Source organism: Myxocyprinus asiaticus, chromosome 23, assembly GCF_019703515.2.
Source record: "Myxocyprinus asiaticus isolate MX2 ecotype Aquarium Trade chromosome 23, UBuf_Myxa_2, whole genome shotgun sequence".
NCBI lineage: Eukaryota > Metazoa > Chordata > Actinopteri > Cypriniformes > Catostomidae > Myxocyprinus > Myxocyprinus asiaticus.
Genome location: NC_059366.1, coordinates 27,364,657 through 28,518,089, shown reverse-complemented (window position 1 = coordinate 28,518,089; position 1,153,433 = coordinate 27,364,657). Strand labels below are relative to the sequence as shown.

General features: G+C 40.3%; 12 protein-coding genes, 2 long non-coding RNA genes and 2 pseudogenes across 63 annotated transcripts in view; 8 read left to right on the top strand and 8 right to left on the bottom strand.

The window, feature by feature from the left end:
- Nucleotides 1–105,680, top strand: part of LOC127413507 (stromal membrane-associated protein 1-like) — a 153,757-nt gene extending 48,077 nt beyond the window's left edge. The window contains exons 3-11 of one of the 4 annotated variants that reach the window (XM_051650701.1): nucleotides 3,745–3,830; nucleotides 16,382–16,457; nucleotides 25,498–25,569; nucleotides 28,864–28,941; nucleotides 70,730–70,808; nucleotides 80,803–80,930; nucleotides 97,597–97,816; nucleotides 99,011–99,324; nucleotides 104,636–105,680. In XM_051650701.1, coding sequence (XP_051506661.1) covers nucleotides 3,745–3,830; nucleotides 16,382–16,457; nucleotides 25,498–25,569; nucleotides 28,864–28,941; nucleotides 70,730–70,808; nucleotides 80,803–80,930; nucleotides 97,597–97,816; nucleotides 99,011–99,324; nucleotides 104,636–104,770 — 1,188 coding nt within the window. In that variant the 3' untranslated portion in view covers nucleotides 104,771–105,680. Of the gene's footprint in view, nucleotides 1–3,744; nucleotides 3,831–16,381; nucleotides 16,458–25,497; nucleotides 25,570–28,860; nucleotides 28,942–70,729; nucleotides 70,809–80,802; nucleotides 80,931–97,596; nucleotides 97,817–99,010; nucleotides 99,325–104,635 lie in introns of all 4 variants that reach the window. The other 3 variants (XM_051650700.1, XM_051650703.1, XM_051650702.1) reach the window with 3 other exon arrangements.
- Nucleotides 105,681–105,683: 3 nt separating this feature from the next.
- LOC127413513 (galactosylgalactosylxylosylprotein 3-beta-glucuronosyltransferase 2-like) lies at nucleotides 105,684–124,751 on the bottom strand. The gene is made up of 4 exons (XM_051650715.1): nucleotides 123,680–124,751; nucleotides 117,897–118,041; nucleotides 113,053–113,201; nucleotides 105,684–106,543 (listed from the first exon to the last, which is right to left on the bottom strand). Exons 1-4 carry the CDS (start codon nucleotides 124,232–124,234, stop codon nucleotides 106,457–106,459), a joined length of 936 nt encoding a protein of 311 aa, XP_051506675.1. The 5' UTR covers nucleotides 124,235–124,751; the 3' UTR covers nucleotides 105,684–106,456.
- LOC127413518 (uncharacterized) lies at nucleotides 124,463–125,050 on the top strand. Its single transcript, XR_007892604.1, has 2 exons — nucleotides 124,463–124,578; nucleotides 124,737–125,050. It is a non-coding gene; the product is annotated as an uncharacterized LOC127413518 (long non-coding RNA).
- Nucleotides 125,051–145,540: 20,490 nt separating this feature from the next.
- On the top strand, nucleotides 145,541–176,561 carry LOC127413510 (opioid growth factor receptor-like protein 1). 4 transcript variants are annotated; one of them, XM_051650708.1, is made up of 7 exons: nucleotides 145,541–146,080; nucleotides 148,269–148,448; nucleotides 148,572–148,650; nucleotides 150,413–150,491; nucleotides 152,935–153,001; nucleotides 154,472–154,617; nucleotides 157,384–176,561. In XM_051650708.1, the coding sequence occupies exons 1-7, from the start codon at nucleotides 145,886–145,888 to the stop codon at nucleotides 157,886–157,888; spliced, it is 1,251 nt and encodes a 416-aa protein (XP_051506668.1). In that variant the 5' UTR covers nucleotides 145,541–145,885; the 3' UTR covers nucleotides 157,889–176,561. The 4 variants fall into 4 exon arrangements, with proteins under 4 accessions (XP_051506668.1, XP_051506669.1, XP_051506671.1 ...); XM_051650709.1 differs by having other exon boundaries at nucleotides 145,559–146,080; nucleotides 148,269–148,355; XM_051650711.1 differs by having other exon boundaries at nucleotides 146,011–146,147; nucleotides 148,269–148,355.
- A 13,050-nt stretch (nucleotides 176,562–189,611) lies between these two features.
- LOC127413512 (isoaspartyl peptidase/L-asparaginase-like) lies at nucleotides 189,612–200,417 on the bottom strand (annotated as a pseudogene).
- A 22-nt stretch (nucleotides 200,418–200,439) lies between these two features.
- LOC127413504 (regulating synaptic membrane exocytosis protein 1-like) lies at nucleotides 200,440–319,189 on the top strand. Of its 8 annotated transcripts, XM_051650690.1 has the most exons (30): nucleotides 200,440–200,782; nucleotides 202,923–202,997; nucleotides 242,391–242,604; nucleotides 268,388–268,689; nucleotides 268,801–269,648; nucleotides 279,474–279,514; nucleotides 279,986–280,096; nucleotides 280,362–280,461; nucleotides 281,526–281,649; nucleotides 282,669–282,715; nucleotides 282,861–282,976; nucleotides 283,061–283,191; nucleotides 283,405–283,576; nucleotides 283,681–283,834; nucleotides 286,980–287,169; nucleotides 287,388–287,489; nucleotides 287,941–288,003; nucleotides 289,443–289,520; nucleotides 291,581–291,670; nucleotides 292,087–292,164; nucleotides 296,679–296,744; nucleotides 298,157–298,266; nucleotides 298,872–298,981; nucleotides 300,789–300,949; nucleotides 301,937–302,157; nucleotides 309,105–309,255; nucleotides 316,176–316,288; nucleotides 316,456–316,557; nucleotides 317,597–317,736; nucleotides 317,824–319,189. In XM_051650690.1, the coding sequence occupies exons 1-30, from the start codon at nucleotides 200,616–200,618 to the stop codon at nucleotides 318,037–318,039; spliced, it is 4,593 nt and encodes a 1,530-aa protein (XP_051506650.1). In that variant the 5' UTR covers nucleotides 200,440–200,615; the 3' UTR covers nucleotides 318,040–319,189. The 8 variants fall into 8 exon arrangements, with proteins under 8 accessions (XP_051506650.1, XP_051506651.1, XP_051506652.1 ...); XM_051650691.1 differs by lacking the exon at nucleotides 289,443–289,520 and having other exon boundaries at nucleotides 200,441–200,782; XM_051650692.1 differs by lacking the exons at nucleotides 287,941–288,003; nucleotides 289,443–289,520 and having other exon boundaries at nucleotides 200,441–200,782.
- Nucleotides 319,190–331,640: 12,451 nt separating this feature from the next.
- On the top strand, nucleotides 331,641–540,204 carry LOC127414338 (potassium voltage-gated channel subfamily KQT member 5-like). 16 transcript variants are annotated; one of them, XM_051652267.1, is made up of 17 exons: nucleotides 331,657–332,390; nucleotides 494,631–494,721; nucleotides 497,732–497,858; nucleotides 505,542–505,717; nucleotides 506,923–507,048; nucleotides 512,019–512,129; nucleotides 513,002–513,097; nucleotides 517,117–517,211; nucleotides 519,014–519,040; nucleotides 524,824–525,044; nucleotides 528,883–528,991; nucleotides 532,326–532,457; nucleotides 533,247–533,357; nucleotides 534,571–534,696; nucleotides 535,902–536,031; nucleotides 537,003–538,093; nucleotides 539,076–540,204. In XM_051652267.1, exons 1-16 carry the CDS (start codon nucleotides 332,056–332,058, stop codon nucleotides 538,065–538,067), a joined length of 3,078 nt encoding a protein of 1,025 aa, XP_051508227.1. In that variant the 5' UTR covers nucleotides 331,657–332,055; the 3' UTR covers nucleotides 538,068–538,093; nucleotides 539,076–540,204. The 16 variants fall into 16 exon arrangements, 15 of the variants coding, with proteins under 15 accessions (XP_051508240.1, XP_051508230.1, XP_051508227.1 ...); XM_051652269.1 differs by lacking the exon at nucleotides 539,076–540,204 and having other exon boundaries at nucleotides 534,571–534,678; nucleotides 537,003–538,300; XM_051652266.1 differs by lacking the exon at nucleotides 539,076–540,204 and having other exon boundaries at nucleotides 537,003–538,300.
- A 6,530-nt stretch (nucleotides 540,205–546,734) lies between these two features.
- On the top strand, nucleotides 546,735–561,576 carry LOC127413783 (probable ATP-dependent RNA helicase DDX43; annotated as a pseudogene).
- Nucleotides 561,577–561,626: 50 nt separating this feature from the next.
- LOC127414345 (cyclic GMP-AMP synthase-like) lies at nucleotides 561,627–569,441 on the bottom strand. Its single transcript, XM_051652306.1, has 5 exons — nucleotides 568,288–569,441; nucleotides 564,114–564,336; nucleotides 563,588–563,851; nucleotides 563,396–563,495; nucleotides 561,627–563,106 (listed from the first exon to the last, which is right to left on the bottom strand). The coding sequence occupies exons 1-5, from the start codon at nucleotides 569,236–569,238 to the stop codon at nucleotides 562,767–562,769; spliced, it is 1,878 nt and encodes a 625-aa protein (XP_051508266.1). The 5' UTR covers nucleotides 569,239–569,441; the 3' UTR covers nucleotides 561,627–562,766.
- Nucleotides 569,442–571,412: 1,971 nt separating this feature from the next.
- LOC127414347 (elongation factor 1-alpha, somatic form) lies at nucleotides 571,413–582,666 on the bottom strand. Its single transcript, XM_051652309.1, has 8 exons — nucleotides 582,211–582,666; nucleotides 580,759–580,945; nucleotides 580,482–580,661; nucleotides 580,088–580,384; nucleotides 578,342–578,492; nucleotides 578,000–578,256; nucleotides 573,286–573,520; nucleotides 571,413–572,207 (listed from the first exon to the last, which is right to left on the bottom strand). Exons 2-8 carry the CDS (start codon nucleotides 580,900–580,902, stop codon nucleotides 572,083–572,085), a joined length of 1,389 nt encoding a protein of 462 aa, XP_051508269.1. The 5' UTR covers nucleotides 580,903–580,945; nucleotides 582,211–582,666; the 3' UTR covers nucleotides 571,413–572,082.
- A 10,210-nt stretch (nucleotides 582,667–592,876) lies between these two features.
- Nucleotides 592,877–689,491, bottom strand: LOC127414341 (ras and Rab interactor 2-like). 18 transcript variants are annotated; one of them, XM_051652289.1, is made up of 17 exons: nucleotides 689,173–689,491; nucleotides 685,589–686,408; nucleotides 656,890–656,988; nucleotides 654,880–654,940; nucleotides 649,445–652,715; nucleotides 648,868–648,970; nucleotides 648,542–648,775; nucleotides 631,976–632,064; nucleotides 630,135–630,333; nucleotides 629,864–629,972; nucleotides 628,602–628,674; nucleotides 627,080–627,171; nucleotides 617,107–618,420; nucleotides 602,778–603,086; nucleotides 598,201–598,332; nucleotides 597,875–598,038; nucleotides 592,877–594,752 (listed from the first exon to the last, which is right to left on the bottom strand). In XM_051652289.1, exons 7-17 carry the CDS (start codon nucleotides 648,593–648,595, stop codon nucleotides 594,435–594,437), a joined length of 2,853 nt encoding a protein of 950 aa, XP_051508249.1. In that variant the 5' UTR covers nucleotides 648,596–648,775; nucleotides 648,868–648,970; nucleotides 649,445–652,715; nucleotides 654,880–654,940; nucleotides 656,890–656,988; nucleotides 685,589–686,408; nucleotides 689,173–689,491; the 3' UTR covers nucleotides 592,877–594,434. The 18 variants fall into 18 exon arrangements, with proteins under 18 accessions (XP_051508249.1, XP_051508255.1, XP_051508257.1 ...); XM_051652295.1 differs by having other exon boundaries at nucleotides 648,868–648,967; XM_051652297.1 differs by having other exon boundaries at nucleotides 649,445–649,549.
- Nucleotides 689,492–690,507: 1,016 nt separating this feature from the next.
- Nucleotides 690,508–693,844, bottom strand: LOC127414349 (uncharacterized). Its single transcript, XM_051652311.1, has 4 exons — nucleotides 693,403–693,844; nucleotides 691,727–691,944; nucleotides 691,226–691,385; nucleotides 690,508–691,036 (listed from the first exon to the last, which is right to left on the bottom strand). The coding sequence occupies exons 1-4, from the start codon at nucleotides 693,680–693,682 to the stop codon at nucleotides 690,816–690,818; spliced, it is 879 nt and encodes a 292-aa protein (XP_051508271.1). The 5' UTR covers nucleotides 693,683–693,844; the 3' UTR covers nucleotides 690,508–690,815.
- Nucleotides 693,845–695,796: 1,952 nt separating this feature from the next.
- On the bottom strand, nucleotides 695,797–823,709 carry LOC127414343 (sodium/potassium/calcium exchanger 3-like). 4 transcript variants are annotated; one of them, XM_051652302.1, is made up of 17 exons: nucleotides 823,289–823,708; nucleotides 790,272–790,412; nucleotides 733,482–733,558; nucleotides 723,921–723,995; nucleotides 723,733–723,817; nucleotides 723,541–723,644; nucleotides 720,076–720,150; nucleotides 719,044–719,069; nucleotides 718,877–718,930; nucleotides 718,614–718,741; nucleotides 715,076–715,236; nucleotides 714,315–714,585; nucleotides 711,609–711,775; nucleotides 711,367–711,481; nucleotides 700,891–701,003; nucleotides 699,217–699,282; nucleotides 695,797–699,116 (listed from the first exon to the last, which is right to left on the bottom strand). In XM_051652302.1, the coding sequence occupies exons 1-17, from the start codon at nucleotides 823,461–823,463 to the stop codon at nucleotides 698,967–698,969; spliced, it is 1,983 nt and encodes a 660-aa protein (XP_051508262.1). In that variant the 5' UTR covers nucleotides 823,464–823,708; the 3' UTR covers nucleotides 695,797–698,966. The 4 variants fall into 4 exon arrangements, with proteins under 4 accessions (XP_051508262.1, XP_051508265.1, XP_051508264.1 ...); XM_051652305.1 differs by lacking the exons at nucleotides 790,272–790,412; nucleotides 823,289–823,708 and adding an exon at nucleotides 788,195–788,237; XM_051652304.1 differs by lacking the exons at nucleotides 790,272–790,412; nucleotides 823,289–823,708 and adding an exon at nucleotides 788,152–788,219.
- LOC127414351 (uncharacterized) lies at nucleotides 783,320–814,622 on the top strand. The gene is made up of 3 exons (XR_007892783.1): nucleotides 783,320–783,391; nucleotides 783,679–783,752; nucleotides 814,484–814,622. It is a non-coding gene; the product is annotated as an uncharacterized LOC127414351 (long non-coding RNA).
- Nucleotides 823,710–894,810: 71,101 nt separating the features above from the next.
- On the bottom strand, nucleotides 894,811–896,620 carry LOC127414350 (heme-binding protein 2-like). Its single transcript, XM_051652312.1, has 4 exons — nucleotides 896,454–896,620; nucleotides 896,227–896,353; nucleotides 895,617–895,785; nucleotides 894,811–895,503 (listed from the first exon to the last, which is right to left on the bottom strand). Exons 1-4 carry the CDS (start codon nucleotides 896,598–896,600, stop codon nucleotides 895,329–895,331), a joined length of 618 nt encoding a protein of 205 aa, XP_051508272.1. The 5' UTR covers nucleotides 896,601–896,620; the 3' UTR covers nucleotides 894,811–895,328.
- Nucleotides 896,621–901,542: 4,922 nt separating this feature from the next.
- LOC127414348 (coiled-coil domain-containing protein 85A-like) lies at nucleotides 901,543–969,794 on the top strand. 2 transcript variants are annotated; one of them, XR_007892782.1, is made up of 4 exons: nucleotides 901,543–901,871; nucleotides 902,465–903,947; nucleotides 961,620–961,677; nucleotides 966,267–969,794. XR_007892782.1 is itself a non-coding variant. In XM_051652310.1 (4 exons), exons 1-4 carry the CDS (start codon nucleotides 901,632–901,634, stop codon nucleotides 966,280–966,282), a joined length of 1,290 nt encoding a protein of 429 aa, XP_051508270.1. In that variant the 5' UTR covers nucleotides 901,543–901,631; the 3' UTR covers nucleotides 966,283–969,794. The 2 variants fall into 2 exon arrangements, 1 of the variants encoding a protein (XP_051508270.1); XM_051652310.1 differs by having other exon boundaries at nucleotides 902,465–903,440.
- The last annotated feature ends 183,639 nt before the right edge of the window (nucleotides 969,795–1,153,433 follow it).

Genomic DNA, 1,153,433 nt, shown 5'->3' with positions numbered 1-1,153,433 from the left:
ATGCAGGTGCGTCTGTCTCCAGTTCATGTCATTTCACCAGTGTCTAGTGATGTTCAGAGTGGGATGCATTCTCCCTGCAAGAACATTTTACAGGCTTTTTGGGATCATGATCACGGATTCCGCTGTCATTCCCTTAGACATGTTGCATGCGAGACATTTTTAGTGATGAATGAACTCCACAAAGGGACTTCAACCACTGATGCATGCGTTCTGTCTTTTCAAAGAGACATGTGGGTGCTAACGAACTCTGTTACCATGGAAACAGACCCACCTTTTGATGTCTGGCGTTCCGTTGGGACAGGTGTGTCGCCACAAAGTTATAACGACAGACGCCGCCTCCACGGGTTGGGGCGCTGTATACGAGGGTCATCTAGCCTACAGGGTTTGGATGGGCCAGCGGCAGTATTAGCACATAAACTGTCTGGAGATGTTTGTGGTGCTGCTGGCTTTAAAAAAAAAAATCCTAACATGGCATCCATATCCTCATCCAGTCGGACAACAGGACGGTGGTATCCTACATCAGTCGCCAGGGAGGAGTGCGTTCTCATGCCATGCTGAGACTGGCACGGCACATTCTTCTGTGGGCATGGGATAATGTGCTGTCTCTACGAGCCGTGCATGTCCTGGGCCGGTTGAATTTGGGGGCGGATCTCCTGTCCAGACAGGGCTTGATGCCTGGAGAGTGGACATTACATCCTCTGATTATGGAACAAATCTAGAAAAGGTTTGGCAGAGTGGTTCTTTTCGCTTAGAGTGAGACGTCACACTGTCCCCTCTTGTTTCCCCTCTCACCCCCGGCACCTCTGGGCATCAATGCGTTGGCGCATCAGTGGCTGACAATGCGTCTTTACGCATTCCCACCGATCAAACTATAGCATAGCATTCTGAACACTAGAGCTCCATCAACTAGAAAACTTTATACATTGAAGTAGTGTATTTTTGCTTCTTGGTGTTCGGCGTGAGGTGAAAATCCAGTTCACTGCCCTGTCGGTACAGTGCTGGATTTTTTGCAAGAGCGATTTTGGGCCGGGGTTGCCCTTGCAACGCTTGAAGTCCATGTTGTCGCTATAGCAGCTGAGCATGCGCTTATCAATGGAGTCTCTGTCGATAGACTTTCTCTTGTCTCTCGTTTTATGTATGGGATACGCAGGCCTTTTCGTCCCGTCCGCATTCCCTTATGGAATTGATCTGTTGTTTTAGAGGCGCTCTCGGGTGCTTCGTTTGAGCCCTTTGCAACAGTCGCTGATAAGACTCTTAAAACGGCCCTGCTAATAGCATTGGATCTTTTAAAAGGGTTGGTGATTTGCATGCCCTGTCGATCAATCCCTTATTTTGCACCAGGGTGTTTAAGACTGGTGTTAAGACCTTATTTGGGCTATTTACCTAAGGTTCATTTTTACATCATTTCGCTTGTAGACTATTAATTTTCAGGCTTTCTATCCTCCCCCATTTGAGTTGGAGAAGTATGAAAGATTAAATATGCATTTTCCAGTTCAGGTGCTGCGAGTGTATGCTGACCATACTAGCCAGTGGTGTAAGTCAGAGCAGTTGTTTGTGTGCTTTGGTGGCCATAATGGGGGGGGGTTTCGGTGTACAAGCAAAGACTGTCTCTCTGGCTTACTGATGCAATTTCAAGTGCTTACGAAGCACGCTTTACCTTCGACTTCGGGTTTTTGAGCCCATTCTACGATGAGCATGGCATCTTCATGGGCTTTTGCAAGAGGTGCGTCTTTAGAGGACTTTTGTATGGTGGCAGGGTGTTAGATTTTATAATCTGGAAGAGGGTTTAACTCCAGCTCAAGTTCCTAAGAAAGGGAACGTCTGAGTTACTTGAAACACAACCCTGGTTCCCTGAGTGGAAACTAGACACTACATAGCTTGCCATACTCTCTAGCAGCTGCATAGGCTCGTGCCTTCCTGCAGAAATTCTGACTCGATGGTGCCAAAGCGAGCACTTTTATGGAGCCCGTGATGTAGCTCCATAGGGTTAAGCACCACCACAGCCAATACATTGCCGTGATTGTACAAGGGCTTCAGACCACGTGACACTCAGGGCGTGTCCCAATGCGATTAAGCAGCGTCACGTTCCCACCCAGGGAACCAGGGTTACATTTCACATAACTGAGACATTTTGAGCAGCTGTTTCATTATAGACCTTTTTCCACAGAATGTGATGACACGTTTCCACCTTATTTAGCAGCGTAAATCTAGCAAACTTTTTTAGATGATAATTTTTTTAAATATTGAAAAAGAAACGAGTTCAGCAGTAAATCTGTAAATGTTGAGATAAAGCATTTAGGTTAAATTAAGTGGCACTAAACCATGTGTATTCTGCAAAGGCAGTTGGAAGTGTCCGAAGGTGTTTAATAAGGTGGCTGGTGTTTCCCCCTTTGGCTTGAAATCTCTGTCGACATATACGGCAGATGGGTTTTCTCGTTCTCATCAGGCAAAACACAAAATAATTCCAAATCTCGCTACGTGAATTGTGTTGTGTAAAAAGTCCCACTCTCCAAAGTTTGACTTAAATCCATATTATCCATTAGGAGACACGTCCATATTATCCATTCAGACGTGTGTGTTTGAAGCATGGTAAAACCACTCATTGAAAAATAAACAATATCATATAAGGGGCAAATTCTAAAATTAAAGGGCACTGCGTGAAGTAGACACCACTTGAAAAGACTATAATTTAATGTTATTGCAGACATGGGTCTGATTCAAATGAAGGTTTTAGCGAAAATAATATTTACTACCGCACATACAACAGAACTTCGTACTACTGTATTGACGGTACTACAGTTTAAAAAATACTGAGGCACCGCCAGTATTTTGAAGCATTAGTATCGCGATACTACTGTGCAACCCTAAAATACACTAAACGAAGCAAAAGGAAACTTTTATTTGCATAATGTGTATGACTTGCTTGTACAAGTTTTGTTTTGTACGCTTTTTCAAATTCAAATCTACCTTCTACCTTTGTCTGTTAGAAGATAAACACTTACATTCTAACAGACGTCCAACAGGTACATTAAACTGTGTCTAGCCATGCTTTAAAGAATGTTGTGAAAACAGTGTGGTAAAGTTTAAGCAAAATCAGAGTTGACGTCATTAAATGCAATGTAAATGTAATCATGGCATATCACGGCTCAGCTACAGTGATGGTGACACCGCGATCACGACACCTCAGGACCCACTGCGCCAAATAAGTTCAATTTCCTTCAGAGTGCACAATCATAAGACACAACACGCTATAAAAGACAAGGCTGAATCCAGCTTCTTAATTGCCAGCTTCTTATTCAGTAAAAGGATCTTCTTCACCACTACACAACTCAATCTGTTGCGAGTAATATCTGAATATTTACTAGCCACTAGCTAGTGTCTAATAACATGTTTGGGTCGCAAAGCACAAAGTTTTTGTCATATACGTGTGTGATTAACTCGCTATCTGGAGGGCGGCAAATGCTCTTGGGTTTACTGAGGTGCTTATTTACTTAAAGAAGTCCTGAACAATATATGGTTTACATTTCTGTACATGATATGCTTTATAGTTCCCTGATCCTGTATTATTAGTTTTCTTCAAGCTTTGAAAGAAGAATCTAGATGTCAGTTGGGTTACATCATTGCATTTGAATTTTTACTCTTTTCAGCTTTGACCCTGTTTATTGCTGCGGGCTGCTAAATTTTACTAGATGTTTTGTGATCTTGTTTTCCTATTAACCTCTTTTCTTTCTCTTCTCTGTTTAGAGTGTGCAAAGCATGGGCAACACCAAGGCAAGACAACTGTATGAAGCTCATCTCCCAGAAAATTTCAGACGACCACAAACCGACCAGTATCCTTGTGTCTGTGTGTTTGTGTGTTATTAAAGCTACACTATGTAACTTTTTTTTTTTTTTTTGTTAAAAAATAACAAAATGTTATTAATGAGAGAGTGCAACCAAAATCCATCTTCCAAATCATGTCTTTACCCAAATACACTTTGATAAACCTATAATAAGAATTTATATTTTAGGGCTGTCAAGACGGATTTAGCGGGAAATTGCACACATACGTAATTTGCTCGTGCGTGTTGATGTCGTATTTGTACACTGAGACAATAAGCTCCGGCTACTGTAGCGTGTGTATGGTGTGGGAGTAGCTGAAGCTGAAAGTTTGTTTGTGTCACAATGAACGAGAAAAATTGACCATGGATCATTCAAAATGGCAAACCTCTGGGGAATCACTGGTTGTTAAAACAAAGAAACCCCGAAAAGAGCAAAGACTTCAAGCAAAAAAGGGAAAGAGACAGAGTCCGTAATAAAATTTGAATCAACATCGGCTTGGCTTTTCAGATGTGGCGAAAACTCCGGATCTGAAAGGATTTAAAAGCGACCCAGAGATGGCTTTTTTTCTTACTCAACAGGTAAAATATTTTATTGATATGGTTTATGTATAATTGTGTAATCACACACACACACACACGTCTGTGTATGTGTAGCGGAATACAATAATTATAATGTAATCGTTGCAGAACTTTTCATTTACTAGCACACGTGTGTATATTTCTTTATAACGGCAATCATTTATATTAATAAATGCTTTAGTCCTAGGTTTGCCAAGGACATGTGAGTCTTGAAATGATGACCACTGGTTGGTAACAATGACAATCTATAAATTAGTTACTAATGTGGTCTGTTTGGCCAGAATATCCTGCAGTTATAAAAACTTAACAACGTTTGACTTTATAAGATTAGCAATCGTTATGTCTAATGTTAACGAACTTTGCCTAACTTTTGTAGTCATTTATTTGAAAACATCAATGTTTCAAATAAGGCAAAACAACAGCATAAGATATAGCACTTACCTGCTCAGATGACATGTTTTCGGATATCCATCTTTTCCTTTCTTTCGTTATTTACAGTTGAAGTCAGAAGTTTACATACACCTTAGCCAAATACATTTAAACTCAGTTTTCCACAATTCCTGATATTTAATTGTAGAAAACATTCCCTGTCTTAGGTCAGTTAGGATAACTACTTTATTTTAAGAATGTGAAATGTCAGAATAATAGTAGAGAGAATGATTTATTTCAGCTTTTATTTCTTTCATCACATTCCCAGTGGGTCAGAAGTTTACATACACTTTGTTAGTATTTGGTAGCATTGTCTTCAAATTGTTTAACTTGGATCAAACTTTTTGGGTAGCCTTCCACAAGCTTCTCGCAATAAGTTGCTGGAATTTTGGCCCATTCCTTCAGACAGAACTGGTGTAACTGAGTCAGGTTTGTAGGCCTCCTTGCTCGCACATGCTTTTTCAGTTCTGCCCACAAATTTTCTATCAGATTGAGGTCAGAGCTTTGTGATGGCCACTCCAGTACCTTGACTTTGTTGTCCTTAAGCCATTTTTCAACAACATTGGAGGTATGCTTGGGGTCATTGTCCATTTAGAAGACCCATTTGTGACCAAGCTTTAACTTCCTGGCTGATGTCTTGAGATGTTGCTTCAATATAGCCACATAATTTTTCTTCCTCATGATGCCATCTATTTTTTGAAGTGCACCAGTCCCTCCTGCAAAGCACCCCCACAACCTGCCACTGCCACCCACATGCTTCGCAGCTGGGATGGTGTTCATCGGCTTGCAAGCCTCACCCTTTTTCCTCCAAACACAATGATGGTCATTATGGCCAAACAGTTAAATTTTTGTTTCATTAGACTAGAGGACATTTCTCCAAAAAGTCAGATCTTTCTCCCCATGTGCACTTGCAAACTGTATAGTTTTTTTATGGTTGTTTTGGAGCGGTGGCTTCTTCCTTGCTGAGCAGCCTTTCAGGTTATGTCGATATAGGACTCATTGTGGATGTAGATATTTGTCTACCTGTTTCCTCCAGCATCTTCACAGTGTCCTTTTGCTGTTGTTCTGGAATTGATTTGCACTTTGTACCAAACTACGTTCACTATTTTTTTGTACAGATGAACATGGTACCTTCAGGCATTTGAAAACTGCTCCCAAGGATGAGCCAGACTTGTGGAGGTCCACAATTCTTTTCTGAGGTCTTCTCTGATTTCTTTTGATTTTCCCATTATGTCATGCAAAGAGGCACTGAGTTTGAAAGTAGGCCTTAAAATACATCCACAGATGCACCTCCAGTTCAGTACACCTCCTATCAGAAGGTAAATGGCTAATTGTCTAAAGTCTTGACATAATTTTCTGGAATTTTCCAAGCTGCTTAAATGCACAGTTAACTAAATGTATGTAAACTTCTGACCCACTGGAATTGTGATATAGTCAATTAAAAGTGAAACAATCCGTCTGTAAACAATTGTTGGAAAAATTACTTGTGTCATGCACAAAGTAGATGTCCTAAACGACTTGCCAAAACTATAGTTTACTAATATGAAATCTGTGGAGTGGTTAAAAATTAGTTTTAATGACTTAAACCTAAGTGTGTGTAAACTTCTGACTTCAACTGTATTTGTCCATTTGCTCTGATAAGATATCCTGTATCCATGTGGACACAGATCCCTTGAACCACATTCATCTGCTCAGAGGAGCAGAGCCGAAGCACAGCCAAAACAATGTTCTTCCGCAAGACACACGCAGTTTTATTTTTTAACCGCTAGAGGGACAAAAGTTACATAGTGGAGCTTTAATGTAAATGTTTTGGGGTTATGGAACATGTATATTGACAGTCTAAAGAGTTGACAGTAAATTATTATTCAGAATGAAATCAGAATACAACGCTGGTTGGATTCAAGTCTGATTTTCCCATATGAGCAGCCTAAATACACTATATGGCCATAAGTATGTGGACAACCCATTCTATTTATAAGTTTGGTTACTCCATTAATTCAAGTGAAGTCAAATCATAATGCTACCGCATACATTGGTAATCTAGGGCAGTGTTTCCCAACCATTGTGCCAAAAACAAATTTGTGAAACAGAAGCAAAATACTCTTTATTTTGCAGCTAATTCTGCACAGTTGTAAATCTGAATAAACTTGAATCAGTAAAATAGCTCATTTTTTTTACATTTTTTTTTTTATTATTTCTTTTTCTTTTTTTTGCATAGCCGAATTTCAAACATTACAAGTAAACACGCTACTAAGACAGACAGAAAACATGGACAAGTTCTTGAAAAGGAAAAATATTGATGATGGTTAGCCTATGTGGGATAGTGGTGTGCCGTAGAATTATTTTAGTCGTAAAAAGTGTGCCGTGGCAGAAAAAAGGTTGGGAAAAACTGATCTAGGGCATTGTGTCCTTCCAGCTTTGTGGCAACAGTTTGAGGGTGGGTCCTTTTCTATTCCAGGATGAACACACCCTAAGAATAAAGCGAGGTCCGTAAAGAAATTTAGTCGCTGTGTCTGATGTGGAAGAATATGACTGGCCTGCACAAAGCCCAGACCTGAACCCCATTGAACATATTTGGGGTGAACTGGAATGGAAAGTGTGAGCCAGGCCCCATCGCTCAACATCAGTGACCACGTTTACATGCACTTAAAAAAAGGTTTATTCCAGGGTTTTTGCAGAAAGCTGCATTCTGAAACATCATGTAAACAAGATCGCTGATTTCCTCATGCCGTTTAAAAGATTATGAGAAAGCGATTTAACACACCTAGTCTTCTCCCGAAGAATGTGGCTCATTGTGGTCATGTAAACGCATAAGTTGCATTCTAACAGGTTTTTTTTTTTAGGAGTGCATGTGCTGAATGCTGAAGAGGAGCCTAGCCTACAGCCTCAGAAGAATTGTTCTAGGAAGCACACAGCCTAACTAGGCTGCAGCCTTCCAATTGAGAAGCACACTAAATGTCAACACAGCAGAAAGAATAACATTTTTCTGGAAGTACAATGTGAAAATCTCAACTAATTATAAACTATACCCATTTGTACACACCAATGTAAAATACTGACTGTCACTCACGTTCGTGTATATGCGCTCTTACGTTGGGGAAATCCCGGAATTTTATAAGAGGGAATCCCCCCTCTTGTATTGCAGCGCAATTACACTGCAGGTCGCTATAGAAAGTGAATGAAACAAATACAGCAACAATTCTGGAATATCTGGAAAGAAAGCAAAGAAAAAGAGAATAAAAAAGTAAAATCTTCCTCTGATCCCATGTTTGTTATTTACACAAGCATCACAGGAAAATTATGTTGCTGTGGAGGAAGCTGCTTACTGACTGAGTCTCATGTATACGGGAGTAAAGTGAAAGCCACGAACACAGCTCATGTAAACCCATACACCGATTTTGAACCTTAAGCAGCTTTCTTACAATTAATGGATTTACGGTGTCCATGTAAACATAGTCAGTGCCTAACCTCGCTAAAGCTCCAGTGTCTAAATGGGTGCGTATCATGGTAGCCATGTTACTAAATACAGTGTAGTTGAAAGCCTTCCCAGAAGAGTGGAAGCTGTTTTTAAGTAATAAGAGTAATACTCCTTTAAATTAATATTATATAAGTAATAATAAATTTAATGACTTTTTTATGTACATTAAAAAAAGAACAAAAAATTACCATGATACTGTCATGGTTGTTTGCACATGAAGCTACCATGGATTTTTGGTCATGTATCATGATAACGGCACAGTATGTTTTGTAAGGATAATATCGGAATAAATCATTATTTTGGTTGTACTAATTTGCTTTTAATTAGCATTTAAAAATTATACTTTTTTACAAAATGTATTTCATTTGGCATTATTCTTTCACAATCTCACAAACTCCCTTTCGGAAAATCCTGTAGACTTTGGTGAATGTGAAAGTTTGCAAGTCTTGCAAACTTTTTTGTGTGAATTCAGAGGCACCACTGCTGTTTTCAGCACCTTCACATAGCGCAGAACTGAACGGGAACCACCTCACCACTGAGACCTGAGAGAAACCCAAGCTACTCCTACTTTCTTCTCTCCCTTTTCGTCCTCTGCTGCATTCCTCTTGCCTCTGGTATCCTCTTCCATCCTATTTCACACCATCAGTCTAATTGGGTGTGTGTGACGGTCTGGACAATTCCATATTCTCCTCATTGTCTCTTTCAGAAAACCTAATTGAATTTCTCTGGTATCTGCTGCCTGTTATCAGCACTCCTACATTTGGTGTGGCTATGGAAATGGCTTCATTTGTATGCTGACCGATGAGTTACAATTTTCTTAACCGTCAAAATGGATTAATCTGGACCGCGGAGGTGAGCTTCCTCCACAAACCTGCTTTGATGGAATTTGCTTTATCACTGGTGTGCTTTCAAAATGTGGATCTTTTGTGCTCTAGTGTGGGGGTCTCTCTCACTCACTCTCTCACCTTCTCTTCCCGCTTACCACCTCTCTTTTCTTGTCATGATCTCACTAATGGAGGAGTTGGGTGTGTTAATGTGAATGTCAGATCGGTGAGAAAAGAGGAAATTTGTTAAAAAGTACTCTTTCTTCTGTTTGAAATAGATTTGCTCATTGTGTATGGCTGAGATACCTTCATTTAATGTGGCTGCTCGTCCTTTCTCTTTTTCTCATAAAGTTCAATTGGTTTCTTTTTAACAGTATAACTTTCTTTCATGCAGTTCACTGTGACTCAGGCAGATTTGTGTGTCGTTTCCCCCATGGTTCACCATGCCACTACAAACCCCTGCCTCCCGCAATCCATTTCTGCTCTCTTCCTGACGATCACGTGTCGATCTGTTGTACTGAACTGGGTTGATACTGACTCAGAACTCTTCCATCCTTTATTCTCTTTCCCCCTCTCTTGGATGCTTTCTCTTGCTGCCAACTGTTTCTTCACCCTGATCCATATTTCATCTGATGTATGATTGTATTTTGGTCAAGGATTCATGATAGTGTAAATCCAACAGGAACTGGCCGTCTTAGGACTTGGTTGTCACTGTATAAATTCACACCGTTAAAAGGGTTCACATGCATTAAATCAAATCAAATCACTTTATTGTCACACAGCCATATACACAAGTGCAATGGTGTGTGAAATTCTTGGGTGCAGTTCCCATCAACATAGCAGTCGTGACAGTGATGAGACAGTACCAATTTACAATAACATCAAATTAACACAGCACAATTTAAACATCTGATATACACATAATTACACTCAACAATATACAAATAATAACATACACTGTACAGTATACAATACGTACTATATAGATACACATTCAATAAAAATATAAAAAAGTATATAGAGAATGTACACTATTGTACTGTATTGACATTCAGGCTGTCGGTTGATAGTAAGTTGTTAAGAGAGAATATAATATAATAATAATATAATTTATGACAGTCCGGTGTGAGATATAAGAGTAAGGGTAATAAAGTGCAGTGCTGATGTATTTGATCGTGGGAGATCAAGAGTTCAGAAGTCTGATTGCTTGGGTGAAGGAGCTATCATGGAGTCGGCTGGTGCGGGTCCTGATGCTGCGATACTGCCTGCCTGATGGTAGCAGTGAGAACAGCCCATGGCTCGGGTGGCTGGAGTCTCTGATGATCCTCCGAGCTTTTTTTACACACCGCCTTGTATATATTTCCTGGAGGGAGGGAAGCTCACTTCTGATGATGTGTCTGGCAGTTCGCACCACCCTTTGCAGTGCTTTGCGGTTGTGGGCGGTGCTATTGCCGTACCAGGCGGAGATGCAGCCAGTCAGGATGCTCTCTACAGTGCAGGTGTAGAACCGTGTGAGGATGTGGCGGTTCATTCCAAACTTCCTCAACTGTCTCAGGAAGAAGAGGCGCTGATGAGCCTTCTTCACAACGACTTCAGTGTGGATGGACCATGTGAGTTCCTCAGTGATGTGGACACCCAGGAACTTGAAGCTGCTGACTCTCTCCACTGGTGCTCCATTGATGGTGATGGGACTGTGTTCTCTGTCTTTTCTTCTGAAGTCCACCACAAGCTCCTTTGTCTTACTGATGTTGAGGGAGAGGTTGTGCTCCTGACACCAGTGTGTCAGAGTGTGCACCTCCTCTCTGTAGGCTGTTTCATCATTGTCAGTGATCAGACCTACCACCGTCGTGTCATCAGCAAACTTAATGATGGCATTGGAGCTATGTGTTGCCACACAGTCATGTGTGTACAGGGAATACAGGAGTGGCCTGAGAACACAGCCCTGTGGGGCTCCAGTGTTGAGGGTCAGTGAGGAGGAGATGTTGCTGCCTATTCTAACCACCTGGCGTCTGCTTGACAGGAAGTCCAGGATCCAGCTGCACAGCGAGCTGTTTAAGCCCAGAGCCCGGAGTTTCTCATCTAGCTTGGAGGGCACTATGGTGTTGAATGCTGAGCTGTAGTCTACAAACAGCATTCTCACATAAGTGTCCTTTTTTTCCAGGTGGGAGAGAGCAGTGTGTATTGTAGATGCAATGGAATCATCAGTGGAGCGGTTATTGCGGTAAGCAAACTGCAGCGGGTCAAGAGAGAGAGGCAGCACAGAGCAGATGTAATCTCTGATTAGTCTCTCAAAGCATTTGCTGATGATGGGGGTCAAAGCAACAGGATGCCAGTCATTTAAGCAAGTTATTTTTGATTGTTTTGGAACAGGCACAATGATGGATGTTTTAAAGCATGTGTGGACTACAGACAAAGAGAGGGAAAGGTTGAAAATGTTCGTAAAAACACCAGCCAGCTGGTTTGCGCACGCTCTGATGACGCGGCCCGGAATGCCGTCTGGACCCGCGGCTTTGCGGATATTCACCCGTCGGAAGGATCGGGTTACATCCGCTACAGAGACGGAGAGTGAACTAACCTCTGTAGCTTCAGCCACGAGAGCTCTCACCGCGAGGACGGTGTTATTTCCCTCAAAACAAGCATAAAAAGTATTTAGCTCATCCGGGAGAGAGGCAGCGGTGTTCATGGCGGAGTTTTTATTCCTTTTAAGTCTGTGATGATGTTAATTCCCTGCCACATGCTTCTAGAGTTGGTGGTGTTAAACTGTCCTTCAATCTTACTCCTCTACTGGCGTTTTGCGGTTCTGATTTTCTTAATACTGGCTTGTTTATGCTCCTCCGCAATAACTGGCTTGTTTATGCTCCTCCGCATTCCCAGAATTAAAGCAGAGGTCCGCACATTAAGTGCCGCGCGAACATCGCTATTAATCCAAGGTTTCTGATTCGGATAGATCCGTATTGTTCTGGTCGGAACCACGTCCTCTATGTACGTTCTGATGAAACACATTACGCTATCAGCGTAAAGCTCGATGTCGTCATCAGAGGCGGACCAGAACATCTCCCAGTCCATGTGATCAAAACAGTCTTGTAGCATAGAGTCTGACTGGTCCGACCAGCACTGGATCGTTCTGAGGGTGGGTGCTTCCTGTTTCAATTTCTGCCTGTAAGTGGGCAGAAGCAGAATGGAAGAGTGGTCCGATTTGCCAAATGGTGGGCGGGGGAGGGATTTGTAGTCATCCCGGAAGGGAGAGTAGCAATGGTCCAAAACCCGGTCCCCTCGTGCGTTGAAACTAATGTGCTGGTGGTATTTTGGTGCGACTGATTTTAAACTGGCTTTATTAAAGTCCCCGGTCACAATGAACGCGGCCTCAGGGTGCGCGGTTTCCTGCTCACTTATACTCCCATACAGTTCCTTGAGTGCCCGGTCTGTGTCGGCTTGTGGGGGGATGTACACAGCTGTGATAATGATCGCTGTGAATTCCCTCGGGAGCCAGAATGGTCGACACAGAAGCATAAGAAATTCCAGATCAGGAGAGCAGAAAGACTTGATGGAATGTACGTTCCTCTGATCACACCAGGATTTGTTGATCATAAAACATACGCCACCTCCTCTGCTTTTACCTGAGAGGTCTTTCGCTCTGTCCGCTCGGTGCACGGAGAACCCCGTGGGTTCAATGGCTGAGTCTGGAATCTCCGCAGACATCCAAGTTTCCGTAAGGCAGATAATGCAGCAGTTCCTTGTATCTCGTTGGAAAGAGATCTGCGCTTTCAGCTCGCAGAGCTTGTTATCCAGAGACTGAACATTTGCCAGTAGAATACTGGGTAGCGGGGGTCGATTTGCGCGGCGTCTTTCTCTGATGAGAACGCCGGCTCTGTTTCCCCTTTTCCTTTTGCGTTTCCCCGGCCCAGACAAAGGGCTCCGCTTGCTCGGCAGGATCGGGAACAGTGTTCTCTGTAAGCTGTGTATACACAGCCACACGCTTGTGTTGCTTCCGTGCAGACAGAAAAATTCAGTGAAGAAAGTAGACTCAAAAATATGCGGGGAAAGAGCTAAATTAAGTATCAACGTGTGATCAACTGTTGTTCAACGACATGTGAACTATCCATCCAATTATTATATGGAAATAACGTGGTGTTGATTAATTATTGATTAACGAACAATACTGAGATTTCAAGTTCATAGCGGCACATACATAAACCCTCAATAACCACGTCTTATATATACAAATTATAATGATTAATTTATACTTTATTCATTCATGTTTTATAATTAAATGCAATTTATAATAAATTTTTACTGTATATTTACTATATATACACTGTATATATACTACAGTATGTATATGATTAAAAATGAAAGGGAATGTTGGTCAGTGGGATTCATTGACATAAATCCATCTTACTTTGATGGTAAGAGATTTTCCCTCTTTTGCATTGACATACAATTCCAATTTGTATATGCTTGTCTCTTTGTGTGTCTGGGCCAGGTGTGATAGTATTGGTGCTGTGTTTTTTAATGATGAGGAATAGGAACAGACACACATCGGACTTGCCCCTTTTTTGCAGGGGTTACAGTCTAGCAGAGCAAGATGCTAATTAAAGAGCTCTCACCAATGTGAGATTTGCCACCCAAAAACAAGGCTTCAGACTGGGCCCTGGATTAACTTAAAAACAGAGGTTTTAAAGTTTAGCAGACTAATTGACTTTTTGTTTTTTGTGTATGAGAGGAGAGGGCTTAGTTTTAGGACAGGTGTCTTGGCATCAGCAGCTCAGATAGGCTTCTTAATTTCTATTACAGACCCTCTTTCAGATTAAAGATAAAAATTTTGTGATGTTTAAAGCTACTTTTTCCTATCCTATCTTAAAATGTAGTGACAAGTCTTTAAGTAAGCCATTTGTAGGTTGATTTAGCAGAGAATGGTAAACACTGTGGCTCTCTGGCATCATCAAAACATTAAGCTTGTTTACATCGACACCAAGTTGTTTATTGCGAGAAAGCTGTTTTAGGCTGGAATACGGCATTCCTGTTTACATGTGCTGTGTTCGCGGCTTTGTCTTTTCTCCCATTTACTTAGTGCTCGGTCAGTAAGCTGCTTCCTCCAGCAATGTTATTTCCTTGCGACACTTGTGTAAATAATACAAATGGGATCAAGGAAGTCTTCGCCATTTTATTCTTTGTTGCTTCACTTTATTTCCAGACATTCCAGCGTTTTTGCTGTTTCCTTAACTTTCCATCGCAACCTGCATAGGAATTGCCCTGTTATAGTGGGTTCACCCAATATACTTGAGCGCATATACTGATATTTTAAATTGGTGTGTAAATGGGTATATTTTAGAGTATGTGTGCTTTTCCCTTTTCCCACTGTACTCCCAGAAATGTTGATTCTTTCCACTGTGTTGACTTGATGTATGGCTCCATCCTATGACATTAATTATCTGGTCTGTTCCACGCACACTCTTCAAAAACCTGTAAGAACACCACTATTGCATTTACATGGCCACATTAACCTCGTCCAGGAGAAACATGGGTGTGTTAAACCACTTTCTCTTAATCACTTAAACGGCGGAAAGAAAATCAGGGCTCGACAATAAGGACCGCCTGATGGCCCGGGGCCAGTGTGAGAAAGATTCGGGCCAGTTGCTATAACTGTCACTTGCCCGATCGGGCCAGTGCTGCATTTATAACATTAGTGCAAGCAAACAAGCGAGAGAGCACAAAAATTACACTGCGTGAACTAAGTCTTCTAACCGAGGAGCGAGCGCGAGTATATTTATCTCGCAAATGTAAGTATAGATTTAATTAGGTAATGTTTCAAAATGTAAACAGTAATTCTACATGATAATGCCATTTGATATGAAAAGAAGCAAGATCACTATGGCTATTAGGCTATTATTATCAAAGCTGTTCAGCTGCAGAGTGAAGATGAATATTTGAAACAGTCTACTTCATATCATCCTCATAAAACACCTATTACATGTCTAATTTCTGGACCGTACAGGTGTTTTTGTTCTTTGTATATCAGTTAATGTTGGTCTTGTTTGGGTTGTCTGATTTCATGTTACATACACATTGTTAATTCACAGATTAGGCCTAATATCAAACTATTGTATATTACACATCACAACCGATTTAGTAGCAAGTCTGTTCTCTCAGCCAATAATCATATCTTTAATTCAGTGAATAATCTTTGATCCTTCTTGTGAAAACACTACACATGGGCAACAGTTGCATGACAGCATGAATAAACGGGTGACTGAAAAACCATCATCTCCTCCACAGAACTCAGATGGCAGGACGGCTGAGGTTAATATGATGTATTTATGAATTTATATCTGTAAAGCGCATATATGGGATTACATAAGGCATAAATCATAATTTACAAATTATAAATGTGATTCAATTTTGGGGGACATTGTGTATTTTATTTTTTTCTCCCCAATTTGGAATGCCCAATTCCCAATGCACTCTAAGTCCTCGCCTCAATCTGGGTGGCGGAGGACGAACCACAGTTGCCTCCGTGTCTGAGACCATCAATCCGTGCATCTTATCACATGGCTTGTGGAGGCCCACGCTTTTCTCCACGGCATCCACGCACACCTCACCACATGCCCCACCGAGAGCGAGAACCACATTATAGCGACCACAAGGAGGTTACCCCATGTGACTCTCCCCTCCCTAGCAACCGGGCCAACTTGGTTACTTAGGAGACCTGGCTGGAGTCACTCAGCACGCCCTGGATTCGAACTCATGACTCCAGGGGTGGTAGTCAGCGTCTTTACTCACTGAGCTACCAAGGCCCCTGGGGGACATTGTATTAAAAACATAAGATATGTAAAAAATATTTATCTTCGGACATATTTTTTTTAAAGCCATGATGGTAAAACCAGCTATTTGTCATTTTTGTGTTGGGGCCAGTGAAAATTTTGGCTGGGCCAGTGCTTCAGATTTTTACTGGCCCGGCCAGGCCGGGCCAATAGAAAAAATTCTTGGCGTTGAGCCCTGAAAATGCCGTTCTCGTTTACTTGACATTGTAGAACGTTGCTTTCTGCAAAAACCTTGGAATAAACCGTTTTCTTAAGTGTATGTAAATGTGGTCATTGCTGTTTGCCCAACTTGGCAACATTTGCACAACCAATGATTTATATCAGGGAAAAAGAGCCAATAATTATTACACGCTTCAGCTTCACAATGATTTGTGTCTTGTATCTCATTAAAATGCATCAGTTTTTCAGTTTTCCTGAGCAGTGTTTCAGAGCTGTGGAGTTCTTCATCAGAGACAAGTATGAGAGGAAGAAGTACTATGATAAAAGTGCTGTCAATGGAGCCATTGTGAGTATCAAAATGCAGTCATCCACTATTACATTAAAGCATTATTGAGTGTGTGTGGCATTGCAGTTTTTTCCAGGTCAATGACCAAAGTAGGAAGGGCTGATTTGGTGGCCAGTTGTGCCGACTAGTTGTGCCGACTAGTGAGGCCTCAAATTTACATTACGCAGCTTGGTGGGCTGCATCTGTCCTTTATGCTCAGAAAATGGCAGAAAAAAGAAAAAAAGTGTTTGATGCTGACAGGGCCAGCTGCCAATCAAACCACTCACATTTTTGCAGAAAGTCACAATAAATAGTGATTGGCCTGCCTTATTGTGCTGTGCTGGTTGTAGCCTCATGATAATGCTTGAGCAGATTAAGCAGTTTATACAAACAGCCTCCTTTTGGCCTTGTCTGATTGCTTTAGATCAGGAGAGACTGAAGCATGGCTGTAGTGCAAAGGGTTTTCGATCAAAGTCTGCAAGACTGCCCTGTCCAATTATATTTCTTCCTTCACTTATACCTACCCAGGCAGAGCTCTGCCTTGCTGACAGACCTGTCTGAGCAGACTAATTAAATCCTGTACCTGCAAGCACAGACAACCAATCAAATGCCACCTAGGCTGAGGTCACCCACTGAGGAGTCACTAAGTACTCAGAAGCACAGAAAAGCAGTTAAGGGTTAGTTCACCCAAAACTAATTATTTTGTATTGCAATTTTCTTTCTCTTTTCCATACAACAAAAGTGGATAATGGTTTTAAATGTCAATCTCCAAATAAATAAAAATTAAAATGATCAGTAGATAATGACTTAAATTTGAGCCTGTTCCTCACACAAAGTGATAGCACGGCTTAACAATACTTGAAATATAGCACACCAGTGCTGTTGACTACTTGTTTGATATGTCTGTGGTGCTTTTTTGGGGACATTAAAAATCACTGTGTACTTTTTATGCACTGTATGGAAAAGTGTTGCCTCCTGTTTTATGGAAGAAAGAAAATAATATTGGTTGGGAAAAGCATGAGAGTGAGTAAATAATGTCAAAATATATATTTCAAAATATATATATATTATGAATTGTGTATTTTAACGAATAATAAAAAAAAGCAATGTTAGAATGCAAAAGTGGCGTGTTGTGTTGTATACTATAGTGCTGCAGAGGTGCTGCCTGAAGTAAGTCTGTGATTCTAGGTTGGCCTTATCCACCCACTCTGTCAGAGCCTTTTATATGCAAATAAATTATTAAAAACAACTCGTTATCAGTTTAAGGCATTTTGCCTTGTGTGAGGAGGGGGCCTGGATGAAAGAGAGACACCGTGAAGAAGGAAAATAGAATGAAACGGTGAGAGAGAACAAAGTGAAGTGAAGGACTGGAGTGTCACTTTGAGTTGAATGCAAGAGCATATAATGATTTATTGACAACAGCTTTGTGTGCGTGTATGTGTGTGTGTGTGTGTGTGTGTGTGTGTGTGTGTGTGTGTGTGTGTGTGTGTGTTTTAAATTTTTTATTTTTATTTTTTTTATAAAGTATATTAATCTTATAAACGGGGTCGTGGATATTTTTAGTTTTTAAAAATAGTGTTTTCCAGCCCTAGAAAAGTCAGAGAAAATTCAATATATGAGGTTTTTTTTTTTTTTTTTGCTCTGTTCTAAAATATTTTGTAGGCTCAGTGTAGAGCTTTTCAAGAATACAACTTGCTCTCAAGCTATGGTGATGTCCAATTTGTGAGTGAACCATCCTTTTGGGTTTGTTCTATTCAATTAATTAGTTCACAAATCGGTCTGACCAATTCATTAGCAAATCAGTCTAAACCAAAATGATATTTAAAAGTAATCACAAACCACTGGAAAGGTCATGGGGAAAAACTAATTGGTTAAAAAGTGTTTGAACCCTGTAAACTAAGCTATATGTAAATTGTAGCCATTCTCTTATTGCATGTTGTGTACTGAGGATGTGTACAAGTCACTTCTTTCAATACAGGATTAAGTCCCCTTTGTGTATGTCCTTGCTACGGAGCAAGATCCTTGTTTGTGTTCGTAGGTCCACACCTCATTCAAAATTTTTGGAAAACAGTCATCATACTTGAATGGGTCCTACAGTGGAGAACAGCTTATACTATAGTTTACCTCAAGTTACCTAATCAGCATCCTGGTTCAAAGAACAAGTTCCGGCTTTGGCAAGAGGATGTAACTGAAACGGTTACATCCTCTATATACATTGTATAAAGTTAAACTATTGTGTTCCATCTAAGAAAAAATGTGACCTTCAAGTGGAGTCAGAAATATCATAATTATGAGTTCAGAGCACACGAATGACCAAATGAAGTCGTATTTAATAGATGATATCAAAGTTGCTGACTTGTGGTGTTGGAAGGGGTGATAATAGAAAACAACGATTTTATTATTTCAGTTTTAGTGCTTTTATTCAATAAGAGGCTTATTAATTTGTTACATATCAGATATTATAGGCAAATAATGTAAAGTGAATGACTCACCTGTTATGGTTTTCTTTAATGCAAATTTATCAATAATTTGCTAGATACCATGCATTAATAAATCATATAGGTTGTGTAACAATCGTGCATGTGTATACACATACTTCTTCACTGAAAAAAATAAAAATAAATAAAAAATAATAATCTCATAGAAGTAATGCTGCTAAAACAAAATTTTTGCAAACTGACTTTTACTTGCTGTGTTTTAAGTTTTGCTGCAGTTTCCTGGTGAAATGAACACTAGAGGTGCTACAACAGCTGCATTTTATTCACTTCCACAACATCACCACTACAACGGCTGATTATGACTTTATAAACACTTATTTTTCGCACTATTACTCACACACTGTTATATTATGATATCAAAACACTTCTACTCTCATCTGGCATCATCTGAAAAATTATAAATTTTAATGCTTGTATTACAGACTCACCTACATTTACACACTTATTCCAATGTGATTAGCTTCTGAGTTAGCTCACCTCATAGAGTGTTGGGCTTTGAACTCTGAAGACAGTGGTTCAAAACCAGTCAAGCACCGCAAGCTGACACATGAGACGAGTGTCATAGAAGTGACACGAAATGATGTGGTTGCTTCAGAAAATGTGCTTTTTGTTTATTTTTTACATTTTGTTTTGGACACTATTGGTTAGGTTCAGGCAATGGTTTAGGTTAAGGATGTCTGTTTTGTGTAACTCTAACACGCTGTGTACACTGGACGCAAGCGTCGCTTCAAAAATAATAGAACCCCATTTTAAACAGTGGTGCTGACTACACTGGAAGTGTCCATTGCGGTGCGTTAGTCGTGGCGACAATAAACTGGTGTCCCGTTCTATTTTGCGCTGCACGCGCTGGCACTACTACACAAATTAAACGGTTTAGAACGGTTAGCTTGAGTTGAAGGCCACAAACATTGTGCTTGGAATGACATGAGGCTGAGTAAATTTTCAGTTTTGGCTGAAATAACCCTTGAATGCTGTTGTTGGACTTGGGAAGAAATAATGCTAAATAATATACTAGCTTTGGCCAGGGTCACTATTTCATGGCACAACTTGCCCCAATGGCATTTCAGTCCAAAGCCCTGTATAGGTATGCTGCCACTATTATCAGTGTGATGTGAACTAAGCCTGAAATGGAGGCATCTGATTGGCAGCCTCTCTCATCTGGATGTGGAAGAGAAAAATCAATAGTGCCTGTTTTCATCCATGACCGTGAGAGATGCAATATTGCAGCGTTTCCTTACTTCAATTACTAAAACAAGCTCGAGAGAGTTTAACGAACCCTCCCTCTCTTTTCTTCTTTTTGTTTCCAGCGTGGCAGTAATGAAAGTTTGGTGTGTTCAGCTGTGGCAGTAGATGGGGAAAAAAATGTGTCTTATTGAAAAGCTTATCACGAGTCAATGCTCCCTCTCTGCTGATTCACACCATTTAAATGATTGTGTGTGTGAAGCCAACAGCGAAGCGGAACCTCGGAAAATAAATGTCCTAGGATATTAAGCGTCAGTTTTCTTATTTTGTTTTGATGTTTTCGAAACATGTTTTTCCTTTTCAGTGTTTTTTTTTATTTATTTTTTATTATTTTGATCAAAGTGTCTCTGAACCACAGATAATGTGCAAAATTAAGAATCTCGACGGGCCGTTTTCAATCTGAAGAGCAGAATATAAAAAAGAAGACAGCAAGAACACATCACAGGCTCTGTTCTTCCATGGAAAATTTTACTTTATTTTCGATGTCTCTGTGCTGCATAACTGTCTGTGTTAGTGTGACTGTGCGAATAAGATATCAAAGTGTAACTAATTATAGCTTTAGCCGTCCGCAGCCTGTGATTGGTCTCATACCTCTCTGTTCTCCTCTCACTGCAGTCATCTAAGCTTTATTCAGTCCCAATTGACCTGGCCTGCTTGGCCATTTGCACTGCATTATGGAGCATTTAGCCAACAGCTTCTTCTATTACTCCTAGCACAGAAAAGCTTGGGACCTTTGGACCTCACACTGATGCTGTTACCTCTTTGAGAGGTTGGCAGTCTAGAAGCTTCAGGGTGTCCATTCACACTCTGGATTGATTGCTGTCTCTGCTTATTGACCGCCTCTCTTCATCTCCTCCTACACGCTGTTCTGGTCTTGTATCTCCAGACGGGTGTGCGGGTATTAAAGGGATTGCGGGAAGAGGAGTATTGCATGGTATTATTTAATAGCCCGCTAATGAATATGAGCCTGTGCTGCAGTGGAACATAGTGCTGATGCTAACCCAATAAAAGCTGATTATGAGGGGGACCCAATGAACCGGCCCGGACAGTTGTGCACTAACTTGGGCTATAAAGGACCTATTTGTTCAGCTTGGGCTCTGAGGAGCCATGCTGCTGACAGCACTACTTCCATACTGGGACAAAAGCAAAGTAATCTGTCTTCCAGTCCCATTATTCTTTCTTCAAACACATCCCTCTGCCATCACCATCACCTGCTTTAAATCATTGAGTTTCATTCTTTAACCATGCCTATATTGATGTGTGAAACCTGTGTGCAAATGTTTCCATGAAGAAATCATAAATAAGTTCACACTTCCATTTTTAAACATTTTTGGGATGAAATGTTGAACCAACTGAAACAACTTATGCAAAAATTACAGATTCCTGATGGCCTAAGAAACATGGAATGTGTTAAGTTTGTAAACTATATTTATTAGAAATTGAAAGTCGTTCCTACAGTACGACTTATTTCAGAGCAGCAAAAATTGTGTTTATAACTAGATCTGGAATAGGTTCTGAATAAAAATGGCAGTCATGTGTAGTAAAGTCCTTTAAAACTGGTTTTGAGAAATGGCACACTTGAATTTTATTTCAAGATCTAGCGTATGTAATCTTAGGCAAGATATGTTTGCAGAGAGTAATGAATAACTTACAGTAGAGCTTGTGCAGAATACCCTAATATGGAGTTTAGGTGTGCATTATGCTAATTACTAACTGCGGGGATGCACTCCCTCATTTAGAATAATCTGCATTCATCAACATTAGAACGAAGGTAAGAACAAATTTATGCGAGTCCGCACCTGTTGTGAATCCAGTGGAATTTTTGAGCAAAAACCTTTTCTGAGGACATATGAAAACTTGTAATAATTAGTCAGTGAGACCCAATCCTGTTCCATCACTGCCTTTTTCCACTATTCATTTGTATCGGTGCCTTTCGCCTTTGTCCTGACCAGGTCAGCTCTTTCTCATCTTCTACTTTACCTTCTTCCTCTTTGTCTCTGTTTCTCTTTCTCTCTCCATTTGGGATTGTGTTGTCACTAAGGTGATGGTACAGAGATAGAGTAAAAACCCTGGCCCTGACCCAACCATGCCCTCCCCTTCCTGTGTCTCTCTTGCCCCAAGAGAAAGAGCCTTTGTGGGACTCTGTTAAGGGGCAGAGCCATCTATTTGCCCCATAGCTTATGGAAGACAACCTAATCAAACAAGCTTGTATTACAATGTTAAAGCAATAGTTCAACCAATAATGAAAATTCTCTCATTATTCACTTACCTTGATGCCATCCCAGTTATTAACTTTTTAAAAAAGTTAATAACATTTTAATTATTGATTTATTTTTTTACACAAACATATCGATTTGCTTCAGAAGACATTCATTGATCGACTGGAGTCACATGGATTACTTTTATACTGTCTAAATGTGACACTTGAACTGTCAAAGTGCTGGCACCCATTTACTTGCATTATAAGGACCTGACAGAGCACTATCTTCTTCTGAAAATCTTTATTTGTGTTCTGCTGAAGAAAGACAGTCAAACACATCTGGAGCGGCATACGGGTAAAGTGAATAATGAGAAAATTAAATTAAGTTTACAATTAAAAATTGGGTGAACTATTCCTTTAAATACAAATACGATCACAGAGTTTGGTTATAAAGGAGAGAAACATTTTCATTCTATAACTGAACTAACTCCCTTAAGCACTCATTTGTGCATTTTGAGAAGGGTTTTTTTTTTTTTTTTTTCTTTTTTTTTTTTTTTTGAGACTTTCTGGTGTTTAGTGAATCGCATCAATTATCAAGTAAATCATTTATTTTAGTCACTGGTGACAGTTATTCTTGTCTATGGCAAGAATAGAAAAAGAGCTTGACTTTTCATTCATACAGACAGTCTTCAATACCACTTTTGAATGAAAAGGAGTCACACCTGTTTGTAAATATGATTGCCAATCTCAAATGTTGACCATGTGAGCGTAGTCTATGTTCTGAAAACGTATTATAGTGATGAAATATCTGCTTCCTTTTTTTTTTTTTGGTTTGCCTTTGCATGTCAGGTATGACCTAAACAACATCTGGAGCAGGTTTATTTTGTTTCTGGCATGTGTCCGAAATCTGTATACAGCTGCACAAGTGTGTCCATGAGTGCACCGTCTATAAAAGTTAATAAACATAGGGCCCTATTTTCTGAACATTCTACCTTAAGTGTATGATACATCATACGCGCAAAGTCAGTGGGCATGGCCATGAAGTTTTGATATTTTCTTGCAAGCATGCGCTAAGTCTAGGCACAAGTGGGTTGATGAAAATGTGCGTGCAGAGCGCTAATGGGCTGGGTCAAGTGCAATTTCTTGTGATTATTGCACCATCTGCATCCTATCTTGTATTTCATGTCATGCAGTGTCTAAATAAATGAAGACAGCCCATTCATTAGAATTTTGTAGTGTAAATGGGCTTTTTGCAATGCATCACCTGCTCTGTTTGTCACCTGTGCTGTTCTGGATGACGATGTATGTGTTGTATGTTCTCTGTCGGCCTCTCTGGGACTGATGGCTCTCAACCTGCTTGAAATATGCTTTTGATTCTCTCCCATCGTTCATTGTTTTGTAATGTACTGTGTATTTAAAAATAAACATTATTATTATTTGTATTATTATTAATCATATTAATCTACTGACACAATTCATGGCTAGTATTAAAAGTGATTGATAGGTTTTTGATATCATCTGCTGGTGAAATCCCAAAAACTGTGAATGCAGGAACTTTTATTTTAGACTTTGCACTGAGATTAAACGTTGTTCTCAAATTGATAAGCACAATTACCATTAGGAAAATGGCAAATTACGCTTTGCAGCACTTCATTAACATACAATACGCACATACACCCACAGATTGCTCAAACACTCCGATCCACGGCCACCTGTGCTTAGACCTGTCACCAATTATTTTTAGAATTGCCGCTCTCATGAAAATTGGATAAGACGTAGTGCACGGTCATTGCACTTACAGCTCTGCGCCTAGCGCAGCCACAAAAATAGAACCCATACAGTGCAAGCTAACATAATATGTGATATTACAGCATGAGAGCATGTTGACAGTTTTTTTAAGCAAGAAATTCAGCATTGGTGCTTTTTTTGTTTTGTTCCTTTTCTACATTACACCAACTAACAGTAATAAAAAAGTTTGAAAATAATCAGAGAGGACTATTTTTAGCCTGTAGTTTCAAGTACCCCAGCTCCTAGAATCAACACAGAACCTATTAATGCAATCAGTAAGTGAACCACTTTCTGTCTGGTTTAGTCATACCACAAATGATGCCTTTCCACACCAGACGATGTAATACTTAATGGCACTGAAAAAGTAATCCGTATATTAAACTTGGCTGGGCCCTGTATCTATGTATATGTAAACGTATATGAGCAAGCTTTTTAAACATCACCATCTGATTGATGCGGTTATTTGCAGTGGGTACACTTGTGAGTTAACTGTATTGATTTTAGGCAGTCTTGGCCATGCAGATTGATTGACTTACTCTGACTGCAGATTCTGCAGATGGTCTCACATTATGGAGTCTTGGGCATCTGGAAAAGTGTGTGCTATTTATACCCACAAAATTTGTCTTTGATGATAGATGTGTCTGCTAATTGTGCAGCTAGACCAAGATACGTGGGTCCCTTTCTTGATTTGAGTATTTGTGTAATAAAGTAAAGCAGGGGTTTTTAGACTTGCCAAATAAGATCATCCCCTTGCAAATGAATCACTTTCTGAAGGCGGCTGTATTTTTTCTTGTGCAAAGATCCCTTTATACAGTGCGAAACAAACAATAATTGGTAAAATGGCATTAAGACAATGCGATTTTACAGTATTTTAAGAATAAAAACAAACAAGTGTTGGATTCCATAACTTGGATGGATGATGCTCTAAAAGAGTGTTTAAAAATGGTTACACATATATTTAATCTCTTAAGTTAACGCTAAGTTTGACAGCCCTAAAATTCATTTTGGAATCTATTTTCCTCAAAATATCTTCAGACCTCCTTGTGGCCCCCAGTTGAAAAACCCTGAAGCAATGTATTTGTGTGTGTGTGTAAGCGAGAGAGAGAGAGAAAATGTATCTGTATAAATTTAGCTTTTCCCAGTTTCCCTGAGGCGAAATAATTTGTCAGTGTGTGGTGCGATCAATGCAGCCTATTAATTCTGATGTCTCTCCTTCTGCTTGTTCTTTTTCTCCACATCCCTCTTTGTCTCATTCTCTTTCAATTGCTCTTTTTAACTCTACTTTTCTTCTAACACTCTCTTGTCTTCTCTGTCTCCTCTTTTGACCCTGCAGAAGACCTCTGATGCTGCTTTGCCCTCAGTATCATCCCCCTCTTCACAAGCAGCTGAGAAAAGCAAACTGGAGGTACCGTAGTGTTGTGCTTCTCCGTGTGCTGTGCTGATCTGTGTTGTTTGGTGCTCTTGGTGTTGTGCTAAGTAACGGCAGTCTCTTAGACTGTATCCCAGTTTTTTCATCTTTTCTATCCTAAATAGAAAGTTTAGAATTGGTGCATCCCAAATCATAGTACATTGTAAATACAGTATATGATTGCATGAAAGAAAGTGCATCCTTGTATGCTTTTTGGCTAATAGAGTCCACAATATTTTAAATATAATAAATTAATAGTCAAGTAATTTGATGCATTATTAAAAAGATGCATTAACACAGGATGGGAGTTACCGGTATGTGATGACCAAAAACAATGAAAACTTTTCAACGTATCCACCCTTTGCCAAGATTACAGTTGAAACAAATATTTTGGAGTTGACTAGTCGATTAGTCTAAAAAGTAAGAAACCCTTAGAAAACAGTCAAAAAACATTGTATGTTTATGCAACACATTTAGAATACTTAATCTTCTCCAACATCCAAATCCGACACTAAATTCCGCTGAAAATGGTCATTTATCTGCAATGTGCTTGCCTTGCATAATGATCATTGTACATTAAATATAGAAGATGACACGCATTTACCAAATCAACGTTTGCAAATACAGACATTTATTAAAAACAATTGAATGAATAGTGCAGGACCAATAGAGCAACCCTAATAGCCTGTTTTAAATGGAATTCACTAAGTAAAAGTTACTTTACATATTAAAACCGTCAGGACATTGTTGAAAATAATAAACAATTAAGCCAAATCTACTAGAGAAAAAAAATGCGTAGAAAAGTTGCTCGTATTTCATGACTTGCATTAGCCTATGATCTAATCTGACTGCTGTCTTTAACGGAACATTAAAAACTGGACCTGACTCGCATGAGGCAATTATCCTGCACTTGAAAAAGCCAGCTCGGTGGGAAAATAACTTGCAAGCATGTGCAGATTTAAAGAAGGCTTAACTGTAAAAACATCCATAACCAAAGTTTTGTTATTTTCATTGCCCATGCACCACCACCAAAGTGATTTCCATGGCTACTTTGCTGGTCTTGTGAGAAGACATTTTCCTGCATGTGCCGCGAGTGAGAAAGAGAAGCACACACAGCCTGAGGTGAAATTAATCTTTGTATCCATCTGCTCCAGATATCCTCTTTTTAAATAATTTGTATTATTAATTACAGTTAAAATGTATACCATTAGCATGACAGTAATTTAATCGCAGTCTTTGTAATAATATAAAGCCAAACGTAAATGTGTAAAAATGTTGAACAGCTTAATGGGGTAAAATATTGACCAACTAGTAATTTCAGTGTTGTCTTCATCTAGCAGCATTGGAACCATTTAGTCGACTAGTCTCGCTCATCCCTTTTACCAACATAAAAGATTTGGTGTTTCCCAAAACCATAGTTCCAACAAACATTTGCAAAATGCATCACACAGTTGTGTGGTTGGAACTACAGCTCTGCACCAGTGGTTAGAAGCATAGTTTGTTGTTTCCATTTTCTGAGTGATATCTGCCATGTCTCTTTTCTTTTCAGCATTTATGACAGTATTAAAAAATTCTTCCAGAAAGACATTCAGTCTTTGAAAACTGTGGTTTCTGCATCATTTTCAGTCACATGTCTTTAGCACACGATTTGTATGTTGTATGATACAGGACTTAATAAGAAACAGATGCACAACAAATACCTTTTTTTCAATCATCATACACTTTAGGACCAGAAAACTGCACCTTTTACTTAATGGGTGCCTTTAGCCCCGTTGTACTCTACCATAAAGTATTACAGTCAAGTTATTAATCCATCCCCTTCATATCGCCATTAACGACATTGTTCAACTAACATAGTTCAAATGTTAGTTTCGGGAAACAGTCATGACTATCTTGTTAGTTTCTCTGACGATACATTGTATTATGGGGGTTAAGCAGTGAGCTACGATGTACGGGAAACTCACCCCTGACTGTTGAAACAACAAAGCTATGCTTTTAACCAGCACAACTTCGCATGGTTAAGGTAACTAAGAAGCCTGGTGGAGACATCAGTATCCCATGCTGGGGATCAGTGTCCAAAGCTCAACATATGCTTGTATGTAAACTTCCTGTTGCCATCATTCCCAATAGATAATCTATTTGTAAAATGGAGCATGTAAAGCGGATGTAATTGCAACAAACTACAATCAGTCTGACTTGTGACAGGTTTAGCAACCGATGATAAAACAGTCCTTAAGAACACTAATTTAAACTGAACAAAAAGAAAGCAGAGGCAGCCTATAAAATTGAAGGCTTCACATTCATTCTTGAAAACTGCTGTGGTTGTATTTCAGTGTGTGTGAGTCTGTTGCCTCTGTGCTTTGCTGTGGAGAGGAATCGATAGCACAGCTCTGTCAGCATGCAGTAGGGAAATAAAAGAATCAATGTGCCCATAACGAGCTCCAAACGGCCGGTCCACACCTCTCCTCCAGGCCTGTGCTCCATTTGTTTCATCTGCTCATAATCATAGTGCCAGCCAGACACCACCACAGCTGCAGAAAACCCCCTTTGGTCCCTCACTCCTACACCTCAACTGGCCTTTCACTCAGCGTTTTTACTGCAGGAATTGATTTACCCTGAGAAAAAAAAATGGCAGATGGCTTGATATCAAGGCCGAACTTTTATGATGTATTTGTTTGGCATTGCAGTAGTGATGGGATCTTTATATGGTGCATTTTGTTGTAAAAGCCTTCACAAACTGTATGTATCATGCATGATTAAAAAGAGTGTGTTTTAGGTTGTGGTATTAGCTAAAGTGATTTTTTTCAATAACAAAATGGGCGATTTTCCCATATCCCAGCTCAATATAAGGAGACCACTAGAAGGAAGCCCTTTGTAGGTTGATTTTCCCAAAAAGTGTAAACTTTGTGTTGATATCAAAACATTAAGCATACCCACCAGCCCGACAGAGCAACACTGGTTCAAGCAATAACATGAGTTTTGGGTTGGACTATCAGTTCATCCGACCAATGGCACAATATTTTTGTAATTCCGTTTGGTGACACTAGTGTGAATTACACGCTTCACCTTTAAGCTGTCTAGGCGGCAAGGCAAAACTATAAGCCTTGTGCCCTTAAGTAAACTAACTCAACTTTATACCTTTTCTTGTTTACTTTCTATTTGAAGTAATTGAGTGATGTCGTTGATTGTGCATGTGTGATGTATTTGTGTGTCTGTTTGTACACCTGTCCTGCCTGATTGCAGTTTGTTCTAACATGTAATATTTCCTGTTCCCTCAATCTGACACAGAAGGAGAAAGATAAGAAAAAGGATGAGAAGAGGAGGGAAAAGGACACAGATAAAGGGAACAAGCCAGCAGCATTTGAGAAGGTAATCAACCTCATTACCCACAGAATAGCACTGAAGCCATTACCTCTTGTATTAAGAGCTTTATCTATGAATCACTGTAAATTTGAAGGCTTGTTTGAAAAGGAAGTGACTGATTGTAGAGCATCACCTCCAACCTGAGCTTCTAAAAGGTCTCAATTTGGAAATACAGCAAAAATGTTTAAAGACGACATATGGATAAGGATATAAGCATGTCAAACGTATTGTCTCTGATTTACAGTTTTGTGGAATATGTGGGAAAATCAGAACATTTTGTGAGAATATCAGAATTTTGTGAAAATGCTCACAAGTGTAGGTCAATGTGTGATGTCCAGGGTTCCCATGGTCAAGGAAAACTTGGAAATATCAGGGAATTAAAACATTTTGGTTTTCAGACAGGGAGAATTTATGAAAATGAACAATCTGAAGAAGTCATGCTAATTTATATGATATATATATATATATATAGACACACACACTGGTGGCCAAAGGTTTGAAATAATGTACAGATTTTGCTCTTATGGAAAGAAATTGGTACTTTTATTCACCAAAGTGGCATTCAACTGATCACAATGTATAGTCAGGACATTAATAATGTGAAAAATTACCATTACAATTTGAAAAAAAAATTTCAGAACTTCTTAAACTACTTCAAAGTGTTCTCATCAAAAAATCAGCAATGACAGCTTTGCAGATCCTTGGCATTCCAGCTGTCAGTTTGTCCAGATTCTCAGGTGACGTTTCACCCCACGCTTCCTGTAGCACTTGCCATAGATGTGGCTGTCTTGTCGGGCACTTCTCACACACCTTACAGTCTAGCTGATCCCACAAAAGCTCAATGGGGTTAAGATCCATAACACTCTCTTTGCCCACTCTAACCTTTTCTTTTTGTTTTTATGTTTCAAAAGTGGCTTTTTCTTTGCAATTCTTCTCATAAGGCCTGTACCCCTGAGTCTTCTCTTTACTGTTGTACATGAAACTGGTGTTGAGTGGGTAGAATTCAATGAAGCTGTCAGCTGAGGATATGTGAGGCGTCTATTTATCAAACTAGAGACTCTGATGTACTTATCCTCTTGTTTAGTTGTACATCTGGACTTCTACATCTCTTTCTGTCCTTGTTAGAGCCAGTTGTCCTTTGTCTTTGAAGACTGTAGTGTACACCTTTGTATGAAACCTTCAGTTTTTTGGCAATTTCAAGCATTGTATAGCCTTCATTCCTCAAAACAATAACTGACTGACGGGTTTCTAGAGAAAGCTGTTTCTTTTTTTTGACATAATATTGACCTTAAGACATGCCAGTCTATTGCATACTGTGGCAACTCAAAAACAAACACAAAGACAATGTTAAGCTTCATTTAACGAACCAAATAGCTTTCAACTGTGTTTGATATAATGACAAGTGATTAGCAATTTAGCATGATTAATCAAGGAGATAAGGTGTTGGAGTGATGGCTGCTGGAAATGGGGCCTGTCTAGATTTGATCAAAAATAACTTTTTTCAAATAGTGATGGTGCTGTTTACATCAGTAATGTCCTGAAAGCCACATTGGTGAATTAAAGTACCAATTTCCTTCCAAAACAGCAAAATCTGTACATTATTCCAAACTTTTGGCTAGTGTGTGTGTATACACTACCGGTAAAAAGTTTTGAAACACTCATTCTTTATTATAATTGTTTAGAATAATAGTAATGTCATCAAAACTATGGCATAACATAAATGGAACTATGGGAATTATGTTGTGACTAAACAAAATCCAAAATAGATCAAAACTGTGTTATATTTTAGCATCTTCAAAGTAGTCACCCTTTGCCTAGAATTTGCAGACATGAACTCTTGACATTTTCTCAACCAACTTCTTGAGGTATCACCCTGGGATGCTTTTTAAACAGTATTGAATCTATATGCTGGGCACTTATTGGCTGCTTTTCTTTATTATTTGGTCCAAGTCATCAATTTCAAAAACTTTTTTTCTTTTTATTACATTTTTGTTTTATAATGAAATAAATTAATATGTTGGCACAATTATATTTTTGTCTACAAAACTAATTTCAAACATTTAAGCATACGCCTTCAGATCAAAAGATTTTTAAGATCATGAGAAACATTTCGGTCAAGTGTTTCAAAACTTTTGACCGGTAGTGTGTATGTGTGTGTATATATATTTATTTACACATTTACATTTCATAACAAAATTCCATCAGATTGAATTGAGTAATAATCTTAATATTTTAAGTTTCATTAATATATATATATATATATATTTATATATATATATTTTATTTATTTATTTTTAAACATTACACAGTTCAATTTGATGGAATTTTATTATGAAATTGAAATACATAAATCTTAAAAATAGACGGAGGGCAATTTAAGCAAAAATTTTATAACAGTATCCTTGAAATTTTTGGTCAAATAGTGATTTATTAAAATATAAACATTTTAGATCAGAAACATCTGAAACAGTAATAAAAATTCCCTTTTGGTTTCAAGCGATGTTCAAAGTAATGTTAGACATGTCATGTCCTTTGCAATTAAAAAAAATGTAAACTCTACATATACAGTTGAATTCAGAAGTTTACCTATAGCCAAATACATTTAAACTCAGTTTTTTACAACACCTGACATTTAATCATAGAAACTATTCCCTGTTTTAGGTCAGTTAGGATCACTATTTTAAGAATGTGAAATGTCAGAATAATAGAGAGAATGATTTATTTCAGCTTTTATTTCTTTCATCACATTCCCAGTGGGTCAGAAATTTACATACACTTTGTTAGTATTTGGTAGCATTGTCTTCAAATTGTTTAACTTGGGTCAAACGTTATGGGTAGCCTTCCACAAGCTTCTCACAATAAGTTGCTGGAATTTTGGCCCATTTTTCCAGACAGAACTGGTGTAACTGAGTCAGGTTTGTAGGCCTCCTCGCTCACACAAGCTTTTTCAGTTCTGCCCACAAATCGGATTGATGGCCATCACAAGCGCTGACACTCCAATACCTTGTCTTTTTTGTCTTTAAGCCATTTTGCCACAACTTTGGAGGTATGCTTGGGGTCATTGTCTATTTGGAAGACCCAGTTGCGACCGTGTTTTAACTTCCTGGCTGATGTCTTGACATGTTGCTTCAATATATCCATATAATTGTCCTTCCTCATGATGCCATCTATTTTGTGATGTGCACCAGTCCCTCCTGCAGCAAAGCACCCCCACAACATGATGCTGCCACCCTCATGCTTCACGGTTGGGATGGTGTTCTTCGGCTTACAAGCCTCACCCTTTTTCCTCCAAACACAGCGATGGCCATTATGTCTAAACAGTTACATTTTTGTTTCATCAGACCAGAGGACATTTCTCCGAAAAGTAAGATCTTTGTCTCCATGCGCACTTGTAAACTATAGTCTGCCTTTTTTATGGCAGTTTTGGAGCAGTGGCTTCTTCCTTGCTGAGCAGCCTTTCAGGTTATATCGATATAGGACTCGATTTACTATGGATATAGATACTTGTTTACCTGTTTCCTCCAGCATCTTCACAAGGTCCTTTGCTGTTGTTCTGGGATTGATTTGCACTTTTCGCACCAGACTACGTTCATCTCTAGGAGACAGAATGCGTCTCCTTCCTGAGCGGTATGATGGCTGCGTGTTCCCATGGTGTTTATACTTGTGTACTATTGTTTGTATAGATATAGTGGTACCTTCAGGCATTTGGAAATTGCTCCCAAGGATGAACCAGATTTGTGGAGGTCCACAATTTTATTTCTGAGGTCTTGGCTGATTTATTTTGATTTTCCCATGATGTCAAGCAAAGAGGCACTGAGTTTGAAGGTAGGCCTAAAAATACATCCACAGGTACACCACCAATTGACTCCAATTAGCCAATTAGCCTATCAGAAGCTAATTGCCTAAAGGCTTGACATCATTTTCAGGAATTTTCCAAGCTGCTTAAAGGCACAGTTAACTTAGTGTATGTAAACTTCTGACCCACTGGAATTGTGATATAGTCAGTTAAAATGGAAACAATCTGTCTGTAAATAATTGTTGGAAAAATTACTTGTGTCATGCACAAATTAGATGTCCTAAGCTATAGTTTGCTAATATGAAATCTGTGGAGTAGTTAAAAAATGAGTTTTAATGACTTCAACCTAAGTGTATGTAAACTTCTGACTTCAACTGTAACCATTAAAAATAGGCCTGCTGCAATTATTAAAAAACCGTCTGATCATGGTTATCTGAGACAGTCACGATTATTGGGCATTCAAATTCAATCACATTTTTAATGCCCAAATAAGGGAATTTTAATATAATATTATTAGAGATATAAATGCACGGTTGATAAAGGTGTTATTTAATAATTTCTGAGGTAATTTACTCAGTGTGATCGATTTAACTGCTATATTGCCCACCCCTACACATTTCTGTAGTGACTAATATACATTTATGTAGTCATGCTTAGACCTTCATTTGCTTGAAATTGCTCTTTGTGAGTTCAGTCTCTATTAAATTAGTTTTATTGATATGCAGTTTTATTGGTTGAAAAGGGTTGGAACCCTGGCTGACCATCGGAAAGATCACCGTTAAGACACTCATGTCATATCAAAGGCACTGGGCACTGTAGAGAGACATCTATGTCTGGAGTTAATCTTTAGTCTTACATATGCATACTTCTCTGCATGTGAATCTTGCAGAAAATAAGATCATTTAAATCTCTGGGATGTAGTTTGGTAAATGCTGTTGATGTAACAGATACTACATTTTTGATACAGCAGCATTAACTGCAGAGATGTTGTGCAAACTCACACACACACACTGTTGTGAGTGATGTCAGTTTTCGATGGGAAATAGCCACAGCAGCAGAAATCTACACCCATTCCCATTCCCAACCCTGTAGCACAGACAAATCTCTGAACAGGCATCTTACATTTGTACTTGTGTAACAATCTGCTAACTCCAGGCTCCTTGCTTCCCTTCAGGCTACAGAGACCTTTCATAACCATATTACATACATTCACATTTACACACTTTCCCCTACCCCAAGCACATTTTGGGGTCATCTGGGATCACGACACAGAAAATAAGCACAAAGAGGAAGTCTTATGTAAATGGTAGTTGTTTGTAAAGAGTGTGTGAGACATTTGGGAATGTGTATTATTGTCAACTGTCTGTCAGAGAGCAAAATGTCGGTATTTGATTGACAGGCAGAAGGATGAGGATCGGTTGCCTTGAGAGAGAGTAGAGAGTCACAGTCTTTGCTGTGCCTTGTTCTCATCAGTATTTCTCTCTCTCTGTCTCTCTCTCTCTCTCTCTCTCTCTCTCTCTCTCTCTCTCTCTCTCTCTCTCTCTCTCTCTGTCTCTGTCTCTCTCTCTCTCTCTCTCTCTCTCTCTCTCTCTCTCTCTCTCTATCTCTCTCTAACTCTCTCTCTGTATTGCTCCTTATCCTTCATCCTCAGTTGTCCTACACTCTTGTCTTTGTCTCAACTGTGAGTGTGTGCGTGTGTTGATTCAACTGTGGGTCACGGAGTAGAAGATTTACAATTTCATTGGCCTTTGGAAGTCCAGCAGCAATCTCTTCCAGTTTTCTGCTCCACTGAGTCAAGAATATTCACGTGTCTGTAAGTCCTGGAAAACGACTAAGCATTAAAGGAGAAAGAGTTAGCGTGGCACGGGCACCTCCTTTTCTCGAGCAGTCTCGCTCCATTCCCAAAGAGACAGGGATGAGATGAAGGGAGAAGAGTGAAAGATGAATGAATGGCGGGGGAGATCTGGACAGGGCAGTTCAACACCTTTGTGCCTTTGGGACTGCTGCCTGTGGCCATACGTGACCGCTCATGTATTCTCCTCTATATGCGCGCCCACACAGATAGAGAAGTCCTGGCCACAGGAGACACACATTCCCTCTCTCTTTTTCTCTCTCCATCCTTCTCGTTTATTATTTTTACCAGTTATTATAGCACTTCACACTGCCCATTTCATTGTTAACCTGCTTTTGTCTTGCATCAAATGCACCGATAAACACACCACACACAATCAGGTAAGGTAATAATGTATCAAAAGATGACAATACATCCTCAGTTTTGTTCTATTTTCTTTCTGTCTGGCTCATGATTAAAAAATGTAATTTGGAAGACTGCTTTGTTTTTGTTTAAAGTTGCAAAGTGTAATTTCATTTACAACTTGGGCTTTCGATGTTAACACATTGCTATTGTACACGATGTTGTACATCGTTGATGTAATTATATAGAAAATAACACGTTGAAAAAGTTAATGCTGTAGTGGTGGTGGTGTAGTGGACTAAAGCACTGAACTGGTAAGCAGAAAGTTGTTGGTTCAATCCCCACAGCCACCACCATTGTGTCCTTGAGCAAGGCACTTAACTCCAGGTTGCTCCAGGGGGATTGTACCTGTAATAAGGGCACTGTAAGCCGCTTTGGATAAAAGCGTCTGCCAAATGCATAAATGTAAATGTAAATATTACCCTACCTTAATATAGAATATTCCTACCATCGAAGCAATTTAAGATGAAAGTACCACCTGTTTTTAGCAGGGGGCAGTAAGCGAAACTCCAGCTGTATAGGCAAAGCGGAGCTGTACAGGGAACAAACCACACTAAGGGGGCTTTCACACTGGGCACGTTTGCTGCGGTACGATTCCGAGTGCGATTGTTCCTGGTGCCCCCCGCAGCTTTGGTCTGGTTTCACACTCACTTGATTCTATCGAACCCCGGTCCATTTGCGTTCATCTTACGTCATCACAAACACGCATGGAGAACACAATGCAACTCATCATACTTTTTGTTTTTTTGTTATTTTGGTGCCATTATGCACAGCAGAGTGAATGACAACTGCATATATGTGCGCTTCATGGTGTAACTCATCAGATGTCCAGGGGAAGGCGGCTTGCTGCTGCTCGTAAACTGCGTTTTTTGAAGAGACAGCTGATTGTAAGGAATTAATTTGCATCTTTGTTTACACTGCACGCTTACGCTTGTGTCCAAGGTGAAGTTATCGCCACTGTCATCTCCTATTATACCTTATATTTATAACCTGTATTAGTATTTATATATCTTATTTATAAGGTGTATAGATAGATGTCGTCATCGGCTAAAATGCATGCGCAGGTTACTTTACTTCCTGAACGAGTGCGCACCAGAGTCCGAGTTGCTTTCACATTCACGCGAATCGCGCTACAGTTCCATTGCAACCGAACTCAGACCACCTCCTACAGGTAGTCTCGGGTTCGGTACCACGGTGCGCTCCTCGGTCCGCATGACAGCTTTCACATTACCAATTTTTCATGCGAACCATGCTGTGTTTCGAACTAAACTGCCAGTGTGAAAGCACCCTAAGGCTTGCTTGACACTAGCCACAATAGAAGAGGAGAACACTTTTATGCATTCAATCACATCTGGATGGAGCACAATTACGAATGCAGGGATCTTGAGACATGTTTTTCTAAGTTTTAAGCTATGTTTAACTTGACACAGCGACCTAAAAAACCAAAGTTAGATGCTACAAAAACATCTGTCTGACGCATGTGTTCATTGACATGTCTTGGACAGATTGATGAATTCAATTGCAAATGGATTGGAATGATAGACTTAGACTTATGTTCAGTAATATGGAAATACACAATATATTGCCTTCTTGAGCCCCTTTTTGTATCGTCTTATCAATGCTTTTCTCGTCTGCCGCAATAACGCAATGCATTTTAATTATCTGATATATTATTTGTAATATAATATAAGAAAAAATACATATAGTGAATTTTGAGTAAATCATTGAGTATATAAATTAATACCTTGACTAGGGCTGCACAATTCATTGGAAAATTATTGAGATTAGATTACGGTTGATGCGATAAACTAATCGTGAAAAGTGTCAAATACAGAATTCCCTTTGGATACTCCAGTATCCAAATGTTCAATTTTCTACACAGTGTTTCTACACACACATGCACACACAAACACAATCAATAATGCTACATTGAGCACTGTATACAGTCAGGTGTAATGATTAATTAGTGTTTAGATTAGGATAGGCCCAGACAGAACTATATATTTTTTTCTAATTTATTAGAGTTTACTGTTGTCTGAATTTATAAGAAAGAAAATAAATAAATTGCGGGAAATATTTAAACATGGTAACGTGTTAAACTGAGTTTAGTGTAGTACAGCCTTAATGGCTGCTGAAGGTATTATCAAATTAGCTCATTTATTTAATAAACAAAGGTAAAGGAAATTTGTGGACATTTGTGAAGGATGCTTGTCCTAGTTCTACGGAAATCTGCAATTTTCTGTGGAATTCTGTGTGTGTAGGTTTCGTATCACTGTCAGATTCAGTCATAAACAGTATGTTTAGCACAGTCTAATGCATGTTTTATGTCTCATGTGAACACAGTTCACAGCTTGTATTGAATGTGTAGCCATAATAAAGAATATGCCGTGCTGTTGCCCTAAACAGAAGAATAGAAATTAATAATCACAATTACAATATCAAGGGAAATAATTGACATTTATGTTTTTTGTCACAATCTTGCAGCCCTAATTTCGACCATAGGCAAACAGGCGCTGTAAATACCAATATTGGTCATTAAAAAAAACCAAATAGATCGACCACCAGGTTGACTTCGCGAAGAGCGTGAGCACAGTGGCTCTGTGGTACTATGAAATCATTGCTCTGCATGTTTAAAAGGTCTGACGTGAGCTTTTGGTTCAATCAATGGTGTGAGTTTGAGGTGGTTCAGCCTGCTTCACTGAACAATGGAAGATGTGGGGGACGATAAACCTGTTTGAAATTCCATTTCTATTTGTTGCTGCTATGGTTGTGCAGAAATGACACACTTCACCTTTAAGAGCGGGTAGAGTTTCCGTCTGCCCCTGTTCTTGCTCTCTCCATTGAGTGGAAGCATCATTCCACAGCAGCATCATTCCACAGCTGGCTATTTATCAATTCTTAATTTGGTCATCCAGCATAGCTGAATGAGATGCCGCTCACGTCTCTTAAAGCGCTGCAGCGGAGAACGACAACCTTCATTTGTCTGTCGTTGTGAGTTAATCTCCATACATATTTCCTCTGCCATCAAAGGTGCGTTCTGGCTTATGTTAAAGTCAGCCAAGCAAGGACCTTACAATGATATTCATAGCCTCCCCTGAACATCCATATTTGTGTGTGTGTGTGTGTGTGTGTGTGTGTGTGTGTGTGTGTGAGAGAGAGAGAGACTGTTGCTTCTGTCATGCCCTATCCTGTCCTCTCCTGAGCCATACTGTGTGAGTTGTATGTTTAGATTGACAGAAATGTGTGTGTGGCTCTGTTCAAAATCCTAGTAAGCCTCCCACAGAGATGGCATTTTAAGGCATCATCATTTTGACTCAGGCATCTTAATTATGCAGCCTCTTTAAGATTTTTATTTTGTTTTGTGTGCATGTTGCTGCAAATAGGTCCATTTTAAAGTTCCATCTCCTTTAGGATTCTCCCTTAGAAGACAGCTGCCTATGTAGGCAGCAAGCCAGCAAACTATTTTTTTAAAGCAGACCCTTTGTGTGTTGTCGTGAATGTGAAGAAAAAAAAAGGAAAAAAGAGAGAGAGAGAGAGAGAACCAGAGAGAGAAATCAGATCTGACCCTAGGTCAGTGTGCAGACTGATTAAAATGGCAGTGTGGCTTCATGTGTAACACGACAGAAGAAGAAGAAGGATTAATAGCAAGACCACCACAGTTTCAGACAACAACCTGAGAGAGAGGTGAAAAGAATTTAGTGTGTAAGATGTTTTGCTTAGCTGCAGCAAACTTCACCAACCTGGTCTTTTTTAGCCTTGGCTGATTTTTATTTTTGTTTTTACCATTAGCTGTGCTTCCTAAGGCAACATCACTATTACTTGGCTATTGCTCATACTGGGCTACGTGTTAGTTGTAAGTCTTAAAGGTGCACTAAGTAAGTTTTTGCTTATTAAAAAAGTTTCACACAAAGACATGAATATAATTTTTTAGAAATCTTTTGAAAATTTTGTACACACAATAGATCAAGACACCAGTCATATCAGAAACGCAATAAAAGCTGTTTAAGTTTACATGGAGCGGGTCGCTCGCTCATGGGCGCTGCCATGCCAAACAAGCAAACAAAAAAATAAAATAACAAACACAATATACTTAGGGTACAACGGAGCTAAAGGCTCCGCAGGGAGAAAGGCTCCATTGATTTTTATTTTCTCCCAAAACACTAAATAGCAACAAAAACTACCTAAGCACTTTTCTAAACATCTGTTTGTCACTATACACTGGAAATGTTTCCTGATCCATGAGATCTTTGCGTGTTGTGTCTAAAGGTTGATTTTGTGGCAATTTGATCAATTTTTATTATTTTTTAAAATGGTGCACATTTATGTAGCTAATGAAAATCCTTGAAATTTAACACATTTCTTTTAAGACAAAATACTTATTTTTTGTTTAAAGTCATTAAATCAAAAATTTTCAGTAACTGTCCAATAAATGAAAGGATAGTATTTGGGGTAAAAAGCCCCCCTGTTGCAGGGGCTGAAGGCCCCTATTAAACACTTTTTTTTTTTTTTTTTTTTTTTTTTTTGTGGAAATTGTTGACTTTCTGAAGTAGTTATTTTGAGTAAGCATCATCTTAATATGTTACTCAAAAAAAGCATCTTGCTGTCTCAAAATTATTTGCATTAGTTGATAAATTGTGCCCTATAACTATTGCCCCTGTATCTAGACGTTATCACTTTAAACCCCCTAGGAACCTTTTACCACAAGTGAGGGGTAAAAGGCTATCTCACCACCTTTGTTTTTTAAAACTGAATTTTAATCGAAACAACCTTCCATTATTATTTCTTTTCACACAAACTATGTTGCTCCATCAATATTCAATAAAAATACATACATTTTATGGACCTTGATACATTTTGTAACCTGAAAAAAAAAAAAAAAACTAAACTTCCTTAAGGGGAACCGTTAGCCCCGTTGTACCCCACTACAAACAACAATGTCAACAGTAAAGTCCAGACTGATGGTATGGTATTGATAAAAAGGAATGTTATCCACCAGACAGTCCAAACAGAATGAGTGCAAATGGAAATATAAAATGTCCAAAGAAGAGGTCCCTGCTGGAATCCCGAAACAAACTGCTTCTACCTGTAGCTCTCACAGATAAGCAACGCAACATCGAACGGCAATTGTGAGCACAAGGCAGTATAGAGTCCAAAACCACAAGTACTTCTGGGATCAATGGGGCAAGTAAGAGACAGCTAAAATCTTAGTGCACCTTTAAATATTAAACTGCTGCGTGTAACTCGTCCCACGTTTGTGCTATGGACAGGAATGATTCCTCAAATCATGCGGAGTAGAGGTGTGCTATAGTATTCTCAGTTGTCAGACTTACACCCTAGCATTGTGTTGGGTACTTTTGCACAGGCAAACAAGTAAACAAAGACCACTTTTTAAAAATGTGTCTAGTGACCCCTGCATTCTGTTCCATTCTGCATGCATCCAGGGGAGCGTGTATCATGTCTGCCATACCTGCAAGGGAAGGTGCAAACCAAAATGTACAGGCTTTGCTTTGACAAGGTGGACATTGTAAATTCCAGTGTAATTAAGGCATGCCATTTCTGAGATGTTTACATGCACAAATGGAACCTGACTTTTAAATGGATTCAGGAGCAGGATGGGAGCAGCTTTCTGTGGATGAAGTGAAAAGCTGGTTAATCTCTGGAGGAGTGTAAAGAGGAATGTGCTGACAGTTGGTGCTGGAAAAAATGAGTGAGGGAAGAGGCCACAACTCTAAATCCTGTTAGACAGCTCACCTGAGCCAGAGTCAGCTTTTACTGAAATTACCTTCCCCATCATTGCCACACATAACCCTCTCTTAACTTTTTCTCTTCAAGCAGTCTCTCTCTCCCTCTCCCTCTCTCCCTCCGTCTTCTTTCCACACTGAAATTGAAAATGTGATGGGGAACAATCACAGCTAATCTGAACATGTTTAATGTTTAATATACAGTTATGTGGAGCAGGTGTTTGAACCTATGTGATTTCACTAAGGGCGAGGCTTCCATGTTCCAAAACTAAGGCCACATACACACTATAGCAAAATACTGTTGTCACTTCCTTATGTATTGCTTAATCCTGTTCTGTTATTAATTAACTCCCAAAAAATGCATGTTGTTATTTAACCATTTTCAAAAATTCATTCCACGTAGTGTGTATAGAACTGAACTGAACTGAACAAGTTGTTGATGACATGAATAGTGCGTCTGAGTTATTTCTGTCGTGTACTTGAGCAAATCACACACAGATGTGTCTTCACTCATTTCGTTCATTTCAGTACATTACTGAGAGCTCCATTGACTGCATTTGTGGCATCGGGCCTTATTTTAAGAGCGCTAGAGCTAAGCGCATCTCCATGTCATAAATATAAGTGCAAAGTCAATGGGCATAACCATGAAGTTTTGGTCTTTTCATTCAAGTATGCTCAAGTGAGTTTGGTGAAATCGTGCGCCCAACATGCTAATAGGCTGGGTCAAGTGCAGTTTATTTCTTAGGTTCTTCTCCAGTTATTGAAACATCTGTGTCCGATATAATACATTCCCTCAAGCACCAGTGATATAAACAATCCCAGTTTTACAAGCAGTGTACCGCGTCCCGATGGACTTAAAGTTGGGACGCCTTTTGTCCCGATAATTAGTCTTAGCTAGTTTGATTGCTTTAAATAAGCATTTTAAATTGGCATCACTGTTTTGTTTCTTTTATGACATGAGAAACCAGTAGAGAGTAACAAACGAATTGCTCACTGCAATTTTATTAGGGTAATTTTCTCAGAGCGGCTAATGACACAAAACTTCCCTCGTCTCCACAGCCTTCCACATCTGCTGCTGTCTGTCTGCCCAGGAAAAAAAAAATCCATTACCTGCTAGAAGCCAAAATTGAGGAGGAAATGATCTTATGCTAAATAGCGCATAATAACATAAATGTTATGTTATGCTAATATGCGTCAGTGTTTAGTGCATGATGAAGCGCAAAAAGTATACAAAAAATAAAAATAAAAATGAGTCAGGGCACCTTTTCTGCCAATAGCCTCCTTGGCTATACTAGCATTGAATCTAACCGCAAACATTACGATAATTCTGTTATTTTAGTAGAATACCTGTTAACTGAGCTGCTTCAGTCAGGTTTATTGTCATTTTACATATTGCAGTGCGATGAACAAAGTGAAATGCGGTTAAATAAATATATAGTCTAACGGCCACATCCAAGCAGACAGATGAAAGTCATGGGCTGCATTCATGGCAGTGAATTATAGCAGCTACAACAGTAAATTACAAATAAAAAGTTCTAAGATATTAATACATTTAATATAAGACAATAAGTATTTACATAATAGGAGCCAAGCTCAGACCATTCCAACCATCCCCTATTTTTAAGTGGGAATATGGGTAGCCTATTATACTGGGGCGTAGAATAGTAGGCTACTACGCAGCAGTATTGTTTGCCTTATTATTGGACAAATCTGAAGGTTATGTGTAAATGCTGATTTTAAATTCATTGGTCAAGCTTTTGAGAGATGAGCATTCATTAACTTCATATGATGAGAAAGTCGCTCACACCCAAGCGCCCTTGAGTGCTCGCTCGCTGTCAAGAATGTAAGCCTATTTCTTTACAGTGTAGGTCTATGCCTCTATAGTTTTGTGGATGTATGGTTATTTTAGTTATTTCGGTAATATCAACTGATATCAAATTCATCTGAACAATTTAACAGCAGTGAACTGTTATTTTGTCTTACGGCCTTGAGCAACAACAGTTGACAGTGCAGGTTGACCAATCAGAATAAAGGGGCGTTTCACGGCCACCCACATGTGCAAATTCATTTTTCACCTCTTAGTTTCTTTTTAGATGGAATCAAATTATCAAAACAAACAGTGTCCCGTGGCCATTTTTCCAATTTCCTATTTTTAACTTGAGCATAAAATCAGAAGGAAGAAAAACAAGTCGTTATTTGTTTTTTAATATTGGGTTGTGTAAATGATTAAATAACAATTTGTTTTTCCGATTTTTTTAATTCTTAATTGAATATGGAAAGAACTAACATGTGAAAATGTTATTCTCATCAAGATTTGGATGTATGCTCTGTTAAATTATAAGGAATCTGACACAAATCATGGCTTGTATTAACAGTGATTGTATTGGCATGCACTTCACTTATACCAGTCAATTTTGATTTTGAATAATTAAATTAATTTATTAATACACTAAAAAATGTAACCAATAATATTTATAAATTAAAATTACACTGCAAACTAAACAAAAATACAATCAAAATAACGAAGTGTTAAAACAATCACACCAAATCCAAACATTTCACTCTCTCCAACTCTCCTTTCACGAGCACCTTTTGCAGTGACTTAAAAATCACTCTATGACAACTGGTGGAAAAATACCAATACAAATATGATCATAAATACAATTGTAAATGTAAACATAATAATGATAATTGGGGGAAAAAACATGACCTATAGTATAGATAGTTTAACACAAATATCATAATTTTTTGTTTCATGAGACTGCTACAACTCTGATTGTCAGTGACATAATTTGATGAGTTTGGACCTGCTGGTGGAGTCTCCAAACTGCAAATGTAGGAACTAAATTTAGACATTGCATTGAAAACAGCCCTGCTTCTGAAACGTCTTAGCGCAATGACCTATTTCACAGGAAAATAGCAAATTGCAATTTCATTAACATACAATACACCGCACAGTTTGCGCACATACACCCACAGATAGCGCAAACACCCCCACCCACGGCCACTTGCGCTTTGCGCTGGCACGAAATTTGCACCTAGAATTACCGTGCTCATGACAATTGAATAAGATGTAGTGCACGTAATATAAAATTTACCTTAGCTTGAACGGATCCAGGAATATTGCTTCAACTAAAAATTGCCGAATGATAATGCGTCTCTGGTGGGTAATATTTCTTTAGTCAAAAATTGCAAACACCAAACAGGTTAAACTGTTGGCATCCATGTTTATTGTCACAGGCGTGAGATGCTCAAGAATTGCTATAGTTGTCACTTGGTAACTCCTGTATTCTGTAATCAAATGGTATAATAATTTAGGGGATTCGGTTGTCAGCTTCAAAACATTGCAGTGTGAATGTGGCCTGAGTGGTCGACACAATGTCCTGTCGCTGGTTGTGGCACATCTGGTTAACACTTAAAAATTGCACTGCCAAACGGATTTACATGGAAAAGATATAATTTAATACTTTTATCGCATTGTGCCTGGTTAGGACACATGTGAGGATTAGGATTAGGAAGGGGAAGAGGAGATATGAAAGTAATGAAAGGGAAGAACAGGGTTGGGGCATTGTTAGGAATTTAAATTTTTTGCTTAAAGTCCCAGTTCTTTATCCTTTTATTGTATTTTAGGAAAGAATAATCCATATAAAAAAATAAAAATTAAAGAACTTTTATTGCATTTATTGCACTTTCAGCATTAGTTTTCAAAATATTACAGACTTTAGGGGCTTAATTTGCATTTAACTACACCTGGATGATAATACTTCAAGCTTTTAGGTTACTAGATTGTTATCAGGTTTCCAGTCACCCCAACTGACAATTTCCGGAGGTCAGTAGCTGCTCGGGCATTTCGTCCTTCTCGCCCATCTCTCATTAAAACTCAGAGAGATGCTCATTAGTGTTTAAGTGGAATTAATATGAAAAGCTCTCGCTCTACGCTAATGAAGGCAGCAGTGCCACAATTGTTTTTGTATTCCGCGACTCTCCCTGAATGCAATCAGAAACCCTGACAGAGCCCCTGCCAACTCTCTCTCTCTCTCTCTCTCTCTCTCTCTCTCATCTCTTTTTTTTTTTTTTTTATCCCGTGTGTTTTTCGAGGCCAGTAGACAAGGTAACTGCACATATTATCTCTGCGTTTACACACCTCCCCCATTTTTTTTTTTTTTTCCTCAGGACATGTCCACAATAATATTTGTTATTGTTTCAGAGATCTGATATAAACCCTCCACTATTGCTATAATCGACATCATCTCTTCCTCTGATTGGCTCATGGTACTGTCATGTGCAGCACATGAGTATAGTCTAGCATATGTATTCTCTCCAGGGTTAGCCCCCACACAAACATCGTACACTGTATTTGAATCCACATGTGGTGCCACAACATGTTCCTGTGTGTGTGCATATTCACTTGGTTTTGTTTTTTGGCACTGTGGTGCTCATCATGAGACCTTGGTTGAGAAGACCTGTCTCACTTCTCTCTAACACCTGTCTTGCTTGCTTTCTGTTGTTACTTCTCATCTACTTCTCATTCCCTCATCCCCCAAGCTTGTGTTTTTGCCTTTTTTTGCTTGGGCCATAAATTGTGAATGAAGAACAAGGAATGTTGGCTCTACTGGAAATGCTGCTGTTCTTGTTTTCTGTGCATTTATATTTAGGGTACATTGAATATCCACAAAACATTTTTTGCTGATTTTGTTGGCTGTATTTAATATTAAGCGCTATTTTGAATGTTGCGATGATTTTAATCCACTTTTTATTTGGCCATGAAGTTTCCTAAAGAGCGTGTCATTAGACTAGTTTCATGATCTTTCCTTGTTATATGAGTAGCAAAAACTGAAATAAAGTTGATACGTTTGATTCCATTTTTGTAAGTTCAAACTGTCTATTTTAATGAATCAATTCATAACTCTGACTCAGCGATTCATTTGTTATCTCTCAAAAATGCTCATGGGAGTCGAGGATATTATGTATTAAATTGTTAGTAAAATATACAGTATGTAGGTGAATGTTACTGTTTATTACTATGAATTGGTGCATGTAAATGAAAATAGTGAAATATCATTTTTACTTTTGCTTATTTACCATAAAACATTGTGTAAAATATGCCTTGATTACTTTAAACTAGATTTTTACTGTGTTTTAATTTCAGCATTAAACATTTTGAATCTAACTGGCATCAGTGTCTGTATGGTTGAAATTATGTTTCCTCTCATTGAAAATAAAATCATTATTTTACAAATAGGGTCTGTTCCAAAACCTAGTGAGCGTCATCTGGAGGCTGCACTTTAAAACATCATAGGCACGCTCCCAACGTGAAGGCTGTTCCAAAAGGTAGATATCTGAATTATGCAGCCTCCTAAGATCTCGTTTTGGCCAGATTCTAAGATAGCATAGTATATGTCCTTCCCTGGGCAGGCGATCCCAGAATGCACCATGATGAGCTTGGTGGAAAAATAAATCCAAGATGGTGGACGAAGAGAGATAATTTTCCAATATAAATATACTTACAATCAATTTTGTATTGATAAAAAAAAACTCTTATATAAGTTAGAAAACTATTTTACCCCAAATTTGTGTGTGCTATGCATATTTATCAGCTCACTAAGTTTTGGAAAAGACCCATAGAGTGTATCGAATATATTCAAAAGGCTGTAAAGTATTAGATATTAATTTGTAATCTAATATTTACATAGATTAGAGATAATTTAACTTTCGCCCATCTTTATGTATGTGTGCGCTTTTGACGTATGTATAGTTATGATTCTGTGAGTTATGTTTATGATGTTGTAAGAAATGGTAAGCCATCTCTACACCTGATAACCATGTTGTATATGTTCTGTCTTCAAGACACAGCTAAAAACACATCTTTTCCATGAGCACTTAACCAGTCACTAAAAAAAAAAAAATTCCTTTAATCTGTTTTGAATGCTATTCTGATGCTAGTGAAACTTTGTAATACGGCACTTTTCATACCACTGTTTCCTTAAGATGATTCGGTTATGTTTTTCCTCTTTTGTAAGTCGCTTTGGATAAAAGCATCGACCAAGTGAATAAATGTAAATGTATGTGCGAGTCAGTGGAGTGCCAGGAGTGTGTGAGTGTGTACATGGAAAGCTCCATATATTAATCACATTCTGCATGTGTTTGTCCCTTTGAGTTTGTGTTTGTTGAGGGAGGAGGGTATGTGTGTGTTTGCGCACATTTCTTGCTCAGATCTTTCCGTCCCCCTGCTGTTCTTGTGACAGCATGATGTCAGGGGACCATGAGCAGTAGAGAGGGAGAATTTCCATATTATTCAAACACACATTCCCACAGAGAAAGGTGTTTGTATTGTTCAGTGTGAAAAGGGCCATCCAGATGTGCAGTCTGTTGCAGGGAAGATGGAGGCGCTTTCCAGCTCCGTAGCTGGCAGCTTTCAAATCTGACTCTAGTCTTAGTGCCCCTGCTTCATCACAGGCATCCGACCTGAGCTGGCCACGATTCCCATTCATGTTTAACATATACAAGGGGACAGGCCTCTTGTTGAAAAGTAAATGGGATCGCAACACATAACATTATGGCTATAGGAAAGGAAGTCCCACTTTTTGGGGGGGGCATCAGGGACACATCAGGATTGTAGACTGGGTGCTGGAGAGCTGGCATCAGTTCCAGAGGTGAGCAGAAACAGGTGAGATCCTGGAGTTCAATCGGTTCAGGGGCTTAGCAATAACATATTTACATATTAATAGTGCAGGACCTTTTGTCAGCATTATGCAAGTGTGTTTAATTGAATAATTGTAGTGGAGGCGTTATTGTGTAAGGTATTGCCCTGTCTGGTGCGATTAATGAAGATAGACGCCCAAACACACCTGTACATCACCATTACAAGGCTTGAATGTGTGGTTTGTGTTTACATTTGTGTGTGTGTATGTAGTTTCTGCTCTTGAAAGTGTATGCATGTAGTGCTGGCAGGTGATATTTTCCCTTTGAAGTCTTTGTTAGGTAAAATGCATTTAATTAATGCTGATGAGATATTTAAAGCTTGAGGCCTTGCACTAACCAGTGCCACACATATTTATCCCTTTTTCTCACTCGTTTTCTGTGACATTCTCTCAATCCTTCTTGCCTTGTGTTTTGCCCAATTTTTCTTTTTTTTCTTTCAGTAGCAAGAAACCCCTTAAGTTAGAAACTGTAGCCTTCAAAATTAGTGACTGTAGCCTTCAAAATTTAACTAAGGGACTTCTTAACTTAAAGGAATAGTTCATCCAAAAACGAAAATTCTCTCATACATATGGGATGGCATGAGGGTGAGTAAATGATATCACTTTTTCATCTACTGAACTCAAATGAAGATTTTTAGAAGAACATCTCAGCTCTGTAGGTCCATACAATGCAAGTGAATGGGTGCCAAAATTTTGAAGCTCCAAAAATCATACAAGTCACGATAAAAGGAATCCATAAGACTCCATAACACTAAAAATCCATGTCTTCAGAAGCGATATGATAAGTGTGGGTGAGAAACAGATCAATATTTAAGTCCTTTCTAACTAAAAATTCACCTCCCTGCTCAGTCAGTCTCCACTTTAACTTTCATATTCTTTTTCTTGTGCTTTTGGTGATTCACATTCTTCATGCGTATCGCCCCCTACTGGGCAGGGAGAAGAATTTCTAGCATAAAAGAACTTAAACATTGATCTGTTTCTCACCCACACCTATCATATCACTTCTGAAGATATGGATTAAAACATTGGAGCCATATGGATTACTTTTCTGATGCCTTTATGTGCTTTTTGGAGCTTCAAAATTTTGGCACCCATTTACTTGCATTGTATGGACCTACAGAGCTGAAATATTCTTCTAAAAATCTTCGTTTGTGTTCTGCAGAAGAACGAAAGTCATACACATCTGGGATGGCATGAGGGTGAGTAAATAATAAGATAATTTTCATTTTTGGGTGAACCATCCCTTTAAGGTATTTGGTGAAAATGGGCCCAGGCATTTTGAGTTCAGTGTGAAGTGAGAGAAAGAAAGAAGGATGCTGTTGTGCTAATTTCCATGCACTGATAGACCTTTTTCACACTTCTGGGTTTTGAAACGCAGGAGTAATCTATTACAGGGTATACGTCTATAGTGGTGAATGGAAGATAATAGCAAATATTATTTTTTCATACCCATTTGCTCCAATAGCAAAAGAAAAAAATCCACTATTACGTTTCCACGACTTTCCAAAAGATGAGAGAAAAAATAGAGATGCCAAATTTACTGTAACTCATTCAACAGCTGTATTTGAAAGTGTGCATTAGCTGGACATTCGCTAATTTGAAATATGTTCGAAGCGTAATCATCGCAAACAGTTTTGGATGTCAGTCTTTCACCATTAAAGTAGATAAGAGCTGTACTTGTATGAAAATGCCTGCCGGAGGCTGTTACCAAGATGGCCGTTGAGTGAACTGACTTGCCTTAAAGGGACTTTGATGTAGAGTCACTCTTTTTTAAAATGCCTCAGACAAACCTAGCACTCGACTGCTTGTGTCTCTTTCCCTCTCTATTCATTTCTGTCTCATAGTCTGCATCGTGACCGTAGATGCTGTTGTAGATGGCCTGAGGACAGCAAATAATCAGAAAGTCGGTCACATGATAATGTCCATTCTTCCCTGCGCTCCGTGCCTAATCTAGGCTAACAATGACCTTGGGTCTGTGCTTATACCACACAGACACTTGGAGATTGTTTTTTGGTTGCAGGATGCAGAAGAAAAGATTGAGAGGTGATGAGGGAGATGGAGAGAGAAATGAGGTTTGGGAAAGAAAATCAAGAGCGGGAGAGAGAGAACATAAGGGAAGGAAACGATGAGAGAGAGAGCAGTATCAAGGGAGAAAAAGGTGTGAATGAAAGGAACGTGGAAATGGAGAGGAAGAACACATGATTTGTTGCATCGTAGACCCATAAAGTAATGTAAATCATAGGCACATTAGTGTTAAAGCAGTGGTAAAAGCAAAAATAAATAAGACATGAGGAAATATCTTCACTTGGTTCCAGTGTATTTATCATTATACAAAAACCCTTACCATATGGAGGATCTTTATGTACATCCTTACAAATTAAACAAGTTATATACTTATTCTTGGCTGGTTCAGCATATCGATACAGTATACATGGTAAAATATCACAATACATAGAAACATTTTTCCCCACCTCTAGTGTAGATCTCAAACTCTCAGATGTCTGCACAGTGTAAAAATCTACAAAAGATACTATGGCTCTGTTCCTTTAGCCAGTGTTTTTATCAAAGGTGGCAGCAGTGGGATTTCTGCCTTCTGGGCCACACACACTCATACTCACACACTCACCAAGACACACATTTACACTCAAACACCCCCTTTAAACTCTCCGTCTTTAGCCCAGAATTCATTATGACTCATAAAAATGCTCATTTGTAAAGACGGACATGCACACACACAGCTTCCGTTCCTCCAGGCCTCCACCACATCTGTTCTGTGCAGTGCAACTGTTGGTTTTTCATATGTGTCGTCTGTTATTTATAGTGCAGGATTGACCTCAGATCAGACTCACTAAGCTCACATTGAGGTTTGTTCTCCCTAGATGAACCTCCATTCGTCTCTGTCAGTGTCTGTCTTGTTTTCTGTGTATCTTTCATTCCTTATTCCCCCTCTACATATTCACACAAAAGCTCTGTTCCAAAACCTAGTGAGCTGCTTTGCTGTCTACTGTCTACATAGGAAGCTGACTTCTAAGGCAACATCCTAACTGAAATTGATCTCATAAGTGACTGATTTGAAATGCTGTACTTTAGGACTGGGTAAAAATATACATTTTCCAATGCATCACAATCTTTATTTGAACAATCTCATTTTCTATTTTTAAATCCCAAGAACGATATTTTACTCTATGCATAACCCTCTACAACAATGAGAGGAAATCACTTGCATTTGCAACCAAAATTTGTGCTATGCGACAACTGGCTGGTAAATGTTCAGATTTCACTCACCAGTGATTGTGTAGTATATTGGGAAAGAAGTCCAGCACCATGTTGAGTATAAAAGTTTGCTTTGACTCGTTCCTTGTAATGTGTGTCCAAAGACAAGATCCACAAAATCCATTTGTCATTGAATAATGTCTGTTTTAATACCCTTGTTGTTTACAGTCAGTTGATCAAAAAATGAAAAAATAAATAAATAAACATTTAATTCTAATCATGCATAGCACAGATTTGAGTCCTCTCTTGTTAACATGATCTCTTTTACGCCCGGTTTTCTTAAAGAGACAGTACCGGTTTTTAGCATGTGTTCAACAAAGCAACGTAAACACTTGTAAATAGTCAAATTATGCATGTAAACAATACACATATTACAAAATGTATGCAATATAATATTTATTGATGGAATACATGGATTTGTTCATTTTAAAAAAAGCTTAAATGTGGCCAAAATAATAAACTATTAAAATATAATTATCAAAATTAAAATGATCATAATGTACATAGTTAGAAGATCCCCTGTTTAATTAACAGCATTAGCTGGGAGAGAATTTCTTGTAAGGAAAATTGTCTTTTTTTTTATTACTGAAACAAAATATAACCATATGAAACAATATCGAATCAAATCGAAATCTGTATCAATACCCAGCCCTTCTCTACTTAGTACAATTCTGGAACCACACAAACAGTGCAGAGGAGACGTTACACACAATTTATTCCAGTAGAGTCTGATGTTAGCATGTTTCTAAGCTAACAACACAAAGCTTTAATAAGCAGAATACATAGCACACACACATATTGTATTGATTTATACAGTTTTTGCATTGTGAGTGTGCCTCAAAACGCTTTTTAGACAGCTACAGTCTCTGTGTTTAACGATTGCTTGAGCAGTTCTGAAGTTCTATTCATTGTGGTAGTTGTTGTGTTTGTGTGTTTGATCTAGACAGCTATGATTTTGTTTGATTTCCCTGTGCAGATGTGTCATCTGAAGAGTACATTGAAGATTTCAAAAAGATGCATGTGTGTTTGAGTGTGAGTCAATGGAGAGAAGCTATGGTGATGGCAGTGTATATCAAATGCTGTGTATCAATGTATGGGCAGTTTGCGGTTGATGGAGAGTGGTGGAGTCCCTGATGGGAGGTGGAATAATGTCCCTTCGTTTGGACAGTCAATATGGGAAGAGTGAGCGAGAGGAAGTCTTTATTTAAATGGTAGTATGTATAAGAGATAGTGTCACTAAGAAAGAAATGGCAATAGACAGATTGGGGGAAAAAATTGTGGAGGGAAAAGAAAAGGAGGAAGAGAAGATGAAAAGATGAACGCTATATGGAGTGAAATGAAGAACTCCGAGATGGAGGAGAGACATGGGGGGGCACCTCAGTCACCCTGCGGGATGTGAGAAATGCAGTGATTTGTTGTGGTGGTATAAGTTTGCAAAATCAAGCTCAGCAGAGTGAGTGGTGCTGGTGTAAAGGCAATGTGACAAGGAGGAGGGCATGGCCAGGCCGAGAGGATGCATGCCCGGCACTGAGTTGCTCAATCAACAGACTTAATAAAACACTGACGAAGACTTAACAAAAACGCACACACATGAACACTGCTGCGTGCGTCTCTCTTTCTCTGTCGTCCCAAGCTCCTCCTATTATCTCTGTCCTGCTGATTGGGCAACTCTGGGCGTGCATCCTCTCGGCCCGGCCACGCCCTCCTCCTCGTGACAGATGTTTTTTTTAGCAGTGTCAAAGCACAAAGAATATATACACACTCGGTATGCCTATCCACTTGGACACAAACACTATAATATGCACTCTATACATGCACAAATGTACTGTAACACCCTGCCCTTTAATTAGACCATTACAGACAGTCTTTACATAAGAGTACATGAAATGGCATTTGCAATGTATTTAAAGGAATGTTCTGGGTTCAATACAAGTTAAGCTCAATCAACAGCATGTGTAGCATAATGTTGATTACTACACTTCCATTGTATGTGCCTTATTGTAACTGCAATTTTTGCTTTTTTTTTTAAATAAAATGAGGGACGTGTAATTCATATTATGCCACAAATGCTGTCGATTGGGCTTAACTCATTTTATTTATTCAACTTCCATAATTATTTATTTATTTAATATTATTATATTTATTTATTTATTTATTCATTTTATTTTTTTATTGAGCGAGTGAGTGAGCAGAACATCGTGAAATGGAAATTATCCATCTGTATTTGATTGGATCATGTATTGTAGGCTATGATATTATGGTTCTAAGGGTTAGAGATTTAAACAAAACTGACAGAATTCAACTTTGGCCTGTAATTCATCTCACACAGTTTGTGGTATTGACATGAAAGCTACCTCAAGTCATGCAGCTTGGTGAGGAGAGGGTTGTAAAACAGGGGAAATTTTAATCTTTGTCTTTAATCATTCTCTCAGATATGTGCAGAAATGTGCCCTCACATACATGCCCAGTGTCACAACAGTGCAGTGAGAAACTTTTTAATCCTCTTGAATGATTTCTGAGGCTTTGTGGTTTCCAGACAGTGCCCACAACAGGCATTGCTTGCGGTTACTGGAAACCCTTTAACACAGAGGAACCACTAGGACATATCTGACATACACTGGTGGCCAAAAGTTTGGAATAATGTACAGATTTTGCTGTTTTGGAAGGAAATTGGTACTTTAATTCATCAAAGTGGCATTCAACTTATCACAAAGTATAGTTAGGACATTGCTGATGTAAAAAACAGCACCATCACTATTTGAAAAAAGTCATTTTTGATCAAATCTAGAGCCCCATTTCCAGCAGCCATCACTCCAACACCTTATCCTTGAGTAATCATGCTAAATTGCTAATTTGGTACTATAAAATCACTTGACATTATATCAAACACAGTTGAAAGCTATTTGGTTCGTTAAATGAAGCTTAAAATTGTCTTTGTGTTTGTTTTTGAGTTGCCACAGTATGCAACAGACTGGCATGTCTTCATGTCTTAGGTCAATATTAGGTCAAACATGGCAAAAAAAGAAACCGCTTTCTCTAGAAACTTGTCAGTCAATCATTGTTTTGAGGAATGAAGGCTATGCAATGCTTGAAATTGCCAGACAATCTGAAGATTTCATACAAAGGTGTACACTACAGTCTTCAAAGACAAAGGACAACTTGCTCTAACAAGGACAGAAAGAGATGTGGAAGGCCCGATGTACAACTAAACAGGGCAGTGGCGGCTCAGCGGTTAAGGCTCTGGGTTACTGATCAGAAGGTTGGGGGTTCAAGCCCCAGCACCGCCAAGATGCCACTGTTGGGCCCTTGAGCAAGGCCCTTGACCCTAACTGCTCCAGGGGTGCCGTATCATGGCACTCTGACCCCAGCTTAGCTAGGATATGTGAAAAAAAAGAATTTCACTGTATATGTGCAAAACGTATAATGTGTGATAAATATAATTATAATTATAAATTATAAACAAGAGGATAAGTACATCAGAGTCTCTAGTTTGAGAAATAGACACCTCACATGTCCTCAGCTGACAGCTTCATTGAATTCTACCCACACAACCCCAATTTCATGTACAACAGTAAAGAGAAGACTCAGGGGTACAGGTCTTATTGGAAGAATTGCAAAGAAAAAGTCACTTTTGATACAGAAAAACAAAAAGAAAAGGTTAGAGTGGGCAAAGAAACAGACATTGGACAACAGATAATTGGAAAAGAGTGCTATGGATCTTAACCCCATTGAGCTTTTGTGGGATCAGCTAGACTGTGAGGTGCATGAGAAGTGCCCGACAAGACAGCCACATCTATGGCAAGTGCTACAGGAAGCTGGACAAACTATCAGCTAGAATGCCAAGGATCTGCAAAGCTGTCATTGCTGCACATGGAGGATTTTTTGATGAGAACTCTTTGAAGTAGTTTAAGAGGTTCTGAATTGTTTTGGTTTTTTTTTTTTTTTTTTTCAAATTGTAATAGTAATTTTTCACATTATTAATGTCCTGACCATACATTGTGATCAGTTGAATGCCACTTTGGTGAATAAACAGATAAAAGATTTGTATTAGATTGCACTACGTATGTGTATGTATGTGTGTGTCTGTGTGTTTATGTACGTATGTGTATTACAATTTTTTTTTTTTTTTATTATTATCTATGTCTTGCTGCTGTTTTGTATTGTTTTTGTATTGTTGTACACTGGAAGCTCATGTTACCAAGACAAATTCCTTGTATGTGTAAGCATACTTGGCAATAAAGCTGATTCTGATTCTAAAAGTACCAATTTCTTTCCATAAGAGCAAAATCTGTACATTATTCCAAACTTTTGGTCGCCAGTGTATGTTAAGCTGTGAGTGTAAAACAGAGAGTGAATTATTCCTCTGTTTGATGCATATGTGTCTGCTAATTTACCATGGCAGGGCATTTCCCAAGGCTCTGTGCTCTGTGGTTCCAGTGATGTAGAAAACTAATGATTTGGCCCTATTTTCTGGGACTTGAGTGTGAGATTGTTGGGTTAGCTTGCAGTGTGAATGAATAACTTCCATTACTGTGGGTGGGTGAGTGTGTATTCCCCTGAGGCTGCACAAAGTGTGTGACTTGGAGAGGAGTGTACAGTGTTAGTCTACAAACTATGTGCGAGCCAGTAAAAGCATAGATCAGAGCTTGTCAGCATGCCGTGCTCTGTGTATTGCTGGAGCATAAATCAGTGGAAGACGTGAAAACACACAACACTCTTAGACAATCATCATAGATGATATGAGTCTAAGAAGGCTCTTTCTTAATTTCCTTGATTATAATGAATGGTTTTAGTCCATGTAGGCTACTTTTTTTCTAACCCTTACAAAAATGTACCATGGTTTCTACCAAATTACCAAAGTTACTACAGTTGTAGTATTTACTGTAAAACCATAACGGATTGAGGCTGTCTACACCAGACGAGTCAAAGTGAACATGCTAAATGACATACAGATAGCACAGACCAATCAGCTGTGAGCTTGAGTAGACCAGCAACAGTTAAATGGGTGAATAACCTGTATACTATTTTTCAATGGAAACCCACTGGTATAACCATGAATAGTTGCTAAAACTGTGTATAAATGTGGTTATAAACAAAAGATTATTTAAATTAGTACACCAGCGACCAGAAACAAAACAATGTAACAAGCAAAATTCATGGCAAAAAGGTTCCAATGTATGATATTTGGTAAGTTCAACCATTTTATTTCAGACTTACAGAATAATACATTGGCTGTAGTAGCTTTGCAGTGCGTCAGCAGTAGAACAGTCCATCTATTTACTGTCGGCGCAACGGTCACTTACAGCATAGACGTTGTTATTTATTCTAATGTATAACATTAGAATAATTCTAATTGTAAAATAATTTTTCTAATTGTTATTTATACTCAGAGTTATTCTAGTTTGCTTTTGATGCGAAGTGCCACTTGTGTCCCGTGTAGACAGGATGTTGCGGTTTTGAGCTTGGCCTAGATCAGTTTTTCATGTCAAACTTGGGCTAAATTCGGAATAGCATACTACTCTGCAAAGTGTGTGTAGGATGAAATTTTATTCAAAGTCTATGGGAGTCCCTTCACCTGGGTGTACTCACTTGGAGAGGGAATAAAAAGAGTTTTCCTTCTCTAGGATCAGGTAAGGTCTTGAAAATGGATAGGTCAGGCCACATGATCTTTATGCCTGTGCAGACCTCTTGTGCTAATACCAAGTTACCACAGTTTTAGTGTCATAACGATACTTTCAGTAACACTACTACTATATACAGTAGGTAATTTTTGTAGGAAAATGCATATTTTAATTATATACACTATATTGCCAAAAGTATTCGCTCATCTGCCTTTAAACGCATATGAACTTGAGTGACATCCCATTCTTAATCCATAGGGTTTAATATGACATCGGCCCACCCTTTGCAGCTATAACAGCTTCAACTCTTCTGGGAAGGCTTTCCACAAGGTTTAGGAGTGTGTTTATGGGAATTTTTGACCATTCTTCCAGAAGCGCATTTGTGAGGTCAGACACTGATGTTGGAGGAGAAGGCCTGGCTCGCAGTCTTCGCTCTAATTCATCCCAAAGGTGCTCTATCGGGTTGAGGTCAGGACTCTGTGCAGGCCAGTCAAGTTCTTCCACACCAAACTCGCTCATCCATGTCTTTATGGACCTTGCTTTGTGCACTGGTGTGCAGTCATGTTGGAACAGGAAGGGGCCATCCCCAAACTGTTCCCACAAAGTTGGGAGCATGGAATTGTCCAAAAATCTCTTGGTATACTGAAGCATTCAGAGTTCCTTTCACTGGAACTAAGGGGCCAAGCCCAGCTCCTGAAAAACAACCCCACACCATAATCCCCCCTCCACCAAACTTCATAGTTGGCACAGTGCAGTCAGACAAGTACCGTTCTCCTGGCAACCGCGAAACCCAGACTCGTCCATCAGATTGCCAGATGGAGAAGCGTGATTCGTCACTCCAGAGAACGCGTCTCCACTGCTCTGGAGTCCAGTGGCGGCGTGCTTTACACCACTGCATCCGACGCTTTGCATTGCACTTGGTGATGTATGGCTTGGATGCAGCTGCTCGGCCATGGAAACCCATTCCATGAAGCTCTCTACGCACTGTTCTTGAGCTAATCTGAAGGCCACATGAACTTTGGAGGTCTGTAGCGATTGACTCTGCAGAAAGTTGGCGACCTCTGCGCACTATGCGCCTCAGCATCCGCTGACCCCGCTCTGTCATTTTACGTGGCCTACCACTTCGTGGCTGAGTTGCTGTCATTCCCAATCGCTTCCACTTTGTTATAATACCACTGACAGTTGACTGTGGAATATTTATTAGCAAGGAAATTTCATGACTGGACTTGTTGCACAGGTGGCATCCTATCACAGTACCACGCTGGAATTCACTGAGCTCCTGAGAGTGGCCCATTCTTTCACAAATGTTTGTAGAAGCAGTCAGCATGCCTAGGTGCTTCATTTTATACACCTGTGGCCATGGAAGCGATTGGAACACTTGAATTCAATTATTTGGATGGGTGAGCGAATACTTTTGGCAATATAGTGTATATATTGCTTATGTGTCTGTGCATGAAATTAAATTTGCACATTGCTCATCTTAACTCAACTGGTGTGTATTTGCATATTTACACACTCCTGTTAAGGAAACTGAACATTGCAGTTAGTGGTCCCCATTAGCCAATGGTGGCCATTAGCTGCTCACTACAGCCTCTAATGTATTGTTACAAAGGCTCTTCATTCCTCCCTAACGCCTTCATCTCTCATCTCTCCTTTCAACATCACATCTGCCTCCAGCCCCCACCGCTGGCTGCTCTAATGCGTCAGGTCGATGGGCGATCGAGAGCTGCAGAGAGAGAGTGAAAGGCACCCTAAATGAGCAGCGTCCTCTGACAAACAACACTCCTCACCTTAACTTGACATATAACTCCCCCACCGTCCATTCTCTCACCCTGCAGGGATCTAGTTTAGTTTAAAACCAGACGCAATCACACACCTGCAAACAGCCGATCGATAGCAGTGCCGCAGGGAGCCTGATCAATATTGGCTGGATTTGGAGCAGCGGGAGACTGGAGAATTAGCTGAGACTTTTTCCTGATCAGACTCAGGAGAGCACACTTACTACAATACTTACTACAACTTACTAGTTTTTGTATGATGCATTTGTTTGATGGATGGATGGATGGAAGGATGATCTAAAAATATTTGACTCGTCTGCTTTAATTCATGGTCTTTTGTTTTTAGTTTGCTTGTTTTTGAGTCAAGCAAATTTTACGTTTTTCCAAATTTTTAAAATTTTCATTTAGTTTTGTAGTTTTCATTTATGACAAAACAGCACAACATTAATGTGCACACATAAATTTGCATCTTTACACATGCAAGTGCTCACACTATGACATATAGTGTCCACTTAAAATATTAGTGTATTCATTAAATTGTGATAGATGTAGAACTAAAGCACAAAGGCGTCATAAAGAACATTTTGTCCTGGCAGGTTTGAATTCTTGTTTCTAAACCTTCTGCTGAAGGCTGAATATTAGCAAGGCTTTGGGGGTAACGAAGGCCTTGCAGCTCAAGATGGCGCTACATAGGAATCATAATTAGATCTGTGGCAATTTTGGTCGTATGACTGAGGAAATGAGAGCTAAAATTTCTCTAGCCCTGTGGAAGCCTTCATGATATAGATAAGCATTTATGAAAAGTCTTAATTAAAAGATTAATGCTGGCAGACAGGCGGTTGATGGGCGAAGGCGGGTGTAGCCTTTGTGCCTAAATGTTTGTGTATGGAGGTGAGAGAAAGATAAGATTGCAGAAACCTGACTAGGATGTTACACAATTCTGCATCTTAACACACACCCACACAAGTGCACGGTGCTGTTTTTGAAAAGGCCCCCTCCTGGGTGGCAGCGACTGACTCCTGTGAAAACTGCAAATCCAATTACTTTATGCAAAGTGAGAGCAGTTGTATTTTTATTAAGAACAAAACAAAACTTGCATTAGAATCTATTAACAATGCTTCATGAACAAATAGCTGGTTGCTTTGATGTGGAAAGAGCAAATGAGTTCTGGAGATGCAGTCAGTGGCAACTCCTTTGGCTCTGAAAAAAAAAAAGGAAATGTGTCAAAAATTGCATCTGAAAGTAGATTTTATTCTTCTCCTGAAAGCCAACGAGGAACTTCAAAGAGTGGCTTTTTTCCTTGTAATTGTATTGCTATATCTCTCACCCCCTTCAACTACCTTCACTACATCAAATCTCCCATAATTTCTTTCTTTTAATAAGCAGTCTTTTACCAAGTCTGACAGTCCTTTAATGTGTTTTGAATGGATCTCTGGGTCTGTGGCCTGCTAACTGCGTCACAGCAGACCCTATGGGGTCACCTCCCATAACGCTGGCTGTGCTTGTTGAAATCTCTTCCCCTCCTGACCTATAGCTTAATGAAAAATTTGTGAGGGGAATATTTAATGTTTGAAGTATTTATTGCATTAATTAAAGGAGAACTGTGTAAAATGTACAACCTGGTCTCATAGTGAAAATTTGATTCTATATAAATTTTTGCAAAACTTTGTCTCCAGGTACAATTCCCTGCAGTTTCCAGGTGAAATGAATACTAGTGGTGTTACAACAACTGTGTGTTTTATTCACTTTCACTCAAATCATGACTTTAATGGCTGATTATGACTTTATAAATACTTCTTTTTCTTTCTGTTACTCAGAACATGCCATTTTATGATATCGACACACATTTACTCTAACATATCTTTTGAAAAACGATACATTTTAATGCTTGTAGACCCACCTACATATATACACTTATTCCAGTTTGAACAGCTTGTGTGTTAGCTCATCTGATAGAGCATTGGACTTTGAGTCGGAGGACTGCGACTCAAGTCCAGCCATGAACTCAAGCTGACAATGAGGTCTATAATGAGAGAGCTACAGTATGTTTTAGCATTCCCGTTCATCTCAAGTGTGAGAGAAATATGCGACTAATCACACACAAGAATTTCCTGACTACACTGATTGGCTGATGGCACCACAAGAATGCGCACAGTCCCATGCCCTTCACTAGCAACTATTCTGAGCTGTGACGTGAAAGACGGCAGACAAGGGAAAATATTAATTTAAAATATCCAAAAAAGTCGATTTTCAATAAAAAATTGATAATGGATAAACACCTACTATAAAATTGTAATATATTTAAATTAAATATTAAAATGCTTAAGTAACATTTTAATTGTAGGAAAAACTTCCTTTAAATGTTGCTTACAAAAAATACAATATACTGCTACTTTTACTCCGTATCAGTGGAGAAACCTTTACCCCTTGGGTCCAACAAGCAGTCCGACATGTCAGCTTCTGGCTTAACCAGTGGTGTGCGTTTGGGCCAGCGCTACCTGTTTGTCCTGCAGATTCAGTTTTGTTCTTCTAGTGGTGCAGAAATTATAAACCTTACCTTTAAAAATGTGGATGCTTCTAAACTCAGTTTATACAATTCTCCTCATTTATTTTGATACCTCAATATTTGATACGAATTTTAAGACTTCTCTGTTCAGCTGTGCGTGACGTGGTTGTAGATCCACATTGTGTACGAGATTGTGAATTGTCTGCCCGGGCATTTATATTTCTTTTATTGTTATGAACTTGCTGAAAGTTATGGATGGTTTGATGATATATGGCATTGTTTAAGAGTATGGCAAGAAAGGGGGAAAGAAAAACTGTATCAGAGCAGCACATCTGTAGCATTCTCCCCTCATCTGTGGCCGAAGAGTTTTTCTCCCCTCCCTCCCCCATCCCATTAACATCATCAGACCCTGCTGAACATTGCATTTGACCTTTGCGAAAACAATTTGGAAAGCGTAAGGATCCAGTAGGCATGAAAATTACTGTGTGGTTAGCAGCCTGGTGTGGAGAGACTGTAACTCCCACCCTCTGAAGTGTGTGTGTGTGTGTTTGTGCTGAGATTGAGGCCTAACCACCATATTGACTCGAGGCTTGAGGTACGAGTGAAGTGGCTCAGGGGTCCAGACAGCCCTCAATCAGCTCCATATATACTGCAGTGAGGGCATCATCATTAACCTCAACATCTCAACCCATCGACTCAGAATTCACATTAGCTGATGTACAGGGCAGCCGGGCAGAGTGATGTCAAGGATTAGAGAGGGAGGTGAAGAGAGAGAGAGAGAGGACGTGAGGGTTGGACTTCACTGGGGTTTTCTGGAAAGATGAGGGTGCAGGCAACCTTTAGAGAATGAGATCACACAGCAGGAAGGCGGTGATGACACAACTGCAATTTCTCTCTTCTTAATAGTACAGTTGGGGTGGAAATCTTTAGGCCCCATTTGATTTGATTTTGATGACAACAATCACAATCCGATTCCATTTCCAGTTTTTGTGCAATTATCCACATTTGTGATTTAGTGCTATACATATAAATAGCCTATAGTTTATGACAGAATATTGGATGGTTGTTTTCTATAAGATGTTGTAAAAGAACGTTTATTCAGCCTTTTTGTCCTTGGCTGGATGCTCAACTTATCTGAAGGCACCAGTGCATGTTTGTTTGCAGTGTTACTTGCATCTTTTTGAGGTATTTATGCGTTTTGCAATGTTGCTCACTGCATGGTACTTGCCTGTTTTTGTAAAGTTGTGTCCTTTGTATGCTTTTTCAATTAAATTATTTAAGGAGTTTAAAATTCCTATTATGATTTTTTTCTGAATTGATTCAGAATCTTCTGAGAAAAAATTGTAATGCATTGATGAAATGATTTGTCCCGAGTAGTTTTGATTTTTTTCTTGCCTGGCCAGCAGTTTAACTGGGCCCACCACAACATTTATTTATTTTTTTGAATTTATTTTGAATTTTTGCTCTACATTTTTGTATGGATATAGGCAAGGAATAATAATTATTTGTCATTAAATATAAAGTTTCCTTTACAAAAACTACATTTGCTGGAAAAACGATGGCACACAATGCAAAATATTACAGATTGATTTGTAATTTTCAACCCATTCTTACTGAATCGTCGGAAGACAATCACAAATTATTCTTACAATTTCGACAATGTAATTCTTTTCCAGTTAAATAATGATAACATGGTGCTAAATTTAAATCAACAGAATTTGCAACAATTTTTAATACATCACAGAAATAATATTATTTTTTTGTTTTGCAAGTAGGGCAGCAACTAATGATTATTTTGATAATTGATTAATCTAACGATTATTAGAATGATTATTCGACTATTCATGCAATTATTGCAACGATTAATCATCAGCTCTTAACCGACTATTCAGCTTGTGCCTCGACTTAAAAGGTTGAATTTAACATACATACTAATAATAAAAAGGACAAAATCATCTTTTAAAAATATCTAAAAATTCTTCAAACTAGATACATTTACTTGAGACGCAGCATAACATATATTTATAAATAGACTTCCTTTCAGAGAATGTATTTTGAATATACAGTAAGTGTATTTTGTATATAAGTGTTTTTGTTCACTTGCTCATACTTCAGCGAGTGCGGTAAAGACAAAATAGAAGATATATTCTCTAAAAGCAAGTATAAATATCTAATATGTTGCTTCTCATGTAAATGTATCTTGTTTTAAGGATTTTTAGATATTTTAAAATATTTAAATATTTAATATTATATTCAACATTCTCAGATAACAATTTTTCTTCTGCAGTATAGCTGCTAAAGTAAATGTATGTTGTTTTAAAGGAGTTTTAGATATTTTTGTTGAAAAACAAGCCAAAACATCAACCAATCAAAAACGTAATTTGTTGCAGTGATAATGGGTGAAGACTACCCTCTCTATACCTTTTTGTTCACTTGATTTCGATCCATCTTTAACTCACAAAAAACAAACTCTCTCTTCTTAATATAGCTGCTTATCATTGATTTTCTTCACGATTAGATACACATCGCAACACATGTATTACGATTCACTATGTCACGAGCAATCACATTATAATCAAACTGCAGCAAGCGCATGTGAGAGATGAGCGTCCCCGCACCAGAGTGTGCATCAGCCGGGTGGAGTTCAATCTCTCCCCCTTAGATTGGGTCACTTCATGCAACTCTGTGTCTTCTTCCTCTCCTCATTCAGAATTAAGCTGCAGTGCTCCTCTCCTGCACCATCATTAGAGTTTAATATGATCTCATGTTACGTTAAATAAGATCAAACGACTATTTGACAAAAAATAAAATATTCGTCGACGCTGCCGATAACCTTGACTAATACTTTCAGCCCTATTTGCAAGTCATAAAAAAAAAAAACAATATCAGCAAATGTAACATTTAGCAACAACGCAGCACTGGCCCTACAGGGCAAGTGACGGATCCGTCTCCCGGCCCAAAACTCCTACATAAGACAGGGAAGATCTTCTGTCATAGCACGGAATGTTTGTGTGTGTTTATGGACCAGTATTTTCCACCTTTCATATCCTTTCTTCCGGTCTATTTTCCCCCCATACTTTCTGCCATGCTTTAGCTGACTGTCAGACAAATTAAGTGCAGCCACCATTAAAAAAAAAAAGAAAAAACAACCGTTTCTGCCTGGCGGCTGAGGATTTTGATCCCTCAACGTTTGTTTCCAGTGCTCTCACAAACGCCGAGTGTCTAGGGAGGAACACTCTGTGTGTGTGTATATCTATGTTTGTGTATGTATGCAGGCAGGCAGGCATGGAAGTATCAGCGTACCAGAGTCTATTTGACCTGTTGTGCGTTGACAGTTTGTGATGGGCCAGAACCCCTGCAGTCCGTCATTCACAGAAGTGAGCTCACACACCAACAGTGCCTCTCTCCCTCGCCAAACATCTATTGTTGATCTGATGAATTTTCATGCCTGTCCATCCCATCTAATGCTAATAAAGGCTTATGGCTGAAACACACCCTTAACCCACCACATACATAAAAAAGCTTACAGTGGCCATATTTACTATGAAACATTTGAAAACTCGCACAAACAGAAATATTTTAAAAGAATATTCCAGGTTCAATACAAATTAAGCTCAATCGAAAGCATTTGTGGCAAAATGTTGATTAATACACACCAAAAAATAAATAAAATATTTAGACTCGTCCATTCTTTTCTTTAAAAAAAGCAAAAATCAAGGTTACAATGATATACTTACAATGGAAGTTGGAAATTTTATTTTTTGCCATTGGTACAGGATGTTGCACTAGCTGTTTTACTTATACTGTATATACATAAATATTTATATTGTTGGTGTATATAAAGTCTGCATGAAATTTCCATTTTGTCTATTTATTGTCTGTGACATTGTGCTACTGTGTTGTACTGTAAATAGCTTGTTTCTACTGTAATTGCTAAATGTTTGCACCAAGGTTTACAAGGAAACTTCAAGTTTTGTATTCTGTTTTTCTTTCTTTGCCTTACATACCAATATGTACACTATACATTGCGTGGGCTTGCAACACCAAGTTTGTTATTCTTTCTGTATCTCAGAGTTTTTGAGCCACAGCAGCCATGAGCTGCAATGCTGCCCTTGTGCCACAGGAAGCTTGGACTCTGTGTAAGGAAGCACATGTATTAAGAGCTGATTAAAAGTGGAATTGAAATAAAGTAATTAGTGATGTAAGTGGCTGTGCTGATTACGAGCTGAAGACTCCTCAGGCCGCCCCCAGTTTTAGATTTCTGATAAGCACAATGATGAACTATAATTAATGATAAGCATATTAAATGATACGAGTCTTGTTTTCTCTCCCCACGGCACAGGCCTCCATTTCTCCATTCTGAGCATCCGTTGGCAGATGTTTCCACGCTTCCATTAACCACTGGCTGGGTTTTGTGCTACTTTAATTACTGGAAACTCAATGAATTGGTGGATTGTTGATGGATTATGATGTTCATTATAACAGAGGTTTCATTTATTACATCCACTTTTTAGTTTCTGGCAACAAGCATAAGCTTAAATTGCCCCAAACATTTTTTTGAAAGTGTTTTAAAACAGAACAATGCATATCTATACACTTTTTCGCCCCTTAACTATCGTAACATGATCTGTTTTTTTTTTTGTTTTTTGTTTTTTTTTTTGGTATTCAGAAGTTTTTGTTTTTTGCCCTTAAAGGGATAGTTCATCCATAAATGAAAATTCTCTCATTATTTACTCACCCTCATGCCATCCCAAGTGTGTACGACTTTCTTTCTTCTGCAGAACACAAACAAAGATTTTTAGAGGAATGTCTCAGCTCTGTAGGTCCTTACAATGTAAGTGAATGGTTATCAGACCTTTGTAGCTCCAAAAATCACATAAAGGAAACATATAGTGGAGATTTAGAGAAAAAAAGGACTTAAATGTTGTTCTGTTTCTCACCCACACCTATTATATCACTTCTGAAGATATGGATTTAACCACTTGAGTCTTATGGATTACTTATATGATTCATTTATGTGATTTTTGGAGCTAAAAATGTCTGATCACCATTAACTTGCAGCGTATGGACCTACAGAGCCAAGATATTTTTCTAAAAGTCTTTGTGTTCTGCTGAAGAAAGAAATCGTACACATCCGGGATGGCATGAGGGTGAGTAAATGATGAGAAAATGTAAATTTTTGGGTGAACTATCCCTTTAAATTCTGAACAGTTCATTCAGGAATCTGAACTTGTTTTTGAGAATGAGGAAAATTTTGTTTGCAAATATTTTACACTTTTTCTTTTTTGGTGTTTGAAAAGGTCGGTAACACTTCACAATAAGGTTCCATTCGTTAAAATTAGTTAATGCATTTGGTAACATGAACAAACAATGAACATTTTTACAGCATTTATTAATCTTTGTTAATGGTCGTTAATACATGTTTATTGTTAGTTAATAGTGCATTAACTAATGTTAACAAATACAACTTTTGAATTTGAAAATGTATTCGTATATGTTGAAATTAACATTAACCAAGAGTAATAAATCCTGTAAATGTAATGTGCATTGTTAGTTGATGTTGACTAATGTTAACAAATGAAACCTTACTGAAAAGTGTTATTGTAAAGGTCTTATAGCTTTTACCTACAAATTGATTAGTACATTTTAACAATAATAAATAGCTTTGCATTAAATCAGTGGACCACTCTTATTTTTTGGTTAGTGTTTGTGCAAGTGGGAACTGGTCTGTCAAAGCTTATGACCCCTCTCTTTTCTTTCAGTCAAATGATTGAATGAATGAGTGAATAAATAAATGTTACGTTTGTATAACGCTTTTCTGACACTACACTCAAAGCGCTTTACATAGTGAACAGGGGGTTCTCCTCAACCACAACCAGTGTGCAGCATCCACCTGGATGATGCGACGGCAGCCATAGTGTGCCAGTACGCTCATCACACAAGAGTTTTGGTGAAGAGGAGATGGTAGAGTGACCGAGCCAATACGTAGATTGGTGATTATTAGGATCCCTTAGGATACAGATCTTCTCTGCTTGTGTTTTCTCACCTGCCTTTCTATTTCTCTCTATCATTTCACTAATAATTGATGCTACTGCTCTCAGGTCTGTGGAGCTCTCTGCTGTGTGTGCGTGTTTATGACAGTCAATATAACGGAAAGTGGCATGTGCCCAATCATAAGCTCATGAACGTTCTGTACTTACAGCCGAAAGCATCCACTGTCATTATTTGTGTGCTGCAGAAGTAGAGCAGAAATTCACCTCCTTTCTGTTCCTTCTCAAGACATTTCATCTCCTCCCCACATTCAAAAATGTGTCAGTTTGTCATTATTTTGCATAATTGTGTTTGATCATTATTTCTTTTTACTTCGTCCTTTAATATAGAGGTCGATCGATTGTGGATTTTGCCGAAACTAGGGAAAGGCAGATAACCGATTAAAGGAATGTTCCGGGTTCAGTACAAGTTAAGCTCAATCGACAGCATTTGTGGCATAATGTTGATTACCAAAAAACTGAATTTTTACTCGCACTTTTCTTTATATATATATATATATATAAAAAAAAAAGCCAATATCGTAGGACAGTGAGGCACTTACAATGGAAGTGAATGGGGCCAATTTTTGGAGGGTTTAAACAGAAATGTAAAGCTTATAATTTTATAAATGGACTTGCATTAATTCTTCTGTTAAGACATGTGTATTATTTAAGCTGTAAAGTTGTTTAAATCGTCATTTTTACAGTTGTTTTAGGGTTTGTTGATATTACATCGTCATGGCAATAAAGTTGTAAAATTGGCTATAACTTTACACAGAAAAGGTTAGTGAGTGATTTTATCACACTAAAATCATGTTAACACAGATATTGTTTGTCTTGTGGCTATACTTTTGATACAGTGAGTATTTTAATGTTAAAAAAAATTGGCCCCTGTTCACTTCCATTGTAAGTGCCAGATTATTTGCTTTTTTTAAAGAAAAGGAGGAACGAGTCAGTTTATTTTTGTGGTAATCAACATTATGCTACAAATGCTGTCGATTGAGCTTAACTTGTATTGAACCCGGGACCTTTTTGCAGGCAGTAGTTTTTTCAATCTATTTATAGAATGTCAAAATGTTTTCTTATTCTTTCGTTTTTACGACAAAGAGTCCAAAATGAATAAAATCCCAGATGCAGTTTATAATTCAAGCAAAATCCCAATAATAACCAGAAAATGTTTTACATTTGGTGCATAATGCAAGACTTAAGTATAAACAAGCCCAAAACACACAGGGGACACTTATTGTGATGTATCCATCTCTTATTTTGAACTATCGGCATAGATTGTTGCCGAACCTATAGTTCAAAAAGCAACTATCAGCACCGATTAATCGGTAAAACCGATATATCAGACTACCTCTACTGTAATAGTTTATTGTCTAGATTTCACCACTTAATGTATTTTTTTTTATTTTTTTATTTCACAGACAAAAAAAAACGTTTTTATCTTGTGTTGTGTATGTATTTATTTTGTTGTTATTACAGTATGTTTTGGTGTGTTTTTTGTCATATACTGTACAACCACAGTTTCTGCCAAAATACAATAGATACTACAGTTACTGTTGCTACTGTAAAGTCATAAAAATGATAAAAAAAATAAATATAAAAAAAAAAAAGCTTAGAACCTTTTGTCATTTATTTTTGTTGACAGTAATGGCTAATACCAAGTTATCACTATTGTATTGTAGAATAACTGTAGTAACTGTGGTATTTTGGCAGTTACCATGGTACATTTTTGTACAGATTTTTCACGAAACTGTTTTATGAAACACCTCTTGTACTGTCCCTTACCTATTTGGTGTTTGGTTGTTTGTTCAATTTTTTTATTTTATTTTTTTTATTTTTTGTGTGTGTGTAATAGCTTTTCACATGTCTGCCCTTTTCACAATCAATCATCCATCCACAGTCTTTAAAATCTCTAGGTCTTTTTAATATCTAGAAAAAGAACATCAGTGTCCATTAATGAATACAAAGTAGGTAGCCGACTGATCTGTCCCTCTCCGATATTCATAGCAGGAATGCATGGAGGTATGAGTGCCCAGCCAAGTGTGTTAAGCTTTACGTCAGTCTAGAATGAGGGAAGTACAAGTGGCCCTGTGCATACCACCTGAGTGCACATGAGCATCTCCGTCTGATCCTGTTTGCATATTTTGGCCGCTTCAAGTGTGAGGAAATGTGACCCAAATGGAATTACTCTTCCATCAAAGGGAAGTATTCATGAATTAGGAATGACCTTGATTGGAGAGGCCCCTGAGACAGAACGCCGCAGTTCAAGCAATTTCACACCCGTTCACCGAGCGGCTTCCAAGAGCGATAGAATATGGAGAGGATGAGATGGATGTAAAAAGGTGTGGAGGAGTAAGAAAAAGGCAGATTTACAGATTTAAGATGTAGGAATGAAAGCGTAGCACAGAGAACAAATCATTCATGCAATACGTGGTGTGGGTGTGTTTGTTTGTGTATGTCTGTGTATTTGAGTTTCTTTGTCTTGTGAATGTGGTTTTTGTTTGTTTGTCTCGGGCTGTCATGTTTCCATCATCTGAAGCACAAATCCGCTCTTGATGGATTTCGTCTTCAAAGTCTTCTTCAAAGTGCGTGTGTGTCAAAGTCAACAAAAAGAAAAGCACCTAAGCCCCTGAAATCAGCCATTTTAAGATTACGGATTTCAGTCATAGAGGTGAATGAAAGCCGTGCATGTGAATCGTGAAGGGCAGCTGTAGCTCACAATTCTGCCCGTACGTCTCTCCACTCCTACATACGAAAAGAAAAAAGTCACAAGTGAAAGACTCCTCACAGAATTGGCCTTGTACACAAAAGCTGACATGGAAGACTGGAGAGGCTTTTTAGCACAAAAAGATTTAGATTCAATTCGCTTGAATTCAATTTCCAACCTTTTCTCAAGAGCTTAGGGCTCAGTGATGTATAAAACGCCCTTCTGATAGCTTTCATAATTCAGGAGCTTGTAAAATTACAAGCAATCAATGTAATTTCTTATCAGAAACTGCATTTGACGGCTTAAGAATTGGCAAAGCGTATTTTTTCATTAGGCTGCATGTTTGTTTTTTTTTCCGTGCTTGTGCAGTAGAATGGACCCGGGTCAAGCTTACTGAAGAGAAGCAGCAAAATTTCTTTTTCACATTTAATCCTCTACCCATAATGCACCTGGCTTGACACCTCACCGCAAACTCTAGCCAGCAGATGCTCATTAGAGCTCTTGCGTCAGTTTTGTTCTGTCTATCAATCGCACCACCTCTTTTGCTCGATTCCAGTCTTTTTGGCATGAACAATCGCACAACAATGAAGTTAAATGACACATCTAGACAAATTGATATTCATCTTTCTCTTTTATTGTGCTAATAAGGCAGATATCAGACAGTAGAGGGTTTTATTCAGATCCGAACGTGCATCTTGGCTCAGTATGTGTTTGCTGTGTTTGTGTTGTCGTGTTCTGCCCTCTTGTTACTTTCCATCTTCTCTTAAGAAAAACACATCACAGTGCTGTCCTCTTGAGTTTGGTTGTGTGTGATTGTTTGTGTATATATGTGAGTGTGTTTTTGTGTTGAATGAGGTTTTAAAGGGCCTCTGTCTAGCTTTGATCCAGACTTTAACACAGCGCCCATCGATCGACAGTTCAGGCCGGATAAAGGTTCAGCTCCTCAGCCGAAATGGCCCTCTCTGCCCATCTCAAATCACAGAGGCCTCAAGAGTGCCTTTGAGTGGTCAGTCAACACCTGTGAGATGCAGTCAGATGTCAGTCAGAGCACAAAGTAAAGCTGTTTTGCCACTGCATTCCATTATTTCTGACAATTTGCAGCACTGAATGCTCACAGCCATCAAAGTGCCTGACTAGCAAAAAAGCAACCTTGTCTCAAATGAAACACACAAGCATCTGAGGGCTTTTTTTTATTTTATTTTTTATGAGGAATGACATTCAAATCAAAAACAACAACTCTTCCACAAATAGTAAGAGTGCTGGCTGCCTTTTGTGCTGTTTGTGTTGGCGCAGCTGTGACAGTTCCAGTGTACGGCAGAATTGTGATGCCAAAAAAAGCTGTTTGGTAACTCTCGCCTCTTTCTTTCCTTTTTGTCTACCAGAAGAGAGAGGACAACCTGACAGATTCCAGAGCCAGTCCTAAGAAGAGCGCGGAGCCCGCCATCGATCTGCTAGGCCTTGGTAAGACTAATGAATAATTGATTACTCATCCAGCCATTGCCGTAAGGGGAATCTGATACATCAAAGATAAACTGGAAACGAGAGAGATGTAACATTTTATACTGGTTCTGCAAGTGCTGTACAAAGGGTTCCAAGACTATGGCTTTATGTATGCCAAAGAGACATGTTTTAAAGGGTGTGAGTTTGAGCTCATACATGTCGGAAAATGCTGTGAAGTCATTGATTTCAATGGGGATATTGTAGGGCTGGATAAAAAAAAATTACGTTCCAATTAATCGCAATCTTCCTTAGTAAAATCCTGATATCAGTTCTTAAAATCCCAAGATGAATTTTTTACTTAAAAGTTTACTTGAGTATTTGTTGCATTGATTGATATATCTGGTAAGACAAATAGCAATTTATCTGCATAGTATTCAGATCTGTTGTAATTGTTTTTTTTTTTTAGATGAGTAAGTTTGTAATGTACAAAGTTTGAAGGTCTCCTGTATAATTTACAGCAGTAGCTGAGAGAGATTTTTTTGTTGGTATGTTTGCAAAATGCAGAGACAAAAATATTAATGGTTACAATTTGCACTACACAGGAAAATTAATTTAAAAAAGAAAACCCCACCTTGGTGTACATTATATTCTCTGAATCAAAAACTTAATTGTGGATAAGAAACAAATGTGTAATGCAAAAAATGCTTAACAGTAAGAAGATTCAAAATATTTTCTGTACATTCTTTATATTTATGGAGTACAGGGAGGTTTGATTCATAATAAAAAAAAAAAAAAGAAAAATATGAAGTATAATATCATGTCTGACTTTATGCAAACTAACACAAACAAATGGTAAGGCTGTGGATTATGCGATATAGATTTGCATATTTTCACGGGAACATTTACTGAACCAATAATTAAAAAAATAAATACAATCTGTCATCTATACAGGCAGATAAGTTTGATCTTTAAGCCAAGCAGGCTACAGAATTAAAAACTTAATGGCATGTTACATAAGGACAAATAATGATCACGAGTAAAGGTACAGTACAGTATCGCCTACCTTTCCAAGTGTATTCTCCAAATATTCCACAATGTGCATAATAGATTGCAATTGGGGTAGAAAAGAACAACAATTTATTTATTTTGCCTATATAGATGTGCGCATTTATGAACATTGAGGCAGAAATCCGAACTAAACTTTAATTTAAAGTGCGTGTTTGTTTCCTCAGTCACGCACCCCACATCGAGAGTTCGCATGTAATCTGAGACGGCATCTGTAACACACTGGTTGTTATTATAGTCATTTTAATTTATCATTAAATTCCATAATCGATTCATCGATGTTTCAGCATAATATTGACGCATTTTACACCCCCAAATACTATTATTATGCGTAAAAAATAAAATAAAAAAAAGTAATTTGGGTGTGTAAGCTTTCATTTTGGGTGGCATTTGAGGGGCACCTTAGCAAAAGGGCAGGGACTCGAGCCCCTAGAGTGACCCTCTCTGCACGTGCCTGCGCTCAGTCAAGTGACCAAAAGTTGAAGATTTTGGTCACTGGTGCACTTTGACGTACTGTAGGCATCTGTTGATCAATAAGAATTTCAAACAGGCAGGTTCACTTGTACTTTCAGAAATCCAATTTGCTGTATTCCTCAGAATCAGAATCAGAATGAGCTTTACACATACAAGGAATTTGTCATGGAGACAGAAGCTTCCAGTACAAATGCAACCGTATATACAAACATATACACTGGCGTCCAAAAGTTTGGAATAATGTACAGATTTAGCTGTTTTAATTCAATTTAATCAAAGTGGCATTCAACTGATCACAAAGTATAGTCAGGACATTACTGATGTAAAAAACAGCACCATCACTATTTGAAAAAAGTAATTTTTGATCAAATCTAGACAGGCCACATATCCAGCAGCCATCACTCCAAGACCTTATCCTTGAGTAATCATGCTAAATTGCTAATTTGGTACTAGAAAATCACTTGCCATTATATCAAACACAGTTGAAAGCTATTTGGTTTGTTAAATGAAGCTTAACATTGTCTTTGTGTTTGTTTTTGAGTTGCCACAGTATGCAATAGACTGGCATATCTTAAGGTCAATATTAGGTCAAAACTGGCAAAAAAGAAACAGCTTTCTCTAGAAACTCGTCAGTCCATCATTGTTTTGAGGAATGAAGGCTTGAAATTGCTTGAAATTGCCAAAAAGCTGAAGATTTCATACAAAGGTGTACACTACAGACTTCAAGGACAAAGGACAACTTGCTCTAACAAGGACAGAAAGAGATGTAGAAGTCCAGATGTACAACTAAACAAGAGGATAAGTACATCAGAGTCTCTAGTTTGAGAAATAGACACCTCACATATCCTTAGCTGACAGCTTCATTGAATTCTACCTGCTCAACACCAGTTTCATGTACAACAGTAAAGAGAAGACTCAGGGGTGCAGGCCTTATGAGAAGAATTGCAAAGAAAAAGCCACTTTTGAAACAGAAAAACAAAAAGAAAAGGTTAGAGTGGGCAAAGAAACACAGATATTGGACAACAGATAATTGGAAAAGAGTGTTATGGATCTTAACCACATTGAGATTTTGTGGGATCAGCTAGACTGTAATGTGCGTGAGAAGTGCCCGACAAGACAGCCACATCTATGGCAAGTGCTACAGGAAGCGTGGGGTGAAATGTCTCCTGAGTATCTGGACAAACTGACAGCTAGATTGCCAAGGATCTGCAAAGCTGTCATTGCTGGATGTGGAGGATTCTTTGAGAACTTTTTGAAATAGTTTAAGAAGTTCTGAAAAAAAAAAAAAAAGTCAAATTGTAATAGTAATTTTTCATGTTATTAATGTCCTGATTATGCCTTGTGATCAGTTGAATGCCACTTTGGTGAATAAAAGTAACAATTTCTTTCCATAAGAGCAAAATCTGTACATTATTCCAAACTTTTGGCCACCAGTGTACATTTAAAAATATATGCATATAGTGACATAAAAATAAGATATAACAGATGAAAAAAGAGAAATATACAATAGAGCAATAATGTTGTTTGAATATTTTATATATATATATATATATATATATATATACAGTTATGTGCAGATGATGTAATGTATTGAAGAAAAGGTAGGATATGTTAAAGAATATAAATGAAATATGGATATAAGTAGGAACAGATGGATTGAATATTGCACATGGTTGTATTGACAAAAAGGAAAGCATTTGGGGGCAGTTTTAACTGTTCATGAGGTGGATAGCCTGAGGGAAAAAACTGTTCCTGTGCCTGGCTGTTCTGGTGCTCTGTAGCGCCGGCCAGAGGGCAACAGTTCAAAAAGGAAGTGTGCTGGGTTATTGAGGTCAGCAGTGATTTTATCAGCCCTTTTCGTCACTCTGGATGTGTACAGTTCTAGCAGGGTGAGTAGGGGAGCACCAATAATCTTCTCAGCAGTCCAAACTGTCCTGTGAAGTCTTCTGATGTCTGACTTGGTAGCTGAACCAAACCAGACAGTTATAGAAGTGCAGAGGACAGACTCAATGACTGCTGAGTAGAACTGTATCAGCAGCGCCTGTGGCAGGCTGCTGATCATACTGATCAGGCTCTTTCCACACCCTCATAATGGAGCTTATGCATTCCTATCCGTCAAATGCTCCGTCAGAGCTTTCTCGAGTGCAGGAAAATTCACTTCGGTCCTGGATGGTCACAGTCCTGCGGAGTTTAGTTCAAACACTAATTAAACACACCTGCCTGAAAGTAATCATGAAGATCTTGATTAGTTTGATCAGGTGTGTTTGATTAGGGTTGGAGCTAAACTCTGCAGGACAGTGACCCTCCAGGACCAGAGTTGAATATCCCTGCTCTAGTGTGTAGATGTAAGTGCCCTCACATTCTTACAGCTATTGCTGTCTGGATGAAGGTTGGGGAAGCACACTGCTAGTTCAGTCCTGGTAGTATTGATTAGACTGGCAACTTGAGCCCATGAGATGACTAAACACAACTGATGTTGTATTAGTTTCTGGGAAATGAAAGTGTCCATTCCTTTCCTTTGCTTCTCCGTCGTGTGTTTCTCTCTCTCTCTCTCACTCATTGGGTATCTATCACTCTTCCAATCTCAGTCTGATACCAAGTTGTCCGTTATGATTGAGAGAGAGAGAGAAACAGAGAAAAAACGGTAAGAATCGGGAGAAGATATAAATATCCGCATACAACACTATTTAGACTCCCAAGACTATTTTCACTTTTTACAGTGTGTAAAACTTTTACTTTCCTGATGACATGTGCATTGCTGAGATGTCTATTCAACTCTGTTTACACCTGGTATTAACATCTGTTTCATGTGATCCAATCGCAAGTGGTCAGTAGAGACAGTTTACACCATTTACACCTAGTTGTAACTTGTGTTGTCTGTTACCAGTTGTGATTTGATTCAAGAGGACATTTTTTCTATACAGCATGTTAATTAGGCATTGAAAAGTAAAAAAAAAAAAAAGAAAGAAAAAAAAAGACACCTAAAATCAGAATTCTTCTGCTAGTAAATGTACTTTAATTTTAATGTCACCACGAATGTATGAAATGTTTTTAGTGTTAATAAGTGTTAATTGAGTGCCTGTATTAAAGTTACAATTCACCTAAAAATGAAAATGAATTCTCTGTCCTGTTGTTCTAAACCCACATGAACACAAAAGAAAGAATATTCATAAATATCCCGGCCCTTCTTGTTATTGCAATGGGAGTTGATTGTGCCTAGCTTTAAAGCTTAAAAAAGACCCGTATATAATAAAAATAGGCCTTCAATGTGTTTGTTTTCATCTGGACAATGTACTTTTAGACGTTTCTCATTTGTAAAATGTTATTAAAACATTCGTTCTGATGTTAAAATGACAATTAAAGATTTATTCTGGGTTCAATACAAGTTAAGCTCAATCAAAATCCTTTGTGGCAAAATGTTGATTACCACAAAAAATGATAATGACTCATTCCTCCTTTTCTTTAAAAAGCACAAATCTGGGTTACAGTGAGGCACTTACAATGGAAGTGAATGTGGCCAATCTGTCAACTTTGTTAACAGATTGTTGTAAAATTATAGCCACAAGACATAAACAATATGCATGTTAACATGATTTTAATGTGATAAAAATGCTTACTAACCTTTTCTGTTTAAAGTTATATCCAATTTTACAATTTCATTACCATGATGACATAATGCAGTAAACCCTAAAACAACCCTAAAAGTGTAAGAATTAAGATATGAATTAATGCAAGTGCATTTATAAAAATATAAGCTTCACATTTTTGCCTTTTTAAACCCTCCAAAAATTGGCCCCATTCACTTCCATTGTAAGTGCCTCACTGTAATCTCGAGTTTTGCTCTCTTTTTAAAGAAAAGGAGGGACTAGTCGAAATTATTTTATTTGGTAATCAACATTATGCCATTAACTTGTATTGAACCTGGAATGTTCTTTAAAGCAAATGGTGTTAAAGATTTAGAAAGTATATGAATCTGCTCTTTTTTAAGAGATTGTGTACAAGACGCTTTCAATAGACCACAATGATTTCGAGGTGATGGAATCTTTCACAGACATCTCAGCCACATACTGTATGTGTGCTTACTAGGTTCTTTAATTTCCTCTTCCCTTTCAGTCACTCCCCCAGCTCATCAGTTCTTGCATCTCTCCTCTCCCCCACACACCCATTACGTTTCTCTACAGTAATATTACTCTGAGCGCTATTTATTTTCATGGATTTATCAGTCATATTAACTTGGCACCTTATTCCCTACTCTCTGCACACAGTAAAGTGTGAACACAAGCAGGGCTCTGATGGAGTCTTTGAGTTTAATGGAGTGAGAGAATGCGTCTGAGCGTCAGGCTGGTGTCTGTTGGTGGAGGCGTGTGTTGAGTGTGATTAGATTTCCTTCTCTTTTGGATGGAGTCGATAGTTAGCGGGAAAGGAAAAGGCAAGCTGAGCAAGTGGTGTGGGTTACTGCCAGAAAAATACTCCTTTATTTCTCTCTACAGAGACAAAAACTCATACAAGCAGGTTTAGCCTGGAATTGGTTCATCACTCCAGTCAGTGAGTCACTATGTGTCTAAATTGATATGTACAGAGTTGGTACAGCTTTTACATCACTGGCCTATAACAAGGACCTCAAAGCAGCTCAAAAAAAGAAAAATAGTTTGTACACGTTAAGCCACACTAAAGAAAATTGCATTTTGCTGCATAGATAGCAAAATATCAATATGTAACACAAGTATCTTTTAGTAGTTTTTGCAAGTATTTTTAACCAAGTGGTCCCAGTGTAATTTTAGTGGATGTTTAATTTCCCCTCAAGTTCATATAGGTGCCCTAGCAGAGTAATCCACAAGTGTATTTCACATTAGATCATATTAACTATAGACATGTTCCAAATATTTTGTCTTCATTTTGAATAGTATATCTGTTGTTTTATACATTAAAACATGAACTCCTTTTTCGGAAATATTTTGCGTAAAATGTGTGCTTCAGCTAACTTTATTATAAATGTTGCTTTAGCATCCAAATAATTTTTGGGGCCACTATAAACATTACACTTAAAGGTGCACTAAGTAAGATTTTAGCAAGGATTTAGCTGGCTCTTACTCATCCCATCAGTCCTAGAAGTATTTGCAATTTTGGACTCTATACTGAAACCCATCGTCCTGGAGTGCTGTCGCTTCACACCAAATGTGTTTGTTTATCTTCTGTTTTGTTACTTTTAGTCTGTGTTTTTATCGGTCTCATATTACACACATCCCTGTAATGGACATTCTTCTATCCAATCCAAACGAATTTTCGTGCGTTGTTGCGCATTGGACTGTGACCGGACAGCCGTGACTTGTGAGCTCTCAGCCGGTGTCCTGAAAATATATGCTACCTATCAGGATGTACTACCAATGCCATATTCGTTTTTGGGTTGGGGATAAGGTTTAGGGTAGGATTAGGGATTAGCACAGCCTCACACCATTTCACACTATCTGATAGTTATGCTGGTAGCACATCCTGATTGGTATTATCTGCCTGACGAGATGTGCTACCTAGGTTTTTAACACATTTCATGCTGTTGTAGTACATACAGACAGGTTCTCCCGTGCCTCCCGACATGTGCTAATTTACATTTAACTGTTTTTACTGCTGGTAGCACATCCTGAGCAGGTAGCACAGATTGTCAGAACACCGGCTGAACACCGCATTGTGCTTGCGCTTGGTGTTTGATGTTGCGCTGCTTATCCGTGATCCGTGCCGAATCTGAATCACTCCAGCAGGAACCTCTCGTTTGGACATTTTATCTTTCCAATTTTACTTATTCTGGTTGGACTGTCTGGTGGATCACACTCCTGTTTATCAATACCGTACCATCATTGGTACCACTGATGTCCATTGCATGACACGGTGTCATGTGTTGTCAACATGGCAGCGCCCATGATGGGGCGACCCACTCCATGTAAAATTAAACTGCTTTTATGGGGTTTCTGATATGACTTGAGTCTTCATATTATGTAAGTTTATCAACATATTTCTAAAAAATGCTGTTCATGTCTTTGTGTAAAACTTTTTTAATTAGCAAAAACTTACTTGGTGCACCTTTAAAGCTGCAGAACTTTGGACTCTCTAGCGACGTCTGTGGTTGAAACCTAAAATTGCAAGCAACATACAAACTACAGTGATAGGAAAGCATTCGCATATGCAACCAAATTTCACACCATGTGACTGAAGTGAATATATTTGGCAACTGGCTGGTAAATGTTTACATTTCACTCACCAGTATATAGTTTAGTCATGAAGTGTCAGCAGCGGATCCTTTCACAGTGTGTTGAGAGTAAAAGTTGTATGTTGAGAAAAATAAATTGACCAAAATGATGAAAAACTAATAAAATATAATTAGTAAAATTAATATTTTCCTAAAGTACCTAGTTAAAAGGTTCCCTGTATAATTAACAGCATTAGCTGGGAGATAATTTATTTTATATGTAAGCAAAAGGGACATTATAACAGAAATAAACCCATATGAATCGATGTTGAATCGGAGAGCTTGTGAATCAGAATCGAATTGAATCGGGAAATCTGTATCAATACCCAGCCCTACAGATGAATCTCATAGTTTGAGGTTACCTGCTTCACCTGCAAACATCACCCGGAGATTGTCAACTCGCTGTTCAGTCAAGACACACGCGACACAGCAGCTGGGCCTTCTTCTCTGTGCTCACGGATATGACGTAAACATGCAAGGACCAATGTCGCAGACAAATATTCTCGCGCAGTAATGGACTTTTGTTCATTTTAACCAATACATCTTCTGCAGTGCAACTTTAAAAAAAGCTTTTAAAAATAAAATCTAGTGTGACTTTTGTTACACTGCAGGGATCCAGACTAAAATAATTACTTGGGAGCCATTGGATCCTAAACTGAAACATTAAGGAGCCAAATAACTGTTTTTAGTCACCAGATCACAGAATTGCTCGATTTAGATTGCTGTTCAGAAGCAAGATAGACAGCCAAAGAAAAGACAGCTAATCGAAGGTTTAATAAACAGTATATAGAGTTGAGAAGATAAGTTTGCGTTCCCTTTTGTCTCATAAATGTTCACACTCCTTTCATAATTTATATTTGTATAAAAAATGGATCAAGTTGGGTTCTGAACTCGCAACTACATTGGTACAGCTAGTAAAAACAGGCATCAAACGTCCACACCAACCCAGCCTTTTTTTTTTTTTTTTTTAAGCTATGCAGCCAATAACCTACAAACAAGGAAGTCTTAAATAATGCCTAAACTAAAACTCTCCTAACTAAATTCATCTGACTCGATACATGTGTTAACGGACTATGTTAATGGCCTAGTCGGACAACACATTGTTTCCTAGAGTTGGCAGAAAATACTCAAAACAGACACAAGCAACGTATCTGTCAACCACAATTAATATAAAATTGAGCAGCAGCCGTCGGAGTTGCATTGGAATGACGTCACCTCCCCTCTTCGAATGATTGGCTAGAGGAGGAGCTGTCAATCAAGAACTAGTGGACCAACAGGGATGCAAAACGCCCCCTGATTTACATGAAAATCTACTCAAGTTTTGGAAAACCAAGCGCAAAACTTGGAAACAAAAGCAAAGAAAAATACAGCCTAAGCATACAAAAAAATTAAAATATGAGCAAAATTGTCAGAGAGCACAAAAAACAGTAATATAACCAAGGAAAACATTATTTTGTTTGCAATTCTGATAACTTTGCTTTTTCTGTTTTCTGTTGCTTTTTGCAGCATATTGTAAATGTTGATATATTTTAGATTCATGCTTGTTATTTTTTGATCTGCGCTAATTATTTTGATCTGCGCTTGTTATTTTGATCTGCACTTTTTATTTATTTTTGCGCTTATTATTTTTTTATCGGCGCTTATTATTTTTTAGTCATGCTTATTATTTTGATTCACGCTTATTATTTTAGGATCCGTGACCGCAATACTTTTGATGGGATTTTGAACCCATACTAGACACACTGGTGCATTCTCTAAAGATGTATTCAATAACTCACAAGATATCTGACGAAACCGCATATGAACGCACACAACCCGACTGTCGCCAATGGCGACTAGATTTTAAATTATTGTCGTAATCAATTATTTTTGCTCACATTTGCGACCATTTTAGTCGCAGTCTGCATCTATCTAATGCAATTTACTCAATAGTAACACTTTGTAACACTTTGCTCATGTTTGCAATGACTCCAGAGACATGTTAAGAGTGGTGGGACTTTGATGACTGTATTCCCCAATCGATATGCAAGGAAGCAATTTATGTGTCTTTGTGTGACTGGGTGTCTGTACCCACCCATGAGCCATATCTGGTCTAATATAAAAAAAGCTGGACAAAGGAATGGTTCAGTCTATTTAATGGAGGCACTAGTGTGACATACTTTTAAGGGCCTTTTTGTGGGGCCTTTTGCATGTCATTCAAGGTTTGTTCACCACTGGTTCTGTCTTTCTCTTGCTCAGATGCACCCACAGCCAGCTCTGCCAGCAGTGGGGCGGGAACAAGCAGTGCTGCTCCAGTCAGTGATGACCTAGACATATTTGGACCAATGGTCTCCAACCCTCTGCCCTCAAGCACTAACACAAACCAGGTACGTGAATCGCTAATGCAAATATCTATAGCCTCTTTACATCTAAAAAAAGACCTGCTCTATCCTGTTGCCAGGTCGGTGACACAAGGTACCATTCACCAATTTCTTGTGGGGTCCTGTTAACTTGCTGTATGCCATCTGAAGGTTTTAGATACAGTTGCTGTCTTCCACCAGAGCTCTTTACTTCAGTTTTATGGTTTGGGTGTCACCCAAATGCAAAAAAAACAAAACAAAAAAATACCACCACTGTGGTTTAGTTATGATTTGACGGATGATCTTGCACCTCGATTTAACTTAAGTAACGCAGTGTCATTTATTATATGATTTTCAGTATTTTGGAAGTTGCCATCTTTGACTTTAGTCACTGTCACTATGGATACAGGCGTTATTCACGGCTATTACGTAGAAAAGAGGCTTGACTTCAGTTATTGATTCGGTTGGTGAATGTAGCCATAGTGTATTTGGTAATTTATCATGGCATATGCTGACTAATGCTAAGCAAGACCTTCTTAGATGAACACGCCTCATTTGTGAGGCAGTGGAGGTAAGACTTAAAAAAAAGTATTGCAAAGCATCCCTCTATTTCTGCCTGCCCTCATTCAGTCGAAACTCTGCTGACTAAGATAGACAAAGAAAAGGTCAAACTCAATTGTTTTAATTTTCTCTACAAACAAAATGATTACATTTAGCCTGTCGAGTTGCGGCTGACCGAATTGATTTGCAGAGTCTTCCTGGCTAAAGGACGCACCATGAATAATGAGGGGATATTAGCATTTATTACAGCCCTTCACTGAGGGGAGTGAAGAGGAGAGACATTTAATAATGTCAAGTGAAGAGAGGGGTAAGAAGAGGTGGATGTTGAGATGAGAGAGAGAAATTAGTTTGGTTAGTACATGTAGCTTTTCACTCTTTGTATAACTGACAAAGGTGGTCCTGTTGAGCTCAGAGAAAGGAGTGGGTTCAGATATACTGGTTAAAATGATATACTAGTAGAAATGTGTCAACATTTTCAAGTATTTTCAGCATGGAAGTGAATGTGCATTCCATCCGCTTTACATTTATAAAGAAATGAGAAAGAGCCTGTTAAAGGGATAATTCACACAAAATTAAAATTATATAATAATTTCTCACCCTCGTGTTGTTTTTTTTTTTTTGTTTTTTTGTGGAACTTAAAGAAGCTACAGAAGCATAATTTGTGATATCATTGTTGTCAGATTTTACTTCTGATTTAATGTTCTTTGACCACCGTTGTGGAGATTTCGGTCTTTCCCCATTCAAGTAGGTAGGAGCTGTACTTTTATGCCGCTTGTTCACATTGATAATAGCTGATCAGCCTGCCCGAAAGCATTCCAAAGACGGGTGCAGAGTGGACTGACTTGCCTTGAAAGTCCAGTCCCTAAAATTTGACCAAACATGACCTTTTGTGTTCCATGGAAGAACTGACCTTCCGCTAAGCCCTTCTCCCCTTAGTTACTACTACTGACGGCATCAAGTTTTTGTACCTGTGCCTGTTCTATTAACATGGAAAGGGAAGCAATCACAGTGTCTGGTGGAAGGCTTAATCCAAAAAGTGAAATTGGACAAATAAATGTGTTATGGAAGGGTTTGCTTCAGAATCAAAGCAACTTCTTAGATTTGACTGAAAATAGAGAAGCCTAGTTTTTGCTTGGATTGGAGATGATCAAATAGATGAGATAGTATTTTTAATATTTAGGTATTTATTGAGAAAATGGTTTCATACAGTACATGCCAAAAAATAAATAAATGTGTAAAATATCTACCATTGCTTTATTTTTAAACGTGATTTTAAATCAACATTTTGGACTCGACAAATCGACATTTTTCAAACACTTAAAAACACAGTAATATCGCCTATACATTTATTAAACATGGCTGGCCAACAGAGGGGTCAGGCTCTTTAGTCCCATGGACAGCTTTGCAGTTCAGTGCGTCCTTGGCTGTTGTCGCCTAACTATCCGCAGGGCTGTTGGTGGAAAAAAAGAACACCTTCTCTCTTTGCATGCTTATGACCGTCCAGGACCCTGGAGATTCCCAGCATGAAGAGCAATTTGTCTTTGAAGAAGCTTGTCCTCACCCCTGGGACCCTCTCTCACCAACCCCCACACAGTCCTCTCTCCTGTTCTTTCTCGTTTCTCTTTCTCTCCCTCGTTCCGCATCCTCCCACCTCTCACACCTGTCCACGTGCATGATGCTGAAATAATTTAATATTTGTTGAACAAATGCCACAGTATGTTTCAGCGTCTTTTTTGCTAGTGTTCATGTGATAAATGAACTAATATTGATTTTGCTGTTAGAAGACAGATTCAGTATCATGAGGTAAAATATTGCAATACTTGAAAATATCACTTTCAATACACAATGCACATTTATCCATGTACACTTGTCCTCCATTCTCATGGGATGCTAATAAAGAAAAAAGATAAACTAAAGAGAGATCACTTGCGACAATAAGTAAATGTTCATGAAAGCTTAAAGCACAGAAAGCTTTCAGTCTCAACAGCATGCTGTCAATCTCTGCTCTTATTCTCTGCATGAATCAAGCGGCGGTGGGTGTCTGATGAGGAAGGCGGCATTATGCCTTAATTCTTATTTGTTGTGTCTTTTAAACTCTTTGTGCGGAGGACGTGTCAAAAAAAGCCGCACATAGGCGCTTGGAAGGATTTCTGAAGATGTGTCACTTATAAAAATTGAATTGCTTACCCATGCGAATGAGGATTTGTGTTTTTCAAGCAGAGAGATTTTTGGAAGTGCTGGAGGACAGGAGAAACAAATGTACAGAAGAGGGAAATGAAAGCAAGACAATGAGGGAATGCATGTAGATTTTTTGCCCTGCCTCGAGACCAAACGAAAGCATGTGGAAATGAGCAGACCATCCAGGAGATCTCTGATTGGTTGGTGCTCCCAGTACTCCTTGAGCCTAAAGGAAGAATGAGATGTGAGTATGAGAGACTGGTGGAGCAATTGATGAGAGACCGCCGGGCTTCTCTATTCCTTCAGTGTGACTCCAGCCAGTGCATGTTAATCTGTCCTCACACTTCCTCTTTTCACATCTCATCTACTGCCAGCTTTCATATCACCCCCTGAGACACACACACACACACACAGGCTGCTCGGTGCAGCCTCCTCCACTAGACTTGCCCCTCTTTGCTGCTTTTGTGTGATTACACAACCACTGGCTTGTTCCGTATCCCATGATGCTCAGTTAGCAACAAATCTCTCCCATTATTAATATACTGACCAGCCTGTTTCTCTTTAGATCTCTAATCAAGCTGTCTGCAATATTTCTGCATGAAAGAGCTGTGTGGAAATATCAACGTCAACATTTTCATGAGTGTTTTGGAGGCAAAGAGGATGAATATTGTGTCTGAGCATTTGCTACAAATCATGCACCATTCGTTGCATTGAGATGTGTACATTTTTTTATGTTAAAATACTTTCTCCTGTCCCAGCTTAATATATGCAACAACAATGTAAAGTGAGCCAGTGGTTGGTTGATTTTCCCAAAAAGTGCTAATGCTGTGGCTTTGTGCAGCTATCAAACATGACTCTTTTTGTTTGAGCACCCTGACCAGCCCTGAAAAACAACAGTGAATCAATGGCGTGAGTTTAAGGCGGAACTATTTGTTTAAAGATCTGTGTAATGACGAGGAAAAAGGTTTGAAAACCTGTCTAAAAACCAGTCCACACCTGCCACTGTCCTTTTAAGAGTGCAGTTTTTGATCCATTCTAAACATTGCATGTCCTTTTGTGCTCCATGGGCCCTCAAACTCAACATATGGACCTGTCAGTATGCTCGACTCATTCACGCTGCATGCATGCAGCTCAGCGGAAAGCCACAATCGGTACCATCAGAGTACAAGTAGCACACATTAATGTATGTACACAACATGCACATTCAAGTGGGCTGCAGTGTAGGCAGCCTCAACATTTTGTGTGCATGTGTTTTTAAAGCACAGATGGTCTCTCAGTAGGATTTATGCCTAATGAAAGCTGAGCTCGTTCCGTGTGTACACCTCTACAAAGAGGAAAGACTCTGCGGTGGCCAGCATGCTTGGGGTTGACTGCTGTATCCTGATTTTAAATCTAGGCTTTGCTGAGAAACAACATTATTAATTTTGTTCGTTGGCCGTGCAGCAACACTGTCTTTTTGTGACCATGTTATTTGCCATATATTTGTGTTTTTCAGATTTTATAGGTTTTATAAGCAATGTGTCTCTGAAACACTGCTGTTTGGGCTGAGTTGTGGATTTTACATGGCTGTTCTTATTGGCAGCGTTGTGTTTTACTGCTGCTGTTGTTGTAATGTCATGTCTGCTGTCTGGGAAGTGACTCAGCGGCAGACATATCATCCGTGTTGAGGGCTATTACTGCCACTGCCAGCAGGATGTGTGAGTGCTTGTATATGGAGTGTTAAAATTGAGGTATTCTGAGATCCAAAGGCTTCTGATTCCACTCTTGCTCTGTCCCAGGTTAGTCCCTATAGTTATATTAACCACCACATACATGGACACTACCAGTAATAGATTTGAACACACCTACTTATTCTTTATAATTACTATTTTCCACATTCAAATAGCAATTATAGTTTAAAGATTATAGTGAATTCATCAAAATTTGAATGGACACAAATGGAAGTATATAGTCACCAAATTATATTTTAGCTTCTTAAAGGAATATTCCGGGTTCAATACAAGTTAAGCTCAATCAACAGCATTTGTGGCATAATGTTGATCACCGCAAAAATGTATATGACTCGTCCGTCTTTTAAAAAAAAAAAGCAAAAATCAAGGTTACAGTGAAGCACTTACAATGGAAGTGAATGGGGCCAATTTTTGGAGGGTTTAAACAGAAATGTAAAGCTTATAATTTTATAAAAGCACTTACATTAATTCTTCTGTTTAAACTTGTGTATTATTTGAGGGTTTGTTGACATTACATCGTCTTGGCAACAAAGCTGTAAAACTGTCTCTAACCAGAGACTATTTAGCAGAGATTTGTCAGTTCTATTAAAATGAATGGAAGAAATTGGAACGTCCCACGGTCAACGGATGTAGAAAGGAAGTTCCACCTTGCAGGTAAAAGAGCCAATCACCTTTTAGACATCACATGTCAATCAACTCGAGAACGCGCATGCCCATTTGCTATGAAAGCCAGGACATTTTCATTTTTTAGCGTAATCTGAAGAAGCACAATTTATTTTTCTAGTGTTATCGGATTTTAATGCTGATTTGAAATATGTTCTTTGTTCGTAATCTTGACCAACCGTTTTGGAGATTTCATTCTTTCCCCATTCAAGTAGATAGGAGCTGTACTTGTATGCGGCTTGTTTACATAGAAAAATAGCTGCCCTGTAGCATTTCCAAAGATGGCCGCAGAGTGAACTGGCTTGCTAAAAAGACTTTGCTATTACTTTGCACAGAAAGGTTAGTAAGCGATTTTAACACACTAATATCATGTTAACACAGGTATTGTTTACGTCTTGGGGCTATACTCTTGAAATTGTTAGTATTTTAATGTTTACAGATTGACCTCTTTTCACTTCTATTGTAAATGCATCACTGGAACCCAGATTTTTGCTTTTTTTCAAGAAAAGGAGGAGCAAGTCAAAATAATTATTTTGTGGTAATCAACATTATGCCACAAATGTTGTCGATTGAGCTTAACTTGTATTGAACCTGGAATATTCCTTTAAGAGTAGCCCCCCTTAGAATAGCCTAGATTTCAGTTCTGCACATTTTGAGCATTCTCAAACAGGTCCGACTCATCCATTTAAAGAAAACAAATAATAAAAAACATGTAATTTACATTAAAAAGTTAATTACATTTTAAATTATAAATTTACAGTTTTAAAATTGAAATTGATTTCCATTTTTGTTTTTTGTTTTTTTAAAGAAATGTATACATAGGCACAATTTATAATTGTCTACAAAACAAATTTCAGCATTTAAACTATGCATAAACCATAAGAGAAAAGGTTAAGAAAACTATCAATTCTAACAAGCCAATCCAAATGTTCGAGTGGTCCATTCTCTGCCTCTGCTTTGAATAACACCCATGTCCACGTAAAGCAAGAATGGGAAACCTTTTTCCCATTAAGGACTATTCAAGTATTTACTGAATTATTCTCGCACCATACAATTGCTTGCAATTTCTGATTTAAGGTTGAAATTTACATATGCATTCCGTTATGTGATCATGCACCAAGGAAAAAAATTATGCAATTTTTTGCATTGTTATTATTTAAAATTATTTTTAATCTTTATTTTAAATGTATTTATTGTTTACAGTTTCTGTAATCATTGCCATTATTTTGCTTTTCAAATTCTTTCTCGAATGGCCTCGCGGGCCGGTAAAAGTGGTCTCGCGGGCCTTATACGGCCCTGAGGCCAGACGTTCCCCACCCCTGACGTAAAGGTACCTGCCCCACACATGAAACTTACAGAAACCATCATATGATGTAATCCCAAGGTCAAGGGCACTATACAAACATGTGCATGAATGTAGTCCACATTAAATGGCCAGATCCCAGGAAGAGCTTAGACTCGACTTGCCCGAGGAGCCGCGGCGCTGGTGGATTAACTTAATTCATGCTCCAGCCCAGTACAATGCAGATTCACTCCTGCTGTCTCTGTTGCCAGCTCTACCTTAAACCCAGAGAGCTTGAAAGCATAGCCGATCCACTCATAACGCTCTGCACATGCATCTCAGCCCATCGCTTGTGACAACATGCAAATTGTTAGGATTGTAAGGAATGTTTATGCATATTTTAGGATTCAGGGACAGTACAGCGTCAAGTGTATACATTTTTCTCTCTACCAGATGTGGTGAGCTGGCCTGAATTGGTCCTGCATGTGTGTGTGTTCGTACTTGCTTTTCAAGGACAGCTCATTTAAGTGATGTAGAACATCCTTGGCTATGTGAACAGGATGTTGGGTGTTACAGCCAGGGTCAGGGTTGCATTAGGTTGTGATATCAGACATGATAGACTGTAGCTGCAATATTATTTCCACCAAGATTCTCATTACTGTAATGCTTCCTGACATTTTACTTTTGAGATTTTTTTTAATTTTTTTTTTTATTCTCAATGGTGATTCTTATTGGATTCTCATTACATAAGTGATTACTTTTTATATATTATATTTGATGTACAGCATATGAGTTACACTGTGTTAAAAGATAATAATAAAGGCAGTACAAGAAATTCCACTTTGATTTATTAAATACAATACTTTTTCAATAATTTGTCATTTTAAATAATATATCATTTTTGCATTACAGTAATGAGACCAAGATTTATTTATTTTTTTACAAAATAATATTTCTTTTTTTTTTTTTACATTTCAAAGTAGTTTAAACGGGTACAATCAGCAGCGGCAAAGGAAGCTAACAAAAGCAAGGAACTATAGCTTGATTAACAATTCGTATTGTGCATTTAAAAAATATCTAATTTTTGCATTTCAGTAATAATGAAGAGATTTTTTTTTTTTTTTTTTTTTTTTGTGCCTTCCAGAAATGGATTTCTTCAAACAAAATCTAATTTCTTATTTTGATTAATTGATCGATTGATTTTAAAAAGAGTTTAAAGGGGTTCCATCAGCAGCAGCAAAGGAAGCTATCAAAAGCAATAAACTATGGTTTGATTAACAAACTGCACGGGTTTGCATTTAAAGCTGGTAGAAAATGTCAGTTTTTGAGTAGCATCATAGGAGTCCTTTATCCACAGACTATACCCAGTGAAATGTTCAATTAGTGCTAGAGTGGCATTAAATACTTATATATTCTTGGTCATGTGTGGTGGAGGAGAAGGTCAAGTCATGTTGCTTGTATATATCCTTGACTAATGCAATTATGACTGAAGTCTAGATCACCTGAGTATCAATTACCACCGTAGTGAGGCAGTGGATACATTATTGAAGGCTGGGTGGAAGCATATAGGTCAGGGTGCTGATGCAGGGTCAGGTTTCTCCATCTCCAATCTGTAACCACTGCTAACTCACACAGTTAAATGATCCCAGAGAAGCACCACAGGGCCACTCTTCTACAATCAACATCAGAAAGTCAGCTGGATCAGTGGAGGTTGTGAACGCCATACAACAGCAGGATTCTGTAACTCCTCGGCAGCTGGGGCTAATGGGTGTAAGAAATTTGCATAGTAAACTCACTCAAACCTTTCGAAGTTTTACTATTGTCTTGAAGAAATTGTCTTAATGCATACTGTTCGTGTCTTAAGGCCTATTCAAGTGAGATATTATGAGGAGGAAGAGAAGGACCACTCAAATAAACATTAATGGAAGAAATCGCAACACTCAAAATGGCGGCTGTACTAATAGAAGTCTCCTTTCAGTTAAAAGACACAATCACCTTATTAAAAGAAGCATTGCAGTGGTCATTTTTGACAGCTAAAGGAAAGGAAGCCATGCCTTTTAGATAATCGATTCAATCATCTTTTTGGTATAAGCATTTTTTACTTTTGAGAAGATCATTAGATGGAACAGCCTAAGAATATTGCGTGATTTGAGAAGCAATATTTGTGATACAATTGTTGTCTAATTTTATTGCTGATTTGATGTTATTGAATTGTAATCTTGACAAACTGTTTTAAAGATGTTGGTCTTTACCCATTCAAGCAGAAAGGAGCTGTACTGCCCAGGCATTAGTACCATGGCTGCATAAACTGACTTGCATAAAAGTTTTTGTTTTAGCGCAAAAAAATACGCACAACAAGATTCTAAAATGGAGCAGTGCATCTAAATGAACTCCTGATCTCTTTTTTGTTTTGTGTTTTGTTTTGGTGTGGTTTAGTTTTGTGGTTTGATTTTGTGTTTTGTGGTTTGGTGTGTTTTGGTTTTGTTTTTTTATTATTATTTTTTGATTACAAACAATTCAGGTTTTCAGATTTTTCAAGATTGTCATGGAAATTTGGCATCAGACAGTGTGAGTAGTTTTAGTGCAGAACATTTTTTGGTTTGAATATTTTTCATATTTGTAACAGGACTGGTCATTGAGGGAATGAGGAAGCGTGGTTCAGGTATCTTCACACTCTTTATTCACAATAAACACTCAATGGTATGGGTTTAACACTGTAACTCATTTGCACTGCTGTGTGGCACTCTATCTCTCCCCCTGGGCTCTGCCATGGGCTCCTCTTATCGCTCATCCTGAATGACTGCAACAAGAAATAGCTGTTAGACCTAATTGTCACCCAGGGATGAATCCTTACCACTTTCCCTCCCCCTGGACGGACACTCGACCAAATTCTCCTGTGTTAGTTGACCCAAGGTGGGGAGTTTTGCTGTAAGATAAAGAATGTACTGAATTTTTTTTATATATATATTTGAAGGCCCCTCCTCCCAAGCTTCCTGCATGACGTCGAGCACGCCACACGGTCGATGCCCATACAGTAGCTCGAATGGGGAAAACCCTGTGGAGGCTTGCGGAACCTCTCAAAATGCAAATAATAGGGGTTCGAGGGGGCCTGGGTAGCTCAGCGAGTATTGACGCTGACTACCACCCCTGGAGTTAAGAGTTCGAAACCAGGGTGTGCTGAGTGACTCCAGCCACGTCTCCTAAGCAACTAAAGTGGCCTGGTTGCTAGGGAGTGTAGTCTCACATGGGGTAACCTCCTTGTGGTCGCAATTAGTGGTTCTCGCTTTCAATGGGGCATGTGGTAAATTGTGCGTGGACCGCGGAGAGTAGCATGAGCCTCCACATGCGGAGTCTCCGCGGTGTCATGCACAACGAGCCATGTGATAAGATGCGCTGATTGCCATTCTCAGAAGCGGAGGCAACTGAGACTTGTCTTCTGCCACCCGGATTGAGGTGAGTTACCGCACCACCATGAGGACCTACTAAGTAGTGGGAATTGGGCATTCCAGATTGGGAGAAAAGGGGATAAAAAATAATAATAATAATAGGGGTTCGAGCCACTTATCCCAATTCCTAGCATCCTTGAGCACAAACTTACGAATCATATTTTTCAGAGTTTTATTAAATCATTCCACCAACCCATCTGTTTGTGGTTGGTGAACACTGGTGCAAATCAATTTAATACCCAACAATTCGAATAGCTCTTGTAGTGTACGTGACATGAAAGTAGTGCCTTGGTCAGTGAGGATTTCTTTCTGAATCCCCATGCGAGAGATAATTCTGAAGAGTGCCTCCGCAACACTGTGTGCTGAGATGTTGTGCAAAGGCACTGCTTCCGGATATCGCATTGTGTAATCCACCAGAACTAACACAAAGCGATGGCCGCGTGCCATCCGTTCTAATAGCCCGATGAGGTCCATGCCAATTCTCTCGAAGGGGACCCCGATTAACGACAGAGTGCGCAATGGCACTCTTGAGGTGGCCGGTGGATTCACCTACTGACATTCACGGCATGCCGCACACCACCTGCGAACATCCCCGTGAATGCCCGGCCAATAAAAACGGGTCATTAGACAGTTTAGTGTTTTTTCTCACCCAAAGTGACCCGCCATTGGATTATGATGAGCTGCCTGTAATAGGATTTCCCGATGGCTCTTCGGTATCAACAACTGGGTTGTATCTTCTTTTGTCTGAGCATCCTGCATCATCGATACAACCTATCTCTGATAATTGAAAAGTACGGATAAGTGAGTGCAACATCTGGCTGGAGACATTGACCATCAATCACTTTCACATGATCAAAGGTGTGCTTAAGGGTCTCATCTCTCATCCCAGCAGGGAATCCTCTAAGGGCTGGGGAAGCTGAGACTTCCCCCTCCCTTACGTCATCCTGATGTGGAGCTGATGTAGACGGCCCTGGCTCCGCCTCCCCAGCCAGCAAGTCACACACCACACACCGATACGCTTTGTTGCAGGACCCATCCACACACATTCCCCTCAATAAAGAAGTAAATGCCGCCGACTGTGATTTCGGTCATTTCCAGAGCTCTGCCGTTCGCTCAAACAAGTTGAGGAAAGCCTCTGGTTCATCATGGGGGCCCATTTTCATCAGGGTGAGTGGGGTCATGGAAGGTGTTGGGTCCGGGGTCGCAGCCGAGCCTGCTCAAGCTCTGGAGTGCCTGCCGGTCCTCTGCTTGGGCCCGGAGAATCGCCTGGAAGCACTGGTCTTGGTCTTGACACAGCACAAGCGGGGCCTGGTGCTGCGCCTGGTGCATGCTGGTGAGGGACTTAATGACTTCGGCCAGCGGTGAGGACTCCATGACAGCATATTATCTTCCTCAAGGTTCCCGGGTTTCAGCACCACTGTAACAGGACTGGTCGTTGAGGGAATGAGGTGTGGTTCAGGTATCTTCACAGTCTTTATTCAAAATAAACACTCAATGGTATGGGTTTAACACTCTAATGTGTTTGCACTGCTGTGTGGCACACTTTCTCTCCCTTGGGCTCTGGTGTGGGCTCCTCTTATCGCTCTTCCCGAATTACTGCAACAAGAAACAGCTGTTAGACCTAATTGTCACCAAGGGATGAATCCTTACCACTTCTCCTCCCCCATGATGGACACTTAACCACACCCTCACCATAGTATTGTTACAAGGGGCCTTTGCTGTTCATTTAATTTCCCCCTTTCCCTTCATATTGTTGATTGTCTAGCTGTGTATTGCCCAGATGGCCCTGTGTCTTGCCTGCTCTTTCGTCCTGATTGATCCTCAGATTCTGAGCAACAGTGGGACCTTGGCAGGGTGGCACTGCCAGACTCTGCTCTGGCATATACCCAGCATTTACCCAATGCTGCAAACAGCCATCTTCACCAAATCCAAACAAACACAGTCATGATTTTGGGACTCTTCTGTTCTTTTGTTTCTTCTTCTTTTTTTCCTTTCTTTTGTTTTTTTTTTTTTTTTTTTTTTTTTTGTTTTTTTGCGCTTGGGGTTCCCAGGCAGAAGAGAGGCTATTGGGGGAACTGGATTAGCCCAACCCACAGCACAACCAGAGTGCTAATTATCTGTGTGGGACTGCTAATCACACAAAGCCTGCTTTTTTGCACACAAAATCTCTCTCTCTCTCTCTCTCTCTCTCTCTCTCTCTCTCTCTCTCTCTCTCTCTCTCTCTCTCTCTCTCTCTCTCTCTGTTTATATGTGAGAGAGCAATTTAATTGTTTTTGGGGGTGGGTAGAGCTAGAATATGCATGGTGCTCTTTGAATGTCACAGTGAAATACAGGTTGCACTGTGTGTATGTGTGTTTCTGATGGTATGTGTGTTTGTATGCCGTGTATGTGTGTTGGTTTCTGTGCTAATGTGGGGGTAGGAGAGATAAGATATTCATGGGTCTGGTGCCACACTGATTGCTGGTGAATGAGAAGAACTTTTAGTTGTGTGTGTAAATATGTTGTATGGAAGCGTATGGAGGAGGAATAATTAAAATATTTGAAGTGTGCAGCTGAGATGCATGTTTGCATGATTAAGCACCTTACAATAAACAGACACAATTAAGTTGTCCATTTTAAAGGGATAGTTTACCCAAAAAATAGAAAAATCTCTAATAATTTACTCATCTTTATTTTGTTCCAAACCGTATGACTTTCTTCAGTGGAACACAAAAGGAGATGTCAGGAAGAATGACAGCCTCAGTCACCATTTACATTCATTGAATAGAAATAAGATGCAGTGAAAGTGGGTAAACTATCCCTTTAACACAAAAGCTATATCTCTCTTCTCGACCATTTAGGAATATGGCTGGTCTACGCTCTGAATTATGGAGTGTGGGTTTCTTGGCCTCCCCCCTCTCATCTATTTTTAATTCTAATAGCATTTCCTCTGTCCCTCTGTGGATAATCTTTTGTTTAAATCAGGCAATTATATTTTTCAGGCTGGTCAAGCTAGGTGCATGTGTATTCTTGAGTAAACAAAGCAGGCAAATGGCCCTTTTAATTCTAAGGTGGGATTTCCATTCCGGCAGAGACCAGTATGTAACATTACAATTTCTCCCCCCCGATAATGTCTCTGCTGTAGTACATATTTGTGTGTGTTTGTGTATTAGTGTCAGCCCTCACAGGTATCAGATCTGTGCAGCAGAATTTGGCTTATCGAGCCACAGTACTGTTCACCCGTGTTCAGGTCCGTTCAGTTCTTATCAGATGCAATGGCTGCCGCTGTAGCAAGTGAAGGTGTTAACTCCCGCATACTTAAACGCAACACCACATATCGCCGACCCATCTAAATGGGATGAGAGTGGCAGCATCTGTCCCTGCCAACCTCCACCCCTTTCCCCCTTAGCCTTGCCTTTTTGTCTCTAACTACTGTGGAGCATTTCCATGCCCAGAGCTCTGGTACACTGATGGATAGACAGCAGGAGAGCAGAGATGTGACACAGAGCTTGGAAGATCTCTGAAGCTTGTGAGGTGTGTACTTCAGCAGCAAAACTTCAGAGAATGGCTGCCATCTGAGCAAACATGTTTGCCACTTAATGATACTAGGGGGGATGATTTTTGTGGGGAAAATCGATTGGTATTCATATCTGTTTTCACTCGATTTGTATCCAAATTATGTGGTACATTCTCCCACTGTTTTTTCTTCCCTCTCTGCTTCTCCCACCCTCTCACTCTCTCGCTTTCATGGAGGGTGAAATGTGTTATAATTGGCCCTATATAATTGCTTAAAGGGATAGTTCACCCAAAAATGACAATTATTTCATCATTTACTTACCCACATGCCATCCAGATGTGTATGACTTTCTATTGCAAAACACAAATGAAGATTTTAGAAGAGTATCTCAGCACTGTATGTCCTCACAATGCAAGTGAATGGTGGCCAGAACTTTGAATCTCCAAAAATCACAAAGTCTGCAAAAAGTAGTCCATAAGACTCCAGTGGTTAAATCCATATCTTCTGAAGCAATATGATAGGTGTAGGTGAGAAACAGATCAATATTTAAGTTTTTTTTTTTTTTTACTATAAATCTGCACCTTTTACCATCCCGTCCAGTAGGTGGCGATATGCACAAAGAATGCAAATCGCCAAAAAATAAAAGAATGTGGAAGTAAAAGTGGAGATTTATAGTGATAAACATGACTTACATTTTTATTTGTTTTGATCAGCAGGGCTTAACCAAGGATTTAACAAATAAAAAATATTCGTCCTGCTTAAAAGTGAGATTTTGTACAATACTGTATATATTAGATGAAATCATGTTTAATGATCCCAAAACAAATTGAAATTATTTAATTCATGAATTACACTGCCTTCGTGTAAGATTTTTTTTTCTAATGTGCAGTCATTTATAGCTTTTTTCACTGCGCACGAATGCAGTGAGCAGTGTTGGAAAATGTTATCTGCAACCACTAATCTAGAGTCAGTTTTTTTACATTTCACTTATCGTTACAGTGTGGATTTGGCTTTGGGAAACTGACCAGCAGTTATGTCACTTTATCTCGAAGCAGAAATCGAAAGCAACAGGCGGTCAATTAAGTGAGATAATTCCGATATGAAATTCTCTATGCGAGAATGGAAATCTTTACCAATCAAATGCTCAATTTGTACAGTGGTGGCATGAAAGCAGAATGCTACACCTGCAAATTAGGACACACTGATCTGCAAGATCACACGTTTATAAGTTTTGATGCAGGGATGATTTGTGCGTGTTCGCTGGGATTCAAGGAAATATGATTTGCCAATATAAAGTATTATCAAGCTTACATATTCAATTGAGGGTGCTCTAATGTTCTCAACCCTGCAGAACCAGGCCTGCATCTAGCTGGCAGCTGCGCTGACATGATTGCAAAACAAGATACCTTACTATCTAACTACTTATCTGTTAATTTAATATCGAATGGTAGTGTAGCCTTTTAGCTCACCTTTTGCTGCACTACCATGTTCACGTAGCACATCCTTGTGCTTTCTGGCAATGTGACGCATTACAAATGGAATATTTGCTAATTTTCACGGTCTCTCCGCACTCCCTTTCGATTTCCTTGTTCTTAGCTTTGATTTATACTTTGCATATATGTAGGCTATAAGGTTTGCAACTTCACTAAAACAGTGTTTGAACTCCTCAGGCCTATTGCTTATTTTGCATGTTCCCAAACCATCATATCACGAAGCGCATTCTGGGTTGAGCAAGTGGCACTGAGTGGCCGGAGCGAGCGGAGCGGAATCTTCAAAAAGAAATTGTTCTTTTGAGTCATTTCTGGTTCAGTGAATTTGTGGAATCAGTTTACAATTCAGTCTGACTTGATTCATTAGCGAATCAATCTAAATTTGATTGACTAAATCCTTATTCAAGTAATCACAAAGGACTGGAGAAGTCATTGAAAAGTCATAGAAGTTAATTGATCAAAAAGTGTGGAAATGTTGCAACCTATGCCCATTTGAAATGTTTTGTTGCAAACATAGCATTCCTCTGTCCTACCCAATTACAGTGTAATGCCATAAGGAATGGAAGAAAGGCAGCGCCAAATCTCAGCAAGGCTCATCCAGGGCTCCAGCGCCACAGTATGTTACCTTGGATGATTGTAGAGTTTCTTCAGACATGTGCTATCAAAGTCAGTAAGCCACCATCAGCATGCTGAGCTTCCTGGAGTTATGAAATATGATTTAAGCATAGAAGTTTCCCTCTGATTCAAATTGACTGGCTTTCTTGTCGGAGGGTTATCATGGCATCAGCCGTACCATCTGCAGTTTTGTGACTGCTAGTCTGCCATCATAGCACTATAATTGAGTAAACGGATGCAGGTGCTTTGACTAAACACAAACTGCCTCTTACTGATTGTCTCCTCCATCTGCGATTTTTGTGCAAGTGTGTGCGCTGTAACTTTGTGTAAACTGTGTATTGTGTCTTGTCTTCCTGAGCTATTCATTCATCACAGCTGCAGTCTAATTAATGTAATTTCTCTGCTTCAAGATGATGAAGCCTTTCTGTCGTGTGTGTATATGCGTCTGAGTGTGCGTTTGTGTGTCTTCCCTCATCCAACATAGAATGGATATTTTTTTTCCAACTTGATTTTGGTCATTTGTCTTTTGCATTGTCTCTTAATTTTCACTCTTTTGTCCCATGGTACTGTACCATGGCAGTGCCACAGTAATGATATCAGATGGTAATAAAAAAATATTTTTACATAAACCATGGTAAACATAGTCATTTGCATGGTACTCCAATGTATTTTAAAGAAGATTGCATGCTATTGCCATGGAACCATGTCAGAAAAACATGGTAGTGTCATGGTACTTTTTAAAAAAATAATAATTATTATTTCTGTACCACTAGCATCATCAAAAGGATTTGCAAAAATAATTACTGCATTCTTCCCCATCTTTCACTGGTTGTCAAATGGATAGTCCTGCCCCAAACTCATGCCATTGGTTGAAACAATATTGCTGTTTGGCAAAAAAAATAAAAAAAATAATAATAATAATAATATTTGATAGTGCCTCATGGCTATCTCTGCAAAATAAGCTGGAGTATTTTAACATGAAAATACAATAATTCATCTTTAAGGATTGTATTTGTCTATTCAGCACAGATTTTCCCACCATTTAGAGTGGACCGTATATTTAGAAACCTTATTTAGCTCTTGATTTGAAGACCCACAGATGTGTCCGTGTGTGTGTGAATACTAATGAGTTTATTAACATGTAAGGGAATGGCTGTATAAACAATGGCATGAGTATATATTCAGGTGGTGACATAGGTGGCTTTAAGTTAACGCTCTCCTTTGCTCTGCAGGCCAGTTCCAGTATAGCAGCTGGGAGCGTTCAGGCCAGCTCCACCGGAGGGTCCGTGGCTGGTGCTACAGGCACAGGATGTGCAGCTCTAGCACAGGGAGATCTGTTTAGTGAAAACAGCGGGAGTTGCAAAGCAGAGGAGTCCGCCAAGAAACCTCTCTCCAAGGACTCCATTCTCTCCCTCTACGGCTCCAACACTGTCCCACAACAGCCTGCACAAGGTACACCCGTCCACTTGAGTTCCTTCTATGTTCCTCTAAGACTTCCTCTGTGTGTTTGAGTGAGAGAATGCAGTGCTGTACATTACGGGAAGGAACCAGCAGGGACTTCGCAAAACAATATCATATAGACAGTATTGTGATTTAATTAGTGTTTTGTTCAAAATCAAAATATTTTGCGATCTTGTCCACCCTAGTTTCTCGTTCTTCTTCGTTTGACTTCGGTGCTTTGAACAACAAGTGCTGAACTTCCTGCATTACTTCATTGTAGAGTCATAGAAGAAGCATGAAGTTTAAGCACGTCAGCCTCAACCAAAAAAAACAAACAAATCAAAACTTGAGCGAATAGCATACCTTGGTTTTGTCATTACACAAAAACTCTTGCAGCTGTATGGAGGATCTATACGGGCATCCTTACAAATGAAACATTTTATATACTTATATTATCTTGACCTGTCTTTGCAATTTTGCCCAATAAACATGTTGGTCTTTGAGGGTTTGTCGCTTTTTTCCCCAAAAAAATATGAATATGAAAAATGTAATTAACAATATCAAATATTGGTATTAGATTATCATTATATTATTATGAGATAAGATATTGCGATACTGTTTAAATATTGATTCCCTCACTATAGTAAGTGGTGTGATGCGTCCATAGTCCATTTCTAATGGTGCTGTGGGAGAGTGTGTGTGTGTGTGTGTGTGTGTGTGTGTGTGTGCGTGCGTGCGTGCGTGCGTGCGCGAGACTGAGAAAAAGCAAAAGTGAGCAAGGTTCTTGAAGCCCTCCTTTAATGGGAGTATCAATAATTCAAGCACTGCATGGCTCAGCACTCTGATACTGCTGAACGTGGTTTAAAGCTGCCTTCTTTGCCTGCCCTTCTCTTCAAAGAGAACATTTTCCAAAACCTTAGATGCACCAAATGAAGCCTCTGCTATTTCTCCTCCACCAGATGCATAAATCAAATGCACTCTTTCATCCTGCACACCTCACTGTCTCAAAGATCCATTTCCTCCAGGTTCAGGGCAAGAAACGGCACACATTTGTGCAGATATTGATTACTCTTCTCTGTCTGTGATGCTTTGTGTCCATGTCATTTTGCCAGCTTCTATTTTTGTCTCTTTGAACAGATTGAACAAGTTATGTGTAAATGTGATCTTTGCTTATTTCTGTACCTTTGTGTGTTCTGGCTCCCACAGCTACTGCAATGTTCATGGGTCCATCTCAGATGCAATTTCCAGCACAGCCACAAGGGAACTTCCAAGCCTTCCCCGGAATGGGAGCTGCCATGCCGCCCACTACCATGATGGGAGCCGTCATGGGCCAAGGAGCTATGATGGGTCAGAATACAGGCATGATGGTTGGCATGACGATGCCCAATGCTTTCATGGGAAACGCACAGCCAGGGGTGATGGGATTGGCCCCAGGCATGATGGGACCTCAGGGCATGGTGCCCCCTCAAAACATGTATGCCATGCAGCCAGGTCAGCAAGGCCAGTGGAATATGGCACAGGTACGTTACATCTGGATTTGAAGACTGTTATATTTTGAAATGCTACATCTGACAGATATCACTGAAATCTGTTTCTTAAAGGGTTAGTTGACCCAAAAATGAAAAATCGCTCATCATTAACTCACCCTCATGCCATCCCAATGAACACATCTGAAGAAAAATAGAAAAATATCTCAGCTCAGCAGGTCCTTAAAATGATGGTGATCAGATCCTTGAAGCTCCTAAAAGAACAGACAGTCAGCATATAAACGTCATCCATACGACTCCAACAGTTACAATTAATTTATTTTAAAGTGATACGATCACTTTTGGTGGGAAAAATATCAATATTTAAGTAACTTTTTAACTTTATATCATCGCTTCTGTTCAGCAGCAGTATGCGTGTTCACCGAAGTGCTGAGTTCACGCGGTCTCTAGTGTGATGTATTTGCGTTGGCATGTTACGGACATAATCTCACGTTTTTCTCTCTGTTGAGACATCCAGGATAAGCACACAAATGCACCATTGTGAAAAACATACAGATACAAATACAGATCTAAACCAAAACCAACAAAGCTTCTGTAGAGCGTTCCTCCTACTCAGTTGTAAACAGCACTACTCTTCCTGGTGTGTCGCATGTGTGTCAATTCTTGCGTGAACTTGCCATGTGCATACAATCATGTGCATACTGCTGCTGACTGGAAACGATGATTCATAGTTAAAAATATGTAAATATTTATCTTTTTCGCACCAAAAGCGTTCTTATATTTTTAGAAGACATTAATTTAACCACTGGAGTCGTGTTTATGTTGACTGTCTGTTATTTTTGGAGCTTCAAAAGTCTGATCAAAAGTTGTTGCATTGTAATTACATTTAAAGTACCTGCATGTAATTACATCTGTAGTTACACTGTTAACCTTACCCCTAACCCTAACCCTTCCCCAACCCTTACCCTAAACCCTACCCCTACTCCTTAACCTACCCATACCTCAACCTCAGTAGCATCAAATGTGAATATTGTGGCAATTTTGCAGAACAACATGTAGTTACACAATAAATACATTGTATTGCAAGTATTTTAATGCTAGTACATAGATTAAAGACACCTAATATAAAGTGGGACCTGTAATCTTATCAAGAGATAAGCAGGGTGGGAAAATGGAGCTAAAATATTCAGAATTACAAATTGTTGATGACTCTACTCTGAAGTCATCTACCGGAGGTCAGGCAAGAGCCCCAGGTTAGGTTCATAATGTTCCTCTGGGGTGTATTTTTAACCGACCCTCTCAGCAATAGAATCTATTATGAGTCATCGATATTAAAGTAGGCATTCATCCTCAGTGCAGCACACTGACTGTAGTGGATCAACATCAGCTTTTTATGGAAAGAACATCTATATCTGACGCTATTACTGTTCATCACATTAGACTTGGCTGCACCACTTTCCATAATGCATTTTGCACACTACCTCCCATGCACTCACTGAGATGGGTCTGATGATCAACACCATGGCTGCATTTTATTCAGATTTGATTTTTCAAAACTGTTTCATGGTGGAAAGTCAGTTTATGGCAAATGTGGCTTTTAGTATCTTTAGAGGTGGCAATCGGCAGGGACCTGGCGATCCAATATAATATCGATATCTGGGTCGCAATGCCATAATATTGCGATTGTTTAGTGTATTGCCATTCAAAACTGTGATATGTTAAGATCTTTTACTCACTTATTTCTCATTTATCTTCATTGGACTTTGGTGCTTTGCTCAAGAAAACCTTGATTCCAGCATGTTTTTCATTACACAAAAACTCTTGCAGATCTGTACAGACACCCTTACAAATGAAACGTTTGTTTTCATATTAGCATATTGGCTGAATAGAAATGGAATTTGCTGACCTAGTGCCACACTGTGTTTCGTCCCCTCTTCTGGTGCTCAGTCTCTTTTTTCTAGAAATATTAATGTGAAAATGTATCAGTATAATACTGATACAGTATTGAGGTAAATTATTACATTACTTTGATATACACCGATCAGCCACAACATTAAAACCACCTGCCTAATATTGTGTAGGTCCCCCTCGTGCCACCAATAAAGCTCTGACCCGCATCTCAGAATAGCATTCTGTGATGCTATTCTTCTCACCACAATTGTACAGAGCGGTTATCTGAGTTACCGTAGACTTTGTCAGTTCGAACCAGTCTGGCCATTCTCTGTTGACCTCTCTCATCAACAAGGTGTTTCCATCCACAGAACTGCCGCTCACTGGATCTTTTTTGTTTTTGGCACCATTCGTAGTAAATTCTAGAGACTGTTGTTTGAGAAAATCACAGGAGATCAGCAGTTACAGAAATACTCAAACTAGCCCATCTGGCAACAACAATCATCCATCTAATCAGCCAATCGTGTGGCAGCAGTGCATAAAATCATGCAGATACGGGTCAGGAGCTTCAGTTGATGTTCACATCAACCATCAGAATAGGGAAAAAAATTTGATCTCAGTGATTTGGACCGTGGCATGATTGTTGGTGTCAGATGGGCTGGTTTGAGTATTTCTGTAACTGCTGATCTCCTGGGATTTTCACGCACAACAGTCTCTAGAATTTACTCCGAATGGTGCAAAAACAAAAAACATCCAGTGAGGGGCAGTTCTGCGGATTGAAATGCCTTGTTGATGAGAGAGGTCAACAGAGAATGGCCAGATTGGTTCAAACTGACAAAGTCTTCGGTAACTCAGATAACCTCTCTGTACAATTGTGGTGAGAAGAACAGCATCTCCGAATGCTATTCTGAGATGCGGGTTGGCGCTGTTTTGGCAGCACTATACGTTTTGTTTTTTTGTTTTTTAAATCCTCGTCTAATCTGCTGTCATCTCCTATCTGCATGAGGCACATTAAAGATTGAGGGCTCAGTGACAGTGGCCCTCCTGGCCCCCTCCCTGTCTCCCTATCACCTTCCATGGCCCATGACCCCCTGTATATGAGGCTGAGAGCAGAGGGAGTCAGAGATTTCAGATACCGGGAGGTTAATTACACATCATAAATCAATAGAGCATGCCTTATACTTACACCACCTTAATTAAAATCCCTCCCCACAATGCAAGTGTGTGTGTGCTTCCTGAGTTATAGGCCTTTAGTGCCACATTTTTATTTTGAGAGACTGGCTGGTGAAAGGAATGCACTTGTTTAATGGTTTTCTTGAGTGAGGGTAATTTTTGCCTCACGTTTCCTGGGAAAAGCATTTTCTGAGACGAGCCTGACTTCGTTACCCCACACAAAGTGCGACTGAGTGTTATAATCATTAACCAAAATTGAAATGAAAATTTAATTAAAACATTTTCATTAACTGAAATAAAAATAAACACTAATAGAATTGGGGAAAAAACTAATTAATATGTATTAAATGTTTTGTATTGAATATTTTTAAGGATAAAATGAAAATTTCCATAAATTTGAGGTGTATTTTTTGATGCACAGTATATTGTAAAAATGTTTTTCAACATTTACAACCTTCCTTCAATGCACATAAAAAGACCCATTAAAATAACATAAAAATAAAATTGTAATAAATTATTAAAAAGAGCATAGAAATAAAAACTACATTAAAAATTATAATAATCCTGGAGCTACTCCCTAATTTCTGAGGATGTCTGAAGAGAACATGTGTGCAGTGAGTAGAAGAATCTTTAAGAGTTTGGTATTCACTCCCTAAATAGCTGAGTACTGTTCTCAGAATATTTACGAACACACAAATACAAAGTAGTGCACTCTCAGGGCACACAATTTTCTCACTGCGTTGGCACTATTGTGTGAGAAGAAAGCAGGTGTAATTACGAGACAGGTGAAATTCCTGCTGTGCATTTGAGCACAAAATGAAGTAAAGGTCCACAGTGGATCATCCAGTGTTTTTTCACTGGATTTTTTCTGACTCTTTCAGTACACACTCTATTAAGTCACTTCAATTCAACTAATCCAGTGATACACATGGCCTAAAACAGTTTAGTCACATTGTGAAACATCAGAGCTTTCCAGAAGTTCACAGTGATGGAAATCCTCTCTCAGTGCCTCAGGAAGGGGTTTTAGACCTTTGGAATTGAACAAGAATAGGAGACCAATGAAGCCTCTTGTATGCCATTACCATTACTGGATTTCATTGGATGTAATTTGTATTTGAAGATGGTATGGGAAAAGGCAAGTGAGCTATCGTTTGAATATTCAAAGGGCCATTTTCTATCCTTTATGTAGCATTTAAATGTTTTTTTTCTGAAGTCCATTTATATTGTTTGTTCAAGTTTCTTACACCAACAACTATAATGTTTTTTTTAAAAATACATAGTTTTTCATGACCATTTACCAATCTCTTTCCTGTATTGAATAGGCTCTCTATTTAATAGGCTGTTTTTGCTACTGTACCTTTAACCTTCTATGTGTTAATAAGCTCTGTTAGGATTGGCTAACCTCTGCGTATTGACAAAGTTCACATTTTGACTCATCAGGGCATGCTAAGTTGCTTAGTTACTGAATAGATGTTCATATGTACACATGGGTGGTTATACTGTATGTTTGTGCACTTATGATTGTGATATACTGTAACCATGATGATTCCTAAATGATCCAGTGCAGCTTAGTTTTCATAAATGGTCTAGGTGAATTGCATTATGAACAATGGAGTATGTTGGTATAAATAAAACCCATATTTAAAAATTTTTTTTTTAAATCCTGTTTTCCCTGTATTTCCCCTCTTATATCTGGATAAAGATTGCACAGAATTGCCAGAATTCATCTTATGATTGAAAAATAGGTGGCTTCCTTGCTGAAACCATTAGAGATTTTCGCTCTCTTCTGGCTGTAAGCTGTAGAGGCAGCTGTATAAATCAGTCGGACCCTGTTGATTGGCTGAACCACCACCAGCAGACCCCCTAGGACCCGCTCCTCCATGCTGCTCTGCTCTCAGGAAGAATAGTGGTGAGAGTCAAGACAAAAGTCAAGCATGGGTAAAGAAAATGAAAGAGAGAATGCTGGACTAAGAGTAATAAAAGGGTTGAGTGAGTTTAAAGATCAGAGGACAGCTTGGTATCCTTCAAAAAAAAAAGGAAAAAAGAAAGTTAGAGGGAAAGGCCATCTACACATAATCGCACATTGCACATGAGCAGTCACTGTGTAAAAATATGACTTGCGATTTCCACTACTGCAAACACTCTCCTTTAAAGGGATAGATCACCCAAAATACGATAAGAATAGTTTACTGATTAGTTAATATCTTTTAATACAATGATTTGATACTCATGTCTGTAGAGGTTTCATTCTTCTCTCACTAACTCTTCTCATCTTTTTCAGATTAACCAACAGATTTCTGGAATGAGCCTGAATGGTTCTGGTGCTCCAATGGCATTCGGCCCACCTGGTGCCCCCATGGGTGGCTGGGTGGCACCACCCTCCGGTCAAACTCTCAGCACCCAGCTCTGGAAGTAAACGAACGAGGAAAGGTGGAGGACAAGGGGCACCACATCCTTCCATCTCCCCTCCACCATCAACCGCACCCAGAGTTTTATTCATGTACGGTTTTTTTCTCCCATCTCTTTCCAACCATTACTACTCTGGAGAGCATCAACTCAATTTACGCTGTGTATTGATCAAGCAAGCAAGAGCATGGAGTTTAAGAGACTGGCAGCTTTGTCCATCTTATTTGCAATGTTTTTTCTTCTTCTATATATAGATTTTTTGGGGGGTTCAAAACACATATCAGCGATGAAAGCTGCTGGACCAATTATACAGGCTTCTAATATATCTTTACCAAATCAATAGTGAATAATAGTATTTAAATGACAGAGGTATGGCTATCATATTTGTGACTTTACCCCATCCCTTTACTAAACTTCTGTGTATAGAAGCCCCATATCCCAGAAATCTGTAGCAAATATCGTATAGACCCATGTAATGTATGTAATCATGAGATTGAGAAACCTGTCGTCCCTTCTCTCCAGCCTCTCACCCCACCACATCCATGTAGCTCCATCTTTACTGTGATGTTTTAATGTGTGCATTACAGAGAAGCACAGTGAGTAAAAGACAAATAAACCTGGAAGACTGTACAGCTGCGAATGTAACGGCTTGCAGAAAGAGGGGGGGATTAATGTGAGTGAAACTTGTTGGCGAGTTTTGGAGAGTAAGGACCGAACAAAAGCGTGCAGCCAAGCACGTCAGTCCCGCCGCTGTAGCAGAGGTTCTATCCTCTCAGACAGGGTCTCTCTTCTGTGCAATAATATAAACATCTACACCTCGTCATCCAGGTTTATTTCTATAACGTGTTTACATTTTCTGGTGCCTAGTACAGAGAAAGAAAAATGTAATTTCCGTGCATTAAAGAGTGAATAGCCATGAACTATTGTGTGATCATTTTGTCTAAAGATGCATTTATTGTAAAGTTATCTTTTCTTTGTCTTTTTTTATTTTATTTTTTTTTTTTGCTTTTAAAGAGGGTCGTTTGGAATAAAGACAGTTGTAATCCAAAGGTTCTGTCCCTGTAATGGTGTCCCATGTGCTGTGAAACAAAAACTGGTTTTGACTTTGCAGCTTCAAACAGCTTAGTCTGTACTTCCAGGGAATTTTCAATGCACCTTAAAAGTCTTTCATCCACGTTCATTTGTGCACATTCTTTGTGGACTATTTGTGTTCCATGGGCAGGTTCTTCACCAACACCCATCAGTAGTTGAGACCTCTCTGTACATTATTCAAGCATTCTTTCCTCTGGTTCACAGGCATACAGACATTGATCTGATTCTCTGAAGAGCCATCCAGAGTCTACAAGTGGAGTGAGGAATAGGAATAGGATAAAGTTTTTACACACAGTTGCCATTTGTAAACCCCTTAACCATTGTGTTTCCACCACATTACAGGTAATCCAGTGTGTTGCTACAGTGAAAAGCACCAGCAGTTGTAGTGCATGTCAGTGCAGAATCGAGGAACATGTTCCCAGGACAGTTTGGTCCAAATGCAACTCCAGAGCATTTGATTACTTTAGGAACATGTCTTCTCTCCAGAACAAGTATCCAAAAGCTCAAAGGTGGCAATCATTTTGGCAAGTGCCATTGATTGCAGTCCTCTGATCCATCCAATGTAACATTGGCAGGTTTAAAACTCCTAGGACAGTTTCATCCACTAGACCTCAATAAAAACAGAATCACGTTGCCGCTTTGGTTCATTGCCCAGGTTTACCTTCTCAGTGCGGGTGTGCCACACCAGAACCTGAAAGAAACAATTGAAAACCTGAGAGCATGCAAAAGGATGCAAAACAAATTGCCATCAATTATTTCAGAATTTTGGGATCTGGAGGAAAGGTTTGCTGAAAACAAAACATGCAAAGCACATACAAACAAACAAAAGAACAGGGAAAATAAGGACCATCTTAGTTTGTTCTCTCCAGTGTTGGGTGTAATGCATTACTAAGTAATTAATTACTGTAATGAAATTATTTTTTCATTGAAAAAAGTAAGGGATTACTCTTAATTTTTCAGTAATTTAATTAGTTACTTCTGATGTAACTGTTAAATACTGTATATATTAGAACAATTCTATATAAAACAAAAGTGAATTTAAAATCGAACTAAATAGTTTTCTAATGTAACGCTGCCCCCCTAAATTCTTTGGCCAGTTCATGAGTAATTTGATTTTATATGATTTATTTGAAAGAATTAAAAGATCAGTTTCATGTCTACCCTTGTATTTTGCATCTGGTTGAGGTTGATAAGGGTTTAAGAATGTAATAAGTAATGCAATTACTTTTCAGACAGAGGAATTTGTACAGTAATCTAATTACACTGTAGAAGATGTAATTAGTAGTTAGTAATTTGATGGTGCTTGAAGGATGCTGGAATGCGATTTCTCATAGACTCCTTGGCCTATTAAACGTCTTAATTATATCAGGCTGAGCCAATGCAGTGAACAAATGTGGTTAAATGGCCGCACCCAGGTGTGACGCGTCAGTTCCCAAACACATGGCACTGGAAATTGGCTATTTAGCAGAACCATTAGAGATTAAAAAAAAAAAAAACAATAGGTGCATTGTGAAGTGGCAACCCAGAAGTAACCCATAGCATGCGGCAGTTGAGTGACAGTGCCTACACAGCCCTACAACAACAAGCATCTCAATGTTAGATACCGTAATATAGAGTATAGTAGCACTAGTAGATACAGTAATAGAGATTATAGATGCGCTGGTCGATACTGTAATGGAGAGTATACGTTACACTCAGTGACCACTTTTTTAGGTTCACCTGTACACCTACTTATTCATGTGATTAATCAGTCAATCGTGTGGCAGCAGTGCAATGATTAAACTCATGCAGATGCAGGTCAGGAGCTTCAGTTAATGTTCACATCAACCATCAAAATGGGGAAAACGTGATCTTAGTGATCTCAACCGTGGCATGATTTTTGGTGCCAGATGGGCTGGTTTGAGTATTTTTGTAACTGCTGATCTCCTGGGATTTTCACGCACAACAGTCTCTAGAGTTTACTCAGAATGGTGCCAAAACAAAAAACATCCAGTAATCGGCAGTTTTGGAGACGGAAACGCCTTGTTGATGAGAGAGATCAACTGAGAATGGCCAGACTGGTTTGAGCTGACAGAAAGGCTTCGGTTACTCAGATAACCCCTCTGTACCATTGTAGTGAGCAGAATAGCAACTCAGAATGCACAACACGTCGAACCTTGAGGTGGATGAGCTACAACAGCAGAAGACCTTGTCGGGTTCCACTTCTGTCAGCCAAGAACAGAAAGCTGAGGCTGCAGTGGGCACAGGCTCGCCAAAACTTGACAGTTAAAGACTGTATAGCCTGGTCTGATGAATCTCGACTTCTACTGAGGCACAGAGATAGTAGGCCCACGGCACCTTCAGCTTTCTGTTCTTGGCTGACAGAGGTGGAAACTGATGAGGTCTTTTACTGTTCTAACCCATTCGCCTTAAGGTTTGACATGTTGTGCATTCTGAGATGCTATTATGCTCATTATAATTGTACAGAGGGGTTATCTGAGTTACTGTAGCCTTTCTGTCAGCTCGAACCAGCCATTCTCCGTTGACCTCTGTCATCAACAAGGCATTTCCATCCCAGAAAGGATGTTTTTTTTTTTTTTAGTTTTTGGCACCATTCTGAGTAAACTCTGGAGACTGTTGTGCATGAAAATCCCAGGAGATCAGCAGTTACAGAAATACTCAAACTAGCCCATCTGGCACCAAAAATCATGCCACGATTGAAATCACTGAGATCAAATTTTTTCCCCATTCTGGTGGTTGATATAAACATTATTTTGATTTTTTTGCATTACGATTGGCTGATTAGATAATCGCATGAATAATTAGGTGTACAGATGTACCTAATAAAGGGGTCACTGAGTGTAGAGACACTGGTAAATACTAACAGAGCATAGAGGCGCTAGATACTGTAATGAAGCGTATAGAGGCGCTGTTATATACTGTAATGGAGAATATAGAGGTGCTGGTATATACTGTAATGGAGAGTTTAGAGGCGCTGGTGTATACTGTAATGGGGAGTATAGAGGATCTGACATATTCTGTTATGGAGTGTAGAGAGATGCAGGTAAATTCTGTAATAGAATGTAGAAGCGCTGGTAGATACTGTAATAGAGTGTGTAGTGGCTCTGGTGTAATAGAGCGTGTAGATGCACTGGGAGATACTGTAATAGAGCGTATATTAGAGACGCTGGTAGAAACTGTAATAGAGCATGTAGAGGCGCTGTAGACACTAAAATAAGAGAGTATAGAGAGAGTTCCTTGACATCTTGTGTAGGTGTCTAATGCTATGCTTGGCTTTCTACTGATCCCAGCGTTCCCTTGATAGATATTATGAGTGCCAGGGCCCTGTGAGCTGCACAGAACAAGCTCTTGCACTTGTTCTCAGCACAGGGATCAACTGACAGTTTGAGCTAAACAGTTTTAACTGCTGGGCTAAAAGTTTTTACTCAAGTTCTTAGGTGGTTTTTACACTGGGCATGTTTGCTGCAATTGTTCCTGGCGCCCCCTGCAGCATTGGTCTGGTTTCAGACTCAACGCTGTATTTTTTATAAGAGGAAAGCAAATATATAATATATGAGGAATTAGACTCATGTGCCTTTGCTTCCAATGTTGACAATGTAACAGCAACAAATTGGTGTGCTAAGGTTATACGCAATGATATTAGAAGCCAGTGAAGAGGTGTAAAAGCAGCAATCCCCTATAGACTCTGATAATTGTAAATGGATTCCAAGAAAAGGTTATAAAAATGTAAAAAATTGGACTAATCTTAGAGCACTCTGTAGCTATGTATCCATGAGAATATTAGACGTTATACGTATGTAAATTGAGGGCAGATTCATTTCATCATAATTAGTAATGGAAGTCAGCAGTCCTCTCTCTCTCTCTCTCTCTCTCTCTCTCTCTCTCTCTCTCTCTCTCTCTCTCTCTCTCTCTCTCTCTCTCTCTCTCTCTCTCTCTCGTTACTTCTCTGATAGACAGATGATTTGGATAGACAGGGTACAATGGTTTGAGCCAAGTCATTTCAATGACAGTTTAAGGCTCTAAAATATTGAAAGTTCTAAAGTTTGACTAAAGGAGTCAATTTAAGATTGGACTTCCAATAATATTGTTTCTAGGTGTACTTTGTTTATCTTGTATGCAATCTGCACCAGCAGAACACCACAGAAAGCTCTGCAGATTTCTGCAGAATTTGGGCAAATGTCATATACAAAGTTCTACACATCCCCACCCCTTGCATGTTTATTAATGTTTTAGTTCATTTCATAATGCATTCAGCTGCCAATAAGAGTGAACTACTCTCGGCTCCATTTAACCACACATTTCACCAAATTTCAATCCAGCAGAATTTTCCTTCCAAAATCAGTGCAGAAAATGTGAAGAACATTGGTATATTCTGTCATAGCCTTCCTATTTGAGGGTTTCTGTTGAATCTAGGGGCCATTTACACGACAGCTAAAAACGGAAAACTTTTTATGCATTTTGGCTGTTCGTTTACACGACAACGGCGTTTTGGGGCCTGAAAACGCAAACTTTTGAAAACGGGTTCCAAAGTGCAAGTTTTTGAAAATGATGCTGTTATCTTCTCCGTGTAAACATACAAAAACGCGAATATGTGAAAACGACGACATCATGCACACGCGTGTTACGTGTTATATAAAGAATGATGGATTGATAGGCATCAATTTGAGATGTATAATTATCAATATGAATACTGGTGTCGGTGCAAATAACAATAATCAACAGTTTATCCATTTGGAGTGTTTTGTATGAAGGGTAAACATTGTACAGTAGGCATAACCTGCAATTTGAAAATTTTGAAATGAATGTATGGAATCAGATGGTTAAAATGCATTTGTATTTTAAATATTATTTATTTACTTAATTTTATTTGATGTACCTTTACCCTGCAATTCATTCACCCACCGCTTATGTATATAGCCTATAGACAGTGATGTGATGCCATGTACAGTATTCAATGATATGCTTAGAATATGAAAACATGAGGCAGTGAAAATGCATGTTAGATCCAGTGTACACAACACCTCTTTCTCCGTCAAAAGATATCCATTTATCAGAGTTCTGTCTGATATCCAAAACCGGTCAACATCAACAGCTTGTTATGTTAACTTCCTCTCCTACCAGACCAAGAGTCAGCAGGGGGAATACAGAAGACAGGAGACGAAGTGATGGTAAATATGAGAGTTCAGTCTATAGGCATGCACGCGAGTACTTAAAAACAGCGTGCGAGACATTCAAAACTACAATGGCGGACTACAGGACTGTGTTTGTGCTGCTCAAGATTTTGAGTTTATTGACGCTTTTCCAGTAAAGTAATTGTAGTAATAAAGCAATCTCATTGTCCGTCCAGACAAAATTGTTCGATGCTTTTGCCATTTTCATTGTTTGTATTCACCGCTCTGTGGAAGAATGCTTATGTGCACAGGCTCGTAGTGTTTCTTTACAAAGTGACATCGCCAACTACTGGCCTGGCATGCATAATACAGCGTTTTTAGTCGTTTTCGTGGATCTGTGCGAACGGGGACCGTTTTGACAACGTTGTCGTCTGTACGCGAAACATTTCAAAAACGCAAAGGAAAAACATTCAGATTTTAGTACATCGTTGTCGTGTAAACGTACCCTTAGAGAGAGATAAGAATAATGTGAGGAGTTGTGTTGTGGGCAGTGCAAAGGCTGTTGGCACATTGACACCAGTCTGGGAGAATCTGGTCTGTAGGAGCAAGATTTAGACTGACATTAATAAATAGGAGTGTCATCGCACTGGCTTCTGTAAATAAGCCTGTGAATCTCACCCTGTCTATATGCATGTTTGCAATCTCTGTACCAATCAGATTGTCTTTGCCCCTCAGTCACCCCCTTAACTTGTCCTTTATCGTTTCCTCCTCTCTCTGTCTGGCTTTCTTTCTCCCTCTCTGTGCCTGCTCTCCTTGTCACATCCATTTACTCTGATTACACACACACAACCACATAAGCTGAACTCCCAACCCGGGATCACTGCCCCTAATTTCCAAGTGCACGATGGGAGTTGGCCATATTGTCCTGCCCACAGACTTGGTCACTGTCATCTGCTAGGGAGCCTCTAGAATGCTTCTACAAATGTGACCTTTCCTAAAGACGTCTCTGGCAGTGCTTCATTTGGCCAGACGCCCTCTCACACCCATCTGTTGATGATGACAAGGAAGAACAGACCTAAAGTATAACTGCTGGCACTAGCCATCTCCACTTCCCTTTGTTTACTTCCATAATAGTGTCCACATACAATATGTGAATGCTTATTTGGACAACAGCCATAAAAATAGGTACAGTATATAAAACTCCCACTTGCGCAAGAAGCAACTCACACTTCTCTGTAACTGTCAGTGCCCCTTCCATTACATTTACTGCCATCCAAGAGATGCGATATCTATACCTGGCATGGAATTGTACTGCAGGAATGACCCTGCACTTTCTGAAGTGCATGTACAGTGCGCACATTGATGCAAAATGATGCTTCATTAGAATCATATACTGCTCTTGCTGGTGTTAGTGATTAGTGGAATTGTCAGCCCTGCTAATAGTCACTATTAATAACCCAGAGCAGCTACCATTAGGGTAATTGGGTGATAATGATGATGGCAATAGCTGTGACGTGCAGTACAGGGAGAAGGGAGCATTTTGACACATAAGGTGAGCAGACTGAAGAGGTTTGAGTTCAACAAGACGCCAGTGCATGAGATAATGGGCCACAGATGAATGAAGGAGCTTTTTTAATCAGACCTGGTCAAGTGCATAGTTTTTCAATTTCAAGCGCGCTTTGCCAGTTCTATCCCTGTATGCAATATTGCACTATAGTCACAAGAACAGACCGGAGTACAAGAAGCCATATTTTCAAAGCTGCGCCAAAAGGTGGAGTTGAGCCTTGGTGCCCTAACTAATATCTCAGGCCAAAAATCAAGGAGCTATTATGATGATGTAGTAGAGATCTACTTTTCTGCTAATTTTAGTGCAAACCCTACCCTAACACACTTGTCAAAACCTTGATTATCTGGCTGGGGGCTGTTGGGTTATAAATGGATCTAAACTCAGCAGGAAGGTAGATCTCCAAGAGCAAGACAGAGCACCACTGGAGTAAATGAACATCAAAAACTGCAAATACTTGCTGCAAGAATGTTTCAATGTATCTTATATTCCATGCTGATGATGACTGCAAACTGTTTTACTGACCTGGGTACAGTTGTGGGCTTTTGGCTCCAGTTCCTCCACCTTTGTGATCTGCTTGAGGAAATCAGACTCCTGCATACCTGGTTTGGCTCCTCTCCTCTTGAAGAGGGCACGTGGGTTTGACAGGATCACTTGCAGGTTCACCGCAAAGCCTGCCAAATGATAAGAGAGAAAATTTAAAAACTTTTCTCTCTAGCCACTTTCACACATGAAACCCGATAAATTGCAGCAAAATTGCAGGACTGCCTTAACTGGTAAATGTACCACCACATCTGCTATTCACACATGCAATGGCTTCCCATCTTTTATCAGTTTTGCTACCATTCACACATCAGCAACAAAATGCCATTATACTCTGTGAGGTCATTTGCCAGAAAAATATACTATGTATACTATGTAGATATTTTATCGTAAGTAACAGAATCACTTACTGCTCCTGTAAGATATCAACAAATTTCTTCATCTGCTCGGACTCAAAGTTGTTAAACATCTCTGTAATAATTTTGTAATTTGCCCATTGCAGACTTCTTTCATCAGCGTGTTGTACGTGACCTAACCACGTGCTCATATTGTAAATGTTACAGCTTTGTTCAAACATAGCATCAAAATGTATCTTCTCCGGTAATGTTACAAATTCTCATTCTGGAAAATTGCCAGAGCTGATTTATCTGTATTTTCCAATTAGTCCTGTTGACACATCACTAAATGGAAAAACAATTTTTTAATTGATTTATCCTGAAAAGGCTGTTTGTTTGAAAGTGTCATATATCAGAGTTTCCTAATCCTTGCCCTGGAGTACCCCAACATTGCACATTTTGAATGTTTCCTTTATTTGATATGTCCAGTGGTTATGTGTTTTAGCTTAAATATTACACCCATTGGGCACAAAAAATGTAATGGAAAATTGTGCTTTAAAGAGAGTGGGAACACTGTCACCACTATGGAAATTTACCCCACAATTGTTTACTTTAACATTCCAAACCTGGAAATATGAAAAAGTGCCATCCAGGTCAAGGAGCATGAAAAATGTATTGTGTTGTGGGTACTTCAGGACCAGGATTGGGAAACACTGTTATTCATTTACATTTACAATTTATAACAATAAAACTCACAATTCATAATCATATACAATATGTATGCGGTTGGCAGAGACTTTTATCCAAAGCGACTAACGGTGCATTTTGAGTATATTGTTTATCAGTTCATGCATTCACTGGCAATTGAACCATGTCCTTGGCATTGCGAACACCGTGGGATGCCAGCTGAGCTACAGGAACTACAAACTACAGCGGATGAGTAACTGTCCAAATACATGCTCTCATTCACTATGTCTTAACTATACACAAATGGAGCCCTGCAGCTCTCAGCTGACTGTATGCATTTCCTCATGGGAGCAGGTTGTATCGTCCCACTGCTGCATATGGGTCAAGGCAAGTTTTATACCATCTTTTCTTTTCTCTTGATGACACCATCGCAGCCACAAAAGAGCAGAAGGACTTTTCAAATTTTTCTGTAGGGAATATCACCCTCTGTTGTGGGCTTTTTATCCTGCACACAGGCTGTTTTCTAGGACGCCAGAGTTCCTGCTAAAACCGCCTGGGCTTCCCTCAATCCGCAGAGGCGAATTCACGATAGCAATTCATGTACGTCTGATCTCTAGCTAACTGTGTCTGATCTCAGCTAACTAAGTTACAAGGTTTCTCTCCCTCAGATCGACATACATACTGTCAAGGTTTAGTTGATGGCCAGCCAACTTTCTCCTTTTGATCTATTTTTTCTTCTTCTTCTTTTTTAATGACTGTGTTGCCTTTTGATGCCACCGTAAGAGTATTGGGGAAATTATGGAAGAACCCATGTTCCGAGTGCCTGTAACATGGCTTTGATACTGCTCAGGAGCCGGACATGTTTTTGTTGTTACACCAACAGTGCTGCAGGGACCATCTACTGAGGATGCGCTGTTGAGTCAAAGGCATAAACCACGTTGCAAGCCCACGGCTACATGCAAAATTCACATCCTGTTTGTGACGCCAACTCCAGGCACTCATGACCCAAAGTGTGCAAAGGTTAGTGTGACTCACGTACACCTTAATCACTGTGTACACCACAGATGCAGCTTTTTGCTACCTTTTATTCTCATGCATAGTCTTTTCACCCCCCTCTTCGCCTAATGCGCAAAACGCAGCTATTGTGTGTTAAAAAGGGTTCCATGTTAAGACAAGCACTTGAGCTCCTCTTCAGGTAATAGCAGTGCTTGAAAGCAAAGAGAGGCAGCTCAGGACCTTTTCTCTGCTATAGTGCTTGCTCTTGGAAGCCGTACTGCAGGAATACTAAATAACCTCATTGTTCTCTCCTTTTGTTCAGGGAGAATTGTGGTAGAGTGGGCGGATTTATTAACCTTAAACAACTCATAGAGCCGGGCGTTTAGTCTACAACAGAGATATGAGGAAGCATACACATTTTGTGAAGTGTGTGTGAAGGTAGATGTACACATTGTCAGGTAAGGCTTGACAATGAGTACATTTTCTCTGATGATAATATTATGGGTGAGTAAACGGGTAAGAATGCAGGCTATAGAAGAGGAGGACTGGAGGAATACGGCCTTGCAGAAAGGAATACAGAGGATAGATTTGAAAGAGATGACACTAACTCTTGTTATTAGAGTTTCATGAAGAGCATAACATCCAGAGGCAGCGCTGGGGTCTGGGGAATTAGGGATTGCTTCAACTATGCAGTCATACTCTGTAGCTTGATCTTTGACGTTCTCTTCATTCCCTTGAGCAGCATACGAGTTCTGCCTCTCTACATTAGAATGTTTTCGACCTGTCAGCATCTTCTTACCCCACCCTTTTTAATGCACTGCCTGAGAGCTCACGTTTGCTAAAAATGCACTGGAAAATTGCAGTATTAAGCTTAAGCAACGGTAGTTTTTGCCAGTTATTGGAAGCATAGTGCGGCTGGTACCCTGTCACATCACTTCTGCCTATAATTACTGGGTTTATGTTTGCCTGAGTGTTATCCTTTCATTCAGAACAGCACCATTATTTTCGTGTTAGCACCCTGCCACCTATGAATGATCAGTGACCTGAGTCCTTCCCTTCTCTGCAAGTACGGTTCACTTGCTTGCTCTCCAAAGCCACCATCCTTTCATAACACACTCTGACAGAATTTGATCTAGTTAGTAGAATTCTCTGGTGTTTCACAGTATTTCTTTTTCCTTCTTAGGGGCCATTCACAACAAACATGTTTTTTTGCATTTGACCATGCTGTTTTTCAAATATTTTTCTGTGTAAACATGCACTAGATGGACATCTTTGACCATTGCGCCACATCTCTGTTTTTTCGGCATCTCACGTAGGGGCACAAAGTTTTTGATATGCTGTATCAAGTAAAAAAGAATGTCAATTGCTAAAAACCCATCTCAAGACACCTGCGCTTTGTTCAGTTCATTGCACTGCATTTAGTTTTTTTTTTTTTTTTTTTTGCGCAATAACGCGTTCGGACTGAACGGCCCCTTAGAGCAGTGGTTCTCCAATGGTTCTCAAAATTTTTGACTCCAAGACCCCCTGTTGACCTAGACAATATTTGAAGTTCTCCGTCCCCCTGAAACTGGGAGTGTCAGTAGATTAAATCACTTAATTGTGATTATTTTCATGATTTTAAACGTTTCAGGAACTATTAGTTTATATGGTTTAGGCCTACATCTTCATGTTTAGCGGTTAAAGCATTTGAATTAAGTTTGAATATTTTAATATAACCTTTTTATTTCATTTTAGGTAATCTTGCGGCCCATTTTTAAGTTTGCTGAGGCCCTCTAGTGGGCCTTGGTCCCCTGTTAGGGAACCACTGCCTTAGAGAATGTTTGCATGGCCTCTCTTTCGAAACTGCTTCCCCAAACTTCCTGAAGCCAGTTTTACATACTTTATGGCTTTTGAAATGTGACTTCAGTGAGGAACATTCTGTACAGTATCAACATGACCAAACTGCAAAGTCCCATCTGAGCAGTCAAGCTGCTGCTCTCACTGGTGATATGGTATCATGTGGGCAGAACATTCCTCCAGACTCAAGAAAAGATGGACAGAGCTATGAGTGGTGGTAGTTCAATAATAGTAGTTCAATAATATTAGATACAATTGAGAGTTCTTGTGGTGAAACCTGAAGACCTAATGCTCCAGCTAATGTTGTTTTGTACTCTCAAATGCTTTTAAAACATTCACAGTAATGGCGGTGATGTAATGGGTCAGAACTCTACAAATGTCTTTCATCGGGTCAGTTGATGGAAAATTTGAACTGGTATTGGTTCCTGTAGCAAAACTAGTAGACCATTGTGCTTGCAATGCCAAGGTCATGGGTTTGATTCCTGGAAAACACACATTATGCAAAAAATGCACACCTTGAATGCACTGTAAATGGCTTTGGATAAAAGCATCTGCAAAATGAATAAATATAATGTAAATGGCAGGTGTTAGACAAGAGATTTTCAAGCAATAATAAATCACACACTTGTTTGTGCTTAATCTGTAATACTAAACCTGCTATTAATAAACACAGCAAGAAAATGAAGAGTATGACAGTGCACTGAATCTCCCCTTTATGAACTTGCAGAAATGCAAAGGATTTTGTTGTCTAGTTGTCTTTTATTCAAACATGTCACATTGTTTTTCCTGATTAGATTAAAACTATTGGATCATAAGGATTTTTATACACCATTGTCAGTCTTTCTTTTTATAATAATCAGCAAACAAATCATCATATAGTGGTGTTTTGGGTACTTTGATATGATGAATGGGCAAAAATGTATGTTGCGTGTACTTAAATCAGAAAATAGAGAGATCTTAAAGGTGTCTTACCTGCCATGTCAATTGCAAATGGTCTGTCTGCCCTCCAGCCTGTGTACCAACCGACCACTTTGCCCTTCTCCACCAGGGGACGCTCGTACCTCCGGCCTCCAACAAGTCCTACTGGCCACACTGACACTCTCCTGGTTGACCGCATCTGAACAGCAAGCCACAAAGACAAGTGTCATCAAGGTCTGCATTGAAAAAAGAAAAAAAAAACTACACAAACTTGCTTTTTGTGGGCTAACAGAGTTTTCTGCCACTCATAGTGATTCTTTATTTTGATACCTAATATTTTCTCCGTTATTATACAATAGTTAGTTAACTAACTATTGTGCAACTATTGTATAGTTAAAGTCCATTCTGAGAGTGCTTGAGTGATATTTCTCAACTATTTTTAGGAGCTAGTGTAGTAAAATCACACACCACTTGCTCATGTTCAACATAAATCCATCCACTTGCAATCTGATGGAGACAGCACACATTTCTCATCAGTATAATAAACACTATCATATCTGATTGAACCACCCATCAACACAGAAACTGTCATTTTTGACAAGAAAGCATCTTTCTTGAAGAAATTTAAACATCCTACTGCTGAAAGTATCTCCATACCTTGACAGGGAATAAAAGCTATTTGTCTCTGTGGAAACAAGAACCACTGAGTAATTTCTCCAACAAATGGTCAGAGTTGCCTTTGAATATTTAATGGTTGTACTATTTATGTGAGTGCTGTATGCAGCAGGGTGATGTGTCTGTGGCTGGTGACCCTGAGCATTGGACAAGCTTTGAAGCTAAAACTGCCCCTTCAGCTGTATGTTTCTAATGCCTAGCTGCCTCCTCTTCTCCAGCGGACTTTTCAAAGGCTCTATCTCCATAATGGTGCTCTTAAAATGTAACACAGCTCAAAGGCAAATAATTCTCTATTGCAGAGGATGTCATCTGCAGATGCCAATCGTCCTTTTGCGTTCGAGATGATAACAAAGGCAACATGCACAGCCATCAAACGCAATGCCATATTCACTGCCCTTTGAATTGAGCTCTCAAGCTAAGGGTGGCTGTGAAAAGGCATCTGTATTTGGCAGTTTTTGTGACCCGCACATTTTCCTGCAGGGACAGGGGATGAGAAAATCTGGCCCTACTTTGACAACACAGCGCAGAGAAATACATTTGTATTAGAGGTGTGCGCTCAGCATCTTTAGAGAGGCAAAATCACCTTCGAAATCAAAACTCAACACGCTGTCAGACAGTTCCATAGAGAACTCAAACAACACAACAACAAAATTGGATCTAGTGAGGGAATATACTTGCGGAGAGAGACAAGTTACTGAAAACATAACTGCCATATCACATTATAGTTTCGAATGGTGCTTGCCATCAATATATGCTTAAATACAGAATTAGTTTTTTTTTTTTTTTTTGTGATGTGAGTTCAGCACCCATAAAAACTACAGGAGAAGTGATTTTCCTGCAGTCTGCAGTAGCGTGCAGGCCTGTAAGTGAGTGCATACTTTGTTGCTGTTGAACAAATTAGATCCTGTTCACAGGATGTTGTAGTATTGCGTTGCACCATTTTGTAATTGCATGTGTAGTGTCAGGCAGTCCTGATGTAATTTTGGTTTAAAAGTAGGGTAAATACAGGTAAAGTGGGACACTTTTTGATAATTTGCCATTATAAAATCTAATCTAAATGGCTACAACACTGTCATTTCATACTAGTTTAGGACTAGTTTAGTCAACTTAATGCTGATTTATTGTAGTGGAATAATATACACATTATGAAATATGATTAGGTGTCAGTGTCCCACTTTACCTATATTCAGCCTACTTAAAGTCCTCAAAACCAATATTCTTAACATTGATGCAGAAGCATCAGCCCTTGTTATCTTATTCGTGTAAAGCCTTGCGAGTATACTTATATGAGCCCGCTGTGCACGAGGCACTTAACACAAACCTTTCTTTTTCATTATTATGCCTACACTTCTCCTCAAGCATATGCCTTCAGCACATGGCTATCATTCGCTTAAGGCACAACTCTCACTTCAGGTGCAGGAAACAATGAGAGAAGGAAGATGGCTGAGCATCTAGCACTTTTGAGGCAATCTGGTCTCATAGAATCACGTTACTATACCTAAATTGCAAAATTATTTTTTCATGGCTCGTCGTATGTATAGCATCAGTTTCCTGGTTAAATAAACATTTGAGGTGGTAAAACAAAAATGACTTGTATTCCCTTTCACACAAATTTTACACCGATTAAAATGGCAGAATATCATAAACACGTACTTTTCACCTTGTTCCTCACACAATGCTATTTTAAGACACCCACTGTAGCGTATTGCTTAGGTGAAATATTTTAACACTTGCATTACATAACCAATATTATTCAAGTGCAATCAAATTGTGTGGCAACTCAACTGAGAGCATTGCACTTGCAATGTAAAGGAATGCTGTCATGACATTAGCATTTAGGTTTAGGTTTAGGGTAGGGAGTTAGGTTTTGTTGATTTAAAACTTGAAACCGCATTAACCTTAAAAAAACCTCATCTGTTGGCAGAACATTTAACTCGGTTGTAGTGACACACAGTGGACATTTCACCTCGAAACCACAGTGACACCTGTAATGACCCACGTAATGTGATTTTGCAAAAATGTTGCCAAATTCACGTAAATTTCCACTGCAACTGATCTTCAATGAACCCTTGAGGGCCCACATCAGACATCTTGTCTTTCTCCACTGGCTGCCAGTGGCTGATCAGATCAAGTTCAAGGCATTGATACTTGCATGAAAAGCCACACAACAAGAAGATCTGCACCCTCCTACCTACATTAATTTTTGAAAGTCACTCAATTTCTTCCGACATCGGTGGCCTTTGAGGGAGTTGCACCTCATGGTATCACAATAAGGAGCAAATTGCTGTCCAGAACTTTCACATCCACTGTCTCTTCTTGGTGGAATGATCTTCATCAAAGCAGCTGAAGACACATCTATTACAAGAGTACTTGATACATGACCATTAATGCTTACTATATAAAAAAGGTTTTCTACAGTTTCACTTTTGCTCTTCTATGCAACTTTGGAAAGCTGCTTTAAAGTTACTGTTTTAGTAGGATGAACTGCTTGAGATTCATTGGAAATTTTCTTTGGAATAATAAAGTCTTCTTAATGAATAAATGAGAATGTTTTGCTTAAGGTTTTCCTGTGTCATTAATATTTCTCTTTATCAAACACTGGTTGTTGTAAGTTGTAAGTGACCATAGAGCTTTCATCGTAGAGCTGTATAATGTGTTTGTGTTCAGCAGTGCAATGGTCATAAGCGCACTGACACAACCCTCACCCCCTCAGGGGCTGTTCCATGTGTTCATCTAAATGTCCAGCTGTGTTCTGAAGAAATGGAGAGAGGGAGAGAAAAAGAAGTAGAGGGAGGGAAGGACGCACAAAGCAAGCATTGAAGCATGGATTCAGCTGGAGAAAAGCAGAGGTAAAAGAAGAGAATAATTGATGATAAATGAGACAATGAACTATAGGTGCAGGAATTGGACAACAGCCAATGGGAGAAAATAATTTTGTTATAATGCAGAGCAGGAAACTGAAAGAAATCAGGAGTTGCTGAATGGGATCTATACACCTCAAACCACTAACGTGGGTTACCTTGTGCCCTTTTTATGCAACCAGTCAGCATATACAGTAAAGGAAAGATGTATTCAGAGTTTGGACATCAGACAAAGGAAGAGTTCATCTCAAAATGAAAATTGTGGCATTATTTTTTCACCCCCATGTTGTTCCAAACCATACGCTCTTAAGTGCTTTTCCACCATCAGGCCTGAACATGGTGAGTGACATTTCCATTAGCATTTCCACTTCAGCACGATTTGGTACGGTACAATGACAAACCATTTCCGACTCTTCATTCTCGGTATAATTAGCAAGCTGTACTCAGGACAGTGGAACGGTTTTAGTGGAGTGGCAACTCACGATGATGACGTCATTTGCCTAGTCAGTCCATTCTAATCCTGATTTCGCAACAGCACAATGGAAAAAGAAACTGTAACCATGTTAACAAGCCCAGAATGGAACGGTCGGCAAGGTCCAACACATTCTGCCCAATAGAGGAAAAACATCTATTTTTATCTGTGGAACAAAAAAGGAGCATTTTTGAATAATCTTTTCCATACATTGACAGTTCATAGTGATCATGGCTATCAAGTTCCAAAAATGACCAAAAAACATAGTTAAAGAATAATTGAAGAAGTCCAAATGTGCTATATTCAGGTTCTTCTGAAGCCACACAATAGATTTGTGTTAGGAACACAGCAAAATTATGTCATTATTCATGGAAAATCTTCTCCTCCAATGCAGCCTTCAAATCTCATTCTCCATCTCTCATATTAAAAAACAGTGCAAAATACACAAGAACCAATACCATTTTGGTGCCAGTGACTTCAAACGTACCGTGATGCTTCAAAAGGCAATTTTTTTTTTTTTTTTTTTTTTAATCTAAATGGAATTGTGAATGAGATTTCAGAGCTTCTGCAAAGGAAGATTATAATTTTCAGTCTGTTCTTTATACAAAACCCTATCATAAGGTTTTTAGAAGATGCAGAATATTCGTATGGAAAAATGTCATGGTGCTTATATTTTTTGGAGCTTTACAGCTGTTGTCTCTATGGAAAAAAGCTTTATGAAGATTCTTCAAAAATGTTTAATGTTCCACTGAAAAATCACAGCATATGGATCTATACCGACATGGAAATAATGACAGGTTTTTCATTTTTGGGTGAACTATTTTTTAATTCCATTGACTATAATCCCAAATGATTTACCCAGGCCAACATCCAAAGATAACTGAAGAATGATTCCTGAAAAAGTGTGTACACCTTTTGAAATGAATGCCATGTCTGAGTGCAATCCAAAAAAACTCAACCCTTCTCAAATAACTATTTTGAGGTATCTCTCCTCACATCACACCACCATGTTATCTGTTTCGTCCATCATCCTCAGACAACCGTTTACAGGTACAAATTCTAATTTCCTGGCTGTCAGGTCACTCTGTTGTTTCTCTTTGACTTCCACTGCCTTAAAGTGGGTTAATTCACTCTGCTTGGCTACGCAGTGTACTGGGTTGTCGCCTTCATTTCGGTGCATGAACAACTGCGCATTTAGAGCCTCATTAGGAATAGATGGCATGATTAAACACAACATATGAATATCCACAGGGACAAATGTCTGCACCTGGTTTCAAGAAAGAGAATCACCTGAAAAGGTTTACAGGGCAAACACAGTAATGACACTGAGTTTTGTCCGTACAACACCAACCCTCCCACTCTGCGATGTATAAACCTATAAAATCCCCCACACTTCTCATTCATAACTAATAATAACAACAGCAACCAAAGAACTGACACAATTGCTCCACTATTCTCAGGTGTCATAGATGCTGTAGTCCCCAGTTTGTTGAGAGAAATACAATACAATGTCCTTGGTTTCTGTAAGATTAGAGGTTATATGAATGTGTAGTATGCTCACACTTAACATAAATAAATACTAAGCAACTATTGTGTGCATGCCATCTATTCCAAATATGATTCATCCAGCTTTTTTGATCACACTTTAGGTTTGTTACTATGTGGTTATGAGAGCAGTAGCTATACTGAGTTACTGAGTTACTGTTTTGGCTATTGCAAATGTACAGTAATAAATAGGGCATGGACACTGTAAATTGTTAAAAAAAAATCATTTCTAGCCTTCCTACATCTCTAATCGGAGTATTTTTGTCTCAGTAAGTCGCATTTACCTCTTCAAATAACTCAAGGCTGTAAGTGTTATCATCATCCGCGAAAAACACTACTCCTTTATCTTTGGAGGTGCGGTGTCCTCTCAGCCAGCCGAGCGCTGCGTTCCTCTGCTCGGTCGCGCGGGGCATCCCCGTGCGCTTGAACCTGCGCGGGGTGAACACGTTCAGATGGGTGCATCGCAGCCCGGACCGGGCGAGAAACCGCGAAACCAGCTCCGTATGCGAGTTCGAGTCCTCCACCACGATCCAGTGAAACTGCGGAACCTGGCGGAACGTGTTGGCCAGGCGCGTGAGTTCTGCTTTCTGCACCGCTCTGCTGTAAGTGGGAGTGATGGCGTAAATGACAGGGAGAGATGTGCCGTTACTCCCGAACCCGCTGCTGCTCCGAGTCGCCCTGACGTCCTGCTGCCGCTGCTGGACAGTTCCCATCCGAGAGAAATAGAAGCTCGCCGTGTTCCGAACAGACGATCTTTTCGTGTCGATGTCGATCACGATGATCACTATCAAAATCCACGGGAGAAGAATGAAAAAGCGACTGTAGAAGATGGATTTCATTGTGCCCAAGGAAACAGCGCTGCTTAATTTGTAGAATTAATAGTCCACCTCAGAAGGGGTTGATTTAATAGAAGACATTCAGAGACTGCCGCGATTTATCCGTTGTTACACATTTGCGCTGGAGGGTCGATTATTGTAATATTACAGATTATTCATTTCAAACGCGTTTAGCTTTATTTAACTTCCTTTTAAACTGCGTTTTTAAGCCAGGGTACGCAGTCCTCACTTGGCATTTAAACTTCCCATTCCTGTGAATGAATCCTAACGGCGTTCTCGCGATCGCGTCCCGTCCTGCGCGAGTGAAGAGTCGGCTCCCTGAGATGATGCTCCGGAGACTTCTAACGGTAAGCGCAGAAAGCAGTGGTAAATATAACAACAGGTCATTGTTTTCGTTTCACGCATAGCTTGGAGTCAATAAAACATATATTAGGCGTAGTTGTCGTTTTTATTAATAATCAAAAGGCTGATTCTGAATGATGTAACTGAGCTGATGGTCCGACAGACGCTGCTGTGGTCCGCTGAAATGAGCAAGACGCTGAGACTACAGACTGAGATTTCACCCTCGTCACTTGCGCACTGGCAAGCAGAGAGGGAGAGAGGAACGACCTGTACGTAAAGAGTCGAGGAGTATCTGATTTTGCAGTTGTTCATTGTCATTATGGCCAACATTTACTACACGACATGTGGAATTTACTATGATAAAGACCACATTGTCTTATCAAACACTACTGTTTCAGATGACTTGGGTTCTAAAAAGACTATGTGTAAACTGTTCAGCTGACATTCATCAAATGCAAAAAAAAAAAAAAAAAGAAATTATTGGATAGCCTAATAATAATAATTTGTGAATTTCAGGTTATCACCATTATTAAATATAATTTTCGTTTTTTTAAGGAAAAGGATTACATTATAGATACATCAGGGGTAATGCAGTAAAACAATACTGGATATTTAAAAAGGTGTGAATCTTAGAACATGAACATCATAAACCAGAGCTGACATTTCTGAACATCTATAGGCCTGTACTTTGAAAGAAATCACACTAACTAAAGCATAAGGGGTTACAATAAGGTTCATTTGTGAACATTAGTTAATATGAACTAACAATAAAAAATACTTTTGCATCATTTATTAATCTTGGTTCATGTTCATTTTAACATATAGGCTACCAAAAAAATTTTTTAATCCAAAATTGCATTTGTTAACATTATTTAATGCACTAAGAACTAACATGAAAAAATGAACAATTGTATTTCTATTAAAGCTAGTTCACCCAAAAATGAAAATTCTCACATCGTTTACTCACCCTCATGCCATCCCAGATGTGTATGTCTTTCTTTCTTCTGCTGAACACAAATTAAGATTTTTAGAAGAATATCTCAGCTCTGTAGGTCCATACAATGGAAGTGAATGGTGATCAGACCTTTGTAGCTCCAAATATCACATAAAGGAAACATAAAAGTAATCCATAAGACTCCAGTGGTTAATTCCTTGTCTTCAGAAGCGATATAATAGATGTTGCTGAGAAACAGATCAAAATTAAGTCCTTTTTTACTCTAAATCTACACTTTCACTTTAACATCTAAAAGTCACATGTAGTGCCTGTTTAGTTTCACTTTCTCATCTGAAAGTGAAAGTGGAAATTTTTCATCACCTACTCACTCTCCTGTTGTTCCAGACATATATGCATTTCTCCCTTTATTCACTCCATTTAATCTTTTTTTTTTTCATACAATGAAAATAAATGGTGACTGAGGCTAACGTTCTGCCCAACATTTTCTTGTGTTACATGGAAGAAAGTAAGTCATAGGGGTTTGGAACAACTTTAGGGTATGTAAATCATGACAGAATTTTCATTTTTATCCAAAATATCTTGATGGATTACTGTAAAGACCAACATGGCAATTTAGTAGTTTGAACAATCGACATTGTAATCAAAATGGCTGACACATTGCCTGCAGGCTTGCGATGTTCATTTCAGTGCTGGCTTGTCTATTTGACTGTTTTGCGTCTCCATTCTCAGAACGGTGACAGCTATGTATTGTGACATCCAACCTTGTCCTCCCTTCCTTGACATGCCACCCCCTGTCAGCACAGACAATGTCAATCCCAGAAACTAGAGGCAACTGTCACAGACTGCTATCTTATTGTGGCAAATCTTTTGTTGCAAAAGACTTAGTGGCTATAGTGCATTTCTTTGCATCTGGATTCTGGAATGAAAGAGAAGAACTATGAAGTTATGACCTGTTTGTTAGAGAAACAAGCTAAATGTCTTTAATGGAATTGATCCAAGGTGAACTGTTCTATGGATCAAGTGTCTTTTAGATTTGTGAGAAGTAAGAAAATGAGATGTGATGGAATAATGAGGATTTATGCTTGTACAGAAACTCTTTTACTCACTTAAAGGAGGAGAATGGTGGTAAAACACATGCTTTTTTTTCTCTCATTCTAATCTAGTAATCCCCCATCTTTTTTCACGCTGATGACGCTATGCAGGAGAGCATGGACTGGACTGTTTAATAGCTTTCAGGGAGGGGGTGAAGGAAAAGGAAAGCTGTTTATTGATGGAGACATATCCTTTCAATACTCATGCTTGCTGTTAGAGCCTACAGAATGCAATAACAACTAATTAAAGCAATGTCCCATGAAAATAGATCACAGTGTAACTAGATTAAACGATAATTTAGGTCTCAATTCAATAAGAGTGAGGCAAAGCAATTTAGATGCACACAATAAAAAGGAAATAGAGAATGCATTTGTCAACACAATTTGCATAGAAATGACATTTCATTACTTTCCATTATTGTGTGAATTTTGCTTGAGCCAATACATTTTCTCAGCATAACTCAATGGAATCAATTGTACTCTGCAGTTAAAAGAAATCTGTTGCCAATTCTGCCATCATTACAGCAAAATTGCCTTACATAGTTCAATGTTTCCCAATTGTTTTGTTTCTCACAAGCTTTTAAGATCAGCCCAGTTAGCTCAGAAAGAGCACAGGCTTTTAGTGTAAACTGCAGTACTGGTTAAATTCTATATGCCAGGGATGCCAGATCTCTGAATGACAGAATTAACTTTACAATATCTTCCATTCCAACGACACTCAAGGTGCATTCTTGAGAAAACACTTCACTGGAGTATCAATGCATACGATCAACCTCATTTTTTACTTTTGATAATTAGCATCTCTTTAAATTGTATATTCAAGCAACCTCCAATATTCTTTAAAGATACCTGCATTTTAAACAACCATGTGAGCAGAGGAAAAACTTTGCTCCTTTAAAGGGATAGCTCACCCAAAAATCAAACTTCTGTCATCATTTACTCACCCTATAATGTGATTCCAACCCCCTGTGACTTTCTTTCCTCCATTAAACACAAAAGGAGATGTTAGGCAGAATGTTATCCACATCCACCATTCACTTACCTAGCATCTTTTTCCATACAACGAAAGTAAATGGTGACTGAGGCTAACAGGTTTGGAACCACATGAGGGTGAGTAAATGATGGCAGAATTTTCATTTTTGGGTGAACTGTCCCCTTTAACCACTGAATAAACACACCTGAATTCGAACACAGCAACAGGATGAATATGTGCTGTAATAACCTTGAATCTGACTGAATATCTGCTGTGGGATTGATTTACATAACAAAAGAAGTCTCTGAGAGCTCAGTCACAAGTAAATAGACCCAAAGCAGTAATGGGGCATTTCACCAGCCACATATCACAACTACATTGATAGATGATGACACTCTATCCAACCCTACATCAAAGGTATGAGCTCCCTGATAATCATGTATTATTAGCACCTGTGAAACCAAAAGGCTCTCTCACACTGTGGCTGACTTAAGCAATTAGCTGGCGGATCTTCAGAGATACTAAGCTCGGTTGTGTTTAGTAGCACGCACAGCATGTTAATTGTCCCCTGGCACTAGAACAGCAGCTCAGTGAAGTAAAGATACACAGCCAGTGAGACCTCCGTCATTGCAGCTTTGTGTTGAAACAATGCACTTTGTCTTCAGTCTGTGGGGCACACATGCAGTAAAAGGTAATTTAGGTCCTTAATTAATCCTTTGGGAAATTATATTAGTCTGCTGAGATGGAGATATTAAATGAGAATGTTCTCTAATCTCAAATGTAGTATGCAATCTTTTGAATGCTGGATTGAGTTGCACAGATTCTGGCCTTGATCTTCATACTATAGTGTACTGTATCTTAAATGGCTATTTTGTATGTATCCCTTTACAGTACGGTGTAACCACATGGCAACAGTTTAGTTTCTCACCTTTCAGTAAAAAAAAAAAATGCAACATAATGCATTGTTGGGAATACTGTATAAGGGCAGTATTTAAAGTAACCAGTAATATGCTGTTTTTAAGGCACATGACATTTGATTTGGTCTGTTGTGAAGTGCTCCACAAATTGCTCTATTAAACACATTTTGGTATCTTTCTACGACATCATAATTGTTTTTTTATGCTGCATCTTAATAAATTAATTGGATGTTGTTGTTTACTGATCAACTTTACCTTTTAAAGATACTTTTACAGATATTTTGACAAGTAGCGCATCAATTATATTATTGCATTTATTTGGAAAAGTTTACCATACTACAACTGCACTTCTGCAAAAGTAACAAAATTATCATTTGTATTTGTTCTTTTCAGACAAAAATGAATATGACAATGTTTTATGGAAAGGGCAAGATGCATGAAAATTATTATCTCACTTTTAGTAATTAAATAATATAAATTTAATTAAAGGATAAATTTATAATTTATAAAAAAAAAAACATTGTTTTTGGACCATTTTCCACATTTTTCTTTTTTTAAGAGCTATTTTATGTCAGAAAATCAAGTGCACTCTTTTAGATTGATAGCACATTACCATTTAATTTCAATAGAGGCACAGCTGGTACTGTATGACCTGATTATTTTCTCAAAGGAAAAAAAAATGTAGAAGAAAGTGCTTTCGCATTCTGTTTGAGAGGCATTTGAACCTCTGGTCTTGGTTATGCGAATCGTGAAATATGCAGAATGAAGAACGTCATTTTGATTGAGTGCCCTGGCAAAACCAAGAAATCACCAATGTTCACAATTGCATCTGGCACAGAGAACTTGGCAAGGCCTTCTAACATCACAATTAATTGGTCTCATCCTGCATCATCTAATTTGTTACTGTGACATGAAGCCGTTAATGATAAAGAGCGGTGACAGGGTGATCAATTAGTCTTGTCTTTCCCTGGCCTGTTCTGTGCTGTTTGGAGACTCTCTTGAGTTGGTCTGTTCAGTCCCACAGGATCTAAACACTGTGGGTGAATGTACTCCCTAACTGAAGACTACAAATTGTAATTTTCATTTCCATGCTGGTGGAACATGCCGTTTCTAGTATACCCATCCTTGTTTCCACTAGTGCTGCTTCTCTGACTCCTTTTTCCCCTGCTGATGAGTGATGATGAACCCCCTTGGTTTTATCTCAGCTGGGAAAAGGAGTTTAGAAACACCCAGTGGAAGATGATATAGCTCAGAGATTGCTCTTTCCTGGTGCAGTAAATTGAGTTGTAGTTATGTTTCATTGAAGTATCAACTTTGTCTCCAATGTACTGTAGTCAAAGCCATAGCCTATAGTGGTTAGTGCATACGCTCCAACACGTTTTGAGCTCATGTGGGTGATGGTAAAATTCCTTAGGATAAATCATTGGCTTAGAATTGGGGGATATTGCAGGGACACATCCCCCTAATGCTGTGAAGCAGCATATATATATATATATATATATATATATATATATATATATATATATATATATAATTTTATCAATGTTGAAAATAATTTAGAAGAAGGTACCTTGCAATTGCATTTGTCTATCATAATCAGACAAAAAAAAAAAACTCTGTTATACTAGTTGGTATTGCTAAACTATTATGCAACCCCCTCTAGTATAAATGGCTGTATCATATGTCACCTGTTCCTCTTCTCAGCGCTGGCCAGGATGGGCCAATCACAGTCTTTTTGTATTACTGAATAAGTATTTTTAAAGATGCTTTTAAAGATAATGCTGAGGCGGCTTTCCATTCACAGGTATGAATCCTTGCAATTATAATTTTTCATTAAAAAAAATAAGACCTGATGGAAAAATGTCTCCAAAAAGATATAAAATATTCTAAGATTTAAATGCAAAACAGCATGCCGACGGTGCTGACATGTGGTACCTGTTACTTTTTTTAGTGTAACTGTTGAGATTTAAATGCAGATGCATGCAGGATTCGGTTTTCAGAGCGTCAAGTGCCCCCTGAAGGAATAAAACTTTGTGTCTCAAAAAACACAGTCCGTGGCTGACAACATGTGCAATGTGTGGTCATGTCTGTTCCCCACACAAAACTATCATATGAATTTTGAAAACATTAAATATATCACATGTATCACATCGTACTGTATATGGAGTCAGTGGAGATGTTAAAGGCATCCATAGAAATTATCAGTTGTTGATTTCAAGGTGAGGAAAGCAGGCAGGCATTTCAGATGAGCAGATTAGAATTTTAATTTTATGAAATGGTTAATGTTTCTGAATGAAACCTTTTTCTGAATGTTTGATATGATACACAGCGCATATATAAATATTTAGGAGTATGCTATGGATATGATTTTCTATTTATCTGTACATACATTTTTAATTATTGTACACTGTGTAATGTGTTGTAATGAAAATTAAAATAGAAGCAAACAAGACAATTTTTGACATACAGTAGGAGTATACAGCTATTAAATGAATGTGGAGAATATAACTCAGATGATTTGGTCTTGAGGGAGGTTGATGAAATGTTTGAGTTCATATTGAATTCGCTGACTTTTGATTACAGGCTTTGGTATCACACAAAATCTCTGCACAGTTTTTGGTATTGTTGAGATTTCTTCTGTAACTCTAAAGGAGAGAGACACATGTGGGATTATTTGGGTCAGTTCCACAGGAGAAAAATCCAAGAAGCATGAGACTCAAAGCCAGAATATTTCACCCAAAAATAAAACATGAAACGTCATAACTTTTCCAAAGAACAAATTAGGTTGTAACATGACTTCCTGATTATTTGGTCACGAGCCATGCAAGAACTAATGAGGTTTAATGTTATCGACATAGCGACCATATTGGATTTCATCGCTGTTTGTGAATTATTTTCGGTCTGTTTATCACAAAGTGATTGCATGAATTCAGAAGACAGTATTCAATACACAAGTGGCATGAGCTACTTTTATGACATTTTTGGGTACATTATTGAAGGAATATTCTGGGTTCAATACAAATTAAGCTCAATCGTCAACATTTGTGGTATAATGTTAATTACAACAAAACATAATTTCAACTCGTCCCTCCTTTTCTTACAAATAAATTACAGTGAGGCACTTACAATGGAAGTGTATGGGTCCAATTTTTGCAGGGTTTAAAGGCAAAATGAAAAGCTTATAATTTTATAAAAGCAATTAAGTTAATTCTTCTGTTTAAACTTGTATATTCTTTGAGCTTTAAAGTTGTTTAAATCATAATTTTTTTGGTCTTTTTACCCTCGAGGACAGTGGCGTAACCAGAAACAAGACTGTGCCAAGAGAAAACTGGGTGTGCAAGAACAAAAACATAATTAAGTGAAGTATAATAAAATGAACATTACCAACCATTGCATCAATTTCGTTTTGTTTATAATTTTTTTTAAGCTCTGTGTAGTTTAAATGACTGAAATTTCTTTTTATTTTATGGAGTAAATAGTCCGGGGCCTGGGTAGCTCAGCGAGTACTGAATTCAGGGTGTGCTGAGTGACTCCAGTCAGGTCTCCTAAGCAACCAAATTGGCCTGGTTGCTAGGGAGGGTAGAGTCACATGGGATTACATCCTCGTGGTCGCGATTAGTGGTTCTCGCTCTCAATGTGGCACGTGGTAAGGTGTGCGTGGATCGTGGAGAGTAGCATGAGCGTCCACATGCGGAGTCTCCGCGGTGTCATGCACAACGAGCCACGTGATAAGATGCGCAGATTGACTGTCTCAGATGTGGAGGCAACTGAGACTTGTCCTCCGCCACCCGGATTGAGGTGAGTAACCGTGCCTCCACAAGGACCTACTAAGTAGTGGGAATTGGGCATTCCAAACTGGGAGAAAAGGGGATCAAAAAAATTAAATAAAATAAATAGTAAATTAAAGAGTATATAGCCATGTTAAAGGTGGAGTGTGTAATTTCTACGCTACTAGTGGCACCAAACGGAATTCCAAAAATAAAGTATGTTTTCAAACAACCTTTGCCAACACCCCTCAGACTCATCACGCCCTTTCGCACTTTCTGATTCCCTATGAACAAATAGGCCATTCTAAATAAAAGATGATAAACGTTTAACGTCGTAATAACAAGACCACTATAACGTAAATACACCAGACAGAAAGCGTTGCAGAGGAATTGGCTTGTCCGATAACACTGCCGATGTTACGGTTCAACTGTTTTTCATGTTAACGGCGGAGCAAGCATTTCCTGAGAAAGACTGTTGATATTTGAACTCAACAGCCAAACAAACACACCCCTCCCTTCAGTGCTCCTTCAAAAGCTCCGCCCACAAATTCATGCATGCCCATTGCCAGTGCTATGTGATCGCAACAGTGTCGTGTGGATCGGTCCGATCCACTTTGTTTATTTTCCATTTACAGAGCCAGGGTTGTGTACAAACACCAGATTTTTTTTCAGCGCACACACAGAACGGACAGCTAGTGGACCGTGAAGAGATATTCACAGAAATTGACAAAAAGTGTATTGGATTAAAATTACACATTCCACCTTTAATATATAAAAATATGAGGCTTAATAATTCGTAAAAAAAAAAAAAAAAAAAAACCTTTTGGAATGATTCATCATTATTTTCCAAAATATACTAAAGACACAAATATAAATGATGGTACAATTTGCACAATACAGAAAAAATACAACAGATTTTAGTTACATTAATTGGTTTAAAAACGTAATCGTGGATAAGAAATAAATCAGTAACGCATTGTGTTTATGGAGAACAGGGAGGTTTGGTTCATAATAAAAAAAAGAAAAACAATACTGTTGTTATGTTAAATATTAAGCCAATATAAATAAAGGATAATACCATGTCTTACATGATGCAAACAGTAAAGCGAAAAAAAAACAAAACTTGGCATTTCATTTAGGTGTGCAAGCTTTCGTGTTGGGTTGCAGTTGCACACCCTGACACACCCATGGCTATGCCACTGCTCGAGGAACTGCAGTCTTGAGTAGGGGTTGAGCAGAGTGTGAATTACCAACCCAACCACTCTACTTTAGTAGAGAGAATCGGTATGTTAAAATCACTGTCTCGTTGTTAGGCATACAAAACACATTCAGTGCGCCTTTTATATGTACTATGTCCTCCAGTTGTAATGACTACTTTCTTATATTCAGATTTAGTTTGAATGGAATTGCACCTCATTTCAAAGCCATAATTAACTCCCTCCCTCTTAATAACTGAAAGAAATGTCAACATTTAATGATCTCAAAAAAGCAAATGACTGCAAATGTAAGCAGCCACTGAGTTTGCTTCTGCTTTGGACTAATCTGTTTTTTCTCTTCTTTAATATTCCATTTTTACATGCAAGAGCAGTGCTCTGCTGAAGAGGCCTTCAGTGAGGGTATATATAAGCATGGAATAAAAAGAGCACAGGCCCTTAGGAGGATTTAGTGCTCGCCAAGGGATGTTAGTTTGAATGCACAGACAGAAGGCAGGAAGACTTTTCAAAGTCTTCACGAACTTTCACTGAAGTATGAGTATGGCTGCAGAAAGGAGGTTTTGTTTGTGTGTGTATGTGACTGCAAGGGCATTCTAATGCCCTTCTTCCCTTGTGCCTGCTGCCGAATCACAGCCGTGCTGATGTAGGTCCATACAGCACTCTTGCTCGTGTGACAATGCTTTGATACAACAGTTCAACAAACAAGTAAATAATTTTTTTTTTTTTTTAAAAAAGCTAAGGACTGTCAAAAAAAAAAAAAAAAAAAAAAAAAAACTAAAACACACTTGTGCATGGAACTACTTTCTTAAGCCACAGTTAAGGATCTACCGGTGATAGAAAATGTGCACAAGTCTCCATTACTAATTCGAAAATGACATTTTGAATTAGTAACGACAGCTTGGGCTGTGTCTAACAAGACATTGAAGAGACAAGGATTATATTGTCATAAGCAAAAAAAGAAAGTATGTATATATATATACACACACACACAGTTGTGCTCAAAAGTTTACATACCCTGGCAGAAATTGTTAAATTTTGGCATTGATTTAGAAAATATGACTGATCTTGCAAAAGATCTTGGTCTTTTATTTAAGGATACTGATCATATGAAGCCATTTATCATCACATAGTTGTATGGCTCCTTTTTTAAGTCATAATGATAACAGAAATCACCCAAATGGCCCTGATCAAAAGTTTACATACCCTTGAATGTTTGGCCTTGTTACAGACACACAAGGTGACACACACAGGTTTAAATGGCAATTAAAGGTTAAATTCCCACACCTGTGGCTTTTTAAATTGCAATTAGTCTCTGTGTATAAATAGTCAATGAGTTTGTTAGCTCTCACGTGGATGCACTGAGCAGGCTAGATACTGAGCCATGGGGAGCAGAAAAGAACTGTCAAAAGACCTGCGTAACAAGGTAATGGAACTTTATAAAGATGGAAAAGGATATAAAAAGATATTCAAAGCCTTGAAAATGCCAGTCAGTACTGTTCAATCACTTATTAAGAAGTGGAAAATTTGGGGATCTCTTGATACCAAGCCACGGTCAGGTAGACCAAGAAAGATTTCAGCCACAACTGCCAGAAGAATTGTTCAGGATACAAAGAAAAACCCACAGATAACCTAAGGAGAAATACAGGCTGCTCTGGTAAAAGACGGTGTGGTTGTTTCAAGGAGCACAATATGACGAAACTTAAACAAAAATTAGCTGCAGTGTCGAGTTGCCAGAAAGAAGCCTTTACTACGCCAATGCCACAAAAAAGCCCAGTTACAATATGCCTGACAACACCTTGACATGCCTCACAGCTTCTGGCACACTGTAATTTGGAGTGATGAGAGCAAACTAGAGCTTTATGGTCACAACCATAAGCACTATGTTTGGAGAGGTGCCAAAAAGGTCTATAGTGAAAAGAATACCATCCCCACTATGAAGCATGGTGGTGGCTCACTGATGTTTTGTGTATGTGAGCTCTAAAGGCACGGGGAATCTTGTGAAAATTGATGGCAAGATGAATGCAGCATGTTATCAGAAAATACTGGCAGACAATTTGCATTCTTCTGCACGAAAGCTGCGCATGGGATGCTCTTGGACTTTCCAGCACGACAATGACCCTAAGCACAAGGCCAAGTTGACCCTCCAGTGGTTACAGCAGAAAAAGGTGAAGGTTCTGGAGTGGCCATCACAGTCTCCTGACCTTAATATCATCGAGCCACTCTGGGGAGATCTCAAACGTGCGGTTCATGCAAGATGACCAAAGACTTTGCATGACCTGGAGGCATTTTACCAAGACGAATGGGCAGCTATACCATCTGCAAGAATTTGGGGCCTCATAGACAAATATTACAAAAGACTGCACGCTGTCATTGATGCTAAAGGGGGCAATACACAGTATTAAGAACTAAGGGTATGCAGACTTTTGAACAGGGGTCATTTCATTTTTTTCTTTGTTGCCATTTTTTGTTTTATGATTGTGCCATTCTGTTATAACGGACAGTTGAATATGAATCCCATAAGAAATAAAAGAAATGTGTTTTGCCTGCTCACTCATGTTTTCTTTAAAAATGGTACATATATTACCAGTTCTCCAAGGGTATGCAAACTTTTGAGCACAACTGATATATATATATATATTAGAAAAAAAAAATGTTCAGAATGTCTTAAACTACTTCAAAAAGTTCTCATCAAAAAATCCTTCACATGCAGCAATGACAGCTTTGCAGATCCTTGCCATTCTAGCTGTCAGTTTGTCCAGATACTCAGGTGACATTCAACCCCATGCTTCCTGTAGCACTTGCCATAGATGTGGCTGTCTTGCCGGGCACTTCTCACGCACCTTACAGTCTAGCTGATCCCACAAAAGCTCAATGTGGTTAAGATCCATAACACTCTTTTCCAATTATCTGTTGTCCAATATCTGTGTTTCTTTGCCCACTCTAAACTTTTCTTTTTGTTTTTCTGTATCAAAAGTGGCTTTTTCTTTGCAATTCTTCCCATAAGGCCTGCACCCCTGAGTCTTCTCTTTACTGTTGTACATGAAACTGGTGTTGAGCAGGTAGAATTCAATGAAGCTGTCTGCTGAGGATATGTGAGGCGTCTATTTCTCAAACTAGAGACTCTGATGTACTTATCCTCTTGTTTAGTTGTACATCTGGACTTCTACATCTCTTTCTGTCCTTGTTAGAGCCAGTTGTCCTTTGTCTTTGAAGACTGTAGTGTACACCTTTGTATGAAATCTTCAGTTTTTTGGCAATTTCCAGCAACGTATAACCTTCATTCCTCAAAACAATAACTGATTGATGAGTTTCTAGAGAAAGCTGTTTCTTTTTTGCCATTTTTGACCTAATATTGACCTGAAGATATGCCAGTCTATTGAATTATGTGGCAACTCAAAAACAAACACAAAGACAATGTTAAGCTTCATTTAACGAACCAAACAGCTTTCAACTGTGTTTGATATAATGGCAAGTGATTTTCTAGTACCGAATTAGCAATTTAGCATGATTACTCAAGGATAAGGTGTTGGAGTGATGGCTGCTGGAAATGGGGCCTGTCTAGATTTGATCAAACATTACTTTTTTCAAATAGTGATGGTGCTGTTTTTTACATCAGTAATGTCCTGACTATCCTTTGTGATCAGTTGAATGCCACTTTGGTGAATTAAAATACCAATTTCCTTCCAAAACAGCAGAATCTGTACATTATTCCAAACTTTTGGCCGCCAGTGTATATATATATTCCTGCAGCAGTAATATATTCACATATTATATTAATATATTATATTACTGTATTCAGTCACTATTAGTCACAACTGTGAATCGGCTGACCTAAATGTAATGATCAAATTTGTTTGATTAAAATAACTTTATACTGTAATACAATGTTAGAAATCTGAACTCTGCCAAATGAACACCATCAGCCTTTGTACCAGTTACAGAATCCAAGCTGAGATAATTACAGCAAAGCTAATGCTACAGTCCACCTCTGTGTTCTCCAAATCCCTGCAGCCTGCTTTTAGTTCTCAGTTCATTACTGTTCTCATGTGATCACCTGCAGAAGATACACATAGTTACTGCATACACACATGGACACTACGACCCAAACCAAATCAATCCTCCTTCATAGGGCCTTTATAATTGGTCCACTCTCCCAGAGCAGTCTTGTTAAATATGCTACATGCCGAATTATAGATAGCCAGCAAAATGGCCAATAAAATATAAATGGTCAGTTTTTATAGCTTGCACTTCTCTGTGTGCAGATGTTGGTAGAAAAGCCAATGTACTCCAAATAAAACACCCTGTCATCACAATCCAGGAAATGGCACCGTGCTCTTATGAAAACTGGGGGCCATTTATAACAGTAGATGGCATTATGACGAAGCCTCTCATCAACATGAGTGCCTGTGCCTATATTTTACCTGCAATCAACAGCAACTGTCTGTGACACTGAGCATTATTTGCCTGTGTGCCGTGTGATTTAAATCCCTCCTATCACCTGCCCAAATCCTTATTCCCTCTCATCTGCCGATGTTAAAAATCCTAGAGTAGTTACGTTACAGACGTGAAAAAAATATTTGCCTGCAGGTGGAATTAGGGGGAGGGGCATATTCTCGTTCCAGATGGCATTTGATAGGACTAAATTTGGTGTAGTGCAAGATAAGTCATCAATATTTTTGTCTGTGTTTTCTGATCAGAGAGACTGTAAAATTTAACAGGGTATACATATGTGTTAAAGGTTAATTTTGTCAATATTTGGCAGCACACTAGCATATAGATGGTCTCAGAGCTAACACAGATGGACTAAAGGCCACACATCTCCAGTTTTGATTTCATGGGGTCTTCTTTAAACCATACCAGTGTTTTGTTTTGGTTGTTTATTTCATTCAGCACATCATCCATAGTTTGCCCTGCATGTGAGCAGCATGCTGAAGAGAACATGATAAAGAAGCAGAATGCTGAGCAGAGAAATGCTGATATTGAGCTGAAGGATATATCAGAAGGTTTGCTGTGTCAAATGGGAGTGTGTATCTGGGGCATCCCTGGAGCCCTGTGGATGCACAGACATACAGCTCTGATAAGAACTTAATTAAACATCCATGGTCAAGTGCTCTATAACACATACAGCTAGACACACACATTCATTGTGTGACACAGCTCAAGGTGTGTGTGTGCCTAAAAGGAAGAAATATGGTAAAAATGATAAGGACCCTATGCCGTTAGACACAATTGAAATCCCAGGATGTTTATGGTAGAAGGTTGGTGCCTATCGTGATTGCTGAATGCTGATGTTCCTTTTTTACCTTTTTACAACCTTTGCCAGAGGGACGCAAGCTTGTGGATATGATTACTAATCCTTGTAGGTACATCTAGGCCATTAAGTTAGATTGTTAAAGCAACCTTGAAATGCATAGACATGCTTGACTACAAGGTAATGTACCATATCTTTAATTACAGACAATTATAAAACTGATCGACATGCACAATCCTGGCACCCCCACTTCATAACCTGTAGATTGTAATTGGTTTTGAAGACACCATAGATGACCTTAAAGGCATAGTTCATCTAAAAATTTAAATTCTGCCATCATTTCCTTATCCTCATGTTGTTCCAAACCTGTATCTCTTTCTTTCTTCCATGAAACACAAAAGGCTGAGGCCACCAAGTTCACAATATTTTATTAAGGACTGTAAAGCAATTGGAAAGCAGCTACTCTCAAAATGTTCCGCAATTATCTCAACATACTGTATCAGTGTGTGAGTGTATGCAAATGTAACTTTTGTCCCAAAACGTGAACTAAATCGGAATAAATCCTCCCTTTAGGGACATTTGGGGACGTCCTCAATTAAAATCAATTTTTAAAGGTTATAGTCTATAATAATAATTATTTACTGGATATAAAAACAATAGAAGTCTATGGTATGTCCTCATTTAGAAAGGGGACCATCATTGCTGCTCACTATGAAAACAGCTTTAAAAAACATACAGAGCAATTAAATGAAAATGTAAAAATGATTAATGTGTAGGGTTAGTGCATAGTAAATATCATCAAGTCAGTATAAATACTACAGAAGTCAATGAAATGCCCCAACCGTGATAGAAAAACAAATGTGTGCGTTTTATAGTGGTAGCATAGAAAAGAAGGAAAAGGTTCTGTAATTATCCAGATTTTTGGGTAAATACTTGCACCTTTTTCTGTATGTATTTGTTCCGACCTTTGTAAATGTTTTGTATACTGTGAGTTCAAAAGAGTGAGTGGTAGAGAGAGGGACAGGATTTGAAGAGAGTGCATGCATGCTTTTTAGAATAAGCAGAGGGATTTCTTTAGCATGGTGATATTTTGTTTGAGTAATGGTGTGTTATATCTAGTACAGGCTTGACTCACCATCACTCACGAACAGACTGAGATAATGGCTTGTCTGCTGCCCCAGCGCCCCACAACTGTCTGTCCGACTCACAATGCATACTAAGAGTAATGTCCAAATGGATAAAAGGACATGGAGGCATTGTTTTCATTCCATAGGAACTTCTGCCATCTAGTGGTGAAGTATAGTATTACAAGGTTGATATTAACTACAAGAGCTTGCATGGGCAAAAAGGATTAATACAAGAAAGCCATAGAGCTCAATTTCTGCTCAACAGAACAATTCACTTTTATTACATCTTTTTTCTATTTAATGAAAATGAATCAAGAATGAGGCTTAAATTATAGCTAACATCTCCTTTTGTATTCCACAGAAGAAAGAAAGTTATCCGGGTTTGGAACAATATGAGGATGAGTAAATGATGAAAGAATTGCCATTTTCGGATGAACTATCCATTTAACACAAGATAACATTTGATGTAGAATAATTAATCAGAATCAGGTTTATTGGCCAATTTGGATTTTGCCTTGGTAGGTTATTCCAGAACAAATCACAATATACAATACAAATACAATATACAATATACTGTATACAGTACACACATACAGTATTCAGTATGCAATATATGCATGCAATACAGTAATACTACAACAATTAGAGAGCATTAGCCCAAGAAAAGAACATAAAGGCAAAAATCAATTAAATCTGTCTAAAAATAGACATTGAAATTAATAGTGTTTCTTACATATAGTTATTACAATGTCTATTGTCATGTCTAATGAGTTCATATTCACAGTAACGGAAAACATGCTTTTTGTAACCAGTCTTGCTCGACCCACTCTGAGCGGGATTCGAACTGGCATCAGCTGGCATGGGAGGCGGGCACACTAACGAGGAGGCTAAAGGCTACCGCCCCTAGCGTCAGTCACTAGTGCACCTTTGAGGCCAGGGGAGTGAGGTTTACACATACCGCACAGCTGTCACGTACCAGCTGGCTCCTGTTACACCCACCCCCATCTGGGTCACGGCACCACTGGAACTGCTAAAGGCTACAGCCCCTGGCGTCAGTCGCTAGTGCACCTCATGAGGCCAGGGGAGTGAGGTTTACACATCCAGCAAAGGCACATCTATTACATAACAGCTGGCACCAGTTACACTTTTGCGTAAAAACTATTTATGATTAAAATACTGCTTTAGTGCACTCAGTTCAGGTCAATTCAATGTTTTGCTCATCTGTACATATATCATGCCAGCACATAAAGAGGAAGTTACTAAAGAGATTTTTCTGTCTCATCATTCAAGGGTCCCTCAAGTTCTGTAACTTCTGTCAGTCACAGCCTTTGATAAGACAGGCATTCAGTGAGATTCTTACAACCATCCGACCCATATCAAATTACCTCTGGATGTCCACCAAGAGGGCTTCACTTCAGCAGGACCTGCACGCTGACTCAGGAGCACGCATGCTCTTTACGGTTCTATTAATGGATTGGGCGGCTAAGTCATTAATTTTTTTGCCTCCTTTTTTAACTTCACCTCCCACCTCTTCTCATTCTCCTTGGCTTGTTGCTTTGTTGTTATCCTCACATAGCCTGACAGTAAATTGATGCTGGTATAATGAGAAAACAGCCATAAAATGCTTCATGGCCTCCCAAAGCGGCATGCAAACAGTTTGCTCTGTGTGATTGTCAAATTGCATAGAAACGCCTCATTCAGTAGACTCAGATTGCTCTGTTCATTGATGGGGTTGCTTAGTAAGATCTAAGTGCACTTTTACACCTAAAAGTTCAGAGAGACATACTTCTGCAAAGCATCTAAATAAAAGTAGAAGACAGAAAGTCAGAGGAGTTTTAAACAAAAATAAAAATTCTGCCATATTTACATATGCTGAGGTCGATCAAAACTCTATGCTGTTAATTTTTCCTTGGAGCACAAAACGAGCATTTTAAAAGAATCTTGGCACAGCTCTTTTCCACACAACAGTTCATAGTGACCACATCTGTGAAGCTCCAAAATGGACAAAGACACAATATATGCACCATTATTTTTGTGTATTCCAAAATCTTCTGAAGCAATTTAAAAGGTTTTTGTGAGGAATAGACTTTATTCTGACTAAGCTTTTTCTGAAGACATGAAATATACATGGAATATACTAAAATTATCCTTTTATGCTCCACAGGAAAAATAACAGCATACTGATTTGGCACCTCATAAAGATAAGTACAAAATTTAATTATCCTAATTTTGGGTGACCTATTCCTTTAAAGAATTACAACTTTGCATTTCTAGAATCCAATTTTGACACAAAAGTCAACTGGGTGAATGAGCAAAAGCTGAATGGCTGTGTCACAGTGAACAAATGAGAGAAAGAGAAAGAAAGAGAGAGAATACTGGCTTGGTATTTAGAGCAGCCGTCTTCTGTATTCCCAAATCCCCTCCAGCACAGGCCTCAGGAACAGTTGCACTGATGAGCCTGTAAAGGGAGCACTCCCACCCTCCAACAGACAGGAAGCAGCAGAGCATGACTGGTGATGAAGGATAATTACCCTACAGTCACTAGAGAGTCAATCCACTCTGCAGAACTCACATAGACAGAGAGATTCAGATGAAAAGAGAACGAGAGATGGAGAGGGAAACTAGATTGAAAGCGACAACAAGGCAAAGTGATAAATTAATGAGAAATGGATTATAGCATGAACAATGCAGAAAGATATAGAAAGTAAACTGGGGAGAAGGTAAGTCTATAAATTACAATACTGTCAAAAAGAGGGAGTTACAATATAGAGGAAAAAGAGTTGGAATGGAAGGTTGGTGGAAGGTATTGTTCTTCCAACCATTAAGTGGAAACAAAAGAAGCAATCTTCGCTGTGATTTGTCTGTCCTCTCCTGTTATCTTCTCTAACAGACAGTAGCGGTTCTAGCTTGTATGGCGCCCAGGGCGAAACCCGCTTCAACACACCCCCAAAAGTTTTAACCGGGGGGTGGGGGGGGGGCCCACAAGATGCCGCCGCCCTGGGCAACTGCCCATGTCGCCCATGCCAAAATACGCCACTGCTAACAGATGCATCTACTCTTGCCTCTTTTGCCTTGCTGAGATAAAGCCTGATCTGAGAGGCCACTAAACAGACACTTGCTCCTCATACATGGACATGGTTGACTTATTGTGCAAGGGTGTTTCTTTAACTTCGGGCACTTTCATGTGCCAGGGGTTGTTTTTTATTAACACTAAAAGATTTCAACTTTTTTTCTTTTTGCCAAATGAAGGTCACGTTAAAACTAAATTGGAAATGTTTTACCAGGGCTTCATCATTTATTTTTGGTAGGCTACTTCTCGAGTGCCATTCATGTGTACCTTTTATTGTTTTAGCCAGACTTTCAAAAATAAACTATGAAAATCCATTATAAAAATACAAATTATTGCATGCTTAAAACTATGATAATCTAAGCAAAAAGTGAAATAAACATGAACCATTACAATATTTATGGTGTGAAAAAATTACGACTGTCCCACAGTTGTGGCGTCATTTCCACCACACCAAACATTGTTGCCCCTAATAACGTTTTTTCAAAACTTAGTGTAGGGTACAACAGGGCTAAAGGCCCCCGCTTTAAAAGGCACATTTAATAACTTTTAAAATGTTGGTAATTTATGAAGCTAATGAAAATCCCTGAAATTATTTTAAGTTTTTCCAATAACTGTCCAGTCAGTAAAATGATAGTATTTGGGATAAAAAGCCCCATTTTGCAGAGGCTAAAGGCCCCCTATAAAAATAAGATAATCTGATATGAGGAAGGTTCAAAGTGGGCTCACACTGACTGATCCACTCACAATTGAGATTCATTTGTTGATAGAATACTTGAGATGTTATAAAATGGCAAACGTGATTGAAATTAACAAGAAATAGTGCATGCTTTTTTGAAGCGGTTATTTTAAATAAGTATAATCTTAATTTGCAAAAAGTACAGTATTTTGCATAAATTGACAAATTTTACCTAAAAACTATTGCCCCTATATCCAATGTACCTGTTTTAATAACACCCCAGCGCAGGGGCCTTCTACCACACTTGGGGTAAAAAGCCCCCTCTCACCTTATATTTCAAAATGAATTTGAATAAAAACAACCTTCTGTTATTATTTCTTTTCACACAAATGATGCTGCTCCGTCAATATTCAATATAAATGTATTTATTTTCAACCTAGATACACTTTGTGACCAGACAAAAAGCACATTTTCCTTAAGGCCCTTTCCTTAGAGCCATGGTACTTGTTAACCGACAAAAGTCGACAAAAGTGTCAGAAGAGCATGCTTGATATTAAATATGAGACAAGTGACGTTTGAAGAAATCAAAGATAAATCATGGTAAATTTGTGAGAAGAGTATTTTTATTGGGAGTTATTTCCAATTAAACTGTAATTTTGCCAAATTATGCAATAATAAAAATAAGAGTATGTAAAATGTTAGCTATTAAATAATAATAAAAAAAAGGGCAAGAAAGGAAGTAGGGGGCATGGTGGTTCAGTGGGTAGCACTGTTACCTCACAGCAATAAGGTCCCCAGTTTGAGTGTGTGGAGTTTGCATGTTCTCCCCGTGTTTGCGTGGGTTTCCTCCAGGTACTCCTGTTTCCCCAACAGTCCAAAAAGACATGCACATTAAGTGAATCCGAGACTCTAAATTGCCCGTAGGTGAGAGTAAGAGTGTGTTATCCCTGTGATGGACTGGCCACCTGTCCAGGGTGTTTCTGCCCGAGACAGCTGGGATAGGATGGAAGAAAATGAGTCTGCCATTTTATTTCAAAATCACAGTAAAAATGTCATTTCCATCACCGTCATTTCCACCACAGAATTCTATTAAACACATTACAGAATCTGAAATGTGGTTGAAATTACACTGTAATTTTCCTCACTTTAAGAAAAAATTACAAAAATGACATACGCATCTTGAGTAAGTGACAGGTCGGATGGCTCCCCAGCCTGAGTCGGGTGATGGGGGTATGTGGTGATGTGGGTGTGGCCGAGTGACGTTTGTGGAGAGCGAGGCCGGGAGAGGAAGAGTGGTAAGGATTGACACCTGTGGGAAATTATTTCTAACAGCTGTTTTGTGTTGCAGTGAGAGCTGGAGAGGGATAAAAGGGCAATCCAGACCACCGGAGGGGAGCGAGAGAGAGGTGCACGCAGCAGTGTTTGTCTGTGTGTTTATTTGTTGCAAACCATTTGTTGTGACACTGAAAAGTGTAAAAATAAAGTCTTACGTTGGACATTTACCTGGCCCTCACTTCCTGCTTAAGAAGAGAACTAGAGATCTGTTACACACACCTATCACCACCCATATACGTGTGCTGTAGTATACACAGTGTTGCACATTGTTAGTGGAAAAATAGGCCCAATAAAAAATGGCTAGAGTATGAAAAGTGTTTCGATGAGGCTTTATAGAAGTCAACACACACACTGCTAAAAGTGCCCGAAGTTGAAGAAACAGCCACAAATGACCTGTAGTTGACCTGTCACACCGGCCTCTGCCCGCATCTCTTTGCAGCTCACTGCGCATGCTCAGTCTATATGCCAACGCCACCTAGCGGCTCTAGTTTGAGAAATTAAACTCATGGATCGGGCAGATCCATACAAATTTGTCAAGAGGAACTTCCAGCCCTTTTATAACAAGCTGGTTAATTATTCTATTCGCATCTATCAGCTTGATTCAGAGCTTGAATTATTGTCATTATTCATCGGTTATTTCGCTAAATGTAGATTCAGTAGACGCCTGACTCCTCTTTATTTGTCTAAATGATGCTGAGAGCACATTATCATCATCAGAAGGGGGTGTTCTCATCATAGTGTGTGTGTGTGTGTGTGTGTGTGTGTGTGTGTGTGTGTGTGTGTGTGTGTTTTCGCTGGAAATCCCCCCGTTAGTCACATTAAAAGGACTCAAACACCAGCTCTACATCATATCAACGCTCGCCCTTGAGCCGTAGAGCCAGACGAGGACTTCAACTATGTAGGCACAGAGGAGAGGCTGGACAGCGGCGGGTTTAAATGGGCAATCTGATGGGCAGCTGGAGATACAAGGAGCCGAGCACAGTGGAAGAATGCGACTCGACGTGGGAAACGGATTCGGAGAGCGACGAGCATCAGCGGGGAGGAGAGGAGGTGGACAGCGGCATCTCCGTGTCCATGAGCCAAGCGGAATCAGGCAGAGGAGTCGAACAGCTGGATCAAGAATCACCGCAGGTATCGCTATACAGTACATCAAGCATTTGTAAAGAAGACGTAACAAAAGGCAATGCAACAATAACTTGTAAGTAAAACCCCATAAAAATATGTAGGCATTGTTCTTATATAGCCTAGGTTGCATATATGATGACAGCGTGTAGTGTGGATTATGGTGCTGTTATTTAAAGTGTTTTAAGCACGCGTGCTTTATTTATTATATATAACAGATTTATTTGAGTTAACTGCTTATCAAAAGAAGGAGGGCATAATTGAATTGTTCGTGCTGGGACAGAGACATTAAACTGGTTAAAGGGTTAGACATTTAGTGGATTAAGAGATTGGATAACTAAGTGACTATTTACGCTCCAATAGTCTGGTTTAAAACAGTCTGCGCCTTTATGTGCATATGTAGTAGCTCTGGGTATAATGACAGCATATGTATGTGTTGTCACTTTGGAGATACGGGTTCGAATCACACCCATTCACATACTTTTTCCCATGTCTCTACTCTTAATATTTCCTATAATACTACTTACAGTAATAAATAAAAGAGATTCATCGCAGTGATTTGTTCACAGTGAAGTTTGGGGAGTTGAGAGAAGGATTTGATCCGGATAAAATTAACCATGGTTTTACTGTAGTAATATTGTAGTAACCATGGTGTAGGGTGTCTGTGGGACTCCAAATAAACACAATAAAAATAATGCAGTGATGCCACTATACTGTATGTTAGAATTTAAACAGGGGTGTATGAGTATCTGACACTATTTGCACTAGAGTGCAAATAGCATCTAATGCTATTTGCACTTAGTGCAAAGAAGATGCTTTTTGTTGCTTTTTACACTTAGTGAAAATAGCATCTATCGCTATTTGCACTTAGTGCAAATAGCCTCTGCCAAAAAAAATAAAAATAAAAAAAAAATAATCAAAATTCTCTCCTCATTTACTCACCTTAAGGCCATCCCAGATGTGTATGACTTTCTTTCTTCTGCAGAACACAAACAACGATTTTTAGAAAAATATTTAAGCTGGTCCATTCATTGAAAGCGAATGGTAACCAGAAATTTGAAGCTCCAAAAAACACATAAAGGCAGCATAAAATGTATTAATACGACTCCAGTGGTTAAATCAATGTCTTCAGAAGCGATATGATAGGTGTGGGTGAGAACAGATAAATATTTAAGTCTTTTTTTTTTTTCCACATTCTTCTTCTATTGCCTTTTGGTAATTCACATTCTTAATGCATATCGCCACTTACTGGTTGGGCTGGTGAAAGGTGGAGATTTATGGTAAAAATAAAGGAACTAAATATTGATCAGTTTCTCACGCACACCTATCATATTGCTACTGAAGACATAGATTTAACCACTGGAGTCTTATGGATTGATTTTATGCTGCCTTTATGTGCTTTTTGGAGCTCTGTCCATAAGTCACTTGCATTGTATGGATCTACAGAGCTGAGATATTCTTCTAAAAATCTTCATTTGTGTTCTGCAGAAAAAAAAGAAGAAAGTCATACACATCTGGGATAGCACAGCGGTGTCATGATGTATCCAAGTGTGTTTTAATTGTGTTAATTTATTTACTAAAGAGCTATTTCAAAAATATGATGCAACTGGAATTTTATTTTGGAGGTTAGAATTCAGAAAAAAACTATTTTGAAACTAACATATAAAACCACTGCTAGAGTCAACAAACATTTGTGTAATTAGACTTTTTACTCAAATCCTTATAGTTACTGATATAAAGCCCTTGTGAAAAGTGCCTCAGTTTCTCCCATAATGTTAAAATTATATAAATAATTGAATGTAATTATTTCAGCTTCACAGACATTTGAGTGTGTCATTGGATCTGACTGGTTAACAGTTTCTTGTTATGAGTAAGAGTGCAGTGTTTTCACTCAACCGTAAAGACGTATAGTGGTTGAACATCACAAGAGGCTGAGAGATAGAAATGGTCATGAATAAGTAAAAAAAAAAAAAAAAAAAAAAAAAAGCTGCACATTCACTACAAATTGGAGCTCTTCTCTTGATGCTGCCTTTGCATCCTAGTGGGAAGAGCACTTAACAATGCAGCTCAGTACACATGCTGATGAGTGAACTCATTCATTCACTCTACCAGTACCAGTAGCCATTCCTCTCTTTTCTTCCTCTCTCTCTTTCTCTTTCTCTCTCTCTCTCTCTCTCTCTCTCTCTCTCTCACACAGTTTGGTGACATACTGGAGTCCTCCACCAGGATGAAAAGGAGTTTTTATGCCGCAAAAGACTTGTACAAGTATCGCCATTGTTACCCGGTAAACAGTCTTCTCTCTTCAGATCCAAAGTATAGAACTCGGAGGCTGGTGATCTTTGAAGAGATTGGATTCTTGGGCTGTATGCAGATAATGGTTAAACACCAAAACTCATACAATATGAGCACAATTTTCTCTCTCTCTCTCTCTCCCTCTCTCTCTCTCTCTGTTCTTCTGTCCTGTTATCTTTTTGTGATTCTCCCATTAATGTTCTTTTAGAACTACAAGGAGCCTCGTCAGCTGAACGAATACCCCAATCTGAGGTTCTATCTGAATAAGATCCCCCTGGTGCCAGACGGTGAGTATATGATTGCTTTTTTGTTTTAACAAAACGAGTATAACAATCTGGACTTAAAAAGCATATAGTTTCATGGCACAAAAGGTTGTTAGTGCTGTTCAATAATTCTTGTTACTCAAAATGTCTTCATTTGTGTTCAGTATTTTATGGTGTTATATTTGCCAAACACATCCACCACATTGTTATGATAAAACAGCTTCCTCTCTGGAAGTCCCTTGATTCTCATAATGAGAATGTGCCTTAATTGTTACTTGGGGAAATTTAATTCACAGTAATAAGAAGGAGGTATTTCCAAAGTAAAGGGAGATGGATAAAAGAAGGGTTGGTACAATCATAGTGGTTAAATATCTGGGCTGATAATCCAAATATACCATCCATGAACATGGAGAGTTTCTGAGTTCTTCTCAATAGCATTTAAACTAAGAACACCACATTTAAAGTAAAACTCAACCTAAATTAAAAGTTCTGTCATAATTAACTCACCCTCATGTCGTTCCAAACTTGTGTACTGTTATAATTTGTGGAATACAAAAGGAGATTTGTTTTGAAGAATGTAGATGTTCATTGCTCCTGTTTCCTATTCAACGGCAGTTCATCGTGACCAAGCTCCAAAAAGTAAAAAAAAAAGTTTTATGTTGACCAAATGACTTGTGCGTATATTCCAGATCCTCTGAAGCTATTCTGCAATTGCTTTGTTTGAGGAACAGACCAAAATTTAAGTCATTATTTGTTGAAAATCTTCCCCTTCACTGGAGCTCACAAATGTCTTTCATACTTGAATTTTTTTGTCCTTTTTTGAGGAAATTCCTAATTGTATACCACAGAAGAAACAAAATTAGCATACAGGTTTGAAATGACATGAATGATGACGGAATTTAAATTTTTGGGAGATTTTTTAATTTTCACTTTAACCTCCAGGTTGCACAGTACATGTAATGAAAAATGCTTTGGATTAAATGCGTCTGTCAAAGAAGAGATTTTGCGATCCAACAGATATAAAAAATTATTAGACAGTGAACTCTGATTGACTCCCTTCAAAAAGTTCATCTCAAAATTAATCAGATAAGTATAAGCAATAGAACATGACCACTCTCAATAGTTACATCCACACTCCTGTAAATGGGACTGGCTAAACAAGATTATTACAGTACACAAAAACATGAACATAACATACTGCAGACGAGGAAAAAGCAGTTTTTCCAACAGAATACACATACCAGCTGGTGTGAGTGAAGAAAATGGCTTTCGGAGTGCTTCATTAGCTAAATGTTTTCCTGAAGGGGCCAGTACAGGGAGGCAAGACAGTGAAGACATCTCAGATGAGGAGCCATTGATTGGTTATTGTGGTCATGTTTAAGGAAAGGAATTAACTGGATTCAGTAAAGATCTGCTGTGCAAACATTTAACAGTCACGTAACTGCTTTACTGTTGCCTAGGGATAGGCACACACACACACACACACACACACACACACACGCACACACACACACACGCACACACACAGTTGTGCTCTATGTCCTCCTGAGAGTTCTCAGTGTGTCCATTTCACAGATGACCTACAGTACACCTCTATTAACAACACTGATCTGTTACAACACACCCAATCCTGTATGTCCTCTCATGTGAGTTACATTTGAGCCATAACATTTTTATATTCACTATACTACTTTACAAGTTAGTCTTGTTAATATACAGTTTAAACAGACTAATACTGAGATTGGTCTATTGTGATGATTAATTTCCTTTCTATCTGTTCTCTCAGGTATTTTTATTGAAGAAATCCTCACTAAATGGAGGGGAGACTATGAAAAGCTAGAGCACAATCACACATATATTCAGTGGTAAGATGTTTCTCTAATATTCTAGCTACTTTACGAGCAGTAAAGTGCCTTCACAGTTTTTGCTTATTAATGTCCAATGACTGAGACTTCACAAATGATTTCACTGACCAAAGACTTCAATGAAACTTCAATAAACAGAGAAATTTGCATGCTAATATGTGCATGAGGGATATCTGTGTGGCGAGACATTGATTAGATATGCTTTTCTTATCCATCTTTTCAAAATAGACTTCATCTTCTTTAGATGCAAATCCTGCAGATGATGGCAAAATCAAGGCAAATCAAACTAGAGTAAGAAAGCTGACAAAGGAAGTGAAAAAGACAGTTTGCGCTAGCTGCAGGTGCGCTTGCTGCACAACAAAGTCCTTTTCAACCACAAAAGATGGCCTTAAGACTTCAATTAGAAAGCCAGATTAAAGTTTCTTTAATGTTTAAAGTCACTTTAATGTTCATAGACAGCTTTGGTTGACGTCAACTCTTTTTACTGAACAGTTACTAAAGAAGCTTGTCCATGACTAGTGTGCATTTTCTGATTAAATGATCTATTTTGCTAACTTTAAACAACATTAAACTTTCACCTTAAATGCTGATGATAGACTTTTAATGGTGATAATGGCTGTGGATACGTGCAACCCATAACATAGAAATGCATGTAAGCTATTTTAAGGGCAGATCTATGGATTTGAGGTGGATGAAATCAAGCATGATTAATTAAACAGCATGGAAGCCCTATATTGAAATAGCAGACTTTATAATGAAATCATTTCACTTCCACTCTAGTTGTATTGGTCAAAATTGAGTGGGAAAACAGCAATATTTCAGAAATATGTCCCTAAATAGCTTTAACACTGAATTTCAGTTAGTTAGTGTGTTTCATTAATTAAACTCTTTATTAATTAATGGATTACATGGAATATTTGTGCTTTCCAGGGAGGAATGTGTATGAGAATGTTAGTACATGTTCATGGTAATTTGGGTAAATTAATTTGAATCTGCTCGCAAACATTGAAGGTTGCATGGAGGTTTAAAGGTGGTTATACAACATGTGCTTTTGTAAAGGATTCTCAGTAGGGTGTTGATACCTCTCACACTCTCAGAGCTGAACCTCATGTTCTATCCTGCTTGTGCTGTGGTCCCGAATGATGATGGTTAGGAAGAGGGAGAGGGCATGATGCCCGGAGCCCGTGAGAAATACCAGCACACTTCTGAAAATCAGGCTTCAAGCATATGCAGCCAATCATACCTCTGCACCCCCTCTTGCCGAGGAAAAAGTGATTAGCTTCTCCCATTCCCCCCTACTTATTTTCTAGCTCTTACACTCCATATGCTTGCAAAACTGTTTGCATAATATCAATTAGCGAATGTAAAAACACAAATGAGTGCATGCAGACAGATCACTAGCATTTCACCTCTTTAAGTAAATCAAGAGAAGATGACAGAGGAAGCTTGCTGGCTATAGCATGTAGCCAGCCAGAACTTCATGGCTTTAGATAGAGAAAAGAGGAGGAACAAGTGAGGAGGAAAGAAAGATGTGCCGAGATTTGCAGCTTGTAGTTCACTAGTGGTCAGCAACATGTAGGATTTCCCCTTAAGTGTGTCATTTCTCTTTTTTTTTTTCTGCGTCTGCCCTTCCCATGTCCAAGTGAAAGTCACTCTTGCCCATTTCAGCAGAATTTATTTGAGGTGCTAGTTGAATCATCATGATTTCTTGGCCTGGATTCACATATACACTATTAACCACAAATCTACCATATTTATATGTTTGTACAAATAGAAATACTGTATGTTAATGCATTTTGTAAGTTTCTGCAAAGCTGCTTTAAACAAATATGTACTGTATTGTAAAAAGCATTATAAAATGAACTTAACTTGACTAAATATTTTTGAGAGTGTTTGCAGGAATGAAGCCCAAGTTTTATTTTGTAGCTATCAGTGGGCCATTTGGGGTTATCAGTTGGGCAATGCCAATATTTAGTGAGCAGGATGTCCGGTGGCATATATAATTCCAACAATGTCTATATGTTTAGTTATTTATATATATATATATATATATATATATATATATATATATATATATATATATACTTGCTATCATTTAATTATAGCAAATGAGATAAGTGCAAATATTCTGAAATTAAATGAATATTTTCACACAATATTTACTGGTACTTGAAAATAACTTAAGAAATTGGAAAACAAAACATGCTTACAGTATTTTCCTTTGACAAGTCAGTAGATTCTGGAACTGAAACATGGGAGAGTCTATACTTTTAACTCATTACTCTTAAAATGTTTCGTAAGTTGATGCAGATAATCTTATAAGGCCAAAATCTTTGTTGATTAATAAGCTTGGCCAATTGGGCTATCTGTTGGTTGTTATAGTGTTTTGAAAATGATACATTCAGAGGTAGGCCCTAACTTGTCCCTTCCACTGCTCTTACAGGCTCTTCCCACTCAGAGAACAAGGCCTAAATTGTTATGCTCAAGAACTCACTCAGGATGAGATAAAGGTAAAGGCCCCTTTGAAGTCAAATCCCACATTTATGGATAAGAAAAAAACAGTGTCAAAGTCCTCTAAGACAGTGTTTCCCAACCACTGTGCCGTGAAAGATTGTCAGGTGTGCCGTGAAAGATTGTCAGGTGTGCCGTGGAAAATTATCAAATTCCACAAAATAAATAAATGCATGAAAAAAATAAATAATAATTTCAGGGATCCAAACTCCTCACCTTTTGGAGAAATTTGCCATTTTGAAACCATAATCGGTCACTTGTGTGACTGTGAAGAGCAATGATTAATGTGCAAAAGTGACTGATATTTATACAGGTTAAGGGGCTTTCACATGACTTACACTGAATACACTGAAGTCTATGAAGTGATGCCACTTTACACCAAACTGTTTTTCACACACACATTTTTGCTTCACCAATAATGTCTTTGAGAGTACTAAGCAACAAGAAATATTTAAAAACAGTCCAAATTTGTGGAGACATTGAATGTCTCATAATTTATTTTAATTAAATATTACCTTATCGTTTGCAAAAATCAGAGGCCCCAGTTATTGAACTAATTTAAATTCATAAATTCATAAAGGAGAAGGTAAGGACGTTATTGAAACTTATTAGACTATTATTGTTGTCTTTTTGGATGAAAAATAATGCTCAGACTGAAGCAAGATTATAGATCTGCTTAAACATTATAAAGTCTCTTGGTAGATTTCGGTCATGAACAGCTCAAAATGATTCACTGCCTCACTCATAGCACGTAAGACGCTCATTTGTTGCCACCTAGTGACATTTCCAGAAGGGGTCAGTGAACTAATCAGTTAATAAATTGAACAAATGTGAAACAGAGGAAAGCCTCACCAAAATACTCTGGAATTATAGCTGGAATTGGTGCTTTTAGCTTATTCTTTAAAAAAAAATTCCCCAGAAAAAATGTTCGTGGACCAGTGATTGTCTTACCTTTTTCGCCCCTCACGAGTTTTCATCCCTGTAATTTGTTGTGGCATTGCAAGAACAAATCTTCAAATTAGAAAAGAAGCAAATTTGTTGTTTTTTCAGTACCCACTTAGCGCTCTTGCCACCTGTGACCTCACACAGCGTAGCCTACCTATGTGAATGTTTTTTTTTTTTTTTTTGCATAACATTACAAGTAAACACGCTACTAAGATGGACAGAAAACATGGCTAAGTTCTTGAAAAGGAAAAATATTGACGATGGTTAGCCTATGTGGGATAGTTGTGTGCCGTAGAATTTTTTAGTCGTAAAAAGTGTGCCATGGCAGAAACATTTTTGGGAAACACTGCTCTAAGACAACCTAATCAAAATCAATCAAACCATTGATAATTAATCTGTATTACATCCATTGAGACATTCTGTGCTTTAGCCTAGTTTTGCCTTTTTCTTTTATTTGACCTTAAATGACCTGCTGCTGTTGTTGTCATTCACACAGCTTTTAACACAGTTTCTGATATCAACAGGAATTCCAAAGCACTCGAGAAGCAACACGACGCTTCCTCCTAGCATATACTATCATGTTGGATTTCTTTGGGATCAAGCTCCTGGATAAAAACGGGAATGTAGCTCGGGCCCCAAACTGGCAAGATCGCTTCCAGCACCTGAATGAGTGGGTATCGCTTTCGGTTTGCTTTATATTCTGTGGCTCATAACCTCAATTGTCCACCCCACAACATTGGTGTTTGTCCCCCAGCCTTCCTATTGACCAGTTCTATGCTCATCTTCCATGTCTTAAAGGAATCGCTCACCCAAAAATTTAAATTATGTCATTATTTTCTCATCATCATGTTGTTTCAAACCTGTGGAACAGAAAAGGATATGTTTTGAAGAATCATTACACAGTTCTTTTCCATACAACAACAGTTCAATGTGACCATGAAGAAAATGATGAGATCATTTTGGGGTGGACTCTTCCTTTAAGCTGCCATATTTAGAGTGCCTCAGTGTTCAGTGCCAGAGAGGGAGCTCTTCTCTTCCTGCAACACAATTTCACAGTCATAAGCCTAACTGCACTGTCACATGACTGTCTCATGCAGTGGTCTGAGAAATGGGTCAGAAAATCAGAGGAGGCTAAACAGAGTAGATCTGAAAAGGTTACGAGAACTTTTGCATTCAGAGAGATGCTGATTTAGAAAGGGCCATGGGGAGAGAAATGTGGAGACAGATGAAAAGGAAAATTTAAAAAGAGTTGAACGAGATGAACACGATAACCAAGGAGGGAGAAAATTAAAATCCGCAGTGCAGCGGGCTAAATAGTAGACTAGACACAGATGACTGTACGGTATGTGTCTGTCTGTATGTCATTGCCCCAGGACTGTATCATTGAGGACACACTCTATCGCATTACAGATACACTGCTTGATTAACTATGTCTGCAGTGTGAATGGGCCTGTGCCAAAAGATGTCATTTTTAACACTCTGTTGCCCTGTCCTAACCAGGAGCGCTGCGACATGTTTCCAGCGATAAGTAATTTGTTTGTCCACACTAAATGCAAAACTGCTGCGAATGTGACACAATCAGAAGATTAAAAACTCAGATTTACATGGAATAGAGCTTTTATTGCTTGTACTTTATTGCTTTTTGGTTAGGATACTTAGGGGCTAATTCACTAAACAGGTGCACCACTTTTGCGCAGGGTATTTCAGCACCAAAACCTTATTATTCACTATAACCCTAAATACACTGAAAAATTGTACACAAGAAAGTAAACTGATTTTGTGGTAAATATAGCAGAAAAGATTATAGGGACTTTCTAAATTGAATAAGTTAAAGTGTGAACTTGAAAATATTAAGTTCTACTTTTGTACTCAATTCAAACTTGTAAAAATTAAATCTCTAGCTTCTAAGTAAATATTATTATTATTTGTTATCTTTACAATGCATCTTCATGTACCAATCCTAATGTAGAAAACTTTGTCATATTTATATGCTAATTTGAGTAAATTTCATAGATTAATAAAATTAGTACATAACAGTAACTTTTCAAAGCTGGTGTTTCCAGCATACACCAGGCTTGAATAATTAATGAGCTTGCATAGTTTAACTGTTTGCAAGTTTATTTACACCATTTTTATGGTTGATTTTATTGTTACGTTTGGTAACTTCTTGTTTTGTGATGTCTGAAGTTAATTCTCTATCCAAAATTACCCAAAAAAACATGTCGTCATGCTTTGTTCACCAAGTGTTGAGGTCTGTGTGTATAGCTCTATATCATGTTTCAATTGCCTATAAAGCAAGATGGTGTTGTCTAATGGAATATATAGCATGATTTAAGCTTCCCTGTAGAAGACTTGAGTATGTCATGTGGTACGATTAAACATGTTTATAAGGAAAGTTCAAAATGTGAAATGTTCTAATGAAATGTTCTTTTAAATATTATATTTAAGTGTAATAGATTTAAAGTTTTTTTTTAAGGATCATGTATATCAGATTTGTAAGTAAAAGTTAATGTATTAACTGTATTACTCACTCACTTTAATCAATATTATGCCATAAAGTTAAGTAGATTTTAGCTAATTTAATACCATTATAATTTACTTAGAAAAACTGTGTGCAAAAACGTGCAAAATAAAATTAAGTAAATCTTACTAACCATTTATTTCTGTGTATTTAAATGAAAAAGTCATTATCATTCCTTTCTGCACAACACGCCTCCCTATGTACTGTAAATTAGACTCATCCTGCTTCATTCACAAAACTGTGCCGTTTGTCCAACGCAATAAACATGGTGCTAATAACACCTGAAGAAGGCAGGCAGTAAGCTGAATTTTATTAAAAATAGATGTTTGTGTGCATGTTCTAGCGATCATGGCTTTACTATCCCATCCAGTAATGATTAAATGATGGAGAAGAGCATTATAACCTGCTTATATTCAGATGTGCGTTGTAGTGAAGTGCACTTTCTGCATGTTAATGAAATGATTTTGGTGTATGGATGACATTAGTGGAACGATGCTGTACAGTCCAGGTAGAGTGTGCCAGATAGCGGTGATCTGCTGCATCCTCTGCTATATAGTGCACAGATTCAGCCCGCAAGATCTGGAACTGCGCCGTGCAAATTACATTCACCGTTGCCTGATATTCATAGCCTGATTCCTTTATTGAATCGTGTGCTAAACCAGTGCAGACAGCACGTGCAAATGTACAGCACTTTTACTGGACACAATTAATAAATTAGAAAATTATTTGTAATACATAAGAGCAGACCTGATTAGTAAATATATTGTAGAAATAATACTCCTGGACCCTGTTACCACTATTCCCGACAAAATAAAATGACAAAAATTCCATCTTGTTCTACTTTATCAACTGTTATTTCATGAAGTAAAAATTAAAACATTTTGGGCATTGTGTGAAAACTATCATCTGGTCCAGGTCACAGCACAACTACCTGCGGATAACTCGAATTCTGAAGAGCCTTGGCGAATTGGGCTTTGAAAACTTCAAGCTGCCCCTTGTGCATCTACTACTGGAGGAGGCGCTGGTGGAGGGCATGTTACCCAACATGCGTCACAGCGCTCTGGAGTACTTTGTCTACACACTACGCCAGCACGCTCAGAGACGCACACTGCTCCGCTTCTCCCAGCGCCACTACCAGCCACCTGAGAACTTCATCTGGGGGCCACCCAAGAAGAAACAGATTCCAGGGGCTTCTGGATCCATAGGGACAAAGGCAGGAAAGTCTGAGGCAGTGGAGAGGAGTGCAGGCAAAGCCAGTTCACCTAAGAAGGGCAGGAATCTTAGTAACTCAGAGAGAGGGGTGGAGGACACGGACGAAAAGAAGAGTGGAGAGTGGAAAACAGCAAAAAGCTCCAAGGTCCTGCAAGAGAGCAGGGGAAGGATCGATGTGGAGGAGTACATTGAGACCATTCCTCTGTAAGAACATGGAGAGAGAGGGATTTTGGGAATGCAGTTGCTCAGATTAGCTTAAAATGTGATTAAAGGAATAGTTGAAATAGTGGAACACAAAAGCAGATGTAAAGCAGAATCTTTTCTCCATGCAATGAAAGTGAATGGTGACTGAGTCTGTTTGTCATTCTGCCTAATCTCTTTTTGCGTTCCACAGTAGAAACAAAGTCATACAGGTTTGGAATGATATGAGGGTGAGTAAATTACAACAAAATGTTCTTTTGAAGGAACTATCCCTTTAAAGTTAGTTAAGGGAATTGGCACAGCAATATTATTCCATGTCTTGGCCTTTCAAAAAACTTTCTATGTGAACAACTTGACTTTTTTGCTTTTTTAAGTATGAGGTGTGTTTTTATTTCTTACCTCTGAATATTTTTCAAAATGTTAGTTGATGAATTTTTCTCTACTGTAGTTCTAATTTGTTCAAGTTTGCAGCCTTCTGGTGAATTCTAGCACATGTACAAGTGTGAGTATATACTGTACAAGTGCTACCTGAAATGATAACACGCATGTTTGTTTGTGTGAATTATTGCACTTTTGACTATCCAGTCTTCCTCTGTGAGAAAACATTATCCTAGTCTACAGACTTTAATGCAAGGCTTTATTTGCTAATCCAGAGCTGAAATCTGAATCTCTCTGACAGATGTGTCTTCTTTATATGTGTTTAGAGCTTGCGGACGTTTCTTATAACAGACACTTGTAGCTCCTTGTAACTGATCATTATGATATATAGTAAGTGTAAATATACTTGCAGGAATTTTTTTAGGTATGTTTGTGTGAAATAGCCACTTCTATTTTCCAGTACTCTTGAATACGTCTTGCAATATAAAGTGCCTCTTCTTTCATTTGTTTCAGCATGTACGTGTGTATGCTGTCTTTCTCTAATCAAACTTATTAATAGTGTTTGAGTGAGGACAATCAGGGCTATTGATAATTCCTGTCCACCTAGAATACACATAAGTGTTTTTTAGCAGATATACTTGTATGTTAGCCGCAGACATGCTTCGATATTTGGGGTTTGTTTCACACTGCTGTTTCAGAGTGTACCCAGAGGGCTAGCCAACACATCCATAACATAAGTGTGTGTGAGTGTGTGAATGTTGTCGGCCACATACACACTGAAAATTGTTGAGAATGACAAGCCCTATTTAGGGGAGTGAGTCCCTCTAAATTATCATTCTGCATGTGTATGGAATCGGAATACAGGAGTCACTCCTGAAATTGTGATGGTTGACATAGTGATAACTATAGCAACATTTACACTTTGGTTAACAAATTCAGTTTGGTCCTGTACATACACACACTTTATGTAAATGTGATTATCACTAACTGAATTATAATTTAAGTGAATTTGGTTGTAAAATGTAATTGTCACTTCCTTGAATAACCCAACTTTGTATGTAGAGAATAAGATTAGGCGCTGAAAAAAGAAGTGACAACCGTATTTCAACCGACGATCCAGCCTCAATTCGCAGTAATAATACGAGATGGTGAAATCATAAGAAATTGTAGAGTGGGCTTATACCAAAATGTACGACTTTTACTCCCCTAGAGAAAAATAAAGGATCCAATGAACAATGTTATTATGATTTTTCCTAAGTTTAACTCCTAACCCAAACCTAAACCTAACCATAAAGTCTAAACCCTTACCCAAACCCTAAACCTAACCATTATTTTAATAGATAACTTTGAAACGAGACAAGGGAAGCATATTACAGGTTATTGACATACATAAGTCATTTTTATTGCATAAATTAATTTGGAATTAGTGACCAAATTTTAGACATTTACTTTCTTAAAATTAAGTGTTGGATAGGAGGCTAGCGGAAATTTTATGCCTTTATTGTACTGATTTGAAATTTAGTTAGTTCACTGGTTGGTCTTATGGGAATACAAGTTGTACCTTTTCTTACAATATTTTGCAATTTCGCCATCTGTAAATGAGATTTAGCAGCAGATTTCACAACAGTTAGTCCATGCCTTTTTTAGTTTCAAAGGGGAAACCTGCAACCGTAAGATACATTTTTGGAAAGTCTTAATCCCTTTCTTCCTTCAATTCCCTTTTATCCCTCTGTCTTTTCTCTGGTCTGGGAGGACAATAGTGGCTGCTGCAGTTGTGCCTACACCAGGCTCCCCGCATCAACCCCCACCCCCCCGCACACACATCTTGTTTTTTTTCTTCAGTCTCTTTCCCTCAGTCAATATTTGGGGTGAGCACACTTATCAGTTTGCTGTCTAATCCAATTCGTAGCATGGGCTTCATTAAACCCTGACTCTCGGAATGTGTGAGACTGCTTAAGAAGAAGGACCTCATGGTTCACAAAAGGAGGTTCAATAGCTTCCACAAATGGACAGATAGTGACTTCTGTCCTGCTGGGAAACAAATAGCCATCAAGTCTCTTCCTCTCTTAGCAACCTGCGGTTCTAAAAGACTGTTGAATTCTCTTCCATTTGTACGCTCAAGCTAGAAAGACCACATTTGAATATTTCAGTGTTTATTGTGCCATAATTGTGTGGTAACGGTTAAACCAGTCTAATGTAAGACACAATGGGTTTTTTAATATATATGTTACATAACTTAATTTACAACTGATGATTTGTATAAGGAAATTTGACTTATTTGGAAGTTCTTTACATTGTGGCCTACATTATAATAAAGTGCAGCTCTTTAAAGAATGAATAACTGTTAGTGTGCTAGTGTGACATTACTGTTAAAGAGATGAGATAAAAAAATGCATAGCATTGCCTGGCCAATAGAAATATCTAAACAGAAACTACTCAAAATTACTCACAAAAATTTCGAAATCTTGCCTGATCTATTAATTGTCAAGCCAACATACTGTTATTCTACAGACTTGGTTTATAGTTTGCCCAAAACCCCTAAACTAAGACCAAAAATTATGATTTGTAACTTTTCCAAGAGCTTTCAATCTACATTCATCGAACTCTGCACAGACCTTTTTCAGACTGTTCTGAATTAGTGTGCTTTGTGTTTTCTAACTGATTGGACTTACTGTTTTCCTGTACAGATAATAATAATAATATATTTTTTAAATCCCATAGACTTACATTAACAGAATAATCAAATGGTCCAACTGTCAAAACTCTCACTCTGCACAACACCTTAAACTAGAACAGCCTAAGAACACCTAGTAACGAGCCAAAACACCCATGTGATCAAATGAGGACTGGGACTGCAATCTCTTCAATGAATGTAGTGCTACCTGACTAGGCCTATCACATGTACAGTATATTTCAGGTTTTTCTCTGTCTCACAGCACTCTTTTAAAATTGAGGAGCATAATCAGTAAATTGCTCACAAGTTGTTGCTGTTGGCTGCCATTGGTAATGGAATAAAAAATGTAATCATGTAATCCATAAAAGTAGTTCTAATCTGATTACACATGGTTTAAATGTAATGTGCTTTAATTTCATGTAATTGATTGTTGTAATCTGATAAGTGATTACACAATCCAGATTGCATGTAATCCGTTATCCCTTAACACAGATCATTTTACACATGGAGATACATTTTCACTCATTACTGTTCCTGATCGTTCCTTTGGCTGTAGAGTTGGCTATCAGTTTCTTATTACACCGCTCTAGAACACTTGATTGTTATTGGTCTGTCGTGGCATTCTGCAGTCAAATATTGTTGTATAATGACCACTAAACTGTATAATTGTTCATTGTCCCAGGCAACCAATTCCCTAAATAGTTGTGTTTCTGGTATCACTCAGTCTCTGTCTTTTTTCAAATCCATATTTAATGTCCATTAATTTATTTATTTAGTAAATAGCTGTTAAACAGTCGGGATAGTGTGTAGTCAGTCAATCTTTATTGCAACATAAACCCCTTCAGGGTAATTACCCTGTCTGGGTTTATTTTTCTGGTGTCCAGCTAAATGCATAGTATCCCTTACCTACGTTATTTGTCGCAAAACAATGTTTCAGTTTAAGAAGATAAAACAACACCGGTTCTCATCCGATCAGCCACTGCCACACACTTCGACATGTCTTTGACCGAAGACAAGTTTGAATATCACTCTTTCTCCTCCCATAATCCACACTCCACTCTGTCTAGAGAAATGTAAAATTGAGAAATACAGCTAAAATGCTGAAAAAAAAAAATCAAATAAGATCTATGCCATATGGTCTTTTCAGACATCTTAGTCCCTGGTGGTTTAAAGAAGAGCGTGCGTGCCGTAATCGGTGTGAGCATTGCTGCTGCTTGTCAAACTGTCAGAAAGTGTGACTGGTTTTCCTGACATACACCTGTGAGTGTGACATTCCATGCCATCTCTTGTCATATGCACACCTGTCCCAGCTCTCTTGGTTCGTTCTCTGTGGTTTTGTTCTCCACAGAGCTCAGTGTACCTGTCTGATGGCTCTTTGACTATTGACCAACTATGATTGGATACCAGCACATAAGTGAGCCTTTGGGCTCTATTTTAAGATTGCAAGTGCTAAGCGCAGCGCTATGTCATAAGCCATACACACAAAGTCAGTGGACATTGCCAAGAAGTTTTTATATTTTCGTGCAAGCATGCGCTAAGTCTAGGCGCAAGTGGGTTTGGCGAAATCACGTGCACAAAGCACTAATGGGCTGGGTCAAGTGCAATTTAATTCTGAGGTTCTTCTCCAGTTATTGCAGCATCTGCGTCCTGTTATGTAGTCCATTCCCTGTCAATCACCAGCAATATAAACAAATACAGCACATTTATAAGAAGTTGGTATTGTGACACCTTGTCCTAACCAGATGCGATGTGATAAGATTCCAGCGACAAGCAATCTGCCTGTCCACACCAGGCGCAACGTGACACCACGATATTCATACACTAAAATGTGGATAATTGACAATAAAATGTAGAAAACAGAGCAATCACAGATGGAACAGTATGTTTATTGAACGCAACTAATTTTCTCACGCAAGCGCCATAACGCTTTCTATGGTAAGCCCCGAGGGGATAAATACACAATCACACACATACACAGGAAAAAGTTACTTTATGAATCGCATCCTTATTCAGTCTATTACAACTGTTTATGTTCACTGTTGTTATTTAGCTGATTTCCACGTGACAGGGAAGCAGAGAGAAAGTCCGAATGAGCCGGTATGTCTCCCCACTGCCATTCTGAACCGGTGTGTGTGACAGAGCTCCATCTGAAGAGATTGAGACCTCAAGCACAACATTCGATAGGTGTGTGACATCCTCGGCCAAAATCAAGTTGTTCCGAACCAGCTAGTGAGATGCTGGCTTTAATATACCATAAAAAGAATAATTTTAGACCCATTTGTTGACTGTGCTGCCTGTCGTGACGTCGCAGAAATAGATACCATTTAAAAAATAGAAAGCCCTGTCGCTGCCGCTTGTCATGTGTCGCGGCTGGTAAGGACAAAAACTTTGATGAGCATGGAAAAGACATTTTATCACGTCACGGCATCACTTCACATCTGTTTAGGACAAAAGGACTGTATGCAATGAATTATATTAATAGAAAAAGGACTTACACATTCTTTTGTGTATTATCTGCATCCTTGCTGAATGCCTGGCATATTTCTATAACAGTGTCATGCTCCTTTTATACGTATGGAAAATGTGGTTCTTGTCAGAATTTTTTATTGTATACACACTGTTAAATTATAGAAAATGTAAGTATTAAATAAATGTAAGTCATTGCTAATATTAACAGTGATTGTATCGGCACGTGCTTCACTTCTGCTGGTCGATTTTGATTTTGAACAAATAAATTAATTTATTGAAACACAAACATTATACCAAAAATATTTTAAAATTAAAATTACACTTCAAAAGAAACAAAAATATAATCAAAATAACAAAGTGGTCAAAACAAATCACACCAAATCCAAACATTTTACCCTCACCAACTTCTTCCACCGGCCCCTTTTGCAGTGGCTTAAAGGAATAATTCACCCAAAAATGAAAATTCTTTCATCTTTCTCACCCTTATGACATCACAGATGTTGTTGACTTTATTTCATCTGCTGAACTCAAATTAAGGTTTTTAGAGGAATTTCTTAGCCTGGTCCATACAATGCAAGTGAATGGGTGCCAATATTTTGAAGCTCAAAAATCACATAAGTCAGCATAAAAGTAATCCATAAGACTCCAGTGGTTAAATCAATGTCTTCAGAAGCGATATGGTAGGTGTAGGTGAGAAACAGATCACTTTCACATTCTTCTTCTTGTGTTTTTGGTGATTGACATTCTTCATGCATATCGCCTCCTACTGGGCAGGGAGAAGAATTTCTAGCAAAAAATGACTTTTTTTTCAACTAATTGTTGATCTGTTTCTCACCAACACCTATCATTTCACGTCGGAAGATATGGATTTACTTTTATGATGCCTTTATGTGCTTTTTATAGCTTCAATATTTTGGCACCCAATCACTTGCATTGTGAGGACATACAAAGTTGAAATATTCTTCTTAAAATCATAATTTGTGTTTGCAGAAGAAAGAAAGTCATACACATCTGGGATAGCATGAGGGTGAGTAAATGATAAGAGAATTTTCATTTTTGGAAGAACTATCCCTTTAAAAATTACTCTACGACAACAGGTGGAAAAATAACAATACAAATTTGATTCAATTGTAAATATAAACATAATAATATTTAAACAAAATAAATAAATAAACCATGACCTATAGATAGTTTAACACAAATCTAATACATTTTTGTTTCATAAAACGGCGATTGTCAGAGACATAATTTGATGTTCCACAATATTTTCAGAATTGGGACATTAACTTTTTCACCACCTGCTGGTGGAATCTCCAAACTGCAAATGAAGGAACTGAATTTAGACACTGCTCAGAAAACAGACCTGCTTTTGAAACATCTAAGCGCAATGACCTCAGTATTTCTCAGGAAAATAGCAAATTGTGCTTTGCGCCACTTCATTAACATACAGTACACTCACAGTTTACACGCATACACGCACAGACAGCGCAAACACTCACGGCCACTTATGCTTTGCACTGGCGAAAATTGCACTTAGAATTAGCGCTCTCACAAAAATTGTATAAGATGTAGCGCATGGTTGTTGTGGGTAGCACTCATGAAAATAGAGCTCTTTGTGTTTAATATATACAGTGTGTGTGTATATATATATATATATATATATATATATATATATATATATATATATATATATATTAGAACCTGTTAATGAGTGCTTTTCACTAAAAGGACCATAGTATTACTATGCTTTTCTGGGATATGACACAATGGTTATGAAATGGTATTCTATGAAGTGACACTTTGCATGCCACACTTCAACATGCCTGAATGGCATTGCATTAGATAAAGTAACTTTTCTGAGTCTTTTTTTAATGACTTTTAACCATCTTTTCAAGGTAATTTTTAGTGGATATATGAAGTCATTTCTAGTATCCACAGTAGTTCATCACAGTAACTATGGACATTTTCCACTAAAGTTTGACAGCATAAAGTGTCTCGGTTCGGTGTCTTCATTTTGAAGATTATATCTATTATGTCATAATTTGTGAAATATTTTGCTTGTTGTTCTTGTACTTCTGCTGTCTTCATTTAAAATAAATGGCACTTCATAATTTGTTATCTAATGCAATCACATTTATACATTTTTACGTGTAGCTTAAGTATCCAAATAAAAAGTAACAACTGTCATCTGATACCATCACTGTACCGTGATACCGCCACAATACTTTTTTCTTGTAAGGCTTGCTTGTTTGGTACTTCTATTTGGAAGTCCATTTCGTACAGCATAAAGTTAATTTTGTTGTCTGAAATGGAAGGCGTCTTAATTTTGCATTTTGCATATGGGGACATTTCTAGTGTCCCCATAATTCAAATTGCTTAAAAAACACACTGAACAATGTTTTTTTTTTATTTTTTATTTTTTAATGTAAAAATGTAGAAAGTTTTTTGTGAGGATTAGGTTTAGGGATAGGGTTAGTGTTAGGGGATAGAATCTACTGTATAGTTCGTACAGTATAAAAATCATTATGTCTATGGAGAGTCCTCATAAGGATAGCTGCACCAACATCAGCCACAGGTCAGGCGAGAGCAGATCAGTAAGCATGTTGACTGAATGACAGAGTCCTACCATTGACCTAACCCACGCAACTGAGATTCCAACAGTCATGTTGCCTTTTTTGCCTTTGCTTAAATGGGACAGTAGAGGGCTGACAGCAAAGTAGGTGAGAAAGAGGAATGTGATCATGGCATGACCCTGACTTCAGGTTACCCAGGTTACTGTGACATTTACAGCTCTTTGTATGTTGTTAGCAAGAGTGACACACTACCCTCTGTGCCATGGGTTCAAACAATTCCCAATAACCGTTAGTTTAGCTTAGCTTAGTTCTAGAGAGCTTTGTTGTTGTTGTTGTTGTTGTTGACAAAAATGTGTAACTATCCTACCATGAAATATGAGTCAATATTGTTTTGTCCAATTTCCCGGTAAAGAAGTTTTAGATATATAGTATATATGTTCAAATTTTATTTTTCATCAACTTTAAGAACTAGCATTTCAATGGCCACAAAGATAGTGGACATGACCGAAAGACACAAAACTACAATTTTTAGTTTATCAGGTCTTTAAAGAGCATGTTAGTCTAATCCTGACAATCACAGTGAGAAGAGGGTAGAATTTAGGTTAAAATTAAAAGTGTTTGACCATTTTTAAACACTTTTTTTTGCCTTCACTAGTTCTTTTTAAATGGTCCTACATACATTTATTTTTTTTAATTTTTTTTCAATCTATTTTTAAGTTTAGACATTTCAGTTGTGTAACAAATGTACATTAAACTGAACGAAATACTCTTTAAATGGTGTACATATTATGAATTCAGAATAATTGTGAAGTATTTAATTAAAATAAAAATGAACTTTTAACACTTAGTTAACAGTATAATTTGGTAAACGGTAAAGCATTTTAATTTGGCATTAATTGAGCTAATTTTATACTTTTATCTTATATGTTATACTTTTTGAGCAATTTTTTTTTTTTATTTAATTTTTTTTTTACTTCGAACTAGATTTGTACTCAATTCATTTACACACAAAAAATTATTCCTAAAAAAAAAAAAAAGATTTTCACAAATGGTTTAAATTAGATTTATTTAAATGATGTAAATCTAATTGAAACCATTTGTGTAAATATTTTTTGTTTGTTTTTTGTTTTGTTTTTTGCCAGGAATAATTTTGAGGGAGTGTAAATTAATTGAGTATAAATATAGTTTAAATTAAAAATAAAAATTGCTCAAACAGTATAAGATAGTTCAAAAAGTATCAAATTAGTTCAGTTAATGCCAAATCAAAATGCTTTGCCATTTACCAAAATATACTGTTTAAAACATATCAATTTTGTTAACTAAGTGAACTAGTTGAGTGCAAATGAATTGAGTGTGAATGAAAATGAAGGTGTGTTAAATTAATAAGTTTCCTGTTGTCTCTCAATTAATTTGATGTCATAACGCTGCTTTGATACCAGTTATAAAAGAACTCACAAAATGCAGTTTATACCAGTTTTATAAGGAGTATAGCATGTCGACTTCCCAAAAGTATTTCATGTCAGCTACTCATAAACAGCCGCTTACCTCACTTCTTCCGACAATTCTTCCGGCACCCCACCAACCCCCACACAACTCTATCATCAGCTCTCTCTCTAGTTAAATCACAATGGAATTTTGACCTTGAGTTGTGTCTCATGCTAGAGCCCCTCTAATATGAACGTCTAGAAAAAATTAAGGAACTTTATACTAAGGAAATCTGTGTTCCTCTCTTAAGTTTGCTTTTTAGAGAACATAGTTTTGTGAAATTCTTTTCCCAACAAAAGTCAAATGTATTGAGCTGTTGTAAATGTATTGATTATGTAATAATACCTAGGTATGGGATATACATTCATCATTCTGGCAATAAAGGGTTGAAGTGCCAACAGGACTGATGTCACAGGGCTGGTGGCATTGTATATCTAGTACAGATGGAGTTTTCTGCAGGTCTATAGGGACTGTTTGTGCTACAGAATTGTCCAGCTGACAAAAAACAGGCATGACTTACTTCCACTTTATTGCTCTCTTTCTGCCTGTCATCTCTGCTACTTCAGCACCCTATGGACAGTCAGGGTGTATATACAGAGAGGATTAAAAGACAGGGAGGTATTTTCTGAGCTTATGGGAGAGATCGGAGTGATTAATGAGCATTCATGCATGAACGAGTGCCAATACTTTTTTGATTACTTCAACAAACATATGGCTTAGACATCTGTTTTATTATTATTATTATTATTATTATTCTCACTCCTTTGTTTTAGGTGTGCTTTTAGCTTCTGTTTTGCACAATTTGCACAATGCAGTTGCTGTAATGATCAGCTCACCAACATCTGATTTAAAATGCAAGGCTCAAATAGTGTGCTTATCGATCATATGATATACAGTGGCCTCATTTAAAATGTCTGTATATCTATGCATTAGATAAAAAATATAAAACCAAGTGGCATCTGCAAACAAATGTTGCCAGACATTTTCTCAGAACTAACTGCAATTACTTTAACCATCTGGTTCCAAGGTGATTTTTAGAAGATGTACTGTATAAAAACAGTTCCTCTCAGGTTCACATACAGTATGTGTCACTAACTACAGGTGTAGTTCTTCACATATGGAAATGTTCTGTAAAGTTTGACACCAAGAAAGTGTCTTTTAAGTACTTTAATTGATAATAAAATTTGTATTGTGAAATGTTTTTTTGATATGTGCTATATTTCTTTTAAACAAATGCCAATTGATTCAATATATAGTAATATAATGCAGTGACATTCATGCATTTTATGCCAAATCAATCACATAATCATGCATTAAGTGCGGCTTAAATGTCCAAATACTTTATTGGTGTGTTTTCACATTGTTTCCCCATTGACGTTAATTTATGAAACTCCAGATGTTGTTTGAGGAAAACTTCTGTTTTGTGTAAAGAGGAAGTGCTGATATGGTGTCATATCAGTGCGTCTAATAAAACAGTCAGTACTGTCAACTCAATTCTCCACTGTGAGCAGCCATAACGAATTAGATGACCTTTCTTCAGCCATGCCATGACAAAGAGCATTCTGCCTTTGTCAGAGATACAGTTCAGCCGAGAGAGAGAGAGAGAGAGAGAGAGAGAGAGAGAGAGAAGAGAAAGAGAGAGAGAGGCCTACTTTGGCATTAAAAAAAATAATAAAATAAAATTAAAAAAAAATAAGGCTGCAAGATTTCTAAGTCTTACATCATGGTTGATTCCCTATTTACACTGAAGTTTGTGCATTAACCCCTGCCAGCACAAGGCAGGGGTGTGTGTGTTTACAGTAAGATGTTTATATGTGCCATATTTAATCACATTTGACTAGTTATTTTCACATATTTCCAAGTTTCTTAATGTAGTTGTTTGTGGATAAAGTGGCCATCATGTTTGTACATGATGTAATATTGATCAAAACTGTATGTATTTTCAATGACAGATCACAAAATATTACAAATAATATGAATGAGATTGAAGTATGATAAAGATTATGATAAAGGTCATATGAGCAGGGACCAGGGTCAGAAATTAAGCACAGTTCCCACTGAAAGTGACAAAAATACCACAGATATTTAAATTGTGGTGGTAAAAAAAAGTCCTGTAGTGAATTTTCCTGTTTAATTTCTTTGTTATATTCTATTTCCTAATATTCTATTCTAGGCCTATCAGGTTATGGGGTCAGGTTATGGGATTTAAATTAATCAATTAAGGTAAATTATTTGACATAAATTGGAGACATGTTGTGTGTTATATGTTAGAAAAAAAAAAAACTCATAAAGGTTAAAAATATCTTGAATATAAATACCAGGAGGCAAATATTTCCCCTTAATGGCTGGACATATTTTATATCAAATTTTCTACAGGGGTTATTGTTTTTGTCACAGCTCAGTGTGTTTGTTACTGCTGTACTGTGTATTGTTGAAATAAAATGAATGTTTAAGTTTTTTTTCTCTGAAAAAAATAAAAAATAAAAAAACAATTGTTTCAGTTCCTTGTGTGGTCAAGAATGTTAACATCCCTCGAAACTGAACTACATACTATTATAATGACTAAACCTAAATGCAGAGTTTCCACTGACTGGTATCATGTTTTTGAGTTAATAAGGAAATGTTTCGGTTAAAAACGATGCAGCTGACCAGATAATAACCCACAATGCAACAATAATAAAGTCTCAGAATCAAAAAGTAGGATATATATGGTTTATTAAGCAAAAAGTTCTTAAAAAAAAGGAACAACATTCATAGTACACCAAATGGATATTCAGTGATTACAATTAATTGTTTAATATGACAGAGCCATTATTACTTTTCTCATAACACAGGCTACATACCAAATTCGCTTGCCTCATCTTCTGGTTCCAGTGCCACCTATTGTGAGAAATCACTGTGAGATCCTTGTTTGAAACATTTTAGTTTGTGTACATTCCATTCATTTAATAGTTCTCCACAAATTGGATGAAAAGAGTTCTGGCACAAATGAATCGTACAGAATGAGAGTCATTTAAAAGAGGACTGCAAAAAGGGAAAATTGAAACTAACATTGAATGCTATCTTTGTTGTCATACTTCAGTTTTTCAACTTGTCCAGTTCACAGGAAATGTTTGATCACATGTTATCATTAGGTCTTAAATATTCCTATCAGGTTTTTACTCCTTAGTGTGAAATGTACGAAAATGCTTTGCGGGCTAAATGGTGTCACTTTGGTTTTGATGGCTATTTTGGAAACTTGGGACAAAGTAGAAGATTCCTTAGAATTTAGGAGTGGCTCATTGTAGATTATACATCATTTGTACTGGTGCTCCAATCTGCTTGGACAAGCGGCATTCCAAGAGTGCTGATTAGTGGAGCAAAAATAGACAAAATATCCTATAGACCTTATTCACGCTAGCGGCATCTTTGATTTTTAATGGGAATGAAAACGAGGCGGTGAAGGACAGACTTACCATCTCTTCGATGGAACGAACGGTATAAAGCTATATAAAGCTCCTAGATCACATCTGATTTTCCACAACTTATGTCATCTAGAGTTCTTTGTATTGCCTTCTTCTGAATGTTCTTGGACAGATATTTTTATCAAAGTTTTGTCCACAGAATGATCCAAAACACTTTAAACTCAGTACAACCCATTGAAGAAACTGTAAGTCTATCCCTCACAGCCTCATTGTCATTCCCATTAAAAATTAAAGATGGTGCCAGCGTGAATAAGGTCTATTGTTTCTAAAATGCATTTTGGTCTTTTCTCTTTCAAAGCTGAACCTGAAGCCTTATCAACAATATTCTCAGCGAGTCCACTGTATTTCACAAGGTGGGCGGAATTTCCGGTTGGTAAGCGGAAGTGCGTTTTGTGTGTAGCCGGTCACTGTTTGCTTGCGTGTCATGCTGTTAGATTCTTGCTTTTTAAATGTTGTAAGATGTCTTTAAAATTTCCTGAACAATGTGTGCAGTTAATGGTTATCCTAATAATCAAGCGAAACTAAAGTTTTATCTAAAACAGCAATGTTATGATCAGAAACCACTTGTAAAGCACAGCGCTCCAGTCCCAGATGCTGCTTCTTCCATCGGCTGCCTACAGAAGGATTGAGTTAGGTGTATCTGTTTGAAAAAGCTTTGGAATCATTTGTTTGTATGCTATTTTTCAGAAATGGAGCGCAATGAATTACAATTAACGATAACATTTTTGTGCCAACTAGTGTTTGTACATGTGCTGAAAGTTCATTAGAAAGTATGAGAGTTCATTTCTATTTAGCATCTTTTTTTTTTTTTTTGGTGAATGCTTCACGTTTTGAAATGGCATTATTACTGAGTATAAAAAGGAACAGTGTTTTACCTGAACTGTCTGTGAGAAGTGATGATGTTTTCAACTGTTTTCATGCTTTGATCCTAAATGGATAAATTCTACAGTGGAAGACCATAGTTAATAGATGAGACATGTACAGTAGTGAGATGTTGTATCATATGTGAAATTAACTGTATTCTGATTTTCCTTTCTTTTGAGTGTCTTTGCAGAATGTGCATGTCTTCCTTAAGGGGAAAAGGTGATTTGGAAAACAGCGTGGACATTAATTCAGTATAAATTAGATTTATTTGTACAGCTAGTGGTTTTAATAATACATACTACTGTTTTATATTTGCTTTACAGAGAACATTGAACTTTTGTGTACAATGTATATCCAAATAAATATGTTTATAGTTATTTTTGTATGGTACAGTTTATTGTGTGGCTGCTAATACAGCGTTATTTCCTACACATTCAATTTATCAACAGGATCAGTTGTTCAGTCAACACTAAAACATTTCATGTAGGTTATAGCATTTAGATACAGAGATTATGTATGTAAACTAACAATAATAAAGCTAGACTGAGCTTACTACACATTCATCTCCCACAAAATAATTTAATTTTATCTGAAAAACGGCTGCATGACAGTATCATTATCTGAGTCCTGCAATACACAAGCATCCTGCTGTCTGGACCTCCCCTGTATCTGCAATAAGTATATCTCGGTACAACAAACTTTTCAGGTTCTGAATAGATTCAATATATGCTTTAAAATAAACACAATTATCTACAGGTCTCAAAACATGTCCAACAGTACAGCTGTGAAGGTGCTAATAGGCTATATAGCTTTTCAGGTTAGTCTGATCAAGTTGTTCCATCAATGGATAAAGACTCAACAAAATAACTAAAATGCTTCTATTTGTGCTATTTGGCCATCATCCTCAAACCCCTAATCATTCATATATAGGTGGGGAAGAAAAATATCGCCTCGCTATAATTCTGTGATCTTTGTTCTGAAGTTTCTGTCATTTTTAATGCTGCCTTAGTACATAACATAGCAACTGTTTACGCTTAACCGGAAGTTTCGCCCACATAGCCTGCAAAGCATCATGGGACGATTGTGGACAGGCATTTGCCAGGCATTTCCTGGAGACAGTCTCCCACCTAGTGGCTGTTCTGGAGAGATGCCTATGCTATAACATCATCAAGCAAAAGTGGACAAAGGTAATTGGAGTAGGAGAGAATGGAAGCCAAACAGGGTTAGGCATGTACATAAAATACCAGGGTAGAACTGTGTGTTGTGTGTGCATATATACATGTAGTTGGGTTTAACATTCATGAGAGCAGTCCTAGACCCTATTTGTCTAAGGAAGCAAGAGGAAAGACGCCCATCGGAAGGGTGCCTCTCTCTGTTCCTTAGCGGGTATAAATAGTCACTTCCTCTCAGGCAATTCCATCGCCAGCTCTGTCTGGGTGGGTGGGGTGATTGTAGTCGGACAGAGTTGTCCCACCCTGTGGGGTCAGAGAGCTTCAAAGAGGGGTGCAGTTAAGTCTGAAAGAGCTTAATGACAGGCTACTTACCCTCAGAGCCCTTCACAATGCTCACAATGGAGTTCACTTCCTGTGTGCATTACAGACCTCCCATATCCACTTCAAAATACCACTGATCTACCCACAAAGTCATAGAAGAAGCCTTCTTTTATCCTTTGGCTTGTACATACTGTATCCTTTACCTAGGTTCATATATAATGTGGTGCTTGTCTGTGCACAACTCGATGCCATATTGTTGGGGTGCTGTTGCAACATTAAGCCTCATCACTTAGGAAAGTACTACTACACCTCTCCTCAACAACCCGCATGGTTTGTGGTATCATTCATATTCATAGCAGAAATGAAGCTTAATAAGATTTAAGTTTAGTTGAATACAATTTCAACTAGCCACTAACCCTAAGTATTAGCAATGGTAAAGTGAACTTCATTAGTGCACTAGGGTTATGGGCAGATTGCAGATTCCCCAGTGAAGTTAATGTGAAATCTACCTTATAATATACCTCCAGTATATTGTTCTATAAAGTTTCCTGCAACTCAAAAGAGTGATGCAGATCTGGATGACTGTTCTAAGTAAGCCCTCTTTTCTCCATATAGTACAGCCATAGTGATCTCTGTCTTGTTGTAGCGTTCCTGAGTCAGAGAGCGCAAACATCCCACTCCCGGCCTCAGGCAGTTCTCCAGCTGAGAGTGTAGGATGTTTACACTCCCTGATACTCACAGGGTTTTCAAGCCAGGCTGGGTTGGAAAGATCTGGCCATGGCTCAATGGGAAAGAATTTCTCACCTGAATATCCAGTTTCGATTAATGCATATCCAAAAATTAGGTCAGGTTCTGTGAATTACAGTGTGGCAGTGTGTTCACAGACAGTAATAACAGCAAGAAGACCGGCCTCCAACCCTGGTGCATATTAGAGTTGTGTTACAGACCCCATGAAATCAAAATGAGAGTTTTGAGGCTTTTAGTCCATGTCTGTTAGCTTTTAGTTCATCTATATAATAGTGTTTTCCAAAAGCTGATAAAATTAACTTTTAGAACTTATTTACACTTACAAATTCTTATGAGAAAATTTACCAAAAATATGTATGACTCATTTTGCACTCACCAGCATATCCAAATTTTTGTCAAATAGAATACTCTGTATAATGAGCATCTCTACTTCTTTTAATACCACCTACTTCTAACTAGCAATATCAAGAAACAAATCATTGTTTGTCTGTGTCTTTGTTAGCGCTAAATTTAAGGCCATTGGTGGTTCAACATGACCACATGGAAACTCGACATTGCTACCGAATGTTCCGGTACCCTGACATCGACCCCATACTAAAGAGTTACTGATAAGCGTCATGTTCCATCAAACACCTTTGCATCCATTCAAATGTGTTTACATTTTTCTGTGTCGCTACTTATATTGTGTTTGCCTGAGCAGCCTCAGAGAGAGAGGTTCTGGATCCATGAAAACCAGGAAGTAATCGTGTTTACATAATCAATCATAAGCATGATTCAGAGGTTGCATTTTCCCTCTAAGATTACATTTTTGTTCCACTGATGGTTAGGTTTAGGGCTGGGGTTAGGGTAAGGGGGTATGGTTGATAAAATATGCATTCCCCTTGACTGTATGACATCATTTACAACGACGGATTTCAGCAGAACAACTTTCGACTGTCGCAGAATTCACAAAGTTATAAACCTGGGCTGTTTAAAAAAAAAAAAGAATAAGCCCTTTGATATGTCCCACCACAACTTTCTGTATCAATAGGAAATACATCAACACAGGAACGAAAACTGCCCTAGTAAAGCAAGAAAACCACTTTACTGCGATATTCATAGAATATTAGAAAACATTAATCAAGAGAAGTCGATCACGAAGACTACATCACCATTGTGCCTTTCAGTAATCTGGTCATGCTGGTCATTAGTCTTTCAGATAATATGTCCACTCTATTAATAGAGGCACATTCCTCACTGTGCTGCCTACTGGCTGGTGCTGCTCTCTGGGGGTAGAAGGACTGCAAGGAGAGTTTATTTGTGTGAGTAAATAGAAGGCCAAGGGTCTAGAGCCGATGTCCTATGGGACAGTGGAGAGGCAGAGACACTGGACGCTCCCACGGACCAGCGTCATCTGAGGAGCCTCTGCAGCACTCTTGGCCACTGTCCAGGATTGCTAGCCCACCCTCTTAAAGCAGCAACCCCTCCTTCCTCCTGAGGATGTGGCCGCTCCCAGCCCCTGCGAACTGGCTTGAATGGGAGCTTTTCACATTCTGCAGTTGCCTTTCCTCTTATTGGACAAGAGGGCTCTCTCTTTCTGCCCCCTCTCTCTGTGTCTTTGCTGAATCTGCTGGGAAAAGTCATCATACTTGGTGCCAGCCTGTGGGCATAGAGATGGGTGGAGGACAAGAAACAGACAGAGAGAAAGAGTGATTGAGTTTACGAGGAAGGGGAACAAGAAGGGACAGAATGATTAAACTGGTGGGGCTGGAAAAAGACAGAAGAAACATAGTATAAAAGTCTAGGGCTTAGTGAATGCAGGGCAAGCACAAGATACTGAAAAATCACAACATATACATTACTACAATTATTTATAATTGGGCAAATGTTCTACTGTTCCTATGTTTTTAGTAACATAGAAGCCCAGGCATTAAACAATTGTTTTTCTTACAAATATTTACATTCTTAAATTTCATCCATTTACCTGAAAATGGAAATTATGCCATTATTTACTCACCAGTTGTTTCAAACCTGTATTGCTTTTTGTCCATGGAACACAAAAGGAGGCAGAATGTCCCCATTGACTATCATTGTATGGAAAAAGAGCAATTTCTACCCAGCATTTAAATTGCAAACATCAGCTGATAAAATTGTTCTTGTCAGCTTATTTAACAATACATTAATTTTTATCATTAGCCCATTCTTCATGAAGTAACAGATGCTTCCTACTATGTGAACATTCAATCAGTACACTTAAGTAAAATGAATAATCAGCAAACACAATATAGCCTAAACATTGTTTTAGGTCAGTAGCTAAAAAGAAGGAGAGGATCAAAAGTCCCTGCTAGCACAGAGATTTTATTTATTTATTTATTTTTTTGTGGATTTAAATCACACTAAAAACGTCCCTGAGGACTGTCTCACCTCTAGGACAGGGTGTCTGCAGGGTCAAGCTAAGAGAGCTGTCCAGAGTACTGAAACCGGGTGTTCATTAAAACTGTCACTCAGATTTAGCGATAACAAATACCAAAAAAAAAAAAAAAAACCCTAAAAACTTTAAAAGTATAAGCTCAGAAGAGCAAGAACTCATACACTGAAGAGCAAATAACATCAGGATGTCAGACTACAAACATTACCTAAATGTGTAGCAACAGCATCAGGCTGAATTCTAACCTTGGAAGCCTGGAAAAGTCCAGGTACAACAATTACATCATATACTTTTACTGTAACTGCATTTCTGTTAAACTGAGTTATGAGTCTAAATTATTTCCTGTGGAAATCAATAGCATGTCACATATGCAGTAAATATACTTAACCAACTTGTGAACACTGTGGATTTACAGTTTATTAACAGAACAACACATTAACTCCAGTAAAATACACCATAAATCCAAAGACAAGTCAAAATTTTACACAACAAAGTTTAAACAACAAAGCCTAAAACATGGTTTACAACAATGAAAATAAAGGTCACAATTCCAATAATATGACTGCTGTGAATTGAAAAGTTTAAGAAAAATATTTAGCAGTGTTGCCTGAGGATTTATAAAGCTTTTAGTCTTAGCATAAGAAATGGCTGAATTAATATTAAAACAAAACACTAATAGGAAACCTTTACTTTTACTTTTAAGATAATTTACAATTGTAATTATTCTTTGAGTGAATGAACTCTGTAAGATGGAAATTTTTCCCTTTGCTTACCCAAAGCTGTTCTTCAGGATCACATTTCTGTGCTTTTCTTCGCACGCCCTGTGGGAGTCTTCATGCAGGAGGTGGGAAAGTGAGAGTCCTGTGCTCTCGGGATCTGTGTTTCAGGCCTTTGAAACTCTGAGAAGGAGTGACCCGGAGCAGGGGCAGCTCTGCTAATCTGGGTCTTAGTGCTCCACAGGTGTTGGGGTGGAATGTGTTTTACATGATTGAAAGTGTTAATCTGACACAAATGGCAACCCCTGGCTTCTGATGTTGACATACGGCCTCTGGAGACAGCGTTTGCTCCCGCCGGAGCCTGTGGAGCAGAGCCCTGGCCTGGTTCGCTCTTAGACCTCTGTTTGCTCTTGATGTGCCACAAAGGGGATCCATTTCAGTCCATCTCAGTTCACACAGCTACGCTATTGCAGCTGCTTTCGATCGAAAGTTACATGGCTGAAAAAGTCAGCTGCTGGTGTAGTTCACTGTTTCACATCGCTTACATGACAAATAAACACAGGAAGGTGTGAAATCCTTTCGTACAAATGAAGTATTTTAATATAAGTTTATTTTAGAAGTGATTTATTCTCGTGCTAACTTTTGAGTTCTGACATAAGTTTGGTCCAATTTGCAGCTTATTCTGGCCTAGACCTGCCCACTTAGACTGTTTTTATGCCATGGTTAGTTAGAGGTGGGTAAATCTGTAGTATATTATTCCACAAAAAAAAAAAAGAAAGTGGAAAACTTCAAAAAGAGTGTGACTGATCAGAATGTAAAATTTTCCATCCAAAGTTTAAAACTCTTTCAAGTACGATTTTCTTCTTGCTGGTGGGCTGTTAAAAACCAGTAGTTGTGTTGCTAACAATATGATTGGAGCTTAAGATTTCCACAAGTAACTAGAAGAACTAAAGACTATAAGTGATTAGACCTCAACAACCTGAACATTATATAATCTGATGGTTTGTTCCAGTGCTGTGGGAGTGTCTGTGTTCTTCTGGCACAGGGGTATGGGTGAGAGTAACAGCAGTTGGCTGCTGAAAACATCCGACTGAAAGCTCCATCTTAAGCACCAGCTTCCAGTCAAGGATGTTTACAGTAGCCCGTACTGCCAGCTATTCGCTGCCCGCTACATAAACTTGAACCTGACACTGATATTTTCACCATTGTTGGCACAAGTGTGTGACAAGTACAGCTTAAAACTATTGCTCTGTTCCAAAAGTGAGGTGCCTACAGAGGCAGCAATTTCAGGCATCATAGGAAGGCTGTTGCAAAAGGTAGGCAACTTTATTTTACTGTCCCTTAAAGCCTTTTCACACTTAGGCTAAATGTTGCTGGTCCCTTTAATGTCTGTTGCTAGTGGGTGTTCCTACTGCTGTCGTTCTAATGTTATTGGAGGGCTGCGTAACTAGCCATAGCTTTTGAAATATTGATCACAGATGAGATATACTGCCGGTAAAACAACATTCTGCAGGGTAGAGTGTTTTTATATAACCTGCAGCAGTGCTCAATGCACCATATCATAAACAAGATTAACAATCTATCAATGTATGAATCAAATTCACTCAGAATGCAGATCATTTCTAACACACTTTCCATGCATCTTTTTTTATTATAAACATATATGTGGCTATAGACAAACCACATGTCACTCACCATGCCCACATCCTTTCGTCTGCGGTCACTGAGATTGTCTAGCTGTATGTCGCTGGCGGCGTGAACGAGGCCAAAGTCTTTTTAGCAAGTCAGTTCACTTGACGGCCATACCTGAAATGCTCTTGAGCAGCTATTTTTACACATGTTAACAAGCAGTATACAAGTGCAGCTACTGAATGGGGAAAGACTGAAATCTCCAAAATGGTTGGTCAAGATTATGATCAGTAAAATCTGACATCACTGGTATCATAAATTGGCTCTTTTTCTTGTAAGGCAGGATTTCCTTTCTACATCCGCTGACTGTTGGGCGTTCCAATTTCTCCCATTCATTTTAATATAACTGACCTGTCTCTGCTAAATAGTCTCTGATGAGGCTTAAGAGACCTTGTCTAAATTCTAAGGCAGCACTGCATGTATCTTTCATTGACAAGGCATTCCCGCTAGTAAAAAGGTAGCAGATAAAAGTATTAATAAAATGTAGTGTAAAATAATAAAAAACTGAGTATTGTAGGCAAAATTTGTGTCATATAGGGAAAACATGTATGCTTATTAGAGTATTGCACCCTCTCGCTTCGCCTATTTTGAAATAAATTGCAAGCTGAGTATATGCACTTTGCGTGGTGAGCAATATTTGAATGTGGTGCTGAGTTGCTGCCTATGTAGAGTGTTCCAAATCAGTCACTTATGAGGTTCCATTCCAATTAGGATGATGCAATAAAAGGCAGCTCTCTATGTAGACACTAGGCAGTGAGGCAGCCGACATGGAGCAGAGCTTATCGCCAACTGCAATGAGATTGCAGACTTGAGCAGTCTTTTGGCAGTCCGTGTCTATGGAGAGACAGTTATTCTGGCTAGGTTAACCACACCTGTGTCTGTTTTACACTATGTGGGCTGGTTACCATGACAGAGGAAAAATGTCATATTTACATTGAAAACACTGAGAGGAAAGTCAGCGGCCACCGTTTGTTTTGCCATGACTCTCCCAAAGAGGGCCAATCTGATGTAGCTTCACACGCAAACTATCCCTGCTGACTGCAAATGTCTCCTAAACACAAACAGCAGACCAGCTTCCTGCTAACCCACCCCCTACAACCACAAAGCACGATCACTAAGCATCCTTCTTTGTGTTTACTCTCTTAATGAAGCTGTTTGGGCCCCTGTGTTGTGAGGGCTGATATGGCACATTTCCTAATGAATGTTTCTACTCCCTACATTGTAGCCAAATTACCTCTGTAAGGCTACTACACTGGGAATGCCAAATTGCACTTACTGTATAATACCAATAAATCAACATAATTTTCTGTCATCAGTTTTACTTTTCCTTAAATGCTTCAATCCAACAGGCCTCTAAACTGGAAATGTGTGTGCTGTGTGAATAGCCATATGTCTATTTTGATAAAGTGACAATGGGATTTAAGAGTGAGTTTGTTTCTCTCTTTTCTTTTCCTTTCTTTTCTTTGGAAGGAATCTTTCGATGCAGACAGAGTTAGCTATATAGAGTATACATTCAGAAACTGATTCCCAAAGTTAGGGAAATGCTTTCTTGTCAGATATTTATGAATTTACAAAAATAATTGCATAATTTACTGGCATTTACAAAATATATTTCAATATCTCTCACTAAGCCTTCCCTCTTCTTCTGGTACATACATATTTTGAGAATATTTCTCTATTTTGAGAATTTAGAGAACATTCAGTGGAGTTCAAAAGTCCATATTGAAATCTGGGATTGGAAACCCCCCCAGAAAAGTTTTTGAATTTTGAGAAAAAGTAAAAAAACATTATGACATAAAATTAATAACAAAATAATTTAAGATTGTGCACTATTTCTAGATCATTAATCAAATATGCAAATGCGCTTATCTGAGTGACATTGACAATGTTAAATCAGACTTTTGATCCCAACTGTACATCTATATTTCGAGAAATATAGCTATATGACAACAGCTGTATGCATATACAAATGTAAGAATGCAAATTTAGTTTGTAACATGCATTCCATGTCCTGTCCAGGTAGCAGGATTCAGCAGGTAGGTTGTTAATAAGAGGTGGCTCAAAGTGTGAGCTCGCTTAACAGTGTGTTGAGACTGTGTACAGAGTCTGCTGTGCAGCGCAAAGACTCCCAGGGTCCCATATCCCTCCCAGCGTTCAGGTCACGGCGGGAACAAAGCAAACTTTATCAGAGAACTGCAATCCCACATTCCGCAGATTCTTAGCACTTGGCAACCGCATAGCATGTAGTAAGGCAGAAATGCAGGGAGAGAGGGAATGGGGGAAGGGGTGTAGAGCAAGGAAAGAGAGTGAGACTAAAAGAAACAAGGAAGAGATCTGGCTATGAGACTGAAGACACGTGGCCTCCGCCCAAAAAAGGCCTCTGATCAGATCAATTATTGGCAATGGTTATGTTTGTTGACAGTTCGACACTAAGCAGTGTTATAGTTACCATTTATATTAAAGACGAAGAAACGTAACCAGGCGCAATGCGACAAGTTTGTAGCGACAAGTAATTTTCTGCACAACAAGACAATCCCATCCAATTAGAACATATTTGATGTTTAATGTACAGTTATTTGGAGTGGGACCTTGGACCAATGAGATTTCAGAGTGGGCGGGGCTACACAGCACAACACAAATAAACGCAGTGCGATCAACAAAATGTCGCTTGTCGTGGTCGGTTGCGACAAAACTGAAATTTACATGGTACAGATTTTATCCATAGTCATTTTATCATGTTAAATCTGGTTAGGACACAGTGTTACAATTAACACAGAGGGCAAATATTATCAGACAATAATAATAATATTCAGACTTGTCATGTCTGTCCTGACATTTCCAAACCCTAATCATATATTCTATGCCCTGCAGCTCTGACTGGACCAAAGCTGACTGTCGTCATGAATCTAATCTGGCTGGTAAATTTTACTACTTATAATGTTGTATTATGCTACTAAGCTCTCTACAGAAATACACTGAATTCCCAGACAAGACAAAGTGACAGCAAGGTCACAAGGATCAGACTCTACAATTTCACACATTCCACTACCTCTTCATCACTTCTCTTCATCTGTTCTCTATCAGTATCAAATAGATGCAAACATCAGAGGAGTCTGAGAACGCAATAAAGCCGAACCTTCTCAAATAGAGCTCGATACATTGGTCCTGACTGCTGGGATTTTGTGATCTTCCTGTTCTTTCTGAGACTGTGAAAATACCATCCTAGGGAGCACAACTCTGATTTCCCCTAGATCAAGGTACTCATCAAAGCATTCTTCTCTAATGCAGACTTAAGCTACATTTCTCATGATGGCAGATGCCCTATGGGGCAGACTTGTTGCGGGCAGAAAAGAGGTTAAGTGAGCATGTAGAATCCTCCAACTTGTTACCCATTCATCACGTTTTAGAAGGTAAGATTCATCTAAAGACAGAGTGCACTGGTTATACATTTGACTGTTTCGTTACACAAACAGCCAAAAAAATCAACATATAACAACTAAAGAAAATGACAAATATGCATTTGATTTAAGAGCTGCAGCAGAGTGGAAGATTATCCTTAAAGGGGTCATGACAAGGGCTGAAACGATTAGTCGACGTTATCGACAACGTTGAAAATAAAAAATTGTCAACAAAAATTGTCTTTGTCGAACAATCGTTTGATCTCATTTAATGCAACATGAGATAATTTGAAACACTTATGATGACATACGAGAGCAGCACTGCCACTCGTGCCTGAATGAAGAGAGGAAGAAAACAGCTCACAGTCCAGACGCAAAGGTGATGTAGATCGCAAAGTATGAGAGAATTACAATACAAAAATACAAAATAAGTAAATACAGAAGCAGTGTCGTCCTGACGTGAAATAAACCGGAACCTTACATGGCAGAGCATCTAATAATGAAACATCCCGGCGTTATATCTTAAATGCATCCTTTATTAAAGTTCAAATAATAAGGAATAAGTTGTGTAAATAAGTAATTCAAACTTCTCCCGGCTGATAAACCCTCTCGCGCGGAGACACTCGTCCCTCGTGCCCGCTTGCTGCAGCTAGATTATAAGATGGCTCGTGACGTAGTGAATCATAATATACTGTATGTGTCACAGTGTGTATCTTATCGTAGAGAAAATTGGCGATATGCAGATTTATTAAGAAGAGAGTTTGTTTTTTTATGAGTAAGATGGATCGAAGTTAACAAAAAGGTGAGAGAGTGTAGTCTTAGCCCATTATGCTAAGGTTTTTGATTTGTCTTTTTTGGTTTGTTTTCCAATATAAATATCTAAAACTCCTTACTTTAAGAGCTATACTGCAGAAGAAACTATTGTTATTGGGGAGTGTTGAATATAATATTTAACATATTTTAATATTTTAAAATATCTAAAAATCCTTAAAACAGGATACGTTTACATGAGAAGCAACATATAAGATATTAAGACTTTATAAGTATGAACAAGTGAAAAAGTACACATATACAGGAGTGTAGAGATGGCAGTGAGAGAGCAGGTCAGTCATGAACAGAGAGCCAATCAGAACAGTGGGTGTCTACTGTCAACTCTTAAAGAAGAAGAAAATGATCATGTTTTACAAATATATGACTGTTTTTGTTCTGTGCAAAAAGTTTTACAGAAATTATAAGTGAACCTCAAAGAACATTTGAAAATAAATAAAAAAAGGCATGTCATGACCCCTTTAAATGTGAGGAAAAATCCCTAAATTTTACTCGGTTTGACACACAAAGCTCTCGTATGGCTTCAAAAGACTTAAGATATAGAGAAGGAGTAGTATGGACTACTTTTAAGGCCCCAGCACACTCACGACAAAGCGCTTCTTCATTTTTTGCTCAGAGCCAAAAAGAAGTTCAAAACAGCAGAGCAACGTCATAGCCTACTGTTTGCAACATTCAGACACCATGTCTCAATGCAAACAATCGTACAGATGTAGGTAAGTTTGTACCAACTCACTAATAAATCTGCACGCCGGTGTGTTCCTGTTGACTGATCTTAACTGACTGAACGGGAATTAGTTGGCGGCCTCAAAGTAGGTGGAGCTTCAGGTCACACCTACCAATGACATGGCCCAATGGCAGTAGCAAGGTGTTAAGCAGCCATTACATAGCTGTTACAAACCACCAAAACGAACTAAAAAACACCTCCTTTATGGCAAGACTTTGTTTTAAATGACATTAGACCTGTTCTATCTTCAGTTTCGTAGGAAGTGTGCAGGGGCCTTTATGGTGTTTTATCAGTGGCGATTTCTCAGGGCCAGCAAAGCCTTCTCTGCTGGCGTAACCTGCCAAATAAATAAATATTTTTTTAACCTTTAATTCTCATTGACCTTTTTGCCTATGTATTTTCAATTGCTTTCCACTCCTAATTAATCTACAAACGAATAGCAAAAAACAAAAAAATGTATCCAATCAGAATTTATTCCTCCATGCTTACAAGCAAAGTGTGACACCTGTTTCACAAATCGCATGCCCGAAGCCATGCTCCTTAGCTGAAGCAGTGCGTGAGTCTGAGCTCCACCCCATCAGGCCTTCAGAATTTCTACAGAATCCCTCAACAGTGCAAATGAATGGGCATCTAAAGTCAGATTGTCAGATTCATCAGCCAATCAGACTGATTTATTTGTTCTTGTGGGTGTGGTCTTTAGGATATGTCCCAGTCCAGGCCTTCTAGCTGGCCTTGAGTGATGCAATCACGCTTTAAGTGATGTACGTAATTTGAAAGCGAAGGGCGCGAGATCTTGCTGACGAATCGGCTGTCATCACTGCTGGTATTGCCGTTGAGAAAGAGATCCTTATGGATTTAAAAACCTGAGATGTTCTGCATGATCGTGTGATTGATTAATTAAACAGGAAAAGAGGACTGATTTTCACTTCAAGCAAATTGGTAAGTGCTTTTTGCATTGTTATAGCAACATCAGGAGTTTTCTAAGTGTAAATTTGGCTGCTTGAGCATTCAGTGTCGGATCAAGTTTTGAAAAGTAACCGTGTATCCTGACGAAACAAAATGTATTGCAAGCAAAATCTAAATCGTAAATATTATTAGAGAGCTTTTTCTTGGTATTAGACCTCCTTGGTTCTGGCTTTCGTGTATGGACGTGTTTTTAAAATGTCAGTAAGTATTATTAGTTGACTGCCACGTACTGTATGATGGGCATACGGCGTCTTATACATTGTGAAACTGTGTTTTCTTAAAGGAATAGTTCACCCAAAAATGAAAATGTGATGATAATTTACTCACCCTCAGGCCATCCAAGATGTATCTGAGTTTCTTTCTTCATCAAAACAGAATTTAAGAGTTTTAGGATTTCATTTCTGGTCTCCTCCTTTAAACAATGCAAGTGAATGTCCTCCATTTTTTGACAGTCCAAAATGCATATTTAGGGTGCATCAAAATAATCCACATGACTCCAGTCGACAAATAAAGTTCTTCTGAACGCAAACGATTGATTATTCTGAGAAACAAAACAATACCTATATACTTTTTAACTACAAATGTTCGCTTCCGTACATCTCTGTGACCTGAGCTCATGAGAGGGATGACGTAAGCTCGTTGGTAAGGTCACACATCACGTGGAGGAGGAGGCAGGAAGCGCGTCATTGTTTACATTGGGTTTTTTTTTTTATTATTATTTGGAAATTATATTTTATTTTATTTTATATAGTTTTGAAATTGTTTTGGACTGTTTTGGTTTGTGAACGGCGCTTGGTCTGTGCTCTGTGCAACTTTCTCTTGTAAGCGAACATTTGTAGTTAAAAAGTATATAAGTATTGTTTTGTTTCTAAAAATAATCAATCGTTTGCGTTAAGAAGAACTTCATTTGTCGACTGGAGTCGTGTGGATTATTTTGATGCACCCTTAATATGCATTTTGGACTGTCAAAAAATGGATGACATTCACTTGCATTGTTTAGAGGCCTGAAATGAAATCCTAAAAGTCTTAAATTCTGTTTTGATGAAGAAAGAAACTCAGATACATCTTGGATGGCCTGAGGTTGAGTAAATTATCAGCAAATTTTCATTTTTGTGTGAACTATTCCTTTAAAGACATGAATCGCACTGAAGGCCTAGACTTAAAATGCACGGACTGCGGCTGTGATTTATAGTGTGTTTTTGTCCTTTTTGGACATTGACAGACCATGGTCACACTGTCATTGTATGGAAAAGATCTATGCGAAGATTCTTCAAAATTCTCCATCTGTGTTCCACGAAGAAGAAAAAAAAAGAAAGAAAAAAAAGGTTCGGTACAACGTACTGTAAGAGTGAGCAAATGATGACTGAGTTTTCATTTTTGGGTCAACTATTATGTTAATCTACTTTTACTTGTTGATTTTCCCTTCACATGTCATGTAGTTTGGTGATGGCAAAACAGCACTGTCTGTTTTAATTCTGATGGGATGCACTTGTAATAAGAGAAAAATGTTGATGCCATTTTTTTTCTTTCCATACTCTGAAGCAGAACAAGATGAGCCAAGGCTTCTCTGACCTTGCTGGAGGTTAAAACTGGATGGGCAGTTAAACACAGTTCCCTGATTACAGGCACGAAACACTAAGCAAGAGAACAAGTCATCTGTGTCACCAGAACACTGATTAACAGAAAACACTAACTCTTAGAGGTCAGCAGGAAGTCATGCCACCCCAACACTTTTACACTTTACTGCCTGATTTGCGTCACCAAAATAGATGTTAGGGAACAGTGAAGAAACAAGCAACACGTAAGCAATAATGAAGGGTCTAATCAATGGGTCTTCTATACATCTTGTCCTGATCTAAGAGAGGAACTGGAGGATCTCAAATAGGGACGTGCCAACCAACCCAACTATGTTGCCAACAGACACTAAGTGTATACATTCTTCACTGCCTACAAATATAAAACTGTAGAAATATAAACTAAATCTAATTATTTTAATGTTGTGCACAAATGAAAAAGCAACTTAACATCGATGGCTTGAAAATAACTCAAAGTAATGTAGCATAGCACTGATGTGACTGTGAGATAAGAAAGAACTGCTGGCCCACAGATTCTTGCAACTGTTCAAAGACAAAATGTTGCAGCCCACACGAAAAAAAAACAAAAAAAAAAAAACTTAAACTTCTGGAAATATTGCATCAACCTTGTTTTTTTTAAAGTTCACCTCTTTTCATAAAAAAAAAAAAAAAAAAAAAAAAAAAAAAAAACATTTGAATAAATCAACAATAATTCTACAGGATCAGCTCATCTGTAGTAGCCTACATAATGCCGGTTTGAATATAAGCTAATAAATCAATTAATAATTTACAGTTCGACAGTCTGTTTTGAACGGGGCAAATTTCTGGACACAGATGTAAAAACTTGCATTACCAGTTTAAAATGCATTTTATTATTATTATTATTATTATTATTATTATTTTATTTATGTAGCCCATACATAAAGAATATAGACACATAAGTCACTACAGCATATGGACTGACCACTCACCAAATTCAAAAGCATAATTCATTTCTATCCGTCCGATAAACTTTCTTTCGCAAACTTCGTCTTCTTTCGCAGATGTCCGTCGCTTTTGCTTCAGCGCTGATTGTTCAGAAGTAATGAACATATATAAATGTCCAGAAAGGATGTCCTCTTCAATTCGACTGATCCTCGCGGTGTTTTTTGTCTTCTTTGTTACTTTATCCTACCTTCAACTTTGAGACCTCTACTTCTCATGTGACTTAAAGCTCTCGGTCAAAGCAGACCAGCAAAATAGCTTGAGAACTACTACAAACGCACTGAATATCTCTACAAGAACTCAGTTACGTAATTTTCGTAAGCGACGCGTCAAAATAAGAAAGGAACCGTTGAAATCAACGAAGCTGTCTACACTTTTGTCCACATACCTGTGATTTTACTGGGAGCTGTGTAGACACGGTGTTGGAGAATAAAAATCTTTGAAAGATGGCAACTTATAGAATAAGGGGTAGGCTATTTAACTCCTTCGTCCAAGCGTATTGTAAAACTGTCACCCACTCCGAACGATCTGTCACTTCTGACTTTTTCTATGCGGATTCCTGAGCTTTGGCCCGCCCCTTTTCTGCTATCGCTGTTGAGTCCTGACCAATAGGAAGGCGCAGCGCTCTCATCGATGATGGTGCCGGCTTTCACATGCACTGAATGACCTCTTGACCGCTGTGCTTTTCAGTTTTCCTAGAGTTCACTTTGCTAAATTAGCCATATCTTTGTGGACATGCCACAGTTTGGAGTTTTACTTGTTATACAAATGTGCATTATTAAAATGAATGACAATGTAGACTACTAACCCAAATTTGTAATTAATAAATAAAAAATAATCTTCTTTAAATCTCTCTGGACAAAATTTTTTTTTGTTTGCTTTATATATATATATATATATATATATATATATATATATATATATAATTTTTATTTTTTTATGTATAATTATAATACAAATTCAATCCAAAATAAATGCATTTTCATTAACTCTATACCTACGAAAAGTGCTTAGAAAAAAAAAAAAGAGCTATTTATTTATTTAAATACAATTTAACCTGAGCCTTGAGACACATTTTAAAAAGTCATAAAAGGACAGAAAGGTCATGACTTATCTTGCCTGTGTCTTTGAGAGGACAAAAGTTGATGCTGTTTTGCATGTTCCTATCATGTGGAATATTTTGAACACAAACTGGCCACAGAGGGTAGAAAAACTGGTTTTTGGGTTGTAGATCATAATAAAGACAATTCACAGTTGGAACTTGCAAGCTGGCCTGTGTGTTGACACAATAAGCAGAAGCTTGTGTACTTAAACTGTCATGAGGGTCAGGGCAATAAGATCCAAGGACCACATCATCTCACTATTCTGTACATGAAAACAAGAAAACTGATGTTATCAGTATCTGGGCTGTCAATTTAAAATAGCGTGTGACTCATGAGTTACACACAGCAACAATGGTTTATTTTCTGCATGTTTTCACCTTCCAACAGAAGTTTCTTGAGGTCTTATACTGGTGATAGTTTTGTGTCAGCCATCATAATCATTTTAAATGGTGTAATGACACTAACATGTATTTCAAACATTTGTTACAAAAATCATAAAAATTAACTTATGACCAAACAAACAAAGAATATTTTGCTGTTATTTAATAAGATATATAAAAAAATCTGCTTTCTCTTTAAGTCTATGGAAGGAAACAATCTACTTCCGGATGAATCTTGATTTCTGTTCTTCAAAATCAGTTATCAAGGCTTGCAAGCAATTCTGACAAGTAGACTTTCTTAGTTAACATTTACATGTAAACCATTTTCATTGTTACTGTAACACTATTATTTTCACAGTCATATAAAAGTTGTAAAAGTAAATGTGTATATTAAGTAACTTTCTTATTTTTTGATCATTAGTATGTGATTACAGAATGTGTTGCTATGTGGCTTGCAACAAATTCAATTCATTTGATCATTCTTCTCCATCTAGTGGAGTACATACAGTACTACCACGAAAAAAGCTGCACTGTCTTCAATAAGGAGCGTTATCATAGTTCGTTGTTATCTCGTCTGCGTAAGACTCAGATTGCTTTGCTGTTAGTTTTTATGGAGACCAGCTTCAAAATGTTTTTTATAATGTACTTAATTCAGACAAATTGGAGAAAAATCACATTAGTAATGCCCTGACATACTGTACGTATTTAGACAAAAACTGATTTGCAAATGCATATTTCCCAGAGTATTCAATACTGATTGTAGAAAAATAATCAACCATATGAGCGTGTGTTTCAGGATGTATGCATGTGTTCATTATGTTTGCTCTTGTACAGGCTCAATGAAGTCCTCCCCATGGTACAGCGGCAGCCAATAGTGGAGTTGATTCTGCTGGGCATCTGCCCATGCCATCTGTTGGCTGCTGAAGCGAGCTGCCAGGTCCCTTTTGGATCTACCACCACCACCCCACCCAGGCCCTCCACCCACTCCTTCATATACGCAAGGGCCAGGTCACTTGCATCCTGTGGGCTCTTCCCTAAAGAAAACATAGGAGAACACACATTTAACTCAGCAAGTAAATATTAAATAATAATATTTTGGTGATATAATAAACTAATAACATAAGTAATTACATGATAATGATGAACCATCTGTAAACCATTCCACATCAGTAAATTTGGGTGACTAGGAAGTGCATAAAAAGGAAAGTGATCATGTAAATGACTGAAATACTGGGTGAAACCAAATAAATCTTATCAATGCTTTTCCCATATAAACATACATATAGCTGTGCTGATCTCTGCTTCATCAGCAAAACACTTGCCTTTGTGTTTCCACATGCAGAGGGCAAAAGCATGCCCACACAGATAATCACATAAACATGGTCATCACTTTAAAAAGAAGCGGGGAGCGTGGCGCTGGATAAAGCTGCTTTTTAATAAACAGAGTAATGCAGATTTGTGCCTGAACAGTCAAATACAATACAAAAATTCAGTCAAAATGCCTGTCTTGGTGAGGTATTTTATGTAAACCCAGTCAGTTGTGTCTAAAGTAGACATAAATGCGAGACTAAAAGTGGATCTGTATCAAGATATCGGATCAGTGCATTAAGACTTGCAGTGTAAATGCAGCCTTATAGACCTGCCGCATTCTCTATTTCAATACGTCAAAAAAATCTAATCAAACAACAATAACTAGAAAAGTATCCACTATCCTTTTTGCTGGATAACTTTAGCAGCTTTAAAAAGTATTCATGTATTATAATCATCCAGTGAAAACCTGTAATATAGGTAGTTTCTATGTAACATTGCATAACTTATATAATATTTAATACTGCTGTTCTTTTTTCTTATTTTATTAACGACTGTTTTTGAATAATTACTTGAGATCTTTAAACAATGTTTACTTAATTAACAAATTAGTTAGTACAAGTTCTTATTGCAGTATCGAAACTGGTATTGAAAATCATCACAATTTCACTGGGAATGGTACCGACTACCCTGTTTTATTCTTATTAGTTCGCCCAGCACAGAAAGCTCCTATTGAGGAGGTGCAGAGGGGTTGATATTATCTTTACTGTTCAGACAGCTTTGTGTCTATAACTTTCATGTATTCGTTGTAAATGGTGGTTTCATGCACTCCATTGTGTGAGCCTGACTCAAGTTGCTTTCACTCATACCCATAACAGACTTGAGGTCAAGCATCTTAATGAGGTCCTGGATCTCCAGTTAATGTGTAGTTGCAGTGATTTAAGCTATTTATTCACAGACTAAAATGCACCAATGAATTACTGTCTCGCAGCTAATCATAAACACACATGAACAGTCCATATGTGCTCTTCTGGATATACATTTTGCTGCCAAATCAGTATTAGGATACAGACTGAATTATGTCCCAAGCATGATGTGGCACATATACAGCGGGGTCTAAAAGTCTGAGACCACTAATAAAAATGCTTCTATTTTGCATTTTTTTTAAACGCAGTATTTTTTTCCATTCCAAATTACAACCAATAAGTGAAAAAGTGAATTTCACAATTTCTTAGTATTCCATATGCCCACCTTTTGCTTTAATGACATCATGCACTCGAGCTGGCATCGGCTCTGCAAGTTTGTGCAAAACCTGATGATACATGTTATTCCAGAATGATCAAAAACGTCTTCAATTAAAGCAAGGAAATCTCACATTTTGTATAAAGGACTTATGTCATTATGTGCTTATTTGATTAGTGATTTAGATATAGTGCAGAATCTTATTCCCCCCCCCCATTATGTTTCTTTATTTAAAATTTTCAAAATCCTAAACCATTGTTCATTTCCAGGTTTAATTTAGATTTTGATTCTTAGATTGTCAATGGGGTCTCAGACTTTTAGACCCCACTTCAGAAACCATAATATTGCATACAACTGCTGATTCCAAGTGCACAGTGCTATTAAAAGAGAATTATCTATACAGTCTGGTTATTCTGTTCACTATAACTGCAAGCACTCAAAATCTTTGTTGTTATCGTAACAGAGTTGTGCTGATCTTGTAATACATGCCTTGCTCCATGTGGAAGAGAATGAGTCTAGACAGTGTGACCTTCCTGATGGCTTCCCCATGGCCTGTGGGTGAGACAGCCTCAATCTTGTTATCTGCATAGCCCCCACATCCTGAGGAAAAAAGAGGCAGAAACACAGATCCTGAGCGAGATCTTTCCTATACATGCACACATCACACTGCATACCTGTTGCTCCAGATAAAACCTCCACTTGTTTGAGGCAAACACTATCATATTAACTACACTATTACAAGGGAGAATACGCAAATAAAATACTTATTATGTCCTTCCAAAATGGACTCTCTTTTTTCATCGAATCATAAAAGATGAATTTTTTTAAGAATATCCTGACCACTCTTTTTCTTACAATGATAGTGAATGAGGACTGGGGCTGTCAAGCTCCAAAATGTTGAAAAAGCCCCATTAAAGTTTCATAAAAGTGGTCCATACAACTTGCACGCTTCATTCCAAGTCTTCTGAAGACATAGGATAGTGCTTTTGTGATGAACGCACCAAAATTTATGTTGTTACTCAGATTTTTTTAATTATTTGATTGATTCAGTTCACAAAACCTGAATGATTCAATCATAAAATCAGACGGATCTGGTTCAAAAGGTCTGTTCCTCACACAATCGCTAATGAATGGTTACAGAATAATTGAAATATAGCAACATACTGTATGGATGACTTTTCCTATAGACCTCTTTTATTATATTTTATGGTGCTTATTGCAATTTTGGAGAGTGCCATCCTCAGTCCTCATTCACTTTCATTATATGATAAAAGAGTGACCATAATATTTCTCAAAATTGCACCTTTTGTGTTCCGCAAAAGAAAGAAAGTCAAACAGGTTTGGAACAACATGAGAGAGGGTAAATAATGGAATTTTCATTTTTGGGAGAACTGTCCTTTTAAAACAGATAATACCAGCCAAGTTGTTGTTATTCCAACAGTGTCTATTTTCCTGTTTCCCAGCTCTATTTTTATCTTTAACTAGTGTGTGTGATTCCCACAGGTTAAAGTGTGTCCTGAAAAAATGTGTATGTGGAGAAGCAGTGTGGTGTGCTGAGCTGGGGATTAGATCTGTGATTTGAATATTAACACAGCAGGAAACAAGCTCTCATGAGCAGCTGAACATTACAAACATTCTTGCATGTCCAAAAGTCAAAGTCCCAGTTCCATCAACTGCTGAAGCATTTTTTGTCTAATTAAAGACCCCATACACCAAAGCAAGCAAGTATGGATTTACCAACACATGGTGTGTCTCCCACCCGACCCTCCATTTTATTTATCATGCCCCCAGTAGATGTGGCACAAGCAACATCTCCCTCTTTGTCCACAGCCACTGCACCTACTGTTCCTATCTTGCCCCTGAAACAAAGACACAAAAAAAGCATTCACAACACAAACACATCCCAAATACTATCTATTTAATAATTTTCTTTATTGATCACACATTATACATTTGCACATATACAGTGAAATTCTTCTTTTTCACATATCCCAGCTAGGCTGGGGTCAGAGTGCAGGGTCAGCCATGATACAGCACCCCTGGAGCAGATAGGGTCAAGGGCCTTGCTCAAGGGCCCAACAGTGGCATCTTGGCAGTGCTGGGGCTTGAACCCCTGACCTTCTGATCAGTTACCCAGAGCCTTAACCGCTGAGCTACCACTGCCCCTAATTTGAAGACAATAGTCTCATTAGTTTTATTTATCTGGTAACTTTTTCTATTTAAGCACTTTCTCCTTGTTATGAACATTCTGGTATAGTCAAATCAAAAGTTATTTACTCAACCTCAATAGCTATGTTTCCATCAAAGTTGCAAATTAAATTTATGCGGAAAACCATATTATCTCATAAATTATGTGCGAATAAAGCCGCGTTTCCATCCCATGAACAAAAATGTAATTTCCGGATAAACTGTAGCCACTGTTGTGACTCTTTAATTAATAAAATACTCATGGTTTAGAACACGCAGACAAAACACTGTAGAAATGTCTGAGCGCATCACAGCACGTAACACAGTTCTGGGAGCACTATGTGTGTGCGTTCCTCCATCCTTATGACGTTACTGTGCGGTCTACAAGATATTTTTCAAAAGTATCAATAAACCTACTCGTATTCGACTTATTTGTTCTGCAAACTCTTTGGATTTACACTGTCATTTCAGGATGACCAGAGCAACATTTCAGATGTGATGATTGGTCAGCTGGTTAGTCCAGTTATAAATGAATTATTCAATGACATGGCTTTTTTGATGCACATCTTGTATTCTTAATGAATTCAATAGCAGTTTATTCAGAATTGTTTTTTTTCCAACATAGTCAATGCACATTTCTTCTTATTGAATATAAAATTCAAGTGAGCGTATGAGTTTTTTTATGTGCATTTTGGAGATTTTATTCAAACCTTGGTGTTTCCATCGAGCAGTGTTTATGCGATATCCCAAAATGCGCATGGAAATATGTGAATGGAAACCCAGCTGATGACATCAAACCTGTCCCTGTCTATATGCTCCACATTTGAATTTGAAACAGCACATGCAAAATTTGTGAGCTCCGCCAGAGGGAAAGATTTTCAGAAAGCTATCATGGGACTTCAGAAGACTTCAAATATAGCGTGCAAGTCGTATAAACTAATTTATGGTGGTTTGTTTTGGGCTTTTTTAGAGCTTAATAGCCATACAGCTGTCTATGAAAACATCAGTGTACATTCCTTAAAATATCTCATCTGATATTCATCAGATAAAATAACAGCATACGAGTTTGGAACAACATGAGTGTAAATAAATACCGACAAAAATGTTCTTTTTTTTGGGGGGGGGGGGGATTTTTCCCCTTTTTCTCCCAATTCCCAATGCGTTCTAAGTCCTCGTGGTCGCATAGTGATTCGCCTCAGTCTGGGTGGCGGAGGACGAATCCCAGTTGCCTCCGCGTCTGAGACAGTCAACCCACGCATCTTATCACGTGGCTTGTTGAGTGCGTTGCCACGGAGACATAGTGCGTGTGGAGGCTTCACGCCACCCACCGCGGCAACCACGCTCAATTCACCATGCGCCCCACCGAGAACAAACCACATTATAGTGACCACGAGGAGGTTACCCCATGTGACTCTACCCTCCCTAGCAACTGGGCCAATTTGGTTGCTTAGGAGACCTGGCTGGAGTCACTCAGCACGCCCTGGGATTTGAACTAGCGAACTCCAGGGGTGGTAGCCAGCGTATTTTACCACTGAGCTACCCAGGCCCCAAAATGTCCTTTTTTTTTAATGAAATAAGCTTTAACTAAATTGCCAAGGAATATTTCAACATAGCTGTTACTAATAGAGTGGCTTTAAAGGAATAGTTCACCAAAAATGAAAATTATCTCATTATTTACTCACCCTTATGCCATCCCAGATGGGGTTTTTTTCATCTGCTGAACTCAAATGAAGATTTTTAGAAGAATGTCTCAGCTTTTTTGGTATATACAATGTAAGTGAATGGGTGCCAAATGTTTGAAGCTCCAAAAATCATATAAATCAGCATATAAATCCATAAGACTCCAGTGGTTAATTCTATATCTTCAGAAACAATATGATAGGTATGGATGAGAAACAGATCAATAAAGTCCTTTTTTTCTCTCTCTCAATAAATACTCCTCCCTGCTCAGTCAATCTCCACTTTAACTTTCACATTCTTCATGCATATTGCCCCCTACTGGGCAGGGAGAAGAATTTCTAGCAAAAAAGGACTTATTTTTATTTGTTTCCCACCCACACCTATCATATCACTTCTGAAGACATTGATTTAACCACTGGAGTCTTATGGATTACTTTTATGATGCCTTTATGTGCTTTTTAGAGTGTCAAAGTTTTGGCACCCATTCACTTGCATTGTATGGCCCTACAGAGCTGAAATATTCTTCTAAAAATAATAATTTGTGTTTTACAGAAGAAAAAAAGTCATACACATCATGGCATGAGGGTGAGTAAATGATGAGAGAACTTTCATTTTTGGGTGAACTATCCCTTTAATACCTGTTGGTATTAATTAATATTATTTGTTGTTTCAGATCTTTTATACATTAGACATCTTTTGACAGCATAACTTATGTCAAACCAGCACTTTTTCATTACAATAAAAGTTTTCATTACATAAAAGCTTTACATTTGGCTTTCCACAGGGTTGGCACCTGGCTCCAGGTTCTTCTTCCAGTGCATCTTGGCATAGTCTGTGATCAATGACTCCTCAGTCACCTCCAGTACACCAATGTCTCTGGCAAACTTAGAGGCCCCTTTAGCTGTCAGACACAAGTGTTTTGTCTCCAGATAGAGGACAGACATCATTAGTTCAATTCATAATCATCTAACCATTTGAAATGCAAAGTGCAGTAAAATCTTCTAGAATAACTGTTACAGTACATTAAATGCAATGTCAAGGACAGCAATGTAAGCTTAAAAACATGAAAGCATTTGACAGCATATAGCTTTGTATTCCCACTTACAGCTGTTTTGGCCTACGGTTTGCTTTATTGGCACCACCCATTCAGTGCCTTAGTCACTGACTGTGTCCGAAACCTAAGGCCTAAGCTGCCTTGCTACTTCGCTCTAAATGTCATATCTAATGATCGAGATCAAATTCAAGTGAACTTTAGACATAAGCAAATATTAAGTGACAACAAATGTGTATTTCCTATCAGAATTAGAGCTATAATTTGAAGAAGAAAAAAAATGACATTTCAAAATGAATTTAGTTCTTTCGCCTGCTCATTCAGACAGCATTTTTTTTCCACCAATTGCCAAATTGCATGCACAGAATTGCAGGATGTTATAGTTAGTGAATGATCCATCTATGCTGCCTTCAAAAACAGACTAATTAACCAATTTATATAGACAGGATGTAACACAAACATTGCATTTGGACGTGCCTTGTTGTCTTTCTACCTATGCCTGCGAAGGCAACATTGCTTTTTAGCTTTCGGACAAAGCCACTAAGTATTAAAAGAGTATTTTATTGGTTATTAATCATGTAACTGTCTGAGATGCAAATGAGCATGTGCTATAATCTCTATGTCCAATGCATCTTTTTTAGTTTTTGTGCTGAAATCATGTTTTTGTACTGTCCCTATACAAATAAACCAATAAAATAAAATAAAATCCAAGGTGGTTATGTATATTGGAAGTCAAATAATGATTCCTCTTATAAACGATACCTTATCCATGACAAGCCTGGCCAGTTGTATTTGGTTAGCCACTCTCCTGACCACTGACACAGCCCCACTAGCTAGAGTCTTCCCGTCCATCACAAGTGCATCCATCTCCACTTCCCCTTTCACATTTAGCACTGATCCTCAACCTAAGATATATCAGCAGAAACCAGCAGTTTTCTACTGATCCTGATTATGGTTGAGCTGAGAAACATATGCATGGGATTAAATGCATTTAATTGAATATATGCGTATTAGGAGTACCTGCTTTATATGTTGGGTTGTTCTCCATCAGGGTTTATGCTTCTACCACAGCATCCATGGCACTACCACCCTTCTGAAGGATGGCATATCCACCCCGGCACAGGATTGTTCAACCTTTTCCTTGTGAACATTACTAGCACCTCCATGCACCACCACTACAGCCAGCATAGTTGTGCACAAACACCTGTTAATTCATGTTGAGATCAAATTAAAAGTTGTACTCTCAAAGGAAACTACATTTCACATTTTAAACAGTTAGGTGAGTTTAATGTTTAACATTTGAGATAATACCCATTAAACTCTCTGTATATTTCACATCATGAAGCCAAACTAACAGAGATATGCATAAGCAGATGAACGTGTGCTATCAGGGCTTTCCTTTGCATTTGCATAGCATATGGCTTAGATTTCAAAACTGTTTTTTTTATTTTTTCAATTTTATTGGTCCTCTAAATCCTTCTGAGACATCATCAACTGTGAAATGCTCAAAAAATATTATTTCCAAAACACAAGACCCTGTTTGGGGGAACTCAAACACAAGACTCACTTCATTTCATATAATCATTTTCACAGATAAAATGGACTGGCCACCTGTCCAGGGTGTTTCCCTGCCTTCAGCCCGAGACATCTGGAATAGGCTCCAGCACTACCCTCAACCCTGCTGCATAGGACAAGAGGCTATAGAAGATGGATGGATTTTCACAGACACATAGACAGTATTCCTTTACATATCTCATAACTTAGATGGGTTTCTTTTAATACTGTAGATTTATTGTTATAGTAAAGTTAACAAGCTGTTTCAGTAGGGTGCAAACTACAATATTAATGTATTGAACATCTAAAATGGGAAACTCAACACTGCTCCTAGACGAGTTTATCTCCAATCCTGATCAAAAACATTTGAATCAGCTCATTGCAGTTTTCAGGAGTACAGGTAGGTGTGTAAGAGCAGGGCTGGAGCTAAACTCTGCCGGTGTCCTGAAATATATACGCTACCTATCAGGATGTTATACCAACACTATATCCACATAGTTTTAGGTTTGGGGTAGGGTTAGGGCTTAGTACAGCCTCACTCTATATCACACTATCTGTCCTGACTCAGTTATACTGGTAGCACACACTGATAGGTATTATCTGCCTGACAAGATGTGCTACCCAGGTATTTAACACATTTCATGCTGTTGAAGTACATACCGACAGGTTCTCACATGCCTTCCGACATGTGCTACCCATGTTTTAACTATACATATCCCAGTTATTACAGCTGGTAGCACATCCTGAGCAGGTAACACAGATTGTCTGAACACCGCAATGTCTCCCTCGAAGCACAGCGTTGAGTAGGCTTACAAGTTTACACACTGTAATCAGCTGAACTGACATGCCATCATCATATAAACTGGCCCATACGCTCATCACGCACTAGGCAAATATTTATCTTAAAAGATCAAATCATGCGCAACAGTTATACATATAATTCTGAGCCACATGCACATTCCAACAGATGCATTACACAAAAATGATATTTATTAATGGTTACATTTTCCTCACCAGATTAACGGCAGGAATATAAAATCACAGAAAGTGGAAGTGCCATTACGGAAGTGCCTGTAGATGATGTCACGAGGACAAAACATCATTATCCCTGAAACGTCATTTCAGCCACTGTCCGAAGAAATCGCCACAATAGCAGTCTTTGAACTCTTCAAACTTTACAACAGCGCTTATAAGAAAGAAAGAAAGAAAGAAAGAAAGAATCATAATTATAGTAGAATAAATAATCTAATATAATTATAATATTTATAAATAATCTAAATAGAAGTAGAAATAAAAAAAATTATTAACAATTTTTTTCCACTAAAAATATATAGGCATACTATAAAAAAATAAAAAAATAAAAAAAATGACAAAATTAATTCACACAATACATGGAGAGCACTGGACCTTATTAAACAACGTCTAATGTAGCCTGCTGGGATTAAACTCACCACATGTGCGAACACAGATTACATGCAATCTTTAGGTTTAATACGCTATAGAAAACATAATGGAATGTAGGTTTTAAAGTGCATACTTTACTATTCTCACACAAGAGCTTTGAAGACTAATTTATAATGTGTACTATTAATGGCGCACTCAGTAATTTCTAATTCAAAAAGTTTTACTCCTCAAGAAATGAATTATAATTCTGAAACATATATATAAAATCATGACCACTTTCATGACATGAGGACTCCAGTCATATCTTATAAAAGCTGTTTTATTCTAGGCTACATGGAGAGGGTCCCCCTCATGGGGGCTGCCATGATGGGATCACATGGTCAGTCAATACTACTCTCAGTAAATGCCCTGTTATTGGACATTTCACTTTTAAATTAAATTCATCATGGCTTACCGTGAATAGTTAATTTCTACAATGGCATCTGTGATTTAAAACTATTGATTTTGAATAATGCTGAATCCACGCCGTTAGGTGTCACTGTAAGTCCAAGATGACAAAGAAAAAAAAAAAAAAAAAGAAAACACCTTTAAATAAACAACTTAGATGGCAAGGGTGCTTGCACAAAGTCATCAGCACATCACACTTTTAACATTTTAATGCCTGTTTGATTCAATCGACAATTACATGCGCTCTCCGTGGGCCTAAAAATTACCTCTGTTGTGCAGCTATAATTCAGCATCTTGGTTGCTAGCCAATGGTCAAATGTTCCTCGCAGAGGAAGCACTCAACATTTAACTAATTTAATTTACGCGATTCTTTTTATACTGAAATAACGAGCCTGGAGAGTGTGCTATGGAAGGCGCGTCACCAACGCGCTGTGATTGGAGAGGGGAAATGGGATGCTGTGCGCGCGTAGAGCGAGCCCCCATTCTTAAATGAAAGTGCGCGTGTTCGTCTCGAAGAGGCGTGCGCGCGCTTGAGGGGCTGCGGTCCCATTGACTATTTCGTCTCCCTGACAGCGGCAGCATCAGCACCGCGGACTCGGAAAACAGAGCGCCGCACTGACTCCGCCTTTGCTCCCATCATCCCACCAAGAGTCCGAGCTCCTAGACTTATCTTTGTCAGGTCGAGTGACATACCTTCTGGATCAGATATGGACTATCCTTGACTGGAACTGGAGGGGAGAGGCAGGCGGGCGGCGGGGGGTGGTGGGGAGATAGAGAGGAGAAAAAGCCGTATAGGAAGAGATGCACAACCGTGGGTGCTCGCACGATGAAAGGTTCGCCACGCTCGCGAGAACCGCAGATAAGCCATCGGACTATGTCCTGAATAACGGTTTAAATTGCTGGGATTGTGCACCGATCATACGATCCGCCAAGCAGGGGTAAATTATGTCCGCCTCGGTGGGGCCCCGCGGCGGCCCTCGCCCACCCACAGCGCAGAGCTCAATCCCCGAGCTGCCGGACCTCAGTCACCTCACCGAGGAGGAGAGGAAAATCATCATGGCAGTGATGGTTCGGCAAAAGGAGGAAGAGGCGAAGGACGAGGCCATGTTAAAGTAAGACGTGAACATGTTTCATTGGGAGATTCTTTCAAGCACGTATAGTATTCGTGCTGCTTCTGTAAGCAGTTTGGGGAAAACAGGTTGTGATTGTTTCTAGGTGCATCTATCTGTGCCATACGCCTACCAATAAAGACATCAGGCTTTACACCTGCACCTGAGCCCCTGAGCCCCTCTCTCTGTGTGAGAGTGTATGTGTTTCTGTAAATGTCTACTTTCTCTTCTTCATCCTTACCGTGCACTGTCATGGATGAGCACCGCTATACTGTATTTGTGTATCCATTTGGAAACTGCTGCACTGTTAGCCTCATAAATGAATCAAGCTTGTTGCATGGTTAGATAGAAGTCTAATGATGAAGATAGTATTACTATAATCACTGCTATGTGGAAAGATGCCCAGGTGACTGGTCTCAGGTGTAATACTGTTAAAGAGAAAGGGGTGTGTCGACACGCGAGAACTAAGTCACACTGACCAGCACTAGTACAGAAAACACACAGGCTCGGTGGACAAATCTACAACTCAAAACAGATACCTGCTTCAATGGCCATGAGCTTGTTTCACACCTTACTGTGTTTTATAGATGAGATTTGTCACGTTATTAGTTCATTTATTCGACTGAGCATGCTATTTTGTAATGTTAGTAAAATAGGTTAGAGAATGTTCTATTGCATATTAGTATGCATAGGATTTATTCACCACCAGTGTAGGGATTCTTGGCTTGTCACGACAATATTTCCATGCCTCGTCATCGTGACCATCAGGATCTTTAACCCATTCAATGAACACCTCCTTGATAACAGCATGAGCATTACCCACAAAATCTACTGCAACAGCATCTGTCATGGCATTATTTTTTCCTGGTTTCCTGGTGAGCAATCACCACTTTTTTCTTTTCTTTTCTTAGATGAAACATCTTAAGGAGTTCAAACCTCTTAAGAGATCATATTTATGCACTTGCCCGTAATCATGCACGACGGATTGCATTTACACAAAGTTTTATTGTCAGTGGCTATTTGTGGTTCATCAATGCTCTTATCATGAGTGTGAAGATTGTTTCTTGGCTTCTTGTCCACCTGCCATTTAGAGGGCATCATTGCTCATATTACATTAGATGTCTTCCACCTTGAGATTTGAAATCAAATTTATGCATCTTAAATTGGTTCACTGCGCAGCTACAATCAATAACTTGCCCATACTATTTAAAATAATTATCTGTTTAATTTTTGTCTCAGTGTTTGTACATTTTGATCATTAGTGATATTAGTGATAAGAGACAAGAGACACCACAGAATCTTTCTCATGTGGTGACCTGAAGAATTGTACAGATCAGAGTTGGGGAAGCTACTTTGATACTGTAACTTCCTAAGCTAAAAGCTACTTATAATTTAAAGTAGTAAAAGTACAGTGAAGCTTCACCTTTCAAAAAGCTAAGTGTTTTGGACTTTGCGTTAAGAAGTCCAAAACACTTAAATGTTTTGGACTTCTTAGCGAGAGAAAGGACAGTTAAGGCCAGGCCAGCACTTTTGATGCTGTGCATGCAATACAGGTTGACATTAAAAACAGTGATGTAGCGTTTTGTTGCACTACACTGCTACTCACTGGAAAAAGTAGCTCGCTACTGGAATACCTGTGCTGTCATGAAAATAGCTGAATTACTGTCAAAACGTTGTTGAAAACTTAAGTTAAGTTAGTAGTAGTGACAGTACTTTTAAGTAGTTACTCCACAGCACTTTCACTGAAAATCCTCATTTGTTGTGTCTGATGATTAACATGTTGCTGTGTGTTTGGTATGAGACGCAGTGTTTGCATTGGTGAAGTTCCTCACTCTCAAAGAGAATCTCTGTCTTGACTCAGAAGCTACAGGTTGGCCTCAACAAGTAAATATTTTGTTTTGAGGCCTTCAGAGCTTGGGATAGAACATTTTGTGTGTGTGCCAACTTGAGAATAATACTTTGGAACTGTTTACAAAAAGGGGAAATGTTTTCACGAAAATGTATGCTTGTTAATGGTTGGCACTGGAGAGTTATTAAAAAACACTCTCAGAATGATTTTAGCCATGGTCAAAAAAGCTCAGCTTTATTTTAGAGATTTACTGTCATTGTCTAAAAAGTACTGTATTTGTGCCCTGCATTACAGAGAGGAAAAGCCCATACAAGCAAAAACGGTGAACCTGGTTGGGAACAAGAAACCCCCTCAGCAGAATGACATCAGGTAAAAATCTCTGTCAAGTTTATCTACAGAAGATAATAAACCTCCCAACAGTCAGATGATGTAAAGAAACATCAAAAAGGCTGGTTATTTAAAGGGGTCATGACATGAGGAATTAAAATGTCCTACATTTTTTCACATGTAAGAGTTCATTGTACTATAAAAGCATACTGTAAGTTTCAGAACTCAAAACTTCCTCCTCACTGCAGAAAGAGCATTTGTTCAAACCAAGCTGCCAAAATGACTCGTTTTCCACTTCCTCCACATTGCGATGTCACACTGTGGTAGAGATTTGTATCTGACCGCCTCCAACAACACATCAAAGCCTAAATTACCTTATCACTTCCATAGCCCTGCCCCGCCCAGGTCAGTCAATAGCAGAGAGCCAGTCAGTACAGTGTGTTTATTGTCAAGTCTTAAAGAAGAAGCAGCACCAAAACAGAACATTTCTGACAGAGGGTCAGAATGAAGCTGGAAAATGTTCATGTTTAAAAAATATATGACATTATTTTGTGCAATAAAACTTTACTAATATTACAAGTGAACCTCAAGGAACATATTCAAATAATAAAAAAGGCATGTCTTGGCCTGAGTCTGTTTGTTTAGATTGTTTATTGGTTTCTTCAGCACATTAGTAGTGAATTAATTAGGTCTGGATATGATTTACAAGTTGTGTAACTCATTTTATGTTCTGACTGGTATAACTGTGGTTTATAAGTTATTATCAGATAATGATGTCTTGGCAGTGCTGCCTCAAAATGTAGGAGTCACTTATACTATTGAATGAAAGGTCAAGCTTTACCTCAAGGAGGCGCTCTGTGCTGATGTGTTCTTGAAGCTGTAGAGTTTGTCATGAACGAAGATGGATAGGCCTGTGTAAAAATGAGGATGGTACATGCTTTATTGTGCATGATGTCACCTGTTGTGACATTCTTTAATACTTTATGACTGTTGTTCTTTATGTTTTCTTTTTTGTTTTGTTTGTTTTTGCCTGCACATTGGGGTCAGCTTTAACCCTCCACTGAAGTTGCTGAGAATGGCACTGTGTTCTAAATCAAAACCTTTCTCTGTCACATTTTTTCCCCCTGCAAAAACAAGAAAGCAAATACTGGCACCTGTGATGCTGCTATAGAGTGCTGACAGAGTAATATTTGTGCTATGTTAAAATATTCGTGCACACCAGTATTGCCCTGGTTCTCTCAGACAAAGAATGAGAGAACTGTGTTATGATTCATATAAACAGTCAGAGAATATCTCACTCCCTCCCACTCTCTCTCTCCCTCTCTCTCTCTCTCTCTCTCTCTCTCTCTCTCTCTCTCACTCTCTCTGTGCCAAAGCACATCTGCTTCTCTGTGGAGTGCCTGGATGTGGTCACTTGTGATGTCATCGGCCTGTCCAAGAAGTTAAGAACTTGTCTCAACAAGCCTCAGCCAAACTGTAGCTGTGTGGTTTGCTTAAACCATGCAATGGAAGTGAATAGGGCCAATTCGTAAACGTTAAAATACTGTTTACAAAATATAGCCACAGGACGTAAACAATAGACTTGTTAACATTATTTAAGTGTGATAAAATGGCTTACTAACCTTTTCTGTTTAAAGTTATATCCAATTTTACAATGTGATGTAAATGACCGTAAAAACGTAAAAACGTAAAAACTTTACAGCTCAAATAATACACAAGTTTTAACAGAAGAATAAATGTAAGTGCTTTTATAAAATTACAAACTTCACATTTCTGTCTTTAAACCCTCCAACAATTGGCCATGTTCACTTCCATTGTAAGTGCCATACTGTAACATCGATTATTGTTTTTTTTTAAATGGAGAAACAAGTCAAAATAATTTTTTGTGGTTATCAACATAATGTCACAAATGCTGTCGATTGAGATTAACTTTTATTGAACCCGGAATATTCCTTTAAAATACGTTCTCCTATCTTAGCTTAATATGCAGAGACAACAATGAAATAGCTATTCGTAGGCTGATTCGGCCAAAATGCTGTGGCTCTGTGGCGCTATCAAAACTCTGTTGCTCTGATGGTTTGAGCATCCTGAACACCATTGACTCAACCAGTGAAGTGAGTTTGGGGCTATCTGATTGTCCGACCAATGTCATAATGGTGGAATGTTCGGAAACCTGTTTGAAGTACAAGCAGTTTTTTTGCTACTCTGTTTGGTGACACTAGTGGTGCAGAAATTGCACAGTTTAGCTTTAACAAACAATGGGATTACATTGTACCATACATTAGAAAGCAAACAGGGCTGTCTTGGTGCATTGTACTCACTTACGCCCACAGACTTGTCTTGATGTTGTACTTCTGGCCTAGAAATGCTATTGTTGAGGAAGGGATTTATTATATATAGGATGTGTTTGAGTCAGGTCTATTCTGCTAAAGATCAAACAAAGAGTTTCTCTTATTGTAATCTCAGTCTCTTGAGCCCCACTCCTCCTCCAGCCTGTGCTTCTGGCTTAGAGACAAGAACTGACAAAAACCCTTTAAAAGAGGAGGAATACATGAATAGATAAATAATTAAATGCACAGGCATATCATACAGTAGTGGCTTTTAATAGCGCCCTAGTCCATACATTAGCACCCACTGGAGAACAAGCCTTCCGAATCTATTTGCTCTCACCCACTAGCAGATCTCAGAAGGATGAGCGTGAGCTCACGGGTTGGCATGTGCTAAAGTCATGCTCCTAATGCTCCAGATCCCACTCAATTACTCTTTCACTCACTGGCCGACAGCATTACAGAGTGTGTCTTTCGCAGGCCTCAGCAAACAGATGCTGGAGTGGCCGTGGGTTTGAATTGCTGTGCGTTGTACTGTATATGACATACTCAAACTGAGCTGCTTAAACTGAATAATACAGATTAACTCTGAATTGCATTGGGAGAATGCTAGTTAGGTTAGCGAATATGCTAATTGTCAATATAGGATAAGGATAGACTTTGCACTCCATTCAACTCCATTTAAATGCATGTGAATTCAGGAAAGTGGAAACAAAAGCACATGCAAAGAAGCTTTGTCTTTTGCTGTGTGACAAAGTTCAAATTTGGTGACCTTGCGACGTTTGACCAATAGAGGACCTAAATGTCAGAGACTGAGCTGTTAACTCAATTCCGAAAATACAAACTTCAAAGCAGAATGGTTGACAGTGTTTTATGAAAGTGGAGTAGATATATATGAGTGGTAGTATATTTTTAATGTATTATGATTTATTAAAAACAGGGTGGGGGTGGATTTCCTCGATAATCGTTTGACTTTTTTCTTATGGAGGAGTTTTATGAAAATCTCAAAACTGCTCTTTTTCCAAACAATGAAAATGCATGGTGATTACTGGCTGTGAAGTTTAGTTGCAAGTTTGCCTGGCTTGCAGTATTTAAAAAAAAAAAAAAAAGTATATAGATACAGTGCATTCATAAAGTATTCAGACCCCTTCATTTTTTCACATTTTGTTATGCTGCAGCCTTATGCTAAAATGCTTTAAATTATAATTTTTTTCACATCAATCTACACTTCATTCTCCATAATGACAAAGCAAAAACCAGATTTTTGATAACTTTGCAAAAGAAAAAACTCATTGACAAAAGTATTCAGACCCATTGCTATGACACTTGAAATTTAGCTCAGGCGCATCCCATTTCACTGGATCATCTTTGAGATTTTTCTACACTTTTATTGGAGTCCACTTGTGGCAAATTCAATTGATTGGACATGATTTGGAAAGGCACACACCTGTCGATATAAGGTCTCGAAGATGAAAATCCATATTAGAGCAAAATCCAAACCATGATGTCAAAGGAACTGCCTGCAGAGCTCAGAGACAGGATTGTGTAGAGGCACAGATCTGGGGAAGGCTACAAAAATGTTTTGGCTGCATTGAAGGTTCCCAAGAGCACAGTAGCCTCCATAATTCTTAAATGGAAGAAGTTTGGAACAACCAGGACTCTTTCTAGAGCTGTCCACCTGGCCAAACTGAGCAATTGGGGAAGAAGGGCCTTGGTAAGAGAGGCGACTAAGAACCCGATGGTCACTCTGGTTGAGCTCTAGACATCATGTGTGGAGATGGGAGAAACTTGCAGAAGGACAACCTTCACTGCAACACTCCACTGATCTGGGCTTACTGACAGAGTGGCCAGCCGGAAGCCTCTCCTCAGTGCAAGACACATAAAAAGCACCTAAAGGACTCTCAGACTGTGAGAAACAAGATTCTCTGGTCTGATGAAATGAAGATTGAACTGTTTGGCCTCAGTTCCAAGCATCATGTCTGGAGGAAACCAGGCACCACTCATCACTTGTGCAATACCATCCCAACGGTGAAGCATGGTGGTGGTAGCATCATGGTATGTGGGTGGGGGGACTGGTCAGGATTGAAGGAAAGCCGAACACAGCAAAATACAGAGATATCCGTAATGAAAACCTGGTCCAGAGTGCTCAGGACCTCAGAATGGGCTGAAGGTTCACCTTCCAACAGGACAATGACCCTAAGCACACAGCCAAGACAATGCAAATGTGGCTTAGGGACAACTCTGTGAATGTCCTTGAGTGGCTCAGCCAGAGCCCGGACTTGAATCCAATTGAACATCTCTGGAGAGACCTGAAAATGGCTGTCCACCGAAGGTCCCCATCCAACCTGACAGAGCTTGAGAGGATCTTCAGAGAAGAATGGCTGAAAATCCCCACATCCAAGTATGCAAAGCTTGTCACATCATACCCAAAAAGACTTGAGGCTGTGATCACTGCCAAAAGTGCTTCAACTAAGTACTGAGTTAAGGGTCTGAATACTTATGTTGATGTGATATTTTATTTTTTTATTTTTAATAAATTTGCAAAGTTATCTTAATAAATAAAAAATCTGTTTTTTGCTTTGTCATTATGGGGTATGGAGTGTAGAAAATAATTTAAAGTATTTTAGCATAAGGCTGCAATATAACAAAATGTTAAAAGAATTAAGGGGTCTGAATACTTTTTGAATGCACTGTATATAAGGTCAGGATTTTAGTGCTGGTCCCCTTGCTAGCTAACCAAAAAGTGTACTTTTCAGCCTAATATGTCTTATTCCTATGTAAAGCACTAAATTTTTATATACGTTAACTTGCCTAGGGCTTGAAGTGAGCTAGGACTGCCACTGGTGCCCCCTCAAAAATAAAATTGGTGCATGATGCCTCTGGCATGGATTTTATTCCTGTGGTGGAATGGACTGGCATAATTAACCCAGCTCGAGGTGTGACAGGCATTGTATGCCTTGCACTGAGTTTTGGAAAAGGGGAAACAAAGTCATGTGTCATTCTTTAGTGCAACTGTCTTATATTTGCTGTGGTGTTAAGTCAGTGGTTTCCAGGTCAACAGCATGTCATGATCATTACCACCAATCCTCCTGTGAGAATTTGTGCCATGGATAAGCGAAAATGTAGCATGCATGCCAAAACACTTGCTATGCCCAACACTTTCACTAATCTCTTAGTGAAATTGTCTATCCTCAGATGAATTGCAGTTCCTAAGACCTATGCTGAAACATTCAAATATTCCTTAGTGTTGGAAATAATGTGAGGTGTGTTAGGGGCAGGGTGGAGAAGACATCAGACAGATGGATGGAAAGATGGAAATGTCTCTAGTCTGTTCCAAAACCAAAATGCATACTATCATATGTGTGCTCACTAGGCCACGCCCACACTAATATGTTTTCGTTTGAAAACACATCTTTTTCTCAATGTTTTGGCCTTCCGTCCACACTGAGATGGCATTTTTGTCAGCGAAAATTTAGCTTTTTGATAACGCTCTCCCAAGGGGATACATTTTAAAGCGTCATCTTAGCATTGTAGTATGGACTGGGAAAACGGATATTTCTGAAAACTATGACGTATTTGTTGTCATGTGATGCAGTCATGTGATCCATTTAACAAAAACAATCAAGATGGTGCCCCATGTTATAGCTGTGTTGTTTTGCCTTATATTCACTTTGATAGCGTTGTTAAAGATAAATGTTACTTTGTACAACACTCACACTGAATTTCTTCAAAGGTGACTGTCACAGTCTGTCTCCATAATCTTCAAGGACTCTTATTTTGAAGTTTTTCCCTGCACTACATTTCCCAGAATCCACCGCCCTCATCACTTTCTGTTTCCAATCCTCCTCACCTGTCCTCCATTCCATCATTTGTCATTGTTTGTATAAATACCCTCTAGTTCTGTTCATCCTTTGTCAGTCCTTGAAGTGTTACATTGAGTTTAAGAAGTGTTATGTTGTGCTTAGCTTTTGATGTTAAGATTTAGTGTTTGTTCCACTCCAGTGTGTATTATTAAAGGATTTAATGTCTCCTCTCTTCCACTCCAGACACCAACATTACAGTGGCAGGATGTTTACTCGGAATTGGTGTTCGCTGACAGAACACGAGAACAATTGCGTTTCAGACCGTACATGCAACAGTAATTTTTTACATGCGCAGTAAGAGGATTTAAGCATTTTCATATGTTTCAGTGTGGACAAGCAACTTTTGGAAAGTGCTTGAAAACGGCAGTGTGGACATAGAGCGTTTCAAAAACAGAAATGCCGTTTTCCAATGTATCCAGATTAATGTAAACGTAGCCTAAGCAAAGGCAGCTTCAACCCGGTCTCATGCCAAGTTGTAATAATAGTATGAGATGGCCAAATTGTAAGAAACTGTATGAGTTGGCTCATACAAAAACAAACAACTTTTACTCCCCTGGAGAAAAAAGAACAAATGGATGATGTTATTATGATTTTTCCTAATTTTAACCCTTAACCCAAACTCCTAACCATAAAGTCTAACCCCTTACCCAAACCCTAAGTTGAATCATGATATTAATTGGAAAATCACTGTTATGTACCACGGAAGAAAGAGAAAAATATTTCATTAAAGATGGCGTTTAATTCAAGAGAAATGTCGATTGTAAGTGTAATCTAAATTCTGATTGGATGAGTCGTGTTTGAAGTCATTGTAAAATGCAGATAAACTGCACATTTTATTTTAATGCAGCAAGTTGCTTCGATGCTTGCTAACCAAAAAATGTAAAATTTCATTCATTACTGAAAGATATTGATACAAATCTAACCCATTAAAAAATGGACTATTTCACCCAATATATTTGTGTGCACTGTCAATTTTGTGCTTATTTTACAATCTTTTTTTAGAGTGTCTCATACACTTCACGTGAAGAGCACTGTTTGTGTGGCATGCGTGAGTGACCGTTAACAAGGTTGCTGCCTGTGAAGAGTTTCATATCAGTCACTAAATGTAGGAGCTTATATGTTGGTTAGGATGCTGTTTTAGAAGATTGTTGACTATGAAGACAGCAAGGAAGCCCGCTAGGTTTTGGAAGAGAACTTACCATATCTCCACTGCATCTCTTTAACCATACCTTTGCAAGGTGAGTGTGCTTGGAATCTTGCCTCTGAAGATTAAGTGTAGATAGACTTTATTGCAACTAAAAGCACACACAAAAGCTTCATGACAGTGGTTAGCTGTCAGCTTTCAGTATGTCGTCTTTTAACTGTGTCTGCTTCTTCTGTCAGCTGTATGGTTTTAATTAGCTAAGTCTTCACTTTAGTCAGTCAGACATTTAGTCAGTGAAGTGTGGCACCAACACCTGGAGCTTCAGTTACACAGCACTCCCATGAAGGAATGCGTGTTTCGGGCTGTTCTGTAGGCACTGTTCTCTCTCTTTCCTTTAACACAGTGTCACTTTCCTCAAGCATCATCAGTATTACTCCTGAGCTGGCCAAAAAGCTGTGGCTCTGTGTTCCTTTTGCACCAATGAATTTTTTAATCGCCCACAGTAAAGATGTGTGTATGCATGCAATTGTTTAAAACAGCACAAGCACATATATTTTGGCCTTGGGCTGGATGATATACAGTTGCTTAAAATATTATATCTCAGTATTTTTCAGCATTTTGATGGCATTCGACATGATATATATATATGTACGTACATACACAGATGAGTGCATTTGTTCGCATCCCCCTTGCAGAATCTGCAAGAAGTTCATCATAAATAAAAGAGGGAATGAGGGATCATAAAAATTGCATTTTGTTTTTAATATCGGACTGCTATGGAGAATTTACACAAATTATCCTGTTCAGAAGTTTACATCCGCTTGGTTAATTAATATGGTGTGTTGCTTCCTTGACGATCAACGACTGTTTGTATCTTTTGCGATAGCTGTGCATGACTGTCCAAAAAAATCCTCTAGGTGCTGCATTTTCTTTGGTTTCCCAGCATCTTGTGCACATTTGAGTTCTTCCCAACAGTGGCTTTGATGTTGACATCCAGGTTTTGATACTTAGGACAACTGAGGGACAGCACACTATATTAAGAACAAAGATAATGTAAACTTTTGAACAGGATGATTTGTGTCAGTTGTTATTATTTTGTCTTGTGGGTTATATGTTAATATCTATGTAGCTTCTGAAGGGTAGTACTAAATAAAAAATATGATCTTTTATCTCTTATATTTGTATAAATTCTGAAGGGGGTCTGTAAACATATGAGACAAAAGGAGGATGCAAACGTATGCACTCAGTTGTATATATTTTTGCACATTCTGAAATACTGTAGCTTAAAAGCTTAAAAAGGTTATTCAGAGGAACCATCATTTTAACCAAAGATTGTTGCATAGATTCAGAATGTTCAAAACAGTAAAAATATAGTTTACAATGATCAAGGCACATGGATTTAACTGTTTTTCACTCAATAAACACAAGGAAGAAAGTTGTTTAATCATTTTCATTTATATGCACTAATATAACAATGTATAGAAAACACTGTACTAAAATATTTTAAGATATGAAAAATGACAGATTTTTGTGATGAAGCAAACGAATCATTGAATTAGAGCTTTGAATTGATTCACTGAAATGGACCATTTGAACAGATTCATGAAAATTATTTGACTTACAAATTAAACAAAAAACCCCTAATAAGTTGACATTCCCTCAATTGAATTAACGAATGGTGTCTCTCAAAACTTGCGCAGTTAAGTTCACTTAACTTGGTGTTCATATGGAATAAACGTAACTATTTAAGTCAAGGTAACTAAATGCAAGTAAACTTAACTCAGATTTGCTATTTAAATGTTGTTGTTTCAACTTAATTTTATTTGAATGGACTCAGATTTAGGTCTTACAATAACACTGCTTAAATAATGAAGATTATAGCTGATTCTAGGTTAATCATTAAATAAACGTATTTCTTGACAGAAATGAATATATGTCTGTACTTCAGCTGCACATGCACAAGAAGAAGTAAGTTAGAGTTAACAGGGTCCAACTTGACTAGAGGGGTCACAGATCACCCTAATGGTCACATCAAACGAAACAACTATTTGCAACAAAACAACATAAGTAATACCACATAAGAGCTAAAACCTCTATGAATTCTTAATAACAACTATTTAAATGCCTCATATGTTCCCTTTGAACATGGAAACATAGTTCAATTATTCAAGCACAAGGCATTGTGGATATTCCCTTGGCCTCAATTTTGTACACAATAGTTTAAGTTATTAACACTTAAAATCTTAAGTCTATGGATTTAAAAATAAAAAATTTTTTTTTTTGAAAAATAAGATCAAGGAACTTGGATATGTCAGTTATGAGCCCAAAACTTAACATTTTAAGTAATATTAAATTAAGACAACTTGATTTTTCCAGTAATGACAACATTAGGGTTTACAGTGTAAAGCTATTTTTATTTCTGAAGTTTAAATCAGAGACTATATTAAAACATCTGTGTCTATTAATGCTCTAATAGACACTAAATAATAGACAATAAATGCTCAAATTAGTTGTGAGATAAGTAGAGATATCAAAACTATTCTAACGATACTGTCTTTTGGAACTTAGTGGCCAAATAAAAAGTGCATGAAAATCATTGCGATTTTTAAATATTGCTACATTTTAGCGAAATCATTGCAGATATTTTGTGAATATCCAAAACACTGCTCTCGCCTAGCATGGCCCGATTTAAAAGTAGCATTGTTGACGTCTTCTGTGTATGTTAGGAAATCAGATAGATCCATGGTCATTTTTCCCTCAGGTCATGTAGATTCCAGAGTGATTCCAGAGGGTTTTGAGTGGACCATGATGTCTTGGATAAACAGAGAGGGAGTCAGCTCTCTCTTGTCTATTTATGTGATGTGTTTTGGCTTAATGACATGGCTGCCATGCGTGTGGATAGGCATATGGACACTTTTTCCTGTTCTCCCTCTTTGCTTATTTTTGCTGGGCCTCATGGGACCGCTCCATCTGAAAGTGGATTGTGTTAAAGATTTACAGTCAGTCTGAACTTCTCTGCTATTGAGGAGTGTCCATTACAACTTTTACACATCACTCATTCTCTACTGCCCAGGCATTTTCACACAGGTCATGGCCCATGGGTTACTGTATATTTTGCTCACTGTATTCTACTGTATATTCTATATAATACTCACATGACCTCCTCTCCTGATTTATGCTGAAGAGTGCTCACAGAGGTTCACAAATACTGGTAAAGTTCCTGGTCAAATATTTGGCTGGTTAGCATGGGCCAGTTAACCCCTGCTGGTAAATGTCGTAACTACACCATGCAAAAAAGCATCTTTCTCCATTGACAGCCATTTATATACGTATAGCCATCTATTATGTCAGAATAAAGTTTTTTCAGAATAAAGGTGTTTTGGCAACAACAACAACAACAAAAAAAAAGATTGCAGACTTCAGATCACTTTCTTCAAAGGATTCTACACACCCATCCTGTTAAAAGATAACATCAGTGTCATGTATATTTTGTTGATTCATGTCTTTTATTTTGGAAAGTTTAGTTCCTGTTTCCCTTGTCATGTGATTCCTGTTTTCCCTCCATGCTCATGTGTCTTGTTTTCATTGGTTTATTGTATAATTAGCTTGTTATGAGTTCTGTCTGTTCATTGGTCGATGTTTCCCATGTCTAGTTTTTAAGCCCTCATGTTTGCCATTGTCAAGTAGTGAATGTATGTGTTTTGTTTTAGCCAATTCAAGCCAAGTTATGTTTATGTCAAGATTTAAATCTAGTCATAGTCATAGTCAAGTTCATGTTTATGTTTTATGTTTCATGTTTCATGTTTGTAGTTAGGGTTACTGGTTATCACATTTGTAAATTAACTGCACTTGGGTTCTTCATCTTCACGCCATTGCCAGCTGCCAGCATCGTTACAATCAGCTTACGAACTGAGGTATATACATTGGGTTAGGGTTGTTTTTATATCCATAACCCTGAGTGTGAGCAATAGTAATAGTGATGCTTGCTTTTGCAACACTGAAAAAAACAGTGCATGCAGACACATTGGCACATTTTTATATGAGATTTTGAGGCATCAGCAGTCTGAATGCCACTCCTCTGTCTAACACATTCAACTGTTTAGCACCAAATATTGATGCTCTTGAACTTTAGATGCTAACTAATGTGTCTTGGAGGCATATTTAAGTGTCAGAGCATCCAACAGTGGTGACATCCCTCCCATCTCTTCCTTCCCGTGTCTCTCAGCCCATGCAGGAGAAAATGTCATTAGCGAGGCCTGGAGGCTCCTCCTGCCTGTTCACAGACACACTCTTTGTAATGTCCTCATCGTGCTCCACAGGGTTAGAGCTTAGACTTATGGGATGGCTTGGATGACAACCAGACTCCGGAAGGAAGAAATGGGAAGTGCATTGTTCTAAAGGGCTGTTACTATGGTGTCATGTACCCAGGGGAGTGCTCTCTAAGCTCTGGAGCATGGATGGGTTATGGTCTGGGAGGCCCAGGACACTAGCCTCTTTGGAGAACACTTGTAATCATACCAGACCATGTTCAAGTGGAAATGTTACTGGAACCATTACTCACTGTGCTCTGGAAAAGTGGCACATGTACCAATACTAGTATACAACTTCAAAGTTGCAATAATGTGTTCAGACAGCACTGTCAGTGCTGAGGTGGGGCCAAGATTTGTATCATCTTGAAATGGTTTGTTTCTAGGTGTATATGGTTGTAGGCCTCTCCGATGGAGGGCACTGGCCCCATTGGCCCATTCTGTAATCTGTCCTTGCTCTGTAAACTTTATATAGAGTCACCTTTTTTTCTGTTTAGGATTTTCTGTCACTCTCAAACACACTCATGTTTTTTTCCGAATCAGCATGGGCATGATTGTGGCCTCAGGCCTGTGGCACTGTGTTAAAACATAATTTGACATCACCGCCAAGCTCATGAACAAAACCTACATTGACTTTTTGTTAAACTGTCTGGCCAGGTATGAGCTCAGCAAAGCAATTAAACAATCGCAACACCTGACCGAACCGAAAAATTGTAGCATGGTATGCTAGCAAATGCCACAATACACAGCACAATGCCTTAATTGATGCATATAATATACCACAAAATATGGAAGAACAAAAGGATAAAGTCAGTGGAGATATGCAGAGCTAAGCAGATTAGAGACACAGTACAACCTCAACACTCAAAAATCTTCAAACCTTGTGAAACACTGAGGTCTTATACCACTAATAATGCATATACATTAATCTGTTTTATTTTTATTTTTTTGTTAAATGGCTTGTTAAATGTTTTGTTACCAAGGATATAGGATTGATCTGAAAGTGGGAGGACACTGTCACATCTAAGTGTGTTTTTGTTCATGTTTTGTTTTCATGTCTTTTATTTTGAAATTAGTTTTCTTCCTGTTCCTGTTTCTTGTCGTTTGTCCTTGTCATGTGGTTTCCTGTTTTCCTCATGTTTCATGTGTCTTGTTCTTCTTGGTCTTTGGTGTAATAGTCTTGTTATCAGTTAAGTTATGCCATTGGTCACCTTGTTATTAGTTCTGTCTTGTCATTGGATGTCTTGTTATTTTGTTACCTTTAGGTTTGTATTTATAGCCCTCATGTTGTTTTGTCCTTTGAGTATTTTAATTGTATGATCGTGTAATGTTGCTCTTGGTTCAGTCCACTGGTTCTGTGTCTTGGTCTCATAGTCTTAGTCTAGTCAAGTCTTTTGTTTGCTTTTGTATCTTTTTAAGTCATTAAACTGCACTTTGGTTCTCACTACATCATTGTCTTCGTCTGCTCTTGTCTGCTGCTCTGCCTCCAGCAACGTTACAGAATACTCGAACAACAAAGATGGACCCAGCAGTTCAGCTACTCTGTCTCCGTCAAGGGAATCATCCCATTGAGGACTTTGTAGATTTTTGTGGGCTCTGCAACTGGGTGAGTTTCAATGTTCACCCTCAAAGGCTTTTTCCATTTTGAGCTAAATTAGCCCATATCCTCCAGGCAGATTTAGTTGGACTCTGGTTGTATATTGACTTTGCTCTTCGATTGAGTGGCTCAGCCTTCACTGTGGGCGTGGCTGAACACAGCACTCCTACAGTAACCGTCACATCTGAGCCCTCCGCTGCCCTGACTTCGGCATCGTCCGAGTCCACTGCCATGACTACTATGCATGCCACGGTCAGTGAGCCAGCGCCCTCGCCTGCCACGGTCAGCGAGCCTGTCCCAGAGCCAGCACCTGAAGCCTCACCATGCCAAGTCTCCACGTCTGGCCCGCCTTGCCAGGCCGCCTTGGCCCCATGAATCCATGCCTCCAGGAGCTCTGTCCCCCTGCAGGATCCGCCCTGGCCTCCCACCGGATCTGCTCTGGTCTCCGGGTCCCCCACCAGCTCCACTTTCTCCTGATCCTCACTGGTGGGGAGGAAAATCTGTCGCCACTTTTCTTATATTGAAATTGGTTCTTCCTGTTTCCTGTCATGTGGTTTCCTGATTTCCTTCATGTGTCTTGTTGTTGGTCTTTGGTTTATTAGTCTTATCCATAAGTTCTGTCATTGGTCACCTTGTTATAAGTTCTGTCTTGTTATTGGATGTCCTATGATGTTACCTTATTGGTATTTATAACCCTCATGTTCTGTATTCCTTTGTCGAGTATTGTGATCACATAATGTTGCTCTTGGTTCAGTCCATTGTTTCTATTTCTTGGTCTTAGTAAAGTCCTAGTCAAAGTCTTGTTCGCTTTTGTATCTTGTCATTAAACTGCACTTGGGTTCTCCCTACATCGTTTTCTTCTTTTGTCTCCTGCTCTGCCTCCAGCAACATCACGGACACACTGTAAAACGTATTAGCTTGGCTCATTAATATTACAGTACACTTACCGTCAACCAGTAGTCTACCTGATTTGCGGAAAGATGTTAGTAAATCAGTGGTAGCCATAATATTGTTGCTTAGGCCTACAGCTTGCATGTTGCCAAAACAATCACATTTTTCCATTTTCATACAGCATTTGCTTCACCCCTAAACCTTACATATGGAAAGGATCACTTCCCCGTACAAAGAAAGTTATGTCTTCATTTACACACTCCATGTCACTCAAAACCCTTGACTTTAACATGAAACCCCAAACAGAGATGTTTAGCAGAATGTACAGGTTGCTCTTTTTCATGCAATGACAAATGTGGATTGGAGCTTTCAAGATTCAACACCGCAATCAAAACTTTTTCTGAACCTTATGGTTGTGGGAACATGAAAATGTTCAGTTTGTGAATCGGTTATTTCATGGTTCACATACGATTACTGTACATGCCCAAACTTTCAATTTCCCAGTAATCTAGTTTGAAAGATGTACAAACATTGTAATAAGAATGTTCTCATAACATTATGAAAACTTTTATTGAAAACTATTGATGGCCCATTAATATTATTTTAACATTTACATACAGTAATGGTAGCCAAAGTTATTATAACATTCCCTGTAACGTAGGGGAAAAAGGATGCAAAAGTATAGTGAAAATTGTCCAAAAATGTGTGCACTGGGCTAGTGTTTTTCAACTGGTGGGTCGCAGGTCTATTCGGACTGGGTTGCGGACAGCAGGGAAAGAAAAATGCCATGGTTCTCCCATTGAAGATTTTTTGGCGGCTGCCCAAGTGATGGCCTATTTAGGACTACCGAGGCAAATGTAATGATACTCTCTCATTCAGCTTAAGGCTTCTCATCTGCACTGCAATATTTTCGCGGTGCGATTAAAGCTTTCGCGTGAGTGTAATGGAACTATCTCGCGCTAATGATCACTGGCACGCACAACAACCGGGCCTCCCTCGATATTGTGGCGCGCAGACCTCAAAACTGATGTGACCCATTTCAGTTCTAGCGAGACTTCTAGTTTATAGTGTTACGGAGGAAGTCAAGTCAAACCTCTCAAACAGTAGGCAGCCCCGACATCCCAAACAGCACTGAGGAAAAGAGCAACACTGTGATATGCGTTTTTTTTTTTTTTTCTCATTACACTTCACCTTTACAAAATTGTTTCATGATTTTATGTGAGTAAAAGTAATTGTTATATTTTGACATGTTATAGTTTCATATGAATTAATCTATCTGTATAATCTATTATACCTAATTTTATCAACAGTGGCAGTTGTAGTTAGTTTAATATTTAAGCTAGTGTTTATATATATATATATATATATATATATACACACTATATTATTATTATTATTATTATTATTATTACTATTAAGTCTAGCTACATTGACCTAACCATGGTAATGTGGAGCCTTTTCTCCTGTGTAATATGTATGTTCTATTTGAATGATGTTTGAAATTAGAAACAAACGGGATAATAATGGGCTCATATAAGTAAATCTTCTCTTAAATTATTAAAAGTGGGAGAGAAAACTTCCTGTCGCTTTTGTTGTTGACATCAACAACAAAACGAATGTCACTTTATGCATGGCCTTACACTTGAAAACCAAGAACAAAACTCTGCAAGATAAAAGGAAATGCGACTTAGGGTACATTAAATACAGGTTACGTTTTACTATGGTGGGTCGCCACTTGATTTCCAATGTAAAATCTGGGTCCCTAAGCAAAACCAGTTGAGAACCACTGCACTAGGCTATCTTCCAAGTCTTCTGAAGCCATACGATAGCTTTGGGTGAGACAGAAATTTAAGTCATTGTTCACTGAATCTCTTGACATGCAGCCTAGCTCTCCTTGGCATGTTCATGAGACAATAAGCAATGTCCAGTTTGTTGAACTAATCATTCTATTTGATTCACAAAACTGGCCTAAATGGTTTGTTTACAAATCCGGTTCTTAAACTTAACTCACTAGTCAGTCAGTGTGTCCTCCTGTCATGTGATGCGATTCCACTTGAACTGGTGCTACATGTGTGCTTGTGTGTATTTGAACAACTTGTGTTTACATGTGTACGTATATGTGCAAGTTTGGGAGGGTTACTTTTGAAATGTATTCCACTACAGATTACAGAATACATGCTGTAAAAGCTAATTTGTAACGTATTTCGTTAGATTACTCAAGGTCAGTAATGTATTCTAAATATTTTGGATTACTTCAGCACTGGTAGATTTTTATTTATTTTTTTCTTCACTTTTTTTGACTATAAAAACTCTGCCAGTACAGTAAGACAAAATACACATTAAAAATACATTCTCTGAAAAACCAAAATATCTTATGCAGTGTTGTTTCTAAAACAAGATAAATCAAACTGATCTTGTTTTAAGGATTTTTAGATATTTTTACAGTAAAACAAAAAAAAATGATCAAGAATAAGATTTTTGAAAAACAAATTATGATCCAATGTGCATTTTCTTGATAAAAAAAATATGATCATGCCTGGTAACGTGCATGTAAAATGGCTAGAAATTGCATTTTAGGCAATTTACACAAGGTTTATTTTTATTTCTTCTGCTCCAAACTTACTTCTCTGTCTGCTGTATGAATATAACACATCATAAGAAAGTGTTTCATCCCTGTTCAAATGCACATTGGATTGGATAATTTACATGTATAAATGTTTTCCATCTGAAAGGACTAAATATTAAATGAAACAAATGACAATAAAATGCAAAGTAATCTCTTCAGATATCAAAATACTTTTTGAATGTAACTGTATTCTAAATACCAATGATTTAAATTGTAACTGTAGTGGAATACAGTTATTTATACTTTGTATTTTAAATACGTAATCCCATTACATGTATTCTGTTACTCCCCAGCCTTGTATATGTGGGTGTTGAACATCATGCTATAGGTGTGGTGTGTATTTAATGCTGAGCCTCCGCTGGGCTGTGTAAGTCATGTAGATGCACAGCTAGGCCATATGGATACCTTTTATCAGGAGAGCCCAGCATCCACCACTCTTTTGCTACAGACACTGCACACATTCTCCATCTGTTTCTTTCTTTCCACTACTCTCTCTCCCCTCATCCCTCCATCTCACAGTCGCTCCCCCCTCCCTCACATTCTAATCTATTTGTAAATGGGTAATTCACAGCAGGGTAAAAATAGACATCATCATCTCATGTACCACCCTAATTAATGACGGGTCTCTATTTTGCCAGGGGGCTTTAAAGGCCAGCAGGTTTATTAAGTGTTTTCATGAGGTTTGCTAACTGAAATACTAGCCATTCAAAGCTAATGTAAGTGTCAAATAAGCTGTTTAAGGGGAAAAAGGAATGACTTGGATTATTGACAGAGTGGCCACCTGAGTACATGTTTCAGTCCACCCCCCTCTCAAGCACATTTGTTTCTATCTCCTACTTCCACTTATTTGCTCTGTACCAAAAACTAAAGTGTGCTGCCTACTGTATCATAGGTGCACTCTTGGCGCTACCTGGACGTGGCGAGAGAGATGTTGAAAATAAATAAGATGTACTTGTAATTGTAATTACAAGGGAATATTTTGCCTATTCTTTCTGTGTGCAACACATTTGCTTATTAGAATATCACGCCGTTAGCTTAGCAACGTGCTAACACCAAACTCTGTTGAAATCAATGTTAGTTCATGATACTTTGTGAATAGAGTCAAAGTCCATTTAACCTTGTGCGACCCACAAGGTGGACATTGTGTGGACATTGTGTTTTGTTTTCGCTATACATTATGCATAATTTCATTTCATTTATACCGACTGATCTCAGTTCAGAACACTCTGGGCTGTCAGTAAAGGGTTAAACTTTTGACACACCATGTCATGTGACAACAATATGGCGCTGATCACGGGAGTTTGTCTTTTGGGAGAAACGACAACAAAACTACATCTGGTAAGAAACCTAATTAAGTTTTTACACTGAAACCTGTTTGAGTCAAAAGATTAGAGTCTCTAGTTTCATCCAATATGCCATTTTAAATATTTGAGTGATTTATTGCGAAACGCCACGCTGTTTAATACAATGACCACTATAGTGGACAATAATGGTAGTTTTTCAGTAATAATCCTACACTGTAAAAATGCTACAGTAAAAAAATTATAATTAGTTAATGGGTATTTACCTTAAAATATATGTTAAAAAACTAATATATTTTAAAAGGTATGATTTTCTGTATAATTAACAGTAAAAAATTATATTATGTTTAACAAGATAGTACATGTACTTTTCATGGTAAATTATTGTTAAAATTATGGTAAAAAACAATAATCGTGCGTTCCCAGAATTGCCTGCGTCACCCAGTTCATTTTATTATATTTTATGGGAATAGTTATGTTTCTTATTTTTAATATCACTTATCTACAGGTGCATCTCAATAAATTAGAATGTCATGGAAAAGTTAATTTATTTCAGTAATTCAACTCAAATTGTGAAACTCGTGTATTAAATAAATTCAATGCACACAGACTGAAGTAGTTTAAGTCTTTGGTTCTTTTAATTGTGATGATTTTGGCTCACATTTAACAAAAACCCACCAATTCACTATCTCAAAAAATTAGAATATGGTGACATGCCAATCAGCTAATCAACTCAAAACACCTGCAAAGGTTTCCTGAGCCTTCAAAATGGTCTCTCAGTTTGGTTCACTAGGCTACACAATCATGGGGAAGACTGCTGATCTGACAGTTGTCCAGAAGACAATCACTGACACCCTTCACAAGGAGGGTAAGCCACAAACATTCATTGCCAAAGAAGCTGGCTGTTCACAGAGTGCTGTATCCAAGCATGTTAACAGAAAGTTGAGTGGAAGGAAAAAGTGTTGAAGAAAAAGATGCACAACCAACCGAGAGAACCGAAGCCTTATAATTGTCCAGCAAAATCGATTCAAGAATTTGGGTGAACTTCACAAGGAATGGATTGAGGCTGGGGTCAAGGCATCAAGAGCCACCACACACAGACATGTCAAGGAATTTGGCTACAGTTGTCGTATTCCTCTTGTTAAGCCACTCCTGAACCACAGACAATGTCAGAGGCGTCTTACCTTGGCTAAGGAGAAGAAGAACTGGACTGTTGCCCAGTGGTCCAAAGTCCTCTTTTCAGATGAGAGCAAGTTTTGTATTTCATTTGGAAACCAAGGTCCTAGAGTCTGGAGGAAGGGTGGAGAAGCTCATAGCCCAAGTTGCTTGAAGTCCAGTGTTAAGTTTCCACAGTCTGTGATGATTTGGGGTGCAATGTCATCTGCTGGTGTTGGTCCATTGTGTTTTTTTGAAAAGCAAAGTCACTGCACCCGTTTACCAAGAAATTTTGGAGCACTTCATGCTTCCTTCTGCTGACCAGCTTTTTAAAGATGCTGATTTCATCTTCCAGCAGGATTTGGCACCTGCCCACACTGCCAAAAGCACCAAAAGTTGGTTAAATGACCACGGTGTTGGTGTGCTTGACTGGCCAGCAAACTCACCAGACCTGAACCCCATAGAGAATCTATGGGGTATTGTCAAGAGGAAAATGAGAAACAAGAGACCAAAAAATGCAGATGAGCTGAAGGCCACTGTCAAAGAAACCTGGGCTTCCATACCACCACAGCAGTGCCACAAACTGATCACCTCCATGCCACGCCGAACTGAGGCAGTAATTAAAGCAACAGGAGCCCCTACCAAGTATTGAGTACATATACAGTAAATGAACATACTTTCCAGAAGGCCAACAATTCACTAAAAATGTTTTTTTTTATTGGTCTTATGATGTATTCTAATTTTTTGAGATGAATTGTGAATTGGCGGGTTTTTGTTAAATGTGAGCCAAAATCATCACAATTAAAAGAACCAAAGACTTAAACTTCTTCAGTCTGTGTGCATTGAATTTATTTAATACACAAGTTTCACAATTTGAGTTGAATTACTGAAATAAATGAACTTTTCCACAACATTCTAATTTATTGAGATGCACCTGTACATTGGGGAGTTCTGTGTTATATTTGATGTAGTTTAGTTAATGTTTACTGCATTATTTAAATTTCACATGTGTTACCCTGATGGTGTTAAGTGTTTGTGTGAGTGACACTGAGCACTGTCTCTACATATTTTTTGGTCATTGCTCGAGGAAGGGCCTCTATTGATGAACTTCATGTCATCACGTGCTCTTCTGTAATTACTACGGTGATTAACAATACATTATAAAGTGAAAAGCAGATTTTTACAGTTTCAGAAGGTTAATATATCAAGTTTATTATTTAATAATATAAACAATGGTAATGCACTGTAAAATATACAGGCATCAAAAAAAAAAAAACATCCCGTAAAGCTGAAGCGTGGTTACCGTATTTTATATGGTGAATATCTGGCAACCACAGCTGCCGGTTTTTTACCGTAAATTTAACAGGATTTTTTTTTTACAGTGTATATTTACTGTGTATTTTCCACATTCAGAAACTTTATGTGGAATTAGGAAGAAAATAAGGTGAATTTCTAACTGTTCTTAGACCAGTGCAGACGGACAGCACACTGGAGGTTAAATAATTCACTTGATAGGGTGCAAGGGAGCATCCAATAGCTTTACTATGTAGTCAAGTGCAATTACTCCTAACATCCAACCAAAAGTTCAGTTTCAGACTGCAGATGATCTTTGGACCACTCAACATATGTGGCAGACATGCGACAATGATAATCAGTACATAAGTTCGGAATTCATAATGCATAATTTTATTTTATTAACATGGTTGGCAGTGATTGGATGATACTGGCCATTACTTTCAATCAGAATGATTTTTGCAAATTTTTGATTTATAAAATGCTTTAGCACTGACTATCACTTGTGTGTTTGACAGTGCAAAGAGAGAATATTGAGATTTTGTTGCCAAACTAGAACAAACATTGTAACATAAAAGTCAAATCAAGTCACATAATTTGTATTTGTATAGTTTTTTATTTGTGCTTTTTACCAAAGCAGCTTCACAGAAAATCAGCTGTAAAGGATGTAACATCTCAAAAACATGAATAACTAACTCTTCTGAAAAATAATAAAAAATTGTTATAATATCTGATATTCTATAGCTTGGTATTATTTATAATTTCACAACTTCATCCTGCTATACCCATATGTGGCAATCCATTTTTAGGAAAAGTAAGTCAGGTCACTTGGCGGCCATGTTCGTAATGGACAGCCTGTGGGAAGCTATTTTCAGTGGAAACAAGTACAGCTCTCGTATATTGTTGTGTCATAAATTGTGCTACTTAAGCTCAGATCCAGCTAAAACTACTATTATTCAGGTTGGTCCAGTTAATGAATGAAAATTGACAGGTAATGTTAAGGAGATTGGCTTTTTTTAACTGTGTGGCAGGACTTTCATTCCTATTCAGTGTTACGGTTTCTCCTATTCATACCGGAAGTACACTAGCGACCCGTCTTTTCCCATACAATCTATGGTCAAGTTTTCCGTGGAGCACTATTTGTGTGGCAGGCAGAGTTGCAGCCAATGTAATGTTCCAAATATCACTTATGAGGTTCCATGATGGTTAAGATCCTGCTACAGAAGGTTAAAGGAATGAAACCTGAAAACATTTTCAAATGCTGGTAAGCGGTTAATAACCGTTAATTTTGTTCCGATATTTTTTCTTGAAACAAAAGACCAAAGGATTTATCACAGTAATTTTTTTTTAATTACACCACTTCCTGTTGCCCCAGAAAATTAGGCTTCACTCTTTTTTGCTAGAACATAAGGATGTGCTTTGATCCTGAAGGAAACCGCTGCATCACACATTTCTTTGCCTAATTGCGCCATGTGAATTTAGCCTTCAGTGACATGCTGAAGTATATATAATTACTACTTATACATGCATGGTTCATCCAGATGCAAGGAAAGATATTAATAAAAAGTACATTTCTCAGTTGTTTCGAAGTTTTCACTGAATTATTGTTAGATATTATGCATTAATATGGTTTTGACTGAGAAGCAGATCTGTAATGAAAATTAAATTATCCATACAGTTTATTTTTTATTTAGGCCTTACGTTGTGGTAATACTAGGTTTCATATGGCTTACGAGTATGGGCAAGAGCAAGGAGTGTGTGCTCACTTCTGTTTTAACTTAATATTTGTTATTAAATCAGTATAAAGTTGATTCAGAACTTTATAGCTCCAGAAGAACACTGTATGTGCATGCACTCACTGTGGGTACAGCAAGGTTTAAAAAAGTAATATAATTTGGTCAGCATAAGGTGATGTTTAGTTCAAATATGCCCATGCAGTGTATGCATGCATGCAGGGGAGAGATTTAGGCTATTCATTGATTTACACTGCAAAAAATTATTTTCAAGACAAGTATTTTTGTCTTGTTTCCTGTAAAATTATCTAAACATTCTTAAAAAGTGATTTATTACTTCTCAAGCAAAATGGCAGTAGATTTTAATTATTGTTTTAAGATAAATCTGACTAAATTTAGTGAACTTTTAGACTTTTAGAACTTTTAAACAACAAAAAAAACAACAACTGCCAATGGGGTAAGAAAATTAAACTTGATTTCGCTTTGAATTAAGTTTATTTTTTCTTATCCCATTCTTTTCTTGTTTTAAGCACAAATCTCACTAAATTCAGTTAGATTTCTCTCAAAACAAGACTTAAAATGTTATACCAGTTTGCTTGTCATGTAAATAAATCATATTTTAAGAATTTTACTGGAAAACTAGACAAAAATACTTTTTAAAATGGCCAGATATTTTAAATATTTTGGGGGAAATATTAATAATATTAAGTGTACGTTTAGTGAAAAGACATTAATTCTTATGATTTCTTTGCTGATCAATCTCCAACACGGGACAGTGAGCTTTGAGCTTGTTTTTCCACACAAGGTTGCTTCTTTCTCTTGCAAGATCTGGCAACACAGCCTCTGGTACAGTATATCACCCGCCCTTAGCACAGTCAGTGCTAATAATACTGTCATTTAAAAAAGAACATTACTAACTGTTCTTTTATTTTGTTCAAAGTGGTTAACATGTGGAAAGGAGACAGCTGAACCCTTGAACCAGAATAAAAAAATACAGTTTCTCCTCAGAACAAACTGAAATGAAAAACTACTTGTTAGCAGTAGTCAGCAAGACAACTCACTTGGTTGTGGAACAAAGCTATTATTCTTTTGTTGTCTAGCACACTCCCTCAAGTTACTGTAACCCGTGGTAAAATATTCCCATATCTTTATTTCTTTCTGTTCACATGCTCTCTTTACTTCTCTCGCTCATGGATTTAAAACGTGGCTTTTTTCATTATAAAGGGCTGCTGTCTAATCGGCACAGAGTTGCTGCCGTCACTAGGGGGTTTTGGGAAATGTTATTTTCCTAATGATACTATACAACTCCTCCAGTCACCTCAGCTGTGGATGATCAGGCCTCTTACTCAGTTGATCTTAGAAAATAAGTATCTTGGAAAATAATAAGTTCATCTGTTTTTTTTTTGGTAACACTTTACAGTAAGGTTTCATTTGTTAACATTAGTTAATGCATTAAGTATCATGAACTAACAATTAACGATATATTTGTTACACAATTTATAAATCTTTGTTAATGTTATATAATAAAAATACAATTGTTCATTGTTAATTCATGTTAGTTCATGGTGCATTAACTATTGTTAAAAAAATACAACATTTGATTTTTAAAAATGTATTGAAATTTACATTAAGATTAATAAATGATTAATAAGTATAGTTTGTTACTTCTTGTTAACTAATGTTGTTAACAAATGGAACCTTATTGTAAAGTGTTACATTTGTTTATTTTTATTTTATTGTTATTATTATTATTATTATTATTATTATTATTTTTATTTTTTTACAAAAGGCACCTTGTTTACATCATTGTCATTCCACACCATATGAAAGTTTTGGTCGCACAAAGCTGGCTTCCGAAGCCTTTCAAAATAAGTCATGTAGACCATGCTTATAATAGTTTTATGGTGCTTTTGCATACTTTTTTAAAAACTTGAATGCTTCTGTCCCCATTTATTGCAATTGCATGGAAAAGAACCGCTAGTAGATTCTTAAAATATTCTCCATAATTTGTGTTGCATGGAAGAAAGAAAGTCATATGATTTTGAAACCACATGAGGTTGAGTACTGTACAAAATTTTAATCGAACTATTCCTTGAATACACAATTATTGATCTGTTCAGCAACTGCAGATTTCCACCCACTGTATCTGACAGGAGATGCCCTTTCGAGTTACAGGACTAGAAAGGAGACCCATAAGGAAATTCGTAAAGGATTTTGGAAACATGGAAACAAAGAAAGGGAAGAGAAAGGGGAAAATGAAATAACAAACCTGAAAAAAGCAGGAGAGTGAATGAAAGAATATTGGATTTGGCTGGGGCAGACTTACTGGACTTTGGTGTTACTGTATGCTTAAGAGAGGAAGTATCTCTCCCCTGACTCTCTGCTGCATCTCCAGTTTGGCATAATGAGGACACCACTGTACACTTTCTTCCCTCTACCTGTCCTATGGGAGGCAGCGGCTGGTCACGTGTCACACACAACACTCCTCTGTGTTCCCATCATACTGGTCATGTGACCTTCTCTGTATTCGTCTAGTATCTAGTACCTCCACTGGAACATATCCACACATCTGTGTTTACTCTGCAAGAGACGTGTGTTATCCTGAGAGGAACTGACTTCATACATCCACAAAAATATCTTGAGACCAGTTGGTTAAAAGTAATTATAAAAATGAAAAGTGACATTAGTTCGTTGGCAGATGCGAGGTTGTTTGATATTGATAAGAGTGTTCATATACTTTTTGGGGCCACTGTATATGGAGTGACCAATTTTAGTAAGTGATCAAGTTTTAAGATAAAGTATTAAACATACTGTATGATACATCAAGCTTAGCATGAGAGATATACAGTATGAAATCTCTTAGATACTCCCAAAGGCACGGGAATGGGGGTGCTGAGGGTGCTGAAGCACCCCCTAGTGAGCAAGACTGGAAAACAGTATCAACGGAATTTCATATACTGTATGTCATTGTATTTATGCAGTATTTACTGTATAATGCAATTTTCGCTTTTAGTATATCATTTATGTTAATTTATGTCTGTTTCTGAGAGATTTGTCATGCTTGTGGGCAGGGCTCTGCCGAACTGAAAAAAGAAAGCTGTGATGGTGATGGACACTAGTGACATTTTTATTCTCCCTTTTTTCCTTTTATTTGCACAAAAGCAAAAAAAAGTGATTGTTAAAAATGAAACAGTAATCTGACAATATATTACAATTAAATTGTGTTATTGTATCATTACTGTTGTTTAATGATAAAAATTGCAATGTAATATTACAGTTTATATGAATAAAAACAAATTAATCAATCCTCAATATTAAGTTTTTTTTCTTCAGAAGAATATTGTGCTTTACTCATGTGTAAGTTCATCCTTTAGAAATTATAATAGTTTACACACACACACACACACACACACACACACACACACACACACACACACAAACAAAAACAGTACAGGTTAGAGCTTTAGTGTTCTCGTGATTCGTTGCCCTGCGGAAGGTGCTAAAACCTCAGTTGAGCAAAAACTTCATCTTCTGGTGTTTGTTTGTGTTTAACATAAAGATATTTATTAGCATCACCCCTGAGCACAAGACCACATTTTAGGTCTTCAAGTAACAGGTAGGACATTTCTTAATATCTTAATCTTTTAGCATATGGGTTCATTTAAATAGCTATTTTGTCTGAACAATTAGTTTGTGTTTTATGGTTATTTCTCATTCACACTGACATGACAACAGTTTGGCATGTGGTAGAATATATTGTAACTAATGCATTGGCTGGCTTATTGAATGACTTAATTGCTGGTGAAATCGTTCTATTGCATTTTGTGTGTGTGTGTGTGTACAGTGATCACGATGGAAGAAAGGTGCCTTTAGTTGTTCCTTACAGGGAACTCAAACTTACAGGCTCCATATGGTTAGGATTAGGGTGGGGGTGGGGTTAGGGCATCTGCTGCCTCTCAGGGACAAACTGAGGCCTTTTTGTACAATGGGCGTACAGTGATAGGGCGACACGTGGTTCTCTGATGCCCTTGTTGCACGTGCATGATGTGTAAATCGTCCGCCTAAACTGCAGCACCCCTTGCCAAAAATGAGTTCCCACGCCTATGAGAAAAGAACCGTCTAATTAAGTACTCAAAGCCCAATAGAAAAGAGAATGGGAAAGAGGTCTTATTCGTATGTACTTGCAAATGTACAAGACTGTGAAACAAAATAATAAAACAAAAATATACACAATAACACAGAAAGTGCTGAGAGGGAGAATGTGGTAGAAACCCAGCCCCATAGCCTTGCCACATGGCTGGTCTGAGGTGTTAGCAGGGGGCAGTGGTTTCAACACACTCCACAGTGGGGAAGTTCCGTTGGAAGCTGGACTCAGCCATGGCACCGTTGCTGGTACCATATGGTGCCACTCAGAGAGGATGGCAACCCCCATACTCAGCCTCATTGCCTGCGTGAGGAGAAATAATGTTCTGGCACACAGTACTGGAGCCGGTCCTTACAAAACCAGAGCCAACGGACACATTGAGGCCTTGTGCTTTCATGCAGTTATCTGGATATCTGTCAAAACCGGATATTTAAGCAGTACGAGACTGCGATGCACAATCCAATGTTATTTTGAAATTTGAAAAAATTACTTTTGTAAGATACTAGTTTGGAGCTAGTTCCAAGTTCATAGTGATTTCTTGTTTTTAACATTAAAGGACTACTTCACTTTCTGTCATTAATTTGTCACCCTGATGAAGTTCCAAACCTGCTGCTATTTTTGTCCATGAAGCATAAAATGAGAATTTTGAAGAATCTTCACATAGATCTTTCTAATCAACGGCTTTCTGTCAAGTTCTAAAAAAGCAAAGTAGTCCACATGACTATATTCCAAGTCTTTTGAAGCTATATGATATATTAATGTGACGAAAACACCCAAATTTAAGCCGTTATGCACTGATAATCTTACATATCACTGCAGCTCTCAAATCAATATCATCAAACATAACTGGTTCTCTTGTTTCCTATCCAAATATCAGGACATAAAAATGTCATTTATAGATGCCATACTGTATGTGATTTGAGAGCTGCACACAGTAGTACATAAGTCGTATGGACTGCTTTGGTGCTTTAATCATTTTTTTTTTTTTTACTTTTTGAAGCTTGACAGCCCGCCGTCAGTATGAACTGTTGTTTTATGGAAAAGAGCTGCATGAAGATTGTTCAAAACTCATCTTTTTATGTTCTGTAGCCACTGGGTTGTTAATAAACACACAGGATACAAAAATATCTTTTGGGGTTTTATATATATATATATATATATATATATATATATATATATATATATATATATATATATATATATATATATATTTGGTGCCCATCTGGCACCAACAATCATCCATGCGATTATCTAATCAGCCAATAGTGTGGGAGCAGTGCATAAAATCAGTCAGGAGCTTAAGTTAATGTTCACATCAACCGTCAGAATGGGGAAAAAATTTGATCTCAGTGATTTAGACCGTGGCATAATTGTTGGTGCCAGATGGGCTGGTTTGAGTATTTCTGTAACTGCTGATCTCCTGGGATTTTCACACACAACAGTCTCTAGAGTTTACTCAGAATGGTGCCAAAAACAAAAAACATCCAGTGAGGGGCAATTCTGTGGATGGAAATGCCTTGTTGATGAGAGAGGTCAACAGAGAATGGCCAGACTGGTTTGAACTGACAAAATCTACAGTAACTCAGATAACCGCTCTGTACAATTGTGGTGAGGAGAGTAGCATCTCAGAATGCTATTCTGAGATGCGGGTTGGCGCTGTTTTGGCGGCATGAGGGGACCTACACAATATTAGGCAGGTGGTTTTAATGTTGTGGCTGATCTATGTTCTCACGTCTCTAACACGAGAGAGTGCCGTAAAGCAGGTGTCGTAAAACTCCGGTTCTTAAAGGGGCCACGTCCAATTTATGACTAGAGTTAAATTACATTAAATTTCTCCACTTGGCTACAGTTCCATGTGAAAAATTAAATCATATTTAAAAGCGACATGAGGGTGTTTAAATAATTTAATACAATGACATTCTTTAAGTATTGTGAATAAGTGCACACATTACTCACAAATTGTCAGTAATTTGTGCATTTCTGCTCCTTGCATAACCAACCAGCATACAAAAGATGATCAAAATGGTGGATGATTTTTGTAGCATTTTCTGTTATCATCCCCTCACTGGCAAACGGTCTGTTTAAATTTGATTTTTTTTCCACTTTACATTTCCCAAGCATTGACAACCACTTTGTGACACTCTATACAGATAGAGTATTATTACAATACTGATTAAAAGAAGCTATTTATAGCTTCCAGAGAACTTAACCTTCTGATCTAATAGTAACTAAAGCATGCAGAGTTTTTCTGGAGAAATAGAGTAACATTTGTTTTTGTCTAGCTTCTCTATGGATATTACTCTCACTGGGCCCAACAGAAGCATTTCTATTATGGTGACTGCTTTTCTGTATGGTAACAAGTACAGCAAAATCGAACCCCCTAATAATTCAGTTAATTTGAACCCCATTTATTTTACGACGTCTGTGTGCAGAAATCGATCATGCATGGAGCTGCCTCTCTCTGGAAGGGGGGCTTAATTAAATTGGAAGGGAGTGATATTCTCACTGTGTTCCTGATGCATTCACACGGTGTACTTTGATGGATTTCCGCTCACATTCAAACATTGATCTTCAGGTGATGGGATAAATCATTCCACTTTGGCCTCGGTAACTTTGGTCCCCTTTCGAAAAGTGGATGTCACCCACTGCTGGATTTATTTATAAGCGAAGCTAGAGAAGTTCAACAGCTGTTTAATGCAAAACATAAGTAGCTGCCACACCTTAAAGGGATAGTTCACCCAAAAAATAAAAATTCTCTCATCATTTACTCCCCCTCATGACATCCCAGATGTGTATGACTTTCTTTCTTCTGCAGAACACAAATGAAGATTTTACTATTTCAGTTCTGTAGGTCCATACAATGTAAGTGAATTGGTGTCAAAATTTTGAAGCTCCAAAATGCAGATAAAGTCAGCATAAAAGTAATCCATAAAATATTCAGAAGCAATATTATAGGTGCAAATCACCAAAAACAAAAGAAGGAGTCACCCATACTTATCATATTGCTTCAGAAGATATAAAAATCTTCGTTTGTGTTCAGCAGAAGAAAGAAAGTCATACACACCTGGGATGGCATGAGGGTGAGTAAATGATGAGAGAATTTTCATTTTTGGGTGAACTATTCCTTTAAGTGGCCTGTAAATTCATGGAACCAATTCATTTTAAAGGCAAAGTTTAGCCCCGTTTTTATCAGTAGTAATTGCAGATTATTTTTTATTGGTATTTACAGTATGCAAGCCTGATTGACAGCATAAAGTGCTGAGCCATTTGTCATTCAAGAGAAAGTAAAGAAGAGGAAGAACTGTTTTCTTGTGTTTATTGCCATGGGAACAAATGTATGTTTTTTAGAGCTGAAAAAGCCATGCGTGATATAAAATATAACAAGTTTCTCTACAGTGTTTTTTTTTTTAAATCTATCTATCTATCTATCTATCTATCTATCTATCTATCTATCTATCTATCTATCTCTCTGTCTGTCTGTCTGTCTGTCTGTCTGTCTGTCTACATTTACACTTACATGTATCACTAAACAGATGAAGTCTGTATAATACAGTATTTAGGTGTTCAGTACACTGCCTGTGAGTAATGTATTGTGGCTCTTCTGTGTTTGGTTCTGTTTTGTCCTCTTGTGTTAAAGGGAGAATGGAGCTGCTAGTAAGTGCTTGTGAGCTGCTTTCATGGCTCCATCACAGGCTGTCAACTTGCTTTGTTCCCTCATAAATGCACGTTTGTCCCAGAGTTAGCTGTGAATGATGTTGAATTTACACTGACTCAACCTCAGAAGTACTTTCACTACATCTCTGTCCCTCGCCTGTCCTTTTATACAGCGTCTTGGCACAGATAGGGTGGATTTATGCCCATGAAGGGAGCCGAAGGGCCTCACAGACATGATAAATGAGGCAGTGTGTAGGCCCGACTAAAGCATCCTCAGGAATGCTGCACACAGCCAATGAGTTACAGCTGTGGCTCCTGCTGTGGTGTGTGTTAGTATGAGCGATTACTGACAGCGGTTTAATCATAGACTTTTCCATACGTTTGTTCGACAAACAGACAGACGACGTCACCCCTTGTATTATGCTGTTTTAAAACTGGACACGATGCAATAAGATTTCAGTGACAAGCAATTTGTCTGTCCACACCGAACGCATACAAATTCTGCGCGACATGGCACAATCACTGCCAGTCAGAACATATTTGATGGACCAATGAGAGCCCAGAAATAGCAACCAAGGGCCAGAAATAGAAATCAGGAAATATTATAATTAAATGTTATAGAAAAATATAATATATATATATATATATATATATATATATATATATATATATATATATATATAGCTAAGAAGAGCATATGCTTACAGTGAAGGTGATATATGTAATTTATGAGATAAAAGTTAAAATACCCTACTTTTTAGCCTATCCCTATGATTACTCACCCTCATGTTCCATTTGAATTTCTGTTCCATGGAACACAAAAGAGATGGGTGAATGACAGAAATAGCAACCAAGTATTGTGAAGTGATTGTGATTATAAAGTATTATGCAAATATCTAAGGTGCATTATATTTTTCACAAAAACATTTTACTTAAAATGGTTATTTAATATATTCTGCTTTTAGTGGATCAGTAGGAAATATCAATTTTGGATTTCAACATTTCCTTTGCAAATAGAACTGAACAGAAGAACAAGAAGCCCTACAACACATGGTATGACCCCTTACAGAGCCCGGATCTCATCATCATTGAGTCTTTCAGTCTGGGATGACATGAAGAGACAGATGCAAATGAGACAGACTTAATAGATAGAACTGTAAAACGTCTTGGTTACTGATGTAACCTCTGTTCCCTAATGGAGGGAAGGAGACGTTGTGTCGATGTAGTGACACTAGGGGTTCGCTCTTGAGAGCCCCAGTCACCTTTGCTTTATTCAGAAAAGGCCAATGAAAATTGGCGAGTGGAATTTGCATGCCACTCTCCGCCAAGGACATACGGGTATAAAAGGAGATGGCGTGCACCACTCATTCATCACTCATCCCTCCATCAGGGAACAGAGGTTACACCAATAACAAGACGTTCCCTGTCTGTCACTCATTCGAAGTTGTGTTGATGTAGTGACACTAGGGTTCCTATACGAAATGCCGCAGGCGCTGAACCGTGTCACGAGGTACGGAGGAGCGGACACGGGCAGGATGCTGCGTGCTTCGCATCGAGTGCTCGACCACGTTGTGACCTTCCAGCGAGTTAGGTAAGGTGTCTCCCTGGTCCCGATAAGGGTGGGAGAAGGCATTTACCCGAGGAGGCTACAGGCGGTGGCCTTTCCTGATTTTTGTATTAAGCAATTTCCCACCGAGCACCTGTTATAGCGCTGGGGAAGTGCTCTTCCTCTCCAGGTGGGAGAGCACTACGGAGACCACATCCTACCGGAGGGAGGTTAACATGTGGAATGATGCTGGGAATGACCCTATATACGGAGAGGGTACATAGCAACAGTGGCTGAGGCAGAGCAAAGCTCTGACAAGGGGAAACACAGGGTTCACCTGAGGGGAAACCGAACAGTGGAAACGCATCATACGGGATTACCGAGGGGGGAATCACCACGTATGGAGCACTGAGCCCAAGTACACGGGCTCATCTGAAAAGTCCTCAACAGTGTCGCCAAAGAGCCCCCCTTGGGAGACACGTCACACATCTCCACAAGGTTGAGCCACAGGTGTCCCTCTTGGACCACCAAAGTGGACATCATCTGACCCAGGGCACGCGCCGTGACTTTTGTCGCTTGTAGAGCGAGGTCAGTCATGGTGCACAGTTCCTGCATGAGCCCTGGGGTGGTTCTACCCTGATGCAAATCTTTAAGCGCCTTGGCCTGGTGAAGCTGCAGGATGGCCATGGTCGGTTCCTCCAGGTGGCTGTGCCGTGCACTGCCACGGCGCGCTCGACCTGGGGAAGCTCGACATATCCCTTGGCTGCCCCGCCGTCGAGGGTAGTTAAGGTGGACGAGCTCGCTAAGCGTGTACGGGTGGAGAAAGGTGCCTTCCACGACTTCACAAGCTCCTTGTGCACTTCCGGGATGAAAGGCACCGGGGCCAGAAACCAATCATCCAGCCGCAAACACTCAGGGTGGGGCGGAGGGTTCCACTCAAGCCCGATGTTCGCAGCCGCCCCGTCAAGCATGGCTGCCAGCTCAGCGAGCCCACCCTCTGATGCTGCGACCGATAACTCATCCTCGTCGCGAGCCGCGAATGAGACATTAAATCCGCCCTGAGGCGGACCGCCTGCCTCGCTCGTGAACTCTACCGGGCAGAATGAGCATGCTGGGGGATGGGAGGTCTGCGGGAACTGAGCCGGCAGAGAAGCTCCAATATCCACATCCAAATTGCCCACGGCGCTCGCCGACCCAGCCGTCTGAGTTTCAACGCAGGATGGACTGGGTCGGGAAGCAGCCGCGGTGGCTCTCTGCTTCATGGTGAAGAAAGAGAGCCGCGACCGCAACGTTCTCACGGGCAAGTTCTCACAGTGAAAACATGACCCATCTACAAAAGCTGCCTCGGCGTGCTGGCGACCCAAGCACTCGAGACAGATTTCGTGACCATCCGGTGGGGAGAGATAACAGCCACACCCAGTAGCACAAAAGCAAAAGGACATCTTTAAAAAGACGGCATTCGTTTGTGTGAGCTCTTTTAGAGAAAATATACTCTTTTAAATATACTCTTTTTTACACCTGTGGACTCCAGCACAACATTCGACCATGTGATGGTGACCGCTGATATGCGCCGTAAAATCCAGCAGCAATAGCATGGTGACGGGATGAACACACACATGCGCTAGGCTCCAAAGAACAAGTCTGCATGAGTGGTGCACGTATATACCCGTATATACGCCTTTTATACCCGTATGTCCGAGGCGGAGAGTGGCATGCAAATTCCACTCGCCAATTTTCGTTGGCCTTTTCTGAATAAAGCAAAGGTGATTGGGGCTCTCAAGAGTGAACCCCTAGTATCACTACATTGACACAACGTCGAGTGAGTGACAGACAAGGAACTGTGTCCAGGTGTACCTAGGAGAATTTGAGCTGTTTTGAAGGCAAAGGTTTTCACACTAAATATTGATTTAGCTTTTTTTATGTTTACTGGACTTTGTATGACGTTAATTGATAAAAACTATTTATGGTTTTATTCTAAAGACATCCTCACTATGCAGCACTTTTCACCGAAAACTTTTGCACAGTACTAAATATACACCGATCAGCTACAACATTAAAACCACCTGCCTAATATTGTGTAGGTTCCGCTCGTGCCACCAAAACACCACTAACCCGCATCTCAGAATAGCATTCTGAAATTATATTCTTCCCACAACAATTGTACAGAGTGGTTATCTGAGTTACTGTAGATTTTGTCAGTTCGAACCAGTCTGACCATTCTCTGTTGACCTTTCTCATCAACAAGGCATTTCTGTCCACAGAACTGCCACTCACTGGATGTTTTTAAATAAATAAGTAAATTCTGGAGACTGTTGTGTGTTAAAATCCCAGGAGATCAGCAGTTACAGAAATACACAAACCAGCCCGTCTGGCACCAACAATCATCCATGCAATCAGGGTTGGGGAGTAACGGAATACATGTAACGGGATTACATATTTAAAATACAAAATATAAGTAACTGTATTCCACTACAGTAACAATTTAAATCATTGGTAATTTAAATACAGTAACATTCAAAAAGTATTTTGATTACTGAAGAGATTACTTTGCATTTTATTGTCATTTGTTTCATTTAATATTTAGTCCTTTCAGATGGAAAACATTTATACATATAAATGATGCGATCCAAAGTGCATTTGAACAGCGGTGAAACACTTTCTTATGATGTGTTACATTCATACGAGCAGACAGAGAAATATGTTTGAAGTACGTTTGGAGCACAAGAAATAGAAAGAAACTATTTTACATGCATGTTACCAGGCACGATCATATTCTTTTATCAAGAAAATTCACGTTGGATCATAATTTCTTTTTTTCTAGTAAGACCTTTGATATTAGGGCAAAAATCGTATTCTTGATAATAATTTTTTTATTGTTTTCCTGTAAAAATATTTAAAAATCATTAAAACAAGATCAATTTGATTTATCTTGATTTAGAAACAACACTGCATAAGATATTTAGGTTTTTCAGAGAATGTATTTTTAACGTGTATTTTGTCTTACTGTACTGGCAGAGTTTTTATAGTCAAAACAAGTGAAAAAAATCTACCAGTGCTAAAGAAGTAATCCAAAGTATTTAGAATATGTTACTGACCTTGAGTAATCTAACGAATTACGTTACAAATTACATTTTACAGCATGTATTCTGTAATCTGTAGTGGAATACATTTCAGAAGTAATCCTCCCAACCCTGCATGCAATTATGTAATCAGCCAATCATGTGGCAGCAGTGTAGTGTATAAAATCATGCAGATACGGGTCAGGAGCTTCAGTTAATGCTCACATCAACCATCAGAATGGGGAATTGAAATGTGATCTCAATGATTTGGACCGTGGCATGATTGTTGGTGCCAGACGGGCTGGTTGGAGTATTACTGTAACTGCTGATCTCCTGGGATTTTCACACACAGCAGTCTCTAGAATTTACTCCAAATGGTGCCAAAAACAAAAAAACATACAGTGAGTGGCAGTTCTGCTGATGGAAACGCCTTGTTGATGAGAGAGGTCAACAGAGAATGGCCAGACTGGTTCAAACTGACAAAGTCTATGGTAACTCAGAGAACTGCTCTGTACAATTGTGGTGAGAAGAGTAGCATCTCAGAATGCTATTCTGAGATGCGGGTTGGCGCTGTTTTGGCAGCACGAGGGGGACCTTCACATTATTTGTCAGGTGGTTTTCATGTTGTGGCTGATTGGTGTAAATACACTTACTTTATACATTACTCACTCTCATGTTCCATTTGACTTTCTTTGTTCCATGGAACACAAAAGGTGATGGGTGAATGACAGCCTCTGTCACCATTTACTTTCGTTGTGACTGAGATTAACATACTGCACAGTATCTTTTTTTGTTCCATGGAACAAAGTAATTCAGGATTGGAACAACATATGGGTGAGTAAATGTTGACAGAATTATAATTTTTGGGTGAACTAATCCTATAATGTTTAACTTTCGGACATAGCCCACCTGTCATCAACTGGGGGAGAGCGGTGCAAAATTCTTCCCACATCACTCTTCTCCGTGCTGGCTCTCCTTCGTGTCCCCAAACTTTACCACATTAATTAGAGCTTCCACATACCTTAATTACACCAAGTTCTATGCTAATGCTGGAGTCCTGTGTGAATTGCCTGCCGTTTCTCGCAGACTCTGTGCATGATTTGCATTTCACAAAAGGTTTACATCTATTCCTGGATGAGAGAGGGAGAAAGAGAAGCAAATGATTTGTGATGGGGAAGAAGGGTTTGTGCTAGTAAACTAAGGCTGTGGTTCACTTTTGTGTAACCTTGTGCTTCACTTATGAGTCTTTGTTTTATGTGCCATCTCAATTATGTCAAGCCTGCGCTGCTTTCCTGACCATCATTTCCTGCTCAGAGTACAAAGCTTTTTCATATGTACTTTTACAGTGCCAAGCTCAATGTTTTTCTCTGTTTTTCTAGTTTTTCATAAAGTGCTGAAAGGGTTTGTTAGTCTAGTGGCACTCATTTTCATCGCTGCATTGACTTTGGCAATGTTCATTGGAACTTTTGTAACTAATTGTGGTCTAAAACTCTGAAAGGTGAATATTACATCTTAATGCATCAAGCTAAGAAGAGTGTATACTTACAGTAAAACTGATGTGTAATTTGGGGGATTTTAATCCTTTTTAATCTATTTGTTTTATCTTTGCTTAATATGCACAGATAACTATATAGGTAAGCCATATGTACTGTAGGTTGATTCCATTGTAAACACTGTGAATCTGTGGCGCTATGAAAACTTTGCTCTTGTAAATTTTTTTGAGGGTCTCAAAAAACCCAACACAACAACATTGTCTCAACCAATGGTGTGAGTTTGGGGCAGGGCTATCTGTTGTACTGACCAGTGGAAGACAGGAAAGGTGTTTGGAGAGACCTGTTTGATTCTGCTTGCAATTTCCTGTGTTGGAGTGTGCCCTTAAATTATGTTTTGGCTGACAGGAATTTCACTGGGGATTATGTAGAGGAACAGGGGAGCAGTAGCGTGCACAGGAGGAGGGAGACCTGAGTTAGGGCTGGGGGCAGGCATTGACATAATCTTGTTGTCTTTCTCAGTGGCAAGTTCTGGATGGCTGTTCGCTCGTTCATCAAATTCCATAGGTAGCATATTCTCTTAACTCTATGTAGGTTGCTTATTTTAATATACGTCATATGATATCATCATGGCAGAGGAGGCTGTGAGGAAGATCCCTTTAGCGTAAGTAAAGCTATGGACAGATTCATGCATGAGTCTTCAGTGCTGTTTATTAGGCAGGGCAGGGGTAAATCTTATATTCAAACGTGTGGGATATTTGTACCTATTTGCTATTTGTTAATCAGTCACTCTTTTGTTTGGATTATCTTTTTTCGTTGTCCAACTTCAAGTAATCTTTATACTTGTGTAAATGAATGTCTGAGATGACCCTCCCTGATGGAGATGTAATTAGAGAGAGAGCGAGAGAAATAGAAAGTCTAAAATGTGAGATTTGGTATTGAGATGAGGTTACATTTTGACGTGAGTTTAGTGTTCTCTATAGATTTTTCACTTTAGATTTTTGCATCCCCATTATCCTTTGAGTTTATCATGATATCATCAGCTTAATGAAGCCAACAGCCTTTAATTAGTTTCAGAATCACAGTTAACTGCTACAATAGATTACTGCAAAATACTATCTCAGTCAACACATTTTTTTAAAGTTTGATCAGGGTTTTCATCATGCTGACACTAAAAGTAAAAAGTTGGTGTTGGTTTGTTTCTGTTCTGTGAGATGAATTCTTAAAAATAGCTCAAGTTTACCTGCTGTGAACTTTGACCAGTGATACATGATGTTGTAGCTATGGTAGTAACCTAAGATTAGGGCAATGAAATGTAAACATTTAAGAATCAGATACTGAATAACCCATATTTATCGTCTGTTAATCTGAATATTGGGGAAACCTGTACCCCTCAATCTTTATGGTGGCTACTAGGGCTGGGTCAAAATATTTATTTTCTGATGCATCACAATCTTCATTTGAACGATCTCGATTCTTAAATCCCAAAACCGATTATTGCGGCAACCTTCAATGCAAGTGAATCACTTGCATATACAACCATTTTTTTTTTTTTAAATTGGCTGTGTTTAGCCACTGGCTGGCACATTTTCAGATTTCACTCACCAGTGATTGAGTAGTAGCCTATAGACGCTAGCGCCATCTTTGATTTTTAATGGGAATGACAATGAGGCTGTGAGGGATAGACGTACAGTCTCTTCAAGGGGCTGTACTGCAGTTTAAAGTGTTTTTGGATCATTCCACGGACAAAACATCGATAAAATATCTGTCCAAGAACATTCAGTATACAAAGAACTCCAGACAACATGAGTTGTGGAAAACCAGATGTGATCTAGGAGCTTTGTACAGCTTTATACCGTTATACCGTGCCATTGAAGAGATGGTAAGTCTGTCCCTCACAGCCTCATTGTCATTCCCATTAAAAATCAAAGATGGAGCTAGTGTGAATAGGGTCTATAGTGACGAAAAAGCACCTTTCACTGCGGGTTAAGTGTAAAAGTTTGGTTTGACTCGTTCTCTGGTAATGTGTGTTGAAACATGAAATCCATGCAAACAATTTGTCAGTGATGAAATGCATTTTTGTTTGAAAATGCATATTTTTCTCTATGTTTCGGCCTTCTGTCCACACTGAGACAATGTTTTTAAGGGAAAACTAAGCTTTTAAAAAAACGCTTTCCCAAGTGGATACATTTGAAAACGCCATCTTTGCGTTGTAGTGTGGACTGGGAAAACGGATATATCTAAAAAAACGGTGATGTATTTGTTGTCATGTGATGCAGCATGTGATCCATTCACCCAAAACAATCAAGATGGCGGCCCATGTTGTAGCACCGTTTTTGTGCCAGATATCTACTTTAGTTTACTCGTAATAGTTGTCCGGTGGCGGAACACCAGGATAATTACGTTTTAGAACATACATGGAACGATGATTTTTCACATGCGCAGTAAGGGGACTTAAGCATTTTCATACGTTTCAGTGTGGACGAGCAACTTTTTGAAAACATTTGAAAATGACAGTGTGGACGGAGAGCGTTTTCAAATTTATCCAGATTAATGTGGACGCAGCCAAAATACACTTTTTGTTCTTTACTGTGAGTTGTTAATCAAAAATAAATAAATAAATAAATAAATAAATTTATTCTAATCACACATAGCACGAATGCAGTAAAAAAGCCATTCGACTCCACTCTTGTTAATATGCGCTAAACCAAAACACAAAAAAGTTACCTGAACTGCCGGCAGTCTTAAAGAGACAGTAGCATTTTAGCATGTGTTCTACATATCAAAAGTAAATACTTTTAAAAAGTACAAATTATGCATGTAAACAATATATATGTAACAAAAAATATGTATGCATTATAATATATTGCAATTTCAAGGTATCATATTTATTGATGAAATACATTGATTTGAACATTTAAAAAAACTAAAATGTGAAGAAAATGATGAAAAACTAATGATAAAATGTAATTTGCAAAATATAGATTTTCATAATATACCTAGTTAGAATGTCTCCTGAATAATTAACAGCATTAGCTGAGAGAGAATTTCATTAATATGTAAGCAAAATGGACATTATAACTTAAATATACCCATGAATTGGAGACGAATGGAATCAAATAGAGAGCTTGTGAATTGGAATCAAATCAGCAAGGGAAATCTGTACCAATACCCAGCCGTAGTGGTTACGGCTTTGGTTGTATCAGCAATTTAATGGTGTTCTTGCTTGAAGAAGCCCTGTTTCTTTTCAGATCTAAAGAATGAGATTCAGTTGTGTGTTTTTGTCCTCTTCCTCTCATGTCCAGTGTGCACCAGCAGTTTTCCAACTACAAGGAGCAGGTGAGGCAGATCGGGCAAGAGCCCCAGCAAAGGCAGCAGGGCCAACACAAGGATGACGCCCCCACTTGTGGCATTTGCCACAAGACCAAGTTTGCTGATGGCTGCGGAAACCTGTGCTCCTACTGCCAGACGAAGTTCTGTGCCCGGTGTGGGGGAAGGGTCTCTCTGCGTTCTAATAATGTGAGTAACACCTACATACCCTCTCTGTTTTCCATACTTCTTCAACCTCTGATCTGCAGACATTTAAGCAGGGACAGGGAGAGAAGAGCGAGCCTGTCGCAGAGTGATGGGTGGATGAGAGAAAGGTTAATTGGGCATTAGTCAGAGGAGATGATGCTGTTGGTCACCAGGGGGTCACTGCACTCCCACACTGGGATGCCCAAGTCGGTGCTGAGGCTCCACAGGGGCAGCCATGCCACGCAAAGGGAAACTCCTGAAATGGTGGCCCACCTCCTGGAGTGTGATATTTACCTTTGCTTTCTATTCCCTCCACTAAGTCCAGAGCTAATTAGTGTTCAGTCATAATGAGTGCAGTGTAGGGAGTCAACAGAAGGGTAGAATTAGCTCACTGACGGACCTCCGTGAAGTTGTCACCCCATATAATTAAATCGTTACCAAATCTGTACCGTTCGTTTGTGCTGATTTGTGCCGCAAAAATGAACGTTTGTGCTGGTTCGGTGTTTGAGATATTAGAAATTATTTTTTTGGCTGTGTGATGTCACTTTCCACCCAGTGTGGTCTATAACACTCCAAACCAGGGTCATTCGTTTGTGCTTCATTTGTGCTGATTTGTGCCATTAAAAGAAACACTGTATTACCTGTATCTAACACTGTATCTATTACCCTGAGTTCCTTAGAAATAAGAATTTGAATTCGGTAGCAGTGACATCACTCTCCACCCCATGTGGTCTAAATCGCTCCGAACCGGTGTTGTTCGTTTGTGCTCGGTTTGTGCTGATTTGTGCCGTTAAAAGAAACATCATAATGTTTTCCTTTCTTTGTATTAAACAAGATAGTTTTTGGGAGCTGTGAAATCACGCTGGCTGAACCCCATGTCAATCACTCTCACCTGTCTCCATCGTTTGTGCTCACTTCTGGTTTGTGCCGTGTTTGTAATCATTGAAGCATTCATTTTTGGGCAAAGATTTAATTTTTCACCCCATAAAACTCAAACACATCTCTCTTTCTCTGTCAAGAAATATCAGATTTGGTCTGATATTTAAACCAGGGATGAAAACTACTCACCTTTCAGTTTTCTGAAGCTAATTTGACCTAATTGTTTGGTAAAATTTCTAAATTGTCCTTATTAAAATCACTTTAAATGGTTACTTTAAGCTTAAAAATTTTTAAAACTTGAAACTCTTATTCTAGATTTATCTACAGTATTAGCAAAACATAGCAAGCTACAATATAATAAAAATAAAAATAGTAAAAGTTAGTAAATAACATATAGAACATATAAATATAAAATATATGTAGCCTTTACTACCCGGCCAAATGACACTGACTAAGTTTGTTTCTCATAATCTTAAAACCTTTTGATCTATAGGCTTATGGTCAAATGTTTAGGATTATTTCTGTACTAAAAAATAAATTGTGCCTAATTATAGATGTCTATACAAACCTTTTATTTATTTGCTTAATAGTATTTTTTAATTTTATTTTTTTAAAGTAGCCAACAAGTGTCCAGCATATGAAATCATTCAATACTGTTTAAAAAGCATCCCAGGATGCACTTGAAATTGACTGAGAAAATGAACAGAATGTGCAGAGCTGGAATAGACAAAAGGCTACACTGAAGACATTCAAATATAAGATGTTTCTGATTTAATTTGTTTTGCTCACCGCATAATTTCCATACTTTTGTCTTACTTCTTAGTTTTGATGACTTTATACTCTAAAAATGTGCAGTAACATATAATAAAGGATAGGCAAGTGTGATCAAACTTTTCTAAAGAGTTAGTCTTACACTGAGGAGCCGTTCACATTGAGCACATTTTTGTGTCCTTCCGCGCTGTTTTATAATTTATTTTAATGTTAACGTACGCTAGATAGATGTCTTTGACGGCTTGTTCGTGTTTTTAGATGCCATGTCATGTTAAAAAGAACCTAAACTGTTAAACGTACGTCTCGAGTCGAGACACCTACGTTTTGCTCTTTTGTGGTGCTGCGAGTAATTTTAGTGCAACAACAACAATGCATTCCAGCATGTGAACGGCACCTAACGTGTTTTCAAACATTGCGCTGAAATTTCAAACAAATATTTTGAATATTAGCTAATATATAGGACTATGCAATTACACTAACACGGTCAACAAGTCGCGCCAGCTTCTAGCTAAATTAAAACGAATAAAAGCAAATTCAGAGCTGAATACAGCGTCTATTTACTTGCGGAAAAAAATTCTGAATAATTAGCCTATATAAATATTATGTACAGCTTTGTTCAGCAGTCTCACATATAGCCTATAATCAACTCATAATTTGCAGCACCTCATTTTTTTTTTTCTTTGCATTTGGAGTTTGATGGGGTGAAAAATTCATCTTTGCCTAAAAATGAATGCTTCAATGATACCAAACACGGCACAAACCAGAAGAGAGCACAAACGATGGAGACAGGTGAGAGTGATTGACATGGGGTTTAGCCTGTGTGATTTCATGGCTCCCATAAGCTATCTTGTTAAATACAACAAAAGGAAAACGTTATGATGTTTCTTTTAACGGCACAAACCGGAACAAATCAAGCACAAACAAACTACACCGGTTTGATGCAATTTGGATGACATGGTGTGGAGAGTGACGCTACTGCTACCAAATTCAAATTGTTATATAAAGGAATTCAGGGTAATAGATACAGTGTTTCTTTTAATGGCACAAATCGAGCACAAACGAACGGCACTGGTTTTGGAGCGATTTGGACCTCATGGGTTGGAAATTGATGTCACACAGTCAAAAAAAATTATGTTTAATATCTCAAACACTGAACCAGCACAAATGTTCAGTTTTGCGGCACAAATCAGCACAAACGCAGCACAAACGAATGGTATAGATTTGGTAATGATTTAATTATATGAGTTGCCAACTTCACAGAGGTCACAGACAGAGGCAGTAGATTAGGAGGTGAAGTGAGGGAAGTGGAAATGGGGGTAAATGTAATTCATAACAATATACACTACACAGATTTATTTACGGTTATATCACCCCTGGGCTTTTGTTGTACATTTTTAGGTTTTTATAGCTACACAATGAAACCAGGTCATTGTGCTGGAAACAGGGTCCAAAAGTAACATTTTCCGCACCTGATATTGGTGAGTTAACTGAGCAGATTTACAGGTCGTAAATATTTCCTACCGGACATAAAACTATTTTGCATTATTTCATTAAAAGATTTTTTTGTCCCTATCACAAATTGCAAAATATATATATTTTTTTATTATTAGGTACAGAGTTTTCTCTGAGAAATGTGTTACTTCATTTGATTTTCTTACATTAGTTAGGGCCACATTATCATTCTTATATTGCGATTAAACCCATGTAACTGTATGTTACACTGATTTCTAGAATACTTGATTCTGATTGGTCAATCGCGGTATACTGTGGTAACTTTTTTTATAATTGACCATTGTCCCAAGCAACTGATTTTTAACACAACTGTCCTCATTTCACATCTCTCGAGTCGTATCCCTCCACAGTCTCTTTTTCAACTCAGTCAAATCAATATTACAGGTCCTTTCATTTGGTAAGTAGCCATGTAATAAGCAGGATTCACATCAAGGTTGGGGTTTATTTTGCAATAATGCCCAGCTGACTGTACATTATTCCTGAGTATTTATTCACCAAAGCAATTGACTTGAATTAGTCTCTTGGCGAGTGTTAATTTTGGAACCTGTGGTTTAGACTTGGGTCTCCCCTGTGAATGTGTGTAGCTCAGAAGGGCCCAGTGTTTGATGTGTGTGGAAAGGTGTTCTTGTCTGTGGGTGAGAAGGCACCAGAAGTCCCTGATGTGATGTGATGAAAGAAAAGTCTCTGTTGGTTGCTGCAACATGGGTGCTGCCTTGAGGTTAGCTTTGCTGAAATGAGCGCATGTTGTTTCTCCAAGCCCTTTGGCGTGTGCTATTAATGAAAGTGGCAGGCTTGATAATGGAGTCGCTGGATGCCTGTAGGTTAAACATAGAGAGATACACCTACTCAATCTGGTAGACTGGAAACAGTAGCTAACAGCAATGAAATACACTTAATAGATCCATTGCAATGAGTAGCCTGAGACCAGTTGGTGTAGATTGAATAGACTTGAGGAAGTTCAATGCACCTGTTACTAAAATCGTAACACCCCACCCTATCTTTTACAACACTTTTATGTGTGCTCAGCTGGATGCACACTGTACAATTTTTGCCATGATTTGGGGATCCTAAAAGATTATTTAATCATAGGTCTAAATTGGACTTGAATCGCTTAGTGTGACATGCTCCCAGACAGCCAATTAACTGCCTGTGCGATGAATTTTAGCATTTGATGGATTTCTGGTAGAAATTACAGGTCACAGTCCTGCTGTGTTACTGCTCATAAAACATCTAATGAAGAACCAATAGGGGCACAGCACGACAGATTCCAGACACTACATATAATTAGTGAAAGGGCTTTCCTGGGTTTGTATGGTACCATTTAAAATGAGAGTTTTCAAAATGAGAATGTTAGAACACTCCTGTCAAAACAGCAACAATCATAAAGAAAATAAAAGAAGAAAAAAATCATACAGTTTACATCCGGATTTAGTGTGCATTTATTTATTTTTTCAATGTATGGTGTGTCTCTAGTTACTGGACATTAAAGGGTTAGATCACCCATTTACTCACCCTCATGCCATCCCAGATGTATATGACTTTCTTTCTTCTGCTGAACACAAAGATATTTAGAAGAATATCTCAGCTCTTTTGGTCCATACAATGTAAGTGAATGGGTGCCAAAATGTTGAAGCTCCAAAATCCTCATAAGGGCAAAATAAAAGTACCCCAGACGACTCTGGTGGTTAAATCCATATATTCTAAAGTGATATGATCAGTGTGGGTGAGAAACAACAATATTTAAGTCCTTTTTTATTATAATTTCTCCTCCCTGCTCAGTCAATTTCCATGTTCACTTTCTCTTTCTCCTTCTTCTGTTTTTGGTGATTCACATCCTTCTTGCATATCACCCCCTAATGGGCAGGGAGGATAGTTTATGACAAAAAATTACTTAAATATTGATCTGTTTCTCACCCACACCTATCATATTGTGTCTGAACACATGGGTTTAACCACTGGAGTCATATGGATTACTTTTATGCTCCGTTTATGTGTATTTTGGAGTCTCAAAATATTGGCACCCATTCACTTGCATTGTATGGAAATATTCTTCTAAATCTTAATTTGTGTTCTGCAGAAGAAAAAAGTCAAACACATCTGGAATGGCATGAGGGTGAGTAAATCATTTTCATTTTTGGGTGAACTATCCCTTTAACGTTTAAGCATCTGTGAGTATTCTTAGGATGGTGACTCTAATGGTGAATCTAATGTAGGCTTCTTGTTTTCGTTGACCCCTAACTACCTTTATTTCCTCTGGGAATTATTCAATGAAAATCTCATTTTAAATCTCTGTGGCTGCACCTCTCTGCTTTGCCCTGTGGGTGGCAACATACCTGCAAATTTACACATTTGCATGATCTGTCTTTAAAGATTAGAGAAGAAATTTTCAAATCCAGAATGATGTCTAATGTGAAATTTTCCTAGAACTTTTTTTTTTTTTTTTCCACAACTAGACAATACAGTTTTAACTTAACTTTTGGTGCAGCTTCTGGCAGTCTGAGAGCTGATATTTGTGCTTGTATTTTTGTCTTTTATTCCAGCGTGCAACTGTACATCAAAATGATTTCTTATTTTCGTATATGTGATTATAATTTTTATACATCTCTCTGTCTCTTCTTTTTCTCCTCTTCCACCCACTGTCCCTCTCTCTCTCTCTCTCTCTCTCTCTCACCATGCTGCTCCTATGATGCTGGAGAAGGAGGACAAAGTGGTTAGCATTTTATATTCTCTTTATGTGACTGTGCAGTGTAAACGCTGACATGAAAATGTTCATTCACTTGCTTCTCTCATATTCACATATACAAACTCTTCATCTGAGAATGGGCTGGTTCCTCATGGTCAAACTGATCTGTTAATGAAGAGCTCACTTGTTTCAGTGGGCGTTTTAGGTTTTGTAGTGTAGGAGTGAACTAAACACTACTGTACACTATTTTGCTCTTGTTGTTTTTTGTTTTTTTTTTTGTTTTTTTTTGCTCCATGTTTGCTTGATTGTACATTTTGTGAAAGTGATGCTTCTTTTAAAGGTGCACTCAGTAATTTTTTCCCCATTAAAAAAGTTTTACTCCTAAAGAAATTAATTGCAATTATGAGATGAGGACTCTAGTCATATATCAGTAACCTTATAAAAGCTGTTTTATTCTACATGGGGGAGGGGCGCCCTCATGGGGAATGCCATTTTAAAAATCACATGACCAGCTGAATACTACTCGGCCATCTTTTTATTGGACACTTTCACTCTTGGATCAAATTAATCATGGCTGACTGTGAATAGTGGATTTCTACAATGGCATCTGTAACTGAAAACTTGATTTTGAATGATGCTGCATCCACTAGGTGTCACTGTAAGTCCAAGTTGACACAAACAAAGAGTTACTGAGTGCACCTTTTTTTTTTTCTCTAAATGGGCATGTGTGGTACAGTACAAGTGCTACACCACACAAGTTCAGGTTAAAGTCATGGCTCACCGATTTACTGAACTCTTTATTATCTGAATTAACAAAGGTTTTGTGTAAAAACATGCAAACTTGATATAGCATGTAATGTATGGGGAAAAAAAGAGCACAAAATCTATTTTATGAGTTTCTGTGGGTCTTCCTTAATAAAGTGGTTTTCAACTGGTGGGTCACGACCCAAAAATGGATCACAGGTCTGTTCTGATAGGATTGTGGACAGCAGAGAAAAACAATGCTAAATGCAAATAATAAAATGAAATAAAAAGCACAAGCCTCCTGTAGATATGGGCGTGTATGACCAATTTGCACAATTATTCTTAGTAAATCACCTGCAAAACACCCTAGTGGCGCACACACAATTTCTTAGATTGCACAAGCAAATTAGTACCCTTTATTTGGGATCTTAGTTAATCGACCTGTGAATATGCTAATGGATGTCTGTCTTGCTTGGGTTGCTTTACTGTGCAGATTGTTACAAAGACTTTGCAATGTATGTGCACTGTACCTTCTCCCAGGGAGCTGCATTCGTTAATCAGAACAGTGCCATACACTTCAGTGCTGTACAAAGATCCCTGTAAATGCGATCCAGAGCTCATTATCCCAATGATTATCAAGCCTCTTGGTAATATCTGTGTTTTCTTCTTTAGCCAAGCGTTTCTCTCTGACTGCTGCTGTTTTTGAAGTCAGATTCATTTCCCTAGGCTGTACACTTGTCTCCTCTCTTCCTCTCTCACTCTCACTCTCTCAATCTCTTGTTCTCTCGCTCTTTCTTGCTTATCCAAGGATCCATTTTAGACTATGGTCAGCTGGGCTGTGCTTTTGCACTGTGCATTTTTACACCAGAATTTAAATGTTACTGGAAAACACAAGCAATGTGTCATTCCTCTCCCCACTTCCCCAAAGCGACACCATGAGATGATTAGTATTGATCTTTCTCTTCTTCCTTTGCATCTGGTTTGTGGCTGTTTAATTGACTAGGACTTGTGTCTCTGTCTCTGCAGTCTCACAGTACTAGAAATGGGTCATGATGGCTGACTGGTCCATTTGTGAGTTTGACTAGTTTATCTCGATTTTTTTCTTGTATATATTTTTAATTTTGATATATTTTAACTGTTAAACAGTTTGCATGGTAAAATCCTCTCAGAACATTTGCATCTTTAAATCCCCCTTTTAACACACAGTCACTACAACCATACACATTCAACCGGATCCCTTGGGGCAATGCATTGGATCTCACTCTGTTTTTTTTAAGCACCTTGCCACAAATTTTGCATATTTAAGACAGCTTGTCAAGTTAAAAATATTCTAATTTTAAAAAGTGCCTTGTGACCCTTGCATTCTGCTTTTCCATTCTGTTGTAGACAGTTAATCTAGCTGTTTTTGAATACAAGAAGGTGAACCTGAAATCAGCCTTATTATAAAGGGCTTCCTTAAAGCCCATGTGTATAATTTTTACTTAAGATTTAGTTGATTTAAAAAAAAAAAAAAAAAAAAAAAATATTATTATATTTTATACAACAGTTAGTTCTGATTCTTGAATCTGATTGGACGAGAGTTCCATGTGTATTGATGTCTCACACCATCAGCACTTGGATGCTTCACTGTTGCATTCCACTTTTGTCTGTGGCATTCTAAACTAAAGTGTAAGAGCAGCAAAGATATGTTAAAAGCAGCTAGATGAGTGTCTTTTCATTTTTCTCTATGACATTAAAGGTTTTAGCCAGCAGGTGGGGACAAAATAAATTTTTTAACTATGAGTTTAGTTAAGTTTGACAAGCATTGAGTCAGCACTCCTCAGTCAGCAAGCAGTTTCTTTGAAGTCATCATCATTATCTCTCACTCCATGATTGCTCGGATTACTATTACACCTGGGAACAGCTTCAGCATTAAGGTTTATCACAGACACATCTAACGGAGTAATCACACATACTCATGGCACTTACCTGATACCTGATTTTCCGTGTATAATCAACATAGCGGAGGAGAGAATGCTTTCTATAGTGAATGTTTCTTGCGCATCGGCTATCATGAAATACTCAGGGGAGACCCCTGCTTGAACGGCTATTTTTAACACAGAGAAAATAGAATGTATTTGACCAAAATTCCCATTGTCTTCAGCAAGTGGACAAACACTACAGTTTGGGAGTTGCGACAGACGCAAGTAATTGCAGGAGCTCAATCTCTCTCGCTCTCAAACACACACACATATTCTTGTTTCTCCAATAACTTGTTAGAAACAGCCCAAGCCGTCGTTAGTAGTACTGAAGTGACATTTTTGAATTAGTAACAGAAGCTTGAGCACATCTTTTGAACTAGCAACTGCAGATTCTGGTCCATGGCGTAAGAAAGTAGTTCCACGCACAAATGCATTTTTTTTTATTTATTTATTTTTTTGTGACAGTCCTTAGTTTTTTCAATATTCTGAGGCCTAATCTCAGCTGTGCTGATGTAGGGCCGTACAGCACTCTTGCTTGTGTGATATTGCTTTAATAATTTTTTAATATGCAGAGTCAACTATAAGTAAACCATTTTTTAGGTTGATTTTCCCTAAAAGTGTAATACTGTGACTCTATGGCACTCTCAAAACATTTCTCGGTTTGTTTGAGCATTTCGACCAGCCCTACACAAAAACAATATTGGCTCGACCAATGATATGAGTTTAGGGTGGGACTATCTGTTTTTGCAACCAATGAAAGATGAGTTGTCTGGAATTTGGAAAAAAGTGATTATTTTAACAGTTCTTTTTGGTGATGGTAGTGGCACAGATGTAACTCACTTTAGCTTTTAGACTGGTTCGTGGACTACTATACCTAGTCATTCAAGCTTTTTGACTTGTTCACTGTGTAAATATGTTGCTTTGCACATCCCTATACAATACACAATCTACCAAAATGGTGGGAAAGGTGTTTTTAAAGCTATTTCCTCATGCAGGAATTTATATGTAGTGAAAATACGAGACACAGATCCAGTGCTTATGGGGATTTGGACTTGAGGCCAGCTCTGCAGGGACGAATAATGTGTCGATGAAATGCACATGAGGCCGTGTATTCATAGACCTCATCAATCTGTTTAATTCAGAGAAAGTCCAATGTTTGGAGAGGGAGCAAAGCTAAACTTATCACACTATTGATCCGCAGATGGCTTGTCTAGCATGAGATGTATGTCTCAGTGACGAAAGAGTAAGAGTCAGTTTTGTAACATCAGCAGGGAGCTATAATAAATTATTTACAATATCGATCCAGTATTTAACAATTGGAATGGTCTGTGTACATTGGACGGGTGAATGAGTGTTTTGTGAGGGGGCTGGTGGGTGAGCATCTCCAGGCACTGATGTACTGGCTCATTAGACAGAATGGACAGTAATGCTTTTTGTGGCAGTCTTTCATCCTTATCCAGGATTTATAACATGCTGAATTATGGGTCTAACTCTGCCTGTTGCCGCCCCAATTCATCAAGCTGTCGGAAGTGAACAGCGTTCTCCCTTTTCTTCCACTTACAGAACTCGAGGCTCCATTTATCCACCCTGTTTGCGTGGACCTGACACCAGCGGATGACCCTGCCTGTCCGTGTCTCGCAGAGTGATGGAAATTAAATTATATTACAGTAATAAGATGGAGGAAGGGGCGGAGTTTGGTGATGAATGACAGGCTTACAAATGCTAGGAGTCAAGCACAGCCTGTCAGAATGAGATGATGGCTTGTTTTTTTGTTTTATTTTTTATTGCAGACACTCAGCAGTTATTTTAGCATTTACTTGATTTGAAGGATATCAAGATCTCATTCCATGGTTTGTCTTCAGTCTCTTAAAAGTGCAGTTCCATTGAGTGTTCTCAGTGGTTAGTGGTTTGGAAAGAGAATCCGTAAGAACATGTGATGCGTCAGATTCTTTACTGAGTTTGAAGTTTAGAAGTATTGTTTCAGTGAGATGTGATGGACAGATTGTGGGTTGCTGAATGGAGAAGAGCTTGTGCTGACTTGCTGATTCCCCTTTTTAAAAAAAACAATATGTAAATTCACAGCGAAGAGCTTTTGTCTTCAGGACCCAGATTTTACATATTTAAATGTAAACTCAGTTATCTTTACCTCAATTAAAAAAGTTTACCCCTAAATTAATGAAAAGTACTTTTAAAAAAATATGTTTAAAATATATAGGAATATGTTCACATTAACAACAAAAGATAAGGGAAGCATTTTCTCCTTTTTAAAAGTTTAAAGCCTGTTTATTTATTCTTAATATGCATGATTTGATTATACACACTGAAAAAAAATATTTGTGGTGAAGTAAATATAGTAGAGTAGAAAAGATCAACTACTTTTTACATAAAATAATTTAGATTAAGCATGAACTTGAAAATATTACGTAAATTATACATTTGAACTCAATTCAAACATATACAAATTATTATTCTAGTAATATTTAATAATTAAATATTTTTTATGATTGTGTTATCTTTACGATGCATCATCACATATCAATCCTCAAATAGCAAACTTTGTCATATTTATTTGCTAATTTGAGTAAATTTCACAGGTAAATAAAATAAGCCAATTTTACGTAACTTTTCGAAGTTGGTGTTCCTGGCGTGAACCAGGCTTGAATAATTAATGAGCTTGCATGATTTCACTGTTTACAAGTTTATTTACAGCATTTTTATTGTTGGTTTTGTCATTATGTTTGGTAACTTCTTGTTTGGTTCATTTTCTATGGCCAAAGTTTTAAATTGTGATCATGCCTAGAGACTGCAATAGAAAGATGCACAGTAAAAAAGTTACATTTTGGTCTGTTCTCACCCAAAACCAATTAGATCGCTTTAGAAGACTTGGAATATACCACTTCAGAAGTATGGCTTACTTTTATGCTGCCTATATGTGCTTTTTGGAGCTTCAACTTTTGAAAACCAATCACATGCATTGTATGGACCTACAGAGCTGAGATATTCTTCTAAAATTTGCTTTTTATTATTTTGCATTTAGCATTGGTTTTCCCCTGCTGTGTACAACGATATCCCATTTTTGAATTAATAGAAATATCTTTTGAGGAGATAACTGAAAAATACTGTCTGTTACATTCTCTTAATCTTGCATTGAAAGCGTGGAGAGGGATGAGTGCTCCTGTGTAATCCAGGACATGCTTGTACTAGATAACACACATGCCCACAAACAAAGCACACACACATACCGATGGGAGAAGTTCATTTTCTGTTGATAATCTGCTAATGTAACTGAAGACACTGTTATTTAATATATCTCTGTCACTCATTTGTGTTAATTATGTTTGTCTTCTATTTAGAAATCTTTTTAAGTCTTGTTGACCGTTTCCTGCTTCTACATTGATTGTAATCACCAGTTTCGTTTATAAATTGGATAGTGTATAAATACACTTGCATTTGTAGTATGGTGACCAGACAGTCCCCCATTTCACAAGGTGTGTCCCAGTGTCTCGACAATTCACAAAAAGCTAAAAAATAACCTTGATTCCCTGAGGGGAACAAGATGCTGCGTATGATCGCTATAGCACCCCGTCCGAGTGTCACGTGGTCTGAAGCCCTTATACAATCATGCCAATTTATTGGCTGATGGCGCTTAAGTACGCCCCCTAGGGAAATACGTCACGGGCTCCTTAAAAGCTCTGGCTTTCGCACCATCGAGTCAGATTTTCAGCAAAAGGCACGAGCCTATGCAGCTTCTAGAGAGTATGGCCAGCTACACAGCGTCTCGTTCCCCTCAGGGAACCAAGGTGTTCCCTTTCAGAGAACTCGAGCTGCGTATGATCGCTATGGGAATGAATATATTCACGCCATGCAAACAGTAGCTGCCAACTGTCTAAGCCTGTGTGGCAAGCATATAGTGGCGCACAAGCGAGCTAAAGCGTCTGATTAAAAAATTAATTATTAATTTACTCCATATTGTTCCAACAGAGAGAACCTGGGAAGCAGAAGTCAATCCCTCGTCCAGATTATAAAATCGAACAAATGTATGCGGAGAGGACCACCCTGCCGCCATACAAATGTCCTCCAAGGACGCACCTCTAGCCAAAGCCCATGAGGATGCCATGCTCCTCATAGAATGGGCTCGAATACCCGAAGGCGAAGGTAAACTGTGTGCTTAATAAGCACTTGAAATTGCATCAATAAGCCAATGAGACAGTCTTTGCTTGGACCGAAGCACATTTGTTGTGGCCACCAAAGCACACAAACAACTGTTCTGACTTACGCCACTGTACCATCAACATAAACTCGCAGCACCCGAACTGGACAAAACATATGTAACCTTTCATGTTCCTCCAACTCAAATGGGGGAGGAGAGAAAGCCTGAAAATGAATGGTCTGCGAGCGAAACGACGTAGAAATAACCTTGGGCAAATAGCCCAAATGAGGTCTTACCACAACCTTTGAATCACCGAAAAAAAAAAAGCTGCATTCTCTCTGAAAAGGGGGAATCTCCTCTATTGTACCTTTTCTAAGAGTGAGTGAATTTCCCGAATCAAAAATGGGGCTTCCTGAACAGAGACGTCTGTTGGAACAACCCCATTGAATACTGAATTGAATGACATAACCATGCGAAACACCCTGCAACTGCTGCAAATCCGCTAGATGGGCAGACAGAGAAATTTATGCATGGCTCTTGCCTGTAGCGCGACATGTAACCATGGTGCGCTTGGCTTACTTTTGATGACTGTCCCACAACCAGCGGCACAGCTGAGGGGGGCCTTTGCGCCTCTACTACTGTGGCTGGTTGAATGGGATTTAATAATGTTTCTGCCTTTATTGTATTCAGGCATAAATTATGAGCGCCCTGAAATGCATTTAAAGCAGGGATGCTAACAGAATAAAACTTTTCCCTAGTATTTTGAACGGGGAAGAGTGTGTGAACACTGGGGGTAGGGCTGGGCGATATGGACCAAAAATCATATCTCTTTATTTTTAGACTGAATGGCGATATACGATATATATCTCAGTATTTTCTACAAAGTCAGCTAAAAGTTCAGTTGTAAGTCAAAGCCACATGTGAGATGGTAAATGAAGCTTGCAACACACTTTGTTTCGGGGCAGAAGGCTTTTCAGGCTGTGAAGGCTTTGCAGACAGAGTTGCAGCAGCAGCACGAAGTACACACGGTAGTCAAATAAAGGAAAGCCTCCATTACCATAATTTACAGCAGGGGTGCTCACAGTTCTATGAGATCTACTTTTCCATCATGTTATTGCAGCAAGATCTACCATACCCAATATATACATTTATCACAATACCAAAATGTCAGTAGTCTTAAGTGAAATGTGATGATTTTTTATATAAGCTTCAATACCACAACAAATAATAGCCTAACACTAACTAATTTGTTAATTATAAAAGAATTAAGTTCTCAAGTTATTATTTAAGAGTAGTAAACAGTCAGTAATAAAATAACAAAAGAAAAGCAATGAATAGTAAAAAATAATAATGAAAAACACTATAGAAAAAAAAAATACAAATTAAAAATTAAAATTACAGTATCAAGTATTCAATTATACATTCAGAATGAATTTGACATAAAGCTACTACTGGTCTTTCCTGTATGAATAATATATTAATACTTTTATACTAGAGTTATACTAGTAAACTTATCCAGCCAAGAGCAGTGAGTGGTTTTGTCGTTTTCTTGTTATTGTTTGATTAATATTAAGGATACTCTAGACAGCAGCAGATCTGTTAGGTTACATTTATACTTACAAGTCATACATTTCGATACAAATCAACTTCCCCCCAATGTTTTTTTTTTTTAAATTTACGTTCACTTTAAACATCACTCTCTGTGATTACATGAACACCTCACAAAGACGGGCATTTTGGCAGAATTTTGAAATGTATTTGACTGTTCAGGCACGATCACAAAATGTTTTTTTTTTTACCAGGATAAGGTTGCACCAGCTGTGCAGTAAAATCTCACGTAAGTTGGGACGTAAAGTTCACACTAAGGGCTTAGTAACTACTAGTTAGTTTGTAACTAAGTCAGTGCTTAATTTGGTTGCACCACCTGTTCTTAAGGCAAGACTTAACTAATAGGTCGTAAGCTCTCCGTAATGCGTAAGTCGCATAATATGACGTTTACCTGTATTGATCCAATAAACAGCCTTCAATTTTGTACACAGAAGTGGTAAAAAGCCATGCATTTTAGTTTTATCTTGTTACGGTTGATGTTCAAACCTTTTTTGCTCATGTAACTGTCAGCTGTAATAAATGATATTCCCATTATAATACGATACTTAAAGTAGATTTGATAAATAGTATATTTGCCCTGTGTACATAACAATATATAGGAACTGTATCTAAAATAAATAAGGGGTGATAAGTAAATATTAATACAACAGGCTGGAAAAATAGATATTTATTCATTTTAATATCCTATATATATTTTGAATGTATTGAAACTTGACACCGGGCGACGCATCCTGAAAACTGCACCGTTAGAACGGTTTCATGCTGAAGAGCTGCTTAAAAGTATGTTTTTTTTTCTCTCTCTCGTAAATGTAAACGAGTGTAAATGTCAACATCATACTGTATGTCGAAATGATTGATGCCTGTCATGCAAAACATGAGCTCATTGATGTCATAAAATATTCTGCTTTATTATTCTTTCCGTTATTCCTGGTTGAAGGCTTCCGTAAATATTTAGTTTATACGTAGGGTTATGTCCTACCTAAATTTAATGGTGCAACGCTCAAATATTTAGTAGTGCATAAATTGTGACTTAGTGCCCATTTATGCCACAACTAGGCTAAGTTTTAACTTACGCACAGCTGGTGCAGCCGGCCCCAGTTCTTCTTCAGCATTGTGACAGCGCTGTGCCTCTCTCCATGTTGCAGGAGAACCTGAGCGAGTGGGGGCGGGGTTGCGAGCAGACTCAGAGGGAGAGTGTCTCCATGACCAAGGGGAGGCTGAATTCAGGAAGCATTTTTTTAATGTTCTCTCCCAAGAGCAAGCTGCGGGGGGAAACTGAACCATATTCTGGTTGCCGGGTGTTCGAGGCGTGTACAACGGCAAACTCATCCCGATACTGACCGAAGGGCAAAAGGGAGAAATGGATACATTTATATGGTCCAATTTCGTTCACTGAATGGGGGCTCACCCTTCGTCACACAGCAAGCCCGTCAGGCTCGTGTGTAGACCTATTTTTTATTGTACATTGAGTTATATTACACGTGCCCTGAGACCCTTGGTCATGGAGGCAGAGGCAAAACTCAAGTTGAAAATATTCACGGTTCATTCAGCAGCATAAATTACGGGGGAAACTGAGCTAAATTGGTGTACTGAAAAATGGGTTAGACACTAAACCGGTCCCAGCATATAATCGGAGAACAACATGTACTACTTGCTTTTGCACACCGGATAGATTAAAATTTAATTGAGAATGCTCAGCATTATTTATTTTAACATTATTCACGCGATACATGTGGCGGGGGCTGGGGGGGGGGGGGGGGGGTAGTGTTTGCTAACTTCGATTCATAGAAGGAGGCACAAAGTCTGTTGTCTATTACCAGGTTTGGGGAGTAACAGAATACATGTAACGGGATTACGTATTTAAAATACAAAATATTAGTAACTGAAATCCACTACAGTTACAATTTAAATCATTGGTAATTAGAATACAGTTACATTCAAAAGGTATTTTGATTACTGAAGAGATTACTTTGCATTTTATTGTCATTTGTTTCAATTAATATTTAGTCCTTTCAGATGGAAAACATTTATACATATAAATGATGCGATCCAAAGTGCATTTGAACAGCGGTGAAACACTTTCTTATGATGTGTTACATTCATACGAGCAGACAGAGAAGTAAGTTTGGAGCAGAAGAAATAAACCTTGTGTAAATTGTCAGCTTTACGCTAAGCTAAAATGCTATCACTGAAACAGTGATACATGGAAAGTGAAAATGGAGGTAGAGAAAGAGGGGGCACTTTTTCTTTAAACTGAATTTATGGAAAAAACATCCTCCTTTATATTGTTTATGTGTGTGTGTGTGTGTGTGTGTGTGTGTACAGGTTTAACCTCCATTATGGGGACCAAATGTACCCACAAGGATAGTAAAACCTGAGATCACCTACATTTTGGGGACCCGCCACCGGTCCCCACGAGGGAAATGGCTTAGTAAACATACTAAACAATGTTTTATTTAAAATGTAAAAATGCAAAAAGGTTTCTGTGAGGGTTAGGTTTAGGGGTAGGGTTAGGGTTGGGGGATAGAAAATATTGTTAGATCTGTATAAAATCCATAGAACTCTATGGGAAGTCCCCACAATGATATAAAACAAAACGTGTGTGTGTGTGTGTGTGTGTGTGTGTGTGTGTGTGTGTATATGTGTATGTGTGCAGGTGATTGTAGAATTTTAGAACAAAATTTAATTGTCTGATTAAATTTAACTGGTGCATGACATTTGTGATTTGACTGAAGCAGTATTTATTGTTGGGACTGAAGTTGAAATCAACTGAGAGAGAGAGATGGGGACAAGTGTGACTTTTTGGGTTCTATACATCTTTCTACTGGCTTAAAGGCACCAAGGCCTTTATTAGCAGATGTTAATTAGTTTGATAATTAGCCCATCATTGGGACTGCAGGAGTTTGATGAGTATCCTACAGGGGTGAGACTGACCCTCTCATGGCCCCTGTCTTCTTTACTCCTTTACTCACTCTTCCCTTCTCTCGAAGACCCCTGGGAATGCTTTGAACATTGTAGAGCCTACAGCTGTTGTAGAATTGGATAGCTGCATTGTGTTTCAGCCATTCACAGACATGGATGCTGTTTTATGAGGTCACAGCAGGAACCATACTGACGATTGTCTGCCACACATTGTAAAACGTGCGGGCCCTAAAATGTAAAGGCTTCGCAAATTTGAGTCTAAGAATTATTTTGGGTGATGTAAAAGTTTAATTGTTTAATGACACTTCTGTAGGCAAAAAGTTGTTTTTGTTCTAGTTTTTGTACTTGGAAAGACATTTTCAGATGAAAGGGGTCATATCATACATTTTCTTCCCTGAGGTACACTTTTAGTGTTTTTTTTTTTTTTTTTTTGCACCACCAGCCATAATTAAGTTTTTCATGACCATTCTCTACCCTCTGTCTGACCCTAATTATTAAACAGGCTGTATTTATGGCTGCGCCTTTACAGTAAAGTAATAGTTCACCCATAAAAGACTATTCTGTCATAATTTACTCACCCTCATGTCATTCCAAGCCTTTAGACTTGAATATGATGCACAACGTGCATTGAAATGCCATTGTACTGAAATCAGCAAACAGGACATCCATTGAAAATCATTCTTATGTGTTCCGTAAAAGACAGAAGGTCATAAATGTTTTAAACAACTTAAGTGAGTAAATGCAACCCTCTACAGACACATTGGAGAATTAATCGTCATTGGCTTGTAAATTTTAGTTTTTACTCGCCAGACCTTTGAAAACATAATGCAACTGAAAACTAAAAAAAATATTAAGAAAGCCGAGAAGGGGGAATCATCATACTATATATGATATATATACAGTATAATCATATATATATATATATATATATATATATATATATATATATATATATATATATATATATATATATAGTTTTCATATATATGATTTCACACAATATAGTATGCAAAATTGTACATTTTATTTTCATATTTGTCTTTTTATCATTTTAATCACATTTTAGAATTTACCATTCTATCTATTTACATGATGTCATGAAATTGCATTTTTAATAATGATGCAAGCTGTTGTCACTGTTTGAAATTTCATAAAAACATTTTTTACAAAATGTTCACAAGATTTGAACCTAATGAAAATAGAATTAATAATTATATTATGAAAATAGCAATTTAAGTACTACTATATCAAATCTACTATGCAAAAAAACAAAAAAAACAAAAACAAAACATTTTTACCAAACCCTATAACAGAAAGGATTTTAAAAGAGACATGAAATGAAAATGGGGTGCCTGGGTCTCGTCTTTGGACACAAAATACACGAAATGAAGCAAAATAATGTGTATGACTTGATTGTACAATTATTTATTTTACACGTCCTCAAATTCAAATCTACAGCCTCAACACTTTTACCTTCTAACAGATGTCCAACAGGCACGTTACTGGTCTGTAGCCATGCTTTAAAACTGAAAATGCTGTGAAAACAGTCCGAGGAAAACAAAGTCAGAGTTCACATTGTTAAATGCAATGTCAGTGTCATTTCACGACTGAATTAAAGCGATGGTGACAGCGCGATCAAGACAGATCCGGACCCACTGCAACAATAAGGTCAATTTCCTTCATGGCATGCGCTCACGAGACACAACACGCTGTAAAAGACGAGGCTGAATCCAGCTTCTTAATCACCAGCTTCTTATTCAGTAAAAGGATTGTGGTGCTTAAGTTCTTCTTTGCCACTACACCATTCAATCTCTGGTGAGTAAAATCTGAATATTTTCTCGCCAGTGGCTAATAAAATACATATTTTAGTCGCATAGCATGAAATTTGATTGCATATGTGAGTGATTTACTCGCTATGTAGAGGGCTGAAATGATGACACAATTTTCATTTTTGGGCAAACTATCCCTTTAAGATTTCTATATAAACTCCCTCTTTGCATGTGAACTGCTTTGAATGCAAAACTAAATTTTTTCAAAACCAACAATCTGGGGTGTGTTTCCTGTACAGCGACAAAGCTCACTGCTTAACCACCACAGTACGATGCATCATTGGAGAAATTAACTAACTAGTCATGACCTAAACCCTAACAACACATCCATCGTTTAAAACACATTGGTTAAGCTGTCATTGATGATGTTACGCAGGGGGTGGAGTAATAACTTCTGCGTATATCAAATTCTAATAGCTCATCTACGCATACACCAGAAACCTGTTTAATGAGCGAAAGCTGCTGAAGACCCGAAAGCGGCATGCACTGTATAATGCGACAGATATATTGAGCTGCCATAGTGGGGTTTCCCTGGTCTAGAATGCAGCATTAGTACAGTTTCGCGTTCACCTGACCATGATCACACCATGATCCTTTCTGAAGGGGTGTTTACATAAGATGCGTTGCCATGCGTCTTTAAAATTGCAAGGGTTATGGCGAGATGCTCCAAAAAAATCATCCATCGCTTTAAAGTGATTGTTAAATGTAAAAATTCTGTCATTGTTTAAAGCTTTGTATTGTTATTCTCTTTGTATCTGATGTCATGTAAAGTATATTACAGTCTGTCATCACAAACAACTCTAAAACCAGATCCTCTTGATTAAACTGCTGCTCCTCTTGCCTTGTTTTCGCTAAGTGATCTGTGATCTGAGGGATAAGTGTCCCTCTCTCTCTCTCATACACACACACATCTCCCTCTCTGCTGTGTTGTGGGTTGTTTGTGGTTTGAGGGCTGGTATTAGAGTGTTGTAATCCGTGTGGGGAGAGTCGGGGTCTGTGCCTGACAGCTGGGGTATTCTACTGCTGATTTACTTTAGATTAGTTTGGAGCTCCGCCAGCCTTGTTCAATCACACATAATGCTTTTTCGTTGTAAGGGACCTGCCCCTGTCTGCCCGTACACACCACTGCCACCTCTGCATCTCCTCCGTTTATCCCTCCCTCCATACAGTATGATCAACCAGCAGTTGAGTCTGCCCCAAAATCATGTCTAGTTTATTTAAAAGGTCTCTCTAAAATGACTTAAATTTCCTGAATAATCTGCCGAGTATATACAGAGTAAGTGTAGAGCTTAATGAAGATGTTTGACTGTGGGTATCACACCCTCATCCTGTCATAGATCATTAAATCTCTTCCACGAAGAGATGAGAGAGAACTCAACTCACATGGCTGCTTAACGTAAATCATAGATGTTGCTTTTTCAGCTTGATCTTTGAGTCTTAAGTTTTTTTATTAGAGGGGCAAAACTCAAGAGGGCCGTAAGGGCTGAGAGTGGCATTTACCTTAAGTCCAGACAGAGGAGAGTGACAGGATGTGTCAGGTGCGGTATTAGAAAGGTGAGGACTCAATTGCTTGAGGAAGGGAGCGGTGTTTGGCAGCCTGGGAGGAGGCTCCAGTTAGGGGTCGGGGTCCGGCAGCCAGGGAGGAGGCTTGAGGAAGGGGGCGGGATCCGGTGGCCTGGGAGTAGGCTTCAGAAAGGGGATGGGGTCCAGCAGCCAGGGAGGAGGCTTGAGGACTGGGGACCTAGCTAACTAAGTGTGGGAGGGTGGGATAGTCCACATGGCGGAGCTCCTCATGGAATGGGGGGTTGGGCTCCCCTCGATGGGAAATGTTGTACATGAAATCCCAAAAGCCCAGATTCCACAGCTTCTCTATCTCCCACTGGTTAAGAGGTTGATTATGACAGGTGTTAAAAATTTCTTTAAGGTCAGCATCATAGTCCAGCTCATCCACAGCGATAAGGAAGGCACAGGCCAGGTCCCTCATGGCAGTCTCCATCTGACGGATGTTGCAAAGGTGGACAAGCCATACGCTGACGGATGGAACAGCCGGTGGTGGGAGATGGAAAAAGGAAGATGCCCATTTTCTGCTGAGTCCTGTGATGGCTAGTTCCTTCTGTCAGGTGCGTAATTAGAAAGGCGAGGACTCAAGCACAGAATTATAATGGGCTTTATTTAGAATAAAAAGTAAACAAAAAATCAACAAAAAACCACCCCTTAGGGGAGACACAACGTTCCAAGAACAGACAGGAACTTGATGGCAGGGCTGGAAAAGGGGAGCCTTAAGGTCTGGGCTCAGAACAGGATGCTCCAGGAATCTGAAGTACACAAAGACAGACTGAACCGAACACCACAACAGGGAAAACATCCACAGTACTTTCCACAGCAAACTAGCACAGGACAGAGAACACAGGGAAATAAATGAGTAGGGTAACGGGTTCAGGGCACATCACAAGCCAGGCTCAAACCTGCATCACCCATGAGAGCACCACAGCTCAGTGGGTCAGGAGCATGTATGCTTACCACTGTGCCACCATGTCCTAACCAGATGTAACATGGTAAATAGACAAGTGAGAGAAGCTACCACTTTCATGTAAATTTGAGTTTTTATGAGCACAACAAACGACTAGGTTGGGAACCGAAAATCAGTTATTCAGAACCAGTTCCATTTAAAAAACCAACAAACATCTGAAGCCTATGCTGACAGAACACTATCCTAAAATACTCTGAAAATGTTTCTTACCATTCAGCAGCAGTGCAACACAACTACAAAGCAAAACAAACAGCGCAAAGATCGGAGTCCAATTTCCAAACAAATGACTCTCATGAGTCAGTTCTTTTGAATCTACAGCATAAAACATACAGCACCGCCAGTATTGTCTGACTCTGGAATGAATGAATCTTATGAGCTGGTTCTTTTGAATCTACAGCTCTAAACATGCAACAAGACCAGTGGAGTCTGATTCCCAAAATAATTACTCTTATGAGCCGGTTCTTTTGGATCTACAGTGTGAAACACACAGCCTAACCAGTATTTTCAGATTCCCGAACGAATGACTCTTATGAGCTGGTTTGTTTGAATCTACTGTGCAAATCATTCAGAACAGCCAGTATTGTCTGATTCCTGAACGAATTAATCTTATGAGCTGGTTCTTTTGAATCTACTGCATAAAACATACGGCGCAACCAGTGTTGTCCAATTTCAGAATAAATTACTCTTATGAGCTGGATCTTTTGAATCTACAGCTCTAAACATGCAACCCCACCAGTGTAGTCCGATTCCCAAAATAATTACTCTTATGAGCTGGTTCTTTTGGACCTACAGTGCGAAACATACAGCCTAACCAGTATTGTCCGATTCCCGAACAAATTACTCTTATGAGCTGGTTCTTTTGATCTACAGTGCAAATTATTCAGCGCAGCCAGTATTGTCTGATTCCTGAATGAATGCATCTTATAAGCTGGTTCTTTTTAAATCTACAGCGCAAAACATACAATGCTACCTCCTGAACTAATTACTCATATCAACCGCAAGTTCATTAATTTGTCATGTTTGACTCCTGAGACTTAAATCAGAGAAATTACTGACTAGTTTTTCATATGACAATGTGTAGTTTAAGATACATATGTGTTTTGTTGTAATTGTGGTATTTTCTAAAAATGAATGGTTAAATTTATGAAAAAGCCTGTGTAACACACCATTTGCAAGGATCTGTTCTATTAAAATATGAAATTATCTGATTATTTGGTATCAAACTGCTGAGGGCAGTAAATACAGTAGGAATTGCATTTCTTATTTTCAAATATTTATTCCTCAAAAATACTAAAAGAATCATTAATGGAATTGTTAAGGAATTGAAATCTTTAATCAGAATTGGAATCATTAAATTCCTGGCAATGAATGACAGGAAATTTTTGGTGGTCCCTTGGATTTTATTACTGCTGCATCACGCTGGGTAGCTCCTCCCTCAGTGAAATCTCGTCGGTCCATATTAAATATCAAATGTTGTCTGACTGGCAGTGATTGTGTCATGTCATGCAGCACTTTTAAGTTAATTGTGGACAAACACATTGCTCATCACTGGAAACTTGTCGTGTCATGTCTTGTTGTGAAGCAAAGGTGCAAATTTTTATCCAAGGCTCATCAGTTACAACTTTTTGGAATGGGTTTTTACCAGTTTAGTGGAACTTATGTTTTTTTAAGGGAAACTTTTAACACTTTCTTTTTAAGTTTATATTTAGTAAATTATGTAAAATATATAACTTAGTGGAGTGAGAGATGAGAAAAAGAATGAAAAAGAAATGGAAAGTAGGACAGGAGTTCTGGTAGCAGGTGGCACATTTGAACATTCCGTTTTCCAACTATAACCACTGAGTGTGTTTGTCTGGCAAGGACATCAACACCAGAAGGCTGTGTGTGTGCGTAAGCTTATGTGTTTGTATATATGTACAGTATGTGTGTGTGTGTGTGTGTGTGTGTGTGTGTGTTTGTTTGTGTGTGTGTGTGTGTGTGTGTGTGTGTGTGTGTGTGTGTGTGTGTGTGTGTGTGTGTGTGTGTGTGTGCTGTAAGATCAGTTGTTTGGCCTTGCATTCACAGGATCAATGGAAGTTTTCACTCAGTAAAGTTATGCAGCGTGTTGGGGAATTTTTTTTAACATCTCCCCAATGGTGCTGGGCGGCTGCCTGGATAAATATAGCTGTGTTGATGCATGTCTCTCCCTCGCTCACTTTCTCTCTCTCTCTCCTCTTCTCTCAACCTCCCAAGCTTTTAATCAAAAGCAATCTGGAGGAGGAAAGTGGGGAGAAAAAAAAACGAGAAAAATTTGGATTGTGCCAAGGTCTTTTGTGTTCCTCACTCCTGATCATGCTGCTGACGGAATCCAGCTCTGTGTATGTGGAGGAGGGTGATGGATAGCACTACTAATGTCTGTGTGTAGCAAGGCCCAACCCTCCATTCTTTTCCCCATAGTTCCTGTTAATCTTCCCACAGTGACCATGGCCAATGCCTTTGCTCTGTGGGCATGTGATTACATCCCACAGACCTCGCAATTTAAAGTCTCAACAAATCCCACCTTCTGTCAGCTAACATTACTACCTTATATTCATTGTTTTCTTTACATTCTTCCCTGCGAGCACAACAGTTTAGTTTCTGTCCACACAGTTTCATCTATTTTATTTATTTTTTTGTTCACACATCCTACTGCCTACATTATCCCTTATAGGGGCTGTTTTGTCTGTCAGACGTGAGTCACGTACAGTATTGCAGGTATTCATTTTGAGATTAGCTTTTTTGAGAGCTTCAGCTTTTATTTTTGGTCACCACATGATGAAGAACATGGTTCCCCTGGGTAGATATGAACAGTTTAGCCGACAAGCGTCATGTACAGGCTTTATTTACAAATGTATTTAGTTTGTCCAGAGAAACCAAATAAAGTCCAATGCAGGAATCTTCTTCCTTTTTCAGGACCCTGTGGTGGATAGAGAAACAGAAAACCCCGTTAAATGTTATAGAAATTTAGTGTTGTATTTTAAGCCTATTATAACATGCGTATAGTACCATATTAATGTATTTTCATACTTCGTAATGATGCTTACATGTCAAAGCCATTGAAATAACAAATATTGAACATATTTATTTATTTATTTTTCCTTTTTCTCCCCAATTTGGAATGCCCAATTCCCTATGCGCTCTAGGTCCTCGTGGTGGCGTAGTGACTCGCCTCAATCCGGGTGGCTATGGATAAAGGACGAATCTCAGTTGCCTCCGCGTCTGAGAGCGTCAACCCGCGCATCTTATCACGTGGCTTGTTGAGCGTGTTACCGCAGAGACATAGCGTGTGTGGAGGCTTCACACTATCCTCCGTGGCATCCACGCACATCTCGCCACGCACCCCACCGAGAGCGAGAACCACATTATAGCGACCACAAGGAGGTTACCGCATGTGACTCTACCCTCCCTAGAAACCGGGCCAATTTGGCTGCTTAGGAGACCTGGCTGGAGTCACTCAGCTTGCCCTGGATTTGAACTCGCGACTCCAGGGGTGGTAGACAGTGTCTATTCTCACTGAGCTACCCAGGCCCCAATCAATTATTGAACATATTAAACATTACAGTTTTGTTTTGATTGATGCATTGTAATAGTTTGACCCTGAAATTTGAATTTGTTTGTTGCAGACAGTTACAAGAATAAGCTCTAGGTATAGCATCTAAAGCTTTGTAGCTCCCATGACAGACTGTAGATACATGTAGTTCATGTCTATGCCAGTTAAGGCATTTTTTATGGGAACTTAAGGTGTCACTTGGTTCAATGATCCATAGACATTGTCTGTGTCCCACATATCATTTGCATTCTTTTTTCTATATAAATCATCTGGTAATAAACCACATACAGTATATCATTCAGTGTACATGAACTGCATGAATTTGCCTTCATGTGTGTATTTCTTTCCAGTGTCATCTTGTTGAATTTGAAATATTATACTTAAAAGTAAAATGTGTTCCTTTTCTTTTAGATGTTGAAATGCTTTCTCCTATTTCAGTTTAATATGCCATTTGTAATTTGACTTTCCAACGTGTAAACAAGCAATATTTTTGCAATTCAATTTAGCGCCACTAGTTGTGCAGATATTATACCCTTTACCCTTAAATATTTGTGAGACTTTTGTATTTAAATGTCTATATGTAATGTGTGTTTGAATTACAGTATGATGTTTTTACCATCTCTGGGCAGGTAATGTGGGTATGTAACCAATGCCGTAGGCAGCAGGATATGCTTACTAAATCAGGAGAATGGTTTTCCAGCCAAGGGCCCAAGTCTGCAGAGCTGGGGTCAGCCGTGAGTGAGCCAGCCATGTGTGGAGACCCTATTGGGGAGAAGAAGGAGCGCTCTAGGTCTCAGAATCCTCTTGGCTCCTCAGTTTCCACTGCCCATAACACCCAGCCACCTGCCCCAAACGACCCCAGCAAGGGCCTCTCTGCTGGGCCAGCTGACACACCGTCATCGCGCTCACGCAGTGAGCCACCACAAGATAGGTAAACTTCTTCACTCATTATAACATCCATAATAAGGTACTTGCATAAAAGACATTTGTTTGGCTAGACTCAGAATCTCTTTGGTAAGCTCTGTGGTCTTTTGATCTTTAGAAAAAAGACACCAACAGCCTCTGATCAAATTGGCAAGCCTGGACCAAGAGGTGAGAGGCGGCGAGGGCTATCCAGAGTCCAATCCCAGGGTTCTGAAGAGCGGGAGGCTGGAGAAAATCGGAGAGAGAGTCGAAGACTGGTTAAGGCTCGCTCTCAGGAGCACAATGATTCTGAGCTGAAGAGGGGAAGGGCTGCGCCCAGGAAGAACGAGGGGGGACAGAGACCACCCTTGGAACAGTGCAAGAGTGACCCAAGTGCTCCACATCACCCGGTCAATCTTCGGCCGGCGGAGCCTGATGGACGTAGTATGCACCCTAAGCCAAGGGAAGCAGGGGAGGTGGGGCAGGACAACAGAGGGGCACGGAGATGGGCAGATGGGCGGCAGGCCTCGCTGGACAGCCAGCAGAAGGCTGTCATGTCCGAGAGGACCGCGGGGGGTACAGGGATGCAGGGTGTGCCTGCCGTGCAGGGTCCTCCCCCTAAAAAGAACTACACTCCACAGCCGCCAGCTCCAGGGTTCCGGGTGGGCCCTGCCATGCCTGCTGGCCCCCCTGAGCTCAGGGAGCCCCATGAATGGGACAGAAAGTTGCAGCCGAGCCACCTGGACCCCGGCTCGGCTGCACTGTTGCGCAAATCGAAGCGACAAAAAGCAGAAAGCATGCTGCGCAATGATTCGCTCAGCTCCGACCAGTCAGAGTCTTTACGACCACCCCCACCCCGCCCCTACAAGAGCAAACGGGGTGGAAATAAGAGGCAGATTTCCGTCAGCAGCTCAGAGGAGGAGGCCGGATCGACACCAGAGTACACCAGCTGTGAGGATGTGGAGATTGAGAGCGTCAGCGAGAGAGGTTGGTACCAGTTTTTGGATTATTTTCTTCACTTTACAATGTGTTTGCATACAGAAATCTGACAGCAGACAGTGTATGTAAAATACATACAGTACATCAACATACTGTATAAAATACATATATATGGTTTTTACTCAATGTCACATACTTGTGCATGTTATATATTTCAATAATATTTCAAAAATGCCCATTGGAAAATTGGACAAATATGTATATAATGACCCTACTATGGCCATATTTTAAATTCCATTATTACACGGGTCTCTGGAATACTTGATTCTGATTGGTCAATGGCACCATCCACCTCCTAAAAAACTGCGCCCACAAAGGTTTCGCTCAAGCTTATTCAAGGATTCAACATAAATGTCTTTTAAATCATAAATGACACAACAGTTTCTGACATTGGCAGCAAAAAGGAGAGCTCTATAATAAAGTAACTTAAACAACAGTGCTGCATTTATTTATTTTGTTTGATTGTAGTGAGAAAAACTCATATGAACTCACAATTTTCATGTTTTTATTGAGATAAATTAGTTTGTCTACATTCAAGTCATTTATAATTGTATAGCACTTTTCAAAATTCCTCAGTGACCACATTTACATGCACTTAAGAAAACAGAGCAGTGCTCTGAAACCTCATGTAAACAAGAACGCTGATTTCCTTACGCCGTTTAAGGAATTAAAAGCGGTTTAACACACCTAGGTTTCTCCCAGAGAACGCGGCTTAATGTGGTAATGTAAACACATAAACAGCATTCTGATGGGTGTCAGAAGAGCGTATGTGGCACAGACCGGCATAATAAACGTCATAGGATAGAGTCCAACAACATGTCAACACAGCGGAAAGAATTTCTGGGAGTACAGTGGGAAAATCACATGTAGTATATACTATACCCATTTATACAAACAAATGTAAAATATCAACTGTCCCTAACATCCACATATATGCGCTCGTACACTGGGGGATCCCGGAGATTTATGTAAGAAGGAAACCCTTCGCAATTCGCTGCAGGTCATGATAGTAAGTTAAGGAAACAAACAGCAACAACTCTGGAATATCTGGAAATAAAGTGAATCAACAGAGTAAAATAGTGTTCCTCGGATGCCCTGTGTGTTATTTACACAAGCTTAACGGGAAAATTATGTTTGAATGAGCCGCATGTATATGGGAGTAAAGAGTACGCTGCTTATACAGTGCATGTAAACGGGAATGCTGTTTTCTTGCAATAAGTGGTCCATGTAACCGCATGTATACGGAAGTAAAGAGTATGCTGCTTATGCAGTGTATGTAAACGGGAATGCTGTTTTCTTGCTGTAAGTGGTCAATGTAACCGCACGTATACGGAAGTAAAGAGTACGCTGCTTACGCAGTGCGTGTAAACGTGAACGCTGTTTTCTCGCTATAAGTGGTCCATGTAACCGCAGTCAATGAGCAAGCTAAGTGACTGTAGTGAGGAACAAAACTTCTTTCAATGTTATTTAGTGGTAAAAAAAAAAATATTGAGAGGAACTTGGCCTCTGGTTTTACGATATACGTATGTACATAATCCAGTATTATTTAGCAGGTTGAGCAAAACTGATCGGCCCATGACATCTTTTTGGCCTCTTCCCCCGGTTTCATGTAAACTTTACCGCCGTTATTACCAGCTTATAACACATGCGCAAGTGTTGTACTCATACCTGTTTACATTTCTACGTAAAAATCAGAGAATAATAAGTCTCATGTAATCGCGAGTTTCTTATGTTGGCATATTTTTTGAATAAGCTTGTTTTTGTTAAGTGTCTTGCTCTGTGTCTTCTGGGAGAGGTGCAACTTTGCTGCTGCTGTGTTTTTGCAACATTTTTACTCGCCATTTGCCATCGATCTTCTCACCTATTTACTGTAAATCTGTTGCTCTGTTGTCCTGTAAGGGCTCTGGGGAGGAGACTTTTTCACAGCTTTCATTGTTGCGCTGCTTGGTTTTAATTACACTATAAAGTGTTTGTTTACAGGATGTATCGTACGATACAGAGCGTGAGTACGTGAGCGCCATATCGTACAATACAATGCAATACAAAAATTATTTTTTTACACCCCTAAGTGTGTTGTATGTACACTATATTGCCAAAAGTATTCGCTCACCCATCCAAATAGTTGAATTCAGGTGTTCCAATCACTTCCATGGCCACAGGTGTATAAAATGAAGCACCTAGGCATGCAGACTGCTTCTACAAACATTTGTGAAAGAATGGGCCGCTCTCAGGAGCTCAGTGAATTCCAGCGTGGTACTGTGATAGGATGCCACCTGTGCAACAAGTCCAGTCGTGAAATTTCCTCGCTACTAAATATTCCACAGTCAACTGTCAGTGGTATTATAACAAAGTGGAAGCGATTGGGAATGACAGCAACTCAGCCACGAAGTGGTAGGCCACGTAAAATGACAGAGCGGGGTCAGCGGATGCTGAGGCGCATAGTGCGCAGAGGTCGCCAACTTTCTGCAGAGTCAATCGCTACAGACCTCCAAAGTTCATGTGGCCTTCAGATTAGCTCAAGAACAGTGCGTAGAGAGCTTCATGGAATGGGTTTCCATGGCCGAGCAGCTGCATCCAAGCCATACATCACCAAGTGCAATGCAAAGCGTCAGATGCAGTGGTGTAAAGCACGCCGCCACTGGACTCTAGAACAGTGGAGACGCGTTCTCTGGAGTGACGAATCACGCTTCTCCATCTGGCTATCTGATGGACGAGTCTGGGTTTGGCGGTTGCCAGGAGAATGGTACTTGTCTGACTGCATTGTGCCGACTGTGAAGTTTGGTGGAGGGGGATTATGGTGTGGGGTTGTTTTTCAGGAGCTGGGCTTGGCCCCTTAGTTCCAGTGAAAGGAACTCTGAATGCTTCAGCATACCAAGAGATTTTGGACAATTCCATGCTCCCAACTTTGTGGGAACAGTTTGGGGATGGCCCCTTCCTGTTCCAACATGACTGCGCACCAGTGCACAAAGCAAGGTCCATAAAGACATGGATGAGAGAGTTTGGTGTGGAAGAACTTGACTGGCCTGCACAGAGTCCTGACCTCAACCCGATAGAGCACCTTTGGGATAAGTTAGAGCGAAGACTGCGAGCCAGGCCTTCTCGTCCAACATCAGTGTCTGACCTCACAAATGCACTTCTGGAAGAATGGTCAAAAATTCCCATAAACACACTCCTAAACCTTGTGGAAAGCCTTCCCAGAATAGTTGAAGCTGTTATAGCTGCAAAGGGTGGGCCGACGTCATATTAAACCCTATGGATTAAGAATTGGATGTCACTTAAGTTCATATGCGTCTAAAGGCAGGTGAGCGAATACTTTTGGCAATATAGTGTATATGTATGTAATTTACATGTATCTATCATATATCAGATTTATGCTTGGGAAACACAAGCCTCCTTTATTCAAAGTAGTAAACTGACATGAATATTAATGTAATATTGTGTTTTATTAATTAATTTGAAAGTATTTGCGATTTACATGCACAAAATCAAGCAAATGGATTAGAGATGATTGCCAAATGGTTGCATAACTTTTTTTTTTTAAATGCAGGGGCTCTTCATTTTCTCTGTTTACTAAAGAGTTTCATCTCCAGGTTTTCAAATACAGTGATATACTATATATCTATATGTTTACAAAGGAGCTGGAATGGCCTCAGTCAACTTTGACTGGTTGACCAAAAGTTTGGGTGGTGTTCACGTGGCACTCTGCTGTTAGCCTGGCAAAGTGACTGAACACAGACTTAAAAGGTCAATGTATTAGAACAAGCCAGGGGTGAAATGTAAACACTGTGGGGTAAATATGAGAGACAGATTAGGGGAGAAGAAATGAGAGACTGAAAAAAGGAGAACAGGAGATTGAGATGAGGGTAAGCAGCACAAGCTCGCTCTTATCAGTGGAATAGCATTTCATCAGGTTCAGAAACCTCATAAACACAACAGGTAAGAGACTTGTCTCATGACTTGAAAAAAAAAATAGGAACAGAGCAATTCAACCTACCGCATTATGATTTTTCATGTTAAACTTTTTTTTAAGGTTGACATAGCGATTTTCTGTTCAGAAAAGTCTGGCTTTATTTCTAACATTTTTTTTTATTTTTTTTTTATGATCTTATTTTGATGGCCTTTGTTTGTTTGTAGGTCATGTGAATGATTGAAGTATTGAGAAGTAGAGACACTTCAGTAAGAATGTAAGGGCTTAGGTAAAAGCCTCCACAGGGGACCAATCCACCATACAACGAGCAATAAATTAAACATTTATACCCTGAGACAGTTACTTATTATTCCTGCATGCAGAGCTAGTCCTCTCTGCTTTTGTAAGTTTGTGCTGCGTTTTTGGCTTTGTGTTAAAAATTTAAGTAGTGATTTTTGTTGCTTTTCAGAGTTTAAAGTTTTTATTTTTAGTCATTTTTATTAGGACAACCCTGCTCAGAACTGGGTTAGTCAATGAAGAGGCAGCCATCCTAAAAAAAAAAAAAAAAAAAAAAAAAAGTAGATGTAGGTTATGTAGATTTAATTCCCTGACATACTTGTAAGTAAACTATCCAGGGCCTTGTTTCCCAATAACGATCGATCTTAGCGGTTAAGAGCATTTTCTATGAGCAATTTTACGAACGTTTGTTAATTTTAAGTGCGTTTCCCAAAAATGCACTTAACATGAACGTGCGAGGACACGCTTTAAGTGCTACTTAAGAGAGTCGCTATCCTGTGACAGTGCTGAAATGTGAATGTTTAGTGCTGTTCGTCATTGTAACTTTATTATATTTGTGCGTAACTTTACAGTCATTTGTAATTTACCTCGCTAATATTTGTTTAAAAATATTTTCTTAAATATTTGACCTAATTAACTACATATTTACATATTGTTATACAATCATTTTGTGCAGAACGATCTATTTCTTTTACACGATCTGCTTCCATAATCAGGTGTGCATGTGTAATATTTCATTTCTCAATATGAAAGCTTCTAGGAGGCCCTGTGTATGATCCTGCTAATTACAAGCATTCATTGAATATTACCAATTTCACCGTGTTATCATGCAGCGCAAAATTAGGAGACTTTTAGAAGATGCACTTTAGGGACATTCACCAATAAAGTGGAGGTCTGCTCTTTACTCCCAAAATTGATAACGGTGACAGCAATGCTGCATGTGCTGTATGACACAACTTGTACTGCTGGCGAGAGAGCCTTTGGCAGTCAGATAGGAAGAGAAGACAAGGATAATCAGCCAATATGTACTGACTTTTTTCTTCTCTTTTTTCCTTCACTTTTTTCTTCTGCAATCATGCCACCACTTTGCTGTTACCAACTAGTCCACACAAATAACTTTATTTGTTTACTAATTAATCTGTTCATCCATTTATATAGACTATGTAATGCATTTTGTTATTATTGTTATTGTTATTGTTATTGTTATTGTTATTGTTATTATTATTATTATTATTATTATTAGACTTGTCTGTTAAAACTAAAATAAATAAAACATAGGTATCCTGATATTAAAGTGTATCTATAGGTTTGTCCTGCAGGTGTCTGCATAAGTCTATGTGCTTACAATGTTCTTAGTGATGTACAAGTACTCCAGAGCACTTGTAAATCTACTAGCATTCTCAAGTACTACTTAAGTTACGATGCTTTTGGGAAAAGGGCTGCGAAACTAAGATGTTTCTAAGATTGTAAGATGGATTCTATGATCTACTTAGGCTTGTACCTTTTGTTTTATGTATCTCAGCTGGCCCTGATACAGGTGAGTTCAAATTTGCTATGAGGGCACTGTGTGGTGTGTTGAAGCTCAATTGATAGCTCAGGATTAGCTCCTTTTTAGATCTCACACCTTGACATTGCATCACCTTCTTTACGGCCATAGAGGTATTCCCAATATATACCTACAAAGTAATTTAACAGAGCAATCTAGCTAATGATATTTATAAAACGGATATTTCAGACTCTAAAATCTGATTGAATAAGCCAGTGGTTCTCAAAGTGTCAGGCGGTATTGTTAGGGGGGTGCGGAAGACTGACCTATACTCAAATCTCATTCACTTTCATATATTCAACAAAAATTCTGACAATACACACAAGAAACAATGTGTGCAATTTCTTTTCCTCTGCCTTTTCTCCTGCTTTGTTTAAACTTTCGCCTAGCACAGCAGCACATCCTGCGGGCACAGCTCTTGACAACCCAAAGCGTTCATGGTGTCAAGTGCGCTCGCAGCGCTTATGTAAACAAGCCATTCTGGCGTGCGCGCCAGTTTCAAATGGGTGAAGAGGTGAATTAACACTTACATTTCAGTCTGTTCCTCTCACTACACTATCATATGGCTTCAGTAGAATTTAAATCTATGGCACGAGTGTTATGGACGACTTTATGGTGCTTTTATGTGTGATTTTGGAGCTTGGACAGCCACAAGCACGATCCTCTCATCCTTCAATCTTGTGTTTCACGGATAAAAACATCATACTGCTTTTGAACAACGAGGGTGAGTAAATGATGGCAGAAAGGTCCGTTTTTATGTCAGTGGTTATTCACATGATACATGTTACTTTTTTCAGCGCTGACCAGGATGGGCCAATCACAGTCATTTAATATTACAGGATGAGGATTTTAAAATACTTTTATAGAGACTGCTAAGGCTTATTTTCATTCACAGGTTTGAATCCTTGCAATTATCAGTTTTTATTAAAAATAACCATCTTGTGTAAAAATATCTCCAATGAGATATTAAACCTTCTGATAGTTAAGTGCGGATGAATGGATGATTCGGTATTCTGAACAGCCAAGTGCCTGTCTGATGTAATACAGTCATTGCCTGACAACATTTGCAATTTGCAATATGTTCATGCCCAGGGGTTGCTCCTGCATCAGTATCACTTTTGTAATTATTATTATTATTATTTTTTTATGTTTTGAAAGTTTGATGTTTTTTATGTATTTATGTAACATAAAGTATTCACAAAATAACAGAACAACCTAGTGAGAAAAGTTCGTTCATTTAGATCCTTTTAAAGTGAAGATCGTAGTTTATCATTCAGTTTTCATTGTATTTTATGGTTTTATTTGTCATCAGACCAGTTACACACAGTTCACAACACTATGGGCAAATATTACAGGTGCATCTCTATAAATTAGAATGTCGTGGAAAAGTTCATTTATTTCAGTAATTCAACTCAAATTGTGAAACTCGTGTATTAAATAAATTCAGTGCACACAGACTGAAGTAGTTTAAGTCTTTGGTTCTTTTAATTGTGATGATTTTGGCTCACATTTAACAAAAACCCACCAATTCACTATCTCAAAAAATTAGAATATGGTGACATGCCAATCAGCTAATCAACTCAAAACACCTGCAAAGGTTTCCTGAGCCTTCAAAATGGTCTCTCAGTTTGGTTCACTAGGCTACACAATCATGGGGAAGACTGCTGATCTGACAGTTGTCCAGAAGACAATCATTGACACCCTTCACAAGGAGGGTAAGCCACAAACATTCATTGCCAAAGAAGCTGGCTGTTCACAGAGTGCTGTATCCAAGCATGTTAACAGAAAGTTGAGTGGAAGGAAAAAGTGTTGAAGAAAAAGGTGCACAACCAACCGAGAGAACCGCAGCCTTATGAGGATTGTCAAGCAAAATCGATTCAAGAATTTGGGTGAACTTCACAAGGAATGGACTGAGGCTGGGGTCAAGGCATCAAGAGCCACCACACACAGACGTGTCAAGGAATTTGGCTACAGTTGTCGTATTCCTCTTGTTAAGCCACTCCTGAACCACAGATAACGTCAGGGGCGTCTTACCTGGGCTAAGGAGAAGAAGAACTGGACTGTTGCCCAGTGGTCCAAAGTCCTCTTTTCAGATGAGAGCAAGTTTTGTATTTCATTTGGAAACCAAGGTCCTAGAGTCTGGAGGAAGGGTGGAGAAGCTCATAGCCCAAGTTGCTTGAAGTCCAGTGTTAAGTTTCCACAGTCTGTGATGATTTGGGGTGCAATGTCATCTGCTGGTGTTGGTCCATTGTGTTTTTTTGAAAAGCAAAGTCACTGCACCCGTTTACCAAGAAATTTTGGAGCACTTCATGCTTCCTTCTGCTGACCAGCTTTTTAAAGATGCTGATTTCATTTTCCAGCAGGATTTGGCACCTGCCCACACTGCCAAAAGCACCAAAAGTTGGTTAAATGACCATGGTGTTGGTGTGCTTGACTGGCCAGCAAACTCACCAGACCTGAACCCCATAGAGAATCTATGGGGTATTGTCAAGAAGGAAAATGAGAAACAAGAGACCAAAAAATGCAGATGAGCTCAAGGCCACTGTCAAAGAAACCTGGGCTTCCATACCACCTCAGCAGTGCCATAAACTGATCACCTCCATGCCACGCCGAATTGAGGCAGTAATTAAAGCAAAAAGGAGCCCCTACCAAGTATTGAGTACATATACAGTAAATGAACATACTTTCCAGAAGGCCAACAATTCACTAAAAATGTTTTTTTTTATTGGTCTTATGATGTATTCTAATTTTTTGAGATAGTGAATTGGTGGGTTTTTGTTAAATGTGAGCCAAAATCATCACAATTAAAAGAACCAAAGACTTAAACTACTTCATTTATTTAATACACGAGTTTCACAATTTGAGTTGAATTACTGAAATAAATGAACTTTTCCACAACATTCTAATTTATTGAGATGCACCTGTATATCCTGTGTGGATATACTGTATTCATGGAACTTCAAAACATTTGACATCGCAGACCCCACTTTTAGTAGGACATTTAAAGGTGAAGTGTGGAATTTCTGCATAATTAGCAACACCATACAGAAATAATAATGACTGTTTTTAAACAAGTTTCCAACACTCCTGTTTGGACAAACAATTGCTGAAGCCCCACACTCATGGCACTGGTTGAGCCAATTTTGTTGCATACAGTTGCTTAAATTGATTACAGTTCCAATCAGTGGATCAGAAATCACACACATCACCTTTAAACAGCTGACTAGACATAATTCCAACCTGTAGTCTGGATTAACAATGGATATGTAGTGTATGTAGCCACATTAAAAGTAGTCTTCTTCCATCTATTTTTGTATACGGAAGGACATTTGTGTACTCACCCTCTCTGTGTGTCATACGCAACTTTCTTGATTCCCTCTGGCGCTCCAGACGCCCCAGGTGCTCAGAAATAACCGGAAAACAGCCCAGAAACCCATATGCACATGGCACTCATCCATATAACATGCCAACAGTAAATAGAAGGCCAACATCATGGAAAGCGCTGAGACTGCCCTTGTGTAACTGTGTTTGTGTGTGTGTGTGTGTGAGTGTGCACTCAGCTTTGCATGTCATAATTGCTTCCTCTGTCTGGGGACTAAATGTAGTTCTTAAGCACAGTGCAAACACACATTCACAAACACAGCGGCGACATTCATTCCTGTCCTCCCTGTTGCTCTGCAGGTGGGGCAGAGCATAACATATTTTAGAGTGGGATTTTGGCAACAGCAGGTGCCCTCCGGAGCCCAAATATTCAATAAGCTGACTTCTGTGAGTGTACGCAGAGCAGGTTTAGTGTTTACAGATGGACTCTGTCTAGTATAAGGTGGCAGCTTGTGTATTGTCAGCATGTGTATAAACTCAATGTGTAAGTTGTTGCTAAAGCTCAACTGAGAGAGCACAGCACTAGCAATGCCAAGGTCGTGTGTTTGATTCCAAAGGAACAAATACTGGTAAAATGTACACTTTGAAGGCACAGTAAGTTGCTTCGAACATAAGCATCTGCCTTAAAGATTAATACTTTAAATATAAACATAAGCTTTAAGAACTTTTGTGTGTGTTTTAGGGGACTGGGAGTGCCGTCCACTGCCCCCCACTGCGTGGCATGTAAGTGTTTCCCACCCTATAGACAGTATATTTAATACTCATGAGGTTAAAGGTTACATTTGAGATGGTGATTATGAGTTTGCTCAAAATGAGTTTGGTTTGTGTGTGTCTGTTTTGCCTGCCATTTCAGGTTTGCTCATTCAGGTGTTAGTTTTCAGTTTTTCAGTGTTGTGTGTGTGTGTTTGTTTATACTTAGCTATATTTTGAGGACAAAACTGTGAAGATGTGATCAAAATATGACAATACCTCCCTTTGGGGACATTTGGCTTCATAAATAAAATACAAGTATTTTTTTAAGGTAAGTGTTAGAGTGTGGGTTAGAGTTAGTTATATAAAAAGAATATATATGGTATGTTCTTATTTAGATTAATAAATGTGTGTGTGGGTGTAAAGGTGAAGGGGAGTTAAGGGTTAGATGTAATTAGATGGTTTTCTGTGTGATGGAATGAATCTGTGGCTTGCTCCCTTCAGCATCCGGTTACATGGCAGCCCTCCAAGGAAGGTGATCATTTAATTGGCAGAATAACTTTGAGCAAGAGATCAGCCATGCCAAAAGAGGCTGGGGCTCTGCTGGGGCTAAAGGTGAGGGGAGAGCCACACACAGACTTGCACAAACACAAAGTAACTGTTGTGAGGTCACCAACTACACCACATCAGAGGCTTTAGGCACCAATACTATAAATTGGTCTTCTGATATCATTTTATTTATTTATTTATTTATTGTAGGTGTGCTGTTTTCTTGAGAATAACATTATAGAAGAAATTAAAAATTCATGATTGCAGATATTGCAATTAGTATAATTATCTGTAGACTTTACCCTTCTTTAATTGATTTGTGTGGGTGCAGGTGGTGGGGGGAAAGATTACAGAAACAGGGAGACTCGGGGCTTTCATCATCAAAGTCAAGAAAGGAAGTCTGGCTGATGTGGTGGGCCATCTACGGGCCGGTGAGTCCAACTCTTTTACACTGTCAGTTTGCCACTAAAAAATTAACAAACAAACAAAAAGATCAGTAAAGCACACTAGTTCTGTCAGGTTATTTATTTATTTATTTACTGTTACTTTGTTTTTGTATTGTTTTTTCTTTTGTGTTTAATGTTATTCCAAGAATTGAAAATCAAGAAAATGTATGGTAAACAACAACAATAGCAAAATAGTTTTTGCTGGTTGCTAAAAAAAGTAAAACATGACATGAAATCATAAAATCATATTTTAACTAAAATTAATAATGACGTTCATCGTCAGATATTTTGAAAATTAGTTTGTTTAATCAGTAAAGCACACAAGTTCTGTCAGGTTTTTAAATATTTTTATTTATTGTTTGTTTTTGTCTTGTTTTTTATTTGTTTGTTAATCGTTTTTTAAAGAATTGAAAATCAAGAAAATGTAAGGTAAACAAAAAAAAAAAAAAAGGAAAATAGATATGTTTAATCAGGGAGGGTAAAAAAAATCCAATGTATTTATTTATTTATTTATTTTTGTATTTTGTTTGTTTGTTTGTTTTTCTTTTTCTTTGTTAATTGCTTTTTCAAGAATTTAAAATAAAGAAAATGTATGGAGAACAGTAACAACAACAACAAAAGAAAGGAATATATATATATATATATATATATATATATATATATATATATATATATATATATATATATATATATATATATAATAAAATATTTTTAATCTGTCAGTTGGTTGTTAAAAAAAATCTAACAAGACAAAATATTTTTAAACTTAATTTAATAATGCCATTCTTCATCAGATATTTTTAAAATAAGTATATCAGTGAAATATCAATATTTATGCATAAATGTTTGGTCAGGTTTTTACTTATTCATTCTTTTTTGTTTGTTTTTTCTTGTTCTTTTTTTTTTTAAAGAAAATCAATAAATGTATGGTAAACAACAACAACAAAGAAGGAATATATATATTTTAAATCAATCTGATGTTGGATGTGTGCAGGAATGTAATTTGTGAAGTTTTAATGTTTGACAACACCCTTTTTCTCTGTTTGTAGGTGATGAGGTGCTTCAATGGAATGGTAAATCATTACCAGGATTAACCACGAAAGAAGTTTACAATATAATCTTGGATTCCCAAACAGCACCTCAAGTTGAATTAGTAGTTTCAAGGCCAATCGGGTAAGTCGTCCATCACGTACAAACTTATTCACCCTCATTTGGTATCTGACTCTGTTAGTGTTTACAAACCTCACTGAAACAGCGAAGCACCCAATGGAATTTTAAAGAACTGAGATTTATCCTAGTCTGGAGTCCATTTGCTAAACAAGAGTGTTTGAAGAGTCTAAAAGTGATTGTTTAGATGTGCAATAGATGTTTAACTAATGAACTCTCTTGTGTTTAGTTTGCTTTGTAAGCCGTTATATTCTCTTTTGCCCTGTCCTCCTACCTCTTTAAAAAGATGTATTCATTGATTTCTCTCCAAACTCTTGCAAAGGGTGTATAAATCTTACCAGTAAGTAAAACAAAGTTTAAGAGGTGATTTTAGGACTTCATCCCTGAATTCTCTCCTCATTTGCTTCTGTCAGCTGTCCCTAAAGCCCTTAAAAATAGGAGCCTTTGATACACACACCTCCCTCCTGTATTCTTATTTATATCCTCTTGCTTACAGAGTTTGACCTGAATCCAGCTGTCACTGTATATGTGTATATATGTGTATATATGTGTATATATATATATATATATATATATTTACAGTATATGTATATATATATAGCATATATTATCAACATCAGTATTTTAAGCAAAAATTCATTTGACTTTAAACGGGAAAGTGTATATCTTAGGTCCTGTAACTGGTCACCCTTTCTTTTAAGCTTTTCACCATTATTAAACACCTTTTTTTTTACCTTCACTAGCTCATTTTAAAAGATCTTGCGGTGAGACAAATGCATAAAAAAAAATTACAAATGTTCCATGTGATCTCAGTTCATATCAGGTCATAAAAGCTTCATCCACAATAACTATAAAATAATTAGCAAAATGCTGTTTTAGATGGAGTATAGCATGTCACACCGCAGGACATGGCAACTTCCCAGAAATATTTCATACCACCTACCTCATATGCTGTGTGTGATTGTTGTTATGTTGACAACTAATGTATAGAGATGTAATCTTTTTTCTTTCTTTTTTTTTTCCAGTGATATACCACGAATACCAGAAACATCACACCCTCCATTAGAATCTAGTAAGTACTGAATCAAAAGTTATGATATTTTGGTCTTAAATATGGATATTTATTTTCATGTTTTTTTTGTTTTTGTTTGTTTTTTGCTTGCAAATATTATTGATATCATCAGCACTTGTTTTGTCTTTTATTTGTTCCATTGTAGCAGGTTCAAGTTCATTCGAGTCACAGAAGATGGAAAGACCCTCTATATCTGTCCTGTCCCCTTCCAGCGCAAGTGGTCATCGAGACGCCCCTCAGTTACTGCCTGGACAGTTGTCGGTCAGTACATACAGCTACACATGCTGTGTCTAGAGTGTTTGTTTCCTCCTTGGTGTTTATTAGCTGTGTGTTGATGTCTTGCAGGTGAAAATGTGGTATGATAAGGTTGGTCATCAGCTGATAGTGAACATATTGCACGCAATAAACCTGCCACCCAGACTAGATGGACGACCCAGAAACCCCTACGTCAAAATGTATTTCCTGCCTGATAGAAGGTATTCAAACTTTTAAGATACAATCATAAATCATAAAAGAAAAGGATACATTTTGGGTTTCCCATTTGCATTTGCATAACAAATTTTCCAATAATGGATACAGATTTTGTCCATATTTGATCAGTGGTGATGCATGTTTTTTGGAGTTTATTTGCATCAAGCAGATTCTAGTTATAAAGATATATGTAAATGCTATATTTGCTCTTACTTTAGTGATAAAAGCAAAAGAAGGACAAAGACAGTGAAGAAAAGTCTGGAACCCAAGTGGAACCAAACATTCGTGTACTCTTATGTCCACCGGCGGGATTTCAGGGAACACATGCTGGAGATCACTATGTGGGACCAACCCAGAATACAAGAGGAGGAGAGTGACTTTCTGGGAGAGGTGCTTAGTATATATTAACCTTGTTTCTTCACAACATGAATTGCTCTCTGACAACATTTGTGTATGACCTGACTATCTGCATTTTCTACTGTGTTTGAATAAAGATCCTGATCGAGCTGGAGACTGCCCTGTTGGATGATAAACCTCACTGGTACAAGCTTCAAACACATGATGTCTCTTCCATTCCGCTGCCACACCCGTCGCCATACCTGCCTCGTCGACACGCCCACACAGACACACCCACCAAGAAGCTCCAGCGTAAGTGAAGGGCGTTTCTGGTCACATGCTGTTGAACATAAGGAATAACATTGTGTTTGAGTGCTTATTCTGTCTGAGGGGGCAATGAGTAAAGAATGAAGTGTGCACGCTGATAACGTCATTGTTTTTGTTTTTTTTACACAGTGAAGGACAATAATCAAAAAATATTAACTCAACATCAACATTAAAGGAATTTTTTTGGGGTTCAGTACAAGTTAAGCCCAATCGACAGCATTTGTGGCATAATGAGAAAATACAGGCTGTTTCAAAAGTGTAGCCACAAGATGTAAACATTATTCATGTTAAAGGAATAGTTAACCCAAAAATGAAACATCTCTCATCATTTACTCATACTCATGCCATCTTTCTTCAGCAGAACACAAATGAAGATTTTTATAAGGATATCTCAGCTCTGTTGGTCCATACATACATACTATGCAGGTGAATGGTGACCAAAACTTTGAAGATCCAAAAAGCACATAAAGGCAGCATAAAAGTAATCCATACATCTCCAGTGGTTTAATCAATATCTTCTGAAGTGATCCATTGGGTTTTAGATGAGAACACACCAAAATATACCTCCTTTTTCTCTCTAAATCTTGACAGCAGTCTCCTTGGTGATCATGATTGTGTATAAAATCACTTACTAATCATATCTATTATTAACCGAACTTTATTGTCAGGGCAACGTTATGGCTGTAAACCCTGCGTTTAATGCTGTAACACTAATAAATACCTCATTTTATCACACTAAAATCATGTTAACATGTACAGTAAAATGTTTACATCTATGTCTTTTTGCTATACTTTTTAAACAGTGTGTATTTTAATGTTTATAGACTAGCCCCATTCACTTCCATTGGATTCACTTCCACTTCCATATTATTATAATTTTTTTTTTTTTTTTTTTTTTTTGTGGATATCAATATGCCACAAATGCTGTCAATTGAGCTTAACTGGTATTGAGCCTGTCAAATTCCTTTAAAGTAGTATGTCTACTTTTTTCAAGGTCTTAGAATTCATCCAATCTCAGTAGCTCTCTTAACAATGTCTTGCGATATTCGTGACTTTTTAAGGTTTTTCAGGTCTGTTTTGTCTATATGTTTGTGTGGAGGTATGCTTCTGAACAGTACTGCCTGTGAGTTAGTGTGTAGGAGTGAGGCCCATGGGTATATCCACAACACATATTTTAGTATGCTAGTTTATTTCTGGATGCCAAGTGGTTTGCTTTCCTAACCGTGGATTATTCCAATAATGCTTTGTGTGCATTCGTTCATGTCTTTTCCATGTATGTTTGTGTCTTTACCTGTCCATCTATCCCTGTTTGTATATCTGTATCTGTGTGTGCAGGCTCGCACCGTATTACAGAAACAGATTATGATGATGCTGTTGGCGTAGTTGCCACAGGTGGGTGGGAGGCAACCGTGGCACTTCTCTGTGTTTTGTGCAGTAGAAAAGCCCAAAAGAGAGAAGCAACCAATAGCTGACCCTCCCTTCCTTTGGAGGTCACAGCTGTTGTCCTGGAGACAATGCACCAATCGCTCACCAGTCACCAGTCATTTAATGCATCTAGCATGTTTTCAATCATTCCATGTTCTAATGGACTATCTAGTGAGTTACTATTAATAGGGATGGAAATCGCTGGGAATCCATGTTTTAAGCAATACTAGAACTAAATGATTTTCATAACATTTGGTTTTGTTAAAGGTTCTTGAAAGTCTCCAACAATGCTGACCAATACTGACTATCAGACTATCAGTGTTCTGTCTGCAGTGCTTTTCTCTGTAGTATAGTATAGTAGACCTGATGCACAGCACTCACAATCACACATGCATGACAGCGATGGGGAAAGTGACAAAAGAAGGTATACAAAAAGGAGGACTGCTTTCTCTCTGTGGTGCTACATGTTTGATTTTGTCTCTGCATGGTCGAAGTAAGAAAAAGACACGTTCTTGTGGTACACTACCTTTGTGATACACCTTTATTTAATTCTCCAAAACATATATGCATATTCTTAGGTAATTCGTAATACTAGTGGATATAGTTCTATAATGGATAATTTATTAGCAGTTAGTGTTCTTTAGCAGTACAACTGTCTAATGCGTTTATTACTCTGTGTGCAGGACATCCTTTTAAAATTCAATCAAATTAACCATTTGTAAGCACAGAGCTCTTTCTGATGATTCTACTTCTTTAATCAGTAATGTTTTAAGGGTGCTTAAATAAAGGGCTTCATTTGGTTCCAGAGATTACAGTATGAAATAACAGTTTTATATTAGTCAGTTTTAAAATAAAGGAATAGTTCACACAAAAAGGAAAATTCTGTCATTATTTACCCACCATTATGTCCTTCCAAATCTGTAGACTATATCATTTATTTATTTTGTCTGTGGTTCTTAGACATTTTTCCAAACAATTCATAGTGACCATTGACTGAGGTGAAGATTTTCAGTGAATAATGGCTTTCTGTCTGTTCCTCGCCCAAAGCCACAGTATTGTATAACACACATGCTTTTTGGATGTGTAATGACAGAATTTTCATTTTTGGATGAACTATTGGGTAACACTGTACATTTAAGGTTCTATTTGTTAACATTAGTTAACATGAAATTACAATGAACAATAATTTTACAGCATTTATTAATCTTAGTTAATGTTAGTTTCAGCATATACTAGTACACTATTAAAATCAAAATTAGCATTTGTTAACATTAGTTAATGCACTATGAACTAACATGAACTAACAATGAACAACTGTATTTTGATTAACATTAACAAAGATTAATAAATGCTGTAAAAAATATATTGTTCATTGTTCATGATACCTAAAGCATTAACTAATGTTAACAAATGGAACATTATTATAAAGTGTTACTATTCCTTTAAGCTATGGTTTCTATTCACTTACTGGTCACAGTTAGATATTATTGGACTTTTAAGGGAAAAGGAGAATGAACAAGGTATTTTAATGGTCTGGCATATTTGATTAAACATGATCTAACATCTTATGTCTATCCTTTTATTTTTGGATGGGTTCTAACATGGAAAAAGTGGTTTGGCAAGCTGAATGACTGCATTAGCAATGTGAATTTTCCAGAGTAACCACAATTTTCTTTACATTATTTTTGTTTGTGTATGATCACAGCTATAGAGAACCGATCAAGAGAGAGAGAAAGAGAAAGGGACAGAAACAGAGAAAGAGAGAGAGACCGGGCAACAACGTTAAAGGTTCCTGAGCAGCAGAGGCCGACTCAGTACCGCTCACGGTCTGTGTCCCCGAACAGAGAGGAAGAGAGCAAAGGACGGTCCCGCCCACCCAATGTCCCCGCACAGAGGTACTGCAAAGCATGACTTCTACCCTAGCTGATAATAGGATAGACTGCAAAAACACAAGCTATAACTATGATTAGGATTCATGATGGCTCTCTGAAATACTTGATTCTGATTGGTCAATCAATGCATTCTTCAAATTTTTTTGTACACTAGAATGACCGACAACTTGCAATGGGCATATATTATATAACCTATCTCTCTCTCTCTTTTTCTTTATAAGGAGTCTGGATGAGGTCCAGCACAGCCGTAGATCCCGTTCCCCAACACGCTACCATGACCATTCCCTTTTGCAGGAGAGAGAGAGAGAATATGTAGATGACAGGTAAATTGTGTAGAGATAAGTGTGTATATGCGTGTTAAAGTGTGTGTTCAAAGAATAATTTATTTTGCTTCAATCACTTCCAAAATGTGCCTTTCTTCAGCACAAAAATCTTTCCTCATTAAAAAATACAAAAAAACTGAATTTTTAAGACTTGCTAACCCACAAAGGCACAGAAAAGGTGGGTTAGAACAGAACCATCAGTACTAGGTTTGGTTTTGTACAGAACATGGAGGATTAGCCATCATTGGAGGGTTTGTATTGACAGATATGACAGGAAGACACGTCATGTTAACCTTTATTGTGTTCATACTGTTCTGGCTTTGAAGGTTTTCACCCTTCCTCTTCTAACTCACTTATGGTGCCCATTTTTTACTCTATGTTTGCTTGTTTATTGGTCTGTTTTGTTTTTGTTTATTTTCCTACGTGTCATCCATCTCCATGGTAATTGCAGTGAGGTCATCTTGATACACAGATCAATGCGGGGTAGAAGCACAGAGTGTCTGCGCACCCAAAGGTAAACAAAAAGGCCAGAAGTGGGCCACCAGTCTGTGAATTATAGTATTGTTTATTCAGATTACTGTATAAATCTGTATTAATATTTTGGTGTAGTATAATTTTCATCCACCATATCATTTTGAAAAGGCTCCATAAATGATCTCCTTGTGTCTGTTTCGATTGTTTGGTCTTGGAGTTTTTTCCATTTAATTAAAATAACTCTTGATGTCATCGTGTTCTTTCCATAAGCTTAAATCTCCCTCGAACATTTCTTGTCAAACTCTCTGCCTCTCCACTCTAATATACACCAGAGAAGCTCGCTGACGAGAGACATTACAAGAGGAACTTTCCACTTGCTTTTGGCTTACAGCCCAAAAAGACAAATACCAGCAATCTCTTCACGACTACAGTTCGGTTTCTCAAAATAATAATCTCATTATACCTAAGTGTTATTTTAACTCCTTTATTTTTATTCTGTTTGTTACTAATCTCAATAGGAAATTTCGAGCGCACTGAAAAATGATGATGTAGACCAGGGGTTTTCAACAGGGGCAATACCACCCCCCAGGGGGCGTTCAAAGGTTGCCAGGGGGCACTGAGAGCAAATTAGTAGAGAGGGGGGCGTTAGGTTACAAATGGGGGGGCGTTTATCAGTCGTAATAATCAAATCTATCGTCAAGTTCCTCTTTGCATTAAAACATTTATCTAGACTTGGAGTATAGCAGTTGGTTCTCAATTATACGGGTAGGTACATATTTGTACCATGGTTCATCTGATTTTGAAGTCTGGTTTCTGGTTTAGTAGTGTCAAATACACAGGAGGAGGCACAACCTTAGCTAATGCTCCTGTATGGCTCTCTAGATGGATACAGCTCAATGGACAGAGCAGTGCGAGTGCAAAGCTCTTAAAGCTCGAGCTCTTAAGCTTGAGAAGCAAGGTGCGAGAAGCGGAAAGCATTTGAATTCGGCACAGAACTCTACATCACCACCCTTGAATTTACTATAGTAACACTAACTGTACTTTAGCCAGAAATAGATTGATAATAAATATTATCATATCACTACTTCAGCGCTATTAAATTTGTCATAGGCTACATTAGGGGAGTGAGGGAATATAATTAATTTTTGTTACAACTCATAAATATATATATATATTTGTATTTATTGTTTTTACATGTGTTTAGAGTAGGTCTACTGTTTATAATTACAAAAATGCCATAGTTTGTTTTATAGAAATCATAGGTAGGGAATGAATTAGGGGGCATTCATCAAAAAAGGTTGAGAACCACTGATGTAGACAGTCTTGAATGAGGGAGTTGCCTCTGTGGTGACCTCTGCATGTTTGCACGTTACCTTTGACATGTTCTTTTGCTCTTTGCATGGACTAATCACAGCTGTGATTTTGACACATTTTTTTGTTTCCCTTTTGCATGCTTGCATGTTATTGTAACATTACCAGGAGTTCTTCTAAGTACAGTAGCACCCTTCCACCTAAGATGCCTTTATTAGTCAATGGAATTCATAAGGATATTTACAGGTAAGGCGGCCAAAAACAAATACTTGAGCCATCTATTGCATCTGTGAAGCTCAGACTCAGAGAGCTCTTTTACAGACTAGTTAATGGAATAAACAATATTTTATTATACTGGATATTATATAATAATATTTAAGAATGCTGTATATTAAATGATATATATATATATATATATATAGATATATTTGTCAAACATGGTCTTACTGTGTATTTTCTCTCCTAATGAAACTATTACACTGGGTTTTTTAAAGATTATGATGTAAATAAGAAGTAGGCAGTATCGTAGTATTGGATGTATAATAACACCATATTTGCATTGCAACTGATTACATATAATTTCCAACAGTTAGGTAGATATTGTAGTTGCTCAGCTAAAGATAGAAATACAGACCATCTTATGGGAATCAGCCATTGTTAGATGTAAAGGGGGTAAGTATTCTTTAACCACGGTGGGGATGTAAATGATTCCTGTCTTGTGCTCTTCTGTTTCCTTCTAATGTTCTGGTTTCTGTGCATTTAAACTGTAAAAGGTGAAGTGTAAACATTTCTGCACCAATAGCAGCAGCAAATAGAATTGCAATCCGTTTGTTTTAGCGACCCAACTGTGTGTGACATAACATTGGCTCAATCAACGGGAGTATAGACCAATAGCAGAGGAAGGGACTGTTTGAAAACGATTTACAATTTAAAAAAAAACATTTAATGCAAAGATTTATTTGAAAACAGACACAATTTTGTTTGGCGCCACTAATTGTGTAGAAATTACACACTTCACCTTTAAGTGTTCAAGATTAATCAGTGTTGGCTGTAAACATTCTTCATATGGCCCTCTTCATTGTCATAATCAAAAGAAAAGTTAAGTGGTTATGCGATCATCTTTGTTTTCCTATTATTGTAAATTGTTATTGCTTATTTTTTTTTGCTCGTTTGACTTTTGTTTGTGTTCAGCTCCACACTTCCTGCATGCCTTAAATCAAAGTCACAGTTGTCTGTAGTCACTGCAGCTCAACGTTCAGTCACACACAGAGTTCTTAGGTTCACAGACAAGATCACCATGAGGTAAGGGGTCGAGCATGTCAACCCTAAAACCATAATATGCGGCAGTCGAGTGGAGTCGGAAATATTGCAATTACGAGTTCCGAGCACATGAATGATCAATTAAAGCCATATTTACCAGTGGAAAACTTGGAAATAATTGAGTTGTGATGTTAGACAGGGCGTGTCGACATGCAAGATGTTGGAAAGCAAAATTATTCCAATTTCAGTGCTTTTGCTATTTAAATAATATGAATTTATTATATATGACATAAATAGTAGTCAACTAATGTAAAGCTTATGACTTACTCTTTGTGGTTTGATTTATGCAGATTGATTAATAATTTATTAAATACCATGCATTAATTAATCATGTAGGTCATGTAAAAGTCATGCAAGTGTATTTACTTATGCTCATTCACTGATACTACAGAAAAAAGAGCTTTTTCCGTCAATCACTGTGAATTTGTTTTAGTTTAGCTTCGGACTTTAAATGTGTGACATAACAGTCATAATAACAAATGCCCACCTTGGACATAGGAGCTTCCCAGTTGCACATGAAGGCAGCCATAAACCCAACAAACATTCAAAGTTCCCTAGAGCTAGCAGCTCCCCATTCAGAGTTTTAAAAAGCACAAAATCCAACCATTTTCTCCCCACATTTTAGCCGTTATTCCAACTACCTCCACTTAAATCTTACAGCAGGGCTATTCAACTATGCTCGTGGAGGGCCACCGTCCTGCAGATTTTAGTTCCAACCCTGCTTGTATTGTTCAAGTCATCCTGAAGAATTTTATTAGCTGATTCAGGTGTGTTTGATTAAGGTTGGAGCTAAACTCTGCAGGATTTTGGCCCTCCAAGAGCAGAGTTGAAAAGTTAAGTTTTGCCTTTATTTTATTTTATTATTATTATTATTATTTATTTATTTTTTATTTTTTTTGGACCTAACATTTTGATTCTTTGTCATCTTTCTATCCTCTTTTCCTTCTCCTTTCTTCATTGGATGGCATGGCATTTTGTGACCCTAGTGATCTACAGCCCTCTCTTGACAGGGTTAGAAGTGCTAGTACCAACTGTCTGAGACCAGGTTCTAATTCCTATTCACCTGAACGAGACAGGTACACTTTTTATTTTGAACTGGATTGTACCAGTTTTGTATATTCTGTCATTAATACCATTCACAGACATTAATAGAACACTCTTAGAATGTTCCTTTGTGTCGCCCCTTGAATACAACAATCATTATGTCTTTGTTAATGTCAGAGTAATATACCACATTTGTCTCACACACATTGTTAGTGTCCAGTGACTCTTATGGCCTGATGTTGACGGCTCTAGCTTGAGCATTTGTTTAGGTTTATTTCCACTGTAGATGGAGAACTATCAAGAATTAATTAGAATTAGTCCCCTGTATCTGTGCATCTTGTATTTTTGAGATGACCACTGTCACAGTCTCTATATTGACCTCCCATGTTTCTTCCATCTCCACTTGAAATTATTTGGGTGTTTGTGGATCACACACACACTCATGCAGGATCACGCAATCTCTGCCCCGTACCAGACCCACGAGTCCCAGGATCCTAATTCAGCATGCCTCCCCAGAAGAAGACAGGTATCCCTCCTGTCCTTCTCCAGTCCTGCTGCCAAACCTCTCTGCTCTTCTAACCTGTCCCTACCCCTTCTGCCATGGGGGCTCAGTAGATACTCTTTGTAGCTTACCCTCCAGCATTCTCCTGCTGTCACTCATAGATGTGTTTTCTGTAGCTTATTGTGACCCAACCCCATGATTTTAGCACTCTATAATGTGATTGTCATTGTGTTTCGTAGAATTTTGGCTGTTCAGTAGCTTGCTATACACAAATGTGGTGACTTGTGTTTTTGTGGTTTGTTGTGATGTGTGTTGTGTATATTCTGGATTTCTTGAGATTGTTCATACAACCTTTTGTACACCTTTTTATCTGAACTCTTTCTGCAGCCTGCAATTTACTGTCCTGTTCTAATTTGATACAGTTTCTTCTATTCTGAATATTTTTAGATTCATTTTACAAGTTTGCTCACTTTAAAACAGTGTTTATGGTCCAGTATTTGCTGTAGAATCATTTACCAAAGATCTTTCCGGGCTCAACAATAATGACTTTTTTTTTCAGTAGTTTACTTGCCCTGCCAACATTTTTATTGGCCCCACCGCTATATACTGTATATATATATATATATATAAAATCAGTTTCTCTGGATTTGCTATTTATAGGTATGCGTTTGAGTAAAATTTTAGTTTTTGTTTTATTCTATCAAGTACTGACAACATTTCTCCCAAATTCCAAATAAAAATATTGTCATTTAGAGCATTTATTTGCAGAAAATGACAACTGGTCAAAATAACAAAAAAGATGTTGATTTTGACCAGTTGTCATTTTCTGCAAATATTTTCATTTTACTCAAACACATACCTATAAATAGTAAATCCAGAGAAACTGATAATTTTGCAGTGGTCTCTTAATTTGTTCCAGAGCTGTATATACATATTAAAAAAAACACACACATATATATATATATATATAGAGAGAGAGAGAGAGAGAGAGAGAGAGAGAGAGAGAGAGAGAGAGAGAGAGAGAGAGAGAGAGAGAGAGAGAGAGAGAGAGAGAGATGCAATTGAAATTATTCAACCCCCCCTAGACAGTAAGGATTTACAAAGGTAAGCTTTTCTTATGACCCAGAATTTTTTAACTTTACATCTATATCAGTTGAGTGACACATTCAAAGTCATAGTGTGAATATATAACCTAATATAGCAGGATTTAAAAAAAATACAGCCATGTCATAATTATTCAACCCCTATTGTATGTAGCTGTTTCTTAAATATGTAAGGCTACACAAGTAATTTTTCAAAACAAAATTAAGTCATCAATCTGCAATCTGCAATTTAAGTTTAGCGTTGTAGCAAAAATCTATTTCTATGCAAAAAAATGCAATTAAAAATAAGCTGTCTCAAAAGCTAATAGAGGAGATTATTTCATTACACAAGAAAGGTCATGGCTAAAAGTACATTTCCAAGGCACTTCAGTTTCCAGTAGAGAAAGTTGGCAGCACCATTCAGCAACAGCAACCTTCTTGGGGTGTGGAAGAAAGCAAAACTTCACCAAGGGAAATGTTGACTTGAATATTCAAGAAGTAATTAGGAAAGACCTGTGGAGTCCTGGAAGAAGATTTTATAGACGTATGACACTAAAATGAAAATTAGTTTTAGACCCATGGGTCAGCAGTACGTCTGGAGTAAGATGACAAGGTGATGACAAGAATGACACCATCCCCACAGTCAAGTATGGAGGTGGGTCAGTCCTGTTATTGGGGTGTTTTGCGGCTGCAGGAAACAGCTATCCTGACTATGTGACTGACACCATGGATTCTTTCAGGTATCAGGCCATTCTGGCATGAAAAATGTGATGCCTTCAGTGTGTAAATAGAAGCTCGGTGATCACTGGACTTTCCAGCAAGACAATAACACCAAGGATACACCCAAGTTGTCCAAAATCTGGTTCAGGGATAGGTCGTGGAATGTCCTTAAATGGCCCTTTCAGTCCATCATTAAAATCCCATTGCAAACCTTTGTTAGGATTTCAAGGAAGCAGTGGCAGCACAGAAACCAAAGAATGTCAATGAGCTGGAAGCTTTTGCTCATGAGAAATGTGTAAAAATTCTAATAGAGAGGTGTCCAAAGCCTGAGAACACTTACTTGAAACATTTATTTGCTGTTATTAAGTATAAAGGATGCTCCACAAATGATTGACTTTGGGGGTTGAATATTTTTACATGACATTTGTGGAGAGAATTAGTTATTTTTTATTTTAAAATTTGGGTAAACTGAACTCTTTGTTCTCAAAATCACTCAAATGTGTATTAAAAACTTACTTTGACTGTTTACTGAGATTTAAGTTGATGTGTTTTAATTCACATCACCAGAATACATCTGGTCAGGGGGTTGAATAATTTTTATTGCAACTGTATATATATTAGAGACATACCTTTGTATTTTACAGAAAAATGTATATATATGGGGTTTTTCTTTGGAATAATAGCTCGAAATACAGAATAGAGCTCAAAAAGAGAATTCTAGGACTATCACAAGTCATTCTTGCCATTTTGACCTCGATAATGCTAGACAATGTTATTATAATGCTCTTGGCTATCACTGTTGCACTTGAGGGTCAAAGTGACCTGGCTCGTTAAATCAAAGTTCAGCAGTCACAATTTGCACGTTTTCTTCCCAACAACTGTTTTATCATCAATAACTAACCTTTCTCCAATTTACCAACCTTTCTTAAAATGTACACATTTTTATATAAATTAAATGTTCCAAATTTACATGTGTGTGTGTGTGTGTGTGTGTGTGTGTGTGTGTTTGAGTACATGTGTGTGGGGGCGTATGAGTGTACTTACAAATAACAGTTTGAACTGTTCTAACATTTTATAGGTTTCTCGTAAGTCTTTATTTGAACCAGGTCAAACTGACCTGTAAGTACTTTTTAGGTACTTTTGTAATAGCTTTGTTTTTTAAATAAGTAAAATTAAAAAAATACATTGCCAGGTTCAGATCACCTCCTCTGAGGATGTCATGAAGTTTCAGGCTGAAAAGTTAACACTTTCTATGAAGCCTGTATTTATTATGCATTATAAGGGTATTCTTAACGCATTATAATGTATGCATAATGCCTTATTTGAAACCTTATAATATTTTGTGTTGTCTCATAAATAATTGTAACAACAGTTATAATATAATATAATACTTACATATTTATTAAAAATTTTATAACAACGAACATTTTTATTGTAATACTTAGAAAAAATAAAAATAAATAAAACAACAAAGCCACATAACATTATTTCATATGTAAAAGAGTTATCAGCTTAAACTTGCTTACATTTAAATAAACAGTGGCCTTAGAGGAAACACTCAAAAATGAACAAAGCAACAGCTCTACTAAAGGCTAGGCAATGGCACTGTAAATTATGGATTTTTACTCATTTGCATTCTGAGAATGTACAAAGTCACAAGAATGTTTATTATAAGGCATTATGGATACATTATAATGCAGTAAGAACACCCTTATAATGTATTATAAATTCATGTTTCATAGTGTGTTATAATGCATTGTAATCTTTAAAGTCATAACCTCAAATAGGTAAGTATTATATTGTATTATAACTGTTGTTACAATTATTTATGAGACAATACAACATATTATAAGGTTTATTATAAGGCATTAAACATGCATTATAAATACATGCTTCATAGAAAGTGTTACCTTAAAGTTAAGTTAATCAGTGTTAAAAGTTCAAATGGGCCAAACTTACCCGAAAGTGCATAATTCACTAAACAGCCATGTTCAGTACATTGCAAAAAAAAAAAAAAAAAAAAAAAAAATGTTTAATTATGCAGTGGCTTAAAAATACATGTAGAGTAAATGATCAGTGAATGTGAGTTGTACTTGTAGACCCAGCACTGGCCATCCTTATTGTTGAGCCCTTTTTTCAGTATTCACCTGTCTTTTTCTGTATTCGATGCTAAAATCTTTATGATTTTAGAAGTTTTGTTTATGGATTGCAATTAAAAATTAAGAGTGTAAAACCTGACCAAAGGTTACCCTTGACACATAAGAGTAAAGTCTCTGTGCTTCACATCATACACTGCATATCTCATGTTTGTGTCTTAATTACAATTTGTCACATACCATTTCCTTTTGTGTTTAGAAATGTAACCAAAGTGGTGCAATTTAGACTTAATAGAATTATGTTTCATTAACATCAGCCCATGCTGTGTCATTGTGTGTCTGTGTCTATGTGCCATCCATTCCATGTCAGTCACATCTTTGACCTGATCTTAAGAATCAGCTGGGTTTTGGAGGCTATGTTCCCCGCTCAGGAGACAGTACACCACCTCAGTGCAAAGCCAGACACACAGATGTACACACACACAGGAAGAGTTCTAGAGCACATATAAAAATATCATGCCCATCTCCATTGTGGCATATTATTAGACAGCATTTGCTTTTAATGTTTTGTCCAGTCCTGAGTGAAGCCACTCCTCATTCTTTTATTTTCTGTCTTGCCTGAATCATTTCCATGTTGCAGGCATTCGATAACTCTGGACAAGCCTTGCTGTCAGAAACTTGGCAAGAAAATATCTGACAGTGAGCGGTAAGACTTATAAAACCAAGTCATGTCACATTTGCATTGTCCGTTCATTGTCTTGTGTGTCCATACAATACCTACACGAGACACAGTTTAGTACAGCCAAAAATACTTCTTTCAGGATAAAACTTCACTTTCAGATTTGACTTGTACTGTACCTTGATTTTTATTAAAGGTGAAGTGTGTAAATATTTTTGATGTTAAAAAACTTTCTGCCATTCCAGCTTAATATGACACAGCAAAAAGTAAACAATTTTGCACACTCTGGCTCTGTGGTGCTATCAGAACTCTTCTTTGTTTGAGCATCCCAACCAGCCTGACACAACAATATTTGCTTAACTATGTCATGAGTTTAGAGCAGGACTACATTTTCATCCAACCGTTGGTGGGATTGTTCGGGAAACTTTTTTGAAAACGTTTCATGCTGCTTGATGCACAAAATTACCCACTTCTCCTTTAAATGATTATGTTTCAGTGAAAAAAAAGTGTTTTTTTTTAAAGTGTTGTAGACCTTTTTTATGTTACGTATATGAACTTGTTCAACTTTTACAGGGAAATACTGCACCGGCCTTATCCACAAACATATTTGTTTCTCAACATGTTCACACTTAAGTTTTCTATCTGTTTTCGCAAATACTTTGTCATTTTTTTTTCCCTCCATTTTTTTTCACATTGCTTTTATTATTCTGTCTTGTGTGTTGCTATTCTCACTGGTCTGCAGAATACAGCCAACCTCCATTCTAAAGGGCTCACGCAAGAAGAGGGTGTCGCTGCCTCCATTGGGTAAGGTGACCCGGGGTCAGGATCAACCCCAGGCTCACCCCAAATGGAAAGGTGCTGACCCTGATCTGAGCTGATAAGCCTCGCTGTGCTCTACCTATCCTACAGTCACTCAAAAACTTACATATTTCACACACATACCTAAACAAATCATAACATGACATAATCAGTAAGCGCAAACCCTTCTGCCTTGTCATTTCTGTAAAGCTTTCTTTGCTCAGTTCTGTGGTTGCTGCTTCTGTACTGTAAAAGCACCTACCCACATTGTTATGTTTGTTGCCATGTGCATAATAATGATAATTTTGTCTTTCACAGTTTTCCACCCTTTGTTTCATCAGTTTCACACATTTCTCTCTTATGTTTCTTTTGCTTTCCTTATGGTAGAAATACATATCAGATTATAATTTATGTATGAATTTGGATACATTATTAAAGATCAAGCAGTCACTGGTGCAGCCAGGAAATGACTTTTGGGAAAATTTGTGTTACTTTTTCTTAGTGCAGTTTGGTAATCAAACAGTAGTACTAAATTTGGTCCACACAGGTTATTTACTGACTCTGAACCAGGTAATATTGTATGTTAAAGTCTCCATTGTTTTGTTTTTTTTCTTTCTCTCTCACCCTCTCTCCTCCATCAGGGTGCAACCACACTCCGGCCCCTCATTCTCCTCATCAGCAGCGGCCCCTTCGACACGCAAAGTCAGACAGTTACCCCAAGTCCCCACCAAAAGCAGCAGTGTAGAACAAGGTACACAATTTTCCACTGACGTTTTCCAAAATGAAGCCATTTAGCTTTTTTCAGAGAAACCCTACACTTAAAGTGACCCATAAAAAGTATTTGGACACTTAAGTCACACTTGAAAATGTCTGAATGTCTTTGCATTAGATAGCAAAATATTGACAGAATGACTGCACATGCACACTTTTTAAGCAAAATATTTCACATGATAAAATAATAGAGACACCATTCAAAATGAAGACAAAAAGTATTGAGACCAAAAAGTACTTTCTTTGAAGTGTTCAATCATCCATAGTTTATGTAATAAACTACACCTGTGGTTAGTCTGCTAGGGCACCTGTGTGAACTTGAGGAGAAATGACTTCATATGTCCAAAAAAATCACATTGAAACCAGTTGGTTAAAAGTCATTACAAAATCAGCTCCGAAAGATAATTCTGAGAAAATCTCTAGTATCATTTGTTTGCAGATGCCACTTGCTTTGATATATTTTTAAGTGACTTAAATGACCAACAATTATAAGAGTAAATGAATGTTTTTATAAGTTTGTGAGTGGGTGATAGTGCCAAATATAAAATTTGAAAATATGAATGTCATATATGGTGTGTGTTTTAGCTCTTGCTTCAGAGGAGCGAACTCGGCAAATGAAAGTGCGCACCTTCCGAACACCAGCTCCCTCCAGTACCAGCCAGGATCTGGAGAGGGCGCTCAAGAATAAACGAGAGGTGAGCAGCACCTTACCTTTCTCAGATTAAATTTAGTAGGCCTAGAGTATATGGCTTTGCTTTATTCAAAATAGCATACTTCCATACAATTCTTACTATTGCTGCAGTGTAAAGTATGGATCTTGTGCACAGCAGCCCTATGCAAATGTTCTATATGCATATAATTACCAAATGATCTACTACATTTGCCAAAAGTGCAGTATACTATATATAGAGCATACTGGATGGAACACTGTATCCCATTTCCAGTGTGATGCATGAACCGAAATCAAATTTCCATGATTAAACCTTAATGCCACTCGTTGATTTAAACATACTATGATGAGGTAATGTGACAAACATAGTGAGGTCACATAAAATCATTGCAGTGTCACTACAAGTTTATCATGGAGTTATGCCTACTGTTTCACTTGCTATGAAAAAAAAAATGTTGGCAGCATACAGTGTATACTGTGCAGTATTTAGTAAGCAGTAAGCTAGTATATCATTCCAAACCTAGCCTCTGAATCATGTATCATCTTAAATGGTTAGTTCAGCAAAAAATTAAAGTTCTCTCATTATTTACTCACCCTCATGATATCCCAGGTGTGTATGACTTTCATTCTTCACCAGAACACATTTGAAGAAAAATAGAAAAATATCTCAGTAGCCCCTTAAAATGCAAGTGGATTGTGATCTGACTTTTGAAGCTCCAAAAAACACAGATAGTCAGCATAAACGTCATCCATGCGGCTCCAGCGGTTAAAGTCTTCTAAAGAAACACGATCGCTTTTAGTACAAAAAAGATCAATATTTAAGAACTTTTTTAACTCTAAATCATCGCTTCCAGTCAGCAGCGGCATGCACGTGTGACGTAATCGCGTTGGCACTTGAGACACCCAAGAACTGACACCCGGAAGAGCAGCGCTGTTTACATCTGATTAGAAGGAACGCTGTTTAGATCTGTATTTGTAACTGTTTTTTTTATTAATAATTGTGCATTTGTGTGCTTATCCTGGATGTCAAGTCATTTTTATTTGTATAGCACTTTTCATGACGCACATCGTTTCAAAGCAGCTTTACAGAAAATCATGCTTTAACAGAAAATGAAACTGTAAAATCTGTAAATCTTAGAGTCATCATTGTGCAGTTTGATAAAAATATGATTGTAAATTGTGTCAAAAAATAATTAAGTAAATATGTAAATAATAATTGCATTTAAAACCCCAGTGAGCAAGCCGAAGGCGACTGTGGCAGGGAACACAAAACTCCATAAGATGTTGGTTAATGGAGAAAAATAACCTTGGGAGAAACCAGGCTCACTGTGTCACAACCGAGAGAAGAACGTGAGATTACGTCTGTAACATGGCGACGCAAATACGTCACATGAGAGACCACGTGAACTCAGCGCTCTCGTGAAGCTTATCGGAAGCGATTTGTTTATAGTTAAAAAGTACTTAAATATTCATAATTTTTGTGAAACAAAAGCAATAGTGTTGCTTTAGAAGACAATAATTTAACTACTGGAGTTGTGTGAATAAAGTTAATGCTAACTGTCTGTGATTTTTGGAGCTTCAAAAGTCAGATCACCATCCACTTGCATTTGAAAGACCTACTGAGCTAAGATATTTTTCAAAATGTGTTCTGCTGAAGAAAGGAAGTCATACACGTTTGGGATATCATGAGGGAGAATAAATGATGAGAGAATTTTCATTTTTGGCTGAACTTTCCCTTTAAATTGTTATACCATCTCTACTAACTGTTCTTGAAATCCGGAATGTTCAGACAGTATATGTTCTTTAATGTGTGGTGCATTGTATTCCTGTAGCTTTATAAGGAAGAGCGACAGAGCTGTGACAATGTGTCCCATAAATCCTCAGACAGTGATGTCAGCGACGTGTCAGCCATCTCTCACGCCAGCAGTGCCTCGCGGATCAGTAGCACCAGCTACATGTCCATCCAATCAGAACGGCCCAGGGGTTGCTTCAGGTGCGATGCATACCCCCAGTGCCCCCTTAGCCCCCACTTAGCCCAGCCATGATGCATGCACAGGTCTTTCAGATTAGAACTGTGAACTGTGAATTGTTGGAATATTTTAACATAATTAGTGTGGTCACAACGCCAGTTAGAGATCACTGTGTAAATGGAATGCCGTTTATTCATGCTCTAAATTGTTATCTTTTACATCTAGTGTGTGTATTGGGACAACATGGGAAAAATGTCTTGCTTTCTGCTTGGAATGTTGCATGTTGCACAGAGTGCATATTTGATGTTGACACCCAGGTCAATCTCTTTTGACAGTTATGAAATGACAGAGAAAAGGAATAGATGAGATGAGAATCAGTAGCTAACTTAGAAGCATTCTTTTAAAGTGCAGCTGTGAATCTTGAAATTCTTAGAACCTTTCAGTCTCATGGTTCTCCTAAAAGATTTCTAAAAATTAATAGGGCCATATTCTATACATTTCCAGCATTTATTTTTCCCTGTGGTCCACTATAATGTTAGTCAGGATTTCATGCACCAAAAAGTCCTAATTTTGTTTTACACAATCATGTAAATTTTTGATGTAAATTTTATTATGTCCTAACCAGCTGCGAAAAGACATTTTGTCAGTCGCTTGATTTACCCTGGCCACTCTGAAATCTCTTCCCAGGCTCCTCATAACTGTACATTAAACATCAAATACCTTCTCATTAGCTCTGATTTTCACGTTACACAGCAGTTTTACGTTCAGTGTGCACAGAAAAATTGCTTGTCAATGTTAAAGCTTTAAAATGTCCTTACTGGCTCTGTTTTCAGCCACGATTTTCATAAACTCACATGGAAGGAAATTAGAAAACACAGAAACTAAATATGCAATACATAACCATAGACAATAACCATAGACATAGAGTCAGAATGAATGCAGTTGGCAGCGTGGTGATTTTGCATTTGAGAGTGAATTTTGTTCTATGTTATGTTTTCTCTGTACAACAGCCGCCACATTCGTCCGTCCAGCCACAGCATGCTGAAAAGTACAAGTGTTAGTGGGGAAATCTATTCTCTGGAGCATACAGATGGAAGCCAGTCAGACACAGCTCTTGGAACACTGGGAGCAGGAGGAAAAAAGCGCAGATCCAGCCTTAGCGCACGGGTAGTTGCCATCGTAGGCATTCCCTCTCGCCGCAGCAGGAGCACCTCTCAGCTCAGTCAGACAGGTGAGACACACTTATAGCCAATCAAACGCACTGTTGTCTTGTGACTTCCTGACTTTTGTCTAATGAAAAACTCAGGTGTTTTAAGAACGATATGAAAGGTAGGGGAAACATTGTAAAACGTATTAGCTTGGCTCATGCAAATTAATGAACCGACACAACGTTTTACCCTAATAAAGCAATAATGCAGACCAGTGCCGCAGCCACCAATTGGCAGAGACTTCTACTTCTTAAAGACTTCTGCTTCTAAAAGGTCTAAAGTCCTCTACTGGCTAAAATGTTTTCTTCAATAAATCTTTGTACATGCAGACCTATTTACATCTAAGACATGCTGCTCCACATACCAGATAGAGCCTTTGACGAGGCCTTGTCCCAGTAATACTCACTGTTTGGATATCAGAGTCTGGTCACACATGACACTGTGATTAAACCACATTGTTTCCTGATGCTGTCAGTGGCAGGGAAATTTTTACAAGAATAAAGTTTAAATATAACTTTCATAATCCATATAACTAAAGGTTATATTTTAAGCAGCAGAGAAGAGATACAAGACACTAATACAGTTTGTGTGCTTGCTTTATTAGGGTAGTCTGAGGTGCCCTCTACTGGTGTAACTTTTAAAATCAGTGAATATAGACAAGAACGGGGTCTTCAACCTTTTCCAGTCCAAGAACCCCCTTGGTGACTGGAGAGATGGAGCAAGAACCCACTGTTACTCACTGCATACAATCGAGTATTGCATTTTAAGCCTGGCCTATAATAACATGCTTGTAGTATATTATTATGATGATGCTTACGTTGCAAGCCATTAATTATTATTGATGTACAAATACATATAATTAATACATTTAAATTTTACTTGATGCATTTTAATGTGGGAGAATCAATTAAACATTTAGCTGAACTATAGTTTCTTAACTTTAATTTTGGTTGAGGTTTATATAAAATTGTATTTTTTGCACAAAAATTAGTTTGATAGCAGTCGGTACCAAGACGATCAGTACCAAGGCCTACCCCCCCAGCATCCCCACACCCCAGGTTGGCGATCTGTGCCCAAGGGGGGCCCATTTATGTGAATTTTGCTGGGGCCCAGCCGTGTGTTTGGAGGACCCTGATAGTTTGATGCTTTGTGTCTTGAGTAAGAGTTAGGAGAGCAGTTGGGAATCATCTGCAAAATGGAGACTGGCATCTTTTAAGGATGAGTTTGCCCAGATGATTTGCCCAGACTTCTAGACATCTTTCCCTCAGTCTTCCTGCATTACTTAGATGGCTGTCTCTTATCTTTTCCACTCCTCTCTCTTGGTCATCCTTATCTGGTGGATCTATCAGGTCTCTGTCAGTCTCAGAAGCGTTATGCCCATTCAAGGCACGTGCCCTCAGATACTTGAGCCAAGTGGATTTTGAACATGACTTCCAAAAACATTTATCTGTGTGTTTGCTAGTAAAGTTACCAACAATTTATTGCACAAAACAAAGGTTAGTCTAAAACACTGTGGCCAAAGTCAACCATTCACAATTGCTGATTGATCAGTCCAATTGAGTCCTTCCACAGCGAAAACCAAGAAACATTTCACCTGAACTAGATAGCCAGTGAGCATACATTTTGGTTGAATGGAAAAGAGCATAGGATTTGAGCAACATGACAGTGAATAGAAAATTTAAAAAAAAATTAAGTCTAAAGCAATTCATTGGCTATCTAGTTCAGGTGAAAATTTGTTGGTTTATTTATGTTTGGTTGGAATTTGAACCGAGGTCCCCTTGTACACTTAATACATTTATTTCCACTACATTAACACAGCTTTCACTTTTATTCAGAAGTGCTAAGTTGTTAAAAATGTTTTTTTTTCTTTTCTTCTTTGGTCATGTCTCCTATGGCACTAAGAGAGCCAGGACTGCCACTTGCACCCTCTCAAAAAAATAGGTGCATAACTTTCATTCTCTGTCACTTTGTCCCTCTTTGTCCCCTTCTCTTCTTTTCTCTAACCCTGTTACTCCCTTTTAAAGTAGCATGTGTTTTCAATCCCTGTTAAATTGTGGAAGCTGAAGCCTCAGACTGGAAATATGAATGGCAGCATGTTAGCGTTGGCAGGAGTTCATTCTGTCAGGTGCAGCTCAACCCTAGAGCAGCACCTGACATTACACATTAGATGTAATATAGATAAATGTCTTTGAAGTTGGATCTGATATCCTCTAAAATGCCATATTTTAAGCTCTGTATGTTTATAGTTTAATAAATGGATTACTGAAAAAAAGAAACAAATTCAAAAAGCATGAAAAAAAATGAAATGTTTTTTGGCGCCACTCTTTGCCAAACCCCTGGATAATATCTTAAAAGGCCCATAAGATGATAAATCAGAAAGAGTAGCAAAGCTGCGATAAATCAGCATTTTAAAGAGCTCCGCTGCTTGGTAACAGCTGTTCCACACTCTGCTCATTGCGCCATCCTGCTCCATTCACAATGATAGCCAACACTAAAAATAACATGGCTTATTATTTAGGTATGCAAATGAAAATGGGCTGATTTCATCATTACATTGGCCAGCAAAATGTGAAACTATAAAAAAAATAAATAAATAAATGGCATTCCTGAATTATATCAGTCGTTTTTGGCAGTCAATTTAGTCAAAACAGCCTGAAATACAATTATTACAAAAATAATTTAACTGGAATGACCTAGGGTTAAGGTCAAGGACACAGCAATGTTAGTTCATGGATTACCCATTTGGGTTTGAACATAAAACCTTTCGTTACAAGCCCAGATGTGTGTTTCTTTTGTGTTACACGGAAGAAAGAAATTCATACATGTTTTCAACAACATGAATGTGAGTAAATAAAGCTAGTTTTCATTTTTGATCGAACGATCCCTTTAATGTTTTTATTCTTACCTCTCAGTCAGTTTATATATTAGTGATGTTTTTGTGTCGGTGTCCTCAGATATTTTCTGTTCTGACAGTCAAGAAGCTTTTTCTATTGCCCTAAATAATCTGAGAGACTTTCAGAGGTCTGTTGATGAGAAACTCTGCACCCTTTTCTATAACTCTTGTAGGAATTAGCCACTAATGGATGTTTGATGAAAGTAGACATAATAAATCTTGTGAAGTGAAGAGATGAATCTCTCTGCAGCATTTTACTCACACAAATGGCACAGCAGTGTGAGCCACCTGAGTGGCTGACATTTTCAAGGGATCTGTCATCCATCAAAAGGCCATAAATTGTAAGAATGGCACCCCACGACGTCTAGCTGAAGATGTTACACTAACCAGGGGCAAGGAGTTTTGTCTCAGATCGCAATTTATTCTCATGAGTGGCAGTAGTAAGAATAGCATGCTTGGTTACATGTACACACACACATGGATGAACATCACACAAGTACATACAGCACACACATCTATTAAAGTGAGCATCTAAAGGATTTTTCAATCATGCAATAATTAAATAATCTGTCTTGATCTATTCATAGTGTCATTGTTGTGTGTTGTTGTGAACAATATTGTACTGTATGCAGAGGTGGGTAGAGTAGCCAAAAACTGTACTCAAGTAAAAGTACTGAGTCTTTTAAAAATGAATTACTTAAGTAGAATTAAAAGTACTAATTACTTGAATAAATGTATAAAAGTATTGAATTAAAAGAATACTCAAGTAGCGAGTAGCAGATTATTATTATTAACACACTGCGTGCAAGAATGATGTGCCTATGTGATCCTTTATACCTCTGTTGCAGTGGTGGTTTAAAAATGAAAATTATTCACCCTTATGGTCTAAACCAGTATGACGGACAAAATGAGCACAATTTAGGAGATGTTAGACAGAATTTTAGCCACAGTCACTTTTTACATTCATTTGTTTGTCATTTTTGAAAGTGAATGGTAACTGAGGATGTCAGTCCCTAACATTCTGCCTAACACCTTGTTTTTGGTTCCAGAGAAGACAAAGACACAAAGGTTTGGATCAATGAGAGTGAGTCTAAATGATGACAGAATGTTATCACTTATCATACTTAAAATAATTTCTGCAGAGCTATGTTCCCACCAGAAGCCTGTGGTCTGCTAATGAGCAGCGCCTTGTTGTACCAACACAAAGAGGCACCAAAACACTTTCCAGGACTTTTAGTTTCACTGTACCTCGTTGGTGGAATGACCTTACCAACTCCATCCATGAAGCAGACTCACTCTCTGTCTTCAAAAAATGGCTAAAAACACATCTTGTCCATGAGCACTTAACCATGCACTCATAAACAAAATTAAAAAAAATAATATATATTCTTGTTGCACTGTAATCTGTCTGGGATACTACTATTCTGATGCTAGTGAAACTTTGTATTGCAGCACTTTTCGTACTGCTGTCTCCTTAAGATGAATCACTTATGTTGTATTATTCCTCTTTTGTATATTGCTTTGGATAAAAGCATCTGCCAAATGAATAAATGTAAAATGAATAAATGTAATTTATGGGTGACCTCTCACTTTAAGGATGCTTGACAGAGCGGGTCTGAAAACTTGAAGAAAAGTTTGGAAACGTTCCAAGCAATTATTACAGAAATAAATTAATCAATGTCTCACAGGCTCAATTATATTAATATGTATTATACTGTATATTTTTTGGTATGTATCAAAGCAAGATTGTGCATTATTAACGCATAATGTCGCTATTTCACAACTTTTTAAAGTGCATGCATTCTTAGTTAAGTATATTCTGTGATTTACAGTAGGCTATACTGTATACACTGTCAAAATCATTTTGATCATTTGTGAAAAGTGAATGAAAACAATGAAAAGTTAAGTTGCACCTTATCTCTGTGTTTAGATGCGTGTTTAGGCTTATTGTAGTTTAGAGATTGCTTTCTGTTGTCCTTAAGAAAAAACGCAATGCACGCATACGCACGCGATCAGCAGAGCAAAATAAAGGCCAAAACATATTCTACGCGAGTATGTGAACGCAGACGCACCTTGCTATGCAAGCTTGATTTCACACGTCATTGCATTTTGAAATGTGTCAGCGCTCAATTCATAATCCAACGTAAGTACGCGCTGCATTCTCAGCATTGCCACATGAGCGTATTTTCTTCTTTCAATCAACAACTGTCATGGCAACTCGGGCAGCAATTTGAGTTGCATCTTTTCGAAAAATATATATATATATAATATATACGACGTTTTGTACCCAGTCCATTCAAACGAACTTGTTTTTCTCCGTGTCTCTCCCCACTCCAACTATCGACTCATCTACCACATCCGGGGTGCATCCGAAAACATAGGAAGCTGACTTGCTGCCTAATCAGTCAATGACTTGACTGACAGCTGTTTTGAATGAATGGAACTCTTAAGGAACTGGTTTCCGAACAGTTTGAAAAGCACCTGATTTTCATCTAGCCTCTGAAGGCAGCATTTTCCTGGTTTCGGACGCAGCACCGGTCTCGTGGTCATGCCTTCAAAATCTGTTGCCCTCTTGTGGTCTGAGGTTTGTAACCACCAGAGCAACGAAAGAGCACACGTAATGTATGTACAATGGGACCACGCGTTGGCCAAGTGCTCGTGTCTGTGTTTGAGCACTTACATCAGACATGAGCGGCGAGGCACGATGAGGCAAAAGCAAATTGCTTCCATTATAATCAGTAACGCTGTCGACAGTGGATGCATCTGCATGGAGTTGCCATGTGACATCACTCGCGTCCAATGTAGACAGTTTGTAACATGGATTTATAAGCACTGATGTATTGCAGCACTGATATTTATAATTTATTATTAAAAAATGAGGTAAATAGAGCCCGTAGTTACAGAATCACGCTGAAACTGACCATTACCACAGAAAACAACCCAGCGTTATCATCATCAGCACAACTTACCGCAATGTGTTTTCTTAAGATTAATACGGAATTCTGAATGCTGACATTTCCGCTTGTTTTGGTGTTGAATGAAGGCATCGCATAAACGTAACTCTTCATTTTCACTGTGGAGTGAAAAAAGTGTTTGTTTTGAACCCTTGCTTCTGGCCTGCTGCTTAATTATGAGTGATGAACTCGGGTCCAGTGACAGCGCTGCTGTGAAGTTCCGTGCCATAAAAGTCCCATTCATAAATATCTAAATAAATTACACATTTATTAACACTTATTAAATTAAAACCAGTAATATAATGACAGTAACGTCCCCAATTGTAACAAAGTAAGAGTACGAGTAAAAAGTACCCAACATGAAACCTACTCTTAAAAGTACATTTTCTCCAAAAAAAGTTAATGTAATGGTGTAAATGTAGCACATTACTACCCACCTCTGAGTGTATGGTTTTCATGGGTCCCTGCTTCTGATTTTGGGGCATGGTTAGGAAGGAAGAACAAAATATAAATCTGATTAATAAGATGCTACTAACTAACATGCATTTAGGATAACAAATAGGCTTATAAATTAAAGTTAAACATAAAACACTTTCCATATTGATGTCAAAGGTTGTGCGTCCATTAAACTCTGTGGTACTTTGGAGCAAATTTTGTTAGATACCTAAATTGGCATTATCAGGACAGATTGCGTAACAAGCCCTTATTGAGCGTGTTTACATTGACGATTTTACACCCATTATGGTTAGTAAGCCAACAACGTGTAAGGTCATGTAAATACCTAAAAGACCATAAATAAACCGATTAGCAGTCATACATTTTTGCCCATTACCCTCATTTCATGTTGCGTGTATACACATTTACAGTCTAACCGGCTTATTCTATGTGCGCATGACTGTTTATGTTTTCACGTCAAAAGTACAGAATAACTGGAGGATTTCAAACCTCATGTAAATGCAGTTTTCTTGTGTTGTCTGATTTTTTGAATAAGCTGATTTTTGATAGTTATCAGCATATTTGTGTGTATGTCAATGCACTCATTTTCGGAAAACAGCAACATAACAAGGTTAGGTAAAAGAAAATGTGGGTCCTGAAGCAAAACTAATCCTTTTTTTATCCACAGAAGCCACCAACAAGAAGGTAAAGGGATCCAGTCAGATCCAGCGCAGTCAGGAGACGGGAATGGCAGTGGAGTATCCCCGCAATGCCATGGCACGCCAAGCCAGCCGAGAGTCCACCGATGGCAGCATGAACAGTTACAGCTCTGAGGGCAAGTGAGTATTCAGCGCAACGTACTTTGTATATACACAACCTTGCAGATAAAGCCAAGTAAATTATGAGGACAAGGAGACAGGCCACTAATAGAATAATAGATAATGAATGGGCAGAATTGTTTCAGTTGAATGAGCTAGCCACCTTGTTAAAAGAGTTTACTCTCGAACACACATGCACATTAGAGCATGCAGTTTTTAGTATGATTTGATCTAAACAAGAAAAAATATGATACCATTGTTGTCAGATTGTATTGCTGATTTGAAGTATGTTATTAAAATGTAATCTTTACATACAGTTTAGGAGATTTCAGTCTCTCCCTATTCAAGCACCCACAGAAATGTTTTATTTAACAGTGTTCTGAGTTCTTTCCTTTTTTTGTCTCAGATACTTCTGAAATTCCTTAGGAAAAATAAAAAGAGACACAACTGACACAATTGTAACATACATACAATTTTGTAACAACATACAAAATTAATGTGAATAGCAAAGCTCACAACATTTGGTCTTGGAAGAATTATTTCTTTTTTTGTTCATATTGAAATCTCTGATTTTGATTGCAGATTAGGTATTGTGGCAAATTTAAGCACAGTCTGAGACAAAGTTGCAATCTTAAAATTGCAACAAGGAGACACGTGAGATTACTGGGGTCTTCAGTAAAAGTTGACAATTGCACTCCATCTTCTCTGATGACATTTTATGAGAAACAGCAAAAGAAATTGAAATATTCAAGAGCTATACGTGCATGCTTATTGCCTACATAGAAAATAGTTGCCTTGAGGTGTTGCCAATATGGCCGCTGAGTGAACTGACTTGCTGTAAATTGACTTTGATAAAGCATGTTTTTCTACTAGGATACATCTCACCTCTCTCACCCCAAACTGACCTCCTCCTCAGCTCACACTCCCTCAAGAATTTCCTGTCTCTGGTGATTTTAATGGATATGATACAAACTCATCACTCATACATAAGTGGACTCTCAATAGGCTGTGTGTCATGTACACATGAGCATCTCGCATCTAGATTTATTTGGACAAACCCCATAGATAAGCTAATAGAGAGCAGCCTGCGGAGGAACATGTGATCGCTGATTTGCTGACATAATGCTGTGTCCACTACTTTCTCAACTCCATTTTTGGAGCCAGATGGCAAGCGGTACTCCCCTATAATAATTAAAATATCCATCATCTGAGGAGAGAGGCTTGGCAGGGTCTGCTGCTGTGCAGAAAATGGCAGACACGCTTCCCTTTGCTGCTCCAGAGAGACGGTCAGTTGACCTGGCCACTGTGTCACATCACACAGAGTGACACAACAGAAATAAAGAAATAAAGCTGATTTTATATGAATGTGTTTGAAATTAAGTCTGAAATCACATAAGGCCCCTCATACGGTAGCATGACACGGGCTGGCACGTCCCTCAGACATTCCTGCAGGAGTTAGGTCATGGAAATTGTGCTGGTCTCAAAGGAAATATTGAGTGTATTAAGAGGGGCCTTAACGCAGAACAGGGTTTACATACCGTTTTCAGCTTAAGTCTGCTTTTGGAGGAGATTTTTTAAACTCTATATGAGTGCAGTAGGCTAATTCAGAGATTTAACCTGATGCATCAATTGGTTTGCATAACTTTAAAAAACACACATTTATATAAAGCTTTATATAAAGGATTCAGAGATATCTGTCTACAGTTGAAGACAGAAGTTTACATACACTTAGGTTGAAGTCATTAAAACAAGTTTTTTAACCACTCCACAGATTTCATATTAGCAAACTATAGTTTTGGCAAGTCATTTAGGACATATACTTTTTGCATGACACAAGTAATTTTTCCAACAATTGTTTACAGACAGATTGTTTCACTTTTAATTAACTATATCTCAATTCCAGTGGGTCAGAAGTTTACATACGCTAAGTAAACTGTGCCTTTAGACAGTTTGGAAAATTCCAGAAAATGATGTCAAGCCTTTAGGCATTTAGCCAATTAGCTTCTGATAGGCTAATTGGAGTCAATTGGAGGTGCATCTGTGGATGTGTTTTAAGGCCTACCTTCAAACTCAGTGCCTCTTTGCTTGACATCATGGGGAAAACAAAAGAAATCAGCCAAGACCTCAGAAAAAAAATAGTGGACCTCTACAAGTCTTGTTCATCCTTGGGAGCAATTTCAAAACATCTGAAGGTACCACATTCATCTGTACAAACAATAGTTCGCAAGTATAAACACCTTGGGACCACACAACCATCATACCGCTCAGGAAGGAGATGCATTCTGTCTCCTAGAGATTAATGTAGTTTGGTGCGAAAAGTGCAAATCAATCCCACAACAACAGCAAAGGACCTTGTGAAGATTCTGGAGGAAACAGGTAGACAAGTATCTATATCCACAGTAAAACGAGTCCTATATCTACATAACCTGAAAGGCTGCTCAGCAAGGAAGAAGCCACTGCTCCAAAACCGCCATAAAAAAGCCAGACTACAGTTTGCAAGTGCACATTGGGACAAAGATCTTACTTTTTGGAGAAATGTCCTCTGGTCTGATGAAACAAAAATTGATTTGTTTGGCCAAAATGACCATTATTATGTTTGGAGGAAAAAGGGTGAGGCTTGCAAGCCGAAGAACACCATCCCAACCGTGAAGCATGGGGGTGGCTCTCTCTCTTCCCTACCCCCAAAAACCCACTTTCCATTCCATTCTTGCCCCCAGGAGGCTGGGCGGTCCGATGCCCAGGTTTCCTCCCCGCTTAGGGGGGGGTCTCCCCACCCCCTGCTGACTCTGCCTCTCTCCACTATCCCCCCCAGGTCAGCGAGTCCGTTCCCACGGGTGTAGGAGGGGGGCCTGTGCAGGTCTGTTGGAGCTGCGGGGATCCAGGGCATTTTCAGGACCGTTACTCCGTAAAGGTATGCTGGTCCGGATTCCCAATGCTCCTCAGGCCGGATACCGGTGAGTACCCAGGGGGATACATATCAAGCTTTGGTGGATTCTTGCTGTTCCCAAACCTCCATCCACCAACAGTTGGTACAAGACGAGACATTGGGCTCAAATAATTGGGTGAAGGTGCAGTGTGTGCATGAGGATATTCACATGTATCCGGTGGTTACCATTGAGATACTATTCAGGGGGAGAAAACAGTGGAGGCCGCGGTTAATTCCCACCTCACCCATCCACTGATTTTGGGGACGAATTGGCCTGATTTTAAGAATTTATTAAGGGAAATTTGGGTGGATGGGTCCTATGAAATAATGTCTCTGTGTGTGATGTGCGCAGCTATAGCTGGAGAGGCGGTGCCAGGGCCATCTACATCTACTCTGCATCAAGATGACACAAGGGAGGAGGTCCCCGCCCTCAGGGAATTCCCTGAAGTGGATTTCCCTCTAGAGCAGTCACGTGACAAGTCCCTCAAACACGCATTTGACCAAGTGAGAGTATTCAGTGGTCAACAGCTCCAGCCTAACGTCACGCTCACATACCCATATTTTTCAGTTATTAAAGATTAGTTGTATTGAGTGATGCAGGACACTCAAACAAAAGAGAATACAACCCAGTTATTAGTACCGAAGACCCGTCGGGAAGCTCTCTTCCAGGCAGCTCATCATAATCCAATGGCCGGCCATTTAGGACAGGAAAAAACAGTTAACCGAATAATGGCCCGTTTTTTTCAGCCGGGCATTCACAGAGACGTTTGCAGGTGGTGTGTGGCGTGCCGTGAATGTCAGTTAGTGAATCCACCAGCCACCCCAAAAGCACCATTGCGCCCTCTACCGATAATCGAGGTCCCCTTCGGAAGAATTGGCATGGATCTCGTTGGGCTATTAGAACTGATCGCTTTGTATTTGTTCTGGTAGACTATGCAACGCGATATCCGGAAGCAGTGCCCCTGTGCAACATCTCAGCATGCAGTGTTGCGGAGGCACTCTTCAGAATAATCTCCCAGGTGGGGATTCCAAAAGAAATCCTCACTGATCAAGGCACTACATTTATGTCAAGCGAACTGTACAAATTATTATGGATTAAATCGATTCGCACCAGTGTTTACCACCCACAAATGGATGGGTTGGTGGAACGATTTAATAAAACCCTGAAAAATGTCATTCGTAAGTTTGTACACAAGGATGCTAGAAACTGGGATAAGTGGCTCGAGCCCCTATTATTTGCAGTGCGAGAGGTCCCACAAGCCTCCACAGGGTTTTCCCCATTCAAGCTGCTGTATGGGCGTTGGCCGCACGGAGTACTCGATGTTATACAAGAAACTTGGGATGAGGGACCTTTAAAGAGCAAAAATAAAATTTTGTATGTTCTTGATCTTAGAGCAAAACTCCACACTTTGGGTCAATTAACACAGGGGAATTTGCTCCAAGCTCAGGAAAGTCAAAGCCGGCTATATGACAGGGGCACTCGACTATGGGAATTTGCACCGGGAGATAAAGTACTTGTATTGCTGCCCACCTCAAGCTCTAAATTACTCGCCAAGTGGTAAGGGCCCTTTGAGGTCAAACGGCGAGTCGGAGATCTCAATTATGAGGTTAGGCGAATGTATAGGGGCAGGGCACGTCAAGTTTACCACCTCAATCTCCTAAAATCTTGGAGGGAGGCAGTCCCTGTGGCCTTGGCAACAGTAGTCCCAGAGAGGGTGGAGCTCGGGCCAGAGGTGATGCTCAAACCTAATCAGTTCACCCCGGTCCCGTGTGGAGACCACCTCTCACCGTCGCAGCTCACAGAGGTAGCCATGTTGCAAGCGGAATTCGTGGATATGTTCTCACCTCTCCCCGGTCACACAAACCTCATTGAGCACCACATCGAGACCACCCCAGGGGTGGTGGTTCGTAGCCGCCCCTATCGCCTTCCTGAACACAAAAAAAAAGGTAGTTCAGGAAGAATTAGAGGCGATGCATGAGATGGGTATAATAGAAGAGTCACACAGCGATTGGGCCAGCCCCGTGGTTCTAGTACCTAAGAGCGACAGGACGGTCCAGTTCTGTGTGGACTATTGAAAAGTGAACGCGGTGTCTAAATTTGATGCATACCCAATGCCCCGGATTGACAAATTGCTTAATTGGTTGGGCGCAGCTCAATTTTATTAGACACTGGATTTAACAAAGGGTTATTGGCAGATCCACTTAACTCCAATCTCCCGAGAAAAAAATTGTTTTCCACACTGTTTGGTTTACACCAATTCGTAACCATTCCGTTCGGTTTGCTCAGGGCCCACGCCACATTCCAACGTCTCATGGACAAAATTCTCAGGCCACATATGGCATATGCCGCCGCCTATCTAGATGATATCATCATTTAGAGTAATGATTGGCAGTGGCACATGCAGCATCTGAGAGCCATCCTGAGATCGCTGCAGCGGACGGGGCTCACAGCCAACCCAAAGAAGTGTGCAATTGGGCAGGTGGAAGTTCAGTATCTGGGGTTCCACTTGGGCCATGGGCAGGTGCATCTCCAAATTAACAAAACTGCAGCAATCACGGCCTGCCCAGCGCCCTAGACTAAAAAGGAAGTGAGACAGTTTCTGGGGCTGGCTGGCTACTACCAAAGGTTTGTGCCTTGTTTCTCTGATGTCACCAGCCCAATGACTGATCTCACTAGAAAGGGGGCTCCTGATCCGGTCCAGTGGATGGAGTCATGCCAACAGGCTTTTCTAAATGTGAAATCTGCACTTTATGGGGGACCACTCTTACATGCTCCAAACTTCTCTCTCCCCTTTATTTTGCAGACAAATGCATCTTACAGAGGGCTGGGGGCAGTGCTTTCGCAGGAGGTGGAGGAGGAGGAGTGAATGGTGCTATACATTAGTTGTAAACTCACGCTGAGGGAAACTAAGTACAGCACCACTGAAAAGGAGTGTTTGGGGATCAAGTGGGCTGTCCTCATCCTCCGCTACTACCTGCTGGGGCAGGCCTTCACCCTCAATTCAGATCACGCCCAATTCCAGTGGCTCCACCGCATGAAGGATGCCAATGCGTGGATCACCCGTTGGTACCTGGCACTTCGGCTGTTCAAATTTGAGGTGATCCACGGGGAGGGGGGGAGGGGGGGGGTTGGCAGGCTGGATGTTGCCCCTGCCTGAGTCGGGCAGTGGGGGTATGTGGTGATGGGGGCGTGGGGGTGTGGTCTGTTTGCGGGAGAGAGGGAGTGGTGTGGCTTGTCAAACTGGTTGACATGATTTCTAACAGCTGTTTCTTGTTACAGTGATAGTGGGGAGAGACCTCAAAAGCTGCCAAAACATGCCAGAGAGCAGAGAGAGAACGAGTGTGCAGCGTTAGCATCTGTTTATATTGAGTGTTTGATCCACTGAGTATTGTGAAGGAGTTTGTTTATTTTGAGAGTGAATTACTGACTGAGTGAAAGCCACCAAAAAGTACATACGCTGCACACCAAAGCAAGAAGAGAATACAAATCTGACCTGAAGCGTGTCACTGTTCCCCGTCTCCCCATTTCCACACATGAACTCTGACGTGGTGTCACAGCTACCAAATACTAACAAAGTGTATATAAACTTCTGACCCACTGGGAATGTGATAAAAGAAATAAAATCTGAAATAAATTATTCTCTCTACTATTATTCTGACATTTCATTTCTTAAAATAAAGTAGTGATCCTAACTGACCTAAGACAGGGAATGTTTTCTACGATAAAATGTCAGGAATTGTGAAAAACTGAGTTTAAAAGTATTTGGCTAAGGTGTATGTAGTGTTTCTGTACTCTTCGTTGCTGCTATGAAATGTATTTCTCTAAATAATTTTGTTGTACTCCTCCTGGTTTAGTACCACCACAAAGACTTTGAAAGGTTTACTAACATAGATAGATGGATGGATGGATTAATGGATGGATGAATGGATGGTATCAGCTTTTTTATATTAATTAAAACTTCTGTGTATCATCCTAGCTATTGTGGATTCTAAGTAACCTGTGTATGTGTGTCAGTTTGATCTTCTCAGGGATGAGGTTGGGGGCCGACAGCCAGTTCAGTGACTTCCTAGATGGTCTTGGCCCTGCTCAATTGGTGGGTAGGCAAACACTTGCCACACCTGCTATGGGTAAGTAAATATCTCTGTATACATGGACTAAAGTTTATCAAGGATTATGGAATTTGCTGCAAAACACAGAATCAAAATACTATTTTAAAAGTTTATAATGACTACACAACCTTTCATTTACACTATGGGTTTTTCTCTTCTTTTGCATGGTTTTGTGTGTGCTTTAGGAGATGTTCAGATTGGACTAATGGATAAGAAAGGGCATCTGGAGGTAGAGGTTATCAGGGCCCGTGGTCTTACACCTAAATCAGGTTCCAAATCGCTGCCGGGTAAGGGTGTGCCCACACAAGGCTTGTCCCCATTAATTCTTAATTAATATGGAACAGTGATTCAGTGTGTCTTTAATCATTATGAAAACAGTATAAGTGATTTCTTCAGTGCAAGTCTTAAGGCACTCATTTTCCTGTAAGCTTTAGGTATTTTCAGTTTGTCATTTTAGCAAATGCTTTCTTAACCAAAGTGAGTTACAATGCACATACTGTAGAGACAATGGCCCTGAAGTAACTTGGAGTAATCATTAGGATCGGGGCAAGCCCTAGCAGTTTTCACACATGCCTACAGATAAAGAACACCTAACCAAAGCTTAGCTAAAAAACGAATTCAAGCTCAACCAAGCTTAAAAAATTATGCTATTTATGCTTCACAGTAAATTATAAAGTAAATGAACTTTACAGTGCACATAGTGGCAAATACTATTTGCGTTGTGTGTGTTAGTGTATTTTAAAATAGTATATAACAAAACACATTCAGTGTACTGTATGTTGTATAATTATTGTGACAGAACGATTGCCTTAACGTAGATATATCGCTGGCAGCAGGATGAAGCACACCTGGTGTTAATGTTGCCTTGTCACTGCTGTCTGTTTGTCTTAAACATGGGATAGGGAAGGGCAGAGGAGTGAACTTGGCAAAAGCGTCTCAAACTTGGGTCACAAAGAAGTTAAATTCCCATGCTTAATTCTCTAACCCCACTTTTGATCAATGATTATAAGTGAAATTCACACAATTATTTCTCCATGAAACTTCTTAAACGATTACATGCTAGTCTCTCTGCTATAACTGAACCCATGCTAGGGGGCCCCCTTGTGGTCGCAGGGCCTTATGAAGTCGCTTATGATTCAATGGTTCTTACTGTTGTCATTGCAGTATGTGAACTTGATTAATACATTGTACTTAGTGTAGAAGTCACTCATTGTACTCACTCTGATGAAATTGGCAAAGCTAGGCAGGCACTATAACACTCTGTGGGATATAGTTATGTCTTTCATTGTGAATGGCCTTTTTGAGCTATGTGTCTGGTCTTCATAGCTCCCTATGTCAAGGTCTATTTGCTGGAAAATGGAGCGTGCAAAGCCAAAAAGAAAACCAAGATTGCACGAAAAACACTTGATCCTCTATATCAGCAATCACTGCTGTTTGAGGAAAGTCCGCAGAGTAAAGTTCTCCAGGTAGGAACCAAGTTTAATATGTTTCTCCAAAGTTCTAAGTTTTTATGCATTGACCATCTAAGCGATGCAAATTTTATGTGACTCTAGGTAATAGTCTGGGGAGATTATGGGCGCTTGGACCACAAATGTTTCATGGGAGTTGCACAGATTCTTTTAGAAGAGCTGGATCTTTCTAGCACAGTGATTGGTTGGTACAAACTGTTTCCCCCCTCGTCATTAGTCGACCCAACGTTAGCTCCTCTCACTCGCCGCACTTCCCAGACATCACTGGACTCTTCAGGGCCTCCAGGCACCAGGTCCTAGTAAACAGACGAGGGTGCAACGCAAAACACGACCCAATGGACCAAGGACCCAAGGCAACAATCAGAGCCAGAGTGCAGATACAGAGACAGATGGACAGAATCATGATCAAAGCTTTGCTGAAGCCTGACAATCACTTCTCTCTTTTACTTTTGATCTTTGGGTTGTAGAGATTTCCTTTGATCCACTCTGCTCCTTACTGCATGTTTTGTTGCCGAGATGACGGTTCGACCCAAATAAAAGAGAAGGAACACAAGGCCGCTGAATAAGTGATCTGCTTCATTTGACAGGGAGTGGTGCTGGTAACCTAGATCGCTCTGGTCAGTCAGCACATTTGTTTTGTAACCATGAGTCTTTCAGAGAGGCAGCAATGTGACAGAGAATCGGTGAGAGAGAGTGGACAGCACTGCCCCTCCTCTAAATTGCACTTATAGGAAGTCACTCTGCTGAGAGAGACCAGAGGTCAAGTTTTAAAGGTCAAGATTAAGTCTTCTCAGAGTGTTTGTTTCCTGTCATCCGAGGCTCCATCCAGTGTCGATCTGGCACAAACTCAGACTCAGATTGTGTGATTGTGTGTGTGTGAGAGTGTGTGTTTGTGTCTAAGAAAGCAGGGACGCCTGAAAACCTTTTAAGTCTGTTTACAGCAGTCGCCACTGGCTGCTATGCCTTTTCACTTTACTGTTGATTTGGTAAATAGGCACACTTTGTAGAATGTGAAAACATGTTTCATACGAGCTTCATGGAAGACACAAAACCACTTGTATTTAAACACTGGGACTGTAAGAAGCTGCCAATATAACTTAATTTTGTTTGGTTTTTTCAACCCTACCAAGAATTTAAAGAAATGGTCAACTCTTGCATTAGCTAATTAATACTTTTGAATTCCCTTTTTTGGGTTCTTGCCATCACAACACATATATTACTGGCATTTCAGAGCAATTTTATTCTATTCTTTTTGGTAAAGGACCTGTACATACCACTATTAAAATTTCTACCCAACTAGAGTTTACATTATTTTAAAGCAAGCACAATTGCTTGAATTAAAAAAATAAATAAATAAATAAAAAATTAGCTTTTGGGAAACCCCAGAAGAGGCCAAATTATCATATGCTTCCTATTTTTAGCTGTTTGTCATTTGTTTCGAGTTTAGTTTTTAATAAAATAAATCTCACAGATCCCCCTTAACATTTGAATAAATGTGACAGTGGGTGGGAGGCGGTCTCAAAGATGACCACTCACCATCAACAAGGGGAACAGCATGAATCTGGAACTGTTCCAAGTTGCATGCACATTTTGTAAAACAAGACAGACGAGAAAAAAAGAGACTACAATAAGTGTGTGTTAGTTCCACAAACTGTAGGCCAGCTTGTATTGTTGCATGAACTTGTACAGTTTGCTTGTACTTGATATAAATAGATTATCAAATAAAATTAAGCCATTCATTCCATGTGTTGGCATTTGGCCAGGTTCAGCCATTGACACAGCCTTATATTGGGGCTGAAGGTCTACAAGTTTCTAAAATGTTTTGAGTTTTTTTTTTAATATTATTTGTTTATTTATTTTACCCTATGGATAAATGCTGTACTGTAGTACTGAGCAAACACAAGGCCCTATTTTATTGAAGATGTTGGTGGTGTTCACTGTAGTCTGTACTACTGTGCAGCTAAAACTAAGTTAGAGATAACCTGTATAAAGTTAGAGCTATCTGTATGTGGAATATAATTATGATTATACAAAGATCACAATGACCTAAAGATATATCAATATAAAAAAAAGAGTGTATCAAGTAAACATCACTTATGTACATGCATATATTGTAAATATGAGTCTGCAAAGAAGTTTACTTATATTTACAAAGCAGCCCTATTCAAGTTAATGGATCAGTGCTCTGTCTCTTGGTTCTGCTGAGCGGAAGAAGGGATGCCTCCAAAGTTTTATTTTTTATTCTGTTAATTATGCCCAAACTAATAAGAGAAATTTGGACCTCTACTGACCTGTTGCTTTATCAAAAAAAATGCTCATGACTCCGTTTCAAAGAGAAGTTTACTTTATATGCCTATTACGGCAGACTTATTTACTTTGTCAGTATTATTCGATGATACTGATTGTTTACAGTTCATGTGTTCCACTGAAACTAAATTGAAAGTATTCACTGCAACATTTCTTGTTTGTACAGCAGACGTGGCTCAAATAATGTGTATGTTTTATATTCAAGAGTTCATTTTTATTATTTACAAATAAAAGACTGTGTGGAAGAAAGATCTGTGTACTGAAATATTTTTAAAAAATATATATACAGTATGTTAAAACATAGCTTTTTCAGATATGTGATGCTAGCTTTGTTAAATTTATAAATTGTAATCATCAGTGTTGTGTGTATTGTGATTACAAAGAAATTACTGTAATCTCATTACTTTATTGTCACTTCAGGTTTAATTTCATGTAATCAGATTACAGTTACTGACTTTCAAATAAGTTATTGACTAAGTACATTACTTGGATTACACTCATTTCTAAAATTAGATTATGAAGAATATCTTTAAAATGAATTATTTTCATATGTATATCTGTGCATTTCTATGACAGCAGAAGAGGCACTAACAAGTCGTGAAGGGTGAAATGTGAGGTGCTGTGTGTGTGTGTGTGTGTGTGTGTGATTTGCTTGCAACAATGAACAAGGAGGAAATATAGACATATTTTAAATTTGTCAAAAGTGTTTTAGAAAGTAACTTAATTAAAAGTAAAGAAATTAGTTATGTGATTCATTTTCAATTAAGTAATCAGTATTGATTGATTGTTTACAATCCTAGAGAAGTAATTTGTAATTTCTAGTGTATTGCTTTTTTGAGTAACTACCCAACACTGGTAATCATTTAAGAATATCTTAAAGGTGCTGTAGAAAAAAAAAAATTACACCATGTATAATGTGTCCCTACTACCTGACAAATATCAGTGAAACCAGTGTCTTGAGAAACTGTCTCTGGAGGGTGTGTGCCTTTGCTTAGGTTCTGTAAACAGACAAAAAAAAAAAAAACATGATTGGATTTGCTGACATTAGGCTAGCTGACAAGTCTTCAGATGGCAAGGTTTTGGAGAGAGGGTGTGTGGTTAAAGAGATAGGGTTGGTGTAATTCAGTGGAAGCAGGTCAAATTTGAGGTCAAGTTTTTGTCTGTGCCCACTGCCTTGAAACCAAAGAGGAGTAGGCCCAATATAATCCTCTCCACCAATACTTTAATTGTAGTTAATCATAATCCAGTCCCTCCACCCTGTGGAGACAAACAGCATTGCGCTGTTCCATCCTTTTATTGAATTCTATTTATATTTATTGAATGTCTATTTGCATACAAATAGTTGCAGGAGCAGCAGTTGACAGTGACTAAAAATACCTCTTCTGTCAGTCCTTCAGAATTCTGGAAATACAGAGACATTAGATTGTGGTGGGTGTGTGTATCTGCATGTTTGCTGTACCAGTTAGCAGCTGTTTCAGACTCTTAATGCATAATTCAATTATACATCTTGATGTAATATAATGTCAATATCTGTTTAGGGAAAAAAGTAGTGACTCATTGGCAAATGGACCTTAAGGAAATGGTAGCTGATTTTTTATTTTTTATAAAGATGCTTAGCCCTGTTCTGAATTACTTGGATGCTGTTATGCTTTTAATATTCTGAGTGACAGATCAGGTATCGGCTAAATTTATTTTCATACCAGCACTGCTGCTATTGTTCTGATGGTGCACTTCTTATTAAACTTTTACATTATACTTCACCCAAAAATGAAAATTCTCTCATCATTTTCTCGCTCTCATGCCATCCCAGATGTGTGACTTTTTCCTTATGCAGAACACATTCTAAGATTTTTCAAAGAATATGTCAGCTCTGTAGGTCCATTAAATGCAAGTGAATGGTGGCCAGAACTGTGAAGCTCCAAAATGGACATAAAGGCATCATAAAAGTAATCCTTATAACTCCAGTGGTTTAATCCATGTCTTCTGAAACTAAATGATAGGTATTGGTGAGAAACAGATCAATATAAAGTAATTTTTTGTATAAATTTTCCTCTCTGCCCAGTAGATGGTGATACGCGCAAAGAATGCAAGTCGCCAAAAACAAAAGTAGAAGAAAGTGAAATTGCAGATTTATAGTAAAAAAAAAAAAAAAAAAAAAAGAATTAGATATTAAATATTGATCTGTTTTGTACTTGCTCGTTTTGATTATTGGGGGGGGGGGGGGGAGGTGGTGGTTACTTCCCCTCCAGGTCCAAAGAAGGTGTGAGTGGTGTGAGAAATAACAAGACAGTAAATCAATGATTTTACATGGAGTAATGTATGTGTATAGGGTACTAACTGGTGGTAATCAGGGCAGGAAGTTCCACAGATGCAAACTTGTACAGTAGCTGTAACCTTACTGAAAATATCTGTCATTTCATGTATTTGTAATGTACTTCGTTCAACGCAGAAACATTTGTCTATGTCATAATTTACTCACTCACCCTCATGCTGTTGCAAACCTGCATATATTTCTTTCACGGAACACAAACGAGTTCAGACCTAACATGTTCTTCTTGCATTTTTTAAGCTGGACTCTGTGCAACGAATGGAACAAACCGCTGGTGTCTTGAGATGCGTTGGTCGTGACTCACTGTTTTTCTTACAGTATCTCATGCAGGAGCACCAAGGTTTTTATATAGTTTACAAAGAAAAACAATTAAAACAGCCTAGACAGACATACAAATACATTATTTGTGAATTGCCTCTGTGTCCTCCGAGGAAGAAATAAAGTCATACCATTTTGAACACAATGAGGGTGAGTAAATAAATTAACATTTGTATAATTTTTTAGGTCTATTATTATTATTTGTGGGGGTGAACTAGCAACCTACTGCACCGAAAATGAAAATTCATCGACTATGGCAGCAATAACAACTTGCATCTGTTGGACCTTCTGTGAAGGGACCTAGTATAGTGATTAGCTGGTTCCAATCGTGCAAAGGTTTAAATACAACCGTTTGAGATGGTAAATAGTTACTTATTCTGAGGCCAAATGAGCTATTCAAGAGATAATCATCCTCATTTGCTCACTCAAACTTGCACATGCTAACACTGGTAGCACAGAAAGGAGGCCACAAACCTCTGAGGTCCATACAAACAATTTCACCTGATCTCACAGATTCCATTCATTTAAAAGCAAAGTATAGACACTATCTGAAAAATCCTCACCGTTATCTGATGAGATGGCTGATCTCATTGGGTTCAATCATTGGAACAATAGCTATCTCAAACACTGACTTGAGGTTCGTTAGTTTTGAGGTAGTGGTTGAAGTTCTGGAAATTAAGGAACCAAACTGACATCCTGAAGACTTTTGTATTTACCAGTGTCTTGTTCTCTCATGAGATTCCCCTGAGATGTAAGTGGTCAGAAGAGTATTGGATTCATGTGTGCTATTTAATTCTGATCTACAAATCACAAAAACAATACTGGCATCAAACACTGTAAAGGTCCAACATGGGCAAACGGGATACTGAGAGAAAAACAAGCCTATAATAAAAAATACACAAAGAGAATTGAAGTTAACATGGGAGCACATCAAATTCATAAGAGACATACAAGGCAATAAATACAGATGGCGTTGTTATCATTTACATTGAAGAAAATATTAGGTTAAACAAGAAATAGGTGTGAACAATACATATTTACAAGGGCATTAAATATACCATAATAATCTGCTGAAGGCATACCAATGCAACATCATTGTTTTGAATTCTTGCATAGAAATGAGCAAGTTAGCTGTCAGCAATAGACACAGGCACAGTATATTCATAAACTCAAGGCTGTTTCATTACCAGTCCGCATTTAATGGAAAGAGTGTCTGCAACAGTCTGGTTTCAGGCTGCATGGGAAACGAAACCAGGACCGTGAAAAATTTCTATTTTTTTTAAATGGGTTGATTTATGGCCTGTCTTGCAAATAATTATTTATTTTTTTTAAAAAAAGCATATCTTGCGCTCCATTCTTCAAATTAATCTATTGCTTATATTTTAAGATGCATTACTCATTTCTCTTTGGTTATTGGAGTGCTTGTCTGGGTTCTCACCACCACGCCATATTCAAATTCTGCAGAAATTTGTTTCAGGTTGATGAATTCTGTGGAGGTGATGAATAATGGCCAAAGCCTAGTTTTGAAGGTGTAGTCAAACCTGAAAATCAGTCCAACTAGTTTATTATGATTATGAATGTGAATGTAAATGTGATAGGGATTAGAATTAGTTCTGGTTTTACAGTATATCTAAAGTTTGAAGCAATTCTTGCAAAGTTTGAGGCAGTGCTTGTAAAAGCATTGCAAAGTTTATCATGAGAAGCTATTATAGCAGATTTAATGCAGTCTGACATCATGATGTGACATTATTATTTGCTCATTGGGTTAACAGCAGTGATGGAGCTAACTGTGCTGTAATAACAGGATCACACCACTAGTGTGTGCTGTCGTTAGCTGTGCCTGAGTCCCTCTTCACACCCACAAGGAGACATTCTCACTATTTTCATATTGTCACATCTAAAAAAATCTGTAGATATACCCTCTTGCTGTATGTCAAGGAATATTACTTTTGGGTGTGCCTTAGTAAAAATGAATGGGCACGTTTTTGCCCATTTTTAATTTATATATATATATATATATATATATATATATATATATATATATATATATATATATATATATATGTATATATATAAAACATTTATTGTTTTACCATATTTTCCTTAACAACAGAGAAGTGGCACATTCAAGCAGTTCTTTCTTACTTTCAGAAATCAGAATTTATGCATTTATTAAACTATTTTATAAATATGTATTTGAAGTTAAAGAATAATCTTTAATATTCTGGGTGGGCCTGGGCCGCACCTTGGCTACGGCTCTGCTGTATGTCGTCATAAACAGTGCTTCTCGGAAAAAACAAAAACAAAGCATATTTTACTACACCATCATTTGTACTTAAATTAAATTAAAACACCAGTTAAATTAACATCAATAATAATCATCAAAATCATTGTCATCATCATAATATGTGAAAGTGAACAAAGTTGCACCAGAAAGACAAACATTATGACTTAATGGATATGAATGTCCTGTCAATAACAATTTATGCTGTAAGTTCATTCATTTTTATTTATTTTTTTATTTTTTTTTTTTAAATAAGTACAGCGATACAATTTGAAGAAAAAAAAAAGAAACCCTTTGTCTTACAATGACTTGCGATTATAAATGATATTGACCTGCTAAAAGCTCATGTCTGCATTTCCAGGCTCACAAGTAAACTCTTTTATTATATCTTTTATTAAATTACAATATTTGTATTGCAAACACAAAGTATTTGTGTTCTTTTAGCTTATTGTTATATTACTTTCTTGGCACTTCTGTTGCCGTCAGCTTAATCTGCTTTTCCGCAGTTGTAAGAATAGGCCATATGGTATAATTATGCTTTATATGTCTATTCTTAGTACAAGGCCTAATACTTTCTTAAAAGAGCTCTATTTACACATTATACATAGTGTACACGATTTCAACTTGTTTAACCTATGTGAACAGGACCTCTTTCCTTTCTCCTTTTTACTTTAAAAGTAAAAAAGAACAAAAAACAAACAACAACAACTACTACATTTGAAACAATTACGACAATCTTATGAAACTATTAAAACAAACATACATCTTGAAAAAAATGCTGAAACAAACTGATACACGATATCCAATCCTGAGAGACTCATGTAATAAATGCTGTTATATTTGGTTTGCTGATTTATGGGTATGATTAATTATTATATTATTATTCATTTTGATTTTGGTAAAAGATTTGCTCGTTTGGAAGCACATTGTGGTGTGACAGCAATAGATGATAATACTGAAATGACCAGTTTAGATGATAAGGTAATCCTGGAAGATTTCCCTGAATTACTGAGACAATCAAGGCAGAGCTGAACAGCTGCATTTGGCATCTCACTTTCACACACACTTGCATGCACGCATGCACACACAGTATTACTGTATTGCCGGTCTCAATGAGTACACTGTAGATTCTAATATGTTCAGTTTACTTAAAAGTTTGGAAACCGATTGCCTTATTTTTGCAAAGCAAACTTAAAGGTAAAATTTAAGTCAAGTTACAAATCAGCTAAGAGTAAAGTGAACATATTATTCCTGAGTAAGTTAAAATATTATATATCAAGTTAGTTTAATATGTCGATTTCAGTTAATATACACAAGAATGTGTAGCCTACTAATCTTACTTAAGACTTAGTAGTAAATAGTAATATTACATTTAAAGCTGTGGTGACTAGAAAAACAATCGGTTTCCAACATCTTTTTTAGTAAAACTAATGCAGAAGGCACTTAATACAAGTTTGAAATTCTCAACAGTTTATATTTCTATAAATAAAAGCTAGAGAGCTCATGAATGACCACTGAGAGCACGTGGAGTTTGGGCAGTCATGTCTTCAGGGACAACACCAATCTGAAATCTGCATGTACATCCGAATCCTATAAGAGAAAAATGAGGAAAAATGTAAATTTATTTTTTTCCACAAGTCATATGGACTACATTGACAGCTCCAAAAAGATAGTTTATTGTTTAAAAGATAACGTTTTTTGTTTAAAAGATAAAGTTAAAAGATAGTTTAAAAGACAGATAGTTTATTGTTATGGAAAAGAGCAGCAAGAACATTTTGCTAAACATCTCTTTTTGTGCGTTCCATGAAAGAAATACACCCTTATGTTGTTCCCAATCCATATGACTTTATTTCGTACATGGAACACAAACAGTTGATTTTTGAAGAATATCCTGCACTGTTAGACCTCACTGTGCTTTTTTACAGTAATATACTGGCAACACTGTTGCCAGCTTGTTAATGTGAAAATCTGATTACAGTAAGCTACTGCAACTGCTGTGTACAGTAATTTACAGATTACTGTAATTGGGAGCTGAGATACTGTATATTACTGTAAAAATTGTAGTTGTACTGTAACTAGCTGTAATTGTCATGCATTATTACTTTGTTTTGAAGTAGTCATCATCAGTCAGTGCAGAGCCACCAGGATCAAGTGAACACTGAAAGAAAATAATATTTGATTAGTGTTGATGGTAAAGTCCTGAACGAAGTCATCACACCCAATACTTCCCAATCACTGTTAACTGTGTGGCCGGTCACATAACGCATTCATTTGCCTAAAACAGCAAGACAGAACAACGGAATATTCAACACGCAGGTCTCAATACGCATTTTGAAAAGTTGAACTGCTTTCAACTTGACCCCGTCTTAAAAAACGGAACGCATATGGAGCGAAAAAAAGCAGCAAGACGTGACGCAATGACCAAAGACGGATGCAATAGACCAACGCTTAAAAAAATAACGCAACGGAACGCAAGAATGTGTCTCGAGACCCTTGCATTCACTATTCCGTTGTGCTCCATCTTGCTGTTTTGTGCAGAAGAACACCTTATGTGAATGGCCACACAATAAAGGAGATTTTGGGGCAATGTGAACAAGCCCAAAGTACATTTTATCGCATCATTTCAATAACATCCACGTTTTTCTTATTTCTCTACAAACATTTTGCTTCTGTTGTAGACTTATTACTGCTTGTACTTAATTTTATGTTTTCCACTGGAATTCTGTGAGATTTTGCTCTGCTTAAATGCAGCTTCTCTCAGACAGCTGCGCCGGGCATCTGGGCTTGTACCTGAGGTAAAGTTCGTCTCACCGTTGGGGGTGGTGGGAGGCAGAGAGACAGGGAAAAGAGCCAAGATTAACGTTCATTATCATTACCATCTAACTAACAATACCAAACGTTAGAATTTAGAATACAGTATAGACAGGGTTGGGGAGTAACGGAATACATGTAACGGGAATACGAATACTGTATTCCACTACAGTTACATTTTAAATAATTGGTAATTAGAATACAGTTATATTCAAAAAGTATTTTGATTACTGAAGAGATTACTTTGCATTTTATTGTCATTTGTTTCATTTAAATTTAGTCCTTTCAGATGGAAAACATTTATACCAGTGGCGAATTCTCAGGGCCAGTAAAGCCTTTTCTGCTGGCCTAACATGCCAAATAAATAAATATTTTTCATCCTTTCATTCTCAATCACCTTTTTGCCTATGTATTTTTAATCACTTTCCACTCTTATTTAATCTACAAACAAATAGAGAAAAAAGTTTATCCAGTCAGAATTTATTCCTTGATGCTTACAAGCGAAGTGTGACAACTGTTTCACAAATCACATGCCCAAAGCCAAGCTCGTTAGCCGAAGCAGCACGTGAGTCTGAGCTCCACCCCCTCAGGCCTTCAGAATTTCCACAGAATCCCTCAACAGTGCAAATGAATGAACAACTAAAGTCAGACTGTCAGATTCATCAGCCAATCAGATTGATTTATTTGTTCTTGGTGGGTGTGATCTTTAGGATATGTCCCGGTCGAGGCCTTCTAGCTGGCCTTGAGTGATGCAATCACGCTTTAAGTGATGTATGTAATTTAAAAGCAAAGAGCGCAAGATCTTGCTGACAAGTCGATTGTCATTACTGCCGCTATCGCCATTGAGAAAGAGATCCTTATGGATTTACAAACCTGAGATGTTCTGCATGACCGTGTGATAGCTTAATTTATTAATCATGAAAGGAGGACTGATTTTCACTTAAAGTAAATTGGTAAGTGCTTTTTGCATTGTTATAGCAACTTCAGGAATTTTCTAAGTGTAAATTAGGCTGCTTGAGCATTCAGTGTCGGATCAAGTTTTGAAAAGTAGTGTTGCGTTCCATTCAACTCGGAAAGTCGGATTTTACAACTTCCTAGGAAAAGTGCAATGGAATGCATCTTGAAGTCAGAATTACAATTTGTAGGCTCGTGCAGAAATTCTCAACAAAGATTTTGCTGAGATGCAGGTGCGTGATGTCACACAAACATGTCAACACTCAGGGAGATATACAAAGTAAGAGATAAACATTCACTTTATTAAGTAATATCGATAAATGAGTTCGTTTCCACATTACATGAAATTAAAGCTTGTTTAACAAACGCCTGCAGAAATTGTTTATCAGTTGGGTTGCTAGGAGACATCTCTAATGAGAGTCAAACCCCTGCTAAACTAACGGGAGCATTGCGGTTCTGAATATCGGGGAATGGAATGCATTTACGGTCGGAGATATCAAGTAGGAATATCCCACATCCCACTTGCATGGAACGCAGCATAACCGTGTACCCTGACGAAACGAAATTTATTGCAAGCAACATTTAAATCGCAAATGTTATTAGATAGATTTTTCCAGGTATTATAGACCTCCTTGGTAGATTCATATGAAAAATTATGATTTTTGTATGTCTGTTCGGGAGAAGTTCATTTCACAAAACAGTCATGCTGCAGTTAAAATTAGGCTTGCTTGAGCATTAAGTGTCATTTCAAGTTCTTGCATTCGTGCGTGGACGTGCTTTAAAAATGTTAATTGGTATTACTAGTTAGCTGCGACATAATGTATGATGCCCAAAGGCATAGGGTGTCTTATTCATTGTGAAACTGTGTTTCCTTATGTCATGAATCACACTGAAGGCCTAGACTTTTAATGCACGGCCTGCCACTGATTTATACATATAAATGATGGGATCCAAGTGCATTTGAACAGCAGTGAAACACTTTCTTATGATGCAGACAGAGAAGAAAGTCTGAAGTAAGTTTGGAGCAGAAGAAATAGAAATAAACCTTGTGAAAATTGTCAGCTTTACGCTAAGCTAAAATGCTATCACGTTAGATCATAATATTTTTTATCTAGTAAGACCTTTGATATTAGGGCAAAAATAATATTCTTGATAATAATTTGTTTATTGTTTTCCTGTAAAAATATCTAAAAATCCTTAAAACCAGATCAATTTGATTGATCTTGTTTTAGAAACAACACTGCATAAGATATTTAGGTTTTTCAGGGAATGTATTTTTAACATGTGTATTTTTTCTTACTGTAATGGCAGAGTTTTTATAGTCAAAACAAGTGAAAAAATCTACCAGTGCTGAAAAAGTAATCCTAAGTATTTAGAATATGTTACTGACCTTGAGTAATCTAACGAAATACGTTACAAATTACATTTTACAGCATGTATTCTGTAATCTGTAGTAGAATACATTTCAAAAGTAACCCTCCCAACCCTGAATATAGATGCAAGTGTCACTGTTTAACTTAACTGACAGTTGTCTACTCCATTATGGACTGAGCGCAACACCAGGCACTGACGGAGGAGGCGCTGACACCTACAGGCAGATTCCCCCCCCCCCATTAATGCTTCGATATGAGACAAAGTCTGCCTGTATGTGTGGTGATGCAAATAATTACCGGGGTTTATGAAAAAAATAAATAAATATGAACACAGAAAGACGTACACTCCTCAGAAAAAAAAGACAATGTGGGTTTCCCCACATTATTTATTTATTTATTTATTTATTTTTTGCTACAATATCAAGGTTAAACTATGGTTACTGCAGTAAAAGCATGTTAAATCTTGAGGTTACTGTTTTACTTGAAATACCAGTGTTGCGCAATGAACACTGTAGTAAAAACAAACAATACCGTCAGTAAATGATGTGATAATTAAAAGAGCTTCCCTAAATTTTGCCCATGCTCTCTACATTATATAGAGTTTTCAAAAATGGCGCTCACATGTGTCATGTGCTTCAGCCAGGTTTGGGTGAAGGAGGGGAAATGCTGTACAGTGCGCATGCCCTGACACAATGTCTTAGACATTTTGAGTAATTTTCCCTAAATTCTGTTAGTTCTGCCAGTTATTTGTTCTAATATTTAACAACAGTTGAAAATCTATAGTAAACACAACCTTTTGGTTAAACTCAATTAAAGTTACTATGATTTTTATTGTAAGGTATACTATTTGCTTTTACAGTGTAGAGAACGTAAATGCGTACAATTAACAACTTAAGAAAATAATAGCATCCTATATTTGTCTTGTATTTGTTTGCAAATATGTGTGATGTGTGACGTGAATTACATCCTTCCTTCAGTGACAGTTACACTTTTGAGATGATGCAACAGGTGTAGTGTAGCCTATTCAGGTTAGTGTTGACGAGATATACAGTAATTTATGATAGAGAGTCTCTCAGGCTTAACGAACTTTCCCCCAGTTTACCATTTTGAGGAGCTTGTCAGACATGCCTTAAGGACCATAATAAGCTGCGTGCTGTCTGTAATCACTGAGAATGCACGCGCAGCTCTCTCTCTCTCTCTCTCTCTCTCTCTCTCTCTCTCTCTCTCTCTCTCTCTCTCTCTCTCTCTCTCTCTCTCTCTCTCTCTCAGGTCGACATAAATGGGCATTTGCAGAAGGAGCGCGTGGCTATGCCAAACACTTGGAAATGCAGTTTATTAATCGCATTTTGTGAATTAAAAAATAACTGTTTTGGTGGAAATTTTCCATTTTTGTTTTAAATCCTGACATTATCTCATCTACATGTTTTGGGGAAATAAAACCAAAAACGCTCACTTCAGAAAGCGCATGCTTAGCATTTTTATATCATGTGAGGACATCTGGAATGAAATACAGTAGCCTATGGTTTACAGTCACGGACAGAGGGAGGGAGAGAGAGAGCGTGTTACGTTAATGTCGGGTGATGCCCTCCCCTCGCCAAATCTCCTCCGCTGAGATGGTGAGGCTTCCTCAAAACTCCAATCTCACGGCGGCGCGTGCAGATTGCCTGAACTATCTGAAGGTTTAGAAGTTTACCAAATCTTTCAGCCTGCCTGCAAATGAGCTGAATGCCTACACTTGTCAGTAGGTGAAGCACAATAAGGATCCCGATGTTAGATATCTTAAATATTTAAGAGAATTGAGCAGAACAATAAAACGCTCAATGCTTTTACATAGGAGACCGTGAATCTTGTTGTATACGTGAGAGTTACGCATCACTGCCTCTTTAAATGTGCGCACCGCTGGTGCCAGATACGCGTTTCCAGTCTGCGCTGGTGATGCGATGCCCCGCAACCACAGCGGCGATGAGGGCGGTACTGGTCTCTGGATGAAGACCTCTCAGCACTATGGAATGAAAGATGTCGAAGCCGGTCGTGGGACGATGAACAACGCGACCAGGACGGTTGACAGTCTGCTTTCGGCGCCCGGCACAACAGGTGCAGGAGGGTCGGAGAACCTGAGGAGAAAGCAGGGCGCCCGGCTGAGCCTGCTCGGGAAACCGCTCACCTACAGCGCGCAGAGCGGCCGGAGAAACGCGCGCTACAGGAAGCTCCAGAACTGCCTCTACAATGTCCTGGAGCGACCGCGCGCCTGGGCATTCGTTTACCATGCTTTCGTGTAAGTGACAATGTTCTGTTTTTACTCCATTTGCTATTGACGATATCACTGTGAACATCGTGAATATTCACACTTGCGCATTTGGAGTTCACCTGTTACTTCAAATAACAAGAATTATTAAGATTGCATTGCACGCATTATTTCTTTCAACACCGTATGCTATTTATACTGAGCGTTAATACATTTTATATTTAAATGTCTCTATTTTTCATAAATCATGTGTGTTTGAAATGCTGCTATTTTAGCTTTTGTTCTTTCTGAATGAGTAATGCAGGTATGCAGATCTATGTTTCAGTGTTGCTAATCTATGTTTGATCTATGTAATCTACTGTTTTAAATGCATGCCAGAGTGTTAGTTATAAAATATAACTGTTTAGCAGAACTTTATAACTATTTACAACATTTCAGACCATCACTTCTTTTAGTAGCTGACAGCTCATGTTTATAAGTCATCTTCAGTGTTGATGAATAATAAATATTATGATGGCAGTAATTCAGGCATTTCAATTAATAAACAGCTCGCAGACACTGTCTAGGACGGTGGTAGATACTTAAGGCTGGTTTGCTTTAAAAAAAATAAAAAAAAAAAAATAAAAAAAAAACATTCGTTAAGGTGTATAATCAATGATACTGTAGAATTGGATTTGATAGACATGACCATTTGTCATTTCAACACACCAAGATCGCAGAAGGTTTGTTCTATGTATGTTGCATTAATGTTATTGGAAAGAGGTTTAAGATTATTGGTTTTAGAGATTTTCTGTACACCCCTTGTAAGAGATTAGATTACCCTAATTTAGGGCAAATACACTCACTCTGACATACTTTTTATATTCAGAAAATGTTGTGTGTTGACATTTTGTAAGGAGCGCTTACGTAGGGAGGAAGCCGAGCTGTCAGATTGGTGCACTGCTCTGTGCTGCAAGACAGGATGTTGTTGTTTCATTTGTGCTGAGAGGACAGCTGAGGTCATTGAGGTTAAGCAGTTACATCTGCAACCACCACACTGTCCCACACTGGTCAGAAACATCACAGAAAATGCACACTGAACTGTGTTGCATGCTTTAATGAGTGCTATTTGTATGAAAATAATATCAAGAGACAAAGGAAGTGGCTCTTACAAGAGTTGCTTCAGTTTTATCAGCATTTAGTGTTTGACAGCTTTAAGGCATATTGTTTTAGCATTTGTTCTGTAACCTTTGGTTCTCATAATTATTATGGGCAAATTGGAGGGAAGTCAAACTGAACTTGAGTGAATAAAAGAGAGAAATGGAGTGTGAACAGTTCTAAATGTGGTAAGAGGTTTGGTCATGAAACAGACATTGATGATGAAAATCTTAATCCTTTGAGACAGATGATTGTAAAAGTCTGTTCAAGAATGCATAGGGGGCAGTTTACTGAAGTCACTGCACAAGTAATGGAGTGGTGGGTGTTCAGACGTGTCCAGTTACAGAAATCACAGTCCTGCCCTATCGCCACAATGCTCTTAAGCAAAGCATAGACCCATGCTTTAACAAGGTATCTGTAGCTGCAAGTAATGTACTCTAATGCTTTTAAATGGAAAGAGTCTACTACATATAGCAAATTACAAAGTAATACCCATTTTTGCAAGTATGCTTGAGAGGCAGATGTTGCTGCAAATGTCCCATATGAGTATATGTTCGATTAATTTTTTTAGTTAATAAAGAAGTTGTCATTTAATGTCAACTCGGTCTCAGTTAGTGAAATAAACTGAGCAACTTTAATATGTGAGAGAATGTGAAGAGTTCATTAGTAAATGTCACATTTTAGTCACACACGTAGTTAAAGGTAGATAAAATGGTATGCTGTTTCTAAAATGATCATCTTTAAGACCAGGGTCAGAAAGTTTATGTCTTTTTTAATTTATTTTATTATTATGATTATTATTATTATTATTATTATTATTATTGTGATTATAACATTTAATGTAGTTCTATTCTACGCCTAGTTACACATTATTATACAAACTATGATTTCATATTTATTTACTTTTCTGGCAAGGAGATAAAATATATTCTCAATCTAATTATTCAGATTGAGAATTTATGTAGATGAACTGATACAATTGTAGTATTTTAAAAAAGAAATATACAGTATATTGTTATATGTTTAGAAATAAATACCCCCATAAACATAAAAATATGCCCTTGTAAATCAATTCCAGATGGCAGTTATTGCCTCTAAATGGAAAAGTTATTCTCTGACACTTTTTAAGAACCATATACCCTCTTAAATGCTCTTAAAAGTAAATCACAATAACATTTTTAATTGATTTTTGTTTGATATTTTGTAGCCATAAGAAATTTTTACAGTAAAACTCTGAATTACTTTCAGTTGAAGTATTGAAGTAAAAACATGGATAAACAAAATCACAGCAGATTATTGAGCATATGTTTTTTTTTTTTTTTTTTTATGTTTAACATACATCTGGGCAAATCAGTGATTGGAGTAAAGATGCTGCAAGTTGTTGGAAGTTTGGACGTTTAACATTTTTAATGATAGAAAATGTTTTCAAAGAGTTTGTTTAAAAAAATAATGGTATTAATACGCTGGCTACCACCCCTGGTGTTCGCTAGTTCGCTAGTTCAAATCCCAGGGCGTGCTGAGTGACTCCAGCCAGGTCTCCTAAGCAACCAAATTGGCCCGGTTGCTAGGGAGGGTAGAGTCACATGGGGTAACCTCCTTGTGGTCGCTATAATGTGGTTTGTTCTCAGTGGGGCGCATGGTGAATTGAGCTTGGTTGCCGCGGTGGATGGCGTGAAGCCTCCACACGTGCTATGTCTCCGTGGCAACGCGCTCAACAAGCCACGTGATAAGATGCGCGGGTTGACTGTCTCAGACACGAAGGCAACTGGGATTCGTCCTCCGCCACCCGGACTGAGGCGAATCACTATGTGACCACGAGGACTTAGAGCGCATTGGGAATTGGGCATTCCAAATTGGGAGAAAAAGGGGAAAAATCCCCCCCAAAAAACAAACAAAAAAACTAAATAATGGTATTGCCTTAAATCTGGTAACTCTGAAATAACAATCCTCCTTGTTCTTTTACTGCTTTGTTTTTTGGAACATCAAATTATTTTACATTAGGCAATATAGTTATGCAAATGATTTACATAATTATTTTCACCCACTTTTATTTAGCATGTAATACTATATGTCACATGTGAGACTACAATACAACATACTTTTGTTTGGAGGACTTTCGGTTCAATAGGTTCTTTTAAAGGAAGGGATTTTCAGTGACCATATCAATAACTCACAGTTGTCTACTCATCCAAGCAAATGTGCATCAAAGCAAACTCATTTATCTCTTTGTGATGAGCAGACCACAGAACTGCAGCTTAGCACATTTCACCAAGGTTAAAGCTCAGCGCACCGACCCAGAGCCACACCTAATTATAAACATCTACTTTTTATCACCAGAGTGAAGGGAGAGTTTACAAATTTGTGTACTATGGAATGTACAGTATGTGTCCCATTTTCAAAATCAACCTGTAATCCTCTACAACAGGGCTTTCCACTTCCTTTACTGGAGGGCCACATCCTTCAAAGTTTAGTTCCAATCCTGCTCTTACACACCTGCCTGTAATTTTCAAGTAATTGTGAAGACCTTGATTACCTGGATTAGATGTGCTGAGTAGGATTGCAGCTAAACTATGCAGGAACGAATAGCCCTGCTTAGGCTCTATGGACTTGCTATTCTAAATGTAATGAGAGCCAGCTGGTACGTGATGGCTGCACGGTATGTGTAAACCTCACTCTCCAGGCATCATGAGGTGCACTAGCGACTGACAATAGAGGCTGTAGCCTTTAGCCTCCTCGATAGCGTGCCCGCCTCCCATGCCATCCGACGCCGGTTCGAATCCCGCTCGAAGCATGTTAAGCAGGACCAGTTACATAAACACAACCCTCCCTGGTAGTCACATTTGATACTTGTTTACATAATGAGGGTAAGATCAACCCGACACTAAACTTATATAAATTTTCTCTTAAACAAATGTTCCTTTAAAAATTTGCAGGATTTTATGCAGCTTTACCATCACAAAAAACACATCATGCTGCCATCATGAACACTTACATCATAAGGCCACATTCAGTTTCCTTTATTCCCTCAAAAGTCACATTCTTTAAGAATGAAAAAGGAAATTGCACAGTTGGTGAACAATGCCATAATCATTAGTATTGGTACGTTGTGCCAAAGTCCCATAAAGCGTGGTTGAATGTGACAGAATTTGTCTGGTTTGAGGTAGAAGTTCACTGAGTTCCCCATTCACATTTCCTAAGTGTGTTCCATTTCATGGTTTAGAAAACGGGATATTCTCCTTAGATGGCTTAGATTGACTTCATGTGATGCTATTGAGGGTTATTCGGTCCACACGCTGATTCAATGGCTTTTATATTGTAACAAAATATTTCAAAGTTCCCACCTGTAATGGTCTCCTGACTCAGCTGTGACAGACAGACATAATGGGCCTCTTGTTCTCCTAGCACTCAGGAAGGTGCTCTGGTTTACCACTGTCCTGGTTAAACAGGCTGAATGAGATAAACAGTATACAAGAGCCAGCCAACTAACATTAGAGATTTTTCTACTTTTGCTTAAGATTTCAGTTTGGATTTAACCTTATTATCTTACACTGGAACTCTCTGTGGAATTAGGTTTATTTATAATAGATTAAAGCAAGAGTCGTAAATCTACAATTCCATTTGTCTTTTCGAGCCAAGTTGTGCAAATTTACTGAATCAATATTGACATTAAGTACCAATTTCCTAACACCATTTGATTGTGTAATTAGATCTGCTTAGAGTAGGCCTACCATGTAAAACTGTTTTCATCATTATGATATAACTAAAACAAAAATTTCCAGCAATTTAACTTGTCAATAATGTCTCTCATTTCTGCTCGATTTTATTACAGAGAATTCAGAGTTTCAACTACATGTTCCTCACCAGTTAAATACAAAACCAATTGAATTCAAAAAGTACTTGAAAAGCTAAAATGAACTGTGGAACCACTTTATTTGTATTTAAGTTTAATTGCTCTCTTAAAGGAATATTCCAGGTTCAATAAAAGTTAAGCTCAATCGACAGCATTTGTGCCGTAATGTTGATTACCACAAAACAATTATTTTGACTCGTCCCTCCTCTTCTTTAAAAAGAGCGAAAATCGAGGTTACAGTGAGGCACTTACTATAGATGTGAATGTGGCCAATTTTTGGAGGGTTAAAAGGCAGAAATGTGAAGTGTATAATTTTATAAAAACACTTCTTATCTTAAAACTTGTGTATTATTTGCAGTGTATAGTTGTTTAAATCACAGTTTTTACAGTCGTTTTAGGCTTTTACTGTTTGCGCCTTATGTTGTCATGGCAACAAAGTTGTAAAACTGGATGTAACTTTATACAGAAAAGGTTAGTAAGTGATTTTATCACACTTAAATCATGTTAAAAAGCCCATTGTTGACATCATGTGGCTATACATTTGAAAACGTGAGTATTTTAACATTTAAGGATTGGCCCCTTTCTCTTCCATTTTAAGTGCCTCAGTGTAACCCAGAGTTTGTCATTTTTTTTTTTAAGAAAACAAGGGATGAGACTAAATTATTTTTTGTGGTATTCAACATTATGGCACAAATATTGTCGATCGAGCTTAATTTGTATTGAACCTGGAATATTCCATTAAATTAAAAAGTTGAAAAAGTTTTCAGTCTTAATGGCGTGAAAGTTTTACACTGTACTATAATTTGTGTCATGCTGCATAAAGAGCAGTTTTCAGTAATGTAGTTCCATTTCGTTGGCTCTGGATGACTAAGTTTTAAAGATTAATGCACCATCTGTTTGATGGAGAAGAGAATGGACACACTGGCCACTGAGAGCAGTCCAGTCACTCTCACTCCTAAGAGTTCCCAACATTGTCATAAAAAAGCAAACTGCTATTGCTCACGGTTGGTAGGTAGATGGAAACACAATTGGCTTTTCACTTAATGGAAAAAAAATTTTTTTTTAGACAAACTCAAACAGATTGCAAATCTTGAAAAAGTGCAAAGAGGAGGTAATAAACAGGGTGTCATATCTGTGTTCCAGTGGGAGTATGAATGGGAGGTGGAAAGGCCTTTGAATAAGACAATGTTTGATCATCTCAGGGGCTTCTGACACAAGACAGGCCTTGAGGAATTGCTGCAGCCTCAGACAGGGCACTGTTTGAGTAATTTGAGCTGCCAGACATGTGGCGAGAGAAGAAGCAGTGTGGAACTTGGATCAAGTGTATAACATCACTTCAGATGAACTAATCTGTCATTAAAATGTTCTGCCTCCTTTGAAAGCAAGAAGTAGTCAAGAAACAATATTTCTGAAATGTGTTGCCAATTCAATTTTGTAATTGCAAATTTGTGACTCTATCTCAAAATGTAAACTTTATTTAAAGGGATAGTTCACCCAAAAATGATTATTTACTCACCCTCATGATATCCCAGGTGTGTATGACTTTCTTTCTTTACCAGAACACATTTGAATTTCTTAGCTCAGTAGGTCCTTAAAATGCAAGTGAATGGAGATTTCTCTTTTGAAGCTCCAAAAATCACAGACAGTCAGCATAAATATCATCCATACAACACCAGGTGTTAAATTAATGTCTTCTAAAGCGACACGATCGCTTTTGGTTTGAAAAAGATAAATATTTAAGTACTTTTTTAAACTCATGCTTCCGGTCGGCAGTGGTAAGTACGTGTGACGTAAACGCATTGGAATTTGAAACACGTGAGAATTAATGCACGTGAGTCACAGCCGGAAGAGCAGCACTTTTTACAAGTGAGAAGGAGGAATGCTGTACAGAAGCTTTGTTGGTTTTGGTTTAGATCTGTATTTATCTGTTTCTTTACTCACAATGGTGCATTCGTGTGCTTATCCTGGATGTCTCAACCGAATGGAGAATGTGAGATTACATCGGTATCATGGCAAAGCGAATACGTCACACCAGAGACCGATTGGACTCCACCCTCTCGTGAAGCTTACCCTCACATTAGATTATAGTTAAAAAGTACTTAAATATTTATCTTTTTTCGTACTAAAAGTGATCATATCGCTTTAGAAGACATTAATTTAACAGCTGGAGTCGATGACGTTTATGCTGACTGTCTGTGATTTTTGGAGCTTCAAAAGAGAAATCGCTATTCACTTGCATTTTAAGGACCTACTGAGCTAAGATATTTTTCTATTTTTCTTCAAATGTGTTCTGGTGAAGAAATAAAGTCATGCATACCTGGGATATCATGAGATTGAGTAAATAATGAGCGGATTTTCATTTTTGGGTGAACTATCCCTTTAACATGTTTGTGTTGTAATTTCTTGTTATTTGAACATTAGGTCTCGCAACTGTGGAGGTTGGCTCCAAAGAGGCTGATGCCAGGACCATAATTTGTCCTTGCCTGTCATTCATAAAATTGTTTGCTACTTAATCATTAGCTACTAATGAGAATGTATAGTGGCTCATTCACTTCATGTCAGAATTACCATAATTATAAGATTCCAACTTGTAAAAAGCGTTCACATATTCGTAGAACTCATAATTACAAGTTGTGATCTCAATATTCTATGAAAGCTCTGACTTGTGATGCCATGTAAAGAACAACATTGAAGAGACCAAAAGAGTGAAAGGTAATAGTGAACGCATTTCTGTTTGATATGCCATTTTATTTAGCCATAAACCTGTTACCAGGAGCACTTTCTTTGTTCTTAAACATTTTGCAAGAACATATAGAGGAGAATTAATTAATGTAGTGATTCATATATAAAAAACAAAGCCGTTTTCAGTGTTATGAGTTTTCCATTGAAACATAGTAACTTCCAAGGTCAGCTCCAAATAGAATCTCAAAGTTGCCATTTTGTAAATACAATAATTCTCACACAACCTTACGTCATGCGAGAGGCAGTGTAAACTGATTTCCCTCATGGATGCGCACTGGAGAGCGACCGGAAGGAAACAGTTATGGTGAAAAGGACTAGAATGTTGATCTGTTTCTCACCCAGACATTCATTTAACCACTGGAGTCATATAGATTACTTTTACTACGATTGTCTGTGCTTTCTGGAGCTTTAAAGTGCTGATCACCATCCACTTGCATTGTATGGTCCTACAGAGCTGAAATATTCTTCCAAAAATCTTTGTTTGCGTTCTGCTGAAGAAAGAAAGTCATACACATCTGGGATGGCATGAGGGTGAGTAAAGGATGAGAGAATTTTCATTTTTGGGTGAACCATCCCTTTAACACAAGGACTTTGTGATTCCATTCAGTAGATTTAATGATTTTGACTGGGTGCTGGGTAGTAAAAACATCAGAAATTGGTCATATGTTAGTTGCCCTTGCAGACGGGGCTGACTGATGGTAGCAGCCAACCTTTCTTAATAGCGAGTTCTCTAACATAAGTAGTCTGTGTGGCTGGGCCTAACCCAAAGGGGCTTCCCTTCCTAGAAGTGCCCAAACAAATCAGGGTACACAGAGAAATTGCCTTGCCAGGAAATGCATAAAGTTGTTCCATCGCTCACTATCCACTCTCTTTCATCTGCTTGCAAGCATGACATAGTTCCTCTGATAAAGCAATATTGGGGTGTAGGGCTGCAACTAACGATTATTTTGATAATCGACTAATCTAACTATTATTAGAACGATTATTCGACTATTCGGGCGATTATTGCAACGATTAATCATTAGCTCTAAACCAACTATTCAGCTTGTGCCCCGACTTAAAAGGTTGTATTAAACGTGCTTGCTAACAATAAAGAGGACAAAATCATCTTTTGAGGTACCTCAGCCGGGTGCAGTTTCAATCTCTCCCCCTTAGATGGGGACACTTCACGCAACTCATAGAAGAGGCGCTGACTGCACAGAGAAATGCCAATTTTCGTATTATTTTAACTTTAATAAAGCTATAACGCATTAAATAGAACTGCATTAAAGATGTAACGCCAGGGTGTTTCCTTTAAAGACGCTCGACACGCAAGTTTTGCTTAAGCTGAGCGTCAGCTCAGGCTCTGCTTATTCCACAACAAGAGTGCTTCTGTATTTACTTATTTTGTATTTTTGCATTATAATTCCCTCATACTTTGCGATCTACATCACCTGAAGCTGTTTGGAAAGTTTAGAGTGCGTCTGGACTGTGAGATGTGTTTTCTTCCTCTCCTCAGTCAGGCGCGAGCTGCAGTGCTGCTCTTGTGTGCAATCATTAGAGTTTCATATGATCTTATGTTACGTTAAGATCAAATGACTATTCGACAACGAAAATTATTGTCGACGTTGTCGATAATGTCGACTAATTGTTTCAGCCCTATTGGGGTGTAACGGAGATGCGTGCATGTGTGTGTGTTTGTAAACCAGTTTACTGGTTTGACAACCCTCTGTCTGGTTTTAACTGATTACAACATTTTATAAATGATAACAATTAAGACCTGAGTATACTTCGGTTGTCCGTGTTGCTGATGGCTCCGCACACAATATGCGTGACTTAAATTTCGTCATAAGCCAGTCTGCTCGGCCTGACCGTGTGCCGCCTAGATTTTCTCGACCCATGGATGCGGTCATCATCTGTGCGCATAGTTGCGCATGCACTGGCCAATGACTCTACTAAAAGAGTATCACAAAGCAGTCAAAGGTGTCCATCTGCACTCAGGTTCAATGGGGTATACTCAGGAAAGCAATGTGGTCGACCAGGCGCTATCTGATACAGAATGTGATCAACCGAAGTATGACTGGGCCTTTAGTCAGAGATTTTTCATTGACAGGGTTTTTGGAATCATTTCTCCTGTTCGCCTTCCATGCAAATTAGCTTTAAAGAATCGCTGTCATCTCTCATTGTCTCAGCATCATGCACCAAGCCTCTTATATTTTAAGATTCTGCTTTTGTTCTGTCAATTTTGCAAGGATATTCTTTGAAGTGATCCAATGGAGGCACCTTGCACGTGTTGGTGGTTAATGAAATCAATTTAACCACGCTAATATTCCCATAAGTCAACGGGCACATCAGACGGGTGTCTATTCAATATAATGTCTGAAGTGCTGGTGGATTATATGAGAGAGCAGAAGTTGGATTAGCTCAAGATGCCTTGTGTTTTCTTCCTAAAAGTTCTGATTTGCAGACCCATCTCACTGTGAATACGACAACAGTCGGTCGACAGTTCTTAAGCACAATTTGGTCTGTGCTTACTGAAATTCAAACTACTGCCCTCATTGGCGGAAGCCAATGTCCACAGAGGGGTGCCAAATGTGAGTTATAAAGCGAGATGTATTTAGTTGTCAATTATGTAATACTGCGAAAAGGAATGCATATTTGATGCATACCATCAATAGAGTAAAAATTTTATCTTAAAGGGACTATGGAACCTTAATTGACAATTTAAGTTTGTCAATGCAGCAGCCTTGGAGACTTGGAAGATTATCTGCATTCACCCCTTCTTTTACTCTCTTTCTTACCTCAATCACTCTTGGGTTACTACTCCAGTCTGCTGTCGTTATACAGGCTAGAGAGGGTTGGTGGTCATTTTCCATGACAATGAAACTCCAAGTGCAAGCCAGAGGCCAGAGACTTCATTAATGTGTGAAATGAAAAGAGTGCTGTGTTCTGAGCCTGAAAGCCAACGTTCGGAAGTGCTTCAATAAATAAACATGCCTGCAGGAGCTTATTAATGCAGGACTCCAGGTCTGCCTCCTTAAACTGATCTCAAGACTAGTTATTGGTTGGCTCTTGCCTATTTCACTGGTTTGTCTGGAGTGTATTGTAAATAATATTTTGATTGTCACTGTCCCAGCGGACAGTTCATACTCAATATTACAAGAAAATTATCTGGACAATCAGACACGTGTGTGTATTCATTTATGTTCTCCCAGGTTGCAAGTGAGGCAGTGTTTCCCAACCTTTTTTCAGTCACGGCGCCCTTTGAGAATTTACTAAATCTTGGGGACTCGTAATACTAGTACAAAATCTCTTACCTATAGTTTTATTCAGATGGAATTATTTTATTAGTATACAACCTACATTATAGCCCTTCTCTTCAGTCACTTGTTTTCGAGCAAAACATGCAATCATGTGCTGACTTACATTTATATTGTTGCTCTTGAAAAACATGTTTTAAAATACTTTAACAGGTAGTTAAAAGGATAGTTAACCCAAAAATGACAATTCAGTCATGATTGCTGGACCACGTTGTTCCAAGCCCATAGGAATTACTCTCTTCTGTGGAACACAAAAGAAGATGTTAGGATGATTGTTCAGTCACCACTCACTTTCATGCATCTTTTTTTTTTCTATACAGAGAAAGTGAATGGTGACTGAGAGTTTTGAGTTTCACGGATAAAAGAAAGTCATATATTGTATAGGCCTGCAAAAATGTAAAGGTGAGTAAGTGATGACAGAATTTTCATTTTGGGGTCAACTATCCCTTTAAAAGTCCAATGGTATTCAGTTTAAAGCTGACAAAATGCACTGAAAATTAACAGATAAAATCCTGAAGGAGAGGACATTGCTGCTACATTAGTTAATGTTCAGATGGGTCAGTTAGTTATGATGGGTCAGGTAGTTATGATGTTCAGAAAGGTCAGATGGTGATGAAAGATGTACCAGGTTATTAACAAGATGAAGTAGTCTATTTTAAGCATTTCTCTTCACTCTGCAGCTGTTCTGGTAGCATTATACACAAATAAGTTTTGCTATTCCTGCCTTTCTTGTCAAAGTTGCTGTCATATGAGCGAGCACAATGATGTGACGAGGCAAAACTAGATCGCTCCATTGTCGCACGCTTGCATTGTAGATAGCTTCATTGATTATAAACAGTTGCATTTCCCAACCAGGGTGCAGCAGTATAATTATACTGCATCTCTCTCACTCTCTCGCTCGCTCGCATAGAGCGACTGTTTTAACGCAATGCTTGCTTGCAGAGACATGGTATAGAAATGTGCTTCCTTGGCTCACTGCATGCTCGACAAGCATCCAGTGAGATGCGGAATGCTCTATGCGAGCGAGCGAGAGAGTGAGAGAGATGCAGTATAATTATACTGCTGCACCCTGGTTGGGAAATGCAATTTTTTACAACTGTCTCAGCCTGCGGACTGCCCAGAGTCTGTTCAAACTTTGCCAAGTTTGCAAGGTGTCATCAAATCTTTTAGAGATAATTAAGGAATATTCCGGGTTCAATACAAGTTAAGCGCATTCGACAGCATTTGTGGCATAATGTTGATTACCATAAATAAATAAATAAATAAATAAATAAGAAGCAAATTAATTAAGCAAATTAAGAAGCAAAATTCGAGGTTACAGTGAGCACTTATAATGGAAGTGAATAGGGCCAGTTTTTTGAAGATTTCAATGCAGAAATGTAAATCTTATAATTTAAAAAAAGCACTTATATTATTCTGTTAAAACTCATGTATTATTTAAGTTGTGAAGTTGGTTAAATTGTTCTTTACTGGGATTACAGGGTTTGTGGCATTACATCATCATGGCAGCAAAGTTGTAAAATTGGAAGTTGTAGACTTGTAAAATGCACACAGAAAAGGTTAATAAGTGAAAGGTTTTTATCACACTAAAATCATGTTAACATGCATTTTGTTTATGTCTTGTGGCTTTACTTTTGAAACGGTGAGAATTTTAACATGTTTTATGGATTTGCACCATTCAATTTCATTATGAGTGCCTCACTGTAACCCAGATTTGTGGGTTTTTTTTTTTAAAGAAAAGAAGGGACAAGAACAACAAGAAACTATTTATTTTTATATATAGAACTTTATATAGAAACTACGCTATTAATACATTGGACTTCTGGAACATTGTGTTGTGTTTGTGTGTACTGTATTGTTTTAGTGTTTTGTTTTAATGTACAGGTGCATCTCAATAAATTAGAATGTCGTGGAAAAGTTCATTTATTTCAGTAATTCAACTCAAATTGTGAAACTCGTGTATTAAATAAATTCAATGCACACAGACTGAAGTAGTTTAAGTCTTTGGTTCTTTTAATTGTGATGATTTTGGCTCACATTTAACAAAAACCCACCAATTCACTATCTCAAAAAATTAGAATACATCATAAGACCAATAAAAAAAAATGTTTTAGTGAATTGTTGGCCTTCTGGAAAGTATGTTCATTTACTATATATGTACTCAATACTTGGTAGGGGCTCCTTTTTCTTCAAATACTGCCTCAATTCGGCGTGGCATGGAGGTGATCAGTTTGTGGCAGTGCTGAGGTGGTATGGAAGCCCAGGTTTCTTTGACAGTGGCCTTCAGCTCATCTGTATTTTTTGGTTTCTTGTTTCTCATTTTCCTCTTGACAATACCCCATAGATTCTCTATGGGGTTCAGGTCTGGTGAGTTTGCTGGCCAGTCAAGCACACCAACACCATGGTCATTTAACCAACTTTTGGTGCTTTTGGCAGTGTGGGTAAGTGCCAAATCCTGCTGGAAAATGAAATCAGCATCTTTAAAAAGCTGGTCAGCAGAAGGAAGCATGAAGTGCTCCAAAATTTCTTGGTAAACGGGTGCAGTGACTTTGGTTTTCAAAAAACACAATGGACCAACACCAGCAGATGACATTGCACCCCAAATCATCACAGACTGTGGAAACTTAACCCTGGACTTCAAGCAACTTGGGCTATGAGCTTCTCCACCCTTCCTCCAGACTCTAGGACCTTGGTTTCCAAATGAAATACAAAACTTGCTCTCATCTGAAAAGAGGACTTTGGACCACTGGGCAACAGTCCAGTTCTTCTTCTCCTTAGCCCAGGTAAGACGTCTCTGACGTTGTCTGTGGTTCAGGAGTGGCTTAACAAGAGGAATACGACAACTGTAGCCAAATTCCTTGACACGTCTGTGTGTGGTGGCTCTTGATGCCTTGACCCCAGCCTCAGTCCATTCCTTGTGAAGTTCACCCAAATTCTTGAATCGATTTTGCTTGACAATCATAAGGCTGCGGTTCTCTCAGTTGGTTGTGCATCTTTTTCTTCCACACTTTTTCCTTCCACTCAACTTTCTGTTAACATGCTTGGATACAGCACTCTGTGAACAGCCAGCTTATTTGGCAATGAATGTTTGTGGCTTACCCTCCTTGTGAAGGGTGTCAATGATTGTCTTCTGGACAACTGTCAGATCAGCAGTCTTCCCCATGATTGTATAGCCTAGTGGACCAAACTGAGAGACCATTTTGAAGGCTCAGGAAACCTTTGCAGGTGTTTTGAGTTGATTAGCTGATTGGCATGTCACCATATTCTAATTTTTTGAGATAGTGAATTGGTGGGTTTTTGTTAAATGTGAGCCAAAATCATCACAATTAAAAGAACAAAAGACTTAAACTACTTCAGTCTGTGTGCACTGAATTTATTTAATACATGAGTTTCACAATTTGAGTTGAATTACTGAAATAAATGAACTTTTCCACGATATTCTAATTTATTGAGATGCACCTGTATTTATGTTTGTTGTTGCATGTAAAGTTCTTTGAACTTGGGAAAAGCGCGATATAAATTAAACATATTATTATTATTATTTTGTGGTAATTAACATTATGCCACAAATTCTGTTGATTGAGCTTAACTTGAACCGGGAATATACCTTTAAGTGTTTTGTTTGAGACAGAAATTTGTTTAGAAGCAAGTAAGATATCCGTTAGCAGAACAATGTATTCTGCTTTGCATTCTGAGATAAATCTGTGAAGTAATTGATACTTACAATATTTCTTTTGAAGAAACAAATTCTGACAACAAACTACACACATTTTCCACTAATTTCTTTAGTGATGTCTGTTCAATCATTCGCTGATACTGCTGAACTATTATTTAAATGGTGTTTTATTCCATGCTAGTATCATAATTTTCAGATGTACCCATCCCTACAGAGCATGCAAAACAAACTAAACTGTAGTTTCTGTTTAAGTGGCCGGTTCTTGGACAGAAAAATATCTGCAAAGTGTATCAGACTTCACACCGGATGTCAAAAGTCTGATTTACGAGAGGAACTGACATTGAAATACAGACGTTGTGCACACTGTCTGACATAGATCTCTTTGGAGTTAGAGTTAAATTTCTAGGCTCTGTGAGTGGAGTTTCCAAGCTAGAACTCCCACACTAACATTCTAAAAGCTCTCTCACTTCCATTCTCAGTTCTGAAAAACATCAGGCATTCCTCACCCTGATAATAAACAAGCCAAACAAAACCAGCTCATATTTGTCTTCTAAAAATTTGGAAAGTTAGAACAACCAAATTCTTCATTTGATAAGCTGTGACCTCTCTAGTAAGACTGTGAAACTCCTCACAGCTTCTTTTCTGGGGCCTGGTCAGCCTGCATCACTGCTCCCTGTGAGTATATTAACAACAACAGCTTAGAGCTTGTCACCCTGACCCATAGGAAATAAAATTAAAATAAATCAGAAATGAGACTGTTTGTTTCTCCAAGACTGCAATGAGATTAAATGGAACGAAGCTAAGAATTTCCAAAGTGATAACGTGTTAGCTACACGTTTTTAAATCACATAGCTATTCAGTATCGGGGTACTTTTGCTTTTACTGATTTGTTGATTTGCCAACATTTTCCCTCACAATATTTCAGCAATCAAGTCGTGTGACCTGAATTTTCTGTCAGCTTTTTAGAATCATGAATTGTGATGGCCGATTCGTGAATTAATCACTCGTTTGAGTCGGTTCTTTTCAGTGAATCGGTTAAATGCGTTAAAGGTGCAATATGTATCAATTTTAATGTAATATTCGCCTTTTATTTTGCCAATGTGTGAACAACTTGTAACGCAACTTAAAAAATGAGCCCTTCCCGGACTTCCTAGGTTGCCTATTAAAGCCTGTAGACTGATTTTCATGCGAAGGGAGGGGGTCGCTTTTGCCAGGAAAATCCAAAGGATGTGACATTTATGCGCGCTCCCGAGAGCCTTGCCTGAGACAGTAATAGCTTCTCTTCCGCTATTCAACAGCGTAAACAAACTGCAACACTAGGTAACATTATCTTAGAGATGGAATCCAGCAAATGTTCGGCTCCCAGCACAACACTGACTCCTACACAAACTCAGAGTAAGCCAAAAAAAAAAAAAAAAAAAACTACTGATTCCCGTCTGGCTAAGCAGGAACGAGTTGTGAGTAGAGTGAACATTGGCAGGGCATCTGATTCCTGGAGGGACCTTTGTTCGGTTTTGGGGATCTAAACCAACCCTGAATTGGCATTCTTCTTATTGGACAGGTAAGCTTACATAACTGCAAAGTATGTGAAATATAGTGCCATAAGGATTGATCTGTGTAATTTTAGCTAACTTGAGCTTGCCTGCACAGTAACTGTCATAAACAATGTTAATCTGTAATTATTCATCAAAGTAAACTACAATAACACATGAAATGAATGCTAGACAATGTTCAAGATAATGTAAAAAGACCCATTCATTAGTGTAATGTTACTTGGTTATTCAGAAAATATATACATTCTATTATTATAAAACAATAGCGCATCGATATATCAAAATGACAGTTGTGTTGAAATACTGAATTGTGTCAATATATTTATAATGTACAGTCTATTTTATAAACAGATACTGTCATCATCCACCAAATTTAGCTAACAGCTATTGATAAAGCTAGCTAGCTAGCTAATGCCGACATAGGCTATCATATAAATGCAGTCAATGTATCATGCAAAGAAAAGTCATTACTTCAATCTACAGTCTTGCATAGTCAGACCTATATCCACACTTTGTTTTAGCCCTGTTCCAGCACTGGAGAGTCAAATATAATATACAGTCTCAAATTTTGTAGTAAAACAATCATAACTGTGTAATTTTAATTATGCTACCTCATCTGTCAGCACGATGCTGGTGAATCACATTGTCTCTTTGTACGTTACGTCATTGTTATGGCCGATGCTGCTTCCCTATGGAGTGTGTGCACAAGCGCTAGCACGAGCAACAGGTAGGCGGCTGCAGTTCACTTAACGGCCACAGGTGTCATTAATAACAAAGCTTTCTGAATCTTAAATACTGCAACTTTAACAGAATTATCTGAAATGGTTTGCAACTCAATCTGAATCATTTGGACTGTTTACTGACTCACTGAATTGATTGGGGCGGTTTCTCAACAGAACCGTTTTCTCCCTCGGTGATACAGAAAGGCAATACTTTGTTTACAAGACAAAGAACAAAAAGAGCGCTGGAAGAATTGGCGGATGATAACACCTACAATCAATTGAAACTTAATCTGAAAATGTATCCTATCATTTGCCACTAGCAATGAAGAAGGTCTTCACATTTGTGTTTCTACAGTTTGTAAACGACTCTGTACTGCAGGTAAAGACATTTTCAACCCAAACACAGCGTTGAAACACACTATAACAATAAATGGAATGGCTATATAATTTGTTGTTGTTAGTGTACTTCATTTGAGATGTTTTTTTCTTTCTTTCTGTGGCCTATTAGATCAATACAGTGGCGCTATGCTGCCACGTACTTCTACATTATTTTTGCTCAATTATGTTTATATCGTTATAATTTACAGCTATGTCATAAAAACAACATCTTCTCGTAATAACGAGATAATATGTTATAAAAACAACATCTTTTCTCATAATAACGAGATAGTTATGTCATAAAAATGACATCTTTTCTTGTAATAACGAGATAATATGTCATAAAAATGACATCTGTTCTCATAATAACGAGATAATGTCATAAAAACAACATCTTTTTTCATAATAACGAGATAGTTATGTCATAAAACGACATCTTTTCTCGTAATAACGAGATATGTCATAAAAACAGTATCTTTTCTCCTAATAACGATATAATAGGCCTATGTCATAAAAACAACATCTTTTCTCGTAAAAACATATTTTTATTTGTAATAACGAGATAGTTATGTTATAAAAACGACATCTTTTCTCTTAATAACGAGTTATGACATTAAAACAACATCTGCTGTCTTTTTAGCAAGATGGTTTGAGCATCTGAGAATTAACTAAGGCTAAGTATCACTTTATATGTCTCAGCCCACCTGCTTATATGGTTACCGTGTAGGGCAGGAGTGCTCACATTATGGAACAAGATCTTATTAGTTATTAGAGCAAGATCTGCATACACTATGTACATAGTCAGTAGTGAAATTTGATGATTCTTGAGAATTCCTATACCTGTACTACTACAACAAATAATAATAGTTTTTTTTAAGCATTGTTTGAAGATCTCAAGTAGTTATTCAAGTCAACAGTCTGTAATCAAATGAGAACAGAGAAACAAATAATAGAAAAATAATAATAATAAAATAAAATAAAAAATTGAATAATCAAAAACAAAAAAAATAGAAACAAATAAAAAAATAATAGAACAACAAAAAAACGAATTAAGAAATTAGTGCTTTTAAAACAGATTTTAAAAATAACAGCAGTAGCATATCAAGTATTTAAGCAAAATTCAGAATGAAATTAAATGTAACATAAAACTAGGAGCTATTGGTCTTGATTGTTTAATTAGCCTTTATTTAATTTTTCAAGAATATTTTCACTTGCTTTTTTTGTCAATGATTACCTGTTCACCTGTTTCCAATTCATGCAGCTATTTATGTCTCACTCTCACTCGCTGTCATTGCGAAGTCTTGTTTTGCCCTGGCTGACATTTCTGATGTATGATCCTGGACTGTTTACCCTGTTTTGACCCGATGCTGCCTGCCTACTGTTACTACACTGTTTACCTGGATATTACCTGTGATTGCCTGCCGCCTGCCCTGACCTCTTGCCTGTTTAATTACTATCTCTCTGGTTTGCCTTGGATATTACTATTGCTGGTGATTGATCCCTGCCAGTCTATATTACAACGTTTATTGTTAATAAAGCTGCACTTGGATCTCAACCCCGCTGACTCATCATTATAATTTGCCACTTAATAAAGTGTGCAATTAATTAAACTTTTTCATTAAAAACTGTTAAAGTAAAGCTATTGTACATCAATATTTCGATGAATTTGCAGAATCTAACTGAACTTAGTGTATTTTAGCCTATTTGTAATTTTATTTTATTGAAGATTACTCAGTTCTCAATTTTATTATGAAATTAAAATGCATTAATCTAAAAGTTATTTTATTGAGTGAGTAATAATAATAATTAATTTAATTAACAATTGTAGCTCAACAACCGATTCACAAAAGCCATGTCCTTCATGTTTTATTTTTTTATTATTGTTTAATTCCTCATTGTAACATTTATTTATGGCTTAAACAGAGAAGAAAATAAAGATGAATAATTTTAAATAACTGTGTCATGATTACCATACGAGAAATTACGATATTGTTATCTCGTTATTATGAGACAAGATATCGTTTATACGAGATACTAGCTCGTTATTATGAGAAAGGATGTAATTTTTTACGACATAATATCTCGTTATTACGCAAAAGTTTTTAGTTTTTATGACATATCTCGTTATTACGAGAAAATATGTCGTTTTTACAACATAATATCTCGTTATTATGAGAAAAGATGTCATTTTTATGACATAATATCTTGTTATTATGAGAAAAGAAGTTGTTTTTATGACATATTATCCCATTATTATGAGAAAAGAAGCAGTTTTTATGACATATTATCTCGTTATTACAAGAAAAGATGTAATTTTTATGACATATCTTGTTATTACAAGAAAAGATGTAGTTTTTATGACATAATATCTCATTATTATGAGAAAAGATGTTCTTTTTATGCCATATCTTATTATTATGAGAAAAGATGTCATTTTTATGAGATATTATCTCGTTATTACAAGAAAAGATGTCATTTTTACGACATAATTGAGCGAAAAAAATTATCAGTACGCGGCAGCATTGCGCCACCATACAGCAAATTGCAGCTGACTATATTTAATATTTCATATTTATAGAGAAAAAGAGGTAGCTTAGTTTTCATGTTGCTTGCAGTGTTACTACTTTCTCCAAAGAGTAGCTTTCATCTTTGAAGAGCTAATTTTTCTGTAGAGTAATTTGTAGCTTAGCTAGCTACTTTTTAAAAGGAGCTTACCCACTGCAAAGCAAGTTTTGGAGAAACAAAGTTGATAGTTTAATGGAAATAGTTTAATGGAAAATCAAGTCAGGAGGCAACCTTTCTTGCCTCGTACTTATACATTTACTGCAAGAATGGTGCCATGAAGATTAATTGAGTTTAATTAAACCGTTGGTTGGTTGTACATTTGTAATGCAATACATATAGATATGTATTTCCTTGTTCTTGTTTAACTTGGGTGAGTTCTGGTGTTATTGTGTTTAAAGTGTTCTATGTACAACAGTTGCCTACATTTCATAGAAAGACATAGACATGCATTTGTTATGCGATGGACAGAGCAGCCAAAATTGAAAACCATTAGGATAAAAAGAAACATTCTTATTTCTTTCTAAAGATGTATTACACGTGACGTTGACATCAAAGCAGTAGGCTACATAATGCAAATGCAATACTCCTTGCTTGCTTTACAACCCAAACTGAAGACCTGAGAGGCTCTTTACCCGATATCAAATCACACAAAAGCCAAGGCTTTTGAAGTAGATTGCTTTTTAACAAGACACAGAAGGGTACAGTTAAAAGAAAAGCATACTCCATTGTGTGATCAAAGAAGCCTAATGATAGTTCATAAATGAAGTTTAAGTGACTGTTTTCTCAAGGAGAGCTTCATCCCAGGTTTGTGGACAGGCAGCTTTGACAAAACATGACACCTGTTTGTTGCATGCCCACATGTGTGCATACAGTATGTATGTGAGAGTTGTTTGTTGGCCCCATGGGACAAAAGCTGTTAAATGCCAATACAGTATTCCACAGTATACTTCTGGACTATCACAAAAGACAGAAAGCCAGAGGGATATTTTTTATCTGCTACAGTAGATGCTGGTTTTGTGGCGTATATTTTTTTTAATGTTAAATACTTTTTTCCTATCCCAGCTTAATATGCAGAGACAACTGTGAGTTAGCCATTCTTAGGTTGTTTCTCCCCAAAAGTGTAAACAATGTGGCTCTGCGGTGCTATCAAAACATTGCTCGGTTTGTTTGAGCATCCCAATCATTCAGACACTGCAGCATTTGCTCAACCAATAGCATGAGTTTTGGGTCTGTTAGTTCGAACAATGGAAGACAGGGAGATTGTTTGGGAAACCTGTTTGAAAAGAGTGAATGATTATTTCAGTCTTGGCACTCAGCAGTTGTTGCTTTAGTTTGTAATATTGTTCTTTGCACTTTCAGTGCCACATTGTTTTGGGTGCAGACAAAATTGCTTTTAGGAGATTTGGAGTTGTTGAAATAATTTATGTTTGTTTTTATATTTGTATTTATGTTTGGCTCAGGTGTGGATTATGAAATAGAATTGTTGTTCTTGGCAGTTTACAGAAAATGGAAAACCGAATATTTGGAATTTATATATATATATATATATATATATATAGAGAGAGAGAGAGAGAGAGAGAGAGAGAGAGAGAGAGAGAGACAGAGAGAGAGAGAGAGAGTTCCTGTGACCACAGACGTCAGGGCGACAGGTCTGTAGTCATTAAGTCCTGTGATTTTTGGTTTCTTTGGGACAGGAATAAGGATTGTGCATTTGAAGCAGCATGGGACTTCACACTGCTCCAGTGATCTACTGAAGATCTGTGTGAAGATGGGGGCCAGCTGGTTAGCACAGGATCGAAGTCACGCTGGTGAGACACCATCTGGGCCTGAAGCTTTCCTCGTCTTTTGTTTCCGAAAGACGCGGCTCATATCATCTTTCCAGATCTTAAGTGCAGGTTGAGTAGCAGGAAGGGGGAGGAGGGGGGCTTGCAGGAGGTGTTGGTGTTTGTGTGAAGTGAAGGTCAGAGTGGTGTGGGGTGTGAGATTGGGCCTTTCAAATCTGCAGTAGAACACATTCAGGTCGTCAGCTAGTTGTTGGTTCCCTACAGGTTGGTGGTAGGAGTCCTGTAATTTGTGAGTTGTTTCATGCCACTCCACACTGATGCAGGGTCGTTAGCTGAAAACTTGTTTTTCAGCTTCTCAGAGTATCTTCTTTTAGCCACTCTGATTTCCCTGTTCAGTGTGTTCCTGGCCTGATTGTACAAGACTTTATACCCACCCCTGTAAGCATCCTCTTTGGCCTGACGAAGCTGCCTGAGCTCTGCTGTAAACCACGGTTTGTCATTGTTGAACTTTAAATAAGACCTAGTAGGAATGCACATATCCTCACATAAACTGATATATGATGTAACAGTATCTGTGAGCTCGTCCAGGTCTGTGGCTGCAGCCTCAAAAACACTCCAATCCGTGCAATCAAAGCAGGCTTGTAGTTCCCGTTCTGCTTCATTGGTCCATCTCTTTACAGTCCTTACTGCTGGCTTGGTTGATTTTAATTTCTATCTGTAGGTTGGAAGAAGATGAACCAGACAGTGATCAGAAAGTCCCAAAGCTGCTCTAGGGACAGAGTGATATGCATCCTTTATTGCTGTGTAACAGTGATCCAGTATGTTCCTGACTCTGGTGGGGCATGTGATGTGCTGTTTGTATTTGTGCAGTTCACGTGTGAGATTTGCTTTGTTAAAATCCCCAAGAATAATAATAACTGAGTCCGGGTATTGTTGTTCCATGTCTGTGATTTGATCAGCCAGCTGTTGCAGCGCTGTGTTCAAACACGCGTTTGGTGCGATATACACACTCACCAGAATAAACGAGGAAAACTCCCGCGGTGAGTAGAAAGGCTTACAGTTAATAAAGAGTGCTTCCAAATTAGGACAGCACATCCTCTTTATCGTTGTTACATCTGTACACCAACTTTCATTGATATAAAAGTATGTTCCACTGCCTCTCGTTTTCCCTGTTAACTCCGTGATGCGATCTGCTCTGAACAGCTGGAAGCCCGGCAGATGTAACGCGCTGTCCAGAATGGCTTCACTCAGCCAGGTTTCTGTGAAGCACAAGGCAGCAGAGGTTGAAAAGTCCTTGTTTGTGCAGGTAAGGAGATGTAGTTCGTCCGTTTTGTTGGGAAGAGAGCGGAGATTCGCTAAGTGAATACTCGGCAGCGCTGTTCAAAATCCGTGCCGATGGAGTTTGACCAGCACACCGGCTCATCTCCCTTGCCTGCGTCTCTTGAACAGCAGAGCTGCGCCTCCAACTAAAATGTCTAGCAAAACGTCTGAATATTCGAAAACCGGGAAAAATTTGTCTGGTACATGCTGTCGAATGTTCAGCAGTTCGTCTCTGTTAAAACTGACTGGAAAAAGATTACCAAACACAGGACAAACAAATAAAAACAACAAAAGAACTGAGGAGCTCCACACCGAGGCAGCCATCTGCGGCGCCATCATAATGATTATATCCACGTATATATACACGTATATCAGTATTTTATGAGACATTTATGTATGGGCAATTCCATGAAAATATCAACCATACCATGGAAAATGGTAATTTTCCTATCTAAACTGGAAAAAAAAACTTGTCTAGACTGAAACTTTTCTGATGTCTGTACTCTATCTGCAGGGGTCTATGGTTATGCATTTAAATAGTTTGATATACTGGTATTGAGTACTTTATATATGAAGTTAAATTTCACAATGTCACTGCAAATGTCACATCCATACCACTGAAATTATTTACTCATAATCCCTGAAGTATGAGCCACTTCATATCTGTGTTCTCCATCTTATGGGGCCTGGATACTCTGGCTGCACCAGAGGAACTCCACATTCCTCCAGCTGTTTGTGTTGGGACTGTGATACTGAAAGGAGCTTGCCATGCATTAAAATCCTTTTTATTATTATTATTATTATTATTACTTTGTGGTTCCCAGTTTGATTGACAGACCACCCAGTCCACCAAGTTAAACTTAATTTAAGGACACAGTTGTGACCCTGGCCTGGTTTTCACAATGCAATGGGGTGAGTTTCCATGAGAAAAGGACAATTTAAACCATCGGAAATAGTCAAAACCAAAGACTGCCGACTCGTTTCAACAAACGCTGAATGACAAAGCTTCAAGGCCATAGTGAAATGTCTTTGACTAGCAGGAAATAAAACAATCACACATTCCCTCCTGCCTCTTCCGTCCTTGTTGAGATCTGACGTCCATCTAGTTCTCCAAAGGAAAACTGCCTGCGTATGTGGGAAACAAGCACACAGCTTAAAAGACAGAGGAAACATGAGGCCATTAATGTAGGCAGAAGTGTCCGCCACGTTCATTCAAACTGAGGGCATGTGCCTGCTCAGATTATTGAGCCAATTGGACCTTACATGCAACTTCCTCCAAAAAGTATAGCACGATTATTGTAGCTAAAAAAAAAAAAAAAAGATCAATCCAATTAAGTTGCACCTTATGCAGGTCATTTGCTTTAAACAAAACAAGACAAAAATTCTGTCATTATGTACTCACCCTCATGTCGAAATAATGAAAATACTTAATTTGGTCGTAAGTTAAAGGGATAGTTTACCCCAAAATGAAAAACTGCCATTATTTACTTTCCCTCATTTTGTTCCAAACCTGTGTGATTTTCTTTCTTCCATGGAATACAAGAGGAGAAATTGTGAAAGATGTTTATGCTCTTTTTCCAATACAATGAAAGTGAATGGTGACTGAAGCTGTTAAGTTTCTAACATTCTACCTAACATCTCCTTTGTGTTCCATGGAATTTTAACCCAGGTCATTTTAAACAAAAATGATACCATTGTAATGTCCTGACTTGTATTTATAAAAAGAGCTAATAAGTAGGAAAAAGTGTTGTTTAGTTCTATTGGTCATGTCTTATCATACTTAGGGCACCAAGTGAGTCAGGACTGCCACTGTATGGAGGTCCCTTCAGGTCAGATAAAAGCCAAAGTTGAAGCAAAACATGTCTAAGCTAGGCGAGAGGTTGTGAGGTTTAGAGAGTATGATGTACTGGCACTGAGCAGACACAGCACACACCGACATCTTACCAGACACTGCTGCCACAGACAAACAGGAAGCCAAAAGACACTCTCCAGCAACAGTGACTTTAGCCACACGTCATGGCACTCTGAGTCCCAAAATGCTGTGTGATTGAGTGGGATGCTGCACACTTTCCCTGTGCCAAAGGTTAAGTTCAGCTTAAATAAGTCATTTTCCAGAGTAATGTCTGAAGCAGGAAATTGAATGTGGTGCTGTTTGTTGCTTTTGTGAAGTTCAGTGTTAATCACTTCTTTTGATTGGGCAAAACACCCTAAATGTACTCTTTATTATTTTGGTTAAAGAAAACAGATGATTCTAGGCCACTATTTTATCTTAAAAATCTGTGGTGAACTCCACTGTCTGCATCTTTAAAAATATATTATTATGTGATCTCTCTTCATGTTTGCTGTTAACGGCAGATTACAAAACAATCAAACACAAAGCTATTGGATGACTTCAGAAGATTTGTATAATGAATACAGAGCACAAGTCGTACAGACTTCTTTTATGATAATTTTTTGGTGCCTTTTCGTCCTTTTGAACGCTCCAATCCCAATTCATTGTAATTGCATGGAAAAGAGCGACCAGTACAATCATTTTGTCTTTGTGTACATTGGAAGAAAGAAAGTCATATGGGTTTGGCATGACATGAGGATGAGTCAGAAGTCATTTTTCAACCCAAGTTCTGGATTTCATTTATGTGCAAAGTCTGAATATTGCTAAAACAATTTGAGAATAAAGCAGCGTTTCCAACCCATGTGTTTAAGAGAACAAAATCATCACTTCTGGAGAAATTGGAGAAAAATAGAATTTGGGGTTTGAGTGCGCAGACAAAATGCTCTGACAAGCTACATGTTTGCAAGCGTTCAACGGCAGATGCCTTATGTCTGGAGCCAAAGCGTTCTGGGAGGTAATAGTAGCCAATTATTTTGACAACAGACTTTGTTCAGCTTTTCAGAATAACCAGAGCAAAATTTCAGATGCTGTGCGATGATATTGATAAAATTTTCAAAGCGAATTATGCATTCACATGGCTTTTTTGATGCACTGTTTCTTTATAAATTCCATAGGGATATATTTGTTAAATGTGTTTCAACCAGTTTTTAAGCATGTCTTCTTATCGGATAAAAAATGTACCCACTTCAAGCGTAGTGTTTGGTTTTTATGCATATTTTGGAGATTTTATTTGCATATTGGTGTTTACAGACAGCATATTTTATGCAATATCCCAAACTTAGCATAAAAATAAAAGGATAGAAACCTAGCTAATGGTGACAGAATTTTTATGTTTGGGTGAACTAACCACAAAATAAAGTGCATCCAAATTAGCCACCATTACTGATATACAAAACAAATGCAATTTTAATTTTTTTTATTTATTTTTTTAATTTTCATTCGAGCAAGATTCAAACTTGTGACCTCACACATTTTTCCTCCCAGCCACAACATCTCATTTTCAGATAAGACACTGTGCCCCCATAAGGCTCAAAACCTAGAATTAGATTTAGGAGACTTCCCAACAGTCTTTTGCCTGCTTGATTGCACATGGATTTCTCTCTCTCCTATCTTACTCTCTCATTTTTTTATACTCTTTGCCTCAATTCAACTAAAACCCACATTTCTCTTGTGAAGAAGTGCTGAAGTTGTGGCCTATACAGTGAGAAGATCTTTCCATGCTGTTAGAAAATAAAGTGAGGACAACACTGGAAGGCAGCGAAGTATACATTTAAAATGTTTTATTATAATGTTGTGAGTGTTAGACTAGGAAATATCTGTTAGTATGCATGTGTGTGCATTTTATATTTGTGTTACTGGTGTCATGATGCTGCTATAACCCAGTGTGTGCAAACATTAATTACTAACTGCACTTTGATGCTGAAAAATGAATCATAGATGCTTCTGCTGTTGTTGCTGTGCTGTATATGTTTGCATTATGTGAGTTGGACCACCTTTGCGAGAATAGCTCTAGTCAGTGATCAAAAGTAACACTCATCAAGCGCCAAATACATTTACAGTACATTTAGTAATTTAGCAGATGCTTTTATCCAAAGTGACTTAGAAATGAGGAACATAGCAAGCGATTTGTCATACGAAAGTCAACAACATATTCAGTATCACACTGCCAAGTTTTTAAAGTGGCTGGAGTAGTATAGATGCTAGTTCAAAAGAAAGAGACAGACAAGGATTATTAAATATGTATGTATATATATATATATATATATATATATATATATATATATATATATATATATATATATTGTTAAATAGTAAGTGCATTTAGTGGATTGGTTAAGTGCTCGTGGAACATTTTGGTTTTCAGCTGGTTCTTAAATGCTGATAAGGTATCAGCAGATCAACAGAGGTGCCCAAACTTTTTCCTATGAAGGGCCAAAAATCAAACTTGATTGAGGGCAGTGGGCCAAAAGTAAACATTGCATATATCAAACTGTATTATTTTAAAATTAAATATTAATACTGCAAAACACACAGAACTCTAAAATTAAAATGATCAAGTGTCCTATACTTGCACAATGCACATAACTGATTTCAATATAATTTGCATATATGTTGTGTCTCTTTCACATTTGTGAGTCACTTTGGATAAAATGTCTGCTAAATGTCTCTTAAAACATGGTTACTGTCTCTTTAAGAACAGCACATCTCCTCACATTGAGTTTTGGAGAGATGAAGATACATAATACTATCAAGTAGTATATTGTTTTTTTTTTTTTTTTTTTTTTTTTTTTTTGTGACAAAGAAGATATTAAAGATATTTCTTATCATAGACCTAGGCTACACATTATCCTGGATTTCACTCAGTTTACCATTTATAGGGACTGCCAAATGTAATAGGATTATTTAATTAAACAGTGCTGTAAAATGGAGAGTCCCCTGTTCACATGTAAAGCACTTTGAGTGTAGTGTCCGAAAAACTGCTATATAAATAAATGCAACATTCATTCATTCATTGATTCATTCATTCATAAAATGTTTTTGCATAGTTAATGCATTTAGTCTACTTACTTTTATTTGACATTAAAACTGTACTTTTGCTTCTTTTCTTGAGAGGCGATGGATTAAGGCTGAATGCACTGCATTATGAAAGGAAATAAAAGCTACGAAGCACATTTCTGCAAATTAAAAAATTGAGAGGCCTATTAATTTCGTTTACTCCAAAATATGATTATGATTAACAACCTGCCGAAATATGGCATTGTATCTTATGGTTATTAAAAAACTTGCAGCTGTCTGTTTTTAAGCAGATAGTTGGAAGTAAACGAGATATCCTCACGTTTGACAAATGAATTACAGTATGATGCACACAGATGTTATACACACCCCAAAACGGGTTTTAGTCAGAATAAGAAGATGAAATATGAAGAATTATTTTACTGCATTACCGTTTTTGTCTAGCTGGCAGAGCAGAAAAGGGATTTGTGAGAGTACTGGTCTGTTCACTTATAGTGCTTGTCGTAATGTTGTGTGGTGTTTGGAGTGAATGGAATCATTGTTTATGTTGAAATGCTCTCTCACCTGACTTTATCAAGCCTGCTTCACGGTTGCGCTTCAGTGACGTCGACGTTCATGCGGATATGAAATGCTGCACAACGTATAGTGCACGTTCAAGCCATATTTTATTTCGGATGACTGTACACACTGTTCCGTGAGTCCACCTAATTACCTGTCATTTCTTGACACTGCTTCAGTTCCCGCTCCATTTTAAACCATTTTTTTTTTTTATTTTTTATTTTTTCCCTCTTGTCATCTATGGCAAGGAGGGCCAATTCAAAGGTCATCACGGGCCAACTCTGGCCTGCGGGCCCTAGTTTGGGCACCTCTGATGTAGAAGTTGAAACCTTATACCACCACAGAGAGAGAAAGTGAATGATCATTAAACAGACTTTGTGTCTCTTTGCGACGGGACCACCAGGCGCCGCTTTTTCATTGACCGCAGAGAGCAATATGTGACATAGACCTGGAGGAGTGAACTGAAGTAAGAGGGTGCTGTTCCATTGGCTTTCCAGAAGGCCAGAGTCAAAGCCCTGAATTTAATGTGGGCAGCTACTGGTAGCCAGTGGAGTGAAATAAAATGGGGTGACTTGAGCCCTCTTTGGCTGATTGAGGACCAGAGGCGCTGCAGCGTTCTGGACCATCTGCAGTGGTTTAATGGTGCTAGTAGGGAGGCTGGCCAACAGGGTATTACAGTAGTCCAGTCTTGACATGACCAGAGCTTGGATCAGGAGCACTGTAGCATATTTGGACAGGAAAGGTCTGATTTTTTATCCTTTAACTTGAAACTTCTCGCAATTTATTAAAAGCTTCTCATTTGAAAAATAATGAAAAACATAATGAACTTCTAACAGCAGAAATAATGCATTTAACTAAAATGAGGCGATAATCAGCATATAACACACAGTAAACAAAAAACACAATCCCTACAAACCCTAATCTTAGTATACATGGTGTAATATTTTTGCTAGCAGCCAGACTACGAGTGCAGCGGTGGTTTGTGTGTGTTATGTGCACACACGTGCCATTCACAGATGTGTATTACAGCGCTCATCTGTAACAGTTCCATTGTATAATGAAATGTGATCACAATTGTCATAATGGTAATAGGTCACATCATACAGATCGTAAAGTCATGAGTTGTAACTTAGTCTTAACTTGTAAAATATAACAAGCACAGAGTTTTTAGCCATCACATCCCTCTGTGAGGATTATTTCCCACATTCTGTTTATGTTTCATGAAGTAATAAGAGAAAAGTATTGCCCCCAAGAAACATACATACTGAGAAATAAACAGAATATGGGAAATGCCATATCATCATTTAGGCTACAGCAGATTATCCCAGAACTAAAATCAGACCCAAATCAACGTCACAAGATGCAGATATGTATCACAGAGCAACATGAGCTTGGCTCTCACTGTCAGACACACTGTGTTTGCGCACGCACACTGTCAATTACAGTTGCCCGAATCTATGCCTAAAGTAATGAAGCTGCAGGGAGTCAGAGATTCTTAGCCACAAGCAAATAAACCATGAATTATCTTGTGAAAATATTAGAGGTAATTACGTTATCGGTGCGATAATATTTTGAATTACCTGGTTATCGGCCAATAATATTGTCCGCCGATATATCGTGCGTCCCTAATATGTGTTTAAGGATGTTTTGCAACAGGTGCACTTATAGAGAGACTGATTCACTGTTCTTAAATTATACTTATTTAACAAAACCAGAGTAAAATTTTTTTTTTGCATTTGTAGTTACTACATTTTATATTTGGGTCACAGGATAATGCCCATATTCCCGTACTGTAACGCAGTAGGCAGGCTGAAGACAGGATGAGATGATAATGTGAAACCAAGTGAAGTTTTATTGTAACTCCAAAGTGAAAACATGACATTTACACAATACCTGATAAAGGACAATGGCACACATGAGAACTTAAATACACAGATTAGGGTTAACAAGATAACAAAACAACCAATGACAAGACTGAACAGATAACAAGATAACCAATGAATTGACAGAACTGATAAGGGGATAACAAGACTAATAAACATGAACCAATGAAAAGACAAGACTAATAGATTTTCATTTAGATCATCACCAGTAGTATCATTACAAGTGGAAATGGGGGAATTGCCTTTAGAGTTAAGAAGAATACAATTAAGAATAGTATATCGGACTTCAGTAAAAGAACATGGAAACAGTCACCCAGTAAAGAAAGTACTGGAGAAATGTTGGGAATATGAGTATTTAAAGTTGGAGAGCTATGGATGGACTGCTGATAAAGAAGCAAAGCAAATGGGTATAATTGATGTAGTCCAACAATAGCAATGCCTATTATTCCACCTTGGTTATTTCCCATTCCTTCAGTCGATCTCCAGTTGAAGAGCATAATTATGGATAAACGAAGATGTATTTCGAAGCAGCTGGCAGTGATGCAGTATTTAGAACAGAAATACAGTTATTGTTTGCAAATATATACTGATGGATCAAAAGATCCAGATTCTGGGCAAACAGCTTCAGCATTGGTCATTCCCCAGTTTAAATATATAGTAAATAAAAGGATAACAAATAATGTATCTGTTTACACAGCAGAAATGTTTGCAGTTCTGTTGGCAATTCAGTGGGTGGAGGACACTCATCCATTAAATGTGGTGATCCGCTCAGATTCTTTTTCTGTTTTAGTAAGTTTAATGAATGGGAAATCATCATCAAGACAAGATATATTATTAGAAATTTTACAAACAATATACAGGTTACATTATCAAGGAATATAAATATTTTTTGTATTGCTACCAGCTCATGCAGTGTGAAGCATTTACATGTTTCCACTGATCATGGTATAAATAATGGGCAGGTTGTATTTGCTTGTTTTGATTATTGGCATATTTCCATGATCCATTGAACTCATTTTGTACCAGCACAGCATGCTTTTATATGCACCTTCTATACATGCTTTGATTATACACACTCTCTCTCTAGCCACATTGACACTGGCATTTGCAAACCAAATTGGCATGACTGCCTTCTCCCAGTCTGCCACAGACCAAGGGTCTCACGATAGGAATGTCAAGCTGAAATTTTGATTATGAATAGTGAAACTTTGACGAAAAAAAGGCCTAAGGTTAGCAATTTACAACAACTTACAACAAAAAACAATTATTGCAAAATAAACCAAATTATTTTTTACCCTACTTTCTTTACACTGACAGTGTGTTCATAACATGACACATTGTTGTTTTATTTCTTTGACTATTATAAGTCAAAGTTAAATCAGATGGCGCTCTGACCCAGGGACATTGTAACATGTAGGCAACAGTGTAGACCCAGTATTTTGGAATTCTCTTAAAGGCTTTTTATTCCACATGTGTTTTACGCTACACTTGTTGGATTCTTTTTGTCGTATTATTGAGTGGTGGGACTATGCTGATTTTTTTTGCTGCACAACTGTGTTACAATTATCAAAAATACTTTGAGGCTGGGCTTTACACTTTTTTAGGTATTTGCACTTTTTTAGGTATTTGCACTTAAACTTACGTTTAAATTAAAATTTTAGAGTTGACTAGTCTAAAAAGAAACCAGTCTTCAGAAAACAGTAAAAAAAAAAAAAATTGTGTTTATGCAACCCATTTAAAGTACTTAATCTATTCCAAATCCAACACTAAATTCCACAGAAAAGGGGCATTTATCTGTGACCTGCTCACCTTGCATTATCATCATCGTACATAAAATATAGAACATGACACACATTCACTGAATCAACATTAGCGAATTCAGGCATATTTATTGAAAACAATTAAATGAATAGTGCAGGACCAATAGCGCAACCCAAATAGCCTGTTCTAAATGGAATTTACCAAGTAAAGGTTATTTAACATATTAAAACAGTCAAGACATTGTTGAAAATAATTAACAGGTAGGCTGAGCCAAATCTACGAGAGAGAAAAAATGCGGCGAAAAGTTGCACGTATTTCACAACGTGCAGTCGTGCAGTAGCCACTGATCTCCTATGACAGCTGTTTTGTAAAGAATGTTAAACAATAACAGTTACGATGTAAAAAAAAACTAAAACGCTATGGCTAAATGGCCTGTGCTGTAGCCTACAATAAACCTAATTTATTCTAAACATGACGTGCACACAGAATAAAAGATAGTTTAACCCGTTAAGCAGTCGGCACCTCGTTGAAAATAGCCTTCTTAATCAGCAGATTTTAAAAAAATGGCATTCCTAGCCTAAAACTAGGCTACTTATTCAAAAGCATAAATATTTTTGATGAGCAAAATTAACACGTCAACATGGTCCGGTGAAAGATGGGGCTTGACTCACCTGAGGCGGCTACCCTGAACTTGAGAAAGCCAGATTGGTGGGGAATTAACTTACAAGCACGCATAGATTTAAAAAGACTCAAATGTGAAAACATCTGACTTTCAAGCCATTCGCTTCCCGCACCAGTGATTTCATAGCTTCTTAACTTTGCTGCGTCTAGCGAGAGGACATTTTCCTGCACTCCACGAGTGAGAGAGGTAAGAAACACACGCAGCCTGAGGTGAGTATCTGCTCCAGATATCCTCTTTTTTCAATAATATTTGTAATATTAATTATATTTAAAATGTGTAACATTAATATGACAGTAAATTAAGTGCAGCCTCTATAAAAATATAAAGCCAAATAAAAATGTGTAAAAATGTTGAACAGTTTAATGGGGAAAAATATTAACCGACTAGTAATTCTAGTGTCAACTAGCAGCATCAGAACCGTTTAGTCAACTAGTCTTGCACATCCCTAGTTAGCGAGTTGATTGACAGGCGATGTCTGTATCTAAAAGGTGATTGGCTCTTTTACCTGTAAGGCTGGACTTCCTTTCTACATCCGTTAACCACTGGGTGCTAGAGCTTCTTGGTTGGGCAATCCAATTTCTCCCATTCATTTTAATAGAAGTGGTTTGTCTCTGCTAAATAGTCTCTGGCCTCGCACATACCTAGTTTGCACTGGTGCTATCCACAATATTCCTGAGTCCCATGGCGCTTTGCGGGCAATGTGGGTGGAACTATGTACTAATGCAGCATTAAAAATGACAGAAACTTCAGAACAAATTATCACAGAATTACAGCACATCCAATACAAATAAATTCATTATAAACACTGAACACAAAAGTTCAACGTTCTCTATAAAACAACTATAAAACAATATGCATTATGAAAAGCACAATACAAATAAATGTAATTTATATCAAATTAATGTCCACACTTTTTTCCAAATCACTTTTTTTCCCCTTAAGGGCAGACATGGAAATCCTGCAAAGACACTCAAGAGAAAGTGAACTGCAGGCAGGAAAAATGCAGGGCAAAGGAAAATCATATTACAATTCATTTCAAATGACAAAACATCTAACTACTTCACGTCTCATCTAATAATATTGGTCTTCCACTGTAGAATTCATTCACTGAGCATCACAGCATGGAAACAGTTGAAAACATTGTAACTACTAGGCAAGTGACGGTATCAAATTTTCATGTCACGATAATTGCTGAATTTTTTATCACGGTATATGGTATTATCATGGTATTGAATTACATTACAAAAATGGGTTGAACAATAAACAGTCTTTATTGTTGTTCTCTTAATAAAAAGTTTCATTACATTTTCAATACCAAACTGGCCTTTAAATGAACAGATAACAAAGAACTTTAACATTTAAACATTTAAAAAACTACCATCAATGCCATAGAAACATAGCCAAATTTAACATTTAGTTGATGTCTTAATATTTTAATGGTGATTCTGCCACGGGGCCACTAATCATTACAGATCATGACAGACCTTGTCTTGTTGATGCTATTGTTAAAGTAAGGCTACTGTAGACTAATTTTATCGAGCCAGCTACTAGGCTACAACAATAGTATGCATGTTTTGTTTTTTGTTTTTTCTGCATAGCAAGCCAGTTGCTAATATATAGCTAGGCGCTAGCTACAAATTTAATAACCGCAAGTTCACACACACACACACACACACAGTATGGAAACATACGATTGCTTGGCGTTCCAACTTGAAATTCATATTGAAATCATCATTATGCCACATTGCACATTATTAATTACAGGAGTTCACTTTGTCATCTTAGTTGTCACTTATCTGGTTGTCTCTTTGAGTGTTGTCTCTCAATTTTCAAAAACAGTTTTGAAAAACGAGCAGAACTGTCACAACTTACCTTTATCTTGCTGAACTGAACGCAGTGATTGTCCCGCGGATGAGCGGACATGTTGTCCACGGCAGTTTCACTGACACTTTTATCCCACATGTTTTACACAAATGGAAACCATCTCCAACCAACAATCCCTCTGCATTTTTATGGAACCCAAAATACTTCCACTCTACCGACCCTATTAAAATGCGGATAAAGGGTCGGCAGCGTTCCTCCTTTAGCTACGTTTCTCTTTCATGCTGGTTTGTGTACATTAGAGTGCGCATGTGTCATTTGTGCCGCGTACACGCAGTGTTGTGAATCTTGATTCGCTGCTGGGAAAAAAAAACTACTCTGTGATCAGAAAAATCTAAAACAAATGGCCAAAAGTTTATCTAGAATTATTTACGGTATTTTGAAGTGCCCACAATAACAATATTGTGCATGTTATTTACCGTGATATACCATATAAACGAATACAGTCACATGCTTAGTCACTACTCACAGTTCAGAAATAACACAATTCATTTTTATACAGAGTAATAATGTCACTTCAAAACACATGAAGCATTCACAAAGGCTGATGCTGATTAGAAATGAACAAACTCTCAAAGTTTCTAATGATATTTCAGCACATGTACAGACATCTGTTAGCAACATGATGCTATCGTTTATGTGTAATTCATTGTGCTCCGTTTCTGGACGTCTGTCATAGCCGAGCCATAACTGTTGATAATATAAGAAATTTCCACTGTTGACTTCTTGCCAATAAAGTGAAAATAGCACACAAACAACTTATTCCATAGCTTTTTCAAACAAATGTTCCGAAGTCAATCCTTCTGTAGGCAGCCGTTGGAAGAAGCAGCGTCTGGGACAGGAGCGCTGTGCTTTGCAAGTAGTTTCTGATCGTAATATTGCTGTTTTAGACAAAACTTTAAATTCGCTTAATTATTATATGACCATTAACTGCACACATTGTCCGGGAAATTTTAAAGACATCTTAAATCATTTGAAAAGCAAGAATCTAACAGCATGATACGCTAGCAAGCAGTAACCAGCTACACACAAAACAGCAACCAATCGCACTTCCGCTAGACAACTGGAAATTCCACCCACCTAGTGAAATACAGTGGACTCGCTGAGAATATTGTGGATTGAAAAAAAAAAAAAAAAAAAAAATTAGCATTAATACAAATTTATTAGGACAAAAAAAGAGTGTGGTCAAATTGTTTTATTGTTAATTTTGTAATTGTTTATTACTTTGTTATTATTACTACAATTTACTACTACTACTACTATTTTTATAAAATACTGTTTTTTTATTATTTGATATGATACATTGCATTCTGAAAGTATTCAGACCCCTTAATTTTTTTCACATTTTGTTATGTTGCAGCCTTATGCTAAAATGCTTTAAATATTTTTTTTTTTCACATCAATCTATACTCTATACCCCATAATGACAAAGCAAAAACCGGCAAAAAACTTTGCAAATTTATATATATATATATATATATATATATATATATATAAAAAAAAAACTGAAATATCACATTGACATAAGTATTCAGATCCTTTGCTATGACACTTGAAATTTAGCTCAGGTGCATCCCATTTCTCTGGATCATCTTTGAGATGTTTCTACACTTTGATTGAAGTCCACCTGTGGCAAATTCAATTGATTGGACATAATTTGGAAAGGCACACACCTGTCAATATAAGGTCTCACAGCTGAAAATGCATATCAGAGCAAAAATTAAGCCATGAGGTCAAAGGAACTGCCTGCAGAGCTCAGAGACAGGTGTCGAGGCACAGATCTGGGGAAGGCTACAAATTAAATAAATAACATTTGGCTGCATTGAAGGTTCCCAATCAGGGTTTGAAATTAACTTTTTGCCCTGTGGCTAGTAGTTTCCAAGGTCAACTAGCCAAAATCCCCCACCTCACAAAAAGTGATAAAGGTACCTGGATGCCATAACTGCATGCATTTATTTGGACATTATTTGAACAATAATTATATTAGTTTAGCAGGACACAAGACTAATGATTTAAGTCACCTTTAGAATGTCTGAAGGCAAACATGAACTGTTAGAACAGTAGTAGGTTAGAACAGGTCAATAATTTGTCCATAATTCATGGAAGTTTAAATCCCTTCATTAAATTTGCCATTGTTCTACCACTGTTTAGCAATGGCATTTGTAATGATGAGGCCATAACCACAGGTAAGGCCATGTGTGAACTTTTTGGTAAGGATGATGTTGTGCATTTTAAAACTGATCTTGTGTATTATTTGTTTCCTCTTTACCTCATCAGTGCAGTGCTGTTTATAATGTAATGGCTGTCTAGCAATTTGAAAGGTTTGACTTCCTCCATATAGATATTTATACTAAAAGGTTCTCTGAAGAATTCAAATGGGTCACATAAGTTTTGTGTTCTCCGCTGGCCACCGCAATATCAAGTGAAGCCCGAATTAATCACGCAAGTTTTGCTCTGTGCTTCCCCAGAGCTCTGGAGCATGCTGATGTGTGCAGCGGCAGTCATGTGAAAGCACGCTCCATTCGCCCCGCACAGATGCACATGTGAGTTATGAGAGGCATAAATACCATTAAATTTGCTTCAGCAGTGGTTCTGAGTCGCCGAAAAACCCTGAAAATATCACCCACCAAAGTGGCTAGTAAGAGTGATGGAGTTACCCACCATTTCTGATTTTTACCTGCATTTGGCGAGTTAGTGGGTGTTAATTTCAAACCCTGTTCCCAAGGCCACAATGGCCTCCATAATTCTTAAATGGAAGAAGTTTGGAACAACCAGGACTCTTTCTAGAGCTGGCCGCCCGGCCAAACTGAGCAATTGGGGGAAAATTCCAAGAGGTGACTAAGAACCTGATGGTCACTCTGGTTGAGCTCCAGAGATCATGTGTGGAGAAGGGAAAAACTTGCAGAAGGACAACCATCACTGCAACACTCCACCGATCTGGGCTTTATGGCAGAGTGGCCAGACGAAGCCTCTCCTCAGTGCAAAACACATGAAAGCCCACTTGGACTTTGCAAAAAAGCACCTAAAGGACTCTCAGACTGTGAGAAACAAGATTCTCTGGTTTGATGAAACAAAGCTTGAACTGTTTGGCCTCAATTCCAAGCGTCATGTCTGGAAGAAACCAGGCACCACTCATCACCTGTGCAATACCATCCCAACGGTGAAGCATGGTGGTGGTAGCATCATGCTGTGGGGGTGTTTTTCAGTGGCAGGGACTGGAGGACTCGTCAGGGTTGAAGGAAAGCTGAACACAGTAAAATACAGAGATATCCTTAATGAAAACCTGCTCCAGAGCACTCAGCACCTCAGACTGGGCTGAAGGTTCACCTTCCAGCAGGACAATGACCCTAAGCACACAGCCAAGACAACCCAAGAGTGGCTTAAGGACAACTCTGTGAATGTCCTAGAGTGGCCCAGCCAGAGCCTGGACTTGAACCCAATCAAATATCTCTGGAGAGACCTGAAAATGGCTGTCCACCAACGGTCCCCATCCATCCTGAAAGAGCTTGAGAGGACCTGCAGAGAAGAATGGCAGAAACTCCCCAAATCCAGGTGTGCAAAGCTTGTTGCATCATACCCAAAAGACTTGAGGCTGTAATCACTGCCAAAAGTACTTCAACTAAGAACTGAGTTAAGGGTCTGAATACTTATGTCAGTGTGATATTTCAGTTTTTTTCTTTTTAATAAGTTATAAAAAATCAGTTTTTTTCTTTGTAATTATGGGGTATGAAGTGTAGATTGATGTGAAAAAAATAATCATTTAAAGCATTTTAGCATAAGGCTGCAACATAACACAATGTGAAAAAAATGAAGGGGTCTGAATACTTTCTGAATGCACTATACAGGTGCTGGTCATATAATTAGAATATCATCAAAAAGTTGATTTATTTCACTAATTCCATTCAAAAAGTGAAACTTGTATATTATATTCATTCATTACACACAGACTGATATATTTCAAATGTTTATTTCTTTTAATTTTGATGATTATAACTTACAACTAAGGAAAATCCCAAATTCAGTATCTCAGAAAATTAGAATATTGTGAAAAGGTTCAATATTGAAGACACCTGGTGCCACACTCTAATCAGCTAATTAACTCAAAACACCTGCAAAGGCCTTTAAATGGTCTCTCAGTCTAGTTCTGTACGCTACACAATCATGGGGAAGACTGCTGACTTGACAGTTGTCCAAAAGACGACCATTGACACGTTGCACAAGGAGGGCAAGACACAAAAGGTCATTGCAAAAGAGGCTGGCTGTTCACAGAGCTCTGTGTCCAAGCACATTAATAGAGAGGCGAAGGGAAGGAAAAGATGTGGTAGAAAAAAGTGTACAAGCAATAGGGATAACCGCACCCTGGAGAGGATTGTGAAAGAAAACCCATTCAAAAATGTGGGGGAGAACCACTGCGCACAGACGTATGCAAGACATGGGTTTCAGCTGTCGCATTCCTTGTGTCAAGCCACTCTTGAACAACAGACAGCGTCTGAAGCGTCTCGCCTGGGCTAAAGACAAAAAGTTGACTGCTGCTGAGTGGTCCAAAGTTATGTTCTCTGATGAAAGTAAATTTTGCATTTCCTTTGGAAATCAGGGTCCCAGAGTCTGGAGGAAGAGAGGAGAGGCACACAATCCACGTTGCTTGAGGTCCAGTGTAAAGTTTCCACAGTCAGTGATGGTTTGGAGCGCCATGTCATCTGCTGGCGTTGGTCCACTGTGTTTTCTGAGGTCCAAGGTCAACGCAGCCGTATACCAGGAAGTTTTAGAGCACTTCATGCTTCCTGCTGCTGACCAACTTAATGGAGATGCATATTTCATTTTCCAACAGGACTTGGCACCTGCACACAGTGCCAAAGCAACCAGTATCTGGTTTAAGGACCATGGTATCCCTGTTCTTAATTGGCCAGCAAACTCGCCTGACCTTAACCCCATAGAAAATCTATGGGGTATTGTGAAGAAGATGCGATATGCCAGACCCAACAATGCAGAAGAGCTGAAGGCCACTTTCAGAGCAACCTGGGCTCTCTTAACACCTGAGCAGTGCCACAGACTGATCGACTCCATGCCACGCCGCATTGCTGCAGTAATTCAGGCAAAAGGAGCCCCAACTAAGTATTGAGTGCTGTACATGCTCATACTTTTCATGTTCATACTTTTCAGTTGGCCAAGATTTCTAAAAATCCTTTCTTTGTATTGGTCTTAAGTAATATTCTAATTTTCTGAGATGCTGAATTTGGGATTTTCCTTAGTTGTCAGTTATAATCATCAAAATTAAAAGAAATAAACATTTGAAATATATCAGTCTGTGTGTAATGGATGAATATAATATACAAGTTTCACTTTTTGAATGGAATTAGTGAAATAAATCAACTTTTTGATGATATTCTAATTATATGACCAGCACCTGTATTTTTTTTTTGCCAACAAATTTTCATGAGTAGAAGTAGTATGCACACATCCAAACATTGAGGCAGGTGCACGAACAAAAATGGACAAAATAAAAAAAACAAGAAGAGAATGGCACAATGCTATAAATGCTCCCATATAATTTAATAGAAAAGATAAAAACAATGTTTTTTGTCTTTTCTATTAAATTATACGGGAGCATTTATAGCAGTGTGCCGTTCTCTTCTTTTTATTATTATTATTTTCAAAAAATATTCATCACATGATACTGTAAATCATGGTGCTGCAACACCCTCGTACATTCCTTGACTGGGCATATTCCCTCCCCCACCCCCCGTCACAGAATATGTATTTTCTTATTTCCTGGTATTAAATAAAAAACAACAATACTCTGATGATTTTATTTACAAATTGGTTTAAGAAAAGACCACTGAAAAACCTATATTCATTGATTACAAACCTGAATAGCCTAATATGGTAACGCATTCCACTTTAGTGTTTCTCTAAATTTCATAAACAAGACACATTTCTGAGGGCCAACAGTAATAATATTTAAGGACAAACTGAATAATACTGAGTTTTTCCTTTCTGCTCCATTTCACATCACAGCTCAGAATAGTCGATGGTAAAATGTATGGGACTGAGCGCATTCTTGTGGTACCATCTTCAGGGTTGCGCATTCAGGGTTGTCATAACGTAATTTTCCTCTGGCTCCAAGCAATACGTTGCATGGCATTTATGACTCAGGTAATTGGCTCTAAAACTTAAGTGATGCATGAACATAGATGCCATGTACAGGTGCATCTCAATAAATTAGAATGTCATGGAAAAGTTAATTTATTTCAGTAATTCAACTCAAATTGTGAAACTCGTCAATTAAATAAATTCAGTGCACACAGACTGAAGTAGTTTAAGTCTTTGGTTCTTTTAATTGTGATGATTTTGCTCACATTTAACAAAAACCCACCAATTCACTATCTCAAAAAATTAGAATACATCATAAGACCAATAAAAAAAAAACATTTTTAGTGAATTGTTGGCCTTCTGGAAAGTATGTTCATTTACTGTATATGTACTCAATACATGGTAGGGGCTCCTTTTGCTTTAATTACTGCCTCAATTCGGCGTGGCATGGAGGTGATCAGTTTGTGGCACTGCTGAGGTGGTATGGAAGCCCAGGTTTCTTTGACGGTGGCCTTCAGCTCATCTGCATTTTTTGGTCTCTTGTTTCTCATTTTCCTCTTGACAATACCCCATAGATTCTCTATGGGGTTCAGGTCTGGTGAGTTTGCTGGCCAGTCAAGCACACCAACACCATGGTCATTTAACCAACTTTTGGTGCTTTTGGCAGTGTGGGCAGGTGCCAAATCCTGCTGGAAAATGAAATCAGCATCTTTAAAAAGCTGGTCAGCAGAAGGAACCATGAAGTGCTCCAAAATGTCTTGGTAAACGGGTGCAGTGACTTTGGTTTTCAAAAAACACAATGGACCAACACCAGCAGATGACATTACACACCAAATCATCACAGACTGTGGAAACTTAACACTGGACTTCAAGCAACTTGGGCTATGAGCTTCTCCACCCTTCCTCCAGACTCTAGGACCTTGGTTTCCAAATGAAATACAAAACTTGCTCTCATCTGAAAAGAGGACTTTGGACCACTGGGCAACAGTCCAGTTCTTCTTCTCCTTAGCCCAGGTAAGACGCCATTGACATTGTCTGTGGTTCAGGAGTGGCTTAACAAGAGGAATATGACAACTGTAGCCAAATTCCTTGACATGTCTGTGTGTGGTGGCTCTTGATGCCTTGACCCCAGCCTCAGTCCATTCCTTGTGAAGTTCACCCAAATTCTTGGATCGATTTTGCTTGACAATCATAAGGCTGTGGTTCTCTTGGTTGGTTGTGCATCTTTTTCTTCCACACTTTTTCCTTCCACTCAACTTTCTGTTAACATGCTTGGATACAGCACTCTGTGAACAGCCAGCTTCTTTGGCAATGAATGTTTGTGGCTTACCCTCCTTGTGAAGGGTGTCAATGATTGTCTTCTGGACAACTGTCAGATCAGCAGTCTTCCCCATGATTGTGTAGCCTAGTGAACCAAACTGAGAGACCATTTTGAAGGCTCAGGAAACCTTTGCAGGTGTTTTGAGTTGATTAGCTGATTGGCATGTCACCATATTCTAATTTTTTGAGATAGTGAATTGGTGGGTTTTTGTTAAATGTGAGCCAAAATCATCACTTTTAAAAGAACCAAAGACTTAAACTACTTCAGTCTGTGTGCATTGAATTTATTTAATACACGAGTTTCACAATTTGAGTTGAATTACTGAAATAAATGAACTTTTCCACGACATTCTAATTTATTGAGATGCACCTGTATAACCGGGTGTCCTGTGCCAGCCTAACAACTGCCATTGAGATGAATGTAAATGCTAATTGATAGCTTTATTTATTTATTATGGACCTCCAAGTAGTAGATCAGCAGTGAGGGGTTTGAACCTACAACTCTTTGGGTACTAGCTCAGATCTTTAACCACTATGCTACACCAACCCAAACTCTCAAACAGTGCTGTTTATTGAGAACTATTCTTGGAGAATGAAAAGGAATTCTTTCAATATGTGTTTTTTATAGTTTCCTCTATGGAACAACTATGGCAGCACAAAACATCAGTATAAACTGCCCTCTCTCTTCCTAGAGAAGATGTGTTATCTAGACTCTAGATAATTCTAGAGGATCATGAAAAGTTCAAAGCTTTAAAACATCAACAGTGTGTCACTTTTTAATTAAATTTGAGATGTGCTGTCATGGTCGATGTTAGAATTTAGTGGTGACAAGCAAATATAATATAGAGTAGGCTACCCTCCAAAGGGTCTTGTCTCTTGTTTTAAGGTCTTGTAAATGATCCACAAACACAGAGTTCAATGAGGGTGTTAACGGTACAGTATGTCACTATTTCAAATTACTCTGATACTCGATCAGGCCCTCAAGAATCAGATCACAGACATGCCACAGGGCATGGTCATATAATGAATTTATCCAGAAGCCACGCATTTGACATGTGCCAACCAAACACCTCACAGGAGTCCTAACTGGCATGCCAGATGTTTGACCCAGTTTAAACTTTGCACCCATTTTAACCAACTGAGTGGCAGCCTATGAATCCATGCCTAAGAAACACAATGTAAGTGCCGTCTGATAAAAAGATCGCAGTTACCCAATGGCTTTTCTGTCTCGTCGTTCCTTAAGCTTCTCAAACCTCCTGCTCTTCCCTCCTCAGTATGTTCTCGCTCACTACGAACTTCGCTTCAAGTTTGTGTGTGTTTCTGTTCCAAATGTGGTGTTTTTAGCCAGCATATATTACTCTACCATCTGGATTGGAGATATGAGCCTGTTAAACCTCTTATGAACACACCCTAATTTAGACACTATCAGCTAACAAGCTTTCACAATTAGTCATGTCATTAGAGAACTTGTGAACCCTGAGCTGTTGAATTTCATTCCCTGACAAACTGCTGTCTGCTTGGAGTGTTTGTGGTGGAATTGCATTTGAGAGTTGTAATATTTAATGGGTTCAATGTTTTAATGTTGTCCCCCAGAACGTAATGTTTGTGTTAAAGAATTCTTATCCTGGGGGTGCCTCGTTTGCAACCCATTTTGAATAAAGGACAAAACAGTTTTCTGTGTTGTTTAGTGACATTCTATTTGTAAAAAAATGTCTACTGTCATGCATTTCCTAAAGCACATTAGATTGTCAATCATTTGCTGACAATTTTGTTTTAAAGCCGATGTGTGTAATTTTTTCGATGTTAAAATTCTATCGGAAAGACTTGAGATTGTTGGAATAAATATGAACAAAAAGATACTTTTAACATTTGGCGTAAACCACGTCATACGGTTCACCATTCCGATGCTTGCTTGAACCATCAGATCCTGCAGGAGGCGATGACGGCAGAGGAGCGGAGCTTACCACTGCCCAGGATGGGACCTAAACTGGTGGTGATGGGGTAGAGGCAGGGTTGGGAGGGTTACTTTTCACTACAGATTACAGAATGCATGCTGTAAAATGTAATTTGTAACATATTCCGTTAGATTACTCAAGGTCAGTAACGTATTCTAAATACTTTGGATTACTTCTTCAGCACTGGTAAATTTTTTTCACTTGTTTTGACTATAAAAACTCTGCCAGTACAGTAAGACAAAATACACATTTTAAAAATACATTCTCTGAAAAATCTAAATATCTTATGTAGCGTTGTATCTAAAACAAGATCAATCAAATTGATCTTGTTTTAAGGATTTTTAGATATTTTTACAGGAAAACAATACAAAAATTATTATCAAGAATATGGTTTTTGCCCTAATATCAAAGGTCTTAGTAGAACAAAGAAATTATGATCCAACATGAATTTTCTTGATAAAAAAATATGATCGTGCCTGGTAACGTGCGTGTAAAATGGCTAGAAATAGCATTTTAGCTTAATGTAAAGCTGACAAATTAAACAAGGTTTATTTCTATTTCTTCTGCTCCAAACTTACTTCAAACTTAATTCTGTCTGCTCGTATGAATGTAACACATCATAAGAAAGTGTTTCACCGCTGTTCAAATGCACTTTGGATCGCATCATTTATATGTATAAATGTTTTCCATCTGAAAGGACTAAATATTAAATGAAACAAATGACAATAAAATGCAAAGTAATCTCTTCAGTAATCAAAATACTTTTTGAATGTAACTGTATTCTAAATACCAATGATTTAAATTGTAACTGTAGTGGAATACAGTTACTTATATTTTGTATTTTAAATACGTAATCCCGTTACATGTATTCTGTTACTCCCCAACCCTGGGTAGAGCGGGGTGAAAACAATGGAAGTATGCAAACAATGAGAGGCAGCTGAGCAGGCTATAAAGTGGGGCTGTATTGTGATTTAATTGATGCCTGATAGAAAGAATCCCAAAGATCTTCCTGCTACTACGCTTACGCTTAAATTTCTCATATGCCCACTTGCTGTTAGATGCAGAGGCAACTATAAGTAAGCCATTTGTGGGTTGATTTCACCTACAGTATACAAGTGCAACACTGTGGTCACTGCAAACATTCCTCGGTTTGTTCGAGCGGCCCATTCGAAATTTCCGAAACATAGGATGCAAGGGAAAGAGTAATTTATATTGATAAAGAAAGCCATATCTGATCGGACAAATTAGTAATATTCTGGAATGCGTTACCTAAATGGTCTGAAAAACTATAACCAAACCCTAATCCTACCCCTAAACCTAACGCTAACCAAATAGTCTGAAATTTTGAAAATCCGTGGCTCATCCAGACGAACACAGCAACCTTGGCGCAAACATTTTGGACTTTTTGTGAATGCAACAAATTGAAGATGGGGTACTTTTCTGGAACCTGTTTGAAAATGGTCATTATTTGTGCTGTTCAGTTTGGTGACGCTTGTGCCACAGACATTATACACTTGGAATTGCTGGGAGAGATTACACCAGCCAATGTCAGAATGTAAAACAGTTAGTCGGCAATACAACTGTTTTTAGAGACATTTACAGGATTTTAATATAGTTTCTGTCTCTCCACATGATTGTTGTCATATTATAGTGTAGAGCACAGATTTGCTGCCTCTTTTTTGTGGTGTTTTCATCTCCATAAAATGTTTTTATCATTCTCTCTTTTGTAGGACTCAAACAATGACAAATGTATGTTTGACAGTATTAAAGAAAATGAAGTCAGACATTTGTTTTTTTTTTCCCCCATCTTGAAGTAATTGCAGAATTTTGTGTGTGGTGGCCAGGCCATAAAGCTGCAATGCTTTTATCCCCTTCTCTCTCTGGCAGCCTGTGAAAAACTGTGTCATGTTCTCATTCTCTCTTTCCATAATAAATCACTTCTTTTATTTTTATAATTAAGAAAAGGGCGCAAGCTAATAGTATAAAGTAAACAGAAAGCGCCACATTGCCTTAAGCGCAGCTGTCTTCTAATCCTCGCTGTAATTGAAATTCAATTACAGAATGAGATCAAAACGTCCCCATTGAAAGCAGCCCTCTCTGCAATGTGTCTTGTCATTATTAACATTGCCTTTCACAGGCAAAGGAGTGAATCAGAGCCACAGGCCTGTTGTTAGCACCACCCTGCTTGAATGCTACAATTCTGTGCTGTCTGGAGTAGATATAAATGGTTGGTACTAAACAGGCCTTAATACTTAGTCCATAATGTTCCAGAGCTGCAGTTATCACTCTGCTTAACATTGATTTGTTTTATTTTTTGATGTTGAAATACCTTCTCCTATCCCAGCTTAATAAGTAGAGATCACTGTAAGTAAGCCATTTTTAGATTGATTCCCCCAGAAATTGGCTCTGTGGCACTTTCAAAACATTGCTCTGTTTATTTAAGCATCTCAACCAGCCTGACACAGCAACATTAGCTACATTTACATGCACCCTCATAATGCAATTATAATGCGATAAAGGCAATATTGCGATTAAACTGTAGCTCATGTAAACAGAACGCTGCAATTATTTTATTGCGATTATGCTAATAATCAGAGTAATTATAATCGCAGTAAGATTTGTGGAGTACTCCTATTTTAATCCATTTTTACATGCATATAAACACTTTAATCACATTTTTTCACTCCACTCCATTTTACTCACCGCAAAGCACACGTTTGTAAACATTGCGAAACAGAAGAAGCTGCATTATCTTACTTCATGGCTTCACGTTAAACGGCATTTCCTGCCCCATTTTCCAGCAGTGGTGCTCCACCGCTGCAGTATCTAAAGCCCCACAGCAAAAGAAAGCATATTTTCCTGAGTTGTGAATGTCCGTTTGCACACTGAATTGAATGTTGGTGAGTGAAAAAGACCATATACTGCAAAATAATGTTAAGGAAACACGTATTTCTGAGTTTGTCCTCGCAGGCACAACAACATCCAGTGCATGTATTCCGACGCACAAACAAATAACTCTTATGAACCTTTTGTTTTTATTGAATCAAAACAGACAGAGCAACCAGTGCAGTCAAAAATGACTTTTATGAACTGGTTCTTTTAATCAATCATTCAGAAAGACTCACAAACTTCTTTTTTATTTTTTAACAAACATGAAATCATCACATTTCTCAGTGAATAATCAGAGTAATGGCAAGTACCATGTAAACGAGATTGAAGATGTTTGCCCAAATCACATAAACATCTTAATCTGACTATTCCTTACTCGGGTTATTGCAGTAGTCAGAGTATTGGTGTACATGTAAATGTAGCCATCAGTCAATTGCATGAGTTTGGAGAGGGACTATGTTTGTGTGATAAATGGAAGATGGGGACAGCTTTTAGGAAACTTGTTTGAAAAAAGTCACTTGTGCAATTTTCGTTTGGTGAACCTAGTGGCACAGAAATGTGACATTTCACCTTTAACTTTATAGAAGATTTTGTCATGTGCTGGATGAACAAAAGAAAGGCAGTTGATGTCTAGACTCGTTAGGAGATATTTTCTCTTATTATGCTGTTGCCCCCTAATTATTATTATATTTTATTTATTTATTTTTCTCCCCAATTTGGCATGCCCAATTCCCAATGCACTCTAAGTCCTCATGGTGGCATAGTGACTCGCCTCAATCCGGGTGGTGGAGGATGAATCTCAGTTGCCTCTGTGTCTGAGACAGTCAGTCCACGCATCTTATCACGTGGCTTGTTGAGCATGCAACTGCGGAGACCTAGAGCGTGTGGAGGCTCAAGCTATTCTCTGCGGCATCCACACACAACTTACCATGCACCCCACCGAGAGCAAGAACCACATTATAGCGACCACAAGGAGACCCAATGTGACTCTACCCACCCTAGCAGCCTGGCCAATTAGTTACTATGGAAGCCTGACTGGAGTCACTCAGCATGCCCTGGATTCGAACTTGTGACTCAAGGTGTGGTAGTCAGTGTCTTTACTTGCTGAGCTACCCAGGTCCCCCGTTGCCCCCTAATTATTGATGTCTCTTCTCTCGACTCATCCTCAGCTCTCCTTTGGTAGGGCGATAATATCTTAGCTCAATGATTAAGGTGCAAGGCAGCAAAAAGAATGTTTTTTTCCATGACTGGGGAGTTCACAAACAAATATGACCATGAGCAAAGCACATGGTCATACTAGGCTGTAAGTGTAAAAAATGTATTCAGACCACAAGTATGGGCTCCAGGTTATGATGTCTTTTGATTGACTTCCGCTTCCGGTGTGAGAACACTGTGCGCGTTTGGCTGCCGCTTCACATTCGGACTCTATGTTTCTGCGTGTTTGTTTCCGTTTGTTTTTCTTTTCATTTATTAGTCTGTGCATAAAGTTAAATCCTGTTGGCTTCTGGATCTATAACACATTTGGAATTGGATTCTATGCCTAACTTTTTTCTGCTCACCAGAGAAAAACAGCATTTACTTGCCGTTGGAGACCGTATAGCTCACGCTCCATTTCACGGGTATGTCATGAGCCCTCTCTTTGTCTGTCATTCACCTCTCTCAGCATAGGTATTGAGTGAGTCTCCACTCTCTTTATCACCTGTGTCGACAGTTCTTTGACCGGTTGGGTTGCCTTCCTCTCGATCAACTGTTAGGTGTAGACTAGGCAGGGCTCTGGCTAACGCGATATCGTTGATTGTGGCTGCTGTAGCTGGCATCTCATGACTGTTGTAGCAAATTAGCTTAAAAGGGAATTATTTATAATTAATTATAACTGGTTATAATCAATAATAAATATTTAGATTAGATCTTAGAATTAACTGTAGCAGAATCGATATTACAATTACTTGATCTGTCCGTCCAGCGAGCAGACAATATAATTATTTATCAACTCTTGGAAGACTACTTTCCTGGCCAAGGAACAATAGTCTTCCTACTTATACAGTGTTAGCAGTAGTTTAGCATGTAGCAAGGAGCAACATTCAGTGACTTTGAATTGTGAGCGGAACACAGAGACAATCAATCGTGAATATAAGGGATTTAATAAATGAAACTATAACTAACATACAAACAAACTAAGCAAAACATACATATATAGAATGAAGGAATGTAAGGAAAAGAGAGAGAGAGAGAGAGAGAGAGAGAGAGAGAGCAAAGAATGGCAGTATTTCAAGGGTTTTAAAACTCTCAGTTAACCACAACCTAAATGAGAATCATCAGAGGCACAATTCACCTTAAAAGGGGTTCAAACTTAAACGCTGATCTGGACCGCTAGTGCAGCTTTTAATTCAAAACATAGTAAGAATTGTTCGATGCATTTCACGATCACATGGTGTACATTATTGTGTGAGAAATAAAGGGAAGATCATTTTGATACCAAGAAGGTAACCTCCAGACGATATTAAAGCAGAGATACACTCATACACTTGAATATAGGCATTTAACGTCTAACTAATACAAGTAAAGGGTTTTAACCAAGTTAATATAATAGGGGAATATACATACAACACATGCATATAGCAGATACATTTATAACTGCTTACTATGGCCTAAATAGAGAAAATGTCTTTAGGTGTGTGTGTGACGTGTATTGGAATTACTGGAGACAGACAACTGCTCTGGTGCCTGGCATGGGGGTCACCCATTATAATGTGAGAAATAAAGAGAAGATCATTTTGATACCAAGAAGGTAACCTCCAGACGATATTAAAGCAGAGATACGCTCATACACTTGAATATATGCGTTTAACGTCTAACTAATACAAGTAAAGGGTTTTAACCAAGTTAATATAATAGGGGAATATACATACAACACATGCATATAGCAGATACATTTATAACTGCTTACTATGGCCTAAATAGAGAAAATGTCTTTAGGTGTGTGTGTGACGTGTATTGGAATTACTGGAGGCAGACAACTGCTCTGGTGCCTGGCACGGGGGGGGTCACCCTCCTCTCTGTGGAATGTGTTTGAAGCTTGATGGAGACACTTCAGAGGAGACCTGTTTTAGCATCCTTTTGATAGTGATAAAGACCATCTGCAATTTAGCACCCATATAAATGTAAACGTGGAGACCAGGTCAGTAATTTATATGCAAATGTCAAAAGGCTAAAAGGTTTTTTTCAAACAAAGTTTTTTTCAAACAAAGTGTAATTAGCCATCACTGATCTTACACAGACGTTACACTGTTTTTGCTCTAAATCTCCCATATGAACATGTCTTGGGTATAATTTATTAAAGCGTATTTTATCTTCCTCGCTTTCGTCAATCCAACTACTGACATCATGACTTAGAGTCAAAAACTGCCATCTGCGTTTAGACTCCGAGACATATGAACTCGGAATCCTCCGGTGGCCGCGGTATATCCATCACTCACCACGGAATCTCCCACAGCAATTCCATCTATCTGGACAAAAAGACGGTGCTGTAAAACTGATATTGCATCGGCAAGGTGCTCAAACTCACTTTCACTGAGGCATTTAACTAAAGATGATCACTACTCCACATCAAAACACTTTGGATTTGTTCATCAGGATTTGGCACTATTGAACTGTCGCTCTCTAACGGACAAAGCGTCAATTCTCAATGAATTCATCACTGATAAAAAACTGGACATGCTACTGCTAACGGAAACCTGGCAAACACATAATAACTTTCTACAACTACATTTGCTTACTCCCCACAGATACAAATATTTGTTTAAACCCCGACCTCACGGAAAGGGGGGCGGACTAGCTGTTGTTTGTTGAGATGGCATTAGAGCAGTTTTGACTGAATTTCATAATGTCACGTCTTTTGAATATCTGGCTCTCAAGATTGTTGGTGAAACTCCTTTCATTGTGCTATTGATTTATTGACCTCCAAAGTATCAGCCTCACTTTTTCTCTGAACTTAGTGAAATACTCACTCTTGCCTGTGCTATGTCTACCCATGTTATACTGCTTGGTGATTTCAATATCCATGTTGATACTGACTGTTCAAATACAACTGAACTCATGAATATTCTTAAATGCTTCAATTTAACACAGCATGTGAATTTTTCAACCCATACCCATAGTCATATAATTGACTTAGTTTGTACATCAGGTCTTAATAATGTTTTTACAACTGCTACACAAATTGGCATCTCAGATCACAAATTTTCATTTATTTTTCCTAGCTGTAAGTCATACAAGAAATCTGTGGTATCTTATCACAACCTAAAAGCAGTCGACCCCTCATCATTCCCCACCCTTGTCTGTGCACCCTTACTTTCTGACTCTTCGAAACTGTCCTGTCCTTCAAACATCCTCTCAAATTATAATTCAGCTATCTCAGCTGCTTTTGAAGAGCACGCCCCCATCAAGACAAAGCTGGTGCCCTCTTCTCGCACATCGCCTTGGTTTACTCCTGAACTGCGGGCATTGAAGAGAGCTGGTCGTCATCTTGATCGACTGTGTAGAAAAACAGTCCTCACTGTTCATTCCTTAGCTCTTACAGAACATCAGCTGAAGTACAGAGCAGCACTCAACACTGCACATTCAGTGTACTTCTCCTCTATCATCCATAAAGCAAGTTGTAGACCTAGAGCCCTCTTTGCTATGGTGAACAAGCTAATTCAGCTCTGATCGGCTTTGTGACTCATTTCTGCATTTCTTTCAAGATAAAATTATTTCCATTTAACAAATATTCACATCAACCATTTCTGAAGATCCTCTGCACGAATGTCTGTCTGAACACCCTATCCACCCTTTCTCCTCCTTCACTCCCACTAGCCCATCATCAGTCAGTGATCTAATTTTACATTTCAACTCATCCTGTCAGTTGGACCCTGCCCCAGCCTCCCTTATTAAACACTGTGAGTCAGTCATATCAGCACCTATTTTGCATATGATAAGCACACCTCTTGCATCTGCCATTGTTCCTACTGATCTTAAAATTGCTGCTGTTACACCAGTCCTTAAAGGTCCCAACTTAGATCCATCTTCCCTCTGCAACTATCATCCTATTTCTAACCTGCCTTTTATATCTAAACTTCTGGAAAAAGTGGTAGCCTCTCAGTTACAGTCACATCTTGCAGCTAATAATCTCTATGACCGTTTCCAATCTGGTTTTCGCCTATTCCACAGTACTGAAACTGCTCTCTTGAAGGTTATTAATGATCTCCTCCTCCCTGCTGACTCTGGATTTCTCAGTATTCTGATCTTGCTTGACCTGAGCTCTGCTTTTGACACCGTAGGCCACAAAGCAATCCTTTCCCGACTTTCAGATATTGGTATTACTGGCACTGCTCTATCCTGGTTTTCTTCCTACCTCACTAACAGACAATATTTCATCTCAATTAAGAAAAACAAATCCCCTACTTCTCCTCTCACTCAGGGTATCCCCCAGGGTTCTGTACTGGGTCCACTACTGTTCATAATTTACATTCTCCCATTAGGTCAGATCATCAGTCGTCATGGTCTCAGTTATCATTGCTATGCTAATGACACCCAGATTTATACATCCGCACGTTTTGATGAAACACATGCCTTCAGCTCATTAACTGCCTGTATCAATGATGTAAAAATTTGGTTAAACAGTAATTTCCTCAAATTCAATGCTGACAAAACTGAGATCATGATTTCTGGGCCACAAACACTTATAAGAAATATTGACATTTGTATCAATACTGATGGAAATCTAAGGTTGTACATAGACATGGACACATACAGTATGCACATATATGTTATAGGCCTTGGGCTGCTGCATTGCATGTCATTGTTCCAGTGTCTGTTCATTATTAAAGACTGTTATAATGTATTCTGTTACATTAAGTACAAAGGAGGGCATAATCAAAATAGAATGCATGATATTTTGTCATTATGCGAAGACTCGCTTAATAAGTGTGCACCACTGTTTCTGAACCGTGTATCTGCAAATCGCGGTTGGAGTGACTGGAGAGCTGTAACCACAGAGTTTTTAAAATGCAGTGTTAAGTCAGCTGAACTCCATCTAGATGTTTGAAAGAAAGATTTCGCCTTGTGTGTGCAAAGACGTTTCATATACTGCTATGTACAAAAGTTGTGTGCACATCTGTTTAAATGGAAGTGAACAGAACACAAAGTGTAGTGTAACTATACTTTAATAAGTCTGTCACAGTAAATCAGTATTTGTTAACTTATTTGTTGCAGAATTTCTTTAGTTGATTTGCTAAAGGACATCCTCCTTTTGGGTTTAATTAAACTTGCTGTATTGAAATTGCTCTGCTTTCATTTCGATTCAAGGGCACTGGCGAACTGCAGTCTTTCTTTGCAAAAACAAGGATTCACATCACAGTGCCCTATGGCTACTCTCCTATACATACAACATTTTTGTCCTTGAACGAAGCCATGGACATCGTCACTTGTTCTCTTGGAAACAGGATATTAAAATCTGTAGTTGAGTAATAAAGCAGTTCTCTATTACCATGATTATATGCCTGTACCCTCACACTTATTTAATGTATTGAAATGACTACAAACACATTTTTCCTTTTGTATGAAACTCAGTTCATCCTTTGTCTCCTCCCTATTCAGTGCAGAGACAACAATGCAACACCAGTCTACATCCTTGATCCTTAATCATTGTTTCTGATTAGATATTGAGATAGGTTATGAACCTCAGGTTCAGCTCCAGTATTACAGTAGCTCTATCTGATATGCCCCATCCATTTTTATTTCTATTTTATTTTCAATTTGTCATTTCCAGTTTATTTTAATTTATAAAGGCCAAAGTATACTTCGGCTGTCTGCGTTGGTAATCTCTCTGCACACATGTGTGAAGAAAATTTTGTCATCAGCACAGTTCGTGCGGATTTTCTTGATACACTGACAATCCTCGTCTGTGCACATCGTCCGTGAATGCACCTGCTGTTGAATGAACTTAAAGAGTATTGCAAAGCAGTCATAGTGCACATGCGTCGAACGCGTTCAGACTAGTTTGCTGTCAAAGTATACTTTGAAAGGCAACGTGGCTGACCGGCTGTGATAAAATCCAGAATGCACAAAAAAGAAGTACATATACCCGGGCCTTTAGTTTAGTTGTTTATTTTTTCTTTTGTATTTTCTAGTTTCAGTTTCGTTTTTCAGTGTATCTCTTTTCCTTTGTTTTAGACTTAGTATTTCAGCCAGGGCTGCCAAAGTTAATATGTAAACTGATATTGTTTAAATATGCTTAAAGAGCATCTATTATGGTTTTTAAATGTGCCTAATTTTGTTTTAAAGGTCTCATACAATAGATGTACATGCATCCAAGGTCAAAAACACTTGAATTTGCTCATAATTTAAATTGCAGCATTTTTTTTTCCCAGTGTCAAAAATGACTCGTTCAATGATCCGTTCTAAAGGATTCATTCTAAACTCCTCCTTTCAGAGAGCCTACTCTGCTCTGATTGGTCAGATGTCCCAGTCTGTTGTGATTGGTCTACCACTTAGTGTAGTGTTTGAGGGTTGGTCAAAACTGTTCATGAGCAGCCAGTGAAGACCAGAGGAGGGTTTTTTGTTACCAAATTCTGTAGGTTAGTACAGAAAGTAAGTCTGGAATTACTAACGTCTCGTTTCAGGTGTTCAGAATCGGTTCTTTCTTTTGGGAGTCAATAACTGCATTTGTTGTGCACTTTGATTTTTGAAACTTTGCAGACTTTTTTACATTCACAAACAGCTATATAACACACTACATGAAAGGTAATATTTGAAAAACCATAATAGGTGCTCTTTAATACTGATAAAGCCTTCTGGCGCTGTTGCTATTTAGCGGAATTTTAATGTTTAATGAAGGCATGTTCTAAAGTTTAATAAATTTGTTTTTCTTTTTTTTTATTTGGATTCATGAAATGCATTTTAGTGAAGTTCCAGTTTTTCCAATTAAGTTTTAATTTTATTTATTTTATTTTTATTAAAATTTGTTAAACAAAAAATGCTATTATTCATTCACAATAATAATACTGATTCACACCTGCTTACGCCAGCACACAGCCGAACGGAGCACACATCACTGGGTGTGTCCATGGAAACGGGTGTGTCCCATCACATCTATGCAGAGCACAGCCACAGACAGATAGGTGTTGTCCTGTTACAAGAGATGCTAGAATTATATTTGACATGTTCTAGCAAAATTGATGATTTGCCATTGTAATGATAAGATCTCACTATTTGTAATGTCATTTGAGACTTCAACATTGTAAACACTAAGCTGTGCACTTCTGTCCTCTGGCAAACTTCTGTCTGCTCGCAGTGGGGTTTCAGGATTTTAATGCTTTTGTGAGTTTTAATGTTTAATAAGTTTTAATATTTATGCACTCTCAATAATTCACACCAAGCTAATGTTCCTTACAGTGGAGAGAGATGTCTATCTGATTCCTGATCTCTCATCTTTTTCAGGTGTCCCACAGAGCTATTCTTAACCTGGAAACCTCTAAGTTTGTTCCTTGTTGGACTGTCAACAGCAAGGTTGCTTTTACAATAGAGGTTTTGGTGCTCTATATACCACAGAAAAAAATAGGTAATGGGCTATTGAACACTCCTTTAGCCTATTTAAAAAGTGAAATATCAAAGTTAGCCTAATTAATAAATTGTTTCTCAATTAAGTAAACATTGCTTCAAGTTTTTAAGTAATTATTCAGGTAAACAGTTATAATAAATAAATAAGTAAACTAAACTAAGTTAAATTAAGAACTTTAAGAGGGTTTTCTTTTTCAGTATAACAGTGAGTGGCTTTTCTTTTCAATATTGTTTGATTAAAAATAACAAGATACAGTAATAGACAGCCACTGCAAGATCTAATGCTCAAATCAGTTATTTTGACACATACCTGGTTTTTGTTTCACCTGTTTGCATGACTCGACTGTGTTTACATGAATATAGTGTCTGACGGCCAGCATGAAGCACATTTGATCATTCATGCGCGCTGCTGCATTTTCTGAGAAGCACGAGTGCTCTTCTATTGTGTTTCAGTTCCTCCGGTCAAGCACCGGCTCTGACGTGACAATCTGTGGCATTTTGGTGTAAAAGGAGAAATAGAGCACACACTCAAATAAGCATGTTGAGCAAATAAGCATTTTAAAGTAGCTTTGTGTAAGTCAGACAGCACACGGATACCGAATTGAGTCGTAAAAATCAAGCTTTCACACCAATTACGAACCATACTGGAGTCCAGGTGATCTTTACCCTAGACCACTGTTTCAAGTGGACCTTTTGAAAGTGGAACTTGACATGATGGCTAAAAAACTTGCTCCTGTGCTAGATGCTGAATAAACAGAGAGGCGTGCCGTGACGATAAAAGATGTTTGTCTAATGCATGTTTACATAAAAAAAAAAATGAAATGGCTCAGACAGATGCAATAATGCATTCTGGTTGAAAGACCCCTTACTCTATGTTTTACATGTGTAAGCTCATTATTCTATTTAAAGCATCTATTAAATCAAAAAGAAGAAAAACAACAAAAAAAAAAAAAAATCTCTTTTCAGTTCTGAATATACTGTATAATGGAGTCATATCTCGCTCTAGATCTCTGCTTTTCGTTTTATTTGCTTTGTATAAGTTGGCAATCCAACAAAGCTTGAAAGCAAAGTCAATAAAAGCAATTAGATTTGAAAACTCTTTCCCTCTACAATGATTTCTTAGTGGAAATATGCTGATCTGTTTGCAATTCTACTGACTGTCAGTGGAGAGTGGAAAAGTGTTGGTGTGCTGTGTAGTGTGTGTATGTGTGTGTCCCAACCAGTGATCCCCTTGTATAAAGTATTGAGTGATGTGAAATAATGATAATAGCAAATTGTCGCATATGCAAGGATCATGTGGCACTGATGATTATTTAGACAGACTAACCGCACACCGATTGCTTTCTGTACATAATTTATAGCAACTCACATTTTAGAGGCAAAAATAGCTTATTTTCTGAACGTGTTTTATGTGGGATGGATTCTGTAACCTGTGTCCAGCCCTATGGAAAGCAGCTCCACTCGTTCAGCCGCTGTGCTGCTCTGAAAAGCGCTGAAGTACCGCAACGCTTTCTGGTGTCTTGCTGAAAATGCTTTATTTACTCAGATAGCTGTGCATCTAGCAATTTAGACCTAAAGTATATGTGATTTTTTGTTTTTAAATAAAGTTGTTGAAAGAGAAGTGTACTTTGTGTGCTAACAATGTGTGCTCACCAGGTGCAATGCACTTTTCCGTGTAATTTTATTTTTGCCCAGTCGTGATTACAACAAGTGACAGGACATTTGTTGGCCATTTGATTGGGTAGCACTGCCCACTGAAATCTCATTGGTCCAAAATTCACATAACGGTTTATTAAACATCAAATATCTTCTGATTGCTGTTTCTTTGCTGCACAAGGGGCTATTCAGATCAAACGTGTTATTGCACAAAAAAACTAAGAGGCTGTGTATCAAATTAAACAGCACACAGGTGTCTCAATGCATTTTTAAAAGTTGAAGTTCTTTTTAACTTTAACTAAAAAATGTGGCACTCCTGCCAGGTGTGAGACGCTGTGCTGTGAGATGCTGATAAAACAGCAAATGTCAAAGACGTCCATCTAGCATGAGTTTACATAGATTTTTATTGTATTTATTATTTTATTTTTTTACTGCACAGACGGATGCAAAAACAATTTTTTAGGTGGACAAAAAAATTGCTTGTCACTGTAATCTTGTCAAGTTGTACCTGGTTAGTACAGGGTGTAAGGCACAAAACTGTCATACTTCAGATGCAAGTGCGGTATTTGCACTACTTTAGTTCCATCTGAAGCATTCCCTATTTTTGCCTGATGGTACATTTCTAAAAAGCGGTTACAGTCAATGATTGGAGTGAACTAGACCATTCTTCATAGCCACTATTGGCTCCTTTCAGATAAGGTCATTATAAACATATTGTTACTATGATATCTTTGTTGCTAAGCCTTGGACTTCGGGCAAACTTTCATTTAATAAGACTGGTAACACCATTTCCTTAGCATGAGTTAATTGTTATACTTAATCACTGCAAAACTTAAAAAGTGCTGAGCTAGGGGTAATGAGCAGTCTCCGAACAGAGACCCCACAGCAGTGCTGAGTAGTGCTGAATTCATACAGATGATTAATAACCCGATATCAGTCTTGTATTAATTATTTCAGCTATTCGTAAGCTTTAAAATTAGATACAGATAAAAATATTTCCTATACCTCCCTGCTGAGCCCTATAAACAAAAAGAACTGCTGGTATTGTAATGGACTTGCAGTGTCATGATAATGGAGACATTTGTTACAATCCTTCTGTGATATATTGCCTTTATGATACTATGAATACATGTCCTCTCACTATTAGGTTTAGTGTATTTAAAATAAGTTGGCTGATCAATCTGGGCCACCTAGGTGTTTAACATGAAAGCAAATGCTAAGATAAACTCTTAAAATGAGCGTTCTAAAATTTGATTTAGCTCTGTGCTTTTAAATAGTCTTTTGCAATGGTTGTTTGTTTGATGGAGTGTGTGTGAGACACTATAAATGTTTCATATGGCATTTTAGCGGCCAAGAGGGCAAATCATTTAGCTGTGTGTGTGAGCGTGCATAGCAAGCTTTTATTATAACTGTATGTGTGGCACTATTGCCCTTTATCTCCTGTGCCACTTCCGCAGCACCTGCTGTTGCTGTTAAGACGTCCGTCACACATGCCATGGCTCTGCACCACTATAATTATAACTAGTGGGTTATAAGAGAGATGTTAGCTGTGATTGTGGACACTGAGGGCTTCGAGTGTGAGATCGGAGGACAACATTTTTTTTTACTCCATCATTGTCTTGAATCTGTGTCAGAGATAGTCCAGTAATCAGTTGGACAACTAGAGGTCGACCGATTAATCTGTAATAACAGCTGCTTTTGCAACTATCGATTATTGGCAAAAATCAATGACAATAGTTCACAGATTATTGTAGTTCACATAGTATGACTGCAGCTTCTAGAGCTGAAATATATACAATTAATCACTAGATATGTTTCCATCCAAGTTGCAAATGTAATTTATGCAAAATACCATTATATAGCATAAACAATGTGCGAGTAAAGCCGCGTTTACATTCCTGGCCAAATTTCCCCCATTGGTCCTTCTCAATCATGGCTTCCTAATAATCCCCATCCATTAATTGGTTCTATAACTCTACTCTCTTATCTCCACCAATAGCTGGTGTGTGGTGAGCGTACTGGCACACTATGGCTGCCGTCACATCATCCAGGTGGATGTTGCACACTGGTGGTGGCTGAGGAGAGTTCCCTGTTCACTGTGTAAACGCTTTGAGCGTAGTGTCAGATAAAGCGCTATATAAATGTAACATTCATTCATTCATTCATTCCATGTATAAAATAGTCACTTCCGGATAAATTGGAGCCACTGTGACTGTTTTATTAATAAAATATTTGCAGTTTAGAAAACGCAGACAAAACACTCTAAAGAACTTGTATCATGTCTGAGAGCGACAGCGCGTCACACAGTTCTGGGAGCACAATGTGTGTGCATTCCTCCATGCTTATGACTTATACCAGATCTATATGATATTTTTAAGAAGTGTAAATAAACCTGCTCTTTGGCACAGTTCAAGTTTGTATTTGACTTATTTGCTCTGCAAGGCTTTGCTGGCTTTGGATTTATTGGACACCGTTATTTCAGGATGATCAGAACAACATTTCAGACAAGATTATTGGTCCGCTGGTTAGTCCAGTTATGAACTAATTATTCAGTCACATGACATTTTTGATGCGCATCTTGGATAAATTCAATAGGAGTTTATTTGTTAAATGTGTTTCCATCATAGCTTGTACACATATTTTCTTATAGAATAAAAAAATGTATCCACTTCAAGCGAGCGTCTTTTTTTATGGCCATTTTGGAGATTTTATATGTATCTTGGTGTTTCCATCCAGCAGTTTTTATGCAATATCCCAAAATGTGCATAAAAATACGTGGATGGATACCCAGCTACTGAAACCTCATGGGGATTTGATGTTTCTAAATATGTCATCATTAATAATATTCACAATAGTCAGTGTATTTGGCTCTTGTTTAGAGTTAAAGGGATAGTTCACACAAAAATGAAAATTCTCGTATCATTTACTCACCCTCATCCCATCCCAAATGTGTATGACTTCTGATCTTCTGCAGATTCTGATTTGATTCTGATTTGTTCAGAACACAAATAAAGATTTTTAGAAGAATATCTCAGCTCTGAAGGTCCTTACAAATAAGTGAATGGTGGCCAGAACCCTGTGGTCCAAATATCACATAAAGGCATCTGAAACTCTACCGGCTGCCCTTACTCTCACGTTAAAAGTTATTCAACGTTATTGCAAAATTACACCAAACATTTTGGCCAGTGGCAGCCCTGATCATAAAAGAAATCCATTTTGAGTGAGAACACACCAAAGTATAACTCCTTTTTCACTGTACATCTTGCCATTGCAGTCTCTAGGTACAATCATGATTTCAAGCTTGATTACACTTCCTAGTACTTGACACATGCGCAGAGCAATAGATGGCGCTATAGGAAGTGTAATCAAGCTTGAAAACATAATTGGCAAGGAGACTGCTGTCAAGATTTATAGTGAAAAAGGAATTACATTTTGTTCTGTTCTCACCCAGAACCGATTGGATCGCTTCAGAAGACTTTAATTAAAGTCATACGGATCATGTTTATGATGCCATTATGTGAAATTTGGCCACCAGTCACTTGCATTGTATAGTCCTACAGAGCTGAGTAATACTGCAAAGCAAGTAATTAATGACTTAGCTGCATATAGACACACTCATGTGTCACTCGTGTGTGGCAGCTGTTCAAAATTTGCAGTTATTATTGAACTGCCTTATAATTGGTTTTTCATACAGTTAACATATATTGCTTTTACTGGCTCACTGAACCATGATTTATGTAAGGAAATGTTGACTGATAAGTCATTCAAGTGACTTCATGCTTGTCCGCATCAGCCATGAAGATCACAGCCCAGCTCTCTTCAACAAAATTCTTCTTCTTTCTCATTACCCTACTAATTTGGATAAGGACTAGTTTATACAGTAAGTCAACCCTTTTTAGGTCTATTTGAAAGAACCAGTGCCAGCGAGAGGCTAAAAGCTAAAGATGGCAACTTGTTACATGATGTGAATGTGTGTTTTTAAAGAAGCTCTAATGGAATGGGGTGTGACATGAGATATTGTTGACTCTGAAGGCCAGTGTGTGTGTTGTGCTGTTTACCCCTCTGTGCCACTTGGCAATTGGGCTCATCTCAGGTTCCAGAAGATTCCAAGGACCTCAGAGCAATGAGCGGCCCATGAAGTCAGCTGGTAATTTATGATTGACAGTCCTTATGTGAAAGAATGAAAAGCTGAAGTTGTTTTTCTGGTAGAGTACTTTACATTTTATTGTTTTTACACAGCTGTCAAGGTGTGATTTTTAAGTATTTGCTTATTGAGCTGAGTTCCTGATCCTAAAATGACTCAACTTAAAATAGATTAGCATGCTTTGATTTCAGCCTGTGTGTGTGGTTCGTTGTTGCTTTGGGTGTAAATGTCTGATGTGTTATTCTAGAGCAGTGGTTCTCAACCTTTTTTTGATGAACGCCAGTGTGATGAGGAGGAGGGCGCTGAGTTGCCTAATCAGCGGGAGGGAGATAAGGGAAGAGCCGGGGATGCTAGAGAGAGAGAGGGAGAGAGAGACACACATGCAGCCGCTCTGTGTGTGTTTATGTTGCTGTGTTTTCAGTTTGATTAAAGTTTTGTTGATTGTTAATTCGGTTCCCACATCCTCCTTTCCCGAACTGTTAAACTTGTGCTGAAACCCGGGAAAGGAGGAAGGGCACGTTGTCCGGGAGATCTCACCGCTGCCATCCGCCAGAAGGAGGAGCCGTTGCCATCCACCAGGGGACGGAGGAGTTGCTGCCGTCCGCCAGGAGTCAGAGGAACCACTGCCGTCCACCAGGAAGCGGAGGAGCTGTTGCCGTCCACCAGGGGACGGAGGAGCGGCTGTCGTTCACCAGGAGGCGGAGGAGCGGCTGTGGACCGGGTGGGTGGCGCCAATGTAACGGATTCACACGATGGGCAAGGAGGAGGCAGGAACTGGCTGAGCAGTCAATGTAAACTTTTAATAAACAAATTAACAAAACACAACATAAAACTGCTTTCCAGCATAACACAAAACACACACACACACAAGACTGCTGCGTGCATCTCTCTCTCTCTTTAACTGGCATACCCAGCTCCTCTTTAACCCTCTCCCGGCTGATTGGGATGATTCAGCGCCGGGCGTCCATCGTTACAGCCCGGCCACGCCCTCCTCCTTGCCACAGCCACCTTACTTCATTCCCTTACCCAATTCAAACAGATGGAGGGCTATATCTGTGGCCTATAAAATGAAAATGCGAAGACAGAAACTAATAAGAAAAGTGATATTGTTAATATATTTCAAAAATAAGTGAAAAGACCAATAATATTGCATACTTTGTCCCACTGAAATGCTCACTCTGCATTACAGCATTGATTTTTAGTTGGATGCAGATGTAAATTTACTCGTATCAGCAACAGTAAGGTTATCTATAACAACTATAAAAAACAAACCAGTTATTTTTTTCTTACACTCAAACAAAAATATTTTTGCCTATTTTTTAGGATTTACGCATTTCTATTTCATCTTAAAAGAAATAGTGTATTTTGCATTTGCACTTTTGAAAATGTTAATTTATTCATTAATTCTTTATTTTTTTTATAGTTTTAACAGTGGTATTTTTAACAAGACCATAGTAAATACATGGAAGCATGGATCTTTACTACCATGGAATTTATGTAATTATAAACTGTAGACCTACTCTAAACACATGTAAAAACAATAAATACAAAATATAAATATTTACAAGTTGTAACAAAAATGTATTATATTCTCTCACTCTCCTAATGTAGCCTATGACAAATTTAATAGAGCTGAAGTAGTGATATGATAATATTTATTATCAATCTATTTCTGCCTAAAGTACAGTTAGTGTTACTATAGTAAATTCAAGGGTGGTGATGTAGAATTCTGTGCCGAATTCAAATGGTTTCCGCTTTTCGTGCCTTGCATCTCACTGATTCTCGCAAAACTGTGCATTTAAGAGCTCGAGACTGGTCTGCGAGTAAAAACGCACCTGCTTTGCACTCACGCTGCTCTGTCATTTGAGCCGTATCCATCTACAGAGCCATACAGGTGCATTAGCCGATGTTGTGCCTCCGTCTGTGTATTTGGGCTGCTAAACCAGATACTTCAGATGTGTCGCTAGACTTCAAAATCAGATGAACTGCGAACAAATGTGTACCAACCCATATAATTGAGAACTAACTGCTATACTCCAAGTCTAGATAAACGTTTTAATGCAAAGAGGAACTTGACGATAGATTTGATTATTATGACAGATAAACACCCCCCTTTGTAACCTAACGCCCCCCTCTCTACAAATTTGCTCTCAGCGCCCCCTGGCATCCTTTGAACGCCCCCTGGGGGATGGTACCGCCCCTTTGAGAACCCCTGTTCTAGAGTGTGTGCCTGTGGCATGTTATTCCAGTTTGTGGAAATGTCTGTGTTATTCTAATGTGCGTGTGTCTATGGCATGTTATTCCAGCGTGTTCTTTTGTTTTGAACTTTCAACCAATTTACTTATATAAAAATGAGTGCTGAGTCAACAGAAGATTAAACTTAAGATGGAAGTATGTAATTTCTGCTTTCCACTAGCATCACCAAATGGAATTGCAAAATAATGTTTGTTTTCAAACAGTTTTTCCGATTGTTATTCCAGTCTTCGATTGTTTGGACCAACAATTCATTTTTATATTGGACAAAAATGTGTCATCAATATTTTTGCTCCATTTTCCCGGAAGAGAAAGACTGGACATTTTAAATGCGTATATCTGCTAAAATATATATATTTTGTCAATTTGTAGAAGTACACACAATATAAATGGCTTCAAAGCTAACATACAGTCACTAAAAGCCACAAAACAGCAAGTTTTATTTCATGGAGACTTTAAGGTTCTGATGGATGCTGTTTTTAGCATGGTGTATATGGACTGGCCTTGAGATAATTTTCTCTCTCTTTCTCTGTAATTTTTTCCTCTCACTTTTTTCATTCTTTAGTGTTTTCTTTTTTTTTTTTTTGTTTAGTTTTTTTACCTTTGATGATCACCTGTAACTTCAGATAAAAGCAGATAAGCAGCCCTAAAACCTGACCCATCTGCTCACCACGGAATCTGACCAGCCTGATCTCACAGTGAAATCGGAAAGAGTAGACCGTCTTTTCTTTCATCAGAATCGGTATACATTGACCGAAATTTCGAAACACTGCCCCCAGTGACAAAAGCAGTAAGTGTTGTGGGGCATACGGGCACGTGTGAGCTCCATTTATGTCCAGGAGAGGTCGCGGTAGTGAAGCAAGTTGTTTACAGCTTTACAGGACGTTATACAATGAAGAGAAAAGCATATATTTATAGATTCTATCCCCAACCCAAACCCAAACCTTACCTTAACCATTAATGGAGTAAAAAAGTAATGTTAGAGGGGAACGTGAAACCTCAGATTCATGCTCGTCATTGATTATTAAAACGTGGTTACTGTCTGGCTTTTAACACTAGTCTCCCACGCAGCTGAAGCAACATGCTGCCAATCACGCCAGGTGGAAAGGTAAATATATTGAAACCACTGCAAATATGTCTGATAAGAATGCTGCATGTCAGCGCATGGGCATACAGCCACCGATCCTAGGGTACCGAAACTATCAGAAACATCGTGTCGACTTCATGTGTGATCATGTTGCTCTGACAAATGACTCCTGAAAAGACTCTGCAGTTTTGACATTTACTGCTATATGATAAATGGCTTTCATTTCTTGCTCAGCTCTTTCGGGAATCAAAAATTGTTTTGCAATTTATATTCAGTATAAGGTAGTTTAGCAGGGAATGAGAAATTGTTATTTTGAAGAAAGCTTGTGGCACTGGTGACGGCTGTATTGATTTGATTTTTGCCTCGTATGGATTTAAGTGTAAATAATACCTGTAGATTTGACACTTGGTCTACACCTACTGTACATTAATGTATTGTTTTGTAATGTAGCCCTCTGTCATGCAAATCTCTTTTTTGTTGTGAGAATGCTACAGTGTGGTATGGCTTTTGGAAAAACATTACATTTAGCCAAGACTGCAAGCCGGTGTTGCTGCATTCCAAAACCTAGAGAGCTGCTTTCTAAGGGGCCATTCAGACTGAAAGCGTTCTAGCGCTAAAACAGCTAGATGCAGTGCAACGAATTGAAAAGAATGCAGGTGTCTCGAGACATGTATTTAAAAGTTCAAGTTCTTTTAATTTGTAATGCTGTCTTAAAGCAGTGCTCCAGCACAAGACACTGAAAAAAATTTATAAATGTGAAACGCAGTGCAACGTCCAAAGATGTATGTCTAGCGCATGAATTTGATAGATAGAAAAACAATTAAAAACCAGCACATATGAACACAAAAAATTTGTTTGTTGTAAACCACCCCAAATGCAGTATCCTGACAGAGATGGAACCTCATAAGTGACTGATTTGGAATGCTCTTCAGGCTGCAACTCCTCACGCACAGGAAACTCAACTCAACGATTTATTTCAAATTGAGTTTGATACTAAGCAAACGATAAACCTGTCAGGAACAAGGCGGGCACCATTCTGGAATGGGCAAGATCCCCCAGTAACCAGAAAAAAATAAAAAATAATCATAAGGTATACAAATCTAAAGTAAAATAGTAAATATTTAACTTTTTATTGATACTTTTTAGTATTTAATGAAATAGAAGAATATTTATAATAGACATTACACTTGCTTCATCAGCCATCATGGAATTATTATTATGCTGATTATTCTGATTATTATTATTTCTAACTTTTGGAACAGTCTTCATGTTGGGAAAATGCCAGAGTGAGTGGTGAGAGTGTTTAAGTGTCTGTAGATACTTCCATCTAGCCTATACGGTAAATTTAGTTTGGAGACATCTGGCTTGAGGCTCTACTCTTTGGACATCAATGGAATGTTTCAGAGTGTTGTTTTGGGAGGGTCAGGGTTAAAGCTTTCAGTCTTTGGCCTTCTTCAAGCTTCAGCTTCAGAACCAGTCCCATGATTCTCACCTCTTAGCACAGCATTGCACAAGTTTGAGTGGCCACCTGTGCCGAGAATCAGCAGGGCCTTGGCGCTAATGGCCGCACAGTGAGCGACTTAGTGATTTGAAGTGTCAAAGTGCCAAGGACACTTGTGTCATATACCTTAACACACCATAGCAACCAAATGATTGAATCTGTACATTTTTTTTTTACTATTAACACTCAAGAGAAAAGGAATGCATACAGCTTGTTTGATACATGTTCAAATTAAGAAAATGTTTATACTTTTTTTATTTATTATTATTTTTTTACTTGATTAAAGTTTGGTCTGTTGCAGTTTGACACTTTTTGTCATTTTGCAGATTATCATCAACTAAAAGATATTATTTTCGTTGACTAAAATTAAATGCCATTTAATGCAGCAGAGTAAAACTGACTAAAATGAATGTATTTGATGAAATATTGACTCATTTTAAAGGACATTTTCATCAAAAGACTAAAACAATGACTAAAACATAAAACTGTGTAAAAACACTGCTACACAGTATTGTTAGGTAAAAGATTACTTTTCTCCCCCACCTCTACAAGCCATTGCATTGCCTTGTCAAGACAATTTCCTAAACAAATCTGTACGTTTCAGCTAATCAGCCAACAGAATGTCAACCTCCTCATTTCTGTAACTTCCTGACAACTTTTCTGTGAGAGAGCTGACCTTTAAATGTGTGAGGGGGAGATAAATCAGCCTGGTTTAAGAGACTCCCTCTGAAGAGTAGAGGCAGCTACATTAGGAATATGCTGTGATGTGAACTAGGGAGTGAGTGTTCTGTTAAAAATAGTTGTGGAGATGTATGGAGTTAAGGAGGAGATGGTGTGTGCTGGTATGTGGGGACTGGCTGTCCTGGTACTTCCTCAGGGCAGATCCTCCCTAAATATTTGGCTAGATCTCTAATTGTACACCCACTTTTGCTCATCTGGTTAGAAGACACCTGCCCTGGAGTTGATGAACATACTGTAACTACTGCAAACACTTATGTTACAGCTCTCAGTCTATTTTCTTTTTATAGCTGTTGTCAGTGGTCTCTTTCAGGGTTCTCACAGTCATGGAAGCCCTGGAAGTATTAGGGAATATTAAAATAGGGAAATTATACAAATATTCAAAATAAACACATTTTCACTAAAGTGAGTCAAATTTTTGTCTAGATATGCTCAGCTCTAAAATATTGCATTTGCTGCTTTTAAGATTAGATATGTCAAAACATAATTTAAACAACAATATTTCATTCGCACATTGGTATTTTCAATGGTCTCATCACACAGTGCTTTGAGGGAGCAATCATTCTTACTGACCAGTTCAAGTACTCAGAAGAACTTTTAATTTAATATCATAATTTGATCAAAACCACAACAACGCATCACAACCTACCACTCAAAACATTAAAACATAAAAAATTCCAGCACTGTAATTCCAATCATTCTAACAAAAATTAATAAAATGAAAACTTGACAAGATGTTTCCTCTGTATTAGATTCTCATCTAAGTTTGCTCATCTCTCCTGATGAGATGCACCTAAATAAATATCAGGCATGTGTTTGTCGACTTGTTCTTGTGTGCCAGAGGAACTGAGCTTCATGGGCAGTTAAATGCAAATTCCACATCTGCCAATATTTGTGCTTGCACAATCCAGCTGCTGTTTTTTCAGCCAATGAAGTCGTGCAATTCTTGATTTCTGCTAATAGTATCAGTAGTTAGCTTCTCTGATCTCTCAGCTGAAGACTTTGCTCAGAGGGCAGGAGTCGTTAAAGATTAATTAACACAAACCTGCTCAAATTGTAAACATGATAGGCTGTTTCAGGTCTTGTAACCAAATACCAAATACACGTCTAATAATCCATGTGTACTGTATGTAAACAGTCAAAGTGGGACACTTTGAAGCAAATATTCAGTGTGAATAAACGAGAATCCATAATTAATTTCCATGTATGCAATTAACAGCATTTTTTCTTGAACATTGTGTTTACCATCTAAAAATGAATGGTCAGCCTAGTGTCCTCTAATGCTGTGTTGAAATATGACTTGTTTGGCATATGTTTGAGGATCAGCCTGCTAATGAGTGTGTATTTCTACACTGTGACTGTGGTATTACGATACATATATTTAATGTCATGAAAGGAATATTTTGGTTACTTAACCCAGTTAAAATCTGTAAAAAAAAAAAAAAAAAACTAAAGGCTGCGACTTCATAACCCTGCTGATAAGACCATCTTAGACCAGCCTACATGATCCAAGCTGATTATGCTGGTTAGTGCTGGTTTGGTGCTGGACTTTCTTTTTTCCATGTAATGCAAAATTAGATGTTGTTCAGAATGACAATGTAAAGGGTTAAAATGGGAAAGGAGGAGGTGGGAACCATCAAAGTAATGTTTAATATAAAATTAAAACAAAGACAAAACACAAATGCACACATGCACACCTCGGCTGATTAGCCCTATTGGGGGGTGGGCGTGTGTAGTCACTGCCCGGCGCTGCCCCCTCCTCCTCGTCACAGACAGCTACTTCAGCTAGATGTCTTGTATGCACAGAAGTGTTACACAATACTAATTTAAATGGGTGATCAGCCATCAGTGTTTGTGACGTGGTCCATGATGAGATCATCACACTGTTTATGTGAATCTAAGCGCACAGCCTTAGATTTTTAGATTTTTTCCCCTGCATCAACCCATCTGTGTTTGAATCTATGCAAAAAGGTCTTAGTATGCCTGTGTGTAGTATTTTGGTGATGTTTAGAGTGGTATGTGTGTTCCTTAACTCCTTGGCCAGAGTTGAAAGTATGAAAAAGGCTCTGATAATTAATCCCAGGCAGCATGTAGTTGTGTGTCAATCTGTTAGTTTGGTGAGTGGATATAGAATCAGGACCTTCTGATACTTGTCTTGAAACTAGTCTTTTCTAAACTGGTTTTGCCTTATGACCCAGATTGTACATTGGACATCAAGTGGCAACTTAATACAGTACCCAAATCACATCAAAATACAGTATCAGTACTGCTGCTCCCTATACGCATATTACGCATTCTGCGTAGGGCACCAACTCCCTAGGGGGGCATATTATACGTTATTCAGGGACCCGGTAGCTGTCGCGGAGCACAGTCGATCGCCTCATGCTCGCACTTTCTCACCGCGCCCCGCACTCGCACTTTCTCACCCCCCATCCAACTTTCTCGGAGCTCTGCATAGGGCATCAATTTGGCCAGCGGCAGCCCTGTACAGTAACGTTTAATTGGACGTACAATCTTTGACATCAGCAAAAGGTTGATAAACCTGTTTATTTTTATATCCTAACAATGAGCAGTTGTATAGTTCGTTGCATTTTAGCATTGTTTTGTCCCTGCTGTCCATCAGAACAGACCTCTGACCCATTTTTGGGTCACGACCCTGCAGCTGACCTTCTCCCATGCCACAGCCATGTAATGTTTGGTGGGTCTATGCTACATAGGGCCAAAGCCAGTGTCTTCAGCCAGCTTTCATACTGTTTTCTCACACTATCAGACCTTCTCTCACTCTATTTTCCCATCTGCCATTCCTATTCCAGCCCAGAAAATGTTGTTGGTGGCGTTTGTCTGAGGACTAATCAAAAATGTGGTTAAACGGTGGTTAAACATCTTACTGCTAAGTAAGAAAACACTCACTTGACCTGCAGAACTCTGGGAGCTTTTCCTCCTTTTCCCCAGTTGATTTCAAGGAGTAGTTTATCCAGAAATTACTTTTTTTTGTGTGTGTGGAACACAAAAGTACAAATGTTAACCACTTTTTACCACATAATGAAAGTGAATGGAAGTTCGAGCTCCACAATGACAAAAAAAAAAAAAAAAAAAAGTATAAAACACTATTTTGTGTGACTCATGTGATGTATTCCAAGTCTACCAAAATTAAGCCATTATTCGCTGAAAATCTTGCCCTCCTCTGTCTTCATCTGCATCCATTTAAATTTAGTGCCTTTTGACGCAACATGTAAGGTTTGAGGTGAGTGATGTTGTAACATTAATGTAATGTGACCGTGACACTGATGACTGTATATCACGGGACAGAACATATCATATTATGTTTAAATATATGGAAGTGCAATTCAGATATGAAAGCTACAGTAGAGGCAAAGATAAGTAAGGGATAATGTACAGTCAGTCAGGTTGTTTCGCAAAATAAACCTCAACCGGGTGAACAGGACCCTAACGTGAAGCGTTATCCCAATTATTACACGGCTACTAATCAAATTAATAAACAAATGGACATTAAATGTTGATTTGCATTCAAATTATGTAATTATGTGACAAGAAATAAATCGCTGAACAGCTGAAATCCACCTCCAGTTTGCGTCAGAGTTCTGTTGGTGTTTATTTTGTGAAAATTACCATCTGACTCCTCATTATCCAGCCTATTACAAGACTACTTGCCAAATAAATAAATAAATGAAACATTGATTTGAGCTGAAAATATTTTATTAGATAACTTGTAGAGATCGCACAGTGGTTGAGAAGCAAGAGAGATGACTCGCAATACCTGGATGAGCAGTCTGATATGTATGGGATCAAAATCCCGTCAAAATATTGTGGTCACGGATCCAAAAATAATAAGCGTGAATCAAAAAAGAATAAGTGCAGATAAAAAAATAATAAGCGCAAAAATAAATAAAAAGCGCAGATCAAAATAATAAGCACAGGTAAAAATAGTTAGTGCAGATAAAAAAAATAAGCATCAATTAAAAATATATTAACACATTTAAAATATGCTGCAAAAAAGTAATCAGAATTGCAAACAAAATCATGTTTTCCTTGGATATATTACTGTTTTTTGTGCTTTGACAATTTTGCTCATACTTTCATTTTTTTGTATGCTCACGCTTTATTTTTCTTTGCTTTTGTTTCCAAGTTCTGCGCTTGGATTTCCAAAACTTGTGAGTAGAGTTTCATGTAAATCAGGGGGCATTTTACATCCCTGTTGGTCCACTAGTTCTTGATCGACAGCAAATCCTCTAGCCAATCATTCGAAGAGGGGAGGTGACGTCACTCCAGTGCAACTCCAACGGCTGCTGCTCAATATTTTATTATTTGTGATTGATAGATATATTGCTTGTGTCTGTTTTGCTGTCTGTGTTTTCTGAGTAGGCCATTATCATAGTCCGTTAACACATGTATCGAGTCAGCTGAATTTAGTTAGCAGAGTTTTAGTTTAGGCATTATTAAAAACTTCCTTGTTTGTAGGTTATTGGCTGCATATCTAAAAAACAAGGCTGGGTTGGTGTGGATGTTTGATGCATGTTTTTACTAGCTGTACCAATGTAGCCGCGAGTTCAGAACCCAACTTGATCCACTTTTCCATGTTGCTGAATGTGCCTTTAGTTACTGATCCTACGTTGGCATCACTGGCACGGCTACATGTAGTTTATTTTTTTACAATACTGCAGCGAAATCAGAAACAAGTGACCAAGCGTTCCCACGTCAATAAATAATGCAATAAAGTTGGCTTGACTTTGGACGTTCTTTATTCACAAATAGTCGCACATTTAGGGACCGTCTCTAAAGATACAGGCAACACTGGAGCATACGTTTCCAAAATATTTACAAACATTTCCGTAACATAGATTATACAACTTCAGTAACATTTTAAGCAAATGACTTACAGGCATACAACCAACTCCAAAGTGTACAGCTAGTAAAAACATGCATCAAACATCCACACCAACCCAGCCTTGTTTTTTTTAGATATGCAGCCAATAACCTACAAACAAGGAAGTCTTAAATAATGCCTAAACTAAAACTCTGCTAACTAAATTCAGCTGACTCGATACATGTGTTAACGGACTATGATAATGGCCTACTCAGACAACACACTGTTTCCTAGAGATGGCAGAAAATACTCAAAACAGACACAAGCAATGTATCTATCAATCACAAATAATAAAATATTGAGCAGCAGCCATTGGAGTTGCATTGGAGTGACGTCACCTCCCCTCTTCGAATGATTGACTAGAGGAGGAGCTGTCGATCAAGAACTAGTGGACCAATAGGGACGCAAACGCCCCCTGATTTACATGAAACTCTAAGTTAAGTTTTGGAAAACCAAGCGCAGAACTTGGAAACAAAAGCAAAGAAAAATACAGCATAAGCATACAGAAAAATGAAAATATGAGCAAAATTGTCAGAGAGCACAAAAAAAAAAACAGTAATATAAGCAAGGAAAACATGATTTTGTTTGCAATTCTGATGACTTTGCTTTAATTTTTCTGTTGTTTATTTTTAGATCTGCGCTAATCATTTTGATCTGCACTTTTTATTTATTTTTGCGCTTAATATTTTTTTTTTTATCTGCGCTTATTATTATTTGATTCATGCTGATTATTTTTGGATCCGTGACCGCAATACTTTTGACGGGATTTTGATCCCATAGATACGTCTTAATCTCCGGATGTGCGGTTGTTACTCAGAGATATCAGACTGCTGGCGCCATTGACCAATAAAAATCTAGTATTCCAGAGCACCGTGTAATAAATGTACATTACGGTCACATAAAGCTATGTGTCAGAAGACTTGGAATATAGCACAGAAGTCACATTGAGAAATTGTATGAAATTGTATGGTTTTTTTTTGTTTGTTTTGTTTTTTTTGTTATTCTGGTCATTTTGGAGCTCGACACCTTTGGTCCTCAATCATTATTTGGACAAGAGTGGCTAGTACATTCTTCAACATTTCTTCTTTTGTGTTCTACAGAAGAAAGAAAGTCATACAGGTCTGGAACAACATGAGGGGAATTCAGTGATAACAGAAATTTCATTTTGGGTGAACTATTCCTTTTAAAAGGTGAGACGTAACCATACAAGATTCCAACATATTGGCATAATGTAAACTTGATGCCATCCAAAAGTGAAGTGATCAACATTATTTCTTCTCTGGATGATATGGCTTTCATTTTGAAACGTGTCCAGTCACAGTGCTGGAACACCTACTGAAATGAAACACTTACTTGCGCTGCCTGCTCAGTAGGAAAAATCAATGATGTCAACTCCTTTTCCAGGAATAGTATTGAGGCAGCAGCTGAGCCTGTGTCTGTTCTTTGTTAAGTCTCTAAACACTTTTTAAGAGTGCTGCTCCGTTCTAATGTGGACGGACAGCGGGGCAGCCATGCTCATGGGAACGTTGACACATCTGGGAATACTAAGCCTCCTGCCACGCTGCCTGGCCCAATAAAAGTCACTCTCTTTTCTCACTTTCTCTCCTCTATTATTTGCTCCGACCCTCTCTGTGGTGGATCAGCATGATGATGACCGGGTGATGCTCCCAGACACAGAGACCTGGACAGAGCTCAGAGAACCAAGGATGAGGGGAAAGTTGGAGATGGAGATGCAAGGAGGGACAAAAATGGGCAATAATTAGGACATCAAGCCTCTGGTCTTGAATGAGTATCCTGTAATCACCTGTGATTGGATTTTGAGGAGAGGGTCTCTGTTTTCATGACTACATACTTGACATTGGTATTTTACTGCTGATAAAGCAAAACATGAAAATAAAAATGCAAAAATTAGCATAACGTTTCTCCCAAAAAAAGTACTTGTAATTTTAGTCTAAGCACAAGCGTGATGTTTTTAACATAATTCTCAGGTATTACCAGTGGATTGGCAGTATCAAATATACTGTATGTATAATTCTTTCGTTGCTAAAATTATTTATTGTATCCCATCTTAATACCCAGAGACAAATATAAGTAAGCCATTTGTAGGTTGGCTTTGTGGTGCTGTCAAATATTCCTCTGTTTTTTTTTTCTAACGACCTGTCAGGATTGACAGCAACATTGGCTCCACGAATGGTGTTTGTTCGGGTGGGACTACTGTATCTGTTTATGTCCATGATGCATCAGGCTGGATTAGCGTTGACTGCAAATATGATGTGGTCATTGCATGTTTGACTACCTGATTGATTGGATCGACCAACAATCCAAATTACACCTTTATTTAGCGCTTTGTGATTGGATCGAATCTAAACAGATCTTTATACTAGGTGTATTCAGGGCCTAAAGTGCAACCCAGGCTCTGCCATAACCTGCTCTGTCACAGATTTGGAATAACCGCCCATGGAGCAGAGGGAATATCACAGATCTTTGCTCTCCTTCTGCTCCACTCTAATTAAATGGACAATCGTACAGTATGTAGGTCTACTCTAATGAGTCTTTACATATTTCATATCAACTTCTTTCTCATCTTTCATGTTTTAATATTTCAGCATCGAGCTGATTGATACATGGGACAAAATTAGAATCTAGGCCTAGGACCTTGTAGAAATCTTTTTTTTTTTTTCTAGTATGTGTGATGCAAGAATGAGAGAGAGAGAGAGAGAGAGAGAGAGAGAGAGAGAGAGAGTGTGTTTGTATCCATATTAATTGCCATACAGAGTTCTGCAAACAGGCTAGGATAACATGGTAATGGTTTCACACCCTCCAGACTGAGGTTCTTTGCCAGCTCATATCAAGATTTCAGACAGCCTGATGGCAACAGACACTTAAGCGTAGACAAAGACATGACACAATCAAATATACTCCACTCTTTTTACAGTGCAATTCCTCTCTTTGGTCCACCTGCCTTCAATTCCATATTATATATTATATACATTTCTGTTTATCATTATTCCTGTAGCCTATATTTCTCTGCAGGCTGCCAATTTAAAAAGCCAAGGGATTTACAAATGGATAGTGAAGGAGGTGAATTATTTATATGCAGAAACATATACATTTTTAAATACCACAGTGATTAGGGTTAAATTAGATTTTCCTCAAGCCTAGCAGAGAAATGAATTTAATTGACACCCATGAATGGTCACAGGTGTGTGTATATAATTTTTTTTTTTACAGTACATTGGCACTGAATGTGGCTCATCCAATCTGAATTTAGAGTCTTTTTTTTTTTTTTTTGGTTTGCATCCATTAAGTCCCAAATAAAAAGAGAAAATAATCAAATGACATGAAGTACCTTTTATTTGTGCAGAATGTAATTCACTGGAATTTGTTAAAATAGGCATTACCACATGGTCATTCAATATACAGTATAAACCATTTTCTTAGTTGAACTTTCAGCAAGAAATTACTATTTTGTGGTCATACCATCCGAACACTAAACCCTACCCAGAAATATGATTGGTTGATATAAGAATGCATCCCAGGACCAAAAAGGATGTGGACCCAGGAACATGTCCTTTTTGGGTAAGTCATATTAAAGGAATAGTTCACCCAAAAATGAACATTTTCTCATTATTCACTTACCCCAATGCCATCCCAGATGTGTATGACTGTCTTTCTTCAGCAGAACACAAATTAAGATTGCTGGTTATTTGACAGTCCAAAAGGTATGTTTAGGCAGCATAAAAGTAATCCACACAACTCTAGTAGATCAATTATCAAACTTAAGCAAACCGATAGGTTAGTGTAAGAAACAAATCGATAATTAAAACTTTCTTTAACTTAAAATCATTGCTTCCAACCAGCACTGGGATGCTGTTTGAAATGAACTAACTCTCGTGTAACGTTCGTTCCTCTGTTGTAAACAAACACGCTTCAGACTTCTCGCTTGAACACGCCATAGTGCTAACATCACTGATGCGTCGATTGCTGGCAGGAAGCGTTTTTTAAAGGTTAAAAACATTTTAATTATTGATTTGTTTCTTACACCAACCTATCGATTTGCTTCAGAAGACATTAATTGATCGACTGGAGCTGTGTGGATTACTTTTATGTTGCCTAAATATGCCTGTTGGACTGTCAAATAGCCAGCACCCTAATGGCACCCGTTTACTTATATTATAAGGACCAACAGAGCTTCAAAATTGTTCTAAAAATCTTAATTTGTGTTATTCTGAAGAAAGACAGTCATACACATCTGGGATGGCATCAGGGTAAGTGAATAATAAGAGAATTTTCATTTTTGTGTGAACTATTCCTTTATGTTTGTAGATGAAACAATGTGGCAAGGATAAATTTTAGTGGGAGCTAGTAGGCTATTGATAAAAAACAAGTATTTACATAATTATTAGGAGGTAAATAAACAGGCACCTCATTCAGAGTTGTGGTTGAACTGCAAACTAGGTCTTCTCAATACAAATATTTACATCATATGTTTGTTATTTGATTTCCTTTGTTAGAACATGATGTTATTCAGCATTGGAACTTGGTCATGTGCTGCTAAAAATTTGCTTGTTTTATACGGTCGCATGTGTTGGTTTGTTTAGTTTGTCCAAAAGCGTGCGTGACTCCACCCTAGACTTCAGGTCAAATATTTTTATGAAAGTCACAGCATTAGGCCTTACAGTTACACATTGAGCTATGGTGCTCTTTCATTCAGGCATTGGTAGTTATAACCTGAGCTGCACTGTTTGCTGTATCCCCATCATTTCCAGTCTTCTCTGTACTATAACTCCCATTATTTAAAAAAAAAAAAAAAAAAAAAAAAAAAATATATATATATATATATATATATATATATATATATATATAGTTCAGATTCTAAATTCTGATTAGATGAGTCACATTTTATGACGTTGTAAATTTAATGATGTATAAACACCATATATACAGTCCATTCTATAGGTGCGTCCCAGACCACACACTTCTGCACTATTTTATATTATTTTGAAGTGTAAGTAGTGCGAGTAGTATGTTTACACTGAAAATGCAACAAAAAGAAGTGTGCTACGAGTACCTGGATGATGCACTTTTTCAGCTGTCAGAACGAAGTGTGAAATGTTGGACACTTCGTGCACTCAGCAAATGCGGCTTGATGTACATAGTGGAAGGGGCAGAGTTACCGGCAGTGATGGTGATCTGGCAAAACAATTGTAAATAATGGAGAACATGACAATCAGCGAAACTTCTGTGAAGACAGCACCTTACAAAAGTGAGTTAAATGCTTTACCATCATACCATGATGTGTGAATATGAATATTATTGAGATATAAGTGTTGAACTGAGGGTGGATAGCGTACTAAAGCTAGCGGCAACCCAACGCTTGGGTTTGAAACATCACTTCCATCAGCAGTTTAACAGCGAACGCTTCCGTGTAGTTAAAAAAAAAAGTTAAGTGTTCCATTTGGGATGATACTACACTTTTAAAATTCTTACACTACATGGCTGAGTGCATAGTACATTTTGTAAGTGCATAGTGTATAGTGTGTCATTTGGGACACAGCTTATTGTAATGCGGCAACCGCAGAATTGTATTATTGTTAATAGATATTGCATATTGCGGTAACCAGCTTTTAAGAAATGCAATAAGCCACTTGACATAAAAGTAGCACAAAGACCTTAAATAAAATGTAAAAATAGAAAGCCTGAGTATTGGCATTCTGTCATTCTCATTTAGATGGATTTCCGTTTGGCAGGTGATGCCAGAATGCCATAAACGCTCTCCAGCACATCTTGCTTTACTTTCACAGCCCACTGATCTGATCTCACTCTGACTTTGGAATAGCAAACCGGGCCCTCTCACCAGCACAGAATACTCTCACTGCCAGCCAAACACAGCATTAACATTCCTGCAGGTTTGACAAACACTAGATGCTTTTGAGCACTAGAATAATCACTGGAAAGGAAAAAGATAATGCATGCAGTGCTTGGTCCGTAAGTGAAACAATACATTTTTACGTCAATTCTAGCGGTGGAGGATGTGAGCCTTTTGTGCAGTTAAAAGTTGCAGCATTCATTTTCTCTCCAGTGGCTTTCGTACACCTTTGCTGCTGATTTGCTTTAAATCTAAGTATTACGTTTAAAGGAGCACATTTTGAGCCTTCTGCTCTTACAGAGCTATTTTCAGCTGCAGTAATGGCTGCTCGTTAATGGTGATATTAGTCAGTGGAATAGCTGCCTGCTCCATTCAGCTTCTGTTATGACAGGTTAGTCCTCTGTAATTATCCTCCTTACCTCTCAGTATGACCACCCCACCCCCACAACATACCTATTCAATGTTTCTACATTTGGCTTTGACAAAAGCCATTCACATGCAGGTTTTATGCATTAACTTAATTGTTTTCAGTTAATTTTGGGGAAAACATGAAAGTACTATTCTGATGTTGCTAAGGTACATCAAATGTCGGCAAATGTATAGGTGTTAGACAAGGAGGTCTATAAAACCTGGATAAAGCTGTTAGCATTCCCGTTCATCTCAACGGCAGTTGCTTGGCTGCCGCATGACCCTGGAAGCACATGATTTAAATCTGCCATCTTTGATCATGGGAACCACAGAAGGTTTAAGCCAGTCACCTAAACCTTAAATGCCATGTGACCAATCACTCTGGAGCTGCAAGAAAATTATGGCATGATGATGCTGATTGGCTCATGATGCATCGAGACTGCAGACAATCCAGTCCAGAAAAAATGTATAAATAAATTAAGCACAGGCGAAAATATGTTATAACAAAAAGAAAAAAAATTGATTCATAAGCATGCTTGCAAAAAGTTGTATTTCGTCAGAATACAGAAACATTTTTGTGACCAGATTGTATAGTTACAGCATCTACCAGCACTAACAAGACAAACCTTGAACTTGCACTGATGCAACCACACATTTGAAAGTATTAATAAAAAATAAAAAAGATCTTTAAACATGTTTTGATAAGAAATGGCTTACAAGAAAAAGGCACCTTGTCCCAGGCCATCAGTGTTTTAGATCAAAAGTTTCTTATTATAAATGTCTTCTAGATTGTCATCTCCCAGGCTGAGTACTCAGAAAACTGTGATATAACGGTTCATATGATTGCTGACTACAATGCTACAGCAGAGTATTCCACATTGTAACTATACTTCCAGCAACTGGTGGAGGGAAGAAGGGGGAGAAAGAGTCAATCAGTTGAAATGGTGATGTAAGGGGGAAGACACCCACTGGTCCAAGGACGGTATCCAATGGCGTGTCTTATCGTGCGCGACATTAAATAATACTTTTATTTTATTTGAGTTCCATGTTTTATTAATCTTATCATTAATTATTTTCTTTATTTCATCTGACTCCAATTATGAAAAACCTTGTTGATGTATCTATGCTCTGAATTTTAGTAATTTTCTCTTCTAGACTGCATTTGTTATTTCAATGTTATTTGGGTCCTGTGCCGGCCAGACACAGGTCCTTTAACTACAAATTCATCAGTTTCAGATATTAGTAAGTTTTAGACTAAGTCCTTATATATTCTCGGCTTTATCCGTTCAGTCTGATTTGGCTAAGTTCATATAGATTCTCGACTCACCGTTTAGCCCCAGTCAATTAAGTTCTGTTTTACAGATTCTCGGTCCTACTCTTAGTATTCCCGTTTAATTCTACTTGGCTAAGTTCCATTATAGATTCTCGGTTCGCCGTTTAGCCTTTTAGTACATACTTAACTAATGGGTTACTTCTGAAATAGCTTAGTTAAGCCAACTTTGACCATAGATTTGTAGTTAATAAGAAATATACTAGAAAACTGTCCTTCAGAATTAATCATAATAACAATTTATTTACCAGGTAATAGTAATACATTCAAACAATCCAATTAAAATAACCAAGCATAATAATATAATTAAAGTTGCATTCCATTCAAACATTTACCAAACATAAGAAATACAAATTGCAATTACCTGGTAGAGAAAAAACTACACACAATGTTTACTGTGTGGATCTTCTGGCTACAGAGAGACCTTGATAAATGTAAACTACATGCAGTGGTACAGCATTGGAGATCTGCTTACAGATTCCTTCAAACATTTATCAATAAAAAGAAATACCTGGTAGAGAAAAACTACATGCAAACGGCAAAGCATGGGAGATCTGGCTTACAGATTCCTTCAAACATTTATCAATAATAAGAAATACCTGGTAGAGAAAGACTACATGCCAATGGCAAAGCATGGGAGATCTGGCTTACAGATTCCTTGAGCTCTTCTGCCATCCTTCCTTAAGTACCAGACGATTCCATTGTTATTTCAGATGTGTGTGTTTGATGTTATTTAGGATTTGGTTTACAATTTAGGGAGTTGTAAGTCGACCTTTGATTGAGTAGGTTGTTTGATTCTTACAAAGAATACACCTAATCTGCATACAGCATCTGGTCTCTGTGTGAGACTTGGGAGGGGCATGCCCCGGATAGAATACAGTATTTTACTAAGTTCTTAAATCTTACTGGTGATTTGACTTTGCTGAAAGGGAATGAGACCATTTTACCAGTTGCAATGAGACCTCTTGAATGATACCAAACATGTATGATCAGAAAACCTTTTACATTACAGAACAGGATAAGTCATAACTTAGTTTTTAGTGTCCTTAAAGTGACCTAAGGTGAGAGAGAGAGAGCAGATGTGAAAATGATTTGCGTTTTATGGTCCCCAATCAGTGGGGTGTGTTTTCTCAGGTGGAGATGCTCCTCTGGTGAGAGTTTTATGACGTTGGTTCTCGCAGAGTTCTTTGACTTTCCCGGAAGTGATGCAGACAATTTTTGTGACAGTCTTACAGTGATGATAACCTAGTGGTTATTTCCTTTGCTTACACTCAACTGTGATTCCTCTCTGATGATTTAGCTTTTTCCCCACTAGTGTAAATTGGCCCTTTTACCCCTAGAGAAAATGACACACCATGTCAAATCAAATCAATCAAATCACTTTTATTGCCACACAACCATATACATAAGTGCAATAGTGGGTGAAAGTCTTGGGTGCAGTTCCGAACAACATAGCAGTCATGACAGTGATGAGACATATACCAATTTACAATAAACATCAGATTTACACAACACAATTTACATATCTAATATACACATAATTACACATAACACAATATACAAATAATAATATACAATGTACAGTATACAATACACACAATATAGAATACACATACACACAATATAGAATGCACCTTATACAATAAATATAGTATATATAGTATATATAAAATATACTGTAGGTTGTATTGTACTGTATTGACATTCAGGCTGTTGGTTGATAGTCAGTTGCCAGTGTGTTGTTAAGAGAGAATATAATTTATGACAGTCCAATGTGAGGTGATAAAATTAATAAAGTGCAGTACTGATGTATATTGATCGTGAGAGATCAAGAGTTCAAAAGTCTGATTGCTTGGGGGAAGAAGCTGTCATGAAGTCGGCTGGTGTGGGTCCTGATGCTGCGATACCGCCTGCCTGATGGTAGCAGTGAGAGCAGCCCATGGCTCGGGTGGCTGGAGTCTCTGATGATCCTCCGAGCTTTTTTCACACACCGCCTGGTATATATGTCCTGGAGGGAGGGAAGCTCACCTCTGATGATGTGTCTGGCAGTTTGCACCACACTTTGCAGGGCTCTGTGGTTGTGGGCGGTGCTATTGCCATACCAGGCAGTGATGCAGCCAGTCAGGATGCTCTCTACAGTGCTGGTGTAGAACCCTGTGAGGATGTGGCGGTTCATTCCAAACTTCCTCAGCCATCTCAGGAAGAAGAGGCGCTGATGAGCCTTCTTCACAACGGCCTCAGTGTGGACGGACCATGTGAGTTCCTCAGTGATGTGGACATCGAGGAACTTGAAGCTGCTGACTCTCTCCACCAGTGCTCCATTGATGGTGATGGGGCTGTGTTCTCTGTCTTTTCTCCTGAAGTCCACCACAAGCTCCTTTGTCTTGCTGAAGTTGAGGGAGAGGTTGTGCTCCTGACACCAGCATGTCAGAGTGTGTACCTCCTCTCTGTAGGCTGTGTGCTATGTGTAATACGTAGTGCTATGTGTAATATGTAGCGTTTGCACAGGACCCCAATTGGATCTTTAAAATGTATCAATTTTCATTAATTCTTCAGCAATGGAGGTTAGAATGTGTGAAAAGTGGCAAAGCAAAAGTGAAGGCTGTTCCAGTGAAAGCGAGTGGTGTGTGTGATTGTGTCTGGTGTGATGGATTTGATCTACATTATCAGTTCCATCAGAGACAGATGGCAAACACTTTTTACCTTGTCTGGTTTCAGATACAAGCAGTCTAGTTGAGCTTTCCAGTTTACTCCATTGTTCTCAATTAATTTTTTGCGTCTCTCTCTCTCTCTCTCTCTCTCTCTCTCTCTCTCTCTCTCTCTCTCTCACTATCTCTCCCACTCAAACAAAAGGATCTCTCTTTCCCAAACAAACAAGTATGCTGTTGTTCTCAATTTCAACATGGCAATGATTCAGCCACAGGAGTGCGATATTGCTTTTATACAACAGTTCTATAAACCAGAAGGTAACATTGAGAAACTTCCCTTTTAAACACACTATGGACAGCTTTTTGTCTATTTTTTTTTTATATCTTTTAACGAAAACAATTCCAAACAAAGCCAAAGCAGGATCAACAGTTAAGTGTCAATGAGCAACACACAGAACGACAGCCTGAAAAAGCTGCCGAAAAAATCTGGAAAGCCACAAACACAGACAAGCTATACAAAGTTAAACAAAGATACTAAACATCTGTACTTTTGAAACACTGCTTGTCCAGTCTGATTAGAGGACCGTAACTAACTGTAGAACACTGTCAGAAATGAACTTTTACATTAAGAGGCAGTATTTTTGTACTGGATTTGATTTTCAGGGCCATTTTTTACCTTTATGAAGGCATTTTTCTAACCTCTCAAAACATAAATTGTGTCTCATCCGTTTGTCAAAAATGCTAATTCTCAAGATTGAGAATTTGTTACCTCCTCCAACCCTAAGAAATAAATCAAAATCAACTCATAAATAAATAAAACACAGAAGATTTAATTATAAGGGCTTTTTTCTTTTTGCTCCCACATTTTGAATTTTGGGGGCATTTTTTGTTATTTTTGGTGCCAGCTTTGCCCTGAGCCCCCTTTAATATCTGATTCTGCTGTATTATCATACATAATTAATTAATTAAATAATTTGTTTATTTTTATATTTATAATTAATTTATTAAATTTTTTGAAGACATGCCAAGACACCGGATTGAATCAGGTGAAAATGGGCTCCTTTTTCTAAACGGAAAAGTTCAGAATGTTATTTCAGAATTCCCCTGGACTCTTTTTGTTCATTACTCATTCCATTCCTTGGGCTGCACCTTGCCTACAGGTGACAGGTTCCATGTGATGCCTGTTGATATGATCACATAGGCCCAAACAGCTGTGCAAAAAGTGGCTCCTGCAATCAGCAGAGGGGCTCCATATTTTGCATGAAATTCTTGGGATAGAGTAGACTTGTTACGCACAGCCACCTGATGGGCACTTTGACCGGAGAGCTTGAGAGCAGCCTTGGCGAAGCGATACATGGCGATGTCTTGGTTCCACCAACTGCCTAATCATATGTAATTAAGTGGAGAGTAACACGTTTTATACCACTTCTTCAGGTAGAAATAGGCAATTCATTAGAGACAATGGATACATTTGTGTGTGCGTGAAGGAAATGCTTTGGTTTAAGTGTATTGTTCCGCAGAGGACAGCATGTGATTTAGTTTAAAAAAATTGTTCACTTAAAATAATAGAGTCTGCCACACTGAAATACCTGTGGTGCGTGCTGGCAGATTTTGACTGACACGTGCAAAGACATGTAAAATCCTTAAGCTGCTGCTCGCAGATGAATGTGCATGGACGGAAATTCCTAGGCTTCCTTCCCCACTCTCTTTACACTGTGCTCCCCATGCTGAACTGATTAGTCCCACACAATTCCTCTTCTCTCCTCTCCAATCCAGTAATGTGCACGGGTGGATTAGAGTGGCCTTGAGGTGAGGTCCATTATGCTAGTGATACAGAATGGATGAGAAAGCTTGAAGGGGAGCCTATAAGCAGCACTGTTTGGCTTAATGAAAATGTGTTTAATCAGGACTTAAGCATACAGTGTGCAACCTGCTCTACAAGGTTCTTGTTCGATAATCATCTGTAATGACGATAATCCTTTTCAAGTCACACTGCACTGGTAACACAAACAGACTAGTATTGATATGGCAAATACACAAAGGCAATTTTCCCTCTCTCTTTCTTTCTTACCCAAATGCACACACAAATGAGAAACTGTCTCAAAAGAACATAGATTTAAGCGCAAATCCTTGTTGGCTAATCATGTTTTCACTTTATCAGTCAAAGTGTATCGTTACCCTCTATGCAGACCTGAATGACATCAGTTGACATGCTAAATATCTGAGTGGTGGTGGTGTAGTGGACTAAAGCACTGAACTGGTAAGCAAAAGGTTGTTGGTTCAATCCCCACAGCCACCACTGTTGTGTCCTTGAGTAAGGCACTTAACTCCAGGTTGCTCCAGGGGGATTGTCCCTGTAATAAGGGCACTGTAAGTTGCTTTGGATAAAAGTGTCTGCCAAATGCATAAATGTAAATATGGTTTCATGACAGAAATGGGCCAAGTGGCTTTTCAACATGTCTTTACAATGCAGGACATATCTGGTTTATTAAACAAGGACATTGATATGGCCATGCTGTTGATCCAGTTGTTTTACCATCCTGAGTGAGATAACTAGGGGTGTAGGAACACCCCTATAATCAAAATAGGCAAGTACAAACACTTGCTGTCCATTTAGTCCAGGGCTCTGGCATATTGACCTGTAGTTTTGGGGGGTTATAGACCTGTTTGATGGCGTTGTATCTGAGGGGATTCAACGAGTTTTGTGTCTCACAGACAGGATTATGTGTGCTGAAAAAGGGGAATTAATGGATTTTGAACTGCCTTATCGCTTCTGCTCAAGTCCTCAGTATAGTAATCCAATTTAGTGCTGCTTTTTCTACAGCACAAAGCATGTCACATACCGCCAGTGCAAATGAACTATGAGAAACATAAACTATTTGAGGCTCTCAAGCCTGTATATTTGTGCAAGGTTTAAACTGAAGTTATGTAATAAATGAGCTAATTACAGTGCTGGCAAGGCAGGGCAGCACTGTATTGATATTCCTCAAACATTCTGCTTAGGGTTTGTTCTAAACCCCTAACCTTAAGTATTAAACTTCTGAAATTAAATTTAGTCTGAACTGCTTAACGTAGACACTCCATTCAAACTGTTCTGTAGACAATTTCAGTCTTAGTTGCTATTTTGGGGTTTTGTAACTTTGATACAATTTAAGTAAAAATCAAGCGTAGCATCAATTCAGGCAGGTCATGTTAGTCAGCTTGCAATCAGCTGACGCTCAGCTGATCATGATGTCTACCAATACAATTTAGTCACTACCGTCAAATGAATACTAACTTGAATACTTGAATCCCCACACCCACAGGGTTAACAGAACAGATCCAGCAGAATTATTACAACATTATACAGCATTTCTGACTGTACAACATGGTACAATTGTTCATTTGCATAATATATTAAATGGACACTTACTAGAATTTCAAATACTGTATATCAGTTGGTAAAAATCAAGAACAAGGTGCAATACACACTGAAAATAGGAATTTCAAACCGGCAATTGATTGTAGTCTGAGAGCACAAAACAAGACAGATTTAGAGAAAACTAAAAGGAAAAGCTGTCATACGAGAGTGGAGCTGGGGATAGAGGAGGGTGTTAAAGAGCACCTATTATGGTTTTTAAACGTGCCTAATTTTTGTTTTAAAGGTCTCATACAATAGATTTACATGCATCCAAGGTCAAAAAACACTTAATTTGCTCATATTTTAAATTGCAGCGTTACCTTTTTTTCCCAGTGTCAAAAACGACTCGTTCAATGATCCGTTCTAAAGGATTCATTCTAAACACCTCCTTTCAGAGAGCCTACTCTGCTCTGATTGGTCAGATGTCCCAGTCTGTTGTGATTGGTCTACCGCTTAGTGTAGTGTTTGAGGGCGAGTCAAAGCTGTTCGCGAACAACCAATGAAGACCAGAGGCGGATTTTTGGTAACCAAATTATGTACAGGAAGTAAGTCTGGAATTACTAACGACTCGTTTCAGGTGTTCAGAATCGGTTCTTTCTTTTGGGAGTCAATAACTCCATTTGTCATGCACTTTGATTTTTGAAACTTTGCAGACTTTTTTACATTCACAAACAGCTATATAACACACTACATGAAAGGTAATATTTGAAAAACCATAACAGGTGCTCTTTAAGTGCAGCTTGTATCCATGCAATGGAAAGGCAGCTGAGAGAATGAATGAATGGTGGACTTATAAAAGACCGCTTTGGTTGGAGTCTGAATTGTATAGGTAGACTTCATGATCAACTAAACATCAGCTGATTTCAAGCTGACTAACTTGACCTGCCTGAACTGACCCTATTCTTGATTTCAGACTCCAATCAAAGCAGTCTTTTATAAGTCCTTTATAAGTGTGTTTGTTCGGTTGTGAAATTGGAGCTGCACCACTGGATATACCCACACTAGAAGACACAAACACATGATACTGTTGATAAGTTGATACTACAATAAAAAGGATGTCACGATACCAGTGTTTCTGCAGTACCAGTAGTACTGAGCATCGACTCAATCCCATACCCTCACGCTGTCTGACTGACTGCTTTCAAATGGCCACATGCTTATTTGAGCGTGTGCTCTGTTTCTTCTTTTACACTGAAATGGACAATTAATCAAATTAAAATCATGAAATTTCCTAGAGTGATTATTAAACAGCGAAAGGCTGCATTCTTATTCTACAGTATATAAGCTGCATGCTTAAAATGAATGTGTGAATCCGACCGCTCATACACTGGATACTCCACAGACCTTGAGAATCATTCACGTTGTATGAGATGACAAAGCTGAGCACTAATCCACTGTGAAGCAACAGCACATGTAGACTATATATTTATATAATTCAATCACAGCATTTGCGCTGTAATGATCACAGTTGTAGTTGTAGCTAATTGTTTACAGATCTTTGCTGTATATATGGACTTGTGAAGCTTCAGTAAAATACACGTCAAAAGAAAAGCTAGAAGCCAAAAATGTAAGAAATTGTAACAAAAATATGTGTAGTAAAATGTAATTTTCACTGTAGTAATATTAATAATAAATAATGAGTAATAAATAATAATAATAATAATAATAATAATAATACAAATTAAGCAATACAAGCGAGAGTGCTGTTGAACTGAATAAATGTTTGCTAAAAAGTGCAATGGTATGTTGAAAAGGAACTGTTCTACATTCACTTGCTAAAGTTTTAAAAAGTTGAATTGTTATATTTTCAATTATTATAATTATAATTATTTGATTAGACAACATTTTGATGATAAAATTAAAGTAAACTTTAAAACATGGAATTCTGGTAAATAAAAAAAGGAAAACAGGAAAAAAGTTTTCAGTAAGGCCCTACTTAAAAACACTTAAGCAATGCATACTTAATATAAAATAATAAAAAAAACACGAAGGAAACATGCATTTCTTTTAATGTAGTATTTACATTGAAATTTTACTTTAAATAGGCTAAAGGAGTGTGTTTAATAGCACATTACCATATAATCATTTTTTTGCTCCAGTATCGAAGTTGGTATCGAGAACCGTAAAATTTCACAGGTATCGTTACCGACTACTGAAAAGTTGGTATCGTGACAACACTAATGCACAGTATGGGCCATGACCTCAGATAGTTGCAGCAGGGGATTCCATGCGCAGACATTTGGGAGCACCTAGTGGAAAGGTTACTGCTGTGTCTGATTAATAAGCCAATTAGCACGATGATTAATGTGCATGAGCAAATGAGGCAAGCAGCTGCAGTCTGAACCACTTTCAGATGATATTCTCATTTTTTTCACTCATCCCTCCTTTTTCTCCCTCATCGTCATGAAAAACTGAGTCAACTGTACATTACAGGGCTGTTTTCATTGTCATTGTCTTGATTGATTTAGTGCCCGTGGGTTTGCTCAGGGCGCTGTGGGACCATTCCATTTGGACAGCGGTTGGGATTCCTTAATGGGATGGCTGTTAAGGTAATGAATAGGGTTTCTAGACACAAAGCCCTTGTTAAATGCACCTGTCAGTGATGATGGGTCGAGGCATTATTGGGCTTGAGCAAACAGCATCCCAGACTGACATGGCAAGAAGATGGTTGGATGCATTTGTTTTTTCTGCATCTGTGTGGTGTGTGCATTCTGTATGTGTGTGTCTTTGTACCAGTGGTGCCCAGAGTATGTACACCTCATACCTTGGCACCAGCATTTTAATTTCTAAGTCATAAAGTTCTATCTATATTGTTTTTGTGGATTCGCTTGATGTAAGCTAAAACGTTCCTGTGGTCTGACATGGCTTTGGTTTTGTGGACTGCTTAGTGTCGCATTTAAATCAGGCTAAATATATGAAAATTATTTTGAGCCCGAAGCAGCTAGTATTACAACAACCTATTTATTTATTTATTTTTTTATTTTTATTAAAGTGATCAGAATCCTGTCGGTTCCCCTGAAGTGTATGGATGATGTTTCTCTACAAACATAGGGCTTTACATCAGTGACATATGTAAACTTCTTCAGACTTCAGTCTTTACCCTTTCACTCTTGTGTCCTCCATGTATAAACTCAGAGATCAATGGAACTGCAGAGATTCAGTTCAGTTTAGATATGCTCCTCCTATGCAGCTCAAAAAAATATTTCCAAAGTTGTGCTTATTTATATTCATACCATGTCCAAAAAACCCATATCAATACCTAGGTACTTAGTTGTACTTTTTTGTTAGTGCCAATGTAACCGGTCCTGCTCGACCCTCTTGAGGCCAGGGGAGTGAGGTTTGCACACACTGCACAGCACATACAAGTTGGCTACCATTACACTCACCCCCCTAAACCTCACTCCCATCCGGGTCACGGCACCACTGTAACTGGTCCTGCTCGAACTGCTCCTAACGGAACTCGAACCGGTGTCTTCAGCATGGGAGGCAGGCACATTAACGAGGAGGCTAAAGGCTACAGCCTCTAGCATCAGTCGCTAGTGCACCTCTTGAGGCCAGGGGAGTGATGTTTACACACACTGCACAGCACATACCAGCTGGCAACTGTTACATCAACTGTATGGCCCACCCTGGCCCACCTTACATCTTAGAGCTGAAGCCAAGTCTGGGTGCTGGTCCAATCAGGTCAGAGTGATTAAATATTTAAAGCAATGAATTAACAATTTAACTAAAACATGAGGTGTTGTCAACATTTATATCTGCCTTTGTTGAAATGTTTTACCTCATCAACACTCATCTCTTATTTGAAGTGTGAGCATGTGTGCATATTTGTGCAAGTCTGTGAATGTGTGTACATCTGTGTGTGAGTTCTGATAAAATCTCATATGTGTGTGTGTGGGCATTGCTTGCATTTCTGAATTTGGCTCCCAGTGGCTGACGTGTGCTGGTCAGGGGCCAGAGGAGCATTGAGGCCTCAGAGCAGCTGTGAGATTAGAGGACTTGTCACAATCAGAAAGTACAAAGTTATGCACTGCTGGCCCTGATTCAAGCCAACGATGAAGAGAGGGAAGAAAATACGGAGCTATAAATTGTTCCCCACCATTAACATTCTTGGTAGCTAATTATATTATTGTTGATTTACAGCTTATTGAAAAACCCTCTTATTCAAACCCACTGACTTTAGAGATAGATAAGTCTTCTAAAATTGTCCTGGGGTTTATTTGCATTTTAGCTTAAAATATGTACTTGTTTAATCCTCATGTTCTGTTGAGAGTGACTTTTCTGTTTTTCTGTTTGACGTCCCAAAGGCTTTGATGATGTATGTATATAAATAACAATAGTTATTTTAAAAGTAACGTCTTATTTTCTCTTCAAATTCTTTTAATATTTTCTTCTGACATTATCAAAACTCTTAAGTAGGCAGACATTATTGAAGCTTTAACCCTCTGTTCTAAAGTCTTAGGGTTCATCTCAATCAGCTCCCTAGCTAGTTTTAAACTTGTGCTTGTCTTCTATGACTTAAAATACTTCAGAAGGCATGACATTGTTTCCGGTAAGTGGACATAATGAGCAACGATGGTCCCTGTTTTTACGCAGCATTCTGGGAATTTTTCGGTAGCGAACGTTTAAGTGCACTGGAACGATATTGTGATTGAGACAGCCCTAGAAATGGCCGACTCTCTGATCAGTGCCCTGAATACTGAACAAGGGAACCGATTGAGATGCACCATGATACCATGATAAGGTGCGCTATAGGGGACATTAGTGTGACTGTGAGTGGTCCGCTTTTATGGTGAGTTTTCCCTTTCAAGTCAACTTCTGTCATGGCAGAGCAATAGTTTGAAGAGAATATTGCTGAGCAAGTAAGTTACAGTATACTTTAAGCAACTACCTAAATAAAAGCACATCCAGTTTTATATGGCAAAAACTTTTGAAGGTAACTCTATCGTAATTTTGATTTGTATAGCGCTTTTCACAACACACATAATTTCAAAGAAGCTTTACAGGAATTCATGCATTAACAAAAAATGAAACTGTAATATCTATAAAGTCTTAGATTGATCATTGCGTAGTTTGATTAAATATGATTGTAAATTGTGTATAGAAAATAAATGATTAAATAATAATTGTATTTAGAACCCCTGTGAGCAAGCTGAAGGAGACTGTGGAAAGGAACACAAAACTCCATAAGATGTTTGTTAATGGAGAAAAATAACATTGGGAGAAACCAGGTTCACTGTGGGGGCCAGTTCCCTTCTGGCTAAACAACATGAATATAATGCCAATATTAGTTACTTATTTGCAGTGCAAGTCATGGTTTTAAATTTGTAAATTAAGTAAGCGTTAAGGTCCATTGTTAAAAAAAAAAAAAAAAAAAAAAAAAATATATATATATATATATATATATATATATATAATTATTATTATTATTATTTTTTTTTACTTTAAGATTAAAGACTAATGTCTTTGAAGTCCATCCTGGATTAACTGCAGAAGTTCACATTGATGCATTGTCCTTTGTTAGTTGGCTGATGAAGGCTTTTGTTGGCAATTAAATGATAGTCTATGTATTCCATTTCAAGAGTGTAGTCCATCAACAGATAAAGGTGATGCAGGTAGAGATTAATGAAGTGCATTGCAGTTCAACCTGCAGGTCATTTTGGTGAGGTTCGGTGGGGTTCATCCTAAATCCAAGGTTCAGGCAGTGGCATATGAAGTATCCCTTGTCTTACAGTTGGAGTTGGCATCAGTTCATCCTCTGAAGTAAAAAGACTGAAATGATGTCTGGCTGGCACCGGCTGTAGTTTGTCGTCATCTCTCAACGACACGTAGCAGTGGAGTCCTACAACAAGCAGGAACGGAGCTGGATCTGGTTGGCTCTGGTAACCTCGGGATATGAATCACAAGGTTGAGACATGGAAACAAACAAAAAAATAATATTAGTGTAGATGCCATTCAGTTTTATAGAGTTATAGATCAGGATATATGTTTCTGGTTCCGGCTTAAGCAGCCTAATTGTGAGCTGAAGGATAAATTAGGTGTATGCCTGGCTAAATAGATGAGTCTTTAGTCTAGACTTAAACTGAGTGAGTGTGTCTGCATCGTGAACTTTGTTAGGGAGACTGTTCCATAGTTTAGGAGCCAAGTATGAAAAGGATCTACCTCCTTTTGTGGATTTTGATATCCTTGAAATTATTAACAAGCCAGAATTTTGTGATCGTAATGATCGTGATGGAATATGACGTGTCAGAAGGTCACTTAAGTACTGTGGAGCTAGACCATTCAAAGCTTTGTATGTAGAATCTTTAATTAATATGAAATTTAACAGGTAGCCAATGTAACGACAATAGAATGGAGCTAATATTTCATATTTCTTGGTTCTAGTCAGCACTCTGGCAGCTGCATTTTGAACCAATTGAAGTTTATTTATTAAACTTGCTGGACATCCTCCCAGTAATGCATTACAATAATCTAATCTTGCGGTCATGAACACATGAATTTGTTTTCCGGCATCAGCAATAGAGAGCATGTGTCATAATTTAGCAATATTTCTCAGGTGGAAGAATGCTGTTCTACAAACACTGGAAATTTGATTTTCAAAGGACAGATTGGTATCAAATATAACACCTAAGTTCTTTGCTGTAAAAGATGACGTATCAGTACATCCATCGAGAATCAAATTAGATTTTAGCGGCTTATTTTTAGAGGTTTTTGGTCCAATCATTAGTACCTCTGTTTTGTCGGAATTGAGTAGAAGGAAATTTCTGGCCATCCAACCTTTGATTTCATTGATACACACTGCTAATTTGGAGAACTGTGAATTTTCGTTGGGTTTAGAAGAAATATAAAGTTGGGTATCGTCGGCATAACAGTGGAAACTTATTCCATGATTCCTGATAATATCTCCCAGGGGAAGCATGTATAAGGAGAAAAGCAGAGGTCCTAAAACTGATCCCTGTGGCACTCCATACTTAACTTTTGTTTGATTTGACAATTCCTCATATACACATACAGTACAAAGTGGTAGCGGTCTGATAAATATGACCTAAACCATGTTAATGCAAGCCCACTAATGCCAACATAATTCTCCAGCCTATTCAAGAGATTGTCGTGATCTATCATGTTGAAGGCAGCACTAAGATCTAAAAGCACTAGAAGATAAATGCAGCCATGATCAGATGATAAGAACAAGTCATTTGTAACTCTGATAAGTGCAGTCTCTGTACTGTGATGGGTCCTAAATCCTGAATGAAATTCTTCATATATTCCATTTCTCTGTAGAAATGGACATAGTTGGGAGGACACTACCTTTTCTAGTATTTTCAACATAAATGGTAGATTTGAAATCGGTCTGTATTTTGCCAGTTCTCTAGGATCAAGCTGTGGCTTCTTAATAAGCGGTTTGATGACTGTCATTTTAAAGTTTCTTGGGACATGTCCTAAGGATAGTGAGGAGTTAATAATATTAAGAAGAGATTGCTGGGAATACCTCATTTTAGAGCGTAGTTGGTATTGGATCTAACATACATGTTGTGGCGTTTGATTTTGTGATAAGTTTTGTTTGCTCTTCATGACTTATGACAGTGAAGGATTGAAGTTGCACGTGAGCAAACTTATGAGACACTTTTTTCTGAGGTGCTGTGACAGTTGTTTGCATAGTTCCAATTTTATTTCTGATTATTTCAATTTTATCAGTAAAGAAATTCATGAAGTTATTACTATTGTGCTGCGATGGAATATCTGGTTCAGTCTATGTTTTATTCCTAACCAATTTATCCACAGTACTGAATAAACACCTAGCATTGTTGTGGTTATTTTCTATGAGTTTGCTAAAATATGCTGACCTGGCAGCTTTTAGTGCCTGTCTGTAGCTACAGACACTATCCTTCCATACACCGCAAAATGCCTCTAATTTTGTATTCTTCCACTTGCGATCCATTTTCCGAGCTGCTCTCTTGAGAGCATGAGTGTGATCATTATACCACAGTGCAAGGCTTTTTTCTTTAATTTTCTTTAATCGAAGGGCGGCGATCAAGTTCTTCTAGACTTCTTGGCTTACTGAGTATGTGAGACAATTCTGGTGTAGATTGAGTGACATTAGCTGATTGCAATGAACGAGGTAAGGGACGAGGTAATGATCTGAGATGTCATCACCCTGTGGTAGAATTTCTATAGTATCAACATCAACTCCCTATGACAGAATTAAATCTAGCGTACGATTATGGCGATGAGTTGGTCCTGTCACATTTTGTCTGACTCCAAGAGAGTTGAGAATATCGATAAATGCTAATCCCAATGTGTCATTTTCATTATTTATGTGAATGTTGAAGCCACCAACAATTAAAGCTCTATCTACATTAACTACTAGATCTGATAGAAAATTTGCAAATTCACCAAAGAAACCAGAGTAAGGCCCAGGTGATCTATATATTGTAGTAAGTGCAAAATGATCTGTTTACTATAGCTTCTTCTGACAGCAGTGAGGGGTTTACATGTGGTAAATGTAAGGAATTAGTCAAGCTGAAGGAGAAGATTAATGAGTTAGAGACACACATCCGAACACTAGTGGAGGTCAGTGAGAAAGAGAAGCCGGTAGATCCTGTTTTGGATGCTGGTAGTACAGCGAGCAACACTTTGGTTCCGGCTGAAGAACCCCTGCAGCAGGGCGATTGGGTGACGTCTTGGTGGCATACTCGCTCAGCAAAGCGACACCACTCTCCCGTTCCTGTTAGGGTTTCCAATCGATTCTTCCCACTCACTGATGCAACCACTGAGAATCATGTTGAAAGAGCCCTAATAATTAGTGATCCTATTGCAAGGAACGTGGAAATAGAGACTCCAGCCACTATTGTTAAATGCAACATGGTTACATTTTCCCCCATTACCCCGATTTCACATTGCATGTAAACACCTTAACCGGCATTCTTACAGACTTATCCAATGTATGCACATGTTGTTCGAATACCTATTAGCGGTTTGACGTCAAAAGCAGCTGCTTGTTCAATGTACTTCACTAAAACAAACTAAAGCAATACAGTTCTAGAACATAGTGTCACAACTTGATTTCATTCTGTTTTATCTATTTAAATGTGTAAAATGGAAGTTTACATAATCCATTTGAGTTGGGGCTACTTTTTGTTGAGTATTTTTTCAACACTAAAATGAATTTGTTAGTGTTGATATGAAGTGTTATTTTAAGCATTTTTGACCAAGATGAGAATTTTGGAGGTTACCATTGTGGTAAAGAATGGCGCTTGTGCTTACAGTAGGTTAAGGATAGGTTTGCTTTCAAGTGATACTTTATGTGAGTGCTGCTTAGCTCTACAAGCTGTTATTAAATTGACAGTGCAACGGTTTCACTGTCCTCATCTGGCAAATACTGTAGTGATGATTAATAAAATAAATTAATTTAAGAATATGTATTAAATTAAGCTTAGTAAATTGAGTTTGACAAACCTAAAGGAGTAATAACTACTATAATACATTAATTTTACTTAATCCAACTAGTTTACTGTACTGTATATTGGTTTGAAGAAACCGACTTAAACTGAATGAAATAAATTAAATTAATTGTAAAAGTGTTCTACAATTTAATAAAGGGTAATGACTTCATCTTTTGAGTGCAAGCGCTCGGGTTGCACACTTGAGGAAAGTATGTTTCTGGCCTTAGCATGTGAAAATGCATTGCATTTAATCATGTTTTTTTTTCTTTTTTTTTCTTTTTTTTATCTGGGCTCTCTTGAAACCCCAAACAAAGTTGAAATTTTGTTTAAAATCAGTACTCATAAGATAATCATTCGGCAACCTGATATTTCGATTAACGGGTTTACACATTTTTCCTACGATTATGCTTAATAATTCGACAATGTGTGTGTCATGTAAACACATTAAATGGCTTTTTCTTTATCTGTGTAAGGTCATAAATGGCTTAAGAATAAACCGATCAACATGGGTACATTTTCCCCCATTACCCCGATTTCACATTGCATGTAAACACCTTAACCGGCATTCTTACAGACTTATCCAATGTATGCACGTGTTCGCATACCTATTAGTGGTTTGACATCAAAAGCAGAGAAAAACTCAAATATTTCAAATCTCATGTACTGTAAATGTGGAGAGTTTTTAAAATAATCTGATTTTTGGGAGTAATCAGCTTGTTGGTGTGCATGTAAATGGGCTCACTGTAAACAATGTTTGTGAACTATTCAAATTAGACCCTAAAGTTACCACATACCAAAGTTTTTTTTTTTGTTTTTTTAACTGACACAAATTCAGAACTGCTCTTATGGGTTGTTGGCTATGTAATATTAAATGGTATAAAGCCGCATGGTTAAAATAGATCATGATGGGCAGTGTGCAGAGCTTATACTTGTCCTTTCTTTATCCCAGCGCTGACCCAGACGTAAGTATTCTGTACTCATCTCTTAATCGAGATGATGACAGGGTAAGGGGGTCAGTGGGGTGTTAAATTCCCCCTACCTGTGGGAGTTAAAAGATTAAATGTCTTGAAATGTGGGCAGCAACCCATGATTCCCCATTGCACTAATGGTTAACCAGGCTGCTCAAGTTTAAATGCTCTTCACCCTTTAATACATACCTCGGGTCTTTAGTTACCCAGAACCTCATTCTATACCCTGTGCCTCATCTATTTTTTGGAGTTATGCCCACACCTTTTAAGTATTCCTCAACCTTTCTCTTCTGAATAGTATAACATAAAAAAAGGCAAAATTGCAAAAAATATATTTTTTATAACTTATTAATTACCAGAAGTGTATAGGGTCATTAAAGGGATAGTTCACCAAAAAATGAAAATTCTCTCATTATTTACTCACTCTCATGCCATCCTAGATGTGTATGATGTTCTTTCTTCTGCAGAACACAAACAAAGATTTTTAGAAGAATATCTCAGCTCTGTAGGTCCATACAATGCAAGTGAATGGTGACCAGAACTCAGAAGGTCCAAAAAGGTAGCATAAATGTAATCCATAAGACTCCAGTGGTTAAATCCATGTCTTCAGAAGCATAATGATAGATGTGGGTGTGAAACATATCAATATTTAAGTCCTTTCTTACTGTAAATGTACACTTTCACTTCAACATTCTGGTGTGGAAGTGACTTTCACTTTCACATTCAGACACCTATTGGTTGGGGCTGGTCAAATGTGGATATATAGTAAAATAAGGAATTCAATATTGATCTGTTTCTCACCCTCACCGATCACATCACTTCAGAAGATATGGATTTAAACACTGGAGTCTTATGGATTACTTGTATGCTGCCTTAATGTCCTGTTTGGACTTTCTGAGTTCTGGCTACCATTCACTAGCATTGTATTAAACAACAGAGCTGAGATGTTCTTCTAAAAATCTTCATTTGTGTTCTGCAGAAGAAAGAAAGTCATAAACATCTTGGATGGCATGAGGGTGAGTAAATATTGGGAACATTTTAATTTTTGGGTGAACTATCCCTTTAAGACACAAGAAATGCAATGGTGTCTTTTATTTTATTTTTTGCGCTTCCATAAATTATATTCTTATGATTATTTCATATCTGTATAAGTTTACTATGACAGGATATATTTTTCTTTGTTTATTACAAGTCAAATGAGTACTATATTCTTACAAATTACTACAACATCACATTGATTTTCTGTGTGACAATGGTAAATTATCAGTATTCCATATGCATGTACACATACATATTATACATGCCATTTCTTACACAAGGTGGTGCTGATGTTTCAGTGATTGACTTGATTTTCTTTTGACACTGCTGTCTGATGAAGAAGCAACGTGGAAATAAACTATAGCAAGTTTAACACATGAACAGTATGATTTGGCTATTGTCATTTGGGTTTACTACTGAAATTACATAAGCTGTGCATCTATTTAGACTTAAAAAGTGCATGAGAAAATACATTTGTGTTGCTTATGTGTATCTTATGTGTTATGTGGAGCTTAATATGTGTTTGACAGCCAGTTGCATCTCATGAAATTTCAGTGTGAAAGTAATGAATTCTGTTCTAGATTTGTCCTGATTTGTTTCATTATCTTTTTAGATATATGAAAAATAATATATAAAAGTATATCAGAATATATTCTATTATCTTATTTTCTAATTGTCTTGAAAATGTTTTAAAAATGTGACACTATCTGGGCATTTTGTCGATCCGTTTGCGATAAATATATGTGCCAGGTCACTAAAGACATGAGGTCTGTAATCATGTTTGGCGAAACACCCATGCATTTAAGGGTTAAACTTGCGCATTACAAAATAACATGCAAAAACCATGTTGTTCCTGGGTTTGTCAGAATGCACCAATATGTTTGATTATTTAGTTAAATCTCTGAGTGATTTACTCAAGAAGCATTTCAAAAATAGAAGCCTTTTTCAGTAGCAGACTTTATATACATACTGTAACTGTTCATAAATGAGTCACTATGGCACCTATAAATCATAACAATTAAATGTGAGATCATGGCTTTGTGTGGGTTTTTGATTAGAATAAGGAAGGAAGACAAATTGAATGAGTGAAAGAAGGACAGGTGGCGACTGTGGAAGAAAAAATGGAAAAGTAATAAAATTGTAGACAGGGATTCTGCTTACATACTGTGCTGTAATGGAGCAGATGTCTCTGTGATGCCGCAATGACATGCTGTGTCACAAGGAATTATTTAACCTTCACATCATTGTACTCTAGATTGTCTTAAGGACAGGGTAAACTCTTTATTCAGCTTTTTTTCCATTTACCAAATCTTTCTTTTGCTTTTTATGCATTCAGATTCCATGTCTGTCAGTAGTCGTTCTGATTAAACACATGCTTTGTTTTCAGCACAGTAGTGCAAATGGATAGTATTACTGTGCATTCACATAAGATGTACGTAGTTTTGAATATTTAATCTGCTTTATGGTTGATCATTACCCATTATGACATGATGTCTAAAATGTTTTCAGTCAACTAGGCTTTCACCAGAGTGAGAAGATTTCATACACATAAAATTCCCATCTATGAGGTAAAAAATGGCATCAGTGAAAGGCATGAGTTCTCTACTGATTTCTAATATTGCGGGTATTTCTAATAACCTGTACATATTTCTCACTTGTAGGAAAGAGAAATCACATATCAGATCTTTAATATCTCAATTGTTTTTACTAGACAGCACAGAGATTGAATGGAGAGCAAATGGAGATCTTTTCTAGTGTTTCAGAAGTCATCTTAACCTCTAAAACTATGCTCAGTTTTGGCAAGATACTAAAGTCTGCAATCAAAAGTCAGAGATTCCAAAATGAACTCGCTTGCAGCGACAGAGCAGGCAGCCATCATGGTTACTTGCGTAACCTCCGTTCCCTGATGGAGGGAACGAGATGTTGTGTCGATGTAGTGACACTAGGGGTCACACTTGGGAGCCCGAGACACCTCTGGTCTTTGATAAAAGACCAATGAAAATTGGCGAGTGGTATTTGCATGCCACTCCCCCGGACATACGGGTATAAAAGGAGCTGGTATGCAACCACTCATTCAGGTTTTATGCTGAGGAGCCAAGACAAGGTCCGGCCATTTCAGCGGGTAGTTCAGTGTTGTGGCAGGAGGGACACAACGTCTCGTTCTCTCCATCAGGGAATGGAGGTTACGCAAGTAACCATGACGTTCCCTATCTGTCACTCACTCGACATTGTGTCGATATAGTGACATTAGGGGTCCCTATACAAAATGCCGCAACTGGCTGAACTGTGTTAAGTGAACTATACTCCCAAGGGGAGGACACCGTGGAGACCACACCTCGCCCAGAGAGGGGGGGATATTTAAGTGGAAAATGTCTTATATATGGTCTTGCCGACCATGTGGAGCAGTCTAATGGTAGATCCTACCCAACGGGGGAGGAGTTACTACAAACATGGAGACTGTGGCTGAGGGGGCTCTGCCCAAGGAAGACACAGTTTGCCAACAAGGAAATGAATTAGCGGAAGATATACATCGCATGGGGTTACCTTACAGGGAACCGCCACATGTGGAGCACCTACACCAGAACAGGGCTCTTAGTTAGCATGTGTACTGGGCCAGCAGTGAGTCTCTCTGAAAACTCGACTGCCACAGGGCTCGGAGGAAGTCAACCAGGGAACATAGTTTGTGAACACTACTGGGAATTAATGGCGCACGTCTTCAGCTCAACAGAGGTGGAAGGCGCTATGTGCAAGCGATACACCCGGCCGGCTATCCCGGGCTTATCCGCTTGTATTGCGTTCCGCTACCTGGGACGAAACCGGTTCCACCCGGAGGTTGTAGAACCTTGCAAAGGTGTTGGGTGTTGCCCAGCCCGCTTCTCTGTAAATGTCTGTTAGAGAGGCACCCCTGGCCAGGGCCCAGGAGGCCGCTGCACCCCTGGTAGAATGGGCTCGTAGCCCTACCGGGGGCGGCACGTCCTGGGAGTGATATGCCATAGCTATGGCGTCAATGAGCCAGTGGGCGATCCTCTGCTTGGAGACAGCGCTTCCTTTCCACTGTGCACCAAAGCAGACAAAGAGCTGCTCAGAGATCCTAAAGCTCTGCGTGCAATCCAAATAGATGCGTAAAGTGTGCACCGAACACAGCAACGACAGGGCTAGGTCTGCCTCCTCCTGGGGCAGCACATGCAGGTTCACCACCTGGTCCCTAAAAGGGGTCGTGGGAACCTTGGGCACATAACCCGGTCGGGGTCTCAAGATCACGTGAGAGTAGCCCGGACCGAACTCCAGGCACGTTTTGCTGACAGAGAACGCTTGAAGGTCTCCTATCCTCTTGATGGAAGTGAGCGCAGTCAGGAGGGCAGTCTTCAAGGAGAGTGCCTTAAGCTCAGCTGACTGCAAATGCTCAAAGGGGGCTCTCTGTAGACCCTGAAGAACTACAGAGAGGTCCCATGAGGGAACGAGGTGCGGTCTGGAGGGGTTCAGCCTCCTGGCGCCTCTTAGGAGCCTGATGATCAGGTCGTGCTTCCCTAAGGACTTACCGTCCACTGTGTCATGGTGGAAGGGGACAGCCACCCTTCCAACCTCTCCTGCAGGAAGGAAAGCACCAGTCCGACTGCGCATCTCTGAGGGTATCCTGTCGGGAAGAACACCACGAGAGTGAGCTAGGATTAGCCAGTCGTCTAGATAGTTGAGAATACGAATGCCCACTTCCCTTAACGGGGCAAGAGCTGCCTCTGCGACCTTCGTGAAGATGTGAGGGGACAAGGACAGGCCGAAAGGGAGGACCTTGTACTGATACGCCTGACCCTCGAATGCAAACCACAGGAAGGGTCTGTGTCGTGAAAGTACGCGTCCTTCAGGTCTACCGCCGTGAACCAATCTTGATGCCGGACGCTCGCCAGAATGCGTTTTTGCGTTAGCATCTTGAACAAAAGTCTTTGTAAAGCCCGGTTCAGTACTCGCAGGTCCAAGATTGGCCACAACCAGCAGCGCTGTAGGCTTTGGCCATCAGGGATGACATGAACCTACAGAGCTTGGACGGGAGCTTTGGGTGTCCGCGCCAGGTGGTGGCGCTCTGTGGGCATAGGTGCACCATGAGCGCCTTATCCATCGGGGGAATCGCCGTATAGCCCCTGGCCGCCCCGCCATCGAGGGTAGTGAGGGCGGGGAACTGAGAAATCGGGACCGGACAGTAAAAGGTGCCTCCCACGATTTTGTCAGCTCCTCGTGCACTTCCGGGAAGAAAGGCACTGGAACAGGGCGCGGCTGCTTTGAGCGGCGCCGCGAGCCCAGGAACCAATCATCGAGCCACGAGGGTTCAGGGGAGAGTGGAGGGTTCCACTCTAGCCCGACGCTCGTGGCCACCCGGGAAAGCATGTCCGTCATCTCTGCATCAGCCTGTGACTGGGCAGTCGTCCCTGAAGGGTGGAGCCCAGCTGAGGCTTCTGCGTCTGACTGGACAAGCCCACTCTCTGATGCTGCGCTCGAGAGCTCATCAGCTTCGCGGGCTCCGAACAAGAGGTCGAACTCGCCGTGAGACGAGCCGGTGGACTCATCTGGAAGCCCGATCGGGGCAGACGAGCATGCTGGGGAATGGGAGGTCCACAGGAGGATACCCGGCTTAGGCAGTCCCATTGGGGTCCCCAAATCGCCCCCAGTGCTAGCCGCGTTGGCCTCAAACCCGTAGGTAGAAGGACCGAAAGCAAGCCGCGACCGCAACGTTGCCATGGTCATGTTCTCGCAGTGAGAACATGAACCATCCATGAATGCTGCTTCCGTGTGGGTCACGCCCAGACACGAAAGACAGTCTGAAGTTGAGAGGTAACGACCGCAACCAGGAAAAACACAATCGGAAAGGCATCTTTAAAAAGACGCGTCTTTAAAAAGACGTTCCGTGTGTGCCACTCTTTTAGAGAAATATACTCTTTCAGGAAAATATACTCTCTTTTTTCTGCCGAAGCGACCAGGGGCGTTCTCTGCAGTACACCAGTGCAGAGGAGGGAGAAGCCGCTGAAATGCGCCGTCAGATCCAGCAGAGGTGAATGAATGGTCGTAAGAATTCAGCTCAGTGAGCATGACTGTTTGGCTCCGAAGAGAAAATCTGAATGAGTGGTTGCATACCAGCTCCTTTTATACCCGTATGTCCGGGGGAGTGGCATGCAAATACCACTCGCCAATTTTCATCAGCCTTTTATCAAAGACCAGAGGTGTCTCGGGCTCCCAAGAGTGACCCCTATTGTCAGTACATCGACACAACGTCTATATTTCCCCACTGCACCAGTAAAACTTGAATGACTTAAATATTCAGGAACAAAAAAAAAACAAAAGATAGGGCTGATTTAACTAATCTATCCCCTTCTGACATATGAGAGAGGATATAAACAGAGGGAGATGACAGATAGCAGGAATGCTTGAAACAGCCTGAAGCATTTGTTTTTAAAGTGCACTTGGTCATAAACTGAAAAACCTTATATTTTTTCTTAGTTAAAGTAGCTTACAACTGAAGCAGTTATTTGTTTAAAAAAAAAAAAAAAAAAAACTAGTGGTGAGTGGTTAGCCAGTGGTTTTATTTTGTGCATGTTTGTGTTTGTCTTTGTTTGTGCAATTTAATCTGTACCATAAGACAGTGATAGTGAAGCATGTGAATAAATATTGCTGCTCCCAGTTTGTGGTTTCTAAATCCAGCTCATCCCTCCCTGGATATATTTTCTGTCTCTCACTGACAGCCGAACTGAGTTTGTGTTAAGCAGTTGTATGCCCTTTTTCTGTTCACTGAGGCAGTCGGGCCTGAATGTTATTTCACTGTCCTGCTCTCTGCTCTTTGCCATAGGCCGTGTTGGCCAAGAGTTAGTGGTTTGGCTGGCTGTGATATGAGGCATACCTCCCAGGTCTCTGTCTGACAGTTGTTACTAACTCACACTAGGTCATGTCTATATGTCATACTCAAGCCAACTGCTGCCATTTACTGCACCCCCCGTCTAAAAGCCTTAGTATACCTTACCATAGCAACAGAGGGCAAGACTAATAACGTGTAAATGACATTTCGTAAAAGACTGTGAGGCAAATTAACTTAACAGTTGTGACACTTTTTTACGGTTTCAACTCAAAAACCTGTATCTGATTCATAAAACATGTCTAAATGCACAGAAATAGTGCTGCACAGTATTTAAATTAAAGAACTGGCATTTGTTTTTTCAATGCAAACACCTTTCAATGTAAATTAGACTTGTTATAGTTTGCGCTTTATTAAAAAAAAACTCAGTGCTACATGCCCGGCGCATTTCACGTCTCGCTATTATCGATCATGGGAAGCTGGTGGTAAACAGAATTTTATTTAAAAAAGTAAATTTTTCAGCCTGGTCTCATGAAATTTACATGACCACGGCAACCTTTTTGCAAACTAAAATTACGTGCTGTATTACACGTTTGGCTGCAGTTTCCCAGTGAAATATCCAGCGGGGGCACCAAAAGCAAATTAAATTATGATGTCATTAGACAAGGTTTGTTAGGTGAATTTTAGATGGATGTTTTATCGATTAAAATGTACCTCCCTAACCTAAAACTTTAACCTAAACCTAACCAATAATGTCCTAAAAGATAAATGAGATGAGGTGAACAGAACAGACATCCTTACCCTTACCAACGCCTAGACCTAACTGATAGTGTTTTAAAAGCAAATCTGATATTAAAAGCAAATTTTCTGAAGCAACCATGTCATTTCGTGTCGCTTCTATGACACTTTCATCTCACGTGTCAGCTTGCATGCTTAACTGGTCTTGAACCGCAGTATTTCAAGTCCAAGACTCTATCAAGTGAGTTACACAGGTTGGAATAAGTGTGTAAAAGTAAGTGGGTTTGTAAAACAAGCATTAAAATGTATCGTTTTTCAAATTATTTGTTAGAGTAAAAGTGTGTCAGTATCATAACATAGCAGTATGTGAGTAATAGTGTCTCATGACTGGATCATGAGTGGCTTCATAAAACAATATCCAAATGCTGTCCTGTATTTTTAATCTATTATAACACTCCTCATCAGCATTCGTCAGAAAAAGCCTATCCTCCCTGTTCCCCTGCATGTTTGATCTGTCTTCTGCTCCACACAGCTAAATGAGAGGCGGGCTAACCTGCACCTCACCCGGGCGACTCTTTGAGATCCACGGGCTTGGATTTCTGATGGGCATTTTAACAGCCGTTTCACTTGCTCTGTAGCCTGGTGAAATGGCACTCAATGTGGGTCGCTGGCTGTTTAACGAGGGCTTGGTGTGTGTGCTCGTTTGTTAAAGCGTGTGTGTGTCAGGTGGTACAGGCGGCCGCGGGGCTGGGTCATGGAATAGCAGCTTGCTGCTGGAATGCTTTCCAGATGCAGCAGTTCTTGAAAGGCCCAGGCAAGCAGCGTGGGCCCAAAACCAGGAGGTAAAGGATAAATCAGAGGCAGAGGTCACCTACCTGCTGCCCAAAACTTATAAAAACTGTTTGGTAAGAAAGGTCAGTCTCATGTAGCAGGAGAGAGGTAACTGGATTGGGTCAGATGTTGGCATTTAAGATGACAATGTCAAGATGGATTTATTTCTCCCAAACATATTTAAGATTTTCGTACCACCAAGAGAATATTGCAGCAATATAAATCTGCAAATGATTAAGCAGTATCACACATGCAGCAGTGCTTATTAGGGATGGAAATCGTAAGGAATGTAATGATTCCAGTTTTGATTCCTCTTAACGATGTAATGGTTCCATTAACGATTCTTTTAGCACTTTTAAGGAACAAACATTTGGAAATAAGAAATGCAATTTTTATGGCAATTACTGCACTCAGCAGCCTGTTGCCAAATGATGAGGTCATATCAGATTTTTCTAGAACAAACAATACATGTGGTAGCGTATTTCATTCATTTATTTATTTTTTAAATTACACTGATTACAACTAAACTCATGCATATCTTTAACTACATGTTGTCATACGAATCTCAGACAGAATCTGCGCTGACTGATTGAAGTCTCACAAGTGTTTTTGGTTCACTAAAAAGAGCTAGCTCAAAAGAGTCATTTATTCAAGAATTACACTTGTGCAGGAAACACTGTCATATTAGTATTTTAATACAATGTTTTGTTTTACAGAATGTGGCAATTTTCCACAGATGCAGAGTTAATGGAGCTTAAAGTCAAAACATCAAATGGTTTTGATAGCTGAAAAAAAAAAAAAAAAAAATATGGGAATTCACAGAGGGGCGCCAAAAGCAAGTTGTAAAGTGAGCTGTTTTTGCTAAATAATGTAATACATTGAAATGGAATGCATATTTTAGTAACTCTACCCCCTAAACCCGAACCTCAACCCTTAACCTAACCGTCAGTGGAGTCAAAAATTAATCTTAGTGATAAGTGCGATTCGGTGGTTCCATTTTCACTCTGATTATACGAACACAGTTACTTCCTGTTTTCAACATGGGACAAGAACTGGGTCACCAACACTGCTGTGCTGATGCAATGCGTAGTCATATGTGCCACAGGAGAAGGTAAACATACTTGCCAATACTACCAATACAGGTATTCATACTGACAAATACAGATAAACATACTGGCCAATGTCATTCGGAAGCAACATGCTGACTTCCCGTGTGATCATGTTGTTTTTAAACATGTAAGTTGTTAAATAAGGAGTAAAATTAAAACAGGGATGTGAGTTTGTTTTTGACAAATCAGATAACCATTGTAGTTCTAATGTAGCAAACTGTGAGCAACTTGTGTTTTGAAAAAACACAGCGGCTTCAAAATTCACCTTTGAGGTATGACTGCATAATTTGTGTTGTAGAAAATGTGAAAGTAATGTTATCCCAGACTTTATTATAAGCCAGCATATTATTATTATTATTATATTACCAGCATCATAAATTGAAAATTCCAGAGAGAACCCATGGTGAATTAGTCTTCCGGGTTAGCCTGCAAATTGATGACTTACATTCTTCAAAGCTTCATTTAAAATTTTTAGGGACTGGGAGTTTGACGTAGTGATTTGCGAGTGCCTTCTCACGACTTCCACTAGGTGGGCGAAATTCGTCAGTCGTATCCAGAGTTCAGAAATACTCATTAAATTTACGTGAATATGACAACATTTTTGCAATTAAAAATGTACGTGCTGTATAACACATTTGGCTGCAGGTTTCCAGTACAAATGTCCAGCTGGGGTCACCAAAAGTGAGTAAAATGGTTTTAATGAGGTTTTAAGGTGAATTTTAGATGGATGTTTTTAAAACATACATCCCTAACCTAAAACGTTTGCCTGAACCTAACCAAGAGTTTTAAAATATAAATGAGATGTTAAAAAAGACATCCTTACCAAATCAATGCCTAAACCTAACCAATAGTGTTTTAAAATATAAATGAGACATTAAAAAAAGACATCCTTACCGTATCAATGCCTAAACCTAACCATTAGTGTTTTAATTTGCAGAAGCAAAATTAAAATTCACATTTTCTGAACCAACCACATCATTTTGTGCTGCTTCTGTAAGACTGCAATTCCATGTGTCAGTTGGAGTTCAAGGCTGGACTTGAACCACAGTCCTCTGTTTGTAAGTCTAACATCCTATCAGGTGAGCTACCATACAAGCTAATCATGTTGGAATAAATGTAAATATGTAGGTGGGTCTACAAGCATTAATATGTATTGTTTTCCAAAAGATGTATTAGAGTAAAAGTGTGTCAATATCATAAAATAGCAGGGTCTGAGTAATAGAGAGGAAAATAAGTATTTATAAAGTCATCATCAGCCAATAAAGTCATGATTTCAGTTTGAAGTGAATAAAACACAGTTGTTGTAGGGTCTCTAGTTTTACTTTCACCTCGAAACTGCAGGGAGTTGTACCTGTAGACACATTTAAAAAGTTTAGCAAAAATGTATATAGAGTCACGTTTTCACTATGACACCAGGTTGGAAATACTGTAGTGAAAAGGCAGCTTGAGTGTTATATTGAATTTATACAACAGCTCCATAAACAAGAAATTTCTATTGTGTATCTTACACTTTTGGACACAATGTGACCATCTTTTTTTCTTTATTTTTGTGACACCAACGAGATTAGTTCTGAAAGAAGCCCACACAGGATCAACCGTTGTGTGTTGCTCACCAACACACAGACTGACAGCCGGTCTTAAGTGCCGCAAAAAAAAAAAAAAAAAAAAAAAATAACAAACACACAAACAGTGATACAATAAGTGAAAATATCACCACTATTGGAATGTTGCTTGTCCAATCAGATTAGAAGACTAGAACTATACTATAATTGCCAACAGACTAGTCTATAACAGAAAACAATAAATAATAATAATCTAAACATGCACAAGCCCATAGGGAATTAAACATGATTTATATAATATATAATTGAATAAAAGACATTATTGTTCAGCCTAGCAAAGGGAAGCTACAAAGAGATACTTTATATCCTCCCATGGAAGTCAGTTAGTTATGCTAGTGTGTATCTCCAGGCCTGGGGGAATAATCTTGTTGTAGCTCCCTTTTCTTTATTTGCTGCTGACAAATAGCAGCGCAAAGGGGGTAAACTGCTGATTGATCAATTAGCAGGGCTAATTATCAGGGAAAGACTGCTGGAGTAAGAAGTGTTTAAGCGAATCAAATTATTAACTGTGGCGACTCAGCGCTTTCTAACTAATGCAGATCTAAAGCAATGAATACGAGCTAAAGGCTCTCATCTGAGCTACATGAAAGAATGAAAGAGAGAGAAGCAGCAAGCAGCAGGAGATGTGATAATGGCTTTGAAAAATTGACATATTATTTTTTTAGTTTAATGGTGATGGTAGCTGCTTACATTGTTCTCCCCAAAGCCTCATGTTATAAAGAAAATGCTCTCGCCCCTGTTGTATTTCTCTTCTCTTTCTTTCTAAATCACCCACAAACATTGCATAAGCGCCTGACATAAAATAAGCCATTATGGCTATTGGCTACATTATGGGCCTGACTGTGTCCAAACAGTGAAAGTAAAGGATCAGTCTGACTCAGTGAGAGTAGTCTATAGAGAAAGGCCACTTTACAGCCAATACAGTCACATTACAGCACAAATGGTAGGCGTATCCATACTCCATAGTACTTCAGATTGAGAGTCAACAGTTCAGCTTCATGTGACCTTGGCTTTGATACATTATTTCCAAACTTATTAGAAAAGTTGGTAATTTTAAATTTGTTCTGTGTTAAATAGCTGATTTCAGTTACTTGTACAAGGAGATTGTACTTGGCTGTTGTTGATATTGCACAATATTTTAAGAACATTGAACAGAAAAATGGTAATGTTTCTAAAAGTATGCATAAGATAAAAAAAGAGAGAATTGCCTTCTTAATGTTTTTCCAAAGGACGTCTAGGATATTGTATTTACAGTAAGTGTGTGGAGTGAGTGAGAAACATTATTATTGCCTGATCTGTATACTTCTTTCATGCATTGCCTTGGGACTGTCCTACTGTAGTTTTTGGAGGAAATGAGGGCAGAATTGGTCCCTCAGTGACCCTTCAGTTGTCCCATGAGATCTGGAGCTGACAGTGATACATCAGCATGCATGTGTATGTGGTTCTTGCTGAACTGCACTTTCTATAACTGCTCACGATCTGCTGTTCTAACTGCAGGTTTCTCACACACTTCCTCTCTTTTCACACATTATCTACTGACATCATCTGCTAACCCTTTCTGCATTTTGTTTCCTTCCTTTTAAGTGTACCATTTGTTATCTGCTCATCCACTGTCTTCATCTCTATCTCTTCCTCTGAGTGTACCATTTCTTGCAAGCTTTTATTTCTATCCCAGACTTTTTTATAAGAGCTTGGATCTCATTCTCTTAGAGATGTTCAAATGTCCAAGTCTAGTCTCAGTCTAGTCTTTTGTCACAATTCCAAATCAAGTCTTTAATTTCTTTGGTAAAACATTTCTATATGCCGCAGGTTAGTTTTATAAACCCTTTTGCAGGACAGTTGGTTTCATATATTTCTAAACATGTATTATTTCAAGAGATTTCCTAGAAAATGTGAGCAAATGAACACACATTTTCACAGAAAATAGCAGATGTGTGCATGACAGACTCCCTTGAATCTAAATAGTGTTGCAATATTCAGAGAAAATATTTCTCATTGTAGACAAAGACTTTTGTTCACAAGTCTCTAATTTGAAGTCTATGTCAAGCCTCAAGTCATTTGTTTGCATCTTAAGTGGGACTTGAGTTCAAGTCTCATACTCAAGTTTCCATCTCTGCATTCATAAGCAATGCCATCCAAGTGTTCTTATTTAAGTGTGCAGAAAATGTTAACAGAATTTGTGTTTGAATTACAGCAGGTGCATTGAGATTATTCTTAATAAGGGAGCGCATGCCTGCAGTTAGTAAGTAGTATAATACATGCCCACACCACCTATAGTATCTATAAGGACTTTCTGCACAACTGTACAGGTGGAAACATATTCCTAGGCTCTCTAAAAATCTCACCTGAGAACACATTTGTGTAAAGCCAAGTGACATCTAAAATTTAGAAAAAAAAAAAAAAAAGATGATTTCTATGTGAAAATGTTCGTACATAGCTTTTATACATAGGTGTATACAAGCATTTTTTTTTTTTTCTTTTTTGCTTTTTGTTAATACAGTCAATATTGCACTATGCAGAACAATTGGGAGTGATCTTCTAAAAGCACACTTGCAGGTCAGTGGTTACTCTGAATCGGCTGTTAGCTTTTAGGGTTACTCAAGTCTAGAGGTACAGTTGGATTTGGCAGGCCTTAAATTGGTGTCATTTGTAAGCCAGATACTCCCTTTTGCTCTGACAACATTTCTGACTATGAGTAGCTACTGTGTTTTCCCCAATTATTTATTCTTTTATGACTATGCAGATATGGTAATCTCTGAATTAGGGCTGTATAATATATCAGGCACAAAGTCCCTTTCCAGATCATTCACTTTGTTTGTTCCAACCTCCACCTGATCAGTTGAGATCATCGTAACATTCAAGAAACCACTTAAGATGCATCTCTTCCATGAGCACTTAACCAGTCCACAATCATAAGGCACATACTATTTAATAATAAGTAGAAGGATAAGAATAATAGGTAACACTTTACAATAAGGTTCCATTTGTTAACATTAGTCAACAACATTAGTTAACACAAAATTACAATAAACAATACTTTTACAGCATTTATTAATCTTAGTTAATGTTAATTTCAACATATACTAATCCATTTTTAAAATCAAAAGATGTACTTGTTAACATTAGTTAATGCACTATGAACTAACATGAACTAAAAATTAGCAATTGTATTTTTATTAACCAACATTAACAAAGATTAATAAAAGCTGTAAAAAAAAAAGTGTTAATTGTTTGTTTATTATACCTAATGCATTGACTAATGTTAACAAATGGAACCTTAGTGTAAAGTTTACAGAATAAAAGCTCTCTTTCTTTGTCTCTTGCTTGTGCTCTAGCTTCTGCAACATTCTAACTACTTTGGACTTGGGAGTGCAATACTGGAGTTATTGTCAGCTTGAATGACACATTGCTTGTATGTTCCTCATTTGTAAGTCGCTTTGGATAAAAGGGTTTTGGTCTTCTGAATAACTAAATGTAAATGTGAATATGCCAGATATTCTCGTAAGACAGTGTAAAGACAGAAATGATGTTTTACAGCACCACAGATTTAAACTTCAGTACCATAAACCAACAGAGTTAGAGTTGGTACGTTCGATTCATTTCCGTGAATCAATTCAAATAGTCCATTTCAATGAATTGCTTCTAAAAATATTTGTTTGCTTAATCACTGAGAAATGTTCATAGAAATATCTGCATGGCATTTTTCGTGGATTAAAATATTTTTGTAAAATACATATGCAGATAATTGCATGTAATTGAAAATAAATATCATTCTTGTGTTCATTCAATGAAAAACATGTCTATTATTTTAGCAAGGCATTTTTACATTTTCAATTTAGTTTTTTTTTACATTATTAAAAGTCTGAAAATATTTACATTGCTCAGCCTTTCACTGGAAAACTTGTTATGTCATTGTTGTCTGTTAACAACACTTTGCTTGAAGAGTGCATAAACCTCACGTCTTGCTACGATCAACAGTACAATGCTGCCTGTCTCTTTAGTGAGCCTATATGTGCTATGAAGACTCTCACTCCTTACGAAGTATTAATAGTGTGACAGTGAAGGCTCTAAATGCATAAGAAAGCAAAACTCTTTTTTTTGGTGTGTTTTCGCAAGACACAATAGAAAAAAGAGAAAAAGGGAGGGAGAGAGAGAGAGAGAGAGAGAGAGAGAGAGCGAGCGAGAGAGAGAAAGCTTGCTCAGAGACCTTTGCAAACAAAGGTGTTACTGCTGCATTGATGCATTCAGTATGCCGATCCCTGTGTGTATGCATATGTATGCATGCATTTGTGCTTCTGTACTGTATGTACCGTAAGTAGTGGCAGGGTGTGTGTTGTCTCAGCTCCTGTGTCAGCGCGAGGAGCACAGGGCTGAGGAAGAGGAAGATCATGTCCAGGCGTCCAGACGCTCATATGAGGATGGATGGGACAGCTCTACGGGTGCCAGACACAAGACTAAAGAGATTCCATTACGTAGTGCATCTCTCTGCACAACAACTCAAGAGCCTGAAGCCTCCGCACACTCAAACAAAACATAGCCCCTCACTCCATTGTATACACAGAGAGAGCAGACTATCTGCTCTATATCTCAACTCTGCACCAGGGCCATAATACTAGGTTTACACCTGCAGAGACATCATAGAGAGCAATTCAACAACTACAGTAGTTTTAAACGCTTGTAAAAATAATTATTTTGCTTTTGAGAGTGGAAATCTCTGTTTTACTTCTTTTACTTTTACATTCTGTTCATCTGTTACTGAATTACAATGTTACAAAATTACAATTTAAATATGTGCATTTAAAGTCTTTGTTATGTGTGTTTATGTGTTGGGTCAATATCTTTAAAAATATATTAGCAAAATATTCTACCAAAAATGCAAATTAATTTCTTTACATAAATACTGACTTAAATGCTTGCATGTTTTCTTAAATATTGTCTAGACAAAGTGCACTGCATCAGACAAATGCTTGGGCTGATGTTTTGAGCTACAGTCAGGGTATGACAAAAGTTCCTCAGTAGACTGATTAAGGCGTTGTGTTATATTTTGTTGTGTGTTGTGGTATGCTGAGTGGTGTCTGAAAAGTTTGCCCTGCTCGCATAGTTCAATTTAGAGCTCAGTATGAAAAACAATTGCATTGATTTTGATGTAAAGTGATCAGTTAAGTGTAAATATAGAAAGAATATGTTGTATGCACGAGCGTGTGCATGTGTCAGTTTGTGTGTATTTCGTGGCCTAACACTCAACTAATGGATGGAAAATATCTTGCACACTCGGCACACTTAAAAAAGCCGCTCAGTAGTTCCAGAGATGGCCTCTTTTTCCACTTGCTTTCCTTGGCTTCTGTCACTGCTTAGAAGACAGTTTGATTTAAATCTACTTTAGTTTTAAGAACGAGTTATTTGAACTGAAAAGAAAATCGCAAGATTTACAGATGTGCAAATAATTCCTTTAAAATTGATTGCAATCTATACAGTTACAATTCAGTGCAATAAATAACCCTAAGATTTGTGAAGTGGAAAAAGAAATATTGGAAATGTAATTTCTCTCATTATTTTGCTCATTTTGTATTGCTTTGAATAGTAATTGAATGTGAAGTAGATATATTGCAATATGCAATTTGTATTCAGTTAATTAACTTTTATCCATTTTCATTTATTCATTCATTTATATCTCAAATAGAATGTGCGTAGAAGAAAGGTTGTTAGACTCGATGCAGAGAGAAAGATAGATAGAGGGACAGGGAAATAAGGCAAGATATAACGTGAGCAGGAAAAGGTGTGCTCTCAGCAGTTTGATACGTGTCCCTCAGATGAATACCTCTGCCTCACCAGCATGTTATTTACAGAAATGTGCATGAATTAAAAATCACAAATGCTGAGGCCAATTTTAAGCTTGTATCTGTGGAGACCTGATATTTTATCTAATGATGCTCTCGTGCAGCCAGTGACAAGCCTCACTGAGGTATTTAGACTCAGCTCTGTGAATGCAGCATACCGTGCTGTTTAGCAAGGCTGCCACGACCATGGAGCAGATTGGCTTTTTTGAAAGACCTGAAACAGGGAAAGCATAGAGTGCAGGGTCCTTGGGAGCTTCTCAATATTTTTTTATTTTTTTTGCCAAGACACTTCTGGAAAAGCAAGACAAGTGCTCAAGGGGCTTAGATATTGTCCACGAAAGCCACCTTCTGATGCAGATTCTGCTGTACATTAAAGACCATGAAAACTCTTGAAAAGCACAGTTTTCTGTACTGAGCTGACATGGCTAGTTATTTGCTAGTGGTATTATGGGGGAGGGATAATCTCATTTTAGAATGCATTTCATTGGACAAATATCTGTTGTGCAAGATGAGTCATCAATATTTTTGGTCAAGTTTCCCAGAAGAGAATCATTGTAGATTTTAAATGGGTATATCTGCTGAAACTTAAATAAAAAAATAAATAAAAATAAACTTTTAGTAGTACACCAGCATAGAAACTCAGGACACTGTATTTTAAAGATAATTTTGTAAAAATCCAAATAACTTTACAGGTCTATATTGTAAAGGGTTTAAACAATGTTTTCCATGCTTGTTCAATGAACCATAAACAATTAATGAACATGCACCTGTGGAACTGTCGTTAAGACACTAACAGCTTACAGACGGTAGGCAATTAAGGTCACAGTTATAAAAACTTAGGACACTAAAGAGACCTTTCTTCTGACTCTGAAAAACACCAAAAGAAAGATGCCCAGGCTCCCTGCTCATCTGCGTGAACATGCCTTAGGCATGCTGCATGGAGGCATGGGTACTGCAGATGTGGCTGCAGTGAGACGCCTAAGACAGTGCTACAGGGAGACAGGAAGGACAGCTGATCGTCCTTGCAGTGGCAGACCACATCTAAAAACACCTGCACAGGATTGGTACATCAGAATATCACACCTGCGGAACAGGTACAGGATGGCAACAACAACTGCCTGAGTTACACCAGGAATGTACAATCCCTCCATCAGTGCTCAGACTGTCCGCAATAGGCTGAGAGAGGCTGGACTGAGGGCTTGTAGGCCTGTTGTAAGACAGGTCCTTACCAGACATCACCGGCAACAACGTCGCCTATGGGCACAAACCCACCTTCGCTGGACCAGACAGGACTGGCAAAAAGTGCTCTTTACTGACGAGTCGTGGTTTTGTCTCACCAGGGGTGATGGTTGGACTCATGTTTATCGTTGAAGGAATGAGCGTTACACCGAGGACTGTACTCTGGAGCGGGATCGATTTGGAGGTGGAGGGTCCGTCATTGTCTGGGGCGGTGTGTCACAGCATCATCGGACTGAGCTTGTTGTCATTGCAGGCAATCTCAACGCTGTGCGTTACAGTGAAGACATCCTTCTCCCTCATGTGGTACTCTTCCTGCAGGCTAATCCTGATATGACCCTCCAGCATGACAATGCCACCAGCCATACTGCTCCTTCTGTGCTTGAGTTCCTGCAAGACAGGAATGTCATTGTTCTGCCATGGCCAGCGAAGAGCCCGATCTCAATCCCCATTGAGAACGTCTGGGACCTGTTGGATCAGAGGGTGAGGGCTAGGGCCATTCCCCCAGAAATGTCTGGGAAATTGCAAGTGCCTTGGTGGAAGGGTGGGGTAACATTTCACAGCAAGAACTGGCAATTCTGGTGTAGTCCATGAGGAGGAGATGCACTGCAGTACTTAATGCACCTGGTGGCCACACCAGATACTGACTGTTACTAATTTTGAACCCCCCACCCCCCTTTGTTCAGGGACACATTATTCCATTTCTATTAGTCACATGTCTGTGAAACTTGTTCAGTTTATGTCTTAACATGTGTAAATATTTGTTTGAACATAAAAAGATTCAACAACTAAGCTTGCTGAAAATAAAAGCAGTTGAAAGTGAGAGGACGTTTTAGATGTCATCAAAGCTAATAGACATAGACCAAAAGCCACAAAACTCCAATTTTGATTTTATAGGGTCTTTCAAAGCTGCACTACAGAAATTTTTATTGTGTTTTTTTATGTCAGTTGTGTTTCAGCACTGCTCTTTAGCAAGGATGAATCTCAAGATTTGAGGTTACCAGCCATCACCATATAATCTCTGAGACATTCACCTGCTGAGCTGGGGTCATGATGTGCTATTTTCACTTCATTCAATTATTAATTTTTTTACATAGATATTATATTGCTTTGATGAAGATAAACAAAACCCTTATTTACATATTTGAATATGAATAAGTGTTTTATCCACCACAAATTCATGTTTGTATTGTACTACAAATAAAATATCCTAAATTTAAGAAGTGAAAACGATGATATGGCTAAAATAAGTTCAGTGGAAGACCCTTAATTATTTTTTACAATTTACAGTCTCAGTGGATAGTAAAAGTAAACCATAATATTAGAATAGTATGCATACAATTAAAAGGTAAACTAAAGACACAAAATGGGGATATAATAATGATGTTGATGAAATATACTTAATTAAACATAAAAAAAAATACGCAGAAAATGCAATATAACAATTACAATACAGTTTCCTTAGTAGTTTCTTTTGCATTAAAGTTATAATCAAGAGAAGTTTTACATGTTTATCAAATTAATATGTATATTAGCAAAAAATTGTTCCACAAATCCAAACCAGTACATATTTATTAACAACTTGAGATGAGTGTGGGGGACTACCTTGTAGTATCTTGTACATATAGTGGCTTTTTAGATGTAGCTTTCAATTGACAAATCTGTCCAATCTGGCAGTACAAGATGCTCATGCATTTCTGCGACTGGGGTAAAAGAGCTAAAATGGCGACACACACAGTTAGGGAACTTCTAAACTGTAATATTATACAATAATTGGTAAACATGCTACAGTAACTTTACTGAAAGTCCTGTGAAACACTTCACAAGCAATAAACACTCTATCCCCTGAGTAATGTTTGATTCAATAAAGCATGACAACCAAGATAAGCTTTAACTACCCTACTAGAAAGCATATCTAAGCATTATAACAAGGAAACAATTTTGCCAAACAGTTAAACATCCATCCGCAGACTGCTGTCCTGCCACTGCTTCTCCAGCCACCATTCACACCCTGTAGTAGCCGCCTTACCAGTCCATTTTTTTCTGTGCTTACAGACATGACATGAACACACAAGGACGGATTATGTAAGCATGCAATTTCCTGCTAAATTCGAACCAACAGCTCACAATTGTAATAATTACTGTCGGGTTACCATTGTGAATCGGAGTAAGGCAAGAACACAGATTTTTATTTATTTATTTTTTTTATATATACTCAGTTAGGGTGACCATACGTCCTCTTTTTCCTGGACATGTCCTCTTTTTCGAACCTTAAAAAAGCATCCAGCTGGGATTTCTAAATTTGCGAAAATGTCCGGGATTCGGCTTTAATTGCATTATGATGTGCATCTGGTCTAATACTTCATTGTGTGTGCACGCATATTTGCATTGCTTTAACCCCTCTTTGTAAGTCCCGCCTTCTCGCACAACAATTGGTCGATTATAAGAGGCTTGCAGCAACTACTGGCCAAATTCCTGCCTGTCAATCACTCCGCAAACGTGCAAAGCGCTGTTGTGTTCGGCATCAAACAGTTGCGTGACAGTAGCAGCAAGTGACAGCTGAGTGGAAACAATGCCCAAACGAAAGTGCAAATTTACAGAAGATTTGCACAAAAAATTCCCATGCTTTCATCCAGGTCGAGATCCACGGAAAGCAGAATGTATGACAAAGCTGGCACTTATGTGTCAGTTGCTAATAAAGGTGCAAATGATTTAGAAGCACACATTAGCTCTGTGAAGCATAAAGGGTCAGCAAAAGGTGAAAGTTCATCAGGTAAATTAACGGAATACTTTTTGTGACCAGGTAAAATTATCACATTGCTTCATTTTCCATGGCCATTCAAAATAATAGTAATAGTAAATGAAGGTTCACTCATGGCATCAAATATTTTATTTTAGTACATGGACATTCAAAAGATAGTTGGAAATTTCTATTTATTTATATATATTTATGTTATGCTAATAGAGTGTCTTTTTCACTGTATTAAAGTTTGCATTCACAGTAACACTGTTTTGAACTCTATCATTCCACCCCACCCCAATCCACCCCACCCCGGCGAAAAAAAAAGGTGTCCTCTTTTTGGAAAACCAGAATATGGTCACCCTAACTCATTCAATAGTGGAATTTTGTTCATTTTTAATAAAAAATCTTCCATAGTGCAGCTTTGATGTGGCATTAAAATAGCATTTGCAGTAGTCAAGTGAGTGAGGAGTCTTTCATGGGTTTGAAGATGTAGTGAAATTTTCAGCATGCCCAGTGAATGAAGTAAAATTATTTCCATCCCCTCTGCATATCAGCTATCTAGACAGTCCTAATGAAATCCATCCGTAAACCCCTACTGTCCATGCTGCTTTTGACTCAGGTGTAAACATACCCTAGTTGCATAAGCACCTGCTATTTTGAGGTCAAAAATTATTGCACAAATTATATAATTTGTTTCACTTTTTGAAATTGTTTGCTCTCATCTTATCATTATTCTCCTCTCGAATTTAGTATTATTGTTCTGTTTTATTACCTAGACATATTTATTTGAATATCTTAAAACTGTTTGTTTGCCTGCCCGTGACAAATTGTTCATGCCGAAATCATTCAATTAAATGCTTTTATTCATTTTTAATTTCCTCTGTATTCCATGCTACTGTCACAGTTTCCCCTCTCAGCACTAAAGCAATTGCAATATCTTTGATTTATGTTTTGTTCCCTATCTGTCACTCACTCGACGTTGTGTCGATGTAGTGACACTAGGGGTCACTCTTGGGAGCCCGAGACACCTCTGGTCTTTGATAAAAGGCCAATGAAAATTGGCGAGTGGTATTTGCATGCCACTCCCCCGGACATACGGGTATAAAAGGAGCTGGCGTGCAACCACTCATTCAGTTTTTCTCTTCGGAGCCGAACGGTCGATGTTTACTGAGCTGACTGTTCATTCACCTCTGCTGGATCTGACGGCGCATTTCAGCGGCTTCTCCCTCCTCTGCACTGGTGCACTGCAGAGAACGCCCCTGGGCGCTTCAGCAGAAAAAAGAGAGTATATTTTCCTGAAAGAGTATATTTCTCTAAAAGAGTGGCACACACGGAACGTCTTTTTAAAGACGCATCTTTTTAAAGATACCTTTCCGTTTGTGTGTTATTCCTGCTTGCGGTCGTTACCTCACAACTTCAGACTGTCACGATCGCTGTCTTTCGTGTCTGGGCGTGACCCACACGTGGACGCCCAAAGTTCCCGTCCAAAGCCTGTAGGTTCACGTCATCCCTGACGGCCAAAGCCTACAGTGCTGCTGGACAAGCCGCCTCTGCCCTGCACGCCATGGCTCTCCTGCAGGTCCACCAAGTCAAGACACTAAAAGAACTGCACAAGGGTAGTTACGCCCCTACTTCATCGTACCGAAAAAGGACGGTGGGTTGCAGCCAATCTTGGACCTGCGAGTTCTGAACCGGGCATTACACAGACTCCTGTTCAAGATGCTGACGCAAAAACGCATTCTGGCGCGTGTCCGACATCAAGATTGGTTCACGGCGGTAGACCTGAAGGACGCATACTTTCACGACACAGACCCTTCCTGTGGTTTGCATTTGAGGGTCAGGCGTATCAGTACAATGTCCTCCCTTTCGGTCTGTCCTTGTCCCCACGAGTCTTCACGAAAGTCGCAGAGGCAGCTTTTGCCCCGTTAAGGGAAGTGGGCATTCACATTCTCAACTATCTCGACGACTGGCTAATCCTAGCTCTCTCTCAGGACATGTTGTGTAAAAATCCAGCAGGATGCGCCAGCGTGTCCGTCGACCCCAGAGGGTTAAGTGGCGTCTGTTCGCTAAGTGGTGTTCTTCCCGACGGGAAGACCCCCAGAGATGCGCAGTCGGATCGGTGCTTTCCTTCCTGCAGGAGAGGTTGGAAGGGCGACTGTCCTCTTCCACCTTGAAGGTGTACGTAGCTGCTATAGCAGCACACCACGACACAGTGGATGGTAAGTCCTTAGGGAAGCATGACCTGATCATCAGGTTCCTGAGAGGCACCAAGAGGCTGAACCCCTCCAGAACGTGCCTCGTTCCCTCATGGGACCACTCTGCAGTTCTTCAGGGTCTACAGAGAGCCCCCTTTGAGCCTTTGCAGTCAGCTGAGCTTAAGGCACTCTCCATGAAGACTGCCCTCCTGACTGTGCTCACTTCAATCAAGAGGGTATGAGACCTGCAAGCGTTCTATGTCAGCAAAACGTGCCTGGAGTTCGGTCCGGGCTACTCTCATGTGATCTTGAGACCCCGATCGGGCTATGTGCCCAAGGTTCCCACGACCCCTTTTAGGGACCAGGTGGTGAACCTGCGAGTGCTGCCCCAGGAGGAGGCAGACCCAGCCCTGTCGTTGCTGTGTCCGGTGCGCGCTTCACGCATCTATTTGGATTGCACGCAGAGCTTTAGGATCTCTGAGCAGCTCTTTGTCTGCTTTGGTGCACAGTGGAAAGGAAGTGCTGTCTCCAAGCAGAGGATCGCCCACTGGCTCATTGACACCATAGCTATGGCATATCACGCCCAGGACGTGCCACCCCCGGTAGGGCTACGAGCCCAGTCTACCAGGGGTGTAGCGGCCTCCTGGGCCCTGGCCAGGGGTGCCTCGTTAACAGACATTTGCAGAGCAGCGGGCTGGGCAACACCCAACACCTTTGCAAGGTTCTACAACCTCTGGGTGGAACCGGTTTTGTCCCGTGTAGTGGCACGCAATACAAGTGGATAAGTCCGGGATAGTCGGCCGGGTGTATCACTTGCACATAGTGCCTTTCACCTCCCCTGAACTGAAACATGCGCCATTAACTCCCAGTAGTGTTCACAAACTATGTTCCCTGGTTGACTTCCTCCGAGCCCTGTGGCAGTCGAGTTTTCGGAGAGACACGCTGCTGGCCCAGTACACATGCTAACTAAAAGCCCTGTTCTGGGGTAGTTGCTCCGCATGTGGCGGTTCCCTGTAGGTAACCCCATGCGATGTATATCTTCCGCTAATTTGTTTCCTTGTTGGTAAACTGCGTCTTCCTTGGGCAGAGGCCCCTCTGCCACAGTCTTCATGTTTGTAGTAACTCCTCCCCCGTTGGGTAGGACCTACCATGAGTCTTCTCCACATGACATACTTCCGACATAGTTCGGCAAGACCATGTGACGTATTTCCACTTAAATATCCCCCCTCTCTCTGGGCGAGGTGTGGTCTCCGCGGTGTCCTCCCCTTGGGAGGGACACCCCCCGACTAGACCTAGTCGGCCCAGTCAGATATTCCCCCTTTTTTTTAGGGAGTGGGAAAGAAAGAAGGGGAAAAGAGGCCACGACTGGGCTAGCCTGTCTCTATCTTTTGGGTAGTTGACTTGTCCCCAAAGGGCCATTCGACAGCCATAACTATGTTGGGGGAGGTTACGTGTCGGCCTGGTGTGCTGGCTACGAGGCACACAGTTGTCTGCCCATCACACACTGCCAATTCACGTAACACATTTCAGCCAGTTGCGGCGTTTTGTATAGGGACCCCTAGTATCACTACATCGACACAATGTCGAGTGAGTGACAGATAGGCAACATCCTGGTACTGGTAACCTCCATTCCCTGATGGAGGGAACGAGACATTGTGTCCCTCCTGCCACAATGCTGAACTACCCGCTGAAATAGCTGGACCTTGTCTCGGCTCCTCAGCATAAAACCTGAATGAGTGGTTGCACGCCAGCTCCTTTTATACCCGTATGTCCAGGGGAGTGGCATGCAAATACCACTTGCCAATTTTCATTGGCCTTTTATCAAAGACCAGAGGTGTCTCGGGCTCCCAAGAGTGACCCCTAGTGTCACTACATCGACACAATGTCTCGTTACCTCCATCAGGGAATGGAGGTTACGCAAGTAACCATGACGTTTTATGGCGGGTGAGCAAGAGACAGACACAGAAACGTAGTGCTCTCTACGTTTGGGTCTGACGTCAAGCCTTGGAAAGGTATTTATTGAAAATAATATTAAACATAAAATGTTCATTAAAAAGGGGAAAATAGTGTCCAGGGGGAATAGTGTTAAAAATAAAGAGGATCTGGCGTCCTAGCGGTGAAAGGGGGCATCGTGTAGGATGGGGAGTGGCTAGAGGAGGATCCAGGACGTGGGCGGGATCCGGCTGCCGCACATGCTTCCTTCGTTGGTCCGTTGCGCATGGGGCGACGGCTTCCTCGGCGGCCTGTGTTCCCAGGGCCACGGTGTATCTTGAGGTGAAAGCGGCCAGGCATCCGTGCCTGTCGGTCTCGGCAAGTACTTCAATCCCCCGGCATCGCATCTAATTTGCGCCGGGGGTGCTGGTCCGGCGCGCATCTAATTCGGCTGGAACCCTCCCCGCTCTGCTCCTGTATTTGCGTGGATGCCAGTTTGTACACACAAGGAGGTGCGCTCTATGTTTATTTGGCAGGGGTAACGAGGCCAAACTTGTTCCACCCCGCTGCCCAAACGAGGCTTACTAACTATGCGCCTCTTCTCTCTCCTGCCCACTCCCATCTTGAGCCTGGCTGAAAGACGGCCCTCAGAGGCGGGATGAAGATGATGAGAGGGAGGGTGATTTTTGTCACCAGATATCACATTACAAATGTAAGAAGTAAAACAGACTGATATGTGTAAATGTTTGAGTGATACGTAAAAAAAAAAAACATAGCCCACATGGGTTACTTATTCTCGATCATCCTGTTGATGTCCTCAGAAGTTTAATGGATGTCCATTTTAATTGAAGAAGTGGCATTTGTGCTTTATTTTGGACCTTCATTATAAAATAGGTCTCATATAATTATGTGAAATTGCATTCAGTAACATGCTTAATTTGTAGGTTAAATTTGCATAAGTTAAATAAAATCTTGTGAATCAGAAATTTATTAGACTGTATTAGTATTTCTTTTTCAGTTTAAATTAGTGGAAGTCGAAGGCTCTTTTTACAAGTTCATTGAATTAGAAGAAAAAAAAATGCTTTAAAACACATGTAGTTTTATGTATTGATGGATGAGTTGCACTGGTGCACAGCTCCCCCAGTAGGTGCTCTCACTACCACAGCTGGAACTAAGCAAAGAAGTCTGCCCCTGTTCACATTCACACCGCCTGTTTTCTGATGCTGTGCTGAGTTTGAACAGGCTTGTGATGTCTCCTACACTGTTAGTTATAATACTTATTAAAGTGGGGACATGGGCTGTGTTTGAAACCTTCGGACATGCCTTGTTGTCGTTGTACCTCGGCATACTGCTTGCGAAGGCTTTCAGATGCAGGCAGTCTGTTTTACATATAGTTACAGCCCCAGACGATCCATTGTTTTCCCTCTCATCTTCACCTGATCATCATAGTCTTCCCTGTTGCATCACCTGTCCAGGTTTTCTGTTGGACTTTTATTATTATTATTAATTCGAGATTATTCAGCAGCTGCAGTGTGAAGATTTTCTTACTGGAATAATCAGTGAAAGGTGTCTTCTTTACTTGCTTATTTTGGGCAGTGCCTCATACAGTATAGGACATCTATTTTAGTGCTGCGGAATTGTATGGCGATATTGAGCAGACATTCCCACCTTGTATTTCTGCTCTGACCAGAGGACTATTCCTGCACATTAATGTAAACATGACAGGAAATTGCGTTGTGCTGACCTAAATTACTGGTAATTGCTGCAACATGAGTAATATAGAGCTAAACCAAGTTTTAATCAACTAGAATATTTTTTTTCCCTCTGATAAAGACTGCAAGTGTTTAAAGCAGTGTTAGGCTTCAAAGGCAAATCACTCAAGCAAAAAATGTGTTTGATCAAGGCCCTGTGATCTCTCCTCCCTTTTACCAAACAACTCATGCACCTAACCAAACACACACACACACACACACACACACACACACATACACACACACACATACTCACGTCCACCTTGCTCCACAATCTTTAGAGCCTCATGAGTATAGCCACATTACAATATCCTCACCATCGTCACCATCACCAACACGGTATATTATGCTTCTGTCAAATGGCTGTTTTCACTCTGGGGTTCATTTGCCATCTGCTCTTATGTAGCTGAGATGGAATGGTTGGAAAACAAGGAAAATATTTATTTCCCCTGACACCTGCAATTTGATTTATTTTTAACTGCCATGACAAGTGGTTGTCGTTGTTTTTTTTCCCATTCCATTCTCTGATCTCTCTCATTGAGACCCACTGATAGCTAGATTCTTAAAATTTTCCTCTTCCTGCCTGACCTGATGCAACACATGTGAGATTGGATTGGCGATTGGTAAGAAGAACAATGAAATTCTTCTGCCATTCTCTCTGGATGCAGGTGTAATTTACCTACACACTCTCATGGTGAAATCATAAGGATTCATACGAATAAATTTGGCTAATTCGTATGATATTGTATGACTTTCACTACAGCCAGTTATGTCGCTGGACATCGTTTCCATCTAATACGTGAAAATTACATGATGAAATCGAACAAATTTATACGAACGAACTCATACGAAATCATATGAAATAGCCAACTCGTAAAATATGTAAAAATTTTCATGAGACTGGGTTGAATTTACAGAGAAATTCTCTGTTGTAGTGCAAAATAACCACTTATATTTTAATAAAATACACTAAACTGTGTTAGCACGGGATTTGAACCCAGGTCCTCTTCCACACTAAATGAAAACAATGGCATTTTTTAAAAGCATAAACTTTTAGAATTACCAAATTGTTTAAAAGTGTTTATGCTCTTCGCTAATGTCTTATCTTGTGGACAGCACTGCCATTGGTGCCTCCTCAAAAAAAAAAAATAGATGCATGGGCAGGTAAATTGATCTGTAACTTTTTTTTTATTTTATTTTTTATAACAATTTTACTTTTGTACATGCTTTTGTTTGTAGAATTTGTATTTGACACAAATAGCCCTAATCAGCAAAGTGTCTGTTTCTGTCAATGGCAATACCTCAGAGAGAGCATTGAGTTAATCAGAAATGGTTTTGTCTACTCTGTACACTCATTTCATTCTGATTTTGAGCAGAGTAGATCTCTCAGAACAGGCTATTTGTTGGTAGCAAAGCACTTGTGGCTGTTTTTTAAATCTGCAGTTTGGCCCCTTTCTTACTTTTAAAATGCTTGACAGCAGCTCTGGATATTGTCAGAGTGACTAGTTGCCTGCATCTATCTAAGTTTTTGTCTGCTAGCTTTGGAGCCAATCACTCCGCTTCATTCATCTTGCAGCCCATTGCATTTTCTTCCCTGCTTTGTCAGGTGGAATTTTAAAGTATCGTCTCCCACAAGGAAAATGAAAGTCAACCACACTTTCTTTACACATATCACTCCCAGAGAAAATTCTATATAAAGCCTCTTTTCAGTCAGGGAATGCCTACGTACATTTCCAGTTGCAGCTGTGGAGTCAGAGCTCAGTTCAGCCTGTGCCTCTGATTTAAATGTGCAGGCCCTGAAGAGACTTAAAGACAACACTGCAAAAAAACATTTTCTTAATTAGTATTTTAGTCTTGTTTTCCAGTAAAAATATCAAAACATTCTTAAAACAAGATATATTTGCTTGACAAGCAAAATCACATAAGATATTAAGTCTTGTTTTGAGATAAATCTAACCAAATTTAGTGAAGTTTCATGCTTAAAACAAGAAAATAACTATTAGCTAATGGGGTAAGAAAAATAAACTTAACTCAAGGGAAAATCAAGTTTATTTTTATTAGGGATGCTCTGATCGATCGGCCACCGATCGGCCACCTGGAGATCTGCGGTGGGAGAGATTCAGCATTAACTGTTGAGCATGTCGGCAATGCTGGCGAAGGTTGTTGCAGACTTGGAGGATCTTGCTGTAATACGTCGATCGATTATGGCCTTGGAGACTAAATTCACTGAGTTGGTTACAAGAATGGGGGACGTCAAGAAATGGATCGATTATCTGGAGTCATAGGAGAGGGAATTATTTTCTAACCCGCTAGCGACCAAGGTGGATTTGTAACGCGTTTGGGAAAAACTGGAGGATTTGGAGAATTGTAATTGATGATACAACATCCGAATTGTTGGAATTCCTGAGGATGAGGAAGGCCGAGATATGGTAAAATTCCTAGACGGGCTCTTTCCAAGTCTGCTCGACATAACAGGTCATAAGCTGGAAATTGAGCTAGCTCACAGGGTCCCGGCTCGGAGATCTGTGGAGGGAGACAGGCCCCGATCAATTCTGGCCAAATTTCTGAGATTGTCAAAAGATCTCGTGTTATGCGAGGCAAGGAGTAAAGGAAAGCTTTCTTGGAAGAACCACAGCATTTTCTTTTTCCCAGACTTTGCGAATTCGACAAGAGAGAAACGTGAATGATTCAGGAAATGCAAGAATCTCTTACGTCAAAGGAAGGCCGCTTTTGCTCTGATGTTTCAAGCCAAACTGAGAATAGATACTAAGGATGGCCGTAGAGAATTTACATGCCCACAGAAAGCATTGCCCTTCATAAAGATAATGGAGTGAGTATGCCATTTTGGTGATTTTCATGTTGCTGCCTTGTAGGCCTGACTCACTGAACATACACTTCACTGTCCGAGGAAGCTGGGCACCTTTTTCGTTTCTTTTTGTGCTGGCTCTGCCTAGCTGGAGTTTGTTTTGTGTACTATAATTTCTTCGGGACATTTTGTGGATGAATCTGCACATTTTTGGTGCTTATGCCTCCTGTGGCCTGAAGTTTGTTTTGTGGAATATCTCTTGCAGGACATTAGAGTGATTGGGTCTTTTGTTGCACTCACGTATCGGCCAAATGGGCCGGCTTACTGAACATTCGTTTGACTGCCCGAAAAACTGAACAGCCCCTTTATTTTATTTTATTATTATTTTAATTTTTTTTTGTGCTGGTTCCGCTAGCGGCTGGAGCTTGTTCTGTGGAAGAACACACCTTCGGGACAGTTATTTTCTACACGTTTTTTGTGTTTATTCCACTTATTATCTGGAGTTTGTTTTATAGACTATTTTTTGCTGTGTAATTCTGTCTCACAAAATTTGTATAGAAGCACCGGACTTGAGCAATCTGATGGCAAAGTTGTCACGGGGACTCTCGTAGGTGTACATGGACTGTTTGAGTTTAGAGGGATGGATGCAGGTTGCCGATGTCGTGCGCGGGGTTAATGCCCACATTTTTCTTTTTTCTATTTGTTTGGTTCGGGGGTAGTTTGGGGTTTGATTGTTACACTAATATTGGACTGTGGTCTTTATAATCTTGTTTTTGACACACAATATATTTTTTCTAATATGTCAAATGTCCAATGTTAATGTGAGTGGATTATCTCTCTCCACATGGAATGTGAATGGGCTGGGGCACCCCATAAAATGAAGGAAGGTTATTTCTTTCTTAAATGTAAGAAATATGATATAGTGTTTCTTCAAGAAATGTATCTTTCCCAGCAGGAAGCTGAAAAATTTGGAAGATATGGGGTGGGCATGTTTTCTTTAGTGCTGGCTCATGGAAGAGCATGGGAGTCATTACATTGATAAGTAAACATCTACAATTCAAATGTCTCAAACAGATTAGAGATAAATTAGGAAGAGTCATTATTGTTTTAGCAGAAAATCAGGGGAAAATGTTGATTTTGGCTAATATTACAAGCCGCTGGCACCCCTCATGATATAATATTGGGAGGAGACTTTAATCTTTTGATGGACTCGGTCCTTGATCATAGTGAAGCAAAAGTGTGCAAGCCCCCTAGAGCAACATTGAAGCTTCACAGGATGCGTAAAAATCTTGGCCTTACAGATATTTGGAGACTTTTTAACCAATCTGGTAGGGACTATAAATTTTTTTCATTAGTCCATAAGATTTATTCTAGAATAGATTTTTTATTAAATCCCTCATTTCATCGGTTGTTGATTGCTCAATTGGAAACATCTTAGTCTCAGATCACGCCCTGGTGAGTTTAGAGGTGTTGCCACATACGGAGAAAAATAAATCATATAGTTGGCACTTTAATGTATCCCTTTTGCAAAATCCTGAATTTCAACAAATGTTAAAGGCTGAAATTTATATTTATATGGAGACCAACTGGTCCTCAGTATCCTCTGTGGGCATGGCTTGAGAGGCACTTAAGGCGGTTCTTCAAAAAATCCAAAGCACGAGAACTCGTGGAGTTGGAAGGGAATATTAAAAGTGCCAAGGCAGAGCTGAAATGCCGAATGTCATCTGATGGCCTCAGAGAATTGACCCGATTGAAATACAGATATAATACTATTTTGTTGCAGAAGGTGGAGTTTTGGCTATTCAGGGCAAGACAGTCATACTTTGAGTTGGGGGACAAAGCAGGGAAGCTTTTGGCTAGATACATAAAGCAGAGAGAGTCTTTTTCTACCATTCAGACTCCGGTCGCTGCTATCTCACTTGATGCTGAAAAGGCGTTTAATATGGTAGAATGGGATTATCTTTTTATGATTTTGGAAATATATGGGTTCGGGAAAACTTTTATTGGATGGATTAAGTTACTTTATAGACACCCGGTAGTGGCGGTACAAACAAATGGATTAATTTCAGATTATTTTACTCTGGATAGGGGCACTGGGGAGGGTTGCCCTCTTTCCCCCTTATTGTTCTGTCTGGCCTTGGAAGCATTAGCAGCCGCGATAAGAGAGGAGGATGATTTTCCAGGGGTGGTGGGAGACATGACGCATAAGCTTTTGCTTTATGCAGATGATATTTTATTATTTGTCTCCGACCCTACTAGATCTATGCCTTGCCTCCATAGAATTATTAATTCCTTTTCTAAGTTCTCAGGATACAAAGTCTATTGGCCTAAATCCGAAGCTTTGGCTCTGACAACATACTGCCCAGTAATGGCTTTCCAGCTGGGCGCCTTCAAGTGGCCCATACAGGGCATTAAGTATTTGGGCATTTTATTCCCGGCAAATTTGTCTGATTTAGTTAGAGTTAATTTTGACCCCTTATTAAAAAGGTTGTCGCGCGATGTGGACAGGTGGGCTTCATTACATTTATCTATGATTGGGAAGGCTAATGTTATTAAAATGAATTGTATTCCAAAATTTAACTATCTGCTACAATCTCTCCATGTAGATGTCCCCCTCTCTTATTTAAAAAAAAATTGATAGCATAGTGAAGTCCTTCATTTGGAATGGTAAACATCCCAGATTACATTTCAGTAAGCTGCATAGGCCGATTGACAAAGGTGGGCTAGGCCTACCCAAGATTTTATTTTATTATTATGCATTCGGTCTCAGGCATTTGGCTCATTGGTCGTTTCAACCTGAGAGAGCCCCTCCCTGGTTTTGTATTGGACAGGAAGTTCTTACCCCTATTTCGCCATTGCAAAGCCTTTCTATCAAACTAACCGGAGAGGTTAAGTTACACCCCGTTATCTCGCATTTGCACTCAGTATGGACAAAAGTGTCCAGAGTGTTTAGTTCAGACATTTATTTAAATGTTGCCTCAAGCATATGGCTGAACCCTAAATTATGTATTAATATGTCCCCTTTCTGCTGGTCAGACTGGGTTGTGATGGAGGTTACTACACTCAGTGACCTATATGAGAGTGGAGTATTGAGACCTTTTGAAAATTTGGTTCAACATTTTGCTACGTTTCAACATTGGAGGAGGGAGTGTGGGCTAGGAATCTAAAAAAACATCAAGTCTGCATCTAGAGATGCAAGGGTTCACCTTATGCAATTCAAGATTTTACATAGATTCTGTTGGACCCACTCTAGCTTGTATAGGCTTGGTCTTAAAGACACACCCACCTGCTGGCGATGCCAGTCAGAAGATGGAGACACATCTCGTTTTTTGGGGGTGTTTTAAGATCTAAGAGTTTTGGTAGAAGATTAAGAGTTTCATATGTGATGTTTTGGGCACTTGAATTTCATTTTGCCCCAGACTCTGTATTCTGGGCAATGGGGTGGTCATAAATTTGGGGGGCAAACACATAAAAAATTGGGTCCTGACTAGTATTGTGAGTGGCAGGTAGATTATTTCAGAAGTCAGAAGGGGCTCCCTCATTTCCAGAGTGGTGTGCGGAGTTGGGGAGGGTAGCGGCTTTTAAGGAGATGTCGAGCAGAGGGCTGGAGGTTCGAGATTTCTTTGATAGGAAGTGGGGCAGGTATTTGGTGTTTTTTGGGGACTCTCGAGGAGGGGCTGTGGAGAGAGAGGTTTAGTTTTAATTATATATGATTATCATATTTTCTTTTTTTCTTAAAAATATATATTCTATTTGTGACCACAGGGGTGTTTGTTGGGGGTCGGGGTGGGGTTGGTGATTGGACAGGGGTAATAGTGGGAGTTAAATGTTGACTTAATGTATATATGTTGTGTTTTTTCAATAAAAATCAATAAAAAACATTTAATTGAAAAAATAAATAAATAAGAAATGATTAATTCTAAATACATAACCAGTCATCACATGTGTGCCAAGATGTGGTCAAATGCCACACATGCCATCCAAATACATCTTTCAGAAATAACCCATAACAAACACAATTTTAACATTCAACTCTTCTGAACACATACTTAATGTAATTTATTAGCATCTTATGTAAAATGTCATATTTACCCAAGTAATTCTCAAACAATCAACAAAACCAGGAGCTCTCTTGCACCACATATGCTTTTACATCTCTAACACAAGAAAGTGCCGGAAAGAGGGTGTTGTAAAACTCCTGTGTTGCAAAACTCCTGTCTTAAAGGGGCCATGTCCAATTTATGATGAGTTGAATTACATGAAATTTCTCCACTAGGCTACATTTTAAACAAACCCCTAAACCCAAGTATTAAATTCTTCATGCACCATTTGTGATATCATATATGATACCTCAAATGGTTCTGCTTGTTGGGGAGTGGTGTGCTAGTACTATTCTGAGAAATTGTATTCAAGATTTTCACCTGGCAGATGATAAAATGGATGAGCCATACAGAACACCATAGAAACCACATTGCAGTGCTATAAAATCACATAAACGTCTTAGTATCTGCATAGCAATACTCTGACCCATATTACCTAGCATCATAGCGGTGACTTTTGCATGTGGTCGCATCACTCACCTTTTGTGAACATCAACATCGTGTAAACATTGAGTGTAAACATCAAGTTCTTAAGGACTAGTTTGTAATGGAATGTTCTAATAATTAATGCATTATGCATAATATGCATTATTCTACATGTATACCTAATTAGAGGTGTTTGCTAAAGCAAGCATCATTATTAATATTTCTTATACTTATTATTTGTACAAACCCTACAACTTTGCATGCAATTCATCCTGCACCTTGTGCATAGCAGACATGAATGATACCTCAAATTTTGCCCCTTATTGAGGAGAGGGGTGCTATTATTTTTCTAAGTAATCAGACATATGTTATACACAGCAAGCAAGCATGGGGCAGCATCACTTAAATTTAATTTAGGAAACTGTACTTTTCAACACGACACAGTGCCGCACACTGCACTTCATGGACAGGCAGGCTTTCATGGTTTCGTGCTCCTCCATCAAATCGGTGCAGGATAAAGGTAGAGTTTCTTCTTCTCTGGGTGATGGATGGCCCTGCTGCTATTTGGGGGGCTGATGGGCGATTGCGTGTGTAGAGATCAGCATATAAAAGAACAAGTCAGTGCTGGCCTGACACAGCTTTACTGCAACGCCAATAAAGCTTGCCGAAATATGGAGGGACATAACCCTTCCACCACACCCAGAGAACAGACATGCTATATTTCCCCATCCAACCACATCTACACTTTTATTCCTTTCCTCTCCAGTAATGTATAGAGAGGACTGAACTTGAGTCAGCATACTGCAATGATTTCACTGAGAATTCCATTCTCTCTCTCTCTCTCTCTCTTTCTCTTTCTCTGTGCATTATTCTGCACTCAGTGATATTGCTAATAATATGGACTGCAAAACAATATAAATATGTTCCATTAAATAAAGTCCTTGCTCCTGAATGAGCATCAAGTTCATTGTGCATTGCAAGAGGTACAGATGTTGGTGAGAAACTCTGTCGCACTAATGACTGAACCCAGTGGAGTCACTGTTATTACTTGCAATTTGAAATAAACCCACACACCATTTGAATGTGAGCAGCTGAAGTGTTGGGCTGTTGTATTGTAATCTTTTGAAAAAGATATGACTGTAAATGTAATATGTGGAAAAAAATTAAAACATATGCACTACACTCTCAGGGTTTTAAGTGAAAAATGAAGATCCTGTAATTATTTCCTCATCCTCATGTGGTTGCAAACACATATGACTTTTTTTTATCATGGAACAAAAAGGAGAAATTTTAAACAATGCACCGGTCACTCTTTTCCATGCAATTACAAAGAATGGGGTCTAGGGCTTTCAAGTTTAAAAAAGGAGCTAGCAACATAAAAGTTACCAAAAGTGGTGCACTATATTCCAAGTTTTCTGAAGTCATACTTTGTGTAAAAAAAGGCTGTTATTGAAGTCATAATTCACTGATAATCTTCCCCAGTGAGCTGTTTACTGGAGAGTGTTTCTGAGTGTTTTGAACGCGAGAACCGGACTAGACTATTTCAGTAATGAATCATTCAGATTGTTTATTTTTTTCTTTGAAAAGATCAGACTCACAAGACCGATTAATTCACAAATTGGACATTTCTTCTTCTCTTATGAACTCTCATGAGCATGCCAAAGAGAGCTAGGGTGGATCTCAAGAAAAAAAAAAAAAAAAAAAGAAATCTCAGTTTCTCAGTTTGTGTTCCACTGAAGAAAGTCAAGGGGATTTGACACATCATGAGGGTGAGTAAATGATGACAGAATCTCATTTCCGGGAGAACTTTCCCTTTAAGTGTTTTTTATCCTACTAAAATTGTGGCAGTTTTGTTACTTTGATTTGTAGGAACTTTCCTGGTAAAAGCAGTCTTGTGTGTCAGTGCTCAGATGTAAATGCTCAGCATCTGTGGAGATCTCAAGAGGCTTCCTTTGGGACATTGAAGTCCCCGACATAGCAGACTGATGCTATGGTCTGGTCTCAGAGAGATATAACCCTATTAATCCTGCAGCATTTGAGCTGTGGTATAGTAATATTTGACCTGAGAGAAAGAGAGAGAGAGAGAGAGAGAAAGAGAGATACCACTTAATCTCACTCTCTATTTCCATGCCCAGCAGGCAGATTATGCCATATTTGAGTGAACTACCCATTTAGCAGAGGATGTCTTATTTCCTCTTTCTGTTTCATTGTCTTCCCTCTTCTTCCTAACCCTTGAGGCTCCTGTTGTTCCATCTACAGTACCTGTTGTATGTTCCTCTCCTTGTTTCTGACACTCTTTGAGAAAGTATTCTGCCTCTCATCTCATATTTCTGTACTGATAATTTTTGCATGCCTTAGAGCATCTATTCTTGTCCAATTTCCTCTGTAAACAAACTTTGCATACCATTATCCATTATCTCACCCCATCCACTAAGCAAAACCAGCATGTTGCATAACCTGTTCCTTATTCAGTATGTGCTATGTGGTACCTCTCATGTTGACGACCAAACAGCAATTACAGCAGTTGCATGAAACCCACCTGCTTAAGTTCTATCAATTTCAAGTTATTTTTCTCTTCCTAGGAGTCTATTTTAATGTTCAGAAATTGCCATTTTAAGAACTCAGGACACTTAAGTTATCATCAGTTCCCCTTCTGTCACTCACTCGACGTTGTGTCGATGTAGTGACACTAGGGGTCGCTCTTGAGAGCCCCAAACACCTCAGATCTTTGAGAAAAGGCCAATGAGAATTGGCGAGTGGAACACTCCCCCGGACATACGGGTATAAAAGGAGCTGGCTTGCAACCACTCATTCAGATTTTTTCTTCGGAGCCGAGCGGTTGTACTATCAGCGAGCTGAATACTACTGCTGTTCCATTCACCTCTTAAGAAGCGTATGCTGTTGGATATACGGCGCATTTCCAATGGCTTTCTCTCCTTCTGCACGTTGAGTGCAGATTTCACCCCTGGGCGCTTCGACAGCGCTAAAAGAGTGTATAATCCTGCTAAAGAGTATATTTTCTCTATTAGAGCACACATACTGACGTTGAACGTCTTTTCATCTTTGTGTGATTCCTGGATGCGGTCGCTATCTCTCCGCTTCCGACGGCCACGGGCGCTGCCTCATGTGTCTGGGCTGCGATCACACCGAGGCAGCGTTCGTGGATGGTTCATGTTCTCATTGCGAGAATATGACCATGGCAACATTGCGGTCGCAGCTTTACTTCTTCCGGCGGAAAGCCACTCTAGCCGCCCCCCGCGCCTCGCCTTTTACCTCTGGGTATGAGGCCGGCCCGGCTGGCGCTGGAGGCGATTTGGGGGCTTCAGTGGGCACGGCTCCGCCGGGTAAATCCCCGTGGACCTCCCATTCCCCAGCACGCTCGTTTGCCCCTGGAGAGTTCCGAGAGGAGACCAGCTCGCCCCAGGGCCAGCTTAGTGTCCCTTTCGGAGCTCTGGAGCGGGATGAGTGCTTGATCATTGCATCGGAGAGTGTACTGGTGATGTCAGAAGCTGAGGACTCGACTGGGCTGCTACCTTCGGGTCGACTCACCCAGTCTGAGGCTGATGGCAAGATGACAGCCATGCTTGCCCGGGCCGCCGCGTGTGTCAAGTTGGAGTGGAACCTTCCACCCTCCCCTGAGCCCTCGTGGCTAGATGATTGGTTCCTGGTTTCGGGGCGCAGCTCACAGCCCCGGAAGTGCACGACGGGCTGACGAGGTCGTGGAGGGCACCTTTTTCTGCCCGAAACTGACATCCCAGCTCATCCGCTCTGACTACTCTTGATGACGGGGTGGCCAATGGGTATACGGAGGTCCCTCAGGTGGATAAGGCGGTTGCGGTGCACCTGTGCCCGCAAAGCACAGCCACCTGGCAGGATCGCCCGGCACTCCCTTCCATGGCCTGTAGGATGACGTCGTCTCTGACGGCCACAGCCTACAGCGCCACTGGTCAGGCCGCCTCTGCCCTGCATGCCATGGCCCTCCTGCAAGTACACCAGGCCAAGGCACTAAAGGACCTGCACATGTGTAGTCCTGATCCTGATGTGATGCAGGAGCTGCGCTCAGCGACTGACATCACCCTCTGGGCGATGAAGGTCATGGCGCTTGCACTCAGGCAGGCGATGTCCACCCTCATGGTCCAGGAATGCCAACTGTGGCTAAAGCTGGTCGAGATGAGGGACGCGGACAAGGTTCGCTTTCTCAATGCCCCCATCTCCCAGATCGGCCTATTCGGCGACACTGTCGAGGACTTCACCCAGCAGTTCTCGGAGGTGAGGAAGCAGATGGAGACTATACAACACATCTTGCCCTGGCGCGGCTCAAGATCCTGTATCCTGTCTGCTTGCTGAGGTCATCCCCCTGCGGTGGCGAAAGCCCAGGCAGCTCCACCTCATCCCGAGCCCAGTTCTCGGCCCCAGCGTAGAGCCCCCCCGCAGGAAGCTGACACCCCCGCCTCACGGGCCGGCACGAGGACCCAGAAGTCTCCTAAGCACCCCTGAGACAGACGACCCAGGGAGCGAGATGTCTGCTGCAAAGCCGGAGCTTGTATCCAGACCACTCCATCCCCCGGTGGAGGGCCGGGAGGTAAATCCTTGGTTTCCTTTTCTTTTATGTTTACCGCACCCTCAACGGGCTGCGATACCCACATTCTCAATAAAAGAGCAGTTTCCTCACTCCCTGGGTCACATAGCCAGTGTTTAAGACCGCCGTTATCACAGCAACCGGGCACTGAGCACCTGTGACTTAGACGCCGCAAATGTGGGCCCCCTGCCTTCACGCATCTGATCACACCACACTCGCACCCACGGCCAGGTGGTTGTGACGGACTATGAGGATGGTCAAAAAGTCCCTCCTCCCTGTCGCCGACCCCCTGACACTGGGTACATGGAGCAAGGTAAGTGCTTCGAGGGTCCCCTCAGCACAGCCACAAGTTCGAGACAAAGCGAGGCTCCTCGATGTGGCAGCCCTTGCTCCCTCCCACCACGAGGCCCCACCCACAGGTATGTTAAATGCGATCGTCCCATTAGTGCCCCTCGTCCGGAGCTTGGATGCATGGCTAGCGCTTTCCAACCCGTCACGGTGGTTGGCCAGGACCATCCGACTCAGCTACGTGATTCAGTTCTCCAGTCTCCCGCTCCGGTTCAGCGGCTTCCATTTCACTTTGGTGAAGGGCGAGAACACCACCACCTTGCGGGCAGAGATCGCGACCCTTCTGCGCAAAAAGTTTTACAGCCCTTACTTCATCGTACAGAACGAAGGTGGTGGGTTGCGGCCAATGTTGGACCTGCGAGTTCTGAACCGGGCCTTGCACAGACTCCTGTTTAAGATGCTGACGCCAAAGCACATTTTGCCGTGTGTCCGGCATCAAGACTGGTTTGCGGCGGTAGACCTGAAGGACGCGTACTTTCACGTCTCGGTTCTACCTCGACACAGACCCTTCCTACGGTTTGCTTTCGACGGCCGGGCATATCAGTACAAGGTCCTCCCCTTCTGCCTCTCCCTGTTCCCTCCCGTCTTCACGAAATCGCAGAGGCAGCTCTTGCCCCGTTAAGGGAAGTGGGTGTCCGCATACTCAACTACCTCGATGACTGGCTGATTCTAGGTCACTCTCGAGAGTTGCTGTGTGCACACAGGGACCTCGTGCTCAGGCACCTCAGCCGGCTAGAGCTTCGGGTCAACTGGGAAAAGAGCATGCTGTCCCCGGTTCAGAGCATCTCTTTTCTCGGCATGGAGTTAGACAGTCTCGTTGATAGTGCCTCACAAGCGAGCGCGCACGGTCAGTGCTGAACTGCCTGAAGTTGTTCAAGCAGAGAACAGCGGTTCCACTGAAACACTTTCAGGGGCTCCTGGGGCATATGGCATCCTTGGCACCGGTCATGCCACTAGGGTTGATGCATATGATACCGCTTCAGCACTGGCTTCAGACTCGAGTCCCGAGATGGGCATGGCACCACGGCACACATCGCGTGGCCATCATGCCAATCTGCCACCACTTGTTCAGCCCTTGGACAGAACTTGCATTTCTACGGGCAGGAGTTCCCCTACAGCAAGTGTCCAGGTGCATTGTCATTACGATAGATGACTCCAAGAGAGGCTGGGGCACCGTGTGCAACGGGCACACAGCTGCTGGCTCCTGGACAGGACCGCGACTGTGTTGGCACATCAACTGCCTCGAGTTGCTGGCAGTATTGCTCGCCCTGCAGAGGCAAGCATGTGTTGGTCCGGACGGACAACACAGTGACAGAAGCATAAATAAATCGCCAAGGCGGCTTATGCTCACATCGCATGTCGCAACTCGCCCGCCGTCTCCTCCTATGGAGTCAGTGGCGACTGAGGTCGCTTCGGGCCACTCACATCCTGGGCAACCTCAATGCCATAGTGGACGCACTGTTGCGGCAGGTGACACTCAGGGGAGAGTGGAGACTCCACTCCCAGGCGGTCCAGCTGATTTTGAGTCGGTTCCGCAAAGCACAAGTAGACCTATTTGCCTCCCGAGAAACCTCCCACTGCCCGCTCTGGTATTCTCAGACGGGGGCCCCCCTCGGCCCAGATGTGCTGGCACACAGCTGGCCCCAGGAGCTGTGCAAGTATGCGTTCCCCCAGTGAGCCTACTTGCACAGACCCTGTGCAAGATCAGGGAGGACGAGGAGCAGGTCACCCTCGTGGCCCTGTACTGGCCAACCCAGACTTGGTTCTCAAATCTCACGCTCCTCACGACTGCCCCTCCCTGGTGAATTCCCCTGAGGAAGGACCTTCTTTCTCAGGGACGGGGCACCATCTGGCACCCACGCCCAGACCTCTGGAACCTCCACGTCTGGCCTTTGGATGGGACGCAGAAGACCTAAGTGGCCTATCACCAGCAGTGGTAGACACGATCACTCAGGCCAGAGCTCCCTCCACAAGGCAGCTTTATACCCTGAAGTGGCGTCAGTTCGCGAATTGGTGTTCTTCCCAAGCTGAAGACCCTCAGAGATGCGCAGTTGGGTCAGTGCTTTCCTTCCTGCAGGAGAGGCTGGAGGAACGGCTGTCAATGTGGCCACCATAGCAGCACACCATGATACAGTGGATGGTAAGTCCTTAGGGAAGCATAACCTTATCATCAGGTTCCTGAGAGGCGCCCGGAGGCTGAATCCTCCTAGGCCATGCCTGTTCCCCTCATGTAGAAGCTCTGAAGAGTCGGCCAGAAGGCAACAGTTCCAAAAGGTAGTGGGCAGGGTGAGTGGGGTCCAGAGTGGTTTTTCTGAGTTACCATAGACTTTGTTCATTTTAACAAGTCTGGCCATTCTCTGTTGACCTCTCTCATCAACAAGGCATTTCCATCCACAGAACTGCCACTCACTGGATGTTTTTTTGTTTTTGGCACCATTCTTAGTAAATTCTAGAGACTGTTGTGCGTGAAAATCCCAGGAGATCATCAGTTACAGAAATACTCAAACCAGCCCGTCTGGCACCAACAATCATGCCACGGTCCAAATCACTGAGATCAAATTTTTTCCCCATTCTGATGGTTGATGTGAACATTAACTGAAGCTCCTGACCAGTATCTACTTGATTTTATAAACTTCACTGCTGCCACACAACTGGCTGATTGGATAATTGCATGGATGTTTGTTGGTGTCAGATGGGCTGGTGAGAATCAGAATGTAGCAGCATCTGCATGTGGATTTTGCTGGATTGTTCTCATGAGCAGGTAAAAGGTGCATATACCAAAGACCATACACATGAGATGGAGGGAACAAATTGATATGTACTCTAGGACTGGCACCACTTAAACCCAAAGCAGCAGGATCCTATTCTCAGTTATGTCTTGTGTAGCTCCTTTCCTTTTAACCTACAGTGTGATTATTGGTGCTGAGGTCAGTATCCTCTAACCATCTGTTGGCTTGTCAAATTCAGGAAACAACTCACCCCTTTCCATTTCTTCCTCAGGGTAAACAGAATTACAGGCCATTGTGTATGTGAAGGGGTCAGTGTTTGGGTGGTTAGCCCCTGCTAGTAGGTGGTGTAGTTACGGCTGGCAAAAAGCCTGTTTCTCCTTTGACGGGCATTCAAAATTAGCAGTAAATTCTGAAGTATTTTTTTATTTTTTTATTTTTTTTTCAATTAACAAATACACTGGTGGCCAAAAGTTTGGAATAATGTACAGACTTTGCTCTTATGGAAAGAAATTAGTACTTTTATTCACCAGAGTGGCATTCAACTGATCACAATGTATAGTCAGGCCATTAATAACGTGAAAAATTACTATTACAATTTGAAAAAAAAATGTTCAGAACTTCTTAAACTACTTCAAAGAGTTCTCATCAAAAAATCCTCCACGTGCAGCAATGACAGCTTTGCAGATCCTTGGCATTCTAGCTGTCAGTTTGTCCAGATACTCAGGTGACATTTCACCCCACGCTTCCTGTAGCATTTGCCATAGATGTGGCTGTCTTGTCACACCTAGCTGATCCCACAAAAGCTCAATGGGGTTAAGATCCATAACACTCTTTTCCAATCTGTTGTCCAATGTCTGTGTTTCTTTGCCCACTCTAACCTTTTCTTTTTGTTTTTCTGTTTCAAAAGTGGCTTTTTCTTTGCAATTCTTCCCATAAGGCCTGCACCCCTGAGTCTTCACTTTACTGTTGTTCATGAAACTGGTGTTGAAGGGGTAGAATTCAATGAAGCTCTCAACTGATGACATATGAGGCATCTATTTCTCAAGCTAGAGACTCTGATGTACTTATCCTCTTGTTTAGTTGTATCTGGGCCTTCCACATCTCTTTCTGTCCTTGTTAGAGTCAGTTGTCCTTTGTCTTTGAAGACTGTAGTGTATACCTTTGTATGAAATTGTAACACTGTTCAGTGGAAAGGAGAACAGGGAAGCGAGGTTTCCAGGTTCAGGTAAGCATTTAATTTGGCCACCTTGATGCTTACAACTTCACAAACTCATTAGCTTCACATGCACATAGTAACTTAAACACTTTAATTTCACAAAACACAACAGCTTCTGTAACAGCGTGGCCTTCCTTGTGCCAGTCTCTCTTTCTGTTGCTGGTGGCATGGCTGTTTATATGCCGCTCTCCCCCTGCTCACTGGAATTAGAGACAGGTGTTAAACATAATCTAGCTCAGGTGCAAGCATCCTTACCGCTTTCTCTCTCTCCGGATGGACGCTTGAACACGCCCCCACTGCCACATATCCCCACCGCCTGACTCAGGCCAGGGAGGCATCTGGCCTGCCTACCACCCCCCCCCATTTCTGGAAAGGAAGTCAGCGACAGCCATCTGCGCCCCCGGTCTGTGGACCACCTTGAACTTAAACGGCTGAAGAGCCAGATACCAACGGGTGATCCGCGCATTGGTGTCTTTCATGCAGTGGAGCCATTGAAGCGAGGCGTGATCTGAACAGAGGGTGAAGGCCTGCCCCAACAGGTAGTATCGGAGAGTGAGGACCACCCACTTGATGGCGAGACACTCCTTTTCCACGGTGCTGTACTTACTATCTCTCAACGAGAGCTTACGGCTAATGTACAGCACCGGGCGCTCCTCCCCCTCCACCACCTGCGAGAGTACGGCCCCCAGCCCCCTGTCTGAAGCGTCCGTCTGTAAGACAAAAGGGAGAGAGAAATCAGGTGAATGTAAAAGCGGCCCCCCACAAAGTGTAGCTTTAACTTGCGTGAACACCTGCTGACACTGCTCCGTCCACTGGACCGGGTCTGGAGCTCCCTTTTTAGTGAGATCAGTCAGCGGGCTGGTGACGTCCGAATAGTTAGGTACGAATCTTCAATAATAGCCAGCCAGCCCCAGGAGCTGTCTCACCCCCTTTTTGGTCTTGGGCCTCAGGCAGGTCGCAATCGCCGCTGTCTTATCAATTTGGGGACGCACCTGCCCGTGGCCCAAGTGAAACCCCAGATACTGTACCTCCACCCGCCTAATCGCGCACTTCTTTGGGTTTGCTGTGAGTCCCGCTCGGCGCAGCGATCTCAGAACCACCCTCAGATGTTGCATGTGCCGCTGCCAATCATTGCTGTAATTGATGATGTCATCTAAATAGGCAGTGACGTAAGCTGAATGCGGTCTGAGGATTCAGTACATGAGAGGCTGAAACGTAGCTGGGGCCCCAAACAAACCGAACAGAAGTGTCACAAACTGGTGTAATCCAAACGGTGTGGAGAAGTTGTTTTTTTCACAGGAAATTGGTGTCAAGGGGATCTGCCAATAACCCTTCGTCAAATCCAATGTCGAATAAAATTGAGCAGTGCCCAACCGATCGAGCAACTCATCAACGCGAGGCATTGGATACACGTCAAATTTAGACACCGCGTTGAATTTCCTATAATCCACACAGAACCGTGCAGACCCGTTGCTCTTAGGCACTAGAACAACTGGGCTGGACCAGTCGCTGTGGGATTCTTCTATTACCCTCATATCGAGCATTGCATCCAATTCTTCCCAAACGATTTTCTTTTTGTGTTTGGGTAATCGGTAGGGGTGGCTACGTACCACGACCCCCGGCTCGGTCTCGATGTGGTGTTGAATGAGGTTCGTACGACCCGGTAAAGAGGTCCGCCTCCCCTGCCAGAGCATCGCACATTTCACATCTCCCTAATTTAGTACAGGACCCATCCACACAAATTTCCTTCAATAAATTCCTAAAATCAGGCCAATCCGTCCCCAAAATCAGCGGATGGGTGAGGCGGGAACTAACCGCAGCGTCCACTCTATACTTTTTCCCCCGGAATTTAATCGTAAGGGTCACCACAGGATACTTGTGAATATCCCCATGCACACACTTCACCCTCACTGTTTTAGCTGTGCCCAAAGCCTTGCGTTGAACCAAGCGTTGGTGGACAGTGGTTTTATTACAACCCGTGTCCACCAATGCTTGGTGAGTACCCCCCTTGATACTTACCGGTATCTGGTACGCTCCAGCCCTATCAGGGGCAGTCTGCGGAGTGTCGGGGATCTCATGCATTCACAAGTAAACTGACAGGTGATGTCACTATCAAAAAGGTGATTGGCTCTTTTAACTGTAAGGTGGGACTTCCATTCCTACCGTTGCCAATATTTTGCATTACAATTTCTCCCATTCATAAGTATATCAGTGACCTGTCTCATCCTTTACTCTCTCTGGCACTGTACACCTCCACAAATTTACATCAAGAATCTGTTCTTTAGATACTAAACTGTGCCTTAGATATGTCTTGTTCTGCAGTTCATACATGATTTTTCATAGATACTTGAATTCCCATGCTCTTCCAGGCTGGTTTATGCTGGTTATCCTGGATAATGTGTGGGTCATGCTGGGGGAAATTAACACTGAACCAGTTTTCATGTTTGAAAGAGAGAGATGAGTGTGTGTGTGTGTGTGTGTGTGTGTGCATGTGTGCATGCGTATATTTGAGAGGGAGCGAGAGAGTGCGGATAGACAGGCTCCCTGGCTACCGTATCCTTACATGGACAATGTCAATACAAACTTGACAGATCTGGCCCATCTGCTTTTTCTCAAAATATCATTAATGCCATAAAAAGCCAGCGGTATAAGGGAAGATATAAGCGTTTTTAGACGAATGTCTAGAACTGAGCGTGTGTGTTCCGTCACTCTGCTATTGAGTGGAAACTTTAATGCTTAGATAAGACTGGAAAAACCTCATCAGCTGTTTCAGTTTTAGACAATTCACTCATAATATTCTCATGTTTATGCAACTGCTTGCTAATATGTTTTTGTTGTTTTTTATGTGCTTTTCATGTTCTAGTATGATGTTTGTGGTAACTACAGCGCTGAAAATCCACCTGTGATGTGGCAGATTTATTGCAGCAGCCGGGGTGAAAATTAACCCCAAGTCTGCAATAGACTTTCAACAGACTGCTTGTAAACAGTCCAATTAAAGCAAGCTGGGAAGAACGCTTTGGTGGATTCTGCAGTGACCCCATGCATTAGTAAATAAGTGCCACTAGGGGCAACGTTGCGTTTTGAGAAACAAAGAAAGCAAGGCGGACTCTACATCAATGTTATATTGACTCATTTAACCAGAGCAACCTCAAGGTACACATTTATTTTTATTTTTACGATCAGTAGTGCTGTACTAGCTGAGCTTTTTGGTTGTGTGTGTGTGTGTGTACATGTTTATACTACATTGTGGGGACCAAATATCTCCACAAGGATAGTAAAACCTGAGATCACCTATCTTGCGGGGCCCAGCCAGCGGTCCCCACGAGGGAAATGGCTTATTACACATACTAAACAATGTTTTTTTGAAAATGTAAACATACAAAAATGTTTCTGTGAGGGTTAGGTTTAGGGGTAGGGTTAGGGTTAGGGGATATAAATTATTGTTAGACCTGTATAAAATCCATAAAATGCATGGAAGTCTATGGAGAGTTCCTACAATGATATAAAAACAAGTTTGTGTGTGTGTGTGTGTGTGTGTGTGTGTGTGTGTGTGTGTGTGTGTGTGTGTGTGTGTGTGTGTGTGCATGCGTGTACACTCAAGTAGTGTGTGTTTGTAGGAGTTGGAACCTCTTTCTCTTTTATTCCTCTATTTGCCTGTATTATTTTATACAATTCCTGTATCAAACTAGCTAAAGGGATGGTGGTTTCCATTGCTCTTGAAAAGATTGAACAGTGTTCATGTCACCTCTCTTCATGATTTTATATTTATATTTCAAGGATTGCAGAAGTGGAATATAACATGGAAAATAACAAGCTGTGCTGATGAAATCCAAAGAGCAATTTTCAGAGGGAAACAGCTCTGTATTTTGAGCTAGATTAGTTTCTTCTCATAGAATTTCTGTCCACCCAGAGCAGGGATTGTCGATCTATTCGCCTTCTTAAGCTACTATTAAAGTCTTGTACCACAGAAAGTAAGGAAAGAGAGAGGAAGGGTTATAAAGAGAGAAACTTTCATTCATAACTTCCTCCTTGAACATACATCAGCTTACTTAAAACTATAATGACTCTGTCTCTCTCACTCTTGCTCCCCTCTTATCCCTCCTTCAAGGATGGCTGGTGCTCTTCCTGGGTCACGTCTTGTATGTCTTTCTGATTTACCTACGCCAACTAGAGAGAGCATATCGCCACAGCACAGCCAGCCATGACAGAGTCTTTTTGCTGTTTCTATTTGTGCAAGTGTGAACATGTTTGTGTTTGAGCAATGAGCGGGATTGTGTGTTTATGGAACTAGTGGAGCACAGCGCTGCCAGCAGAAGTGAGTGTGGGATTTCGTGGTGCAGTTGTTAGAGCAGAGAACTTTCTGGGGTGAATGAGTTCAGAGTATTTGTACATGATAGAGATTTCCATCTGTTTGAGATCTTGTGGAGGAATAGAAGATAGAAGATGAATCTCACTTAGCAGCCTCTCTTTTCATACCATTCCTTCACCACTTCTTTGCCTAAGTGGGTTTTACATTCAGACTAAGTGAATCAACATGATTTAGAGTGGCATTAGTCTTTGTTTTGTTTTTTTATGGTGGATTATTTTTAAGTACAGTGAATATCATCAACACAACAATGTGAACAAAAGCTCATTATGTAATATGGCTGGCAGATATATAAAAAATGTATGATAACTTTGCTGTAATCTGTAATTGCTTTAAATGCTGATTTGCAAGAATCGATATACAGTGTATATATATATATAGGGGGGACAATGGGAACTGGAGGGAGGTTCCATTTTGTAGAGCACATCTAAACGCGTTCAGCAGAAGGCGTGAATATAAACAAGGAGACAGCATGCGAAAGCCGCTGGGGCAGCGTACGTTGATGGAAGAACTGTCTGCACCACTCCCGCCCCATGAGTCGGACAACTATCTGACTGCACACACTCCCCATTGTACATATATCTATCTATCTATCTATCTATCTATATATATATATATATATATATATATATATATATATATATATACAGCTCTGGAAAATTTAAGAGACCACTGCAAAATGATCAGTTTCTCTGGATTTACTATTTATAGGTATGTGTTTGAGTAAAATGAACATTTTTGTTTTATTCTATTAAGTACTGACAACAATTCTCCCAAATTCCAAATAAAAGTATTGTCATTTAGAGCATACCTTTGCAGAAAATGACAACTGGTCAAAATAGCATAAAAGATGCAGTGTTTTCATACCTTGAATACTGCAAAGAAAACAAGTTCATATTAATTTTTAAACAACACAATACTAATGTTTTAACATAGGAAGAGTTCAGAAATCAGTATTTGGTGTAATAACCCTGATTTTCAATCACAGCTTTCATGCGTCTTGGCATGCTCTCTACCAGTCTTTCACATTGCTGTTGGGTGACTTTATGCCACTCCTGGAGCAAAAATTCAATCAGCTCGGCTTTATTTGATGGCTTGTGGCTATCCATCTTCCTCTTAATCCCATTCCAGAGGTTTTCAATGGGGTTCAGGTCTGGAGCTTGGGCTGGCCATGACATGGTCTTGATCCGGTGGTCCTCCATCCACACCTTGATTGACCTGGCTGTGTGGCATGGAGCATTGTCCTGCTGGAAGAACCAATCCTCAGAGAAAGGGAACATTGTCAGAGAAGGAGGAAGCAAGTTTTCTTCCAGGATAACCTTGTACGTAGCTTGATTCATGTGTCCTTCACAAAGATGAATCCGGCCTTGCTGAAGCACCCCCAGATCATCAAATGGTTAGACAGAGACCTGGAGAGCCCTTCAAGCCACAGTGTCTCACACCCACTGTGAAATTTGGTGGAGGATCGGTGATGATTTGGGGGTGCTAGTAAATCCAGAGAAACTGATAATTTTGCAGTGGTCTCTTAATTTTTTCCAGAACTGTGTATATATACAATGTATATAAAGATTTGGTACATAACCAGGAACTCTTATTTTGAAATGTCTGCTCTCCCAGGCGCTCCCAGTTATGAACTCATTGATGGCTGATTCACTGTATGATTGGCTGAGAAGGTGACTCTGATTCAAACTGCTAGCTTGAGCTCCTTAGTTCAAACCCGTTTCGTGAATCTTTTCAGCTGACATATTAAAAAGACCTGGTTCAAAAGAGTAATTTGTCCATGAATATGACATCACCTCTGTTGATGCGTGCAGCAAGCTCATCTCAACAGAAAGAGTGAAAAACGCTATAAAGCACAATGGCGCGTGCACTCAAGATGTAATTCCATAACTCATGATTTTTGACAAAATGCAAAAGAACGAACACAGAGTGTTCCAGACTGTTGCCAGTGACAACTAGATTTAGCATTTTTATCGCAATGTTTGTTGCATTTGCGAAACCTCACAGGCTGGAGCACTGTTTATACAGCTTTATACAGTGCTTACTGTTGAAAAGAGTGTAAGTCTATCCCTCACAGCCTTGTTTTCATTTCACATATGACGCTATTGTGAATAAGATCTGTACCAGACTGAACCTAGTGGCAAGGGACAAGATTTCTTTTGCGTGTTCTCTTACTGGTTTCAAAATGAAGTCTATGTGTCTCTTTTTCCCCTGTTTTGCTGTTTTTTCTTCTAAGATATCATTGGTTGTTAGCTGCGGAAGCCATATGGCTATGGGAAAGAGAAATAGAGGGCTAACAGAACAGATGAAAAAAGGGAACATATAGAGAAAATTTGAGGTGAGTGTGTCTCAGTAGATCAGTAGCTGCTGAGGAGGGGTAAATTTGAGCCATCTCTCTGCTGCCTGTGGCTTAAGTAGCTATAAAACTCCTCTCAGGGTCTAGACTAATGAGGAAGTGCAGGGGACAGTGTGCAGTGCTGGTCTTTCTCTCCTTTCTTTCTTTCTTTCTTTTTTCTTTCTTTCTTCTTCCATTTGTCTCTGAAGCACAGTAGCAGTCCCACGGTGACCTCCTCATGGCTCAGCGCTAAAGAAAAGTTTGGCCTGAACTTTATAGACTAAATAGCAGTTGAAACGTGGTTTTCCTAATGAGTTGTATATTTGCTTATAAAATCCATCCTGTGGTTTCTTCTCGCTTTAACTTGCTACTGAAAACTGTTTTTGTCTCTGAGGGGCGAATTCGCTAAACTTCACAAGCGAGTTGTGAAGCGAATTATTTTATTTAGCTGTGCGGCTGTAATACAGTGAAGAGGAATACATATTATATTAACTGAACCCCCAAACCTGAAACCTAAACCTAACCATCAGTGGAGTAGAAATGTAACGTTAGAGGGAAAAATACAACCTCAAAATCACGCTCATCACTGATTATGCAATTACTTCCTGGTTTCAAAAGCAACACGCTTCCGGTCGCGCCACATGGATAGGTAAACACACTGGAGCCGATGCAAAAATGTCTGATAAGAGATGGCGCTTGTTGCTAAGTCAGCATAATGTGGCTGATCCTTGGGTAACGGAATTCTCTGAAACAACATGCCAACTTCTCATGTGATCATGTTCGATATGCAGTTGTGAATTAGTCTTTAGTGAATCGCAGGCAGTGCATGCAAATACAACACTATCAGAAGGTGCAATTCATTCTGCTCATTTATCTTTAACTTTTTTTTCTCCATATTTTTTCAAAACATCCTCATTTATCCCCTCTGTATTTTTTGTCTCTCATTTCTCTTTTTGTCTGCCCTCTCTCTGTGGCAGTTTACTCTGTACAACACAATGACATCTGGTTAGTACCTACAACTGTGGACCAGTAGAGAGAGAATGAGACAGAATGAGAACACAGAGGGAGATGTAGTAAGGAAGTAGAGGAGAGGCCGTTTGATGTTTGTTGAGAACCTGCAGCTGTTTCCATGTATGCCATGTATGCATTTATGAACCCTGTCAGCTGCTAGAATTCACCAGCTTCCACAGCTCTGGATCCTGTTATCACAGGATTTGTGCTCATCACATGGAAAAGAGCTTGTGCCGATTCCACCCACTCCTCCTAATGGTACCCAAAAGGAAAAGGAAAGGAAAAGACGAAGGGAGGGAGAGACAGAGGGTGGGCAAAATGTCTCCTGGCCCATACCTTTAAAGCCAAGCTATGCTGCATCATGGAAATTTGGCCCAGTTCCCCAGTCATGTGGGCGATGTTGAATACACATACTGTACGAATCATTACAGCACTAACTCTTCTTCATGTTCTTTTTCATTTTCTCCATCTAACTTTTTAAGAAACATTATAGGATAGTTTTACTTGACTACACATTACAAAAAACATATTATTATTTTATTGTTGCGTTATCTTAAATTATCCACTCACTAAAAAGAAAAAATGAAAAAGAAAACTTGGTCCATACAACCAAACAACCTCTCCCTCAAAGCAGTCAAAACATTTCTCCCTTTTACAAATAATCAGTCTTATTTCACAGCAGTGCCAGGAAGATATTCTTAATGAGACAGTTTGGACACTCAAAAATTCATGCTTGACTAAACAAAAGCTGATAGCTGAAACTTTGAATGCATTGTGTCTACAGCAACAATACACCTGCAGTACATGGGCATGTTTTACTGACTAATGACCATCATAATATGACCATCATATCCACAACAAATGATTATTGATCCCAACAAACTCCACAAGTGTTTGAATTCACTTAATTGCAATTTAGCCTAATGCTCTCAGGTCTTTGGATGCCTTTGACTGCATTGTGTTTTGTTAAGTAGTTGCTTAGAAATGAAATGCTGTGTTTCATCTAGCCGATCAGCCTTGTAAGATACTTAAGTCAATTGAATAAACAGTGGGATTAGTTAATAAACTCTTGGCAGGGGTACATCCTGTCTCCTCATGCTTGCTGTCCTCCCCAAGATAAACTGTTGGAGGTGGAACAGCTCATTGTAGCTCATCATTCCCCCCCACCTCCTCCACAGTCAGCCAAAGGGAAGCAAGGCAAAAAGCACAACTCAACTGCTATGGGGTCTGCAAAGCTGTAGTTATGATTTTGCTGTATGAAGTTTATGGGCTTACATTGTGTCTTATTTGGCTATAAGGACGAGCTTAGAAAACTGCCTCCCTCTGTAAAAGTGCATGGAGGATTTGTAGGGGGTTGTGGCACTTTACTGATGTTTTAAGGAAATCACAGTCACACTATAAAGCTCCTGATCAGGATCTATGTTGGAATCTGCAAAGCTCCACAAGTTACCCTTTTTAACCCTTTAATGCATACCTCGGGTCTTTAGTGACCCAGGACCTCATTCCACCCCCTGTACCTCATGCATTTTTTTTGAGTCATGCCCACATTTCTTTAGTATTCCTCAACTTTTCTCTTCTGAATAGTCTTCTGAAAGGCCCAGGGGTGCAAAGCACAAAAAAATGAGCTAAGCAAATAAAAGCTGAAAACACAATGGAAATAAACTGCAATGCAACAAATTTATGCCTAAGCATTAATTAATTAATAAGGTTTTCTTTAGGTGAAATCGGTATACGTTGACCGAATTTTAAAACACTGCCCCCAGAGGCTAAGGTGGTAAGTGTTTTAGAGCATATAAACAAGTGTGACATCCATTTCTATCCAGGAGAGGTCGCCAGAAGCCAGTTATGAAGGAAATTGTTTTCAGCTGTACAGGGTGTAAATCTGTGAAGTGAAATCCATTTTTTATTGAATCTACCCCCCAATCAAAACCCAAATTTAACCCTTACTATTAGAAGAGACAAAATGCAATGTTAGGGATCAAAATGCTACCTCCTTATCACGTTCATGATTGTTTATACAAATGTGGTCTCCTGTGCAACTGACGCAATGCGCTACCAGTCACGCCATGAGGGAAAGTAACTGTTTAGGAGCCGTTGCAAATACGTCCGATGTGAGATAGGGAATGTCAGTGAGTCAGCATAGTGTTGCCGATCCTAGGGTACCGGAATTTTTGGAAAAAACATTCTGACTTCTCGTGTGATTATGTTGTTTTATTGGTAACACTATTCACTATTAACCCTCATGTTCTACTTGGGATCTGAGAAACCCCAAGGCCATTTTAAAAGCTCTACAAATATACAAAACATTTAAGTATAAGTTGGTTGACATTTTGCTAATGTTATGATGAGAACTGGTCATCAAATTTCAGTTTGATAAAACACTTCAAATGTCCTCCATGAAAAATGTAACAGTACTTCTGTTTGGGTCTCTGAGACTCCAGATATAAAACTTGAATAAATTTCACATGCTAAGGTTCTCTGACTCCTCCACACACTGTAGAGATATACTCCTGTCATTATTTTGATTTCTCTTAATGTATTGTTCTACAGTAAGTTTTTGCTGGGGTCAGATTACTCCAAACTGAAACAAAAAGTGCATGCCTGCTTTGTGGTGAAACAGAGGGATAAAGCTTCAATAATATCTGCTTACTGGGTTTTGATAATGTGAAAGGAGCTAATTAAAAGTATTTAAAAGGAAATAAAATGTCAGTTTTGAAATTACTGTCATTATTTTTACACATATGACAATGAGGCCTCTGGGAGCCCAAACATATACAGTGCACAACATGAGGGTTAAACTCTCCATTAGACTGTCTGTAAATTTAAGTTATCACAGACCAATGTGATAATGTTAGTACTCTGGCACTCCTTTATCTTTTCTCCTAAGATTATTAGGTAGTCTTTTAATTATAACAGAAGATCACAAACTTGATTCAGTCTCGCTCTGCTGTAGCCAGGAAGTCATATTGATGCAGCAGTGGCATAATGTGATCAGTTTCAGGACCCTGGACAGCACCTCCTCTGATTAAACTGAACCTCATGTTTAAAGGACATCTTTTCTTACCAATTTTCAGTGATCAGGGTTTTTACCGTACAGTGTTTTGGTATGTCTGATATAGTAATAGATGTTTTGTGTAAACAAAATGAACAACCCTGCTGGAAAAAAGTCTGCTTTAACCAACCTAAGGTGGTAGACCTGATCTAGCTGATCTCATAGCCTGGCCAAGCTGGTGTTTAGCTGGTCAGCCAGCTGGTCTCCCAGCCTGACCAGCTGAAAAGTGCCCAAAAGCCCTGTAAAACAATCAAAAAAGACATTTTAAAACATATTTTTATGTTTAAACACTTCACTTTCTAAATAACTGACAGATGTACTTTTTGAATGATGGCCAAAGTTATGAAAATTATAATTAAGTGTTTTCCTCGTTTGAATATGTGTTTTTCCTTGCTTTTTTCCTTTATATACATCTCAATAGTTCTTCTTGTTCCTAAATACACTCAGAGGAGTAGGTGTTGTGGTGGCATGTGTTTGAAGTAGTACTGCCTCATACTGCTGTGTGTACACACACTCCCAGGAGGCCAGCACATACACAGCTGCAATAAGATTTCTCATTTCTCCCACACCTTAGCGAGCTATTTATAGGCTTTATCTTTGATCAGTTCTGCACACTGCCACCTCAAATGGCTGTATAGTCTGTTTGCTGGCAGTTAACGATGTTAATTAAAAAAAAAATCCCTAGTGCAATTTGAGAACAATTAATCTCCAACAAACTTTTCCTGGAAGCTCTAAGCATAGACCTGACTGGCCTGTTATTTTTACAGTGCTTGCAATACTCTTTAAAGTTTGCTAGGGGTTTGCTATACACTTCTAATTAAACCTCTGCAATTAATTTAGCCTGAATCATATAACAAACAGTCTTCATTTAAACTTAATTTCAGCCTCAGGTGTGCAATCTATGGTTTATTATTTATTATTATTATTATTATTATTTTGTGTGTGTGTGTGTGTGTGTGTGTGTGGGCAGGTTTAAGTGGTTTACAAGGACTTTTTTAAGTTACAAACTGGTAGTTACAAGGGTATTATGCTATAAATGTGGTTAATGAGGACATTTCTAGTGTCCCCATAATTTAAATCGCTTAAAAAACATACTAAATGATGCTTTATTGAAAATATAAAAATGCAGAAAGTTTTTTGTGAGGGTTAGGTTTAGGGGTAGGGTTAGGGTTAGGGGATAGAATTTATAGTTTGTACATTATAAAAATCATTATGTCTATGGAGAGTCCTCATAATGATAGCTGCACCAACATGTGTGTGTCTGTGTGTGTGTGTGTGTGTGTGTGTGTGTGTGTGTGTGTGTGTGTGTGTGTGTGTGTGTGTGTGTGTGAAAATGATGTTGATTTCATGTTGCTGAGTCCCCTACACAGAAAGTAAATAAATAATAAACACACCAACCCTCACTAGAACTAGCTAAAGTATCTGATCAGAGTGACTGATCATTTTAATCAGATACTCTCATCAGATTATGATGTTGCTGCCTGCCATTCACATTATAATAATGAAACCTGTGCAGTATGTAATCTCACCCTCTCAGTGAAAAGCCCATTTGATTGTGTGAGCATGCAGTACAAATACTCTCATTCTTGCTCCTCTGCCATCCTCATCAGATTTAAGCACCTAAAACCAAGTTGATCTTTAGAATGTGCAGAGACATTGATCCCCACCTTGTTATTGTCTGTTATTGCTGTGTGATTAACCCAGGTCTGTGTGAAAATGTGGTCAGAAGTCTGAGTTGTGTAATGCACTGCGTTCCAGCTGCAGTGGAAACAGCAGCCAGTGTCCAGGCTTTCCTGCTCAGACAGAAGAGAGCCATTAGGGGCTCAAGCCAAATCAGAGCCAGATGTCCAAAGGCTATTTGTACAAGCCATTCAATAATTCACAGAGCAGCCATTATAACTCAGACTGTATTGTGTTTTGGACGGTGGATTACTCACGTTATATTATATATTAATCCAATGGAAAATGAATTATCGTATTAATCTTGTCAGAAACGCAAAGACTTCTAATCCAGCCGACTGTCGGAGACACAGGAACAACCTATCATTATTCTTCTTCTCTTCTCTTCTCTTCTCCTCTCCTCTCTTCTCTTCTCTTCTCTTCTCTTCTCTTCTCTTTTTAGTTTTCGTCTTCTCTTCTCTTCTCATCTCTTCTCTTCTCTTCTCTTAGTTTTTCTTCCCTTCTCATCTCTTCTCCTCTCTACACATCTCAACTCATCTCATCTAGCCTCTTCACATTTCTTTTAATTTCGTCTCTTATCTCTACTCATGCATCTCATCTCTTCTTTTTGTTTCTCCTCTCCTCTTCTTGTCTCGTTTCTTATCTCCACCCATCTCATCTATTCTTTTTGTTTTTCATCTCCTCTTCTTGTCTCGTCTTGTCTCTTAGTTTCTTGTCTTGTCTTGTCTCTTTGTTTCACATCTTGTCTTGTCTGTCTAATCTCACCTAGTGCTGCAACAACGAATCGATAGAATCTATAATTATCGATAATTACATAATGTGGAGCAGTTGCTGCTTCAGGTACGTTGACAGATTGATTGTGCTGTTTGATGCGCTTAAGAGTTGTTTCTCTCCAGTGTATAACTTACATTTTATTGCTATTTTCTTTTTTTATAATGTTTTATACAGTTTTATAATGTATACATGTTATGATTTCAAAATCATGCATGTATTTCCATTTTGCAAAACTGTTTGTCTTTACCACAGGTGAGTCTCCGTTAAACTTCACTGAGCAAGTGAGAACACGTGTGCATCCGTGTCAATCAACACAATCACAATGGAGAAAGGGAGCTTCATCATTTTGATTTAATTGTGCTTTGCATTTGGTAACCGTGCAACATCATACCTCGATTTCAGTTTCAATGTAATTAGTTGTGCAGCTTTCATGGATATCACACTGATATCTCTGATGGGTTTTAAAGTGTTTTAGATGGTTTCTCATCTTGTAAGCACATGTAATGAGCACCGGGATGTGACTTTTCAGTGCGAGAGTCAGGGGCGGATTATGACTAGCTAGGGCCCTGGGGCCAGTTTTCTTTTAGGGACCCCCCCAGTCCAATTATCTTATAATGTTGAGACCTACGCAATAAATATCATTTATTTAAGTCTCTTTGAATACCTGTTCTGTTATTTAGAGTCAGATTGATTCAAACAGAGCAAGGATGTGGTAAAGAAATGGTTAACCGAAACATGTTGGCTGAACAGTCACTGTTCTTAAAGAGACAATACCGTTTGAATGTTTGTTATACATAAAGTGAACTCAGTGTAAATACTACAATACAATACAAAATGCATATATTTAAATGAGCCATAATAAATTATGAAATATTTTAACTTTGCTACACAAATCAAACATTTTAAACATTGATGAATTTAACAAGAACAGTAGGCTCCTACAGTATCTATGCAAGGGTTTGGTGAAATTCAGCAAAGAGTTCAGGTAGTTCTGACTCGTGCTGCTATATCTTTTCTAACTCATCTGAATGATGGGGTGTGTTCCATTCAGAAGTGATCATCCCTACACCCTATTTCCTTCAAAGACTTTACCCTCCATTTCGAGAGCTTTATAGGGCTGAAAGGTGTGGGGCTCAAAAATAGTGGTCATTTCCCAGGGCGTGCTGAGTGACTCCAGCCAGGTCTCCTAAGCAACCAAATTGACCCGGTTGCTAGGGAGGGTAGAGTCACATGGGGTAACCTCCTCATGGTCACTATAATGTGGTTTGTTCTCGGTGGGGCGCGTGGTGAATTGAGCGTGGTTGCCGCGGTGGATGGCGTGAAGCCTCCACACGCGCTATGTCTCCGTGGCAACGCGCTCAACAAGCCACGTGATAAGATGCGCGGGTTGACTGTCTCAGACGCGGAGGCAACTGGGATTCGTCCTCCGCCACCCGGACTGAAGCGAATCACTATGCGACCACGAGGACTTAGAGCGCATTGGGAATTGGCATTCCAAATTGGGAGAAAAAGGGGAAAAATCCCCCCCCCCCCCCCCCAAAAAAAAAACAAAAACAAAAAAAAACAAATAGTGGTCATTTGGTCATTTATTGGGAAATTCTGTTTGGAACGACCCTACAGCTTGGCTACCATTATTATTCTTCCATCGAAAAAGCCCTGTGAAGGCATCATTAAGCCTTTTCAAAGTGTCCAAAAATCCCCTAGACTACTAGAGTCTGTTTTGGAATGTTCGTAATTTTAAACTTTAGCTGTCAAAACTTTTGTACTTGTAAAACTTGTAAAAATGTCTAACTTCAAGCATATTTTAAACTTCAAGCTATTTAACATTTTCAGACAAGGTTTCATCAGACCAACATTATAGTTTGTCTCAGCAAACTTTACCTATAGTTTAATCAGTACTTTTGAACCACAAAAGTAAAATATCAATATTTTCTTTTTCTCAACCACCTAAGCCAAGTAATTTTTTGTAATGTAGGGCAAACATGCAGTTATAGCAATGAACAATATAATAAATGTTTTTGTTCGACAGCCCTTTTATACAAAGAATAAAGCTTAACCATATAAAGCCTAACATATGATATAATAGTCTGAAAATTATATTTTTTTAAACCTGTTTAAACCTGCTTTTCTATAAAATAATGAAATTGTAAGCACATGTTGCTTGAATTCAATAAATACTCATTTTGAAATATCAGTAACGATATAAATGTTATTGTTAATTTTACTTTGTCTAAATCGTACTTATTAATACTTCCAGAAGAGCATGGAAACTTTCACCAGGCAGTGTTATAAGATTAAAGAGTGGCTCAAAAATTTAATTAGAAACAGGAAGGCAAAAGGGTCCTATAAGAGGGCTGGGTTCCCTCATAGTCACAGGGCCCTGTTGAGGGTGCCTTATACAAGCTGTGTGGCCCACATATTTAAGCATTTACAAACGTTTGTTTTCAAAGTTGATGGGCCGCAAAACCTTGCAGCCCAGGGCCTCCCCGGGCCCCTGGTAGTCAAGGGCCCCTGGGCACTGGCCTCATTGGCCCAGTACATAATTCACCTATGGCGAGAGTGAATCTGCACTGTGTTTACAGATGATTGTACTATATTAAACTATACTGTATATAATGCTGACTATAATTTATAATAATGCTTAGGGTCCTAATATTTGATAGCGCTGATAATGTCAAATGTAATGTCTGATTTCACCAGTAAATTTATACTATGGCAAATATGATTTTACTAGATAAGCAGCATACACTACCATTAAAAAAAAATATTTTTGAAAAAAATTGTTTAGAAACATGAAATAAGTGACAGTACTATTTTAAAACTTACAATATTAATTTAATATGCTCAATGTATGTAATCACTGGCAGTGTACAAGCATACAATATGTACTGAATCTAACATAATTATGTACTTTTCAGCTAGGTAGAATTATTAATATTTCTATACTGGTGTCACCATTGCCCTCTGCTGGGCTGATTTTTCATCCCACGCCATGCCCGATAGATCATTTTACTCTTTAATGAACAGTACTTTTTCAGCAGTAAGTTTTACAAGTAAAGGAACAGAACTGTTTTGCATATGTCCTAAAAGTAATGATAATAAATTCAAACTTATCTTTTCATGATTCAGGCTTTGTTCAAAGTTTTGCTAGAGTAGAATTGTGAATTCAGTACCTTGAATCAAACCAAATCCTTACGCCTTTTATCATTTTATTTTTACTTTTTTATTATTTATTTATTTTTATCACATTTTAATAAAATACAGGAAAAAAATTTTTATCTGACTAATCAATTCATCAAAGAAATAATAAAAGATTAATCGATTATCAAAAATATTAGTTAGTTACAGCCCTAGTTTCGCCTCTACTTTTTGTTCTTGCTGCATGCTTTCATTATGTTTTATTACATGTTTTTCTTCAGATAGATTGTATTAGGCTTTCTGTGTACACAGCATAATACACTAATATAGTATACAGTACAGACAATAACACCACCCTCTACTGAGTCACGTTTGGTCAGACTTGAATTATGACTAAAAATAATATTTTAAATGACCCATTTTATCCCAAGAAATCAAAAAAAAAAAAAAAAAAAAAAAAATCTATTTAATAGAAGTATTGGTATCGGTATCGACAATATTGGACTTGAAATTATTGGTATCTGATCGAAAAGATAATAAGTGGTATCACCCATCCCTACTCTGTATAAGATGTGTGTTGCCTAAACAGCTGGAGTTTTGCTTACTGCCCCCTGGAGAAAACAGGTGGTACTTCAAATTTGAATTGCTCCAATGGTAGGATTATCCCTTTTTATGGTCCAGGGTAGGGCTTGCAATCATAAGGAATTTAATGATTCCGGTTCTGATTCTGATTCCTCTTAACAAAACGGTCCCAGTAACGATTCCAGTAATTAATTTAGTAAATCAGATTTATACAGAAAGATATAACAAATCAGAAATACATTTACAATTCTTGTAGAAGGTGTGTTTGCAGACTTTTTAGAGACAATTAAAATCCAGTAATAGATCCTAACTATATTTTAAATAAAAAAATTTAAACCAACAGGAAATGTGATGGCATATGTCATTAATTAATTGATTATTTAATCAAATTCCACTTATTACAACAAAACTCATGTACCTTTAATTATACATTGTCATATGAACAACCAGTCAGTAACAACACTGCTTGTTTTAACAGAGACACAGGTCATCATTAAATAAACAGAAACAGTTCCAGAGACAGTTTAGACTGTGTTACGAAGCCTAATGTTGTACTTCAGGCTTGTGAGATTTCAACAGTTCTTATTTAATTTCGAGTTGGAAATTCATAACTTGCACATCAGTATGAGATTACTTGTATACCGGACTGTAAACGGAAGCACTGTATGTTTCGCGCTGTAGATTCAAAAGAACCAGCTCATTAGATCATTCTTTCGGGATCGGACTATACTGGAAGCAGCGTATGTTTTGCGCTGTAGATTCAAAAGAACCGGCTCCTTTGAATAATTATTTCGGCAATTGAACTATACCTGAAACACATATGTTTTGCGATGTTGATTCAAAAGAGCCGGCTTGAGAGTTGTTCAACGGAGAATTAAATACACTGGTAGAGCTGTGTGTTTTCTGCTGTAGAGTCAGTAGAGGGCAGCGCTGTTGCAGAAATGTTCTGCTGAAAACACTGTGAGTATTTCAGGACGGTGTTCCAGCCGCATCGGCAGAAAATTGCACGTAGGAGAACCATTAACAGAACCGAAAGTCTCAGAGATCCTACGATTCCGGTATATTGTGAAGAATGGAAACAATTCTGAACAAAAACCACATTTTTTTAATGCGTTATTTTTCATATAATTAATCGCACTGAATTAACGTATTAAATCAACAGTCCATATATATATATATATATATATATATATATATATATATATATGTGTGTATGTGTATATATATATATATATATATATATATATATATATATATATATATATATATAAAACCAAAGATACATTTTTAAATTGTTTTTGGTAGTTTCAAAAATCAGCTTGAAACTAACAATTTGTTTGAATCAGCATGGTGCTTCTGTGGGTGTGCATATGTGTTTTAGACTGTATGTTGCTGCTTCCGTTTTTGGGGTCTATCGGGTTACAATAATTATTGTAGCAGAAGCCCTTTTCTTAGACTGTGTGTATGTGTGAGTACATTTGGCTGTACACATGTTTAAATGTAATAAACCGTGTAGAACGACATCAGTTTGAGTGTAATAGTTGTGGTCTGCTGTACCACCAGGATATGGAAAGTTCTATATCCTGCAGTGACTCATAAACTCTGTCACGATCCAGTCTTCTGGGATTGTTATAGTATGAAGTGTTATGAGATTCACAGAAGCCCTCACACTGACTGAAAGAGTCTGGGCTGTGTGCGGGTGTAAATGTGTTAGCCAAACACTAAAAAAGTGAAGAGTAGGTCAGACAGGCTCGATCTCATCAACAAAAAGAGAAAGACAAGAGAGTGGAACAGGTGAGATCTGTCAGCAGGATTGTGATGACAGCTGTTAACAGAGTCACAACTAGTTTGTCATTGATCACACAGACACACCTACTGAATAAACGCCTCTTAAATGTACTCTATTTAAATTTTCTCCTCAGTGAATCATTTAGAGAGAGTATGATGTCAAGGTTTAGGCCTGCCAGATCAATCATGTAAAAGCAAAATGCTTTAATGATGATGTGAGAACCCAAGTGCAGTTTATTAAATTAAAAGACACAGAAAACAAACAACCAAAAGACTCCACTTTACTTGACTTGACTTGACTTGACTTGACTTAGACTTAGACTTAGACTTAGACTTAGACTTGATTTGACTAAGACTTGGAAACAACATGACACAATCTCAATACTTGTGAAATACACAAACCTGGGTTAACAAGTAACAAGAAAACCAATGAAAGACCAGGACTAATAACATGAGAACCAATGACAGAACAGAACTGATAACTAGATAACAAGACTAATAAAACAAAAACCAATGAGAAGACAAGACAAATAAACCTGGTGGAACATGAGGGTCACATGACAAATGGGGAAATTACATGACATGGCTGGAAACAGTGAACATGGAAACTAAACTTCAAAATAAAAGAAAAGACATAATACATGAACAAAAACACAAACACATGACATGGCTTGAGTTGGAGGCGTGACTATCTGTCGATTCGAATGACAGAGGGGCGTATTTGGAAAGCTGTTTTGAAAACATTGTTTATTTTTGCAATTCGGTTCGGTGGCGCTAGTGTCACAGAAATTACATACTTCAGCTTTAAATAATCTATTAGGCAGAATCTATACTATTTAAACAACAACAACAACAACAACAACAACAAAAAAAACACTATAATACATTGTTGTTATTATTATTATTATTAAAGTCTGTACCTCCAAGACTTGTGGACAAATTATGTACAAAGTTTTCCTCCTGTGTAATATACAGTATGGTTTGTTTGAATGATGTTTGAAATTAGGAAATAATCTGGATAATAAATATAAGGGGTTCATATAAATAAATATGCTCATTAACTTTTTAAAGGGGGAGAGAAAACTTCCTATATCTTTTGTTGTTGATATCAAAAACAAAAAATAATGTCACTTGATACATGCATTTATACTTTAAAACCATTACCAAAATTGTGCAAGATCATAGAAAATGTGACCCATACATCAAATACGTTTTATTTTTTTTTGTTTGTTTGTTTGTTTGTTTGTTTTTGTTTTTTTTAGGGCTGCCACCGACCAAAGATTAGTTTAAGCCATTAGTCGCCTAGTTGTCGCACGTTTATGATTTTAATTTAATTACTTAAATATACAGTATATTTTTGGGGGCATCAGAAAATTGTTTGAGTTCCAGGGCTGAGAAAGAATGAATTTTACCAGCGCACGCACGAAGTGAGCTGCAGCGATACCGGCAAAAGCGGTAATGATCCTGATTGTGTCGGAAAAACCAGCAAGGAGACTGTCTGAACATTTTGAACATTAGGGTTGTGCCGACAGACGATGATCTTGGGGATCGACGATGGTCAGAGTGATCGCCAATAGCTGATGCCTTTGACGATGTCAAGACAATAATTGGCTTGTTTTCCCATTAATGTATTAAATTATTATTATTATTATTAGGCTATTATTATTATCAAATTAATATTACAAATAATTTGCCCATAGACATACAGACACGCGCTTGAAGAAACACACTTTATTATATTATTAAGAACAGATGTCTATGCACATGTATGACATGCTGTTTGTACGGAGGCGTGCAGTCTCGTGGAACACACACATGTAAAGGTTCTCACTCTTTCTTTGTTTCTCTCGTCTGAATTTTTTTTTTTTTTTTTTTTTTGCAAGAACAATATTTTCTATGAGTGCTGCAAATGACCTCAGACGTCTCAGCTCAGGAGGTGTTTTGAGTTCAGTTCACTTTATTTCCACAGAGCAGTTCATTGTGACCAACTCTGCAGCCTATACATCTGTGATTAAAACATAAAATAATACAACCTCGAACCATGATTTATATTTCAGTGATTATTATCATCATTATAATCATTATTTTTACATTTATAATTGTTTTTATGTCTTCATTTGTGTACGTCATTTTCCGCCTGCATGTTTAGACAAATACTTGCTTGACAGTAAATGGAAAGGTGGTTACTTATATATACATTTTATTTTTATTTTTATTGCTTTTTCGTTTCGTTTGGAGTGCAATTTGAATTTATAAATGTATTTGATTTAAGTTTTTTGTTTTTTAAATAAATTAATTACATTTTCAATGCAAAATCACTAAAGCAAGAATATTCACTGATCCCTCAGCCCGGGTTTTGCCGATGTAATTGGATATTGCGATATATATATATATCGTGAAGGAGGGAACAAAACAAATGTATTCACACACATGATGTATTTTCCTGGACAACGAAATACCCGACCGGTAGAGAATGCACAGATGAAGTAGGTTCTTTGCCACTGTTTACAACTGTTGTAAAGCCATCTTTTTAACACACATTTTAATTGCACTTAATTTTTTTCCAGTTTCATTTGAATTTTTCCAACTGACCAATCAAAGCTTGGTCGACCAAAACTCTTCTCATCGACTAACGTTTGGTCGACTATTAGGGGCAGTGCTAGTTTTTTTTATTTATTTATTTTTTATATGGTGGGTTGCCACTTGATGTCCAAGGTAAAATCTGGGTCCTGAAGCAAAACCAGTTGAGAACCACTGTCTTAGACTATGATCTGTCCTGTGACAGACAGGTTTGACTCAACTATGCTCAGATTCAAATAATAAAAAATGAAAAATTGCATTAAATACAAAATCCTCAACAGCCATTTTTTTTTTTTTTCACTTTCATTGATAAATGTTTTAGTTTCAACCATTTTGTTCTCCATTGTTTTCTGTGTGTAGTTACTGTGTTTGCTTTTGTGCTGTTGTGTGCAATTGCAGAATGGTATTTTAATTGTAAATGGTATTTAGAATTATTTTTAATAAATTAGAAAATACAGAGATTTTTGTGTCAAAGTATGAAAAGCATTCAGTGTAGTATATAGATATACTTTAATATTTACAATGCAAAGAACCCTCCCTAGTCAACTTAGAATATTTATAAAATGCACTGTAGGATGCAAATGTGTCATTCAGGAATCTCAATAGTTTAAGAGAAATCTCAATCAGTCGGCGATCAATATGGATTTGTTAATGGCCAATGCCAATACCGATATCTGGAGAACTGTTGGCCAACAGAATGCCAATATGTAATATAATTTAAGGATAGCAAAATTGTTGTACAGAAAATTGCAGAAATGAAATGCTCATTTACACAATATTTACTCAAAATTCAAAACAGTAATTATCCATTAATAGCTATCTGCAGATATTCTTAAAATGGCCAGATATTGGCCTGGTCTACTGTATGTACTGTATATCGGTCCATTTCTACTGTAGTTACTTAAGGTCATTTACATATAGAAGTATTAAAGGTACAGTAGCCAAAAAGGTAGTGGGGCAGAAAGGTGAACTCTTGGAGAGAAGGTTGAATGTAAGATCTAGACTCCCAGAGACAATGTATGCTGGACTGTCTGCTAGTTCTCTCAGACTGCACACAACCGCATAGCGCTCTATGCCTGAAAAAACAGCATCTGTTTCTGAAAATGAAGAGTCCATCTCTGTTCTCCACCACCTCAGGCCAATGCTCTTAATGGCCTGTTTATACAGGGTGAGAGCAGAAGGGAAAGAGAGAGACGAGAGAGCGATAAGGAAGCAGATACAGTGTACTGCACCTGAGAGGGGAATGAAGAAAGTGATGAGAATGTATGTATTCTTCCTGTAAATAGCTCTCAGACAGTGGTAGAGAGCTGGAGGGTGTGCGATGTAACAGAGTCATACAAGACACACATCCATCATTAGCAAAACTCTGCAGTTTTAATGATGTTGGAAGGGATTATTTGCAATAGAAGATGGCCTTGTGTGAGTGTGTGTATGTGCACATCATTCCATTCAGATCCGTTATGTTTACTGGAAAGTCGCTAAAAGAACTGTTTAAAAGCTCCACTGGATTTGATTGTGATCTAATGCCACTCTGAAAGCTCACAAAATCAGTGGAGGGTCTTTAATGGGCTTTATCCTGGGGATTTTATTAAGGTGCTTTTACATCACAGAAAAAGAAACGTTTCATTTCAGCTCACAGTTACAGAAAGATATACAGTTATTCCAGCTGAATAGCCCAGCAAATGCTGTGTTTTGGATGCTGGTGTCCCTTCCAGGCTGCTTAAAGAGTTGTTCAGCCAAAAATAACAATTCTGTCATCATTTACTCACACTCATGTTTTTCTATACTTGTATGACTATCTTCCATGGAGATGCTAGACCAAATGTTAGGGGGTGACACCCTCAGTCACTATTCACTTTCATTGTATCTTTTCCATACAATGAAAGTAAATGTTGACTGAGGCTTAACATTCTGCTTATAACCTCTGAATATTTTTCAATCTTTTCATCAGGGACAACAGCTGCATAGCACAGACTGAAAACTAATGTTTCATTTTTGCTTTTTTTCCACTGGCAGGTTCACCTTGGTGTTTGGCTGTCTGGTTCTGTCTGTGTTCTCCACCATCCCTGCTCATACAGAGCTCTCCAATCACTGTCTCTTCATACTGGTGAGACATGCACAAACACACATCCAATAATAGCCCATGGAGAATGGGTTGCACTGACTCGTCGATTAGTTCTGCCATTCTTTGATGCATTGGGTCTGTGTCGACTTGTCTTGGGTTGCACTTGTCCTATAAATGGTGAGCGTTCAAGGACATTTTCTATCCACAATCTATGTCCTAGTGTAACCATGTTACATTAATTTTGTTTAGTAAACTGTAATAGCCAAATATATTGTATTTGGAATTACGCAAAGGTGAAAATAAAGTAAATCCGGAGAACTTTGGTATTCACAAAGAAAGTTATAAGCAAACTGCATTGTTGTGGACATCTGAGATGGGATTTGTTCATTGAGTGTACCAAAAATATTGAGTTGCGCCCTGAAACTAATCAAGTGTTACTCAGAGGCTGACAGAAACTATAAGTTAGTGGTAGGTACTGTAACTGTTATTGTGCATTCGCTTTGTATTCCAGCCTAAACTGGTTTGCTGGTCTTTGCTAGTCTCCCATCTTGGTCTGACTGGTCTTTTGTCTGATTTTAGAGATTGTTTTGTTTTGTTTTCTTGCATCTTTCTTCTGTTCAGGTTTAAAGACTAGTTGCTGTCCAACAAAACCAACTGAATATCAGCTTGGCCAGGCTAGGAGACCAGCTTAAATAATTTTAGACCTACAAATCATCTTAGACTGGTTTAAGCTTTGTTTATAGCAGGCACGCACACTTCATTTCTTACCTGCATCATTTTAGCTACATTGACTTTCTCTCCAATCAGTGCTCGTGGACACCAAAGACTGCTGAAGATGTATGAGCTATTGAGAGTCATTTGCATAAGGTAATAATTTACCCGCCAACTAGTCAACTACTATTCTGACTACTATTCTAAAAATGAGCAGTCTTGCAATCTCTATGTAGAACCAAGATACACACCTGAAACACAATGCTACATTGAGTTAACTAACTTTTCAAAACAAGTTATTCAATGTCAATGTTGTTCTCTGACCGGGTTTTCAAAGATCCCTACAAAGAGGGAATCCTTGTTCACGTTTAAAGATAATCACTAAGATTTTGCCACTTGATCCAAGTTGTATTATTTAGAGCTGGTTTCATCCTTGAATTGAGATGTTTTGCTGGTTAATGGGATCAAAGCACCATGGTTCTTTTAGTGATATAACACCTCCGTCCTACTAGAATCCTGGAAGTGCGGGCCAAGGTATTCTAGTATCAGTTAAATGGTTTGTCTTGAGAGGTGTGCATTCGTTCATCAGAAACCCTGAACTGACCAGAAAGCAGGGAGGATGGCTCCTCCCCCACTGGTGGGAAAGCAGGACCTGCACAGCATCCAGTATCATATAGTGCTCAGGATAAGCATACAGTATTGTGTCAAGCCATGGGAAACCCAGCTCGATTGTCACGGTGCATCAGGACAGGCCAGTTTAAAGCCTATCCCAGGCCTCTTGCCCCTCAGAAGTGAGGGTAACATAGAATATGTTTGTTGATTTGTCCATCAACAGCTGCAAAAAATGTCCAGATGTTTGGATATAAACATGATAATTTGATAGATCATTCAATAAAATGGTCTATGAGATGCAAATTATATCCAAAATATGAAATGTTCTTTTTACAAGTCAATTATAAGTAAGCAATTGGTTGGTTGATTTCCACATAAAATTCAACACAGTGACTCTGTGGTGCTATTAAAACATTGCTTTTTTGTTAGAGTGTCACAGCTAGCCTGACACAGCAATTTTGGCTCAACCAAGGGTGTGAGTTTGGGACGGAACTATTTGATTGTCCAGCCAATATAAGACGGGGGTTTGGGAAACTTTTTTGAAAGCAAATCCATTAGGTGATACAAGTAGCACCGAAATTACACACTTTACCTTTAAGTTCCTATTTATTACCTAATTCTATATCTGATTGTAAGCACACATACTATAGCATTAGTGAGCAGTTTTAATTTACTGTCAGTAAATGGTGTGAAGGCATGGAGTTCAGTTTCTCTGTGTTTTAAACTCTTTGTGCAGACAGATGTTTTAATCAGGTGAAACCCTTGGTGAACTCAGCTGGTGTTTATGTAACAGTGCAATTAGCAGGGGCCAAGAAATGTGGCAATGATGGAATAGCTGAGAGGGTCATTACTGTATGTTAACTAGACATGACCGCAGCCTCCTGTGATGAACCAGAGTGTGGATAGCCATGGAAACTGTACAGCCATACTGTACGCATTGCAATAAGGGTCATCTTTTAGAATAGTTTGAAAAAAAAAAAAAATGTCTTCTGAGAATTCTGTATTGCCCTCTCCCTCACTGTTGGGGGCTTTCATGTCTTTGTCTCACTCTACAGAATGTTTTGTTTAATTACTTAAGATTAACTGATTTGATTTTCAGGCAATTCATATGCCATCTCTAATTTTAAGAAAAGTTATTAAATTATATTTTGTTAATGAGAAAGCTTTAATTAATAACCATATAGGCAATGCCTGCTCATTGATTCCAACATATGCTGTGTGTTAGTGTACAGTATATCAGAACAAAACAGCTGGGCCATAACCACTATTATGATAATAATAATAATAATAATAATAATAATAATAATAATAATAATTCAATTTGTTTCAAAAAGTTATTATTATTATTATTATTATTATAACAATGATAATACATGTATATTAGTTCATATGTTACCAATATTATAATTTATTAAATATGTTCTTATACACTGATTGTAACACTTTTTTTTAAATATATTTATGAAGAGTGCAAGTTAAAAAATCTGGGCAGGGGACAGAATCTTGTGGAAAGTAATTAAAGTTATTCATTAAAAAAAAAACAAGCAAACATTTTCTCTCCTCTAAAATCTTTCTAGGGGACAGAAAAATTCCTCTAATTGTAGAAGCACCTATAATATTTATATACTAAATCTAAGATGTAAAACATGTATGTGTGAGCGTGCTTTCCGGTGTAATTGTTGTACTGATGATGTCATGAGAGGGGTTTGTGTACATTTTTGTTTTACAGGAGTTTGTGATGATTGTTGTGTTTGGTCTGGAGTACATCATTCGCATCTGGTCAGCTGGATGCTGCTGTCGCTACAGGGGATGGCAAGGTCGACTGCGCTTCGCTAGAAAACCATTCTGTGTCATCGGTAAGATAATAACCATGTGTTCTGTGAGTGTGTACAGTATGTGTGTGTTTGTACAGGATGATGGATGATTGCCATGTTGTTAAGGATATTGACGGATGGGGTAATGATAGCATCTCTGCGCTGGATTGATTACTGACCTAAATGTACATAATGACTGCAAGATCTTCATGAGCTCTCTTTTAATTCCCTATGAGGAGAGAGATTACAGGCAATAACTAGCCAATGCTATTTATATTTATTATGTGTGGTATGTGGTATTGTGATGTATGAGGGTAATTTCAGGCTGCAATGTGAATTTATCAGTGTGTGTTGTGTGTCATGCGCTGAGCCTCTTCTCCAATTATTAAGAGACAGAGCTCCATCAGAGTCCCATCAGCACAGTGACTAACTCTAAATTATTAGACAGAAAACAAAGAGCACCAATTCCCCTCCCTGCTCCAGACATTTATTTAGCATATCCCATTACAAATATTGCAAAGATATTTGAATACTACATAGCCCTTATTCCCTTAATGAAGCACACTGACTTTAATGTGCTAATTAACCACATCCTTTATAATCTGTTCTGCCAGCAGACTAAAGGCCTCGATATACTTCCATAGAAGTTCTTCTTTGTTCTTCATTCAGGAGTAAAAAGAAGTTCTAAACAGAGCAACGGTATACGCATTCAGACACCTGCCACACTGATGTGGGAGGCATTTAGAAGTACATTTAAATATGAGAACGCTACATGTAAAACCTTTAAAATATGTTATCAATGACTTTATGCCTCATTCAGAGTAGAATTCACATGAGGTCAGTAAAAGAAGCTGTTTTAACCACTCGATGATGATTTTAAGTAATATATGCAGTAGAAAATGTATTTGGTATTTGGTATAAATCTTGTTTACATTACAAATTCTTGACGCTAATGTGCTAACATGTGGCCATAATATGCGCCAGTTAAACTCTTTTAATTTCTTGTGACACTGATAAGATGAGTGTATAAAAGTGTTAATGTGCAGAACAAAGATAAAACAATGATGACAGAGGCATATCTTACTTTAGACAGATGTGTGAATGGCTTTTGCTGCAGACGGCACATGAGTGAATGGGCACTTGAGAGTATTTGAGAAGAATTCATTCCTTTAGTAGACAAAAAAAAAAAAATCACATGACTTGGTCTTGGAAAATGTCTCTAAGTGAACGATTGTTCAGATGTAGGTACATTTGCACCAGCTCGCTAATAACTATGTACATCGATGTGTTCATGTTGACTGACTTTGACTCACTGAACAACATAAACAAAATTAGCCATTGGCCTCAAGGTAGGTGGAGCTCCTGGTCACACCAAACGACGATGTGGACCAATGGGAGTAAGAAGGTGTTTAGCATTTCCTAATAGTCTGCCCCAGCGAGTTGTTACGAAACACTGAAACGAACGCAAAAACACCTTTTTTTTGGCCATATTTTGTTCAAAATGATGTTACACCTGTTTGTTCTTTGATTTCGTTGGAAGTATATCGAGGCATTAATACAGTATAAAAATATTAATTTCTATGTTCTATATTTCTATATTCATATTCATCTATATTCAATGTAATATTTTTTTCCATATATGTAACATGGCAAATATTTAAAGACCAAAAGCTAATTAATTCAGTAAATTAAAAATAAACAAGAATTTAAATAAATTATTTATGAGAGTGAATTCAGGTCAGTTGGGTCACATTTGGCATTGAGATGACTGTCAAAAAGTTGGCTTAATTAGAAATCTGAATTTAACAGAATTTAATTTGATTAAAGACACAATTGAATGCTTGGGTTATACAGAATAATTATGTTGTATTCTCAAGCATAAATATCAAATGATCAAATGACCCCTACACTTACGTAAAGATGAGTAACACAAGTATTCATTTGAATTAAAGAGATATAACACATGCATCCTTGAGGATCCCTGCACATTATGTCAGTTTCAGCTGAGTAATTATTAAATGGAAAAAACAAAGAAAATTATACTGGACACATTTTGTGATCATTAGCAACTTTAATCAGGGATATTTCAATACTGCCATTTTATGAAAACCAAAATTGAACATTTTAAAGTTAGTGTGGAAAGTTCAGTTAGAATTTTTTTTATTTTTTTTTTATTTTATTTTTTTTTAAAGGAAGATTTTAAAATGGCCAGTGTGTCATGATTTAGAAGCTTTCTTATACTTCAGCTATCTTTTAAAAAATGATGTGACCGCACATCACATTTGAACCTGGAAAACATTGGTCTCTGAACACACATGATTCACAAGACTCCTTGCCCAGCCAACAATGCTGAACTTAACAAGCACATTTCCACCTTTACATCACCCTTACACTTCCATAATGCTTAGCAGCACTGTCTGCGTGAGAATTGCCAGCAGCAAGTCAGACTTATATTGGTTTAGGCACAACTGTTATGATTTTTGGATTTCCACATTTTAGTTTTACTTCTGTTCTCAAGATCCATAAATCTGCTCCACTCATTCCCATCTGCTTGTGTTCCTCAGTGTTCTTTTTTCACATTGTAGAAATTTGAAAGTCGCGAGTTTCGAATAAAAAACAAAAAAACAAAAACCCAGACAATTAGGAGGCCACCTTTGCCGTGTGTGACAAAGAAGAACAATCTTCAAATCTCAAGTTTAAGATTCAGCAGGAAAATATGACAGAGGTGATTTGAGTAAAGAACAATATTGTCCCTAGTTAAGACATGCTGGGAGCTAAAGAGGTACACTGAAGAATTAGAGTATGCTGTTCTGTAAGGCTGTGGCTTCTCTGCTCTCTCTCTCTCTCTCTCTCTCTCTCTCTCTCTCTCTGTCTCTCTTGGAGAAAGACATAACAGACAAGTTAAATTAATTATTGAAATATCTTTGTCCCTGATGTCTCAGATGTTTGGTTTCTAGCCATGGTTATTATCATTACTGAAAACTATTATGAGGACCAAAAATATCAGTGACCAAATATTTTTGTTAAATAATAAAAAAGTGTGTTTGCAAAAAATAAAAAAAATAAAAACAATTTATATATATATATATATATATATATATATATATATATATATATATATATATATATATATATATATATATATATATATACTGTATATATGTGTAGCACCTGTCAAGGGGTGGGATATATTAGGCAGCAAGTGAACAGTCAGTTCTTGAATTTCATATGTTGGAAGCAGGAAAAATGGGCAAGCGTAAGGATCTGAGCGACTATGACATGGGCCAAATTGTGATGGCTAGACGACTGGGTCAGAGCATCTCCAAAATGGCAGGTCTTGTGGGGTGTTCCCAGTATGCAGTTGTTAATACCTACCAAAAGTGGTCCAAGGAAGGACAAGGAGTGAACCGGCGACAGAGTCATGGGCGCCCAAGGCTCATTGATGAGCATGGGGAGCGAAGGCTAGCCCGTCTGGTCTGATCCCACAGAAGAGCTACTGTAGCACAAATTGCTGAAAAACGTAATGATGGCCATGATATAAAGGTGTCAGAACACACAGTGCATTGCAGCTTGCTGCGTATGGGGCTGTGTAGCCGCAGACCGGTCAGAGTGCCCATGCTGACCCCTGTCCACCGTCGAAAGCGCCTACAATGGGCATGTGAGTGTCAGAACTGGACCATGGAGCAATGGAAGAAGGTGGCCTGGTCTGATGAATCATGTTTTCTTTTAGATCATGTGGACGGCCGGGTGCGTATGCGTCATTTACCTGGGGAAGAGATGGCAGCAGGATGCACTATCAGGATGTCAAACTCGGTTCCTGGAGGGCCACAGTCCAGCAGAGTTTAGCTCCAACCCTAATTAAACACACCTGAAACAGCTAATCAAGGTCATCAGGAGTGCTTGAAGATTACAAGGAGGCATTTTGGAGCAGGGCTGGAACTAAACTCTGCAGGGCTGTGGCCCTCCAGGAACTGAGTTTGACACCCCTGCACTATGGGAAGAAGGCAGGCCGGCGGAGGCAGTGAGATGCTCTGGGCAATGTTCTTCTGGGAAACCTTAGGTCCTGGCATTCATGTGGATGTTACTTTGACACGTACCACCTACCTAAAGATTGTTGTAGACCACATACACCCCTTCATGGCAGCGGTATGCCCTGATGTCAGTGGCTTCTTTCAGCAGGATAATGCACCCTGGGGTGCTTTTTAAACAGTATTGAAGGAGTTCCCATCTATATGCTGGGCACTTATTGGCTGCTTTTCTTTATTATTTGGTCCAAGTCATCAATTTCAAAAACTTTTTTTTTTAATTAAATTTTAGATTTATAATGAAATAAATTAATATGGTGGCACAATTATATTTTTGTCTACAAAACTAATTTCAAACATTTAAGCATACGCCTTCAGATCAAAAGATTTTTAAGATCATGGGAAACATTTCGGTCAAGTGTTTCAAAAATTTTGACCAGTAGTGTATATATATATATATATATATATATATATATATATATATATATATATATATATATATATATATATATAACATGTTCCTCAAACCATTCCTGAACAATATTTGCAGTGTGGCAGGGTGCATTATCCTGTATATATAACAGAATGCTATTCTGAGATGCGGATTGGCGCTGTTTTGGCAGTACGAGGGGGACCTACTCAATATTAGGCAGGAGGTTTTAATGTTGTGACTGATCGGTGTGTGTGTGTGTGTGTGTGTGTGTTTATATATAAATGTGCACAAACAAAAACTCAATAAAATTCAGAGAAAAATTAGTTTTCTTATTTAAAAATAACCTTCTGTGGTGGAATGTATGTTCGTGCACGAAGATGCTCGGAGTTGGAATAAGTGGCTTGAACCCCTGTTATTCGCAGTTTGAGAGGTCCCACAAGCCCCCACGGGTTTCTCCCCATTTGAGTTATTGTATGGGCTTAAGCCTCGGTGTCTTCGATGTCGTGAGGGAAAATTGGGAGGAGGGACTTTCAAACAGCAATAATGAAATTTAATACGTTCTTGACCTGAGAGCAAAACTCCACACATAGGCACACCTATCACAGGGGAATTTGCTACAGGCTCAAGAACGTCAGTCCCAGCTGTATAACAGGCGAGCTCGGCCAAGGCGAATTTATATAGGGAGATAAATTCCTTGTATTACTACCCACATCAAGCTCTAATTTAGTGGCAAGGGCCATTTGAGGTCACACGGCGAGTCGGGGAAGTCATTTATGAGGTTAAACGAACGGATGGGGTGGAGCACGGCAAATTTACCACCTCTTAAAACCGTGGAGGGTGGTGGTCCCCATGGCTTTGGTGACGGGTACCGGAGAGGGAGGAGCTCGGGCCGGAGGTGAACTTAAAAGCCAATTGTGGCACCCCAGTCACTTGCGGAGACCACCTCTCACCGTCGCAAGTCACGGATGTGGCCCAGTTGCAAAGAGAATTGTCGGACGTGTTCTCGTCCCCTCCCGGTCGTACGTACCTCATAAACACCATATCGAAACAACCCATGGGTAGTGGTATGCAGTTGTCCCTACCGATTACCCGAGCACAAAAATGTGGTTTGAGAAGAATTAAAGGCCATGCTCGATATGGGGGTAATAGAAGAATCCCACAGTGACTGGGCCAGCCCGGGGGTGCTGGTTCCGATGAGCGACGGCTCGGTCCGGTTGTGTGTGGATTATAGAAAGGTCAATGCATTGTCTAAATCTGATACGTAGCCAATGCTTTGTATTGACGAACTGATCGATCGGTTGGGCATGGCTCGCTTTTATTTGATACTGGATTTAACAAAAGGTTATTGGCAGATCCCCTTAACACCAATGTCTCATGAGAAAACAGCCTTCTCCACACTGTTTGGCTTACACCAATTTGTGACCCTTCCATACGGTTTGTTTGGGGCCCCGGGTACATTTCAGCACCTTGTGGACCGAGTCCTTAGACCACATTCTGCATACGCCCCCACCTATCTGGATGACATTATTATGTACAGTAATGACTGGCAGCAGCATATGCAGCATCTGATGGCGGTTCTGAGGTTGCTGCGATGGGCGGAACTCACGGCAAACCCCAAGAAGTGCGCAATTGAACAGGTGGAGGTACGATATCTGGGGTTCCACTTGGGACATGGGCAGGTGCATCCCCAAATTGATAATACCGCAGCGGTTGCGGCCTGCCCAAGACCCAAGACCAAAAAGGAGATAAGACAGTTCCTGGGGGTGGCTGGCTGGCTATTATAGGAGGTTTGTGCCTAATTATTCGGACGTCACCAGCCCACTGACCAATCTCACTAAAATAGAAGCCCCAGACCCGGTCCAGTGGTTGGAGCCGAGCCAGCAGGCTTTTATGCAGGTGAAAGCTGAGCTTTGTGGTGGGCCTTTGTAACATGCTCCTGATTTTTCTCTCCCTTTTGTTGTACAGACCGACGCATCAGACAGGGGGTTGGTAGCCATGTTGTCCAAGGTGGTTGAGGGGGAGGAGCGCCCGGTGCTTTACATCAGCTGGAAGCTGTCGGCGAGAGAGGCAAGGTACAGCACCGTTGAGAAGAAATGTCTGACCATCAAGTGGGCAGTCCTCAACCTCCGGTACTACCTCCTGGGACGGGCTTTCACCCTCTGTTCGTACCACACCCCGCTCCAGTGGCTCCATCGCATGAAGGATACCAACACGTGGATCACCCGTTGGTATCTGGCTCTTCAGCCTTTTAAGTTTGAGGTGGTCCACAGACCGGGGGTGCAGATGGCTGTTGCGGACTTTCTCTCCAGAAATGGGGGGGGGCGGGTACTGGGCAGGCCAGATGGCTCCTTGGCCTGAGTCGGGTGATGGGGTTATGTAGTGGTGGGGGTGTGGTTGAGCGCCGGCTTGTGAATGGAGAGCGAGATCAGGAGATGAGAATGGTAAGGATCATCACCTGGCAATGATTGTCTCTAACAGCTGTTTGTTATTGCAGTGAGAGTGGAGACAGGCTTTAAAAGTGAGCGGGACGCCAGTGAGGGGGGAGAGCTACTCACAGATACACACTGAAAGAGCGTGTGCTGAGTTGCGCTGAAAAGCGAATTGTTTGAGTTATTGTGAAAATAAATTACCTTTTTGAGTTTAATTACGCCGTATCCCGCTTCCTCCTTGCACCCCATCCCAAGAACTTTGTTACACCTTCCTTGTCTGACATTAGACTATCTGTGTTCTGTCAAAAAAGAACAACCCAATTAGACATGATGCTGCCATCAGTTTGAGATTTCCTTGTTGCATTTTTTGGAGTTTAAGTGTAAAGTGTATTGTCAGGCATAGGTGACTACTGTAAATAAAAACAAAAACAAAAATTATAATTTTGCAAAAATTCAAACAAAATAAGACCTCTTTATGTACAATTATAATTAATTCAAACTTAACTGCAATTGAAATTCAAAATACAAAGTGATATTAAAATAAAAGCTAGTGAAATTTTCAAAGCTAATGTAAAGCTGAGTGGTATTGTTATTGTGAGATAAAGGGGACTGTCAGTCAGTGAGAAAAGGCATAAATTGCATATTTTGATGCATCTACTATTCCATGCTTTATTTTAAATGGAATCCATTTCATCAGTGACTGACTGCAACTATGATTTCTACAATCTTTCTTTTTTTTTTTTTTTGGCCAATAATCGAAGTATTTCTGTTGTGTAACAGGTGTAAAAGACTAGAAATAATGCCTGAACCCTTGCTGTCTCCTTTCTTTACGTTACAGACATTATTGTACTTATTGCATCCATCGCTGTGGTTTCAGCTGGTAGCCAGGGCAATATTTTCGCCACGTCTGCACTTCGCAGTCTTCGTTTTTTACAGATCCTGCGCATGGTGCGTATGGACAGGCGAGGCGGTACCTGGAAACTGCTGGGATCTGTAGTCTATGCTCACAGCAAGGTATGATATGATATGTTGGTGATCTTACAGGAGAAACCATGAATACTATTTTCAGTGCAATTTCTTACTGATGCAGTTGGATTTACAGATGTAGCTGTTGGAAATATGGGAGACCGGGGCTACTTTCGACTCCAGTAAATATTTCTCAGTGTAGGTTCATTTTTAAAAGTCTAGAATTTCTGTACAGCTGTAAACCTTAAAGTCTTGGCTACAAAAAAGGTACTGAATATTTCCACCATTATTGTCCAGGAAAAAAAAAAAAAGTACAGTTATACAAACATTGACCTTTTTTGACAAAGTGTTCTGCTATATGAGGTAAGCTGTCACTGGAACCTGCCATTAAACGCCCTATTATAGGCTTTTCAGCAAAATCTAAAAGAAGTAGAACAATTATGAAACACAACATGTAATTCATAAAATGTGTCAATTTTAAACATTCTAAACCCTTGTAAAAACTTTACATTTATAAAAAAAAAAAAAAAAATCCATGACCAGAAAATGGTTCAACCTTTAGGTTAAAATCTACTGCCATTATATAGGTGAGCCTTGCTTTAATTTATGCAAGTGTGGTTTTATTGGGTTCACTTGTTTACCCAACAGCTGTATTGAATTTTTGTTTAAAGGATAGAATTTACAAAAAAATTATTCTAAGGGGGTTTGAACTAGGTCTTTTAAACCAACATACAAAACCACTGCCAGAGAAAACACATATTTGTGCAATTGGACATTTAACCTTATAGTTATTGTGATATAGCCCTTTTTGATGACCTATCCAGCCCTGGTCTCCACTATATATCCAAATATATATCCTTAGTGCATAAAAAATTGGAATTGAGGAAGAATCCCAGGGTTAAAGCTAAAATGAGAAAAAGTACATTGTTCTCAGGTCATAACATCGCGTGTGAGTTTTGATCTGCAGTCAGACATGTGACCCCACAATCAACCTCTCTCTCCAGCACTGCTGGGGCTGAAACTCCAGCCACGGGCTGCAGCCAAACCACATACTTCCTCGGCCCTCAGTTACCCACCATTTAGTGGAGAGATTATGGTTCCCCGCAGTGAATCACTGTGGTCTATATAATAGCAGAGTTACTTGTTTCGATCTCCTCTCAGGCTTAAGCATTACATTTTCCTGACATATGTCAAATCTCTGAAAATATTACTTTAACTGGTTGGATGTTTTATTTTGTAATGTCTGCATTCAGGAGCTTGTGACCGCCTGGTACATTGGCTTCCTGGTGCTGATCTTCTCTTCATTCCTAGTCTACTTGGTGGAGAAAGAATTTAACACACAGTTCGCCACATACGCCGATGCTCTTTGGTGGGGTACGGTAAGTTTACTTTAAAGGCTTTTGCATCATCATTATCCCTTCCTTAGCCCCTTCTCATTCAATATGTTCATATCTTTTTATATTTTTAATATAGCAAAATGTTATTTATTCTTACAAATTCAGGGCTGAAAGGGCTGAATTTCAATTAAATATATTATTTAAAATGTGCTTCTTTCTCTGGTGGGAAAATGGACTAGTGATTACTCTTGCACTACACGTAATTTTGTCCAAATAAATTTTGTCTTAAATGAGAATCTCTCTCCCCCTAATTCCAACTGCAACTGACTAACAAGTAGCAAATCATGTTTCATAGCTGTGACATAACTAAAGCCAATTGGTAATTTTAAAATAAAGTAACAAGACCTTCAATATGCCCCCAACCCTTTCGCATGTACCATCAAACTGGTGTGATTATACTTGGCTGGGCTCAGAGGCGTACGATCAAACTGGTGCGATCTGCATTCATCCTGCTGTTTACCAGCAAAGGTTTTCATAATAAATCAGCTGCTCAAATAGTCTTTTCAATATCACAATATTAAATTTTTTATGTCACAAACATTCAAATAATCACTAAATAAAAGTATAAAGCTGTTACTGTCAAGCTGCCTGTTTTGATGCAGCGCTGCCACAATGTTTTCTGAAGTCAAGCAAAGAATCTAAACTAGTTAGTCTACTTGAGCGTCCTCCCATTCCATCCATCACTCATTCTTACCACTTCTGGGGCTGGGAAAGTGAAAGGGCTAGGTTTTTTTAACCTTCTATGCTTCTATGCGATGATGAACTCCGAATCCCATGCTGCATTGCAATGTAAACAATATGGCGACACGCATATTTCATGGGGCCTTTTTGTACTTACCCCTCCATTTTTTTATGAGGCTCTACACATTCCACCTTAAAAATCTTTTATTTTTTATTTATTTTTTTTATGTGTAACCTGTGTCCCACTGTATTTTATTAATCAAAAGGTAATATGAGTTACAACCATAAGCTGTGTAGAGATTTAGTTGTTGTGGTACAAACAGCATGACTGGTCACGGTTCCTCACCAGCTGACTCATTTTAAGCTCCCACCAAGCACTGAAAAGCAGTTTAAAGGTGAGGTAAGGTCAGCTGAAGGTATAGTCTCCTGCTTTAGAACTCAGATACTGAGACAAATCAGCGGTGGGCCAATCTTCCACTGCCACACGGTATTTACTCTGGGTCGAGCCCAAGCCAGTGTCTGGAGTTGACAGGCGGCCTTCAGAGGAGCAAAATGGGAGAAAAGGAGTCTGACTAGGTGGGTGAGCTCCCACACTCCTGGTCCTTGCCTCGGTTCAATGCGAAAGCCCACAGTACTCTCTGGATTGGACAAATCACTCACTTTTACTGGATGTGTTGAATATGCTTTGGCCGGGGCTTTATTTAAGTATCCCCTGCCTGCAAGAATCCAAAGCGCCCACTTATGAGTGTGCAAATGAGCGCGAGATGTTTGACTGATCCTTTTTTGAAAAGCCACCAAAGTATTTATCTTGTTATAAGATGGATCTAACGCTGTGTGTCTGTGTGGCCGTAACTTTAGAGAACAGCTCGGTTTAGCTAGTGTTTATGGGTGTTTGGTATGGCACAATGGGTAGAGTTTAATAAGAGTGGAGCTTGACTTGGCTTTTATTGAGGAATGTCCTTTTTAGTGGCCTTTGAGTTGAAGAATTAGCATTTGAAAATGTTCTCCCAAGTGGAGTGTAATTGGAAAACGCTGTCTTCACATTGTAGTGTGGACTGGGAAAACGGATATATCTGAAAATGATGATGTATTTGTTGTCATGTGACACAGTCATGTGTCCATTCAACCAAAACAATGAAGATGGCGGCCCATGTTATAGCAGCACTGTTGTGCCTGATATTCACTTTGATAGCGTTGTTGAAGATACATTTTACTTTGTACAACATTCACATTGCATTCCTTCAAAGGCAACGAGAAGTTTACTCGAAATCGGTGTGCGGCGACGGAACACGAGGAAAATTGCATTTTACAATGCACATGCAAAGGCGATTTTTCCCATGCACAGTAAGGGGATTATGTTTTCATAATGTTTCATATGTTTCATTGTGGACAAGCAACTTTTTGAAAATGCTTGAAAACGGCAATGTGGACAGAGAGCGTTTCGAAAATGAATGAATTTTTAAATGTATCAGGATTAATGTAGATGTAGCCTAAATGGTTGATTTGCTGAAAAAAAAAACAGACCTAAATAAATAAAATAATTATAATTGGCAAAAATCACAAACATTATATATTATCGACCAATTGCTTCTAATTAATAATCGACCAATTTAACAACGAATTAATATAATCAGGGCTGTTGATTCAGTTCAGTGTGATTGATTATATTAAAAAATAATATGTAAAAAAACATTTATGCAATAAATCATGCCCCCAGAACCAAGGAATTTTCCTACCAACCGAGCAATTCAAGCTTGAAGTATCACCTTCAAGTCCCAGTCAGCAGGGGGCAGAAAGCACAACCTAACTGTACAGGCAAGAACCTCACTTACTGACAGTAGCATACAGCACAAGATGAGGAAGTTCTTGCGTTCTTGCAATCTAAACAGCTGGACGGAGCGCAACTCCAAATGCAGGGGTGTCCGGACGTGTTTTTCTATTTCAAACTGTTTAACTTTACACAGCGTCCTAAAAATACTTTTTATGATGCAACACAACCAAAGAAACATGCTCCAAAAATGTTTATCTGATGCATTTGTACACATAGCCTACATAGACAGATTGACGAATTCAACTGCAAAATGGATTTCTGTGGACTGTTGGCCAATGATAGGCTTATGTTCAGTGATATGGAAGTAAACAATATATTGCCTTCTAAAGCCACTTTTTGTATCTCTTAGTCAATGCTGCACTTATCTGTAACAATAATAGTGTATTTTAATTATCTGAATTATTATATTCATTATATTTAAATATATGTATTTATAATTATTTAATCATTATATCTTTTTATATAATATATACAGTACCGTGCAAAAGTTTTAGGCACTTGTAAAAAATTTTGCATAGTGAGAATGTCTTCAAAAATAATAACATAAATCATTTTCATTTATCAATTAACGTCATATAAAGTCCAGTAAACATAAAAAAAAAGCTAAATCAATATTCGGTGTGACCACCTTTGCCTTTAAAACAGCACCAATTCTCCTAGGTAAACCTGGACACAGTTTTTCTTGGTTGTTGGCAGACAGGATGTACCAAGCTTCTTGGAGAATTCACCACAGTTCTTCTATCTATTTAGGCAGTCTCAATTGCTTCTGTTTCTTTATGTAATCTTAGACTGACACAATGTTCAGTGGGGGGCTTTGTGGGGGCCATGACATCTGTTGCAGGGCTCCCTGTTCTTCTGTTCAAATCTTTTCTATTTGCAAATGTAATGTTTGGGAGTCTAAAATGTATTTTTCCTAATGACACACTAAAGCTGAAGATATAAATAACCATCTTAAGACAAATGCTTGCAATAAATTTGATTAATTAATCATCATATTATGTAATTATTTGACTGAAAATTTTAAATTGATTGACCTAATATTAATGCTTAATGATTAATTAAAGTGTTAGTTCAACTAAAAATGAAAATCCTGTCATTATTTACTCACCCTCTTATAGTTCCAAACACGTATGACTTACTTTCTTCCATGGTACACACAAGGAGATGTAAGACACAATGTGAGACTCAGTCAAAATCCACATTTATTGCATTTTAATTTACATCTCCTTTTATGTTCCATGGACAAAAGAAAGACATACAGGTTTAGAATAATATGAGGTTGAATAAATGATAGAAGTTTTTTTTTTTGTTGTTTGTTTGTTTGTTTTGTGAACTATCCCTTCAACTGTTTGTATATGATAAAATGTCATTTGCAGTTATGTATATATTGGCAGCCAAAAGTTTGGAATAATGTACAGATTTGGCTGTTTCAGAAGGAAATTTAATTCACCAAAGTGGCATTCAACTGATTACAAAGAATAGTCAGGACATTACTGATGTAAAAACAGCACCATCACTATTTGAAAAAAAGAAATTTTTGATCAAATCTAGACAGGCCCCATTTCCAGCAGCCATCACTCCAGCACCTTATCCTTGAATAATCATGCTAAATTGCTAATTTGGTACTAGAAAATCACTTGCTATTATATCAAACACAGCTGAAAGCTATTTTGGTTCGTTAAATGAAGCTTAACATTGTCTCTGTGTTTGTTTTTGAGTTGCCACAGTATGCAATAGACTGGCATGTCACCTGAGTATCTGGACAAACTGACAGCTAGATTGCCATGGATCTGCAAAGCTGTCATTGCTGCACGTGGAGAATTTTTGGATGAGAACTCTTTGAAGTAGTTTAAGTTTTTAAGTTTTTAAGTTTTTTTTTTTTTTTTTTATTGTAATAGTAATTACTTCACATTATTAATGTCCTGACTATATATTGTGATCAGTTGAATGCCACTTTGGTGAATAAAAGTACCAATTTCTTTCAATAAGAGCAAAATCTGTACATTATTCCAAACTTTTGGCTGCCAGTGTATATCTACGTAAACATTTGGTTGAAATTCTTAGCTAGTGAGCAGTCGGCTCATTTAGGTTCACTCCCTAACAGCAGCAGTCTAATTAATTTCAATGAAAAAAGATCAAAATAGCTGTCTAATGAAGCAAAATTATGAGTGGTCTGACCAATAATAAGTATGAAAACTATTTATGTAGATAGAAGCAGTGTGTGTTGTGGTAACTCCATCTCTTCCTTGATTAAGGTTGATATGTCGAGTGTTAAAGTACACTTCTGTACAGAAATCAGACATACAGTTCAATGCTGTATGTCTGTGGTGCATTAAGACTTTATATTTAGCAAAATGACCCTTATGTCTTTGACTTCCTTGGCTTTTAAACAGTACAGTACAGAAAGGTTGACCCTTTACATTCCCATGTCTTTCTTCAGATCACCCTCACCACCATTGGATATGGGGATAAAACTCCTCAGACCTGGACGGGGCGACTTCTCTCTGCAGGCTTTGCTTTGCTGGGCATCTCCTTCTTCGCTTTGCCTGCTGTGAGTAACTATAACCTGACATACAGTACGCTGGCATTAGTGTAGATAGCTAGGGATAAAGATGAATGAATGAACGAATGAACAAATTAATGAATAAATTAATGAATGAATAAATGGTTCACAGATACAGCAAAACATAGATAACTATCAAAAATCAGTGCATTACAAAAACCTGATGACACATGACAATATTTAAACATGATATTTTGAAAGAGTCTGTTTTGTCTCTAGTTTTGGGGTCTAAAGGTAAACAGACATATTAAATAAGCCATTAAAGGTGTTTACATTCAGAAAAAAATCAGGCTAATGAGCAGAAATCTATGTGAGCTATGTGTGTTTTTATGATCTCTTTACCTGAAAAAGAACAATGTTTAAGACTTTTACATGACCTTACATATTGTCAGCTTACTAGCATAATCACTGTAAGATTGTGCATTTAAACCCAGTCAATGAATGAATGAATGAATATGCTTTGAATGGCATACAAGTGTGAATCTGAGATCAAGGATAAACAGTTGATTTGGGTTATTTCACATGACCTCTCTTATCCCTTCATGAGGTCTTACTTATGAGGGATGGATGATCTGGATGATTTTTAAAAAAAAAAAATTTAAGAAAAAGCTTAAATTCACTAAAGCCATTTGAATAGCCTAGACAGGGAGACTGTTTGTACTGTGATAATTTTTATGAAGTGTTTGAGAACTGACAGTATGTGTGGCTGTAATGCCACTGAGTGCCCTGTCTGGCTCACTCTTGTCAAGTGTTTTGTAGCTCTTTCTGCACACTCTCAGTCTCTCTTAGTCCAAATCACTGGATTGAACCTTAGTAATAATGGACATTTGTGTTCTTACTGTGGGTGGATGTGGGTGTAGGGTATTCTTGGCTCTGGCTTTGCACTGAAGGTCCAAGAGCAGCACAGACAGAAGCACTTTGAGAAGAGGAGAAACCCAGCAGCCAGTCTGATACAGGTAAGCTCACATGTGATCAGTCAAGCATTAAGGATAATAACCGCAACTCAGCACTTGTTCATCCATTAGAATTCAATATAGAATATATTTTATGATGCGGAAGGTTGATTCTGTTTACCTAAACTTTTCACTACCTTCAACTGCATCCATGCTAAAAGCTTTTTTTATGTTTTAAAATTGTTGGTCATTAAAGGAATATTTCACCCAGAAATGAAAATTGTACCTCACCCTCATGTTGTTACAAACCCGAATGACATTCTTTACATGGAACACAAAAGGAGATGTTAGGCTGAATGTTAGGGACTCACTTCACTTTGATTCACTTTCATTGAACTGAAAAAAATAACAATGTTGATTTTCTTTAAAATTTCTCCTCTTGTGTTCCACGGAATAAAGAAAGTCATATGGGTTTTCAGTGACATGGTGAGTAAATAATCACAGAATTATTATTTTGGGGTAAACTATTTATTAAAGGAAACAAAAGAACTTTCTTCCTAATGTAAGATTTGCCCTGTCTTGACTCTTATGTAAGGGATAATGTACAATCTGTTGGACATTTTTGCAAAATAAACCCCAACAGGGGACTTGTATCATCCTGAAGGGGTTTGTTTTGTGATAATGACTGGCTGCCTGTACATTATCCCACTTATTACATGGCTAGTTACCAAGTAAGTAAATAAAAACCATTACATTGTTTTGTTTTTTTTTTAGTTCATGGAATTATTTAATCATGTAAGAAGAGACTGCAGTGATACAAAAGACATGAAACTAGCATAATGTAAGAGATTGGTTGCCATGGACAACAGTCAAATATACAGTAATACCAATTGACCAATCGCGTATTCTTCACCATTGACAATGACAATCAAGTATTCCAGAGAGCCGTGTAATAAGCCCATTTAAAGTGCTCAAAGATCAGATTCACTGACGCAGTTTCTTTATTAATATCAAACCCTTATTTGTCTGTCATTTACTAATAATATAAAGGTATGTATGAAAAACATTGGCACCCTACTGTACTTTGTTATCATCAGCTTTAACTGAATAATTTGCAAATTGCAAAAACTCTGTCAATTACACAATGAAAACCATGTTCATTTTTAAATGAAAGAAGAGAGTATAAACAATATGGTGGGCATTGATTACATTGATAACTATTATCTTCTGTTAGAGCCAAAGGAAACACTTGCAGATATTTATGATGTGTTTCCACGGAAGGAATTCTGAGCAAGAGCCTCCCAGAGGACAATAGCTCTTCCTAATGGACAATGTATCCTTCTCTTCTAGCTGGATAACCAGATTTACTCCAGGAAAATGTGCACACACAATACACACACACATCTACAAAACATTGAGGTCCTGCAATATTATAGAAATGAGTTACTTCCTTTTGGCTGCTGTTGGAAACCCACAAGCAGTTTCCCAAATATTTTAACCACCATGACCTAAAGTGAAGTCTTTTCTTTCTCCAGGTTGTTTTCTGATATTGCAGACAGAGAAGATCTCATATATTCACTGGTCCTTTTGTTTATTTTCTCTTTTCTTTCTGCTCTGTCTCTAACCCTGTTTTTAATTTTCTTTTCTTTTTCCAAAAACCTTTCAGTGGAAGGTCAACCATCCAGCCTCAATTACTATTGTCAGTCATTGTGTATTTTGACCATGATGTGTTCTTTAAGGTGTAATGTTACAGGAACTGCATTGGTGCATTATTTCAAGGCCCACAGTATCACTTTAAATGAAGCTTAAAGGTCTACACATCTATTGGTAGCTGAAAGCGTAACCAATTTATCCAAAATATTAAATAATCGTTGGTTTTCCGATAGAAATCTGCATAGAAATTCCGATAGAAATTTCTGCAGGCACAGATTCCGTGTGGGCCTGATTATTTCTCATTATTTGTGCTCCCTCACGTCCCTTTAATCACTTCAGGCCTTTATATAACACAGGAATTTATCTTAGTTATGATCTGTGGAGTATGGCTCTGAGCTATGTCTGGGTTCGGATTCTTTCCTGCATGTTACGATTGGTGTCTTTTCTCTGCTGACATTTATGTATGGTATGATGGAAAATCTGCCCTCCCTCCTCACTGCTGTGTCACTCTGTCAGTTGTGCAATTTTAGAGCTCCGTATTCAGTCTTTCACACATTTTTTGTTTTTTTTCCTCACAAAACTCTCTCCATTCCCTTCTTATTTTTTTTAAAGCAGTTATTCATATTGATACATAAATCTGTATTCTTTATCACACAATGTGCTCCTTTCTTAAATTTATCTAGCAGTTGTTAAATATCTGCATGGTAAAATATGCATGAAGTAAAATAATTATGTTACATTAAATTTCAGGTGAAGTGTAGAATTTGTGGCACAGATCAGACTAACAGATCATGCCATTGGTTAATGTTGCCTTGTCGGGTTGGTCGGGATGCTCAAAAAACAAAAACAAATAACAAAGCAATGTTTTAATAGTGGCAACATTTGATAGTTAATAATTACACACTTCACCTTTAAAGTGTCAAAAGTGTTAACTGGACAGTCAGCATTTTGTTTTACAATTCTTTTATGCTAAATAAACACTTGTTTTGGTTTCTCTTTTCACTGGAAAAGTGTGTGCCTCTTTTCATTCACCATGCCACTTTTTTGTCCTCTGGCTGTTTTGATGTTGTGCGTGCCACCCTGGCATCAAGACATTTATTCAACACTCTTTCCACTCACATATCTGGATCACATCAGTGTGAAATACACTTGTAAAAATGTTTTTGAATGATATACAGTGGCCCCAAAAAGTATTTGGAAACTTATAGGCACTTAGAGGAAGTCAAATGTAAAAATGTCTAAATGTCATTGCATTAGATACAAAATGTCCAACCAAGTGGCATCTGCAAATAAAATATGTTAGATATTTACTCGCTTTCTGAACCATTTCTTCAATTACTTTCAACCAACTGGTCACATATTTAGTGAATGGATGTGGACAGTTCCCCTCAAGTTTACACCTTGCAGAGAAACCATAGGTGTAATTCTACACATTAACTATGGACATATTGCACAAAGTTTGACAACCAAACAATGTCCAAATATTTGAAACCTAATAAATGTAAAAATGGTTTTGCTTTACTCCTTAAAACATATAATTGGTTTGATATGTTGTTACATTCATACATTTTTAAAGCTGAATTGTGTTATTTCTGTGATACAAGTGTCACCAAACAGAATTCTAAAATTAACCACTGTTTTCAAACAGATTCCAGAAAACTCTGTTCGTCTCTCTTTGGTTGTGCAAACAGATAGGCCCGGACCAAAGTCATGCCATTAGTTGAGCCAGTGTTGCTGTGTCGGTCTGGACAGGCCATTCAGGCATACAGGGGAATGTTTTGGTAGCGGCACTATGTTACACTTCTAGGTAAAATTAGCCTACTAATAGCTAACTTATGATTGACTCTGCATATTAAACTGTGAGACGAGAAGGAATTTTAATTTCGAAAAAATGACACACATCATCTTTAGTGAAGCTTAAGTGTCCAAATACTTGTTGGGATCACTGTATGTAATTAGATTTTGCAGCATTACAACAAAATTAATGCAGTGGTTCAACAAATGTCTTGAGCCCAAACAACGATTCACTGGCTGTTCCCTCACCATGCTGTTGTCTCTCTCCACCCATGTCCCTGTGTGTGTGTGTGCGTGTGTGTGTGTGTGCGTGTGTGTGTGTGTGTGTGTGTGTGTGGGTGTTTGTGTCTCCTGCACCAGGCTGCGTGGCGTCTCTACTCCACAGACCTCTCCAGAACATACCTGAGAGCCACATGGTTGTTCTATAAAAGTGTTCTCCCTCCTCAAAGGCATGTATCAATGCAGTGAACTGATGGAAGAGCAATGACATGAACTGGTTGTTACTAATCTTTTTATTTTCTTTTTTTGTTCTCCTTTTTTCCCCTGCTTTTTTCCCGGCCTTGTGATTTCTCTTTTATTTTCTACTTTCTTCATTTCCCTCCCTATTTTCTGGTTTTTGTATACTCTGCACGTAGTGTGTTTGGCGTAGCTATGCGGCTGATGAAAACTCGGTTTCCATTGCTACCTGGAAGCCTCATTTGAAGGCGCTGCATACCTGCAGCCCTACAAAGTAGGTACAACTGTGGCAGCTGGTGTCGTAATTGGTGTCAGTGCTCCTGTAGCTCTCATTTTCCCACTTCCCTCAGCAAATAAATCAACCTAGTCTCATACAATGAACGTTACTAAAACTAAATTTTTGCAAACTGAATTTTACATGTGCGTTTTACGTTTAGCAGCAGCTTCCTGGTGAAATGAACACTAGAGGCACTACTACAACTGTGCACTTTATTTACTTTCACACAAATCACGACTACAACGGCTGATTATGACTATATTATCACTTATTTTTCACTAAATTACTCACACATTGCTATATTATGGTATCGAAACCCTTTTACTATAACACATCATTTGAAAAATGAAACATTTTAATGCTTGTATTAGAGACCCACCTACATTACATACTTTTTCCCATGTGATTAGCTTCCATGGTAGCTCAACTGATAGACTGTTGGACTTCAGACTTGGAAGACTGCGGTTCGAGCCCAGCCAAGCATGCAAGCTGACTCTTGAGACGAAAGTGCCATAGAAGCAACACAAAACAACATGGTTGCTTCAGGAAATGTGCTTTTCATATCGCATTTGTTCTTGGGACACTATTGGTTAGGTTTAGGTTTTGGTTAAGAGTAAGGATGTCTGTTTGGTTTACCTCTCATTTGCTTTTAGGACACTATCGGTTAGTTTTATGTTAAAGTTTTAGGTTAGGCAGGTATGTTTTACTCATTAAAACTTCCATCCAATGTTCACCTTAAAAATCTTGTCTGATTACCACTCAATTTCACTCGCTTTTGGTGCCCCCTGCTGGACATTTCACTGGGAAACTGTAGCCAAATGTGTACTGGTAACGAAGCACATAATTTTGTTTTGCAAAAATATTGCCATGGTCATGTAATGTTCATGATTTCCCTCAATCTGTCTCTCTAAGCATTATCATCTTCTTTCTGTACCCTACTCTACAAGATCTAGACTTGAAGACGATAAACAATCACATTTGGTCTTTGAGTGCACCCGTACAGCAAGGTTTAGTTTTTCAGAGTGTACATGCTTCACATGTGATTCCTTGTGTATATGCTGTGGGTTACTGAAATTTCCCCCACTTTGCCCAGAACAGACAAATAACACTTCCACAGAAGCCAAGACAACCTGCTGAAAAAATGTAAAAAAAAATAAACCAGCCTGAGAAAATTTGCTGGTCTTAGCTGTTTTAAGCTGATCTAATTGGTCTCCCAGTCTGGCAAAGCTGGAGTTCAACTGTTTCCCTAGCCAGACCAGCTGACATTTGCCCCAAACCCCTCTAAACCATCTAAACAGAGCAGAGACCAACTATCACCTTTTTTTTCCAGCAGGGGAGTTTGTGGACAGACACCCTGAAGTCACACATAAAAGCACTGAAAATAGATGTACTACTCACAGAACACCCCTTCATAACAAAGCTGTTCTTCCTCTGCAAGCGCTTGTCTTAGTCAGCTTGATTGTGCATTGCTCATAGCTTGCATGTCTGCTTGTTTAATGCCTGTTTATGTTGTCTTAAAAAGGACTTTCCATTTCTTTTGACTCTTAATATGTGTGAGTGTGCGAAGGTGTATTTATGTTTGCTTTGCTTTTAAACTTTTAAACTACAGTACATAGTGTGTGACAAGCAGAGAAATATATTGATGGCTCATTATCAAAATGAAACACTCGTATATTTTAGAACAATTTGTCTTTTCTGTAGTCTCCCTATTAGTTTCTGTTGTTCATGTGAAATTAATATCCTGCCTCTTTTCTTCCAAATTTTTTTTTTTTTTTTTTTTTTTTTACTAACACCTGAAGGAAAGACCAGGGAGAGTCCATCAGCAGGTTTGTTGTTTTTGTATTTACATCATCCTAGTGTCTGGAATGTTTTATTACTTTAATATTGATTGTGTTATAACGTCCATGACATAAATAGAAAGAGGAAATAGAAAGCACAATTGTGAATCACCCGTGTGTATTTTCAAATACTGTATGTCATGGCATGTTACATGTCTTGCTTTATCCATTCATTACCACTGATTTCCTTGTTTGCCATTTTACTGATGGGGAATTTTATTATAATAGTTTAAGTACACAGTTAATACATTTCACACCAGTAAGAGCACTGTTGTACTGATATTCAGTGCAACAGCATCATTTTGAGTGTGATAATGCTTTTGTACAACAGTTTTACTGTATGAACAAGTTAATATTGAGTAACTTACATTTCAGACATAATATGAAAATAGTTCCAAAGCCAAAGCATGACTCTCAGCCTGTCGCTGCGAACACAGACAAGCAGTGTAATGCAAGCAGTAAAGTGTCTCATTGCTGTAATATTAAATATCAGCACTTTTGGAACACTGCTTTTCCAATCAGATTAGAGGGTTGGAACTGACTGTTGTATAAGTACAGTTCTAGTGTAGTGGAAATAATTGTTTAGATGTGGAGCAGCTTCATTGTGCTAAGTAACAGGCTACTTGAGAGAGCGTCCAAGAGGATAGAGTCTGAATATAGGCAAGAGACTATGCCAGTCAGGGAGTGTATGTGTGTGTAACTCCTCCTGTTATATTGTAGGGGATGTACTTTTTCCATTCATTGATTGTTATAATGGCCAGTAAATACTACTCGAACCAAGACAAAAAGAAACAGAAGATCACAACATTAATGCATTAAAGCAAACTGCTTATGCATTTCTTTCTTAAACATTCTTTCATTAATAGTTTGTAAAAAAATAAATAAAAAAAGCCAAAAAATAGAGAATTAGCTATTTAGAATCAGCAAAGACTGTACAGAATCTGCATGGCCACAGTGTAGTCAGGTATTTGTTGTCAGGCAATTTGCTTTTGTATTTTCAATTTCAATGTAATTTCAGCAGGGGTGGGGCTCACAGTTTGAGCCTTGTAAAATAATGGTTGCACCCAAAACCTTTTCCTTTTTTGTAGCCTTATGCTTTAAATTAAAGCAGTAATTGGATGTTTGAGTGGTTCATATTAAATATGTGAAGATCAAAGCACCAGCAGTCAGACTTTAATGAAGTAATTTACAGTTGGAAAAGCCCCACAGTGTGTGGCAAATGTGTCATTAAACATGTCAGAAAATTAACCTTCAAGGCGTTTTTGCAAACAGCTTAGCTGTGAATACTTTTGCATGGCTTATGGAACTTTGTATATGGACACACATAGAGAACATTAAGAAATGTTTGCTGTGTAATCCAATAATTTGCTAGTTAGCTTGAAATGAATTACATTTTTAAAGAAAGCAAATGTATATTGGCTGGTAAATACAAGAACGTTTGTCAAAGCAGGATTGGTTGCTAGACAGGATTTGTACACAGTTTATGTGAATTTACGTACTACTTGTGAAGGATGTGTTGTGTGTGTGGTTTTGTGTAATGCTAAAGTTGTTCAGCTGAAAAAGACCAAACTAATTAAACTTTATATTACCATGTTTGGATGCAAAAACAGATTTATTTCGCTCCATTTTCTGGCAGATAGGCTTTTCTTTCTGTTTCTGTTTTGTACAACCCATATAATTCTTTCACTTAAAGGGTTAGTTAACCCAAAATGAAAATTCTGTCATGATTTACTTAATCTTATGTCATTCCAAACTTGTTTAACTATTTGTTTTTTCTGTGGAGCACAAAAGGAGATGGAAAGTATGTCAAATAGATACAATGGAAGTGAATGGTGAGTGAGGTTGTCAGTCCCTAACATTCTGGTGAACATATTTCTTTTGTGTTCCACTGAAGAAAAAAAAGTCATATGGTTTTGAAACAACATAAGGGTGGGTAAATGATGACAGAATTGGGTAACACTTTACAATAAGGTTCCATTTGTTAACATTAGTCAACAATATTAGTTAACATGAACTGACAATGAGCAATACTTTTACAGCATTTATAAATATTATTTAATGTTAATTAACTTATTCCAATGTTTTTATGTTTCCAAAGTTGTATTTGTTAACATTAGTTAATGCACTATAACTAACATGAACTATGAACAATTGTATTTTTATTAACTAGCATTAACAAAGATTAACAAACACTGTAAAAATATATATTGTTCATTGCTCATGATACCTAATGAATTAACTAATGTTAACAAATGAAACCTTATTGTAAAGTGTTACCAGAATTTTATTTTTTGGCTTAACTGTTGGTTCACTCCAAAAAAAAATTTTCCTTCTGAGTTTTTTTGTCTTATTTTCTGGTAAAAACATCTAAACATCCGTAAAAAAAATTTTTTTTTAAATACATATTTGCCAACGGGGTAAGAGAAATAAATGTGTCTTCTTGTTATAAGAATAAACATTACAAAAGTTTGTTAGATTTGTTTAATTTAGATTTGTTTAGATATTTTTACTAGAAAACAAGACAAAAATAGTCAGTAAGAAAATTATTTCTTCACCTCACTGTCACTAACTTATCTGCCATCTGTCTTCCACATTTCCTTAGTAAGGGGCATAGTAATAGGCAGAGGCTCTTCAGGAGGTATTCCACACGGAAATATAGGTACCCAGCATCCCCCACTGCTCCAGCAATATGACCAATGTGAATGCTGACTAACCTCATGCATGGATGATGGTGGTCACCTCAGAAAAGCCCTGTCCCCTTCACAGGCCACTCAGAGAATCTAATTTGAATTTCTGCTCCATTCTCCTTTCCCTGTTGTCTGAAGAATTTAACTGGCACTGATTGATCCCCTTGCCACCATCTATCTAACACCCTCCTATTCAGTGTGTATGACCCCACAGGAATTATTGCACATTATCAATTTTTACAGATAGGATACAACATCTGATTTGCAATATAATCTATGAAATATGCATGAGATTTTACCTAGCAAACAATAAAAGTAAAACATCTACCAAGAAGGTTTAATACCTGGATAAAGTGACTCAATGTCAATTGCTGGGTTGGCACAGGATCCCCTGGAATTATGCGTTTTGCTCATAAGCACTCCGTTCTGGATCCAAGTGTTGTTGTTTTTTTTTTTCAAGCAAATCACCTGAGCTAAGTCATGTGTTAAATTACTTTTGAGCCACAGAAAACTGATGTCATGACATGCCACCACAAGTATGCACACAGTCCCAAGCCCTTCAGTATTTATGGCATCTACCAGCAGGTGCTAGCTGAGCCATACTAACTAGCCAAACCTGCACCCCTTGGATTATTCACCAGATCTCCTGTCAGCTAACTTTGAACATCCAATATTTTAATACCTGGAATAATGATTTGATCTAGAAGCTCTGTAGGTTCCGTTCAGTTCAGTTTCTGTATACTGTACTGTATATGTTTGACTTTGCATCCCACCTAATAAAAAGCATTAGTTGCATGTCGCATGTGCATGACATCTGGTTGTATATGCCTCTAAGTCACCTATATAGCAGTATGTCTTTTACCTCAGTCAAACCCCACTCTTCTTGTACACTTCATCTCTTTCACACACATATGCACACAAACTACCAAGCATGAGCTCACAGCACAGTGAACTATAGTATGAAGACGTCTAGCATGAATAAGCACCTCTGATTATGGAATTGTCGTCTTGGAAGGAGCATTTTCCAGGATCATAATTGTTTTGCTCATAAATAGTATGTTCTGTATATGACAAGCCTCTCTTGGCCTCTGCATCAGGCCTGCAAAGGCGGTTCATGGAGATGTTGTCAGGCTGCTCCACGTATACAGGTGCATCTCAATAAATTAGAATGTCGTGGAAAAGTTCATTTATTTCAGTAATTCAACTCAAATTGTGAAACTCGTGTATTAAATAAATTCAATGCACACAGACTGAAGTAGTTTAAGTCTTTGGTTCTTTTAATTGTGATGATTTTGGCTCACATTTAACAAAAACCCACCAATTCTCAAAAAATTAGAATACATCATAAGACCAATAAAAAAAACATTTTTAGTGAATTGTTGGCCTTCTGGAAAGTATGTTCATTTACTGTATATGTACTCAATACTTGGTAGGGGCTCCTTTTGCTTTAATTACTGCCTCAATTCGGCGTGGCATGGAGGTGATCAGTTTGTGGCACTGCTGAGGTGGTATGGAAGCCCAGGTTTCTTTGACAGTGGCCTTCAGCTCATCTGCATTTTTTGGTCTCTTGTTTCTCATTTTCCTCTTGACAATACCCCATAGATTCTCTATGGGGTTCAGGTCTGGTGAGTTTGCTGGCCAGTCAAGCACACCAATACCATGGTCATTTAACCAACTTTTGGTGCTTTTGGCAGTGTGGGCAGGTGCCAAATCCTGCTGGAAAATGAAATCAGCATCTTTAAAAAGCTGGTCAGCAGAAGGAAGCATGAAGTGCTCCAAAATTTCTTGGTAAACGGGTGCAGTGACTTTGGTTTTCAAAAAACACAATGGACCAACACCAGCAGATGACATTGCACCTCAAATCATCACAGACTGTGGAAACTTAACACTGGACTTCAAGCAACTTGGGCTATGAGCTTCTCCACCCTTCCTCCAGACTCTAGGACCTTGGTTTCCAAATGAAATACAAAACTTGCTCTCATCTGAAAAGAGGACTTTGGACCACTGGGCAACAGTCCAGTTCTTCTTCTCCTTAGCCCAGGTAAGACGCCCCTGACGTTATCTGTGGTTCAGGAGTGGCTTAACAAGAGGAATACGACAACTGTAGCCAAATTCCTTGACATGTCTGTGTGTGGTGGCTCTTGATGCCTTGACCCCAGCCTCAGTCCATTCCTTGTGAAGTTCACCCAAATTCTTGAATCGATTTTGCTTGACAATCCTCATAAAGCTGCGGTTCTCTTGGTTGGTTGTGCATCTTTTTCTTCCACACTTTTTCCTTCCACTCAACTTTCTGTTAACATGCTTGGATACAGCACTCTGTGAACAGCCAGCTTCTTTGGCAATGAATGTTTGTGGCTTACCCTCCTTGTGAAGGGTGTCAATGATTGTCTTCTGGACAACTGTCAGATCAGCAGTCTTCCCCATGATTGTGTAGCCTAGTGAACCAAACTGAGAGACCATTTTGAAGGCTCAGGAAACCTTTGCAGGTGTTTTGAGTTGATTAGCTGATTGGCATGTCACCATATTCTAATTTTTTGAGATAGTGAATTGGTGGGTTTTTGTTAAATGTGAGCCAAAATCATCACAATTAAAAGAACCAAAGACTTAAACTACTTCAGTCTGTGTGCATTGAATTTATTTAATACACGAGTTTCGCAATTTGAGTTGAATTACTGAAATAAATGAACTTTTCCATGACATTCTAATTTATTGAGATGCACCTGTAAGGTAGCAATAGAAATAGAGTTGTCAGAAGACTTGCTCCAAAATGTTGCTTGTTGAGTGGTGGCAAAACTTGGAATGGCAGATGCATGATAGTCTTTTGATGTAATTTTTGAAAAAGGTGCAGAATAGCTTTTGGAGCTTTGGCACAGAATATCCAAGTAAAAGGTGGTTACAAACCATTCCTTAAAAGCACAATAAAATAAGTGTTTTTTTATTGGAGGAATCTAGTAAATACTGAAGAAAGAGACACTTATTGGTCCAAAATAAGCCATCCTTACAGTTTTAATTCAGTCAGCTTTTAGTTAAATACCTTTTTCTCAAAATTCCAGGTTTAATTGTTATTATTTTCTTCTCCTGCAGCCAAAAGCTGAGTTTTCGGGAGCGTGTGCGCATGGCCAGTCCTCGTGGTCAGAGCATGAAGAGCAGGCAGATGTCAGTGAATGACCGGCGCTCTCCTGGCACAGAGGTGGGAGTGGAGGGAAGCAGCCCTGCCAAAGTCCAGAAGAGCTGGAGCTTTAATGATCGAACTCGCTTCCGCCCATCGCTCAGACTCAAGAGCCAATCGCGTACCACAACTGAAGGTGAAAGATTTTTCTAATTGGCCAAATCATAAATGGCTTGCAGACTTTAAGGTGTGGTTTCACTAGACTTTTCGCCCCATTCACCTCAATTTATATGCATGCAAACATGGGAGAGTGGAAATGCAAGCTCACATAAAGAAGTTTCATCTTTAGCGGCTTACCAAAGTTCAAAGTTTGGTGAACATTGACCTGCAAATTTGCTTAACAAAAAGACGTTTGACCAAAAGAGGGTCTAAACATTACAGATTGTCCATTTGGCTCATTATAAAGAAATCAAGTTCAACTTTAATTTTACAAATACACGTTGCAGCATTGCACTCAATTTTCTTAAGATTTATGCATTTCTATTTCATAACATTCCATCAAATTGAATTGAGTAATTTTTTATAAAATAAAATAAAACTAAATATTTTCATTTTTATTTCTTTAATTTTGTTAAAAATTACACAATTCAATTTTATGGTATTTTGTTATGAAATTGGCTAAATAGGCTAAAATATATATTTTTATTGTGTGTACGAAGCACATTTGCAAGCTTAAATTCCAGTGTGACTGCACCTTTACTGTAATTACAGAAGTATTTATAGTTTTCAATAACTAATATTATAGTTTTTTCTTTTTTCATTTACTCCACAATGAATAATTTTTTGAAAAGGATATAATTTGTTATTCTAAATCTTTAAAAAAAAAAAAAAAAAAAAAAAAAAAAATAATAATAATAATAATAATAATAATTGGTCATATGTGCTGTAGATACTTTTGGCATCATGTGACCCTTTCTATACAAAAGCAATATGGAGCAATAGTCTTTCTCTTTCCAACCCTTATCGTGAAGCCAGCTACATTAGGGTGGGCTGGGATAGTCATAGGTGGGCACTTGGGAAAGGGGGGATGGGGGGATTTAATATTTATTCTCAATATTAAAAAACTATATTGAAAATAAAGAAATAACAAACAGATAAACATTATATATAATTATAAGATTGGGCCCTGACAACCTTATTCTTGGTATACTAGAATAATATACCTACCTCCATTACTAATTAATTACAGCAATACACTTTCAGAGTAATTAACATTGCAGCCATGAAGCAATTTACAAAGACAAATCAGAGTCCCCACAATCATGTTTGGAGTGGAGAGAAATAATATCAAGGATGAATACAAATGGAGTCGAAGGTACTATAATATATTGATGGGGAGATCAATAACACATAAGATTAAGAACCTAAAATTTGAAAACAGATGGAAAATGCGGTAAGAAGTAATAATATAATATTAAAGGATGAATATTCTTTCTGTTTGACTTTTCTGATTAATAGGTAAAATAGAAATGTAATTAGCAATTTTACTGCCCGACAAAGGCAAAACGCAAAATGAAATTATGATTGAAATCAGGTCCCCTAGACTATGATCTGTCCTGTGACAGACAAGTTTGGCTCATATGCTGAGTTTCAGAGAAAACAGTGTAAAAAATACAGTAACTACAAAATCCACATCAAAACAATTCAAGCCATTTTTCTCAGTTTCATTGTTGGTGTAGTTACTGAGTTTGGCCTTTGTATAGGGAGTAAAGGGTATTGTTATTTTTACTTGTGAAACTACATAAAGTAATTTAGGTAAATACAGGAATTAGATAGACAGCATCTCTCTTATTAGCAACACCAAACTTCCAACAGGGGAAACAAAAGCTTGCATTCCTCAGTGTGTTTTTGGGGAGCTGAGGTGGAGGGAGATATTTATTGAGTGGGAGCTGGACAAGAGTGGTACATTAATAGCAACCTGGTCACAGCTAGAAGCACCACCAGACTTCTTTGTGGACACCAAAAACCTATGCATTGCATAAAAATATGTTTTATTACTGTTCTTGCTTGCGTGACTGTCTCTGACTCTTGTCCGCAGCAAAGTGAAACCGCTTCTTGAGTGTAGAAGTGATGAAAAATGAAATGAAAATGAAAAAAATAGTAAAATACTAAACATTTCTGGCACTATTTTATGATTGGTTGTGGTGTTCTAAAACACACCCTTAAAGTTTGAAACACACCCCACCCTCAAACTGCTTTTAACCAATGGACAAATTGTAAAACATAAATAATTTTATTTAATACTGTTTGCCTAATGTTTAATTGGGCAGGCAAGACTCAGGTTTGGGTGGGCTCAGCCCACCCCTGCCCATGCCTAGATCTGGCCCCGCTTATCGTAATTGTTAGTTTTTTTCCCAATTATCCCTGAAGGCAGGATTTACAAGCACCATAGGCTGCGGTGGGAGAACACGATCTCCCCAGAGGACCCTCTATTTGCTTTAACTAACCTTAGCTCATGCTCCCATCACCAGAATCCCCCTTAAGGACATAGAGAGAAAAGCAGAGAAATAATCATTGTTTATAGAAGATATTCAGCATTGATAGAATCACATTAGACATGAAGGATTGACAGCACCATGGTCCCATTGGAAAATAAAACACTGCATAGTTCAAAATGTTGGTTGTCTACGCAATGTATTTTTGGTTTAAATCGAAATAACACATCCGTACAGAATTCACCTTGCTACTAAGCAACATTTTTTATTATTAGAATTATTATTTGTGTAGGTCATAAATGTTACATTCTAACCAGCATTTTACATGTATGTGGAGCTTTTGGTCCAAATTGTCAAACAAGCCTGTTTGTTGTACCAAAATATTTATTGTGTTGTATTTTGTATTTATTGTATTGATTGTATTTCCAATTATGTACTTTTCCACAAAAATAGCCCTATCTAGAAGATTTCACAAAGGTACAAAGGAGCATATCAGTGGCAGCAGTGATCTGAAGGCTTCAGCCCTGTTTGAGGCTTATCAGCTCAAAATGATGTTTCTCATGTCCAGCTATGCTACCACACTGGCTTTATACCCTTCTCAATAACACACAGTATATAGATCCATCACAGATTATATGGCCTATAAAGTGCCATTTAATGGGAGAAAGTGCTTTGCTTCACATTTTGATTACATCTCTCTTCTTCTGCCATTTATCTGTGCCATGCCATTATTTCTGAGGCTAAAGGTCGCCAATCTGGTCACCCAACTGTTACAACATGTAGCTTAGATGGAACAATTCAATCAGTCCTAAAAGCATAATATACAGATATATTTGCACAGACCTTTTTCTTTCTGATTCACACTTATGCCCTTAAAGGGATAGTTCACCCCAAAAATGAAAAAAATATGTCATCGTTTACTCATCCTCATGTCGCTTCAAACCCATGTGACTTTCTTTTTTTCCATGGAAGACAAAGAAAGAATTGGTGGTATTGGGCAGAATGTTAGAATCAGCCACCATTCACTTTCATTTTATGGGAAAAAGATCCAATGAAAGTGAATGGTGACAGACATGTCCTTTTGTGTTCCAAGGAAGAAAGTTATACAGGTTTGGAACAACATAAGTGTGAGTAAATGATGACAGAAGTTTCATTTTTGTGTAAACTAATCTTTTTTTTAAATATACACTGACACTGACATTGACATCTGAAGAATTATCAGTTGTGCTGAAAAGAATCATGACCAAATATAAAAATATGAAGGTTTTGTTGCCTCCCAACTTAATTTAATGCTTCAATACAGAGGCACTTCCTTCCCGTGTGTATGGTGTAATGCTTGGTGTGGCCTGTGGTGAAGGTGAGGGGGTTCAAAGGAATGCTATGTTGATTCATAGCTATATTGATCTGCCTTTGGCTTTCTCTAGTCTTCAGCCTAGTTTTGCTTCTGCAGAGTCTTTTTTTCAGGATCAGAGAGGATCCACTGCACCAAATCTTTTTGCCTTATGTGATTCAAATTCTCTTCCTTTCTCGATCTTACAGCTGACACCAATCTTGGACCTGATGATGCTTCTGATGAGAAGGGTTGCCACTGTGATGTGACTGTGGAAGATCTGTCTGCTCCTCTAAAAGCAGTCATCAGGGCCATCAGGTGAGTCTGACTTCCAAGTAAACACCACACTGGAAGATCAAATCTTGGTTTTGTTTATATTCTAAAGCCAAAAGGCATTTAGTTGTATTTACACAGACTGTTTAATGCTGCCCAGAGCAGGCAAAAATGCATTTACTGTACACTGTAATTACAATTACATAAATAATGTTAAGAGATAAATTAATGTTATAGGCAGGTGCGTAAGACAAAAGATCTTATGAACACAAAAATAAAATAATAAAAGAAGGATAAAAAAAAAGATGGATACATACTATGCTACCTTAGAATTTGGCCAAAACAAGATATCTTAGAAGGTAACATAATTAAGATACCTAACTTTTGGAACAGCCTTCGCTTTGGAATTGCGCCTATGATGTCTTAAAGTGCTGCCTCTGGAGACAGCTCACTAGGATTTGGAACAGACCCAGTCTGTTGGCTTTGTCAAGCAAACATACAGATACGATAAAGTTGAACAGAGTTAAACTTTATGCAAATGAGCAGCGATGCAATACAGCGACAACCAGTAGGAACGCCTACTAGCATCGAACAGCATGGAAACCCCGCGTCCTCCAGCGATTTAATCGCTGTCAGTGTGAACAGGGCTTTTATCTGTGCCATAACTAGCCACAACTTCGAAAAGAAATGTTTTCGTCACTTAATTTCTATTTCTGTGACACTTCTGTGTCATGTCATGCAGCGTTTTTGCTTTTGGTGTGGACAAAAAAATCACTTGTTTTTACACTGTGGTTACAGGGGGCGAATGCACATACATTGCCCACCCTGCTCTGTTGGTTGAGACACATTATATCACACTATGGCTAGAGCATCATCACTGTCTCTCTCATGCTGGGACTGGCCACTGATTGTTTCTTCAGGTGACTTCTCCTTTCACTCACAATGCCCCTAACCAATAGGATGTCCCGGGGGCAGGGAGATGAGATTTTCCATATTCCTCTTTCCCAGGGTGTCAGATGGACCGGATCACAGCCAGTTCTGCTTACAAACCAGCTCATCTGACACGATGGGTACCTGAGTGACTTGAAAAAATGACAGAGGTCTGAATAAGTATGATGTTACAAAGACAGATCACTGAGATTTTTTCATCACTGTGTAAATATTTGCAGTTGAACCTTTGCTCTGAAGAACGTCACACATAAAATGGTTTAGGTTTCAGTGTGCTTGCCCTAATATCTGTGTTTACACAACTAATGTCTTCCACCACACATAGCTTCACTTGAACAAGAGCCTTACTGTTTTTAAAACAAAGGTTATTCTGATCAGAATGATAAGCAAAAAGTCCTTCACTTGCTTGCACCTTGTCAGATTCTGAACTTTGCTTCACAAAAAAATCTCTAACACTTGGTGTGGCACACTTAATTTTAGCAGCATCCACATGCTTTTTTGTATGAACATGCTGCGCAGTGTGGGAGCGGCCTCCATGGGCGATGGAAAAGCGAGCTCCACAAATCTCACACCTCACTTTACTAGGCTCTGTCTGTGACTCCTTTTTTAGACATTTAAACTCTTTTTGAAGATCCTCATTAAATGTACATGCACACTTCCTTGATGTTTTTCCAGCCGCAATTTCATCTGTTTGCTCTTTCAAACTGACTCTTCAGTCACTGACTGGCTGGACTGACTGGACGTCTATTGATAGGGGATTGTGACTGGATAGTTTAATCCAATCATGTACTTCAAATAACACTGTGTGATTTTATTGGTTTCACAAGCCGTATCCTTGGCTGCCTTTGATTAGAATACTCACGTGACTGAGAGCCGCAAAGGCGATAAAGAAATTTTAGGAGAGGGGAAATACGGGACAAAACCCGATTTTTTCAGAATAAGTCGGGACACTAGAAACATTGCTTAAATACAGGACTGTCCCAGGAAAAATGGGACGTCTGGCCACCATACTTCTGTGGTATAGCCTACTAATTGGGCAAAGGGACTTGGTACTGTATATGAGCAATATATAGTATACAGATGTTTTTTAATTGAACATTGTAACAGTTAAAGGATGGGCAAGGAGGAGGCATGAACCGACTGAACACGCGTGCGTCTCTCTCTCTCGAACGGGCATCTCCAGCTGCCCTTTATCTTGCTCTCCCGCTGATCAGCTGATTCAGCGCTGGCGGTGCTGCATCACGGCCCAGCCATGCCCTCCTCCTCATCACAAACATGCTGCTTCATTAATATCAAAGACCCTTTAAGGCAAGTCAGTTCACTTGGTCCATCTTGGAAACGTCCCTGGGCAGCTTTTTTTTTTTTCTTTTTCTTTTTTTTTTTCTGTAGGTAATAAGCATACAATTGCGGCTTTTACATTATCTACTTAAACAGGAAAAGATAAACACATTTCAAATCAGTAATAACATCTAACAACAATGGGATCACAATTTTAACTCAAATCACGCCCAAAACAATTTTTTTCAGGCTTGTTCAGTCAATGTTCAAGTGCGTTCTTAAAGGGATAGTTCATCCAAAAATAACAAAAGAAACAAAGGTTAATCTGATCCTATTTTTCTCTTTTTCTTTGGTGATAAACTGGGATTTTGGTATTTGTGACTTACTTCCGCCCTCTAGTGGTTGCACATGATAGTCTAAAAGTTGCAAATAGGTTTGCTGTCTAACCACCTTCAAATTTCTCCTGAAGATTAACCCCAGGCCCCTTTCGCCAATTAGCCTACTAATTGGGCAAAGGGGCTTGGTTCTATATGTAAGCAATATATAGTATACATGCGTTTTTGAAAGCAAAATTGGGAATCAGTTTTTGTTGTCATGTTCAAAGACTTTGTCACTAATCTTTCAGTTCATACAACATAATTTTGTTTAAATAGTGGCTCCTAACATTTACTTAGTTTACTAATTTAAACCATGACTTGTTCTACACATAAATAACTAATATTGGCAGTATATTCATGCTGTTTAGCCAGAGGGGAACTGGCCCCCAAAGTGAGCCTTGATTCTCCCAGGGTTGTTTTTGTCCATTAACCAACATTATGCAGTCGCCTTTGAATTGCTCCATTGGAGGTCTAAAAACAAATATTATTTACGTATTAAAGCACAGTCTACAATCACATTATCATATAGCGCAAAGATGACTACGACATTACAGCTTTATTTTCTGTTATAGCATATTTTCCTGTACAGCTACTTTGAAACTACGTCTGTTTGTGAAAAGCATTATACAAATAAAAATGACTTGACTTTATCAAGATTATATTATGACTGTCAAAATCATAGATATTGCACAGACAAGACCTCTTTTTCTCTATAGTGTTCTAATTGCTGATCAAAGATTAGATTAGTTAAATCTTTCTTGTTTCCCTATTGACAGGATTATGAAATTCCATGTGGCAAAGAAGAAATTTAAGGAGACATTACGACCGTACGATGTGAAGGATGTGATTGAGCAATACTCTGCTGGTCACCTAGATATGTTGTGTCGGATCAAGAGTCTCCAGACAAGGTGAGAGCTGAACATCCCTTGTTTTAGTTGCTTTATTTATAACTTTAATGCATTTATGCATAATGACCAATTGATATATCTATAAAAACAGATGTACTGTAAATATATACACTACTAGTCATAAGTTTGGACACACCTACCTTTTACACACCTATTTTTTTATTTATTTTTTTATTACTATTTTTGAAATTTTAGAATTAAATGTATCAAAGCTATGACATAACACATATAGAGGAATGGTATTTATGCTGTGACCATAAAGTTTAATCAAATCAAAACTATGTAATTCCTTTGCTTCTTCAAAGTATCCACCCTTACCTAGATTACTGCTCTGTACATTCTGGGCACTCTCTCAACCGACTTTATGACATATACACCTATACATGCTTTTAAAACAGTATTGAAGGAGTTCCCGTGTATGCTGGGCAACTTATCTTTTACAATTAGTTTAAATTGAAATTTTCAATTTGTTAAGAAATTCATACAAATGCATCAACTTTCAAAATTTACAAAACTAATTTCAACATTTAGTTTTGTAAATAATAATAATCCTTTAGTTCAAAAAACAACAACACATTTTTAAGATCATGAAACATAAATTCAGTCAAGTGTGTCTAAACCTTTGACAGGTGATTTAATAAATATGTAGATTATAGATTAATTTGTCCGAAATTCACAGGACACTATTTCTTGAGCTGCAAAGTACAGGAATGTTTCAACTACTATGATTTTCTTATGCACACTTTCCTCATCTACATGTTATCATCCTGTCTGCGCTCTCCCATTCAGGTTGGACACCATTGTGGGTCCACAGATCCTGAGCAGCAAAGCAAAGACCTTTTCCTCTCCCTCCCTGCACTTGTATTACAGCCAGGCCAAGAGGAAACACTCTGCCCCAGGGTCAGCTGACCCACAGTCCCCATTCTAAACTCCTTTTACTCTTAAACATACAGAAATGAGTCAATTGCTGAGGCTGTGTGTCTAGCTCCTCGGTGATCATTACCCTCTGGCAATGGAACTGATTTGAACAATAAAACAATTTTGGTTTTAAATCAACATTAAACTTTAAGGCTGGACACTTGGTAATTGATTTGTCACTGACACAGAGCCTCAAGCTGTTGGCTCTGTCCAACACATCCTAACCTCCATTTCTCCGCCATTCAATATGCTACAGTGTCTACCTGTTTAATAATGGTGGCCAGAGCAAAACCAGCATACAGTAATTGGGATGCAGTGCATGAATGCGCCTGTTTATAGGACTAACTTTTAGATTGATTCCTACCTAGTTTCCATAATATTTGGATTTCTTTTACACTGCACAAATAATTTTCTTAATCAGTATTTTTGTATATTTCATTTTTTAAGCATCTAATAACACTTTGTGAGATTTGCATTTAAAACAAGATTTGCAACAGGAATAAAAAATAATTCTTAAACATCCTTAATATCCTTAATTAAGATGCTTAGATATTTTACTGAAATAAATACATGATAATGATTAAGATTTTTTTTTTTTTCTGCAGTGTATTTTTTTGTGAAGTTTGTAAATCATTTTGTCCTGCATGGAATGGCCTCCTAATCCAAAAAAGTAGATTTAAAGGCTCAGCTTACCATTAGGTGTGTAATCCACTGTTGTCAGATAGATCTGATTGAACAATCATCTATAACTTACATTTAGTCTTGAGTATCTGAACCTCAGTGATTGACTTTCAAATGCAATCTTTAAAATGTTGACAAAATTCAAACTAGAATTATGTGTCGTCACTGAAGCCACATCCACTAATATGTTTTCGTTTGAAAATGCACTGATTTCGCTATGTTTACACCTCTCATCCACGATAGAATGGCATTTCCGTCCACCAAAAACTGAGCACTTCGAAAATGCTCTCCATTATTGCATACCTTAGAAAACAATGTTAGGAAACTGAAAACGGATTAGATTGGATGTGGCCTGAGATGCTGAGTTGCCTATGGTTTCACGTATCTTTGTGAATTGCATGTAGCTGAGGTCAGTAGTAGTCCTGTGCCATTATCTTTAACCATCTCTATCGTCCTTTTCTTTAAGGACACAACCTAAAAAATGTATTTGACCCCCATGTGTTTTCTTATCCAGACTCGCCACACCCGTGCGTCCACATCAGACACTCGGCACCAAAGCCAGGAACCTTTCCTCTCCCTCTCTACACTTGTATTACAGCCAAAGCAAGAAGAAGCACTCTGGGTCAGAGGCCTGTAGAAGGCAGGGAGACTGCTCTTGGGCCTACACTTACCTGAATCAGTTCATATTGTGCATGGGGTCCAATGATGAAGATGTATACAACTAGAACTATTCAATATTCATAGGTTTATTTGCCATATGTTATCAGAACTGGAACTTTTCCATTGGTTAAAAATGAAAACACAATTTACTCACCCTCATGTTGTTCCAAACCTGTGTGACTTAATTTCTTCTGTGAAAAACAAAAGGAGAAGTTGAATAACATGAGGGTGATTAAATGAAAACAGACTTACATTTTTGGGTAACTTAGAAAGCAGAAGACGAAATCTGTGGGGGTTAAGAGCCTCTCTCCTTTTGGTGCACTTTAAAACACCATATAATCTTCACCATTGGACTCCCAGCTGATTAGTACATTTGAGCAATGTTTGTCAATCAAGGTGATGATTAACTGTGTAGCATTCATTCTAATTGGTTCAGCCGATTTATATAGATTCATGTGATTGCTATATGTTTAACTAGAACTGCTCCTGCATGATGGATTTGGAGAGAAAAGGAAGCATATTACACTTTTTCTAAAATCTGACAAATATATAACCACTTACTTAAACATGCAATCCAACTAGACCTACAACATTTAACCCCATGGAAGTTTTATGACTTTTAGTTCATGTCTGTAAGCTTTAAGGCCATCAATATGTGACTGTAACTATTGAAGTTCACACAATTAGCTTTTAGAAATAAATTTAAAATTTAAAGACTGGAGAATGGATTTAATTTATTGGAGAATTATCTTGTTTGCAGAAGTTTTAGAATTTCACATTTTTGTCCAATAAAATAATCTCTAGAATGAGAATGCCCCCTCCCCCTAATATCACCTGCAACCAGCTATGTTGGTGGCATTTTAACCAGCTTGTATATGTATAGCTAGTACATTATATCAGTCAAGTCTTGCATAGAGCAAGTGACTTTTTGAATGTAAACAATACCTTTATTAATTCAAAATTGTATTGAAAACACCATTTACAAAAATGCATTGACAGATCTTTCCTGCTCTCTTTTTAACATTTAACAAAAATTAATGATGGTAATGAACTAACTTCATTTCTTATTCACTAACCTCAATCAGGTTTCATCCTGCTGCGATGTGCCATGCTAGAGCTAGAGGAGCAACAGTGTAAAGGTGTACATTCTCATGTGCGCTTAAAATCACTTCTTTTGTCTCATAGGGTGGATCAGATACTGGGAAAGGGCCAGATTTCTGTAGACAGGAAAGGTAGAGAGAAAATCCTCCTAGAAGGGGAATCCCTGGAGCATGACATGAGTATGCTCGGCCGTGTCTGTAAAGTAGAGAGACAAGTAAGTCAATTGGTCACATGAATGCAATGGTCTATGAAACATACTTAAACACATTAATTGAACATGCTGATTCAGTAATATCAAAGACCCTTTTAGGCAAGTCAGTTCACTTGGTCCATCTTGGAAACGTCCCTGGGCTGCAATTTGTATTTATTTATTTTTTTGTACAGTAGGTAATAAACATACAATTGCGGCTCTTACATTATCTACTTAAATGGGAAAAGATAAACACATTTCAAATTAGTAATAATATCCAACAACAATGGGATCACAATTTTAACTCAAATCGCACCCAAAAATACTTTTTTTCAGGCTTGTTCGGTCCGAGTGTGTTCTTAAAGGGATAGTTCACCCAAAAATGAAAATTCTCTCATTATTTACTCACCCTCATGATATCCCAGGTGTGTATGACTTTCTTTCTTCACCAGAACACATTTGAAGAAAAATATCTTAGCTCAGTAGGTCCTTAAAATGCAGATGATGATTTCTTTTTTTGTAGCTCCAAAAATCACAGACAGTCAGCATAAACATCATCAATACGACTCCAGTGGTTAAATTAATGTCTTATAAAGCAATACGATCACTTTTGATGCGAATCAAAACCATCCACTTAGGACCTACTGAGCTAGGATATTTTTCTGTTTTTCTTCAAATGTGTTCTGGTGAAGAAAGAAAGTCATACACACATGGGATATCATGAGGGTGAGTAAATAACGAGAGAAATTTCATTTTTGGGTGAACCATCCCTTTAAATAAACTCTAGAACTCTTTCAAAAAGCTGATTGGCTCTTTTGACTGAATGGCAAGACTTCCATTCCTACCGCCGCATATTGACTATTACAACCCATTCATTTGACATTTTCATGCTGTCTGTGATATTATACTATCTCAAAATCAGCTCTGGACTCAGATGAAGTTGTAGAGGAAATGTGAATTTGATTTATCTGATTTTTAATCTTTATATAATCTAGGTGCAGTCCATTGAGTCCAAGCTTGACTCATTGCTGGATATCTATCGTCAGGTTCTGCATAAGGGTCCCTCTTCAATGCTTGGTCTATCTGCCTTGCCTCTGTTCGAGTTGGATCAGACATCTGACTACCAAAGCTCCATCCATAGCAAGGATCTGTCCTCCTCCTCACAGCTTACTAGTGGAGTGTCTCGCTCTGGCAGCAGTAACCTTCACCATGGCCTGCATCTTGCCCTAGCCCCCAGTGAACTCAACCTGAGTACTGGTTTCCCACAGTCAACCTCCTCCTTCCCACCCTCCTCCCTACTCAACAATCAACCTTCCAGCCCAGACAGTTTCTACCCAGCTTCTCCTCCTCCCATCCTCACCCCCAACAACCTCTCTAGAAGTCACCAGCGGTTCACTGAGCTGACTAGACCTGTACCGACAGTCCATTCAACCACAACTCTTCAGCTCCCGCCTATGGTACTGCCGCCTCAGGGCCAGCCTACTGGCCTTATCCCAGAAACATTACAGGAGAGCAGGGCAGAGTGTCCAAGCACTTGCCTTTTGGGTACCCAAACTGAGGTCCAGTTAGACAGAGAGGCTGAGAGTATTGAAAGAACAGTACAGCTAAGGAATAAGCCAGAGCGCAGCCCCAAGGAGGAGGGGTCTTGGAGAAGACACCTAAGCCTTGATATTGACCCTTTGAGGCTGATATCTTCCACAACATCTGCTTTGCTGCAGGTTGAACCTGGGCTTGGGAAGTCTCTCTCTGCTCAGAACCTTATGCTACCAGCTGCTGCGGACTGCCATCCCAGCCTATCCACTCGGAATAGTGGTGGCAGAAACAATGAATCTAGTGACCGGGAGCCACTAGCCGACTGGTGCGATACAGAGCTGTTCATCAATGATAAAGAGCTGGACACCACGGAGGGTGACCACTACCTCCTAAATCACCAACAAAGCACAGGTACAACCTTCTCTTCTGAGCTGCTATGGACAGGAGCTAGAGGGCTATCTTCCAGGCAGGCTGGACCAAGAGATAGCTCGGAGTCCCATACCTTGCCTCACGTTTGCCTAGAATAACCACAGTGCACAGGGACCTTGCTGGGGTGAGTGGACACAATGTCCCCTATGTGTCTAATGCACTCTACATCTTTTCTAGTTCTAAAAAAAGACAAGTTCATAAGTGTATGTTCATACGTACATATCAGTGCATGGTTAATTTGTCAAAAAAAAAAAAAAAAAAAAGAGTAAGAGAATCAGTATCAGTAGGAAACTGATGGGAAGGAAGCATTGAAAGAATTAAAGGGAAAGTTCACACAAAAATGAAAACCCTGTTGTCATTTACTCACCCTTATGTTTTTCTAAACCCGTATGACTTTATTTCTTCCGTGGAACACAAAAGATGTTAGATACAATGCTAGTAACTATCATAACTTTCATAGCATCTTTTGTCCATACAATGAAAGTGAATGGTGGACGTTCTGTCTAAAGTCTCTTTTTGTGTTCCACTGAGAACAGAAAAGTCATATGGGTTTGGTACAACATGAGAGTGAGTAAATGGTGACAGAATTTTCATTTTTGAACCTTATATGGTACTGAATGAGCATTTCTTTCAGCCTTGCATGGGAACGGCATGTTTAAAATGCAACAGCAAATAGGATTGATTTTGCATATGCACCTATATTAATAAGCACTCGCTCAGCATTAGGATTCATTTTTTACTTCCTCCTGAATGTTTTGCCGTCCACTCATTTGCATGTGTTAAGAATTACAGGAGGAACCGCAAAAAAAAAACCCAGATGGTCTTGTCCAAACCACATTAAGCCGTGATACTATGCAAACCTCAACACGGTTTGCTATGGACTTCAGATAAAGGAACCCAGACCAAATACATCTTCACACTGTAGCCTACACAGAGATGTGTTTTCTTTATTTAATATACATTTTAATACCTCAAAGTTTTAGCATATGTAGAAAGCCGAATGCTATTGTGGAATGGTTTAGTGTATTGCCAATGTAAGGAGATGTGTGGTATTTGTGACAATTGGTTTGGTAAAGAGCGCTGATTTCAGTTTTTTCTAATTTCAGAGTCCACCTGTGGACATTTGGCTGCTAAAATGTAAAAAATGAGGAAGAAAACCTTTATCATGACAATAATTCAACAGTTGCAATATCATAATTAACCATTTTTATATGTATTTTAATTGCTTCGTAACCTGCATCCATTTAATGAGAAATGATTTGTCTGTCAAGTTGAAATTCACACAGATGTGTTTTGATTGGAATTGCAGGAATATTTAATTTCTGTTGTATTTTGTGAGAGCTTTTAAATTCTGTAGCAAGCAGGCATCTTATACCTGAACCTCAGCTTTGGAACTTTTGTTCTACATTTTTTATTCCATGCTTCTGAATGGTACAATAAGTGCTTTAACTAAAATATTTGTAAGTTTAACTGAGAATGTAACGTGTATATCATTATGTATGTAGAAAAATAACCATGATTAGCTGTGTTCATTTTTTTTCTTTCTGTTAAAAGCATCCGAGTTGTACATTGAGGATGTTTTTGGCACTGTGCAAATGGAAGCACAACTGTTCAGATGTGTAGAGGAAACCTGCAAATGTGATGTTGTTTTAACGTGAAAATGCTTTAAATATGATTTATAATCCAGTTGAGATACATACTTAGCTCATAATATGGACCCCTGAAAATTAAATTGAGAAAATGTCAACAGCTGTGGAACTAATTCATGCTTGAATTGCAGAGAAGGTTGGACAGAGACATTAGTCTTCTAAACACATTATAATTAGTATTATATTTGTTATTACTTTTCTGTAAGTTTTCTTTCATTTGCAATTCAATGTTTTACAGTGCCTTTTTGCATTTTATTAAACATTCATAAAACTTCATAACAGCACTCTTACCTTGAACTTTTATTAAAATCGTTGTGTTTGTTTCGATAATTGCACATTCTCTGTTTGGCTGTGAACTTTGAGCGTCTGTCTGTTAAAGCAGCATTTCTTTGTTTTACCAATAGATCAAATAATTTATTACACAGAAACTGGCCTTAACATACATGCTTGATAATGTTAGCGTTCTGTCATTCAGAATAATTTATTTCATCATTGTGCACATGACAGAGTTGATGCTCTGGGATTTAAAATGCAAATTTATAATAATCCTTATACTTAAATAAACAAAAGACTTGAAACTCTTGTTCTTGATGTAAACATATGTTTTGTCTTTTTTTGCTTTGCTTGTTCAAAGTATTAGTGGCAACTCACTCACCTTTGGAAGGCTATGTGGTGGTAAAAGCAAACAAGAGCTGCATGTTGCATTAGAGAAAAAGCACCAATAAAAGACTCCAAACGAACACTTAAGATAATATCTACAAGATTTTAAGCCTTGTATTAGTCTTAATTTCTAAAGAAGGCATCTGGTTTGCCACCCAGTGGACCACAGAGGTACTGCATCTTATCGTCTATTATTTTCGTGTGAATATAATAATTAAAATATATCATTTTATATTGTACATTTCACTGCACTTTACTAAGCCTATTTTCACTTTATTATCCTCTTACAAAATTTTACCACCATTTCCACCAAAATACCCTATACTTATTCAGAGTAGTGCCATTTTTAATAGGAATGAAACCGATGCTGTGAAGGATAGATAGACTCTTCAATGGCACACTGTATCAAACCATATAATGTTGGCTAGATGTGACAGGCACGCGCAGAGCTGTAGCTAGTGGGGTGAAAGGTGGTAATGATTCTAGGGGTCCACAGGTCCAAAGGGGCCCACAACAAATTCTAAACTGTATTTTTTAATAGGAAAGTGGCCCAGAGCAATATAGAGTCAGGGGGCCCAGAATACCTTGCTACGGCCCCGTGCACGCGCACCTACAAGCAGGGCCGTAGCTAGTGGGGTGAAAGGTGGTAACAATTCTAGGGGCCCAAAGATCCAAGGGGCCCCACAACAAATTCGAAACTGTATTTTTTTATAGGAAAGGGGCCCAGATGACCATGCTATGGCCCTGCCTACAAGTTGGGGGCAGAAAAAAATAAAATAAATAAATAAAGGAAGAGAAGGAGAAATGCAGCAAGACCACTGGTAAGAAATTAATGTACTAGAGGGCTAGATGGTGTTCGTTCATTGTCATGCATTAAAGGAATGTTCTGGGTTCAAAACAAGTTAAGCTCAATCGACAGCATTTGTGGCATAATGTTGATTACCACAAAAAATTATTTTCGACTCGTCCCTCCTTTTCTTTAAAAAAAGCAAAAAGAGAGGTTACAGTGAGGAACTTACAATGGAAGTGAATGGGAACAATGAAAGTGAATGTGGCCAATTTTTGGAGGGTTCAACCCTCTGGGGTCTGAGGGTGTTTTGGGCCCTGGAGAAGTTTTGACATGCCTTGACATTTGTGCTTGTTCAGTTACTTAAAAACAAATTAATGGCTAAAGTCTGACAACACTGTATTCAGCACAAACTGGGCTACAATAATATGTGAGCAACATGTATGTACATGTTTGTCTTTTTGAGAAAATAACGTTTATGCGTGGTCACTGTCACTGAAATAAGGCCATATAACATACTAAACATTTGTTCACAAGACTTTTGAGAACTGGATCTTGTAGCCTAGAGTTTTTGCTACAAAATGATGTGAAAAACATCCTGATCACTCATTCATTCAAAACAATATAGTCATTTAACTTTTGTAAGACATTTTTAGTGTTAGAAAGGCCATATGCGAGGAGGCGTGAATGATCATGAATATTGATGTGATTCACACCTGAGAAAAAGACCCCTCCCCTACCTTTTCTATTTGAATATATTGTAAAATGCTATTTATTCCTGTGATCAAAGCTGAATTTTCAGCTTCATTACTGCAGTCTTCAGTGTCACATGATCCTTCAGAAATCATTCTAATATGCTGATTTGCTGCTCAAGATACATTTATTATTATAATCAATGTTGAAAACAGTTGTGTAAAAAAATTTTTTCAGGATTCTTTGATGAAAGGAAAGTTGAAAAGAACAGCATTTATCTGAAATAGAAAGCTTTTGTAACATTATAAATGTCTTTACTGTCACTTATGATCAATATAATGCATCCTTGCTGAATAAAAGTATTAATTTCTTTCCAAAAAAACAAAAACAAAAAACAAAACAAAATTCTTACTGACCCCAAACTTTTGAACGGTAGTGTATAATGTTACAAAAGCTTTCTATTTCAGATAAATGCTGTTATTTTGAACTTTCTATTCATTAAAGAATCCTGAAAAAAAAATTTACACAACTGTTTTCAACATTGATAATAAATGTTTCTTGAGCAGCAAATCAGCATATTAGAATGATTTCTGAAGGATCATGTGACACTGAAGACTGGAGTAATGATGCTGAAAATTCAGCTTTATATCACAGGAATAAATTCATCCTGATGCTCCACATGCTCAAGTGGACGTTGATGGTGGTCAGTGGATAAACTGGAGGGACCGAGACTCATATGTAAAAGTATTTGACGGTGCAGCCAATAGAAGTAACAGTTACAGTCGCTCCAGGGCTGAACCTGGTCGAGGTCGCAGCAATGGAGATAGATCAGGTTCGGCAGCGCCAACAACACTGCATTTGGAAAACTCTCTGGTCGGGAAGATAATAAGTAAGATGTAAATCTCTATACATCATTTAGGCATGCAGCTGTTTTGTGCAGGTTGTCAGCCGTCTGTATGACCGTTTCTTTGTCCATCTGGCCAGGCTGAGGTGGGGCAAAAATTCGGGAGCTTGAAGAGAGCAGTGGAGCATCGATAAAGTCAAGTTAAATGCACTAGTACTACCATAAGAGTCAGCAATAGCATTTGCAAAGCTCAGAATAACCTGTTTTTGCACATATGCACACCAGAGGTCAAGTGTGACCCCAGGTCTTTGGGCTTGTTGAAAGGCAAGGAATATTTCAGCCAAACCAGAAAATTCTGTCATGATTTACTCCCCCTCATGTTGTTCCAAACCAGTTAAGACTGGATGATATGGCAACTTATGGACGATTCACGATTTGATTTTTTAAACTTTTAAGTGTACTCCAACATGATTCAAACTGAATGTTCTTTATTAGAATGCAAGGTAACCTGGTTACAGAAATCCAAGTTCTTTTCATTATAGGAAACAATGGTGTGCAAGAAAAATTTACAAACACACAAAACGCACCATGGGGGAAGTTGTCAACAGAGTGTAAATGTTAAATACATTAAAATCTAATAAACCCATATGTTCAGAAATAATAGAATAAGAAAACAGCAAAATAATTATTAACCAGTGTAGGTAATAATTTTATCTATACCAAGTCTATCTAGAAAGTTATCTATAAATCAATATCTATAAATGATCAAGTTTATCTTGAAAGTACTCATTGTATATCAAGCAATTTGTGTGTATATTCATAAACCCCTGCAGATAGAGACACGCCCTCTAGTGGTTCACGCTAAGCATTGCAGCAATATGAAATAATTTATCATAACAATTCAACTAGCAAAGTTTGTCAAAATGATTGCTTGCCAAATGTTGGGTACAGATGCAGTACACTTGAAATACGTCATAGAACAAAGCAATAATTTGCAATCTATCTGAATCATCATGGCAAAAAGAGTGGCGGATGTTTGATTTTCCCATATAAAGCCTCTCCATGATTTGAAATGAAGCGTCCCTAACTGTCACGTAACAACGCTCTTTTACGGGTAAAAAAAAAAAAGAAAGGAGACCGTTCATCAAGATGCGCACGCCGAGGCCAGTTATGGTCTTAAGTAGGGCTGAAACAATTAGTCGAAGTTATCGACAACGTCGACAATAAAAAAATTGTCAACAAAAATTTTCGCTGTCGAATAGTCGTTTGATCTCATTTAACGTAACATGAGATCACATTAAACTCTTATGATGATGCGCGAGAGCAGCACTGCAGTTTGTGCCTGACTGAGGAGAGGAAGAATTACACAGCTCACAGTCCAGATGCACTCTAAACTTTCCAAACAGCTTCAGGTGATGTAGATCGCAAAGTATGAGGGAATTACAATGCAAAAATAAAAAATAATAAATACAGAAGCACTCTCGTTGGAGCTGCCACTCAACTAAAGCAAAACTTGCATGTCGAGCGTCTTTAAAGAAAACACCCCGGCTTTACATCTTTAATGCAGTTATATTTAATGCGTTATAGCTTTATTAAATTTCAAATAATACGGAAGCAGATCATGTAAATAACTACAAGCTCCTGTCAGCGCCTCTTCTATGAGTTGCGCGAATGTCCCGATCTAAGGGGGAGATATTGAAACTGTATCTGGCTGATGCACACTCTGTCGCGGGGATGCTCGTCCTTAATGCAGCTAGATTATAACGTGATGGCTTGCGACTTATTGAATCATAATATATGTCACTGTGCATTACTTATCGTGAAGAAAATTGGCAATACACAGCTTTATTAATAAGAGAGAGTTTGTTTTTGTTTTGTTTTTTTTTGGTGAGATAAAGATGGATTGAAGTGAACAGAAAGGTGAGAGAGGGTAGTCTTCGCCCCATTATACACTGCAACAAAATACATTTTTGATTTGTTTTTGTTTTGGCTTGTTTTCCAATATAAATATCTAAAACTCCTTTAAAACAAAGTACATTTTCTTTAGCAGCTATACTGCAGAATAAAAAATTGTTATCTGAGAATGTTGAATATAATATTAAAATATCTAAAAATCCTTTTAAAAAAGATGCATTCATCTGAGAAGCAGCATATAAGATATTTAGACTTGCTTTTAGAGAGAAGATCTTGAATATAAGTATATTTTGTCTTTACTGCACTCGCAGAAGTATAACCAAGTGAAAAAATACACTTATATACAAAATACACTTATATTTAAGATACATTCTCTTATGTTTCTTCTCAAGTAAATGTATCTTGTTTTAAGGATCTTTAGATTATTTTAAATGGAAAACAAGACAAAAACACTTGATAACAATAGGATTTTTTGCAGTGAATTTCTTTACTGAATTAAACTTAAAAGTATTTTTGTCCCTTTAATTTAGTGTTATTTAGAGGTATTTTTAAAATATGACTTTGTCCTCTTTATTGTTAGTAAGCACATTTAATACAACCTTTTAAGTAGGGGCACAAGCTGAATGATCAGTTAAGAGCTAATGATTAATTGTTGCAATAATCGCAGAATAGTCGAATAATCGTTAGATTAATCGATTATCAAAATAATCATTAGTTGCATCCCAAGTCTTAAGCTGGTGTATACCTGCATGATGGACGAAGCTGAGCTACAATCACACTGTGTACAATTGTACTGGGAATATTAAGGCTTTAATATCAGTCTTCGTGTTGTTAACCTGTCACGTTCATTTGGAGCGCGCCACACACGTGCAGTTGATCAGATCGGGAGCGGCATTAAGACAAGCGCTCTGAATTCTTTTTCTCTTATTCAGCCTTTGGTGGGTTTACAACGTAACTAACTATAGCCTTTGCAATATTTTTTTTTTTTGTGTGTCAAAACACAAATTCGAATTAATTGGAAAAACCGCCCAGCCTTAAAACCAGTATGACTTTCGTTCTTCGGTTGAACCGAAAAGATGAATGTTTGAAGTATATTCTGACAACTCTCATTCATAATGAAAATGAATGGGAACTGTGGATGTCAAGCTCCACAATTACAAAAAAGCACCATCAAAGTGGTCCATATGACTCATATATTTTATTCCAACTTCAGTGAAGCCAAATGATAGCTTTGTGTGAGGAACAGATTGAAATTTGAATCTCTAAATTTAAGCTCCTATATGAAATATGGCCACATGCATCACATCAGATATGATGTCAGTCATATTAGGTCTCAAAACATGCTAGAATCAATGATATTTGATGGTCTTGTCATTTTGGAGCTTGATAGCCAGGTCCCCTTTCACTTTCATTACATGGTAAAGAGCAACCATGATATTCTTAAAAAAGTAACCTTCTAGGTTCCACAAACAGAATGACATACAGGGTTAGAATGACACGAGGGCGAGTAAATGATGACAGCATTTTCATATATTGGCTGAATTATTCCTTTCACATTGTGTTTAGTAACTCATGACTGTTTGAATGATGTATGATTGGCAGATAAACCGAGGTGCAAAAAATATATGTATTATAGGCCTTAAATATTATTTTTATAAATATTTGAATTATATGTATTTTTATATGAATTATCATCATTTGGGAGCCTTTCTATGCAAATAATGATGTTTGCGATTAATTATGATTAATTCAGTTAAGTAATCGGCATGTCATGTAATTCATTCGATTAAAAATTTTAATCGATTGACAGCTCTAAATTAAATGTTTTTATTTTGTTGTTTTTGAGCAACAACTGATTATAAAGAACAGAAAGGGCATTAAAAGATACATTATTCATTGACAAATGGATTGCATGGATCTCGTCTTTGGACACGCATTACATGGAATGAGTAAAACCAAACTTTTTGACTCAACATAGTGCTGAACTTCTGCACCACTATACTACACAATCACTGGTGAGTGAAATCTGAACATTTACCAGCCAATGGCTAATCACTTACATTTTTAGTCGCATAGTGTGAAATAGAGTAAAAGATCGATGAAAGGTGACCGCTGCTAACCTTTTGCCTAATATCACCTTTGTGTTCCGCAGAAGAAAGTTAAATGAGTTTGGAACAACGTGAGGTGGGAGTAAAAGATGACAGCATTTTAATTTAGGATGAACTCTCCATTTAAATACCAGAATTGTTTGGCTTCAAATTTTTATCTCCAGGAAATAGCAGGGCATCAGAGTGATTCCTGCTGGCCAGCTTCTGCTGTACGGGCTGCAGTTGAACCTGCCCCTGTGTCTGTACCGATCGACTGGACTGCACTTAGATGAAACCGTGATAAATATGAAGCTATGGAATAGCAAGTTGAGTTACTAGAGGGTAATGTGGCACGTTGCATATGTATGTGCAATCATCTGACTATCGCATATGTACTTTACACCAATTAAACAACAACCCACTTGATTTCTGCAGATCTTCCTGATCTGAAGAAGGATTTTTATATTGAAGCAGAATCAGTGGCTGCTTGCAGTGCTGAAGAAGTCAAAGCCTGGTGGGGTAAGTCCACCAACTTTGCCCTATTTACATCAGCCCAAAGAGAGTGCCATTTGTCTCGGTTAATGAAAGGGTTTTTGGCTGTTCTCAGATGCCTGTACTGTGGCATGCTTGGCTATAATCGTAGTTCAAAAGGATATATGGGGTGACATTTTTGTCTCTCTTGCTTAGTAATATTTGAGATTTGCTCTCTTAGCTCTTCTCAAGTCCTGTCTTGAAGAGTCTTCCATTTTGTCTTTAAAGACTCCCAAATTATTTGTTGGAACATTTTACACACACGCACATGCACACTTTCTGTAAAAGAACTTCCACCACTACTCTGACTTTCTCGGACTCAACCAGCATAAGTTACACCTCCTCTCCCCTATACGAGCCTGACCACCTTAGGGGGTCGTAACACCTTGAATTAAGATGGCTGTTATGGCTTATTATTATTTTATCAGTAAAAATTTAGTTTAATTGTCTTTTGTTTGCTGTTTAACTGTGCATTGTTTTGCCTCTTGTACTAATTACAGTATAAGCAGCCATTACTGCTATACAATAAGTAATAATGGAACACACAATCCATAAACATCTTTAAGTATTGAGAGAGAACAAAAATAAGTTTATGTACATAATATAACTGCAGTACTGAACATATTTGTGTTATTCTTTTATCCCTTCCCTTCACTTACCAAACAGAAAAGAAAATAACAACATCTTTGTGGATGATTTGAGAGAGGGGGGAAAAGAACCATTCCCAATACAGTGTGCAATTTTGAGGATGTTTTGTATACTATCCTGGAATAATGGAAAACAGAGTTGGATTTCAAAAGCCAACTCCCATTCAGGTATTCATTAGTAATCCCAAATCTGACTTAAAATGCTGAGAAAGGAAAGATTTTTGTATTTATGTTCAATGATTTAGTTTTACTGTTTTGCAGTTGGTGATATTGCTGAGTTCCCTATCTGTCACTCACTCAATGTTGTGTCGATGTAGTGACACTAGGGGTCGCCCTTGGGAGCCCCAAACACCTGTGATCTTTGAGAAAAGGCCAGTGGGAATTGGCGAGTGGAATTTGCATGCCACTCCCCGGACATAAGGATATAAAAGGAGCTGGCTCGCAACCACTCATTCAGATTTTCTCTTCGGAGCCGAGCGGTTGTATTCAGTTAGCTGAATTACTCTGCCGATCCATCACCTCGAAAGCTGTTGGATTTATGGCGCATTACAGGGCCTGTAGTTTTACGTCGTCTCTTTACGTCCCCTGGTCGCCAATCGGCATCAAGATTGGTTCGCGGCTGTAGACCTGAAGGACGCGTACTTCCACGTCTCGGTTTTACCTCAACACCGGCCCTTCCTGTGGTTTGCTTTTTAGGGCCAGGCATACCAGTACAAGGTCCTCCCCTTCGGTCTGTCCCTGTTGCCTCACGTCTTCACGAAAGTCGCAGAGGCAGCCCTTGCCCCGCTAAGGGAAGTGGGCATCCGCATCCTCAACTATCTCGATGACTGGCTAATTCTAGCTCACTCTCAGGATTTGTTGTGTGCGCACAGGCACCTCAGCCGGCTGGGGCTTCTGGTCAATTGGGAAAAGAGCAAGCTCTCCCCGGTTCAGAGCATCTCTTTTCTCGGGTTGGATGATGGCATGCCTCACAAGCGAGCGCACTCAGTCAGTGCTGAACTGCCTGAAATCGTTCAGGCGGAGAACGGCGGTCCCACTGAAGCAATTTCAGAGGCTCCTGGGGCATATGGCGTCCTCGGTGGCGGTCATTCAGACTCGAGTCTCGAGATGGGCATGGTGCCACGGGGCACATCGTGTGGGCATCACGCCAATCTGTCACTGCTTGTTCAGCCCTTGGACAGACCTGGCATTTCTATGGGCAGGGGTTCCCCTAGTGCAGATCTCCAGGCGAGTCGTTGTCATGACAGACGCCTCCAAGTCAGGCTGGGGTGCCGTGTGCAATGGGCACACAGACGCTGGCTCCTGGACGGGGCCACGACTGCGTTGGCACATCAACTGCCTCGAGTTGCTGGCAGTGTTGCTCGCCCTGTGGAGGCTTCGGCCGTTGATCCAGGGCAAGCACATGTTGGTCCGGATGGACAGCACGGCAACAGTAGCATATATCAACTGCCAAGGCGGCTTGCATGTCACAACTTGCCCGCCGTCTCCTCCTCTGGAGTCAGCAGTGACTCAAGTCGTTGTGAGCCACTCACATCCCGGGTGACCTCAGCAGTTCTGCGGACGCGCTGTCACGGCAGGTCATGCTCAGGGGAAAGTGGAGACTCCACCCCCAGGTGGTCCAGCTGATTTGGAGTTGATTTGGTCAAGCGCAGGTAGACCTGTTCGCTTCCCGGGAAACCTCCCACTGCCTGCTCTGGTACACCCTGACCAAGGCTCCCCTCGGCACAGACGCGCTGGCACATAGCTGGCCCCGGGGGCTACGCAAATATGCATTCCACCCAGTGAGCCTACTTGCACAGACCCTGTGCAAGGTCAGGGAGGACGAGGAGCAGGTCATCCTAGTAGCACCCTACTTGCCCACCCAGACTTGGTTCTCGGACCTCACACTCCTTGCAACAGCCCCCCCTGGTGATTCCCCTGAGGAAAGACCTTCTTTCTCAGGGACGGGGCACCATCTGGCTCCCGCGACCAGACCTCTGGAATCTCCATGCCTGGCCCTTGGACGGGACATGGAAGACTTAAGTGGCCTACCACCCGCGGTGGTAGACATGATCACTCAGGCTTGGGCTCCCTCTATGAGGCGCCTGTATGCCTTGAAGTGGTGTCTGTTCACTAAGTGTTGTTCTTCCTGACACGAAGACCCTCAGAGATGCGCAGTCGGGTCGGTGCTTTACTTAATGCAGGAGAGGCTGGAAGGGCAGCTGTCCCCCTCCACCTTGAAGCTGTATGTGGCCGTTATAGCGGCGCACCATGACGCAGTTGACGGTAAGTCTCTCGGGAAGCATGACCTGATCATCAGGTTCCTGAGAAGCGTGAAGAGGCTGAACCCTCCCAGACCGCGCCTCATTCCCTCATGGGATCTCTCTGTGGTTCTATGGGGCCTGCGGTGAGCCCCGTTTGAGCCCCTGGAGTCAGTTGAGCTGAAATGACCGGGACCTTGTCTCGGCTCCTCAGCACAAAACCTGAATGAGTGGTTGCGAGCCAGCTCCTTTTATACCCGTATGTCCGGGGCAGTGGCATGCAAATTCCACTCGCCAATTCCCATTTGCCTTTGGAGGTGTTTGGGGCTCCCAAGGGCGACCCCTAGTGTCACTACATTGACACAACGTCTCATTCCCTCCAACAGGGAACGGAGGTTACAAAAGTAACCAAGAAGATTTTGTTAAGTTTACAGGAGGATGGTCTTAAGGGTGGAATTATGGGTGTTCATTGTATAACATCAATCCTGTAAAAACTGATTAGTCTGTTCATATTTGTTGGCATAATTTTCAATTTTTATATATTATATAAATAATAGAATAATAATAGAATGATGAATTCTGATCACATAACATCTCTCAGCAAAGCTTAATTTTTTTCAATTATTTTGCTTTGTGGAAATTCTAATTTGCAACTTGGGAGTATTTATTTTTAAATATTCATTATAAATTGTATTATCAGCATAACTAATTGAGTAAACATTTTAATAAATCCTGATGATCCATGTTATCTCGGCATGAAGAATGTTACAAAGAGCATATCCGGATATTTTACAACGGTGCAGCTAAACCCTCAAACCTTCATTCATATGAAGAAAGGCCTTTGAAATTGTAACTGATTTTGAAAAATGTTGTAGGTTTTTCATTTTTCATTTCGTTTTTCAGTTTTTCTTTTTTATGTTCTTCTTTCCTAATGTAGATAAATGCTCTTATATCATCCTTGGTCTTTCATTCTAAAAAAAAAAAAAAACGGATTTGAATGTGACTTGATTGATTTACGATATGTATATTGAATGGCTGAATCCAAGGAATATCTTTATTTAACCAGTACAGGGCTGGGTTGTGTCCCACACTGCGGTTATTGACGACATGTAGTCATGAACAAACAATACTGTATATACCGCTTTAACATGCCATAGCAATAAAGCTAATGTCTGTTCCAGAATTTTTTAAACACTTATGTTGAAGATAAGAATTTTAGGAATGCAGCTGGTCAAGATGCCAGTGAGATGAATTCTCTCTTTTTTCCTCCCACAGAAATATCTCTAGCATGTGTTTGCATGTGCTTTAATTTCTTTCTTTTTTTACTGGATGTAAACCATATATATCTTGAAGAATGTAATCCTGGTTGTTTTCTCTCATGGTGCAGTCGCAAACCTGGCCGATAATCCTGAAAGGAATAGACCTGATTGGAATAGCACAGACAGGAACAGGCAAACTCTGGCCTATCTGCTTCCCGGCTTTATTCATATGGATGAGCAACCTGAACCAGAGTCAATGAGTGTGCCCTCTTTCACCTTTTTATTTAGTGAACTGATAAAAAAAACTAAAAAAAAACTGTTACATACTGTATGTACAATCCTCAGCCAGCCATCCTCAAGTTGATTTATACATGTGCATATTTCAGGCCCAGGGACAAGCGAGATGGCCCAGGTATGTTGGTTTTGACTCCCACACAAGAACTGGCCCTTCAGATTGAATCCGAGTGCAACAAATTCAACTACAAAGGCTTTAAAATGCGCTGTAACCATATGCACCCCAAATCATTCAGGATATTATGCAACAGATACCCACATAAAATTCATCATCCAATACTCCGCTTTCTCTGTCTCTTTGATCAAAAATCATTTAATTACTATACAGTGTCTGTATCTATGGAGGAGGGGACAGACGAGCCCAAATTAAGTTAGTGACCAGTGGTGTAGACATAGTCATTGCTACACCAGGACGATTAAATTATCTGAAGATGAATGAGCTCATCAACTTGTGCTCCATCACCTATCTGGTAAGTAATTAATAAATAAGGTAAAAAAAAAAAAAAAAAAAACCCAGGCTTGAATTTTAGAATAATTGTTTATTATACCTCCTTTTGCCAGGTGTTGGATGAGGCTGACAGAATGTTGTATATGGGCTTTGAACCTCAAATCATGAAAATAATTCTGGATATTTGGACTGACAGACAAACCGTTATGACCAGGTGATTCAGTCTGTCTCCATTTCTTTAGAAATATGTTCTTAAAAGGAATATGAGTAGGATTTTGACACTGATTGTTTTTACTTTTGTGGCATTACAGTCTGGTGCTCTAATACCAATAAAGTAAAACACTAGAGGGTTGTTTGCATCTGTGACTAAAGTTACAGTTCATCCTAAGTACGAAATTTGGGCTACCATTGTTCTATCCAGATTGAATGTTTTGTCTTGGATATTGGACACTACTTGATGGTTTCTGTTTTGATGCATCAAACTTTTTTATCTGGAATTTTTTGGTTGATGATTACAGTGCCACCTGGCCAACAGGTGTCAGACGGTTGGTCAAATCCTACTTGAAAGACCCCATGATGGTTTTACATAGGCACTTTAGATCTGGCGGTGGGTGAGCAGTTAGTGTCAAGAACAATTAAATTGAAAGTGAAACAGGATATTCAACAAGAAAGAATGAAGGGTGAGGTTTGTTTTTTGTTGATAAAAGATTACAAAGACAGACACTGATAAGTTGATGACTTAGCTAGTTAACCTTGTGAGGGAAGCCATGACTTCCATCTTGGTCAGTGCAGTGGTCCAGTTTATTTGTATAGCACTCACAATATGTATTAATTCAAAGTTGCTTTACTGAAAATTGTGTCTCAATACCCCCACTGAGCAAGCTAGTGGTGACTGTGGCTAGAAATGACGTACAGTATCAGTCATAAAAAAACATATAATACATATAGTTAATGTTTGGAAAACTGTGTTTTAGTATTTCACAATGCATTAAGCGAATACCACAAAAAGCAGAAAAATGGATGTCATAGGTCTGTTATTGGTTAAAGGTACTGATGTCATGTTATTGTAAATAAGAATTTTGCTCTTTAGTGACTTGTCTGGTTAAATAAAGGTAAGAGGCAAGTTTATTCTTATGAAGGAGAGATTTGAAAAATTAATCTTGTAGTTTGATCAGGGTAATCCCACTAATCCATCCCATAATTGAGTACATTTAGCCACAGAAATAAGAAAATACAAAGTTTTTATCTTATAGCCTTTAAAAGTAGGAATAATAAAAGTAACTCCTTTGAAAAAAAACTTTTCTGCTTAGACTCAAAACATGTTTATTTTTTATTTATTTATAGTTTTTTTTTTTTTTTCTGTGTATCTGTCTCTCTCAGGTGGTGAATACCGTTCAGCAGATGGTACTGTTTGTGCAGGCCTATGTGTTTGATTTCATCCTCATGGAGCCTCAGGACAAAGTATTAATATTCGTTGGAAAAAAGATAAAGTGAGTTCCTCAATAGAATGAAACTTAAATGCTAGTAACCCTGGTTCGATTTCACGAAAGAGAATATGGAATTGCCTTTTGCAAGGTTTTGTTTTAAGTACACTCTCTTCTGAAATGGTTTCACATGATGTCATAAATTCCTACATGTGTTGTGATCATTTAAAATTACGATCACTCTCTGCCCTTCCAGTTTGGCTCATGCATGGTCTAGAAAGTTGTTAGACAACATAGCTGAGGGGAAATGCCACTCTTTTGCAGAATTGAAACTTTGCATTTCTCCTGCTGTTAACGGGAGTGGCAGTTGATCAGGCCATACACTTTTCTTTTTTTTTTCATGTTTATTTAGTTTCAACAACCATAGAGCTTATTCTTTTGTGGGCACACCTGTTCATCATGGGCAGGTTTTGTAGTCTCTTCAAAAGAAACTTCAAATCGCTACAAATAGAGTCATTAATTTCAACCGATGTGTAATCATTAAAACCAAAACACTAAGTTCATAATGGTTCATCTACCTTTATTACACATTCAAACTAACAAGTAACATCAGTATAATTAAATTGTGTGCTTAATTGGTGTTGTGGAAAAAGCCGGATCTGGAACCAGTACCTATTGTAGTTGATCTCCCACCTCATACATCTTTGAAAGTAATCTGCTATAAGCAGTACATCAATCAAGTATAATAATAATAATAATAATAATAATGGTGGTAATAATCATATGTTTCATATGTAATCATATGTAGCCTTTGTCGCTTCTTGTCAATGCATATGCGTGCATGAACTTACAATGTAGTTTTGTCACACCATTTGATTGTAGGGTCGGGTAAATGTTAAATGCACCTTTTTCCATATGTTTGTGTAGGGCTTTACTGGTTGTTTAGATCAGTGTTACTATCAGAAATATTCAATAATTATTTCTTTAGTTATTAATTAATATTTAAATTAATTAATTGAATATAACTCATTAAAACCTCATATGGGGCTCCAGTAAATGTAGTGCGCTACGTTTAGGAGCGGGTTTGGTTATTATCAAAGATAATTATTAATTATTAAAATCAATAGAACAGTAGATGAGAATCAATGTTAGCTTTTCTAATCCTTTAAATCAACAATTATCAAAGATAATCGTTAATTGTTAACAATGAAACATTAATTAAAATTAACACTAGCTTATTGATCATTCAAATTCAACAATCATCAAAGATAATTATCAATTATCAAAAATCAATAGAATATTAATAAGGATTAACATTGACGGGGCACCACCCTGGAAACAGGGACTAATAACCAGATAGTATAACAGTCTCAATATTAGATCGTTTTCTTAGGAAAATCGACATCCGAAGAATATCGATTTTCGGGAAAAAAAACAATGAATGAAGGCTTGAATCCGAGCACTGACATCCCGTCAGCATGACACAGGTGTATGCAAAATAAACCAGAACACTTCTCTTTGTAATATAACAAAGTTTATTTATGCAGTAATATCAATTAATAATTAATACAATGCAGTCAATAAACTTCCGACTTACAACTACAAACTAAACAGTGATATGATTAGATATGGAAACTAAAATAAACCTATAACACATAAGGTGTGTGTGTGAGAGTGTGTGTGTGTGTGATGGTGGACATGACTCTCGTGGAGAGTATGTCACGCGAGACTTCCGGCCAGGGAATATGGCCGCGAATGTGGGTGGAGAGAAACCAGTCAATTGTAGATTAGGGACAAAGCTGAGCTTTATCACGAAGCTATCTACTAGCCAAAAATGTGTGCCAGAATGTTTGTGAGGGGTCGCGTGTGTGTGTGTGTGGTTAGTACGAGAGAGAGAGAGAGAATTAAGTGACGGCTCCAAAGCCGATTTCGCGATCGTGGGAGAGAAAGCAGCTGTTATTTTATCACTCAGAGACGCGGTGGACGGCTCGTAAACCGTCCCGCGGTCTTTAATTCTTTAGTGGATAAACTCAGTTTGCCGGTCTCACCCGCGATGGCGGAAATGCACAACAGCCCAATGTGGTTGGAATACAATACAGCAAATCAAATTCGTGAAAATTAATACCCTGAGTATTAATAATGAGCGGACATGGCGGTCCGTAAACTGTACAAGCAATAACCTTGATACATAAGAATAACACACTATAATATTCTATCTCTGCCCAGACGTAAACCTCCTACTTGAATCACATGAGGATGCAGAATGTGTGTTCATCCGTCCTTTAACTCAGACTCGGTTCCTCAAGGCTTGGGTGATGACGGGAGGCTGTTTCCTCGCTCTGTCGGCGGGCGGTACGGCTGCTGATTCTCGGCGGGCTGGCGGAGAAATCAGCAACGTTGACTTGATTGAAGAGGGAAGAGAAATCTTTTATCTCTTCACTTCTGCAGGCAAACGGATGAAGATGTGGATTGCTCATTGGTCTCCTTCGGATCCGTTAGAGTGTTCGGTGGAACACAGAGTAATCTCAACTCGTCCAGCGAGATGGAGATTGTATGGCCACAGTTTCAAGTCGGACGTTACTTCCTTGTGCCATGAGGCTGCACCTGAGATCAGCAATGAGCTGCGTCCACGCACGGCGAGCAAAGTTGCTGGAAGCAAATCCTGGAAGCATTTCAGAGGTTTTTCTACTCCTGATGATGTCATGGTTGAGGTGCGTTCTGTCGTGTGCCTCATTCAATAGGAGTTGAGAGTTCGATCCTTTAGTGAGCAAGGCTTCATGGGATTTGTAGTCTGTTTTGGACTCCCTTTGTTTGATTTTGGTGCAGTTTTTATCAGTAAGATTTATGACTTATGTGGGGGCCTGAGTTAGGTTTTACGACTGTGTTAGGCCTGCCTTTGTCTTCTATCTGAATACATGAGGCCCAACATTTGCTTCATATATTCCATCATTTATATTCTCACCAGTCCTCATTTTTGGGACCTCATAATGTACTTCTTTCTTGTTCAATGCATTGATGACTGCATATACACTGTTTGCAAATCCTGTGATTGCTTACATGAGTACTTTGGCACATTTGGATTTAGTACCTCTGTATCCATTTGTCATTTTTGGGTGGTTGTAGTGTTTGTTCTGTAGCTTTGTAAGTGTGATAAATGGCAGATTTACAGTACATATGTTTTAGCAAAGTCTTAGAATCTAACTGTGATGCCTCTGTGCTCTCCTGCTGCTGTGTAGAGCCGATGACCTCTCCAGTGACCTGTGTCTACAGGGGATAGCAGTGCAATCTCTGCATGAAGACAGAGAGCAGAGTGACAGAGAAGAAGCACTGCATGACTTTAAAGATGGTATGCTTTTGATGTTTTATGCAAGTTATTTATTTTTGTTTATAAAAACGAACTATGCTGGAACGTGGGTATGTGATATGTGATGCAAAACTTTACTGATTGGTTTGCAATTTTAAACACATTCCATCTTAAGTTTCCAATGCTAACAAAAGTCAGTCTCGCAAATTCAACAAAATCCATATTTATATCAGCCAGCTAGCTTGTCACCTTGGTGACAAGTTTTCAAATGGCAGAATTTGCATAATGTTCAATACATCACAGAAATACAATTGTTTAAGTTTGCAAGGCATCAAAACACATTTACAAGATCAACGTATTTAAGATATATTGAGAATGCACCAGTGGCCCGATGGGGCAAGTGACGTTTCCATCAACTGGCCCAAAATTCTTACACTGGCCCTGGGTCAGCGGGCATCCTTATTGTTTAGCCCCAGTGTTTCCCCATATGCATTTTGCAGCGGTGCTGCGCCACTGCTGAATTATGAGCTCCGCTGTTGGGATTTCACATGGTTCATTTAATATTCTTGACGCAACATAACACTTGCCAGCCCCAGTCAGCTGTGTGCTTTCTACACTGCGAAAGAGACCCGACCACATACACACACAAATACATGCATTTACTCACAGTGACATCACCGCATAACAACACGTGTCAAACTTGATTCATATCAAGTGGCCCGCGAACTCATTTCTAAAACATAGGATGGCAGGGAATCGCAACGTTTCACTGAACAATCAGTTAGTGCTTTCCTCATGAATATAAACTCAGCAAATAAAGAAACGTCCTCTCACTTTCAACTGCTTTTATTTTCAGCAAACTTAACATGTGTAAATATTTGTATGAACATAAAAAGATTCAACAACTAAGACATAAGCTGAACAAGTTTCACAGACATGTGACTAACAGAAATGGAATAATGTGTCCCTGAACAAAGGGGGGGTCAAAATCAAAAGTAACAGTCAGTATCTGGTGTGGCCACAAGCTGCATTAAGTACTGCAGTGCATCTCCTCCTCATGGACTGCACCAGATTTGCCAGTTCTTGCTGTGAGATGTTACCCCACTCTTCCACCAAGGCACTTGCAAGTTCCCAGACATTTCTGGGGGAATGGCCCTTGCCCTCACCCTCCGATCCAACAGGTCCCAGACGTGCTCAATGGGATTGAGATCCGGGCTCTTCGCTGGCCATGGCAGAACACTGACATTCCTGTCTTGCAGGAAATCACGCACAGAATGAGTAGTATGGCTGGTGGCATTGTCATGCTGTAGGGTCATGTCAGGATGAGCCTGTAGGAAGGGTACCATATGAGGGAGGAGGATGTCTTCCCTGTAATGCACAGTGTTGAGATTGCCTGCAATGACAACAAGCTCAGTCCGATGATGCTGTGACACACCGCCCCAGACCATGATGGACCCTCTACCTCCAAATCAATCCCGCTCCAGAGTACAGGCCTTGGTGTAACGCTCATTCCTTCGACGATAAACGTGAGTTCAACCATCCCTCCTGGTGAGACAAAACCACGACTCATCATTGAAGAGTACTTTCTGCCAGTCCTGTCTGGTCCAGCGAAGGTGGGTTTATGCCCATAGGCGACATTGTTGCCGGTGATGTCTGGTAAGGACCTGCCTTACAACAGGCCTACAAGCCCTCAGTCCAGCCTCTCTCAGCCAATTGCATACAGTCTGAGCACTGATGGAGGGATTGTGCATTCCTGGTGTAACTCGGGCAGTGTGATATTCTGATGTACCGATTCTGTGCAGGTGTTGTTACACGTGGCCTGCCACTGCAAGGACGATCAGCTGTCCTTCCTGTCTCCCTGTAGCGCTGTCTTAGGCGTCTCACAGTACAGACATTGCAATTTATTGCCCTGGCCATATCTGCAGTCCTCATGCCTCCATGCAGCATGTCTAAGGCATGTTCACGCAGATGAGCAGGGACACTGGAGTCAGTAGAAAGGTCTCTTTAGTGTCCTAAGTTTTTATAACTGTGATCTTAATTGCCAACCATCTGTAAGCTGTTAGTGTCTTAACAACTGTTCCACAGGTGCATGTTCATTAATTGTTTATGGTTCATTGAACAAGCATGGAAAACATTGTTTAAACCCTTTACAATAAAGATCTGTAAAGTTATTTGGATTTTTACAAAATTATCTTTAAAATACAGTCTCATGATAAAGGGACGTTTAAATGAGCCTTCCCCTGTCATTTGTATGTTTTGGAGAGCATTTTGCTCGCTATAAAAGCAGAATGAAGCAGCACTGCACAGGTCAATTATCAACACGGCGTAATCATAGCAGCACAAGGGCAGAGCAGGTGCAGTAATTCGTGGAATGGTCTCAACTGAACAGACTATTTTAAATGCGCTTGTGAACCAGTGAGATGCGTGGCGGGGATTGCGAAACCCATTTGAATGCGGCACAGAATTTCTATTGCTAAACTCGGTGATGAAACTTGTTTAAAACAAACAGCCCCAACATTCTAAATGGCACTGACAAAGAAAACATAAATTAGAAGGCTTTCCAATTCTCAGATCACAACGCTTACAAAAATGTACCATCAATTTACTGTAGTAACACTCACTGTATTACCTGTGGTAGTTGTCGCAGAATTACTTTTTAAATGTATTTAGACTGCTGTTTTTCATTACAAAATGCCATAGTTATTTATATAGAATCCATAGTTACTAACCATGGTAGTGAGGAGCCATGCATGGTTTTACATGGTTACCATGAACAATTACAAATATCATTGTTAAAACTATGGAAACTACGGAAGAACTATGGTGCATTTTCAAAATTATGGACCAAGCTATCAGTTTTCCATTTGTGTAAAATCTGTACACTTGTAATGCTCTCTGATTGAAGGAAAATGTAAGATGTTTTGTTTGCCTTTAGAAATTCCAAGACATGATTGTAGTTTAATTAGTAGGAGCCTGATCAAAGGAATCTGTAAAGGAGAACTTAGTCACACTGTTAGAAAATATCAATTTAGCCATACACAAATTAGGTGTTCATTTGGTCAAATGTTCATTTCAATGCATTCAGTTCATTATTTGCATGGGTGCTACCATGTATTTGATGTGACTAAAATCAGTCTTCATTGCCGTAGGGTAACATTCCAGTTAACTCGCTAGGTGTGGTAATACTGAGTCATGTTACATTTGTCATTCTCCTTTTTGTTTCACAAAATCAAGTTTTTTAACTAGTATTGCAACACCATGTTTTTTTTACTAGAAAATGAGTTGTAAAATATCTGAACCTCCCAGTCTTCAGTGTAATGACTTCTTAATCAGATAAATAAGTTTGTTGTATGAAAGATGTGTCTACTGGTTGAGGTTTCAGTACGATAAGCTTGTTTCCTTTTATATGCTTTTGCTGCCCATTTATGTTCCAGGAGATAAATCTTAAATTTCCAGGAAATAAATCACATTCAACATTTACAAATGAACCTGTAGGCAATATCAGGCACCAAAATATGCAAATATGAATTTTATATACTGTACAATTATGAATAAAATCTAACCATAGATGAATGAATGAATGAATGAATGAATGAACGTTACATTTATATAGCACTTTTCTGATACTACACTCAAAGCGCTTTACACAGTGAACAGGGGACTCTCCTCAACCACCACCAATGTGCAGCATCCACCTGAATGATGCGATGCCAGCCATAGGGTGCCAGTACGCTCACCACACCCTAGCTATTGGTGGAGAGGAGAGAGAGGAGTGATAGAGCCAATTAATGGATGGGGATTATTAGGAAGCCATGATTGATAAGGGCCAATGGGGGGAATTTTGGGATTTTTAACGACCACTTAGAGTCAGGACCTTGGTTTAACATCTCATCCAAAGGACATGATACTATCATGTAGGCCTATTGGTTAATCTTTTTTTCCTCAAGCTTCTCCATTGTGAAAGTCCATTTCCTTTGCTCTTTACCTAAACTTAATTATTTTCCCCTATGAAGTAAAGGCACAGCTCAGCCAGACTGGCAGGTCATGTAGCCTTTTCTGGGCCTATTTGCCACCTTCTTCCACTTCTTTCAAAATTGACAAGCCCCAGATTCTGGCATCTCTCAGTCTCAGATAGAGCTGTTCAGTAATGACTTCAATTTGTTGGCCATACTGGAAGGCTGCTTCGCCATGAGTTTCCTCTGGAATCCCTAATTGGTTTTTAGAATTGTGTTTTTCAATTTATGAGTAAAATAAGGTCTGTGGTTGACATTACTTGAAGAAATGTTCATGGTTTGTTCTCCAACACAAATTACCCAGTCTTTTCTAAGCTACATCATAATGGAGAATGTGGATGTAACGTTCTCAAAGTGGGGTGGAAAGAAGGAAGCGGGAGTCAGCGTCACAGTCCACGTAAGCATTCTATTTATTCTCAAGGATTCACTCACACTATGTCTTTTCAGTAGGAACTTTAGATCACACACATCAGCTTCAGGAGTAACAGTCAACATAAACCAATCAGATACAACAAAATTAATAGATTTTCAGCGTTTAGCTCCAGACAGGTTGTGGATGTGTGACCCGGACTCTCTCTTGGTCTGGCATTCCGCCGGCCTTTTAAAGCCCGTCTCCACCTTCAATGAAATGAGACACAAGGGTTTAGAGTTTGTAATCATCAGGTGATGGCCCTTACCGCTTCCTTTCTCCCCACTGACAGACAAACGACCATGTTCCCATCTCCACAGTGGATAAAGGGAACCTTTTTTTTTTTTTTTTTAAGGATGTACCAGAGGAACTGGTACTGATGGCTGAGCATTATGAAAAACAGAGGAAGAAAGAAATGTTTGCGCCTAGAGGCCGAGGTGGTGGTTTTAGAGGGGGCTCGGACCGGCGCTTCTGATCTCTTGAAAGGTAATATTAATTTGTTTCATCCACCTCCTGCTTTCCTATTACAGCAACAAAGGAAATGTCAACCGATTTTTAGGTAACGATATGGAAAATAAAATATTTTCAGCCACGATTCTACCAAAATCTTTACATTGTTCCAAACCAAATTTCTGATGTTAAGACATTGTGTCATGCCATAGGAAGTAGTACTGATATTTTATTTTATTTTTCAGATCAATGCCTGGAGTTTAATTTATTAGCTTTTAAAATTTGTATCCTCTATTTTGTAGAGAGGCCAGTGAAGTTCTTGTAAACAACTCTTATTTAACTTGTTTTATCTTTCTGAATCATTTTATATGCACACAGGATGTATTCCTTTAATGGGAGATTTTTTTATTTATTTAATTTTTTCCAGTTGTATCATTTTTACACATCCAAATTGTGGCTGATGTGAGGCTCATGCTCCTAACTGTAGATTATGTACCTTAATCTTGTTCAGTTAAACACATATCTAATAAAACCAGTAAAACTGCTTGAAATATATTTACTGAATTGTATTTTAAAAGATAATTGTTGTTTAAAAAAAACAACTTTCTCTAAGTCAAATTTACAAAACAAACTGTGGTGATCCAAAGCTTTCTTTATTATGAGAACTCCCAGGGGAAAATCTAGTGCTGTCAGAGATGTTCCAAAACACACAAACTGTGAACACCACATTATAGCATGCATGAAACCAAGAATTTACAATTTACCATAGCAGCAACTCCTCAGCCAACCTAATGATAATACACCCTGATAAACCATGAGAAATTAATGATGCTTAATCATTACCCTTTGCAAAGAATTTTGCTCATTACAACTGCAATAAAGCATTTAGTAGTACAAAATAAATAGAAGTGTAAAATATCTATATTGATGCAAGTAAACAAGTAATTAAAATAGATTAACAAATGGAATGTGATATTAGAGTAAAAGAATCAGAAGATGAGTATTTGACAGGAAACCATTCTTAAAAATAACCTCAAATGTACAATGTCTATCATACAGTCTTGCATAGTATAATTTCTCAAATTAACAATGAAGATGAAAGAGGGGGACAGAACATACTTCAATATAATTAGAAAATGTGAACTCAACAGAATATTGGAAAGTTGTTGTTTCGTTGAATTTCAATTTGCTGTGCTAGAAAATCACAGCTGCTCTTATTCAGATAGGATGGATGTATGAGGTTATGGGATGGGACGAAAAAATTAGGGAGATCTCGTTTTCTAAGGTGTTCAATAAAGTCTTCCAAAAGCTGATGGAAGCAGTCGGCCAGCTGATTAGAAGCCCACTCACTGTCCTCTACCCTTTCAGCACAAGCATGGAGCAGGGTGGTCTTTGCATGGTAGGAGCAGAAGTTGGACATCTCTTTTGGGTGCTTCTTTTTGAGTTGTCCAAGAAGATACTTCAGAAGCTTTAGACACTCCTTCCTGTTAAAGTGCACAAAAATGTAACTTATTTTATTCTTAAAGCAAAAATTGCATTCATTTTCTGTCAGAAAAGTCACGAGAGGTGCTTTAGAAGCTTATGTGCATCTTGGCTTTTTGAAATGATACTGAACTTGTAGACCAGTATTTGACTGACATTTGACTGATGCAAGCAATGAAGCACCTTTATAGACAGCTGTGCTGGAAAAAAGGGTGTTTTGCATGCATTTGGAAGAACAGCACCAAAGGTGTGCCACAGGTTGTTATACAGTGTATATCAATGGAGCATTACCTGCAACATTTCTGTCCTCTGGCCTCACAGCATGTCTTGGAATGGCCATGCCTTTTCAGGATGTCTTTCTCAACATGTGAAAAAGAGATTCGCCAGGCATCTGTGTAGAGAACATTTGCCAAATAAGCTTTTTGGTATTTCTATCCTATATCAAACATGATTAGATTACTGATAATAATATACACAGTATACCCTTTGCCACAACTCCATCATGCTCTGCATTTCCTTTTCCCTCATATTTAGGCACCAGGTAGAATGGTTGACGTTTCAGATCAGCTTTCTCCTTTGTACCAAGCCAGTTTTCTACCTTGAAACCATCTTTTGTAAAGGGTGGCCAGCTTGAACTGTGGACCTTAAGCCCAAGAACAAAGTCGATGGAAATTGTCTTTCCATTTTCTGTTACCTGCAATGTCACTGCAGGGCATCTTGCCTTCTTGCGCTCTACCACAATTTTATCTACAGTATGAAAAAAACAAACAAAAAAAACAAAAAACCCACTTGTAAATCACTTTAAAATCCCATTTTAAGTAGGTCGAATTAGTAGCCAGAACACATTTTGTCAGAAAATGAAAGCAGAACATGTTTAACAGATTAATTCAAAAATAATTCCTTGGTACATAAACCTTTATATTTGCACTTCTGTAGCATGTTTCGTCCATGTATTCAAGAATCAGTGCAATGTAAAACTAATGAAAATAAAAAGCTAGTTTATACTTGCATGAAAGTCTCTCCAAAGCATCCTTAACAGCATCTCTGAATTCACTAAGCATTTCACTGGCCCGTATTGTCTTGTCTTCATTTAGAAATTTGTTCAGTGGATGTTTATTTGGACTTCGTTTCAGTGCAACACTGTAAAATGCTCCATTATCACTGAAGTTCTGAATATCCACCCTCTCCACCGGAATAGTCAGCATCACATCAAATTCGTCAGGTTCACAGATCTAAAGTGTTATAAGGTTAATACATAAATTTAACAGAGCAAATGCTGGAATTGGGTGGGTGTAGACTAACCCCCTTTATGAGATGGGTACAACTTTGCAATGTATTCTAATGATAAAACCCCATAACAATCTGTTTAGCCTTTAAAGGAATATAATTTGTTTATATTTTTACCTCTAAACATTCTGCACTCGAAATATACACTCACAGACCACTTTATTAGGTACATCTGTACATCTACTTATGCGATTATCTAATCAGCCAATCATGTGGTAGCAGTGCAGTGTATAAAATCAAGTAGATACGGGTCAGGAGCTTCAGTTAATGTTCACATCAACCATCAGAATGGGAAAAAAATGTGATCTGTGTAATTGGCTGATTAGATAATCGCATGAATAAGTAGGTGTACAAGTGTACCTAATAAAGTGGTCGGTGAGTGTATATACAGTACACTACATAAATGAGTATACCCCCTCTGAAACCTAACAAATTCAGCTCTTTCTCTTTACAATTAAGACATATTTGGTGTTCATGTATAATGTAATGTTTAAGCAACAAGATACTAATGAAACGTGCCAATACTAAACAAGAAAAATGACTTTCTTATCAAAATTATAAAAGGCCATGTTGCAAAAATGAGTACACCCTCCTGAAAGTTATAATATAAAACTTAAAATGTTTTCTGGTGCTAGTTGAGGGACATTGATAAGGAGATTATTCTTTTGAACCATCACACTCATGTAAACATACCTGGTTAAAGTGTAAAAGTTTTACTTATCCCATTGAATCACACTCAGACTCAGTGCTGACAACAAATGGACCACATGGGAGAGAATTGTCAAGTAAATGAAGAAAATGATTTAATTTCACAACAATGATACAAGTGTATTAGCAAATCATTGTTATTGAGTCCAAACAGAGTAGCAAAAGTGACAGAAATTAAAAAGGATGGTCTTGTGACAAGATTCCTGAAATGTTCAAACAAGTCGCTGTAAGCTTTCACCTCATGAGGAGCGATTTTTGCTAAGAATTGCCAAGCATGTGCCTCAGACCTGGCAAAAGATGTGGGAAGCCAAACTGGAGTAATTGTTTCATCTCACACAGTAAGACACACTCTTCAAAGAAGTGGAATGCATGGTTGTCATCCATGCAGGAAGGCACTGCTGAAGCCAAAGCATAAAAAAAGCTTGTATAGCCTTTGCTAAGGCCCATACTGATAAAGGTGCAGACCTTTGAGAATCTATGATTTATAATCTAAAATTCATTTATTATTATTATTTTTTGGATCTGATGGAATCCAGGGCATCACACAGGAGTACAGTGGTGGTAAAGTTCTTAAATGGGAATTTATGAGTGTTGATGGTGTGGGGGAATTGTACTTCATCAATGGCATCATGAATTCATATATGTTCTGCAAAATCTTAAAAGAGAAGATTCCACCCTGGGCTGTCGGGCAATTTTTTACCATGACAATGACCCTAAACATTATTCCAAAGCCACTGATGCATTCCTGTGGGATGGTATGTCACCCAACCTCAACCCTATTTGAGCACCTGTGGGGTGCAAGTTGAGCATCACTCCCCATTAAACATCAGAGTACTCAAGGAGGTCATCCTCTAGGAGTGGAACAGGATAGATGTGACCTCATGAACTTGTACACTTGATGTCAAGAAGGGTCAGAGCAGTATTTCAATATGGAAGACTTTCTAGGTACTTAAATATTGCACACTATTTGACTTTATTCAAGGGTGTACTAATTTTTGCATCCCTTTATGCAAAGCTTCCTAATTAAATTATTTTACAGAAATTGATTACATATCTTTCAATTTTGTTATTAAGTATATGTTTAATACATTTCAATTTTGTCATCTTTGCATGAATTGTAATAGTAATCATTTAGACATAGAAGTATGTCTTTGTTGAGAGGGTGTGTACTCATTTATGCTGTGTACTGTGTGTATATACACCGATCAGCCACAACATTAAAACCACCTACCTAATATTGTGTAGGTCCCCCTCGTGCCACCAAAACAGCACCAACCCGTCTGGCACCAACAATCATGACACGGTCCAAATCACTGAGATAAAAATTTTCCCCATTCTGATGGTTGTTGTGAATATTAACTGAAGCTCCTGACCTGAATATGCATGATTTTATGCACTGCACTGCTGCCACACGATTGGCTGATTAGATAATTGCATGGATGATTGTAGGTGCCAGATGGGCTGGTTTGAGTATTTCTGTCACTACTGATCTCCTGGGATTTTCACACACAACAGTCTCTAGAATTTACTCCAAATGGTGCTAAAAACAAAAAAACATCCAGTGAGTGGCAGTTCTGCGGATGGAAACACTTTGTTGATGAGAGAGGTCAACAGAGAATGGCCAGACTGGTTCGAACTGACAAAGTCTAAGATAACTCAGATAACCACTCTGTACAATTGTGGTGAGAAGAGTAGCATCTCAGAATGCTATACTGAGATGCGGATTGGCGCTGTTTTGGTGGCACGAGGGGGACCTACACAATATTAGGCAGGTGGTTTTAATGTTGTGGCTGATTGGTGTGTATATATACTGTATACACCAATCAGCCACAACATTAAAACCACCTGCCTAATATCATGTAGGTCCCCTCATGCCGCCAGAACAGCTCTGGCCCGTTGAGGCATGGACTCCACAAGACCTCTGATGGTGATCTGTGGTATCTGGCACCAAGACGTTAGCAGCAGATCCTTTAAGTCCTGTAAGTTGCTAGGTGGGGCCTCCATGGATCGGACTTGTTGGTCCAGCACATCCCATAGATGTTCAATCGGATTGAGATCTGGGGAATTTGGAGGCCAAGTCAACATCTTGAACTCTTTGTCATGTTCCTCAAACCATTCCTGAACAATTTTTGCAGTGTGGGAGGGCGCATTATCCTGCTGAAAGAGGCCACTGCCATCAGGGAATACTGTTGCCATGAAGGGGTGTACGTGGTCTGCAACAACCTTTAGGTAGGTGGTACGTGTCAAAGTAACATCCACATGAATGCCAGGACCCACAGTTTCCCAGCAGAACATTGCCCAGAGCATCACATTGCCTCCAGCGGCCTGTCTCCTTCCCATAGTGCATCCTGCTGCCATCTCTTCCCAAGGTAAACGATGCACACGCACCCAGCCGTCCACATGATCTAAAAGAAAATGTGATTAATCAGACTCTTCCATTGCTCCATGGTCCAGTTCTGATGCTCACGTACCCATTGTAGGTGCTTTTGATGGTGAAAAGGGGTCAGCATGGGCATTCTGACCGGTGTGCGGCTAAGCAGCCCCATACGCAGGAAGCTGCGATTCACTGTGTGTTCTGACACCTTTCTATCATGGCCAGCATTAAGTTTTTCGGCAATTTGTGCTACAGTAGCTCTTTTGTGGGATCGGACCAGACGGGCTAGCCTTTGCTCCTCATGCGCATCAATGAGCCTTGGGCACCGATGACCCTGTTGCCGGTTCACCGTTTGTCCTTCCTTGAACCACTTTTGTTAGGTACTAACCACTGCATACCGGGAACACCCCACAAGACCTGCCGTTTTGGAGATGCTCTGACCCAGTTTTCTAGCCATCACAATTTGGCCCTTGTCCAAGTTGCTCAGATCCTTACACTTGTCCATTTTTCCTGCTTCCAACACATGAAATTCAAGAACTGACTGTTCACTTGCTGCCTAATATATCCCACCCTTTGACGGGTGCCATTGTAACAAGATAATAAATGTTATTCACTTCACCTGTAAGTGGTTTTAATGTTGTGGCTGATCAGTGTGTGTATATATATAAATGCATCCTTATTACTCACAGATTGCTTGGTGTCAAAATAATTAATTACACCTGTTACACACTGTAAGTTGATATTTAGACAATTTCAATAATAAATTGGACCAATTGATCTCTTGAATCTTTAGGTCGAGAATATCATCACTTACTTTAAGGTTTTCATAATAGCTTCCTGATCTTAAGCACTCAATATATTCACACCAAGACATATTTTGTTTCAGATGTGCAATGACTGCATCCGTGATATCATTAACACAGCTGGACGCTTTAGACCGCTCGGATGTTTTGATCTTTAATTTTTCAATAGTGGCACGGAGAACTTTTCCTATGTTGTCTTCAACGCTTCGCATCCTCATTGTAGATATTTCGGCCGCACGCGTCTGTCCAGCGTCAGTGTCAAGCGCGCCGGGATTTTGCGCGCTTTTCTCTTTGCCTTCAAATTTGCCCGCGCAAACCGCTGGAGGGGCGACCTGTCTGTCATTCTGGGAAATTTGCGCCTCGTCAGTACGATGTGCATTATTAGGAACAGTTCTGTGCGTTCTTGGGGATTCAGCTACGTATTTTTCTTCAGATTTGCTTTTGGAGCCCTCCGGAGATTCGTAATCTGTGCCTCGACTGGAAGGATCTCGCTGCTTTTTACTCTGCCGGTTGTTGCTCGCTCGTTTTGGCGCGGGGTTTTTATCGCACTTGCTCTTCGTGGTCTTCTGAGGTTTGTCTTCACTTTCACAGTTCTGAGGATCGTTCTGCTTTTTACTCTGTCGATTTGTGTCTCCTGTTTCCCTTGTGTCATTCTTGGATGCTTGCGCTTCGCGAATACTCTCAACGTTATTGTGAGCAGATTTATGCGTTCTTCTAGATATTGCGCGTTGTTCTTCAGACTTGCTCTCCTGAGATTCGGATTCTCTGTCACGGTTGGAAAGATCTCTCTGCTTGTTACTCTGCCGTTTTGATGCGGGTTTTTCATCGCTCTTGCTGTTGGCGCACACCGGAGGTTGTCTGTCACTAGTATCTCTCTGCTCTTTACTCTTTCTGTTGCCTTTGGCTCTGGGCTGGTCAGGGCTTTGTGCGCGGACTTTGCTGGGTCTTCTGAGGCTGCTCATGATGACAGTTGTGTGTTAAAGTTTTGGTTACACAGAAGTATGACACCAGGATTGTATGGCTCTACAGCTGTACGTTTTGATACGTACTTTCTCACTTCCTCGTGTTGTGACGTATATTTACACGACGTTATATGTGTCAGCAATCCTACTGTATTTATATTGGCGTTTTCGTGGAATGTGTTATGAAGTGTTTGTTAATGGAAAAAAATGGGTAACACTTTACAATAAGGTTGTATTCGTTAACATTAGTTAAATACATTAGTTTACATGAATAATGAATAATACCTTTGCAGCACTTAGTAATCTTAAAAAAATATACACACACACACCGGTGGCCAAAAGTTTGGAATAATGTACAGATTTTGCTCTTATGGAAAGAAATTGGTACTTTTATTCACCAAAATGGCATTCAGCTGATCACAATGTATAATCAGGACATTAATAACATGAAAAATTACTATTACAATTTGAAATGTTCAGAACTTCTTAAACTACTTCAAAGAGTTCTCATCAAAAAATCCTTCACGTGCAGTAATGACAGCTTTGCAGATCCTTGGCATAGCTGTCAGTTTGTCCAGATACTCAGGACACATTTCACCCCACGCTTCCTGTAGCACTTGCCATAGATGCGGTTGTCTTGTCGGGCACTTCTCACGCACCTTACAGTCTAGCTGATCCCACAAAACTCAATGGGGTTAAGATCCATAACACTCTTTTCCAATTATTTGTTGTCCAATGTCTGTTTCTTTGCCCACTCTAACCTTTTCTTTTTGTTTTTCGGTTTCAAAAGTGGCTTTTTCTTTGCAATTCTTGGCCTGTACCCGAGTCTTCTCTTTACTGTTGTACATGAAACTGGTGTTGAGCGGGTAGAATTCAATGAAGCTGTCGGCTGAGGACATGTGTGGTGTCTATTTCTCAAACTAGAGACTCTGATGTACTTATCCTCTTGTTTAGTTGTACATCTGGCCTTCCACATCTCTTTCTGTCCTTGTTAGAGCCAGTTGTCCTTTCTCTTTGAAGACTGTAGTGTACACCTTTGTATGAAATCTGGGCAAATTCAAGCATTGTATAGCCTTCATTCCTCAAAACAATGATTGACTGATAGGTTTCTAGAGAAAGCTGTTTCTTTTTTAGACCTAATATTGACCTTAAGACATGCCAGTCTATTGCATACTGTGGCAACTCAAAAACAAACACAAAGACAATGTTAAGCTTCATTTAATGAACCAAATAGCTTTCAACTGTGTTTGATATAATGGCAAGTGATTTTCTAGTACCAAATTAGCAATTTAGCATGATTACTCAAGGATAAGGTGTTGGAGTGATGGCTGCTGGAAATGGGGCCTGTCTAGATTTAATCAAAAATTACTTTTTTCAAATAGTGATGGTGCTGTTTGTTTTTTATGTCAGTAATGTCCTAACTATACTTTGTGATCAGTTGAATGCCACTTTGGTGAATTATAGTACCAATTTCCTTCTGAAACAGCAAAATCTGTACATTATTCCAAACTTTTGGCTGCCTATGTGTGTGTGTGTGTGTGTGTATGTATGTATGTATATATATATATATATATATATATATATATATATATATATATATATATATATATATATTTAAGGTTTATGCATTTAAATTTTATATGTTCATCAAATTGAGTCATCTTTAATAGAATACAATTAAAAACCCTCATCATTTTACATTTTATTAATGGAATTTTGTTAAACATTACATAAGATTCAATTACATCGTCAATTTGATGGAATTTTGTAATGAAATTAAAATGCGTAAATCTTAAATAGGCTAAACATATCTTTTTGAGTGTAATAATATTAATTTATTACAAGTTTACAACTGGTAATAGTAATAAAGAGACAGTCCAATTTTATTTAACTGATTTCTTGTGACATCTTGTGGCTGAAGAAGGTATGATTTGTCTTTGAACCAAGAAGAAATATTTTTAGGGTCGAAGCTAAACAGTTTAGACAGTTTATTATATGCATGAACTCAGTGTTTTTTCATAACATTATTTAAAGTTCAAACTCATGAGGTGCTGCAAATTTTTAAATACTTATAACTATATGTTCAACAGATTCATAAAGCTTTTATAGGTAACTACCACTGCCTGTCTGGTGTAGGGTCATGTTCGACAATTAAATGAAAACAAACACCAGAATTATGGTTGAGACATCTTTAATATGACATGAAAGCTTTTAATGTTTTATAATAAGGTGCAGTAGCTAATGCCAATTAAATTCATCAAGTGCTTGTGCAGGGTTAGCCTACGCCAGTCAAAGTGCTAAACATAAAGCTGTCAGTGCGCCAAAGTCCCAGACATGGGCTAATTTAGAAAGCTTCATTTTTGGTTTTCATTGTTTTGCAAAGCTAAACATACAGGTTCACAAAGTCTACTAAATAGTGTATCTTAAGTAGTTTACCACCAGTGAAAAAAAAAAAAAATACACCAAGTGTTCAGTATCCAAACAAGCACCAAAACAATGCAAGACAATGTTGTAAGACCCAGGCTAAAACTGCGCTCCAGAGCAGAAGTCAGAGCTCCCAAGATTTTAAAATCACAGCCATCATCAAAGAGAAGGGCACAACTATTAAAAACCACTACTGAATAAGTTACATAGTATGAATGTAAGACTTAAGAGTTAACAAAAGGACTGAAGTTTTCTAAAGGACTGCTTTGTTAGTATTTTTTTCCTTCTGATACTTTTGCGATGCATTGGAACTATTACGCAGTCTCTGACTATGGAACCTAAGTAACCAATGGGATAGAAGAGTTGGATGACTTCTGCTTTTCCATACCATTTTCTGGAGTTGGCAGTCAAACACAACATTCATTTGACCTTCTGGGCTTTCTGAGCGGATTTGGTGATTTTTCCGCTCGTCGGGGCCTTCTTCTCCACTCCCTTAATCACACCCACTGCAACCGTCTGACGCATGTCACGCACAGCAAAACGACCTGCAAACCAAAAAGTATTGTTTTGAACCAACCAGTTTCTTTTGTAATTCCCATCATCCTACAACTGATGAAGCTGCTTGGATAAGTGGTACAACATGGTTCCAAACCTGTATGACCTTCTTTCTTCCATGGACCACAACAGGAGATGTTGGGCAGAATGTTACAATCTTAGCCTCAGTCACTATTCACATTCATTGTATCTTCTTTTTCTCCATGTAATGAAAGTTACATTTTGCCTAAAATCTCCTTTCATGTTCCACAGAAAAAAAAGCCATATAGGTTTGGAACAACATGGCCACGTTCACACAGAAGCAAAATACGGTTGTCAGTCCTGTTTTGAGTGCTTAATACGGTTATGTTCACACACAGTTCAGTTATTTACGAGAGTGACAACCGCATTCTATAACCGAACTGACACCCACAAATTTTCAGGTTTCACAACTGCATTCTCTGCAAACCTGGTGCTGTGTGAACGGAACCGTATTGGACAACTAGTTGTCTGTCACATAATTCACGGAGATGGAGATATTAGCTACTTGTCATCCTAAGATTTAGCCGCTGTTTTCTACCGTCTGGTCATGGGCACAAGCCGAGCAACAAAAGCTGCACTTGGTTAAAAATCATTGAAAGCCATTGTTGGTTAATTTTGAATTTTGATGCATGAACTCACACCTCGATTGGACTTGTTTATTTAATAACGCTGCATCAGTTGTGATAAGACATGCTGGTGTTATGGACGCCGCCATCTTTGATATTTATTTTTGTCACTGTCACTATGGTTACAGCTGTAAGAATAAGGTTGTGACTTTGGTTGTTCGTTCATAAATAAATGACAAATAAATTAGTTTTCATTTTGGGGTGAACTTTCCCTTCAAAATGAGCAATGTCTTGTTGCATCTTACTTTATTGACTGCAATTAATTTTATTCCAAAAAATGGCAATCAGCTGCATTTCTTGTTGTACAAGCAACATCTGGATTGCTTGGAATGGATTTTACATATCTACTGCTAGTTTTCTTTTCTCATATCCACCAAACCATTATGTTGCTGCTTGAATGGAATGCTGGGATAGCACTTACCCAGAGGAGGATACTCTGAAAAGCTCTCCACACACATGGGCTTCCCAGGGATCATGTCGACAATGGCCGCGTCTCCTGACTTGAGGCTCTTGGGGTTGTCCTCAAGCTTCTTCCCAGAGCGACGGTCGATTTTCTCTTTCAGCTCGGCAAACTTGCAAGCAATGTGCGCGGTATGGCAATCCAGCACAGGGGCATAGCCAGCACTGATCTGCCCTGGATGGTTCAAGATGATAACCTGATGGGAAAGATTTAACCATTTAATGACTACTCCGTTTTTCCGGATAAACAAAGACGTGAGAATACAATGCTGCGTCCCAATTCACCTACTTATACTGTGCTCATAAAGTGTGCACTCTTTTTGTGATGGAAAAGTGTCTACTCTTTAGTGTGTAGCAAAATAGAGTTTTGGGACATACTATCATGCCATAAAATCGTGTCTTGAATTCAAAGACCCTTCGCATTGTTACATGTATCCTTTCACCGTACATCAGCCTGTCAATCATCCTGTTACAGTTTTCATGAGATGCATGTTCCTCATTTCATTTTTCATTTTAGAATTACACTTCATATGCTTCCTAGCATATTGGAGAAGAAACAGCACGTAATTGAATATCTGTCGTGGGATGTTTCGTGTGGAAAGCCGCTAATGTTTTGATATTTTCATGCATGTATTTAATGCAAACCAAACTCACCTCTTTTCCTATCGTTGTCTCTTTTCAATGTGTGATGTTCACAGTGTGTTGCAGATTAAATATAACAAGGATAACAGTTATATTTAAAGTTCAAGATGTGATCTTATGATTCATCATAAACTAAAGTAATTAAGATCTTGTATTATATACTTAACTTAAATGTTATACCAAGTTGGAAAAACAGAATACAGGAATAATATTGTGCTGGATCAAATCAAAATCAAATCAAATCCCTTTATTGTCACTCAACCATATACACAAGTGCAACAGTGGGTGAAAGTCTTGGGTGCAGTTCCAAGCAACATAGTATATCGATTATATATAGTATGACAATTACAATAAACATCTGATTTACACATAACAGTTTACACATCTTGTTACACAACACAATATACACTTAATAATATACAATATACAGTATAACGCAAAATAAGAAGATTGTATACAATAAAAATACACTGTATGTAGTGTTGTGTTGACATTCAGCTGTCTGTTGATAGTCAGTTGCCAGTGTGCTATTAAGAGAAATATAAAATGTGAGTCCAGTCTGAGGCGGTGCTGATATCAGTGGTGCTGATATATGTATCGTGAGCGATCAAGAGTTCAAAAGTCTGAGTGCTTGGGGGAAGAAGCTGTCATGAAGTCGGCTGGTGCGGGTCCTGATGCTGCGATACCGCCTGCCTGATGGTAGCAGTGAGAGCAGCCCATGGCTCGGGTGGCTGGAGTCTCTGATGATCCTCTGAGCTTTTTTCACACACTGCCTGGTATAGATGTCTTGGAGGGAGGGAAGCTCACCTCCGATGATGTGTCTGGCAGTTCGCACCACCCTTTGCAGGGCTTTGCGTTTGAGGGCAGAGCTGTTGCCATACCAGGCAGTGATGCAGCCAGTCAGGATGCTCTCTACAGTGCTGTTGTAGAACCGTGTGAGGATGTGGTGGTTCATTCCAAACTTCCTCAGCCGTCTCAGGAAGAAGAGGTGCTGGTGACCCTTCTTCACAAAGGCCTCAGTTTGGACGGACCATGTGAGTTCCTCAGTGATGTGGACACAGAGGAACTTGAAGCTGCTAACTCTCTCCACCGGTGCTCCATTGATGGTGATGGGGCTGTGTTCTCTGTCTTTTCTCCTGAAGTCCACCACAAGCTCCTTGGTCTTACTGACGTTGAGGGAGAGGTTGTGCTCCTGACACCAGCGTGTCAGAGTTTGCACCTCCTCTCTGTAGGCAGTTTCATCATTGTCAGTGATCAGATCTACTACTGTCCTATCATCAGCAAACTTAATGATGGCACTGGAGCTATGTGTTGTCACACAGTCATGTGTGTACAGGGAATACAGGAGTGGGCTGAGAACACAGCCCTGCGGGGCTCCAGTGTTGAGGGTCAGTGATGAGGAGATGTTGCTGCCCATTCTAACCACCTGGCGTCTGCTTTACAGGAAGTCCAGGATCCAGCTGCACAGCGAGCTGTTTAAGCCCAGAGCCTGGAGTTTCACATCAAGCTTGGAGGGCACTATGGTGTTGCATACTGAGCTGTAGTCTACAAATGGCATTCTCATACACTACCGGTCAAAAGTTTTGAAACACTTGACTGAAATGTTTCTCATGATCTTAAAAATCTTTTGATCTGAAGGCGTATGCTTAAATGTTTGAAATTAATTTTGTAGACAAAAATATAATTGTGCCAACATATTAATTTATTTCATTATAAAACTAAAATGTAATAATAAAAAAAAAAAACGTTTTTGAAATTGATGGCTTGGACCAAATAATAAAGAAAAGCAGCCAATAAGTGCCCAACATAGATGGGAACTCCTTCAGTACTGTTTAAAAAGCATCCCAGGGTGATGTACATGAGTACATGTCTGCAAATTCTAGGCAAAGGGTGACTACTTTGAAGATGCTAAAATATAACACAGTTTTGATCTATTTTGGATTTAGTTTAGTCACAACATAATTCTCATAGTTCCATTTATGTTATTCCATAGTTTTGATGACTTTACTATTATTCTAAAATGTGAAGAAAAAAAAGTTATATTAAAGAATGAGTGTTTCAAAACTTTTGACCGGTAGTGTATATGTGTTCCTTTTTTCCAGGTGGGAGAGAGCAGTGTGTAGTGTAGATGCAATGATATCATCAGTGGAGCGGTTGTTGTGGTAAGCAAACTGCAGTGAGTCCAGTGAGGCAGGCAGCACAGAGCAAATGTAATCTCTGATTAGCCTCTCAAAGCATTTGCTGATGATGGGGGTCAGAGCAACAGGACGCCAGTCATTTAAGCAAGTGATTTTGGATTGCTTTGGTATAGGCACAATGGTGGACGTTTTAAAGCATGTGGGGACCACAGAAAAGGAGAGGGAAAGGTTGAAAATGTCCGTAAAACACCAGCCAGTTGGTTCGCACACACTCTGATGACGCAGCCCGGAATGCCGTCTGGACCCGTGGCTTTACGGATATTCACCCGTCAGAAGAATCGGGTTACATCCGCTAAAGAGACAGAGAGTGAACTAACCTCTGTAGCTCCGGCCGTGGGACCTCTCTCCACGAGGGCGGTGTTGTTACGCTCGAAACGAGCATAAAAAGTATTAAGCTCATCTGGGAGTGAGGCAGTGGTGTTCACGGCGGAGTTTTTATTCTCTTTGAAGTCCGTGATGATATTAATTCCCTGCCATATGCTTCTTGATTCGGTGGTGTTGAACTGTCCTCCAATCTTGTCCCTGTAATCTTGTCACTTTATTTGTTTATTTTTTTTCTTTTGACAGTGTCACATACTGTTTATATCATTACAACAGTCCCTTGAAAGAGAATCTGACCTCCACTGTGCTATAGTGAGACAAAAATAAAATGAGAACAGACAATTTTGTTAATTTGGTTCATTTTCTGTTTGTGATAACCCCTTTTTTAACCGATATGGTGCTGACAATTTTTGTTAAAGATTATTTTCCAGAAAGAAGCTCTAAGAACTCATAAGAGCACCCAGAATAAGCAGTACAAATACAGTAGATGGCCATCAAAGAATGCATGATGGTAAGATGAGGATCTCATACAGTTTTCTGATCACTGTAAATGGAGCCGCTTGATCGTTCACAATTTAATGAGCCGATGAATCTTCATCCGACAGCGAGAATAAAGTAGTTTCTTTTCACAGTGTTCAAACAAACTTACATAACGTTTAATGTTGTTTTATGTTGTAAAAACATGATGAATTGGAGATGTGCCATCGGTCTCGTTGCCATGTTTGTAGTTTTTCGCGTATGACAATTGTAGTTCGGAAGCGAATGTTCAACTCCTATTCTGTCAAGCAATATTGTGGGATTACTGGTTGCCTCTTGCCCTCCCTTCAAGAACTGTACACTTCCAGAGTGAGGAAAATGGGCTGGTAAAATCACTCTGGACCCCACTCACCCAGCCCACTACCTTTTTGACCGGTTGCCTTCTGGCCGACGCTACAGAGCACTGAGCATCAGAACCGTTAGGCACAGGAATAGTTTTTTTCCCTCAGGCTATCCATCTCATGAACAGTAAAAACTATACTATAATTACGTGCAATACACAGCCTAGTCAATTATATTATTTAACATATCCTACCTCTTCTGCATTACATTCCCTTGCACTGTATATAACAGATTTGTATTTGTACATACTATATATATATTTTTGTCTTATTGTGTATTTCTATATATACTTATATTTCTATTTGCTTTTTATTTTTATTCTATTTTTTTATTATTATTATTATCTCTGTCTTGTTGTATTGTTTGGGCACTGGAAGCTTCTGTCACCAAGAAAAATTCCTTGTATGTGGAAGCATACTTGGCAATAAAGCTCATTCTGATTAGCCAAAAAAGGGTTCATGGATCCACATTTTGGAAATCTACCAAAAGTAGTAGACAATCCGGACAACTTTGGGACACTCATTTCCACGTACTATGATTTGGGACACCCTACATTTTTTTTCTCGGTTACTGTTTAGGGTGGATAGTGTCCGGATTGGGACACAGGGAAAATGGTTAATGGGAAAAAGAGCTTACTTGAGCAGTGAAGGTAGCTGCCTCCTGTGGTGGGTCATTTTTGCTGTCTCCAGCAACGTTGCCACGACGAATGTCCTTGACAGAAACATTCTTAACATTGAAGCCAACGTTGTCGCCAGGAAAGGCCTCTAAGAGAGCCTCGTGATGCATCTCAACAGACTTGACTTCAGTTGTCACGTTGACGGGGGCAAAGGTCACCACCATACCTGGCTTCAAAATGCCAGTCTCGACACGGCCAACAGGGACAGTTCCAATTCCTAGTAAAAAAGAATGATATTTCATTATGCTATATTAGCTATGATTTATATATCTGGTATGTAGCTTGCTTGCAGAAATTCTAACCTCCAATCTTGTAGACATCCTGAAGGGGCAGACGGAGGGGTTTGTCAGTTGGACGGGTTGGAGGCTGAATAGCGTCTAGAGCCTCCAAAAGGGTGGTCCCAGAACCATTACCCTCTTTCCGGGTAATCTTCCAACCCTTAAACCAACTCATCTAAAGGAAAGAAATAGAAGCTATTACAAAATACATCATTCTCTTTTTCCACATTGCCTGAAGCTGACCTGCTGGGGTGTCATTTTGCATAAATATGGAATCTGATTGTTTATGAAAGCATTTTGTAATGCTCTATATTGACATATGGAAACAGTACTCATTTCCCCCGTCATATATGGATATGGGAATGGTAAGGAAATTAACAATTCCGGTTCCAATTCCTCTTAACGATATGGATTCTGTACTTTTGAGGAAGAATTATTTGGAAATAAGAAATGCAATTCTTATTGCATTTACTGCCCTCAGCAGCATGTTGCAGAATGATGAGATCATTTCTGTAACTGCACTGTCTTCTTTGCAACCTGAGCTTCTTCAGAACGCAGCACAACAAATGAAATACAACACAGGTGTTTCAAGATGCATTTTATAAAAATTTAAGTTCTTTTTAAATTGGTGTCTAAAAATGCAGCGATCCTGCGCGAGAAGCTGAAAGAAAAAACAGTGGGATTCAGCACAACAGTCAAAGCATTGCAGCCGTCCAGCGCGTGTTAACAGTATATAGAAAAACAGCGCAGACACACAAAATCATGTTTGAACAACCACCAACTCATCCTATATTTGAAAACCTGATCCAAACCTAGAAGGAAAACCCTTGTTTGTCAGAACTCGTCGAGTCTGGGTTGAGTTGAAGACCTCAATTGCATGTGTAGAATGACCAAAAAGTGATTTTGGTATTTGAATAGTGGCACGTCGAACGGTTAACCGAATGTCCACTATCCTTGCAGATCGGTTTTAAATCAGGAGCATCTGCTGTTTTTATATTCTGAGATACTCTTAGCAACGTATAAACTCCTTTGTAAAAACCTTTATGATCTGTATAATGTTTTGAATGCATGTTTGACAGTATGGTGTACAGTCAATGATAATTTTTCAGAAGTTATGAAAACGGAAGACTTCTAATTTGTCAGCAAGTTAAAAAGCAACTGTTCAGAGTTGATTATATTGCCAATATGCACCTTTAAAATGACACATTTTTGTGTTGGTCAACCAAGTAGTTATTGATTTATTTGATGTTTTTTAAATTGTTTTTATTATTATTATTTCAGCGTGGAGCATCAAAGTATGCCAAAATATTTATTTCTATTACGTTTTTAATCCAGGAATCACATTGCTTATGTTAAAGAAATGTATAATTATTTCAGGAATTAAGGCATTTTCTCTCAATACACTAGCACTGGCTGTGTTGTCACAGAACGACGCAGACACCAATGTAGAACTATAAATGCGTGCGGAGCCTACAGTGTAGGTTGGACACAGAAGTATACACCGGCCTTAGGAGTCATTTGTTTGGGAATTGGACTGCACTGGTAGTGCTGTATGTTTCATGATGTAGATTTAAGTCACTTATTCCAGAATTAGCTAACGCTGCTGCAGGAAACACTGTCAAGAGTACGATGTTCCGTTCGCATCGACTGGAAATGGCATGTTAAGGAACCATTAACGGAACCTAAAATCATATGGTTATGGTATTTTTTCAAAAACATTAACTGGTTCTTAAGAACCTGTTCTCGGTTCCCAACCCTAGTCATACTTACATTGGGACTGGCCTCAAGCATGTTATCTCCATTCCAGCCAGAGATGGGCACAAATGCCACTGTATCAGGATTATAGCCGATCTTTTTGATGTAGGTGCTGACTTCCTTCACAATTTCCTCATAACGCTTCTGGCTGTAACTGGGTTCAGTGGAATCCATCTTGTTGACACCCACAATCAGCTGCTTTACACCCAATGTGTAGGCTAGAAGAGCATGCTCTCTGGTCTGACCGTTCTTGGAGATACCAGCCTCAAACTCGCCCACACCTGCTGCCACAATCAGCACGGCACAGTCAGCCTTTAGGGCCAGAGTAAACAGAGTAAAAGACATTTATTACATACATTTTAAAGGGTAGAAAATTAACATTTGTTTGTATGCTTGTTAAACTTCTTACCTGAGAGGTCCCAGTAATCATGTTTTTAATGAAGTCCCTGTGTCCTGGAGCATCAATAATGGTGACGTAGTACTTGCTGGTCTCGAACTTCCACAACGAGATGTCAATAGTGATTCCTCTCTCTCGCTCTGCCTTAAGCTTGTCCAGCACCCAGGCGTACTTGAAAGAGCCTTTTCCCATCTAGGGGTGACACAGACATTAATATGTCATTATATAATGGCAATTATTTATTAATTGCTGGCTAGCTTATCCAATGTGTTATCCAACTACATCTTACCTCTGCAGCCTCTTTCTCAAACTTTTCAATGGTTCGCTTGTCAATACCGCCACACTTGTAGATGAGGTGACCAGTTGTAGTGGACTTACCAGAGTCCACATGACCGATAACCACAATGTTGATATGGAGCTTCTCCTTGCCCATGGCTGATTGCTTTTTTTTTTAAAGTGACAGTGGATCTGCAGAGCTTTAAACAGAAGCCAACAATCAATGTGCAATCTTTAACAGTTACACACTAAATTACACATCTGATCCTTCCACACTTGATATGGGAAATTTTCATCCAATTTAAGATACCCTAATTCAGGGGAATAAAGGGAAGTCTCTCTAAAAGTGGTTGTTGAAACATGCGCATAGTTCTTCCGCAGATCACACAGTACGGCCTGCTAATGAATCCCTAGATAAAAGAGGATGGAAGTTATGTAAAATTCTTAAGTTTCTTGTGTAAATACCAGCTAAGCAACTTCTGATTTTAGGGTTTAAGTGTCTTTACATTTTAATTTTATTCCAAGAACACAGCAGCAACACCGACAATAAATTTGGTTAACAAATACAGTATCCACAGTGCCACCTCCTGTTTTAAAGCTGCATACCAGCACAAAGTTTATAATTTTTTCAGGCTCTTTACTACAGTAGCTCTGTCAAGTATCTCATAACTGCCTTAACAGACCGGGCATGCCTTTCTTCATGCTTGGTAATCTTTGTCCCCCAGACCTCCATTTTGTAAAGATTCCACCAATTTAAAAGACTAGCAGACATTTGTGAGCTACTGTGTATCCAATATTGTATAAAATAAATAAATAAATAAAATAAAAAAAAAGGCAGCTGGTCAAGCTAATATTCACACTCCATTTAGGTGCTAAATTAAAATTAGATCATGGACTCACTCAACATGTAAGATTATAGCATCACTATCTTTTCATATTGGCAGATCAGAAATTCATCAGGTTTAGAATTCCAAGACATTCTTTAAAGAAAAGAGACACCCTGTCAGTCGTGTTAGGAACCTAATTCCCAGCTTAACTGGAGAGGTTAACAGAAGTATTATTCTTGTTGAGGTTACCTAACAGAGACGCATTCTTTTTTTTAAAAGGGTTTTAAATTATTCCTGTCCTAAGCTTCAGAACCACCTTATTTTTCAGTGTTCATTTGCTAAGCAACATTGCAATGTTTGTGATCAACGGATTCCAGGCAACAGAGATCATTCCTATGTCTAGGGATTTAACAGTGCAATCCCTTCCCCTGCAGCTGCCGCCATGTTCTCCCATTCCCTAGCTTGCATCTATAGCGCAATGTCGAAAACAAGCATCAATAAGGTGCATTACAAGAGGCAAATATTTAGGAAAATATGTATATCGTTAGTAGATCGACAAATATAAATACAGACATGTTAGATGGCTTTATTCTCAAATAAGCAGATGAAGGTGATTGTGATTGTGAGAGGTACTATACCTGCGTGTGTGTTCGGGATACTGAAGCGGTGCTGAAGAGACTGAGCGGCGCGTCTGATATCTTTATAATGCAGACGGAAGCGACTGCCCATGCGCAGACGTGCACAACATTGCTGCCTACATCAAAGCGCGAAAGACAGTCACCAAGGATGCTTGAGATCAGGCTGCCACCAGAAAGATAAACCAATTTGGAATTAAAAGACGAGACGTAATTTTCTGTTTCTGTACGTTTGTTCTGCTCGCATTGCGTCGGACGCATTAGGGGTCGTTCAGATCCAACGCGTCTAAAAACGCAAGAGACAGCGCAACGAATAGAACACAACGCAAACGTCTCGAGACGCGGTTCTTAAAGCTCCTGCGCTAGACAATGCAAAAACGTCCTTCTAGCGCGTTTACATCGAAAAACAATGAAAAATAGCGCAGAGGGACGCAGTAACGCTTTCTGTATGAGCAGCCGCTTAGATCAATTGTCTGTCACCGCGTTAGGTGCATATAAGCTGTTGCTATGCTGTAATAAGTGACTCGTTTATTTATTTATTTATTTTCATAATTGATTCTATGCAGAATCAATGTATTTGCATGTCAAAAATAAACGAGCGCAACAATGTTATTTGATATACACTGGTATTGACAAAGCATGTATTGTAGCACCTTTACAAATCAGATTATGCAAGATACAGAGTTTATACTGTTTTTATACTTTTATATTTCATTTTACTTTGTAAACATATATATATATGTAAACATAATCAGTAAAAAATGAAAAAGGTTGAAATCTTGTAAAACCAGATCCAAGTCCCTTTAAAACTGTTGTTGCTTGTGCACAAAGTTATAACACAAGAAAGGCATGTTGTGCAAATGACACAGTAAAGCATAAAAACATGAGAAAACTTTCAAGAGCTCCATCCCTGTGATCAACTGTTTTTTTTTTCTTTCTTTTCTTTTTTTAATGACTGATATTCCACAGAGATAAACAAATGTATTAATCCCTTCACTTAAATCTTTTACATTTTATTTCACCTTAAAGAAAAAGACAAAAAAAAAAAAAAAAAAAAAAAAAAGAACACTGTGGGTTCTTTCATCAGAAATCTATGGCAAAAATAAAGTTAGACATTTTGACAATTCAGATATTGCCAATAAAAACCATTTGCCCAAATTCATTGTGTCTTTTTGTGTTATATTAAAATAATAATAATAAAACAAATAGCATTATCCTGTATTCATTAGTAGTGTACAAACCATATGGAATCATTTAGGTTATCTATGAAATGTATCTGTGTATTATATACATCCCTTTGGCCTTTTAGAAATGATTCATGGTAGACATGTTTTACTGGATGTGTATTCGGACAGCCCAGGGCTGGACTGTGCCCTCCCCAAATAATGTGAAGAAAATGGCCCCAAACATATTGATTCCTGCTGAGATGTAGAAGAAAATTTGCCACTCTGCAATGGTTTTCTAGATTCAAGCAAATATTAATATTTGTTACTGCATTTTTATGAAAAGGTAGATCAGATGATCCAATCAAACCTGTGGAAAAAAAACAAACAAATGTAACACTAATAGCTCGTTTAGTACTTTAATATTAACTGAAATATTAACCAAATTACAGCAATACGACAAAGACAGCAACTTGGCTAAAGAGATCCAATGCATTTCTAAAAATGCAATTTAACTTTCTAATCTCAAATATGCTGTAGTACTATCTTCAGGTATGTGTGTGTGTGTGTGTGTGTGTGTGTGTGTGTCCACTATATACAACCTTCTTAGCTGTGTGTGGCATGTATGTGTACAGTAAGCTTGTTTACATGTGTTTGTGTTGGTGTGAAAGAATGAACTGAAAACATTTCTGAAAACTCATTTGCAGACAGCTTTGATAGTAAAACTATTGTGTATTTGAATGCTTGTTTCTTTTCGGTGTGCAAATACAGGTTTGCTTGTGTGTTGCATCATGCATGTCTGTGCGCATGTATGTCTGTTTGTGTGTGTACATGTGCAGCATGTGTGTGTTTACAAAACTTTACAGTGAGTAGATTATTTCTACCTCCGCTTGTGCTTGGACGAATTGAGCATCCTTTATCACTTGCGCATCTGCAACGCTATAGCACTGATGTTTGTGTTTTATTGTGTACAATACATAAAGAACATAAAAAGCCGTTTGCTTAGCAAGACGCCATTCTGCAAATGTTCCCACATTGTGAGCTATATATCCCTCTGTCAGACGGTAACGAGCGCTTTTTTCCATATACACCCGAAACCGATCCACTCTCCTCCCACGGCAGCTGCAGAGGGACACGCGATGGGGCGGAGCACGGATATTTAAGGAGGATTTGTCTACTGCCCAGACTTGCGTGCCTCAGCCAGGGATGGGAGCATGCTGACACAGAGCTCGCTGAGATTGATTGTGAGCGCATGAAAACTTGAAACGCTTCACTTTAGTTTTCAATTTGAATAAACAACTACACTCCACTGCATCCATAGTAACACAGCTCACTTATCTGCCACCGCCTCGATACGTGTCCTCAATGCAAATGGTGGTTTGTTAGAGCGCATGCTCATTAGCTGACACAGCAACACATAAAAGTACCAACATAGGAACGTAATACCTTTTAAAATGCATTCTACTTAATTAATACATTTTTAGCAATAAATGTGCAATCCAAGTAACTTAATTTCAATCATGCCTGTAACTGTAATCAGATTACTTTTTTTTATTTTTTTTATTTTTTATTTTTTGTAACACCTTACACCCAACACTGTAAAATACATATGTCCAGTCTAGGTAAAAGCATATCTGGCCAGACAGGGGGAGGGCAACAACAGTTCCCAACTGAGCGCCTTAAAAAAGGGAAGAAGTGAGGAATAATGGTACAAATACATGCAAACATTGCAGGAATAATGAACAAATATGTAATGTATCCTAGGGTACCTGTGTAAGAGATAGTGAGCTGTCGACTTCAGTCCAGAGGTGGTGCCCATGATGCCCACATTGCATGTATAGCAGGAAATAACACACTGGCAGTCCAAGAATGACAACCAATATTTTCAGACTAACATATTCCAAAACTAAAGAGAAAGTTAACCTAAAAATGAAAATTGAGTGACTGGGGCTGTCATTCTGCCTAACATCTCCTTTTGAGTTCAATAAGACGAAACAAAGTCATATGGCTTTGGAAAATAATGAGGGTGAGTAAATGATGACAATTTTCATTTTAAAGTGAACTACAGGTATTATTCTATGATAACAATGGGACTTTAAAATCAAAGTTAGAACAAATGATTAGGTAATAAGCATATTTAGGTAATTTAGCTTACCTCCCCAATACCTTCCAACACCCTGACAGCAATAAGGTAACCGGCTCCCAAATCAGCAGCCAAAGGAGTCAGCATGGTAAAGACCACAGTACAAAGGATTCCAAGAGCCACTTGGCACTGTACTTGCGTGCCAAACAGCCTCCTGGTATTTGAGTAAGGATATATCCATAGAAAAAAGAGCTCAGGATTCAGCCCTGGGTGTAAGAATCCCAGTCATACACACTGGCCTGTTGAGATATAAAAATATAACCAAAGAAAACATCCCCAGTCCGTCTACTTTGATGCTATTAATTCATATACAAGGACTTGAGTGACATTCCGATATAGTCTGGATGCATACATAGTATGCAGACATACCTCAGGTGGGTTTTATTGTAAGCTAGCCAATTCTGGATATGACATACATCTTTGTAACAGAATATGATTAACTATTTTACAATTTCATGTTTGGTCTTAAATTCTTAAACTAAAGCTACAATATGTGGTACTAATTTATGCTTAAATGCCATTCCTTACAGATTTTCTATTTTGGCATGTCATCAAAGAAAGGAGTCTTTGATGCCATGGCAAAAAATAAAATCTGTAAGGAAGAGAAAGTTTTGGACACACAACTGTCAATTACAGCTGATATTCAGTTATCAGTCATATAACAATGAACTTTTTTATTCAACACCAAGACTTTAGGTTAAAATTTAGATCTATGTTTAAAAGAAAGTGTATTAGGTCCTGTAACTGGTCACCATTTATTTTAAGGTTTCATCATTAGAATCACCTAACTCTTCACTGGTTGATTTTAAATGATTAATCTGAGTGACAATTTTAGATGTACAAATATCCCACCATATATGTATAATGTTAATGAAATAAAAATGTCATCATAAACACTGCATGAATAGTTTGAATTAGGTAAAATATTGTTTAAAATACAATTAGGAGGAAAAAAAGTGTTAAAACAAGTTTCAGATAAATTGTAGCATGTCATTTGTACATTTTTAATAATAAAAAGTACAAAACAAAAAGAGTTTTGCCACAAAAGTCTTTTTATTGCTGAACAGTGCTCCAGCAATATATCTTTTTTTGCAAGTCATACAATAAAACATCCTGGTTACTTTCGTAACCTCCATTCCCTGATGGAGGGAATGAGACGTTGTGTCGATGTAGTGACACTGGAGGTCACTCTTGGGAGCCCCAAACACCTCTGCTTTTTTTTAAAAAAGGCCAATGAGACTTGGCGAGTGGAATTTGCATGCCACTCCCCCAGATATACGGGTATAAAAGGAGCTGGTATGCAACCACTCATTCAGGTTTTGTGCTGAGGAGCTGAGACCAGGTCCCGGCCATTTCAGCGGGTAGTTCAGCGTTGTGGCAAGAGGGACACATCATGATGGCGTCAATGACCCAGTGGGCGATCCTCTGTTTGGAGACAGCACTTCCTTTCCGCTGTCCACCAAAGCAGACAAAGAGCTGCTCGGAACTCCTAAGGATCTGCGTGCGATCCAAATAGATGCGTAAAGCTCGCACCGGACACAGCAACACCAAGGCTGGGTCTGCCTCCTCCTGGGGCAGCACTTGCAGGTTCACCACCTGATCCCTAAAAGGGGTCATGGGAATCTTGGGCACATAGCCCGGTTGGGGTCTCAGGATCACGTGAGAGTAACCCGGACTGAACTCCAGGCAAAATTCGCTGATAGAGAATGCCTGCAGGTCCCCTACCCTTTTGATGGAACATAGTGCAATCAGGAGGGCAGTCTTCAAAGAGAGTGCCTTAAGCTCAGCTGACTCCAAGGGCTCAAAGGGAGCTCCCCGTAGACCCCAAAGGACTACAGAGAGGTCCCATGAGGGTACAAGGCGTGGTCAGGAGGGATTCAACCTCCTAGCGCCTCTCAGGAACCTGATGATCAAGTCATGCTTCCCCAAGTACTTACCATCTACTGCATTGTGATGAGCCAAAATAGCGGCTACATACACCTTCAAAGTGGAGGGGGACAGCCGCCCCTCCAGCCGGCAGGAAGGAAAGCACCGATCAGATTTTGCATCTCTGGGGGTCTTCGCGTCGGGAAGAACACCACTTAGCGAACAGACACCACTTCAAGGCATACAGGCGCCTTGTAGAGGGAGCCCTAGACTGAGTGATCGTGTCTACCACTGTGGGTCTGTCGCGAGGAGCGTGAGATCCGAAAACCACGTCTGGGTGGGCCAGTAGGGTGCTACTAGGATGATCTGCTCCTCGTCCTCCCTGACCTTGCACAGGGTCTGTGCAAGTAGGCTCACTGGGGGAAACACGTATTTGTGTAATCCAGGGGGCCAGCTGTGTGCCAGCACATCTATACCGAGAGGTGCCTCGGTCAGGGCATACCAAAGCGGGCAGTGGGAGGATTCCCGGGAAGCAAACAGGTCTACCTGTGACCCGAAGCCCCAGTCGGCTGAGGTGCTGGAGCACGAGGTCCCTGTGTGCACACAGCAACTCGTGAGAGTGAGCTAGGATCAGCCAGTTGTTGAGATAGTTGAGGATGCGGACGCCCACTTCCCTTAGCGGGGCAAGGGCTGCCTCTGCGACCTTCGTGAAGATGCGAGGGGACAAGGACAGGCCGCAGGGGAGGACCTTGTACTGGTATGCCTGGCCTTCGAAGGCAAACCGCAGGAAGGGTCTGTGTCGAGGTAAGACCAAGATGTGGCAGTACGCGTCTTTCAGGTCTACTGCCGTGAACCAATCTTGATGCCGGATGCTCGTTAGAGTGCGTTTTTGCATCAGCATCTTGGACGGGAGTCTGTGCAAAGACCTCGCCTGAAGGTGTTTGTTGAGGTTCCGCAAATCCAGAATGGGACTGGTCTGGGTCCTGAATCTAGATTGTCGTCCTCTAAAATGGGTTGGGAACCAAGAACGTGATGGCTGCGGAGCACAAGCAGTGACTTTTCGGGGAAGCAAGTTTCAAATGCCTCTCCATCTTTCTTCCTTGAATCACACTGCTGCCATATCGTAGAAACCCTAGCACCTAAAAGAGCTTTTGGTTCCACCAGGGCATCCAGGAAGTCTGTCTTCTCTCTTTCAGACAAACCCGACAACCCCAGCCCAGGAGCCCGTTCGGCCATGATGGCAAGACCCATGCTGCGGCCGCAGCTCTGGATGGCTCCTCTTGACGTTGCGGGCAACACTCGGGATTAGTGTTCCCCTTCGCTCTGCCACTCAGTGAGCTCGCAGTCGCCATTACAGAAACCTGGGCTCAAGAACACAGAGCCAGTTCACCACAATGTGCCACTTAATTCTGTGTTAATCCCTGGATCTCTCCTTAATGTGATAAGACCAGCTGATCTGCCACACCACCACTACATGCAGGAGAGGGTAGAAGCTATAACCGCTTTTAACTCTACTGAAAAAATACTTAACCCGCCTTGACGCACTGGTTTACGCCCGGAGAAACAACATCGACACAGCAGAAAAGTATATTCACTTCAACAGTGAATATTTTCACAATAGAAAAAGCTGCGCTCTGTGACGTACCTGAACAGCTCGTCTAACGATCTGTTTAGCAACCACTCCTTGCAAATCCTGCTGAGGATAACTTCCAATAATCTTCACAGGGAAGAGAACAAGAATGAAGAAGAGACCTGTGGTGGTGTCTTATATAGGGAGGTGGGGCTCCCTTATCACTGCTGTGATTGGTCTGTCAGCTGACAGACGTAATGTCTTTGCTTCCTGAGTCGGATAAATGTCTTGTCATAAGACACACTACTGAAATCAAGAAAATATATTTAACTGGACAAAGATTCTAAAAAGCTGTTTTACACTGAACTATTGGTAACTTTTGTAAGAGCGGTCACCTGCATGACTATGGTTTCTACCTTCTTATCATGTGACAGGCCGGTTGCTTGTATCATTTCTCTTGCATTATTTATGTACTAATTCAATGCTGCAATTAGTGAAAAGCCCTGACAAAACGTAGCAAAACCTTTATTTAAATAGAACGGTGGTGCGTTGAACGCCCTGTTGTGTTACGCAAGCGTTGCAACTATGGCAGCTGAGAAGACCATTCTTTGCGTTTTTTTTAAAGAACTTTCGGAGCCTGATGAATCGGTTTAAATACGTGTTTAACACTACAAAATATGCTCGATTTTACAGTCACTGCCCTTGCCGTCCAGAATAGCAGAGAACATCCCAATCAGGTGAAGGGATGTGGAAACTGTGGTTCCTAATTATGGTGATCCAACATTTGCCATCACATTTCAGGATGACAAGGCAAACATTTCTTCTACTGTATTCAATTGTTGCATACACCAAGCTGCAATGGACACATTTGTAAAGGACCTTAGTTGGATCCATTGTGTGCACTGCCTTTTTAATACTGCTGGGTTTATATACACGTCGCAGCTGATTGGGTAACACCTCTGACACACCCACCAAATGAGAGAAAACATACCTCAAAGCCCATTGCACACCGTTTCACACCGTTTCACACCGTTTCGAGGAAACATGTCATTCAACCCAGAAACCGTTGCAAAACGGTGCATACCGTTTTGAGATTGAACGTGCCCCTGTTTTTCACCATCATCAGAGATCCATACCAAAATAAAAGTCCTTCGGTCACTGGTCCTTGGTCACCAGACCCATAGATATACATAAGAGATCCTCACCCACCATAATATAATAGGAAAAAACAATAATTTATTCACTAGATTTTAAAAGTTTTTAGTTTCAAGTAATGCTAATAATAACCAAATAATCGTCTTCAATTCGAAACCACACTGGGCAACTGAAAGAGAAGTGGCAAGGAAACTTTCCCCATTAAAGGAATATTCCTGGTTCAATACAAGTTAAGCTCAATCAACAGCATTTGTGGAATAATGTTGATTACAACAAAAATTAGTTTTGACCTCGTACCTACTTTTCTTTTAAAAAAAAAAAAAAAAGAAAAGCAAAAAGCAAAAATTGATGTTACTGTAAGGCACTTACAATGGAAGTAAATGGGGCCAATTTTTGCAGGGTTTAAAGGCAGAAACATGAAGCTTATAATTTTATAAAAGCACACATTAATTCTACTGTTAAATCTCATGTGCTGTTTGAGTTGTATAGATGTTTATATTGGTAATTTTTACAGTCATTTTAGGGTTTGTTGACATTACATCGTCATGTCAACAAAGTTGTGAAATTGGTTATAACTTTACACAGAAAAGGTTAGTGAGCGATTTTATCACACTAATAAAAAGATATTGTTTATGTCTTGTGGCTATACTTTTGAAAAAGTGAGAATTTTAATGTTCAAAAATTGGCCCCCATTCATGTGCCTCACTGTAACCCAGAATTGTGCTTTTTTTAAAAAAGAAAAAGAAAAGGAGGGGCAAGTCAAAATTAATTTTTGTGGTAATCAATATTATGCCACATATGCTGTTGATTGAGCTCAACTTGTATTAAACTTGGAATATTCCTTTAAATAGACAGTTTATCAAAGATTTTACATTGGTGCATTATTTATTTAATTATTTTTGAAATATTGTATCTTATGATTGTTATTTGTTTCATGAAAGTTCAAAATCAACAAAAAGTAATAATTTGCAAACAAAACTGTACACTGAGTGAGCTGGACAAGGCAAGGTTTTTATTATATATTTATTATTATTATTATTATTATTATTATTATTAACAATTACAACTACAACAATGGCTGCATTATACTCTTACACTTTGTGTTGATTGTGCTTCTATTTGATGTTTCATTGCAACAATTATCCACTAAGAGGAGCTATAGTCTTACAACATCCCTTTTTCATTGCTTAACCCTAAAAAGGTTTTTGCATTCTGGGGCATACAAACATTTAAGAGGCTGGGGAGGGAGTCTGTCAAATTGTAGTGAAAAATATTGAAAAAAAAAACAGTCGCTGCAAATACTGAGGACATGCAAGTTTGTATATAAAGTCTGGCATCAACTCACAATTTTATGTAAAATTAAAAGCAGCATTTTTTTAAATGGCGGCTGACCTCCTATCTTTTCAGTGATATTTTCATGATTTCTACAAGCTATAAAACTGAAAATAAAAGTAATATGACAGAAAAATAAAACGGAAATGTATTATGCGGGCCCTAATGTGTTGGAAAATAGCAATTAATTAATTTTCAGAGGTAGCTTTATAGGCTTGCTCTTTTTTCAGTGCTTAAAGGAATTCAAAATCCATTTAAAATCAGCAAGATTCAGTCCTGTTTCAAATAAGATGCTTACTTCGTTGAGGCATTTTGTATAACAAATGATACACTGATTGCTGATATGTTTCTATACATTTCTTTTTAAATAAGTCAACCTTAAACATTTCATGACAGGTAAGTTGGTTGTCTGCGATGTCTGTAAGTATCTCTTACACACACACACACACACACACACACACACACACACACACACACACATGTTGGTGCAGCTATAATTATGAGGACCCTCCATAGACATAATGATTTTTATACTGTACGAACTATAGATTCTATCCCCTAACCCTAACCCTACCCCTAAACCTAACCCTCACAAAAAAACTTTCTGCATTTTTACATTTTCAATAAAACATCATTTAGTATGTTTTTTAAACAATTTAAATTATGGGGACACTAGAAATGTCCTCATAAACCACATTTATAGCATAACACCCTTGTAATTACCAGTTTGTAACCTAAAAAAAAGTCCTTGTAAACCACTTAAACCTGCCCACACACACACACACACACACACACACACACAAAGATCAATTCTCCCTTAAAGGTGCACTTATTAATTTTTCCACATTAAGGAAGTTTTAAAAGAAAATAAATAAATAGTAATTTTGAAACGTATAAAATCAGAAACACTCACATGAGATGAAGACTCCAGTCATATCAGTAACCTTATGAAAGCCATTTTATTTTACATAGAGAGGGTCCTCCCATGAGGGCAGACATGTAAGGATCACATGACCAGCCAAATATTACTTATTTAATCTCTGTAACTGCCCTGTTTTTGGACACATTAACTCATTAATTGAATGAATCTTGGCTAACTGTGAATAGTGAATTTCTACAATGCAATCTGTAACTGAAAACTATTGTGTTTGAGCGATGCTGCATACCAGGTGTGCAAGTCCATGGCAAACAAATTACAAATAAAATACTGAGTGCACCTTCAAGACAGTGAGAAAACATAGCCAGAGAAGCATGCTGTTCCGTCTCATGGTTTCTGTTTACTAGGAATCACTAATTTGGAAAGTACAGGCCCTTATGGTGATGAAGCAGAAAGTATTTACCCATTTCCAGAAAGGAACTGGCTCAGTGCCAAACCAACCGTTACTGTAGAAAAAGCTTTTTAAAGTTTGTAATAGATGACAGAAACAAAAATTTTCGATATCAATTTATTGTGTACAACAGAGTACATTAAAAAAGACAAAAAAAGAAGAATTAAGGAATGTGGAGTCTAGAAGACTCCATGATGAATACACAAAAAGCTTTCAGATCTGTGAAAAATTCCTGCACAGATAGCATATAAATATTTATACACTTACCAGACTTAAAATATCTTGTTATAATCACTTTTAAAATACATCTCAAGACTTGAAACATGTAGTTTTGTGTGAGACTAGTGTTTCTATATCAACGTTACATGGGTTAGAGCATTTCAGCACCCCCGTGTCTTATAACTAAATTTAAAAAAATGCCCAGAGTTTACATCAAAACATGCTAAAGTACATTAGTAGAAAATCAAATACTTGGTAAGTTATGAGGTTATGAGTATAGTTATGAAGGCAAAAGATGAGTATTCTCCTCATGTGACTCATCCTTCCCGGTATTCCCTGATAGCACTTTACAGTGACACTAAAAACTCATTTCTGTCCGTTGATATTTTCTACTACTTTCTTCTTTCTTACATCACACTGATCTTTCCTTTAGCCCTGCTTGCCAAAACCATTTTTCTGTATTAAAAACCTGCAAGCCAGAAAAAAAATCTGTACATCAGAGAACCAGATCACCACAAGCCCCAAACTGAATCTAGCTTGTCAGTAGTATAGCATTTTAGAACAAAGCCTCACCATTTTACCCAATAATCTCAATCTTTTTAACAAGACTTGGTCTGACTAATGAATGTAAGCACTGAGTGATCATAATTCATACAAAAGCAATAGGATAAAACATCACTGGCAACAATGCCTGGTTCTTTAATTGGTCTTATCATCAAATAGATACATGCAAAACTATAACAATAAATCACATATAAAAAGAATGCAGTTTACCAGCAACTGCAAAATATCATGGATACGGTTTACATTAGAAAATTAGTCTCAGTTCATATAAGGATGTCCTCGAAGTCCTTGGGGACTGAGATGTCCACATTTCTCAATAGCTCTGGACAAATGTCAAATGGAGGAACTTCCTAAAGTTCATCACTTTGTGCAATAATGTGTCCAGTTAATAATGTGTTGCGCTCTGCATAGGATAGCAGTCATATGAACAATACCACCATCTCTTAGGATAAAACAGGACAGTAGAGGTACAGTATGTAGGGCACAATCCTCGGAGTGTATATAAACCACCTGGCATCATGTGAATTGTGCATGAAAGCTTTACAGAAACACAAGAGACATGGTAACATTGCAGATCTTCTGCTAATCTGAATGTGTTGCATTCATTTCTCAATTGTAGCATTTGCAGCTCAGGTACAGCTACCCTCTTGTGATGGTCGCGTGCCACTTCCCGCTTTGAAAATAGTGAAGACAGAGCAGAAAAAAAGTGCTGCATCTGTCAGACACATCCTTCCTTCCTTATTTCCCTCTAAACCCATTTTCCGCTTCCCTCCAACAAATGCATATTTTCAAATCAATGCAGACGTTAGCAGAGTCTCTAAGGAAGGAGATGAATAATGATGTGTTCGGAGTTTGGAGAGGACCTGATGGAAATCAGGCTTGCTCTCTCAGTTAGGCACAGTGTTGCCATTGAGCTGGTCCGAAGAGACAGTGAGGTTTTGGATCTGGCGGTACACAAAGTAAAACATTTGCGGTTGTGGGCGGCTGTGCAGTTCGGCCTTGATCTTCTGTGGGTGTGTGTCTGGGGCCAGCTGCTGTGTCGTTTCGTCTGTCAAGAGGAACAGGGCGTAGTTTTCCGGGTCCAAAACTTTAAACTTGTCTGCACATATCTGACACACATCTTCTGTTGTGGCGTAAGGTTGCACCTGAAGGGTTTTGGCTGTGCAGCCATTGTTTGCATCTTGCCGTGCCACCCGCAAGTAGTTCTGAACACAGACAAGGAAAAATCTAGGTGTCAATCCAATATATGATAATCGTAAACTTACTAAATCCATAAAGTTAATTACCTAAACAGTGGAACTCCACTCAAGAAAACAATTACAAAACAGGTAAACAGCCATATCTGATCTGCTCCATGGCTTTTTCCAAAACCTAGTGACATGCCTGCATTATCAACATTGCAAGGCATCATAGGTGCGCTCCCGGTGCAAAGGCTATTCCAAAAGATACATTCTTTTGGCCAAATTCTAATGCATGTATCCTTCATGGTGAGGACAATCCCATGCATCGTGACAAGCTCATTGAAAAAAATCTAAGATGGAGAACGAAGCAAGAGAAATGATTATAAATGTACTTATAATTCATCCAATACCGAAACTTATTGATAAAAATAGAAAATCTGAATTGAATTAGAACTGAAAATCTAATTTACAATTTACAATTCTACCCAATATTTGTGTTAGCTATGTATTTTTATGCTTATTAGAGTATTTCGCTGTTAGCTTAGCAACATGCTAAATTGAAATCGATTGTCTGATAGTCGAGTATCCTCTTGCGCAAAGATCACTATTTGTACATACAGAGTTCCTGCCTATGTAGAGTTTTCCAAATCAATCACTTATAATTAGGGCTGCCAATCGATTACAAATATTAATTTTATTATTTACATGATGTGGCGATTAATTAATCAAATTAATAGCAAATAAATGCATATACAAATATTTGCTGAGAAAGCCCCTCAAATAACAATAATTCAATATATAATTATCAAATAATTATTATTAGTTATATTAAAATATTATAAAAATAATAATTCAGGTAATTAAATGCATAACATTGTGGCAGACAAGTAAAGCATTGATAAGACATAAAGTGGCTTTAGAAGGCAATATATTATTTATTTCCATATTTTAAGACTATCATTGACCTACAGTCCACAGCAATTCATTCTGCATTTAATTCGTCAGTCTGTCAGAGATATATTTATTATAAGGGCTTTTAGATGCGTCAATGTACACGTGTCAGACAAACGCTTTAAGAGCACTCTGGTTGCATCGCATCATAAACACATCTTTTTTTAAGTCGCTGTGTTAGGTTAAACAGTTTGAAACTTAGAAAAACATGTCTTGAGATTCCTGCATTCGGAATTGCACTCTGTCCAGCTGCGTTTTAACACAAGAATGATTTTCATCTTGTGCTGTCAGCATGTCAATAGTGTCAAGCAAGCCTGAGTGTTCTCTGTCCAGCTGTGTGTTGCCTATACAGCTGGAGTTTCGCTTACTGCCCCCCTGCTGCAAACAAGTGGTACTTCAAGCTTGAATTGATCTGAAGGTAGGAATACTACTTATTACCTTCAGGGTAGGGATGTAACAGTTTCAAGGTTTCACAATATACCTCGGTTTTAAAACGGACGGTTATCATACCATTGAAATATTCTCATTGATGGTATTGCATGAATATAAAGACAGATTTTTTTCAGAACTTTTTATTTTTTAATTAAGACGGAATCTGCGAAATTTACAGCATCATATAAACTTGGAGAGATAAAATAAATCTTTTAATTGCACCTTCCTCATGTTACATTCGACTGTCACTCAATTTTAAAGGTGACATGCAGGTGTCACGAGTGCAGCGCATCAAGAGCACATCAGAAGTGTGGCACGAACAGAGCGCAGCATGAGCGCAGTACGAGCGCATCATACGCACGTCCGAGCCTGAACCATTATTTCCACCGCCAAAGCAGCACATTGATGGTTACCCAGTCTGTAAAATTTGTCGCAAAAAAGGAACAGTTCAGACAGTAAACACTTCAAACCTTAAGCACCATCTCTGTGAGCACCATCCCATGGAATTTGCGAAGATTATGTATGTGGAAATACAGTTTACAGGATAATAAATTATAGCCCCTGTTTCATAAAAACACCAGATTCAATGTAGTTTTACATGATATGCAATGACTATGTAGGCTAAAGTTATGTTTATGCTTTCTGTCACATTCATAAATGCAGCGAACAGTTTTAAGCACTCGTTCAACATTACAATGTGCCAACTGTTTGTTCATTTGCTTGAGTGCAACGCAACAGTAGGCCAACAATGTGTTTGATACTACTAATAATATGTTTTACTTGTAAAACCTAGTACTAAAAGTAGTTATAAAAGTAAAGTATTACAAAGTGCATGGCTTTTGGTGTGCAGGAAATTGACATTGTTAATATGCATGCAGGAAATTGACAGTGAAACTGTGGCAGAAAATAGACAGTATTGGACAAAATGCCAATAAATAAACTGCAAATGATTAATATATTTTCAGTAGGTATTGTTTAGAATTAAACAATCACAAATGCAACAAATTACTGAATGCATACAAATGCATATCTGAAGTGTTAACCTAAGCAATAATCATTACAAATTTTTACAATTCAATTTCATAAATTATAAAATAACAATAACAAAATATTTTTCATTCATCTGACTACTGTACATGTTGCAAATATTTTTCAATCATCTGACTACTGTACGTTGCATATATATATATATATATATATATATATATATATATATATATATATATATATATATATATATATAAAGTTTTTATTATTTTACCTGTTTGTGATTTTTTATTTCTCTCGTTTTTTTTACCTTGTCAGATTAAGAGTGTCCTGATGTTCAAGATCAAAAGTTTAAGGATTAACGTCGAAGAAATCCAAAATAAAGTTCAAGAATTGGTTATAACTGAAATATATTTATCTGTGTGTTTATCAGACATATTTCATAACCAAATATTAAACTTGTAATAATATCATCAATATACCTCAATACCGTGATACCGTAATACCGTGGTAATTTTTGTGATGGTTATCATACCGTGAAAATGTCATACCTTTACACCACTACTTCAGGGACATGATTAATTGCGTTAATTTGTTTAACGTGCTATTTTTTATATAATCAATCACACCACATTAACACATTAAATCGACAGCCGTATTTTTAATGTTTCATTTTAGTTGGGATGCTACCTTTGAAGTCAGTTGCCTATTTAAACAATTGACAGCAAGGCAGCTCACTAGGTTTTAGAAAAGAGGACAGGTCTAGAGGGATTTACCTGAAAGTCATCCACAGATGGTGTGGTACGCTGGGTGGTGCGTCTGCGGTGCCACTGGTGCAGTGTGTTACGGGTCTCAGAGCTCAGCACACGAGCTGCCTGATCCTCCTGGAAGTTCTTAATAAGAGACATTGCTCCATATGCACTGGTCAGGTAATAGCCTCCTACAAACAGAAATTAGATTTACTGAGAAAGTTTAATACATGACAACATTGTAGTTACTACAGTAGGCCACCATCTGACATCCACAGCAAGGTATGGATTATGATGAAGAATAAAACAAATAGGATTCTAGTAAAATAGGATCACAATGGGGTTTATTATACCTTCTCCATGAAGCAGTGAAGGATCAAGTAGCTCCATCATATACTGAATTTCTGCATCCAGCCGAGGCATGTCACACTGGGCCATCACAAATGTCAACATGGGCAGGAAATCATCTGCCCCATACATCCTTCCTGCCATTACAAAATATTTATATCTTGAGTTTATGTTTAAATATTATGATCATTCTATACACACCGACTGATCAAAACCATGCATATAAAGGGATAGTTCACCCAAAACTGAAAACGTCATGGTTACTGGTGTAACCTCCGTTCCCTGATGGAGGGAACGAGACGTTGTGTCGATGTAGTGACACTAGGGGTCACACTTGGGAGCCCGAGACACCTCTGGTCTTTGATAAAAGGCCAATGAAAATTGGTGAGTGGTGTTTGCATGCCTCTACCCCGGACATACGGGTATAAAAGGAGCTGGTATGCAACCACTCATTCAGGTTTTATGCTGAGGAGCCGATATAAGGTCCGGCCATTTCAGCGGGTAGTTCAGCATTGTGGCAGGAGGGACACAACGTCTCATTCCCTCCATCAGGGAACGGAGGTTACACCAGTAACCATGACGTTCTCTATCTGTCACTCACTCGACGTTGTGTCGATGTAGTGACACTAGGGGTCCCTATACGAAACGCCACAACTGGCTGAACTGTGTTACGTGAACTGGCGGTGTGTGGTGGGCAGACTTGCTGTGTGCCTCATAGCCAGCACACCAGGTCGACACGTAACCTCCCCCAACATAGTTATGAGTGTCGAATGGCCCTTTTTGGGGACAAGTCAACTACCCAAAGATAGAGACAGGCTTAACCCAGTCGTGGCCTCTTTTCCCCTTCTCTTTTTCCACTCCCTAAAAAAGAAGGGGGATTATCCGACTGGGCCGCCAGGTCTAGTCGGGGGGTGTCCCTCCCAAGGGGAAGACACCGCAGAGACCACACCTCGCCCAAAGAGAGGGGGGGGATATTTAAGTGGAAGAATACTTCACATGGTCTTTCCAACCATGTGGAGAGCCTTCAAGGTAGATCCTGCCCAATGGGGGAGGAGTTACTACAAACATGGAGACTGGGGCAGAGGGGCTCTGCCCAAGGAAGACGCAGTTTGCCAGCAGGGAAACGAACTAGCGGAAGATATATATCGCATGGGGTTAGCCTTACAGGGAACTGCCACATGTGGAGCACCTACTCCAGAACAGGGCTCTTAGTTAGCGCGTGTGCTGGGCCAGCAGCGAGTCTCTCTGAAAACTCGACTGCCACAGGGCTCAGAGGAAGTCAACCAGAGAACAAAGTTTGTGAACACTACTAGGAATTAACGGCGCACGTCTTCAGTTCCAAGGGAGGTGGAAGGCGGTATGTGCAAGCGATACACCCGGCCAGCTATCCCGGGCTTATCCGCTTGTGTTGCGTGCCACTACCTGGGACAAAACCAGTTCCACCCGGAGGTTGTAGAACCTTGCAAAGGTGTTGGGTGTTGCCCAGCCTGCTGCTCTGCAAATGTCTGTTAGAGAGGCACCCCTGGCCAGGGCCCAGGAAGCCGCTACACCTCGGGTAGAATGGGCTCGTAGCCCTACCGGGGGCGGCATGTTCTGGGCGAGATATGCCATAGTTATGGCGTCAACGAGCCAGTGGGCGATCCTCTGCTTGGAGACAGCGCTTCCTTTCCGCTGTGCACCAAAGCAGACAAAGAGCTGCTCAGAGACTCTAAAGCTTTGTGTGCAATCCAAATAGATGAGTAAAGCGCGCACTGGACACAGCAACGACAGGGCTGGGTCTGCCTCCTCCTGGGGCAGCACTTGCAGGTTCACCGCCTGGTCCCTAAAAGGGATGGTGGGAACCTTGGGCACATAGCCCGGTCGGGGTCTCAGGATCACGTGAGAGTAACCCGGACCGAACTCCAGGCACGTTTCGCTGACAGAGAATGCTTGCAGGTCACCTACCCTCTTGATGGAAGTGAGCGTAGTCAGGAGGGCAGTCTTCAAGGAGAGTGCCTTAAGCTCAGCTGACTGCAAAGGCTCAAAGGGGGCTCTCTGTAGATCCTGAAGAACTACGGAGAGATCCCATGAGGGAACGAGGCACGGTCTTGAGGGATTCAGCCTCCTGGCGCCTCTTAGGAACCTGATGATCAGGTCATGCTTCCCTAAGGACTTACCGTCAACTGCGTCGTGGTGTGCTGCTATGGCGGCAACATACACCTTCAAGGTGGAGGGGGACAGCCTCCTTTCCAACCTCTCCTGCAGGAAGGAAAGCACTGATCCAACTGCGCATCTCTGGGGGTCTTCGTGTCGGGAAGAACACCACTTAGTGAATAGATGCCACTTAAAGGCATACAGGTGCCTCGTAGAGGGGGCCCTAGCCTGAGTGATCGTGTCTACCACTGCGGGTGGTAGACTGCTTAGGTCTTCCGCGTCCCGTCCAGGGACCAGACATGGAGATTCCAGAGGTCTGCGCGGGTGCCAGAGGGTGCCCCGTCCCTGAGAAAGAAGGTCCTTCCTCAGGGGAATTCACCAGGGGGGAGCTGTTGCGAGGAGTGTGAGGTCCGAGAACCACGTCTGGGTGGGCCAGTAGGCTGCTACCAGGTGTGTCCCGTGGCGCCATGCCCGTCTTGGGACTCGAGTCTGGAGCCAGTGCTGAAGCGGCCTCATATGCATCAACCCGAGTGGGGTGGCCACCGCCGAGGACGCCATATGCCCCAGGAGCCTCTGAAAAATTTCAGTGGAACCGCTGTTCCCTGTTTGAACGCCTTCAAACAGGCCAGCACTGACTGGGTGCGCTCGTTCGTGAGTCCAACTCCAAACCGAGAAAAGAGATGCTCTGAACCGGGAGGAGCTTGCTCTTTTCCCAGTTGACCCGAAGCCCTAGTCGTCTGAGGTGTGAGAGCACCAGGTCGATGTCGGTTGCCGAGCACAGTTCCTGCATCAAATCTGGGGTGGAACTACCCTCTTGCAGTTCTTTCAGCGCCTTGGCTTGGTGGACCTGCAGGAGAGCCATGGCGTGCAGGGCAGAGGTGGCTTGTCCAGCAGCACTGTAGGCTTTAGCCGTCAGGGATGACGTGAGCCTACAGGGCTTGAACGGGAACTTAGGGCGTCCACGCCAGGTGGCGGCGCTCTGCGGGCATAAGTGCACAGCGAGCGCCTTATCCACCGGGGGAATCGCCGTATAGCCTTTGGCCGCCCCGCCATCGAGGGCAGTGAGAGCGGGGGAACTGCGGAGTCGGGGCCGGGCAGTGAAAGGTGCCTCCCATGACTTCGTCAGCTCCTCATGCACTTCCGGGAAGAATGTCACTGGAGCACGCTTTGAGTGGCGCCGTGAGCCCAGAAACCAATCAAGCCGCGAGGGTTCAGGGGAGAGCGGAGGGTTCCACTCTAACCCGACGCTCACGGCCGCCCGGGAAAGCATGTCCGTCATTTCGGCATCGGCCTGTGACTGGGCGATCATCCCCGAAGGGGGAAGCCCAGCTGAGGCTTCTGCGTCTGACTGGACAAGCCCGCTCTCCGATGCTGCGCTCGAGAGCTCATCATCTTCGCGAGCTGCGAACAAGAAGCCAGACTTGCCGTGAGACGGAACTCATCCAGAAGCCCGGTTGGGGCAGACGAGCGTGCTGGGGAACGGGAGGTCCACGGGGGGATACCCGGCGGAGACGATCCCATTGGGGTCCCCAAATCGCCCCCAGTGCTAACCGCGCTGGCCTCATACCCGTAGGTAGAAGGACCGAGGCAGGGAGCCGCTGGGAAAAGCAAAACACAAGCAAGCCGCGACCGCAACGTTGCCATGGTCATGTTCTCGCAGTGAGAACATGAACCATTCACAAACGCTGCTTCCTTGTGGGTCGCGCCCAGACACGAAAGACAGCGATCATGACCATCCGAAGTAGAGAGATAACGACCGCAACCAGGAATAACACACAATCGGAAAGGCATCTTTAAAAAGACGCATCTTTAAAAAGACGTTCCGTGTGTGCGCTCTTTTAGAGAAATATATACTCTTTTAGAGGGGGAAAATGCTCTTTCAGAAAATATACTCTCTAGTTTTTCTGCCGAAGCGCCCAGGGGCGTTCTCTGCAGTGCACCAGTGCAGAGGAGGGAGAAGCTGCTGAAATGCGCCATCAGATCCAGCAGAGGTGAATGAACAGTGATATTCAGCTCAATGAGCATGACCGTTCGGCTCCGAAGAGAAAATCTGAATGAGTGGTTGCATACCAGCTCCTTTTATACCCGTATGTCCGGGGGAGTGGCATGCAAATACCACTCGCCAATTTTCATTGGCCTTTTATCAAAGACCAGAGGTGTCTCGGGCTCCCAAGAGTGACCCCTAGTGTCACTACATCGACACAACGTCGAGTGAGTGACAGATAGGGAACTCTGTCATCATTTACTCATGTTGTTCCAAATAGAGATAAAAGGCAAAACTAACTGTCATTTGGTACCAAAATGATGCTAAAATTAAAAAAATCTAACAATAGTTAACTTTGTCTAACATCTCCTGTGTTCCATGAAAAAAGTCATAAAGGTTTGGAACAACATGAATGATGCAAGAATGTTCTTTTTTTGGGGGGTAAACCACATCACACTCACATACCTGAGTTGCTCTCCATGATGGTGTAGATAAGCTTGCACACACTTAGAAGCAAAGACACTTTCTTCTCAGGTGAATACATCTTGCACATGTTGTGGAACTTGTGACGGATCTTCTCTATGGCCACAGGGTCAGGGGGCAGGGCTCTATCCACTCCCATCTCTTGGGGCTTCTTGGCTTTGGCCAACACCAGATTCTCCTTTAGCTGCTGCCACATCCCGCTGCTCACCTGGAAGTCCTGCAGAGCGGCCTCTATCACAGGCTTCAGGGGCTTCAGCACACACTTGTGCATGGCTTTCTCCATAACATGGTCTGTGTTAGAGGAAGAGGTTATATAATAATTACATGAAACAGATATATACAGTGGGATGGTTACATTATGATGGACAATTGGTGAAATATACATTTAAAAAGGACAAAATTGAATGGGATAGTTCACTCAGAAATTTTAATTCTCTCATCATTTACTCACCCTCATGATATACCTGATGTGTATGACTTTCTTTCTTCAGCTGTACATAAAGATTTTTAGAAGAATATCTAAGCTCTGTTGGTCCATTTAATACAAGAGAATGGTGGCCAGAACTTTGAAGGTCCAAAAAGTATATAAAGGCAGCATAAAATAATCCATAAGACTCCAGTGGTTAAATTCATGTCTTCAGAAGCAATATGATAGGTGTGGGTGAATAACAGATAAATATTAAAGTACTTTTTTTTTTTTTACTATAAATTCTCCTCCCTGCCCAGTAGGTGGCGATATGCACAAATAATTCCAGTCGTCAACAATAAAAGAAGACAAATGTGACAGTAAAAGTGGAGATTTATGGTAAAAGGATTTAAACAGTGATCTGTTTTATCATACACAACTATCATATTGCTTTAGAAGACATTGATTAAACCTTCAAAGTTCTGGCCACCATTCACTTGCATTGTGTGGACCAAAAGAGCTGAGATATTCTTCAAAAAATCTTTTTTTGTGTTCTGCAGAAGAAAGAAAGTCAAACACATCTGGGACTGCATGAGGGTGAGTAATAGAAGAGAGAATTTTCATTTTTTGGGTGAACTATTCCTTTAAAAACAATAACATCAGTAGATTGTATTATACGTATATTGATAATATAGAGGGCATAAGCCATCCTGCTCTACTGATATCAGAATTGGCTGGTTGAACGCTATTCAGATTAAATTCTTAGTAGCCATATCAACTTGTTTTGGAATTCCAGTGTTCTCTTAGAAAACATAAAAAGCAACTAGTAGACAAGAAATCACAATAATAATAATAATAAAAATACTGAAAACAAGCCCTAAAAGAGTGAATCGTCTGTGGACAGTTCTATTTGTGACTGAAATGATGTGACCATGAGTATATTGACTAGGATCTCCAACGTGGATCATAGTTCCATTTCCTCTTTGGAAGAGGAATACCTGCTTAAAGTATTTTTGCACCTGCCTTTCCAAAACTCGTCAATGAGTACAAAATGTTTCCCAACATCACAATTGTCTCTGGTATGCTCTCATGTGACTCAATAAAACAAGTTCTACCTTGTAACTGATCGTGAAAGCAGCGTTTGAAGGTCACACCTCCATTATAAAGTTAACTATAAAATGGAGGGAGTGTATGTGTAACTAAAATCCTCTGCTCTAAATAGCAAAATATAATGTTTAATCAGGCTTTTGAGAGTGCTGACTATAGGGACAAGGGTGCTTCTGTCAGCATACTGGACCACTGTACAAAGCAACACCACAAGTCATAACGTCATTAGAGGCCTGGCAACAGACATGCTTTGGTGGCACATTGCGTACTCCTTTTTTTTTTTCATTCACGTATACTTGAAAATTATATTTCATGCCTTTCCATTTGCATCATAATCTAGGTTTGATCAAGTTTTTTTGTCTTTATTATAAATGTAAATTAATTATAGTTAACACCAGTGTAAAAAACCTTTAATTCTATTTGAATACGTTTTTAAGCGAATATAATAACTTTATGATTTGTAGGCGGGTTGTTTTCTAGAAATGCACAGTGTGTTATATACCTAAAAGTTTGCACGATGATTTCAAATCACAAATTGTAACATTGTAACAAGCAAAATGTTACACCACATTTCCCTGTAAACTGCTTAACTGTGTATGGCAGGGTGAATCAATTGCAACATTAGTGATCGTAATAACTTGACAAACCTGTTTTGTGAAATGAAGGTAATGCCACCTAAACATTGTTTTGAGTGTAAAAACAAAAAATAGGCTGTGTGGTGGTAGTGATCATGATGATGGGGTCAAATGTTATCAACAAGAAGTGTCTACAACAATCACCATGATGAAATAACTGTTTCCATTTTTAACCACTCAAGGCCACAGGTACTCCTTTCTCAAAATTGTACATCAGAATCACAACAAATAAATAGTCACATCCTCCTGTCTTGAATCATGGGGTTTTAGTTTTCTGACTTTAGCTCTGACACAACTGAAACATGCATATTTCATAAACAGAATCAGCTGTGTGCACAGAACCACTGCAGAGTTGCAAATATGTTTGTTTGTATGGTAGTCTGTCACTGGGGAGAGCAGACTGTGCAATAAACAAATGGAGCCCTCACTTTTTGGGTGATGCAGAGAGCTCTGCTTATGAAGGCGAGAGGGTGGGACAAGATTTGAGAGGAACTCAAGAGAAAAGATGATATGCATTTCCACTTAAGTATTTTATTCTGTGGAAAAAACTCAATTGCAATGGGAGTGAATGGATTGGGAGGGGTGCATAATTTCTATGTAACTTAAGTGAAGGGTCACATACAGTATGGTGCCATTACAATAGGAATTGACGATGGACTGGTGAATTATTGAACATTAATTACGTTTTTCTTTCCTTTTTTTTTCGGTAAGGAAACTGCAGTGAAAGCAGCAGAATGATGCCTCAGTTTACAGGTATGTGTCTCAGATTAGAAACAGTCAGTTAAGGAAGTTTCTACTTGAAAGGCTATCTTCCAAAGTTTGTTAACATCCCTTCAAAACAATATCATGTCCTCCTCAACGTCTCTCTGTCTGCACTGCACCACAGTTTGGAAAATGAAGTCACAGTGACAGGAGAAGTGAATTCAGTGACGCTTCCCACACAAATACACACTACATGGCCACAACATACGTCACCACACAGAACAAAGGCACATACAAACTAGACCAGACAAACGGAGCAAAAATAATCCCCTTCAAAGTCTACTGACCCTTCCAAATAAATGAGCTCTTTCAGGAAAATGAGTGATAACTTGAAACTGTATCCCTATTCTCAGACATGTTTCAAAGGAAGTATATAAAATAGTGCAGAGGTACAGTATGACCAAAAAAAAAAAAAAAAAAATTTTTTTCCAGACATATCTTGATAAAACTCTGATATGACTCAAACTTGAAGAGAGCTGGAACGTTGAATTACCATCTCATTTTAAAAAAGAAATATTATATCTGGGTAAATGGAAGGGGTCATTAACGGTGGATTCAACACAAAAAAATGTCTCTCCAACTAAACAAATGCACAGGTAGCTGTATTAACCTGCCGGGCATTATTGCCTGCCGCACCTCCACCAGTGCCTTCAGCCCAGCTGCGGGGTCATCAGCCGGGAGCCACCTATCTTTAATGTTTCGCCCCATTAATCCCAGAACATCTCCTGGTGGTAGGGCAGCAGTCAGGGACGTCTCACTGCCACCCCCCGCAGCTGGACACTGGATCACCTCCAATGCCTCTCATCCTTGTCTTCCCATCCAGACATCCTTCCTTCACAAATTACTTGCAACCAGGGTTCTATATGTCATAATACCTCGACACGACCATATGTGACAGCCCGTTTGCCAACTGGCACCGAGATGCATACTCAGTGCCCTACTGGCACCATATCTCTCGGTAACTCAGTGCCACCGGTTCCGTATGGCATACTACCTCAGCACAAGCCCTCACCACATATCACCCAGGTTCCCTATTCTTCAGTTTCCTACTTCTGATTCCTTCCAAGACTTTTTTAAAGCTGCTCTACGATGCCAATGTCTCTAAATAGGTGCTGCATTGATGTTTCCATAAATCCTCAGCACCCAAACTCTACAGGGTAGGTGGCAGTCCTCCATTCATTTTCCCTGCACTCTGTGGCCAGATCAGCATATTTTAGCTTCTTCCTCTCATAGGCTGTCTCCAGAACCTATTCCCATGGAACAGTAAGCTCAATCATTACTATTTTCCTAGCTGAAGATGACCACAACACTACATCCGTCCTCAAGGAGGTAATGGCAACCTCGGTAGGAAATTTTAGCTGCTGGCCAAGGTCGACCATCAATGACCAATCACTTTCAGGTGGCAAGCTTGATCTGGCTTCCCTCCATGCTGTGCCTTGTGCGGCACATCCCTTTTTAACAAAATCAACACCCTGCCTCTGGGGAGCATGGTTGCCTTTGTTTGCCTTTACTCTATGCACCTCTTGGATCTCTGCCAGCTTCCGCAGGACCTGATCATGCCGCCACCCGTACCATCCTTGTGCCAGGGCAGTCTTGCACACAACCAATATGTGCTGCAAGTTTGCTCTTAGGGCCTCACAGAGGGGGCAACTCTCCTCTTCGCCATACCACAGAGACAAATTCCCAGGGCTTGGTAGGGTATCGTAGGTGGATCTTATTAGAAAACTTAGCCTGGCCTGGGGTACCTTCCACAGTAAGTCAACTAAAGTTGGCTGCTTAAAAGTTTTGTAAATTAATTAATTTGAGTTATGGTGGCAATGCTATTGTGTGGGCTCCAATGGAAATATATATTTCTGCAGTTGCAAGATATATATCTTGCATTTATAATTATAATGAACCAAATATTTATAAAACAAAAATTATGTGTAATATTGTGCCAACATTTCTCTCTTATTTTTCTGAATATTACTTTTGACAGTAAAGCTTGTCTTCATTGTGCATTTGCTCTTTTAGACCACGTTTCCACCTGGTATTAAGATGCATTTCAGGTAATCTGAATCACATGTGGTCAGCGTTAAATACAGGTCTAAACGGGGTCTAAAACGTTTTGTGATCAGATCACGAAAACCACATAAGGATGTGGTCAAAAACACAAGTGACCGCATCGCATTTGAGGTGTAAATGCCAATCTGTCCTGAATGCATCCCAGGCAACAGTGAAGTGCCACCCCTCACCTGTCAATCAACCACTGCGCTAAAAAAAGCGTTTAAACTGTGCAGGTTATGAGCGGCTTTAAAAGGAAATAACCGCCCGATCGGTGTATATGATACATACACAAGCATGAGAACATTTCTGAACTTCTTCAGTGTGTCTGAAATCAACATGCATGGACACTTATGAGAAGTATGAACATAAGTCCATCAATACAGGTACTCTACTAAAACAACAAAATTCTGCTGGAAATGTTGCATTTGTACTTAGATTAGTACGCGATGGTTCTTTCGTGCTTTCTTTGTCTCTTATTACTTTTTTGTGGTTTATTATCATGCATTAACACAATGACATAGAGACTGATGTGTGTCGTCACGAAATCTCCCCTCGAAATCCGATCATAAGTGGTCACAAAAGATGCATTTAAGCGACCAGGTGTAAACATCAATGTGTCTCACCTGACAACATGTGACCGGATCACCCGAGATGCACCTTATAACCAGGTGTAAATGGGGTCTTAAGGTATAGAAAAGTGTTAGGCCTATTCTTCCTTGTAGTGTAATCTCATAGCAAAGGCCCTTACTGGACTGGACGTGTTTAAACACTACACAACAAAACCTGCCAGTCCACATAGGCAGTTAGGTCAGGTTAGGAGCTCTGAACAAGAGCTCTTTCTTTGCAGTCTTGCCTGACACCCACATGCACGCAAGCTTGAATCAACAACCAGGAGGGATTACGTCCGATCATAAGAGAGCAATATTGGAGACACTGGCCCTCTTGGCTCAGGTCCATTATAAGAACATCTGGAAAGTGGTCCATTGTAAAAAAAAAAAAACACAGAGCAGAGCAGGGCTTTGTTTACAATCCATATAAGAGAGAGAGAGAGAAGAGGGAGACGGGGGCAATGGATTATGTAAATTTCCTAGAACAACCAAAACAAAACCCGGCCGACTGAGATGAAAATCATCCATGATACTTTAATATGGAACTGAATCATAAAAATGATCCCGACCCAATTGGGGACTGAGCAGTACATACTGTATATAATACCACATATACATGATACATTCACAATGATTTTGCTGATGATACAAAATTAATTCATCATCAAACTTTAGAGAAAATCAGTGTGGAACATTAGCCTTTATTTTTTAAATAGATTTTTTTTTACTGTATTTTACTTGATCCTTTTAAGTCATTTCAAAGCAAATATAAAATGTTCGAGATATATATTAAATATCGGCTAAAAATATCAAGATATAATTTTTTTAGCTGTACAATCCAGCCCTAGACCCAATTTCTGCTTGCTGACATGCTGTAAAATGTCTTTAAATCTTTATGACTAAACTGCTTTAGTATGCAGGTCTAAAGTCTTTTTACTGTCAGTGTATCTTTGTACAGTATACTGTATAAAGGCGTGTGCCCAGTTATACAAAAGAGACACTAATGCTTCTCTATCCACACATGAATATGCCGGTCTATCTTTCAGCTCAATGTGCCTTGTGTGTGCCCGCTCACGGCGAGTAAAATGCCTCCAGGCCCAGATGAAAGCATGAGATTCTTGCCTCGTGCAAACACGTTCACAGGTTACCCAACTTCGGACCTAATGAAACACAGACCAAGCACATGCAATGTTCTGCCTTTCAAAACTATTTTAATTGTACACTGCCAATGCCAGTTAAAAATCATATTAGGCTAGTTGTAACTGGTGATGTGGACAGAACGCTCTTATAAATTAGTGGCAAAGGAGACAGAGTGGTGCCTTGGGAAGAAGTTTTACAGGAAAGTGTTTCAGACAAGAAAGCGCCATCCATCAAGACCTGGAAGACTCTCTTCCAATGTTTGCTAACATCCCTTCAAAACAACCTCAGATCCTTCTCAACATCACTTTCCCACCATAAAAAAGCACCAAAAGTACTGTGGTACTGGTAACATAATCAACCATGGTTTTTGGACATGGTACCACAGCACTACCAATGTTACCATTGTTCATAATCTTCTTGATTGTAATTAATAAATTATTGATATTAATAAATGAGACAAACATTCTGTTGTCTATATATAAAGTACTATTGTGTATATATGTAAGGAATAATTGACGATGGACTGTTGAATTATTGAAAAATAATTGGTAATGCAGACACGACGCGCAGCGGAGTGACCATTACACCTCGGGTGTGCATTATTTTTCAATAATTCAGGGTTTTATCTCAAGACATTTTCTGGTTTTCATCCCTAAAACGCTCTTATGAGAGGAACTAATTTCTTTCGCCACGGATTCAGCATCTTGTTTTAAAAGTGAATTCCGTAGTTTGGAGCCAATTCAAGTTTTACACATTAACAAATGAATTGTGTTTTTGTGAAGTTTGATCCGAATGGTCTACATTCACATGAAATGAAGACTGTACTCATAATAGTTTTTGATAAAAAGTGTTTTATTCTACATGGTGTGGGTGACCCCCTTCACTTCAATGTGTTTCGCCATGTTGAAATCGCATGGTGGTGTTTCACTAAACGTCGAAGAGAATCCTCGCGTACAATACTTTTTGCAACCTCCCTTCGCCAAGATAACATTTCTGAGTCTTCTCTTATAATGCCTAATGAGGTTGGAGAACACCTGGCAAGCGGTCATATAGAATCTCTACAGAGGTCTATGTTGGTGGACTCTCCTCTTCAGTTCATCCCACAAATTTTCTATGGGGTTCAGGTCAGAGGACTGGGATGGCCATGGCAGAATCTTGATTTTGTGGTCAGTGAACCATTTTTGTGAACCGAGCGTGGCCATTAGGGGGCAGTGCCTTCCAAAGTGACACAATGTGGCCCTTAAAAATGCATGCATGAGGGTAAAATGAATTGAACAATAAAAATCCCCAGGAGTTTTCACTCGTATTAGCTTGTTTAATCCAATCATTTAGATTGCTGCTCCGTAATAATTCTGCGTTTAACTGCTGGTCTAGGATCAGTTTGGGGAAGGAAAAGCTGACTCTTAAATCAGCACCTGCGGCCAACTGAAACCACATCGCTTGTTGAGAAAATGTCATCTTTTTATTTTATTTTATTTATAATTATACATGTATAACAAATTTTAAATAAAAGCAGCGCAATTCATTGAGTAAAACATATTTATTAAATTATGGTAGCATTAAAACGAGTCATCCCAATTACAAAGTGACCGTTATAATCAACTCAAGCTAACCTACATTGAGATGATTCACAAGATATGTCCCTTGAACATGTGAAGCATTGCCTACTGGATTTTATTCCAACTCCCTAAAACTCTTCAAGCTGATGCTGATATTGTCAGCAAGACCGCAAGATATGCCAGGTGCAAGTGTGATTTCGCTACATTCAGTGGTTAGGCCTATATATTTTTCAAGTTGGCTGACATGCCGACGGAAAACAAATCATGCATATGTTCTTGCTCGATTCACTTAATTATCAATAAGGTCTGTATGTTATCATGAAAAAATAACAAAATTAATTTGACTGTTATTTTGAATGGTACATTTTAAATTGTAATTTTAATTTTTAATGATGGCAGTTTTTTTCCTCGACCACAATGTAATGAGCAGCAGGGGGTTTAATTCACATATTTTGGTGTGTTTATTGCTTTTAAAATATTGCTTTCTCTCAGATCATAAAGTGTTCCCTATTCAATAGCATGTTCTGGCGATAGACCTGACAAGTTTACAGTAATTATCACACACCCAAAGTAGTTTTTTTGTATTTGTTTTTAAAAATGTGCTCCCCCGAAAACATAAACTACATAAATTATGAAGACATAAAATATAACAGAACACTAGTATAACTGTTCAAATTAATCCAGTTTAGAGACATTTTGCATTTTACCTTTGTTGAAAACGTCAATCCCTGGTTTCTGCCAATAACCATGCTTAAAGGGGGAAAATAACAAGACACAGGCCGGGCCGAAAAGTATTTATTTAATTTTCAAATAGACACTAGACAAATTGAGGGGGGTGTAGCTCTATTTGTTGTGTGTGAGTGTGTGTGTTTGTGTGTGTGTGTGCGTGTGAGCTTAAGTGCAGGGGAGAAAAGGGAGCACAAGGGCTCTTTTTAACCGTAAATGAAATAAATGTAGGATATTATAGACATTGTTTGATGTTCTTAACTGATTTACTTTAACCAGTGTCTTTGTTTATATGGTTATTTTGCTGTGGTAGCATGTACGGTGTGTGGGGGTGGGATGAGAGAGAGAGAGAGAGAGAGAGAGAGAGAAAGAAAGAGAGGGAGCCCAAGGACGCTTTTCAATCAAAATTTAAATAAATGTAGGATATTATAGACATTGTTTGTCATTCTTATCCGATGTACTTACCCAGTGTTTTGTTTTAATTTTGTTATTTTGCTGTGGTAGCCCGTAGGGCTCTTTGAAATAACTGAAATAATTTGGCGAAGTGATATGGAACCGTTATGCAGTCAAGACCTAGAACTACTTCATAGCCGTGCGTTTACTTGAAAAATAATTGCACACCTTAGAACGTCCTTCAACCAATCAGAATCAAGCATTCAACAGATCCGTGGTATAAGTATATATATACATCAGTTAGTTCTGGTCCTCGAATCTGATTAGACGAGAGACGTTCCATGAGTACTGATGGTCTCACACCATCAGCACTCGGATGTTTCACTGTGTGTATCACTCCGCTTGTGTTCGTGCCGTTCTAAACTGAAGTGTAAGAGCAGTGCAGATGTGTTAAGAGCTATCTGTCTCTTTGCATTTAATTTTGTGACATTACATATTTTAGCCAGCAGGTGGCAGCAAAAGACCATTTTTGTGTGTAATATGAGCCAGTTGGTGACGTGAAGTCAGCATCAGTCAGTGTTAACATTCAACAGCACTCCGTGATCGCTCGTATTACTACTACACTACTAAAGCTAGGAAATACAGGTGCATCTCAATAAATTAGAATGTCGTGGAAAAGTTCATTTATTTCAGTAATTCAACTCAAATTGTGAAACTTGTGTATTAAATAAATTCAGTGCACACAGACTGAAGTAGTTTAAGTCTTTGGTTCTTTTAATTGTGATGATTTTGGCTCACATTTAACAAAAACCCACCAATTCACTATCTCAAAAAATTAGAATACATCATAAGACCAATAAAAAAAACATTTTTAGTGAATTGTTGGCCTTCTGGAAAGTATGTTCATTTACTGTATATGTACTCAATACTTGGTAGGGGCTCCTTTTGCTTTAATTACTGCCTCAATTCGGCGTGGCGTGGAGGTGATCAGTTTGTGGCACTGCTGAGGTGGTATGGAAGCCCAGGTTTCTTTGACAGTGGCCTTCAGCTCATCTGCATTTTTTGGTCTCTTGTTTCTCATTTTCCTCTTGACAATACCCCATAGATTCTCTATGGGGTTCAGGTCTGGTGAGTTTACTGGCCAGTCAAGCACACCAACACCATGGTCATTTAACCAACTTTTGGTGCTTTTGGCAGTGTGGGCAGGTGCCAAATCCTGCTGGAAAATGAAATCAGCATCTTTAAAAAGCTGGTCAGCAGAAGGAAGCATGAAGTGCTCCAAAATTTCTTGGTAAATGGGTGCAGTGACTTTGGTTTTCAAAAAACACAATGGACCAACACCAGCAGATGACATTGCACCCCAAATCATCACAGACTGTGGAAACTTAACACTGGACTTCAAGCAACTTGGGCTATGAGCTTCTCCACCCTTCCTCCAGACTCTAGGACCTTGGTTTCCAAATGAAATACAAAACTTGCTCTCATCTGAAAAGAGGACTTTGGACCACTGGGCAACAGTCCAGTTCTTCTTCTCCTTAGCCCAGGTAAGACGCCTCTGACGTTGTCTGTGATTCAGGAGTGGCTTAACAAGAGGAATACGACAACTGTAGCCAAATTCCTTGACACGTCTGTGGGTGGTGGCTCTTGATGCCTTGACCCCAGCCTCAGTCCATTCCTTGTGAAGTTCACCCAAATTCTTGAATCGATTTTGCTTGACAATCCTCATAAGGCTGCGGTTCTCTCGGTTGGTTGTGCATCTTTTTCTTCCACACTTTTTCCTTCCACTCAACTTTCTGTTAACATGCTTGGATACAACACTCTGTGAACAGCCAGCTTCTTTGGCAATGAATGTTTGTGGCTTACCCTCCTTGTGAAGGGTGTCAATGATTGTCTTCTGGACAACTGTCAGATCAGCAGTCTTCCCCATGATTGTGTAGCCTAGTGAACCAAACTGAGAGACCATTTTGAAGGCTCAGGAAACCTTTGCAGGTGTTTTGAGTTGATTAGCTGATTGGCATGTCACCATATTCTAATTTTTTGAGAGAGTGAATTGGTGGGTTTTTGTTAAATGTGAGCCAAAATCATCACAATTAAAAGAACCAAAGACTTAAACTACTTCAGTCTGTGTGCATTGAATTTATTTAATACACGAGTTTCACAATTTGAGTTGAATTACTGAAATAAATGAACTTTTCTACGACATTCTAATTTATTGAGATGCACCTGTAGCTTTAAATGGCTTTAAACTAACAAATTCAGCATTAAGGCTCATCACAGCTGAGAGACACTACAGACTGATTAATTACATAAACTCAAGGTGCTTACCTCTTACCAGAGTTTCCACATTGGAGAGAAAATATTGTTAAAAATGGTGGAGGCGATTGCGGTTTGTATAGTGAAAGATTCTTGCACACCTACCGCGAAATAGGGAGGAATACCCCCGCTTGGACGGCTATTTTTCCACTGAGACAATAGGATGAATTTCATCAAAATGACATTATCTTCAGAAAGCTGACTAACAGACCACAGCATCATCAACAGGTGATAGCACACGCTCCATATCTCGCTCTCTCTCTGCTCTCTCTCACACACACACACACACACACAGATCCTTGTTTCTCCAATAACATGTTAGAAACAGCCCAAGCTTTGATACTAGTAGTTCTAAAGAGATGTTTTTGAGAGGCTTGGACACATCATTTGTTTTGAACCAGCCGAACGGATTCTGATCTGCGGCATAAGAAAGTAGTTCCATGCACAAATGCATTTTTTATGACTGTACTCAGATTTTCTTAAATGATTTAAAATGTACTTGTTCACTGAACTGTTGTATGTAAGCAATTTCACATGAGCAAGAGGGCGATATGGCCCTACATCAGCACTGCTGTGATTTGGCCGCAGGCGGAGTGCCGTGGGTAATCACAGAAGTGCTGATTTAGGGCCATATAGCATGATTGTGAGGAGTTATTGCTTAAAAAAATATATATATACACACACACACACTACCGGTCAAAAGTTTTGAAACACTTACTCGTTCTTTATTATAATTTTTTTTTTCACATTTTAGAATAATAGTAAAGTCATCAAAACTATGGAATAACATAAATGGAACTATGGGAATTATGTTGTGACTAAACAAAATCTCAAATAAATCAAAACTGTGTTATATTTTAGCATCTTCATAGTAGTCACCCTTTGCCTAGAATGTACTCTTGACATTTTCTCAACCAACTTCTTGAGGTATCACCCTGGGATGCTTTTTAAACAGTATTGAAGGAGTTCCCTTCTATGTTGGGCACTTATTGTCTGCTCTTCTTTATTATTTGGTCCAAGTCATCAATTTCAAAAACTAATTAAATTTTTGTTTTATAATGAAATAAATTAATATGGTGACACAATTATATTTTGGTCTACAAAACTAATTTCAAACATTTAAGAATACGCTTTCAGATCAAAAGATTTTTAAGACCATGAGAAACATTTCAGTCAAGTGTTTCAAAACTTTTGACTGGTAGTGTAAATATATATATATATATATATATATATATATATATATATATATATATATATATATATATATATGCCCATCACACACCGCCAGTTCACATAACACAGTTCAGATAGTTGTGGCGTTTTGTATAGGGACCCCTAGTGTCACTACATCGACACAACGTTGAGTGAGTGACAGATAGGGAACGTCCTGGTTACTTTCATAACCTCCGTTCCCTAATGGGTGAACGAGACGTTGTGCCCACTTGCCACAACGCTGAACTACCCGCTGAAATGGCCGGGACCTGGTCTCAGCTCCTCAGCACAAAACCTGAATGAGTGGTTGCATACCAGCTCCTTTTATACCCGTATGTCCGGGGGAGTAGCATGCAAATTCCACTCGCCAATTCTCATTGGCCTTTTTTTTTTTAAAAAAGCAGAGGTGTTTGGGGCTCCCAAGAGTGACCCCTAGTGTCACTACATCGACACAACATCTCGTTCCCTCCATCAGGGAATCGAGGTTATGAAAGTGACCAGGACATTCACAAAAGATGCTACATGCATATGGATTCATGCATATATTGCATGCATATGCAATGGTGGCAATCCCATGGTACACAGCTCATTAAAGATGTCTGTCTTTAGTAATTTCATTAATGCTGCATTTTAACCACCACTATATATAAATTCTTGGCTTAAATGTGTCAGTTGTGACAATAGTAACTTTCATCCTCTGCACTGAGAGAAAGTTAATGACCATTGACAAGAGAATCCAGTGAGTTAATCCAGCAGAGAAGAGTGAATGCAGGGAAGGCTCAATCTCCCACCAATGTGTGAAACAGAATTGACATTGCATCTGCTTTGCTGTATTTTGTGTTAAAAAAAAAAAAAAGCCAGCCAAAATGATGTAATGCACTTGCGGCAAGACATAATCACATTAGTGCACAGTGGATGTGACCCAGCTATGCATATTTTAGAATTTGTGTTTCATTAAAACAACTTACATGGACAATTTAGAGCTACAGATATGTAGGATAACTGCATACTGATCATGCCCTAAAAATGTTACTGCACATGGAACACAATATAACGCATCACTGCATATGCTGTTTCTTCAATGTCTTTGTTTTGTCTCATTCCCTGCAGAAAGCTATGGACAGTGTGACACTCACAATATTCTCATTGAACAAGTTACTGTGATACACCTTATCTTTGCATATAAAAATGAGACTAGAGTAATAAGTTAAATAATAAAAATGAGCCTTTGTGAAAAAGAGGAAGGAATGTGATTAGTAATAAATGAACTAACATATGTGAGCTTTCCATACAGAAGCCTTCCACTCCCTTTCAAGTTCCTGTGCACAATTAGTGGCACCAGAGTTATCAATTAAATTTCCATTCTCACACAATACAATTTGGATTGAGGGGAAGCAGCCTTACCAATCTGATCCTCCGGGATGAGGGACTCAATGGGGGGGTTAAGCTCCGAGCTCTGCAGCAGGTAGGACTTCATCTGAGTCATGAACTGCCTGAGAGTCTGCAGCAGGTCCAAGCCTGATGTGTGGCATCCGCGGTTCTCCTGCAAAAAGCTTACATAGTCTTGCACCAGGCAGCCAAAGTAAGTTCCTTTATCCCTGGACTGCTCCACAATCTTCCGAATGGCTCTCCTCTCGGGAGTCATCAAAGAGTTGAGAACGCTGCTCATCTTCCGCAAATGTCCTCTCAGTGTGCGGGGCAGCACAAACATGCTGGCGTTGCTCTGTTTCTTAGAGTTGAGGGGTGGTGACACCTCCTGGTCGCTCTCCAAGTTGATGCCGTCATCCTCTTCCTCTTCTTCCTCCTCCAGGCTGCTGTCGCCAGCAGGACGGTTGGTTCTGGATGGACTGGCCTCCGTGGGCAGCGAGAAGCTTTGAGTTAAGTCAAGAGAGTCTGAGGATGAAGTAGAGATGCTGATGTCACTCAAACGCTCTCGTCTGGTGGAGCTGTGCTCATCTGCGGGGCTGCTGTTCTCCAGAGCATTGGAGTTGCTCATCGACCGCTTGGCCAGGCTCCAAGATATGGCATCCTCAATTGTCTGGTCATCCAGGGCCATTTGGCAACGGAGTCCATCTGCATCAAGCAGGCTGGAGGAATTCTTATTGCGGAATGAGGGCACTAGAATTGGTTTGATGAACCTTTTGGGTGGGGAGGATGAGGGAGATAAGGAACTGAAGGAAGAACCCAACCTCCCCAGCAAGCTACTCTTGTCCTGAGGCGTTTTGATCCAGCCGACTGTCTCAGGCATGCTCTTCTGCTTGTGAAGGGAGGGTGATCTGCTGGAGGTGAAGCGGGGAGGTGGAGGCCGAGGTGGCGGGGAGTGCGATTCACTCTTGGATCTACTCACACTGGTTTTGGAGCTGTTTGGTGTACTGCTTGCACGGCTATCCCTGTTCTGCGGGTGATCTGTGCTGTTCTGGGCACTGTGGTGGGGCTGAGAGGTGCCCTCTTTATCTGGGGATGCTAATGTGTCTGGCTTGTTGGGAGACTTGTTAGGTTGGTGTGTCTGCAGAAAGAGGGGATTGATGAAGCACAGTGCTCCATTGGACTGACTGCATTCAAGCTGGGAAGGGGTGCGAGTGATTGGGATGGCCTGGACCCTGTCTCTTGGGGAGAACTTAAAATCCCACTGTTTTGGTCTCTGTTGTGAACTTTCATTAACTGTCTCCCAAGAAACAGAACACTTCCTCTTTTTGCAAATCTCAGAGTCCCAGAAACCTGCAGAAAGACAGCACAACACAAATGATGAATTCTGATTTGAAAAAGAATAAAGAAATGAAAATTCAGCTCATCCTCTGAATTTGAAGAAGTAAAAAGGCATTTAATAATAACATACTTCAATCATACATTTAATCGAAGACAATAGCAAAAGACTGTATTAAACTACAGAATTGCAGAACAAATGAATAAAAAGGGAAGTTCAGATAATTCTTTAAAGCAGCAATTGTTTAGTAATTCACAAAAAAAGCTTTAAGACAAATGCGAAAATGTCCAAACAGTCTTTAAAGGTACTTCAGAATGAACATATCCAAGCACCGGCACAATCAAGTAGATGCAGACACAAAAAAGTAAAATATTTAAATTACAAAAACTAATGAAAACAATGACAGCCATGTGAATAATCAAAAAAATCAAAAAAATAAAATGAAACCTGATACAACTTACACTACATATATTGACAGAGTCTTCTCTTCAGGCTGTTTAAATAGATTCAGATGGCAAAGGTTACACGTCTACACTCTATGTGGCTACTCTGCTGTCTGAGTTGCGAGCGGTAGAGTAGTGTGGATCACGCATGCTGATGAAGTGGTGGGAGGAGCACAGACACTGCAGCTCTCTGTTCCCTCTCTCGTATTGCACACTGGTTCATTCTAAAGACCGCCCCTTAAAACGTTTTCCATTGATGCAATACAATGTGATGACTTCTCTTTGTTTTGGTAATGTGATCTTGCATTTACAAGAAAAAGACACTTTACTTTGTAAAAGTTTCAGCTTTTGTCAACATAAAGGAATATTTCACCCAAAAATGACAATTGTCAAGTCAATGGAGACAAACAATTTCAAGCTCCAAAAAGGACATAAAAGCAGCATAAAGATAATCCAAACAATTTGAATGGTTTAATACATGTCTTCTGAAGTAATACGATCGGTTTTGGGTGAGAACAGACCAAAATGTAACTCATTTTAGCACGATACATCTTGTGACATGCAGTCTCCTTAGCACGATTATGATTTGAAGCTCGATTACACTTTCTTGTGCTTGAAAGTGCTGGACTCCATTGACTTGATTTGTATGGATATATTTACAATATATCTGCATAAAAATATCTTCAATAGTGTTCTGCAGATTAAAGAATGTCATAAGAGTTTGAGATGGCATAAGGGTGAGTAAATAAGGACAGAAGTATTGGGTGAACTGTTTGGGTGTATGTCTGGGTGCTTGGGTGAATGCTACAACAAAAGCAAATCATCAAAAGGAGACTGACAGTAACACAAAAGTGCTACAGTACAGAATATTACACAATGAATTACTTTCATTGTGTGGATTAAAGATGCAATAAAAGTGAATGGTGACTGAGACTAACATGCTGCCAAACATCTTCTTTTGTGTTCCATGGAATAAAAGAATCATACAGGTTCACAATAACAAGAATTCTTTCAGTGATGAAAGAATTGTCTTTTTGGATGAACTATCTCTTTAACATTTTAAACTGGGACATGAGAACGTACATACACAAATGCAACATAGTGGGAACCGACTGCATCATTCTGATCAGTTCTTCAAAAGTAACACACCTGTGCAGGTGAGGGTGAATGTAATCCAGTTGAATTACTGAAAATCTGCACCTGTGCATTCAGTTGTCCTTGTCTTTACTCTGCTATTTTTTTTTCTTCAGTGTCTCACTCTCTGTAAACAAACTTCAAATGCTAACATTTTGTTGTGTCTTCTTTGTCTCTCTGCTCTCGTGCTTACTCTCATTCTCAACTTTTCTCCTGTTGTCCTCAACTCACCCCCATTGTCCCAATTATTATAGCCAGACAATGAATGGAATTTTGTGAAGTTGTGGTGGAGTTTCTCTTGGAAATGATACAGTTATGGAGGTACCACACCCGCCTCTGCTCAGCTTTATTCTGCAAGGCCATTTCAGAATTAATTATTGCCAACCCATATTATTTCAAACAGAATTCTTTATCAGAAACTATATCCTTCCTGCCAAGAATCAGTACTTGTCTCTCCTTTCCTGTTGTAACTGCCAGGTCAGAGAAAATCTGATCCCCTCTGAGATTATAGGAATGTAATCTCACAAATTTAAACGATCACCCTATTTCAAGGCAAACTATTTCTATGAAATAAGATAACCATCCACCTAAACTAGAACCATCTCCAATTCTTGAGAATGCAGATATTCATATGTTGAAAATTGGCATTAAATAACAAACAATTTGAGTGGTTTGGAAGTTAAGACATTGATGACAAAAACAAAGCTCTGTGTTTCAGTCGTCCCTCTTTCAAATTACAGCCAGTGGTACTCTGTTCCATTGCAAAAAACTTTAGCTTAACATTGATGTAAGCGCTGATTTTCTTTCAATCATGTTTTTTACCCAACTACATAATTACACTGAAAAACAATAACAACAACAACTAAAGCTACAGTATAATTTCCTTTTGTAATCTGTGCTACTTCAAATTAATAAACAAAACCATAAAGTTTTTGTTTGGATGATTTCTTCACGAATGTCATATATCACACAAGGTGCAAAGTTCCAGCACTCAGGCTGTTTTAGACACCAAGCACCCAGGCAGATCTCTGTTTGACAAAGACATTTACGAACCTCAAACACAGCTGCGGTCAATTTCAGTCTCATCATTCCCATGTGTCAGCCATATGAGCTATGCATTAAAAGCAACTTGTCGGATGTTGATGTGTGATAGATTGCAAAGCAACACCTGTGTTGTCAATGCTCCAGGACATATCTGACTGATGTTCTTCAGAGCAATTTTGGAGCCAGACTACAGGATGTTGTTGTAATACAGAATCAGCATGTATCTGATAATAAATTCATACAGTCTGAGCTGTGAAAATAAATAACCACTAAGGCCCTGATTGACTAAAGGTTTGTGTGTATAAAAACATGTGCAAACTTGATAGCATGCGCAAAAAAGGTCTGAGCTGATCTACCTACGTTGTCTTCCAAGGATTATGTCTGTCAGATGCACAAAATAGCATGCCTTGGCAATTTTTGCATGTTTCCCTGAAATGAATATGCAATTTACAGTGTGCATTTGGAGGCACATTTCTAAAGGGTGGTGATGATGCAAATTAATCAAATTAATCAAAGCCTGTAAGTCATTTAAGAAACAGAAACTGCGAGCAAATTAATAAGAATAAAAGGCAGGTATTAATTTGATTCTCGCTGTGCATCATGCTGTCATTGTGGCAAAAAAGAGACTTTGAGAATGGAGAATACATAGAACACCCATTAATGTCACACATTAATTACATTTGTTATTATTTCTCATGAAAAAACTGCGGATGGTGTTATTTTGGTTATTTTATAACTCAATATCATAACTGATAACATCATACAGTTCCTATAACTTGTAGACAAAAAAGCCTACTAACAATTTATACCCAATTTATGTCGTAATTTAATGTTTTAAACATTGTTTTTAACTGGCAAAATGTTGCAAAATATTTTAAGTGGTGGTTCTATCCAGTGCTCGATTGAAGTGGGCTGGCTGGTATGCACCAGTATGGCGAAAACGTTTGTCTGGCTCCTGTGAAACAAGCGGCGAGTGCTAGTTCTCTCCCCTGCATCCTCTGTGATTTCAGATTCAGATTTTGTTTTAGTATACATAAGTGGTGCGATGGCTTAACGTTTACATAATATTATCATTCAGGTTCATTCATAATATAATATTATAATTCATAATATAATCGTTAAGGTTCCTGGGCACTACCATATCACAGGACCTGAAGTGGGAGACCCACACTGACTCCATTGTGAAAAAGGCCTAGCAGAGGTTGTACTTCCTTCGCTAGCTGCCACAGGCGCTGCTGATCCAGTTCTACTCAGCAGTCATTGAGTCTGTCCTCTGCACTTCTATAACTGTCTGGTTTGGTTCAACTACCAAGTCAGACATCAGAAAACTTCAAAGTAAAGTCCGGAGAGATGAACGGATTATTGGTTCTCACCTTCCCACCCTCCAAGAACTGTACACCTCCCAAGTGAGGAAAAGGGCTGAAAAAATTCACCCACAACACTACCTTTTTGAACGGTTGCTCTCTGGCTGGTGCTATAGAGCACTGAGCATCAGAACTGTCAGGCACAAGAACAGTTACTTCCCTCAGGCTATTCACTTTATGAACAGTTAAAACTGCCCCCAATACTCTCCATTGTGGCAATAAAATCATGTGCATATTCAACTATACATTCATATTTATATTACATTTATATTTATTTGACATAGCCTACCTCTTCTGAACAATACATTAAATCACCTTGCACATACAGTAACTATATATCTGTATATCAAATATTTGAACAACATTATTATTGCCCTGCTGTAGTTTCCTCAGTACATATTTATCTGTTGCATCTTATTTTTATTCTTATTCCACTGTAAAGTATATATGTCCAATATTTCAAATGTTTGTATATATATATTGTATATGTATATTTTTTGTGCTCTCTTTGCATTGGAAGCTTCTGTCACCATGACACATTCCTTGTGTGTAAGCATACTTGGCAATAAAGCTCATTCTGATTCTGATATTATTTTCTTCTTTGTGAATTATGAGTTAAAGAAAAGAGTGTCATACATGGATATTCTCATCAACTACTCTTACAACTACTAAATAGCAGGGATTTTATAATGATATTGTATAATCCTATATGTAAATATTGTGGCTTGGGGGCATGGTCATATGTCTGTCTGCAGGACAGGTAAAGCTGTAAGTCTCGTCACCTGGGCAATAATTACTCTAAAAACTGTCTCTCATTATAGTGATAGCGGAGGGAGACCTGATAAGGCACGTCAGAGCGTCAGAGAGGGAGAGAGAGTGGCAAACAAAACTGGTATCCGAATGACCAGCAGCGATAACCAGAGACTGCATAGTTCTATGAGATACTAAAAAAAAGCCCTGTTTGAGTTGGCTACTGAGAGTCATTTTTTTGTTTTATCTGAGTGTGTGGAGAAAATAAATACTTACCTCAGATGTTCGCTGTCTCCTGACTCCTCCATTGCCCACAAACTTAAATCCTTCACAGTGGTGCCGAAAACCCATCTTTGGAGGAGAATGCCGTTATGGAGTCCGTACTGCTGGGCAAAGTCTTCAAGATCCTCGCCAGCATCCAGCAAAATCAGCATCAAGCCCTCATGGACGTACGCCTGGAGCAGGAACAGCATTTCCAAGTCCTGCTCCAGGCACAAGCGGAGGACCGGCAGGTACTCCGGAGCCTGATCGGACCTCCCCGGAGCCCACCCCACCTGTGGCCCTGATGAAGATAGGGCCGGAAGACGACCCGAAGGCCTTCCTAGACTTGTTTGAGAAGACTGCGGAGGTATGGAAGTGGCCTCCTGACCAGTGGGTGGCCCGCTTATGGCCCCTACTCTCCAGAGAGGCGCAGCTGGCAGCACAACATCTTCCCGCTGCCAGCCTCCTTAACTACCAACATCTAAAGAAGGCCATCCAGCAATGGGTGGGTCGTAGCCCCGAGCAGAGCTGTCAGCTCTTTAGATCCCTGAGCTTCAGGAAGCAAGGCTGCCCATTCGCTTTTGCCCAAAAGCTTTGAATGCCTGCCGGAAATTGTTGCTGGCAGAGGGAACCCGCTGCGCCGTGGACGTTGTCGATCTGTTGGTACTGGAGCAGTTTGTCTCCCAGCTTCCTCGAGGAATGTCCGAGTGGGTCAAGTGCCACTGCCCGGCGTCGCTGGAAGTGGCCGTCCAGCGGCATTTCCAGGAGGCAGCGATGCAGTGTTTTTTTCTTCTCCCTCTTCTCTCTCTGCTCTCTCTCCACCCCCTGTGTGTCTCCCCTCCCCCCACCCAGTTCCGGCTCCCCGGAAGTGGGGAGGAGCCCCGCCCAAACCCCATCCCTGGTCCAGGGGACCCCTCCCCTTGTCTGTCCCTCCTACTCCCCCTGTCTCTCTCCGCTATCCCCCCAAGGTTGGTGAGACCACCCCCATGAGTATGGAAGGAAAGCCTGGGCCAGTCAGTTGGAGCTGTGGGGAAGCCGGGCACTGCCAGGATCAATGTCTGGTGATGGAGGTGGGGACACTGACATTGCCCGGTTGCAAGCGGAATTTTCAGATGTGTTTTCACCCCTTCCCGGTCGCACGAACCTTATAGAGCACCATATTGAGACCACCCCGGGGGTGGTGGTTCACAGCCACCCCTATCGTCTTCCTGAATACAAGAAAAAGATTGTTCAGGAAGAATTGGAGACAATGCTTGAAATGGGCGTAATACAAGAGTCGCACAGTGATTGGGCCAGCTCAGTAGTTCTGGTACTGAAGAGCGATGGCTCGGTCCGGTTCTGTGTTGACTACCAGAAAGTGAACGTGGTGTCCAAATTTTACACTTATCCAATGCCATGTATTTACGAGTTACTCGATTGGTTGGGCGCGGCTCAATTTTACTCGACACTGGACTTAACAAAGGGTTATGGGCAGATCCCTTTAACTCCAATATCCTGAGAAAAAACTGATTTTTCCACACCGTTCGGATTACACCAATTCGTGACGCATCCATTCGGTTTGCTCGGAGCCCCGGCCATGTTTCAGCGCCTCATGGACAAGGTCCGCACACAGCATATGCCGCCGCATATCTAGACGATATCATCATTTATAGCAATGACTGGTGACGGCATATGCAACATCTGAGGGCGGTCCTGAGAGCGCTGCGACAGGCGGGACTCACGGCCAACCCAAAAAAGTGTACATTTGGGCAGGTGGAAGTTAGGTATCTGGGGTTCCACTTGGGTCATGGGCAGATGTGTCCACAGGTTAATAAAACCACAGTGATCGCAGCTTGCCTGACGCCCAAGACCAAAAAGGAGGTTTTTGGGGCTGGTTGGCTACTACCGGAGGTTTGTGCCTAGTTATTCTGATGTCACCAGCCCGCTGACTGACCAAACTAAAAAGGGGGCTCCCGATCCGGTCCAGTGGACAGAGTTGTGCCGACAGGCTTTCCTTGAGGTAAAGTCTGCACTTCATGGGGGGCCGCTGTTACATGCACCTGACTTCTCTCTTCACTTTATTTTGCAGACGGATGCATCTGACAGGGGGCTGGGGGTGGTGCTCTTGCAGGAGGTGGGCGGGGAGGAACGGCCAGTGCTGTTTATTAGTCGCAAACTCTCCTTCAGGGAGACAAAGTACAGTACCATCGAGAAGGAGTGTCTTGAGATTAAATGGGCTGTTCTTGCCCTCTGCTACTAACTGCTGGGGCAGGCCTTCACCCTCTGTTCCAATTACGCTCCTCTGCAGTGGCTCCACTGCATGAAGGATACTAACGCGTGGATCACCCGTTGTTATCTGGCTCTTCAGCCCTTTAAATTTGAGGTGATCCACAGACCGGGGGCACAGATGGTTGTGACTGACATTCTCTCTAGAAATGGGTGGGGAGAGAGGGAGTGGTTGGTAGGCCGGATGTTGCCCCGGCCTGAGTTGGCGGTGGGGGTATGTGGCATGGGGGCGTGGTCATAGGTCTGTCTGTGGGAGAGGGAAAGCGGTAAGGCTCATCACAAGGGCTGTAATTACTCTAACACCTGTCTCTCATTATAGTGATGGCGGAGGGAGACCTGATAAGGCACGTCAGAGCATCAGAGTGAGAGAGAGAGAGTGGCAAAGAGATGGTATCCGAATGACCGGCAGCGATAACCAGAGACTGCATAGTTCTATGTGATACTAAAAAAAGCCCTGTTTGAGTTGGCCACTGAGAGCTGTTTTTTTGTTTTATCTGAGTGTGTGGAGAAAATAAATACTCACCTCAACTGTTCGCTGTCTCCTGACTCCATTGCCCACAAACTTAAATCCTTCACAAATATATTTATGAATAAATGTCATTTCATATTGAATAAAAATAATATAGTTATTATTATTTAGTCAGAGCCGTAATGTAAGCAAGCATGCATTTGGTGCAATTGGCACACCGAAAGCCTACTTTTGGAGGGTGTGTCCAACATATGTGCATGTGTAGATATTTGCTAAAATTTTCTTAGGAAATCACCAGCAAAACAGCCACGAATTTGATAGGTTGCACAAGCAAATTAGCACCCATTATTTGGGGTCTTAGTAAATCAGGGCCTATGGCTAAAACTAAAAAAATATGAAGACAACATATACAGTAACTTACTATATGGTAGGTAGTCATCACGCAGACACTTTCACAAAGAGACAGTACACTTATTACATGAATCAAACCAGCAATGTTCTGGTTTAACCTCACTCCCCATAAAGGAAAAACATAAAACTGATTTGCAACCTTAACAGTTTTTCCATAGTCTATCTCTAAAATACTGTATATTTGTGCTGTTTATATTGACTTGCTTTAGAGTTGGTGGTCAAATGTAAATTAAAAGCTTCACTGAAAGATGTCAAGCATGTGTTCAATAAAAGATGACCTGTCCTCTGTACACTGGATGGGTGTACAATTTAAAACTCCAATAAATGACCCTGAATTCAACATTGAATGCAACATCTGCATTAGGTTTAAGGTGAAAAATGCATTACACCCAGTCACAGACACACATAAAAACTTGAGGGTCATTAGAGCTCTCATGCTGTCTCAGTCATGCTGAAACTTAACAGTCAGCATTTACAGTCAGTAACACAGACTATTGAAAGCAAACATTTGTGCAAAGAGCAGAAATCTCACTTCTTCCTAACTGAGCCACCTCCTCCAGATCTGTAGGGGTCTTTGCAACAGTGATGGCCTCAGGGAGCTTCAGGGTAAAGGGCAGAACATCCCTAAAGAGAACAGGAGGATGTTTTAAAGAGCAAAAACATTACTAAAATGCTTCAAGGAAATATTAGACCTAAGACAAGGCCTTTTTGTATAAATAAACATAATGATTTCTCTAAAATGTGAATTATTTCAAAATGGAAACGCTGCTATTTTAAAAATGCTTTTTTCTGCTCTAACCATTTATACAAATAAGACTGACTAACTTGTACTATATTTTGACTTTACTATTATTCTGTGGCTCATCAACACTAGAAAGCAATCAAATCAGCATCATCTGATTTACCTTTTGGTTTACTCTCAGAACTTAAAGAGACTTGTGCCTTCTTTATTAAAGGGTTAGTTCACCCAAAAGTGAAAACTCTCTCATCATTTACTCACTCTCATGATATCCCAGGTGTGTATGACTTAATTTCTTCAGCAGAACACATTTGAAGAAAAATATCTTACCTTAGGAGGTCTTTAAAATGCAAGTGGATGGTGATCAGACTTTTGAAGCTCCAAAAATCACAGACAATCAGCATAAACGTCATCCATGCGACTCCAGTGGTTAAATAAATGCCTTCTAAAGCGATACAATTGCTTTTGGTGCGAAAAAGATACATTTTTAAATACTTTTTAACTATAAACCATCGTTTCCGATCAACAGTTGTATGCGTGTGACATAATCCCACTGGCATTTGAAACATGCGAGAACTGACGCACATGCGTCACAGCCGGAAAAGCAGTGCTGTTTACAAGTGAGTAGGAGGAATGCTGTACAGACGCTTCGTTGGTTTTGGTTTAGACCTGTATTTGTATCTGTTTATTTACTCACAATAGTGCATTTGTGTGCTTATCCTGGATGTCTCAACCAAGAAGAGAACGTTACATCACGCAGTCACACCAGAAACTCTACCCTCTCGTGAAGCTTACCGGAATCAATGTTTTATAGTTAAAAAGTACTTAATATTGACCTTTTTCGCACCAAAAGTGACTGTATCACTTCAGAAGACATTAATTTAACCGCTGGACTCCTATGGATGAAGTTTATGCTGACTGTCTATGATTTTTGGAGCTTCTAAAATCACCATCCACGTGCATTTAAGGACCTACTGAGCTAAGATTTTTTCTGTTTTCCTTCAAATGTGTTCTGGTGAAGAAAGAGAGTCATACACACCTGGGATATCATGAGGGTGAGTAAATGATGAGAGAATTTTCTTTTTGAGCTGGGGAAACATGCTTGGGTAATTATTACTGCTTTTAATCTAAACATGTTATGTTTCTTATAAATGATTAATGTCCAAATCAACAACATTTAATAGTTACTGTCCTTCTTCTCTCTAAATATAAAACAGAGCAGTGAACGTTTTAGAAACAAAACAAGATCTTAACAAAGGGCCAATGTGCACTTTTAGTGGGAGTTTTTGTTGTTTTCAGAGTAGGATAATCTTACCTGCTGATACAGCAGAAAGCCACCAGTCGAAAGAGGTCTGCAAAGCTGATTCCTGATCCCTCCAGGGAAAAGGCTGTAATATACATACACACACACAAACACTGAAAAACTGGAATGACCTAAAAGCCTCACTCTAAGGGAAAAGTTAACAGATCCAAGTATAATTTTAAACTTCCTTTTGTGAGTTCCTATACAAGCAGCACCAGATCTGACCCATTTATTTACAGAGAGTGACAGACAAAGACAGAGAGAGATATATGGAGATGCAACTGGAGTAGAGTGAATTAACTGTTTTGATGAAGAGAAAAAAGTGAGAGCTGATCTCATTTGAGGGAACAGGGTAATACAAATGGCCTTTTAAAGGAGTAAAAGTCTAAAACATAAATGAACAGTTCACTCAAAAAAGAGATTTTGTCATTATTTATTCACCTTCAATATTGTTCCAAACCATTATGACTTTCATTTTTAAAACAAAAATGGAGAAATTTGTAATAATGAAATGGACGCTCTTTTCCAAGCAATTACAAAAAAATGTGACAGGTGCAACAGCTTGGGTTTGGAATAAAATGAGGGTGAGTAAAACTAAATAATCATTTTTGGGTAAGCTAATAATCTAATAAATACTATAAAAGTTTAATTCTCTACCAAATTATTATTATTATTATTATTATTATTATTATTATTTTTGCAATGATTTGCTTTCAATACTAAATATGATGTTTTAATCATGTAGAACTACTGTACAAGTGTGTGTTTAAAAACTAAATAAGCAGAATATTTCAAATCATCAAAACATTGCATACATCTTTCAGAAACTGTCAAAGACAATTGCCTTTGAATTAATCCTCTGTGCTTGTTTTTTTCTAAACAAGTAAACTCAAAAAAAAAAAAAAAAAAAAAAAAAAAAAACATGAAAGAAAGAATAGACCAAATAAAATAGACCCTGAATAACACTTTATTCAGACAAGAAACCAACTTTAATTTAAGATTAATCTGCACCATCCAAAATAATTCAAATTCAATTCAAGAATCTGCCTACAGGCCAGTGTATTTGACAGAATAGCAAATAGTTAAAAATTAAAACTTAAAATTAAAACACTATGTCAGAGAAAACAAAATCTGTTCTATATTACTGATTCACAAAAACTCCAGGCAGGAGGAAGAGACAAAAGAGAAACAGAAAAGAGAAAAAATTCACACAGATAGACACACAATTAGTGGTCTATGTATGAGAACTAATGCATATGAACATGGTATCTTACTATATTGGCTCTCTTTAACTGGGAAGTCTCGAACAGTCAGTGGGTCACTGTCCATCCGCAGGGAAATCACCTTTTTCTGCAGTTTAGCAGACCTTCTTACCACAAAACTCTAGATATAACACAGACACACAGAAATATAAGAACTACACATAAACATGGCCATGCTTATATAAATACTAACAGAACATACAGATGTTAAGCATGTGTCTTTGTTGTGTATAAGTGTATACAGTAGTGCTGACTGCAGCATCTGTGCAGTTGCTGTCTTTACCCCAGCTGGCTGCGGATGCAGAATGCGTCTGGCTTCCTCATCACCGAGTGACAGCAGCAGCCATACAGAATGTGTCTGCATCAGTCGGTCCAGGATGCTCATGCGTCTGCGCAGAGAGTCATACCCAGAGTCCCTCACACCTGGTGCACCAGCACATTCAGAAGATTGCAGGAACAGGCCACTCACCTCTCCTTCCACACTACACAAATATATACAGAGAGAGAAAAAAGACTCAAGGTCTGCTCCAAAAGCTAGTGAGCTGCCTCCAGAGGCAGCATTTTAAGGCATCAAAGTGATCTTAATTATGCTGCTCCCTAAGATATCTTGTTTTAACCAAATTCTAAAGTAACATGGTGTGTATCCTTCCCCGGCTCAGAACAATACAACATTTGGTCATGGAAAAAGAAAACAAGACTATGTCGTCCACCTACTTTCCAAACCCACACTGAGCTATAGTACAATTAAAAACAAAACAACTGCATCTAAATTACATAACTACTGGGGATGTCCAAAGTACCTGTACTTCGGTATTAAAATCAAGCTGCTAAAATTAAAAATAAAAACGTTAATGTTAAAATTCTTTCTCATATTCCATACATTCATTAATATACAGAGACATCTAGATGTAAGCAATTTATAGGCTGATTTCACCAAAAAGTGTAACACTGTGGCGCTATCAAAACATTCCTTTGTTTGTCTGAGTGGTTCGTCCAGCCAGATACAACAACACTGGCTCGACCGATGGTGTATGTTTGGGGCGGGACTACCTGTTTGTGAAACAACTGTAGGATTCATTTGGTGACGGTAAATAGCACGTCACAAAAATTGCATTCAGTGACATCGCAGAAATGACACACTTAAGCGTTAATACGTCATATCGTGCAGAGAATAACATGGCAATAATTTCAGTTGCTTTATTTTGCATTTTATATTTTTTTCATACATTTCTGAATATATACTTGAATACTTGATCCTGCTGTTTGATTCTTAAAAAACTTCAATCACTTAATTTGTCTCTTTCACTTTTACTGGTAATGACCAGTGAAGTGCTGATACTTTGGTATTGTGTTAACAACAATTATATTAGTCAATGAGCCATAGTGTCTGAGGGCTCTAGGAGGCTTTTCAGGAGAAGTAAAATAAATAAATGATGTACAGGGATGTATATGATTTTTATTATGCTTTATTACATATTATGAATGCAGTCATATCACATTAAGAACACAAAATAGAGTTTGGTACTACATGATTGGCACACTAGTTGTTTTCCAAAGTTTTGGAAACCTCCACTTGTTGCGAAACACCTGAACTTATTGTTCCTCGCTCTTCCTTTACAATTCATGGAAATGTGGTATTGCAAAAGCCCTGAATGTCCCATGGTCTGAAATATAAGACATGCTCCATCTGCTGGAAAACATGCAGCAGTACAACAACAACTTGAGAATAATTCAAAATCGTCCAAGGCATCAGCTTAAGGCAAAATACCTATGTTTTACAGCTAATGTTTGTAATTTTCTCTGTGTTCAAATACTTTCTCCTATCACAGCTTAATGTGTAGAGACAACTGTAAGACACACCAACTTTAGCTCAACCAATGGTATGAATTTGGTGCAGGACTACCTGCTTGTCCAAATAACGGAAGACGGTAGAGTGTTTGGGAAACCTGTTTTCATTTACATTTATACATTTATCAAAATACGAATGGCTTACTTAAGTTGTCTCTGCATAGTAGGCGCTATGTGAGGAGAGACTATATTGACATTGAAAAATCACACACAGCTTTACACCGTTTTAAAGCTATTAATGAGGAAGAGCCCAAGAGTGATGAAAGCTGGACATACCCCCGTAGGATCTCTGTCTCAGGCTCTCTGGCTGGCTGGACCATCTCCTGCTTTAGCTCTGAGATCTCCGTGGAAAATGTATCGATCAGCTACAGTCACACACAAAAACAGAGAGCAAATCAAATACAAGTGTGAAGAGCAGAGAATCTAAACACATTCTGAATGCTGATGTTTTGCATGAATGGGAAGTGCCTGGCTATGGAATTAGTCATCATTATTTGACTCCCATCAAAGCAGCGACAGCGGCCGCTTTCTTTCAACAACTAACAGTGGGAACAACTCGGACAGAAACAGAAAGACATTCATGCACATTGTCGCCAGATGTTTTCATGGATTATTCTTGAATGAGACACTGAACCTCTGATCTAAAGACTGGACTTCATGTGCAGTGTGTAGATTTAGAGTGCATTATCCAGTTCTCTATCGCCTCTGTTGAACCAATAATAATGTTCACAAGCATCTCAATGTCCACGCAACAACATATAAAGGACAATGAATGCTCAGACATGCTTATGGAGAAAAGAAACCAGTCAGAGGTTACCACAGAAATGTAAGCTTGGCAGGCAGAATGCATGCAAATGTGCTGCTTTCTTGGTGCATACTGTACATATGTACAATAATAAACACAGAGATAAAACCAGAATTTCAGCCACTGTAACATAAACACACTTTCAGAAGAAAAATAATTATTCTGTTTGGTTTTAAGCCAGGATGTTCTTTAGCAAAGCAAACTACTTAGATCAGCCGTGAAGCACACTAAATTTAGGTCAGTCAAGGGTAAGTGTGCTTGAGAGAACTGTTAACCCACAGATTTGTTGCCCATTCTTCTCTTTTTTTGAGCCAGGTGCATTTTGAATGCAACTTCAAAAATAAATATTTGTAACTTTGATACTTAGGTTTTATGATCATTGTTGGTAAAAATATGCTATGGCAGAAATCACCCATTCACGTCTAAATTTGTTCTGTACAATCAAATCACACGTTCTGCAGATCTTTGGCTTTATATTGAAGATCCTGACAATACAATTCTTCATGTTGTTTGAAACTCGCATGACTTTTTCCATGGAACACAAAATAAGTTTTTATCACACTGTCAAAGAAATGCTAAGCAAAAATTGTACCACTAGATTAACATTTTCATAAAGGCCTATAAAGTTGTTAAAAAGTTTTTTTTTTTCTTCCTAATTTGGTCATGTCTTATATTGCCAAGGGCTATAATTGAGCCAGGATTGCCACTGGTGCCCCCTCCAAAGAAAGAAAGAAAAAAATAATAATAAAAATAGGTGCGAGACCCTGAATGCTTAAACTTCTTTTTTAGCCTTACTTAAACTTCTGTAAAGCACTACCACTCATACGCACAAGGACACAGTCTAGACATATTTGAAATCTTGACCGTGAACCAGACAAGTAAATGTCCGTCCACTCTTTCTGTTGCATTTCTTTTTTATCTGAGCCAGCATTTTCCACTTATAGTCATGAGGTATTTCTCTAACCCCATCTAAGTCCTAGTCAGCAAACCACAATTACACACCAATTCTCAGCTCTTTCAAAATCCAGCTCATAGCCAAGAAAAGCACTCTCTAAAGGCCTAAAAGGGCTTTAGTCACACCACAGTGCTTAGTTTCTGTAGATTACTGCTGAATGAGCTACAGTCTTTAAAGGTCAAGAATTATCAAACAAACAAAATAAAACAGCTCATTGCAATGACTGGCTGTGGCTCGTTACGCTTCATGTGAGCCAGACAAAAAATACCTCAAAATAATATCAAGCTTAATATCTTAGTAAAATAACTCCAGAACAGGAGTAGGTATGCATGAGCTTTGATCTACTTCTCACTAGATCTGGGCGATATAGCTATAAATCTCAAAATGTTTAGCCTTAACGACAATATTGATTTTGATGAATTTGCTTTTGTTTGTTTTATATCAGAGGAACCATAATTTTAACCAAACAGCCATTGTTGTAAGTAAATTCACAATGTTTAATGTAAGAACTAAAATAGGCTACAGTAAAATTCTAGTTCAAAATAATCAAGGTATGGTTTTCAACACTTCCACAAACAAAAACGCACCAATATAACAACAACAAATAGTAATTAACAGCACTATTCACCTATGTTTATCTTTACTAAAACATTTGCCATGCAGGGACTTTTCTGAACATTTCTGAGTGATGACGCAAACAATTGTTGAATCAGTCTTGTGAACTGATTAAAATGAAAAGGACAGTTTGAACAGATGCATGGAAATGAATTGAAATTAACTAAAATTGTAACTAAAACTAAAAATTAAATTGTTTTTGTGACTGACATATTTTTACAAGTTTAAATTAGATTAAATTAGATGTTATTAAAACATCACTGTTTTGAACGCTCTATTCGCAATTTCTTAATTTTATACAAAAAGACAACCATCTAAGGTCGTGTTGGAGAACGAATCACCATTTTGTTTTTACTTGCCAGACGACATGTAAGAATAATGCAACTGAAAAGATATTAAGCAAACCGAGAAATGGGGCCTCTTCGTATACTGTATATGACTTCAGCAATATAGTATGTTGTACATTTTATTTTTATATTTCGCCTTATCATTTTAATCACATTTAAGCTTTTTAAAAATTTAAAATTTTCACATTCTATCAATTTATATGATGTCATGAAATTGCATTTTTAATAATAATACAAGCTGTAGTCACTGTTTGAAATTTCATACGCATTTTTAACAAAGAATTCACAAGGTTGGAACCTAATAATGAAATGATTATGTCACGATTTTTACATTTGGCTGATAATTAATTGTCAAACTAATTGTGATTATGACGATGAATAGACTATTTTTGAGCTAGGCCCATCATTGTCTGTTTTAGGTCTTTCACGAAAAAAGTAACGGAGTGTCTATTTACACTAAGTGCAAATAGCCCATCTTGTTGGCAGAGGCTATTTACACTAACTCTGCCCAACACTGCTCAGACCAAACTCAAATCAGCCATGACAGATTTATTTGGGGTCAACTGCTGATCAAATGAAGGTGGGCATATTTGAATTTTTTGTGCCGGGGCAGAGACATTAAACTGGTTAAAGTGTTAGGCATTTATTGGATTAAGAGACTGGATAACTAAATGACTATTTGTGCTCCAATAGTCTGGTGGAAACACAGGATTTCACGACCCCATGTTCAGCTGTAGTAGCTCTGGGTGTAACGACAGTATGTGTACAACCCCTGGCAAAAATTATGGAATCACCACACTTAGAGGATGTTCACCCAGCTATTTTACTTCATAGCAAATAAACAAATCACAGATATGACACAAAACTATTTTTGTTTAATAGCTGAACATTCTGGCTTCGCGAAACATCTCTCAAACAAATTAAATTACATTATTTTAATTAATGGCATATTTTTTGATCAAGTTGAGGAAAAAATTATAGAATCAATCAATATTGAGGAAAAAATTATGGAATCATCACAAAAAACAAAACAAAAAAAAAATCACAATTAGTACTTTGTTGCTCCTCCTCCGGCTTTTATGATGGCCTGAATTCTTTGAGGCATGGACTTCACTAATGAAAAACAATATTCTCCATCAAGCTGGTTCCAACTTTCTTGAATAGCGGCTGACAGATCAGCTTTGCAGGATGGAGCCTTGTCATGGACCAACTCTTTCAATTTCCACCATCAATTTTCAATCGGATTGAGATCCAGACTGTTTGCTGGCCATGTCATTGAGATGATATGCCTTTCCTGAAGAAAACCTTTAACACTCTTTGCTCTGTGGCAAGATGCTATCATCCTGAAAAATGACTTCATCATCATCAAACCTATTTTCTATTTTGAGAAGAGGGTCCAAAATTTCAATGTGCACCTGTGAATTGACTGTTGAGGTAATGATTGCCATCTCCCCTGGTCCTTTACCTGACATGCAACTCCATATCATAAATGACTGGGGAAATGTTATTGTTTTCTTCAGGCAGTCATCTTTATATGTTTCATTAGAACAAAATCTAAGCACCAGACAAAGCACCAGACAAAAGTTCCAGCATCATCGCCTTGGCCAATGCAGATTCATGATTCATCACTGAATATCACTTTCATCCAATCATCCACACTCCATGATTGCTTCTCTTTAGCCTACTTTAGCCATGTTTTCTTCGGATTAGGTGTTAGTGCTGGTTTTTGTTTGGCTTTTCTATATGTAAATCCCATTTCATTCAGCCAATTTCTTACAGTTCTGTAACAAACATTGACTACTGTTTCCGCCCATTTGTTTTTCATTTGTTTTGTTGAGCATTGTCTATTTTCAAGGCATATTGCTTTGAGTTTTCTATCCTGACGCTTTGACATCTTCCTTGGTCTACCTGTATGTTTTCCTTTTATAACCTTCCCGTTTTGTTTATACTTGCACAAAAATTTAGACACAGCTGACTGTAAACAACCAACTTCTTTTGCCACACACCGTGTTGGATTTCCTTCATGAAGGAGTTTTATAATCCTTTCCATTGTTTCAATTGACAACTCTCTTGTTGGGGCCATGATTCCTTTCAATTAGCCAAGTCCAACAGCTTGTTAAGGCCTGCAAGCACTCTCTTTTAACTGCAGACTAATTTGCAGTTGTGCCGGTATTTGTTTTAGAAATGCAAATTACAAGGTGATTCCATAATTTATTCCTCAACATTGAGTGATTCCATAATTTTTTTCCTCACATTGAGTGATTTCATAATTTTTTCCTCTACATGATTTGGAAAAAAATATGCCATTAATTAAAATAATGTAATTTAATTTGTTTGAGGGATGTTTCATGAAGCCAGAATGTTCAGCTATTAAACCAATTTTTTTTGTGTCATATCTGCGATTTGTTTATTTGCTACGAAGTAACCGTGACTGTTAGCACTGGGGGCGATTTGGGGACCTCAATGGGAGCTTCTTCACTGGGAAACCCCCCACGGACCTCCCATTCCCCAGTACGCTCGTGTGCCCCGGTTGAGTTCTGGGATGAGACCGCCGGCTTGTCTCAGGGCGAGTTCGCGATCTCATTCGGGGCTCGCGAAGAGGATGAGCGCTCGAGATGAGCTCTCGATCGCAGCATCGGAGAGTGGGCTCGTCCAGTCTTACTCCGAGGACTTGACTGAGCTCCCACCCTCAGGTGCGGTAGCCCAGTTGAAGGCTGACGCGGAGCTGGCAGCCATGCTTGCCCGGGTGGCTGCAAGTGATGGGCTGGAGTGGAACCCTCTACTCCCCCCTGAACCCTCGCGGCTCGACGACTGGTTCCTGGGCTCAGAGTGCTGCTCACGGCCGCGCCCCGCCCCGGTTCCTTTCTTCCCAGAGGTGCATGTTGAGCTCACGAGATCGTGGCGGGCACCTTTCACTACCCGGACCAGATTTATGGGCTCCTCCACTCTCACTACCCTCGACGGTGGGGCTGCCAGGGGGTACTAGGCGATTCCCCAGGTGGATAAGGCGGTTGCGGTGCACTTGTGCCCACAAAACGCTGCCAAATGGCGGAACCGTCCGAGACTCCCGTCCAGGGCCTGTAGGCTTACATCATCACTGGGGACTAGGGCCTACGGTGCCGCTGGACAGGCCGCCTCTGCCCTGCACGCCATGGCTCTCCTGCAAGTGCACCAAGCCAAGGCACTAAGAGAACTGCACGAGGGTAGTTCTGACCTGAGATTGATGCAGGATGCATTGATGCAGCGAGCGATCTCGCCCTCCAGGCGATGAAGGTCATGGCGCGGTCTCTCGGGCAGGCGATGTCCACCCTGGTGGTCCAGGAGCGCCACATTTGGCTCAACCTGGTCGAGATGAAGGAGGCTGACAAGGTACGATTCCTTGACACCCCCATCTCCCAGGTTGGCCTATTCGGTGACACTGTCGAGGACTTTGCCCAGCAGTTCTCAACGGTTAAGAAGCAGGGTGTCCCCCTACACCTTGGCATAAAATTAGACTCAGTCTCTATGATGGTGTGCCTCACGAAGGCATTCAGGCGGAGAACGGTGGTCTCACTGAAACAATTTCAGAGGGAGGACGAGGAGAAGGTCGTCCTAGTAGCACCTTACTCCCCCCCGGCGAATTCCCCTGAGGAAGGACCTTCTTTCTCAGGGACAGGGCACCATCTGGCACCCACGACCAGACGTCTGGAATCTCCACGTCTGGCCCTTGGACGGGACGCATAAGACCTAAGTGGCCTACCGCCCGCAGTGGTAGACACGATCACTCAGGCTAGGGCTCCCTCTACGAGGCGCCTGTATGCCTTGAAGTGCTGTCTGTTCGCTAAGTGGTGTTCTTCCTGATGCGAATACCCCCAGAGATGCGCAGTTGGGTCAGTGCTTTCCTTCCTGCAGGAGAGGCTGGAGGGGCGGCTGTCCCCCTCCACCTTGAAGGTTTATGTGGCCGCTATAGCGGCGCACCACGATGCAGTTGACGGTAAGTCTCTTGGGAAGCATGACCTGGTCATCAGTTTCCTTAGAGGCGTGAGGAGGCTGAATCCTCCCAGACCGCGTCTTGTCCCCTCGTGGGACCCCTCATTCTCTGTCGGCAACAAGTGCCTGGAGTTCGGTCCGGGATACTCTCACGTGGTACTGAGACCCCAACCGGGCTATGTGCCCAAGGTTCCCACGACCCCATTTCAGGATCAGGTGGTGAACCTGCAAGCACTGCCTCAGGAGGAGGCAGACCCAGCCTTGTCGTTGCTGTGTCTGGTGCGTGCTTTGCGCATCTATTTGGATCGCACACAGATCTTTAGATGCTCTAAGAATGCCCGCTGGGTCATTGATGCCATCGCTTTGGCATATCACGCCCAGGACGTGCTGCCCCCCTTGGGGCTACGAGCACACTCTACAACGAGTGTGGCGGTCTCCTGGGCTCTGACCAATGGCACCTCTTTAGCAGACATCTGCAGAGCAGTGGGCTGTGCAACACCCAATACCTTTGTGAGGTTCTACAATCTCCGGGTTGAGCTGGTCTCGTCCCGTGTGTTGTCAGGTACGAGCAGATAAGTTGCAGGACAGCTGGTCGGGTATACCGCTTGCGTATAGTGCCTTTCCCCTCCCGGAGGTGAAGACGTGCGCTTTTTACCTCCAGTCGTGTTCACGAAGTCGTGGACCCTGGATGTCACTCCGCCTTAGCCCTGTGGCAGGCGAGTTCGTGGAAAAACTCGTTGCCGGCCCAGTACTTGTGCTAACTTGGCCCTGTACTGGGGTAGGTGATCCACATGCACTGGTTGCCCATATGTAATCCCGTGTGATGTATCTTCCATGAGACGGTTCCCCCATTGGTGAACCCACATCTTCCTTGGGCAGAGGCCCCTCTGTCCCCGGTCGCCGTGTTTGTACATCTCCTCCCCCCTGGGTAGGATCTACCACAGGGACTTCTCCACATGAGACACTGCCAACAAGACTCGGTAAGACCATGTGACGTATTTCCACACAATTTCCTCCCCCTTGGGCAGGGTGTGGTCTCCGCAGTGTCTTCCCCTTGGGAGCGACACCCCCCCGACGTGGAAGCTATATTGCCCCCAGCTTAACGATTTTTCCTTTAGGGGAGAAGAAAGAGAAGAGGCCGCGGCAGGGGCAGCCGGTCCCCATTTTTTGGGCAGTGGACTTGTCCCCGAGGCGCAGGGGACCGTACGACGCTTGTAAGAGACAGCCGGGTGTGCTGGCTACGAGGCACACAATGGTCTGCCCATCTCGCACCGCCAGTTCACCTAACACAGTTCAGCTAGTTGTGGCATTTTGTATAGGGAACCCTAGTGTCACTACATCGACACAACATCGAGTGAGTGACAGATAGAGAATGTCCTGGTTACTTTCGTAACCTCCCATTGGCCTTTTCTCAAAGATCAGAGGTGTTTGGGACTCCCAAGGGTGACCCCTAGCCATACTGAAGAGAAGAACTAGGGCTTTCAAATGATATAAATATATGTATGATTATTTAAGATTTCACACAGCAATTTTTACAAAAATCTTCTCCGGCCACCATGCTTCATCAGGCAACTGCATTTTCAACCATTTTAATTAAAAGCTAGAGGGAAACTTAGAGTGTATGAAATATACATAATTTTGTGGGCAATGTAGAATAGTAGACAGATTAGAAATATAATCTACTGTTTAAAAGTTATGACCATTCTAGTGATTAGTGGGAAAATGGAATAAAACAAACATTTAGAATGTTAAGATACATTTCACATGACCACTCCTCAAATACTCCTTTTGAGCACCTGTAATAATAAATTGAGATTGCATCTGAAATCTGACACAAACACTGAAATATACAATTTATGTGTTCAATAAAACACACACTTTATTTAATTTGAACATTAGAATTACACACGAATTGCACAGCAAAACATACAAAATCAAACTTTCGAACTATCAACAGTAAATACATTTTTAATATAGAGTGCAGGAACAGAATATATATAAATTCATAAATGCTCAACAACTGCAATACCTGTGGAGAGAAGAGAGGGAGAAAAAAGGGGAGGGGGAGAACAACAACACCAGTAAACACAGCCCAACCTAGGCCTCTTCGCGAGATTGGTAACAATCAGCGTGCCAAGACTGAAAACATCATGATTACTTTCGTAACCTCCGTTCCCTGATGGAGGGAACGAGACGCTGTGTCGATGTAGTGACACTAGAGGTCACTCTTGGGAGCCCCAAACACCTCTGATCTTTTTTTTAAAAGGCCAATGATATACCATACGGGTATAAAAGGAGGTGGTATGCAACCACTCATTCAGGTTTTGTGCTGAGGAGCCGAGATAAGGTCCCGGCCATTTCAGCATGTAGTTCAGCGTTGTGGAAAGAGGGACACAATATCTCGTTCCCTCCATCAGGGAATGGAGGTTACGAAAGTAACCATGACGTTCCCTATCTGTCACTCACTCTACTTTGTGTCGATATAGTGACACTAGGGGTCCCTATACAAAATGCCACAACTAATTGAACTATGTTACGTGAAGTGGCAGTGTGTGAAGGGCAGACTGCTGTGTGCCTTGTAGCCAGCGCACCAGGCCGTCACGTAACCTCCCCCAACGTTCTTTACGAGCATCGAACAGTCCTTCAGGAAAAAGTCGACTGCCCAACGAATAGGTGGACAGGCTAGCCCAGCCGAGCCCTTTTTTCTTCTCTTTTCTCCCCAAACAGAGTGGAATTTGTTAACTGACTGGGAGCCCTAAGTGTCTAAGGGGGGGGGGGTCTCTCCAAAGGGGAAGACACCATGGAGACCACACCCTGCCCCAAAAGGGGGGGGGGGGGGTATTTTGAGTGGAAATACATCACATGGTCTTTACCGAGCCTTGTCGGAAGTATGTCATGTGGAGAGGTCCCATGGTAGGTCCTACCCAAAGGGGGAGAAGTTTCTACAAAGCATGGCGACCGGGGGCGAGGGGCCCCTGCCCAAGGAATATGCAGTTTTCCGACAGGGAAATGATTTTGTGGAAAATATCACATGGGGTTGCCTTCGGGGGAAACAGCACATGCGGAGCATCTACCTCAGTACAGGGCCTCATTAGTGCACTTACTGAGCCGGAAGCGAGTTTCTCCGCAAACTCAACTGACACAGGGCTAAGGAGGAAAGTCATCCAGGGCTCACAGTCTGTGAACACTACTGGGACTCAAGAGTGCACGTGTTCCCCACAAGGGAGGGGAAAGGCACCATGCACAAGCGGTACACCTGGCCAGTTGTCCTGGAACTTACCTGCTCGTGCCTGCCACTACTCGGGACGACACCGGCTCAACCCGGAGATTGTAGAACCTCGCAAAGGTGTTGGGTGCTGCCCAGCCCGCTGCTCTGCAGATGTCTGCCAAAGAGGCGCCACTGGCCAGGGCCCAGGAGGCCGCCACACTCCTGGTAGATTGGGCTCGTAACTCCGCAGGGGGTGGCTCGTCCTGAGCCTGATATGCCATCGTGATGGCGTCAATGATCCAGTGGGCGATCCTCTGTTTGGAGACAGCACTTCCTTTCCGGTGTCCACCAAAGCAGACAAAGAGCTGCTCGGAGCTTCTAAAGCTCTGTGTGCGATCCAAATAGATGCATAAAGCTTGCACCGGACACAGCAACGCCAAGGCTGGGTCTGCCTCCTCCTGGGGCAGCGCTTGCAGGTTCACCACCTGATCCCTAAAAGGGGTCGTGGGAACCTTGGGCACATAGCCCGGTCGGGGTCTCAGGATCATGTGAGAGTAACCCGGACCAAACTCCAGGCACGATTCACTGACAGAGAATGCCTGCAGGTCCCCTATCCTCTTGATGGAAGTGAGCGCAGTCAGGAGGGCAGTCTTCAAAGAGAGTGCCTTTAGCTCAACTGACTCCAGGGGCTCAATGGAGCTCCCCGTAGGCCCCGAAGGACCACGGAGAGGTCCCACGAGGGAACGAGACACGGTCTGGAAGGATTCAGCCTCCTAGCGCCTCTCAGGAACCTGATGATCAAGTTGTGCTTCCCCAAGTACTTACCATCTACTGCATCGCGATGAGCTGAAATAGCGGCTACATACACCTTCAAGGTGGAGGGGGACAGCTGCCCCTCCAATCTCTCCTGCAGGAAGGAAAGCACCGTTCTGACTGCGCATCTCTGGGGGTCGTCGCGTCGGGAAGAACACCACTTAGCGAACAGACGCCACTTTAAGGCATACAGGCGCTTCGTAGAGGGAGCCCTAGCCTGAGTGATCGTGTCTACCACTGCGGGTGGTAGGCTACTTTAGTAAAGAAGGTCCTTTCTCAGGGGAATTTGCTGGGGGGGGGGGGCTGTCGCGAGGAGTGTGAGATCCGAGAACCATGTCTGGGTGTGCCAGTAGGGTGCTACTAGGATGACTTGCTCCCCGTCCTCCCTGAACTTGCACAGGGTCTGTGTAAGTAGGCTCACTGGGGGAAACGCATACTTGCGTAGTCCAGGGGGCCAGCTGTGTGCCAACGCATCTATACCGAGAGGTGCCTCAGTCAGGGCGTACCAAAGCGGGCAGTGGGAGGATTCCCGGGAAGCAAACAGGTCTACCTGTGCTTGACCGAATCGACTCCAAATCAGCTGGACCACCTGAGGGTGGAGTCTCCACTCTCCCCTGAGGGTAACCTGACATGACAGCGTGTCCGCTGTGGTGATGAGGTCACCCGGGATGTCGCCCGGGCTTGTAGCGACTTGAGGCACTGCTGACTCTAGAGGAGACGGTGGGCAAGTTGTGACATGCAATGGGAGCGTAGACCACCTTGGCGGTTGATGTATGCTACCGTCGCTGTGTTGTCCGTCCGGACCAACACGTGCTTGCCCTGGATCAACGGCTGAAACCTCTGCAGGGCGAGCAGTACTGCCAACAACTCTTGGCAGTTGATGTGCCAACGCAGCCGCGGGCCAGTCCAGGAGCCAGTGGCTGTGTACCCGTTGCATACGGTGCCCCAGCCCATCTTGGAGGCATCTGTTGTAACCACGACGCGCCTGGAGACCTGCTCTAGGGGAACCCCTGCCTGTAGAAATGCCAGGTCCGTCCAAGGGGACAGACCGGCATGATGGACAGACATGCCCATCTCGGGACTCGAGTCCGAAGCCAGTGCTGAAGCGGTCTCATATGCATCAACCCGAGCGGTGTGGCCACCGCTGAGGATGCCATATGCCACAGGAGCCTCTGAAAGTGTTTCAGTGGAACCGCTGTTCTCCATCTGAACGCCTACAGACAGTTCAGCGCCAACTGTGTGCGCTCGTTCATGAGGCACGCTTTCATCGAGACTGAGTCCAACTCCAAACCGAGAAAAGAGATGCTCTGAACTGGGGAGAGCTTGCTCTTTTCCCAGTTGACCCGAAGCCCAAGTCGGCTGAGATGCCAAAGCACGCGGTCCCTGTGTGCACACAGTAACTCTCGAGAGTGAGCTAGGATCACCCAGTCGTCGAGATAGTTGAGGATGCGGATGCCCACTTCCCTTAGCGGGGCAAGGGCTGCCTCTGCGACCTTCGTGAAGACGCGAGGGGACAGGGACAGGCCAAAGGGGAGGACCTTGTACTGGTATGCCTGGCCTTCAAAGGCAAACCGCAGGAAGAGTCTGTGTCGAAGTAAGACCGAGACATGGCAGTACGCGTCCTTCAGATCTACCACCGCGAACCAATCTTGATGCCGGACCCTTGCTAGAATGCGCTTTTGCATCAGCATCTTGAACGGGAGTCTGTGCAATGCCCGGTTCAGTACTCGCAGGTCCAGGATTGGTCGCAACCCACACCTTTCTTTGGTACGATGAAGTAAGGGCTGCAGAACCCTTTCTTCATCTCGGCTGGAGGGACAGGCTCTATCGCGCCCTTGCGCCGAAGGGTAGCAATCTCCGCACGCAAGGTAGCGGCATTCTTGCCCTTCACCGAGGTGAAGCTAACGTCACTGAACCTGGGTGGTCACCTGGCGAACTGAATCGCGAAGCCAAGTCGGACGGTCCAGACCAGCCATCGTGACGGGTTGGAAAGCACGAGCCACGCGCCCAAACTCCGGGTGAGGGGGATCAAGGGAATGATCATGTTGGACGTACTGGCCGGTGGGGCCTCGCGGTGGGGTGGAGCTCAAGGTGCCACGTCTAGGGGATCCGAGCCCCGTGGCTGTGCTGGGTCCAGGGACATCGAAGCACTTACCTGGCTCCTGCCGCCCACCATAAGATTGGCCGAGGGGTGGGGGGGAGTCTCATCCCCATAGTCCACCAGACCCAATCTCGTGTGGACGTGTTTGTGCCACAGCTGGGCGCACAGGGGCGGGGGGACCGCCGCTGGAGCACCATACCTGCAAAGATGAGATGGTGGATGGTGGTCGTGACGCCATGCACACCGGATATGTGACCCAGGGAACAAGGGAACTGCTCTTTTACTGAACTTTTGGGTACTGCAGACTCTTGGGCATGCGGCGCAATTAAATGAAAACGAAACAAAAGATTCTCCTCCTGGCCCTCCACCGGGGGATGGACTGGTCTGCTTACCAGCTCCAGTGTAGCAGGTCTCCTTGCTCTTGGGTCTCAGAGGCACTTCGAAGACTTCCTCGGGTTCTTAGTGGCCGGACGTGAGACGGGTGGCGAATGCTTCCTGCGCTGGGCTCTACGCCGCGGCCGGGCCACGGGAGCGGGCTGCGGCGGAGCCGATGTCGTTGCAGCAGGAGGACGCCCTTGGCGATGAGCAGACAGGGTGCGGGTCTTGCGCCGCGCTGAGGCAGGATGTGACGTATGGCTTCCGTCTGCTGCTTCACCGCCGAGAACTGCTGGGCAAAGTCTTCGACAGTGTCGCCGAATAGGCCAACCTGGGAGATGGGGGCATCAAGGAACTGTGCCTTGTCAGCCTTTCGCATCTCAACCAAGTTGAGCCAAAGGTGGCGCTCCTGGACCATGAGGGCGGACACTGTCTGCCCGAAAGACCGCGCCATGACCTTCATCGCCCGGAGAGCAAGGTCGGATGCCGAGCACAGTTTCTGCATCAATCCTGGGTTAGAACTACCCTCATGCAGTTCTTTTAGCGCCTTGGCTTGGTGTACTTGCAGGAGAGCCATGGCGTGCAGGGCGGAGGTGGCTTGTCCAGCGACACTGTAGGCCTTAGCCATCAGGGACAACGTAACCCTACAGACCCTGGACGGGCGTTTCGGGTGCCCACGCCAGGTGGCGGCGCTCTGCGGACATAAGTGCACCGCGAGCGCCTTATCCACCTAGGGGATCAACGAGTAGCCCCTGGCCGCTCCGCCATCGAGGGTTGTGAGAGTGGAGGAGCTGAAAGATCGGGACCAGGCAGTAAAAGGTGCCTCCCAAAATCTTGTCAGCTCCTCATGCACTTCCGGGAAGAAAGGAATGGGGGCGGTGCACGGCTGTGAGCAGCGCCCCGAGCCCAGGAACCAATCATCGAGCTGCGAGGGTTCCAGGGAGAGTGGAGGGTTCCACTCTAGCCCGACACTCGCGGCCGCCCGGGAAAGCATGTCCGTCATTTCTGCATCAGCCTGGGACTGGGCGACCATTCCCGAAGGAGGAAGCCCAGTCGAAGCCTCTGCGTCTGACTGGACGAGCCCGCTCTCCGATGCTTCGCTCGATAACTCATCCTCTTCCCTGGCTCTGAACAAGGGGTTGAACTCGCCGAGACGAGCCGGTGATCTCGTCCGAGCGCGCGACTGGGGCAAGCGAGCGTGCTGGGGAATGGGAGGTCCGTGGGAGGATACCCGGCGGAGGTGGACCCATTGAGGTCCCCAAATCACCCCCAGTGCTAACCGGCATGGCCTCATACCCTTAGGTAGAAGGATTGAGGCGGGGGGCCACTGGTGTGGCTTGCTTTCTTACGAATGCAAGCCGCAACCGCAACGTTGCCATGGTCATGTTCTCGCAATGAGGACATGATCCATCCATGAATGATGTCTCCACGTGGGCAGCGCCCAGACAAGTAAGACAGTGATCGTGGCCATCGGAAGCGGAGAGATAACGACCGCAACCAGGAATAACACACAAACGGAAAGGCATCTTTAAAAAGACGCGTCTTTAAAAAGACGTTCCATGTGTGCCGCTCTTTCAGAAAGAAAATATACTCTATTAGAATATACTCTTTTAAATGTTCTGCCGAAGCGCCCAGGGGCGTTCTCTGCAAACCACAGATGCACAGGGGAGAAGCCGCTGAAATGCGCCGTAAGATCCAGCAGAGAGAGGTGAATGAACTCGGCAGATGAATTCAGCTCAATGAATAGAACCGCTCGGCTCCGAAGAGAAAATCTGAATGAGTGGTTGCATACCAGCTCCTTTTATACCCGTATGTCCGGGGCAGTGACATGCAAATTCCACTCGTCAATTCTCATTGGCCTTTTAAAAAAAAGATCAGAGGTGTTTGGGGCTCCCAAGAGTGACCCCTAGTGTCACTGCAACGACACAACATCGAGTGAGTGACAGATAGGGAACAGTTCCTATCGTGAACCAAAGTCTTTTGCCATTACATTCCGGCGCATAACAAGCTACTTTAGTTTTATTTTCAGTCCTACTTTTCCGATAGCATAGCCAACATCTCTTAGAGGACTCTTCAAATTTAGGGACATGGGCTGTGTGGAGTAATGACGAAGGAGGGACTACAGGCTTTAGTGTATGCAAAGGGAAACTTGCATGAATATCGATATCTCCCAGCTGACGAGCCAGGTTTTCTCTGAAATCTATCTGGGTTAAGTTCACCAGTCTACGCTCATCCCCTGGTGCTGCATGAATGTGTTGCCATTCCTTAAACAATATGAAACTATTGACAACAGCAATGTCTATGAAGTGGAAAAAAGAGTCTTCCACCACTTCTGAGTTTTTTGTAGGACGTCGTAAGATTTTATCATTTGGTCTGACCTATCAACACCGCCCATATTTTTGTTATAATCGCTGATGACAGTGGGCTGGAGGGCTACTTCTTTTGTCCAGTCGACATCATTTTTTTCAAACCTAGTAATTTCGGTTGAGCCATTCGCATTGTGGAAATTGGAGAGGCATGTAACTGCATGCGTGTCCTTCCACTGAATTACAACTATATTCCCCTCAATCCTACACCACCTCATATCCCCACGAGCTATCTTGCGTTCCCATCTTTTTATGTCTTTAAATTCTGCAGGAAACAGTTTACTATTCACCCTGCATGTCCCACAGGCATTAGTTCCCATTTCTAACAACTTAACCATAAGAGCTGGGGACGTGTACAAGTTGTCAAACCAAACATTTTGGCCCTGGTCTTTGAATGGCTGCAGTAAAGATTCAACTACTTTGGTGGCCAAGTCAGTGACATGCCCATCATGACTACCTGTGTAAACATTAAAGTCGAGAGTATACCCAGAGTCTGATGTTGCAATTACCCATAATTTAAAACCCCACCGAGTAGGCTTGCCCTTCATGTATTGTTTAAATCCTGACCGAGCTTTAGACTTGACCATACATTCATCTATTGTGAGATTCTGTTTAGGCTGAAAGAGCTGCTGGCATTTTTGTTTGAGGTGGTCCATTAGATAATGCAACTTCCTAAGGCGGTCCTGATTATCCTCTGTGGTAGGGTCTACAACATGTAGAGCTGCTAAAAGAGCCTTGTAGTGGTCACGCAACATAAATCCCCTCGCCCACGAGCCCTGAAGTGACTTGGTTCCCCAATGATGATGGGAATCAGGGAGATTTGAAAACTCCATATAAATGAGCAACCCAAGAAATTTGTAAAATTCATCGGGGGTCACCTCCATCCAAGCTCCTTGGTAGCTGGAATATGACAGACAGTTTAGGACGAGCTCCCACCCCTGATGGTTTGTAAAGCTGCATATCTCAGCAACTACAGCCTGAGTAAAAAAACAGCATGAAAAAGTCAATTTCTTGCAACATCATGTTGGAGGTTGACCGCACAGCCTGACGCACGCTACCTAAGTCAATAACGAATGGATGGCTAGGCTTAAATGGGAGAGGTTTTGGTGCCTGTGAATCGATGTCAGAGTACGAGGGATAAGAAACAGAGTCAGGGAAGCGTTTAAGCTTTCTAGATTACTTGGGACCTGTGCGAGAATGGCTAGCCATACCCAAAATAATAAGAGTAACGGTGTTAGTGTTACTGTGAGTATCAGTCATATAAGAAATAGAAACAAACAGTACATACACATTCATATATACCCATTTGATGGTCTTGGCTGGGGATCAGGTTCCATCTCATCCTCCATCTCCTCGTGGTCTGGGTCTTCCTGCAGTAGTTCTTGGTCCAGCAGATCTTCCTCCTGTGTGCTCATGCCCTCATGAACCATGTCCTCCTCTGCTATGAACCTAAGCTCATCAGCAGTCAGCTGTCTCCTCCTCTTGAGGGTGCTGAGCAGGGAGCCATAGTCTCTATCCATCTCTACAACAGAAAAAAAGTACACAATTGGTAGCCAGAAGCATGTTCTTCACAAATCCTTACACTGAATAGTCACCAAAGGCTTGCAGACTAACCAGAATGTCCAACTGCAGACAGCCCTCTCACACTTTCCTTGTGAACAGGAAGCTACACACAATCTAATATCATGTCTGTGTGATGGATGGGTAAGGCTATCTGCTAAATTACAGAAAGATACACTCACATAAATCTTACAAATAGGCTTAAATATTTATGTATCTACCATTATTTTTATTACAAGGGAAAATCAACAAGCTAGATAACTTATCTAACTAGCAGGCCAATTTCAAGGCAGGTCTGAACAGCGGCAAAAAAACAAAAAAAAAAAGGTCTGAACAGCGTCTGCTCTCTGCCTCATATTACTTCAGGTGAATTTTTCACAAGCGACAAAATTGGCCAAAAAAGTTATTGATATTTAGCTAAAAATGTACATAGTATTGCTAGCTAATGTTTATTTAGCAAGTTTCACAATAATTTGCTTAAATATAAAGGCTAGTTGCCTGTCCGATGAACAGTCATGTCATTTTTTTCAGAAATAACTAGCGTTCCTCCTACAAATAAATGCTTCGTAACTAAAATGTTTTGACTTTCAATAGACAATATTGACAACATATGTTAAATAACTTGTCTTACCTCGAAAGATCACTTCAGTTTTCAATTTGAAGCAGTAAGTCCAACACTGGAGGTAATCTCCCGGCGTATCTTCTCTGGCTCCGCCCAGGCAAATGGAGGATGACGCTGATGATGATACATTTATTATTCACGCCCAGTAATCCCTTAACCAATCATATGTGCTTTTAGCTTATATTGTCATGAGTATCTGGCAGTTTTCAGAAATAAAATCGGTGATTGGATGGCGAAGATATTGAGACAGGAACCATGGGAATAATTGTTCCCAAATTTGAACGCTCCGGCTGGAAAGGGTTCATTTGTGTAAGGTAGGGTTAGGGGTTGGTGTAGGGTGTCTGTGGGACTCCAAATAAACACAATAAAAATGATGCAGTGATGCCACTATACTGTATGTTAGTACTTAAACAGGGGCATAAGAGTATCTGCCACTTTGCACTAGAGTGCAAATAGCATCAATCGCTATTTGCACTTAGTGTAAACAGCATCTATCACTATTTGCACTTAGTGCAAAGAAGATGCTTTTTGTTGCTTTTTAGACTTAGTGAAAATAGCATCTGTCACTATTTGCACTAAGTGTAAATAGCATCTATCGCTATTTGCACTTATTGTAAACAGCATCTATCACTATTTGCACTTAGTGCAAATAGCCTTTGCTCAGGCTTAGGTCATATAATAAAATGTATGAATGACAATCAAATTTAAAATATAAAAGTATACATTTTAAAATATTAAAATAATATTTTAACTGTCAAAATATTTCTAAATAACTAAAATATATCTCTCTTATTTTTCAGATTTAGTCTTGGTCCATTGTACGTTTTCACACTGCTGTTTTTTTTTTATAACCCAGCCAACCTGTATAACATATTATATTGTATTATATTATATTATTGTAACAGTTAAAATGGGAAAAGAGGAGGCGAGAACCGGACAAACCATCAAAGTAATGTTTATTGTAAATCTTAAACAAAACGACACAAACATGGCAGCTGCGTGTGGCTCTCTCTCCCCCGAACTGCCGCATCCGGCTGCCTTTATCCCTCTCCTCGGCTGATTAGCCCGATTGGGGGCCGGGTGTGCGTAGTCACGGCCCGGCCCTGCCCTCTTCCTCGTCACACTCCTCCCTCCTTTGCCTCAGGCCAGGGAATCCCCGGCATGATGTACATCTCCCCTCCCCCCACCCCCCTTTCTGGGAGAGAGAGGAGAGAGAGGAAATACCTGGTTCTCTGGCACCCAGATACGCTGTCGCCCGGCCCTCAGCCATTCTCCGACCTCTGGCGGACGACAGCTTGCTCCTCCCCTGGTGGACGGGTCCTCCGGCCCCGGGCAGATGGTCATGCTCCTCCCCCTCTTTTCTCTCTTTTTTCTTTTTTTCTCTATTCTTTTTTTTTCTATGGGGGGACGGCAGTGTGCCTCAGATCCTCGGTGGCCAGCAGTGACGCATCCGTCCCCAGGCAGATGGCCGCGGCTGCTCTTCGGTCGGCTGATAATGGTGAGGACTCCACGACAGTACATCCCTCCTGTTTCTTTTTTTTTTTTTTTTTTTTTAATAACCCAGCCAACCTTTATGACATATTATATTATATTATTGTAACAGAGTTAAAATGGGAAAAGAGGAGGCGAGAACTGGACGAACCATCAAAGTAATGTTTAATGTAAAACTTAAACAAAACGACACAAACATAAACACATACACGGCAGCTGCATGTGGCTCTCTCTCTCTCGAACTGCCGCATCCTGATGCCTTTATCCCTCTCCTCAGCTGATTAGCCCGATTGGAGCCTGGGCGTGCGTAGTCACGGACCAGTCCCGCCCTCCTCCTCGTCACAATAGTAAAATATTTCTGCCTTAAATTCTTCACTTTCATGCATTATTTTAAGGCTCTCCGATTAAATCACGATCCCCTATTTCTCATGAAGGAAGACTTTGAGATTCTGTTTCTTGCATTTTATCATCTCCACAGAAAAAGAGGAAGTGAGCATCTCCTTCTCTGTGTCACTGCATGTCATTAACACTGCGTGAGTGTACCCGCAATGACTACAGACATTTGCCATTACATGGTAGCTAAATTAAAGTGAAACTGGAGCACTTTGCATTCACTATTAAATTACGAAGTTTATACCTTGTGTTTATATTTTTGTGGATGTTTGGCGCAAGCCTCTGTAGATGGTGCACACATCAGAGCACTTGAAAAGTGGTTCATCTTCACGCGCTCTCAAATGATCTACTTGACATCCACGTTGCGGTTCCATGAGATGCTCGGAGTTCAACTGAATAAGACACAAATGCATTTTTCTGTGTACTAATGAGACACAGCTTGCAGGGAAAGACGAGGCTGAATCCAGCTTCTTAATCGCTTGCTTTTTATTCAGTAAAAGGGTCTCAGTACTTCGATACAACACAACTCAATCACTGGCGAGTGAAATGTTAATATTTACTCGCCAGTGGCTAATAACAGACATATTTTAGTCGCATAGTACAAAATTTACTTACATATGCAAGTGATTTTCTTGCAGTGTAGAGGGCTGTTTTGCAACATGGTTTTTAGCAAAGGAATTTCCACAATGATCCACTAATGAGATCGCGTAATCCTAATGATCAGCACTGACAGAGAACTGTGCTGAAAAATGCAAGATCCGTTTTTAACATATTTACTTTTTCAAGAACACAGTGAATTCCTCTGAGCTAATGTCGGCCAGACGGAAGAGAATAGGACTACCTATCATTTACACTTAATAGAGAAAACAGACATAAGCTTGCTGAGAAAAAGAGAGACAGAGCGAGAAATTTGATGTATAAAACATCTGGCACTTGTGTTGATGAATTCAACCAGAGGCTTAAGCTTTAGTGATGAGCCATTAAAAGAGGTGACGAAGCAGAATAAACATTTTTGCCTGCTTGGACATTTGCAAGGAAACTTTGATGCTTGAGACACTGGCTGGTGTTGTGGAGACTGGCACTGCAGTCTGTCCCAAAGATCAAGAGCTCTTCCAAATGCTGCAGTCATCTGTGCCTCTCTTTAACCAGCGGTGAGGTAAAGTAATTCATTGTATATAAAGCAGCCAAGATGCTAGGAAACTATGTGTTGTCATTTTACTAGCACCCTTGCTTTAGCCAAACACAGCCCTAACACTGAGAGGAGTGTTAGAAAAAGAAACACTTAAAATGACAGCAGCAGAGTAATTAAATTAAAGGAATAGTTCACCTATAGATTAATTTATGTCATCATGTACTCATCGTCAAGTCATTTCAAACCTCTATTAGTTTATTTCTCCTGTGGAACACAAAGTGTAAAATTGTAAGGAATACAAAAGCAGCATAAACATCATAAATGTAGTCTATACCAGTGCTTCCCAACCGCTGTGCCGTGAAAGATTGTCAGGTGTGCCGTGGAAAATTATCAAATTCCACAAAATAAATAAATGCATGAAAAAAATAATAATTTCAGGGATCCAAACTCCTCACCTTTAGGAGAAATTCGCCATTTTGAAACCATAATTGGTCACATTTGTGATTGTGAAGAGCAATGATTAATGTGCAAAAGTGACTGATATTTATACAGGTTAAGGGGCTTTCACATGACTTGCGTCAGCACTGCAGAATACACTGAAGTCTGTGAAGTGACGCCACTTTACACCAAACTGTTTTCCACACACGTTTTTGCTTCACCAATAATGTCTTTGAGAGTACTAAGCAACAAGAAATATTTAAAAACAGTCCAAATTTGTGAAGAGACATTGAATGTCTCATAATTTCTTTTAATTAAATATTACCTTATTGTTTACGAATATCAGAGACCCCAGTTATTGAACTAATTAAATTCACCAAGAAAATGATTAGACCTAAACATAAACAAGTCCTTTTATTACGTTCTGCTATCAAAGCAACTGCAAGCTTTTTTCTCTCTTCCAAATACGTTTTCAATGTTTATTGTGACACTTCCCACTTTTTTACGATGCAAACTCGTAAAATCGCCCCTCTGTCATGCTTCCTGCAACTCTTGTCATGTGGAGGGCAATGCGGCGCTTGACGCTGCCACTGAACAGAGCGTTGATGCCTCGACTCAACTCACGTGAAATGCGCTTTACAATGATGAAAGAACATTATTGAAACTCAAAATTATTATTATTTGTCTATTATTGTGGTCTTTTCTGATAAAAGCCATGCTCAGCAGTTTAAATAGGCTACTGTAGGAAAATGATACTGTAGATCTGCTTTGTGTTTATAATTCTTATACTGAAGTGAGTAGATTTGTAGCCATGCAAGTTTTAATAAAGGAGAAGGTAAGGACGTTATTGAAACTCACTATTATTAGACTATTATTGTTGTCTTTTTGGATGACAAATAATGCTCAGACTGAAGGAAGATTATATATCTGCTATGTTCTTTTAATGCTTAAACACTATAAAGTCTCTTGGTAGATTTCGGTCATGAACGACTCAAAATGATTCACTGACTCACTCATAGCACGTAAGACGCTCATTTGTCGCCACCTAGTGACATTTCCAGAAGGGGTCAGTGAACTAATCAGTTAATAAATTGAACAAATTTGTGAAACAGAAGCAAGCCTCACCAAAATACTCTTTATTTTGCAGCTAATTCTGCACAATTGTAAACTTGAATAAACATGAATCACTAAAACAGCTGGAATTGGTGCTTTTAGCTTATTCTTTAAAAACAAAATATCCACAGAAAAATTTTTCGTGGACCAGTGTTTGGGGCATTTTTTGCCCCTCATGAGTTTGCATCCCTGTAATTAGTTGTGACATTGCAAGAACAAATCTACAAATTAGAAAAGAAGCAAATTTGATGTTTTTTCATTAACCATTTAGCACTCTTGCCACCTGTGACCTCACACAGCGTAGCCTACCTATGTGACATCACGCTACTAAGATGGACAGAAAACATGGACAAGTTCTTGAAAAGGAAAAATATTGACGATGGTTAGCCTATGTGTGATAGTGGTGTGCCGTAGAATTTGTTAGTCGTAAAAAGTGTGCCGTGGCGGAAAATAGGTTGGGAAACACTGGTCTATACTACTATAAAGCCAGTCAATACCTTTGAATGATAAATAAACCAAAATCACTGAAAATCGTGCCCTCTGTTAAAGCTTTTAAATCAAATATGGTAGACTCCTTATATCAGGTTTGACTTCAATTATGTTTGATCGGGAGACAAGCAAGAACCAATGTCAATGACATCAAACCTGATGTCTAGACTCAATTTTGAACTTGTTTTTGCTTGAAAGTCTCCATTCACTGTTTTATACTGAAAAAAGCATGCAGGATATTCTTCAGAAATTCACAGTTTATGTTCCACAGAAGAAAGTAATTCGGGTTAGAAACTACATGAAGGTTGAGTAACATTATGACAGAATTTAAATTTTTGGGTGAACTATCCCTTTAATGAATGCTGAAGGTAAAATTCAGTCCGCTCACCACATTCCACTGAAGGATCATCTAAACTGATGATAGAGAAGAGATGCTATGGGAGTGCTTTCTGTTAAGGAAACAAGGAGGAATATAAATTTTTGTTCATTGACGTTCACAATCTTGTTATGCATCCATCACAGTCTTTTAGTGTCGGAGCAAAAGCTGGATTTATTTGCCTTTGGCTGGGTTTATTGTTTTTGTGTAGCATAGCATACATGCTACAACTACAACATTCTCCTGCACCTTGCTGAACAAAATAACGATGGCAACATACGCTGGAGGGAGTTGTAAACTTGCCCTGAAATAATTGTTCTCATAAAGTCATACATAGCTCAGCTCACACAGATTAAAACTGGATTATTCATCTTCTGAGAGCTTCTAAATCCTCTGCAGCTCAGTGATAGTTCAGTGCTGGCAGAGTGAATAGACAGAGCAGCATTCCATGGGTTCTCCAGAGGCCCAGAGTCTTGAGTAACCTGTGTTCTGTCTTGCTTTAAAGTAAGATGCTTATTGAAAGCAAACTCATTCAGTGGTGGTGTGTTTCTGTTGTTGGTTGAAACATTATTACTGATGTAAGCTATTAGGTTGTCATCCAGTTTTTCCAGTACTAAGAGACTAAACAAGGAAAAGCAGCTTTGTAATTATGAGTGGCCCAGTAAGCTAATGATGCTTAAGCACACACTTGTGTAAAGGAATTCTCCGGAAGTTAAATTTAATGGATTGACAAATGTGAGAATCATATGTTGTTTGCCACAGAAAATTGCTTTGACTTCCCCTATTGTTAAAAAAAATGAGGCAGATATCAAATAGATTAAGGCCCTTACACTAAGCTCAATCGACAGTTTGAGTCATTATGAGTCATTAAAACATTATGGCATGATGCTGATTACCACAAAAAAATTTTTTTTTGACTTGTCTCTACTTTTCTTTAAGACCAAGCCAAAAATTGAGGTTACAGTGAGGCACTTACAATGGAAGTGAATGGGGCCAATTTTTTGAGGGTTTAAAGGCAGAAATGTGAAGCTTATAATTCTATAAAAGTACTTGTAAAACTGTATTATTTGAGCTGAAAAGATGTTTAAATCATCATTTTTACAGTCATTTTAGGATTTACAACATTATGTCGTCATGGCAATGAAGTTGTAAAATGTAATGTTCTTTACACAGAAATGGTAAGCAAGTTCAAGTTCAAACTAAAGTCATGTTAACACATATTGTTTACTTCTTGTGGTTATTTTTTGAAACAGTGAGTATTTTAACATTTACAGATTGGCCCAATTCATATCCATTGTAAGTGCCTCACTGTTTTGTAGGGACAAGTCAAAATGTATATAGTAATCAACATTATGCCAAAAAATGCTGTTGATTGAGTTTAACTTAAATTGAACCAGGAATAATCCTTTAAATGAGGCCAGATTCTGGGGGGGTTTATGTAAAGGTCAAAATGCGAACTGATATTTTCATTAAAGCCCTTACATTAATTCTACCATAGGCTTTTATAAAAAAAAAAAAATTTTTTTAATTTTTGGACATTATAAACATATGCAGAGAACAGGAAGGAGTCAAGTTTATGTTCTTCTACTGATTCTAGACAACAGTCTGGCAAACTATCTGTTCAGCTCCATATAAACAAGGAACCTACGCCCCCTTCCTTCTTGGTGTCCAAAATGAGACACAAAAGGAGATATAAAGTAGTATGTTAGTCTCAGTAACCATTCACTTTCATTGCATCTTTTTTTTTCCATACAATAAAATGTGAATGGTGACTGAGGCCATCATTCTGACTAACATCTTTTTGTGTTCAATGGAAGAAAGAAAGTCAGACGGTTATAGAACAATATGAGGTAAGTAAATAATGACAGAATTTTCATTTTAGGGTGAAATTTTCCTATAACTTAATAATAATTTCTTTAATCCACACCTATGATGACAAGAAAGACAGGCAGACACAGGCTAACAAACAAGGCAAAGAACAGAGACAGATCTGTCTAACACCATCAGCACTTGTAGACCTACCTTAAAAAAGCTGCTGCTCCGGTCCATGAGGCAGGACTGCTTCATTATCTGTGCAGACATGCTTAGGTACATGCACCTCTTCTGTTTTGCGCTGCGTCTCTGTGGAACACAGAAACATACTTTATTTGAAGCCCAGGCAGAGGAAATCCCAACCCATTCCACACAGACAGGCCAGAAAAATTTGTATCTGAGACTTCTTGGGCAGGAGACTGCAATGCATGCACTTCATGCAAACTCTAAATAAAACTTCATTAAAAACCCCTCTTCTCCTGTGTCTCATTTTCTGCCTGATGAATTAAACCCAACCCCACTCTTTACACACACAATCCTGTCTTCTACATTAACACACACACACACACTCAAATGCTCATATACACCTTGGCCTATATTGCTCATAACAACAGATTGCTTTTTTATAACCAGTACAGATCTTATGTGTTAAAGTGTATGATACACAATTTACAGGACTTTTTCAAATAGGCAGACTTATTTTTAATACATTTATTTTCAGTCCTTTCAATAATTGTTTTACTTCTGCTTTTTAACACAATTTTCACCAAATCATTTATCACTAACCTTTGAAAGTGAATGGCTTGCTTAACAAGGCATATAGTATATTGTGAATAGTTAACAAAGAATTAAATTAACTTTTTTTTTTGGTTCTTGATTTAATTAATGTAACTTACATTTTTTTAGAACCTAAGACTTTGCACAAATTGTCTTCCATTATGTGAGTCCATCTTTGTTTTGAGATATGTCTAACTGTTAAACATTTCTTAATTTACTTTAAAAAGGCACTTATTATATGCAAACAATTAAATTACCTGTTAATGTCAATGTCAAAAATCGTGCTGCTTGATGTCATTTTTTAGATACCCACAAAATGTTTCCATTTATCAATATACCCGATATTAAAACCTCATAAACAATTAAGTGGAAACACGTGAATGTTGGTCAAACCTATTATTGGTAAAAAAAAAAAAAAAAAGGCAAAACAATTCCCCTGTAATGAGTTCATAAAATATGATGTTGATTTAATTTTATGGGTAGGAGGAAATATATCTTCAAAGCACAGTCACCGCTCGGCCTGCCCCGCTCTCAACAACATCCTTACCAAATCAATGAATAAACCTAACCATTAGTGTTTTAAAATATAAATGAGATGTTTAAAAAGACATCCTTACCAAATCAATACCTAAACCTAACCATTAGTGTTTCAAATATAAATGAGACTGTGGTGATGGGGGCATGGCCAAGTGACATCTGTGGAGAGCGAGGCCACGAGAGGAAGAACAGTAAGGATTGACACCTGTGGGAAATTATCTGTAACAGCTCTTTGTGTTTGCAGTGAGAGCTGAGAGGGATTAAAGAGCAGTCCAGACCGCCGGAGGGGAGAGAAAGCGACACACAAGCGGACTGTGTGTGTGTTGAATGTTTGGCTGAAAAGCCAGTAGTGTGTATGTGAGACTGAAAAGTGTGGGAAATAAAGACTCACATTAAACTGTTTATCTGGCTCTTGCTTCCTTCTTCAATGAGAGAGCTTGTAAACTGTCACAGTGGTGCCGAAACCTGGGATTAGGAGGAAGAAAACACCATCATGGAGTCCTCGCCGGCATCCACCAGGAACAACATCAGGCTCTGCATTACCTGCACGTGGAACAGGAGCAGCGGTTCCAGGTGCTCCTCCAGGCTCAAGCGGAGGACCGGCAGGTGCTACGGAGCTTGGTACACCAGGAGAGGTCATCAGCCACGACCCCAGAACCACCTATGGCCGTGCCGCAAGTCACGCTCAGGAAGATGGGACCACAGGAAGCCCCGGAGGCTTTCATCGAGCTCTTTGAGCGGACAGCTGGAGTGTGGAACTGGCCGAGTACCCAGTGAGCGGTCCGCCTACTCCCGCTGTTTTCCGGGGAAGCCCAATTCGCGGCCCAACAACTCCCTGCCTCAAACTCCTGGTGCACAAGGACTTGAAGAAAGCCATCCTACAAAGGGTTGGCTGCAGCCCAGAACAACATCAGCAACACTTCCGTTTGCGGCGCTTGGCGAGCATGGCTGCCCGTTCGCATTCGACCAACAGCTCCGTGACACCTGCCGAAGATGGCTGCTGGCTGAGGAATGCAACGCTGAGGGAGTGCTCGATCTGGTGGTAAGTCTCAGCCGGTCTGCTGGAGCTGTGGGGAACCTGGTCATTTCCAGGACCGATACCTTACGATGGAGGTGGAGACATTGGACTGGGTCCCTGACGTGCCACAGGCCACCCCCGATCGAGCAGGAAAGTACCAGATACCTGTGAGTATTAAGGGGGTACATATCAAGCCTTGGTGGATTCAGGTTGTAATCAAACCTCCATTCACCAAAGCTTGGTTCATCCCAAGGCTTTGGATACAAGCTGGTGGGTAAAGGTAAGGTGTGTGCACAGGGATATCCAAAATTACCCTGTAGTGACAGTCACTATTCAATTTCGGGGACAAAAACATAGTGTTGAGGCTGTTGTTAATTTCCACCTCACCCATCCACTAACTTTGGGAACGAATTGGCCGGCATTTATTACCTTATTAAGGGGAATGTGTGTGGATAAGTCCTGCTACAAAGCGTATCGGTGTGTAGTGTGTGACTTGCTGGCTAGGGAGGCAGAGCCAGGGCCGTCTACGTCAGCTCCATGTCAGGAGGACGTAAGGGAGGGGGAAGTCTCGGAGCAGACAAGAGACGAGAACCTTAGGCACGTCTCGGACCAAGTGAAAGTGATTGATGGTCAAAGCCTCCAGCCAGACGTTGCACTCATATATCCGTATTTTTCAATTATTAAGGATTGGTTGTATCATGTGACGCAGGACGCTCAGACAAAGGAGGATACAACCCAATTGTTAGTACCGAAGAGCTATTGGGAAATGTTTTATCAGACGGCACATTATAATCCGATGGCAGGTCACTTAGGGCAGGGAAAAACACTAGACCATCTGATGGCCCATTTCTATTGGCCGGGCATTCGTGGGGATGTTCGCAGGTGATGTACGGCATGCCGTGAATGTCAGCTGGTGAATCCCGTGGCCACCCCAAAAGCACCATTGCGCCCCCTCCCATTGATTGAGGTCCCAGTCGAAATAATTGACATGGACCTCGTCGGGCCATTAGAGAGGACGGCATGCAAGCATCGCTTTGTGTTGGTTCTGGTAAAATGCGCAATGCAATATCTGGGAGCAGTGCCTCTGTGCAACATCTCAGCACATAGTGTTGCGGAGGCACTCATCAGAATAATCTCCTGAGTGGGGATTCTGAAAGAAATGGTGGTTCCAGAGAGGGAGGAGCTTGGACTGGAGGTGAACTTAAAAGCCACTGATTAAGTCACACCAGTCACTTGTGGAGATCACCTCTCACCGTCACAAATCACGGAGGTTGCCAGGTTGCAAGGAGAATTCTCCAACATGTTCTCGCCTCTTCCCAGTCATACGAATCGCACAGAGCACCATATCGAAACCACCCCAGGGGTAGTGGTACTCAGTCGTCCCTACCGATTACCCGAATACAAAAAAAAGTGGTTCAGTAAGAATTAAAGGCCATGCTAGATATGGGGGTAACTGAAGTATCCCGGTGGTGCTGGTTCCGATGAGTGATGGCTCGAATGTCTCGGATTGATGAACTGCTTGATCGCTTAGGAGCGGCTCGCTTTTACTCGACACTGGATTTGACAAAGGGATATTGGCAGATCCCCTTAACTCCCATGTCCTTTGAAAAAAACGGCATTTTCCACACCGTTTGGCATACACCAATTTGTCACCCTTCCTTTCGGTTTGTTCATGGCTCCGGCTACGTTTCAGCAGCTCATGGACAGAATCCTCAGACGCTTATGCTGCTGCCTATCTAGACAATATCATTATTTACAATAATGACCGGCAGCGGCACCTGCAGAATCTGAGGGCTGTCCTGAAGTCGTTGAGACGGGCAGGACTCACGGCAAACCCTAAGAATTGTGCAATTGAATGGGTGGAAGTACGGTATCAGGGCTTCCACTTGGGTCATGGACAGGTGCGGCCCCAAATTGATAAGACCGCAGCGATTGCAGCCTGCCTGAAACCTAAGACCAAAAAGCAGGTGAGACAGTTCCTAGGGCTGGCTGTCTATTATCAAAGGTTTGTACCTAACGATTCGACCATCACCAGCCCGCTGACTAATCTTACTAAAATGGCACACCAGACCCGGACCAGTGGACAGAGCTGTGCCAGCAGGCATTCATGTAGGTAAAAGCTGCACTTTGCGGCATTACTGCACTCTCCTGACTTCTCTCTCCCTTTTATCTTGCAGACGGACACATCTGACAGGGGTTGGGAGCAGTACTGTCCCAGATGGCGGAGGGGGAGGAGTGCCCTGTGCTGTACATTAGTTGCAAACTCTCACTGAGGGAGACTAAGTACAGCACGATAGAGATGCTGTGTTTGTTCATCAAGGGGGCGGTCCTTGCTCTCCGGAACTATCCGTTGGGGCATTTTCACCCTCTGTTCTGACCATGTCCTGCTCCAGTTGCTCCATTGCATGAAGGATACCAAAGCACCCGTTGGTATCTAGCTCTCCAGCCTTTTAAGTTCGAGTTGGTCCACAGGCTGGGGGCGCAGATGGCTTGAGTCGGGCAATGGGGGTATGTGGTGATGGGGGCGTGGCCGAGCGACATCTGTGGAGAACGAGGCAGCGAGAGGAAGAACAGTAATTGACACCTGTGGGAAATTATCCCTAACAGATGTTCGTGTTTGCAGTGAGAGCTGAGAGGGATAAAAGAGCAGTCCAGACCGCCAGAGGGGAGAGAGAGCGACACACAAGTGGACTGTTGTGAGACCAGGTTGTTGTCGTCACCTGTGATTTCATGCTTAAGCTCAGGTAAGAATCAAAACCAGCTTTATGCAGCGGGAGAAAGAAAGCCCTGGAAAACAGTGATTATTCCTGAAATAATGTGTCCTATACACATACAGTCAGGGCCAAAAGTTTGGAAACAATCTCTACAGTACATAGAGAGCAGTCACACCTAATTGGAATAAAATTTCTTCATAGTGGCCTACATCAAACTTTTTTACTTCAACAGACCAAGGAAAATACTTAAAATTTGTGTACTATGTAAATTAACATTTAAATATGTTTAACATTGTTCACACCAGTCCTTTCCAAACATATGTTGAGTTGCATATTACGTCCTGCCAATCGGAATGTCATAAATTCAGCCATCATAAAAAGCTACAACATCTCATGGATCTCCCAGTGCTGCCTCTGCAGGCCAAATTGTCCACGATGAGCGAATGTCTCTCTCCTGCTGCAGAAGATTATCATCATCTGGAGTGAGAGCCAGCTCTGACCCACTTCCAGATGCTACAGATCCCCAACACCCAGAAATATTTGATCCAGCACAGCTGTCCGAGCTACGCTCAACAGCCTACCGCCTTCAAAAAGCTTTTTTCCTCCAGAGACAGCACTGTCTCTCTTGCACAATGTCAACCTGACTCGACTCTTATTGTCGACAATGGAAACAAAGCCTTTTTTCCCTTCTCTCCTCAATTGGTGAATTTATGTGTTGAACTAGCATAAAGCTGCTGTCTGGGTTTTGTCAATATATGGGAAATCCTGGCAAACATGTGGAGCTCAGTTCGCAGAGCCTTTGATGTTACCATCAGAAGCTTTGAAAAGAACCAGTCTAAACTTTTGTTTCTTCTGAATCTACCTCTCTCCTCAACACTCCAAATCTCTCCTTTAACCCAATTCCTAGATCTCTTTCTATCTGTTCAGTTTGTAGTCTTACAATATCCCTGAAGAGAATTGGCATTTTCAAGCCACAAGTTCCATCATGAATTTCTGTTATTGTTTTTATATATATATATATATATATATATATACAGTGGTGTGAAAAAGTGTTTGCCCCCTTCCTAATTTCTTATTTTTTTGCATGTTTGTCACACTTAAATGTTTCAGATCATCAAACAAGTTTAAATATTAGTCAAAGATAACACAAGTAAACACAAAATGCAGTTTTTAAATGAAGGTTGTTATTATTAAGGGAAAACAAAATCCAAACCTATATGGCCCTGTGTGAAAAAGTGTTTGCCCCACCTGTTAAAACATAACTTAACTGTGGTTTATCACACCTGAGTTCAATTTCTCTAGCCACACCCAGGCCTGATTACTGCCACACCTGTTCTCAATCAAGAAATCACTTAAATAGGACCTGCCTGACAAAGTGAAGTAGACCAAAAGATCTTCAAAAGCTAGACATCATGCCGAGATCCAAAGAAATTCAGGAACAAATGAGAAAGAAAGTAATTGAGATCTATCAGTCTGGAAAAGGTTATAAAGCCATTTCTAAAGCTTTGGGACTCCAGAGAACCACAGTGAGAGCCATTATCCACAAATGCCGAAAAAATGGAACAGTGATGAACCTTCCCAGGAGTGGCCGGCCAACCAAAATTACCCCAAGAGCGCAGCGACGACTCATCCAAGAGGTCACAAAAGACCCCACAACAACATCCAAAGAACTGCAGGCCTCACTTGCCTCAGTTAAGGTCAGTGTTCATGACTCCACCATAAGAAAGAGACTGGGCAAAAATGGCCTGCATGGCAGAGTTCCAAGACGAAAACCACTGCTGAGCAAAAAGAACATTAAGGCTCGTCTCATTTTTGCCAGAAAACATCTTGATGATCCCCAAGACTTTTGGGAAAATACTCTGTGGACTGACGAGACAAAAGTTGAATTTTTGGAAGGTGTGTGTCCCATTACATCTGGCGTAAAAGTAACACCGCATTTCAGAAAAAGAACATCATACCAACAGTAAAATATGGTGGTGGTAGTGTGATGGTCTGGGGCTGTTTTGCTGCTTCAGGACCTGGAAGACTTGCTGTGATAAATGGAACCATGAATTCTGCTGTCTACCAAAAAATCTTGAAGGAGAATGTCCGGCCATCTGTTCGTGACCTCAAGCTGAAGCGAACTTGGGTTCTGCAGCAGGACAATGATCCAAAACACACCAGCAAGTCCACCTCTGAATGGCTGAAGAAAAACAAAATGAAGACTTTGAAGTGGCCTAGTCAAAGTCCTGACCTGAATCCTATTGAGATGCTGTGGCATGATTTTAAAAACGCAGTTCGTGCTCGAAAACCCTCCAATGTGGATGAATTACAACAATTCTGCAAAGATGAATGGGCCAAAATTCCTCCACAGCGCTGTAAAAGACTCATTGCAAGTTATCGCAAACGCTTGATTGCAGTTGTTGCTGCTAAGGGTGGCCCAACCAGTTATTAGGTTTAGGGGGCAATCACTTTTTCACACAGGGCCATGTAGGTTTGGATTTTGTTTTCCCTTAATAATAACAACCTTCATTTAAAAACTGCATTTTGTGTTTACTTGTGTTATCTTTGACTAATATTTAAACTTGTTTGATGATCTGAAACATTTAAGTGTGACAAACATGCAAAAAAATAAGAAATCAGGAAGGGGGCAAACACTTTTTCACACCACTGTATATATAGCAATTTTCCAATTATTTTCAGGCTATTTTTCAAGTAAAATAAGGTATGTGGTTAACATTACTTGAAGAGACTTTCATGTATTCTACAATATAAGTGCACATAGTTATCTCTTAAATGTTAATTTAGTAGCTGTTGTGTGCTTTGAAAACACAAGTTGCAAACAAGATGCTACATAAGGACTAAATACCATAAGGATGAGAGTTTACACCCATTACGAATCAGAAAACCACTGTAGTCCTTACGTACCAACTTGTGTTTTCAAAGCACCCAACAAGTGCAAGGTGTAATCAAGCTTTGATCGTGATCGTGCCTAGGAGACTGCAGATGGCAAGATTTTTAGAGAAAAAAGGAGTTTTACTTTGGTCTGTTTCTCACCCATAACCAATCGTTTCTCTTTAGATAACAATAATTTAACCATTTTAGTCGTATGAATTACATTTATGCTGCCTTTATGTCCATTTTGGAGCTTGGAATCGTTGCACCCCGCTGACTTGCATTGTATGTATGTATATATATATATCTATATATATCTATATATATATATATATATATATATATATATATATATATATATATATATATGTACAGTTGTGCTCAAAAGTTTGCACACCCTGGCAGAAATTGTGAAATTTTGGCATTGATTTTGAAAATATGATATGATAAAATATGATAATATTTATGCCAGGGTATGCAAACCTTTGAGCACAACTGTATATATATATATATATATATATATATATATATATATATCATATCATATCTTTATCAAAATATCTTCTTTTTTATTTGCAGAAGAAAGAAAGTCATCTGAGTTTGATCACATAAATGATGGGAGAATTATCATTTTGCAGTGAACTATTCCTTTAATCACAGACTTTATTTTGCTCATAGATAAAAAACTTGCTAAATTCTAAAAACCCATTGGAAATTACTGAGAGAACCAATGGCAAATTATCCTTTCGGGTTGGCCTTCAAATTGGTGTCATGACTGATCAGCTCTTTTCTCTTCTGACCAGACATCACGGCCCAGAGCAAGCCTCATTACAATCCAAAGGGCATGGCTGTTACAACCATCCAGCTGCTCGGGAAAAAAAAAACAAACACAGCTGTGGAAAGCAAAGCCAACATTTCAGAGTTGTTGTGGATGTGGTTTTGCAGGAAAAAGCCGGAGACGAAGGTGGAGCACAGGAGAAGTCTTAGTGAGCTCCAGGTATTTCCTATGAGGCACTGCTCTAGTGCTGACAGATATGGATTGAGTTTGACATGTTAATCTACTCCTCTCTGTAAAGGAGCTTCACCTCATTTTGTTGCTCTAATGAGGCATCACAACACAAATTCATCTTCCCCCAGTATATATCAAAGCAGAGTAGGCGAGCTGTTATTTACCTTACATCACATCTAGTTTCTGTGCCTGTATCTCTCTTTGAAAGGCTTGACAACACACACACAAAAGTAAATAGGAAAGCCCTGTGACTGCCAGCACAGACAGCGTAAACGCAGGGAGAGTTCTTAACTGGCCACTACGGAGTACATACATGCAGAGAGAGAGAGAGAGAGAGAGAGAGAGAGAGAGAGAGAGAGAGAGAGAGAGAGAGAGAGATTGGTCATTTATCTCCCTCGCCTGCTATCATCTTAATAGGAATGTCATGGCACTGGGATACACTGAAAATTACAGTTGAAAGGAATAGCATTTGCAACTGCTCCATCTAAAATGTCAACAATTGCAAACAAAACTCACAACTCTATCCTGTTGCCATTCAAATAAGGTAATTTGTTATACTGTGCTGGCTGGTACCCAGTGGTGGAAATGGCAGAGATTCACTGGGGGGACCCTAATGGGTTGGAGGGGGTGAAAGGTCACTGAACAACATTCATGAATTATTTGTGCATAAAACACCTTTCATTCAACAGAATTTGTGCTTGCAGAGATTTACCTGTGCAATTTCGTACAAATTAAAGATACAATGTGCAGGAACCTACACATGGGGTGCAGTCACACAAACCTTTTCAATACATGTGTTAAAGGTTAAATAAAACTGCAGAATGTTTTAGACCTCTCAGTTTAGTGCACTGTTATAAGCACGTAAAGTTGTAGGGAAGAGGGAGGATGCAGTTGACACTGACTAAAGAAAGAGACAGGAGTTTCTTTTCAAACTTTATTGACAGTAGCATACATTATTTGACTATCAACAAAAAGAAAGGTGAAAGTGAAAGTGTCACTTTGTGACAGGCCAGTGTAATAAAAAATTCAAATGGTAAAGTAAAAGTCCATAGTGGCTTGATAATCTGCATTAATGAAAGCTAAAAAGCTTAATTACATATCTCTATATTGACATACATAGTTTATATTTACAATACACATTTAGGCTAACATAACTATGGATATAATGCTCAGTAAGCTATAATAGTAAAATGAGTAAGGACTTTTAAAATGGGCTCAGTAGTGATGCACGGAAATGAAAAACTCTAAACAAATTTTTCCTAACAAAAAAATAAAAAATAAAAATAGCCAAATCTACTGGATATTTCTCCTTTTCCCACATAATAAATGAGTGCTGGGTAAATGGTGTCAGCCGTGCTAAACCATGCCCCCAGCATATTATGAAGCACTGGTGTGTGTACAAATAGTATTTATTAGTGCACTAAATTACACATATTGCAGTTTATTTGTGTATTGTATTGTGACTTGTGAGTGATGTTTGTACATTCTTCTGGTTTGTGGATTTGTCAATTGAGCGTGAGGATTTTTGCGTGCATTTGTTGATGTATGCTCAGCGGTTAAGGCTCTGGGTTACTGATTAGAAGGTTGGGGGTTCAAGCCCCAGCACTGCCAAGCTGCCACTGTTGGGCCCATGAGCAAGGCCCTTGACCCTATCTGCTCCAGGGGCGCCGTATCATGGCTGACTCTGCACTCTGACCCCAGCTTAGCTGGGATATGTGACAAAAAGAATTTCACTGTATATGTGCAAATGTATAATGTGTGATAAATAAATAAAATAATAAATAATAAAAATAATGTATGTATGCATTTGTAAATCTGTCAGGTGCTTGTGGATCCCCATGCTAATTATGAACCTGTTGAGTGCATATGTGGGAGGTTATGAGGTTATGTTTTCACCCAATACGTGTCTCGTCAACTGTAAATGCGAGCTCTTCGGCAAGACACCTGGATCATTTCACGTACGATCACGCAGCTTTATCGATGTAATGTAATAGTTTCTGAATCGTTTCTGTTATCGGATCTTTTGAAGTAGCAGATTCTGTTCAGATTATCGTTCGGTGTATCCCTAGACTCAGTCAACTTACCTGAAGTAAATTCTCAGTCTGAGCCTGAGGTAATGTGAGGATGCAGAGTCGCACACTGACAGAGTCGCATTCCCATTGGCTGCGTGTATTATGTAATTTCAATCCATTCACGAAAGTCAACACAATGCAACCACATACGCAATAGATCCCACTACATTTATGTACGTAACTCGCATAGCTTTCGTAGACTATTCAGTGGATAAAAGATACAAAATAAATATCCTCTTCATTCACTTAAAATGTAATCTGTTTGAACCAGAACGCCGCCCCCCTCGAAATTCACTCCCCGCACGCATTCCCCCTGGGCTGTTTGGACCCACACAAAGGCACATCTGATCTTCGAGGCACAGAGCGCCTCTGTATCTTGACTTTGTCCTTCAACACACACATAACAGGTGCGTGGATGCAGAGAGAGGATTTTATTTAGTCTTATGAGACCTGGCAGAGCATTCTAGGAAATGGTGTTTGCAAGCAATTAGATGGTCTGAGCCATAAACAAAGGATGTGAGAGATGGGCTAACTATTTCAAGCATTGGCATTTTGGTTATTTTCTTTAACCCAGTGCTCGGCAGACACAAGTTTTTTGCGCTATTTTTTAATTAATAGTGTAAGCACATATGTGGCTTTATACGTCTTTGGCTGTTACATCGGGTCTAGTTGCTTTTTCTAGTTACTTTTTTTTTAAGGCTGTGTGTGTGTGCATGCTTGATTGTAGGTATAAGTGCATGTTATTAGCAGCAAGTGTGTGATTTATGCAAGTGTGGTGTTAAAAGGAATATTCCTGGTTCAATACAAGTTAAGCTCAATCAACAGCATTTGCGGCATAATGTTGATTAGCACAAAAATTTATTTAAACTCATCCCTGCTTTTCTAAAAAAAAAAAGCAAAAATAAAGGTTACAGTGAGGCACTTACTATAGAAGTGAATGTGGCCAATTTTTGGAGGGTTTAAGGGCAGAGATGAGATGCATATAATTTTAAAAAGCACTGTAACTGGTAAAAGATGGGAAAGAAGGAGGCAGGAACCAGCAGAACAGTCAACATAACTTCAATTACATAACTGAACTTAAACATAACATAAAACACACAGACAGCGCGGCCGCCTGCGTCTCTCTCTCCCTCTCGAACTGGCATCCCCGGCTCCTCTTTATCCCTCTCCCGCTGATTGGGCTGATTCAGCACTAGGCGTCCATCGTTACGGCCCGGCCATGCCCTCCTCCTCGTCACAAGCACTTACATTAATTTTTCTGTTAAAAATCATGTATTATTTGAGCTAAGTTGTTTAAATTATAATTTTTACAGACATTTTAGGGTTTGTTGATTACACTGTCATGGAAACGAAGTTGTAGAATTGGCTATAACTTTACACAGAATAGGTTAGTAAGCAATTTTTTCACACTAAAATCATGTTAACACGCACATTGTTTACATCTTGTGGCTATACTTTTGAAACTATTTTAAAAATCAAAAACTGGCCCCTGTTCACTTCCATTGTAAGTGCCTCACTGTAACCCTGATTTTTGCTTTTTTTAAAGAAAAGGAGGGGCAAGTCAAAATATTAAATTTTTTTGTGGTAATCAATATTATGGCACAAATGAAGCTGTTTGTGCTTAACTTGTATTGAACCTGGAATACTACTTTAAAAATCAGTTGTTAATATGCATGGAAGAAAGTTTCCTTACTTTAAGAGTTGTTGTAAGAGTATCTCTTCTGTCTGCTAAGCACTTTTAAGATATTTATATAAATGACAAGTGAAATTACTAACAACACGTCACTTACTTAAGAGTTACAAATTCAGGAACAGCACAAAATGTACCAGAAAATATCCCCCATTATTTACTCTCATTAGTTAAATACCAACTGGAATGATAGTATCTTATTCTTGTGTTGAGGAATAGTATAGGTCTGTTCTAAAACCTAGTGAGCGTCCTACGGAGGCAGTATTTTAAGTATTTTAAGATATATCGGTCGGCCTATATTAATGGCCGATATTAGCCTTTTACCGATATATCGGTATCAATGTATATGTTTACCGATATGCGCAGATATGAACACTTTTTTCAGAACATATAATGCACAAAACAATGCTTTAGAATTGGTGTCATAACATAGTTTGTCCAGCAGAGCACACTCCGACTCCACTGTTTACAGAGCTGACTCTGAACTCACGGTGGCTCTGCACTGCAGACAGAGTTTTAAATTGCTAACTAGTTTGTGAAATACATACTGGAAAGTTAATAAACAATGACCCCATCATTTTATATAACTAATATATATATATAACGTTAACCCTGTCCCTGACAACCATGTCACTCATGTTGATCACATCTGTTTATGTTAGCCAGGTATGGTTTGTCAGTGCAGTAAGTAATGTAGCAGATTGAAAGGTAAACATCAGAGCATCTTTTTGCAGCTCAGCAGACAACAGTGCGGTGGTGGATTGTGTCTGTTGAGTGTTGATTTCACGATACGCTGTTACCTAGTTATTGAGACGCATTGCTGGTCCATCTTTTGCTCTCCGTGACATCAAGCTTACAGCTAACTAGCTAACCATGTAGCTACTTTCATTGATTGTCAGCTAAGTGAAAGCTAATGTGTAAACATGTATTCACCAAACTGTTTTGTTAAAAATTCACAGTTTGGTACCCCCTTCAACCGAACAATTGAGGTAAACAACCTAGGGATGAGGTGACCCGCTGCTCTGGAGCTGGTGGACAGACCACTCCATCCCCCGGTGGAGGGCCGGGAGGAGAATCTTTTTCCTTTTTCTTTGATTTCACCGCATGCCCAAGGGGTTGCGGTACCCAAAAATTCAACAAAAGAGCAGTTTCCTTATTCCTTGGGTCACATATCCGGTGCTCACGGCCGTCATTGTCAAGACCACTGACCACCGTTCCCTTACGGTACGTATGGTGCTCCAGGGGCGCCCCCCCCCCGCCCCTGCGCGCCCAGCTGTGGCATAAACACGCCCACGCCAGGCTGGTTCTGACAGACTGCGGGGACGATATTCCTCCTCCCCCCTCCCTGGCCCTATGGTGGGTATCTGGAGCCAGGTAAGTGCTTCGATGTCCCCAGACTCAGCATGGCCACGGGGTCGGGGCTCGAGCCCCCTCGACGTGGTTCCTCAGGCTCCGCCCCGCTGCGAAGCCCCACCCGCCGGTACGTCCGACATGACTGTCCCCTTGGTCCCCCTCGCCCAGAGTTTGGACACGTGGCTTGCGCTCTCCAACCCGTCGCGATGGTTGACCCGGACCATCAGACTCGGCTACACGATTCAGTTCGCCAGGCGCCCGCCCAGGTTCAGCGGCGTCCACTTCACCTCGGTGAAGGGGGCGAGAACGCCGCTGCCTTGCGTGCGGAGATTGCCACCCTTCTGCAGAAGGATGCGATAGAGCCTGTCCCTCTGGCCGAGATGAAGAAGGGGTTTTACAGCCCCTACTTCATCGTACCGAAGAAAGGAGGTGGGTTGCGGCCAATCTTGGACCTGCAAGTACTGAACCGGGCTTTGCACAGGCTCCCGTTCAAGATACTGACGCAAAAATGCATTTTAGCGAGCGTCCAGCATCAAGATTGGTTTGCGGTGGTAGACCTGAAGGATATGTACTTCCACATCTTGGTTTTGTCTCGACACAGACCCTTCCTGCGGTTTGCTTTCGAGGGTCGGGCGTACCAGTACAAAGTCCTCCCCTTTGGCCTGTCCTTGTCCCCTCATGTCTTCACGAAAGTTGCAGAGGCAGCCCTTGCCCCGCTAAGGGAAGTGGGCATCCGCATCTTCAACTATCTCGATGACTGGCTAATACGCATCTTCAACTATCTCGATGACTGGCTAATCCTAGCTCACTCTCGGGATTTGTTATGTGCACACAGGGACCTGGTGCTCACGCACCTCAGTCGGCTGGGACCAAATGGGAAAAGAGCAAGCTCTCCCCGGTTCAGAGCATCTCTTTTCTGCCTCATGAGCAAGCGCGCAAAGTCGTTGCTGAACTGTCTGAAAGTGTTCAGATGAAAAATGGCGGTCACACTGAAACTTTTTCAGAGGCTCCTGGGGCATTTGGCGTCCTCAGCGGTGGCTACACCGCTCGGGTTGATGCATATGAGACCGCTTCAGCACTGGCTTCAGACTCGAGTCCCGAGATGGGCATGGTGTCGCGGGACACATCGCGTGGTCGTCACCCCGATCTGTCGCCACCCCTTCAGCCCTTGGTCGGACCTGCCGTTTCTACGGGCTGGAGTTCCCCTAGAGCAGGTCTCCAGGCGTATTGTCGTCACGACGGACACCTCCAAGACAGGCTGGGGCGCCGTATGCAACGGGCATGCAGCTGCTGGCTCGGGCGGGGTGTGGTCTCGGCGGTGTCTTCCCCTTGGGAGTGACACCCCCCTGACACGGACACTTATGGCCCCCAGTCAGTTAACGATTTCCACTCTTTTTGGAGAGAAAAAAGAGGAGAAGAGGCCATGGCTGGGCTAGCCTGTTCCCATTTTTTGGGCAGTCGACTTGTCCCCGAGATACAGGGGACCGTTCGACGCTCGTAGGTGCGTTGGGGGAGGTTACGTGATGGCCTGGCTCGCTGGCCATGAGGCACACAGCGGTCTGGCCGTCTCGCACCGCCAGTCCACGTAACACAGTTCAGTCCTTGTGGCGTTTCGTATAGGGACTCCTAGTGTCACTACATCCACACAACCTCGAGTGAATAACAGATAAGGAACGTCTTGGTTACTTTCATTACCTCCGTTCCCTGATGGAGGGAACGAGACGTTGTGTCCCTCTTGCCACAACACTGAACTACCTGCTGAAATAGCCAGGACCTTGTCTCGGCTCCTCAGCACAAAATCTGAATGAGTGGTTGTGAGCCAGCTCCTTTTATACCCGTATGTTCGGGGGAGTGGCATGCAAATTCCACTCGCCAATTCCCATTGGCCTTTTCTCAAAGATCAGAGGTGTTTGGGGCTCCCATGAATGACCCCTAGTGTCACTACATCGACACAACATCTCGTTCCCTCCATCAGGGAACGGAGGTTACGAAAGTAACCAAGACATTTTCCAGACATTAAAATAGGATATGTAATAATAGTAGATTTAATAAATAGTATATTTGCCCTGTGTAAATAATAATACATAGGAACTGTATCTAAAATAAATAAGGGGTGATATAAATAAATACTAATACAACAGGCAGGAAAAATTTATTAATTTTAATATCCTATATATATATTGAACGTGCTGAAACTTGACACCAGGCGACGCACCCTAAAAACTGCACCGTTAGATCGGTTTCATGCTGAAGAGCCACATAAAATAACTCTTTTTTTTTCTCTCTCATAAATGTAAACGAGTGTAAATGCCAACATCATCATATATGTCGAAAGGACTGAAGCCTGTCAACGAAAACATGAGCTCATTGATGTTATTAAATGAGTCTGCTTTTTTATTCCATCATTTGCTCCTGGTCGGAGTCTGCCGTAAATATTTAGTTTATACGTAGGGTTACATCCTACATAAATGTAATGGTGTAACGCTCAAATATTTAGTAGTGCATACATTTTGACTTCGTGCCCATTTACGCCACAACTAGGCTAAGTTGTAATGTACGTATAGCTGGTGCAACCGGCCCCTGATGTTTATTTAGCTATTTATTTTATTTTTATTTATTCTTTATTTAAATGGTCAGCATTTGACTGATACTAAACAGTAGTGATGTTTATTTAGCTATTTATTTTATTTTTATTTATTCTTTATTTTAATGGTCAACAATTGACTAATACTAAACATACAATAATGATGTTTATTTAGCTATTTATTGTATTTTTATTCTTTATTTAAATGGTCAGCAACTGACTGATACTAAACAGTACTGATGTTTATTTAGCTATTTATTGTATTTGTATTTATTCTTTATTTTCTCAGTGTTCATTTCTAGAATTTGTTGACAATGTATAATAATAATGTCAAATATTCTTTGATAAAATATTTGTTTAAGAAAGCAGCCTTCTGAGTACCTTTGCATAGTCATATATATATATATATATATATCATTTTGGCCAAATTCTAAGGTAGCATTGTATATATCCTTCCCCAGGTAGGCGATCCCAGAATGGACTGTGGTGAGCTCAGGTGGAAAAAAAATTCCAGATGGCAGACAAAGCAAGAGACATTTTGATTATAAATATACTTAAAATCCATTCAATACTGAAAAATATTGATAAATAACAGTTTAATATGATATTAAACCGACTATTTTGCCCAATATGTGTGTGTACTGTGCGTATTTATGCTCATTAGAGGATTGCATAGTTTCTCTCATGTCACCTGTACTGAAATTAGCTGCGAGTCGAGTCACCTGTGTGCTGCGCGTGAGGAGCGCTATTTGAAAGATGCACGGAGCTGCTGCCTATGTAGAGTGTTCCAAATCAGTCTCTTATGAGGCATCAATTCAGTAAGGATGCTGCCATAGAAGACAGCTGCCTATGAAGGCAGTAGACAGCAAGGCAGCTCACTAGGTTTTGGAACAGACCCTATATTTCCTACTTTCTCCTTATTACTTTTCTACGCCGTGGGCTAATTTTCTTGTAAATTGGTAACTGTAGGCGGTAATGTGTTGACGTCATCGTTGTGACATCACAACAATGAACCATGTTTTTCAGCGTAGTTTCAAAACAGCCTGATCTCACATAAAAATCGGCAAGTGTGTGCTGACTGACCAATGAGGTCATTTTAACACAGGCATTGCAGCTGCTCAATCCAGCACGTTGGTGGTGCTAATCAACTGCCAAACACTGGCATTGGACGTGCAGCTGATACACACCCCCGAAAGTTATATTCCGTACTTAAAAATCAATAGTTGCAATTCATGAACCCTTTATACTGCAAACATAAACCCGGTCTGTTTTTAAAAGTCTGCTTATGGTGTTTTGTCTTAATGTACATTATTTAATATGTATACTGTATCACTGTGCCTGTTGTATTCTCAAGTTATTAAAAATAGCAGCAAGATTTGGCGATTTGTTAACACTAAGCTCGAGTAAAATATCCCATAAAAAGACTTTACATGCTATGTTTTACTGTAGATAAACAAATTGCAGAACCACAATGCTATTTTTATTGCAAGGATTATAAAACAAAGTACTGCAATAATTTAAATAAAGAAAAGACTGTGACTCAGTGTTTTCTTTTATGTTATTTTTAATATTATGCATCATATTTTATTCTATACATGTTATTCTTAATGTAAATTATTCCACGTGTATTTATTTCACTGTAGCTTGTTATATTATACAGGCATTATAAAAATAAAAGTTGAGTTCGGGAGGCCGTTTGGAATATACTCGTAGCGAAATACAAATATAAATATAAATGCAAATATAAAGACATAGGACATATATTTATGCAACAGCCCTCTTTACTCATCTCACTCACATAAAAAAACAGATTGTATACTCCTCAAAATGCATCAACTCCATTGAAAGAACATAATGAAACAGTTATGTCAAATTAATTAAATAAATGCTTTAACAGCATTCAATATATTAATCTCTAGCATTGACAGCTGAATGCTAAATAGTATGGGAACAGCAACAGCACTGTCTACACTACAGGGGTGAAATAATTTTTCTTTAATTTTTTACTGACTCAGTGTGAATAGACCTTTCGTCTGAAGTTCGTCTCGCAAAATATTCACAGATTTGGTGTGAACATGCCTTAAACGAAAAGGCACGCATGTCTAAAGGCTCTGATGAATCACATGCTTATTGTGGTATCTATTGCCCCATTCCCTGTAATGTAACTGACAGCACAGCCTGCACATAGTCTTTTCCAGTCTTGCTGGACTGGAAATGTGTTGGTAATTCACAGAAAGCACAGTTGACCCAGACATGCAATTTGTAAAGGTCATATGGTTTGTATTGCAAAGTGTTCATCTTGTGAGTACTATTTTATCAAAATAGGGGTTTTGTGGCTTTTAGTCCAGGTATATTAGCTTTTGAAGCAATCTATGTTTTAGCCTACACCTAAAAGTTGGCAAAATGTACTTTTACCAGATATACGCATTTAAAATTTACATTTATTCTCTCCTAGGAAACCTAACCAAAAACATTGATGGCTCATGTTTCACTTCACAGATTTTGTCCAATCAACTGCTCTCTAGAATGACAATGTGCCTCCCCTTTTAGTACCTGTGACCAACTATAGAGTAGCAAATTATGGCTCAAGGCCGTGCCGCAACTAAATCATGCGGCTATTTATTTTGTAATTTTTAAAAAAAAAAAATTAGAGTACGATCCCTTCAATGTGTCCCATCCAAATTTTCTGTTTCAATAGGAAATAAATCAACACATGGCAGAAAATTAGGCTTGTCAAAAGATTTCATGGGACATAGGGTAATTAAACTGCAAAACTGCAGGTCTTAACAAAAGCCAACAATAAAATATTTCTCCATGCAGTGCAGGAGTGTCAGAGAAGGTTTATAAATCATCCATTAAATAATTTTATCATCAGTATGCTAAAATGAAGTCATTCATTGAATTATCTGCACTCTTAGGAGTGAGACATGCAAAATTGTTAGCACATTGTCTACAATATACTGTATGTTGGGAGAGACAGTAAATAGGACAATTACAGTACATCTCACACACACATTTAAAGTATTATGCAAATAAATACCTCTGAAAGTCTGGATCAGTAGTAGGAAAGCATGTGAGAAGAGGAAGGGAGAGGAAATAAGAGTCTGTGGTTCTACTGGTTAATGAAGTCACCTGGCACTGTGTTAGGACCCTGCTGCTATATGGCCCTCCACCTCACAAAAACCCAGCTGGAAAAATCTAGCTCCACACAGGGCCCAGAGAGATCTCTACTCGCCTGAAGGGGACGGCAGCCTCGTGCAGCTCAGCCTCAAGGGACAACAACAGCTCAAATACTTTTCACAGTACAGATGACCCTGCTTCATAAATAACACCAACATATGTAATGCATAAACTTGTATTTCCACACACAAAAAAAGACCTTTATAAGACCTGAAATCTGACTGAGAGTTAACTTTTGTGAAAGTGTCTGTTTTTAAAAAGAATGGTTAACCCAAAAATTAAAGTTCTGCTATCGTTTACTCAGGTCATGCTGACTTACTTTCTTCTGCAGAACCCAAATGATGAATTTTTGAAGAATATCCTGGCCACTCTTTTCCATATAATGAAAATTAATAAGGACTGGGACCATAAGTATCAGACCTGAAATCTGACTGACAGTAAACTTTTGTGAACGTGTCTGTTTTTAAAAAGAATGAAAATTCTGCAATCATGTCCTGCCAACCTGCTTTCTTCTGCAGAACCCAAAATGATGATTTTATTATCCTGGCCACTTTTTTCCATATAATGAAAATTATTAAGGACTGGGACCATAAGTATTATTTACTATAGTATTATGCAAGTCAAATGATCCTATATTCCAAGTCTTCTGTAGTAGGGATTTGCGAGACTAGTCGACTAGTCTCGAAAGTCAACTAAATGGTTCTGATGCTGCTAGTCGACACTACGGAATTGCTGTAACGAATGAGGCTGGTATCCCTTCAGGAGCCCTCTCCTGAATACTGAGACTATACCGTTTCTTCTACGGTGACTTCCTGTTTGTACAATATAAATAGCCATGCTTCTCCATTGTGACTTTGCGAATTGCCAGTTTCACTGCCTTAGACTTTTGCAAGCGTTATTCTCATTGCCTGTTTATTGCCTACTTGTTATGACCATTGTGCCTGCTTTCTGGATTACCGATATTGGATTACTGTTTTTCTCTGTTTGCCTGGTTGGACTGATTACCTGTGTAACGACTACTTTGCCTGCTTTAACGATTATGTCTCTGCCTTGTGTCTTGGATTTGTTTGCTGATTGTAATAAACTTCTTGCATATGGATTCTACCTTCGCCTCCATGTCGAGTCCCTTACAATTGCTAGTCGGTTAATATTTTTCCCCATTAAACTGTTCAATATTTTTACACATTTATGATTGGCTTTATATTTTTACAGAGGTTGCACTTAAATTACTGTCGTATTAATGTTCCCCATTTTAAAAATAATTAATAATACAAATATTTAAAAAAAGAGGATATCTGGAGCAGATACAAAGTTTTATTTCACCTCAGGCCTTTTGTGCTTCTTCCCTCTCTAACTTGTGGCACGCGCAGGAAAATGTCCTCTCGCTAGACAAGAAAACTCAGCAAATTAGTTATGAAATCACTTCGGTGGTGGTGCTGGAAGCGGACATCCGAAATGTTGGCTTGAAAGTCGGATGTTTTCACATTTGTGTCTTCTTTAAATATGTGCATGCTTGTGCGTTATTTTTCCGCTGTGCAAACTTTTTCAAGAGCATGATAGCCACCTCAGGTGAGTCAAGTCCCGTCTTTCACCGGACCATGTTGACATGTTAAATTTTCTCATCAAAAAATGTATGCTTTTGAGTAAGTTGCCTAGAAAATAACTTTTAGGCAAGGAATTACATTTTTTAATCTGCTGATTAAGAAGGCTGCATTCAACGAGGTGCCGACTGCTTAACGGATTAAAATATATTTTATTCTGTGTGCACGTCAGGTTTAGAATACTTTAGGTTTATTGTAGGCTACATCACAGGCCTATTTTTTCTATCGTATAGTTATTTTTTCCCCCCCATTGTTACTGTCATTGATTAATGTTCATCAGAGAACAGCTGTCACATCAGATTAATGGCTAACGCATGACTGCATGTCGTGAAACTTTTCAGCAATTTTTTTTTCTCTTGCAGATTTGGCTTAGCCTATTTGTTAATTATTTACAACAATGTCCTGACTATTTTAATATGTTTAGTAAATTTTACTTGGTGAATTCCGTTTAGAACAGGCTATTTGGGTTGCGCTATTGGTCCTGCACTATTCATTCCATTGTGTTCAATAAATATACCTATATTTGCTAAAGGTAAATGCGTGTCATGTTCTATATTTAATGTACAATGATGATAATGCAAGGTGAGCACGTCGCAGATAAATGCCGCTTTTCAGCTAAATTTATTGTCGGATTTGGAATAGATTAAGTATTTTAAATGGGTCACATAAACACATTTATTTGACTGTTTTCTGAAGTTTGGTTTCTTTTTAGACTAGTCAACTAGTCAACTCCAACATTTTCGTTTAAACATCAGTGAAATTAGTCGTTCCGCACATCCCTATTCTTAAGTCATACGATAGCTTTGTGAGAGGAAAAGATTTAAATGTAATTTGCTACTCACTGATTATCTTCCTCTTCAGGGCTGTTAATCTCTGCCACCAGTTAATTGAGCCAGATCAGTCCAAATCTTGAACACTGAATGCATTTACATGGATTTTAAAAGTCTGATTTCTGATGGACTAAAGCAATAATTAATCTTTTTTAAAATAGTCTGGTTTTGCTAAATCAAACTAACAGACCTAGATAATGCAATTGTAGATTGGTTTGTCTAGCATGTATACACGTCAGTCGGTCTGCAATAGGCCTTGTCGTTATGCACATGCTCCAAAAAGAAAAGAAGAAGAGCAGCAGCAACAACAACACAACGTTTCATTCAGAAGTGATCATCCCTCTGCCCTATTCCCTTCTAAGACTTTACCATCCACTGTGAGAGCATTGGAGGGCTGAAAGGTGTGGGGCTCAAAAACAACGTTTATTCGAAACTCACCTTTTAAGTAATTGTTGGCTATGGGAAATTCTGTTTGAAGTGATTTTAGAGGATGGCTACTATGATTGTCCTCCCTTTGAAGTGCCCTTCAGAGGCTGAATTATCTCGTTTGTAATGCAGGCACACATGGCAAAAGAAATTTGCATTTTTGGATGGATCAGCAGTCTGTAAACTACTCACACCTGTGACACATTGATGTGCCTCTAATTACTAGCCAAATATTTTGTCCACTGACTAATCCTCCTATTTGTCTGCCATAGTAACACTCATACATGTATATGTATTTCACCCAATGTCAATCTTTGCAGTAGCAATAAATGTCGTTCCTTAGTAAACAAGTGTAAAAAACGTTGTCATGATCTTACGTGGACTATTTTCACACAATTTCACATCATTTTCATCATAAAATACAATAAAAAAGAGTAACGGATGCATAATATGGCGCTATGAATGCAGAATGTAAACATTACAAATTACACATTAACTACTGCATATATTTTGCTTTCAATAATCTTCGAGTGGTTATAAAAGCTTTTACTGATCTCATGAGAATTCCATTCATAGAATGAGGCAGAAAGCATGATTTTATTGAATATGCAGGCTGAAGAAAATGATAGCTAGATTTAGAACAGTTTAAGTATACAGTAAAGACAACAAACATACTGTATAAAAATACCAGCCATTGCTAGAAAAAGAAAAGACAAACCATATATATCCTTAATCGTCTATTTATTTACAACATCTCTCCTCAGTCTTAACATTATTATTTCACTTTACACAGAGATTATATGAATAAAAGTGAAGCAGAGCTCGAATAGTTAGAAAAATCCAGGAGAAAATTGTGTCTTCTTCTGCCTTCGGACAACATACATTCAATCTGCACCAAAATGAATGCATAAAGAATATAAGAAATGCACATGGCTGTAAAGTTAATAAGCACATGCTATGTTTTGTGTCTGTTTTGTGGGTTTTGCTGTAGCTGACTTCTTCAGCATGCTACTTTGATGCAAAAGGTCAACAGAAAAACGTCTACATCACTTTCTCAACTGACGTCCTTTCTTCACCTATTTGATTGTGCAAAGTGTCATGTATACTGGACAGAGAAAGGAAGACTGCAGCTCGACAATGCAAAAAACCACGGTAGATGTTCAACTATAACTGCCCATGTAAATGTACTTACTGATTCATTGAAAAGATCAGACTCAGAAGAATAATTCGTTCACGAATCAGACATTGCTACTTCTCTTATGAATTCTCATGAACAAGCCAAGTAGAGCTAGAGTGAATGTCAGGATTTTCAGAGAATAATGGCTAAAACTCCACACTATTCTTCACATAAAGCTGTCGTATGACTTAAGAAGACTTGGAATATAGGACACAAGTCACAGTCATCATTCACTTTTGGGCATGATATTCTTCAAACATGCACCTTTTGAGCTCCAGAGAGGAAAGGAAGTCATATGGGTTTGGAACAACATGAGGATGAGTAAATAATCACAGAATTTTAATTTTTGGGAGAAACTATGCCTTTAAGCTTTGTGTCCAGCTGGTATGTCATAAAGGATTGTGGAGAAATTCAGAAAAGCTTAGAAAATGACATAGACACAACTGCAAAAGCAGGGAAAACAGTGAGAAAACATGCTGAAAATAGCCTTTCATTGCCACAGACTGCAGCAGAGACCAACAAAACCAAACCATCTGAGTGCCACTGCTATGGACACTGCAAAAGTCTAAAAGATGACCATTTAGATTTAGATTCCATACATATATACATATACACACCTGTACATACATACAACCATACAGTACATTAATTCCCAAGGTTTTGTCTCTGGCAGATCTGGGCCTGCTCACAAGGGTGGGTGTGATACCCACAGATCCACATGCACACAGACAGTAGAACCACATAAACACACACTCACACAGGGAGCAAGAAAAGGCCAGTACTCTACAGGATGTGGCCAGCTCCACCCACAGCATGTCCCAGAGCTACAACCAGACAAAATCAAATTCAAACACTAATTTATACAAGTGCAGACAAATTCCAGACTCATATATTGTGCTGATCTTGCAGTTAAAGGGACAGATCACCCAAATATTCTTTCATCATTTACTCATCCTCATATTGTTCCAAACCTGTATGACCTTTTTGTTTTCCATGGAACACAAAAGGAGATGTTAAGAAAAATGATCCAATTAAAGTAAATAGTGACTGAGACTAACATTATGCCTAACACTTCCATTTGTGTTCCATGGAAGAAAGGAAGTCATATTGGTTTGGAACATAAAGGTGAGTAAATTATGCCATAATTTACTAGTTTGGGTGAACTATTCCTAAGTGCTTTGTGCAAGTCTTTCATTTTGTTCCATCAGATTCCCTCTACTGCCCTAAATCTAGCTCCTAATGCACCTTTTGATCTACTTAGCCTAATTGTTTTCTTCTCCTCTGAACTTAACCTCTCTGTCATTTACTCAGTATCTCCATCTCTAGTTGTAAGTTTCTGTGTGTGACAGACACAAACAGCCCTCTCATTCAGATACTGCAGTGGAAGTGTGGGGTGATTCCATGGGAAAGGCTCTTGGCAAAGTCACTGGAGATTGGCAGCTTCCTGACTGCAAAGAGCTGATATCATTTCTGGAGACTTGGACTGGATACTGAATGATCATCCGCAGAGGAAAACAACTGCCACAACTTGTCTCAGCCCATCAAACCACAAGCCTTCTTATTTTCATAAGAAAGGTCAAGATCAGGTTATCATGACACATTTTTGAGTGCACACAAAGACAACCCTCAACCCATCCAACAAACCAGACTGATCGGATTGTGATTTGATTACAATAGGTCAAAAGTTCTGCTGCTGAAATTGGACTGTGTTTACTGAAATTTGAACCATTGCCCCGCAGTGTTGTTGTATGGAAATGCGTGAGCTTCAGTTTCTGAATTAAATGTACACAGAGTGGTGCCAAAACCAAGTTGTATTTTTAGTTGTAAATAATATAATACAGTCAACGGGAATGCATATTTTAGGCCTATTAACCATAAGCCCTACCCACACCCCAAACCTAAACAACAGTAGAGTAAAAATGCCATTTTAATGCAAAAATGCAACCCCTGAATTGTGCTTATTGTTTATGTGAATATGATTACTTCCTGGTTTCCATGGTACCAGAACCCATGTCTCTGAGGTCCCTCACGCATTTTATTAGTAGTGCCAGGTGGAAGGTGAACACATTTGAATTTAGGCAACAATGTCTGATGGGGGATGGTGTTTGTTAGTAATTCAGCAGAATGAGGTTGATTTCAGGGTACATGAACATTCAGAAGTGACAGGCTGATTTCCCATGTGATCTAGTCATCACTTCTAATCTGAAAAATTCAAACCCTCCCACGTAGTGGGCCTTGGTAGCTCAGCGAGTATTGACGCTGACTACCACACCTAGAGTCGTGAGTTCGAATCCAGGGTGTGCTGAGTGACTCCAGCCAGGCCTCCTAAGCAACCAAATTGGCCTTGTTGCTAGGGAGGGTAGAGTCACATGGGGTAACCTCCTCATGGTTGTGATTAAGTGGTTCTCACTGTCAATGGGGTGCGTGGTAAGTTGTGCATGGATCGTGGAGTTTAGCATGAGCCTCCACATGTTGTGAGACTCCATGGTTTCATGCACAGCAAGCCACGTGATAAGATGCGTGGATTGATGGACTCACCCACACCACCACGAGGACCAACTAAAGTTGTGGGAATTGGGCATTCCAACATTGGGAGAAAAGGGGATAAAATTTTTTTTATTAAAAAACATTTTCAACTCCTCCCAACAACAGCACATCAAACTTACCATGCTTGAAAGTTTTTGGAATACAAAGTAGCAATGATGTCATTTCTTGTGTCTAAAGAAACAAAACAGGTTTCATGACTATCACTGGATTTCAGCCACAACAACATCCACCACTAGCACCAAACTCTAAGATACAGTATGAGGATGTATTCCAATTAAAAGAAAGAATATAATTGAATGCATATCTATAAATATCGCAAGGCGACCTAGTTTGCACTTGCCACTAAAAAAGCCACAGTTACTATAATCTTCCTTGAAATCACTAGTCTTAAAAGTCAACATAAAATAAAAATTGAAACTGATCCTATTGACTTTCATCATTTCAGTTTGTGGTCATATTGTGAACGATTCACTGACTCACTGGTGCACGTTATTCCAAAGAAAAGTAATGTTTGTCTTTGTGATCATTGATCAAAATATCTTGCTCTTTGTCTGAAACCAATTTCCTTGTCCGCTGATGTCACTTAGGCAGATAATGTTTACCAACAGCCAAATTGCAATTTAGGCATTTCTTTAGCTACTTACATTCGGTCTTGCAACATTCTGATATGGAACGCCTACTATTCACAATCCAAATTATTCCTGACCTACATAGTTTTTTCTTAAATCCTGTTTCATTTGCTAATACATCACATTGCAGAAGTAAAATTGATTGAGAACTGCATTTCACTTTGACTTAGGGCTGCACAATTAATCGAAAAACGAATCGCGATTACGATTACGGCTGCCTCAATTATGTAATCGTGAAAACTGACGATTACAGCGTTCAATTTAAGTCTGCTCATGTTGCTTCAATGGTTTCTATTTACAATGTGTTTTTGCAGCGTTTGGGTGTTCTAACCAATAACTAACATGTCCATTGAGCAATGAAACAGCAATGGCCAATCAGAGCCGCTTAAATTAATCCTCCATCCTATCAGTTATGACAACTGATCCTAATGCGCAGGTTTTAAACCGTCTGAATGCCCATATGCTTACTTTATGTTCCACCTCTGTTCATGGTGGCACACAAAAATTAATACTGAAGAAACTGTAGAACAAGAGCGAAAAGCACTTTGGAATTATTTTGGATTCATTGCATATTGCACAGCTCGCTTTGAACGTAGATGTTAAATACACTGCAAATGAGCAACACGACAAAACTAAAATGCTCCCATTCTAATCAAGGCATAGACGAGGTGTAAATAATTGATTTATTATGCTGATTAGACAACTTTGTTTTTAATGAGAGCATTCGTGAGAGTGCAGAACATTGTGCGGAGCATCATTGAGAGCTTGCGTCGAAATGCAGGTCTGAAACCTGCAGTGAGTGACAGCAGTCATTGTAATAGGAGAGTTTGTCGCGTTGCTCGATTTCTGTGTACAGTTTATTAAAAATGTAATAACAATTTTGTTTTGTCATGTTAGTAAGCAGGCCAATGTGAATTTTACTTGTACAAAATAGCAATAAAGTAATTCAGCTTAACTGTTCTAAGTTTGTTTTGGAGGTGTAGCCAACATAAAGAATATGACATGAATAGCATATTTCAGGAATCACTGTCATTGTTATCGCGTCTGCTGTAATAAGACCCATTTGCCACGCAGCTGGTATTGGTAGATTTAACATTTTCACGAATTGCACAAACTCCGATCGCAAATGACTGTTTTTAATTTCCAAAGTGCAACCACTGAGGCCAAAAATGATCTAACGATGATCGTACATAAACAAGATCACCACTGAAGATCTAACGGGATGAATGGTTCCCTGTCTCACCACTATGGCTATGTTCAGACTGCAGGCAAATCTTTTCAGGCAGACTGTCCGCACTATTAATTGCAAGTGATCAAATCAGATTTGCGCGTTCAGACATAACCAACCTATCTGCATGGGTTGCTTTGGTAATGACGTAGGCGTACCCACGTGACGATGCTGCAGTCCACGTGATGTTCCGTGCTGCAGTCACCGATTTTTGACATCATCGTTGTGTGTCGCATTAAGAGTGACGCAAAAGACCATTTGAAATCCGATTTGAGCATTTGCTATAATCGTGCAGCCCTACTTTGACTTTAAAGAGATAGTTCACCCAAAAAATGAAAATACAATCACCCTTTACTCACCTTCAATGTATTCCAAATAAGAATGACTTTATTTCTTGCACAGAACACAAAATGAGGGACATTCTGCTAAATATATCCGTTTGTGTTACACAGAAAACAGAAAGCCATACACGTTTGGAAAGACATAAAGACAGAATTTTCATTTTTGAGTGTACTACACCTTTAAGAGAAAATGAGGTCTGCAGAATGGGCTAACTGCTGAAGAAAAGATACACTATTACAGTAGGAAAGACAGATAACCATTAGATCTTGCTCAAATAACTCATTTTTAAAAAGCAGCCAAGCAGAAACAGCTCCCCCTTACCTAATCTGTGTGGCTTCCTCTACTTTAATGTATTTCTTCCAGGTCCTCTTTGATCATGAAGTCCTTCATTTTTTGTATCTCACGAACATAAGGTAAAGAAGACAACATTTTTTCCATTCACTTTTTAGATCAGCATATAAACCAAAATTTGTGTCAGATGCTACACCAAATTGGATAAGACTGGAATGCAACAAGTCATTTGTTTTTTGTTGTTAGTTTTTTAATGGGAAGATATCTTCGGCATTATCTGTTTAAAAGCAGCTCTAGTTCCAATGGGTCTCAATGTTTCAAATATTTAAATGTGCAATATCTAAAAAAATGTTTTGCCAATGTGTGAACGGCTTGTAACTCAACTTAAAAAATGAGCCCTTCCCGGACTTCCTAGGTTGCCTATTAAAGCCTGTAGACTGATTTTCATGCAAAGGGAGCGGGTCGCTTTTGCCGGGAAAATCCAAAGGATGTGACATTTATACGCGCTCCCAAGAGCCTTGCCTCAGTGCTTCCGCTATTCAACAGCGTCAACAGATAGTCTGCAACACTAGGTAACATTATCTTAGAAATGGAATCCAGCACACGTCCGGCTCCCAGCACAACATCAACTCCTACACAAACTCAGAATAAGCCAAAAAAAAAAAAAAAAAAAAAAAACATTTATCTATTGAATCCCGTCTAGCTAAGCGGGAATGTGATCGTGGCCGAGTGAAAACTAGAGTGAACATTGGCAGGATATTTGATTCCTGGAGGGACCTTCATTCGATGTTGGGGATCAGAACCGACCCTGCATTGGCATTCTTCTTATTGGACAGGTAAGCTCACATAACTGCAAAATATGTGAAATATAGTGCCATAAGGATTGATCTCTGTAATTTTAGCTAACTTGATCTTGCCTGCTAATGCTGACAAATTGCAAGCTACCTTGCTTCGTAACTTTAAAATAATTTAAACAATCTTCTCTTTATGCTAAAAGTCAGGTTAATGTCAATGTTAATCTGTAATTATTCAGCAAGGTAAACTACAATAATACATGAAATGAATGTTAGACAATGTTCAAGATAATGCAAAAAGACCCATTCATTAATGTAACGTAACTTGATTATACAGAAAATATATACATTCTATTATTATAAAACAATAGCGCATCGATATATCAAAATGACAGTTGTGATGGAATCACATCAGTACTGAATTGTCAACATATTTATAATGTACAGTCTATTTTATAAACAGCTACTGTCATCATCCACCAAATTTAGCTAACAGCTACTGATAAAAATCTGGCTAGCTAGCTAACGCCGACATAGGCTATTGTATAAATGCAGTCAATGTATCATGCAAAGAAAAGTGATTACTTCAAACTACAGTCTCGCATAGTCAGACCTATATCCACACTTTGTTTTAGCCCCGTTCCAGCACTGGAGAGTCAAATATAATATACAGTCTCAAAATTTGTAGTAAAACAATCATAACTGTGTAATTTTAATTATGCTACCTCATCTGTCAGCATGATGCCGGTGAATCACGTTCAGTCTCTTCGTAAGTTACGTCATTGTTTTGGTCGATGCTCGCTCACTCGCGTCCCTATGGAGTGTGTGCACGAGCGCGAGCATGAGCAACTGGCAGCTGGCTGCAGTTCACTTAACGGCCACAGGTGTCATTAATAACAAGGGTTTCTGAATCGTACGTACTGCACCTTTAAGGTTTGCTCTGTGTTTGAACCTCAAATGATGCCTACACAGTAAAAGAGGCTAGCAAAATTGCTTTTAAAGGGAATGGAGACAGCAAGCTTTAGTATATCAACAAACCAATCTGTATTTAGAGGGTGAGGGTAGTCCCCTCTAAAAACTATGAAATATATAATCAGTTGTTCCTGTCCTCTACTTGTATTATACATTGTAGGCCCTTAATAATATTAGCGTTACTAAAGGGAAGCAATAGGCTAGGAAGTGTATGAGGAAAACATACTTGAATAACACACTGTCAAATTTACTGTGACAGCTAAACAAACAATCACAGTGTGAGCCGCTGGCTTGTGTTCAGATTGTAGTTAAACTGATATGTCTGGTTTTCAATGCTCTAATCAGCTGACCATTTGAGAATGTTACACTTAATTTAAGTCATTAAGCCATTTAATCAGATTGCCACCACTTTTTTCTTACTGATTAGTTGAAAGCCTACAGAAAACAGCTATCAATAGTGTCAGCTGGCACTAAAATGGTGCTGACAAATCACAGCAGTCTACATGCATTGACCATAATGAAGACACCTCAGTCATGTCTGATGGCTCAGCATTTGAATAGCGCTCAGTGGTCACATAAGCAAGTTCTGTAAACTGCAGCTTAAGTAATGTAAATATGACTGGTATGTGTTACATGAATTTCCTCACAAGGTTCGAGCAATGCATAAAAGCATCCTTTTACCAAACTAATCCACTGCCAGTCACTGTACACCTCTAAAATTCTTGTCCAGTGACGCATGTTCTCGTCAAAATCTCAGTTAAGTAACTTCCCCTTGCCTGAGACTGATCCACTTAAGATTCATCAGAGCCACGGCTGGAATACTGCTGGATAAGAAAATTCCAGTGGGACAATTTTTAGTGACAAGTTACTAATTAATGCAATCAATTTATCTAAAAGCAATAAGAGAGACATGTAGCATAAAGCACAAATGGGGGATAAGTGAAACACTAATACAATCAATTTTTCACACACTGATTTGAAGGAATGCCAAAATTCACCACAATTACTGAACTATGTCCGGTGGTTCTGATGTAATTAGTTCATTAACTGTTTGAAACCATTGTGTATGTGTCCTAAGGACAATATAAAGTGTAAGCTACTAACTTGGCTCCTAAACTAAGTTTACCTCCCTCTCTTTTTAAGGAGTTCACATAGGGGCAAACAGTAATACAGGAGGAAGTTCATGCAGTTCTTACGCAAATATGATATGGTGTTTCACAAGAACTTGTGCAAGCAAAACTTTACCATGTCTATCTTCTAATAACATGTTTCTAGTGCTACATTAAAACTTTGCTCAGAAAAGGCACATTATAGTTTCTTCCCTTCATCAAGTCTATGGCTGTTTCCCCTTCATAAAATGCCCTAAGTTTTGAATCTGAATACTGAATCTTGGTAAAATGGGAAAACTTAGAGAGCCCATTCTTGAGACTTTTAAAACATCATGACACTCCATAGTGTCACAACATCATATTTTAAAACATTTATGTTCTCAGCAGATTCTTCAACCATAGCGACTTTTTTTTATGAATTTAGCAGATGACAACAGTAACGACAGTTCTTCTTAATGTCAACAAAGCAGGCGCTGGCACTAAGATTAAGTGAAAACAAACAACTGCTAAACAGTGTTAAACTGACGCCTTTAAAACAGCATTACGAGCGTGAATAACTGACAAAATATATATTCGAGGGTTTCCAAAAACAATTAAATGTACCCAATAAATAAGTTTGCCGTGATTGACTCAAGCACATAATGAACAATCGCTTTAAAGAGCTTCGCGAAATACGCTATGATACGTAAAATACGCTATGATCGAAAACAAAACACCCGACAGAGTTTTAGGGACTCACCTCGACGACTCAAATCAAGAACTCCCGCTAGCAAAAGTGTAATTACGCATTTATAACAGCATGATGTTTCTCTGAAACGCTCAGTTGATGTTATCTTTAAGTTGTAGGTGTTCCTCGAGGCTGCTTCCTTCTGCTTCGCGAGCCTCATTCCATTGATGTGTCTAAGCACGCGACCTCTCCCGGCAAAAACAAACTCCAGGAGAACAAAAGTTGATCTGCATTGAGTTTCACATCACGTGCTCCAGCTGGGAATGTCTTTGGAAGGGATAAGCCTTTGTTAGACCTACCAACCACTGATGTTACCCAAAGAGAGAAACACGAAAGAACCGGAAAAGACTTTAGAAATGGAAGACAAATTCTTTTTTTTTTTTTTTTTGAAGAATTTGTATATATATATAGGGCAAATGTCTCTCAGTTTCCACTTTAGTTTTGTCCTGAATTGGTCTATTTTTATTATTATTATTATTATTATTATTATGGTAAGCACTATTTTACAGGGAAAAAAATAAATAAATAATACAAATGAAATAAGCAAATGACCATAGAACAATCTGGTGTGTAGCTGAATTGTTTTGTAAACCCTGCTGAAAACCTCATTTTAAAATGTTTAGCTTTAAAAACTTGAAAGTAAAAATAAAACACACTTCTTAACCCTTAATGCATGTGCGTTTTGCCAAATATTACATTCCTCGGGTCTTTAGCGACCCTACACTTTTATCTATCACAAAGGATCTACAAAATGCCCAGATAGTGTAACATTTTTACAATTAGAAAATAATACAAAAGAATATATTCTGTTACATTTTGGTGTTTTTTGATGCAACAAATGATAGAGCACGATTAGCTACACCCAGATGTCTACAGCCATATCATACTGTCCATGTGTTGTACTTGCTATGGTTTTCTTTTATGTTGCTTTGTCAAATGGCAATGTCAAACGTAGATCAAGCCAATCACTGAAACAACAGCGCCACCTTGAGTAACAAATAACATGTATAATATGTGTGTACACGCATATAGTATAATTGATAATTCGCCACCATTGTGCAGAATATTGGCATGATACAGTATTTATTTGTATGAATATGGCACTCACTGTCTACTAATACTACTACTACTTTTTTTTTCTTTAGTTGTACAACAATTTGACATGTCCTGTTGTACCACTTACTAAATAATTTATGTTTGAATCTCTTGAATCTGACACCATTCATTGTCAAGCACAATGGCACTAAACTATGCACAAGATAACAATTCTTAACAATATTCAAGTGACTGCAAAACCATTTTTATATTGGAATTTAAATTTGAAATAAACTGACATCAGATATTAAATAGAAATATATTGAATTATATTTTAAATTCCAAGGTGCATAACAATCATTTTAACATAGAATTTATTTTTTTTATTATTATTTTTTTTTAATATCCCTTCCTTAATTTGCACATTTCAAATAGTTTCCCCTGTAATAACAGTATATTTAACAATATATTTGCAGGAAGCAAAGAAAATATTTGATTACCTTGTAATATGAGCAAAAACAAAAACATTTACCCATGACAGCAGCACACTCTTGTCATTTTTTGATTAAAGTTCACCTTCCCATGTAAAACGGGTGGTACTGTAATGCTATATAGTATTACTATATTACAACCTTAACCTCTCCAGATTCCAAGTTAAGCTGGTCACAATCCCCCACAGTACTATTATACTTGGGGCAGATGAATTCAACAGGAGGTATGCCGTGCAGTCTTCGTCCGCTTCCTCTTTGTCTGAAAGGGGCAAACCGTAACCATTTCTTCACTACATCAGCAAACTGGTGGTGTGTGGCCTCCTTTCCTACAGGTGTCCTCTTTAAAGCACCTGTGGAGAATAGCGCTAAAAGATCAAGTCACATGAAAAAAAACAGTGTGACACCTTTAAACATGTTTCTTTGATCATCGAGAAGCACTGACTTAACTACAAATCTGGTCTTGGCTCTTTAAAACTTTGTCTCTTAAAAAATGACAGAAGAAGTGCCTGCATTAAAAGATAATTTAAAAGACTGCTTACGAAATAAAACACCCTGCAGTCTGGTGTTTCTGAAGCTTCTTTTCTGTCCCCTACCGACCCAGTTGAGCTCTGAGCCCAAACTGAATGAGAGAACAGTGTGCATAAGTCGTCGGATTGCATCATCTATCGTGGCTCCGCCCATGCGTGAGAGGTGTGATGCCTACGGAAAATCAAAATATGGATAAGTATTCAAAACAAAGAAATAGAGGTAGAGATATGGACCATGGTCTCAAAATTTTGTTATTTCAATTGCTTCTTCCAAACTGGAACAAAAGGAAACACAGAAAAATTACATACCGGTAATCCTTTTTGTGATATAATAATTATTGTAGGCTCATATGCAGAACAGTACTACCCTATAAAATGTAAACTGCATGTCTTGATTCATGTTTACAAAGTAACAACCTGTTACTACAGGTGTTACATTAATTACAACAATTACACTACACTTAAAGTACTGGGATAAATATTTACAATAAGAAATTTTTTCTGAAATGTTACCATTCTCCTCTGTGCTTCAGCATCTTCTAGATGTTGTTCCATTTCATCGAGCTGTTCCATTGTATGTAGCGGAAGATCAATGTCAAGCACCTCTTCCTCTTCTTCACACACCTGTCCATAAACCCTGGCCTGCAGATCTTTCAGTACTGCCCACTGCCTTTGTTGTTCCTCCTTAATCTCAATAAGGAGGGATATGATTTTTCTATGGGCTTCTGCCTCTGCATAAAAAATAAAAAAAAGGTTTAGTGAAGACTTAAAAAAACATTCAACAGTGATATAAACTGCATCAGTTCCTCTAATGTGCAGGGGTCAATGCACCTACTTGACAGGAAAAGAAATTCAGTTATTATAAAGCTCTTTGGGGAAATCGGGATTCAGAAATACATAATTTGTGTCATTTGGAAATTAAGCTTCGGATAAAAGACACTTGGAAATACAACTTTTTATCTGAAAAGGAAAGAAAAGGAAAACACTTTAACTAGTAATTAGTCTCACTAGTTTTGTACAAGAAATGGAAGTGTAAGCGGTAGTTCTGTCAGGAAGACTCAGGATCTTTATGCATTCATTCAATTTGCGCATCTCATCCAATTACAATCCAGTCTCTGCTTTAAAAGCTCTGCATAACTTTTCGTTAGCCTCTTCGTTAGCGCGACCTCCTCCCATTTCTGCTGACGCCATTTCGGATCCCGCTCGGAGCGGGTCGAGCAGGACCAGTTACAGTGGTGCCGTGACCCGGATGTGAGTGAGGCTTAGGGGGGTGAGTGTAATGGAAGCCAGCTGGTACGAGATAGCTGTGCAATATGTGTAAACCACACTCTACTTGCCTCTGACACCTCCTCATTAGCACACCCGCTTCACATGCCGGCTGACGCCAGTTCGAATCCAGCTCGGAGCAGGTGGAGTAGGACCGGTTATATAAGCTCTTAATTGCAGGATGGGGCTTATGCCAAAGTAAACTGATTGATCACTATATTTGTATTCATTCTCAATTATCCTGAGTTTTTCTGGTCATCAATTGTCACGTTTAATTTTTGACTTGACATTCATTTGTCTCTTTTGAGTGGTTTTTTTCTGTTTTGAGTTCCTTCATTCGGTAGCTTAATGTGTGATCTATTCAGGGCCGTTTCTGACCATGTGGGGGCCCTAAGCGAAATCTTACTCGGAGGCCCCCCGCAATCCAACAACAACAATTTACGTTGTTAGATTTACATATATGAAGTGTTTTACCCTGCAGAAAATCCAGCTTAACATGGTAGCTGGTTTCTAGCTGGTCCAAGCTGCTCGACCAGCTATCATGTTCCAATAACAACCAGCTGGTAGCTCAAGACCTGCCTGGACCAGCTAGAAACCAGTTATCATGTTCCAAAACACAGTTACCATGTTTTGCTAGATTTTCCAGCAATTTTTTTGCAATATGGTCTAACAAAACCAGTTGTTGATCATATTAAACCGTTGTAACATTTTATTTGGAGTCTGGAGTACTTTTTAAAGTATGTAATACTTCATAATACCGTATATAATCCAATAATGCAACTTAAAACAAACAATAGGAGTTTTCCCCCCTCTGTTTTAACAACAAGACATTTCATTATGATAGAAAGAAAAATGAGGAGGGGGGGAGGAGGGGAGGGAGTTCGTACAGCGCAAATGTTATCGTGATCCTCTTCACTGCCTACCTGATAAAGATGCATCCTCGCGAATAAACTTTCCCGCTACTCCTGCGGCACAGAAGGACTCTGAATCCGCGCTGAAGTTCACCTCGGCCAGCCCCGGTATGATGTCCTCTGCGCCTTTGCTCAAGTCGTCTGGTAGAGGGGGCAGCATATCCTCACATGCAGCTGAGCGCCTCGGTTGTTGAATTGTCTCTAGTACCATGTCCGCTTTGTGTTTGTTCACTGAACCCTCTGCTCGTCGGTTTATGGCCCAGCTCGCTCGACTGCCATTGTTTGGGTCCATTTTTTTGGGTGCGTTTATTAATCTACAAAGAACACTTTATGTCAGATTTAATCACTACACGTGCTCCACTCAATAAACACTGCGAAATATGCGAGAAATAGGCTGAAATGGTTATCAAACTGTCCCTAGCTAGCGCAAGATATCACGTTACCGCAACGTCACAGCAACGTTGGCAGAACGTTGGGAGTTTGGAATGAACAACAATTCCCACAAGCCCAGCGAGGCGATAACGTCACTGAATAGTGATTTCAGAGGCGCAGTAGACTGTTACTCGTTCATTTAACTGTGATATTGATGTATCTCGTGCATTTTGTCGGTTGCATCCAGAAAATATTTTTCATTTATTTTGCAGTTGACCTTACAGGTCAAAATTCTGATCATTTGTTGAAGCTTATATTATGTCCAATTTCCAACTTTGCTTTGAAAACTGGCTTCTTTAATTAAGATATGCCTAATTGAAAAGAATATTATTTGATTAATCTGTTACTCCTCTTAGGTTAATGTAGTAGGGTACATTGGCTAAAGGCTCCGCGGGGTAAAAGGCTCATTTGATTTAATTTTCTCCCAAAACACTAAATAGCAACAAAAACTCCCATAGCACTTTCCTAAACATTGTGAATAGTTCCTAAACACTATACACTGTACACTATACACTGCAAAATTTGTCTTTCACTATACACTGCAAAATTTTCCTGTTCCATGAAATCATTGCGTGTAATGTCTAAAGGTTGATTTTGAGGCAATTTGATGTAATATTTAATAAAAAATAAAATTAAAATAAAAATAGCTATATTGCAAATGTATGTAGCTAATGAATATCCTGGACTTATCCTAATTAGGAATATCCTACTTATGTCATTTTCAATTTTGTTTAAAGTGATTATATAAAAAAGAAAAACTGTCCAATAAGTGAAAGGGTAGTATTTGGGGTTAACAAAAAAGAAGTTAACAAATTGTGCCCAATAATGATTGTCCTGTTTCTCCACATTATATCAATATTAACCCCCTGGAGGCCTTTTTCCCCAAGTGAAGGAGCCTTTTACCCCAGGTGTGGTGTAAAAGGCCCCCTTGCCACCTTTTTTTTTTTTTTTTTTTTTTTTTTTTTTAATTCAAAACAAACTTCTTTTGTTATTTCTTTTTTCACAAATTATGTTGCTCCTTCAATATTCAATAAAAATAAACATATTTCTTGAATCTTGATACACTTTGTGATCAGAAAAAATAAAAGCAAATTTTCCTTAAGGTGTGCCTTTTTTAGCCCTGTTGTGCCCTAGCCTATACATAAAATTAAGTGGGAAGAATAAACCATGTTTTAAAACAAGTCCAACAATACTTGAAAACAATATTGAACATGACAAATAAGAAAGCTGTGAAATGCATCAATGTATGTAACTATTGTAATTGTTGAATGTACCCCCTGGAAGTTGCCTGTTTTTATTTATTTATTTATTTATTTTGTTTTGTTTATACAGCAATAAAAAAGTAGAGTGTTATTCTGTTGTACAGAAAAATGAATAAATTATAAGAGCATTAAATTAAATTTCAACTATGCATAGATATTACGAGATGAGTATTGCATTGAAATATACAATTAATTTCAAGGCATAGTTACATGAGATCTCTTTCTCTCTCTCTCTCTCTCTCTCTCTCTCTCCCTCCCTCTCTGTTAGGATTTGGGTTCCAGTTAGTCTAAGCTTTATACAAAAACAATATGAAGAAGTCAATGATGTGTCCTCATTTAGATTTGTGTGTGTGTCCACATATGGCTGAAATGGCAAGAAGAGAACAATAATGCTCACCTCAGCAAAGATGATTTTAATTATGCTCAAGTAAAAATGTACTCTGATATACACTGAAACACCTGAACAAAATAATTTAGTACATAAAGCCAACCACCATTCTTTTTATGATTCCTGAAATGCAGAAGACATATGTTACTCTGAATGAAATATCTAAGCTGGCATTGAAGAATCAAAAGCACATCAGTGTTCCCTTGAAAATAAAAACATGCAATTATCTAAGAGGTCTAATTCCACAGCGGTCTGTCCAGTGCTCAACAATATGTAATAGTAATGAACATAAATAATTCCTTATATTAAAATATCCCATGCGAGTTAGAAAACCAAGGGTGTTTAATCAAACCTCAACACAACAACAAAAATAAACAAATAAAGGGACGAAACATTGTACAGTATCTATGAAAATATAGTCAACAGACAAAAGATATGAAGACATTTTCATGTATGTATATTTATGTACATCAGCAATGCATCACCCTGTATGAGTCACATTTTTGTTTCAAATATGCCGGAATCCATGAAGACATATCAGCATACAAGGAAAGGAAATATGAGGGGAAACTTGTCTAGATATGGGCTAACTGGTTGTATGCCCTCTTTATTATTATTATTATTATTATTATTTGTGCGTATAAACGAAAAGCAGCACTTTTGTTTTCAGAAGTGTTGGCCAAATACAGTAGCATTGGTCAGTACGGAATAATCATTGAATCTGTAGACAAGTTTCCCAATCTTTAAGTATATGGTTGTTATTATAACCATAAACACGGGCATTCATGTTTCATAATATCTCCCAAGCAGCAGTGCTCATAGATTTTGGAGCATTTTGGAGAGTTGCAGTGAAAGCCAATTTTGTTGCACTTTTATTGAGCACAGAGTGCACAAACTTCTTCAAAACTTACAGAAATATAGATGTAGCATAAATGTGATGAATGTGATGTGTCATGTTTAGGATTTACAAGAAAAGATACAAACACAGCAATTCATTAATCTAAACATTATTGCATTTAATAAATGAAACATATTTTCATTAAACCCTGCTTTCCTCACACCATCCTTATGGATAATACCTTGCTTATAATTAAACTAACAATCTTCAGCATCCAAACACAGCTCCATACTGTACACTCTACTTGGATTACACATAGCTTATATTTATCTGGAACAGCACATTGCTCAAACCCTCGACCTGTAGTTGTATTTTTGGTAAGTAATTTACATTTATGAGGTCTATTTTAGTGATCTAGAAAGTTAAATTTTCATAGTTATAATATAATCTCTGTCAACCTAGGGAAAAGTTCTTCCCTAAAAGTTCTTTTTTTTTTTTTTTTACATTAGTGATCAAAGAATTTATGAACTGTGACCTTTGACTTTAAGCATGCTAAAAGTACTCTGAACTTCAACAGTAAGCTGACAGATTGAAAATTTGTTTTATGAGCTAAAGAATAAATATGCTGATTCACTTGAAGCACATCCTACAGAATTTTAAAAAGCAGAAAACATTTCTAAACATTTTGCATTACAAAATATAAAGTTGCTTTATGTTAAAAATACTTCACACAATACTCTTCCAGATTTGTTTCTATTTCACCTAAATTCTATTCTTAAAATTTGACATACAAGAAGACACCCAGTAACAACTAGTGCATAAAACAAATATTTCCCTGCAGTGTGCCTTTAGACTAGGAAATCTGCATGTAGTTGCTAACTAGACTAAAATTGTCCACAGAATCGCTACTTTTTTCCAGCTCACTAAAAACCTCTTTGAGGAAAAAGAAGAAATAGGAGCATGAAAGTCCAAACATCCACTTATTGTGCCACAGTTAAAAGCTTCCAGCTGTGATTTATTGTGGTGGTCTATTTGAGATCCACAGAACCAAAGTCATCCTTCAAATAAGTATTTAAGTAATTAGCCCCGTGACTATAAAACAGACACAAAAGCACAAAGAACATCTGAAAAATCCATATTATTAACTGCATCCTTGGACATGTATATTTATCTCTTTTCTGCTCAGAGGATTCATTGAAAAAAAAAAAATCCTTGATAAACCCCAAGTTTAGAGTGGCATGCTAACAGAAAATGATGACCACTTCTAGAGCAAACTTCTAGGCTCTTTTGAGCTACATCTAAGAAAAAGTATTTTCAAAATTACATAGACATTAGCTTCATTTTACCAGGACAAGTTCCTGCTAATCAGCTTCTTAGGTTTGTGGCTCACTCAGTCCATCCACTCTAAAGGGAATGGGCCATTCTTTAATGTCAAAACAGTTAAGTATAAAATATATATATTATGTATTTATATATTTTTCCGTACTTGCCTGCCAAAGTTTTGTGTTCAAAAAATCACTACAATTACCTCTGATGTCATGTTACACAAATATCAAATAGTAGAAACTGTTTTACGTATTAAGTCAAAGGTGCATCTAAAATGGTGCATAATGTTCAGAGATGAAGAAGAAAGAATCCAGTAGAAAAGGCTGATACACGAGCTCTGAAGGACAAGAACGGCGTAGCCTGGCTAAAACTCCAGAATGGTCTCTTCTTTGGGACAGCTGTGGGTTGGTTTTGTTTCAGTACGTCATAGGAAATTATGTGCATAAATAGTTTTCAATAAATTAATAAAGAAATGTTTCTCCATTTCAATATATATAGAGAGTATTAGAGACACAAGAAAGCTCATAAACACATGTATAGAAACCCCTTATACCGCACAATAACAACTTTTCAATTAACATAAATATGTTGCTGTTGGTAGTATGTTGTAGCATCCACACAGGTGCAAAACAAATGTCCGTTTCCTCCCTATAGCGACATTTCCTAAACCGTGACAAAGTGCTTTAAAGCTCTTTGACTGAAAGTTGATCTTATCTTACAGACTTTGTCACCTTTATTCCTTCCTCTGAAAAGTAACATATTCTCATCTGTGATATGAAGGTTGAAAGTAATGACTTGGGTAATGCCCAAATAAAAGAGGATTCTCTCTGCGCCTGGTCTACCACTTCAGCATTTTCACAAGTATTTACTATAGGTCACCAGTACCTTTCAGCACAAAATAATTCCTCAAATATATCTATCAACTTAGTCCAGCCTTTTCTTCTGACATTTAGCAGCTAATAAAACAAATGGCATCATAAAATACATTAAGATCACATTCTTTAAATATGTAATATGCAAAATATTTTTGAAAAAAAAAAAAAAGTATTCACATCAAACCAGGCAGTAGTCATCTTTTATAATCGTCCCATCCATTCGGAAGAGTTTATATCAATCAACGACGTGCAAACACTCCTTTCTCTTCTCTGTCGTAAAACACCACAGACCCAGAGACTCCATTTATATTGCAGCCATTGTAAAGAAAAAGAGAGGAACAACTAGATCAATAAATAAATATTCCTTCAGAACGACAGTCGATCTGCCCCTGACGGAGGACTTGTGCAATGGTCCTCACAAGGTCAAAGAAGGAGGGCAGAGAAAAGGAATGAACTTATTCCTCGCGGCAGGTGGGCAGATTGACAAAGGTGAATACGTTGAACTCGATGAGGATGGAGAAGCACAGGAAGACAGCATACATCAGCAAACAAATGATACCCAAACGCGTGTCAAGTTTCCACTTATTCAGATGTACACCGAGAACCTGAGAGGGAAAGAAAGGACAGCGAGAGAAGAGTTTAAATGAATTTCTAGCTTTGCGTTAAAACAAAAACCATTTGTACAAGTAATTGCTTTAGACATACCGTGAGAAACACAGATGCCAACAGCAACCCAACAGAGAAAATGAGGCCTTTGCTGTTCAGGTGAATCTGAGCAGAAATGCAATAAGAAAGTATTTTAGAACTTATGCAAATATAATTAGCTGGATCTGTTTCCAAGCAAAAAACTGTTTCCATGCTCTAAGCACTCAACATATGTGTTTAATTTAGGCCAGAGGTAGACAAATACGTACACTAGTCTGTGAGTGCCCTACATTCTCTTTTTCTCTAAATTTCTACTTTCCACTTACACCTGTTTTCCACTTGTTTGTTACATCACGCATTGCTAACAAAAACCCTATTACTGCATACACTTCATTTAAATATTTAAATGATCATCCACTGAATTATAGGAAGACACTGCTATCTACTAAGCAGATCTTACCTAATTGGCTTTGAACTCTTAAGGCCTTGATATACTTCTTACGAAATCAAAGAACGAATGGGTGTGACATCATTTAGAACAAAGTCTGGCCAAAAAGGTGTTTTTGCGTTCATTTCGGTGGTTCATAACAGCTCGCTGGGGCGAATTTAAAAAAAAAAAAAGTTATATTCCACAGCAAAACACCTTACTGCTATTGATCAACATCATTGGCAGGTGTGACCTAGAGCTCCACCTGCATGGATGGCGACAGCAAGTTCTGTTTATGTTGTTTAGCGAGTCAAAATGAGTCAACATGAACACATCTGCGTGTATAGTTATTAGCGACCTGGTGCAACTTACCTACATTTGTATGATCGTTTGCTTAGAGACATTTTCCAATACCATGTCATGTGATTTATTTTTGTTTAATTAGTCTACTAAAGGACTCTTCTCAAATACTCTCAAATGCCCATTCACTCATGTGCCATCTGCAGCGAATACCATTCACAGATCTGTCTAAAGACATTATCACTTTTATACACATATCTTTGCAATTGTATCAGTGTCATTATAAATCACAATAACAGTGTAACCTGCGCATATAATGGCCACGTATAGCGTGTTAGCGCATTAGCGTCATGAATTCAGAATATAAACAAGAAAAATTTGTCAATCTTACAGATGCTCACTTGCTCACAGGAGTTCTAAATACAATTATTATTTTATTTCTATACACAATTTACAATCATATTTAATGAAACTACACAATGATCACTCTAAGACTTTATAGATATTAGATACATTTATTTTAGTGCAAGATTTTCTGTAAAGCTGTTTGAAAAGATGTGTGTTGTGAAAAACGCTATACAAATAAAAATGACTTGACAAATTAAAAATGTTCTTCTGCATATATTACTTTAAATCATTATCGAGTGATAAAAATGGCTTCTTTTACTGACCTCATGTGAAGTCTACTCATCGAATGAGGCATAAAGTCATTGATAACACATTTTAGTTTAACACACTGGTTAAGGTTTTACATGTAGCGTCCTCATATTTAAATGTTCTTCTAAACGCCTCCCACATCGGTGTGGCGGGTGTCTGAATGTTCAGAAACAGTATACTCTTGCTTGGCTGTTTAGAACTTCTTTTTACCCCTGAACAAAGAAAGAAAAAGGAACTTTTCCGGAAGTATATTGAGGCCTTTATGATAATGATTTTCATTCATTCTGATGTTTCTGCATTTAGAAATTTACAAAGTGTATCATTAAGCTTTAATGACTTTATCAACTTACTGTGGAGCCATAGTTTATGGCCAAAGTCTGGAGGGTCCAGGGCAGGCCAAGCCCGATCAGGATATCAAACACATTACTGCCAATGGAGTTGGACACTGCCATGTCACCCATACCTAAAAAATATTGAGAGAGTTGACAATCATTATAAATGCTGAAGAATTTCGACCATCATAATCTACTAACAATTTTTTTGTATCCCAGTTTAATATGTAACTATAAGTAAACCATTTGCATTGTAACACTGTGGCGCTACCGAAACATTCCTCTGTTAATTTTAGTGGTCCGTCCAGCCCAACAAAGCAACACTGGCTCGACCAAAATGTGAGTTTAAGGCAGGACTCTCTGTTTGTATAGCCAATGTGATAAGGGGGAATTTTCTGGAATCTGTTTGAAAACATTGGTTGTTTCTGCAATTCCATTTTGTTGATGCTAGTGGTGCCAAAATGGCACCCTTCAGCTTTAAACAAAGCTATTAGAAAATCCCCAAAATTAAGACAAAATGTGAGCCACACACAAGCCCCCACATCTCTTCATTTAATTATCTTACAGTACAAGGAACCAGAGGTTTGTACAGAGGTATTCATTTCTTCCACATCACTTGCATTTTACAAAACAAATTAGCTGATATCAATGAAACAACCACCTGTCTGTCATAAGACACCTGAGGCCTGTACCATGAAGGATGCTGAACGAACTCAGGGTTTCAGGATTGGTTTTAGGTTGACAAATTCAAACCAATCCAATCAGGTTTAATTGGTACCATGATGCAGCTCATCAACTTTCTCTGTCAACTCAGGCTTCGATTCTGACTTTAAGATTAGATTACGTGCTCGTGCACATGAATGAGTGACGTTTGCAGTGCACAACCAATCGTGTGAGAGAACGTGATTCACTTCTTGCGAGAGACTAAGCAGGATTTACCTCTCTGCTCAAAGCTGATGATTATGAATTTAAATTAATTTAAACTGTGTGGCTGGCATATTAATGCATAAGTGAATTCATCTAGACCCACAACAAGAACACACAGGCTTATTTTAAAAGCTTACATTTATTTAAAATATAAAAGCTATTATTATTATTATTTTTTTAAATTGAATTGAAAACTTTATATATCATTCAAAACTATTACAAATAAATGTAGGCTACTATTGATTACAAAATTAATAGAGTATAAAGATGATTCCCTATCTGTCACTCACTCGACGTTGTGTCGATGTAGTGACACTAGGTGTCACTCTTGGGAGCCCGAGACACCTCTGGTCTTTGATAAAAGGCCAATGAAAATTGGCGAGTGGTATTTGCATGCCATTCCCCCGGACATACGGGTATAAAAGAAGCTGGTATGCGACCACTCATTCAGATTTTCTCTTTGGAGCCGAACGGTCATGCTCATTGAGCTGAATATCACTGTTCATTCACCTCTGCTGCATCTGACGGCGCATTTCAGCGGCTTCTTCCTCCTCTGCACTGGTGCACTGAAGAGAACGCCCTTGGGCGCTTCGGCAGAAAAACTAGAGAGTATATTTTCTGTAAGAGCATTTTTCCCCTCTAAAAGAGTATATATTTCTCTAAAAGAGCGCACACACGGAACGTCTTTTTAAAGATGCGTCTTTTTAAAGATGCCTTTCCGATTGTGTGTTATTCCTGGTTGCGGTTATTATCTCTCAACTTCGGATGGTCATGATCGCTGTCTTTCGTGTCTGGGCGCGACCCACACAGAAGCAGCATTTGTGAATGGTTCATGTTCTCACTGCGAGAACATGACCATGGCAACGTTGCGGTTGCGGCTTGCTTTCGTAAGAAAGCAAGCCACCCCAGCAGCTCCCTGCCTCGGTCCTTCTACCTACGGGTTTGAGGCCAGCGCGGCTAGCACTGGGGGCGATTTGGGGACCCCAATGGGATCGTCTCCGCCGGGTATCCCCCCGCGGACCTCCCATTCCCCAGCACGCTCGTCTGCCCCAATTGGGCTTCCGGATGAGTTCGCCAGCTCGTCTCACAGCGAGTCTGGCTTCTTGTTCGGAGCTCGCGCAGATGATGAGCTCTCGAGCGCAGCATCGGAGAGTGGGCTTGTCCAGTTGGACGCAGAAGCCTCAGCTGGGCTTCCCCCTTCGGGGACGATCGCCCAGTCACAGGCCGATGCCGAAATGACGGACATGCTTTCCCGGGCGGCTGCGTGTGTCGGGTTAGAGTGGAACCTTCCACTCTCCCCTGAATCCTCGCGGCTTGATGATTGGTTTCTGGGCTCACGGCGCCGCTCAAAGCAGCTGCGCCCCGCTCCAGTGCCATTCTTCCCGGAAGTGCATGAGGAGCTGACAAAGTCGTGGGAGGCACCTTTCACTGCCTGGCCCCGACTCCGCAGTTCCCCCGCTCTCACTGCCCTCGATGGCGGGGCGGCCAAGGGCTATACGGCGATTCCCCCGGTGGATAAGGCGCTCGCGGTGCACTTATGCCCGCAGAGCGCCGCCACCTGGCGTGGATGCCCTAAGCTCCCGTCCAAGCCCTGTAGGCTCACGTCGTCCCTGACGACTAAAGCCTACAGTGCTGCTGGACAAGCTGGTCTGCTCGTCGCCAAGGGTGTCCCTCTGCGGTGACTGCACCGGCTCCGCCGCAGCCCGACCCTTCGGCCCGGCCCCAGCGTGGAGCCCACCTCAGGAAGCCGACGCCACCTGTCACAGCCAGCACCGAAGAACCCACGGAGGTCCTCGAAGCGCCCCTGAGACGGGCAACCCAGGGACGAGGAAACCCACTCATGTGAAGCTGGTAGGAAGACCACTCCATCCCCCGGTGGAGGGCCGGGTGGAAAATCTTTTGTTGCCTTTTTGTTTGATTTCGCTGCACGCCCAAGTGGCTGCGGTACCCAACAGTTCAGCAAAAGAGCGGCTTCCTTCCTCCCTGGGTCACATACCCGGTGCATACGGTCGTTACCACGACTACCGTCCATGGGCTTTTTCTTGCAGGATTGGCACTCCAGCGGTGCCCTTTCCGCCCCTGAGCGCCCAGATGTGGCACACAGCCGCCCCCGATGTGGCAGCCTCCACAGGTTACGAGGACAGGCCTCTTCCTCCCCCGTCCCAGGCTGTTCCGGGGGTGGTCACATGGAGCCAGGTAAGTGCTTCGATGTCCCTAGACTCAGCACGGCCACAACGTGCTGTGGCACCTCGCGCTCCGCCCCGCCGCTAGGCCCCACCTGCCGGTACGTCCGACGGTGTTGTCCCCTTGGTCCCCCTCACGCGGAATTTGGACACGTGGCTTGCGCATTCCAATCCGTCGCGGTGGCTGATCCAGACTGTCCGACTCGGCTACGCGATTCAGTTCGCCAGGCGCCCGCCCAGGTTCAGCGGTATTCACTTCACCTTGGTAAAGGGCGAAAACGCCACCACCCTGCGCGCGGAGATCGCTACCCTCCTACGGAAGGACGCGATAGAACCTGTCCCTCCAGCCGAGATGAAGAAAGGGTTTTACAGCCCCTACTTCATCGTACCGAGAAAAGGCGGTGGGTTGCGTATGAGCTTCCAAATTCACATTTATTTAATTATTTACAGGTAAGATGATATTTATTAACAGAATTTAAAAGTAAAAGAAATAAAAAAGGAAATGCATCCATTAATAAATTATATAACTGATACATACAATACAACTAATACAATAAACAAATTAGGAATTTTAAAGAATGCACTTGAAAGAGATATACAGGACACTCTGAATAAAATTATATGTAGTTGGGAGGATGAATTAAAAATAAAAATAATCAGTAAGACTGGGAAGAAATATCATATAATACATTCCATACTACTCAGTCCAGTGTTTGGATGCAATGAGATTTTTTTTATAACACCTGTTATTCAGAGTAAATACAATAGCATGGTAAAAGGGGATTATTGGAGAAATTGTGGAGGAAAAAAGACTCATTACAGTCAAATTCTATACGAGTGCTCTAAATTGACAAAGTGATAATTTATTATTTAACTGCACAATATAAATACATCCAGAAAACCTTATTTTGGGTAAAATGCCATTGTCCTTAAGAAATAAAACTGAACAAAATAAACTCAGCAAAAAAAAACATCCTCTCACATTCAACTGCTTTTATTTTCAGCAAACTTAACATGTGTAAATATTTGTATGAACATAAAGATTCAACAACTAAGACATAAACTGAACAAGTTTCACAGACATGTGACTAACAGAAATGGAATAATGTGTCCCTGAACAAAGGGGGGGGGGGGCAAAATCAAAAGTCACAGTCAGTATCTGGTGTGGCCACCAGTTGCATTAAGTACTGCAGTGCATCTCCTCCTCATGGACTGCAACAGATTTGCCAGTTCTTGCTGTGAGATATTACCCCACTCTTCCACCAAGGCACTTGCAAGTTCCCGGGACATTTCTGGGGGGAATGGTCCTAGCCCTCACCCTCTGATCCAACAGGTCCCAGACGTGCTCAATGGGATTGAGATCCAGGCTCTTCGCTGGCAGTACACTGACATTCCTGTCTTGCAGGAAATCATGCACAGAATAAGCAGTATGGCTGGAGGCATTGTCATGTTCGACAGTCATGTCAGGATGAGCCTGCAGGAAGGGTACCACATGAGGAAGTAGGATATGTCTTCCCTGTAATGCACAACATTGAGATTGCCTGCAATGACAACAAGCTCAGTCCGAAGATGCTGTGACACACTGCCCCAGACCATAACGGAACCTCCACCTCCAAATCAATCCCGCTCCAGAGTACAGGCCTCGGTGTAACGCTCATTCCTTCGACGATAAATACAAGTCCGACCATCACCCCTGGTGAGACAAAACCGCAACTTGTCAGTCAAGAGCACTTTTTGCCAGTCCTGTCTGGTCCAGCGAAGGTGGGTTTGTGCCCATAGGCGACGTTGTTGCCAGTGATGTCTGGTAAGGACCTGCCTTACAACAGGCCTACAAACCCTCAGTCCAGCCTCTGTCAGCCTATTGCGGACAGTCTGAGCACTGATGGAGGGATTGTGCGTTCCTGGTGTTACTCGGGCAGTTGTTGTTGCCATCCTGTACCTGTCCCGCAGGTGTGATATTCGGATGTACCGATCCTGTGCAGGTGTTGTTACACATGGTCTGCCACTGCAAGGACAATCAGCTGTCCTTCCTGTCTCCCTGTAGCGCTGTCTTAGGCGTCTCACAGTACAGACATTGCAATTTATTGCCCTGGCCACATCTGCAGTCCTCATGCCTCTATGCAGCATGCCTAAGGCATGTTCACGCAGATGAGCAGGGACCCTGGGCATCTTTCTTTTGGTGTTTTTCAGAGTCAGTAGAAAGGTCTCTTTAGTGTCCTAAGTTTTTATAACTGTGACCTTAATTGCCTACCGTCTGTAAGCTGTTAGTGTATTAACAACCGTTCATGTTCATTAATTGTTAATGGTTCATTGAACAAGCATGGAAAACGTCCTGATTACTTCATAACCTCCGTTCCCTGATGGAGGGAATGAGACGTTGTGTCGATGTAGTGACACTAGGGGTCCCCTTGGGAGCCCCAAACACCTCGGATCTTTGAGAAAAGGCCAATGGGAATTGGCGAGTGGAATTTGCATGCCACTCCCCCAGACATACGGGTATAAAAGGAGCTGGCTCGCAACCACTCATTCAGGTTTTGTGCTAAGGAGCCGAGACAGGGTCCCAGCCATTTCAGCGGGTAGTTCAGAGTTGTGGCAGGAGGGACACAACGTCTTGTTCCCTCCATCAGGGAACAGAGGTTACGAAAGTAACCAGGACGTTCCCTATCTGTCACTCACTCGAAGTTGTGTCGATGTAGTGACACTAGGGGTCCCTATACAAAACGCCACAACTAGGTGAACTGTGTTACGTGGACTGGTGGTGCGAGACAGGCAAACCATTACGTGCCTTGTAGCCAGCACACCTGGCTGTCACGTAACCTCCCCCAATGCTCCTATGAGCATTGTACGGTCCCGCGCACCTTGGGGACAAGTCAACTGCCCAAAATGGGGACAGGCCGCCCCAGCCGTGGCCTCTTCTCTTCTTTTTTTCTCCCCAAAAAATAATGGAAATTGTTCAGCTGGGGGCCATAAATGTCCACGTCAGGGAGTGTCCATTCCCAAGGGGAAGACACCGCGGAGACCACATCCTGCCCGAAGGGGAGGCAACTGTGTGGGAATACATCACATGGTCTTACCGAGTCTTGTCGGCAGTGTCGCATGTGGAGAAGTCCCTTGGTAGGTCCTACCCAGAGGGGACGGAGCTCTACAAACATGGCGACCGGTGGCAGAGGGAAACTCTGCCCAAGGAAGACATGGGTTTACCAACAGGGAAACCATCTCATGGAAGATACATCACATGGGGTTACAAACAGGCAACCAGCGCATGTGGAGCACCTACCCCAGTACAGGGCCAAATAGCACATGTACTGGGCCGGCATCGAGTTTCTCCACGAACTCACCTGCCACAGGGCTAAGGAGGAAGGACATCCAGGGTCCACGACCTCGTGAACATGGCTGGGGGGTAACAAGCGCACATCTCCCCCTCCAGGAGGGGAAAGGCGCTATATGAAAGTGGTTGTCTTGCCAACTTACCTCTTCATAACTGACAACACACGGGATGAACCGGCTCAACCCGGAGATTGAGGAACCTCGCGAAGGTATTGGGTGTTGCACAACCTGCTGCTCTACCGATGTTTGCCAAAGAGGCACCATTGGTCAGGGCCCAGGAGGCTGCCACACTCTTGGTGGAGTGTGCCCAAAGCCCCAAGGGGGATGGCATATCCTGGGCATGGTATGCCAAAGCAATGGTGTCAACAACCCAGTGGGCGATCCTCTGTTTGGAGGCAGTGCTCCCATTCCACTGTCCTCCGAAGCAGACAAAGACATAGACACAGCAACGAAAAGGCTGGGTCTGCCTCCACCTGGGGCAGCTTCGCTTGCAGGTTCACCACTTGATCCCTAAACAGGGTCGTGGAAACCTTGGGCATATAGCTCGGTCAGGGCCTCAGGACCACGTGAGAGTATTCTGGGCCGAACTCCAGGCATGTGTCACTGACAGAGAACACCTGCAGGTCCCCTACCCTCTTGATGGACGTCAGGAGGGCAGTCTTCAAGAGACTGCCTTTAGCTCAACTGACTCCAGGGCTCAAACGGGGCTCCCCGCAGGACCACGGAGAGATCCCATGAGGGAATGAGGCGTGGTCTGGGAGGATTCAACCTCCTCACGCCTCTAAGGAACCTGATGATCAGGTTGTGCTTCCCTAAATACTTACTGTCAACTGTATTGTGGTGTGCCACCATAGTGGCCATGTACACCCTCAAGGTGGGGGCCCCACCAGCCTCTCCTGCAGGAAGGAAAGCACCAACCCTACTGCGCATCTCTGGGGGTCTTCGCATTGGGAAGAACACCACTTAGTGAACAGACGCCACTGCAAGGCATACAGGCACCTCATAGAGGGAGCCCTAGCCTGAGTGATCGTGTCTACCACCACAGGTGGTAGGCCACTTAGGTCTTCTGCGTCCCGTCCAAGGGCCAGACATGAACATTCCAGAGGTCTGGTCGCGGGTGCCAGATGGTGCCCTGTCCCTGAGAGAGGAAACCCTCCTCAGGGGAATAAGCCAGTGAGGAGTGTGAGGTCCGAGACCCAAGTCTGGGTGGGCCAGTAGGGTGCCACTAGGATGACCTGCTCCTTGTCCTCCCTGACCTTGCACAGGGTCTGTGCATGTAGGCTCACTGGGGGTAATGCATACTAACGCGGCCCACCAGGGCCAGCGCATCTGTGCCAAGGGAAGCCTCGATCAGAATGTACCAGAGCAGGCAGTTGGAGGATTCCCGGTAAGCAAACAGGCTTACCTGCGCTTGACAAAATCGACTCCAAACCAGCTGGACCACCTGGGGGTGGAGTCTTTACTCTCCCCTGAACGTGACCTGTTGCAGACACGCTGTCGAGGTCGCGTGGGAAGTGAGTGGCTCGCAACGACTTGAGTCACTGCTGACTCCAGAGGAGGCGGAGGCAGGCAAGTTGGGACACGCGACGTGAACGCAAGCAGCCTTGGCGGATACTGTATGCTACCATTGCTGTTTTGTCCGTCCAGACCAACACGTGCTTGCCCTAGATCAACGGCCGAAGCCTCCGCAGGGCGAGCAACATTGTGAACATTACGAACATTGAGCTCCTCATGCACCTCCGGGAAGAAAGGGACCAGGGCGGGGCATGGCCGTGAGCAGCGCTCCGAGCCCAGCAACCAATAGTCAAGCCGCGAGGGTTCAGGGGGGAGTGAAGGGTTCCGCCAACTCCGTGTCAGCATGCAACTGGGCGACTGCATCCGAAGGTGGGAGCCCAGTTGCGTCCTCAGCGTCAGACTGGACCAGCCCACTCTCCGATGCTGCGATCGAGAGCTCATCCACTTTGCGAGTGCCGAATGAGATTGCGAACTCGCCCTGAGACGAGCCGGCGGTCTCATCCCAGATCTTGACTGGGGCAAACGAGCATACTGGGGAATGGGAGGTCTGTGGGGAGTTACCCAGAGGAGCGGCTCCCATTGGGGTCCCCAAATCGCCCCCAATGCTAACCGATGCGGCCTCAAACCCGTAGGTAGAAGGACCAAGGCAGGGAGCCGCTGGGGTGGCTTTCCCTCTAACGAAGGAAAGCCGTGACAGCGATTTTAGCCATTGGAAGCGGAGAGGTAATGACCACAACCAGGAAATAAACACAGACGAAAAGGCATCTTTAAAAAGACGCTCTCCGTCTGCGCCACTTTTTAGTAGGGAAAATATACTCTTTTATTGCAAGAATATATACCCTTTTAGACTCCACCGGTGCATGAGGGGGAGAAGCCGCTGTAATGCGCCGTAAATCCAACAGCTTTCTCAGAGATGAATGGAACGGCAGAGGGATTCAGCTCGCTGAACACAACAGCTCGACTACGAAGAAAAAATCTGAATGAGTGGTTGTGAGCCAGCTCCTTTTATACCCATATGTCTGGGGGAGTGGCATGCAAATTCCACTCGCCAATTCCCATTGGCCTTTTCTCAAAGATCAGAGGTGTTTGGGGCTCCCAAGGGCAACCCCTAGTGTCACTACATCGACACAACGTCGAGTGAGTGACAGATAGGGAACATTGTTTAAAACCTTTACAATAAAGATCTGTAAAGTTATTTGGATTTTTACAAAATAATCTTTAAAATACAGTCTCCTGAAAAAGGGACGTTTCTTTTTTTGCTGAGTTTATATTTAGGATAATCAGAATAGCAGCTCTGAGACAGATTACAAAAAATTGGCTTAAACCAGAACCCCCACAATTTCAAAGATGGAGAGAAATGATTTTGGAAATATATCAAATAACATTTATAATTAATAATAAAAGTCTGGAATGTGAACATAAATGGGATTTGCTTAAAAATATTGTAAATTAATTTAGATAGACTGTTTCCTTCAGATTCTTGATTTTTGAACTAAATTAGTTAAAATAAGAGGTATGATGTCCTATCTAATTTAATATTTTAAAAAAAAGGAGTTGATGCCTTAACTTTTTCCACTTTATTTGAAATAAAATATAACATGTGAATGGTTATTTGATATGGTTATTCAAAATAACATCGTGTTTTTTTATTTTTTATTTCTCTTTCTTGATGTACAATTTGTACATTGTCTTTAATAAAAAAAAAAGTAAAAATAAAAGGCATAAAAAGGCTACTATTGATTAATTAAAAAGTGAGCACTTGGAATACTGTATGCAAAAAAAAATTGGTATGCAATAATAAGATGTATTTCTTTTTATAAAAGACATATTTTGTGTACTGCTTATATTGCTTATTGCTTATATTATTATAACTTCAAGTAAAATAATGTATGTTCATCTCGAGTCCATGAAAGAAAGAAGGGTTTTGGGAGGTATTCACCCCTTTCTATAGCAATCTGGAGGTTTTAATATTTTAAAAACGATTATTTTTTGCAGGTATCATATTAATCCATCTTACTGGCTGTTTTATAGATTGCCTAATATAGTATGTTTATTTTTTCAAAGATATTTTTGCTATGGCTAAAGAGGGTAAATGAAAAGCAATTACATTTTAAATAAAATACAACACTATCTGCTGAAAATCTACATTTAGTTTCTCAAATAAATAATTTATCATGAAGAGTCAATTTTGTGGATTTCTAAGATTTTATTTGTAAAGTGTGCTTTAAGAGACACAGGGGAGTGACTAGATTGCATCAGAGATGTCATTTTACTTGCAGCTGATTGGTTCAGCATCTGTTAGCGATCTGTAATCCAGAACAAAACCTGCTACGGAGCAGGTCAGCTGTGTAGCGTAAGTTACTATGGAGATAAGTTACCACTAAAAGCCAGCCAACTTTCATGGTACCTAAAACATGGGGTTGAGGCAAACTAATCTAAAACTTACCTGGCTAGCCACCTAAACCGGCTTCATGGTACAGGCCTCTGACCAAGCCTCAGAATTAAACATAATAGACACTCTTTCAAAATAAGAAGTTCCTACCTTGCCGTGCCACAATTAAGCTGGCAAGGCAGTCAGGAACGCTGGTGCCAGCAGCCAAGAAAGTGATACCCATGATGACATCAGGGATGCCCATAGTGTAACCAATCACTGTGACCTGTCATGAGAGTTTTAATTGGCCACTGTACATTTCTTGAAAATAATTAATGAAAAAAACAACAACATGCAAATGAGAACTAGAGGTTATTTTACAGTATGTGTGGCAAGCTGCAGGACCCTCTTACCATCCACACCATGATGTAAGAGAAGGAAGCAATCCAGAGAGTGGAGCTGATGAACGAGACCATATACCAGCGCTCCCAGCGGGGCACGGCACAGTTGGGCACAGTGAAAAATAGCAGCAGACTCAGTGGCCAGGCCAGCAGCCACTTTAGCTTATCAATGCACCCACCTGCACAAGATCACAGCATCAAACATTTGTGTCATTTGTCTTTAAGAGCAGTGGATCTCAACTGGATTTATTTCACGAACCAAATTTTATGTTGGACATCAAAAAACAACCCAACAGATCTTCCTAAGTTGGCTAGCGTTTACTAAGTGACAGAATACTGCAGGGTTCGATTGGACACATAGCCTTTTACCCCCCCCCCCCCAAATTTTATTTTTCTAAGGAGCATTTTTCCTCCCTTTTAAAAGTTGGTAAGCCTATTTATTTCGCTGTCTTAGCTATGCATAATTAAATGGCTAGTGGCATTTTATTAATTACATTTAGCAAGATCTCAAGAACAGAATATCAAACATTTGAGTCTTTGATTTTCAGCACAGTGGTTCTCAACTGGATTTGCTCCAGGAACCAGATTTTACATTTCAAGAGGTGACTGAAAACAGTACCAAAATTGTTTATCATTTGTAACATGCAAGCAGAGCAGAGCGAGAACGATGACGAAGATGTGAAGAACCCAAGTGAAGTTTATTTACAAAGTGCAATAAATCCAAAAATGTGAATCTAAAGTAAAACAAAACAGAATAAAAACTTCGACAAAGACTCGACAAATAATTCTCAAAGGACTAGAGAACAAGAGGGCTATAAATACAAACCTAAAGGTAACAACATAACAAGACATCCAATGACAAGACAGAACTAATAACAAAGTGACAAGACTAATAAACCAAGAACCAATGACAAACTAGAACTGATAACAAGATAACAAGACAAATGAACATGAACCAATAAGAGCAAAACATATGGAACAAGAGAGGATCACATGAAGGAACAGGAGATCACATGACATGACACATGACAATGAAACAGGAACAGGAAATAAACAATGAACTTCAAAATAAGAGACATGAAAACATAAACAAAACACACATAAATGTGACTTAATAAAGTAAATAAAATATCCTTATAATCACACAATATCCTTGAAATTTGATAATCTTATCGTGAACTGCATGGGCCAAACAGTATGCAAAATTATTGAATGTGTGCTTTCTACATGCCTCTTGAATTTCAATTGTTTTATGCTCTTGGGAGACAACTCACAGCACAAAACATATTGTGGTCGCATAAACTATGTTTGTCCTCACTGCAAGTGACCCATAATTAACATTATCTGGCTCATACTTTCCTTTACCATGCATAGTTTTGTTCATTGTTTTAAAAGACCTGTCATGCAATCTGTCTATGCTGACATCAGTTTGATTGGCTGCACAGCCTTTGACCTTAACAAAAGATATGGGAAGTGTTTTTTCCCCTCCCTTTTCAAATCAGACAACCCTATTTATTTTGCTTCTTAATTATGCATGATTAGATTTTAAGTTGCATTTCATTTTTCTTTATCGGAGTGTTTATTTGCACCCCAGTGTAAATAGCATCTGCCACACATTGCAGCTATTTGCACCACAATAGTCTGGTGTAACCATTGAAATATACATAAAACTAGACAATAAATGTTGCTGCAGTGGTGTAGGGTGTAAAGACGGTGTATGAATGTGTAGTGTTGTCCTGGTGACCGCGGTTTGAACCCACATTTTGTCCCACTCTTTTTCCCATCCAATTTCCTGTTTCCACTCTTAATACTTCCTTCAATACTACTTAAAATAATAGATAAAAATGAATATAAATGTTCATTTCACCACAGTGAGTCGGTCACAGTGAATGTCAGGGAGTGCAGAGAAGGGTTTGATCCAGAGAATCACATGTGTGTAGATTGCATCCCTGTACTAATATTGTAGTAACCATGTTTTTTGGCAGAAACCATAGCTTTAATGCAATTAACCATGGTGTTTGAACAGTAAGATGGTGATAATATAGTAACCATGGTTAATGTTGTGGTTACTGTAAATTTACAAAAAAAATACCATGGTGAAACCATGGTTACTGTAGTAAAACCAAGGTTATTTTTTTCTACGGTAAGTTTAAGGTTAGGTTTGGGGTAGGGGTTAATTTAGTGTGTCTGTGGCACTCTAAATAACCACAATAAACACACTGCAGTGATGTCCATACTGTATGTTAGTATTTAAATATGGGTGCAAATAGAAGCTGACACTATTTGCACCAGGGTGCAATTAGTATCTACCATTATTTGCAACAGGGTTGGGGTACAAATAATGTCTGCCTCTATTTGCACTGGGGTGTAAATAGCATATACAGTTATTTTCACCAGGGTGCAAATAGCATCTGCCTTTATTTATTAGCATTGTTTTTTCCCTGCTGTCTGTATCAGAACAGACCAGCAATCCTTTTTTGAATCCAAAACCATTTTTGAGGCACTAAACCCATAACTAGATAGGCTTACAATAGATTATAAAATGTGTTAATGTTAAATGTTAATGTTAAAAAATAGAACAATACACTACAAGCGCTTTTTCTGCCCTCACATTTTAAATATCCAGGCATTTTTGTCACTTTCAGTGGCATTTTTGCCCTGAGCACTGGATTATTTCAGAGCCTGGTGCAAAGCATTAGTCATCACTAATAAATATACCGGGGCAGCGTAATGGATGGAAGGGTCCCTCGTTCTCATCTTCCTCCTCTTCCTCCTCATCGTTCTCATTGTTCTCATTGTCCTCGTTCTCATTTTCTGTGTCAGTGCCAGCTTCAGCCCCTCCCCTGTTGTTGTCATGGTAAACTCCCTTTCGCCCATTCAGGCCCAGGTCCGGTCCTGCCAGCCCATTCTCCACCCCACGCTTCCCAGGTATCTTCACTGTCGTCTCTGAGTCACCATTACTGAAATGACTGTTTATCAGGCGCTGCCTCTGTAGACACACACAAGCATGCACAAAACATCTGAATGTGCAAATAGAACAATAAACCATTAATTATGTAATGCAGCTACAATGCAAACCCCTCTGTAAGTACTGAAAACCAAATTCCAAAATCAGGGGTCTTTGCTTTTCAAAGCTTTTTCAGTTCAAGATCCCCTTGGTTGCTAGACAGACGGAGCAGGGACCCCCTTCTACATATTGTGTAAAAATGAATTGTTGTATTTTTAGCCAGGCTTAAAATAAAATGTATACCATCATATTGATATATCTACAGTACATATTTTATTATGCTTACATTTGCAAAGCCATAAAAATAATTGTATTATTGATGTATAGAGTCATACATTACGTTTTAATTTAACTTAATAAATGTTTTATGTGGGAGGGGACAATAAAACTTTTAGCTGAACTAAAGCTTCTTAACTTTTGCTTTTGTTGAAGTGAACTTAAAATAGTATTTTTTATTTTATTTTTTATTTACCTCTGTGATAAGCATACGTGAGGCCATCGTCAGGCGTGTGCGAGGGGAGAAGTGGCTGGTTATCATGATTCTCATTCCGGCCTCAGAGAAGGTCAGCTGATGAGGGTATGCAGACAGGAGCTCGTCCACCATCAGCACTGATGGTTTCCTGTGGAAATTTGCTAAGAGAGGCAGGAAAACAAAGTAAATATTCAGATGACACACACCAGGCACATGTACACTGTGAATGACACATATAGGGTTCCACCCCTTTTGACCAATTCTTTTCCAGATTTTTCCTTAATGTTCTATCATGTAACATTATTAAATGCATTAGGTCTCATAAACTAACAATGAACAATAATTGTTCAGCACCATTTAATATTTTTAAGTGTTAATTTATAAAATGACAATTGTTCATGTTAGTTCATAATACAATAACAAATGTTAACGTTTATAATTAATAACTTATATATGTTTTTTAATTATTTTTACATTAATTATTTTATTATTATTACATTAACATTACCCAAGATTTATAAGTGCTGTAAAAATATTGTTCACTATTAGTTCATGATACTGTAACTAACGTAGTTAACTAATTTTAATTAATACAATTTCTTTTGTGATTAACATTTATTTTTTATTTTTATTGATTCTTCAAAGACAAAGAGAGTACACACACACACACACACACACACACAGAATTAAAAAATATATATATAATAAAATAAAATATATGTATACATATACATACATATATACATATATATATACATACACATATAATAAACATACAATTCTAAAACTATGCCTCTCTCTCCACAGTCCCACTCCGAGAGCCCCCAAAAACATCAAATATCTACTCCATTTCCCATTAAAAGAATCCCATAACCCCAGTCTTCTACACATTACTCTTCGAAGGCTGCCACCCTTCCCATCTCCTCACACCACTCCCGAATTGAGGGTGCTCCTACCGACTTCCAACCCCTTAAAACAATCTGCCTGCCTATCATCGCACTGGTGAGGACCCAATCTTTTATGTATTTGCCACCTACGTTGATGACCGCCCTATCACCCAAAACACAGAGTCTGGGGCAAAACGAAATCCGAATGCCCAACACGTCACACACAAAACTCTGTACCTTCAACCAAAATTCCTTAATCTCAGCACACCACCAAAAAACATGGGCCATGTCCCCATCCTCCGATTGGCAACACCAGCAGGTGGGTGTGTCTTTAAGACCAAGACTATACAGTCTAGAGAGGGTCCAATAGAATCTATGTAGAATCTTGAACTGTATAAGTTGCACCCTTGCATCTCTAGATACAGACTTGACGTTTTTTAGAATCCCAACCCACACTCCCTCCTCCGATACCAAATTAAAATCATTCTCCCATAAACCTTGATAGAGGTTAAAGCTCCATCCCCCAGACACTGAACTAGCAGGGAGTAATACACTGATGCCTCATGACCTTTTTCAAAAGCAGTAATCACCACTCCCAGAGTGTCTGCCATTTTAGGGGGGTGTATGCTACTCCCAAAAATAGTACAGAGCAAGTGGCGCAACTGTAAATACCTAAAAAACTGAGATCTGGGAATCCCAAAATGTTGAGCCAAATTACCAAAGGATCTCAACACTCCACTCTCATATAGGTCACCGAGTGTAATAACCCCCCTCATAATCCACTCTGACCAGCAGAAGGGGGACTTATCAATACATATTTTTGGGTTCAGCCATATGCTCGAGGCAGCATTCAAATAAATGTCTGAATTAAACACTCTGGACACTTTTGTCTATACCGAGAGCAAATGTGAGATAACGGGGTGTAATTTAGCTTCTCCGGTTAGTTTGTTAGAAAGGCTTTTCAATGGCGAAATAAGGGCAAGAACTTCCTGTTCAATAGAAAACCAGGGAGGGGCTCTTTCAGGTGGAAGCGACCAATGAGCCAAATGCCTGAGACCGAACGCATAATAATAAAACAAAATTTTGGGTAGGCCTAGCCCACCTTTGTCTATCGGCCTATGTAATTTGTTGAAATGTAGTCTGGGACATTTACCATTCCAAATGAAGGACTTCGCTATGCTATCAAATTGTTTGAAATAAGAGAGGGGGACATCTATAGGGAGTGATTGTCTAATGTTATCAGAAGAGCTACGGCCCCGAATAAACCCCACCTGATCTTTATGTTTAAGAGATGTCATAACTTCACTTAATCGGTTAGCCAATTCATCAATTTAGGGAGTTCTAATGGTTCCACAAATTTTCTAATATCTTCCTCAGTAGATGAAGACGTGGAACTATAAAGATCAAGATAGAACTCTTTAAAGGCATTATTAATACAAATGACTGAGGTAAAAATTTCACCACCAGCAGATTTCACTGAGGGAATGGTAGAAAAATACTCTCTCTGCTTTATATATCTAGCCAAAAGCTTCCCTGCTTTGTCCCCCAATTCAAAGTATGACTGTCTTGCCCTGAATAACCAAATCTCCACTTTCCACGACAAAATAGTATTATATCTGTATTTCAATTGGGTCAATTCTCTAAGGCCATCAGATGACATTCGGCATTTCAGCTCTGCCTCTGCACTTTTAATATTCCCTTCCAACTCCACGAGATCTCGTGCTTTGGATTTTTTGGTAAATGAGGCATACTGTATGATCCAACCCCTAAGAACCGCCTTAAGTGCCTCCCAACCCATGCCCACAGAAGATACTGAGGACCAGTTGGTCTCTATATAAACATTGATTTCAGCCTTTAACATTTGTTGGAAATCAGGATTTTGCAAAAGCGATACATTAAAGTGCCAACTATATGATTTCTTTTTCTCCATATGTGGCAACACTAAATTCACCAGGGCGTGATCTGAGACTAAGATATTTCCAATTGAGCAATCAACAACAGATGAAATGAGGGACTTAGATATATAAAAAAAAACTATTGTAGAATAAATCTTATGGACTGATGAAAAAAATGTATAGTCCCTACCAGATGGGTTCAAAAGTCGCCAAATATCTGCAAGACCAAGATTTTTACATATCCTGTGAAGCATCAGTGTTGCTCTAGGGGGCTTGAACACTTTTGCTTCACTATGATCAAGGACCAAGTCCATCAAAAGATTAAAGTCTCCTCCCAATATTATATCATGAGGGGTGCCAGCGGCTTGCAACATCCCTTCAAGATCAATAAAAAAGCCCTGATCATCAACGTTAGGCAGGTAAATATTAGCCAAAACCAAACTTTACCCCTGAATTTCTGCTAAAACATAATTAATAAAATCTTAGTGTTACCAAATTATTTTATAGAAATTGAACTCATACAAAGAGAAACTTCTAACCACAGAACATTTTTAGAGCTGGACAGCAAACTATAGAGATATTTTTTTTTTTATTTGGTCTATAGAAATTTCCATGACTGTTTTAATAAATTTTAATGGTTTTATTACTAATTCCTATGACATTCCAGGCTTGAAAATCACAATTTTAAAATCTCTGTTATTTCAAGGTTTTCCTTGACAGTAGGAACCCTGCATAAAACATTGCCACAGGCATTACCTTTCTTAAGCAGCACAACAGTGGCTTCACATCCATCGTCAATGTCTGTGTTACTTGCTGTGCCGTTACCCAGATTTGCAGAGTTCTTTTTCCGCCGCTCGATGTAATGAACCACCCGCGAATTAAATCTGATAAACACCAAGGAAAGAGAGTTAATAAAATCAGCAGCGCTGTGATTTACTGACGGTGAGTAGATACTAATTTCAAGAAATAAGTCCATGTAATGACAAACAATTTCCATGCCAAAATAAAGCAGCACTTACTTCATTATTAAAATGTAAACTAGGTACATCAATACAAGGACAAGTGATTCCCACCTGAGAAGAGATAAAGAAACATAACTGACCTAATAAACAATAGAATCAACTGAAACAATTGTATTTTGAAAAGTACAGAGGGTATTCTATTGTAACAATGGCTTTAAACGTACCATGTCACTTTCTCGTCATAGATGAACTTGAAAAAAAAAAAAAAGAAGTAAAATTAAAATTAAATAAACAACATTTCAGAGCTGTAATAACGCTACTGCATCTCACTCACCACCAGAGGGCAAGCTTATCTTACTGGAACATGGCCTTGATGATTTTTAATGCGAGAAATAATAACATTTCCATGATGCTTTTCTTAATCATTGCTTTTTCAAGTTGAGCACCTATACTTATTTTGCCTCAAAGTATTGCTAAAATGCCTTATTTATTTATTTATTTTTACAAACACTTATGATAGTGTAGATAATTAAATTGTTAAACATATATACAGTACATCACTCCCAAATGTGCTTGTTGAACATTTCATTTCAAAACCATGGGCATTAGGGAGGTGGTCCTCCTTTTTACTTTAACAGCTTCTACTCTTCTGGGAAGTCTTTCAACAAGATGTTGGAACATGGCTTAGGGGATTTACTCTCATTCAGACATAAGATCATCAGTGAGGTCAGGCACTGATGTTAGGAGATTGGGCCTGCCTCACAGTCAGTATTTTAATTAATTGCAAAGGTGTTCAATTGGGCTCAGGTTGGGGCTTTGTAAAGATAAATCATGATTTGTAGAATATTCATAAATGCTGTTGAAAAACATATATCTCATATATAAAACAATTAAAGTATTTGGGAGAGATGATCCCACCCCCCCCCCAAAAAAAAGAGTCTGTTGGTAAGCATATTAATACACGTTTATTTCTTAAGAGGCCTTTACATACTTCACACATTAAACTTGTTTAAGCAATATGATCTTTCAGTGAATTTTTGAGTAAAATACTGTATCTGTTACTTGATGTCCTGCGTAATATTTCTGTGTTTGTTGTTGCTCTGTGCTGGGAACACATGCAGAGTGAGTGCAAATATAAGGGCCAGTGCTTTACGCCGTGGGCCCCATGAGAGAGCCACTCGCTTCTCCTCTCCTGCTGCCCGAGAAGGCCCATAGACATCAGGGGAGCATGAAAAGCCACTTAAAGTCCTACTCACCACGATCAGAGTGGCCACTGAGATAGTGTAGTACACAGAGTCTCTTATTAGCGTCCAACATGAGAGTCGTACTACCTGCATTAACAAAGGAGAGATGGCGGATAAGAGAGACTAGTAATGAAGAGTCTGCATACATCTACACCAGTGGCATGCAGTGGACTTTTGAAATGAGGAAACAGAGTGCCATTTTTTTTTTTTTATATATAGTCCAATATAAATTCCTATTTCAGTTCCAGTTCACATTTATATAGCTCTCAGGTTAAAACCATACAAATCTGATTTATCACAACATATGCTATAAAAAAGCAGGCCTGCATAAAAATATATTATATAAAAAGTCACATATTGTGCTTATAAATGCAACAACATAATAACAAAATACTAAGAATGTCTGTTGTTCTATATGTAACATATAAAGTATTTTCCTTAAATCGGTTTATCATCAAATTTGTATAGACTATGTACATACAGTATATGCCCCCAAAAAATGAATATTATACATGTTAATTGCCATATATCAGATTTCTGTATGGGAAGCCATATGAAATACCTTTTAACTTACACTGTAAGTAAGCATGAAATACTTACTTTGTAAGTTGATATTAACACTATTTATTAAATCAAGTCAAATCAAAGTCTCATCAAGTGTATGCATTGTTTTATAATATTATTTTTCATTAAAAACTGACCACTCTTAGACTCATTGTCTTGTTATAACATAAAAATAAATACATTTAAAAAACACACACAGTCCTATCATTTCCTACTTAATTACATTGGCTAATAGCCTTCTAAAGGCATATTCTTACTTAAATTACATTCTGAACTACTGGCTCCTGTAAAAACAAGTCCTTTTATACATCCTCCAATTATCTTTTGTATGAAAGCATGTGCCAAACAGATTATTAAAAATACTTGTCCCTGTACAGCAAACCCTTCATGTGGCATACATTTTATGCCATTTAACGTCACATTTATATCAAAGTCATCTCCTGCTCTGCTCAATTATAAATAAATCTTCTCCAATCTGATTGCATTAAAGGATTTTAAAATGTGCTTGTCATGCTTTTATGTCTTACATAATGTGTAATCTGCATTCCATGACTCTTTTGAGATTTTATCAGGAGTTGGGCAGCCTTGGCTTCTAAACTTTAGAATGACAGATTGCAATGCATGAATCGGCCGTGTATGCATGACAGTGTGAGTTAGTAAAGGAAATGAATGAAGTAGGCACCATATACGGGCATGACTTCCAGTGCCAAATCCAGCTGATTGAGATGTATGAAGTAATCCATATTGAATGTTTGTCATGTTGTGGAGCGTGATCCTTCCATAAAAAGCATTGATCTACGTCAGAGCACCGGAAATAACACGCTATCACTAATGCAAGCACAGCTTAACCTACTCCACAGGTAACATTCTTTGCTTTGTGTTTCCGTGGCAACCAGAAGCACAATTGTTGCAGATGTGTTTTCCCCCCCTCTGCTCTGATGGACTCTGTGTGCAAGTGTGGAAGTGTCTTGTGGCCTTTTGCCATTTTGGGAATAATTTACTGGCATCACTATTAGAGGATACTAATTTTGTTAATACACAGTCATACGCACACACATCATGACAATTTCAACCTTAGATGTGATGTGAAACTTTTTTGTATTTTTTTTAAAGAAATTTAAGATTCAAGATACAAGAAAATCTCCTATTGACTGACATTGATAGAATATTCAGCATTCAAAATGTAACCAGCAGTGTGTTTGGTCCTCTTTCTTATATACAGTTTATTTGTGGTTGGTCTCACATTCTTTGCATATATTTAGCCATTTATAGCCACTTTTACACAACTACAAACAAGGAGCTCTGATCCAACATTTAATTTACTCAGAAATAAAGCCTAAAAGCACTAGTATGTCCTTCAGGAAATGCAAATATAGTTAGCCTACATTTATTACTAGAAATAATCACAATTAACAATTCTCCCACCAATTAATATTGGTCATTTGCATCACTGTAGGTTGTAAATATGTAGACTATCCACATTACTGTAATATACAGTATAGCTAATTCAGGTTTTGCCTACATTGTGGGGACCAGCCACTCCACAAAGAAAACCGCTTAGTTCACACAAAAATGTAAATTCTCGCATCATTTACTCGTCCTCATGCCATCTTTGATGTGTATGTCTTTCTTTCTTCTGCAAAACACAAACGAAGATTTAAAAAAAAATATTTCAGCTCTGTTGGCCCAAATGTCAGTATAAAAGTAATCCATAAGACTCCAGTGGTTAAATTCATGACTTCTGAAACAATATGATAGGTGTGGGTGAGAAACAGATCAATATTTAAGTCCTTTTTTAACTGTAAATTTATACTTTCACTTTCATTCTGTTGTTGAAGTGACTTTCACATTCAGCCACCTGCTGGTTGGGGCTGGACAGAGGTGGAGATTGATAGTAAAAAGGACTTAAATATTTATCTATTTCACACCCACACCTATCATATTGCTTCAGAAGTTATGGATTTAACCCTGGAGTCGTATGGATTACTTTTATGCTTCCTTTATGTCATTTTTGGACCTTCTGAGTTCTGATCACCATCTACTTGCATTGCATGGACCTACAGAGCTGATATATTCTTCTAAAAATCTTCATTTGTGTTTTGCTGAAGAAAGAAATTCATACACATCTGGGATGGCATGAAGGTGAGTAAATTATGAGTGAATTTTCATTTTTGGGTGAACTATCCCTTCAATAAACATACTGAAAAAAGTCTTCATGAAAATTTAGAAATGCAGGGATTAGCTCAGTATAAAAACAATAGAAGTCCATGTAAAGTTCCCACCATGGCTGAAATACAAACTTGTGTGTATTTGTGTGTGTATATATGAGACCCTAGACATGACTTGGCCAGATGTCTATAAAACTACCCACAATACCTCTGTACCATTGACAGATGGTGACTGGAGCAAGACTGGGAGAATAAAAAACTATCAAGCAGTTTCCTCCCATGCTTGTGCAAGGTGGACTAACCTCATATCCTCTTTTCTTTAACACAATATACTGTAAGTCTCAGGAGGTTTAGCCGAAGAAGAAGTATGGAAAAAAACCCATAACACTACACCTAACATGACCTCATCAGCTACTCTCTGTGACCTCTTAGAGCAGTCAACACACTTCGCACTAACAGTCTGCACTCAATAATGGCTTTTAGGGTAGAGGTTTAAAAGAGGAATGCACAGGTCATCGCATTAATGTCTAAGTTGCTCTCTCACAGAAGCAGAGAATTCAAAATGCTACTGTAGCACAGAACATTTAGGTTTATGTTCACTGTCTGAAGGAAAATTGAAATCGAGCTTGCATTGCTAGAAGCATTTGTGTACACATACTTGTGTAGAGTACGAAACATTAGCAAAAAAATCATCAGTGTTTGGCTGAGAATGTGCGTGTGTGTTGATGTGCAAACCATAGAGCACCTGTCCAGCAAAGATCCCACACACTCCAATGATGCACAGGATATTGAAGACAGCAGAGCCCACGATTGTCCCCACTCCCACATCTCCTTTGGTGATAAATACACCTGCAGAGAAAGAGGTTCATGATCTCTTGCTGTTCAAATGTGACGGGTGTTGTTTTCCAAAGACAGGTTGTGATGTGTTTTTGTTTACCTATGACTGAGGTGAAAAGCTCAGGAGCTGAACTGCCTGCCGCCATGAAAGTGGCTCCTGCTACATCCTCACTAAGGTGAAGGCGCTACAACACAAATTCACACACACAGGGAAAGAAAGAGACTTAAACATGTTTCAAAAGGTTTAGTGCTTGTAGAATCTTAGCTAGGATGTAATGAATGTCTTACCTCACAGATCTTCTCCAGAGAGGGCACAAAGAAGTCATCACACACCAGTGCCAGCGCGTAAAACATATACATGGCCTGTGTGAACACAGAAGTACAAAATGTTCAATTCCAGCTGGCTCTTTTCTTTAAGAGCAATTTAAAATAATTATTAAACTGTAGGCAGAGATGATATCCAAGTGTATAGCCAAACCATTCACATTCCCACCTAATAGAACTCACTTAGTATATAACAAATTAATTACACTGTAAAAATGTTGTTGAATTACCTATAAATGTACTTCATGTGGTAATATTTAATTAAACTGGTTTTATTCAAGCCAAAAATTTAACTGAACATGACTGAATGAACATAAATACATAAGGTTACACCAGTGAAAGTTATTTTTAAGGGTCAGATCTGATAGAAATAGAAACTGCCCGTATTCACTTTTACAGTGTACACATTTACTATATTGTTTGATATGTTTGCATTTATTGCTACAGTGTCTACCAGACATGTTTTTTTATGTTACCTAAAAAAATATGTACTTCGTGTGGAGACATTCAAATTAACTTGTTCAATGCAAATCATTATTAATATCTGATGTGACTGAATCAACCTGATAATATTAGGTTAAACAAATAAGGCCATACAACAAGTGATTTTTTAAGCTCATTAAGGTATAAATTGCCCATTTTAATTTTAATATTTGATCACTTCTATTACTTTATCTCTTTATTATTCACATGTTTGAATATATAACTTATTGTATTTCATAATTATGCATTGTCTTCACTGTTCTTAATTAAATACTCATTGGAAATTGTATTTATTGCCATTGACAGTTATGTGAGGCAAAAGATGCTTGATTCATCAAATGTAACAAGAGTAAACTCAAATCCACTGCTTTTCATAACTTCTTCTGTTTATAAATTTGAAGCCAACACATCAGATAAACAATGGCAAACATCATGTTAAGCTACTAAGTTTACAGAGAGCTTAAGATCAATTTGCTGAGTCTTGCCTTAAGAACATATGGTACAACTGAATTAAATACAGTTAGTTACAAGCTAACGTCATGGTTACTTGAGTAACCTCCATTCCCTGATGGAGGGAACGAGAAGTTGTGTCAATGTAGTGACACTAGGAGTCACTCTTGGGAGCCCGAGACACCTCTGGTCTTTGATAAAAGGCCAATGAAAATTGGCGAGTGGTATTTGCATACCACTCCCCCAGACATACGGGTACAAAAGGAGCTGGTATGCAACCACTCATTCAGGTTTTATGCTGAGGAGCCGAGACAAGGTCCCGGCCATTTCAGCGGGTAGTTCAGCGTTGTGGCAGGAGGGACACAATGTCTCGTTACCTCCATCAGGGAACGGAGGTTATGCAAGTAACCAGGACGTTCCCTATCTGTCACTCACTCAACGTTGTGTCGATGTAGTGACACTAGGGGTCCCTATACAAAATGACACAACTGGCTGAACTGTGTTACGTGAACTGGCAGTGTGTGACGGGCAGACAACTGTGTGCCTCGTAGCCAGTGCACCAGGCCGACACGTAACCTCCCCCAACACTGTTATGAGTGTTGGACGGCCCTTTGGGACAAGTCGACTACCCAAAAAATAGAGACGGGTTAGCCCAGTCGTGGCCTCTTATGCCCTTTTTTTTCCACTCCCCCAAAAAAAGGGGGATTATCCGACTGGGCCGACCAGGTCTAGTCGTGGGGGTGTCCCTCCTAAGGGGAGGACACCACGGAGAATACACCCTGCCCGGGGGGGGGGGGGGTTATTTAAGTGGAAATATGTCACATGGTCTTGCCAAGCTATGTCAGAAGTATGCCATGTGGAGAAGTCCCATGGTAGGTCCAACCCTACGGGAGAGGGGCCTCTGCCAAAGGAAGATGCAGTTTGCCAACAGGGAAACGAATTAGCAGAAGATATACGTCGCATGGTGTTACCTATGGCGAACCGCCACATGCGGAGCACCTACCCCAGTACAGGGCTTTAGTTAGCATGTGTACTGGGCCGGCAGCGGGTCTCTCCGAAGACTCGTCTGCCACAGGGCTCGGAGGAAATCAACCAGGGAACAAAGTTTGTGAACACTACTGGGAAATAACGGCGCACGTCTTCAGCTCAGGGGAGCTGAAAGGTGCTATGTGCAAGCGATACACCCGGCTGGCTGTCCCAGAATTACCTGCTTGTGCGTGCCACTACATGGGACGAAACCGGTTCCACCTGGAGGTTGTAGAACCTCGCAAAGGTGTCGGGTGTTGCCCAGCCCGCTGCTCTGCAAATGTCTGTTAGAGAGGCACCCCTGTTCAAGGCCCAGGAGGCTGCTACACCCCTGGTAGAATGGGCTCGTAGCCCTACCGGGGGCGGCATGTCCTGGGCGTGATATGCCATAGTTATGGCGTCAATGAGCCAGTGGGCGATCTTCTGCTTGGAGACAGCGCTTCCTTTCCGCTGTCCACCAAAGCAGACAAAGAGCTGGTCGGAGACTCTAAAGCTCTGCGTGCGATCCAATAGATGCGTAAAGCACGCACCGGACACAGCATCGTTAGGGCTGGGTCTGCCTCCTCCTGGGGCAGCGCTTGCAGGTTCACCACCTGGTCCCTAAAAGGGATCGTGGGAACCTTGGTCACATAGCCTGGTCGGGGTCTCAGGACCACGTGAGAGTAGCCCGGACCGAACTCCAGGCACTTTCGCTGACAGAGAACGCTTGCAGGTCTCCTACCCTCTTGATGGAAGTGAGTGCAGTCAGGAGGGCAGTCTTCAAGGAGAGTGCCTTAAGCTCAACTGACTGCCAAGGCTCAAAGGGGGCTCTCTGTAGACCCTGAAGAACTACAGAGAGGACCCATGAGGGAACGAGGCGCGGTCTGAAGGGATTCAGCCTCCTGGCACCTCTCAGGAACCTGATGATCAGGTCGTGCTTCCGTAAGGACTTACCGTCCACTGGGTCTTGGTGTGCCGCTATAGCGGCTACATACACCTTCAAGGTGGAAGGGGACAACCGCCCTTCCAACCTCTCCTGCAGGAAGGAAAGCACTGATCTGACTGTGCATCTCTGGGGGTCTTCCCATCAGGAAGAACACCACTTAGTGAACAGACGCCACTTAAAGGCATACAGGCACCTCGTAAAGGGGGCCCTAGCCTGAGTGATACCACTGGGGGTGGTAGACCGCTTAGGTCTTCCGTGTCCCATCCAGGGTCCAGACATGGAGATTCCAGAGGTCTGGTCGCGGGTGCCAGATGGTGCCCCGTCCCTGAGAAAGAAGGTCCTTCCTCAGGGGAATTTGCCAGGGGGGGGGCTGTCGCGAGGAGCGTGAGGTCCGAGAACCACGTCTGGGTGTGCCAGTAAGGTGCTACCAGGATGACCTGCTCCTCGTCCTCCCTGACCTTGCACAGTGTCTGTGCAAGTAGGCTCATTGGGGGAAATGCATATTTGCGCAGTCCAGGGGGCCAGCTGTGTGCCAGCGCATCTATACCGAAAGGTGCCTCGGTCAGGGCGTACCAGAGCGGGCAGTGGGAGGATTCTTGGGAGGCGAACAGGTCTATCTGTGCCTGTCCGAATCGACTCCAGATCAGCTGGACCACCTGAGGGTGGGTAACCTGCCGTGTCAGTGTGTCCGCTGCAGTGTTGAGGTCGCCCGGGATGTGAGTGTTTCACAGCGACTTGAGGTGCTGCTGACTCCAAAGGAGGAGACAGCGGGCGAGTTGTAACATACAACGTGAGCGCAGACCGCTTTGATGGTTGACATATGCTACCGTTGCCGTGTTGTCTGTCCGAACTAACAGGTGCTTGCCCTGGATCAACGGCCGGAACCTCCGCAGGGCGAGCAGAATTGCCAGCAACTTGTGGCAGTTGATGTGCCAACACAGCTGCGGGCCTGTCCATAAGCCGGCGGCTGCGTGCCCATTGCAAACAGCGCCCCAGCCTGTCTTGGAGGCATCTGTCGTGACCACGACGTGCCTGGAGACCTGCTCTAGGGGAACCCCTGCCCGTAGAAACGCGAGGTTGGTCCAAGGGCTGTAGAGGCGGTGACAGATCGGCGTGATGACCACACGATGTGTCCCGCAGCGCCATGCCCATCTCGGGACTCGAGTCTGAAGCCAGTGCTGAAGCGGTCTCATATGCATCAACCCGAGCGGAGTGGCCACTGCTGAGGATGCCATATGCCCCAGGAGCCTCTGAAAGAGTTTCAGTGGAACCGCTGTTTTCTGTTTGAACGCCTTCAAACAGGTCAGCACCGACTGTGCGTGCTCGTTCGTGAGGCGCGCTGTCAACGAGACTGAGTCCAACTCCAAACTGAGAAAAGAGATGGTCTGAACCGGGAGGTGCTTGCTCTTTTCCCAGGTGACCCGAAGCCCTAGTCGGCTGAGGTGCAAGAGCACCAGGTCCTGTGTGCAAACAACATATCCCGAAAGTGAGTTATGATTAGCCAATCGTCGAGATTGTTGAGAATGCGAATGCCCACCTCCCTTAACGGAGCAAGAGCTGCCTCTGCAACCTTCGTGAAGACGCGAGGGGACAAGGACAGACTGAAAGGGAGGACCTTGTACTGATACGTCCGACCCTCGAATGCAAACTGCAGGAAGGGTCTGTGTCGAGGTAGAATCGAGACGTGGAAGTATGCGTCATTCAGGTCTACCACCGCGAACCAATCTTGATGCCGAACGCTCTCCAGAATGCGTTTTTGCGTCAGCATCTTGAACGGGAGTCTGTGGGCACAGGTGCACCATAAGCGCCTTATCCGGGCAGTAAAAGGTGCCTCCCCCTATTTTGTCAGCTCCTCGTGCACTTCCGGGAAGAAAGGGACTGGAGTGGGGCGTGGCTGCTTTGAGCGGCGCTGCGATCCCAGGAACCAATCATCGAGCTGTGAGGGTTCAGGGGAGAGCGGAGGGTTCTACTCTAGCCCGATGCTCGCGGCCGCCCGGGAAAGCATGTCCGTAATTTCCACATCAGCCTGTGACTGGGCAATCGTCCCCGAGGGGGGAAGCCCAGCTGAGGCGTCCGACTGGACGAGCCTGCTCTCCGATGTCACGATCGAGAGCTCATCAGCTTCGCGGGCTCCGAACAAGAGGTCAAACTCGCCGTGAGATGAGCCGGCGGACTCATCCAGAAGCCTGATCGGGGCAGACGAGCGTGCTGGGGAATGTGAGGTCCGTGGGGGGATACCCGGTGGAGGTGGTCCCATTGGGGTCCCCAAATTGTCCCCAGTGCTAGCCGTGCTGGCCTCATACCCGTAGGTAGAAGGACCGGGGCGGGGAGCCAAAGCAAGCCGCGACCGCAACGTTGCCATGGTCATGTTCTCGCAGTGAGTACATGATCCATCCACGAACGCTGTCTCCGCGTGGGTCGCGCCCAGACATGAAAGACAGCGATCCCGACCGTCCGAAGTTGAGAGGAAACGACCGCAACCAGGAATAACACACAAATGGAAAGGCATCTTTAAAAAGATGTGTCTTTAAAAGACGTTCTGTGTGTGCCGCTCTTTTAGAGAGATATAATCTTTTAGAAAAATATACTCTCTTTTTTCTGCCGAAGAGCCCAGGGGCGTTCTCTGCAGTGCACCAGTGCAGAGGAGGGAGAAGCCACTGAAATGCGCCGTCAGATCCAGCAGAGGTGAATGAACATTCAGCTCAGTAAACATCGACCATTCGGCTCCGAAGAGAAAATCTGAATGAGTGGTTGCATACCAGCTCCTTTTATACCCGTATATCCGGGGGAGTGGTATGCAAATACCACTCGCCAATTTTCATTGGCCTTTTATCAAAGACCAGAGGTGTCTCGGGCTCCCAAGAGTGACCCCTAGTGTCACTACATCGACACAATGTCGAGTGAGTGACAGATAGGGAACTGGCAGTTACTAAGCCCCAACTGTGAACTTTACATTCAAATTTAAGTAAGACCTTTCAGTGGCTGGTGGAAATACCAACTTAAATCAGATTGCTACTTGTGATGAAGCCTCCATAAATTCATAGAAACATTACATAAGAAGGTACAAAAACAGACTACAAGCTGCAGGGAGTCTATGATTTTTGGCAAAGCAAAATTCTTGCACGCAGGAGGATCTGAGTACATGAGTGTCAACACCATTAAACTCTGTCATTCTCAGAGCAATCTGCCCTCCAGCAGAACAGGCATCTACTGGGACTATTCAGACCTTTTCTTAGAAAGTGTCCTAATGGCAGAATGGCACTGATGGAAGCTGCTGCCTCTTGCATACTGAGTGAGAGAATGTGGGGTTTCAAGTTTATTTGTCTCATACTCAATAGGAATGCCAGTGAAACGTTTTTTTTATTTTTTTGCCCAAGCTAAAATGTTTGGCATAAAAGTGCTACGTGTGTGTGTGTGTTTGTCTGTGTCTATGTGGTGCTGAGGATAAGTTGCTTCAACATCTGGTATAGTCAGATGGGTGTGAATCACAGATGTCATGGTCCCTACACAGACACATACACTGTCTACATGCGAACGTATATTGATGCAAACAAACCACATTTACACAGTAAATATTAATAATAATAAAAATAATAATAATTCTTGATTAGTATTTTCCTTTAGTTTTCCAATAAAAATATCTTATCATCCTTAAAACAAGACATATTACATTTATATTAACTGCACAGAATATTGAGGCTTGTTTGTTTTTAGAGAATTTACCTTGAATTAAGTTTATTTTTCTTACTCCATTGGCAATCATTTTTTCTTGTTTTTTAGCATAATATAACACAATTTAGTGAGGTTCATAATTAAAACAAGAATAGTCTGGTTATACTTTACAATAAGGTTCAATTTGTTACCATTAGTTAATGCATTAGGTATAATGAACTAACAATGAATAATGCATTTTTCAGCACTTATTAATATTGGTTAATGTTACTTTATGAAAAAAGTTCATTATTAGTTAATGGTAGTGCATTAACTAATGTTAACAAATACAATTTAGTATTTTTTAAATGTGTTAATATACATGATGAAATTAACGTTAACCAAGATTAAAAATTGCTGTAATGGTATTGTTCATTGTAAGGTTATGTTACATAATGTAATTAAGTAATGTTAACGAAAACAGCCTTAAATAAAGTGTAATTGCAAGCATAAGAAAAAAATAAAGCAATAAAAAATAATGTCTTTTTATCTAATACAATTTTGCTTCTCAATCAATTTAATCTTTTCAGTCATGATTCATTGTAAACTGTTTGCCATACACTTTTGGCAGAGGGAAGTGTTATTGTGTATAAATGTAAACAAATGATTGTGTCATCAGGCATGGAGTTCCAGAGACTCTCTCTCTTTCTCTCTCTCTTTAACACATATGCACAAAAGTACTGCATACTAAATGCTGATTGCAATCTCTTTCAGTAGGGCTGCACAGTGCACATGTACTGTAGTAAATAGTATTTCTAGTAAGAATGCAAGGACATACCAATTAAATAAAACTCTTCAAATGCAGATAAACTTCACAACAGTCTAGATTTTAGATAAAGCGCATCTGTACACAAGATTTTGTGAAACCACTGAGAAACATCTTTGCCATAAAACAGATGGAAAAACAGCAGGAAAGCTTTAAGGAATATCACTCCTCTAAGAAATTAATAAAAGAAATGTGCCTTTCCTATGAACTATAACACTTGCACATTAGAGAAATGGATAACATGCATCATAAGAAAAAGTCATGACCAAAGCTAATCCACATTGAAAAATACAGCATCTTTTATTGATCTTGATGATAATGAGATTACCAAGATTGATCTTATTATTGATAAAAGATTTGGTTACCTTATGTTAACTTTAAAATAACATTCCAAAACATGACTGACTACATTACATAATACCAACTAGATAATTTCTTAAAGCTGAAGTGTGTAATTTCTGTGCCACTAGTGCCACTGAACGGAATTACAGAAATAAACTTTGTTTTCAAACAGCCTTCTGAATACAACCCTGTCTGCCATTGATTAAACAAATGATAGTCCCACTCCCAACTCATGGCATTGTTTGAGTCAGTGTTCCTTGTTGGACTGGACAGGTCACTCAAAATTAACAGAGGAAATTTTATAGCACCACAGAAACAGTATTTACAGTTTTCGAGAAATTTAACTTATGAATGGCTTATTTATAACTCTCTCTGCATATTAAGCTGGGATAAGAGTAAACACTTCAGCTTTGCTGTACAATCAAATGCATCAGTTTCCGACGCATCCGGCAAGCGCATCCCACTCTCGACTCGTTCTAACACGTTAAAAAAATTGCTGCCACGAGAAGGCATCAGCGATGTCAAACACCATTGGCTCTCCCGTGTCTTGTTACCGATTACAATGAGCTCGGATTCGGATGTATCTTTTGAATGAGATGTGTGACCCTTTTTGGAAGACACTGCCTTCATGAAAGGGGGAAATTTTCAGCGATTAAAATCTTCCATTTCACTCTGTTCCTCACACAATGCTATCGTATGGTTTGGAATATTATTATAATGCTTCTGTATAATTTTTATTTTAAATAAATTATGACTGTACTTTATCTACTTGTTATGTCTTCAATATTGTTGAGAATCATTTCGGTTTAGGTATAAAGGTGAGATCTGATGCTTAGAAATATCTATAAAAAGTATAATGTAAATTTAAATTATTGTTACAAAATTTACCCAACCCCATTCATGAACCTAACCAATTATCAACTATATTAAACATGAAACCTCTTTCATGTTTTATATCGTTGATAATTCTGAACCTAACCAATTATCAACAATATAAAACATGAAACCTCTTTCATGTTTTATATAGTTGATAATTAGTTAGGTTCAGGAATGGGTTTGAGTTAGGGGATCTAAAATAATCAATATGACTGTGTAAAGTAACCACACTAATATATTTATAAGTATAATAAAACATATTGCAGTTAAACACACTATTCGAAGATTCATAGTGATGCCTCCCTTTTAGACTGCCCTGCTGCATGCGTCAGACACAGACGCCAGAGGGTGTTTTTGGCATCTGCAGATTGACACGCTGGGCTCTAGCACAAGCAGCAGTATTTGATGCCTCGGGAGTGAGAACAGGTTGTCAAATAAAAATTTGTCATGAAAGATGTATATTCATATTTTACAATATATTAAGAAATAATCCAGAAATATATAAAGTTTGTAAATTACTTGTTTATAGAGTTTATAAATTTGTATTACCTTTTTTCTTTAAATTACTGATAGAACATACATTTGCATTACTGGAATGATTAATATAACAGAGACAATCTGCTTGAATTTCAAGCTCTGAGAGTAAAATTTAAGTTCTATAAACCACTCTGTGCTTGTTCACATCATCTATTACTCTGAGGTAATATTACCAGAAAATTAACATGATCAGTTCATTCATGTGTACCAATAAGCATGTAACTTCTATTAATTTATTGCAGCAATTGTAACAAGTAAGGTCAGAGATTGAGCTAACGCTTGAATGGAACACAAAGCTTTGTGATTTGAAGTGGTCATGTAATTTATTAAGAAGATTTCGGCTTGAATCGAGCATTCAAACTACTGTGTAGAATGTTGAAAAGGAAAAGCAGATGGCAAAGGTACTTACACAAAGAACATGCAAGGCTACAGCCCCCTCCATTCGCTCCTGGTTGGTGAAAATATCATCAGGGAACTCATGTATACCTGCAGAAAACACACACACACACGTACGGTTACAAGAACAGCCCACACACCCACGTGTAAAACGTAGCGCAGCACACGTTTCACATAGAGATTTCCCTTTCATTATACATCATGTAATTAAACATACCGAACACTACAGTGGAAAACTAGTAAATGCTTTCAATCACAGAGTAATTATACACAGCTAATGCACATTTTATCAAGTCAGGATGTGGTGCCTTAAGCCTTTGTTTCTCTTAAGTGTCAAAAAAATTATTTTAAGTTAATTCTTTATCAAAAGGACGCATGTAGCGATATTCTATAAAAGCTAAAATATTATTTGTTTTTCCGTACCATACCGGTCCATCTCGCACACAGTGCACAGAACGCAAATTTAAATATTATCAACATATTTTGGGCGCAGCACAGTTTTTGTAACCTCGCCCACCTGTAAGCGTTATCTGCACATGTGCCTGGAGCTGACTATACTTAAGAGTTTCACAAAGCAGTCATAGTGTGAATGCATCGAACTAGTCTTTACCTGTTCATGGCTGAAAGAGTATACTATTAAATGTAATTTACGATGTAATAGCACGCAGAAAAACAAAGTATACCCTAGCTTTTACTCTGCTGTTATATCTACAAAAATTATGTTGTCAGAGATAATTAACTTATCTTCAGAGTGTGGTTATTATTGTAAACTAACACTAAATCTAGTACAAATACTTACAAAAACATTTTTTTTTCACAAACTGAAATAATGCATTAAAACAAAGTAAAAAAGATAATCTGGCATGAGTTTACTGATACTTATAACCAGAATGGAGACAAATAAAAGTGCAATGGCTGGTGGGAAAGAAAAAGCTCATAAACATGTTACTGTACAGTATATTTATTTTTGTGCAGTGATTTGGTCCTTCATAGGATTCAAATCTCAGGCCATTTTATATGTCACTATAAAAAATAATTTCATACTTTACTTTGAACATGAAATTATTTCTTCTTGCTTTGTGTATTTTAAGCTAATGTGTGTATTTATTTCCATGTTAAAAGTCTTTCTTACATGAAGTAATATGCAACTATAAGCCATTTGTAGGTTGATTACACCTAAAAGTGTAACACTTTGGGGCTATCAAAACATTGTTCTATTTGAGCGGCCCCTTTAGCCTGACACAGCAACATTGGCTCGACCAATGTTGAGAGTCTGAAGCTGGCCTATCTGTTTGTACAACTAATGGAAGTTTTCTGGAATCTATTTAAAAACTTTTTTTTTTTTTTTTTGCAATTCCGTTTGGAGACATTAGTGTCACAGAAATTTCACACATTGGCATGAAATGTTCTCAAAAATTACAATTTAATAAAAATTTAATAAAAAAGTCCATAAAACAAAAACTTTAACTATCACAACCATTCCTGAAACTATCTAAAACTGCACTAAATTGTGAAGTAAATTTGAAAATAGAATTAAAATTAAAATGAATGTGAAAATGCAAAACGATAGCAGCCTTTCTTCAGAAAGCATGGAGAACTATCTGAAAGTGGGACTGGTGAAATTTTCAGATGCTATTCTTGTGCTTCTGATGCATTACTGCTGCTCCCCAGCCATCACTGCTCTGTTAACAAGCTATTCACTGGCACAGCATGTCACCTGGCCAGCTCCATTGATAAACCTGAAGCCTGCGAATGGAATCAAGACATTGAAAGTGCCCACTTAGTTGCCCGGATTCAGTTTTACATACTGTAAGATGGGAGCGGCAGAGTCAGCCATGAGCTCTCTCAAGTATTGCAATTACGCTTGTTCCTACACAGCTCGTTGCTATGACGTCAGCATCCAAGATACGATGGCCCTGATTGAAAAGCGTTCAGACCCCAGAGACTGGTCCTGTTCCATTTGGGGAAAAAGCTGATTTCTCACCGGAAACCTAATTTGTTCCAGTGTCAACAGAAAAATAGTTTTGAACATATGTAGCTTTGAACATCTATGTCACCTTTTACAATCGACAGAAAGATAGAAAATATCTTTGTGTACATAGAGAGACTAAAATACACTGTTTATCTGATCTTCCCCACACTGTTTTCCACAAAAAATTATTGTTAGAAAGAAAGCATTCTTTTCTCTGTAGAATTCTTTTATTCGTTATTCATTTTGTTTCAAGTATTCTTTTTCAATTGTATTGCATACTTGAGAAACATCTTCACAGATTAAGCTGCTAGTCATTGCAGTACTGAAAAAACTTCCTCTTCCTCTCATCACAGAGGAAAGAAAAATTACAAATGAAACCTCTTTAATATCTCAAATATTTCTGCTAAATAACAATAAGATTAAATGGAGAGCAAATGGAAGCGTCCAATTATGTCTCCTGATTCTTTTTTTTTTTTCTGAGAAAAAAGTAAGAAAGCAGCAATCTCACATGTCTCCTCTAGTGTTTCCGAAAAGATCTTAACAGTATTTCACACTGTACTCAGATTTGCCAAGATAACAATATTTTTCAAAAAAATTTCACTTTGAATGCAAACTTTTGTCATAAAATGCTTCCAAGATAAAATAATCTAGGCTATGCCACCCACATTATATGGTACAGCTCTTTACTCTTACTGTATGTAAACAATTGACACAGTTGTGTCTACTTTTATTTTATTTTAACTTTAGAAGAACCATCTGATACTTTCACCCACCTCACTCAAACGCATACTCATAGAAACACCTGCTCACTCATTGGTTCTTGGCATTTTGGAGATGTCCGAAAGAGAAATTTTTTTTTAGTTCAGTGTACTGTTGACTCAAGAACTGTTGCAGTCGGTTCATTCAGTCAGATTTGTGAGCTGGTCGGAGTGGTTTATTACACAAGAAGAGTTAGCAAAAGCAGACATCAATTGTTCTTGGATCATATCACTCCAAATTCTCCGCTAATTTCAAGACAGAGTGTCGGGCAAGTACATGAGAGGTTTAGTAACCTCTCATGTACACAGGAGACAGAGTAAATTGTGTGTTGACCCCAAGGATTTTTTGAGAAACATCTGATACCTTAATACTTAAATGAAATACATAACTAAGAACTTCAATAAGTGTCCTGAGCTATGAAAGAGCGACATCTGAGCAGTAACACTTTCATCTTGTTAATGCTACTCTCTAGAGCCACCACATTGGGAGAGGACAGTAGACAAAATAGAGGCCAGTTCTCAGTTTCACAGAAAGATCAACATAACTGTATTTGTATAACATGGCAGTCATTACAGGAATATGTGCAAGAGTGTTTGTGCGTGTCCATGGTTGCACATTGTGCAGTGACATTCTCTCTCAGATCACCGGGGAGGATGAATGCGTCACAAGGCTTCACGCTGCCTCCCAATGCCCTAAACACCATAGAGTTGAACTAGAGTTGAAACTACCTAACAGAACTCGCACAACAATGTTTAACCACCCAACAGCATACAGAGATCAAGTGAGGGCCCTGTCACCTGGCCCTTCTTTACATACAGTACATCTAATGACACTAATCCTTCATTCTTTACGCTGAAAGCCCCTGAAACCATGCCAGTGCCCGGTGGATTGGAGATGCAGAATGAACTGTGTCCACTAATAGCACTGTTTATTAGCACACACTTTTTGCATTGTTTTAGCTCCAGATTCACAATTATGCAAACCAGGTAATGGGGCAAACACTGCCACAAAATACGTATTAATTGCAATTTATACAGTGCAGCTCTCCATCTTGAGGGCTGGTTCTGAGTTATGGGTTGTGGAGAATGCAGCAGAAAACACTGCCCTACAATGGTAAAACACAGTAACTACATCAACACTGAAACTGAGAAAAATGGCTTCAAAGTTTTTAGACTTTCCAACCAAATGTGTTGTACATGCATGCAATTTTCACACTGTTTTCTCAGAATCTGAGCATAGTGCACTCAACTACACAGCACATCTGTGTATATGCTGGATATCAGTGCTGTAGTACTCGAGTCCAGGACTCGGACCCGAGTCCGACTCCAGTCGCAATATTTATGACTCGTGACGCATCTTGGACTTGAACACTAATGACTCGGACTTGGACTTGAGTGCATTCTGACTTGGAGGAGTGGACTTGTTACAACCATTAAATTGTTTAGTGCGAGGTTTTGGAAAGAGGGGGTGTGGCTTATCCAACGGCTCAGCCTGTGGAAGTTACAAAATGGGTAAAATCGCTAACGACACACTTAAAGCTCATTCAGCCAATAAAATAACGTTTGCTATCTAACCAGACACCTTTAACATTACATCAACATGCCAGTGCCCCAAGTTGTCAGTTTTGGTTACAGTGATTTTACCTCAGATGTGAAGAAATATTCAGCAAAATGCAAAACTGGTCAAAGAGTGATTGAGGAAAAGCTGGTGACAACCTCTAATTTCAACCGGCATCTTTCCCAGGTGCACCGCAAAAGGTAAGCTATATTCTAGAGTTGCCACCCATCCATTATAATACGGGATCATTTCCTGTACAATACACTCTGAAAAGCTGAACTTGTATGTGTGTCAATAAACTTGAAGTGACAACAGCACTGTGATTTTTTTATAACACAGACAAGGACTCGTAACTTTTATTCGGACACGAAATTGGTGACTTGGACTTGGACTCGAGCAGTGAGGACTTGAGAATCGACTCGGACTTGAGATCTAGAGGCTTGACTGAGTGCAAAATTATTGCAACTGTTTAGGTGAGTCTCCGTGCAATTCAATTGCTCATTTCACAAACATAACTTCTTCCCAGCACCCCAAAACACAGGGAAAACATTGCCTCATCACTCATAACTCATAACAAAAGACTTCTGATGACAAACAGATGACGATAAGTGCTGGAGCAAGAGTCATTTGCCAATTTGTATCCCGGAAACAACAGATCTGTACTGGAGTTCTTGGTTTTCATGGGTTTTATTGTTGGTATGGCCTGAATTAGAGAGTCACAGCCTCCCGGATCTGGTCCCTTCACAAATCATTCTGCAACACTCCCAGGCACAAGAGCCTCTGATTAATAAAATTTCAATTATAGTACCAATGAATAAAGCAGCACTAAACAAAAGCTAGCTACTGTGACTGGATCAATTAAAGAACACAACAGCAACAGTGAACTTGGCAATGTTGAAAGCGTCTAAAGAGAGCTCCCTTCTGTAATAATGGTGAAGGCAAACAAACAGAAATTAATTTAAAATCATTTTATACAGCAGTTAGTTCCAGGCCTCTAACCTGATTGGACAAACAGTGTTCCAAGAATTCAATATAGTATACAAGCTCTGGGATGGTTTCAGTTTTTGTCTGTGTTTGTGGCATTAATGTGTGTAAATGTAAGTTACTTAATATGGCAAAAATTGTAAGTTACTTTATATAGGATATATTGATATAGGATAAAGGAATATTTTACTCAAAAATTCTGTTTCATGTTGTTCCAAACACAGGTGACTTCTTTTCCTGTGTGGAACTCAAAAGGAGATGTAATGCAGAATGTTAGCCTCAGTCACCATTCACTTTCATTACACATCTTTTTCCATACAATGAAAGTGAATGGTGATTGAGGCTAATCTCCTACCTAACATCTCTGGTCATACTGATATTCACTACAACAGCAGTCTTGCTCATGTGATATTGCTTAATTATTGTATGAATATGTACTGAGTTTAAACAAACAGACTTGGCTGTTTTTCTAGAGCAACTTCTATGTACCAAGCAAGAATTAGACAAGATAATTTTGATGTGCTTAGAAAAGACTTAATTCACCCTGAACCACGAGAACCAGAGGAACGAGAAAGACAGGGATGATTCTCAGCAGAATTAAGGCCTTGCACAGCCTCCTCCTTCAGAGTTCCAGGAGACTAATGGCCCGCAGGAAGGACATGAGGACTGTCCATATAAATTAACCAATGTCAGTGTGACCCCCTGCTTCTCCTCTGAATATGATAGGAAGCTGGGCATTAACTATTCAACAACTCCCCGTGAGGACACCATTTGGGATATAGTCACAAGCATCTAAAATATTTTCATTGCAATTTTGCACATTAAGCTGTTTGAATAAGCCTACTTCAAAGGCTCAAAATCAGAAGATGTAATGCTTCTGCTTCAAAGTAGACATACAGCAGCTGTCAATCATGCACAGATTGTTACAGCATCACTGAGGGCCAGACCTCTGTAATACCACTCAACAGGAAGGCAGCATCTGTTGTCAATTTAAGCTAATTGATTAAATTAAACCACTTCTGTCGTCAAGACAAACAGAAACTAGCGAATTTCTCCCTCCTGAAGGAGCTGAAGTTCTTTAGTTGTCATGCAATTGCTCTGTTTCAATGTGCACTCAATGTGTGCCCAATTACAATAACCTGAATTCCCCTATATGTACAAACATATTTAAATATGACAATATAAATTCTGCCTCTTATATAACGTCTACACCAACAGACAGTCACAGACAGACAGACAGACAGACAGATAGATAGATAGATAGAGAGATAGATAGATAGATCAGCATCTGCTCTCCACAGATCACACACAACATTAGGAAAGAATGCAGACAGCTCTGTGAACTCAACCAATATAGAGCACAAGTATTTAAGATATTAAATTAACTTTAATTAATTCATACCCTGTAGCATGGGTAAGCCAGATGGGAAGAAAATCTGGAGAAAATCTGTGGTAAGGTGAGACATGGCAGATACTCCCCTGCTGTTGGTACTTTTCTGGACTCTGGAAGCGGTTGAGGGGATATCCGCAGGTGATATACACAAGTGAGACATAGTGTTCCTGTGGCTCAACTGGTAAGTGCTGCAGTTCAATTCCAAGGGTACACATAGGCTACTGATAAAATGTACAGTATACTTTCAATGCATTGTAAGTTACTTTGGAAAAAAGTGTAATGCAAGCGTAGAGAGAAAGACAACAAATTAGAAATTAACTTAGAGAAATTCCAACATAATGTACTCAATAAGTTAACTGGAGTATACTGCAGTTTGACAGTAATAAACAGACAAAATTACAGCATAATGAAATTGAGACTTATTGTTTTGTTCTTCATTATTTATGTTTGGTGATTACTATAGAAGCCCCTCTGGGAATTTCATATGTTGTCACTGTCATTATAATGCCTGTGTGGTTTAAAACAAATTTCCCATGGGAGCTCTAAAGATATCACACTTTCCGCTCATCAAAGATGCCAGTCAAACAACTGATTCACTTAGTGACCGAGCTAGACAATAACAAGTGGAGTTCAATGACACATACAGTACTTGTGGCTTCTCACACAAGTAGAGATTCACTCTGAACTTGTTTCCTACCTCCATCAAAGGTTAAAGTGAAATCACATATACAGTACTTGAACATTAGGCCCCTGTTAAAGAGATGGTAGGGGCTCATTTTGCTTTAATTACTGCCTCAATTCAGCGTGGCATGGAGGTGATCAGTTTGTGGCAATGCTGAGGTGGTATGGAAGCCCAGGTTTCTTTGACAGTGGCCTTCAGCTCATCTGCATTTTTTGGTCTCTTGTTTCTCATTTTCCTCTTGACAATACCCACAGATTCTCTATGGGGTTCAGGTCTGGTGAGTTTGCTGGCCAGTCAAGCACACCAACACCATGGTCATTTAACCAACTTTTGGTGCTTTTGGCAGTGTGGGCAGGTGCCAAATCCTGCTGGAAAATGAAATCAGCATCTTTAAAAAGCTGGTCAGCAGAAGGAAGCATGAAGTGCTCCAAAATGTCTTGGTAAACGGGTGCAGTGACTTTGGTTTTCAAAAAATACAATGGACCAACACCAGCAGATGACATTGCACCCCAAATCATCACAGACTGTGGAAACTTAACCCTGGACTTCAAGCAACTTGGGCTATGAGCTTCTCCACCCTTCCTCCAGACTCTAGGACCTTGGTTTCCAAATGAAATACAAAACTTGCTCTCATCTGAAAAGAGGACTTTGGAACACTGGGCAACAGTCCAGTTCTTCTTCTCCTTAGCCCAGGTAAGATGCCTCTGACGTTGTCTGTGGTTCAGGAGTGGCTTAACAAGAGGAATACAACAACTGTAGCCAAATTCCTTGACACGTCTGTGTGTGGTGGCTCTTGATGCCTTGACCCCAGCCTCAGTCCATTCCTTGTGAAGTTCACCCAAATTCTTGAATCGATTTTGCTTGACAATTCTCATAAGGCTGCGGTTCTCTCGGTTGGTTGTGCATCTTTTTCTTCCACACTTTTTCCTTCCACTCAACTTTCTGTTAACATGCTTGGATACAGCACTCTGTGAACAGCCAGCTTCTTTGGCAATGAATGTTTGTGGCTTACCCTCCTTGTGAAGGGTGTCAATGATTGTCTTCTGGACAACTGTCAGATCAGCAGTCTTCCCCATCATTGTGTAGCCTAGTGAACCAAACTGAGAGACCATTTTGAAGGCTCAGGAAACCTTTGCAGGTGTTTTGAGTTGATTAGCTGATTGGCATGTCACCATATTCTAATTTTTTGAGATAGTGAATTGGTGGGTTTTTGTTAAATGTGAGCCAAAATCATCACAATTAAAAGAACCAAAGACTTAAACTACTTCAGTCTGTGTGCATTGAATTTATTTAATACACAAGTTTCACAATTTGAGTTGAATTACTGAAATAAATGAACTTTTCCACGACATTCTAATTTATTGAGATGCACCTGTATATTGTATGTGTGTGTGTGAGTGTGTGTGTTTGTGTGTGTCAGCTATTTTACAATGGTTTCCAACAGCTCATCCAATCAGATTTTAGAGCTGGAATGACTTTTATAAAGATCATTTAAACATTTGTCTATGAACTTTGGGAAAAGCTTCAAGTCAGCCATCATTCCTGCTTTATTGTTATGTTAAATATTGAGGGATCATTCTTTCAAAAAAAAAAAAAAATTAAAAAAAAAAAAACTCGCACAAAATAACTTTTATTTGGTAAATCCCTACCATGTCCATATGATCCTGCAGTTTAAAAATGACTTAATGCCAATGCTGAACCCTACAGACAGCATTCACTGACATTTTTCTGATCACTTCTCTATGAAATACAGCACACAAACTGCTGTCGATGATGTAACTTAGGGGCAGATGCTGAGTCATTAACCGATTCCATGAAAAAGTTCTCCCTCGAATATGATTTCCCCCTAAATCCTGTTTTCCCATAGATGACTTAAGTTTCCACTCGTCCATTTAACAATGTGCATTTTGTTATTTGCAATTAAACATTGCTGAAGATGCATAATCCAGTGCATGACGTCTAGGGCTGCAACTAACGATTATTTTGATAATCGATTAATCTAATGATTTTTAGAATGATTATTCAACTATTTAGCAATTATTACAACAATTAATCATTAGCTCTTAACCGATTATTCAGCTTGTGCCCCGACTTAAAAGGTTGTATTAAACATGCTTACTAACAATAAAGATGACAAAATCATCTTTTAAAAATACCTCTAAATGACATTCACTGAAGTAAAGGACAGAGCACAGAGAAATGCCAGTTTCGGAGTTTGTAGTTATTTTCATGATCTGCTTCCGTATTATTTGAACTTTAATAAAGCTATAATGCATTAAATATAACTGCGTTTAAGGTGTAATGCCAGGGTGTCTCCTTTAAAGAGCTCCGGCTCTGCTTATTCCACAACGAGAGTGCTTCTGTATTAACTTATTTTGTTCTTTTGCATTATATTTCCCTCATACTTTGCGATCTACATCACTCAAAGTTGTTTGGAAAGTTTAGAGTGCATCTGGACTGTGAGCTGTGTAATTCTTCCTCTCCTCAGTCAGGCGCGAACTGCAGTGCTGCTCTCACAAGTCATCATTAGAGTTTCATATGATCTCATGTTACGTTAAATGAGATCAAATGACTATTCGACATCAAAAAATGTTGTCGACAATTTTTTATCGTCGAAGTTGTCGATAACGATGACTAATTGTTTCAGCCCTAATGTCCTCAAAAAACTGTTTCCAGTGAGGGTATACCAGGCCCAGTTGACATGCATTATCAACTGATGTGGAATTACACAGAAGAGTATTGTAGGGAAAATTTAAGCTAATGCAGTAACATCAAAGCTGGTGAGCTGCTCGTCTGATGCTTTATCCACCTTATTTTTCAGCGAAACTATGGCGCCGGCATTATCAACCTTGAATGTGGACCACTTCTTGTATCAGCCACTTCCATCTATTTTAGCAATACAAAAATACTACATTATGCTGCTTTATATTACAGGCTGGCAATATATTTTATCATGTTATTATCATTAATTATGATTTTCATAAACTCATTGGTTTTGAACGCATATAGTTTTACCATATATTGCATTTTGCCATCGTTTTATCACACTGTTGCACAGGCAGAATGAATGATAGATCAGGCGCTGACTGGACAGTCCTCCACGCCGTCTGACACGCCTCCACAACATTTACACTACCAGCAGAGAGCAGAAAGCCACTGGGAAAATACTGCTTTAACTTTCTTTGTGCCAAACTTCATCTTGTTTCATCTTGGCAAATTAATAAACGCATTTTACTCTCCGTTCTCGTCAGAGAGCATTCTCTCTTTCTTAGCAGTGTACAGTTAACCGACACGCAGATCTCGATCTCGGTAAACTAAGAAGCAGATTTTATTACCATCTCTTCAATACAACACACAGCAACAAGTGAATGATTTACTTACTCTTTTACTATAAATGCTGAAGTTAGAAAATTATCTGACATTAAGCCATCATTCTGCTGTACATCCTGTGGTTGTGTGATAGTTGGGATAGACACAAAAATAAGAGCAAGAGAATTCAGAACGAAACACCAAATATTATTTGAAACCAAGCATGAAGCTAGCTAGGGTCATAGCAATAGGATGAGTTTCTTTCATCCTTGGAAAAGGGGAGAGACATATAAGTGACCAGAAGAAAAAGTGAGATACCAGGATAACAGGAGAAGCCACTTCCTGTGTTCTATTACCACTTCACATGAGCGTTCTTTTTGAGAACAACTCTTCTCTGAGCTCTGATTACACGGCCACGAAAACTTCCATTTTTGTTGTGCATTTTGTTATGTCTGTCTGTCCTTGATCTCATCTCTTGTGTGTTTTGGAAACTCAAACTATGCCACTGAAGTGCTATTTCAGATTAATGACAAACAAAGAGTCAAGCTTTTACCTTCAGTGCACTTGAGGTGTATTCCAGACTTGGCTTTTCATTTTTGATCCTTGTAAAGCACGCTTGATATCTAAGATACCCCATATCTGACAGATTTTACAGAGAATTTTGTTAGATAATTGTCTTTCTCTCAATCTCTGGACCATTGACAGCAGAGCCACTTCCCTAGAGGGGAAGTTTGACATGAATCATTAATTTCAGAGAGAGCTGTATTTGGAGTTTGCTATAGGATTTTTTTTATTTTTTTTATTTTTTTTTATAAGAGAAGTCAAGAAAAGTCACAATGGTTATTAACTTTCGTAAAACTCAGACTACATTTATATGACATTATGGTCTTTATATGATTGGCTTACAAGGCACATGTTACCAAGTTGGCCACTTTTTCTAATGATACAGACCAGAGGGTCAAGGTTTGGCTTGTTAGCATCAGCAATTAGCTCCTGCTAGTACAGTAGATGCCATCCATTTTGCAGACAAAAAGCACGTTTCTCCATTGAGACCACTACAAGTAAATCTCTGATTGAGAGGGGTTGAGGTGTTGATTGTAAACATGGGTAGTGGCGCTCAAGTGCTTCAGGTATGGAGTTTGAGAGGGGACACTCAGAACTGCTAATTAATGACTTGATTTAAATGCCAACAACACTAGTCCTCTCTACGGTCTGCCTTCTCAAACACAGCTTAGATAGTGAGATCAATTAGTCCTGGATTCAATTAAAGCTATTCACAAGCATCTAAATGCTGCACTAACATCAGCGTGCGATTGTTTTAACTGAGCTCTATTCACTGGTACACCAATCACAGCTACTTTGTGCTGCTAATTGCTCCCCAAATGATAAATCATTAATCAGCAATCCAAGAGTCCTTAATAACAGGACTTTTTCTAGTACACGCAAAAAATGTTTCAACACACACAGAGTTCTACTAGTATACTAGCTGGTGTTTCCATCCAGGTCTACAGATAAATAAGATACAATGTTCTGTACCTGCTTATGTAAAAAGGTTAAAGCGAAAATAAATAAGTGATGTGAGATTGAAGGCATGTCAAGGCCAAATTATACTGTTTCTGAACTAAAAGACTAAAAGACTCAATTTCTCTAACACTCAAACACACATACAGCAGAAGAAAAGGTGGCTAGGATAAGCATATTTGATGATACATGCAAAGTCTTTCTCAAATCCCTGACTTTTAAATCTATGCAGGATCAAGCAGGATTGACCGGCACTGTAGTAACTGGGTGTAGTAATTGGTGCAGGTCCATGCTGATTACATAAGCGCACGAATATTATATAATTCAAACTTTTATAAATTATTCATTCTAATCCTATACATCATTAAATAGATCTCAAAAGATAAGGCTTTTAAGAACAATGCACAAATGTGCACTAATCTACATTACATTGTATGGTGAGCAGAATTTATTTGTTTCCTTGGAAAGAGAAACTAAATTACTAACAATAAAGGAAAATATGCTGATGAATTCAAGAGAGGAAACATTTTTGGTTCTGTGTTGTCATCATGTGACTGTAGACCTTTAAGATGTTTTGTCACAAAGTTTTCAGAAACATTCAGAAAACACTAGAAATGTTCTGTTTTAAATTGAATTAAAGTTATGAGACTGATTGATTTTCCATTCAAAGTACACAGTAAGAGCTAATATATTATGTTTTATAAGGAAGATCTACTTGCAATTAATGAAGCGTAAATCACTTTCTATAAAAAAAAAATACCTGCTAAATGGCAACAAACTAATTATTGTAGCTCACTGTATGCAAATCATTATAGCACTTAGGTTGTTAGGTTGATTTATAGTCAAGACAACTGCCTCTAAAAGATGTCTTTGGCAACAATAAACCAACTAGAAGCTTAAAGCAAAATTTTTGCTGTGTTTGAGCAGGTGACATGAAACAGTCTCACATTTCTTTAACCACTAAATGATATTTCTTCCAGATTGACTCTGAATATAATGATCAATGCAAATAAAGTGGGAGAATAGTTTCCTTTGGCAGAAGCCCCATTCTAGATTCTGCCAGAAGATGATGACGGCAGGGAAGAGGAGCTTTCCCCTTATGGGAGGACAGGACCTAAACTGTTGGTGATGGGGTGGGACCGCAGGTAGCCGGTACGCTCCTGCTCGATCGAGGGCAGCCTTTGGGGTGTCAGGGATTTGGACCAATGTCTCCACCTCCATCGCGGGACATCGGTCCTGGAATTGCCCAGCTTCCCCGCAGCTCCAGCAGACCGGCCCAGACTTCATGCCCACACCCGCGGCAGCAGATTCACCAGCCTGTGTGGGAGAGCGGAGAGGGTTAAGGAAGACCTGCGGGTTGATGGCCCACGGGACCAGGGAACCGGGTTTGGGGTCAGAATTCCCTGTTTCCGGGGAATAGGAACAGGATGAGGGGAAGGAGAGGGGAAGGGAGAGAGAGAGAGAGAGAGAGTAGGTGGCTCAATGGCCCCCGAATACGCAACCATATGGTCCTCAGCCAGCTGGACTGCCCAGCAACGCTGGTCGGTGGTACTGGACCCACATCGCTGTCCCTTTCAGTAACCGGACGATGAACTGCTCCAATGCCACCAGATCGAGTATCTCCTCAGCGTTGTGATCTCCAGCCAGCAGCCACCTTCGGCAGGTGTCATGGAGCTGTCGAGTGAATGCGAATGGCAGCCGAGTGTCAGTGAGCGGAAATGTTGCCGTTGTTGCTCTGGGCTTCGGCCAATCCGCTGCAGGATGGCTTTCTTCAGATCTTCGTACACCAGGAGGTTGGATGCAGGTAGTTGGTGAGCTGCAAGTTGGGCTTCCCCGGACAACAGAGACATGAGGCAGGCTGCCCACTGAGAGCTGGGCCAGTTCCATGGTCCCATCATCTGCTCGAAGAGGTCAAGTAACGCCTCCTGGTCGTCTTGAGGTCCCATCTTCATCAGCGTGACGTACGATATGGGTGTAGGTGGGTTCGGGTTCATGGCGGAAGACCCCTCCTGGTGTACCAAGCTCCATAGCACCTGCTGGTCCTCCGCTTGAGCCTGGAAGAGCATCAGGAACCGCTGCTCCTGTTCCAGATACAGCTCAAGCAGAGACTGATGTTGGGCATGGTGAATACTGGCGAGGGTCTTGAATACTTTGGCCAGTGGCGAGGACTCCATGACGGCGTTTTCTTCCTCCTAATTCCCGGGTTTCAGCACCACTGTGATAAGTCACTTGTTCAGGTAGGAAGGAGGAAGCAGGAGCCGGATAAACAATCCACATAAGTTTCTTTATTTACACTACTTTTCAGTATAACACATATGGTGTGCTTTTCAGCAGGGCACACACACTCAAGTTGGTCTCTCTCACTCTCTCCTCCAGCGGTCTGGACTGCCCTCTTATCCCTCTCCAGCTCTCACTGTAACACAGAACAGCTGTTAGAAATAATTTCCCACAGGTGTCAATCCTTACCGTTCCTCTCCCAGCCTTATTCTCTACAGACGTCGCTTGGCCACGCCCCCATCACCACATGGCTCTATCACTCTTCTCTGTCCTCTGCACCAACAGCTGGTGTGTGGTGAGCATACTAGCACACTACAGCTGCTGTCGCATCATCTAGGCGGATGCTATACAGTGGTGGTGGTTGAGGAGAACCCCCTGTTCACAATGTAATGTGCTTTGTAATGTCAGAAAAGCACTATATACAGTAAATGCAATGTTCATTAATTTATTCAATGTTAAAATACATACTGTTTAAAAAATGACGTAAACACAAATAAGGTTTACGTCTTCTGGCTATACTTTTCAAATAGTTGTATTATTTCAAAAATCATGTTAACACGTATAAAGTCTTGGGGCTATACTTTTCAAATAGTGTGTATTTTAAAGTACTGTTCTGTATATGGACTGGCCCCATTCATCTCCATTGTAAGTGTCTTCCTGTAACTGTGATATTTGTGTTTTCTTAAAAAACAATAGAAAAGGTTAAATAATTTTGTGTAGTAATAACTATTATGCCATAAATGCTGTTAATTGAGCTTAAATTGCTTTGAACATGGAAAATGCCTTTAACATGTAACATTCACCTATTAGAAGATAATGTTGGAACTGGTGCATTTTTCTGAACTAACATCCAAATAACATTCTACTTCTCAATGTAGTTTACTATCTGTACAAGGCATTGTCATTTTGGGTGATGCACACTCGAATCTGCTACTATGTGATGTCATTATCACATTATGTGTGGTTGGGTCACCCACAATTTACTGGGAGAGTGGTCTGGTCTGGGTTGGCCAGATGGGAGATCATGAAGGCCAAAGACCACTGAGCACTGCCTCCGCCTCTAATCCCTCTACACATGGCAGCTGACTCTCGTGAGGAGGGGCATACATCAAATATGAACGCAACAAGAAGCGTCTAATGCATTAGTCGAGTCACTAATGACATTGCGGCACTTTTAAATGTAGAATCTGATGGGCAAGAAAAATGTAAATCTGCCTCTATCTCTATTCTGTTCATTCTGTATTTGTATGTGCAGGGTGTTTGGGGACAGCATGTGTCCATCAGCTAAGCTCTACAAATCCTGTCCTAATCTGTTGCATGATGATATGTGCAGCAAGCCTGAAAAAAGAAATATTCAATATATCTTCTCCTTTATTTTTATATGGTAGGCCTTATGCCATGGGGTGCACACAATGCACAAAAAAGCTTTAAAAAGGACCATGTGTAACTGCTTGTGGGTTTATGAGATGAAAAGGAGCGAGTTTCAAGGCTTCCCTTCTCCAAGAGATGTGTGTTGAGACAATTCAGTCCAGTTTCTGCGGAATATGAATCAGTCTGCTGCTGTCACCAGTATGGCAGTTAAGAGTTCTCTCCACTGTTCCTTTAAAACCAGTTCCTCAAAACACACGTTGTTGTATTAAGCTGTTTTTTTAAGTGCTTAAAAACTGGGTGGCACATAACCTAATGTGATGGATATCTAATGGAAGATTGAGGACTTAAAGGGCCAAGAGAATGAGAGAAGAAATGAGAAGAGAATTCACAATTTGTTCAACAAATTCCTAATGTATGTTCCACTTTGTGCCCATATGTAAGTTAAACAGCTTATGCAGAAAAATTACAGTGAAAAAAGTTATACATTTTTTGATATTCAATACTTTCTTGAATCCAAGCTTATTGTATAAAGATAGCTATAAGTAAACAATTTCCCCAAAGAGTGTAAACCTGTTTGAGCATTCCAACATGCCAACATTGGCTCAACCAATGGTGTCAGTTTGGGGTGGGACTATCTGTTTTTTCGATCAATGGCAGATAAGAGGAAGTGTTCAGGAAACATGTTTAAAGGCAATAGGTGTGTTGGAGTTCATGCAGCGCTGCGCAGACCAATCGCGCTGAACTTGAAGCAGAGCATGTCGGTTAGAAATTTTGTCCACCTTGAAACAGCGCCAATGCCGCATCACTGTGACATATGCAATTAAAGTACCATGAGAGCGGTTCAAGAGCAGCCGTCTAGCTCAGCTGCTGCAGTTGCTCCTGAGGAGCTGCACAAGCTCTGATGACAACACAGCTTATTCACTATTGGCCAGACTTACAACGTGACAATGATGCCTTCTACACCCGTGTAACTTTCTTTATTTCGTGAAACATAAAAGGTGAATTTGTAAAAAGTCAGGATTTAATTTACATGATTTAATGAAAGTCAATAGTGATTCCTGTCTGCCAAGCTAAAAAAAAAACAACAAAAACAACAACGACAACAACATAAAACCCACAGGTAAATCAATCGATAAGACTCTGCATTATAATCCAAGTCTTCTGAAGCACTACAATCACATTGCAATGAACAGAGCGAAATCTAAGTCATTATTTACTCTCAAATATTTGTTGCAATTCAACCCTCAAATCATGTTGCATAACCAACAAGGTTTGATGTTATTGATGTAGCCAACATATTTGATTTTAGCGCTTTATTTAGGGATGCACCGATCCGATACCTGGATCGGTATCGGCTTTGATACTGACCTTTTTAACCAGATCCAGTATCAGTCCAACGAGCGATATCCAAATCCAATTCTGTGTATTAGTCATGGTTGTTACTGTTAGCATAAAAAAGACATAAAAGAACAATAAATGCACCATTAAAGTAGTCCATATGACTACTCTATTCAAAGTCTCTTGAAGACAAACGATTGCTTTGCGAATTGCAAAAGGCTGCATTTAATAAGTAAATATAGTTTTCATTCGCTGCATGTTTCAGTGAATGAGTGCTGCTCTGTTGACACACACTCATAGCACACGCTGGGCATGTGATGATGCAATGCTATTTTCAGTTCTCAGAGCAGCCTGCTATAGACCTTATTCAAAGTAGCGCCATCTTTGATTTTTAATGGGAATGACAACAAGGCCTTGAGGGAAAGACTTCTCTTCAATGGCATGCACGGAATAAAGCTGGACTTTTTTGTCTACTGAATGTTTCAGAATGTTTCATGTAACAGTTCAAGAATGGGCAAGGAGGAGGCAGGAACCGGCTGAACTGTAAACATAAAGCTTTAATGTCAAACTTAACTTAAAACAAACATAAACAAACATAGACACACATGCAACGCGGTTGCGTGCGTCTCTCTCTCTCTCTCTCACTCGAACTGGTGACTCCGCCTCCCCTTTATCCGGCTGTGCACCATCACGGCCTGGCCATGCCCTCCTCCTTGTCACAGACAATGTTTATCATTTTTGTCCACAGTGAAGGGATGGTTCCCTATCTGTCACTCACTCAACATTGTGTTGATGTAGTGACACTAGGGGTCACTCTTGGGAGCCCGAGACACCTCTGGTCTTTGTTAAAAGGCCAATGAAAATTGGTGAGTGGTATTTGCATGCCACTCCCCTGGACATATGGGTATAAAAGGAGCTGGTATGCAACCACTCATTCAGATTTTCTCTTCGGAGTCGAACGGTCATGCTCACTGAGCTGAATTCTACTGTTCATTCACCTCTGCTGGATCTGACGCCGCATTTCAGCAGCTTCTCCCTCCTCTGCACTGGTGCACTGCAGAGAACGCCCCTGGGCGCTTCGGCAGAAAACAAAGAGAGTATATTTTCTGATAGAGCCTTTTCCTCTAAAAGAGTATATTTCTCTAAAAGAGCGGCACACACGGAATGTCTTTTAAAAGATGCGTCTTTTTAAAGATGCCTTTCCGATTGTGTGTTATTCCTGGTTGCAGTCGTTATCTCTCAACTTCAGATGGTCATGATCGCTGTCTTTCATGACTGGGTGCGACCCACAAGGAGGCAGCGTTTGTGGATGATTCATGTTCTCGCAATGAGTGGTCGCGTTGTGGTCGCGGCTTGCTTTCGTAAGAAATCCCCCCGCAGACCTCCCATTCCCCAGCATGCTCGTCTGCCCCGATCGGGCTTCCGGATGAGTCTGCCGGCTCATCTCACGGCGAGTCTGGCTTCTTGTTCAGAGCCCGCGAAGATGATGAGCTCTCGAGTGCAGCATCGGAGAGCGGGCTTGTCCAGTCGGACATGCTTTCCCGGGCGGCCGCGAGCATCGGGTTAGAGTGGAACCCTCCGCTCTCCCCTGAACCCTCGCGGCTTGATGATTGGTTCCTGGGCTCGCGGCGCCACTCAAAGCAGCCACGCCCCGCTCCAATGCCTTTCTTTCCGGAAGTGCTCGAGGAGCTGATGAAATCGTGGGAGGCACCTTTTACTGCCCGGCCCTGATTCTGTAGTTCCCCCGCTCTCACTACCCTCGATGGCGCTGCGGCCAGGGGCTATACGGCGATTTCCCCGGTGGATAAGGCGCTCGAGGTGCACCTATGCCTGCAGAGCGCCGCCACCTGGCGCGGATGCCCTAAGCTCCCGTCCAAGACCTGTAGGTTCATGTTGTCCCTGACGGCTAAAGCCTACAGCGCTGCTGGTTAAGCCGCCTCTGCCCTGCACGCAATGGCTCTCCTGCAGGTCCACCAAGCCAAGGTGTTGAAAGAACTGCACGAGGGTAGTTCCACCCCAGATTTGATGCAGGAACTGTGCTTGGCAACTGACCTCGCTCTCCGAGCGACGAAGGTCACGGCGCGGTCTCTCGGGCAGACGATGGCCACATTAGTGGTCCAGGAGCGCCACCTTTGGCTCAACCTGGTTGAGATGGGCGAGGCCGACAAGACACGGTTTCTTGCTGCCCCCATTTCCCAGGCTGGCCTATTTGGCGACACCGTCGAGGACTTTGCCCAGCAGTTCTCGGCGGTGAAGCAGCAGACGGAGGCTATCCAACACATCCTGCCCCGGCGCGGCTCAAGATCCCGCACCCCGTCTGCTCGTTGCCGAGGGCGTCCCCCTGCGGGTGACTGCACCGGCTCCACCGCAGCCCGCCCCTTTGGCCCAGCCCCGGCGTGGAGCCCACTGCAGGAAGCAGATGCCACCCGTCTCACAGTCGGCACCGAAGAACCCACAGAGGTCATCAAAGCGCCCCTGAGACGGGCAACCCAGGGACGAAGAAACCCACTCACCTGGACCTGGTAAGAAGACCACTCCATCCCCCGGTGGAGGGCCGAGTGGAAAATCTTTTGTTGCCTTTTTGTTTGATTTCGCCGCATGCCCAAGTGGCACCCAACAGTTCAGCAAAGAGCGGTTTCCTTCCTCCCTGGGTCACATACCCAGTGTGCACAGTCGTCATCACAACTACCGTCCATGGGTTTTTCCTTGCAGGATTGGCGCTCCAGCGGTGGTCTTTCCGCCCCTGAGCGCCCAGCTCCAAGGGTTACGAGGACAGGCCTCATCCTCCCCCGTCCCAGGCTGTTCCGGGGGTGGTCACAAGGAGCCAGGTAAGTGCTTCGATGTCCCTAGACTCAGCACGGCCACGACGTGGTGTGGCACCTCGAGCTCTGCCCCATGCTTGTAGTAACTCCTCCCCTGTAGGGTAGGACCTACCATGGGACTTCTCCACATGGCATACTTCCGACACAGCTCGGCAAAACCATGTGACATATTTCCACTTAAATACCCCCCCTCTCTCTGGGCGAGGTGTGGTCTCCGCTGTGTCCTCCCCTTGGGAGGGACACCCCCCGACTAGACCCTGTCAGCCCAGTCGGATAATCTCCCTTTTTTTAGGGAGTGGAACAAAAGAAGGGGAAAAGAGGCCACGACTGGGCTAGCCTGTCTCTATCTTTTGGGTAGTCGACTTGTCCCAAAGGGCCGTTCGACACTCATAACAGTGTTGGGGGAGGTTACGTGTCGGCCTGGTGCGCTGACTATGAGGCACACAGTGGTCTGCCCGTCACACACCGCCAGTTCACGTAACACAGTTCAGCCAGTTGCGGCATTTTGTATAGGGACCCCTAGTGTCACTACATCGACACAACGTTGAGTGAGTGACAGATAGGGAACGTCCTGGTTACTTGCGTAACCTCCGTTCCCTGATGGAGGGAACGAGACGTTGTGTCCCTCCTGCCACAACGCTGAACTACCCGCTGAAATGGCCGGGACCTTGTCTCGGCTCCTCAGCATAAAACCTGAATGAGTGGTTGCATACCAGCTCCTTTTATACCCGTATGTCCGGGGGAGTGGTATGCAAATACCACTCACCAATTTTCATTGGCCTTTTATCAAAGACCAGAGGTGTCTCGGGCTCCCAAGAGTGACCCCTAGTGTCACTACATTGACACAACGTCTCGTTCCCTCCATCAGGGAATGGAGATTACACAAGTTCCTTACAATGGAGCAATCTAAAAACACTTTAAAAACACCTCATGACATGAGGAATAAAATTTTCTTTGATCTTTTGACATATAAGTGGTCATTGTACTATAAAAACATACTGTAAGTTTCAGAATTGAAAACTTCCTCCTTAATTGAAAAAGAGCATTTATTTAAACCAGGCTGTTGAAATGGCTCGTTTGGAATTTGTGGAACTTGTATTTGGTCCTTGTGACATCATATCTGCATATGACTGCCTCTTCAGCAAGACATCAATGTCTATTTTTCGTCATTGCACCCCTGGCCCACTGGTGGTCAGTCACACAGCTGAAGAGGAGAGAGGGCCTGTCATGGGAGATTCATCTACAGCAAAGGAAACTTACACAGGACACCTTCATTTACCTTAAATGTTTTTCTACATTATGAACATGCACTAGATGAATGTCTTTGAACGTTATCATGCACCTCTTTTAAAAGACCTCTTTTATTTATGCAATTCCGTTTGCCTCAGAAATTACACACTTAACCTTTAAAGCAATTTTGTATTAGATATGTACAATCCAAAATCTTAATTCTAATTCTTTCACCTAGATATCAAGTGCACCACAATGTATAAATCAGAGCACCAAGGCATCTACCAAGGAATGTTGATCTATAACAGTTTTTGCGCTGTCAGGGAATCAATCCATCCATCAGTCAATTCAGAGTGACGGCTGACAGGCCTCCTACTCACTCGTGTCTTTGTTTCCCAACCCATAATAAAACAGTCCGTGTCATATGCTGGTCTCCCCCAAATCTCACTGGGAGCATGCCGTACTCCCTGGAGATGCTGTATTTCTGGAAATGTGGCTATTACAAGTGAATCATAAATCATATGGTGGATGGATCAGTTCAGGCCCAGATGGATAAAAGAAGGATAGTATGAAAAAAATACAGGGAAAGAGTGATTGTGTCACGTTTATGTGTTTTGGTTCATGTTTTTCATGTCTTTTATTTTCAAGTTTAGTTCCTGTTCATGTCATGTGATTTCCTGTTCCCTCATGTGATCTTGTCATGTGTTTCCCCTGTTCACGTGTCTTGTTTTCATTGGTTCTTTGTTTGATTACTTTGTTATTAGTCTTGTCTTTTCATTGAGTTTTGTTCATTTAGTCTTGTTATCTTGTTTATTAGTTTAGTCTTGTGATTGGTTGTCTTGTTTACTTGTTACCCATGTCCTTGTATTTAAGCCCTCATGTTTGCCATTGTCTGGTGTGAGGTATTGTGTATGTAACTTTGTTTTTTTGTTCTAGTCAAGCCATAGTCAAGTCATGTTATGTTATGTTTAAGTTAAGTCTATAGTCATGTCATGTCAAGTCTAGTTTTTGTCAAGTCTAGTTCATGTTTATGTTCATGTTTTTAGTTAGGGTTTCTGAATTACACATTTGTAAAATAAACTGCACTTGGGTTCATCTTCACACCATTGTCTCTTCGTCTGCCTGTTGCCAACATCATTACAGAATACCTCACCGCAACCATGAACCCAGCGGTCCGACTACTGCGCCTACATCAGGGGAATCGATCCTTGGAGGAATATGTGGGGGACTTCCGCTCTCTGGCCAGCGAGGTGGACTTTAATGAGGTCGCCCTCAAAGACTGTTTCCGTTTCGGATTAATTGATCCAATTTCCTCCCTGATGCCTGGTGGTCGCTGTTCCCTCAGCCTCGCTCAGTACATCGACCTTGCCCTGCAGATCACTGGTTCTACGTTCACTGTGGGGGAGGCGGATGCCGAGCGGGAGTCCCACGTCATGGCTGCCGAGCCAGAGTCCCACGTCATGGTCAACTAGCCAACGCCCACACCTGCCACGGCCAACACCCACACCTGCCATGGCCAACAAGCCAATGCCCACGCCTGCCACGGCCAATGAGTCAATGGCCACGCCTGCCATGGCCAACGAGCTGGAAGCTTTATCCATCCCAGAGCCAGCGTTGCCAGCCTCGTCCGTCCCAGAGCCTGCGTTGCCAGCCTCGTCCATCCCAGAGCCTGCGTTGCCAGCCTCATCCGTCCCAGAGCCTGCGTTGCCAGCCTCGTCCATCCCAGAGCCTGCATTGCCAACTTCGGCCTCCTGGAGGAGGAGAAAGGCTTTTGTTTCCAAGTCTCTGCCCATGTACATGACCACAGAGGTTGTCTCCGAGTCTCTGCCCATGTACACAACCACAGAGGTCCTTTCCAAGTCTCTGCCCATGTACACGACCACAGAGGTTGTTTCTGAGTCTCTGCCCACTGCCCATGTACACGACCACGGAGGTTGTTTCTAAGTCTCTGCCCATGTTCATGACCACAGAGGTCGTCTCCGAGTCTCTGCCCATGTACACAACCACGGAGGTCATTTCCAAGTCTCTGCCCATGTACACGACCACAGAGGTCATTTCTGAGTCTCTGCCCACTGCCCATGTACACGACCACGGAGGTTGTTTCTAAGTCTCTGCCCATGTTCATGACTACAGAGGTCGTCTCCGAGTCTCTGCCCATGTACACGACTACGGAGGTCATTTCCAAGTCTCTGCCCATGCACTCGACCACAGAGGTCGTCTCTGAGTCTCTGCCCATGTACATGACCACAGAGGTCATTTCCAAGTCTCTACCCATCTTCACGACCACAGAGGTCGTCTCCGAGTCTCTGCCAATGTACATGACCACAGAGGTCGTTTCCAAGTCTCTTTCCATTGACTTTGCCCTGTTCCCGTGCTCCACGCCCCGTCTCACCAGGCCATGCCCCATGCCCTGTCTCGTCATGCCCCACGCCCTGTCTCGCCAGGCCATGCCAGAGTCAGCTCCAGGCAATGTCACCACCATGCCTGAGTCTGCCCCATGCCATGTTATGCCTCAGCCTGCTCCATGCCATGTCACAGGCACGCCTGAGTCTGCTCCATGCCATGTCATGCCTCAGCATGCTCCATGCCATGTCACAGCTACACCTCAGCCTGCTCCATGCCATGTCACAGCCAAACCTCAGTCTGCTCCATGCCATGTCACAGCCAGGCCTCAGTCTGCTCCATGCCATGTCACAGCCAAGCCTCAGTCTGCTCCATGCCATGTCTCAGCCAAGCCCCAGACTGCTCCATGCCATGTCACAAGCAAGCCTCTGCTCCACGGTCCAGGTCTGCCTCTGCTCCATGGTCCAGGCCTGCCTCTTCTCCACTGGGGACCTCCATCCCTGCGGCTCCGCCTTGGTCCTCATCCCCATCGGCTCTGCCCCTCAACTTTCCATTGACTTTGCCCTGTTCCCATGCTCCACGCCCCCTGTCTCACCAGGCCATGCCCCATGCCCTGTCTCATCACGCCCCATGCCCTGTCTCGCCAGGCCACGCCCCACGCCATGTCTTGCCAGGCCACGTTTCAAGGACCCCTCCCCCAGCTCCCTATTAACTTTGCTATTATGTTTTAGGGTGTCGGGAGCCGCCCCTAGAGGGGGGATATGTCACGTTTGTGTGTTTTGGTTCATGTTTTTCATGTCTTTTATTTTCAAGTTTAGTTCCTGTTCATGTCATATGATTTCCTATTCCCTCAAGTGATCTTGTCATGTGTTTCCCCTGTTCATGTGTCTTGTTTTCATTGGTTCTTTGTTTGATTACTTTGTTATTAGTCTTGTCTTTTCATTGGTTTTAGTTCAATTAGTCTTGTTATCTTGTTTATTAGTTTAGTCTTGTGATTGGTTGTCTTGTTTACTTGTTACCCATGTCCTTGTATTTAAGCCCTCATGTTTGCCATTGTCTGGTGTGAGGTATTGTGTATGTAACTTTGTTGATTTGTTCTAGTCAAGCCATAGTCAAGTCATGTTATGTTATGTTTAAGTTAAGTCTATAGTCAAGTCATGTCATGTCAAGTCTAGTTTTTGTCAAGTCTAGTTCATGTTTATGTTCACATTTTTAGTTAGGGTTTTTGAATTACATGTTTGTAAATAAACTGCACTTGGGTTCATCTTCACACCATCGTCTCTTCGTCTGCCTGTTGCCAACATCGTTACAGATTGAAGGAAGGAGGAAGAGAGGGCCAGACAGGACTGGTGTGTTTAAGACCCAAGGAGGCCAGCGGGACTGAAGAAAGGGCACATGGTAATCCTGGCATTTAATCAGGATGCCACAGAACATGACTTGAAAGATAAACTGAATCACACTCATTCTACACAAGGAAAAACATAGAGATGGTTTCTAAATCATCTTCCTCATTATATAATCTGTTTGATCCGGAATGGAAAACTCTAAAGCAAAACGAAGCACTTTTATTAAGAAAACTGCAAGTACTCACATGTGACCCAGTGGTTAGCACACATGCTCTTACATGCTGAGCCATGGTGCTGATTCAGGAAGTGCAAGTTTGAATGTGGCTCATGACATTTCTAGATCCCATTCCCCCATAAATTCCCATCCTCTCTTGACTGTTTGACTATTAGAGATGTGCAAAACTACATCTTTTCAAAATCGTCATTGGGATGCCTGAATGACTTGTCAACTAATCGGTCTTAAGGAAACCCTGTATAATTACCTTGCTGAAAAGATCAGTTTAACCAGCATGCAAAATACATGCTGGTCTAGGCTAGTTCATGCTGATTTTATGCCTGTCAAGTTGGTGGACCAGCTCAGCCACATTTCTTAAGAGGCATTTAGATCAGACATGTTCTTGAGTTCAAAAACAACTAGAAGGAGCAAAATGGAATGTAAAAGAACACTGAGGTCTCAAGATGCTTTTTAAAAAGCTATTTATCATTACTGATAATTTTTTTTTTTTTAAATATGTTAATAATATTCACGCTACAAGACACTAAACAAATGCTAAAAACCCAACGCTGAAGTATGTTAGTCTAAACATGTATGGTTGTTGTAGCATTGTTTTAAAGGGGTTGTAACTCAACTGGTAGAGCATGGTGCTAACAAAGTTTGCAAAGTCTGATTCTCAACCACATATCCTATGCTTGTGATATAAGTCACTTTGGATAAAAGCATCTACAAAATGAACAAATTTAGAGTGAGGTAGATGTAAACTCCTCCAAGAGATTTTTACCATGCAAAATGTCTAACAGCTAAAGGTCAGCATGCTAATTAAAACACCACCACTAAAAAAAACAAAAAAACAAAAAAACAAACAAAATTGAATTAAACCACTAGTAAACCTCAGTAATCGACTAGTTGGTTGTTGGACTACAAGCTGACCATAATGACCCTACTGTCAATCCAAAAAAAAAAAAAGGCAAAACACCTTACAGCATATAGAACTACACCAGTAAACTACTCTAATTCATCTGAAATTGCAGAAAATGTTTAGCGTCTGTGTACAGTCGAATGCTAGCCTTAAAGTATACTTCAATTGACTGTGTGGGCATTCACAGGCGGTTACAACAACTGCTATGATATAATTTTTCTATTTCTCTACCAATACACCTAGCGTTCACATCTGACTGAAGTACACTTTGGGCTGAAGAAGCACAAGCACATGCACACCAAACATAAACAGCTGCACAATGGGAACCATGTGCCTCATTCTTTATTTTCTATACTCCCCTTACACACAGATCTGTGCAACACAGTGTGGTAACATTTAACAGAACATGCTCTCTCTCTCTCTATCTCACCCACACAAATATATGATGGCAAACACTGGGGCCCATTTGTGCACACCACAGACCTAAGAGTGCAGGTTCATACAGAGGAATTCTACGCAGATGAGTGAATATTGCAGTACCACAATCTCAGACTAAGGCCTCTGATAAGCTAAAGCTTCCTCCGGGGAGGCACAAGAAGCCATGTGGATCTAGATCTGCGTGAAGTAAATCTGTATAGTTTTCCTCCGAACACGTGAACAGCGGAAGGCATTATGTGGCGATTTAGAGACACGGATAGCTGGGAAGACAGTGGGAGGCAGCTCCCTGCCATGCTACATCCATTCCGACCACTTCATCTCATGTTGTTTGGCTGGTCACATGACTGGGCTTGTGTTTAATTACAAACAAATTTATTGAAGTAGAATGCTCATAAAGAAAACATTTAGTGCCAGGAAGGTCTGCAAAAAAAAAAAAAAAAAAAGAAAAAGAAAAAAAGGAAACAAGACAGAGTAAATGAGGGTATAAGAAAAATAAGCCAGCATGTCTGTATATTTTGCGGAAATGTTGTTAAGAGAGATGACTGTAATGTGACATCAGTGAACACTTCACTGTTGTGACAATCTCACAATGTGAATAATGAAAAAGAACTGAGATGCTGAGGTTCACTCTCTTTCTCTCATGTGTTCCCAGAGACCAGAGGTGTTTTATTAACTTTTAAAAGAGTCACAAAAGGAAAAAAAAGAGAAAGAAGGGGAGTGAGAAGGGAGGAGGAGAATGGGGGACACTGGGGCAAGTTGGCACACTTTTTACTCCAGTGAATATTTCTCTTGGTTGGTTTATTTTTAAAGACATTACTGCATTAGAATAAATATATACTTCATTTAACTTTTTGTAATAACATACACCAACATTGGGGCAAGCTGTCACACTTTATGGGTAAGTTGTCACAAAACAGCAAAAAAATTTAAAAGGTAACAAACAATGTTTTGTACAACAAATACTGAAATTTATAACATTTAAAACAACTTGTGACAACTTACCCTGATCTGAAATTTATGGAAAAATATCCTTGAAAAGTACCTCATGAAAACATAGTTCAAACTTTAGGTCAAAATCTATAGTTGACTCTTGCCTGAATTTATGCGAGTGCGGTTTTATTGTGTTCATTCATTTTGTTGTGTTGTGCTCATTGTGTTAATTGTTTTATTGTGCTTTATTGTGTTTTAAACTAACATAAAAACACTTTTAGACAAAACAACTATCTTTTGGAACTATCAATTATCGGCAAACAACACAGGCGAACCTTACAGTTCCTGAGAAACAGCCCTTGTGACAACTTTCCTGTGTGACAACTAGCCCTGGTCTGATGTGCAAAACTAACTTTCAGACACTACAAAGAACACACAATATGACAGCAGCCTACATTTCTTTAAATACAGTACAATCTGTCACAAAGCTGCCTCAATGAACCTCTCAATTCAAAAGCTATGCTATCAACAAAATGTTGCTTATGTTAATGATTTACATACAGCAGTGATGTATAGATATTATATATGATTTATGCAGACCCAACAAATCAGGTAAAGAGCAAACAATGGTGACAGCAGAGTGAAAGCTTATTCTCGCACTCTAAACAGGAGGCAGGCCATAACAGCGCATTACCCCAGTGCGGGTGAACCCTACGAGGCAGCAGGGCCGGTCCTGTCTCCCTGCCTCCCCACAGCGCTACTCATTCATTTTTAACTGTGATGATGGATAAAAAGGATGACTATAAAGCAACACGTTCCATGGGGACTCACAAACAGCCATAGAGCCTATCCATCTGCAGTCTCTTAAATATAGCACATATCATCATTAGTCTCACTTTCCTCTCTCTTCCCTCTTCTCCCTATCTCTTTTTCTGTACTTGTCAATGCAGACTGATCGCTCATCTTCTCAAACAAACCACACAGCAGAAAAGGATTTCTCATAATCAAAAGTGATAAAAAGAACGTGAACATCATTTTCCACATTGAGGGTGGAAAGAATTAATTACGCCCATTGATAGTGTGGTTGATTTGCATGCACTTGTGTCTGCGTTGTTTTAGCACCTAGGGCGGGATTCACAAAACTCTTCTTTGAAATAATAATTTTGAAAGTTTTTAGGATACATTATACGATGTAAAATATTTTAAAAATATTTATAATTTTTAAATGTAGAAAAAATATTATTTATAATTTTAAAATATAGTTTTTTCTATTTAATATTATCTAAAAATAAAAATACAAATTCTAATAAAAAAAGAAAATTCAATAGTGGTTCAATAGTAGTCAATAGTAATAGAAGTCCAATACAATTAATGGTAAAGAAAGTCACATAGATTTGGAACAATAATGAGGGTAAATAATGACGATGATAATTATATATATTTTTTTTACATTTTGGGTGAACTATCCCTTTATGCTCATTACAATCATCAAAGCATGTAGCAATTCAGAGAACTTTTGCTGTAAAATTACTTAATGTCGGATTTTATGTACATGATTTAATAATCTCCAAATTTGACTCATATATTTTAGGCACCAAAGCCCATTAGATGGAACTGATAATTAACACACAGAAGCTTGTTTTGGAGAGTTGTGAGAGGTGAAAGCACAGCTGCGGTTCCATCGAGATGGAAATCAGAGGCCCTTGAGGGACACGGACATGTCTGGGTTCTGAAGGACGCAAAGAGGAGAGACACACAAACACGTATACACACGCAATCTTACACACACCCACATTTGCGAATGGCTCTATGACAGAAACTGCAGCTAGTGTAAAAGCAGACAAAGTCTCTGTCCTCAAAGAACTCCCTGCATTATTCAAGGAGTGTTAATAATTAAGCAGTGAGCTCATTGCAAATGATGTATCTACACTGAAACTCACAGCTACTCTGCTGCCAGTTCAATCTAAGGATCTTGTGCAGAAAGACAGAGAGATTATGAAACTTCACTGTCAACTCTCTCTTAAACGCCTCTCCATAGCAGAGAGCAGTCATGCCAAACAGAATTCTCGCTCTTACAGTCTCTCCAGAGCTAAGTGTGGCCCATACGTCTGCAGCTTTTCTCCATGCTGCACAGTACATGGTGTATTAATGCAAGGGAGCACTGGATGGATCTGCACATTTTAGGAAGAAATGATCTGATCTGCTGCACTTAACATTTAACTACATTTAAAAAATATTAGCCAATACCCAATAATTATTTTTAAGTTACGATATGAACATTTACTAGATAAAATAAATCTATAATGTTTTGTCCACTTAAAATCCACCTGAATTTACAGTAAGAGGGTGTTCACAAGGGACGCGTTATTGCATTCATAAATGGCTAAATGCAGCACAGCAGAATGAAGCAAGTACATTGAGATATGAACAATAACTGTTACACTGCTGGATAAAAAATATATTTGATGGTTTGCCTGCTTTAAATAAATTGGGACAAAATAAGGTGTGGGAGAAAAAAAATACATTCTCCAATGCATTCTTTCTCCGATGATTCTGAATCGTTTCTAAAAAATTCAGAATCGATTCTGAGTTAAATTTAAACTGAGGCAGAGCAGTGGTGCATTTGCTATTTGTGTCACTTTACTATCATCTGTAGTGTGGAAAGGAAAAGCTGACATCTGCACTCTCACAGAAGCTGATATCTCATGTAGCCATCCAGGACCAGCAACAGTTGTGGTTATAGTTATAGCCTAGGGATAATTTATTCTAAATTAATAATTTAATATATAATACTGAGTGTGTGTATTGATAAAAAAAATTGGAGGACAAGATGTAATCGAATCGTTACCCTTTGAATCGTAATCGAATCGAATCGTGAGGCCAATGAAGATTCACACCTCTCGACAAAATGCAGGTGTCGAGACATGTTTTTAAAAGTTGAGCTGTTTTTAACTTGAAACATCTTAAAAATACGACACTCATGGAGCAAGATGCTGAAAAAAACAGTGAGGTGGGTCACAAAAATGTCCACACATTAACATAGAAAAAAAAAAAAACAGTGCAAACAGACACAAGATTGAGCACTGTGTGAACCACCCCATAGCGCTTCAATTTTACATGCAAGTGAAACCAGGCATCAAACTACAAATTATGATGTACATACATAAAGATGCACTGTTTAGCACTTCTGTAATCTGGCGTAGAAAACTGTTTGAATTGAAAAAAAACAAACAAAAAAACATTCATATTATCTATTCATATGACCTATTCTGACCAATCGCTATAATTAAATACAACACTTATATCGTTCACTTCTGATATGGTCGCTGATATATTATGCATCTGTATTTATACCCTCAAATTTGAGTATCTAAGTGAGGCTGTTCACCATGTAGGGAAGAGCCGAATGAGGCAAAATTGGAACATATCTATCCGAAGGTTTTCATAAAACTCCATTCTGTATTCCACTCTCCGATCTGCCTGCGACATTATGATCCAGTGAGACACAAAGAGCAGCAAGTCACAAAGCAGATGCGTTAACAGCAATAATAACCATACATTAGAAACTAAAATGATCTTTTCTCTATGACCTGGATTAAGAGGACTGCATTCTGTTTTTTCTGCAGCTTGAGTGATGGCATCATTTTTCCCAGCCGTTGTTTGAGTGTGTTACATAATCACAGAAGCTCAAGCAACCCTGCAGCACTGATGATGACGTCACACTCCGAGCCAGGTTAGTTTTTCCATCACACACTAGATAGTGTGCGAGTATGAGAGAGATAGAAAGAAATAGAGGGCAATAAAGAGCAGGAAATTAAAGAGAGGGGGAAGAGGAGATACTTGTAATGGTAGCCTGCCACTACAATAACACAGCCATTATCTGGGATTGACTACCATATTTACTAACAGGTAAATGTGACCCTCGAGTTGTCCTGAACAACAGTTTGCAGGATCGACTTGAAAACTGTCTTTGCGGTTGTCACTCTTGATTATAACCAAACTATGTGTGAATGTATCCATATTTAGCACTATAACCATATTTAGCACCCTATTCCGCTGCTGCATTAACATAGCCATAGAGAGAGAGAAAAAGATATAAGGAAATCTACACGGTGCATATGTGTTAAAGCGTTTAACAGCAGAGCATAAAATCCCAGCAGGCCAGCTAAAAATAAATGCATCAAACAAGGCAGAAGTGTGAAGTCAGGGCAGAGATGGCTCTTCATCATAAGAGCAGGCCCCTCCTCATGCATGTACTCTTTATTTCATTGCAACACAGGGGTCCTGATGGTCTCTCACTGGCCAGCTGGGGTCATGCTATAAGAGAATATAAGGTACGGAACAGTCTCACAAAGGAACGAGAGAGAAGCTGGTGAATGTGTGTGCTTATTCCAGTGGAATTCTGCAGCTGCTCTCGTGCTCATGCAGTGAAATGTAGAGGTCTTTTTCGGGTGAAGCAGCCTCAGCACGAGACACAGATCAACGTGAATCGGCCATTTGATGGGGAGCCAGTCACTCTGTGCAGCCCCCCTAGTCCTGTCCTCTGACTCACCAAGGTGTGCAGCAATATACCATCACACACTTCATACACAAACCCACATACTGAGTTAAATATGTCTAAAAAAAAACATGGGAAACTTATGAAAACATAGTAATATAGCTAAAGTAATATAGGCATAATGGGATAAGATGTGTAAGTTTTAACCTAAATTACACAGTGGCCTAACCGATTTTCCAGCAACTGTCTGTTAGTCTGTTCACACTGATTTGCTGTGTAACGTAACATAATCACAGCCAATCAGAAGATGTTTGGTGTTTACTCAACAGTTATGAGAAGTGGCATTTTGAACCAATGGGATTTAACTGTGGGCGGTACTACCGAATGCATCACAGCAGAAATAGAAGTGACGGACAAAATGCCCAGTTGCACATTGTGTGCCGTAGGTTGTGACAAAGTCATATCTCCCTTACCCATGTTAAAACATCACAACATATTGAAAGAGAGCCATTAGAAAAATGCAGCAAAATGCATTAAAAATCGTTAACATGTCTAATCTGCATTTATTAAGCAATTTAAAGCAAACCAGTAATGGGCTGGAAAACATATGCTCAGCCCTTAAAAGATTAATTTAATAAAACGGATAGTTCCGACTCTAAAATCTGATTGGACGTGCCGTGTTCGATGGCAATAATCTCACACCTGTGGCTGCACATTTTAAATGAATTCTTCCTGTTAGCTCCTACAGTTGGGATTATGAACTCTAGACCTTATTCACAGCAGTGCTATCTTTGATTTTTGACAGGAATGAGAATGGTGAGAGATAGGTAGACTTACAGTCTCTTAAAGAGTTTTTTGATCATTCCGAGGACAAAACATTGAAAAAATCTAATTCCAAGAACATTCAGTAGACAAAAAAACAAAAAAAAACACAGATCAGATGGGATCAAGGAGCTTTATACTGCTTTAAACTGTGTGTGCCATTGAAGAGATGATAAGCCTTCCCATCAAAGCCTCGATTTCATTCCCATTAAAAATCAAAGATGGCACTACTGTGAATAAGGTCATGTCCACACTAATAATTAATTCCGCTACGTTTGCGCCTCTCATTCACACAGAAAAAGGAACATTTCGAAAATGCTCTCCATTACTGCATACTTTGGAAAATGATGATATTAGGAAACTAAAACTTGAAAACTGAGTTTTAAAACGAAAATGGACTAATGTGAATGTGGCCTATATTACTTGGTGGAAGAATTGTTTAATCCGATAATTATTAATGATAAATGACTCCGCTTTACGTTGTGCCTAAGAACACTCCTTACCCAAGGTTACATCACTGAAATGCACGGTGGCCTCTAGTGGCTCATTGCTTTATCGTACACTTACTGTACATAATGCTGCTGGAACTCTGAGTATTTATACTGATATCATGGCTGTTCCTCCACTTTAATTAGAATTACTTCTCCATAGCCAAATCTTACTCAGGTTAAGGATTACAATTGTAACAAATTCACACATTTTTTTAGAAGAGGAGCAATGGAAAAGCAACTGCTTTTGGCGAGAGATAAAAAAAAAGGATGTTCTTGTGTGAATTTAATACCTTGCAAAACACAAGCTTGATAGTTCGGAAAGTTCAGTAGGTTTAACGCCTCAAGACATTTTTCTGTGACCTTGAGGTGAATTCAATTTATCAAAATACACACTTCCCTTGAGGTATTGCCCTTGGCTATCCATTTTAGTCTCCATAGGAGAGCCAGCTCTAATACTGTATGTCCAAAGTCAGTTAAAATTGATTTTCATTATGATGGAAAAACTGCATTAATGAGTTAATGGTGTGCAAAGATGTTTATGTTAACTTTGATTTATTGCTGTAGTTACACAGAAAATAATGCTGTGAAATACCAAATTCCAATACTCTAACGTTCATGTGAACGTCCCCAGAGATGTCACAATGTTCAACAACAACGAAGGTTCCTGTGTTCATGTTAATGTATGAACTGGTCTAAATTCAATTGTGCTGCCATTACTGCTGCTCTTCCATAATACATACAGTACTGCAAAAGTTTTAGGCACTTGTGAAAAATGTTGCATAGTGAGGATGTCTTCAAAAATAATGCCATAGTTTTAATTTTTCAGTTAACATCATACAAAGTCCAGTAAACATAAAAATGCTAAATCAATATTTGGTGTGACAACCTTTGCCTTCAAAACAGCTCCAATTCTCCTAGGTACACCTGGACACAGTTTTTCTTGGTTGTTGGCAGATGAGATGTTAAAAGATCCTTGGGGAATTTGCCACAGTTCTATTTATCAATTTAGTCTGTCTCAATTCAGTCTCTTCATGTAATCCCAGAATGACTGATGTTGAGATCCGTGCTCTGTGGGAGCCATACATCTGTTGTAGGGCTCCTTGTTCTTCTTCTATTCAATTCTATTTGCAAAGGGAATGTTGAAAACGTCATGGTTACTGGTGTAAACTCCGTTCCCTGATGGAGGGAACGAGACGTTGGTGTCGATGTAGTGACACTAGGGGTCACTCTTGGGAGCCCGAGACACCTCTGGTCTTTGATAAAAGGCCAATGAAAATTGGCGAGTGGTATTTGCATGCCACTCCCCCGGACATACGGGTATAAAAGGAGCTGGTATGCAACCACTCATTCAGGTTTTACGCTGAGGAGCTGATATAAGGTCCGGCCATTTCAGCGGGTAGTTCAGCGTTGTGGCAGGAGGGACCAACATCTCGTTCCCTCCATCAGGGAACGGAGGTTACACCAGTAACCATGACGTTCCCTATCTGTCACTCACTCGACGTTGGTGTCGATGTAGTGACACTAGGGGTCCCTATACAAAACGCCACAACTGGCTGAACTGTGTTACGTGAACTGGCAGTGTGTGGTGGGCAGACTTGCTGTGTGCCTCATAGCCAGCACACCAGGTCGACATGTAACCTCCCCCAACACAGTTATGAGTGTCGAATGGCCCTTTTTGGGGACAAGTCGACTACCCAAAGATAGAGACAGGCTTAACCCAGTCGTGGCCTCTTTTCCCCTTCTCTTTTTCCACTCCCTAAAAAAGAAAGGGGATTATCCAACTGGGCCACCAGGTCTAGTCGGGGGGGGGTGTCCCTCCCAAGGGGAGGACACTGCGGAGACCACACCTCACCCCAAGAGAGGGGGGGATATTTAAGTGGAAGAATACGTCACATGGTCTTTCCAACCATGTGGAGAGCCTTCAAGGTAGATCCTGCCCAATGGGGGAGGAGTTACTACAAACATGGAGACTGGGGCAGAGGGGCTCTGCCCAAGGAAGACGCAGTTTGCCAGCAGGGAAACGAACTAGCAGAAGATATAGATCGCATGGGGTTAGCCTTACAGGGAACTGCCACATGCGGAGCACCTACCCCAGAACAGGGCTCTTAGTTAGCGCATGTACTGGGCCAGCAGCGAGTCTCTCCGACAACTCGACTGCAACAGGGCTCAGAGGAAGTCAACCAGGGAACAAATTTTGTGAACACTACTGGGAATAAATGGTGCACGTCTTCAGCTCAAAAGGAGGTGGAAGACGCTATGTGCAAGCGATACACCCGGCCAGCTATCCCGGCTTATCCGCTTGTGTTGCGTGCCACTACTTGGGACGAAACCGGTTCCACCCGGAGGTTGTAGAACCTTGCAAAGGTGTTGGGTGTTGCCCAGCCCGCTGCTCTGCAAATGTCTGTTAGAGAGGCACCCCTGGCCAGGGCCCAAGAAGCCGCTACACCATGGGTAGAATGGGCTCGTAGCCCTACCGGGGGCGGCATGTTTTGGGCGAGATATGCCATAGTTATGGCGTCAACGAGCCAGTGGGCGATCCTCTGCTTGGAGACAGCGCTTCCTTTCCGCTGTGCACCAAAGCAGACAAAGAGCTGCTCAGAGACTCTAAAGCTCTGCGTGCGATCCAAATAGATGTGTAAAGCACGCACCGGACACAGCAACGACAGGGCTGGGTCTGCCTCCTCCTGGGGCAGCGCTTGCAGGTTCACCACCTGTTCCCTAAAAGGGGTGGTGGGAACCTTGGGCACATAGCCCGGTCGGGGTCTCAGAATCACGTGAGAATAGCCCGGACCGAACTCCAGGCACGTTTCACTGACAGAGAACGCTTGCAGGTCACCTACCCTCTTGATGGAAGAGAGCGCAGTCAGGAGGGCAGTCTTCAAGGAGAGTGCCTTAAGCTCGGCTGACTGCAAAGGCTCAAAGGGGGCTCTCTGTAGACCCTGAAGAACTACGGAGAGATCCCATGAGGGAACGAGGCGCGGTCTGGAGGGATTCAGCCTCCTGGCGCCTCTTAGGAACCTGATTATCAGGTTGTGCTTCCCTAACGATTTACCGTCAACTGCGTCGTGGTGTGCTGCTATGGCAACAACGTACACCTTCGAGGTGGAAGGGGCCAGCCTCCCTTCCAGCCTCTCCTGCAGGAAGGAAAGCACTGATCCGACTGCGCATCTCTGGGGATCTTCGTGTCGAGAAGAACACCACTTAGCGAATAGACGCCACTTAAAGGCATACAGGCACCTCGTAGAGGGGGCCCTAGCCTGAGTGATCGTGTCTACCACCATTTAGGTCTTCCACGTCCCGTCCAGGGACCAGACATGGAGATTCCAGAGGTATGAGCGTGGGTGCCAGAGGGTGCCCTGTCCCTGAGAAAGAAGGTCCTTCCTCAGGGGAATTCGCCAGGGGGGAGCTGTCGCGAGGAGCGTGAGGTCCGAGAACCATGTCTGGGTGGGTCAGTAGGGTGCTACCAGGACGACCTGCTCTTCATCCTCCCTGACCTTGCACAGAGTCTGTGCAAGCAGGCTCACTGGGGGAAATGCATATTTGCGTAGTCCGGGGGGCCAGCTGTGTGCCAGCGCGTCTATGCCGAGGGGAGCCTCGGTGAGGGTATACCAGAGCGGGCAGTGGGAGGATTCTTGGGAGGTGAACAGGTCCACCTGTGCCCGTCCGAATCGACTCCAAATCAGCTGGACCACCTGAGGGTGGAGTCTCCACTCTCCCCTGAGGGAAACCTGCCGTGACAGCGCGTCCGCTGTAATGTTGAGGTTGCCCGGGATGTGAGTGGCTCGCAGCTACTTGAGGTGCTGCCGACTCCGAAGGAGGAGACGGCGGGCGAGTTGTGACATACAGCGAGAGCGCAGACTGCCTTGGCGGTTGACATATGCTACTGGTGCCGTGCTGTCCGTCCGAACTAACACGTGCTTGCCCTGGATCAATGGCCGGAACCTCCGCAGGGCAAAAAGAATTGCCAGTAACTCGAGGAAGTTGATGTGCTAATGCAGATGCGGACCCGTCCAGAGGCCGGCGGCTGCATGCCTGTTGCAAACAGCACCCCAGCCCGTTTTGGAGGCGTCTGGTGTGACCACGACGCGCCTGGAGACCAGTTCTAGGGGAACACCTGCTCGTAGAAACGAGAGGTCGGTCCAAGGGCTGAAAAGACGGTGACAAACCAACGTAATGGCCACGCGGTGTGTCCCGTGGCGCCATGCCCGTCTCGGGACCAGTCTGGAGCCAGTGCTGAAGCGGCCTCGTATGCATCAACCAGAGCGGGGTGGCCACCGCCGAGGATGCCATATGCCCCAGGAGCCTCTGAAAAAGTTTCAGTGGAACCGCTGTTTTCTGTTTGAACGCCTTCAAACAGGCCAGCACCGACTGGGCGCGCTCGTTCATAAGGCGCGCCGTCAAGGAGACTGAGTCCAACTCCAAACCGAGAAAAGAGATGCTCTGAACCGGGAGGAGCTTGCTCTTTTCCCAGTTGACCCGAAGCCCAAGTCGGCTGAGGTGTGAGAGCACCAGGTCCCTGTGTGCGCATAACACGTCTCGAGAGTGAGCTAAGATCAGCCATTAGCCAGTCGTCGAGATAGTTGAGAATGCGAATGCCCACCTCCCTTAACGGGGCAAGGGCAGCCTCTGCGATCTTCGTAAAGACGCGAGGAGACAGGGACAGGCCGAAAGGGAGGACTTTGTACTGATACGCCTGACCCTCGAACGTGAACCGCAGGAAGGGTCTGTGTCGAGGAAGGATCGAGACTTGAAAGTACGCATCCTTCAGGTCTACCGCCGCGAACCAATCTTGATGCCGGACGCTCGCTAGAATGTGTCTTTGCGTCAGCATCTTGAACGGGAGTCTGTGTAAAGCCCGGTTCAGTACTCGCAGGTCCAAGATTGGCCGCAACCCACCGCCTTTTTTCGGTACGATGAAGTAGGGGCTGTAAAACCCTTTCTTCATCTCGGCTGGAGGGACAGGTTCTATCGCGTCCTTCCGTAGGAGGGTAGCGATCTCCGCGCGCAGGGTGACAGCGTTTTCGCCCTTGACCGAGGTGAAGTGAATACTGCTGAACCTGGGCGGGCATCTGGCAAACTGAATCGGGGACCAAGGGGACAACGTCGTCGGACATACCGGCAGGTGGGGCCTCGCGGCGGGGCGGAGCGTGAGGTGCCACAGCACGTCGTGGCCATGCTGAGTCTAGGGACATCGAAGCGCTTACCTGGCTCCTTGTGACCACCGCCGGAACAGCCTGAGACGGGGGAGGAAGAGGCCTGTCCTCGTAACCTGTGGAGGCTGCCACATCGGGGGCGGCTGTGTGCCACAGCTGGGTGCTCAGGGGCGGAAAGGGCACCGCTGGAGCGCCAATCCTGAAAGAAAAAGCCTGTGGACGGTAGTCATGGTGACGACCGTACACACCAGGTATGTGACCCAGGGAGGAAGGAAGCCGCTCTTTTGCTGAACTGTTGGGTACCGCAGCCACTTGGGCGTGCGGCAAAATCAAACAAAAAGGCAACAAAAGATTTTCCACCCGGCCCTCCACTGGGGGATGGAGTGGTCTTTCTACCAGCTCCACGTGAGTGGGTTCCCTCGTCCCTGGGTTGCCCGTCTCAGGGGCGCTTCGAGGTCCTCCGTGGGTTCTTCGGCGCCGGCTGTGAGACGGGTGGCGTCGGCTTCCTGTGGTGGGCTCCACGCCGGGGCCGGGCCAAAGGGGCATTCTGCGGCAGAGCCGGTGCAGTCGCCCATCTCGACCAGGTTGAGGCACAGGCACAGGTGGCGCTCCTGGACCACTAGTGTGCCCATCATCCGCCCAAGAGACCACGCTGTGACCTTCGTCACCCGGAGGGCGAGGTCAGTCGCCGAGCACAGTTCCTGCATCAAATCTGGGGCGGAACTACCCTCGTGCAGTTCTTTCAGCGCCTTGGCTTGGTGGACCTGCAGGAGAGCCATGGCGTGCAGGGCAGAGGCGGCTTGTCCAGCAGCGCTGTAGGTTTTAGCCGTCAGGGATGACGTGAGCCTACAGGGCTTGGACGGGAGCTTAGGGAGTCCACGCCAGGTGGCGGCGCTCTGCGGGCATAAGTGCACCACGAGCGCCTTATCCACCGGGGGAATCGCCGTATAGCCCCTGGCCGCCCGCCATCAAGGGTAGTGAGAGCGGGGGAACTGCGGAGTCGGGGCCGGGCAGTGAAAGGTGCCTCCCACAACTTTGTCAGCTCTTCATGCACCTCCGGGAAGAATGGCACTGGAGCGGGGCACGGCTGTTTTGAACGGAGCCGCGAGCCCAGAAACCAATCATCAAGCCACGAGGGTTCAGGGGAGAGCAGAAGGTTCCACTCTAGCCCGACGCTCGCAGCCGCCCGGGAAAGCATGTCCGTCATTTCGGCATCGGCCTGTGACTGGGCGACTGTCCCCGATGGGGGAAGCCCAGCTGAGGCTTCTGCGTTCGACTGGACAAGCCCGCTCTCCGATGCTGCGCTCGAGAGCTCATCATCTTCGCGGGCCCCAAACAAGAAGCCAGACTCACCGTGCGACGAGCCGGCGAACTCATCCGGAAGCCCGATTGGGGCAGACGAGCGTGCTGGGGAATGGGAGGTCCGCGGGGGGATACCCGGCAGAGGCTATCCCATTGAGGTCCCCAAATCGCCCCCAGTGCTAGCTGCGCTGACCTCTTACGAAAGCAAGCCGCGACCGCAACGTTGCCATGGTTATGTTCTCGCAGTGAGAACATGAACCATTCATAAACGCTGCCTCCATGTGGGTCGCGCCCAGACACGAAAGACAGCGATCATGACCATCCGAAGTTGAGAGAAAACGACCGCAACCAGGAATAACACACGATCGGAAAGGCATCTTTAGAAAGACGCGTCTTTAAAAAGACGTTCCGTGTGTGCGCTCTTTTAGAGAAATATACTCTTTTAGAGGGGAAAAACGCTCTTTCAGAAAATATACTCTCTAGTTTTTCTGCCGAAGCACCCAGGGGCGTTCTCTGCAGTGCACCAGTGCAGAGGAGGGAGAAGCCGCTGAAATGCGCCGTCAGATCCAGCTGAGGTGAATGAACAGTGCTATTCAGCTCAATGAGCATGACCGTTCGGCTCTGAAGAGAAAATCTGAATGAGTGGTTGCATACCAGCTCCTTTTATACCCGTATGTCCGGGGGAGTGGCATGCAAATACCACTCGCCAATTTTCATTGGCCTTTTATCAAAGACCAGGGGTGTCTCGGGCTCCCAAGAGTGACCCCTAGTGTCACTACATCGACACCAACGTCGAGTGAGTGACAGATAGGGAACTAAAATTGATATTTCCTACTGATACACTAAAAGCAGAATATATAAAATAATCATTTTAAGACAAATTTAAGACTTTTGCACAGTACTGTATGTGTAACAGAAGATTGGCCAATACAGATTCAACTGTTGAACTGGAACTTAAAAGGGGCAAACACACCTTTAGTGTACAGTATACCATGAATACAATGTATGTGTATATTGTGAGTGCATGCCTGAAGTGTGTATCTATCCATCCACCTGGAGTCCCAATATTACGTAGCATTCAGAGGGAAAGAGCTACCATCAGTTAATTATCATTTAAATCTCACTGTTGTGTAATCATTCTTAAATGCTTCAAAATTATACATCGTAACAATTACAGATTACAACAACATTATATGAGAATATCTAATTACATCACTTCTGTTCCTTGGAAACACTGACACTCTGAAAGTGACATGTCCTAGGCTGCTATCCTGAAAAGTGGTTCATTATTGTGGTTTGTGAAGTATCTGTAGATGGGTTAGGGTTGCAGGTACATTGTACATGAGTCAGATCACAGACCCACGCAAGGACCAGAAAACCTCACACCTTTGCCACACAACATCTGTGTGAGTGTGAGTGGGTGAGTGGATGTGTGTTTGTGTGTGTTTACACATGTGTATGCCTGCAGCAGGGGTGTGTGTCTTGTTTGTGCTGGCATGCATGTTATTGTGATTTTTTTTTCCATATAAGCCATAGCCTGGACACTTGTCAGAAATAATTGACAAGTCTGAACATCACATGCTACTGAACATGTCTCCACCATACAGCCCTCTGTGCTCACACTGTTGTGCTATGGACAGTACAGGCTACACTCTACATAATCTATGCTGCACCTTAAACTGCAATCTAAATGCTTCATCCTACACATAATACACTACACCCAATACTCTACTCCTAACACATTCAGCCTGATCTCACAGTTAAATCGGAAAGAGTAGGTCGACATTTCTTTAACAAAAATCTGTATATGCTTAACGAAATTTAAAACACTGCCACCAGTGGCCAAAGCGGTAAGTGTTGTAGGGTGTATAGTGACATGTGAGCTCCATTTATGTCCAGGAGAGGTTGCCAAAAGCTAGTTGTGAAGCGTGTTCCTTTCAGCTGTACAGGATGTAATACAGTGAAGAAGAATGCATATTTTAAGGACTCTACCCCCCAACCCAAACCTAAATCTAACCATTAGTGGAGTAAAAATGAAATGTTAGGGGGAAAAGTGCAACCCCCAAATCACGCTTATCACTGATTAAGCGCACGTGATTACTTCCTGGTTTCAACGTGGATATAAGCCATGTGTCTCTAAAGCTGCTGATGCAACATGATGCCAGTTGAGTCACATGGGTAGCTAAACACACTGAAACCAATGCAAAAATGGCTGGTGTGAAATGTCTCATGTCAGTGAGTCAGCATACTGTTGCCGATCCTAGGGTGCCGGAACTTTCGGAAACAGCATGCCGACTTCCTGTGTGATCATGTTGACACGTTATACTATACACATTAAACACTATTCACTATACCCTATACAATATATACTACAGACTACACACAACACACTTTACTGTACATTGCACGCTACACATTATACTTTACATACTATAATCAAACCCTACACACTATACACAGCTTCCTACAAATTACTTTCTATATACTTTACACTCCATGATACACTTTACCCTAAATACTATAGGATACACAACACACACTACACATTACACACAACACACTATACTATGGTTGAACATTTTCAGAAATATCCTTGATCAACAATCGTTGACATTAATTAATGAAAGTTACTTAATTATTAACTTGAAACCAGATTAGACATATTTATTAAAAAAAACAACAACTATTGAACTATTAAAATGTTAACACCTAAAAATAGACAATTTATTAATCGCTAACAACCAGTTTTGTACCTTCAACACTACACTGCACCCAAAGCACTAGACACCACACATTATACCTTATACACCATCAACACAGTTTAGTCTATTACATTACTCTTACAACACTGTAAGCTACACATTATGCTCTGATTACATTTTTTTTTAAATACTCATCTTTAATTTGCTTTACTGTAAACAGTATAGGTGTGTCCCAAAGACACTTTATACACTATGCACTTACAAAATGCACTACGCACTCAGCCATGTAGTGTATGAATTTTCAAAGTGTAGTATCGTCCCAAATGGAATACTTAACTGTTTTTTACTACACTGAAGCGTTCGCCGTTTAACAGCTGATGGAAGTGACGTTTCAAACCCAAGTGTTGATTTGCCGCTAGCTTTAGCGTGCTATCCACCCTCAGTTAAACACATATATCTCAATAATATACATATTCACACAGCATGGTATGATGGTAAAGCATTTAACTCACTTTTGTAAGGTGCTGTCTTCACAGAAGTTTCGCTAATTGTCATGTTCTCCGTTATTTACAATTGTTTTGCCAGATAACCATCGCTGCCAGTAACTCCGCCCCTTCCACTATGTACTGCAAGCCGTGTGCGCTGAGTGCACAAAGTGTCCAACATTCCACACTCTGTTTTGACTGTTGAAAAAGTGCATCATCCAGGTACTCGTAGTACACTTCTGCTTGTTGCATTTTCAGTGTAAACATACTACTCGCACTACTTACACTTCAAAATAATATAAAATAGTGCAGAAGTGTGTGGTCTGGGATGCACCTTATGTGCTTTCTATACTATGCTGAGTGCACTGCACAGAACAAGCGTTCAACCCTCAGCACCCACACAAAACACAATGTGAGTTTTACATCAGTGCGTTTTCAACACCATCTACTCAATACATACTATTTCATCTGCTCTTATCTTACTGGTTGTCTGCATCACAACAAAAATGAGACTAGACTGAACCACTCTGACTCATTCTACTGTAAAGATGCCTGGACTTACTGCACCACTAAAATGTACCAACTCAGACCAGTTACAGTACAGAAAGTGGTAGAAAGGTCAAAATGTCAGAAATTGCAATGCAAGTAAAAGCATTTTATATTATGCCTCTACATGGTTTGTTTTCCCACAACTTGCTTTTGGGAATGGTTCTGATAACTTGAGGTTAACATTTGAGAGATGAGACAATTACAGTCCAGTTTAAGTCTGACCCATCTTATTTCATCATTAAAGATTAACACAGATTTCATGCAGGTGTGGGTGATACCTTAATGCCTGTAAAACAAAGAGTTAACAGTGCTTCCAACATAGCTACATTGACAGACCATTGTTTGGCTGCATCCTTAGATTATGAGCAGATTATGGGAATTTATGTCTGATTACTGATTACGCTAGATTATATGTTTTGATGTGTGGTTCTCGTGCATGACCAAAGGCAGAAATATTCTGTTAACTGGGAGAATTTGCAACATTGTACAATGTTATCTCTGTGTTTATTTAAAGTAAAAATAAAATAAAATGTGCATTCAAACCCACACGCACATGCTCAAATACACCCTTAGAGAAGGAGAGCAATAGATGCTGATATGCAGCGACACATCGTGTGTAGCAGGCTTCGTCATCATTGCGCTGAGTAATTTGACATTTATCCACACCCCCCCACCCCCCTCAACACAATGATCATGCCTCTTGCTCCAACACACCAACAATATACTGTATACTGTAATATAATGTGTAATTTTCACAATGAGTCATTAAAGGTATAAACAACTTTCTAAAAAAAGGGATATAAATATTTGCACTCACCGCAACTATTTCTTACTTTCTTCTTTTCTCTGCATAATCAAGCCTTAAATATGCACTCACTGATAGGTGAAGTCTTGTAAGGTTATGCTCTTCTATAAACCAAGATAATTCCTCTGCAAAACCTAACTTATTCAAATGTGTGAACAATGTGTTTGTATGAATTTGTCATGCTGCCATGTTCAGAGGCGACACAATGCATTCAGACATCAAAGTGCTTGAGAGAGAGAAATAATACAGCTGACTTTTCCACAGTGAGCCTGATCAGCTATCGTGTCAAACTTGCCAAAATAGATCAGACAGTTCCAAGTAAAATAGGTAACTCACATTGAGCCCAATACATCACACAGCTAAAATAAAATAATGGTGTAACAAAAGAATCTGAAGGAACATTCAGATAATTTTTTTGTTGATTCACCCAATGAATCCCTTGATAATTATTTATTTTAACATATGGGCCTATATGAATATATTTTGAATTTGTATCTTAAATGATTGTACAAGGGACCGGCCAACTCTCTCAGAAAGGAAAATGGCTTAATAAACATACTAAATAATGTCTTAATGAAAATGTAAAAAGGTTTCTCTGATGGTAAGGTTTAGTGTTAGGGGATAAAAAAAATATAACTGGCTCAGTATAAATGCAATAGACGTAAATGGAAAGTCCCCACCATGATTGAAAACATTTGTGTGTGTGTTAGAGTTAGTATGATCTGATATATGATGTGATGTTTCAAGCCAGACGGACAGATAACATACACACCATCCTTAACTCTGCTGATTTAATAATTTCCTTCTAAATGTGCTTTTTCCTACCACACACACACACACACACACACACACACACAAAGTCTTGCACATTCTGACCTTCTCTTGTACATGTGACAGAGCTGCTCGGGCCTGAACATCCTCCTGAATCCACATTATCACTGTCCTCTGCCTGTCACACTGTCTGCAGGCCATTCTTTATTTAGTTACATCAGAGTGGCATCGCAACAATAAAACACACACTATATAGACACACTCGACTTATACATGCATGCTTTATTTAACTTCGAACAGACACTCTGGTAATATGATGCAGAATGCTGTAATAGAAGGGCAGAGCTATTCCTATAGAAAGCAGAGTGGAACAATATTACATACAATACACGATTGAGTGTACACACATATGAATACACAAAAGCACACTAAGACACTTTTATTGTAGAGCTTGCAAGGCAACACAGTACTGATATTCCTCAAACATCCTACTTAGGGTTTGTTCTAAACCCCTAACCCTAAGTTTTAAACTTCAGCAAATAATTCACAACCAGACTCTTTTCAAATGTTGTTTTGTAGATGGGTGTGCTATCTATTTGTTTGTTTTTTTTTCTGAACTTTATAATTGTCTTCTTTCTTGCATATATTTGCATACTGAATTGTGATTGGCCTTGTCTTCCTTGTGTACATGTAACCATTATAGCCATATTTACACTGAACAGTGACTATGTTTTGATTCTAGCAGTCAACAGAATAGAAGAAGTGTGCTGAGTGTCATGACAAAATTATGAAAATAGGCCTCAACGGTGTGAAAATTGTAATAACTTTAAAACATCCATAGAATGACTGCAAACATTTTTAAAAGAGTAAGCATTAAATAAACACTCTATAGCTCGGTAGATGACAAAAACGTCTTTTTTTTCCCCAACATGGAGATGTTAGGTTAAAATGTACATGAATGTAAAAGGGAAAATGCATTTAGGTGTTGTGACAAATCAGCATTTAATCACCATTTCAAGTTTTTCACCATTTTAATCACTTTTGTCTAAAAGTACAAATAAACTACTGTCTTAATAAATATGAGGTAATGGAAACTGCAAGTATAATAATTACAGTATACAAGATAAGGAAATGCTGTTTAAAATAGTTTTAGATGAAGAAAGCGTGTCACATCGCAGGACACCGCTTGAAAATGTATGTCAACTATCCACATAACTATGTGTAAATGTTTATGAAGTGCAATAAAATCAATGAAAATTAAAAGCTAGCTAGAATATGTGCAAAGGTGAATAGAAGTTACAACATCAATGAAAATCAGGTAGCTACACCATTGTGAAAAAAATATATTATAAAATTACATATTTTGAATAGGGCCAATACAACACCTCAAATATATATATATATATATATATATATATATATATATATATATATACACACATAGACTCAAATCTTTTTTACCTTTCAAAAAGTGTTTGAAATTAATGATTACGTTGTTTATCCTCTTATGTATTCAAAGTGCAAGTAAAGTATTTTAATACTTTTTAATTGATGGCTAAACCACATGAAAATTTCAAAGTCATAAGTTTTTCTAAAATGTATAAAACCAAATTGGACACAAAGATTAGATTTCTAAGAACTTTACACAAGTGTTTAAACTAGATTTTTAAAATATTTCTTACTTTTAACACCTGTGACAACCGTATTTGCCAATGACCCAGATCTTTGTGATGAAATGGCAAGCACAAAAGTGCCACAACTCTTTAGTAAATTCGCCCCTGGGTCGGCTGCTCTGTCGAGGCTTCAACGAATGCAGTTTAATTTGGCAATGTATGCAATGGAATAGAAAATAACATTTTTCAACACGACAGGCCTGTTGATCCATCTACCAAAATCAGTTCTAAATATCACCATGCAAACTCCTAAAGTTCAGCAAAAATGGAATTGAATCATCTAAGAAAAAAAGAGGCACAAAATCCAGCACTGGGTGTGTATGTTTATAGGAGAGAGGAACAAAAATGGAGGGAGAGAGGGGGAGAAAGAGTGAGTGACATGGCAAAAGAGAGACACAAAAGGTGTTTATAACTGCAATATTGGTGTTTTGGTAAACCACACAGTAAGCACATTTTTCAGTGCTTTCTCTAGCCTGATTGTGCAAATGCAGCTCAAAAAGCCTGAGAAAGAGATCTGAAACCAAGCCATTGAGATGAGGGAGGTGTAAACTATAAACAATTGCCACTTGAGAGCAGAAACGGTCTGTACTGCAGCTGCACAAATCCTTCCTGTGAGAACACTGACCGCATCCATGTGTCCACAGAGGGCACTCCAGGATTCATGCAAAGCCAGAGGAGGTCTGTCATGTTAGCAATTTCGCATCAGTAGAGAAACATGAATACGACTGACACAAATGGAAGAAAAATCCTACTCCCGCCACAAAATGTTCACTATAGAGGAGGACAAAGGCTTTTATTATGTGTGCAGAACCGAAAAGGGCAAGTTAGATCGCTATGCAGCTATCTGTGAACAGCTGAAGAAAGTTCAAGTAGAAAGGGGTTAAATGACTGAGTTGTGACCGGTGTGCAGTGTTTGTTTTCTGTGTATGCATGTGTGTGTGAGTTTGTTTGTTAATGTGTGCAGAGGGCAACTGCCTGCCTAACCGATGATATGGGCTTCCCACTGATTAAAGGGGTCATGACATGAGGAATCACATTTTCCTTGATCTTTTGACATATAGGAGGTCATTGTACTATAAAAACATACTGTAAGTTACAGAACTGAAAACTTCCTCCTTAAAAGAAAAAGAGCATTTATTTAAACCAGGCTCTAGAAACGGGGCGTTTGGAATTTGTGGAACTTGTGACGTCACAAGGACCAAATACATTTGCATATGACTGCCTCCAGCAAGACTTCAACGCCTATTTTTCATCATTGCACCCTTGGCCCCACCCACTGGTGCTCAGACGGTCACACTCACACAGGTGAAGAGGAGAGAAGGCCTGTCATGTGAGATTCATCCAAAGGGGACTTACACAGGACATCTTCATGTGCCTATCTGGATTTAAATGTTTTTCAACATAAACCTGCACTAGATGACTTAGACCGTTATAATTAATCTTGTGCCACTTTTAAAAGATGCAATGTCAAGTTAGGACTCTAAAAAGGAGACCCGCATCCTGTTTCATCCTGCTATTCTGCTGTTTTGAAGGTGTCCTCGACCGTTTTTGCACCCATCTGTGCTATTTTTAGTTTTTAGTCTTTTGTACACATGCACTACATGGACATCTTTAATCATTTCGATGTGTTTCTGGCGATGTGCGGCCCATTTTAAGAGCTGTGTGTAAACAAACACGGAAGATGTGAGATGTCACTCCTGTGAAGACCAGCGTCTCTGCTTTGGCCTATTGAAGCCATTGAAGCACCCAACATCACCATGGACTGTATTAAATTTTCGTATTCAGAACATTTCAGCATGCATTTTATGTTTTTGGCTCATATCAGAGTGGACTGCTTGTGAACCAGTCACAATCTGATATATTTTTTGCAAAGGAACTGAAAGATGCAGCAGTTAAACACTACCGGACCTGTGAGTCCACAGTTTAATTCACGAATATTTCAAATGTCACAACTGTTTGATATCTGATGTGCTTTAGAGAACATTTTTATACATTCAGATGAAATATGTTGGGTATACGTTATGTGTTAACCCTGAAACTAAGTTTGATAAATTATAATATAAAGTTTGTTCATTTTCTTTCGACTGAGTTTCAAATATAGCTGTATTTGAGGGACTGCATGATGTTAGCCAATCAGAACAGAGGCCTTTACAATGAAGTCTTAAACGGCCAAATAGCTTTAAACTGTGCTTTTCAGACAGAGAGCAAGAGGCAGGGTGGAAAATCATCATATATTATTAAATTATGACTGTTTTGGTGCAACAAACTTTACTGACATTATAAGTGGACCTCAGGGAAGATAATAGAATTATTAAAAAAATAAAAAAAAGAGTATGTCATGACCCCTTTAAAGGGATAGTTCACCCAAAAATGAAAATTCCAAATGTTCCAAACCTGTATGACTTTCTTTCTTATGCAGAACACAAAAGGATGGTTTTAATGAATATCTCAAACTTTCAATTCAATGGCTGTGGACTCCTTAAAAAGGACTCATGTGACTTGTGCGTCATATTCCAAGTCTTCTGAAGGCATTTGAGAAATAACTCAAAAGTGAAACAATTTTTCAGTGAAAATCTTGACGTCCCTTGCATGTTCATGAGCACTGTAAGAAAACCTTGTTCACAGAGGCCCACATGTTCACGTGAGAACTAAACAACTCTAAAAACAAGTTCTCACATGTTCTTAGTTAGTGTTATACTTGGGACATTTGCCCTAGTGGCCACTAAAGATTGCTAGGTGTATTTAAGACTTTTAGTTTGTAGTTCTGTGTTTTCCTTGTCTAGTCTTGTGATATCCTATTTCCCTCATATTCATGTGTCTTGTACTCATTGGTTTATTGTCTTGTTAACTTGTTATCAGTACTGTTTTGTTATTGGTTCCTGTTTAGTAGTCTTGTTATCTTGTTATTAGTTAAGTCTTGTCATTGGTTGTCTTTGTCATGTGGTTCCCTTGTCAGTGTATTTAAGCCCTCATGTTTGCTATAGTCCTTGTTGAGTATTGTTGGTTGTTACACTGTTTCCATGTCCAGTCAAGCTGATTCATAGTTAAGTCTAAGTTTATAGGCTAGTCAAGTTCTCGTTCATGTTTGGTTTCACCTTTTGGATATGTTTCATGTTTGGATACCAGCACTGTAAATAAAACTGCACTTGGGTTCTACACTTCATCTTGTCTTCAGCCTGCCAGTATGTTACACTTAGCTTCTCTTCTAGCGCTCATGAATTTGTTGCGTTCCACTTGAAGTTAATACGGTTTTGCGACATGAGGGTGAGTAAATGATGACAATTCTTATTTTTGGGTGAACTTTCCCTTTATTGCAATAGGTTTTTGCCTATTGCAATAAAGGTTTGGGCTTTTCATGTGATTTATTCTTTGCTGTTTTTGTATCCCCTTTTCGGCATGTTTGGACTGGCATAATGGGACACTTGTAACAATACATTTATAATTGAACCCACAGCGCTACTCTGTGATTTTTACTGTTTAATAGTGCTTTTGAGATGATTACATGCAACTATCATCCCTGTTCTGAAAAATAAATTGCTGTGCTTGTTTAGAGGATGACAATTTCACGTGATGGCACCCACTGGCATATGGGACACCCTATGATATGAGCCATTCTGATATTCAGGTTAGATTTTCCTATCTAGAAACATCTTTTTCATTGCACAAGGCACAGAAGCTGCATCTATTGTATGTATTTGCACTAGAATCACAATCACAGTTAACAATGTATCACATTCAAATGTTGATTCTCATGCACAGCTGACAGAAAACAAAACACACCGATTGTCATGGGGGAAAAAAATGTGTAACATTGTGTAAAGGTACTATAGAAACCGCTTTTGGCAAGTCAAAGAGGAAGTGAAGAAACGATACATAAAAAGAGAGAACTGAGGTAAGAGCAGGTTTTTTTATTCATCTGCCAGGGCGTCCGTGTGTAGTCAGATTCTCACTGTGAGTTCTACATACGCTCTCTGCCGTAAGCCCAATGCCAGCACAGCTCTCAAAGGTCAGGTCACATGACTCATCTGCTGGCCAAATGTCCAACTGGGTAGAAAGAAACAGGAGTGCACCTCAGGAACTGAGCATGCTATATGAAGATGATGGCAGAGCAGGTGGCCTGTCACAGCAAAGGAGAGGACATTGACACTACTGGACTGGAATCTTTCTTTGCCACATACAAAAGTCTTTAAATTTATGCTGAAACCATCACAAAAAAAAAAATATATATATATATATATATCAAACATGTATAATTTGTTATCTACTACAATCTATCCTAGCATTGCATTTACTGAGTTACAGTAACTTGTAAATTATCAAAGTGATAGAATTTTCATTTCGGGGTGAACTATCATTACTCGCCCTCATGCCATCCCAGATGTGTATGACTTTCTTCTGCAGAACACAAATTGTTTTTTTTTTTTTTTTTTTAGAAGAATATTTCAGCTCTGTAGGTCCATACAATGCAAGTGAATGGTGATCAGAATTTTGATGCTTCAAAAGGCACAAAGGCATCATAAAACACCAGAATCATATGGATTACTTTTTAATCCATAGCTTCAGAAGTGATATGATAGGCCTGGGTGAGAAACGGATCAATAAAGTCCTTTTTGCTAGAAATTCTCCCTGCCCAGTAGAGGGCGATTATGCATGAAGAATGTGAATCACCAAAAACACAAGAATGTGAAAGTGAACGTTAAAGTGGAGATTGACTGAGCAGGGAGAACTTGTAGTAAAAATTCTTAAAAATATTGATCTGTTTCTCACCCACACCTATCATATCACTAAAATCATAAAAGTAACCTAAGACAATCGTAAAAGTAGCTTAATCCATTCGACTCTAGTGGTTTAATGTCTTCTAATGCGATATGATTGCTTTGGGTAAGAAACAGTTCAATATTTAAGTCCTTTTCACTATAATTGTATATTACCGGTTGCTATCCAATGTGCGTCGATGAGGGGATCCAGTTTACGCAGCCTCTCGTAGCTCGATTTGTTTACAAGAGAACTCAGTTCACAATCTTCATTGGTTTTGCTTTCATTTGAACATAGCGCACGTACGTCACGCAAGAGACAGTGTGAAATGGATCCCCTCATCTGGGATGGCATGAGGGTGAGTAAATAATATACTGGTTCAAAGGCCAGGGTTGTGAGGGTTACTTTTGAAATGTATTCTACTACAGATTACAGAATACATGCTGTAAAATGTAATTTGTAACGTATTCTGTTAGATTACTCAAGGTCAGTAACGTATTCTAAATACTTTGGATTACTACTTCAGCACTTGTAGATTTTTGCACTTGTTTTGACTATAAAAAAATCTGCCAGTACAGTAAAGACAAAATACACATGTTAAAAATGCATTCTCTGAAAAACCTAAATATCTTATTAAGTGTTTCTAAAACAAGATAATCAAATTGATCTTTTTTTAAGGATTTTTAGATATTTTTACAGGAAAACAATTTTTTTTTTCAAGAATATATTTGCCCTAATATCAAAGGTCTTACTAGAAAAAAAGAAATTATGATCCAACGTGAATTTTCTTGATAAAAAAAATATGATCGTGCCTGGTAACGTGCATGTAAAATGGCTAGAAATAGCATTTTAGCTTGGCGTAAAGCTGACAATTTACACAAGGTTTATTTCTATTTCTTCTGCTCTAAACTTACTTGAAATGTACTTCTCTGTCTGCTCGTATGAATGTAATACATCATAAAGTGTTTCACCGCTGTTCAAATGCACTTTGGATCGCATCATTATATGTATAAATGACTAAATATTAAATGAAACAAATGACAATAAAATGCAAAGTAATCTCTTCAGTAATCAAAATACTTTATGAATGTAACTGTATTATAATTAACAATTTAAATTGTAACTGTAGTGGAATACAGTTACTTATATTTTGTATTTTAACTATGTAATCCCATTACATGTATTCCGTTACTCCCCAACCCTGTCAAAGGCCATAATTCATAAACATGGCTCCCATTCAGTCACTGCTTTTACTTGAGCAAAATTAAATGCAGTGTGACAGACAATAGGAGCTGATGGATGAAGAGATAATTAACAGCTCATTAGAATTAGTAATCAAGCAAATGACGGGTTGTCTGATTGCTATGATGCATTTGTGAATATTTAGGAAGTGCCGAGTAGGATCTGAACACAGACTGAACTGAAGAAGATTCATGGGAAGATATATAAAAAATTTAATGACTACGCATATCTTAAGGATGAAAGAAAGCTGATAGAGGGAGATTCTTTCTGCACAGCCCCTCAAGAGAAGCATGAAAGAGAGAGAGAGAGAGAGAGAGAGAGAGAGAATACATTGTCAGGAAAGCACAGCAGCTGTACGTAATTTCAATTAAAACAAGACTTTCAAGTGGAAAGATATAACACAGAAACAAGCTATTGACTATTTCTTTTTTTAAAATAACTTATATTGGGTCTGTCCTGAACAACATTGCTGCCTACTGCCTACAGGCAGCTGCCTTCTAAGGGACCATTCACACCTAACACACTCTGTATAAGTTAGTCACAGCGCAACGAATGGAACAGAACACAAGTGTCTCAAGACCCAATTTTTTCTTAAGTTCTTAAAATTAAAAAAACAGAATGGCACAACGGTCAAAGACGTCCATCCAGCACGTTTACATTATAATAATAATAAAAAATAAAAAAAATTTAATAACACACATTCTGTTTGAATGGCCCTTAAGGCAGCCTCCTAACAGAGATGGAATCTCATAAGTGACCAATCTGGAATGCTCTTTATAGGCAGCAACTCTGCATACCACACAAATAGTGCTCTGCACAAGAAACTTGACTTGATGTTAGCATGTTGCTAAGTTAATGATCAGTCTGTCAGGCACAAAGAGGACCACCTTTCTGAAATTAGTGTGTTGCTTTAATGAGCATAAATATACAGTATATATAAATATAAATATATATATAAATATATATATATATATATATATATATATATATATTTTTTTTTTTTTTTAACCAAAAACTGTGGGTACCTGACACCATTCACTTTCACTGCATCTTTTTCCATTCATTGAAAGTGAATGGTGACTGAGGCTGTCATTCTGCCTAACACCTCTTTTGGTGCTCCACAGAATTAAGAAAGTCATATGGGTTTTGAAAAACATGAGGGTGAGTAAATTATGACAGAATTTAAATTCTTAGGTGAACTATCCCTTCAAAACTCTGTCTCCATAGGCAGCTCACTTTGCTAATGGGAACACAGGTTTTTTATATTGTACATTAGCAGGAAACAGGCAAGACATATACTTGTACAATGTGCTGAGCTCTACAACCATATTAAAGAAATAAGAGTTTTAAACAGCAGAGTAAGGAAACCCTCAACCTGTGCCAGGGCGCCAGGCTAGGCTTGGAGACTGGTGGGGGAGCGGCATCTGGACACGAGCGAGAGCTTAAGAGCACAGTTTACACTTTAACGGCGAGATCAAGGAGATGTTTGGCAGGGAACACAGCCTCCTAAAACACCAGGATCCCACTTGGAAACATTCACCCAAATCCGCCCAAAAAAAAAACAAAAAAAAAAACACAAACAAAAGCAGGCAGGCCAAGCTGGGTTAGAAAAGAAAAGCTGTTCCCTTTAAATCTCATAACAGCAGAGCTTACAGTATATTGCAAATATGATGGCTCTCCATACAAATCTCAGTATCCAAGACTTGACGTATTTCTGTGTTCACTGCAGATTAAGTGTTACCCTCAAGACTCCCTTTACCCTGAAACACCCTTTTTCTCATTTAACCACATATAAAAATAAAAACATCTTGCCAACATACATAAAATAAAAATGCTGCTATTTTGATTGCTATTTTTAGGTTGACATGGCAAGAGAAAATGAAAAAGCAGCGAGACCTGATGCCACGGCCAAAGTTTATACTGTAGTGTTTGTACTTAGACCAACAATTTAAAAATAGCACATAAAATACCCCCCAGTACTTGAGTTTGTTGAATATTCCAGCAGACAAAATAACCAAAATGCTTACCTCATATACATATGAATGTGCAAGAAGTGGGAAACAAACATACTGAGCTGTGGAATGGAATCAGAAATCAACAGCGTGCCACCAATCCATTGCTGAAGTAGATCCCACTGTATGGTAAACACATTGCAGGGGATGAGAGGAAAGAGGAGAGCTTTGAAAGAAGAGGGAGATGGCCAATCAATGGGCCCACACAGTACTGATGAACCCTTTGTTCAGCCTCACCTCTCCTTCAGACCTGCTCTAATTGGCCTCTTCACATTGTCCAAGAGTGTGGAGCACAATGCAGCCGAATGTATCAAATTACACAGCAGAAATACACCAACTTTGAGCAGAAACAACCGTACAAATAAACAATGAATAACAATGAGGAAAAATAATGAGGAACAGATTAGAAACATCAGGCTACTGATACCAGTTCTAATGAAAATTAAAAGTACAACAAGCATGCTGTATGTGAATGTGTTTACCATCAGTGGCATCAACCAAATGTTGCACACTGTATTTTTCTACATCATTATAAAGGTTCTACCCCCAAAGAAACGGATAGTAATTTTGAAAAATGTTTAAAATCATGTACACTCACTTTCAAAAGCTGACTTATTTCACATTAACCTGGGCTGCCTCTTTGGGGGCGCCATTTTGAGATCGCACGGCCAGCCGAACACTATTCGCTTTATCACAGTAACATCCTAATCTAACATTTTGTGCTGATGGAATAAATTAATCATGGCTGACTGCGAACAGAGCATTTCGACAATGGAATCTGTATCCAAAAACTATTGCTCTTGCATGATGCTACATCCATGCAAGTTAGTTTCAGTTTAAGTCCAAGATGACTGCCATATTGACTAATGCAATATAAAACAGAAAAATACATTTCAATTATTTGAACTTTGGCTTTGCTTACAGCAGCATTTCTATTAAAGGTCTCAGTTAAAGGGGTTAATGTCTAAGTTTGGTGATAAGATTGTGTCCAATCCCTTTGGTCTTCACCTTAGTCTGCAATCTATTTTTAACTTTTAACCTGGTCGTAACTAAATCATTGCTCAGTCAAAGGTCTCTACAGGTCTGCCTAGCCTCCAGCATTCCCCAAGAGAAACAATAGCAAAGTCTGTGTCAGCAAGATAACTCACTCAAATAGAACAAAAGAGCCACTGAGTGACACACTGATGATAGGAGGGCTAACACCTCTGTGGACTCAAAAACCGAAGTGCTTATCAAGGGGCCAAAAAGAGACCTCACACACTACAAGAAGATCTCATTTTAAAAAACATAACTTATGCATGATCCTTTGGGTTCATAGAAGTCTGAGATACGGCCCAATCTGGACATGCAGCACGGAGGAAAAACTAGCCTCAAAAAACATAATTGCAGAAGTGAAACTTAGCTTGGTTTCTTGCTTAATCACATTGTCATGATGTTTTTCCAGTTTCCATCTGTCTTGCCAAGTTCCCTACTAAACAACAATTATTTTTGCATCTTCCTCTTTCACCTGCTTTATTCAGTCCAAACCACAGATTGGGGAAGATGTTTGAGGAAGGTCCAAAATTAACTTACAAAATTGCTAGTTTCTATTTTATTTTATTTTATTTCTTAAAGGCCATAAAGCTGTATTTTGCATTAATATTTTATAAAATATATATATATTTCAATATTTTTTCCCCCTTAAAGTTGTGATAAACAGCACAAGTCATTGTGTCAATTAAACATCAAATACAAGTAGAGACAAGAGTCTCTGTCTCTCGGTGAAACTAAACTGGTCACAAACACATGAATACATATTTTGATTTCATTCCTAATATATATATTTTAGTGGCTTAATGTGAGGAATATTCCATATGTGTTGTCACAAGAAATCTCGGAGAAAAAAAGGTAAAAGTCACCAGAGGATGTGTGAGTCACAACAGATGTTTTCTTTAGTATACACTTTGTATGTATTTGATTTGAATTACTCAAGTTGCTTACATCAGCAAGGGTCCGAACTGGATTTAAAGCATGTGTAATGTTGCAGTTCCTTAAACAGTTACCCAAGGCCAATTTTAACTCAGATCTGGTGCTTGGCGAGTGTTAACTTTGAACCCTGTGTGAGGTTTTGTGTGTGTGTGGTGGTAACCTCTTACCAGGCGGTGTGCAGTTCTTTTTAACATTGGGTCCAACCAGCACGTCATCAGTGTAGTTGCTGTAAATGTCAAAGTCTTGCAGCAGCCGGCGACTCTCCCATTTCTCACTGTCCTCAGTAGAAAGAGTGAATATGTCATAACCTGCAAAACACAGTGTAAAATTGCTGTTAACCTTGCTCAATTCAATAATAGTACACTTGGTCCGATCATGAACAAATCTTGTAAGTTAATGATATAAGCCAGTATTGTATTTTCTGTTTACTGAGGTCATTCCCTTGAATCTGAGAGTTATGACTGCTTTGGTGGCATTTTATACCTTAATAGGCTTAATAGCACTAGCAAATAGCTTTATAGGAGCATATTATTGGTTGGACAAAAGAGCACATCACTGGCATGGCTGTAAAGAACCATATGATTGGATGGACAAATTACTGAACATATAAAACTTACTGACTGCATATGGGCCCTGTGCTGGAGTCTGTGACCAAGTTGGTGTTTTAAGACCAAATTCTGTATATTTTCCAATGGATGAATGTTCCAGTGGCACTAAGTAAACAGAGCATTCCTGAGGGAAATGTACTAAGGAACAAACTAAATGACACCAAATTGATCCTCAAACATTGAGCGAACAGGAATGGTAACCAAAAAAATTAAAGAATGAATCTAAACAAGTAAACTTAAATCGAAACTTTTTTAGGATTAAAAATTGCAGCCACGATGGTTCCCATAGCTTAAAAGGGTACGGTGCAAGCAACATCAAGGTTGTGGGATCGATTCCCTGGGAACACGCATATAAGATGTATACCTTAAATGCATGTAATGTAAATGTCATTGGGAGCAATCGAAGTCCCTATTACTAACTTACAGAACATCCAGGAATTACATGTGAAAGTAATAATAATAATAATTAATAATAATTCCTTACATTTATATAGTGCTTTTCTAGGCACTCAAAGCACTTTACATAGTAGTGGGTGCTTCTCCTCAACCACCACCAGTGTGTGGCATCCACCTGGATGATGCAACGGCAGCCATAGTGCACCAGAATGCTCACTACACAACATGTAGCCAATTCAGGGATGAAGATTATTAGGAGGCCATGATAGATATGGGCCAATGGGGGGAATTTGGCCAGGACACCAAGGTTACACCCCTACTCTTTACAAGAAGTGCCCTGGGATTTTTAATGAGCACAGAGAGTCAGGACCCTGGTGTAACATCTATCTGAAGGGATGTGCCTTTTTACAGTATAGTGTCCCCGTCACTATACTGGGGCGCTAGGACCCACAGAGACCACAGGGTGAGCACCCCCTGCTGCCTCATTAACACAAGGTTTGCGAACATAATAACTTTTTTTTCCATCTATAATTAACCAAGCAGTTATGATCTACAGCACAATCCTAAACACAGCTGAGTCTCAGAGCTATGGATCTAAGTCAGGCATCTCACAGTGTGGTTTGGGCAGGTTTGACTGGTCCAGCTCAGTATTACTGTGTGATATCTCTGTATTCACACTGTAATTCACAGGGACACAGTGACCTGGAATGTGTTACATACTATTAAAATCTCACAAGCTCCACAGCATCTCTGTTACTGTGAGCAATAGAGCCCCGGAAGTCAGCTGGTGAATATTCATGAGAGCCGTCTGTGGTGCGGAGTAAAGCCAAGGCGTAATAAAAGTGACATCACACGGCGAGCTCTCCTGCGGCAGCGCCTCAGTCTGGGCTTGTCTAGGCAGGGAGGGGGTGATTATTCTGGCAGTACTGTCATCTGGGTCGCTCTGTCCTCAAGCGCCTGTGCCCTTACTCCACTCTGCTCAAGCGTCTTCCTGCTTGGCTCTATTCAGCGCACTGGCCACCACTTACCGCGCCAGTCACTATAAATAAACCCTCTAAATTAATTAAAAAAACAGCACTCACAATGGGCTTCAGGGCTGCATGGTGCCTTATGATGTAATGCGTTATGACATTGTGATGCAACGTGAACGGTGATGAAACACAACTGGGATTTGCTTGTAAGGAGAGTATCGGAACACAATGTTCTTTTTTTTTTTTTAAATCGATCGAGGTGTTGATAGGAAACTTGAGTTGGTCTCCATAAAAAAAAAAAAAAAAAACAACGATCTAGGCACTGACATACCTGGTGGAAACTGTTAAATAATTCATGGTTCCTTGAGATGTCAAAAGTATCATGTAAAGATTGTTGTGACAGTTTTCGAGATTGTGACACAGTGTCTTCCTCATGTTAAAGAAAGCAGTGATCGGTCCAGGACATAAGAAACAAGAAGCTTCACTATAAAATGACTAAATAGTTGAGTTAACGATTGTGGCTGCCATGTTTAACTAATAGTAAAAAGCGTTGATTACAAAATTCCATTAAAGGGTTAGTTCACCCAAAAATTAAAATCCTCTCATGATTTACTTAACTTTAAGCCATCCCAGATGTGTATGACTTTCCTTTTCAGCTGAACTGAAGTAATGATTTTTATAAGTAGCTTTCTGATCAGTTTGCCCATAAAATGCATATAAATGGGTGCCATCAGGCTACTGGCTGTTTGATGGTCGAAAAGGCATATTTAGGCAGCATAAAAGTAATCCACATGACTCCAGTCGATCAATTAATGTCTTCTGAAGCAAATCGCTAGGTTTATGTCAAAAATAAATAGATAATTAAAACTTTATTAAATTTAAAAAATTGCTTCCTGCCAGCAGTCGACGCATCAGTGACATAAGTGCAATGGTGCGTTCACATGAGAAGTCGGAAGCGCTTTGTACACAACAAAGGAACAAACAACAGTTAGTTCATTTAAAATAGAAATACAGCGCTGGCCAGAAGCAACGATTTAAAGTTAAAAACTTTTTAATTATAGATTTTTTTCTTATACAGGGCTCCAGACTGTGACAAAAATGGTCGCAAATGTGACCAAAAATAATTAATTGCGACAATAATTTACAATCTAGTCGCCATTGGCGACAGTGGGGTTGTGTGCGTTCATATGCGGTTTCGTCAGATATCATCTTGTGAGTTATTGAATACATCTTTAGCTCATACAGTGTGTCATCGAGTGTGTCTCGATACTGTGTATATATATATATATATATATATATACACACACACACACACACACACAGTATATATAATTTAAATTGTTTTAAAATATTGCCTTAGTCCTTCTTACACACACACACACACACACACACACACACACACACACACACATATATATATATATATATATATATACACACAGGCCTCCTCCTTTAAATAATGCAAGTGAATGTACTTTTGACGGTCCAAAATGCATATTTAGGGTGCATCAAAATAATCCACACGACTCCAGTCAACAAATAAAGTTCTTCTGAACCCAAACGATTGATTATTTTTAGAAACAAAACAATACTTATATACTTGTTAACTATAAATGTTTGCTTCCGTACATCTCTGTGATGCGCGCTCATGAGAGGGATGATGTGAGCTCGTTGGTAAGGTCAGGCGTCACGTGGAGTCAGGAAGCGCATCACTGTTTACAAGGGAAACTTGCACAGACCACAGACCAAGTGCCGTTCACAAACCAAAACGGTCCAAAACAATTTCAAAACAATATAAAATAAAATAAATAAAATAAAAATAATTTCCAAATAATAATAAAAAACATTACTGCAGTAAATAACCATCCTTTATTTTGGAGCAATGCCGTTGCATTATCTACTTGTGCTTTTTCTTTAGCAGAAATATATAGGCTATATGACTGTCAGGAATTCAAGCCACACAAGTTGTAGTTAGTGAAACAAAGTGCGAGAGCATTTTCTGAGATTTATAGGGTTTACACAGTGAGATAGTGAAGTGGCGTGAAGGTGAGTTCCCTATCTGTCACTCACTCGACATTGTGTCGATGTAGTGACACTAGGGGTCACTCTTGTGATCCTGAGACACCTCTGGTCTTTGATGAAAGGCCAGTGAAAATTGGCGAGTGGTATTTGCATACCAATCCCCCGGACATACGGGTATAAAAGGAGCTGGTATGCAACCACTCATTCAGATTTTCTCTTCGGAGCCGAATGGTCGATGCTCACTGAGCTGAAATCCCACGGCTGTTCATTCACCTATGCTGGATCTGACGGCGCATTTCAGCGGCTTCTCCCCCCTCTGCACTGGTGCACTGCAGAGAACGCCCCTGGGTGCTTCGGCAGAAATAAAAGAGTATATTTCTCTAAAAGAGTATGTTTCTTTAAAAGAGTGACACACATGGAACATCTTTTTAAAGACGTGTCTTTTTAAAGATGCCTTTCCGTTTGTGTGTTATTCCTGGTTGCGCTCGTTATCTCTCGCCCTCTGACGGCAACGATCTTTTGTGCCTGGGCGCTGCTCACATGGAGACAGCGTTCGTGGATGGGTCATGTACTCATTGCGAGAACATGTCCATGGCAACGATTCGGTCACGGCTTACCTTCATAAGAAAACAAGCCACCCCAGAGGCTCCCCGCCTCGGTCCTTCTACCTATGGGTATGAGGCCAGCGCGGCTAGCACTGGGGGCGTTTTGGGGACCCCAATGGGACCACCTCCGCCGGGTATCCCCCCACGGACCTCCCATTCTCCAGCACGCTCATCTGCCCTGATCGGGCTTCCGGATGTGTCCGCCGGCTCATCTCACGGTGAGTTCGACCTCTTATTCGGAGCCCGTGAAGGTGATGATTTCGCAGCATCAGAGAGCGGGCTCATCCAGTTGGACGCGGAAGCCTCAGCTGGGCTCCTCCCTTCGGGTGCGGTCGCCCAGTCACAGGCTGACGTGGAGATGATGACATGCTTTCCCGGGCAGCCACGAGCGTCGGGCTAGAGTGGAACACTCCGCACTCCCCTGAACCCTCGCGCCTCGATGATTGGTTCCTGATTTGGAGTCGATTCGGACAGGCACAGGTAGATCTGTTCGCCTCCCAAGAATCCTCCCACTGCCTGCTCTGGTATGCCCTGACCGAGGCGCCTCTCGGTATAGACGCGCTGGCAAATATGCGTTTCCCCCAGTGAGCCTACTTGCATAGGCCACAGGTTGTCCTGGTAGCACCCTACTGGCCCACCTAGATGTGATTCTCGGACCTCACGCTCCTCGCGACAGCTCCCCCCTGGCTAATTCCCCTGAGGAAGGACCTTCTTTCTCAGGGACGGGGCACCAACTGGCACCCGTGACCAGACCTCTGGAATCTCCATATCTGGCCCCTGGACGGAACATGGAAGACTTAAGCGGTCTACCACCCGCGGTGTTAGACACGATCACTCAGGTCGTGTATGCCTTTAAGTGGCGTCTGTTCGCTAAGTGGTGTTCTTCCTGATGGGAAAACCCCAGAGATGCTCAGTCGGATCGGTGCTTTCCTTCCTGCAGGAGAGGTTGGAAGGGCAGTTGTCCCCCTCCACCTTGAAGGTGTATGTAGCAGCTATAGCGGCACACCACGACACAGTGGACTGTAAGTCCTTAGGGAAGCATGACCTGATCATCAGGTTCCTGAAAGGTGCCCATGTAGTGGCACGCACAAGCAGGTAAGTCCGGGACAGCTGGCCGGGTGTATCGCTTGCGCATAGCGCCTTTCACCTCCCCTGAGCTCAAGACGTGCGCTGTTGACTCCCAGTAGTGTTCACAAACTGTGTTCCCTGGATGATTTCCTCCGAGCCCTGTGGCAGATGAGTTTGCGGAGAAACTCGCTGCCGGCTCAGTACACGTGCTAACTAAGCCCTGTACTGGGGTAGGTGCTCCGCATGTGGCGGTTCCCCGTAGGTAACCCCATGCGATGTATATCTTCCGCTAATTCGTTTCCCTGTTGGCAAACTGCATCTTCCTTGGGCAGAGGCCCCTCTGCCCCAGTCACCATGCTTGTAGTAACTCCTCCCCCGTAGGGTAGGACCTACCATGGGATTTCTCCACATGGCATACTTCCGACAAAGCTCGGCAAGACCATGTGATGTATTTCCACTTAAATACCACCCCCCCCCCCATCTCTCTGGGCGGGGTGTGGTCTCTGCGTTGTCTTCCCCTTGGGAGGGACACCTCCCCGACTAGACCTGGTGGCCCCAGTTGGTTAATTCCCTTTTTTTGGGGGGAGAGGGTAAAAAGGGTATAAGAGGCCACGACTGGGCTATCCCGTCTCTATCTTTTGGGTAGTCGACTTGTCCCCAAAGGGCCGTTCAACACTCATAACAGTGTTGAGGGAGGTTACGTGTCGGCCTGGTGCGCTGGCTACGAGGCACACAGTGGTCTGCCCGTCACACACTGCCAGTTCATGTAACACTGTTCAGCCAGTTGCGGCGTTTCGTATAGGGACCCCTAGTGTCACTACATTGACACAATGTCGAGTGAGTGACAGATAGGGAACGTCCTGGTTACTTGCATAACCTCCGTTCCCTGATGGAGGGAACGAGACGATGTGTCCCTCCTGCCACAACGCTGAACTACCCGCTGAAATGGCCGGGACCTTGTCTCAGCTCCTTAGCACAAAACCTTAATTGACCTGAATTCATTGATGCTCAAGAAGGCAATATACTATGCATACTATACTTTATGTAAATATCTGTAATGTAGATTCTGAAGGGCAGTACTAAATAAAAATATATTTTATCTCTTATATTTGTATAAATTATGAAAGGGGTGGGAACATTTATGTGACAAAGGGGGAATCCAAACCCCGTGCATAGTCACGGCCCGGCCCCGCCCTCCTCATCGTCACACTCAAATTAATGGGTTATTATCGGCAGTTTTCCTTTTCTCGGCTTTCTATCTTGTTTCTGAACAGCAATCTAAATCGAGCAATTCTGTGATTTGGCGATTAAAAACAGCCATTTAGCTCCTTAATGTTTCAATTTAGGAGCCAATGGCTCTGAAGTCATTTTTTTTTTAGCCTGGAGCCCTGCTTATACCAACATATCAGTTTGCTACAGAAGACATTAATTGATCAACTGGAGACGTGTGGATTACTTTTATGCTGCCTAAATATGCCTTTTGGACTGTCAAACAGCTAGCAGACTGATGATACCCATTTACATGCATGGACAAACAGAGCTGAAATCTACTTATAAAAATCTTCACTTCGGTTCTGCTGAAGAAGGAAAGTCATACACATCTGGGATGGCTTAAATGTAAGTAAATCATGAGAGAATTTTCATTTTTTGGGTAAACTAACCCTTTAAGGTGTACTCCCATTGCTGTGGTTGAGCATTGTAACCAATCACAGACATGTCCATTTTGCACATGAATGCTATGGTGAATCAGAGGTGTTTAACTTAAGTCTATAGGCTCATCATTAATAACATCGAGTTTTAAGCAATCAGATTCAACGATGCGCAATTTAAATTAAGTTTTGTTGATTATAATGGGATATAATAGGAATTATGCTTGCTTTCTGTGAATAATTTATTAAAAATGTGAATAATTTTTTTCATACTGCTAAGAGGGCCACTGTGAAGTTTACCATTTAGGTAATGTCTTGATTTACTGATGTAAAAGTAATACAGCTACATTCTCACACAAAAAAATTATTTTCTACAATATAAATTGTATTAATCAAAATTATTAATCGTGATAACAATATAAAGGGAAATAATCAACAATAATATTTTTTCCATAACTGTGCAACCTTATAAGCAAGAGAAAAAGCTAATAAATAAATAAATAAATAAATAAAATAAAAAATGAGCGTCTCTTCAACGCTTTATGTTCTAACCGTCTTTAATTCTCTATTTCTCGCTCTCCAGGGCTTAAATGCACTGAAGTGGCAGCCTGCTAATTAACCATGCAGCTTAGCTTTCATCCTCAAAAGCATGTTAGAGAGGAAGGCAGCAGCTCCATTAGAGTGAGCAAAGCATGCCTCATTGTGCCAGCTTCATTGGAAATATTGTGTTTCTGTCTGACACGCTGCATAGAAATGGCATTTTCTGTGCAGTGAGCCAGAATGTACACTGACTACACACACACACACACACACACACACACACACACGTAGGGGGAGGCAGGAAGTTACTATGGAGATGTGACGTAACTGCAAAGACCAGTGAAAAACAGTGACGACATCACGCTCAGATGAACACGGCTAATCGCACACAATGATACACATGAGAACACGTGCTCAGAAGAACCTGACAATGATGGATAAGACAATGAATACACCATTGTTTTTGTTGTAATAAGAGATTGGATTTGTGCTTCATCTTTAGTTTTATCGGATGCATATCATGCTAATGCTCTTTAAACATTTACATTAACAGAAGAAAGTCATTAGAGTTATTTGATAGCAATATTTTAGACAATTCTAAGTAATAATTGTGAAGGTCTCAGCGTCCAGCTGCACCAGAAAGCCCATGGCACCTCTGCGAGAAGCCCCATCATAGAATCAGTCCCTCACTGGATGGAAAATGTACACACAAGGGGATTTGTACGATAATCTTGTCCCAGTTGTATACAAATATAATTATGTAACACTGTATATCTTCACATTGCATCTTCATTGCAATGCTACTAAGAAGTCATGGAATTTTGTGTATGTTGGTAAGTTCAAATTTAAACACTTAACATCAAAGGCATGTCACCCTATTTGACTAGACCTGGCCAACTAGACAGACCAGGCTGATCTAGATCCTCAAACAAACAGAGCAATGTCTTGATAATGGCTAAAAGACACAGTGTTTACACTTTACAAGGAAATAAATCTATGAATGGCTTATTTATAGTTGTCTCTGCATATTACTCAAAATAAGATAAATAATTTTAACAATGAAAAAATTACACACACCACCTTTAAAGACTCAAATGTGATACTGTAATGGGTAGTACCTGTTATTTATAGTGAACCTTTTTAATTATAAGTTACTCCTTGGTAGTGTTTTAGTCACTTCTATTAGATAATAAAGTCTCTTGGTGCAGCTGTACCAGAGAACTCACAGCACCTCTGTGAAAGGCCCAATTACTGCCTTTATCAAAGAGACAGGCAATCTCTTTTGTTGAAAATGTACAAGAGAGCACCAATGACCAAAGATATGTCATAGAAAACCCCCAAAAAGCATTTCATTATTTAACCAGGTTCTTTATCATCCTCTTTGTTATATCTACGAAACAAGATGGTCCACATCATAAAGCAAAAAGCCTATAACACACAGTGTTGTCATGATGGCACATGTCAGGACCCAAGAGATAAAAATGCCTTAAATACTTAACAAATACTTAACGATAAAATAGCATAGAAAATAGAAATAGAAAGACAAGGATGTATTATGCCAAAATACCTCTCTCTAAAGAGAAAGAGCCATAGGTGTCCATCATGATATTCAAGCCATTTCACAGAGAGCAAACATGAGTAAGACAGATTATGCAACTTTGCTTTACTCTTTGTACTGCAGTGCTATTTTTGGGAATGCTGCTTGCAGATGCATTCAAAATTGTCTTGAGTGACTTAAAATAAAATAAACAACAAACGGAAAGCATACGCTGTTTAACAGCTGACGAAAGTGACGTTTAAACCCATGCGATGTGTTGCCGCTAGCTTTAGCATGTTAGCCAACTTCAGTTCAACACACTCCAACAACGTACATATTCACACAGAGGGTGAATGTAAAGCATATGTACAACTGTTTGTCAGACCAGCAACACAGCCATGTAACTCCACCCCTTTCTGCTAGGTATGGCAAGCTGCGAGCGCTGAGTGCATGAAGTGTTAAACATTCCACACTCCGTTTTGATGGTTGAAGAAGTGCATCATCCGTGGTACTCATAGTGCACTTCTTATTGTTGCATTTGCAGTGTTAACATACTACTCTTCTAACATACATCCTACTTACAATACAAAATTATGTAGAATGGTGCGGAAGTGTGCGGTTTGGAACGGACCTTGTGGCTCTGTGGTGCAATCAAAATATTGCACTGTTTGTCTGAGCATTCCGACCAACCCTACACAAATGTGAGTTTGGGGTGGGAGTCTTGGGACTGTCTGTTTGTTCAACCACTGGCAGACAGGAGAGTATTTAGGAAAAACTGTTTGAAAACAGTCATTATTTTTGCAATTCCATTTGGTGATGCCGGTGGCCCAGAAATGACACACTTCACCTTTAAACATTATATTTTGTGTATATTGTAGTCTCATTTGAGAGAGTGGGTATGAGCAACTGACTGTAATTACTCAACTCTACTACTCATTAAAGATTTACTCAAATATGATACTGTAAAGGAAAGAATCTGTCGTTAATGGAAGAGGGTTTTATTTACTTCTCAGTAGAATTGTAGTCACTTCTAGGTAATAAATAATAAACTCTCAAGATACATTTTCCCCAGAGAACCAAAGAGTATACTGGTCACCATTCCCAAGAGTCATCAGTTAGTTATTTGCCATGTGTGAAAGACTATTTATCTGGAGGAACATACAAGGTAATTATATAACAAAAGACTACATGGTCCACATCACAGTTGAAAGTTGAAAGCATGTGGCCAACAGCGCTATTTCTGTGGAGTGCTTACAGTTGTTTTTACTTGTGCTATATACTTCATACACTGTCAAAGAGAAATAGATTGCTCCATGTGGCCACATCTGCAGCACATCACCCGAAGATCTGTCCTACAGAACACTGTCCCAGATAGCAGCTGTTGTGAAGAGGAACTACAGTACCTCGGAATACTATCCTATAGATTCAGTGTGCCCTTACATATCTGACACCATACTGTCAACACATGGATAAATATAACACTGCATGCTTCCACTCTGCCAAAACTTTAATTACCTAGTTTATCTTCATTAGCTACTTGAATATGGAACAGTACTAGTCAAACAAATTTAGGGAAAGAGGAGAGGTGCAAAAATGTCCAAATAGAAGGTTGGGTTAAAGTTCTATGGGAACACAGTGTATTACACATGATGTAATGGAAAGCAAGCATTTACTTGGACAAGAGCATCACTACCTTTGAAGCAACAACAATTAAAATCAATATAAAACTAAATATAAAACGTAATCTAAACAAAACAATTTTGTTAAATTAAATCAACACTGGAAAAACTGATAGTAGAAAAAAACACTAAAAAATAAATGACAATGAATTAATTTTAGTTTTAGATACACAGTATAGTATAACTACTATATTTTTTGAAGACAATGTAGAGCCTGCCTTCATTAAACATGAAAATGCCACTAGATGAGAAAACTAGATGGTCCTGAGAAATGTAAAGGCATTAAGCATATTTTAATGGTATCAGTTAGTGCATTACCTTTGGCAGGCCTAAAACACTACAACTAGAATAAAAATTAAATACTGAAAACTAAAACTAGAAAACAATAAAAAAAAATAAAAAAAAATGTGTGAAACTAACCGAAACAAAACTAATAGCAAATAACAGCAATAAAAGCTAAATTCTAAATTCAAAACTTCAGTAACCCTGGTCAGTCTAAGTATTTTTGAAAGAGTCTTCAATTTGGGCATGATGCTGTTGAGCAGAGCACGAATGGACCACTGGGAACATGCTTGTCCAAAAATCGTACTACATAGTTAATGATCAGACAATCAGTTGAATGATTAAACAGACTGTCAGAGGGAGAGAGTCTATGCTAGTTATATTTACAGTCAGTGATTGGGTATCAGTAATGGGTCATTTATGGATGTGACAGGCCATTAATAGTCTCATTAGTAACTGCTGGCAGTGCAGCTCCTGCTGTGAGTGTCTGCTGTCAGCCAGAAGAACTGGACAAGAGCCTCATCTCCACCAATCAATCTTCAAAAGACTGGAGATGCAGGCAGGGATCTCGGTGTAGCATCACCCCACCCTTGCATCTTGAGGTGCCACTGTAGATCAATAGTATCAAGATATTTTTATTTTTAAGTCATCTGTCAGATGCATCCCAACTCATAATGGACATGCAAAATGTCACCAGTTAAATATTTTATCTTCCAAATTTACTTAAGCTTGTTCAAGTTAGTCAGATGACATTTTGACATTTGACATATTGCTTTGAATTTTTGCCCAAATAAGCTCCTGGTAGCATCTGACAACAAAATCTTTTCCTGCATCATAGTAGACTAACTATTTTGCATTTTAGCCAACTTAAGCCACACTTTAGAATACTGTAGCTATTTTTCAAGTAATGGATTCTTTTGGCCACCCTCCAATACATTATTACAATTTTTATATTAATATTATGCAGAGCCTTTATTGTTGACTGATGGACCTTTACTCCATTCTCAACAACTGAACTTTAGAGCTCTTTCAAAGTGATCTTCATGGGATCTTCATCTTCATTCTGCACAGGTTATATTACAAACAAACATCTTGCCTTCAGATAAGTTTCAACTGCAGCTTTATGTAATCAGACAGAATATCAAACATTGGATTATATAAATTCAAAGCAGTCAAAAGATTAAAAGCTTAGAACTCATTATTCTTTCATTGTGTATTTTAATATCTTAAGCATATTTGTCTTTTTATATGCAGAAGAAATGCATATTTGAATGAAAGGTAATCCTGTCTGAAAAGTAATGAGCAACCTTCTCATATCCATGCTGGCAATTTGCACTACACTGCATGATAGTCAGCTCGCCTTTGATCTAAATCAGACAATTAAAAATCTAATCAGTTCTTTTCCCCCTCTTAGCTCAGGTGAAAGGCTATCTGAATGTGTTAGCTCCCAGAATGTGCACTAGGGTTCCATACAAATTGCTAACTGGAGAGCTGAGAGGTTTAGCAATCTGAAATGTGCCGCATCAAACCTCAAATCACTATTACTATATCTCTGCAGCCTGCACTGATAAGTCACCAATGCCAAATCACAGGTCAACTATTATAATGGCAAATATTTTGAGAGACTATAGACCTTACTTAGAGTAGCGCCATATATAATTTTTGAGGGGACTGAAAATGAGGCTATAGTTGATAGACTTGCATTGTCCTCAATGGCAGTATAATTTTCACAACTCATGATTTCTGGAGTTTTGTCAAAACTGAAAAATTCTTGGAAAGTTTGTTTTGTCAGTTGAACAATCAGCACCAACTTAAACAGTACAAACAATTAAAGAGACTGTAAGTTTATCCCTCACAACCTTGTTTTCATTCCCATCATAAATTAAACACGCATTATTCTGAATAAGGTCCATTACATCTGGATATGAAAAGTAACATATGTGTAAGAACATAGAATAGAAAGTGAAGATGCTCTTAAACCATGGATTTCTTTTTCAACAAATGCAATCAAATATTCAATGAGTTCTTTATGGCACACACTATGTAATTAACAGAAAAATATGGACAGCAGCAAGTCAATTCTGCCTATATAGGCAGTAGATCCACAGTTTTATGATATGCATATCTTATTTTTCAATCTTCTGTTGCCTGAGACCTTGTCACATGCACCCCAATTCATAAACACAGACATGGGAAATGCCCATAGCAATGCAGACTACTAGAATTCAAACACAACATGACTGTAACTGTATACTCAGACTCCAGGATGATGTTTGAGCCCAAGCAGGTATTTATTGACACACAAACAAAGACAGCAGGTAAGTGATAACGTGACAGAACTGGGTTGCAGTGGTGATAGTTTACGTGATGAAGACTAATGCTGAAAGAGATGGTGAATTTCCTTGAGGTGGAGGGTTTGGAACAATGAAACTTGTGTTGAGGAGATGGACACTGGAGTCGCTGGAGAGGAAATGTTTGGAGTAGAAGAGTCACTGGAGAGGAATCATTAACACTGGATATACATGGAAGGGGAGTGAGGTTTATATAGAGGGGTTGATTGATGCAATGATTGGAGGCAGGTGTGGGTGATCAGTACTCAGGAGAGCGCGAGGGTTGAGTGAAATTGGTAGGTGGGTCAGAAGGATCCGTGATATTACCCCCCCCCCCACGGACCGCTCCAGAGGGACATGCTTCCCGACACCATGGCCGACCCTGTCCACGCAGAGCTGGACGATCAGGATGTGCGTCGTGGAAGTTGGAGAGTAGGGTCGGGTCCAGGATGTCATCTCGAGGAATCCAAGATCTCACTTCTGGACCATAACCTTACCAATCTATGAAGTATTCGAGATGACCCCTGTGACATCGGGAGTCCAGAATGTCTCGGACTGCATATATCGGTCCGTCCTCCAAGACAAGCAGCTGGGGGTGGGGGTCATCAACAGGATTAGGTTCTGAGGAGTGAGGAGAGAGAGAGGGGTGGTAAGGTTTTAACAGTGAGACATGGAAGGTGGGATGTATGCAATATTGGGGAGGGAGTTGGAGCTGGTAAGTGACTGGGTTGATCTGTCTGGTGATTGTGAAGGGACCAATGTAATGGGGACTTAGCTTTTAGCAGGGGAGATGCAGCCTGATGTCCCTTTTGGAGAGCAACACCTTATGCCCAGGTTGGTAGGTGGGAGGAGGAGATCTTCGGGCATCGGTGTGGAATCTCTGGCAGTGCACCGCCCGTTGCAGGTGGTGGTAAGCTAAGTCCCAGACCCTCTCGCTTCCTCTGAACCAATGGTCGACTGCTGGGACGTCAGATGGTTCGCCAGACCAGGGGAAGAGAGGCAGTTGGTAACCGAGTATGCACTGGAAGGGTGTGAGGTTGGTGGAGGGTTGACAAAGGGAGTTCTGTGCATACTCGGCCCAGGACAGGAAGCGACTCCAGCGGTTCTGGCGGCGATGACAGAAGGTTCTAAGGAAAAAGCTTACCTCCTGAATCTTTCTCTCTGCCTGCCCATTACTCCGTGGGTGGTTACAAGATGAGAGGCTGATGGACACTCCCAAGAGAGAGAAGAAGGCTCTCCAGATTCTGGAGATGAATTGGGGACCACGGTCGGAAACGATGTCTTCAGGGATCCCATAGTTCCGAAACACATGGTTGAAGAGGTACTCTGTGGTCTCCAGAGCAGTGGGCAGACCCTTGAGGGGGATCAGTTTGCAGGCTATGGAGAAACGGTCTATAGCTACCAGCACGCAGGTATAACCCTCAGAGGGAGGAAGGTCAGTGATATAGTTGACCCCTAGATGTGACCAGGGTCAGCGAGGAACGGGCAGCAGAAGGAGTTTGCCAGCTGGTAGTTGTTGTGGTGTTCTGGATATAGCATATTCTGGGCATCCTTGGACGAACCTTCTGACATCTCGTACCATGTGGGGCCACCAGAACCGGTCCTGGGTAAGCGAGGGGGTCCTATTGGTCCCAGGGTGGCCAGTGCCCAAGGAGGAGTGTACGGAGTCGATGAGTGCGAGACGTTGAGAGGAGGGTACATAGGTCTTGTTGGTAGGGCATCCCGACGGAGCTGGTTCAGTGGCGGAGGCTTCGCGGATGCTATCGTCCAGGGACCATTGAATTGGACTTACTATGACATGTGGGGGTAAAATGGTATGCGGTTCCTCGGAGCCTTCCTCTGGAGCGTAAAGGCGGGAAAGGGCATCTGCCTTGGTGTTCTTGTCACCTGGACGATAGGAGATGGTAAAGTTAAAGCGAGTGAAGAAGAGGGCCCATCTCACCTGGCGGGGGTTTAAGCGACAAGCCTCTCTGAGATACTTGAGGTTCATGTGGTCTGTGAGCACCAGGAATGGATGTTGCGCTCACTCCAGCCAATGCCGCCACTCCACCAAGGCAAGTTTAATTGCCATCAGCTCTCAGTTCCCAATGTCATAGTTCTGCTCTGTCGGGGAGAGTTTCCTGGAGAAGGCACATGGATGAAGTAGCGGTGGTTTCCCCTGCTGCTGAGACAAGACTGCTCCTACGCCGCTGGTGGAGGCATCTACCTCAACAATAAATGGTTTATTCAGATCAGGGTGTACAAGGAGTGGAGTGGAGGTGAAGGCATCCTTCAGGAGTTGGAAGGCGTGTGAAGCTTCGGAGGTCCAGGAGATATTTGGGTTTGGATCGGAGAAGAGAGGTCAGCGGGGATGTGAGGGTACTGTAGTTCATGATGAAGCGGCGGTAGAAGTTGGCAAATCCTAGGAATTGCTGGAGCTCCTTGATGGTAGTTGGAGTGGGCCAGGATTGCACCGCTGTTACCTGCCCCTCGTCCATCCGAATGCCTTCCGGGCTGATGATGTAGCCAAGCAACTGGAGGGATGTCTGGTGGAAAGAACACTTCTCAGCCTTGAGGTACAGGTGGTATTCCCTTAGCTTTTCCAACACGAGCGCTACATGATGACGATGGTCGGTCATGTTCCGAGAGTACACCAGTATGTCATCAATTTAGATGAGGACGAATCATTGGAGATACTCATGGAACACCTCATTCATGAAGCCTTGGAACACGGAGGGGGCGATAACCAGGCCATACGGCATCACCCGGTACTCGTAGTGGCCTGTAGGAGTCACGAAGGCTGTCTTCCACTCGTCTCTCCTCCGTATTCGAATGAGGTTGTAAGCGCTGCGAAGGTCCAGCTTGGTGAAAACAGTGGCTCCTCTCAACAGTTCCAAGGCAGCTGGGACAATGGGAAGTGGATACAGGAACTTAACGGTAAACCTGTTGAGGGAGCGGTAATCAGTACAAGGGTGTAGGCCTCCGTCCTTCTTAGCCACGAAGAAGAAACTCGAAGCAGCAGGGGAAGTGGAAGGTCAGATGTAACCTTGGCTAAGAGCCTCCTTGATATAATCCTCCATGGCCTTCTGCTCAGGAATGGAAAGTGGGTAGACTTTGCCATGGGGCACTGGCTCACCAGGGAGGAGGTCTATCGCACAGTCCCATGGTCGATGAGGTGGTAGTTGTGAGGCACGTAAAGGACAGAAGATGTCCTGGAAGTGTGAATAACAGGAAGGGATCTCCAGAGGGGTTGTACTGGCAGGGCTCTCAATGGTAGTGTTGACATTGAGAGGGGAGTTTCTGATGGGCATGCAGGGTCTGTGAGTGAGTCGGTTTGGGAAGCAGGCAGTGAAACACTGAGGCCCCCATTTCAGGATGTCGCTGGAAACCCAGGAGATGACTGGAGAATGTTGTATAAGCCAGGGACGCCCTAATATGATGTCTGTGGTGGAATTCTCCAGAACCAGTAGGGTGATGTCTTCGTTATGCAGCCATCCCACTTGGAGTTTTACAGGACCCATGCAGTGACGAATAAAGGGCTAAGGGCTTGGCAATTATGGAGTGGATTTGAAGCTTGTGTTCGCAGGGTCGTTTTTGAAGCTGGAGTTGGTGACAGAGCGTGTCTGAGATGAAGTTGCCGGCTGAGCCTGAGTCGAGTAGTGCGGGTACTGAGAGAGATATCAGGAGTTGTAAGCATTACACAGGTTACTAAAGGAGAATTACTGACCATAGTTGTGGTCAGGTGGCTCACCTGAGGACAGGGAGGTCGAGTGGGACACGCAGATATTACGTGTCCCTTACCACCACAGTACAGGCACAGACCCTGGCTCAGCCGGCGTTGGCGCTCTACAGTGGAAAGACGAAAAGCATCCATTTGCATGGGCTCGCTGCTAGGTTCTGGAGAGTGGAGAGGGGACCTCAGTGAAGGGAAAGGCGGGGACTGCAAGGTAGGTAATTCGTTGAGGCAGCTCTTCATCTGGTTGGCTACTCTGATGGAGAATTGTATGAAGCGCTCCAGCCCCATGGTATTGTCATATGATGAGAGATACAGCTGCAGTTTGGGATAGAGTCCATGGCGATAAGTGGTCAGTAGAGCAGACTCATTCCAGCCACTAGATGCAGCCAGAATACGGAACTTTAGAGCGTAGTCATTAATAGAGGACTGACCTTGACGAAGTTTGAGAAGCTGTTCAGCAGCTGATGTGTCACCCTCTGAACTTCCAAACACATCCTTAAAGTGCTGAACGAAGCTATCAAGAGACTGTATTACTGGACTTTTCTGTTCCCAGAGTGAATTGGCCCATTGAAGTGCTCTTCCAGACAGCAAGGAGGTGATGTAGGCCACCCTCGACCACTCAGTGGGGAAATCAATGGGCTGCATCTCAAGGGCGAGCGAACATTGGAGTAGGAAACCACCACAGTCCTCCTTCGATCCTGAGAAGGGCGCTAGATTGACCACGGGACTGGCGGAGTAGACCGGTGAAGAAATTGCAGAAGTGCTGGGAGCGGGTGAAGCTGAGGGATTAGTGGGTTGAGTAAGTGCACGCCGTAGTGCGTCAACCAGCTCCAGGATGGGATCCGGACCTGCTGAGTTCATGATTCTTGTTGGTCTGGTCTTCTGTAACGTAATCTCAGACTCGAGGATGATGTTTGAACCCAAGCAGGTATTTATTGACACACAAACAAAGACAGCAGGTAAGTGATGACGTGACAGTACTGGGTTGCAGTGGTGATAGTTTACATGATGAAGACTAATGCTGATAGAGATGGTGACTTTCCTTGAGGTGGAGGGTTTGCAACAACGAAGCTTGCGTTGAGGAGATGAACACTGGAGAGGAAACATTTGGAGTAGAAGAGTTGCTGGAGAGGAGAGGAATCGTTAACGCTGGAGATACAGGTAAGTGAGTCTGTACACGAAGTTGAGACCAGACACAGAATGGAAGGGGAGTGAGGTTTATATAGAGGGGTTGATTGATGCAATGATTGGAGGCAGGTGTGGGTGATCAGTACTCAGAAGAGTGAGAGGGTTGAGTGAAATTGGTAGGTGGGTCAGAAGGATCCATGACATTGACTATATCTGGTCTGGTCTCATTGACTTACTGCACATAATTTTGCGTAAAACCTATGTGTAAACATTCATGCAGAAATCATGATTTATAAAAATGTTTTATATGTTTTATAAATGCATATTGTATCTCCACAGCTGGGTACACTGTTAAAAATGTTTTGCTTGGACACCTAAAAAATATTTATACAACAGAATCAACAGGTTACACCAACAAACACATTTTTAAGTGTTAGATCAAATAAAAAACAGAACCTTAAGTTAAAATTTGCAGATAATCACTTTTTAGAGTGTAATAAGAGAAAACGCAGTTATTAGTGAATGAGACCCAATGTCATCTAACAATTTGGACTGATCAAAAACTCAATTAGTTCTCTATTTCATAACATATGCAATAAATACAGATAAAGACACAAAACCTAGCAGCAACTTCTCAGTCTCTCAGCAGGCTCAAGTTTGTTTCAAACAGATGAGACCATATCACACACAAAACAACTCAGAGCACCAAATGAGAGCTGCCTCATGCAGTCCATCAGACTCAATGTTACACCCTCATGGTTAATCTCTCCCACTTTGAAAAACATCAGAATACTAATGTCTGAAAAGTGAACTGGATGACATATTATTTTCAATGCATATAACATTTCTGGCAGGTCACCCCTGTTTGCAGAGTACCCGCATAACATGCTTGTCCTTGCTATTACAATGCGTGGCTGGTTTTCATCTCCGTACAACTGAAATATTCCAAACATCTGTGTGCAATCCGTCCGCTCACTGACTGGGCAGAGCCTCTCTAGGAGATGTTCGGTAGCCTCGCTCCTTTCTGCCTGGCTGTGCGTTGCATTTGTTTTACTCGGTCTTAATAATTTTGGCTTCAGCAAACTGTATAACAGATGTAATGCAGGGCCTGATGTAACCGCAGCACAAACGTAAAGAAGGTGGAGTGTATGGGCATCATAAATCACACATCTAATGAGGACATTTAGAGCATGCTATATATACAGTATATAAATACAGAAAAGGTATGTAGGGTGCCCCCTCCTCCCATAAATTATTAATTAATTAATGTGAGGGCCGCTGCGGGAGAGGCATGTGGAGGGGTCCAGGAGGAGCCCGCAGATAGAAAACCCCTTGCTGGTTTTTTCTCTCTCTCTGCATTTCTTTTTCACCTCGTCATATACTACAGAAGTCTCTGTTCTAACTAAATTGTCTTGTGTATCCCAGAATAGACTTTTAGCCTTAAAAAAGCCAGTGCATTAATTAGGGAAACTCTACTGGGGGATCTGATACTTTTAGTTAATTACTGAGTAAGTGTTAAGAATTTTTCTCTCCTGTTCATATATTGACCAACTGACCTCTGGTTAACATGAAAATCAACATGAATTCCAAATTTACCCCATTTACTTTTTTAATGCATGTTCTATGGCAGAGCTAATCAACTGGCAGCCCTTCATCTAATTTTAATAAATTAAATCGTCTCCCAGTCTAATCATCAGAACAATGTCTGAGCAAATCTCAGCTGTGAATTTAACAACAATCAGCGGTGCTTGCACTGGCATTCAGCGGTGAGTTTAACAACACTCAGTAGTGCATGCAACAGCAATCACCTGTCGTCAGATTCGGACTGGAGCACGATTGTTTAAGTTTTTCTGGCCATCGTTCAGTGACACTGCTTTCCAAAACAAGAACCAGCACAGGTGAGCATATTTTATCACATCTTATTCAATCAAATGTATTTATGCAAATTGCTTAACTGCAGTGCGGAGTGTGTTCAAAAGTATAGACGTAAAAATACATGATCACAGCAGTTAAGTAGTGTCAGCTATGATATGCATCATATTCAACAAAAGAGAAATCAATGATGAAAAGTTATCCTTTAAATAAAATGCACAGAATGTTTTGCTTTTATTCTCCATGTTAAAAGGGCATGTCTCATTTGTTCAGGGTCTGAAAACTTGTAAAAAGTGATATCGTGAAGCATCACTGAACCTGCATACACGCATATATATTGACTGTGTTTTTGCTCTATATATAAATGTGAGTCAACGTTCACAATCCTGAACATCATCAAATCATTTGTTCTCCGTTTACCAATAATCATCTGCACAAACATCTGGCTCCTGTGTGCAAATGCACAATATTTGCAAGACAAGGAAAGGCAAATTTTTCTCTCATTGAATGGGAGGATAACAGAGAAAGAGGAAGAATAGACATTTGTACATTTATTCTTATGTAAAATGTTCTACATTTTATATGGGCTTTACCAGATCTAAAAGTTCCTTGTAATTTTCATAATTTGTAAACAACATCACTGATATGCTAAAATTATCATTATGTTTTTATTTTCAAAGTAAAGTTGATCAAAGTCTAATTGTTAGTTAAGGTTATTGAGATAATTCCTGCCAGATCTTAAAGTTGAAGTATGTAACATTTTCAGTGTTAAAATACATTATTCTATCCCAGCTTATTATGTAGAGACAACTATAAGTAAGCCATTCATAGGTTAATTTTCTCGAAAACTGTAAACAATATGTCTCTGTGGTGCTATAAATATTCCTGTGTTTGTTTTGAGCGACACTCTTAGACCCGCCACAACAACATTACTCAACAAATGCCGTGAGTTGAGGGCGGGACTATGTGACTGTTTGAACTGCAGGCGAGAGGTATATTCGTAAAGCTGTTTTGAAAACATTGGAGCTGGAGCGCTCCATCACAGAAAACAAGCTGAATCAGTTTACCAACATCTCACTCAGCGATTGTATTATATATTAGCTATATTAAGTTGCTAAGCGATTTCAATCATTATGCTAATTTCCACAATTTTCTAGCTTCTTTAACCACAAACCCTCCTCTGCAAAACACCACAATACAAAGACATGCCATTCAGTCCAATGTCAGCAATCATGAACACAAAATAATTCACTGGCAGAGAATGTTTCTCACTGGCCACCCATGACTCGTTTTTGCTCTTTACAAAGCCAAGAGCTGTGTCAGGTAGGAGAGGCATTTTTTTGTGTAGTACATGGAAAACTACTGCTACAGGACTGTGGAGGTGAGGGCGTGGTCAAGCGCCTGTCTTGGGAGAGAGAAAGCGGTAAGGACATCCTCCTCAGATGAATTGTGACTAAGTACCATTTCCATGTTCACAGTGAGAGTCGGGGGAGATAAAAGACGGCCCAGTCCACTGAAAGGGGGAGAGAGTCCAGCTGAGAAGCTGTTTGTGTGTTGGCTGCTGCCATGTTTCAGTGCTTGAGCATTTAAATTAAAGCTTCACCAATGCGCTTCAAGCCAACGTGTTTATCTTCTGTTAATAAAAAGTGACATTCCTGAGTTGGAATCGCCACGTCCCACTTCCTCCTTTTGATTCAAATACGAACATCTGTTACAAGCACCTTTTACGTAAGAACTCTCAGTAAATTGTCTGTAAATAGCCTACCCTAGTCACTATCAATGTCACGTCACCATTCTAATGGCCAGGAATGCATAAGTAATACATAGGCCAACAGTAGGGCCTTTATTGTTTACCTGATTGGTCCTCAGATAAACAGAAGACATCTAAGTGATAGTGTTGATTGTTTACCAAGTATAAGGAAGAAATAGGCAAAGTGAGTATAGACTCTTCTGAAAAAAATTAAATAATATTAAGAATAAGAATAGCTGCCCATACTGTGTCAGGAATTGTGCATCATTGCATGTACGGCATTGCCTGACAACTTTGAGGATTGCGAGGAATTATCTGCGCAATTGCGTGGTCAGCTTAAGGTGCTTTTTTATGTCACATTTGACACTGTCAGCAAAATTGAACTCAATGAACAATGAAAAAGCAGGGATCTAGGGTACAAGCAAATGCGAGTGAAAGTTACGTGTGAATGTGGGAAATGAATTGGCTGCACCGGTGCGATTGACATCTGACACCTGTCATCAAAACTTATAAACTTATACCATCAGAATCAAAACTCTCCTATGCATCTCACCTTATATACAAATTACATTTCAAACTGCGCTAAAAAAAAATAAAACTAAACTAATATCGTGGATGACTGACACTGGTAAAACAGTGAGGTATCCGCTTTACTAGCTACCACTTAGCTAGTGTTAGCACTCAGCAGTGTGGTGGGCTGGTAAAAAAAGATACTTACATCATGTATTTTGCACACACTCACACACAACACATGAGTAGATGCATTTTTTTAACTGCACAAGAAAGAGTTATTTCATTGCGTGCTATTTATCTGACCTTTATGACACAACCATTTTGGTGTTTCTACACTAGACGGCACAATAAAATATTTTTTGCCAGTGAAAAATACATGAACTCAGTTTGAATGTTATGTTAGACTGGGATGAAATTAAAAGAATGGTAAATCTCAGAATGTTGCTTGCATACCCCCATTAGGGCCATTTCTGAGCATATGGGGGCACTAAGTGCTAATAAAATTAGTCCACAACATCAAGCTGCCACTGCTGTGCCCCCTCTTTAAACTTGGAAGATTCACATTATTCAGTCTCCTGCTATACATTTAGACTGTGTAGAAGATAATTTTTGTAATCAGTGTGTGAACGAGGAGATAATTGTCAACTGTGATGTTCTAAAAGATGAGCCATTATGTGCTCTTCACACTTGATCAAATGACAGGATGATTTTTATTCACTGTGAACACATCTCAGAAATTGTGCTGTGTATATCTAGCAATGAGACTATGCTTTAATGCATTGAGTGATGTTCAAACAGAATTGTGAATGATTAGCTGTCAAAGGCATGTAGAGGGAGGCTGGTTTGGTGTGTAAGCGGGGTGGCTTTTGTAGTTGATGGCGCTCTAGACAACAGCATCACTGGTCCCGTTCATCAGCTCAAGTGAAAGCAAAATCACAGAGTCAGTATATTTTACAGCTGACAGAAAATATTCAGTCCATGGCAGTGGATATCACAATGACCAGTACAATATATTCCTCTCCAGAAAACTGACAAAAAAGGGCTGTTGAATTAACAGCTAATTTTGCTGTTAATTTACCATTTTGTAAACTTCTGATGATTGACTTTAGGGCTGTGCAGTATGTCACTGTGTACTGTGCGAATGTAAAAATGTGTTGACCAATAGAGATTGTACTATAATGTTTAAATCAGCAGATATACAGTATTTGCATGGCTATTATTGGACAGGACAGCTTTATGTTATTTACATGTAAGAGCAATGAAGAAGAAACATTGAGAAATGCAAAAAAAAAAATTTCAACATTTAGGGATATAGCAGACAAATGAAAAGCGCAATATTTCCTAGTTGTGCAGCACTTTATTTGTCAAAAATAATTGCTGTATTTGGATTATGCTGTAAGGATCTATATAATATGTTAAGATAATGCAACGTTATGTTGAAAATTAGTTGTTCTATTGTCATTTGATTAAATCTTAATGAATTAATTTATTTAGATACCCCTTTAATGATAAAATTAAACTGTTGAATAAGAAACTTCAGAAAAATAAAATGGAAAACAGAATTTGTAAAAAACTTTTTTTGAAAAAAATAATAAAATAAAACATGATTTCACGTTAACATGCAGAAATGCTTCTATTCATGAATGCGCCAGCCCCTTACATTTGCAAAAGAATCTTTATAGGCAGCTTTTACATAGTGTTTTTTTTTTTTCAGGTGAAATTTGTTTTTTTTTCTCTCCTCTTTTTCTCCCCAATTTGGAATTCCTAATGCACTCTAAGTCCTTGTGGTGGCAGAGGACGAATCTCAGTTGCCTCTGCGTCTCAGACCATCAACCAGTGCATCTTATTAAGTGGCTTGTTGAGCACGCTACCGCAGAGACATAGCCTGTGTGGAGGCTTCACGCCATTTACTGCGGCATCCACGCACAACTCACCAGGCGCCCCACCGAGAGCGACCACGAGGAGGTTACCCCATGTGACTCTACCCTCCCTAGCAACTGGGCCAATTTGGTTGCTTAGGAGACCTGGCTGGAGTCCCTCAGCATGCCCTGGGATTCGAACTTGCGAGCTCCAGGGGTGGTAGTCAGCGTCTTTACTCACTGAGCTGCCCAGGCCCCCCCAGGTGAAATTTGAGATTTTTGACCATGTGAGGGCTAAAAATGACTGATGACTTATTTGATAATGTATTTTTAGTTGCTGAAACCAATAAAATTAGCAGGTCAGCTCTCTTGGTTATGTTAATAGTGATCATTTTTGTGATTATGTGAAATTAGTTTGTGATTTTTGATAATTTTTTGATAGCTAAAAATGACTTTTTTTTTATTATGTCTTTTGAGTAACAGTTGCTGAAACTTAATAAACATGATGTCTTCAAATCATCAGTCTCTGAGTATTGTATTTAAAAACTGCAAAATAAAATAAATAAAAAATCGGGTATCGTATTGGTGAGTACCGAAAAGGAAGTATCAGTACTCATACTCTGTCTCAAACAAATAGTTTGGGGATCTTCCAAATAGAATTTAATTGATGTGGAATTCCTATTACAAATATTGGCTATTTCACAATGGCTTTAAACGGGGTGCACCCTATCAGAATTTAGAGCCTGAACTATCTGTTTTAACTGTTTATCTGTTTTTTGTTTTTAACTCAAGTTATGTACAGCCTGGTTACTTAAGTGATAACGCACAGTCAGCCGGTAGTTTTTGCAAAATAAACCCAGACAGGGTGATATGGACCCTGAGGCGAAGCGGAAGGGTCTTTTATCACCCTGAAGGTGTTTATTTCGCTATAAAAAATGACTGACTGTACATTATCCCGCTGTTACACAGCTACTAACCAAATAAATAAATATATGGACATAACATATTGTTTTGCGTTGAAATTATGTAATTATGTGACAAGAAAGAAATCGGTGAACATCTAAAATCCACCTCTAGTTTGTGTTGGAGATCTGTTGGTGTTTATTTTGTAATTAATGACCATCTGACTGCTCATTATGCATCTTACTACCAGACTACTAGCCAAATAAATAAATAAATGCACATGAAACATTGATTTAAGTTGATTTTTTTTATTATTAGCTTACTTGTAGAGATTGCACTTTGATTCAAGAATTAGTAAAGATGACATGCAACACCCGGATGAGTGGTCTGATTCATGGATGTGTGGTTGTTACTCAGAAATATCAGACCACTACATGATGCCATTGACCAATCAGAATCAAGTATTCCAGAGAGCCGTGTATAAATAATGTTATGCTTTGTGTCCTTCAAGTTCCTTACATAATCAAATGAGATAAATTACCAGCAAAAATAACATTACCGTGATATAAAATTACCCAAACTGTGATATGAGATTTTAGTCATACCACCCACCCCTAACTGACTTAATTGAAAATTTTGTTACAGTGACACCTAATAACTTCCACAAGGGCTTCTATGGTCACAAATCTGTAACCTGAACTTCGTTAGCCCTCTGGCATTTCACACATACTCCAAATGCTCTATTTGTCTGCACAGTATAGAATTACCATTACAGCACTGATCCATCTCAAGTCATCCATCTGGGACCAGCGTGCTGTCAGATTGGTGGCCCAGCGTGGTGTAAAACTAGCTAAAATAATGAAGTGCTCTGCTCCAAATAGAGACTAGGTAAGGAGTGGGCCGTTGTGGATGATAAATGAGGTGATCAGGAGCAAGTGAAAGAGAAAGGGAGAGAGAGAGATAGTCTAAAACAACAAGAACAACACAAGTAACCCTACTTGAAAAAGCCATGCAATAATCTATTAAGCAAGTCACCTATAGAATGGAGACATGCTCATTCACACTTTATTTTGGAGGTAGTTTTAATCCAGTGCTACACTGGGAGAATAAATTATATGAGGGCAGGCCTGTCATGCCAATAACAGAAGTGGGAAATATTTTTGTGGCAACAAAATGAGAGGTGGCAGTCAGTTCTATACAGTACATCAATAGTTCTCAAATGTTTGTTTCAGGTTTATTTAAATTTCCATAAAGACTCAACTTGCTAAATGATTAAGATGACAGGTTGAATAGGAATATGTACACACAGGCTAAAAATTTATTAATTTATTAATTAGCCATTAGGGCTGGGTGATATGGCTTCAGAAACTACAGGTGCATCTCAATAAATTAGAATGTCGTGGAAAAGTTCATTTATTTCAGTAATTCAACTCAAATTGTGAAACTCGTGTATTAAATAAATTCAATGCACACAGACTGAAGTAGTTTAAGTCTTTGGTTCTTTTAATTGTGATGATTTTGGCTCACATTTAACAAAAACCCACCAATTCACTATCTCAAAAAATTAAAATACATCATAAGACCAATAAAAAAACATTTTTAGTGAATTGTTGGCCTTCTGGAAAGTATGTTCATTTACTGTATATGTACTCAATACTTGGTAGGGGCTCCTTTTGCTTTAATTACTGCCTCAATTCGGCGTGGCATGGAGGTGATCAGTTTGTGGCACTGCTGAGGTGGTATGGAAGCCCAGGTTTCTTTGACAGTGGCCTTCAGCTCATCTGCATTTTTTGGTCTCTTGTTTCTCATTTTCCTCTTGACAATACCCCATAGATTCTCTATGGGGTTCAGGTCTGGTGAGTTTGCTGGCCAGTCAAGCACACCAACACCATGGTCATTTAACCAACTTTTGGTGCTTTTGGCAGTGTGGGCAGGTGCCAAATCCTGCTGGAAAATGAAATCAGCATCTTTAAAAAGCTGGTCAGCAGAAGGAAGCATGAAGTGCTCCAAATTTTCTTGGTAAACGGGTGCAGTGACTTTGGTTTTCAAAAAACACAATGGACCAACACCAGCAGATGATATTGCACCCCAAATCATCACAGACTGTGGAAACTTAACACTGGACTTCAAGCAACTTGGGCTATAAGCTTCTCCACCCTTCCTCCAGACTCTAGGACCTTGGTTTCCAAATGAAATACAAAACTTGCTCTCATCTGAAAAGAGGACTTTGGACCACTGGGCAACATTCCAGTTCTTCTTCTCCTTAGCCAAGGTAAGATGCCTCTGACGTTGTCTGTGGTTCAGGAGTGGCTTAACAAGAGGAATACGACAACTGTAGCCAAATTCCTTGACACGTCTGTGTGTGGTGGCTCTTGATGCCTTGACCCCAGCCTCAGTCCATTCCTTGTGAAGTTCACCCAAACTCTTGAATCGATTTTGCTTGACAATCCTCATAAGGCTGTGGTCCTCTCGGTTGGTTGTGCATCTTTTTCTTCCACACGTTTTCCTTCCACTCAACTTTCTGTTAACATGCTTGGATACAGCACTCTGTGAACAGCCAGCTTCTTTGGCAATGAATGTTTGAGGCTTACCCTCCTTGTGAAGGGTGTCAATGATTGTCTTCTGGACAACTGTCAGATCAGCAGTCTTCCCCATGATTGTGTAGCCTAGTGAACCAAACTGAGAGACCATTTTGAAGGCTCAGGAAATCTTTGCAGGTGTTTTGAGTTGATTAGCTGATTGGCATGTCACCATATTCTAATTTTTTGAGATAGTGAATTGGTGGGTTTTTGTTAAATGTGAGCCAAAATCATCACAATTAAAAGAACCAAAGACTTAAACTACTTCAGTCTGTGTGCATTGAATTTATTTAATACACGAGTTTCACAATTTGAGTTGAATTACTGAAATAAATGAACTTTTCCACGACATTCTAATTTATTGAGATGTACCTGTATATCTCTATTTTTCAGCAAACTGACGATATTCTATACACAGTATTTATTTATTTATTTATTTATTTTTTATCAGAGGAACCATCATTTAATCTAAACAGCCACTTTAGCCACGTAGAATTAATATTTCAAAGGCATTAAATAAAAATCTATTTAAAAATGATGAATGCATGTTTCCCACAGTTTTTCATTAAATTAACACAAGGGAGAGTAAAATGTAATTATTTTCATTAATTTGAATGTTTATACTTATATGTAACATGCAGTCATATAAATAAAAAAAAATCTTATTTACCTTCATATATGTTTACTAAACCATTTTTCATTGTGAATGAACAAGGTATGCAAAAACCACTTCACTTATTTTTTGGAAACCAGATGAATATTGCATAGTAATAAATTATTACTGTGGAACCCAGTCAAGTTTATTATTATAATATAATACTGAATTATTATTATTTTCAGGATAAGATTTGTTAAAGATAAATTAATACATTTCTGTCCTCTACTTCACCCTAACCTGGGGTTTTTATTTTGACACCGCAAGTGCAGTCGTGTTTATTTCACCTTCACCTGGAGCTTTTATTATGAAACAGAAAGTGCAATGTTTGTATGACAATTATGAGTTTCGCTTCTTGTGAAACACTGTCAAATTCTTCTTTACTGTTCCGTGTTTGTAGATTTGTATAATAACTTTATAGCGGTTACTAACGTTTTGAATTGCGCGAATGCTTGAACCTGCAGCACTTCACAATGCAGGTGAACTGCACTAAAAACACTAGCCCATGAGCTCCGCCTCCCCCGTGTGTGCACACAGATCAGCACGTCGCTGGTTCATTCTGAAGCGCACACAGACCATGTTTATCTGTCTTTAATCACAGTTGGCAGTTAAATAAACACATATTATCATATCACCATTTTGATGTTGTTTTGATTAATTATACAGCCCTGAAGGATCGTGAAATTAGTCTACTGATGCACTCTGTGAAAATTAATGGCCAAATAAAAGGCTCATTAAAATCATCGCAATATTTACGATATTGTGGAATTTTATATCGTCAGCAAAATTATGCCGATTATATCGTGGATATTCGGTGTATCGTCCAGCCCTATTAGCCATATTACCAAGTCAGTGACAAAATGCTGTAATGCTGTAAACATAATTCAGTTATTCTGCCAAGAATCAGACCCTTTTCAGGTGTTGTCTTGTCCGCAGCTCTGTTAGTTGTTCACAGGTGGCAATAAAGATCGAAGATTCTGTGATATGAATTAATGTCAAGGACATGTCATGTGAAAGATGGCAACTGTTCAAAAACTGACAATTTAAGGCGTAATACAAAATCCCCTTAAACAAGAAGGTGGCAAGTGACAACTGCAACAGAGTACTAATTACATCACAAAACATGGGAGCACAAGTGCAGAGATTTCAAGTCATTGTACAAACTTAGGTTAAGCTTTTTCCAAGATACCTAACCCAAGACCAAAATTTTTAATTAAACTCTTCTTAGAGCTTTCAAACTATGTCTAACAAACCTGGTACAGACCTTAAGAAGGTTCTGTCTCAGGTTGCTGTATCTTTTCTTAAAGGAATATTCCGGGTTCAATACAAGTCAAGTTCAATCGATAGCATTTGTGGCATTATTTTGATTACCTCTAAATACATTTTGACTTGTCCCTCCTTTTCTTAGAAAAAAAAAAAAAAAAGCAAATATCTAGGTTACAGTGAGGCACTTACAATGGAAGTGATTGGGGCCAGTCCGTAAACATTAAAATACTCACTGTTTCAAAAGTATAGCCACAAAACATAAACAATATGCGTGTTAACATGATTTTAGTGTGATAAAATCACTTATTAACCTTTTCTGTGTAAGGATATATTCAATTTTACAACTTTGTTGCTATGACAACATAACAATACAATTGCAAACCCTAAAACAACTGCATGAACGACGATTTAAACTTTAGAGCTCAAATAATACACAACTTTTAACAGAAAATAAATTTACGTTTTTTTTTTTTTTTTTTTTAATAAACTTCACATTTCTGTCTTTAAAACCTCCAACAATTGGCGCCATTTACTTCCATTGTAATTGCCTCACTGTAACCTTGAAAAAAAAGGGACAATTTGAAATTTTCGTAACCAATGTTGTCAAGACAACATTCAAAGTTTGTCTTGACAAACTTTCCTTTTCTAGTTACAATGATTGTAATCTATGTCCCTGAAAACAGCATAGAGTAAATTACAGGGGCTCACAAACATTACACAACAGTAAGAGATTGAGGCTGACGCAGAGCACTACTACAGATCTTACAGAGCTTAACGTTTATCCTGGGTTGTGCATTTCCTAAACCTGTTAGAAGAACGTGCTTTGCAAAATTTGAGCCAAACCAGACCGGACAACTCTCCACTATTTTCCAAAATAATCCTAGTAGGGAGTATGGGAAGACCTAAAACATTCTCAGTTTTTCTTTCTGTTACTCTTTTTTTCTCTGTCCATCTTCCGCATGACAGCATGTATGCCGTGTGTGAACAGGAGGTACCTGGAGCATCTGGGCTCACAAAGGAACATTAATTGACGTCAAAGAGAGCTAAGGATAGCGAAACAAGAGGGAGAGAGAGAGCAGTGGGGGATGGGGAATTTTGAAAAGAAAGGGCATGGAAATAATGTAAAAAAAAAAAAGAAAAGAAAAAAGATTAAATAAATAAAGAACAAAGAGCTCAAAGCAAATAACCTCAGAAAAACAGTAAAGAAACTCTGGGGCCAGGCTGCTGGCCTTCTGTGGGAAAGCTGGCAGGCCCAGATGCAAACAGCATGTCTGTCAAAGCCAGTCAGCAACTGACAGAGCAGTCACTTCCCATCAGCGTCTGAGCTGCCTGGCAGACCACTCGGCAGAGCTCTCCGTCCCTTCATCATCCCCTGTGCTTGCTTCCCACATCCACCTCTTCACTTTCTCCACCTCCCCCATCCCTTTCGCTCATGGTATTTGCAAAAGAGCAACTTCCCAAATTTTATAACACATCCTGCCAATGAAAATGAAAATTCTTTATCCATTTCATCCAACTGCATTTCTTTTAATGTACATAGTTGTCAAAATTACGTTACACAACAAGATTATCTTTAAATGCAGTGTCCTTTGCAACGTATTAAACGGGAACATGTTTTGTTTTGGATGATGTCAGGGTTCTTGAGCGCAGGAACAACAGATGCTTACACACTTAATGGCTTTTAAAGGGATGCATATAACAGTAAGATTATTATGAATAGTAATTATTTTTGTGCTGTGCTGCACAGATATGTATAACCAGCTAGAGTGTTCAATATATGGACAGATTCAGATTGGGTGCTATCATGGTTCATGGAGTGGATGAATCTACACATCAGTTGATAAGAAAGCTCTGATATGGAGAGCAAATACACATTCATGCTTTACTACAACATCAGAAAGGAGGCATGACTGTTAACAAGTGAAAGTGTGTTTAACATCAGTGAAAAGTACAGACATTGTCAATATTTCCTTTCACATCTCGGACAGTGAAAGCCACATCTTCCTGACTAGAGTTTTTATTTATGAACAAATTATTGACCAATACTATGGTATACAATATGAATATATGATTGACATCTGTCAGGGGTTTCCAGATAACAATAATTTAATCCTTCTTAACACACTCTGAGTTTTTTGGTGGAAACATCCTCAGTGTGTTACTAAATGCAAAGCTGTTTAAAACACTGATACTGCAAGTCTAGCCTATATAGATCTGAACGTGTATCTTTATCAACATTGTTAGGAAAAACTGCCCTGTGACAGATCAGCCTATAATTAAACACAGATGTTCAGACCACTCCACTGTCTCTATCAACATCACGAGCAACACTAACATGATTGGGGTTATGATGAAAATGAAATGAAATCACAGCACAATGAAACTTGCATTCCAGGCACAATTGCACTTCATGCCACAGTAAAGCAGTTAACAATGTGAGTTTGGTTCTCAACTAGAACAGTTATGAGTGTGAGTGTACTGTGATTGTTTCCCATTAAAACAGTTACTTAGAGTGTTAGTATAGTTATCCTCTGAAACAGTTAGATTGTGAGTATCATTCTCCTCTAAAACTGTTAAAAGTCTCAGTATGATTCTCTGACACAGTTACGTCTAAAACCGTTAAGAGTGTGAGTATGCAATGTCAAAAAATAAAAGATACTCAAGGCACTATTTGGGGTTCCTTAGCTTCCACACTGGAAGAAGCCTCTGGAGCCAGTCACCCTTTCAGTTCTTTGAGAAACCCCCCCCCCCAAAATCATTGTTTGTGTTCAGCAGAAGAAAGAATGTCATACACATATGGGATGGCATGAGGCTGAGAAAATGATGAGAGAATTTCCATTTTTGGGTGAACTATCCCTTTAATCTTGCAAGAACTCTAAAGAACTCTAAGGACTGTTGACAGTTTCTTCAGTAAGGGAAAGGCCATGAGGGTCTTGAAATATATTTGAAGTTCCTTGAGTATGTAAATAGGATACTTAAGGCTCCTTTTAAAAGTGTCTGAAGGATCTCCAGAGGGTTCCACAGATGTGCCAGCTGAGGAACCCCAAATGGAGCCTCAAGTATCTTTTAATTTATACAATGTCCTTCTCCACTGGACCGGTTCAGAGTGTACTGTATGTTTCCCTGAAACAGTCATAGTAAGACTGTGAGAATGGTTCTCTAAAACAGTTAAGAGATCTAGTACGATTGAAACTTTCCATTACCCCCCCTCCGCCTTAATAAAAACACATTCCAGCATATCCTGTACTGAAACTCACCGGAATTTTCGGCCAAACTGGACAAGCCGGACACTACGAGCAACAGCAGAACCATGAAGCACATCTGTCCTCCGAACAACTCCTTGCGCTTTTTCCTCCGCGCTTTGATCTTCTTCTGCTGGAGCATCACTTGCAGCGGTCGACTCCACACGCGAACACAGGCATCCCCATCCATCACCACAGCTCGACGATATAGATATGTTTTGCAAATATAAAACGATATGCTGCTCCTGAGGCGGGCTGGAAGAGTTCTGAGCACTGAACGTGTGTTTCTTGCGTTAATGTGAATATTTCCCCCTATATGACTTCAAATTGTAATGTTGAGAAATAAAGATGATGTGCGCGCCCCATGGATGCGTCAGTTTGGTGCCAGTTCTCTCAGGACACAAACTGCTGCTGAGAGATTGAGGATGTAGAGGAGAGAGAGAGAGAGAGAGAGAGAGAGAGAGAGAGAGAGAGATGGAGGGAGGGAGGAGTGAAAGTAACGAAGTGAACGCAGAGAGAGAGAGAGAGAGAGAGAGAGAGATGGAGGGAGGGAGGAGTGAAAGTAACGAAGTGAACGCAGAGAGAGAGAGAGAGAGAGAGAGAGAGAGAGAGATTGGAACGCAACGTACAGCGGAATGGAACGCAGCTGTTCTATGGTGAACTACCTTGTGCGTGAAGTTAATGCATAGAGAGAGAGAGAGAGAGAGAGAGAGAGAGAGAGAGAGAGAGAGAGAGAGAGGGGGGGAGAGGGAGAGGTGGGATGGAATGAGGGGCGTTTGTTGGTGGGTTTAAAAGGAGGAGCTACAGTCCGAATTATAACAAACAAAACCCTGTGCTCATCGTCACCCTCTATCGGTAGTATGCTGCTGGTTGATTAGCTGCGTTTTATTACATGCACTACACTTATGCACTAAATGTGCTGTACACAACAGATGCTGCCAGTGGCTTACTGTGAAATTGGGATTTTTGAAATTACATTTCAAAGAATTTATCAGAATCAGAATCAGAATGAGCTTTATTGCCAAGCATGCTTACACATACAAGGAATTTGTCTTGGTGACAGAAGCTTCCAGTGCACAAACAATACAGCAACAAGACAGAGATAATAATAAAAATATAGAATAAAAATAAAAGTGAATAGAAAATAAAATATATATGGAAATACACAATAGGATATGTATATATATTTCTCTTTCATAGCTCAGGAGATTTTTTGGAGATCGCAGTTATGTTTCATTTATGTGTAAACTTTTCTCAGATGTTTCTCCTAAAATACCTTATAAGACAATAGACCTTTTTCACGGACTGTGATGAAGCGTTTCTGCCTTATTTAGCAGCGTAAATCTAGCAAACTTTTTTATATTAGCAATTTTTAATATATTGAGTGTAAATGTATAACATCGTGCTTTGTGTTACATTACCATGGAATTAGTTTAAAAAAACAAAACAATAATAGTTACCAAAGCTGCAAGGGCATTTCTTATACAGCTGCTGAGAGAATGACTGTACATTTGGCATTTTCTCTCATCTGACTCTTAATCCACTGTTCTCTATTTTGTTTTCCTATTCTGGAAAGTCATTGAAAAGTAATAGTGGATTTTTTCGCTTGCTGTTGAAGCAAATGGGTAATTGAAAATAATATTTGCTGTGGTCTCCAATATCCCATTCACCGCTGTTGAAGTTTACCCTGCAATATTTTACTTCCGTGTTCCAAAACCCGGATGGTGAAAAAGGTCTGTTGTTGACATGCAGTACAAAGGAGACATTTAAAGGAATATTCCAGGTTCAATGCAAACTTATGTGAATTAAGATCAGTGAACAGCATTTGTGGCATAGTATTGATTATGCTACCACAAATAAATAAATAAAATGTACTTGTCCCTCATTTATTATATAAAAAATGTCAAACTTCAGTTTTCAAAACTTACACACAAGACCTTAAATCTGCTTTAAGATGCTCTCTCTCCTTTTTTCATTCTTTCTTTCTTTCTTACTGTAAAACCTGTAAAAATGTCTAACTTAAAGCACTGAAAACTATTTTAAACTTTCAGACAATATTTTGTAAGACCAACATTATAGTTTTTCTCGACAAACTTTACATATCTAGTTTAATCAGTACTTTTGAACCACACAAAGTAAAATATCAATATTTTTTGTAATGTAGGGCAAACATACAGTTAAAGCAATGAATAGTATAATAAACGTTTTTGTTCGACAGCCCTTTTGTACAAAGAATACAACTTAACCATATAAAGCCTATCATATGAAATAATAGTCAGAAAATTATATGTTTTAAACCTGTTTAAACCTTTTTTTCTACAAAACAATGAAAATGTAAGCACATGTTGCTTGAAATCAATAAATACTAATTTTGAAATATCAGTAACAAAATAAATATTATTGTGCATCAAAACATGATGGTAGCTATTTTGGAAAATTCTATAACAAGGTCTTCTACTTCCAGAAGAGCATGGAAACTTTCACCAGGAGACAGTAGACATCTCATACACATAGTGATGATGATGTAGAGGCTTTAGAAAGTCATGTATCAAATATGATATGCATGGCGTTATAAGGTTAAAGAGTTGCTCAAAAAATGTAATTAGAAACAGAAAGGCCAAAGGGTCCTACCGCCTTGAATAAGCTGTGGGGCCCACATATTTCAACATTTGTTTTCAAAGTTGATGGGCCACAAGACCTTGCAGTCCAGGGCCCTCCGGGCCCCTGGTAGTCAAGGGCCCCTGGGCACTGGCCCCATTGGCCTGGTCCGCAATTCACCTAGCAAGGCGCCTCATTGGGGTAGCCATTTTAACATCACATGACCAGCTGAATACTACTCGTTTAATCTCAGTAACTGCCCTGTTACTGGACACTTTCATTCATGGATTAAATTAATCCTGGTTTACTATGCATAGTGAATTTCTACAATGGCACTGGTAACTGAAATCTACTGTGTTTGAAAGATGCAGAATCCAGGCCACAAGGTGTCAGTGTAAGTCATACTTCAACATACTGAGTGCACCTTTAAGCAACAGTCTCAATTTGATCTCCATTTAATCTCATTGCTGTCTAGGAGAAACGACTGAGATGTTAAAGAGGTCTCATTTGTGATTTTTATTTTTCCATTGGGTATTTATCAAATATTCTGTCCATCCAGAGATAGACTAGTCAGACCAGTTTCATGCACACAAATAATTTTGGCAGCTGGTTAGTGTTTTCTTATCATGCACCAATTCAGGATGATTGCTGTGATTGGCCAGAGACTATTTAGAGAAGCACTTGTATTAAAATGAATAGGAGAGTATGGAACAGCCAATATAGCAGATGTAGAAAAGGATGTCCTGTCAGTCAGTTCGAGAGCTCAGATGCGCATTAGCTGGACCAGCATTTTTAGCATGATCTGAGCAAAGAAGCACAATTTAAAATATTATTTTTTTATATAAACCCCTCCACCCTCTCACAACAACTTCTCTTCTCTGCTGACATACTGGCGCGAGGGCTGGGCTATAAGGTTGACCTATAGCCAGACGAGTTTCAACCCCCACCCCTCCATCACCCTGTCACTCACATGAAACGATCGCAGCAATTAGCAAACAGCATGGTGATAAGGTGTATTTTATGCTGTTCACCTCCAAAACCCTCTTCCCTAACCCTCCTAGAGATTGATTGAGAAAAGTTCCCCTGGTAAGCAGCTCTTGCTTGTGCAGCATGGTGGAAAGGGGTGTGTGTGGCTGTAAACTAAAGCCTAATGGCTATTTTTAAAAATGGGATGAGTTGTTTGACATGTCCTGCCTCCACTTCCTGTTTCAGTAGGAAATAAGTCAAAACAGCAAATCGAACAGCACTCGCAATTTTATAATCTTTAAATTGATTCAAAGAGCAGAAACCAGTGGTTTGCAGTGGTGGCTTATGCAAATGGTTTACAGTCTATTCGGAAAACATGCTTTCTTTTATATCCTAAATCTTTTTTTTTTTCTTCCTTTTTCACAAAAAAAAAAACAAAACACTGCAGGGGAAGAGTAGCTTAGTGTTTTGCATCTCTTTCCTTAAATACTGAGCGCAGTTCTAGCTAGCACTGTGTCAGCAATGGCTTGCCTGCTTAATGCCATTGCTAGAACAACAATCCACTTTTATGAAAGGAAGTGATCCATTGGATCCATTGGATTAATCTTGACTGTGTGGCAGCATGTTCAAACTAACAGATTGGGTGTAATCTCTGTCTGCAGCAGCCTTAAGAGTGTCTCAGATTGTGCAATGGAATGGGCCAAATGATGAGCTAGTGGGTGTAGTTGGATTTTGGGCATTTACAATCGATTTGCAATGGTAAAGAGGTAAATCTGTTTGCATCTGTAATGTCAGATTAGTGTGGCAATATGGTTTCGTTATTTTTACCTCAATTTACGTGGGATTAAAACAGGGTAGTAAGCTCTTTATCCACTGTTTACCCAGCCCATGTGACATTGGTCCTTTTCTAACGCCCCCTTCCTCTAAACCAGGAATTTGCATGCGGAGGGATAATCACTGGCATGCCAGCAACAGCAAGAGTGGAGTAGACTATTTATTTTTATCTAAATTCCGCACCTACATTCCAATCTACATCTTGATGTAATCCTTCCTCATGATCATGCAGCGTGTTTTCATGAGCTGAATGGGAGGTTAAACAAAAAGTTAAAATGTGACGAGACTGCAGTATAGGCTGCGTGTGCAGCGTGTGCAAGCCATTCGTGCATCACGAGTCGGCAGCGCTTTACTTTCGGTTAATCGCGCAAGTAAACGCACCCGCTTTGCTTCAGTCAGGCTGCATGTATGACAGCCTACATTCAGTGTTTCATTTGTTTCTTTTTGCTTTCAGAACAACACGTGATGTAATAAGGAAAACACCACAATTAATTATTGAGATTTCCAAATCAGATAGAGGTACACCCTCCTTAAACCATGGTCACACTCAAAATGTAACGATTAAAAGAGAAAACATAAACCCACATCGTGGGGTTCAAAAATCTGAGTCTATTCAAAATATACATTAAACCTGGAAATAGTTTTAAGATTTTGCAGGTGTGATTCACCAAAATGGGCTAAATAGTTCATCAGCTTGTGATGCGCGAATGGCTTGCACACGCAGTGTGAGTCTCGTCACACTTTAACAGTGTTTAGTCTCCCATTTAGCTGATGAAAACATGCTGCGTGATCATGAGGAAGGATAACATCAAGATGTAGATTGGAATGCAGGTGTGAAATACGTCATATAAATAAAATAACCTGTTCCTTTCTCGCTGTTGCTTGCGTGCTTGTGATTACCCCTCTACGTGATTTTGAAAAATGTATGACAAAATGTAAAAAAGCACTTTCACAAGATGCTCTGTGAAAATTCACATGCAGGATCATGATTATATCATAATCATCGGGTTTTGCACAACTTTTTCACTCAAACTACTGTATATGCTGATAATATCATTTGTAAAGAGAAATAAATGATTCAAATAGAAAAATGCAAAAAGTGGACTCAAACTTTGGAAAATCACATACATGCGCATGTTTAAAAAAAAAAAATCTATGGCTTATGATCTGCTTCACCTGTTTCTCCCCCTCCCCAGTTTGTCTTTTGATGTGCTATTAGCCCCATATTGTTTTGATGTTCTAGATCCATTTGTGTAGTAATTGTACCAATAAAAAACATTTTTTCAACGCCTTTGATCACCACTGTTGATTTTTTAATATGCATTTAAAAGGTCTGAATACAGCAGGCAGAACTGCTATGTAAATATCACACGTGTTTATTGTGGAAGATGCCTTAGGTGGATTTCCATAATGACATGAGTGACTCAGCAAGATGATACGTTTCAAGTCATCTGTTCTTGTTAACCTGACACTAACAACTCACATATATGAGTAGTTTCAAGTTACATCTCCACATATACTGTACAACTCTTAATATGTTACAGCTTGAATGAAAAAAACAAACAAACAACAAAAAAAAACAAAAACAGATAATGGGTTAGTTTACCCCCCAAAAATGAAAATTATGTCATCTTTTATTTACCCTCTGTGCCAAACCCGATGATGCTCTTTCCCATAAACAAAATCTGTCAGTCCCTAACATTCTGCCTAACATCTACTTTTGTGTTCCACAGAACAAAGAAAGTCATATGCGTTTGAAACAACATGAGAGAGAGCAAATATATATTCAAATAATTGGGTGAATTATCCCTTTTATGAAGCACCTTTCCACCTTACCATAATTTGCCTAGAAGAGGATGGAAGAATGCAGTGGAAGAAACAAGAAAATGACTAATAAAGTGGAAGAGAAAATTTGAATATTGTGTGAAATGGAGTGTCACAAAAGAACAAAGTAATAGGCCTGGTGTACTGAGGCCAAAAGGAGGAGAAATATCAGAGTAGATGTTTAGTGTCACTATGCCTCTGTATCCACACACACACACACACACACACACACACACAGACGTTGGTGCAGGTATCATTACGAGGACTCTCCATAGACATAATGATTTTTATACTGTACGAACTAGAGATTCTATCCCCTAACCTTAACCCTACCCCTAAACATAACCCTCACAAAAAACTTTCTGTATTTTTACATTTTCAATAAAACATAGTTTAGTAACTTTTTTAAGCTATTTGAATTATGGGAACACTAGACATGTCCTCATAAACCACATTTATAGCATAATATCTTGTAATTACCAGTTTGTAACCTAAAAAAAGTCCTCGTAAACCACTTACACACACCACACACACACACACACACACACACACACGAAATGTACACCTCCCTTTGTGGAACTTGTGAATGGCATATACAGTGTAATGGATGTATAGAAACTCTACACTATGACATTCTGTATATGCGGTTAAACCAACTCCACTCAGTTGTTTGTGATCATGTTGCACCATCTTTAAAGATGTTCACCATCGTCAACTGACTCCCAACAACAGTGAGTGCATACCCATTTTATATTGTATAAACAGTCAGTCTTACAGGAGACCATGGCCCCTCACAGCAGAGAGTAGACACAATTGTACAATGCTTTAATGTGTAAGTGGTGCTGGTGCAGACTGTGGTGATGTACTTATGTGAGTGGCGGTAAGTGAATTTTGAATGTGATACTTGATCAGGTGAAAGGACCAAATTTCAGGTCTCTTTTAAATTCTCAAACACAGTCATAATTCTTTCTCTGTCTCTCTTACCTATTTTCTGTGACCCTCTTTTTTTAGTTACTTGTGATTAGTATGAATAATTTCTCTGCTTCACAGTAATAAAGTCTGGTTAGGAGACTACTAGCAAAAATTGCAGAATTTTTGAAGAATAAACATGTACTGTTGTATCACACTGAAAAAGACAAGCATTTTGAATAACAAATTAACGTGTAAAGTAGCTTACAGTGGTGACACAGACATCCATTTACCTGTAGCGTTTCACAGCTGTCTTATTCATTTTCATACTCTGCTAGTAAACAGCTGAGAGAAATGCCTGACTGACTTATAACCGTAATGTAGATAATTTAACCTAAAACTTTAATTCTATAGTTCACAGTAGAATTAGGATTTAACCGACAAAATAAATGAATGAATGAATGAATGAATAAATAAATAAATAAATAAATACATACATAAATATGTACATTCTTTTTACAGGCATGCTATATTTTTGACAAAATTCAACTGACAGGCACCTCCATATAGAAAATTCACATTATACAAAGGGAAGGAGGTTAGCATGATTGGTACAAAACTACTCAATATGACAAATAAGTGTCAGAAATCAAACTGGTTTCTGTAGATATGTAATTATTGTTATCAAGTTATTTATATGTATACATTTTACCTCTCCCGTGACTTCTATGGTTCTATAAAAAAATAAAAAATAAAAAAAAAGTACAATTACCAGTAAATTACTGTACATGTACTACACTGATTTACTGTTCAGTATACTGTAAAAAAAAAAAAATAAATTATGTAAAATCAACAGTAACTTACTGGCAACAACTAGCCAGCAAGCTGCTGTATTCCATACCACAGTCAAATTACTGTAAAACTATCTACAGTACTTTACAGCATACTATATAATGATTTACAATATGTGCTGTACTGTAAAATTAATTATGGTAGTTGTTTGTATGATGTTGATTAAAATACAGTATATTAGCTGTATAGTAAAATTAATTATGGTAATTTGTTGTATGTTGTATATTAAATTGCAGTGTCCATACCGTAGAATTAACCACAATAAGCATAGTTTTAGCTTACAGAGTTAGAGTAATTAACATCTATCTATTACAAGTTAAAAAAAGAATGAAACAATTGAGACCTTTTTGCAAACAGAACATTTATTGCACAATGACAATTCAAATAGCACATAAATGTTACTCATAAATGTAAATTATGACTACTCACATAAAAGTCCATTCAAAAACTTCAACACTGAGTTCACCAGATGTCCAGATGACTGAAAGAACCCTCTCCCATTCTTTGCCTGTCCAGACCTAGTGAACAAAATACAAAAATCAATTAATATGTGTGTGTCACCTTGTGTGTCTGTAACAAGGCCAAACATTCAAGGGTGTGTAAACTTTTGATCAGGGCCATTTGGGTGATTCCTGTTATCATTATGATTTAAAAAGGAGCCAAACAACTATGTGATAATAAATGGCTTCATATTGTAGGGCTTTACTGGTTGTTTAGATCAGTGTTACTATCAGAAATAATTATTAATTATTTCTTTGGTTATTAATTAATATTTAAATTAATTAATTGAATCTAACTCATTAAAACCTCATATGGGGCTAAGTAATATCAATGAATAATTAATACAATGCAGTCAATAAACTTCCGACTGACAACTACAAACTAAACAGTGATATGGTTAGATATGGAAACTAAAATAATCCTATAACACATAAGGTGTGTGTGTGACAGTGTGTGTGTGTGTGTGTAAGGAGGGATGTGCACAAAATGGCGGACGTGACTCTCGTGGAGAGTATGTCACGCGAGACTTCCGGCCAGGGAATATGACCGCGAATAGGGGCGGAGAGAAACCAGTCAATGGCGTCTACCAGTTACCGCGTGTATCCGCTTGTACGATAGCTTAGGGACAAAGCTGGGCTTTAGCATTAAGCTATCAACGAGCCAAAAATGTGTGCCAGAATGTTTGTGAGGGGTCGCGTGCGTGTATGTGTGTGTGTGTGTGTGGTTAGTACGAGAGAGAGAGAGAGAATAAAGTGACGGCCCTAAAGCCGATTTCGCGATCGTGGGAGAGAAACCAGCTGTTAGTTTATCGTTCAGAGACGAGGTGGACGGCTCGTAAAAGTCCTGCGTTCTTTGACTCTTTAATGGATAACTCAGTTTGCCGGTTTCACCCGCGATGGCAAAAATGCACAACAGTCCAATTTGGTTGGACCACAATACAGCAAAACAAATTCGTGATAATTAATACCCTGAGTATTAATAATGAGCGGACATGGCGGTCCGTAAACTGTACAAGCAAAAACCTTGAAACACAAGAATAACACACTATAATATTCTATCTCTGCCCAGACGTAAACCTCTTACTTGAATCGCATGAGGACACAGGTAGAATGTGTTTTCATATATCCTTTAAATCCGACCCGGTTCCTTGAGGCTCGTGTGATGACGGGAGGCCGTTTCCTCGCTCTGTTGGCGGGCATGGCTGTTGATTCTTGGCGGGCTGGCGGAGAACTTCAGAAATGTCGACTTGAATGAAGATGGAAAATGGAAGAGAAATCTTTAATCGCTTCACTTCTGCAGGCAAACGGATGAAGATGCGGATTGCTCGGCGGTCTCCTTCGGATCCTTTAGAGTGTTCGGTTGAACACAGAGTAATCTCAACTCGTCCAGCGAGATGGAGATTGTATGGCCACAGTTTCAAGTCGGACGTTACTTCCTTGTGCCACGAGGTTGCACCTGAGAGCAGCGATGAGCAGCGTCTACACACTGCAAACAAAGTTGCTGGAAGCAAATCCCGGAAGCATTTCAAAGGTATTTCTACTCCTGATGTTGTCATGGTTTGAGGGACGTTCTGTTGTGTGCCTCATCCAATAGGAGTTGAGAGTTCGATCCTTTAGTGAGCAAGGCTTCATGAGATTTGTAGTCTGTTTTGGACTCCCTTTGTTTGATTTTGTCGCGAACATATCAGTAAGATTTACGACTTGGAATGTGAGGGCTTGAGTTAGGTTTTTACGACTGTGTTAGGCCTGCTTTTGTCTTCTATCTGAATACATGAGGCCCAACAATATGATCACTATCCTTAAATAAAAGACAGTTTTTTTGCATGATCAGTCATATTTTCAAAATCAATGCCAAAATTTCACAATTTCTGCCTGGGTATGCAAACTTTTGAGCACAACTGTAACTAATGCTAGTATCTGTTTGAGAACGTAAACTTTATCGTTACAATGCTACTTGTCAAAAATTACATACAGATCTTCATTATCAAATGATGAATGTTTGAAAAACAAAATGATTATAAACTGCTAAAATATGTTTTGTGTAATTTTTTTTGTGCTCATCTGGTTCAGCTGAAAAGAGATCACTTTGCTTATGATCCTCTCAAGGCTGAAGTGACGAGGAGTTGCAGGATCATCGTTCATAGGTACCAGGTGCATTCACATACAGTTCTTCTTTTTATGCGATTGTATATTATTGATAATAGATCTCTGAATAATACCACAAATGTCCCCTCTAAATTGTGTATGTACAGGTTTGAGATTGGGACAGTTCTCATGCAATTTAAGAGTAAATTACTGTAATTATTTTCCCGCTCATTTTTTTCCTAAAGAATTCAGCTCAGTTTGACAGTAACATACTGTAATTAGTTTCTACAGTAAGGCACGGTGGAAAATACAGCAATAATACTGTAAAAACAACAAAATTGACAGCAACATACAGTAAACAGTATCTACAGTAAGTTGCAGTTGGAAATACAGTAATAATACTGTCAAAACAACAAACATCATTTACAGTGTAGGGTTGTAGATCACTTCATTTGGGTGTTCCTCCCCACATGTCCCTTGGCACATAGGAAAGCAACGGCACAGGAAGTATGCTCTCTGGGATGAAAGAGATCTGACTGGCTGAAAAGGTTTTCCATCCCACACATGATTGATCAAGCCCAGAGGGAAACCATGGGCTTTAGAGGGACCGGAGTTTGATTTAAAAATGATGTGGCACCCACATAATTGCAAATAAAAATGTTTGAGATGATTAATAGTGTACTCCTCTAGCTTTTCAGGCAAACATTCTAATTTGTATGGTGTAACGGTCGCTTACAGGAATTACGGTAATTATGGGGGACAGATACAACTGTGCACATGAGAGCACAGGGAGAGAGCACAGAGAGAGTGTAAAGAGAAGGATGTGTAAAATGGAGGATGTGAGGAGATTAACTCTCCACTTATTTTTCTTTTTGTTTCCTTTTATTTTGTGTGACTGAGTTGGTTGTTATGCACTTCCCCACTCGTCTTCATGTATGTGGAGGAGGTAGCGCTCTTTTTTTTTGGACATTTCATTAAATACAGGATGAAATGCTAACTCCTGTTTGTCTCATGTGTCTCCTTCTCAAGTGAGTTATATCTATTTTTCCTCTTTGAGACACCTATAACCTCCAACCTCCGTTACAATGGCACCTTCGCTTGCTACCTACTGCTGGATATTTACACTCAGACAAGGGCTTTGATTGAGGGCAGGGCAAGTTAGTTCAGGGCACAGAGAGAAGTTCTAAACAGTCAAGGAAATAGATGCTTTGTTCAAACAGGCAGATTTTTTGGCCTATCTGACACATATCTGTTTAGGTTTTTGTGGTCTAAACAGAAAAAAAAAAAAACAGAAAATCCACATACATTTTTTACAAGCTGATTAAAATCTGTTTTTTCTTAATGCATCTCAGTCTGAACGGTCAGATCGGATTTCATGTGTTTATTTCCATCATTTGTTGTGCGTGACGGGTTGTTACATCAGGTGATGCGACGAGAAGATGTTTCTCAGTGTAAAGAACGCACAGAATGGACTTGCATTCTTAGAAAGACCAGTCTTGCCAAGCTACCTTGAAAGAATGAACTCGGAAGGACAAGAGGGCATATTAAGCATCTATTGCAAGGTTTGAGATGTGCTGCAATCTTCCTGTTGCACAATTGCCTGTCCCAGCACATTTGAATCCAGTGAGAGAAATACAGGCATTATCACACACCAGTGACAGCATTATTATCATCACACCAGTGAGATTTTGCAGGACTATTGACAGATTTAAAGAATAAAGTCTGTTTATAATAATAATAATAATAATAATAATAATAATAATAATAATAATACATTTTATTTGTATAGCACCTTTCATACATATAATGCAGCTCAAAGAGCTTCACAGTTGGAAGTATAAAAACATAGAATTCAACATTTCAGAGAGAGTAAAACAAATCATAGCAACAAAAATTAAACAGTACAAAAATAAAATAATAAAATTAATTAAAAGAAATGTATGGAGAACAAAATTCAAATGATACAATAATGAATAAAAACAAAGCAAAATTAATTAATCAAAAGCTAGTTTAAAAAGATATGTCTTCAGATGCTTTTTAAAAATGTAAATGCATGGTGCTTGTCTAATTTTAACTGGTAAATTATTACAGATTTTTGGCGCATAATTGATAAAAGCAGCTTCACCATATCTCTTAAGATTTAAATTACAGTGTGATAGAAATTCTGCATTGGAAGACTTTAACTACAAGTTGGAACATAATTTGTCAAACAATCAGAAATGTACTGTATGATGGTGCTAAACATTGATGTAATAGTGTCTGAAGAGGTGGACATACTGTGAATTTATGAATAATGGTTACTCCAGGGTTGTGCATTAGCATTAGATGCTGGAAATGTCCCGCCCCTTACCGAAACGGAAAATATGATTGGTTAGCAACTATCCAATCATGTCTGAAATGAAAGTTAGGTGGGCATATGGCATATGCCTGCATATGCCATAGACTACACTACTGGTGCTAAGGCATTAAATGCTTCAAAAACCATTAAAAGAACCTTAAAATCAATCCTGTATCGGGTAACCAATGCAAATTAGCTATAACTGGTGTAATGTGGTCTCTCCTCCTGGATCTTGTTCTCTGGCTGCAGCATTCTGCACGAGTTGCAGTCTATCTATACAACTATTAGGTAAACCAGTATAAAGTGCATTACAATAGTCGATAAAATAAAAAAATAAAAGCATGAATAAATATTTTCACATCATCAGGTGAAACAAAGGGTCAAATTCATGCAATATTTCTAAGATGATAAAACAGGTCTTAGTAACATAATTTATACAAAACTTAAAATTCAGATCACAATCTAGAATGACACCAAAGTTCTTCGCCTGTGCAGTTTCAATTATTTCCCTTTCATGTTTTGAGCCAACAGTAAGAATCTCTGTTTTATGTTAATTTAAATGCAAAAAGTTTGCGTTCATCCATAATAGTATGTTGAACAAACATTTAGACAATCTCTTTAATGCTTCTGTGTCATTGGGCTCTACAGAGATACACTGGCAGCCAAAAGTTTGGAATAATGTACAGATTTTGCTCTTATGGAAAGAAATTGGTAATTTTATTCACCAAAGTGGCATTCAGCTAATCACAATGTATAGTGAGGACATTAATAATGTGAAAAATTACTATTACAATTTGAAAAAAAATTTCAGAACTTCTTAAACTACTTCAAAGAGTTCTCATCAAAAAATCCTCCATGTGCAGCAATGACAGCTTTGCAGGTCCTTGGCATTCTAGCTGTCAGTTTGTCCAGATACTCAGGTGACATTTCACCCCACGCTTCCTGTAGCACTTGCCATAGATGTGGCTGTCTTGTCGGGCACTTCTCATGCACCTTACAGTCTAGCTGATCCCACAAAAGCTCAATGGGGTTAAGACCCATAATACTCTTTTCCAATTATCTGTTGTCTAATGTCTGTTTCATTGCCCACTCTAACCTATTTTGACTGTTTGTTTTAATAAACTTCTGCACATGGATTCTAATCTGGCAGCCTCCTCCAGTTCCTTACAGAATACTTTGCCTGACACAAATCCAGCGGAAATTACCCAACTGCAAGTGGCCCTTTCATATCAAGGTGAAATGCTCAAAAGCTATCAAGATCAACTCATGACTTTATGAGCAGCCAACGAACATTTAACTCTGTACATTCAGTCATTGCCTCCCCCTCGAGCTGAACCGGTAAGATTAGCGCTTCCTGACAAATTCAATGGCTCTGCAGATAAGTGTAAAGTGTTCCTACATCAGTGTTACATATACTTTTCACAGCAACCATTTGCCTGAAAGAGTCATTTAAATACGAACAGTCAAAATCAGCGTTTGTTATGTCACTTCTTACCGGAAGAGCTTTATAATGGGCCACGGCAGTCTGGGATAACGGTGACCAAATTAGAGACTCATTTTCATATTATTCACAGCAAATCAGAGAAGTTTTTGAATATCCTGCTGGAGGTAGAGATGTCTCCGTTCAGCTATTACACATATGCCAAGGCAACCAGACTGCAGCGGATTATACTGTACGCTTCCGTTCATTAGCGGCTCAGAGTGGATGGAATGACATATCATTAAAATCTCTCTTCCGTGAAGGGTTGAACCCTGCATTACAAGCTGAACTAGCTTGTAAGGATGATTCTCTGGAGTTATCCTCATACATTACGTTGGCCATCAAAATTGACAATTTGATTCGAAACACTCCACGCTCCCGTTTACCACAGTTTACAGCCTCTAGTAGTTCTCCTCATGTCGAGCCAGTGGAAGCAATGCAGATCAGACGCACCAAAGTTTCAGAGGAGGAGCACACAAGGAAACTACAAGAGCGATGATGTTTCTACTGTGGCAAGCCTGGTCATCGTTGCAGTTCATGTCCTATTAAACCCAATGCTGCTAATACTCAAGAAGTTAAAGTGTAACCTCATCTACCATTCCCACTAATCAAAGTTTCATGCTCCCAGTAACTTTGCATTATGCTAATCAGATCCACTCTGTTACAACATTAGTAGATTCTGTATCAGCCGTTAATCTCATCCATTGTCAAATTGTGAAAGAATTCAACATCTCCACTGTACCATGTTCTCCACCTATCCATATCACAGCAGTCGATTATGGGCCTATTGGAAAAGGCCGGATAACACATCAAACCACACCTATCAAGTTTCAAGTAGTTATATTTCATGTTGAAGAACGAACCTTTCATTCATATCCTCTCCACACCATCCTATTATCCTAGGATATCCCTATCCACGATCCGCAAATTTCATGGAAACAAGGTGAGCTCCTTTATTGGTCTTCTTTTTGCCAGTCACACTGTCTCAGTTCAGAAGTCACTTTATCTTGTATAACTACGATGGTAGAAAGCCCTTCATCAACTCAAGCAATCGAAATCCCTCAGGAATACTCAGATCTCATCAAAGTTTTCAGCAAAGATAATGAAACTCAATTGCCACACCACAGACCTTGGGATTGTACCATAGACCTTTTACCTAACACATCACCCCCCAAGAGTAAAGTTTACCCCTTATCCATTCCCGAAACACAAGCTATGGAGGATTACATAGAGGAGGCTTTGGCATCAGGATTCATCAGACCCTCAACATCCCCTGCAGCTGCTGGCTTCTTTTTCGTTGGGAAAAAAGATGGAGGAATTCAACCTTGCATCGACTACAGAGGTCTGAACACAGTAACAGTTAAGTACCATTACGTTTTACCTCTAGTCCCCCCTGCTCTGGAACAGTTGTGTGAAGCCAAAATCTTCACAAAATTAGATTTAAGAAGTGCTTACAACTTAATACGTATAAAAGAAGGGGATGAATGGAAAACTGCCTTCCTCACCACTAGAGGTCACTATGAATATCTGGTCATGCCGTATGGACTTGCTAATGCCCCCTCTGTTTATCAGTCTTTTGTCAATGAGTTTTTCAGGGACCTGCTCAATCAGTGTGTAATAGTCTACATTGATGACATTTTGATCTACTCACAATCCAAGGAAGACCATGTGCAACATGTCAGAACTGAACTAATCAGTCTTCTTGAGCACCAACTGTATGTTAAGGCAGAAAAATGTGAGCTCCATACCGCTACGACAACCTTCCTAGGCTATATTATTAGTCATCAAGGAGTTGAAATGGATCAGACCATGACCACAGCGGTTACAAATTGGCCACCCCCCACAACTGTCAAAGAACTTCACAGGTTCTTAGGTTTCACCAATTTTTATAGACGGTTTATTCGAAACTGTAGCACAACTGCTTCCCCATTAACCTCTCTACTCAAAGGGAAACCCAAGAAATTGTAATGGATGGAGGCTGCTCAAGAGACGTTTGACAAGCGTAAAAACAGTTTCACTACTACACTCATACTGAAGTGGTCTTATCTCAATGCCAAGGTAATCCAGCTAAACTGTATCCATGTGCTTTTTTCTCTAGGAAACTGTCCCCTGCAGAGAAAAACTATGATGTAGGCAATAAGGAACTACTGTCTATCAAAGCAGCTTTGAAAGAATGGAGTCATTGGCTGGAGGGAGCCCGTTATTAATTTCAGGTTATAACTGATCGCAAGAAACACCAAAAGGTTAAATCCAAGACAGCCAGGTGGGCTCTTTTCATTACACGATTCAATTTCACAGTCACGTATCATCCAGGCAGCAAAAATAGCAAGGCAGATGCTTTATCCAGAAAGTTTAATTTGCCCAATTCAACACTTGAACCAGAACCTATATTACCTTCCTCAATTGTCATTTCTCCCATAAGATGGGACATAATGGAGGAGATTCAGCGTGCTCAGCAGGATGAACCCTCACCACCAGACTGCCCACCCAATAAACAATATGTTCCATAGAATATCAGGCAAACGGTAATACAGTGGGTCCATACATCTCCAAGCTCTGGCCACCCTGGAATCCAACAAACCACCAATTTGGTACGTAACCATTTTTGGTGGCCTACTTTGAATACAGATGTTACTGCTTATGTCAATGCATGTCACGTCTGTGCCCAAGCAAAAACTTCTAGACAGCTCCCAGCAGGTCTCCTCGAGCCATTACCTACTCCACAACGACCATGGTTCCATATTGCCATCGACTTCATCACAGAACTCCCCAACTCCAATGGATTTACAACTATTCTGGGCATAGTGGATCGTTTTTCTAAATCCTGCAGGTTAGTGCCTTTAAAAAGTTTGCCCACAGCCATGGAGACCGCAGAAAACCTCTTCCATCACGTTTTCAGAATCTATGGATTACCAGATGACATTGTTTCTGACAGGGGACCTCAGTTCACATCTCGGGTATGGCGTGCCTTCTGCAATTATCTAAACATTAACGTGAGTCTAATTTCAGGTTATCATCCTCAAGCAAATGGTAAAGTTGAAAGATTGAACCAAGAGATTAGACATTTTCTTTGATCCTACTACAGTAGGGAACAACATCACTGGAGCACCTTCCTGCCATGGACTGAATATGCACAGAATTCCCTCGTACACTCATCCACAGGACTCATCCCCTTCCAGTGTGTGTTAGGTTTTCAACCACGGTTGTTTCCTTGATCTGGGGAACCCTCTGAGGTACCTGCCGTGGATGACTGGATCAGGAGGAGTGAGAGGGTATGGGACAGCACTCATGTCAGGATTCAACGAGCCATTAGAAACCAAAAGATCCAAGTTGTTCGAAGGAGATGCCCACACCCGGACTATCAGCCTGGTCAAACGGTTTTGCTATCAACTCGGGATTTACGTCTTCGGCTACCCAGCAGGATGCTCAATCCCAGGTATGTAGGTCTTTTTAAGATTATCAGACAAATTAATCCTGTGACCTATAGATTAGAGCTTCCTGCTAACTACTGTATCGCTCCTTCTTTTCAAGTATCCCTTCTGAAACCGGTCCACTCTACATCTGACCCTGCAACTACAGAGTCATTACCTCTGTCACTGGAAATCGATGGATCTCCTGCCTGCTTAGTTCGGGAGATCCTAGATTCCAAAATAAGAGGTAATCAGATGCACTAATTGGTGGATTGGGAGGGATATGGCCCTGAGGAGAGATCATGGGTAGCCTCCAAGGACATTCTTGACCCTTCGCTGACTAGTGACTTTCATCATGACCATCCAGATCATCCTGCACCAAGACCCAGAGGACGTCCCTGGAAAAGAACACCTGGAGGTGTCCCTAGGAGGGGGAATTCTGTAACATCTCAGTCCATGGACCATGCATCCAGTAGCCAGAGAGCACCATCGCCTGAATACTAACCTGGTTCTGAACTACAACTCTCAGCATCCTTTGCTCCCGCCATCTTCCCCACACCTGTTTCCAGTTACCTCATCAGCTTCATGTGTATTTATACTCTGCTCATTCTCACCCTCAGTGCGAAGTATTGCCAGCTTACCCTACCTTACTGAGCGTTTTCTCATTGTGATTTTGGATTTCATGTTATGGACTTTTCTGCCTGTTTATTTCAATTACAATTTTGGATTACTGTCTTGGATTTGGTTGCTGTGTATCTGCCTCACCGTGTTTATGACCCTTGCCTGGACTATTACTATGACACCTGTTTGCTGTTTTGGAGTTTGTATTTTGCCTGTTTGTTTTAATAAACTTCCACATATGGATTCTAGACCGACAGCCTCCTCCATTTCCTTAAAAGAACAGTAGGATCTAAATTGCTTTTCTTAAAGTCAGCATGAAACTGAAGTTGCAACAGACTTAACTTCCATATTGTGATGTATTTCAGAGTGAAACAACTTATTGAACAAGAAAAAAAATGTAGGGCGGGGATTTGAGTTTATCTATTGGTTGTTGATTGGAGTGTGAAAATATGGGTGTTGCATAGCGGAATGGAGGCAGATGAGTTTGCAGTGGACACACACACCCTTACCACAGTGCTGCTAGAATCAGAGCCGGTTATCGGTGAAATTGAGCAGCAATCTCAACACATTTATGATCAAAATGACAGCATAAAAACATGAGCACATCACGGTCTTTGCTTAAGAAGAGGCTGTAGCCGTTGAAAAATTAGTGTGTAAAAGATAACCATATTTTAATATTTTGAATCATAATACACTAAATATAAAGGGAAAAAAAACACTTACTCGTGCTGTGCATCCCAAGATAACTGCTTTCAAAAATATAAATAAACTCCAGAGGCATCCGAAGCATTGTATTCATTAGTGATCACCTCAGCAATTCAGCCATGAAATTCACCATTATTCCTCCTCATTTGAAATGTAAATTCAAGTCAGCTGTCCCGTAACCAAGGAAGTTTGGGTTAAGGAACTATAGTTTTGAAGGAAACAGATAAAAATACACCTTGCCATCTTCACCAACATGCTATTGACACTTTGTTCAACTCTATGCAAAGTTGTGGTATTGTGGCAGGGAGGAGGGCGGGGCCGGGTCGTGATGCTGCACACCCGGCCCCTAATCAGGCTAATCAAGCCCTCGAGAGGGATAAAGGCCACCAGAGGTGGCAGTTCCTGAGAGAGAGAGTTACGGGCAGCTGCGCAGCATATGTTTGTGTTTGTCTTTTTGTTTAAGTTTAATATTAAGCTATTATTTATATTGTGAAGCCGGTTCTCGCCTCCTCCTTTCCATTTTATCCCTGTTACACTGGTGCCAAAGCCCGGGAAGGAGGAGGGATGCACGGTAGTAGAGTCCTCGCCACTACTGTCCTCCGAAATCTGAGCAGCCGCGGTCATCCGCCAGGGTACGGAGGAGCCCGGCTGCCTGAGAGCGGAGGAACGGCCGCCGACCGCGAGTGGCGGAGGGGCTCCTAGCCGATTGCCTGGAGCAGTCAGGGCCACTGCTAGGGGTGGAGGAGACCCCTACCAGCCTCTAAAATGTGGCAGGGTCAAGAGGACCCCAGGAGCGGGGAGGGGCTCCTGGCCGACTGCCAGGAGCAGGAGAACTGCTGCCAGGGGCGGGGGAGACCCCATCTGTCCACCGAAAATGCAGCAGGGCATTCCATCCACCAGGGGCCAGAGGAATGCCTCCGATCTGCCCAGGGAGGCACGGCTGTCGTCCACTAGAGGGTGGAGGAGTGGCTGAGGACCAGGCTACGGCGTATCGGAGAACCAGCGAGTAAGTTTTTTTCTCTCTCTCTCTCTCCTCTCTCTCTCCCGCTGTCGCTCCGTGTTGGCCTTTCCCTCTCATTTTTTGTTGTTGTTGTTTTTCCCTCCCCTTGTCACCCTCCCAAGTTTGAAGAGGTGGGGATGACCTGCCGGCAGGCGGGGCCGGAAAGGCACGCCCACCCCATAATGTACGTCATGCCGGGGGCTCCCTGGCCTGAAGGAAAGGAGGGAGGAGAGTGGCAGGCAGGAGGGAGGGGCCGGGTCCTGATGCTGCACATCCAGCCCCTAATCAGGCTAATCAAGCACTCAGAGGGATAATACTTGTTACAGGTATTTATAAGAAAGGGGCAGGGTTTAAGCAGGCAAAATGATTGGAGAAGTCCTGTATACGTCACCAGAGAGAAGAACGAGTTATGACATTTTTTATTAAAGATTACGAACAAATCCACAAGAGCATAAGAACACACACGCATGCACGCACGCACATACGCACGCACACACACACAAACGCACGTTGAGAAAGAGCCTATACTACGTTCCAAACAGCATAAATTATGTCTTCAAGGGAAAACACTTCGAGGGTAAAACATGTTGATGGCCATATTGTAGGATCTTTACAAATAACATTTTAAATAAAAATTACTTGAAAAGTGAGTTCAGAATGACCATTTCATAACAACTTTCAGCCCTTAGAAACTGCCACAGTAGAAGGTAAAGTCTTTGAGGGGAAATGGACATAGGGATGATCACTTCTGAATGGAACACACCCATATATCATGTATATGTTACAGGGCAGTCAAAACAGTGTAAATCTTTTTTCTTTTTCTTTTTTTTTAAAGGAATATTCTGTGTTCAACACAAGTACTTAACTTGTATTGAATCGACAGCATTTGTGGCATAATACTGATTACCACACAATTCATTTTGACTTGCCCCTCGTTTTCTTAAAAAAAATAAAAATAAAAAAATGGAAAATCGAGGTGACAGTGAGTCACTTACAATGGAAGTGAATGGGGACCAATGTTTTAATATTAAAAACTTTTCAAAAGTATAGCCATAAGACAAAAACAATATGTATGTAAATATGATTTTAGTATTAGAAAATCACTATCTAACCTTTTCTGTGTAAAGTTATAGCCAGTTTTACAACTTTGTTGCCATGACGATAGGCTGTCAACAAACCCTAAAACCCTAAAATGACTGTAAAATTTATGATTTACACAACTTTAATAATTTAAGTAATAATAATACATCAAATAATACATGAGTTTTAAGTGCTTTTATAAAATTACAAGCTTCACATTTTTGCCTTTAAACCCTCCAAAAATTTGTTACATTCTCTTCCATTATAAGTGCCTCACTGTAACCTAATATATATATATATATATATATATATATATATATATATATATATATATATATATATATATATATATATTAATTTACTTTTGTGTTAATAAACATTATGTCACAAATGCTGTCGATTGAGCTAAACTTGTTTTGAACCCGGAATATTCCTTTAAATAATACAGACATCGTCTTTTGCACAAACAAAGAGATGCGCTACAGCACAGTAACCAGGGACGGATTAACAACTGGGCCGATTGAGCAGTTGTCCAGGGGCTTCTAAACCCAAAGGGCTCTGAGCTCTAAATCAGTTATTTATTTATTTATTTATTCTGAGATATCTATTATAAATCAACTTAAATGTCAGCCTTATATGAAATACCATTTGTTCGGCGTAATGCGTGATGGACGACAGCAGCGCAACCACAGGCACTTGGTTGCGCGCTCATGGAATCTGCGTCTCACAGGCGCAGCGCGTTTATTTGAAGGATTTACAAGACGCCTCCAAACACAAAGATAAGATGCAGTTTACCCTGGCTGTGTACAAAGCTGATGGCTTAAATTAATATAAGCGACAGAATTCGTGCAAAAGTATGGAAGACTTTAAAATATTTAAGTCCTGCATGCATTTAACGTTTAATGATAAAGCGAAAGATGCCTTAATACCCTAAATATGCGCACAGTAATCTTTTATAATATTTGGTTAACCGCAAGAGTTCACGAATGGTTATTCTGTTATTTGTCAGGAGTTGGGAACTCGGGAATAAAGAACATTTATTGCCATGGATGCGTCAAACAAAATCTCAGATAGCAAGGAATAAAGTGCACAGTGAGCTGTGAGCCTAAATAGCACAATACATAGATCTTCAAATGATAAAATCACATTACGAAATAATGTCAGTCACTGCCTGCAACATAGTAGGCCTATTCTTAATCAATGGAAAATGCGTAATTCTTCCTGGGCAGGTTCACTTTCCATGATGAGCGAAAGCTAATGTTTATTGGACTTTTTTGCCAGGTGAAAAACAATTTGGAATCATGTGTAACAGTCACATTAAGTCCTCTTTGGAACCTGCATTTCATCAGAATGTCGATTTGTGACACTAGCGCTGAAAAAACTTGATGCAGCGCAACGAATGGTGAAACAGTACACAGGTGTCTCGAGATGCGTTTATAAATATTGAAGTTCTTTTAAACTTAACACAGTGTCAAATAAATAAATAAATATGCAAAGGTCCTGCACAACAAATTGTAAAACAGAACGTGGGTGTCTTGAGATGCGTTTATAAATATTAGTTCTTTTAAACTTAACACATTGTCTAAAAAAAAATCAACGGTCCTGCGCGATACCCTGAAAGAAGTGAGTTGTGGCTCAACGATCAAAGACGTCCGTCCAGTGCGTGTTTACATGGACTCGATGCACGTGTGAACTGCTCGTAACTCGCCCTGTAGCTTACTTGAAAAACTGACCCGAACCTGGCCCAAAACCTGTAGGTTTGTCGGGTACCATCGGTCTCCGATCAGGTTGAAGACCTACACGTGCAGAATAACCGAATAGTGATTTTGGTATTTGAATACTGTGCACATCCCTATTTAATAATAATAATAATAATAAAAAACTAATAAAAAAAGTGTGATCAAAGCCAGAGAGAGATTCTTTGCACAGTTACACAGAAAAAGGTTAGAAGGATATATATTATCAATGCATATCTACAGGGCTGTTTCAGAGCATTTGGGGGCCCCAAGTGAAATCCTACTTTGAAGGCCTCCAAGAATATATTAACTACACAAAACGCAAAACTAAAATAAATAAATAAATAAATAAAATAAAAAAATAAAATAAAAAAAACCTAGGGCACAACTGCAAAACGTTAGCTAACTAATTGTTGCTATTTAATGCATGACAACGAACAAACACCATCTAGCTGGCTTATATTTATTTCTTAATAGTGATCTGGTTGTGTTTCTCCTCCTCATTTTTCTTTTTTCCACTCCCAACTTTTAGATGTGCTTCATGATGATGAAAAACACCTTTGAGCATGAAAGTGTGCCTGTCACATCTAGCTACAACTCTCTCTTGGCAGTTACATTCTCCCTTCCCTCTCGGGCCCCCTATAACTGTCTAACTGAGCCATGCTGCCTGAGTCTTACTCGCCTTTAGTATATTTAAAATAAATTACTGTATAAAAAAAAAAAAAAAAAAAAACGTTAAGCAGCAGCTTATACTGCTTATAGCTAGAAACGGCCCTGCATATTTACATGGACAGTACCTCTGTCTCACTCTCTGGCTCTCCCTCTTTTCTTTAACAAAAATTAATATTTCAACATTATTCAATGTTTTTTATGCATTTATTTGTGAATTTAAATACAGTTGAAGTCAGAAGTTTACATACACCTTAACCAAATACATTTAAACTCAGTTTTTCACAATTCCTGACATTTAATCGTAGAAAACATTACCTGTCTTAGGTCAGTTAGGATCACTACTTTAAGAATGTGAAATGTCAGAATAATAATAGAGAGAATGATTTATTTCAGCTTTTATTTCTTTCATGACATTCCCAGCGGGTTAGAAGTTTACATACAATTTGTTAGTATTTGGCAGCATTGCCTTTAACTTGTTTAACTTGGGTCAAACTTTTTGGGTAGCCTTCCACAAGCTTCTCATAATAAGTTGTTGGAAATTTGGCCCATTCCTCCAGACAGAACTGGTGTAACTGAGTCAGGTTTGTAGGCCTCCTTGCTCGCACACACTTTTTCAGTTCTGCACACATATTTTCTATCGGATTGAGGTCAGGGCTTTGTGATGGCCACTCCAATACCTTGACTTTGTTGTCCTTAAGCCATTTTGCCACAACTTTTGAGGTATGCTTGGGGTCATTGTCCATTTGGAAGACCCATTTGCGACCAAGCTTTAACGTCCTGGATGATGCCTTCAGATGTTGCTTCAATATATCCACATATATTTCCTTCCTCATGATGCCATCTATTTTGTGATGTGCACCAGTCCCTCCTGCAGCAAAGCACCCCCACAACATGATGCTGCCACCCCCATGCTTCACGACTGGGATGGTGTTCTTCAGCTTGCAAGCCTCACCCTTTTTCCTCTAAATATAATGATGTTCATTATTGCCAAAAAGTTTTTGTTTCATCAGACCAGAGGAAATTTCTCCAAAAAGTAAGATCTTTGTCCCCATGTGCACTTGCAAACTGTAGTCTGGCTTTATTATGGCAGTTTTGGAGCATTGGCTTCTTCTTTGCTGAGCAGCCTTTCAGGTTATGTCGATAAAGGACTCCATTTACTGTGGATATAGATATTTGTCTACCTGTTTCCTCCAGAATCTTCACAAGGTCCTTTGCTGTTGTTCTGGGATTGATTTGCACTTTTCACCCCAAACTATGTTCATCTCTAGGAGACAGAATACATTTCCTTCCTGAGCGGTATGATGGCTGTGTGGTCCCATGGTGTTTATACTTGTGTACTATAGTTTGTACAGATGAACATGGAACCTTCAGGCATTTGGAAATTGCTCCCAAGGATGAACCAGACTTGTAGAGGTCCACAATTTTTTTTTTTCTGAGGTCTTGGCTGATTTCTTTTTATTTTCCCATGATGCCAAGCAAAGAGGCACTGCGTTTGAAGGTAGGCCTTAAAATACATCCACAGGTACACCTCCAATTCAGTACAACTCCTATCCGAAGCTAATTGTCTAAAGGCTTGACATCATTTTCTGGAATTTTCCAAGCTGCTTAAAGACACAGTTAACATAGTGTATGTAAACTTCTGACCCACTGGAATTGTGATATAGGCAATTAAAAGTGAAACAATCTGTCTGTAAAGAATTGTTGGAAAAATTACTCATGTTATGCACAAAGTAGATGTCCTGAACGACTTGCCAAAAATATAGTTTGCTAATATGAAATCTGTGGAGTGGTTAAAAAATGAGTTTTAATGACTTCAACATAAGTGAATGTAAACCTCTGACTTCAAATGTACATGATGCCAGACCTTTTTTTTTTTTTTTTTTTTTTGCATATGCAAAGACTACTGTGCTGCAAAAAATAGCTATTAGAATTAGCTGTTTAATTCAGTGACTTCTCTGCTTGATTTTTAAACTTTTAACATCTTTGCTTTGGCATTTAAAAGAACAAGTACTTCAAATCAGTTTCATTGATTCCCACTATGGTTCTCCCAGAAAGTGTCAATTTGTATTTGTCTTTGATGTTGTTTGATATAACCAGTTACAGAATGCTTTGCCAGTGTCACATTACTAAACTTAATACTAACTCAATAATACTTGCAATGCACCGTAGTCGCCATAAAATAATATTTTAAATTCAATGTTATGCTTTTCATTAAGAACAATGAGAGAAAACTCTGAAGTTGTTTGCAAAGTTTTCAGAAAGCACATGCCTTCTGGGGGAATTGCAGTGATTCATCATGAAAGAGAACAGGAGAAATGATACAGTAACTGCTGTGATGTTTTCACTAGTTTTCAACTTAGTATTTTTAGCTGCCCATAATACATTGGCAACTTTGTACCTCTATTATAATTTATTTATATAACTCTGTTATAAAATTGTAACTTTTATTTTTTAAATTCATTTTACACTTAAATTCCCTTCTCAAAATGAGGTCTCATGACATGACAATACTACTCTCACCACCACTACCACCACTACTACTACTACTACTATTGCTGCTGCTGCTGATACTACTACTACTAATTCCTTTAATTTATATAGTGCTTGGCTTTTATTTATACACTAATCCATTGGATTGAATTAACTATTATGTGCTGTTATGACTACCTTATGTTAGTGTGCTGTAATATAAGGCCTCATAATCAAATGCAATGTCACAGTCTTGATGCATTTATAGTTAAAATTTGAAAGCCAGATTTGCTGTCTCACACACACTAATATATACTTGCAGCATGCATGCACATGCAGACACACACTGTTTCTGCCTGTCTATATCTCTTCTTTCTCAAAGCTAATCCGCCAGAGCTATTTGCACTTGTTTAGAAATGGACACCTTTTCCCCTCCTCCTAGTGCAATGAAATTAGTGAAAGGTAGTTTCTGGGTAGTTGACCTGAGGTTAAAAACATCTCTCTGTAATATGGTGTGATGCTAGCTGGATGCTTAATCCTCCTGGGCTTTGAGGGATTATTTTCTCTTTTTCTCGTTGACTCAGTCCTTCCGTTATCTAGCACATTCATCCTTCCGTTGTTTCACCTCAAATGATTCATAGCATGCCAGGATTCAACTTTAAACCTATTGTTCTGTAAACTAACTAGTGCTTTTCATGAATAGGGTACAAAATAAAGCTTGGAACTCTTGAAAAATGTGTAACTCTTAAAAATGTATAATATAAACTCTGCAAAAAAAGAAACGTCCTCTCACTTTCAACTGCTTTTATTTTCAGCAAACTTAACATGTGTAAATATTTGTATGAACATAAAAAGATCAGTATATATATGTATATATATATATATATATATATATATATATATATATATATATATATATATATATACACACACACACACACACACACACACACACACACACACACATACATACATACATACATGCATACATACACATACGTAGTGCAAATCTAAATACAAATCAGTTAAGTACAGTGCAAGGGAATGTAATGGCAGAAGAGGTAGGATGTGTTGGATAATATAAAAAGACTAAGCTGTGTATTGCACATTAATTATTGCTCAAAGGGGCAGTTTTAACTGTTCATGAGATGGATACCCTGAGGGAAAAAACTGTTCCTGTGCCTGACGTTTCTGGTGCTCAGAGCTCTTAAGTGTCGGCCAGAAGGCAACAGTTGTGTCGGTGAGTGGGTTACAGAGTGATTTTTCCGGGAGGGGGGGGGGGCAACCAATAATCCTCTCAGCAGTCCGAACTGTCCTTTGTAGTCTTCTGATGTCTGATTTCGTAGCTGAACCAAACCAGACAGTAATTGAAGTACAGAGGACAGACTCGATGACCGCTGAGTAGAACTGTATCAGCAGTGCCTGTGGCAGGTTGAACTTCCTTAACTGGCGAAGAAAGTATAACAACTGCTGGGCCTTTTTCGCAGTGGAGTCAATGTGGGTCTCCCACTTCAGGTCCTGTGAGATGGTAGTGTCCAGGAACCTGATTTACTCCACTGCTGCCACAGTGCTGTTTAGAATGGTGAGGGGGGACAGTGTTAGTAGTTATAACCTATACTATGTGTCAAAATGTCAAATTGATTGATTTATGATATGTGATTTATGACCACCCCACCCCCCCACCCCCTCACCCTTGATTGACAGGTATGTGTAACATGATTTATGACCCCCTGTCACCCCTCATCATCAGGTAGAAGATAGCCTGGACATGTTAAAGAACATGTTTGGACATGTTCTTCCTGGAGTGTATTGGCCAGTCGTCGGATGTTAATGATTGTTTATGGTGTGTTAATGGTAATGATGTCTTTCCCCTCAACATTGTTCCTTCCTGGTATGCTTTTCACACCTACATCCCTACCTACATCCTGAATTTGTTGTTTAAATAATGGTTTAAGATGCTATAGTTAAAACACAGAAGACGCTCTGCAACTTTCTGCTACAATGGCTGCTCCGAGAACTCCTAAAACCCCTAGAAAAGTGATGTGTATCTCACCAACAAGAGGACCTGTTGAAATGAGAGAGGAACTGACTTTTGCGCCAAGGAAAAACCAAAATGTTAGTTTGACAAAGTTTCTTCATGAAGATGTGGATATTGCGAAACGTGATTTCTCATTGTCTGGTAATCGTGTAGGAAGATATGTGTTTGACAAGGTGATGCGGACTGTGAAACTCTATGCTGTGGATATTGGAGCTGATTTTACATCACAGGAACCCTGCCTGATTTTCCCTGCCAAAGACTGCTTTATGTTTTACAATTACGTTTGGAGAGATTTGAATGACTGTGGCGATGAGCCACTGTACATCGGTGAGTGGGACGCCATGACTCCTTATATTTCTTGCTGCAATGACAAGAAAAAGCTCCGCGAATGTGCATGGCCTATTCCTGAGTCTGAGCATCACATGTACTATGACATGACATTTTTGTTTCAGCGGAAAGACGTTCGTATGCTTGACGACATTTTTACTTGTATTGACAAGATGTTTAGATGGTGTGACATGTATGATCGCTACAGTTCTGTAAAGACAATATTGTTTCACCCTGAGCAGGGCGTCAACAACCCCAAAGACTGCCTCTTAAGTCCACCCCCATATTACAGCCATTAAAAATGCCAGCAGTTTGGTACATTCGCTACATACATTCACCATGTCTCAAGAATCTATGACTGTCTACTGCTACACCAACACTCCTGAGACTGCACCGGCGATGCCTGATGACAATGCAACACCGCTGGAGCCCCACCCACAAACTTGTGACAACAACTGGTTGGATACGTTTTGCAAGGATCTGGGGTATAACAACCTGACCTTCCTTACAACGCCATACGGCAATGCTGGAGCAATAGCTGGAGCTGCGGCCTATGCTGGGATTGATGACACAGACAGTTGTATCCGCTCTGACGGCTTCAAAATCATAAAAGCGACTGTCTTGGTCCTTCTGGAACATCTCATCAACAAAAAGCTGAAAGAACTCTGTTTGGGCTGCGAGGTGGACCATCCGAGTCAGATTAGACATTCCTGCTTGTTTGAACCTGATGCCTAATTCTTTGATGCATACTTTGAGGAACTGTCACGTAATCTGGTTAAACCAGGACTTAAACACATCATAGCTCAAGCATTGAGCCGGTGTGGTTTGAGGATTCACCCCCAGAGGATTCAGGGGACGGTGGACACTATTATGCATGAACTGCGTGATGAAGTTTACATTGTGGAAAAGCTTCGTGAAGTCAGAGAGAAAGTTATGGATGTCAGCAGTGAACAGATTGTCTATGACGCCGTGGACAACTGGAAAGGCTCCGCACAAGTTGCCTGTGTATGATACTGAAATGGGGAACACATGCTGTCTGACAGGACTGGCAAAGTGTCTACTTAAACATCGTATTAGATGTGAGATGACCAACTCAATGTACAAAATCATTAATGACTGTGTTGATGTACCTGTTGCTGTAAACGAATGTGGTGATGATTCCAAACGTTTAACAAACCTCAAGAAGCAAATGTCTGTTGTAATAGGCATGTCAAATGAGTGGACTGATATGATGCGTATGTGTAATAATACGGGCGATCCAATTTGTGCAACTATCAGAAAAATACTAGACCTGGTGACTGAATGTGGCAGTTGTATTAGAATTGCTGACATAATCTGTATGTGTACGTATGTGACTGATTTATGTGTCAAGAAATGACCAGACTGATGTTTGTGAAATTATTGAAACACTAGTTGATTACATTCTTGAGAAAAACATTGTGATGGGTATAACATTTCTACAGTACCTCGATGCTGTATGATGCCAATGTTCTCTTTTACTGAAATAAAAACCCAAAACACTTAAACCATCTGAGTTATTCTTTTGTGGATACTGAAGTGACAATATGTCCGAAGAAATGAAAAATATTTATTACACACCTTCTAACATGGGTTCTTTAGGAGGTAAAAAACATTTAAAAGATGGTGTTTTAAAAGAAACGGGTGTTCGTTTAACTGATAAACAAGTTTCGGACTGGCTCGCCGATGAGGATGCTTACACACTACACAGAACTGCCCCTCTAAAACACAAAAGGAATCGGGTTTTTGTCTGTGGTATTGATATGCAGTTCCAGGCCGATCTAGTTGATATGTCTGCATACGCCAAGGAAAATGACAACAATCATTTTCTGTTGACGTGCATAGATCTGTTTAGTAAATATGCATGGATGCGTGTGTTAAAAAACAAGAGTGGCGCCGAGGTGACTAAAGCTTTTGAATCTATACTGAAAGAGGGATGTGTGCCACACAAATTACAGACAGACAAAGGAAAGGAGTTTTTTAACAAGCATTTTCAAAGCATGACAAAAAAGTACATCACACATTTTGCACCCGCCACAGAAAGAAAAGCCTGTGTCATTGAGTGGTTTAATAGAACCTTAAAAGGTCGGATGTGGAGGTATTTAACAGCTACAAACTCCAAACGCCACATCGATACTTCAAGACATCACGGATGGATACAACGTCAGCTATCACAGAAGCATCAAGATGAGACCGGTTGATGTGAACAAAGAAAATGAATCTGTGGTGTTTCATAATCTACATGGGTCTAGTGGGGGTTGCGGTGTCACCCCAAAATTTAAATATAAAGTTGGTGATATTGTTAGAATTTCTAAAGTAAGAGGCCCATTCACAAAAGGGTATGAGGAAAACTATACGCAGGAGTTTTTCACTACAACAGTGTGCACGCGACCCACATATCGTGTGATTATGATGGAGATGTCATTGACGGCGTTTTTTATGAGGAATTACAAGAAATATTTGTGAACAAAAACAAGACATTTAAAGTGGAAAATATTTTAGACAAGAAGAAACAAGGCCGGAAAACATTAGCGTTGGTTCACTGGCTCGGATGGCCTGCAAAATTCACATTATGGATCGACCAGAAAGAATTGGTTGATGTACAGAAGCCATAAAAACAAAAGACCTACACAGGTAGCACACATTCATGTAAAAACCAACCATGACTGAGGGTGGATTTTATGTCACGCTGCCCTGCAATGCCTCGTTATCTGTTTATCTGGAAAACCGCATATCTAGTTATACAACCAGGTTAGCGAGAACTATAAACCTAAAAGGAGAATGGCAAGTTGGATTGATCGAATTTGAATATCCTGTGTCACTTAAAATCAGTAACATAAACACACCATAAACAATCATTGACATCCGACGACTGGCCAATACACTCCTCACACAGTGGACGGTAAGTCCTTAGGGAAGCACAACCTGATCATCAGGTTCCTGAGAGGCGCCAGGAGGTTGAATCCCTTCAGACCGTGCCTCATTCCCTCATGGGACCTCTCTGTAGTTCTTCAGGGTCTACGGAGAGCCCCCTTTGAGCCCCTGCAGTCAGCTGAGCTTAAGGCACTCTCTTTGAAGACTGATGACTGCGCTCACTTCCATCAAGAGGGTAGGAGACCTGCAAGCGTTCTCTGTCAGCGAAACGTGCCCCCAACACTAGTAGTTATAACCTATACAATGTGTCAAAATGTCAAATTGATTTATTTATGACATGTGATTTATGACCCCCCCCGTCACCCTTGATTGACAAGTATGTGTAACGTGATTTATGACCCCCTTTCACCCCTGATTGTCAGGTAGAAGATAGTCCGGACATGTTAAATCCTTTTTGTGGACTTCAGTTCGGCTTTCAACACCATCATCCCAGCTATTCTCCGGACTAAATTACACCAACTCTCTGTTCCCACGTCTATCTGTCAGTGGATTATCAGCTTTCTGACAGACAGGCAGCAGCTTGTGAGACAGGGGAAATTCACTCCAGTACCCCCCAGGGATGTGTGCTCTCCCCACTACTCTTCTCCCTCTACACCAATGACTGCATCACCAAGGACCCCTCTGTCAAGCTCATGAAGTTTGAAGATGACACCACTGTCATCGGCCTCATCAGAGATAACGATGAGTCTGCATACAGAAGGGAGGTTGAACAGCTGGCTGTCTGGTGCAGTCAAAACAACCTTGAGCTGAACATGCTCAAAATGGTGGAGATGATAGTGAACTTCAGGAGGAACACCCCAACACTGACCCCCCTCACCATTCTAAACAGCACTGTGGCAGCAGTGGAGTCATTCAGGTTCCTGGGCACTGCCATCTCACAGGACCTGAAGTGGGAGACCCACATTGACTCCACTGTGAAAAAGGCCCAGCAGAGGTTGTACTTCCTTCACCAGTTGAGGAAATTCAACCTGCCACAGGAGCTGCTGATACAGTTCTACTCAGCAGTCACTGAGTCTGTCCTCTGCACTTCAATAACTGTCTGGTTTGGTTCAGCTACGAAATCAGATATCAGAAGACTACAAAGGACAGTGTGGACTGCTGAGAGGATTATTGGTTGCCCCCTGCCCACCCTTCAAGAACTATACACTTCCAGAGTGAGGAAAAATGCTGGAAAAATCACTCTGAACCCCACTCACCCTGCCCACTACCTTTTTGAACTGTTGCCTTCTGGCTGACGCTTCAGAGCTCTGAGCACCAGAACAGTCAGGCACAGGAACAGTTTTTTCCCTCAGGCTATCCATCTCATGAACAGTTAAATTGCCCCATTGAGCAATAACTATGTGCAATACACAGTTTAGCCTTTCTTATATTTATCCAACACATCCAACCTCTTCTGCCATTTCATTCCTCTGGGAAAAAAAAAAAAACATTTGCACTGTACATAACAGATTTGTATTTACACTGTACATAATGGACTGTATTAGATTTGCCTACCCATGTGTATGTGTGTATGTATGTATGTGTGTGTCTGTATGTATGTGTATAATTATTTTTTATTTTTTTATTATTATCTATGTCTTGCTGCTGTTTTTGTATGGTTGTACACTGGAAGCTCCTGTCACCAAGACAAATTCCTTGTATGTGTGAGCATACTTGGCAATAAAGCTCATTCTGATTCTGATTCTAAAGCAAAAGCTTATGCACCACACCTCCTGCCACCACCCCTGGAAAATCATCCTCCTTTCTTATCGTGGCTGCTAATGGTTCCAGGGCAAGACAGAACCCTTCCAGTTGCCCCATCCAGAGTAAAATAATCTGAAATTCATCAATTTGTTTGTACCGCCGCTAACGGGTGTCTATAAAGTAACTTAATCCATCCAATAAAAGTATTCCCAAACCTGTACATTTCCAAAATCTTAAAAAGATTATCCCATTCTACCATATCAAACACTTATTTCGGCATCAAATGTGATGGCAGTGACCGGAGTCTGATCATTTGCCACTGACCACATGATATTGATGAAACGCCTAATGTTATCAGAAGAGCTATGGCCCTGAATACCCCCCACCCCCATCTATATGTATAAGAGATGTCATAACTTTACTTAATCGGTTAGCCAAAATATTTGACAATATTTGAACGTCTAGCTAGATCAGGGAAATTGGATGGTAACTCTTGCACTCGCATGGATCTTTGTCCTTTTTTAAGAATCAGACTGATCTGGGCTTGTGTCATGGTTGGCGGAAGCTTTCCATTCTCTAATGATTCCATTTAAACTTCTAGCAAGAGTGGAGCCAGTTCTGTAGTGTAGGGCCATGGCACACTCAAAATGGCAGCAGAGACCACATGGCCCTTTGTTTTATAATCAAAGGAGAGACATTGAACTCAGTTTCCCAGGATCCTTCACAAATTCACAACTGGATGCGAAGTCCCGCCCATGGACCCAGTCTCAAGCGCCATTGGTCGAAAGCGGCCTACGACCGATGACGTCATCTTGTCAATAAAACCAGCGGACAGATGTAGTTCGGTCTCTCTGTGCTAAGCTCTGGCTGGCTGTTAAGGGACATCTGTACTGTGCACGTACTGAAGGAGTTTTCCCTCCGTTTTGGACTGAGAACAAAGAGACCATGTTTTTCTAACCTCACCATTTGGCCGTGGTAGAGTAAGATTAACTTAGCTTTGTTCAAGTCTTATAGTATACTTATAACAACCGGTTCAGTTTCACTGTAAAGCAACAGTGAATTTATTTTGAAAAACGGAAAGGCGACCAGTTTCCCTTCTCCCTCTTTTTCATTCAACGTTGACTACCTTCTGCATTCTTCTCCATCGCTGGATCCGAAGAATAAAGCAGAGACGCGTCTTTTCGCTGATGAGCGTAAGAAAAGGGACCATCCAGACCGTTTCTCCTGAGCGCTCAATGCAACAGGAATTCCAACGGACAACCCTACTGAAATCACACAGGATTTCCCAAGTAAGGCTTGATATCCGGGCAGATTTAGTTTAGAAACTGTGATTTTTCTTGTGAAACTAAATCGTATTTTTGATTCTAAATGCTGATGTTTTGAGTATATTTGTATGTTAAACTCTGCTCGCTGTTTGCTGTTTCGAGTTGGGAGATTTGTATTTAGTTTTCTTTTGGGGTTACGTTTATTTTGTTGAGTGATCTGAACTAGTAATTCAGTCCCGCTGTTACGAGCGGTTACCCTCAATTAAATTGCATGCACTTTTCCTCTCTCTCTCGCTCTCATTCTCTCTCTCTCTCTCTCTCACTGATATTCATTGAGTGAGTGGCGCCACGGTTTATGTTCAACTCAGGATGGTGAACCAAATTCTCCTGCCTGTTTCATCAGTTCCTTTGTGTGTCTGCTCATTTCCACCCTCACGTGGTATCAGCTCCATTTTGGATCAAACCCTCCATTTTGAACCTGATCCTCCTTCCTTTGTTACCGCATCTGGACACACACACACACACACACACACACACACACACACACACACACACACACACTCTCATATATACACACACACACACACACACTAGCATATAGCTCCACTGTTAGTTTAGGATTTCCTTGATTTATTTTTGGATTATATTCATATATAATAAATCTTGTTATATTATAATAAGTACTCCTGTTTGTTTTTGTTTGAATATTGTTGTAAGGGAGTTCAGTGGATAGGAGGAGGCGAGAACCAGCTTGACAACTTAAATAATAATTTATTAACCAAAAACACACAACCAAAAACACACAACCAAAAACACAGCACAGCTGCCTGCAATTCTCTCTCTCTCGAACTGTCGTCCCCGGCCGCCTTTATCCCTCGCGCGCCCCATCAGGCTGATTGGGGACCGAGTGTGTCTCATTCCAGCCCGGCCCCGCCCTCCTCGGCTCTACACTCCTCCCGGCGTTGCCTCAGGCCGGGGAGCCCCCGGCATGACGTACATCCCCCCCCACCCTTCCTCTCCGGGGGGGGGGGGGTGTGCCTTATGCCCCGACTGCCGGCGGGTCCTCCCCGCCTTCCTCGACATGGGAGGAGACAGGAGGGGAAAAAAAACAAACACAAACTGGCGAGGGAAAGGCCAACACGGAGCGACAGAGAGAGAGAGGAGAGAGAGAAAAAGAAACTCACCGGTTCTCTGATGCGCCGTCGCGTGGTCCTCGATCACTACTCCACACTCTCAGGTGGACTGCGGCCGCTCCTCCCCGGGCGGACCGGAGTCAGACCTCTGACCCCCGGCGGACAGAACGCCCCTCCGCATTCCCGGCGTCCCGTGGGGACTCTCCTCCGCCCCTGGCAGCGGCCCTACCACTCCAGGCGGTCGGGGAGTCACTTCCCTCCTCCCCCCCCACGGACGGCCGTATTCTCTCGACCCCTCCACATTCCCGGGGGACGGCAGGGCACTCCTCCGCCCCTGGCAGCGGCTCCCTCGCTCCAGGCGGTCGGGGAGTCCCGTCCCCACTCGCCTCGCAGACGGCGGCCGCTCCCCGCGTCCGGGTGGTCGGGCTACTCCGTCCCCCGTTGGACGGCAGCGGTGCTCCCCTGGGTGGACGGCAGTGTCGAGGATCCTGCGACGGGAATCCCTCCTCCTTCCCGGGTTTCGGGACCAGTGTAAGGGAGTTCAGTGGAAAGGAGGAGGCGAGAACCGGCTTGACAACTTAAATAATAATTTATTAACCAAAAACACACAACCAAAAACACAGCACAGCTGCCTGCAATTCTCTCTCTCTCGAACTGTCGTCCCCGGCCGCCTTTATCCCTCGCGTGCCCCATCAGGCTGATTGGGGACCGGGTGTGTCTCATTCCAGCCCGGCCCCGCCCTCCTCGGCTCTACAATTGTGTTGAAGCCAACCTCTGCCATGTCAAGAACTCCCAAGTTACCTATTTTTGTCTACAAAACTAATTTCAAACATTTAAGCATACGCCTTCAGATCAAAAGGTTTTTAAGGTCATGAGAAACATTTCAGGCAAGTGACCTCAAACTTTTGAATGGTAGTGTATATATAAAAATACTATTCTAGAGTAAATCTTATGGACTGATGAAAAAAATTTATATTCCCTACAAGATGGATTTAAAAGCCTTCAAATATCTGTAAGACCAAGATTTGTATACATCCTGTGAAGCGTCAATGTTGCTCTAGGAGGCTTGCACACTTTTGCTTCACTATGATCAAGGACTGAGTCCATCAAAATATTAAAGTCTCCTCCCAATATTATATCATGAGGGGTGCCAGGGGCTTGCAACATCCCTTCAAGATCTATAAAAAAGCCCTGATCCTCGATGTTAGATGCATAAATATTATTTCAGCTAAAATTTCAGCTAAAACAATAATGACTCTTCCTAATTTATCTTTACTCTGTTTGAGACATTTGAATTGTATATGTTTACTTATCAGTGTAATGATTCCCCTGCTCTTACTCGAGCCAGCACTACATATAAAAAAAAAAAAAAAATGCCCACCCCATATCTTTCCAAATTTTACAATTCCTTCGGAGAAAGGCGTATTTCTTGAAGAAACACTATATCATATTTCTTACGCTTAAGAAGAGAAATAACCTTCCTTCTTTTTATGGGGTGCCCCAACCCATTCACATTCCACGTGGAGAGAGAGACAATCCACTCATATTAACATCTGACATTTTGACATATAAGAAAAAATAGATTGTGTGTCAATGACAAGATTATAAAGACCACATTCCAACATTAGTGTAACAATCAAACCCTGAACATCCCTTAGAACAAAAACAACAAAAAAAACAGAAAAAAGAAAAACATGCGCATTAACCCCGCACACGACAGTGCCTATTGGCGTCCATCCCTCCAAACTCAAACAGTCCATGCACCCCTACGAGAACCCCCGCGACAGCCTTGCCATTGGTTTCTATACACATTTTATGAGACAGAATTACACATCAAAAGATAATCTATAAAACAAACTCCAGCCAATAGGCAGAATTAACAAAAAAGTGTGTAGATTCATCCATAAAACTGTCCTGAAGGTGTGTTATTCTACAAAATAAACTCCAGCTGCTAGGCGGAACCAGCACAAAAAGAACACGCAGATTCTTCAAACAGTCAAACAAATGTTCAGTGAGCCGGTCCACACGACTGCAACGTGAGCACCACAACACGACCCACTCACTCCATTGACTTTATGAAGGACATCGCTTGCTGTGGGCATGTGAATGTTTCACAGCCATCCTTAGCATCTATTCTCAATTTGGCCAGGAATATCAGTGCAAAAGTGACCTTCCGTTGATGTAAACAGAAGGTCGCTTTGTAAAGGTTTCTTGCATTCCTTGAATTGATCACGTTTCACTCTTGTCAAGTTCGCAAAGTCGGGGAACAAGAAAATGCTGTGATTCTTCCAAGAAAGTCTTCCTTAACTCCTCGCCTCATGTAACACAAGATTTTATTTGATGATCTCAGAAATTTGGCCTGAATTGATCAGGGCCTGTCTCCCTCAGCGGATCGCCGAGCCGGAACCCTGTGAGCTCGCTTGATTTCCAGCTTATGACCTGCTATGTCGAGCAGACTCGGAAAGAGCCAATTCCACCATATTCTGTCCCTCCACTCCCTCTGGGACTCCCACGATATGGACGTTATGCTGCTGGCTATGGTTTTCCATGTCCTCCAACTTCTCCCAGACATGCTCCAAATCCACCTTGGTTGCTCGCAGATTAGCAGACAATTCTCTCTCTGATGACTCCAAATAATCGATCCGTTTCTTGACATCCCACACTCTTGTGACCACATCAGTAAATTTAGCCTCAATGAAAGTGATCGATCGACGTATCACAGCAAGATCCTCCAAGTCAGTAACGACCTTCGTTAGCATTGCCGACGTGTTCAACATCTCTCACCGCATTTCCCGCATCTCTCCGACCAAATCGACACCCTGGTCTGCGGCCTGCTCAGGGGTGTCAGCCTGAGCATGTAAGTGTCTTTTAATGTCTCCAGAGCCTGAGGATTTTTAATTCTTTGACATATTGTTCTCCTAGAACAGTTATGGAACAGAGTGTATCGAATCTCATTAAATGTCTTATGTCATTAAAAGGTATTAAAACTAAGTGTGCAGAGCTCACCGTTCAAACGTCCAATCCTCGCATGGCATCAAGTGACTCCCCTATTTTTTACATTTTCAAACAAATCTCTCTCTCTCTCTATATATATATAGAGCGAGAGCGAGATTTGTTTGAATATATATATATATATATATATGTATATATACGTATATATTACAAATGGTTAGTGAAAGGAAGTGCTTATCCTTTCTAAATACAATTTAAGACCCCGATTTGTGTTTTTTTAAACATTACATATAATAAAAACTAGTGTTGGGTTCGAGTCCACCTTAGTCGAGTCTGAGTCAAGTCCGAATCTTTAAACAATCGAGTCCGAGTTGAGTCTGAGTCCAAAAGGGGCCGAGTCGGACTCAAGACCGAGTCCAAAAGGGGCCGAGTCGGACTCAAGACCGAGTCCATAACAGGCCGAGTCCGAGTCGAGTCCTAATTCGAATGAATCTGTTCATGAATCTGAATTAAAACTACAAACTCAACATCAATATTTTAAGCTTATTTTAAACTTCACAACTAAGAAAAAGAGTTTGTCAATATAAATGTAACAAAAACACCTCTGTTGCATTTCATATATACATTTTATGATTAGTATCCTGCTGAACAAACTTCAAAGTGGTTTCAGAATGAAAGCATATGCTTTAGGTTCATGAAGACAAAACTGTGAAACAACTGTAGGACTTCAGGGGCTAATACAGCTGCATGATGTGTTCATTAATTTCTGTTTTGTTATTTTCTTATCCCCCCATTGCATCACAAATGTCATGGACTCAGCTGGACTCTGAAAAAATCCTGAGTCCCAAAGGCTCGAGTCCGAGTAAAGTCCGAGTAAAAATGCATCCGAGTCCATGACCAGTCCAAGTCCATTCAAATTGGACTCATGACTTGGACTCGAGTCCGAGTCCAAACTCGAGTACCTCAACTCTAATAAAAAATTTTCATATTAAAATAATTCCACATTCATGAAACACGCATGCACGCACACACGCACACACGCACACACACACACACACACACAAAGATGTAGTAATTAGCCACAGGAATTAATTTCCAAAATATCAATTATATCCACACCACCCTTAAAACGTCCCTCTTCCACATTAAACTTGAGCCCAATAGCTCTAAACCAGAGTCCTGTTTCAGTTTGTTTCACTCCAGTCTGGTCCAGCCTCACATGTTGTCATCTAAATCCTTGCATCATTTGCAAAACCAATTAAACTAAATCGACCATAGACTATTCACTGTCAAGTTTATTTACTATTTTATTCTTTAAGGGTGCATTAAAGTATTCTGTTTCTGAAAATGTACCCTCCCTTTCCTTCAAACAAGCCTCCATTTCCCATCGTAGAGTTCTCAGTTCCCTTCTCATGTGAAAGATCTGCGGTGATTAACTCCTGTCTGTCTCTCCATTGGGGGACAAGAGACACCTACGCTCTTATTAAGCCAGAACACACTGTTCTTTCACACTGTCAATATGGATGGCCAGTGCTACAAGAGATGCCCTACTATTGAACTTCAAAGAGGAGAATGACAGAAAGAAAAAGATCGACATAGATAGACAGGACTCTGACAAGAAGAACCATTGTATCACAATATTTAATTCCAGGTTACATTACAGTAATACACCAAGAAATGTTACATAAGAGCTGAGATTATTGAGGCTGAAATTATGTTCGGAAAAGCATACCATCATACCAATCTTACTATTTATTATGTGTGCTGTGCAAGTTTTCTGTATGCACGAAAAACCCAAATTACCTAATACATTTGACAAAATGTGCAGTACACAACAGAGCACACTGCGTGCAATACTGTTCGCCACTAATTGCCTATTTCTTAACTCTTTATTTGCCAGGTGTTAGGACATTTTTAAATACATTTTAAATAAAATAGGATAATTTTTTCCAAGATGTTAAATGGACACCTGTCGCTGAATTAAACATGTCATGAACATGTGGTCATGTGTCAATAACAATTAACGTTGAAACATTTATTGTTGAATAATAAATTGTATTTCACATAATATTTTTAGACAAATAGTAGGCAGTTTAAGGTATGCTGTAATGATTAAGTAGTAAATTGGTATTCTATTCCGAACAAAGCCTGATTTTATTGATTTACTGAAATCAATTACTGAAGTGTTTTACCACAAACCAGCACCAACACTTGTCCATGGAGACTCCACAATCCATCCTCTACTCTAAGAATGTCTTACAGTCTTTGGTTTCTCTTTATTAGGAAAGGATACATTACCCCGTGACCAAAGTCAAGCAAAGGACAGACAGCGGGCAGCCGAGGACAAGCAGGAACAGAAGCCAGACTTCGCCCCCTTTACAAGAAATGGATGCATGGGAGAGCTGCTCCTTGATGGGTCTCAATGAGAGAGCTCACCTGGAGAAAAGACAAGTAGGACAGACAGATGGAAATAGAAAGGTAAGGGGAAATGCACAGGGGGTGATGTCATTTACTAGAGTCGAAGAGGTGACCTGTTTCACAGAAATACTGACCTTCTATGTACAGCAGGTGAAGGTCGCTGTTCAGAGAAATGAGAAAAAAAATCTATTTTGGTGCATTTTTTGTGCATTACCAAGTTTTTGCATTACCATACTTTTACTACCATACTTTTTATCAACATTTGAGTGAATGCTTTTCAGTATCTGAATTCAAATTTGACCTTTGCAACAAAGTGAAAAGGTCCTCCAGTTTTCTGCTACTGTTCGTTAATCACAAAAAAAAAAAAAAAAAAATATAATAATAATAAAAATTCAGTTCTCTTGTGTAATAATGATATAAAAGATCAGACCTCTATAATCTCATGAGAATTAATTAAATTGTGTGTGCAGGATTGTATAGATTGTATTGATCTTTAACAGCATATTATAATCTATATTTTTATCATGTTTTGTAGAAGATAGAAAGAGACACTTGTGGCTGCTTAAACTGCTCTTAAGGGCATGGGGGTGATGGGGGAAGTACAAACTTAGTGTAATATATTACAGTGTTGCATTGTGCAGCAAGCACTCTGTCTTAAATATAGCACCTCTGAAAAGAATATGATAAATAAATGAAGAGCTTGATTCAGTGTTTGCGTGCTTTTTCTGAGAATGAGAAACACTAAAAGAGCTCTCAGTCTCAATTACACAAACACAAACAATCAAGTGAATGCCAGAGTCACGCAATACTTTTTATAGACAGCACTGAGCCACTAACAAATAAAAAATGTCTTTCAATGGATGTTATTTTTTTTTTTTTTTAATTAAGCAAGGCTATACATACAATAAAAAAATAAAAAATAATAATTGTTTAGCCAAATAAGAACTTCCACAATAACTTGCATCATCATGAATTGTGGATACAAATGTCCATGTCTCAAAATAACAATGAATTATGTAAAAGAGAAGTGTTATGCAACAGTGCTTTTAAGCCTACCACACAAACCGATATTTCAATACTCAATTTTATGTTCTCTTACAGAATAAAAAGCATCTTAAATTAAGAGAATTCCTGAAATATAAAAAGACATTTAAAAAGATTATAATTCTAGTAAATTAAATGTTTAAAATGCATATATAAGATAATGGAGGAAGTTATGACTGAAAATCTTAAAATATGTGCAACATTTTTATTGTTTTTTTATTGTATAGATGTTTAGCCACTATTTGTTCATGTACCCTGTTGATGTTATTAATACATTACAGAAACATGGGCAAAACATGTATTTTTTTTTTCATGAACTTTTAATGTTCCAGAATCTCTTATTCTGGAATGTTTAAGAGAATGATTAAGCAGTGGACATGCAATATTTGTATCAACCAATGTTACAATCACATGCTCATACACGTACGCACACCTCATGCATCTGATTTACAATTCAAATAATGCCATCAGTTAATTACACAAGGTATTTACATACAATGTATAAACATGATTCCAAATGTTTGTTTCTCTACTGTGACAACACATACAGAACTTGTGACCCCAAATGATCACAAAGAAGACACTTTATCAGGAGTCAGGAGGTAGTTTCAATCATAGTACAGTATGCCTGCCACAGCATGTACTATATGCTGATTGTGCCACTGATCACGTTTCTCATTCTCCTCCTGTCAACATATCATATGCAGGTTTAGCACTTTATGTTTACTCTATTGCGAATCTCAAATCCCAGTATTAATCAATCCATTCTGCTATAAGTCTTTAATAAAAGTGACGCTTCCACATCCTCAGCATGAGTGTTATGAAGGACTGAGTGTTACTGATGATGGAACGAGGTAGATAGTGGAAGCTGAGTTTCGAGTCTTTTGACATTTGTCCCAAAGTCTCTCTAATCCTCAACCAAGTCACACTGTCATACGCTTATAATTTAATCCATGCTGCCGAAAATCACTGTGACCTCACTGCAGAACCTTGCATTATCTGCAAAAAATAAAATAAAAAATAAAAATGATGTGGGTGTTCACAGGAGAGGCTGCTGTTATGGTTGTGGTATGTTGTATTCATAGGCGTAGATTTAGGTAGGAATGATAGGGACATGTCCCTGTCAACTTTCAGAAAATCGAAAAAGTCCAGGCCAACATTTGGGCAATTTTACCATTTAGAAAATACTTTATAATAGGGTACAATGGAGCTAAAGGCACCCCTTAGGAAAAAAATAAATAATAAAATATATATATATATATATATATATATATATATATATATATATATATATATATATTTATATATATATAATTGAATATTGAAACAACATAATTTGTGAGAAAAGAAATAATAATGGAATGTCATTTTGATTAAAATTCAGTAAAAAAAAAAAAAAAAAGAAGAAAAAAAAAAAGGGTGGTGAGGGAGCCTTTTACCCCTCACTTGGGTTAAAAGGCCCCTAGGGGGTTTAAAGTGATATTGTGTAGATACTGGGGAAATAGTTATAGGGCACAATTTGTCAACTAATGCAAATAATTTTGAGACAGTAGGATGCTTTGAGTAAAAAATTAAGATGCTTACTCAAAATATCTACTTAAGAAAAAGTTATACCATTTCCTGTTAATTCCAAACACATTTGGCATTTTTTACATCTCAAGTATTCTATAAACAAACAAATCTCTATTATGACTGAATGAGTCAATGTGAGCCCACTTTTAACATAAATCTATTCACCCCACTCAAGAAACAGTGTGTTTAATAGGGGCCTTTAACCCCTGCAACAGGGGGATTTTTTACCCCAAATAGTATCCTTTCACTTACTGGACCGTTAGTGAAATTTGTTGATTTATTGACCTTAAACAAAACTGAAAATGACAAATAAGCATTTTGTCTCAAAAGAAATGTGTACATTTCAGGGATTTTCAATATTTACATAAATTTGCAACGTTTTAAAAAATTATAAATATTAGATCAATTTGCCTCAAAATCAACCTTTAGACACAATACGCAAAGATCTCATAGAACAGGAAAATTTGTCCAGTGTTTAGTGACAAACAGGTGTTTAGGAAAATGCTGTAGTAGTTTTTGTTGCTATTTATTTGAGCCTTTTACCCTGTGGAGCCTTTAGCCCCTGTAATGTTGGGTACATGGAGTGGAAGAGAGGAGACACAGGAGTAGATTCTTTTAGTCTTTTAATTATAATCGCTGGGGTGGAACAAACAATAAATCTTAACATCAAAACTTAACACAACGTAACACTTCAAGGACTGACAAAGGAGTGGGCAAAACTAGAGGATATTTATACAAAAGGAACTAATGAGGGAATGGAATAAAGGTGAGGATAATAAGAAACAGATGGAAGTGATGAGGGCAGTACACTATGGGAAATTAAGTCCAGGGGAAAACTTCAAAATAAGAGTCCTTGAAGAACGTGTGGGAGACAGACTATGACAGCCCTGTTGTACCCTATATTTTTATTTTCATTTCATTGAAACTTTAACTTAATATAATAAATAGTAAATTCTCAGTATTATTATTCATGTGTAAATTAGTGTCCGAGGTCTTCTGAAGAGGTGCCTAAAAGGCGTTGTCACATGGCAACTGTTACTTTTCTCAGCGCTGTTTAGGATGCACCAATCACAGTCCTTTGTGTTTACTGTAAAAGAGATTTTTAATCATTCTCTGAAGATTGCATGGGTGGATTTAGATTTTTATATTAGGTCCAGTCCTTTAAACTAATATATTTAAACAAGCATACTTTCATGTACAAATGTTTCCTATCTAGTTTTAAATGTGGCCCAATGGAAGATTCTGCTTTTACGGGTAGTAAGCGCCCTCTTGATAAAGACACCTTTGAATTTGAGCGACTGTGCCAGGTAAGGGAGTGTATTAGATTTGCTTGTATAACTGCACAGACAGCTGATTGCCATCCCAAATTACAAATTTAGTGGTGGCCAGTGGGGCTGCACGATATGTACATACTTATATTTCATATTTCCTGAACACAATGTATAGCATACATTTTGCCAGTACATGTTTTATTTTGCATACTGGAGAAGAACATCAGGGTAGACAGGAAAAGCATGTTTTGTCTTTAAAATACAGGAAATAAAATCAGACCTTTGTGAATAAAATAGTGCTAGTAAAAAAAAACAGGCTTATATTTAATATTGTGGGCAGAGGAATAGAAAATTAGACTTGGTATATGGGGAAATATTCTGTCCATAGAAACTACACTTTCTTGCGTTCTTAATATCAACATTTTGAACAATGTCCTCATTGCAATATGTCCCTACCAACTTTCAAACCAAACCAACACCCTTGGTTGTATCTGCTGACATCTGAAGTGCATGTAAGGCTCTTCTACATTCAGGCTATCTGGCAGGGGCGTAGGAACTCTAAAATTTCATGTAATTTAACTCGTCATAAATTGGATGTGGCCCCATTAAGAGTTTTGCACTCTCTTGTGTTAGAGAAGTGAAAACATACAGTATGTTGTGCAAGAGAGCTCCCGGTTTTGTTCATCGGTTGAGAATTCTTTGGGTAAATATAAAATTCTACAGAAAATGTTGTTAAATTGCATTAAATATGTGTTCACAAGAGTCATAAGTTAAAACTGAGTGTTTGTTATGGATCATTTCTGAAGAATGCATATGGATTGCATGTGTTGAGTTTGACCACATTTGGTGCACACGTGCAAGAACTGGGTATGTAAATTTAGTATTAATAATATCTTAGTTAATTATTTATAGCCCAGAGTGTTTTCCAGTGTAGTGAATAAGTGTAATCCGTGTTATATGTGAAAATATGTGTAATGAGAATTTTAAGTCTAGGTCTGCGTTAAACTATTTTAAATGCACGACGTGGAGGAGAAGAACCTAGCCGTGGATTATCCCACTTATACCATAGTCACTTGTCAGAATTGATTGGTTACAGCTGTAATATATATTTTTTGCAGCACAAATTTTGATTGGAAGAATAAAAAAGCTCGGTTAATTTTATCTAAGGGCCGTTAGATCTGCAGCTCCGCCTGTTCTAAATCAGACACAGAGAAAAATAGTGCGACCACAGACTTGGTCAAAACTGTGAATTTAAATGCACAATCCAGAAATAATAATATCCACAGAATGTGGCACTCCAGATAAAATGTATTATTGAATTTTTATTCATTGTCATTTTCACATTAATGTGGAAAAACTGACGTTACAAATGTGGCAGTGACCGTAAAAGTAGCACTAACTGTATAATAATGGGAAAACCATTCAAAACACTCTGGAACCTGCAGATTTGGACCTCCGAGACATTGGTATGGTATCCATCAAGGCTGCATGATTGACTGAATTAATGAAATCACAATTTGTCCTTGCATGGTAGCGCTTCACTGCAAACAAACAGCACTTCTCCTTCAGCATTTGAGTCAAAGATGTGTGAACTAGGGATGGGCGGATCGATCCTAAAGTATCGATACTTCCGATACTGATGTTGTATTAAAAATATCGATACTCACAAAAAAATATATTATTATTTGGTTAGCATAAACATGAACAATAATCATAAGCTTCGAAGTGAAATAAAAAGTATTAGGCTATATTAGCAAATACTTTTGCAGGATGGGAACTATTTCTTCTTCCGCTCATCTTAATGTGCATGCTGAAAGACACAAGCAGACAAGCACTTGCGCCGTCACAAGGCTCGTTCAAACAAGAGGGATCAGTGCCTTGTAGAGGTAATGATAGAAAATAAGAGAAACAGCTTCTGGAGTAAATTCACACTAAAATAACAACATATCTAAAGGTGACATTTCTTATTTCTTATAATTGTGTGTAATTATTGTTAATAAGTAATAAAAAAAAAATAGTTAATCATGGTTTTACTAAAGTAATATTGTAGTAACCATGTTTTTTTTTTTTGTTTGTTTGCTGAAACTATGGGTTTACTACAGTAATATTGTAGTAGTAACTGTGGTTAATTGTGTGGTAACTATGGTTTAACTAAATCCCATGGCTAAACTATAGTTACTGTAATGAAACCATGGTTAATTTTTGTAAGGGTAAACAAAACAAAACAGAAGTCTAATAATTTTTTGATTAGGCTCACAGATGTAAAAAAAAAAATTATAATGACGAATTATGACTAAAATTATATTTTAAATTACCCATTTTATCCCAAGAAATAAAAAAAATTAAAAAAATTGAATCGAAGTATTGGTATCGACAATATTGGACTTTCAATTATTGGTATCGGATCGAAAAGAAAATAAGTGGTATCGCCCATCCCTAGTGTGAGCAGGAGTGGGCCTCTGGTTGCTATAGGTGGCACTTCAGCAAAGCAACATAACATTAAACAACATATTACAATTAAATCGCCTTGCTGGACAGCAAAAGACGCATTTAATAGGTCCTGATTTCAATCTCTCACCCTCGGTGCAAAACAAGCTGAATTCCAATTTATGACTCTGTAATGTCATGGTGCTATGTTTACAAACAGTGCATTAATATCAAACAGTGATTACAACTGACAGGAAATACCTGTGCATTCAATGGTTAGAACTGCATGCATTTCAGCCAATCAGAATCAAGTATAAGAACAGACCATGTTATAAACTGTTATAAATGTCCTTGTAGACTGGTTAAAACACATAAAATGCTTTGAGTGATTAATCAAGTACTTAAATGCATAAAATGCTGTAAATTATACACTATATTGAACTTAAGTGACATTCCATTCTTAATCCATAGGGTTTAATATGACGTCGGCCCACCCTTTGCAGCTATAACAGCTTCAACTCTTCTGGGAAGGCTTTCCACAAGGTTTAGGAGTGTGTTTATGGGAATTTTTGACCATTCTTCCAGAAGCGCATTTGTGAGGTCAGACACTGATGTTGGACGAGAAGGCCTGGCTCGCAGTCTTTGCTCTAATTCATCCCAAAGGTGCTCTATCGGGTTGAGGTCAGGACTCTGTGCAGGCCAGTCAAGTTCTTCCACACCAAACTCGCTCATCCATGTCTTTATGGACCTTGCTTTGTGCACTGGTGTGCAGTCATGTTGGAACAGGAAGGGGCCATCCCCAAACTGTTCCCAAAAAGTTGGGAGCATGGAATTGTCCAAAATCTCTTGGTATGCTGAAGCATTCAGAGTTCCTTTCACTGGAACTAAGGGGCCAAGCCCAGCTCCTGAAAAACAACCCCACACCATAATCCCCCCTCCACCAAACTTCACAGTTGGCACAATGCAGTCAGACAAGTACCGTTCTCCTGGCAACCCCTCTCTGTCATTTTACGTGGCCTACCACTTCGTGGCTGAGTTGCTGTCATTCCCAATCGCTTCCACTTTGTTATAATACCACTGATAGTTGACTGTGGAAATTTCACAACTGGACTTGTTGCACAGGTGGCATCCTATCACAGTACAACGCTGGAATTCACTGAGCTCCTGAGAGCACACTTGACTTTATGAAAGAAATGCTGAATTTATGTCCCCTTCAGTTTTTTGGCTGTTGGTTGTCTATGAGACTGTCACACTTTAAATGGAAGGAGGACTAAGACGGGAGTCAGAGTGAACCCAAGTACAGTGCGTTTAATGACAAAACAAACAATATACAAAACTACAAAGAAAACACCGAGCACTATTAAAAGGTAAAACAAAGAAGAATAACATAACAAGGCTAAACGAAGAAGAAGAACAACAACAACTACTAACAGGATAAAGGGATATTAGCAGTGCGTTAAGGGATAGTGATCCGAGATGAGACTCGATAAAGCCTGAGTGAATGAGGTGAGTTTATAGAGAGTCCTTGATGAGGTGATTGGGAACAGGTGTGTCTAATTAGAATGCAGGTGAACTAGAGCAGTTGATAGCTGGAGTGGTGGAGACCGAAGAGGGCATGACAGAAAGTAAAAGGTGGGAATGGGGTCCAGAATGGGGTCCGGCAGCCGGGGAGGTGGCTCCAGGAAGAGAGCGGGGTCCGGTGGCCAGGGAAGCGGCTCCAGGAAGGAGGTGGGGTCCGGAGGCCAGAGAGGCGGCTCCAGGAAGGGAGCGGGGTCCGGAAGACTGGGAAGATGCCTGGGCTGTGGAACAGGGCCCGACGAGGCAGAGTGGCATATAGGAATCTCAGAGGGCAGGGCTGCTGGAGACTCAGGGAGTGGAGTCGCAGGGAGCAGAGCAGTATGAGGCTCAGGGTATGTAGTCTCAGGAGGTGGAGCAGTATGTGGCTCAGGAAGCGGAGTCAATATACTCACCTGTAGTCCTTTTTTTATACATCTTGGGACAACTTTCTGATTGGTGTGTGAACAATTTTGCTTACTAGTGTTCACATGGTTAGAATGGAGCGATAATTGAGTTTAGGTTGTGATGACATTGGGAGGGTTTTTGAATACTAGGGCTTTCTACATGCTCACATGGTGTAAAATGCTGAATTTGTGATGCATTTTGAAAAAAGTTTTAAAGATTTGTAACTTGTGTGAAATACAGGAATAGTGAGTGTATTTAGTTTGAAGAAATAAGTCTTTATTTTGGGAAATTACATTGCGATTTATGGTATTTGGCTCATGGAATGGATTGTAGTTTCAAAGCAACCGAGAAAAACTGTAAAATAGGGTCCTTAGAGATTCACCCCCTGTTTTTTCTTTGACATCATACACTCCTTGTTGTATTAGATTTAAGGAATCTTTCTGGGTTTGGACAAAGTTAAAATATCTTTTGCCAGCAGAATATCTGAAGCTATTTTTTTTGTCCATCGAAAATCTAAATTTGGTAGAAACAGTAATGTCACAAACCAGTTCATCTGAACCATATAATAAAATGCAATTTTCTCATTTATAAATTCTCCAAAAATTGGTTGTGGATTTTTCAACCCTCTATCTAAAATAAATAGTTCACCCCACAATGAAAGTTGTCACCATTTACTCACCCTTTCGTCGTTCTAAACTTGTATGAACTTTTCCAAGGAACACCAGTTTTAGCAATTTGTCAGAAGTTTGTCACCAAGTTTAGCAGAATGTCCAAGCTAAACTAGATGAAAGTGGATGGGGACTAGGCTGTCAAGTGCCAAAAAGGATAAAAAGCACCATAAAGCAAATAAAAGTAGTTCAAACAGACATTTAAAATCGCTATTGACTGAAAATCTTGCTTGACAGCCATTTTGACAATTAACTTTCATTTGATGAAAAATGGAAGTTTGGACATTTATGGAAGAAATTCATATGGGTTTGGAATGACATAAAGTTGAGTAAATGATAACTGAATTATTGTTTTGGGCAAAAACTTTTCTTTTAAGTACAGTCCGAGTGAAACCAATTAGATAGAAAAGAAACTGGGTGCTGATGATGAGTTCAAAGAATTCCACTTTTCTCTACACTAAACCTGACTGGACAAGTGGAGGCCCTGCAAGCAGGCAGTGAGTTTTTATGTGTTCAGACAGTCCTCTGTCCTCTAAGGAAATCACTGTACCCTGCCGTCACATTGGGAGGAAGTAGAAAGAGAAACAAATGTGGCATCTCACAGAGTCTGCTAGTGTTTTTAGAGATGCCAGAGTGATGCACATGAAGAGGGATTGCAGTCACAGGTAATAATGTGAAGCCACAGTAAATACTGTTTGTGCAATAATATACAGCCTCATCAGGGTGTTTGACACTAAGGATACACCATTCAAATGAGATTCAAAGGTAATTTTTGCTTCAAGTTTTAAAGTGATAGTTCACCCCATAATGAAAATTCTGTCATCATTTACTCACCCCCATGACTTTCTTTTTCTGTGGATCACAAAAGGAGATGTCAGGCAGAATGTGCAGTCTAAGTCAACATTCACTTTTTTTTTTTTGCATGGAAAAAAGACACAATGAATGTAAATAGTGATTGTCCCTAAAATTTGGCTTAACATCTGATTTTGTGTATATGGAAGAAAGAAAGCCAATAAGATGAAGGTAAATAAATGATGGCAGAAGTTTCATTTTTGGATGAACTATACTTTTAAATAAAATGCACAAAGTTTTAGTCTGATCTCTCAGAACTAATAATCTATCCATTTACCTTAGGCTAAGATATTGCAGAAGTTACATACTTGACAGTGTGATGTTTTGTGATAAAAAGTAATGTTTGCTCTAAGTAATCTGGGGACATTAAACTCGACAAAGAGCTGGCAAAACGGTGTCAGAATAACAGAGTGCCAGACTGATTTGGAATGTCAGTAAGACAAAGAATCTCTCTCTGTTTCCACATGACATAGAAGGAACACATTTTCATGAACTGTGCAAACAATAATTTTTTAACCACTTACATGGCAGGTCATTTCACAATTTTAAATGAATTAAAAATATTTTTGACCTCAGAGACATTCAAAGGTACATTAACACCTACCTGTATTTTAATTTATTGTCTTTTGAATTAACTTTAAATAAATGTTATTTAGGTTACACACTGCTTATTCAAAGTTGTCAAATTCATACACTGTAAAATCAGTCAGTAAGAGGGAAAAACAGAAAGATGGGGAAAAAAATGTGCTTCAAAAAAGTGAATTAAAATGTCTTATCAAAATTAGTGTTGTCTTGAGAGCCATATGAATTGCCTTGTGATGAAATCAAAATTACATGTACTGTGTATATTATACATGCTTACATGCATGTATTGTTTGATTCCAGGATATCATGTGTAGAGCACCCACACCTATCATATCGCTTCTGAAGATATAGATTTAACCACTGCAGTCATATGGATTACTTTTATGCTGCTTTTATATGCTTTTTGGACCTTCAAAGTTCTGGTCACCATTCATTAAAAAAAAAAACTTTGACATGGACATTAAACTTGAAGTTTATACCAGTTTATTGCTTTTGCTAAAGATTTCCTGATATAAAGAAAACTGTGTGCACAGTCTTGGTCAATCTTGCTTTGGTAGTGATACCACTACATTCTGTAATGGTATCACTATTTTTCAGACCTGTGGGAAAAATGTTTCAACCAGTGTCAACCAACGCAATGTCTGAATTTTGGTCAGGACTCAGTAATGACTATAATATGGTGGAAACATTCAGCAGAAAATATATTTATTTAAATTATTTAATATAAAATGCTTCATATTTTGGTTGTTAACAAAGCCAACTTTTAATTTGTGACTGGGATTTTGAACATGCTCTTGTATTGTGGCAAATGCCTCTAAACATATTAGGTTCAAGCTAAGCAAAGGAGTTCAGAGAAGTTATCCTTAAATTTTAATGAAAGCTGAGTGAATGTTAATGACAAAACTTGTTAGAGTAAAAACCCCAACATCCCTCTTGGAAAAACTAAAATCTATAATTCATTACCCTAAACTCTAAGATTCAGAAATAGGAGAGGCTTTCAAACTGGCAGGACGTTCAAGGTAAAGGGAGGAGACAGTGAACATAGAGATTTGGATGAGGAGGGATGGAGATAAACCCCTGAGGGACCTAAGGGTGCCAATGAGCTCATCTGCCCAACATGCAGACCTCATTATCCTGAAGGAACACAGTCATAACACTCCCTACTCTTAAGTGGAAGGAAGTGGAAGTCTAGTATTCACTATACTGTATATATCATAGTCCAACTCTTTTGTACTCTGCATTGACAGTTGAAGGATAATTGACTGAAAAAGGTAGCCTTTGGGGCCAAACTTGAGTTGAGTTTCTCTGCTCTCATCATTTGAGGTTCAGTGACGGCAGTAAGGTTCAGCACACTCTCTGACATTAAAACTTTTTGTTAGGTGGCCTCACTTTTAGAACTTCATTAATAATAAACAGTGAAGTGTAACCATAGGGGACATTTTTACACAAAGCACTGTTGTGCATTTAAATATCTGCAAAAAATCTGGACTTGGCATAAGCATCCTCTGTTATGTAAAAGATGGCCACATGGGAGAAGCAAAGAGCAGCTGACAAGATGCTTTGGACCTCCAATGGATAAATGGATAAAGAGATGGAGAGGGAGAGAGACAGAAATTCGCAAATTAGGGTATCCAGGTCACATTGTACACCAAAAATCAAAGAATGTTTGTATACAAAATACAAATAGGCTATATACAAAAATGTAGACTGTCCCATCATGTGAAAAAAGACTAATATATACATTTTAAAGTATTTATACATCATGTTAGCATTTGTTGTTATGCCTTTAATATTTAGAAATACAACCCCACTTCCAAACACGTTGGGACAGTATGAAAAATGCTAATAAAAACAAAAAGTAGTGATTTTTAAATTAAATTCACCCTTTGCTATACTGAAAGCACTACAACTACACATTATACGATGTTTTACCTTGTGAATTTCATTTATTTTTTTTAATACAGTACATCTCAAATCAGATGATTGCAACATGCTCCAAAAAAGTTGGTTCAGGGGCAATTTAAGACTAACAATTTGACGAGTTGAAATAACAAGGCGATGTTAAACAGGTGAGTCCTTCAAGCCTAGTCCTTCAAGAGCAATGATCATTCGAGAGTTGTCAATTTGCAGACAGATGCTTCAGCAAATAATCCTTTGTTAGTCAACACCACTCACCTCTGCATCCAAAGATGCAAGTTAAGACTTTACTATGCAAAGCAGAAGCCAAACATCAACACAGTCCAGAAGACTTCTCTGGGCTCGGTCTCATCTTAGATGGAAAGTAGAACAATGGAACCATGTTTTTTGATCCGACGAGTCCACATTTAAAATAGATTTTTTTTTTAAAAAACACAGCCGTTGTGTTCTCCGGGCCAAAAAGGATATGGACCATACAAGCTGTTGTCAGCGTCAGGCCAGTGCCTGTATGGGCCAGGGATGTGCCAGTGCACATGGCATGGGTAACTCGCACATCTGTGAGGGCACCATTAATGCAGACAGATATGTACAGATTTTGGAGCAACATAAACTGCCATCCAGCACCGTCTTTTCCAGGGACATCCCTGCATTTTCCAGCAGGACAACTTTAAACCACATACTGCCTGGATTACAAGTGCATGGCTGTGTAAGCAGAGAGAGTGGTGCTAGATTGGCCTGCCTGCAGTCCTGACCTGTCTCCAACTGAGAATGTGTTGTGCATTATGAAGCACACCATACGGCAATGAAGACCCCGTACAATTGTGCAGCTGAAGACCTGCATAATGGATGAATGAGGAAAAATTCCACTTTCTTAAACTAGGGATGTCAATTTTCAGACATTTTCATAATAGACCGTCGTGGAAATGAACGATCAATGAATCGATTAATCGCAAAACGCACGTGGAAGACTTCAAATAATATATGTATGTAGCCCACCGCTTAAATATAATTTTAATTATTATTACATTTAAGAAATGAAAGTAATGGCATTTTCCTCTTAAAACATTCTTATTTCAGTGTATTTTAATACATTTAGGCAATGTTTAATTCAAATTTGTTAATTGTTTAATTACTGTTAATGAATTACTGTTAGTAATAACTTGTAAAAAATATATATAATTTGTTTACATATTTGAGTTCATTAAAACTTCACATTATGGATCATGGGATATTTTGGACCTTAGGACATATTTTTTTATTAGAAATTAAATCATAACATTCTCCGTCAACACAATAGCCTACATAACATTTTGTGTGTGATGATGAGATGTCTGCTGAATCTGCTTTCCCAGCGATCATTTGACGTTATTGTAGGTTGGGATGACACAAGGAGACCAGTAGATCAACTGTGCTTGTTTTCATGTAGTACTTTAACACACTATCATGGTGTGTAATAATAATAATAATAATAATAATAATAATACATTTTATTTATAGGCGCCTTTCACGACACTCAAGGTCACCTCACAAACTGAACACAAAAAGTCATCCTTGAAAGCATCAACAATAACAACATTAAGCAAACAATAATATGATATACAATAAAACATTGGAAGATACAATGTATGAACTCAATGCATACACAGTCATAATAAAGCCTGTTTAAAAAGGTGAGTTTTAAGATGAGATTTAAAAGTATGAAGACTTTCACTGTTACGAATGTCCAGAGGAAGGAAATTCCATAAGCAAGGGGCAGTATAACTAAAGGCTCTAGACCCCATAGTGTTCAGACGAATACGTGGTATGACAAGAAGAGTTGATGAGTAAGATCTGAGGGTACAAGTAGGTGTATAGATATGAAAAAGATTGGAGAGGTATGAAGGGGTACGATTATTTAAGGCCTTGTATGTAAGAAGCAAGATTTGAAATCAATTCGGTACTTAACCGGAAGCCAGTGCAGATGTTGAATAACAGGTGAAATGTGTTCAGTAGAAGGGGTTCTAGAAATGATTCATGCAGCTGAGTTCTGGACCAGCTGAAGTTTATGAAGAAGTTTGGAAGGAAAACCAGAGAGGAGAGCATTGCAGTAATCTATACGGGATGTAACCAGTGCATGAATGAGAATGGCAGTGCTGTTCAATGTGAGAGAGGGACGAAGACGATTAATATTGCGTAAATTAAAGTATGCAGAGCGAGTTATATTATTAACATGGGCTTCAAAGGATAAGGTGCTATCAAGGACGACACCCAGACTCTTAACCTGTGAAGAAGCAGCAGCAGCAGCAGTGGACTGATCAATAGTCACAGAAAAACAGTTTTTTGCCAAAATAGATTTGGTGCCTACAAGGAGAAAATTATCAATTTGAGAAAATTAGATAAGAACCAGTTTTTAATTTCAGATAAACAGCTGGACAGAGAGGGCGAAGGAAGGGAAGAAGTGTGCTTGGAAGACAGGTAGAGCTGGGCGTCGTTGACATAGTAGTGAAAATTGACACCATGTTTCCTAAATATATGACCAATGGGCAGTAAATAAATAATAAATAAAAGAGGGCCCAAAACTGAGCCTTGTGGAACGCCAGTGATAACTTGTGATGATTTAGATTTAACATTTTTGAGTTGTATAAACTGAGTGCGACCAGAAAGATACGATCAAAACCAAGACAGGGGGGTGCCCGTAATTCCAACTGAGACCAGCCTGTCTAGGAGGATGTTATGTGAGATTGTATCAAAGGTCGCACTCAGATCAAGAAAAATGAGTATAGACAGCTGACCAGAATCCGCAGCCAACAGCAGATCATTAGTAATTTTGACAAGAGCGGTTTCCATACTATAATGTGGACGGAAACCTGATTGAAATTGTTCAAACAAATTATTAGCTGAAAGATCCAAAACATTTTAAATAAACAGTAAATTAGAAATTGGATGAAAATGATCAAAATTAGTAGGATCTGCCCCTGGTTTCTTGAGTATTGAGGTTATTGAAGCAGTTTTGAATGATATAGGAACCAAGCCAGAAGACAGTGAAGAATGAATGATCTTAGTGATTAAAGAAGACAGAGAAGGTAAACATGCTTTAACTAAATACGTTGGAAGAGGATCAAGTTGACAGGTGGTGGGTTTGGATTTCCGAATAATAGAGGATATCTCATCAACAGTTGGAATTTTAAAGATAGAAAAGGCAGAAAGAGGTAGTTCGAAGCAAACCGAGTCTGATGGGCCACAACCATCATTATTTAAAAGTATTTGCTTGTGAATATTTTCAATTTTGGTATTAAAATAATCCATAAAAGTGTTACATACAGTAGTAGAATACATATGTGATGGTAAAGACTCAGGTGACTTTAGTATATTATTTACAATGTAAAAAAGAGATCTAGTGTTCCCTTGACCTGTCCTAATTAGATTAGTATAAAATTCAGATTTCACTTTAGCGATAGCATCCTTATAATGTTGCATATGATGAGCATACAATTCTTTATGAACTGTAAGACCAGTTTTGGCATACAAACACTCCAGCCGACGGCCTTTAATTTTAAGATGGCGTAATTCAGGAGTATACCAAGGAGCAGAGTGAGTAAAAGAAACAGTCCGGGTTTTCAAAGGGGCAAAAACGTCTAAGATCTCATGAAGTCCATCATAATAGGATACCAGGTCATCCACTGTCGATAAATCAACTTTGCTAGAGAAGGTGGCAAGTTCATCAGTGAAGACAGATATATCAATAGTCTTGATATTGCAAAATGTGACAGATCGACATAAGTTTATCTTAAATACTGTAAGGTGGGCATTAAAAGACAGCAACAGATGATCAGATATGGACAAATCTGAGACAGTACAGTTATGAGGAGTTATACCAGAACAACAGATAAGTCAAGAATGTGCCCTTTGGTGTGAGTAGGAGTGTTGGCATATTGCTGTATACCAAAACTATCTAGACATGATAAAAATTCCCTTGTATGTATACTACTAGTATTATCAATGTGGATGTTAATATCACCCAACAAAATCACATTGGGAGACATAGAGCATAAGAGGGTTAAAAACTCAGAAAAGTCATTAAAAAAGTTAGAATCAGTCTTGGGAGGGGAGGTATACAGTGGCAAGGATAGTGGGAATTGACCCATTGATTTTAAGAGCAATGGATTCAAATGAAGCAAATACGGGCACAGTTATATGGGATACTTTCCACTTCTCATTGTGAAGTATCGCAAAACCCCCTCCCCGACCAGAGACAGAGGGTTTACAAACGTAAACATATCCCGGAGAAACGGACTGATTAAGATGAAAGTAATCATCAGGCTGCTGCCAAGTCTCAGTCAAACAGAGGAAGTCAAACTTATGGTCAGAGAAGAGGTCGTAAACCAGAGGTCCCTTGTTGGTGAAAGATTGGATGTTAAACAAACCAAAAGAGAGACTGGCTTTACCAGCGTTGTTGCTAGCCGACCTGGCTAGGTTGGCTAGCACGCTATGGTTAGCAGTTCATGTAGATTTCTTTGTGTGACGTGGATAAGATGACCAAAATGACCGTATTGGGTTCGTATTGTCGGTATTGTAGCTCCGTCGGGACCCACGGTGAATGTATTTCCTACTAGGTTTATACACAATATCCAGATGGAGATGTAAGGCTGGTGGAGATTCAGAGAGGCAAGAGCGCAAGCGAAACAAGTCCGCCTCCATATAATGCAGAATTGACACCACTGGATAGTATATAGAAGAGAGGATGATCCAGATGAATACAGTCTGTACAAACAGCTCGTTAATTTTCATTGTTTCACCGAACCCAGAGCCTCAGAGTGAAAGTTCAGAGTTTATAAATCCAGGCAGACCTGCGACCCCAGGAAGCACCAAACCTCTCGGTATCAAGCAGGCAAGTCACCTTATAATATCATCCAGTATCAGATTGCTCATCATAAGAACAACTAAAACACAGTTTAAGAGCTTCCAAAGAAACTGTGTCTCAACATATATAAAACAGTAAACAACTTAATAATAATGGTTTTCACAGAGAGGCAGCGGAAGCCAGTTGCGCCAGTGTTCACCTCCTTCCGACTCATAAATGTATGCATGTATGCAGAAAACTTAATGTTTATTTATATAGAAAGGCTCCAACACTGATTACATTGAGCCCGCTTCATCTTAATCCATGCCGCTCTTCTTCTCTGACATGGACAAGACATCATCTAGTGGTGGGTGACTGTATAGACAGCCTTATCAAAAGCCCTGTTCACACATGCAGCGACTTTATCGCTTGATGTCGCTAGTCTCTGTACTGTGAAGTCGCTAGTGGGCGTTCCTACTGCTGTCGTGCTAACATTATTGGTGGACTGCACGTCTGGCCATGTCTTGTCTTTGCCAAATATGATCACAGATGAGGCATTTTGCTAGTAAAATGTCTTGGTTATGTATGTAACCTCAGTTCCCTGAGGTGAAGGGAACGAGTCATTGCATCACTAAGCCGATGCTTTGGGGGATTGATCTTCTACATAACCTAGTTGAAACCTTTCTACAATAACGCCAGGATTGGCTATGGTGTTTAAGCCCCACCCTTTTAGGCGCGAAGCTGCAGTATGAAAGCGGGAATGCAAACACCATTCCTCCGAATTTTCTAACTGAAGGACAAAGAGCGTATCGCTCGCACCTCAAAAAACCCTGAGTCTGTAGTGTGGTCAGCTTACACAATGTCTCATTTCCTTCATCTCAGGGAACTGAGGTTGCATACATAACTGAGATGTTCCCTTGCGATTCAGTACACTTGACATTGCATCACTAAGCTGATGCTATGGGGAACAGATTCCCATCACACCACACTACAGAGAGGAAACATGATGCTGAAGTCCCGCGGGATGGAGACCAACATGAGTATGCCGCAAGTGAATGACCCTCATGGTGAGCCAGGTGGGGAGCACTCAGAATATACACTACCGGTCAAAAGTTTTGAAACACCTGAATGTTTCACTTGACTGAAATGTTTCTCATGATCTTAAAAATCTTTTGATATGAAGGCGTATGCTTAAATGTTTGAAATTAGTTTTGTAGACAAAAATATAATTGTGCCACCATATTAATTTATTTCATTACAAAACTAAAATTTAATTAAAAAAAAGAATTTGAAATTGATGACTTGGACCAAATAATAAAGAAAAGCAGCCAATAAGTGCCCAACATAGATGGGAACTCCTTCAATACTGTTTAAAAAGCATCCCAGGGTGATACCTCAAGAAGTTGGTTAAGAAAATGTCAAGAGTACATGTCTGCAAATTCTAGGCCAAGGGTGACTACTTTGAAGATGCTCAAATATAACACAGTTTTTATTTAGTCACAACATAATTCCCATAGTTCCATTTATGTTATTCCATAGTTTTGATGACTTTACTATTATTCTAAAATGTGAAGAAAAAAATTATAATAAAGAATATTATAAAGTTTCAAAACTTTTGACCGGTAGTGTATATATGAACTATGATCATATAGTATAAATGAACCCCTTCACGAACCCAGTCGGGAAGCAAGTTTATTTGTAATGAAAGTGCCTGTGACTTTTGTGAAATACAATGGTCTGAATGCAGACGCCAGTTTGAGAGAGAGAGAGAGAGAGACGCATTAAGTTGTGTGTGTGTGCGTCTTTGTTTGTTTCGCAGTTTATGTTATGTCTGAGTTCAGTTTGTTATTAAAGTTTTACGTTGACTGTTCAGCTGGTTCCTGCCTCCTCCTTGCCCATCTTAAGAACCTTGTTACATTGGTGCCGAAGCCCAGGAGGGAGGAGGGATGCGCTGTTGGAGATCCCTCGCCGCTGGTGGAGGGTCGCGATGCCGAGGAGATATGGTGCGGTGGTACTGGAGTGGTTCGCCAGGCGGAGGTCTCCCTGGCCTGAATCTGGTGGTGAAGGAGTGTGACGAGGAGGGGGGCATGCCGGGCCATGATGGCGCATGCTTGGTGCTGAGTTGACTAATCAGCGGGAGAGAGATAAGGGGGGCCGGAGACGCCATTTGAGAGAGAGAGAGATGCACAAAGCTGTGTGTGTGCATCTTTATTTGTGTTGCAGTTTATGTTATGTTTGAGTTTAGTTTGTTATTATAGTTTTATGTTGATGGTTCAGCAGGTTCCCACCTCCTCCTTACCCATCTTAAGAACTTGTTACAAGGGGCATAAGTATATGTTTGGCCAATGAAATAACAAGCGCTCTAGACAGAGAGTGATCCCTTGGGAGTCACAGAAGAGGTGGTTGGGAGGGCGCGGGAGGCTGAATTGTCCCTCAGAACGAGGGCGATTCGCGAGCGAAGTGTCTTGAGCTCATGCCTTCACAGTGAGGGCAGTCTGTCTCCATGACAGCTGTCTCTGCATGGGCACGGCCCAGACAGTGAAGGCAGCTCTCATGCTTATCTGACGGCAGGATGTGTCCCTCGCATAAGGAACATTTATGGAACGACATCTTTAAAAAGATACGAACACGTAAGTGGCTCTTTTAGTTATATACTGTACACTGATCAGCTACAACATTAAAACCATCTGCCTAATATTGTGTAGGTCCCCCTCGTGCTGTGTAGTGACCAGTGTGGCCATTCTCTGTTGACCTCTCTCATCAACAAGGCATTTCTGTCCGCAGAACCGCCCCTCACTGGATGTGTTGGAGTAAATTCTAGAGAATATTGTGTGTGAAAATCCAAGGAGATCAGCAATTACAGAAATACTCAAACCAGCCCGTCTGGCACCAACAACCATCCATGCAATTATCTAATCAGCCAATTGTGTGGCTGCAGTGCAGTGCATAAAATCAACAGATACTGGTCAGGAGCATCAGTTAATGTTCACATCAACCGTCAGAATGGGGGAAAAAATTTGATCTCAGTGATTTGGCATGATTGTTGATGCCAGACGGTTTGTGGCTGATCAGTGTATATATACACACAATATCAACAATAGCTTATAAAGATACAAAACTCCCGCCGAAGCGCTACGGGGAATCAGGATGCTGAAGCGGCAAGTGGCGAGGCGGTGTAAATGTACGCCTGAGTCTTCTCGTTGCCATGAAGTTCCCGCCCGCTGACTCATGTATGTCGGCCGCAAAGTAGTAGAAGGCTTCTAGACGAGAGATGAATCAATGTCTTGAAGGAAGAAAATTCTGAGGAATGGTGTTTGCACACCCGCTTTTATACCACAGGCGTTTTATACCACACCTAAAAGGGCGGGGCTTAAACACCATAGCCAATCCTGCCGTTATTGTAGAAAAGTTTCAACTAGGTCATGTAGAAGAACACTCCCCAACAGTGTCAGCTTAGTGACGCAATGTCAAGTTTACTGAATCGTAAGGGAAATATGATTTAATTCTAATCTAACAAGGAATCAATTTTCTTGTGCCTAAAAATGCACATTCTGCAGGGAGAGTGTTTTTATAAGAACTGCAGCAGTGCTTACTGCATCATAACATTTATAAGATGAACGAACTATCAATGTACAAATCAAACTCACTCAGACTGCCGACAATTTCTTTTCCATGCATAATTTTTTATTATATCCATGTATGTGGTTACAGAAGAATCATATAGAACAGTGAAATCGCTCACAGAAACTTTAACTTCTCTTCTGTCTTGCTTGCACTCGACTCCATTATCTCAAAGGAGACGGATGACGTGAGCTCTACTGACACAGTCTTCACTCCTATTGGTTGCCGCTCCTCGTTTGCTTCAAGTTAAACTTTTCTCAACTTTGTCATGTCGCTTGCCACGCCCATATCTAGTCACCAGAGGTCACCGTCGCTCGTGTCGCTGGAAGTCGCCAGCACTCATTGACAATGAATGAGATGAGATCGCTTTGTCGCTGCATGTGTTTATGGGGCTAAAGTCTGCTGGCATGGTTCCTGAACACATTTGTTCTGAAACTAATTAATTGACGATTGATAATCTTTATTGATCAACTTCTTAATGATGATTAAACTATTAATCATTAACATTCTAAACTTAACAAACTTGTATCTTCATTGCCCAAATGCTTAATAAGTGTTATTTGAAGAAATGGTGATGTTTCACAGTGGTAAAATCTCAACTGTCTCAACTTTTTTGGAGCGTGTGGCAATCATCTAATTTGAAATTACTGTACATTTAAAAAAAAAAAAAGAAAAAAAAAAAAAAAAAATTCACAAGGTAAAACCTCATATAATGTGTAGTTTTAGTGCTTTCAATATTGCAAAGGGTGAATGTAATTTATAAATCTCTCCTTTGTGTTTTTATTAGCAATTTTCCAACTATCCCAAGAATTTTCAGAATTGGGGTTGTAAAATTATTCTACTAAAAAAAAAAAACTAAAAAAAAAAATTTTTTTTTTTTTGTTGAAAAAATTGACTAATACAGTAACAAGAATCATAGTTAGAAAACAATTATGCAAAAATACAAGATGCATTACAATAATGGGAATTGGTCAAATTTGTCACATTGCAACATTCTAAGGGTCCTAATAGTAGACCACATTTTTTTCAAGCGTGTGATGTCTAATTGTTTTTTTATTATTTTAGTTTTGGCATAAAATGTGCCCTGGACATTTCTTGATAGGTTTTCAAGAGATTTGCCCATCAACAAGCCGGTGGACAAGCAGATCATATGATGGACAGAAAATGCATACAGTATTGCAAAAGCATGAATATAGCTACTACTTGATAGAACATGGTTAAAGCTGTCTAAAATGCAGCTTGCAGAACTGCACTTGCATTCCTACATGACCTTATCTGACAGCATGGAGCTCCAGCCATTTTCTCAGGAAACTGGCCAGTCTTTGATAAGATGAATTCCCATGAGCCAGTGCAAACAGCCTCTTGGCTGGGGCCTGAAAATCAAGAACATCATCCTAAAACAGGGCAGATTAAAATTCACAAGCCTATTACAAACATATACTGACGTAACCTGCCAAGTCAGATGGGCTTTTATTGGACACTGTGGTGGCACACACAGACAGAATAACTCAATTGTCAGAAAATTAGATAATTAGGGCTCTTCAAAGATATCACAGCTTCAAAGTCTCTCAGTTCTTGTGAATAGCTCAACATCTAATATCCCCAGATATGCCTGATTAGCATGTGCTAATTTCAACATAGCCTCTGCCAAATATACAATCGAATATCCAAGGTCCCACCACGCCATGTTAAACTCCATAAGGCATCATTCCTGAGGCCTGGTGATGAATAATACCACTATAAGTAGTCACGGCAAGTTCTCTGTGACTCATAAAAACACATCTAGTGTTATTACAGATCTGACTTCATTGAAACATAATTATGTTTTTCACGAACATGGCTGGCCTCTTGCTGTAGAAATGTAACCATGGAAACTGAGTGTTTTGTGTTGAGGGGCATGGAGTGTCCAGCTTCCCATGGTGAGAATGCTGGGAAGTGGGTTTTGTTCATTGCAAACTTGATAGTGATGTACAGCCCACATATTCTTGTAGCTCAAATTTTCCTGATACACATTTTATGTGTAACAACAACATATTAAGCCCAAAGTAAATATTCATGGCAACTCTTAATTGGATGTGCATAAATTGAGTTAACATAAATGAGCGAAGACTCACTTGATCCCACATGCTTTGTGCTGTGCTATAGGATGCAGTAGGGTTTAAAAGGAGATTCCAAGAACCAATACTGCCATCTAGTGTGCATTAACATAGACAGCAGGAGTTCTGTATGTATCTAAGTCTGTTTGGACCATTACAAACTGGTCAATCCAGGCTCATGTATTTGAATTGCTTAAGGATTTTTATGCTAAGTGTGTTGCTTGTGAACTAAATGAAGATAGATAGATAGATAGATAGAGAGAGAGAGAGAGAGAGAGAGAGAGAGAGAGAGAGAGAGAGAGAGAGAGAGAGAGAGAGGGAGAGAGAGAGAGAATTTGAGTTTTAAATTATTTTTATTACAAAAAATTAAAACACAGTTTACAAAGTTTAAATCATCTCATAGAGAAAAGTAAAGATAAGATTTCAAAAAATGTGTGAAAAACAATTCATCTTCAAACACAGAACACAATGCACCTTTGCTACACCATTTTAGTTCAAAAGAAATAAGATCATCCATAGATTTATACAAATTTAAATCAATCAACACTCTAGACTTTACAAGAGTTGAAAACAAGACAGTAACATTCTGTCCAGTCTTTTGTTCAATCCTATTTTTCCTACTTGAGTAGATAGCTAATTTAGCTTGACCCAAGATAAAATTCAATAACTGACAATCCACTCATCTTTTCTGCACATATTTAGCACCCAAAACAAAAACTAGGGCTTTAGTCTAGAACACTCCATAAAAGCATGAAACAGTTTCTCTATTAAAACAAAAAGGACATTCAGAGCTCACCTCAGGATTTAAAACCGAAATAAAAGCATTAACAGCTATTGCTCCATGGAGAACCCTCCATTGTATGTCTCCGACTCTCTTCGTTAACGGTGGCTTATACAAAATTCTCCATTCAGGCTTAACATTATCATCCAGTTTTAAGAAAGAACGGCATGGTGTATCCAATTTGTTATCTAAAATCTTCTTATTAAAAACCAAAACACAAACTTTGTTCAAGATTTTCTCCGTAACCGAAAAGAAATCTAAACACAAAGACTTACCAGTTTTTAAAAACATACCCGTACAATCATCTAGTTTGGGAGACAAGTATATAGCCGGACAAGGGTCCTCAGCGTTAGGAGCTTTTACCCCTGCACAATAGTCTGCTAATATTTGTCTCTCTTCATCTGTAAGAGCAGACTGCCACTTTGCTAACAGTTGAGCAACTATACGGGTTGAAAAAATTCCCAAATGAGAAGCCACTTGTTCACAGTTAATAAAATTAGGTCCAGCCACATTTAACAGAAGATTCAAGGTGGTGATCTTGGATTTGCAAAGTATATTGTTTAGTCCAGGAAAAGTGTGTTCAACTGCATAAATATCCAAAGGGGCTCCATGTATTATGGCTTCGCTTAACAACCAGAAGAGTGATTTCATGCATGGTGTCCTTTGTTGATTAAAAAGACTCCATACTTTAAAAAGATTGCGATAAAAAACTGGCATTTTGGAAGTGTCCAGTTTTAGGGGGTCTAAAAAGAAGAGAGTTTTATCCATCTGTAGGCCTCCCAGGCTCTGTAAAATAGCACATGCATCCGCTCTCCAACTAAAGTCACTTGACTCCGAAAGAAGTCTTTGTATAAATTGCAGACGAAAAGCTGCTGTCCTGCTTTGCAAGTTTAACAGTCCCTGTCCACCTTCTTCTTTAGACAAAAATAAAATGCTCTTAGTTATCCAGTGTAATTTATCCCAAAAAAAGTCCACGAGTAAGGCTTGAATTTCAGTCATCAGTTTTAAAGGTGGATCTATACATGCCAGCTTATGCCAGAGAGAGGATGATATTAAATTATTAATAACTAAAGTACGCCCTTTATAAGACATGTTTGGGGCCAGCCAAAAATCATCCTTTAACTTTTTAAACAACCCCATCCTAATTTTTCTGTACAATGGTCTCAAGTTCCTAAAAAAACCCCCCAAATATTTAAAACCCCCTTTACTCCAAAGTAAACCATCAGGAAGTCTTAGCTCCTCCCCCATCCACTTTCCACACATTAAAGCTTCACTTTTGTTCCAATTTATTTTAGCAGAAGATAAAACTTTAAAATCTTCAAGTAATTTCATCAAAATCTCTATATCTTTTTGACTATTGACCATTACCATAACATCATCAGCGTACGCCAAATGAATGTTACAATTAAAACCAGGTATATGTAACCCATTCAGATTTACCCTTATCTGCTGCAATAATGGTTCTATGGCTATTGAATAAAGCATTCCTGACAACGAACATCCTTGTCTGACACCTCTGTCAACCTTGAAAGGAGTGCATAAGCCACCGTTCACTTTCAGCACACTCTCAACATCAGTGTACAGTATTCTAACCATATCCACAAAATCTTGGCAGAATCCAAAAGCTGTTAAAGTTTTCCAGAGGTAATTATGTTCAACTCGATCAAACACTTTCTCTTGATCCATAGAAAACAATGCACTATTTAAATTAAACAACTTGGAGACCTCTTGAATATCCCACACTAAAGAAATATTATAAAAAATGGACCTACCAGGTATGCAATAGCTCTGGTCCGGATGAATGACTTGCACCATTACTTCTATCAGTCTATTTGCCAAAGTTTTAGAGAGCAGTTTGTAATCCATACAAAGAAGCAACACAGGGCGCCAGTTCTTGATATCTGTCAGGTCTCCTTTTTTCGTGAGGAGGGCAAGAACTGCTCTACGGCAGCTCAATGGCAGTCGCCCTTCAGCCAAGCTTTCATCGAGCACTGCGAGCAAATCCTCCCCCAACACTGTCCAGAAAGACTTACAAAAGTCTACTGGGAGACCATCGATGCCAGGAGCCTTCCCAGATGTCATGCCCTGAAGGGCCTTATACAACTCTTCCAGGCTCAAGGCCTTACAGAGTTTCGTGTTGGCCTTCTAAGACACCTGTGTCAAGTTTAAAAAAAAAACACTGTCAATGTCAGGCTCTGCAACACATTCACAGCTGTACAGCTTTTCATAGAAACAAACTGCTCTCTTTCTAATGTCAATGGGGTCAGATAGTAACATGCCAGATTCAGAGTGTAGCGCGTGAATTAATCTTTTCTGTCCATTCTTTTTTTCCATATTAAAGAAAAATTTAGTTGGAGCATCCATTTGGTCAATATTCTGAAAACGGGACCGAACTAGAGCTCCTTGCACCTTAACCCCTAAAAGATCGCCAAGTTGAGTTTTTTTCATTGAAAGAGCTTCCCAAACATTATTCTCCCCCGTTAATTCGTCTAACTCTTGAAGTTTAACTATTGATGTCTCCAAGTTTTTCATAGATTTCGATAACTGTACAGCAATATTTTAAGTATGCTGTTGACAAAACTGTTTAACTTGTACTTTACCAAAATCCCACCACTGTCTCAAAGATTGGAAAGTGTTCTTTGCAGCTCTAAAAGTTTCCCAAAAATACGTAAGTGTCTTTAAAATTTTTATCATTTAACAAAGAACAGTACACCATACTATGATCAGAAAAACTAACTGGGACAATAAATCATTTGCTAAAAATACCACATTGATGTTTAAAACCATAAAATATATCCAACCTAGCTAAAGAAAGAACATTGTCACGGGTATGAGACCAAGTATATTGTCTTAGATTACCATTAACATGTCTCCATACATCACACAGCTCATGTGTTTTAATGACTTGGATAAGTCTCTTACGGGATGGTTCATCGGGCTCCATGTGATTCCTATCAAAATTTTGTTCTGTACAATTAAAATCCCCTCCCAGAAACAAAAATTAGTCACTATTACAGTTCTGCAAGGTTAAATTGAGAGTATTTAAAAACAGCATTCTTTCAACTCCTGAGGTAGGGACATGTACACAAATAAATACAAAAACATGGTTTTCAAATAAAGCTCTAACCTTTAAAAGTCTGCCCTTTATATTCTCTTCAACATCATAAGAAACTGGTTTGAAGTTTTTAGAAAATAAAACAGCAACACCTCCACTGGCAGTGTTGTGACTTAAAGTAGAGATGCCGTCCCATTCTCTTGTCCAATCTGCAGCTTTCTTTAAATCACTATGTGTTTCTTGAAGGAAAACAATATCTATTTTTTTCTGTTTAACTATTTCACATAACATTACTCTTTTTCTCATGTCTCTTGCCCCATTTACATTCACTGAAGCAACACTAACTTCACCCATAAGGAATAAAAACATAACAGTAAAAACAAACCACTGATTATTAATAATTTATCATTTTTCACCACCATCATTGCTCATTTCAGTATTGAATTTTCTTACTAGTTTCTTTAACCTGTAAATTTCTTTATTAGTTAAAAAAAAAAAAAAAAAAAAAAAAAAAAAACCTTCAGCCATCAGACATCTTGACATTTCAATGAATTGTTTAAGGTCAGGAAAATATTCGCTCACTCGTGCCCCTCTTCTGTTTTTTGTTGCTTTGAGAAACAGTTTTATATCTTCCACTTCATAATTGCGACTCACTCTTTCACTTTGTGAAAGAGAGAGGCTAGAATCTGATTCACTGTCACTCTCTGTGTCACCCTGGTCCAAACATTCAACTACATCTGTTTTCTTTATAGGTCTCAACTCACAATTATTGTCCCTTTTCTTTCGTTTTAAGGGTACTTTAAACAGTGTATGTTCAGGTTCTATGTCAATGCTATCATTCTCACATATTTGCGCTACCAAAGACTGTTTTAATCCCTCACTTTGGGAGATTTCTGACACCTTGTTTAAGGCGTTACTGTCCGAACAGTTGATTTTTCGATCTGACAAGGTAAGTCCATTATCAAAAGACCCAGTGGACTCCGCATCATCTGCATTTTTGTTAATCGACCCCTTCTTTTCAGTTATCTCATAATAAACCTGATAGCCGCAAAAACTACATAGTCGAAGTCATCGATACGAAATTTGAACGTAAGGTCTAGTTTTAACAAAGGGAATCCGCTACCAATCGGTAATTTTTTAATCAGAGACACTAACTTGACATAACGGGAAAGAGATTGTGTTAATAACTGATCACTGATAAACGGGGGAACATTAGATAATGTCACTTTTTTGGATGGCACTGATAAAGGAAGAACAGGCGTATACAAACCATCAATGATGATCCCTCGCTCAACTAGCTCATTTGCTTTGTCTATATTACTTAGAAATATGACATTAGCCTTATTCATTTTTGAAGCTGACAAAATGCACTCATGGCCCATAGCTTCTCCTATAGCCAAACAACAATCCTCACTCACCGCAGATGCCATCTTTCACTGCATGACGTTGCGTGAGTGTACTCAAAACCTTCAAATCCGGGGCCGCCATGCCTCACCTAATATAGGTAGCACACGGCCCGGATCAACACACAAAAAGAAAAAGAAACTATTCCTAGTAACTAAAACAAGACAAACAAGAAAAAGGAAAAAGGAGAAAAGATAGAAAAAAAGTTGAGGGTGAAAATACTATTTCTAGGCACAGCAGCCACGAAATTCTCCACACTCATTCAGCAAATGCTCACACATGCGCACGAGAGAGAGAGAGAGAGAGAGAGAGAGAGAGAGAGAGAGAGAGAGAGAGAGAGAGAGAGAGAGAGAGAGAGAGAGATTGAGATTCTTCAAGGACTGCAAAATTTTCTCACTCTCGCTCGTATGTTTTGCAGAGAGGAGTAAGTGGATGAACTTAAACTGACTCCAGATCAGTCACAATGACAAAAACATCTCAGTTGGGCTGACCTAGTTTTTCATTCAGTTGGTACATGAGGGAAACCCAAATCAACAAACACACTCAAGCACACTGTTTTCTACCGGAATGGGGCCTTTTCATAGATTTCTATTGTTTTTATATTATGCTAATATTCTATCACCTAACCCTACCCCTAAATCTTAAATAAACCTTTTGCGTTTTTAGATTTTAATTTTATGTACATGGGACATTATTTAGCATGTTTTTGAAGCAGTTTTTCCTTTTGCACACTGCAAAGAGGTAACCTAAAATTGTTACCTTAAAGGGATAGTTCACCCAAAAAATGAAAATTCTCTCCTCATTTATTCACCCTCATGATTTTCCAGATGTGCATGACTTTCTTTCCTCTGCAGAACACAAACAAAGATTTTTAGAAGAATATTTCAGCTCTGTATGTCCATACAATGCAAGTGGTTCCAGAGGACTCCAGTAGTTAAATCCATGTTTTCAAACACGATATGATGGGTGTGAGAAACAGATCAATATTTAAGTCATTTTTTTAATCATAAATTCTCCTCCCTGCCCAGTAGGGGGCGATAAACATGAAGAATGTGACTCACCAAAAACCAGAAGAAGGAGAAAGTAAAAGTGAAGGAAAAAGGACTTAAATATTAATATTTTTCTCACTCACTCCTATCATATTGCTTCAGAACCTATTGATTTAACCTACCAGAGTCGTCTGGAGTACTTTTATGTTGCCCTTTTGTGGATTTTGAAGCTTCAAAATTTTGAAATACACTTCTAAAGTCTTCATTTGTGTTCTGCAGAAGAAAGAAATTAATACACATCTGGGATGCCAGAAGGGTGAATAAATGATGGGAGAATTTTCATTTTTGGGTGAACTATACCTTTAAGGAGCTATTTCTACCTGATCTAACCTTCAAAATTTGATTGCTTGTTGTAACATAATGTAGTCAGATTTGTTCAGTGATGTTAAACATTATCTTTGTCTTAAATAAAACTTAATTTAGACTTAATTTAACATTATTATATGATTTATTTATTTATTTTTTGAATTAGTTGGAGAAGGTAAAATGTTTGTATTTGGTGTGAATTTTTGACAACATTGTTATTTTGATTATATTTTCGTTTTAAGTGTAATTCGAATTCAGAAATATTTTTGCTTTAATTTTCTCGTGTTTCAATAAATGTATTTAATTTCTCAAAATCAAAATGGACCAATAGAAGTGATGTGCGTTCCGATACAATCACTATTAATACTAGTCATGATTTGTGTCAGTAGATGAAAATGATTAATAATACTTAAATTTTCTAATGAAAATGTATCCCCTTTGGATGGTACATCCAAATCCTGACGAGAATCACATTTTCTATGCTTTTAAAAGGAGCGTGTCACTGTCATAGAAATATTTATATTCTTCTAATTAATTGCATACAGTCCATTTAAATAACCAACTTATGAATGTGCTGTCTTTATTTATATCGCTGGTGCTTGACATAGAATGGGCTATACAATAGGAGACGGACCGGAGAAGAAACTTAGAATTAAATTGCACTTGACCCAGCCCATTAGCGCTTTGCGCACGAAATTTCGCCAAACCCACATGCGAAAAGACTGCACCAAAACTTCATGGCCATGCCCACTGACTTTGCGCCTATGACTTAAAGCATAGCGCTGCGCTAAGCGCTAGCTCTCTTGAAATAGGGCCCAAGTGTATTTTACTGTCATTGCATAAGCACCAGGATGCAAATTACAAAACTGTTCTCAGAAGCAATATGCTTTCTGCATGTTGAGGTTATTGTGTAAACTGGAAAGACCCCATGCCAAGTTTCACATTTTTACAGTTTTACAAAAATGTTAGCACTCCTTTTACAGACTTAAACTAAATATTTCTTCTGTGTGTATCACTGAGTCATGCCATAATTTTAATCAAATGACAAACAGCCTAAAGGAAGTTCTGGATCACTGGTTTGACAGGTTATATTGGGTGGAGTTTTTGCCAAGAACAAAAGTTGATGAGATGCCTGACTGAATGCATGTCAACAACATCCTCATTCTGGTCATTCCTAACCCTGTTTCTCTTGTATTTTGGGGAACTTTCAGTAAGTAGCAGGTTTGATTCTAAAAAAAAAAAAAAAAAGGAAAAAAACACATTCTAGGTCAGGACATTTATCTTCTTTTTACCTCAGTTTTATAAATGCATTCTTTACATTGCATTTGATACCTCTATCAGACTATAAAATAATTAATAAATGAGTGAATTAGAAGAAAAACAAAGATAACTGAATGTCTTAAAATACATAATATACAACTTTTTCTGAAGAAAGAAGCCAAATGTTTTAAAGCACTAATATTGTTATTCAATATTGAAAGTTTTAGTACATTCTTTCAGTGTAATCTGAATCAACTGTAGATTAGTTTTATGTTATTGTGGCACCGCATTCCTAAAACCAGTTAATAATGCTGTTAAGCAACATGTCAACTACAAAGAGCATCCACAATTTATGCATATAAAATGCATGAATATTATGATTACAACTGAAACATGAATTATATATTAAAATTTCTTCATCAGATATGCAAGTAAACATTTAATATAGTGCAAAAGAGGCTACATAGTATAGGGAGAATGAGGAACAAAATGTAGTTGCTATGCTATCTTAACAAGTCCTCAGAGTGCGTGGATCCAGACTTCGTTGTGTCTGTTGATCAAGTCCCACGGTGCATCGTAACCAGCTGCATCAAACTTGTTTTCATCAAACTGCTTTCCTGCAGCTTTGAGGTCCGCTTTAAGTTTCTGCACATTGTCTAAGGCATCAGCATCTGATGCTATCCCACCAAACGACCTGGTAATGGCCAGAAAAGAGATGTAACTTGATAGACTGAGGAATGCTTGAGTGAGGAGATCAAGATCATTAATAAACCTTTTTTTTTTCACTTCATCTTTGAAATAACTCACCTGACATAGACAGTACTGCCTGGAATTACTATTTTTCTGATGGTCTCATCGTTGGGCTCAGGAATGTTTGTGTCAGACTGAAAGACTGAAATGGACACTTGTCTCTCCCCCATAGAATCCGCCTCCTTCACTGACACCACTACAGGCCTGGTCATAGGAATTTCCCTCTCTAAGTAGCAAAATTACACACATTATGAGCTTAAAGTTTAAATAATATAACTTACTCAATACTTAATCTTATATATAGCCTATATTTTATATAAAATAGATTACTCTCCCTTATGTTGTCCCAACCCCATATGACTTACTTTATTCTGTGAAATAAAAAAGGGGATATGTTAAGCAGAATGACAGCCTCAGTGACCATTCACTTTTATTGTATAAAAAAAAAAAAAGAAAAAAAAAATGCAAAAGAAGTGAATGGTGACTCAAACCAACATGCTGCCAAACATCTCACCTTTTGTGTTCCACGGATGAAGGTGTTTGGAACAACATGAGTGTGCAAAAAAAAATAAAAAATAAATAAATAATAAAAAAAATAAATAAAACATTTTCCCCATTACCAAGACGACAATGAGAATACATATTGCATTTACAGTAGCTTACTTACTCTCTTTGTTTTCCCCTTGATTGAAATAATAGAGTTTCCAAAATCCCTCGCTTACATCGTCTCTGTTGGTGCTCGCGATATCAGTTGTAATCCAATGACTTGTGTCGTAGATGCGCTCCTCAAATCCCTTTTAAATTGATTTATTAACACAATAAAAGTTCATTAAACATATCATGTAAAGAAATCACAATATTTAAAAAAGATTTTAAAACAGAAGTTGAGACTACCTCATATTCATGTACGACAGTGTACATGGGGCATTCCCGACCATGACAAAACCAGGGAGCTTCCCAACATCCTGCACATGGGAAGAATATAAGCACAACCAGGAGAAACGGAGCTACAGTCCTCGCCATTGCACTGCAAGCTGACATATTCTGCTGCAGGCTGTTTATGTACAGCGTAGACACGCCCCTTCAACCGAACTCTCTCCCTCCCGTGTCCTCTGAGTGCAACCTGGGAAACTTCACCGCACCACTTTACGGGCGCACTATCCCTGATACGCGTATAAGATAATGGTCTAGCCTGCTGAAATGTCGTTTAAAGGAATGATCCAGGTTCAATAAAAGTTAAGCTCAATCGACAGCATTTGTGACATAATTCCGCCCCGACCCCCTCGTGTATTAAAAAAGAGGAAAATACAGTAGGCTAAGTCTGATATAACACAAATAATCATTTCAACTCGTCCCTCATTTATTTAAATCGCGGTTACAGTAAGGCACTTACAGCTGAAGTCTGAAGTTTACATACACTTTGTTAGTATTTGGTAGCATTGCCTTTAAATTGTTTAACTTGGGTCAAACTTTTTGGGTAGCTTTCCACAAGCTTCTCACAATAAGTTGCTGGAATTTTGGCCCATTTCTCCAGATAGAACTGGTGTAACTGAGTCAGGTTTGTAGGCCTCCTTGCTTGCACACGCTTTTTCAGTTCTGCCCAAAAATCCTCATGATGCCATCTATTTTGTGAAGTGCACCAGTCCCTCCTGCAGCAAAGCACCCCCACAACATGATGCTGCCACCCCTATGCTTCACGGTTGGGATAGTGTTCTTTTGCTTGCAAGCCTCACCCTTTTTCCTTCAAACATAACGATGGTCATTATGGCCAAACAGTTCAATTTTTGTTTCATCAGACCACAGGACATTTCTCCAAAAAGTAAGATCTTTGTTCCCATGTGCACTTGCAAACTGTAGTATGGCTTTTTTATGGTGGTTTTAGAGCAGTGGCTTCTTCTTCAAAAAATTTTTTGAGTATAGCGTGTATGATTTCGTATGGACATACATCAATCGCTGTATCAGTGTGTAACAACGTTAATAAACTGCAAAAAAGTCATAAAGACAAAGAAAGCGCGAACAAAACCGGTGCGCTGTTTCTCCCAGATGCAGTGGAGATTTAATCTAAGCACAAACGCAACATTTCGAGCAAAATTATTGGTTGATTTAGTGGAGTACCTGTGCTAGTTCAGCTTCAGATGTGTGTGCTTGTCATCTTGTCACCCTTCATGTTCAAATCAGACAGACACACTAAGGAAGAGCTGTGAAGTTCTCATACTTGGGTATGTAATTGCTTTTTGAAGTTTTGCGATCAGACGGTTATTTTTCTTTTAAATCCGCACGTAAGTTTAAACATTTGTTCGGCGGGTGATTGACTGGTGAGTGGTGGTGCTTTGCTGCTGTCCGGGACGCATCAGGACACCGTTTTAAACCTCAAATGCTATGTGATTTTTGACTACCTTTGTACGTGTTTTTTGTGATCCAATCACAAAACATTTTGCACTCCGTTTACAACTATATTTAGCGCTGACCATTGCAATCGGATCATCCGAAACATGTCTTATTACAAGCTGTAAACACGGTCTTAAAATGACTGCAGCCAGAGCTAGGGAATGCTGTAGAACAACTTCCAGTGGAAGTCCCACCCACATTCGTTCCCCCAGTAAGACCCCCAGGAAAAAGGTGGATAAATGTTAAAATACACAGTTTCAAACGTTTAGCCACAAGACATAAGGGTCATTGACATATAAGGTTGTCTGGGGTGTTAAAAATAAGAAAAACTATAAAAAATAAAATAAAAAAACACTTATAAAGGATTATATATATATATATATATATATATATATATATATATATATATATATATATATATATATATATATATATATATATCACAAAGTTTTCTAAGGGTTACACCTGAACAAAATGTGCCTTTTCATAAAAATGTCAAAATATCACATATTTATTCAAAACTTCACACACGATCATGTGGGTCTAAAGGGGTCTGCCCTGTTTTTGTTTTTTTGTCAAAAAAATAAAAAAATAAATAAAATAAAATAAAAATAAATAAATAATGGTACCTTACCTACATGTTGGTTACACCATATGACTTTGATGTGGTGGACAAATTTGCTTTCATATATGAATTATAGCCAATTCTAAAACACAATTGTTTTCTTTTCTTTTCTTTTTTTTTTTTTTTAAAGAAATTATAATAAAAGATTATTCTGCACTACTCATGCCAACATTTCTATTTTCAAGAATTTCAGATTTTAATAAGACTTTGACTTTTTTTTCTTCTTTTTTTTACTCTCTCTGGATGGTTACGCCACATGACATTTTTTAATTTAAACCCAAGAAAAAAATATCAGAATGACTTTAATATCAGAAATTAAAATTATGATCACCATAGATTTATGCAATTTTGAATAATTTCATAGATCTGTACCAAAAATTAGCGTCACTTCACTGATCCATTAACATTATATGTGTTAACATAATTTTAGTGTATCCAGGTGTTTAACTGCATTACGTCGTCATGAAAACAAGGTTGTAAAATTAGACATAACTTTATGTGTATAAGATTAGTTAGCGATTTTACCAAATTAAAACCATGCTAGTACAAATAACCTTAAACTTTTGTGGCTATAATTTTGAAAGAGTACACTGTTGTTTGAGCTTAAGCTTAATCTGTAGCTACTGAACCTGGAACATTTCTTTAAACCCATCAGTGTTTGCCTATTGTGGCCTTGAGCAAGGCACTTTATCCCTGGTGGAGCCTTACTCTGTAATAAGTGTCCTGTAAATTGCTTTGACCCAAAGTGTCAGCAAATGACTAATTAGTCATTTTAAAATGGACTAAAATGGCTTGCTGAATGTCTGGTGTCAGTTGGAATCTCCAGAGTTACATAAATGATGGAAATATGTGGAACTCTTTCCTTATAAATATTTAGTCTCTTTAATGCAAAATAAATCTGGTAGGCTGAGCAGGAGCTCAACTGAATCAAAATTATAATTCTTTTCAAACTGATGCAGAGTTCCTCCAGCACTGCTCATAAAATAAAAATTGAATCATCAAATGGAAACAGCTCTGCACACTAAAGTAGCCTACACTGAGAGTGTGATGAATAAGACCTTATATCCCTTCATAAATTAATCAGTATAATGTAGTCAAACCATCTTCCATGATGTTTTTAAAAATTGACTGTGGCTCAGGAAAGATGTCTAACTCTCTTTCTCCTTAGAAAGCTTTTCAAAGAAATAGATGATCAAAATGTGCACAAATGAAACTTATTAACCAGGATGGAATTACAGTCACCTATCTGAACAAAGATGATCATAAACCTTTCACTATTATTATTATTATTAATATTCATATTTCAGTTTTATTGGTATAGCGCTTTTTAGAAAAGCCTACATATTTTTCCAATGCACCTTTACAGAAAATAGAGGGGGGAAAATATATTATTATTATATTATATTATATTCTTAATATGCAGTCCAAATGGAAACATGTAGACAATTCAGAGAAATTTAAAAGTAGTGTTCGCCATATTTTCTCACAACAATGTTCTTCATAATATAAATAAATAAAAGAAGACTTTACAGGTGATATTTCATATTCTGCTTTGTATAAAACAGGTCCTGTTTTCCTGTCACCATCATTTTTAACTTCATGTCAGTGGATCTGTGTTACAAGGGTTGTGGTCTGCAGATCCAGCCCTGACTCTTCATCGACCCTTCACCCTTCTTATCTGAATCATGGAGTCTCATCCAGTGTCAGCCATAACCAGTGTCCCTTGGATGGACTATTGTATACTTGTCCAAATTTGTTTAAACATGTGCCAACCAGAGAAGTGTAGCTCCCCCTGCTGAGTCTTGGTATATCCCAAGGTTTCTTCCTCATGCTATCTAAACATGCTATGGAGGATTTTCTCGTCAGTGTCACCTTTACGGGAGCTTGCTCAAGGGGGGTTGTATGGCACTATTCTCCATAAAGATGTTATGTGAAAAGCACTGTACAAATATACTGAATTAAAACAGATTGAATTTGAATAAATTGAATTTACATTTGTTGGTTCAAATTTTAGTAAATCAAACATAAGGAGGAGCCACAAGGTAAATAAAATTGTCCATAAACAGATTCCTCTGCTTTTAGAAAGAATTTATCTGAACAACTGGAGATGACAGCCTGTCTGCTGACCCACATATTACACAATACCACAATACCTGTGGCAACTCATTTTCCAAAACAGGGTTATGTTCTGTAAATTGACTTCTCTGTGCTATGACACTAGTTTCACAGACCTTTTATAGATCCCTGTTGTCATTGTCATTCTAAACCATTCATCCCAGAATGCTTTAAAGTTGTCAGTGTTTAAGAGCACAGACCAGCCAAATCAGAATGATTTGTGCAATTGTGCAATTGAATTGTGTGCAATTAAATTGATTGATTTATTTAAAATACAAATGAATAAATAGCTTTAAGGACCACCCTCCAAGTCTGCTATTTGTTTTACATTTAACAATTGCTTATACTACTACTACTACAACTAATTATTATTATTATTAATTTATTTAATTATTAAAACTGTTTAATAGCTAGTAGAAATGTGTAAAGTGGCAGGTATAAACAATTTTGACCTGAAATGGTGAACTTGTGGACTTAATTGAGCTCCGTACTGTTGCGCCAGGTGGCGCCCAATAACAAAAAGTCACCTGTCTCCAGGAGGAGAAGGGGCGTGACGAAACGGAGAGAGAGAGCGAGAGAGAGAGAGAGAGAGAGAGAGAGAGAGAGAGAGAGAGATCACAACTCAGCCAGTCGACCAAATTGAAAGCCTGCTGTCGCACTCCCAGCGCACTGAAGCGGCCACAAGTTCAGCACCGCACTGAGGTGGACAGCATGCTTACGGACAGACGAAAAGCAGCACAGTCTCTTCCATAGAGACAGAGGTTCCACCCAGTTCATACTCAACGGATGCATCTCTGTCCTCAAAGGGGACAGCATGGGCAGAACGCTAGTCTCAAGCATTCGATCATAACAAGGAGTATATCGGAAAAGTGCCAACGAAGGATTTTAGCGGACTGTCTGCGATTTGTTTCATAGCCCAGGACTTCGATAATTTGCTCAGGAGAATGGAAAAGCCCATCCAGCCTCAGCTGCAGTCAACCATGTCCAAGAGCGCAGAAGGTCCGTCAGAGGACCTCTCCAAACTTCCGGATGAGGAGCTTCTGAAATGGAGCAAGGAGGAGCTGGTGCGCTGGCTGCGCAGAGCCGAAGCCGAGAAGATGAGTGTTATAGTGGACCACAGCAATCTCATCCGAGAGGTGAACCGCAGGCTTCAGCAGCACCTGAACGAGATACGGGGTCTGAAGGTAAGACGAGCCTGTTTAACCGTTTCAGGGTGCATTATTAGCCATGCCATTTAGTGGTTATTTACTAGATTTCCGAAAATATTTGGCCTCCTAAATAAAAACTAAACAAAACACATTGCTATTTAATGTCTAACTAGCTAGTTGTCATTTCCGAAATGTGAAGAATTTCGAGTCATGTGTCTTTTAAATAGCTACAAATAATAATAATAATAATACACATTTTTTATTATCTTAAGTATCCAATCCAAAAGGGAGATATAATTTATGAGATGCCATTGTACTTTTCCAAATTCATGAGGTGCATGATTGGAAGGTTTACATGAATTCCTCAAAAAATTTTTAAACTTAATTTAATTGTAATTCACTTCGTTAATATGGAGACGTGTACAGTATATATTTTTTTAATTGTATGTTTTGTCTGAAAGGCTGCTGCTCAGAAGCAGTACACAATACTAAAATAGCTGTGTGTGTACTCTGTGCACTCTGTCCTCCACTGCACTGCATTGTTGCCAGCGTTTGCTTAACTTCACTTTCATCTGTTTCTTTAGCCTTGCTTACACATCAGTGTTGAGTCATAGATTTTATTGTTCCAGGAGGTGAATCAGAAGCTCCAGGAGGACAACCAGGAGCTAAGAGATCTCTGCTGCTTTCTGGATGATGATCGGCAAAAAGGGAAGAAGGTGTTGAGGGAGTGGCAGCACTTGGGCCATTACAGTGCAGGGATCATGCGTAAGGAAGTGACGTTGTTCCTGCAGAAGCTGAAAGAGCTAGAACAGAAGCAGGAGGAAGTGGTGAGGGAGAACCTAGAACTGAGAGAGCTGTGCTTCATGCTGGATGAGGAGAAGGGCTTATCCACTGGTGGGCCATCAGGTACCGGGGGACCAGCCGGCTGCAGGAATTCAATTGATAGCCAGAGCAGCCTGTCTCATGCCAGCGGACCTGGGCCTGGACTACTAAGGGATGTGGGTGATGGAAGCAGTACCTCCAGCGCGGGCAGCACCGACAGCCCTGACCATCTCCCACATAAACAGCAGCTGTTGGGTGGCCCAGCTGGAGGCAGTCCTGACAGCCTACTTAAGCCAGGCTCAGGGGAGGAGGCACCAGGTCCTGAGCATGCAGGCCGCAGACACAGCACCAGCCCAGAGTACGCTGCGCATACCTTTCCCCAGGTGTGCCGGTCTCGCTGCGGGTCCTTCTCCAGTCCAGAGCATAAGTGTCTGCGGGGGCTCAGTCCAGAGAAACTCTTCAAAAGTCTGTCCAGAGGAAGTCCAGAGCAGTTCTCGAAACACTTGCTGGTGTCCTCTCAGCCGGCTGGCAGCCCTGACCTTTTCCAGAAGCACAGGGGGAGCATGGGTAGCGTGTGTGGGAGTCCAGAGCCGAAACAGATTCTATCAGGGACACCAGAGCACCTACAAAAGGGCCGCATTATATCTGGGAGCCCTGAGATGTTAAGGCATCAGTACAGTGCCAGTCATGAGCATGTCAAGATTGGTAGTCCGGGCTGGGAGGTGGCACAGAAGAGGCCAGGTGGAGAGGAGATGTCACCTCATCACCGGAGCATCTATAACGGTATGAACGGTGGGTCTGACTGGAGCCTGCTGTAGCACCCACAGTGACATACATGGAGATCCATTTGAATACACCACATGCAGAGGGGATGGTCATCCTTCATCATGGAGGGCATTATTTCCAGAAAAGCCCCATTCCCAGCCAATTCAGCCAGCCATGTTATGCATTTAGTTTAGTTTTTCTTTGCTCAGTTCAGGAGAGGCATTGAGAAGATAGAGCAGGGGCTTTATTGTCTGACTAGAGCAGAACATCTCATCGCTGGTAAAGGTCCTTGGTGTCCAGTCTTGGTCCTCTTGGGCCATGATTTTGCAGGCTTTAGCTGTTTCCTGTCAATCATGCCTCTGAACCTGTGCCTCCTAAGCCATTGTTTTATGCTCTGGAACCCAGATAAGGGAACACTGTAATCAATCAAAGACCAAAATGCTCAGAGGCCCATCGAAAGCCAGAAGACAGTGCTGCCCAGCAGGACCAGGAGTGGACACCATTGTATTTGCCATATGCACCCAGGTGAGTGGAGTGGCAAAGTATGAGTCAGCAGAGCTGGAATAAGAGCAGTGTTGAGACTCCTATTTATTTGTCATCCCTTTTCTTATGTTCTCAAAACTCCCTTTCCATTAGATTTCACAGTGATCTGCTTGTAATGTATGCAAATAGCACTGTGAGTGGCTGTTGTATATCATGTGGTTCAGCTGAATGCCGCAACACATAAATGCTCTTGAATTACACAAACACCCACCCACACATAATCTCATACAACTATTTGTACATTATGCAGCACTCAAAAATTAGCCTCATACTTACACCTGCATACGCTTAGTAGAATTATCATAAACAACCCAACAAAAGCAAACACACACACACACACACACACACACACACACACACACACACACACACATGTTGGTGCAGCTATCATTATGAGGACTCTCCATAGACATAATGATTTTTATACTGTACAAACTATAATTTCTATCCCCTAACCCTAACCCTACCCCTAAACCTAACCCTCACAAAAAACTTTCTGCATTTTTACATTTTCAATAAAACATCATTTAGTATGTTTTTTAAGTGATTTAAATTATGGGGACACTAGAAATGTCATAAACCACATTTATAGCATAACACCCTTGTAATTACCAGTTTGTAACCTAAAAAAAAGTCCTCATAAACCACTTAAACCTGCCCACACACACACACACACACACACACATACACACACCACAAAATGCTGGCACAGATCACAACAGGGTCTTGTCACTATATACATTATTATAGTATCACTTTGATCTTGCTTGCTTTTTCTGAAGGATTTGTCTTGGTGTTGAAGTTTTATGTGTTGTGTGCCAATTGTGAAGTATGATTCTCTGGAAACCATTGCAACCATCTCTTTTAGACTGGCAAATTTAACAATGTAAGAATGAATAGGATCTAATGTAGCCTCATACTAACCTTTGCTAGTTTATACTCTCAGAAAAATTGCACTTTACTACTTTACTGTGATACTTTCAAAGAAAACACCCTGCCACTTTATTGTATGAATTTACAGTAGAATAGCAGTTTGATTTGAATAGATTGTTAATAGCACTGATAGTTGAAAATGGCTGATCAAAAAAGGCTGCAGTGAACATTATTGGAGGACAAACCATGAGAATAAGAATATGTGCAGAACAAAGAGGAAGAAAATCAGGCTCTCCTCCTGATGCATAACGTTTTCTACAGCTAAAATCTGCAAATGATTTCTTTGAGGTGAAAAGTGCTGAGCTGTGAGGCTTGCCAGGGCCGTGGGATACCTGTACATTCTGAAGCTGTGTGCTGTTTACCTTATGCTGCGTTTAATAGGAAAATAACAGCTGCTAATTAATACCTGAGTTTACTGACAAAAAAAAAAAAAAAAAAAAAAAAAAAAACGGATGCTTTGAAAAGAGAAATCCACAACTTGAGAACTGTTATTCTGGTTTGTATGTGAAATTCTGAAATAGATTGGTATGTTGGAGTTGTTAAAGTATCTTTCCTGGTGGATAGAGTTGAGTTAGAAGTTGAGTTTGCCTTTTCTTGGATGAAATGAAAATGTATTCACCCTCATATTGTTCTAAATACATATGTTGTTAGATGATAATAGATGGTTCTCCTAAAATTCTTAGGAGAAATCAAAATGGACACAAATGAAACAACTGTTTACATACAGTCAAAAGTATAGTGCTACAGCATACAATTAATATACTGTATATAGCAAAGCCTAGGTCAAGATTTGATCTTGGACCAATTTAATGAGAAATGTTTTCAGTCCATAATGCAATCTGTATCTTTTATTGCAGACTAATACATTGTTGAGATCTCTTCTGAAACTCAGATGCATGTGTGATTATTGGGGTCTTTTTGTCAGGAAAAACATCTGAGAAGCAGGAGAATTCTGGAAAAGTTCTCCTTTGTTCTCCATTTAATCTTACTGCTGTCTAGGAGAATCAACTGAAATATTTACTTTCCTCTCTGAGTGCACAAAAGCCTTGTGTGCAAGCTTGGTACAAGACAGCCTGTACTGAGATCAATCTTGCTGCTCCTTCACGTCTTTTGACATCACCAGCAAACGAACACAGAATAAGCTATTGTTCTCTCTTTCTCTCGGAATCATTTGCTGTGCTTGAGACACACATTCTGCATTTCCTCTTGTGTTTTTACATTATCTCTTCAGACCAAAGCTCTCTCTCCTGTTTCTCCACTGATACTCTGATTTGGTGCATTTTTACTTCTCTATCTGTTCTCAGTTTTCTCCAAGATTTTACCGAATTTACGTTTCAGTAGCGACTCATAATCCTCAGGATCTAATTATCCAGAAATACATATATATTTTTATAATATTTATTGGTTAATCAAACAGAAAAGGATTTTTAGACTGCCTTCTTCTCATGCAACTGTGTTCTTTACCAAAACCACATGTTCTTATTCTGAGTAGGGAATTACAGTTTACCCAGTTGGTCACGGCCAGCCAGCCTGGATTATCCCTTAAGAAGGTTTTACAGTCAGATTTAACTTTTTCTCCTCCCTTCCTGGGATGTGTCCTGTGGCCCTGTGATTTTTCTGATCCAGCCCCTCTTTAGTCCATTTGCGACAGCCTTATACATAAGTTCAGAGTGGGAGAGGTCCCAAAAGAGGAATATTCAGTTATGTGTATGTGGTTGATAAATGCGAAGACTTCTTAAAACTGACTGTTTGATCTCTGTTCCAACCACTTTAGTACTGTCCAAACCCAGAGCTCAGGGACTTAGCTTGTGGGGTGAAAGGTGGTAATAATTCTAGGGGCCCACAGGTCCAGAAGGGCCCTACAACAGATTCTAAACAGTATGTTTAATAGGAAAGGGGCCCAGAGCAATATACAGTCAGGGGGCTCAGAATACCTTGCTATGGCCCTGCCAGAGCTACATAAAACTCTGCCACTCTGTTTTCACATTTACCAAGGAAATGTTCAACTCCTTATATGCAAAACCTAGTTTATCATTCTGTAAAGAGTTGTGAGGAGCAGAAATCACAGAATGTTATTTCCCTCCGGCCACATTCTAATTTGTTTTGGATTAGTTTTTGATTTGACATAAAAAAGCTACAGTATATCAGTAACGTAATAGCTGCAAGGAATCTGATTTAAGAGTTCAAAGAGAAGCAAGTGAGAAAGTTTTTAAGTGAGCTGTGAAAGTTTTTTTATAAGTGATTTACTTTTAAACATGCCTAAATTGATCAACTTTGAACTTAAAAAGGTCATGACATTGAGGTTCACTTCTAATATTTGTAAAATGTTTTTTTGAAAAACATGATAATTTTCCACCCTCATTCTGATCCTCTGTCAGAAATGCTCGGTTTTGGTGCTGCTTCTCCTTTAAGTGTTGACAGTAAATGCCCACTGTTATGATTGGCTGTCTGTTTTTGAATGACCTGCTCTCTCCTTGTCATCTCACTGATCACAACTACTTGGCAGGGCTACGGAAGTGATAAGGAAAAGTAGACGTTGATGTGTTGTTGTGGAGGCAGCCAGATGCAAATATATACCACAGTGTGACATCACAATGTGGAGGAAGAAGAAAATTCATCGTTTTGGCATCTTGGTTTTAACAAATGCTCTTTTCACAGTGAAGAGTAAGTTTTGAGTTCTGAAACCACTTATATGTCAAAAGATTAAGGAAATTTTTATTCTTCATGTCATGACCCCTTTCATGGAAAGTATTTGGTATTAACACTGAGAGGAATGTTGTGGGTTCAATACAAGTTACGCTCAATCGACAGAATTTGTGGCATAAATGTTGATTACCACAAAAATAATTTAGATTTGTCCTTTGTTTATTTAAAAAAACAAAAAAATAAAAATAAATAAAATGTGGTTACAGTAAGGCACTTGCAATGGAAGTGAATGGAACCAGTCCATAAACATTCACAATTGTTTTTAAAGTATAGCCACAAAACATAAACATTATATGTGCTATCATGATTGAGGTCTATAAAGTTGCTTTCTAACCCTTATCTAAGAAAGTTATATCCAATATTACAACTTTGTTTTGATGACAATTTAACATCAGTAAACCCTGTAATATGGTACTGTATATGCTGTAACGCTGGTAAATCCCTGATTGAGTCCATTTTTATTTATTTATTTTGTGTGTTAAGCAAACTTTTGCCAGAAATGCTGTCAATTAAGCTTAACTTTGAACCTGGAATTTTTTTTTTTTTATATATATGTGAAAGCAATGCAGCAGCATACAATTTGACAGTTAATTGATACAGTAAATAATGTCTGATAAGAATCCCTGATAGCACATGTATATTACCAAGATGTCTTTTTGATGTATGTTTACATCTGTAAGACATATTTTTTAGGTTGTTTGCTCATCAGCAATACATCTATAAAACGTTTCCTCTCAGATGTCAGTAAGACATTTAGCAGATGTCTTTGAGACGTTTATGATTTAGGATGTTTGTAAACCTGATCTTTTAAAGATGTTTAGCAGATGTTAATTAGAATGCAATGCTTTCCAGATTAAACTCTCTTAAACAGACATCTCAGAGATGTACTGTATGTGTGCTATCTAGCAGCCATGATTGCCTTTTTATAAACATACTTTGATTATAAACATTACCTTTTGTTCAGATATTTTGAGTTGAGGAAAAGTTGTGAAGGTTCAGATTGTTTTCTGTGCGCTTTCTACTCATACTTCATTTCTTTGTAATTAGTTGCAATTTGTTGCACTGTAATTGCAGTGCATTATGAAAATACAATTGTAGCAGACGTACTGTTGTTACATGTAGTTTTTTATCATACAGAACAAGCATTCTGTTACGAGACCATAATCCTTTTTGTGCTTTCATTCTACCTGCTGCAGCATCACCACCAAAGCCCTTGTCCATATACTCTCACTGTCCACTTCTCACAGCTTCCTATGCAATTGGGAGAGCCAACCATATGATCCACTCTCCCACAGAGGACACTACATTTGACCTTGAAAAACCTCTTCCTAAATATAGCTCTATAACCTACAGCTGTCTTGTAAATCTGCTTCATAGGGGAACTCTATCAGAGTTCTTCTCAGAGCCCGATGGCAAATCATACTGTCTGTCAGTCAGACTGTCTGTCAATGTGTTGTGTAAATAATGAATAATATTGTAGCTCGGCTGCATTTGCATTGGTAATGTGACACCGAACAAGAACTTCTGACTGTTCACGCTTTGTTGGCTTTTGTCGTAGTTTCAGGCTAATGTGGCAGTACATAGTTGTGGCCCTTTGCAGTCATTTAATTTGGAATCTGAGCTACTCTGAGTTGAAACGGGGAATACATTTATAATTGCTTGCTTTGACGTTTAAGTGGAATTTAATTTCTCATTCTTTCATATCTCAAGAGATAAAAGGTCTGGTGGTGATTGGGGCTGGCATCAGATGGCTGTTTTTTGCTCTCATGCTGGGGAACTGGGGTTGTGTAACAGTTAGCACACATTTTTCAGAAGCCCCGTACTAAATTAAATCTATTCAGCTCTTTGTGACCTGGCTAATGACTGATATTGAATGCTCTGCTATAATTAATGACTGTCTGCTTGTTTTATGGTTTAATGAAAAATTTAAATCCTGCTAAGCTGTGTCCTAAACAGACAGCAACTTAGCCCCCCTGTGATTGGCGTGTGTGGTTGCTAATTCCATAATCTATTAGTTTTCATGCAGCCTTTGGCATGCAATAATTTCAGTGTGCTGTATGCAGTGTAGAAAATGAAGCTGATGAGAAGATTTCTAGGGCTAAATAGGTGTAGACATTCTGAGAAGTGGAGAGCTATGATGTTTATTGATCCCTCATTAGTGCACGAGTGAGCAATTGATTCAGGGTTTTTGCTACTGTATTGGAAGGATAAACTTTGAATTTAAGACATAGAGAATGGATTACGGGTCAACTGCTTGCCTGTATGTCTTACCCTAACAACTCAGTATGGACCTTAAGCCTTGTTTATACTTTTGCCTGGCACCGCAGTGCAACGCTCCACAAACTGCACCGCACCTCCCCAAATTCTAGAGGCGTTTATACTTGACACACTTGCCGTTGCAATATTCTATGAAACAACAAGGGGCAGTCGAGAGAAAATTTAATCTGAATCAACAGGAAGAGCAGTGAGAAGAAGTAGTTGGCCAGAAAAACAACAACAGTGGCATCCCACGTGCATTTGATTGTTTTGGATGGTGGATCATTATTTTCATTGATCTCTGTCAATTTTTTGTGCTTTTAAGCATTTAGTATTTATTTACCTTTGTAAAAATCTTTGTAATTAAAGCATCAAACTTCAGTCTGGTTTTGTTTTTATTCAATATCCAATACAAGGCACTGGACAAATACTTGTATTTATACCTTAAAATGCTTATAGGATATTTATTGACCTCAAGCATATAGATATGGTGCAATATGTAACATAAAATGCTTATTGTATATTACTTGATCTTATACTCCTATAAAATTATACAAGCATATAATGTGCTACAATATAAAACATTTTCACAAACTATACACAATAATTTAAAACTAAAGTGCAATGCTAGTCAATGCAACATTGAAGGTACCGCAGACACCGATACTATCAAACTTCAATCTGTTTATAAAATATCCTTTAAAATGCTTGCACCCATATATACTCTTGTAGAAATGCAAACTAAAACATGCAGTGCAGTGAGTGCCTTATTCATGAAACATTAGCAAAACATTTGTGTAAATATGTAAATGTATCTCATTAAACTGAATGGGGCAATTTATGCAAAAATGGTATTTAATAACGATTTAAACAAAAAGTGTGTTCTGCTTGGGTCATCAATAAGGTCAGTTGACTAAATTTTCATTAACCTGTTTTTTTTTATTTTTTATAATAAATGTTTCAAACTTCAGTCTAGTAGTATTTACTCTGAACACAATAAATGGCTCCTGAGAAATTATTGTATTTATTTTGTCCACGTTGGGAGTTACAGTTTTTGGATTTCACGATTGCACTGCACTTGGGTTCATCACACATCATTGTCTTCATCGTCTTTGTCATTGTCAGTGACAACGTTACAATGAGTACAGATTGATCAATAGATTTTACTGTTTTAAATGGATAGCTCACCCACAAGAGTTGGTCCAGTGGAAATTTTTGGAGGGATGCTTTTTTTTTTGTTTTGTTGGCTGAAGAAACAGCTCCAAGGTACACATCAGTACAACCCATTGAACAAATTCTACTTCTATCCCTTTCATCTTAATTTTTGTTGACAGCAAATTAAATATGGTGTCTAACCTGACTAATTTCTATCGAGTGTAATTTCGCTCCTTAATTTTAAACAGTTTCTGAATTGCAGTAAGGAATAACAATTGCGTGTGCAGTACATTTAATTGTAGTTCTTTTCTCTATAAATTTTCGGTTTGTAAAACCACGTTTGGCGTTAATGGTAAGCATAGCCAATGTTAGAGGAATCTTATATTCCTTTTTTTTTTTTTTTTTTTATCATAACAGGAGAAACTTATTCAGGTGCAGAGGAGGAGAAAGAATGAGGCCTCCAAAGTGTCCTTTAGACTGGCTGCTATGGCAAATTTTCTCTTTGTTCAGTCCCTCTGTGTTTACCAGTGCATTCTATGCACTCCTTGCAGTGAGATCTATAAGAAAAATATGCTACAATCTCACATTGAAATGAGTGTAACCACTGTAAACCACTTAATAATTGAATGCATGTTGATGTATTCTGTTTTGTAAAAGTGAGTTTAGTTACTTTTACTCATCAGTTTTAATATCCTGACAGTGACAGAGGCCTCTTTAAAAGACAGTCATTGTCTTTGCTGAATATGAATAATCTACTTTCTTTGCTACTGCAGCCAATATCTTACAGTAATAGTTTAATTCATTAAATGTCAGTGAAAATCATATACATTATTCATCTCAATTATGGCCCTTTATCTCTCCTATTCCTTGCAAGATATTCAAATGTGCCAATAAAAGCCTTTTGTTCCAAATTATACAGTACCTGGTGCCATCTCTACAATCTAGCCCCTGTACTGCCTAGAAGCATATAGAGATTATGTAAGTCATGCTGAGAGGGCCACAGCCAGCCTGCTCTTTATTCAGAAACCCTGTCCATCAACACTGCTGTCTTCAGGCATAAGGTAGAAACTATTGATTGCTACCATAAAGAGAGAAGGAACATGAGAGCGTGCAGTGGTCAGGGCACCCACAGGGCTTTTACCTAATCTATGGTCATGCACCTCCAAGAGCTCACAGCCTGCTCACAGACTGAGGGCCCTGATTCAACCCCCCATTATTCTGTTCTAAAGAAGTAGAAAAAAAGGAAGACAAAAAAAAAAAAAAAAAAAGAAGACAAAAAAAAAAAAGAAAAAAAGAAAAACAGGCACAAGGGAGAGGCTGTTAAGTTGATGGTCAGTGGTGTTATAAAGATCTTAAAATGGGTTCTGAGAAATTATCCTCTGGTAATTTACTCACATTTGAAATGCTGAGAAAATGGGATCCCTTTCGAGCAGAAATCAATGTCCAGTTAGTGTGAATGTGTTCATACATATCTTTATCATTCTCTGTTGACCTTTGGCATTGACAGAGGAGTGTATTAGTGGCTGGTGTTTGTGTGTAGGTTTGAAAACAAATGTTTATATATGCTTAAATATGTGGGCTCCACAGCTTATTCAAGGCCCCCTCCACAGGGCCCCCAGCCCTCTTATAGGACCCTTTTGCCATCCTGTTTCGAATGACATTTCTTGAGCCACTCTTTAACCCTATAATACCACACATATCATATTTGATACATGACTTTCTAAAGCCTCTACATCATCATCACTATGTGTATGAGATGTCTACTGTCTCCTGGTGAGAGTTTCCATGCTCTTCTGGAAGTAGAAGACCTTGTAATATAATTTCCAAAATGGCTACCTTCATATTTTGATGCACTCAACTTTTTTATGTGAAATCTTGCAGATTTTGATAAAGTAAAATTAACTATAGCGTTTAAATTATTACTGATATTTCAAAATTAGTATTTATTGAATTTGAGCAACATGTGCTTACAATTTCATTATTCTAAAGAAAAATAGGCTTAAACAGGTTTAAGAAATATAATTTTCTAAAAAATAATTTCATATGTTAAGCTTTACATGGTTAAACTTTTTCTTTGTATAAAAGGGCTGTTGAACAAAAACGTTTATTGTACCATTCATTGCTATGACTGCATGTTTGCCGTAAAAAAAAAAAAAAGGGTAAGGTGGTTGGAAAAAAGAAGATATTGATATTTTGTCTGAAAGTCTAAAATAGTTTTAACTGCTTGAAGTTAAACGTTTACAGGTCTTACAGTAAGAAAGTAAAAAGAGAGAAAGAAAGAAGGTAGCATCTTAAAACAGATTAAAGGGCTTGTGTTCTGACAGCTGAAGTTTGAAATCACAAACATTCAAAAACAGACTCATAGCTCATTTAAACTTTCTGTCAATGTAATGTAGTCTAGGGGATTTTGGCTTAAATGATGCCTTCACAGGGCTTTTTTTATGGGAGAATAATAATAGTAGCCAAGCTGTAGGGTTGTTCCAAACAGAATTTCCAATAAAATGATCAAATAACCACTATTTTTGAGCCCCATACCTTTCAGCCCATCAAAGCTCTAACAATGGAGGGTAAAGTCTTTGAAGGAAATAGGGTGTAGGGATGATCACTTCTGAATGGAACGTACCCCATCATTCAGATGAGTTAGAAAAGGTAGAGCAGCGTGAGCCAGAACTGCCTAAACTATTTGCCAAGTTTCACCAAACCCATGCGTAGATACTGTAGGAGTCTAAATTCATCAACATTTAAAGTGTTTCATGAAAATAAAATATTCCATTATGTATTATTCCCCTTTAAATATATGCATGTTTACACATTTATCACACATTTTGTTACATGCTTGTTTTTGTTTTTTTTCTATGCATAATTTTGAGTATAAGTTATGTTTAACAAACATTAAAATGGTTCTGTCTCTTTAAGAACAATGGCTGTTCAGCAAACGTGTTTTGGTTGAGCAGATTCTTTACCACATTCTTGCTGTAAATAACAGAACAGTTATTAAAAGACACTTAAATCAATGAAAATAGATTGTGTAGATCTCAACTTTAAAAGATAATTGGACGAGGGGGTCCGAAAAGAAAATTGACCCTGGAGTCCTAACTAGTCATAATCCGCCCCTGGGTGTGACTTAGGCCACTGTATGGGCAAGTCAGTGTTATGCATGCTGATGAAGGGCAAGCACACAATATTGTGTCACTGCAGTCAGGTAGCACCATTCCTCACTGAGCATATGTGATCTATCTAGATAAAAGTGAATATTAAACAGGAATCACTGACTAAATAATAAAGACAGCAGGATGAATGCATGGATTGACTACAGAGTGTGACAGTGACTGCCCACTTTTTTTCAGCAGTCTTGCTTTTAGAGGTATTTATCCTGTTCATTCTCTCACTATGAATTTTTTTTTTAATTCCTCAAATTGAAACATTCAAACTAGATCCAAGATGAATCACAACATTACAAACTTTGATTTTAGGCAAAAAAGTATTTGGAAATTTGCAATTAACTTTTGATCCTGTACATTTCAAACCATGAGAAAATTGAACTGTTACATCCCTAATTTAGGCTTTTAGTATATAGGCTTTTATGATATTATATTATAAAAGTAAAAATTATTCATATAAAAACATTTTCACTATAAAAAATTATAATTTCATAAATACACAAACATTTTCAAACATTAAACACACCATGAGAAAAAAATATATCTATCTATCTATCTATCTATCTATCTATATATATATATATATATATATATATATATATATATATATATATATATATATATATTTCTTTTTTCTCATAGTGTGTTTAATGTTTGAAAATGTTTGTGTATTTATGAAATTACTTGGGCTACAAAAATTGGGCTATAGATATTAGACCACTATATTTTAAGCTTATAAACATAACTAGATTAATTAAGTACCTATTCATTTCATTTTCAACTGGTTCATTTGTCAGGGGAATAGTTTTGTGTCATGAATTTATTTTTCAATGCCATGTGACTGGTGCCCTTTGTGTTCACTTGACTGCAATGATCTTTTCTTACTAATTAGAATTACAGGTCATTACAGGATTAAGCATGTGTTGTATTTTGGATGCTCGTCCCCAACCTGGGATCCTGGTGTGCTGGCATCCCCACCAAGCTGCTTAAAGGAATACAGTAGTTCTGTCACAGTTTGTCTCCCTCATGTTTCCTAGGACTCTTATTTTGAAGTGTTTTCCCGGACTACATTTCCCAGTATGCACTGCCCTCATCACTGCCATCCGTACCTGATTGTTCTCACCTGTTTTCCATTCCCTCATTAGGTTTTGTTTGTATAAATACCCTTTAGTTTTTGTATTCCTTTGTCAGTTCTTGTTTGTTTTAAGTTCCCGTTTGTTTGACTGTCATCAGTTTTATGAAAGCTTGCACATAGATCCTATGTTTCCTGTCTCATCTCAGCAACCATTCATTACAAGTTCACCCAAAAATGAAAATTGTCATTATTTACTCCCCATATTGTCCCTCTAAATCTATTTGAGCATATTCCTTCCGTGAAACACAAAAGGTGAATTTTCAAAGTCTTTACATGACTTATTTGACAATGACAGTGAACAGTGCTCTGGTCAATAAAAAAAAAACACACACACACACAAAAAAAAAAAAACACCATAAAATCATAAAAGTAATCAATTCAGTGGATTCCAAGTCTTCTAAAGCCATACAATAACTTTGTGCGATGAACAGAATTAAATTATATAATCACTTTCAAATCAAATAATGAATTTAGCACTAAAATAACAAAGATGGCTTATCGATAACGTCAAACCTCATTGGTTATCATTACGTCTCATGAAGAGAGAGTCACAAGGGCTTGGACAGACATTAGGATGAGTAAATAATGAAAGAATGTTAATTTTTGGTGATCTATTCCTTTTACTAACTTAGCCAGGATGGCTAATTAGCTTCACCAGAAGAACCATTCACCAGGTTCTGTTGGAGAATGGCATGATTATACAGCAAACTAACCTGCATGGAAATTAATGTGGGACTAAGCTGGTCTTCTCCACAAAATATGCTAACATTAGCATGTTTTGCTGATAGGTCTGTTAGTGATGAATGAATTACAGTTTAGCAAAGCTAAACATGACCAAGGCAACGTTGCGGTGCACCCCAGCGGCTCCCCGCACAGTCCTTCTACCTACGGGTTTGAGGCCATGTCGGTTAGCACTGGGGGCGATTTGGGGACATCAATGGGACCACCTCCGCCGGGTATCCCCCCACAGACCTCCCATTCTCCAGCACGCTCACTTGCCCCGATCGGGCTCTCGCACGAGACCGGCGGCTCGTCTCAGCACGAGTTTGACTTCTCGTTCGGAGCTCCGGAAGACAATGAGTTAACGAGCGTATCATTGGAGAGCGGGCTCATTCAGTCAAACGCAGAGGCTTCGGCTCGGTTTCCTCCTTCGGGAACGGTCGCCCAGCCTCACGCCGACGCGGAAATGATGGATGTGCTTTCCCGGGCGGCCGAGAGCATCAGGCTAGAGTGGAACCCTCCACTCTCCCCTGAACCCTCGTGACTCGATGATCGGTTCCTGGACACCCCCGTTCCTTTCTTCCCGGAAGTGCATGAGGAGCTGACAAGATTGTGGGAGGCACCTTTTACTGCCCGGTCCCAGTCTTTCTGCTCCCCTGCTCTTACTACCCTCGATGGCGGAGCGGCCAGGGGGTATTCGGTGATCCCCCAGGTGGACAAGGCACTCGCGGTGCACTTGTGTCCGCAGAGCGCCACCACCTGGCATGGGTGCCCGAGACTCCCATCCAGGGCCTGTAGGTTTACATTGTCCCTGACGGCTGGAGCCTACGGTGCCGCTGGACAAGCCGCCTCCACCCTGAATGCCATGGCTCTCCTGCAAGTACACCAAGCCAAGGCACTAAAAGAACCACACAAGGGTAGTTCTGACCCGGGATTGATGCAGGAACTGCACTCGGCGACCGACCTCGCTCTCCGGGTGACGAAGGTCACGGCACGGTCTCTTGGGCAGGCAATGTCCACCCTGGTGGTCCAGGAGCGCCACCTTTGGCTCAACTTGGTCGAGATGGGAGAAGCGGACAAGGCACGGTTCCTTGACGCCCCCATTTCCCAGGTTGGCCTGTTTGGCAATGAGGACTTTGCCCAGCAGTTCTCGGCGGTGAAGAAGCAGATGGAGGTTTTACAACATATCCTGCCCCGGTGCGGCTTAAGACCCTGCACCCTGTCTGCTCGTCACCAAGGATGTCCTCCTGCAGCAACAACAACGGCTCTGCCGAAGCCCACCCCCGTGGCCCGGATCTGATGTGGAGCCCTCCGCAGGAAGCAGACGCCACCCGTCTTGCGGCCGGCTGCTAAGAACCTTATATATAATTTATATAAGTCCCCTCAACATGGCACCTTGAGCTCCGCCCCGCCGTGAGGCCCCACCCTCTGGTACGTCTGACGTGATCATTCCCTTGGTCCCTCTTGCCCGGAGTTTGGGTGCATGCCTTGTGATTTCCAAACCATCGCGATGGCTGACCCGGACAGTCTGACTCGGCTATGCGATTCAGTTCGCCTGGTGCCCACCCAGGTTCAGAGGTGTCCGCTTCACCTCGGTGAAGGGGGAGAATGCCGCTACCTTGTGTGCGGAGATCGCTACCCTTCTGCGCAAGGGCGCGATAGAGCCTATCCCTCCAGCCGAGATGAAGAAAGGGTTCTACAGCCCTTACTTCATCGTACCGAAGAAAGGCAGTGGGTTGTGACCAATTCTGGACCTGTGAGTACTGAACCGGGCTTTGTACAGATTCCCGTTCAAGATGCTGATGCAAAAACGCATTCTAGCAAACGTCCGACATCTAGATTTGTTCGCGGCGGTAGACCTGAATGATGCGTACTTTCATGTCTCGGTCTTAACTCGACACAGACTCTTCCTGCAGTTTACCTTCATAGGCCATGCGCACCAGTACAAGGTCCTCCCCTTCGGCCTGTCCTTGTCCCCTTGCCTCTTCACAAAGGTCGCAGAGGCTGCCCTTGCCCCGCTAAGCGAAGTGGGCATCCGCATCCTCAACTATCTCGACGACTGGCTAATCCTAGCTCACTCTCGAGAGTTGCTGTGTGCACATAGGGACCTCCTGCTCCAGCACCTCAGCCGACTGGGGCTTTGGGTCAACTGTGAAAAGAGCAAGCTCTCCCCAGTTCAGAGCATCACTTTTCTCGGTCTGGAGTTGGACTCAGTTTCGATGACAGCATGCCTCACGAACGAGCACGCACAGTCGGTGCTGAACTGTCTGAAGGCGTTCAGACAGAGAACAGCGATTCCACTGAAACTTTTTCGAAGGCTCCTGGGGCATATGGCATCCTCAGCTGCGGCCACACCGCTCGGGTTGATGCATATGAGACCGCTTCAACACTGGCTTCAGACTCGAGTCCCGAGATGGGCATGGCGCTGCTGGACACATCGCGTGGCCATCACGCTGATCTGTCGCTGCATCTTCAGGCCGTGGACCAACCTTGCATTTCTATGGGCAGGGGTTCCCCTAGAGCAGGTCTCCAGGTGTGTTGTGGTTACAACAGACGCCTCCAAGATGGGCTGGGGCAACGTATGCAACGGGCACACAGCCGCCAGCTCATGGACTGGCCTGCAGCTGCGTTGGCACATCAACTGCCTAGAGTTGTTGGCAGTACTGCTCACCTTGCAGAGGTTTCGGCCGTTGATCCAGGGCAAGCACGTGTTGGTCTGGACGGACAACACAGCGACAGTAGCTTACATCAACCACCAAGGTGGTCTACACTCCCATTGCATGTCACAACTCGCCCGCGTCTCCTCCTCTGGAGTCAGCAGTTCCTCAAGTCACTACAAGCCACTCACATCCCAGGTGACCTCAACACCACAGCGGATGTGCTGTCACATCAGGTTACCCTCAGGGGAGAGTGGAGACTCCACCCTCAGCTGGTCCAGCTAATTTGGAGTTAATTCGGTCAAGCACAGGTAGACCTGTTTGCTTCCCGGGAATCTTCCCACTGCCCGCACTGATATTCCCTGACCGAGACACCCCTCGGTATAGATATGCTGGCACACAGCTGAACGCAAATACGCATTTCCCCCAGTGAGCCTACTCGCACAGACCCTGTGCAAGGTCAGGGAGGACGGGGAGCAGGTCATCCTAGTAGCACCCTACTGGCCCACCCAGACATGGTTCTCAGATCTCACGCTCCTCGCGACAGCCCCTGGCAAATTCCCCTGAGGAAGGACCTTCAGGGATGGGGCACCATCTGGCACCCACGACAAGACCTCTGGAATCTTCATGTCTGGCCCTTGGACGGGACACGGAGGACTTAAGTGGCCTACCGCCCGCGGTGGTAGACACGATCACTAAGGTTAGGGCCCCCTCTACGACGCGCCTCTATGCCTTGAAGTGGCGTCTGTTCGTTAAGTGATGTTCTTCCCGAGCAGAAGATCCCCAGAGATGCGCAGTCGGATCGATGCTTTCCTTCCTGCAGGAGAGGTTGGAGGGGCAGCTGTCCCCCTCCACCTTGAAGGTGTATGTAGCTGCTATATTGGCTCATCATGATGCAGTAGATGGTAAGTACTAGGGGAAGCACGACTTGATCATCAGGTTCCTTGGAGGTTGAACCCCTCTAGACCGCACCTCGTTCCCCCATGGGACCTCTCTGTAGTCCTTCAGGGTCTATGGTGAGCTCCCTTTGAGCCCTTGGAGTCAGCTGAGCTTAAGGCATTCTCTTTCAAGACTGTCCTCCTGACTGCGCTCACTTCCATCAAGAGGGTAGGGGAGCTGCAGGCGTTCTCTGTCAACAAATCGTGCCTGGAGTTCGGTCCTGGTTACTCTCACGTGATCCTGAGACCCCGACCAGGCTATGTGCCCAAGGTTCCCACGACCCCTTTTAGGGATCAGTTGGTGAACCTGCAAGTGCTGCCCCAATAGGAGGCAGACCCAGCCTTGGCATTGCTGTGTCCGGTGCAAGCTTTACGCATCTATTTGGATCACACGCAAAGCTTTAGAAGCTCCGAGCAGCTCTTTGTCTGTTTTGGTGGACAGCGGAAAGGAAGCACTGTCTCCAAACAGAGGATCGCTCACTGGGTCATTGACACCATCGCTATGGCATATCAAACTCAGGACGTGCCACCCCCTGCGGGGTCACGAGCCCAGTCTACCAGGAGTATGGCGGCCTCCTGGGCCCTGGCAAGTGGCACCTCTTTGGCAGACATCTGCAGAGCAGCGGGCTGGGCAACACCCAACACCTTTGCGAGGTTCTACAATCTCTGGGTTGAGTCGGTTTTGTCCCATGTAGTAGCAGGCACAAGCAGGTAAGTTCTGGGACAGCTGGCCGGGTGTACCACTTGCGCATAGCACTTTTCCCCTGCCTTGAGGGGAAGATGTGCACTCTTGACTCCCAGTAGTGTTCACAGACTGTGATCCCTGGATGACTTCCTCCTTAGCCCTGTGGCAGTCGAGTTTGCGGAGAAACTCGCTGCCGGCTCAGTAAGTGTGCTGGTAAGGCCCTGTACTGAGGTAGGTGTTCTGCATGCGGTGGTTCCCCATAGGTAACCCCATGTGTTATGTCTTCCATAAAATTGTTTCCCTCTTGGTAAACTACATCTTCCTTGAGCAGAGGGCCCTCTGCTCTGGTTGCCATGCTTGTAGAAACTCCTCCCCCCTTGGGTAGGACCTACCATGTGACACTCCACATGACATACTTCCGACAAGACTCGGTAAGACCATGTGATGTATTTCCACTTGAAGTACCCCCCCCCCCCTTTTTGGGCAGGGTGTGGTCTCCGCGGTGTCTTCCCCTTGGGAGTGACACCCCCTGACGTAGACACTTAGGGCTCCCAGTCAGCTAACAAATTCCACTCTTTTTAGGGAGAAAAGAGAAGGAAAAGAGGCCTCGGCTGGGCCAGCCTGTCCACCTATTTGTTGGGCAGTCGACTTGTTCCTGAAGGACAGTTCGACGCACATAAAGAGCGTTGGGGGAGGTTACGTGACGGCCTGGTGCGCTGGCTACGAGACACACAGCAGTCTGCCCGTCACACACCGCCACTTCACGTAACACCGTTCAGATAGTTGTGGCGTTTTGTATAGGGACCCCTAGTGTCACTACATCGACACAACGTCGAGTGAGTGACAGATAGGGAACATCATAGTTACTTTCATAACCAGATAGGGAACAAGACGTTGTGTCCCTCTTGCCACAACACTGAACTACCTGCTGAAATGGCCGGGACCTGGTCTCGGCTCCTCAGCACAAAACCTGAATGAGTGGTTGCATACCAGCTCCTTTTATACCCGTATGTCAGGGAGTGTGGCATGCAAATTCCACTCGCCAATTCTCATTGGCCTTTTTTCAAAAAAGCAGAGGTGTTTGGGGCTCCCAAGAGTGACCCCTAGTGTCACTACATCGACACGATATCTCGTTCCCTCCATCAGGGAACAGAGGTTACGAAAGTAATCATGACGTTTTCTTTCCTGTGTTGACTGTTTTCTATTGGAGCAGGAAGTTGAGGTGGAACATAACAAAGGTATCACCCCTTTTATTTAAGTTTGCTTCACTGCCATGAGCCATGGTTTACTATTTCCTGTGCCAGTGGAAGGCACAAAAAAGTGGAAATGCCAATGAGGACAAGATGACTTCAATATTTTTGGTCTTTGTTTTTTTTAGCATGAGCTTATATCTGCTAAAAGTTAATTTGGACAACTTTTAGGAGTATACTAGGATATAGATGGCCTCAAAGTTAATTAGTGAACATGGACTAAAAGCCACTAAACTCCAATTTGATTTCATGAGAACTTTTAATAACTTATGGACCTTATTCAGTTTTTGATGGGAATGAAAACAAGGATGTGATGGATGAACTTGCAGTCTCTTCAGTTGTATGCACTATATACTGTAAAGCTTTATAAGGTTCTGCCTACATCTATGTGGTGGTGGGGGCATGGTTAAGCACCGGTTTGTGACTGAATGCAGTGAGAGGGGAGACAACTTAAACAGTACGTTTTTATTTCTTTTAAACTCAATATTTCCGCTTTTCAGTGATCAAACTCTGAACTCTGCTTTTCAGTGGACATAAAACAATAGAAACTTTCTCCAGCTTGTGTCTCGTCACTCTCTGTCGGGACTGGCATCTGGCTCATTCTTAAAGCCTGTTTCCACTCTCACTGCAATGACAAACAACAGTTAGAGACAATCATTGCCAGGTGATGACCCTTACCTTTCTCATCTCCTGATCTCACTCTCCATTCACAAACCAGCTCTTAACCACACCCCGACCACCACAATCACATTTTTACAACTCATGTTCACTGGATATTTGTCTACTAAAAACTTTTTTGGAAAGATGTTTTTTTTTTCATCAGCTTAACGGTCAACACTAATTTAAACAACTGCACAGTCCGTTAAAGAGACTGTAATCGCTGTCAGACTGTCAAAAATCACATATGCTGCTACTTTGAAAAAGGTCCATTTCCAAGAATATAATAGTATTCACAAAATCATCAGTAAAACATGTGTCTTTTTTGAAGAGCGCATGTTTATGTTTGCTGCTGACTAGAAGTTTTGTGAATTGTGGTTTGGGCAGGCATACATAGCTGTACTATATACTGGAAAATGAGAGAAGGATTGAAAGAGAAAGAAGGACAAGGAGAGAGGTGAAGCTATTTTTTAATGGTGAAAGCACTGCATTTTTTCTGTTGGCTCTCACAGCTGGGTCACATTTCTAAGTATTGGCAGAAAAAGGCTGCAGGACACTCACGTATCAGCTTCAAAGAGCAGTGTGCTGCTTTCAGTTTCAATGGTATGCTGAGAGTAGACAGAAGTTAGTGTTAAAGCTTTTAAAGAAGGCAAAACGCACACCTTTTATTTTTATTGAACAAAAAGGTTGACTGTGTTAATTCAGGCCTTGTAAAGCTTTGTGTTGAATAAATCTACCACAAATCAGATTGACAAAATGCCACCAAAAACAAGTCTACTATTTCTGCTCATTAACACAACCAGATGATCTTTAGCAAATATGATGAATTTAAAATTTGTAATGACTCATGAAGAAATTTGAGGAATATTTCCCAGAACTGATTCCATTATCAGGTTTGAACTTATAGGGATAGTTTACCCAAAAAGGAAACTTTTGTCATCATATACTCACCCTCATTTTGTTCCAAAGTACTATGACTTTCTTTATTCCATGGAACACAAAAGGAGATGTGAGGCAGAATGTTTGCCTCAGTCACCATTCATTCATTCCCTGAACTATCCCTTTAAATACAGTTGTGCTCAAAAGTTTGCATACCCTGGCAGAAATTGTGAAATTTTGGCATTGATTTTGAAAATATGACTGATCATTTTGGTCTTTTATTTAAGGATAGTGATCATATGAAGCCATATATCTTCACATAGTTGTTTGGCTCCTTTTTAAATCATAATGATAACAGAAATCACACAAATGGCCATGATCAAAAGTTTACATTCCCTTGAATGTTTGGCCTTTTTATAGACACACAAGGTGACACACAGGTTTAAATGGCAATTAAAGGTTAATTTCCACACCTGTGGCTTTTTAAATTGCAATTAGTGTCTGTGTATAACTAGTCAATGAGTTTGTTTGCTCTCACGTGGATGCACTGAGCAGGCTAGATACTGAGCCATGGGGAGCAGAAAAGAACTGTCAAAAGACCTGCGTAACAAGGTAATGGAACTATATAAAGATGGAAAAGGATATAAAAAGATATCCGAAGCCTTGAAAATGCCAGTCAGTACTGTTCAATCACTTATTAAGAAGTGGAAAATTTGGGGATCTTTTGATACCAAGTCAAGGTCAGGTAGACCAAGAAAGATTTCAGCCACAACTGCCAGAAGAATTGTTCGGGATACAAAGAAAACCCACAGGTAACCTCAGGAGAAATACTGGCTGCTCTGGAAAAAGATGGTGGGGTTGTTTCAAGGAGCACAATAAGACGATACTTGAACAAAAATGAGCTGCATGGTCGAGTGCCAGAAAGAAGCCTTTACTGTTTTAATGCCACAAATGACAACACCTTGACACGCCTCACAGCTTCTGGCACACTGTAATTTGGAGTGACGAGGCCAAAATAGAGCTTTATGGTCACAACCACAAGCGCTATGTTTGGAGAGGGGTCAACAAGGCCTATAGTGAAAAGAATACCATCCCCACTGTGAAGCATGGTGGTGGCTCACTGATGTTTTGGGGGTGTGTGAGCTCTAAAGGCACGGGGAATCTCGTGAATAATTGATGGAAAGATGAATACAGCATGTTATCAGTAAATACTGGCAGACAATTTGCATTCTTCTGCATGAAAGCTGCGCATGGGACACTCTTGGACTTTCCAGCACGACAATGACCCTAAGAACAAGGCCAAGTTGACCCTCCAGTGGTTACAGCAGAAAAAGGTGAAGGTTCTGGAGTGGCCATCATAGTCTCCTGACCTTAAAATCATCGAGCCACTCTGGGGAGATCTCAAACGTGCGGTTCATACATGACGACCAAAGGGGCAGCTATACCACCTGCAAGAATTTGGGGCCTCATAGACAACTATTACAAAAGACTGCATGCTGTCATTGATGCAAAAGGGGGCAATACACAGTATTAAGAACTAAGGGTATGAAGACTTTTGAACAGGGGTCATTTCATTTTATCTTTGTTGCCATGTTTTGTTTTATGATTGTGCCATTCTGTTATAACCTACAGTTGAATATGAATCCCATAAGAAATAAAAGAAATGTGTTTTGCTTGCTCAATCATGTTTTCTTTAAAAATGGTACATATATTACCAATTCTCCAAGGGTATGCAAACTTTTGAGTACAACTGTATATACAGTATATAACATTTGAAAGTCTTTCAGTCTGATTTAAGGTATTGACTCTATGCTCAATGTGATGTACAGGCAGTAGTCAACCTCAGCTTGTAAGTCATATTATACAATCATCACACGTAATGCATGTGTATGTATGTGTTTAAAGTCAGTATACTGTAGTGTGACAAGGCTACACGTTTCCATTCTTTTTTTTGGGGGGGGGATTTTTTCCCCTTTTTCACCCAATTTGGAATGGCCAATTCCCAGTGCGCTTTTAAGTCCACGTGGTCGCGTGGTGACCTCTGCGTCTGAGACCATCAACCCGTGCATCTTATCACGTGGCTTGTTGAGCACGTTGCCACGGAGACATAGCACATGTTGAGTCTTCACGCCATCCACCGCGGTATCCGTGCTCAACTCACCATGTGCCCCACCGAGTACGAACCACATTATAGCGACCACGAGGAGGTTACCCAATGTGACTCTACAAAAATGTTTACTTTTTACTCCTTACAATTGTATTTAAATTTGAAAAGTACTCGCTACATTTTTGCAGATAATTTTCTTTCATATTGCTGGACTGAAGCCGCCTTTTCACTGCATCCAACAAATGACAGATGACAGACCAGAGGCCAGTCATTTCAAAGTGTCGCACGGCGCTGTCTGGAGTTCTGACCATCTGCTGCACATTTTAGAGTGGCCTTTTATTGTGGCCAGCCTAAGGCACACCTGTGCAATAACCATGCTGTCTAATCAGCATCTTGATATGCCACGCCTGTGAGGTGGATGGAGTATCTCGGCAAAGGAGAAGTGATCAATAACACAGATTTAGACAGATTTGTGAACAATATTTGAGAGAAATAGGCCTTTTGTGTACATAGAAAAAGTCTTAGATCTTTGAGTTCAGCTTATGAAAAATGGGGGCAAAAACAAAAGCGTTGCGTTTATAATTTTGTTCAGTGTATGTAAAAGCTTGCCCATTTATGTAGAGAATGTTGATGTTAACAGATGTCATGTCTCTTAAATCCATAAATGTATGGCCTTCAGAAGTAGGGACAGAAAAATGATCACATGGTATCTGAAAAGTCACTTCTGATTGGCTCAGGACACCTTTGGGGTGCAGCCAATCTCAACAGTACAAAGCCTCCCCACCTCTTCAGCTCTCTTCCTCTTCAGCTCTCTTCATCCTCTGCGCTCTTGGCCTCGTGGCTCTTAGCCCTCACTCTTGCACCCCTCTGTTTCCACACAACATAGAGTGTGTGGGTGCCTCGTGCCGCCACCCCCCGCAAGATGCCCCCGCCCCCCACAAGATGTCACCCATGCCTAAATCCACTACTGGGCTCACGTGTGGACTCACATGCTCTTCAGGACTTGTACCCCGGTCCTTTGTATCGCATATGCAATACTCTATCAGTTGAGCTACTGCGCAATTTGATCACACATAAACAAGCTTGTAAATTTAGTTGGTTATGTAATGCAAAAGTTAAAATTAGTCATGCGCTATAGTAAAATGGTTTAGATATTATAAAATAGCAATGTGTGAGGAACAGAGTGAAAAGTGTTTATGAACTGATAATCTGCTGTTTTACTCGTGATTTGAGTGAAAGGGGATAAAAGTCATTGTTGTTTTAGTGCCTCTAGTGTTCAATCCACCAGGAAATTGCTGTGTTATGTACAACAGGCCACATAAAAATCATTTTGCAAAAATGTAGTTATTGTCACATGATTCTATGACCAGGTTGTGAATGCCATTGGGGGAGAAATATGACAGTCATCAAAGACAGTAAAAAGTGTTGAGACTGGAGGCAGGAAAATTATTAGGAGAATAATACAGAGGCCCTGCAGTCCACACCGGAAATTCCTCAACATCATAAATTAAAGACTCTGCTCTGCTAACACCAAACAAATGAGCCAGAGGCCTGAAAAGAGTCCATTAAAAGCTGCTCTGTTGAGTGTCAACCATCTTGAGAACAAAGAAAGTTCTGTGGATGCACCGAGACCCATTCTCGTTCATGTACCCCCACACTTAATGGACATCACATGACTGGCCATTCGCTGAGGGACTAAGTCTCCAGAAATCCAAGAGAATCTCCTTTGTTCCATTCATTCATTCATTCATTCAGTAACACATGAAACTAATGCTCTGCTCATAACTTCAAATGTAAAAGTAAACTTTCCAAGTGTATTCACATATCAGTACATCTCATCTTAATCCAGGAACTTTGACACAATCACAAAACTTACTTTACTGTAATTTTATCCTGTACATAATCTGCCAAAGTGCCTAGAACTGTCATTCAAGATTTAACCTGATAATATACCGACAATCATGTTTCTCATAACATGTAATGTATTATCCATGTTGTAAAACCAATGAATTAACCATTATGATATTTAATCAGGTATTTTCATATTTTGTTACTTGCACGTCGAATATTCATGGGAGTATATCATGTTTAGTAGGTAAATGCTTGCCTGTTTATGTAGAGAATGTTGATGTTAACAGATGTCATGTCTCTTGCACCGATTTCATTATATAAAATGTATGATTAGAACATGTACTTTTTCAAGTGGGAATTTTTAAGAATCCTTTACACAAAGGATTGTAAATCAACTTCAGAAGAAGGGACAGAGAGATGATCACATGGTATCTGAAAACATTTCTGATTGGCTCAAGGCACCTTTGGGGTGTGGCCAACCTCAACTCAATAAAACCTCCCCACCTAGGAAGAATTCCTCTCTCTCTTCTACATGCTCTTGCATCCTCCGCTTCTTCTCTTCCTTCATGGCTCTTAGCCTTCCTTGGCTGGCTTTGCATCGGCACCCCTCTGCCAGGTTCCGCACAATGTAGAGTCCAGGAAAGCTTTGAATGAAAAGTTCAGAGGAAGCCCTTCTCTGTGCTTCTGTCTCCCTGGTGGGAGGCCTCGCTCCAAAGCTCCACCTCATCATTCCAATCCACATTCTAAACAGAGGTCCAAAACATAGACGGAGAAACAGAACTTTCTACAAAGAGTCAAAGAACCAAAACAATGCAAGGAAATGCAAGTACATCTCCAGATTTCACTGAATGTGAAGGTGACTCTTTAATATAAAATAAATACCCCGATTGCAAATCGAGGTATTTATTCTAAATGGAAGTTGATGGTTCTCAAGGCATTGTCTATAGACTCCATAAAGTTCAATTTCTCTGTACAGATAATTTCATTCACCTTCTGATACAATTTACTCACCAACCTGTTTGTCATGTTTGTCTATGTGTTTAGATTAGCAATAAAATCTTGTTTGTATTCAAAGTTAATTTGACTGTGGTATATTTCGATAAATAATCTTGTCACTTGATTTTTTTAAAGATCTGCGCTCTGAAGATCGAACCATATCTAAACATATTTATGATATTATTTTCAATAGCCATGAAAATAGTATTACTCTAAAGAATTAACAGATGCATCATTTGAACTCAGCGTGGCTGAGTGATTAGATGTATACCGTAATTCTTTCAATAAGTGAATTCATCATAATTCCCTTATTAACCCTTTAAAGCCTGAGCCCAAAATTCTGAAAATTCCATTCTGTGCCAGAAAATGATATTCATATCCAAATTCATATTATATTCATATTCATGTAACATCACACACCTGAACTGTATATACCATATTGAAGAGAAGAACTAGGGTTTTCAAATGATATAAATATATGTATGATTATTTAAGGCTAATCATCCTTTATCAATAAGATTTCACACAGTAATTTTTACAAAAATCTTCTCCAGCCACCATACTTCATCAGACAACTGCATTTTCAACCATTTTAATTACAAGCTAGAGGGAAACTTAGAGTGTATGAAATATACATAATTTTGTGGGCAATGTAGAATAGCAGACAGATTAGAAATATAATCTATTGTTTAAAAGTTATGACCATTCTGGTGATTAGTGGGAAAACTGAATAAAACAAACATTTAGAACATTAAGATACATTTCACATGACCACTCCTCAAATACTCCTCTTGAGCACCTTTAATATAAATTGAGATTGCATCTGAAATTGAAGGACACAAACACTGAAATATACATTTTATGTGTTCAATAAAACACACTCTTTATTTAATTTGAACATTAGAATTACACACGAATTACACAGCAAAACATACAAAATCAAACTTTCAAACTATCTACAGTAAATACATTTTTAATAAAGAGTGCAGGAACAGAATTGTGGCATGGGGGGGCGTGGTCATGTGTCTTTCTGCGGGAGAGAGATAGCGGTAAGGCTCGTCACCTGGTTCATAATTATCTCTAACACCTGTCTCTGACTTAAAAGGCACGCCAGGGCTTCGGAGAGAAAGAGAGAGAGTGACCAGAAAGCCACAGCAGTCAGAGCTTCTGGGAGAGTGTTACCTTTATGTTGACAACAACGGTTACCATCGTATGTGTGGAAAAACTACAAATTAAAATAACTGACCTTGAATCTGCTTCGCTGTCTCCTGACTGCTCCATTGACCGAACAAAGAGCTTTTCTACAAGAATATATATAAATTCATAAATACTCAACAACTGCAATACCTGTGGAGAGAAGAGAGGGAGAAAAGAGGGGAGGAGGAGGACAACAACACCAGTAAACACAGCCCAACCTAGGCCTCTTCACGAAACTGGTCACACTCAGCTGAGTGCCATGACTGAAAACAGTTCCTATCGCGAACCAAGCAAAGTCTTTTGCCATTACATTCTGGCACGTAACAAGCTACTTTAGTTTTATTTTCAGTCCTACTTTTCTGATAGTATAGCCAACATCTCTTAGAGGACTCTTCAAATTTAGGGACATGGGCTGTGTGGAGTGATGATGAAGGAGGGACTACAGGCTTTAGACAATGCAAAGGGAAACTTGCGTGAATATCGATACCTCCCAGCTGATGAGCCAGGTATTCTCTGAAATCTATCTGGGTTAAGTTCACCGGTCTATGCTCATCCCCTGGTGCCACATGAATGTGTTGCCATTCCTTAAACAATATGAAAATATTGACGACGGCAATGTCTATGAAGTGGAAAAAAAGTGTCTTCCACCACTTCTGAGTTTTTGTAGGATGTCGTAAAATTTTATCATTTGGTCTGACCTATCAACACCGCCCATGTTTTTGTTATAATCACTGATGACAGTGGGCTGGAGGGCTACTTCTTTTGTCCAGTCGCCATAGTTTTTTACAAACCTGGTAATTTCGTTTGAGCCATTCTCATTTTGGAAACTGGAGAGGCATGTAACTGCATGCGTGTCCTTCCACTGAATTACAAGTATATTCCCCTCAATCCAACACCACCTCATATCCCCACGAGCTGTCTTGCATTCCCATCTTTTGATGTCTTTAAATTCTTATGATTCACTATGCATGTCCCACAGGCATTAGTTCCCATTTCTAACAACTTAACCATAAGAGCTGGGGACGTGTAAAACATTGTGGCCCTGGTCTTTGAATGGCTGCAGTAATGATTCAGCTACTTTGGTGGCCAAGTCAGTGACATGCCCATCATGACTACCTGTGTAAACATTAAAGTCGAGAGTATACCCCGAGTCTGATATTGCAATTACCCATAATTTAAAACTCCACCAAGTAGGCTTGCCCTTCATGTATTTTTTAAATCCTGACCGAGCTTTAGACTTGACCATACGTTCATCTATTGCAAGATTTTGGTTAGGCTGAAAGAGCTGCTGGCATTTTTGTTTGAGGTGGTCCATAAGATAATGCAACTTCCTAAGGCGATCCTAGGGTCTACAACATGTAGAGCTGCTAAAAGAGCCTGTAGCGGTCACGTGACATAAATCCCCTCGCCCATGAGCCAAGAAATTTGTAAAATTCATCAGGGGTCACCTCCATCCAAGCTGCTTGGTAACTGGAATATGATGGACAGTTTAGGATGAACTCCCACCCCTGATGGTTTGTAAAGCTGCATATGTCAGCAACTACAGCCTGAGTAAAAAACAGCATGAAAAAGTCAATTTTTCACAACATTATATTGGAGGTTGACTGCACAGCCTGATGCACGCTACCTAAGTTAATACCGAATGGATGGCTAGGCTTAAATGGGAGAGGTTTTGGTGCCTGTGAATCGATGTCAGAGTACGAGGGATAAGAAACAGAGTCAGGGAAGCGTTTACGCTTTCTAGCTGACTAGCGTAATGGGTATGGCTAGCAATCTGTGCGAGAATGGCTAGCCATACCCAAAATAATAAGAGTAACAGTGTTACTGTGAGTATCAGTCTTATGAGAAATAGAAACAAACAATACATACACATTCATATATATACCCAGTTGATGGTCTTGGCTGGGGATCAGGTTCCATCTCATCCTCCATCTCCTCATGGTCTGGGTCTTCCTGCAGTAGTTCCTGGTCCAGCAGATCTTCCTCCTCTGCTATGAACCTAAGCTCAACAGCAGCCGGCTGCCTCCTCTTGAGGGTGCTGAGCAGGGAGCCATAGTCTCTATCCATCTCTACAACAGAAAAAAGTACACAATTGGTAGCTAGCAGTGTGTTCTTCACAAATCCATACACTGAATAGTCACCAAAGGCTTGCAGACTAACCAGAATATCCAACTGCAGACAGCCCTCTCACACTTTCCTTGTGAACAGGAAGCTACACACAATCTAAAATCATGTCTGTGTGATGGATGGGTAAGGCTATCTGCTAAATTATAGAAATATATCTACCATTTTTTTTATTACATGGGAAAATCAACAAGCTAGATAACTTATCTAACTTGCAGGCCAGTTTCCAGGCAGGTCTGAACAGTGTCAAAAAAAAAAAAAAAAATGGTCTGAATAGCGTCTCCTCTCTGGCTCAGATTACTTCAGGCGGATTTTTCACAAGCGACAAAATTTGGCAAAAAAGTTATTGATATTTAGTTAAAAATGTACATAGTATTGCTAGCTAATGTTTATTTAGCAAGTTTCACAGAAATATGCTTAAAAATAGAGGCTAGCTGCCTGTCCGATGAATGCCGACAGTCATGTAATTTTTTCCAGAAATAACTAGCGTTACTCCTACAAATAAATGCTTCGTAACTAAAACATTTTGACTTTCAATAGACAATATTGACAACACATGTTAAATAACTTGTCTTACCACGAAAAGTCACCTCAGTTTTCAATTTGGAGCAGTAAGTCCAACACTGGAGGTAATCTCCCGGGATATCCTCTCTGGCTCTGCTCAGGCAAATGGAGCATGACGCGGATGATGATACATTTATTATTCATGCCCAGTAACCCCTTAACCAATAATATGTGCTTTTAGCTTATATCGTCATGAGTATCTGGCAGTTTTCAGAAATAAAATCGGTGATTGGACGGCGAAGATACTGAGACAGGAACCATGGGAATAATTGTTCCCAAATTTGAACGCTCCTGCTGGTAAGGGTTAAGCAAATTCCTTACATATTAATTGTGATCAGATACAACGAGCCTGTTGTATTACATTTTAAATGGTGGAGAATCTTTATTAAGATTTCTAATCTGACCATTTGTCATTTATCCTTCTTATAATGGTGGTCGAATGCGGCTAATTCCATTATACAGTTTCCTACGTATTATTGTTGGAGATATGCAAGTCGCTAATTCCCTTACATAATGGCGTAGACATGTTGACAGATTAATTTAATTCCTAACACACATAAATTCCCTTACATATTAATTGTGAAGGTACACGGGCACTTTAATTCATACCGTGTACATTTATTCTACCAAATTTCCCTACTGTACTGCTGGGTACTTGGAGTGGAAGAGAGAAGATGCAGGAGTGGATACTTTTGTAGGGCTTTACTGGTTGTTTAGATCAGTGTTACTATCAGAAATAATTGGTAATTATTTCTTTAGTTATTAATTAATATTTTAATAAATTAATTGAATCTAACTCATTAAAACCTCATATGGGGCTCCAGTAAATGTAGTGCGCTACGTTTAGGAGCGGGTCTGGTTATTAGCAATAATTAATAATTATCAAAGATAATTATTAATTATTAAAATCAATAGAACATTGATGAGAATCAATGTTAGCTTTTTCTAATCCTTTAAATCAACAATTATCAAAGATAATCGTTAATTGTTAACATCAATGAAACATTAATTAAAATTAACACTAGCTTATTGATCATTCAAATTCAACAATCATCAAAGATAATTATCAATTATCAAAAATCAACAGAATATTAATAAGGATTAACATTGACGGGGCACCACCCTGGAATCAGGGACTAATAACCAGATAGTATAACAGTCTCAATATTAGATTGTTTTCTTAGGAAAATCGACATCCGAAAAATATCGATTTTCGGGAAAAAACAATGAATGAAGGTTTGAATCTGAGCACTGACATCCCGTCAGCATGACACAGGTATATGCAAAACAAACCAAAACACTTCTCTTTGTAATATAACAAAGTTTATTTATGCAGTAATATCAACTAATAATTAATACAATGCAGTCAATAAACTTCCGACTTACAACTACAAACTAAACAGTGATATGATTAGATATGGAAATCAAAATAATCCTATAACACATGAGGGTGTGTGTGTGTGAGAGCGAGTGTGTGTGTGTGTGTGTGTGTGTGTGTGTGTGTAAGGAGAGACGCACACAAAATGGCGGACGTGACTCTCATGGGCAGTATGTCACGCGAGACTTCCAGCCAGAGAATATGGCCGCGAATGTGGGCGGAGAGAAAACAGTCAATGGCGTCTACCAGTTACCGCGTGTATCCGCTTGTACGATAGCTTAGGGACAAAGCTGAGCTTTATCACGAAGCTATCTACTAGCCAAAAATGTGTGCAAGAATGTTTGTGAGGGGTCGCATGTGTGTGTGTGTGGTTAGTACGAGAGAGAGAGAGAATTAAGTGACGGCCTCAAAGCCGATTTCGTGATCACGGGAGAGAAAGCAGCTGTTAGTTTATCACTCAGAGATGCGGTGGACAGCTCGTAAACCATCCCGCGGTCTTTGATTCTTTAATGGATAAACTCAGTGTGCCGGTCTCACCCGCGATGGCGGAAATGCACCACAGTCCAATGTGGTTGGACTACAATACAGCAAATCTCATTCATGATAATTAATACCGAGTGTTAATTGCAATGAGCGGACTCATTGGTCCGTAAACTGTACAAGCAATAACCTTGATACACAAGAATAACACACTATAATATTCTATCTCTGCCCAGACGTAAACCTCTTACTTGAATCGCAGGAGGATGCAGAATGTGTGTTCATCCGTCCTTTAACTCAGACTCGGTTCCTCGAGGCTCGGGTGATGACGAGAAGCCTTTTCCTCACTCTGTCAGCGGGCAGTACGGCTGCTGATTCTCGGCGGGCTGGCAGAGAAATCAGCGACATCGACTTGATTGAAGATGGAAGAGAAATCTTTAATCTCTTCACTTCTGCAGGCAAACGGATGAAGATGCTGATTGCTCAGCGGTCTCCTTCGGATCCGTTAGAGTGTTCAGTTTAACACAGAGTAATCTCAACTCGTCCAGCGGGATGGAGATTGAATGGCCACAGTTTCAAGTTGGACGTTACTTCCTTGTGCCATGAGGTTGCACCTGAGAGCAGCGATGAGCTGCGTCTACACACTGCAAACAAAGTTGCTGGAAGCAAATCCCACAAGCATTTCAGAGGAATTTCTAGTCCTGATGATGTCATGGTTTGAGGGACGTTCTGTTGCGTGCCTCATCCAATAGGAGTTGCGAGTTCGATCCATTAGTGAGCAAGGCTCATGGGATTTGTAGTCTGTTTTGGACTCCCTTTGTTTGATTTTGGCGCAGTTTTTATCAGTAAGATTTACGACTTGGTGTGTGGGGGCTGAGTTAGGTTTTACGACTGTGTAAGGCCTGCCTTTGTCTTCTACGTGAATACATGAGGCCCAACATATTTATACAAACAAAGGACAATGATGAAATGGAGGACAGGTGAGGATGATGGGGAACAGATGGAAGTGATGAGGGCTGTGAATTCTGAGAAATATAGTCAGGGGGGAAACTTCAAAATAAGAGTCCTTGGGAAATTTGAGGGAGACAGACTGTGACATTACAACCCCCCCCCCCCCTCAAAGGGCGAAGATGGATTAGGAGGGTAGGGTGATGCAGAAGGTGAAGAAGGATCCAAGGAGGATGATCCGGGGGCCGGGGGGGTGGCTTCAGGGCTGGGAATGGATCCGGAGGCAGAACCACTGGAGGAAGAGACTCAAGGGAAGAAAGCGGAGCCGTGGGAAGTGGAGCCGTGAGAGGCTCGAGGGGCGGAAATGGGGATCTTAGTTCCAGGATTGTAGCCGAAGGCTCGAAGGACCATGGTGGAGCTGGAGGCTCGGAGGACCGAGGCGGAGCTGGGGGATCGGAGGACTGAGGTGGAGCCGGTGGAACTGAGGACCAAGGCAGAGCTGGAGGGAAGGAGGTCCCTGCTGGAGCCGAAGGTGGAGCCAGGTGACCGATGGACCAAGGTGGAGCTGGAGGGATGAGGGACCCCAGTGATGTCGATAGGCTGACGGCCCACAGTGGAGATGAAGGGACGTAGAGCCGAGGTATTGATGAGGGATCAGAGGGCCAAGGTGGAGTCCAGGGCTCAGAGGGCCAAGGCGGAGTCGGAGGGTCGACAGATCCCCTTTCCTATGAAGTCACTGGGGTCACACACGAGCCGGTGACTTGAGGGGAACTGGCTGATCAGTAGAAGGAGGAGGAGGAGTGAATGTCCTAAGTGGAGCCAGCGGAGGAGGAAGGGCCAGGGCACTGGACGGAACCAGGTTGTCCATTATGCTGGCTTGAACCAGGATGAAAGATAGTCTGGGTGGGAATCAGGGCGGGAATGATGAAATGGAGGACAGGTGAGGTTGATAGGGAACAGATTAGGGCTGTGAATTCTGGGAAATGTAGTCCGGGGGGAAACTTCAAAATAAGAGTCCTTGGGAAACATGAGGGAAACAGACTGTGACACCTACAAAAGTGACTTAACTAACCAATCAAACTTAACAACATTCTCACACAATCTCCTCTCTTGTTTTCATTCTAGCAAGGAAAAAGGCTACTTTTTTAATACTTAAGTACAATTTAATGTGAATACTTTTTTTACTTTCACTCAAGTATGTTTTTGGCTAGATACATGGACTTTTATTTGAGTCAAATTTTCACTCAGTATCCATACTTTCACTTAAGTATAATTTCTGAGTACTTTTTACAACCTTGATCTCCCCATACCAGACAAAATAGGCTTTAGACAGAGTGAAATTGGGCAACAGAGCCAGGTAATTGGTAAGGCCATTAAAATGAATGAAATTTACATACAGATGAGAGAGGTAAAACTGAGGGAGAAACCTCAAACCGAAGCAGTGCTCTGTGTGGGAGGAGGCCAGCATGCAGGCAGCTAACTGTGGATATTTATGGACTCCCTTCAGCATAAACAGTGCTATTGCACTCTTTATAAATGATCTGAATGCATGACCTGACGCACATTTTGGAATGCATAATGTGCTGATTGAGTTTGGAAAATACAGCCACAATAAATGACCCCTTTTTCAATTTATGCTCATAAATATTTCATCATATCAGCAAATTACAATCTTCAGAACTGCAAGAAGAGATGGCTGGATGGAAGTATAGATACTGAACATCCCTGTGTGAGATGTATTAGTGTCAATTAACCTCTGCTACAGTCTACACTGCTTTAATACTTTTTCTCATTCCAAGCTTCTGTTGAAATACGGTAGAGGCTAATGTAAAATGAAAATACAAACAGGGCATTAGCCTACCCATATGCTTCAGCATATATCACCTTGATACATGCTTATCATTCACAGCATTTTATGCATTTAATTACTTGCTTAAATCACTCAAAGCATTTTATGCATTTAACACATGCTTAAATCACTCAAAGGATTTTATGAATTTTTAACCAGGCTTTAAGGACATGTATAACAGTTTAAAACAGTACCACTCATATTTTTACATATAACACGTATTACTCTTATTCACTAAACTGGAAAACAATGGGCTTTGAATCTTTAAAAAATATATGATTAATTCTAAATTTACATACCCAATCCTCGCATGTGCACAAAACGTGATCAAACTCCACACATGCAATCCATAAGTGTCCTTCAAAAATGATCCATAACAAACACTCAATTTTAAATTTTGACACTTGCGAACACATATTTAATGCAATTTAACAAAATTTTGAGTAGAATTTTATATTTACCGAAAGAATTCTCAACTGTTGAACAAAATTAGGAGCTCTCTTGCACAACGTATGTTCTCACGTCTCTAACCAGCACACATGCGCAACATGAGGAGTGCAAGAAAGCAGTTGTCGCAAAACTCCAGTTCTTAAAGGGGCCACATCCAATTTATGACTAGAGTTAAATTACATTAAATTTCTCCACTTGGCTACACACGTAACGACCATGCGCCACATCTTATCCAATTTTTGTGAGGGTGCTAATTCTAAGTGCATTTTTTGTGCCAGCGTTAATGGACGTTAGTAGCAAAGCGCAATTTGCTATTTTTCTGAGAAATAGGTCATTGCACTAAGACGTTTCAAAAGCAGGTCTGTTGTCAGTGCAAATTCTAAATTCAGTTCCTACATTTGCAGTTTGCAGATTCCACCAGCAGGTGGTAATAAAGTTCATGTCCAAACTCTAAAAACATATAGTGGAACATCAAATTATGACAGTTGTAGCCGACTCATGAAACAAAACAAAAAAAACAGATTTTTTTGTCAGAAGTTTACATACACTTAGGTTGAAGTCATTAAAACTAATTTTTTAACCACTACACAGATTTAATATTAACAATCTATAGTTTTGGCAAGCGTTTAGGACATCTGCTTTGTGCATTACATGAGTAATTTTTCCAACAATTGTTTACAGACTGATTGTTTCACTTTTAATTGACTATATCACAATTCCAGTGGGTCAGAAGTTTACATACACTAAGTTAACCGTGCCTTTAAGCAGCTTGGAAAATTCCAGAAAATGATGTCAAGCTTTTAGACATGGTTTGGCTTGCAAGCTGAAAAACACCATCCCAACCGTGTAGCATGGGGGTGGCAGCATCAGGTTGTGGAGGTTCTTTGCTGCAGGAGGGACTGGTGCACAATAGATGGCATCATGACGAAGGAAAATGATGTGGATATATTGAAGCAACATCTCAAAACATCAGCCAGGAAGTTAAAGCTCGGTAGCAAATGGGTCTTCCAATTGGACAATGTGGAGTGATGAAAGAAATAAAAGCTGAAATAAATCATTCTCCCTACTATTATTCTGACATTTCACATTCTTAAAATAAAGTAGTGATCCTAACTGACCTAAGACAGGGAATGTTTTCTACGATTAAATGTCAGGAATTGTGCAAAACTGAGTTTAAATGTATTTGGCTAAGGTGTATGTAAACTTCTGACTTCAACTGTACATCCAAATCCTGATGAGACTAAAATTTTCAAAGCATATAAAAGGAGGGTGCCCATGTTTCTATTATTCTAATTAATTACATACAGTCCACTTCCAACTTCTTAAATGAATGTGCTGTCTATGTTTATATCACTGGTGCTTCAGGGAATGGACTATATAATAGGATGCAGAATTTGCAATAACCAGAGAAGAACCTCCAAATTAAATTGCACTTAATCCAGCCCATTAGCGCATTGCACACACAATTTCACCAAACACAACTGACCCTAGACTTAGCGCATCCTTGCAAGAAAATACCAAAACTTCATGGCCTTGACCGCTGACTTTGCTCTTATGAGTTATGACACAGTACTGTGCTTAGTGCTAGCGCTCATAAAATAGGGCCCTTTGGCTAATAGTAACCAGCTTGGACCAACATGGAAAGCATGATTGGTTAAGCTTTAGTGTGTTTATTAAGGTGTTTTGCTTGTGGGTACAGTTGGCTGGTGCCCAGGTGATATCAGATATTGCTATCCTTGTGGGAACATTTGTTTTTATATAAGGCTATTTATAATTACAGTACTTTAGACTAATCCTAACCCTAACCCACACCCTGACCCTACCCCTAAAAGAAAACTTTTTCAAAAATTTTTTTCCACATTTTGCTTAATACTTTTATCAGCAAAACAGATCAGATGCGCTGATATACTGTTCTTTTTTAATATTCTGCCCGCAAAAGCTCTGAGATACTATTTTATAATCGTCTCCATTTGATTTCTGTGTGCCTCAAAATAATAACTCAACTCAAAACCCATTGTGAAAATGATGCACTTGGACATTTAGAGAGAACTATGTCATTTTGTGTTTTTGCTCTTTGCAGTTGGTCATGAGGTATGTGAAGTCTCTGGTACTAGGCTGACAGATGTGCAGTTATCTGAGGTGTTATCTTTATGTACAGCATGTATGTAATGAAACACAGCTTCAGTTCTATGGGGCAGACAAAGCATTTAAGGAAAATCTAAGTTGCTGCTGTGTTTTGGGATGAACAGTGGTGCTTTATGGAAACTGGTTCTAGAAGCTGGGTCAGTGGAGCTGCCCATCCTCCCTTAGAGTATGAGTGTGTATATGTGAGAATGGACCCTTTTCACAGACTGTTATGACGTGTTTATGCCTTATTTAGAAGCATAAATCGAAATGTATTATTTCGTATACATTTTTTATATTATGCTTTTAATTATTGGGGCGGGTTAAGTATTTTATTTGTCTTGTTTCCAGTAGCATATCCTTAAAACAAAATTAATTTAATTAGTAGAAAATTGTGTAAGATAATAAAAGCTGTTGTCAGATAACCATGACTTGAGCTTATTTATCTTACCCCATTGGCAAATTATTTTTCTTTATTTAAAGCTTAGTTTAAACATTTTAGTGACGTTCATGCTTAAAAAAAATAAAATAAACATTGCCAATGTGATAAGACAAATAAACTTATTTTGAGATATTTTCTCTGAAAACAAGTTTAAATGTCTTACACAAATTTGCTTCTTAATTAAATGTATCTTGTTTTGCAGATGTTTAGATATTTTTTACTAGAAAACATGACAAAAATTCAGATTTCAAAATGCTGATTAAAGCTGCACTATGTAAGATTTTTTTGGTTAAAAATGAACAAATTGCCATTATTGATTGAGTACATAAACAATCAGTGTTCAAAACGATGTCCTTACCTTACCCCGATTCACTACGATTTGTATTTTGAGCAGTTGGGTTCAATTTGGCACAAAATCGCTGGTTTATGATGTTCATCCTTGCATCATTACGTCATGTCTGCACACGCAGGAAAGAAGTGCCGGCTGTCTCATGTTCTGGCTGGAGAAACTAACTACGCTGTTCAGCTCAGTTCAGGACCACTCACACAGTTCAGGACAGCATCGTTGCAGTCTAGATGGATGTTTATCTGTTATCCGTTTGGTGAAGTTGTTTACCTGCTATAATTCTTGGATATGTTTTCTGCTAGGGTTGTTGAAGCTTATGTTGTTTGTCATGCTTTTATGAATTGAACATTACTCGTGTGTTAACCGATCGCGATGTATCTATGTTGTCCGGTGAAGTTACTGTGATATGTTTAATATGCATGACTTCTGAAATTGACTTCTTGTAATTGTTATATTGCATATTTAAGCCTATTATTTTTTACGTTTAATAAAGTATATTTTATACCCATCATTATTGAATACTCGTTTTATGTTTTTAGTTTACAGTGTTTTTGTGTGCATTGCATAGACATGCTATTATAGTAACTGAGGCTTGACAATATCAGTGGCGCCTGCAGCTGTATGGACTTATGCACTGTGCATACCATGAGCGCTCGGATTGTCCTGAGAAACATTTGCTCTCAGAATATTTCACCAATCATGAAATGTGTCCCGTATTTCTGTTGACTGATTAAAAGAACTAGCAATGCCCAATTTGCAAATTAACAATTCTTTTGAGTTGATTCTTTTCAGTGAATTGGCCAAACAGGCTTGCAAAGCTGTCTGAATTGATTCGTGATTCAGTACAATTCGTTCGGACTGCTCTCTCATTGAATCATTTGGAGCAGTTTCTCACACAGTAAAACAGTATCGGGATATTTATGAATACAGAGAACAAACAGCACTGGATACAGTGTAAATTTACGTACAACCAACTGAAACAATAGGCTGTCTTCTTGAGAGGTAACTTTGAAAAACTTCAGATAGTGCTGTGTCATTTGAGGGGCTGTTCAAACCGAACGTGTTTTTGCGTCCGCTCGCACAGTTTTTCTATCGTTTTCCATGTTTTTTGACAACTGTGTCATGTTTCACTGTGTTTTTAGCATCTCTCATGGGAGCACTGCATTTGTAGATGCCGTGTCAAGTTAAAAAGAACTTTGATAAAAATGCGTCTCGAGACTGTCATGTTCCAAGGACAGGACTATGTTTCATTCAGTGTCTGAACTTTATTAATGCCAGCTTGCTCTACACGAGGTAACACGTCACTCTGCAGTTAAACGACTAGCGCGTCTCCCGACAGTTAAGCACCACAGCTCCCCCCATAGGGTTACTTACTCATTACATGACATCACCCCTTCTTTTGAGTTACTTAACATGCACACACTACACATTAGATATTATTGTTTGTTTAACCCACTAAAAATCAATTGACCCTTGTAACCTGTATAAATCTCAGATCACATAACATTTTACCAACAGTTCCTAAAACTTTTTTAACATTCTCTTTATCAAACACATCTTTACAATTCAACAGTAATATGTGTCCATGAACATTCTTATTTTCTTCCCTCCTTTTTTTCTTCTTCACTTTGATTAACATACACCACAATGTCCTTGTTTAGTGAATGAGTTTGTGTATATTAATCACAAAAGTCTCTGTATCTCTCTGGGGGTTTAACAATTTGACCAGACATTGTTTTCACTTTTGCCGGTGAACTGCTAGTAGCATGACTAAAATTGATCTCGGGTAAGTTTTGTCCTGGTTGTTCTTCCTGCACTAGAATGTCTGGGGCATTATCATGGGAAGTTGTCACAGGTACATTCTGACCAGGTGGTTCGTCCTGTACAGGATTTTTGTACCTGAGCAGATGCTGAATCATTGTCACCAGGTATGGACATAAAGTGTCGTCGATTTTGACGAAGTATTCCAGTATCGGATTGGATTAAGTAGGACCATGGTGTGTCACTTTTCTTAAGGACAGTTCCAGACCTATTCCATCCTCTTTCATCATCTAGCTTAATAGCAACTATAGTTCCTGGTGAAAGTCCAGGCAATGTTCTGACACTATTCCTTTTGTTGTAGTACCTGTTGTAGTTCTGTTTGACCTTTTCATCTGCCTTTCTCACTTTTCTCAGATCAGGCCATGCTGGTTGCAAGTGTGACTCCAGTGTGGGAACTGTGGGAATACTTTATTTTGATGGTCCCAAGTAGATATTTAACTGACTATAAGTGACTTATCAACTGGCTTGCTATAGCTAGTAAACAGTGTTTCAACAAACATTCAGTAGACTATCAATAGCCTGTATAACAGCAGCAAAATAACAGCTTATCGACTGACTTGCTATAGCTAGTAAACAGTGTTTCAACAAACATTCAGTAGACTTTCAGTAGCCTGTATATAGATCTCTATTAATGACCTACTTACATTATCGCTGAGAACATCAGTTCATTAAAAGGTTATTAATAAAGATCTATATACAGGCTACTGAAAGTCTACTTAATGTTTGTTGAAACACTGTTTACTAGCTATAGCAAGTCAGTCGATAAGCTGTTATTTTGCTGCTGCTATACAGGCTATTGATAGTCTACTGAATGATTGTTGAAACACTATTTACTAGCTATAGCAAGCCATAAGTTGATAAGTCACTTATAGTCAGTTAAATATCTACTTGGGACCATCAAAATAAGTGTTACTGGAACTGTTGTTCTGATTTGTCTTCCCATCATGAGTTGTGCAGGACTCACACCAGTTGCTTGGAGAGGTGTGGCTCTGTAGCTCATCAAATCTATGAACGGATCAGACTGTTTCAGAATATTTTTTGCTGTTTGCACTGCCCTTTCAGCTTTTCCATTTGACTGGGCTTAACGGGGACTCAAAGTAATATGCTGAAAATCATAGTCTTTTGCAAAGTCTTTGAAAGCAGATCCACTGAACTGTGGTCCAGTATTTGTAAATGTTCTTTAGACATGTGCATGTTGTTTCACCTGACAGATTCTGAAGATGAGCTACATCTATGTATCTAGAAAAATAGTCTACTGCCACTAAGTAATGCTGCTTGTTCACTTCACAGATATCAGCAGCAACTCTCTCCCAAGGATGTTCTGGTAATGGAGTGGTTACGAGTGGCTCTTTCTTTTGAGTAGGTTTTGACTCTTGACAGTTCATGCAGCTATTAACTAACTGCTGAATCTCCTTACCAATGCCAGGCCACCACACACTAATTTTTGCTCTCTCCCTGCATTTCACTATGCCTTAGTGACCATTGTGCAACCTATGAAGTATGTCAGGCCGCATGTTTTGTGGAATTAAAATCCTGTCATAATACAAAACTAGATTTTGTGAGATTGACAAGTGATGACATGCACTGAAAAATGATTTCACAGCGTTGGGGACATCAGATGCATACCTGGGCCAGCCGACATTCATGTACTGTTTCACCTTCTGTAGTTCAGGGTTCAACTCTGTTTGTCCTTACACAGATTCCAGCTTTGTTACAGAAATCGGCCATGCACTGTTGACTGCCTCCTCATAAGCTTCTACTTCCTGCACTAATTCAAAAACATCTGATGAACTAGCTGTCTGAGGGTGTCGTGAAAGCATGTCAGCAACTACCAGCTGTTTACCGGGTACATACTGTGCAACTGGATTGTAGCGCATCATGCATAGCAGCGGTCTTTGGCATCTCAGCGGAACTGAATCAAGGTCTTTGGCATTGATTAATGGAATGAGTGGTTTGTGATCTGTTTGTAGGGTAAAACTTTCCATTCCATACAAATATCTTGAAAATTTCTCACAGGCCCACACAGATGCCAGGCACTCCTTTTCAATCTGCGCATACCTTTTCTCAGCATTGGTCAGCACCCTTGAGCAGTAGGCCACCAGTTTCAGCTGTCTGTCATGGTTCTGCAGCAACCCCCACCCCAGGCCATAACTGCTAGCATCTACGCTGACTACTGTGGGCTTTGTAACATTGTAAAATGTTAAGACAGGAGCCTCTGTGATTAAGCACTTCACTTTTCTGAATGCCTCATCTTGCGCAGCACCCCAGCACCAAATTGTGTCTCTTTTCAGCAACTCGTTGAGTGGTCTAGTTACCATTGAGAGATGATGGACATACCTGCCTAAGTAATGAATCATTCCTTGCATTCTTCTTGGGTCTGAGATATTACATGGCTTTTCAAGGTGAGTAATGGCCTCAACAATGGCTATGTCTGGCCGTATGCTGTCTTTATCTATGACATGTCCTAAGTACCTGAGTTAACTCTGGCTCAGAAGACACTTCTCTGTGTTTAGCTGAAGACCCGCCCAGTCAATGGCTTCCATAGCTCTCTGTAATCTCTGCTTATGTTCCTCAGGAGTATTGCTATATACCAAGATGTTGTCCATGAAGACTGCAACTCTGTCCAAGTCTTTGAGGATTAGACATCTCCTGCTGGAAAATTTCAGGAGTACTGGTGATACCGAAGGGTAGCCTGCGGAATAAATATCTTCCAAAAGGAGTTATGAAAGTTGTTAATTTAGCACAGTCTTTATCTAGTGGCAACTGCCAGAAGCCACTAGCTGCATCATGAAGTGAGAAAACCGGAGCATGTGCTAGTTTTGGAAGAGTATCATCAATTGTTGGTAGCACATATTTCTCCATCTTTACTGCTTTATTGAGTTGTTTGAGATCAACACAAATTCAAATCTGCCCCATCTTCTGTGGAACGGCCACCATAGGAGCGCACCACTCTGTGGGCTCAGTAATCTCTTCTATAATGGCACATTGTACCATCCTCTCTAATTCCATTTTAACCTTTTGAAGCAAAGGCACAGACACCTGTCTTGCAGTTGACACACTGTACGGTACAGCATCATCTTTCAGGCAGGTTTTTATAGGTTTAGCCTTTACTAGTCCCAGTTCAGAAGAAATAGTGGGTTGAAGCTCTTCCAGCCTCTTGACTAAACCCATTTCAATTGCTGCATTGCGTCCAAGGAGATTATTTACGTTGGGACAAGTCACCACAAATACATTAATCCTGTACTGCCTATCCTTGTAGGTAGTCATAGCTGTAAACTCTCCTTTGCAGTTCAACGTACCTCCCAGGCTCTCAAGTTTCATACTGACACAGTTGAGTTGTGGCTTATACTTCAAAATTGAAAAGATTTTGTCAGAAATAATTCTGCAAACTGCAGCAAAGTGACCCTTCTTTCTGAATTTGCGACATTCAGCACTATTAGCTGGACACATTTCCACTTTTCCATAATTCCTTCCACATCTTTTATACTTCCACTCAAAGGTTTGCTCAGACTGGTTTATTTTTGTGGCACGGTACTGTTTCCCTCTTTCGATATAAGGAGTTTTCTGTCTAGTGCCAGCCACTTCACTGATCTGTGCACTGACGCAGTCTGTTCACTGACATGTCCTTGGACTTGTTCAGATTGCCTCACAAGCTCTATGGTGTTACTGAGAGTCAAATCTGGCATTAAGAGCTTTTCTGATAACTTTCGGTCCAGAATCCCTATCATGAGCCTGTCACGGATATTCTCATCCTTAGTGGCACCAAAGTCACGTGTTCGCTAGCTCGTGGAGACTGCGAATATATTCCTCTGCAATTTCACCCGGCTTTTGGACTCTCGTGTGAAATCATGCTCGCTCGTGAATGACATTAACTTTTGGTACAAAGTAGTTGTCGAGCTTTCTGATTACAGTATCATAATCCTCCCTTTCTTCATTTACAAATGTGAATGTTTGATACACTTGTTCCGCTTCCTTTCCCAATGAATAAAGCAATGTATAGACCAGCACCTCAGCCTCTTCTTTATTGAGCTTGGTAGCTATTCTGTAGCGGTGAAACCTCTGCCACCATTCTGGCCAACGTGCAGGGTGGCTAAAATCAAAACATTCCGGAGGATGGAACTTTGCCATAGTTTTCCGACTGCTCCACTTCTGACACCATGTGATGTTCCAAGGACAGGACTATATTTCATTCAATGTCTGAACTTTATTAATGCCAGCTTGCTCTACATGAGGTAACATGTAACTCTGCAGTTAAATGCCTAGTGCATCTCCCGACAGTTAATCACCACAGCTCCCCCCATAGTGTTACTTACTCATTACATGACAGAGACACCTGCGTTCTGCTCTTGTCATGATTCACTGTTGTTTGCCTTGTGTTTCTCCCTGTCATCTGTTCCTCCCGGACTACACTTCCCATAATTCCCTGCCCTCATCACTGCCAGCTGTCCTCACCTGTGTATCATTAACTTATTACCCATTGTGTATATAATGCCCTGTTGTTTGCTTAGTCTTTGTCAGTTGTTATGTGTTTTGACCTCTTGTTTATTGACCCGTTCCCTTCGTAGATGTTTTGCTCTGTTCTTGTGTTTTCCCATTGTGGATGTTTCTTTTGTTCCTGTGTTCATCCCTTTATCCTGTACTTTGTTTATTTTATTAAAGACCAGATTTTTATTCACTGCACCTAGATCCAGCTCTCGTGACTTCCTTCCAGACGTTACAGAACAACTGACCACAAAATGGATCTAGCGGTGTACTTCGTACAACTAAGCCAGGCGGACTTATCAATAAGAGTTTTCCCCCCACACTGGATTCGATGATGATACCCTGAAATCCATTTACAGGATCAGACTAACAACATGCCAGTGAATGGAATTGCCAGAGACCAGAGATTGCACGTGGTAGGAATATGTGAGGCTAATCTTAGAGACACTCGCTGCAGAGGATCCTCCTCTCTCAATCCCAGTTCTGGCTTCCGAGTGCTCCACGCCTTGTCACAGCCAGGCCTCCGTCTGCTCCGTGCCCTGTCACAGCCACGTCTGAGTCTGCTCCACGCCATATCACAGCCATGTATGAGTCTGCTCCATGGCATATCACAGCCACACACCCACGCCTGCGATGGCCAACGAGCCGACGGCCACGCCTGCCATGGCCAGTGAGCCAATTTCCATGCCTTCCACGGCCAACGAGCTGACGCCCAAGCCTGCCACGGCCAACGAGCCGACGGCCACGTCTGCCATGGCCAATGAGCCGACGGCCATGCCTGCCACGGCCAAGGAGCCGACGGCCACGCCTGCCACGGCCAACGAGCCGATGCGCACACCTGCCACGGCCAACGAGCCGACGCCCATGCCTGCCACGGCCAACAAGCCGATGCCCACGCCTGCCACAGGCAACAAGCTGGAAGCTTCGTCCATTCCAGAGTCAGCATTGTCGATCTCGTCTGTCCCAGAGCCAACATTGCCAGCCTCGTCCATCCCAGAGCCTGCGTTGCCAGCCTCATCCGTCCCAGAGCCAGTGTTGCCAGCCTCGTCTGTCCCAGAGCCAGCATTGCCAGCCTCGTCAGTCCCAGAGCCAGCATTGCCAGCCTCGTCCATCCCAGAGCCCTCGTTGACGACATTAGCCTCCCGGAGGAGGAGGAGGAGAAGGGCTTTCATTTTCAAGTCTCTGCCCACGTACATGACCACAGAGGTCATCTCTGAGTCTCTACCCATGTACACGACCACAGAGGTCATCTCCGAGTTTCTGCCCATGTACACGACCACAGAGGTCATTTCCAAGTCTCTGCCCATGTTCACGACCACAGAGGTTGTCTCCGAGTCTCTGCCCATATATATGACCACGTTGGTTGTTTCCAAGTCTCAGCCCATGTTCATGACCACGGAGGTCATCTCCGAGTCTCTGCCCATGTACACGACCACAAAGGTAATTTCTGAGTCTCTACCCGTTCATGACCACAGAGGTCATCTCCAAGTCTCTGTCCATGTTCACGACCACAGAGCTCATTCTCGAGTTTCAGTCCATGCCCACTACCACAGAGGTCGTACCCGAGTCTCTGTCCATGCCCACAACCACAGAGGTCGTACACGAATCTCTGTCTACGCCCATAACCACAGAGGTCGTTCCTGAGTCTCAGTTCATACCCACGACCACAGAGGTCGTTCCCGAGTTTCTGTCCATGCCCATGACCACAGAGGTCGCTCCCGAGACTCTGCTCATGTTCACGGCCACTGAGGTAATTTCCCAGCCATCCTGGACTCTTAGCCTCAAGCCTGCCATGGCTCCGCCTTCCACGGCTTCACCCTGCGAGCCTACCACGGCTCTGCATTCTATGACTTTGCCCCTTGAGCCTGCCACAGCTCCGCCTTCTACGGCTTCGCCCATCGAGCCTCCCATGGCTCTGTCTGCCACGGCTTCGCCCCCCAAGCCTACTACAGCTCCACCTTCCACGTCTCCGCCCTCAGAGTCCTCAACGGCTCCAGTCTCTAATCTGTGGTTGCCACCCAGGCCTCCTGACCCTGTTTCAGCCCTGTGGCCACCAACCAGGCCTCCTGATCCAGTCCCTACCCTGGCGTGGTCTTCTGGGTCTTCTTGCCATCCGCCTGATATACTCTGGTCTCCTGGGTCTTCTGGCCGTCCACCTGATCTGCTCTGATCTTCTGAGTCTCCTGGCTGTCCGCCTGATATACTCTGGTCTCCTGGATCTTCTGGCCATCCACCTGATCTGCTCTGGTCTCCCTGGTCTCCTGGTCATGTACCTGATCTGCTCTGGTCTCCTTGGTCTCCTGGCCTTCCGCCTGATCTGCTCTAGTCTTCTGGGTCTCCTGATCATCCGCCTGATCTGCTCTGGTCTCCTTGGTCTCCTGGCCATCCGCCTGATCTGCTCTGGTCTCCTTGGTCTCTCAGCCATCCTCCCGATCTTTCTCTGGTTCTCTTTGGTTTCCCGGCCTTCCACCTGTTCTGCTCTGGTATCCTTGGTCTCTGGCTCCATCTTGGCCCTGCCTCCCTGACCAGCCTTCGTTGGGAGTCAGGAGCCTCCCATTGGGGGGGGTTCTGTCATGATTCACTGTTGTTTGCCTTGTGTTTCTCCCCTGTCATCTGTTCCTCCCAGACTACACTTCCCATAATTCCCTGCACTCATCACTGCCAGCTGTCCTTGATTGTCCTTACCTGTGTTTCATTAACGTATTACCCATTGTGTATATAATGCCCCATTGTTTGCTTAGATTTTGTCAGCTGTTATGTGTTTTGACCTCTTGTTTATTGACCCGTTCCCTTTGTAGATGTTTTGCTCTGTTCCTGTGTTTTCCCATCGTGGATGTTTCTTTTGTTCCTGTGTTCATCCCGTTATCCTGTACTTTGTTTATTTTATTAAAGAATGTTTCGCTGCACCTAGATCCAGCTCTCGTGACTTCCTTCCAGACGTTACAGCTCTACTTGTTGTTGTGCGTTTGCTTTTTTTTGGAGCGAGAATGCATTTGTTCTGAATGGTTACTGGAAGAAAGGCTTTAAGCCAATAGTTACAGGAACGCTACTCATACTCGAGAAAAAAAATGCTTCTCTCAAAGTCACCAGAATTGAATGCTTTGGTGTTCTTTTTGCAAACAAATTCTCATGGGGGAGCATGCCACTGGACACCGCTAGATATAAGGTTGCTTTTAGCAGATTTATGTGCGTACCCTGAGATGAAATCCTGCAAGTGCCCATGGACAGTATAGTATAAAAGTAATAAAGTGTTCTATTGAACTCGTATCAGCCATATCATGAGTTTAACCTCTTAAATTGAAAATTTTAGTACAATTCAAACATATAGTAGATAAAACACTTGAATAATAATATTAAGATCTATTGGTGGTGGCTGAGTAGAGTCACCTGTTCTCAATATAAAAGTGCTTTGAGTGTATAGTGTCAGAAAAGTGATTTAAGTGTAAAAAAAAATTAAATATGTAAATAAGAGTGTTGTTTATATTCATCAAAGCAACAAATATTTCCACTTCAAATGTTTAAATGTAGAACATAAAAATAACATGTTATGACTCCGGCTTCAGTCATGATCACACACAGTCGATGTCCAGGAAAGCTCAAATTGCGAGATTCATCCGCCAGAAGAGCAGTGCCGAAACGTATTCTTCTGCAAATTGCTTGCAATTTTAAACTTCAACCACAGATGTCGCTTGAGAGCACAAAGTTACGTAGTGCAGCTTTAAGAAAGTTATTTATTTATTTATTTATTTTGCAATGTAAGATGATTTTCAGTAAAGATTCTATGAAGACACTCTCTCCTTTGTTTGTTAGGAGGGCTTGTTCCTGTGTGGTTCAGAGACAGACTGTCTTCTCTCTGAATAGTGATTATTGTATAACTCACTCTAAGGGAAGAAGCACTGTGTAAAGTATTTGATCTCCCCATTTTTCAAATTGAGGTTTAATCTCTTAACTGACCTGATTTCCCTGATGGCTTCCCACTGTTTCATGCTCCACAGAACCATCATGACAGCATAAACATTGTATGTTTTGTAAAGTCGTAGGACATCAGGATATTAAAAAAGAGTCACGGAGATCCCTTTTCCCCTTTTTCCTTTAGGTTATCAGTGAGATCAGAGAGGGCCGGATTTCAGATTTATTTGTAAAGGAGCTCATTAGGAGTTCACATTGTCCAGTGGGGAGTACAGAATGACTGAAGGATACTGGCAGATCATTCTCATTCATTCCTCGTAAGGGCAAGGAGCACAGTGCCCTTAAGATAGCAATCTGGTTTTCCTCCCAGAACAGTTAAGTAGGCCAGCAGGCTATTCCGTCTCCTCTCATTAGCTTTTCACTTTGAAGCCAGTCCCGTCCTATTATATTTTGTTTAAGAACATCTAACACATTAATATTTATGTGCTCTTCGAACCTGATATTGAACTCCTTAGAATGCCCTTTTGCCCATGAGGGGAGCCCACTAAGTATAGCCCACTTCATATACTCTCCACTATTGTATAGCCTGCTCCTACTAAAAAAAAAATAGTTCTTAGCCCTGAGAACTATGGTGATCTATAACACCTGGAAAAGGTTATCTGTTAGCATTCCCATTCATCTGGGTAGTATGTGACCTACACACTACCATCTTTGCTCAGAGACAATATTTTTAAGCAATTCACCTGAGTCTCCAAACATCAAGCATTGTTAAAACATCTACTAAAACATAATGACATATTTGCAATGTATATGTTGCTCGCAAAATGTTTATTTTGTCAGAATACATGGCTAATATACACAACATCACTGGGACCCATCATTAAGGCACATGGTTTCTCTTACCACTGCTACACCGATGACACGCAGCTCTACTTGTCTTTCCAGCCCAGTGACACCACAATGACTGCTTGAATCACTGCCTGTTTGGCAGACATCTCGGCCTGGATGAAGGAACACCAACTGCAACTTAACTCAGCCAAGACCGAACTCCTTGTCTTTCCAGCCAACCCTGCTGTTGAACACAACATCACCGTGCAGCTGGGTTCAGCTACAGTAATGCCTTCCAAAACGGTCAGAAATCTAGGGGTAACCATCGATAACAAACTAAATTTCACAGACCACATCTCAAAGACAGCAAGATCATGTAGATTTACACTCTACAACATCAGGAAGATAAGACCCTTCCTCTCTGAACATGCCACACAACTTCTCGTTCAGTCACTAGTCATAACTAGACTGAACTGTTGTAACACTCTCATTGCAGGCCTCCCTGCATGTGCAATTAGACCCCTGCAAATGATCCAGAATGCAGCAGCACGTTTGGTCTTTAATGAACCAAAGAGAGTGCATGTTACACTAGTCCTTGTCTCTCTTCACTGGATGCCGGTTGATGCACGTATCAAATTCAAGGCTCTGATGCTGGCATACAGAACAGTCACTGGGTCTGCTCCAGCATACACTACCGGTCAAAAGTTTTGAAACACTTACTCATTTTGTTCACATTTAGAATGATAGTAAAGTCATCAAAACTATGGAATAACATAAATGGAACTTTGGGAATTATATTGTGAATAAACAAAATCCAAAATAAATCAAAACTGTTATATTTTAGCATCTTCATAATAGTCACCCTTTGCCTAGAATTTGCAGACATGTACTCTTGACATTTTCTCAATCAACTTCTTGAGTTATCACCCTGGGATGAATTTTAAACAGTATTGAAGGAGTTCCCATCAATGTTGGGCACTTATTGGCTGCTTTTCTTTATTATTTGGTCCAAGTCATCAATTTCAAAAACTTTTTTTTTTTTTATTACATTTTAGTTTTATAATGAAATGAATTAATATGGTGGCACAATTATATTTTTGTCTACAAAACTAATTTCAAACATTTAAGCATACGCCTTCAGATCAAAAGATTTTTAAGATCATGAGAAACATTTCAGTCAAGTGTTTCAAAACTTTTGACCGGTAGTGTACCTAAAATCATTTCTGCAGAGCTACGCGCCCACTAGAAGCCTGTGGTTGGCTAAGGAAAGTCGCCTTGTTGTACCAACACAAAGAGGCACCAAAACACTTTCCCGAACATTCGGCTTCATTGTACCACGTTGGTGGAATTACCTTCCCAACTCCATCCGTGAAGCTGACTCACTTTCTGTCTTCAAAAAACCCGTCACTAAACAAAATTAATAAAATCTTGTTGCACTTTAATCTGTTTTGAATATTACTATTCTGATGCTAGTGAAACTTTGTAATATTGCACTTTTTCGTACCACTGTCTCCTTAACATGATTTGCTTATGTTTTCCTCCTTTGTAAGTCACTTTGGATAAAAGTGTCTGAATAAATATAAATGTAAATGTACTTTTGAATGGTTGTCCTTTTTGCCTGCAAAATGTTGTAGTTATGACATCTACCAGCAGGGGCTAACTGCCCATGCAAACCAGCCAAATCGTAACCCCATGGCCTCCACCCATAACATTTTGTCTTATGCCCCATGATTTCAAGCAACTGCCTATATTGTTAAATGCATTGTGACAGTAGGAGTCACCTTGGGTGATTTTTGAGATTCTATGCTTTATAAAAGTACCGCACATGATGAGGAGAGACCAAGGTCAGGAGAGTGTATGTTGACAAATTCAGATGTGGTCCTCTTTTCTGTGCTTCTCTCTCCTTTATATTGCTGTACTATCTCTATAAAACAGGTGCTTCTATGATAGGTATTGACAACTGTGGTGATCTCTTGTCTTTTTGTGTGTTTATGTGTGTTCTTTGATGTCCTTTTTTTACAGTTCTGTTTTTGTGGTGGTAGTACTCACTGAGAAAGGAAAGTAAGGCAATCCTTCCCTCCGCTGTCCTGTGGGAGACCCTTGGGCAAGGTCGAGTACCCACTAAGCCCCCCCCCCCTCCCAGGGCCACGAGAAAACCCACTGCCTTGTGGGTCAGGTATAGAAACCGAAGGCTATGGGATGAAACACCCAGACAGAAAAGCCAGGCCAAGAGAAAACCTGTAAGGGTGGTTGTGCTCGCGAACTCTGCAGCTCCTCCGGCCAGTCACTGCGACCACTTCACTGCTGATTTTGTCCTGGATCCCCTTGCCATATCAATATGCAACCAGTGGTGGAGTGGGCTACTCTGACAACTGGCAAAAATCAGTGTATCCTTAAAGTCTTCCCTGCAAGGCTATGAATCATAAACTCCAATAAATACCCATACTGGCAGGACATTGCCCAGGATAAAAAGGTCCGCCCAACTTACAATTTAAATGTTGCCACCTGGAATGTGCGCACAATGCTAGACAGACAAGACAGTGAAAGACCAGAACACAGAAGTGCAATCATATCGCACAAACTTGCTAAATAAAAAATTGACATAGCAGCACTCAGCGAGGTCAGATTTTCTGAGACCGGCAGCATCCGAGAGGAGGCCGGATACACCATCTTCTGGAGCGGAAAGCCCTCTGGAGACGGGGCTGAGTCGGGAGTGGCCCTGGCTGTCAGAAATTACCTTGTGCCAAGACTGACAGAGGAGCTGAAACCAGTAAATGACAGAATGATCACACTGAGATTGCCTCTAACCAACAGCTGATATTGTACGCTAATAGCTATCTATGCCCCAACAATGACCAACAGCCAAGAATCCATCAGCAGATTCTATGACCAGCTCAGCCAAACACTAAGAACCATACCCAACTCCTCATGGGGGATTTCAATGCTCGAGTGGGGCAAAATCACACCACCTGGCCGAAGGTCTTTGGAAAATTTGGATGTGGCCAAACCAACTCGAATGGAGAGCTCCTGCTCTCCCTGTATTTGGTACATGAGCTAGCTATCACAAACACATGCTTCAAACACAAACCTGCTCATAAATCCTCATGGATGCACCCAAGATCCAAACACTGGCACCTCATAGACTATATCATCACTCGCCAGAACGACCTGGCTGACATTCTTGCCACCAGAGCAATGAGAGGAACAAACTGCAGCACTGATCACATGCTGATCAAGTCAACCACTAAGCTGAGGGTGTGAAAGAAAATGAAGAAAACAAAACCAAAAACCCAAAGACTAAATGTCATCAAGCTCAAATGCAGCAACACATGTCGCGACTTGGAGGTGACTATGAGTGCCAAACTGCACAAAGAAGTTGTCCCGTCTGGATCTGTGGAAGCACGCTGGGACGCCTTCAAATCTGCTGTCTTTGAAGCATCTAAGACAACATTGGGCATTGCCACCAGGAAACATGAAGACTGGTTCGATGAGAACGACAAAGAACTGGCTGCACTCATAGCCATTATGAACACAGCTCGAGTCAGTCTTCTGAATCAGAACACACACTCAAACAAGACAAAATACAGGAATGCCTGCAAGAAACTCCAACAAAGGTGCAGGGAACTAAAGAACCAGTGGTGGACAGCTAAAGCAGCAGAGCTTCAGGAGCATGCTGATAGGAATGACACAAAAGGTTTTTACCAAAATATGAGAGCTGTCTGGGGACTACGAGTTAAATACCCTGACCAACTGCTGGCAAACGAAAACCAAACGCTGCTCACTGAGAAGCGGGACATGCTCAACAGATGGGCAGAGCATTTCAACATCCTACTCAATGAAAGCACCTCTGTAAGCCAGGATGTCACCGACAGCATCCCGCAGTCTCCAATTCAACATTGGATGGACGAATGTCTCGACCAAGGGTTGGTTGTTTCAAGGAGCACAATACGACGATACTTGAACAAAAATGAGCTGCATGGTCGAGTTGCCAGAAAGAAGCCAATGCCACAAAAAGCCTGGTTACAATATGCCCAACAACACCTTGACAAGGTTTAGGAGTTTCTTTGGCAGCAGACAGCACCTTACCATGGCAGTTGTGTCCAGGAGAACTAATCTGATCCTGCAAAGAAAGCTCCTGCTGCTGCATACATTAAAAAAATTCACTTTGTCTGTCTGCATACAAAACAAACCTGTCAACATGGAAATATAAGAAAACGTGTAAACGTCAGTCTAGAGTCAGTCCAAAATTGGAGCAATGGTGTTTCGTTAGGCATTGATTTGTGTTTATGCACTGCTTTACTGCCTCTCAAGAGTATTCATTCTATTGACATTTTAAAGGCAACATAGCAGTGCAGACTGGCATAGATTATGAGAGAGTTCGAGAGATGGGTGATGTGTTTGTTTAATGAGAAACTTAGCAGCTGACCTTGTGAGGGGCAGCAGGGGAGCTCTGTAATCACCGATTACAGCAAAGATGGACTGGAGAGAGAGGTGGTGATTGTTGGTGTAGAAAGACTAACTAAATTGTGACCAAGACAAAAATTGTCCAAAACGGCAGTTGCGAGTGGGGTGACCAAAGGGGTGGCCAATGGGGTGGCCAGGCCTTAGTCCATGATGGCTATGGCCACCCCCTAGCTCTGCCCCTGGCAAAGGGCCGAGGCAGTTTGAACTCAGGGCTGTTTTATTACAGATATTGACAAATGTAACACATACAAAAGCAGGTCAGACATTTAAGCATCTCCATTCATCTCCTGTAGCTGCTGTTCTGCTCCCTTCCTCACCAATGCACTATTATAATGTTATTACTTTACGCGGATGGGATCAAATGAGAGTTTTGAGCAGAGAGAGACTCCAACAGTACACAGTTTAGGTGGAGGATAGACCAATTTGGACACCTAACATAACAAATAATTCACTTTCACGGTCTATTCCCAAACACATGCTTATTTTAGTCTTCTGTAGTTCACGATGTTCTAGTAAAGGACTGTACTGAAAATAACCATTTTCTTCTATATTTTCATACAAAGACCATAACATTTTATTGAATATAAAGTCACATTTTTGAGATGATCATAGCTCCTTAATTTGATTATACAATATTGATTCTCACTGTCCAGGCTCTGCTAAATGAATTAGCATTTATGGATTTGTCTACCCAGCAAAGCAATATGAAATATAAGTGGGTGTGTATAACTGGCCAGGAAACACATATTTATAAAAAAAATTAAAAAAATAAATAAATGTATAACCTTTTATTCACTTTTCTGTGCTGGCAAATGACTGGAGTGCATTTCTTTAGTTTCAAAAGACAAAATGGCAATAAATAAATAAATAAAAATAAAATCTCAAAGAGTCATGCAAGGACATATTCAGCATCTTTCGTTGTAGTGCTCTGCAACATCTGGTCTGTTTAAACAAAAGAAACAGCACTGTAGCCATAATTCTCTTGGGAAGTATTTGACATTCAAGAGCAAATGAAAAATAAAGGTTACTACCAAACACCCATGCTTTCATTTTCCTGAGCATTTGGCTTTATGTTGAGATTATATGTTTAGACTAGGTGTTGTGTTTAGTTACCTACAGAATAGGTTCTTTGTGCCTGAGCGAGAGATGCTAGATAAAATGGTGCATGTTTTGTGTGCATTCACTCCCTGGACACAAGTCTCATGGGCTTCAGTGAAGTATTACTGTAATAACCCTTAAGCAAAACAAATCAATAGAGAAACAAATTGCTTCTCGGTTTGGCTCTGAAGTAGCTCTTAACCTATTTCCATGTGTGAATGTTGTATGTGAATATGAAGTTAAAATTAGTTTGAATATGGTAAAAATTAAATGTTTTTTAAGGTATGTACCTGCTTTGTGTGTGTCTGTGTCTGTGTGTGAGTGCTACCTCAGACAGAAGGTACTTTTCATCAACAAACACACAGGGTCACACCTGCTGCATCCATTGTACGTAACAAGGATTAGTGCAAGCTTTTTTCTTTCTCACTCTCTGTCACCGTCTCTCTTTCTCTCCCCATTTCTTTTTTCGGTAACACTATCATAATGGTCCGTCATTAATAGGTAACTATGCAGGAATTAATGCAGGATTAATGAGTAGTACTACATTAACACTTTAGTGACTACTATTAACTAATATGGAAACATGATTAACCAATCAGTCAGTAATAGCAAACTGATGACTAAGGTAGTTCACTCTTAGGTAATCAGTAATTACTGAATTTGATTTTCCTTATTGAGAACTATCAAATAACTATGGCTAATTTAAAATAACTTCTAATTAATTAATAATCATAACATTAACGTGTCTAAAATGTGAATGATTATGTTTTTATTGTGAACATGATCATGAAATGCGCCTTCAGAGAAACATGCACCTCACGGGTGTTCTTTGCTGGAATTAATTTATGAACATAACAGCTCTCTAAATCATGGCTACAGTGCCTGGTAGAGTATCATAGTCAGATGGATGGCTTACAGATGGATGTGCCCAATATGTGGATTCCTTGGGATATCTCTTCTGTTCATTACAAATTATTAACTTCGGCAGGTTTGATATTGCTGGAGGTCTTTTTAAAATAATTTTGGTAACCCATAAGTAATGAGTCAAATGTTACCACATAAACATGAAGGAATTACTAATTATTTTAAAGTGAGGGTCATGGTAACTCATTATTAATTAATGAATACACACCTTTTTTGGTTTACAAAACATTTTTAAAATTACATTTTTATTCATAGATACTGTAGGTTGATCTCACAAGAAGTTTTTAATTATATGTGAAGTGCAATTATTTTCTCTGTGAAACTTAAAACCTGTTGATGCTCATTGAACCCACCCATGGGTTTGACTTTACTTTGCTTAAATGAGTTGACATGGGGGGGGGGGGGGGGGGGGGCATATTCAGTGCTTGTGCTGAAACTGAAAGAAGAGCGAGTGCAATTTTGCTCCACCCTCCCTTTGATCCGCCTGTACGCAGTAAACTTCAGCATACATTCTGTTCTGTTCAGACTGGACATAGGCAAAGGAGGAAACATGTTAAATTAATTTGATAAAAACTGTATGTGTTTACAGAGTGGGCTGTCTAGGGCTGAAGTAAACATGTGGAATCAGCCTCATGCTGCACTCCGGTTTTCTCTCCGTTTTCTGTTGAAGTCTTGTGGAGATCAACACACTTGTCCTTTAGACACATAATTTTATTATTTACTCTATGTTAAGAGATAAGACTTTTAAAACATGTAGTAACCATGAGCACCAGCAATTAAAAGCATTATCCTGCTAAAGGTTTGTAGCCTATGCAATTAGGTTCAGTTATTTCAATGATTCATTATTCAATTATTATTATTATTATTTTTTTTGAATGTCTGTGAATGTTTGTTAACTATCTGTTTGATTAAATTAATAAAATGTAGGAACAAACACTTGAGTATTCATTACTAACTGACAAGTAACACCTCAGTTACTATTAGTGGTTTATAATGTGTTTTCACTTTAGAATAATGGTCCAGATAACCTTTAACTACCAAGGAAGGAAAAAGATCTCATTAATTAATAATGCGTTACCATGTCCCTCACTTTAAAATAATGGTCCAGATCATTAGTAATTCCTTCATACTTATGTGGTAACACTTGACTCATTAATATTATGGGTTACCAGAATTATTTAAAAAAGACCTTCAGCAATATCAAACATGCAGAAGTTAATAATTTTTTTCATGAACAGAAGAGATATCCCAAGGAATACACAGGTTGGGCACATACATCCCTCTATTTCTGTAAGGTAATCTGACTATGATCATGGATGTAACCACCATAGACATTGAGGGGGACATGACCCCCCCCCCCCCCCCCACCTTCTCCATAATATTGGTCTTCTGATATGGTTTTTTCCATTGTTAATTATTACATTATTACATTTTGTCCCCATCAATCCTGAATATGAGTTTACATCCTAGACTATGATACTCTACCAGACACTGTAGCCTTGATTTAGCAATCTTTTACATTCATAAATTAATTCCCACAAAGTAGCCATGCATGATCTTATTCACAATAAAAACATAATCATTCACATTCTTGACACATGTTAATGTTTTGATTAGTAATTAATTAGTAGTTATTTTAAATTAGCCAAAGTTAGTTAATAGTTCTCAGTGAGGCAGATCAAATTCAGTAACTACTGATTACCTAACAGTGAACTACCTCAGTCATCAGTTTGCTATTACTTACTGATTGGTTAATCATGTTTCCATATTAGTTAATAGTAGTAACTAAAGTGTTAATGTAGTACTACTCATTTGTCCTGCATTCATTCCTGCATACTTACCTATTAATGATGGACCATTATTATAAAGTGTTACCCTTTTTTCTTCCTCTTTTTTCCAATGGTGTGTGCATGTGAGCTTATAGATAGCACTGTGTGAACAATACAACAATTTGCCAGACACGTGATCTTGCTAACCCTATAATTTTATACTCTTATTTTTGTCCATCATACTAGCTTACACCAGTGTTATTTCAGTTTTGGATTCTTAATTTAGTTTTTATTTCTATTTTATATAAACTAAAACTAAACTGTAACTGAAATGAATTCGAGATCATTTTTATTTTTTATTTTAGTTAGTTTTGGAGTTAAGAAAAAGTATTTTAGCTTAGTTTTATTTTTTTTCCTGATAATTTCAGGATGGTTTTACAAAAATGGTTTTAGTTAGTTTTTATTTTAATTTTTGTTAACTATAATAACACTAGCTTACACAACCACATACTTATAATGGCACTATACAGTATGTTTACATTTTACATTTATGCATTTGGAGGACACTTTTATCCAAAGCAACTTGCATTTAAGCTATACATTTTATCAGTACGTGTTCCCTGAGAATTTAACCCATAGTCTGTTCCTATAGCTCAACTGACAAGGAACACTAGCAACATCAAGGTTGTGGGTTTGATTCCCAAAGAACACATGTACTGATAAAAAATTGTATACCTTGAATTAGGGATGCACCGATATGGAATATCTGGGCCGATAGGCTAACTGATAATTCACAGCTCATTGTGGCCCATACTGATAATTTTACTTTTTTCATTTTAACCCTTTAAACTGGAGCTGCTAGCTAATTAATTAAAAAACTACTCACTTGAAATAAAATAGATGTTTAAAGTGTGGAATCTTGACTTCATAATATGTGCCATAACTTTGGAAAAATCTCAACACATTACTTGTGCAGTTTCACTCACAAACAATTTTTTTTTTTTTTTTTTTTTGGCACTTAAGTTAAAGTCTCATGTTGCTCTGTGAGGATTATTTTAAGATGTACCGTTTTGCATTGTGTTTGGGCTCGTTTTCATCTAGACAATTTTCTGTAAGTAAGAAAATGCCATTTTCTATATTCTGTTTACATTTCATGAAGTAATAAGCAAAGCCCATAAGTAACATACATGTGATGCTTTTGTCACGTTGAAATAATCCTCACAGATAATTGTGAATTCTCTTCAACCACAATTGGTTGTTATGGTCCACATTGGATTAAAGTGTCTACTAAATTACTTAATGTTAATGTAAAAATTATCTTTCCTGGTCACACATACTGTTTGTGCACATGCTCAATGATGGCTGGGACAGCCTGAAAAGGAATGAATGAAGCAAGTAAATAAACTGTAACAAATAATCAGCAAAAATATTGGCAATAACTCCACCTTTGCAATGAAGGTGGATTTGGCCAATTATAGTTATTGGCCAATTATATATAAGCTGCCCACATATATTGTGCATCCCTACCTTAAATGGTTTACATTTGTATTTTATCTTTATGTATTTGACAGACACTTTTATCCAAAGCACCTTGCATTCAGTCTATACATTTTATTAGTATATGTGTTCCGTGGGAATTTAACCCATGATCTGTTCTGTAGCTCAACTGGTAGAGCATGGTTCTAGCAACATCAATGTTTTTGGATTTGCCCAGGGAACACATGTACTGATAAAATATGTATACCTTGAATGCACTGTAAATCAATTTGGATACAATCATGTGCCAGATGCATAAATGTAAATGTAAAATTATGCTGGTGTCACTACCACCATGAAGAACACAGACAGATAGCCTAGATGGTTAGACAGACGGTCAGAGTCTCTGCTGCCCTCCCTGCACACACAGCTTGGTTTGGTGTCATATGCCTTCACCTGTATTCTGTGTCAAGCCCTACAGCCAGGTTTATCGTGCAGAGCTGCTGCACTGCTGCTCACCTTTTTGCTATGTTGAAGAACTAGACTGTGTTTTCCCTTTTTTACAAAAATGTCCTGGTGATGCCTGTTTTAGCACATGGAAGGATTTAAAAGACATTCCATAATTGAAAATTATAGGCTGCCTCACTCCATTCGCACTGCAAAGGCAGTATAAAACAGTCCCTTGGGTTAATTAGCTGGTATATAAACAAGTGAATAATTACCATTATTTCTTAAGTCAGTGAGTCAGCCCACATTGGTCTGTGAAACTCAGGGTTGTTTTTTTTTTTTTTGTTATTAAAGGAGCTGTGATTTTGTTAGCAACATTATCATTTAAACATCAATGCTTAATGAACCATCTGAAATGTACGGCTAATTTGTTCTTTTTCCTTTGCAGCTCTGATATCGGCTGGCTGTTGCACGAGCTCCTGTAGAAGTGTCAAGCTTTGGGACAGGTAAAAGCACATTTGGACTGTTATACTGAAATACTAAGTGTAAAGCAGATGGTTTGCAGCATGTTACTTATGCTTAACAGGGATGAAAAGATAATTAGCTCTCAGTAGAGTTAACAAAGGGAGAAATGTGTATGCTTGAGAGTGTACTGTATAGACCTATATGAAAGAGGGATTTTGCTTTAATGTAAGTATGAGGTAGTTCCCTGTCTGTCACTCACTCGACATTGTGTCGATGTAGTGACACTAGGGGTTCGCTCTTGAGAGCCCCAATCACCTTTGCTTAATTCAGAAAAGGCCAATGAAAATTGGTGAGTGGAATTTGCATGCCACTCTCCATCCCAGACATACGGGTATAAAAGGAGATGGCGTGCACCACTCATTCAGACTTGTTCTTCAGAGCCAAGCGCATGTGTGTGTTTGTCCCATCACCTTGCTATCGCTGCTGGATTTTACGCCGCATATCAGCGGTCACCCTCGCACGTTCGAGTGTTGTGCTTCCACTGGGCGTTTCGGCGGCTGAGTCCACAGGTGTAAAAAAGAGTATATTTAAAAGAGTATATATTCTCTAAAAGAGCTCGCACAAACGATTGGCATCTTTTTAAAGATGTCCTTTCGCCTTTGTGCTACTGGGTGTGGCTGTTATCTCTCCCAACCGGATGGTCACAAAATCTATCTCGAGTTCTTGGGTCACCAGCACGCCGAGGCAACTTTTGTGGATGGGTCTTGTTTTCACTGTGAGAACTTGCCCATGAGAATGTTGCAGTCGCGGCTCTCTTTCTTCTCCGTGAAGCAGTGGGCGATTTGGATGTGGATATGGGAGCTTCTCTGCCAGCTCAGTTCCCGCGGACCTCCCAGCACGCTCGTTCTGCCCAGTAGAGTTCACAAGCGGGGCAGGCGGTCCGTCTCAGGGCGGATTTAATGTCTCGTTCGCGGCTCGCGACGAGGATGAGTTATCAGTCGCAGCATCAGAGGGTGGGCTCCTGCTTTTGGGCGGTAGAGCTCAGGACGAAGCGGACGCTGAGTTGGCAGCCGTGCTTGCCCGGGCAGCTGCAAACACCAGGCTTGAGCGGAACCCTCCGCCCCGCCCTGAGCATCCATGGCTGGATGATTGGTTTCTGGGCTCCGGTGCCTTTCTTCCCGGAAGTGCACGTGGAGCTCGCAAAGTCATGGAAGGTGCCTTTCTCCAGCAGTACATGCTTCGCGAGCTTGTCCACCTTAACTACCCTCGATGGTGGGGCAGCCAAGGGATATGTCGAGCTTCCCCAGGTTGAGCGCGCCGTGGCTGTGCATCTGTGCCCGCAGGGCACAGCCACCTGGAGGAACTGACCAAGACTCTCTTCCCAGGCATGTAAGATTTCTTCATCAGTAGTGGCGAAGGCTTACAATGCCACGGCTCAGGCCACCTCCGCCCTGCACACCATGGCCATCCTGCAGCTTCACCAGGCCAAGGCGCTTAAAGATCTGCATGAGGGTATAACTGACCCAGGGCTCATGCAGGAACTGCGCACTGTGACCGTCCTCGCTCAACGAGTGACGAAAGTCATGGCATGCGCCCTGGGTCGGACGATGTCCTCTTTGGTGGTCCAAGAGCGACACCTGTGTCTCAACCTTGCGGAGATGCGTGACGCCGAGAAGTTCCGCTTTCTTGATGCGCCCGTCTCCCAAGGGGGGCTCTTTGGCAACGCTGTCGAGGACTTCGGCAAAAAAAAAAACAAAAAAAAAAAACATCAGTTCTCGACGGTGAAGAAGCAGACGGAGGCCATTAAACACATCCTGCTGCAGCGCGACTCGGCCGCCTACTGGCCTCCGATGTCCCGTGCCCTGTCTACCTCTTGCCAAGGCCGTCCTCCTGCGGTGTCGGCCCAGGCTCCCCCACCATCGGATCCAGTGCACCAGTCTCTGAGAAGAAGATCCTCCCACAGGAAGGCGGCACCACCTGCCCATCAGCTGGCCGCTAGGAACCCCGGACGGGCTTCGAAGTGGCCCTGGGACAGGCAACCAGGGACAAGGTTGCTGTCTCTGACTGGCCTGACCCAGGTAAGTGTACGGGCTCCACTTCCACCCTTGGGCCAGCACGAGGCGAGTACCCTCACAACATCACCAGGTGCCTTCTGGGCCCTGGCACCCAGTTTGTCAGTAAAAGAGCAGTTTCCTCATTCCCTGGGTCCTTCTCCAATGCTCGCAATGGCCAGGCACTGGAGTCTTTCTGGTCAATGAGTGGGACGCGAGTATCTCGCATTCCCTTGTTTTCCGTCGAAGGAAAGCCGACAAACAGGTAAATATGGTGGTTTTTGGGGCCGCTAGCCCACCCCAGCCACCGTTGCAGGCTCGCAGGGCAGCACGCCTCCCCCGAACGATCTTCCCCGTGGGGCGTCTGCTCTGCATGCCGCGAACCACCCACCCCGGGCGTGATAATCCTATCGTCCCCCTGGTGCCGTTAGTGCAGAGGCTGGAAGCCTGGTTAGCGCTTTCCAGCTCGTCGCGATGGCTCATCAGGATGATCCGGCTTGGCTACGTGATCCAGTTTGCCAGACGACTGCCCAGGTTCAGTGGTATCCTCGCCACTGTGGTGCGAGGATGCCTCGGTCCTTCGGGCAGAGGTCGCCACCCTTCTGGCGAAGGGAGCGATAGAACCCGTCCCCTTAGCCGAGTCGCACAAGGGCTTTTGCAGCCCTTATTTTATCGTGACCAAGGGGGGGGGTTGCTCCCAATCCTGGATCTGCGTGCCTTGAACAGAGCCTTACACAGGCTTCCATTCAAGATGTTGAAGCAGAAGCGCATCCTAACGTCTGTACGACATTGGGATTGGTTCGCGGCCATCGACATGAAGGACAAGTACTTTCACGTATGGATCCTTCCTCAATATAGATCCTTTCTTCGGTTTCCCTTTGAGGGACGTGCATACCAGTACAAGATCCTCCCTTTCGGTCTGTCCCTGTCCCCTCGCGTCTTTACCAAAGTCCTGAATTCTAGCAGGTGCTCGGTGGAAAATTGCTTAATACAAAAAATCAGGAAAGGCCACCGCCTGTAGCCTCCTCGGGTAAGTGCCTCCTCCTACCCTTATTGGGACCAGGGAGATGCCTTACCTAACTTTAATTCTTTAACACTGTTCAGGTGACGAACTCTGCGGAGGAGTGACACCACCAAGCCCAGCATTCCTAGTATTCCCCTTTTCAGGTGAGCCCGTGTGCTCGATCTCTGTGTTCATGCATTATGATTCCCCCTTGGTAATCCCGTATGATGAGTTTCCACTGTTCGGTTCCCCTTAGGTGAACCCTGTGTTTCCCCTCATCAGAACCTTCTCTTCCTCAGCCACTGTGCTGCGTACGCTCTCTATAGATAAGGTCCTCCTGTGGTATCATTCCATATGTGAACTTCCCCACTGGTAAGTCCATGTGAGGTATTCTCCACATGCTAACTCCCTTCAGCAGGATGTTGTCTCCGTAGTGCTCTCCTTCCTGGAGAGGAAAGAGCACTTCCCAGCGCTATTCTAGAAAAGTGCTTGGTGGGACATTGCTTAACAGCAATCAGTTAAGGCACTGCCTGTAGCCTCCTTGGGTAAGTGCCTCCACCCCCATTAATGGGACTAGGGAGACACCTTACCTAAATCGCTGAAAGGTCACAACGTGGTTGAGCGCTCGCTGCGAGGCATGCAGCTCTGCTCCTCTGTACCTCGTGACACGGTTCAGCATCTGTGGCGTTTCGTATAGGAACCCCTAGTGTCACTACATTGACACAACATCGAGTGAGTGACAGACAGGGAACATCTTGGTTACTGATGTAACCTCTGTTCTCTGATGGAGGGAACGAGACGTTGTCTCCCTCCTGCTGCGGCGCTGAACCGGCTGCTGACATGGCCGGGACTCTCTATTGGCTCCTCAGCATAAATCTGAATGAGTGATGCACGCCATCTCCTTTTATACCCATATGTCCGGGGCGGAGAGTGGCATGCAAATTCCGCTCGCCAATTTTCATTGACCTTTTCTATTTTAAGCAAAGGTGCTTGGGGCTCTCAAGATTGAACCCCTAGTGTCACTACATCGACACAACGTCTCATTCCCTCCATCAGGGAACAGAGGTTACATCAGTAACCAAGACATTTCTCACACTAAGCTATCATATGACTTCAGGAGACTTGGAATATAGTGCACAAATCGTATCGGCTACATTAATGATGCTTTTATGGTGCATTTATATCCTTTTTGGAACTTGAAAGCTCCTGGTCCCCATCTACTTTTCAGAAAACTTCCAATGTAGCTTCAAGATTACTTAGAATGATTTAAAATAAGATAACAAGCTATAAAGACTGAAAACAATAATGTACATCTTGAAGCCACATTGGAAGTTTGCTGAAGCCCCCAATGGGCCCACCCCTCTTGTTGAGAACCACTGATTTAAGTTATGCAGGTTTGAAATGACATGAGGGTTAGTAAATCATTTTAAGTGAACAGTTCCTTTAAACAAAAAAAAAAAAAAAAAAACTAAAAAAAAATCTTTAGTGCTATTCAAATTCCATATTTGGCTGGACCTCTACACTTTTTACGTATAGTTTTTTTCTATCCTGATCAACTGTTCATTTCACCCCATAGTTTTGATGCCTCCTGACCATTGCCTTCACTGGATCCAGTGTTGGGGCCCAGGCCATGAAAGAGGATCCCTTTGCTTTCAAGTCACCTGCACTGACAGAGAGATGGAAGGAGAGGATGAAAGAAAAACAATTCAGTAGCAGCCAGCATCTACCATTGCCCCCACCACTGTGTTTCCCGGTCTACTAATACAACTAACAGCACTGCACAACAAAGGCCTGGAAAAGGGATTCCTTTGGAGTCAAACAGTTGGAAATAACATGATTGTCAAAAGGATTGCTCAAATAGGAGAGTTGTTGATCTCTCTTTTGCCAACAAAATAGACCTACCTCCTTTGAACGAAAGCAGACGAAAAAAAAAGTTTAAAATGGGACTGAGAGGCTATTACCCATTTTGTTTACAGTTGCCACAAACAGATGCAATCAATCTGTCAAAACCTTTGCACACATAGGCAGACAGCTATTATCAGACCGGCCTTATGCATCTGAGAATAAGGGCATAATTTCTTAAGCTGTGTTAAGGTAGGAGCAATACTAATTGTCAGTGGCTCACAGGTTTAATTAGACATTCTGAATTTTAGCTGCAATGTCTATGAGGGTGACATATCGATCACTGCCTGGCTTTCATTAAAGGAATAGTTTACCCAAAAATGTAAATTCTATCATCATTTACTCACCCTCATGTTGTTCCAACCCTGTATAACATTCAATCTTGTGTGGTGTTATCTAGCACAGTATTTCCCAACCATTGTGTGTGCCGCGGAAAATTATAAAATTCCACAAAATAAATAAACGGATGAAAAAAAAAATTCAGGGATCCAAACTCCTCACTTTTCGGAGAAATTTGCCATTTTGAAACCATAATCGGTCACTTTTGTGATTGTGAAGAGCAATGATTAATGTGCAAAAGTGACTGATATTTATACGCTTTAAGGGTCTTTCACATGACTCGCGTCAGCGCTGCAGAACACACTGAAGTCTGTGAAGTGACGCCACTTTACACCAAAGTGTTTTTCACACATACACGTTTTTGCTTCACCATTAATGTCTTTGAGAGTACTAACCAACAAGAAATATTTAAAAACTGTCCAAATTTGTGAAGAGACATTGAATGTCTCATAATTTCTTTTAATTACTACTTTATCGTTTACGAATATCAGAGACCCCAGTTATTGAACTAATTTAAATTTACCAAGAAAACGCTTAGACCTAAACATAAACGAGTCATTTTATTACTTTATGCTATCAAAGCAATTGCAAGCTTTTTTTCTCTCTTTCAAATATGTTTTCAATATGTATTGTGCACATCTCCTGCTTTTTATGTGGCAAACTCATACAATCGCCCATCTGTGACGCTTTCTGCAACTCTTGTCATGTGGAGGGCAACGAGGTGCTTGATGCTGGCGTTGAACGGAGCATTGATGTCTCGACTCAACTCATGTGAAATGCGCTTTACAATGACGAAAGAACATTATTGAAACTCAGAATTATTATTATTTGTCTATTATTGTGGTCTTTTCTGATAAAAGCCATGCTCAGCAGTTTAAATAGGCTACTGTAGGAAAATGATACTGTAGATCTGCTTTGTGTTTATAATTCTGAAGTTAGTAGATTTGTAGCCATGCAAGTTTTAATAAAGGAGAAGGTAAGGACGTTATTGAAACTCACTATTATTAGACTATTACTGTTGTCTTTTTGGATGAAAAATAATGCTCAGACTGAAGCAAGATTATAGATCTGCTTTGTTCTTTTAATGCTTAAACACTATAAATTCTCTTGGTAGATTTCAGTCATGAACAGCTCAAAATGATTCACTGACTCACTCATCGCACATAAGATGCTCAATTGTCGCCACCTAGTGACATTTCCAGAAGGGGTCACTGAACTAATCAGTTAATAAAATTGAACAAATTTGTGAAACAGAAGCAAGCCTCACCAAAATACTCTTTATTTTGCAGCTAATTCTGCACAATTGTAAACTTGAATCACTAAAATAGCTGGAATTGGTGCTTTTAGCTTATTCTTTAAAAAATATATCCCAGAAAAAATGTTCGTGGACCAGTGATTGTCTTACCTTTTTCGCCCCTCATGAGTTTGCATCCCTGTAATTTGTTGTGGCATTGCAAGAACAAGTCTTCAAATTGGAAAAGAAGCAAATTTGTTGTTTTTTCATTACCCATTTAGCGCTCTTGCCACCTGTGACCTCACACAGTGTAGCCTGAAAACATGGACAAGTTCTTGAAAAGGAAAAATATTGACGATGGTTAGCCTATGTGGGATAGTGGTGTGCCGTGACAGAAAAAAAGTTTGGGAAACACTGATCTAGCAGAATGTCTAAGCTGCTCTTTTCCACACAACGAAAGTGAGTAGTAACCACAGCTGTCCCTGGTCCCCATTCCCTTTCAGTATGCTAAATATCTCCTTTTGTAGTTATCTCCTTTTGTGTTCCACATAAGAAAGCCATACAGGTTTGGAACAACATGATGGTGAGTAAATGTTGACAGAACTTTTATCTTGGGTGAACTATCCCTTTAAGAGCTGTGTGAGGACCTATAATTTTCTGTGTTGACAACAATACGGCAATGTAAGATGTCTACTGATGAAACAGTTACTGAAAAATTTGCATTGAAACAGGAGGTGCTCCAAAACACTGTCTCCTGTCTCTCAATATCCCATAACTGATGTTTTTGTAGACACGGTGTTGTGTTATGTGAAAGAAGCACACAGAAAGCTACTGCTGCGCGCAAGACTTGTGTAGCCAGACGCTTTTCTTGCATCTTGTATTTTTGCCCTCATTGCTGCTGAAATCAAGCAGCCAAATCACAAAGCTATATATAAGCATCGCAAATCCTGACCATTTCCATGCTTTGTGAAATTGCAAAACCCATTTTATGGTTCACCAGTAAAATGGGATTTTGTTCTGTCTGTCTGTGGATTCAAAAGGAAGAGCAGCCTTATTGCTCTGTTAGGGACCAGATCTGCCTGGTTTCAGTTGAAACAGCTAGCTTTAGGCTTTTAGGCCCTCAATGCACATTCTTTGTTTTTGGACCATAATTGAGGTGCAAAATAACTTGTCTGCATACAAACTTCCTTCTGTCCCGCTGGACTACATAGACCATCATGCCTCTATTTTTAGCAGGTATTTGATTAAACATCTTCTGGCTGACAGTACAAACCATACCCACATTTGTTTCCCGTATTGTTGCATCTAAATGAATGGGATCTGATACTAACATTTGAGCCTTCACTGAACATTAAAGACTTTTCTAACTCAGCCAACATTACACACCTTGTAAACCATCAATCCTTCTGTATACTGTCAGTATTAAATACAGCAAAAGCTGCTTGATAAGCTCATTAACCTGTGATCTTTTTTATTTTTGTTGACAGATTATGAGAGAGAACAAATACTAATATATAAAACGTTTATGTTTTTAAAAAGTAAAGAGTAGTTTAAGGCTAAGTTTTTTATATATGATAATTATCATTATTATTTTTGACGTACTGGTATTATTGAATCTATAAATATTATACTAAGAGATGTATGTTAAAGACAATAAAGTCTTCTTTATGTAAAACACTTGTTTGTGTTATGTTATATCTATATTTTATCGATATCCACTGCATTCATTGTGACTCCAGAAACCTGTCTCAGTGCGTTAAGCAGCTAACAAGAAACTTTCCATTATATTAATCTCTCTATGTTTTTCCAAAAAATTGTGCCATATTTTTTATGAGTTATATGAGTTTAATGCATTCATTCAAAATATAAATGTTCAAACATGCTCTAGTAAATTAAGTTTGAAGCACTGTCCTCACCACCCATTTCTCTCCAAAAACAGATATGTGTCTGTAATGTGTTTGTGACTGTATGTGAGAGAGTGTGTGTGTACTGCAAGTTATGTGTACCCTGATCTGCTTTTAATAAGTAGGCAAGTATATCAGCCAGATGGTAAGGGCAAAGACCAGCACTGTGTGCTCTGATCAAATTATATTATTATTAAGGGAGCATGACACAATCGCACGCACGCGCAGGCACACACACACACACACACACGTTGGTGTGGCTATCCTTATGAGGACTCTCCATAGACATAATGATTTTTATACTATACAAACTATTGATTCTATCCCCTAACCCTACCCCTCAACCTAACCCTCAAGAAATTTGAATTACGGGGACACTAGGAATGTCCTCATAAACCACATTTATAGCATAATAACCTTGTAATTACCAGTTTGTAACCTAAAAAATGTCCTCGTAAATCTACCAGACCCACCCATACACACACACTTGCTTGAGTCCTGATGTCTGCCCTTTGCTTTTCACTGCATTGCAGCACATGTTGGGATCCTGCTGAGAGCAGCCCAAATGCCTACCTGACCAAAAACCACCCAATCCATCAACACAAACATCAGACCAAGAGGAACCAGGGGCCCTATAAATACTCTTCTGCCTCTCTCTCACTCTACAACTCCTCTCACTCTCTTCATCTCTCACATACACGTACACACATTTTCATTAAAAACTGCCTCTTCATATTTACACCCAATAATGTTTCACACTGGATGTGGGTCTGGCCCTCTCAGACCCAGAATGAGCTGGTGGAAAAAATGCAGTGCTGTTCAAAGACAAATAAATAATTATGAAATGCTGAGCTGAGCTGGAGAAATGCAGCACTTCTGGCTTCAGCACCACTGGAGGGATTTGTTGCAGAATGAGGCAAAAAAATAAAATAAAATAAAATAAAATAAGAAAGGTTGAAGTTATTTAATAAGGGTTACTTATGTATATTTTATTTGTGTTTATACTTAATATTACAAGTGATATTTAGAGGGGTCATATCATAAGGTCCACTTATAATGTTAATCAAAAAGTTTTTCATGATCATTTTACATCCTCTCTCTGACCCTTAAGGCGGTCGCACACCAGACGAGAAGCGCCACAGCATCATGGCTAGGACATGGCACAGGTATCAAATACAGTGCACGACGATGCGTTTCAGGTGGCAGACAGTACACAAAAGTTACCAAGGTTTTTCCTTTCTTCAAGAATAATCAACGCTAGAGTAAATAATCTGTGTCCTATGATAATGATTTGGGTCAGATTTAATGGAAAATATGCGAGTTGCGCTCCGTAGTGCGGCAGAAATTTGAACAGCCTCCAGAGTCATAGCTGGGCACCGCCGACAGATGCTGAGCGGCAGTGGCAGTGTGCGTACCTTCATTGAAAACAGTTGTTTCTAATTTTAGAACGCACCATGTTGTCCGCCAGACACGTCTGCCAGACACGTCTGGTGTGCGACCCCCTTTAGAATTAAGAATCAATAACAGTCTCTTTGTAAAGTCAGCATTATATTGTGAATATGTTTATTAAACAATCCATGACCTTGGTAAAACAAACTTTCTGACTAATCAAACTGTGAATTCGGTGACAGCTTACCGAATTTCAAACCACTACCCCCAGTGGTCGAACCTGGAAGTGATTTTGAGGTGAAATGTCCACAGGGTGGCGCCAAAAGCTAGTGATATTTTAGCTGTAAATTATGTAACACAGTTAACAGGAATGCATATTTTATTCAACAACTTTATTTTAACTCTACCCCTAAGCCAAACCTCAACCCTAAACCTAACCATCACTGGAGTAAAAATGTAACATTAAAACAAAAATGCAACCTCTGAATCGCGCTTATCATTGTATATGTAAGTGTGATTTCTTAACACACTATCAGCAGTGCCTTAGGAAAAATTAAACATATTCAAATTGATGAAAAATGTTTTAATGGGTGATGGTGCTTGTCAGTAATTTGGCAGAATGGGGTCAATTTCAGGGTGCGTGAACATTCGGAAGAACCAGGTCAATTTCCCATGTGATCATGTTTAATTTTTAGGTGTATGTTTGTCATTGTGGGATTCTTCAGCATATGCAGAGCAGCAGGTGCTACACACAGTCAGAACTGTACCAGTACCAGGTTTGACAGATTTTCCCATATTTTACTCATATCATTAGTTCTTCTAGTGTTTAGGAGTAATAGCATCTATCTGTTGTTCTTTGTATTACAGAACTGTGACTGTGCATATATCATGTCTTGATGTATTCATCTGTCTGACGTCAAAAAGTTGTGGAAGTTTAGAACAAGTCATTTTTTCAGCTGAGTTTCAATAAATGTCCTTTATGGACTGGGGAGGAAGTTTTGAGTTCTAGAGCTACCTAAAGCTTTTTTATCTAAAAAAATAAATAAATAATACAAAAATAAAAAATAAGGAAAATTTGATTTCTCATTATATGATCTCTTTAACAATATCGTTGTGACATGGCAGCAAGCATATTGCAGACAAACAAGAAGAATCTATGCTTGCAGAGGGAAAAGGGATTTCACTTTCTCACTTTAGGTCTTTTCATAGTGCTGTGGGCATGTCTCATCATCTCCAATATGAAGTTTTCAACTATGGTGAGCAGACACCATAACAGCAGGTCGTAAATGAATTGAAAAGGTTTCATAAACAGGCTTTGTTTTGTTGGTGAAAGCAACTGAACGGAACCAGAAACTACCTGACGTGTGCTTGTTGCCCCCAAAGTTCAGTGACTCATTTTGATTTAGAGATCAAAGCAGTTATGGCAGTGGTAAGAGATTTGCGTGTCTCGCCTGAGGTGTGAATGGCCTGCGATTGAGAGGAGATTGATGTCTGAGTGCATAAATGTTAATGACAAGCATTAGTATTCAGTGGAAATTTTCAGAGCTTTCTGTGGAATTCTGGAGACACATATTTGTTATGGTCTAATTCAGGGGACTGCAACTTATTGAGTGATTTTAAATTAGAGTAATTCAGAAATCACAACATGATCTGATTTGGTGCAATAAACAGAAGCTAAAATGTAATGCTTTACATCTCACCTTTAATGAACGTTTATAGATCTGAAATGTATTTGATCCGTAAGCTTATTTACAATATTAATAAAACAGGAATAGAGTGTTGTTGTTGTTGTTTTCTTCAGGACATTTAAAAGACTTACAGTATTTAATACTGGTGCCAAGCCCTTGCAGACACACAAACTGTAAATAAGCTCACGGGATTTTCTTAGTTTCATGTTTGCTCAGGCAAAGTCAAACTGTACTTCAGAATGATTCAAATATTAGCCATAAAGTTGGCTCTTCTTCAATTGAAGGGAAAGATACTGCACCACATCTTGAGTATAAAAGTAATCATCTTTTTTATATGAGAGCGAGTTTGGAATGAGACATGATTTGAGAGATGTGGGGCTGTCTAGAGTAATTTTTCCCTGAGAAATTACTCAGGTGGCTGGGGGTGCCATTGATTTCTTGTCTCAACACATCTTCCTGTCCCTCATACTCACAGAACCACTAGTTAAGATAATTCACATCTGTCTGCTATGTCTCAAATTAAATCTAATTTAATAGCATCCTTCATAATTAAAAGCAATATGCACATCATTAGTGGTGCTTGGTAAGATTAGCATTGCTATTGTTATTGCTTACAGTATACATTTGATTTGAACAAACACTGAACCCTAAACCTAAGTAAACCCTAAACTTTGGTCTTGAGTCCATATTTTTATGGTTGTGGTCTTGTTCTTGTCATGTACTCGTGAGCATTTGGATTCAGCCTTGAATCGGACTCGAACAAGTGTGGAATTGGGACTTTTCCCTGAAACCAGTCAAGTCCCTTCAAAAAATGTACCATGAGCACTCCAACTTATCTGAAAACATTTCTCTGACTGACAATATCAGTGATCTTGATGTGTTTCCTGCATTTCTGTCAGCTGTGTAGAATCAGAACTGGTGATGTCCGAATCGTTCAGACCGCTATCTATCGGAATCATTTGCAGCAGTTTCTCTCTCAGTAAAACAGTAGAGATATTGAAGAACACTCTGCTGGATGAAGTGGATATTTATCTACAATCATTGGAAACAAAAGGCTACTTTTTGGAAAGGTAACTTTGAGAAACTTCAACTGGTAATGTGTCATGTGAATACAGAGCCTTTCACACCGAACACGTTTTTGCGTCCGTCCATGCTGTTTTTTTTATGTTGTTTTCCTATGTATAAATTTAATAGATGGACATCTTTCACCATTGTGCTGTATATCGCTGTGTTTTCAGCATCTCACTGAGGAGCACCTACATTTTTTTAAGTTATTTTGTCAAGTTAAAAAGAACATCAACTGTTATAAACGTGTCTCGAGACACCTGTGTTCTACTCTATTCATTGCACTGTGTTGGTCTGAATGACCTCGAAGTTTTAGAAATGCTTTAGCCAATAGTTACTGGAGAAAATATAAAAATAATATAAAAATACTTCTCTCAATGTCATTAGAATTGAAAAGCACAGGCAGAAGTGAGCAAAAGTGCTTACTTGACTTAAAATGAATGGAATGTAGAAGTGCAATTGAAAAAATTGTAAACAAATTAAAAGTAAATATTTAGATATACTGCGTAAACAGTATGACATATTTAATACATTATTGTTAGGTTTTTATGTCCATTTTAGTTATAGTACAGTAATACTGTATTTTATATAGCAGAAATGTTTACTTGACTAACAATGAATGGAATATAATATAATAATAATATAATATATAGAAGCTAGATAATATTGCAATACAAAGCCACATAGGCAACTTGCACCTTAAATTTGATTATTTTTGATGAAACATTGTTAACTGACATATCATAACTGTAATAACATTTTATTCATGTTAACCTAGGATGTGGATTTATTTCATTTTTATTCTTGACTGGTAATATTGTTTCACCAACTAAAGCGTAAGTAAATAATATATGCGGTATATCTGATATATGAGTCTAGATTTAATTTAGTTGTTTACACTGTACATGTAACACATTAATTAACATTGCATTAGGCATGAGTCTTGTCTCAGGCTCAACCTATTCTGGTCTCGGCCTGGATTCGGACTCGGATGAGCTGGTATCTACTACAACACTGCATAAGTGATATGTGGAGGACAATAAAATTGTAAAAAAAACAAACAAAAAAAACAGACATCAATTGAAGGCTTGATCCAAACTATATCTAAGTACCAAAGCCCGGCTGCAGCAAACACAGTAAGGAATTTTCCAGGTTCAATACAAGTCAAGCTTAATTGACAGCATTTGTGACATAATTATAGGCCTATTTCTAAGTTACCTTTTATAGCTAAGGTCTTAGAAAAAGTGGTTGCTAACCAGCTTACAGCTGTTTTGGATTAACACAACGTTTTGGATAAGTTTCAGTCTGGTTTTCGTCAGTTGTATTCAACAGAAACTGCTCTTCTCAGAGTCTCGAGTGACCTGTTAATGCAGGGTGGTGCAGGAGAATGTTCTGTATTGGTACTACTAGATCTCAGTGCCGCTTTTGATACTGTGGATCACGGTATATTAGTTGAGAGACTCAGGCAGTGGATGGGTATATCTGGAACAGCCTTGGAGTAGTTCTCCTCATATTAACAAACAGGACTTTCTCAGTTACTGTTCATAATTATGCCTCATCAGCTGAATCTCTGTCTTGTGGTGTTCCACAAGGTTCTGTTCTGGGCCCAAATCTATTTGCATTAAATTTACTTCCTCTAGGGCAATTGATAAGTAATTTTAAAGGTATCTCTTACCACTGTTATGCAGATGATATATAACTACTCTTTGTAATCTAATCCTGTTTTTACCAGCTGAGGAATATTGCAAAACTCAGGCAAGTAGTGTCAGTAGCTGAGATGGAGATGATTATACATGCGATTATCTCCTCCCGCCTTGACTATAGTAATTCCCTCTTCAGCTGTCTTAGCAATACATCAATGAACCACTTACAAGTGGTCCAAAATGCTGCTGCTAACCTTCTGACCAAGTCATCTAAAAGGTTTCATGTAACACCAATTCTGATTTCTTTACACTGGCTTCCTATTAATTTAGAATCCAGTTTAAGATTCTTGTGATTATGTTTAGAGCCTTGCATGATCAGGCACCTGCTTATATTAAAGAGCTATTGCAGCTATACAATAACATTAAGAATCTGAGGTCCTCTGATCAGGGTTTGCTGGTTGTTCCTCGCTCTAGGCTCAAGACAAAAGGAGACTGTGCTTTTGAGATTGTTGCTCCTAAACTTTGGAACTCTCTACCCTTAGACTTAAGATCTGTGGACACTTTTAAAAAGCAGCTAAAGACCCACTTGTTTAGACTTGCTTTTGTTTAAATATTTTTGTCTTTTTTCATGTTTTTTTCTGGTTGTCTGCATTTAATGCCTGTTTGTATTTTAGTATTTTATTGTGAAGCACTTTGTTGCGTCTGTTCTTGAATAGTGATATATAAATAAAATGTACTTAATAATGTTGATTACCACAAAAAGAATTTTCGACTTGGCTCTCCTTTTCTTAAAAAAAAAAAAAAAAGAAAGAAAAAGAAAAAAATCTGGGTTATAGTGGGGCACTTGCAATTGAAGTAAATGGACCCAGTCCGTAAACATTAAAAATACTGTTACACTGAAATACACTAAAGTATAGCCATAAGAGATTAACAATATAAGGGTTATACAGTATAAGGCTTTTTTGAGTCAGGCCGGTAAGAAACCATCTAGGAACCAACCAGAACAGCATAGCAACCACCTAGCAATGCCCTTGCAACCACCCAAAACCCCCTAGTAATTGAATGGAAGTTTGCTAAAATGACTCAGACAGCTTAGCAACTACATAGCAACGCCCTGGCAACCATTCACAATGTGCAACTTGTTTTCTGTATTGGCCTTTCCATGTTCACGAATTTCATTATCATTCCTCTATCCCCAATCACCCTCTTCTTTAATGTTTACACTATCCATATCCAAACTGCAATAAGTTCTTTGTTTTGTTTGTTTGTTTTTTTGGTCCCTCTAGACCAAGGGTCGGCAAGCTTTTTGACATGAAACATGGGCGCCTGCAGGATTTAATCTGAGGGTACGCACAGAAATCTACCTAGAGGTCTGCACGGACCTTAAAATGAAACCCGAGTCCGTGTGGCCTGACCCTACCCGGCCCGAATGATACCGTCAGATTTTAAGCCCGAACCCGATATCGCTTACTATCTCATTTCTTCTTCTAGTATCTTCTCCAAGAATAGCTGCATTTTATGTAAGCATATAGGCAACATTCTTAACAATACTGAAACAGTAAACATACACAGTTTAACAAGGCACAGCAGCCCCTTAGTACACTAGAGCAGAAGGGAAAAAAAGCATTGCCTTACCGTTTATTTGCTGAAACATCACCTGATGCAGAACAATCTGGAATAACATGAAACAATGCAAGAGTCCCCTCTATGCAGCCTGAACTTGTTCAGATTGTTGAATCTTTGTGACAACTGCGCTAAAAACAATCTAGACGTAGCGCAAAGAATGAAACAGAGTGCAGGTGTCTCAACATGCAAACTTGACATGGTTTTTAAACAATGCCGGTCCTGCACGAGACGCTGAAGAAAAAGCAAGATGCGGTACAAATGTCAAAAACATTCATACAGCAAGTGTTTAAACAATGGGAAATCAGAACAGACGTGCACAAAAACATTCGGTGTGAACGGCCCCTAACCTGTCCATTCGCATGATTCTGTGAGTGAGAGCGCATGCGCGAATCAAGATCGGTAGGCCTATTTATTTTTTCATTAATTACAAATCTGAACCCGACCCGAAACCTGTTAGGTTCCTGGGTCTCGTCGGGCAGACCTCTAAATCTGTCTAATAAACCTAATATCTAGGGAGGTCTGGGGGCATGCTCCCCCGTGAGATTTTTGTGCAAAAAAGCATTCAATTCTGGTGACTTTGAGATAGGCATTTATTGATTTTTCGAGTATCAGAATCAGAATCAGAATCAAAATGAGCTTTACTGCCAAGTATGCTTACACATACATGGAATTTGTCTTGGTGACAGGAGCTTCCAGTGTACAACAATACAAAAACAATACAAAAACAGCAAGACATAGATAATAAAAAATAAAAAATAATTATACACATACGTACAGACACACACATACATACATACACACATACACATGGGTAGTGCAAATCTAATAAAATCTGTTATGTACAGTGTAAATACAAATCTGTTATGTACAGTGCAAATGTTTTTTTCAGAGGAATGAAATGGCGGAAGAGGTTGGATGTGTTAGATGAATATACAGGTGCATCTCAATAAATTAGAATGTCGTGGAAAAGTTCATTTATTTCAGTAATTCAACTCAAATTGTGAAACTCGTGTATTAAATAAATTCAATGCACACAGACTGAAGTAGTTTAAGTCTTTGGTTCTTTTAATTGTGATGATTTTGGCTCACATTTAACAAAAACCCACCAATTCACTATCTCAAAAAATTAGAATATGGTGACATGCCAATCAGCTAATCAAGTCAAAACACCTGCAAAGGTTTCCTGAGCCTTCAAAATGGTCTCTCAGTTTGGTTCACTAGGCTACACAATCATGGGGAAGACTGCTGATCTGACAGTTGTCCAGAGAACAATCATTGACACCCTTCACAAGGAGGGTAAGCCACAAACATTCATTGCCACAGAGTGCTGTATCCAAGCATGTTAACAGAAAGTTGAGTGGATGGAAAAAGTGTGGAAGAAAAAGATGCACAACCAACCGAGAGAACCGCAGCCTTATGATTGTCCAGCAAAATCGATTCAAGAATTTGGGTGAACTTCACAAGGAATGGACTGAGGCTGAGGTCAAGGCATCAAGAGCCACCACACACAGACATGTCAAGGAATTTGGCTACAGTTGTCGTATTCCTCTTGTTAAGCCACTCCTGAACCACAGACAATGTCAGAGGCGTCTTACCTGGGCTAAGGAGAAGAAGAACTGGACTGTTGCCCAGTGGTCCAAAGTCCTCTTTTCAGATGAGAGCAAGTTTTGTATTTCATTTGGAAACCAAGGTCCTAGAGTCTGGAGGAAGGGTGGAGAAGCTCATAGCCCAAGTTGCTTGAAGTCCAGTGTTAAGTTTCCACAGTCTGTGATGATTTGGGGTGCAATGTCATCTGCTGGTGTTGGTCCATTGTGTTTTTTGAAAACCAAAGTCACTGCACCCGTTCACCAAGACATTTTGGAGCACTTCATGCTTCCTTCTGCTGACCAGCTTTTTAAAGATGCTGATTTCATTTTCTAGCAGGATTTGGCACCTGCCCACACTGCCAAAAGCACCAAAAGTTGGTTAAATGACCATGGTGTTGGTGTGCTTGACTGGCCAGCAAACTCACCAGACCTGAACCCCATAGAGAATCTATGGGGTATTGCCAAGAGGAAAATGAGAAACAAGAGACCAAAAAAATGCAGAGGAGCTGAAGGCCACTGTCAAAGAAACCTGGGCTTCCATACCACCTCAGCAGTGCCACAAACTGATCACCTCCCTGCCACGCCGAATTGAGGCAGTAATTAAAGCAAAAGGAGCCCCTACCAAGTATTGAGTACATATACAGTAAATGAACATACTTTCCAGAAGGCCAACAATTCACTAAAAATGTTTTTTTATTGGTCTTATGATGTATTCTAATTTTTTGAGATAGTGAATTGGTGGGTTTTTGTTAAATGTGAGCCAAAATCATCACAATTAAAAGAACCAAAGACTTAAACTACTTCAGTCTGTGTGCATTGAATTTATTTAATACACAAGTTTCACAATTTGAGTTGAATTACTGAAATAAATGAACTTTTCCACGACATTCTAATTTACTGAGATGCACCTGTATGAAGACTAAACTGTGTATTGCACATAGTTATTGCTCAATGGGACAATTAAACTGCTAAACCAAACCAGACAGTTACTGAAGTGCAGAGGACAGACTCAATGACTGCTGAGTAGAACTGTATCAGCAGCGCCTGTGGTAGGTTGAATTTACTCAGCTGGCGAAGGAAGTACAACCTCCGCTGGGCCTTTTCACAGTGGAGTCAATGTGGGTCTCCCACTTCAGGTCCTGTGAGATGGTAGTGCCCAGGAACCTGAATGACTCCACTGCTGCCACAGTGCTGTTTAGAATGGTGAGGGGGGTCAGTGTTGGTGTGTTCCTCCTAAAGTCCACAATCATCTCCACCGTTTTGAGCGTGTTCAGCTCAGCGTTGTTTTGACTGCACCAGACAGCCAGCTGTTTAACCTCCCTTCTGTATGCAGACTCATCGTCATCTCAGATGAGGCCGATGACAGTGGTGTTATCTGCAAATTTCAGGAGCTTGACAGAGTGGTCCTTGGCGATGCAGTCATTGGTGTAGAGGGAGAAGTGTAGTGGGGAGAGCACACATCCCTGGGGGGCACCGGTGCTGATTGTACAGGTGCTGGAAATGAGTTTCCCTTGTCTCACAAGCTGCTGCCTGTCCGTCAGAAGGCTGGTGATCCATTGACAGATAGTCATGGGAACAGAGAGTTGGTGTAATTTATCCTGGAGTATAGCTGGGATGATGGTGTTGAAAGCTGAACTGAAGTCCACAAAAAGGTTCCTTGCATATGTCTCTGGTCTGTCCAGATGTCGCAGGATATGATGCAATCCCATGTTGACTGCATCATCCACAGACCTGTTTGCTCGATAAGCAAATTGAAGGGGATCTAGAAAGGGTCCAGTGTTGTTCTTCAGGTGGGCCAACACCAGTCTCTCAAATGATTTCATGACCCCAGACGTCAGGGCAACAGGTCTGTAGTCATTAAGTCCTGTGATTTTTGGTTTCTTTGGGATGGGGATGATAGTGGAACGTTTGAAGCAGCATGGGACTTCACACTGCACCAGTGATCTATTGAAGATCTGTGTGAAGATGGGGGCCAGCTGGTTAGCACAGGATCTAAGACATGCAGTTGAAATGCCATCTGGGCCCTGTGCTTTCCTCATCCTTTGTTGTCGAAAGCCGCGGCTCTCATCATCCTCACAGATCTTAAGTGCAGGTTGAGTAGCAGGAGGGGGGAGGAGGTGGGTTGCAGGCGGTGTTGGTGTTTGTGTGACGTGAAGGTCAGAGTGGGTGTGGGGTGTGAGAATGAGCCTTTCAAATCTACAGTAGAACACATTCAGGTAGTCAGCCAGTTGTTGGTCCACCACAGGGTTGGGGGCTGGAGGCCTGTAATTCTTAAGTTGTTTCATGCCACTCCACACTGATGCAGGGTCGTTAGCTGAAAACGTTAGCTTGTTTTTCAGCTTCTCAGAGTATCTTCTTTTAGCCACTCTGATTCCCATATTCAGTGTGTTCCTGGCCTGATTGTACAAGACTTTATCCCCAACTCTGTAAGCATCCTCTTTGGCCTGACGAAGCTGCCTGAGTTCCGCTGTAAACCATGGTTTGTCATTGTTAAATGTTAAATAAATCCTAGTAGGAATGCACATATCCTCACAAAAACTGATATATGATGTAACAGTATCTGTGAGCTCGTCCAGATTGGTGTCTGCAGCCTCAAAAACACTCCAATCAGTGCAGTCAAAGCAGGCTTGTAGTTCCAGCTCTGCTTTGTTGGTCTATTTCTTTACAGTCCTTAATACAGGTTTAGCAGATTTAAATTTCTGTCTGTAGGTTGGAAGACAATGAACCAGACAGTGATCAGAGTGTCCCAAAGCTGCTCTAGGAACAGAGCGATATGCATCCTTTATTGTTGTGTAACAATGATCCAGTATATTTCTGTCTCTAGTTGGGCATGTAATGTGCTGTCTGTATTTGGGCAGTTCACGTGTGAGATTTGCTTTGTTAAAATCCCCAAGAATAATAATAACTGTGTCCGGGTATTGTTGTTCCATGTCTGTGATTTGATCAGCCGGCTGTTGCAGCGCGGCATTCAAACACGCGTTTGGCACAATATACACACTCACCAGAATAAACGAGGAAAACTCCCGCGGCGAGTAGAAAGGCTTACAGTTAATAAAGAGTGCTTCCAAATTAGGACAGCACATCTTCTTTAACATTGTTACATCTGTACACCAACTTTCATTGATGTAAAAGCATGTTCTACCGCCTCTCGTTTTCCCCGTTAACTCCGTGATGCGATCCGCTGTGAACTGCTGAATGCACGGCAAATGTAACGCGCTGTCCGGAATGGCTTCACTCAGCCAGGTTTCTGTGAAGGATAAGGCAGCAGAGTTTGAAAAGTTCTTGTTTGTGCGGGTGAGGAGATGTAGTTCATCCATTTTGTTAGGAAGAGAGCGGAGATTCGCAAGATGAATGCTCGGCAGCATTGTTCGAAAGCCCCGCCGACGGAGCTTGACCAGCGCGCCAGCTCGTTTCCCTCGCCTGCGTCTCATAGGGCACTTAAACAGCCGCGACTCCGACTACAATGTCAAACAAAACGTCCGAATATTCAAAATCCGGGAAAAGATTTACTGGTGTACGCTGTCAAATTTTCAGCAGTTCGTCTCTGGTAAAACTGACTGAAAAAAGATTACTAAACACAGGACAAACAAACAAAAACAGCAAAACAATAGAAGCGCTCCACACCGAGGCGGCCATCTGTGGCGCCATCATGATGTATAAGAGTATGAGTAGCATTCATGTAACTATTGGCTAAAGCATTTCTTCCAGTAACCGTTCAGACAGATGCGTTTACGCGCTAAAAAAGCAAAATGCACCACAACGAATAGAGCAGAACGCAGGTGTTTTGAGATGCGTTTTTATCAGCTGAAGAAGTTCTTTTTAACTTGACATGGCTTCTAAAAAAGCAGCGCTCCCATGAGAGATGCTAAAAACACAGTTGTCAAAAAACATCCATCTAGCGAATGTTTACATGGAAAACGATTGAATAACACAGCACTAGCTGAAGTTACTTCTAAAAAAGACAGCCTTTTGTTTCAGTTGACTGTAGGTAAATTTACACTGTATCCAGTGCTATATTCATAAATATCCAGATACTGTTTTACTGTGTGAGAAACTACTCCAAATGATTCAGTGAGAGAGCGCTCTGAACAAATTGTACTGAATCACGAATTGATTCAGACCATTATGCAAGACCTTTTGGCCAATTTACTGAAAAGAACCGACTCAAAAGAATTGTGCATTCGCAAATTGGCCATTGCTAGTTTTAAACTTTTAAACAGCCAACAGAAATATGGGACACATTTCATAATTGGTGAAATATTCTGAGAGTAAATATTTCTCAGGTCAGTCCGAGCGCTCATGGTACACACAATTCGTATGGCTATACAGCTGCAGGCGCCACTGGAGTGCCATTTTTATTTTCCTGGTCAATGGCTGTGCCAACACCCCCATTGTTTTAATGAAAGAAAACCTGTCCTTTTGTACAAAATGAGTTAATGTCACAAATTTGCTTATTTGATTACTGATCAAGAAATTGTGTAGAATATTAAATATTCCTTATATTATGTCATACTACATTTACTAAATCACGTAGAGGGGTAATCACTAGCACGCAAGCAACAGCAAGAGAGGAGCAGGCTATTTTATTTATAAGAAGTTTTTCGCACCTGCATTCCAATCTACATCTTGATGTAATCCTTCCTCATGATCACGCAGTGTGTTTTCATCAGCTGAATGGGAGACTAAACACTATTAAAGTGTGACGAGACTCGCGCTGCGTATGCAAGCCATTCACGCGTCACAAGCCCATCAACTATTTAGCCCTTTTTGGTGAATCGCTCCTGCAGAATCCTAAAACTTTATTTCCAGGTTTCATTTATATTTTGAATAGACTCAGATTTTTTAACCCCACGATGTGTGTTTATGTTTTCTCTTTTAATCGTTAAATATCATTTTGAGTGTGACCATGGATTAAGGACGGTGTACCTGTATGCTGGGTTGGAAATCTCATGGATTAATAGTGGTGTTTTCTTTATTACATCATGAGTTGTTCTGAAAGCAAAAAGAAACAAATGAAACACGGAATGTAGGCTGTCATCCGCGCAGCCTGACCGAAGCAAAGCAGTCGCATTTACTCCGAAAAGTGAAGCACTGCTGGCCCGTGATGCGCAAATGGCTTTCACGCGCTGCATGAATTTGTTGGGTATACTGCATCCTCGTCACATTTTAACTTTTTGTTTAGCCTCCCATTCAGCTCATGAAAACAAAGATGAAAGATGTAGACTGGAATGCATGTGCTGAATTTATATAAATAAAATAGTGTACTCCTCTCGCCATTGCTGGCTGCCAGTGATTACCTCTCCATTGGCACGCGTGCCATAGGTTGCCGACCCCTGCTCTAAACAAACAAACACAGATATTCATCATATTAGGCTAAGCTCCCATTACCTTTTCATTTTCAGATTAACTGCTTGACAAAAGTTATCAGCAAGCACATGTCCCTGTAATTACCGTGAAATGATAATAACAGCACTGAGAGATGTAACAACTCGTATCACTCCACAGAATGTAAAATGACCATGTTCACATACAATACTTGAATCAACTGTTAGCATAAAACAAGTGAACATCACACTACCTATCAGTGGGTCACAGAGTTGAGAAAAACCTGAGCCTTGAAAGGACTGAAGGTTTAGGATTAAAAGCCTGTTTATGCTGTGGCAGACTCACCGCAACAAAACAATCATCTTTTAGCTGCAACAGCAAAACAAATGAATATAACACAATAGTAAATGGACATGGAACCCTAAACAATGACCACTGATCCCATTTAACAAATACTTCACCCAAAAATGAAAGATTAAAGAATCTTTACATATATATATTTTCACACAATCATGATTCATAGAGACTGCAGGCTTTATGGCACCAAAAAGGATAAAACCACTATAAAAGCACCATTAAAGCAGTCTATCCAACTCACACGCTAAGTCACAAGGTACATACCGAAATTTAACTTTGCTGCAGCTCTCAGAAATATGGCAGCAATGGCACTGGTTTAACATCATGGCATTTGGCTACAAGACACTTGAGAAACATTACAGTTATTTTGATATTATTGACATTCATTATTATCAGTGAATAATTTGACTGAAAACCATTATTATCACCCTGAAATTGTGGTCTTTTAATCACACAAGTCTATCACATGGTAAAAATTAAAATAAAATTGCATTTTATCCAGCTTATTGCATTTTTTTAATATATATATATCACAGATACTATGAAATGTGAATAACTTTGTTCCAACATAAAAATACGGTAGACCAACAATATTCCCCAAATGTTGTCCCAACTAACCTAACAGAGTTTTTTCAATGAACAATTTCATACTGAACAATGTTAATGATGTTTGATTGTCACTGTTATTGATGTTTGTGTGTTAAGAGTTGAAGTCTATTGTGTGTCTATGTCAACATGTCTATGTAACAATTACAGTATATGTACTGCTTGGCCTTGCAAGACATACCTCTCTTCAGAGGCAAGATTGCCATTAACTTTATGTAAAAGTAAATTAATTGGTATCAAAATGAAAGTTCTTGTATTACGAACTGATATTTGGCTGAACAAGAAAATAGTAGTTCTCTCAACAAGAATTTTTGCATTCAGCGAACAAACAAATTCACATTGACTTAACAAAGCAATGTTACTGAGGACAGTTATCAAGAGAAAAGAGCCTTTGAGAAAAGTCAAAAATCTCTTGCAGCCTGTTGCCATGATATTTGGAGTTTTCACAACTTTTCCTTTTTTACAGTGCATATGGCTTCAAAAGACTTGGAATCATATGAAATACTTTTATTGTGTCTTGCTCTTCTGTCCTTTCAGAAGTTGTAGCTTTTTTGTAGTTTGACAGCCCATTGTCACTATGAACTGTGACAGTATGGAAAAGATCCATGTCAGGATTATTTAAAATGATATTGTGTTCAATAAAAAAATAAAAAAAAAAAAAAAAGTAACAGCATACAGGTTTGGAAGGACATGAGGGTGAGTGAACAATGAAAGAGTTTTCATTTTTGGCTGAACTATTCTTTTAAGTTTAAATATAAATAGATGATACTCTTTTACACAAAGACTTCATTTCAACATTGAACCACATAGACACACACACACAAACACAAACACACACACACCATCTCCTAGCAAACAGCTGAGCACATTCTGAATAAGGCTACACCACAGGGGAGTGTGCATGTGTGTGCAGGCATGAACACTTTGCACTATATTCAGAAGGCCCACTGGAATGGCATTTATGAAGTCTGGAGCACCTGGGGCCTTGACTCTCCCATCCTGTGCATGAATGCAGAGGGCACCAGCTGGGGCAGTGAGAAGCACTGGACAGGGATGGGCTCCAGGCCAACAGGATGCAAAGAATGTGAAATCTGGTGGGGAGTCAACGGAACTCAATCATCCTTGCTGTCAATAACTTTATGACATCATCTCCTGCACAGAAAACGTCCTGGTTACTTGCGTAACCTCCGCTCCCTGAGGGAACAAGACGTTGTGTCGATGTAGTGACACTAGGGGTCACTCTTGGGAGCCCGAGACACCTCTGGTCTTTGATAAAAGGCCAATGAAAATTGGCGAGTGGTATTTGCATGCCACTCCCCCGGACATACGGGTATAAAAGGACCTGGTATGCAACCACTCATTCAGGTTTTATGCTGAGGAACCGAGACAAGGTCCGGCCGTTTCAGTGGGTAGTTCAGCGTTGTGGCAGGAGGGACACAACATCTCATTCCATCCATCAGGGAATGGAGGATACGCAAGTAACCAGGACGTTCCTTGTCTGTCACTCACACGACGTTGTGTCGATGTAGTGACACTAGGGGTCCCTATACAAAACGCCGCAACTGGCTGAACTGTGTTACGTGAACTGGCGGTGCGTGACGGGCAGACCACTGTGTGCCTCGTAGCCAGAGCACCAGGCTGACACATAACCTCCCCCAACACTGTTATGAGTGTCGAACGGCCCTTTGGGACAAGTCGACTTCCCATAAGATAGAGACAGGCTAGCCCAGTCGTGGCCTCTTATCCCCTTTTTTTCCACTCCCTAAAAAAAGGGGGATTATCTGACTGGGCTGACCAGGTCTAGTTGGGGGTGTGTCCCTCCTAAGGGGAGGACACCATGGAGACCACACCTCGCCCAGAGAGAGGGGGGGTATTAATGTGGAAATACGTTACATGGTCTTGCCGAGCTATGTCGGAAGTATGCCATGTGAAGAAGTCCCATGGTAGGTCCTACCCTACGGGGGAGGAGTTACTACAAGCATGGAGACTGGGGCAGAGGGGCCTCTGCCCAAGGAAGATGCAGTTTGCCAACAGGGAAATGAATAAGCGGAAGATATACTTCGCATGGAGTTACCTACGGGGAACTGCCACATGCGGAGCACCTACTCCAAAACAGGACTTTAGTTAACACGTGTACTGGGCTGGCAGCGAGTCTCTCCAAAACTCGACTGTCACAGGGCTCGGAGGAAGTCAACCAGGGAACACAGTTTGTGAACACTACTGGGAGTAAACGGTGCACATCTTCAGCTCAGGGGAGGTGAAAGGCGCTATGTGCAAATGAAACACCTGGCCAGCTGTCCCAGACTTACCTGCTTGCGCGTGCCACTACACGGGACAAAACCGGTTCCACCCGGAGGTTGAAGAACCTCGCAAAGGTGTTGGGTGTTGCCCAGCCCGCTGCTCTGAAAATGTCTGTTAGAGAGGCGCCCTTGGTCAAGGCCCAGGAGGCCGCTACACCCCTGGTAGAATGGGCTCATAGCCCTACCGGGGGCGGCACGTCCTGGGCGTGATATGCCATAGTTATGGCGTCAATGAGCCAGTGGGCGATCCTCTGCTTGGAGACAGCGCTTCCTTTCTGCTGTGCACCAAAGCAGACAAAGAGCTGCTCAGAGACTCTAAAGCTCTGCGTGCAATCCAAATAGATGCATAAAGCGCGCACAGGACACAGCAACATCAGGGCTGGGTCTGCCTCCTCCTGGGGCAGCGCTTGCAGGTTCACCACCTGATCCCTAAAAGGGGTCGTGGGAACCTTGGGCGCATAGCCTGGTTGGGGTCTCAGGATCACGTGAGAGTAGCCAGGACCGAACTCCAGGCATGTTTCACTGACATAGAACACTTGGGTTTCTCCTACCCTGCAAGCGCTCTCCTACCCTGAGTGCAGTCAGGAGGGCAGTCTTCAAGGAGAGTGCCTTAAGCTCAGCTGACTGCAAAGGCTCAAAGGGGGCTCTCTGTAGACCCTGAAGAACTACAGAGAGGTCCCATGAGGGAACGAGGCGCGGATTCAGCCTCCTGGCGCCTCTCAGGAACCTGATGATCAGGTCGTGCTTCCCTAAGGACTTACCGTTCACTGTGTCGTGGTGTGCCGCTATAGCGGCTAATTACACCTTCAAGGTGGAAGGGGACAGCCACCCTTCCAACCTCTCCTGCAGGAAGGAATGCACCGATCCGACTGCACATCTCTGGGGGTCTTCCCATCGGGAAGAGCACCACTTAGCGAACAGATGCCACTTAAAGACATACAGGCGCCTCGTAGAGGGGGCCCTAGCCTGAGTGGTCTTGTCTACCACCACGGGATTTCGCCGGGGGGGGGAACTGTCGCGAGGAGCGTGAGGTCCGAGAACCACATCTGGGTGGGACAGTAGGGTGCTACCAGGACGACCTGCTCCTCGTCCTCCCTGACCTTGCACAGGGTCTGTGCAAGTAGGCTCACTGGGGGAAACGCAATCCAGGGGGCCAGCTGTGTGCCAGCGCATCTATACCGAGAGGTGCCTCAGTCAGGGTCTACCAGAGCGGGCAGTGGGAGGATTCTTGGGAGGGGAACAGGTCTACCTGTGCCTGTCCGAATTGACTCCAGATCAGCTGGACCTGAGGGTGGAGTCTCCACTCTCCCCTGAGGGTAACCTGCCGTGACAGCGCATCCGCTGCAGTGTTGATGTCGCCCGGGATGTGAGTGGTTCACAGCGACTTGAGGTGCTGCTGACTCCAGAGGAGGAGACGGCAGGCAAGTTGTGACATACAACGGGAGCGCAGACTGCCTTGATGGTTGATATATGCTACCATTGCCGTGTTGTCTGTCCGAACTAACACGTGCTTGCCCTGGATCAATGGCCGGAAACTTCTGCAAAGCAAGTAGAATTGCCAACAACTCGAGGCAGTTGATGTGCCAATGCAGCCGCGGGCCAGTCCATAAGCCGGTGGCTGCATGCCCATTGCAAACAGTGCCCCAGCCCATCTTGGAGGCGTCTGTCGTGACCACAACGTGCCTGGAGACCTGCTCTAGGGGAACGTCTGCCCATAGAAATGCGAGGTCGGTCCAAGGGCTGAAGAGGCGGTGACAGATCGGCGTGATGACCACGCAATGTGTCCCGCGGTGCCATGCCCATCTCGGGATTCGAGTCTGAAGCCAGTGCTGAAGCGGTCTCACATGCATCAACCCGAGCGGAGTGGCTACCGCTGAGGATGCCATATGCCCTAGGAACCTCTGAAAGAGTTTCAGTGGAACCGCTGTTTTCTGTTTGAACGCCTTCAAACAGGTCAGCACCGACTGTGCGCGCTCGTTCATGAGGCGTGCTGTCATCAAGACTGAGTCCAACTCCAAACTGAGAAAAGAGATGCTCTGAACCGGGAAGAGCTTGCTTTTTCCCCAGTTGACCCGAAGCCCAAGTCGGCTGAGGTGCGAAAGCACCAGGTCCCTGTGTGCACACATCAGATCCCAAGAGTGAGCTAGGATTAGCCAATCGCAGAGATAGTTGAGAATACGAATGCCCAACAAGAGCTGCCTCTGCGACCTTTGTGAAGACGCGAGGGGACAAGGACAGACTGAAAGGGAGGACCTTGTACTGATACGCCCTACCCTCAAATGCAAACCGCAGGAAGGGTCTGTGTCGAGGTAGAATCGAGACGTGGAAGTATGCGTCCTTCGGGTCTACCGGCGCGAACCAATCTTGATGCCGGACCCGCGCCAGAATGCATTTTTGCGTCAGCATCTTGAACGGGAGTTTGTGTAAAGTACTTCAGCAGGTCCAACATTGACCACAACCCACTGCCTCTTTTTGGTACAGTGAAGTAGGGGCTGTAAAATCCCTCCTTCATCTCGGCCGGAGGGACATGTTCTATCGCATCCTTCCATAGGAGGGTAGCGATCTCCACGCGCAAGGTAGCAGTGTTTTCGTCCTTCACTGAGGTGAAGTGGAAACCGCTGAACCAGGGCGGACACCTGGCGAACTGAATCACGTCGGATGGTCCGGATCAACCATCGGACCCCCTCACTCCAAGCTCTGAGCGAGGGGGTCCAAAGGGACAATCTCGTCATACGTACCGGCAGGTGTGGCCGTCCACCATTCCAAAATGGAATGGTGGACGGTGGTCATGATGACGGCCGTGCTTTCTGGGTATGTGACCCAGGGAACAAGGAAACCACTCTTTTGCTGAACTGTAGGGTACCGCAGCCACTTGGGCATGCGGCAAAATTAAATGAAAAGGCAACAAAAGATTCTCCTCCCGGCCCTCCACCGGGGGATGGAGTGGTCTGCTTACCAGCTCCAAGGCAGTGGGTTTAGTCGTCCCTGGGTCGCCCATCTCAGGGGCGCTTTGAAGCCTTTCGTGGGTTCTTGGCGGCCAGCCGTGAGACGGGTGGCGTCTGCTTCCTGTGGTGGGCTCCATGTTGGGGCCGGGCCGAAGGGGTGGGCTGCGGTGGAGCCGGTGCAGTTCCTTTAGCACCTTGGCTTGGTGGACTTGCAGGAGAGCCATGGCATGCAGGGCGCAGGCGGCTTGTCCAGCAGCACTTTAGGCTTTGGCCGTTAGAGACGATGTAAACCTACAGGCCTTGGATGGGAGCTTTGGGCACCTGCACCAGGTGGCAGCGCTCTGCGGGCATAGGTGCACCGCAAGCGCCTTATCCACCGGGAGAATTGCCGAATAGCCCCTGGCCGCCCCACCATCAAGGGTAGTGAGGGCGGGGGAGCTGAAAGATCGGGACCGGGCAGTAAAAGGTGCCTCCCATGACCTTGTCAGCTCCTCATGCACTTCCGGGAAGAAAGGAACTGAAGCAGGGCATGGCTGCTTTGAGCGGCGCCACGAGCCCTGGAACCAATCATCGAGCCGCGAGGGTTCAGGGGAGAGCGGAGGTTTCCACTCTAGCCCAACGCTCACGGCTGCCCGGGAAAGCATGTCCGTCATTTCCGTGTCAGCCTGTGACTGGGCGACCATACCCGAGGGGGGGAGCCCAGCTGAGGCTTCTGCGTTCGACTGGACAAGCCCGCTCTCCGATGCTGCGCTCGAGAGCTCATCAGCTTCGCGGGCTCCGAACAAGAGGTCGAACTCACCGTGAGACGAGCCGGCGGACTCATTCGGAAGCCCGATCGGGGCAGACGAGCGTGCTGGGGAATGGGAGGTCCGTGGGGGGACACCCTGCAGAGGTGGTCCTATTGGGGTCTCCAAATCATCCCCAGTGCTAGCCGTGCTGGCCTCATTCCCCGTAGGTAGAAGGACCGAGGCGGGGAGCCACGAACGCTGTCTCCGCATGGGTCGCGCCCAGACATGAAAGACAGCGATCGTGACCGTCAGAAGTTGAGAGATTACGACCGCAACCAGGAATAGCACACAAACGGAAAGGCATCTTTAAAAAGATGCGTCTTTAAAAAGACGTTCTGTGTGTGCGCCGCTCTTTAAGAGAAATATACTCTATTAGAAAAATATACTCTCTTATTTCTGCCGAAGCGCCCAGGGGCGTTCTCTGCAGTGCACCAGTGCAGAGGAGGGAGAAGCCGCTGAAATGTGAACGAACAGCTCAGTAAACATCGACCGTTCGGCTCCGAAGAGAAAATCTGAATGAGTGGTTGCATACCAGCTCCTTTTATACCTCTATGTCCGGGGGAGTGGTATGCAAATACCACTTGCCAATTTTCATTGGCCTTTTATCAAAGACCAGAGGTGTTTGGGGCTCCCAAGAGTGATCTCTAGTGTCACTACATCGACACAATGTCGAGTGAGTGACAGATAGGGAATGCTTCTTCTCTAAAGTCCATGAACTCAAATATATACAGTAATAGGCCTATACATTTACTCTTATACAATTGTGTTTTTTCAGGGCTTCTGCACTTATTGCATCACATATATTCAGTTTAACAAGAAATTTTATTTATTTATTTTTTAAATGCATGGTCCTGGTCGCATTTTGGACAATTCACCGGTTTTATCCAATAATTCAAACCTAACATGCACCTGGCACATCACCCCACCATGGACCACACATACCTCTATGACCATGTCCACCTGTACAAAGCAACTGTTCCTGTCATTGTCAAGAGCAAAAATGCAGATTTCATTCAGAAGTAAAAAACCCAGACATCATCATTCTGCAGGAGACATGGAGCAGAGGTGAAGGACCCACTGGCTGTCCTACAGGCTACAGAGAACTCATAACCTCATCCATTAAACTGCCTGGAGTGACAGAGGGAAGAGACTCGGGGAAGAGACTTTTGCCCACTCAATCAAAATTGTTTAAACAGGCCAATATTATACATGGATAGAAATTAATAGGGCCATCATCTCAACAGAGAAGAACATCCTCCTGTGTGCAACTTACATTCCTCCAGTGGAGTCTCCCTACTTCAATGTAGACAGCTTTACCATTTTAGAAGAAGAGATAAATTACTTTCAGTCACAGGGCAGTATACTGATCTGTGCAGACCTAAATGCCAGAACAGGTGAAGAACTGGACACACTTCACTCTCAGGGGGACAAAAACCTACCAGGAGGTGACGTCCTTCCCTACAGACACACCACGATTCAATTATGATAAAACAACAAACAAAAATGGAACACACCTTATCTATCTGTGTCGCACACTGAGTCTGCACATAGTCAGCGGCAGATTATGAGGGGATACTTATGTACACCTATAGCTCAACACTGGGTAACAGCACAGAAGACTACTTTAGTACAGACCTTAACCAAAACTCTCTCACAGTTCACAGTCAGCCCACTAACACCATTGTCAGACCACAGTAAAACCACCCTTTACCTTAGCGGATCAAAAACTAACCAAGAGGCATCAAAACAAACCCACTTCCACTCCCTTAAATATACATATAGATGGATGCAAAATAGTAAAGATTCATACCAAAGCATAATTGGTAAACCAAATATTCAAACCCTACTAGACAATTTCCTAGCTACACCATTCCTGAATGACAGTGAAAGTGTCAATTTAGCAATAGATAGGCTGAACAGAATATTTGAAATATCTGAAACATTGTCTAACCTAAAACATAATACAAAGACTATGTCAATGAGAAATGGTTTGACAACAAATGCAAAAACTTAGAAAAGAAGTGAGAATTTAATCAAATCAGAAACACAGACAATGTAAGCATCCATCAACACTACCACAAAAAACTCAAACAATATAGGAATACCATTAGGAAGAAAAAGGAACAAAACATACAAATCACTTAAGGAAAATTGAACAGTCTATAGAATCAAACCACTTCTGGGAACACTGGAATGCACTAAACAAATCTAAACATGAAGAACTAGCCATCCAGAATGGAGATGTGTGGATTAACCACTTCTCCAACCTCTATAGTAATGTAAACAAAAATTATAAACAAAACGCCATATATAGCAAACTTTGTGCTTTAGAAACAACCATCAAAGATTTCCAAAACCCTTTCGATTCTCCAATTACATTAGTTGATCTATCCGATAAAATACTAACCCTTAAATCAAAAATACCAAAAAGCATGTGGTATTGATGGCATTCTAAATTAAATGGTTAAGTACACATACCACAAATTCAAACTGGCCATTCTCAAACCTTTTAATATCATCCTTAGTGCAGGTATATTTTCCAACATCTGGAACCAGGGCCTCATAACCCCTATTCATAAAATTGCACAATTGGGGTCAGTTAACCCCAAAAAGACAAAAATAACGATATACCGAAAAAGACCCAGCCGCCAAAAGCAACACCATAAATTCAAATTAGACAGCATGACCTTAGGACACACTCAGAACATCAGCAACACAGCAAACTTCAACAAGGCTGTGAATAACCTGAGAGACAAGGCAAGAAGACCTTTTAACGCTATTAAGAAAAATATCAAAACTGACATCCCAATCAGAATCTGGCTAAAAATATTTCATTCAGTTATAGAACCCTTTGCACTCTATGGATGTGAAGCCTGGGGCCACTCATAAATCACTAAATAAGACAAACACTCAAAAGAGACCCTGCAAGCAGAATTCAGCAAAAATATACTGCGAGTACAACGAAAAACACCTAATAATGCATGCAGAGTAGAATTAGGACTGTACCCACTAATAATTAAAATTAAAAAAAGTGACATTAAATTCCATGCCCACCTAAAAAATAATGATACACAAATCCTTCAACACAAAGCCCTAAGATACAGAGCTGACCTCAGAGAGAAACCCCCTTAGCCAGTTGGTCTTAGAGCTGACTTTACAATCTAAAACATGTCCAGCTAAACCCTAGAACAAAACCCCAGCTAGATCAAATCAAATTATTAAAACACAAAAAGAAACATATCTAAAACATTGGACAGAAGCAACAGCTCAACAAAATAAATTGGAATTCTATCTTTCCCTAAATAGAGAATATAAACTGGCAGAATACCTGAGCACAGTCACCGACCCTAAACTAAGAAAATCCTGACCATGTACAGACTCAGTGAACATAACCTCACCAGAGAGATGGGCAGACACAGACAGACCTGGTTACCAAAATAAGACAGGCAGTGCCCTCACTGCACACAAACTGTAGTGGAAACACTTTCTAACAACATGCCCTAGTTATGGAAAAATTTGGGGAAAAATGTTCCCCATTTCACAACCCATCACAAAGACTTTAATTGGATACATCACATGGACAAACTTTCATAGCTACTTGGAGAAACCCCAGCAAGCTCAAACCTGGCTGTAAGTCAAATCCTGCCAAGAATAAAGGACAACCAATGGAACAGGACCACTACCAGACAATAACCGGAACACTGTGCCACATGCATAAAATGGAAAACATAGCATAATACACATATTTTATTTACACTGTTTACTATTCCTTTATTTTTTTATTTTTTTTTATTTTTACATCGTTTTCTTTAAATGCATGTATATGTATGTAAATGTGTATGTATGTACAGTATATTTATGCTTTTATTTTACCATGCCAATAAAGCTATTTTAATCTGAACCTGAGAGAGAGAGAGAGAGAGAGAGAGAGAGAGAGAGAGAGAGAGATTTAACACATCTTTATTTAGTCACAATTAATAGCTTACACATATTTCTTCTCAAAATAAAGAGAATAAATAAAATAAAAACATTTAAATATTAAAAAACAGCTGACCCTCAAAAACCACACATAAAATATCCTCAAAGCACCAAATATCACAAAAACACATCACATTATTCACAAGATTATAATAAGCAAATTCAATTTTTATCCGTCCTGCCACCAGATTTGTAAACATCACTTCAACATCCCTTCATTCTTCCTTGTTTCCAAATTGCCGACTTTGCTGTTCCTAACAAATTATTGAATAAACATGTATATAATTAATTATTTATTTGGGGTGTCAAGTATAGGTATTATACTTGACACTCCAAATAAATAATTTATCTGAAAATTCTTCATTAAATTCTTGAAACAAGTAATTAAGAAATTTAATAACAACTTGTAATCTTCCACATTTTAAAAATAAATGTTCTAAGTCTTCTTGTTCCCCACAAAATCTACAATCCCCACCCACTGCTGAATTCAGGTATGCCACATGTCTGTCTATAGCTATGGCCCCGTGAATAATCCTCCATTGTAGATCAGCTGTTCGCTTCTCTATGTGAGGTTTATACAGGGTCCTCCACCTGTCTCTTACAAGGAAGTCTGGCCCCAACAATCTTGGCCACCTTGAAACTTTTTGTCTCTTGAGGGGAACCTGATGTGTGACTTACTGAGGAGTAATAAATTGCTTTCTTCGATGTAGATTCAAAACAGTCCAACTGAGGAGTATCAAAAGACAGAATGGAGTCCATAATTTCCTCCACTCTCTCCTCAAGAATAACCAAAGAAACTCAAATCTTTGGAAATTCTGTTTCAGTTCTCAAGTCCATTATATGACCCCTCCCAATGTACTCCCTGTGTCCACTTGGTAATGCATTTAAAATGTCCTCAATTAGTTTTGATATAAGGTGTGGAGATTTCACTCTGCACGGTTCCATTATTGTTTAAAATGTCTCACTCCAAGAATGCAGTGTCTCTTTGTAAACTTTTTACTGTTGTTTTTACCACTGTGGTAGTATAGGAAGTATAGTTTTAACAGAAAATTCTAATATTAGCTTTACCCACATCCCACCATTGACAAAGATTTTCAAAAGTGTCCTTCTTCAGTTTCCAATTATCAATATATGGACAGAAAAAAGCCCAAACAGTCGTCCTCTCCCCGTGAGCACCCTCACACACACCCAAACACTCCCAGTATGAGAGAGAGAGAGAGAGAGAGAGAGAGAGAGAGAGAGAGAGAGAGAGAGAGAGAAAGCATTTTGGAAACCTTATATAAAATGAACAAAACCCCACCCAAAAATTCAGAATTCCCAAATATATAGTCTGGAATGCACAATAAAGGGTCAATTAAACCATTTGGACAACCTCATACCACTGAAGGAACTTAGTGAAAAAATAAAATCCCTTAAAAATAAAAACATATTGCAGCTCAGATGGATTATGCAATGAGATGTTGAAACATGGTAGCCCCAGACTGAATGAGGCCATTCTCAAATGATTCAATTTGCTCTTAAAATCAGGACATTTTCCTGAGAATTGGATAGAAAATCAAATCACCCCAATCTTCAAACAAGGTGACAAATTTAAACCAAACAACTACAGGGGCATTTCAGTGAGCACCAACCTTGGCAAACTATTCTGATGCATTATAAATGTCAGATTAACCCAATATCTCCAAGAAAACAAGACTTTACACAACTGTCAAATTAGATTCATGCCAAAACAGAGAACACCTGATCACATGTACACACTGAACACACTTATACACAGACATGTCCACCAAACAAAACAAGGAAAAATATTTGGCTGTTTTATTATTATTAATAATAATAATAATAATAATAATAATAAAAGCCTTTGATTCAGTTTGGCATGATGGATTGTTCCTAAAACTGATTCAGAGTGGATTAGGAGGAAAGGTGTATGATTTAATAGCATGGGCAAAGACAACAAATGCTGCATTAAAATAAACAGCAGATGAACTGATTTTTTCAGTCAGAATAAGGGAGTTTGTCAAGGCTGAAACCTAAGCCCAACTTTATTTAATATTTACATAAATGAATGGGCCACAATGCTTCAGAACTCATGTAGCCCTGGACTCACTCTAGAGGACAGAGGAATTAAATGTCTTTTGTATGCAGATGGCCTGCTGCTGCTCTCACCTGCTGAAGAGGGATTACATGAAAGACTCTCAATTCTAGAAAATTACTGCAGCAATTGGTCTTTATCAATCAACATGGACAAGTCAGAAGTGATAATTTTTCAAAATCATCTTCAAGACAAAAATGTTTTTACACTTGGGGGAACAATTCTTAACAATGTTACCAGTTACAATTATTTAGGTCTGACTATCTCAGCTTCTGGACAATTTAACTTGGCAATAAAAGACCTAACATACAAGGCCCGTAGGGCATATTATAGTATAAGAAAATCACTATTTAAATTGAATCTCCTTATTAAACTGTGGCTGAAATTGTTTGAAAGTGTCATCAAGCCCATACTTATGTATCCTAGGACAACATTTCAATAGAAATTTTCCACTTTGAATTCTGTACAGATATCCTGGGTGTTCACAGAAGTGCTCTAACCTGGGCTGTAGGGCAGAGTTGGGCAGATTCCCTCTCTTGACTGACATTCAAAAGAAGTTCTGGTTCCACCTACTAAAGTCTTCCCCAGAAAATAACCAACACTGTGCATTTATACACTGAGCAGCACACCCAGAGAGTGACCCTGTAAAGTACTTAGTGGACAAACACCAGCTTGGATAAATTCATCAATTCAATTCAGGCAGGCAAAACTTATACAAACACAAAACACAACCCAAGAAGAATACCTCCATTATTGACATTGCAAACTCATTTTGCAGATTCTCTCAATGGCAGAGACTCTAGAATTTGAGTCAACATGTTTTGTGCCAGCCTGACTGATTTTATTCCCAGTTTTGAAGCTAGATTTTCAGGGCTAATCCAACTTTTTTTGTCTTTTAAGTGTCCAATCTTTGTCATATTTGCAGCCCACATGGCTTTTCTGAAAAACATCCGAATCCAATGCCGAATTGAAAAACAGTGGTTCCTCCTTCAGCTATAATTTCTGTGTGCTACTTGCACTCTGTGACAAAGTAAAAAGTGACCATGACTTTAAAATTGATCTATAAAAAAGTTTCAAGCCACTTAAATCCAGTCTGTTAATGTCCATCAAGAACAAGTGGCAATCCAGACCCATGTTTCCAGCTCTTCTTAGGAGGGCACAGGCTACTTCAGCCCAACTCACATCCCCTCCGTAGAGCAGTCTTTGCACCGTCTGCATTCTGAATGTCCTGAGTCTCGCTCTGATGTCAATCAACCCCTGGCCTCCTTCTTGTCTAGGTAGATACAGCACCGCAGCCTTCAACCAGTGCTGTCCCGACCAGAAAAAGTCCACTAGTCGTTGTTGTATTCCTCGCACTAAATCCTCAGGAGGCTCAAGTATCGTAATTCTGTGCCAAACTAAAGAAGCAACCAAGTTGTTACATACCAGAACCCTCCACCTATAGGACAACTGGGGGAGCAACCAATTCCAGTGAGACAACCTAGCACACACTTTCTCCAAGAGGCCTTCCCAGTTCCCTATCTGTCACTCACTCGATGTTGATGTCGATGTAGTGAAACTAGGGGTCACTCTTGGGAGCCCAAGACACCTCTGGTCTTTGATAAAAGGCCAATGAAAATTGGCGAGTGGTATTTGCATGCCACTCCCCCGGACATACGGGTATAAAAGGACCTGGTATGCAACCACTCATTCAGATTTTCTCTTCGGAGCCGAACGGTCATGCTCACTGATCTGAATACTACTGTTCATTCACCTCTGCTGGATCTGAGGGCACATTTCAGCGGCTTCTCCCTCCTCTGCACTGGTGCACTGCAGAGAATGCCCCTGGGCGCTTCGGCAGAAAAACTAGAGAGTATATTTTCTGAAAGAGCATTTTTCCCCTCTAAAAGTGTATATATTTCTCTAAAAGAGTGCACACACGGAACGTCTTGTTAAAGACGCATCTTTTTAAAGATGCTTTTCCGATTGTGTGTTATTCCTGGTTGCGCTCATTATCTCTCGCCTTCTGATGGTCACGATCACTGTCTATCGTGTCTGGGCACTGCTCACACGGAGACAGCATTCGTGGATGGTCATGTTCTCATTGCGAGAATATGTCCATGGCAACGTTGTGGTCGCGGCTCGCCTTCGTAAGAAAGCGAGCCAACCTAGAGGCTCCCGCATCGGTCCTTTTACCCACGGGTATGAGGCCAGCTTGGCTAGCACTGGGGGCGATTTGGGGGCCTCAATGGGACCACCTCTGCCGGGTATCCCCCCGCGGACCTCCCATTCCCCAGCACACTCGTCTGCCCTTTTCAGTCTTCCAGGTGAGTCCGTCGGCTCGTCTCATGGTGAGTTCAACCTCTTATTCGGAGCCCGCGAAAGTGATGAGCTCTCGAGTGCAGCATCGGAGAGCGGGCTCGTCCAGTCGGAAGCCTCAGCTGGGCTCCTCCCTTCGGGGACGATTGCCCAGTCACAGGCTGATGTGGAGATGACGACATGCTTTCCCAGGCAGCTGCGAGCGTCGGCTAGAGTGGAACTCACTGCTCTTCCCTGAACCCTCGCGGCTCAGTGATTGGTTCCTGGGCTTCACTCAAAGCCATGCCCCGCCCCCGTTCCTTTCTTCCCGGAAGTGCATGAAGAGCTGACAAGGTCGCGGGAGGCACTTTTTACTGCCCGGTCCCGATCTTTTCAGCTTCCCCGCCCTCACTACCCTCGATGGTGGGGCGGCCAAGGGCTATTCGGCAATCCCCTGGTGGATAAAGGTGCTTGCGGTGCACCTATGCCCGCAGAGCGCCGCCACCTGGTGCGGGTGCCCAAAGCCCCCGTCCAAGGCCTGTAGGTTTATGTCGTCTCTGACGGCAAAGGCCTACGGTGCCGCTGGACAAGCCGCCTCCGCCCTGCACACCATGGCTCTCCTGCAAGTCTGCCAAGGCGCTAAAGAAACTGCACGAGGGTAGTTCCGCCCCAGGATTGATGCAGGAACTGCGCTCGGCGACCGACCTCACTCTCCGAGCGACGGAGGTCACGGCGCGGTCTCTCGGACGGACGATGGTCACACTAGTGGTCCAGGAGCACCACCTTTGGCTCAACCTGGTCGAGATGGGTGAGGCCGACAAGACATGATTCCTTGCTGCCCCCATTTCCCAGGCGGGCCTATTCGGCGACACCGTCGAGGACTTTGCCCAGCAGTTTTCGATGGTAGAGCACTAGATGAGTGCTCGCCGGCATATCCTGCCCCAGCACGGCTCAAGATCCCGCACCCCGTCTACTCATCACCAAGGGCGTCCCCCTGCGGTGACTGCACCGGCTCCGCCGCAGCCCGCCCCTTCGGCCCGGCCCCGGCGTGGAGCCCAATGCAGGAAGCAGACGCCAACCGTCTCGCGGCCCCCAGAACCCGTGAAAGGCTTCAAAGCGCCCTTGAGACGGGCGACCCAGGGACAACGAAACCCGCTGCTCTGGAGCTGGTAAGCAGATCTCCATCTTTTTGTTACCTTTTGCATTTAATTGCGCTGCATGTCCAAGTGGCTGCAGTACTTAAGAGCCCAGCAAGAGCGGTTTCCTTGTTCCCTGTGTCATGTATCCGGTGTGTACGGCTGTCATCATGACCACCGTCCACCACTCTATTTGGCAGGTTTGGCGCTCCAGCGGCGGTCTCCCGCCCTGAGCGCCCAGCTGTGGCACAAATCCGCCCCTGATGTGACAGTCTCCACGGGTCATGAGTACAGGCCTCTTCCTCCCCGTCCCAGGCTGTTCCAGGGGTAATCACAAGGTGCTTCGATGTCCTTAGACTCAGCACGGCCACGACGTGGTGTGGCACCTCGAGATTCGCCCCGCCGCGAGGCCCCACCTGCTGGTACGTCCGATGATGTTGTCCCTTTGGTCCCCCTTGCGTGGAACTTGGACGCATGGCTTGCGCTTTCCAATCCGTCGCGAGGGCTGGTCCGGACCGTCCGACTCGGCTGCGTGATTCACTCTGCATGATTCACAGGTGGGCATTCGCGTTCTCGACTATCTCGGCGACTGGCTAATCCTAGCTCACTCTCGAGACGTGTTGTGTGCACACAGGGACCAGGTGCTCTCACACCTCAGCCGACTAGGGCTTCGGGTCAACTGGGAAAAGAGCAAGCTCCACCCGGTTCAGAGCATCTCTTTTCTCGGTTTGGAGTTGGACTCAGTCTCCTTGACGGCGCGCCTTATGAACGAGCGTGCCCAGTCGGTGCTGGCCTGTTTGAAGGCGTTCAAACAGGGAACAGCGGTTCCACTGAAAATTTTTCAGAGGCTCCTGGGGCATATGGCGTCCTCGGCAGTGGCCACCCCGCTCGGGTTGATGCATATGAGGCCGCTTCAGCACTGGCTCCAGACCCGAGTCCCGAGACGGCCATGGCGCCACGGGACACACCGCGTGGCCATTATGTTGGTCTGTCATCGTCTTTTCAGCCCTTGGACCAACCTCTCGTTCCTACGGGCAGGTGTTCCTCTAAAACTGGTCCCCAGGCGCGTCATGGTCATGACAGACACCTCCAAAACAAGCTGGGGCGCTGTTTGCAACGGGCACGCAGCCGCCGGCCTCTGGACGGGTCCACGACTGCATTGGCACATCAACTGCCTCGAGTTGTTGGCAATTCTGCTCAGCCTGCGGAGGTTTCGGCCGTTGATCCAGGACAAGCACGTGTTAGTTCAGACAGACAACATGACAATGGTAGCATATGTCAACCGCCAAGGTGGTTTGCGCTCTCGTATGTCACAACTCGCCCGCCGTCTCCTCCTCTGGAGTCAGCAGCACTTCAAGTTGCTGCAAGCCACTCACATCCTGGGGAACCTAAACACTACAGCAGATGTGCTGTCACAACAGGTTACCCTCAGGGGAGAGTGGAGACTCCACCTTCAGGTGGTCTAGCTGATTTGGAGTCGATTCGACAGGCACAGGTGCAATTGTTCGCCTCCCAAGAATCCTCCCCACTGCCTGCTCTGGTACGCCCTGACTGAGGCCCCCCTCGGCATAGACACGCTGGCACAAAGCTGGCCCCCTGGCATTCGCAAATATGCGTTTCCCCCAGTGAGCCTGCTTGCACAGACCCTGTGCAAGGTCAGGGAGGACGAGGAGCAGGTCATCCTGGTAGCATCCTACTGGCCCGCCCAGACGTGGTGCTCGGACCTCACGCTCCTCGTGACAGCTCCCCCCTGGCGAATTCCCCTGAGGAAGGACCTTCTTTCTCAGGGAAGGGGCACCATCTGGCACCAGTGCCCAGACTTCTGGAATCTCCATGTCTGGCCCCTGGACGGGACGCGAAAGACCTAAGCTGTCTCCCACCTATGGTGGTAGACACGATCACTCAGGCTAGGGCCCCCTCTACGAGGCGCCTGTATGCCCTTTAAGTGGTGTCTGTTCGCTAAGTGGTGTTCTTCCCGTCAGGAAGACCCCCAGAGATGCGCAGTCGGATCAGTGCTTTCCTTCAGGGGTGCCTCTCTAACAGACATTTGCAGAGCAGCAGGCTGGGCAACACCCAACACCTGTGCAAGGTTCTACAACCTCCGGGTGGAACCGGTTTAATCCCAGGTAGTGGCATGCAACACAAGCGGATAAGCTCGGGATAGCTGGCTGGGTGTATCGCTTGCACATAGCGCCTTCCACCTCCCTTGGAGCTGAAGATGTGTGCCATTAATTCCCAGTAGTGTTCACAAACTTTGTTCCCTGGTTGACTTCCTCCGAGCCCTGTGGCAGGCGAGTTTTCAGAGAGACTCGCTGCTGGCCCAGTACACGCACTAACTAAGAGCTCTGTTCTGGGGTAGGTGCTCCGCATGTGATTGTTCCTTGTAAGGCTAACCCTATATATCTTCCGCTAGTTTGTTTCCCTGCTGGCAAACTGCGTCTTCCTTGGGCAGAGCCCCTCTGCCCCAGTCTCCATGTTTGTAGTAACTCCTCCCCCATTGGGCAGGATCTACCTTGAAGGCTCTCCACATGGTTGGAAAGACCATGTGATGTATTCTTCCACTTAAATACCCCAACCCCCCCCCCCCCTCTTTGGGCGAGGTGTGGTCTCCGCGGTGTCTTCCCCTTGGGAGGGACACCCCCCGACTAGACCTGGCGGCCCAGTCGGATAATCCCCCTTCTTTTTTAGGGAGTGGAAAAAGAGAAGGGGAAAAGAGGCCATGACTGGGTTAATCCTGTCTCTATCTTTGGGTAGTCGACTTGTCCCCAAAAGGGCCGTTCGACACTCATAACTGTGTTGGGGGAGGTTACGTATCAACCTGGTGTGCTGGCTATGAGGCACACATCAAGTCTGCCCACCACACACCGCCAGTTCACGTAACACAGTTCATCCTTGTGGCGTTTTGTATAGGGACCCCTAGTGTCACTACATCGACACCAATGTCGAGTGAGTGACAAATAGGGAACGTCATGGTTACTGGTGTAACCTCCGTTCCCTGATGGAGGGAACGAGACGTTGTGTCCCTCCTGCCACAACGCTGAACTACCCGCTGAAATGGCCGGACCTTATATCGGCTCCTCAGCATAAAACCTGAATGAGTGGTTGCATACCAGCTCCTTTTATACCCGTATGTCCGGGGGAGTGGCATGCAAATACCACTCGCCAATTTTCATTGGCCTTTTATCAAAGACCAGAGGTGTCTCGGGCTCCCAAGAGTGACCCCTAGTGTCACTACATCAACACCAACGTCTCGTTCCCTCCATCAGGGAACGGAGGTTACAACAGTAACCATGACGTTTTTCTTCTTAAACTCTTCTGTCCCTAAAAACACTCCTAAATATTTTAAACCTGCTCTTCCCCACTGCAGCCCACCAGGAAGCATTGGACCTTTAAGAACTCTGCCACACCATAAAGCTTTACTTTTTCCCCAGTTAACTACTGCTGATGAGGCTTTTCCATAAAACTTTAAAGCCTGTTTAAACACCTGAATGTCAATTTGGTCTCTGATTATAACTGTAATATCATCAGCATAGGCAGAGAGTTTAATAGAACAGTTTATGGTGTTGACCTCTAGGCCCATTAACTCTCTTCTCAGTTTACACAACAAGGGTTCAATTACAATGCTGTACAGTTGACCTGAAAGTGGACAACATTGTCTGATTCCTCTTTTAACATTAATAGGGATACTTAACCCACCACCCATTTTGATCATGCATGTCGCTTCAGTATATAAAAGTTTAATCCTTGAGATGAATTTTTCCTCAAAACCAAAAGCATTGAGGGCTTCAAACAGAAAACTATGATCAACTCTGTCAAAAGCCTTTTCCTGATCCAGGGACAACAGGCCCATATTGGCATCTTTACAATAAACATAATCAAAAACATCCCTGATTAAATGAAGATTATCCATGATTGACCTATTTTTAACACAACATGACTGATCTTTGTGTACAATTCCATGCAGCACATTATTTAATCTATTTGCTAGAACCTTGGACAAAATTGTATATTCTGAGCACAAGATTGCCACAGGTCTCCAGTTCTTTAAAAGAGTTAAATCTCCCTTTTTTGGGAGCAATGACAAAAAAGCACGTTGACAGCTAGTTGGAAGAAAACCTTCACTACAGCATTTCTGAAATACCTTAAAATAGTCCTCTCCTATTATTTTCCAAAAAGATTTGTAAAACTCGGCCGGTTGTCCATCCAAGCCAGGACTCTTGCCTGAAGAGAGACCCTTGACAGCCAGAGAGACTTCCTCAAAAGAGATATCAGTCTCTAAAAGCTTTTTATGATCTTCAGATAAAACAGGCAAGTCTTTTAGCAGCTCTCTTCTACAATGTTCATCAGAGATTTCAGCAGCGTACAAATTAGAATAGAAATCAACAGCAAGCTTTCGCATCTCCTGTGGGTCTGAGGTAACATGTCCATTGTTGTCCTTCAACGAAAGCATCAATTTCTGCTGACCCACTTTACACTCTAGATTTTTTTTAAAAAGTAGTAGGAGCATCCATATCCTTCAGAGTTAAATAACGGCTTCTTATGAGAGCTCCTTTAACCCTTTCATTCAGAATTAAGCTTAAATGTTTTTTGTTTTTTTTCTGTCCAGCGTTCTTTTAAATTAGCAGCATCATTTACAGTCATATTCATTTCAGTATTAACAATCTCTGTTTCCAGCCACTTTAATGTATTTTTTAAATGTACAGAGGAATAAGCAGAATATTTCTGAGAGAAATCTCTTATGTGCACTTTACCAACTTCCCACCACTGTATAATACTTTCAAAAAGACTCTTTTCTGTTTGCCATGCTTCCCAAAATAACTTAAAAGCTTCACAAAAGTCTTTATCTTCTAAAAGTTTGGTATTAAAATGCCAGTAGCAGCTCTAATTTTGGACAGGGTAAAACCAACCCTAATGAATTTGTGATCAGAAAGTATATTAGGAATAATTTCTGTACTAACAACTCTATTTTTCAGGTTACAAGATATATAAAAACGGTCCAAACGAGCAGCATAAATCCTATCATTACAGACCTTCACCCATGTATATTGTTTTATAGAAGGGTTGTGTTCTCTCCATACATCTGAGAGATTCAGCTTTTTAATTACATCAGCTAAAGAGCAGGCTGACTGTGCATGAGGTTCTTCCTCATTCCTATCAAGATTAAAATCAAGAGTGCAGTTCCAGTCGCCCCCTACAACAATAAACATGTCTTCATTTTCTTCTTTAACTATATTTTCAAACTTCTTGAAAAGTAAATTCCTTTCTGCTCCAACATTAGGAGCATAAATATTTACAAACAGGAATTTAAAATTACTAATTTCAGCCTTAACAATTAAAACCTTCCTGGCTCTACTTCATTTTTTGATAAAACTTTAACATTTACAGTAGGAGAAAAAAGAACAGCCACATCAGCACTTAAATTAGTCCCATGACTGAGAACATACTCTCCTTTCCACCATAAACCCCAGTTAACTTCATTACTACAAGTACTATGAGTTTCTTGCAAAAAAGTAACACTCAAATCTTTCAAACCAATGATTTCTGATAAAACCTCATTCTTTCTCCCATCCCTCATCCCATTGATATTAAGAGAACCCACCCTTAAGATCTCCATACAGAAGAGAGACAAAAAGAGAAAACAGATCAGATGGAAAGAGAAATTTTCAGCCATTATTTAGATTTTCCCCTCGCTTTTCCCATCTTTCTTCCTGATCTAGCAACAGTTAAGTGCTTTTTAAGATGAAATATTTTCTGTTGTGAAAGCTCATCATAGCTACTTACTTTCCTAAACCACATTACTGAAGCAATAAACTTTTCAACATCAGGGAAGTAATCTCTTATTTCAACACCTGCTTTTCCTTTTGTCTTATCAAGAAAAGAATTGATCTGCTCAAGGGGATATAGATCTTTCACAACCTCCTTAGACACATCAGACCACTGCTCATCATCTCTCATTCCATCATCGGTATACTGTGATAAACTCTCAGTCTCATCAGCCATATTTTCCTCAGAACCAAATTTCTGTACAGTATCATCATCAGCATCACTCTGATCATTTTCATCACCAACACTCACATCTTTATCAGGTAAATGACTACATCCAGATTGCTCCACAAAGCCACAATTAACAATAGAGTTGCTCACCTCCTGCTGCCCATTCACCTCCTCTGTAGCTCCTTTATCCTGCTCCTCAGCTCTCTCAGATTCTGTTATTTACTTGAGGCTCGACATCGTTTTCATCACCACGAGATGTAGAAGTGCGCTGTTCATCTCTATGCGGACACATAAAGCACTTGTGGCCCAAGTCGCCACACTCAAAACATTTCAAACTCTCAGTGCTCGCATACACAATGAAAGAATTCTCTCCGTGAGTAACACGGAAAGAAACTTCCAAGGTCCGCTCCGGCGAGTTAAGAAAAATATAGACATGTCGTCTAAAAGAAAGAACGTGTTTTAGTGCAGCGTCTTTACATCCGAGTGGTACTGCTTTTATGGGACTTGCGATCTTACCAAATCTTACTAACTCTTTCACGATAGCTTCATTAGATATGAAAGGGGGAACATTGGAAATGATTACTTTGGTTGCTGGAGCAGATAGCGGGGTTACCGGAACAAAAGTTTCCTTCACCCATATTCCGCTCACAGTCAACTCATTGACGAGTAATTCAGATTTTAAAAACACGACTACTGCTTTGTTCATCCGTGAAGATGACGATGTTTTCAAAACCAAGTTTCTGACCGATAATCAAGAGCAACTGCTCCATTGTCACCTCGGACTCAGGTACACACCTGCAGCCATTTCGGAGTGACAGGGTTGGCTTTCCTTGCACGTGAGCAGACGCCATCCCGGCGACTACAAGCCACGCGCGCACACACACACACAAAAAACTTTTCTTCCTACACTGAAAAAGATTTAAAAAACAGCGAGGGGAAAAGAAGAAAAAAAAGAGAAGAAAAAAAAAGATATATATATATATATATATATATATATATATATATATATAAAGAAAAGACACTGAAGATTGTTCACAATCACTCTTAGCAACACTCTCAACAAGCGCTCAGTTCCTCCACAATCTCAAAGAGAGCGAGAGAGCTACAGTTATCTGGGCATTGAGATTGGTGTATTTGGGGGTATTTTATACAATTAAATCACAATTCGGCCATATGAAATTACCAACTGAACATGGATTAAATTATACAATTTAATCATTAAAACAATTTTATTGCTTTAAGAGAGAGAGAGAGAGAATTTTAACACTCCTTTATTAAAACATTTTTTAATTTTTTTTAAAACAATCACATTATGACAACTGAAACAAAAATCCTGACATTATGACAAAAAAAAAAAAAAAAAAAAAATATATATATATATATATATATATATATATATATATATATATATATATATATATATAATTACAGAATTAAAACTAAATTGTTCTCTTCATCAACTGTACATAAAATTCCACCAATACCCCAAAAATCATTAAAAACAAACAGATTATTTGTCATTTTGTAAAAATCAAACTCTGCTTTAATTCTAGCAGCTATAAGGGTTTTAAAAGTCAAATCAGGGTCTACTGAATAACCCTCCATTGGAGATCTGCAGTGAGTTTCTTTATGGGAGGCTTATACAGGGACCTCCAGCAGCCCCTAGAGTATGAGTCTGGCCCAAATAGATCTAGCCATTTTGATTTATTCAGCTTCTTTAGGGAGGCATGATGAGACACTTTCACACATATTACATACATTGCTTTCTTAGAGGTTTCCTCAAACTTTGTTAGTTCTGGAGTTCTGAAATTGAGAATCGAGTCCTCCTTTGGTTGTTCCTCAATAGCAGCACAAGCCTTTATCTCTGGAAAAAAAAAGATAGCCTTCCTCCTCCAGTGGAGGTATCTTGTTGGCCTCAGAAACTTGTCTAAGTACCAAAGGTAAAACAGAATACATTTCATTAAGTACCATCTTCATGAACCTGACAGACTTAATGCCGTCAGGCAACACATCTCCTCAGGACTTTTCCAGGTTTCACCAGCTCTCAGATCTGATATTTTGGTACAACAAGCTTTTGCCATTATAGTCCTGAAACTTTTAAGGTTTAACACCTTATCTTCTATCAGGGGATTATTGAAAAGTGGTTCAAATTTTATCCAGTCTCCCAGATTTGAAAAGTCTCTCTCCAATTTAAAAGTGGATCTCCATGCTTTTAAAACTGACTGATAGAAAAATGAAGTGCCACTCAAATCCAGGTCTGTCAGCCTTATTAAAAACAACTGCATGTCATATTTAAAAATGTACCTTTAACATGGCCGGTGCCCCAGCATATAAAAGTTTTATCCCTGATATGAATTTTTTTCCAATTCCAAAAGCTTTAAGAGTACTGAACAAATAAGAATGGTCAACTCTATCAAAAGCCTTTTCTTGATCAATAGAAAGTATACCCAAATCTTGATCATCCATACATGCTAAATCAATTACATCTCTTAATAAAAAAAGATTGTCCATTATAGTTCTGTTGGGTACAAAGTAAAGCAACTGGTCTCCAGTTTTTTAAAAGACCAATGTCACCCTTCTTGGGCAGTAAAGACAATATAGCTCTTTTACAATTTGTTGGTAATTCCTTCTTTTCAAAAGAAACTTTAAAAACCTCTAACATGTCTTCTTTAAATAAGTCCCAGAAATGTTTATAAAATTCTGCAGGAAGTACATCAATACCAGGGGCCCGACCAACAGAAAGTTGTTGAACTGCTTTTGACAATTCCTGTATTTGTATCTCAGAGTCCAGTTTCTTTTGCTGTTCAGCACTCAATTTAGGCAAATCCTTAAGTAAAAACTCCATACTAGGGTCATCACACTCTTGCACTCCAAACAGTTCATTATAAAAAGTCCATTGCAAGTGTCCGCATATCTTTTGGATCAGACGTCAAAGTTACATTAGTTCGTTTCAGATGTAGCATCTGTTTTCTCTTTGATTCTTTTCTTTCTAGACTAAAAAAGAAAGAACTAGGAGCGTCCATGTCCTGCAACGAGGAAAAACGGGCTCTGATTAAAGCTCCTTTTGCATGTTCATGAAGAAGAGAACCTAAAGCATTCTTTTTTTCTTCAACATTCCCACATCTGCTAAATTATTGTTACTTACACTCATTTCAAGTTGTTCAATGTCTCTTTCAAGTTCTCTAATAGTTTTTTTTAAACAAACTATTATTGTGAGCAGAATAATTTTGACAGAACATTCTTATTTGGGTTTTCCCCACCTCCCACCATTGTACAATATCATCATATTCACTTTTCTGTTCTCTCCATTCATGCCACAATAAAACAAACTTTTCACAAAAAACTACCTCATGCAATAATATAACATTAAAATACCAATAAAAACTAGAGCGTTGTGATTTTTTCAAACTTATTTCAAATAAACACAAATGATGATCAGAAAAACCATTCGGAGAAATAATAGATTTTAAAACTCTATTATTCCTATTCCTACTAATATAAAACCTATCTAACCTAGCTGAACTAATATGTGCATTGGACGCTTTAACCCAGGTATACTGTCTTGCCTTTGGATGCTGTTCTGTCCATACATCAAATAAATCATAATCTCTAATAATATTACTTAAAACATTTACTGAGGGAGGGCAGGGTTCCTCTCCATTTCTATCTAAAGTAAAATCTAGGGTACAATTCCAGTCACCACCTAAAATTAAAAAAAAGCATTCTTATCAAATTGCCTTAAACCATCTTGTACTTTATTAAAAAACCTAGTTCTCTCTGCTCCATTATTTGGAGCATAGATATTAACAAGTACAAACAGTTGGCCCATTATATCAACTTGAACAGCTAAACACCATCCTCTTTCTATCTCACAAGAAGAAACAACAGTCATATTTACATTTTTCCCAAATAAAATTTCAACACCCCCACTTACATTAGAGCCATGACTAAAAAAGATATTTCCTTCCCACAACATTTTCCAATCTATTTCATTTGTCATGTCACTATGAGTTTCTTGTAAAAAAAAATAATATTAATGTTCTTAGTCTGAATATATTCTGATAAAACTGCCCTTTTATTTCTATCCCTCCCTCCATTAATATTAATTGTTCCTAATTTTAAGCTCTCCATGAAAAGAGGGAAAAGAAAAAGAACAAGAAGAGAGAAGGAAAACAATCTAAAACAAGACAGAAGATTTACCCCTTGTGACATTAACATGGTTTGGTTAGTCTTTTGGTTGAGGTTTTCCCTCTCCGTACGTTTGTGACAATTTTCTTCAGTCTAAACCGTTTCCTTCTACTAAGCTCATCAAAACCCACAGACTTCTGTATTTTTCCCACTGAAATCAAAAACTTATTGATGTCTGGGAAAAACTTTCACACTTCAACTGTTCTGCCAAATGTTTCATCTAAGAAATCATTAATTTCTTTTACAGTGTGCAGCTGTTCATCTCCACACTGAGAAGGGATGTCCGACATTTCAGAAATGTTCAACATCATCACCTATCTCTTCCATACCATCACTAGTTCCTGTCTCCTCTATCTGTGAAAGAGAAGACTGTTCTGCACTTGTATTACCTGAGGACGAGATGATGTTCTCAAAGCCAATCTGTTCACCCACAGCCACGAGCACATCTTCCACAGATGCACCGGCATCAGGCACACACCTGACTCCATGACGGAGTGAAAGAGAAGAATTCCACTCACTCGGGTGAGCTTCCATCTCCACACCCCGCCACGAGGTCAGAAAACAAACAAACAAACAAACAAACAAACAAACAAGCAAGCAAGCAAGCAAACAAACACACACACAAAATAAATAAATAAATAAATAACAAACTAACCCAAAAAAGAAATAGGAGAAAAAAAAAAGAAAAAAAAAAAGAGTCGCTCTTCTCACCCGTAAAACGCTCACACACTCACACACCCAACAATCCCAACAATCAAAGCAAGAGAAAGAGAGAGAGAGAGAGAGAGAGAGAGAGAGAGAGAGAGAGAGAGAGAGAGAGATATTTTATTATCATTATTATTTATTTATTGTATATACACATTTATTGTACATACACAATGTTTATCACTCAATGCTTTGGTAACATTATACATTGTATACGGTCATGCCAGTAAAGCTAATCTGAATTGAATTGAGAGAGAGAGAGGTCATGCACAACATGAGCTCCTGAACTTTTGAGTTTTTTGCTTTTAAAATGAGGTAAAACTAAGAAAAAACAAAGTTTAGCACAAATATAATGGTGAACACAAGTTCACTCTATACAGCTAAGAAATTTAACAAAAAATACTTTGGAAAACAAGGAAAATCTATGAAAAAACTACACTGAAGAACTTCTTCACACTGGAGAGAATCCTACCACAGGACATCAGAAGGAAGAAAACAACTAAATCCGAGGAATAAGGAACTACATCCAAACTTTACTGGAATATAAAGAAGGATTAACCTATTTGAAAAAAAATTATTTTAAATAAAATAAGAATCTATCAAACAACAACAGAGACAAAAACAAAGAAAGGACTGAATAAATATGTTAAAACAAACTAACAGAGGCCTTCAACCTGCCTTCTGATAGAGGTAAGCAAATAAGAGCTCTTATCCACCAAATATATAATTATACAAACAAGTTGGAAAGTTTTACATCTTTACAAACAAACCTGGCCAAAAGATACATGCTACACTAACTCAAAAGAACAATAGCAGAGGACACTTTCACACCTTCTGATTGGCTAGTGGAGCTATTGCCCTGAACATCAAAGATGTGTGAACTGTAGCACTATGGCAACATCAGCCTTAGGGACTTGCACTTTTGATTACCCTACAGACGTCCAGCCTGAGAAGAGCAGACAACAACACAAATTTAAAACGCAAAAAGAAAACCCTGAGACCCTTTTTAAAGACACATCACACAGCAAGGGCAAAATCATCACCATCAATCTTCTTTTCTACACAGAAAGACCAACAATTTGGCACACAGCTTTCTGCACACTTTTTGAACATTTTACAAATCATAAATTTGTAAAGACAGACAATTGTGTACACACGAGGTCTCAGAAATGAACCCGGAAAACAGGCACTTAACATTCAAGTTTTTTCAAAATGGGACTTATGATGCTGGGAAATGATGCAGCCCACACAAACTTTGAATAGACCTACCATTCCCTAAAGGAAATGGTAGAAAAGGAGGGAGAAAACCCCCACAAGCAAATTCTAATTTCTGGGACATCAGAACACAACAGACAAACTGAATCCTCCCCCCATGTCAGTACAGAGGAAAGGACCACTCCAGAAGAAACAGAGAACAGCATCCTCCTCCCAAACTCAAACCTCCACAACACAGTTGCTCAACTACAACACAGTTTAGGACTGTTGGAAGTGGAGATAGTAGAGCTGAGTGACCAAATTCATGCACAGGCTACTACCACCAAAGACACCCCGCAACTCAGAGACCAGCTCTGCTAAATAAGAAATCATCTGAAAATTCAAGAGCTAAAGGGGGAAATGAACACCTTTTCCCATGACAGATACAAACTTTAAAAATAATTCACAGATCTGAAACACACAATGGAGAAGGAACTTTTAGAAATGAAAGAGAACTTCAAACAAGAGCTCACTGGATTCAAAGCAGAGCTGGAACAGAGGGACACAAAGATAGAGACCCTAAGAACACAGATGAGGTATTTTTCCACCTCTCTAAATGCCCAAAGACCAAGCCTCCCCTGCCCTCCCCCACTTCTCCTCAACCAACCTCCAGCACTTCACTGCCACCCACCAAACCCCCACAGACCAGCAGACACCAAAGTGAAGCTGACATACCTGCAACCCCCCGCAACCCAGGTGAAGAACACCAAAATAACACAACAGCCACACCTCTCACCCCGGCAGAGAGACCACAGCCACAAAATACAGAAGCTGAAATTGCCATCCTCATGGACTCCAATGGGAAATTCCTGCAAGGGGAAAAGCTCTGGTGCCCAAAAACTAGTGATGCCATCAGAGTACTCTCCGACCCTAGCTTTGGCAGACACCAAAGTGAAGCTGATATACCTGCAACCCCCCGCAACCCAGGTGAAGAACACCAAAATAACACAATAGCCACACCTCTCACCCCGGCAGAGAGACCACAGCCACAAAATACAGAGGCTGAAATTGCCATCCTCATGGACTCCAATGGGAAATTCCTGCAAAGGGAAAAACTCTGGTGCCCAAAAACTAGTGATGCCATCAGAGTACTCTCTGACCCTAGCTTTGGCACACCTTCCCACATCATCATCCACACAGGCACCAACGACCTGTGAGCAGAGCAGGAGAAAGTTGCGTGGTTGGTCTGCAGAGTGGCAGAAAAGGCTACCGAAGCCTGTCCCAACGCAAAGATCATCATCTCCACTCTCCTACCACGCAGGGACTTCCATCCAGATACCATTCAGAGAGTCAACGCTGACATCTCCAGAGGATGTGGTCTCCTGCCTAATGTGCTTCTAGCTCATCATTCCAACATCACAGTAGATGAAATTTATGACTATGTGCAAAGTGTTTGCAAAAACACTAAAAGACACAGCATGGGGCAGGCAGACCACCTCGACACCCCTCTAAAAAAAAAAAAAAAAAAGACACCTGGCAATCCACCATACACACCACATCCATCTTGGCACTCAGCTGAGTGTAACCAGTTTCGCAAAGAGGCCTAGGTTGGGCTGTGTTTACTGGTGTTGTTGTCCTCCCCTCTTTTCTCCCTCTCTTTTCTCCACAGGATTTGCAGTTGTTGAGTATTTATGAATTTATGTATATTCTGTTCCTGCACTCTTTATTAAAAATGTATTTACTGAAGTTTGATTTTGTATGTTTTGCTGTGTAATTCATGTGTAATTCTAATGTTCAAATTAAATAAAGTGTATGTTTTATTGAACACATAAAATGTATATTTCAGTGTTTCTGTCCTTCAATTTCAGATGCAATCTCAATTTATTATTACAGGTGCTCAAAAGGAGTATTTGAGGAGTGGTCATGTGAAATGTGTCTTAAAATTCTAAATGTTTGTTTTATTCAGTTTTCCCACTAATCACTAGAATGGTCATGACTTTTAAACAATAGATTATATTTCTAATCTGTCTGCTATTCTACATTGCCCACAAAATTATGTATATTTCATACACTCTATATTTCCCTCTAGCTTGTAATTAAAATGGTTGAAAATGCAGTTGTCTGATGAAGTACTGTACGGTGGCCGGAGAAGATTTTCGTAAAAATTGCTGTGTGAAATCTTATTGATAAAGGATGATTAGCCTTAAATAATCATACATATATTTATATCATTTGAAATCCCTAGTTCTTCTCTTCAATATGATATATACAGTGCAGGTGTGTGATGTTATATGAATATGAATGTAATATGAATATGGATATGAATATCATATTCTGGCACAGAATGGAATTTTCGGAATTTTGGCTCAGGCTTTAAAGGGTTAATATAGTAATATCAAAATACAGTATATTAGAAAAGGTTTATCTCCTTTTTTGAAAACAAGAACTCTTGAACTCTGAGAATGACCCTATTAATCTCTGAGTGGAATATTCAAGGCATAAACGATTCCACAACAGCATTAAGAATATATACATTATATACAATTGACATGGAGCAAGGCAGACACCATCACCCACTGTCCCCCCAACTACAGGGGAATTATTCTACTTTCACAAAAACTCAGCACAGTTCGGCATGGCAGGAACTCAGGAGGACAAATAATTTGGTACAAATCTAAATTTCACAACTACACTGACACTGTAAAAATAGGCAAATACCATATCTGGCTGAAACTCCATAAGGAACTACTTATGTCACAAAAAGACACATTCCTGTGTGCCACATACATACCACCATCAGAGTCCCCATACTACAATGAGGCCATGTTTTATAATTTGGCGAGCAATTTGTAAAAATCTCTGAACATTATCTAATCAAAGACACAGAGATCCAAACAACACAGAGATTTATCTTCTTAACTGTGAAATAAAAAAAAAAGCACGGGAAAGCATGTCCGTCATTTCTGCATCAGCCTGTGACTGGGCAATTGTCCCTGAGGGGGGGAGCCCAGCTGAGGCTTCTGCGTCCAACTGGACAAGCCCACTCTCCAATGCTGCACTCATCATCTTCGCGGACTCTGAACAAGAGGCCAGACTCGCCATGAGACGAGCCGGCGGACTCATTCGGAAGCCCTACTGGGGCAGACGAGCGTGCTGGGGGATGGGAGGTCTGCGGGGGGATACCCAGCGGAGGCGATCCCATTGGGGTCCCCAAATCGTCCCTAGTGCTAGCCACGCTGGCCTCATACCCGTAGGTAGAAGGACCGAGGCGCGGTCTTACGAAAGCAAGCCGCGACCACAATGTTGCCATGGTCATGTTCTCGCAATGAGAACATGAACCATCCACAAATGCTTCCTCCATGTGGGTCACGCCCAGACACGAAAGACAGCGATCATGACCATCCGAAGTTGAGAGATAACGACCGCAACCAGGAATAACACACAATCGGAAAGGCATCTTTAAAAAGTCGTGTCTTTAAAAAGACATTTCTTGTGTGCCACTCTTTTAGAGAAATATACTCTTTTAGAGGAAAAAGCTCTTTCAGAAAATATACTCTCTTTTTTTCTGCCGAAGCGCCCAGGGGCGTTCTCTGCAGTGCACCAGTGCAGAGGAGGTAGAAGCCGCTGAAATGCGCCGTCAGATCCAGCAGAGGTGAATGAACAGTGGAATTCAGCTCAGTGAGCATGACCGTTCAGCTCCGAAGAGAAAATCTGAATGAGTGGTTGCATACCAGCTCCTTTTATACCCGTATGTCTGGGGGAGTGTCATGCAAATACCACTCGCCAATTTTCATTGGCCTTTTATCAAAGACCAGAGGTGTCTTGGGCTCCCTACATTGACACAATGTCGAGTGAGAGACAGACAGGGAACTCTGAAGCCAGGGGCATTTTTAGAGTTTGAAGAGACTAGGGGCTTAGCCCAGACTCAGACCCACCGCTCCCCAAGCGCAAAATACAGCTAAATGCATTTCTGACAAATTGCATGTTTTGGAGGAACACTTTATTCTGTTTCAGTAACAACTCCTGTATCTACCCTTTTCTGTTAATACATACCATACTCTTTGTCTTTCATGGTGTCTACATCATATTTCACTAATTGTTGTCTGTCTCTGTGTCTTTCCTGGTGTCTCCCTCATATTGTACTCTTTGTTGTCTGTCTGTCTTCCCTGGTGTCTCCATCATATTGTACTATTTGTTGTCTGTCTGTCTTTCCTGGTGTCTCCCTCATATTGTACTCTTTGTTGTCTGTCTCTCTCTTTCCTTGTGTCTCCATCATATTGTACTAGGCCCTTTTTTGCAATCCAAAATGTTCGAGGGGATATTGAGGTAGCTTTACTTGTTTAGGGCCTGTGTCTGGGTCTCCTAAATCAGTAATGGTCCAACCAGTTGCCCCTGCCTGCTGCTGCTCTAGGTCTTTAATTGGCCTGCTGTTCTCCTCTGCAAAGTAGCAAAGTAAAGATGCAACATATCAGTAGGTACTATACTGTATACTGATAGAATCATTTATTCTGCTGCTTCTTCTTTAAATTAAAGTTAAATGCAGAGCCTACGGAACAAAGTAAAATGTTTATGCTTTTGCATTTTATAAAAATATTATTTTTGTAATAACTTTGTCGAATAAAAAATTATAATTTGTTATATAAATTACACAAAAGACAAAGAAAATAATGATAAATTATACCTATAACTACCAGGCATGGTCATATTGACCGCACGGGACTTCTAATGTTAATCTTTCCTGCGGTTGATGGTTGCTTAGCAACTGTCGTTAATTATGTTCCCATCCAAGCATCAAAATAAAGCTGATGGAAACGCAAATTATCGCTAAAATTTCACAAGTGTTGACATAATATTTTTCAGTTTAACTCTAGCGCATAAACTCTATGTCAATACGAAAAACTGGTTTGGAAACACTTTTTGTCGAGAAAATTGGCATTAACACATAGTCAAAAATATAGTGTCACATGACAGAATTTGCCCCAATTGTTAGCCTCTGTTAATCATGACGACAAGGTATAGGCCTATATCCTTGAAAGCCAATTATTGTACGTGATTATGGATTGATCTTAATGGCATATAGATCCGATGCTGCAATCATGACACTTCCAGGAGTACCAATTAACCCTATAACCCTAACATAACACTTCCAGGAGTGCCAACACAAATATCTCGTATCATGCACATCAACAAGTGCACGGAGAACAAATGAATGGCCACTGTTTATGATTAATTTAATCATGGTAGACATCCGTTTATTTATTAAAGTTGCTTTTACACACCATTCAAAATAATAGCGGAAGTCATGGAATTAGCCCATAATACAAAAAACATATGCAAAAAGATGTTTTAAATAAAAAATAAATACACAATACTAGGAGAAAAGCTTCAGTGTGCTTTTTTGGAAAACTAACATATAGTTGAATTCTATTAAATTATTGTTTAGTTTACTTTTGAAAAAATGCCGGCAAAATTCCCTGTATTAAATTAAATAAATTACCAAACGTAAAATGCATTAAATTAAAAAAAATAAATGACCAAACGAAAAAAAAAATATATATTTTTAGACCTATATATGCCTTTTCTTAACACAAATTTAAATTAGCCTTTCCCTGTTCTGTAGATCTAACCCTCTTTACCTTGGATCGCATTTACTGAGCTTCTTCAGAAAATGTAAATTGCATTATGACACTAAAATTAATTTTAGATGATAATCAAGTTCAGTTGGTCATTAAAAGTTGCTGGAGAAATATGCAGGACATATTGCAGTGGTTCAAAATAGCCTATTGAATATCAGGAATGTATCATAAACACTGATGTTACACTGCATCAATTTTTCTTTAATCACTGTGCACACAACATATACACATCGATGGATGGTTCTTATACTAAGACCGAAAGTTTCCCCACTACTTGGTGCTGGTTGCCAGCTTGAACAGGGCCATGATGATTCCCTTTCGGGTCGGAATTGGTGGTAACCTGCGATAAGCGCAACATCAGGACCAATATTACAGTCCTCAGAAGGGCAACTGTTCCCTTTTGATTGCAATTCCTCCTTTTCTGATTGCTTTTATTTGTGAAATTAAAATGACAGTAAGCTGGCTAATTTCAATGAATTGTCTCAATACTCTCCCCATTTTACCAAAACGGGGGGAGTCGAATTAGCGATTAACACACATTTCTGAATGGAAACGGCTTAAGGGCAGATTTCTTTTGCGATAAACCAAAACTTATGTTTTTTTTTTTTTTTTTTTTAGGCATGACATCATCACACACACCATTTTTATCGATAAAAGGCCATTTGATTGGAAACGGGCAGAAGACGACAAATGTCGCAATAATTGTTTTACGCATTTTCACTTTGTCGATAACAAAACAGAGCGAAAGGTGGATGGAAACTAGGCTAGTGTCTCTGTCAAAGAAATGTTGCTAGCGGTCTCGACTCTCTCGAATGCTATCGCTAATTTGCTCACAAATAAAAATTGCTAGATTAAATTTCCTGATCAGTACAATGGTTGAATAGAATAGAAGTGTCTGAACTGAATGAAATCTCTCAATTGGGTATTTTTTTTAATTGAGACTGAGATTATAGAGTTTGGAATCTAGCGGTCAAAATGACTGCTATGGCCATTCTAGTAGATACAGAATTCTGGTAGTTCCAGTGTTAATGATAAAAAAAAGAATACCCTGATTTTAAAAATTATATACATATGTTTATATGAACACATTTTGTCACTAAAAGGAAACTGTTTTAGATTTAAACAAAACTTTCTTATTGTGTGTGTACATACGCTAACCATCAATGATATAAAGTTCTAGCTAGGTGGTTTATATAATGTTAGTAGGTTAATTGAGTTGTTTCGTGTTCTCCCAAAGAAATGTGTACTTAACCGTTGTTATGCTGAGCCCTAAGGTTAGCTAGCTAGCAAACACAAACCCTGCACAAACCTGTAGCCGCTAACTCTGTCTCTGCTGCTACACTTTGAGTTTCTGGCATCCTCTCAAACTCATCCACTGCTACCGATTCCTGTTCTAAATGCTTGCATTTGCCTTGTTTCTTTCTAAAGAAGTTACGAACGTCAATTATTTTTCCCCGATTCGTCTTATGCTGCTACTCTTGACAGATGTATGCTGAGCGAAAACAGGGGCGGGGCATTCACAACTCTATCTGGACTGGCAGTTGCTTTGGCTGTGTGTGTGTGTGTTTGTATGTAGGGGCAGGGGGTTGATCAGGGGAGGAGTCGTGTGAAGTAAGCGGTGCATTCGTATGATTGCAAGACATGCAAGTAGACGTCTGTATATAATCGCGCAGCAATGCCGTTATGGTAAATAATCGGAGTACAAATATATTATTGTAATTGGATCAAAAGACCCGGGGCTAGTACAAAAAGACCCGGGGCTTAAGCCCCGGAAGCCCAGGCCTAACGACGCCACTGTCTGAAGCCCAGAGAAGCATCTGGACCTGATGGGGATATTTAATTAATTGTTAAAATATGCCAGCACTAAATTCCAATTGGCCATTTTAAAATTATTCAATATAGTTCTGAATGTAGGTTACTTCCCTGCCATCTAGAATCAAGGACTGGTAACACCCATATTTAAAAATGGAGATAAATGTGACCCTAATAATTACAGTGACATTTGTGTGAGTATCAACCTAGGAAAATTATTTTGTTGTATAATAAACTCGAGACTCTTAGACTTCATCACAACACACAATGTCCTGACCAGAAGTCAGATAAAATCAATGTACACTGAAAGCAAATGCAGCATGAAAATTAGCACAAAAAGAACAAAATATCTTTCCCAGGAGCATGGAGTAAGACAGAGATGCTACTTAAGCCCAACATTGTTCAATCTATGTATACATCAATGAACAGGCAACCATTCTGGAGCGATCTGCAGCCCCTGGTCTCACTCTTCACGACTCAAATCAAATGCCTGCTCTATGCAGATGACCTGGTTCTGTTGTCTCCCACTGAACAGGGTTTACAGCAGAACCTGGACCTGCTGAAGCAATACTCCCAGACCTGGGCCCTGACAGTCAACCTCAATAAAACTGAAATCATGACCTTCCAGAAAAGATCCAGATCTCAGGGAACACAACACACATTCACATTAGGAACTAACCAAATAACACACTCCTCACACTACAATTATCTAGGGCTAAAAATCACTTCCACTGGAAACCTTAACACTGCAATGAATGAACTGAGAGATAAAGCTTGCAGGGCCTTCTATGCCAATGTCCTATAGAGATACCTATTAGAATTTGGTTAAACATTTTAGAATCAGTGATTGAGCCAATTGCCCTGTATAGCAGTGAAGTGTGGGGTCCACTGACAAATCCAAATCAAGAATTCACCAAATGGGAAAAACATCCAATAGAGACCCTGCATGCAGAATTTTGTAAAAATATTCTACAAGTACACTGGCACATAACATATAATGCATGCAGGGCAGAATTAGGCAAATATCCACTAATTATAAAAATACAAAAATTGGCAATCATTCTGGAAACATCTAAAATACAATGACCCCCAGTCATATCATTATAAAGCCCTGCAATACCAAGAGTAAACAGAACCCTCTCTCAGCTGGTCAACAACATTAGTCCTGATGGTTCACTAAAATCCACTAACCCCCATCACACTAAAGATCTGGACCAGAACAATACTGCTAACCTAATTAGATACAGACAAATTTCAGCACAAATGAAAGATAACCATATCACCTATTGGGAAAATCAAACTCATCAACAGAGTAAACTGCAATGCTATCTGGTCCTAAAAACAGAATACTCCATGGCAGACAATCTGTACACAGTGACAGATAAATAAACTGAGATCCACGTTGACAAGGTACAGACTCAGTGGACACAACCTCACCATAGAAATGGGCAGACACAGGAAAACATGGCTGCCACAGGAAGAAAGGCTGTGTTCACACTGTGATCAAAACAAAATAGAGACAGAGCTGCATTTTCTAACAGAATGCAAAAAAAAAAAAAAAAAAAATATATATATACAGACATCCGGGAAAATATTTACCGTAAAATTAAACATATACACAGCACTTTTAATAATTAAACAAACTATGAAGAACACAAAGACTGCTGTGTGATAGCAGCACAATATGTGTCTGTCTGCCACAACATGAGGAACAGTGAGTGAACTGACTTTAGTCTGTGTCTCCATTTTTTACTATGGCTCTTTCTTATTCTAATAAAAAAAAATTTTCTTCCTCCTTTATATATATTTTATTTTTATCATTTAACATTACCATTTTACCTTATTTGTCAAGTAAACATTGTTTTGTTATTGTTTTTTTTTATTATATAATGTACATTGTTTTGCACTGTCTTCGTTTTGCAGTCTTGTATGTACATACAACTCAGCTGTAAATGCTTTGGCAATATGAATGTACAAATATTTGTCATGCCAATAAAGCACCTTAAAATTGAAACTGAGAGAGAGAGACAGAAAGAGAGAGAGAGAGAGAGAGAGCTACAGTTATCTGGGCATTGAGATCGGTGCAACTGGGGGTTTCGTTCTGGCTGTAAAAGCATTGAGTGAAAAGGCTCGGAGGACATTTTATGCAATTAAATCACGATTCGGCCATATGAAATTACCAATTAAAACATGGATTAAATTATACAACTCAATCATTAAAGCAATTCTGTTATATGGATGTGAAATTTGGGGACCAGTCTTAAAATTTCAAAATTGGGATAAAACTGCAGTAGAAAAAATCCAGTTGGAATTTGCAAAAAATATTTTGGGGGTACATAGAGACACTTCCAGTACCGGGCACAGGACTGAATTAGGCTTATATCCCCTAAACATTGAAATACAGAAGAGATCTGTTAAATTCTGGCATCACCTCCATCAGTCTGATCCCCAGTCTATAAAATATAAAGCCCTCCTCACCAATGAGATCCCACCAGTGTCTTATCCTCTAAATAAACTTGCTCTTAAATTAGTAAATGAAACTCAACCCGTGATTGAATCCAGGTACAACCCTAAAATCATTATTAAAGATACTCATGAAAAAAAAAAAAAAAAAAACTCGATTTGACCTCAAAAACAAACTCCAATGTTATTTTGCACTAAATAGAACCACACAATTGGCAAACTATTTATCAATTTAACAATTTAAAGAGAGAAAAATCCTCTCAAAATACAGATTAAGTGATCATGATCTGGAAATAGAGAGAGGAAGACATAAGAAAGCTTAGACACAGAGAGAGCAGAGAATATGCAGACAAAGCGACCTAAAGCAAATAGAGGATGAGAAACACTTTCTTCTCATCTGTCCCAAGTACCACACAGTGAGAGAAATGTTTGCCCCCAAATTTAAAAAACTGAATCCATCATTTCTTATACTCAGTGATACAGAAAAAAAATCCCCTGGCTATATACTAGCACTAGCTGCTAAATATGTGTATGCCATTCACACTGTTAGACAAGACTAATTCACTGTAAACATTTAATTCATATTGTGTATTTTCTCCTATTTTGTATATATATATATATATATATGTGTGTGTGTGTGTGTGTGTGTGTGTGAGAGAGAGAGAGAGAGAGAGAGATTTGATTTTTAAAACACCTTTATTACAATACACAAATCCAACAATCAAACATTTGAATCAAACATCAATCAATAAAAGACCACCAAACCTCGTCTTAAATAAGAAAAAAAAAATAAAAATAATTAGTCTTTAACAATTTCACACAATACCCTTTTACAACACTAAATTAATTCAAACTTTAAAAGGTCATTCATTGCTTTATAATAATTAAAATCTATTAAGATTCTAGATTTCACAGAATTACCAAACACTGCTTCTAAACTGTTACATACACCTTGATGTAAATGAATGTAAATCGCCATTTTTGCATGACCAAATATGAAATTAAACCACTGACATTGATACTTGTGGCTCTGGGTATATTTGAAACCACAAATGAATGCCTTAATTGAAAAACACTGATTAAAACATTTAAAAATGTTGTTTAAAACAATAAATAAAGGTTTCAACCTTAAACAATGCATGAATGCATGTCCTTTCTGTTCTCCCTTTGTGAACAGAAAGGACAATTCTGATCAATGTCAGGATTAATTACAGAAACAAACGCATTCACAGCAATAGCCCCATATAACAGTCTCCACTGCAAGTCCCCAATTCTCTTAGACAATGGTGACTTATACAATACTCTCCACTTAGGTTTTTCATCATCTTCTAATTGAAGTACCTTACGCCATGGTGAATATATATATATATATTTTTTTTTATCCAAAGCCTTCTTATTCAAATTATTAACACAAATTTTATAATACTCCTTTCCAGATGCAAAATCCATGCCTATTACAATCAATTCATTGACTTCTAAAAAAAGTGCCTTCACAATCACCTATAAAGGGAGTTCGATACAAATTAGGAAATGGATCACTATGATCCGGGTTAATAGACCCCAAAGAATAATCTGTTAACAATTTCAATTCATTTTCGGAAAGAGTTGACCTCCATTTGTCAAGTACTCTGGAAACCAAATGGGTAGATCTCATCCCCAGCTGTTCAGTCATTGAATTTACATCTTTAAAGTTAGATCCTGCTATTCGTTGTACATGTCCAATAGTTTAAATTCCAATAGTTAAGAAGATTCTCTTCTATCACAGAGTAACCCAGTTCATTGGACAGATCCAACCATGAGCCAAAAATTAATGGCTCTTGCAGCAACCAATACAAGGAATTTACACTCCTTCTCTTTTGTACTTTAAACAAAGCCCAGGCTTTAAAAAGATTTTGATAAAAAACAGGAAGCTTAGAGAATTGTAACTTTTGAGGATCCATCTAAAATTAGGCTTTATCCAGTCCTAATCCTTCAAACTCTCTCAATAAAGAGAAAGCTACAATCTTCCAGTTTGCATCCTCCGAGCCTTTTAAAAGTCTTTGTATGAACTGAATTCGGAAAGCTGCTATTCGACTCTGAAAATGTACCAGCCCATGCCCTCCTTCATCCTTAGAAAGGTACAGTACATTTGTTGGCACCTAATACAGTTTATCCCAAAAAAAGTCTATTAATATTGACTGAATTTTTATTAAAAAGTCTGTTAGGGTGTCTATACAAATCAAATGATGCAGAGAGCGGAGGCAATTAAATAGTTAATAATCAATATTTGCCCCTTATAAGACATTTTTGGAAGTAAAAACTTCCACTTATCTAGGCGCCCTTTTACCTTTTCAATAACATCTTCAAAATTTTATTGACAACATTCTCATTACCCCCAAAGAACTCCCAAGTATTTAAAACCACCCCTGGTCCATTTCAGACCAGCTGGAAGAATGGGTTCACCACATAACCAACTCCCAACAATTATGGCTTCACTTTTTTGCCATTTCACTTTTGCAGAAGAAACACTTTTAAAATCTTCTAATAAATGCAACATCACGTTCACATCATTTTGATCTTTAATTAGTACCACCACATCAACAGTGTAAGCTGATAATTTAACAGTATTGGTGGAATTTGGAATGTCCAAACCTGACATCTCAGCTCTTAACTTATTTAAAAGAGGTTCTAAAGCTAATGAATAAAGCATGCCAGATAGTGCACAGCCTTGCCTAACCCCTCTTAAAACCTTAAAAGGAGAGCATAAGTCACCATTTATTTTCAACATACTCTCAACGTCACAATTCAAAGCTTTAATCATTAATATAAAATAAGGACTGAAACCAAAAGCTTCTAAAACATTCCACAAGTAACTGGCTCAACTCTATCAAAAGTGACTGAAATTAAACCAAAATCTGAAAAAGTCTTGCCATTATCCAAAATATCTCTTATAAAAGAAATATTATCAAATATTTTTCTGCCAGGCACACAATAAGTCTGATCTGAATGAATAATTTGATCTAAAACTTCTCCTAATCTATTCACCAAGGCTTTCAAAAGTATTTTGTAGTCATTGCATAAACTCATAGGCCTCCAGTTCATAATCTTGTTTAAATCTCCCTTTTTCAGGAGTAAAGTAATAACTGCTCTACGGCAGCTTTTTGGCAACTGTCCATCTATTAAACTCTGATTTTTGGAATTTTGGGAATTTTCTTTTTTTTGGGGGTTGGGGGGTTCCCCCTTTTTCACCCCAATTTGGAATGCCCAATTCCCAATGTGCTTTTAAGTCCTTGTGGTCGCGTAGTGATTCGCCTCAATCCAGGTGGCAGAGGATGAATCCCAGCTGCCTCCGCATCTGAGACCGTCAACTCACACATCTTATCACGTGGCTTGTTGAGCGCATTGCCACGTAGACATAGTGCGTGTGGAGGATTCACGCCATCCACCGCGGCATCCACGCTCAACTCACCACGCGCCCCACCGAGAACGAACCACATTATAGCGACCACGAGGAGGTTACCCCATGTGACTCTACCCTCCCTAGCAACCGGGCCAATTTGGTTGCTAAGGAGACCTGGCTGGAGTCACTCAGCACGCCCTTAAACTCTGATTAAGAACTTCCAGTAGGTCTGGACCTACCTCTGCCCAAAAGTTTTATAAAAATCTATTGAAATATCATCAAGAAATGTTTTTCCATTTTCCATACTCTTAAGAGATCTCTCTAGTTCCTCCATTGACAATGCTTTACTAATTCCATTATTAACCTCTTCAGATACCTGTGGCAAATTTTCAAGAAAAACATTATTCAGACCTTGTGTATCCAACAATTCACTCTTATATAAATCCTCATAAAACTTAACCACTCTCTTCCAAATCTCTATAGAATTGAACAAAAGGACTCCCATTTCTGAGTGCAGAGCATGAATAAATCTATTTTGCCCATTCTTTTTTTCCATGTAAAATTTTTATTTTGAAGGTGCATTCATAGATTCAATACTGGTTAAATCTAACAATTCAGTCAAAGAAGCTTTCGTTTTTTTTTTTTTTTTTTTAGAGTCTCTAAATGAGTTTCATTTTTTGTCAACTCAAAGAGTTCTTGAAGTGTAACTAAATCGTCTTCTAGCTTTCTTATTGATGGAATTTTATCTCTTGTGACATTGAGAGTATATTGTTGACAAAGTTGTTTAATTTGAACTTTTACAAACTCCCACCATTGTTGTAAAGATTGGAAAGAAGACTTCATGGATCATGCATTGTCCCCCCCCCCCCCCAAAAAAAACTAAAAACATCTTTAAAATGTTTATCACATACCAAAGTATTATTAAAGTGCCAATAGGCACTTTTCGATTTTACACAATCAAAAAACACCTCACATTTGACCAAACTGTGATCAGAAAATCCAACTGGAAATATTGAACAATCTTTTAAAAAAATAATTTAATGCTTGAAACCATAAAATCTGTCTAATCTTGCCAGTGATAACTGATTTTCATATGCATGTACCCAAGTATATTGTCTTTGTGTATAATGAAAATTTCTCCAGATATCAATCATATCATGGGATTTAATTATCTGAACTAACCTCTTACATGATTGCATATGTGGCTCAATATGATTTCTATCTAAAACATTTTTCGGTTCAATTAAAATCTCCCTCCAATAATAAAAAACTCTCTGGATCACAGTCACTTAAAACTTTGCACAGAGTGTTTAAAAAAAGCATTCTATCAATTGCAGTGTTTGGAACATAAACACAAATTAATATAAAAGAAAAACTGTTTTCGTAAGAAGATTTGACTTTTAAAAGTCTACCTTTAATTATTTCCTCGACTTTGTATGATGCAGAAATAAAACTTTTCGAAAACAAAATAGCAACCCCACCACTCACCGAGGTAGAATGACTTAAAACTGATAGCCCATCAAACTCCATCACCGAATCTGAAGTGTTTGATAAATCACTATGGGTTTCTTGCATGAATAGAAAATCAATCTTTTTCTGTGTCATTATCTCAAACAACTGTGCTCTTTTCCTGCTTTCTCTTGCTCCATTAATATTTAAGGAAGCAAAATTTAGTACTCCCATAAATAGGAAAATAGTCACATCCCAACATAACAAAGAAAATAAACACGAAGTAGAATAACAACCTTTAACCATTCTGGCTATTTTCACTGAGTTCTGATTGAGCATTTAGTCTGGTAAGAATCTTTTTTAACCGATAAACTTCTTGGTCAGTGAAACGGTTCTCACTTCTAAAAGTTTTTGCCTTCTCAATAAATTGCAGTATGTCTGGAAAAAAAACTCTTCAATTTGAACTCTCCTTACATTTTTTATCACTTTTAAAAACTGTTTGATATTGTCTACACTGTATACTCGACTAGAAAAACCACTCTGAGGTAAGCTACCTGTAATGCTAACTTCAGAGACCTCACCTTCACTTTCTGTATCTGTGTGGCTCACCTCCCGAACATCAAGACTTTTGATCTGTTTACTAGTATGCTGTTTCAATGATTTTCTTTTTTGAGGTGCTTTAGAAGAATAGTCTTCCAATTCAAACACAGAGCCCTCAACATTTAAATTTATCACGTTCTGTTCACCAGATTCTTACACACTGTTGTCATCTTCCGATTCATTCGTTCAAGCTGTTGCCTGATCACTCTCTATGAGATTTTTTCTCTCTTTTTCTTCAACAACCACTAATTTTACACATTCAACTGGTTTGACTGTTGTCGTCTCATTTGTATTTTTCTCCGCATCTATTAAAGCTGCGGTCTCACAAGCTACACTTGGTCCCGGCATTTCCGCATCTACAGCGGAAATTACATTCTGCAATCCTCCAGCAATTGTACTATCATCAGTTATTTCAGTGGTTTTATTAGTTTTATCCACTTTCCTAGGGCAATCGCATACAAGATGTCCATTTTCCCCACAACCAAAACATTACAGTGTGTTCGTTGTAGCGAAAATTATATAATTGAAACCTTCCGCAGAGGCTTCGGCTGGGCTTCCTCCTTCGTGAACGGTCGCCCAGTCTCATGCTGACACGGAAATGACGGACATTCTTTCCAGGGCGGCCGCGAGTGTCAGGCTAGAGCGGAACCCTCCACTCTCCCCTGAACCCTCGCGGCTCAATGATTGGTTCCTGGGCTCGGGGCGCCGCCCACGGCCACGCCCCGCCCCCGTTCCGAGGAGCTGACAAGATCGTGGGAGGCGCCTATTACTGCCCGGTCCTGGTCTTTCAGCTACCCCGCTTTCACTACCTTCGATGGTGGAGCGGCCAGGGGGTATTCGGTGATCCCCCAGGTGGATAAGTGCCTGTAGGGTTACGTCGTCCCTGATGACTGTGGCCTGCAGTGCCGCTGGACAAGCCGCCTCCGCCCTGCTCGCCATGGCTCTCCTGCAAGTACACCAACCCTAGGTGCTAAAAGAACTGCACGAGGGTAGTTCTGATACGGGATTGATGCAGGAACTGCTCTCGGCAACCGACCTCGCTCTCCGGGCAGGCGATGTCCACTCTAGTGGTCCAGGAGCACCACCTTTGGCTCAACTTGGTTGAGATGGGAGAGGTGGACAAGGCACGGTTCCTTGACACCCAGGTTGGCCTGTTTGGTGACGCCGTCGAGGACGTTGCCCAGCAGTTCTCGGCGGTGAATAAGCAGATGGAGGCCTTACAACATATCCTGCCCCGGCGCGGCTTAAGACCTCACATCCTGTCTGCTCATCGCCAAGGGCGTCCTCCTGCAGCAACAACACCGGCTCTGCCGCAACTCGCCCCGTGGCCCAGCTCCAGCGTGGAGCCCTCCGCAGGAAGCAAACACCACCCGTCTCACGGCCGGCCGCTAAGAACCCGAGGAAGGCTTCGAAGCACCCCCGAGACGGGCGACCCAGGGGCAAGGAGACCCATTTCTCTGGGGCTGGTTGACAGACCATTCCATCCCCCGGTGGAGGGCCGGGAGGAAAACTTTTGTCACTGCATGCCCAGGAGGCTGTGGCACCCAAAAGCCTGACAAAAGAATAGTTCCCTCGTCTCCTGGGTCACATATCCGGTGCGCATGTCCCCTCCTCAGCCAATCTTATGGTGGGCGGCAGGAACCAGGTAAGTGCTTCGATGTCCCTGGACTCAGCACGGCCATGGGGCTCAAGTCCCCTCAATGTGGCACCTCGAGCTCCGCCCCGCCGCGAGGCCCCACCCTCTGGTACGTCTAATATGATAATTTCCTTGGTCCCCCTCTGATTTTGGCTGCATGGCTTGCGCTTTCCAACCCGTCACGATGGCTGACCCGGACCGTCCAACTTGGCTACGCGATTCAGTTCACCAGGCGCCTGCCCAGGTTCAGTGGCATCCACTTCACCTCGGTGAAGGGTGAGAACGCCGCTACCTTGCATGCGGAGATCGCTACCCTTCTGTACAAGGGTGCGATAGAGCTGTCCCTCCAGCCGAGATGAAGAAAGGGTTCTACAGCCCTTACTTCATCATACCGAAAAAAGGCGGTGGGTTGCGACCAATCCTGGACCTGCGAGTACTGAACCGGGCTTTGCACAGACTCCCGTCCAAGATGCTGATGCAAAAATGCACTCTAATGAGCGTCCGGCATCAAGATTGGTTCACGGCAGTAGACCTGAAGGACGCATACTGCCACGTCTTGGTCTTACCTTGACACAGACCCTTACTACGGTTTGCCTTCGAAGGCCAGGCGTACCAGTACAAAGTCCTCCCCTTCAGCCTGTCCTTGTCCCTTCGTGTCTTCACGAAGGTCGCAGAGGCAGCCCTTGCCCCGCTAAGGAAAGTGGGCGTCCGCATCCTCAACTATCTCGTCAACTGGCTAATCCTAGCTCACTCTCGAGAGTTGCTGTGCGCACACAAGAACCTTGTGCTCTGGCACCTCAGCCGACTGGGGCTTTGGGTCAACTGGGAAAAGAGCAAGCTCTCCCCAGTTCAGAGCATCTCTTTTCTCGGTTTGGCATTGGACTCAGTCTCGATGACAGCGCACCTCATGAATGAGAGCACGCACAGTCGGTGCTGAACTGTCTGAGGGCATTCAGACGGAGGACAGTGGTTCCACTGAAACTTTTTCAGAGGCTCCTGGGGCATGTGGCATCCTCAGCGGTGGCCACACCGCTCAGGTTGATGCATATGAGACCACTTCAGCACTGTCGTGTCCCAAGATGGGCATGGCGCTGTGGGACACATCGCGTGACCATCACGCCGATCTGTCGCCGCCTCTTCAGCCCTTGGACCGACCTTGCATTTCAACGGGCAGGGGTTCCCCTAGAGCAGGTCTCCAGGCGCATCGTGGTTACAACAGACACCTCCAAGACAGGCTGGGGTGCCGGATGCAACGGGCACACAGCCACCAGCTCCTGGACTGGCCCGCAGCTGCGTTGGCACATCAACTGCCTAGAGTTGTGGCAGTACTGCTCACCCTGCGGAGGTTCCGGCCGTTGATCCAGGGCAAGCACATATTGGTCTGGATGGACAACACAGCGACGGTATCAACCTTCAAGTCGGTCTATGCTCCCGTTGCATGTCACAACTCACCCGCAATCTCCTCCTCTTGAGTCAGCAGTGCCTCAAGTCGCCACAAGCCACTCACATCCCGGGCGACCTCAACACCGCAGTGGACGCGCTGTCACGTGAAGTTACCCTCAGGTGAGAGTGGAGACTCCACCCTCAGGTGGCCCAGCTGATTTAGAGTCGATTTGGTTGAGCACAGGTAGACCTGCAACAGACCCCCCCCCCCCCCGATGAATGGAAGGGACCTTCTTTCTCAGGGACGGGGCACCATCTGGCACTCGCGACCAGACCTCTGGAATCTCCACGTCTGGCCCCTGGACGGGACGCGAAAGACCTAAGTTGGATACCACCCGTGGTGGTAGACACAATCACTCAGGCTAGGGCTCCCTCTACGAGGCGCCTGTATGCCTTGAAGTGGCGTCTGTTCACTAAGTGGTGTTCTTCCCAACGCGAAGACCCCCAGAGATGTGCAGTCGGATCGGTGCTTTCCTTCCTGCAGGAGAGGCTGGAGGGGTGGCTGTCCCCCTCCACCTTGAAGGTGTATGTAGCTGCTATTTCAGCTCATCACAATGCAGTACTTGATCATCAGGTTCCTGAGAGGCGCTAGGAGGTTGAATCCCTCCAGACCGCACCTCGTCCCATCGTGGGACCTCTCTGTAGTCCTTCGGGGTCTACAGGGAGCTCCCTTTGAGCCCTTGGAGTCAGTTGAGCTTAAGGCACTCTCTTTGAAGACTGCCTTCCTGACTGCGCTAACTTCCATTAAAAGGGTAAGGGACCTGCAGGCGTTCTCTGTCAGCGAATCGTGCCTGGAGTTCGGTCTGGGTTACTCTCACATGATCCTGAGACCCCGACTGGGCTATGTGCCCAAGGTTCCCACGACCCCTTTTAGGGATCAGGTGGTGAACCTGCAAGTGCTGCCCCATAAGGAGGCAGACCCAGCCTTGGCGTTGCTGTGTCCGGTGCGAGCTTTACGCATCTATTTGGATCATACGCAGAGCCTTAGAAGCTCAGAGCAGCTCTTTGTCTGCTTTGGTGGACAGCGCAAAGGAAGCGCTGTCTCCAAACAGAGGATTGCCCACTGGGTCATTGACACCATTGCAATGGTATATCAGGCTCAGGACGTGCCACCCACTGCGGGGTTTCAAGCCCACTTTTCCAGGAGTGTGGTGGCCTCCTGGGCCCTGGCCAGTGGTGCCTCTCCAGGTTGAGCCGGTCTCGTCCCGTGTATTGGCAGGCATGAGCAGGTAAGTTCCGGGACAGCTGGCTGGGTGTACCGCTTGCGCATAGCGCCTTTCCCCTCCCTTGAGGTGAAGACGTGTGCTCTTGACACTCAGTCGTGTTCACAGACTGTGATCCCTGGATGACTTTCCTCCTTAGCCCTCTGGCAGTTTGCGGAGAAACTCACTGACTGGCCCAGTACGTGAGCTAATGAGCCCCTGTACTGAGGTAGGTGCTCCACATGTGCTGGTTCCCCGAAGGCGACCCCATGTGATATCTTCCACAAAATCGTTTCCCTGTCGGCAAACTGTGTCTTCCTTGGCAGAGGCCCCTCTGCCCCCGGTCGCCATGCTCTGTAGAAACTCCTCCCCCTTCCGGTAGGACCTACCATGAGACCTCTCCACATGACATACTTCCGACAAGACTCGGTAAGACCATGTGACGTATTCCACTCAAAATACCCTCCCCCCCCCTTTTTGGGTGGGGTGTGGTCTCTGCGGTGTCTTCCCCTTGGGAGGGACACCCCCAACACAGACACTTATGGCTCCCAGTCAGTTAACAAATTCCACTCTTTTTGGGGAGAAAAGAGAGGGAAAGAGGCCTCGGCAGGGCTAGCCTGTCCCTATAGTTGGGCAGTTGACTTGTTCCTGATGGACCGTTTGACGCTCATAATAGCGTTGGGGAGGATATGTGATGGCCTGGTGTGCTGGCTACGAGGCACACAGCGGTCTGCCCGTCACACACTACCAGTTCACGTAACACAGTTCAGATAGTTGTGCCGTTTTGTATAGGGACCCCTAGTGTCACTAAATCGACACAATGTCGAGTGAGTGACAGATAGGGAACGTCATGGTTACTTTCGTAACCTCCGTTCCCTGATGGAGGGAAGGAGATGTTGATGTCCCGCTGAAATGGCCGGGACCTGGTCTCGGCTCCTCAGCACAAAACCTGAATGAGTGGTTGCATACCAGCACCTTTTATACCCGTATGTCTGGGGGAGTGGCATGCAAATTCCATTCTCATTCTCATTGGCCTTTTTTCAAAAAAGAGGTGTTTGGGGCTCCCAAGAGTGACCCCTAGTGTCACTACATCGACACAATGTCTTGTTCCCTTCCATCAGGGAACGGAGGTTACGAAAGTAAACATGACGTTCCTCAATACCAAAAACTGAGTCAATTTTGACCGCATGCCATCTCTTTAAGAATTGTGCACACATGGAGTCGCCATGCTCCCAGTACAAACACTGGGAGCAGAGAACCCAGTGAATTAACCACTTCGCTAATAATCAAAAAAACAATAAACCACCCACATAGAAAAAAAAAACAACAACCAAAAAACAAAAAACAAAAAAAAAGGTTGATAGAAAAGAAGGAAAAATTGAATTTTAAACACTCGTACCTCGCACCCCTGCTCAAACACTCCACACTCAGCACTCCTTCCACTCACTCCGCACATGCGAACACACAGACAGAGAGAGAGAGAGAGAGAGAGAGAGAGAGAGAGAATGAATTGCAATGAGGGTCTACAGCACTGTTCCTGTGAGAGAGAAGAGGAGACATTGGAGATAAATTAGATGATACCAGGAAAACAGCATGGAGAATATGTGGTTTTGATGGACGGTTTTACTCCCACTGTGCCAGGCAGAGAATAAGACTAATTCCTTATTCTCTCTATGGACTCTGTTCCATTGTGCGCACACAGAAAAGATGGGAATAAAATCACATAAACGGCAAACACATCTATAGCAAATAAAGTGTGACATAAAAAAAAAAAAAGTAAAATATTGTTTTCATTCACTTCAAATATCATATTTTATTCCAAATACTTGTCGGAAATTGTAATTAAGGTACATTTAGCATGAGTGTTATTTTAAAGGAATAGTAAACACAATAGCTCATGAGTCATATGGACTGCTTTTTATATTGTCTTTTTTCCCTGTTAGGAGCTAGACAGACATGGTCTCTATGAACTGTTGTTGTATGAAAACCAGTTGTGTGAAGATTTTTTAAACATTCTTATTTGTGTTCCAGGGAAAAATTAACATCATACAGGTCTGGAATAACATTAGGGTGTTTATCTAATGACAGAACAACTTCATCAATGAACATAAAATGCACAATTCTGCCAATTATTTCAAGATGTCAAAATGACTATTTTTTCAGGTGACAGGTGAGCGTACCGTTTCATGGGCAGAGCGCAATATAAAAAGAGGATCATAGTGTCTCTGCTCTGTTAGGACCAGGGGTGGAAAGAGTACTGAAAAATCATACTCAAGTAAAAGTACTGTTACTTCCCCAAAAATGTTGTGTGAGTATAGTAAAAGTACCTGTCCTAAAAACTACTTAAGTATGAGTAAAATAGTAGCTCATTTATAAGTACTTAAGAGTAGTGAGTATTGAGTGTATGTGTCATGTGTATTCTGTTGGTTCATGTTTTTCATGTCTTTATTTTGAAAATCTAGTTCCTGTTTCATGTCATGTGGTTCCCTTGTCATGTGATTTCATGTTTCCCTCCATGTACATGTGTCTTGTTTTCATTGGTTGATTGTCTTGTTATCTTGTTTAAAGTTCTTAGTTTTTATTGGTTTTATTTGACACGTGTTCTCCCATGTTCATGTATATAACCCTCATGTTTTCCATTGTCCATGGTCAGGTATTGTTGTTGTAACTTTGGTTGTCAAGCCAAGTTCATGTTCATGTTCATGTTTATGTTAGGGTTTGTGGATTATACTGTTGGAATACATTTGCACTTGGGTTCTTTACTTCATGGTCATCATCTTTGTCATTGCCAGTGCCAGCAACATCGTTACAATATGGAATTCCCCTTTATAACGCTGTGCACTGTAACTTAAAAATGTAGCTTACATACTGTAATTCACATGTCCTTTTATGGCTGTTTTTCAAAAAGAATAAAACATATATAGGGATCCTCCAACAGTTTTAATTTTGACTGCCAACTTTTCAAATACAAAGGCCCATTCAAAACAGGTGTAATATTTGAGAAATCAAAGGTACATAATAGTTCAATCCTTCAAACGAGAGGAAAAAACATTACTGTAGCAGGTTCTCACAGCATTGTACAAGCTTAAAAAAACATGCACTTTAGGCACAAAGAGAATTAAGCATAATTTTAAAAAATGTGCACCAACACATGCATAAACTGACAATGCTTTGAACATAAACATGACTGCAGACTCACAGCTATTTTAATGTATAGGTCAACAACGAGCCTACATTATGAATTTATTGTTGAGTTTCAGAATGGGCTGATTCTCAAAATGTGTCCAGTCTAGCCTGGCTCGATTAAGTGTAAACAGATGTCCAGCACAACTAAAAAGGTGCTCACATGCTGCTGAGGCAGGCAAGAGTGTGTTCAATTTGAGACTTAGCTTTTCCACTGTAGGGAATGAGTGTAGCAGTTTCATCTCATCTGAGGTACAAGCCAAGTATCCATCCAATTCAGACGCAGTTGGGGATGAACCAGTCTTAATTAGTCATCTTCGTTAGAGGCATCATTCTGTGGTTCTTTTGTTGTGTGTCCTTCATGGCATCAAGATGATGCATGATGTAATTCAAACCTAACATATAAACAACATACAAATTAGGAATTTCCACATGTAATTGATTGATCAAGTATTCATTCAGCTTAAATTATTAAAACAGTAAAACCATTACTTGAATATTGCAATTTGATTTTCCTTTGTGCCTTTGCCTGCTGTTGGCATCTCACCTAAATCTTGCCTTTACAACTTAATGCATTGGTGGATGCACTGTGGATGCATGATTTTGTTAAAAGGAATAGTTTCTATGTGTGAGAGCAAATGTTTTTGTAATTTTTCTTTTTTTTTTTTTTTTCAAATCTAGATGTTGTTGTCTATGCATAGTGCAAATTTATTTCCCCCAAAAGAAAATCAGGTTCAAAGGTTGAAGGTTGCACTTAAATCCTATATTTCATGCAATTGACCACTCGTTTTGTGTTAAGAGTATTAGACTACTGTACAAAATTACTCAATGCCCATTCCTAATACAAATATTAGATTTGGGTGCAGTAGAAACAGTACATTTACAGTCCTAGTGGGGTTGCCATAGGAGTAAAATGTCCCATGACTGCTGACATATTATTTTTTTCATGATGGCTGTTCTCACAGGATGTCTTGGTGTAAGACTGGTTCCCTATCTGTCACTCACTCGACGTTGTGTCGATGTAGTGACACTAGGGGTCACACTTGGGAACCCGAAACACCTCTGGTCTTTGATAAAAGGCCAATGAAAAATGGCAAGTGGTATTTGCATACCACTCCCCCGAACATACGGATATAAAAGGAGCTGGTATGCAACCACTCATTCAGATTTTCTCTTCGGAGCCGAATGGTCGATGCTCACTGAGCTGAATTCCCACGGCTGTTCATTCACCTCTGCTGGATCTGACAGTGCATTTCAGTGGCTTCTCCCCCCTCCGCACTGGTGCACTGCAGAGAACGCCCCTGGGCGCTTCGGCAGAAATAAAAGAGTATATTTAAAAAAAAAAAAAAAAAGAGTATATTTCTCTAAAAGAGCGGCACATATAAAGAAAAGTCTATTTAAAGATGCCTTTTCATTTGTGTGTTATTCCTCGTTACGGTCGTTACCTCTCGCCTTCTGATGGTCACGATCACTGTCTTTCGTGTCTGGGCACTGCCCACACGGAGACAGCGTTCGTGGATGGGTCATGTACTCATTGGCTTGCCTTCGTAAGAAAGCAAGCCACCCCAGCAGCTCCCCGCCCTGGTCCTTCTATCTACGGGTATGAGGCCAGCGCGGCTAGCACTGGGTGCGATTTGGGGACCCCAATGGGACCACCTCTGCCGGGTATCCCCCCACGGACCTCACATTCCCCAGCACGCTCGTCTGCCCCAATCGGGCTTCCGGATGAGTCCACCGGCTTGTCTCACAGCGAGTTCGACCTCTTGTTCGGTGCCCGCGAAGGTGATGAGCTCTCAAGTGCAGCATCAGAGAGCGGGCTCGTTCAGTCAGACGCGGAAGCCTCAACTGGGCTCCCCCCCCTTGGGTATGATCACCCAATCACAGGCTGACGTGGAGATGACGGACATGCTTTCCCGGGCAGCCACGAGTGTCAGGCTAGAGTGGAATCCTCTGCTCTCCCTTGAACCCTCGCGGCTCGATGATTGGGTCCTGGGCTTGCGGTGCCTCTCACAGCCACGCCCCACCCCAGTTCCTTTCTTCCCAGAAGTGCATGAGGAGCTGACAAGGTCATGGGAGGCACCTTTTACTGCCCGGTCCCGATCTTTCAGCTTCCCCGCCCTCACTACCCTTGTTGGTGGGGTGGCCAAGGGATATTCGGCGATCCCCCCGGTGGATAATGGCGCTCACGGTGCACCCATGCCTGTAGAGCATTGCCACCCGGCGTGGGCGCCCAAAGCTCAGCAGGCTGTTCCGGGGGTGGTCACAAGGAGTCAGGTAAGTGCTTCGATGTCCCTGAACTCAGCACGGCCATGACACAGCATGGCACCTCGGGCTCCGACCCCGCCATGAGGACAAACCTTCTGGTACATCCAATGAGATTGTCCCCTTGGTCCCCCTCGCCCGGAGCTTGGATGCGTGGCTTGCGCTATCCAACTTGTCACGATGGCTGGTCCGGACCGTCCGACTCGGCTACGCGATTCAGTTCGTCAGGTGTCCACCCAGGTTCAGCAACGTCCACTTCACCTCAGTGAAGGGCGAGAACGCCGCTACCTTGCACGCAGAAATTGCTGCCCACCTACGGATGGGTGCGATAGAGCCTGTCCCTCCGGCCAAGATGAAGAAGGGGTTTTACAGCACCTACTTCATTGTACCGAAGAAAGGCGGTGGGTTGCGGGCAATCTTGGACCTGCGAGTACTGAACCGGGCTTTACACAGACTCCCGTTCAAGATGCTGATGCAAAAACACATTCTAGCAAGCATCTGGCATCAAGATTGGCTTGCAGCAGTAGACCTGAAGGACGCATACTTCCACGTCTCGATTCTACCTCAACACAGACCCTTCCTGTGGTTTTCATTCGAGGGTCAGGCGTATCAGTACAAGGTCCTCCCTTTCGGCTTGTCCTTGTCCCCTCGTCTCTTCACTAAGGTCGCAGAGGCAGCCCTTGCCCCATTAAAAGAAGTGGGCATTCGCATCCTCAACTTGCGAATCTTGATGATTGGCTAATCCTAGCTCACTCTCAGGATGTGTTGTGTGCACACAGGGACCTGGTGCTCTCGCACCTCAGCCGAATAGGGCTTTGGGTCAACTGGGGAAAGAGCAAGCTCCTCCCGGTTCAGAGCATCTCTTTTCTTGGCTTGGAGTTGGACTCAGTCTCGATGACAGCGCACCTCATGAATGAGCATGCACAGTTGGTGCTGAACTGTCTGAGGGCGTTCAGACGGAGGACAGCGGTTCCACTGAAACTTTTTCAGAGGCTCCTGGGGCATATGGCATCTCCAGCGGTGGCCACTCTGCTCGGGTTGATGCATATGAGACTGCTTCAGCACTGGCTCCAAACTCAAGTCCCGAGATGGTCATGGCACCGTGGGACACATTGCGTGGCCAAAACACTGGTCTGTCACTGCCATTTCAGCCCTTGGACCGACCTCACATTTCTACTGGCAGGCATTCCCCTAGAGCAGGTCTCCAGGTGCGTTGTGGTTACGACAGACACCTCCAAAACGGGCTGGGGCACAGTATACAACGGGCACGCAGCTGCCGGCTCCTGGACTGGCCCGCGGCTGCGTTGGCACATCAACTGCCTCGAGTTGTTGGCAATTCTGCTCGCCCTGCGGAAGTTTCGGCCATTGATCCAGGGCAAGCATGTATCAGTTCAGACAGACAACATGGCAACAGTGGAATGCATCAACCGTCAAGGCGGTTTACGCTCCCGTTGTATGTCACAATGTGCCCGCCGTCTCCTCCTCTGGAGTCAGCAGCACCTCAAGTCGCTGCAAGCCACTCATGAGGCGACCTCAACACTGCAGCGGACGCGCTGTCACGGCAGGTTACCCTCAGGGGAGAGTGGAGACTCCACCCTCAGGTGGTCCAGCTGATTTGGAGTCGATTCGGGCAGGCACAGGTAGACCTGTTCGCTTCCCAAGAATCCTCCCACTACCCGCTCTGGTACGCCCTGAACGAGGCACCTCTCAGTATAGATGCGCTGGCACACAGCTGGCCCCCTGGACTACACAAATATGCATTTCCCCCAGTGAGCCTACTTGCACAGACCCTGTGCAAGGTCAGGGAGGTCGAAGAGCAGGTCATCCTGGTTGTACCCTACTAGCCTACCCAGATGTGGTATTCGGACCTCATGCTCCTCGCGACAGCACCCCCCTGGCGAATTCCCCTGAGGAAGGACCTTCTTTCTCAGGGGTGGGGCACCATCTGGCACCCACGACCAGACCTCTGGAATATCCATGTCTGGCTCCTGGACAGAATGCGGAAGACTTAAGTGGCCTACCACCCACAGTGGTGGACACGATCACTCAGGCTAGGGCCCCCTCTATGAGGCGCCTGTATGCCTTGAAGTGGCGTCTGTTCGCAAGTGGTGTTCTTCCCGACACAAAGACCCCCAGAGATGCGCAGTCGGATTGGTGCTTTCCTTCCTGCAGGAGAGGTTGGAAGGGCGGCTGTCTCCCTCCACCTTGATGGTGTATGCAGCCACTATAGTGGCACACCACGACACAGTGGACGGTAAGTCCTTAGGGAAGCATGACCTGATCATCAGGTTCCTGAGAGGCACCAGGAGGTTGAATCCCTTCAGACCGCGCCTCACTCCATCATGGGACCTCTTTGTAGATCTTCAGGGTCTACAGGGAGCCCCCTTTGAGCCCCTGCAGTCAGCTGAGCTTAAGGCACTCTCTTTGACTGCGCTCACTTCCATCAAGAGGGTAGGAGACCTGCAAGCGTTCTCTGTCAGCAAAATATGCCTGGAGTTCGGTCCAGGCTACTCTCATGTGATCCTGAGACCCCGACCGGGCTATGTGCCCAAGGTTCCCACGACCCCTTTTAGGGATCAGGTGGTGAACCTGCAAGCACTGCCCCAGGAGGAGGCGGATCCAGCCCTGATGTTGCTGTGTCCGGTGCGTGCTTTACACATTTATTTGGATCGCACACAGGGCTTTAGAGTCTCTGAGCAGCTCTTTGTCTGCTTTGGTGGACAGCGGAAAGGAAGCGCTGTCTCAAAGCAGAGGATTGCCCACTGGCTCATTGATGCCATAGCAATGGCATATCACGCTCAGGACATGCCGTCCCCGGCTTGACCAGTGACGCCTCTTTAACAGACATTTGCAGAGCAGCGAGCTGGGCAACACCCAACACCTTTGCGAGGTTCTACAATCTCCGGGTGGAACCGGTTTCGTCCCGTGTAGTGGCAGGCACAAGCAGATAAGTCCGGGACAGCTGGCCGGGTGTATCGCTTGCGCATAGTACCTTTCACCTCCCCTGAGCTGAAGACGTTTGCGGAGAAACTCACTGCCGGCTCAGTACATGTGCTAACTAAGCCCTGTACTGGGGTAGGAGCTCCGCATGTGTTGGTTCCCCATAGGTAACCTCATGCGACGTATATCTTGTGCTAATTTGTTTCCCTGTTGGTAAACTGCGTCTTCCTTGGGTAGAGGCCCCTCTGCCTCAGTCACCATGTTTGTAGAAACTCCTCCCCCATGGGGTAGGACCTACCATGACATACTTCCGACAAAGCTCGGCAAGACCATGTGACGTATTTCCACTCAAAATACCCCCCCCCCCCCCGGGCGGGGTGTGGTCTCCGCGGTGTCTTCCCCTTGGGAGTGCCACCCCGTCCGACGTAGACCTGGTGGCCCCAGTCGGTTAACAAATTTCACTCTTTTTTTGGGGAGAGAAAAAAGTGAGGATAAGAGGCCACGACTGGGCTAGCCTGTCTCTATCTTTTGGGCAGTCGACTTGTCCCCGAAGGGCCATTCGACACTCATAACAGCATTGGAGGAGGTTATGTATCAGCCTGGTGCACTGGCTACGAGGCACACAGTGGTCTGCCCATCACACACCGCCAGTTCACGTAACACAGTTCAGCCAGTTGTGGCATTTCTTATAGGGACCCCTAGTGTCACTACATCAACACAACGTTGAGTGAGTGACAGATAGGGAACGTCCTGGATGCTTGCATAACCTCCGTTCCCTGATGGAGGAAACGTGACATTGTTGGACTACCCGCTGAACTGGCCGGGAACTTGTCTCAGCTCCTCAGCACAAAACCTGAATGAGTGGTTGCATACCAGCTCCTTTTATACCCGTATGTTCGGGGGAGTGGTATGCAAATATGACTCGCCAATTTTCATTGGCCTTTTATCAAAGACCAGAGGTGTTTTGGGCTCCCAAGAGTGACCCCTAGTGTCACTACATCGACACAATATCTCATTCCCTCCATCAGGGAATGGAGGTTACGCAGGTAACCAGGACGTTTTATCAGATACTATGCAATCAGATACATAACAGTGGGAAAATTTTACCTGTTTTAATGATGTGGGCATTGTCTGTCCATGATGTTTTGAATTTGAGAAGAAGAATTGCTGCACTGATGAGTTCCGGATCTTCCATCAGCTCCCAAAAGCGCTTTTGTTGACCTTGCTGCAGAGCATGAATAAGAGGAAGACACACCTTGACTGAAGTCTCCATCTTCTTGAGCTTTGAATCAAGAAGGTATATGATAGGAAGCAGCCACCCCATCTGAGTGTTTGTTTCAGACTGAAGGATGTTCTAGGCCATGGCCACAGGCTTCATCACGCAGCAGTACTTGGAGAGAAAAGCAACTTCAGCAGGATTAAGCCTATAAAAGGATTTCTCACCTTATTAAATATTTTTCTTAGAATTTGTATTTTGACAAATTAAAATGTATATTATTTAAAACAATTATTTTATTTTGTCTAAAATGTATTTAATTAGAACAATGTAGAATAATGCAGAATAAAATCTGACTTACATTTTAATCTTGAATGCTACACATACATTCCGAAGGGATGCTTCTCTCTGCTCCTTAAGAATCTGTGTGATCCTCTCTGTAGCATTGTACACTGAATTCCATCTTGTGTGACTGGGCTGAATTAACTGCAGTTTACATTCTTCTTGTACAATTTCAGCATTGATTGCAGACCGGCTAGTTTTTTTGTGTAATGCCTGACATTTTGCAAATGTAAAACGAGAAAGCTTCTTAAACATGTCACTGCTGACCTCTGCTTTGGATGAATCCACGGTAGCCACTGAATTCAAGAGGTGACATGCACAACGCTGATGCCTGGGCAGGTGATACTCCAAGCCACTGTTGGTGTCAAAAATAGAATAGGTGTCCTGAACCTCAAATTCAGCATCTTCATCAATGTCCACTGTCATTGGCTCAGCATCCATCACTTCTTGCTGACTCTGTTCCGCATACACTCTAAATGCTTTAATAAAGTTTGATCCACTATCAGTAGTGGTTCTCACTATCTTTTCTCTGATGCCATATTCAGAATGGATGTCATCCAGAGTCCCTGCAAGCACATCAAAGGTATGTGAACCCTTCAGGCGTCTAAAGGCAATGGATGCAGACATTCTTTCCAGTGTAGTCTCATTGATCCAGTGTGCTGTAACAACAATATAACTCCGCTGTCGTGCTGTCCAACAATCAGTTGTGGTACCTATGTAGTTGACTTTGGCCATCTCAGCAGTCATGTTTTGCTTGAACTTCGCAGCTGCTTCCTGCATTCTCAGTTTCACATTCTCAGTTTCACAGTTGGTCTGGACATAACTGTACAGCTAGGTTGCATTGTATGGATTACATTTTTGAATGCTGGGAGTTCAACTATGGTAAAGGGCTGAAGGCTTTCACAGATGAACTCAACTAAAAGTCTGTCAGTTGTGGCCTAAGCTATTCATTTGCATGACATGTAGTAGTCTTTGATATTCAAAGACTTTGCAGCTGAACTGCCACACTGTCCTTCACCGCTCTTTCTTTTCAGTATGCATTCATTATATTCTTTTAATTTTGATGGATGTTTTCTCTGTTAAAAACAATAGATTTCAAATTTAACTGTCACATCACTCATCTATGATACTAAATGTAGGCTATTTGCTTGCATTGATTAAAAAAGGGAAGGGAGACATGATTTTTATATAACAGGTGCTTAAATTAGTAGTTTATAATAAAAAAATAGCTCATCCACTCACTCTTGATCTCTGTCAGCAAGAAACCCGGATAGAGCAATAGCAATCAGATAGAAGTCATTAGTGTGTGTGTGCGCACACGCATTTATGTGTACGTACATTACATATGTACATATTATCGTTATATTTCTGTAATGTCTGTAATGTAAAATAATCATGTGGTTGAAAAAGATGCTTGAGCTGCTGTTTCTGGGAACCAGATAGCGTCTCTCTCTCTCTCTCTCTCTCTCCCCGTGTGTGTCAGCAACTCGGTGTACATGCATTTTTCAAAATGTGGAAGCTGGTGATTTTGCGGTCTATTCCACACAATAAGACACAAATATCAGTGACGTTTGGCTGTTGGTGTCACGGATCCACCGGACTCCATCTCTCACACAACACTCTGCTCCCTCTCCCTCACTCCACACAGTGCTCACTCTCGCACCGAGAGTTGATCACACGCACCTGCACTTCAAGGATTGCATAAGAACCCCACTCTCACTCACAATCATTGTCTGTTCTCATTGTCAGTGTTTCCCCGGAGACTACGGACTCCCTAGTTTGTCTAGTCTTACCTGTACTTATATTCTTACCTGTTATTGTTCCCCTTGTCAGAGTTTAGTGTTAGTTCATCCTCCGTTTGGATTCTCCTATTTCGTTTGTGTTTCCTGTAAAGACCAAAGGACTTTGAGTTTTCCCTTCATCTGCATATTGTTATATTTCCCTGTTTGGAGTTTACTCACTTGCTGTTCATGTCATACCTGTGTCTGGATTGCCTCACCTGTTTGTTGCACCTCTTGTCCATTCCCTCTGTCAATAAACCCCGCGACTGAGTCCATCTCTCTGCCTATGTGAGTTTCTCCGTGACAGTTGGGCACTTATTTTTTTGTTTAAAAAAATAACAAAATGTTATTAATGAGAGAGTGCAACAAAAATCCATCTTCCAAACCATGTCTTTACCCAAATACACTTTGATAAACCTATAATAATTATTTATATTTTAGAGCTGTCAGGATGGATTTCACAGGAAATTGCATACATACGTCATTCGCCCATGTGTGATGAAGTCATATCCGTTCACAGAGAAAATAACCTCCGGCTACTATAGCGTGTATATGGTGTGGGAGTAGCGTGAAGCTGAAAGTTTCTTGTCACAACAAACGAGAAAAACTGACCATGGATCATTCAAAACGGTAAACCTCTGGGGAATAACCAGTTGTAAAAACAAAGAAACCCCAAAAAGAGCAGAGTCTACAAGCAAAAAGGGAAAGTGACGTCCATAATAAAACCTGAATAAACAAAGCTTGGCTTTTCAGAGGTGGCGACAACTCCGAGATCTGAAAGGATTTAAAAGCGACCCAGAGATGGCTTTTTTCTCACTCAACAGGTAAGATATTTTATTGATATGGTTTATGTATAGTTGTGTAATCACGTGCGCGCACGCACGCACACACACACACCTGTGTTTACAATTATACTGTAATCAGTGCAGAACTTTTCTCTTACTAGCACACGTGTATTTTTCTTTATAATGTCAATAATTTATATAAATAAATCCTTTAGTCCTAGGCTTGCCAAGGACATGTGAGTCTTGAAATTATGTTAACCACTGGTTGGTAACAATGACAATCTATTAAATATAGCCGCAAGCAGCAATCATCGGGGTCCAAGCACATGTGAAGAAATAACCAAAATAATCAGAATCAACAGAAATGATCCAGTGGATGCCAAATTATACAAAATGACTATATAAAAGCTGCTGAAAACTGATTGGTCAATAGCGGCCATGTTTTTCAAAATATGCGACTGTCCTCAGACCTTGATGACACCTTGGACAAATAAACTGCATGAAAACCGATCAGACCAACGGTTCTATAGTTAGAGCCATTTTTGTTTTTAACCATTATAGCGCCACCAAGAAGCAGAGGTGTGCAATATTTGTGTTTGTCTTCAGAATGACCTCATACATAAGTGTACCAATATCTCAATCTGTTCAAGAGTTATAACCATTTTAGTAAAAGTGGCCACATCCATTATGAATGTTTTGGCATACCGTTTGACGATAAATTTCAATTTTACAATTCCTTTGATAACTTTTCATTTTGGGACTCCAGAGAATATTTCTGCACTGGTTTGGTTCCAATCGGGCGAATGGCCTACGACTAGTTCGAACAAGTAATCTTTTAAAATAATCCCAAGTATTTATTGAACGTTTTGTTTCAAACCAATGGTGCTTAAGGCAAAGTTGTTTAGAATGAGGAGGTTTACAGCATAGTCTGAATAACGTGTTTCTTTTTTAAACACAGCGGTATATACAACAATTTACATGCATGTAAAACGCAATAGCGCCTCCAGGTGGCCAATTTTTTGTCAAATTTTGCACAGACCTCTTGGGCTAAGAGACAATAGCGCCTCCAGGTGGCCAATTTTTGTCAAATTTTGCACAGACCTCTTGGGTCAAGAGACAAATAGGCATACCAAATTTAGTTCTGATCGGCCTTATTTAACCCTATATAAAAGCTGCTGAAATATGATTGGTTGATGGCGGCCATGTTTTTAAAGATATGTGACTGTTCCCATAGATCTTGATGGCACCATGGACAAAGACAATGCATGCAAAATGTCAAGTCGATCGGAACAACGGTTCCATAGTTAGAGAATTTTATTTGAATTATTATTATAGCACCAACAAGAGGCAAAGGTGTGCAATATTTTTTGTGTGACCTCAGCATGAGCCCACACATATGTTTACCAAATTTGGTGATAATATCTCAAGCCGTTGAGAAGTTATAACTGTTTTAATAAAACGGACACGCCCACTACGAACGTTTTGGCATACCGTTTGATGATATATCAGAATTTCAAAATTCCTCTGATTACTTTCATATTGGAACTCTGCTGAATCATTCTGCACTGGTTTGGTTCCGATTGGGCAAATGGCCTAGGACCCCTAATTAGTTACTACCGCGGTCTATTTGGCCAGAATATCCTGCAGTTATAAAAATGTTACAACATTTGATCTTATCAGACTAGCAATCATATCTAATGTTAACGAACGTTTCCTAACTTTTGTAATGATAAATAACGATTTAAGTCAAAACAACAGCATAAGATATGACACTTATCTGCTCAGATGACATGTTTTCAGATATCCATCTTTTCCTTTCTTTTATTTATTTGTCCATTTGCTCTGATAAGATGTTCTGTGTCACATCATCCTCGAACCACATCATCCGCACAGAGGAGCAGAGCCGAAGAACAACCAAAACAATGTTCTTCTGCAAGAAGCATGCAGTTTTATTTTTTAACCACTAGAGGGCCAACATTTAGTGTAGTTTTAATTAACTGCCACAAATTAATATATGGAGCAGTTAACCTCACCTAATGCAGTGATACAAGCAGAGATAAGCTAACGCCAATTACAATGCAGTTCCATAAAATACAGTACACTGCTAACATTGCCTAAATCTCTCAGCATCCCAACAATAGTAATTGATCCTTTACTGGCAACTTTAAGAAGAAATCCAAAACTTAGCTCCATTTTTCTTTTAAATTAGAGGTAGAATTCTTGAATGCTGATATGTCAAATGGCTTTGGCTGGCAAAGGTGACATGACAAAATCATGCAATTTCCTTTCAGCGTCTTCATTGAAAAAAGCTCTTTCAAGTGCCGCCATGGATGTTGTTCATTTTGTCCTGCTTGAAACATCATCCACATTTCTCCCCATCTGCTCCATGATTAAAAGCAGTTGGTGGCTTGGTGCCAAATTTGATTTGACTGGAGTCACGAGACTGAGACTACTCTCTAGCCAATCACGTTGATGGATTAAAAAAATCAGGTCAGGGATGTAGCAAACACAAATGGAGAGGAAATAGCGCAGAAAAAATACAGTTACATCACTTAAAATGTACTCAATTAAAAGTATGCCATTTTTAAAATACTTAAAAAGTACAAAAACAAGAGTGTTTGTAATTCGTTACTTTACAACCCTGGTTATGGCTGAGTGCCTCCATTAGTAAGTGGCTTTGCTATAAAGTCTTAATGAGATAATAGCTGCACAATATCTTGCTCTTCTGAATATTTCACGTTTATGTGCCTCGCCCCTTTATATCCCCTGTCAGCAGCTGTGGTACATAATTAATGTGACACCTATTTAACTCGATTTAAACATTTAAAGGCATGTCTCCACACCCCACTTACGTTTGGAGGGGAATTTTGAGATATCAATAGCCTTGCAGCTGGCATATTGTAAAGTGCTCTCTCTTTGCAACAAACTAAAATGGAGTCATTGGATTATTCCATTTCCCACAGGCTTTAAGAGCTTCCTATTACGGGTGATGAAGTTCATTAGCTTTTACTTAGTAATACAGTTGTATACAAACTCCACACAGAAAGGGCAGTTGAGCCAGGACTCGAACCCGGGACCTTCTTGCTGTGAGGCTACAGTGCCACCCCCATTAAGATATTTTGAAAAAAAAAATATATATATATATATATATATATATATATATATATATATATATATATATATATATATATATATTTCTCCAGCATGTCCATAGAGGATTGTTGGTGTATACCAACAATCCTCTATGGACACGCTGGAGAAAGAATCGCCATTGGCTAGTAAATTTTAATTTTCACTCACCAGACTTTTGATGACATACAGTAATTTAGTTGCATAGCGTGAAATTTACTCACATATGCGAGTGATTTACTCGCAATGTAGAAGGCTGACCAATGAAGAATAATGTAGAATTTCAATCTAATCTAGTCTGGATTTAAGATTAATTAATCTTGATTTCTGCTCCATGAAGTCTTCAACAATCAGAAATTCCATCTGACAGCCATTCAGACTTTTTGCAGGGTGGAAGACAAATGTATGAGTGAGATTTCAATTTCCGCTAGCGTCTACCCCTGTGAGGCAGAGTGATTGGGAGCCCACAGTAAGTGGTGACCCTGCATTCATTTGCATTGTAAGACAAACAGGAAATGAGATAATAGTGATGTCAGATTATTTGTGTCAGAGCTCTGTTGAGGCAGAGTGAAAAGGATGAAAAATCGAGGGAAAAGGAAGGAAAGAAAGACAAGGAGAGCAAGGGGGGCAGCAGACGTTATTGCAGGCTTCATTGACTCCGTCAGTGTCTCCAGTCGCCTCATTCCTCTCCTAACTCCACCCCATCTGTTTAAAAGAAGGTGTTAAACTCTGTCTATCTTTGTGATAAGTGAAAATGTCATGGTTTTATTTGAAGAGCTCACAGAAAATCAAGGTTTGTAATATCCAGAGAAAGCAAATCATTAGCATTCCCATTCATTTCAAAGGCAGCTACTGGATTGGCATATGACCCCCGGAAACATCATTGCTCATGGTGCTCAGTTCAGCAGTTTTTTTTTGTTTGTTTTTTTTTGTGAGCCAATCACCTGAGCCATAAGCCATGTGACTAATCACTATGGAATCACAGGAAAATGACGTCAATGCTCATTAACTGACAGTACCACAAGAAATGTCCAAGCCCTTCACTAGTGGCTAACCTAAGGAATAAGACAAATGTTATTTACGAAGGTATTGAACTAATAAAATCAAGTATTCATGAGAACATTCAGACCTTTTTGATCAGAACTGCATTCCTGCTTGGCCACAGTCCCAAAAGTTATTTTTCTCTTATTAAACTTTTCATTTTTCATAGAGGTCTGGACAAATTCTTCTCTGGTTCTTTTCTGAGATGAAAAAGCATCTGGATGAGTGGGGACAGGTGGAATATGCTGTTTGTCAGGGGAGCTCAAGGACAAAGATGGACGTGCATTTTCTGGGTTCATTCTGAATTCACCACTGTTGATGCTTTGTATAAAAGGAATCATAAGGGGAAAAGAGGAATGACTGAGAGGAGGGTCGAGAAACAATACAGAGCAATGGATGAAATTATACTTGCTTTAGGCAGGACAAGCCTCAGGCAAGGACACCAAGAATTTAAGCAAAGCTATGCTGCTATATAATGCCACCACAAACACTGATCACATTGAATATCTCATTTCCTCTGACAATTCTTAAATGAATAGCAAAAAATTAAAATTCTGTCATAATTTATGCCCATGTCATTCCAAAATGTATAGACAATTGTCTATACATTTTGGATTTACATTTTTTATTTGTACAAAGTACAAATTCTTCATTACAGTACTAAAGTAAATTGTTTGTATATTTCTTCTTTACTTGAGTATAAATATTTCTGTTGACTTTTGACAACTGACAATTTTACTTCACTACATTTTGAAAAGAAAATTATCTCCAGATTTCTCCAGACACTTTTGTTACTTTTGGAACTGAACACCCCAAAAAATAACAGAGCTGCATAAGTGATGACAGATTAGCGAATGAAATGTTTGAAACAAATCTTTTGATCAGTTTGATTCTGTGAATCGTTCAAACCAGTTTGAAGAGTAGTCTGAATGATTTGTTTTGTGAACTGATTTGAAAATCTAAATGAAATCTCAAGGGGAACGCTGGACAGGCAGCTCGTGTTGTGTGTCTTTACCTGGGAATCTAAAGAGAATAATCCTTTTACTACTAATGCTTTTTCTTACATTTTTAAGTAAACTTTTACTTGAGTCAATTTCCATAAAAGGTCCTTTACATTTACTTAAGTATTAAGATTGGGTACTTTATACAACACACCCATATGACTTTCTGAGTCATATTAGATGGTTTTCTTTTCAATACCATGACAGTGGATATTACCTCACTTTAAAGCTTAAAAAAGGTCCCACAAGTATCATAAAGGTAGTCCATGTGACTTGTTCATCATATTCCAAGTCTTCTGAATGCAAATGGTTGGTATTTGTGAGAAAGGACTTGAAATATAGGTCATTTTAAAGTGAAAATCTTGACATCCGTTATGTGTTCATGATTGCATGAGAGAAGCTCGGTCACAGTGGCTCGCATGTTCACGTGAGAATTTGCTTTGTTTAGTGCTTGAAAACGTCATTAACCTCCACTCCCTGATGGAGGGAACAAGACATTGTGTCGATGTAGTGACACAAGGGTTCACTCTTGGGAGCCCGAGACACCTCTGGTCTTTGATAAAAGGCCTTGAAAATTGGCGAGTGGAATTTGAATGCCACTCCCCTGGACATACGGGTATAAAACGAGCTGGTATGCAACCACTCATTCAGGTTTTATGCTGAGGAGCCGAGACAAGGTCCGGCCATTTCAGCAGGTAGTTCAATGTTGGGGCAGGAGGGACACAACGTCTCGTTCCCTCCATCAGGGAACGGAAGTTAAACAAGTAACCATGACGTTCCCTATCTGTCACTCACTCGACGTTGTGCCGATGTAGTGACACAAGGGGTCCCTATACGAAACGCCACAACTGGCTGAACTGTGTTATGTGAACTGGCGGTGTGTGGTGGGCAGACCACTGTGTGCCTCATAGCCAGCACACCAAGTCGACACGTAACCTCCCCCAACATAGTTATGTGTCGAACGGCCCTTTGGGGACAAGTCGACTACCTAAAAGATAGAGACAGGCTAGCCCAGTCGTGGCCTCTTTTCCCCTTCTTTTTTCCACTCCCTAAAAAAGAACTGGGCCGCCAGGTCTAGTCGGGGGGTGTCCCTCCCAAGGGGAAGACACCGCAGAGACCACACCTCGCCCAAAGAGAGGGGGGGATATTTAAGTGGAAAAATACATCACATGGTCTTTCTGACCATGTGGAGAGTCTTCAAGGTAGATCCTACCCAACGGGGAGGAGTTACTACAAACATGGAGACTGGGGCAGAGGGGCTCTGCCCAAGGAAGACGCAGTTTGCCAACAGGGAAACGAATTAGCAGAAGATATACATCGCATGGGGTTAGCCTTACAGGGAACCGCCACATGCAGAGCACCTACCCCAGAAAAGGACTCTTAGTTAGCACGTGTACTGGGCCGGCAGCGAGTCTCTCCGAAGACTCGACTGTCACAGGGCTCAGAGGAAGTCAACCAGGGAACAACGTTTGTGAACACTACTGGGAATTAATGGCGCATGTCTTCAGCTCAAAAGGAGGTGGAAGGCGCTATGTGCAAGCGATACACCCGGCCGGCTATCCTGGTCTTATCCGCTTGTATTGCGTGCCACTACCTGGGATGAAACCGGTTTCACCCGGAGGTTGTTAAACCTTGCAAAGGTGTTGGGTGTTGCCCAGCCTGCTGCTCTGCAAATGTCTGTTAGAGAGGCACCCCTGGCCAGGGCCCAGGAGGCCGCTACACTCCTGGTAGAATGAGCTCGTAGCCCTACCGGGGGCGGCATGTCCTGGGAGTGATATGCCATAGTTATGGCATCAATGAGCCAGTGGGCGATCCTCTGCTTGGAGACAGCGCTTCCTTTCCGCTGTGCACCAAAGCAGACAAAGAGCTGCTTAGAGATCCTAAAGCTCTGCATGCGATCCAAATAGATGCGTAAAGTGCGCACCGGACACAGCAACGACAGGGCTGCGCCTGCCTCCTCCTGGGGCAGCGCTTGCAGGTTCACCACCTGGTCCCTAAAAGGGGTTGTGGGAACCTTGGGCACATAGCCCGGTCAGGGTCTCAGGATCACATGAGAGTAGCCTGGACCAAACTCCAGGCATGTTTCGCTGACAGAGAACACTTGCAGGTCTCCTACCCTCTTGATGGAAGTGAGCACAGTCAGGAGGGCAGTCTTGAGTCGAGAGTGCCTTAAGCTTGGCTGACTGCAAAGGCTCAAAGGGGGATCTCTGTAGACCCTGAAGAAATACAGAGAGGTCCCATGAGGGAACGAGGTGTGGTCTGGAGGGATTCAGCCTCCTGGTGCCTCTTAGGAACCTGATGATCAGGTCGTGCTTCCCTAAGGACTTACCGTTGACTGCGTCGTGGTGTGCTGCTATGGGCACAATGTACACCTTCAAGGTGGAAGGGGACAGCCTCCCTTCCAATGTCTCCTGCAGGAAGGAAAGCACTGATCTGACTGGGCATCTCTGGGGGTCTTCCTGTCGGGAAGAACACCACTTAGCGAACTGAAGCCACTTTAAGGCATACAGGCGCCTCGTAGAGGGGGCCCTAGCCTGAGTTATCATGTCTTCTGCGTCCCATCCAGGAGCCAGACATGGAGATTCCAGAGGTCTGGTCGCGGGTGCCAGGTGGTGCCCCGTCCCTGAGAAAGAAGGTCCTTCCTCAGGGGAATTTGCCTGGGGGGGCTGTCACGAGGAGCAGAAGGTCCGAAAACCATGTCTGGGTGGGCCAGTAGGGTGCTACCGGGACGACCTGGTCCTCGTCCTCCCTGACCTTGCAAATGCTCACTGGGGGAAATGCATATTTGCATAGGCCAGGGCACCAGCTGTGTGCCAGTGCATCTATACCGATGGGGGCCTCAGTCAGGGCGTACCAGAGCGGGCAGTGGGGAGGATTCTTGGGAGGCGAACAGGTGCACCTGTGCCTATCCGAATCGACTCCAAATCAGCTGGACCACCTGAGGGTGGAGTCTCCACTCTCCCCTGAGGGTAACCTGTCGTGACAGTGCATCCGCTGTAGTGTTGAGGTTGCCCGGGATGTGAGTGGCTCGCAGCGACTTGAAGTGTTGCTGACTCCAGAGGAGGAGACGGCGGGCGAGTTGTGACATACAGTGAGAGCGCAGACCGCCTTGGCAGTTGACATATGCTACAGTTGCTGTGTTGTCTGTCTGAACTAACACGTGCTTGCCCTGGATCAACGGCTGAAACCTCCGCAGGGCGAGCAGAATTGCCAACAACTCAAGGCAGTTGATGTGCCAATGCAGTCACGGGCCCGTCCACAAGCCGGCGGCTGCGTGCCCATTGCAAACAGCGCCCCAGCCTGTTTTGGTGGTGTCCATCGTGACCACAACGTGCCTGGAGACCAGTTCTAGGGGAACACCTGCCGTAGAAATGAGAGGTCGGTCCAAGGGCTGAAAAGACGGTGACAGACTGGCGTGATGACCACGCTATGTGTCCCATGGCACCATGCCCATCTCGGGAATCGAGTCTGAAGCCAGTGCTGAAGCGGTCTCATATGCATCAACCTGAGCAGGGTGGCCACTGCTGAGGATGCCATATGCCCCAGGAGCCTCTGAAAAAGTTTTAGTGGAACCGCTGTTTTCTGTTTGAACACCTTCAAGCAGGCCAGCACCGACAGTGCATGCTCGTTTGTGAGGCGCGCTGTCAATGAGACTGAGTCCAACTCCAAACCGAGAAAAGTGATGCTCTGAACCGGGAGGAGCTTGCTCTTTTCCCAGTTGACCTGAAGCCCTAGTCGGTGGCGTGAGAGCACCAAGTCCCTGTGTGCACACAACATGTCCCAAGAGTGAGCTAAGATTAGCCAGTCGTCGAGACAGTTGATAATGCGAATGCCCACATCCCTTAGTGGGGCAAGGGCTGCCTCTGCGACCTTCATAAAGATGCATGGAGACAGGGACAGGCCGAAAGGGAGGACCTTGTACTGATATGCCTGACCCTCAAATGCAAACCGCAGGAAGGGTCTGTGTCGAGGAAAGATCGAGACGTGGAAGTACGCGTCCTTCAGGTCTACCTCCGTGAACCAATCTTGATGCCGGACGCTCACCAGAATGCGTTTTTGCATCAGCATCTTGAACAGGAGTCTGTGTAAAGCCTGGTTCAGTACTCGCAGGTCCAAGATTGGCCGCAACCCACCGCCTTTTTTCGGTACGATGAAGTAGGGGCTGTAAAACCCCTTCTTCATCTCGGCCGGAGGGACAGGTTCTATCGCACCCTTCCATAGGAGGGTAGCGATCTCCACTTGCAAGGTAGCAGCGTTTTCGTCCTTCACCAAGGTGAAGTGGATACCACTGAACCTGGGCGGATGCCTGGCGAACTGAATCGTGTAGCCGAGTCGGACGGTCCGGACCAGCCATCGCGACGGATTGGAAAGCGCAAGCCAAATGCCTATTGCCTAAGTTCCACGCAAGGGGGACCAAAGGGACAATGTAGTCGGACGTACCGGAAGGTGGGGCCTCACGGCGGGGCGGGTCGAGGTGCCACACCATGTCGTGGCCGTGCTAAGTCTAGGGACACTTACCTGGCTCCTTGTGACCACCCCTGGAACAGCCTGGGACGGGGGAGGAAGAGGCTTGTCCTCGTGACCCGTGGAGACTGTCACATCGGTGGTAGATTTGTGCCACAGCTGGGCTTTCAGGGGCGGGAGACTGCCGCTGGAGCGCCAAACCTGCCAAATAGAGTGGTGGACGGTGGTTGTGATGATGGCCGAGCGCACTGGATACGTGACCCAGGGAACAAGGAAACCGCTCTTTCTTAACTCGAGTACTGCATCCACTTGGGCATGCAGCGCAATTAAATGCAAAGGTAACAAAAATTCTCCTCCCGGCCTTCGACCGGGGGATGGAGAGGTCTGCTTAACAGCTCCAGAGCAGCGGGTTTCGTTGTCCCTGGGTCGCCCGTCTCAATGGCGCTTTGAAGCCTTTCACGGGTTCTTGGCGGCCGCGAGACGGGTGGCATTTGCTTCCTGCGGTGGGCTCCACGCGGGGGCCGGGCCGAAGAGGCGGGCTGCGGTGGAGCCGGTGCAGTCACCGCAGGGGGACGCCCTTGGCAATGAGCAGATGGGGTGCGGGATCGTGAGCCACACCGGGGCAGTATATGCCGGATAGCCTCCGTCTACTGCTCCACCGTCGAGAACTGCTGGGCAAATTCCTTGACGGTGTCTCAGAATCGGCCAGCCTGGGATATGGGGGCAGCAAGGGACAGTGTCCTGTTAGCCTCACCCATCTCGACCAGGTTGAGCCAAAGATGGGGCTCCTGGACCACTAATGTGGACATCGTCCACCCGAGAGACCGCGCCGTGACCTCTGTCGCTCGGAGAGTGAAGTCGGTCACAGAGCGCAGTTCCTGCATCAATCCCGGGGCGGAACTACCCTCGTGCAGTTCCTTTAGTGCCTTGGTGGACTTGCAGGAGAGCCATGGTGTGCAGGGCGGAGGCGGCTTGTCCAGTGGCACCGTAGGCCTTGGCCGTCAGAGACGACGTAAACCTACAGGCCTTGGACGGGGGCTTTGGGCACCTGCGCCAGGTGGCGGCACTTTGCGGGCATAGGTACACCGTGAGCACCTTTATCCACCAGGGGATTGTCGAATAGCCTTTGGCCGCCCCACCATCGAGGGTAGTGAGGGCAGGGAAGCTGAAAAGATCAGGACCGTGCAGTAAAAAAATGCCTCACACGACCTTGCCAGCTCTTCATGCACTTCCGGGAAGAAAGGAACGGGGGCGGGTATCTGATTTCTCGCAAATTACCTGTGAGCAAGAATATTCATTGGAAGAAATAAACATTTTCATGGATGAGACTTTTGGAAAACCTGTTGATGTAAGGAATTTTTTTTCTGATTTGAAAAAGTTTGAAACCTCAGTTCTTTACTGGCAGAAGAGGGTTGGGGAAGATGGCTTGAGTCAGAGAAAAAGATTCCGGTTAAAAAAGATACTTTCAAAGCTGAGAAAAGGAAAAAAAAAATCATGCAAAACGTAAGTTCAATAATTGGGCCAAATGAGATGCACTGCACATAAGGTGACTTTACTACTCTTCCTTTTCTGCCTGTCTCTTTGTTCTTCTATGTTAGTTTTCTTATGGAGATTATAAGAGTGGGTTCTTTAAATATCAATGGGGGAAGAGACAGGAGCAAGAGAGCAATGGTTGCTGAAATCATACATTTAAAAAATATAAACATTACCTTTCTACAAGAAACACATACAGATTATAACAATGAGGTAGAATGGCTTTATTAGTCATGGATCAAATACAAGTGCAGGTGTGGCTATTCTTTTTTTATTTTTTTTGGATTTGAAAATTGTGTTAACCATGGAATTAGAAAAAGGACGTTTTTTGATAGTTAAAGCAGAAATTAAGGGGTTTGTATTTTTATTCATCAATGTTTATGCTCCTAATAAATGGCCAGGTCATGTAGAACTTTTTAGAAATACAATGCAAAATACATTAAGACAACAAAATGATGATTTTTGTGTGATAATGGGTGGAGACTGGAATTGCACTACAAATTTTTTATTAGATAGAAATGGAGGAGTCTCACCCACAGTCAAGTAATGCACTTTTCAGTTTAACTAAAGAGTTTGAGTTAATGGATGTGCGGAGGGATAGAAACCAGATGATTAAATAGTACTCTTGGATTAAGATTTTAGATTCTTCTGTTACTGGTGCAAGACTAGACAGAACATATGTTAGTAAGAAAGAAAATAATAGAATCATGAATGCAAATATATTTCTGAATGGTTTTTCTGATCATCGTATTGTTACCATTGATTTTAATATTATTAAAGTACCACGTCCAAATTATTATTGCCATTTTAATGTTAAATTATTGCAGGATAACTCTTTCTGTGAGAATATTTATTTATTTTTGGGAAATGTGGAAATTGAATAAGAATAATTTCGAAAATTTGACTCAGTGGTGGGAAATGTCAATGGTTCAGCAGATGTTTTGAGAGACTAATCAGAGATTACATCTGCTCTGTATTGCCACTCAATCTTGACCCGCTGCAGTTTGCTTACCGCAACAACCCCTCCACTGATGATGCCATTGCATCTACAATACACACTGCTCTCTCCCACCTGGAAAAAAAGAACACTTATGTGAGAATGCTGTTTGTAGACTACAGCTCAGCATTCAACACCATAGTGCCCTCCAAGCTAGATGAGAAACTCCGGGCTCTGGGCTTAAACAGCTCGCTGTGCAGCTGGATCCTGGACTTCCTGTCAAGCAGACGCCAGGTGGTTAGAATAGGCAGCAACATCTCCTCATCACTAACCCTCAACACTGGAGCCCCGCAGGGCTGTGTTCTCATCCCACTACTGTATTCCTTGTACACACATGACTGTGTGGCAACACATAGCTCCAATGCCATCATTAAGTTTGCTGATGACACGACGGTGGTAGGTCTGATCACTGACAATGATGAAACAGCCTACAGAGAGGAGGTGCACACTCTGACACACTGGTGTCAGGAGCACAACCTCTCCCTCAACGTCAGTAAGACAAAGGACCTTGTGGTGGACTTCAGGAGGAAAGACAGAGAACACAGTCCCATCACCATCAATGGAGCACCAGTGGAGAGAGTCAGCAGCTTCAAGTTCCTGGGTGTCCACATTACTGAGGAACTCACATGGTCCGTCCACACTGAAGTCGTTGTGAAGAAGGCTCATCAGCGCCTCTTCTTCCTGAGACGGCTAAGGAAGTTTGGAATGAACCACCACACCCTCACATGGTTCTACACCTGCACTGTGGAGAGCATCCTGACTGGCTGTATCTCCGCCTGGTACGGCAATAGCACCGCCCACAACCGCAAAGCACTGCAAAGGGTGGTGCGAACTGCCAGACACATCATCGGAGGTGAGCTTCCCTCCCTCCAGGAAATATATACAAGGCGGTGTGTGAAAAAAGCTCGGAGGATCATCAGAGACTCCAGCCACCCGAGCCATGGGCTGTTCTCACTGCTACCATCAGGTAGGCGGTTTCGCAGCATCAGGACCCACACCAGCCGACTCCATGATAGCTTCTTCCCCCAAGCAATCAGACTTCTGAACTCTTGATCTCCCACGATCAAAATACATCAGCACTGCACTTTATTACCCTTACTCTTATATCTCACACCGGACTGTCATAAATTATATTATTATTATTATATTATGTTCTCTCTTAACAACTGACTATCAACCGACAGCCTGAATGTCAATACAGTACAATACTGTACATTCTATATATATATATATATATATATATATATATATATATATTTATATATATACTTTTTTAAATATATTTTTATTTTTAATTTTTATTGAATAATGTGTATCTATATAGTAAAAAAAACACACAAAAAAACAGCGTATTGTATACTGTACAGTGTATGTTATTATTTGTATATTGTTGAGTGTAATTATGTGTATAACAGATGTTCAAGAATTTCACACACCATTGCACTTGTGTATATGGCTGTGTGACAATAAAGTGATTTGATTTGATTTGAGGTAGGGAAAACAGAGATCAAGGTTTTTTGTCAGGAGTATTCTTATAATTCCACAGTCTATATAAATAGGAAAATAAAACAGTTGGAGAAAGATGTTCATGATATGGAAAACTTGATTGATGTCAATGATGTAAGAGTAATTAAGGATTTAAAGAATAAGAAAATGGATCTGAAAGTTTTTTTGGAGGAAAGAGTTAAGGGTGCTTTGATTAGAGCAAGGATAATGTCTATTAAGGAAACGGATGCTCCTACTTATAATTTTATTTAATTTAGAACGTAAAGTTGCACAACAGAAGGTTATGCACTGTTAGCGTCGTGAGAATGGGACATTGACTTAAAATCCATTGGAAATGAGGAAAATGGCAAATGCTGAACTATTTGGACCTACTAAATGTTATTCTGAAGGCATGGATCAACTGTTGCAAGGGTTACATAAACTGGAGCATGTGGATAAAGAAAAGCTTGAAAAGATGATTACGTTTAATGAACTTTCTGAAGCAGTTCAACAACTCTCTACAGGTCGAGTACCAGGAGTTCTTGGTCTCCCAGCGGAATTTTATAAGAATTTCTGGAGTATTTTAGGCAGAGATTTTTATGAAGTAATTTGTGAATGTTTTGAGAGAGGAACACTTCCAACCAGTTGTCAAAGGGCTCTGTTATCCCTACTTCCAAAAAAAGGAGATCTGGGATTGTTAAAAAATTGGAGACCAGTATCTTTAATGTGTTTAGATTATAAAATAATATCTAAATGCTTAGCTATTAGGCTTAAGAAATATTTACATATTATGGTGAAGAAGGAACAAACATATTGTATTCCAGGTTGTGCAATCATGGATAATTAGTTTTTAATAAGAGATGTTATTGATGTTTCGATTAATATTAATTGTGATATTGGGTTTCTATCTATTGCCTATCTAAAGCCCTTGACCGTGTTGGACATGCATATATTTTTAAGGTTTTAGAAGCTTTTGGGTTTGGGAAAAATAATATTTCTTGGATAAAATTGTTGTATAATAAGGTCTCTGTAATGTTCAAGATAGGGGGTGGTTTGAGTAGCCCAGTATTTGTTAAAAGAGGCATTAGGCAGGGATGTCCTCTTTCAGGGCAGCTCTACAGCTTAGTAATTGAGCCTCTTTTATATGAATTAAGAAATAATTTCAAAGGTTTTTTTGTTTCTGAAAAGTTAAAATGTTCCAAATCGTCATATGGAGATGATATAACTGTTTTTGTAACCGGGCAGGAAGATATTCAAACACTGTAAGAGCCCTGTTTGAAAAAGCTTCTTCTGCAAAAGTAAACTAGGGAAAAAGTGAGGGGTTTATTATGGGTGAATGGAGAAATGGTGGGATACCTCACATTCCAGGAGGTTTGAAGTGGGGAACAGAAGGTATAAAAATTTTAGGAGTTTTCTTGGGTTTAGAGAATTAGGAGGACAAGGCCTTGTATACATCAGAAGTCTGATCAATACATTTTGATTACAAGCAGTACAGAGACTGTTGTATGCAGAGGAGACAGAGTGGAGCAATGTGGCATGTGCTTTGCTGAGAAGGACATCAAGTCTTGGATATGATAAGCAATTGTTTTTAATCAGAATAAATGAACTGGACTTGAGCAATTTGACTTCATTCTATCATTCCATGCTACAAGTGTGGAATATGATTTTTCTGTAAGTAGAGGAATTGAACAACCACAAGACTGGATTATGGGGGAACCTTTGTTTCACAATCCATTAATTCAGACCAAATGTTTGTCTTCAGAAAGTTTGAGAAACTGTCTGATTAGAGCTGGATGTACCAAAGTAGAGAATCTCAGAGATTCCAAAGGGTGGAAAACAGTGGAATCACTACAGAAGGATACAGGAATAAACTCTTTATGCCTCCTGTCTCAGGTGCTGAAGGAAGTGCATGCAGCTTTACCAGGTGTCTGCAGCGAAGCTTTAGAACTTCAGCAAGTGCAAGAGAGGGGGAAAGACTGTAAGTTTCCATTGATATCTGTGTCTGCAGTGGCACAGGAGGAGTACCAAGAAGAAGGCGGCACAATTTTGACTTTTAAAACACCAGAATTGGGGAGGTTTTAGGACATTAGCAAAAAAGCATTATATTCTGTGTGTCAAAATGTCTCATTGCCGTGTTTTTTCTTATAAAGGTTTTATTAGTGATCCAAATTATAACTTCAAGGAACAAAGAAAATTGTGTTTATTAAATTATTTTTTAGGATCAGCAAAGATAGCAATATGGAAAACCAGGAAGAATAAAATATTAGGTACTGGATAGTTGATGTAGAAAAGGTTCTTAAAGGGTTGGTTACTGCTCGAATTAAAATTGAGTTTTCATATTTTAAAATGGTTAATAATGTATTAGATTTTTCAACTATTTGGGCTGTGGGAAGAGTTTTGTGTGAAGTTGGAGATGATGAAGTTCTAATTTAAAATTTTTAAAGTAGAAAAAGATTTTATATGTTTATATCTTGTTAATTTAGGGTTCTGTATTAGTGTAATATTGATGAAATATTTGTGACATAATAAAGTTTTGTTAAACCGCTCTCTCTCTCTCTCTCTCTCTCTCTCTCTCTCTCTCTCTCTCTCTCTCTCTGTCTCTCTCTAACATACATTCAGTTTAGGGAAAACTAATAATACAGATGTTGCAGGCTTTCAGTTGGTCCAGTTGTAAAATGGCACATTTTTGCTTCAGCAGAAGATATGTTATTGGTAAGCTCCTTCTTCGATGTGTAACAGCTGAAGGACTAGTCAGGCTGAGCTGTGTGTCACATTCAGTTAGGGTGGAAACATAGGACAACACAAAGGCTGTTGGTACAAAAGCTTTCTTTGATCCTGTCTGTGCGTCCGTGTTCTGTTTCATATGCAAAGCAGTGGCCATGTGTCCCCACTTTCATATTCACCTTTATGAAGCTGTACTTCACAGAAACAAAACAAGTGGCCACTCCCACACACTCACACTTACACACACACAAGCTCATTTGATCTTTGCCTTTGTTTCATGTTTGGTTAACAGGTTCACATATGATAATTCATTTTTCCCCCTTATGTTTATTACTTGAATAATTTTATACAGAACAGCTATAAGAGGAATTACAAACAACAAACAAAAATAAATCAATCCCCTTACTGGCTTGCAAAGCACACAAAACAACACATCGAACCTATACAGTACATGCAAACACAATACATAAAAAGAATACAAAGAGACAAACAACCATGACAACAATAATAATGAAAAAAACAATACTCAAATCAGTTATGTATAAACTAATTGACTGTGTTCTTTAAAAAATACAAATTGGTTAATTTAGCAAAAGGTTCCCACATCTCATTAAAGACTTCTACTTGGTCCTGTCTGTAGGCAGTTCTTTGTTCTAATGATATAATACTTTGGATCTGAATTTTCCAAGATTGCACGGTTAATTTTCTTTTATATTTCCAGTTTTGGAGAATGGTTCTTTTCACTATCACAAAACAGAACAGAAGCTGAGCAACATACTGAACAAAGAGATGTTCAATAATGAAAAGTGACCTAAAACACATAATTGTGGTGATAAAGGAAAATAACTTTTTAAACATGAACTTAGTTCATCCGTAACTGACTTCCAGAGAGCTTGAACAGGAGTACAATTCCAGATAGCATGAAAATAATCATCTGGGATATCAGAATCACAGCGTTAACAGATGCTAGAACTAACTAGTCCCATTTTAAAAAGCCTGTGTTGAGTAAAATGGAATCTATGAATTACCATATTTTGAATATACCTAATTCGAGGACTAAATTAACTTTTTTTTTTATATATTATTGAAAATAGATATCCAGAAAGAATGATTAGTTTCAATTCCCAAGTCCTTTTCCCATTTTAAATGTGGGACAGAAGGACTTTTATCACCACCAGTAAGCAGTTTATAAAACCAACTTAAAATTGATGTTCTAGATTGTATTTTTTGTAATTCACCAATCACAGGTGATGGAGTTGCTCTAACACATACTGCACTCTTCAACACGTCTAAGTTGAAGATATTGATAATATGAAGTGTCCTTTAAATTATGTTTCTTTTTAAGTTCTGAAAAGTCAATAAAGGTGTCATTGTGTAGATGATAATCATGAGTTATTTATTTTGCTATCCACAAATTAACAAAATATTTTTGTGTTAATCAAAAAGTCAGGATTAAATCAAATAGGTGAATATTTAACTGGCACAAGTGGGCAATTTAAATATTTATGTATCCTCCACCATGCTTGCAATGCAATAGAAATAAAATAATTCTCGTAACACTGATGTTTTTTTAAGGATTCAGTCATATATGGTAGATCAGCCAAGGAAAGTCCTTGGTAGAACATACTCTCAATGTCTAACCAGGAGCATTGATTAGATTTTGACTGAAGCCAATTATTAATTACCTGCAGTTGAGCTGCTAAGAAATAATTTAAAATGTTGGGGGCATTAAGTCCTCCAAGATGAGTTGGCTTTTGAAGAGTTTCTAATTTAATCCTAAGAGTTTTGGCTTTCCAATAAAATTGTATTATTAGTGAATTTAATTATGAAAACAAATCAGTGGTTGGATAAGCTGGAGCCATTATAAATAAATAGATCACCTTTGGCAATATACACATTTTAATAGATGCTATTCTATCAGGTAGATATATTGGTAAATTCACCCATCTCTTCAAAACTTCTTCAACTTTCTTTAAAAGAGGTATATAATTTAATGCAAATAAATCTTTAAGATTTTATGATCAATACCCAAATATCAAATTTTATTAGTCCATTTGATGGTAATACTTGCTGGCAAATACATTTTACTGAAGTGGTTCAAAGGAAGAATTTCAGATTTGGACCAATTTACAGTACAATTCGATATAATCCAAAATCATTTATGATGCCAAATACAGCAGGAAGTGAAGTCGTCATGATTACTTGTGTAACCTCCGTTCCCTGATGGAGGGAACGAGACGTTGTGTCGATGTAGTGACACTAGGGGTCACTCTTGGGAGCCGGAGACACCTCTGGTCTTTGATAAAAGGCCAATGAAAATTGGCGAGTGGTATTTGCATGCCACTCCCCCGGACATACAGGTATAAAAGGAGCTGGTATGCAACCACTCATTCAGATTTTATGCTGAGGAGCCGATATAAGGTCCGGCCATTTCAGCGGGTAGTTCAGCGTTGTGGCAGGAGGGACACAACGTCTCGTTCCTTCCATCAGGGAATGGAGGTTACACAAGTAACCATGACGTTCCCTATCTCGACGTTGTGTCGATGAAGTGACACTAGGGTCCCTATATTAAACGCCACAATTGTCTGAACTGTGTTACGTGAACTGGTGGTGTGTGGTGGGCAGACCACTGTGTGCCTCATAGCCAGCACACCAGGTCGACACGTAACCTCCCCCATCATAGTCCAGAAACCAATCATCAAGCCACGAGGGTTCAGGGGAGAGCGGAGGGTTCCAGTCTAACCCGATGCTCACGGCTGCCCGGGAAAGCATATCCGTCATTTCGGCATCGGCCTGTGACTGGGCAATCGTCCCAGAAGGGGGAAGCCCAGCTGAGGCTTCTGCATCCGACTGTACAAGACCGCTCTCTGATGGTGCGCTCGAGAGCTCATCATCTTCGCAAGCTCCGAACAAGGAGCCAGTCTCGCCTTGAGACGAGCCGGCAAACTCATCCGGAAGCCCGATTGGGGCAGACGAGCATGCTGGGGAATGGGAGGTCCGTGGGGGGATACCCAGCGGAGACGATCCCATTGGGGTCCCCAAATCGCCCCCAGTGCTAGCCGCGCTGGCCTCATACCCGTAGGTAGAAGGACCGAGGCGGGGATCCGCTGAGGTGGCTTGCTTTCTTATGAAAGCAAGCCGCGACTGCATCATTGCCATGGTCATGTTCTCGCAGTGAGAACATGAACCATCCACAAACGCTGCCTTCTTGTGGGTCGCGCCCAGACACGAAAGACAGCGATCATGACCATCCGAAGTTGAGAGATAATGACCGCAACCAGGAATAACACACATTCGGAAAGGCATCTTTAAAAAGACGCGTCTTTAAAAAGACGTTCTGTGTGTGCGCTCTTTTAGAGAAATACAGTATATACTCTTTTAGAGGGAAAAAGCTCTTTCAGAAAATATACTCTCTAGTTTTTCTGCCGAAGCGCCCAGGGGCGTTCTCTGCAGTGCACCAGTGCAGAGGAGGGAGAAGCCGCTGAAATGCGCCGTCAGATCCAGCAGAGGTGAATGAACAGTCGTATTCAGCTCAATGAGTAGTATTCTGAATGAGTGGTTGAAAAACCAGCTCCTTTTATACTCGTATGTCCGGGGGAGTGGCATGCAAATACCATTCGCCAATTTTCATTGGCCTTTTATCAAAGACCAGAGGTGTCTCGGGCTCCCAAGAGTGACCCCTAGCGTCACTACATCGACACAACGTCGAGTGAGTGACGGATAGGGAAACTAGGGTTCTGTATAAAAAAATAAGTATATCATCGGCATAAAGGCTTATCTTATGCATTCCATTTAGCGTAAAAATACCTTCGACCCTAGATAATTTTGTCGTATCGCCATTGCTAAAGGTTCAATAAAAATGGCAAAAAGTAATGGCGATATAGTACAATCCTGTATAGTTCCCCTGCCAAGATAAAAAGGTTCAGAAATAACACCATTAGTAATTACCGAGGCCTTAGGAGATATATATAGTGTTCTAATCCATTTGATAAAATTTTTTTCCAAACCCAAAATGTTCTAAAGTTGAGAACAGGAAATTCCAACACACTTTATCAAATGCTTTCTCTGCATCTATGGTAACAACTACACAGGGTTTTACATTTTGACTAGCCAGTGTGATCAGATTGGACAGTCACCTTGTGTTATCTGCCAAATGCCTCTTCTTAATAAATCCTGTTTGGTCAGGGTGAATCAGGGTGCCGATAACTGTCTCCAATCTGACAGCAAGGGCCTTACTAATAATCTTTACGTCACAATTAATGAAGGATATTGGCCTATAACTCGAGCAGACCAGGGCATTTTTATTTGGTTTTAAGAGTAAAGATATAAGGGCAGTGTTCATACAATGTGGGAAGTATCCTTGCTCATATACTTCATTAACCATTCTACAAAATAATGGAGCAAGTATATTCCAGAATTTCCTATAAAATTCAATTGGATAACCATCTAAACCAGGTGCCCTACCACTTCCCATAACATCCAAAGCCCGTTTCAGCTCTGCAGTTGATAGGGGTGCATCTAAAGAATCTAACTGTTGCTTATCCGACCAAGGGAGTTTAATTCTGTTTAAAAAACCTAATACTGTTGATGAAACAGTTTTCTTAGGGGAAGAATATGATTTGCTAATAAAATCTTTAAAAACATTATTGATACCCTGAGCTATATGCATTACTTTACCATCTGCAGTCTGAACAACCTTAATTAAAGATATTTCTGTGTTATATTTTAGTTGAGCTGCAAGATATTTACCACTTGGCTCCCCATACTCATAGTTCTGTTGTCTTCATTGCAATGCAACGAATTCAGACATTTATCCATTATTTGCTTCAGCTCTGCTTTTATATTAATAATTTTATTATGTATTTTTCTGAAGAGGACATTAATAAGGTATCTTCTAATTGTTATAATTTAATTTCTAGAACTTTTTCCCTTAAGTATTCCTGTTTCTTTTTTCTTGAACAATAAGATATTATTATTCCTCTAAGCACCACTTTAGCCATTTCCCAAAGTAAAACAGAAGTTTGTTTCAATTTTTTTTTCCATTCTTTATTAATCAAATTAATAAAAGCTTCATCATTCAATAAGGAGTTATTAAATTGCCATCTAAATGATCCCTCTAGAGAAGTATTTACCGTACATTCAAAGGAAATCCAGCCATGATCTGTTATTAATATTGGATATATTTTACAATTAATCACCTCCGGAAGCATAGAGTTGTTAAAAAAAAAAAGTCAATGCATGAGAATGATTTATGTCGACATGAATAAAATGTGTAATGTTTATCTGTAGGATTGAAAAAGCACCAGATGTCGGAAAGACCCAGATCCTCCATATAAGATTGAATTATATGGAAGGACTGGGTTTTCTTAGAATTTGAAGTCTGGGAACGATCTAACATAGGATTCAGAACTGTGTTGAGGTCCCCTCCGATTATCAGAGCAGATTCAGGAAATTTCCGAATTTCCACAAAAACGCTATGAAAAAAATTATGGGTTATCCTTATTTGGAGCGTATATGTTTACAATAGTTAAATTTCTAGTTCCAATATCTCCATTTAAAATAATATATCGACCTTCAGGGTCAACAATACTGGTACAAAGAGAGAAAGGAAACGTTTTATCAATTAATACAGCCACATCCCTTTGTCGAGCATTATAGGATGCAAAATAAACCTGGCCAACCCAACCTGATTTAAGTTTTTGGTGTTCTGCATTAATTAGGTGGGTTTCTTGTAACAGACTTATACTGGCTCGCTTACTATTTAAAAAATCCAAAAACCCTTTGTTTTATATCACTGGCATTAATTCCACAGACATTCCATGAAAAGAATGACAATGTTTGCAACATTAGGCATTAGAAATGTGTCCTCAAATAGAAACACTCAACTGAGAACACACACAAATAATATACCATCCAATATACCATCCAAGCAGAATAGAGTAAAATATAAAATATAAATCTTAATTTTGGAAAATTACAAAACTGTCCTTACTAATTATACCTAACACACATATACACCAAAAAAAAAAAAAACAAAAAAAAAAAGAATAAAAAAATAACCGTAAAAGACATCTCCTCTTCTCTTTCCCCCTTTTTAGGCTATGGCGAGGTATTGGTGGGGGGTTAAACATCTTATTCAATCAATCTTACCTCCATTTTAAAACTCTCATTCAGATGCAAAGACTCAAAACTTACATAGCACCATTAAAAAAGAATAGAAAAATGAAATGAGATAAAATAGTCTGTGAAATCTGCGCTAATTTTTAATGCGCTAATGAAGTTGGCACTGGTATGCCGATAAAAACGAGATTGTCGTTGCAAATCCAGAACTGATTCTTTCAAATGTTTGTTCTCATTCATTAGATTGCTGAAAGTGCTTTGCAATGTTGACACTGTTCCTTTTAGTTCATAATTTTTGTTCAAAACTTTCCTCAATTAATTTGTGACTGAATTCTGCACTCGTTTTTAATTCTTCAATGTAATTTTTTAACGTATCCAGCATATCAAGTTTTGTAAGTTTTTCATTAATAGCCAGAAGAATGTCATGACTCACATTTGCAGTCTCAGTTCCATCATCGTCGTAAGGAGGGGTAAAGGATTTCTTGATCTTTTTTCTGAAGGGAAAATCCATTGAAGTTGGTGAGTTATTTCCAGACATTTTTACTGTTGACATTCCCTCAATATATCCATCAATAAACCGCTCATGTTCTTCAACTGTTTCACCCAACACGGAAGCCAGCATGTTTAGGCTGAGACCAACACTTGATATCAATCAGTATGGGCAATTTATCCAGTTAAAGTATTAAACTAGATATTAAAATTTACTTAGATGACAGGATCGATAAGCTATATACTTAGAAGGCACATGGCTTAAAAAAGAGAATAATTCCAAAGAAATTCATCACCACAGCCACAGCCCCCTGTTGCATCCTCACTTGCGCATGACAACGAGGACTCACATATGATCATTCAAATCAGTACAAAGTTCAAAAGCACTGTTTCTACATTTGCTACAAAGGGCAAACTTTTCCACCACACTCTCAAAGCATCACATTGTCTTTATACATTTTAGAAAGTGAAAACGTTCTGGTTACTTTTGTAACCTCCGTTCCCTGATGGAGGGAACGAGACGTTGTGTCGATGTAGTGACACTAGGGGTCACTCTTGGGAGCCCCAAACACCTCTGATCTTTGAAAAAAGGCCAATGGGAATTGGCGAGTGGAATCTGCATGCCACTCCCCCGGACATACGGGTAAAAAAGGAGCTGGCTCACAACCACTCATTCAGGTTTTGTGCTGAGGAGCCGAGACAAGGTCACGGCCATTTCAGCGGGTAGTTCAGTGTTGTGGCAAGAGGGACACAACGTCTCATTCCCTCCATCAGGGAACGGAGGTTACAAAAGTAACGTCATGGTTACTGGTGTAACCTCCGTTCCCTGATGGAGGGAACGAGACGTTGGTGTCGATGTAGTGACACTAGGGGTCACTCTTGGGAGCCCGAGACACCTCTAGTCTTTGATAAAAGGCCAATGAAAATTGGCAAGTGGTATTTGCATGCCACTCCCCCGAACATACGGGTATAAGAGGAGCTGGTATGCAACCACTCATTCAGGTTTTACGCTGAGGAGCCGATATAAGGTCCGGCCATTTCAGCGGGTAGTTCAGCGTTGTGGCAGGAGGGACCAACGTCTCGTTCCCTCCATCAGGGAACGGAGGTTACACCAGTAACCATGACGTTCCCTATCTGTCACTCACTCGACGTTGGTGTCGATGTAGTGACACTAGGGGTCCCTATACAAAACGCCACAAGGATGAACTGTGTTACGTGAACTGGCGGTGTGTGGTGGGCAGACTTGCTGTGTGCCTCATAGCCAGCGCACCAGGTCGACACGTAACCTCCCCCAACACAGTTATGAGTGTCGAACGGCCCTTTTTGGGGACAAGTTGACTACCCAGAGATAGAGACAGGCTTAACACAGTCGTGGCCTCTTTCCCCTTCTCTTTTTCCACTCCCTAAAAAAGAAGGGGGATTATCTGACTGGGCCGCCAGGTCTAGTCGGGGGGTGTCCCTCCCAAGGGGAGGACACCGCGGAGACCACACCTCGCCCCAAGGGGGGGGGTATTTAAGTGGAAGAATACATCACATGGTCTTTCCAACCATGTGAAGAGCCTTCAAGGTAGATCCTGCCCAATGGGGGAGGAGTTACTACAACATGGAGACTGAGGGGCTCTGCCCAAGGAAGACGCAGTTTGCCAGTAGGGAAACGAACTAGCGGAAGATATAGATCGCATGGGGTTAGCCTTACAGGGAACCGCCACATGCGGAGCACCTACCCCAGAACCGGGCTCTTAGTTAGCGCGTGTACTGGGCCGGCAGCGAGTCTCTCCGAAAACTCGACTGCCACAGGGCTCGGAGGAAGTCAACCAGGGAAGAACTTTTGTGAACACTACTGGGAATTAACAGCGCACGTCTTCAGCTCAAAAGGAGGTGGAAGGCGCTATGTGCAAGCGATACACCCGGCCGGCTATCCCGGGCTTATCCGCTTGTGTTGCGTGCCACTACCTGGGACGAAACCGGTTCCACCCGGAGGTTGTAGAACCTTGCAAAGGTGTTGGGTGTTGCCCAGCCCGCTGCTCTGCAATGTCTGTTAGAGAGGCACCTCTGGCCAGGGCCCAAGAAGCTGCTACACCACGGGTAGAATGGGCTCGTAGCCCTACCGGGGGCGGCATGTTTTGGGCGAGACATGCCATAGTTATGGCATCAATGAGCCAGTGGGCGATCCTCTGCTTGGAGACAGTGCTTCCTTTCCGCTGTGCACCAAAGCAGACAAAGAGCTGCTCAGAGATTCTAAAGCTCTGCGTGCGATCCAAATAGATGCTTAAAGCGCGCACCGGACACAGCAACGACAGGGCTGGGTCTGCCTCCTCCTGGGGCAGCGCTTGCAGGTTCACCACCTGGTCCCTAAAAGGAGAGAAAAACCTTGGGCACATAGCCCGGTTGGGGGTCTCAGGATCACATGAGAATAGCCCGGACCGAACTCCAGGCACGTTTCGCTGACAGAGAACGCTTGCAGGTCACCTACCCTCTTGATGGAAGTGAGCACAGTCAGGAGGGCAGTCTTCAAGGAGAGTGCATTAAGCCCGGCTGACTGCAAAACTCAAAGGGGGCTCTCTGTAGACCCTGAAAAACTACAGAGGTCCGATGAGGGAACAAGGCGTGGCCTGGAGGGATTCAGCCTCCTGGCACCTCTTAGGAACCTGATGATCAGATCATGCTTCCCTAAGGACTTACCGTCGACTGCGTCATGGTGTGCTGCTATGGCAGCAACGTACACCTTCAAGGTGGAAGGGGACAGCCTTCCTTCCAACCTCTCTTGCAGGAAGGAAAGCACTGTTCTGACTGCGCACCTCTGGGGGCCTTCCTGATGGGAAGAACACCACTTAGCGAACAGACACCACTTAAAGGCATACAGGCGCCTCGTAGAGGGAGCCCTAGCCTGAGTGAACGTGTCTACCACCGCAGGTGGGAGACAGCTTAGGTCTTCCACGTCCCGTCCAGGGGCCAGACATGGAGATTCCAGAGGTCTGGGCACGGGTGCCGGATGGTGCCCCTTCCCTGAGAAAGAAGGGCCTTCCTCAGGGGAATTTGCCCGGGGGGAGCTGTCACGAGGAGCGTGAGGTCCGAGCACCACGTCTGGGTGGGCCAGTAGGGTGCTTACCAGAACGACCTTCTCCTCGTCCTCCCTGACCTTGCACAGGGTCTGTGCGAGCAGGCTCATTGGGGAAAACGCATATTTGCGAATGCCAGGGGACCAGCTGTGTGCCAGCGCGTCTATGCTGAGGAAGGCCTCGGTGAGGGCGTACCAGAGCGGGCAGTGGGAGGATTCTTGGGAGGCGAACAGGTGCACCTGTGCCTGACTGAATCAACTCCAAATCAGCTGGACCACCTGAAGGTGGAGTCTCCACTCTCCCTTGAGGGTAACCTGTTGTTACGGCACGTCCGCTGGAGTGTTGAGGTTGCCCGGGATGTGAGTGGCTTGCAGCGACTTGGTGCTGCTAACTCCGTTGGAGGAGACGGCGGGCGAGTTATGACATACAGCGGGAGCGCAGACCGCCTTGGCGGTTGACATATGCTACCGCTGCTGTGCTGTCTGTCCGAACTAACACGTGCTTGCCCTGGATCAATGGCCGGAACCTCCGCAGGGCGAGCAGAATTGCCAGTAACTCGAGGCAGTTGATGTGCCAACGCAGCCGCGGACCCGTCTAGAGGCCGGCGGCTGCGTGCCCGTTGCCAACAGTGCCCCAGCCCATTTTGGAGGCGTCTGTCGTGACCACGACGCTGCCTGGAGACCAGATCTAGCGGAACACCTACTCGTGGAAACGAGAGGTCGGTCCAAGGGCTGAAAAGACGGTGACAGACCGACGTAATGGCCACGCGGTGTGTCCCGTGGCGTCATGCCCGTCTCGGGACTCGAGTCTGGAGCCAGTGCTGAAGCGGCCTCATATGCATCAACCCGAGCGGGGTGGCCACCGCCGAGGATGCCATATGCCCCAGGAGCCTCTGAAAATGTTTCATTGGAACTGCTGTTTTCTGTTTGAACGCCTTCAAACAGGACAGCACCGACTGGGCGCACTCGTTCGTAAGGTGCGCCGTCAAGGAGACTGAGTCCAACTCCAAACCGAGAAAAGAGATGCTCTGAACCGGGAGGAGCTTGCTCTTTTCCCAGCTGACCCGAAGCCCTAGTCGGCTGAGGTGTGAGAGCACCAGGTCCCTGTGTGCGCATAACCCGTCTCGAGAGTGAGCTAGGATTAGCCAGTCATCGAGATAGTTGAGAATGCGAATGCCCACCTCCCTTAACAGGGCAAGGGCAGCCTCTGCGATCTTCGTAAAGATGCGAGGAGACAGGGACAGGCCGAAAGGGAGGACTTGTACCGATACGACTGACCCTCGAACGCGAACCACAGGAAGGGTCTGTGTCGAGGAAGGATCGAGATGTGAAATTACGCATCCTTCGGGTCTACCGCCGCGAACTAATCTTGATGCCGGACGCTCGCTAGAATGCGTCTTTGCATCAGCATCTTGAACGGGAGTCTGTGTAAGGCCCGGTTCAGTACTCGCAGGTCCAAGATTGGACGCAACCCACCGCCTTTTTTCGGTACAATGAAGTAGGGGCTGTAAAACCCCTTCTTCATTTCGGCTGGAGGGACAGGTTCTATCGCGTCCTTCCGTAGGAGGGTAGCGATCTCCGCGCAAGGTAGCAGCGTTTCCATCTTTCACCAAGGTGAAGTGGACACCGCTGGACCTGGGCGGATGCCCAGCGAAGTGAATCGTGCAGCCGAGTCGGACGGTCCGGACCAGCCCTCGCGACGGACTGGAAAGCGCAAGCCATGCGTCCGAGTTCCACGCAAGGGGGACCAAAGGGACAACGTCATCGGATGTACCAGCGGGTGGGGCCTCACGGCGGGGCGGAGCTTGAGGTGCCACACCACATCGTGGCCGTGCTGAGTCTGAGGACATCGAAGCACTTACCTGGCTCCTTGTGACCACCCCCGGAACAGCCTGGGATGGGGGAGGAAGAGGCCTGTCCTCATGACCCGTGGAGACTGTCACATCGGGGGCGGATTTGTGCCACAGCTGGGCGCTCAGGGCGGGAGACTGCCGCTGGAGCGCCAACCTGCCAAATGGAGTGGTGGACGGTGGTCGTGATGCCAGCCATACACACCGAATATGTGACCCAGGGAACAAGGAAACCACTCTTGCGGAGCTCTTGAGTACTGCAGCCAATTGGGCATGCAGCGCAATTAAATGCAAAAGGTAACAAAAAGAAGATCTGCTTACCAGCTCCAGAGCAGCGGGTTTCGTTGTCCCTGGGTCGCCCGTCTCAGAGGCGCTTAGAAGACCTCCGTGGGTTCTTCGGTGCCAGCTGTGAGACGGGTGGCGTCGGCTTCCTGCGGTGGGCTCCACGCCGGGGCCGGGCCGGAGGGGCGGGCTGCGGCGGAGCCGGTGCAGTCACCGCAGGGGGACGCCCTCGGCGATGAGTAGATGGGGTGCGGGATCTTGAGCCACGCCAGGGCAGGACAACCGGCTAGCATCGATCTACTGCTCTACCATCGAGAACTGCTGGGCAAAGTCCTCGACGGTGTCGCCGAATAGGCCCGCCTGGGAAATTGGGGCAGCAAGGAATCGTGTCCTGTTGGCCTCACCCATCTCGACCAGATTGAGCCAAAGGTGGCGCTCCTGGACCACTAGTGTGGCCATAGTCCGCCTGAGAGACCGTGCCGTGACCTCCGTCGTTCGGAGAGTGAGGTCGGTTGCCGAGCGCAGTTCCTGCATCAATCCCGGGGCGGAACTACCCTCGTGCAGTTCCTTTAGCGCCTTGGCGGACTTGCAGGAGAGCCATGGCGTGCAGGGCGGAGGCGGCTTGTCCAGCAGCACCATAGGCTTTGACCGTCAGAGACGACGTAAACCTACAGGCCTTGGACAGGGGCTTTGGGCACCCGTGCCAGGTGGCGGCGCTCTGCGGGCATAGGTGCACCGCGAGCGCCTTTATCCACCTGGGGATTGCCGAATAACCCTTGGCCGCCCCACCATCGAGGGTAGTGAGAGCGGGGAAGCAGAAAAGATCGGGACCGGGCAGTAAAAGGTGCCTCCCGCGACCTTGTCAGCTCTTCATGCACTTCCGGGAAGAAAGGAACGGGGCGGGGCGGGGCGTGGCTTTGAGCGGTGCCGCGAGCCCAGGAACCAATCACAGAGCCGCGAGGGTTCAGGGAAGAGCGGTGAAATCCACTCTAACCGACGCTCGCGGCTGTCCAGGAAAGCATGTCGTCATCTCCACGTCAGCCTGTGACTGGGCGATCGACCCCGAAGGGAGGAGCCCAGCTGAGGCTTCCGACTGGACGAGCCCGCTCTCCAATGCTGCACTCGAGAGCTCATCACTTTCGCGGGCTCCGAATAAGAGGTCGAACTCGCCGTGAGACGAGCCGGCGGACTCACCCGGAAGCCCGATCGGGGCAGACGAGCGTGCTGGGGAATGGGAGGTCCACGGGGGGATACCCAGCGGAGGCGGTCCCATTGGGGTCCCCAAATCGCCCCCAGCGCTAGCCGCGCTGGCCTCAAACCCGTGGGTAAAAGGACCGAGGCGGGAGCCTCTGGGGTGGCGAGCCGCGACCGCAACGTTGGCATGGACACATTCTCGCAATGAGAATGTGACCATCCACGAACGCTGTCTCCGCGTGAGCAGTGCCCAGACACGAAAGACAGTGATCGTGACCGTTAGAAGGCGAGAGATAACGAGCACAAGCAGGAATAACACACAATCGGAAAAGCATCTTTAAAAAGACGCGTCTTTAAAAAGACGTTCCGTGTGTGCGCTCTTTTAGAGAAATATATACTCTAAAAGAGGGGAAAAATGCTCTTTCAGAAAATATACTCTCTAGTTTTTCTGCCGAAGCGCCCAGGGGCATTCTCTGCAGTGCACCAGTGCAGAGGGGGGGAGAAGCCGCTGAAATGTGCCGTCAGATCCAGCAGGTGAATGAACAGTAGTATTCAGCTCAGCGAGCATGACCGTTCGGCTCCGAAGAGAAAATCTGAATGAGTGGTTGCATACCAGCTCCTTTTATACCCGTATGTTCGGGGGAGTGGGATGCAAATACCACTCGCCAATTTTCATTGGCCTTTTATCAAAGACCAGAGGTGTCTCGGGCTCCCAAGAGTGACCCCTAGTGTCACTACATCGACACCAACGTCGAGTGAGTGACAGATAGGGAACCAGGATGTTCCCTATCTGTCACTCACTCAACATTGTGTCGATGTAGTGACACTAGGGGTCCCTATACAAAATGGCACAACGACTGAACCATATTAAGTGGACTGGCAGTGCGAGAGGGGCAGACCGCTGTGTGCCTTGTAGCCAGCACACCAGGCCGTCATGTAACCCCCCCAATGCTCTTATGAGCATTGAACGGTCCCTTCGGGGACAAGTCCACTGCCCAAAAAATAGGGACAGGCTAGCCCAGCCGTGGCCTCTTTTCCTCTTTTTTCTCCCCAAAAAGAGTAGAATGTGTTTACCAACTGGGGGCCATTAGTGTCAACATCAGTGGGGTGTCATTCCCAAGGGGAAGACACCACGGAGACTTTCTTTCATCTGCTGAACACAAAGATTTTTAGTGAATGGGGTCCAAAATTTTGAAGCTCCAAAATCCACATAAGGGCAACAAACAATTACTCCAGACAACTCCAGTGGTTAAATCAACATCTTCTGAAGTGATATGATAGATGTGGGTGAGAAACAGATCAATATTTAAGTCCTTTTTTTTTCTTTTCAATAAATTCTCCTCCCTGCTCAGTCAATCTCCAATTCAGTTTCACATTCCCATTCTTCTTCTGTTTTTGGTTATTCACAGTCTTAATGCATATGGCCCCTTCTGGGCAGAGGAGAATTTATCATAAAAATTACTTAAATATTGATCTGATTCTCACCCACACCTATTAGATCGTGTCTGAACACATGGATTTAACCACTGGTGTCATATGGATTACTTTTATGCTCCCTTTATGAGAATTTTGGAGCTTCAAAATTTTGGCACCCATTCACTTGAGGAACTACAGAGCTGAAATTTTCTTTTAAAAATCTTCATTTGTGTTCATCAGAAGAAAGAAAATCATACACATCTGGGATATCATGAGCGTAGGTAAATCATGAGATAATTTTCATTCCCTATCTGTCACTCACTCGACGTTGTGTTGATGTAGTGACACTAGGGGTCACTCTTGGGAGCCCGAGAAACCTCTGGTCTTTGATAAAAGGCCAATGAAAATTGGCGAATGGTATTTGCATACCACTCCCCAGGACATACGGGTATAAAAGGAGCTGGTATGCAACCACTCATTCAGATTTTCTCTTCGGAGCCGAGCGGTTGTGCTCAGTGAGCTGAATTCCTCCGCTGCCTGTACTCACCTCGATCTGCTGGATTTTACGGCGCATTTCAGTGGCTTCTCCTCCCTCTGCACTGGTGCACTGCAGAGAACGCCCCTGGGTGCTTCGGCAGAAATAAAAGAGTATATTTCTCTAAAAGAGCGGCACACACGGAATGTCTTTCTAAAGATGCGTCTTTTTAAAGATGCCTTTCCGTTTGTTTGTTATTCCTGGTTGCGCACGTTATCTCTTGCCCTCTGACGGCCACGATCACTGTCTTTCGTGTCTGGGCGCTGCTCACAAGGAGACAGCGTTCATGGATGGGTCATGTACTCATTGTGAGAACATGTCCACGGCAACGATGCGGTCGCAGCTTACCTTCATTAGAAAGCAAGCCACCCCAGAGGCTCCCCGCCTCGGTCCTTCTACCCACGGGTATGAGGTCAGCGCGGCTAGCACTGGGGGCGATTTGGGGACCCCAATGGGACCACCTCCACCGGGTATCCTCTCACGGAACTCCCATTCCCCAGCACGCTCGTCTTCCAGATGAGTCCGCCAGCTCGTCTCATGGCGAGTTCGACCTCTTATTCAGAGCCTGCGAAGGTGATGAGCTGTCGAGCGCAGCATCGAAGAGCAGGCTCGTCCAGTCGGATGCGGAAGCCTCAGCTGGGCTCCTCCCTTCAGGTGCAGTCGCCCAGTCACAGGCTGACGTGGAGATGACGACATGCTTTCCCAGGCAGCCGCGAGCGTCGGGCCAGAGTGGAACCCTCCGCTCTCCCCTGAACCGTCGCGGCTCGATGACTGGTCCCTGGGCTCGCGGTACCACTCACAGCCACGCCCCGCCCCCATTCCTTTCATCCCCGAAGTGCACGAAGAGCTAACAAGGTCGTGGGAGGCACCTTTTATTGCCCAGTCCCAATCTTTCAGCTTCCCTGCCCTCACTACCCTCGATGGTGGGGCGGCCAAGGTTTATTCTGCAATCCCCCGGTGGATAAGTTGCTCGCGGTACACCTATGCCCGCAGAGCACTGCCACCTGGCACGGGCGCCCAAAGCTCCCGTCTAAGGGCTGTAGGTTTATGTTGTCCCTGACGGCCAAAGCCTACAGTGCCGCTGGACAAGCCGCCTCCGCCCTGCATGCCATGGCTCTCCCGCAAGTCCACCAAGCAATGGCGCTAAAGGAACTCACAAGGGTAGTTCTGCCCCGGGATTGATGCAGGAGCTGCGCTCAGTGACCGACCTCGCTCTCCGGGCGATGAAGGTCACAGCGCAGTCTCTCGAGTAGGAGATGTCCACCTTGGTCATCCAGGAGCACCACCTTTGGCTCAACCTGGTCGAGATGGGAGAGGCCGACAAGGCACAGTTCCTTGCTGCCCCCATTTCCAGGTTTGCCAGTCCGGCGACACCGTCGAGGACTTTGCCTAGCAGTTCTCAGCGGTGAATCAGCAGACAGAGGTTAACAGGGCATATGGCATCCTCAGCGGTGGCCACTCCGCTCGGGTTGATGCATATGAGACAGCTTCAGCACTGGCTTCAGACTCTAGTCCCGAGATGGGCATGGCACCATCATGCCGATCTGTCACTGCCTCTTCAGCACTTGGACCGACCTCACGTTTCTATGGGCAGGCGTTTCCCTAGAGCAGGTCTCCAGGCATGTCGTATTTATGACAGATGCCTCCAATACGGGCTGGGGTACTGTATGTGACGGGCACGCAGCCGCCGGCTTATGGACGAGCCCGCAGCTGTGTTGGCACATCAACTGCCTTGAGATGCTGGCAATTCTGCTTGCCCTGCGGAAGTTCCGGCCCTTGATCCAGGGCAAGCACGTGTTAGTTCGGACAGACAACACGGCAACAGTAGCATATGTCAACCGTCAAGGCAGTCTGCGTTCCTGTTGTCTGTCACAACTCGCCCGCCATCTCCTCCTCTGGAGTCAGCAGCACCTCAAGTCACTGCGAGACTCTCATGTCCCAGGGGCGACCTCAACACTGCAGCGGACGCGCTGTCACGGCAGGTTAACCTCAAGGGAGAGTGGAGACTCCACCCTCAGGTGATCCAGCTGATCTGGAGTCGATTCGGGCAGGCACATGAAGACCTGTTTGCCTCCCAAGAATCCTCCCACTGCCCTCTCTGATACGCCCTGACCGAAGCACCTCTCGGTATAGATGTGCTGGCACACAGCTGGCCCCCTGGACTTTTCAAATATGTGTTTCCCCCAGTGAGCCTACATGCACAGACCCTGTGCAAGGTCAGGGAGGATGAGGAGCAGGTCGTCCTGGTAGCACCCTACTGGCCCACCAAGATGTGGTTCTTGGACCTCACGCTCCTCGCGACAGCCCCCCCCTTCTGGCAAATTCCCCTGAGGAAGGATCTTCTTTCTCAGGGATGGGGCACCATCTGGCACCCATGACCAGACCTCTGGAATATCCATGTCTGGCCCTTGGACGGGACGTGGAAGACTTAAGTGGTTTACCACCCACGGTGGTAGACACGATCACTCAGGCTAGGGCCCCCTCTACGAGATGCCTGTATGCCTTTAAGTGGCATCTGTTCATTAAGTGGTGTTCTTCCTGACGCGAAGACCCCCAGAGATGCGCAGTCAGATCGGTGCTTTCCTTCCTGCAGGAGAGGCTGGAAGGGCAGCTGTCCCCCTCCACCTTGAAGGTGTATGTAGCCGCTATAGCAGCACACCACGACACAGTGGATGGTAAGTCTTTAGGGAAGCATAACCTGATCATCAGGTTCCTGAGAGGTGCCAGGAGGTTGAATCCCTTCAGACCGCGCCTTGTTCCCTCATGGGACCTCTCTGTAGTTCTTCAGGGTCTACAGAGAGCCCCCTTTGAGCCCTTGCAGTCAGCTGAGCTTAAGGCACTCTCTTTGAAGACTGCCCTTCTGACTGCGCTCACTTCTATCAAGAGGGTAGGAGACCTGCAAGCGTTCTCTGTCAGCGAAATGTGCCTGGAGCTCGGTCTACTCGGGCTACTGTCACGTGATCCTGAGACCCCGACCGGGCTATGTGCCCAAGGTTCCCATGACCCCTTTTAGGGACCAGGTGGTGAACCTGCAAGTGCTGCCCCAGGAGGAGGCAGACCCAGCCCTGTCGTTACTGTGTCCGGTGCGCGCTTTACGCATCTATTTGTATCGCACGCAGAGCTTTAGAGTCTCTGAGCAGCTCTTTGTCTGCTTTGGTGGACAGCAGAAAGGAAGCGCTGTATCCAAGCAGAGGATCGCCCACTGGCTCATTGACGCCATATCAATGGCATATCACGCCCAGGACGTGCCGCCCCTGGTAGGGCTACGGGCCCATTCTAACAGGGGTGTAGCGTAGTGGCATGCACAAGCAGGTAAGTCCGGGACAGCCAGCCAGGTGTATCGCTTGCGCATAGCGCATTTCACCTCCACTGAGCTGAAGATGTGCGCCGTTGACTCCCAGTAGTGTTCACAAACTGTGCTCCCTGGTTGATTTCCTCCGAGCCCTGTGGCAGAAGAATTTGCAGAAAAACTCGCTGCTGGCTCAGTACACGTGCTAACTAAGCCCTGTACTGGGGTAGGTGCTCCGCATGTGTTGGTTCCCCATAGGTGTCCCCATGCGACGTATATCTTCTGCTAATTTGTTTCCCTGATGGTAAGCTGCACCTTCCTTGGGCAGAGGCCCCTCTGCCCCAGTCACCATGCTTGTAGTAACTCCTCTAGGGTAGGACGTACCATAGGACTTCTCCACATGGCATACTTCCGACAAAGCTCGGCAAGACCATTTGAAGTATTTCCACTTAAATCCCCCCCCCCCGGGGTGTGGTCTCCGCGGTGTCAAGACCTGGTGGCCCCAGTCAGTTAATTCCCTTTTTTTTGGGGGAGAGGGAAAAAAAGGGGGATAACAGGCCATGACTGGGCAAGCCCATCTCTATCTTTTGGGTAGTCGACTTGTCCCCAAAGGGCCATTCGACACTCATAACAGTGTTGGGGGAGGTTACGTGTTGGCCTGGTGCGCTGGCTATGAGGCACATAGTGGTCTGCCCATCACACACCGCCAGTTCACGTAACACAGTTCAGCCAGTTGCGGCGTTTCGTATAGGGACCCCTAGTGTCACTACATCGACACAACGTCGAGTGAGTGACAGATAGGGAACGTCCTGGTTACTTGTGTAACCTCCGTTCCCTGATGGAGGGAACGAGACGTTGTGTCCTTCCTGCCACAATGCTGAACTACCCGCTGAAATGGCTGGGACCTTGTCTCGGCTCCTCAGCACAAAATGAGTGAATGAGTGGTTGCATACCAGCTCCTTTTATACCCGTATGGCCGGGGGAGTGGTATGCAAATACCACTCGCCAATTTTCATTGGCCTTTTATCAAAGACCAGAGGTGTCTCGGTGTCCCAAGAGTGACCCCTAGTGTCACTACATCAACACAACGTCTCGTTCCCTCCATCAGGGAACGGAGGTTACGCAAGTAACCAGGACGTTTTGGGGTGACCTATCCCTTTAAGGAGCTATTTCTACCTTAAAATGTGCTTTCTTAATAGTTACTTTCATTGGTTTAACCTAAAGTAGTTGGGTTGATTCTGTCATTTTATGTAAATAACATTGTTGAACGGAATAAAACCAGCTAATTGCTTGACAATGTACAAATATAGGCAAATGGCATCCACTGTATAGCAAAACCATCAATGCACAAACCTTACAAAAGAAATCTGAGCACATGTACTCATAGACATGGAGAGGGAAGGCATTGTGAAATTGTAAAGGCATATTCAGCATAATTACTATTCAAATATACAAAGAATTATTTTTATAAACGACTTTCCTTTTCAGTTGACGTCAAAAATCCCTCATAATTTTTCAACCCCTCCCCTCCCACTCAACCACAATTTTCCTCAATCCAAACAAATCCTGATGGGTAAAATCCTGTCCTGGCCTACATTTGCTTTTGTTGAATATACTGTTTTACTCATAAATGCGTCAGTTTACAGAAGTAAAATGGGTCGCGAACTGAATTCCTTTTTAACTGAATTTCATATTAACTTCAAACAAATCACACATTCTGCTCTTGTAAATAAGAAAACAAATACAGGAAGCCAAAATAAACATTAACATTTAATGTACAAGTGCACATTGTGACACATGACAATGGCTGAAAAATCAGCAGAGAAGGATTGACTAATCTGTTTTTGACAAGAAGAACATGCTGCTATATGCATTGTTTTGTCAGCATTCATGAGTGCGCATATGTGTTTGTCTTTGTGAGTCCTGTCACACATTTGTTTGAGTGATGGAGTGTAGTGATAGTTACTAAATTGTAGCTTGTGTGTTGAGGGGGAAGTCTTTATTTCTGCCACACTAAAAACTGTCTCACAGTGCAGTGCAGTCCTCAATACCTCAATTCAGTGATGGATCTACCCCTCAGCACTGCCTGAATTTCCATGTGTATATAGTACATTTTAAAGGAGTAAGTTCTCAAAATTCTGGACCTGGAGAATTTTAAAATTACAATTTTATTCCACTTACAGTTAAGTTTAGGGCTGGGGTTTGGGTTGGGTAGTAGGGTGAATAAAATATGTATTTCTGTTGACTGCATTACATGCTACAATTTACAGCTGAAAATACAACTAGCTTTTGGCGTCACTCTCTGGACATTTCACCTGGAAACTGCTGCTGTGTCTGAATATCCATACTTCCCTATTACGATAAAAACAGTATGTCAATGGAGTAGTATGTCAGAATTCTCAGTATTCATAAAACAGTAAGCGAGAAATACCTGGAAGTCCTACTATTCTGGCAAGATTTTGAAGTGCAGATTGAGTGGACACTTTACAATCACATAATCCCCCGGGAGCTGAGGAGACGTTCAAAATGCTGGATTTAAAAGAACGACAGTGAACCATGAGTTGGACGGCTCTTTTCAACTGTAAGTGACATACTGTATATAGCAAGAAAGTTGTTCCTTGTGCTAATGTTTGTTTAACAAAACCAGGGTAGATTAGTTTGCGGTTGTTGTTATAACGTCAGTATCCACATCAATACTTGATTTTGATCTAACCCTTAGGTTGATTAATTAATACTTATATATATATATATATATATATATATATATATATATATATATATATATATATATATATATATATATATTACTTTAATTAAAGGAAATGTTCACCCAAAAATTTAAATGATCTCATCATTGACTCTCATGCCATCCCAGATGTTTATGACTTTTGTTCTTCTGCAGAACAAAAACAAAGATTTTTAGAAGAAAATCTCAGCTCTGTTGGTCCATACAATGCAAGTGTACGGTGACGAAAACTTTGATATTCCAAAAAGTACATAAAAGGCAGCATAAAAGTAATCCATTCTTCAGTTGTTTAATTTGTGTCTTCGGAAGTGATCCAATCAATTTGGGATGAGAGCAGACCAAAATATAACTCCTTTTTTCAATATTAATCTTTTCATCAGCAGCCTCCTTTGTGATCGTGATCAAGCTTAATTACGTGTTTTAGTGCAATCTAGTGCTCTGCGCATGCACCAAGCACTAGGAAGTGTAACTGAGCTTGAAAACATGATCTCCAAGTAGACTGTAAAGGCAAATGTACAGTGAAAAGGGAGTTACATTTTGGTCTGTTCTCACCCAAAACCGACTAACGATTCTGATAATATGAATTAAACCACTAGAGTCATTTGGGCTGCCTTTATATGCTTTTTGGAGCTTCAAAGTTTTGGTCACCATTCACATGAATTCTATGAAGCTACAGAGATGAGATATTCTTCTAAACATGTTAATTGGTGTTCTGCAGAAGAAATAAAATAATACACATCTGGGATGCAGGAGGGTGAATAAATGATGAGGGAATTTTCATTTTGGGTGAACTATTCCTTTAAACCAGTTATAATTTATATGATACCACAGTTATTTATTTATTTATTCATTTTATTTATTTTTTATTTTTTTATTTATTTTTTGACAAATATTGTTTTCAATGTAGAATGCAAATGATAAAAAAGACTGAACAAAAGCTTAACTAAACCTAAACAATCTAAATGAAACACTTTCTCTTCAAAAACAAAATGGCTATATTTGCGTGCATAGAAAAGCATTGGGTGGGGGGTCAGGGAAGACAATGAATGCGATGACATCACCCCAAGGTGGTATCGCTGGAAGGATATGCGCTTGTTGTGAGGGAGCAGTTGAGCATCACCTCCTGTTTCTTCCACTCTGAGCACAGCAACAATAACAATGGAAGCATTTACACATTTACCACAGACCATGGCAGACACATTATCTCTGCTGGCTTTTACTAGCCTCTATTACAGAGACTGAATGATCTGCTACATTCACTGGCTTTGATCGCGCTCTCTCATGTTTAAAAGTCAGTCCAGATGCAATGAGACATATTAAATTCATCATTAACATTAAGTTAATGGCAAAAAGAATGTTCATCAGGGAGGATCGTGGTCTGAAAATGGTGTCTATGGGTAATTGGGACTATATTGTCACATTTTCTTGACGTCAGCAGTGCATGTAAAACGTCTCCCACTTCACCATAGTGACAGGGTTATAAATCAAACTCAGTCCTAATTGGCCAAAGGCATAAACTTTGAACACACTGCGTTCGAGAGAGAGAGAGAGAGAGGGTTGCTGTGGCAAGTTGGTTTGTAAACAAGGGGTGCATGTGACCTTACATTCCTTAGCGGAGGACAAAGTAGGAAATTTAATATCAAAGATAAAAGACATATTCCAAACTACACAGAGACTATCAAATTGAATTAGCTTTGAGCTAGTCAACCAGCAAATCAAAGGGTTGTTGATGTTTTAGAGATCTAGTGTGGTACAAGAAAGGCATTTTACAGTGCTTAATACTAATGTTAGGAAAATATTTTAGTGTGCTAAAATATTAGACTTTGTCCACACATTTTAAAACAACCTCTGAGGCTCTGAGATTCAAGCATCACTAAATTAGATTGAAAAGTTCTCTATGGACTCCAGCATGAACTGTGGGTACAGGTGCATCTCAATAAATTAGAATGTCATGGAAAAGTTCATTTATTTCAGTAATTCAACTCAAATTGTGAAACTCGTGTATTAAATAAATTCAATGCACACAGACTGAAGTAGTTTAAGTCTTTGGTTCTTTTAATTGTGATGATTTTGGCTCACATTTAACAAAAACCCACCAATTCACTATCTCAAAAAATTAGAATACATCATAAGACCAATAAAAAAAAAAACAATTTTAGTGAATTGTTGGCCTTCTGGAAAGTATGTTCATTTACTGTATATGTACTCAATACTTGGTAGGGGCTCCTTTTGCTTTAATTACTGCCTCAATTCGGCGTGGCATGGAGGTGATCAGTGGTGAGCAGGAAGAACAGAAAAGAGAGAGTAAGCGAGGTGGTCAGGCATGGCCTTTTAACCCTCTCTGTTCAGTCCAACCCTGAAAAGGCTCTAAGCCAAAAGTGTCTTTACGATGTCACATGATCACCATTTTCCCTCCATTTTCAAAGATGATTTACAATCCTTTGTGTAAAGGCCTCTTAAAATTCCTGCTTGAAAATGTACATGTTTTAATCATACATTTTATATCCTAAATAAAACAAATTATAACAATAAAATTAATTTGCTCATTGCTCTCCTCATGGGAAGGTAAACCTTCACATATCAGACACAGTATATCTGCTCTGAATAATAGTTAACTAACTGTTTCAACATGGATAATACACAATTAAAAATCATCATCACCAATTTATCAGTTATAAAGGTGATTACAAGTCATAAAACATATTTTAAAGGTTACATCTGGCTATAATCATTTGTGTAATATTAATTTTTACTATCAAAAATAGACTGTGCATTGATCAGTGTGGAATGATGAGTCTTTTAATAGTGTTATAGTTCATAATATAGGTCTATGCATTGTAAAAACCCAAAAAAAGTTTGTTTTGTGCTTTTGGAGATGATAGAAAAGCACTAGTTTTGGTCCTACTAAAGAGAGTTTCCAAAAGTTCAGATTCTGTTTAATCTCTCTGTCTTGAACAATGAGTTTTAAGCATATGATGGATATAACGGCTGACTGTCACAGGATGGTCATTCACTATATAATTTTAAGTGTTCGTGTGTTCTGACTGAATGAACGAAACAGAGGAGCTTCTTTTGATTTCTGGAATCCCCAGGTTTCCATGATCACAGTTGCTTCTCTGGAATGTGCTTGTCAGTGGGGGTTTTGGGTAAAGGTTGGGTTTTTCTGGACACCCTCCCTTGTTTTGTGACAGTTACATTGGCCAGATGCAGGTCAGCTCAGACTCCTTGGCGCCAGTCTAGTTTCTTAATGCTTAGAGGAATTTCCCGGAATTATAGACCAACTTGGTGTAGTTCTGTCTTAATTTTTCTTCATTTCCTTCTGCCTGGCTACTCAAATCATACAGAAATTTAATTAATTGAGTTGATTCAACTAATAAAAGTGTCTTGACATCTTTATTTAATCCATTTATGATGGGACGCCACCCCAAACACCCCCCTCGCCCTCACCCTCTAACAAGGGTGCAACTAGGGATCTCACACAGGGCACCAGAATGGTCTGAAATGGCCCTGGGGGTTCTCTTTCTAACATTCATTCAGTATCTCAATATTGGATTCGCCTCAGGCATATCAGACACTGGAAGCAATGACACCACATCTGTCAGCCGACAGACCAATCACAGCAGTGATAAGGGAGCCCCACTTCCCTATATAAGACACTGCCACAGGTATCTTCTTCATTCTTGTTCTTTTCCCCGTGCAGATTATTTGGAAGCTATCCTCAGCAGGACTTGCAAGGAGTGGTCGCTAAACAGTTCAGTAGATGAGCCATTCAGGTACGTCGCAGAGCTCGGCTGGATTTGTCGGGATGGTCTGAGAGAGACATCCGAGATGCAAGGCTTCTTTTGCAGCTGTGGCTGCCAAACATCACCCGTCTAACCCTCAGGGGAACAAGAAAAGACGGGCGACCTAACCACTGTTCTGGTTTGGGACATGGAGTGGGTAAACAGCACTCGTGAAGTCTCTGTTCCATTCTTCCTCAAGAAGAGAGTTTGTCCCCCCCCCCCGCCCCCCCCAAGCAAAGAGGACTCAGCAGGGAGTTGAAAACTAAGTTTTTTTGTTGCACAGCTCTTGCAAAAAGAGTTTAAGGAGAGTGTTGGCACCAGATCCCCCAGTGTCTCTCAGTTTGCATTTCCCTCTCCACCCACAGGGTCAGAAAAGAGAGATGAGGACAGTTTGCACAAAAACATGAGTGTGACAAAAATAAAATGATTCTCTGTGCATCTAGGCAGTGGGCAGAGGGTACAGCAATGTGTGAAAATAAACACAAAAAACTCTTAAATAATGTCCAATTTTGAGCTGCAATCCCCAGCTCTGCCGTTAGATGATGCCGCAGCACCATCGGTGAGTGAAAGCTACAGAATGGGGTTATTTCCTGCAATTCGCTATAAAACCACCTCTCTTCAACCAGGTGTTAATGTCAACAGCGGATTTTGGTGGAAAAAATTGCCAATTTGCTGAGCAAAAGAGCTATAAGGGTGGTGCTGGCAGATGACAGCTGTTAGGGCTTTTACTCCAGGTATTTCATCATCCCCAAGAGAGGGGGAGGTCTCCATCCCATTCTGGACTTGCAGAACCTCAAACATCTCAGAAGGTACAAATTCAAAATGCTCATGCTCAAAACGCTCTCTCAGTTCATCCCAGAGACTGGTTTACATCAGTCAATCCGAAAGATGCATATTTTTGCATTGGCATTTCCCTTCACACAAAACATTTCTAAGGTTTGCTTATCAGGGAGTAGAATACAAATTTTTGACAGTGACTTTTGTACTGTCATTAGCACTGAGAATGTTCAGCAAGTGTGTGGAAGCAGCACTAATGCCGCTGAGATTAAAAGGTCTCAGAGTGTCTGCTTACCTAGACGATCTACTGCTCTGTGCTCCGTCTCATTTGGAGAACTTAGGTTTCAAAATAAATGAGACAAAGAGCTGTCTGATGCCCTCACAGGAAATAATATATCTGGGTCTCAGATTAAACTCTGATCTGTATCAAGCGATTCTGTCAGAGGAGCGCATTGGATCGATTTTCAGCTGTTTGTCTCTTTTTCAGAGAGGGAAACAAGTCTCATTCAGACTGTGTCTATGCCTATTGGGACTGATGGCCTCAACGACGTCAGTCATTCCATTGGGACTATTGTAAATGAGAGAGTTTCAGCACTGGATAGCAGTGCAGCACACAGGATGTTTGCTCTCCGTCACTGGAAAATTCCCGATTTCCTTCACGAGGGAACCCCTTTGGGGGCGATCTCTCTGAGGAAAGTGGTGATGACAGATGCATCACACACAGGTTGGGGCATGGTGTGTAAAGGCAGAATAGTGAATGGGGTTTGACACCTCGTCACTACGCATTGTGCACATAAACTTCCTGGAGTTACTGACAGTGTTTCTAGCATTGAAGCAGTTTAAACTGTTCCCTCAAAGCCACCATGTCCTAGTCAGATCGGGCAACACAACAACAGTGGAATACATAAACAGTTAAGGGAGCACATGTTCACAGACTTCACAGCTTGGTACAAAATCTGATTGTGTGGAGCGGTGCATACTTTCTATCATTGCGGGCAATGCACGTTCCGAGAGTGATGAATACGGGAGCAGATCTCCTGTCCAGGGGAAATCCTTTGTACGGAGAGTGGAAGCTTCACCCACAAATGGTGAGTCATCTGTGGGAGAATACAGTCACTGAGAGAATACGGTCCCTCAGTCATACTGATCACCCCGTACTGGCTGGGGAAACTGTGGCCGGCAGAGATAATACAACTCTTGTACAGCCAGCTTTGGCCACTCCCGATGTGCAGGGATTCGCTGTCGCAAGCACGGGGGAAATATTTCACCCTGACCCGGACCAAGTAGCTCTTTGGGCTTGGCCCATGAGAGGCTAAATTTGAGTGTCACGGGTTTACCCCAGATGGTAATTGAAACAATTCAGAGCACTAGGGCTGCATCATCGTGCTCCGCGTATGATCGGAAATGGAGTGTGTTTGAGCAGTGGTGTGCACACAGACACACTGTTCCATTTTATGATTGGTGGCAGATGTTTTATGCTTTCTTCAGGAACTTTTGGATAAAGGCAGGGCCTTTTCTACTGCCAAGGTTTTTCTCGATGCTATATATCGGCTTGTCATGTGGGAATTGACTGGAATCCGGTGGATTGCTGGCTTTTCACCCATTTCTGTTTTCCTCGGAGGACAAGTGGCTTAATTGTCTGTGTCCATTTCATACTCTACGTTTGTACGTGGAGAGAACTAAGGCATTGAGGAAGAGTAATCCGCTTTTTGTTTCTTGGGCTGATTCTCGTAAGGGCAGACCCATATCATGACAGTGCCTGTCTCATTGGTTAGTGGAGGCTATTATATTAAGTTATAATAGTCTGGGGTTGCGACCTCCAGAGGGCTTGAGAGCTCACTCTACAAGAGGCATGGCTACCTCGTGAGGTATGTGGAGAATGAAGAAGAAACCTATGGCAGTGTCTTATATAGGGAGGTGGGGCTCCCTTATTACTGCTGTGATTGGTCAGTCAGCTGACAGACATGGTGTCATTGCTTCAAGTGTCTGATATGCCTGAGGCGAATCCCATAGTGAGATACCTCACTCCTGTTATCAGAGAACCGGGGTTACGTGAGTAACTTAAAGTTACCATCATGGTAATGAGTGGAGCTGGAGCCTAGGTTGAGGACCAACACAGAGTATTCTACACATTGCTTTATCCATTGAGCAATTGCTGTGATAACCATAGCATGGTGACCAAGTTGCACTCAGTAGTGCTTCCTACCAGTACGTGTTTAGCATGCTAACATTTCCTTTCACTAGCTAGCATATCATTGAAAGAGTTTCGTTTGAATTTTTTTGATATAACATTTTGTTGGGCTTACTTGATTCAGTTAGGTGCCCTCAACTTGAAGTATTTAAATTGAAATTACATGGCAATTTTAATTTAAGAAAAATATTTTCAAACATGTGAAACCACTGTACATGATCAAATCAAGTTCAGCTAAAGATTTATTTTTTTGAGTGTATAATTCCTATTTGTGGTATTGGCAGCTTTCTTTATGTTTACTATATATTTATTACTCTAAGTTACTTATTAAATGTAGATAATCTTAAGTAATTAATAGTCACACTACAATGCATTGTTAATGTTATAGTGTAATTATACCAATAAGCATTAAGTAATACAAATGATAATTACACTGTACCTGTACCATGCAATTATATTCTGGAGCAGCTTTCACATTAATTACACATTGTTATTCTAATTTATCCTGTTTTTAATTGCATGTTGCATTATATGTGATGTGTGTAATACAGAGACATTTCATCCAGACACAAAGGAGGAAATATTATTCCACAAAAAAAGCCTGTTTAATTTAAATACATGTATGAACTGTCATGCCTTTATTATGTATTACTGCTAAATGCATGAATAAGCCTGCTCCAAAGCAGTTACCAGTATGTTAGCAAACACCAGAGGACAGAAGAAGGAGTGGATGTTGCTCAAGGACTATCTGTGATGAAGTAGACCCTTCATTAAACATAACCCTCACACAAAGAGACAGAGACACTCAGTAGACAAAGACGTGGGCAGAATGTGATAATTTTAAACTCATGTAAACGCTATCATTTTGTGAAAGAAATTGCTTAGGGCTTGAACTGTAACCTTATGTAAACATTGTTATATTTGTATGTTTGTATATATATATATATATATATATATATAGAGAGAGAGAGAGAGAGAGAGAGAGAGAGAGAGAGAGAGAGAGAGAGAGAGAGAGAGAGATTTGTATGGACTTGGACTTGTCACGGACTCGGATGCATTTTTACTCGGAGTTGACTTGGACTCGAGCCTTTCGGATTTAGGATTTTTTTCAGAGTCCGGCTGAGTCCATGGCATTTGTGATGCAATGAAAAACAAACAAACAAAAAAATAACATAACATAGGATGACCATACATCCTCTTTTCCTCAGACATGTCCTCTTTTTCAGACCTGATAAAAACATCCAGGCCGGGATTTCAAAATTGCCTCTAAATGTCTGGGATTTGGCTTTGTCTTCATATTGATGTGCTTTCTACAGTTAGTACTATCATACATTCTGTGTATTTGATACTGCGCATCAGTTTTCACGCATATACTGTATGTCATTACGTGTGATTTCTTTGGCTGAGAGCAGCAGCACGCACTCTTTCCAAGTACTCTCGCCCGCGTGCCGTGCTGTATGTGTGTGCAGGAAAGAGATCGCCATTCGCCAGACATCTCTGCCGCTCTCATCCAGAAATATCAATAATGTAAGTACACTTTAAAAAGTACGTTCCCCAGCTCTGCAAATTATTAAATAAAACGCGTTTTATCAGACTCACGCTTACTACGCAAAGTCGTTTCTATTTGAAAATGTTGATTATATCGAGACAAAATAAAATGTACTACATGTTAGGGACATTTAAACTAATATGACAGATGTAACAGACCATGATGGAAATTGTACAACTCAGTCTATCACATATTTGTAGCACAACCTCTGTGTGTTACCTGTAAAGCTGTAAGGCAAAAAAAGTCCGAAAATACAATGAAGAACACAAGTGAGGGGAGAAGTCTCTATTCACCTATTATCCATACTAAATATAATGTGAAAAGAATGAAACATCAGCCCAAGGTGAGTTTGATCTTGACTTTAGGGAAGTAGGCTACACCTGGACACAGCAGGAGGACTGAAAAGTGTGAAGTGTACTGTAATATATATATATTTAATGGTATCTGATCTTTTCTGTTTTTATTTTATGATGTTGTATTTAATTTTATGGGCATTATTAAATGTTTTGTTATGACCATTTATTAAATGTATTAAACACATTACATTTATTTAATTAATTACATTAAATGTATATTCACTGTGACAAGGAGGAGGGTGGGGCATTTATGTTTTAATTTTACATTAAATATTACTCTGACTGTTCAGCCGGTTCCCGTCTCCTCCTTTGCCATTTGAACCCCCTTGTTACATTGGTGCTGAAACCCGGGAAGGAGGAGGGATGCGCTGTTGTGGAGTCCTTGCTACGTCCGTCTGCCCAAAGGAGCAGCTGTGGCCATCCACCGGGGGATGGAGGAGTCACTGCCGGCCGCCTGGATGTGTAGGAATGGCTGCTGTCTGCGAGGGGAGGAGGGGCTCGCTGCTGGCTGCCTGGAATGGGGGAGCCGCTGCCTGGGGCAGAGGGGCTCGCTACCAGCCGGCAGAACGCGGAGGGGCATTCCATCTGCCAGGGGTTGGAGGACTCTCTGCTGTCTACCCGGGGAGGAGTGGCTGTTGTCCGCCAGAATTTGGAGGAGTGGTCAAGGACCAGGCGACGGCATATATGGGAACCGGCAAGCAATTTTTTTTTCTCCCTCTCCTCTCTTTCTCTCACTGTCGCTCCCTTGTCTCCCTCCCAGGTCTCGAGAGAGGCAGGGAAAAGCCCGCCGGCAGGCGCAGCCAGAAGTGCAACCCAGAAGGGCAACTCCCCAGAAAGGAGGGGGGGATGTATGTCATCCTGGGGGTTCCCTGGCCTGAGGCAAAGGAGGAAAGAGTGTGACGAGGAGGAGGGCGGGACCGGGCTGTGACTACGCATGCCTGGCCCCCAATCAGGCTAATCAACCGAGGAGAGGAATAAAGGCAGCCGGATGCGGCAGTTCGAGAGAGAGAGAGAGCCACATGCAGCTGCCGTGTGTGTGTTTATGTATTGGTCTTTATGTTTTAATTTTACATTAAATATTACTTTGGCTGTTCAGGTGGTTCCCACCTCCTCCTTTGCCATTTGAACCCCCTTGTTACATTCACCTATAATTTTAGATAATACAAAACTAAATTGAATGGACAAATTGAAAATGCAGTAGAAATAAAAACTTAAATCAGAAATAATAATAATAACTCTGGTTGTAATGACTAATGCAGCTTTCACTTTCTTTGGTGTATATTTGAGTGGAGGGGAAAAGCAACAAATAATTGAAATGTCAACAGAACACAATAAGAAGTGTGTAGAAGGACAGTTTTGTCTTCATACACCTAAAGCATATGCTTTCATTCTGAAACCACTTTGAAATTTGTTCAGCAGGATAGTAATCATTTGTTTTTTGTATTTATATTGACAATTTGTTTTTCTACGTTGTGAAGGTTCAAATAAGCTTAAAATATTGATGTTGAGTTTACGGTTACAATTTTAATTCAGATTCTTGAACAGATTCATTCGGACTCGGACTTGGCCTGCTATGGTCTTGGTCTTGAGTCCAACTATGCCCCTTTTGGACTCAGACTCGACTCGACTAAGGAGAGAGAGAGAGAGAGAGAGAGAGAGAGAGAATTTGAATTTGAAATTCACCTTTAATATTACAAAGAAACACATCAGTAGGTCAAGAAAAATAGACATCATATATTATTCAATTTCCCGCACGATAAAGATGTAGGTGCTACTGGTTGTTTAAATCAGTTTTACTATCAGAAATAATCAATAATTAATCGTTATTAATTATGAAATAATCAAATAACAATTAAATAACTAAATAGTAATTAAATAGAATTTAATTCATTAAACTCTATTCTCGGGGCACCACTCTTTGAAAAGAGAAAAATGATAGCAAGTTACTGATTGAGTCTCATAAAACAAAATCTACCCTGTAGGTTGAGTATCTTAATTGTTAATCAAAATAATAAAAAAAGGGAAAAACTAGTTAAATTATTGGTATACAAATCTAATAGTAATCTAGTTACAGTTAGTTTCTAACACCAATAACATAATAGTACTCTGAGGTAACTTAGGATGGCAGAGGTTGACTTCAACACAATATTCAAACAAAAAACAAACAGGAGTACTTATTATAATATAACAAGATTTATTATAATCAAACAGTAGTGAACACAGCCAGTACTATCCGAATATAATCCAAAAATAAAATCAAGGATATCCTAAGCTAACAGTGGAGCTATATGCTAGTGTGTGTGTGTGTGTGTGTCCAGGTGTGGTAACAAAGGAATCAAAATGGAGGATCAGGTTCAAAATGGAGGGTTAAATCCAAACGGGAGCTGATACCACGTGCGGGTGGAAATGAGCGGACACACAAAGGAACTGACGAAACAGGCAGGAGAATTTGGTTCACCAGCCTGAGTCGAACACAAAACGAGGCGCCGCTCACTCATTGAATATCAGTGAGAGAGAGAGAATGAGAGCGAGAGAGAGAGGAAAAATGCATGCAGTTTAGTTAAGGGTAACCGCTCGTAACAGCGGGACTGAATTACTAGTTCAAATCACTCAACAAAACAAACGTAACCCCAAAAGAAACTAAAACAAATCTCCCAACTTGAAGCAGCGAGCAGAGTTTAACATACAAATATACTCAAAACATCAGCATTTAGAATCAAAAATACGATTTAGATTCACAAGAAAAATCACAGTTTCTAAACTAAATCTGCCCAGATATCAAGCCTTACTTGGGAAATCCTGTGTGATTTCAGTAGGGTTGTCCGTTGGAATTCCTGTTGCATTGAGCGGTCAGGAGAAACGTTCTGGATGGTTCCTTGTCTTACGCTCGTCAGCGAAAAGACGCGTCTCTGCTTTATTCTGCGGATCCAGCGATGGAGAAGAATGCAGAAAGTAGTCAACGTTGAATGAAAAAGAGGGAGAAGGGAAACTGGTCGCCTTTCCGTTTTTCTAAATAAATTCACTGTTGCTTTACAGTGAAACTGAACCGGTTGATATAAGTATACTATAAGACTTGAACAAAGCTAAGTTAATCTTACTCTACCGTGGCCAAATGGTGAGGTTAGAAAAACGTGGTCTCTTTGTTCTCAGTCCAAACGGAGGGAAAACTCCTTCAGTATGTGCACAGCACAGATGTCCCTTAACAGCCAGGCAGAGCTTAGCACAGAGAGGCCGAACTTCATCTGTCCGCGGGTTTTGTTGACAAGATGACGTCATCGGTCATAGGCCGCTCGACCAATGGCATTTGAGACTGGGTCCATGGGTCCAAATGGACTTCGCATCCATTTGTGAATTTGTGAAGGATCCTGGGAAACTGAGTTCAATGTCTCTCCTTTTGACCATAGAACAAAGGGCCATGCGGTCTCTGCTGCCATTTTAAGTGGGTCAAGGCCCTACAAAGTTAAAAAATTATATATGTATATATATATATATATATATATATATATATATATATATATATATATATATATATATATACACACACACACACACACACACACACACACACACATATATATATATATATATATATATATATATATATTTACACTAAAAAGTCAGCATCAAGTCATCATTTTCACATGTTGTACACAGAACTTCATTTATCCCCCAAATTTCTACAAACTTTGGCAAACACTCCACCATATTATAATAAGCATACTCTACTTTCAGTCTAGCAGCTACAAGCCCTAAGAACATTGGAACCACATTTATTGCATCCTGCCCTAATAGTTTATTTTTCCTGGATTTCCCGATTTTTCAGTTTTGCAGTACCAGATAAAAAATATATCAGAACTAGAGTCTTTTTCCATAGTGCTGAATATTTAGGCCCATAAATGAACAACTGAAAAGAAAAATCTTCACCCAAAGATAAAAAAAACATTTACTTTAAATAGAAAACAAGTTTCCTAATCGAAAACATTGCACAAAAAGATGAAATATTGATTCTACTTCTAGACAGAAAGGGCAGCCCACCCCTATACTAGGATTGAGATGCACCACATGTCTGTTTGTAGCTATTGCTCCATGTACAATCCTCCACTGGAGGTCTCTTGTCCGTTTATCAACAGCAACCTTTGGGTGAGGAGTTTGGTCCAAAAAATTCTGCCCATCTCGTTGAAATGACCCCATTCAAAAGGTTGACATTAGACACCTTCACACAAATTAAGTACATAGTTTTCTTCCCAGTAGTCTCAAAAGAGTCCAGCTCTGGGCCAACAGACAGCGATCATCTTCTTCCAGATTCTCCACAGCAGCGCTGATAGTGATTGAAGGAATAAAATAGTCTTGCTCCTCCCCTAATCCATCAAGGGAAGAACAATTTTCCACAAAAACTCTATAATCCTCTTTTAGATTCCTACATAGTTCTGTGATTAACTGCTGTATCATCCTTACAGATTTCACATCAGTTCTTTGACACAGACTCTAGACTGTTGTTCAAAATGTTACCCAACTTTACATACCCAGCAGCTATCATACAAGAGTGCAGGCTTCCAGAGGACAAATGTCTTGAAGAGAAGAGAGAGTTAAAAAACAAGGGTTCCTCCAACAGCCACAAATCTGCTTTCAAATCAGGTGATCTTGAGACAGAAAAAAACGTTCCATGCTTATAAACAGATTTATAAAAGGTGTTAAGATCCACTAGCTCGTTCTCCCTTAATTGCATCAAGAACAGATGTTTGTCGAGTTTCATATTGCCAACCATCCTCAAAAGTACCGTCGCTGTATCTATCCAGGCAAGATTGCTGTTATATAGTAGTCTTTGGGCTGTTTGTAGGCGAAAAGTCATTATCCTTGCCTTGATGTCCACTAAGCCCTGACTCCTTTCTTGAATAGGGAGATACAAAACAGCAGACCGTATCCAATGTTGTTCTGACCAAAAAAAAGTAACTAGATGTCTTTGAATTCCTTGGACTATGCCTCCAGGTGGCTGAAGCACATTAAATTTATGCCAAAGAGTCGATGCTACAAGATTGTTAGCAACCAAAACTCTCCCCATATAGGATAACTGGGGTAGCAACCACTTCCACCTAGACAGTCGGGTGCATACTCTCTCCTCTATGCCCTCCCAATGTATTTTCTGAAATTCATCTGAACCAATATAAACACCTAATATTTTTAAACCCTCAGTTCCCCATTTAAGATGCCCAGGCAACTGTGGACATTCTTTCAAGTTTTCATGACTCACCCAGAAAGCCTCACTTTTATTCCAATTTACCTTAGCTGATGAAGCTCTTTCATAAACATAAATTGAATCCAACAAATCACTGACATCTTGCACATTGTTAACAAACACTGTGACATCATCAGCATAGGAACTTAATACAATTCCTGGACTTTTAGAAAAACCTGGTAGCATAAAACCACACAGTTTTTTCCTTAAAAAACAAAGTAAGGGTTCAATTGCTTAGCTGTATAATTGACAAAGGACAACCTTGCCTAATGCCCCTTGACACTGAAATGGGCTGATTTAACTCCCCTCCTACATTAACAATACAAGCAGCATCTGTATATAACAATTTCACCCACTTTGTAAAACCCTCCCAAAATCCAAAAGCTTCCAATACTTTAAATAAATAATCATGATCAATACGATCAAAAGCCTTTCCCTGATCTAGAGAGATTAACCCAATTTTAACTTTAAACTTTCTACAAATATCTAAAACATCTCATATTAAAAACAAATTGTCCATTATTGTTCTATCTGGAACACAGTTAGGGTGATCCCTGTGAACTATTTGATGTAAATACTTTTTAAGCCTATTAGCAATACATTTGGATACAATTTTATATTCAGTAGTCAACATGGCAACTGGCCTCCAATTTTTCAAGAAAGATAAATCTCCTTTTTTTTGGCAATAGAGATAACACAGCAGGTTGACAAGATAAAGGCAAAGAACAATTTGATTACATTCTTTAAAAACTTCACAAAGATCTCCTCCAATACAGTTCCAAAAATGCTTATAACATTCAGGTTGTAGAACATCAATACCTGGAGATTTTCCTGAACTGAGCTGACCAACTGCAGTAGTAAGTTCTTGAAAGGATATACCTTTCTCAAGAGCAGTCTTTGAGTCAGAGTCTATTCGAGGCAAATCTTTCAAGAGTTTTGCCGTACATTCATCATCATCACAATGTTCAGCAGTATACAAGCTAGAATAAAAGTTTACTGCGTGACGACTCATTTCTCTGGCATCACTGGTCACTCTTCCATCAGGAAGACGAAGGCAGACCATCTGTTTCTGCTTCGCAACATTATGTTCCAGATTAAAATAAGAAAGCACTAGGAGCATCCATTTCTGTAACAGATATAAATAGAGATCTTACTCTCTTGCTCCCTTTACTCTTTCATTTAAGTATGTCGCCAGTTCCAATTTCTTCTGTTGTAAAGTTTTATGCATCAATGGATCATATCTCTCAATTAACTCTGCTTCCAGCAGTATTATCTCTTTTTCAGCTGACTGAAAGGTTTCTCTTAATCTTTTGGTAGAGTTAGCAGTATGTTGAAGACAAAACATTTTAATATTTATTTTTCCTATATCCCACCACTGCCTTAAATTTTCAAAGTCACCTTTTCTCAATTTCCATTGTTGCCAAAAGATTTCAAAATATTTACAAAAATCGTTATCCAAAAGTAATTTGATATTAACATGCCAATAGGATGACTTCTTTACACTCTGACATTTATTAATTGAAACAAAAACCAAATTGTGATCTGAAAAACCCACCGGAATGATACAACAATCAATAGTTTGGCTACTTAAATGTTTTGATACATAAATTCTATCCAAACGAGCAGCACTAACTCTATTATCATTTATCTTGATCCATGTATATTATCTTGTATTTGAAGGTTTAATCCTCCACATATCTAAAAGTTCACTGGTTCTAATTAACCTTGATAGACAAGAAGAGGACTGTATATGAGGTTCTTCAGCAGTATGATCAACAGTAAAATCTTCTGTGCAATTCCAATCACCACCAACTATAAAACTGCCATCATTAAAACAATGTTTTAACACATTACTTAATATATTAAAAAACATTAACCTCTCAAACCCTAAATTTGGTGCATACACATTAATAAAATAATAAATCCCCCCCTCAATTTCAGCTTTAACTACAATAAAACGTCCATTGACTACTTCCTCTGTTTTCAAGACAGCAATTCTTATATCAGGTGAAAAAAGGATTGCCACTCCTGCACTCAAATTTGTTCCATGACTCAATTTGTACTGCCATTTCCACCACATTCCCCATTCAACTGCATTGTTTCCATCACTATGCGTTTCTTGAAGAAACATAACATTAACATTTCTGCTCTACTATTTCAGATACCAGTGCACATTTTTTTGCATCCCTCCTCCCATTAATATTAAGAGAGCCTAATCTTAACACTTCCATATGTAGAAAAATGGAAAGGAGACAGATTTAGAGAGCACACAGAAAAACACTGCGTGATGCATGGATGGTCAAATTAAGTCATACTCTTTGACATTCTTTTTCCCACCTTTTTACATTTTCTAATCATTGTTATGTGTTTCTTTAAACGAAACCTTTTCTTCTCACTGAGAAGATCAAAACCTACATTCTTTTGAAGTACCATTACCGACTTCTCAAACTTTTCCACATCTGGAAAGAAATCTTTCACATTGACCTGTTTTCCAAATTTATCATCCAGGAAAGCATTTATCTCATCCAACGTATACAAATAGGATTCACTATTGGAATCCTCTTGAGAATTAATTACAAGGTCACATATATTATCTCTCTGTGAACAAAGATCATTCCCATGAAGAGATGCATTTTCATCTGACATCATTTCATCTACTCCATTCATATCATTACCTGTTCCACTAGCAGACTCCTCTGCACAATTCCCCACCACTGCTATCACATTGATTGTCACTAGTGTTTGGTACAGCACCTGCCTCATCAATATTGACCACTTTAACAACTAACGGCTCATTATTAGTTCCGTCATCAACATTATTCATAGCAACTTCATTAGGTTCAGAGATAATGGCCATTGTTCCGCTTACCCTCACCTTATCTTCCGATTGAATACATAGTAGAGATGCAGATTCATTCACTTCACATTCAAAACACCTCAGATTGCCTGTAGTAGCATAAACCATATGTCTTTCCTTCGTGTTTTTCTTGAAAGGAAACATCTAATACTCGCTCTGGAGAGTCTAAAAACATATAAACTTGCCTCCTAAAAGACATTACATGTTTTAAAGTTGGATGTTTACACCCCAGGGAGACAGCTTTTAATGAACTACCAATCTTACCAAACCACACTAACTCACACTCCAGTGTTTCGTCAGTAATGAACGGCAGCACATTCAAAATCATGATTTTAGAAGAGGCAGCATAGAGAGGAGTAATCTGCACCAAATGTTCATTTACAATGATTCCACTTTCAGTCAATTGATTAACAAGATGTTGTGTTTTCAAAAAAAAAAAAAAAAAAAAACACAACTGCTTTATTCATACGAGAAGCAGAGCAAATATTTTCATTGCCTACCACCTCCCCTGTCGCAACAAGCACATCCTCCACCATTACCCCTTCAGCAGGTATACACCTGAAACCATTGCGCAAGGATCGCGTCTCCACCTGAGATGCCATCCCTCTGCACAAAAACTCACTTCACTCAAAAAAAAATAAAAATAACTGAAATAAATAAGTACTTACCAAACCATGCAGAAAAAAAGAAAGAAAGAATAAAGAAAAAGAAAGACAACTAAAGCGAGAAGAAATCGGGTGAATTTCCACCACTCCGTCCTCACCCCCCACCACTCTCACATGCACAACTCCCAGAATGGCGAGAGAGAGAGAGAGAGAGAGAGAGAGAGAGAGAGAGAGAGAGAATTGTTTTGAATTTTCAACAGCCTTTTTTATTAAAATATAATCTTAATTACACCAACTTCTATTATAAAAAATAAAATAAAGAAATAAATAGATAAACAAATACATAATTTTTCTTCAACACTCCTGAAATAACAAGTTCACTGTTAATTACTGAGCACAATACATTGTCACAACACCACTCAATTACAAAAGTATTCATTGCACCCATTAACCTGTAAAAATTAAAATCATAACAATTTGTGATTTCAAAATTGTTTTGAAAGCCAATGCAAGATCTTGACCCCATTTCTGTTTTATTTTGTTCCTCTTAGTTATATAAATAGCTAGTTTTGCATTACCCACAATAAAATTGAACAACTGACATTTAAACTTTTGTTTTAAACTGTAAGTATAACCAAGGATAAAATCCTGCATTGTAAAATAAACTCCAAAAGAATCAAATAACTGTTTTAAAAGATCAAACAAAAGAGAGAGTCTGTTACAGTACATGAAACAATTGAACACAGTTTCTCTTTCACTACAGAAAGGGCATTTTTCTCTCACATTAGGGAACAACATAGACACAAAATAATTTACAGCTACAGCCCCATGAAGTATTCTCCATTGGAGATCACCAGCTTTCTTTGTTAATGGTGGTTTGTATATAACTCTCCAAACAGGTTTTGTTGTTTCAGTAATACCCAACTTATCTCTCCAAACTGTATCTGTTCTATCCTTTAAATGTTTTGCATTTATCACCTTCACTATGTTCATATACAATATTTTCCCTTTTTCTGAAAAAAATAAATAAATAAATTTGCTCATTAAACTCCTTTTTCAACAAAGGACTGTTATCATCCAGAAAATTAAAAGCAGGTGTAATACTTATATCTGGGAAAAAGTCTTCACACTCTGGAGTAATAGATTCCCTTTTGTATTCCTCAAGCAAAGCACTTTCTTCTGTTTTCAAAGCTTCATGCAGTTTATTTAAAAACATTTGGTAAATCTTGCAGATCTCACTCCGAGAAGAGTTGTGGTTGCTTCCACATCTACAAAATCAGGACCTGCTTTACTTATAATATGTTTCAACTGTAGAGATTTACTTCTGTAGAGCAAGACCATAAGACCTGGGGTATCTTCACCAGATACGTCAAGACGCGCTCCACACACAATGGGCTCTTCAAGCAACCAATAAAGGGACATGGCTGGCTCCATACACTTATGTTTGAACAAGTTCCAAACTCTAAAAAGACTTTGGTAAAAAGTGGGTATTCCTCTAAAATCAAGTTTATTAGAATCCATTAAAAACAAAACAGTGTCCAAGCCCAGTCCACCAACTCTACACAGAATGCACTTAGGCCAAAGATCTCCACACCAGTTTTTCAGATCCCAGCAAGAATTTCTGTAAAAATGTAAGACGGTAAGCAGCGCTTCTGCTTGCCAGATGTACTAAACATCGGCCTCTGTCTTCTTTAGGCAAAAATAAGACACTTTGAGGAAGCAACCATTTCCATTTTTCAGCCATCCAATTACTTTATCTGTCATTCCTAAAAGAGTCATTGCCCAAAAAAAAACTCTTTGCCAAGATAATCCTCCTGGTAGATTAGGATTTCCTCCATTCCCCAACCAATAAAGCTTAACTTTTTCTCCAATTAACATCTGCTGATGAAATGTCTTTAAAATCATTAACAATACATTGTAATTTTTTAATATCATCATTTCCAGTTACAAAAATAATAACATCAGCAGCATATGCAGATAAATAAATGGCACCATTACATTGTGGCACAGTCAAACCATTTAACTTACTGTGTAACATATGAAGCAGATCTATGACCAATGTATAAAGCATTCCAGACATAGCACAACCTTGTCTCACCCCTCTCTGTACATTAAAAGGGGCACACAAACCACCATTAATTTTATGCACACTCTCAATTTCACAGTACATAATTTTAATCATTGTTTTAAAACCAGGGCTAAAACCGAAAGCTTCTAGGGTGTGCCACAAATAAAGGTGCTCAACCCAATCAAAAGTTTTCTCTTGATCTAGGGAAATAAGACCAAAAGTTTAGAAACTTCCAATGCATCTCTGACTAATGTAATATTGTCAAAAATGTATCTATTAGGTATGCAATAAGTCTGATTATAATGTATCACCTATCCTATCATCTTTCTTAGCCTTGTGGCCAGAGCTTTGGATAGGATTTTATATTCAGAGCATACAAGGGAAACAGGCCTCCAATTTGCAATGTTGTGAAGATCACCTTTTTTGGGCAATAAGGTGATAACTGCCCTTCTGCAACTAAGTGGAAGTAAGCCTTTTTCCAGGCTGTCATTAATGACAACTAAGAGATCTTCTCCTATAATGGGCCAGAAAAGTTTATAAAATTTGATGAGTAGACCATCAATACCAGGGGATTTCCCATTTTCTATACTCATCATAGCTACATAGAGTTCCTGTAATGATAAAGGCTGCTGCAGTTCAGCATTAATCTCATCATCTATTTTTGGCAGACCATCATAAAATGTATTGGCAGCTATCATCCTTTCATTAACCAGATCAGTTGTATATAACTTTGCATAGTATTGTGCAGCGAACTGCCTTATCTCAGCTGGTTCATTGAACTCCTGTCCTGTATCTGAATTCAATGAATGGATAATTTTGCTTTGACCATTTTTTTCCCCCTCCAGATTAAAAAAAAAAAAAAAAAAAAAAAAAAACGTTTATGGGACATCCATTTGTGTAGCTTTCTGGAAGTATGAACGAACTAACGCTCCTTTTGCCTTAACACCCAACAGGTATGCCAGAGAAGCTTTTTTAGATGTAATATTTTCAAGATGTTCTCTTTTTTCTGTGGAATCTGATAAAATATGTAGATCCTTTATCTCAACCTCTAAAGCTTTCAATGATTGAGTTATGTCCCTTGTAACACTGAGAGTGTACTACTGGCAAAACATTTCATTTGTACTTTCCCACAATCCCACCACTGTTGTAAGGAACAGTACATATGTTTTGTTGTTTACAAACATTCCAAAATAAAATAAAAGAATCTTTAAAATTATTATCATCTAAAAGAGATGCATTAAAGTGCCAATATGCACTATTTGACTTTACAGTATTAGCTGTTCTATTACAGAGAACAGCACTGTGATCTGAAAAACCTACAGGAATAATTTTACAATGTTTAAAAACATTAAGATGATGTGTAAAACTATAATGGGAATGAGGAAACTGCTCTTTTATTGACCATGTGGGTGCTGAGGCCCAGAGGGCACTCTGCGATGTTATACTCACCATGCGCTGGCCCAGGGGCGATGATGGGGCTGGAGAGATGCCCCAGGCCAGACCGGTCAGGAGTAGTCGCCTCATCCCTGGGCAGGCCATGTCAGGACTGCCTTGAAGCCCATCTGGGGTTCTTGGGGGCCGGCTGATGGGCAGGTGGAGCCGACATCCCATGGGAGGATCTTTTTCTCTGAGGCCGGCGTGCGGGCTCCGATGGTACAGGAGCCGGGGCCGGCACTGCAGGGGAACGGCTCTGGTGAGAAGCAGACGGGGTGCAGGACCTCGGTGGCCTGAAGGTGGCCTCGGTCTGCTTCCTCACCATCGAGAACTTATGGGTGAAATCCTCGATGGTGTCACCAAAGGAAGATGGATACATCAAGAAAGCAGACTTTCTCAGCATCTCGCATCTCCACAATGTTGAGCCACAGGTAATGCTCTTGGACCACAAGCGTGGACATTGTCTGGCTCAGGGTGCTCCATGACCTTCGTCGCATGTAATGCGAGGTCGGTCACAGTGTGCAGTTCCTGCATCAGCCCTGTATCTTTCCTACCCTTGTGCAGATCTTTTAGCACCTTGGCCTGGTGGACCTGCAGGATGGCCATGGTGTGCAGGGCAGAAGCGGCCTGACCCGCGGCCTTGTAAGCTTTCATCATTAAAGAGGAAGAGAACTTACAGGCCTTGGAAGGAAGCCTTGGTCGGTCGCGCCATGTGGCTGCACCCTGCGGGCATAAATGCACCGCTACGGCGCACTCTACCTGGGGGAGCTTGACATATCCATTAACCGCTCCGCCGTCGAGTGTAGTCAGAGTGGACGAGCCCGCGAAGTGTGTACGGGCAGTAAAAGGTGCCTTCCACGACTTCGTAAGCTCCTTGTGCACTTCTGGGAAGAAAGGCACTGGGGCGGGGCATGGCTTCGAGCCCAGAAACCAATCATCCAGCCGTGAACGTGCAGAGCAGGGTGGAGGGTTCCACTTCAGCCTTATGTTCGCAGCCGCCCAGGCAAGCACAGCTGCCATCTCAGTGTCTGCCTCATCCTGTGCTTTACCGCCCGTGGGTGGGAGCTCAGAAGATTCATCCACTTCTGATAGCAGAAGCCCACCCTCCAATGCTGCGACTGAAAGCTCATCCTCGTCGTGAGCCACAAACAACACATTAAACCCACCGTGAGGCAGACCGCCTGCATCGCTCGACAGCTCGTCCGGACAGAACAAGCGTGCTGGGGAATGGGAGGTCTGTGGGGGCTAAGCCCGCAGAAATGCTCCTATGTCCACATCCAGATCGCCCGCGGTGCTTGCTGACCCGGCCGGCTGAGTGTCAGCCCAGGACGGACCAGGTTGGGGAGCAGCCGCGGTGGCTCCTTGCTTCACGAAGAAGGAAGTGAGCCGCGACCGCAACATTCTCATGGGTATGTTCTCGCATTGAGAACACAACCCTTCCACGAAAGCCACCTCGGCGTGCTGGCGCCCCAGACACTCGAGGCAGATTTCATGGGTATCCGGAGGGGAGAAATAACGGCCACATCTAGTAACGCAAGCGCGGAAGGACATCTTTAAAAAGACGGCAAGCGTTTGCGTGAGCTCTTTTAGGAGGAAAATATACTCTTTCTTTAATATACTCTTTTAGCACCTGCAGACTCAGGCTGCTGAAGCGCCCAGGGGAAGCACAGCACTCAACCGTGCGAGGGTGACCGCTGATATGCGCTGTAAAAATCCAGCAGCGTAGCAAGAGGTGAGAGGACGAACACACACACACATGCATTCAGCTCTGAAGAAAAAATCTGAATGAGTGATGCATGCCATCTCCTTTTATACCCGTATGTCCGGGGCGGAGAGTGGCATGCAAATTCCACTCGCCAATTTTCATTGGCCTTTTCTATTTTAAGCAAAGGTGATTGTGGCTCTCAAGATCGAACCCCTAGTGTCACTACATCGACACAACATCGAGTGAGTGACAGACAGGAAACAGTTGTTACTTCAAGCTTGGAAGTCTAAAAATTCAGAGAAGTGAAATCTTTTCAGCAAACAAAGTACCAGCTTCAATTAAAGCACTTTATTTAGCAACAAAACAGCTGTTGTGGCAGGAGCTATTCAGTAGTTTTAAGCAGATTTTTGATAAATTTACTATAATCTAATTAAATCTAATTTTACTTAGAGAAGAAAGAGGCAATAACATGGGTTTTCGTAGTATAATATAGCATGTTCAAGTTGTGGGTTTCATTGCACAAGGTGAGGTCGCTTTGCACACACAGAGTAGTGTCTGAAATGTCCAGGCTGGATTTGCCCGCCCATTTCATGTTGTATCAGTGGGGGAGATCACACACAGTGGCACAGTGTCACCATAGGAACTAATAGTTGACAGTATAACACAGTGGGGATCATGCTCTGATTAGAATCAGTACAGAACTCCTGTCTCTAACCAACAGCTTCCCTCTGTGCCTAAGAAATAAACTGCAAAGCTGAAGATTTTAATTTAAATAGTTTTGTGTTAAATGTATTCAAAATACCATTTAAGGTGTAGAATGATCTGTATGGTGGAGATTTATGCATTCAGTATAACTCTGAAAATCAGATTTTACAATTTCCTACTTGGCAATCTGTGCGGAAATTTACAACTTCACAACAAATTGCAGATGTATGACGTCACCCAGGGCGGCACCCAGGAAAAAGTACACAGTTAATGATAAAAATTAACTTATGACCAGACGAATGCTGCATTACATTAACTCTGTAATTAGACTCTTTCACTCAAAGAATAGATTAATCATGACTGCAAATAGCGTATTTTGAAAATGACATCCATTGTAACTTTTGTGTGATACTGCCTATATGCGATCAGTATAAATACAAGATAACTTCTAAGCAGCGCAACATCAACAATAAATTACTGAGTGCACATTTATGCAAACGAATCAATAAGTCGATATTTCAATAAGTTTATATACTGTAAATTGTGTGAAGAGACAGGTGTTTAAAACACAGTAAATGTCAATCATGATGATCAAAATGTTTAATGAAATAATAGCACAAGATGGCAAAAATCATCCAAAAATTACGGCTTTTACTTCCAAAGAGAAAAATAAATGAACTAACAAACAATGTTATTAAACTTTTTAACCCCTAACCCAAATCTAACCATAAAGTCTAACCCTTTACCCACACCCTTAACCTAACCATGATTTTAATAGGAAAATAACATCTGTGTACCACATATGATAAAACACATCATCAGGGTGTGGAACAAGATGAGGAGCGCATATTATAAGTTATTGACGTACATCAGTTATTTGTATTTAATAAATAATTACGGAATGAGTAAAAAAAAATGTTCTTAGACGTTTCCGTGTTGGATAGGAGGCCAAGATATAATTTGACGATCGATTTTCTTTTTGTTGATTGGTTGGTGTGTATGGTAATAAAAGTCATGTATCTTACAATGTTGCCTTGTTGTAAGAATTACTGAGAGTTGCCATGCGACTATGTTGGTAAATGTTGTTTTACACATGCAAAACAAATGCTAGCATAGCATAGCAAAATTTACTGTATCCTCAACAATTTGTTTGCTGAGAGACTTCTTTGACTGTCTTTAGCTCTTTAGCTACATCAAATACATTTTTGAATTAAGGTTTCGTTGCTAAATAAAAGCCACCACATGCTAAACCACATTAAGTCAGAGTGCAGAAAAGATAATGGGTTTAAAGTAAACTCATGACATACAATAAACCTTTAATTATCTTTACATACCTCCTACTTTGGAAACAGGCAATTAGATGAGTGTAAAGATGATAAATACATTGCAAAGTCTCTTAAAATGGGTTCCCTATCTGTCACTCACTCGACGTTGGTGTCGATGTAGTGACACTAGGGGTCACTCTTGGGAGCCCGAGACACCTCTGGTCTTTGATAAAAGGCCAATGAAAATTGGCGAGTGGTATTTGCATGCCACTCCCCCGAACATACGGGTATAAAAGGAGCTGGTATGCAACCACTCATTCAGATTTTTCTCTTCGGAGCCGAACGGTCATGCTCATTGAGCTGAATACTACTGTTCATTCACCTGCTGGATCTGACGGCGCATTTCAGCGGCTTCTCCCTCCTCTGCACTGGTGCACTGCAGAGAATGCCCCTGGGCGCTTCGGCAGAAAAACTAGAGAGTATATTTTCTGAAAGAGCATTTTTCCCCTCTAAAAGAGTATATATTTCTCTAAAAGAGCGCACACACGGAACGTCTTTTTAAAGACGCGTCTTTTTAAAGATGCTTTTCCGATTGTGTGTTATTCCTGGTTGTGCTCGTTATCTCTCGCCTTCTAACGGTCACGATCACTGTCTTTCGTGTCTGGGCACTGCTCACGCGGAGACAGCGTTCGTGGATGGTCACATTCTCATTGCGAGAATGTGTCCATGGCAACGTTGCGGTCGCGGCTCGCCTTCGTAAGGAAGCGAGCCACCCCAGAGGCTCCCGCCTCGGTCCTTTTACCCACGGGTTTGAGGCCAGCGCGGCTAGCACTGGGGGCGATTTGGGGACCCCAATGGGACCGCCTCCGCCGGGTATCCCCCCGCGGAACTCCCATCCCCCAGCACGCTCGTCTGCCCCGATCGGGCTTCCGGGTGAGTCCGCCGGCTCGTCTCACGGCGAGTTCGACCTCTTATTCGGAGCCCGCGAAAGTGATGAGCTCTCGAGCGCAGCATCGGAGAGCGGGCTCGTCCAGTCGGAAGCCTCGGCTGGGCTCCTCCCTTCGGGGTCGATCGCCCAGTCACAGGCTGACGCGGAGATGACGACATGCTTTCCCGGACAGCCGCGAGCGTCGGTTAGAGTGGATTTCACCGCTCTTCCCTGAACCCTCGCGGCTCTGTGATTGGTTCCTGGGCTCGCGGCGCCGCTCAAAGCCACGCCCCGCCCCGTTCCTTTCTTCCCGGAAGTGCATGAAGAGCTGACAAGATCGCGGGAGGCACCTTTTACTGCCCGGTCCCGATCTTTTCAGCTTCCCCGCTCTCACTACCCTCGATGGTGGGGCGGCCAAGGGTTATTCGGCAATCCCCCGGTGGATAAAGGTGCTCGCGGTGCACCTATGCCCGCAGAGCGCCGCCACCTGGTGTGGGTGCCCAAAGCCCCGTCCAAGGCCTGTAGGTTTACGTTGTCTCTGACGGTCGAAGCCTACGGCGCTGCTGGACAAGCCGCCTCCGCCCTGCACGCCATGGCTCTCCTGCAAGTCTGCCAAGGCGCTAAAGGAACTGCACGAGGGTAGTTCCGCCCCGGGATTGATGCAGGAACTGCGCTCGACGACCGACCTCGCTCTCCGAGCGACGGAGGTCACGGCACGGTCTCCCGGGCGGACGATGGCCACACTAGTGGTCCAGGAGCGCCACCTTTGGCTCAACCTGGTCAAGATGGGTGAGGCCAACAGGACACGATCCCTTGCTGCCCCCATTTTCCAGGCGGGCCTATTCGGCGACACTGTCGAGGACTTTGCCCAGCAGTTCTCGATGGTAGAGCAGTAGATGGGTGCTAGCCGGCTTGTCCTGCCCCGGCGTGGCTCAAGATCCCCCCATCTACTCATCGCCGAGGGCGTCCCCCTGCGGTGACTGCACCGGCTCCGCCGCAGCCCGCCCCTCCGGCCCGGCCCCGGCGTGGAGCCCACCGCAGGAAGCCGACGCCACCCGTCTCACAGCCGGCACCGAAGAACCCACGGAGGTCTTCGAAGCGCCCCTGAGACGGGCGACCCAGGGACAACGAAACCCGCTGCTCTGGAGCTGGTAAGCAGATCTTCTTTTTGTTACCTTTTGCATTTAATTGCGCTGCATGCCCAAGTGGCTGCAGTACTCAAGAGCTCCGCAAGAGTGGTTTCCTTGTTCCCTGGGTCACATATTCGGTGTGTACGGCTGGCATCACGACCACCGTCCACCACTCCATTTGGCAGGTTGGCGCTCCAGCGGCGGTCTCCCGCCCTGAGCGCCCAGCTGTGGCACAAATCTGCCCCCGATGTGACAGTCTCCACGGGTCATGAGGACAGGCCTCTTCCTCCCCCGTCCCAGGCTGTTCCGGGGGTGGTCACAAGGAGCCAGGTAAGTGCTTCGATGTCCTCTGACTCAGCACGGCCACGATGGGGTGTGGCACCTCAGGCTCCGCCCCGCCGCGAGGCCCCACCCGCCGGTACATCCGATGACGTTGTCCCTTTGGTCCCCCTTGCGCGGAACTCGGGTGCATGGCTTGCGCTTTCCAGTCCGTCGCGAGGGCTGGTCCGGACCGTCCGACTCGGCTGCACGATTCACTTCGCTGGGCATCCGCCCAGGTCCAGCGGTGTCCACTTCACCTTGGTGAAAGATGGAAACGCTGCTACCTTGCGCGGAGATCGCTACCCTCCTACGGAAGGACGCGATAGAACCTGTCCCTCCAGCCGAGATGAAGAGGGGGTTTTACAGCCCCTACTTCATTGTACCGAAAAAAGGCGGTGGGTTGCGGCCAATCTTGGACCTGCGAGTACTGAACCGGGCCTTACACAGACTCCCGTTCAAGATGCTGACGCAAAGACGCATTCTAGCGAGCGTCCGGCATCAAGATTGGTTCGCGGCGGTAGACCCGAAGGATGCGTACTTTCACGTCTCGATCCTTCCTCGACACAGACCCTTCCTGCGGTTTGCGTTTGAGGGTCAGGCGTATCGGTACAAGTCCTCCCTTTCGGCCTGTCCCTGTCTCCTCGCGTCTTTACGAAGATCGCAGAGGCTGCCCTTGCCCCGTTAAGGGAGGTGGGCATTCGCATTCTCAACTATCTCGACGACTGGCTAATCCTAGCTCACTCTCGAGACGGGTTATGCGCACACAGGGACCTGGTGCTCTCACACCTCAGCCGACTAGGGCTTCGGGTCAGCTGGGAAAAGAGCAAGCTCCTCCCGGTTCAGAGCATCTCTTTTCTCGGTTTGGAGTTGGACTCAAGTCTCCTTGACGGCGCACCTTATGAACGAGCGCGCCCAGTCGGTGCTGGCCTGTTTGAAGGCGTTCAAACAGAAAACAGCGGTTCCACTGAAACATTTTCAGAGGCTCCTGGGGCATATGGCGTCCTCGGCGGTGGCCACCCCGCTCGGGTTGATGCATATGAGGCCGCTTCAGCACTGGCTCCAGACTCGAGTCCCGAGACGGGCATGGCGCCACGGGACACACCGCGTGGCCGGTCTGTCACCGTCTTTTCAGCCCTTGGACCGACCTCTCGTTTCTACGAGCAGGTGTTCCTCTAGAACTGGTCTCCAGGCGCATCGTGGTCACGACAGACGCCTCCAAGACGGGCTGGGGCGCTGTTTGCAACGGGCACGCAGCCACCGGCCTCTGGACGGGTCCGCGGCTGCGTTGGCACATCAACTGCCTCGAGTTACTGGCAATTCTGCTCACCCTGCGGAGGTTCCGGCCGTTGATCCAGGGCAAGCACGTGCTAGTTCGGACAGACAGCACGGCAGCGGTAGCATATGTCAACCGCCAAGGCGGTCTGCGCTCCCGCTGTATGTCACAACTCGCCCGCCGTCTCCTCCTCCGGAGTCAGCAGCACCTCAAGTCGCTGCGAGCCACTCATATCCCGGGCAACCTCAACGTTACAGCGGACGCGCTGTCACGGCAGGTTCCCCGCAGGGGAGAGTGGAGACTCCACCTTCAGGTGGTCCAGCTGATTTGGAGTCGATTCAGTCAGGCACAGGTGCACCTGTTCACCTCCCAAGAATCCTCCCACTGCCCGCTCTGGTACGCCCTCACCGAGGCCTTCCTCGGCATAGACGCGCTGGCACAGCTGGTCCCCTGGCATTCGCAAATATGCGTTTTCCCCAGTGAGCCTGCTCGCACAGACCCTGTGCAAGGTCAGGGAGGACGAGGAGAAGGTCGTCCTGGTAAGCACCCTACTGGCCCGCCCAGACGTGGTGCTCGGACCTCACGCTCCTCGTGACAGCTCCCCCCGGGCAAATTCCCCTGAGAAAGGCCCTTCTTTCTCAGGGAAGGGGCACCATTCGGCACCCGCGCCCAGACCTCTGGAATCTCCATGTCTGGCCCCTGGACGGGACGCGGAAGACCTAAGCCGTCTCCCACCTGCGGTGGTAGACACATTCACTCAGGCTAGGGCTCCCTCTACGAGGCGCCTGTATGCCTTTAAGTGGTGTCTGTTCGCTAAGTGGTGTTCTTCCCATCAGGAAGACCCCCAGAGGTGCGCAGTCAGATCAGTGCTTTCCTTCCTGCAAGAGAGGTTGGAAGGGAGGCTGTCCCCTTCCACCTTGAAGGTGTACGTTGCTGCCATAGCAGCACGCCATGACGCAGTCGACGGTGAGTCCTTAGGGAAGCATGATCTGATCATCAGTTTCCTAAGAGGCGCCAGGAGGCTGAATCCCTCCAGGCCACGCCTTGTTCCCTCATCGGACCTCTGTAGTTTTTCAGGGTCTACAGAGAGCCCCCTTTGAGTTTTTCAGTCAGCCGGGCTTAAGGCACTCTCCTTGAAGACTGCCCTCCTGACTGCGCTCACTTCCATCAAGAGGGTAGGTGACCTGCAAGCATTCTCTGTCAGCGAAATGTGCCTGGAGTTCGGTCCGGGCTATTCTCACGGGATCCTGAGACCCCCGACCGGGCTATGTGCCCAAGGTTCCCACCACTCCTTTTAGAGACCAGGTGGTGAACCTGCAAGCGCTGCCCCAGGAGGAGGCAGACCCAGCCCTGGCGTTGCTGTGTCCGGTGCGCGCTTTGCGCATCTATTTGGATCGCACGCAGAGCTTTAGACTCTCTGAGCAGCTCTTTGTCTGCTTCGGTGCACAGCGGAAAGGAAGCGCTGTCTCCAAGCAGAGGATCGCCCACTGGCTTGTTGATGCCATATCTATGGCATATCTCGCCCAAGACATGCCGCCCCCGGTAGGGCTACGGGCCCATTCTACCAGGGGTGTGGCGGCTTCTTGGGCTCTGGCCAGAGGTGCCTCTCTAACAGACATTTGTAGAGCAGCGGGCTGGGCAACACCCAACACCTTTGCAAGGTTCTACAACCTCCGGGTGGAACCGGTTTCGTCCCAGGTAGTGGCACGCAACACAAGCGGATAAGCCCGGGATAGCCGGCCGGGTGTATCGCTTGCACATAGCGCCTTCCACCTCCTTTTGAGCTGAAGACGTGCGCTGTTAATTCCCAGTAGTGTTCACAAAGGTTGTTCCCTGGTTGACTTCCTCCGAGCCCTGTGGCAGTCGAGTTTTCGGAGAGACTCGCTGCCGGCCCAGTACACGCGCTAACTAAGAGCCCGGTTCTGGGGTAGGTGCTCCGCATGTGGCGGTTCCCTGTAAGGCTAACCCCATGCGATCTATATCTTCCGCTAGTTCGTTTCCCTACTGGCAAACTGCGTCTTCCTTGGGCAGAGCCCCTCAGTCTCCATGTTGTAGTAACTCCTCCCCCATTGGGTAGGATCTACCTTGAAGGCTCTCCACATGGTTGGAAAGACCATGTGATGTATTCTTCCACTTAAATATCCCCCCTCTCTTGGGGCGAGGTGTGGTCTCCGCGGTGTCCTCCCCTTGGGAGGGACACCCCCCGACTAGACCTGGCGGCCCAGTCGGATAATCCCCCTTCTTTTTTAGGGAGTGGAAAAAGAGAAGGGGAAAGAGGCCATGACTGGGTTAAGCCTGTCTCTATCTCTGGGTAGTCGACTTGTCCCCAAAAAGGGCCGTTCGACACTCATAACTGTGTTGGGGGAGGTTACGTGTCGACCTGGTGTGCTGGCTATGAGGCACACAGCAAGTCTGCCCACCACACACCGCCAGTTCACGTAACACAGTTCAGCCTTGTGGCGTTTTGTATAGGGACCCCTAGTGTCACTACATCGACACCAACGTCGAGTGAGTGACAGATAGGGAACGTCATGGTTACTGGTGTAACCTCCGTTCCCTGATGGAGGGAACGAGACGTTGGTCCCTCCTGCCACAACGCTGAACTACCCGCTGAAATGGCCGGACCTTATATCGGCTCCTCAGCGTAAAACCTGAATGAGTGGTTGCATACCAGCTCCTTTTATACCCGTATGTTCGGGGGAGTGGCATGCAAATACCACTCGCCAATTTTCATTGGCCTTTTATCAAAGACCAGAGGTGTCTCGGGCTCCCAAGAGTGACCCCTAGTGTCACTACATCGACACCAACGTCTCGTTCCCTCCATCAGGGAACGGAGGTTACACCAGTAACCATGACGTTTTCTCTTAATAACCCCCTTTATCCACCTCTGTTTAAAGATTAATCAGCATGTTAAGCTTCGGATTTCCCATGTGGCATGTCATTATGCCATTATGTTGAGAGCTGGATGTATTGTGTAAGTGAATTTTAATGCAGGAAAATGTCCAAGCAGAAAAGAGTTTGCACAGAGTCATCAAAAAAAAAAAAAAAAAAAAAAAAAAACAAACAAAAAAAAAAAAATAGCCACAGTGTGCATTCCCACAGTTCTGAGAGCTTTAGAACAAGTTTATCGGTCATTGCAAAACAATAGAACAACATGTCCATGCCAGAAGGAGAGAGAGAGAGAGAGAGAGAGAGAGAGAGAGAGAGAGAGAGAGAGAGAGAGAGAGAATTTACCTTTTTACCTCAATATCTTAAACAAACCACTAAAACAAATCTACAAATACATCCAGTATTTCAGTACCTTCTCTGCATCCACTGAGCTCATACCCAACATTTTATTTTTTTCTAGTTTTCCATTTTAGCTGAACCCAACAAGAAGTTTAATAAGCATATTTTCCTCCTTTCTTGAAAAGTATAATTCATACCACTTATAAAACATTGGTAAGGTAAATTCTCCCCATATTTTTCAAAACAACCTTTTAGAAAATTAAAAAGTCCTCCCAACCTACAACAATCAATAAATAAATGATCAACTGTTTCTTCAACCCCACAAAATGGACACTCCCTCCCCACTGTTGGATTCAGGTGCACCACGTGTCTGTTCATTGCTATAGCCTCGTACATCTATCTCCACTGTAAGTCTGCTGTACGCTTCTCAATAGAATATTTGTACAGAGACCTCCAGCATCCTTTAAAGCCTGTTCCAAACACCTCTGACCACCTCCATGCCTTTACTCTTTTTAACACAGTCTGATGAGCAACTTTAACACATATGACATACAATGCTTTTTTGTTAATGTCCTGGAACTCTCCCAACTCCGGAGTTTCAAAGAATCCAAATTCAAATAGAATGTCCAATCCCTTGATTCACCTCCTGTGCAGCAGCAGAGATTTTAATGGATGGAAACCAGTATTCTCCTTGCCTTTCCTGTAACAAGTAACATTCCAAAACCTCCCTACAAACACCAGGTAGGGCTGCCCGAACCTCCCCAATACCTGGTTTAGAAAGCGCAGAGATCAAATTCCAATATCACTCTGTAGTGATTCCACTGCTCTCCATCTATCATCATTTCTCAGATGCCCCAGCTTGGTGTATCCCACTTTCACCAAACAGCTTTCTACAGTTTTAGAAGACAAGATTCTAGTTCATATTAATGGATTATAGAAAAGTGGTTCCTCCATAATCCAGTCCTTTGGTTGTAAAATGTCTCTATGCAAAACAAAAGTCTTCTTCCAAGCTGTTATCATAGACTTCTAAAATGGTGTTAAATTATTCAGTTCCAGTTCATTCAGTTGCAGAAAAAATAACTGTTTATCATAGCCTAAACCAGATGTTTTCCGTAGAAGAGGACAAGCAACTTTGGTCCACCCAACGTCCTGCTCATATAATAATCTCTGTGCTGCCTGTAATCAAAAAGTATTAATACAACTTCTTATATCCACCAGGCTTTGTCCCCCTTCTTGCACTGATAGATATAGTGCTGGCTCAGGAATTCATTTTTGGCCAGGCCAGAAAAAATCCATCAATTTCCTCTGAATATCTTTTATAGTATCCTCTGGTGGCTCAAGCACATTCATTCTATGCCATAACATGGAAGCAGCCAGATTATTTGCAACTAAGACTCTACCCCTGTAGGATAGTTTGGGTAATAGCCAATTCCATTTAGACAACTTAGCTATCACCTTTGCCAGCATACCCTCCCAATTATTTTCCTTATAACCTACTGTACCTAATTCGTAAATTGTATCCCCAAAACCAAGGGAAAATCCCCAATTGAAGAGATATTCAAGAGAAAGGCCTTCTCTTGGTCAATTGATAAAAAACAACATTACGATTATTGCTAATAGATATGTCAATTGCATCTCTCATTAAGAACAGGTTATCCATTATTGTATGCCCTGGAATACAGTATGTTTGTTCTTTTTTCACCACTACATTCAAAACATTTTTAAGTCTATTAGCTAATCACTTGGACAGTATTTTATAGTCCAAGCACATTAGAGACACAGGGCACCAGTTCTTCAACAACCCTAGGTCTCTGTTTTTGGGCAGGAGTGATAACACAGCCCTCTGACAGTTGCTTGGTAAAATACCCCTTCTAAAACATTCACATATTACATTATAAAAGTCTTCACCTAGAACACTCCAAAAGGTTTTATAAAATTCAGCTGGTAATTCGTCAGTTCCAGGTGCATGTATTGTGGAAAGTTGTTGAACAGCCTTTGATGGTTCATTAAACAAAATCATCATATCCAATGACTCTTTATCAATTCAAGTTTCAATTTAGGGAGATCTCTTAATAGCTGGTTCATACTTCCAGCATCTTGTAATAACTTTACATTAAAATGCCAATAAAACTTAGATCTTGGTACTTCTGCAATATTAAAATCGTCCTGGTTACTTTCGTAACCTCCGTTCCCTGATGGAGGAAATGAGAAGTTGTGTCGATGTAGTGACACTAGCGGTCACTCTTGGGAGCCCTAAACACCTCTGCTCTTTGAAAAAAGGCCAATGGGAATTGGCGAGTGGAATTTGCATGCCTGAGTGATCGTGTCTACCACCGCAGATGTGGAGATTCCAGAGGTCTGGTCATGGGTGCCAGATGGTGCCCCTTCCCTGAGAAAGAAGGTTCTTCCTCAGGGGAATTTGCCGGGGGAGGGGGGGGGGGGCTGTCGCGAGGAGTGTGAGGTCCGAGAACCACATCTGGGTGGGCCAGTAGGGTGCTACTAGGATGTTCTGCTCCATGTCCTCCCTGACCTTGCACAGGGTCTCTGCAAGTAGGCTCACTGGGGGAAACAAGTATTTGCGTAGTCCAGGGGGCCAGCTGTGTGCCAGCACATCTATACTGAGGGGTGCCTCGGTCAGGGCGTACCAAAGCAGGCAGTAGGAGGATTCCCAGGAAGCTAACAGGTCTAACTGTGCTCGAACGAATCGACTCCAGATCAGCTGGACCGCCTGGGGGTGGAGTCTCCACTCTCCCCTGAGCATAACCTGTCGTGACAGTGCATCTGCTGCGGTGTTGAGGTCACCTGAGATGTGAGTAGCTCGTAGTGACTTGAGGCACTGCTGACTCCATCCGGACCAACATGTGCTTGCCCTGGATCAACGTCCAGAACCTCCGCAGGGTGAGCAGTACTGCCAACAACTCGAGGCAGTTGATGTGCCAACACAGCCTCGGGCCAGTCCAGGTGCACCAGGTCCCTGTGTGCGTACAGTAATTCTCGAGAGTGAGCTAGGATCAGCCAGTCGTTGAGGTAGTTGAGTATGCGGATACCCACTTCCCTTAGTGGGGCAAGGGCTGCCTCTGCGACCTTCGTGAAGACGCGAGGGGACAAGGACAGGCTGAAGGGGAGGCCCTTGTACTGGTATGCCCGGCCCTCGAAAGCAAACCACAGGAAGGATCTGTGTCGAGGTAAAACCGAGATGCGGAAGTAAGCGTCCTTCAGGTCTACCGCCGTGAACCAATCTTGATGCCGGACGCTCGCTAAAATGCGTTTTTGCGTCAGCATCTTGAACGGGAATCTGTGCAAGGCCCTGTTCAGAACTCACAGGTCCAAGATTGGCCTCAACCCACCGCCTTTCTTTGGTACGATGAAGTCAGGGCTGTAAAACCCTTTCTTCATCTCGGCTGGAGGGACAGGCTCTATCGTGCACTTGCGCAGAAGGGTCGCGATCTCCGCACGCAAGGTAGCGGTGCTCTCGCCCTTCACCGAGGTGAAGCGGACGCTGCTGAACCTGGGTGGGCACCTGGCGAACTGAATCGTGTAGCCGAGTCGGATGGTATGGGTCAGCCATCGTGATGGGTTGGAATACGCAAGCCACGCATCCAAACTCCGGACGAGGGGGACCAAGGGGATAATCACATCGGACATACCGGCGGGTGGGGCCTCGTGGCAGGGCGGAGCCTGATGCGCCACATCGTGGGGGCTCGAGCCCCGTGGCCATGCTGAGTCCAGGGACATCGAAGCACTTACTTGGCTCCTAATTACCACCATAAGATTGGTCGAGGAGGGGGGAAGAGGAACATCATCCCCACAGTCCGTTGGAGCCAACCCGGTGTGGCCGTGTTTGTGCCACAGCTGGGCGAGCAGGGGCGGGGGGTCCGCCGTTGGATCGCCAAACCTGCGAAAATGGGACGGTGGATGGCGGTCATGACGACGGCTGTGCACACCTGACATGTGACCCAGAGAACAAGGAAACCACTCTTTTGTTGAAGTTTTGGGTACCGCAGCCTCTTGGGAATGCGCTGAAAAATTAAACAAAAGATTTTCCTCCTGACCCTCCACTGGGGGATGGATTGGTCTGTCTACCAGCTCTGTAGAAGCGGATCTTCTCGTCCCTGGGTTGCCCGTCTCAGGGGCGCTTCAAAGCCTTCCTAGGGTTCTTGGCGGCCGGCCGTGAGATGGGTTGCGTCTGCTTCCTGCGGTGGGCTCCACGCCGGGGCCAGACCGCGGGGGCGGGCTGCGGCGGAGCCGGTGCTGTTGCTGCAGGAGGACGCCCTTGGCGATGAGCAGATGGGGTGTGGGGTCTTGAGCCGCGCTGGGGCAGGATGTGTTGAATGGCCTCCGTCTGCTGCTTCACTGTCAAGAACTGCTGGGCAAAGTCCTCGACGGTGTCACCGAATAGGCCAACCTGGGAGATGGGGGCGTCAAGGAACCGTGCCTTGTCAGCCTCGCTAATCTCAACCAGGTTGAGCCAAAGGTGGCGCTCCTGGACCACCAGGGTGGACATCGCCTGCCCAAGAGACCGCGCCGTGACCTTCATCGCCCAGAGAGCGAGGTCGGTCGCCGAGCGCAGTTCCTGCATCAATCCCGGGTCAGAACTACCCTCGTGCAGCTCTTTTAGTGCCTTGGCTTTGTGAACTTGCAGGAGCGCAATGGCGTGCAGGGCAGAGGCGGCTTGTCCAGCGGCACCTTAGGCCTTAGCCGTCAGGGACGACTTAAACCTACAGGCCCTGGATGGGAGCTTCAGGCGCCTGTGCCAGGTGGCGGTGATCTGCGGGCACAAGTGCACCGCGAGCGCCTTATCCACCTGGGGGATCACCAAATACCCCTTGGCCGCCCCACCATCGAGGGTAGTGAGAGCGGGGGAGCTGAAAGATCGGGATAGGGCAGTAAAAGGTGCCCCCCACAATCTTGTCAGCTCCTCATGCACTTCCGGGTAGAAAGGGACCGGGGTGGGGCGCGGCCGTGAGCGGCACTTTGGGCCCAGGAACCATTCATCGAGCCGCAAGGGTTCAGGGGAGAGTGGAGGGTTCCACTCTAGCCCGATGCTCGCGGCTGCCCGGGAAAGCATGTCCGTCATCTCCGCGTCGGCCTGAGACTGGGCGACCACACCCAAAGGAGGGAGCTCAGCTGAGGCGTCCACGTCAGAGTGGATGAGCCCGCTCTCTGATGCTGCGCTCGATAACTCATCGTCTTCCCGGGCTCTGAATAAAAGGTTGAACTCGCCGTGAGACGAGCCGGCGGTCTCATCCGAGAGTCTGACCAGGGCAAGCGAGCGTGCTGGGGAATGGGAGGTCTGTGGGGGTTTACCCGGCAGAGGTGCTCCCATTGAGGTCCCCAAATTGCCCCCAGTGCTAACTGGCACGGCCTCATACCAGTAGGTAGAAGGACCGAGGCGGGGAGCCGCTGGGGTGGCTTGCTTTCTTATGAATGCAAACCGCGACCGCAGCGTTGCCATGGTCATGTTCTCGCAATGAGGACAAGACCCATCCACGAACGATGTCTCCGTGTGGGCAGCGCCCAGACATGTAAGACAGCGATCGTGGCCATAAGAAGCGGAGAGATAATGACCGCAACCAGGAATAACACACAAACGGAAAGGCATCTTTAAAAAGACGTTCTGTGTGTGCCGCTCTTTTAGAATGAAAATATACTCTTTTTAGAATATACACTTTTTGTTATTCTGCCGAAGCACCCAGGGGCATTCTCTGCACTCCATGGGGGCCGCTGAAATGTGCCGTAAAATCCAGCAGATGAAGTGAATGAACTCGCGGATGAATTCAGCTTCAATGAATAGAACCGCTCGGCTCCGAAGAGAAAATCTGAATGAGTGATGTCATACCAGCTCCTTTTATACCCGTATGTCCGGGGGAGTGGCATGCAAATTCCACTTGTCAATTCCCATTGGCCTTTTTTCAAAGATCAGAGGTGTTTAGAGCTCCCAAGAGTGACCCCTAGTGTCACTAGATCGACACAACATCGATTGAGTGACAGATAGGGAACTAAAGTCACCATATGAAGGTCAGAGAAACCATTTGGAAGTATATGAGTATTCATAACTCTATTACTGTCTGATTTGCTAATGTATCATCTATCTAATCTGGCTCCAGTAACTATAGAATTTAACATTTTAACCCAAGTATACTGCTTAGTCAAATAATTTCAACTTCTCCACACATCCATTAAATCAAAATAATTTGTGATATTAAGGAGCAGTGCACTAAATTTTGAATGAGGTTCCTCCCCATTTCTATCTAATACAGAATTAATTGTACAATTCCAATCTCCTCCCATTATAATGTGAATATTGCTATCATCATATTGTTTTAGCGCAACATTCAATTTGTGAAAGGTCTGTTCGCGATGCAGACCTATATTCAGAGTGTACACATTAACAAACAGAAACTTTAATTTTTTTATTTCTGCCATAATCAATAAAACTCTGCCTTTTTCTATCTCAACACTTGACAAAATTTTTTTAATCTAACGACTTTGATAAAAGAATAGCTACTCCTGTACTAACATTTGTTCCATGACTAAGTTTATATTCTCCTTCCCACCATCTATACCACTCTACTTCATTATTACTATCAGTATGTGTTTCTTGTAAAAATATTACGAGGATCTTGTTCCCTCTTTTGTAACCTTTTTATGAAGGTTGTAAAAGTAGGATCTTTGAATGTTAATGGGGGGAGAGACAGAATCAAGAGAGCAATGATTTCGGAATTTATAAATCTAAAAAATGAGACAGAAAGAAAAAAGAGTACAGCAAAGACACCCTTAGTGACTTACAGATCATCAACAAAGTTTAATTAGACTTATGTTTCACTGGGGTTTTCCCCTTTCTTAATTTCGTGACAAACTTTTTCAAGCGAAATCTCTTCCTCTTGCTCAGTTTATCCTCTCTTACTCTTCACGTCCAGTATAAAACCAAAGCTTCAAATTTCTTAACACCGGCAAAGAAATTCTTTACTTCTATTACTTTCCCAAAGGTCTCATCCAAAAAGTTATTTATCTCTTCCAGTGAATAAACCTGTTCACAGCTTATCTGGGAAATATCCAACATATCAGACACATCTGACAACCCCCCCATCCTCATAGTCTTCTTCATTCATTTCATCATCACCCACTTCCAATGATTATTTGTCCTTTACGCTCAACATCCCTCCAGCATTCAGCTATTATATACCATCTGAATTCACCCCTTCAAGACTTTCCTTTCTTTTCACTCGATCTACCTCTTGAAAACCCTCTACCATATCAATATTCTCAACTACTTGTACCTCATTACCTACATTCTTAATCCCCTCTTCTTTAGAAACTTCAACAATGTTACTCACGTTCTCAGCACTGAGCTTACCTGAACTCTCCTCTACATATTTCTTTTCACTCACTGACTGATCCTCAGTTTCCACTCTTTCTTCCACTGTATTCTCCACACTCCTATTTAGAGTATTGCTTTGACCTGCCTCACTCTCTGCTTCCTCTCTATGTGGACAGGACAGTCTTACATGCCTGACAGAACCACACTCAAAACAGCGCACTTCCCCCGTGCTCGCATATAACATGTACAATTTTCCCTCATACACGCAGCGAAAGGATACGTTCAAAGTTGGTGTATTAAAAAAAAATAAACACCTGCTATCAAAAGATAACATGGATTCATTTTTGCAACCTAAAGGCACCATCCTAACTCCACTGGCATCCTTTCCAAACCTCGATAACTCACGCTCAATATCTGCATTTGGTATAAACAGCTGCACATTGGAAATCGTTATCTTTACAGTTGGAGAAACTAAAGGTTGGACAATAACAAAAGCTCCACTTACCGATATGCCACTTTCCACCAAACTATTCACAATTTGTTCCTCCTTCAAAATAACTACGACAGCTTTATTCAATCGAGACGCTGAAACAATATTTTCATGTCCCACACATTCGGCTATATCCAGCAACATATCTTCCACCATCACTCCAGCTTGAGTGACGCATCTAATGCCATGTCTAAGTGACAAAGATGCCATCTGCACATTAAAGTGCAACGCCATCTCTACACTCACATGCAAATTTAAATTTACAATAAACTTGAATTATACTCAGGCCAACTTTCTTTTCAAATTAAGTACTCAAACTAAATATTAAATTATACTTGAAAGAAGCAAGGAAAAATTATAGAAAAGTATGTTGAAACTTCCCCTCACTGTGCTTTCGCTCCCAACTTCCATCTCCCAGCATGCAACAGACAGAGAGAGAGAGAGAGAGAGAGAGAGAGAGAGAGAGAGAGAGATATGAGATGAGAGCCTTCAGATCAAGCAGAACTGACACTTCAAGTTCTCTTTAAGAGAAATATGGCTCAGGAGCACTAAACAGGCACATAGAGAAACAAACATAAGAAACAGTTTTGCAGTTGACACAATATTGATCATTTTAATCAAAGGCTGCAAGTTGCTCAAAATGAGAACTTAATGAGTGGCCGAGAAAACAGCTTGATCCGACTGAAACCTCATCACACTGACACATATATTTGTTTTTCTGTGATGGTGGGGACTTTCCATTGATATCTGTTGTTTTATACTAAGCTAATGGTATTTGTTTTATCTCTTACATGAACCGTTCTGTTGTATTTGATTTTTATACAGTATATTAGATTATATAAGTGAAACCTGACCTGCACACACAATCTCATTCTGTATTTGCATACATTCTCTACACTACACACAAAGATGGATATAATGCACATATATTTATTTTCAATATCTAAGCCAATATCTTGTGTTTGATTAGCAGAAATTTACACAAGATAAACATACAACTCTTATAAGTTAAAATTCACTCTAATTTCTCATGTAGATCAGTACTTTTTAACCAACAACCTAACAACTTGCTAAGTACAGAAAAAACAAAGCTGAATAAATAAATACAATGAAGTGATAAATGGAAGTAAATCTGAGAATGATGTGCCAAGCCCAGACATTCTAATGACAGATGAAGAGACATAAATATAAACATCTTTCTACTAGGAGCATTTAATTGCATTTGCTCAGCAGACATAAAAGCAGCGCCATACTTCCTCTTAATTAACCACAGACAAGACAAGCATAAAGGATGTTTATAGCAAGTGGACAACAGCGGGTATGGAGATGATGCTTGGAAATAAAGCAAAAGAGTCAGACCAACAACCAATCAACAAAATAAATAAAATAAAAAGAAGAAAGAGAGAAAAAATAAATATATAAAAAAATTAAGTACATTGTCATGCTAACCTAAAAATATAAACATTTTAGAAGTGCAACAAAGAGCTTCTCTGAAACACTTGAAACTGGGACAGTGAGGAATGACACTCAAGATACGAAAAAAAAAAAAAAAGAAAAAAAAAAAACATTCAGAAAGGGAGAGCTGTTTACACCAAACACCTCCAAAACCTTTTCTTTACTCAATAAATCTCTGCAATCAGGGCTGTTATATTGTGATATTGGGCAGAGGAGAGATCTTGTGATAACACAAGGGCCTGGTGCAGCAGCAGCAGTCCAGGTTATGCATTAGACAACATGCAGCTTTACTGCTCTAATCTGGATCATCTGATCCTGGGTCAGATTAGACTGACCCTCATTTTAGCCAAACCTCACATACATGGTCAGGCATTTGTACAGGCAGCGTGGTACATGCACAAACTGAGGCAGCAGAGACTTAAAATATCGTTTTTGAAATTGGCACAAAGACCAGCTACATACACAAAACCTACATATACTGTATCTATAATTTACACAAAGAAAGGCATTGAGCATGGGTCAGAACACATTATCAGACTGCTAAAACAACTTGGATGCCTAGTTTACTCTGAGCAAGCATTATACAGTTATGGATGCCTTGACCATTTTTTATGAGAGGAATCAATTAGATATATAATAACTTCCTTAAAGATAATCGAAAGCTATAAACTTATGCATGATTCTAAAACAGTTGGAACTGTACATACAGTAATTCCACTGAGCTTTCACCATCCTATGATGCTCATAATCCTGAATAGATCACATGCCAATGATTTCTCAATCTGAGTATCAAAATGCAACTCCTATGTAAAATGTTCCACGGTCGAGTAAAAGTGAATGTCAAGACAGAGCACTGCTGTCATGTGTTATATATTCTCTGGCTGTTTTCATTGTGTTTGTCACACCATATGTGTACTCTTTTTTTTTTTTTTTTTTTTTTTTCAGGCCCTTCCCTCTCCCAGTGCATTTAATGCAATCAGAGGTGACATGTCTAGTTTACCCGAGCATCTATGACCCACAGCACAGGCACAGAGATGACTGACAAGTGGAGGGCAAAATGTCATGACAAAAACATACCCTCCATTTTCTGCATTCTACTTTCCCACAGGCCACTCTCATTTCTTCTGATGCAAAGCCTGTGTTTCCCATGGCGGTGTTTAGCAATTCAAAACAGGACAGCTTTTTTTCTGAGGTCATGCTACAGAAGACTTGTGGGTATGGCATAATATCCCTGGTCTATTACCATCATGTCCTTCATCGTTGTGACATTTCATGGTTTAATTAAATGTTGTTTCGAAATTGGTTTGAAGTGCATGATGAGATATGCGAAAGTATTAGCAAAATAAGGATGATATGCAAAAGAGTGTGTACAGCTATTATACATTTTCCCCTGACCAAACCGTCTTCCAAATGGCCTATAGCTTCATTACACATGATGCCAGTTTGTTTTTGCATGCAGCGCATCACAGTTAAGTGTGTATTTTGGAGAGCGCATGTTCACAGAGGATGCTTGATAAACACAGACGCCAGGCCAAAGTGTCTCTACTAAAAGACTGTGTGGCTCAAAGGGTATAATTTTTGAGACAGTAATTTACCCAGACTGATTATCAATAAGTGCACTTTTGAGATAAGCATGAAAACAATAATATAATCAGAAATATGTTGACATGGGCAATAGAAGGCACAGACACTGTGAATTTTAGTAGAAAAATGGAGCACTATGCTATTTTCAGTCATGGTTCAAGTACAACAACTAGAGCTCTATTTCCACAATGATAACAATAATGACATCCTTAGGTGCTTTACATATTTTTAGTGTGGGAGAGTATAATTCTGGTTGAAAGACTTTGGTGTCATGGAATTACGTTTCTATACCTACATTTTTTGCTAAATTATTTTTGCATGGCTCGTACATATTGCTGCATTTTCTTAAAGAGGCACTAAAACAACAATGACTTTTATTCCTTTTCACACAATTCATGAGAAAATGGCAGATTATTACTTCATAAACACTTACTTTTTTGCCCTGTTCCTCACACAATACTGTATTATGACATCTAAACACTTTTACTGTAGTAAATGAATTGGCGATAGATATTAACATTTGACATACATAACCAAACACATTTACAAGCTTGTTGTGAACTGTGAATTTGCATGTTAGCTCAGCTGATAGAGTGTACTTGCATTTTAAAGGACGTGGTACAAGTCCTAATGAGCATGTGAGTTGAAATGTGAGCCAAAAGTGTCATAGAAGCACCAGAAAATGACACAGTTGCTCCAGCAACTGCCTTTTTCATCTCACTTTTGCATTTTATGACATTTAGGTTGGATTTAGGTTTACGGTAGGGAGGTCAATTTTGGTGATTTAAAACTCAATACCCGGTGTGGTTGGAGATGAGATGGCTGGTGGACTTCAGGGCGCCCACTTATTTGTGTGGGCGTCTCGTGCCGCCTCCGTCCCTGATCTGCTGATGTATGCAACTGTATCTCAAACAACAATAGTGCTTAAGTCAGTTTCTCATCTAATAGTTTATTGATTTAGGAGGCCTACAAGGATGTGCATTTAGCTATTAACACACTAATTCTAATCAGTTTAAAAAGAAGGAAAATTCACCAATTGCATCTCCATTTGCACCAATTACAAATATGTTCAGCTCAATATTTCCTTCAGTGGAACATTTAAATGTGTTGAGATGATTGTTGTTGTGGTACATAGAATGTCCCACCCCAGTAAAAGAAGGCTTTGCTGTATGGAATTCAGTACTATAGCAGCTTGTTACATGTTATTCTGAGGCCCTCATTGTGCCCCATACAGAGACACATGAGTAAAACATTCACTGCAAAATCCATGAAGACTAATAAGGCTCTACGGCAATGAGTGCTCCTCACTGCAGACAGCAAAGCAGAGCTTCCCTATAGCAACACATAATGTCCACTGAAAACTTCACAGAGCCTGTAAATGCATAGGTCTTCATTCTTTGGCTTGGACTATAGATTGTAACCCCTCTGCCATTTGAACCTGCAACTTTAACTTCTCTACTCAACTTCCTTCAACATTACGCCAGGATCTTTTGGGAATACAGAGGGAAAAATTAAAAACAATCTGAATATCCTCTGATTCTACAGAGAAACAATGTGATCTCTAACTAGTCTCTATTAATAATCTCCTAAACATGGCCCAGTAACATTACAAAACCATAGCACAACATCGTCCAAACAAAAGCTATATCTGTCAAAAGTTTGCACACCTATTAATTTAGTCAAACTCACATTTTAGAATAATACTAAATTCATCACAACTATTAAATGTGTTAAAAAAAAAAAAAAAAAAAAAAAAAAGACATCCTTTGCCTACAGTAGATTGCAGCTCTGCCCTCTCATGAGGAATTAAGTATCTATCTGGGATGCTTTTTAAACATATTGAAGGAAATATCTATTTATAAACACTGATAAATATATACAGTTGATTTCTCTATATGTATTATATTTAAAATTAACATTTTCATATAGTTTATATTCTTCTGATGTTTTAAAAAGTAAAACTTTATTTAGGAAACCATTACAGAGAGCAATGTAAGGCAATTCACTGATGGATTTCCTACTATTTATATAAAAAGCTTGTATTCGGGCATGTTGCGATATAGCAACAAAGGCTTACAGAAGAGATAATGCTATTTCCTTAATATGCAATTCTAAGTCTAACACAAGACCAAGCCAGCTGTGACTGCTGTCGGAGTTGTTCCATTACCAGTGGGCTTTGTGCCTCTGCAAATGTCACCAATTCGAGCCCAAGTCAGATCAATCTGGGTGGAGGATACATTTCTGTCACATCAATGAGGGGCTGTGAGAGGAGGTGAGAGCAGGAGAAGAGGAGGAAGTCTGTCCTATCAGATTGTGTTAGTGCAGGCATTTAAAAATGTTCCACTATATTAACGTCTGGACTCGTAGAGGGAGATAATGGCATTTCCCTTATGCAGGGACTGTGCTCAGAGTTTAAATGGTCAGAATGAACATCAATTCTCAACTATGAATCTCAAATTGCATAACAAACAACAAATATAGTCCACAAAAGGAGATGTTATGCAGAATAACAGCATCAGTCACAATTTACTTTCATTGCATAATTTCTTTTTTTTTTTTTTTTTTCTGTAAACTTTTGAACTTTTTTCTGTGGATTTTTATGTGAACAATCCTTTAAACTATTTCCAAGAATTCAGTGTGTGTGTGTGTGTGTGTGTGTGTGTGTGTGTGTGTGTGAGAGAGAGAGAGAGAGAGAGAGAGAGAGAGAGAGAGAGAGAGAGTGTGTTTGGTTCTGAAATGTTATGCAATGAGTGTGCAACGTTTTGGTTTGTGTTGTGTAGTAAAAGTCATTCAGATTAAAAAAAAATAAAAAATCATGTGGCTTTTTGTTTCACATGTAAAAAACTGTGTGTGTAAGAATAAAAAGAGAAAAGGCATTTCAGTGAAAGGCGTTACGGAGCTGGTTTGGATTCCAAGAACTCTTTAGTCTTTGAGATTAATTCTCCAAAGCATTCCTGTGGTAGGTCCCTCTCCATATAGTTTCTGTGAAGAACTTGTTCCTTTCACTATCACCAAAATAATTTAAAATGGCAGAATGTTGGGTGTTTCTTTTTTACATACTGCAGTAATATTAAAAGAACAAACTCCCAATTGCCCCAAAAGACCCCCATGTCTTTTCCCCCTGCATTTGCTGAGCTAGAATTTCTTTGTACAACTCAAATGAGATGCACTGAAGCACAGAAATGAAGGTCTGCACCCTTGCAAAAGTGCTGATGGCTGAAATATCTGGAACAAGGGGTATGGAAGAGCTGTCTGTACAGACAATTCATTGATGTCAGAGCCATTATATGATTGGCTTAGAAGACTCATGTTGACTATTATACTCTTTCCTATGGTACATCTGCTTAGGTTGGTATCTCCTTATATAAACCCAAACCTTGCCTTACAAAATTAACCATGGTTCCCTATCTGTCACTCACTCGACATTGTGTCGATGTAGTGATACTAGGGGTCACTCTTGGGAGCCCGAGACACCTCTGGTCTTTGATAAAAGGCCAATGAAAATTGGCTAGTGGTATTAGCATGCCACTCCCCTGGACATACGGTTATAAAAGGAGCTGGTATGCAACCACTCATTCAGATTTTCTCTTCGGAGCCAAACGGTCATGCTCATTGAGCTGAATATTACTGTTCATTCACCTCTGCTGGATCTGATGGCACATTTCAGCGGCTTCTCCCTCCTCTGCACTGGTGCACTGCAGAGAACGCCCCTGGGCACTTCGGCAGAAAAACTAGAGAGTATATTTTCTGAAAGAGCATTTTTCCCCTGTAAAAGTGTATATATTTCTCTAAAAGAGCACACACACGGAACGTCTTTTTAAAGACACGTCTTTTCAAAGATGCCTTTCCGATTGTGTGTTATTCCTGGTTGCAGTCGTTATCGCTCAACTTCGGATGGTCATGATCGCTGTCTGGGCGCGACCCACACGGAAGCAGCGTTTGTGAATGGTTCATGTTCTCACTGCGAGAACATGACCATGGCAACGTTGCGGTCGCGGCTTGCTTGCTCCCGCCTCGGTCCTTTTACCCACGGGTATGAGGCCAGCATGGCTAGCACTGGGGGCAATTTGGGGACCCCAATGGGATTGTCTCCGCCGGGTATCCCCCTGCAAACCTCCCATTCCCCAGCACGCTCGTCTGCCCCAATCGGGCTTCCGGGTGAGTTCGCCAGCTCGTCTCACGGCGAGTCTGGCTTCTTGTTCGGAGCTTGCGAAAATGATGAGCTCTCGAGCGCAGCATTGGAGAGCGGGCTTGTCCAGTCGGACGCAGAAGCCTCAGCTGGGCTTCCCCCTTCGGGGACGACCGCCCAGTCACAGGCCGATGCCGAAATGATGGACATGCTTTCCCGGGTGGCCGCGAGCGTTGGGTTAGAGTGGAACCCTCCACTCTCCCCTGAACCCTCGCGGCTTGATGATTGGTTTCTGGGCTCGTGGCGCTGCTCAAAGCAGCTCCAGTGCCATTCTTCCCGGAAGTGCATGAGGAGCTGATGAAGTCGTGGGAGGCACCTTTCACTGCCCGGCCCTGACTCCGCAGTTCCCCCACTCTCACTACCCTCGATGGCGGGGCGGCCAAGGGCTATACGGTGATTCCCCCGGTGGATAAGGCGCTTGCAGTGCACCTATGCCCGCAGAGCATCGCCACCTGGCGTGGACGCCCTAAGCTCCTGTCCAAGCCCTGTAGGCTCATGTCGTCCCTGACGGCTAAAGCCTACAGTGCTGCTGGACAAGCCACCTCTGCCCTGCACACCATGGCTCTCCTGCAGGTCCACCAAGCCAAGGCGCTGAAAGAACTGCACAAGAGTAGTTCTGCCCCAGATTTGATGCAGGAACTGTGCTCGTCGACCGACCTCGCCCTCCGGGTGACGAAGGTCACGGCGTGGTCTCTCGGGCGGACGATGGCCACACTAGTGGTCCAGGAGCGCCACCTTTGACACGGTTCCTTGCTGCTCCCATTTCTCAAGTGGGCCTATACGGTGACACCGTCGAGGACTTTGCCCAGCAGTTCTTGATGGTGAAGCAGCAGACGGAGGCAATCCGGCACATCCTGCCCCGGCGCGGCTCAAAATCCCGCACCCCGTATGCCCGTCGCCAAGGGCGTGCCCCTGCAGTGACTGCACCTGCTCCACCGCAGCCCGCCCCTTCGGCCCGGCCCCGGCGTGGAGCCCACCGCAGGAAGCTGATGCCACCCGTCTCACAGCCGGCGCCGAAGAACCCACGGAGGTCCTCGAAGCGCCCCTGAGACGGGCAACCCAGGGATGAGGGAACCCACTCATGTGGAGCTGGTAGGAAGACCACTCCATCCCCCGGTGGAGGGCCGGGTGGAAAATCTTTTGTTGCCTTTTTGTTTGATTTCGCCGCACACCCAAGTGGCTGCGGTACCCAACAGTTCAGCAAAAGAGCGGCTTCCTTCCTCCCTGGGTCACATACCCGGTGCGTACGGTCATCACCATGACTACCATCCATGGGCTTTTTCTTGCAGGATTGGCGCTCCAGCGGTGCCCTTTCCACCCCTGAGCGCCCAGCTGTGGCACACAGCCGCCCCTGATGTGGCAGTCTCCACGGGTTACGAGGACAGGCCTCTTCCTCTCCCATCCCAGTCTGTTTCGGGGGTGGTCACAAGGAGCCAGGTAAGTGCTTCAATGTCCCTAGACTCAGCACGGCCACGTCGTGCTGTGGCACCTCGCGCTCCGCCGCGAGGCCCCACCTGCCGGTACATCCGACGACGTTGTCCCCTTGGTCCCCCTCGTGCGGAATTTGGACGCGTGGCTCGCGCTTTCCAATCTGTCGTGGTGGCTGATCCAGACCGTCCGACTCGGCTACGCGATTCAGTTCACCAGGCGCCCGCCCAGGTTCAGCGGTATTCACTTCACCTTGGTCAAGGGCGAAAACGCCGCCACCCTGCGCTTGGAAATCGCTACCCTCCTACGGAAGGACACAATAGAACCTGTCCCTCCAGCCGAGATGAAGAAAGGGTTTTACAGCCCCTACTTCATCATACCGAAAAAAGGCCTTGGGTTGCGGCCAATCTTGGACCTGCGAGTACTGAACCGGGCTTTACACAGACTCCCGTTCAAGATGCTGACGCAAAGACGCATTCTGGTGAGCGTCCGGCATCAAGATTGGTTCGCGGCGGTAGACCTGAAGGATGCGTACTTCCACGTCTCTATCCTTCCTCGACACAGACCCTTCCTGCAGTTCGTGTTCGAGGGTCAGGCGTATCAGAACAAAGTCCTCCCTTTCGGCCTGTCCCTGTCTCCTCGCATCTTTACGAAGATCGCAGAGGCTGCCCTTGCCCTGCTAAGGGAGCTGGGCATTCGCATTCTCAACTATCTCGATGACTGGCTAATCCTAGCTCACTCTTGAGACGTGTTGTGCGCACACAGGAACCTGGTGCTCTCACACCTCAGCCAACTAGGGCTTCGGGTCAACTGGGAAAAGAGCAAGCTCCTCCCGGTTCAGAGCATCTCTTTTCTCGGTTTGGAGTTGGACTCAGTCTCCTTGACTGCGCGCCTTACGAACGAGCGTGCCCAGTCAGTGCTGGCCTGTTTGAAGGCATTCAAACAGGGAACAGCAGTTCCACTGAAACTTTTTCAGAGGCTCTTGGGGCATATGGTGTCCTCGGCGGTGGCCACCCCGCTCGGGTTCATGCATATGAGGCCGCTTCAGCACTGGCTCCAGACTCGAGTCCCGAGACGGGCATGGCGCCACAGACACACCGCGTGGCCATTACGTCGGTAATCTCCATGTCTGGCTCCTGGATGGGACGCGGAATACCTAGCAGGTCTTCCGCCAGCGATGGTAGACATGATCACTCAGGCCAGGTCCCCTTCTACGAGATGGCTGTATGCCTTGAAGTGGCGTCTTTTTGCTAACTGGTGTTCTTCCCATGGGGAAGATCCACAGAGATGCACCGTCGGGTCTGCGCTGTCTTTCCTTCAGGAAGGGCTGGAGAGACGGCTGTCTCCCTCTACCCTGAAAGTGTACGTAGCTGCCATAGCAGCTCACCAAGATACACTGGATGGGAGACCCTCACGACAGCGCGACCTGATCAACAGGTTCCTCAATGGCGCGAGGAAGTTGAATCCTCCTGTGGTATCATTCCATATGTGAACTTCCCCATTGGTAAGTCCATGTGAGGTATTCTCCACATGCTAACTCCCTTCGGCAGGATGTGGTCTCCGTATTGCTCTCCTTCCTGGCGCTATCCTAGAAAAGTGCTCGGCGGGACATTGCTTAACAGCAATCAGTTAAGAGACCGCCTGAAGCCTCCTTGGGTAAGTGCTTCCACCCCCCTTAACGGGACTAGGGAGACGCCTTACCTAACTCGCTGGAAGATCACGACATGGTTGAGCGCTCTCTGCGAGGCATGCAGCAGCTTGCCCGTGTCCACTCTTCCATACCTCCTGACACGGTTCAGCACCAGCGGCGTTTCCTATAGGAACTCCTAGTGTCACTACATCAACACAATGTCGAGTGAGTGACAGACAGGGAACATCTTGGTTACTGATGTAACCTCTGTTCCCTGAGGGAGGGAACGAGACGTTGTGTCCCTTCTGCTGCGATGCTGAACTGGCTGAGACTTGCAAGTACAATAACCCACTTTATCAAAAGCAGCCAACAGTAAACATTAAATTACACTTTTATTAAGAAATCAACCAATAACAATAAAACTATACTTTTTATTGTAAAAGGGGTATTAATTTTAGATTATTAAAATTAGTAAATTTTAAACACTGCCGCTATTAACACACCAGGATTATGCAAAGCCTGAGGGGGAGAGAAAAGGAGACCAACTTGCAGGGAAGCTAAAAAAAAACAGGATCAGCTACTCACCACTCACACACCGGTGACATGCACACATTGTAAATGAAAGGTGCAAAAAACTTTAATGTCACACTGCACACTAAACTACACAATCACACAGTGAAGGAGAGAAGGAAAACCACTCCTAAACCCCACAGGTGTACCCAAGTCATCCAAATAAAGGCCTGCTCCTGAAACAACAGAGAAGCAATGTTATAAAAATACACAGCAGTTGGTCTATCACATAATTAAATATATTTCCAAAAGCACCACATGACAGCATTGGGGAAAAAAACAAGGCAACAGAAAATGTGTAACTTAAAATGAACCAAAAAGAAAGAAACTCCAGCAAGTGTAGAAAGCGTTACAAGCAAGCAAGCTGTGGCTTAACACACCAGCCAGCAAACAAAATCAGCAAGCAAAAAGAAAGAAAGAAAATTAAAACAAAACCATGCAGGCAAAACAGCAGAGATTAGGCATATGTGGCTCAGATAAGAGATCTGTTAAAATCAACAAATATACTAGATTGTCATGTTACATACAATTACACGAAATGTATTCAAAGTTACCCACTGAATAAAACTTATTTTAACAAACTAAATGAACACCCCCAGATACATGCCAAATGGCAAGGCATCACAAATTTACAAAACACAATGTTATGGGTTGAACACATCACCAACTAGATGGAGCCTGTTAACAAGATCAGCCTTCCTAAAGAACATAAGCATTCCAATATAAAAGAGGGGATAGCTCAGCATAGCATTAAGCATATTTAAATTAATACATATCAAGTGTTACTGGTGCATCTCCTGAACGCAAAAAAAAAAAATAAAAAAAAAAAAAAAGATTTACTGACGCGTCCTCAGAGCGTGAAGAAAATGGATCCACAGGGAAATATGGCGGATACAACCCAAACACGGGAAACCAAAACAGCCATCTTCCCTTACCAGTGCTCTAAACTATTTATAGGAAACCCTATGCAAATGAGCAGTACCAAACCAAACCAAAGCTCTTAGTCCATGTTAGCGCTCTCTCTCTCTCTCTCTCTCTCTCTCTCTCTCTCTCTCGCTCTCTCTATACGTCAGCTCTCTCTATCATAATCGTTAAAGGTGATCAACTTATCAGAGCAAATGTCACTAACAACAGCAAAACTTGCCCCCTCCCCTCAAATAAATAAATAAATAACGAAAGAAAGAAAAAGACGGATATCCAAAAAAATATGTCTTATGAGTAGGTAAGTAGCATATCATCCGCTGTTGTTTTGACTTATTGAAAACAATTGTTTAAAAATAAATAATGTTACAAAAGTTAGGCAATGCTGACATTAGACAAAGATTGCTAGTCATATAAGATAAAGTCTAACAGTGGAAACTATTATAACTTAGCTAGCAGGCAAATAGACTAAGGTAACTGGTATAGAGATTGGCATTGTAATGCATTAAGTAATTGTTTTTTTTCCATTGTACTTCCTCGAAAATGAAATCAAGCACTGCAGTACCACAATCCATAATAAAATGCCCAAATAGAGTGGCTAATGCTATTTAACAAACAACCGTGCTAAGAAAGCTACCTGGCTAACTATCAGTCCTATAAAATATCTTAGCTGTCAAGCAAGAAAAAGCCATCTCTGGGTTGGTTTTAAATCCATTCAGATCTGGGAGTTGTTACCACCTCTGAAAAATCCAAGTCAATGTTGTTTAATGTTCCCTATCTGTCACTCACTCGACGTTGGTGTCGATGTAGTGACACTAGGGGTCACTCTTGGGAGCCCGAGACACCTCTGGTCTTTGATAAAAGGCCAATGAAAATTGGCGAGTGGTATTTGCATGCCACTCCCCCGAACATACGGGTATAAAAGGAGCTGGTATGCAACCACTCATTCAGATTTTCTCTTCGGAGCCGAACGGTCATGCTCACTGAGCTGAATACTACTGTTCATTCACCTGCTGGATCTGACGGCGCATTTCAGCGGCTTCTCCCTCCTCTGCACTGGTGCACTGCAGAGAATGCCCCTGGGCGCTTCGGCAGAAAAACTAGAGAGTATATTTTCTGAAAGAGCATTTTTCCCCTCTAAAAGAGTATATATTTCTCTAAAAGAGCGCACACACGGAACGTCTTTTTAAAGACGCGTCTTTTTAAAGATGCTTTTCCGATTGTGTGTTATTCCTGGTTGTGCTCGTTATCTCTCGCCTTCTAACGGTCACGATCACTGTCTTTCGTGTCTGGGCACTGCTCAAGCGGAGACAGCATTCGTGGATGGTCACATTCTCATTGCGAGAATGTGTCCATGGCAACGTTGCGGTCGCGGCTCGCCTTCGTAAGGAAGCGAGCCACCCCAGAGGCTCCCGCCTCGGTCCTTTTACCCATGGGTTTGAGGCCAGCGCGGCTAGCACTGGGGGCGATTTGGGGACCCCAATGGGACTGCCTCCGCCGGGTATCCCCCCGCGGGCCTCCCATTCCCCAGCACGCTCGTCTGCCCCGATCGGGCTTCCGGGTGAGTCCGCCGGCTCGTCTCACGGCGAGTTCGACCTCTTATTCGGAGCCCGCGAAAGTGATGAGCTCTCGAGCGCAGCATCGGAGAGCGGGCTCGTCCAGTCGGAAGCCTCAGCTGGGCTCCTCCCATCGGGGTCGATCGCCCAGTCACAGGCTGACGCGGGGATGACGACATGCTTTCCCGGACAGCCGCGAGTGTCGGTTAGAGTGGATTTCACCGCTCTTCCCTGAACCCTCGCGGCTCGATGATTGGTTCCTGGGCTCGCGGCGCCGCTCAAAGCCACGCCCCGCCCCGTTCCTTTCTTCCCGGAAGTGCATGAAGAGCTGACAAGGTCGCGGGAGGCACCTTTTACTGCCTGGTCCCGATCTTTTCAGCTTCCCCGCTCTCACTACCCTCGATGGTGGGGCGGCCAAAGGTTATTCGGCAATCCCTCGGTGGATAAAGGCGCTTGCGGTGCACCTATGCCCGCAGAGCGCCGCCACCTGGCGCGGGTGCCCAAAGCCCCCGTCCAAGGCCTGTAGGTTTGCGTCATCTCTGACGGTCAAAGCCTACGGCTCTGCTGGACAAGCCGCCTCCACCCTGCACGCCATGGCTCTCCTGCAAGTCCGCCAAGGCGCTAAAGGAACTGCACGAGGGTAGTTCCGCCCTGGGATTGATGCAGGAACTGCGCTCGGCGACCGACCTCGCTCTCCGAGTGACGGAGGTCACGGCGCGGTCTCTCGGGCGGACGATGGCCACACTAGTGGTCCAGGAGCGCCACCTTTGGCTCAACCTGGTCGAGATGGGTGAGGCCGACAGGACACGATTCCTTGCTGCCCCCATTTCCCAGGCGGGCCTATTCGGTGACACCGTCGAGGACTTTGCCCAGCAGTTCTCGATGGTAGAGCAGTAGATGGATGCTAGCCGGCTTGTCCTGCCCCGGCGTGGCTCAAGATCCTGCACCCCATCTACTCATCGCCGAGGGCGTCCCCCTGCGGTGACTGCACCGGCTCCGCCGCAGCCCGCCCCTCCGGCCCGGCCCCGGCGTGGAGCCCACCGCAGGAAGCCGACGCCACCCGTCTCACAGCCGGCACCGAAGAACCCACGGAGGTCTTCGAAGCGCCTCTGAGACGGGCGACCCAGGGACAACGAAACCCGCTGCTCTGGAGCTGGTAAGCAGATCTTCTTTTTGTTACCTTTTGCATTTAATTGCGCTGCATGCCCAAGTGGCTGCAGTACTCAAGAGCTCTGCAAGAGTGGTTTCCTTGTTCCCTGGGTCACATATTCGGTGTGTATGGCTGGCATCACGACCACCGTCCACCACTCCATTTGGCAGGTTGGCGCTCCAGCGGCGGTCTCCCGCCCTGAGCGCCCAGCTGTGGCACATATCCGCCCCCGATGTGACAGTCTCCATGGGTCATGAGGACAGGCCTCTTCCTCCCCCGTCCCAGGCTGTTCCGGGGGTAGTCACAAGGAGCCAGGTAAGTGCTTCGATGTCCTCGGACTCAGCACGGCCACGATGTGGTGTGGCACCTCAAGCTCCGCCCCGCCGCGAGGCCCCACCCGCCGGTACATCCGATGACGTTGTCCCTTTGGTCCCCCTTGCGCGGAACTCGGATGCATGGCTTGCGCTTTCCAGTCCGTCGCGAGGGCTGGTCCGGACCGTCCGACTCGGCTGCACGATTCACTTCGCTGGGCATCCGCCCAGGTCCAGCGGTGTCCACTTCACCTTGGTGAAAGATGGAAACGCTACTACCTTGCGCGGAGATCGCTACCCTCCTACGGAAGGACGCGATAGAACCTGTCCCTCCAGCCGAGATGAAGGGGTTTTACAGCCCCTACTTCATTGTACCGAAAAAAGGCGGTGGGTTGCGGCCAATCTTGGACCTGCGAGTACTGAACCGGGCCTTACACAGACTCCCGTTCAAGATGCTGACGCAAAGACGCATTCTAGCGAGCGTCCGGCATCAAGATTGGTTCGCGGCGGTAGACCCGAAGGATGCGTACTTTCACGTCTCGATCCTTCCTCGAAACAGACCCTTCCTGCGGTTTGCGTTCGAGGGTCAGGCGTATCGGTACAAGTCCTCCCTTTCGGCCTGTCCCTGTCTCCTCGCATCTTTACGAAGATCGCAGAGGCTGCCCTTGCCCCGTTAAGGGAGGTGGGCATTCGCATTCTCAACTATCTCGACGACTGGCTAATCCTAGCTCACTCTCGAGATGGGTTATGCGCACACAGGGACCTGGTGCTCTCACACCTCAGCCGACTAGGGCTTCGGGTCAGCTGGGAAAAGAGCAAGCTCCTCCCGGTTCAGAGCATCTCTTTTCTCGGTTTGGAGTTGGACTCAGTCTCCTTGACGGCGCACCTTACGAACGAGCGCACCCAGTCGGTGCTGGCCTGTTTGAAGGCGTTCAAACAGAAAACAGCGGTTCCACTGAAACATTTTCAGAGGCTCCTGGGGCATATGGCGTCCTCGGCGGTGGCCACCCCGCTCGGGTTGATGCATATGAGGCCGCTTCAGCACTGGCTCCAGACTCGAGTCCCGAGATGGGCATGGCACCACGGGACACACCGCGTGGCCAATACGTCGGTCTGTCACCGTCTTTTCAGCCCTTGGACCGACCTCTCGTTTCCACGAGCAGGTGTTCCGCTAGAACTGGTCTCCAGGCGTGTCGTGGTCACGACAGATGCCTCTAAAATGGGCTGGGGCGTTGTTGGCAACGGGCACGCAGCCGCCGGCCTCTAGACGGGTCCGCAGCTGCATTGGCACATCAACTGCCTCGAGTTACTGGCAATTCTGCTCGCCCTGCGGAGGTTCCGGCCGTTGATCCAGGGCAAGCACGTGCTAGTTCGGACAGACAGCACGGCAGCGGTAGCATATGTCAACCGCCAAGGCGGTCTGCGCTCCCGCTGTATGTCATAACTCGCCCGCCGTCTCCTCCAACGGAGTTAGCAGCACCAAGTCGCTGCAAGCCACTCACATCCCGGGCAACTTCAACACTTCGGCGGACGCGCCGTAACAACAGGTTACCCTCAAGGGAGAGTGGAGACTCCACCTTCAGGTGGTCCAGCTGATTTGGAGTCGATTCAGTCAGGCACAGGTGCACCTGTTCGCCTCCCAAGAATCCTCCCACTGCCCGCTCTGGTACACCCTCACCGAGGCCTTCCTCGGCATAGACGCGCTGGCACACAGCTGGTCCCCTGGCATTCGCAAATATGCGTTTTCCCCAGTGAGCCTGCTCGCACAGACCCTGTGCGAGGTCAGGGAGGACGAGGAGAAGGTCGTCCTGGTAAGCACCCTACTGGCACGCCCAGACGTGGTGCTCGGACCTCACGCTCCTCGTGACAGCTCCCCCCGGGCAAATTCCCCTGAGAAAGGCCCTTCTTTCTCAGGGAAGGGGCACCATCCGGCACCCGCGCCCAGACCTCTGGAATCTCCATGTCTGGCCCCTCGATGGGACGCGGAATACCTAAGCTGTCTCCCACCTGCGGTGGTAGACACGTTCACTCGGGCTAGGGCTCCCTCTACGAGGCGCCTGTATGCCTTTAAGTGGTGTCTGTTCGCTAAGTGGTGTTCTTCCAATCAGGAAGACCCCCAGAGGTGCGCAGTCAGATCAGTGCTTTCCTTCCTGCAAGAGAGGTTGGAAGGGAGGCTGTCCCCTTCCACCTTGAAGGTGTACGTTGCTGCCATAGCAGCACACCATGACGCAGTCGACGGTAAGTCCTTAGGGAAGCATGATCTGATCATCAGGTTCCTAAGAGGCGCCAGGAGGCTGAATCCCTCCAGGCCACGCCTTGTTCCCTCATCGGACCTCTGTAGTTTTTCAGGGTCTACAGAGAGCCCCCTTTGAGATTTGCAGTCAGCCGGGCTTTAGGCACTCTCCTTGAAGACTGCCCTCCTGACTGCACTCACTTCCATCAAGAGGGTAGGTGACCTGCAAGCGTTCTCTGTCAGCGAAACGTGCCTGGAGTTCGGTCTGGGCTATTCTCACGTGATCCTGAGACCCCCGACCGGGCTATGTGCCCAAGGTTCCCACCACTCCTTTTAGAGACCAGGTGGTGAACCTGCAAGCGCTGCCCCAGGAGGAGGCAGACCTAGCCCTGTCGTTGCTGTGTCCGGTGCACGCTTTACGCATCTATTTGGATCGCACGCAGAGCTTTAGAATCTCTGAGCAGCTCTTTGTCTGCTTTGGTGCACAGCGGAAAGGAAGCGCTGTCTCCAAGCAGAGGATCGCCCACTGGCTCATTGACGCCATAACTATGGCATGTCTCGCCCAAAACATGCCGCCCCCGGTAAGGCTACGAGCCCATTCTACCCGTGGTGTAGCGGCTTCTTGGGCCCTGGCCAGAGGTGCCTCTCTAACAGACATTGCAGAGCAGCGGGCTGGGCAACACCCAACACCTTTGCAAGGTTCTACAACCTCCGGGTGGAACCGGTTTGGTCCCAGGTAGTGGCACGCAACACAAGCGGATAAGCCCGGGATAGCCGGCTGGGTGTATCGCTTGCACATAGAGCCTTCCACCTCCTTTTGAGCTGAAGACGTGCGCTGTTAATTCCCAGTAGTGTTCACAAAAGTTGTTCCCTGGTTGACTTCCTCCGAGCCCTGTGGCAGTCGAGTTTTCGGAGAGACTCGCTGCCGGCCCAGTACACGCGCTAACTAAGAGCCCGGTTCTGGGGTAGGTGCTCCGCATGTGGCGGTTCCCTGTAAGGCTAACCCCATGCGATCTATATCTTCCGCTAGTTCGTTTCCCTGTTGGCAAACTGCGTCTTCCTTGGGCAGAGCCCCTCAGTCTCCATGTTGTAGTAACTCCTCCCCCATTGGGCAGGATCTACCTTGAAGGCTCTCCACATGGTTGGAAAGACCATGTGATGTATTCTTCCACTTAAATATCCCCCCCTCTCTTGGGGCGAGGTGTGGTCTCCACGGTGTCCTCCCCTTGGGAGGGACACCCCCCGACTAGACCTGGCGGCCCAGTCAGATAATCCCCCTTCTTTTTTAGGGAGTGGAAAAAGAGGAGGGGAAAGAGGCCACGACTGCGTTAAGCCTGTCTCTATCTCTGGGTAGTCGACTTGTCCCCAAAAAGGGCCGTTTGACACTCATAACTGTGTTGGGGGAGGTTACGTGTCGACCTGGTGCGCTGGCTATGAGGCACACAGCAAGTCTGCCCACCACACACCGCCATTTCACGTAACACAGTTCAGCCTTGTGGCGTTTTGTATAGGGACCCCTAGTGTCACTACATCGACACCAACGTCGAGTGAGTGACAGATAGGGAACGTCATGGTTACTGGTGTAACCTCCGTTCCCTGATGGAGGGAACGAGACGTTGGTCCCTCCTGCCACAACGCTGAACTACCCGCTGAAATGGCCGGACCTTATATCGGCTCCTCAGCGTAAAACCTGAGTGGTTGCATACCAGCTCCTTTTATACCCGTATGTTCGGGGGAGTGGCATGCAAATACCACTCGCCAATTTTCATTGGCCTTTTATCAAAGACCAGAGGTGTCTCGGGCTCCCAAGAGTGACCCCTCGTGTCACTACATCGACACCAATGTCTCGTTCCCTCCATCAGGGAACGGAGGTTACACCAGTAACCATGACATTTTATTATTACAGGCTCCGTCGCTTTCCCTTTTTGCTTGCAGACTCTACTCGGTTCGAGGTTTCTTTATTTTGAAAACAATTGATTCCCCAGAGGGTTGCCTTTCTTAATGATCCATGGTCAGTGTCGCTCATTTGTTGTGGCTATAAGCTTTCAGCTTCAAACTACTACCACACCTATCACTGGAACTTTTCTTTATTCACGGACATGATGTAAACATGCATGGATGACTGACGGAAGTATGCAATTTCCTGCCAAATCCGTCCGGATATAAATTATTATTATAGGCTTACCATAGTGAATCGGGGTAAGGCAAATACATGGTTTGGAAGACAGATTGTTGGTATACTGGCTCATTAATGAAATTTTGTTAATTTCCTTCAAAAAATGTTTACATAGTGTAGCTTTAAATTCTCGCAATTGGTTGATTTTGTCAAGCTGGTTGGGATGCTCAGCAATGTTTTAAGCATTGTTCTGACATTGCCACAGATTTTACACTTCTCGAGGAAAACAACTTAAAAATCGCTAACTTGTAGTTGTTCAGCTTTTAACTTTAAAGACACTTCAGCTTTAAAGACAGTGTTCATTGTGTTTGTGTGTGCTTATTATTATTATTATTATTATTATTATTATTATTTAAGTTGTTCAACTAGTGTGACTGTTTCTGGTGCTCACCCTCCTGGCTGAGATTAACCTCAAAACTGTAATTTTTATTTAAAAAAATATATATAAAAAAAATTATAAAAAAATAATTTTACAGATACAGTGATATTTTGGAGGGTTTTTTTTGTGAGAGAACTGCAGTGGATATTACTTTCATTCAGTTACTGATTGTGCTTCCACTTAAAGCAGCAACAGAGGCCACCTTTATTTGAGTGTGGGTGTTTATTTGCCATTTACAAAACAGCAAGGTAAGAATTTGCAGCCAAACAGCCAAGGCCACACGATGAACAATTGTATTCTTGTGATCTGGAGGCATTTAGGTATGTTGCAAGTGACCTTTTAACAAAACTGCCTTACACCTGAGGAATGTACAAACATGCTCTTGCATTTAACTTGGGCAAATATGTTATGTTGGGATAATTAGAGAGGAAAAGGCTATATGTGTCAGCAGCTGCTTTTATGCACATAAAGATTTTTGAAATTCTAATTACTGGAAAACACAAACCAGTTAGCATAAAAATCAAACTGGATTTACAAATGCTGTTATTATTTTTAGCATCTTTATAATTTTATCATGGCCGCTTAGTGAATCATTTGCCACTGTAATTTGTTTGTTTTATTTATTTTTCCATTATAAGCCAAAAAGCACAACATTAAACTGAATTTTCTAAGATATTACATGAGCATCGTATCCATTTTTTTCATACACGGCAATGCCTCTATATGTCATCAATGTTGAAAATAGTTTCTTAATAATATCTCTCACTTTTGTCAAACCTGACAACCCAGTGTTATGAATTTAATTCATTCACATGGAAGAATATCATAAGCAGTAATATCACATTGTACACTGAAACCTATTCCCTCTTTCAAACTGATCTACTTTTTAAACTATTCCTAACAAATACGTTTGTGGAAATGACTGCTTTTCTGAAGCCCCAAATAGCTGGAAATACTGCCACCAATGCCAGTATATCTAAGGTGACCTAAGATGAAAAATGAATCAAACAACACAAACAGGCTGTTTGAGCTTGGTAAGGTGTTGTAAGGCATGGCAGAGACCTGGATCTGTATTGGTTTTCCATTTTTCCCTGAGAGATCAGGAGAGGTTTCCGGTTGCTGAGATTGTCCCAATTGCTTGAGGTAATTAAGAGCAGGACTATCAGAACAGTATGAATCAGGGAAAGGAGGGTATGCTGTCCTTTCAGATTACATATTAATCCACCAGACATGCAGCACCCTCCCTTTCTCCCCTTTCCAATGAGTCCTCCCAGGGAACATTGTGTCCCTCTCTAAATTACTGCCATGGGGACAGACAAGAAGAAAAAATTCTGACACACACAAAAAAAAACACATAAACCTTTCTATTTACCTGAAATTAGTTCACACATCTTTTTTAAAGGGCCAAATTAATGAGATTTATGAGGCTGTAACTTTAAAAAATAGAGAAAAGTGACAGATACAGCAGGTAATAAAAATATACTAGTATTTATATAAGACAGATGCTCGAATATGTGGTGTGTATCACATTAATGTTTTCCATTCAGATCCTGTTGATAGAGATGACTAAAGAGAGTAACAGTGACCATCTACTTTTTCAGTGACCTTTATTCCAGAAGTATCTTTATTATTCATTCTCTCCGTAGACTTAAAAAATAAATAAAGAGAAAAGGTATTCAATACAGAGTTCTAAGTTTTGAACCAAACTATATAGCTCTGAGATTAATCACAATACAACATTTGATTGTAAAACGTTTTACTATGAATCACTGACTTTAAATATAAAAATACAAAAATCTGTTTACAAAACATTTACAAATTTACAAAAAAAAATTATTTTCTTGCTAGTTAAAACACGGGACTGACAGTAGGGTAACTGATTTGATTACATCATTTTCAATAATTTATGGGAGTGGACATTCATTGTTGAGCTTTTCCACTATTATTTTTACTTCCATTGTAATATTTACTTCTCTGATTGGAGTATTAGTGTAGCACTTCACTGTAAATTTGGCCAATAAACACACACACACACACACACACACACACACACACACACAAACAATTACATTGAAATCAGATTGGCATATGGCTTGCACAGAAGGTAGGTCTGTCTAGAGAGGCTTACATGTTTTCACTAAAAATCAATGTCTGCTAGCTCTCATGAGATGTCTCCAAACAGACATCACACCAATGCAATGTGGCAGATCTCCACCCCTCACACTCTTCCACTCTCTCTCTCTCTCTATCCACACTGTAAAAAAAGAATCATTGAGCAAATGTAAAAATTCAACACAACATGATGCAGTAAGATTTTTGGGTTCTATTAACGATGTTTTAATAATTGTCCTCAGTAACATTGCTTTGTTTAGTCAATGTGAATTTGTTTGTTCACTAAATATAACAATTCTTGTTAAGAGAACATCTCTGTTACGGATGTAACCTTGGTTCCCTGAGACGAGGGGAACGAGACATTGCATCACTAAGCTGACGCTATGGGAGTGTCCTTCTATATGACCTAATTGAAACCTTTCTACAATAACGAAAATTCTAAAATTGGCTATGGTGTTTAAGCCACGGCCTTTTAGGCGTGAAGCTGTCCGGTATAAAAGCGGGCGCGCAAACACCATTCCTCAGAATTTTCTAACTGAGGGACAATTTGGTTTGTTCATTGTATGATATAATGTGCCGCTCACCATTGGGAAGCGGTTGTGCATAAGTGTAGGCTTTATTGAAAAAGTGTAAGTGCCTCATGAATGTGCAACTAGCGCTGTACTCTTTTTTTGCATTCTTTATTGCATGCGATTGAATGTGAGACACAGAAACAACATATTGAACAACATTTTGAACAACAAGATTCCTTTCCCGACAAACAGCAGTGGGAAAGAGGGGAACAGCATTGTGTGTCAGGAGCGCTGAACTGGGGGGTTCCCCTTGACATGGCTTACGCTGAGGCGGCTGCCTTCATTTGGGCCACGGCTTGTGTGGCATTATCGGTGGCGACATTTTGTGGCACTGAGGCAGCAAGCGTGGGGTTTTCAGCTGGGCACTGGCCCGAGACAGAGGGGGAGCGAGCCGGTTGTGATGAAGTACTGCTCCGTTTTGGCATAAAATGCCTCATAGCCTGTGAGTGTTGCTGAGTCATGATGTAGCGCTCAGCAAATCTATCCACAGAGCCTCCGAAAAGGCCGGCTGGAGATACTGGAGCATCAAATAGAGTGGATTTTTCCACATCATGCATTTCCATAAGGGTCAGCCAGATGTGATGATCCAAAACCACCAGATTGCTCATTGACTTGCCAATGGCCTGTACAGTGATTTTCGTGGCTCACAGCGCTAAGTCTGTAGTGGTGCAGAGCTCTTTGAATGTCTCTGGATCGTAGCCTTTCTCATCCATTTGCTTGAGGTATTTAGCTTGGAAAACTTGGAGCACCTCCATTGCGTGGAGTGCTGAACCAGCTTGGCCTGCTGCACATCGGCAATTTGCGAGCGAAGCATCTTGAGACTCATGCCCTCATAGTGAGGGCAGTCTGTCTCTATGAGAGCTGTCTCTACGTGGGCGTGGCCCAGGTGAATGCAGCTCTCATGCTGATCTGACGGCAGGATGTGTCCCTCGCATGATGAACACTTACAGAATAACTTTTATATGAAGTTACCTACAAACTTTACCTCTGAAGAGAGAGGCATGTCTTGCTAGTCAAGGCAGTATATACAATTGTTTGAAATAGACACACAACAGAACTCAACCCTGAACACACAAACCTCAATAAAGTCTGAAAATTAACAAACCTCATTAAGTTAAAAGATGAGCTACTAACATCACCAAACAACTACTAACTAACAGTGGCAATAAAACAACAAAACAGCATAAATAAAGTCAGCAAACAGCAAGAAATAAGCCTATAACACAAACCACATAATTTATTCATGTTGCAATGCAAGCCGGGAACTCACACATCAGCAACACTGTTCAATATGAAATTGATGATTCGGACAACTCTGTTTGACTAGTTGGGACAACATCTGGGGGAATATTGTTGGCCTAACATGTTTTTATATAGATAAATTTACATTTACATTCTAAGATTTTGAGACTCAAAAACCCCCATAGCTGGATTAAATGCAATTTCATTTTTTACAGTGCATCCAACACTCTATCATATAAACCTGAGTGACACTTAACATGATGATATGCTTATCGCACAGCTTTAAGCTATTGCATTTATCTGAGAACAGCATGTTTGCAGGGGAACTATTTAATTTCTTTGTGAAACTGATGGGGTGGAATGTTCTGTTTGCAATGTATGGATTTATCCAGAAGCAAATCTTTTGTAAAGTAATGCAATAGGAGGGACAGTAATAGTGATAAGTTTGTGCTGATGCCTCTGTCTTGGTCTCCACTGTGAATTGGTGAGTGTTTTACCACTGGGTGTATTATTTGTCCAAATAAAGCAAAAGTAACTGCTGAGTTCCTTATATAATTCCAGAAACTACAGAAAAGCCATACTTAAAGCCATTAGCTCTTCATATGAGGCCAAAAAACACACTTGGGCCAAAAGCACCAGACAGGCACCAGAGCAGTTGTCTGTCTCCAGTAATTCCAATACACGTCACACACACACCTAAAGACATTTTCTCTATTTAGGCCATAGTAAGCAGTTATAAATGTATCTGCTATATGCATGTGTTGTATGTATATTCCCCTATCATATTAACTTAGTTAAAACCCTTTACTTGTATTAGTTAGATGTTAAATGCCTATATTCAAGTGTATGAGTGTATCTCTGCTTTAATATCGTCTGGAGGTTACCTTCTTGGTATCAAAATGATCTTCTCTTTATTTCTCACACAATAATGTACACCATGTGATCGTGAAATGCATCGAACAATTCTTACTATGTTTTGAATTAAAAGCTGCACTAGCGGTCCAGATCAGCAATAAAATGCGAATGGGCCATAAACGGAGACAAAGGATGTCTCTCCCGCTCAAAATGCATGCCTCTGATTGGCCACTCCACCCACAAAATGGGTGCGGCAATGAACTATTAAAACTCCAGAACGCAGACTAATCATCGCTCAAAACTCTTCTTCTTGAGACCAACACACTCCAAAACTCTCCTCTTGAGTTTAACCTTCTGGCAGTGTTTACCTTCAAGTAACTTTGTGGATTTGCTGTGGACTTCTTCAACTCACTCCTAAAGAAATCGTCGAGAACCTCGTCTACCGCATCAAGACTCTTATTCAGCAACAAACCAATGCAAGTAACCATTTACAACTGATTAGATGAGCGTTTAAGTTTGAACCCCTTTTAAGGTGAATTGTGCCTCTGATGATTCTCATTTAGGTTGTGGTTAATTGATGTGAAATATTGCCATTCTGTGCTCTCTCTCTCTCCTTTCCTTACTTTCCTTCATTCTATATATGTATGTTTTGCTTAGTTTGTTTGTATGTTAGTTATAGTTTCATTTATTAAATCCCTTATATTCACAATTGATCGTCTCTGTGTTCCGCTCACAATTCAAAGTCACTGAATGTTGCTCCTTGCTACATGCTAAACTACTGCTAGCACTGTATAAGTAGGAAGGCTATTGTTCCTTGGCCAGGAAAGTAATCTTCCTAGAATTGATAAATAATTATATTGTCTGCTCGGTGGACGGACAGATCAAGTAATTGTATATCGATTCTGCTACAGTTAATTCTAAGATCTAATCTAAATATTTGTTATTAATTATAACCAGTTATAATTAATTATAAATAATTCCCTTTTTAAGCTAATTTGCTACATTTGAATACAAACAAACATGTCAAACAGGTTGGTGAGTAAATTTTAACAGAAGGTGAATAAAATGTAGGATCTTATCGGCAGAAGAATTATTAATTTCCACGCTGAATGACTTAAATCCAGGATCTACACGAATATTTACTTCCAAGTTATTAAAACTAAGACACACAGGCCAGGAGTCACTCCGGACATTCCTCAAAGTCATACATTTAAAGACTCTGCCAAGAAGTCTAGCTAAAACCCGCAGCTGCATAATGTTGACCGTCTCGAGAACAAAGAGAGTTCTGTGGATGCACCAAGACCCTCACGCCTAAAGGGCAGAGGTGATGGTCAGCATAAAACCTCACATGACTATCGTCATTGTTCAAGACAGAGATTGAACAGACTCACTGGATCTGAACTGTTGAACTTCTTAGCAGGACAAAAACTAATGCCCTACTCATAACTTCAAACGTACAAAATTAACTTTTCAAGTGTATACACACATCAGGTATCTCATCTTAAATCCAGGAACTTTGACACAATCACAAAATGAACTTTTCTTGGGTTTTAACAATGCATATACATGTATTATGAGCTATAACTCTATCAGAAGACTTCATTGTATTTTCTACACTGTACAATGCACAGTCTATTTTTGATAATACAATTATATCTTACACAAATGATTGTAGCATGATGTAACCTTTAAAATATGTGCAGTGATTTGTAATAACTTATAACTGACAAATTGATGATTATAATCTTTCATCTTGTTTTATTCATGTCATTTTACTGGAATGGAAACCATTCATGACAAGCACATCATGTTTACTATCGTTGAGATTCTTTCTGCATTTCAGGAATGTTTATGTTAATAATTTTTTTATATATTCAGTTGTATCCGAGATATATAAAATGTATGATTAAAACATGTACTTTTTGAGTGTGAAACTGGAGTCTTCACAGACAAAGACTCATCAATCACCTTCAGAAGGAGGGACAGAGAGATGATCACATGGTATTGGAAAAGACACTTCTGACTGGCTCGACACCTTTGGGGTGTGGCCAACCTCAACATTACAAACCCTCTCCGCTTTGGACAAACCCTCTCTTCTTCTGCTGCTTCTTCAGCTCTCTTCATCCTCCTCGCTCTTGACCTCATGGCTCTTAGCCTTCTCTGGCACCCTTCTGTCCTTGCACAATGTAGAGTCCCAGAAAGCTCGGAATGCAGAGTTCAGAGGAAGCTCTTCTCACTCTCTGCTCTATGACACACACACATGATGGGAGCCGCAAGCCTTCCTTGCAGAAGGTCTCGCTTCAAAGTCCCGCCTCATCATTCCAGCAACAAACTGTCCACGATCTAAACAGAGATCCAAAACATCGACGGAGAAACAGAACTTTCTACAAAGAACCAAAGCAACGGAATTGCAAGTACATCTCCAGCTTTCGCTAAAAGTGCTGGTGTCTCTTTAATACAATTTGAGTAACCTGATTGCAAATTGAGTTATTTATTCTAAATGGAAGTAGGATGCCTACATCTCAAATCCAGAATGGAACGCAAGCCGCCTGAATTGAATGACATAATAACGTGTGGAGCTTATGTTCAATGTGTTTTGTGAACACTTGTGCTTGATGAACATCGAATTATGTTATGCATGTCTCAAAACCTTTGGTCATGGAGACAGAGTCCGAATTCGATCAGGCAATTATAAAAAGCAGTCACTATGAATGGATATACAGAAGAGAATGCCAGATAAACCATCTTCCCTAGCATAGAATGGGGAAGAATATGTGAACATGGAGGGAATTGAGAGCAAGCAGGTTCGCCACAGCGTCCCCAGCAATGTTTAAGGGGGAACAGTGTGTGGTGCTTATGTTCACTGTGTGTTTTGTGTTCACTTGTGCTTGATGAACATTGAATTCTGTTATGCATGTCTCGAGACCCTTGGTCATGGAGACAGTGGCTGAATTCAGGAAGCGTTTTTAAAAATCAAATTATGGTCGCTCCCCAGCAAGCTGCGGGGGAAAACTGAACCATATTTTGGTTGTCGGACGTTCAAGGTATGTACAACGATGAATTCATCCTGACAGGAGAGAAATGAATACGTTTATACGGTCCAGTTTCGTTTACTGAATGGGGGCTCATCCTTTGTTACACAGCAAGCCCATCAGGCTTGTGTGTAAACCTACTTTTATTGTACATTGAGTTACATTATGTGTACCCTGAGACCCTTTGTCATGGAGGCAGAAGCAAAACTCAAGCTGAAAATATTCAATGCTCGTTCACCAGTGTAAATTACAGGGGAAACTGAGCTAAATTGGTGTATTGAAAAAATGGGTTAGACACTAAACCGGTCCTGGCATATAATGGGGGAACATCGTGTAGTACCTGGATAGTGCAAAACACCCTCATGAACAAAAGCATCATCCTGACCAACTCGTTCCCAAGATCAAGCCTCGGAGAGGAAAATGAGGGAAAGTCGAAACAGAGCCGATATTTATTCAAAGGCATTCCTTAATGTGATGTGCTCAGTTGGACTGCAAAACCATCGTGTGTAGATCCAACAGCTAACTGAAAAGGGTGACATCCATGCCACCACCAAAAACTTGAGCAGAGATAGCAGTGCGTGTCTCGTCTCGCCAGAATGCCCACGTGGTCCACGAAGGGGCGAAAAAAAAAAAAACGTTAAAATACCTTGCATCTCCTGATAGAATCCTGAAAGTATAATGGCACTGACAAAGCACATCACACGTTGGTTTGCCATCACTCCATTGGGGAATATTCTCTTATTCCAGCCCCCTCGTTCTGCGGCCGGGCTCACTGGTCCATGCATGATCCCCTCCACCACAAGCTGTTCGCTTCAAACGGGGAGGGTAGTGAGAGAAAGGCAGAGGCCGCTCCTCCATTGCCTTATTCATGTGCATTCTCCCAGAATGATACAGAAAAAGACAATAGGGACAAAGGGGCCTATTTGTTCCCTTCCAACGATGAATTCTCTTATACAGCGTTTTTTTGAATGGCGATGGCTCAAAACATGCATGGTATCTCTTTCGCATGCTTTGTTCATCAGAAAATGAACATTTACATTTAAACTTGGAAATAAAAAAATAAAAAAATTAAGTAAATATTTAAGATTCTGGTTATATTTAAGGTTATTAATCAAATGTCTGCAAATCTGTGACACTGACCAACTTCACTGTATAAAAGTTTAACAAAGCCATGCATTCAGTAACATTACAAGATGCTCTTGGAACATTCTGAATTCATGCTGGGATAACATGGATCACAAACTTGTTGAGTTCATGCCAGCTTGACTGCATGCTGTAATTATATATATATATATATATATACACATTAGGGATGTGATGGTATCAAATTTGAATATCACGATAATTGCTGAAGCATTTACCACGATATACAATATTATGTATTGAATTACAAAACAGGTTGAAAGATAAATAACATTTTCGTTCTTAATAACAAGATTTAGTTACTTGCTTTTTCTTGTTAAATTAAATGATCACAAAGAAAGTAATGTAGCAGATTAGCTCAAAATGGAAATATGAATAATTAATCACAACTCGTTATAATTAATTATAAATATTTGGATCAGTTAATAGAATTAACTTGATGTAGCTGAATTAATATTACAATCAATTAATCTGTTCATCCAGCATACACTCAGTACTGATTGTCTATCAACTCTCAGAAAGGATATTTTTCATGGCCACAGAAAAAATAACTCTTTCTTAGCATGTAGCTGTGATCAAATTGTTAATTTGATGTTGATTTACAAGCAGACCAGAATCAACTCGCAAGAATGTACACAAAAGCTTTATTTAACTAAATCACGAACACATAACTAATCTAAACAAACACATACACATAAATCACACATACATGGGAAATGGAAAAGTGAAAGTGAATGAAACTGGAACAGAACAGGGGAATGAAGCTATGAAAAGAGTAATGTAACCATCTGAAAGAACCATCAGTTTCTTACTTCAAAGCTTACATTCCTTTGTAAACAAAGGGGTTCACAGCTTATCGTCATGGTTACTGGTGTAACCTCCATTCCCTGATGGAGAGAACGAGACGTTGTGTCGATGTAGTGACACTAGGGGTCACTCTTGGGAGCCCGAGACACCTCTGGTCTTTGATAAAAGGCCAATAAAAATTGGTGAGTGGTATTTGCATGCCACTCCTCCAGACATACAGTTATAAAAGGAGCTGGTATGCAACCACTCATTCAGGTTTTATGCTGAGGAGCCAATATAAGATCCGGCCATTTCAGCGGGTAGTTCAGCATTGTGGCAGGAGGGACACAACGTCTCGTTCCCTCCATCAGGGAATGGAGGTTACACCATGACGTTGCCTATCTGTTACTCACTCGACGTTGTGTCGATGTAGTGACACTATGGGTCCCTATATGAAACGCCACAACTGGCTGAACGGTGTTACGTGAACTGGCGGTGGGTGGTGGGCAGACTGCTGTGTGCCTCATCGCCAGCGCACCAGGTCAACACATAACCTCCCCCAACATAGTTATGAGTGTCGAACGGCCCTTTTTGGGGACAAGTCGACTACCCAAAGATAGAGACAAGCTTAACCCAGTCATGGCCTCTTTTCCCCTTCCCTTTTTCCACTCCCTAAAAAAGAAGGGGGATTATCCAACTGGGCGGCCAGGTCTAGTCAGGGGGTGTCCCTCCCAAGGGGAAAACACCGCGGAGACCACGCCTCGCCCAAAGAGAGGGGGGGATATTTAAGTGGAAGAATATGTCACACGGTCTTTCCAACCATGTGGAGAGCCTTCAAGGTAGATCCTGCCCAATGGGGGAGGAGTTACTACAAACATGGAGACTGGGGCAGAGGGGCTCTGCCCAAGGAAGATGCAGTTTGCCAGCAGGGAAACGAACTAGTGGAAGATATATATCGCCTGGGGTTAGCCTTACAAGGAACTGCCACATGTGGAGCACCTACCCCAGAACAGGGCTCTTAGTTAGCTTGTGTACTGGGCCGGCAGCGAGTCTCTCCGAATACTCGACTGCCACAGGGCTCGGAGGAAGTCAACCAGGGAACGAGGTTTGTGAACACTACTGGGAATTAATGGCGCAAGTCTTCAGCTCCAAGGGAGGTGGAAAGCGATATGTGCAAGCGATACACCCGGCCAGCTATCCCGAGCTTATCCGCTTGTGTTGCGTGCCACTACCTGGGACGAAACCAGTTCCACCTGGAGGTTGTAGAACCTTGCACAGGTGTTGGGTGTTGCCCAGCCTGCTGCTCTGCAAATGACTGTTAGAGAGGCACCCCTGGCCAGGGCCCAGGGAGCCACTACACCCCTGGTAGAATGGGCTGGTAGCCCTACCGGTGGCGGCATGTCCTAGGCGACATATGCCATAGTTATGGCATCAATGAGCCAGTGGGCGATCCTCTGCTTGGAGACAGTACTTCCTTTCCGCTGTGCACCAAAGCAGACAAAGAGCTGCTCAGAGATTCTAAAGCTCTGTGTGCGCTCCAAATAGATGCGTAAAGCACGCACCAGACACAGCGATGACAGTGCTGGGTCTGCCTCCTCCTGGGGCAGTGCTTGCAGGTTCACCATCTGTTCCCTAAAGGGGTGGTGGGAACCTTGGGCACATAGCCCGTTCAGGGTCTCAGGATCATGTGAGAGCAACCTGGACTGAACTCCAGGCACGTTTTGCTGACAGAGAACGCTTGCAGGTCACCTACCCTCTTGATGAAAGTGAGTGCAGTCAGGAGGGCAGTCTTCAAGGAGAGTGCCTCAAGCTCGGCTGACTGCAAAGGCTCAAAGGGGGCTCTCTGTAGACCCTGAAGAACTACAGAGGTCCGATGAGGGAACGAGGCACGGTCTGGAGGTATTCAGCCTCCTGGTGCCTCTTAGGAACCTGATGATCAGGTCGTGCTTCCCTAAGGACTTACTGTCGACTGCGTCATGGTGTGCTGCTATGGCGGCAATGTACACCTTCAAGGTGGAAGGGGACAGCCTCCATTCCAACTTCTCCTGCAGGAAGGAAAGCACTGATCCAACTGCGCATCTCTGGGGGTCTTCCCAACGGGAAGCCAACAGACGCCAATTAAAGGCATACAGGCACCTCGTAGAGGGGGGCCCTAGCCTGAGTGATCATGTCTACCACCGCAGATGGTAGACTGCTTAGGTCTTCTGCGTCCTGTCCAGGGGATAGACATGGAGATTCCAGAGGTCTGGGCGCGGGTGCCAGAAGGTGCCCCATCCCTGAGAAAGGTCCTTCCTCAAGGGAATTCACCAGGGGGGAGCTGTCACGAGGAGCGTGAGGTCCGAGCACCACATCTGGGCGGGCCAGTAGGGTGCTACCAGGACGACCTGCTCCTCGTCCTCCCTGACCTTGCACAGGGTCTGTGCAAGCAGGCTCACTGGAGGAAACGCATATTTGC

What these genes read in the sequence shown, in the direction of transcription:
- LOC127413510 (XM_051650708.1), top strand. Translation starts at nt 145,886, where the DNA reads ATGGGCAATCTGATGGGCAGCTGGAGATACAAGGAGCCGAGCACAGTG. An exon ending in GATCCCCCTGGTGCCAGACG is followed by an intron (nt 148,651 to 150,412) that starts GTGAGTATATGA and finishes CTGTTCTCTCAG; the next exon opens with GTATTTTTATTGAAGAAATC. An exon ending in CGCTTCCAGCACCTGAATGA is followed by an intron (nt 154,618 to 157,383) that starts GTGGGTATCGCT and finishes CATCTGGTCCAG; the next exon opens with GTCACAGCACAACTACCTGC.
- LOC127414349 (XM_051652311.1), bottom strand. Translation starts at nt 693,682, where the DNA reads ATGGACCCAAACAATGGCAGTCGAGCGAGCTGGGCCATAAACCGACGA. An exon ending in CGAGGATGCATCTTTATCAG is followed by an intron (nt 691,945 to 693,402) that starts GTAGGCAGTGAA and finishes TTTTTTATGCAG; the next exon opens with AGGCAGAAGCCCATAGAAAA. An exon ending in CTGAAGCACAGAGGAGAATG is followed by an intron (nt 691,386 to 691,726) that starts GTAACATTTCAG and finishes GATTTTCCGTAG; the next exon opens with GCATCACACCTCTCACGCAT.
- LOC127414347 (XM_051652309.1), bottom strand. Translation starts at nt 580,902, where the DNA reads ATGGGCAAGGAGAAGCTCCATATCAACATTGTGGTTATCGGTCATGTG. An exon ending in TGATTACTGGGACCTCTCAG is followed by an intron (nt 580,385 to 580,481) that starts GTAAGAAGTTTA and finishes CTGGCCCTAAAG; the next exon opens with GCTGACTGTGCCGTGCTGAT. An exon ending in TGCTTGAGGCCAGTCCCAAT is followed by an intron (nt 578,493 to 580,087) that starts GTAAGTATGACT and finishes TCTTTCCTTTAG; the next exon opens with ATGAGTTGGTTTAAGGGTTG.
- LOC127414345 (XM_051652306.1), bottom strand. Translation starts at nt 569,238, where the DNA reads ATGAGCAGCCTCAGAAGACCCAGCAAAGTCCGCGCACAAAGCCCTGAC. An exon ending in TGCTTTGGAGAGACTTTCAT is followed by an intron (nt 563,852 to 564,113) that starts GCAAGTATAAAC and finishes TTCATACTGTAG; the next exon opens with ATAAAATTGTGGTAGAGCGC. An exon ending in AGAGGACAGAAATGTTGCAG is followed by an intron (nt 563,107 to 563,395) that starts GTAATGCTCCAT and finishes GCACTTTAACAG; the next exon opens with GAAGGAGTGTCTAAAGCTTC.
- LOC127414338 (XM_051652267.1), top strand. Translation starts at nt 332,056, where the DNA reads ATGCCCCGCAACCACAGCGGCGATGAGGGCGGTACTGGTCTCTGGATG. An exon ending in AGGAAACACTCTGCCCCAGG is followed by an intron (nt 533,358 to 534,570) that starts GTCAGCTGACCC and finishes TTTCTTATCCAG; the next exon opens with ACTCGCCACACCCGTGCGTC. An exon ending in GGGTCAGAGGCCTGTAGAAG is followed by an intron (nt 534,697 to 535,901) that starts GCAGGGAGACTG and finishes TTTGTCTCATAG; the next exon opens with GGTGGATCAGATACTGGGAA.
- LOC127413513 (XM_051650715.1), bottom strand. Translation starts at nt 124,234, where the DNA reads ATGAAATCCATCTTCTACAGTCGCTTTTTCATTCTTCTCCCGTGGATT. An exon ending in GCCTTGAGTTATTTGAAGAG is followed by an intron (nt 118,042 to 123,679) that starts GTAAATGCGACT and finishes CTTGCTGTTCAG; the next exon opens with ATGCGGTCAACCAGGAGAGT. An exon ending in AAGCCCACAACTGTACCCAG is followed by an intron (nt 106,544 to 113,052) that starts GTCAGTAAAACA and finishes TGTTTCTTTCAG; the next exon opens with GTTCTGGTGTGGCACACCCG.
- LOC127413504 (XM_051650690.1), top strand. Translation starts at nt 200,616, where the DNA reads ATGTCCGCCTCGGTGGGGCCCCGCGGCGGCCCTCGCCCACCCACAGCG. An exon ending in TGAGAGCGTCAGCGAGAGAG is followed by an intron (nt 269,649 to 279,473) that starts GTTGGTACCAGT and finishes TGTGTGTTTTAG; the next exon opens with GGGACTGGGAGTGCCGTCCA. An exon ending in CGCTCAAGAATAAACGAGAG is followed by an intron (nt 298,982 to 300,788) that starts GTGAGCAGCACC and finishes GTATTCCTGTAG; the next exon opens with CTTTATAAGGAAGAGCGACA.
- LOC127414343 (XM_051652302.1), bottom strand. Translation starts at nt 823,463, where the DNA reads ATGGATGGGGATGCCTGTGTTCGCGTGTGGAGTCGACCGCTGCAAGTG. An exon ending in AAAGAACTGCACACCGCCTG is followed by an intron (nt 733,559 to 790,271) that starts GTAAGAGGTTAC and finishes TGTTTTCTGCAG; the next exon opens with GTATACATGAGTTCCCTGAT. An exon ending in CCATAAACTATGGCTCCACA is followed by an intron (nt 699,283 to 700,890) that starts GTAAGTTGATAA and finishes ATTTCTGCTCAG; the next exon opens with ATTCACCTGAACAGCAAAGG.
- LOC127414341 (XM_051652284.1), bottom strand. Translation starts at nt 656,961, where the DNA reads ATGTACCTAAGCATGTCTGCACAGATAATGAAGCAGTCCTGCCTCATG. An exon ending in TGCATCCGCAGCCAGCTGGG is followed by an intron (nt 629,973 to 630,134) that starts GTAAAGACAGCA and finishes TGTTATATCTAG; the next exon opens with AGTTTTGTGGTAAGAAGGTC. An exon ending in GCTTTCTGCTGTATCAGCAG is followed by an intron (nt 627,172 to 628,601) that starts GTAAGATTATCC and finishes TGTTCTCTTTAG; the next exon opens with GGATGTTCTGCCCTTTACCC.
- LOC127414350 (XM_051652312.1), bottom strand. Translation starts at nt 896,600, where the DNA reads ATGTCAGCTTGCAGTGCAATGGCGAGGACTGTAGCTCCGTTTCTCCTG. An exon ending in CTGTCGTACATGAATATGAG is followed by an intron (nt 896,354 to 896,453) that starts GTAGTCTCAACT and finishes TCAATTTAAAAG; the next exon opens with GGATTTGAGGAGCGCATCTA. An exon ending in TCAAGGGGAAAACAAAGAGA is followed by an intron (nt 895,786 to 896,226) that starts GTAAGTAAGCTA and finishes TTTGCTACTTAG; the next exon opens with AGAGGGAAATTCCTATGACC.
- LOC127414348 (XM_051652310.1), top strand. Translation starts at nt 901,632, where the DNA reads ATGGAAAAGCCCATCCAGCCTCAGCTGCAGTCAACCATGTCCAAGAGC. An exon ending in ACGAGATACGGGGTCTGAAG is followed by an intron (nt 901,872 to 902,464) that starts GTAAGACGAGCC and finishes TTATTGTTCCAG; the next exon opens with GAGGTGAATCAGAAGCTCCA. An exon ending in TCACCGGAGCATCTATAACG is followed by an intron (nt 903,441 to 961,619) that starts GTATGAACGGTG and finishes TTTCCTTTGCAG; the next exon opens with CTCTGATATCGGCTGGCTGT.